A 1,011,063-nucleotide genomic window follows, 5' to 3' on the forward strand; every position below is an offset into this window, starting at 1 on the left:
TTATTGTTTTTGTTTTTTTTTCATAATAATATTTATTGATGGGTACATTATATTTTTATTTTTGGTGGATTATTTTTTTTATTTTTTTTTAAATATTTTTACAATTTTTTTTTTTTTTTTTAACTTTCTGAAAGTTTTTTTACTTTTTTACTTTGTCCTACTCTGGGACTTTCACTTTATTTATTCTGATCGCCTGCATAGCATAGGGATGGAGCACCCTCTGCAGAGCACCGGAGTGGAACTGCTGGAAAAATGCTCGAGTTTCCCATAGACTTACATTGGGCTCGTTACTTGGACCGAGCACTCGAGCATTCCAATTTGCTTGACCCGAGCAACACTACCCGAGCATTTTAGTGCTCGCTCATCACTAGTTGTCAGGGCATGCAGATCATTTTGCAATGAGGGGTAGGAAAGGTAGGAAGTTTTAAGATGTATTTTTTAAAGGGAATATCTCAGCAGTACTTCACCCCAAACTATTTATATCTAGCTCTGCTCTTTTAAACATTAGCAGTGAAGAAAAAACTGGCATTTTGAAGGCTAAAAATACTTTGCTTTATTGGTACAAAAAATTCCAATAACAATCACAAAGTTTATACAAAAAGAAAAAACACACAGGCAACAAATAGCCATACAGAGAATGTTAGAACACATTAAAAAGGAGGAGAGTGAAGTCCTGTGCAAAGGGCAGGAGGTAAATGCGGTGGAAAAAAAGGGGAACAGGAAAATTCCCTCTATATGTGTACCCCTATGGTATTTAAATATGTTAGATTCCACCAAGAATTAAATCTTCTGCATTCTAAAGAAGGGGCCAAATCATAATGGCCAGATCTTACTCATGAGCCTGGACAATCCCTCACTGATAAAGTTGCACTTTATCAGTGAGGGACTGTAACATAAAGCAAAGTATTTTTATCCTTCAAAAGGCCATTTTTTTCTCCGTTTCTCCAATTTGATATGGGAGTGGCCAATATTGCACATTGTTTTGTTTATTTATGGTCTATTATGGCCAATACTTATATACCATAATGTGCCTGTTTTTTGAGTTTCTTTTAAACATTAGTCCAGCAATAGCTATACCTGGATAGTCTGATCCTCCATTACTAAAAATTAGCATTTCAATTGATATGCAAATGAGGTTGTAGACTTGAAGCCTTTGTCATTCCCACTCTTTGACCAGTCCAGTGTCTCCTACCTCTGCTTGACTGATGGCTCTAGTGCTTGAAGTCATATAGAGTAGAGGTCATCAGTCAAGCAGAAGGTGGTACTGGGTGGGGAAAAGAGCTGGAGTGACAGAGGCTTCAGATTTTCATATCACCTCAAACACTGATTTCCCAAGGATTGAGGAACGGATTGTCTAAGTAAAACTACTGCAGTATTTGTCTTTGAAAGAGTTACATAAACTGTATATAAATATTTTAGTGGGTAAAATCCGGCTGACAGATTCTCTTTACAATGCAAAAAAGTAATAGTGATATGATTTTTTTTTAATAATTGTATTATTTTTTAATAAATATATATAATATAAAAACTTGATGTAAACAATAAGACATTTTCTGATGGCCTCCTCTCTTGCCTCTTAAAAGTTTAACACTGCCATGTACATGACAGGAATGCAAATCTTCCTAATTTTCCTAAATTGTATGTAAATAAACTGAGATATGCCCACTGGACATTTCAGGACCAGACAGAATACTATGTATTCAGAAACTTGTCATGCAATGGCACTTCAAATCAGTGATATATGATACAGTACATTAAAAGAAGACATAAACCATATACACATTAAATTAACAAATTACCAAAAATTTGCAAAACATTAGTAAATATATACAATTCTTTTAACAATTTATTTCAAACCTTTTCCTTTAAATCAGGTTTTAGTGTTTAATGTATTTTTTATTTTATTTTTTGCTACTGCTTTTTTCCATTTTACTTCTGTATTGAAAATAAAATTAGAAATATTGCAATTTTCACACTGGTAACAGAGGTAATTTTAAGCTATAACTTTCTTTGTTTCAGATAATCAATGCTATATTAGCAGCAACAGACTGACTTTTTCTTTTGTATTGAAGCATCTAATGAGCATTTTAAAGGGTTATTGTGCAGAGAGGGCTGTGAAAAAAATGTATTGTGAATGGTTGATTCTGTGTTTTCATCTGTGTATAGAGGTGTAACCTATCATTGTTTTTAAGTGGTCACCTAATGAGGTTGATCCGCTATGCCATAGGTCATCATGGCGAACACCTTAATGCTGAGACGAAGGCGTAACATAAAGCTTGACAAAGTTGAGCTGATAGCAGAGAGCAATATTAACAGGATTCACTGGTCTGAGCTCAGAAAAAGCAGTAGGTTGCTGGAAAACAGATAGGAGTTGGTTAGTATTTACCCACCTAACTGAAGCTGAGTCTAATGAAAGTTTATGCAACTCCTGCAAAAGCATATGGAAACAGCAAGGCCTTGAATAATGATGTAAAAGGTGTTTTTTTGGGTTAACACAGTTACCTGGCTTGGGCTAGCATAGTGGAAATTGACCATAGGGGAAGAAGGCAATGCCCAATGCTCGAGTTGGAATCGGTGAGTAATAGTGCCCCCTCTTTTAGGGTCACTTCCAAAGGAGTCTGTAATAGAAAAAAATAGGATGCTTGGCATGAAATTTCCTGAGTGAGATTGGAGCAATGATATACTTTTTAGGAACCGGGCATCTATCCTAGGGGCTATACTTCTTCCAATCTAACAAGTAGAAAAGATTCCCAGGAACCTTCCAACAGTGTAGAATTTGGTTGCACTCATATTTCATGTTAGAATCAGTATTGGAAGCAAAAGCAGTCTTGACAGTAGGAGAGAGTTGTTGCAGACTGGAGGACGTAGTAAGGAAATATGAAAATCAGTGGGAATATTTAATGTAAAAGATAACATCAGACAGAAAGGGACCAGATTGATTTGCTGAATAATCTGGAATAGACTAATGAACCTGGAAGTCATCTCCCTACAATGACTCTTTAAATGGATATTTTTGGTGAAAAGCCAAACCTCATTACCTGGAGAGATCTTGAAAACAGGCTGACAATATCTACCAACACTCTTCTTTGCTTTAGTAATGCCTGCAGCCAAATGTAGCCCTGGGGGGGCTTTGAGATGGACCCGGTGAAGGTTCAGGCTGTGCAGGAATGGCCTTGGCCTATTGGTTTGAAATCGATACAGAGATTTTTGGGTTTCGCCAATTATTACAGAAAATTTATTAAGAATTTTTCTATAATTGTTAAGCCGCTGACCGATATCACCAGGAAAGGTGCGAATACGGTCCAGTGGACTACTGAGGCCATTGAAGCTTTTGTGTATCTCAAGGAGAGGTTCAGTTCTGCCCCTATCCTTATGCAGCCTGATGAGACCAAGCCTTTTTTGGTCGAGGTTGATGCTTCTTCGGTGGGGGTCGGTGCGGTTTTGTCTCAGGAGAACAAGGATGGAGTACATCCCTGTGCTTTTTTTTTGAAAAAATTTTCTGAAACCAAACTTAATTACGATGCTGGTAATCAGGAATTTATGGCTATTAAACTCGCGTTTGAACATTGGCGGCATTTCTTGGAAGGTGCTAAATTTCCTATTCAGGTTTTCACAGATCATAAGAATTTGATCTATCTGGATGCCGCCAAGCGCTTGAATGCCCATCAGGCTAGGTGGGCACTTTTTTTTTCCCGGTTTAATTTTTCTGTTACTTACATCCCTGGTACTAAGAATGTTAAAGCCGATGCTTTATCTCGCAGCTTTTCTCCCATGGTTGGTACCGAGGAGGAGGAGAGAATTTTACAGGAAGGAGTTGTGTTAGCGGCATTGGACTCCATTTTGGAAGATGGGATTCTAAAAGCCCAGGAGGATGCACCATCTAACACTCCCCATTGGAGGTTGTTTGTGCCTAGAACCTTTAGGAGAGATTTGTTTGTGGAGTATCATGAGTCTCGGTTGGCTAGTCATCCAGGAATTTCTGAGACTAAGAGACTTATAAGTCGCAGTTTTTGGTGGCCTGGGTGGCAGAAGGAAGTCATCAAGTGGGTACGTCAATGTACTGTGTGTGCCAGGTCAAAGGCTTCACATACCCCTGCTGCGGAGTTGCTTTGCCCTCTGGGGGTTCCTAGTGTGCCTTGGACGCATCTGGCAATGGATTTTATTACTGACCTTCCTGTGTCCGAGGGTTTTACTGTCATCTGGGTGGTCGTGGACCGTTTTAGCAAGAAGTGTCATTTGGTTCCTTTCATTAAACTACCCTGCGCTAAGACACTCGCTAGGGCATTTGTTAAGGAGATTGTCAGGCTCCATGGCGTTCCCACCGACATTGTTTCTGATAGGGGACCTCAGTTTGTGGCTCGCTTTTGGCGTGCTTTTTGTGACAGGTTGGGAGTCCATTTGTCATTTTCATCTGGGTATCATCCTGAGTCTAATGGACAGACAGAAAGAAAGAACCAGGACGTTGAACAGTTTTTGTGTTGTTTTGTAGCAGACAATCAAGAGGGGTGGTCTGAATTTCTGCCACTCGCTGAATTTGCTCTTAACAACCATACATCCTCTTCTGTTGGGTGCTCTCCATTTTTTTTGTTACACTGGGAGACATCCGTCGTTTGGTTCGTTCTCCAAATTGGTGTCGGCTGTGACGGAGGAGAATTTTTCCGGTAATTTGGAGAGAGTTTGGACTGATGTGCGTGGTAACCTTCAGGAGGCTAACAAGAAGTCCAAGAAGTATTTTAACAGGAAACGTAAAGAGGTTTTGTTTACGGTGGGTGACATGGTTTGGTTGTCCTCAAAGAATCTGCGGTTGAGGATTCCCTCTAAAAAATTGGGTCCGAAGTTTGTGGGGCCATTTAAGGTGCTTCAGGTGGTTAACCAGTCTGCTGTTAGGTTGGAGGTTCCCACCTCCTGGAAGATTAATCCTGTGTTTCATGTTTCCTTGTTGAAAAAGGCTGATGTATCGGATAGGGATGCCACTGTCACAGTTCCTCCGGTGGTGGAAGATGGCGAATATGAAATTTCTCGTATTCTGAATTCCAGAAGGCATAGAGGGAGATTGCAGTATCTCGTCGCTTGGAATGGTTTCGGTCCTGAGGATAACTCCTGGGTAAGGGCAGAGGATGTCTCTGCCCCTAGACTTGTCAGAGCATTCCACAGGAGGTTTCCTGATAGGCCTGGGCCTGGAGGATCCGGAGGATCCTCATAAAAGAGGGGGTACTGTTAGAACCTTCCTGTTAGTTTTTTCTATTTTGTGGTCACGTGACCTGCTGCCTATTTTTTCCAGCTCCACCCTTCTGGCCTTGCTGAACTTCAGTGTTATTTTGACTCTCTATCTAGCCAGGTGCTTTTGTACCTATCTCTCTAGTTTGTTTGGTCCTTTGGATCTCTAAGTACTTTTTGTCTGTTTGTCTTTTTGCTCAGCTACAACTTCTACTAGGAGGTGTCCAATTTTGTCCCAGTCCCTAGTTCTTTTAGGGACCCCTCCCTTTATTCTATAGGTCTGTGTTCAGACTAGCTGAGGACGAAGGCGGGTCTGTTCACAAGGAACAGGTTGCCCGCTGCATCGTAGGGAATCAGCTTAGTCTTATTGTAGGGACAGATTCCCTTTCTTTCCTTAGTTCTTGTAGCAGATCATAACAGCGCCCTCATCAGGACTGAATAAGGAATCAATGAGAGCATATAGCTTTAACCATGGGATTCCTGAGATCACCGTTACATCAGAAAGAGGCAAAACTGATACAGAAATGTTCTCAACATGTTTCGCTTCAACTTGAAGGATCAACTTCTCAATCTGAAGTTACAATCACCAGCAATTGTGGATCCATTAATAAAAATTTGTTTCAAAAGCACTCACAAAGAAGAATGTCTGAATGTTTAGGACTTAACTGGTGAGATGCATCTACTAAATCACAGATCTGGGTGAATACATGGATTAAGGGCAATGGCAGCAGCAGCAATGACCAGAATAATGGGCCATGCTAAACAGCAAGCAGGCAATAGCAGCAAGACATACCAGAAGACACAAAGCCAGGGTTGTAGAGAAACTGAAGAAAGCAGATGAAAGGTTAAATGGAAAGCCTGAAAAAGAATGTAGATGCAGGTTGAATAAACAGTCTATAAGTAGTGTTGAGCCACCCCCGTAGTGTTCGAGTTCGGTTCGGTTCGTCGAACACCCGTGTGTTCGCCGAAGTGTTCGTCGAACTGTTCGTCGAACACCTTCGAACACCGTTAAAACCAATGGCAGGCAAACAAAAACACATAGAAACACATAGAAAACACCTTCAAAGGTGTCCAAAAGCTGACAAACTGCTCAGAAGACACAACTAACACATGGAAAAGTGACAAGTACATATAGTCATGCGAAAAGAAAAGAGGTGGAGGAGTAAAAGGAGGGGGAGACACAGATATAGGCATGTCATGCCCTTCTAAAATCCAAAAAGTGAGAAGCCGACACGGCCAGTCCGTTCCTGCCCGTGCCACCTCTGTGTCTCCGGGTTTGTGCCAGAGCCGCGGTGGACCCTGACGGCCAGCCCCCCTATCCCAATACTGGTGCCTGTCCGCCGGTGGGTCGAGGCCCCCCACGGTGGGGGGGGAGTAACATCTGCAGAAGAAAGACCATCTTCCAGCCAAACTAAGATGTCGACTTCTTTTCGTGGACAATGTGATACGATCCCATTCTTACGGACACGCCCATCGCTACAAATTCTAAATGAGGCACAAAAACAGCAGGTGCTTCAACGGATATCAAGTGCTCCTTCAAGTGGGCTCTCCATCACCTCAATTTCAACATCACAAATACTCCAGTCCTCAAGGTGTCACCCCAATCGCATTTGCTTCCTCACAGCTCCCAAGTCTCCAGCTGCCCGTCTGAGTATGGGGTAGCACAGATGGTTGAGTCTGCACAGCTGTTTACTCATACTATAGCCTGGGAAATGGAGGTCTGCTCCAGAGCTTCTGTTAATCCAGATGAGGAAATGATCTGATCTGATGCCCAGAATCTTTATAAGTCGGATCCAGGACCAGATGAAGAAGGTTCTGAGCATAATGTAGACCCTTGTTCCCAAACTGTAACTCCTGTTGGTGGAGACAATGATGAAGACGATGATGAGACTCAAATACCTGATTGGAGCGACAACTTGACTTTTCGGTCAGGGCAGGAAGAGGTTGGCTCTGAGGACGACGGGTGTGATAACACACAGGGTGATAATGACGAGGTTGGAGATCCCACTTACTGTCAACCCACAGTCAGCCAGTCGATGAGGTCAGCAGAGGAGGTGGAGGAGGATGTGACTAGCCCTGGGGATGGGGATGACTCGGTACCCGGGCATTTGCCTGGCCTTGGGGATGTCGCGGTGGTCGGCTCCCTGGCCCGTACCCTGTGGTCTCTCTTTAAAAGGGTGGATAATTGTTAATTTTATAAGAGTTCATGACGCCACCTGTGGTATCTGGTGACAAGCACCAGCGCTGCAGCAGTCCACTGAGGCCGGTGATAAGGCAGCTCGATGGTATAGCTCCCCACAGGTGGACCTAGGTCTCAAGGCAGCGTATGCAGGGGGAATGCAGGACAGGCGAGACCCAGCTGGGTCAGAGCAAGAACGGGAACGGACACGGTAGTCACTTCAGTACCTTTTACTGGTGGAAATTCAGGCACATCCCGGAGCACTGTAGGGTGAAGGGTGCATATCAGGATCCTCCCCAATGAGCGGGTGTAGGGCCTCCTGTTTCTTGCCTCTGCGTAGTAAGTTTCTGACCTGCCTGGAGCTAGGCCTAACTTTGTCTCTGTCCTGCGCTGGCTGACCTTGTGGTAGGGCCGTCTCTTGGAGTTCACGCTCCCAGTATGCGGGGCCTAAGCGTCTCCTGGCTCTGTTACATATCAGCACCTTAGCGATCCTGGGACTTGTAGTTCTCCAGGGATTCCGGTTATGCCTTACTGGGTCATAGAGATACCGGTAAGCTCGGATCCTGTGTCCGGTAAATGCTTCGGGGTGAGCTGGTTAAGCTCCTCTGCCCCTTATGTACTAACTCGCCACTCGCCTTCGGCCTACTCGGGCCCTCACTAGGCTATACACACTAACGGCAGCTTGCCGCGCTTCACTGATCTTACGGCGCCGGCACACCTTAAGCTCTATCTGGGCTCCCTGAATCTAGCAAGCAGGAGCCTCGTGCTCCACTGCTGAACTATTAACTGCGTTCTCTAGACTAGACTGAGCTCCACTGCAGACTGACCTCTCTTAGGCTTCTCTACTGCAGGAACTCTTCAGAGGAACTGAACTGCCTAGCTCCACCTTCCCTATTTATATCCCTAACGGGCTCCCTCTGCTGGTCTGAGGTGGAAGGTGGAGATGTGCGAATGTTTATGGGGGCCTCTTGTGGAGGATTCCATCAATGCACTCTTCTAGGATCTGTGATACCAAGCGCAGCGGGGCATCACAGATGCTATTGACGACGAGGTTAGGTTGCGCCTTCCTGAACAGAGACGGAGTACTGGAAGCACGTCAACAACTGCATCCTCAACCACAACTCTGCCTCTGACCACAAGTCGTAGTGGCTCTTCAGGTCACATGGGCTCTAAGCCTTGCATAGCCTGGACATTTATTCAGATCGATAAGGATGACCCAACTCGTGTTATCTGTAATATTTGTCAGCAAAAGCTAAGTAGAGGCCAAAAAATCCATAGTTTGAGTACTTCATGCATGTACCGTCACATGGATATGAAGCATAAGTTGCAGTGGGAAGCTCACTGTGCTACAATGCGGCCTAGCCGGCTGGGCCAACCGCCGTCTGCCCCATCTTGTGCATTCGCAGCCTCTTCATCCTCTGTGACTGGGGGGACAGCAGTCACACATGTTTTTGGACGCAGACCTGCCACCTCTTTACCCGCAACAGCCAGTGTGATTGGCAGGTCGTCAGTTCATTGGGAAGTCGAAACACCTGCTAGTGTTGAGCGCTCTCCGACATCGAGAGCACCACCTTTGGATCAAGGCAACCTAACATGTCCGCCTGCATCTTCCTCACAGACCGGCAGTTTGCCGGGGACACCCTACTCAACACCGTCTAAGCACAACAGCCAGCCCTCGGTCCCTCAGATGTGGAAAAGTAAAAGACCATTTCCTCCTAGCCATGAGAAAGCTAAGAGGTTGAATTTCACCATCTGCAAGCTGTTGGCTACAGAAATGCTGCCTTTCCACCTGGAGGACACAGAGGATTTTCAAGACCTTATGTCCGTCACAGTGCCCCAGTACCAGATGCCCAGTCGGCACTACTTCTCAAAGAAAGGTGTGCCTGCGCTCCACTAGCATGTCGCACACAACATCACCGCTTCTTTGAGAAACTCTGTGTGTGACCGGGTGCACTTCACCACAGACACTTGGACGAGAAGGCATGGACAGGGGCGTTACATGTCGCTGACTGGGCACTGGGTAACTATGGTGACAGCAGGACAAGGGGCTGCTGTCCAAGTCTTACCGTCCCCACGAGTTGTGCGTCAATCCTCTTTATCTCGAAGTTCCTCCACTGCTTCTGCCTCCTCAACCTCCTCTCGGTCCTCCACCTGCACCCAAAGCCTGTCTGGTAATGCCACCTGCTTTCTAACTGCGCAGAAGGAATCCTGCACACCTCCTTACTATGCTGGCAGCAGGGCTCAACGGCATCAGTGTTTACTTTGAAATGTCTGGGATATGTGAGTCACACAGCTGAGGAGTTGTGGTCAGCTCTGGAGACCCAGTTTCATGAAAGGTTGTCTCCACTGGACCTGCAACCAGGGAAGGCCATGTGCGACAATGCTGCAAACCTGGGTGCGGCACTTCGCCGGGGCAATGTCACACACGTGCCTTGTATGGCTCACGTGTTGAACCTGGTTGTCCAGCAATTTTTAGCCCACTATCCCGGACTAGATGGCCTTCTGCAGAGGGCACGGTCGCTGTGTGCTCACTTCCGCCGTTCGCATCCCGCAGTTCAACGATTTACATCTCTATAGAAGTCGTTGGGCCTGCCAGTTCACCGGCTGAAATGCGATGTGCCGACATGGTGGAATTCAACTCTGCACATGTTGCAGCGACTGTGGCAGCACCGACAAGACCTGGTGCAATACGTTCTGACGTATAGCCTGGGCCAGCGAGATCCAGAGGTGGGGCAAATCACGCTGCAGGAGTGGTCTCAGATCAGGGACCTATGAAGTTGACGCGCCCCCTGGGCCATGGGGTACCCTGAGCCAGCCGGTAGACGCTGGGGGTTGTAGTCACTGTGGCGGTGACCCAGTCCGTGACCCAGGGCGGTCAATCCAAGGGTAATTTGTATATATGGATTTTATAATGTCTGACTACGCCACCTGTGGAGTGCGGCCGCTGCGGAACAGTCCTCTGAAGCTGGTGGTTTTGCAGCAACGGTATTATTACTCACCACAGGAAGAGTGTAGCTTCAGGGCAGTGTGGGTGGATGATGGTGGTTGTAGTGCAAGGAGTCAGTAATGAACACAGAGTCCGTGTGATGCCGTCTCAAGATATTACTCACAGTTGTTGTAGTTAGCTCCGGAGTACTTAGCAGGACCCCCTTCTGTGTGTCCTTTCTCTGGCCTTCTCCCTGCACCTCACACCCAGTGACACTTCTATCCGGTATCCTCGGGCCTTGGCGGGTGACGTGTGTTCCGTCCCCTGGGTCCTATGTGGCTACCTTCTTAGTGAGACTGGTGTGGACTTTGGCCTGCAGTACATGAAATGCAGCAGCCTCCGGTTTCTAGTTGAGCCTTGCTGTTTCTCCGCTAGTTGAGGGACCGGTTCCCCTTATCTGGCCTGACCCCTCTACCTCCTGGTAGCAGCGGGAGTATGGGTGGCCTTCTGCACGGCCCGTAGCCGTAGGGTCCCTTCGGTTCCTGGAGCCTTCCAGCTCCCACTCCTCTCTTCTCTCCTTCAGTCCTGGGCCTCTCAGGCTAGGCCCGCCTCCGGAGCAGAGCTCATGCCTAGTCTCTGCTCCTGTCACCTTTCCTCCTTTGTCTGGCTTGCTCTTTCTAAGATGGCTTCCTATTTATACTCTCCTTGTCATGTGCTCCCCTAAGCTGCTCCCCTAAGCACCCACTACATAGGACCCTCAAACCAGCTAGGGACCTGGGACTGTGCTCTCCCTTAGGAGCAATCTCGCCCTACCCCCACTGCGGGTATGTGTTGGATGCAGGAGTTAGGGTCCCGAGCCATACGCCTTCCTTACCTGAGGGTGAGATACCACACCTCTGGGTGAGATGCAGTAACTCTGTGGCGACTGAACCCTCAGGGGCGCCACACACCCTTCTGCACAGTTTTGAAATGGCGACGAAGATGTTTAGTGCTGGCGACGATGCCATTCAGAGTCAGGTGGTGGGACAAGAGGAGGTGGAGGAAGTAGAGGAGGAGTCGTATGCGGAAGGGATAACATATCCAAGGTCCAGACGGTTGGCAGCACCAAGGCGGCAGGCATGGGAGGGTGGGGGAGAGGGATTAACCAGGGCGCATGGTAGCAGCCAAACTGTTGAGGAAGGTGCAGGAGCCGAGGAAGAAGTGGAGGACGAACTGGCGATGGGCATGGAAGACTCATCAGATGAGGGAGACCTTGATCACATTTCTGTTGTGCGAGGTTGGAGGGAGAGGGCAGAGGAAGGAAGCATGATTCTTACCTCGCTACCAACACAACAAGGACACATGAGTGCCTTCTTGCTGCACTACCTGCAACATGACCCCCGGATTGTCAGAATTCGAAGTAATCCCGACTACTGGGTTGCCACACTCTTAGATCCCCGGTACAAAAGTATATTTGCCGAAATAATTCCTGCCATAAAAAGGTATTGACGAATGCAGGAGTATCTGCAGATGCTGTTGCAGAATCTTACATGTGCTTTTCCACAAAACACCAGTGGTGCACGTAGTGAATCTCACAGTTCTAACTTGCCAACGGTGGGACTGTCGAGTCTTCATCACTCAAACAGTAACAGTAACACAGTATCTGCTGGTAACAGCAATTTTGTGGAATCGTTTCACCACTTTTTTAGACCATCCTTTGCAAGGCCACAGGAGACAAGAAGTCTGACACATAGTCAATGCCTAGAGAGGATGGTACAGGAGAATCTCCAAGTGAACATCGAAGCCATGACTGTGTCACTGGACCCTTGCTCATTTTGGTATTCCAATCTGGAAAAATCGCCGGAGCTCGCCACTCACGCCTTGGAGATCTTGTCATGCCATGCAGCCAGCGTTCTCTCTGAACGTGTGTTCAGCGCTGCTGGTGGTGTGCTGACAGATAAGCGCACGCGGCTGTCCACTGAGAATGTAGACAGACTCACGTTCATAAAGATGAACAAATCATGGATTCGCAAGGACATTTCTACCCCTGTGTCATCCTTGGGAGACTAAAAGCTTGGGGATTTGGTAAAATCACCTCACCAACCGTTTTAAGCAACAGTGGGGCAATTGATGCCACTTAACCCTAGAACGCATGACCATAAAAATCTACACTTTCACATACCTGGGGCCCTTTAGGCCCGTGTGCAAATAACATGGAATAACTCAAACTCAAATGACAAACAACTATATACATGAAGAATACCTAGAGCTTCAAAATTCTAACTAAAGTAATCTTGCAGAAAATAGAAAACAATAAATTGGGCGGGCCTGCAAGGCCACAGGTATGCGTTCTAGGGTTAAGTGGTGTCTGTGCCACAATTTTGGGAGACCCCTTGCTGTGTCTTACATGACGTTGGCATCGTCAATTCCAGGTGGGTTGGGTCGCACACCCCCCCTTTTAACTGTAAGAAACTACATACACTATGGCTTGGGGTAACACAGATGGTTGAGTCTGAAGAGCTGTTTACTCAGAGGTCTGCTCCAAATCTTCAGTGTCTGCTAGTCAGCGTAGAATTTTTAACTGCATCTAGCCTAGGCAATACTTTGGGCGTAGTAGCCCAGCTGCGAAGCAAGCTGCACCGCCTGTGTATCTAATAAGAATTTTTAAATGAATCTAGCCTAGGCAGACTGTGGGGACCCCCAACCAAACCCAGACGCTCAGCCCCCCTACCGCCCCCCTTTCATGGACAATACAATAATGTAACTCTTACAACTGGATGGGTGAGGATCGGTCACAGCTTTATTAACTCTTTATACTCATTCCATTAGAAAGGCATTTTATTTCTAAAATAATTCAGCTTGTTGCAGCATGCCCTGGGTCCCCACTCCGGCAAGTTGGCCAACAAGTGTAACTCTCCAACATGTCCTTTCTATTTCCAGGCCACGGAGGATCCAGCGTACTCGTATGCAGGACTCTGACCCCCACCCATCACTCTTAACGCTTGTTCCACTCCGTCCTGGAGTCCTGACAGGAATATGTCCAGTCCAATATCTATTAAGTGAACACCGTCGGGCCGTATGAGGCCTGCTTTATCTCCTTCCAGTTGTCGGTGTCGTATCACTACACCGCCTCTGTCTCTTCTAAATTTTGCCATCCGAATATTTATTACCCGCCTTGTCCATTCGATGGCCGTGATGTCTCGCGCACCTTGCCATACCACTATCGGCACAATCTCTGACCATACTATAGCTAATTTTGTGAAAAATTCTCTGAAGCGCTCAGTGTCTAGTTTCATTATTGCCATTAGTTATGCGCTCTTGTGATAACCTAGGTTGTTTCCCCCGGCCTGTATAACTAAGATGACCGGACCTCTTGCCTCTCTCCCTACCTTGATTACCTCCATTAGTACCTGTGGCCATAGCAGGCCTCTAATACCTCTCCAGTTGAAATATGTGTTATGAAACTCTAATTTCCTCCCGCCTGGGCGGACTTTCGCCCTTTTTTGTGCCCAATATATATACGAGTGGCCTATCACTCACACTGTTGGCTTAGCGTCACCTGTAAAAGAAACAAACCACGTTAGGATAACAAGTCCGGTCTTATGTATCTCGCCAAACACGTGGATCGCCATCTCCCTATCCTCTGAACTTCCGTTTCTGACAGTCCTGCTCTTGCTGCTTCCGTGGCCGCACCTATGCAGAATGAGTGTGTCCCGTAATCTTTGGGGTGGTTCCCTGCCGATGTTATGCATTTATTAAATATAGCTTGGAACAGGTATCTTGATAATGGCGTTCCATCAATGTGTGATAGGAAGAAATTACTTTGTGATCTGATGGTTAGATATGTTTTTACTATTGTTACCCGACTCAGTGTACCGTTTGTGGGTTGTAGAAGTACCCAAGTACCCCTGCCCGCTTGAACCGTTTTCGATTGGTGTATGCGTAGACGTATTGCATTATTGGCTATGACTACGTCCTGGTGTAATAAGCCTCCACTGGTGGTAAGTTTGGATTGAGGGACTAATTCGCTTATACATAGCGCCCCGAAGAAGGCGATCACAAATGCAGTAGACATTAGTGTTGCTTCAAATTGTGAGTGTCATGTTAATGGTGTTAGGGATAAGATGTGAGAAATCAGTTTTAGTGACACGGGACGGGACGTCTACATTCCTGACTTGGCTGACCCCTTTTCCACCCTTTTATGGATTGTCTGATGATGAATCTTTGTCACATCTCCCCAATTCAGTAGTTGGAAGTGAAATGCTACTCCGGTCAGACACCGCTGCGCTGACACCCCTGATATGCCTTTCATCATTAGCTGGTGGAGAAATTCTATGGTGATTTGTGATCTGGCTTGTTCACATTGGTCAACCCGTCTGCCTGCTACTAGTCGTGTCCACTCTTCCCATGCCTTACCGTATGCTTGCCACGTTGACGGGGCAACTGACGCTCTGATTAATGGCATCAACTATTCGCCACTAGATCCCATAGGGAGGGTGGGCAACTGTTGCCCGATGGGTGGGCGTTGTGGAAGAGCTCTGTGAAAATCTGCCAATTGAATTGTTATAAAGCGTTAGCAGCAGCTTTATACCCCTCAGCATAGTGGCTAGCGCGGACCCATACATTGTGTTTTAGGCACAGGAATGCTAGCCTGCGTAGTAGGCCTAGCACTGGGAGAGACGATGATGCCATCTTATTAATGCAGTGCGCTAGGCTGGTGTTTTGTGTTATGAAGCGTATATTTTTGTTAGCCAGGCGCGCGCCCCATATTTCTATTGCTACCACTATTGGGAAAAATTATTTTCAGGGCTAGATGCAGCTAAAAATTATTATTAATTTCAAAGCTGGTGGAGCTTGGTATAGATGGCCTAATACAATGAGTCCCAAACACTGCTAGAAGCCCAAATATTTTTTCAGAGCTAGATGCAGATAAAAATTATTTTTAATTTGCAACCTGATGGAGGTCAGTATAGATGAACTAATAGACCCAGTCCCACACACTGCTAGAAGCCCAAATATTTTTTCAGAGCTAGATGCAGAAAAAAATTATATTCAATTTGCAACCTGATGGAGGTCAGTATAGATGGACTAATAGAACAAGTCCCACTCACTGCTAGTAGCCCAAATATTTTTTCAGAGCTAGATGCAGATAAAAATTATTTTTAATTTGCAACCTGATGGAGATCAGTATAGATGGACTAATAGACCAAGTCCCACACACTGCTAGAAGCCCAAATATTTTTTCAGAGCTAGATGCAGATAAAAATTATTTTTAATTTGCAACCTGATGGAGGTCAGTGTAGATGGACTAATAGACCAAGTCCCACACACTGCTAGAAGCCCAAATATTTTTTCAGAAGTAGATGCAGAAAAAAATTATATTCAATTTGCAACCTGATGGAGGTCAGTATAGATGGACTAATAGAACAAGTCCCACACACTGCTAGAAGCCCAAATTTCTTTTCAGAGGTAGATGCAGAAAAAAATGATACTCAGTTTGCAACCTGATGGAGGTCAGTATAGATGGACTAATAGAACAAGTCCCACACACTGCTAGAAGCCCAAATATATTTTCAGAGCTAGATGCAGAAAAAAAATATATTCAATTTGCAACCTGATGGAGATCAGTATAGATGGACTAATAGAACAAGTCCCACACACTGCTAGAAGCCCAAATATTTTTCCAGAGCTAGATGCAGATAAAAATTATTTTTAATTTGCAACCTGATGGAGGTCAGAATAGATGGACTAATAGAGAAAGTCCCACACACTGCTAGAAGGCCAAATATTTTTTCAGAGCTAGATGCAGACAAAAAATTATTTTTAATTTGCAACCTGATGGAGGTCAGTATAGATGGACTAATAGAGAAAGTCCCACACAATGCTAGAAGGCCAAATATTTTTTCAGAGCTAGATGCAGACACAAAATTATTTTTAATTTGCAACCTGATGGAGGTCAGTATAGATGGACTAATAGAGAAAGTCCCACACACTGCTAGAAGGCCAAATATTTTTTCAGAGCTAGATGCAGACAAAAAATTATTTTGAATTTGCAACCTGATGGAGGTCAGTATAGATGGACTAATAGAGAAAGTCCCACACACTGCTAGAAGGCCAAATATTTTTTCAGAGCTAGATGCAGAAAAAAATTATATTCAGTTTGCAACCTGATGGAGGTCAGTATAGATGGACTAATAGAACAAGTCCCACACACAGCTAGAAGCCCAAATATTTTTTCAGAGCTAGATGCAGATAAAAATTATTTTTAATTTGCAACCTGATGGAGATCAGTATAGATGGACTAATAGACCCAGTCCCACACACTGCTAGAAGCCCAAATATTTTTTCAGAGCTAGATGCAGATAAAAATTATTTTTAATTTGCAACCTGATGGAGGTCAGTGTAGATGGACTAATAGACCAAGTCCCACACACTGCTAGAAGCCCAAATATTTTTTCAGAGCTAGATGCAGATAAAAATTATTTTTAATTTGCAACCTGATGGAGGTCAGTGTAGATGGACTAATAGACCAAGTCCCACACACTGCTAGAAGCCCAAATATTTTTTCAGAAGTAGATGCAGAAAAAAATTATATTCAATTTGCAACCTGATGGAGGTCAGTATAGATGGACTAATAGAACAAGTCCCACACACTGCTAGAAGCCCAAATTTCTTTTCAGAGGTAGATGCAGAAAAAAATGATACTCAGTTTGCAACCTGATGGAGGTCAGTATAGATGGACTAATAGAACAAGTCCCACACACTGCTAGAAGCCCAAATATATTTTCAGAGCTAGATGCAGAAAAAAAATATATTCAATTTGCAACCTGATGGAGATCAGTATAGATGGACTAATAGAACAAGTCCCACACACTGCTAGAAGCCCAAATATTTTTCCAGAGCTAGATGCAGATAAAAATTATTTTTAATTTGCAACCTGATGGAGGTCAGTATAGATGGACTAATAGAGAAAGTCCCACACACTGCTAGAAGGCCAAATATTTTTTCAGAGCTAGATGCAGACAAAAAATTATTTTTAATTTGCAACCTGATGGAGGTCAGTATAGATGGACTAATAGAGAAAGTCCCACACAATGCTAGAAGGCCAAATATTTTTTCAGAGCTAGATGCAGACACAAAATTATTTTTAATTTGCAACCTGATGGAGGTCAGTATAGATGGACTAATAGAGAAAGTCCCACACACTGCTAGAAGGCCAAATATTTTTTCAGAGCTAGATGCAGACAAAAAATTATTTTGAATTTGCAACCTGATGGAGGTCAGTATAGATGGACTAATAGAGAAAGTCCCACACACTGCTAGAAGGCCAAATATTTTTTCAGAGCTAGATGCAGAAAAAAATTATATTCAGTTTGCAACCTGATGGAGGTCAGTATAGATGGACTAATAGAACAAGTCCCACACACAGCTAGAAGCCCAAATATTTTTTCAGAGCTAGATGCAGATAAAAATTATTTTTAATTTGCAACCTGATGGAGGTCAGTGTAGATGGACTAATAGACCAAGTCCCACACACTGCTAGAAGCCCAAAATTTTTTCAGAAGTAGATGCAGAAAAAAATTATATTCAATTTGCAACCTGATGGAGGTCAGTATAGATGGACTAATAGAACAAGTCCCACACACTGCTAGAAGCCCAAATTTTTTTTCAGAGGTAGATGCAGAAAAAAATTATATTCATTTTGCAACCTGATGGAGGTCAGTATAGATGGACTAATAGAACAAGTCCCACACACAGCTAGAAGCCCAAATATTTTTTCAGAGCTAGATGCAGAAAATAATTATATTCAATTTACAACCTGATGGAGATCAGTATAGATGGACTAATAGAACAAGTCCCACACACTGCTAGAAGCCCAAATATTTTTCCAGAGCTAGATGCAGATAAAAATTATTTTTAATTTGCAGCCTGATGGAGGTCAGTATAGATGGACTAATAGAGAAAGTCCCACACACAGCTAGAAGCCCAAATTTTTTTTCTGAGGTAGATGCAGAAAAAAATGATATTCAGTTTGCAACCTGATGGAGGTCAGTATAGATGGACTAATAGAACAAGTCCCACACACTGCTAGAAGGCCAAATATTTTTTTAGCGCTAGATGCAGATAAAAATTATTTTTAATTTGCAACCTGATGGAGATCAGTATAGATGGACTAATAGACCAAGTCCCACACACTGCTAGAAGCCCAAACATTTTTTCAGAAGTAGATACAGAAAAAAATGATATTCAATTTGCAACCTGATGGAGGTCAGTATAGATGGACTAATAGAACAAGTCCCACACACTGCTAGAAGGACAAATATTTTTTCAGACCTAGATGCAGATAAAAATTATTTTTAATTTGCAACCTGATGGAGATCAGTATAGATGGACTAATAGACCAAGTCCCACACACTGCTAGAAGCCCAAACATTTTTTCAGAAGTAGATGCAGAAAAAAATGATATTCAATTTGCAACCTGATGGAGGTCAGTATAGATGGACTAATAGAACAAGTCCCACACACTGCTAGAAGGCCAAATATTTTTTCAGAGGTAGATGCAGATAAAAATTATTTTTAATTTGCAGCCTGATGGAGGTCAGTATAGATGGACTAATAGAGAAAGTCCCACACACTGCTAGAAGGCCAAATATTTTTTCAGAGCTAGATGCAGACAAAAAATTATTTTTAATTTGCAACCTGATGGAGGTCAGTATAGATGGACTAATAGAGAAAGTCCCACACACTGCTAGAAGGCCAAATATTTTTTCAGAGCTAGATGCAGATATAAATTATTTTTAATTTGCAACCTGATGGAGGTCAGTATAGATGGACTAATAGAGAAAGTCCCACACACTGCTAGAAGGCCAAATATTTTTTCAGAGCTAGATGCAGAAAAAAATTATATTCAGTTTGCAACCTGATGGAGGTCAGTATAGATGGACTAATAGAACAAGTCCCACACACAGCTAGAAGCCCAAATATTTTTTCAGAGCTAGATGCAGATAAAAATTATTTTTAATTTGCAACCTGATGGAGATCAGTATAGATGGACTAATAGACCAAGTCCCACACACTGCTAGAAGCCCAAACATTTTTTCAGAAGTAGATGCAGAAAAAAATGATATTCAATTTGCAACCTGATGGAGGTCAGTATAGATGGACTAATAGAACAAGTCCCACACACTGCTAGAAGGCCAAATATTTTTTCAGAGGTAGATGCAGATAAAAATTATTTTTAATTTGCAGCCTGATGGAGGTCAGTATAGATGGACTAATAGAGAAAGTCCCACACACTGCTAGAAGGCCAAATATTTTTTCAGAGCTAGATGCAGACAAAAAATTATTTTTAATTTGCAACCTGATGGAGGTCAGTATAGATGGACTAATAGAGAAAGTCCCACACACTGCTAGAAGGCCAAATATTTTTTCAGAGCTAGATGCAGATATAAATTATTTTTAATTTGCAACCTGATGGAGGTCAGTATAGATGGACTAATAGAGAAAGTCCCACACACTGCTAGAAGGCCAAATATTTTTTCAGAGCTAGATGCAGAAAAAAATTATATTCAGTTTGCAACCTGATGGAGGTCAGTATAGATGGACTAATAGAACAAGTCCCACACACAGCTAGAAGGCCAAATATTTTTTCAGAGGTAGATGCAGATAAAAATTATTTTTAATTTGCAGCCTGATGGAGGTCAGTATAGATGGACTAATAGAGAAAGTCCCACACACTGCTAGAAGGCCAAATATTTTTTCAGAGCTCGATGCAGACAAAAAATTATTTTGAATTTGCAACGTGATGGAGGTCAGTATATATGGACTAATAGAACAAGTCCCACACACTGCTAGAAGGCCAAATATTTTTTCAGAGCTAGATGCAGAAAAAAATTATATTCAGTTTGCAACCTGATGGAGGTCAGTATAGATGGACTAATAGAACAAGTCCCACACACTGCTAGAAGCCTAAATATTTTTTCAGAGCTAGATGCAGAAAAAAATTATATTCAATTTGCAACCTGATGGAGGTCTGTATAGATGGACTAATAGAATGATGCTATGCCCAAAAGATTTTACTTCACTAGGTGCAGTAAAAAAATTGGTATTCTATACACAGGTGGTATGTCTTGCAACACAGATAGGCTACTCCACTGACTAACACACTCTGCAATAGGCCAAAAAGGATTAGCTTTGCTAGATTCAGCCAAATGCTGTGAAAAAAACTTGCACAGCACTGGCACAGACCTGCCTGGCAAAAACTGATAGGAACTGATGTAACCTAGTCCTGAAAAGGACTGCAATTACAATTAGTCTTTACTCCCACAATCTTTCTATTTAAGAGCACAGACCTGCCTGATAAAAGTCGTAGGAAATGCTGTAACCTAGTCCTTAAAAGGACTGCAATCACAACTATTCCCTACTCCCAAGCTATCTGTAGATTTGTGCGAAAATTGGCTTGAAATTAACAAGGTATAGCGCACACAGCAACAGCGGTGCCATCTAACACGCAGCTGCAGCAGTGAGAAAATGGTGGCGACGGGGAAAATGGCTTGGTCTTATAGGGCAAGGACATGTGACATACACTGCCAATGACACATGCCCTTGCTTGTGTGAAAAAAAGCACTTCGCTCCGTGTGTGCGCTGCTGATAGGCTGACAGATTGCACCTCCCCACTGTAAATGCGGGAAAGAGAAAAAAAAATGGAGTTCTTCATTATTCCTGCAGAGATCCATCCCCTGCTCCTCCCCCCACCCCGCTGTACACTCAAACTGCGTATTAACATTAATTTTCATCATTACTGAGAAAAAATCCAGTTATGATTTTGGTGCACGAACAGTTATCGAACATAACCTCGAACAGCCGAATTTTTCTCAAATCGTTCGTGTTCGCCGAACGGCTCGAACACCGCCCAAAACAGCTCGAATTTGAGATTGGCGAACAGTTCGAGTAGAACAACGCTCATCTCTATCTATAAGTAACAGATTGAAATACATGCAGCAGACAGCTGGTTTATCAGCAGGTTTGAGGAGCAGTACATGCAAGTTGTTGAAATCACAAGAGTTTGCACAGATGAGTGCAGTGCAATATTATCAGTTCACAATGCATACAGCTGATGTATTCAGCAGGTGTGAGAAACAGTAGATTTAAGTTGTAGAAATCACATTAGTTTGCACACATGATTGTAGTTTAATGTGTACAGTAGAGATGAGCGGTGTTCGACTAGAACTGTTCGCCAATCTCAAATTCGAGCTGTTTTGGGCGGTGTTCGAGTTGTTCGACGAACCCGAACGATTTGCAAAAAATTCGGCTGTTCGAGGTTATGTTCGATAACTGTTCGTTCACCAAAAGCGTGTCCTGCATGTCTGGCGCTATTTAGAGCACCAATCATGCAGGGAGTGTCTGCCACTCACTGTAATGCCACAGCCATGGTGGTTGTGGCATTACAGTGATTGCCCAAATCGATGGGAACAGTGCCAACAGTGAAACATGAAAAGCCGGCAATTCAGCAGCGGCATACACCTGTACCCAACAATTTAGAACCGAAAGAATAGAGCTTCACACATAGATTAGATAGATATAAACATGTCAGCCACATATATACGAAGTACAGTGAAAGTGCTGCTTACTGTACTTGTCATTTAGCGTAAAGGATTTATCAAAAAAAATAATAGTGTTTTCATGCACCGTCTCTTTAAAAAAGCCGGCCGGCAATTCAGCAGCGGTACCCGACAATTTATAACAGACAGAATAGAGCTTCACACATAGATTAGATAGATAGAAACATGTCAGCCACATATATACGAAGTACAGTGACAGTGTTGCTTACTGTACTTGTCATTTAGCGTAAAGGATTTATCAAAAAAAATAATAGTGTTTTCATGCACCGTCTCTTTAAAAAAGCCGGCCGGCAATTCAGCAGCGGTACCCGACAATTTATAACAGACAGAATAGAGCTTCACACATAGATTAGATAGATAGAAACATGTCAGTCACATATATATGAAGTACAGTGATAGTGTTGCTTACTGTACTTGTCATTTAGTATTAAAATAAAGGATTTATTATTAAAAAAATTGGCGTGGGGTTCCCCTTAATTTTAGGCTCTAGCGGAGGTTAAGCAGACGGCTGGGGCAGATGTTTGAAGCCTGGGAAGGGGGTAATACCCACGGAGCTTCCCAGGCTACTAATATCAGCCCCCAGCTGAATACATAGCCTTTACTAGCTATTAAAATGGGGGACACCCCAAAAAAAATGACGTGGGGTCCCCCCTAATTTAATAGCTAGCAAAGGCTAGGCAGACAGCTGGGGGCTGATATTAATAGCCCAGGAAGGGAGCCATGAATATTGGCCCCCTCCCAGGCTAGAAACACCAGCCGTCACCCGCCCCAGAAATGGCGCATTCATAGGATGCGCCAATTCTGGCACTTAGCCTCGCTCTTCCACGCTGCCCTGGTGCGGTGGCAGGGGGTAATAGGGTTGGGGTTGATGTCAGCTTATAATGCCAGCTGACATCAAGCCCAGGTTAGTAATGGAGAGGCGTCTATAAGACACCCCCATTACTAACCCCATAGTCAAAGTTAAAAAAAACACAAACACCCAGAATAAAGTCCTTTAATTGAAATAAAGACACAATCCTTTATTGTTCTAAATTAAACCATACTTACCGTCACGCCCATTCCAGCTGAAGCCAACGATCTCCTGCAATAAAAGAAAAATAATAAAGCAACCTCATTCTTACCTTTCCATGGTTCCCACGACAGCTTCAGCTCTGCTGCATCGAGATGACAGGCTGGACCGCAGCAGAACGCTGCCATCCAGCCTCTCATCCCGCAGACACTGAGAAGCGCAGGCTTGCTTGCGCTGCTCAGCGTCTCTCTGTGACGACATCCAGATGAGCCGAGTTCATGTCCAATGAACTCGGCTCACCTCATGCACGTCACTGACAGCGTGGGAAAATTCTCACGCTGAAGCGGTGAGTGCAGGAGAATTCTCCCACGCTGTCAGTGACGTGCATAAGGTGAGCTCATGTCCAATGAACTCAGCTCACCTCCTGCACGTCACTGACAGCGTGGGAGAATTCTCCTGCACTCAGCGCTTCAGCGTGAGAATTCTCCCACGCTGAAGCGCTGAGTGCAGGAGAATTTTCCCACGCTGTCAGTGACGTGCATAAGGTGAGCTCATGTCCAATGAACTCAGCTCACCTCCTGCACGTCACTGACAGCGTGGGAGAATTCTCCTGCACTCAGCGCTTCAGTGTGAGAATTCTCCCACGCTGAAGCGCTGAGTGCAGGAGAATTTTCCCACGCTGTCAGTGACGTGCATGAGGTGAGCCGAGTTCATTGGACATTAACTCGGCTCATCTGGATGCCCTCACAGAGAGACACTGTGGAGCGCAAGCAAGCCTGCGCTTCTCAGTGTCTGCGGGATGAGAGGCTGGATGGCAGCGTTCTGCTGCGGTCCAGCCTGTCATCTCGATGTAGCAGAGCTGAAGCTGTCATGGGAACCATGGAAAGGTAAGGATGATGTTGCTTTATTATTTTTCTTTTATTTCAGGAGATCGTTGGCTTCAGCTGGAATGGGCGTGATGGTAAGTATGGTTTAATTTAGAACAATAAAGAATTGTGTGTTTATTTCAATTAAAGGACTTTTTTCTGGGTGTTGTGTTTTTTTTAAACACTTTACTAGAAATTCATGGTGGTCATGTCTAATATTGGCGTGACCCCATGAATTTCGGGCTTAGTGCCAGCTGATAATGCCAAGCTGGCCCTAACCCCTTTATTACCCAGTGAGCCACCGCACCAGGGCCCTGGATGAGTTGGGTACAGCGCCAGAAGATGGCGCTTCTATGAACGCGCCATTTTCCGGGATGGCTGCGGACTGCAATTTGCAGCGGGGGTGGCCCAGAAAGCTTGGGCCTCCCTGCGCTGCGGATTCCAGCCCCCAGCTGCCTAGTTGTACCTGGCTGGACACAAAAACAGGGCGAAGCCCCACGTCAATTTTCTTTAAATTATTTCATGAAATAATTAAGAAAAAAAGGGCTTCCCTATATTGTTGTGTCCGGCCAGGTACAAATAGGCAGCTGGTGGTTGGGGGCAGCCCGTTCCTGCCTGCTGTACCTGGCTGGACACAAATATAGTGCAAAGCCCCACGTCAATTTTTTTTAAATTATTTCATGAATTTCCTGAAATAATTTAAAAAAATTGAAGTGGGGCTTCGCACTATATTTGTGTCCAGCCAGGTACAGCAGGCAGGAACGGGCTGCCCCCATCCACCAGCTGCCTATTTGTACCTGGCCGGACACAACAATATAGGGAAGCCCTTTTTTTCTTAATTATTTCATGAATTTCATGAAATAATTAAAAAAAATTGAAGTGGGGCTTCGCACTATATTTGTGTCCAGCCAGGTACAGCAGGCAGGAACGGGCTGCCCCCAACCACCAGCTGCCTATTTGTACCTGGCCGGACACAACAATATAGGGAAGGCCTTTTTTTCTTAATTATTTCATGAATTTCATGAAATAATTAAAAAAAAAGTACGTGGGGCTTCGCCCTATTTTTGTGTCCAGCCAGGTACAACTAGGCAGCTGGGGGCTGGAATCTGCAGCGCAGGGAGGCCCAAGCTTTCTGGGCCCCCCCCCGCTACAAATTGCAGTCCGCAGCCACCCCGGAAAATGGCGCGTTCATAGAAGCGCCATCTTCTGGCGCTGTACCCAACTCATCCAGGGCCCTGGTGCGGTGGCTCACTGGGTAATAAAGGGGTTAGGGCCAGCTTGGTATTATCAGCTGGCCCCAAGCCCAAAATTCATGGGGTCACGCCAGTATTAGACATGACCGCCATGAATTTCTAGTAAAGTATTTAAAAAAAACACAACACCCAGAATAAAGTCCTTTAATTGAAACGACAGCTTCAGCTCTGCTACATCGAGATGACTGGCTGGACCGCAGCAGAACGCTGCCATCCAGTCTGTCATCCCGCAGACACTGAGAAGCGCAGGCATGCTTGCGCTCCTCACTGTCTCGCTGTGACGGCATCCAGATGAGCCGAGGTCATGTCCAATGAACTCGGCTCACCTCATGCACGTCACTGACAGCGTGGGAAAATTCTCACGCTGAAGTGCTGAGTGCAGGAGAATTCTCCCACGCTGTCAGTGATGTGCATGAGGTGAGCTCATGTCCAATGAACTCAGCTCACCTCCTGCACGTCACTGACAGCGTGGGAAAATTCTCCTGCAATCTGGATGTCGTCACAGAGAGACGCTGAGCAGCGCAAGCATGTCTGCGCTTCTCAGTGTCTGCGGGATGACAGGCTGGATGGCAGCGTTCTGCTGCGGTCCAGCCTGTCATCTCGATGTAGCAGAGCTGAAGCTGTCGTGGGAACCATGGAAAGGTAAGGATGAGGTTGCTTTATTATTTTTCTTTTATTGCAGGAGATCGTTGGCTTCAGCTGGAATGGGCGTGATGGTAAGTATGGTTTAATTTAGAACAATAAAGGATTGTGTCTTTATTTCAATTAAAGGACTTTATTCTGGGTGTTTGTGTTTTTTTTAACTTTGACTATGGGGTTAGTAATGGGGGTGTCTTATAGACGCCTCTCCATTACTAACCTGGGCTTGATGTCAGCTGGCATTATAAGCTGACATCAACCCCAACCCTATTACCCCCTGCCACCGCACCAGGGCAGCGTGGAAGAGCGAGGCTAAGTGCCAGAATTGGCGCATCCTATGAATGCGCCATTTCTGGGGCGGCTGACGGCTGGTGTTTCTAGCCTGGGAGGGGACCAATATTCATGGCTCCCTTCCTGGGCTATTAATATCAGCCCCCAGCTGTCTGCCTAGCCTTTGCTAGCTATTAAATTAGGGGGACCCCACGTCATTTTTTTGGGGGGGTCCCCCATTTTAATAGCTAGTAAAGGCTATGTATTCAGCTGGGGGCTGATATTAGTAGCCTGGGAAGCTCCGTGGGTATTACCCCCTTCCCAGGCTTCAAACATCTGCCCCAGCTGTCTGCTTAACCTCCGCTAGAGCCTAAAATTAAGGGGAACCCCACGCCAATTTTTTTAATAATAAATCCTTTATTTTAATACTAAATGACAAGTACAGTAACCAACACTATCACTGTACTTCATATATATGTGACTGACATGTTTCTATTTATCTAATCTATGTGTGATGCTCTATCTTTCTGTTCTAAATTGTCGGGTACCGCTGCTGAATTGCCGGCCGGCTTTTTTAAAGAGACAGTGCATGAAAACACTATTATTTTTTAAATAAATCCTTTACACTAAATGACAAGTACAGTAAGCAACATTGTCACTGTACTTATTATATATGTGACTGACATGTTTCTATCTATCTAATCTATGTGTGAAGCTCTATTCTTTCTGTTCTAAATTGTCGGGTACAGATGCTGAATTGCCGGCCGGCTTTTTTAAAGAGACGGTGCATGAAAACACTAATATTTTTTTTAATAAATCCTTTACACTAAATGACAAGTGCAGTAACCAACACTGTCACTGTGCTTCTTATATGTGTGACTGACATGTTTCTATCTATCTAATCTATGTGTGATGCTCTATTCCTTCTTGTCTAAATTGTCGGGTACCGGTGTATGCCGCTGCTGAATTTGCCGGCCGGCTTTTTTAAAGAGAGTGTCTTCTGATCAGTTTGTCAGCTTTTGGACACCTTTGCAGGTGTTTTCTATGTGTTTCTATGTGTTTTTGTTTGCCTGCCATTGGTTTTAACGGTGTTCGACGGTGTTCTAAGGTGTTCGACGAACAGTTCGACGAACAGTTCCTCGAACATCCCGGTGTTCGACGAACCGAACCGAACCCGAACACTACGGGGGTGGCTCAACACTAGTGTACAGTCTCTAAATAACAGTTCTTAGTGCTTTCAGTGATAGGTTAATCAGCAGGTCTGAGGAGCAGTTTATGCTAGTCATAGAAACCACAAAAATTTTCAGCTGAAGAAACTAGATAGCGGCAGAACTCAAGGACAAATGGCAACTGAACACAACAATGACTAAATATTTATTTAGTGTAATTTAATGTAAGATAAGTAATGTTGGTAGTGTACAATATATAATAGCATAGGGTAAGACAAAGGATAGGACTTAGGACTAGTGTTGAGATAACATCTGCGTGACAGCATGGCAAATCAGGGATGTTCGTGGGCGCACCAGTTTTTTGGCGCGAACAAGTCAGAACCCCGAACACGAACCCGAATTTGAAATGCCGAACAAATTCGCTCAACACTACTTAGGACACAAGATAAGGATAAGTTAGTGACTGTAGTTAGATAGTGTGACGTTAGGGTAAGGTTAATGTTTGGGACTAGCCCATAGTGGGAAGGGCTTAGTGTTAGGTAAAGAGATGACTTTCTGTAGTTAGGCAGGTAGGGACAAGTTGATGTTCAAGTAATACATGTCTGTGAGCAGTGCTGCTGTTGAGGGTGAACTACAGCAAATGATACTAAGGAATAAAGGAGTAGTGCGACTTTGTAGTGACTGAAGAGACAGAGTGTCCTTCCACCTTATTATTATTTATTTATATAGCACCATTGATTCCATTGTGATATATAGGGGTCCTTGGATAGGACGAGTCATGAGGAGTGTGACATGCAGAAGTAGTGCTGTTGCAGAGTGTGACATGCAGAAGTAGTGCTGTTGCTTTAAAAGCATTCAGCAACTATTATAGGGGTTAATGTGGCACCCCAGGGGTCTGGTTACCACAGTAATAGAAATATTACGTCTGAGAGCAGGTGGGAGGTTTCCTGGTCAGGAGCCCTTAAACATGCAACACCTCCTGTCCCAGGCCAGATAGGGGAGGAACCTGCCCTATATAAACTGGATCTGGGGCGGGATTAGTTAGTCAGAGCCTGGAGTGAAGTTCCAGACACAGGGCAAGAAACAGCAGGAGCTCTGTAGGAGCAGGAGCTGAGTGCCAGGGACTAGAAGCAGATATTGCTCGTCCTGGCTGAAGAGACTACGACCGGACAATGGAGTCCGAGGCTGTGGGAACCTCTAAGTCCAGCAGCAGAAACCAGCCGGCAGGGGATTCCAGGTCCTCTGGCCATAGAAGCCCGGAGGCTCAGTCACAAGGAAGGGACCAGCACCTCCATCGAGGAGCGGAGGCTATCAGAAGGCCCCAAGTCACCAGCCATACGGGTGAGCACCACACGGTATACTCAGGGACGTGGGCTACTTCCACTCGCTTACAGCAAGGTAGCCAGGAAGAGTGCAGATAGACGGGGAGGCCTACAACTCCACCTGGCCAGGGGAACTCCTGCTTGCTCGCAGACTGACCAGGCCCCTTATGCTAGCCAGTACTCCCGGGAGGGTCTGCCTTAATATCATCAGTAAAGACCCTGAACTGCACTGCAAAGACTCTGAGTCGTTCCTGCTTTCTCACCGCATACAGCACTACTAGTACTGGGACGCCCGTGCACCATCACTCCCATCATCCACATTCCCTGCCCTGAGGCCATACTATTCCCGTGGGGATTTATCCCATCTTTAGCTGCGAACACCACACCAGCCTCAGAGGACTGCCTCGCAGCGGCGGTACACCCTGACCGCAATCCACGGGTGGCGAAGTTGGACATTAAACCACAAAAACCCTATAAAGACTGCCACTGGTTTGACCACCCTGAGCCACGGGACCGGGTCGCCGCCACGGAGACTACAACCCACAGAGACCCAGCTCCGGGTAACCCACACACGTGTACACTCGGCCCAGGGGGCGCGTCAACTTTGGCGTAGTCGGCAGGATTTCGTGCCCGCAACCACCGGGTACTGCGTGCCTTCAAAAAACTGTCATACCTGCCGTGGTGAAGGTTCCCGCCATCCGGAGCCGTTTCCCGCCATCTTCAGAAGTTTCCCGCCATCCGCAGCTGTTTTCCCGCCATCCGCAGTCCTTTTCCCGCCATCGGACGCCATCGGAAGAAGAGGGGCGTGGACGCCGAAAGCGCGCGAGACCCGAAGCTCTGCCCCACGCACCGACGCTGCGCAAGGTCCTGGAAGGGAGAGAGAGCGACGCTGACGTCACCAGGACGCGACGCAAGGTCCTCGTCCGGAGCAGCACCAGCGGAGCCGCGACCTACAGAAGAGGATCGTCGGAAGGTAGGCCACACTTAACTAGGAATGCAGATGAACTGTTAACTGAGCAATTCATTGAGGGTCTGCTGTCCAACGCCCACCAAACCCAGTTGCGTGCAATGGCCTTGCAGAACCCTGGTTTAGACTTTGCAAAGTTAAAGGACAGGGCCATCCGGGTGCTCCGAGAACCGGCACCGGGTAGCGCTGTAACCCACCGGCGCCCTGCTATTACGTATCATCAAAAGGCGGCGCCCTTGTCTGCAGAGCCTGTAGGAGCTGGTGCGCAGGCTTTGGACAACAACCCAGCTACAGACCTGCACCATCAGGTCCAAGAGCTGACTAAAAGCGTAGCCGCGCTAACCCGAACTGTGCAGTCTTTACAGGTCTCTCCTCCAGGAAGGATCAAGCTGGCCACCAGTCCGGAGTACGTCCCGTGGCACCGACAGAGGAGGATCCCATTGTCCAGAGGAAGACCCAGTGACAGATACGAGGACTGACAACCCATCTGCCGCCGCTGCAATCAACCCGGACATATGGCAAGGTACTGTCATTTAAACGGGCACAACCTGGGGCAGAGGGCCAACCCCCAGGCATAAGATCATCAGGCCCTTCAAACTGGCATGATAAATATGTAGGGGGACGTCCAGTCTTTCCTGTGGTACTGGATGGCATTCCAATGAGTGCCCTACTAGACACCGGGTCACAGGTAACTACCATCCCTTATGTGCTCTTTAAGCGGTACTGGAATGACTCGGACATAAACCGCTACCCAGATGACGACCTGAGTATCATCGCCAGCAATGGTCAGCCCGTGCCGCAGGTGGGTTCAAAGAGGTGACCCTTAAGATCGATAAAGTCGAACTGGCGGCACAAGGACTGATTATTGTGGACATTGACCGTCATGAGAGTCACCCTAGAATAACCTTGGGAACTAACGTGATTGAAAATTGTCTTGCAGAGGTGATTCTCATTTTACAGCAGGTTGCCAAGAACGCCAGTTCCAGCCAGCAGCGTGTCCTCCAAAAAGAGATCCGGGCACTGATGAAACGGCAACAGGTGGAATTATCTGGTGGTGAGATTGGTAGTGTAAGAATGTGTGACCCGTTCCCTATTGTCATGCCCCCGAAAAGTGAGATGATGATATGGTGCCAGGCAGCTATTGGTCTAAGAGGTAGAGACTACCAAGCAATGGTAGAGCCCGTCTACTCAGACAGTAGGCCCACCATTTTGACAGCACGGGGAGTGGTCGATGTACGCCATGGGAGGGTACCTGTCCGCATCGTAAATATCGGGGAGAGAGAAGTACACCTGCCCCGGTATGCCACGCTAGCCAAATTGTTCACCATAAACCAAAATTCTGTAAAGGCCGTAGAACCCTTGCCTCCATCTCAACCAGAGGAAGGTAACGGCTCTAAGAAACAAATTGAGGACTGGTGTCAGCAACTACATTTGGGTACTGACTCCACTCCCTCACACCAAAAACAGGGAGTCTACCGGGTGGTTCAGGAGTATGAAAGAGTCTTTAGTAAACACCCGCTAGACTTCGGGCGAGTAAAGGGGATAGAGCATCACATCCCCACAGGAGACCATCCACCCATAAAGGAAAGATACCGACCTGTACCCCCTGCACACTATCAGCATGCAAAGGGGATGTTGTGGGACATGAAGGAGGCTGGGGTAATCAGGGACAGCTGTAGCCCCTGGGCCGCTCCACCAGTTCTAGTGAAAAAGAACGACAACACAATGAGAATGTGTGTAGACTACAGAAAGGTCAACCGTTTAACACACAAAGATGCGTACCCGTTACCTAGAATAGAAGAATCTTTAGCTGCATTAAAATCTGCTAACTTCTTCTCCACTTTGGATCTTACTAGCAGGTACTGGCAGGTTCCTGTAGCAGAGGCAGACAAGGAGAAGATTGCATTCACCACCCCGATGGGTCTCAGCGAATTCAACTGGATGCCGTTCGGGCTCTGCAACGCACCAGGAACCTTCCAGCGGTTGATGGAATGCTGTCTGGGACACCGGAATTTCGAGACGGTCCTGTTATACCTGGACGATGTCATTGTTTATTCCAAAACCTACGAGGACCATTTGAAACACCTGGCAGAAGTGTTTGACGCCCTGGCAAGCTACGGCCTAAAGGTGAAACCATCCAAGTGTCACCAGCTGAAACCAAAGGTGCAGTACCTGGGACACGTGGTGAGTGCTGACGGAGTGGCTCCCGACTCCAATAAGATCACCGTGATTAAAGACTGGCCAAGACCCTCCAGCATAAAGGAAGTGCAGCAGTTTCTCGGGTTGGTAGGCTACTACTGAAGATTCATTCTCGGTTTCACCAAAATGGCAGCTCCTATGCAGGACCTGCTGATAGGTCAATCCAGGAAGGCCAAAAACCAGAAGCCACCCTTCAGGTGGGAAAAGCTGGAAGAGGAGTCCTTCCGCCAGCTGAAGATGGCCCTCACGGGGGATGAAATCCTGGCGTACCCTGACTACAGCCAGCGCTTTATCCTCCACACGGACGTGAGCAACATCGGGCTAGGAGCCGTACTGTCCCAGATCCAGCAGGGGAAAGAACGGGTAATCGCTTACGCCAGCCGAAAACTAAGGCCCACAGAGAGAAACTCTGAGAATTATAGCTCATTCAAGCTAGAGTTCCTGGCAGTGGTGTGGGCAGTGACCGAACGTTTCAAGCATTACCTTGCCTCTTCCAAGTTCACCGTGTACACGGAAAACAACCCGTTGACACACCTGGACACTGCAAGACTTGGTGCCCTGGAGCAGAGATGAATGGCCCGCCTGTCCAACTATGAATTCACCATCAAATACCGGGCGGGACGCTCAAATGCCAACGCGGATGCCCTGTCCAGAATGCCAAACTTACCGGACGTAGGGGAAGATCCAGAAGAACTGGAAGAAGTCGAACTCCCTGCGTTCCACCGTCATGGGATTACCCTGTATTCCCACCGTGTAAGGGACAGGCGCTCTGCCACGTTCAATCCCTTACCCCACTACAGCTGGGCGGAGACACAAGACAGTGATCCCGCAGTCCGTCTGGTGAAGGAAATGCTGACACAGGCTGATGGCCGTCTTGACCCAGACGCTCCGGAGGAGACCAAGCAACTGTGGAAGGAAAAAAGTAGACTGTTTCTTTACAAGGAGAAGCTGTGCCCGAGAATGGTCAACTCTAGAACAAATGAGCTGACCTGGCAGGTAGTGGTCCCAAGACGAGACGCGGCTATGGTTCTGGAGGTATACCATGAAGGAGCAGGACACTTCGGAGGGAAGAAGCTGGAGTTCCTGTTGCGTGGACGGTTCTACTGGGTAGGCATGAGAGGAGCCATTGAGAGGTGGTGTAGAGACTGTGGCCCGTGCAACCTAAGAAGGAAGGACCGCGCCAGCCAGAAGACTCCCCTGCAGCCCATCATCACCAGACAGCCACTGGAACTGGTAGCCCTGGACCATGTGAAACTGGCTCCAAGCAAATCTGGGTACATCTACGCCCTCACCATCATAGATCACTACTCCCGGTTCCTGGTGGTGGTCCCTGTCAAGGACTTAACGGCTCAAACAGCAGCTAGAGCCTTCCAGCAGCACTTCTGCCGTCTACACGGGTATCCGGAGCAAGTGTTGACTGACCAAGGGCCAGCCTTCGAAGCGGAGGTCTTCCAAGAGTTCTGCAATCTGTATGGCTGCAGGAAGATAAGAACAACGCCCTATCACCCTCAGACCAACGGATTATGTGAGGAAATGAACCAGGTGGTGATAGACTTGCTAAAAACGTTGCCCCTCGAAGAACGCAGTCTCTGGCCTGAAAAATTGCCTGATCTGGTGGACTTATATAATCGCATCCCTGTAGGTTCCACCAACTGTACCCCGGCTTACCTAATGAGAGCAAGACCTGGTAAGCTGCCTATTGACCTGGATATGGGAGTCCTGACATCGGAGGACACCTCGCCAGAGGCAGACTGGGATACAGAACGGCAGCAGCAGTATCGGAGAGTACAGGAGAGCGTCGAGCGAAATCTGTCTCAAGCAAGAGAAAGGCAAGAGAAGACTTATAACCAGCATGCTCCCGCTGTTCCCCTGGTACCTGGAGAGCAGGTCTTGAAGAGAAAGAGGCGGCTCCACAAGTTGGACGACCAGTGGGAGGAGGACCCGTACACCGTACTGCCCTCAGGCCATGACAATCCAAAAGTCTGCATAATCAGTAAGGATGGAGGAGAGACCACAGCCATTGTTTCCAGAGACCACCTGAAAAAGTGTCCCGAGTAGCTGCAAAGCCCTGACGAAGATCAAGAGAACCCTCAACCTGCAGAGGAAAGGGAAGAAATGATCAGTACTGTACTCGGAGACTTTCCCCAGTCCTGGACACAAATCAACAACGCAGTTGTGGTACCCATCCTCACCTTTCTCCAGCCAGCCCCTCAAGGGCCTACAGAAGAACAGGTAGTGTCGGAAGAGCAGCCAGCCCAGGAGGCAGAAGAATCCATACCAGCAGCCCAGGAGAATCAACCCTCTGCTAGTAGTGAGCCTGCCGTGCCCCTAGTAAGCCAAAGAGTACGCAGAAAGTTGCCTGGCCTACCCGCAACACCATCTACACCCTGTAGTGCAGAACCAGATAGTGGGTTACGTAGGTCCACCAGGAGCACTAGAGGACAGATGCCCGCTCGCTGGAGAGTCTAATGCCAAGTATATATTTACCTGTACATACATAAATGCTGAAAATGGTTTATGTTTTTGTTGCCTGTTCATTGATTATGTTTCTCTAGTTACCTTGCAGGTTTATTTGGACTGAAAGGTTATGGACGCTGAGTAACCGGAACTACATTGTAGATAGTTGCACCTTGGTGCCTCTTGCGAAGATGGCCGCGGAAGAGAAAAGCCTGTCTGGCATGGCCTCCTTGTGGCCCAAAGTAGCTAGCCTCAGCCTTGCAGCCATGCCCAGGGCCAACATTTGGGGTTTGCTTTGGACAGGTCCCCTACTCTGTTCCAAGACTTCACCTTGTTGGGTGACATAGACACCCGGTTACGGACACGCCGTGACCTCTAAAGACTAAAACTTCTTATACATATGTTATGCTACTGTTATACCCTGTATTTGTGTTTTCTTAAAAATGTGTTTAGTCCCGGAGTGCTAAAATTTACTAGGGGGGAATGTGGCACCCTAGGGGTCTGGTTACCACAGTAATAGAAATATTACGTCTGAGAGCAGGTGGGAGGTTTCTTGGTCAGGAGCCCTTAAACATGCAACACCTCCTGTCCCAGGCCAGATAGGGGAGGAACCTGCCCTATATAAACTGGATCTGGGGCGGGATTAGTTAGTCAGAGCCTGGAGTGAAGTTCCAGACACAGGGCAAGAAACAGCAGGAGCTCTGTAGGAGCAGGAGCTGAGTGCCAGGGACTAGAAGCAGATATTGCTCGTCCTGGCTGAAGAGACTACGACCGGACAATGGAGTCCGAGGCTGTGGGAACCTCTAAGTCCAGCAGCAGAAACCAGCCGGCAGGGGATTCCAGGTCCTCTGGCCATAGAAGCCCGGAGGCTCAGTCACAAGGAAGGGACCAGCACCGCCATCGAGGAGCGGAGGCTATCAGAAGGCCCCAAGTCACCAGCCATACGGGTGAGCACCACACGGTATACTCAGGGACGTGGGCTACTTCCACTCGCTTACAGCAAGGTAGCCAGGAAGAGTGCAGATAGACGGGGAGGCCTACAACTCCACCTGGCCAGGGGAACTCCTGCTTGCTCGCAGACTGACCAGGCCCCTTATGCTAGCCAGTACTCCCGGGAGGGTCTGCCTTAATATCATCAGTAAAAACCCTGAACTGCACTGCAAAGACTCTGAGTCGTTCCTGCTTTCTCACCGCATACAGCACTACTAGTACTGGGACGCCCGTGCACCATCACTCCCATCATCCACATTCCCTGCCCTGAGGCCATACTATTCCCGTGGGTAGTTATCCCATCTTTAGCTGCGCACACCACACCAGCCTCAGCGGACTGCCTCGCAGCGGCGGTACACCCTGACCGCAATCCACGGGTGGCGTAGTTGGACATTAAACCACAAAAACCCTATAAAGACTGCCACTGGTTTGACCACCCTGAGCCACGGGACCGGGTCACCGCCACGGAGACTACAACCCACAGAGACCCGGCTCCGGGTAACCCACACACGTGTACACTCGGCCCAGGGGGCGCGTCATTGACACAGTCACAGGAGAAGGGGAGTGTTTTAGCAGAGCCCCAGGGGGATTGTGGGGAAGTTGTTTACTGTCTGGCTGGAGCCAAAGAGAAAGGTGGTGTGTGTGTTCTGTATCTCACAGAAGCGTTCCTGCAAGTGAAAAGGAATCAAGACAGAAGTGAAGCTAAGCACAGGTCAGGTAGAGTTCCTGAACTAGCAGTGCAGAGTATTGTCAGGCAGAAAGATAAGGACTGGAAGATATGGTGTCACAGGAATCATCTCCCTCCGCAAACCCTCCCCCCCTCCTCCATCTCACTGTGCTGTAAAGAATTCTGTGTTAATTAATGTGCCTTTGCATTAGAACTGTGCTGTCTTGGTCTACTGGGAAGACTGTGAACTTCTGTGCTGCTAAGGAAACTGTACTGTTTGTCACTGGAGCCTGTTGCTCATAAGACTTAACTTGCACTGGCTGTGCGGCTTCTTATTAAATGCTACTGTTCTACCGTTTATGAGGACTCTTGTCAAGTGTGTCTGGTCAGCAAATTAAACAACCTACGTGTCTGTGCCTGAGGGAAACTGCAGCACATGGTCTGTGGTTGCCCTGAGTAACAGTTCCCCCAGGATTCCAAAGAATTTATGTAACCTGTCTCACCCCTATCTGACCCTAGCGGTGTACGTGTAACAGAAGTCATGAGCTTGGTGAACACCAAATGTAACGTGACTGAGTTTCTGGGACGAGTGGGGGTCCTGAGCGGTAGATCCAGGGCGCCAGTAGTGGAAGCAACAGGAAGCGGAACCACTGAGCAGGTGGAGAGACTTTCTGATCAGAACCGTGTGCATCACCAGCCCTGGAGTAGACTATAGTGGAAGGAAACCATGTATGTAAAAATGCATTACATTGTAAAGAAACGTTCATAAGATTTTGTACCCACTACTAGTGATGGGCGAGCACTAAAATGCTCGGGTGCTTGATGCTTGGAGCAAACTGGAATGCTCTGGTGCTCGACCTGAGCAATGAGCCCAAAGTAAGTCTATGGGAAACTGGAGTATTTTTCAAAGATCTCCCCTTGGTGGTCTGCAGAGGACCTAAAATTGCCCAAATCGATGGAAACAGTGCTCAAATGACATGGGAACTGCATGGGGAAGACCCCTGGAAGCATTTCTGACTCCCAGGTTACTGTTATCAACAACGTTGTCAGAGGTATTACGCCACTTTTACGGACTCACAATAAAACATACAAAAACGAAACCAAAATGGATTTTCCTGGGAAATATGTTAAGAAACATTCTTTCCAGGGTAATGACTTGTATATAAGGCAAAATAAATAAGCAAAAACAAAAATGCTCCTCCACACCTTGGGCTATGTTCACACATAGTGTTTTTGCACTTTTGCATTGCTTTCAACCAAGACAAAAGCATTCACCGGGAAATGTAATTTCAATATTTTACAACCTTATCTGGCCATGTGGTGTGTGACACATCATCAGACACATGCATACAGTGCTGAAAAGACATGGGAACAGCATGGGGAAGACACATGGAAACATCTCTCACTCCCAGGTCACTGCCTAAAAGTGTGCCCATCATAAGTGATCCTTGGCACATGTGAAGATACCTGCCGCCATGCACCTGTCGTTGCAGACTTGCAACAATCACCATCCACGTCCTTGTCCCAGTGCAGCGTTCAGTTGTCCCTACCCCATTCCTTGGAATGCAAGCGCAAGTATGCAGCCAGCCACCCACCGACCCACAGGCTGCAATACTATACTGCCAAATTTTTCACAGCTGCTTGCACTTGAAATATGGCCTTTAAGGCTCATGGAGGCGGAAGCTGTCCACAACCTTATGGCAGCGGCGACCGGATGTCCATACTTGGTCCCCAGCAGCTGCCACTATTTGTCCCGGTGTCGTCTCCGCCTTCCACAAGCACGGGTCCCACAACATTACCCATGCAGTCCCCAGTGCACTTACTGGGAAGGACCACCTAACCACAAACACGTGGTCAAGTGAATGTGGCCAGGGACAGTACGCAGCCAGTCCACAGCTTGTCGGTGAGTTGTATTTCACCACAGCCATATTTTTTAGCTTGGTGAAAGGACTGACTTTTGGGAAACCATATCTACTCCAGCTGTCATTTCTCCCAGGAAGTCCTCTAAAGCTGCTTACACTTGAAATGAGGCCTTTTAGGCTTGTGGAGGCGGAAGCTTTTCACAACCGCATGGTGGCAGCCTGGTGTCCATACTTGGTCCCCAGACGCCACTATTTCTCCCGGTATCGTCTCCGCCTTCCACAAGTAAAAGTCTGTGAACATTACTGCTGGTACTTTTCTGTGGGAATCTGCTTCCCTCCTACCAGCCTGTAATATTTCCAGTGAACTATGGTACGACGCCATGGTATTAGCACTGCCCGCAGTACCAGTAGCGAAGCCATCCCCAATTTACTTCTCAGGAATTCTATTTGGTAGACTGAGTGGCTGCCCAAATACATTAGTTTCTCACAAAGGAGCTGAAGATATAGTGGAAGTAAGTACAAGTTTCTCCAGCTTGTTAGATATCAGAGAGCGAACAGCAGCACATTGGCTCAGTGGTTAGCACTGAAGCCTTTCAGCGCTGGGATCCTGGGTTCAAATCCCGGTAAGGACAACATCTGTAAGGATCTTGTATGTTCTCCCCGTGTTTGCGTGGGTTTCCACCTCAGTAAGAAAGGAGCCATAGAGTGTCCGGGAACCTTCACACACACTTTTCTTAGCCAGGACTGCTTCTCTGCAGGGTTGGACAGTCCAACCAGAGAATCCTCGGGTGGGCCCTGGTTTCTCCATCAGGAGAGTTCATGATAGCGCAAACTTTGCAGCAGCTATGGGGCTCTTGAGCGGAGGAGAAAGGTGAGCCCTCAGAATCAAATTCTCTGGTGGGCCCAATGTTTTTCAGTTTGAAACTGCTTCTCAGTGGGAGTTGTATTTCACCACAGCCATATTCTTTACCTTGGTGAAAGGCCTGGCATAGACGGAAACCGTATCTACTCCAGCTGTCATTTCTCTGTCACCAGATTCCGCCCATTGTCACACATGACCATGCCTGGCTGTATGTTCAGCGGTGAAAGCCACAGATCAGGCTGCTGTGTTACAGCTTTCAACAACTCTACAGTGCTAGGCGGTTTGACACCTAAGCATTAAGCATGTTATCTTCAACACAGCCTGTTGCAGCTTGGCCATGGCAGTGCTGCAATGCTTTCAGCTTGTGACTGATGTGGTCATTTCGGAGATAGAGGCAGTGCTGCAATTCTTTCAGCTTGTGACTGATGTGGTCATTTCGGAGATAGAGGCCGAACAGGAGGAGGTGGTGCAGGAGCTGAATAATGTGATTACATTGAGGTTACTTTGGCGACTCTGGTTTTTATACTAAAGAAAGATCCCACTGTTTTTTTTTTGTTTGTTTTTTACGTTATTTTTAAAAATAATGCTTTCACCGGGAAATGTCATTTTAACATTTTACAACCTAAGGCTGTGTGCCCACGATGCATTTTTTAAGCGTTTCCGCAGCGGCAAAAACGCTCCAGAAACGCTTAAAAACGCATGGTAGAAGGCCTGCCATGTTCCCCAATGATAATTAATCACTGCGGATTATCATTGCGGAAAAAAACGCAGCACTACCAATTATTTTGCGGAAGCGCTGCGTTTTCTCCACCATTGACTTGCATTAGAATGCATGTATTACGCTTCACTAGATAAGCACATGTGAAATACATACGTTCAATGTGCGGATGGTACCTGGGTGTGGAGGACAGAAGACTATTCTCCGGACCCGGGTACCATAGAACCTGTGAAAAAAAGAATAAAATAAAAAGTAAATATTATATTTACCTTCTGATGGCCTCCAGTCTCCTTGTCTTCACTTGCCGGCAGCTCGCGATGGACTGAAGGACCTGCGCTAACGTCATAGTCATGTGACGGATCACACGATGCTGACGTCGGCAGGTCCTTCAGTGTACCGCGATCTGTCGGCAAGGGAGAACGGAGGGAAACAAGATGTGTTCTGTCCCAAGGTCCGACTGGGTCCCGGCTTCCACTATGTTAACCCAGTGTGCCGTCAGTGAGATGTACCATCCCTGCTCACAAGCACTTGTCCACGTGTCCATGGTTAGGTGGACTTTCCCAGTAACTGCATTGTTGAGGGCACAGCTAATGTTGTGGGACACGTGCTCGTGTAATGCAGTGATGGCACACCGGGAGAAATAGTGTCGGCTGGGGACCGAGTACCAAAGGACGGCTTCCACCATCAGGTTGCGGAAAGCTTCCATCTCCACAAGCCTAAAAGGCAACATTTCGAGCGCAAGCAGTCGCGAAATGTGTGAATTTAGTAGTGAGGCCTGTGAGGCGTTGGCTGCATATTTGCGCTTGCATTTCAAGGACTGGGGTAGGGACAATTGAATGCTGCGCTGGGACAAGGACATGCTTGCTGATGGTGCTACTTGAGAGTGTGCAATGACAAGAGCAGGGCAGGAGGCATCTTAGCATGTGCCATGGACAGAGGATTGGCTTGCACGCACAACAGTGGAAGAAGCAGTGGTGCCACCCGCAGACACTATTCCTGGACCCTGGGGTTCGGTCCACTTAGTCGGGTGCTTTGCTGCCATGCACCGGATCATGCTGGTGGTGGTCAGGCTGCTAGTTTTGCTACCCCTGATGATGTTGTCATGTTGATGTTACGGGAAACGGTTGCCCGCCTTCTGTCTGTGGCCACCACACTGCTTCTTCCTGCCTCTTGTGGTGCTACGCCTCCCTCCCCCTGCAAGGTTGGGTCAGTTACTATATCATCCACCACCTCGTCTTCCACTTCCGCACCCTGGTCCTCCTCCTGACTTTATGGCAATTGTGTATCATCATCGTCCACCTCTTGTGACAGTTTCCCACCGTTGCCTTTATGTGATCGTGGCTGCTCAAATATTTGGGCATCGCTACATGCGATCTCCTCTTGCCCTGCTTCAAGTGGATCGGGCGAGCGGCCCGAATCTATAAATGGAAAAGTGAACAGCTCTTCAGAGTGTCCAAGTGTGGGATCAGTTGTCTCCTGGCACTCGGCATGGTGGGAGGAAGGAGGATCAGCTTGAGAAATATGCGGTCCAGGCTCACGGCTACTGAGACTTGACCGTGTGGAAGACAGGGTGGTGGTGGTGGTGGTTAGGTAACTGGAAGCATTATCTGCTATCTAACAAATAACCTATTCACACTGCTCTGTGTTCAATAGTGGTGTTCTGCGATCCCCTATTAATTGGGACAGCAAGGTCGAGCGAGAAGATGTGGGTGTTTGTTGTTGCACAATTTCATCTAGCCCACGACCTGAGCCTCGTCCTCTGCATGCACCATCATCACCATCATGTCCACTTCCCCGTCCCTTGCCACGCGCCTTACCCATTTTAAATGGAGGACAATATTTTCCATGTTCAGTACAAATGCTGGATTTGAACCGCAGTGATATGTGATACGTGTGACGGAAACCACAGTTTTAAATAGCTGGTATGTAAGTAACTATTTTTACAGCGACCTCATGTCAATAACTTCACTGACACACTGCAACAAAATTTCAATTGAGGCCAGAAATGGTAGAACTTTCAGCGCAATTATATGTGATCCGTGTGGCGGACAAACCACAGTTTTAAATAGATGAATTTTTAGCGCTGTAATATGGAAAGGATCTGGCTGTTTTCTGCAGTGCCAACAAGCAAATGGAGCAGAAAACAGTGTACTCTGGATTGCTTTTTCAGCAAATAATCAGGATTAAGATCCAAAAAAAATTATTCCTGGCCCCTGATACCTGGGGCTATTACTAGAAATATCTGTAAAAGCACCAGCAGACAGAACTGGAATGGACCCTTTTGCTATATGCACTGCAGTCTGCCACATACACTGCCTGCCTGCCTAGCACTGATATCTATACAGCTGGATTAGTCCTCAGAAGAATTGTTAGTTGAGATGGATATGTGTAGAATATGTTGTGGTATACCTACACTAACTAAGAAACAAGCAAATCTCTCCCTAGTTCAGCAGCACCTCTCCCTACACTGCCTGATTCCATAGATATAGACCTGATGACACTGTGCGGCCAGCCAATCACTGTATTGCCACAACCTACATGTGTGGCAGACAATTCCCTATGTTCATTCATGCTCTAAAGAGCGCCAAACATGCAGGGAGGGGACCCAAGCTCCCACCGAGAAACCCCGGAAATACTCGGCGAGCGCCGAGCATCTTGAGCAGTGAGATGCTCGGGCGAGCACCGAGCAGTAGCGAGCATATGCGCTCATCACTACCCACTACTCCTTATACATAACCCTTACCAAGTTACCGTTCAGTAAAGACTGTGTTTTAGAATGGGATTCTCATTTGTTGAACCAATGGTTCTGGCCGACCAACACCATGCAAGGCCCTCACAGCACCAACACAGAGCCAAGACCCACTTGGTGCTCTAATACACTATATGTTGCCAATTTACAAACAGACACAGTACACTAATGAATACAAGAACTCTACTCTTGCTGTAAACATTAGAAACATAAGGTACCTACTTAACATTTTGTTGATCAAAAAGTGCAAAAGCCATCCAACCACTTTAAGGTCTGCCTAAATATGGATGGTCCCTATCATTAATGTCCTACCTCTTTATGAGCCAAACCAGGACTCATCTGAACTGAGGAAGTGAAAGGAAACCAGACATTGCATACAATTAAAGCCTAGTCTAAGAAAGATAGATGGGTAAGAGTGACAAATTTGACATACATAAATGTTAGCTAAGTACCTTATATTTTTAAACTTTTACAGCAATAACAGCAATAACAGAATTTATGTGTTCATTAATTGCAGTGTGCGAATTCACCATGTATGCATGTGTTTGTATATTGGCCACATAGTGTATGTGTGTACCTGTACATTAATTTAATATTAAAGGTGTGCTAGTCCTATTGTTTTCTTTGTAGTACATACTGTTAGGTGTGGTACCCTTTATGACTCAGCACCCTTATCCACCAAGACAAGGTTTTAATTGTGAACAATGTCTGGTTTCCTTTCACGTTCCCAGCTCAGATGACGCCTCATTTGACACATGGAGAGACAGGACCTTGGTGATAGGGACCATCCATATATAGGTACACGTTGGCGTGGTTGTATGGGTTTTACATTTTTTCATAAAAAAATATTAACAAGTATGTTATGTTTTTAACATTTACAGAAATAGTGGAGTTTGCGTATTCATTAATCGCAGTATTAATCATGACTCATGAGTACCGTATTTTTTGGACTATAAGATGCACTATAAGACGCCATGGATTCAGGAAAATGGCCTCTGGAGGCAGCACATGCGGCTGGATCAAGATCCCAATCTGCGCACACGCCGCCTCCGGTGGCCCACAGCTTCAGGAAAATGGCAGACTGGAAAGCAATGATACACTGTCCTCTGCTCACTGCCGACACCGGGCCCGAGACATCGCCACACTTCTGCAGCTGTTCGCTTCTTGAGGAAGAGACCTTGCTCCACACAACGCACTCTGCTTTGACTCACCGCCGACACCGGACCCACAGCATCGCACCGCTGATATACTCCCTCTTCCTACCCAGGGCCCGCAGCATTGCCCCACTTCTGCCTCCGCCGGCTTTCTAAGGAAAGGACTATGCCTCCTGTGACCCTGCTCCACCGCCGCCACCCCCCCCCCCCCATAAGATATCTTAAATTCAGGCTGTAAGATGGACCCTGATGTTGTAAAAATCTTTTTTATTTCCTATTTTCCACTCCAAAATTTGGGGTGCGTATTATAGTCCAAAAAATACGGTATATGTTTGTATATTGGCCACATATTGTAGCAGATTTCTGCACCTGTTCATTAATTTAATAATAAAGGTGTGCAGGTCGTTTTTTTCATTTTAGGTGTATAACAGTACCCCTAGCTCCTCCCCCCACCTTTTAGGGACCCTCCCAATAGAGTATGATTATAATTGACACTGGGCAGCATTAAAGGGAACCTGTTAGTAGGATCTACCCTCCTGAGCCATCTATATGAGCATGTAGGTGATAGGAAGCAGAATAAAGTGATACTTTGATATCTGTGATTCAATTTCTTATTCTAGAGAAATCCATGTTTTTCTTATAGGTAAATGAGCTGTTAAGATCTATGGGCCGAAAACTGATCTGTATGAGAATTTGCCTCCAGAGCTTTGATTTCTCTGGAATAAAACATTGGATTACAGATACCAAGATATCATTTTATTCAACTTCCTATGGCGTGCATGGCCATATAGACGACTTAGGTATGTTGATCCTGACAAATTTCCTTTAATGTCATTTTTGGGTACCCAGCATCCAGACTGTATCCCTTTCAGTCTATCAAATAGAAGAGATTACTGTGAACTTTCATCCGTACAGAATTTGGTTGATCTTATACTGGATCAGAGACATAAGCAGGATCAGTTTTATCTGTAGAAGAGAATTTGTTGAGGACCAGAGGATGCAGTAGAGAAACATGAAAAGCATTAGGAATTTCTAACGTAGAAGGTAGCTTCAGAATTAAAGTGACTGGATTAAATTGTAGAACAATTTGGCTGCGTGCGCAGCGGAAACGCATAAAAAACGCTTGGTAATCCGCACCCCATGGTCCCCAATGGCATTCCGCAATGTCAATGCACATGCTGCGGATTTTTCCGCAGCGTTTCTGCTGTGCTCATAAATCCACAGCATGTTCATTCATTTTTCTGAAGCGCAGTGGAATCGCCACCATTGACTTGCATTGAGACGCATATAATCCGTGTCTGTACATTTGTACACGCGGATTATATGCGTTTCAATGTGCGGATGGTACCCAGTTCTGGAGGAGAGAAGACTCTCTCATCCAGACCTGGGTACCATTGTACCTGTAAAAAAAAGAATAAAATAATAAATAAAGTTTATATTCACCTGTCCGGCGGCCCCTGCAGCGCTTATCTTCCAGGACCTGAGATGACCGCAGGCTGTCTCGCAAGAGCCCGGCAACCAGGAAGAAGCCAGGACGAGCGCGACAGCACACGCGGCGGGGCATCGGAGGTAATGATAGCTTTATTTTTACGGTCACACTATATAAATCCATGCCATTTGCATGGATTTATATAGTGTGACCTAGTTGTCAAGCACTTTCCAAGTGATGCTATCGCCTGGAAAGCGCTTGTCAGTCCGCATGCGGAAACACATGCGTTAACGCATGTGGATACGCATGTGAATCCGCATGTATTCCGCATGTATTCTGCAGGAAAAATGCATGCACAATCTGCATGCGTTTTTTCTGCCAGGGAGATGCAGAAATGCTGCAGAAATTTTCTGCTTCATTTCTGCATCGTGGGCACATAGCCTTTAGACTAAACTAAAGGACTTAGGAGCCAGCTTTTTGTAAAGAGTATTTAAATAAATTTTTGTTAGTGTAAAGTCAAACCTTATCTTTTGGGAGAGATATTGGGAACAGGTCAACAATGTCTATCAGCACTCTTAACACGGCTACAGTCAAATTGGTTTGCAGATGTTGTGTATGTCCTCAGAGATGCAATTTACAGCAGGAAGTAGACTTTTATGTGCAACTGTCAGAGGAAGACAAGGCGCTCAACCAAACACTGGACCAAATGGAGATTTTCCAGAAGACCCTGAAACTGAATTGTGGGAGAATTCGTACGAAGGAAGCAAATCCGGTCAATTATTGTGCTGGGAGCTGATGAAAATTAGGTGAATATTGTTAGGAACCGTGGTTCTGTGCTCCCACCTGGGAATAGAGCAGGTCCGGTGCTGCGCTACTCTGGTCGCAGGCACCGCCATTGTCCTGATCCTGGAGGCAGAGCTACTACGCGTGCACGGAGACTTTCCCAATCTTTTCGTGTTCTGGTGTTGTAGGATGTGTGAGAATGCGGGATGCCGTGTCTGTCACTGATTTCCTCAGTTACTAGGTTATGCAGGACGCTGCTTTGTCTGGCATTAAGCAATGGTGGAATTGTGTTTATTCTGTTGTGCAGGCTAGCAAGGAGTGGCTTAAAAATCCTATCGAAAGACCAAACAATATATGGTCTGTAACCCCTGTAATACTAACGACACCAAAAGAAAGTTCAGTTAGGGAAAAGGAGGCTAACTAAGCCGGAAAAAGGAAGCCCTGTACTGTAAATGATTACCTCTATTATACTGTAGATAATCCCAAACTGACACAAAAGGGGTTTGAAAAAGGTAATAAATTTTATTACATAATATTACATTAAATTACACAATAGCAATAAAGGAATAAAAAAGTGGATGGGGAGGAGAGAGGGCAGCTAAAGAAAACAGGGTAATACAGAAATTCCCCGTTCAGAGACTAGCATCCCCAAAAGCAACTCACAATGTATATCAGATAGGAATATAGGCTGTCAACTGGATAATATAGTTATATGAAGTTCTGACAGAAAATCATACCAAGTAATGTCGAGTCTGTCAGAAAAGGCACAACATGAAACATGTATATCCGACTATAGTGGATTATACGTAAAGAGGTGGCCAAATGGTAAAGTCCATATCGTCAAATCCATAAAATTAAAACATTTCCATTACCTTGAGTCATTATTATAGGACAGCGTAGGGTGAGATGCTGGGGATGCCTGGCAGCCTGGACGCGCGTTTCGCCCGGAAATGGCTTCGTCAGGAGGCGTAGCTAGCGTGCAGGAAGAGGACACCTTATGTATGTGACAATGCCAATCAGCGGCATCCGTGTGGCGAAGCCCCACCCCCGGCGATGACGCGGGCGCGGCACGCCACACGCGGCAAGCCAGGGGATGAATATCTCCCCCGTTGCCGCGGCGACGCGCCCCGCCCACGACGCCGCCGGAGCGGAGACACGCCACTACCACAGAAAAGAAAATGAAAGAAAATGAAAATAATAATAAGGCAAGAATGCGTGATATGAACAAAGACAGATTCCAGTGTATCGGGTCTCACCGAGAATGTATTCTGCATCAGACAGAGACACTCGCATGGTAGTGTCCGGCCCCCGGCGATGATGCGGGCAAGACAAGCTATGCACCGCCCACAGGGGGCGTGCCCCCCGTCGCCATGGCGACGCGCCCAGCCCGCAGCACCGCCGGACCCGGAAACAATCCAGCGAGGAAAGCAGAAGATATAAGGTTATATAAGATATATAGAACGAATGTCAATGAGCAGAAAGATATAGGGAGGTGCAGCGCGATGTCAGCACATGGAACGGCCGTTTCACTGTGTCGCAAGGCGCTGTGCTCCCATAAACAGAGGACATAGAATCAAGATCCCAGTAAAGGAAAAGAAAAGGGAATAACTGAATGGACAATGAGTCGACTCTCCATATAAAATAGCAGACAATCATGTGAATAAAAATGAATCATACATATATAGGTAAACATGAAAAGAATTATTGGACAAAAGATATATATTAATGACAATATATAAAGCATGTAATTTACATTTGAGTTTTTATATAAAAAAAAAAAAAATACGATAACCATAAAGATGATGATATTATCATTATATAAATTTCGAAATGTATTCCTATAGTGTAAAATAGCCAATCACGACAAAAGAATATATAGGAAATATATTAAGAGTATCAAAAACCTCAAAAATGCAAGTTTAACTGCTAAATATTATAATAATAACAATATGTCAATTCTATACATTCCTCCAAATTGGTTCCCTTCATCCAAGGATTATGAATATGATTGTTGTGGTAGTTAATTACGGAGATAATCCATTCGAAAATAGTTAATTATTTTTCAGAATTCTTCAAAGTGTTCAATAAATTATATCCTCCGCTGGTCCGATGCACAGATAAGATTCATTCGGATAGTTCGCACCACCCTATAATCAGGGCGTGGTGATCTAGATCGGATAAATAAAGGAAAATGTAAGATAAAATCATAAGGGGGTACAGAAGGGTAATAGCCCGAGAAAGTGAGGAAAAGAGGACAAAAGGTGTCAGGATAAAAGTAGCGCAGCACTTAAATTTACAAAAAAGACTTGAAACTGACCATATCATTCAACCCCTTTGGGGAGACAGTATCCAGTAGCACGATCCACCGTGTCTTTCTTTGAAGCAGCTTCTTTTTAATATTTCCCCCTCTAATCCCCATATATATATGATCAATACCCCGAACTGTTAACCCACGTGGGTTGCCTTTATGATATTCTAAAAAATGCTTGGGTATTGTTTTAAGGGAGTTAGGGTCAATACAAGAAGAGGCGTTGTTAATATCTCTAATATGTTCCTGTATGCGTACTTTTAAGGCTCTGGTGGTCATGCCTATATAAATTAGTCCGCAGGGACAGGTGAGATGATAGACAACTGCCTCAGTATTACAGGTGACATGGTGGACAATGCGAAAGGACCTATCTCCGTTGGAGTTGCAGAAATATGATGCTTTTGGTAGAAATCTGCATATCGAGCATCTACCGCATGATGAGCTGCCCCAGGGCGGGCCTTTGCTCCTAGCTAGGAAAGAATTTTTGGGGGGAATATAGTGACTATTGGTTATTAAATCACTCAATGTGTTAGATTACCGCCAGGTAACAGCTGGTCCGTTCGGGAGTTGACTTTTTAAATCTCTGTCAGTTAGTAATACAGACCAGTGTCTCGTCAGAATTTTTTTGATATAAGACCAGTTGTTATTGAACGTCGTTATAAATCTGGGATATGAGTTTTCTGTAAATTCTCCAATTTTAGGTTTGGACTTTGAAACAAGAAGACTTTGTCTATCTGAATTTTTTGCTCTGAAATAAGCTTTATTTACATCTCGGGTGTTATAGCCTCTATTCAGAAATCTTTTAGAGAGGTCTTGGGCTTGATAAGCAAATTTATCATCACTGGAGCATATCCGACGGGCTCTGAGAAACTGGCCGATAGGGATTGAACTTTTACCATTTGGCCACCTCTTTACGTATAATCCACTATAGTCGGATATACATGTTTCATGTTGTGCCTTTTCTGACAGACTCGACATTACTTGGTATGATTTTCTGTCAGAACTTCATATAACTATATTATCCAGTTGACAGCCTATATTCCTATCTGATATACATTGTGAGTTGCTTTTGGGGATGCTAGTCTCTGAACGGGGAATTTCTGTATTACCCTGTTTTCTTTAGCTGCCCTCTCTCCTCCCCATCCACTTTTTTATTCCTTTATTGCTATTGTGTAATTTAATGTAATATTATGTAATAAAATTTATTACCTTTTTCAAACCCCTTTTGTGTCAGTTTGGGATTATCTACAGTATAATAGAGGTAATCATTTACAGTACAGGGCTTCCTTTTTCCGGCTTAGTTAGCCTCCTTTTCCCTAACTGAACTTTCTTTTGGTGTAGCAAGGAGTGGCTGTCTGGGGATGATTGGGAGGTAATCAACCACTGATCATTAGGCGGGCTATGTTATCCTGCTCCCTGCACAGTGCCTTGCTGTTTATTGCAGTTCCTATGTGCTGTAGTGCTGAGCGTTGCTATAATTAGGTTTGCTATCTATTCAGGGGCTTTCTCATTTTCTCTTTTGGTTTCACTTCCTGGGGTTCTTGCAGACGTACTCACCTGGTTCTTGACTAGGCACCTGCCGCGTCACCAGATGCCAGCTGTCCGGCAACACTGGGCTTGGGAAGGGCTCTGCCAAAGTCCCCCTTTCATTTACTGGGAGCTGGGTGAAGAGTATTCCCAGCCCTCAAGAGCTCGCCTAGCTGGGCAGCTTGCGCTAAGTGCATCTGTAGCTGCGCTATTGCTGGTTTGGCACCGGTCTCACTTTGCTTTGTCCCTCTGCAAAGAGCATATCAAGTATATGATGTTTATTTTTTATTTTAATAGCACTTGGAGAGTGACTGTGGGGCATTACAGAGTTTGGGGGCATCATACTATGTATAGGGAGGGGAATTATGCTGTATAGGGTGGTTAGGAGGGTCTTCTCTGAGAGGTGACTCACACATCATTAGCACTTTACTGCGCATGCAACACCACAGGAAATGATGGCACTTGAAATTACAGGTGGGGAGGGGTGGTTACTCAATTAAGAATGACCTGTCAGCTAGTGACCATAGGCCGGCAGTAGATGGGAAAAAAAAGGAGAGAGGCCTTAGTGTTGTAAGAGCATGGCCCTGCACTAGTGGCTCACTGGTATTAAAATTGAGCAAGTGATTTCTCTGTAATGGAAACAAGGATTGATAAAACAAAGATATGGATTTATTCAGCATTACAGAGACCTAACAAAGATGTTTTTAGTTTGAGGTGCAAAAACCTGCTGACAGGTTCCCTTTAATGATAATTACCGTATAAGCTATAATAATAATAATAATAGTTTATTTTTATAGCGCCAACATATTCCGCAGCACTTTACAAATTTTAGGGGGGACTTATACAGACAATACAGAATAAGCATATCTCATATCGAACGGAGTGAGGGCCCTGCTCGCGAGCTTACAGTCTATGAGGAAGTGGGGGAGACACAAAAGGTAAAAAGTACATATATTGTATAATGCAGCCTTGATATACTGAATAGGATAAATAATAATACATGGACTGGTCGCCAGCCAGTATGTGTGCAGTCCTGACAGAGGCTTTTATGTGCATGGTTGGTTTGAACCCGAAGTTGAAGAAGATTTTAATATGGGGGAAAGCTGGGATGGACAGAGTGTGTTTAGGTGATACGCCAATCTAAAGAAATGTGTTTTTAGGGTTCGCTTGAAACTGTGGGTATTGGGAATTAATCGAACTGTCCTGGGTAGTGCATTCCAGAGAATTGGCGCAGCACGCGAGAAATCTTGGAGACGGGAGTGGGAAGTTCGGATTATGGAGGATTTTAGTTTCAAGTCATTTGCAGAACGGAGGGCACGTGTAGGGTGGTAGACTGAGACAAGGGAGGAGATGTAGGGGGGTACTGAAGCATGGAGCGCTTTGTGGGTAAGCGTGATAAGTTTAAAACGAACTCTATATTGGATGGGCAACCAATGCAATGACTGGCACAGGAAAGAGGCATCTGAGTAGCGGTTGGCGAGGAATATGATCCTGGCTGCTGCGTTCAGGACGGATTGGAGAGGGGAGAGTTTAGTAAGAGGGAGACCGATTAGTAGAGCGTTGCAATAGTCAAGACGAGAATGAATAAGAGCGACAGTAAGAGTTTTTGCCGAGTCAAAGGTGAGAAAAGTCCTGATTCTTGAGATGTTTTTGAGGTGTAGATGACATGAACGAGCGAGTGATTTGATGTGAGGAGTGAAAGAAAGATCTGAATCAAAAATGACCCCAAGACAGCGGGCTTGATGCTGGGGAGTAATGGTTGAGCCACAAACGGAGATGGCAATATCGGGCACAGGTAGATTAATGGAGGGAGGAAAGACGAGTAGTTCAGTTTTTGACAGATTCAGTTTTAGGTAGAGGGAGGACATAATGTTAGACACAGCAGAAAGACAATCACTGGTCTTTTGTAGTAATGCAGGGGTGATGTCCGGAGCAGAGGTGTATAATTGGGTGTCATCAGCATAGAGATGGTACTGAAAACCGAATCTACTGATTGTTTGTCCAATAGGAGCGGTGTATAAGGAGAAAAGAAGGGGGCCTAGGACTGATCCTTGAGGAACCCCGACAGTAAGAGGAAGTAGGGAGGAGGAGGAGCCGGCAAAAGACACAGAGAAGGAGCGGTCAGAGAGATAAGAGGAGAACCAGGAGAGAACCGTGTCCTTGAGGCCAATAGTGCGGAGCATAGTGAGGAGGAGCTGGTGATCCACAGTGTCAAATGCTGCAGAGAGATCCAGGAGAATCAGCAGGGAGTAGTGACCATTAGATTTAGCTGTTAGTAGATCATTAGAGACTTTAGTGAGGGCAGTTTCAGTAGAATGTAAAGAGCGGAAACCAGATTGTAAAGGGTCAAGAAGAGAGTTGTCTGAGAGATAGCGGATTAGACGGGAGTGGACCAGGCGTTCCAGGAGTTTAGAGATAAAGGGAAGATTGGAAACAGGTCTGTAGTTGGCCGTGCAGTTCTGGTCGAGGGATGGTTTTTTAAGTAATGGTTGTATGCTGGCGTGTTTAAAAGAAGAGGGAAAGATACCAGATGAGAGGGAAAGGTTGAAAATTTTAGTTAGGTGAGAGGTGACAGCTGGAGCAAGGGACTGAAGGAGATGTGAGGGAATAGGGTCGCTGGTGCAGGTGGTAGGGCGAGAAGATGCAAGGAGCCTGATCACTTCATCTTCCGTGACTGGTTCGAAGTCAGAAAATGAGCAAGATACAATGTGGCGGGGGGGAGCATGCATAACATTTGGGGATTGGGAGAAAATTTCCTGTCGCATTTCTAATTTGGTGAAGATTAGTGAGGAGCAAACGTGCTCACCACTACTCGGTACTCGCCCGAGCATCATGGTGCTCGACAACCTCGGCGCTCGGTGAGTATTTCTGGGTTGCTCGGGCGGGAACTCGGGTCCCCTCCCTGCATGTTTGGTGCTCTTTAGAGAGCCAATGAACATGCAGGTAGTGATTAGCGAGTATGTTTTGTTAACCCTTTCGCCGAGTATGCTCGGGTGAGCACCAAGTAGTTACAGCTGCTCGGTGTTATGTTTGAAGCACTCCTGTGTGCATGATTTGCGACTGTTTAACAGCTTTAATTCATGCGAGGAATGTGTAAGAAATAGACATTCCTCACAAGTATTAAATCTGTCAAACAGTCGCAAATCATGCACACGGGAGTGATTCAAACATAACACTGAGCAGCTGTAACTACTCGGTGCTCAGCCCGAGCATACTCGGCGAAAGGGTTAGCAAAACATAATTGCTCATCACTACATGCAGGGATAGCCTGCCATGCACTGTAATGCCGTAGCCATGTTGGTTGTGGGCATTACAGTGATTGGCTGGCCGCACAGCGTCATCTGGTCTATATCAGACCTGGCGCCGCCATGCTCGTCACAGTCACTCCGGATCAGACAGTGTAGGGAGAGCTGCTGCTGTGTCAGGGAGAGATTTGATCGTGTATTAGGAAGTGTAGGGAGAAAAAACGTACATTACACATATCCATCTTAACAAACAGTCCTTCTGAGGACTAATCCATCTGCAGAGATATCAGGCAGGCAGGGTATATAGGCAGGCGGTTTAAATAGCAGACTGCAGTGCATATAGCACAAGAGGCTCCATTCCAGTTCTGTCGGCTGCTACTGTTAGATATTTCTGGAAATAGGCCCAGGTCTCAGGGGCCAGGAATATTTTTTTTTTCATCTTAATCCTCATTATTTGCTTAAAAAGCAATCCAGAGAACACGTTTTTTCTGCGCCATTTGCTTGTTGGCACTGCAGAATACAGCCAGGTCCTTTCCATATTACAGCGCTAAACATCCATCTATGTAAAACTGTGTTTTCTCCGTCACACAGATCACATATACGTTTTCAGAAAATACTGCCATTTCTGGCCGCCGTTACATTCTTTTTTCAGTGTGTCAGCAAAGTTTTTGACACTGGTTTGCTGTTCAAAACAGTTACCTACAGGCCAGGTATTTAAAGCTGTGTTTTTTCCGTGACATGGATTACATATATGTTTTCAGAAAAAAATGCCATTTCTGGCCGCCATTAAAAAAAAATTTCAGTGTGTCAGTGAAGCAATTGACACCAGATTGCTGTTCAAAATAGTTACCTACGGGCCACGTATTTAAAACTGTGTTTTCTCCGTCATACGGCTCACATATATATAGTCAGAAAATACTGCCATTTCTGGCCTCCATTAAAAATCTCTTTCAGTATGTCAGTGAAGCAATTCACAGCAGTTTGCTGGTCAAACTACTTACCTATAGGCCAAGTATTTAAAACTCTGTTTTCTCCGTCACACGGATCACATATAAATTCGCTCCATACTCAGTCATTTGTAGTGAGCGTGGAAGATACTGTCCTCCATTTAAAATGGGCAAGGCACGTGGCAAGGGACGGGGAACTAGACATGATGGTAATGGTGCATGCAGAGGCCGAGGACAAGGCCGTGGGCATGCCGAAATTGTGCCACAACAAACACCCACATCTTCTCGCCTGACCTTCTTGTCCCAATTTCTAGGGGACCACAGCACAACACTATTGAACCCAGAGCAGTGTCAAAAGGTTGTTGGTTGGATAGCGGATAATGCTTCCAGTCACTTAGCCACCACCACCACCACCCTGTCTTCCACACAGTCAAGTCTCAGTAGCCGTGAGTCTGGACCGCATATTCCTCACCCTGATCCTCCTTTCCACCATGCCGAGTACCCAGAGACCACTGATCCCAGACTTGGACACTCTGAAGAGCTGTTCACTTTTCCATTTATAGATTCGGGCCTCTCGCCCGATCCACTTGAAGCAGGGCAAGAGGAGATCGCGCGTAGCGATGCCCAAATATTTGAGCAGCCACGGTCACACGAAGGCGATGGTGGGAAAGTGTCACAAGAGGTGGACGATGATGAGACAAAATTGGCTGAAAGTCAGGAGGAGGACCAGGGTGCAGAAGTGGAAGACAAGGTGGTGGATAATATTGTAACTGACCCAACCTGGCAGGAGCGAAGACAGCAGCACACAGGGGGAGGGAGGCAGAGCACCCCAACAGGCAGGAAGAAGCAGTGTGGTGGCCGCAGACAGAAGGCAGGCAACCGGTCCCCGTAACACCAACACGAAGGAAGTTGCCAGTACAACTGTTAGGTCTTCCCGAGTCTGGTTGTTTTTTAAAGACTCTGCCGATAACCCCAAAAAGGCCATTTGCAACACTTGCCAGGCCAGCATCATCAGGGGTGGCAAAACGACCAGCCTGACCACCACCAGCATGATCAGGCACATGGCAGCAAAGCATCCGACTTTATGGGCCGAACACCTGGGTCCAGGAACAGTGTCTGCGGATGGCACCATTGCTTCTTCCGCTGTTGTGCATGCAAGCCAATCCCCTGTCCATGGTGCATGCGAAGATGCCTCCTGCCCTGCACCTGTCGTTGCACACTCTCAAGTAGCAGCATCAGAGAGCACGTCCATGTCCTTGTCCTTGTCCCAGCACAGCGTTCAGTTGTCCATACCCCAGTCCTTGGAACGCAAGCGCAAATATGCAGCCAAGGCCCCACAGGCCACACTACTAAATTCTCCCATTTCACGACTGCTTGCACTCTAAATGTTGCCTTTTAGGCTGGTGGAGACGGAAGCATTCCGCAACCTGATAGCGGCGGCCGTCCCTCGGTACTCGGTCCCCTGCCACCACTATTTCTCCCGGTGTGCCGTCCCCGCATTACACAAGCACGTGTCCCAAAACATTAGCCATGCTTTCAACAACGCAGTTACCGGTAAAGTCCACCTAACCACGGACACATGGACAAGTGTTTGTGGGCAGGGACGGTACATCTCAGTGACGGCACACTGGGTTAACATAGTGGAAGCCGGGACCCAGTCGGACCTTAGGATGGAACACGTCCTCCCGACGCCAAGGATAGCGAGCCCTAGGTCAATCAGGGTTGCCCCACGGTCTACAGCTCCTGCACCTCATCCTCCTCAGCCTCCTCCTCCTCTTCAGCCTTCATCTCCGAAATGACCACATCAGTCACAAGCTGGAAGCACTGCAGCACTGCCTCGGCCAAGCGGCAACAGGCTGTGCTGAAGCTAATATGCTTAGCTGAAAAACCGCACAAAGCTGAAGAGTTGTGGACAGCTCTGAAAGAGCAGGCAGATCTGTGGCTCACACCGCTGAACCTACAGCCAGGCATGGTCGCGTGTGACAATGGCCGGAACTTGGTGGCGGCTCTGAGGCGAGGCGAGCTCACACACGTACCATGCCTGGCCCATGTGCTTAACCTTGTGGTTCAGTGGTTTCTCAAATCCTACCTGGAGCTGTCGGATCTGCTTGTTAAAGTACAACACCTGTGTGCCCATTTTAGAAAGTCAGCTACAGCTTCCTCCGCCCTTGCAGTGTTTCAGCAGCGTTTGCAGCTTCCGGCTCACAGACTGGTGTGTGATGTTTCCACGCGTTGGAACTCTACACTTCAGATGTTGGGAAGGATTTGTGAGCAGAAAAGGGCAGTTGTTGAGTACCAGCATCAACAAGGCCGTCGGTATTCAGTTCAGACTCCACACATAAGACCTCAGGAGTGGACATGGATGTCAGATATATGTACCATCCTCCAAAACTTTGAGGACTCCACCAAGATGGTGAGCGGCGATGACGCCATAATTAGAGTCACCATCCCGCTTCTCTGTCTTCTGAAATGCTCTCTGCTCACAATCAAAGAGGATTCATTGCAGGAGGAGCACAATGAGATGGAGCAAGGAACCAAACAGGGTGATTACACACAGCCCAGCCTCATCTCATCCCAACGTGGATTGGGTGACAATGAGGAAGAGGAGGAGGAGGAGGAAGGACAGGAGCTAGTTTCATGCACTATAGACGGTACTACCTGCACAGCTGTCATACCGTCTGTTCAGCGTGGATGGCCAGAGGACAGAGAGGAGGAGGAGGAGGAGAGCATGGTCAGTCATCCTCTTGGTGAGGACATGGAAGTCTTGCCTGTTAGTAGTCTGGCACGCATGGCCGAGTTTATGTTACGCTGCCTTTCCCATGACTCTCGCGTTCTCAAAATTTTGGGTGACAGTTTTTACTGGTTGGTGACACTTCTAGACCCACGTTGCAAGGAGAACTTTATATCTCTTATTCCTGAAGTGGACAGGTCTACAAATATGGGGCTGTACCAGAAAGCCCTTGTTGCGGAACTATTAAAAAAATTCCCATCTGAAAACGCTGGCGGCAGAGGGCACACTTCGTTGGACAACCAAGGAGTACAGGCGAGAGAGACAACTTCAATCTAGCAGAGGCAGGGGAACACTGTCAAAGTTCTGGGAGAGTTTTCTCAGACCCTCCCATCGGACAGGCCCTGAGGCGCGGGGTACTATCACAAGTAGTGCAAAGTTTGGGAAGATGCTTAGGGAGTATCTTGCCGACCATACCAACATCCTTCGTGATTCCGCTGTTCCCTATAATTATTGGGTATCCAAGCTGGATACGTGGAATGAACTGGCTCTCTATGCCTTGGAGGTCCTGGCCTGCCTTGCCGCCAGCATTTTATCAGAGCTGGTTTTTAGTTCCGCTGGTGGAATTATAACTGATAAGCGCATCCGTCTGTCAACTGAAAATGCTGACATGCTGACTCTTATAAAAATGAACAAGGGCTGGACTGGGCCAGACTTCTCAACACCATCGAATGATAGCAGCATAACATAAACTCAAATCCAGTGTCTTTTCTTGGGAGGTGTATTCCCATGCACCTTTTCACACCCACCCATGGGTATACGCTTCCTGATTTTGGCTATTTGTTCTTGTCCTCCTCCTTCTCCTCATCCTCCACCACTAGTGTTGAGCGAGCATGCTCGACACTGCTCGTTACTCTCCCGAGCATCTCACTACTCGGGATGTTCGGCGAGCACCTAGCATTTCCGGGTTACTCGGGCGGGAGCTTGTGTCTCCCCCCTGCACGTTTGACGCTTTTTACAGAGCCAATAAACATGCAGGGATTGCCAGCCAGTCACTGTAATGCCGCAGCCATGTTGTTTGTGGGCATTACAGTGATTGGCTGGCCGCACAGCATCACATTGAGTATTTAAAACCGGGCGCCGCCATCTTGGACACAGTCGCTCCGGATCAGACAGTGTAGAGAGGGTGCTGCTGAGTTAGGGAGAGATATATAGTGCGAAATAGGTAGTGTAGGGTCTCTAAAGCCTGCCAAATCAAACAAATAGTCTTTCTCAGTACTAATATCCATCCCAGATATCAGGCAGGCAGGCAGGCTGTATAGGAGACGCAGTGGTTATACCAGCAAACGTTGCATTACAGTCCTGTGTGCTCCTGTTGGTCAAATTGCTAGACTTATCACCCCGGTCTCAGGGGCCAGGAACTTTTAATATTGTGTACATTTGTGTTTTTACTGAAAGGGAACCAGGCAGCTGATAACTGTTGCATGAAAAACAGCTCAGTAATTTCAGCCAGATATATATTTTTCTGAAACACTATGGAGAAAACATACATTTAAAAGCAGAACATAGGGTGACTAGTCCAAGGGGCCAATCCCCAGTGGATTGGCCCCTTGGACTAGTTTTTTCATCTAAATCCTGTATTTTTTTTTCCTCAGTCAGACTGTACAAATACGCGTCTTATTAACCTTTTGGTACCCCCTCTAAAAAAAAATTGAGTGTGTCTGTGACTGTTCAGACACCAATATATCTGTTTAAAAAAGTCTGGTGCAGGCCAGAAAAATAGAACTGTGGTTTTGCAGCTCCACGGGTCAAATCTCTGTATTATCCTGCTTTTGGCATATTTTGCCGTCAAAAAAACTGTAATAGTGTCTCCCTGACTGGTCAGACACCAATATATCTGTTTAAAAGAGTTTGGTGTGGGCCAGAGAAATAGAACTGTGGTTTTGCAGTTCCATGGGTCAAATCTCTGTATTATCCTGCTTTTGGCATTTTTTGCCGTAAAAAAAACTGTAATAGTGTCTCCCTGACTGGTCAGACACCAATATATCTGTTTAAAAGATTCTGGTGTATGCCACATAACTATAACTGTGGTTTTGCAGTTCCACGGGTCAAATCTCTGTATTATCCTGTTTTTGGCATTTTTTGCCGTAAAAAAAAACTGTAATAGTGTCTCCCTGACTGGTCAGACACCAATTTATCTGTTTAAAAGATTCTGGAGTACGCCACATAACTATAACTGTAGTTTTGCAGTTCCACGGGTCAAATCTCTGTATTATCCTGCTTTTGGCATTTTTGCCGTAAAAAAAACTGTAATAGTGTCTCCCTGACTGGTCAGACACCAATATATCTGTTTAAAAGAGTCTGGTGTGGGCTAGAGAAATAGAACTGTGGTTTTGCAGTTCCATGGGTCAAATCTCTGTATTATCCTGCTTTTGGCATTTTTTGCCGTAAAAAAAACCAGTAATAGTGTCTCCCTGACTGGACAGACACTAATATATCTATTTAAAAGAGTCTGGTGTATGCCAGAGAAATAGAACTGTGGTTTTGCAGTTTCACGGGTCAAATCTCTGTATTATCCTGTTTTTGGCATTTTTTGCCTTAAAAAAAACTGTAATAGTTTCTCCCTGACTGGTCAGACACCAATATATCTGTTTAAAAGATTCTGGTGTAGGCCAGAAAAATAGAACTGTGGTTTTGCAGTTCCACGGGTCAAATCTCTGTATTATCCTGTTTTGGGCATTTTTTGCAGTAAAAAAACCTGTAATAGTGTCTCCCTGACTGGTCAGACACCAATATATCTGTTTAAATGAGTTTGGTGTAGGCCAGAAAAATAGAACTGTGGTTTTGCAGTTCCTTGGGTCAAATTTCTGTATTATCCTGCTTCTGGCATTTTTTGCCGTAAAAAAGACTGTAATAGTGTCTCCCTGACTGGTCCGACACCAATATATCTGTTTAAAAGAGTCTGGTGTACGCCACATAACTATAACTGTGGTTTTGCAGTTCCACGGGTCAAATCTCTGTATTATCCAGCTTTTGGCATTTTTTGCCGTAAAAAAAAAATTCTAATAGTGTCTCCCTGACTGGTCAGACACCAATATATCTGTTTAAAAGATTCTGGTGTATGCCACATAACTATAACTGTGGTTTTGCAGTTCCAAGTGCCAAATCTCTGTATTATCCTGTTTTTGACATTTTTTGCCATAAAAAAAAATTAATAGTATCTCCTTGACTGGTCAGACACCAATATATCTGTTTAAAAGATTCTGATGTACGCCACATAACTCTAACTGTGGGTTTGCAATTCCACGGGTCAAATCTCTGTATTATCCTGTTTTTGGCATTTTTTGCCATAAAAAAATCTGTAATAGTGTCACCCTGACTGGTCAGACACCAATATATCTGTTTAAAAGAGTCTTGTGTATGCCACATAACTATAACTGTGGTTTTTCAGTTCCACGGGTCAAATCTCTGTATTATCCTGCTTTTGGCATTTTTTGCCTAAAAAAAACTGTAATAGTGTTTCCCTGACTGGTTAGACACCAATATATCAGTTTAAAAGAGTCTGATGTAGGCCAGAGAAATAGAACTGTGGTTTTGCAGTTCCACGGGTCAAATCTCTGTATTATCCTGTTTTTGGCATTTTTTGCCAAAAAAAAAACTGTAATAGTGTCTCCCTGACAGGTTAGACACCAATATATCAGTTTAAAAGAGTCTGGTGTACGCCACATAACTATAACTGTGGTTTTGCAGTTCCACCGGTCAAATCTCTATATTATCCTGCTTTTGGCATTTTTTGCCGTAAAAAAAAAAATTATAGTAGTGTCTCCCTGACTGGTCCGACACCAATATATCTGTTTAAAAGAGTCTGGTGTAGGCCAGAAAAACAGAACTGTGGTTTTGCAGTTCCACGGGTCAAATCTCTGTATTATCCTGTTTTTGGCATTTTTTGCCGTAAAAAAACTGTAATAGTGTCTCCCTGACTGGTCAGACACCAATATATCTGTTTAAAAGAGTCTGGTGTACGCCACATAACTATAACTGTGGTTTTGCAGTTCCACGGGTCAAATCTCTATATTATCCTGCTTTTGGCATTTTTTGCCGTAAAAAAAAAAATTAATAGTGTCTCCCTGACTGGTCAGACACCAATATATCTGTTTAAAAGAATCTGGTGTGGGCCACAGGAATAGAACTGTGGTTTTCCTCTTCCACGGTTCTAATCTCCTTTTTATTACCCTTTTTCCATTGATAGAGCGAGTGTAAGCTATTTTACTTCATTTACAATGGGCAAGGCGCATGGCAAGGGACGTGGAACTGGACATTCTGGTGATGGTGCATGTAGAGGACGGGGCCGTGGCCAAGTTGAAAATGTGCCACAACCAACAGCCACATCTTTTCGCTCCCAGTTCTTGACCGAATTTCTAGGGAAGCACACTACAACACCAGTATTGCGAACTGATCAGTGTGAACAGGTTATTAATTGGATAGCAGATAATACTTCCAGTTACCTGGGCACCACCACCTCCCGTCTGTCTTTCACACGGTCAAGTTTTAGTAGCCGTGAGTCTCGACGGCATACTCCTCCTCACCCTGATGATCCTTCCTCTCACCATGCCGAGTGTCGTCAGACAGCAACTGATCCCACACTTGGACACTATGAAGAGCTGTTCACTGGTCCATTTCCATATTTGTGCCCCTCGCCTGCTCCGCTTGAAGTGGTGGAAGAGGAGATCCCATGTAGCGATGCCCAAATATTTGAACAGCCACGGCCACAGGAAGTCCATGCTGGCAATTTGTCACAAGAGGTGGACAATGACGAGACACAATTGCCACGAAGTGAGGAGGAGGATGGTGGTGCGCAAGTGGAAGAGGAGGAGGTGGTGGATGATCTAGTAACTGACCCAACGTGGCAGGAGGACACGCAGAGCGAGGCCAGCAGCACGCAGGGGGAAGGAGGCAGAGTACCCCAACAGGCAGGAAGAAGCAGTGTGGTGGCCGCACACAGAAGGGGGGAAACAATTCCTCGCAAAACCAACACGAGGGACGTTGCCAATACAACCGGTAGGTATTCCAGAGTCTGGAATTTTTTTAAAGACTCTGCTGATAACCCCAAAAAGGCCATTTGTACCACCTGCCATGCTAGCATCAGCAGGGGTGACAAAACTACCAGCCTGACCACCACCAGCATGATCAGGCACATGGCAGCAAAGCACCTGACTTTATGGGGCGAACCCCAGGGCCCACGACCAGTGTCAGCGGGTGTCTTCCGCTTCTTCCGCTGTTGTGCGTGTAATAGAACCCCCTGTTGTGCGTGCAAGCCAAACCCCTGTCCATCCTGCATGCAAAGATGCCCCCTCCTATCAGTCTACACTTGTTATGGCAGTTTCTCAAGAAACAGCATCAACGTCCACGTCCCACCGCAGCGTTCAATTGTCCATATCCCAGAGCTTTGAACGAAAGCGGAAATTCGCAGCCAACGCCCCACAGGCCACAGTCCTAAATTCGCACATTTCACGACTGCTTGCATTGGAAATGCTGCCTTTTAGGCTGGTGGAGACGGAATCCTTCCGCAACCTTATGGCGGTGGCCATCCCTCGGTACTCAGTCCCCAGCCGACACTATTTTGCCCGGTGTGCCAACCCCGCACTACACAAGCACGTGTCCCAAAACATCTGCCGTGCCCTCAACAACAGTTCCTGGGAGAGTCCACCTGACAACAGACACGTGGACAAGTGCTTGTGGCCAGGGACGGTACATCTCCATGACGGCACACTGGGTAAACATAGTGGAAGCCGGGACCCAGTCGGACCTTGGGACGGAACACATCCTCCCCACACCGAGGATTGCGGGCCCTATGTCAGTCAGAGTTGCCCCCACAGTGTACAGCTCCTGCGCATCATCCTCCTCCTCCTCATGTTCAGCCTCCATCTCAGATATCACCACATCAATTACAAGCTGGAAGCACTGCAGTACTGCCTCAGCCAAGCGGCAACAGGTTCTGCTGAAACTCATAAGCTTAGGTGACAAACCTCACACTGCTTGTGAGTTGTGGACAGCTGTGAAATAGCAGGCAGATCTGTGGCTGAGACCACTGAACCTACATCCAGGCAATGGCCGTAACCTGGTGGCGGCTCTAAAGGCGAGGCGAGATCACACACGTACCATGCCTGGCTCATGTGCTTAACCTCGTGGTTCAGCGGTTTCTTAAATCGTACCCCGAGTTGCCAGATCTGCTCGTCAAAGTACGCCGCCTGTCAGCTCATTTTTGCAAGTCGGCTACATCTTCCGCCGGCCTTGCTGTGTTGCAGCAGCGTTTGCAGCTTCCGGCACACCGACTGGTGTGTGATGTCCCCACACATTGGAACTCTACCCTCCACATTTTGCAAAGGATTTGTGAGCAGAAGAGAGCAGTTGTGGAGTACCAGCTCCAACAAGGCCGTTGATATTCAGGTCAGACTCCATACATAAGACCTCAGGAGTAGACCTGGATGACTGATATATGTACCATCCTGACAAACTTTGAGGAGTCCACCAAGATGGTGAGTGGCGATGACGCCATCATTAGCGTCAGCATCCCACTTGTCCGTCTTTTGCAACGCTCTCTGCAGAGATTCAAAGAGGAGGCATTGCAGCCAGAGTATGATGAGATGGATCAAGAACCCATAATGGGCGATTACACACAGCCCAGCCTCGTCTCATCCCAACGTGCATTGGGGGACAATGAGGGAGAGGAGGAGGAGGAGGAAGAACAGGAGCTGGTATCATGCGCTATAGACGGTAGTACCTGTACAACTGTCATACAGTTGGTTCAGCGTGGGTGGCCTGAGGACAGGGGGGAGGAGGAGGAGGTGAGCATGGTCACTCGTCATCTTGGCGAGGACACGGAAGTCTTGCCCATTACCAGTCTGGCACGCATGGCTGACTTTATGTTACGCTGCCTTAACCGTGACCCTCGCGCTGTCAAAATGTTGGGTGACAGTCATTACTGGTTGGTGACACTTTTAGACCCCCGCTACAAGGAGAACTTTCACTCTCTTATTCCTGAGGTGGAGAGGTCTACAAAAATGGGGCAGTACCAGAAGGCCCTTGCTGCAGAACTGTTAAAAAAGATTCCCATCTGAACACGCTAGTGGCAGAGGTCACAGTTCGTTGACCAACCAAGGCGTAGAGGCGAGAGAGACGCAATTCCAATCCAGCAGATGCAGGGAAACACTGTCAACATTCTGGGACAGTTTTCTGAGACCCGTCCAGCTTACAGGCTCTGAGGCGCGGGGTACTCTCACAAGGAGGGGAAAGTTTCAAAAGATGGTGAGGGAGTACCTTGCCGACCGTACCAGCGTCCTCCGTGATTCCTCTGTGCCTTTTAATTATTGGGTATCCAAGCTGGACACTAGGAATGAACTCACTCTGTACGCCTTGGAGGTGCTAGCCTGCCCAGCCGCTATCGTGTTATCGGAGCTGGTTTTTAGTGCCGCTGTCTGAGATGATCTGTCTGAGATGATCTAGTGAATCCTGCTTTGAGCAGGGGGTTGGACCAGATGACCCAGGAGGTCCCTTCCAACTCTACCATTCTATGATTCTATGATTCTATGATTCCACCACTTTTTCAAGGGGCATTGATATTGTCTTTTTATTCCACTGCGAACTCCATGTCTCTTCCAAGGGGCATTAAAACCGTCTTGTTAAGCTACTGTGACCTCCACCACTTTTCCCAGGGGCATTGATATTGTCTTTTTATTCCACTGCGAACTCCACCATTCTTCCAACGGGCATTGCATTTCCTCCTAATTTTAGTCAGCTTTTCCTTTTCAATGCATAGGCGAACACTAAGGGAGACCCACTCCCCAATAATGGGTAGAAGGTTTTTAGTATGCTGTAATCCCCATCTGTTTCAAGGGGCATTGCAGTTCCTCATAATTTTTGGAAAGCTTTCCATTCACTGCTTAGGTCAACAGTGCACAAGAGACCCAGTTGCTATAAATGGAAAAAAACGGTTTAGTTAAGGCCCTCTGACCTCCATGTCACTTCCAAGGGGCATTGGAGTGCCTCGAAATTTTTGGTAGGCATTGCACTCACTGCATGCCCTATAACTGTGTAGCCGAACCGCTCCTTTTGGTACAGAGGAAACGATAAAGGCTAGCACTCAACAAAGTGGAAAGGCACGGTGCTAGTGAAGGGAGCAAGTGACTCCGTCAGTAATAAACCATAAAAATCACTGCACACGTAGAGAGGTATGGTATGCTTTAGGTGAAACTTTATTTAAAGGGTGATTCTTGAGGCGACAAGTGGATGTTTCGGCCAACACTGTGGCCTTGATCACAATGTCGCAAGTGGATAGACGCATCCGGGAAAAAATGGAGAAGAATTACCAGTCAAAAAGAAGTGAGGGGCAATTCTTAGATAAGGAAACAAATCCGGTAGGAGGTGTCTGGGTATAGACACGGATGGAGTATGCCCGTCAGTAAGAACAGTGCTGGGTTCAGGGTGTCCTGGAGACAAGGACCACGTCTGCTGGGAAATTATAAGTGGCGGACAGAAAAATATGGTCTGGTGCCGTGCTGCAGTTGGCTCGGTCCTGTGTGCCATGTGTATGGGATATATTTTGCGAGATAGAGTAGGAGGCAATAATGGCCAGTGTCATTCGTGGTTCCAGTGGAGGATGCTGTAGGCAAGTCTGTCACGGCTTACAGCATCCTCCACTGGAACCACCAATGACACTGGCCATTATCGCCACCAACTCTATCTCGCAAATTATATCCCATACACGTGGCACACAGGACCGAGCCAACTGCAGCACGGCACCAGACCATAAAAATGCTACTTGTGAACATAGCCCAAGGTGTGGAGGAGTATTTTTGTTTGTGGTTATTTATTTTACCTTATACACAAGTCTTTACCCTGGAAAGGAAGTTCCTTCACATATTTCACAGGACAACCGTTTCAGTTTCGTTTTTGAACGTTTTATTGTGAGCCCGTAAAAGTGGCTTAATACCTCTGACCACGTTGTTGACAGCAGTTACCTGGGTGTCAGAAATGCTTCCTGGGGTGATGCCCATGCTGTCCCCATGTCTTTTGAGCACTGTCACTATCGTTTTGGGCACTTTTTAGGCTTTCTACAGACTGCCGGGGATGCCGCGGCAAAAATGCTCGGGTCTCCCATAGACTAACATTTGACTTGTTGCTCGAGTCGAGCACCCGAGTATCACGGTGAGTTCGGCCCGAGCTTTGAGCACTCGAGCATTTTAGTGCTCACTCAACACTATCCACCACCATATCACCAGGGTGACCGTGGTCCGTGATGCAACACCCACCTAAGTTTTTTAAAGGGTGTTTATGATGCCCGTAAAAAAAAAAAATTATACAGTATGTTCATGTATACCCCAGGGGTAAATGTTTGTCAGCCCATACACTTAGTGCATGGGCATTACAAATATAGGAGGCCCGCTCCTTTCTAATGGGAACATTTTTTTAAGAGGCCCTCCTCCACGTCTCTTCCAAGGGGCATTGAAGTGCCTCCAAATTTTTGGCAGCCCTTGCATTCAGTGCATAAGCCAACACTATGGGAGACTCTCTCCTTTCTAATGGGAATTTGTCGTTACTGTGGCCCTGCTCTATGTGTCTTTCAATTCTTAGTGGTGTTTTTACTAAAATTGGTAGCCGTTGGACTCATTGCATACCTTATAACTGCATAGCAGACCCTCTCCTTTCTAATGGGAACATGTCATACCTTGTTACTGTGGCCCTGCTCTGTGTGTCTTTAAATTCTTAGTGGTGTTTTTACTAAAATTGGTAGCCGTTGGACTCATTGCATACCTTATAACTGCATAGCAGACCGTCTCCTTTCTAATGGGAACAAGTCGTACCTTGTTACTGTGGCCCTGCTCTGTGTGTCTTTTAATTCTTAGTGGGGTTTTTCTCAAATTTTGGCAGCCCTTGCAGTCACAGCATGGGCATTACCACTATAGGAGACCCGCTCCTTTATAATGGGAACATTTTTTTTACTGAGACTCTCCTCTATGTCTCTTCATAGGAGTATAGGGTTGCGTCCACATTTTTGGCAGCCCTTGCAGTCACTGGATACGCAATAACAGTATAGGAGACCCACTTGTTAATAATGGGAACAACGAAGCATAGCCGGTAATGGCTCTCTAACAATAGCTAGGGCCGACTGCTGGCCTTTTAAGAATAGTAAGGGCGGTCTGATGTCCCTATAAAAATAGGCTTTATGACTTTCAGAGTCCCTCCATCATAAATAAAACAGGATGTGTCTGATGATGTGTCACACACCACATTGCCAGCTAAGGTTGTAAAATGTTAAAATGACATTTCCCAGTGATTGCATTTGTCTTAAAAAAAAACGTAAAAAAAACAAAACAATAGGATCTTTCTTTAGTATAAAAAACAGCGTCACCAATTTAACAACAATGTAATCATTGTTCAGCTCATGCACCTCCTCCTCCATCTCCGAAATGACCACATCAGTCACAAGCTGACAGCACTGCAGCACTGCCTTGGTCAAGCGGCAACAGGCTGTGCTGAAGATAACATGTTTAATGCTTAATTGACAAACCGCCCAGCGCTGCAGAGTTGTTGAAAGTTGTAACACAGCAGCCTGATCTGTGGCTCTCACCACTGAACATACTGCCAGGCATGGTTGTGTGTGACAAAGGGTGGAACCTGGTGACGGAGAAATGACAGCCGGTGAAAATACGGTTTCCTTCTATGCCAGTCCTTTCACCAAGCTAAAGAATTTGGCTGTGGTGAAATACAACTCCTACTGAGAAGCTGTTTCAGATTGAAAAACATTGTGCCCACCAGAGGATTTGATCTGAGGGCTAACCTTTCTCCCCTGCTCAAGAGCCCCATAGCAGCTGCAAAGTTAGCGCTATCATGAACTCTCCTGAAGTAGAAGCCAAGGCACACCAGAGGATTCTCTGGTGGGACCGTCCAACCCTGCCAAGAAGCAGTCCTGCAGTGTGTGGAAAGGTTCCCGGACACTCTATGGCTGCTTTTTTACTGAGGAGGAAACAAACGCAAACATGGGGAGAACATACAAAGTCCTTGCAGATGTTGTCCTTGCTGGGATTTGAATCCAGGATCCCAGCGCTGCAAGTCTTCAGTGCTAACCACTGATCCAATATGTTGCTGTTCACCCTCTAATATCTAACAGGCTGGAGAAACTTGCACCTACTGCCACTCTATCTTCAGCTACTTTGTGAGAAAATGTATTTGGGCAGCCACTCAGTCTACCAAATAAAATTCCTGAGAAGGAAATTGGGGATGGCTTCGCTACTGGTACTGGGGGCAGTGCTAATACCATGGCGTCGTACCATAGTTTGCTGGAAATATTCCAGGCTGGTAGGAGGCAAGCAAATTCCCACAGAAAAGTACAAGCAATAATGTTCAGGGACCCGCGGTTGTAGAAGACAGAGACAACATCGGGAGAAATAGTGACGGCTGGGGACCGAGTATGGACACGAGGCATGAGGCATGTGGTTGTGAAAAGCTTCCGCCTCCACGGGCCTAAAAGGCCACATTTCAAGTGAAAGCAGCTTTACAGGACTTCCTGTGAGAAATGACACACAGGGTAGAGAGGGTTTCCCTCTATGCCAATCCTTTCACCGAGCTAAATACAACTGTCAGCAAAAAAAGTTGTGGACTGGCTCCGTACTGTCCCTGGCCACATTCACCTGTCCACGTGTTTGTGATTAGGCGGTCCTTCCCAGTAAGTGCACTGGGGAGGGCATGGGTAATGTTGTGGGACCCGTGATTGTGGAAGGCGGAGGAGATACTGGGAAATATAGTAGCGGCTGGGGACCGAGTATGGACACCCGGCCGCCGGCGGCATGAGGTTGTGAAAAGCTTCCGCCTCCACGAGCTTAAAAGGCCATATTTCAAGTGCAAAAAGCTGTCCAGAAATCTGGCAGTTTAGTGTTGCGGCCTGTGGGTGGGTGGGTGGCTGGCTGCATACTTGCACTTGCATTCCAAATAACAGAAAACTAAGAAGATGGTGGCCTCACCTCGGCACTATGAACTCTCCTGAAGGAGAAGCCAGGGCCCGCCAGAGGAGTCTCCGGTTCTCTGGTGGACCAGTTCAACCCTGCCGAAAAGCAGCCCTGGCTAAGAAAAATTTGGGGGGAAGGTTCCCAGACACTGTATGACTGCTTTTTAATGTGGATCGGACATAATTATGCATGTTATTTCTCAAACCGCATTACAGATCAGGCATTGTTCAACTCTGTATTCAAGAAATTAAATGCGCAAAGAAAGATGTGTGTGTGTCAAAGCACCACCGACAAAGGCGAGTTGATGTTGGACGGGCTGCCATTGCTTCTGCAACAAGCTGCATTACAAGACTTCCTGTGAGAAATGACATGCAGGGTGGATAGGGTTTCCCTCTATGCCAGTCCTTTCACCGAGCTAAATACAACTGTCAGCAAAAAAAACTTGTGGACTGGCTCCGTACTGTCCCTGGCCACGTGGTTGTGGTTAGGCGGTCCTTCCCAGTAAGTGCACTGGGGAGGGCACGGGTAATGTTGTGGGACCCGTGCTTGTGGAAGGCGGAGGCGATACTGGGAAATACAGAGGTGGCTTGGGACCGAGTATGGACACCCGGCTGCCGCCAGCATGAGGTTATGAAAAGCTTCCGCCTCCATGAGCCTAAAAGGCCACATTTCAAGTGCAAGCAGCTGTCAACAATTTGGCAGTATAGTATTGCAGCCTGTGGGTGGGTGGGTGGCTGGCTGCCTGCATACTTGCGCTTGCATTCCAAGGAATGGGGTTGGGACAACTGAATGCTGCAGTGGGACAAGGACGTGGACGGTGATTGTTGCAAGTCTGCAATGACAGGTTTATGGCGGAAGGCATCTTCGCATGCGCCAAGGATCACTTATGATGGGCACACTTTTAGGCAGTGACCTGGGAGTCAGAGATGCTTCCAGAGGTCTTCTCCATGCTGTTCCCATGACTTTTCAGCACTGTATGCATGTGCCTGATGATGTGTCACACACCACATGGCCAGATAAGGTTGTAAAATGTTAAAATGAAATTTCCTGGTGAATGCATTTGTCTTGGTTGAAAGCAATGCAAAAGTGCAAAAACACATCAAAAACGCTATGTGTGAACATAGCCCAAGGTGTGGAGGAGTATTTTTGTTTTTGGTTATTTATTTTGCTTTATATACATTGTACATGTCATGGAAAGGATGTTCCTTAACATATTTCCCAGGAAAATCCATTTTGGTTTCTTTTTGGTATGTTTTATTGTGAGTCCGTAAAAGCGGCGTAATACCTCTGACAACATGGTTGACAGAAGTGACCTGGGAGTCAGAAATGCTTCCAGGTGTCTTCCCCATGCTGTACCCATGTCATTTGAGCACTGTTCCCATCGATTTGGGCAATTTTTAGGCCCTCTGCAGACCATCGGGGGGAGCCGTCTGAAAAATGCTCGAGTTTCCCATAGACTTACATTGGGCTCGTTGCTCAGATCGAGCATCCGAGTATTACAATTTGCTCGACCCGAGCAACGAGTACCTGAGCATTTTAGTGCTCGCTCATCACTAGTGAAGATGGTAGTGACTCGCCCCCTGGGCCGTGGGGCACCCGGAACCGGGCTTCAGTGCAATGATGGGGGTAGTAGTGGCAACCCGGTCCCGTGGCTCAGGGTGGTCAGACCAAATGCTGTGGCAGTCTATTTTTAGAGTTATGAATGTCCGACTACGCCACCCGCGGATTGCAGTCAGAGATAACCGCTGCTGCAGGGCAGACCGCTGAGGCTGGTGTTGGTGTGCAGCACTGGGATGGGATAACTCCCCACGGGAAGAGTGTAGCCTTAGGGCAGTGTAATAGGATGCTGGGGGTGATAGTGCAGACGCAGCATAAATCACACAGAGTCAGTGATGCAGTCCAGGGTCTTTTACTCACAGTTGTTATCCGAGTCACTTCTGCCGGCAATGACTGCCCAAGCCGTGCTGCATCCACCAGGTGGGTGGGGCTCGGTCAACCCCCAGGCAATTCAGGAGTATGGCACAGGACTCCCTTCTATCCTTTCTCTGGCCGTGCCCCACCAGTGACCAAACTTCTGTCCAGCTGCCTCGGGCCTTTTCTGGGAGAACATGGCGTCAGCCTCCCTGACCCTATGTGGTGCCTTCCTAGTAGGTTTAGCGGGGGGTCGCACCAATAGATGATCACGACCTTCGGTTCTTGGCTGAGGGATGATTTACCTCCACCAATTTGGGATCCGGTACCCTTCTCTTGCCTGACCCGTCACCCAATATCACGCTGGTCCTTAGGGTCCCTTCTGCCTTCGTGTCTCTGAGCCCTTCCACTCCTTGGTTCCTTCCCTTTCTTCTCTGTTCCTTTTTCCTCTTTCTGTTCTGTTCTTTCTGTTTCTGTTCCTTTCTCTTCTCCTTCCCCGGCCTCCTCTCTAGGCCCGCCTCTGGAGCAGAGCTCATGCAGAGCCTCTGCTCCCTGTCTTCTCCTCTGGTCTCCACCCTGAACTAAGATGGTGCCCACCTTATATACCTCCTCCTCTGTGTGTGAGCTCAGGTGACCAGCACCCAATGAGCTCCTACCTATGCTCAGAAACCAGCCCCTATCTGCTCCTACAGCACTAGGTTTTCCTTCCCCCTCCCCACTCCAGCCAGGGACATAGTCAGTTGTGCCTACATATATATATAAATGGGAGCACCGTAGAGCTGTCCCCCGGAAATGGGGTGTGTGTAGTGTATGCAGCTAACTGAGCCCTGGTCCATACTCCATCCTTACCCGGGAGTGGAATATCACACCTCTGGTTGAGGTGCAATACCCCTGTAGCAACCGAACCCTCGGGGCGCTACAGTAGCACCTTTAATTATGGCAAATAATTCAGAGAAGAAGGGCAATTGAAAGCAGTTGTTCAGTGTGATATTATTCAGACCCGATAGTTTATGCAGAGAGACCATCTTTCTATTCAGAAAGAAAAGATCTGCACTGGCTGGAGATGATTTTTAGACAAACCCACTTTCCATTTTCTTTTTAATGTAGGTGGACATCACCTCAGTCTCAGGAAGAGATCAAAGATAAATTTTAATTCTGGGTGGTTCAGCACCTGTAAGAATGGGGTTGGCACAGTCATAGCCTTCTGTGTAGAAAACATGTTTGCGAAAGTCCTGGTAAGGAGATTACAAATTGGAGGCAGAGCAGAGTTTCAAAAAAGGTGGTTTAAGTAGAGCTTTGAGGCAATTATAAAAGCAAAATAATCCTCACTGGATAATATGGTCAGATGACTGGAGCAAGTAGCCATAGACATCCGAGAAACCCTAGTGCATCTGAAAAACTAAAAAAAAACTAAAAAAAATGTCCTCAACATGTAGCAGTCTAGGAAGGCCGCCAGGCGGGCATCTTTGTTCTAGGCTAATCGAGCAGACATGGTACAGAACTGAATGATATAATGTCCCACAGAGTTAGTCCCAAGTTTAAAGCCACAATATGGAATCAGTGGCAGAATTGACACAGGCTGACTTGTCAAACTTTATATGGAAGGCAGACAGGAAAGATGGTAGAGAATGCTTCAAAGGATCATACAGTTCCCATAAGGGTATATAAAAATGAAAAAGTTCATCCAGCTCACCCAGGGCCGCCATCAGGGCATTACTGCCCTTACTGCTGTATGGTGCCCCGCAAGAAGCAGTACAGAGGGGGGACCCAGGCCCAGTCGGGGCCCCACCTCTTGTGCTTCCGCTCATGGGGCCCCATGCTGTGATAAAGTGCCGAGCGGCGCACATCTTGGTGCTGGGTTCCTTACCGGTGCTGCGCAGCTACAGCAGCTCCTTCATGCTTCTCCTGAATTCCGGGGGGAAGAATGAGCTGCACATGGGGAATTGGGGGGGGGGGGAGAGTGAGCTGCACATGGGGAATTGGGGGGGGAGAATGACCTGCACATAGAAAATTGGGGGGGGGAATGAGCTGCACATGGGGAATTGGGGGGGGGGTGAGCTGCACATGGAGAATTGGGGAAGAGAATGAGCTGCACATGTTAAATTGGGGGTGAATGAGCTGCACATGGGGAATTGGGAGTGGAGGGAGGATAAGCGCATGGTTAATTTGGACATGGGAGTGGGGAGAGCACATGATGAATTGGGAGTGGGGGGTGGGAAGAGCAAATGGTGAATGGGGGGTGGGTGAGAGCAAACGATGATGAAAGAGCATATGTGGGGAGAGCACGGACATGACCTAATGAATTGGGGCAGAGGGTGCATGTAAATATAATGAATCGGGGGAGCAGGAGGTACAGAGTAGGGGGTGTTGCGGATGCAGGAGTGTGACTGGTAATAAATTGGGGGAAAGGGTACAGGTTCTAATTAATTTATATATTTATTAGGTGGGGAAAGTAGCTATTTACAGTTAGTGGGGACAGAGTGGTGGATTACAATTTATATTTGGAATGGTGGGTTGCATAATAACTAATTATATATTAATGGTGGGTGCACGTCTGTATTCAGCTGTGTAATGTAGAAGTTGGGGAATGTGCTCTAGATAACTGTGTTATTTTATTCAGAGACGAGAACTGGCTGGAAGAAGTGATGGCGGTCTGCGCTGGATGAAACTAGAGATGTCACCGGTGAGTCAGTGTGTTATCTGTACACTGACAATATACACTATATACTATGTACAGGGCTCCTGTGTATAATGTCACTGGTGATCACTGTATTAACTGTACACTGACACTATATACAGAGATCCTGTGTATAATGTCACTGGTGATCACTGTATTACCTGTACACTATATACAGAGCTCCTGTGTATGATGTAACTGGTGATCACTAAATTACCTGTACACTTACATTATACACTATATACCATGTACAGAGCTCCTGTGTATAATGGCACTCATGGTAATATTAGTATTGTGATCTTTTATTAATGATCAGTATTGTAGTATTCGGTGACAATGTAGTGGTAATATGTGGTCTGGTCATGGAGTGGTGGTTTTTGTCCCTTCTGTGTGGTATTATTCGGTCACTATGTGGTGGTAATATGTGGTCTGGTCATGGTGTGGCGTTATTCCTTGTATGTGGTGTAATTGGTCATTTTAAAAAATGTATATGACACATTCCCTTAAAGAAAAATAAACAAAAATATACCTAAAAAGAGTATTGGATATTTTAAGAAAATTTTAATAGGTTAGAGTAAGGCCCGGACAGAAGAGTCTACCTTATCATGGTGGTGGCTTTAAAAAATTTTTGTCCAAAGCAAAAGCTGCTGGCTATGTATGTGATCTAGTGTTCACTGGGAACTGGTAATGTGTGATTGGTGAGGACGGGGTGCAGAAGTGGAGTTTTTCCAAGAGTGGGAGGTGGGACTGTAGAAGGTTCAAGGGATGGAGGCGTAGCCTGGGCGGAGTCTCAAGGGGGCCCAAAAATTTTGCCAGTATGGGGCCCCGAAATTCCTGGTGGCAGCCCTGAGCTCACCATATGAAGTGAAATTCCTCAGGACGTGCACGGATTGAGAGCCGTGTTGGCAGCAGGGTGGATCAACGGCAAAAAAAGAGATTTATTTCAGCACAAAATCCAGGGAATAATTAAAAACTTGAAATATATTTAAACATGATTAAAAAGAGTATATGTTAAAAAATGCTGTAAACAGCATGCTATCTGACCCATTTCGAACTGTGTGTTCTTATTCATAGTATTATACTATGTTTAGAGCATGTACTCTTTTTAATCATGTTTAAATAAATTTCAAGTTTTTAATTCATTCCCTGGATTTTGTGCTGGATAAATCTCTCTTTCCTTCCGCAGTTCCCATAAGGGTGCAGTCTGCGCCAAAGAAACTCTATATATGCAACTGTTGATCATCCAGAAAATGTTGTTGGGGCAAAGCTTAAAGTGTATGGTGCATTGGTTCACAAAGCGATGCCTTAAGATTTCCATCAAAATGGGCATGACTAGGCAATATGGAGATGTTCCCCAAGCAAAATGTGCCAGGTAAGAATAAGTTTGTGGCAAGTGTTAAGGAGCCAGAGGTGGGACCATTGTTTTTTGAGGTTGAGAAATCATGAATAGCCTAGATAACCTCCCTTTGACTTACAGCAAGTAGAATAACTAGTCCAGACAAGTATCCTTTTGATAAACTAAGTCCTCTATATCCAGCAATACAAGTGTTGATGCTGTTGCCCCCTTGGAATTCATGGTCTGAATATTCTGTTAAGGGTGGATTGTCTAAGCTGTAGGTCAGGATGACCAGCATGGATAAGAGACAATAATGCAGTGAAGCTGGAACTGACGGATGACACAGACAATGGGTTAATCAGCAGTTCTGAGAAGCAGTAGATGCAAGTTGTACTTGGCACAAAAATTTGCAGAGATGACTTCACATTGAACCTAGGACCTGAGAACTGCAAGGCTAACTTCTGAAACTTGTAAGCCACCGTGCTACCCCATTTATATGTTGGGATAGGTTCTCAATATATACTGTGTAAGGTAGCGCTATTCATCACGCTGGGGCACTCGCTTCACCGGGTCAATCAAAGCACACATGCAACGTTTTTCCGGTAATTCACAGTACAGCAATTTATTACATCTCATAAACCGCTCATAACATAGTCCATCTCAGTGGCTCGCTGACATGTTACACATAATATCCCAGAGCCTTTCTAGTGACAGACATGCCCACTTGGCTCCAGATACAGCCTTCAGCAAGGTAACAATATCAATGTCCACATCAAGCACCGTTTTTACCTTTGCCGGGTCGTAGCTGCTTCAGTCAGCTCGGTTCTGCCACAGCTGTAGCTTTACGGCTTCCCAGATGGGGCCTCCGGGCCACGTACCTTCCAAAACTACTGGTATCTCAAACACAGGGATCCAGGCTCTGCCTTCCAGTCTTCACCAGGCCACTCTTTCTCTCCCTGGTTCAAAACTACCAGGGTTTATATATCCTTTTGTGCACACAGGAGCTGTGATGATGTCACAGTCATGTGATCAGTCACCTGAGGAGGAAGAAATTGGTCAGCTAGAGCATACCCCCTGGACATTCTAGCAATGCAGCAAGCCGCTGCATTACATATCCCCCCCCTCTGTTCAAACTTGTGGGGTTGAACACATAGCATACACAATCACATTATAACCCACGGTTCACACAGAGACCACGTACTTGACAATTATGCTGCTCAGCCCCTGGAACATTAGTCATTGACTGTTAGGCATCTGGCGCTTTCTGGATCTGAAATGGGTTCAGAATCATCAGTGGATTCTGTGGTCTCCCATTCTGGTCCAGCCAGGGCAGAAGCTGCTCAGCATCATCGTCGGTCCCAACGCCTAGCTGGTGCACAAGATGTACAGGTTGTCTCTCAGGTCTTTGTTCCTAGCAACATGAAGGATAGGTTGCGGAGGGAAACAGGGCTGCTACAGCCTAAGTCCAGGATTCACTGCACTGAGCATGCCCGTGACATGGCGGACCGTGATTGGTGGTTTGGGAGTCAGCTGATCCGGTGACCTGGCACCGCCTGATTGGTCGCGGGTGACATCACCAATAATGTGACGGTGGGCAGGGCTTAATCTTTAAATAGCCCGCCCACAAACATGGCGGCGCGCTGTGATCATTGAGCTATGATGGTGTAATTGTGTGGACGCTTGGTCGTTTGGGCTCCACGTGTGCTTTAGCTTCTGTCAGGCATGTTTAGCGGAGGATAGGCAGCCTTAGATGGAGGGAGGCAGGTAGCTTCGTCTGACAGTCTGGCTCCGACAAAGGGGTCGCCATACACCCCGAGCAGTCTGCAGACGCCGTATTCCAACCACCGCCTGTAAGCCATGTGGAGAGATATTCCTCAGTCCGGTAGCACGCCGGCTGGGAGCACGTATACGCCGGCGTGAATCACACACGCATCCTAGCGCCTGCTGCGTAGTCCTGTGCAGTAAACAGAGCTACGGATACATTATTTGTAGCACATCTCTCGTGCGGTTAATGGAGATAATCCTTATTCCCGTTCCGGTGTGCAGTAACACGGAAGGGATTGTTATTTCTGTTGGGTGTTTTACCTTCTTACCCGGAAGGTGTTCGGCCGCAGTCCTCCAGACTGCATCTCGGACCCCGGGTTCGGTTGCTTTCCATTATTTAATAAAGTTGTTTGCAACCGTCCCCTAACATCGACATTATCCCATACCTTAGGGACCTACCATCTGTTATTGTCACTAACTTCGTCAAGTCACATTTCCGAGTAGTAACCTTGTCAGACCTCCCCCCCCCCTGCTCCCAGCGGTCAGTCGTAATCTTGTCAGACCTCCCCCGCTCCCAGCGGTCAATACAGCAGTGTGACTTACTTGCCCTTGTATCTACGGTCAGGTCTGACTACGTGCTGTCCCGTACTCTATTGGGTCGTTTGTATGGGCCTCTCAGACCTGAGTTACTGGAAGTCTCACTACCTCTAAACCCACGCCCACAATCCTCAGGACATCTTGAAAGGTCTCTAACTTCTACTGTAGCCATCCTATTATTTGAAGGGCCCTTTCTCTGTCTGGTCTCACAATTTATAGATGGCTGCCATCTTCTGCTGCTCAGATGATGCTGTCTTTCCATTCACAGTCTGGTGAGATTCAACTCTATCGGAGGTTGCTACTGGCAACGTCACCTCCTCTTCTGCTTCTAAAGGAGGATCCACACTTAGAATAAAAGCACACAGCATTGCATTTTCTTTATCTGCCCTTTAAGCAAAGGCTACAGGAGCAGCTTTTTTGTGGCTCTTGCGCCGTCGACGACAAGAGGGGGACTTTCTCACCTCGTCTAGCTCCTCCTGACTGAACTCTCTTTCTACTTTCGTAGTGTCACCATCAGCTATGGGGTCTGTGTCACTCCCCATGATGTTTTGGACCAACAAGTCACCTCCCACTTTGACGTCAACCCCTTCAACTGGAGCTACCCCGTTATCAATGGTCAAGTTGTCATTTTTAGGCGGTACCAACCCACAACCAGCAACCAATTTTGGTTTTCTATACTCCATGCTCTTTTGAAACTCCGCCCCATTTTGAGGCTCCGCCCCCTTTTGGACACCCACACCTGTAGGGGGATTTTTTAAAAAAAAAAACACGCGATAGTCTTAGGACCCAGTTCACAACATCTCTTACCACCTCCCCGGGCACTCCGGGACAATACAGGCGCCCCAGGAGAACTCACAGAATGGTCCGCTGCCACCATTCTATACGGTGCCAACAGCTCCTGCCGTTCCTGCACCATGTCCTGTTGCTGTAATTTTAACAGGTACCTTAACAGCTCAGCAGCTTCAGTCTCATCTGCTGCTCCCTTCACAGCCATTTTCATCTGCTTCTGCACCTCTTCAGAAAACTCTATTTTGCTGAAGAGCGTTTGCAGCCGGTCATCTAACCACTTCTCCATTCCGTCTGGGGATACTGCTCCATTCATAGCCATCGCGGTACACTGTTCACACTAGACACTTCACACCGCTCTCCACGGAAAATTTTCGTGGCCCCACCAAGCCACAGCAAACTGGGTTTGAGTGCGACGACAATTTTCGTAACCCCGCCGAGTTACAGCAAGATGCTTTAATCTTCGTGACCCCGCTGAGCCATAGCAACCAGGTTTGAGTGCGACAATAATTTTCGTAACCCCGCCGAGTTACAGCCAGGTGTTTTAATCTTCGTGACCCCGCCGAACCACAGCAAGATGCTGTGCCGTTACCCCTAGCAACCAGGCTGCAGTTGCCCGCATTCTCCAACCACATGTAAGGTAGCGCTATTCATCACGCTGGGGCACTCGCTTCACCGGGTCAATCAAAGCACACATGCAACGTTTTTCCGGTAATTCACAGTACAGCAATTTATTACATTTCATAAACCGCTCATAACATAGTCCATCTCAGTGGCTCGCCAACATGTTACACATAATATCCCAGAGCCTTTCTAGTGACAGACATGCCCACTTGGCTCCAGATAAAGCCTTCAGCAAGGTAACAATATCAATGTCCACATCAAGCACCGTTTTTACCTTTGCCGGGTCGTAGCTGCTTCAGTCAGCTCGGTTCTGTCACAGCTGTAGCTTTACGGCTTCCCAGATGGGGCCTCTGGGCCACGTACCTTCCAAGGCTACTGGTATCTCAAACACAGGGGATCCAGGCTCTGCCTTCCAGGCTAGTGGAGTCCCACACAGGGACCAGGCCTCTCGCCCTCCAAGGCTACTGGTATCTCAAACACCAGGGATCCAGCCTCTGCCTTCCAGTCTTCACCAGGCCTCTCTTTCTAGGCCTCACCAGGCCACTCTTTCTCTCCGTTTCAAAACTACCAGGGTTTATATATCCTTTTTGTGCACACAGGACCTGTGATGATGTCACAGTCACGTGATCAGTCACCTGAGGGGGAGGTAAATGGTCAGCTAGAGCACACCCCCTGGACATTCTAGCAATGCAGCAAGCCGCTGCATTACAACTGTAAATATTTAACTCCCAAACATGGTGAGAAACAAGTATTAGATCAAATTCATATATCAGGTATTTTTCTAGTACGCCAAAAAAGGACAGTTTTTTGGACAATGTGTCATTTAAATTAAGGCAGATTCCAAAGCTTCTCCTTGTCAATGAAAAATGGACAGCACACCGTTGCAAATGAATGGCACCCTTGTGCTGCTTTTTGGACCTGTTCACTAAAATTATTGAGCTTGGCTCTCAATTTAGGCAAAACTTGCACATTCCTTCAGACTTGAAAAAGGCCATGGACAAGAAAGTGCATTTGTGTCCATTAAAAAGTGGATAGCACAAGTACATGAAAAATGAGTGTGTGAATTGGGTCTTATACTAATTATGAGACCCAATCTGTAAGATGTAGTATAATCAAAAGATGTGTGAAAAATGCTATAGATCGATGATGATCTGGGATAGGATATCTTGTTTAAAATTACACACTGCTCAAAAAAATAAAGGGAACACTGAAATAACACATCCTAGATCTGAATGAATGAAATATTCTCATTGAATACTTTGTTCTGTGCAAAGTTGAATGTGCGGACAACAAAATCACACAAAAATCATCAATGGAAATCAAATTTATTAACCAATGGAGGCCTGGATTTGGAGTCACCCCCAAAATTAAAGTGGAAAAACACACTACAGGCTGATCCAGCCTTGATGTAATGTCATTAAAACAAGTCAAAATGAGGCTCAGTATTGTGTGTGGCCTCCACTTGCCTATATGACCTCCCTACAATGCCTGGGCATGCTTTTGATGAGGTTGTGGATGGTCTCCTGTGGGATCTCCTCCCAGACCTGGACTAAAGCATCTGCCAACTCCTGGACAGTCTGTGGTGCAACGTGACGTTGGTGGATGGAGCGAGACATGATATCCCAGATGTGCTCAATCGGATTCAGGTCTGGGGAACGGGCAGGCCAGTCCATAGCTTCAATGCCTTCATCTTGCAGGAACTGCTGACACACTCCAGCCACATGAGGTCTGGCATTGTCCTGCATTAGGAGGAACCCAGGGCCAACCGCACCAGCATATGGTCTCACAAGGGGTCTGAGGATCTCATCTCGGTACCTAACGGCAGTCAGGCTACCTCTGGCGAGCACATGGAGGGCTGTGCAGCCCTCCAGAGAAATGCCACCCCACACCATTACTGCCCCACTGCCAAACCGATCATGCTGAAGGATGTTGCAGGCAGCAGATCGCTCTCCACGGCGTCTCCAGATGTTTGTCACATATGCTCAGTGTGAACCTGCTTTCATCTGTGAAGTGCACAGGGCGCCAGTGGCGACTTTGCCAAACCTGGTGTTATGTGGCAAATGCCAAGTGTCCTGCATGGTGTTGGGCTGTGAGCACAACCCCCATCTGTGGATGTCGGGCCCTCATACTACCCTCATGGAGTCGGTTTCTAACCATTTGTGCAGACACATGCACATTTGTGGCCTGCTCGAGGTCATTTTGCAGGGCTCTGGCAGAGCTCCTCCTGTTCCTCCTTGCACAAAGGCAGAGGTATCGGTTCTGCTGCTGGGTTGTTACCCTCCTACGGCCCTCTCCACGTCTCCTGGTGTACTGGCCTGTCTCCTGGTAGCACCACCAGCCTTTGGACATTACGCTGACAGACACAGCAAACCTTCTTGCCACAGCTCGCATTGATGTGCCATCCTGGATGAGCTGCACTACCTGAGCAACTTTTGTGGGTTGCAGAGTCCATCTCATGCTACAACGAGTGTGAAAGCACAACCAACATTCAAAAGTGACCAAAACATCAGCCAGAAAACATTGGTACTGAGATGTGGACTGTGGTCCCCACCTGCAGAACCGCTCCTTTATTGAGGGTGTCTTGATAATTGCCAATAATTTCCATCTATTGTCTATTCCATTTGCACAACAGCATGTGAAATTGATTGTCAATCAGTGTTGCTTCCTAAGTGGACAGTTTGATTTCACAGAAGTTTGATTTACTAGGAGTTATATTCTGTTGTTTAAGTGTTCCCTTTATTTTTTTGAGCAGTATATATTTACCTACAGGTATTCCATCTACAAAATGGCTGCTTAGTATTTGTATTAATCATTTACTCTGCCAAGACAATAAATTAAATTGTATTTCTACTATGTTCACAAAACAATCATGGATGTTTACCTAGTTATATTATGACAGAAATACTGCAGTGACTTATTAATTTTAGATTACATTGTACACGTCTCTACTTTGATGACCTTACCGCACACAGAAGTAACATTCTGACTATGACAACTTTAGAGCTGATCTCACAATTAGCACTGAAAAGTATTACTGGATTTCCATCCATCGGTCATGCTTCCGGATGACAGCTGATAATAATTCTGGACTTAACGTTGATGAAGCGTCTCTCATTAAAAAGTTACAGAAACACAATAAAGACAATCCGTCAAGAGCTTCTTGTGAATGAAGGTATGCAATGTCTTATCACGTGAATTAATGTCACACCGGCTGATAATCATGGGAGTTTTGCAGTACAGAGAAGTACAGAAGGACGGAGCTAGAGTTATTTATTTATAGCTAACAATCATATTATTTACTTAATATAACTAAACCGGTCTAATAGTTTTCAGATTGAAAGTCCAGTAATTTGCAGGTAGATTTTTACTGTAGAATAACATGCTTTCCATGTAATCATTATATTTGTGGATATAAAACTATTTCATTCACTTCCTTTTCAGCATCATAACCCAGTTTTGGCCTTCATGTTAACACTATTTTTACTTCTTCATTGTCATCTTCCGTGAGTTAGAACTTTACAACTATTTTGTCTACATAGTCGTATAGCGGCTTGTTTTTTTAGGATGAGTTGCATCTGTCTGTGGTATCATCTTGGGGTACATATAGCTTATTAACAAACATGTATTAACTCTATATTCAAAATACTTCAATTCTGCCACTTGTTTGGGCATTATAAATGTAACGCCATTCACCGTCCTGCGCCAATAAAGTAATCACTTTATTCTAAATATCATGATATTACTTTTATATAGTTTTATTTTTATTTTCTGTTTTAAAACACTTTTATGCAATAAATATAATCTTTAAAAAAAATAATAATTTGCTCTTGTGTCACCACATTCTAAGAGTCAATTTTTCATCAACAGAGCAGAACAAGGGCTTATTTTTTTGTGTGAAAACTTAAGTTTTCATTCATAACATATAGTGGTACATATAACCTTTATCATCACTTTTTCAATATGGTCTTAGGGGAACAAAATTAAAAATAAAAGTTATGATTACCTTTATTCTGCAGGTGCATATGATTACAATGATGCCAAAGTTGTATTTTTTTTATGTTTTTCTACAAAAAATTACTTTAAAAAATATCTTTTTTGGTCACTATATTCTGATGCTTATAATTGTATATTTTTCTGTAGACAAAGCAGTGTATGGTGCTTGTTTTTTGTATGACAAGTGATAGCTTTTACTGGGCTATTTTTGGGGCATATACACACATGGTCAAAATTGTTGGTACCTCTCGTTTAATGAAAGTAAAACCCACAATGGTCACAGAAATAACTTAAATCTGACAAAAGTAATAATAAATTAAAAATCTATGAAAATGAACAAATGAAAGTCAGACATTGCTTTTCAACCCTGCTTTCACAGAATTAAAAAAAAAATTAAACTCATGAAATAGGCCTGGACAGAAATGATTTGTTGAACAACCTTTTGAGACAATCAATGCAATCAAACGATTCCTGTAACTGTTAATGAGACTTCGGCACCTCTCTACAGGTATTTTGGCCCACTCCTCATGAGCAAACTGATCCAGTTGTCTCGTGTTTGAAGGTTGCCTTTTCCAGACGGCATGTTTCAGCTCTTTTCAAAGCTGCTCAATAAGATTTAGGTCAGGGCTCATAGAAGGCCACTTCAGAATAGTCCAATGTTTTCCTCTTAGCCATTCTTGGGTTTTTTAGCTGTGTGTTTTGGGTCATTATCTTGTTGCAAGACCCATGACCTGCAACTGAGACCAAGCTTTCTGACACTGAGCAGCACATTTCTCTCTAGAATCCCTTGATAGTCTTGAGATTTTATTGTACCCTGCACAGATTCAAGACACCCTGTGTCAGATGCAGCAAAGCAGCCCCAGAACATAACAGAGCCTCCTCCATGTTTCACAGTAGGGACAGTGTTCTTTTCTTGATATGTTTCATTTTTCCATCTGTGAACATAGAGCTGATGTGCCTTGCCAAAAACTTCCTTTTTTGTCTCATCTGTTCATAGGACATTCTCCCAGAAGCTTTGTGGCTTGTCAACATGTAGTTTGGCAAATTCCAGTCTGGCTTTTTTATGTTTTTTTTTCAACAATGGTGTTCTCCTTGGTCGTCTCCCATGAAGTCCACTTTGGATCAAACAATGACGGATGGTGTGATCTGACACTGATGTTCCTCGAGATGGAAGTTCACCTTTAATCTCTTTAGAAGTTGTCCTGGGCTCTTTTGTTACCATTTGTATTATCCTTCTCTTTGATTTGTCATCAAGTTTCCTCCTGCGGCCACGTCCAGGGAGGTTGGCTACAGTCCCATGGATCTTAAATTTCTGAATAATATGTGCAACTGTAGTCACAGGAACATCAAGCTGCTTAGAGATGGTTTTATAACCTTTACCTTTAACATGCTTGTCTATAATTTTCTTTCTAATCTCCTGAGACAATTCTTTCCTTTGCTTCCTCTGGTCCATGTTGAGTGTGGTACACACCATGTCACCAAACAGCACAGTGAGTATATGTAGCCCTATATATAGGCCCACTGACTGATTACAAGATTGTAGACACCTGTGATGCTAATTAGTGGACACAACTTGATTAAACATGTTCCTTTTGTCACATTATTTTCAGGGGTACCATCATTTCTGTCCAGGCCTATTTCATGAGTTTATTTTTTTTTTTTAATTCTGTGGAAGCAGGGTTGAAAAGCAATGACTGACTTTCATTTGTTCATTTTCATAGATTTTTAATTTATTATTACTTTTGTCAGATTCAAGTTATTTCTGTGACCATTGTGGGTTTTATCCAATTTATATTATTTAATTTTTTGTTTAACTAATTGTACACAAGAATCTCTCTATTGAAAAAAGTAATGATTTTTTGGTTTACATATTCTGAGAACCACATCTTTTCCATTTTTCTGTTGGCCTAACTATGTGGGAGCTTCTTTTTTTGCCTAACAAGCTACAGAGGATACATATAACTTTTTCATTTCATTTTTTCCTAGGTGAGATGAACAAAAATAGCAATTCTGGCTTAGTTGACTTATATAATTTTTAACAGCATTCACCATGCAACATACCATATTTTTCGGATTTTAAGACACCCTTTTGTATCCTAAAATTTGAGAGGAAAATAGGGGTTCATCTTATAATCCAAATGTAGCTTACCAGGGGGTGGTAGAGTCTGCTGTGGTGGTCACAGGAGGCAGGGTCGCTGCTGCAGGAAGCCGGCGGCCACGGCAGGAGTGAGGCGATGCTTTGGGTCCTAGACTAGGAGAAGGGGCTGTCCTGGCAGTGCGAGGCTGCGGGACCTGAGCTTCAAGAAAATGTCCGAGGCAGGAGCGGAGTCCCCGATCTGCCTATTGACTTTGCAGCAGTGGACTTCAGGAAATGGCTCTTGGAGGCAGCAAATGCACAGATTGAGATCTTGGCTCAAAGATGGACCCCCATTTTATTTAAAAAAAATTGTTTTCCTATTTTCATCCCCAAAATTTGAGGTGCGTCTTATGGTCCGGTGAGTCTTATAATATAAGCTGTTTTTTTTATAATAATTAGATTTCTATTTTTTTCCAAAATAAAAACACAACACAACACAGGAAATGCAAATCCCTTACATCATGTACTGTACATATGTATAAGGTTATGTAAAATAAAAGAAAGACTATCAATCAGTAGAAAGACTATCAATCAGTAGAAAGACTGTCAATCCTTTCGAGATAAACGGTACGTCCACTTATAAAAAAGAAATTCTTTATTTCTGATCCACACCCAAGGCAATATGCCTAATTCCAATGGAGATGAACATTTTGCTAAGTTAACACAAGTTTTGGGGAAACAATGAAGGATGAACCGGATTATATTACTGAAATAAAAAAATTAATGCATGAGTGGGAAAGAAATTAAATCAAGAAACACGGACATGGTGGGTCCGCCATATGCTGGGTTGGACTGGGGCACCGGGACACAAGAGAATTTTCCGGTGGGCCCGAGTCCTCAGAGAGCCCCCGAGCAGGACGCACAGGTGCCCCTGGTTAACATGGCCGCCAGTACTCCACACTGCAAGGGCCCGAAGGGTCAGGAAGGCCCTTGCAGTGTGGCTGATGAGGGCAATCTGGCCTGCTTTTCGGAGCCCCAAGCTCCGGCAGGGCCCATGGCCAGATTGCCCTCATCCTGTGCGGCGGACAGGGAGTGATCCCTCCACCTCCGCTGCTGACATGAGAATGGCAGCAGAGCTGGAGGGATCCGTCCTCTGCTTCCTGGCCGGCACTTCTTCCCTGACACAGGCTCGCACTGCTTGATGACATCATCATGCAGCGCGAGCCTGTGGCAGGGAGAAAGATGCTGGGCAGGAAGCAGAGGACGATGCTGCGGGGGAGCGCGCTGAAAGTTACAGTTTTTTTTTTTGAGGGAGAGCAATGGTGATTGAGGAGGTGGGGGGAGATATGGCATGGCAACGGGGGAGGTGGTTGGAGTATGACATGGTGGGGGAAGATATGGCACGGCAAGGGGGGAGGTGGGGCAGATATTACATGGTGGGGGATATATTGCATGGCAATGGGGGAGATGAGGGGAGATATGCATGGCATGGTGATGGAGGAGGTGGGGGGAGATATGCATGGCATGGTGATGGAGGAGGTAGGGGGAGATATGCATGGCATTGTGATGGAGGAGGTGGGGAGATACGGCATGGTAATGGGGGAGGTGGGGGGAGATATGACATGATGGAGGAAGATATGGCATGGCAATGGGTAAAGTGGGGGGAGATATGACATTGTGTGGGATATATGGCATGGCAATGGGGGGGTGGGAGGAGATATGTATGGCATGGTGATGGAGGAGGTGGGGGAGATATGCATGGCATGGTGATGGAGGAGGTAGGGGGAGATACGCATGGCATGGTGATGGAGGAGGTAGGGGGAGATATGCATGGCATGGTGATGGAGAAGGTGGGGGAAGATATGGCATGGTAATGGGGAAGGTGGGGGGAGATATGACATGGTGGGGGGAGATATGGCATGGCAATGGGGGAGGTGGGGGAGATATGCATGGTGGGGGAAGATATGGCATGGCAATGGGGGAGGTGGGGGAGATATGACATGGTGGGGGAAGATATGGCATGGCAATGGGGGAGGTGGGGAGGTATGACATGGTGGGAGAAGATACAGCATGGCAATGGGGGAGATGGGGGGAGATATGACATGGTGGGGGAAAATATGGCATGGCAGTGGGGGAGGTGGGGGAGATATGCATGGCATGGTGATGGAGGAGGTGGGGGAGATATGCATGGCATGGTGATGGAGGAGGTGCGGGAGATATGGCATGGTAAGGGGGGAGGTGGGGAGAGATATGACATGGTGGGGGAAGATATGGCATGGCAATGGGGGAGGTGGGGGAGATATGACATAGAGGGGGAAGATATGGCATGGCAATGGGGGAGATGGGGGAGGTATGACATGGTGGGGGAAGATATGGCATGGCAATGGGGGAGGTGGGGGGAGATATGACATGGTATGGGAAGATATGGCATGGCAATGGGAGAGTTGGGGGGAGATATGACATGGTGGGGGAAGATATGACATGGCAATGAGGGAGGTGAGGGAGGTATGACATGGTGGGGGAAGATATGGCATGGCAATGGGGGAGGTGGGGGGAGATATGCATGGCATGGTGATGGAGGAGGTGGGGGGAGATATGGCATGGTAATCGGGGAGGTGGGGGGAGATATGACATGGTGGGGAAGATATGGCATGGCAATGGGGGAGGTGGGGGAGATATGACATGTTGGGGGAAGAAATGGCATGGCAATGGGGAAGGTGGGGGGAGATATGACATGGTGGGGGGAGATATGGCTTAGCAATGGGGGAGGTGGGGGAGATATGCATGGTGGGGGAAGATATGGCATGGCAATGGGGGAGGTGGGGGAGATATGACATGGTACGGGAAGATATGGCATGGCAATGGGGGAGATGGAGGGAGATATGCATGGCATGGTGATGGAGGAGGTGGGGGAGATATGACATGGTAATGGGGGAGGCGGGGGAGATATGACATGGTGGGGAAGATATGGCATGGCAATGGGGGAGGAGGAGGAGATATGACATGGTGGGGGATATATGGCATGGCAATGGGGGAGGTGGGGGAGATATGCATGGCATGGTCATGGAGGAGGTGGGGGAGATATGCATGGCATGGTGATTGAGGAGGTGGGGGAGATATGGCATGGTAATGGGGGAGGTGGGGGAGATATGACATGGTGGGGGAAAGATATGGCATGACAATGGGGGAGGTGGGGGAGATATGACATGGTGTGGGAAGATATGGCATGGCAATGGGTGAGGTGGGGGGAGATATGACATGGTGCGGGAAGATATGGCATGGCAATGGGGGAGGTGGGGGGAGATATGCATGGCATGGTGATGGAGGAGGTGGGGGAGATATGCATGGCATGGTGATGGAGGAGGTGGGGGAGATATGCATGGCATGGTGATAGATGAGGTAGGGGGAGATATGCATAGCATGGTGATGGAGGAGGTGGGGGAAGATATGGCATGGTAATGGGGGAGGTGGGGGGAGATATGACATGGTGGGGGAAGATATGGCATGGCAATGGGGAAGGTGGGGGAGATATGACATGGTGGGGGAAGATATGGCATGGCAATGGGGGAGGTGGGGGGAGATATGCATGGCATGGTGATGGAGGAGGTGGGGGAGATATGCATGGCATGGGGATGAAGGAGGTAGGGGGAGATATGCATGGCATGGTGATGGAGGAGGTAGGGGGAGATATGCATTGCATGGTGATGGAGGAGGTGGGGGGAGATATTGCATGGTAATGAGGGAGGTGGAGGGAGATATGACATGGTGGGGGAAGATATGGCATGGCAATGGGGGAGGTGGGGGGAGATATAACATTGTGTGGGATATATGGCATGGCAATGGGGGAGGTGGGAGGAGATATGCATGGCATGGTGATGGAGGAGGTGGGGGAGATATGCATGGCATGGTGATGGAGGAGGTGGGGGGAGATATGCATGGCATGGTGATGTAGGAGGTGGGGGAAGATATGGCATGGTAATGGGGGAGGTGGAGGGAGATATGACATGGTGGGGGAAGATATGGCATGGCAATGGGGAAGGTGGGGGAGATATGACATGATGGGGAAAGATACAGCATGGCAATGGAGGAGGTGGGGGGAGATATGCATGGCATGGTGATGGAGGAGGTGGGGGAGATATGTATGGCATGGTGATGGAGGAGGGGGGGAGATATGGCATGGTAAGGGGGAGGTGGGGGGAGATATGACATGGTGGGGGAAGATATGGCAATGGGGAAAGTGGGGGAGATATGACATGGTGGGGGTAGATATGGCATGGCAATGGGGGAGATGGGGGGAGATATGACATGGGGGAAGATATGGCATAGCAATGGGGGGGTGGGGGGAGATATGACATGGTGGGGTAAGATATGGCATAGCAATGGGGGGGTGGGGGGAGATATGACATGGTGTGGGAAGATATGGCATGGCAATGGGGGAGATGGGGGGAGATATGACATGGTGGGGGATATATGGCATGGCAATGGGGGAGGTGGGGGAGATATGCATGGCATGGTGATGGAGGAGGTGGGGGAGATATGCATGGCATGCTGATGGAGGAGGTGGGGGAGATATGCATGGCATGGTGATGGAGGAGGTGGGGGAGATATGGCATGGTAATGGGGGAGGTGGGGGGAGATGTGACATGTTGGGGGAAGATATGACATGGCAATGGGGGAGGTGGGGGAAATATGACATGGTGTGGGAAGATATGGTATGGCAATGGGGGAGGTGGAGGAGATATGACATGGTGGGGGATATATGGCATGGCAATGGGGGAGGTGGGGGAGATATGCATGGCATGGTGATGGAGGAGGTGGGGGAGATATGCATGGCATGGTGATGGAGGAGGTGGGGGAGTTATGGCATGGTAATGGGGGAGGTGGGGGGAGATGTGACATGTTGGGGGAAGATATGACATGGCAATGGGGGAGGTGGGGGAAATATGACATGGTGCGGGAAGATATGGCTTGGCAATGGGGGAGATGGGGGGAGATATGCATGGCATGGTGATGGAGGAGGTGGGGGGAGATATTCATGGCATGGTGATGGAGGAGGTGGGGGGAGATATGACATGGTGGGGTAAGATATGGCATGGCAATGGGGGAGGTGGGGGGAGATATGACATGGTGTGGGAAGATATGGCATGGCAATGGGGGAGTTGGGGGGAGATATGACATGGTGGGGGATATATAGCATGGCAATGGGGGAGGTGGGGGAGATATGCATGGCATGGTGATGGAGGAGGTGGGGGAGATATGCATGGCATGGTGATGGAGGAGGTGTGGGAGATATGCATGGCATGGTGATGGAGGAGGTGGGGGGAGATATGCATGGCATGGTGATGGAGGAGGTAGGGGGAGATATGCATGGCATTGTGATGGAGGAGGTGGGGAGATACGGCATGGTAATGGGGGAGGTGGGGGGAGATATGACATGATGGAGGAAGATATGGCATGGCAATGGGTAAAGTGGGGGGAGATATGACATTGTGTGGGATATATGGCATGGCAATGGGGGGGTGGGAGGAGATATGTATGGCATGGTGATAGAGGAGGTGGGGGAGATATGCATGGCATGGTGATGGAGGAGGTAGGGGGAGATATGCATGGCATGGTGATGGAGGAGGTAGGGGGAGATATGCATGGCATGGTGATGGAGGAGGTGGGGGAAGATATGACATGGTAATGGGGGAGGTGGAGGGAGATATGACATGGTGGGGGAAGATATGGCATGGCAATGGGGAAGGTGGGGGGAGATATGACATGGTGGGGGGAGATATGGCATGGCAATGGGGGAGGTGGGGGAGATATGCATGGTGGGGGAAGATATGGCATGGCAATGGGGGAGGTGGGGGAGATATGACATGGTGGGGGAAGATATGGCATGGCAATGGGGGAGGTGGGGAGGTATGACATGGTGGGAGAAGATACAGCATGGCAATGGGGGAGATGGGGGGAGATATGACATGGTGGGGGAAAATATGGCATGGCAGTGGGGGAGGTGGGGGAGATATGCATGGCATGGTGATGGAGGAGGTGGGGGAGATATGTATGGCATGGTGATGGAGGAGGTGCGGGAGATATGGCATGGTAATGGGGGAGGTGGGGAGAGATATGACATGGTGGGGGAAGATATGGCATGGCAATGGGGGAGGTGGGGGAGATATGACATAGAGGGGGAAGATATGGCATGGCAATGGGGGAGATGGGGGAGGTATGACATGGTGGGGGAAGATATGGCATGGCAATGGGGGAGGTGGGGGGAGATATGACATGGTGTGGGAAGATATGGCATGGCAATGGGAGAGTTGGGGGGAGATATGACATGGTGGGGGAAGATATGACATGGCAATGAGGGAGGTGAGGGAGGTATGACATGGTGGGGGAAGATATGGCATGGCAATGGGGGAGGTGGGGGGAGATATGCATGGCATGGTGATGGAGGAGGTGGGGGGAGATATGGCATGGTAATCGGGGAGGTGGGGGGAGATATGACATGGTGGGGAAGATATGGCATGGCAATGGGGGAGGTGGGGGAGATATGACATGTTGGGGGAAGATATGGCATGGCAATGGGGAAGGTGGGGGGAGATATGACATGGTGGGGGGAGATATGGCTTAGCAATGGGGGAGGTGGGGGAGATATGCATGGTGGGGGAAGATATGGCATGGCAATGGGGGAGGTGGGGGAGATATGACATGGTACGGGAAGATATGGCATGGCAATGGGGGAGATGGAGGGAGATATGCATGGCATGGTGATGGAGGAGGTGGGGGAGATATGACATGGTAATGGGGGAGGCGGGGGAGATATGACATGGTGGGGAAGATATGGCATGGCAATGGGGGAGGAGGAGGAGATATGACATGGTGGGGGATATATGGCATGGCAATGGGGGAGGTGGGGGAGATATGCATGGCATGGTGATGGAGGAGGTGGGGGAGATATGCATGGCATGGTGATGGAGGAGGTGGGGGAGATATGGCATGGTAATGGGGGAGGTGGGGGAGATATGACATGGTGAGGGAAAGATATGGCATGACAATGGGGGAGGTGTGGGAGATATGACATGGTGTGGGAAGATATGGCATGGCAATGGGTGAGGTGGGGGGAGATATGACATGGTGCGGGAAGATATGGCATGGCAATGGGGGAGGTGGGGGGAGATATGCATGGCATGGTGATGGAGGAGGTGGGGGAGATATGCATGGCATGGTGATGGAGGAGGTGGGGGAGATATGCATGGCATGGTGATAGATGAGGTAGGGGGAGATATGCATAGCATGGTGATGGAGGAGGTGGGGGAAGATATGGCATGGTAATGGGGGAGGTGGGGGGAGATATGACATGGTGGGGGAAGATATGGCATGGCAATGGGGAAGGTGGGGGAGATATGACATGGTGGGGGAAGATATGGCATGGCAATGGGGGAGGTGGGGGGAGATATGCATGGCATGGTGATGGAGGAGGTGGGGGAGATATGCATGGCATGGGGATGAAGGAGGTAGGGGGAGATATGCATGGCATGGTGATGGAGGAGGTAGGGGGAGATATGCATTGCATGGTGATGGAGGAGGTGGGGGGAGATATTGCATCGTAATGGGGGAGGTGGAGGGAGATATGACATGGTGGGGGAAGATATGGCATGGCAATGGGGGAGGTGGGAGGAGATATGCATGGCATGGTGATGGAGGAGGTGGGGGAGATATGCATGGCATGGTGATGGAGGAGGTGGGGGGAGATATGCATGGCATGGTGATGTAGGAGGTGGGGGAAGATATGGCATGGTAATGGGGGAGGTGGAGGGAGATATGACATGGTGGGGGAAGATATGGCATGGCAATGGGGAAGGTGGGGGAGATATGACATGATGGGGAAAGATATGGCATGGCAATGGAGGAGGTGGGGGGAGATATGCATGGCATGGTGATGGAGGAGGTGGGGGAGATATGTATGGCATGGTGATGGAGGAGGGGGGGAGATATGGCATGGTAAGGGGGAGGTGGGGGGAGATATGAAATGGTGGGGGAAGATATGGCAATGGGGAAAGTGGGGGAGATATGACATGGTGGGGGTAGATATGGCATGGCAATGGGGGAGATGGGGGGAGATATGACATGGGGGAAGATATGGCATAGCAATGGGGGGGTGGGGGGAGATATGACATGGTGGGGTAAGATATGGCATAGCAATGGGGGGGTGGGGGGAGATATGACATGGTGTGGGAAGATATGGCATGGCAATGGGGGAGTTGGGGGGAGATATGACATGGTGGGGGATATATGGCATGGCAATGGGGGAGGTGGGGGAGATATGCATGGCATGGTGATGGAGGAGGTGGGGGAGATATGCATGGCATGGTGATGGAGGAGGTGGGGGAGATATGCATGGCATGGTGATGGAGGAGGTGGGGGAGATATGGCATGGTAATGGGGGAGGTGGGGGGAGATGTGACATGTTGGGGGAAGATATGACATGGCAATGGGGGAGGTGGGGGAAATATGACATGGTGTGGGAAGATATGGTATGGCAATGGGGGAGGTGGAGGAGATATGACATGGTGGGGGATATATGGCATGGCAATGGGGGAGGTGGGGGAGATATGCATGGCATGGTGATGGAGGAGGTGGGGGAGATATGCATGGCATGGTGATGGAGGAGGTGGGGGAGATATGGCATGGTAATGGGGGAGGTGGGGGGAGATGTGACATGTTGGGGGAAGATATGACATGGCAATGGGGGAGGTGGGGGAAATATGACATGGTGTGGGAAGATATGGCATGGCAATGGGGAGGTAGGGGGAGGTATGACATGGTGCGGGAAGATATGGCTTGGCAATGGGGGAGATGGGGGGAGATATGCATGGCATGGTGATGGAGGAGGTGGGGGGAGATATGCATGGCATGGTGATGGAGGAGGTGGGGGGAGATATGACATGGTGGGGTAAGATATGGCATGGCAATGGGGGAGGTGGGGGGAGATATGACATGGTGTGGGAAGATATGGCATGGCAATGGGGGAGTTGGGGGGAGATATGACATGGTGGGGGATATATGGCATGGCAATGGGGGAGGTGGGGGAGATATGCATGGCATGGTGATGGAGGAGGTGGGGGAGATATGCATGGCATGGTGATGGAGGAGGTGGGGGAGATATGCATGGCATGGTAATGGAGGAGGTGGGGGGAGATATGCATGGCATGGTGATGGAGGAGGTGGGGGAGATATGACATGGCATTCATGATAGAGGAGGTGGGGAGATATGGCAATGATGATGGAGCAGGTAGGGGTAGATATGGCAATGATTACGGAGCAGGGGGAGATATGGCAATGATGACAGAGCAGGTGAGGAAGATATGGCAATGATGGTGGAGCAGGTGGGGAGACATATGGCAATGATGACGGAACGGGTGGGGGGAGATATGGCAATGATGGAGCAGGTGGGGAGATATGGCAATGATGACGGGGCAGGTGGGGGGAGATATGGCAATGATGATGGAGGAGGTGGTGGGGGAGATATGGCAATGATGACAGAGCAGGTGGGGGGGAGATATGGCAATGATGAAGGTGGTGGGGGGAAATATGGCAATGATGATGGAGGCGGTGGGGGGAGATATGGCAATGATGGAGGAGATATGACAATGATGGAGGAGGTGTGGGAGATATGACAATGATGGAGAAGGTGGAGGAGATATGACAATGTTGGAGAAGGTGGGGGAGAGCAGTGATGGGGATAGGAGGGAGCAATGATGAAGGAGGTGGGGGGAGAGCAATGATGGGGATGTGGGAGAGCATTTATGGAGGTGGGGGAGAGAAATGATGGGGAATTATTTGGGCGCTATATGCTGTTAATATCTGGTGTGATCATGGTGTGGTGGTATTTCTCCCTTTAGTATTCAGTCACTATGTGGTGGCAATATGTGGTCTGGTCATGGTGTGGTGGTATTTCTCCCTTGTATGTAGTATTATTCGGTCACTATGGGGTGGTAATATCTGGTCTGGTCAAGGTGTGGTCGTATTTCTCCCTTGTATGTAGTATTTTTCGGTCACTATGTAGTGGTAATATGTGGTCTGGTCATAGTGTGGTGGTATTTCTCCCTTGTATGTAGTATTATTCGGTCACTATGGGGTGGTAATATCTGGTCTGGTCAAGGTGTGGTGGTATTTCTCCCTTGTATGTAGTATTATTTGATCACTATGTGGTGGCAATATGTGGTCTGGTCATGGTGTGGTGGTATTTCTCCCTTGTATGTAGTATTATTCGGTCACTATGTGGTGGTAATATGTGGTCTGGTCATGGTGTGGTGGAATTTCTCCCTTGTATGTAGTATTATTCGGTCACTATGGGGTGGTAATATGTGGTCTGGTCACAGTGTGGCAGTATTTCTCCCTTGTTTGTGGTACTATTTGTGTTGGTACAGTGGATTGTGTTGTGTATGGTGGTCATTTGTTCTCTCTGATATTAATTAGGAGAAGATTCTTTATTTCCTTTAGTGATTAAATACTTGGAACAAGATGCACTTACAGGAGTTCTCTGGGGAAAACAAGTAATCACATCTCCACAGGATAAGTGATAAATTATTGATTAGTGGGGGTCTGACTGCTGGGACCTGCACCGACTGGTAGAATGTGGAGTATTTATCCCCATTAGACTGGAGCTCATGTGCGACTTGACCACTCATCCATTCATTCCCTCAATGGCACTTCCCCATTCTTCCGATCGGTGTGGTTTCCAATGTTCGGACCCAAACGATCAATAAGTTATCACCTATCCTGTGTAGCCCTTGGATCGGTGATAACTTGTTTTAACCAAAGAACCCCTTTACTGCAAACTACCGTAATTGTACATCCCAATTATAGCATGTGCAAGGTAGATGTGCAGGAGCGGCCAGTGATTTACAGCAGACGCTCCACTATAACGGGGATATCGGCTATCAGGTATTTGCATATAGCTATAGGGTGGGCCCCGAGGATCAATTCCTCCTGTGGGCCCCAGACACCACAGTCTGACACTGGCCATACGCTAAGCACCTATGTGGAATGTCAAATGATACCACGAGGTTTAAGGAAAAAAACAATACCCACATATATATTTTCTTATGAATTTATGATTAAATGGAACAAAATCCTTTCAAAATGCACTTTAGATCTAATGAATTTGATTATAATGGAAGAAGAGAAAAATCTAAGAATGGTTAAAGAGCAAATTGAGGGGATAAAAAAGAAGCATTGAAATTTTCTACTCACCAACTATATGAAGAGCTGTATAAAAAAAATAAAAGAAAACGTGGCTAAATCTGAAAATTTATCATGCAAGTAAAGCAAAAGAAATTTCACAGGGACAGTATTGACTATAAAAAGTATAAAGTTTATGTCTGAAGACCTACCTGGAAAGAATGTACACCAAAATCTATTTTAAAAAAACCCAAAAGATACAATTATAATGAGGATAACAAGAAAAAAGTAAATTTCTCTTCATCAGAATATGAAACGTCTGACTCTTGTCTCAATACTCCCAACATTTCCAAAAAATAGTTATGTCAACAATGATATGGAAAATTGACAATAACCATCAAAAAATGGGAAAAACCAAGGAGAAGACGACACAGAAGGAACAGACAATATAAAAGGATATTTTACAAGGAAGAAGAGACAAGAATCAACAACTTAGAGGACACAGAAAATAATGTAATAATTCTTACTCCAAAAGTACGAAGTAAAGAACAGAGAGAAGTATTATCCAAGGGATTCAATTTTATCCCAAATCAGAAATTTGATTTATTTCAAACATTATTAGATGGAAAAAGGTTTTCAAGAAGTCTGACAGTTAAAAGACATTTTCTTCTGAAAATGAAAATAATGATGTAGAAAAAAACGATATAGCATGAAATTTTAATAAATTCAGTGATCTAACTTTTCAGGAACAAAATGCCTTAATATGATTGCATGAATTAGAGGGGGAAGGCAATAGTGAAAATAAAATAAGGGAGGAATAAATTAAATACAACATAAATAATCCCAAAAATTACTCGAAAAAAATCTCTAGTTCAAGCTTTGGATACTTTCCAATCTATTGTGAAAAAAGAACTAATTGCGTTACATAGTGAATATATATGATTGGAGGGTAATGGTGATACAAAAAAAAAACTTAATCTCTCAAGGCACCCAAACAGCAGAAGACCCCCACAAGTGACCCAAGTTTGGAAACTACACTCTTCATGGATTTTATCCAGGGGCATAGTGATCATTTTGAACTTGTAATTTACGGAAGTCCGAGAGAGATCCAGTGAGTCACAAATTGAGACAGAGACAGAAATAAACAACACTTTCTTTACTAAAACAGAGATTAGACTAAAATTCAGTATTGCATGAATCAGTCTCAGGTTATACCTGGGACACTGTCTCTACTAACTGCACACAATCAGCAAAAGCTGAAATCAATGTGCCAATCTCAAGGTTTCCAGCTTATGTGAATTATCCTAAAGATCTGGAACAACTTTACCTAAACACTGTGTCAATCTAGTGTGAGTGTTCTATAGGGACCCCTGACATGGCACACTGTGTACAGTCCTACCACTATTAACAATAACAATGCATGAAACTACACAAATTCCTCTTATACCCCTAGTATAGGGATACCCGGGTATCTTAAAGTTACAGTACCGTTAACCTCAGATGTGGTCTATTACAGGCCTGTGAATCGCGGTGGCACAGCAGTGCATGAGATCTGTCAGTAACTCACTGATCGAGCCTGTGAGACCCTGCTTATAGCTGGATCTCACAGGCCACTATACCCTGGAGTTTTAACCCCCTTTTAACCACTTGGATACCGCTGTCACGATTGACAACAGTATTTAAGGGGTTAATCAGCCCCCAATTGGCTATAAAAGTGTCCGGGGCCAATACCACAGGGTGTCAGCTGTCATGTACTGCTGTCACCAGTGGGAATTGCATCAACGGGGGCACTATTCACTTATTCCTGAGGAATAAGTCCCCTTAACCGCCATCATTTTAATGTGTATTGGCTGTCGTTAAGGGGTCAACTGTGGGAAATGGTTATTTTTCACTTTTATCGCTGATTTCATGCACTACAGTACACTTTGCTGAGGGCAGAGTCTAACAGGCTACTATATCCTGAGTTCATTACAAGACCTCAGGTTGCAATAGCAACTATCAACATCCACGCTGAAGATGCTGGACACCAATGAGTTTAAAGAGGCAGCCCTTTCCCTCTTTTAACCATCTAGATGGTGTTGTCACAATTGAAAGTGGCATCTAGGAAGTTAATTGGCAGCTGATTGGCTCCTGAACTAGTTGAGACTCATACCGCAGAGTGTCCGCTGTCATATACAGCTGATACCCATGGCATATTCACTAGTCGGGGGGGCTCTACGCTTATTCCTCAGCTCTGTAAAAAAAAGTGACCCTGAGGATTAATGCCTCTTGACCACTGTTAAAAGGCGTATTGAAGTTCATTAAGGGGTTTATGGTATGTTATTTAATTAACTCGATGACAATAATGGTGTAAGTCGTTGGAGTGGAAAGGAAGACTTATATCTGGGCATTGTGCACATTTGTATTTTGTATTCTTCTCACAATTTTTGGCTTAGCAAAGCTCGTTTCTGGCTGAAATGTTCTTTTTATCCCTGTCTGATGTTTATGATCTCATAAAATCATTTTTTTGTAATAAAAACATTTCTGATGCCTTATCTCTATTTTGGATCATATTGGCATTCAGATGGAGAGTCGATCCAAGACAAGCACAGAGTCTAAGGAAGGGTGGAGAACCTTTGCCTCGAGAAATGCAAGTTATCTCCACTATCTCTTGTTGAACACACTCTCTGATTTATGTAAAGACTAAATGCTTGTTCATCGGCTGAAATGATCGTTTGTGTAAACGGGACTTGTGTTGCCGAGAACCATGGCAGCCTAACTGCATTGAGCCACGTAGTACAGATCACCCAGTTTGCTTTGGTCAAACGTTACCGATCGGTGGTCATATCGTGCTGTCAGTTGTTACATATAAATGGACCAGAAGAAATGTCTATTGTGTTTGCATACTCTGCAGAAAATGTTGAGAGGATCCTGCAAGAAGTTGCCCAGAAGGCATCCTTGCAAGCCAAACCGTCAACAGACAAGGTAAACATGGATTGGAACGATGAGAGAAAAAAAACGTTTACAATCCTTGCAGCTACACCTGTGGAGTGTGGACTTTAGCTAAGTATTTCAAGTCGCAGCGCATTCCAAGAGGAATGAATGTTAATTTAACTCCAAATCTGTTACCCAACAATACAGCTAACTGCAAGAGTTTCAGTAGATTTGCAATACATTTTCTGAGAATGCTATTCTGTTGTATCTAGAATTCCAATTGATTAAGATTGATATTGTACAGAAGAACTGCACTGAGAAACAGGTGATGGGCAAGTAGATGTTCTCCACAAATGATTTCAGGAGGCTGAAATATCAGTTAGACAATAGAGATGATTGAATTGATCAGCTACAATTCAACTTTTAATTGAACTTCATGAAACTCTCAGGTCCTTACGAATTTGAACAATTTGCGACTCGATCTACGGGCAGTGGAAATGCGATACATGTACAGAAAGAGGCTCACAACCAGTGCTGACAAAATCATCAGAGGGTGTTAGCTGTATATCGTAACAGACATCTTGCTGTAACTGCTCAGAACACAACCTTTTAACCCCTTAGATAGTGACATCGGTGTATTTTTAAGGTAGAGGTTCCCTCTTTATCCTCATTGGCATCCTGAGATTGCAATCATGCAATGCTGATGGTTGCAATGATGACTCCTGACCGAGTAATTGCCTCAGGGTCACCCATATATTATGGACTGTTAGGCCCAGCCATAAGCAGGATCGAACACACCTCCTGTTAGTATAAGGGTATGTGCCCACTAGTGATAGGCAAGCGTGCTCGGCACTGCTCGATACTCGTTCGAGCATAGGGGTGCTCGGGCATGCTCGTTATTCTGCTGAGTATTGCTTGGTGCTCGACAACATGCTTGAGTCCCTGCCCTGCATTTTTCGCAACTATTTTTCATCCGTGAAAAATGCTGGGATTGCCTGTCAATCATGGTAATGCAGTAGCAACGTTGGCTGCTGAAATTACTGTGATTGGCTGGCCACATCACGTCATCGTGTCCATATAAGACCCGGTGACGCAATGCTCGCCACACTGTATCCCGGGAAACAGAGTAGGAGAGTTGCTGGAGAAGGGCTAGTTTTCCATTTGAGGCATCTAGGCAGGGGTTATTGCCTTATAGTCCTTGCTGCAGAAACCTAAAACAAACAGTCCTTATCAGGGCTGCATCCATTCTATTACCTATTAATACTGCTCTTAGCTGCATTTAGTGTAGGGAAAGTTGCTGGAGAAGGGCTAGTTTTGCATTAGGGGCATCTAGGCAGGGGTTATTGCCTTACAGTCCATGCTGCTGCATCCTAAAACTAAAACTCCTTATCAAGCCTACATCTGTTTTATTCTAGTCCTCATTAATACTGCTCTTAGCTGCATTTCGTATTGGGAAAGTTGCTGGAGAAGGGATAATTTTGCATTTGAGGCATCTAGGCAGGGGTTATTGCCGTATAGTCCTTGCTGCTGCAATCTAAAACCAAAACTCCTTATCAGGCCTACATCTATTCTCTTATCTATTAATACTGCTCTTAGCTGCATTTAGTGTAGGGAGAGTTGCTGGAGAAGGGCTAGTTTTCCATTTGAGGCATCTAGGAAGGGGTTATTGCTTTACAGTCCTTGTTGCTGCAGCCTAAAACCAAAACTCCTTATCAGGACTACATCTATTCTATTCTATTCTATTCTATTCTATTCTATTACCTACTAATACAGCTCTTAGCTGTATTTAGTGTAGAGAGTTGATGGAAAAGGGCAAATTTTGCAGTATAGGCATCTAGGCAGGAGTAATTGCCTTACAGTTCTTGCTGCTGCAACCTAAAACCAAAACGCCTCATCAGGCCTACATCTATTCTAGTCCCTATTAATACCACTCTTAGCTGCATTTAGTGTAGGGAGAGTTTCTGGAGAAGGGCTAGTTTTGCATTCAAGGCATCTAGGCAGGAGTTATTGCCTTACACTGCATCCTAAAACCAAAAATCCTTTTCAGGCTTACATCTGTTCCATTCTAGTCCTTATTAATACTGCTCTTAGCTCCATACCTAATTTAATATGCGTAAGGCGTGCGGTAAGGGACAGGGAAGTGGACGTGCTGCTGATGGTGCACATAGAGGCTGAGGCCGTGGCCCAGGCGAAACTGCGGGAGCCCAAGAAATACGCCCATCCACAAGACCTAGCTTCCTGTCCCACTTTGCAGGGGGTGCAGGACATCACTCTTGAAGCTAGAACAGTGCGAACAGGCGGTTGGTTGTATGACAGATAATGCTTCCAGTCTGTTTCTCAGCACCACCCTATTTTTCACATGATCCAGTCTCACTAAACAAAAGTCTGGACCACATAATCCTCACTATTTATTGCTTTTTCTGGCCTCTCACCCTGCATGTTCCAAGAAGGACATGAGAAGAACGTGTGTAGTGATGTCCAAATATTTCAGCAGCCATGGTCAGAAGAAGATGATGGTGGGGAACTGCAATTACTGTCTCAAGAGGTGGATGATGATGAGACACAGTTGGCAACAAGTATGTTGTTAAGTCAACAAGTCAGGAGGTGGACCAGAGTGCAGAAGTGGAAGACAAGGTGGTGGACGGTGGGGATGGTGTTTTCAGGGTGATGTGCAGTGTTAATTTTCCACCACACATAGCACTTTGCATTTAGTCCCCAAAGTTCTACTTTGGTCTCATCTGACTAAAGCACCTTCTTCCACATGCCATGTAGTGGACACTGCTATCATGTAGTAGAAGGTACTCTGGTCAGATGGGAGCATAGTAGAACTTTTTGGGCTAAATGCAAAGCTAAAAAAAATTAGGCTTGGATATCACGAGAGTTTTACATCCCACTGAGTGAAGGTTCTAATGGCATCAATGCACCACCATAGCAGGAACAGGTGGTGAAGCCTCCATGACTGAGAGATATGTCTGTTTCCACCACCAGGCAGCAGTTACCTGTCTCCCCCTACACCTTCTCTGGGTTTTACTCAACAGACATGACCTCATCCCCAACAGCCGCAGGGCACAACATTGATTCAATGCTTTGCTCTCAATCTTTACTGTCATGCAAGGTTAATATGCTGTCAACTGTCTTTTTCCAGCTTGAAAGCATGGGGGACAAAAGTCATACAGTGGACAAGTTGCTGCTGTGCATCAAATCTCACGCTGGCTGGGTCTCTTTCAGAAATATACTTGCTTGAGGAAGGGGTGGCTATGCTCAGGAAAGTGTCACTTCAACAATTCTTACATGGCGAAGAGCTTTGCAAAACAGAATGGTCTGCCAGATCGCTGCCTGATTTGTAATGTCACAACCCACTAGATTTCAACATTGCATATGTCTGTACAAGCAGTGTAAAGTGGTGATGAACTGTATTATGCATCAGCTAAACTGGAGCGTGGGTTAATTTGAGATCTGCCATTGGCAGCTGATGAATGATTTGTGTCGCCTACTGAAGCCAGATAGAAAGAAGCCAGACAGATAGAAGCTAAGTATTACTATGTAATATCCACTATTAATCCCCCCCCCAAAAAAAAACTCCAATTTCAAAGAGTGGACAGAATTGTAAATGATCTTCAAACGAAATTTTTCAACTGGAGTTGATGATACAGAAATTTAGAGCGAGTCGCTATCCCTTGAATAATCTTAGATGAAATAATGGACACTGCACTTAAAGTGAAGTGTACCTACACTTTCTCACAAAATTTTAAAAAGCATTCTAAAACTTAACTATATATTGAAGAAAGGTTTTACTGCTGAGTAAAATCACAGTCTGAATTTTTTTGGTGTTTAAAACCCTTTTCTCTATTACTGAACTTTTATTTCAAACTGCATCTTTGTGTGCAGATAGCACTGTTCTGTAATTTTGCCAGTTATCCCAGCATACATATCTTTTCCCTCACTACCCAGTACCCTTTTCCGTGCCTTTACGATTGCCTATGACTTTAACCAAACATCTTCAATACGTCCCTCCTGTTACGCCTTTCTCCTTCATTGCTTACAAGTGGACAATGGAATGTGACTCTGCATCTTTCATCAATCCTCGCTTTTATGTCATGTTCCCTGCTCCTCCTGCTGCTTTCTTCCTCCGTCTGTCCCATTATCCTATGTGTTGTTCTTTTCATCTATCCACTTTCCATTCCACTGCAGCTGACATGTTCACATGTCCCACTCCTCCATCGTACTTTGCCTCGGTCCTTTTTGTGTCTTGCTCTTCAGTGTCTTGCTATGCGTTCTGTGCACATCCCCTTCACACGGAGCACATAGAAAGACTTTGAAGAGCAAGACACAGGACTGAGGCTGACTGTCTCATTTGTTCACAGCCCGCTCCTCCATCTTAGTCTCCATATTTACATATATGAAGATACATATAACACAGGCATAGACATAGTGACATTGTTGTGATGCACTTGTTCAGATGTCTAGACTATTTTTTTGTTCAGTCATTCATAGTTGTAACAGTCGTACTTTCTTATTTTTGCGTAAGTTTCCCTGTATGAGATCTTATTTTTTTTCTCTGACGAGCTGTAACTTACTAAAATGCCATTCTGCCAAAGGCATCTGTAATAGTTACTTTTGTGTTAACCTTATAAATGGATTTAAAAGTGAAAAAAACAATCACACCTTTTTTTAACATCATTTACTGATCACTAGAGATGAGCAGATCTTTTGCAATTCAAATTTGCCTGCTTTGCTGAATTTTCCCCAAAAATAAATTTGAATTACTTAATTATAAAGCCTCTAATTGCATGGAAAATATGTGTAGAACACTGTCAGTTCCCGTTGGGGTTAATTGAACATGTTTTAAGCTCTGTAATGCACACACAGCCTTTTTGATGCCCAAATGACTTCAACCTATCTGGCTAGAGGAAAACAGATGGTAAACAGAGGTAACCAACAGCATATTTTACCAACATATTGCAGTATCAGACATTTTATGCTACCTAAACTGTATAAATCGTCTAAAAATTATCCCTTTTGGAGGGAAGATGCATTCATTGCTGTTGTTTATAGACAGGTAGTTCAACCAGAAGAAGCTATTGCATTTTCACATGGCTGGATGCATCCATTGTCCCTGTTTATGGAGTGTAAAGAGCTTTGCACTTTGCTAAATAAAGAAGCAATAGCATTTTTATAAGCTGTCCAAATATTATCCCTTTAATTAGGGAGACAAAAAAGGTGTAGTATATGGTTTTAAGTGTGAAGAAGTAATGGTACCTCAACTAGAAGTGAAAAATATTATCCCTTTCTTGGGATCCACATCTGATTTGCTAATCACAAAATAATTAAGCAATTGTAAAGGCTTTTTATCAAGCCCTCCAAAAATTATCCCCTTTTGTCTAAAGACAAAACAGTTGCTCTGTTTTGAACATGAAGAAGTTATGGCATGTTGTCACTAAGCCTTTTCAAAAACTAGCCCTATTTTGAGAGCTGGTTCTTGAGGGAACATGAGCGTATGTTTCCCAGCATCAGTAGTACTGTCTAGCACCATAAAACACAGTGGCCAGCCAGGAGATGTGAAACTTACGTGGCTGTGCAGTGGCTGCAGCAGGAGCAGCACCGTAGAGAGTTTGTACTATATACACTGTATATATATCTGTGGATTGTTTGGACACTGGATTATTATAGATACGGCAGGGTATATATAATTTCCATTTCTGCCATGTGATGTCTTGGTATGGTGACGTCCAGTCTGCCTTAGGGCCAATGTTCTTCATCTTTGAAGTAGCACCTATTTGAGAATGAGGAAGCACACAGTAACAGTTTGATCTTTCAGAAATTGTCAGTTACTCATTAATTCATCTACACACAGAGGATCATGCTTAAGTGACTTTGAATTTTAATGTATCTGTCCCATAGCTCAATCCACAAAAATGTGGTAATTGAGTGCATGTAATGCTATATTTTGTGGAATGGTTGTAAAGGGCAGTGATGTCACAACGTAACCAGGCAAATATTTTTTTAACTTTAATGTTGTGGAACCGTCTAAGTACATCATGGGTATCCCTAAGGAACCTGAAAAATCTTTAAACAAATGGCTGGAGAAGACAGTCAAGCCACTGCCCCAGTCTTACTCATTAACCTTATCACCAAAAAAATAGGTCAAAAGTGAGAGGTACCCTTGTTTACCTTTGGTAATGTGTGGGTGAAAGCATAAACAAACTGGGTACAACTAAATAATCTCTTTCAGTGGATGAAAAAATCCACAATGACACTCATTCATCAATCATTTTAACAATATGTTCAGAATAATCAGAGGTGGAATCATAGAGTAAATTGCAATAAAAGTCTGAATCACACAACATTAATAAAATAATGCTACAATAAAAGGTTATCATCTAGTACAACTCCTGTTCCATCTTTATCCATTCTTTTTATATCTGACAAAGCTGATTTACGTTTATAACACATAATATTCTGTGAATTGATATTCGTAGATTCAAACAATTCTTGCAACTCATTTTCACCAAGAAATGAACCATGGCTGGAAGTCTTGATTCTGTTGGGTAAAATGATGGCTTTTTGTTTTGAATTTGGAACCTCTAGATATGCATGTATTTGTAGAGACACTGTAGAACTGAGATACTCAAAGGTAGAGACTCTGAAGATGTGAGATACTCCATAGTAGAGACACTATAGACGTGTTAATTTTAATAGGAAATTAATTACACTGGTACACTTTATGTAGTTGAGTTATGATATTTAGAGTCTTTTTAATAATAATACATTTTAAAAGCTAATTCTTATAGGAATGGCACTCTAGACAAGCCTTATTTAGAATGCATTTAGAATACAAGGCAACCACCCCCATGGTTGGTAGGTGTGTCAGTGGTTGTTTTGGTTGTTTTATTGGTATTTTGCACCTGCACTGACTCTGCCTTTTATTATGGGGCTTTGCTGCATCCTGCAGTGAGTAAGTGACCAGGTATTGGCAAGTAGTATTATTTTATTGCTGTGATGTGTTTTAAATTTGATGTCCTTTTCAGTGAATTAAAAATGTCTGATTCTCAAGATTCACCATAAATTTCAGAGCTTTTAATGTCTGATGTAGGAAATCTGACATGTTGATTATTGTCTGCAATTTTTCATGTTTGATCAATGTTTTTTTTTTTAATATAAACTTGGGGGTTGTTTATTTAAATTACAGCAACCCCATTGCTAAACCTAGATATTAGAATTAAGGATAAGCAGATCAATCCATGAAGGATCAAGTTTGAGTTGAACGTTCTGAAATTTGCGGTTTCACATGAATTCAAACATTTTGTGATTCAATTTGCGGTTTGCAAAAAATAACCCAAAAAGAAAAATCTTACCCAAGACTATTTACCATGCTGTTGAAGTATCAGAAACCAGGCTAACATCATGCTGCGTGGGCCTCCCCATAATGTCCTGCACCTATGACATCTTAAGGATTATCATACCTTGTACCAGGGGCGTACATAGGATTCATGGGACCCCATAGCAGAAGTTCAAATTGGGCCCCCCCCCCCACCAAAAAAAATCTAAATAATTGTCAAGGTCACAGAAGAGCAGATCACACAACCTTCCAGCCTTTACATAGTAATTTTCCTCCTGCTGACATCCTAGGCCCCTCTTTCATTGTCCCATAAAGTGTGATACCAACAAAAGTGTCCCCCAAACACAGTACGATACCCCCATGGTGAATTCCTCCACATGTGCAGTATAATGACCCTACTGTACCTCACCTCAACTCCCAGGGCAAATTTTGCTCACCCCAACACAGTATGATCCCCCAATTGTGAGCCCTAGAGTTAGAGAGGATGGTACATAATAAGGGAGGGTGTTATACATAATAAAAGATGAAAATATATAACTAAGGACGGCGCTATACAAAATAAGCGAGTACACTATATACTAAGGGCGTATGCTATACATAATAAGTGAGTATGACGCGCCCCCTGGGACATATTCCTTTTTGAGGGGAATACCCGGCACCGGATCAGATGGGGGGTTGTAGTCTCCGAGCGGCTGTGACCCGGCCCCGTGCCCAGGGCGTCAAGCTCAGTGTTATGTGGCAGTTCTACAGATGTTACTAAAGTTCTTTTGTGTCGACTACGCCACCCGTTGTGATGCGGTCACTGTGGCCGCCGCTGCAGCAGGGTCCGCTGAGGCTGATGGTGGGTGCGCAGCTTGGTGAAATAACCCCCAACGGGAGGGGTATAGCCTCAGAGGGGACAGGCGCAGAGGATGGGGGTTGTGGTGGTGTAGTGCAGACGGCAGTGAAGACAGAGTCGGGTTGTGCAGTTAAGGGTGTTTACTTACTGCAGATGTTGTACTGGTCACTCCAGCTGCTAGTGACCACCCGAGCCGTGCTGCGTCCACCAGGTCCTGGATCCAGCCAACCCCCAAACAAGTCCGGAGCGTGGCCCTGAGCTCTCCCTCTGTCCTTTCTTCAGCCGTCCCCACCAGTGATCCACCTAGGTCCAGCTCCCTCGGGCCTTCTGTTGGGACACCCTTGGCCCTGGGTTCCCTGACCCTTCATGTGGTGTGCCTTCGGGGTGAATGTGGTGGGTGACCGTGGCAGACACTGCCCACGGTCTCCGGTCTCTGGCTGGGGATTGTTTTTACCCCCACCAGTTTGGGTTCCGGTACCCTTTTGCTGACTCCTCACCCGGTGCTCTGATTTGGGTTCTTGGGTCCCTTCTCTTCTGTGCTCTGGGTCTTTCTCTTTTCTCCTCTCTCACTCTGGGTCTTGGTCTTTCTTCTCTCCTCTCCTGACTTGTTCTCTGCAGCTGATCCTCTCTGCATCTGACTCTCTGCGTCTGACCCTGATTCTAGTTGGTGCCCACCTTATATATCCCTCTATGTGTGAGCTCAGGTGACCAGCACCCAATGAGCTCCTAACTTTACCCAGGCTGCTCCCCCTATCTGCCCCTACACTACTTGGGATGTACCACCCCCCTCCCACTCCAGCCAGGAACAGACTCGGTCGTACCTGCACATTTCTAAGTGGGAGTACCGTCGGCCTGTTCCTCGGAAATGGGATGTATGTAGTGCATGCAGCCTACCGAGCTCAGATCCACTCTCCATCCTTACCCGGGAGTGGAATATCACACCTCTGGGTTGAGGTGCAATACCCCTGTAGCAGCCGAATCCTCAGGGTGCTACATTCCCCCCTGGTAAATCACAGCACGTCCTCGGGCTGTAAGACATAAACAACACCAAAACATACATTTTTTTTCATAAACATATAAAACATATTAAACAACATATATTAGCAGATAAAACATTCTTTCTTATAAAACATTCTTGTCGCCTCTGGCTCCTCCTCCGGTCACTGTGCAACGTGTGACCGGGTAAAGTGCGACAGTCTCTCTAGAAAACTGGTTTTCCCTATAAAACCGGTAGGGGGCGCTTTAGGACGCGCAACTATATACAGGGATATGGCCGCTCTCAGTCCTCGGCCAGGTATTGGGGAGGAATGACCGCTCTCAGTCCTCGGTCAGTGGGATTTAGGGGTTAACGGGTAAACAGTTCACTGGTCCCAACGGGGACTATTTTAGCAGCAACGGTTCACTGTGCCCCGACGGGCAACTATATACAGTCTCTACTCCCGTCCTCAACGACGGCTCCCTCCTGCTTTTTCTTGGTATGGTGTTGCTTCAGACCCGTCCAGGTCCTCTGGCTCCTCCTCCCCGTACCGCAACTCCTCCTCCGTCAGGCGGTGTACGTGGAGGGCGTAAGGTCCTTTGGCACACTTGTGCCGGGTAAAAGTGACCTCGTCTCCGACGTAGAGGTCACGGCCTTTGTGACCTTCCGGCAGGTGGGACTCGACGTCTCTGCGGGTCACAAAAACGTCACCGCGGTTGTTACGGTCCCGAATAAAGCCCCACCCATGCTGCGGGTTGAACTTTATCACCGTCCCGATGGTGCGGGGACAGTGCGCTGCACGGGGGTTCCTCCTAGTCCGGCTCTTCTGCTCCGCGCTCCGGATTTGGGTCTGTTGTTCTCTGACCCGCCTCTCCTCCCGTTCTCTCGCAAACTCTGCTAGCTGCTGACGACAACACTCAGTACGTTCAGCGGCGACTGCCCGAGTTTCCTGAGTGAACCCCATTAGATCTTCTCCGGTGGGGTCCCACTCAAACTGTGCTTCCGCTAGCGGGGGCGAGATCCGTGCCACGGGCTTCGGTGCCGGAATCAGGGGTTCATCCAGGGGTCTTAGTCTCTGCTGCCGTTCCAGCTCATGGTATCCTTCGGGCCAGATGAAGGGCCGCCCGTCCGGCCATGTGAGCTGGCTGAACAAGTCCTCCCCCAGGTGTGGCACCCTTGGTTTTACGGGCGCGGGCGCGGTGGTGGTGGCGCCCGGGTTGCCCAGGCCTTGCGGCCAGGCCTGGGGCACCTGGAAGGTGAAGGGCACCGTTAGGACGGCGGCACCCTGGGCTACCTGGCCTTGCGGCCAGGCCGGAGGCTCCGCGGAGGTAGGGGGCGCTGTTGGTGATGCGGCGCCCGGGGGTACTAGGCCTTGCGACCAGGCTGGTGGTATTTCCTGCTTTGTCACGCTCCGGGTCGAGGCGCGTGACGTCACAGGGGTCGCTGCGGCGGCTTCCGGTCGGGGCCTAGTCCATAGCGGTGACATGGCGGCTACGGGCACAGCAGGGGGACTTTCGGGCTCTGCGACGGGGAGCTGGGGCAGGTAAGCGGTGTCACGGCTTGGGGTATAGGCGTCCCCTTTACCTGCCTCCATGCGTTCGGCTCCCCTCTCGGCGCCGTCTCCGGCCTTCGGTCCTCCCGCGCCATCCTCAGAGGCGGTCTGCTTCCTCTTCCAGGGTAGCGTGCTCCGTTGACTGGTCTCAGCTTGCTGGGTCATCTCCCGGCTCCACTCCGCCAGTATCTCGCGCTGTACCCGGGCCATCCTCCTTGCGAGGCCCTCCAGGGCAGTTTGTGCGCACTCCCGGTCTCGGGGGAGCTGCGCTAAGATCTCCGCTAGACCTAGCGGGGTTGTGGACTCTAGCAGGCTCCTGACCATCGGGTCGGTGCTGCTCTGCTCTTCTTCCGGCAAGCTCCTGGCCAGCGGGCCGGTGCTGCTCTGCCCTCCTTCCTCGGTCTCTAGCAGACTCCTGGCCAGCGGGCCGGTGCTGTTCTGCTGTTTCTCCATCTCCGGGTGAGCTCCTTCGCTACTCCTCGTTAGACCTCTTGCCTCCGGGTGCGCTCGCTCCAGACTGCTCCAAGCGACACCCATCTTTTCTCTTCTCTTTCGTCTCCTCCCACCTCGAGGGCGGTCCCGGGGCAACTCGGTGACTGTCAGCTCCAGGGGTAGTTCTTTCACGCTGACAGACACCTCCAGCATCACAGTCTCTGTTGGTGGGGGCGGTTTCCACTTTTGGCGCCATTTTCTGTCCCGGCCCACGATGGGAGGTGGCTTCTCGCCCTCCTTTGGCACGCCCATAATGGCGTCCGCTGCTCTTCCAAGGCGGGAAATCTGCGGTTTTGGCGGGAAGCGTCGCCCAGTGGCGGGAAACTCTGCAGATGGCGGGAACAAGTTGGAAATGGCGGACAATCGGCGGGAAACGACTGGTGATGGAGTCCGATGGCGTGGACCCTCCGGAACCGGCGGGAGACTTCTTTCTGAGGTAAACTTGCACTTTTCTTCAGGCACGCAGTACCCGGGTGTTGCGGGCACGTAATCCTGCCGACTACGCCAAAGTTGACGCGCCCCCTGGGACATATTCCTTTTTGAGGGGAATACCCGGCACCGGATCAGATGGGGGGTTGTAGTCTCCGAGCGGCTGTGACCCGGCCCCGTGCCCAGGGCGTCAAGCTCAGTGTTATGTGGCAGTTCTACAGATGTTACTAAAGTTCTTTTGTGTCGACTACGCCACCCGTTGTGATGCGGTCACTGTGGCCGCCGCTGCAGCAGGGTCCGCTGAGGCTGATGGTGGGTGCGCAGCTTGGTGAAATAACCCCCAACGGGAGGGGTATAGCCTCAGAGGGGACAGGCGCAGAGGATGGGGGTTGTGGTGGTGTAGTGCAGACGGCAGTGAAGACAGAGTCGGGTTGTGCAGTTAAGGGTGTTTACTTACTGCAGATGTTGTACTGGTCACTCCAGCTGCTAGTGACCACCCGAGCCGTGCTGCGTCCACCAGGTCCTGGATCCAGCCAACCCCCAAACAAGTCCGGAGCGTGGCCCTGAGCTCTCCCTCTGTCCTTTCTTCAGCCGTCCCCACCAGTGATCCACCTAGGTCCAGCTCCCTCGGGCCTTCTGTTGGGACACCCTTGGCCCTGGGTTCCCTGACCCTTCATGTGGTGTGCCTTCGGGGTGAATGTGGTGGGTGACCGTGGCAGACACTGCCCACGGTCTCCGGTCTCTGGCTGGGGATTGTTTTTACCCCCACCAGTTTGGGTTCCGGTACCCTTTTGCTGACTCCTCACCCGGTGCTCTGATTTGGGTTCTTGGGTCCCTTCTCTTCTGTGCTCTGGGTCTTTCTCTTTTCTCCTCTCTCACTCTGGGTCTTGGTCTTTCTTCTCTCCTCTCCTGACTTGTTCTCTGCAGCTGATCCTCTCTGCATCTGACTCTCTGCGTCTGACCCTGATTCTAGTTGGTGCCCACCTTATATATCCCTCTATGTGTGAGCTCAGGTGACCAGCACCCAATGAGCTCCTAACTTTACCCAGGCTGCTCCCCCTATCTGCCCCTACACTACTTGGGATGTACCACCCCCCTCCCACTCCAGCCAGGAACAGACTCGGTCGTACCTGCACATTTCTAAGTGGGAGTACCGTCGGCCTGTTCCTCGGAAATGGGATGTATGTAGTGCATGCAGCCTACCGAGCTCAGATCCACTCTCCATCCTTACCCGGGAGTGGAATATCACACCTCTGGGTTGAGGTGCAATACCCCTGTAGCAGCCGAATCCTCAGGGTGCTACAAGTACACTATGTACTAAGGGACTGTGCTATACATAATACGGCTACATTCCTGCATCTGTGTGCAGTGTCAGTGTGCTGCCCTGTTTTACAGATGCATTGAGCATGTCCTATTCCTCAAAATCGGATCAGAACAGGACATTCTCTGACCCTCACAGATCTCATTCTCAGATCCGTGATTTTCATGGATGTGTGAATGGATCTAAAAAACTCTACAAGTCCCTGGACCATCCGATAAAAAAATCTGACATTTCACACAAATGTGAGAATGCAGCCTAATGAATTTTACATGTAACATTATCACTCCAAGTCATACAGCGAAGATACAGAATAATATTCACATCCAGGCACTTACCGCTGATGTCTCATCTGATCAGAGTCAGTTTCTGCTGCTTCTTCTCCATCTGGTCAGACCTTCATGTCGACATCTCCCAGTCACGATTCATCTTGTCATGATGATCTCCAGCCTAGATAATAACAAGGTCACATATATTGTATATATACATGTGTCTCCCCCGCACTGCGTCCCTGAATACAGATCTGTAACCCCCCATTAATATACTATTAGCCACTTAGTAATCAAAATATAAAGTGATAAGCAGCACTGTGCCCCCCATTAACTATAATCTCCACCTGCCAATAATATTAATTATTCAGTCTCTGTGACTTTCCCCAATTAACTGTAAGGCTATGTGCACACGGAAAATATACAAGCACCCCCATCATTGCTCTGTCCCAGCACCTCCATCATTGCTCTCTCCCAACACCCCCGTCATTGCTATGCCCCAGCACCTCCCGTCATTGCTCTCTACCAGCACCCCCAACATTGCTCTGTCCCAGCACCCCTGTCATTGCTCTCCCAGGACCCTCATAATTGCTCTCTCCCAGCACCCCTGTCATTCCTCTCTCCCAGCACCTCCGTCATTGCTATCTCACTGCACCCCCGTCATTGCTCTCTCCCTGCACCCCGTCATTGTTGTCTCCCAGCACCCCCGTCATTGCACTCTCCGAGCACCTCTATCATTGCTCTGTCCCAGCACCCCATCATTGTTCTCTCCCAGCACCCCCATCATTGCTCTCTCCCAGCACCCCCATCATTGCTCTCTCCCTGCACCCCCGTCATTGCTCTCTCCCTGCACCCCCATCATTGCTCTCTCCGAGCACCGCCATCATTGTTCTCTCCCAGCAACCCCCATCATTACTCTCCCAGCACCTCCATCGTTGCTCTCGCCCAGCAACCCGTCATTGCTCTCCCCATCCCCGTCATTGGTCTACTAATCCCCATCATTGCTCTCCCCGCCCCATCAACCCCATCACTGCTCTTCCCAGCCCCACCATTGCTCTCCCCAGACCCATCAGCGCTGTCCCCAGCCCCATCAGCCCCACCATTGTTCTCCCCAGCCCCATAAGCCCCACGATTGCTCTCCCCAGCCCCATCAGCCCTACCATTTCTCTCCCCAGCCCCATCAGCCCCACTATTGCTCTCTCCAGCCCAATCAGCCCCATTATTGCTCTCCCCAGCGTTTCAGTAAAAATAAAAAAAACACTTACCTCTCTGCCCGTTCCCCCGCAAGCTGCATCACTGCTCTTCCCAGCCCCACCATTGCTCTCCCCAGACCCATCAGTGCTCTCCCCAGCCCCATCAGCCACACCATTGCTCTCCCCAGCCACATCAGCCCCACGATTGCTCTCACCAGCTCCACCAGCCCCACCATTGCTCTCTCCAGCCTCATCAGCCCCATTATTGCTCTCCCCAGCGTTTCAGTAAAAATAAAAAATAAAAAACACTTACCTCTCTGCCCGTTCCCCCGCAGGCCGCAGCATCCTTGTTGTCTGCAATTTCCTCCCTCACACAGGCCCGTGCTGCATGATGACGTCATCAAGCATTGCGTGCCTGTGTGAGCGAGGAAGCGGCGGGCAGGAAGCAGAGGACGGATCTCTGCAACTCCGCTGCCATTCTGTCCTGTCAGCAGCGGAGCAGGGAGACGCTGCAGCGGCGGGCCCCCCGGCACAGCTGCACCAGCAGCGGTATGTCCGCCCCTGGACTGCTATGGGCCTCCCCAGCTCACGGGCCCCATAGCAGTCGCGTGGTCTGCCGCCATTGGCAGTACGCCACTGCCTTGTACAGTGGTGGCCAATACCTAGGTCATCAAAGATCAGCGTTTCCCAGTGGAGAACAGTTAGTCGTATTCCATGTCCGGAGTCACTGGCTAAGTCTGTCTCCAGTAGAGTGTAGCTTATGAATTGAAGAAAAAAGTAGTTCCAGTTTCCATGTAAAAATGTAAACCATATCCTTTATTGCAAAGAAATGCTAAAAATAGTATGGTACCAGGGCTTACATCATGGCAAAAGAGACCAAAGAAAACAGGCAATACGTTTTGACTGCAACTGCAGTCTTTCCTTTGTCTCAGCTGAACTCTCTGTCCACATGATCTAAGTATATATACAGTACATACAGACTAGTGATGAGCGGTCGATCAAAATTGATGGAAACAGTGCTCAAATGATATGGGAACAGCATGGGGAAGACCCCTGGAAGCATCTCTGAATCCCAGGTCACTGCTGTGAACAATGTTGTCAGAGTGACTATAAAACATACAAAAATGAAGCCAAAATGGATTTTCCTGGAAAAGATGTTTAGGAACATTCTTTCCAGGGTAATGACTTGTATATAAGGCAAAATAAATAACCAAAAACAAAAATGCTCCTCCACACCTTGGGCTATATTCACACGTAGCGTTTTTGATGCGTTTTTGTACTTTTGCATTGCTTTCAAAGGTGAAAAATACATTCACCAGTAAATGTAATTTTAACATTTTACTACCTTATGTGGCCTTATCTGGCCATGTGGTATGTGAGACATGATCAGGCACATCCTGCTTCATTTATGATGGAGGGACTCTGAAAGACACAAAGTCTATTTTTACAAGGCTAGCAGTCGCCCCTCACGATTGTAAGCGGGCCATCAGCCTGCTATACTTTGTTGTTCCCATTATTAAAGAGTGGGTCTCCTATACTGTTATTGCGTATGCAATGACTGCAAGGGCAGCCAAAAATTTGGACGCACTCCAATACTCCTTTGAAGGGACGTAGAGGAGGGCCTCATTAAAATAATTGTTCCCATTATTAAGGAGTGGGTCTCCTATACTGGTAATGCCCATGCACTAAGTGCATGGACTGAAAAACATTTACCTCTAGGGGGTATACATGAACATAATGTAAAACATACAGAATGCTAGAGTTAGGTCTCTAAAAATATTTCCTACAGGCATCATAAACACCCTTAAAAAAATTATGTGGGTGTTGCATGATGGTCACCCTGTTGATATGGTGGTGGAGGATGAGGAGAAGGAGAAGGAGGAGGGTGACATAAAATAGACAAAATCAGGAAGTGTATACCCATGTCTGGGTGTGAAGAGGTGTATGGGAATAAACCCCCTAGAAACACTGGATTTGAATTTATGTTCCGCTGCTATCATCTGGAGTGTTGAGAAGTCTGGCCCAATCCAGCTCTTGTTCATTTTGATAAGAGTCAGCCTGTCACCATTTTCAGTTGACAGGCAGATGCACCTATCAGTTATAATACCACCAGCGGCACTAAAAACCCGCTCTGACAAAACGTTAGCGGCAGGGCAGGCCAGGACCTCCAAGGCATAGAAAGCCAGTTCATGCCACGTATCCAGCTTGGATACCCAATAGTTATAAGGCACAGAGGAATCACGGAGGACGTTGGTACGGTCATCAAGGTACTCCTTCAGCACCTTCCAAAACTTTTCCCTCCTTGTCAGAGTATCCCACATATCAGGGCCTGGGTGCTGGGAGGGTCTGAGAAAACTGTCCCAGACCTTTGACAGTGTTACCCTGCCTCTGCTGCATCGTATTTGTGTTTCCCTCGCCTGTACTCCTTGGTTGTCCAACAAACTGTGACTTCTGTCGCTAGCATTTTCAGATGGGAATTTTTAAATAATTCTTCAACAGGGGATTTCTGGTACTGAAACATTTTATTAGACCTCTCCACCACGGAAAGGAGAGATAGAAAGTTCTCCTTGTAGCATGGGTCTAGAAGTGTGACCAACTAGTAATTAGTGTTGGTCAAAATGCGTACAACACGAGGGTCACAGGAAAGGCAGTGGAACATAAAGTCAGCCATGTGTGCCAGACTGCCAACAGACAAGATTTCCCTGTCCTGACCAAGAGGACGACTGTCCATGCTCTCCTCCTTGTCATACTCCTCCTGGTCCTCCTCCTCATTCTCCCTCTTCTCAGGCCATCCGCTGAACAGACAGTATGACTGTTGTGTGGGTAGTGCCATCTGAAGAGCAGGAAAACAGCTCCTGTTCCTCCTCCTCCTCTCCCTTTTCCTCCTCCTCATTATCACGCAATCTGCATTGAAATGAGATGAGGCTGGGCTGTGTAACATCACCAAGTAGAGTTCCATGCTCCATCTCATCGTGCTCTGCCTGCAATGCCTCCTCTTTAATTGTGAGCAGCGAGCGTTTCAGTAGACAGAGAAGGGGGATGGTGACACTAATTATGGCATCGCTGCCGCTCACCATCTTGGTGAAGTACTCAAAGTTTTGAAGGATAGAACAGATGTCAAACATCCATGCCCACTCATCAGCTCTTATGTGCAAAGACTGACCTGAATACCGACAGGCGTGTTGAAGCTGGTACTCAACAACCACCGTCTGCTGCTCACAAATCCTTCCCAACATATGCAATGTTGAGTTACAATGCGTGGTGACATCGCACACCAGTCGGTGAGCTGGAAGCTGCAAATGCTGCTGAAGCACAGTGAGGGAGGCAGAAGTTATAGGTGACTTTCTGAAATGGGCACACACGTGGAGTACTTTCAAAAGCAGCTCAGGCAGATCTGGGTAGGTTTTGAGAAACCACTGAGCCACTAGGTTGAGCACATGGGCCAGGCATGGCACATGTGCGAGGTTACCAAGCTTCAGAGCCACCACCAGGTTCCGGCCATTGTCACACACGACCATGCCTGGCTGTAGGTTCAGCGGTGACAACTACAGATCTGCCTGATCTGTTACAGCTATCAACAACTCTGCAGCGGTGTGCGGTTTGTCACCTAAGCATATTAGCTTCAGCAAAGCCTGTTGTTGCTTGGCCAAGGTAGTGCTGCAGTGCTTCCAGCTTCAGACTGATGTGATCATTTCGGAGATGGAGGCTTAAGAGGAGGAGGAGGAGGTGCAGGAGCTGTAGAATGTGGGGTCAACCCTGATTGACCCAGGACCCGCAATCCTTGGCGTTAGGAGGACGTGCTCCATCTTAGGGTACGACTGGGTCCCGGCTTCCACTATATTAACCCAGTGTGCCGTCAGCAAGATGTACCGTCTGGGACACATGCTTGTGTAAGGCAGGGATGGCACACTGGGAGAAATAGTGGTGGCTCTGGACTGAGTACCGAGGGACTGCCGTCGCCATGAGGTTGCGGAAATATTCCATCTCCACGAGCCTAAAAGTCAACATTTCAAGTGCAAACATATGAGAAATGTGGCTGTTTAGTATTGTGGCCTGTGGGGCGTTGGCTGCGTATTTGCGCCTGCGTTCAAAGGACTGGGGTAGGGACAACTGAATGCTGCACTGGGAAAAGGAGGTGGATGTGGCTGCTGAAGGTGATGGTTGCAAGTGTGCAATGACAGGTGCAGGGTGGGAGGTATCTTCGTCTGCACCATGGACAGGGGATTGGCGTGCATGCACAACAGCGGAACAGGATGTGGTGTCACCTGCAGACACTGTTTCTGGACCCTGGCGTTCGGTCCATCTAGTCGGGTGCTTTGCTATCATGTGCCTGAGCATGCTGGTGGTGGTCAGGCTGGTAGTTTTGCTGCCCCTGCTGCTGCTGGCATGGCAGATATTGCAAATGGCCTTTTTTGGGTTAACTTGAAAGTCTTTAAAAAAAAGAGCCAGACTCGGGAAGACCTAACAGTTGGACAGGCAACTTCCCTCATGTTGGTGTTCTGAGGAACAGTTGCCCGCCTTGTGTCTGTAGCCACCCCACTGCTTGTTCCTTCCTGTTGTGGTGCTATGCCTCCCTCCCCCTCTGTGCTGCTGTCCTTGCTATGCACTTAACCTTGCCAGGTTGGGTCAATGACTTCATCGTCAACCACCTCGTTTTGCACGTAAGCACCCTGGGCCTCCTCCTGACTTGCTGGCAATTGTGTCTCATCATTATCATCCACCTCTTGCGACAGTAATTGCACTTTCCCACCGTCGCCTTTGTGCGATTGTGGCTGCTCAAATCTTTGGTCATCGCTACATGCGATCTCCTCTTGCCCCACTTGAAGCGGGCCGAGCGAGAGGTTCAAATCTATAAATGGAAAAGTGAACAGCTCTTCGGAGTGTCCAAGTGTGGGATCACTTGTCTCCGGGCACTCGGCGTGGTGGGAGGAAGGAGGATCAGGGTGAGGAATATGTGGCTCAGACTCACGGCTACTGAGACTGGACCGTGTGGAAGACAGGGTGGTGGTGGTGGCAAACTGACTGGAAGCATTATCTGCTATCCAACCAACAACATTTTCACACTGCTCTGGCTTCAATTGTGGTGAGGCCTCTGCAGATTAGGACAGAGAGTAGAGGGACCCATGTTGATTTTATACACCTAGCACTTTTAATACCCTGGATACAAGATAGTCCGCTGAGGATTCTACTTGGATGAAATGCGTAGGGACATGAAAAAGGGAAAGTGCAGGGTCTCCATACAGGGCTAGTTGTGGACTGCCCTTGTGAGGGCAGGAGTTGTGGGGTCAGTATTATTGTGAGCTGGCAGGGAATAAATAGGGCCAGCTCATGTCCCCACCTCTTTGTTCAGAAGGAATCTCTGGATATTAATCTCCTCCCTCGAAAACAAAGAAAGAATGGGTGAGAAAATTCAATTTTCTTTTATGTAATTGAATTGTGATAATTGTGTCTGGTCTGCACTCAGACTACACAGTGTGCAATTACTTTCTCATGTCACTTTTATCTTCATGAACTCTTGGATACTGGGTAAATGTGTAGTTTATGAGTACATATTTAGTGATTATTTTGGTTATTTATACCTATGGAAAAAAATCTATATTTCAGAGGGTTTCTGTTTGGCACAGGGTTGTTGTACTGATCCCTGTCCATCTACTCTCCCTCGGTTATAGAATCTATCCAAAAGGTTTTTTTGATCTCCAGACTGCAGGGTTGATTCAAAAAAATATTTTAAATATATAGGGGTAGTCTCTGAGCTATATTTCTGGTAGTTATCAGTTTGGCTTAGTGACTCGTTCTATGTTTTTTGAGTGTCACATTCTACATTTTATATATTGTTATTAAAAGTTATGTTTTAAGTTTTCACAAGTAACTATTTTGAACAGCAATCTGGTGTCAATTGCTTCACTGACACACTGAAACAAATTTTTATTGGAGGTCAGAAATGGCAGTATTTTCTGAAAACGTATATGTGATCCGTGTGATGGAGAAAACAGAGTTTTAAATACCTGGCCTGTAGGTAAGTAGTTTTGACTAGCCCAGGGGATGGGGATGACTCGGTACCCGGGCCTTTGCCTTGCCTTGGGGATGTCGCGGTGGTCGGCTCCCGGGCACGTACCCTGGGGTCACTCTTTAAAAAGGGGATTGTTTGTTAATTTTATGAAAGTTCGTGACGCCACCTGAGGTATCTGGTGAGAAGCACCAGCGCTGCGGCGGTCCACTGAGGCCGGTGATAAGGCAGCTCGATGTTATAGCTTCCCACAGGTGGAGCTTGGCCTCAGGGGGGTGCAGGACAGGCAAGACCCAGCCGGGTAAGAGCAAGAACGGGGACGGACACGGTAGTCACTTCAGTACCTTTTACTGATGGAAATTCAGGCACATCCCGGAGCTCTGTAGGGTGAAGGGTGCATATCAGGATCCTCCCCAGTGAGCGGGTTTAGGGCCTCCTGTCTCTTGCCTTTGCGTCGTAAGTTTCTGACCTGCCTGGAGCTAGGCCTAACTTTGTCTCTGTTCTGCATCTGCTGACCTTGTGGTAGGGCCTTCTGTTGGAGATCACTCTCCCTATTCTTTGGGGTCTCTGTGATTCCTGACCCTGATATGTATCAGCTTTTGGTGATCCTGCGACATGTAGTTCGCCAGTGGTTCCGGTCGTTTTCTACTGGTCATGAAGATCCACGTAGACTCGGACCCGGTGTCCGGTAAATGCTTCGGGGTGAGCTGGTTAAGCTCCTTTGCCCCCTATGTACTCACTTTCCACAAGCCTTCGGCTCCGCTCGAGGCCCTCAATAGGCTACACACACTGCAGCCGGGACGCTGCTCTTCTTCGCCGCTCTCAGAGTGTCGGCAGACTCCTAGCTCTCTATCCTGAGCTCTGTGAGTTCTAGTCTGGAATCACTCTACAGACTGTACTGAACTCTTTCTGCAGGAACTGCTAGGCTCTGGCTCGACTGCACTGATTCCTTCTGTGTCTGAGCAGGAACTGCTGAATCACTCACTGGGCTGCCTGGCTCCACCTTCCCTTTATATATCCCTAACGGGCTCCCTCTGGTGGTCTGAGGTGGAAGGTGGAGGTGTGTGAATGTTTATGGGGGCCTCTTGTGGAGGATTCCATCAATGCACCCTTCTAGGATCTGTGGTACCAAGCGCAGCTGGGCGCCACATTCCCCCCTAGCAAAGCTCAGCACTCCCGGGCTGAAGTACATTTTATAAAACAATAAACATTAACAATCTTCCCTTTATGGGAGACACATTTCTTAAACGTTGCATAACAAAAACATTATAAACATATAAAACATTTCCAGCAGTTCAATAATGGTGCACCTTCCGGGGAAGCACCTGTCCATGATAGGCTGGCCCAGCCGGGTCATCAGCCATAGATGGTGGGGGTTTGCTCTCCTTCCCCACCTTGTGGACATTCAGGGCCATAGGTATGACAGGAGATATGGGTCCTGCTGGTGGAGTGGCCGCTTCGGCCTGCTCGGCGCCAGGCGCGGGTTGAACATCAGGGCCGTTAACCGGTTTTCCGGCGTTGTGCTGTTCCTCGGACATCCTGGCGCCCCTCTAGCGAACCGTGGCCTACCTTCTTTTCTTTTCTTCCGGTAGGCTGCAGCTCCGCAGGTGACGGTCGTCTTCAGGACCTTGCTTCGCTTGCGTCCTACGTCAGAGCGTTCAGTGACGCTCCTTCCAGGACCTAGCGCTTCCTGGTTTGACGTCGAGGCGTGGGGCGTGTCCGGGGCTTCGCCTGCTTTTGCAGGAACGCCCCTCAGTTTCCCGCGGTTATGCCCTTCTTCTCGCTCGGCGGCCCAACAATGGAGGCAATCTTCACCACAGTTTAACATACACAGTTTTTAATTAAAGGCGCACAGTACCTGGTGGCAACGGGCATAACACTCCGTCGTTGCAGTGGGCACGCAATCCTGTTCGTGATGCCAGGGAAGAGATGACTTTCCCAGGGGATGGGGATGACTCGGTACCTGGGCCTTTGCCTGGCCTTGGGGATGTCGTGGTGGTCGGCTCCCGGGCCCGTACCCTGGGGTCACTCTTTAAAAAGGGGATTGTTTGTTAATTTTATGAAAGTTCGTGACGCCACCTGTGGTATCTGGTGAGAAGCACCAGCACTGCGGCAGTCCACTGAGGCCAGTGATAAGGCAGCTCGATGATATAGCTCCCCACATGTGGAGCTTGGCCTCAGGGCAGCGTATGAAGAGGGGGGGTGCAGGACAGGCAAGACCCAGCCGGGTCAGAGCAAGAATGGGGACGGACACGGTAGTCACTTCAGTACCTTTTACTGATGGAAATTCAGGCACATTACGAAGCACTGTAGGGTGAAGGGTGCATATCAGGATCCTCCCCAGTGAGCGGGTGTAGGGCCTCCTGTCTCTTGCCTTTGCGTCGTAAGTTTCTGACCTGCCTGGAGCTAGGCCTAACTTTGTCTCTGTTCTGCACCTGCTGACCTTGTGGTAGGGCCTTCTATTGGAGATAATTCTCCCTATTCTTTGGGGTCTCTGTGATTCCTGACCCTGATACGTATCAGCTTTTGGTGATCCCGCGACATGTAGTTCGCCAGTGGTTCCGGTCGTTTTCTACTGGTCATGAAGATCCACGTAGACTCAGACCCGGTGTCCGGTAAAAGCTTCGGGGTGAGGTGGTTAAGCTCCTCTGCCCCCTATGTACTCACTTTCAACTCGCCTTCGGCCCGCTCGAGGCCCTCACTAGGCTACACACACTGCAGCCGGGACGCTGCTCTTCTTCGCCTCTCTCAAAGTGTCGGCACACTCCTAGCTCTCTATCCTGAGCTCTGTGAGTTCTAGTCTGGAATCACTCTACAGACTGTACTGAGCTCTTTCTGCAGTAACTGCTAGGCTCTGGCTCGACTGCACTGATTTCTTCTGTGTCTGAGCAGGAACTGCTGAATCACTCACTGGGCTGCCTGGCTCCACCTTCCCTTTATATATCCCTAACGGGCTCCCTCTGGTGGTCTGAGGTGGAAGGTGGAGGTATGTGAATATTTATGGGGGCCTCTTGAGGAGGATTCCATCAATGCACCCTTCTAGGATCTGTCGTACCAAGCGCAGCTGTGCGCCACAGTTTGAACAGCAAACTGGGGTGAATTGCTTCACTGACACACTAAAGGAAATTTTTAATGGAGGTCAGAAATGGCAGTATTTTCTGAAAACTTATATGTAATCCATGTGACGGATAAAACACAGCTTTAAACACCTGGCCTTTAGGTAATTACTTTGAACAGCAAAGCGGTGACAAAAACTTCGTTGACACAGTGAAAAAAAAATTGAATGGAAGCCAAAAATGGCAGTATTTTCTGAAAAAATTTATGTGATCCGTGTGACTGAGAAAACACAGTTTTAAATAGCTGAATTTTTAGCGCTGTAATATGGAAAGGACATGGCTGTATTCTGCAGTGCCAACAAGCAAATGGCGCAGAAAAACTGTGTTCTCTGGATTGCTTTTTAAGCAAATAATGAGGATTAAAATCCCCAAAAAATTATTCCTGGCCCCTTAGACCTGGGCCATTGTCTAGAAAGATCTAACAGCAGCAGAAGGCAGAACGGGAATGGAGCCTCTTGTGCTATATGCACTGCAGTCTGCTATATACACTGCCTGCCTATACACCCTGCCTGCCTGATATCTCTGCAGATAGATTAGTCCTCAGAAGGACTGTTTGTTAAGATGGATATGTGTAATGTACTTGTTTTCTCCCTACACTACCTAATACACAAGCAAATCTCTCCCTAGCTCAGCAGCACCTCTCCCTACACTGACTGATTCCAGAGTGACTGTGACGAGCACGGCGGCACCAGGTCTGATATAGACCTGATGACGCTGTGCGGCCAGCCAATCACTGTAATGCCACAACCACCATGGCTGCGGCATTACAATGAGTGGCAGGCTATCCCTGTATGTTGATTGGCACCCTAAAGAGCACCAAACATGCAGGGAGGGGACCCGAGCATCTGACGCGCCCCTGGGCCTGCTGTGTCGCGCAGCGTCTCGCGCACGGGGGCTTACCCGGAACCGGATCAGATGAGGGTTGTAGTCTCCGAGTGGCGGGGACCCGGTCCGTGCCCAGGGAGTCAGACTCAGTGTGTGGCAGTCTTGATAGATGTTATTTGAGTGTCAACTACGCCACCCGTTGATTTGCAGCTATGGAGCTGGCGCTGCAGGGCAGACCGCTGAGGCCGGTGTAGAATTGTGCAGCGTGATAGTATAACCCCCAACGGGAGGGGTATGGCCTCAGGGCAGCCGACGTGGAAGATGGGGGTAGCAGGAACCACTCAGAGACGGTGCGGTGTAATTCAGGGTCTTTACTGGTAACAACGATAGACCCTCCCGGAGTACTTGCTAGCGAACGGGGCCTGGTCAGTCCTTGAGCAGATGGGATCTCCCCTGGCCAGGCGGAGTTGTAGGCCTCCCAAACTGACTGTACTCTTCTGGCTACCTTGCTAGAAGCGGATATAAGTAGCCCACGTCCCTGAGTGTACCGTGTGGTGCTCACCCGTATGGCCGGTGACTCGGGGCCTTCTATTGGCTTCCGCTCCACGATGGCGGTGCTGGTCCCACACGTGTGACCGTGCCTTCGGGTTTCTGGGCCTGAGGACCTGAAATCCCCTGCCGGTCGGCTTCTGCTGCTGGGTAAGAGTTAGTCCCCACAGCCTCGGACGCCGGGTCCGGTAAGAAAGCTTCTCAGTCAGGGCGAGCTCTGCAGCTGCCAGCCCCTGACTCGTAGTAGTATTGCTCCCACTGAGCTCCTGCTGTTTCTTCCTATGACTGTTTCTTGTCTCTACTCTCCTAGACTCCTAACCCTGCTTCAGCCCCGGGTTTATATAGGGGAAGTTCTTCCCCTCCCAAGACTGGGCAGGAGGTGTGGCATGCACAGGATCCCTGACCAAAGGACCTCCCACCTGCTCTCAGACGTAATATCTCTATCACTGTGGCAACCAGACCCCTGGGGTGTCACATTCCCCCCTAGTGAAATTTAGTACTCCGGGACTAAACATATTTTTAGAAAAACATAACAAGGTATAACAATAACAATACAATAAGAAAAACACATAAGATGGTTACGGCGTGTCCGCAACCGGGTGCAGTCTTTGAAGAAAAGCAAGGTGTCCATTTCACCAAAACAGGGAGACGTAACCAGGTAGGGGGTCTGTCCTACCCCGAGTCCTTAACAGTCTTTAGTCCGTCCTGGGTTACGCTCCAACTATGTACACAGGATTCCCGGTAAATCCACCAAGGACTCCTACAAATAACTAGAAACACAAAATTATACACAAGCAACAATACACAGGTAAACATAAATAAAACAATTTATACACTTCAAATCCTCCACCGTGCGGGTAACTGGCCTCTAGTGGCCCTAGTGGACCTACGGAGCTGACTGCCTAGCCCTGAACTACAGGGTGTAGGAGCTGTCAAGGGTAAACTGGGCAGCTGTCTACCGGCTCTTTGGCTCACTAGGGATATGGCAGGCTCACTGTAAGCAGAGGGTTGATCCTCCTGGTCTGCGGGTGTGGGGTCTTCTGCCTCCTGGACCGGCTGTTCTTCCAGCTCTACCTGTTGCTCCGTAGGTGCTTGGGACGCTGGTTGGAGGAAGGTGAGTACGGGTACCACAACTGCACCATTGACTTGAGTCCAAGACCGAGGGAAGTCCCCGAGCACAGTACTAACCATATCTTCCCTTTCCTCTACGGGTCGATGGTCTTCTTGTTCCTCTTCAGGGTTCCTCAGTTGTTCGGGACACTTCTTCAGGTGGTCCCGGGATACAATAGCTGTGGTTTCCCCTCCGCCTTTACTGATGGTACAAACCTTCGGGTTCTCGTGGCTTGAGGGCAGTACGGTGTACGGGTCCTTTTCCCACTGGTCGTCCAACTTGTGGAGCCGTCTCTTCCTCTTCAAGACCTGCTCTCCGGGTACCAGGGGAACAGCGGGAGCATACTGGTTGTAAGTTTTCTCTTGTCTTTCCCTAGCCTGACAGAGACTTCGCTCCACGCTCTCCTGTATTCTCCGGTACTGCTGCTGCCTCTCTGTGTCCCAGTCTGTTTCTGGTGAAGTGTCCTCGGGTGTCAGGACTCCCATTTCCAGGTCAACAGGTAACTTACCAGGTCTTGCCCTCATTAGGTAAGCCGGGGTACAGTTGGTGGAACCTACCGGGATGTGGTTGTATAGGTCCACCAGATCGGGCAACTTCTCAGGCCACAGACTGCGTTCTTCCAGGGGCAACGTTTTTAAAAGATCCATTACCACCTGGTTCATTTTCTCACAAAGTCCATTAGTTTGCGGATGGTAGGGTGTCGTCCTTATCTTCCGGCAGCCATACAGATTGCAGAATTCCTGGAAGACCTCCGCTTCAAAGGCAGGTCCCTGGTCCGTCAGCACTTGGTCCGGGTACCCGTGTGGATGGCAAAAGTGCTGCTGGAAGGCTCTAGCTGCTGTTTGAGCCGTTAAGTCCTTGACGGGGACGACAACCAAGAACCGGGAGTAATGATCCACGATGGTTAACGCGTAGACGTAGCCACTTCTGCTTGGGGTCAGTTTTACATGATCCAAGGCTACCAGTTCCAACGGTTGCCGGGTGACGATGGACTGCAGGGGAGTCTTCTGGCTGGCACGGTCCTTCCTTCTCAGGTTGCACGGGCCACAGTCTCTGCACCACTTCTCAATGGTTCCCCTCATGCCTACCCAGTGGAATCGCTCGCGCAGCAGGAACTCCAGCTTCTTCCACCCGAAGTGTCCAGCTCCATCGTGGTATGCCTCCATCACCATGGCTGCGTCTCTTCGTGGCACCACTACTTGCCAGAGTAGTTCATGCGTCCGGGAGTTAACCATTCTGCGGCACAACTTCCCCTTGTAAAGGAACAGTCGACTCTTCTCTGCCCATAGTTGTTTGGCTTCCTCCGGAGCGTCTGGTTCAAGGCAAGCCTCCGGGCGAGTCAGCATCTCCTTCACCAGTCGGACGGCAGGGTCGCTGTCTTGTGTTTCCGCCCAGTTGTAGTGAGGTAAGGGGTTCAACGTAGCAGCCTGCTTACTCCTTACCCGGTGGGAATACTGGATAGTCCCATGACGGTGGAACGCAGGGAGTTCAACTTCTTCCAGTCCCTCCGGATCTTCTCCTTCGTCCGGCAGGTTGGGCATCCTGGACAGGGCGTCCGCGTTGGTATTGGAGCGTCCGGCCCGGTATTTGATTGTGAACTCGTAGTTGGACAGACGGGCCATCCACCTCTGCTCCAGGGCACCGAGTCTTGCCGTGTCCAGGTGTGTCAACGGGTTGTTATCCGTGTACACGGTGAACCGGGAAGAAGCGAGGTAATGCTTAAAGCGCTCGGTGACTGCCCATACTACGGCCAGGAACTCTAGCTTAAATGAGCTGTAATTCTCGGGGTTCCTTTCGGTGGGTCGCAGTTTTCGGCTGGCGTAGGCGATTACTCGTTCCTTCCCCTGCTGGATCTGGGACAGTACGGCTCCTAGCCCGATGTTACTGGCGTCGGTGTAGAGGATAAAGGGCTGGCTATAATCCGGGTACGCCAGGATTTCGTCCCCCGTGAGGGCCATCTTCAGCTGGCGGAAGGACTCTTCTTCCAGCTCCTCCCATTTGAAGGGCGGCTTCTGGTTCTTGGCCTTCCGGGACTGGCCTATCAGGAGGTCCTGCATAGGTGCTGCCTTTTTGGTGAAACCGGGAATAAACCTTCGGTAGTAGCCTACCAACCCGAGGAACTGCCGCACTTCTTTTACGCTGGAGGGGCTTGGCCATTCCTTAATTGCGGTGATCTTATCAGGGTCGGGAGCCACTCCGTCAGCGCTCACCACGTGTCCCAGGTACTGCACCTTTGGTTTCAGGAGGTGACACTTGGAGGGTTTCACCTTTAGACCGTAACTCGCCAGAGCTTCGAACACTTCCGCCAGGTGTTTCAGGTGGTCCTCATACGTCTTAGAATATACGATGACATCGTCCAGGTACAACAAGACCGTCTCGAAGTTTCTGTGGCCCAGACAACACTCCATTAGTCGTTGGAAGGTTCCGGGTGCGTTGCAGAGTCCGAACGGCATGCAGGTGAACTCGCTAAGTCCCATCGGGGTGGTGAATGCGGTCTTCTCCCGGTCCGCCTCTGCTACAGGAACCTGCCAGTACCCGCTAGTGAGATCCAAGGTAGAGAAGAAGTTAGCAGATCTTAAAGCAGCCAATGACTCCTCTATCCTTGGTAAGGGGTACGCATCCTTGTGTGTGATACGGTTGATTTTCCGGTAATCTGCACACATCCTCATGGTGTTGTCTTTTTTTCTGACTAAGACTAGTGGAGCTGCCCAGGGGCTACAGCTATCCCTGATCACCCCAGCCTCCTTCATGTCTCTAAGCATCCCCTTGGCGTGTTGGTAGTGGGCAGGGGGTACGGGTCGATACCTCTCTTTTATAGGAGGATGGTCTCCCGTGGGGATGTGGTGTTCTACCCCCTTGACTCGCCCGAAGTCTAACGGGTGTTTACTGAACACTCTCTCGTACTCCTGAACCACCCGATAGACTCCTTGTTTCTGGTGTGAGGGAGTGGAGTCAGTACCCAGATGTAGTTGCTGACACCAGTCCTCCATGTTTTTCTTAGAGCCGTTACCTTCCTCCGGGTGAGATGGAGGCAAGGGTTCCACAGATTGTATAGAATTTTGGTTAATGGTATGTAATTTGGCTAGCGTGGCATACCGGGGCAGGTACACTTCCCTCTCCCCGATATTTATTATGCGAACGGGCACCCTCCCATGGCGTACATCAACCACCCCCCGTGCTGTCAAAATGGTGGGCCTACTGTCTGAGTAAACTGGTTCTACCATTGCCTGGTAATCCCTACCTCTCAGACCAATAGCTGCCCGGCACCAAATCATCATTTCACTTTTTGGGGCCATGGCAATAGGAAAAGGGTCACACATTCTTACGCTACCAATCTCACCGCCGGAGAGTTCCACCTGTTGCCGTCGCATCAGTGCCCGGATCTCTTTCTGGAGCACCCGCTGCTCGCCGGAGCTGGCGTTCTTGGCAACCTGCTGTAAAAGGAAAATCACCTCTGCAAGACAATTTTCAATTACATTAGTTCCTAGAGTTATTTTTGGGTGACTCTCATGTTTGTCAATATCTACAATGATCAGTCCCTGTGCTGCCAGTTCGACTCTACCGATTTTGATGGTCACCTCTTTAAATCCGATCTGTGGCACGGGCTGGCCATTGCTGGCGATGATACTCAAGTCGTCGTCAGGGTAGCGGGTAATATCCGAGTCATTCCAGTACTGCTTCAAGAGCACGTACAGAATGGTGGTGACCTGCGACCCGGTGTCCAGTAGGGCACTCATGGGAATGCCATCCAGTACCACCGGCAAGACTGGACGTCCTCCCACATATCTGTCGCGCCAGTTCGATGGGCCTGGTGATCTTTTTCCTGGGGGTTGGCCCTCTACCCCAGGTTGTGCCCGTTTAAAGAACAGTACCTTGCCATATGTCCGGGTTGATTGCAGCGGCGGCAGATGGGTCGTCCGTCCTCGCTGTATCGGTCACTGGGTCTTCCTCTGGCCGGTGGGGTCCTCCTTGGTCGACGCCACGGGATGTCCTCCGGTCCGGATGCCAGCTGGATCTTCCCTGGGGTGGAAACCTGTAAAGACTGCACAGTTCGGGTTAGCGCAGCAACGCTCTTAGCTAGCTCTTGGACCTGATGGTGTAGGTCTGGAGCCGGGTCATTGTCCAAAGCCTGCGCATCAGCTCCCACAGGCCCTGCCGACAAGGGCGCCGCCTCCTGGTGGTAAGTAATAGCTGGGCGCCTGTGGGTCATAACGCCACCCGGTGCCGGTTCTCGGAGCACCCGGATGGCTCTGTCCTTGAACTGTGCAAAGCCCAGATGGGGATCCTGTAAGGCCATCGCCCGCAACTGGGTTCGGTGGGCATTACAATACAGTCCCTCTATAAATTGTTCAGTCAACAGCCTGTCCTCGTTTCCCACTCCATCAGGGTCGGTCTGCTTAATGGCCCTCAGGGCCTCTTGTAGGTTTAGTGCATAGTCCCTTATACTCTCATGCGCTCGCTGCTTGCACCCGTAGAATCTAAGCTTAATCTCGGCTGAGGTGCGGGTATCAAAGGTATCCTTCAGCCGGGTTAGTATCCCTGCGACAGTCTTCCTCCCAGGTGGCCAGGATTTTACTTCCCTTTTAGCTGCCCCGGTTAGTTGGGCCACCAGGATGCTCACTTTTTGCTCTTCTGTGAGGGGGTACACCTGGAAGAGGCTATCCAGCTTTTCTCTAAAGTCATGCAGGGTATGTGACTCCCCTGAGTACTGGGGTAGCCAAGCTGCTCCCGGGATATAGGGCATGGTGAAGGGCATAACTGCAGCAGCGGTGGCGCTGGCGGGGGTTGAGGCAGTGAAGCTCTCCTCCGTATCCGACATCTTCCTCCCCCCTAGTAGACCGTGGCCTACCTTGCGATGATCCTGTTCCGTAGGCCGCGGCTCCGCAGTAGATCGTCAGGGTTGAGGACCTTCCGTCGCGCTCCGGTGACGTCGGCGTCTGCTGGGCTCCTTCCAGGACCTTACGCAACGTCCGGACGTGAGGCGGGGCTTCAGTTCTCGTGCGCTTTCGAAGTCCACGCCCCTCTTCTTCCCGCGCGGCGTCCTCAAGATGGCGTCCAATGGCGGGAAAACTCCACGAATGGCGGGAAGAAGGCCGAAGATGGCGCCGGATGGCGGGAAAACTTCGCGGATGGCGGGAAGAAGGCAGAAGATGGCGCCGGATGGCGGGAAACCTCACCACTGGTAAGTTTGAACAGTCTTTGCTTTTCAGGCACGCAGTACCCGGTGGTTGCGGGCACGAAATCCTGCCGACTACGCCAAAGTTGACGCGCCCCTGGGCCTGCTGTGTCGCGCAGCGTCTCGCGCACGGGGGCTTACCCGGAACCGGATCAGATGAGGGTTGTAGTCTCCGAGTGGCGGGGACCCGGTCCGTGCCCAGGGAGTCAGACTCAGTGTGTGGCAGTCTTGATAGATGTTATTTGAGTGTCAACTACGCCACCCGTTGATTTGCAGCTATGGAGCTGCCGCTGCAGGGCATACCGCTGAGGCCGGTGTAGAATTGTGCAGCGTGATAGTATAACCCCCAACGGGAGGGGTATGGCCTCAGGGCAGCCGACGTGGAAGATGGGGGTAGCAGGAACCACTCAGAGACGGTGCGGTGTAATTCAGGGTCTTTACTGGTAACAACGATAGACCCTCCCGGAGTACTTGCTAGCGAACGGGGCCTGGTCAGTCCTTGAGCAGATGGGATCTCCCCTGGCCAGGCGGAGTTGTAGGCCTCCCAAACTGACTGTACTCTTCTGGCTACCTTGCTAGAAGCGGATATAAGTAGCCCACGTCCCTGAGTGTACCGTGTGGTGCTCACCCGTATGGCCGGTGACTCGGGGCCTTCTATTGGCTTCCGCTCCACGATGGCGGTGCTGGTCCCACACGTGTGACCGTGCCTTCGGGTTTCTGGGCCTGAGGACCTGAAATCCCCTGCCGGTCGGCTTCTGCTGCTGGGTAAGAGTTAGTCCCCACAGCCTCGGACGCCGGGTCCGGTAAGAAAGCTTCTCAGTCAGGGCGAGCTCTGCAGCTGCCAGCCCCTGACTCGTAGTAGTATTGCTCCCACTGAGCTCCTGCTGTTTCTTCCTATGACTGTTTCTTGTCTCTACTCTCCTAGACTCCTAACCCTGCTTCAGCCCCGGGTTTATATAGGGGAAGTTCTTCCCCTCCCAAGACTGGGCAGGAGGTGTGGCATGCACAGGATCCCTGACCAAAGGACCTCCCACCTGCTCTCAGATGTAATATCTCTATCACTGTGGCAACCAGACCCCTGGGGTGTCACACATCCGCCCGAGCATCTCTCAAGTACTCGGCGAGCTCCGAGCATCTTGAGTACTGAGATGCTCGTGCGAGTACCGAGTACTTGCAAGTATGCTCGCTCATCATTAATTATAATATCTGTCACGTTCCCAAAAAATGGGAAAAATGGGATCTACACTCTGAATCTGAATGAATTACATGATATTACCGCAGTAATATCGGATTACATCTGATGACCACAGTTTTAGGCAGTGGCCTAATAGTATGGTATTGGTCAGCGACAAAGTGTGAATAGGTTTGAGCAACACACAACAGGCAGACTTTAAATGGAGTATAATATTTGTCAGATTCCCAAAAATGTCAGGATTATTACCGCAGTAATATTGGATCACGTCTGATGACCACGGTTTTAGGCAATGGCCTAATATTGTCACGGGTGTGTCAGGTGTAATACACAGTCTCTCTGGATCTGGCTGTAAAAGGTCGCTGCACTTGGCATTACAGACACCTTATTAATCCTTCTGCCTTTAGGATCCAGCGGCGACCTCCTTCCTGCTGCTGATTGACACACCCTTGCCTGGGAGTTAAAAACACTCAGTTTGCTCCAGGGAATCGCCGGTGATATTTCTATGTACAGGCTTGGGGCACTAGCAGTCCGCTAGCGTCTTCTCTGGTGCCCTTGGAGGACAGTTGGCGCTACTCCTCTGGTGTCTGCTCGAGCTAAGTTTATCCCCTTTGTTTGTCTACCTTGTTGTCTTTAGTTTGTAGTGGGGCCTGACTAGTGCTCACCCCTCCCCATCCCTATCTAGGGCCAAGCTCTAGGGTCATCCAGGGTTTAGGGTCCTGCTCGGCGATAGGTGTAGAACCTATATAGGGATGGTAGGGTATGCAGGGTGATGTAAGATCTATCTAGGGGTCTCCACTCCCCCTGTCCCTAGTGTTTGGTCTTTCTCCCCCTCTTCCTTTCGTGTTGCACTTAGTCTTTCCCACACCTTGCGTGACAAATAGTATAGTATTTGTCAGCGACCAAGTGTGAATAGGTTTGAACAACACACAACTGGCAGACTTTATATGGAGTATAATATTTGTCACATTCCCAAAAAATGTCAGGATTATTACCACAGTAATATCGTATCACGTCTGATTACCACGGTTTCAGGCAGTGGCCTAATAGTATGGTATTTTTCAGCGACCAAGTGTGAATAGGTTTGAATAACACATAACTGGCAAACTTTAAATGGATTATAATATTTGTCATGCTCCCAAAAAATGTCAGGATTATTACCGCAGTAATATTGTATCACGTCTAATGACCACAGTTTTAGGCAGTGGCCTAATAGTACGGTATTGGTCAGCCACCAAGTGTGAATAGGTTTGAACAAGACACAACTGCCATACTTTAGATGGAGTATAATATATATCACGTTCCCAAAAATGTCAGGATTATTACCGCAGTAATATCGGATCACGTCTGATGTCCACGATTTTAGGCAGTAGCCTAAGGCTGTGTGCCCACGATGCGTTTTTTAAGCGTTTCCGCAGCGGCAATAACGCTTCAGAAACGCTTAAAAATGCATGGTAGTAGGCCTGCCATGTTCCCCAATGATAATCCGCATGTGCTGTGCACATGCTGCAGAAATTTCCGCTGCAGATTATCATTGCGGAAAAAAAGCAGCACTACCAATTATTTTGAGGAGGGGCTGCGTTTTCGCCGCCATTGACTTGCATTAGATCGCATGGATTACGCATCACTGTATATGTAGATGCGCATTCCATGCGTTCTAATGTGCGGATGGTACCCGGGTGTGGAGGACAGGAGACTCTTCTCCGGACCCGGGTACAATAGAAAACTGTAAAAAAAAGAATAAAATAAAAAATAAAAAATAAATATATACTTACCTTCTGGCGGCCCCCGGTGTCCTTGTCTGTGCTTGCCGGCAGTTCACGATGGACTGAAGGACCTGCGCTGACGTCATAGTCATGTGACGGGTCACGCGACGCTGACGTCGGCTGGTCCTTCAGTGTACCGCTACCGGCAAGGGAGAACGGAGGGAATCAAGACTGCGGGGGCCATCAGAGGGTAAGTATATATTTATTTTTTATTTTTTGACATTCTCTCGTGTCACACTATATAAATCCATGCCGTTTGCATGGATTTATATAGTGTGACCAAGTTGACAAGCACTTTCCAAGTGATGCTAAAATCGCTTGGAAAGCGCTTGACAACCCGCATGCGGAAATGCAAGTGAAAAACGCTTCACATCCGCATGTCCCTGGCAGGAAAACGGATGTACAATCCGCATGTACAATCCGCATGTACAATCCGCATGCGTTTTTTTCTGCCAGGGAGATGCAGAAACACTCAGGAAAAAATCCTGAGCATTTCTGCATCGTGGGCACATAGTCTGATAGTACGGTATTGGTCAGCCACAAAGTGTGAATAGGTTTGAACAGCACACAACTGGCAGACTTTAAATGGAGTATAATATTTGTCACATTCCCAAAAATGTCAGGATTATTACTGCAGTAATATCAGATCACCTGAGATGATGGACAAGATTCTCTGCTTCAACAATAAGGCAATGCTATTAAAATCAAACTAACCGGGCTGTATGCTGCTAACAAGCAAATGCAGCGGTAAAAATGGTGTACTATATTGCTTCAACCAAATAATCAGGATTAAGAGCAAAAAGAATATTAGCCCTGATTTCTAGGGCTGTGGATATCAGTAACAGCAGCAGATAGAACATGCAATGGACCCTATTTTGTTGTATTCACTCTCCACAAACTATCCCTGCCTAACTCCTACTATCACCAGGATTGATATGCATCTGAATTAGTCCTTAGAAGAACTGTTAGTTTAGATGTATATTGCTGTGGAATACCTGACTAAATCAACCACAAATTCTTGCCCACACTCAGCAGCAGCTCTTCCTACTCTGCCTGTCTAAAGGGTAGACTATGATAAGCATAAGGTCTTATATAGACCCGATGACGCTATGCGGTCAGCCAATCACTGTAATGCCACAACCAACATGGCTGCGGCATTACAGTGACTGGCAGGGTATCCCCACATGTTAATTTGCTGTCTAAACAGCGCCAAACATGCGGGGCGGGGACTCAAACTCCCGTCTGAGCATTCAGGAAGTACTCGCCGAGCACCAAGCTTCTTGAACACTGAGATGCTCGGGTGAGTACCGAGAAGTTGCGAGCATGGTCGCTCATCACTAATACAGACCAACTATGACAATATACAGTATCAGGATCTCATGACACATATAGAAAGAAGGTCCTAACATTATGTACCCATTAAAACAAAAAATGCATAAATAAAACAAAACGTGTATATGGAATAACAATACAAATCCAGATAAAAAAAAACAGAATGGAATTATGACTTCAAACAAAAACAAGAAAGAAAAATTATTAAGACATCAATAGTGGAACATGATTTTGTTTAGCCTATTAAGGCCATTAGGGAATCTAGATCAAAACTTGTAAATCCAAAACGCCTCTTAGGTGAGGAGGCGTCTTCTCATGTCACTTCCGTGAAAAGATTTTTTCATCTTCTCAATTCCAAATGTCTGAAAGGAAACTACATTTCGTTGATGGCTGGTAATTAAATATTTAGATGCTGCAGATACATTACGATAAGTATTTTTGGTGTTGGTGATATCATGTAAGTGTTCTGAAATACATACTGTGACAGAGTCACTGGTGATACAGTATATGTGAGGGGAGATATGCTTCACAAGAGCTACTAGCTTCAGTGAACTAAACCTACAAATTTCCTCCAGCATGTTATGTGTTGAGGGTTAAACCACCATTTTAAAAGGGAGTGTTGTTTTGTGAATGACATTGAGAAGGGTGGAAAATCATTCACCATATCTCCACCTCAGGGTGTGGTTGGGCAAGTTAAATGCTCAGTCACTGTTTTTTTTTCTCTGGTGTGATCTGGAGCAGGAAGTTTCTAGACTGTGTGTGTGGAAGCCAAAGAGCTCCACAGAAGGACTTTGTGGTGAAACCTTAATGTGTCACCCAGAGCGGGCAAAACCCCGTTTGCCTATGGACTGTACTATACTTTATCTTTTTGCTTTTCATTATCCCGGAGAGGACATGTTTATTTTGTGGAACCCTGCCGAGGTTTATACCATATATCAATAAACCTGCAGTAAGTTAACTAGAGACATGTTTCCTGTGCCTGACTCTGTGAGAGCCGAGCAAATCGCTTTACCACAGTACCTTCATCTACCGATAGGTATAACCAATACATTTTGGAACAGACAGTACATCGTATTGCATAAACAACATTCTGTGAATTACAATTCATAAATTCCTTGATATTAAATTTAATAGAGTCATCACAATTAGAAAATTGTTTAGTATTTACTGTATACATGTAGACTTTTCACTGTCTCCTTCTACATTTGTAAAAAACCTTTACAGTTAAGCCAATTGGTATGGGACATTATGGAGAGGAACAAGCTAGGAGATATCATGTTCCCCACCGAGGGTGTCGTTCTAGCTATAATGTTACAGCCATTGTCTAGAATTTTTCTTAGAATTTCATCTTCACTGAGAATAGGTAAAAATGTATTAAATAAGTTTCTAATATTGTGAAATTGTGGGCTACACTGTAAACATCAAAAAGGTTTACTCATGTAAAATTTATTTCTGATCTTATTTTTATGACTATCACCCATAAATAAGTACTCACATTTTTTGTGATTTACAATGGTGTAGGCAAAATCTAACATCCACTTAGAGTAACCTCTTTCACTTAGCCTATTGCTAGATCGTGTAAGTTCTAATCTGAATTGATATTGGTGACTGCACTTTCTTTTTATCCCGGCAAAATCACCCAAAGAAATCGATTTGATCCTATGTATCGCATGACTGCTGTTAGCGCATAAAATAGTGTTCCCAAACTTGGGTTTTATGTAGGTGAAAGCACCAATCAATTTCTCATGTTCCCCCATTAAATTAAGATCTGAAAATGAAATTTGAGAAGATTGTGACACATGAGTAAATTTTAAATTAAATACATTCTCATTAACAAAATCCATAAATCCAGGTATGTAAGATACATCTCCAACCCAAATGATGAGCAGGTCGTCGATGTATCTGCCATACCAATGAATAAATTGCACATAAGGATTAGATGATGAAAAAATTTAATTGTGTTCCCAAAAAGCCATTACCAGATAACCTAAAGACAGTGAATATTACGCACCCGTGGGGACTCCTTTTGTCTGCAAAAAGAACTGTCAGTCAAAAGAAAATAAATTAAAAAATGCTTAACTTGTAAAATATATTTCTCTAAATCATCAGTATAATCATGAAATTTAAGTAAGTGAAATTCCACTTGCATAATGTAAGTGATATTGCTCGAATAGCAATATCACGTCAGATTGATGTATAAAATGCTATTTCATCATAACTTAACCACGAGAAATTGTGATTCCATGTCTTATGGGAGAAATGTTTTAAGACATCCTTGGAGCTCGTGATACAACCCGGGAGTGCCTGCACCATAGCTTGTACAACAGAATCTAATCATTCACATAAATGTTCATTAATGGATCCAATGTACGTACATACCTACATTTTCTTGTGAGTTTATTTTGAACCTCTATAATTGATATAAGTAGTGCACATGTACCTATTTGTTGCATGTCCCTGTGACACAATTTTTATTGCACTTTTAATATGATTCTATTAGCAGATATATGTTTTTTACTGGTATGATATTTGATTACCTAGCATCTCTATGACAATGGGAATGTGACCTGGAGGAGTGGAAAAAAGAACTACCCATCTGGATAAAAAGCTGGGCATTTTGATCATTTGCATATTGTCCGTTTCATCCATTTTTCGGCTTGACAAAAGACTTTTGTGGTTGAAACATCGCTTGTCAGGGTAGAACTGGTTGGCGGGGTATCGGGATAAACCCTGGTGGACCCTTGCTGAGGAGAGGAGGAAAAAAATATACATACATATAGGTTTGTGGCCGCGGGCCCTTAAAAAGTGCAGGGGCGAGTGCGACGCTCAGGACAGTGGCGGGCTGGGCCAGGGAAGGCGGGGAGCAGGGGCTGCATGCACAGCCGCGGGTTCTTTTGAAACACATGGGCGTGCGAACACAGCTCAAGAGCTGGGGGAGCCGGGGTCGCGCGCACGGCAGCGTCACAGTTAGCAGACACATCCCGCCTTCAATCCAAGGTAGTGTAATAATAATACCCTGGATATTTGTGTATGTTTTTTATGAATCTGTATGTGTTTGTGTATATGTTTGTTTGTGCATGTCTGTGTTTTCCTTTGTGTGTGTGCATCTGTCTGGTTGTGCATGATTGCGTGTGCATTTCTTTGTGTGTGTGCGTGCATGCGCACACATTTATGTGTGCATTTCAGTGTGGGCGTGCGTATCTGTGTGGGTGCATGTCTTTGTGTGTCTGCGTGTGCATGTGTACGTGTGTGTCTGCCTGGGTGTTCGTGTGCATTTCTATGTGTGTGCATGTGTGAGTGTGTCTGCGTGTGTGCATCTCTGCATGTGTGCTTGTCTGAGTGTGCATTTCTGTGTACATATCTGCGTGTGTCTGCATGTGTCTGCATGCATGTGTGTGTGCATCCGTGTCTGTGTGTGTGCATGTCTGCGTGAGTTTACGAGTGCATTTCTGTGTATCTATGTGCGTATCTGAGTGTGCAATTCTGTGTATGTACAGTATGTGTGTATGTGAGTCCTCATTTCTGTGTGCGTATTTGTGTGTGTCTGTCCATGACTGCATTTGCATTTTTGTGTATTTGTGCATGTCTGCATGTGTATGTGTGTGTGTTTTCCTACGTTTGTATATGGTGTGTGTTTGCCTGTGCTGCGTGTGTATGTGTGCGTGTCTTCATTTCTGCGTGTGTGTGTGCGCGTGTGTGTCTGCATGTGTATATGTGTATCTGCACTCACATGTATGTGTGTGGGCGTTTATGCGTGTTTCTGCATGTCTGTGTGTCTGCGTGTGTGTCTATGTGCGTCTGCGTGCTCTTCTGAAGATTTATTATAATTGTGGAAATATGGGTGAGACATTTTAGAAGACAGTATGGGGAGAATGTGTGAAGAAACAACATGGTGAATGAGAGGAATGGGTATGGGATCAGAATGAGGAAGGGGGATGTATGAAGAGATAGTATGGAGAGTGGGCGGATGTGTGAAGAGACTATTGATGAGAATGATGTAAGGAGACAGTATGGGGGGAGAAAAGTGTGGGGACACAGAACAGAGACTAGGTTGAGCGTGGAGAGGTATAGAGAGGGTGCAGTATGGGTGGGACAGTGTGAGGACAAGGCAAGAAGGGAACAGTATGCTGAGGAGGGGTAGTGTGATGAAGAGGCACAGTATAGAGACTGGGTAGTATAGGGGGGACACCATGGGAGAGGACAGTCTGAAGAGGAAAACCAGTATAGAAAAGAGAGGACAGTGTGGAGGACATGTACCATAAGAGGGGTAGAGTGTGGGTCATATTTTGTGTAGGGAGCACTTTGAGAATTAACAGTTTATACAGGGGCTCAGCATAGGACAGATATCTTTATTCAGGAGCATTATAATCATTATGCTGTTTTTAAGGGCATCATGTTGGGATGTGCTGCAGAAGACCGGAGAAGATGAAAGTCTGCAGAGAAGAGCTGTGGGTGTGAAAAGTCATCATGGCGTCTGGACAAGATGGTGATGAAAAGAAAGAGAACGACTCTAATCAGAGAAGATGTCACAGGTTAAGATACCTGGATGTAAATGTTTATTTGTGATCCTGCCTGCGTCTCATCAGTACTGTGGTTCCTCTATGGTCCGCAGTCTGATGATGACTGGTAACAACAACTCAGAGCATCTCCATTTTTAAAGACATACTGGGAGTTGTAGGTTCATGCTATACAAAAGTATATGGGGCTGACCTGACATTACAATTGATGTATCATGTACTGATGGTGGTTCAGGTGATGTATTTATCTACTGATGTATTTGTGCGTGTCTGCATGTGTGTGCATGTCTGCATATATGTCTGAGTATCTGTAATTATATGTATTTTTGTATTATGCATGTATGTAACAGTACATTGTGGTGTGTAAAAACATTCATATGCTTGGGGCATATTTACTAAATCTATAAGGGCTTTTTCACGTGTGTTAGGGAATTCCATTTGTCTTTCCACATTTAGCAACAGATAAGTGAAATTTGTTAACCTTGACATAACTATGTCACCTTAGGGACGTGCTTTTATGGAACAGTTTCAGGAACTGAGCCTACTCCATACCATGCAGATGTTGGTTGTGATACATAATCGGCATCTGTCTGTAACAGCAGTGATCAGAGCCCATCTTGATTGCTGCTGATTTATTAAATGCCATTATCAATCACTGACAGCAGTATTTAGATAGCACGATGGCCGGTGCATGCACTCACCAGCTCCCACCAGCCCCCTGTTATGCAGTTGTGAGTTTTCATGTGTTGCTGCCATGTTCGTTGTTTAATGAAGCCTAGCCTGAGGTCAGGCTCCTTGTACGATGTCACAATCAAGGTGCCGTGGCGTTATTACGGCACGCTCCCTTTGCAGTTAGCAGTGACTGTAATGTCTCCCTACTTGCACCGACCTTATCACATGAAGTGAGTGGCGGCCGGGAGAATAAAACTTAACTTTCTCCCTGTAGCATACACACTTTTCCATTAAGCTGGCTAACCAGGCTTTAAACCCTTTTTACCTGCAGATTAACTTTGTCAAGATTATCGCAGCCCGGGAAGGTCACGCACAACCACCCGCTGCAATCTCTTGGAGCCAAAAGCTTTCTGCTGCCCCCTATCATCTGGACAATTGCATGAGTGGTCGACGATCAACAGAGGAGGTCACAGACTGCCTCAATTTATATAACAGTTAGTGGAAAGCTAACAATGAACTTATTGTATTTACACCTCCAGATTCCAATGCATGGAATATATGTATATACCCTGTACGGTCCCTACTAACTCCACGATAACCCCAGTACTACTCACTGACACCACCAGTCATGTTTTAATCAGGCTGACTAGAGGCCTGGTAGGTAGCGTATGGCTTCGATGCACGGTTTACAAAAAAAAGGAACAGAGCTATTACATTTTATATTTAATCCAAAACGAGATAGTGGTTATAAAAAATATACAAAAGATTTTACAAACGGGACAAAACAATAGAGCATATACAGTTATATAAAATAACAAGGATTAACCAAAAAACTTACTACGCTGCACGCAGAGACGAGTCAACTTAGCTGAAGGAGAGCGCTTCGCTTGCGGACGTTCAGTAAACAGGATTCATGCATACACGATGATGAGTTTCTCTCTACACGAACAAAGATCATAATTCGGCTTGATCTTTCATCTGCCCATGAGTTCCACCCACACACGCCCCCATGATGACCTCACATGGGCTGGGTTGTGGGATGTCCTCAGCATTTTAGGATTTTATGAAATCCCCAACTTATGTGATAACTCTTCTCCGGATGATCGCAGAAGTTCTAAATTGCTGTCATATTTTCCATAGGGATTTTATCTTTACTTAGAGATCAAACATGGCATGGCTGTTGTGAATTATCTGTCCATGATGGATTTGTGGCTCACAGGCAAGGGTTACAGTTATGAGAAAACATGTGTATATTCTTCCCCGGTTCGCCCTGACGTTGAAGATATATATCCCATCCCTATAGCATTTATAAAAACTCCATTATTCCATATTTTCTTTCTGAGACATGACTAGAGATGAGCGGTGTTCGACTAGAACTGTTCGCCAATCTCAAATTCGAGCTGTTTTGGGCGGTGTTCGAGTTGTTCCACGAACCCGAACGATTTGCAAAAAATTCGGCTGTTCGAGGTTATGTTCGATAACTGTTCGTGCACCAAAAGCGTGTCCTGCATGTCTGGCGCTATTTAGAGCACCAATCATGCAGGGATTGTCTGCCACTCACTGTAATGCCACAGCCATGGTGGTTGTGGCATTACAGTGATTGCCCAAATCGATGTGAACAGTGCCAACAGTGAAACATGAAAAGCCGGCAATTCAGCAGCGGCATACACCGGTACCCGACAATTTAGAACCGAAAGAATAGAGCTTCACACATAGATTAGATAGATATAAACATGTCAGCCACATATATACGAAGTACTGTGACAGTGTTGCTTACTGTACTTGTCATTTAGCGTAAAGGATTTATCAAAAAAAATAATAGTGTTTTCATGCACCGTCTCTTTAAAAAAGCCGGCCGGCAATTCAGCAGCGGTACCCGACAATTTAGAATAGAAGGAATAGAGAATCACACATAGATTAGATAGATAGAAACATGTCAGTCACATATATATGAAGTACAGTGACAGTGTTGCTTACTGTACTTGTCATTTAGTGTAAAGGATTTATTAAAATAAATAATAGTGTTTTCATGCACCGTCTCTTTAAGAAAGCCGGCCGGCAATTCAGCATCTGTACCCGACAATTTATAACAGACAGAATAGAGCTTCACACATAGATTAGATAGATAGAAACATGTCAGTCACATATATATGAAGTACAGTGATAGTGTTGGTTACTGTACTTGTCATTTAGTATTAAAATAAAGGATTTATTATTAAAAAAATTGGCGTGGGGTTCCCCTTAATTTTAGGCTCTAGCGGAGGTTAAGCAGACGACTGGGGCAGATGTTTGAAGCCTGGGAAGGGGGTAATACCCACGGAGCTTCCCAGGCTACTAATATCAGCCCCCAGCTGAATATATAGCCTTTACTAGCTATTAAAATGGGGGACCCCCCCAAAAAAATGACGTGGGGTCCCCCCTAATTTAATAGCTAGCAAAGGCTAGGCAGACAGCTGGGGGCTGATATTAATAGCCCAGGAAGGGAGCCATGAATATTGGCCCCCTCCCAGGCTAGAAACACCAGCCGTCAGCCGCCCCAGAAATGGCGCATTCATAGGATGCGCCAATTCTGGCACTTAGCCTCGCTCTTCCACGCTGCCCTGGTGCGGTGGCAGGGGGTAATAGGACTGGGGTTGATGTCAGCTTATAATGCCAGCTGACATCAAGCCCAGGTTAGTAATGGAGAGGCGTCTATAAGACACCCCCATTACTAACCCCATAGTCAAAGTTAAAAAAAACACAAACACCCAGAATAAAGTCCTTTAATTGAAATAAAGACACAATTCTTTATTGTTCTAAATTAAACCATACTTACCATCACGCCCATTCCAGCTGAAGCCAACGATCTCCTGTAATAAAAATAAAATAATAAAGCAACCTCATCCTTACCTTCCCATGGTTCCCACGACAGCTTCAGCTCTGCTACATCGAGATGACAGGCTGGACCGCAGCAGAACGCCGCCATCCAGCCTGTCATCCCGCAGACACTGAGAAGCGCAGGCATGCTTGCGCTCCACATTGTCTCTCTGTGACGGCATAAAGATGAGCCGAGGTCATGTCCAATGAACTCGGCTCACCTCATGCACGTCACTTACAGCGTGGGAGAATTCTCACGCTGAAGCGCTGAGTGCAGGAGAATTTTCCCACGCTGTCAGTGACGTGCATGAGGTGAGCCGAGTTCATTGGACATGACCTCGGCTCATCTGGATGCCGTCACAGCGAGACACTGAGGAGCGCAAGCATGCCTGCTCTTCTCAGTGTCTGCGGCATGACAGGCTGGACGGCAGCGTTCTGCTGCGGTCCAGCCTGTCATCTCGATGTAGCAGAGCTGAAGCTGTCGTGGGAACCATGGAAAGGTAAGGATGAGGTTGGTTTATTATTTTTCTTTTATTGCAGGAGATCGTTGGCTTCAGCTGGAATGGGCGTGATGGTAAGTATGGTTTAATTTAGAACAATAAAGAATTGTGTGTTTATTTCAATTAAAGGACTTTATTCTGGGTGTTGTGTTTTTTTTAAATACTTTACTAGAAATTCATGGCGGTCATGTCTAATACTGGCGTGACCCCATGAATTTTGGGCTTGGGGCCAGCTGATAATACCAAGCTGGCCCTAACCCCTTTATTACCCAGTGAGCCACCGCACCAGGGCCCTGGATGAGTTGGGTACAGCGCCAGAAGATGGCGCTTCTATGAACGCGCCATTTTCCGGGGTGGCTGCGGACTGCAATTTGCAGCGGGGGGGGGGCCCAGAAAGCTTGGGCCTCCCTGCGCTGCAGATTCCAGCCCCCAGCTGCCTAGTTGTACCTGGCTGGACACAAAAATAGGGCGAAGCCCCACGTATTTTTTTTTTAATTATTCCATGAAATTCATGAAATAATTAAGAAAAAAAGGCCTTCCCTATATTGTTGTGTCCGGCCAGGTACAAATAGTCAGCTGGTGGTTGGGGGCAGCCCGTTCCTGCCTGCTGTACCTGGCTGGACACAAATATAGTGCGAAGCCCCACTTCAATTTTTTTTAATTATTTCATGAAATTCATGAAATAATTAAGAAAAAAAGGCCTTCCCTATATTGTTGTGTCCGGCCAGGTACAAATAGGCAGCTGGTGGTTGGGGGCAGCCCATTCCTGCCTGCTGTACCTGGCTGGACACAAATATAGTGCGAAGCCCCACTTCAATTTTTTTAAATTATTTCAGGAAATTCATGAAATAATTAAAAAAAAATTGACGTGGGGCTTCGCACTATATTTGTGTCCAGTCAGGTGCAGCAGGCAGGAACGGGCTGCCCCCAACCACCAGCTGCCTATTTGTACCTGGCCGGACACAACAATATAGGGAAGCCCTTTTTTTCTTAATTATTTCATGAAATAATTTAAAGAAAATTGACGTGGGGCTTCGCCCTGTTTTTGTGTCCAGCCAGGTACAACTAGGCAGCTGGGGGCTGGAATCCGCAGCGCAGGGAGGCTCAAGCTTTCTGGGCCACCCCCGCTGCAAATTGCAGTCCGCAGCCACCCCGTAAAATGGCGCGTTCATAGAAGCGCCATCTTCTGGCGCTGTACCCAACTCATCCAGGGCCCTGATGCGGTGGCTCACTGGGTAATAAAGGGGTTAGGGCCAGCTTGGCATTATCAGCTGGCCCTAAGCCCAAAATTCATGGGGTCACGCCAATATTAGACATGACCACCATGAATTTCTAGTAAAGTATTTAAAAAAAACACAACACCCAGAAAAAAGTCCTTTAATTGAAATAAACACACAATTCTTTATTGTTCTAAATTAAACCATACTTACCGTCACGCCCATTCCAGCTGAAGCCAACGATCTCCTGAAATAAAAGAAAAATAATAAAGCAACATCATCCTTACCTTTCCATGGTTCCCATGACAGCTTCAGCTCTGCTACATCGAGATGACAGGCTGGACCGCAGCAGAACGCTGCCATCCAGCCTGTCATCCCGCAGACACTGAGAAGCGCAGGCTTGCTTGCGCTCCACAGTGTCTCTCTGTGAGGGCATCCAGATGAGCCGAGTTAATGTCCAATGAACTCGGCTCACCTCATGCACGTCACTGACAGCGTGGGAAAATTCTCCTGCACTCAGCGCTTCAGCGTTGGAGAATTCTCACACTGAAGCGCTGAGTGCAGGAGAATTCTCCCACGCTGTCAGTGACGTGCAGGAGGTGAGCTGAGTTCATTGGACATGAGCTCACCTTATGCACGTCACTGACAGCGTGGGAAAATTCTCCTGCACTCAGCGCTTCAGCGTGGGAGAATTCTCACGCTGAAGCGCTGAGTGCAGGAGAATTCTCCCACGCTGTCAGTGACGTGCAGGAGGTGAGCTGAGTTCATTGGACATGAGCTCACCTTATGCACGTCACTGACAGCGTGGGAGAATTCTCCTGCACTCAGCGCTTCAGCGTGAGAATTTTCCCACGCTGTCAGTGAAGAGCATGAGGTGCGCCGAGTTCATTAGACATGAACTCGTCTCATCTTTATGCCGTCACAGCCAGACACTGCAGAGCGCAAGCATGCCTGCGCTTCTCAGTGTCTGCGGGATGACAGGCTGGATGGCAGCATTCTGCTGCGGTCCAGCCTGTCATCTTGATGTAGCAGAGCTGAAGCTGTCGTGGGAACCATGGAAAGGTAAGGATGATGTTGCTTTATTATTTTTCTTTTATTGCAGGAGATCGTTGGCTTCAGCTGGAATGGGCGTGATGGTAAGTATGGTTTAATTTAGAACAATAAAGGATTGTGTCTTTATTTCAATTAAAGGACTTTATTCTGGGTGTTTGTGTTTTCTTTTAACTTTGACTATGGGGTTAGTAATGGGGGTGTCTTATAGACGCCTCTCCATTACTAACCTGGGCTTGATGTCAGCTGGCATTATAAGCTGACATCAACCCCAGCCCTATTACCCCCTGCCACCGCTACAGGGCAGCGTGGAAGAGCGAGGCTAAGTGCCAGAATTGGCGCATCCTATAGATGCGCCATTTCTGGGGCGGCTGACGGCTGGTGTTTCTAGCCTGGGAGGGGGCCAATATTCATGGCTCCCTTCCTGGGCTATTAATATCAGCCCCCAGCTGTCTGCCTAGCCTTTGCTAGCTATTAAATTAGGGGGGACCCCACGTCATTTTTTTGGGGGGGGTCCCCCATTTTAATAGCTAGTAAAGGCTATGTATTCAGCTGGGGGCTCATATTAGTAGCCTGGGAAGCTCCGTGGGTATTACCCCCTTCCCAGGCTTCAAACATCTGCCCCAGCTGTCTGCTTAACCTCCGCTAGAGACTAAAATTAAGGGGAACCCCACGCCAATTTTTTTTAATAATAAATCCTTTATTTTAATACTAAATGACAAGTACAGTAACCAACACTATCACTGTACTTATTATATATGTGACTGACATGTTTCTATCTATCTAATCTATGTGTGATGCTCTATTCTGTCTGTTATAAATTGTCGGGTACAGATGCTGAATTGCCGGCCGGCTTTTTTAAAGAGACGGTGCATGAAAACACTATTATTTTTTTTAATAAATCCTTTACACTAAATGACAAGTACAGTAAGCAACATTGTCACTGTACTTCATATATATGTGACTGACATGTTTCTATCTATCTAATCTATGTGTGAAGCTCTATTCTATCTGTTATAAATTGTCGGGTACAGATGCTGAATTGCCGGCCGGCTTTTTTAAAGAGACAGTGCATGAAAACACTATTATATTTTTTAATAAATCCTTTACACTAAATGACAAGTACAGTAAGCAACACTGTCACTGTGCTTCTTATATGTGTGACTGACATGTTTCTATCTATCTAATCTATGTGTGATTCTCTATTCCTTCTTGTCTAAATTGTCGGGTACCGGTGTATGCCGCTGCTGAATTGCCGGCCGGCTTTTTTAAAGAAAGCGTCTTCTGAGCAGTTTGTCAGCTTTTGGACACCTTTGAAGGTGTTTTCTATGTGTTTCTATGTGTTTTTGTTTGCCTGCCATTGGTTTTAACGGTGTTCGACGGTGTTCTAAGGTGTTCGACGAACAGTTCGACGAACAGTTCCTCGAACATCCCGGTGTTCGACGAACCGAACCGAACCCGAACACTACGGGGGTGGCTCAACACTAGACATGACATCCCATCAGTTTGAGGTGCAATATTTCTCTTACAGGGACAAAAGGTGTCTTGTTTAAATGTAGGACATTTTCCCCGAAAGGACAATGTATTTCCAGGGGTTTGAAAAGGCTTCATCCACTTCGCTATTTATGTGTAAGCACAGGTGCCTTTGTTATTAAGCCCCTGAAAAGACTTTTCCTGTCTCAATTATCTGTCTCTTCTATAGGTCTTTGTCTATGCACAATATACATCCTTTGTCCCCAAAAGAAGCATTGCATGCTAATTAGGATGGTTCACTTCTCTTTGCTCCAAACTATACATCGCAGTCTTACGCATTTATCATATGTTAAATTGTGTAATTCACATATAAAAAAACTGACAGCACTTGTTTCATACTGCAACTGAGAGAGGTGATGAGGGAGAGGGGTTTCAGAGATATTAATATTTTCTATGGCAAACACTATATCTGCAGATAAATAGCGTTCGCAAGGTGACAAGTTATCCTTAAAATATCTGTCAGCACATAATGACTGTTCAAACGAAGTCCCGCCGCTTGGTGCTTCACAGCGTGGTCAAACATTTATATACACCTTTCCACCTGCTTGTTTTCCCTCAATCTCCACCACCTTCTAATTTGATTGACAGTTCTGGTTTCATAGAGCCAGAGAAGGATGGAGATAGATGGAAACCAGCAGATGGGAAAGTGTATATAAATGGTTGGCCACCATAATGCACTGAGCACCTGTACTTGGTTTGTACAGTCATTCTGTGCTGACAGTCCCTTTAATGAGGAGTCCAGTACACTTGAAAGATTTCACTCTGACTCATAATATTGTATATAATGCACCCAGAATTATACAGTGGGGAAAATAAGTATTTGATACACTCCTGATTTTGCATGTTTTCCCACCTACAAAGAAAGGAGAGGTTTGTAATTTTTATCATAGGTACACTACTGTGAGAGACAGAATCTTTAAAAAAAAATCCAAAAAATCACACTGTATGGTATAATTAATTAGCATTTTATTGTATGAAATAAGTATTTGATACAATAGAAAAACAGAACTTAATATTTGGTACAAAAGCTTTTGTTTGCAATTACAGAGGTCAAACATTTCCTGTAGTTCTTGACCAAGTTTGCACACACTGCAGCAGGAATTTTGGCCTACTCTTCCATACAGATCTTCTCCAGATCTTTCCAGTATCAGTACTGTCATTGGGCAACATTGAGTTTCAGCTCCCATCAAAGATTTTCTATTGGGTTCAGGTCTGGAGGTTGGCTAGGCCATTCCAGGACCTTGAAATGCTTCTTACAGAGATACTCCTTAGTTCCCTGGCTGTGTGTTTCAGGTCATTGTCATGCTGGAAGACTCAACCATGACCCATCTTACTGAGGGAAGGAGGTTGTTGGCCAAAATCTTGCGATATATGACCCCATCCATCCTTCCTTCAATACGGTGTAGTCATCCTTTCCCCTTTTCAGAAAAATACCCCCAAAGTATGATGTTTCCCCCACCATGCTTCATGGTTGGGACGGTGTTCTTCGGGTTGTACTCATTCTTCTTCCTCCTTCAAACATGGCGAGTGGAGTTGATATCAAAAAGTTTGGTGAACTTCAAATGGGTATGGACATGTGCTGGCGTTAGCAAGGGGAACCTTGCGTGCCCTGCAGGATTTTAATCCGTGACGGCATAGCGTGTTACTAATGGTAATGTTTGAGACTGTGGTCCTAGTTCTCTTCAGATCATTGACCAGGTCCTCCCGTATAGATCTAGGCTGATTCCTGACCTTTCTCAGAATCATCCTTACCCCACGAGGTGAGATCTTGCATGGAGCTCCAGACCAAGGAAGATTGACAGTCGTCTTGCTTTTCTTCCATTTTCTAACAATTGCGCCAAAAGTTGTTGCCTTCTCAACAAGCTGCCTGCCTATTGTCCTATAGCCCATCCCAGCCTTGTGCAGGTCTACAATTATTTCCCTGGTGTTCTTAGGCAGCTGTTTGGTCTTGACCATGGTGGAGAGGTTGAAGTGTGATTGATTCAGTGTGTGGAGAGGTGTCTTTTATACAGTTAACAAACAGGTGCAATTAATACAGTGCAGAGTAGGAGGGTTTCTTAAAGAAAAACTAACAGGTCTGTGAGAGCCAGAATTCCTGTTGGTTGGTAGGTGATCAAATACTTAGTTCCTGCAATAAAATGCAGTTTAATTATTTAAAAATCATACAATGTGATTTTCTGGATTTTATTTTTAGATTCTGTCTCTCATAGTTGAAGTGTACCTACAATAAAAATTACAGACCTCTCCATTCTTTGTAGGTGGAGAAACTAGCAAAATCAGCAGTGTATCAAATACTTATTTTCCCCACTGTATATGAGTATACAGGGTGGGCCATTTATATGGATACACCTAAATTAAATTGGGATGGTTGGTGATATCAACTTCCTGTTTGTGGCACATTAGTATATGGGAGGGGGAAAAATTTAGGTGTATCCATATAAATGGCCCACCCTGTAGATCAGTATAATGCCGGCAAGATCCTACTCCAGAGCGGGTCCACTGTGGGATGCAAGCAGCGTATTTCACGCAGTGGACTCGCTCATGTGAAACTACCCTAAAAGGTGTTATCTAGGGATTTTGTTAAAGGGAATCTGTCACCGATTTTATGGTGTCCTAACTAAGGGTAACAAAGTAGTGACAGATCCCCCTAGCAAAATGTTGGGTCACTCAGTTGTACCAAAATCTTGTATTGGACCGTGGTACTCAAAGTCCTCTGCTCTTTAGATGTTTGTGTCCCCCAACTGCCTCCACCTCCCACCGTGATCAATTACAATAAATAAGTTGATTACCAAAAATCACTTTGATATAGTGCAGTGCACAATACAGTTCTTTTGCACACTGTATAGTTTGCTAAAAGGCACACGTTTTCAGGACAGAGGCCGAAAAATGAACAAGTAATGAAACCGTTTATGATAGCTGTAGTGTGGACCCCTAGAGTCAATTCCACTGGTGGGCCGTAGGCACCCCAGTCCGACCCTGTCGCTTGTTATACCTGTCTGTTCAGTTCCATTGCCTCTGATACCCTGGATGTTCCAACTCAGATGCAATTTATTTTCCTTATTTTAGATCATATTGGCATTCAGGTGGAGAGTCCCTCCAAAACAAGTGCAGAGTCTCACGAGGGGTGAAAGAAAATCTTTGCTTTGAAAACTATAAATTATCTCCTCTATCGCTTGTTGTGCACGCTCTCTGATCTTTGTAAAGACTATGAAATGTGTATAGAAAATGTTTATGCTATTGTGTTTGCATACTCTGAGGAAGATGTAGTGAGGATCCAACGAGGAGTTACCCAGGAGGCATTCTTCCATGCCAAACTGTCAACAGACAAGGCAATCATGGATTGGAATGACTAGAGAAATGTTTATAATCCATTAAGCTACACCTGTGGACTTTAGCTGAGTATTTCAGCTCATAGTACATTCTAAAAGGAATGAAAGTTCATTTAACTCCAAATATATTATCGAACAACACAGCTTACTGTAAGGGATTTCAGCCGATCTGCAGTAACATTTCTATTCAGCTGGAGAATGATCTTATACAAAAGTGCAATGAGATGGAGGTAATGTCTTCAAACAAGACAATGACCCTAAGCACACAGCTAAAATAACAAAGGAGTGGCTTCAGAACAACCCTGTGACCATTCTTGACTTGCCCAGCCAGAGCCCTGACCTAAACCCAATTGAGCATCTGTGGACAGACCTGAAAATGGCTGTCCACCAACGTTCACCATCCAACCTGACAGAACTGGAGAGGATCTGCAAGAAAGAATGGCAGAGGATCCCCAAATCCAGGTGTGAAAAACGTGTTGCACCATTCCCAAGAAGACTCATGGCTGTACTAGCTCAAAAGGGTTCTTCTACTCAATACTGAGCAAAGGGTCTGAATACTTATGACCATGTGATATTTCAGTTTTTCTTTTTTAATAAATTTGCAAAAATTTCTACATTTCTGTTTTTTTTCAGTCAAGATGGGGTGCAGAGTGTACTTTGACGAGAAAAAAATGAACTTGTTAGAATTTACCAAATGGCTGCAATGAAACAAAGAGTGAAAAATGTAAAGGGGTCTGAATACTTTCTGTACCCACTGTATAGAGCGCCATTAATTCCACAGTGCTGTACAGACATTATGGGCACTGTGCCCATTGGGGCTCACAATCTAAATTCCCTATCAGTATGTTTTTGGAATGTGGGAGGAAACTGGAGTACCCAGAGGAAACCCATGTAAACACGGGGAGAACATACAAACTCCTTGCAGATGTTGTCCTTGGTGGGATTTGAACCCAGGACCCCAGTGCTGCAAGGCTGCAGTGCTAACCACTGAGCCACCAAGCTGCCCATTATCTTCATCAAATGGAAATAACATGGTACGACAACAAGCGTGCCAAGAGAGGGACACCCACCAAAACTCTCCACCCGGGCAAGGAGGGCATTAATCAGTGAGGCAGCACAGAGGCCAAAGGTAACCCTTAAGGAGCTGCAGAGTTCCCAACCAGAGAATTGAGTATCTGTCTATACAACCACTATAATCCGTATACTCCATAGAGGTGGCCTTCATGGAAGAGTGGGTAGAAAAAAGCCTTTACTTACACACAAAAATTGTAAGGCTCGTTTTGAGTTTGCCAAAATACATGTGGGAGAGTCCCCAAATGTATGGAGGAAGGGGCTGTGGTCAGATGAGACCAAAATTGAACTTTTTGGCCACCAAGGTAAACGTTATGTCCAGCGCCAAACCAACACAGCTCATCACCTCATGAGCACAATCCCCACAGTGAAACATGGTAGTGGTAGCATCATGCTGTGGGGATGTTTTTCCTGCAGCAGCGACAGGGAAAATGGTCTGAGTCGAGGGGAAGATGGATGGTGCAAAATACAGGGATATTCTTGAGCAAAACCTGTTTGTCTGTCAGTGATTTGAGACTGGGATAGAGTTTCACCTTCCAACAAGACAATGACATTAATCTAATTGAGAATCTGTGGTCAGACTTGAAGATTGCTGCTCACCAGAAGAAACCATCTAACTTGAAGGAGCTGAAGCAGTTTTACCTTGAGAAATTGGCAAAAATCTCAGTGGCAAGATGTGGAAAGTTCATAGAGATTTATCCAAAGCAACTGCAGCTGTAATTGCTGCAAAAGGAGGATTTACAAAGTACTGACTTTAGGGGCGTGATTAGTTATGTACACTGAAGTTTTCAGTTATTTTGTCCTATCTGTTGTTTGCTTTACAATAAAAAGAAAACCAAATGTTCACAGTTGTAGGCATGTTCTTTACATCAACTGATACAAACCCACAAAAAAGTGTGAAATTCCAGGTTTTGAGGTAGCAAAACACAAAAATGCCAAGGGGGTTAATACTTTTGCAATCCACTGTAGGATACACACAGCTTCCCATAATGAAATACTGCTGCAGGAACCATGAAAAGAGCCCTTATGCGTGTTTCACGTTAGCTTTTTCAAAACAAGTTATTGACTTCGTTATATGTCTGCCTTTAAATAGAGAAGTTAATGATGAATGCCAAGTCCATAGAATGATAGAAAGTTGGAGTTGGAAGAGATCTCCAGGGTCATCGTGTCCAACCACCTGCTCAATGCAGGATTCACTAAACCATCTCAGACAGACGTCTGTCCAGCCACTGTTTGAAGACGTCCATTGAAGGAGACCTCACCACCTCTCATGGCAGCCTGTTCCCCTCATTGAGAACAGAAGAAAGGACAAAGGGGCGCAAATGGGTGAAACCTGGATGTGAAGAGGTTAAACGAAACTGGTGGGGCTCACCTTACTAGGTTGTGCACCCCTGCACAACCTCGGACAAGACAAGAGGGAGATGCTGACACAGCTCACACGCCGCAGGAGGGCTGTAGACCGGCAGTCACGTGTCCCAGCGTCAGCACAGGTCCTAGAACGATCGCATGCCGCTGGCAACTCACACACCACTGGAGGGTTGGACTCCAGCGGTCATGTGACCAAGCATCAGCAAGGTCCTGGAGAGACAAGGGGTAAAGGCAAGGTCCTAGCAAATCTCCAAGCAATAGGCAGCTCCACCGCAACCCTCAGGGAGGGAAGTAGGCAACAAAGAAAAAAAGAAAAAAAAGCAGCTTGGAAGCAGCGCCAAATAGCTGGGATGAGGCAAATAAGTGGGATTAAAATTTTTTTTATTAATCACAATGCGTTTCGGCTGAAAAAATCCGCCTTCATCAGGTGATAAGGGATATTACAGAGACACAGTATTATATAGCTGAAGACAATTACAAGGGGATGGGGAATAAAATTAACCCCGAAGGGTCCAAGGCAAATACAGAGAAAAGGAGATAAAATTAACCCACGGGGGTCCAAAAGCCAAACAATGTGTGAATTGTAACAAACCACAATGACAAAATTATAAAACCAAAATTAAAAAATACAATAAAAATCTAATTTACCACATGTTTAAAGTTAAATTCAATCGCTCCGGGGCAAGAGTGCCCAATTTAAAAATCCAATAACTTTCCCACCTATCCTGTGATGTGTCCTCAATATGATCTATAATGATTAATTGTAGAAATTTTGGATCCCTCTAGTGCACATTCAAGAAATGTTTCGAAATGCTATGCAATAGAAATCCATTGCGGATGTTCTGCCTGTGTTTGTTTAATCTAGCATGCATAGTTTGAATGGTGCAGCCTACATATTGTAGACCGCACGGACATTCAAGTAGATGTATTACATAGGATGATTGACACGTTACATTCTGATGAATGGGAAATCTTTCCCCTGTTGTCTGAGAAATAAAAGTGGAAAGCCATGCTTGATAGAGGTACAGCAGAGACATTTAGGTGTGTTACAGCGGAAACAACCCCCCTTAAGGGAAGATAATAAACCTTTTGAATAGCTGGATGAGATGGAGGTGTTGCTAGGGGCAACCAAATTACGTAGATTTTTACTCCTTCTAAAAGTGATAGACGGTTTTTCCGGTAAAAAAACACCATAATACTCACCTTAGCACCTAATCCCCCAAGCCCATGTCACCTGTAAAAGAGGAAAAATAATAAACCACCATAATACACACGTGATCTATTCTGTCCCACGACCATCTCACTTGTAGAGCAGGCACATCAGCTGATGTGACTGCGCTACCCAGCAGCAGGCTACACGCTGACAGGAGCTTAATTGCTCCCGCAGTGTATAGCGCTGAGCGGCAGTGAGAGAGTTCACAGGAGTTCATCAGCTGATGAGCTACGGTGATCTCACTTACAGCACCGCCACTGCGTGAGAAAGTTTTCATGCAGCGCCGGTGCAGTAAGTGGAGTCACAGGAGTTTATCAGGTGATGAACTCCTGTGAACTCTCTCACAGCAGCTCAGCGCTACACATTACCAGTGTCAGTGTATAGCCTGCTGTCGTGTAGGGCAGTCACATCAGTGACTGGTGATGTGAGTGCTCTAAAAGTCATCTGGATCATCGTGGGACAGTATGAATTATTTCATCACTTCGGACAGGTGAGGGATATGTTTTTTTTCTTTTTGTTTTTTTTACAGGTGACAATGGCTTCTGAGATTAGATGTTAGTTGAGTATAAATTAGCTTTTTTTATTTTCTGTTTTTTTTACAGGGGACAATGACTTCAGGAATTAGGCGTTAGATGAGTATAACTGTGCTTTTTATTTTTAAATAAATGAGTAAACCGTGCCGACTTTTATTTCAAATAAAGGATTTTTTACATGCCATGTCTTTATTTACGAACTTTTACTATGGGGTTAGTAATGGGGGCGTCTTATAGACACCTCTTCATTACTAACCCCTGGGCTTCATGACAGCTGCCAATACAAGGCTGACATGAAACCCAACCCTATTACCCCACTTGCCACTGCACCAGGGCAAGTGTGAGGTGCCGAGGCTAAGCGCCAAATATGGCGCATCTTATTGATGCACCATTTCTGGGGCAGCTGAGGGCTGATGTAATTAGCCTCGGACAGGGCAAACATCCATAGCCCCTTCTCTGGCTATTAATATCATCCCACAGCTGTCTGTTTAGCCTTTGCTGGTTAGAATTTATAGATAGGCCCTACATCAATTTTGTTTCTGGGGTCCCCCTGTAATCTAGCCAGTAAACGCTAATCAAACAGCTGTGAGCTGTTATTAATAGCCAGGGAACATTTGGGTCTAATAGCCCCTTCCTGAACTATTAATATCAGCATCCAGCTGTCTGTTTAGCCTTTGCTGGTTAGTGAATATAAGGGGGACCCCACGTCAATTTTTTTGGGGGGTCTCCCGTATAATAACCAGTAAAGGCTAAGCAAACATCTGTGAGCTGATATTAATAGCCTGGGAACCTTTAGGGCTATTGGCCCGCTCCCAGAATATTAACATCAGCCCCCCAGCCATCAGCTTACCCTCTGCTGATTATGAAAATTACGGGGAACCCCTTTCTTTTTTTCCTGTTTTTTTATTAACAAGTACAGTAAAATACACACCCAATGTAATCTTAATTCACAGCCTCCAGATGTTCCAGCAGCTGGAAACTCCAGTAACTTTAAAATGTCCCTCAAAGTTTCCCATGAGGTTTCTGGGTCTCGCAGCTTCTGGGAAACCCGGTGGCTTTGAACTCTGGTAAGGTTACCAGAGTTCAAGCCACCAGGTCTCACGGTTAGTGTTGAGCGAGCATGCTCGACACTGTTCGGTACTCGCCCGAGCATCACGCTACTCGGGATGTTCGGCGAGCACCGAGCATTTCCGGGTTACTCGGGCGGGAGCTCGGGTCTCCACCCTCCATGTTTGGCGCTCTTTACAGAGCCAATGAACATGAAGAGATTGCCAGCCAGTCACTGTAATGCCGCAGCCATGTTGGTTGTGGGCATTACATTGATTGGTTGGCCGCACAGCATCACCTCGAGTATTTAAAACCGGGCGCCGACATCTTGGACACAGACGGCCAGGATCAGCTAGTGTAGGGAAAGTGCTGCTGAGCTAGGGAGAGATTTATAGTGCGAAATAGGTAGTGTAGGGTCTCTAAAGCCTGCCAAATCAAACAAACAGTCCTTCTAAGGACTAATATCCATTCCAGATATCAGGCAGACAGGCAGGCTGTATAGGAGACGCAGTGGTTATACCAGCAAACGCTGAATTACAGTCCTGCGTGGTGCTGCTCAAATTGCTAGAATTAGCTCCAGGTCTCGGGGGCCAGGAAAAATCCTTTTTTTTTCATCTAAATCCACTTTTTTTTTTCCTCCTTCACACTGTACAAATACCCATCTTATTAACCTTTTGGTGTCCCATCCCACAAAAAAAAAAAAGTGTGTCTGTGACAGTTCAGACACAAATATATCTGTTTAAAAGAGTATGGTGTAGGCCAGAGAAATAGAAGTGTGGTTTTGCAGTTCCACGGTTCAAACCTCTGTATTATCCAGATTTTGGCCATTTTTACCTATAAAAAAACAGTTTGAGTGTGTCGCTCACTGTTCAGCCGCAAATATATCTATTTAAAAAAGTCTGGTATACACCAGTAAATTATAACTGTGGTTTTGCCGGTCCACGGTAAAAAATCTCTATTATCCTGCTTTTGGCATTTTTTGCCGTAAAAAAAAAACTGTAATAGTGTCTCCCTGATTGTTCAGACACAAATATATCTGTTTAAAATAGTCTGGTGTTGGCCAGAGAAATAGAAGTGTGGTTTTGCAGTTCCACGGTTCCAACCTCTGTATTATCCACTTTTGGGCCATTTTTACCTAAAAAAAAACAGTTTGAGTGTGTCGCTCACTGTTCAGCCGCAAATATATCTATTTAAAAAAGTCTGGTATACACCAGTAAATTATAACTGTGGTTTTGCCGTTCCACGGTAAAAAATCTCTATTATCCTGCTTTTGGCATTTTTTGCCGTAAAAAAAAAATGTAATAGTGTATCCCTGATTGTTCAGACACAAATATATCTGTTTAAAATAGTCTAGTGTATGCCAGAGAAATAGAAGTGTGGTTTTGCAGTTCCAAGGTTCAAACCTCTGTATTATCCACTTTTGGGCCATTTTTACCTAAAAAAAAAACAGTTTGAGTGTGTCGCTCACTGTTCAGCCGCAAATATATCTATTTAAAAAAGTCTGGTATACCACAGTAAATTATAACTGTGGTTTTGCTGTTCCACGGTAAAAAAACTCTATTATACAGCTTTTGGTATTTTTTCCGTAAAGAAAAACAGTAATAGTGTCTCCCTGATTGTTCAGACACAAATATATCTGTTTAAAATAGTCAGGTATAGGCCCGAGAAATAGAAGTATGGTTTTGCAGTTCCACGGGTCAAATCTCTGTATTATCCTGCTTTTGGCATTTTTTGCCGTAAAGAAAAACAGTAATAGTGTCTACTGATTGTTCAGACACAAATATATCTGTTTCAAAGAGTCTGGTATACACCAGTAAATTATAACTGTGGTTTTGCCGTTCCACGGTAAAAAATCTCTATTATCCAGCTTTTGGTATTTTTTCCGTAAAGAAAAACAGTAATAGTTTGTCCCTGATTGTTTTTCCTCTTCCACGGTTCTAATCTCCTTTTTATTACCCTTTTTCCATTGATAGTGCGAGTGTAAGCTATTTTACTTCATTTACAATGGGCAAGGCGCGTGGCAAGGGACGTGGAACTGGACGTTCTGGTGATGGTGCGTGCAGAGGACGGGGCCGTGGCCAAGGTGAAAATGTGCCACAACCAACAGCCACATCTTCTCACTCCCAGTTCTTGACCGAATTACTAGGGAAGCACAGAACAACACCAGTATTGCGAACTGATCAGTGTGAACAGGTTATTAATTGGATAGCAGATAATACTTCCAGTTACCTGGGCACCACCACCTTCGGTCTGTCTTCCACACGGTCAAATCTTAGTAGCCGTGAGTCTCGACCGCATACTCCTCCTCACCCTGATGCTCCTTCCTCCCACCATGCCGAGTGTCGTCAGACAGCAACTGATCCCACACTTGGACACTCTGAAGAGCTGTTCACTGGTCCATTTCCAGATTTGTGCCCCTCGCCTGCTCCGCTTGAAGTGGTGGAAGAGGAGATCCCATGTAGCGATGCCCAAATATTTGAACAGCCACGGCCACAGGAAGTCGACGCTGGCAATTTGTCACAAGAGGTGGACGATGACGAGACACAATTGCCAGGAAGTGAGGAGGAGGATCGTGGTGCGCAAGTGGAAGAGGAGGAGGTGGTGGATGATCTAGTAACTGACCCAACGTGGCAGGAGGACATGCGGAGCGAGGCCAGCAGCACACAGGGTGAGGGAGGCAGAGTACCCCAACAGGCAGAAAGAAGCAGTGTGGTGGCCGCACGCAGAAGGCAGGCAACAGTTCCCCGTAACACCAACACGAGGGACGTTGCCAGTACAACCTGTAGGTCTTCCAGAGTCTGGAATTTTTTTAAAGACTCTGCTGATAACCCCAAAAAGGCCATTTGTACCACCTGCCATGCCAGCACCAGCATGATCAGGCACATGGCAGCAAAGCATCCGACTTTGTGGGGTGAACCCCAGGGTCCACGACCAGTGTCAGCGGGTGTCACCACTGCTTCTTCTGCTGTTGTGAGTGCAATAGAACCCCCTGTTGTGTGTGCAAGGCAATCCCCTGTCCATACTGCATGCAAAGTTGCCCCCTCCTCTCAGTCTTCACTTGTTATGGCAGTTTCTCAAGAAACAGCATCAACGTCCACGTCCACGTCCCACCGCAGCGTTCAATTGTCCATATCCCAGACCTTTGAGCGAAAGCGGAAATTTGTAGCCAACTCCCCACTGGCCACAGTCCTAAATTCGCACATTTCACGACTGCTTGCGTTGGAAATGCTGCCTTTTAAGTTGGCGGAGACGGAATCCTTCCACAACCTTATGGCGGGGGCTGTCCCTCGGTACTCGGTCCCCAGCCAACACTATTTTGCCCGGTGTGCCATCCCCGCACTACACAATCACGTGTCCCAAAACATCGGCCGCGCCCTCAACAACGCAGTTACTTGGAGAGTCCAGTTGACAACGGACACGTGGACAAGTGCTTGTGGCCAGGGACGGTACATCTCCCTGACGGCACACTGGGTAAATGACGCGCCCCCTGGGACATATTCCTTTTTGAGGGGAATACCCGGCACCGGATCAGATGGGGGTTGTAGTCTCCGAGCAGCTGTGACCCGGTCCCGTGCCCAGGGCGTCAAGCTCAGTGTTATGTGGCAGTCCTACAGATGTTATTAAGAGTTCTTTTGTGTCGACTACGCCACCCGTTGTGATGCGGTCACTGTGGCCGCCGCTGCAGCAGGGTCCGCTGAGGCTGATGGTGGGTGCGCAGCTTGGTGGGATAACCCCCAACGGGAGGGGTATAGCCTCAGAGGGGACAGGCGCAGAGGATGGGGGTTGTGGTGGTGTAGTGCAGACGGCAGTGAAGACAGAGTCGGGTTGTGCAGTTAAGGGTGTTTACTTACTGCAGATGTTGTACTGGTCACTCCAGCTGCTAGTGACCACCCGAGCCGTGCTGCGTCCACCAGGTCCTGGATCCAGCCAACCCCCAAACAAGTCCGGAGCGTGGCCCTGAGCTCTCCCTCTGTCCTTTCTTCAGCCGTCCCCACCAGTGATCCACCTAGGTCCAGCTCCCTCGGGCCTTCTGTTGGGACACCCTTGGCCCTGGGTTCCCTGACCCTTCATGTGGTGTGCCTTCGGGGTGAATGTGGTGGGTGACCGTGGCAGACACTGCCCACGGTCTCCGGTCTCTGGCTGGGGATTGTTTTCTGCCCCCACCAGCTTGGGTTCCGGTACCCTGATGCTGACTCCTCACCCGGTGCTCTAATTTGGGTTCTTGGGTCCCTTCAGTCTTCCCCCCTCTGGGTCTTTCTCTTTCTTCTCCTCTCTCACTCTGGGTCTTGGTCTTTCTTCTCTCCTCTCCTGACTTGTTTTCTGCAGCTGATCCTCTCTGCATCTGACTCTCTGCGTCTGACCCTGATTCTAGTTGGTGCCCACCTTAAATATCCCTCTATGTGTGAGCTCAGGTGACCAGCACCCAATGAGCTCCTAACTTTACCCAGGCTGCTCCCCCTATCTGCCCCTACACTACATGGGATGTACCACCCCCCTCCCACTCCAGCCAGGAACAGACTCGGTCGTACCTGCACATTTCTAAGTGGGAGTACCGTCGGCCTGTTCCTCGGAAATGGGATGTATGTAGTGCATGCAGCCTACCGAGCTCAGATCCACACTCCATCCTTACCCGGGAGTGGAATATCACACCTCTGGGTTGAGGTGCAATACCCCTGTAGCAGCCGAATCCTCAGGGTGCTACATTCCCCCCTGGTAAATCACAGCACGTCCTCGGGCTGTAAGACATAAATAACACCAAAAACATACAAAATTTTCATATAAACATAATAAACATATAAAACACTATATAAATAACATATCTTAGCAGATAAAACTTTCTCGTCGTCTCTTGTTTCAGGTTCCTCCTCCGGACACTGTGCAACGTGTGTCCGGGAAAAGTGCGACAGTCTCTTAGAAAATCTGGTTTTCTATAAAACCGGTAGGGGGCGCTTTAGGACGCGCAACTATATACAGGGGAAGTTGGCCGCTCTCAGTCCTCAGCCAGGTAGAGGGAAGGGAATGGCTGCTCACAGTCCTCAGCCTGTGGGATTAAGGGGTTAACGGGTAAACAGTTCACTGGTCCCAACGGGGACTATTTTTAGCAGCAACGGTTCACTGTGCCCCGACAGGCAACTATATACAGTCTCTACTCCCGTCCTCAACGACGGCTCCCTCCTGCTTTCTCTTGATATGGTGTTGCTTCAGACCCGTCCGGGTCCTCTGGCTCCTCCTCCCCGTACCGCAACTCCTCCTCCATCAAGCGGTGTACGTGGAGGGCGTAAGGTCCTTTGGCACACTTGTGCCGGGTGAAAGTGACCTCGTCTCTGACGTAGAGGTCACGGCCTTTGTGACCTTCCGGCAGGTGGGACTCGACGTCTCTGCGCGTCACAAAAACGTCACCGCGGTTGTTACGGTCCCGAATAAAGCCCCACCCATGCTGCGGGTTGAACTTTATCACCGTCCCGATGGTGCGGGGACAGTGCGCTGCACGGGGGTTCCTCCTAGTCCGGCTCTTCTGCTCCGCGCTCCGGATTTGGGCCTGTTGTTCTCTGACCCGCCTCTCCTCCCGTTCTCTCGCAAACTCTGCTAGCTGCTGACGACAACACTCAGTACGTTCAGCGGCGACTGCCCGAGTTTCCTGAGTGAACCCCATTAGATCTTCTCCGGTGGGGTCCCACTCAAACTGCGCTTCCGCTAGCGGGGGCGAGATCCGTGCCACGGGCTTCGGAGCCGGAATCAGGGGTTCATCCAGGGGTCTTAGTCTCTGCTGCCGTTCCAGCTCATGGTATCCTTCGGGCCAGATGAAGGGCCGCCCGTCCGGCCATGTGAGCTGGCTGAAGAGGTCCTCCCCCAGGTGTGGCACCCTTGGTATTACGGGCGCGGGCGCGGTGGTGGTGGCGCCCGGGTTGCCCAGGCCTTGCGGCCAGGCCTGGGGCACCTGGAAGGTGAAGGGCACCGTTAGGACGGCGGCGCCCTGGGCTACCTGGCCTTGCGGCCAGGCCGGAGGCTCCGCGGAGGTAGGGGGCGCTGTTGATGGTGCGGCGCCCGGGGGTACTAGGCCTTGCGACCAGGCTGGTGGTATTTCCTGCTTTGTCACGCTCCGGGTCGAGGCGCGTGACGTCACAGGGGTCGCTGCGGCGGCTTCCGGTCGGGGCCTAGTCCATAGCGGTGACATGGCGGCTACGGGCACAGCAGGGGGACTTTCGGGCTCTGCGACGGGGAGCTGGGTCAGGTAAGCGGTGTCACGGCTTGGGGTATAGGCGTCCCCTTTACCTGCCTCCATGCGTTCGGCTCCCTTCTCGGCGCCGTCTCCGGCCTTGGGTCCTCCCGCGCCATCCTCAGAGGCGGTCTGCTTCCTCTTCCAGGGTAGCGTGCTCCGTTGACTGGTCTCAGCTTGCTGGGTCATCTCCCGGCTCCACTCCGCCAGTATCTCGCGCTGTACCCGGGCCATCCTCCTTGCGAGGCCCTCCAGGGCAGTTTGTGCACACTCCTGGTCTCGGGGGAGCTGCGCTAAGATCTCCGCTAGACCTAGCGGGGTTGTGGACTCTAGCAGGCTCCTGACCATCGGGTCGGTGCTGCTCTGCTCTGCTTCCGGCAGGCTCCTGGCCAGCGGGCCGGTGCTGCTCTGCCCTCCTTCTTCGGTCTCTAGCAGACTCCTGGCCAGCGGGCCGGTGCTGTTCTGCTTTCTCTCCATCTCCGGGTGAGCTCCTTCGCTACTCCTCGTTAGACCTCTTGCCTCCGGGTGCGCTCGCTCCAGACTGCTCCAAGCGACACCCATCTTTTCTCTTCTCTCCTTTCGTCTCCTCCCACCTCGAGGGCGGTCCCGGGGCATCTCGGTGACTGTCAGCTCCAGGGGTAGTTCTTTCACGCTGACAGACACCTCCAGCATCACAGTCTCTGTTGGTGGGGGCGGTTTCCACTTTTGGCGCCATTTTCTGTCCCGGCCCACGATGGGAGGTGGCCTCTTGCCCTCCTTTGGCACGCCCATAATGGCGTCCGCTGCTCTTCCAAGGCGGGAAATCTGCGGTTTTGGCGGGAAGCTTCGCCCAGTGGCGGGAAACTCTGCAGATGGCGGGAACAAGCTGGAAATGGCGGACAATCGGCGGGAAACGACTGGTGATGGAGTCCGATGGCGTGGACCCTCCGGAACCGGCGGGAGACTTCTTTCTGAGGTAAACTTGCACTTTTCTTCAGGCACGCAGTACCCGGGTGTTGCGGGCACGTAATCCTGCCGACTACGCCAAAGTTGACGCGCCCCCTGGGACATATTCCTTTTTGAGGGGAATACCCGGCACCGGATCAGATGGGGGTTGTAGTCTCCGAGCGGCTGTGACCCGGTCCCGTGCCCAGGGCGTCAAGCTCAGTGTTATGTGGCAGTCCTACAGATGTTATTAAGAGTTCTTTTGTGTCGACTACGCCACCCGTTGTGATGCGGTCACTGTGGCCGCCGCTGCAGCAGGGTCCGCTGAGGCTGATGGTGGGTGCGCAGCTTGGTGGGATAACCCCCAACGGGAGGGGTATAGCCTCAGAGGGGACAGGCGCAGAGGATGGGGGTTGTGGTGGTGTAGTGCAGACGGCAGTGAAGACAGAGTCGGGTTGTGCAGTTAAGGGTGTTTACTTACTGCAGATGTTGTACTGGTCACTCCAGCTGCTAGTGACCACCCGAGCCGTGCTGCGTCCACCAGGTCCTGGATCCAGCCAACCCCCAAACAAGTCCGGAGCGTGGCCCTGAGCTCTCCCTCTGTCCTTTCTTCAGCCGTCCCCACCAGTGATCCACCTAGGTCCAGCTCCCTCGGGCCTTCTGTTGGGACACCCTTGGCCCTGGGTTCCCTGACCCTTCATGTGGTGTGCCTTCGGGGTGAATGTGGTGGGTGACCGTGGCAGACACTGCCCACGGTCTCCGGTCTCTGGCTGGGGATTGTTTTCTGCCCCCACCAGCTTGGGTTCCGGTACCCTGATGCTGACTCCTCACCCGGTGCTCTAATTTGGGTTCTTGGATCCCTTCAGTCTTCCCCCCTCTGGGTCTTTCTCTTTCTTCTCCTCTCTCACTCTGGGTCTTGGTCTTTCTTCTCTCCTCTCCTGACTTGTTTTCTGCAGCTGATCCTCTCTGCATCTGACTCTCTGCGTCTGACCCTGATTCTAGTTGGTGCCCACCTTAAATATCCCTCTATGTGTGAGCTCAGGTGACCAGCACCCAATGAGCTCCTAACTTTACCCAGGCTGCTCCCCCTATCTGCCCCTACACTACATGGGATGTACCACCCCCCTCCCACTCCAGCCAGGAACAGACTCGGTCGTACCTGCACATTTCTAAGTGGGAGTACCGTCGGCCTGTTCCTCGGAAATGGGATGTATGTAGTGCATGCAGCCTACCGAGCTCAGATCCACACTCCATCCTTACCCGGGAGTGGAATATCACACCTCTGGGTTGAGGTGCAATACCCCTGTAGCAGCCGAATCCTCAGGGTGCTACATAAACATAGTGGAAGCTGGGACCCAGTCGGACCTTGGGACGGAACACATCCTCCCCACACCGAGGATTGCGGGCCCTATGTCAGTCAGAGTTGCCCCCACAGTGTACAGCTCCTGCGCATCATCCTCCTCCTCCTCCTCATGTTCAGCCTCCATCTCAGATATCACCACATCAGTTACAAGCTGGAAGCACTGCAGTACTGCCTCCGCCAAGCGGCAACAGGCTGGGCTGAAACTCATAAGCTTAGGTGATAAGCCTCACACTGCTTGTGAGTTGTGGACAGCTGTGAAAGAGCAGGCAGATCTGTGGCTGAGACCGCTGAACCTACATGCAGGCATGGTCGTGTGTGACCATGGCCGTAATCTGGTGGCGGCTCTGAGGCGAGGCGAGATCACACACGTACCATGCCTGGCTCATGTCCTTAACCTCGTGGTTCAGCGGTTTCTTAAATCGTACCCCGAGTTGCCAGATCTGCTAGTCAAAGTACGCCACCTGTCAGCTCCTTTTCACAAGTCGGCTACAGCTTCCGCCGCCCTTGCTGTGTTGCCGCAGCGTTTGCAGCTTCCGTCACACCGACTGGTGTGTGATGTCCCCACACGTTGGAACTCTACCCTCCACATGTTGCAAAGGATTTGTGAGCAGAAGAGAGCAGTTGTGAAGTACCAGCTGCAGCAAGGCGGTCGATATTCAGGTCAGACTGCACACATAAGACCTCAGGAGTGGACCTGGATGTCTGACATATGTACCATCTTGACAAACTTTGAGGAGTCCACCAAGATGGTGAGTGGCGATGACGCCATCATTAGCGTCAGCATTCCACTTGTCTGTCTTTTGCAACGCTCTCTGCAGAGAATTAAAGAGGAGGCATTGCAGCCAGAGTATGATGAGATGGATCAAGAAGCCGTAGCGGTCGATTACACACAGCCCAGCCTCATCTCATCCCAACGTGCATTGGGGGACAATGAGGGAGAGGAGGAGGAGGAGGAGGAGGGGGAGGAAGAACTGGAGCTAGTATCATGCGCTTTAGACGGTAGTACCTGTACAACTGTCATACCGTCGGTTTAGCGTGGGTGGCCTGAGGACAGGGGGGAGGAGGAGGAAGAGGAGGAGAGCATGGTCAGTCATCATCTTGGTGACTTTATGTTACGCTGCCTTAACCATGACCCTCGCGTTGTCAAAATGTTGGGTGACAGTCATTACTGGTTGGTGACACTTTTAGACCCCCGCTACAAGGAGAACTTTCACTCTCTTATTCCTGAGGTGGAGAGGTCTACAAAAATGGGCAGTACCAGAAGGCCCTTGCTGCAGAACTGTTAAAAAAATTCCCATCTGAACACGCTAGCGGCAGAGGTCACAGTTCGTTGCCCAACCAAGGCGTACATGCGAGAGAGACGCAACTCCAATCCAGCAGAGGCAGGGGAACACTGTCAACATTCTGGGACAGTTTTCTGAGACCAGCCCAGCTTACAGGCCATGAGGCGCAGGGTACTCTCACAAGGAGTGGAAAGTTTCAAAAGATGGTGAGGGAGTACCTTGCCGACCGTACCAGCATCCTTCGTCATTCCTCTGTGCCTTTTAATTTTTGGTTATCCAAGCTGAACACTTGGAATGAACTCACTCTGTATGCCTTGGAGGTCCTGGCCTGCCCTGCCGCTAGCGTGTTATCGGAGCGTGTTTTTAGTGCCACTGGGGGAATTATAACTGATAAGCGCACTCGCCTGTCAACTGACAATGCTGACAAGCTGACCCTTATCAAAATGAACAAGGGCTGAATTGGGCCAGACTTCTCATCACCACCAAATGACAGCAGAGTAACATAAAGTCAAATCCACTGTGTTATTTTGGGAGGTGTATTCACATGCACCGCTTCACACCTACACATGGGTATACGCTTCCTCATTTCGGCTGTTTTATGCTCTTTTCCTTATCCTCAGCCTCCACCACCATTATACCACCAGGGTGACCGTGGTCCATGTTGCCATTATTGCAAGTTCCTCCGTCCTTATTTTTGGCAGCTTTTGCTTGGAAGGCATAAGCAAAGACTATGGGAGACCCACTCCCCAATAATGGGAATAATGTTTTTAAGATGCTGTACTGTATGGCTTTTGTAAGGGTCAGTAAAACCATCTTGTTAAGCTACTGTGACCTCCAAGTCTCTTCCAAGGGGCATTAAAACCGTCTTGTTAAGCTATTGCAACCTCCACGTCTCTTCCAAGGGGCATTAAAACCATCTTGTTAAGCTACTGTGACCTCCACTTCTCTTCCAAGGGCATTAAAAACATCTTGTTTAGCTACTGCGACCCTCACGTCTCTTCCAAGGGGCATTAAAACCGTCTTGCTAGGCTACTGTGACCTCCACCACTTTTCCAAGGGGCATTAAAACTGTCTTGTTAAGCTACTGCGACCTCCACCACTTTTCCAAGGGGCATTAAAACCATCTTGTTAAGCTACTGCAACCTCCACGTCTCTTCCGAGGGGCATTAAAACCGTCTTGTTAAGCTACTGTGACCTCCACCACTTTTCCAAGGGGCATTAAAACCGTCTTGTTAAGCTACTGCGACCTCCACCACTTTTCCAAGGGGCATTAAAACCATCTTGTTAAGCTACTGCGACCTCCATGTCTCTTCCGAGGGGCATTAAAACCATCTTGTTAAGCTACTGTGACCTCCACCACTTTTCCCAGGGGCATTAAAACCGTCTTGTTAAGCTACTGCGACTTCCACCACTTTTCCAAGGGCCATTAAAACCGTCTTGTTAAGCTACTGCGACCTCCACGTCTCTTCCGAGGGGCATTAAAACCATCTTGTTAAGCTACTGTGACCTCCACCACTTTTCCAAGGGGCATTAAAACCGTCTTGTTAAGCTACTGCGACCTCTACCACTTTTCCAAGGGGCATTAAAACCGTCTTGTTAAGCTACTGTGACGTCCACGTCTCTTCAAAAGGGCATTAAAACCATCTTGTTAAACCACTCTGAACTCCACAGCTCTTCCAAGGGGCATTGAAAAATTGTTTTTAATTACCTCTAACCTCCACGACTCTTCCAACGGGCATTGCATTTCCTCCTAATTTTAGTCAGCTTTTGCTTTTCAATGCAAAGGCGAAAACTAAGAGAGACCCACTCCCCAATAATGGGTAGAAGGTTTTTAGTATGCTGTAATCCACGTCTGTTTCAAGGGGCATTGCAGTTCCTCATAATTTTTGGAAAGCCTTCCATTCACTGCTTAGGCCAACAGTGTACAGGAGACCCAGTTGCTATAAACGGAAAAAACGGTTTAGTTAAGGCCCTCTGACCTCCATGTCACTTCAAAGGGGCATTGGAGTGCCTCGAAATTTTTGGTAGGCATTGCACTTACTGTATGCCCTATAACTGTGTAGCCGAACCACTCCTTTTGGTACAGAAACATATCCTACAAGACATGTGTGGTTGACTGGCCTGATATTGATGTGAATGGTCCCTCCCTGTTCCTCCTGCTCTTTCTCCTTTGCCACCACCTCATCCATCATTTATCACCTGAAGCTTTGTTTTAACGGGAGTCATAGAACTGGGATAGTAGCAGGAAAACATCCAGCAATCCTCGGAGGAGGTAGGATATGCGCCAAAACGCTGACCGCCTCAGGCCTAGCCGCTACTACATACATGCGCTTGCATTCCAAGAAAACAAAGCAGATGCTAACTTCTATCATCATCATCATGCTCCTCACTTTGGCACTCTCAACTCCCCTGATGGAGAAGCCAGGGCCCACCGGAGGAGTCTGGCTCTCTGGTGGGCTCGTCCAATGCTGCCCTAAAGCAGGCCAGGCTAAGAAAAGTGTGGGGGAGTTCCCAGGAGAAATAGGGGCGGCTGGGGGCCATTTATGGACACCCGGCTGCCCCCAGGCGGCTTGGGACCGTGTGTGGACACCAAGCCGCGGGGCGGTTGGGGACCAAGTATGGACACCCGGCCGCCCCCTGGCGGCTGGGGACCGAGCGTGGACACCCGGCCGCCGGGCGGCTGGGAACTGAGTATGGATACCTCGCTGCCGAAGCAGCCATGAGGTAGTGGCCAGCTTCGGCCTCCTCCAAACTAAAAGGCCCCATTTCAAGTGCAAGCTAGTAGTATGGTATTGCAGCCTGCGGGTGGGTAGGTGGTTGGCTGCATATTTGCGCTTGCATTGCAAGGAATGGGGGAGGTACAATTGAACACTGCCCTGGGACAAGGACTTGCACGGGGATAGTTGCAAGTCTACATCTTCCGATGCGGCAAGGATCACTTCTGATGGGCACACTTTTAGGCAGTGACCTGGGAGTCAGAGATGCTTCCAGTGGTCTTCCCCATGCTGTTCCCATGTCTTTTCAGCACTGTATGCATGTGTCACACAGCACATGGCCATATAAGGTTGTAAAATGTTAAAATGACATTTCCCGGTGAATGCATTTGTCACGGTTGAAAGCAATACAAAAGTGCAAAAACGCATGAAAAATCCTACTTGCAAACATAGCCCAAGGTGTGGAGGAGTATTTTTGTTTTTGGTTATATACAAGTCTTTACCCTGGAAAGGAAATTCCTTAACATATTTCACAGGAAAACCGTTTTAGTTTCGTTTTTGAACGTTTTATTGTGAGCCCGTAAAAGTGGCTTAATACCTCTGACCACGTTGCTGAGAGCAGTGACCTGGGGGTCAGAAATGCTTCCTGGGGCGATCCCCATGCTGTCCCCATGTCTTTTGAGCACTCTCACTATCGTTTTGGGCACTTTTTAGGCTTTCTACACACTGCCGGGGGTGCCGCCGCAAAAATGCTCAGGTCTCCCATAGACTAACATTGGGCTCGTTGCTCGGGTCGAGCACCCGAGTATCACGGTGAGTTCGGCCCGAGCTTCGAGCACCCGAGCATTTTAGTGCTCGCTCAACACTACTCACGGTAGCTGTAGTGCCAGACAATTGAATGCTGGAGTACAGAGTACTGGACAGGTGCCTGGTGCGGAGCACAGCTCATCATTGTTGTCTGGTTTCCCTGAAATCAGGGTGACCAGGCGAGAATGATGGGAGTTATAGTCAGCACCCGCAGTGTACATTATCTGTAAAATACAGAATTAAATTAAAAAAATAGCGTGGGTTACCGCAGATTATTCATAACCAGCAGGGGAAAGCCGCCCGTGGGTGGCTGATATTACTAGCCAGGGAAGGGGCTATTAATAATAACTCACAGCTGTTATATTAGCGCCTACTGCATCATTGACAGGGGGCCCCAGAAAAAATTGGCATAGGGTCCCCCTATAAATTTAAACCAGCCTATACACCTCCCACCAAGGACAGCCTGTCATTGCCTCTGAGCAGTCAAAAACACATAAGTGAATACATACTGCAGTAACTGTGCAATTACAGCTGAGGTGCCCATATTTTCAGCAGTGAGGATTACTGGCTGACCATCCAACTGGATCCCTGTTACAAGGACAACATGCCATCACTGCTTCCGTCAGTGAAACGGGATCTCAAAATGTGGCAGTACAAGAAAGCGATTGTACAGAAAATACTGATGGCGTTCCCACCTGACAGCGGCAGCTCGGTGGAACAACAAAGAAAAGGCGGAGGAGGAAGTCGTCCACATAGCCCAGACACTGCCACCACTTCAAAAAGGCAGAATAAGCATGGCAGCAATATGGCAAAATTTACTTGACCATGCCACAACATCCAGCAGCACCAACAAGTACTACTGCTTGTACCAGCAGGATGCAGCATTTCCAAAACATGGTGGAGGAGTACATGTCCACAAACATCCATGGACAAAGTGATGGCTCTGTCCCATTTAGTTATTGTGTATCAAAATTGGACACATGGCCAGAGCTTGCCATGTATGTTTTGGAGGTGCTGGGCTGCCATGCCGCATGTGTGCTTTCTGAAAGAGTGTTTAGCTCCGCATTTGGGGTCATCACAGACAGGCGCTTTATTGTTAAAGTTATTTGTTTAAACAAAAGTTCAAAAAAAAAAGTTTTTTGGTCTGTTGTTATTTTAAGTCATTTACCCCAAAAAAGGGGGGGATGGATGGATGAGAGATGGATGGAGGGATGAATGGATGGAGGGATGGATGGATGAGGGATGTATAGATGAGGGATGGATCAAGGATAGATGGATGGAAGGATGGATGAGGGATGGATGGATGAGGGAGGGATGGATGGATCCATTTTTACTAACCAACCAAGGGAAAGCAGACAGCTGGGGGCGGCAACACTCAGCGTCTGCTTTACCTTAGCTGGCTATTAAAAATAGGGGGGTACTCGTGAAGTTTTTTTCATTTATTTCTTACTAATATAAATAAATGGAAAAAAATACATGCCCCCCCCCCCCCCATTTTTAATAACCAGCTGAGGGAAAGCTGACGGCTGGGGACTTATGTTAATATTCTGGGAATGGGCCAATAGCCCTAAGGGTTCCCAGGCTATTAATATCAGCTGACAGCTGTTTGCTTAGCCTTTACTGGCTGGGGTCTGGGTTTGGGCACTGTTCTGGTTCCCGAACCCAAACTTTTAATAGATATTCGGTCAAACCCGCCAGACCCGAATATTCAGGATCCGCCCATCACTAGAGGAGACATCAGACCCACGTGAGCAGATTCTGCCAACTTTTACTGTAGTCATAGATGTTGCCACGGTTAAAAGAATGCAGATAACAAAACACTGGAATATCGCAGCACCAAAGAGTGTAATCTGATATCTAATTTGAGAGTAGTGTGCAGCTGTTAACTTTTCTCAGAAGTACTTTAAGATACGTATAGTGAAATTTGTCTACATTTGTAGCTACACTTTTGATTTTCATGTCAAATGTCAGCAACTGCTCCCCCTAGTGCTTAAAAGTTGAAAATATCAAAACTTGAAATCATTTTTCATATTTTATACCATTAAAATATATACAGTTAGGTCCATATATATTTGGACAGAGACAACATTTTTCTAATTTTGGTTCTAGACATTACCACAATGAATTTTAAACAAAACAATTCAGATGCAGTTGAAGTTCAGACTTTCAGCTTTCATTTGAGGGTATCCACATTAAAATTGGATGAAGGGTTTAGGAGTTTCAGCTCCTTAACATGTGCCACCCTGTATTTAAAGGGACCAAAAGTAATTGGACAGATTAAATAATTGTAAATAAAATGTTCATTTCTAGTACTTGGTTGAAAACCCTTTGTTGGCAATGACTGCCTGAAGTCTTGAACTCATGGACACCACCAGACGCTGTGTTTCCTCCTTTTTGATGCTCTGCCAGGCCTTCACTGCGGTGGTTTTCAGTTGCTGTTTGTTTGTGGGCCTTTCTGTCTGAAGTTTAGTCTTTAACAAGTAAAATGCATGCTCAATTGGGTTGAGATCAGGCGACTGACTTGGCCATTCAAGAATATTCCACTTCTTTGCTTTAATAAACTCCTGGGTTGCTTTGGCTTTATGTTTTGGGTCACTGTCCATCTGTAGTATGAAACGACGACCAATCAGTTTGGCTGCATTTGGCTGGATCTGAGCACACAGTATGGCTCTGAATACATCAGAATTCATTCCGCTGCTTCTGTCCTGTGTCATATCATCAATAAACACTAATGACCCAGTGCCACTGGCAGCCATGCATGCCCAAGCCATCACACTGCCTCCGTCGTGTTTTACAGATGATGTGGTAAGCTTTGGATCATGAGCTGTACCACGCCTTCGCCATACTTTTCTCTTTCCATCATTCTGGTAGAGGTTGATCTTGGTTTCATCTGTCCAAAGAATGTTCTTCCAGAACTGTGCTGGCTTTTTTAGATGTTTTTTAGCAAAGTCCAGTCTAGCCTTTTTATTCTTGATGCTTATGAGTGGCTTGCACCGTGCAGTGAACCCTCTGTATTTACTTTCATGCAGTCTTCTCTTTATGGTAGATTTGGATATTGATACACCTACCTCCTGCAGAGTGTTGTTCACTTGGTTGGCTGTTGTGAAGGGGTTTCTCTTCACCATGGAGATTATTCTGCGATCATCCACCACTGTTGTCTTCCGTGGGCGCCCAGGTCTTTTTGCATTGATGAGTTCACCAGTGCTTTCTTTCTTTCTCAGGATGCACCAAACTGTAGATTTTGCCACTCCTAATATTGTAGCAATTTCTCGGATGGGTTTTTTCTGTTTTTGCAGCTAAAGGATGGCTTGTTTCACCTGCATGGAGAGCTCCTTTGACCGCATGTTTACTTCACAGCAAAACCTTCCAAATGCAAGCACCACACCTCAAATCAACTCCAGGCCTTTTATCTGCTTAATTGAGAATGACATAACGAAAGGATTGCCCACACCTGTCCATGAAATAGCCTTGGAGCCAATTGTCCAATTACTTTTGATCCCTTTAAAAACAGGGTGGCACATGTTAAGGAGCTGAAACTCCTAAACTCTTCATCCAATTTTAATGTGGATACCCTCAAATGAAAGCTGAAAGTCTGAACTTCAACTGCATCATTGTGGTAATGTCTAGAACCAAAATTAGAAAAATGTTGTCTCTGTCCAAATATATATGGACCTAACTGTATATATATATATATATATACGGTATATATATATATATATATATATATATATATATATATATATAACTTTTTGCATTTTTTCAATAATTAAAAGCACGTCATTGAGATTATTGGCCACAATACGGTTGCACTGTGGCAGCTACACATGGATCCATCCTGCAGATATGGGATTAATCTGCAGGTTAATAGCGTGCTGAACTTGCCTGGTGCTGTCTTTGAAGTAAAACATTGTTTAAAAACAAGCAGTGAAATGTTTTACCTCACAAAATGAATCCTCCTTTTGCTTCCTTCCCTGCCCAGGAGATGTGGTATGATCAGACCATGTTCTGTACCCGGTCAGACACAGCCATTACATAGTACACAGCAGGGGCACATTTATAAGATTATCTCAGCACAGGAACATTTAATTTAAACACATCCAATTCTGAAAGTTATTATTATTCCAAGATCTATTGATTTGAATGAACTTTTGTTCGTGGGAAAACCCCTTTAAGCAGCAGCAAGTAGCTGCAAGATGATTGGTTGGGAAGGGGCCCCAGTTTCCACGTGGAATAGGTAGGGCCCAGCGATGGAGGTGTGGCGCCCAGCTGTGCTTGGTACCACAGATCCTAGAAGGGTGCATTAATGGAATCCTCCACAAGAGGCCCCCATAAGCATTCACACACCTCCACCTTCCACCTCAGACCACCAGAGGGAGCCCGTTGGGGATATAAATAGGGAAGGTGGAGCTAGGCAGTTAGTCAGTCTAGAGTCTAGCAGTCAGTCTAGCAGTCAGTCTGGAGTGCACAGAGAGTGAAGAGCTGTGTGTGCGGAGAAGCACGCGGGTAGCTGTGTAGGCAAGCTAGGCCTCCAGCGGTCCTGAAGCCCAGTCTAGACTCAGGAGCTCAAGTAAGTGAGCCCAAGGCGTGCTGACGCCTGTAAGAGCAGTGAAGAGCGGCAAGCTGCCGTTAGTGTGAGTAGCCTAGTGAGGGCCCGAGCGTGGCCGAAGGCAAGTGGAAAGTGAGTAGCAGTGGGGGCAGAGGAGCTTACCCAGCTCACCCTGAAACATATACCGGACACCGGGTCCGAGCTTACCGGGATCTCTATGACCCAGTAAGGCATAACCAGAATCCCTGGAGAACTACAGGTCCCAGGATCACCAGAGAGCTGATACGTAACAGAGCCAGGAGACACATAGGCCCCGTAAGCTGGGAGCGTGCACTTCAAGAGAAGGCCCTACCACAACGTCAGCCGGTGCAGGACAGAGACAAAGTTAGGCTTAGCTTCAGGCAGGTCAGAAACTTACTACGCAGAGGCAAGAAACAGGAGGCCCTACACCCGCTTATTGGGGAGGATCCTGATATGCACCCTTCACCCTACAGTGCTCCGGGATGTGCCTGAATTACCACCAGTAAAAGGTACTGAAGTGACTGTCGTGTCTGTCCCTGTTCTTGCTCTGACCCGGCTGGGTCTCGCCTGTCCTGCATCCCCCTCTCCATACGCTGCCCTGAGGACTAGCTCCACCTGTGGGGAGCTATACCATCGAGCTGCCTTATTACCGGCCTCAGCGGACTGCCGCAGCGCTGGTGATTCTCACCAGAAACCACAGGTGGCGTCATGAACTTCCATAAAATTAGCAAACCAAACCACCCTTTTAAAAGCTGACCCCAGGGTACGGGCCCGGGAGCCGACCACCGCAACATCCCCAAGGCCAGGCAAAGGCCCGGGTACCGAGTCGTCCCCATCCCCCTGGGCGAGTCAGAGGATACTATGTAATTTACTACTGTTGCTCCTTACCATATCAGCCTAAGTTTTTATATAATAATGAAGCTTGTTAAATGTCGAGTTGGTGTCTTTGTATATAGGGCAAATAAGTGTACTGAGACCCCCCCAACCTACTGTCTCCTTCCCATCATCCTGTAGAATGTAAGCCTGCAAGGGCAGGGTCCTCTTCCCTCTGTACCAGTCTATCATTGTTAGTTCATTTACTGTAAGTGATATCTGTATTTGGTATGTAACCCCTTCTTATGTACAGCACCATGGAATCAATGGCGCTATATAAATAAATAATAATACTGTGTCAACCACTGCTCATGTAGGTCATGTTGATCCAGAGGAAGGCAAAAACCTACATGACGTAGATGCTAACTGCCACATATTAGGGCAAAAATTTCTTCCTGACTCCACATACAGCCATCAGACTAGTTTCCTGGATCAATGCCCCATCACAGAATCTAGTGCCTATAACCTGTGATATATTTTTCAAGAAAGGCATCCAGGCCCTCCTTCAACTAGTTTAATGAATCAACCATCACAGTGTCACATGGCAGAGCATTTCATAGCCTCACTGCTCTTACAGTAAAGAATCAATGTCTATGATAATGGTGAAATCTTCATTTCTCTAGATGTAGAGGATGCCCTCGTGCCACCATTGCAAGCCTTGATGTACAAAAAATTCTTAGAATGATCTATGTACTATCCATTCATATATTTGAATGTTTTAACAAAGTAATTGTAATTCGATCACCCTTAAAGCCTCATTCAGATTTCTGTTTTTAACTTTTGCGTTCTACCTGTGTTTTTCACAGATAAGGGATTTAGGGAGTACAGTATCTCCTTGTGGAGAGCGCCAAGTTGGCTTAGGGAGACTTATAGACCATGCTATGCTCCTCTGGGAATTTAAAAATACAAATTGCCTCTTCAGAGAGAAAGAGGTCAGGAACCCTAGTGCCACTTATTCAAAGTAAGTAATCCTAAAAGTCAATAGAAAGCATAAACTGTAGAATGAATTGCTGCACTCATCAGTACACTAAAATTCAGCAGACATTTTTCCAAAGAAATAAAAGTACAGCGTGGTGGCATGTGGAATATTGTAGAGCAGGGGTCTCGAACTCTGCTAGGTATATGGGCCGCACATAGAAATAATGTGAATTTGAAAGGTCGCATTCTTTACAGGACAAGATGACATTTTTAGTGATACCATATTGTTTTTCCTATACACCTTTTGATCATTTTTTTCAACATTTTTGGCATGTTTATCTTATTCTTTTAAATGGCATTTATCGTATGGATTATGGTACAGTTTTATAACTTGAGTCATTACGGGTGCAGTGATAACAGATGTGCACTATTGTTGTTTACTTTGGTTTATACATAAAACAGCATTTTTTTGTTTCCCCCAAAAAAATCATACTTTTTTAATATTTTTTAACATTTTTAACATTTTTATTCTATTTTTGTGTCCCTTAATTGACCGCATACAGTAATTTTGTCATACAATTAGCACCACATAATAATTCTGACCAACATCTTATACTAATGTCCCCATCTTGTAGTAGTTTCCCCATCTTGTAGTAACGTGCCCATTCTGGTCCCCATCTTGTAGTAATGTCCAATCCTGGTCCCTATCTTGTAGTAATGTCCAATCCTGGTAGATATCTTGTAGTAATGTCCCATCCTGGTCCCCATCTTGTAGTAATGTGCCCATCCTGGTTCCCATCTTGTAGTAATGTGCCCATCCTGGTCCCCATTTTTTAGTAATGTGCCCATTCTGGTCCCCATTTTTTAGTAATGTGCCCATCCTGGTCCCCATCTTATAGTAATGTCCAATCCTGATTCCTATCTTGTAGTAATGTCCAATCCTGGTCGATATCTTGTAGTAATGTCCCATGTTGGTTCCCATCTTGTAGTAATGTGCCCATCCTGGTCCCCATCTTGTAGTAATGTGCCCATCCTGGTTCCCATTTTTTAGTAATGTGCCCATCCTGGTCCCCATCTTATAGTAATGTCCAATTCTGGTCCCTATCTTGTAGTAATGTCCAATTCTGGTCGATATCTTGTAGTAATGTCCCATGTTGGTCCCCATCTTGTAGTAATGTGCCCAACCTGGTCCCCATCTTGTTGTAATGTCCAAGCCTGGTCCATATCTTGTAGTAATGTCCCATTCTGGTCCCCATCTTGTAGTAATGTGCCCATCATGGACCCTATCTTGTAGTAATGTCAAAGCCTGGTCGATATCTTGTAGTAATGTCCCATCCTGGTCCCCATCTTGAAATATTTTATTCTGGGTGTGGGTGTTTTCATTTAACATTTCACTTTCACTATTGGGTTAGTGATGGGGGCGTCTTATAGACGCCTCACCATTACTAACCTGGGCTGATGTCAGCTGGCATTATAAGCTGACATCAACGCCAGCCCTATAACCCTACTTGCCACCACCACAGGGCAATGGGCAGAGCAGAGGCTAAGTGTCAGAATTGGCGCATCTTATGGATGTGCCATTTCTGGGGCGGCTGACGGCTGGTGTTTCTAGCCTGGGAGGGGGCCAATATTCATGGCCCCTTCCTAGGCTATTAATATCAGCCCCCAGCTGTCTGCCTAGCCTTTGCTGGCTGTTAAAATAGGGGGACCCCGTGTCAATTTTTTATTGGAGTCCCCCATTTTAATAGCCAGTAAAGGCTAAATATACAGCTGGGGGCTAATATTAGTAGCCTGGGAAGTTCCATGGGTGTTACCCCCTTCCTAGGCTACAAATATCTGGCCCCAGCTGTCTGCTTAACCTCTGCTAGAGTATAAAATTACGGGGGACCCCACGCCATTTTTTTTTTATTTTTAATTTAACAATAAATTACATGTACAGTAAGCAACACATGCAAAACACAGAATATATATCTCACTCACATATTTATATCTATGTATATACAGGGTGGTCCAAAAGTAGGTGGCCAGAAAACAATAACATTTATTTTGATTTATATATAAAATTATATTTACTAACACAAGCATAACATTGACAATTAAATTTTATTCTGAACAATAATACAAAAGCCCTTAAATTTTATCAACGCAGGTGCTCAAACTGTTTTCCATTACAATTTGCACAGCTTTTAAGTCTGCCTCTTACGCTTCGACAAACTTTTTTGCACAAGTCTCTTTGGGTATTAATTTCTTGAAAGGCATCTCTTATGTAATTTTTCAAATCACTGACACTTTTTGGTTTTCGACTATAAACTTTGTCCTTGAGTACTCCCCAAAAGAAAAAATCCATTGGGGTCAAGTCTGGTGAACGTGCCGGCCAATCAAGTGGGCCTCTTCGGCCAATCCATTTATTAGGAAATGTTTCATCAAGATACTCGTGGACTACTCTTGAATAATGTGAAGGGGCCCCATCTTGTTGGAAATAAAGGTCATTTCAATTAGGCTGTTGCTGTAACTGGGGAACAACTTGATTCATTACAATTTCGAGATGCTTATCTCCTGTGACTGTTCCATCAAAAAATACTGGTCCTAATACACCAAAACTTGAAATACCACCCCAAACATTGACACCAGGCTCATTTAGTTGTTGCTCTAATGTTAAATGCATGTTCTCATTATACCAGTAAATACAATTATGTCTGTTAATATGGCCGGATAATTTGAAAGACGCTTCATCACTCCACATAATGTTATCTAAAATTACTGGATTTTCTTCCATTTCGTTAAGCACAATCTCACTAAATTGCAGCCGCCTGTCTGGATCATCCTCTAACAAACCATGAATAAGACGTGGACGATAAGCTTTCCACCCAATAGATTTCAGGATTTGCATGATAGAAGCTCGTGAAATTCCCAATTCCAAAGAGGCTCTTCTGGTGGACTTTTTTGGACTCTGAACAAATGTTTCAGCAACAAGTTGTTTATTATCTTCTGTACAGACTGTTTTGGGTCGACCAGTTTTTGGAGCATTAAGGATTGAGCCAGTGGTATTGAATTTGTCACGAATGCGGTAAAAGGTTTGTCTCTTTGGGGCTTGAGTACCAAATGTTTCAACCCAATTTGCTCTAACGGTTTCAGCATTTTGAGATTTCCAATACTCTGTTAAAATCCATTTTCTTTGATCTGTATTTAAATTATTTGCCATTATGTGTTATCTGAATTATCTGAAAAGAAAACAGATTTGGGGGAGATCTATCTGTGAAAACTAGATCTGTGAAACTGGCTCAGTTGCCCTTAGCAACCAATCAGATTCCACCTTTCATTTTCCAAAGAGTCTGTGAGGAATGAAAAGTGGAATCTGATTGGTTGCTAAGGGCAACTGAGCCAGTTTCACTTTACACCATGTTTGATAAATCTCCCGCTTCATAATCTTATTACACTTTCTGTCCACCTACTTTTGGACAACCCTGTATATATATGAATTTGTGTATGTATCTATCAATCTGTATACAGTACAGACCAAAAGTTTGGACACACCTTCTCATTTAAAGATTTTTCTGTATTTTCATGACTATGAAAATTGTACATTCACACTGAAGGAATTAAAACTATGAATTAACACATGTGGAATTATATACTTAACAAAAAAGTGTGAAACAACTGAAAATATGTCTTATATTCTAGGTTCTTCAAAGTAGCCACCTTTTGCTTTGGTGACTGCTTTGCACACTCTTGGCATTCTCTTGATGACCTTCAAGAGGTAGTCACCGGAAATGGTTTTCACTTCACAGGTGTGCCCTGTCAGGATTGATAAGTGGGATTTCTTGCCTTACAAATGGGGTTGGGGCCATCACTTGTGTTGTGCAGAAGTCTGGTGGATACACAGCTGATAGTCCTACTGAATAGACTGTTAGAATTTGTATTGTGGCAAGAAAAAAGCAGCTAAGTAAAGAAAAACGAGTGGCCATCATTACTTTAAGAAATGAAGATCAGTCAGTCCGAAAAATTGTGAAAACTTTGAAAGTGTCCCCAAGTGCAGTTGCAAAAACCATCAAGCTCTACAAAGAAACCGGCTCACATGAGGACCGCCCCAGGAAAGGAAGACCAAGAGTCACCTCTGCTTCTGAGGATAAGTTTATCCGAGTCACCAGCCTCAGAATTCGCAGGTTAACAGCAGCTCAGATTAGAGACCAGGTCAATGCCACACAAAGTTCTAGCAGCAGACACATCTCTTCAACAACTGTTAAGAGGAGACTTTGTGCAGCAGGCCTTCATGGTAAAATAGCTGCTAAGAAACCACTGCTAAGGACAGGCGACAAGCAGAAGAGACTTGTTTCGGCTAAAGAACACAAGGAATGGACATTAGACCAGTGGAAATCTGTGCTTTGGTCTGATGAATCCAAATTTGAGATCTTTGGTTCCAACCACCGTGTCTTTGTGCGACGCAGAAAAGGTGAACGGATGGACTCTACATGCCTGGTTCCCACCGTGAAGCATGGAGGAGGAGGTGTGATGGTGTGGGGGTGCTTTGCTGGTGACACTGTTGGGGATTTGTTCAAAATTGAAGGCATACTGAACCAGCATGGCTACCACAGCATCTTGCAGCAGCATGCTATTCCATCCGGTTTGCGTTTAGTTGGACCATCATTTATTTTTCAACAGGACAATGACCCCAAACACACCTCCAGGCTGTGTAAGGGCTATTTGACCAAGAAGGAGAGTGATGGGATGCTACGCCAGATGACCTGGCTTCCACAGCCACCAGACCTAAACCCAATCTAGATTGTTTGGGGTGAGCTGGACCGCAGAGTGAAGGCAAAAGGACCAACAAGTGCTAAGCATCTCTGGGAACTCCTTCAAGAATGTTGGAAGACCATTTCCGGTGACTACCTCTTGAAGCTCATCAAGAGAATGCCAAGAGTGTGCAAAGCAGTCATCAAAGCAAAAGGTGGCTACTTTGAAGAACCTAGAATATAAGACATATTTTCAGTTGTTTCACACTTTTTTGTTAACTATATAATTCCACATGTGCTAATTCATAGTTTTGATGCCTTCAGTGTGAATGTACAATTTTCATAGTCATGAAAATACAGAAAAATCTTTAAATGAGAAGGTGTGTCCAAACTTTTTGTCTGTACTGTATATCTATATATAGATATATACAGTATATACATGTACAGTACAGACCAAAAGTTTGGACACACCTTCTCATTTAAAGATTTTTCTGTATTTTCATGACTTTGAAAATTGTACATTCACACTGAAGGCATCAAAACTATGAATTAACACATGTGGAATTATATACTTAACAAAAAAGTGTGAAACAACTGAAAATATGTCTTATATTCTAGGTTCTTCAAAGTAGCCACCTTTTGCTTTGATGACTGCTTTGCACACTCTTGGCATTCTCTTGATGAGCTTCAAGAGGTAGTCACCAGAAATGGTTTTCACTTCACAGGTGTGCCCTGTCAGGTTTAATAAGTGGGATTTCTTGGCTTATAAATTGGGTTGGGATCATCAGTTGTGTTGTGCAGAAGTCAGGTGGATACACAGCTGATAGTCCTACTAAATAGACTGTTAGAATTTGTATTATGGCAAGAAAAAAGCAGCTAAGTAAAGAAAAACGAGTGGCCATCATTACTTTAAGAAATGAAGGTCAGTCAGTCCAAAAAGTTGGGCAAACTTTGAAAGTGTCCCCAAGTGCAGTTGCAAAAACCATCAAGCGCTACAAAGAAACTGGCTCACATGAGGACCGCCCCAGGAAAGGAAGACCAAGAGTCACCTCTGCTTCTGAGGATAAGTTTATCCGAGTCACCAGCCTCAGAAATCGCAGGTAACAGTAGCTCAGATTAGAGACCAGGTCAATGCCACACAGAGTTCTAGCAGCAGACACATCTCTACAACAACTGTTAAGAGGAGACTTTGTGCAGCAGCCCTTCATGGTAAAATAGCTGCTAGGAAACCACTGCTAAGGACAGGCAACAAGCAGAAGAGACTTGTTTGGGCTAAAGAACACAAGGAATGGACATTAGACCAGTGGAAATCTTTGCTTTGGTCTGATGAGTCCAAATTTGAGATCTTTGGTTCCAACCACAGTGTCTTTGTGCGACGCAGAAAAGGTGAACCTATGGATTCTACATTCCTGGTTCCCACCGTGAAGCATGGAGGAGGAGGTGTGATGGTGTGGGGGTGCTTTGCTGGTGACACTGTTGGGGATTTATTCAAAATTGAAGGCATACTGAACCAGCATGGCTACCACTGCATCTTGCAGCGGCATGCTATTCCATCCGGTTTGCGTTTAGTTGGACCATCATTTATTTTTCAACAGGACAATGACCCCAAACACACCTCCAGGCTGTGTAAGGGCTATTTGACCAAGAAGGAGAGTGATGAGGTGCTACGCCAGATGACCTGGCCTCCACAGTCACCAGACCTGAACCCAATCGAGATGGTTTGGGGTGAGCTGGACCGCAGAGTGAAGGCAAAAGGGCCAGCAAGTGCTAAGCATCTCTGGGAACTCCTTCAAGATTGTTGGAAGACCATTTCTGGTGATTACCTCTTGAAGCTCATCAAGAGAATGCCAAGAGTGTGCAAAGCAGTCATCAAAGCAAAAGGTGGCTACTTTGAAGAACCTAGAATATAAGACATATTTTCAGTTGTTTCACACTTTTTTGTTAAGTATATAATTCCACATGTGTTAATTCATAATGTGAATGTACAATTTTCATAGTCATGAAAATACAGAAAAAATCTTTAAATGAGAAGGTGTGTCCAAACTTTTGGTCTGTACTGTATATACATATTCATATATGTAGTGAAGAATATTTCAATAGAAAATTATGTGTAAATGACCTAGACAATTCCTCTATGTAAAAGCCCATGTTAAAATCGCATTGCTTACGGATTACATACTGATGTCATATGGATGCTAGGTGAGAAAATCGCATGACACTAGCATGGCACTTGTCCGTTTTTTCGGTCCAGATGTCGGAACGTTTTTTTTCTCACATATGCGTATGAGCCCTGAAGGGAAAATCAGGAGTAGATAGACATACATTCCTATTACAAAGAGAGGCACATTGGATTGCGCACACCGATGCACTTGGTGCATTGGGTATGAACGTGAGAAATGACCTATGTGATTTGCATGATATACCTCTGTGAAATAACATGATGTATTATATGTTAAATATATATGTTGTATATATATTAAAAATGAGATTCTCAAAGCACAATCGTTAACAATCCCGAAAAGTAGGAAGAATGGGAAGCATTTAAGGAAACCAGGATGGATGAACACAGAACTTAAACACATGCTAAAAAGAAAGAAAGAAATGTTTATTAAATGGAAAGAGGGAGGCATATCTAAAGAAGATTATAATGCAGTCTGCAGATCCTGCAGGGCACGTATCAGGTTAGCTAAAGCTGACAATGAATTAAGGCTTGCAAGAGGTGTCAAAAGCAATAAAAAAGGATTTTGGGGGTATGTCAAAAGTAAAAGAAAAGTCAAAGATGCTATAGGATTTTTACAGGATGAAAATGGAGAAATGGTAAGAGAGGATGTTGAGAAGGCCAAACTTTTTAACTCCTATTTTGCATCTGTTTTCTCTCAGAAAGAAAATGTAACATCAACTGATCTTCACTGTCCTTTTAAAGGAATAGAGGAATCCAAGTTATCTGTAAACAGAAAGATTGTGAGGGAATATTTAGCTAACATAAATGAGTTCAAGTCTCCAGGTCCAGATGAATTACACCCCAGAGTACTGAAGGAGATCGTAGAAGAAATTTTAGAACCACTCTCCATAATCTTTGAAAATTCTTGGAGAACAGGAGAAGTCCCAGAAGACTGGAGAAGAGCAAATGTTGTTCCTATCTTCAAAAAGGGGAAGAAGGTGGACCCAGGGAACTATAGGCCGGTGAGCCTGACTTCTATACCAGGAAAGATCTTTGAACAAATTATTAAACAACATATATGTAAGTACATGGATAAGAATGAAGTGATTAACCAGAGTCAGCATGGGTTTGTAACTAACAAGTCATGTCAGACTAACTTAATTTCCTTTTATGACAGAATCACTGACTGGGTGGATCAGGGAAATGCTGTAGATATAGTATATCTTGACTTCAGCAAAGCATTTGACAAAGTATCTCACACCATCCTTATTGAAAAAATGACCAAGTATGCAATGGACCAGGCTACTGTTAGGTGTATTCATAACTGGCTTAGTGATCGGACTCAAAGGGTGGTTGTAAATGGCTTCACATCCAGCTGGATGAGTGTCTCAAGTGGGGTACCACAGGGCTCTGTCCTGGGACCTGTATTGTTCAACATCTTTATCAATGATTTAGATGAAGGAATTGAGGGTAAACTGATTAAATTTGCTGATGACACAAAGCTAGGAGGGATAGCTAATACTAGAGAAGAGAGAGAGAGGATTCAAAAAGACCTAAATAAACTGGAGCAGTGGGCAGCAACCAACAGAATGGTTTTTAACAGGGAAAAATGCAAAGTACTACATCTGGGCAATAAAAATGAAAAAAGCATATACAGAATGGGAGGAATAGAGCTAAGCAACAGTACATGTGAAAAAGACTTAGGTATACTAATAGATCATAGACTGAACATGAGTCAACAATGTGATGCAGCAGCAAAAAAGGCAAATACAATTCTGGGATGTATTAACAGAAGCATACAGTCTAGATCACGTGAAGTCATTATCGGTCTTTACTCCTCTTTGGTCAGACCTCATCTGGAATACTGTGTACAGTTTTGGGCACATTTTAAAAAAGACATAGACAAACTGGAGCAAGTTCAGAGAAGAGCGACCAGAATGGTGACTGGTCTGCAAACCATGTCCTATGAGGAACGGTTGCAGGATTTGGGAATGTTTAGCTTGCAAAAAAGAAGACTGAGAGGAGACTTAATAGCTGTCTACAAATATGTCAAGGGCTGTCACATTGTAGAAGGATCATCTTTATTCTCATTTGCACAAGGAAAGACTAGAAGCAATGGGATGAAACTAAATGGGAGGAGACACAGATTAGATATTAGAAAAAACTTTTTGACAGTTAGGGTGATCAATGAGTGGAACAGGCTGCCACGAGAGGTGGTGAGTTCCCCTTCAATGGACGTCTTCAAACAGAGGCTGGACAGACATCTGTCTGAGATGATTTAGTGAATCCTGCTTTGAGCAGGGGGTTGGACCAGATGACCCAGGAGGTCCCTTTCAACTCTACCATTCTATGATTCTATGATTCTATGATATATGCGCCGTAATATAGACATAGCCATTTGACATAAACTATTCATGTGGTTTTACTGATGGGAGTGTGTTTTACCTATGTAAGTGAGTGAATAAACAGGTGTCTTATTGGGAGTGGTACTTGGGATCAGGAAGAACAGAAACAGCAGTTGTCTGCATGTTCTAAAGTATTCCACGTGCCACCACGCTGTACTTTTATGTATTTGGAATAAAGTCTGCTGAATTTTAGTGTTCTGCTGAGCGCCACAATTCATTCTATATTTATGCTTGCATATACTCTCTGGATTCTTCATGCACCTTTGCTGAGCTTAACTGAAGTGTATGTAAAGTGCGCGAAAGTAGTAGTCATGACCAAGTTGCTGTCTGGTTGCGCTCTGGCACTTTACAGACAAGGGCTGTCCCAGTCCCAGTGTGCTGTCAAGTGTGGGGTGCATCACACTCACTTGTAGGCCGCAGGCCTCCGCTGTCTCCAGGCTTTCGTCCTCAGGAGCCACTGCACACAATTCAGGGGGCACCAAGTTCTTTACAGCAGGCAAACGTTTACTGGTCAGTTCAAGTTCATCAGGTGGTGGTATTTGTGGGATAGGGCACAGCATTTCATGTTCCTTCCTTCCTTAGTACAGTACCTCTTCACCCCTGCCACTCGTTCATCCTAGACTACCTCCAAGCCCGATCACTCCATCAACCTCAGGGATTTTCTCTCAACTTCAGCAGTGCACCCGGAACCAGCCACCTGCCCCCCCCCACATAATTCCACATCAACTGACCTTGAGATGTCAGAAGACCAGGCCTGCTCTTTGGTACCTGACCCGAGCACTAGGCTCCAGACGTTACAGGAATGTGCATCAGGGATATCAGTATGGCCTCCCACTCCCTCGAACGATTGGCCCATGCTTCCCCTAGCAGGCCTCTGCACCTGAACTTGACCTTGACACTGCACTTCTCTAAACATTCACTAGCAGGAAGTGTCCCCCTTTTATTAACACTAGTTCCCACCCACTAGGCTAGTTCTAACATTAACTATTTCCTATCTTAGAGACTAAACCTATTGTTATTACCCTATGTCCTATGCTGTTTTTAAACCACGTACTATATAAACCTTACTTATGCTATCCTAAAGCTAGCAATATGCTTATCCTGCACTATACACTACTCAGATTATATATTAACACTTTACATCACATATGCTGTACATTACCAAAACATGTTATATAAGACTAGCTACTGAACCCATTCTACATCCGGGTCACGATCATTTTTATTGATATATGATCCCCTATCCTGGTCCTCAATCCTGCCAAATGCTCCTCTATCCTGCTCCCCCATCCTGCTATATGCTCCCCCATCCTGCTACCCCATCCAGGTATGTGCTCCCCGGATCCTGGTATGCACTTCCCCCATCCTGTTTTGTGCGCCCCCATCCCACACCCCCATGCTGTTTTTTTCTCCCCCATGCTGTTTTGTGCTCCCCCATCCTGTGTCCCCATCCTGATATGTGCTACCCCATCCTGTTATATGCTCTCCCATCCTGTTATGCTGTTATGTGCACCCCCATTCTGCTATGTGCCGCCCCCATCCTGGTCTGTGCTTCCCCATCCTTGTTTGTGCTGGCCCCATGCTGCTTTGTGTTGCCCCCATGCTGCTTTGTGTTGGCCCCATGCTTCTTTATGCTGGCCCCATGTTGCTTTGTGCTGGCCCCATGCTGCTTTGTGCTGGCCTCATGCTGGTTTGTGTTGCCCTCATACTGGTTTGTGCTGGCCCCATGCTGCTTTGTGTTGACCCCATGCTGCTTTGTGTTGTCCTCATGCTGCTTTGTGTTGCCCCCATGCTGCTTTGTGCTTCCCCCATGCTGCTTTGTGCTGCCCCCATGCTGCTTTGTGTTTCCCCCATGCTGGTTTGTGCTGCCCCATGCTGCTTTGTGTTGCCCCCATGCTGCTTTGTGCTGCCGCCATGCTGCTTTGTGCTGGCCCCATGATGCTTTGTGTTGCCCCCATGCTGCTTTGTGCTGGCCCCCCTGCTGCTTTGTGTTTCCCCCATGCTGCTTTGCGTTGTCCCCATGCTGCTTTGTGCTGCCCCATGCTGCTTTGTGTTGCCCCCATGCTGCTTTGTGCTGCCGCCATGCTGCTTTGTGCTGGACCCATGATGCTTTGTGTTGGCCCCATGATGCTTTGTGCTGGCCCTATGCTGCTTTGTGCTGACCCCATGCTGCTTTGTGCTGACCTCAAGCTGCTTTGTGCTGGCCCCATGCTGCTTTGAGCTGACCCTATGCTGCTTTGTGCTGGCCCCATGCTGCTTTGTGCTGACCCTATGCTGCTTTGTGCTGTCCCTATGCTGCTTTGTGCTGGCCCCATGCTGCTTTGTGTTGCCCCCATGCTGCTTTTTGTTGGCCCATGCTTCTTTGTGCTGGCCCCATGCTGCTTTGTGCTGGCCTCATGCTGCTTTGTGTTGCCCTCATACTGATTTGTGTTGCCCCCATGCTGGTTTGTGCTGCTCCCATGCTGCTTTGTGTTGCCCTCATGCTGGTTTGTGTTGCTCCCATGCTGGTTTGTGCTGCCCCCATTCTGCTTTGTGTTGGCCCCATGCTGCTTTGTGCTGCCCCCATGCTGCTTTGTGCTGCCCCCATGCTGCTTTGTGCTGCCCCCATGCTGCTTTGTGCTGCCCCCATGCTGCTTTGTGTTGCCCCCATGCTGCTTTGTGCTGGCCCCATGCTGTTTTCGGTTGGCTCCATGCTGCTTTGTGTTGCCCCCATTCTGGTTTGTGCTGCTCCCATGCTGCTTTGTGCTGGCCCCATGCTGCTTTGTGCTGGCCACATGCTGCTTTGTGTTGCCCCCTTGCTTCTTTGTGTTGCCCCCATGCTGCTTTGTGCTGGCCACATGCTGCTTTGTGCTGAAGCCATGCTGCTTTGTGCTGGCCCCATGCTGCTTTGTGCTGAAGCCATGCTGCTTTGTGCTGGCCCCATGCTGCTTTGTGCTGGCCCCATGCTGCTTTGTGCTGGCCCCATGCTGCTTTGTGTTGAACCCATGCTGCTTTGTGCTGGCCACATGCTGCTTTGTGTTGCCCCTATGCTGCTTTGTGCTGGCCCCATCCTCCATCAATAAATAAAAAAACACTCACCTTTCCATCGCTCCCCTGCAGCACGTCACCTGGGTTATTTTACAAAAATGGAGACTGAATCAGTGCCTGCATAGCACGATATCCGACGCCATTTTAGTGAAGACACATTTGCATAATGTACTCAACAAAATGGCATCGGAGTACGCATGTGCTCATACTGCGCTGTCCGGCGCCATTTTGTTGAAGACACACTGCAAATGTGTCTTCACTAAAACGCCGTCGGATAGCGCGCTATGCGTATACGCCGATTCCGACGCCGCACTCCTCCCCCGGCCTCCGGCCCGAACAGAGGCACCGCGGCAACATTCATCCCTGTCAGGTATGTGCTTATGGCAGCAGAGATCGCGGTATGCGTTCAGTGCCTATGCATACCGCGATCTCCGGCGCCATATACTCCTCTTACCTGTAACGGCTCCATGCGTTCTTCTGTCTGGAGACAGACTGCGCAGGTACATCGCGCTTGTGCAGTCTATTGAGACTTCAGACAGAGGAACACATCCATGGTTATATTAGAGATGCAGATCACTATTACATGTAAAACCGCATGACATTGTACACACAGTGCGATTGCGGTCTTCAGGGGCAAGAACAGGGCAAGGCAGTCCACATCCCTACAGTAGCATTTTCTGTATTGTGCTGATAATGACTTTTTTAATTGACTAAAAGTCAATATCAAGCCTTTAGAAGGCCTTGCCACATGACATAGGGTAAGAAACCAAACCAGAAATTTAATTTGCAGACACATTTGCACCTCATGGCCTCATAGGCAATGCAATACTCCCCATTCAATTTTACCTCAGTGCTGAGGTAAAAAGAGGCTGATTATACTACTGTTTACCTTGTGTTTTTTATGTAATACTGGAGATACTACGTTTGTTGGGGAAAGAAGATGTCACATACACTGGTGTCCACCATGTTTTTATTGTCAAATACTGGAGATAGCAGGGGTGGGGAGGAAATAAGAGACTGCTCATACGTCTGTGCAATATGTCTTTCTATTTTAATATTGGAGCTATCCAGAGTACTGAGGGAAGAAGAGGCTGCTCACACTGATGTCCATTCTGTATTTCTGATCTTATACTGGAGATACTAGGAGGGCTGAGGTAAGAAGAGGCTGCTCACACTGTTATCCACCTTGTCTTTACAAGATTTTACTGTACATACCAAGTGTGATGAGTGGAGAGTGTCAATTCAATATAAAGAGATATTAATAGTATGGACATACACTAGTGCCCAAGGGGATGGAGAGGAAGAAATACTAAGAGCTGCGAACAGAGCCCTGTGTGATGGCCTGTAAATGGGAAGGAATGTGATTAATAAACAGATGGTACTGTTGAGCTGTTAGCCATGCAATGCTCTCCTGGAAATTAAATATGCAAATAACTTCTGGAGGGGAAGAGGAGTGGAACTCTAATGCTATTGGATGTAGCAATCCTAAAAGTCGATATCAACCCTTTACTGAGCCTTACCATATGACTTAGTTTAACAAGCCAAACCAGAAACTCTATTTACAATCATGTGTTTTGGGGCATTTGACCCTAATCAGTGTAAAGCGGGGGAGGTTCTGGCAGGGGTTCATGCAAATAACCTCTTTACAGAGGGTGAGGACTGAAGCTCTACTGCCACCTATTGGATGTAGAAATTCCCAGAACACATACAGTGGTGGCCAAAAGTATTGGCACCCCCGCAATTCTGTCAGATAATACTCAGTTTCTTCCTGAAAATGATTGCAATCACAAATTCTTTGGTCTTATTATCTTCATTTAATTTGCTTGCAAGGAAAAAACACAAAAGAGAATGAAGCAAAAATCAAATCATTGATCATTTCACACAAAACTCCAAAAATGGGCCAGACAAAAGTATTGGTACCCTCAGCCTAATACTTGGTTGCACAACCTTTAGCCAAAATAACTGCGAACAACCGCTTCCGGTAACCATCAATGAGTTTCTTACAATGCTCTGCTGGAATTGTAGACCATTCTTCTTTGGCAAACTGCTCCAGGTCCCTGATATTTGAAGGGTGCCTTCTCCAAACTGCCATTTTGAGATCTCTCCACAGGTGTTCTATGGGATTCAGGTTTGGACTCATTGCTGGCCACCTTAGAAGTCTCCAGTGCTTTCTCTCAAACCATTTTATAGTGCTTTTGGAAGTGTGTTTTGGGTCATTGTCCTGCTGGAAGACCCATGACCTCTGAGGGAGACCCAGCTTTCTCACACTGGGCCCTACATTATGCTGCAAAATTTGTTGGTAGTCTTCAGACTTCATAATGCCATGCACACGGTCAAGCAGTCCAGTGCCAGAGGCAGCAAAGCAACCCCAAAACATCAGGGAACCTCCGCCATGTTTGACTGTAGGGACCGTGTTCTTTTCTTTGAATGCCTCTTTTTTTTCCTGTACACTCTATGTTGATGCTTTTTCCCAAAAAGCTCTACTTTTGTCTCATCTGACCAGAGAACATTCTTCCAAAATGTTTTAGGCTTTCTCAGGTAAGTTTTAGCAAACTCCAGCCTGACTTTTTTATGTCTCGGGGTAAGAAGTGGGGTCTTCCTGGGTATCCTACCATACAGTCCCTTTTCATTCAGACGCCGACGGATAGTACGGGTTGACACTGTTGTACCCTCGGACTGCAGGGCAGCTTGAACTTATTTGGATGTTAGTCGAGGTTCTTTATCCACCATCCGCACAACCTTGCGTTGAAATCTCTCGTCAATTTTTCTTTTCCGTCCACATCTAGGGAGGTTAGCCACAGTGCCATGGGCTTTAAACTTCTTGATGACACTGCGCACGAAAGACACAGGAACATTCAGGTCTTTGGAGATGGACTTGTAGCCTTGAGATTGCTCATGCTTCCTCACAATTTGGTTTCTCAAGTCCTCAGACAGTTCTTTGGTCTTCTTTCTTTTCTCCATGCTCAATGTGGTACACACAAGGACACAGGACAGAGGTTGAGTCAACTTTAATCCATGTTAACTGGCTGCAAGTGTGATTTAGTTATTGCCAACACCTGTTAGGTGCCACAGGTAAGTTACAGGTGCTGTTAATTACACGAATTAGAGAAGCATCACATGATTTTTCAAACAGTGCCAATACTTTTGTCCACCCCCTTTTTTTAGGTTTGGTGTGGAATTATATCCAATTTGGCTTTAGGACAATTCTTTTTGTGTTTTTTCATTGAAGACAAATTAAATGAATTTGTGATTTCAATCATTTTCAGGAAGAAACTGAGTATTATCTGACAGAATTGCAGAGGTGCCATCACTGTATATGAAAATGGAGTTTCTGGTTTGGCTTCTTATCCTAAGTTAAATGGCAAAGTTTGAGAAAAAGTCAATATTGACTTTTAGGATTTCTACATCCAATATCTGGTACTAGAGTTCCAGTTCTCTTCCTCTATGAAGAGTCTGTTAGCTTTTTTATTTAAATTCCCAGCAGAGCATTGCATGCCTTAGACCTCAGCTTATGCTGTCTTGCCACTCTCCACAAGGAGAAACTCTTTTCCCATTTTTTTTTTTATAACTGTAATTTTTATTAAAATTTTTCACATATTTTAGCAAACATAGAACACAGAAAAGTCATTCACATTTTCATATCAGAGAAAACACTTACTCTTTTCCCATTTTAAATATGAAGAAATAAAATTAAACATATCTGGCATAATCATTTCTGTCAAAGTCCAGTCTATCAATATATAAAAGTTATTAGCCCATATGATAAATGCCATAAAAAAAAGACAAAAACAAAATGCCACAATTGACATTTTTTGGCTGGCACACCACTCTCAAAAAGGCAATAAATAGCGATCAAAGCATTGTATGTATCCCAAATAGCTATAAGTAAAAGTGCCAGCTTGCCAGGCAAAAATTAAGCCCCTACACAGCACCATTACTGGAAAAAAAAAGTTATAGGTCCCAGAAAATGGAGAAAAAATACCTATTTTTTTACAAAATTCTTAGATTTTTTTACCCACTAAAATAATAATAATAATAATTACAGTATACAGTATGGGTATTGTAGTAATCTTAATGAACTGCAGAATTAATTTTACCAGGTCAATTTTTATCAATTTGGACAACAACACGATGTCCTGCTGCACTGCTGTAATGCAGAATATTCAGGACCAAGATGGATTGAACGTTTTTTATTTCCACAACGCGTTTCAACGCTGGACAAGTAGGTCAATTTTATCAAACATTGAACATTATAAAACTGAAAACCCAAAAATCAATGGAAGAATTGCATTTTTTCACCATTTCATCCCAATTGGAATTTTTCTCACATTTTCAGTATGTTACATAGTGAATTGAATGGTTATATTTAAAACTACAAGTTGTCCTGCAAAATAAATATACTTACATGTCTATATTGATGTAAAAATAAAAAAACGTATAGCTCTTGAAAAAGGGGGAGTCAAACACAAAAGCACATAAGTGAGAAATCACCCTACCCTTTAATTTGTGTAGTTGGGTGCTTGTATGTTTTGTTTGAGGAGTAGCCAAAATTCAGAAATAGAATAGTAGTCGTATTGCTATAGCTGAATACGCCAAACGGCGAAACACAGTTACGTCATTGTGCAGGAGAGGTCAAATCAATAAATTATATTATCTTTCAATAAACATTATAAATTAAATTTCATTTGGTTTTGGAGTTATGGCTTAAATCCTGATAATAATATAATCTTGTATTCATGATGGCTGTATAGGTCAGAAAGTACACTATATACAGTGGGGAAAATAACAAAAGGTATCTGACAGATTTGGGCAGTATCAGTGTAACAATATTATTATACTCCATCATTCACATCTGCCCACCTAGGACCTCAAATATAGAGGAATCATAATAAGGCAATAGATAATCGGGGAAAGCCACCAGGCACAAGAAATGATGATCAAACAAAAATATTTTATCAAAATATCTGGATTTTATTATGCAAATACAATTACGAAATTTAGTGGATAAACATACATAGAAACCACAAAGTGTGTTAAAATGACGCGCATAGTGGAAGCAGTCTCTCCATAGTCCTGTGAAAAAGTATTAGGATTCCTGAGGGTAACTGATTAAAGTATGGTAAAGTGTGACCCCACCAGGTGTCATAACCATGACAGGTGCTAAATTAATACATACTTATACATTATGCACATATATGAAAAATAGTATATCCATAATATACCTGTCAATAAAGAAGCCACCCTTCAGTCACTGCCACCTGCGCGCCAGCCCCGACGCGCATTTCGGCAAACGAGCCTTTGTCAAAGGGTATACATAAAAGTGTGAACCTGTGCAGTATAAGAAGGGACCGCGAACCAATAGGATTGCCCCGTTAGTGACAAGATCCATGCATCTGCAGCTGAGGATATACTGTGGCGCCAAGAAATTACCCAAGGGTGCTATGTGCCGACCGGAAGTCACGTCTGGTACCCATGGTGACCAGAATGCCCGCCCGCAGATAAGTGAATGCTGATGGCGCCACCCACATTACCCAGGAATGCAGCGCGCCGGCCGGAAGTGACGCGTGCGTACCCATGGTAACCGGGACGCACACCAGCGGCGGCATCAACTGAATGACAGTGAGGTCACACAGAGTGGAGATGCCGCAAGCGGGCGGGCGCATCGGGACCATGGGACACACGCGTACGGATGGGCAAGGCTGCAACCACATGGATGGGGAAGCTAGGAACAATAAGATGATATTATAGCTCTTATGGCCATGGGGGTATTTTTCACCATCTTTGAACTAGATTATATCATCCTTCATGTATGTTACTCCATATAATCCTATATATAAATAATCTAGACATACCGCCACAAGACCGATATGAGTGACAATATATGCAGTGGTACCAATACAAAACATATATATATACTGTATAAAGTGTCAATACATCATATTATACCCTCTGCATAAAACATCACCAAAATGTTAATTGATTATAGGCATACATATATTTATAAAGGGAAGCAGATGGATCTATGGTCAATAGGTGAATGAATCCCCACTCCATAGAACTTACAATAAGCCTAATGTCATTAGTACCCCACCCACCAGAATATTATAAATATGCGTAGTACAAACAAGTTATAGCATTATCCATAAAACAATTGTATAATTGTAATAATAAATCAGACAAAACAAAGTAATATTGGTTTCATCAATCCGATGGAATGATATATGTTTTTCAGTCTTGATAGATTGTCATCAGCCATGCAGACACATGAGGACAGTAGGCTAACTGAACTGGACTAAGTTAGAAGGCGTACCTGATATAGAAAAAAACACATAATTAAAATCATGAAAACACAGTGGGTCACCATGTATGAATATAAATGATACAGGAAGTAGGCGATCACAGAAATAGTACGAAACTTAAACTCTCATTTAATCCTTTGGGGTGCATGGTATTTAAAGTTCAAATCCACCTGGCCTCCAATTGGGCCAGGCGTTTGGAAATCTGTCCCCCACGAATACCCATATCAATGCAATCAATTCCTCTCACTCTCAGTAAGTTACCATTACATTGATGATGCAGTTTAAAATGGCGTGGGATGGTTTTAAGGGTAGACATGTCCGTCTGTTCTGATGCTGCTATTATCCCCAATACATGTTCCCTTATCCTTATTTTAAATTGGCGTGTAGTTAAACCTACATATATAAGTCCACAGGGACATGTAGTATAATATATAGTATTTCTAGTCAGGAAATTAATACATTTCTTAATTTTATATTTCTTTTTACCACTCGAGTCATAAAATTCATCAGATCTATCAACATTAGTGCAAGCGATGCAATGTCCACATGGTGCACATCCATATTTAACTGTCATTCAGTTGATGCCGCCGCTGGTGTGCGTCCCGGTTACCATGGGTACGCAAGCGTCACTTCCGGCCGGCGCACTGCATTCCTGGGTAATGTGGGTGGCGCCATCAGCATTCACTTTTCTGGGGGCGGGCATTCTGGTCACCATGGGTACCAGACGTCACTTCCGGTCGGCGCATAGCACCCTTGGGTAATTTCTTGGCGCCACAGTATATCCTCAGCTGCAGACGTATGGATCTTGTCACTGACGGGGCAATCCTATTGGTTCGCGGTCCCTTCTTATACTGCACAGGTTCACACTTTTATGTATACCCCTTGACAAAGGCTCGTTTGCCGAAACGCGCGTCAGGGCTGGCGCGCAGGTGGCAGTGACTGAAGGGTGGCTTCTTTATTGACAGGTATATTGTGGATATACTATTTTTCATATATGTGCATAATGTATAAGTATGTATTAATTTAGCACCTGTCATGGTTATGACACCTGGTGGGGTCACACTTTACCATACTTTAATCAGTTACCCTCAGGAGTCCTAATGATTTTTCACAGGACTATGGAGAGACTGCTTCCACTATGCGCGTCATTTTAACACACTTTGTGGTTTCTATGTATGTTTATCCACTAAATTTCGTAATTGTGTTTGCATAATAAAATCCAGATATTTTGATAAAATATTTTTGTTTGATCATTATTTCTTGAGCCTGGTGGCTCTCCCCGATTATCTAGTGGGGAAAATAAGTATTTGATACACTGCCGATTTTTCAAGTTTTCCCACCTACAGAGAATGGAGAGGTCTGTAATTTTTATCATAGGTACACTTCAACTGTGAGAGACAGAATCTAAAAAAAAAACAGAAAATCATATTGTATTATTTTTAAATAATTAATTTGCATTTTATTGTATGAAATAAGTATTTGATACAATAGAAAAACAGAACTTAATATTTGGTACAGAAACCTTTGTTTGCAATTACAGAGGTCAGACATTTCCTGTGGTTCTTCACCAAGTTTGCACACACTGCAGCAGGGATTTTGGCCCACTCCTCCATACAGATATTCTCCAGATCTTTCAGGTTTTGGGGCTATCGCTGGGCAATTGGTAGAAGAAAAGGGAGATTCATTGGCACATCCAACCAGGATATAATAAAATAATTTCTTTATTGTGAAAAAAATGTAAAACATATTTAAAATGAAAACTCAAGGAACCTGACGCGTTTCTGGTGTATAGCAACACCCTTACTCATAGGACAATTGTCGCTGGGCAATATTGAGTTTCAGCTCCCTCCAAAGATTTTCTATTGGGTTCAGGTCTGGAGACTGGTTAGGCCACTCCAGGACCTTGAAATTCTTCTTACGCAGCCACTGCTTAGTTGCCCTGGCTGTGAGTTTCGCGTCATGCTGGAAGACCTAGCCATGACCTATCTTCAATGCTCTTGCTGAGGGAAGCAATGATAATCTGCATGTGCTGTGCACATGCTGCGGGAAGTTCCGCTGCGGATTATCATTTCGGAAAAATACGCAGCACTACCAATTACTTTGCGGAAGTGCTGCGTATTCGCCGCCATTGACTTGCATTGGAACGCATGGAATCCGCATCACTGAATCTGTACATGCGGATTTCATGCGTTTCAATGTGCGGATGGTACCCGAGTTTGGAGAAGAGGAGACTCTCCTCCGGACCCAGGTACCATAGAACCTGTAAAAAAAAAGAATAAAATAAAAAATATACATTATACTTACCTTCTGATGGCCCCCGACGTCCTTGTCTCTGCTTGCCGGCAGCTCGCGGTAGACTAAAGGACCTGCGCTGAAATCATTTAGTCATGTGACCGGTCACGCGACCGCTGACGTCGGCAGTCCTTAAATCTACCGCGAGCTGCCGGCAAGCCAGGACTCATCGCATTAAGACTCAGGGGCCATCAGAAGGTAAGTATAATATTTATTTTTTATTTTTTACCATTCTTTTATGGTCACACTATATAAATCCATGCCGTTTGCATGGATTTATATAGTGTGACCAAGTTGTCAAGCACTTTCCAAGTGATGCTAAAATCGCTTGGAAAGCGCTTGTCACCCCGCATGCGGAAATGCATGTGAAGAACGCTTCACATCCGCATGTCCCTGGCAGGAAAAACGCATGTACAATCCGCATGTACAATCCGCATGTACAATCCGCATGCGTTTTTTCTGCCAGGGAGATGCAGAAACGCTCAGGAAAAAATCCGGAGCATTTCCGCATCGTGGGCACATAGCCTAAAAGTTATCCACAAGGAACAGTGAATAAACAATTTCTATAACTAGTCTTGAGGAATAGAATAAGGTTAACATGAACCCTCAAAAAATAAAAATCTATACTTTATTAGATAATTTTAAAGTTATGGGATCTACATCCAAGATTGCATCCATGATGTTCATCTGAGATAAGTCTTCATTTTTCTATATTCTAATTGAGGAGGTTGCATTGAATTGTGATGCAACGTAGTAGTAGGGCCAGAGAGGGAGGGCCGCCGAGGAGCGGGGGCGCCATATCGCCATCCTTACCTAGGGTGCCAACCTCCGCTGTCAGCAAGGGGACATTTTATAGCCTTTATCATAGGGCCTGATTAGCTTGGATAGGGATGTATAGACTTATCTATGCATGTTTTGTATGTGCTTTTTGCACTATATCACTTGTTCTGCACTTAATCACTTTGTCCTGAGGACACTCAACATCCATTGTTGCCAGTAGTGAGATTGTTATCTGTATTGATTGGACATAGCATTTGATCCATGAGTTCTGATCTCACTATATAAGCATGCATAAGAATTGAGTGACCAGATATGGCTTTTTGTGTCCTCTAGGTTGGATATTTGTTTGTCAGTCCGTATTTTAAAATTATCTAATAAAGTATAGATTTTTATTTTTTGAGGGTTCATGTTAACCTCATCCACAAGGAACACTAATAAGAAGTGAATAAGCAATTATTCTATGAAGAAACATATCTTTATATAAATAAAAATGGATTTCAGTTGTCTGATATCGGTTCTTTATGTAAGACCCAATGGCTGAATCAGTCTTCACCAAGTTTGACACATACAGTGGTGTGAAAAAGTGTTTGCCCCCTTCCCAATTTCTTATTCTTTTGCATGTCTGTCACACTTAAAAGTTTCATATCAGAAAACAAATTTAAATATTAGACAAAGATAACACAAGTAAACACAAAATGCAGTTTTTAAATCAAGGTCGTTATTATTAAGGGAAAAATAATTCCAACTCTACAGGGCCCTTTGTGAAAAAGTGATTCCCACCTCCCTTAAAACATAAAGTAACTGTGGTTTATCACATCTTTGGGAAGCTGAGTTCAATTTCCCTAACCACATACAGGCCTGATTACTGCCACATCTGTTCTCAATCAAGAAATCACTTAAATAGGACCTGCCTGACAAAGTGAAGTATACCAAAAGATCCTTTAAAGCTAGACATCATGCTGCAATCCAATGAAATTCCGGAACAAATGAGAAACAAAGTAATTGAGATCTATCAGTCTGGAAAAGGTTATAAAGCCATTTCTAAAGTTTTGGGACTCCAGCAAACCACAGTGAGAGCCATCATCCACAAATTGCGAAAACATGGAACAGTGGTGAACCTCCCCAGGATTGGCCGGCCAACCAAAATTACCCCAAGAATGCAGCGACGACTCATCCAAGAGGTCACAAAAGACCCCACAACAACATCCAATGAACTTCAGGCCTCACTTGCCTCAGTTAAGGTCAGTGTTCATGACTCCACCATAAGAAAGATACTGGGTAAAAATGACACTCATGGCAGAGTTCCAAGATGAGCAAAAAGAACATAAAGGCTCATCTCAGTTTTGCCAGAAAACATCTTGATGATCGCCAAGACTTTTGGGAGAATACTCTGTAGACTGCAGAGACAAAAGTTGAACTTTTTGGAAGGTGTATATCCCATGACATCTGGCATAGAAGTAACATAACATTTCAGAAAATAGCTAGTGTGATGGTTTGGGGCTGTTTTGCTGCTTCAGAACCTGGAAGAATTGCTATGGTAAATGGAACCATGAATTCTGCTGTCTGATCTTCATGCTCGGAAACCCTCCAATGTGGCTGAATTCCTCCAGAGCGTTGTAAAAGACTTATTGCCAGTTATTGCAAATGCTTGATTGCAGTTGTTGCTGCTAAGGGTGGCCCAACCAGTTATTAGGTTTAGGGGGCAATCACTTTTTTACACATGGCCCTGTAGGTTTGGATTTCTTTTTCTCTTAATAACAAAGACCTTCATTTAAAAACTGCATTATGTGTTTCTTTGTGTTATCTTTGTCTAATATTTAAATTTGTTTTCTGATCTGAAACATTTAATTGTGACAAACATGCAAAAGAATAAGAAATCAGGAAGGGGGCAAACTCTTTTTCACACCACTGTAAGTAAATCAGGTGTTACAGAAGATTTCAGAGCGGACCTACCACTCTAGAGATATTTGGCAAAATTTGGAAAACAAAAGCAAATATTAATTTATGGCCAAATGATGGACTAATTTGCACTAAATTTCAGAACATAGGCAAATGAGACACTTCAGGAAGTTTTAGACTGGGTTTTAATGCTCTAGTATCTACCGTTATCAACATAGCCACTAAAACATGGATATTTAACACATATTCAAAATTACACATACGTTGTGTATCCACGGGAATTATTAAACCTAAAAATTATGACACACAACCAAAGAATTTACAATCAATATGAATTTTATTTAATACATAACATAAAAAAAGGGAAATATTCCCACAAGTGGAATAAAATGCAGGAAGTTTGCGTCATATTATAGGATAGAATATGTAACGGGTCCGGGAGGTGGAACCTCTGTGCAACTATACAAGGGGGCAGTCCTTGTAAGGAAGCGGGTGGCTCCCAGGGAAGACGGGCAGGTAGTCACGGCAAGTGACAGGGACAGTCTCTGGGTAGAGGGGCAGGTAGTCACGGCAAGTGACAGGGACAATCTCTGAGTAGAAGGGCAGGTAGTCACGGCAAGTGACAGGGACAGTCTCTGGGTAGAAGGGCAGCGGGCTGGTGGCTGGTGAGCGCTCCCAGGTGAGCGGGCGAGAGTCTCTGGACAGGCAGGTGGTCACGGCAAGTGACGGCAGAACCTCCAGTTAGACTAGCAGACAGGTAGCGGGTGGACGCTCCCAGGTGAGTGGGCAAGAGTCTCTGGACAGGCAGGTAGTCACGGCAAGTGACGGCAGAGCCTCCAGGTAAGCTAGCAGGCAGGTAGCAGGTGAGCGCTCCCAGGTGAGCGGGCAAGAGTCTCTGGACAGGCAGGTGGTCACGGCAAGTGACGGCAGAGCCTCCAGGTAGGCTAGCAGGCAAGTAACAGGTGAGCGCTCCCAGGTGAGCGGGCAGGCTGGTCCATAGACAGACTGACAGGTGTCGGAGAGCAGACCGTCGGACCGCAGGCTTGCAAGCTGGTAAGCGGATATCAGGCAGGTATCAAGCAGGAATCTGGCAGATGACTGGCAGGTAACAGGCAGGAATCAGGCAGGTGACTGGCAGGTCACTGGCAACGGGACCTGAGGGCTGAAGCAGAGTGAAGGCTTTGCAACAACATTGCTCGGGCACCTCCATTTTGGAGGAGGTGCCTTATATATGGAGAGGTCCTCCGGCCATTGGCCGGGGACTCCTTAGGACGGCGCGCGCGGCCCCTTTAAGAGAGGAAGAGCGCGCGCCCTAAGCACAGAGGCCGGGAAGCAGCGCGCGCTGCCAGCAGAGCGGGAGGAAGCCGCCGGGCACGGAGTGGAGAGGTGAGGGGAACAGCGTCCCTGCCTAGCAGGGGGCAGGGAAGCCGACGCTACAGTACCCCCCCCCTTTAGGCCCCCCCTTTTTTAGGCCAGAGAGAAATTTAGCAAGGATGAGAGGGGCATGGATGTTCTCCCGGGGCTCCCATGTTCTCTCCTCAGGACCAAACCCCTTCCAATCTACCAAAAAAAAGGTCTTTCCTCTTACCCTCTTAGTGGCCAGAATACTCTCTACCTCAAAGACGTCTTCAGCGGAAACCGGAGCAGGAGGAGTACCTGGATTGTTGGAAAAAGAGTTAAAGACAACGGGTTTGAGGAGAGATACGTGGAAGGAGTTGGGAATCCGTAAGGTGGCCGGGAGTTTTAATTTGTAGGCCACTGGATTAATTTGCCTGAGGATTTCGAAAGGACCAATGAAGCGAGGACCTAACTTGTAGGAGGGTATCTTGAGCCGTACATGTTTGGAAGAGAGCCAAACCTTGTCTCCCGGACGGAATTGAGGCGGATCCAGACGTCTCTTATCAGCATATCGCTTCATCCGCTCGGAGGACTGAAGAAGTGCAGACCTAGTACTCTCCCAAATGGTAGAAAACTCGCTGACAAGAGACTGCGCGGCAGGGTTGTCCACAGAGGCGGAGACGGGAAACGGAATCCGGGGGTGCTGGCCATAGACAATAAAGAACGGGGACTTGGAAGAGGATTCGCTCTCGTGCTTATTATAAGAGATCTCGGCCCAAGGAAGGAGGTCCACCCAATCAGAATGGTGGGCATTAACAAAGTGCCGGAGATAGCTGGTAAGGATCTGATTGATCCGCTCCACTTGACCATTGGACTGAGGGTGGTAAGCGGAGGAGAAGTCCAGGGTGACGTCCAGCAGTTTACATGTGGCTCTCCAGAAGCGTGAGGTAAACTGAACCCCTCGATCCGACACGATGTGGAGGGGTAGGCCATGGAGACGGAAGATATGGCGAATAAAGTCCTTAGCCAGCTCAGGTGCAGACGGAAGACCAGGCAGGGGAATGAAGTGGGCCATTTTAGAGAAGCGGTCCGCGACCACCCAAATGACAGTACACCCGGCAGAGACAGGAAGATCGGTAATGAAGTCCATAGCGATGTGTTGCCACGGGGCAGCAGGTATGGGAAACGGCAGGAGATGACCAGCTGGTAAGTGTCTGGGAACTTTGTTGCGGCCACAAGATGAACAGGCAGAGACAAAGTCTACCACATCCTTACGCAGGGTAGACCACCAGTAATGCCGGGAAATGAGTAGGAAGATCTTCTTTTGGCCGGCATGGCCAGCTAGTTTAGAAGAATGACCCCAGCGAAGAACCCTCTCACGGTCTGGAGGCGCCACGAACGTCTTGCCGGGTGGAAGACGAGTCAAATCCAAGGGGGCCACATTCATCACCTTGGAGGGGTCGATAATGTGCATAGGCTCCTCCTCTTGGTCGGAGGACAGGAAGGATCGGGACAAGGCATCAGCTTTGACATTTTTGTCCCCCGGGCGGAAATGAAGGATGAAATCGAAGCGGGCAAAGAACAAAGACCACCGGGCCTGACGTGGATTAAGTCTCTGGGCATTTTGGAGATATGCCAGGTTCTTGTGATCCGTATAGATGATCACCGGGTATAGAGCCCGTTCAAGCAGGTAACGCCACTCCTCCAGCGCCAATTTAACGGCAAGCAGTTCTCGGTCTCCTATGGAGTAATTGCGCTCAGAAGAGGAGAAGATTTTAGAGAAAAAGCCGCAGGTTACCATTCTCCCGGAGGAAGACTTCTGGGTGAGCACCGCTCCGGCTCCAGAGGAGGAGGCATCAACCTCCAGGTAGAACTGTTTGTTGCAGTCCGGACGGTGCAGCACAGGGGCAGAGGAGAAGGCTTGTTTCAGGGAAAGGAAGGCCTCCTCAGCTTTGGATGACCATACCTTGGGATTTGCTCCCTTACGGGTGAGCGCAGATATGGGCGCAGTCCGTGACGAGAAGTGAGGAATGAAGAGACGATAGTAATTAGCGAAGCCCAGGAATCGCTGTATCGCCTTCAAGCCCTCCGGACGGGGCCACTTTAGGACAGCAGAGAGCTTCTCGGGATCCATTCGCAAGCCTGTCTGGGAGATAATATAGCCCAGGAAAGGAAGAGAGGTCTGCTCAAAAAGGCACTTCTCGTATTTAGCATAGAGGTGGTTCTGCCTGAGCCTAAGCAGGACCTGACGAACATCCCTCCGGTGTGTGGGAAGATCCGGAGAGAAGACCAAGATGTCGTCCAGGTATACCACCACGCAGGAGTAAAGAAGGTCACGGAAGATGTCGTTGACCAGTTCTTGGAAGACAGCGGGAGCATTGCAGAGACCGAAGGGCATCACACGGTACTCATAGTGTCCGTCCCGGGTATTAAATGCTGTTTTCCACTCGTCTCCCTGACGGATACGGACCAGGTTATACGCTCCACGTAGATCCAGCTTGGAGAAGATCCTGGCGCCTTTAAGACGATCAAATAACTCAGAGATGAGTGGAAGGGGGTATTTATTTTTAACCGTGATCTGATTGAGTCCTCTATAGTCAATACAGGGGCGTAGCGAGCCGTCTTTCGTTTTTGACAAAGAAGAATCCGGCTCCAGCTGGGGAGATAGATTTTCGGATAAATCCCCTAGCCAGATTCTCTTCAATGTACTCAGACATGGCCCGGGTCTCGGCTGCAGACAACGGGTAGATACGCCCACGGGGAGGAGTGGTGCCAGGTACCAGGTCGATCGGGCAGTCATATGGCCTATGGGGTGGCAACGTCTCTGCTTCCTTCTTACCGAAGACGTCCGCATAGGGCCAGTAAGGAGCCGGGAGACCTGGTAAATTAGCTGGAGTTGCCGGAGGGCGAGCTGGGCGGACCGGAACCAGGCAGGTCCTATGGCAGTCTGGACCCCATCGGAGTACTTCACCGGATCGCCAGTTCAATACGGGTTCGTGTGTCTGGAGCCAAGGTAGACCTAGCAACAGGGAGTGAGAAAGTCTGGACAACACATGGAATGAGATTTCCTCAGAGTGCAGCATTCCCACCTGCAGGGTTATGGGTTCAGTGACGAGCAGGATGGTCTCCGAGAGAAGTCTTCCATCCATGGAGGCGACTCATAATGGTTCAGCCAGGGACTTGGTGGGAATACGATATCTCTCTACCAGAGACTGGGAGATTAGGTTTCCAGCAGCTCCAGAATCCAGGTGGGCGAGTTCAAAGTGACGGTTTTCTCCCCAAGCAATAGAGACCGGTAAAGTCAGAGACGGAGAGGGCTTACTTTTGTCTAGGACGACCTCTCCGAGCGGTCCTAGACACTGGCGTTTCCCGGCTTCTCCGGGCAGGAACGGATGAAGTGCTCCATACTGCCACAATAGAAACAGCTTCCCTCGGCTCGGCGAGATTCTTGGCGAGATCTGACCATCTTGGTCTGGTCGATCTGCATAGGTTCAGGCGAGGGTGCCCGCGGAGTGACTAGTTGAGAGGCAGGTCTCAGGGAAGTAGGAGCAGAGCAAGAAAAGTCTTTCTCCCAGGTAGTCTCTTTGGCACGTTCTTGGAACCGGATGCCAATCCGGGTAGCTAGTGACACCAGGTCATCCAGAGTGGTAGGAATGTCCCGACCAGCTAACTCGTCCTTAATCCGACCGGAAAGACCCTCCCAGAAGACGGACACCAGAGCCTCATTTTCCCAGGCAAGCTCAGAAGCGAGGGTGCGGAACCGTATGGCATATTGGCCCACGGTGAGACTCCCTTGGCTGAGACGTAGCAGAGAGGAGGCAGAAGAGATTTTCCATCCAGGTTCATCGAAGACTTTCCGGAAAGCAGCGAGGAAAGACGGCAGGTCGGACACCAGGGGATCCCCTCTCTCCCACAGGGGATTTAGCCATGCCAGTGCCTCCCCAGTGAGATGGGACATGATGAAGGCCACCTTGGCCCGGTCGGAGATGAACTGGTATGCCAATAGCTCAAAGTGCAGGGTGCACTGGTTTATGAAACCCCGAGCTAAAGTAGGTTCGCCGGCAAAGCGTGGAGGTGCCAGAAGCCGAGGTCCATAGCTGGGTACCATGAAGGGACTGGATTGCGGTACCGCAGGAATGGGCACGGCTGGACCAGAGGTAGACATAGACGAGTCACACAATGCGCCTAGACGAGAGTTAACGGACCGTAGATAGGACAGTACCACCTCCTGCTGAGTTTTCTGACGTAAGACTTCCTGGTGCAGATCGGAGATCTGGGGGCCACCGGGTTCCATGGCCCGAGCAAACTGTAACGGGTCTGGGAGGTGGAACCTCTGTGCAACTATACAAGGGGGCAGTCCTTGTAAGGAACCGGGTGGCTCCCAGGGAAGACGGGCAGGTAGTCACGGCAAGTGACAGGGACAGTCTCTGGGTAGAGGGGCAGGTAGTCACGGCAAGTGACAGGGACAGTCTCTGGGTAGAAGGGCAGGTAGTCATGGCAAGTGACAGGGACAGTCTCTGGGTAGAAGGGCAGCGGGCTGGCGGATGGTGAGCGCTCCCAGGTGAGCGGGCGAGAGTCTCTGGACAGGCAGGTGGTCACGGCAAGTGACGGCAGAACCTCCAGGTAGACTAGCAGACAGGTAGCGGGTGGATGCTCCCAGGTGAGCGGGCAAGAGTCTCTGGACAGGCAGGTGGTCACGGCAAGTGACGGCAGAGCCTCCAGGTAGGCTAGCAGGCAGGTAGCAGGTGAGCGCTCCCAGGTGAGCGGGCAAGAGTCTCTGGACAGGCAGGTGGTCACGGCAAGTGACGGCAGAGCCTCCAGGCTAGCAGGCAAGTAACAGGTGAGCGCTCCCAGGTGAGCGGGCAGGCTGGTCCATAGACAGACTGACAGGTGTCGGAGAGCAGACCGTCGGACCGCAGGCTTGCAAGCTGGTAAGCGGATATCAGGCAGGTATCAAGCAGGAATCTGGCAGATGACTGGCAGGTAACAGGCAGGAATCAGGCAGGTGACTGGCAGGTCACTGGCAACAGGACCTGAGGGCTGAAGCAGAGTGAAGGCTTTGCAACAACATTGCTCGGGCACCTCCATTTTGGAGGAGGTGCCCTATATATGGAGAGGTCCTCCGGCCATTGGCCGGGGACTCCTTAGGACGGCGCGCGCGGCCCCTTTAAGAGAGGGGGAGCGCGCGCGCGCCCTAAGCACAGAGGCCGGGAAGCAGCGCGCGCTGCCAGCAGAGCGGGAGGAAGCCGCCGGGCACGGAGTGGAGAGGTGAGGGGAACGGCGTCCCTGCCTAGCAGGGGGCAGGGACGCCGACGCTACAGAATACAAGTATATAAATATTGAAACAGATACTACTAACAAAGAAATTGTGTAATATAATATACCTATAGCTAGAATGGACACGAGACATCCCCTAGTAGTACAGACAAATATAAATACTATAGAGAATGGAGAACAACTGTCCAAAATAAATGCATGGGCATCACTGTAAATAAAATAAATGGTTCTTAGTGCAACATGAATTAATCAAGTCAGCTAGTTCTTAATGCTCAATAAATACAACTGCATAGAATAAAGAATTGTGCATGATAACTAAAGTATCATTGATCCCCATATGAATAATACATATTAATATAAATAATGTAACTGATATATCAAATAAAGTGACTGTGCAAAATAAGTTAATAAAACTATATAAGATGTATAAAAATTCAAATATACATAAATAAGGAAAAATATGCACAATTAAGTATGTTAATTCAACAGAGCAATTAAGAGTAGATCATGGTAAATCATAAAGTGTTAATGGTTAAGACAATCAAATGGCTGACTGATATATGCAAACCTCACACAACGCGCGTTTCTCCTGAGCTTTTACGAGGGAATGAGGTAGGGAGTAAATGCATGAGCATTTAAGCCGAAGATGACCAATCATGTAGCGTAATTTATTCGAACCGATTACAACAGCTGATGTCGGACCGTAAACATACGATGCATGGTATCGCCAAGGTCATATCCGGTCCGCAGGACGAGTCTCCGTGGAGCACATAACCTGAGCGGAAATAACAGCAACGTGCGCTCCAGGTTGAAATGCAGGATTGTAAGTGAAGAAGTGTTCCACCCTGGAACGCAAGGGCCGTAACCAAGGCGGATAAAAGACAGCGTACGTGTCAATATGTGAGAAGTGTGGATATGGAATTGGAAATCAAGTGAATAGAACATATGTATATGTGATAAACCAAAATTAAATAAAAAAATGAAATGAATGAAGTTTGTATAGATACAATGTGAATCAATGGTCTATGATGAAATCAATTAGTGAGAAAAATAATGAAATAATATTGTTAAATATTGTAAAAAAATGTGAAATAAACAAAAAAAATGAAATTAATAGTCATGCATAATATATTATAAACTATACAAAATTCATGAATTTACTATAATGTGTCGACATGATGGACAATAGACGACATGATACAATGGTCTCTCTGGGATATTAAAAAATTCCTTATAGGCGAAATATCTTTAATTGAGATGGGTCACAGTTATGATATATTTTAAGGTGACGAGGTATGGTCTTCAATTCTGTGATGTGATTTGTTCTGCTGCTTTTATGTCTAAGACATGTTCTCTTGTTCTCCTATGTAGTTCACGTGTTGTTAGTCACACATATATTTTATTGTATGAACATCTGGCACTAGGGATCACTCCTGTCGTATTGCAGGTTACACTATGGGTGATTTTATAGGTTTTAAAATTTGACAAATTTGTAAAACAGTTTGTTGTTTCAATATTCGGGTAAGCTACTCATGACCCTTTAGGTCGACATCCCCAGGCGGGTCCCTTGGAGGTAAAAATAATGTTTTCTTTATGTCTGTCAAAATTACTTTTTATCAGCATGTCCTTTAAATTGCATGACCGCCGGTGTGTAATTGCGGGATTTTTGGTGATACAGGTTGCAAAAGTGTTATCAAGTCGCACCATTCTACTGAAACTGCACTGACTAAAGTCACAAATGATCTACTAACCGCCAAATCTAAGCGACACTATGCTGTCCTCCTCCTCCTAGACCTGTCATCTGCCTTTGACACAGTGGACCATTCCCTCTTACTCCAGACTCTCTCATCTCTCGGCATCACAGACTTGGCCCTATCCTGGATCTCCTCATACCTAACAGACCGGACATTCAGTGTCTCCCACTCACAGACCACCTCCTCATCTCGCCCCCTATCTGTCGGTATCCCCCAAGGTTCAGTTCTAGGACCCCTGCTCTTCTCCATCTACACCTTAGGCCTGGGACAGCTCATAGAGTCTCATGGCTTTCATTATCACCTCTATGCTGATGACACACAGATCTACCTCTCTGGACCCGATATCACCTCCTTATTAACCAAAATCCCACAATGTCGGTCTGCTATTTCATCCTTCTTCTCTGCCAGATTTCTAAAACTTAACATGGACAAAACAGAATTCATCATCTTTCCGCCATCTCATTCAACCCTCCCAACTGACCTATCTATCAACGTCAATGGCTGCCCACTCTCCGCAGTCCCTCAAGCTCGCAGCCTTGGGGTAACCCTGGACTCGGAACTCTCCTTCAAACCACATATCCAAGCCCTTTCCACTTCCTGCCGACTCCAACTCAAAAATATCTCCCGGATCCGCACATTCCTAAACCATGAATCTGCAAAAACACTAGTGCACGCCCTCATCATCTCCCGCCTTGACTACTGCAACCTCCTGCTCTGTGGCCTCCCCTTTAACACTCTCGCACCCCTCCAATCTATCCTAAACTCTGCTGCTTGACTAATCAACCTGTCCCCCCGCTATTCCCCGGCCTCTCCTCTCTGTCAATCTCTTCACTGGCTCCCCATTGCTCAGAGACTCCAGTTCAAAACCCTAACCATGACATACAAAGCTATTCACAACCTGTCTCCTCCATATATCTCCGACCTAGTCTCCCGTTACATACCTGCACGCAACCTCCGATCCTCACAAGATCTCCTGCTCTACTCCCCTCTTATCTCCTCCTCCCACAACCGTATACAAGATTTCTCCCGTGCTTCCGCCCTACTCTGGAACTCTCTACCCCAACATATCAGACTCTCGCCTACCATGGAAACCTTCAAAAGGAACCTGAAGACCCACCTCTTCCGACAAGCCTACAACCTGCAGTAACCACCGCTCCACCATACCACTGCACGACCAGCTCTACCCTCACCTACTGTATCCTCACCTATCCCTCGTAGATTGTGAGCCCTCGCGGGCAGGGTCCTCGATCCTCCTGTACCAGTCGCTGTCACATTGTGTTCAAGATTATTGTAATTGTTCTTGTATTATACCCCTTTTTCACATGTAAAGTGCCATAGAATAAATGGCGCTATAATAATAAATAATAATAATAATAATAAAGTCTCAAATGTAGGGATGTTACTCACTTGGGTGCAGTGGGAGGCAAACAGGAGGCATGTTCCTTTAAATCTTCATGTTGGTTTATTACATCATAAACCCACAAAAATAAAAGAATACAAACAGCCTTTACTTCAGGCAAAAACAAAGTAAAATGTCCATTAAGCAAGTCTCTGCTTCAGTTATTCCTGTGGGCACACAGGCAGCATAGTGTTCAGCTAACTGGCTCAGTCCGGCGAAACAACACACAGGAGGTCTTCTCCCTCCAAACACACAGACCATGTGCCAAACAACGGCATCCATTTTAAAGGCTATTAACCACATCCAGAGATGAGGTATGTGGGTAGCTAGACCTGCCCAACTCTCCAAGCTACCCATAACCCGGTCCCAGGTGTACCAAACGATCCTCTTAGTGCTTACATGCACTAGAGAAACACTCCGGGTTACATCACAGAGGACAGCCATCTCTGTGACACATACCTCTCATCGACTATGCGACTATTAACCACCTTACATACCTCCCCCCTCTGCCTAAAGCCGTGGGGCTTGGCACTTTCTACTACCAGACAGGGGATTCTTGAGAGGGCATCGGCATTACCATGTAGCTTCCCTGCTCTATGCTCTACAGTGTAGAGTCTACATGGAAGTTGAAGTCTTGTAGGGCTAAGAACCAGCGGGTGACCCTAGCATTTTTACCCTTTGTTTCCCTCATCCATCTGAGTGGGGCATGGTCGGATACCAATCTAAACTTACGTCCTAACAGATAGTACCGTAACGTGTCCACCGCCCTTTTATGGCCAAGCACTCCTTCTCTATAACCAAATAATTCATCTCATATGAGGACAGCTTCCTACTCAGGTAGAGAACAGGGTGTTCCTCCCCGTGAATCTCCTGGGAAAGGAATGCTCCCAAACCAACATCTGAGGCGTCCGTGTGGAGTACAAATTCTTTCTTAAAGTCTGGGGCAACCAGAATCAGTTGCTTACACAGAGCCACCTTCATTTCTTGAAAGGCCGTCTCCGTCTCTGCAGTCAACTTGGCCATAGCTGATTTTGTCCCCTTAAGGAGGTCAGTCAGGGGTGTGGCCATCATGGCGAAGTTTAGGATGAACCTCCTGTAGTAGCCTATGATTCCCAGGAAGGCTCTAACTTGTTTTTTTGACAGCGGTCTCTACCAGGTTTAGATTGCCTCCACTTTACTGACTTGGGGTTTGATCTCGCCTCTACCCAATAAATATCCCAGGTATTTGTCTTCTTCTTTCCCTATGGAACATTTCTTCGGGTTTATTGAAAATCCCACCTTCCTTAGAGCATCAAATACCGCCTGGACCTTTTCCAGATGACTTTCCCAGTCTGGGCTGAAGATAACAATATCATCCAGGTATGCTGCGGGGTATTTCTTATGGGATGCAAGGATTCGATCCATGGCTCTCTGGAAGGCTGCAGGGGCCCCCTGCAGTCCAAACGGCATCTAGACATACTGGAATCATCCGTCCAGCGTAGAAAACGCAGTTTTCTCCTTGGCTTCCTCTGGCATGGGGATCTGCCAAAATCCCTTCATCAAATCCAAGGTGGTTACGTACCTTGCTGACCCAAGTCTCTCGATTAGCTTACGGACACGTGGCATGGGATATGCGTCGAATTTGGAGACCTCATTCAACTTCTGATAGTCGTTGTAGAACTTTCATTCACCATCGGGCTTTGGGACCAAGACAATCGGGCTCGACCATCCGCTCTTGGATTCTACAATGACGTTTCAGCATACGAGCCACCTCCCTTGAGATCAACTCTCATCGGGCCTCAGGTATCTGATAGTACTTCAAGTTCACTCCATCAGAACCTCATGTTCTATGACCCTTGTGCAGCCTGGCAATTCTGAGAACAGATCCCTGTTCTTCTGCAGCAACTCTCAACACTGCTGTTTTTGGGCCTTCGTTAGCGTCTCCGATATTGCGACTCCTACAACCTCGCCTTCCGGTTTGACCAGCAAGCACAGAGCTTCCACAGCCTCTCTGTCTTTCCACAGCTTGATGAGGTTGACGTGGTATGTCTGGTACGGCTTAAGTCGTCCTGGTTGATGAACCTTGTAGTTCACTTCACCAACTTTTTCCACCACCTCATACGGCCCTTGCCATATGGCCAAGAACTTACTCTCTACAGTAGGAATTAGCACGAGGATTCAGTCTCCCGGATTGAATTGCCTCACTCTGGCTGACTGGTTGTAGACCCTGGTCTGAGCTTCTTGTGCCTGGAGGAGATGTCCTTTTACGATGGGCATCACTTTCGTAATCCTCTGCTGCATCAGTGCAACATGCTCAGTGACGCTTCTGTGGGGCGTGACTTCGGCTTCCCAGGTTTCCTTTGCTATATCAAGGCGGCCCCGCAGATGTCGGTCATACAGGAGTTCAAATGGCAAGAATCCTGTAGAGGCCTGTGGAACCTGATGGATAGAGAACAGCAGATACGGTAAGAGATACTCCCAGTCTCTACCGTCCTTTTCTATGGCCTTCCTTCAGCGTTTTATTAAACCTCTCCACAAGGCCATCTGTCTGCAGATGGTACACTGAAGTCCCCAGTTGGGAGATTTGCAGGACCTTGCATAACTCCCTCATCACTTTACTCATAAAAGGTATTCCTTGGTCAGTCAGGATCTCCTTTGGTAATCCGGTCCGGGGAAAAACATGGACCAATTTGCAGGCTATACTCTTGGCGGAGGAGTTTCTCAGGGGAATCGCTTCAGCATAGCGTGTGGCATAGTCCAGAATAACCAATATATATTGATGCCCACGAGCAGATTTAACCAGGGGACTGACAAAGTCCATGGCAATTCTCTCGAACGGCACTTCAATAATGGGCAATGGCACGAGGGGACTTTGTAAATGAGAGGTGGGGGAGATTAACTGACACGTAGGGAAGGACCTGCAATACTTTAATATTTCCCGGTGACACCCGGGCCAATAGAACCTCTGCATGATCCGTTTCTGCATTTTTTCCACCCTCAGATGTCCCCCCAAGATATGTGAATGGGCCATGTCCAACACCTTCCGTCTAAAGGGGCCCAGCACTATTAACTGTTGCACCAGCTTCTCCCTCACTTTGTGACCTGGTACAACAATTCCCCATTTATTATAAAATAGGGAAACCTTGTGTCAGCCCCTGGCTCCTGTGCAAACCCATTTATGACTGTGACATTATTAAAGGCTTCTTTCAGAGTTAGGTCCCTATGTTGGGCAGACCCAAAATTCTCGCTGGTCACCCCTAACTTCGGAATGTCAGACTCAGGGGACACTAGCTCCTCATCCCCCACAAAGACACAAAAAGGAAACCTGTTTGACTCTTGGTGTGGTGATACTTCATCAGGGTTAACTGGTTTCCTATCTGAGCCAGCGAACCCGGAACCCTTCCCCACAACTCCCAAAATAAACAAAAGTCCCGGCCTATAATAATAGGGTGCAACAAGTCCTGAACAATGGTGACCTCGTTGGACTCAGTAGCGTGGGCCATTTCAATGTCCACTCTGGCCATGGGGTAGTCCATAGCATCATCATGAATGCACCGTACACCAACCTTTATCCCCAGGATTGGTTGGAGAGGAAGGGTGGCCCTCATAACGATTACCAGACTCCCGGAGTCTAGCAGTGCCGTTATCTCCTGCTCGTTCACCTTCACGGGACACACTTGTGGCCCCTCACTGGGTGGACAGTTCACACTGCAGGCCAGATACGCATAATATGAACAGCGGCGTCCTATGCTGCAGTCCATCTGCTTGGGGGTCAGGGGACAATGGGTGGCTATATGGCCTGGGCCATTGTACCTCCAGCAAATAACATCGCCCGTAGGGACCTTGGGCACCACCTCCCCCACCGCTTTGGACCTTGGACGCCCCTCCCCCTTTTGGGCCTCTGCCCCCTGTTGGGACCCCCAGTATGGAGTGGGCTGCCTTTGCAAACAGCCCTCAACCTCCTGGTATCTCTCGACCAGTCCGACAAGTTCATCGGCATTCCGGGGATCACCCTGGGCAACTCAAGTCCGTATTGGCCTCAGCAGGGAGTGCACAAACCAGTCCATCACCACCCGCTCTACCATCTGCGCAGGCACAGAGGACTCCGGCTGCAGCCACTTCTGGACCAGATGCAAAAGGTCAAACATTTGGGAGCCAGGTGGTTTGTCCCGGTGATACGCCCGCTGGGACCTGACAGACATCGTCAACCCAAGCGTGCCAGAATCTCGGTCTTTAGCTTGCCATACTCCTTAGCATCCTGCAAAGCTAGGTCATTGTATGCTTTCTGTAGCTCCCCCGTCAGGTATGGTGCCAGCACCTATGCCCACTGCTCTGGCGGAAGTTTCTCCCTCTCAGCAACCCTTTCAAATACAGGTAGAAAAGCTTCCACATCATCCCCAGGGCTCATCTTACCGCCATGGCCCATCTTACCGCCTTCCGGACGAGGGAATCATCTGCCAGACCTCGGGTTGGGGCGCTCGTCCTGCCCTGGATGACAGTTGCCAGAAGCAGCATCTGCTGCTCCTGCTGGTGCTGCTGGATCTGCTGTAACAACAGCCTGTTGGTCTCCTGCTGGTGCTGCTGCGACTGGACCAGGTGTTTCAGCAGGTCCTCCATTTTGTCCAGTGTCGCTTGCTGACTTGTGGCAGACTTCACCCAGGACATGCAGTCCTTCCAGTAGCAGTTACATGTATCTGCTGGGAATGCTGCCCGCAAGTCTAACACCAATTGTAGGGATGTTACTCACTTGGGTACGGTGGGAGGCAAACAGGAGGCATGTTCCTTTAAATCTTCATGTTGGTTTATTACATCATAAACCCGGCAAAAATAAAGGAATACAAACAGCCTTTGCTTCAGGCTAAAGCAAAGTAAAATGTCCATTAAGCAAGTCTCTGCTTAAATTAGTCCTGTGGGTACACAGGCAGCGTAGCGTTCAGCTCACTGGCTCAGTCTGGCGAAACAACACACAGAAGGCCTTCTGCCTCCAAACACACAGACCATGTGCCAAACAACGGCATCCATTTTAAAGGCTGTTAAGTACACCCAGAGGCGAGGTATGTGGGTAGCTGGACCTGCCGAACTCTCCAAGCTATCCATAACCCGGTCCTAGGTGCACCAAAAGATCCTCTTAATGCTTGTGAACTAGAGAAACACTCTGGGTTACATCACAGAGGACAGCCATCTCTGTGACACATACTTCCCATCGACTATGCGACCTTTAGCCACCTTACACAAAATACTTCAATATTTATTTAGGGCGTTCCACATTTCCCCGTTTCTTGAATTATAGGTCGAGATGAATCTGACCACATCATTTTCTTTAGTTTTTTTCCGTTGATACAAAAGATCTGATCTCTTTGAGAATTTTGCTCTTTAGTAACCTCTCTGAATAATGTTCTATGTGTATCCTTTGTTTACAAATCTTTCTCTGAGATTATTAGCCGGTCGCTCAAAATTGGTGTTGTTTGAGCATATTCTGCACATTCTGAGGAATTGGCCGGTTTGAATACTTCTGATGAAATTTTTTGGATGAGATGAATCATCATGGAGTAAAGTATTGGCAGCAGTAGGCTTCCGATGTACATCAGTCTGAATCAGACCGGATACATCAATATTGAATAGAACGTCCAGAAAATCCACATTATGTCTCCCCGGTTGCATGTTAGTCTGATGTTTAAATTATTGTTGTTCAATGTTTCAATGAATCTTGACAAATCTTCACTTGAGCGCTGCCATAAAAAGAAAATATCACCAATAAAGCGACTCCAGGAAAGTACTTTGTTAATCTGAGGTGGCCAAATTATGGACCAATCTGCACTAAATTCTGATATATAGGCAAATGAGACACTTCAGGAAGTTTTAAACTGGGTTTTAACGCTCTAGGATCTACCGTTATCGACATATCCACTAAAATATGGATATGTTGAAATATTCGCCAAGTATTAATTTACGACGAAACAACTGGAACTATGTGCCCTAAATTTGGCAGATAGGTAAATCAGGTGCTTCCAAAGCTTTTAGATTATGTTTCAGCTCTCTTAGGCCTGATGTCAAGATATTTGCCAAAAAAAAAAAAAAAACAGAACACAAAGCAAAAATTTATTTAAGGTCAAATGACTGGACCAGTCTGCCCTGAATTTATCCCATAGGTAAATTAGGCAGTTCGGAAGGTTTTACACCTCTAGGACCAACCTTTATAGTCATATTGACCAACAAATGGAACACACAAGCGTCCTCAAGATATTCATAAAAAAAGGAACATAAAAGCAAATGTCATTTTATGGCCAATCAAATGGACCAATCTGCCCCATATTCACCACATAGGTAAATCAGGCACTTCAGAAAGTTTTACATTTGGTTTCAGCTTTCTACGATCTGCTACCTTATTGATATATTGGGCAGCATGGTGGCTCAGTGGTTAGCACTGCAGCGCTGGGGTCCTGAGTTCAAAGCCCACCAAGGACAACATCTGCAAGGAGTTTCTCCTTGTGTTTGCGTGGGTTTACTCCGGATTCTCCGGTTTCCTCCAACACTTCATACTGATAGGGAATCTAGATTGTATGGTCCAATGGGGTCAGTGCCGATAATGTCTGTAAAGCGCTGTGGAATTGTGGCGCCCCTGCGGGTTCAGTCGCCACAGAGGTACTGCATCTCACCCAGAGGTGTGGTGCCCCACTCTCAGGTAAGGAGGGAGTACTGCCCGGGACCCACCCACCTGCATGCAACACTACACCTTTCCAGACCAGCAGGCGGGGCAAGATGCACTGGCTTATGCTGAGCCCTGTCCCTGGTTGGAAGTGGTGGGAACTGAGTGAGGGGGAACCAAGTAGTGGGTGTGGGTGGAGGAAGAAGCAAAAGGGGAGCACTTCAGTAGGAGTATAAGAAGAAGGGGAATCATCTAGAAGGGGTTCAGTTCAAAGGAGACAGTCTGAGGAGAAGTAGTGGGAGCAGGAGCTCTGTAGGAGCTCTGCTCAGAGGAGAGGGCCTATATTGAGAGGCCCTGGAGGACTGGCTGGACAAGGAAGGGAGCAGAGGGAAGGCTCCAGAAGCGAGGGGATCCCAGGGGCATGGCGAGTGCGGAAGCCACCCGTGCACCTGAATCTACCAGAGCGTGGAGGGATCAGGCCGCAAAGGGGACCGGCCCCTAACTAGTGGAGAACTATAAGGCTCAGCTAGAAACCAGAGGCTTCTGTACTTTACGGGTGCAGTTGCTCACAACCGCAACTAAATCGCTAAAAAGGTAGCCACATAGGATTCAGGGGACTACACGTTGCCCGCCAAGATCCGAGGCTACTGGCTTGGGACACTGGTTGCGAGGCGCAGGGCAGGAGGGTGAGAGCCAGCGCAGGAAGACGACCGAGGAAGGCACACAGAATGGGGTACTCCTGAAACACCTGGAAGTTTGCTGAACCCCTGCCTTGGTAAACACAGGACGGCATGGGAGGTTACCCTGGCGCTGGGAACCTGGAGTCTGACAACTGTGAGTAAACCTTGAAGACTGCACCCCACTGTGTCCTAGAATTATTATCTGCGCTATCCCCTGCACCACACAGCACAGCAACATCTACCTCATCAAATCATGCCTGCACTGCCCTGGAGCTTAGCTCTGCCTGTGGAGAGCAGTCCCAACTCTGCTGCGTCACCATCAGCTCCAGAGGACCTGCTCCGCAGCGGCGGCTCCATATAGCCGCATACCACAGGTGGCGTCACGAACATTAAACTATAAAAACTATAATCCCCTTTCATTAAAAGCCCTGGGTCACCGACCGGGTCACTGCCTCCATGACTAGAGATGAGCGTTGTTCTACTCGAACTGTTCGCCAATCTCAAATTCGAGCTGTTTTGGGCGGTGTTCGAGCCGTTCGGCGAACACGAACAATTTGAGAAAAATTCGGCTGTTCGAGGTTATGTTCGATAACTGTTCGTGCACCAAAATCATAACTGGATTTTTTCTCAGTAATGATGAAAATTAATGTTAATACGCAGTTTGAGTGTACAGCGGGGTGGGGGGAGGGGCAGGGGATGGATCTCTGCAGGAACAATGAAGATCTCCATTTTTTTTTCTCTTTCCCGCATTTACAGTGGGGAGGTGCAATCTGTCAGCCTATCAGCAGCGCACACACGGAGCGAAGTGCTTTTTTTCACACAAGCAAGGGCATGTGTCATTGGCAGTGTATGTCACATGTCCTTGCCCTATAAGACCAAGCCATTTTCCCCGTCGCCACCATTTTCTCACTGCTGCAGCTGCGTGTTAGACGGCACCGCTGTTGCTGTGTGCGCTATACCTTGTTAATTTCAAGCCAATTTTCGCACAAATATACAGATAGCTTGGGAGTAGGGAATAGTTGTGATTGCAGTCCTTTTAAGGACTAGGTTACAGCATTTCCTACGACTTTTATCAGGGAGGTCTGTGCTCCTAAATAGATAGGTTGTGGGAGTAAAGACTAATTGTAATTGGAGTCCTTTTCAGGACTAGGTTACATGAGTTCCTATCAGTTTTTGCCAGGCAGGTCTGTGCCAGTGCTGTGCAAGTTTTTTTCACAGCATTTGGCTGAATCTAGCAAAGCTAATCCTTTTTGGCCTATTGCAGAGTGTGTTAGTCAGTGGAGTAGCCTATCTGTGTTGCAAGATATACCACCTGTGTATAGAATACCAATTTTTTTACTGCACCTAGTGAAGTAAAATCTTTTGGGCATAGCATCATTCTATTAGTCCATCTATACTGACCTCCATCAGGTTGCAAATTAAAACTAATTTTTATCTGCATCTACAGTACCTCTGAAAAAATATTTGGGCTTCTAGCAGTGTGTGGGACTTGTTCTATTAGTCCATCTATACTGACCTCCATCAGGTTGCAAACTGAATATATTTTTTTCTGCATCTACCTCTGAAAAAATATTGGGCTTCTAGCTGTGTGTGGGTCTTGTTCTATTAATCCATCTATACTGACCTCCATCAGCTTGCAAACTGAATATAATTTTTTTCTGCATCTAGCTCTGAAAAAATATTTGGCCTTCTAGTAGTGTGTCGGACTTTCTCTATTAGTCCATCTATACTGACCTCCATCAGGTTGCAAATTAAAAATAATTTTTATCTGCATCTACAGTACCTCTGAAAAAATATTTGGGCTTCTAGCTGTGTGCGGGACTTGTTGTATTAGTCCATCTATACTGACCTCCATCAGGTTGCAAACTGAATATATTTTTTTCTGCATCTACCTCTGAAAAAATATTTGGCCTTCTAGTAGTGTGTCGGACTTTCTCTATTAGTCCATCTATACTGACCTCCATCAGGTTGCAAACTGAATATATTTTTTTCTGCATCTACCTCTGAAAAAATATTGGGCTTCTAGCTGTGTGTGGGTCTTGTTCTATTAATCCATCTATACTGACCTCCATCAGGTTGCAAACTGAATATAATTTTTTTCTGCATCTAGCTCTGAAAAAATATTTGGCCTTCTAGTAGTGTGTCGGACTTTCTCTATTAGTCCATCTATACTGACCTCCATCAGGTTGCAAATTAAAAATAATTTTTATCTGCATCTACAGTACCTCTGAAAAAATATTTGGGCTTCTAGCTGTGTGCGGGACTTGTTGTATTAGTCCATCTATACTGACCTCCATCAGGTTGCAAACTGAATATATTTTTTTCTGCATCTACCTCTGAAAAAATATTTGGCCTTCTAGTAGTGTGTCGGACTTTCTCTATTAGTCCATCTATACTGACCTCCATCAGGTTGCAAACTGAATATATTTTTTTCTGCATCTACCTCTGAAAAAATATTGGGCTTCTAGCTGTGTGTGGGTCTTGTTCTATTAATCCATCTATACTGACCTCCATCAGGTTGCAAACTGAATATATTTTTTTCTGTATCTACCTCTGAAAAAATATTTGGCCTTCTAGTAGTGTGTCGGACTTTCTCTATTAGTCCATCTATACTGACCTCCATCAGGTTGCAAATTAAAACTAATTTTTATCTGCATCTACAGTACCTCTGAAAAAATATTTGGGCTTCTAGCAGTGTGTGGGACTTGTTCTATTAGTCCATCTATACTGACCTCCATCAGGTTGCAAACTGAATATATTTTTTTCTGCATCTACCTCTGAAAAAATATTTGGCCTTCTAGTAGTGTGTCGGACTTTCTCTATTAGTCCATCTATACTGACCTCCATCAGGTTGCAAACTGAATATAATTTTTTTCTGCATCTAGCTCTGAAAAAATATTTGGCCTTCTAGTAGTGTGTCGGACTTTCTCTATTAGTCCATCTATACTGACCTCCATCAGGTTGCAAATTAAAAATAATTTTTATCTGCATCTACAGTACCTCTGAAAAAATATTTGGGCTTCTAGCAGTGTGTGGGACTTGTTCTATTAGTCCATCTATACTGACCTCCATCAGGTTGCAAACTGAATATAGTTTTTTCTGCATCTACCTCTGAAAAAATATTGGGCTTCTAGCTGTGTGTGGGTCTTGTTCTATTAATCCATCTATACTGACCTCCATCAGGTTGCAAACTGAATATATTTTTTTCTGCATCTACCTCTGAAAAAATATTGGGCTTCTAGCTGTGTGTGGGTCTTGTTCTATTAATCCATCTATACTGACCTCCATCAGGTTGCAAACTGAATATATTTTTTTCTGCATCTACCTCTGAAAAAATATTTGGCCTTCTAGTAGTGTGTCGGACTTTCTCTATTAGTCCATCTATACTGACCTCCATCAGGTTGCAAACTGAATATAATTTTTTTCTGCATCTAGCTCTGAAAAAATATTTGGCCTTCTAGTAGTGTGTCGGACTTTCTCTATTAGTCCATCTATACTGACCTCCATCAGGTTGCAAATTAAAAATAATTTTTATCTGCATCTACAGTACCTCTGAAAAAATATTTGGGCTTCTAGCAGTGTGTGGGACTTGTTCTATTAGTCCATCTATACTGACCTCCATCAGGTTGCAAACTGAATATAGTTTTTTCTGCATCTACCTCTGAAAAAATATTGGGCTTCTAGCTGTGTGTGGGTCTTGTTCTATTAATCCATCTATACTGACCTCCATCAGGTTGCAAACTGAATATATTTTTTTCTGCATCTACCTCTGAAAAAATATTTGGCCTTCTAGTAGTGTGTCAGACTTTCTCTATTAGTCCATCTATACTGACCTCCATCAGGTTGCAAACTGAATATAATTTTTTTCTGCATCTAGCTCTGAAAAAATATTTGGCCTTCTAGTAGTGTGTCGGACTTTCTCTATTAGTCCATCTATACTGACCTCCATCAGGTTGCAAATTAAAAATAATTTTTATCTGCATCTACAGTACCTCTGAAAAAATATTTGGGCTTCTAGCAGTGTGTGGGACTTGTTCTATTAGTCCATCTATACTGACCTCCATCAGGTTGCAAACTGAATATAGTTTTTTCTGCATCTACCTCTGAAAAAATATTGGGCTTCTAGCTGTGTGTGGGTCTTGTTCTATTAATCCATCTATACTGACCTCCATCAGGTTGCAAACTGAATATAATTTTTTTCTGCATCTAGCTCTGAAAAAATATTTGGCCTTCTAGTAGTGTGTCGGACTTTCTCTATTAGTCCATCTATACTGACCTCCATCAGGTTGCAAATTAAAAATAATTTTTATCTGCATCTACAGTACCTCTGAAAAAATATTTGGGCTTCTAGCTGTGTGCGGGACTTGTTGTATTAGTCCATCTATACTGACCTCCATCAGGTTGCAAACTGAATATATTTTTTTCTGCATCTACCTCTGAAAAAATATTTGGCCTTCTAGTAGTGTGTCGGACTTTCTCTATTAGTCCATCTATACTGACCTCCATCAGGTTGCAAACTGAATATATTTTTTTCTGCATCTACCTCTGAAAAAATATTGGGCTTCTAGCTGTGTGTGGGTCTTGTTCTATTAATCCATCTATACTGACCTCCATCAGGTTGCAAACTGAATATATTTTTTTCTGTATCTACCTCTGAAAAAATATTTGGCCTTCTAGTAGTGTGTCGGACTTTCTCTATTAGTCCATCTATACTGACCTCCATCAGGTTGCAAATTAAAACTAATTTTTATCTGCATCTACAGTACCTCTGAAAAAATATTTGGGCTTCTAGCAGTGTGTGGGACTTGTTCTATTAGTCCATCTATACTGACCTCCATCAGGTTGCAAACTGAATATATTTTTTTCTGCATCTACCTCTGAAAAAATATTTGGCCTTCTAGTAGTGTGTCGGACTTTCTCTATTAGTCCATCTATACTGACCTCCATCAGGTTGCAAACTGAATATAATTTTTTTCTGCATCTAGCTCTGAAAAAATATTTGGCCTTCTAGTAGTGTGTCGGACTTTCTCTATTAGTCCATCTATACTGACCTCCATCAGGTTGCAAATTAAAAATAATTTTTATCTGCATCTACAGTACCTCTGAAAAAATATTTGGGCTTCTAGCAGTGTGTGGGACTTGTTCTATTAGTCCATCTATACTGACCTCCATCAGGTTGCAAACTGAATATAGTTTTTTCTGCATCTACCTCTGAAAAAATATTGGGCTTCTAGCTGTGTGTGGGTCTTGTTCTATTAATCCATCTATACTGACCTCCATCAGGTTGCAAACTGAATATATTTTTTTCTGCATCTACCTCTGAAAAAATATTTGGCCTTCTAGTAGTGTGTCGGACTTTCTCTATTAGTCCATCTATACTGACCTCCATCAGGTTGCAAACTGAATATAATTTTTTTCTGCATCTAGCTCTGAAAAAATATTTGGCCTTCTAGTAGTGTGTCGGACTTTCTCTATTAGTCCATCTATACTGACCTCCATCAGGTTGCAAATTAAAAATAATTTTTATCTGCATCTACAGTACCTCTGAAAAAATATTTGGGCTTCTAGCAGTGTGTGGGACTTGTTCTATTAGTCCATCTATACTGACCTCCATCAGGTTGCAAACTGAATATAGTTTTTTCTGCATCTACCTCTGAAAAAATATTGGGCTTCTAGCTGTGTGTGGGTCTTGTTCTATTAATCCATCTATACTGACCTCCATCAGGTTGCAAACTGAATATATTTTTTTCTGCATCTACCTCTGAAAAAATATTTGGCCTTCTAGTAGTGTGTCGGACTTTCTCTATTAGTCCATCTATACTGACCTCCATCAGGTTGCAAATTAAAAATAATTTTTATCTGCATCTACAGTACCTCTGAAAAAATATTTGGGCTTCTAGCAGTATGTGGGACTTGTTCTATTAGTCCATCTATACTGACCTCCATCAGGTTGCAAACTGAATATAGTTTTTTCTGCATCTACCTCTGAAAAAATATTTGGCCTTCTAGTAGTGTGTCGGACTTTCTCTATTAGTCCATCTATACTGACCTCCATCAGGTTGCAAATTAAAACTAATTTTTATCTGCATCTACAGTACCTCTGAAAAAATATTTGGGCTTCTAGCTGTGTGTGGGACTTGTTGTATTAGTCCATCTATACTGACCTCCATCAGGTTGCAAATTCAAAATAATTTTTTTCTGCATCTAACCCAGCCAATAGTTTTGGCCTAATACCACAGTTTGGCCACTCAGCTCTGCTCGGTTACCATCCATTGTTTTTTTGTGCAAACAACTCCAGAGTTGTGAATTAGTTAACCACCAAAATGAGTGGAAAAAGGCCTGCTGCTGGTGGAAAGGGGAATAGGCGTGTTGGGAAGGGGAAAAAAGGTTGTGTCCGTGGGGTAGGTGTTAAAGCAACAGTAACATCTGCAGAAGAAAGACCATCTTCCAGCCAAACTAAAATGTCTACTTCTTTTAGCGGACAATGTGATAAGATCCCTTTCTTACGGCCACGCCAATCGCTACAAATTCCAGATGAGGCACAAAAACAGCAGGTGCTTCAACGGATATCAAGTGCTCCTTTAAGTGGGCTCTCCTCCACATCAACTTCAACATCACAAATACTCCAGTCCTCAAAGGTGTCACCCAAATCGCACTTGCTTCCTCACAGCTCCCAAATCTCCAGCTGCCCGTCTGAGTATGAGGTAGAACAGATGGTTGAGTCTGCAGAGCTGTTTACTCATACTATAGCCTGGGAATCAGAGGTCGACTCCAGCGCTTCTGTGAATCCAGACGAGGAAATGATCTGCACTGATGCCCAGAATCTTTATGAGTCGGATCCAGGACCAGACGCAGAAGGTTCTGACCATAATGTAGACCCTCATTCCCAAACTGTAACTCCTGTTGGTGGAGACAATGAGGAAGACGATGATAAGACTCAAATACCTGATTGGAGCGACAACTTTAGTTTTTTGTCAGGGCAGGAACAGGTTGGCTCTGAGGACGACGGGTGTGATAACGCACAGGGTGATGATGATGAGGTCGGAGATCCCACTTACTGTCAACCCACAGTCAGCCAAGAGATGAGGTCAGCAGAGGAGGTGGAGGAAGATGCTAGTGACGACGAGGTCAGGTTGCGCCTTCCTGGACAGAGACGTAGTACTGGAAGCACGTCAACAACTGCATCCTCAAACACAACTCTGCCTCTCACCACAAGTCGTGGTGGCTCTTCAGGTCGCATGGGTGCTAAGCCTTGCATAGCCTGGGCATTTTTTCAGATCGATAAAGATGACCCAACTCGTGTTATCTGTAACATTTGTCAGCAAAAGCTAAGTAGAGGCCAAAAAATACATAGTTTGAGTACTTCATGCATGAACCGGCACATGGACATGAAGCATAAGTTGCAGTGGGAAGCTCAGTGTGCTACAATGCGGCCTAGCCGGCCGGGCCAACCACCGTCTGCCATATCTTGTGCATCCGCGGCCTCTTCATCCTCTGTGACTGGGGGGACAGCAGTCACACCTGTTTTGGGGCGCAGACCTGCCACCTCTTTACCCGCAACAGCCAGCGTGATTGGAGGTGGTAACACCAGCTGGTGTTGAGCGCTGTCCGACATCGATAGCACCACCTTTGGATCAAGGCAACCTAACATGTCCACCTGCATCTTCCTCACAGACCGGCAGTTTGCCGGGGACACCCTTATCAACCCCGTCTAAGCACAATAGCCAGCCCTCGGTCCCTCAGATGTGGACAAGTAAAAGACCATTTCCTCCTAGCCATGAGAAAGCTAAGAGGTTGAATTTCACCATCTGCAAGCTCTTGGCTACAGAAATGCTGCCTTTCCGCCTGGTGGACACAGAGGATTTTCGAGACCTTATGTCCGTCGCAGTGCCCCAGTACCAGATGCCCAGTCGGCACTACTTCTCAAAGAAAGGTGTGCCTGCGCTCCACCAGCATGTCGCACACAACATCACCGCTTCTTTGAGAAACTCTGTGTGTGACAGGGTGCATTTCACCACAGACACTTGGACGAGTAAGCATGGACAGGGGCGTTACATGTCGCTGACTGGGCACTGGGTAACTATGGTGACAGCAGGACAAGGGGCTGCTGTCCAAGTCTTGCCGTCCCCATGAGTTGTGCGTCAATCCTCTTTATGTCAAAGTTCCTCCACTGCTTCTGCCTCCTCAACCTCCTCTCGGTCTTCCACCTGCACCCAAAGCCTGTCTGGTCATGCCACAAGCTTTCTAACTGCGCAGAAGGGATCCTGCACACCTCCTTACTATGCTGGCAGTAGGGCTCAACGTCATCAGGCGGTTTTTACATTGAAATGTCTGGGAAATGTGAGTCACACAGCTGAGGAGTTGTGGTCAGCTCTGGAGAACCAATTTCATGAATGGTTGTCTCCACTGGACCTGAAACCAGGGAAGGCCATGTGCGACAATGCTGCAAACCTGGGTGCGGCCCTTCGCCGGGGCAATGTCACACACGTGCCTTGTATGGCTCACGTGTTGAACCTGGTTGTCCAGCAATTTTTAGCCCACTATCCCAGACTAGATGGCCTTCTGCAGAGGGCACGGTCGCTGTGTGCTCACTTCCGCCGTTCGCATCCCGCAGCTCAGCGACTTACATCTCTACAGAAGTCGTTGGGCCTGCCACTTCACCGGCTAAAATGCGATGTGCCTACCCGGTGGAATTCAACTCTGCACATGTTGCAGCGACTGTGGCAGCACCGACAAGCCCTGGTGCAATACGTTCTGACGTATAGCCTGGGCCAACGAGATTCAGAGGTGGGGCAAATCACGCTGGAGGAGTGGTCTCAGATCAGGGACCTATGCACCCTTCTGCACAGTTTTGAAATGGCGACGAAGATGTTTAGTGCTGACGATGCCATTATCAGCATGACTATTCCAGTGATTTACATGCTGGAGCACATGTTAAACAGAATTCGGAGTCAGGTGGTGGCACAAGAGGAGGTGGAGGAAGTAGAGGAGGAGGAGTTGTATGCGGAAGGGCTAACATCTGCAAGGTCCAGAAGGTCGGCAGCACCAAGGCGGCAGGCATGTGAGGGTGGGGGAGATGGTTTTACCAGGGCGCATGGTAGCAGCCAAACTAGTGAGGAAGGTGCAGGAGCCCAGGAAGAAGTGGAGGACGAACTGATGGAAGACTCATCAGATGAGGGAGACCTTGATCACATTTCTGTTGTGCGAGGTTGGGGGGAGAGGACAGAGGAAGGAAGCATGATTGTTACCTCGCCACCAACACAACAGGGACTTGGTGCTCCTGGATGCGCAACACACATGAGTGCCTTCTTGCTGCACTACCTGCAACATGACCCTCGAATTGTGAGAATTAGAAATAATCCTGACTACTGGGTTGCCACACTGTTAGATCCCCGGTACAAAAGTAAATTTGCAGAAATTATTCCTGCCATAGAAAGGGATGCACGCATGCAGGAGTATCAGCAGAGACTGTTGCAGAATCTTACATGTGCTTTTCCACAAAATACCAGTGGTGCACGTAGTGAATCTCACAGTTCCAACTTGCCAACCGTGGGACCGTCAAGTGTTCAGCACTCAAACCGTAACAGAACCACAGTATCTGCTGGTAACATCAATTTTGCGGAATCATTTCACCACTTTTTTAGCCCATCCTTTGCAAGGCCACAGGAGACAAGAAGTCTGACACATAGTCAACGCCTAGAGACGATGGTACAGGAGTATCTCCAAGTAAACATTGAAGCCACGACTGTGTCACTGGACCCTTGCTCTTTTTGGGCTTCCAATCTGGATAAATGGCCGGAGCTAGCCACTTACGCCTTGGAGATCTTGTCATGCCCCGCAGCCAGCGTTCTGTCTGAACGTGTGTTCAGCGCTGCTGGTGGTGTGCTGACAGATAAGCGCACGCGGCTCTCCACTGATAATGTAGACAGACTCACGTTCATAAAGATGAACAAATCATGGATCCGAACCGACTTTTCTACCCCTGTGTCATCCTGGGGAGAGTAAAAGCTTGATGATTGGTTAAAATCACCCTACCAAACGTTTTAAGCTTTCAAATTACTAATCATGTTTATCTGTATCTTGACTGGAAAATAATTTGGGCTTTGTAGCAGTGTGCAGCACTGATCCTATTACGCCATCTATAATAAGCTCCACCAGATTTAAAATTAAAAATAAATTTTAGCTGCATCTAGCCCGGAAAATAATTTTGGGGCTCCGAGATGCGCAAGACACATAAGTGCCTTCTTGCTGCACTACCTGCAGCATGACCCTCATATTGTCAGAATTCGAAGTAATCATGACTACTGGGTTGCCACACTCTTAGATCCCCCAAACTTTTCGATCAACCTTTTCATTTTAATAAAGACCAAAAAAATGGTCATTTTTGAAATTATAAGCATTAGCAGGTTGTTAGAAACTGAAATCAAACAGTTTTCAACTCAAAACTTTATTCTAGGTGATGTTACATTTTCACATAGGACCCCTTGTTCAAAAGGAGCTTCTGAACTCTCTCGTCCATTGAATTTGTCAGGTTTTGGATGGTTTCTGCTTCAATTGTTTTGCATGAGGACAGAATACCCTCCCAGAGCTGTTGCTTAGATGTGAACTGCCTCCCGCCATCATAGACACTCCTTTTAATGATGCTCCAAAGGTTCTGAATGGGGTAGAGGTCAGGGGAGCATGGGGGTCACACCATAAGTTTGTCCCCTTTTATGCCCATATCAGCCAGAGATGCAGATGTTTTATGTGCAGCATGAGATGGTGCATTATCATGCAGAAAAATGATCTTGCTGTGAAATACACGGTTCTTCTTCTTCTTGAACCATGGCAGGAAGTGCTGTTTGAGAAAATCCACATACATTATGGAGTTCATCTTTAGCGCCTTCAGGGATCCTAAAGGGGCCGACAATCTCTCTCCCCATGATTCCAGCCCAAAACATTACTCCACCTCCTCCTTGTTGGCGCTGTAGCCGTGTTTGCGTGGGGTGTCCATCAACCAGCCATCCTCCACTCCATCCATCTGGACCATCGAGCGCTGCACGGCACTCATCCGTGAACAAAACAGTTTTGAAATCAGTCTTCATGTAATGTTTGGCCCACTGGAGCCGTTTCTGCTTGTGTGAAGTGGATAGAGGAGGTCGACAGGATGGCGTATGCACAGCTGCAAACCTCTGAAGGACCCTGCATCTTGTTGTTCGGGGGACGTTGGAGGCACAAGCAGCTTCAAAAACTTGTCTGCTGCTATGACAAGGCTTTTTTGCCGCTGCTCTTTCAACCTGACGTAATTGCCTGTAGGAAAGAGTCCTCAATTTGCCCTTATCAGCACGCACACGTGTGTACTGTGAATCAGCTACATACTTCTTGATTGCCAAGACACTTCATCCTGATCATCGCACAATGTTGATTGTAGTCATGCCTTGACCTAAACACTCCACAATTTGTTGCTTCTCAGCAGCCGACACATCCTTTTTCTTTCCCATTTTGGCAGAAAATGTTGGCTGCTTAATAATGTGAGAGAGCCTTCTTAAGTAGTCTTGCCTTTCATTGGACACACCTGCCAAACTAATTAGCACAGGTGTCTGCAATTGCTTACAGTGATATAAAGAGCCCTGACACACATCACCATCAATGAGTTTAACTGACAAACAAACAAATTCTTCCCTTATCACTCCTAAACACTTTTTGCATAATAATTTGGAACGCGGTGTACATGTGCTTTTCCACAAAACACCAGCGGTTCACGTAGTGAATCTTACAGTTCTAACTTGCCAACCGTGGTCTGTATGGAATTGTTCAATAAAGGGCCCAAAATTAAGATAACATAGATGGGAGAGGTCTCTATGAATAGGAATTCCTAAGTATTTGATACCCTGTGAGGGCCAGGCAAAGGGAAAGTTGGACTGGATGGAATCCTATATGGATTTGGGGAGGGAGACATCGAGGGCCTCAGACTTCACTGCATTGATTTTAAAATTTTAACATGTAACAAAGTGATCTATTTCAGCCATAACAGCATGGATGGATATATGTGATTGAGTGATATATACTAGGACATCATCAGCAAATAGAGAGCACTTGTACTCGGTGCCTCCCACCTCAATCCACCTAATATTGGGGTTATGGCGAATTGATGAGAGCAGGTGCTCCATCACTAGGATGTATAAGAGAGGGGACAGAGGACATCCCTGCCTTGTCCCATTGGTGATTGTGAAAGGTGATGAAAATGTTCTGACGCACCCCCTGGGCCTTGGGACACCCGGAGCCGGACCCTTTTTGGTGGATGCTGGTGGTTGTAGTCTTCGTGGCGGCGACCCGGTTCCGTGGCTCAGGGCGGTCAAACCAGTGGCGGAACTATTTATGTGGTTTTGATGTTTAAATGTCCGACTACGCCACCCGTGGATTGCGGTCAGAGTGAACCGCCGCTACAGGGCAGACCGCTGAGGCTGGTGTTGTGGGTGCAGCAGAGCGTAGCATAACTCCCCACGGGAGGAGTATAGCCTCAGGGCAGTGTATGCGGAGGATGGGGGTGATGGTGCAGGGCAGCAGCAGTAACGACACGGAGTCAGTGATGCAGTCCAGGGCCTTTACTCACAGTTCTTATTATCCAGACCACGTCTGCAGGTAACGGCTGCCCACGTCGTACTGTGCTCACCAGGTGAGGGGCTCAGACAACTCCCAGATAACTTTGGAGCACTTCACAGGACCCCCTTTGTGTGTCCTTTGTCTGGCCTTTCTTACCAACACTTCTGTCCGGCTGCCTCGGGCCTCCTCTTGGTAAACTTGGCGCCAGTTTCCCTGACCCTATGTGGTGCCTTCCTAGCGGGTGTAGCGAGGGGCTGCGCCACATAAAATGTCAGAGCCTCCGGTTTCTAGCTGAGGGTCGTTTCCTGCCTCCACTAGTTCGGGGACCGGTCTCCCCCTTTGGCCTGACCCCTCCACGCAGGTGGATTCGGGCGTGCGGTGGCGACTCGCCTGTCCACACCCCTGGGATCCCTTCATTCCTCGTTCCTGGAGCCTTCTCCGCTCCTCTTCCTTCCTTCTCCCTCTTCCAGGCCTGGGCCTCTGTTACTAGGCCCGCCTCCGGAGCAGAGCTCATGCAGAGCCCCTGCTCCCTGCCACTTCTGCTCAGACTTCTCTGCACTGAACTAAGATGGTGCCCACCTTTTATACTCCCTTCTCAATGCACCCAGGAACTGCTTCCTCCCTGCTCCTGCACTACAGGGTTCCCCTTCCTCAGTGTTCCCTCCCCCCACTCCAGCCAGGGACAGGGACTGTCGTGCCCATCTCAGGGGCATATTGGTCGCCCTGCCCCACGGCAATGTGGTGTAATGCATGCAGGTGTCGGGTCCTGATCCACACTCCATCCTTACCTGAGAGTGAGATATCACACCTCTGGGTGAGGTGCAATACGTCTGTAGCAACCGAGCCCTCAGGGTGCTACAGTTCCATTTATCTTCAGCCTAGGTGACGTATTGCGATACAGGGCCGTGATTTTGGCTATAAAAGGGTCCCCTAGACCCCTACCCCAAGCTTTTTAAGAGAATCATATATGGCGTGCCAGGAGACTCTATGGAATGCTTTCTCAGCATCCAACGAGAGTATCTAATTACAAATTTTTAACTGCATCTAGCCCAGGAAATACTTTGTGCCTAGTAGCAGTGTCTGCTAGTCAGCGGATTATCCCGGCTGTTAAGCAAGCTACACCACCTGTAGTTTAGACACTTAATTTTTTCAAAGGAAATGCTTCGGGACCATGGGATACTCAGTGAAGAGCATCAGGAGGCACCCCAAGGCATAGGGGCTGGGACTGGCAGTAGGATGCCTTGCGGTGGACAGCCGAGCTCGATCCTTATAAAAGCTTTTTAACTGCAGCAGCTTTAGTGGACGCTACTGGAGCTGTAATTACGCGGCTGCTGGCATGAGACTTGCCCTCCAATAGATCCTTGTAAATGGATTTAAAGTGTATTCATTCAAATTAGAGAGACAATTTTAATTAAAAAGCTTAGAGCTGCCTCCACCACAGGGGGGCTCGCTCGACCCACCAGCGGACAGGCACCAGTATTGGGAGAGGGGGGCTGGCCATCAGGGTTCACCGCGGCTCTGGCACAAACCCGGCGACACGGAGGTGGCACGGGCAGGAGCGGACTGGCCGTGTCGGCTTCTCACTTTTTGGATTTTAGAAGGGCATGACATGCCTATATCTGTGTCTCCCCCTCCTTTTACTCCTCCACCTCTTTTATTTTCGCATGACTATATGTACTTGTCACTTTTCCATGTGTTAGTTGTGTCTTCTGAGCAGTTTGTCAGCTTTTGGACACCTTTGAAGGTGTTTTCTATGTGTTTCTATGTGTTTTTGTTTGCCTGCCATTGGTTTTAACGGTGTTCGAAGGTGTTCGACGAACAGTTCGACGAACAGTTCGGCGAACACACGGGTGTTCGACGAACCGAACGGAACTCGAACACTACGGGGGTGGCTCAACACTATCCATGACATCCCCATTACCGACTGGCCAGGCTACCGAGTACCCCACGACACAGGGGGCGCGTCAGAATTAATAGTGCTATATAAGTGAGATAAATAAATAAAATATTTGCAAAAAAAATTGAATATGAAAGCGTTCTCAAGATTTAATTAAAACAGGAACACGAAAGCAAATATTAATTTTTAGTCAAATGACTGGACCAATCTACACTAAACTTGACAAATAGCTAAATCAAGTGGTTCCAAAAGTTTTAAACCGGATTTCAGCTCTCAGAACAGAAAAGTAAAAGTTAATTTACAGCCACATGAATGCTCCAAATTTGCAACATAGATAAATCTGGCACTTTGAGAGGTTTTACATCGAGTTTAAGTTCTCTACCCTGTTATTCACATAATAGAAAAAAATGAATACAAAAGTGTTTTAGAGATATTTACACAAAAAGGAACATGAAAGTAAATATTAGTTTATGGTCAAATGACTTGACCAATCTACATTAAACTTTGTAAATACTTAAATCAGGTGCTTCCGAAGGTTTTAGACCATAGTTCAGTTGTCTCTACCATTCTCGAGATATTCATCGCAAAATGAAATACAAAAGAAATATTAATTTATATCCAAAAGTCTGGAGCAATCTGCCTCATATTTGGCAAGCATGTGAATCAGGTGCTTTACAATGGGTTCTTGACATATTCGCAGAGTACAAAAGAAAACATTACTTTATTGGCAAACGACTTAACCAATCTGCTCAAAATTTGCCATATAGTTAAATAAGGCATTTCAAAAGGCTTTGGGTTTCATCTCTATAGAACCCCACGTTCTTGACATATTTGCAAAAAAAAATGAATACAAAAGCGTAATCGAGATACTGATCAAAAAAGGAACATAAAATTAATTTAATTTACGATCAATGACTGGGTCAATCTGCCCCCTATTTTACACATGAGTAATGAAGGTGCTTCAGGAGGTTTTAAACTGGATTTCAACTCTTTAGGACATACCATTGTCTACAGATAAAAAAAATTAAAACAAAAGCAAGTATTAATTTACAGTCAACTGATTGGATCAATATACCCCAAATTTGCTTCATAGGTAAAATGTGATGATAGCAAATGCTGACGCACCAGCCGTGAGGTGGTCAAGGAGACTGAGATCAAAAGTCAGGAGGGTATGTCATAAACTGAGGGGTGAGGCAAAGGCTTAGTCAGGTCACAATTTGGGGTCAGAATTCCAAGAAGGTAGAGGATTAAGAAAAAGGGGCTGGGCAAACAGATGGTCAAAGGAAAATCCAAGGTCAAGCAACAAAGGTCTGATTACTAGAACTTAAAGCACAGCACTGACACACACACCATTTGAGCAGAGCTACTACTGGCAAAGATTAGAGGCAGACAGCCAGCCAAATAGCCTGGGAATCACTTCAAACTGGAGAAACCTGTAGGAAAACCAAGACACCCTGGCCATGATTGGGTGACTGGACTGTCACTTACCATACTGACAGGTCAGCATGCCCAAGCCTCAGATTGGACTGCTGAGTTGTCTATTACAATACTGACAGCTCAACACGCCCCTGCCCCAGATTGGATGGCTGCACTGGCAGTCATCACATTGAGTGAAGGAATTGTGACATAAATCATGAACTTTGAAAGGTTTTATACCAGGTTTTAGCTCTCTTGGAGACATTCTGGAGATATTTACCAAAAATGGAATACAGAAGCAAATATTATTTACAAACGGCACACAAAGGACACAAATTCAATTTTTTCATCATATTTTCCATCTTTTTGCAGGATGCAGCCAGGCCCTTTACTGTTGGGGTGATTTGGGGTGTCTGTCATATGGGGTGCACTTATATTGTGCTGGGCAGCCCATCTGATCTAATAGTATGGGTGATATCAACAGGCTGTAAGACAGACACTGTATCACAGATATCTGTGTGACTGGCTGTTAAGGGGACAGTTGCAAACAACTTTATTAATAATGGAAAGCAACCGAACCCGGGGTCCGCGATGCAGCCTGGAGGACTGCGGCCGAACACCTTCCGGGTAAGAAGCTAAAACAACCAACTGAAATAACAATCCCTTCCGTGTTACTGCACACCCGAACGGGAATAGGGATTCACACTATCTCCGTTAACTGCACGAGAGATGTGCAACAAATAATGTATCCGTAGCCCTGTTTACTGCACAGTGACTACGCAGCAGGCGCTAGGATGCGTGCGTGATTCACGCCGGCGTATACATGCTCCCAGACGGCGTGCTACCAGACTGAGGAGTATCTCTCCACGTGGCTAACAGGCGGTGCCGGGAATACGGAGTCTGCAGTCTGCTCGGGGTGTATAGCGATCCCCTTGTTGGAGCCAGACTGTCAGGCTACCTGCCTCCCTCCATCCAAGGCTGTCTATCCCCTGCTAAACCTGCCTGTCAGAAGCTATAACAGCAATAGCACACGTGGAGCCCAAACGACCAAGCGTCCACACAATAACACCATCTCAGCTCAATGATCAGAGCGCGCTGCCATATTTGTGGGCGGGCTATTTAAAGATTAAGCCCTGCCCACTGTCGCCTTATTGGTGACATCACCCACGACCAATCAGGCGGTGCCAGGTCACCGGATCAGCTGACTCCCAAGCCACCAATCACAGTCCACTATGTCACAGGCATGCTCAGTGCAATGTATCCTGGACTTAGGCTGTAGCAGCCCTGTTTCCCTCCGCAACCTATGCTTCATGTTGCTAGGAACAAAGACCCAAGAGACAAGTTGTACATCTCGTGCACCAGCTAGGTGTTGGGACCGATGACGATGCTGAGCAGCATCTTCCCTGGCTGGACTTGAATGGGGAGACCACAGAATCCACTGATGATGCTGAACCCATTTTGGATCCAGAAAACACCCGACACCTAACACTGGCGGCGGCCTATGCAAGCCTCATCTGTGTGCATTTTTAATACTAGGCAACCACCCTCTCCATGAATTGGTATTTATTTTATTTATTTTACTCACTTATATAGCGCCATTAATTCCACAGCACTTTACAGACACTCATGGGCACTGTCCCCATTGGGGCTCACAATCTAGATTCCCTATCGGTATGTCTTTGGAGTGTGGGAGGAAACCCACGCAAACACGGGGAGAACATACAAACTCCCTGCAGATGTTGTCCAGTGCTAACCACTGAGCCACCGTGCTGCCCAAGGTCTGTCAGTATTTTGCACCTGTGCTGCCCCCGCCTTTATTATGGGGGTCTGCTGCATCCTGCTAGTGTATTGGTAATCTGACCTGGAGTTGGAAAGGCTGTTTTTTGTTGTGTTTTTTTTCAAATATTATTTACAACCAAACGTCTTGACAAATCTGCTCCAATTTTAGCAAACAAGGTAAATCAAGTGCTTTAGGGTTTCAGCTCTCTAGGACCTACCATTCACAACATATTAGCAAAAAATGGAATACAAAAGACAACAATAATTAACGGACAAACTACTGGACCAATCTCCACAATATTTGGCACATGGGTAACTGAGTTACTTCGGAAGGTTTTAGATAGGGTTTCAGCTCCCAGGACCTACCATTCTCCATAAAAAAGCAGAATACAAAAGCAAATAATAATTTAAATCTCTTCAGAAAACCACAAGAGAGATGTAAAATTTCTGCACCTAACAACTCAGTATGGCAAATTTCTGCGCATAAAAATGTAGATATGGTGATTCATATCAGTAGTATACAAAGATTTTAGCAATACACAAACAATAAACACTTAAATCAAATAGACCGTTGCAAAGCTAGGTATTTCCACTTGTCTATTTTATATACACTGGGTGCAGAATTATTAGGTGAGTATTTTGACCATTTCATTATTTTTATGCAGATTTTTCAACTCCAAGCTATATAAACTTAAATGCTTATTGGATGAAGCAGACCAGGTGTTGTGTATTTTTGTAATGATTGAGAGTGAGGCCTAAGGATATCAATACCTTTTATCAAGGTGTGCAGAATTATTAGTCAGATTGTTTTCATCAGGTAAGATGGGCCAAAAAAAATATTTAATATTATTAAAAGTCTTACAGAGAGATGCAGCACTCCTGAAATTGCTAAGATATTGGGGCGTGATCACAGAACCATCAAACGTTTTGTTGTAAATAGTCAACTAGGTTGAAAAAAAAACATATTGAGAAAAAGAACGTGAAGTGACCAGGAACCATTATCCTCCAGTGTTGTCATATTCCAAAGCTGCAACCTTCCTGGAGTGCCCAGAAGTACAAGATGTTCAGTGATCAGAGACATGGCCAAGACAAAGAAGGCTGAAACCCAGACCACCACTGAACAAGAGACAGAAATTGAAACATCAGGACTGGGACAAGAAATATCTGAAGGCAATTTTTTCAAAGGTTTTACGGACTGATGAGATGAGAGCGATTCTTGACAGTACAGATGGATGGGCCCATGAATGAATCAGTAATGGGCAAAGACCTCCACTTTGACTCAGAAGCCAGCAAGGTGGAGATGGGGTACTGCTATGTGCTGGCATTATTAAAGATGAGCTAGTTGGACCTTTTCGGTTTGAAGATGGGACACAAAATCAACTTCAAAATCTACTGCCAGTATTTAGAAGACACCTTTTCAAGGAGTGGTACAGGAAAAAGTCAGCATCTTTCAAGAAAAACATGATTTTTATGCAGGACAATATTCCATCGCATGCATCGGACTCTCCACTGTTTGCCCCTTTATCACCTGACCTACACCACATTGAGAACTTGTGGGATCATCTTAAATGGGAGATTTAAAGTGAAGGACATCAGTCCACCGCTCTGAACAGTGTCTGAGAGTCTGTGATTGGTGTTGCCCAAAAAGTTGTTTGTCAACAGATTAAGAAACTAGCAGACTCCATGGAATTAAGGCTTATGGCTGAAAATAATGGTGACTATATTGGCCACTGATACTTTTTTGAAACGTCAGAAATGTATTTTTGCACATATTGAGTTGTTTGATTATTGTTCACACTTTATCAGATGAAAATAAACAAATGAGATAGGAAAATATATATTTTTCATTTAGTCGCAAAACAATTTTGCACACTAATAATTGCCCAATAATTATGCACACATAGGTATTATTCTAAGAAAGACAAAACTTCACTTTTACTTTCTTAAATATTCAGGTTTCAGGTATATTAAAGTGAACCTGACAGGTGAAACATGCTGCCCAAAAGCGCATATAGGCAGAGGCTTGTCAGTCACAGTCAGCGGGCGGAGAGAAGATGCTGGGGACCCGCCTGTATGACTAGTGAACAGTACAGCTTGGTCCCCAGCAGCTAATAAAAGTATGTTTTTTTCTTAAATGTCTCAGCATTTTAGAGTCAAACATACATGGCTGGGATACTAAAGCTAGTGACTGATTCATTTATCACCTGTCAGGTTCCATTTAACCTTTTGGATTGACTGACAGCACTGTAGTTGTTCAACAATAAAATGAATACTCAAAAATACAAATTGTATAATAATTGTGCACACAGTGTATACAGTACACACAGTGCTCAGCATAAATCAGTACACCCCAACATATTTGTCAGAAAACAATTAGTTTCCTTATAGAGTTTAGACTACAAAATTCTAATTAACAAGAATTCAAGCACAGGTAAGTCTACTTACTCATTAAACAGGTGTCCAGCAGATAATTCACTATAAAAGGGTATTACTTAACAGAGAAAATGTTTTCCCATTTCATGCTGTCAGCAATGGCACAGCATGGAAGAGAAATGTCACAAGACCTGAGAAAGAAAATAATTTCTTTACACGAGAAAGGTGAAGGCTGCAAGAAGATCAGCAAATCATTTCTTATCAGTCAAAACACTGCAGCAAAACTGGTACAAAAATTTAACAAAGATAGAACTGCAGCCATCTCACAAAGACATCCATGCTGATCACGACAGTTAACACCTAAACGGGAGCATTTTCTGATGAGAAAGGATGAGCAAAAATTGACAAATTGACATGCAAGTTCACTGCAATTAGTTTAAGAATGTTTGTGGCCCCATCAGTTGCCGTGCACCTGAGGTCAGCCTTGGTGTGGCGCTTAGCCATGGCCCTCCAGGCTCTCCTCCAGTCTTGTCACAGTGGTTCCACCACCCAGTCCATTACATAACAAGGTCAATTGAACAGAGAAATATATCTCAAATCTATATAAGAAAGTGCAAGTTCAAGGAAACAGTAACATAAGGCATACAATTACAGCCCATTTGGTATATAGATATGTACAAATCTATCTTGAGTCCTTGATAGAAAAAGTGACAAGTGCAGTAGGATAATGTGTCGAGAAATGAAGGGAATGTATGCGTGAACTGTGGCGCCCCTGAGGGTTCAGTCGCCACAGGGGTACTGCACCTCAGTAGAGGTGTGGCATCTCCTCTTCCAGGTAAGGATGGAGCACTTCTCAGGACCCTACTTCACCATTCAACACTACACCACTCCTGTCCTGAGGGGGGCTTTAAGGCACCAGGGTGCTGCCCCAGCCGGGATACAGGAGATGGGGGGAACCAAAGATAGGGGGAACCATGTAGTGGGTGAGTGTGGAGGACACACTTTTAGGATGCACTAATAGCATCATATTTAACCAACGGCCATCTTAAGTTCAGGGTCTTTGGTTGTGGGTCTTCGGCCGGAAGGCAGCGCAGGGCCTCATCTGGCTGGAGGCTTACGGTCCTCGGTCTCAGGCCTCGAGATGAGGAGCGGGGTGGAGTGATCGGCGGTGGAGTATTGGCACCTCTACCCCGGCCAGGGTCCCAGAAGCAAGAAGGCCAAGGCGGGGAGCAGAGGAGAAAGCTCCGCAGGCGGGGAGCAGAGGAGAAAGCTCCGCAGGCGGGGAGCAGAGGAGAAAGCTCCATAGGCGGGGAGCAGAGGAGGAAGCTCCGTAGGCGGGGAGCAGAGGAGACAAGCTCCACAGGCAAAAGGATCCCAGGAGGGATACGGACGGAGCGGCATACGCCACCTGTATTTCTTCACTCTGGTCAGGCCAGAGGGACTACTGCTGCAAGAGGAGTGACCGGCCCCCGATATCTGACTGTGTACTTCACGTCACTGTTGGAAAGCCCGGCGGCTTAGTGGATCCCAGAGGGGGACACAAGCGTGAGGGAGAAGGAGAAAGTGAGGGAGAAGGAGAGGAACACACCAACGGGGTCTTGACAGGTGCTGCTGATCTATCTGGAAAGTGCTGAACCCCCTTCCTGGTGGCCGCAGCACGCCGCGAGGAGCAGAGGGAAGCTTTGCGGCTAAAGTTCATCTTAATGTGAGTAGAAACCCTGGATGACTTCACACCCCGCTTCAGCCTGTTATTTACTGCGCGGCACTGCACCCACCATCCCTTCTCACACTGCCCTGAGGCCCGCTCCGCCTGCTGGGAGCCGTCCCATCATAGCTGTCAGCAACACCGGCCTCAGTGGACTGAAACAGAGCTGGTGTCCATCACTGGAAACCGTAAGTGGCATAGTCGAATTACCACTCAACCCTGAAGGCCCATTACATCTTTTATGTGACCTCCCTGGGCACGGAACGGGTCTAGGCCACGACTGCACCCCCCCCCCCCAACATCTGACCCGGCTCTGAGTAACCCCACTTCCCAGGGTGAGGGCTGTGAGCGTCACAGAACTGTGTGTGAATAACTGTAAAAAAAGAAGACCAGTGTAATGAAAAACTGAAATGTGAAGGAATGGAGGGATGAGTAAAAGGCAATGTAAGTAAGTGAGGGAGAGATGGAGACATAAGTGACTAAAAAGTTGAAGATAATAAGAAGGAGGTGATGGTGACCGCTGCAAGTATCTCTCTGGGAATACCTTACACACTTTGGTGCTTTTTGACTACCTTGCACATACTAATTCCAAATCTGCACTTGCCACTTTACTCTTTTTTTGGAATTATGAGCATCAACTGTACATACATTTGCCTAATCCTATAACTCTCAAATCGGTGATATCAACCCCTTTGTTTTTTTGACTACATTATCCCACTACACTTGTCACTTTTTCTGTCAAGGACTCTGGATAGGTGTGTATATACAGTGGGGAAAAAAAGTATTTAGTCAGCCACAACTGTGCAAGTTCTCCCACTTAAAAAAGATGAGAGAGGCCTGTAATTGAGAGAGGCCTGCTCCTGGGCCTCCAACAGCACCCTCCGTCCCCAGCCACGTACACCCTGGAGCAGCTGCTAAGCCCGGAACCTCCAACCCCAGGCGCTGACTCCGAGGACCTCCTGCTCGGCTCCCTCCCGGAACCGCCAGCACCGGCACCCAAGTGGGTGTACGGAGCGCCCTCGTTTGATTGGTCTGCCAAGTTCGAGGACCAGCAGCAGCGCCCTCTACTCCCCGTACCAGCACCCCCGGCTGCCCGCCATGAAGGGGAAGAGTATAGGTGGGACAACCGGGGGGGGGGGGACCTGATGGGGTTTCCGCAGGAGACCCAGGCCCAAGCCCTGCAGAGAGAGGAGTTCTGCAGACGGGAGCTCCAACAGCTAGCAAAAGAGCGGCGCACCCGGCGAGTGCGCTCAGAGCAACTGGAGGCCAGAAACAAGGCCGCCAAGGCACAGGTACGCCAAAACGAGACCATTCGGCCTAGTCCCCGGAAGGAGGGACTAATAGTCAAATTCAACCAAGAAGCCGAATGGGGCTTTATACGTGACCCAGAATTTGACCGGGACATTTTTGTGAACAGGCGGGATGTCGAGTCCCACCTAGAGCAAGGACACCCTGACCGGAATTTATATCCTGGTGACTATGTCTCCTACACCAGGCACCATGGGGAACGCGGGTGGTACACCCTCCAAGTCCATCGCATGTTTAAGGAGGACGAGGACATGCCCCTGCAGCCTGAGGCTGATGACCCAGCCGGGTTAGTCGGCGAGCACCAGGAACATCCTCAGTGGGGATACCACTACTAGTGTAAAAGTAGATGGGACTAAAACCTGTACATAAGTTGCCCGGAAGGGTGCAGTGACTCAGTGTTTGTTACCCAGTTACCCGTAAGGGTACAAAGACTGACAGGCTGAGGACTGTGAGCAGCCAAAGACTTATACCTGTACATAGTTTGCACTTCTTAAAGTGCCCTTTATTGGTTTTATATACACAACCACAGACCTCAGAACAAAAACCCGTTTGGCGTGGCCGAAGACGAGGTCCAGGACCTGGATCGTCTGTGCCTTGCAGAGGGTTTTCGGACGGGTCCCTCATGCTGCTCAAATTGCACCTTTACTAGTGAGATGGACACCCTGTTTGGGATCTCACTACATTTACTTGAAAAATGTTGAAAATGTTTTACATGAAAAAAAAAATATATGTATATTCAAGTGAAATGTTTTATATTGTTCTTGATAATGTTAACCAGTAACGTTCAAGTAATGTGCCTCCCATAAAGGGAAGAAAAAGTTTTATAATCTTCTAAGTGATGCATCTAAAAATTTTGTTTAACATACCTGGTGGCGGGCTTGCATAGTGCACCATCTCTCACTATGCAAGATCGCAAACTTGATCATTGGTCCAGTCTGCTAGCCTGGCTTCTTTCCATGCTGTCTGTTTGTCTCTGTTCTGACTGCTTAGGGCAGCGGCCCGGTTACTTCCTGATTCTTGTAGCTGCTTGGGCACACCCCTAATGCGTCTTCAGCCTATTGCTGTCAGTCACTGGATATTTAAACCAGCTTCACTTGGAAGCTGATGCCTGAGCAACGTGTTTATTCAGTGTGCTCTTTCACTCTGAATGTGCCAGGTCCTATTCTGTGTTTTCTTGCCTGCCTGTCTGCCTTCCTGGAGGCTGTATTTCCAGGCCTGTCTGAACACGCTCCTAGCCTGTTCGTCCCGCCCTCTGGGGGCCGCATACCCAGATTCGCTCCTGTATCTCGCTGCAGTAACAGTTCCTGTCTGAACTGTCTCCTAACCTGCTTCCCATTTTTCTCTATGTCCGTACCTTCCCTTTCTCCTGCATTGTCTGAACCAGCACTTGGCTTTACGTTCCTGTATTCTGTTGCAGTAACAGTTCCTGTCTGAACTGTCTCCTAACCTGTTACTTGTTTTGTCTCTATTTCCGTTTCTTCCCTTTTGCTGCAGTGTCTGAACCAGCATTTGGCTTTACCTAGGCTCGTTCCTGTATTTCGTTGCAGTAACAGTTCCTGTCTGAACTGTCTCCTAACCTGTTACTTGTTTTGTTTCTATGTCCGTTTCCTCCTTTTTGCTGCAGTGTCTGAACCAGCACTTGGCTTTACCTAGGCTCGTTCCTGTATTTCATTGCAGTACAGTTCTTGTCTGAACTGTCTCCTGGCCTCTTACCTGTTTTGTCTCTGTGTCAGTTTCCTCTCTTTTTCTGCAGAGTTTGAACCTGCACCTAACTCCTACTCGTTGTCGCTGTACTTCTGTTTGTGAGTTTGGAGTCCACTCGCTACTTCTTTGCAAGTACCTTGTGTGTATCTGGTTCTGCTTTTCCTTTCCAGTCTGTTCCGTGTGAACAGAGCCCTGTCCCCTCTGCTCTGTCTTTGCTCACCGCTTTGGCGGTTTATCTCTGTTCCGCCTTACTTACCGCTCTTGCGGTTTCTGCCCGCTCTGCTCAGCCTTGTCCACCACACTTGCAGTTTCGCTCTGCTCAGCCCTGTCCACCGCATCTGCGGTTTCGCTCTGCTCTGCCTTGTCCACCACATCTGCGGTTTCGCTCTGCTCAGCCCTGTCCACCGCACTTGCGGTTTCGCTCTGCTCTGCCTTGTCCACCGCATCTGCGGTTTTGCTCTGCTCTGCCTTGTCCACCGCACTTGCAGTTTCGCTCTGCTCAGCCTTGCCCACCGCACTTGCGGTTTTGCTCTGCTCAGCCTTGTCCACCGCACTTGCGGTTTAGCTCTGCTCTGCCTTGTCCACAGCATCTGTGGTTTCGCTCTGCTCAGCCTTGTCCACCACACTTGCAGTTTCGCTCTGCTCAGCCCTGTCCACCGCATCTGCGGTTTCGCTTTACTCTGCTTGATTACCGCATCTGCGGCTCTGAACCCGTCTCCTAGTCTGTACTGGACCCTACCCAGCCTGTGCTCTAACCTGCCTGTTCCTGTATTCCCCGGTGTGGGTCAACAGCCGTGTCTGGGGTCTGACCTGGAGTCGCACCTGGTCCCTCTGCTCGGTTCCTCCCTGGTGCACAGGCATCGTATGCCGTCGTGCGACCTTGGTCAGATCAGGTAGAAACTTAGTTACTCCCCTCCAGGCACTCTCCGGTTCATGGTCCAGTGGGATCACTAAACACGCACAGGCCAGTCAGTCCGGGCGTGTGCATAACATTTTGTATGTCTAAAATACCGTGTTTTTGCTCAGTTCCAGCCCACGGACGTGCTGCGTTTTACCAGGGGGGAGTGTGGCGCCCCTGAGGGTCCAGTCGCCACAGAGGTACTGCACCTCACCCAGAGGTGTGGTGTCTCCGTCTCTCAGGTAAGGAGGGAGTGCTGCCCGGAACCCCAACACGCGCATTCAACACTACACTACTCCAGGCCGGCTGGAAGGGCAAGATGCACTGTGTTTCTGCTGAGCCCTGTCCCTGGCTGGAGTGGGGGGAACCAAAGAGAGGGGGAACCAGTAGTGGGTGAGGGTAGAGGATGTAGAGTAGGGGAGCACCATAATAGGAGGTATATAAAGGGAAGCCATCTTAGAAGGGGGGACAGAGAGTGAGAGTGGATTCAGTGAAAAGGAGAGAAGGGGAGCAGAGTCTCTTCAGGAGCTCTGCTCCAGAAAGGGGCCTAGTAATAGAGGCCCAGGAGGGGAGCAGAGAAGAAAGGCTCCGTTAACAGAAGGGATCCCAGGGGGTACGGTGAGTGCAAGACGGCACCCGTACGCCCGAGTCTGCCAAGTGTCAGAGGGATCAGGCCGCAAGAAGGGAACCGGTCCCTGGACCAGCCGTGTTACTCCAGGTCTCGGCTGGAAAACCGGAGGCTTCTGCACTTCCATGGTGCAGTTGCCACAGCCTCACCCTAGTCACCGTGAAGGGCATCAAGTAGGTCCGGGAACTCCAGGTTACCCAGAGGCACTTCAGAGCACCCGATCGGGACTGTGTGTGGGGAAGCGCAGGGCAGGAGGGAGAAGACCCGGCGCAAGAAGTCGGTCTAGTAAGGAACATAAAGCGGGGTTCCGTCAAGCGCTCCTGATATACTTGAGAAGGTGCTGGACCCCTTATCTGGTAGACGCAGTGTGACGCGGGAGGCTGACACCCATACAGTGTACCTGAGGAACTTGAACAGAACTGTGAGTAAACTCGGATGACTGCACTCCGCTGCCTCTGTCAGTTATTTCCGCTGCGCCATCTCTCCTGCACCACAAGCCCCAGCATCACCATCATCTATACTCCACTGCCCTGCCTGGGGCCCGCTCCACCTGTGGGGAGCCGTTCCAACCCACCTGCCCTATCAACCGCCCCAGAGGTCTGAAGCAGCGCTGGTACCTATTACCAGAAACCACAGGTGGCGTCACGAACACTTCCTAAGAACTACAAATCCCATATAAATATTTTCCTTCCCCTTTTTGTTGACCGCCCTGGGCCACGGACCGGGCCGCCGCCACTGTGACATATCCCTTCCCCAGCATCTATAGGCCCGGCACCGAGTACCCCACGGCCCTGGGGGCATGTCACAAACAGTCTATCCTTTAGTTCAATTGCTCTGAACAGGAAACTTTGGGGTGATTCATTATTTTTCTGTGAGAGGTTAATGAGTCGGTGGAACAATTCTGAAGTACTCTCTTCTTTATAGTGCCCTTTTAAAATCATCTTCAGCTGTTGCAAGGTCAATTGATTCTTCATTTTTAGCATACTACGGAGGTTCAGTCCTGGGCTGATCGCTTTCACCACCCCCTCGACAATCTCATCTGGCTGGTAGTCTTTCTGTAAGCCTGCATCGATCTGGTGCAACAAGTTCCTATAAGACAGTCTCTCTTTCTGTTCACACTCTCCAATCTGTCCCGGGATCTTGAATTCTTTCCTTATGATGATTTGTGGTGTTAGAGAGGACTGTCTCCCTGATTTATCTAACCCAAGCAGGTTAAAGGTTTTGTCTGAGTCTATTACCCGTTCAGAGGTTTTGGTCGATTCCTGCAGGACTGTTGTTAGGGTTTTGAATTGTTCTTTCAATTCCTGTAGTTCAGTCTGTGGACGGAGATTCCCGCTTTTAGAAATTGGTGCCGCCCCTACATCCTCCAACTTCAACCTGGTTAGAAACTGTGTTAGCTCCAGGAGGAACATCCCCATAATGTCTTCAGCTTCTTTCTCCCCCAGCTCATCCATTTTTGCATTAATGGCAGCAAACAGTCACCTGCGGTTGTGTGCTTTAGAAATCTGTTCTTCTGACATCTTTATATGTTCTGCTACTGTTCTCAATTCTTTACAGGTTAACTGAAGAAGCAGCTCACTAATTTGTCCATTTGTATTTCCACATCCATTGCTGCTAGTGAGTTTTCTTTAGGGCTGGTCCTTGGGGCTGGTCCTCTTTAACTGGTGTAGCAGAGTTAAATTGAGGTGCTGTGCTGCTGTGTTTTTCCAGACACTTTTCCTCTTCTCCCTCTACACGCTAATTTCCGCTCAGAATTCTCCGTATGGGCCACCAATGTTACACGCACGCCGTTAGGTTCAGATAGGGTGAGACGGGTTTCATGAATTCTTTGGAATCCTGGGGGAACCGTTACACAGGGCGACCATAGACTGCAGCTTCTCTCAGGCACATAATAGATTCAATTGCTGACCAGACACATCTGACAAGAGTCTTTTTCAACAGTTTAACAGTGGAATTTAATCTGAAGCATGGCCAGTGCAATTCAGGGATATTACAGCAACAATCTTCATTACAGTACAGTCTGAGTTTCTTGAGCAACCGGCTCCAGTTGTTATGTTCTGCTACCAGAGCTAAGGAAAGAGAGGAAATCTGTCCCTACGATAGAACTCAGCTGAATCCCTACGATGTAACAGGGAACCTGATCCTGCGATCAGACCTGCTAAAGTCCTAAGCTAGTCTGTACGGAGACCTATAGATGTGGGGAAGGAATCCCTACAAGTACTAAGGACTGGGAGGAAAATGGGACACCTCCTAACAGAAATAGTAGCAGACAGACAAACAAACAAAATATATAGAACACTGAGGTCCGTAGACCAAGCAAACTAACAGAGTTAGATACAGAGCACAGGCTAGCTAGAAAGTAGTTATACAATGAAGTCCAGCAAAGCCAGAAGGGCGGAGCAGGATTAAATAGACCAACGAGGTCATGTGACCAGCAAAGGAAAAAACCTAAGAGCAAGGTTCTAACAGTACCCCCCCTTCTAAGAGGATCCTCCGGATCCCCTAGGACCAGGCTTATCAGGAAATCTCCTGTGAAACGCTCTGATAAGTCTGGACGCAGAAACATCATCTGACCTCACCCAAGAGTTATCCTCGGGTCCGAAACCTTTCCAGGCCACCAGATACTGCAAACTACCTCTATACCGTCTAGAGTTAAGAATGCGAGAAATTTCATATTCCCCGTCCTCCACCACCGGAGGAACTGGAGGACGGGACTGTTAGAACCTTGCTCTTAGGTTTTTTCCTTTGCTGGTCACATGACCTCGTTGGTCTATTTAATCCTGCTCCGCCCTTCTGGCTTGGCTGGACTTACTGTTATGTTCTGCTACCAGAGCTAAGGAAAGAGAGGAAATCTGTCCCTACGATAGAACTCAGCTGAATCCCTACGATGTAACAGGGAACCTGATCCTGCGATCAGACCTGCTAAAGTCCTAAGCTAGTCTGTACGGAGACCTATAGATGTGGGGAAGGAATCCCTACAAGTACTAAGGACTGGGAGGAAAATGGGACACCTCCTAACAGAAATAGTAGCAGACAGACAAACAAACAAAATATATAGAATACTGAGGTCCGTAGACCAAGCAAACTAACAGAGTTAGATACAGAGCACAGGCTAGCTAGAAAGTAGTTATACAATGAAGTCCAGCAAAGCCAGAAGGGCGGAGCAGGATTAAATAGGCCAACAAGGTCATGTGACCAGCAAAGGAAAAAACCTAAGAGCAAGGTTCTAACACCAGTAACAATACAGTAGTTTCTTCACAAGGCACAGTATTAAAATCTCTTCAGCAGCATAATTCAGCATAGATTAGATCTCTTAGCAGCATACTTCTATGCATACACAACCACAAGCTTTTCCTTTATAAGGACACAATAGTACACAGCATTCTTTATCCTGCATGGAGATGAAGGGGGGGGTTTGATGAGGAAGATGATCCCTGTGACACAATTCCTTCCAGTCCTTATCTTCCCGCCCGATAATACTCTGCACTGTTAGTTCAGGGAGTTTATCTGACATGTGTTTAGTTTCTCTCCTGATCTGAATCCTGTTTAGTTGCCTTCTATCAGATCCAGATAACACATCACCTTTCTCTTCGGCTTCAGCCAGACTACAATAACAAGTTCCCCACAATCCCCCTGGGGCTCTGCTAAAACACTCCTTGTCTCCTGTGACTGTGTTAACCCCTCTAGTTGCTGGATGCTTCTGAAGCACAGCACTTCCTGTCTCCTGTGCTTGTGCTATTTGTAACAGTTGCTGGATGTTTTGGAAGCAACAGCACTACTTCTGCATGTCACACAAACAAGCGGCAGAGACACTCCAGCAAACCTAAGCCCAACTCCAGGCTGACCAGATGCATCACAGCCAACAGCAAAGTGCCAAAACTCCCCAGAAGACTAAGGCATGACAGAGTCTCAGCAAGATAGACCAGCAGGAGAAACTTACCAGCAGGACCAGACTCGTCTCCAGGCAGACCAGGAACAATATGCTAATCGATGAGTTACTACCTGAGCTGATAATGCTGCTTTCCATTACAATTGAAAATACCAATATGGTCAACCTGGCTTGCTTCGGATTGGCCAAACAGAGAAATAATGCAAACACTGCAGTGCAGTTAATTACAAAGTTGAACAACTAGACGTGCTGCTCTGGAGGAAAGGATAAAATACTCAATTACCTGTTTAACCAAAAGAGAAATGGTTCTTCCTCACACTCTGCCAAATTACTGAAATATATCTGGGTCCGCAACAATGCCTTCAAAATAATGTCATTTGGAAAACATGTATTGGAGCCAGGATACATGCCACCATTTAAGATCCAGGGGCAAATCTACAACCCAACCAAATCTCTTTTGCCACCGTTTGTAGAAGACAATCTGGAAGTATCACCAGTGCAGAAGTAGATGCCAGTCATAGAAAATATTCCCTCACTAAGTCGCACATTGTCCGCATATTGCAAAACATGTTATTCCGCCACAGTGCAAACATACAATTGTTCAAGCCATTGAAAAAATGTTATCATCTTAAAAAAATTGGTAATTTGAACTGACAAAGCACCACAAAGCCAACATCCAAAGAAGGTACCATAGTCATGGTTTCAGACAATTATGATGAGCAGGATATTATTGTACACAAAAGTGACAATTTGTTGCAAAGGATAAACAAATTTCACAGGAGCTATGATGTCCTGCAGTATCAATTGCTTTTCTGGAATGGCCAGGATCACTTTTACATTTCTCAGATCACAAATGGGGTACCATCACAGAATACGACAGTATCATGCATGGACTTATAGGTCTCCATGACAATGGTTTGCAGCAGTAATTCAGGCATAACAAATTGGCAACTCACTTATGATGGGTGGATTGATTTGAAGGACTTTGGTCTATCGGCCAAGTCAGTAGTCTCTGGCCGTTAGATGGGAGACTTGCAAATCTTTTACCTTCCAGCATCCCCAGGGTGGTTTTTGTTTTGCAAAATGTCATCATTGTGGCATGGCACACAGATGACATTGTGCTAGCCCTGGCTAATAAAAAGCCGCACCGGGGATCCTGGAAAATGAGACATTTGCAAGCCTCACATCCAGCGGCCAGAGACTACTGACATCTGTACTAAAATAGAAAAAAGAAGTATTTATCTAACTCACCCGAAAAATCTTCTGTTCCACCAGTAGTGCAGGGATATGAAGCTTGAGTTGGCAACAAGCCAAGATATGGCTTCAAGGAGTGTATCCAGCAACAATTCCGGGGTGAATTTAAATGAATTAAAAACAATCTTTAATTTGAAAAAATGATTTAAAAAAAATTCATGATAGTTAAAGAAAATGCCCAAACGTATGCGTTTCGAAGTGAATGTTCTTAATCATAGTGTAGAATATTTTGTGCCTTTTCATTACTAATGTTGCACAATCATCAAAATAGTTGAACTCTTTCATAATTTTATGTTTTTCGTTTTTAAATAAATAAATAATCTCTTAGAAAGATATTAATGTAGTAAATATATTACAGAATAAGGAGTGAATAAGAGAAAAGAAAATGGGAACAGGAGGGAAAATTGTAATAAAAAAAAGAAGGGAAAAAATGTTGCACTTGAAAGTCAAGGATACTGCGGTATTATAACTATCACACTTTCTTTTTTGTGTGTTTTTTAGTTATATTTTTATAAGAGCTGGTGAACAAGAGCTCTTCATTAATGCCCTGACAGGGAATTCGATCCAATTCAATGACATTCTAATAGTAATAATGGCTCCTTAGTGTGAAGGGAAATGTTTCCAACTGGAAACAACCAGTTGACATTGTTTATACAATATTAAAAGGAATAATAGTAACACAACACATTTCTAAAAAAACAAAGCTCTAAGATTGTTATGTTATGAGGATTACAAGTCTTTACAATAACATACTGACTTCTACGATATTGGAACTTTGAGGATCAAGAAATGTCTTTACACAAAAATATTTTATAAAAAAAAATTATTTTATTGGTTTATTTCAATAATATAACACAGAATAATTTATAAAAGGGTGCCTTTAGCACAGAGAGGACCTGTTAGAACCCTCCTGTTAGCTTTTGCTATCTTGTGTTTTGCGGTCACGTGACCATCTGCCTATATATTCCAACTCCGCCCTTCTGGCTTTGCTGGACTAAAGTGTTGTTTGACTGTCTTTCTAGCCAGGTGCTTCGGTGCCTTTCTCTGTCAGTTCGCTTGGTCCTCTGGGACCTCTAGTACTTTTTGTCAGGATGTCTTTTGTGCTCTGCAACAATTTCTGTTTAGGAGGTGTCCCATTTTTGTCCCAGTACTTAGTTCATTTAGGGACCCCTCCCTTAATTCTATAGGTCTTCGTTCAGACTAGCCGAGGACTAAGGCGGGGCTGTTCACAAGGAACAGTAAGTCCAGCCCAAAAAAAACTAAAAGGAAAGAAATTCGGGGATCAGTATGGTTTCCGTCAAGGATTTGGCTCAACGCCTGCAGGGATTGTCTCTGGAGGTGGCCGAGCTTCAGCAACACGTGAGTAGCTGTCCTGGAGCGCATTTTTTCAAACCCAATGTAGGACTGCCTGATGTTTTTTATGGTAAACAGCAAGATTTATTTTCCTTTAAAAATGCTTGTTTGTTATATTTTCATTGGAGACCAAGATCCTCTGGGAATGAATCACAGCGCATTGGTATTATTATGTCACTTTTGAGCAAAGAACCACAGGGGTGGGCCTTTTCTCTCCAACCTACTGATCTGTGCTTAAGTTCTGTTGAAGAATTTTTTTCTGCTATGGGGCTATTATATGACGATCCTGATCGAATCTCATCTGCTGAATCAGAACTTAGACGTTTAAATCAGGGGTAAGATGATGTTGAAAATTATTGCACACACTTCAGGAGATGGGCCTCAGAAGTTAAATGGAATGACTCTGCGCTGAGATGTTTATTTCTTGCTGGTCTGAGTGAAGGGGTTAAGGATTTGCTAATTGCATTCCCTGCACCTGAGACTCTGCAGGAAGCTATGCAGTTAGCTGTTCGTGTGGACAGGAGACTGAGGTCCAGGGTTAATGATGTAAAAACTCCTGTAACTTCAGGTCCTAGTTCCCAGAAAATCTGCTCTGACAGCGGAGAACCAATGGAGGTTGGGGCAATGTCACTCCGCTCTCAGGAAAGAGATCGGAGATTCGCCGAGGGTTTGTGTCTTTATTGTGGTAAAGCTGACCATTTGATTAAGTATTGTGAGCGTCGTTTAAGTAAAGAAAAAAAAAGGTCAGTTACGCCCGTATAGCTTGTTTACACTCTGCAGGAGTGTTTCTTTCTGGGAGTACTACTCTGCAGGGAGATTTGATTGAATTTCAGGTATTTGTGGATTGTGGTTCAACACTTAATGTGATTGATAAAGGGTTTTTGGAAAACCTTAAATTGAAATCCAAACCTTTGTCATCACCTATTTCTGTGGTTGCAATTGATAACACTCCTTTGAAATGTATTACTCAAAAGACTGCTGCATTTCCTCTCACTATCAATGGAGGTCACCAAGAAATTTTGGACTTGGTTGCTTTGGATAATTTGCCCTCTCCAGTTGTTCTAGGATTGCCTTGGTTAAGACTGCACAATCCTTTATTGGACTGGTCTACTAATGTGATTAAGTCTTGGAGTCCGAAGTGCTATGATAAATGTTGTAATGGTCGCATTGCGGCTGTGGAAAAAGGGGAATTACCGGTACCCATTCAAGATTTTTGGAGGGTTTTTTCGGAGGAGGAGTCGCCAGTTTTACCTCCTCATAGGGTTTATGATTGCGCCATTGAATTTGTTCCGGGTGCTACTCTTCCCAAAAGTCGCTTGTTTAATCTGACTATCCCTGAAAGAAAGGCCTTGGAGGAGTACATACAGACGAGCCTGGCTGCTGGTCACATTAGACCTTCTAAGTCACCTGTGGCAGTTGGATTCTTCTTTGTTAAAAAAAAAGGACGGCGGTTTACGTCCATGTCTGGATTTTCGTGAAATTAATAAGATTACCGTACGCAATTCCTACCCATTGCCTGACTTGTTTAACCAGTTAGTGGGAGCCAAGTGGTTCTCCAAAATTGATCTCCGGGGGGCATACAATTTGTTACTTGTGAAGGAGGGTGATGAATGGAAAACTGCTTTTAACACTCCGGTAGGTGATTTTGAGAATCTGGGGATGCCTTTTGGTCTCACCAATGCGCCTGCATTTTTTCAGAACCTTATTAATGACATCCTGAGACCTTTGATTGGTAAAAATGTGGTTGTGTATTTGGATGACATTTTGATTTATTCACCAGATCTGGAGTCCCATTGGCAGAGTGTACGTGAAGTTTTGCAGTTATTGAGTGATAATTCACTCTTTGCTAAGCTGGAGAAATGTGAGTTCGCTGTGCAGAAAATTAGTTTTTTGGGCTACATTGTCTCCAGCGAGGGCTTTGAGATGGACCCTGTGAAGGTTCAGGCTGTGCAGGAATGGCCTAGGCCTATTGGTTTGAAATCTATACAGAGATTTTGGGGTTTTGCCAATTATTGCAGGAAATTCATTAAGAATTTTTCTGTAATTGTTAAACCTCTAACCGATCTCACCAGGAAAGGTGCGAATACGGCCCAGTGGACTACTGAGGCCATTGAAGCGTTTGAGTATCTCAAAGAGAGGTTCAGTTCTGCTTATCATTATGCAGCCTGATGAGACCAAGCCTTTTTTGGTCGAGGTCGATGTTTCATCAGGGGGGTCGGAGCAGTTTTGTCTCAAGAAAACAAGGGTGGAGTACATCCTTGTGCCTTTTTTTCGAAAAAAAATTTCAGAAATCGAACTAAATTATGATGTTGGAAATCGGGAGTTGCTGGCTATTAAACTTGTGTTTGAACACTGGCATCATTTTTTGGAAGGCGCTAGATTTCCTATTCAGGTTTTCACAGATCATAAGAATTTGATCTATCTGGATGCTGCCAAGCGATTGAATGCCCGTCAAGCTAGGTGGGCACTTTTGTTTTCTCGGTTTAATTTTTCTGTTACCTATATCCATGGTACTAAGAATGTTAAAGCCGATGCTTTATCTCGCAGCTTCTCTCCTACGGTCGGTGCCGAGGAGGAGGAGAGCATTTTGCAGAAAGGAGTTGTGGTGGCGGCTTTGGACTCCGTTTTGAAGAATGGGATTCTGAATGCTCAAGATGATGCTCCATCTAACACTCCCCATGGGAGGTCGTTCGTGCCTAGAGCCTTTAGGAGAGATTTGTTTGTGGAGAGTCATGTGTCTCGGTTGGCAGGTCATCCAGGAGTTTCGGAGACTAAGAGACTTATCAGTCGCAGTTTTTGGTGGCTTGGATGGCAGAAGGAAGTCATCAAGTGGTTGCGTCAGTATACTGTGTGTGCTAGGTCAAAGGCTTCACATACTCCTGCTGCGGGGTTGCTTTGCCCTCTGGAGGTTCCTAGTGCGCCTTGGACGCATCTCACTATGGATTTTATTACTGATCTTCCTGTGTCCGAGGGTTTTACTGTCATCTGGGTGGTCGTGGACTGTTTTAGTAAGATGTGTCATTTGGTTCCATTCATTAAGTTGCATTGCGCCAAGACACTCGCTAAGGCGTTTGTTAAGGAGATTGTCAAGCTCCATGGCGTTCCCACGGATATTGTTTCTGATAGAGGACCTCAGTTTGTGGCTCGCTTTTGGCGTGCTTTTTGTGACAGGTTGGGAGTCCATTTGTCATTTTCGTCTGGTTATCACCCAGAGTCGAATGGACAGACTGAAAGAAAGAACCAGGATGTTGAACAGTTTTTGCGTTGTTTTGTGGCAGATAATCAAGAGGTGTGGTCTGAGTTTCTGCCTCTCGCAGAATTTGCTCTTAACAATCATACATCCTCCTCTGCTGGGTGTTCTCCTTTTTTTTGTTGTACTGGAAGGCATCCGTCTTTTGGTTCGTTCTCAAAATTGGGGTCGGCGGTGCCGGAGGAGGAGAATTTTTCCGGTGATTTGGAGAGAGTTTGGACTAATGTACGTTGTAACCTTCAAGAAGCTAACAAAAAGTCCAAGAAGTATTTTGACAGGAAATGTAAAGAGGTTTTGTTTACTGTGGGTGACATGGTTTGGTTGTCCTCGAAGAACCTGCGGTTGAGTATTCCCTCTAAAAAACTGGGTCCTAAGTTTGTGGGTCCATTTAAAGTGCATCAGGTTGTTAACCAGTCTGCTGTTAGGTTGGATGTCCCTACTTCCTGGAAGATTAATCATGTGTTTCATGTTTCCTTGTTGAAAAAGGCTGACGTATCTGATAGGGACGCCACTGTCACAGTTCCTCCTGTGGTGGAAGATGGCGAATTTGAAATTTCGCGTATCTTGAATTCTAGATGGCATAGAGGGAGATTACAGTATCTTGTCTCCTGGAAGGGTTTCGGTCCTGAAGACAACTCCTGGGTAAGGTCGGATTATGTCTCTGCTCCTAGGCTTGTTAAAGCTTTCCACAGGAGGTTTCCGGATAGGCCTGGGCCTGGAGGATCCGGAGGATCCTCATAAAAGAGGGGGTACTGTTAGAACCTTCCTGTTAGTTTTTGCTATCTTGTGTTTTCCGGTCACGTGACCATCTGCCTATATATTCCAGCTCCCCCCTTCTGGCTTTGCTGGACTTCAGTGTTGTTTGACTGTCTTTCTAGCCAGGTGCTTCGGTGCCTATCTCTGTCAGTTCGCTTGGTTCTCTGGGACCTCTAGTACTTTTTGTCAGTTTGTCTTTTGTGCTCTGCAACAACTTCTTTTTAGGAGGTCACAACAAATATATACAAGTAAGTAGGATAATGTGTCAGTAACTAACATATAACCGACAAATAGACACATAACCACAAAAATGAATAAAATTACCAACTTTTATTAAGTAGTTAATATAAAAAATATATAGAAAGAAAAGAAATGGTAAAATGGGAAAGGTCAATCAGACCATACACAAAAGGACACTACAATATAAAATGGTAAACCTATCAATATAATCATATGCACAACAATCAAGTGTTACCAGAATGTATATATCTCCACAAATAACAGATAAAGTGCACTGTGCAATTGGGAACAAAGCTAATAAATTCATCCGTGTAAAAAAATATATATATATAGAAAATAAATCCAAGTGCATATGTATTATTAAATGAATCTATAAATATGTGTACATATAATAAATATTGCACTCCAAAATAGATATAATAAGGGCATATACACTAAAATGCAAATTAATAAATAAACAGATAAGTACTAATCCTCAAGGTAAGTAGTGTCACATGTGTGAGTCCTGCATCCAACGCACGTTTCGCTGTCGCTTTCTCAAGGATACTGAGGTGAAAAGGGCAGAGAGTGTATATATATATGTCTGGATCCGCCATAATCGATTTTATCCAGGTGGAGCAGGGAAGGAGAGATTAATACCATGCATGGTAACATCCGGAATGGGGTCCTCCAACAGCAGGTGCGTCTCTTGGGAGCGCAACCGCCCAGGAAGACGAAAAACCGGAGTGCGTTCCACAGTGGAACGCATAAGGGCAGGAAATGCGCTCCACCGTGGAGCGCTGGGAGCGGAACCGGAAGTGATGTCACTAAGGGGGATTACATAGACGCTGGTAAGAAATGGGACAGACAGTAGAAAGATGCGTTCCACAGTGGAACGCAATGAGCAGAGCCCAAAATAATAGCAGCGCTAAATAGCAGCCTATGATGAAGAGACCATAAGGAAAACAAATAGATAGATCAATTAAAGTGACTAAGTGAAGTGCCTAAATAATAAAAGGGGTCATATAAAAAGAATATATATGAATAAAAAGATAAATATGAATAAAAAGATGAATAAAAAAATATATAAAAAGTGTAAGTGATCTCATGTATAATCTATAATGTAAAAGTATATGATATAGCACAAGAGTGTATCATAGCCCAATTTTATGTGAGTGAATATAATGAAGCTGCACGATACAGACAAAAACAATGCCTATCAATGTATGTATATACATATATAAAATAAACATCAATGTGAATATATGTGTACAAACATGTGCCTACATATTCAAAAGATGAATAAAAAATACATAAATGAGTAAATAATAAACAATATAAAAATGGGCAAACAATACAAAGACAATCAAATTGTGTGAAGAATCAGATGAAAACAGGATCCTCATAGGCTGCCCAGTAAACCCAATGTCACCTCAGAAAAAACGCAGATGGGCTAAGCAGAGAAGAAGAAAAAACAATTAGAAATTAAGAAAAAGAAATATATATAGAAGATGAAAAACCAAATAAATTAAAACAAATAAAAAATGATGAAGCGTATAATAAACTTAATAGACTAAATCTGAAGAAACTCACAGAAAAGGGGCAAAACTATACGATTCATTAAGGCCATGTGGAGAGATAGAATTTAAAATGGTAATCCATTTTACCTCCCTCTGGGCAAGAGCCTTCTTCCAATTGCCCCCCCTGATACCTGGGTACACTCGATCAATCCCACTTACCTTTAAAGATGATGGATCGCAATTGTGATACTTCTTGTAATGGTGAGGGATAGTCTTTAAATCTTCAAGGTTTTCAATTTCGCTGGCTGCCCGGATGTCCAATACATGCTCACGTGTCCGCCTTCTCAACTCTCGTGATGTCATTCCGACATAGATTTTATTACAAGGACATCTGGCGCTATAAATAACGCCGGTTGTATTGCAAGAGACAGTATGGGTAATTTTGTAGTTCTTTGAGCCCTCTGCATTAGTAAAATTGTTGGTGCATTCTATGTTAGGACATGCAACACACCCACCGCAAGGGCGACATCCCCATTGAGGTCCTTTTGAATTAAAAATAAATTTCTTGCCAGATGTCAAATGACTATGGACTAAAATGTCACGTAAATTTCGTGCTCTACGATAAGTGATGGTAGGATGGTTAGAGATGAATGGTGATAATGAATGATCTAGTTCAAGAATACGCCAATGTTTTTTGAGCGCAGCCCGAACATCGGAGCTCCTGGCATTAAAGGTAGAAATGAAGCAAACAGTATCTGTTGTTTCCACCTTACGTCGTTTGTATAGTAGGTCCTTACGATCAGAAAATTTAGCCCTCCTATAACTGCGTTGAATGACCTTCTCACTGTAACCCCTATCAAGGAAACGTTCTTTCAATTGATTGGCTTGAATTTCAAATTCCGTATCATTTGAGCACATGCGGCGTATCCTTAGAAATTGTCCGGTGGGAATATTGTTAACCTGACTCCTGGGATGTGACGAAGTGGCACACAATAAAGAATTAGCCGAGGTTGGTTTTCGGTAAACATCTGTCTGAAGAAAGCCATAACCATCTATGTCAACCAAAACATCCAGAAAATCCATTTTACATCGTCCAGCCTTGAAGGTAAGTTTGATATTGAGATTGTTTGCGTTAAGAGTATTCATAAATGATGACAGGTCAGCATCAGAACCCTGCCACAAAAAGAAAACATCATCGATATAGCGACCCCAAAAGATTACTTTATCAATATTTGAAATGGGGTTAATTAGGAAAATGTCTCTTTCCCACAGCCCCAGGAAAAGATTCGCATAAGAGGGGGCGCAAGCCGCCCCCATTGCAGTGCCCTGGAGCTGTAGGAAGAAGGAATCCTTAAAAGTAAAAAAATTGTGTTTCAACACAAAATCTAACAAATTAACAATAAAATTCCCAAATTCATGATCCACATCAGACATCTCCAGAAAGGCCGATACTGCTCTAATTCCATCACTATGGCGAATAGAAGTATAGAGAGACTCGACATCACAGGTAACCATGAGAACATCATCGTCCACTTGGATACCATCAATCCTCCTAAAAAAATCTGAGGTGTCTTTCAAATATGACGGTAGGGTCTCCACCATAGGTCTTAGAACGTGATCAATCAGTTTACAGGCAGGTTCACAAAAATTGTCAATCCCAGACACAATCGGCCTACCTGGAGGGTTGATGAGGTCCTTATGAGTTTTGGGAAGAATGTAAAAAATAGAAATCTGTGGATCCTTCTTAAAGAGGTAAGACATCTCATGTTGAGTCAGGGTTCCGCTCTGAACAGCAGCACAAAGAATCACCTCAAGGAGATTCTGAAATTTAGACAAAGGGTTAAACGTTAATCTTCGATAGGTGGATGGATCATCTAATTGCCGTTTCACTTCTCTTTCATATTTAGACAAGGGGAGCTACACAATGTTGCCCCCCTTGTCAGAAGGTTTAATAATAATGTCTTTGAGAGATTGAAGTTCTGAAATCGCCTTCCTCTCATCACGACTACAATTGTCAAAAGGGATAGATGTTGAGATACTCTTAAATTCGTCACTCACCAATTGAACAAACAATTCAATGTTCGAATAAAGGGAAAGAGGAGGACAGCGTTGGGATATTGGAATAATAGAAACTGGGAATCTTCCCATCGGTTTGATATATACACTCTCTGCCCTTTTCACCTCATTATCCTTGAGAAAGCGACAGCAAAACGTGCGTTGGATGCAGGACTCACACATGTGACACTACTTACCTTGAGGGTTAGTACTTATCTGTTTATTTATTCATTTGCATTTTAGTGTATATGCCCTTATTATATCTATTTTGGAGTGCAATATTTATTATATGTACACATATTTATAGATTCATTTTAATAATACATATCCACTTGGATTTATTTTCTATATATATATATATATATATATATATATTTACACGGATGAATTTATTAGCTTTGTTCCCAATTGCACAGTGCACTTTATCTGTTATTTGTGGAGATATATACATTCTGGTTACACTTGATTGATGTGCATATGATTATATTGATAGGTTTACCATTTTATATTGTAGTGTCCTTTTGTGTGTGGTCTGATTGACCTTTCCCATTTTACCATTTCTTGTTCTTTTCTTTCTATATATTTTTTTATATTAACTACTTAATAAAAGTTGGTAATTTTATTCATTTTTGTGGTTATGTGTCTATTTGTCGGTTATATATTCTTTTTAGGAGGTGTCCCATTTTTGTCCCAGTCCTTAGTTCATTTAGGGACCCCTCCCTTAATTCTATAGGTCTTCGTTCAGACTAGCCGAGGACTAAGGCGGGTCTGTTCACAAGGAACAGGCAGCACGCTACATCGTAGGGATTCAGCTTAGTATTACTGTAGGGACAACTTTCCCCTATCTTTCCTTAGTACTTGTTGCAGATCATAACAGGACCCAGCTCCTGATTGTCATACTGTATATATGCTGAATGCGTATGCATCAAGAACCAGAAAAACGCATGGACCTAGCCAGATACAGTTATTGCAGTATAAGCACAGGAATAAAAAAATATGGATATATTACCTAAGCAATGAATGCACTGGTCTCATTGGTTAATACGAAAACTGGAGATGCGTCCCTCCACCCCGACGTGCATTTCACTGTTGCTTCTTCCAGGGGCGTGTGAAGAAGCAATGACGAAACGCCCCCCGAAAGAAACAGCAGCTTGTCTATAATGTCAACAAGTCCCCTTTTTAAGCCCTGGTCATTTTTCCCTGTTCATGACCAGGCACATTTTTTTACATGAAGGTTTAAGTAGTGATAAGTGAATCTGCAAAACTTAAATTTGGTAGTTTCTTCGAATTTGACCAGAAAGTTCGATTTGCATCAGAGTTATTCAATGCAAATCAAATGTTCCTTTCTATGCTCTGGGGTCTGTCAAGATCTGATCCTAGAGCATAATAAACTTGGGGTGAAAAAATAAAAACCTTACCGTTCACTTGTTTCACCACCACAGCGCGCCATCCAGTGCTCTGCACGTTCTTTTCACGATCTTTACTTGGAATCGTAATGACATTTGACGTGGCAACATGAAGCTTGTTGCTCAGGGCCTAATCATCCTCTCAGGTGATGAGGGCTGTGATGTCATGACGCATCTCACCCAGGGCACAGGACGACACAGCCCACCTTGTGAAGTCTGAGACCTATTCAGTGCCAGAAGCCATGGCACAGAGTGAAAATAATGGAAGAGGACACACGATGCTGCGTGAACATCACCAAGAGAATCCAGTGCAGTGGTAGGACAGGTGAATGGTGATGTGAGGTTTTTTTTTCCAAAATCAAATTTTTTTTTTTAAATTCAAAGCAAATTTTATAAGCCTTCAACAGATTCACTCAATTTAGTTTTAAGGATTCTAAAAAAAAATTTTGTCCACCTGTTCCTTGAGAAATAAGTTTAATGTCAGTTTAAATTGATATTTTTATTTTTTGCTGATACTAAAAATAAAGAAAAAAGAGTAAAGAAAACAAAAGTAAATATGTGTTTTTATTTCACCTTTTTTAAGAGAACAATTGGCCATGAAAATATATTTGACATTGTATTCAACTTTAGATCATTTTTTGTTCTTGGACGTGAGTTAAAAATAGTAGTTTGACTAGCAATGTTTTTTTTTAAATTGTATTCTATTAATTTTTTAACATGTTGTGCCATTTACAAGGTCACAGAAAATCTTTGAGGGGCAGATCCACATTTAAATAAATTTTAGTCACGGTTTTACCAAAACCAGGGAAAGACTCAGCTGACTGCTAATTTTCGCCCAATATGTTTAATTAACGTAGATGTTAAAATCTTCTCCAAAAAGTTTGCCCTAAGATTACATCCCTATATACCTAATCTCATACATAGGTAACAGGAGGGCTTTCTTTCTAGTTGAGAGGTCTGGGACAATACCATCAAAACTATATCATTGATTTCCAGAGCACGTGAATGTGGGACTTCCTTATGCTTATTGTCTGTCGATCCTTAAAAGACATTTGACAGAATACATTGGAGTTTTTTAGAAGACACTTTGGAAGCCATTGGCATTCATCAAAGTATGATGGACTGGATCATGGCTCTTTATCAAGGTCCAATGGTGCAGATGAAAATAAATGGTCACCTGTGTACCCCCTTTCACATACGAAATGGGACTAGGCAGGGTCCGCTGTCCCCATACCTATATATTTTAGTTATGTAGTCATTAACTAATGCCCTTCATCAAAGTCCATCTAGGCCGAATCAAACTATTCTGTCCCTTTTCACAGATGATCAGTTGATTTATTTATCATCTCCTAGAACTAGTCTTCCATCTATTCTAAAAGAATTTGCAGAGTTCAGTAAATTAAGTAACTTTAAAGGGTACCTGTCACCATGATAATGCAGACAACATGTTATACAGCAGGGAGAGCTGAGTACATTGATACATAGTTTTGTGAGAAAAGGTTGATGGCCTATCCTTAAGGGATGGATGTTCAGTGCCCGACCGTGGCCACTTTTCTGTCGAGGGAGCTGTGTGGCACAGCTCCATAACCAGATGGTTAGTAAGAAGTACAATATCAAATATATCTAATCACAAAGTAGTTCAGATTAGAGAGTCAAGCAAAATGATTCCCCTTAAAATAAGTCACAAAGAGTGCAAAAAGGGCATATTTTAATAAAGACATATAAGGCTCACCCACCAAACACCCGACATGCGTTTCACAAATGCTTCATCAGGAGGGCAGGAAGAGGGCACCTGCCTCTTGGTTAAAATACTTTCAACACCGTAGGTATACCAATTCCCTGACTCCTGGGCTTGGACTCCCTCTCACACATACCTTCTTTGAACACTTATGCCTTTCCTTGGAAGCACCAACACATGCTATCTCTCTGAACTATAATGTCATAGTGTTGGGAGTGGCAGAAAATGATCCAACTTGTTTTGTGAATCTGAGCATGGGGAATTGGGATATGACATTCCAGCTGAAATGTGGGCTAAAACCTTTCTTCTGACTCACAAGCTCACAGTGTCCTGCAGGCACGAGAAACTGAATTATAAGATATTGACTCAGTAATATAGGACCCCTGTTAAACTTCACAGAATTGTACCCATATGTTTCAGACACTTGTTGGACGTGTTCTAGAGCCATGGGATAAATGTTACATTCTCGAGAAATTGCTTTTTTATCCATTTTTCTGAGTTCTGTTTCAAAAAATAAAACAGGTCTCTTACGACATTTTGTTCTAGCCACCAGCCACATTATATCTAGGCATTGGAAGTCTTCTTCCTCAACAAAGAGGACAGATTGGGTGGAGACTGTGTACACACTCCATCTACTAAAGGAACTCAGGGATTTTCATGTCAGGTCAGATTCTGTGTGGTTTCTCACTTGGTACCCCTAGATTCAATTTAGAGAATCTCAACACTTTCAAATTTTGCTTAACCAAGGTAATCTTCCTATATAGGTTTCTCTTAAGTAGACCACATGTAATATGGTGTTAGAAATCAGTATATTTTTCTTTTTTCTTCTCTCTATTTTTCTTTTCTTTGCCACGCTGAATGTCTGACTTTTGTGCTCGTATGCTACCATATTTCTACTGTAATCTCAGAATTACCAATTTTCTGTAGTGTATTAGGTATGGAGGCCTTCTTTACAGCCTTTTATATTCTTTCAATGATTTATGTTTGTATTTGATCTGCATACTAATAAAAACCTATTGAACATGAATACATTTTAATTACATTTTTATTTAATTCTGATTTCTCCAGTAAATGGAAATGGCATATCTGTCCTAATTATAAGGCAAACTGTGGTTATTTGATCACTCCACATCTTGGTACAAAGCCTTTAAGGCTGGGGTCACACGACAATATAAAAAAATCTGTCTCATTCTCATCCAAGAGAGTGGGACAATTTTTTTCTCACTTGTCATCCATGTGCTGTCTATATACAATCAGTTTTTTTACTCAGCGGCTATTAATCTTTTACAGGATCATTTACAGCTTCCCATCTTACAGAATTGTAATGTATCTGTAAAAATCGGATTCCACTCTGATGGTCCCTATGGCATGCACTGAACTTATTTCCGAGTGAAATCGCAGCATGCTGAGAATTTTCACTCTTGCTAAATACAGCTGAGAAAAATACGCAGATCTGCACAGCCTCACTGAATAACATTGGTCTGAGTATAATTCTTTTTATCAGATTGCACTTGTACAAGTTAAACACTCTTGTGAGTGAGCCCTAAAGGTCAGAAACATTAATAGTTTGAAAATTGCACAATTTTGACAATTTTTTGTAAATTTCAGGGTTTTTTTTTTAATAAATTTAAAATATACTATTAACTTAAAGTTTAATGTGCCTCTAAGTAACTCAGAATCAACTTAACTTTGACACATTAAGATTTTTAATATTAGACAGAGTAGGACTATACCAAACACGTTCACCTTGTCGTGGTGGGATAGCTTTCATACTATTTTTGATCAAAAACAGTGTTACTAAGAGCCCTATTTTATTTAAATGCACTTTTGCTTTTTATTTATTTACAGCAGGGTTTATGTTCATTTTGCTTCGGATAACTGATAACTGAAGAGGATAGACCTCTATTCTATCATTCGTTACCATATTGCTCTACACTGTCAAGCCTATGACAGCGGCATGAGGTCAATGCAACACCTATAGCTGTATGTTTGGCTCATGGTCCAATGTCATGGAAACGCCTTGTAAGGGTTAATGAAAACACTGTTTGAAGCCTTAGGCTTGGTAGCTGACATCCAATTTCACTTGCAGTACTGAATGGATCAATCATGAAACCAGTGGTATAGCCATTACTCCAAAGTGTCCCACGAACCGTTATTCAACACAACAAAGCCAGTCTGCATGTTTCTTGTGCTACTGTGAGCACCCTGCATGGTCTAAATGTGCTACCATGCTTTGCAGCATCTCTGGACCTGTCTCCCATCGATTACATCTGGGATGTCATTGGTTGGCATTTGCAAAGGAAGCTGCTAGAAGCAGCTCTTGATGATTTGTGTGCCCATGTGCACTATGTGTAGAAGAACTTTTCTCAGGCATTAGTAATCTCACTGACAGCATGTCAAGGAGTGTAACCACATGTATTTCTAGCATGGTGCTCATATTGTATGGTGAAGAAATCGAGATGCTTTGAAAAAAAAATAGTTCCATTTCTTCATCATTTGCATATCATTACAATCCTATGAATAAGGGCGCCTGTGTGTGCCAGAAACGCATCAGGTTCTGTTTTTAACTATATAGTTTTTAATGGCTACCTAATAAAAATTCTTGAATTTTATTGTTGGATGGACGTGTCTGATATAATCCTCATTTTTCCTTATGTTGGCTGTACTTTACCAGCGGGATCGGCACCCACCACTGAGTCTCCAACCTCAGCAGTCAAGTTCTACAGCGTGGTAAGCTCCATATCCCCCTTCCCTCTTAGAGTTAAAGTTTTCTTCCTTTCTGAAGAATCAATTTGCATATTTAATTTCCCAGAGGAGCATTGCAAGGCTTATAACCCTCCTCACATTGGCATGTCAGGCTTAGGATGTCACTCTCCACAAGGAGAAACATTACCCCTTAGATCCCACTAGGAGGCTTCTCATACAGCGAAATCAGATCTCATACTTTGCACTGATGAGGGGCAACACCCAAAACACCTTGTCTGCAAATTGAGATTCTTGGCTTTTATACTAAGTCATATTGCAAGGCTCATTAAAGGGTCGATAATGATTTTTAGGATTGCTACTTTTAATAGATGGCACTAGAGTTCAAGTCCCCCCCCCCTCTCAGAATAGGCAATTTGAATATGTGAAAAAAAGTTAAATTGTTAAGTCAAAATCCAAAATTTCAAAAATATTGTGTCTACAAAATAGAGAATATTCCTAGGATCTCTGTTGGTAAATTTATAGTAAAACTTGCTGGCAGGTTGTTGTAAACAATTTGGAGAATTTGCAACACTTTTCCTCTGCATATACATCGGCTGTATTGTTCCTGTTTCTGCAGGTAATCCCAGACAGCCTTGATGATGTTGAGATCAGAATTTACTAGAGGACACGCCATCTGTTGTAGAACTCTGTGTTCTTTTCTATGGAGATAATTCTTTATGTCCTTGGCCATGAGTCTATGATCATTGTCTGCTACATGATGAAGTTGGGACCAAAACCACACCTTGAAGATATCAGATAAGTGTTTAATTTCAAATTCAGAATTGATATTACTTGAGACCAAATGACCAACTACTTACAGAAAAGAATCAAAAAAAAAATAGCAAGGAACTTTTACTATGGTTCACTGTTGGCTGAGACACTTGAAACATATGCAAACAGCCTCTTGCCTTATAATTTACAACAAAAGAAACAGCAGAAAAAAAGATGATTAAAGTTCACATGATATAAACAATTCAACCAATCAAAATATGCCTAAATGGTGCAAAAATACAATCATTAAAGGCTCGTTCACCCCACCATATTTTCGGTCTGAGTGCTGACCGTGAAAAAATCGCACCAAACTCAGACCAATGTTATTCAATGGGCCAGTGCAGATGGGCAATGTTTTTCACTGACCGAATCGCAAAAAAAATGTCAGCATGCACTACTTACTTCTGTAAATCAGATGAGATTCACCCATTCAAGTCTATGGGTGCGTAAAAAAAAATTGGATGCAATACAGAGCCACAGTATAGCATCTGATTTTTACGGATACATGGCAATTCTGTAACATATGAAACTGTAAATGATTAATAGCTGCTCCTGTCGAAAGTGGATTGCATTCAGACTGCATATGTATTACCAGTGTGAGACATGTAATGACTGACAGTTCTCTGTCCCGATCTTCTGTCTCAGACTGGTAAAATAACCTCTGGAGGCAGATTCTCGGGAAGATCTATGTCCGGCCCATAGATCTTAACAGGTAAGTTACATAAGAAAAACGTGGATTTCTCTAGAATAAGACATCCGATTGCAGATATCAAGGTATCACTTTATTCAGCTTCCTATGACCTACATGCCCATATAGGCGGCTCAGGAGGGTTTATCCTACTGACAGATTACCTTAAAATCCTGCCTGTAGAAAGCTGGGTAGATAAAGGAGCACAGCCTAGGGAATTATATAGCACAATTACATCAATACCAGATTTATATAGGTTTTTTTTTTCATGTTTTGCTATTTTTGCATGCTGAAAACATTTTTTTTTTTTAACATTTTTTTTTTTGCACAGACAAATTTTTAGAGTTGTAAATTGTTATATCTTTCTGCTGACAGAGCTCTGTGAGGTCTTGATTTTCTGTAAGATAAGTTAAAGTTTTTATTGGTCAATGTTTGGGGGAATACAAAACATTTCTTAACCCCTTAGTGACTGAGCCAATTTTGACCTTGCAAGGATTTTCCCAAGAACAAAAGTTAATTTTAATCAATAGATCTTTGAATAATAATAACTTGCACAATTGAATGCATGTAAATAAAATGTTCTTTTGCTAAGATAATCTTATAAATGTTCCCTTGCTGTGTACTGTGTAATGTCTGTGTCTGACCGTGCAGGAACATGGTCCGATCATACCACATTTCCTGGGCAGGGGAGGATGAAAAAGAGTATACAGACATTACAGCAGGAGATTGCAGCTGATTCTTTCTTTGAAATAAAACATTGTTTAAAAACAGGCAGGGAAATGTTTTACCTCACAAAAAGAATCAGCTGTGATCCCCTGCTGTAATGTCTGTATACTCTTCTGTGTTATGTTCTGCAACTTAGAACCAAGGAATAGGAGGGAAAAGTCATCCCTGCACTGAGACTCAGCTTAACCCTACGCTGGGGTGGGTGCCTTATTCCTTATGAATAGCCCCACCAAAACTCCTGCACTGAACTCAAACGAAGACCTGTAGGAAGGGGAAAAGGGGTCCCTTAAAGATCTAAGGACTGGGAGCAAAAGCAGGAGACCTCCTAACAGAAAAGCTAGTTGCAGAAACGAAAATTAAAGAAAACAAAACTGGTGGAAAAAGAAGTCCTGGGATAACTATAGTCAAAAGCAAGACGAACTAAGCAAGGCTACTTAGCCAGAGCACGAGCGAAACAACACTGATGTCCAGCAGGGAATGAGGGCCAGGTGCTGGGTAATAAAGAGAGCAGAGATCACGTGTCCAAGAAACCCAGCACCAGAGGAAAAGACTAGAGCAAGCAAACCACAACAAGATGGCCGATAGTAAAACAACATAGATTCTAACAGTACCTCCTCTTTTACAAGGATCCTCCAGATCCTCTATGCCAAAATCTCCTGTGAAAAGCCTTAATAAGCCTTGAGGCCGAGACGTCCTCGGCCTTCACCCAGGAATTATCCTCGGGGCCAAAACCTCTCTAGGACACAAGATACTGTATTCTTCCTCTATGCCACCTGGAATCCAAAATGCGAGAAAGCTCAAATTCCCCATCCTCATCAACAGGAGGAACAGTAGGCTTCGCCTGTTTATCAGGAGTGTGTGCCTTCTTAAGTAACGACACATGAAACACTGAATTAATCCTCCAGGACAAGGGAATGCCCAACCTCACAGCTGCCGAGTTGACAATCTGAACCACTTTGAAAGGACCCACAAATTTAGACCCCAGTTTTTTAGAAGGAATTTTCAAATGAAGATTCCTAGAGGACAACCAAACCATATCCCCAACAGCAAACAAGGGCTCCTTTCTTTTTTTGTCAAAATACCTTTTTGATCTCCTGTTAGCCACTTTAAGGGTCAGGCGAACACTGGTCCAAACCCTCTCCAAATCGCCAGAAAAATTGTCCTCCTCCGGTACAGCAGCCCCAACTTTGGAAAATAGACCAAAAGATGGATACCTGCCAGTACAACAGAAAAAAGGAGAACAACCAGCCGAGGAGGAAGTATGATTATTAAGGGCAAACTCCGCAAGTGGTAGAAATTCAGACCACATTTCCTGATTGTCTGCCACAAAACATCTCAAAACTGCTCGACATCCTGGTTCTTCCTTTTAGTCTGTCCATTGGACTCTGGATGATACCCCGACGAGAATGACAAATGAATTTTCAATCTGTCACAAAAAGCACGCCAAAAGCGAGCTACAAGATGCGGCCCCCTATCGGAAATAATGTCCGTGGGAACACCATGGAGCCTGATAATCTCCTTCACAAAAGCCTTAGCAAGAGTGTTGGCGCAAGGTAACTTGTTGAACGGAACCAGATGACACATTTTACTAAACCGGTTCACAACAACCCAGATGACAGAAAAACCCTCCGATAAAGGCATATCAGTGATAAAATCCATGGCAAGGTGCGTCCATGGCGAACTATGAACTTCCATGGGGCATAGCAACCCCGCAGCCTGAGCATGAGAGGTCTTCGACCTAGCGCACACAGAACACTGACGCACCCACTTGATGACTTGCCTTTGCCACCCTGGCCACCAGAAACTACGACCGATAGACTTCCTAGTTTCCGAAATCCCTGGGTGACCCGCCAACCGAGACTTATGACATTCAACAAACAATGCTCTCCTCAAGGCTCTAGGCACAAACAATTTACCACACGGAGTGTTAGTTGGTGCCGCACTCTGAGCTTCTAGGATGCTATTCTCCAACTCAGAATCCAATGGGGCCACCACCACCCCTCTCTGCAAAATACACTCCTCCCTCTCAGCATTCACCACTGGAGAGAAACTACGAGACAAAGCGTCAGCCTTAACATTCTTTGTCCCCGGGACAAAGGTTACGGAAAAATTAAACCGGGCAAAAAACAGTGCCCACCTAGCCCGACGGGCATTTAAACGTTTAGCTGCGTCCAGATGAATCAAATTCTTATGATCAGTGAAAACCTGTATAGGATGTCGAGCCCCCTCCAAAAAATGTCGCCAATGCTCGAACGCGAGTTTAATAGCCAACAACTCACGATTCCCAACATCATAGTTGAGCTCTGTCTCATAAATTTTTTTTGGAAAGAAAGCACAGGGATGCACCCCATCCTCACCCTCCTGGGACAGAACTGCCCCTACGCCTATAGATGAGGCTTCCACCTCGACCAAAAATGGCTTGGTCTCATCTGTCTGGATAAGAACAGGAGCAGAGCTGAACCTCTCCTTGAGATACTCAAAAGCTTCAACTGCCTCAGTGGACCATTGGACTGTATTACCACCCTTCTTGGTGAGATCAGTGATGGGTTTAGCGATGACAGAGAAATTCTTTATGAATTTCCTGTAATAATTGGCAAACCCCAAAAACCTCTGTACGGACTTCAAACTCTCAGGCCTCGGCCACTCCAGCACAGCCTGAACTTTCACCGGGTCCATCTCAAAACCATCACAAGAGACAAAGTAACCCAAAAAACTAATTTTCTGGACAGCAAACTGATACTTCTCCAATTTAGCAAAGAGTGTGTTATCTCTCAGTATCTGAAGAACTTCGCGGACTCTCTGACAATGAGACTCAAGATCCGATGAATAAATCAAAACGTCATCCAAATAAACAATAACACTCTTACCGATCAAGGGTCTCAGAATGTCATTGATGAAATTTTGAAAAAATGCAGGGGCGTTAGTAAGCCCAAAAGGCATCACCAAACACTCAAAATGTCCTTACGGGGTGTTAAAAGCTGTCTTCCATTCATCTCCGTCCTTCACCCGCAGCAAATTATATGCCCCACGAAGGTCAATCTTAGAAAACCATTTAGCTCCTGTCAATTGGTTAAACAAATCCGGAATAAGTGGTAACGGGTAAGGATTGCGCACAGTGATCTTATTAAACTCCCGAAAATCCAGACATGGCCTAAGACCCCCATCCTTCTTTTTGACAAAAAAGAACCCAACTGCCACAGGAGACTTAGAGGGTCTTATGTGACCTGCAGCTAAACTAGTCTGAAGGTACTCCATTACATTGCTTACCATAACACCCCTGACCCCAGGATCTTATGGAACCAGACGACCAGTCCAGCAAAGGATTATGCACTTTTAACCAAGGCAACCCCAAGATGACCGGGGAAGGCAACTTAGCAAGTACAAATAAGTCAATCTGCTCCTGATGTTCCATATTTATAGTAAGCGGAAACCCAGTGACCTTTCGAAGAATGCTCCCATGCTCCAGGGGAGTATTATCAAATGCCACCACAGGAAAAGGAGACGACAAAGATTCAGAATCAAACTTATACTTTTCAAAAAATTGTTGATCAATCAAATTAAGTGCAGAACCACAATCCATCATAACCTGAAACTCAATTAAACGACCCTGACAGGTGGTATTACCAGGAAAAAACACCCCAGCAGAACGTAAAAACGCAATGTGAACGGGAGTGTTATTTCTACTGACCATTTTTTTTTCTTTCCTTAAGCGAACCTCACATTGCTTTAAAAAATTATCAGCCTTACCGTAATACAAGCAAAGTCCCTCAGAGAACCTCCTGTCCCTCTCCCTGGAATGGGATGACATTGCCCCGACCTGCATAGGGTCCCCAGTGTCGGCAGGAATATCGTGAGAAACAGAATCCAACAATACAGGCAACTTTTCCTCATTGTGTCTAGCCCTCAACCTTCTATCCACATGGATAGCTAACTGCATGGCAACTTGCAGAGTATCAGGTGCAGGGAATGCAATGAGCAAATCTTTAACCCTTTCACTCAAGTCTGCCAGAAACTGAAACGTGAGTGCAGGGTCATTCCACCTGACCTCTGCAGACCATCATCTGAACAGGGTGCAATAACTCTCAGCATCAAGAGAACCCTGTTTGAGATGTCTGAGCTCTGCCTCAGCTAATGCAACCCGATCAGGATCATCATACAGCAAACCCATGGCATTAAAAAAATGCTTCAACAGACCTCAGACAATGATTATCAGGAGACAAGGAAAATGCCCAGATTTGAGGTTCCTTACGCAATAGAGACATAATAATTCCTACACGCTGTAGTTCATTACCATAAGATCTAGGTCTGAGACGAAAATACAACAAACAAGCATTTTAAATGAAAAAAAATCCTGTCGTTCCCCAAGAAACACTCAGGTAATCCTACCTTAGGTTCTTCATAGCGTTCTGCAGGGTATTTACTCACGTACTGCTGAAGATCGGAAACCTCCAAAGTTAACCCTTGAAAGCATTGAACAAGTTCCTGGACAGAAACCATACTGAAGAAAATCCAGGAAGAGGAGAGGAGAGGGAGAGAAAAAAAAAACCTTCCTCTCATTTTTTTTTTTTTAAACGTGGCTGGACATACTGTTATGTTCTGCAACTTAGAACCAAGGAATAGGAGGGAAAAGCCGTCCCTGCACTGAGACTCAGTTTAACCCTACGCTGGGGTGGGTGCCCTATTCCTTATGAATAGCCCAACCAAAACTCCTGCACTGAACTCAAACGAAGACCAGTAGGAAGGGGAAAAGGGGTCCCTAAAAGATCTAAGGACTGGGAGCAAAAGCAGGGGACCTCCTAACAGAAAAGCTAGTTGCAGAAACAAAAATTAAAGAAAACAAAACTGGTGGAAAAAGAAGTCCTAGGATAACTATAGTCAAAAGCAAGACGAACTAAACAAGGCTACTTTGCCAGAGCACGAGCAAAACAACACTGATGTCCAGCAGGGAATGAGGGCCAGGTGCTGGGTAATAAAGAGTGCAGAGATCACGTGACCAAGAAACCCAGCACCAGAGGAAAAGACTAAAGCAAGCAAAGCACAACAAGATGGCCGATAGTAAAACAATATAGATTCTTACATTTTGCTTCCTCCCATGCCCAGGAGATGTGGTTTGATCAGACCATGCTCCATACACGGTCGGACACAGACATTACGCAGGGGAACATTTATAAGATTATCTCAGCTCAGGAACATTTTATTTAAACACATTCAATTGTGGAAATTATTATTATTCCAAGATCTATTGATTAAAATTAACTTTTGTTCGTGGGGAAACCCCTTTAATGACCAGGTCAAATTTTGAAATCTGACCAGACATGTTATGTGGTAATATCTCTGGAGCGCTTCAACATCTCCCAGTGATTCTGAAATTGTTCTTTCATGACACATTGTACTTTATGTTAGTGATAAATTTAGGTTGATATGTTTTGCGTTTACTAGTGAAAATATCGGAATTTTGGTAAAAAAATTTAAAAAATTTGCAATTTTCAAACTTTTTAATATTTACATCCTTAAACTAGTTAGTCATGCTGTACAAAATAAATAACATTTCTCATATGTCTACTTTACATCTGCATCATTTTTTAAACATCATTTTATTTTGTTAGGATTTTAGAAGGGTTAAAAGTTGAGCAGCAAATTCTCATTTTTTCAAGACATTGACAAAACCTGTTTCTTTAGGGACTTATTCAGATGGACTTTGTGGGGCTTATATATTGGAAACTCCCCAAAAGTAATACCATTTTAAAAACCGCATCCATCAAATACTTCAAACTGTTGTCAGGAAATGTTTTAACCCTTCAGGTGCAACACAAGAATTAATGCAAAGTGGAATGAAAAAGAATAAATTGTAATTTTTCCTCTAAAATGTTGCTTTAGCCCCAATTTTTCACATTTACAAGGAATAGCATGAGAAAATAGATATCAGAATATGTTACACAGTTTCTTCTGAGCTGCTGATAACCCACATATGGTCAGAAACCTCTATTTGGACAAATGGCAAGGCTTGGAACGGAAGGAGCACCATTTGAATTTTAGAACACAAATTTAGCTGAAATAGATCGCGGGTGCCATGTCGCATTTGCAGGGCCCCTAAGGTGCCTGAACACCCAACAAGTGACCTCATTTTGGAAACTACACCACTCAAGGATTTTATCCAGGGGTATATTGAGCATTTTAAACTCACAGGTACTACACAGAATTTGCTAATATTAGGTCATCATATTGAACATTTTCATTTTTTTTCATGAAAATGTTACTTTATTCTTATTGGTATTTGGAATGTAAATTTGGCTGACATGACATGAGACAACATGTCTCATTTGCAGAACCCCTGAGGAACCAAAACAGCAGAAACCCCCACAAGTGACTCCATCAAAATGATGTACAACTTGAACTTTTACGAACGCAGTGATATCAAATATGTGTAATTTTTTTAATTGTTTTATTTGCAATGGGGCAAAAGGGAGGTAATTTGAAATTTTTTTTTAAACTTTTTTTACTGTATGCAATAGTCCCTTTAGGGGTCTTGAAACTGCGATCATCTGATCTCTTATGTTATACATAGCAGTGTATTAGCACTACTATGTATAGTGAAAATCACGATCTCCTATGAATGCCAGCTAAAAGCTGGCTTTCACAAGAGGATCATAATGACAGACATGGGGGCCTTCAGCAGACCCATGACTGTCAGACTGTCATGACAACCCATCGTCACCCCATTGACGGGTGGAATGATATTGTGAACAGTTAAGCAAGTTGAAGATGAAATGATCTACAAAAGGCCTAAAGTTAAAGATGACACATTTCCTTTGTATTTTAGGCAAAAAAGAATTATGTACAGTATTTTCATATTTTATATTTTCAAAATTACAAAAAGGAAAATGGGTAGAAGCAAAAGTTTGGCCACCCTTGGAGATTTGTATGCTCAGATAACTTTGACTAATGTTTCAGACCTTAAACTAAACTAATGTTTTCAGACCTCAATTAGCCTGTTAGGGTTATGGCTCGTTTACCATCATCTTTAGGAAAGGCCAGGTGATGCAAATTTCCCAGATTTATAAAAACCCAGGTTCCTCTAACCTTGTGCCAAAAAACAGCAGCCATGGGATCTTCAAAGCAGCTGCCTTGCACTCTGAAAATGAAAATGGTGAACGCCCACAAAGGAGAAGGCTATAAGAAGATAGCAAAGCGTTTTCAAGTTGCCCTTTCCTCAGTTCAAAATGTAATTAAGAAATGGCAGTTAACAGGAACAGTGGAGGTCAAGATAAGGTCTGGAAGACTGCAAAAGACCTTCAGAAAGATTTAGCAGACTCTAGAGTTGTTGTACATTGTGCTACTGTTCAGAGACACTTCCACAAGTATGGCCTTTATGAAGAGTCATCAGAAGAAAACCCCTCCTGTGTCCTCACCATAAAATTCAGCGTCAGAAGTATGCAAAAGAACATCTAAACAAGCCTGATGCATTTTGGAAACAAGTCCTATGGAGCGATGAGAACTCTTTAGCCACAATGACCAAAAGTATGTGTGGAGAAAAAAAGGCACAGAATTTCAGGAAAAGAACATCTCGCCAACCATTAAGCATGTGGGTGGATCAATCATGCTTTGGGGTTGTGATGCAGCTAATGGCATGGAGAACATTTCACGGGTAGAGGAAAGAATGGATTTAATGAAATTTCAACAAATTCTTGATGCAAACATAACACCATCTGTAAAAAAAGCTGAAGTTGAAATGAGGATGACTTCTACAAATTCAGGTGCTACACAGGAATTAATGCAAAGTGAAATGAAAAAAAAAATAAATTGTAATTTTTCCTCTAAAATGTTGCTTTAGCCCCAATTTTTCACATTTATAAGGAATAGCATGAGAAAATGGATATCAAAATGTGTTACCCAGTTTCTTCTGAGTGCATTGATACCCCACATATGGTCAGGAACCTCTATTTGGACAAATGGCAAGGCTTGAAAGGGAAGGAGCACCATTTGAATTTTAGAACACAAATGTAGCTGAAATAGATCGCGGGCGCCATGTCGCATTTACAGGGCCCCTAAGGTGCCTGAACACCCAACAGGGGACCCCATTTTGGAAACTACACCACTCAATGATTTTATCCAGGGGTATAGTGAGCATTTTAAACCCACAGGTACTACACAGAATTTGCTAATATTAGGTCGTCATACTGAAAATTTTCATTTTTTTTCATGAAAATTTTCATTTATTCTCAAAATCTTCACTTTTGCAAAGGGAAACACAAAATATTGAACCACACAGTTAGTTACCAATTTCTTCTGAGTGTGGCGATACCACACATGTAGTCAAAAAGTACTGCTCGGAAAAACAGCAGGACTCGGAAGGGAAGAAGCGACATTTGGTATTTGGAATGTAAATTTGACTGACATGACATGAGACACCATGTCTCATTTGCAGAACCCCTGAGGTACCAAAACAGCAGAACCCCCCACAAGTGACTCCATCCAAATTATGTACAACTCTCAATTATGAATGTAAGATGTGAAAAAAAAACTAATACTCACCCAATTGTTCACCTCTCCATCCTCCCTGCCCAATGTCCAGACCACCCCTTTCTGCCATCGCGGGCTGCATCTCTGGCCTTAGAGGCCACAGTGTGTTGAAGGGTCGCAATGTCGTGACATCAAGGCATCCATCGCATCATAAGATCGCAGTGCACGTCTTGACATTATGACTTCACAATTTTACAACACGCAATGTTGTCCAAGGCCTGGACATGTCTGGAAGCCTTGACCTATAGTGAAGAGGCCTGAGATGCAGTGTGCTATCGCGGAAAGACAGGCAGTGAGCAGCAAGGCGGCCAGAGAGGTCAGCGATGAGGTATTAGTTTGTGCAGTGGTGGACACAGACGGAAGAGGGTCCCTATGTAACTGTATATATGCCCCTCTTTGTGTCTGGGACAGAAGCTCCCTGCTGATTTTGAAGGTTGAAGTGGGCCCCCTTAGCTCTTCGGCCCACATGTTGCACCAATGGTACAAGTGCTTCTCACTAAATTAGAATATCATCAAAAAGTTAATTTATTTCAGTTATTCAATACAAAACGTGAAACTCATATGTTATATAGAGTCATTACAAACAGAGTGATCTATTTCAAGTGTTTATTTCTGTTAATGTTGATGATTATGGCTTACAGCCAATGAAAAAACAAAAGTCACCTCAGTAAATTAGAATACTTTATTACAACAGCTTGAAAAATGTTTTTAAAATGTTGGCCTACTAAAATGTATGTTCAGTAAATGCACTCAATACTTGGTCGGGGCTCCTTTTGCATCAATTACTGCATCAATGCGTGGCATGGAGGCGATCAGCCTGTGGCACTGCTGAGGTGTTCTGGAAGCCCAGGTTGCTTTGATAACAGCCTTCAGCTCATCTGCATTGTTGGGTCTGGTGTCTCTCATCTTCCTCTTGACAATATCCCATAGATTCTCTCTGGGGTTAAGGTCAGGCGACGCGCCCCCTGGGGCCGTGGGGTACTCGGTAGCCGGGCCGGTCGATGCTGGGGGATGTCACAGTGGCTGTGACCCAGGGCGGTCAATAAAAGGGGTTTTAAAGAAAAGGGAATAGAGTTTCTATATATAATGTTCGTGATGCCACCTGTGGTATGCAGCTATATGGAGCCGCCGCTGCCGTGCAGATCCTCTGGAGCTGATGAAGACGCAGAAGAGTTGGTTCAGCTCTCCACAGGCAGAGCTTAGCTCCAGGGCAGGAAATCGTGATGTTATAGATGTTGCTGTGCAGTATAGTGCAGGGGATGGTGCAGTTAATAATCAGTCCACAACTTAATGGCGGTTTCCTCTTATCTTTACTTGCGGTGGTTAGGCAGAACGGGGCACGGGTACTAGCTGGTAGTAGAGGTCCGGGCGACCTGGAAGCAAGTTGGGAATCCACCTCGCCAGGTGAAGTTGTAGGCCTTCCCTTTGCGCTAATCTCTTTAGCCCTGCTGTTTATAGCTGTGCTGCAGCCCTCGTCCCTGAGTAAAACGTCTTTGTGCTCACCCGTATGGCAGGCAGCTCGGGCCTTCCTGGAGTGTCGTTCCCACGTGGCGGTGTTGGGCCCTATGTACTGCTGAGCCTCCGGGCATCTGATGGGGCCAGGAGACCTGCAGTCTCCTGCCCTCCGGTTCCTGCTGCTGGGCCTTCAGTGCTCCACAATCTCGGACTCCGGTGTCCGGTTCTTCTACGCTCCTCTCTGGGGTGAACTGCCGTGCAACTCCACTCCCCAGGTCTTTCCTCTTCGCTGTCCTGTATTCAAATCCTCTCCGCTTTCCTCACACTACCTAACCCCGCCTCCAGATCCCAGTTGCTAAGGGGAGGAGCTCCCCTTGCTGGTCTGCAGCCAGGAAAGTGTTGCATACTAGCAAAACCTGATTAGGGGAGCCCTCCTTGCTTCCAGGCATGGCATCACCCCTTGTGAGGGAGGCAATGCCACTGTGGCAACCGGACTCCTGGGGTGCCACATTCCCCCCTAGTTAACTTCAGTACTCCCGGACTGAGGATACCTTTTTAAAATTAACAATCAACAATAACAATTCACATTACAAACAGTTTACAAAATCTCAAAAAGCAAAAACTGCTAAAACCCAAGCAAAAACGTACAGCATTCACTGTGGCGCTTAGTCTTTATGCCACAATCCGGGTAGCTGAAATTTGGCTGGTGGGAACCGCATCAACCCACTTTGTGTATCGTCCCTGGGCGTGGCTTCAGGGCACTCTTTCGGTGGTCCTGGTCTTCAGCCACGCCTGCGGTTTATTTTCTAGGCCAATTAGTAATTATATCCAACATTGTCCTGACCACACCTAGTCCTGTGGTCCAATTGTCCATAAATGTAACAAATATATATATCTAGCATTATTTAACGATTACAACTATTTATAACATACTCTTTAGTTCTCTTACACTTTAGTTCCTCCAGCGGGCAGGGAGCTGACCTTTAGTACTCCGGGTCGATCTACGTAGTACATTTGTTGTCACTGACCTACCCTGGTCCCTACTGTCTACCCCTGGTATGGTGGGTTCAGTGTGAACTACACTACAGGTAGTCTGAGGTAACACCGGTAGGCTGGGTAATCTCCTACAAATTATTTGGCTCACCCTGGGTACGACAGGTTTACTGCTAGCAGAGGGTAGATTCTCCTGATCTGCTGCTGATGAAGCATCTGTCTCTGAGGCCGAATGATCTTCCAGATGTTCTGGAGCCTCTGCAGCTTCCGGTGAGGCCGCTTGGAGAAAGGTTAGGACAGATACCACAATTGCTCTGTTCACCTGCGTCCAAGACCGGGGAAATGCTCCAAGGACTGTCTGGACTGTTTCTTCCACCTCTTCTGTGGGCTGAGGGCTGTCTTGGTCTTCTTCTTTGTGTTTCAACTGTTCAGGACATATCTTCAAGTGGTCTCTTGAGATTGCCGCTGAAGTTTCCCCTCCATCTTTACTGATGAGGCACACTTTAGTGTTATCGTAATTCGACGGTAGGACGGTGTATGGCTCATCCTTCCACTGGCCATCTAATTTATGGACTTGTCTCTTCCTCTTAAGTACCTGTTCTCCAGGTGACAAGGGAACTGCAGGTGCGTGCTGATTGTAAGTTTTCTCCTGCCTCTGTCTCGCCTGGGACAAACTTCTCTCCACACATTCTTGCACCTTGCGGTATTGTTGCTGCCGCTCTGTATCCCAATCTGCATCTGGTGATGTCGTCTCTGGTGTTAAGACTCCCATGTCTAAGTCGATGGGTAGCTTACCAGGTCTTGCTCTTATCAGGTAAGTGGGTGTACAGTTGGTGGAGTTCACCAGGATGTGGTTATTTAGGTCCACCAAATCTGGTAACTTCTCTGACCACAGGCTACGTTCTTCAAGGGGCAACGTCTTCAACAGGTCTATTACCACCTGATTCATCTTTTCACACAACCCGTTGGTCTGGGGATGATACGGCGTCGTTCTTATTTTCTTGCAGCCGTACAAGTTACAGAATTCCTGGAACACCTCTGCTTCAAAGGCTGGACCTTGGTCGGTAAGCACTCGTTCAGGGTGACCGTGCGGGCGACAAAAGTGCTGTTGGAATGCTTTGGCTGCCGTCTGATCTTTCACTGGCACTACTACCAAGAACCTGGAGTAGTGGTCTACTATGGTGAGAGCATAGACATAGCCTGACCAGCTTGGGGCTAGCTTCACATGGTCCAAGGCTACCAGTTTAAGTGGTTGTTTGGTGATTATGGGCTGTAGGGGAGCCCTCTGGCTGTCACGGTCTTTCCGTCTCAGGTTGCATGGACCACATTCTCGACACCATCTCTCGATTGCTTTCCTCATGCCAACCCAGTAGAATCGCTCACCTAGCAGGACTTCCAACTTCTTCCTCCCGAAGTGTCCTGCTCCATCGTGGTACGCTTCTAAGACCATTGGCGCATCCCGCCTCGGGACTACCACCTGCCAGACCAGTTCGTGTGTCCAGGAGTTGATACTTCTTCGACACAGCTTTCCCTCGTAGATGAACAGTTTGCCCTTCTCCTTCCACAACTGTTGGGTCTCCTGTGGAGCGTCTGGATCAGGGTGCGAGTCAGCTTGTGTCAGCAACTCCTTTACCAGGCAGACAGCTGGGTCGCTATCCTGCATCTCTGCCCATCCGTGATGGGTCAATGGGTTGAACGTGGCCTCTCTGCTGGTGGAGCGCTTGTCCCTCACACAGCGGGAGCACTGGGTCACCCCGTGACAATGGAAAGCGGGTAGCTCTATCTCCTCCAGATCTTCCGGGTCTTCTCCCCCATCTGGCAAGTTGGGCACCCTGGACAGCGCATCAGCATTAGTGCTTTTATGCCCCTCTCGATATTTGATGGTAAACTCGTAGTTAGACAGTCGGGCCATCCATCGTTGCTCTAGGGCACCAAGCTTCGCAGTCTCCAGGTGCGTCAGCGGGTTGTTGTCCGTGAAGACTGTAAATCTGGAGGAGGCAAGGTAGTGTTTGAAGCGCTCTGTTACAGCCCAGACTATGGCTAAAAACTCCAACTTGAAGGAACTATAGTTGTCGGGGTTCCTTTCCGTGGGCCGGAGCTTCCTGCTGGCATAGGCAATCACTCTCTCTCTGCCTTGCTGTACCTGGGACAGAACTGCTCCCAATCCCATGTTGCTGGCATCCGTATGAAGTATAAAGGGTTGGCCATAGTCGGGGTAGGCCAGGACTTCGTCTCCAGTAAGAGCCATTTTCAGTCGAGTGAAAGATTTGTCTTCTGGTTTACCCCATTTGAACGGAGGTTTCGGGTTCTTGGCCTTCTTGGACTGGCCCACTAAGAGGTGCTGCATGGGTGCCGCTATCTTGGTGAAACCCTTGATGAATCTCCTGTAGTAGCCTACCAGCCCGAGGAACTGCCGCACTTCCTTGATAGTGGAGGGTCTTGGCCAGTCCTTGATCACGGTGACTTTTTCTGGGTCTGGTGCTACACCTCTGGCGCTTACCACATGACCAAGGTACTGCACCTTGGGCTTCAACAGGTGGCACTTGGACGGCTTTACCTTCAGGCCATAACCAGATAGGGCTTCGAACACCTCGGCTACGTGCTCCAGGTGGTCTTCATATGTCTTTGAGTAGGCGATTATGTCGTCTAGGTACAGCAGGACGGTTTCGAAGTTTTTGCGTCCTAGGCAACACTCCATTAACCGCTGGAAGGTTCCTGGGGCGTTGCAGAGCCCGAATGGCTTGCAGTTGAACTCGCTAAGGCCCATTGGTGTTGTAAACGCGGTCTTTTCTCTGTCTGCCTCTGCCACAGGAACCTGCCAGTATCCACTGGTGAGATCCAAAGTGGAGAAATAGTAAAACTGTAAATGATTAATAGCTGCTCCTGTCGAAAGTGGATTGCATTCAGACTGCATATGTATTACCAGTGTGAGACATGTAATGACTGACAGTTCTCTGTCCCGATCTTCTGTCTCAGACTGGTAAAATAACCTCTGGAGGCAGATTCTCGGGAAGATCTATGTCCGACCCATAGATCTTATCAGGTAAGTTACATAAGAAAAACGTGGATTTCTCTAGAATAAGACATCCGATTGCAGATATCAAGGTATCACTTTATTCAGCTTCCTATGACCTACATGCCCATATAGGCGGCTGAGGAGGGTTTATCCTACTGACAGAATACCTTAAAATCCTGCCTGTAGAAAGCTGGGTAGATAAAGGAGCACAGCCTAGGGAATTATGTAGCACAATTACATCAATACCAGATTTATATAGGTTTTTTTTTTCATGTTTTGCTATTTTTGCATGCTGAAAACATTTTTTTTTTTTTTTTTAACATTTTTTTTTTTTGCACAGACAAATTTTTAGAGTTGTAAATTGTTATATCTTTCTGCTGACAGAGCTCTGTGAGGTCTTGATTTTCTGTAAGATAAGTTAAAGTTTTTATTGGTCAATGTTTGGGGGAATACAAAACATTTCTTAACCCCTTAGTGACTGAGCCAATTTTGACCTTGCAAGGATTTTCCCAAGAACAAAAGTTAATTTTAATCAATAGATCTTTGAATAATAATAACTTGCACAATTGAATGCATGTAAATAAAATGTTCTTTTGCTAAGATAATCTTATAAATGTTCCCTTGCTGTGTACTGTGTAATGTCTGTGTCTGACCGTGCAGGAACATGGTCCGATCATACCACATTTCCTGGGCAGGGGAGGATGAAAAAGAGTATACAGACATTACAGCATGAGATCGCAGCTGATTCTTTCTTTGAAATAAAACATTGTTTAAAAACAGGCAGGGAAATGTTTTACCTCACAAAAAGAATCAGCTGTGATCCCCTGCTGTAATGTCTGTATACTCTTCTGTGTTATGTTCTGCAACTTAGAACCAAGGAATAGGAGGGAAAAGTCATCCCTGCACTGAGACTCAGCTTAACCCTACGCTGGGGTGGGTGCCTCATTCCTTATGAATAGCCCCACCAAAACTCCTGCACTGAACTCAAACGAAGACCTGTAGGAAGGGGAAAAGGGGTCCCTAAAAGATCTAAGGACTGGGAGCAAAAGCAGGAGACCTCCTAACAGAAAAGCTAGTTGCAGAAACGAAAATTAAAGAAAACAAAACTGGTGGAATAAGAAGTCCCAGGATAACTATAGTCAAAAGCAAGACGAACTAAACAAGGCTACTTAGCCAGAGCACGAGCGAAACAACACTGATGTCCAGCAGGGAATGAGGGCCAGCTGCTGGGTAATAAAGAGAGCAGAGATCACGTGTCCAAGAAACCCAGCACCAGAGGAAAAGACTAGAGCAAGCAAACCACAACAAGATGGCCGATAGTAAAACAACATAGATTCTAACAGTACCTCCTCTTTTACAAGGATCCTCCAGATCCTCTATGCCAAAATCTCCTTTGAAAAGCCTTAATAAGCCTTGAGGCCGAGACGTCCTCGGCCTTCACCCAGGAATTATCCTCGGGGCCAAAACCTCTCTAGGACACAAGATACTGTATTCTTCCTCTATGCCACCTGGAATCCAAAATGCGAGAAAGCTCAAATTCCCCATCCTCATCAACAGGAGGAACAGTAGGCTTCGCCTGTTTATCAGGAGTGTGTGCCTTCTTAAGTAACGACACATGAAACACTGAATTAATCCTCCAGGACAAGGGAATGCCCAACCTCACAGCTGCCGAGTTGACAATCTGAACCACTTTGAAAGGACCCACAAATTTAGACCCCAGTTTTTTAGAAGGAATTTTCAAATGAAGATTCCTAGAGGACAACCAAACCATATCCCCAACAGCAAACAAGGGCTCCTTTCTTTTTTTGTCAAAATACCTTTTTGATCTCCTGTTAGCCACTTTAAGGGTCAGGCGAACACTGGTCCAAACCCTCTCCAAATCGCCAGAAAAATTGTCCTCCTCCGGTACAGCAGCCCCAACTTTGGAAAATAGACCAAAAGATGGATACCTGCCAGTACAACAGAAAAAAGGAGAACAACCAGCCGAGGAGGAAGTATGATTATTAAGGGCAAACTCCGCAAGTGGTAGAAATTCAGACCACATTTCCTGATTGTCTGCCACAAAACATCTCAAAACTGCTCGACATCCTGGTTCTTCCTTTTAGTCTGTCCATTGGACTCTGGATGATACCCCGACGAGAATGACAAATGAATTTTCAATGTGTCACAAAAAGCACGCCAAAAGCGAGCTACAAGATGCGGTCCCCTATCGGAAATAATGTCCGTGGGAACACCATGGAGCCTGATAATCTCCTTCACAAAAGCCTTAGCAAGAGTCTTGGCGCAAGGTAACTTGTTGAACGGAACAAGATGACACATTTTACTAAACCGGTTCACAACAACCCAGATGACAGAAAAACCCTCCGATAAAGGCAGATCAGTGATAAAATCCATGGCAAGGTGCGTCCATGGCGAACTATGAACTTCCATGGGGCATAGCAACCCCGCAGCCGGAGCATGAGAGGTCTTCGACCTAGCGCACACAGAACACTGACGCACCCACTTGATGACTTGCCTTTGCCACCCTGGCCACCAGAAACTACGACCGATAGACTTCCTAGTTTCCGAAATCCCTGGGTGACCCGCCAACCGAGACTTATGACATTCAACAAACAATGCTCTCCTCAAGGCTCTAGGCACAAACAATTTACCACACGGAGTGTTAGTTGGTGCCGCACTCTGAGCTCCTAGGATGCTATTCTCCAACTCAGAATCCAATGGGGCCACCACCACCCCTCTCTGCAAAATACACTCCTCCCTCTCAGCATTCACCACTGGAGAGAAACTACGAGACAAAGCGTCAGCCTTAACATTCTTTGTCCCCGGGACAAAGGTTACGGAAAAATTAAACCGGGCAAAAAACAGTGCCCACCTAGCCTGACGGGCATTCAAACGTTTAGCTGCGTCCAGATGAATCAAATTCTTATGATCAGTGAAAACCTGTATAGGATGTCGAGCCCCCTCCAAAAAATGTCGCCAATGCTCGAACGCGAGTTTAATAGCCAACAACTCACGATTCCCAACATCATAGTTGAGCTCTGTCTCATAAATTTTTTTTGGAAAGAAAGCACAGGGATGCACCCCATCCTCACCCTCCTGGGACAGAACTGCCCCTACGCCTATAGATGAGGCTTCCACCTCGACCAAAAATGGCTTGGTCTCATCCGTCTGGATAAGAACAGGAGCAGAGCTGAACCTCTCCTTGAGATACTCAAAAGCTTCAACTGCCTCAGTGGACCATTGGACTGTATTACCACCCTTCTTGGTGAGATCAGTGATGGGTTTAGCGATGACAGAGAAATTCTTTATGAATTTCCTGTAATAATTGGCAAACCCCAAAAACCTCTGTACGGACTTCAAACTCTCAGGCCTCGGCCACTCCAGCACAGCCTGAACTTTCACCGGGTCCATCTCAAAACCATCACAAGAGACAAAGTAACCCAAAAAACTAATTTTCTGGACAGCAAACTGATACTTCTCCAATTTAGCAAAGAGTGTGTTATCTCTCAGTATCTGAAGAACTTCGCGGACTCTCTGACAATGAGACTCAAGATCCGATGAATAAATCAAAACGTCATCCAAATAAACAATAACACTCTTACCGATCAAGGGTCTCAGAATGTCATTGATGAAATTTTGAAAAAATGCAGGGGCGTTAGTAAGCCCAAAAGGCATCACCAAACACTCAAAATGTCCTTACGGGGTGTTAAAAGCTGTCTTCCATTCATCTCCGTCCTTCACCCGCAGCAAATTATATGCCCCACGAAGGTCAATCTTAGAAAACCATTTAGCTCCTGTCAATTGGTTAAACAAATCCGGAATAAGTGGTAACGGGTAAGGATTGCGCACAGTGATCTTATTAATCTCCCGAAAATCCAGACATGGCCTAAGACCCCCATCCTTCTTTTTGACAAAAAAGAACCCAACTGCCACAGGAGACTTAGAGGGTCTTATGTGACCTGCAGCTAAACTAGTCTGAAGGTACTCCTTCAAAGCCTCCCTTTCGGGAATTGTCAGATTAAACAACCGGCTCTTAGGGAGCTTAGCATAAGGGAAGGAAGTCAATAGCGCAATCGTAATCTCTATGAGGTGGTAAAGCTTTCGACTCCACCTCCGAAAAAACCCTCCAAAAATCCTGAATAGGTTCAGGTAATTCTCCCTTCACAACAGCCGCAATGTGAACATTACAATGCTTACCATAACACCCCTGACCCCAGGATCTTATGGAACCAGACGACCAGTCCAGCAAAGGATTATGCACTTTTAACCAAGGCAACCCCAAGATGACCGGGGAAGGCAACTTAGCAAGTACAAATAAGTCAATCTGCTCCTGATGTTCCATATTTATAGTAAGCGGAAACCCAGTGACCTTTCGAAGAATGCTCCCATGCTCCAGGGGAGTATTATCAAATGCCACCACAGGAAAAGGAGACGACAAAGATTCAGAATCAAACTTATACTTTTCAAAAAATTGTTGATCAATCAAATTAAGTGCAGAACCACAATCCATCATAACCTGAAACTCAATTAAACGACCCTGACAGGTGGTATTACCAGGAAAAAACACCCCAGCAGAACGTAAAAACGCAATGCGAACGGGAGTGTTATTTCTACTGACCATTTTTTTTTCTTTCCTTAAGCGAACCTCAGATTGCTTTAAAAAATTATCAGCCTTACCGTAATACAAGCAAAGTCCCTCAGAGAACCTCCTGTCCCTCTCCCTGGAATGGGATGACATTGCCCCGACCTGCATAGGGTCCCCAGTGTCGGCAGGAATATCGTGAGAAACAGAATCCAACAATACAGGCAACTTTTCCTCATTGTGTCTAGCCCTCAACCTTCTATCCACATGGATAGCTAACTGCATGGCAACTTGCAGAGTATCAGGTGCAGGGAATGCAATGAGCAAATCTTTAACCCTTTCACTCAAGTCTGCCAGAAACTGAAACGTGAGTGCAGGGTCATTCCACCTGACCTCTGCAGACCATCATCTGAACAGGGTGCAATAACTCTCAGCATCAAGAGAACCCTGTTTGAGATGTCTGAGCTCTGCCTCAGCTAATGCAACCCGATCAGGATCATCATACAGCAAACCCATGGCATTAAAAAAATACTTCAACAGACCTCAGACAATGATCATCAGGAGACAAGGAAAATGCCCAGATTTGAGGTTCCTTACGCAATAGAGACATAATAATTCCTACACGCTGTAGTTCATTACCATAAGATCTAGGTCTGAGCCGAAAATACAACAAACAAGCATTTTAAATGAAAAAAAATCCTATCGTTCCCCAAGAAACACTCAGGCAATCCTACCTTAGGTTCTTCATAGCGTTCTGCAGGGTATTTACTCACGTACTGCTGAAGATCGGAAACCTCCAAAGTTAACCCTTGCAAGCATTGAGCAAGTTCCTGGACAGAAACCATACTGAAGAAAATCCAGGAAGAGGAGAGGAGAGGGAGAGAAAAAAAAAACCTTCCTCTCATTTTTTTTTTTTTAAACGTGGCTGGACATACTGTTATGTTCTGCAACTTAGAACCAAGGAATAGGAGGGAAAAGCCGTCCCTGCACTGAGACTCAGTTTAACCCTACGCTGTGGTGGGTGCCCTATTCCTTATGAATAGCCCCACCGAAACTCCTGCACTGAACTCAAACGAAGACCAGTAGGAAGGGGAAAAGGGGTCCCTAAAAGATCTAAGGACTGGGAGCAAAAGCAGGGGACCTCCTAACAGAAAAGCTAGTTGCAGAAACAAAAATTAAAGAAAACAAAACTGGTGGAAAAAGAAGTCCTAGGATAACTATAGTCAAAAGTAAGACGAACTAAACAAGGCTACTTTGCCAGAGCACGAGCAAAACAACACTGATGTCCAGCAGGGAATGAGGGCCAGGTGCTGGGTAATAAAGAGTGCAGAGATCACGTGACCAAGAAACCCAGCACCAGAGGAAAAGACTAAAGCAAGCAAAGCACAACAAGATGGCCGATAGTAAAACAATATAGATTCTTACATTTTGCTTCCTCCCATGCCCAGGAGATGTGGTTTGATCAGACCATGCTCCATACACGGTCGGACACAGACATTACGCAGGGGAACATTTATAAGATTATCTCAGCTCAGGAACATTTTATTTAAACACATTCAATTGTGGAAATTATTATTATTCCAAGATCTATTGATTAAAATTAACTTTTGTTCGTGGGGAAACCCCTTTAATGACCAGGTCAAATTTTGAAATCTGACCAGACATGTTATGTGGTAATATCTCTGGAGCGCTTCAACATCTCCCAGTGATTCTGAAATTGTTCTTTCATGACACATTGTACTTTATGTTAGTGATAAATTTAGGTTGATATGTTTTGCGTTTACTAGTGAAAATATCGGAATTTTGGTAAAAAATTTTTAAAAATTTGCAATTTTCAAACTTTTTAATATTTACATCCTTAAACTAGTTAGTCATGCTGTACAAAATAAATAACATTTCTCATATGTCTACTTTACATCTGCATCATTTTTTAAACATCATTTTATTTTGTTAGGATTTTAGAAGGGTTAAAAGTTGAGCAGCAAATTCTCATTTTTTCAAGACATTGACAAAACCTGTTTCTTTAGGGACTTATTCAGATGGACTTTGTGGGGCTTATATATTGGAAACTCCCCAAAAGTAATACCATTTTAAAAACCGCATCCATCAAATACTTCAAACTGTTGTCAGGAAATGTTTTAACCCTTCAGGTGCAACACAAGAATTAATGCAAAGTGGAATGAAAAAAAATAAATTGTAATTTTTCCTCTAAAATGTTGCTTTAGCCCCAATTTTTCACATTTACAAGGAATAGCATGAGAAAATAGATATCAGAATATGTTACACAGTTTCTTCTGAGCTGCTGATACCCCACATATGGTCAGAAACCTCTATTTGGACAAATGGCAAGGCTTGGAAGGGAAGGAGCACCATTTGAATTTTAGAACACAAATTTAGCTGAAATAGATCGCGGGCGCCATGTCGCATTTGCAGGGCCCCTAAGGTGCCTGAACACCCAACAAGTGACCTCATTTTGGAAACTACACCACTCAAGGATTTTATCCAGGGGTATATTGAGCATTTTAAACTCACAGGTACTACACAGAATTTGCTAATATTAGGTCATCATATTGAACATTTTCATTTTTTTTCATGAAAATGTTACTTTATTCTTATTGGTATTTGGAATGTAAATTTGGCTGACATGACATGAGACAACATGTCTCATTTGCAGAACCCCTGAGGAACCAAAACAGCAGAAACCCCCACAAGTGACTCCATCAAAATGATGTACAACTTGAACTTTTACGAACGCAGTGATATCAAATATGTGTAATTTTTTTAATTGTTTTATTTGCAATGGGGCAAAAGGGAGGTAATTTGAACTTTTTTTTTAAACTTTTTTTACTGTATGCAATAGTCCCTTTAGGGGTCTTGAAACTGCGATCATCTGATCTCTTATGTTATACATAGCAGTGTATTAGCACTACTATGTATAGTGAAAATCACGATCTCCTATGAATGCCAGCTAAAAGCTGGCTTTCACAAGAGGATCATAATGACAGACATGGGGGCCTTCAGCAGACCCCTGACTGTCAGACTGTCATGACAACCCATCGTCACCCCATTGACGGGTGGAATGATATTGTGAACAGTTAAGCAAGTTGAAGATGAAATGATCTACAAAAGGCCTAAAGTTAAAGATGACACATTTCCTTTGTATTTTAGGCAAAAAAGAATTATATACAGTATTTTCATATTTTATATTTTAAAAATTACAAAAAGGAAAATGGGTAGAAGCAAAAGTTTGGCCACCCTTGGAGATTTGTATGCTCAGATAACTTTGACTAATGTTTCAGACCTTAATTAGCCTGTTAGGGTTATGGCTCGTTTACCATCATCTTTAGGAAAGGCCAGGTGATGCAAATTTCCCAGATTTATAAAAACCCAGCTTCCTCTAACCTTGTGCCAAGAAACAGCAGCCATGGGATCTTCAAAGCAGCTGCCTTGCACTCTGAAAATGAAAATGGTGAACGCCCACAAAGCAGGAGAAGGCTATAAGAAGATAGCAAAGCGTTTTCAAGTTGCCCTTTCCTCAGTTCAAAATGTAATTAAGAAATGGCAGTTAACAGGAACAGTGGAGGTCAAGATAAGGTCTGGAAGACTGCAAAAGACCTTCAGAAAGATTTAGCAGACTCTAGAGTTGTTGTACATTGTTCTACTGTTCAGAGACACTTCCACAAGTATGGCCTTTATGAAGAGTCATCAGAAGAAAACCCCTCCTGTGTCCTCACCATAAAATTCAGCGTCAGAAGTATGCAAAAGAACATCTAAACAAGCCTGATGCATTTTGGAAACAAGTCCTATGGAGCGATGAGAACGCTTTAGCCACAATGACCAAAAGTATGTGTGGAGAAAAAAAGGCACAGAATTTCAGGAAAAGAACATCTCGCCAACCATTAAGCATTTGGGTGGATCAATCATGCTTTGGGGTTGTGATGCAGCTAATGGCATGGAGAACATTTCACGGGTAGAGGAAAGAATGGATTTAATGAAATTTCAACAAATTCTTGATGCAAACATAACACCATCTGTAAAAAAAGCTGAAGTTGAAATGAGGATGACTTCTACAAATTCAGGTGCTACACAGGAATTAATGCAAAGTGAAATGAAAAAAAAAATAAATTGTAATTTTTCCTCTAAAATGTTGCTTTAGCCCCAATTTTTCACATTTATAAGGAATAGCATGAGAAAATGGATACCAAAATGTGTTACCCAGTTTCTTCTGAGTGCATTGATACCCCACATATGGTCAGGAACCTCTATTTGGACAAGTGGCAAACTACACCACTCAATGATTTTATCCAGGGGTATAGAGAGCATTTTAAACCCACAGGTACTACACAGAATTTGCTAATATTAGGTCGTCATACTGAAAATTTTCATTTTTTTTCATGAAAATTTTCATTTATTCTCAAAATCTTCACTTTTGCAAAGGGAAACACAAAATATTGAACCACACAGTTAGTTACCACTTTCTTCTGAGTGTGGCGATACCACACATGTAGTCAAAAAGTACTGCTCGGAAGGGAAGAAGCGACATTTGGTATTTGGAATGTAAATTTGACTGACATGACATGAGACACCATGTCTCATTTGAAGAACCCCTGAGGTACCAAAACAGCAGAACCCCCCACAAGTGACTCCATCCAAATTATGTACAACTCTCAATTATGAATGTAAGATGTGAAAAAAAAACTAATACTCACCCAATTGTTCACCTCTCCATCCTCCCTGCCCAATGTCCAGACCACCCCTTTCTGCCATCGCGGGCTGCATCTCTGGCCTTAGAGGCCACAGTGTGTTGAAGGGTCGCAATGTCGTGACATCAAGGCATCCATCGCATCATAAGATCGCAGTGCACGTCTTGACATTATGACTTCACAATTTTACAACACGCAATGTTGTCCAAGGCCTGGACATGTCTGGAAGCCTTGACCTATAGTGAAGAGGCCTGAGATGCAGTGTGCTATCGCGGAAAGACAGGCAGTGAGCAGCAAGGCGGCCAGAGAGGTCAGCGATGAGGTATTAGTTTGTGCAGTGGTGGACACAGACGGAAGAGGGTCCCTATGTAACTGTATATATGCCCCTCTTTGTGTCTGGGACAGAAGCTCCCTGCTGATTTTGAAGGTTGAAGTGGGCCCCCTTAGCTCTTCGGCCCACATGTTGCACCAATGGTACAAGTGCTTCTCACTAAATTAGAATATCATCAAAAAGTTAATTTATTTCAGTTATTCAATACAAAACGTGAAACTCATATGTTATATAGAGTCATTACAAACAGAGTGATCTATTTCAAGTGTTTATTTCTGTTAATGTTGATGATTATGGCTTACAGCCAATGAAAAAACAAAAGTCACCTCAGTAAATTAGAATACTTTATTACAACAGCTTGAAAAATGTTTTTAAAATGTTGGCCTACTAAAATGTATGTTCAGTAAATGCACTCAATACTTGGTCGGGGCTCCTTTTGCATCAATTACTGCATCAATGCGTGGCATGGAGGCGATCAGCCTGTGGCACTGCTGAGGTGTTCTGGAAGCCCAGGTTGCTTTGATAACAGCCTTCAGCTCATCTGCATTGTTGGGTCTGGTGTCTCTCATCTTCCTCTTGACAATATCCCATAGATTCTCTCTGGGGTTAAGGTCAGGCGACGCGCCCCCTGGGGCCGTGGGGTACTCGGTAGCCGGGCCGGTCGATGCTGGGGGATGTCACAGTGGCTGTGACCAGGTCCGTGACCCAGGGCGGTCAATAAAAGGGGTTTTAAAGAAAAGGGAATAGAGTTTCTATATATAATGTTCGTGATGCCACCTGTGGTATGCGGCTATATGGAGCCGCCGCTGCCGTGCAGATCCTCTGGAGCTGATGAAGACGCAGAAGAGTTGGTTCAGCTCTCCACAGGCAGAGCTTAGCTCCAGGGCAGGAAATCGTGATGTTATAGATGTTGCTGTGCAGTATAGTGCAGGGGATGGTGCAGTTAATAATCAGTCCACAACTTAATGGCGGTTTCCTCTTATCTTTACTTGCGGTGGTTAGGCAGAACGGGGCACGGGTACTAGCTGGTAGTAGAGGTCCGGGCGACCTGGAAGCAAGTTGGGAATCCACCTCGCCAGGTGAAGTTGTAGGCCTTCCCTTTGCACTAATCTCTTTAGCCCTGCTGTTTATAGCTGTGCTGCAGCCCTCGTCCCTGAGTAAAACGTCTTTGTGCTCACCCGTATGGCAGGCAGCTCGGGCCTTCCTGGAGTGTCGTTCCCACGTGGCGGTGTTGGGCCCTATGTACTGCTGAGCCTCCGGGCATCTGATGGGGCCAGGAGCCCTGCAGTCTCCTGCCCTCCGGTTCCTGCTGCTGGGCCTTCAGTGCTCCACAATCTCGGACTCCGGTGTCCGGTTCTTCTACGCTCCTCTCTGGGGTGAACTGTCGTGCAACTCCACTCCCCAGGTCTTTCCTCTTCGCTGTCCTGTATTCAAATCCTCTCCGCTTTCCTCACACTACCTAACCCCGCCTCCAGATCCCAGTTGCTAAGGGGAGGAGCTCCCCTTGCTGGTCTGCAGCCAGGAAAGTGTTGCATACTAGCAAAACCTGATTAGGGGAGCCCTCCTTGCTTCCAGGCATGGCATCACCCCTTGTGAGGGAGGAAATGCCACTGTGGCAACCGGACTCCTGGGGTGCCACATTCCCCCCTAGTTAACTTCAGTACTCCCGGACTGAGGATACCTTTTTAAAATTAACAATCAACAATAACAATTCACATTACAAACAGTTTACAAAATCTCAAAAAGCAAAAACTACTAAAACCCAAGCAAAAACGTACAGCATTCACTGTGGCGCTTAGTCTTTACGCCACAATCCGGGTAGCTGAAATTTGGCTGGTGGGAACCGCATCAACCCACTTTGTGTATCGTCCCTGGGCGTGGCTTCAGGGCACTCTTTCGGTGGTCCTGGTCTTCAGCCACGCCTGCGGTTTATTTTCTAGGCCAATTAGTAATTATATCCAACATTGTCCTGACCACACCTAGTCCTGTGGTCCAATTGTCCATAAATGTAACAAATATATATATCTAGCATTATTTAACGATTACAACTATTTATAACATACTCTTTAGTTCTCTTACACTTTAGTTCCTCCAGCGGGCAGGGAGCTGACCTTTAGTACTCCGGGTCGATCTACGTAGTACATTTGTTGTCACTGACCTACCCTGGTCCCTAGTGTCTACCCCTGGTGTGGTGGGTTCAGTGTGAACTACACTACAGGTAGTCTGAGGTAACACCGGTAGGCTGGGTAATCTCCTACAAATTCTTTGGCTCACCCTGGGTACGACAGGTTTACTGCTAGCAGAGGGTAGATTCTCCTGATCTGCTGCTGATGAAGCATCTGTCTCTGGGGCCGAATGGTCTTCCAGATGTTCTGGAGCCTCTGCAGCTTCCGGTGAGGCCGCTTGGAGAAAGGTTAGGACAGATACCACAATTGCTCTGTTCACCTGCGTCCAAGACCGGGGAAATGCTCCAAGGACTGTCTGGACTGTTTCTTCCACCTCTTCTGTGGGCTGAGGGCTGTCTTGGTCTTCTTCTTTGTGTTTCAACTGTTCAGGACATATCTTCAAGTGGTCTCTTGAGACTGCCGCTGAAGTTTCCCCTCCATCTTTACTGATGAGGCACACTTTAGTGTTATCGTAATTCGAGGGTAGGACGGTGTATGGCTCATCCTTCCACTGGCCATCTAATTTATGGACTTGTCTCTTCCTCTTAAGTACCTGTTCTCCAGGTGACAAGGGAACTGCAGGTGCGTGCTGATTGTAAGTTTTCTCCTGCCTCTGTCTCGCCTGGGACAAACTTCTCTCCACACATTCTTGCACCTTGCGGTATTGTTGCTGCCGCTCTGTATCCCAATCTGCATCTGGTGATGTCGTCTCTGGTGTTAAGACTCCCATGTCTAAGTCGATGGGTAGCTTACCAGGTCTTGCTCTTATCAGGTAAGCGGGTGTACAGTTGGTGGAGTTCACCAGGATGTGGTTATTTAGGTCCACCAAATCTGGTAACTTCTCTGACCACAGGCTACGTTCTTCAAGGGGCAACGTCTTCAACAGGTCTATTACCACCTGATTCATCTTCTCACACAACCCGTTGGTCTGGGGATGATACGGCGTTGTTCTTATTTTCTTGCAGCCGTACAAGTTACAGAATTCCTGGAACACCTCTGCTTCAAAGGCTGGACCTTGGTCGGTAAGCACTCGTTCAGGGTGACCGTGCGGGCGACAAAAGTGCTGTTGGAATGCTTTGGCTGCCGTCTGATCTTTCACTGGCACTACTACCAAGAACCTGGAGTAGTGGTCTACTATGGTGAGAGCGTAGACATAGCCTGACCAGCTTGGGGCTAGCTTCACATGGTCCAAGGCTACCAGTTTAAGTGGTTGTTTGGTGATTATGGGCTGTAGGGGAGCCCTCTGGCTGTCACGGTCTTTCCGTCTCAGGTTGCATGGACCACATTCTCGACACCATCTCTCGATTGCTTTCCTCATGCCAACCCAGTAGAATCGCTCACCTAGCAGGACTTCCAACTTCTTCCTCCCGAAGTGTCCTGCTCCATCGTGGTACGCTTCTAAGACCATTGGCGCATCCCGCCTCGGGACTACCACCTGCCAGACCAGTTCGTGTGTCCAGGAGTTGATACTTCTTCGACACAGCTTTCCCTCGTAGATGAACAGTTTGCCCTTCTCCTTCCACAACTGTTGGGTCTCCTGTGGAGCGTCTGGATCAGGGTGCGAGTCAGCTTGTGTCAGCAACTCCTTTACCAGGCAGACAGCTGGGTCGCTATCCTGCATCTCTGCCCATCCGTGATGGGTCAATGGGTTGAACGTGGCCTCTCTGCTGGTGGAGCGCTTGTCCCTCACACAGCGGGAGCACTGGGTCACCCCGTGACAATGGAAAACGGGTAGCTCTATCTCCTCCAGATCTTCCGGGTCTTCTCCCCCATCTGGCAAGTTGGGCACCCTGGACAGCGCATCAGCATTAGTGCTTTTATGCCCCTCTCGATATTTGATGGTAAACTCGTAGTTAGACAGTCGGGCCATCCATCGTTGCTCTAGGGCACCAAGCTTCGCAGTCTCCAGGTGCGTCAGCGGGTTGTTGTCCGTGAAGACTGTAAATCTGGAGGAGGCAAAGTAGTGTTTGAAGCGCTCTGTTACAGCCCAGACTATGGCTAAAAACTCCAACTTGAAGGAACTATAGTTGTCGGGGTTCCTTTCCGTGGGCCGGAGCTTCCTGCTGGCATAGGCAATCACTCTCTCTCTGCCTTGCTGTACCTGGGACAGAACTGCTCCCAATCCCATGTTGCTGGCATCCGTATGAAGTATAAAGGGTTGGCCATAGTCGGGGTAGGCCAGGACTTCGTCTCCAGTAAGAGCCATTTTCAGTCGAGTGAAAGATTTGTCTTCTGGTTTACCCCATTTGAACGGAGGTTTCGGGTTCTTGGCCTTCTTGGACTGGCCCACTAAGAGGTGCTGCATGGGTGCCGCTATCTTGGTGAAACCCTTGATGAATCTCCTGTAGTAGCCTACCAGCCCGAGGAACTGCCGCACTTCCTTGATAGTGGAGGGTCTTGGCCAGTCCTTGATCACGGTGACTTTTTCTGGGTCTGGTGCTACACCTTTGGCGCTTACCACATGACCAAGGTACTGCACCTTGGGCTTCAACAGGTGGCACTTGGACGGCTTTACCTTCAGGCCATAACCAGATAGGGCTTCGAACACCTTGGCTAGGTGCTCCAGATGGTCTTCATATGTCTTTGAGTAGACGATTATGTCGTCTAGGTACAGCAGGACGGTTTCGAAGTTTTTGCGTCCTAGGCAACACTCCATTAACCGCTGGAAGGTTCCTGGGGCGTTGCAGAGCCCGAATGGCTTGCAGTTGAACTCGCTAAGGCCCATTGGTGTTGTAAACGCGGTCTTTTCTCTGTCTGCCTCTGCCACAGGAACCTGCCAGTATCCACTGGTGAGATCCAAAGTGGAGAAATAGTTAGCTGATCTCAATGCTGCTAATGATTCCTCAATTCTGGGCAATGGGTAGGCGTCTTTATGTGTAATGCGGTTAATCTGCGTGTAATCAACACATCCTCATTGTACCATCCTTCTTTCTAAAGAGAACTAATGGAGCTGCCCAGGGGCTACAACTATCTCTGATTACCCCAGCCTCCTTCATCTCCCGTAACATTCCTTTGGCACATTGATAGTGAGCTGGGGGTACAGGCCGGTACCTCTCTTTAATGGGTGAATGATCTCCTGTGGGGATATGATGTTGGATCCCTTTTACCTGCCCAAAGTCTAGTGGGTGTTTGCTAAAGACTCGCTCATATTCTTGGACCACCCGGTGTACTCCATGCTTTTGGTGCAAAGGGGTGGAGTCAGTGCCTACTTGTAGCTTCTGACACCAATCCTCTATCTGCCCCTTGGAGCCGTTATCCTTCGCCGGTTTGGATGGAGGCAAGGGTTCCACTGCCTTTATTGCATTGTTACTGACAGTGAACAGCTTAGCAAGGGTGGCATACCGGGGTAAATGGACCTCTTTCTCCCCACAATTCAGGATGCGTATCGGTACTCTCCCCTTGCGGACATCGACTACCCCCCTAGCTGTCAAGATGGTGGGCCTACTATCAGAGTACACGGGTTCTACCAGGGCCTGATAATCTTGACCCCTGAGACCGATTGCTGCCCAACACCATATTAACATTTCACTCCTAGGGGGCATTGCAATGGGGAATGGATCACTCATCCTGACACTGCCGACTTCTCCACCAGACAGCTCTACCTGTTGTCTTTTCATCAGGGCTCTGATCTCATTCTAAAGAACTCGCTGCTGACTGGAACTGGCAGTCTCTGCGACCTGCTGCAACAAAAGAATAATTTCCCCAAGACAATTCTCTATCACATTGGTGCCTATAGTTATCATATGATGACTTTCTCGACGATCAATATCAACAATAATCATTCCTTGTGATGGCAGTTCTACTCGGCCAACTTTTATGGTCACCTCTTTATACCCCACCTGAGGCAAGGGCTGACCATTGCTGGCATAGATACTAAGATGTTCATCTGGACGGCGGGTAATGTCTGAATCAGTCCAGTATTGTTTATAAAGGATATATGGCATTGTTGTCACCTGGGACCCAGTGTCCAGCAGTGCGTTCATCGGGATGCCATCAAGCACGACAGGCAGGACCGGTCGTCCTCCCACGTACTTGTCTCGCCAGCTTTGTGGGCCTGGTCGTCTTACTCCTGGGGGTTGGCCCTCTGCCCCAGGGGTTGCTCGTTTAAATTACAGAATCGTGCGAAGTGCCCCGCCTTTTGACAGTGGGGGCAGATGGGTTGTCCGTCCTGGTCGTAGCGATCGCTGTTCCTCCCTCTGGTCGGTGAAATTCTTCTCTGTCGTCGCCACGAGACGTCATCTGGACTGGAAGCCAGCTGGATCTTTTCCTTTGGAGACACTTGCATGGCCTGCACGGTTTTAGTTAGTGTAGCCACACTTTTGGTCAGCTCCTGGACCTGAAGGCGTAGGTCTGCAGATGGGTCATTATCTAGGGTCTGCGCGTCATCCTCAGGTGCCGAGGAAAAGGACGCCACCTCCTGGTGGTTTGTAATAGCTGGGCGCCGGAGGGATGCAGTGCCGCCTGGGGTTGGTTCTCGCAGCACCAGGATGGTTCAGTCTTTAAATTGCGCAAAGCCCAGATCAGGGTTTTTCAGAGCCATAATGCGCAGCTGTGTCCGGTGAGCGTTAGACAGGAGCCCCTCAATAAACTGCTTAGTTAGACCCACCTTAGTCCTCGGCAAGTCTGAACGAAGACCTATAGAATTAAGGGAGGGGTCCCTAAAAGAACTAAGGACTGGGACAATAATGGGACACCTCCTAAACAGAAGTTGTTGAAGAACACAAAAAGACAAACAAACAAAATGTACTAGAGGTCCCAGAGGACCAAGCGAACTTGACAGAGAAAGGCACCGAAGTACCAGGCTAGAGAAACAGTCAAACACTGAAGTCCAGCACAGCCAGAAGGGCCAGAAGGGTGGAGCTGGAATATAAAGGCAGATGGTCACGTGACCGCAAAACACAAGATGGAGAAAACAAACAGGAGGGTTCTAACAGTACCCCCTCTTTTATGAGGATCCTCCGGATCCTCCAGGCCCAGGCCTATCCGGAAACCTCCTGTGGAAAGCTTTAACAAGCCTAGGAGCAGAGACATCATCCGTCCTTACCCAGGAGTTGTCTTCGGGACCGAAACCCTTCCAGGAGACAAGATACTGTAATCTCCCTCTATGCCATCTAGAATTCAAGATACGAGAAATTTCATATTCGCAGTCTTCCACCACAGGAGGAACTGTGACAGTGGCGTCCCTATCAGATACGTCAGCCTTTTTCAACAAGGAAACATGAAACACATGATTAATCTTCCAGGAAGTAGGGACATCCAACCTAACAGCAGACGGGTTAACAACCTGAAGCACTTTAAATGGACCCACAAACTTAGGACCCAGTTTTTTAGAGGGAATCCTCAACCTCAGGTTCTTTGAGGACAACCAAACCATGTCACCCACAGTAAACAAAACCTCTTTACGTTTCCTGTCAAAATACTTGTTGGACTTCTTGTTAGCCTCTTGAAGGTTGCAATGTACATTAGTCCAAACTCTCTCCAAATCACCGGAAAAATTCTCCTCCTCCGGCACCACCGACCCCAATTTGGAGTACAAACCAAAAGACCGATATCTCCCAGTACAACAAAAAAAAAGGGAACATCCGGCAGAGGAGGATGCATGATTGTTAAGAGCAAATTCTGCGAGAGTCAAAAACTCAGACCACACCTCTTGATTGTCCGCCACAAAACAACCCAAAAACTGTTCAACATCCTGGTTCTTTCTTTCAGTCTGTCCATTAGACTCAGGATGATAACCAGATGAAAATGACAAATGGACTCCCAACCTGTCACAAAAAGCACGCCAAAAGCGAGCCACAAACTGAGGTCCTCTATCAGAAACAATATCCGTGGGAACGCCATGGAGCTTGACAATCTCCTTAACAAACGCCTTAGCGAGTGTCTTGGCGCAGGGCAACTTAATGAATGGAACCAAATGACACATCTTACTAAAACGGTCCACGACCGCCCATATGACAGTAAAACCCTCGGACACAGGAAGATCAGTAATAAAATCCATTGTGAGATGCGTCCAAGGCGCACTAGGAACCTCCAGAGGGCAAAGCAACCCCTCAGCAGGAGTATGTGAAGCCTTTGACCTAGCACACACAGTACACTGACGGACCCACTTGATGACTTCCTTCTGCCATCCAGGCCACCAAAAACTGTGACTGATAAGTCTCTTAGTCTCCGAACTTCCTGGATGACCTGCCAACGGAGACTCATGACACTCCACAAAAAAATCTCTCCTAAAGACTCTAGGCACGAACAACCTCCCATGGGGAGTGTTAGATGGAGCATCATCTTGAGCTTTCAGAATCCCATTCTCCAAAACGGAGTCCAACGCCGCCACCACAACTCCTTTCTTTAAAATGCTCTCCTCCTCCTCGGCACCGACCGTAGGAGAGAAGCTGCAAGATAAAACATCGGCTTTAACATTCTTAGTACCAGGGATATAGGTAACAGCATTGTGAAACCGAGAAAAAAAAAGTGCCCACCCAGCTTGACGGGCATTCAAGCGCTTGGCAGCATCCGGATAGATCAAATTCTTATGATCTGTGAAAACCTAATAGGAAATCTAGCGCCTTCCAAAAAATGATGACAATGTTCAAACGCAAGTTTAATAGCCAGCATCTCCCGATTCACAACATCATAATTCAGTTCGGTTTCCGAATGTTTTTTTCGAAAAGAAGGCACAAGGATGTACTCCACCCTTGTTCTCCTGAGACAAAACTGCTCCGACCCCCACCGATGAAGCTTCAACCTCGACCAAAAAAGGCTTGGTCTCATCAGGCTGCATAAGGATAGGGGCAGAACTGAACCTCTCTTTGAGATACTCAAACGCTTCAATGGCCTCAGTAGTCCAAGGGGCCGTATTCGCACCTTTCCTGGTGAGATCGGTTAGAGGTTTAACAATTACAGAAAAATTCTTAATGAATTTTCTGTAATAATTGGCAAAACCCTAAAATCTCTGTATAGATTTCAAACCAATAGACCTAGGCCATTCCTGCACAGCTTGAACCTTCACAGGGTCCATCTCAAAGCCCTCGCTGGAGACAAGGTAGCCCAAAAAACTAATTTTCTGCACAGCGAACTCACATTTCTCCAGCTTAGCAAAGAGTGAATTATCACTCAATAACTGCAAAACTTCACGTACACTCTGCCAATGGGACTCTAGATCTGATGAATAAGTCAAAATGTCATCCAAATACACAACCATATTCATACCAATTAAAGGTCTCAGGATGTCATTAATAAGATTCTGAAAAAATGCAGGTGTATTGGTAAGACCAAAAGGCATCACCAGATTCTCAAAATGACCTATTGGAGTGTTAAAAGCAGTTTTCCATTCATCACCCTCCTTCACACGTAACAAATTGTATGCCCCCTGGAGATCAATTTTGTAGAACCACTTGGCTCCCACTAACTGGTTAAACAAGTCAAGAATTAACGGCAATGGGTAGGAATTGCGTACGGTAATCTTATTAATTTCACGAAAATCCAGACATGGACGTAAACCGCAGTCTTTTTTTTTAACAAAGAAAAATCCAACTGCCACAGGCGACTTAGAAGGTCTAATGTGACCAGCAGCCAGGCTAGTTTCTATGTACTCCTCCAAGGCCTTTCTTTCAGGGATAGTCAGATTAAACAAGCGACTTTTGGGAAGAGTAGCACCCGGAACAAACTCAATGGCGCAATCATAATCCCTATGAGGAGGTAAAACTTGCGACTCCTCCTCCGAAAAAACCCTCCAAAAATCTTGAATAGGTACCGGTAATTCCCCTTTTTCCACAGCCGCAATGCGACCATTACAACATTTATCATAGCACTTCGGACTCCAAGACTTAATCACATTAGCAGACCAGTCCAATAAAGGATTGTGCAGTTTTAACCAAGGCAATCCTAGAACAACTGGAGAGGGTAAATTATCTAAAACAACCAAGTCCAAAATTTCTTGGTGAACTCCATTGATAGTGAGGGGAAATGCAACAGTCTTGTGAGTAATACATTTCAAAGGAGTGTTATCAATTGCAACCACAGAAATAGATGATGACAAAGGTTTGGATTTCAATTTAAGGTTTTCCAAAAACAATTTATCAATCACATTAAGTGTTGAACCACAATCCACAAATACCTGAAATTCAATCAAATCTCCCTGCAGAGTAGTACACCCAGAAAGAAACACTCCTGCAGAGCGTAAACAAGCTATATGGGCGTAACTGACCTTTTTTTTTCTTTACTTAAACGACGCTCACAATACTTAATCAAATGGTCAGCTTTACCACAATAAAGACACAATCCCTCGGCGAACCTCCGATCTCTTTCCTGAGAGCGGAGTGACATCGCCCCAACCTCCATCGGTTCCCCACTGTCAGAACAGATTTTCTGGGGACTAGGAACTGACATTACAGGAGTCTTTACCTCATTGAGCCTGCACCTCAGTCTCCTGTCTATACGAACAGCTAACTGCATAGCTTCCTGCAGAGTCTCAGGTGCAGGGAATGCAATTAGCAAATCGTTAACCCTTTCACTCAGACCAGCAAGAAATAAACATCTCAGCGCAGGATCATTCCACTTAACTTCTGAAGCCCATCTCCTGAAGTGTGTGCAATAATTTTCAACATCATCTGACCCCTGATTCAAACATCTAAGTTCTGATTCAGCAGATGAGATTCGATCAGGATCGTCATATAATAGCCCCATAGCAGAAAAAAATTCTTCAACAGACCTTAAACACGGATCATTAGGCTGGAGAGAAAAGGCCCACCCCTGTGGTTCATTGCGCAAAAGTGACATAATAAAACCAATGCTCTGTGATTCATTCCCAGAGGATCTTGGTCTCAAACGAAAATATAACAAACAAGCATTTTTAAAGGAAAAAAAATCTTGCTGTTTACCATAAAGAACATCAGGCAGTCCTACCTTGGGTTCGACAAAATGCGCTCCAGAACAGCTACTCACATGTTGCTGAAGCTCGGCCACCTCCAGAGACAATCCCTGCAGGCGTTGAGCCATATCCTGGACGGAAACCATACTGATCCCCGAATTTCTTTCCTTTTAGGTTTTTTTTTGGGCTGAACTTACTGTTATGATCTGCAACATGTACTAAGGAAAGATAGGGGAAAGCTGTCCCTACAGTAAGACTAAGCTGAATCCCTACGATGTAGCAGGCTGCCTGTTCCTTGTGAACAGACCCGCCTTAGTCCTCGGCTAGTCTGAATGAAGACCTATAGAATTAAGGGAGGGGTCCCTAAAAGAACTAAGGACTGGGACAAAAATGGGACACCTCCTAAACAGAAGTTGTTGCAGAACACAAAAAGACAAACTGACAAAATGTACTAGAGGTCCCAGAGGACCAAGCGAACTTGACAGAGAAAGGCACCGAAGCACCAGGCTAGAGAAACAGCCAAAAACTGAAGTCCAGCACAACTAGAAGGGCGTAGCTGGAATATAAAGGCAGATGGTCACGTGACCGCAAAACATAAGATGGAGAAAACAAATAGGAGGGTTCTAACACCCCCCTAGTGAACCTCAGCCAGGTCCTGGGCATCTGCTGACGTACCAGTATGCTGCTTTGCAGGCAGAAGGATCTCTTACCCGGCGGTTCCGGATCGGGGCCTCCTGCTTCCCCTCGTCTGACGGTAAATGACTTGATAATAGAGATGAGCGTTGTTCTACTCGAACTGTTCGCCAATCTCAAATTCGAGCTGTTTTGGGCGGTGTTCGAGCCGGTCGGCGAACACGAACAATTTGAGAAAAATTCGGCTGTTCGAGGTTATGTTCGATAACTGTTCGTGCACCAAAATCATAACTGGATTTTTTCTCAGTAATGATGAAAATTAATGTTAATACGCAGTTTGAGTGTACAGCGGGGCGGGGGGAGGGGCAGGGGATGGATCTCTGCAGGAACAATGAAGATCTCCATTTTTTTTTCTCTTTCCCGCATTTGCAGTGGGGAGGTGCAATCTGTCAGCCTATCAGCAGCGCACACACGGAGCGAAGTGCTTTTTTTCACACAAGCAAGGGCATGTGTGATTGGCAGTGTATGTCACATGTCCTTGCCCTATAAGACCAAGCCATTTTCCCCGTCGCCACCATTTTCTCACTGCTGCAGCTGCGTGTTAGACGGCACCGCTGTTGCTGTGTGCGCTATACCTTGTTAATTTCAAGCCAATTTTCGCACAAATATACAGATAGCTTGGGAGTAGGGAATAGTTGTGATTGCAGTCCTTTTAAGGACTAGGTTACAGCATTTCCTACGACTTTTATCAGGCAGGTCTGTGCTCTTAAATAGATAGATTGTGGGAGTAAAGACTAATTGTAATTGGAGTCCTTTTCAGGACTAGGTTACATCAGTTCCTATCAGTTTTTGCCAGGCAGGTCTGTGCCAGTGCTGTGCAAGTTTTTTTCACAGCATTTGGCTGAATCTAGCAAAGCTAATCCTTTTTGGCCTATTGCAGAGTTTGTTAGTCAGTGGAGTAGCCTATCTGTGTTGCAAGATATACCACCTGTGTATAGAATACCAATTTTTTTACTGCACCTAGTGAAGTAAAATCTTTTGGGCATAGCATCATTCTATTAGTCCATCTATACTGACCTCCATCAGGTTGCAAACTGAATATAATTTTTTTCTGCATCTAGCTCTGAAAAAATATTTGGGCTTCTAGCAGTGTGTGGGACTTGGTCTATTAGTCCATCTATACTGACCTCCATCAGGTTGCAAATTAAAAATAATTTTTTTCTTCATTTAGCTCTGAAAAAATATTTGGGCTTCTAGCAGTGTGTGGGACTTGTTCTATTAGTCCTTCTATACTGACCTCCAGCAGGTTGCAAATTGAATATAATTTTTTTCTGCATCTAGCTCTGAAAAAATATTTGGGCTTCTAGCGGTGTGTGGGACTTGGTCTATTAGTCCATCTATACTGACCTCCATCAGGTTGCAAATTAAAAATAATTTTTTTCTGCATCTAGCTCTGAAAAAATATTTGGGCTTCTAGCAGTGTGTGGGACTTGGTCTATTAGTCCATCTATACTGACCTCCATCAGGTTGCAAATTGAATAAAAAAATTTTCTGCATCTAGCTCTGAAAAAATATTTGGGCTTCTAGCGGTGTGTGGGACTTGGTCTATTAGTCCATCTATACTGACCTCCATCAGGTTGCAAATTAAAAATAATTTTTTTCTGCATCTAGCTCTGAAAAAATATTTGGGCTTCTAGCAGTGTGTGGGACTTGGTCTATTAGTCCATCTATACTGACCTCCATCAGGTTGCAAATTAAAAATAATTTTTTTCTTCATTTAGCTCTGAAAAAATATTTGGGCTTCTAGCAGTGTGTGGGACTTGTTCTATTAGTCCTTCTATACTGACCTCCAGCAGGTTGCAAATTGAATATAATTTTTTTCTGCATCTAGCTCTGAAAAAATATTTGGGCTTCTAGCGGTGTGTGGGACTTGGTCTATTAGTCCATCTATACTGACCTCCATCAGGTTGCAAATTAAAAATAATTTTTTTCTGCATCTAGCTCTGAAAAAATATTTGGGCTTCTAGCGGTGTGTGGGACTTGGTCTATTAGTCCATCTATACTGACCTCCATCAGGTTGCAAATTAAAAATAATTTTTTTCTGCATCTAGCTCTGAAAAAATATTTGGGCTTCTAGCAGTGTGTGGGACTTGGTCTATTAGTCCATCTATACTGACCTCCATCAGGTTGCAAATTAAAAATAATTTTTTTCTTCATTTAGCTCTGAAAAAATATTTGGGCTTCTAGCAGTGTGTGGGACTTGTTCTATTAGTCCTTCTATACTGACCTCCAGCAGGTTGCAAATTGAATATAATTTTTTTCTGCATCTAGCTCTGAAAAAATATTTGGGCTTCTAGCAGTGTGTGGGACTTGGTCTATTAGTCCATCTATACTGACCTCCATCAGGTTGCAAATTAAAAATAATTTTTTTCTTCATTTAGCTCTGAAAAAATATTTGGGCTTCTAGCAGTGTGTGGGACTTGTTCTATTAGTCCTTCTATACTGACCTCCAGCAGGTTGCAAATTGAAAATAATTTTTTTCTGCATCTATCTCTGAAAAAATATTTGGGCTTCTAGCGGTGTGTGGGACTTGGTCTATTAGTCCATCTATACTGACCTCCATCAGGTTGCAAATTAAAAATAATTTTTTTCTGCATCTAGCTCTGAAAAAATATTTGGGCTTCTAGCGGTGTGTGGGACTTGGTCTATTAGTCCATCTATACTGACCTCCATCAGGTTGCAAATTAAAAATAATTTTTTTCTGCATCTAGCTCTGAAAAAATATTTGGGCTTCTAGCAGTGTGTGGGACTTGGTCTATTAGTCCATCTATACTGACCTCCATCAGGTTGCAAATTGAATAAAAAAATTTTCTGCATCTAGCTCTGAAAAAATATTTGGGCTTCTAGCGGTGTGTGGGACTTGGTCTATTAGTCCATCTATACTGACCTCCATCAGGTTGCAAATTAAAAATAATTTTTTTCTGCATCTAACCCAGCCAATAGTTTTGGCCTAATACCACAGTTTGGCCACTCAGCTCTGCTCGGTTACCATCCATTGTTTTTTTGTGCAAACAACTCCAGAGTTGTGAATTAGTTAACCACCAAAATGAGTGGAAAAAGGCCTGCTGCTGGTGGAAAGGGGAATAGGCGTGTTGGGAAGGGGAAAAAAGGTTGTGTCCGTGGGGTAGGTGCAGAAGAAAGACCATCTTCCAGCCAAACTAAAATGTCTACTTCTTTTAGCGGACAATGTGATAAGATCCCTTTCTTACGGCCACGCCAATCGCTACAAATTCCAGATGAGGCACAAAAACAGCAGGTGCTTCAACGGATATCAAGTGCTCCTTTAAGTGGGCTCTCCTCCACATCAACTTCAACATCACAAATACTCCAGTCCTCAAAGGTGTCACCCAAATCGCGCTTGCTTCCTCACAGCTCCCAAATCTCCAGCTGCCCGTCTGAGTATGAGGTAGAACAGATGGTTGAGTCTGCAGAGCTGTTTACTCATACTATAGCCTGGGAATCAGAGGTCGACTCCAGCGCTTCTGTGAATCCAGACGAGGAAATGATCTGCACTGATGCCCAGAATCTTTATGAGTCGGATCCAGGACCAGACGCAGAAGGTTCTGACCATAATGTAGACCCTCATTCCCAAACTGTAACTCCTGTTGGTGGAGACAATGAGGAAGACGATGATAAGACTCAAATACCTGATTGGAGCGACAACTTTAGTTTTTTGTCAGGGCAGGAACAGGTTGGCTCTGAGGACGACGGGTGTGATAACGCACAGGGTGATGATGATGAGGTCGGAGATCCCACTTACTGTCAACCCACAGTCAGCCAAGAGATGAGGTCAGCAGAGGAGGTGGAGGAAGATGCTAGTGACGACGAGGTCAGGTTGCGCCTTCCTGGACAGAGACGTAGTACTGGAAGCACGTCAACAACTGCATCCTCAAACACAACTCTGCCTCTCACCACAAGTCGTGGTGGCTCTTCAGGTCGCATGGGTGCTAAGCCTTGCATAGCCTGGGCATTTTTTCAGATCGATAAAGATGACCCAACTCGTGTTATCTGTAACATTTGTCAGCAAAAGCTAAGTAGAGGCCAAAAAATACATAGTTTGAGTACTTCATGCATGAACCGGCACATGGACATGAAGCATAAGTTGCAGTGGGAAGCTCAGTGTGCTACAATGCGGTCTAGCCGGCCGGGCCAACCACCGTCTGCCATATCTTGTGCATCCGCGGCCTCTTCATCCTCTGTGACTGGGGGGACAGCAGTCACACCTGTTTTGGGGCGCAGACCTGCCACCTCTTTACCCGCAACAGCCAGCGTGATTGGCAGGTCATCATTTTCTTTGGAGGTGGTAACACCAGCTGGTCTTGAGCGCTGTCCGACATCGATAGCACCAACTTTGGATCAAGGCAACCTAACATGTCCGCCTGCATCTTCCTCACAGACCGGCAGTTTGCCGGGGACACCCTTATCAACCCCGTCTAAGCACAATAGCCAGCCCTCGGTCCCTCAGATGTGGACAAGTAAAAGACCATTTCCTCCTAGCCATGAGAAAGCTAAGAGGTTGAATTTCACCATCTGCAAGCTCTTGGCTACAGAAATGCTGCCTTTCCGCCTGGTGGACACAGAGGATTTTCGAGACCTTATGTCCGTCGCAGTGCCCCAGTACCAGATGCCCAGTCGGCACTACTTCTCAAAGAAAGGTGTGCCTGCGCTCCACCAGCATGTCGCACACAACATCACCGCTTCTTTGAGAAACTCTGTGTGTGACAGGGTGCATTTCACCACAGACACTTGGACGAGTAGGCATGGACAGGGGCGTTACATGTCGCTGACTGGGCACTGGGTAACTATGGTGACAGCAGGACAAGGGGCTGCTGTCCAAGTCTTGCCGTCCCCACGAGTTGTGCGTCAATCCTCTTTATGTCATTTTTCCTCCACTGCTTCTGCCTCCTCAACCTCCTCTCGGTCTTCCACCTGCACCCAAAGCCTGTCTGGTCATGCCACAAGCTTTCTAACTGCGCAGAAGGGATCCTGCACACCTCCTTACTATGCTGGCAGTAGGGCTCAACGTCATCAGGCGGTTTTTACATTGAAATGTCTGGGAAATGTGAGTCACACAGCTGAGGAGTTGTGGTCAGCTCTGGAGAACCAATTTCATGAATGGTTGTCTCCACTGGACCTGAAACCAGGGAAGGCCGTGTGCGACAATGCTGCAAACCTGGGTGCGGCCCTTCGCCGGGGCAATGTCACACACGTGCCTTGTATGGCTCACGTGTTGAACCTGGTTGTCCAGCAATTTTTAGCCCACTATCCCAGACTAGATGGCCTTCTGCAGAGGGCACGGTCGCTGTGTGCTCACTTCCGCCGTTCGCATCCCGCAGCTCAGCGACTTACATCTCTACAGAAGTCGTTGGGCCTGCCACTTCACCGGCTAAAATGCGATGTGTCTACCCGGTGGAATTCAACTCTGCACATGTTGCAGCGACTGTGGCAGCACCGACAAGCCCTGGTGCAATACGTTCTGACGTATAGCCTGGGCCAACGAGATTCAGAGGTGGGGCAAATCACGCTGGAGGAGTGGTCTCAGATCAGGGACCTATGCACCCTTCTGCACAGTTTTGAAATGGCGACGAAGATGTTTAGTGCTGACGATGCCATTATCAGCATGACTATTCCGGTGATTTACATGCTGGAGCACATGTTAAACAGAATTCGGAGTCAGGTGGTGGCACAAGAGGAGGTGGAGGAAGTAGAGGAGGAGGAGTTGTATGCGGAAGGGCTAACATCTGCAAGGTCCAGACGGTCGGCAGCACCAGGGCGGCAGGCATGTGAGGGTGGGGGAGATGATTTTACCAGGGCGCATGGTAGCAGCCAAACTAGTGAGGAAGGTGCAGGAGCCCAGGAAGAAGTGGAGGACGAACTGATGGAAGACTCATCAGATGAGGGAGACCTTGATCACATTTCTGTTGTGCGAGGTTGGGGGGAGAGGACAGAGGAAGGAAGCATGATTGTTACCTCGCCACCAACACAACAGGGACTTGGTGCTCCTGGATGCGCAACACACATGAGTGCCTTCTTGCTGCACTACCTGCAACATGACCCTCGAATTGTGAGAATTAGAAATAATCCTGACTACTGGGTTGCCACACTGTTAGATCCCCGGTACAAAAGTAAATTTGCAGAAATTATTCCTGCCATAGAAAGGGATGCACGCATGCAGGAGTATCAGCAGAGACTGTTGCAGAATCTTACATGTGCTTTTCCACAAAATACCAGTGGTGCACGTAGTGAATCTCACAGTTCCAACTTGCCAACCGTGGTCTGTATGGAATTGTTCAATAAAGGGCCCAAAATTAAGATAACATAGATGGGAGAGGTCTCTATGAATAGGAATTCCTAAGTATTTGATACCCTGTGAGGGCCAGGCAAAGGGAAAGTTGGACTGGATGGAATCCTATATGGATTTAGGGAGGGAGACATCGAGGGCCTCAGACTTCGCTGCATTGATTTTAAAATTTTACCATGTAACAAAGTGATCTATTTCAGCCATAACAGCAGGGATGGATATATGTGATTGAGTGATATATACTAGGACATCATCAGCAAATAGAGAGCACTTGTACTCGGTGCCTCCCACCTCAATCCACCTAATATTGGGGTTATGGCGAATTGATGAGAGCAGGTGCTCCGTCACTAGGATGGATAAGAGAGGGGACAGAGGACATCCCTGCCTTGTCCCATTGGTGATTGTGAAAGGTGATGAAAATGTTCTGACGCACCCCCTGGGCCTTGGGACACCCGGAGCCGGACCCTTTTTGGTGGATGCTGGTGGTTGTAGTCTTCGTGGCGGCGATCCGGTTCCGTGGCTCAGGGCGGTCAAACCAGTGGCGGAACTATTTATGTGGTTTTGATGTTTAAATGTCCGACTACGCCACCCGTGGATTGCGGTCAGAGTGAACCGCCGCTACAGGGCAGACCGCTAAGGCTGGTGTTGTGGGTGCAGCAGAGCGTAGCATAACTCCCCACGGGAGGAGTATAGCCTCAGGGCAGTGTATGCGGAGGATGGGGGTGATGGTGCAGGGCAGCAGCAGTAACGACACGGAGTCAGTGATGCAGTTCAGGGCCTTTACTCACAGTTCTTATTATCCAGACCACGTCTGCAGGTAACGGCTGCCCACGTCGTACTGTGCTCACCAGGTGAGGGGCTCAGACAACTCCCAGATAACTTTGGAGCGCTTCACAGGACCCCCTTTGTGTGTCCTTTGTCTGGCCTTTCTTACCAACACTTCTGTCCGGCTGCCTCGGGCCTCCTCTTGGTAAACTTGGCGCCAGTTTCCCTGACCCTATGTGGTGCCTTCCTAGCGGGTGGAGCAAGGGGCTGCGCCACATAAAATGTCAGAGCCTCCGGTTTCTAGCTGAGGGTCGTTTCCTGCCTCCACTAGTTCGGGGACCGGTCTCCCCCTTTGGCCTGACCCCTCCACGCAGGTGGATTCGGGCGTGCGGTGGCGACTCGCCCGTCCGCACCCCTGGGATCCCTTCATTCCTCGTTCCTGGAGCCTTCTCCGCTCCTCTTCCTTCCTTCTCCCTCTTGCAGGCCTGGGCCTCTGTTACTAGGCCCGCCTCCGGAGCAGAGCTCATGCAGAGCCCCTGCTCCCTGCCACTTCTGCTCAGACTTCTCTGCACTGAACTAAGATGGTGCCCACCTTTTATACTCCCTTCTCAATGCACCCAGGAACTGCTTCCTCCCTGCTCCTGCACTGCAGGGTTCCCCTTCCTCAGTGTTCCCTCCCCCCACTCCAGCCAGGGACAGGGACTGTCGTGCCCATCTCAGGGGCATATTGGTCGCCCTGCCCCACGGCAATGTGGTGTAATGCATGCAGGTGTCGGGTCCTGATCCACACTCCATCTTTATCTGAGAGTGAGATATCACACCTCTGGGTGAGGTGCAATACGTCTGTAGCAACCGAGCCCTCGGTGCTACAGTTCCATTTATCTTCAGCCTAGGTGACGTATTGTGATACAGGGCCGTGATTTTGGCTATAAAAGGGTCCCCTAGACCCCTACCCCAAGCTTTTTAAGAGAATCATATATGGCGTGCCAGGAGACTCTATGGAATGCTTTCTCAGCATCCAACGAGAGTATCTACTTACAAATTTTTAACTGCATCTAGCCCAGGAAATACTTTGTGCCTAGTAGCAGTGTCTGCTAGTCAGCGGATTATCCCGGCTGTTAAGCAAGCTACACCACCTGTAGTTTGGACACTTAATTTTTTCAAAGGAAATGCTTCGGGACCACGGGATACTTAGTGAAGAGCATCAGGAGGCACCCCAAGGCATAGGGGCTGGGACTGGCACTAGGATGCCTTGCGGTGGACAGCCGAGCTCGATCCTTATAAAAGCTTTTTAACTGCAGCAGCTTTAGTGGACGCTACTGGAGCTGGAATTACGCGGCTGCTGGCATGAGACTTGCCCTCCAATAGATCCTTGTAAATGGATTTAAAGTGTATTCATTCAAATTAGAGGGACAATTTAAATTAAAAAGCTTAGAGCTGCCTCCACCACAGGGGGGCTCTCTCGACCCACCAGCGGACAGGCACCAGTATTGGGAGAGGGGGGCTGGCCGTCAGGGTTCACCGCGGCTCTGGCACAAACCCGGTGACACGGAGGTGGCACGGGCAGGAGCGGACTGGCCGTCTCGGCTTCTCACTTTTTGGATTTTAGAAGGGCATGACATGCCTATATCTGTGTCTCCCCCTCCTTTTACTCCTCCACCTCTTTTCTTTTCGCATGACTATATGTACTTGTCACTTTTCCATGTGTTAGTTGTGTCTTCTGAGCAGTTTGTCAGCTTTTGGACACCTTTGAAGGTGTTTTCTATGTGTTTCTATGTGTTTTTGTTTGCCTGCCATTGGTTTTAACGGTGTTCGAAGGTGTTCGACGAACAGTTCGACGAACAGTTCGGCGAACACACGGGTGTTCGACGAACCGAACCGAACTCGAACACTACGGGGGTGGCTCAACACTACTTGATAACACAGTTCAGTACAGTCTATGGCACACAGGACCCGGTTATACCGGGCTTCGTGAATCCTGTTCGTGACGCCAAATTGACGCGCCCCCTGGGCTGTGGGGTACTCGGTAGTCGGGTCTGTCGATGCTGGGGGATGTCACAGTGGCGGTGACCCGGTCCGTGACCCAGGTCGGTCAATAAAAGGGGCTTTAAAGAAAAGGGAATAGAGTTTCTATATATAATGTTCGTGACGCCACCTGTGGTATGCGGCTATATGGAGCCGCCACTGCGGTGCAGATCCTCTGGAGCTGATGATGATGCAGCAGAGTTGGTTCAGCTCTCCACAGGCAGAGCTTAGCTCCAGGGCAGGAAATCATGATGTTATAGATGTTGCTGTGCAGTGTATTGCAGGGGATGGCGCAGTTAATAATCAGTCCACAACTTAATGGCGGTTTCCTCTTATCTTTACTTGTGGTGGTTAGGCAGACCGGGGCACGGGTACTAGCTGGTAGTAGAGGTCCGGGCGGCCTGGAAGCAAGTTGGGAATCCACCTCGCCAGGTGAAGTTGTAGGCCTTCCCTTTGCGCTAATCTCTTTGGCCCTGCTGCTTATAGCTGTGCTGCAGCCTTCGTCCCTGAGTAAAACGTCTTTGTGCTCACCCGTACGGCAGGCAGCTCGGGCCTTCCTGGAGTGTCGCTCCCACGTGGCAGGGCTGGGCCCTATGTGCTGCTGAGCCTCTGGGCGTCTGATGGGGCCAGGAGACCTGCAGTCTCCTGCCCTCCGGTTTCTGTTGCTGGGCCTTCAGTGCCCCACAACCTCGGACTCCGTTGTCCGGTTCTTCTACGCTCACCTCTGGGGTGAACTGCCGTGCAACTCCACTCCCCAGGTCTTTCCTCTTCGCTGTCCTGTATTCAACTCCTCTCCACTCTCATCACACTAACTAACCCCGCCTCCAGATCCCAGTTGCTATGTGGAGGAGCTCCCCTTGCTGGTCTGGAGCCAGGAAAGTGTTGCATGCTAGCAAAACCTGATTAGGGGACCCCTCCTTGCTTCCAGGCATGGCATCGCCCCTTGTGAGGGAGGCAATGCCACTGTGGCAACCGGACTCCTAGGGTGCCACACAGGCGAGTTTGCTAGCCAATCAAGCACAGTGATACTGTTGTTTTTAAACCAGGTATTGGTACTTTTGTCAGTGTGGACAGGTGCCAAGTCCTTCTGGGCAATGAAATTTCCATCTCCAAAAAGTTTGTTGGCAGAGGGAAGCATGAAGTGCTCTAACATTTCCTGGTAGACAGCTGCTCTGACTTTGGTCATGATAAAACACAGTGGACCTACACCAGCAGATGACATGGCTCCCCATACCATCACTGATTGTGGAAACTTCACACTAGACCACCTCAAGCAGCTTGGACTGTGTGCCTCTTCACTTTTCCTCCAGACTCTGGGACCTTGATTTCTAAATGAAATGCAAAATTTACTTTCATCTGAAAACAACATCTTGGACCACTGAGCAACAGTCCAGGTCTTTTTCTCCTTGGCCCAGGTAAGATTCTTCTGGCGTTTTCTATTGGTCATGAGTGGCTTGACACAAGGAATGTGACACTTGTAGCCCATGTCCTGGATACATCTGTGTGTGGTGGCTCTTGAAGCAATGACTCCAGCAGCAGTTCACTCCTTGTGAATCTCCCCCAAATTTTTGAATGGCTTTTTCTTAACAATCCTCTCAAGGCTGCGGTTATCCCGGTTGCTTGTGCACCTTTTCTTACCACACTTTTTCCTTCCACTCAACTTACCATGAATATGCTTGGATGCAGCACTCTGTGAACAGCCAGCTTCTTTAGCAATGACCTTTTGGGGCTTACCCTCCTTGTGGAGTGTGTCAATGGCTGCCTTCTGGACATCTGTCAAGTCAGCAGTCTTCCCCATGATTGTGCAGCCTAATGAAACCGACTAAGGGAACTTTTTAAATGCTTAGGAAGTCTTTGCAGGTGTTTTTTGTTAATTACTCTAATTTACTGAGATAATGACTTTTGTGTTTTCATTGGCTGTAAGCCATAATCATCAACATTAACAGAAATAAACACTTGAAATAGAGCACTCTGTTTGTAATGACTCTATATAATATATGAGTTTCACTTTTTGTATTGAAGAACTCAAATAAATTAACTTTTTGATGATATTCTAGTTTAGTGAGAAGCACTTGTATGTCCGCCTCTGAGTTTATGGGCTTTTTTGCTGGCCCTGTTCCAACTTTCGTTTAATTTCCCATAATATCTTTTGACACCTCAACTCTTAGGTTCTTAAAACTATGGATCTAAAAGTTTTAATCTTGTCCCCCATCTCCCACGCCAAAGGTATCAGTATAGACTTTTCCAAATCCATATGCAAATCATATGTCCAATAATGCTATTAACCTGTAGATATAAGATTAATCTGCTGCTTAATAGTGTTATGAAGGAGATTGGTTGCTGTACTGTAAGTGCGGCACCTGGGAGAAAATTAACTTTATTTCTCCCTGGAGTCACCGGCTCTCCGTCATGCAGGCCCGCCAGGAGCAGTTACAGTCAGTGCTCACACCATTGTGAGTTGAAAAGAGGATGACTTCTACAAATGGATAATGATCCGAAACACACGTCAAAATCCACAATAGATGACAAAAGGCGCAAGATGAAGGTTTAACAATGGCCCTCACAGTCCCCTGATCTGAACATCATTGAAAATCTGAGTCTAGACCTCAAAATAGCAGAGCATGCAAGACAACCCAGGAATCTCACAGAACTGGAAGAATTTTCCAAGGAAGAATGGATGAAAATCCCTCAAACAAGAATTGAAAGACTCTTGTCTGGCTACAAAACATTCCCCCGGTTGTCTGCTATGGTCTCGGTGCACTTAGCCACGTTCACACGTTCAGTATTTGGTCAGTATTTTACCTCAGTATGTGTAAGCCAAAATCAGGAGTGGGTGATAAATGTAGAAGTAGTGACGTGTTTCTATTATACTTTTCCTCTGATTGTTCCACTCCTGATTTTGGCTACAAATACTGAGGTAAAAAACTCACCAAATACTCAATGTGTGCACGTGGCCTTACTCTTCACACAGTAGACGCAATGGAATGATGTCATGGTTACTATAACTCTGTGTACTGTTATCTATATTATTCAAGTGTCGTACTGTCTCATGTAGGGATTTGTATTATTGTCAGTGTGTGTCACCACTTATTGCAGCCCCCCAGGTAGTGATAAGCTAGGATCCCCACTGAGGCAGTTGCTAGGCGGATGGCTTGGTGGGCGGAGCCTCTGGGTGTACTAAAAAGAGCTGCAACCCTTATTCCAGTCAGAGCTCCAGTGAGCTCCTCAGAGGACAGTTGGGGTCCAGGAAATGGACAGCTCAGGAAACGTGAGGGAATATATTTCCCTGTTCCAAAAGGCCGCTATGGAGCAGCTAACCCGAAAAAAGTGAGGAAAGCAATTACCCGTCTACTACTGGGGTTGGAGGAATGCCTTGCTCCTCAAGTATACACCGTCTAATTGCCATTGCAAGTGTGCCAAGGATGCAGGAGGAGTACTCAGCTAGAAGTCACCCATAGCATCTATGAGAAATACCTGCTTACCACACATAATGACGATTAATGAGACTGGGACATGGAGGCCAGCTAGGGGTTACGGCCCTAGAGGGGTGGAAGATAATTCCATAGTGTCAGCACTGGACACCAGAAACGTGTCTGAAACGTGTCTATTGTACCATCTCTGGCTGTTATCCTTTTGGCTGTGCTGAGTTTCAAGTTAACCTGTTTCAACATTAACCTGACTTCTGACTCTCCTGTTTCCCTCCTCACCAACACCACAGGGAACGCCACCATTACCATCACACAAAGATAGGGGACCAGTAAAAACCAGTGTTAACCATGCACACCCACAGCCGTGTGCCCATTTTCACTGTGCACCAAAGCTCCAGACATCGAGCCCCATGACAGCAAGAAAGGATCCAACCCATGGCCGGTGTACTGGGTGCCCTGCGCTCAGGCTGTCACCTTGCTCAATGTCCCCCTAGCTCTCTGCTATGGTCTCGGTGCTCTTACTCTCCACACAGCAGACGCAATGGAATGATGTCTTTGCACAACCTGTCTCAGTAGCACACGCTGACTGGTGGAAGAAGGAACCGGCTTCTCCATCCTCCATCAAGGTATTCACCACTGTCTGCATCCCGGTTATGTGAATAGCGGTGACGTCAAGAAGCAGGAGACGGGCGTAGTGGTGCCCACGGGCCACTGCTTTCAGCCCTTCAGCTGTCTTGGTCTTTGGGCCAGATTGGAACAGCCAGAGGACCACATGTTGCCCACGGGCCGCACTTTGCCCAGCTCTGATGTATAAGATCTGGGCTCAGCAGATGCCGGGTTGAGTTTTCTACACGAACGCACAGTACTTACAGTAAAATGTGGTGTAAGAGTGATAATGCTAAGACGATGTTTATCAGGATTTAGTTAAAGGAGTCCACTACTAGGCAACCCTTTCTAACAGCTATAGTGGTCATGAAATAATAAAAAAAACCTTATACTTACCTCTCGCGCTGGCACCATTCCACTGATGCTGGCACTGTGTCTCCTGACCGTCAAGAGACATTTTTGTGCCACATGACTGTTGCAGCCAATCAGCAGCCGCAGATCAGGGTTGCAAACTGGATTTTTTATTTTTATGGACATCTTATAAAAAAAATCACAGACAGGCAACATTTTTTATGAACATGTTGGAAAACCATAATAAATCATTAAGATTACAAATGATACATATTTACAGCTCATAATCCTGACATAACGACATATTGCAACATACATTGTGAACTGGTGATGACAATTACAGTCATAATAATCTGTACAAGCTTCTCCAGCATCAAAAAAATCATGGATACATCATATTTTACAAGAAATGGCCTATTTAATATTAGGAGAAGTGTGAAAATAGGAGGGCTAGTGACAGGAGGAGCAGCATGAGAAGAAATGTGACCAGGGGCATAAGAACCACGGTCGCAAACCGCTTCCGGGCCTGTGCTGGTGAGGAGCCTGCCAATGCCAGCGGAAACTTCAAGTGGATGTGTGTCCCATGCACCGGGTCCCATCAGACTCTAGCTACGCCACTGGGTATGACAGCAAAAGGGCTAGTGACAGGAGGAGCAGCATGAGAAAAGATGTGACAGCAGGAGAGTTAATGACAGAAGGAACAACATAAAAAGATGTGTGTGACAGTAGTAGCACAAGAGGAGATATATGTGGAAAAGGAATGGAATCAGCTCACTTGGATTTATCCATTTTTTTGGTCCTTCACCCAGTTGTAACGGGCGGGCAGTCATGATCGAGGGTCGCATTGGTGCTCTGCCACGGTACAGGAAAACGGAGATTCTGGCTGGGTGTTTGTACTGTTATAGCAGCAAAGTGGTTTTAAAATATAACTTTTAATAGATAAAATTAAAAAATACAAAGAGATAAAAATTCTAAGACAAGGACCAGAGACATAGAAAATCTAAGGACCTAAATAATCCTTAGAACAACAAAGAACCACCGTACACATGTGCAAAAGATCCAAAATTTGGGTCACTGTATCACCAGTTTGGAGGAATATGACCTATAAAGTCCGTATCTGACGCGCCCCCTGGGCCGTGTGTGTAAGGGAATACCCGGAGCCGGGTCTCTGTGTAATGCTGGGGGGTTGTAGTCTCCGTGGCGGCGACCCGGTCCCGTGGCTCAGGGTGGTCAAACCAGTGGCGGATCTGTTTCTTTGGTTTTGCAATGTTTAAATGTCTGACTACGCCACCCGTGGATTGCGGTCACTGAGAACCGCCGCTGCGGGGCAGACCGCTGAGGCTGATGTTGTGTGCGCAGCAGAGGGTAGTATCACTCCCCACGGGGGGAGTATAGCCTCAGGGCAGTGAGTGCAGATGGTGGGGGTGATGGTGCGCGGGAGCAACAGTAATGACTCCGAGTCCAGTGATGCAGTCCAGGTTCTTTACTCACAGTTTTACACTCCAAGCCACTTCTGCAGGTAATGGCTGCCCATGTCGTGCTGTGCTCACCGGGTGGGGGGCTCGGCCAACTCCCAGGTGCCTTTGGAATGCTTTTCAGGTCCCCCTTCATGTGTCCTTTCTCTGGCCTGTCATACCCCACAATTGACCACGTTTCTGTCCAGCTGCCTCGGGCCTTGGCGGGCAAACATATGTTCCGTTTCCCTGGGTCCTATGTGGTGCCTTCCTAACGGGTGTAGTGAAGGGGCCGTGCACGTACAATGCCACGGCCTCCGGTTACTAGCTGAGGGTAGTTGCTATCCTCCACTAGATGAGGGATCCGGTTCCCTTGTCTTGACCTGACCCCCCTACTCTGGTAGCGGCGGGTGTGCGGTGGCGGCTGGCTGGTCCGCACCCCTGGGGTCCCTTCAGTCTTCTCCTAGAGCTTCCTCCGTTCTTCTCCCTTCCTTCCTTCTCCTCCAGGTCCAGGCCTTAAGACTTGGCCTGCCTGCGGAGCAGAGCCCATGCAGAGCCCCTGCTCCCAGCCTCCTTCTCTCTCTGCTTTCTACTTCTTCCCTACTCTAAGATGGTGCCCACCATATATACTCCCCTATACAGTGCACCCTGGATCTACTCTCCCCACCCACACACTACCGGGTTCCCCCTTTCTAGGTGTTCCCTCCCCCACTCCAGCCAGGGACAGGGACAGTTGTGCTCACTCTTGGGAGCATTGTCGCCCTGTCCCCCGGAAATGTGGTGTAGTGCATGTGGGTGTTAGGGTCCTGAGCCATACTCCATCCTTACCTGGAAGTGAGATATCACACCTCTGGGTGAGATGCAATACCTCTGTAGCGACCAAACCCTCAGGGCGCTACATATCCACAAATGAAAGTAGATATATATTCAAGGGCAAATGTCATATAGTTTTCATACAGCCCCAGGTGCAATGTGATAGCCGTAAGAATCATCTACAATGCAAGATGTACCCACAGACACTAGTATTAACACTTATGTAATTAGAAGTGTGTTTGCGTCAATTGGTGCATTCATAAATCATGTACTATGACAGAGAATAAGTGCAAGCTTAGATCACACGTATAGCACTAATAAGGCAATCCTTAGGACACAATGGTGCCTTTTAGTAAAACAATGAAAGAATGCTTAGAACTAAACATAGAGTATATATAGCAAAACTATCACTGTGACATTTGTGGGCAATAGCTGTCATTTATAAATTAGAACAGTCTTACTCAGTCCTGAAGTGAAAGATCTGTAGACTCATCCTGGTATACATTCACGCTTCCAAGCTACATCACCAGGTGGTCCATAGAGATCGGAGGTAGGATCCAATTTTTGGTCCTTCACCCCAAGCGGGGCAGTCATGGTTGAGGGTCGCATCCGTTCTCTGCCACACTACAGGAAAATGGAGATTCTGGCTGGGTGTGTGTACTGTTAACTTAGTGATACGCCATTGCAGACTGCATGCAGCCCCTTGACATTTTAGGACAGTACCTGATGAGGTAGAGATGAATGAGGAAGACCAGAGTCCATAAATAAACTTCCCTCTACTGAAAAAAACTGATGAAAAGTATATACATCAGATAGCAGACACAACACTTAAAGAATACATCTTCTGCTCAATCCAGAGGCCGGAACTTCACAGTTTCACATGGTGGTACAATACTTCTGTTACATTAGGCCAGCAAACCACTATGAGAATCTTCATCTTCCCTTAGTGTGAAGACCTCATTAACTGAGGTGTGTCACTATGACTCCTCACTACTATTCTCAAAATCCATTTGATGTAGATCACACGTTTCTTGGTGTGCTACTGTATCTGCAATTCCATAAATGGAGAACTCATGTCCCAGCCTGGCCATCTCCTCCTCTATGGCCCTCAGATCCGGCTACACTTTCACTTCTTATCTACAACCCCTGGCAAAAATTATGGAATCACCGGGCTCGGAGGATGTTCATTCAGTTGTTTAATGTTGTTGAAAAAAAGCAGATCACAGACATGGCACAAATCTAAAGTCATTTCAAATGGCAACTTTATGGCTTTAAGAAACACTAAAAGAAATCAAGATAAAAAATGTGGTACTCAGTAAGGGTATTTTTTTTCAGACCAAGCAGAGGGAAAAAATTATAGAATCACTCAGTTCTGAGGAAAAAATTATGGAATCATGAAAAACAAACACACAAAAGAACACTCCAATACATCACTAGTATTTTGTTGCACCACCTCTGGCTTTAATAACAGCTTTCAGTCTCTGAGGCATGGACTTAATGAGTGACAAACAGTACTCTTCATCAATCTGGCTCCAACTTTCTCTGATTGCTGTTGCCAGATCAGCTTTGCAAGTTGGAGCCTTGTCATGGACCATTTTCTTCAACTTCCACCAAAGATTTTCAATTGGATTGAGATCCGGACAATTTGCAGGCCATGACATTGACCTTATGTGTCTTCTTTCATGGAAGGTTTTCACTATTTTTGCTCTATGGCAGGATGCATTATCATCTTGAAAAATGATGCCATCATCCCCAAACATTCTTTCAATTGATGGGATAAGAAAACTGTCCAAAATATCAATGTAAACTTGGGCATTTATTGAAGATGTAATGACAGCCATCTCCCCAGTGCCTTTACCTGACATGCAGCCCCATATCATCAATGACTGTGGAAATTTGCATGTTCTCTTCATGCAGTCATCTTTATAAATCTCATTGGAACGGCACCAAACAAAAGTTCCAGCATCATCACCTTGCCCAATGCAGATTCGCGATTCATTACTGAATATGACTTTCATCCAGTCATCCACAGTCCACGATTGCTTTTCCTTAGCCCATTGTAACCTTGTTTTTTTCTGTTTAGGTGTTAATGATGGCTTTTGTTTAGCTTTTCTGTATGTAAATCCCATTTCCTTTAGGCGGTTTCTTACAGTTCGGTCACAGACATTGACTCCAGTTTCCTCCCATTCGTTCCTCATTTGTTTTGTTGTACATTTCCTGTTTTGGAGACATATTGCTTTAAGTTTCCGGTCTTGGCGCTTTGATGTCTTCCTTGGTCTACCAGTATGTTTGCCTTTAACAACCTACCCATGCTGTTTGTATTTGGTCCAGATTTTAGACACAGCAGACTGTGAACAACCAACATATTTTACAACATTGCGTGATGATTTACTTTCTTTTAAGAGTTTGATAATCCTCTCCTTTGTTTCAATTGACATCTCTCGTGATGGAACCATGATTCATGTCAGTCCACTTCTTGCAACTGCTCTCCAAGGTGTGATCACTCATTTTTAGATGCAGACTAACGAGCAGATCTAATTTGATGCAGGTGTTAGTTTTGGAAATGAAAATTTACAAGGTGATTCCATAATTTTTTCCTCAGAATTGAGTGATTCCATATTTTTTTCCCTCTGCTTGGTCTGAAAAAAATTACCCTTACTGAATACCACATTTTTTATCTTGATTTCTTTTAGTGTTTCTTAAAGCCATAAAGTTGCCATTTGAAATGACTTTAGTTTTGTGCCATGCCTGTGATCTGCTTTTTTTCAACAACATTAAACAACTGAATGAACATCCTCCGAGCCCGGTGATTCCATAATTTTTGCCAGGGGTTGTAGTATCGATAACGTTTGCTGTAGGCCTCACTTGTCTGAGGCAAGGAAATCTTCTACCACTTAGTTCTTGTTTACTTAAGAATGTGCTATCTGAGTGTTGTCTCCCTTCATCGCACACAAACATCCATTTCAATGCAGGTCTGCGAACATTAAGACCATAGGTCCTTCTTCTTTCAATACTTTTCCCTATTTGCCTAACAACAGGAACTAAGTTTCTTTTGCCCATGTACCTCCTCCCCCCATGGGCTGGCCCCAATAGTTAACCCTGTCTGCAGCTAACTAACTGTTGCAGGCCACAAACCATATAAAACAACATATAAAACTTGGCAATGCATTGTATAACTATAAGATCTTCAATGGAGGGTATAGACAGCTTCTCAACTCCTTTACACAGGCATTATCGCTGTTCACCAGGTCTGTGAGCATGGTGTGGGAAACACATCTGTAATTTTTTTCATGTAGTTCCGCCTCTGATGTTTGCCAGGAACACCCCATTTATAAGCCATACCCCTCAAAAAGTCCTCTCCCATTTTAGCCAGCAACCTGGTCGAGTGTCATCCTGTTAGTGAAGGGGAATTTGGTTCTTTTTGGTGATCCCGATCATGTGGCTCAGCTCATCAAAAACAGCCAGCTCTTTTGGATCCCAATTAAATATGTTTTTACTAACAGGTAAGCGCGATTATGGTACCCCACCCACCTGGAGCCAGCCAATGAAAGAGCATTTTTCAGGCTGGATGGGCTGGTTTTGGTGTCATCAGCAGACGAATGCCATCATTTTCCATCCAGTGAGCGCCATTCAGAAGCTGCCTGTGGCTCTCTCTGGGGCTTATCTACCACAGAAGGGAGCCGGCTCTTTGTGCCACATAGGTAGTGGATGAGCCATCATTACACCTTGTGAAGGGCTCCGCCAGGTTACAGAATCTGAGGCGTGTATATGTCATTATATTTATGGCACTGGGCTAAATCATCATACTGGCACTATTTTAATACCTATGTTGGCACTTGACATAGTAGGTAGAGTCTAAAAGGTAGAGATTAGCAAATTTATTTGAGTGGAATTAAATTTTCCTTGAATTTCACAAAATTTTAATTCTTCAGAATACTGATTTTTTTGTAATTTAATCTCTGCAAATTCAGCAATATGGCGGCCAGCTGCGGTCGCTATTGCGCAAAACTATAGAGGGCCAGCAAATGGTTAGAATAATATTCAGCTCCCCGCTCACATGTCCCATCATCTGTACACAGAGTAAAGCAGAGTAAAGCCGGCCGAAGAGGATCAGCAAAAAGAAGAGGCGCTGAGGACTGAATGGTGGTGGTGTTGTAAGGAGATGGACAAGCTGCCCACGTTTTCCCTTGAAGAAACAAGTTTTATTATAATGTGTAATGTGTTGATGTTTGCATGTATAGTGATCTGTGTTGTTGATGACAAGGTGTATTCTGCCCAGTAACAGATAAGTAACAGGGATAGTGAGAGTTAATGCATAAGACTAGCCAAGAGTGGGAAGGGTTAAGTTGTAGGGAAAGTGACAATTTTCTAGTAGAGAGGCAGATAGGGCCTGGAGTGCATAGAAAGAGGACCTAAGGTCTATTGTGAGCAGTGCCGCATTCTGGGGTGTCCCTAAAGTGAGAGGAGACCAAAAGAAAGAGATAGTGAGTTCTGTAGCAGAGGTGACTGAGACAGAGTGTTTTACCAGAGACGGGTCCTGGGAGAGGATGGCTAGCAGAAAGGTCCAGAGTTTATAACTCTTGAAGGCAACAGGCCTAAACAAGACTGAGTAGGTAAGATAAGTAGAAAATCCTGGGAGGGAGTTTCCGAGCGCAAGAGAGCTTGAAGCTAAGTTTGGCCATATTGTTACCCTGAGGGGAAAAAAGATGCGGAACCGCAAGTTGACTTAAGGACTGGGTTGTGGTGATGTAATGAGAAATAGTGAATACAGAGGACAAGTAGAGAAAGTAAAGAGGAAAGGTGAAGACAGAGAATATAAAAATTAAGGAATAAGTGTGCGGAAAATGCTCCGGGTTGTGAAGGAAACGTTCATAAGACTGTGTATCTGCTATCTCCTGTATATATTCCTTACCAATTTTCCGTTCAGTAAAAAGTTTATTTTCAAATGGTGGTTTCCCTCATTGATCTGTAAAACATCTGGTCCAGGCAGCCCAGCAACAACGATAACATGCGGCCTGCACGGGCACAAGTCCACACAACCAGCCGACCCTCCACTTTCATGTAATGTGCTGGGGCACAAGAGACGAGGACCTCGCCCACGGCTACCGTCCTTGCGCCACGTTACGCTGGGACAAGGCGAGGGGAGAATATTGATATTAATTCCATCCTACATTGATGGTGCTCAGTGGTTTAGGACAGTGTTCCCCAACTCCAGCCCTCAAGGGCACCAACAGGTCATGTTTTCAGGATTTGCTTAGTATTGTATAGGTGATGGCATTATCTAAGGAAATCCTGAAAACACCCCCAAAGCATGAGAAGGAATATTCAATCCGCAGAGAATAACTTTGATAAAAATCCAATTTGCCATTAAATTTGGATGATTTTATGAATCCGAGCTGCGATCCACTCATCGGTAGGTACATGTGAGCCAGCCCATGAGTACTAAGCCAGGTGATTCTGGTTCCAGTTCCTGGCGGAGCCAGTGGTGCTCGGTGTGACCCTGGCAGAACTGTGGCACCAGTGTTTCATGTGTTCTGATGCTAATGCCCCACATTGTGGGCACTGCTGGCCTGACACCTTGTGGGTACACTAGTGGCGTACCGCCAATGGCGGCAGACCACGTGGCTACTATGGGGCTCGTGAGCCGGGGGGGCCCCATAGCAGTCCAGGGGTGGACATGCCGTCGGTGCCCGCAAGGGGCCCGCAAGATGCAGCTGCTCCCTGCACGTGGCGGTCGGTGAGTGATCCCTGGAGCTCTGCCGCTGTCAGGAGGAGAATAGCAGCGGAGCTGGAGGGTTCATCCTCTGCTTCCTCCCTGACCCAGGCGCGTGCAGCTTGATGACGTCATCATGCAGCGTGTGCCTGGGTCAGGAAGAAAGCTGCCGGCAACAAGGAGGATGCTGCATGGGAGCGAGCTGAGGTAAGTTGTTTTTTTTTTGTTTTTTTTTACTGAAACGCTGGGGAGGGGAGGTGGGGGGGAGAGCAATGGTGGGATGGTGGGGCTGGGGAGAGCAATAATGGGGCTGGGGAGAGGAATGATGGGGCTGGGAAGAGCAATAATGGGGCTGATGGGGCTGGGGAGAGGAGTGATGGGGCTGTGAAGAGCAATAATGGGGCTGATGGGGCTGGGGAGAGCAATATTGGGGCTGATGGGGCTGGGGAGAGGAATGATGGGGCTGAGAAGAGCAATAATGGGGCTGGAGAGAGCAATAATGGGGCTGGAGAGAGCAATAATGGGGCTGGGAACAGCAATAATCGGGCTGGGGAGAGGAATGATGGGGCTGGGGAGAGGAATGATGGGGTTGATGGGGCTGGGGAGAGGAATAATGGGATGGTGGGGCTGGGGAGAGCAATGATGGGGCTGGGGAGAGCAATAATGGGGCTGGGAAGAGCAATAATGGGGCTGGGGAGAGGAATGATGGGGCTGGGGAGAGGAATAATGGGATGGGGCTGGGGAGAGGAATGATGGGGCTGGGGAGAGGAATGACGGGGGCTGGGGAGAGCAATGATGGGGATGGTGGGGCTGGGGAGAGCAATGATGGGATGGTGGGGCTGGGGTGAGCAATAATGGGGCTGAGGAGAGGAATAAAGGAGTTGATGGGGCTGGGAAGAGGAATGATGGGATGATGGGGCTAGGGAGAGGAATAATGGGGCTGATGGGGCTGGGGAGAGGAATGATGGGGCTGGGGAGAGCAATAATGGGGCTGATGGGGCCAGGGAGAGGAATGATGGGGCTGATAGGTCCGGGAAGAGGAATGATGGGGTGGATGGGGCCGGGGAGAGCAATAATGGGGCTGATCGGGCTGGGTAGAGCAATAATGGGGCTGATGGGGCTGGGAAGAGCAATAATGGGGCTGATGGGGCTGGCAAGAGAAATGATGGTGCTGGGGAGAGCAATGATGGGGCTGATGGGGCTTGCTAGAGCAATGATGGGGCTGGGGAGAGGAATGATGGGGTTGATGGGTCTGGGAAGAGCAATGGGGCTGGGGAGAGGAATGATGGGGCTGGTAAGAGCAATGATGGGGCTGGGACGAGCAATAATGGGGCTGGACAGAGCAATGATGGGGGTGCTGGGAGAGAGCAATGATGGAGGTGCTGGGAGAGAGCAATGATGGAGGTGCTGGGACAAAGCAATGATGGGGTGCCGGGAGAGAGCAATGATGGGGGTGCTGGGACAGAGCAATGATGGGGGTGCTGGGACAGAGCAATGACAGGGGTGCTGGGACAGATTAATGACAGGGGTGCTGGGACAGAGCAATGACGGGGTGCTGGGGAAAGCAATGATGGGACTGGGGAGAGAAATGACGGGGGCTGTGGAGAGAAATGATGGGGATGGTGGGGCTGGGGAGAGCAATGATGGGATGGTGGGGCTGGGGTGAGCAATAATGGGGCTGGGGAGAGGAATAATGGAGTTGATGGGGCTGGGAAGAGGAATGATGGGATGATGGGGCAAGGGAGAGGACTAATGGGGCTGATGGGGCTGGGGAGAGGAATGATGGGGCTGAGGAGAGCAATAATGGGGCTGATGGGGCCAGGGAGAGGAATGATGGGGCTGATAGGGCCGGGAAGAGGAATGATGGGGCTGATGGGGCCGAAAGAGCAATAATGGGGCTGGGGAGAGGAATAATGGGATGCTGGGGCTGGGGAGAGCAATAATGGGGCTGATGGGGCTGGGGAGAGCAATGATGGGGCTGGGGTGAGCAATAATGGGGCTGATGGGGCTGGGGAGAGGAATGATGGGGCTGGGGAGAGCAATAATGGGGTTGATGGGGCCGGGGAGAGGAATGATGGGGCGGATGAGGCCGGGGAGAGCAATAATGGGGCTGATGGGGCTGGGGAGAGCAATAATGGGGCTGATGGTGCTGGGGAGAGCAATAATGGGGCTGATGGGGCTGGGGAGAGAAATGATGGTGCTGGGGAGAGCAATGATGGGGCTGATTGGGCTTGGGAGAGCAATGATTGGGCTGGGGAGAGGAATGATGGGGTTGATGGGTCTGGGAAGAGCAATGGGGCTGGGGAGAGGAATGATGAGGCTGGTAAGAGCAATGATGGGGCTGGGACGAGCAATAATGGGGCTGGGCAGAGCAATGATGGGGGTGCTGGGAGAGAGCAATGATGGAGGTGTTGGGAGAGAGCGATGATGGAGGTGCTGGGACAAAGCAATGATGGGGTGCTGAGAGAGAGCAATGATGGGGGTGCTGGGACAGAGCAATGACGGGGGTGCTGGGACACAGCAATGACAGGGGTGCTGGGACAGAGTAATGACGGGGGTCCTGGGACAGAGCAAGGACGGGGGTGCTGGGGAGAGCAATGATGGGGGTGCTGAGAGAGAGCAATGATGGAGGTGGTGGGAGAGAGCAATGATGGGTGTGCTGGGAGAGAGCAATTATGGGGGTTTCACTTTGCTTGTACTGTGAAGACTTGTATGTTTTCCGTGTGCACATAGCCTTACAGTTAATTGGGGAGAGTCACAGAGACTGAATAATTTATATTATTGGCTGTTGGAGATTATAGTTAATGGGGGACACAGTGCTGCTTATCACTTTATATTTTGATTACTAAGTGGCTAATAGTATATTAATGGGGGGGTGCATATCTGTATTCGAGGACGCAGAGCGGGGGAGACACATGTATGCATACAATATGTGACCTTGTTATTTTCTAGGCTGGAGATCATTGTGACAAGACGAGTCGTGGCTGGGAGATGTCGACATGAAGGTCTGACCAGATGGAGAAGAAGCAGCAGAAACCAACTCTGATCAGACGAGACGTCAGCGGTAAGTGCCTGGATGTGAATATTATTCTGTATCTGCACTGTGTGACTTGGAGTGATAATGTTATCTGTAAAATCCCTTAGGCCACATTCTCATATTTGTGTAAAATGTCCGTGTGCTGCCAGATTTTTTTATAGGATGGTCTACGGACTCTTACAGTTTTATAGATCCATTCACATATCCATGAAAATCACGGATCTGAGAATGAGATCTAAGAGGGTCAGAGAATGTCCTGTTCTGATCCGATTTTGAGGATTAGAATAGGACATGCTCAATGCGTCGGTAAAGCAGGGCAGCACACCGACACTGCACACAGATGCAGCAATGTAACCTTATTATGTATTACACAGTCCCTTAGTATATAGTGTACTCGCTTATTATGTATAGCACCATCCTTAGTTATATAGTTTCCTCTTTTATTATGTATAACACCCTCCCTTATTATTTACCATCCTCTCTAGCTCTAGGGGCTCACAGTTGGGGGATCATACTGTGTTGGGGTCAGCATACTTTGCCCTGTGAGTTGAGGTGGGGTACAGTAGGGTCATCATACTGTGCATGTGGAGGAATTCACCATGGGGGTATCATACTGTGTTTGGGGGGCCCTTTTATTGGCATCACACTTTATGGGGCAACGAAAGAGAGATCTAGGACTTCAGCAGGAGGAAAATTACTATGTAAAGGATAGAAAGTTGTGAGATCTGATCTTTGGTGACCCCGACTATTATTTACATTTTCTTTTGGGGTGGGGGGGGCAATTAGAGCTTCTGCTATGGGGCCCCATGATTACTATGTACGCCCCCCTGGGGTACACAGTATATAGTGCCGGCCTCTGGCACCTTGTGAGTACACAGTATTTAGGGTCACAGTATATACTGCCAGCCTCTGGCACCTTGTGGGTACACAGTATGTAGGGCACGCAGTATGCAGGTTACACAGTATGTAGGGTATGCAGTATGTAGTGTACACAGTATGTAGGGCAGGCAATATGTACTGCCGGCCTCTGTAGAACATTGTGGGTACACAGTATGTAGGGCATGCAGTATGTAGGGCACACAGTATGTAGGGCACACAGTATGTAGGGCATGCAGTATGTAGGGTACATAGTATGTAGGGCATGCAGTCTGTAGGGTACCTTGTATGTAGGGCAGGCAGTATGTACTGCCGGTCTCTGTGGCACGTTGTGGGTACACAGTATGTAGGGCAGGCAATATGTAGTGCCAGCCTCTGTGGCACGTTGTGGGTACACAGTATGTAGGGCATGCAGTATGTAGTGCCGGCCTCTGTGGCACATTGTGGGCACACAGTATGTAGGGCATGCAGTATGTAGTGCCGGCCTCTGTGGCACATTGTGGGTACACAGTATGTAGGGCATGCAGTATGTAGTGCCGGCCTCTGTGGCACGTTGTGGGTACACAGTATGTAGGGCAGGCAGTATGTAGTGCTGGCCTCTGTGGCACATTATGGGCACACAGTATGTAGGGCAGGCAGTATGTAGTGCTGGTCTCTGTGGAACGTTGTGGGCACACAGTATGTAGGGCAGGCAGTATGTAGTGCCGGTCTCTGTGGCACGTTGTGGGTACACAGTATGTAGGGCATGCAGTATGTAGGGTACACAGCATATAGGGCAGGCAGTATGTAGGGTACCTAGTATGTAGGGCAGGCAGTATGTAGGGTACCTAGTATGTAGGGCAGGCAGCATGTAGAGCCGGCCTCTGTGGCACGTTGTGGGTACACAGTATGTAGGGGAGGCAGTATGTAGTGACGGCCTCTGTGGCACATTGTGGACACACAGTATGTAGGGCAGGCAGTATGTAGTGCTGGTCTCTGTGGCACATTGTGGGTACACAGTATGTAGGGCAGGCAGTATGTAGTGCCGGCCTCTGTGGCAGATTGTGGGCACACAGTATGTAGAGCAGGCAGTATGTAGTGCCGTCCTCTGTGGCACATTGTGGGCACACAATATGTAGGGCAGGCAGTATGTAGTGCCGGTCTCTGTGGCACATAGTGGGCACACAGTATGTAGGGCAGGCAGTATGTAGTGCCGGTCTCTGTGGCACATTGTGGGCACACAGTATGTAGGGCATGCAGTATGTAGTGCCGGCCTCTGTGGCACATTGTGGGCACACAGTATGTAGTGTAGGCAGTATGTAGCGCCGGCCTCTGTGGCACGTTGTGGGCACACAGTATGTAGGGCAGGCAGTATGTAGTGCCGGCCTCTGTGGCACATTGTGGGCACACAGTATGTAGGGCAGGCAGTATGTAGTGCAGGCCTCTGTGGCACGTTGTGGGCACACAGTATGTAGGGCATGCAGTATGTAGTGCCGGTCTCTGTGGCACATTGTGGGCACACAGTATGTAGGGCAGGCAGTATGTAGTGCCGGTCTCTGTGGCACATTGTGGGCACACAGTATGTAGGGCAGGCAGTATGTAGTGCTGGCCTCTGTGGCACATTGTGGGCACAGAGTATGTAGGGCATGCAGTATGTAGTGCCGGTCTCTGTGGCACATTGTGGGCACACAGTATGTAGGGCATGCAGTATGTAGTGCTGGCCTCTGTGGCACATTGTGGGCACACAGTATGTAGGGCAGGCAGTATGTAGTGCTGGCCTCTGTGGCACATTGTGGGCACAGAGTATGTAGGGCATGCAGTATGTAGTGCCGGTCTCTGTGGCACATTGTGGGCACACAGTATGTAGGGCATGCAGTATGTAGTGCTGGCCTCTGTGGCACATTGTGGGCACACAGTATGTAGTGTAGGCAGTATGTAGCGCCGGCCTCTGTGGCACGTTGTGGGCACACAGTATGTAGGGCAGGCAGTATGTAGGGTACACAGCATATAGGGCAGGCAGTATGTAGGGTACCTAGTATGTAGGGCAGGCAGTATGTAGGGTACCTAGTATGTAGGGCATGCAGTATGTAGTGCCGGTCTCTGTGGCACATTGTGGGCACACAGTATGTAGGGCAGGCAGTATGTAGTGCCGGTCTCTGTGGCACATTGTGGGCACACAGTATGTAGGGCAGGCAGTATGTAGTGCTGGCCTCTGTGGCACATTGTGGGCACAGAGTATGTAGGGCATGCAGTATGTAGTGCCGGTCTCTGTGGCACATTGTGGGCACACAGTATGTAGGGCATGCAGTATGTAGTGCTGGCCTCTGTGGCACATTGTGGGCACACAGTATGTAGGGCAGGCAGTATGTAGTGCTGGCCTCTGTGGCACATTGTGGGCACAGAGTATGTAGGGCATGCAGTATGTAGTGCCGGTCTCTGTGGCACATTGTGGGCACACAGTATGTAGGGCATGCAGTATGTAGTGCCGGCCTCTGTGGCACATTGTGGGCACACAGTATGTAGTGTAGGCAGTATGTAGCGCCGGCCTCTGTGGCACGTTGTGGGCACACAGTATGTAGGGCAGGCAGTATGTAGTGCCGGCCTCTGTGGCACATTGTGGGCACACAGTATGTAGGGCAGGCAGTATGTAGTGCAGGCCTCTGTGGCACGTTGTGGGCACACAGTATGTAGGGCATGCAGTATGTAGTGCCGGTCTCTGTGGCACATTGTGGGCACACAGTATGTAGGGCAGGCAGTATGTAGTGCCGGTCTCTGTGGCACATTGTGGGCACACAGTATGTAGGGCAGGCAGTATGTAGTGCTGGCCTCTGTGGCACATTGTGGGCACAGAGTATGTAGGGCATGCAGTATGTAGTGCCGGTCTCTGTGGCACATTGTGGGCACACAGTATGTAGGGCATGCAGTATGTAGTGCTGGCCTCTGTGGCACATTGTGGGCACACAGTATGTAGGGCAGGCAGTATGTAGTGCTGGCCTCTGTGGCACATTGTGGGCACAGAGTATGTAGGGCATGCAGTATGTAGTGCCGGTCTCTGTGGCACATTGTGGGCACACAGTATGTAGGGCATGCAGTATGTAGTGCTGGCCTCTGTGGCACATTGTGGGCACACAGTATGTAGAGCATGCAGTATGTAGTGCCGGCCTCTGTGGCACATTGTGGGCACACAGTATGTAGGGCATGCAGTATGTAGTGCCGGCCTCTGTGGCACATTGTGGGCACACAGTATGTAGAGCATGCAGTATGTAGTGCTGGCCTCTGTGGCACATTGTGGGCACACAGTATGTAGGGCATGCAGTATGTAGTGCTGGCCTCTGTGGCACATTGTGGGTACACAGTATGTAGGGCAGGCAGTATGTAGTGCCGGCCTCTGTGGCACATTGTGGGCACACAGTATGTAGTGCCAGGCGTCATTTCTTGGTATCACTGACAGCAATCACATTGGTCATCTCTAAGGAATGGGAACAGCTGCCGCAGAACCTCCTGACGACTCTGCTGTTCTGGGTTTCGAGCCCTCCATGCAAGGTCCCGGCGCGGGTCTCCGGTTTAGCCTCCTCGCCTCGAGGAGTTTCTTGGCCAGTGTCCGGGGACACGAGGGGACGGTCCCCTGTAGGACCCGCCCGGGTTCTGGGGCCTCTGTAGTTAGAAGCCGCTGAGCTCCGGCAATGTACGTAGCGCTGTGTGTCCGCTGCCTGCGCTGTGCAGCCGGCGCGGAGGGGCAGAGATAGCGGCGGCGGGCAGCGCACACACGGGGCAGCGCAGCGGGCACAGTGGGGAGATTGGGGGCGCAGGTGGAGATCCGGGCGGGGAGGAGCCGCTGAGTAGTTGGGGCGGTGTGTGCTCAGCTGGGACAACTTCTGTACAGCACTGCTCTGTGACGGAGAACTTAGCACACTGTGCACACCAGAGCCGGGCACTGCAAGACAAGGTGGGCGGGCACTAACCTTGGCACTAGCCCTGACCTGGGAAGGGAGATGGAGGTGCACATTGGACTCGGGGGGGTGTACAAGCAGCCGCCCGCCAAGATGATACGGGGAGCCTTTGAAAACCTCTTTTTGAGTGTCCGGGAGGCGCTGCAGGGTGACAGGAAGACTGCTGCTCCACCTGACGCCTGCCCCCCGGTGCCAGCCTGTGCCCGCCACACACACTCCGCCTGGACTGAGCCCCCCGCCGACTGGTCTGAAGCCCCCAGCACCCAGGCAGCCCCCTGGAGAGAAAGTGCCCAGCCAGAGCCCCCCGGCGAGGGCTCCCAGTTCCCTGCCCTGAGCAGCTGCTCCACGGAGCTGAAGGAGATCCTGGGCGAGCAGGGAGGGATGCTGGAGCCCGAGGAGGGCAGCCCGGAGCGGGCGGCCAAGGACAGGTACCCCCTGACGCCCCCGGGCATCTCGGAGAGCGCCAAGGAGATCTGTAAAGCGGTGTCCGTGTCCCTGGGGCTGAGCATGGAGGCGCTGGAGCATCTGCACGCGGGGGCAGAGTCCCAGAGAGGAGACTGCATGTTTGCTGCCCCCTCCACGCACACCGTGGACCCCCACAAGTGCCAGGTGGGTGAGGAAGACAAGTCTGAAAACTCATCCCCCCAATATCGGGAAGGAGCCTTCAGGAGGAGCGGCCAGAGTAACTTCTCCGCTGGCAAAGCCCCAGAGGATGGCAGCTCCCTGGGCTGCACAGAGGAGAAGGAGCCACCCTGCACAGAGCTGGCACTGCCTGAGCCAGGGGGCTACAGGAGCCGGGGCATGGAGTTGGCACCCAGCCTTACTTTGTACAAGCCTGCTACATTCATGGAGGATAACCCTGCCTACCCAGCCTACAGCTTCCAGATGGCACTTACTCCACATGGCAGAATAAAAGTGGAAAGCCCCATGGAGTTTGGTGGCAGTGCTTGGGGGGCACCAGGCAGGTATGGGGAAATCTCCGGCTATGCCCACTGTGGTCCAGCTGGGAACTGGCACTCTCTCTTCGAGGAGGGTCCGTCTGCGGGGTCTTACACTGATGCCAGCCTGTATGGCTACTCCAGAAGCCATGTGCCACCTGGGGCGGACAGTGACTTCCCTCCGGACTCTTGGTATCCAGCTGCCGCCATGCTGAGCAGGGTGCCCTATGGCAGCCCCATGAAGACTGAGATGAGCCCATGGATGGAGGGCTACCCCGGGGCATTTGGAGAGATGAGGTGAGTGCAGTCGACTGTCCTGAATGTTTCCATAGAAGACTGATGGAAAGTGATGATTTTGCAAAAGTGAAAGACATGCTGAGACTTCTAGTGCTCCATCCTGTGTTCTGTGATGAGACCTAGCTGCTATTCTCAGTGTCCACATGATGCCAGGTACAATGTCTGCAGCTGGGTGCTGCCACCTGTGTGGTGCAGGTAATGGCAGCACTGGACAGCACCTGCAGCTGCTCTCCAGGGCTCTGCCCAAAGCTTTACCACAGTGGTAACAGAGGGTACCAGCGCCCATTATTACATGCTGTCATAGTGCAGCTACATCGTGTTAGAGCATGGGGGCTGGACAGGAGCAGTTTTATGCAGGTGTACTTTCTTTCCCGGTCATACAATTTCTCACCTGTTGAATATCAAGTAAAGAATAATGTAAAGCCCAGCTGAGCACAATGCCCTACCACACAGTGCCCTACCACACACATGCCGGGCATCAGAAGGCCAAGTGAGGTGGCTGTCAGTCCTCCGAGCGTCCACCTGGGAAAAGGCAGCTCACACTCATTCACACATTGCATTATTGCCCTGCAACAAGTTTCTGTCTTTTTACATGTAGCTTTTTATTCCAACGAAGAAGAAGTTATTTAACTTCGACATATCCAGCTTTATGTATGGTTCACTGCTGTGTATTATAAGACTATGTTCACACATGTTGTGTTTTTCAGCGTTTTTTGCTGCAGATTTTTATACAAATTTTCTGCTGTCTTTTGCAGTACAAGCAAAGTCTATGAGAAACCAGAATTCTCTGTTCACGCATCTTGTTTTTTTTTTGCTGCTTATTTTGTCCCTTGGTTGGGTTTTTGGAAAATAGAGCATGTCACTTCTTTCAGCTTTTTTTCACTCATAGGACAGAATGAGACAGAAGGACCGTGAAAAAAACGCTGAAAAAACACATCAAAAACTGCAGCAAAACCTGCGTTTTTCAGGCAGCTGATTACCTGCCACAGATCAGTTTTGCTGCAGATTTCTGACGTAATAAAACACAACATGTGGGAACATAGCCTTATAATATCATTCTATATAAATATTAACACGTTGTCCAGCACCGTCATTGGAGGCAGGAAATACGAACCAGTGTATTTCCCTAAAATGTACACCTACTAATAGAAAAAGTCAATGTAAGCTGTAAAATACTGTAACACAGATGTAAAAAATATCTACAGGTGATACACAAAAGAGGGGCGACCCTGCCCGTCCTGAAGGGAATGAGGTGGGGGCCGAAAAGAGTCAGATTGTGGACCAGCTCCGTGAGTGGGGTCAAGCGTCTTCTGCTTTTCTGTATATGTGGCCTTCAATATTTCACCACTGTTAGTTTTATTCTTTATTTATTTATTTTGCTCCTCCAGCAAAATATTATATTTATAAAGAACTTGTGCTCAGGTGTTTCTGGTAGAGTAAGTGCAACCACGCACTGACAAAACGATTTATTGTCTCACCCTACGGCTATGGAACAGAGGCCGGATATTCCAGGTCTATCTATCTATCTATCTATCTATCTATCTATCTATCTAGCTAGCTAGCTAGCTAGCTAGCTATCTATATATCTTCTATCTATCATTTATCTATCTATCTATCTATCTATCTATCTATCTATATATCTTCTATCTATCTATCTATTCATATATCTATCTATCTAAAGTCAGGTAGCACTCCAAAAAATTTGATGACAAAAGTGGACTTTATTAGCCCATATGGTGTGGCAACGTTTCAGTCGTGACCAACCTTTCTCATACTTGAGAAAGGTTGGTCACAACCAAAACGTTGCCACACCATATGGGCTAATAAAGTCCACTTTTGTCATCAAATTTTTTGGAGTGCTACCTGACTGTTTATTGCTATTATTATTGCAAACGGATATTTCTTTGGGGGGCTTTGCACCCATGGTTACTATATACGGTGCTGTTCCAATTTTTTGCTATCTATCTATCTATCTATCTATCTATCTATCTATCTATCTATCTATCTATCTATCTATCTATCTATCTACCTCTCATATATATCTATCTATCTATCTATCTCATATCTATCTATCTATCTCTCTGTCTATCTATCTCATATCTATCTATCTATCTCATATCTATCTATCTATCTATCTCATATCTATCTATCTCATATCTATCTATCTCATATCTATCATCTGTCTATCTATCTATCCATCTATCTATCTATCTCATATCTATCTATCTATCTATCTATCTATCTATCTATCTATCTATCTATCTATCTATCTCTCATATCTATCTATCTATCTATCTCATATCTATCTATCTATCTATCTCATATCTATCTATCTATCTCTCATATCTATCTATCTATCTATCTCATATCTATCTATCTATCTATCTATCTCATATCTATCTATCTATCTATCTCATATCTATCTCTCTATCTATCTATCTCATATCTATCTATCTCATATCTATCTATCTATCTATCTATCTATCTATCTATCTCATATCTATCTATCTATCTCATATCTATCTCTCTATCTATCTATCTCATATCTATCTATCTCATATCTATCTATCCATCTATCTATGATTTCATATTAATTGTAAAGTGCTGGGGAATATGTTATCTTTATATAAATAAAGATTATTATTTTTCAGATCTATTTATCTATCTTGAAATATCTCTTTTCTATCCGTATAATTGTATATCTAGCTGTCTCTGTAATGTCCATTTGTCTCTTGTCAACCATATCTATTAATTGTCATCTATCTATGTATTATCTATCAATTTATCTATTATCTGTCTATTATATATCTATCATGTATCTATCATCTATCTATTATCCATGTGTCTATCTATCTATCTATCTATCTATCTATCATCTATCAATCTATATCTATCATGTATCTATTATTATTATTATCTATCCATCTATGTGTTGAATTTGTGAGAAGATATTGATCGCCCACATTATGGACAGTAGCTCACAAATATTCAGCGTGGCTAAAGGTTAATGTATCTTTTATCAGGGTAGATCCAGGTCAGACCATCGCACTTCATCCCATGTCTGATAAAGAGTATTTATATGTGAGCTGTCAGTGAAAAACAAAGGATGTTAAGTATTTAGGTTTTAGAGGAACTTTTCATAATGTATGTACAGTTTCTCGTTTTGTGCTGTTATTGTCTATACATTCTTTGCCTAACAAGAAAGAAAACACCATTGCATGCTAAATCCCTGTAAATGACCACTTTTATATGATGTGATTAATTAAAGTCATGATTTACTTTCTAAGAGTGGATGATTTGTTTTTTTTTGTTGCTTTTCTAGAAATTATTATATTACCTTTAAAAGACATAGAAATGATCTGCAGGTGTAGTGAAAAATAGGAATATGATGGTAATGAGAATTACGGTTCATCTGACTCAGCAGCCTGTAAAGAATAATACTTTTTCCAATTGAGGAAACAATTATGAGATGTAAGAAGATTCTATATGAACAGCGGACACATAATACAGTCATAAAAGCTGCATACATGATTATGGTCTGACACAAACCCATTTCCTTAGATCCAGGTCTGTAGAGGAAAAGCTTCTTTATATAGGCTCTAGTAATAGCCTCTATTTCCTTGTAGTAAATCCAGCAGTGACTGAGCAGACCCGACTGCACTTTCATTGATTTAATGGTTCGTTCAAGTCCATATTAATGTTACGAGCGTCAATAGTGTTGTGACATGAAAATAATCTCAGTGTCTGCCCCACACAGACTCGCTATTAATGCTTCCTATTTCTGCTCCGAGTCATCTGCTCCTTTAACTGGCAGAGCATGAGGGCCATGTGGATCCAGTGGAATTTGTCCTTGTGTTGTTTGTATTTTCTTTGCTTTCTGATATTGAGGATGTGCATAATACATATTACTTTCACGCACAGACATTTTTCACATACGGCGCCAGCTTTGAACCTAGGCTAGAAACTTAGGAAAGTCATTTATAAGGCTCATCCGTCGCAGCAAGCATTACCATTTTTGACCTAAAAAGTGAAAAGTATAATCAGGTAATAAGTGTTATGAGAATGTCAAAATCAGAGTTTAGATGTTACGTCAGATCGCTCACGGCTTTGCTTAGTATTGGGCAGGTTGTCAGAGTCGTCAGAGAAAGTTTCTGCGCTCACTTTCCTACTTCTGACTAGTTTTTGGGGTTCATCAATTGTGATGGAACCAAATCCTGTTTTCACTTGGTTGAATCAATTTTCTGGTTGCGTGTTCTCTCTACTTTCATCTGTATAATTAATGACACAAAAACATGAAATATGTATATAATGTATATAGTACCGAAGGCGCCATATCTAATGGTCACAAATATTGTTGACATTAATCTTTCAAGAAGAACATTTGGAAGCTCTTATTTTCACTAACATTAAGACATCATACTTTTTTTTTTTGTATTTTTTATTTATATAGCAATTGAGCTGCCATACTAAATGCTGTATTTTTGTGTAGTGCCGCATCTTCAGATTTCTATTCATGCGCCTACATAGAAAATCCCTTCAATAACTACTCATTTTATTATTAATTGTGATTCACTCACAACTGATTTTTACATTTATCTTTGTGACGTAACATTTAAATGCTTTGACTACAATTCAAGTAGGCGTGATTTTTTTTACTAAAAAGTGTTTTTTGTAAATTGGTGAAAAGATCACATATATTAAGATGTGGAAGTGATGTGATCTGCTAAAAAAACATTATCAAAGAGTATTGTTGATGTTCTCTTCATATCTTGCTTCACAACGAGTTTTTTTAAATTGTTCTCACTAAATGTAATGTGTGTGCTGATATTGTGTGCTAACGTGTTTGCAATCTATTAGGGTAAATGGGTGCTAATATAGTAGGTGTGAGCTAATATAGTAGATGGGTGCTAATATAGTGGATGTAAGGTAACATACTGTAGTAGATGGATGCTAATATAGTGGATGTGAGCTAACATACTGTAGTAGATGGGTGCTAATATAGTATATGGGTGCTAATATAGTAGATGGGTGCTAATATAGTGAATGTGAGCTAACATACTGTAGTAGATGGGTGCTAATATAGTAGATGGGTGCTAATATAGTGGATGTAAGGTAACATACTGTAGTAGATGGGTGCTAATATGGTAGGTGTGAGCTAACATACTGTAGTAGATGGGTGCTAATATAGTAGATGGGTGCTAATATAGTGGATGTAAGGTAACATACTGTAGTAGATGGGTGCTAATATAGTGGATGTAAGGTAACATACTGTAGTAGATGGGTGCTAATATAGTAGATGGGTGCTAATATAGTGAATGTGAGCTAACATACTGTAGTAGATGGGTGCTAATATAGTGGATGTAAGGTAACATACTGTAGTAGATGGGTGCTAATATAGTAGATGGGTGCTAATATAGTGAATGTGAGCTAACATACTGTAGTAGATGGGTGCTAATATAGTAGATGGGTGCTAATATAGTGGATGTAAGGTAACATACTGTAGTAGATGGGTGCTAATATACTAGATGTGAGCTAGCATACTGCAGTAGATGGGTGCTAATATACTAGATGTGAGCTAGCATACTGCAGTAGATGGGTGCTAATATACTAGATGGGTGCTAATATAGTGTATGTAAGCTAGCATACTGTAGTAGATGGATGCTAATATAGCAGATGTGAGCTAACATACTGTAGTAGATAGGTGCTAATATAGTAGGTGTAAGGTAACATGCTGTAGTAGATGGATGCTAATATAGTAGATGTGAGCTAACATACTGTAGTAGATGCATGCTCATATAGTAGATGTAAGGTAACATGCTGTAGTAGATGGGTGCTAATATAGTAGATGGGTGCTAACATACTGTAGTAGATGAGTGTAAATGTAGTAGATGTGGGCAGATATAGTAGATGGGTGCTGATGTAGTAGCTGGTGCAGATATAGTAGATGGGTGCTGATGTAGTAGCTGGTGCAGATATAGTAGATGGGTGCCTATGTAGTAGATGTGGGCAGATTTAATAGATAGGTACTAATGAAGTAGATGGGTGCTAATGTAGTAGATGGGTGCAGATATAATAGATGGGTGCTTATGTAGTAGATGGGTGAAGATATAATAGATAGGTGCTAATGTAGTAGATCGGTGCACATATAGTAGATGGGTGCTGATGTAGTAGATGGGTGCAGATATAGTAGATCGGTGCCTTTGTAGTAGATGGGTGCCTCTGTAGTAAATATGGGCAAATATAGTAGATGGGTGCCTATGTAGTAGATGTGGGCAGATTTAATTGATGGGTGCTAATATAGTAGATGGGTGCAGATATAGTAGATGGGTGCCTCTGTAGTAGATGGGTGCCTCTGTAGTAGATGTGGGCAGATATAGTAGATGGGTGCCTCTGTAGTAGATGTGGGCAGATATAGTAGATGGGTGCCTATGTAGTAGATGTGGGCATATTTAATTGATGGGTGCTAATATAGTAGATGGGTGCAGATATAGTAGATGTAAGCTAACATACTGTAGTAGATGGGTGCTAATATAGTAGATGGGTGCTAATATAGTGGATGTGAGCTAACATACTGTAGTAGATGGGTGCTAATATAGTAGATGTAAGCTAACATACTGTAGTAGATGGTTGTTAATATAGTAGATGGGTGCTAATATAGTGGATGTGAGCTAACATACTGTAGTAGATGGGTGCTAATATAGTAGATGTAAGCTAACATACTGTAGTAGATGGTTGTTAATATAGTAGATGGGTGCTAATATAGTGGATGTGAGCTATACTGTAGTAGATGGATGCTAATATAGTAGATGTGAGCTAACATACTGTAGTAGATGCATGCTCATATAGTAGATGTAAGGTAACATGCTGTAGTAGATGGGTGCTAATATAGTAGATGGGTGCTAACATACTGTAGTAGATGAGTGTAAATGTAGTAGATGTGGGCAGATATAGTAGATGGGTGCTGATGTAGTAGATGTGGGCAGATTTAATTGATGGGTGCTAATATAGTAGATAGGTGCAGATATAGTAGATGGGTGCCTCTGTAGTAGATGTGGGCAGATATAGTAGATGGGTGCTGATGTAGTAGATGTGGGCAGATATAGTAGATGGGTGCTGATGTAGTAGATGTGGGCAGATTTAATAAATGGGTGCTAAAGAAGTAGATGGGTGCTGATGTAGTAGCTGGGTGCTGATATAGCCAATGTGCTAATGTCATGTACTTTACTAATGCCTTCTCCTGTGTGAATGTTCAGGTCAGTGAGTTGTCTCAATGATACATTTGGAAACATTGTTCTGCCTTTGGGTAACTGGCGGCTGTAAGTCATTCATGTATTTTATAAGCGTCCTGTGTTATATATGTATAAATGCTGGTGAAGAAGCTCTCCGGTCTTCCCCTGAACCCTCCTCTGCTCGTGTTTAATGCGTTCACATTGTGGACTCTATTACATATCATTAATAATCCTGGGAAGAGTTGGTATTTTCCCCAGGGCACGTTGCGTTCAGAATTTATAAAGTTAGATACTGGACTTTACAGTTACACTTTTCATCTAGTAAATGTAAAATGTTTGATTTCGAGGCACTGTGCTCAATTGTAACTTTATATAGTATTTTCTCTCTCTTGTTATTTTTATCTGGCGACAATGATGGATAAGTGCTGAGGTAATTTCTTGAGTCATTCTTCAGCTAGTAACTAATCTAAATATATTCTTCTTGTTCCTTAAATGCGTAACTGGCCCGTGGGATAATGGATACAATGTGTATATATATATATATATATATATATATACCTGAGAGCTTGTCGAGCAGATAATGTGTAGCTCCTTATTGTAATGGAACGAGGGAACAGAAACGAATAGTAGAAGTAGCGAATACTTTGTGCTAAATTATTTCGGCCCCTTTGTAATTTTGCCTGGAATATTTGATTCTCTATGAATCATTAGTTCTCCTTCCACTAAGCCGGTATTGATATCCTTAATAATGGAATTACAAGTGACTTTCAATTCCGTGACCGCATCAAACTGGGAATGGCAGAAAGACGTTATTTTTATCACGCTTTTATACTTTTCCCACATTTGGCCCTAACTCACACTGTACAATGCACAGAAAGCTTCTACCACGTCTTATGACTTTGAAGATATGAGAAGATGAAGCAACACATAGGACATACGGACGTGGCAAGATCATGGCCGACGTGCGCTGTAGTAAGAAGTCCTGTAGGAGACGGCTTTCAGGAGGTTTCTAAACTGTTTGGAGAAATCTTACTAACTTTGTCTTCCTTCTTCATAGCCTCGCCTTTCGCTATTGAACATGTATTTTTTTTGTTCTTCCATTCTCGTCTTGACTTTTTATTGATCGCCTACAATGATTACCATTTTTAGAATTTATCAGTAAGATTTATCCGGCTGTTAGTGACCGTAACGTAACCCACCAGTCTTGCTCACTATATGGGAACTCTATATTCACTCGGCATTATGATCCATTCTAAGATATTGTATAAATTATAACATTTTCTGGTGTTTGCAACCTCATTCCTGCAAAAACTACTCAAAAATGTGTCTTAATACTGTTCCTGAAGCCTTCAGTTCTCAGGGCCGGGTATAACTCGGAAACACTTGTATAGTGTAGGTCGAACAGTACATAGTTAATGTCCTGTGCTCCCCGGGAGAAAACACATAAATTACTTTCAATGTGTACAGCCATAAAGTACAGCTCCATTTTATCAGATATATTACAGAACAGAAGAAGGAATTCCATAATGTAACAATTCTGGCTTTTAGTGTTATTAATAGCAGCTAAACAGCTTTAAAATAGTAGAAACAAAATCTGTTGTTTCCATCCGTCATCTCTCTGTAGAATATGATAATCTGTGGTTTGCTGAGAAAACTCGGGGCAATCACCAGCAAACTGAAGTTCATTAGTAACCTTCGATATTTGTGGATCAGTCCTGCTGCTAAGGAATGATTTCATGAAATGCTCCAGAATCACCATGACCTATATGAGCCTAGAGAGTCACATGCATCTCTCAGGTCTTTAATTATTCTCCTGACTGCTCAGCTTCATGCCAATACCTCCATTCAGGGATATACTCCTGTATTTTGGGCACAGTGTGGACATACAGCAGATCTATGATCCTTTCTGGCTGACTGTTCATCTCATGGATCAATCTATGCTTGCACAAATTGGTACTGGAAGGTATAACTGTTGTTAAGTAGCTTTTAATTGGCTGTTCATAGGTTGTCCACCTTTGGGGGACACGTTTTAGTTTTTTACTAAATGCATATATTTGGGGATAAGTCATTTTTGCAACTGGATTTCATTAAAATTTTTGCACTGTTTGACTTTTATTAGTTGTTTGTCCCCCCCCCCCCCCCGCACATTCAACTTTGATGTGGTCTGCGGTCGTAAATCAGCCGAGAGGCGCAGAGAAAAAAAAACAGATCTACAAACTCTACCAATTCTCATGGTCAGAACGAACTCACGGTTAGACTCTCAGATAGCTCATTCTGCAGCCAGTAATTATTTTATTTTCTATTTTACTCACTTGTATAGTGCCATTAATTCCACAGCGCTTCTTATCATCACTGTCCCCATTGGGGCTCACAATCTAGATTTCCTATCGGTCTTTGGAGTGTACGAGGAAATCGGAGAACCTGGAGGAAACCCACGCAAACACGGGGAGAACATACAAACTCCTTGCAGATGTTGTTCTTGGTTGGATTTGAACCCAGCACTGCAAGGCTGCAGTGCTAACTACTGAGCCATCATGCTGAAATAGACAGTACAGTACAAAGGCTATAAAATACCAACTGTGCAACATTTTTACTGAACCCCAAATGCAAAAATGATTTGTAGCCCCAAATACTTGAATTCAAGCAAAAAAACTAATTGTCCCCAAAAGTAGACAACTCCTTTAAAGCAGGGCTGTGGTGTCGGAGTCGTGGTGTCGGAGTGGTGGAGTCGGGGAGTCGGAGTCCATTTTAGTGGAGTCGGTTAAAATGGACCAACTCTGACTCCTAAAATATCTAATAAATTGGGTTCATTAGTACAATGCAGGATGTGCTGTAAATGTTTCCTTAAGAATTTGGGAAAGTTATAAAATGTCCTATAAATGTCTGTTCTGTTCCTGATCTAAGGATCTGGGCTTTTAGTTGAGATTAATCTGTGCTGCACTTTATGTACATGCTCAGTAGTGAGGCAGTGAGATGAATCTGTGCTGCACTTTATGTACACGCTCAGTAGTGAGGCAGTGAGATGAATCTGTGCTACACTTTATGTACACGCTCAGTAGTGAGGCAGTGAGATGAATCTGTGCTGCGCTTTATATACACGCTCAGTAGTGAGGCAGTGAGATGAATCTGTGCTGCACTTTATGTACATGCTCAGTAGTGAGGCAGTGAGATGAATCTGTGCTGCACTTTATGTACATGCTCAGTAGTGAGGCCGTGAGATGAATCTGTGCTACACTTTATGTACATGCTCAGTAGTGAGGCCGTGAGATGATTCTGTGCTGCACTTTATGTACATGCTCAGTAGTGAGGCCGTGAGATGAATCTGTGCTGCACTTTATGTACATGCTCAGTAGTGAGGCAGTGAGATGAATCTGTGCTGCACTTTATGTACATGCTCAGTAGTGAGGCAGTGAGATGAATCTGTGCTGCACTTTATGTACATGCTCAGTAGTGAGGCCGTGAGATGAATCTGTGCTACACTTTGTAGCGCTGGCGTCCCTGCCCTCTGCTAGGCAGGGACGCTGCTCCCCTCACCGCTCTGCTCCGTGCCCGGCGTCCTCTCCCCGCTCTGCTGTCAGCGCGCGCTCCTTCCCGGCGTCCTCCTCCCGCTCTGCTCTCAGCGCGCACTCCTTCCCGGCCTCTGTGCTTAGGGCGCGCGCGCGCGCGCTCCCCCCCTCTTAAAGGGGCCGCGCGCGCCGTCCTAAGGAGTCCCCGGCCAATGGCCGGAGGACTTCATCATATATAAGGCACCTCCTCCAAAATGGAGGTGCCCGAGCAATGTTGTTTGCACCTGTGTCTCACCTGTGCTTCAGCCCTCAGGTCCCGTTGCCAGTTACCTGCCAGTTACCTGCCAGTTTCCTGCCAGTTTCCTGCTAGTTACCTGCCTGATTCCTGCCTGAATACTTGTTACCTGCCTGCCTGCCTGAGGTCCGACGGTCTGCCTTACAACTCCGGTCAGTCTGTCTAAGGACCAACTTGTCCGCTCACCTGGGAGCGCACATCAGCTACCTGCCTGCTTGCCTGAGGTCCGACGGTCTGCCTTACAACTCCGGTCAGTCTGTCTATGGATCAGCTTGCCCGCTCACCTGGGAGCGCTTCTCCGTTACCTGCCTGCTTGCCAGCCCGGAGGCTCCGTTGTCACGTGCTGTGACCACCAGCTATCTCAGAGACTCTTGCCCGCTCACCTGGTAGCGCTTCTCCGTTACCTGCCTGCTTGCCAGCCCGGAGGTCCCGTTGTCACGTGCGGTGACCACCAGCTATTCCAGAGACTCTTGCCCGCTCACCTGGGAGCGCTTCTCCATTACCTACCTGCCTGCCAGCCCGGAGGTTCCGCCGTCACGTGCCGTGACCACCTGCTATTCCAGAGACTCTCGCTTGCTCACCTGGGAGCACACATCTACCATCTGCCTGCTAGCCTACCCGGAGGCTCCGCCATCACAGGTCGTACCTACCCCTTACCCAGAGACTGCCCTGATCACTTGCCGTAACTCCCTGTCCGTTCACCCAGAGACTGCCACCCGCTCCCTTACAAGGGCCGCCCCCTTGTATAGTAGCTCAGAGGTTCCGCCTCCCGGACCCGTTACAGTTTGCTCGGGCCATGGAACCCGGTGGCACCCAAGCTCCCTCGCTCTCGGACCTCGCTCTTGAACTGTCCCGTCAGAGGTCCCAACAGGAGGCCATCCTGGGTCACCTGCGGAATGTTAATACTCGCCTGAACACTCTGTCTGATCCACCAACAACCTCCGCCAGTGCCATATCTTGCAATCCGGCAGCTCCGCTGTCCACTAATACTATGGTATCCTACCCCGGACCCCGGCTTTCTGCACCTCCTCGCTTCGGAGGCGACCCCGTCCAGGCTCGGGGCTTCATAAATCAGTGCACCCTGCACTTTGAACTTTTGTCCCATCAGTTTAATTCCGACCGGGCCAAAATTGCCTTTATCATGTCCCATCTCACCGGGGAGGCCCTGGCCTGGCTAAATCCTCTATGGGAGAGAGGAGACCCCCTGGTGTCCAACTTGCCTGCTTTTCTCTCGGCTTTCCGGAAAGTCTTCGACGAACCCGGACGGAAGACCTCATCCGCATCCTCTCTGCTACGCCTCCGTCAGGAGGGTCTCACCGTGGGCCAATATGCCATACGGTTCCGCACCCTTGCCTCGGAGCTGGCCTGGGATAACGACGCTCTGGTATCCGTCTTCTGGGAGGGTCTGTCCGGTCGTATTAAAGATGAACTTGCTGGTCGGGACATTCCTACCTCTCTCGATGATCTAATAACCCTTGCCACCCGGATTGACCTACGGTTCCAGGAGCGTGCCAAAGAGGTCACCCGTGAGAGAAGGATTCCACGTTTAGCTCCTACTTTCCAGAAACCCGTCATTCCCTCCATCTCTCCCCAGGTACACTCTCCTGAGCCTATGCAGGTCGACCAGACCAAGATGGTCAAAACCCGTCAGGACTCACGCCGTGCCGAGGGGAGCTGCTTCTACTGTGGCAGTAAGGAGCACCGGATCCGTGCCTGCCCGGAGAGGTCGGGAAACGCCTGTGTCTAGGTTCGCTCAGAGAGGTCCACCTAGACAAGAATAAATCCTCTCCATCCCTGCTGTTGTCAGTTTCGATCATCTACGGGGAGAACCGTTATTTCGAACTAGCCCAACTTGACTCTGGAACCTTATTTCACAGTCCCTGGTTGAGAAATACCGCATCCCCACCAAACCTCTGGCTGTACCCTTGTCTGTCGCTGCCGTGGATGGGGGCCTCTTACCTCGCCCCATTCAACTCATCACCGAATCCATTACCCTGCAGGTGGGAATGCTGCATTCTGAAAGTATCTCCTTTCATGTTCTGCCTGGACTCTCTCACGCCCTCTTGCTAGGTCTGCCCTGGCTCCAGAGACATGCACCCGTGCTAGACTGGCAAACCGGAGAGGTCCTTCGCTGGGGACAAGACTGTCATAAAACCTGCCTGGTTCCCGTCCATCCCGTCCGTCCCTCTCCTACCCCAGCTAATCTACCTGGACTTCCGATTCCTTATTGGTCTTATGCAGATGTCTTTAATAAAAAGGAGGCAGAGACATTACCACCACATAGACCATACGACTGTCCCATCGATCTGCTACCCGGTACTACTCCTCCCCGTGGGCGTATCTATCCTTTATCCGCTGCTGAGACCCGGTCAATGTCCGAATATATTGAGGAGAATCTGGCCAGAGGATTCATCCGGAAATCTACCTCCCCGGCGGGAGCAGGCTTCTTTTTCGTCAAAAAGAAGGACGGCTCTCTCCGTCCCTGTATAGACTATAGAGGCCTAAACCTGATCACGGTGAAGAATAAGTACCCCCTCCCGCTCATTCCAGAATTATTTGATCGCCTGAGGGGGGCTAGGATCTTCACCAAACTGGACCTTCGTGGGGCGTACAACCTGGTTCGTATTCGTCAGGGGGATGAATGGAAGACGGCATTCAACACCCGGGACGGCCACTATGAATACCTGGTAATGCCCTTTGGTCTCTGTAACGCTCCTGCCGTCTTTCAAGAGTTGGTCAATGACATCTTCCGGGACCTTCTCTACTCCTGCGTAGTGGTGTACCTGGACGACATCTTGGTCTTCTCTCCGGATCTCCAGACTCACCGGAGGGACGTTCGTCAGGTCCTGCTCAGGCTAAGGCAGAACCATCTCTACGCTAAATTTGAGAAGTGCCTCTTTGAGCAGACCTCGCTTCCGTTTCTGGGCTACATTATCTCTCAGACCGGCCTACAAATGGATCCTGAGAAACTGTCTGCCATCGAGAAATGGCCCCGACCGGAGGGGTTGAAGGCCATTCAGCGATTCCTGGGCTTCGCCAACTACTACCGCCTCTTCATACCACACTTCTCTTCCCGGACGGCCCCAATTTCTGCGCTCACCCGTAAAGGTACTAATCCCAAAGAGTGGCCACCCGAAGCAGAGGAGGCCTTTCTTTCCCTTAAACAGGCCTTCTCTTCCGCCCCGGTGCTGCATCGCCCGGACGGCAACAAGCAGTTCTTCCTGGAAGTTGACGCCTCCTCCTCTGGAGCCGGAGCGGTACTTACTCAAAAATCATCTTCCGGGAGGATGGTAACTTGCGGCTTCTTCTCTAAACTCTTCTCCTCCTCAGAGCGCAATTATTCCATAGGAGACCGAGAGTTATTGGCCATCAAACTGGCATTGGAGGAGTGGCGTTACCTGCTCGAGGGGGCTCTCCACCCGGTAATAATTTACACTGACCACAAGAACTTGGCTTACCTCCAGCATGCCCAGAGACTTAACCCGCGCCAAGCCCGGTGGTCCTTGTTTTTTGCACGTTTTGATTTTGTCCTTCATTTTCGCCCGGCTGACAAAAACGTCAAGGCGGACGCCTTGTCTCGGTCCTTTCTGGTGTCTGATCTCGAGGAGGATCCGAAACATATCATCGATCCCGCCAGAGTAATGCAGGTGGCTCCCGTGAGTCTAAATCGTCTTCCTCCTGGTAAGACGTTCGTACCAGTACCTGATCGGGAGAAGATCCTACACTGGGGTCATTCTTCTAAACTAGCTGGCCACGCCGGTCAGAAAAAGACCCTCCAGCTTATTACCCGGCACTACTGGTGGCCTAACCTGCACAAGGATGTAATAGACTTTGTTTCTGCCTGTGTGTCCTGCGCCCGCAACAAAGTTCCGAGACACCTGCCGGCCGGCCGCCTCCTACCTCTGCCAGTACCTGCTGCCCCCTGGCAGCATATAGCGATGGACTTCATTACTGATCTACCCGTCTCTGCCGGTTGTACGGTCATTTGGGTGGTCGCTGACCGCTTCTCCAAGATGGCTCACTTCATTCCACTGCCAGGTCTTCCGTCTGCACCCGAGCTGGCTAAAGACTTTATCCGCCACATCTTCCGTCTTCATGGCCTGCCCCGTCACATCGTGTCGGATCGTGGGGTACAGTTCACTTCCCGTTTCTGGAGAGCCACTTGTAAATTGCTGGACGTCACCCTGGACTTCTCCTCCGCTTACCACCCACAGTCTAATGGTCAAGTGGAGCGGATCAATCAGAACCTGACCAGTTACCTTCGGCACTTCGTTAATGCCCACCATTCTGACTGGGTGGATCTCCTGCCATGGGCCGAATTCTCGTACAACAATCACGAGAGCGAGTCTTCCTCCAAATCCCCGTTTTTTGTAGTCTACGGTCAGCATCCTCGGATCCCGTTTCCCGTCTCCACCTCGGCGGACAATCCGGCTGCGGAATCTCTTGTTAACAAATTTTCCTCCATATGGGAGAGTACCCGGTCCGCACTCCTTCTGTCATCCGAGCGTATGAAAAGACACGCTGACAAAAAACGTCTGGACCCTCCTCAATTCCGCCCTGGGGATAAAGTCTGGCTCTCGTCCAAATATGTCCGGCTCAAGATCCCTTCCTATAAGTTAGGGCCTCGGTTCATCGGCCCACTGGAGGTCATCAGTCAGATCAACCCGGTGGCCTATAAATTGAAACTCCCGGCCAACTTACGGATCCCTAACTCCTTCCATGTGTCTCTCCTCAAACCTGTGGTGCTTAACTCTTTTTCCAAGTCTACAGGTACGCCTCCTGCTCCGGTTTCTGCTGAGGACGAGTTTGAGGTAGAGAACATTCTTGCCACCAAAAGGGTAAGAGGAAAGACCTTTTTTCTGGTAGATTGGAAGGGGTTTGGTCCTGAGGAGAGAACGTGGGAGCCCCGGGAGAACATCCATGCCCCTCTCATCCTAGCTAAATTTCTGTCTGGCCTAAAAAAGGGGGGGCCTAAAGGGGGGGGTACTGTAGCGCTGGCGTCCCTGCCCTCTGCTAGGCAGGGACGCTGCTCCCCTCACCGCTCTGCTCCGTGCCCGGCGTCCTCTCCCCGCTCTGCTGTCAGCGCGCGCTCCTTCCCGGCGTCCTCCTCCCGCTCTGCTCTCAGCGCGCGCTCCTTCCCGGCCTCTGTGCTTAGGGCGCGCGCGCGCGCGCTCCCCTCCTCTTAAAGGGGCCGCGCGCGCCGTCCTAAGGAGTCCCCGGCCAATGGCCGGAGGACTTCATCATATATAAGGCACCTCCTCTAAAATGGAGGTGCCCGAGCAATGTTGTTTGCACCTGTGTCTCACCTGTGCTTCAGCCCTCAGGTCCCGTTGCCAGTTACCTGCCAGTTACCTGCCAGTTACCTGCCAGTTTCCTGCCAGTTTCCTGCTAGTTACCTGCCTGATTCCTGCCTGAATACTTGTTACCTGCCTGCCTGCCTGAGGTCCGACGGTCTGCCTTACAACTCCGGTCAGTCTGTCTAAGGACCAACTTGTCCGCTCACCTGGGAGCGCACATCAGCTACCTGCCTGCTTGCCTGAGGTCCGACGGTCTGCCTTACAACTCCGGTCAGTCTGTCTATGGACCAGCTTGCCCGCTCACCTGGGAGCGCTTCTCCGTTACCTGCCTGCTTGCCAGCCCGGAGGCTCCGTTGTCACGTGCTGTGACCACCAGCTATCTCAGAGACTCTTGCCCGCTCACCTGGGAGCGCTTCTCCGTTACCTGCCTGCTTGCCAGCCCGGAGGTCCCGTTGTCACGTGCCGTGACCACCAGCTATTCCAGAGACTCTTGCCCGCTCACCTGGGAGCGCTTCTCCATTACCTACCTGCCTGCCAGCCCGGAGGTTCCGCCGTCACGTGCCGTGACCACCTGCTATTCCAGAGACTCTCGCTTGCTCACCTGGGAGCACACATCTACCATCTGCCTGCTAGCCTACCCGGAGGCTCCGCCATCACAGGTCGTACCTACCCCTTACCCAGAGACTGCCCTGATCACTTGCCGTAACTCCCTGTCCGTTCACCCAGAGACTGCCACCCGCTCCCTTACAAGGGCCGCCCCCTTGTATAGTAGCTCAGAGGTTCCGCCTCCCGGACCCGTTACACACTTTATGTACACGCTCAGTAGTGAGGCAGTGAGATGAATCTGTGCTGCGCTTTATATACACGCTCAGTAGTGAGGCCGTGAGATGAATCTGTGCTGCGCTTTATGTACACGCTCAGTAGTGAGGCCGTGAGATGAATCTGTGCTGCGCTTTATGTACATGCTCAGTAGTGAGGCCGTGACATGAATCTGTGTTGCACCTTATGTACACGCTCAGTAGTGAGGCAGTGAGATGAATCTGTGCTGCACTTTATGTACATGCTCAGTAGTGAGGCCGTGAGATGAATCTGTGCTACACTTTATGTACACGCTCAGTAATGATGCCGTAACATGAATCTGTGCTACACTTTATGTACACGCTCAGTAGTGAGGCCGTGAGATGAATCTGTGCTGCACTTTATGTACACGCTCAGTAGTGAGGTCGTGAGATGAATCTGTGCGGCACTTTATGTACACGCTCAGTAGTGAGGCAGTGAGATGAATCTGTGCTGCACTTTATGTACATGCTCAGTAGTGAGGTCGTGAGATGAATCTGTGCTACACTTTATGTACACGCTCAGTAATGAGGCCGTAAGATGAATCTGTGCTGCACTTTATGTACATGCTCAGTAGTGAGGCAGTGAGATGAATCTGTGCTGCATTTTATGTACATGCTCAGTAGTGAGGCCGTGAGATGATTCTGTGCTGCACTTTATGTACATGCTCAGTAGTGAGGCAGTGAGATGAATCTGTGCTGCACTTTATGTACATGCTCAGTAGTGAGGTCGTGAGATGAATCTGTGCTACACTTTATGTACACGCTCAGTAGTGAGGCCGTGAGATGAATCTGTGCTGCACTTTATGTACATGCTCAGTAGTGAGGCAGTGAGATGAATCTGTGCAGCACTTTATGTACATGCTCAGTAGTGAGGCCGTGAGATGAATCTGTGCTGCACTTTATGTACATGCTCAGTAGTGAGGCCGTAAGATGAATCTGTGCTGCACTTTATGTACATGCTCAGTAGTGAGGCAGTGAGATGAATCTGTGCTGCACTTTATGTACATGCTCAGTAGTGAGGCCGTGAGATGATTCTGTGCTGCACTTTATGTACATGCTCAGTAGTGAGGCAGTGAGATGAATCTGTGCAGCACTTTATGTACATGCTCAGTAGTGAGGCCGTGAGATGAATCTGTGCTGCACTTTATGTACATGCTCAGTAGTGAGGCCGTAAGATGAATCTGTGCTGCACTTTATGTACATGCTCAGTAGTGAGGCAGTGAGATGAATCTGTGCTGCACTTTATGTACATGCTCAGTAGTGAGGCCGTGAGATGATTCTGTGCTGCACTTTATGTACATGCTCAGTAGTGAGGCCGTGAGATGAATCTGTGCTGCACTTTATGTACATGCTCAGTAGTGAGGCCGTGAGATGATTCTGTGCTGCACTTTATGTACATGCTCAGTAGTGAGGCAGTGAGATGATTCTGTGCTGCACTTTATGTACATGCTCAGTAGTGAGGCAGTGAGATGATTCTGTGCTGCACTTTATGTACATGCTCAGTAGTGAGGCAGTGAGATGAATCTGTGCTGCACTTTATGTACACGCTCAGTAGTGATGCAGTGAGATGATTATGTGCTGCACTTTATGTACATGCTCAGTAGTGATGCAGTGAGATGAATCTGTGCTGCACTTTATGTACACGCTCAGTAGTGATGCAGTGAGATGAATCTGTGCTGCACTTTATGTACACGCTCAGTAGTGAGGCAGTGAGATGAATCTGTGCTGCACTTTATGTACATGCTCAGTAGTGAGGCCGTGAGATGATTCTGTGCTGCACTTTATGTACATGCTCAGTAGTGAGGCAGTGAGATGATTCTGTGCTGCACTTTATGTACATGCTCAGTAGTGAGGCAGTGAGATGATTCTGTGCTGCACTTTATGTACATGCTCAGTAGTGAGGCAGTGAGATGAATCTGTGCTGCACTTTATGTACACGCTCAGTAGTGATGCAGTGAGATGATTATGTGCTGCACTTTATGTACATGCTCAGTAGTGATGCAGTGAGATGAATCTGTGCTGCACTTTATGTACACGCTCAGTAGTGATGCAGTGAGATGAATCTGTGCTGCACTTTATGTACACGCTCAGTAGTGAGGCAGTGAGATGAATCTGTGCTGCACTTTATGTACATGCTCAGTAGTGAGGCAGTGAGATGAATCTGTGCTGCACTTTATGTACACGCTCAGTAGTGAGGCAGTGAGATGATTATGTGCTGCACTTTATGTACACGCTCAGTAGTGATGCAGTGAGATGATTATGTGCTGCACTTTATGTACATGCTCAGTAGTGAGGTCGTGAGATGAATCTGTGCTGCACTTTATGTACACGCTCAGTAGTGAGGCAGTGAGATGAATCTGTGCTGCGCTTTATGTACACGCTCAGTAGTGAGGCAGTGAGATGAATCTGTGCTGCGCTTTATGTACACGCTCAGTAGTGAGGCAGTGAGATGAATCTGTGCTGCACTTTATGTACATGCTCAGTAGTGAGGCCATGAGATGAATCTGTGCTACACTTTATGTACACGCTCAGTAATGAGGCAGTGAGATGAATCTGTGCTGCGCTTTATGTACACGCTCAGTAGTGAGGCAGTGAGATGATTCTGTGCTGCACTTTATGTACATGCTCAGTAGTGAGGCAGTGAGATGATTCTGTGCTGCACTTTATGTACATGCTCAGTAGTGAGGCAGTGAGATGATTCTGTGCTGCACTTTATGTACATGCTCAGTAGTGAGGCCGTGAGATGAATCTGTGCTGCACTTTATGTACATGCTCAGTAGTGAGGTCGTGAGATGAATCTGTGCTACACTTTATGTACACGCTCAGTAGTGAGGCCGTGAGATGAATCTGTGCTGCACTTTATGTACATGCTCAGTAGTGAGGCAGTGAGATGAATCTGTGCTGCACTTTATGTACATGCTCAGTAGTGAGGCCGTAAGATGAATCTGTGCTGCGCTTTATGTACACGCTCAGTAGTGAGGCAGTGAGATGAATCTGTGCTGCACTTTATGTACATGCTCAGTAGTGAGGCCGTGAGATGAATCTGTGCTACACTTTATGTACACGCTCAGTAATGAGGCCGTAACATGAATCTGTGCTACACTTTATGTACACGCTCAGTAGTGAGGCCATGAGATGAATCTGTGCTGCACTTTATGTACACGCTCAGTAGTGAGGTCGTGAGATGAATCTGTGCGGCACTTTATGTACATGCTCAGTAGTGAGGCAGTGAGATGAATCTGTGTTGCACTTTATGTACATGCTCAGTAGTGAGGCCGTGAGATGATTCTGTGCTGCACTTTATGTACATGCTTAGTAGTGAGGCAGTGAGATGAATCTGTGCTGCACTTTATGTACATGCTCAGTAGTGAGGTCGTGAGATGAATCTGTGCTACACTTTATGTACACGCTCAGTAGTGAGGCCGTGAGATGAATCTGTGCTGCACTTTATGTACATGCTCAGTAGTGAGGCAGTGAGATGAATCTGTGCTGCACTTTATGTACATGCTCAGTAGTGAGGCCGTGAGATGATTCTGTGCTGCACTTTATGTACATGCTCAGTAGTGAGGCAGTGAGATGATTCTGTGCTGCACTTTATGTACATGCTCAGTAGTGAGGCCGTGAGATGAATCTGTGCAGCACTTTATGTACATGCTCAGTAGTGAGGCCGTGAGATGAATCTGTGCTGCACTTTGTGTACATGCTCAGTAGTGAGGCCGTGAGATGATTCTGTGCTGCACTTTATGTACATGCTCAGTAGTGAGGCAGTGAAATGATTCTGTGCTGCACTTTATGTACATGCTCAGTAGTGAGGCAGTGAGATGATTCTGTGCTGCACTTTATGTACATGCTCAGTAGTGAGGCAGTGAGATGAATCTGTGCTGCACTTTATGTACACGCTCAGTAGTGATGCAGTGAGATGATTATGTGCTGCACTTTATGTACATGCTCAGTAGTGATGCAGTGAGATGAATCTGTGCTGCACTCTATGTACACGCTCAGTAGTGATGCAGTGAGATGATTATGTGCTGCACTTTATGTACATGCTCAGTAGTGAGGCAGTGAGATGAATCTGTGCTGCACTTTATGTACACGCTCAGTAGTGAGGCAGTGAGATGATTATGTGCTGCACTTTATGTACATGCTCAGTAGTGAGGCAGTGAGATGATTCTGTGCTGCACTTTATGTACATGCTCAGTAGTGAGGCAGTGAGATGAATCTGTGCTGCACTTTATGTACACGCACAGTAGTGAGGCAGTGAGATGAATCTGTGCTGCACTTTATGTACATGCTCAGTAGTGAGGCAGTGAGATGAATCTGTGCTGCACTTTATGTACACGCTCAGTAGTGAGGTTGTGAGATGAATCTGTGCTGCACTTTATGTACATGCTCAGTAGTGAGGCCGTGAGATGAATCTGTGCTGCACTTTATGTACACGCTCAGTAGTGAGGCAGTGAGATGAATCTGTGCAGCACTTTATGTACACGCTCAGTAGTGAGGCAGTGAGATGAATCTGTGCAGCACTTTATGTACACGCTCAGTAGTGAGGCAGTGCTGTGCAGTCAGAGTTGGATTCGGCTCGGGAGTCAGGGAAATTGAGGAGTTGGAGTCGATGGTTTGGCTTACTGACTCCACAGCCCTGCTTTAAAGTAGATGTTCACTCCAGAATTTTTTTTTAAACTTTTTGAATGGTATTAGAAGAACAGTTATATCACCAATCCCCCGCTGCTCCTTTGCCGATGCTTCCCTGGTCCCTACATTTGGTCGATACACAGGAAATGACTTCTCAGCCAATCACTTCCTCAGCAGCCATCCTACTTAGCCTGTGACTAGCAGTAGCTGGTCACACATCCTTGTGTCAATATGTCAGTGCTGCAGCAGAAAGTTGAGACCTTTCAGCATCAGTACGGGAGCGGCCCGGGATCCTGAGGGGAGTATTTTTTCCTTATTTTTGTATATTAACTCATTCTAAGTCTTAATTCTTTTTTTTTTTCTTTTTTTTTAGAAATGGTTAAACCCCCTTTAAGTTCTTTTTAAAGGGGCAGAGAGCAATACAGGATCATGAAAGGGAGACATGGTGTGTTATAGCAGTAATGTGGCTGGCATTTTTGCAGAGGATACACAGGGGCATATCAGTCTAAGAATTACTTTCTATCTTGTTTTGTGCAACATTAATTCCGTAATATTAGGATTTTGTTTGTCCGATTCTCCTATATATTTCTTACTTTTCGACTTTCTTTAGTGATTACTTGATTTCTGCCTTCACGGTTGCTTTGAATCTAATGTTCCCAGTTCTTGGGTTAATTTCAGTATAAATTCTGAAGAAGCTCGACGTCTTGACGCTTTTCCCCCCAATAATCTGTGCTTCTCCACTACTTGGCCTGTAATCATTTCATTTCGGGCTCTTAAATTATGAAGCAAAACTGCAGAAAACTGAACCTGCAAACCATTTTTCCCATCTGTGTAGAAGATAGAGATGCTAAATTCGCGCTGCAGACATTTTGGAGAGTTTGTAATCTAAGATGGCCGAGCGCTGACAAATTGAGTAGAAATGTCCTGTTTCCGACGTCCTGACATTGAGTAATATATTTTGCAGCTTTAGATGTTCCACAACTGTTTTGGTGTCACCTGTTACAGCTGCCATTCAATATACACACAGAAATGAAGAATAAAAAAGTTACTTTCACATCGAGATGGTTAACGACTTGGAATTCGATCCCTTTCCCTAGCATTTTTTATAACATTTGGTTCTAAATCATTTATCTAAAGGGGCTAGAGTTACATGACAAAGTAACTCTTCATCTTCAATTTGTAACAGATTGCGTGTAGTATACACATTACTAGTGAAAAAGATTAGGAAAAAGAATAAAAGCACAACACAATAAGAAGTAATATGCTTAACAAATCCGCAGAAAAACCATTGCATAAATATCAAACTGTCGTAACGCATTGGAGTCCATTCACCTTCATGCACTTTTAGTCTATGTTCACATGTTGCATTTTTGCAGCGTTTTTTTGCATAGTCAAAACCTGCTCTCTTGGCAGTAAAAAAGCAATGTCAACAAAGCAGGTTTTGCTGAGATTTTACAGCATTTTTGCTGTGATTTTTTACTGCGTTTTTGTCGTGGTACATTTGTCTTTTGTACATATTGATGAAGTTTAGTGCATAAAAAAATAACCTAATTCAGCTTCCTCAGGTTTTGGCACCAAGCTTGATACCTGCGATTTTTGTTGCTTTTTTGCGGCATTTTTGCACTACATGAAAAACAATGCAAACAGGCTGAAAGAAGTGACAGGCTGCATTTTGCAAAAACACAGCTCTTTTATAAAACAGGGAAAAAAACAAGGTGTGTTCATGAGATTTCTGAAACCTCATAGACTTTGCTGGTACTGTAAAACGCAGCTGAAAATTTGCAGAAAAAAACGCAGCAAAAACGCAACATGTGAACATAGCCTCATATCTCAAAGTGAGAACCTTTCTACATTTAGTAAATTGCAGGAATGTTTGGGAATCACTTTGTTTTTTACATTAATTCACACTTGAAAAGTCTTATATTTGACATCATACATCATGAGTGTTCTCTGTAGCGGGTGATAATGTTCTTATTCTAATTATCTTGGAACATCCATGAAACCAAAGGGCTGTACTGAGCCATTAGGAATCTGATTACTAAGAAAACACCCGGCAGGACTACTAGTCCCATTAGAAGGATACATTATGTGAAACGTGTCTAGGAAATGGTTTTCCTCCACAAAGCTTTCCTGCAGGTTTTGCCAGTGAGCACAAAACGTGTCTCCTGCTGAATGATATTTTACTTGTAAATGAATAAAAATCAAATTAATGAAAAGTATAGAAATCGGCAAATTCCCTAATAAGATCCATTGTCATTTTTAAATTACTTAAATGAAAAATAAGATTTTGCATTTGGTAAAATTTTGCTTAACAAGGAAAGTAAAAAATCATAGACTGTAAATATTCTCTAGTGAAAAACTAGATTGATCAAAACTTGTTGTAACCCTATACTGGGTTGGGGGACGTTGGCCGTCATTGAAAAGACGTAGTGGTGCATTACATGGAGACTTATTTACAGGCGATGCCCCAATGAGGTTCAGTACACTCCCTGAGCTGTGTCTATGGCAGCTAAAAACGGCAAACTACTACCCTGTGCTGCAATGAGGAGGCTCAAGAAAACCCAGAGTGCTGTCTGTAGGAAAGTCTCTGGTTTGGCTGGTATGAGATAGCGTTTGTTCTTCTTGAGGAGAGCTGACTTGCAGATCCTTTACTCAAAAGCATAGGGGTTTGTAGTTTTGTTTTTTTTCATGTGAAGAAAAATCATACCAAGAAAAGAATCATTTCAGAGCTTTTTCCACCTTTAAAAGCACCCATAATCTGTACAAATCCATTGAGAAACAAACTGAAATAATTTTGAGGAGGAAAATAATACGTCTGAGTTTCCACCTCCAGTAGGCGTATACGCACGAAAATGATGCATGTTAGAGCACACATTTGCTCTCCTGGCACCATTATAGTCTAAGGCCATGTCGGTGCATACGTCCGAATCCCATTTTTGTGTGGGGGGGTTCGGACGCAAACCCCGATGGGACCCACGATCGTGAAGATAAGCTCAATGTGAAAGCACCCTAAGTGTAAGCACCCTCTTTTAATTGGGGTTTTGATTGTGTTCAGAATTAGCCAATCACATTTAAGCTCCTGGGCAAGGGAGAACACAAGTGAAGATACAGACATTACAGCCGGGGTCACATCTGATTCTTTTTGTGAGGTAAAACATTTCACTGCCTGTTTTTAAACAACGTTTTACCTCAAGGAAAGAATCAGCTGTGATCTCGTGCTGTCCTGTCTGTATACTCCTTTGCTTCCTCCCCTGCCCAGGAGATGTGGTATGATCAGACCATGTTCCTGTACGGTCAGACACAGCCATTACACAGTACACAGCAGGCGCACATTTATAAGATTATCTCAGCACAGGAACATTTTATTTAAACACATCCAATTGGAAAACTTATTTTTAGGCTATGTGCCCACGATGCAGAAATGCTCCGGATGTTTTCCTGAGCGTTTCTGCATCTCCCTGGCAGAAAAAACGCATGCGGATTGTACATGCAGATTGTACATGCGGATTGTACATGCGGATTGTACATGCGTTTTCCTGCCAGGGACAAGCGGATGTGAAGCGTTCTTCAAATGCATTTCCACATGCATGTTGACAAGCGCTTTCCAGCGATTTTAGCATCACTTGGAAAGTGCTTGTCAACTTGGTCACACTATATAAATCCATGCAAACGGCATGGATTTATATAGTGTGACCGTAAAGAATGGTAAAAAATAAATATATACTTACCTTCTGATGGCCCCCGCAGTCTTGCTTCGCTCCGTTCTCCCTTGCCGGCAGATCGCGGTACACTGCACTGAAGGACCTGCCGTCACATGACCATGACGTCAGCGCAGGTCCTTCAGTCCACCGCGAGCTGCCGGCAAGGGAGGACGAGCGCAGCGGGTGCCATCAGAAGGTAAGTATAATGTTTATTTTTTATTTTATTCTTTTTTTTACTATGGTACCCGGGCCTGGATGAAAGTCTCCTGTCCTCTAGACCTGGGTACCATCCGCACATTGAAACGCGTGGAATGCGCATCTACATATACAGTGATGCGTAATCCATGCGTTTCAATGCAAGTCAATGGTGGCGAAAATGCAGCGCTTCCGCAAAATAATTGGTAGTGCTGCGTTTTTTTCCGCAATGATAATCCGCAGCGGAAATTTCCGCAGCATGTGCACAGCACATGCGGATTATTATTGGGGGACATGGCAGGCCTTCTACCATGCGTTTTTTAAGCGTTTCAGCAGCGTTTTTGCCGCTGCGGAAACGCTTAAAAAACGCATCGTGGCCACACAGCCTTATTCCAAGATCTATTGATTAAAATTAACTTTTGTTAATGGGAAAACCCCTTTATGTAACATAAGTAAACATATATTTCTAATTCATCTCATAGCCGTCCATGGGCCGTGACAGGCATTTTTTGCTTACAGTTGTGTGCAAAACGTCATGAATAGTTTTCTCCGCGAAACTGATACTTTTCTCAGCATAACATCTTTAAAGTATTTTAGTATTGTTCATGCTAAAAAGACTATATGTGATGTAGCTAGCTATTTCAGTGATAATCTATGAGATGTCATTTTGATGATTATTATTTTTTATATTTTTACTTTTTTCTAAAATTTCCAAAACAGGAGTAGGAAAAAATACAAATTACGGTACTTTGTCTTCTTAGCAACCTGCTATCTCTATTTTGAAGTCATTTATATAGTGCCTACAGCTGTGAAACAACAAGGTATCAGACAACTCGGTCCTGCGTGGAAACACTTACGCTTTGTTCATACTCAGCATTTTTGCTGAAGCCAAAACCTGCTGTCTTGGAAGTAAAAACGCTGCAACCAGTACGCAGTTTTTACATAGTTTTTTATCTGTTTTTTTTCTTTGTGTGGAGTACATGTTTTGCCCAATGTACATGTTTAATAAACTTAGTTTTATTCACCAAAAACGCAACAAAAAATGCTGCAAAAACGCTCAGCAACTCTGCCAATGTAGATGTCACGACTGCTCACAGCCACTGAGCTGTGAACAGAACAGTACCTTTATTGATTACTGATTGTACATTATAGACAGCTTTAAAGGGGTTGTCCAGGCAGAATTCAAATTTTTCCTGTGGCTTGTTATGTTACAAAACAATACACAAAATTATACCTCTCGGCACTTGCTTGAATCCAGCAAAGGCCGGCAGGAAGTCATCACTGTTCAAAGAGACTAGGACCTGTGATTGGCTGTCTGTGGTCAGTTGACCTTCGCAGTGTTTTTTTTGCTTTGGAAGTCAACAGACCACAGAAGCCAATCACAAGCTGCAGCGCTCTTGCTGCTGTTTTACGGTGATGTCTCCCACAGAGCGGCCTGCATTGGATCCAGGTAATGTCACGGGTGTGTCAGGTGTAACAGACAGTCGCTCTGCACCTGGCTGCAGAAGGTCACTGCTTTTGGCATTGCAGACACCTTCTTAATCCTTCTCACTTTTGGACCTCTCTCCTGCTGTGATTGACCCACCCTGGTCTTGGTGTTTATAAACTCTCAGTCTGCTTCAGGGAGTCGCCGATGATATTCACATTTTCCCTTGTGAAGGCTTGGAGCTATAGCAGTCGGCTAGCTTCCTCTCTGGTGCCCTTGGAGGACGTTTAGTATTATCTCTCTGGTGTCTGCTCAAGCTAAGTTTTCCCCCTTTGTTTGTCTCCCTTGTTGTCTTTAGTTTATTGTGGGGACTGACCAGTGCTCACTCCCCCTTTCTATTAATGGCCTAGCTCTAGGGATATACAGGGCTTAGGTTTCCTGCTCGGCGAATGGTGTGGAACCAATATAGGGACAGTAGGGTAGGCAGGGTGTTATTAGATCAGCCTAGGGGTCTCCACTCCCCCTTTCCCTAGTGTCTGGGCTTCCTTCCCCTCATCCCTTTGTGTTGTAATTAGTCTTTCCCACACTGTGCGTGACAGGTAAGTACTGGTATTATTATTATTTATTATTATAGCGCCACTTATTCCATGGCTCTTTACATGTGATAGGGATATACATAGCAAAAACATTTACATAATCTTAACAAAGCGAGTCAGCGACTGGTACAAGAGGAGAGAGGACCCTGCCCGCGAGGGCTCATAGTCTACAAGGGATGGGTGAGGATACCGTAGGTGGGGGTAGAGGAAGTCATGCAGTAATGTGGTGGGGTGGTGGTTACTGCAGGTTGTAGGCTTGTCGGAAGAGGTAGGTCTTCAGTTTACTTTTGAAGGCTTCCATGGTAGGCGAGAGTCTGATGTGTTGGGGTAGAGAGTTCCAGAGTAGGGGGGATGCGCGGGAGAAATCTTGTATGCGATTGTGGCTAGAGGAGGTAAGAGGGGAGTAGAGAAGGAGATCTTGTGAGGATCGGAGGTTGCGTGCAGGTAAGTACCGGGAGACTAGATCACAGATGTATGGAGGAGACAGGTTGTGGATGGCTTTGTATGCCATGGTTAGGGTTTTGAACTTGAGTCTCTGGGCAATGGGGAGCCAGTGAAGGGATTGACAGAGGGGAGAGGCCGGGTAATAGCGGGGGGACAGGTGGATTAGTCGAGTAGCAGAGTTTAGGATAGATTGGAGGGGCTCAAGAGTGTTGGAAGGGAGACCACAGAGCAGGAGGTTGCAGTAGTCAAGGCATGCACTAGTGTTTTTGCAGAGTTTTTGCTGAGGAATGCACGGATCCTGGAGATATTTTTGAGTTGGAGTCGGCAGGAAGTGGAAAGGGCTTGGATATGTGGTTTGAAGGAGAGATCAGAGTCCAGGGTTACCCCAAGGCAGCGAGCTTGTGGGACTGTGGAGAGTGAACAGCCATAGACGTTGATGGATAGGTCAGATGGGGGATATGAATGAGAGGGTGGAAAGATGATGAACTCTGTTTTATCCATGTTGAGTTTTAGAAATCTGGCAGAGAAGAAGGATGAGATGGCGGACAGACATTGTGGGATTTTGGTTAGTAGGGAGGAGATATCGGGTCCAGAGAGGTAGATCTGTGTGTCATCAGCATAGAGGTGATACTGAAAGCCGTGAGACTCTATGAGTTGTCCCAGGCCAAAGGTGTAGATGGAGAAAAGCAGAGGTCCTAGAAATGAACCTTGGGGGACACCGACAGATAGGGGGCGAGATGAGGAGGTGGTGCGTGAGTGGGAGACGATGAATGTCCTGTCTGTTAAGTATGAGGAGATCCAAGATAGGGCCAAATCAGTGATGCCAAGAGATGAGAGAATCTTTAGTAAGAGGGAATGGTCAACTGTGTTGAAGGCAGATGACAGGTCCAGAAGGAGGAGGATGGAGTAGTGTCGCTTGGATTTGGCGGTTAGTAGGTCGTTGGTGACTTTAGTCAGGGCAGTTTCAGTCGAGTGATGCGGTCGGAAGCCAGATTGTAGGCGGTCGTAGAGGGAACAGGAGGAGAGGTGGGAGGACAGTTCAAGGTGGACATGTTCTACTAGTTTTGAGGCATAGGGGAGAAATGATATGGGGCTCTAGCTAATCAGAGAGGATGGGTCAAGGGAGGGATTTTTGTGGATGGGTGTGATTGAGGCATGTTTGAAACATGAGGGGAAGACACCAGTTGTTAGTGACAGGTTGAAGAGGTGGGTTAGGGTTGGGATGAAGACTGGTAAGGTTAGGGATGAGGTGGGATGGGATTGGGTCAAGTTCGCGGGTGGTGAGGTGTGATTTGGAGAGTAAAGAGGAGACTTGACCTTCTGTAATGGTGGAGAAGTGGGGTTTGGAGGAAGAAGGTTGAGTAGATATGAGGAGGGGTTGTGTGGACTTTAGGCAAAAGCTTTGTCTGATGGTGTCAATCTTCTGCTTGAAGAATGAGGCAAAGTCTTCGGCTGAGATGAGAGAAGAGGGAGGAGGTGCTGGGGGACGAAGGAGAGAATTGAAAGTGTTAAATAGCTGTTTAGGGTTGTGAGACAGGGAGGATATGAGAAGTAGGTTTGTTTTGCTGTAGTGAGTGTGGACTTGAAAATAGTGAGGGATTGTTTGAATGCGATGAAGTGCTCGATGGAGTGAGGCCTTTTCCATCTCCGCGCCGCAACCCTGGAGGCCCGTCGCAGTTCTTTAGTAAGTTTCGTGTCAGGGTTGCCTGTTGATTGTTCGAGCTTTGGTATGTGTGAGAGGGGCGATCGAGTTGAGAGCTGCAGCTATTGTAGTGTTATATAAAGCTGCAGCAACATTTGCATTGTGTAAGGAATTTATGTCTGTAAGAGGGAGGAGGGATTCAGAGAGTGAGTGTAGGTCAAGGTGTTTGAGGTTTCTGCGAGCGTGTGTAAGTTTGTGGAGTGGGGATTGTGCGCCTGGAGAGGAGAAGGTAGAGAATGTGAGGAGGTTATGTTCAGAGAGAGGGAGAGGTGAGTTAGAGAGGTTAGATAGGGAACAGAGGCGGGTGAAGATGAGGTCCAGTGTGTGGCCATCTTTATGAGTAGCTGCAGAAGACCATTGAGCAAGGCCGAAGGAGGAAGTGAGGGATAAAAGCTTAGAGACAGACAAGTGGGAAGTGTCAATGGGGATGTTGAAGTCACCTATTATGATAGTGGGGATATCAGCAGAAAGGAAGTGAAGCAGCCAGGTGGTGAAGTGGTCTAAGAAAGTGGTGGCTAGCCCTGGGGGTCGGTAAATGGAGGTCAGAGGGGGAATAGATGCGCACACAGTGCACCTCAAAAGAGGGGAGTGTAACGGAGGGTGGCAGTGGGATTTGGGTGAAAGCGCAGGTATCTGACAGGAGAAAACCTACGCCTCCACCATGTTTGCTGTTGGGGCAGGGGGTGTGGGAAAGGTGGAATCTACCATACGAAAGTGCAGCTGGGCAGGCTGTGTCAGAGGGGGTAAGCCAGGTTTCGGTGATGGCGAGGAAGGAAAGTTTGTTAGTAATGAAAAGGTTGTGGATGTAGGAAAGTTTGTTGCAGACGGAGGTTAGAAGGGTTGCGACAGTTTGTGGAAGGTCGTGGATAGGAGGTAGAAGTAACTGTGGGGATATGGCGAGGAGGACCAGGATTTGGAGAGATATCTCCAGCAGTGAGGAGGAGCAGAGAAAGTTTTAGCAGGTGGGAGCAAGAGAGAGCATGAGGTGGCTGTCTGTGTTTGGAGATCCAGGATTGAATGTTGAGGAATAATTCTGAGGAGGAGGTGAGATGAATGGAGAGGATGGAGGGAGAGATGAAGAGTTCCTTACTAGGTGTAGGGATTTGAGGGGTTACTAGAAAGTGGAGGACTATAGAGGAAAAAGTGAGAGCTAATAGAAACATAGTTAAAATAGAGTAAGTGGTCAAAGTGTTGGTTACCTGACTCCTGCCCTGACTAACTGCCTCTGAAATAACTGCCACTTATCTCCTAAGCCACTTTGCACAAGAATATGCCTGCACAACCCAGCATGCGTACACCCCTTAAGGAGCTTCTAAATATGTAGGGAACACTAAACCATCAGGTGAGGGGCATTGTGGGAGCTGCTTGTGGCTAAATTAGCAGCTGCTCACCTCACCAGGAGATGGCTGGGTGATCAAAGACAGAGCTAGGACTCTGTAGGCTCTGCAGTTTGGCACCTCTAAACAGCAGATAAAATCTACAGTGGGGAAAGGACAGACATATGTGAGTATTGAATGGAATGTGACAGATAAAGTAGAAATATCAAGCGGGGAATTCTACCAGTAAGTTGGATCAGGGGAGCTGAGCATTAGATGGCGACATATACAGCAAGCAGAGGAATGTGCAGGAGCAGAGCATGTACCAGTAAGTTGAATCAGGGGAGCAGAGCATTAGATGGCGACATATACAGCAAGCAGAGGAATGTGCAGGAGCAGAGCATGTACCAGTAAGTTGAATCAGGGGAGCAGAGCATTAGATGGCGACATATACAGCAAGCAGAGGAGTGTGCAGGAGCAGAGCATGTACCAGTAAGTTGAATCAGGGGAGCAGAGCATTAGATGGCGACATATACAGCAAGCAGAGGAGTGTGCAGGAGCAGAGCATGTACCAGTAAGTTGAATCAGGGGAGCAGAGCATTAGATGGCGACATATACAGCAAGCAGAGGAATGTGCAGGAGCAGAGCATGTACCAGTAAGTTGAATCAGGGGAGCAGAGCATTAGATGGCGACATATACAGCAAGCAGAGGAATGTGCAGGAGCAGAGCATGTACCTGTGTGAAAAGAGAAGAAGACGGGTGTTAATCCATGGCCTCTGAAATAACTGCCACTTATCTCCGAAGCCACTTTGCACAAGAAGACGCGTGCACAACCCACACCCGCTAAGTAAGTATTGCTTCGTTTGCTATTTTTTAACATAGTTACCTGAAAATCTTTCAATTTTCCTGACAATCACTTTAAGCTTCTATGAAAAATCTGCTCTGTTACACTAAATATTTATCAAATGTACTATGGTGGAAATCATAAAATATCCAAATATGCTCTACTGTGCAAATGTTGTGGGCAGGTGTGGAAAAAATGCTGCAAAGTAAGAATGCTTTAAAAAATGTGTTTATTATCAAAATGCAAAGTAAATGTGCCAAATAGAATCTAAATCAGATTAATATTTGGTGCGATATCCTCTTACCCCCTCACAACCTTGCGATTTTCCGTTTTTGCGCTTTCTTTTGTTGCTCCCCTTCTTCCCAGAGCCATAATTTTTTTAGCTTTCTGTTAATATGGCCTTATGAGGGCTTGTTTTTTGCGGGACGAGTTGTACTTTTGAAAGACACCATTGATTTTACCATATATTGTACTGGAAAACGGAAAAAAATCCAAGTGTGGTGAAATTGCAAAAAAAGTGCAATTCCACAATTGTTTTTGTTTTACCACGTTCACTAAATGCTAAAACTGACCTGCTATTATGATTCTCCAGGTCATTACGAGATCGTAGATACCAAACGTGTATAGGTTCTTTTTTATTTAAGTGGTGAGAAATCCAAAGTTTCTAAGAAAAAAAAAGGTGGTCATTTTTCGAGACCCGTAGCGTCTCCATTTTTCGGGATCTGGGGCCGGGTGAGGGCTTATTTTTTGCGCACCGAGCTGGCGTTTTTAATGATACCATTTTGGGGTAGATACAATGTTTTGATTGCTTTTATTGCAATGTTGCGGCGACCAAAAAAACATAATTCTGGCATTTTGATTTTTTTCTCGTTACAATGTGTACTGATTGGATAAATTTACTTTATATTTTGATAGATTGGACATTTCTGAACTCAGCGATACCAAATATGTATTTTTAATTTTTTTTTATTTTTTTTTTATTTTGAATGGGGCAAAAGGGGAGTACCCAGCCCCAAACTTGCCAAGACTCTCCACCATGCTTCACTGCTAACTGCAGACACTCATTATTGTATCGCTCTCCAGCTCTTTGTAAACATACTACCTTATGTTACAGCCAAATATCTCAAATTTTGACTCATCAGTCCAGAGCACCTTCTGTAATTTTCCTGCATCCGCGTTCCTATGTTTTAATGCATAGTTGAGTCACTTGACTTTGGTTCCATGTCAATTCTCCCATGACCTCTTCTGGCCAGACTTCTCTAAACAGTAGGTGGGTTTAGCTGGTCCCACTATTTGCTGCCAGATCTGAGCTGATGGCACTGCTGGACATCTTCCAATTTCAAAGCAAAGTATGCATGATGTCTTTCATCTGCTGCACTAAGTTTCCTTAACCGATCACTGCATCTGTAATTTTTAACGTTGCCTATTTCTTGGGGTCCTCAAGGCTGAGAAATACAGGCAGATACTTATCCATTGTGCAATGCAATCAGGGAGGTGTCTGATTGGCTCCAAATGTATTGTGTAGCAGAAAAACGACCCCAAACATACATCCAATGTAATTAAGAACTGTCTTCAGCATGAAGAATAACAGGGAGTCCTGCAAGTGATGAATGGCCCCCAGCGAACCTTGATCTCAACATTATTGAGTCTGTGTGGGATTACGTGATGAGATCGAAGAGATTTGCGCCAGCCTACATCCACAAAAGATCTGTGGTTATTTCTCAAAGATGTTTGGAACAACCTCCCTGCCGAGTTCTTTTAAAAACTGTGTGCAAGTGTATCTAGAAGAATCGATGCTTTGATGCTGTTTTGAAGACAAAGGATAGTCACACTAATATTGATGTGACTTACAGTTCTCTTTTGTTTATTCACTTTGCACTTTGCAGTCTATTATCCACACCTGACAAAAACCTTTTCACAATACTATATAAAATATAAGAGTGCACAAAAAATTAGTGCGAACAATCAGATGGTGATCAGAAGAGAACAAGATATGCCACCATATAATAAAGACATATCCCAAATAGTGTTAGAGAAGTATAAACACAATTATCTTTATTGATGACACATAATTTATAAACAAAGCCAGACATCATTTTAAACATACCTAAAATACACATCAAGGTGTACAAGAAAACCCTCATAACCGTGACTTAAGATAAAGTCAGCATGCTTCCACACTTATAAATAAATATCGGGAATGGAAGTATATCTATGCTCTCTGGAGTCACGACAATCTAATAATAAGGAAATATGTAGGTTTATTGTCAACGCATTTCAGAGTCCACCGACTCCTTCATCAGGAAAACCACAAAAAAGTTTTTATGTATGGTTGTCCTGAAGAAGGAGTCGGTGTGACTCTGAAACGCGTTGACAATAAACCTACATTTTACCTTATTATTGGATTGTCGTGACTCCAGAGAGGATAGATATACTTCCATTCACTGCTGCATCTGGATTGTAGGCTTTTTAGGTGTTGTGTCTCACACAACCCAATAAGGTGAGCGGTTCTACTTAACTTTTATAGACCCTTTACCTGGATAAGAGCCTATTGCACTTATTTTTACCACATTTATAGATATCATATGAAAGGTACAATAATTATTTTGAATACAACTGTTCTTAGACATATCCTGATCCGCAGAAGAGAAGGAAGGGCTAAATGCAACCTAATGGTCAACAATACCAAAAATAATCTAGAATATGGATATTTAAAGGTATGCCTCAACCAACAGAAAAAATAAAAAAAGTAACATGAAAATAGGAGAGGGTGTCCAAGAAATATAGTAGTTAGGGTGTGCAACAATAAATATGTATGATGTTTTCAAATTTACCACAAATAAGGGTTTCAAGAAGACATCCATGTGGGTTAAATAGTCCCCATATGGGTTAAATAGTCCCCATGCGTATCGCTGGTATACACCAGCTTCATCAGGGGATTATAAGTAAGACTGAGAAATCTCTTGGTTTAAATAATACATATTCCCAAAAAATCAAGTAATACATGTCATCGAATACCAATAATAAGAATATGGAGTGGTCAAGGGCACTGACACATTATGACTTCGACCCATAATATTTGGAATGTGATTAATTAGTTCCAGTGGATCCTAAAGCAATCTGTGTTTCTTTTCTTCACTCTTTGTGGAATACTTGGAATGTGAATACTATCTTATTCTGGATGTAGCTAGGTTCTGTACACAATTCTGAAAATTTAAATTATAACACTAAGAAGGAAAAGTCATGGAGTTATGAAAATCATAGAATTGATAGACTTGATGATATGCAAATGATGAAAAATGGAAACAAAATTTTCAAAACACCTTGATTTATTCAGTATCAGGTATGAGCGCCATGCGCAAAAATCCCCACGCTTACACACCTTGGCTGCCATCAATGAGGTTATCAATGGTTGTCTGAGGAATGTTCTTCTATGCCGAATGCACTTGGGCACGCAAATCATCAAGATCCACTGCTGCCAGCTCACTTTGTAATTGTGACTCAATGACATCCCAGATGTGCTCGTTGTGAGACAAGTCCGGAGATGTTGCAGGCCATGGTAGCACGTTTACTCCATGCTAACTGATCATAGTAGCACCCACAACATGCAACCTGGCATTGTCATGTTGCCATTAAAAGCTCATTGATAGCATGTCAAGGAGTTTAAGTATGTATATTACTGCACTTTGCGCTCATGCTCGATACTGAATGAATTGTGATGTTTTGAATTTGTATTTCTATTTTTTCATCATTTGCGTACTGCATGTCTATCAATCCTTTGTTTTTCATAATTCCACAAATTTTCTTTCTTTGTCTTGCAATTTCAATGTTGAGAAGTGTATAAGGAGATGATCTACAATATCTCAAAACTTAGTCCTCTGGATTTTATTGACATCCCACAGATATACAGTGTTATTCTTATATTGCTCACAAGGATATTATATAGTAACTTCTGAGCATCTCTACTTTTTCTAAATGGACCTTATTGGCCACATTGACTTGTCGCTACCCTCTCCTATGTTCTAGGGATAATGAAAATATCTATGGATGTTTTTTACATTGGGTGGGTCTTTTTTTATTTTTTTTAACACTTTTTCTGTGATGTATTTTCAATGAAAATCTTTGTCTGTATATTGTGCTGTTCTTCCTTCTCAGTTGAAGATGACCATGACTTTAGGGTTTAGAGGATTATCAATGGTTGTGTTTTCGGAGGTGACTGATGAGGCCAATCCGGGCCCTGAAGGCACTCCCACATACATGATATAAGTAGAAGTGGTCAGGACAGTAGATACCACTTGTACTTTGCCCACAGCTCACTTTCTTTTCGCCTCAAAGATTCTCCTATCTTCAACTGCACGTGCTCTTCCGGTGATCATGCCTCGCAAGATGAACGGTCCAGGCCAAGCTTCTCCCACTCGTTGATGTCGAATCCAAGGTTTTTGAGAGACGCTTTAAGGCAGTATTTGTAACGTTTCTTCTGCCCCCTGACTGCTCACTTTCCCTGACACAGTTCTCCATATAGCAGTTGTTTAGGCAACCGGCTGTCTGGCATTCTGTCCACATATCCGGTCCACTGGGCTTGGGCTTTCAGCAGGAGAATGTAAACACTACAGAGCCCAGCTTATTCCAGGATTGTCGTGTTGGGGACATTGTCTTGCCACCTGATGTGGAGAAGTCTGCGGAAATAGCTTTAGTAAAAGTGATTGAACTGTTTAGCATGCCAGCCATCGACAGTCCATGTCTGGCATAGAAAAGTATGGTAAGGACAGGAGACCTTTAGCTTGATGGTAAGGCAGACTCCCCTTCGTTCCCAGATGTTCTTCCGTAGTCTCCTGAAGTCGGTGCTGGCTTTGGCAACTCTGTTGACCTCAACGTCTATGGTCACTATACGGGAGATTGTGCTGCCCAGGTACATGAAGTTGTCAACTGCTGTGAGGTTGTGATCCTTCACCGTAATGTGTGGCTGCTGGTATAGTTTTTCTGGAGCAGGTTGGTACATAAATTCGGTCTTTCTAATATTGTTAACGAGACTGAAGTTGTCTCAAGCTTGTGAAAAACGTCCATTTCATACTGCATCTGCTGCTCTATGCTGGCGTTGAGTGCGCAGTCATCAGCAAACAAGAAGACTCAAATAACAGTCTAATGTACCTTTGTAACAGCCTTCAGGCATCTGGGGTTGAATAGCTTGCAGTCAGTCCTGTACCTGACATGGATTCTGTCTTCGCAGTTGCTAAAGGCATCTCTCATTATATCCCATATACAATTATATATCCTATATCCTATTATTATATTATATATATTGTCGTATAAATTAGAATGATCTTAGGACTTTCTCCAAAATTTAAGTTTACTTTATAGATTGCAGAGTTTTGATGTTGATGTTTCATGGCTACATACTCTATTAACAAGTTTCTGTAGATTGATTAGGCCCTTGGTTTCTTACATCCTGGGCCTCTTACTTCCAAATATACTCAAATATACCTACCGTATATACTTACATTTCTTCTGGGGTCAGATATATTTATATACTTACCTTCTTTATGGAGTTTTGGTAAGGCTCCAGCGTAATGTTCTCCATATATATGGATATATAAATTGTTATTGGACACTTTACTTCTATATTAGGTGTGCACAATAATGTTAAATATATATGTGTACAGTTCTCGGCATAAATGAGTACACCCATTTTGACAAGTAAGATTTTAATCAATATCTCACTGAATACAAGAACAATTTTCATAATTTTGACAAGGCTGATCTTTATAGAACAATTTTTTTACCCAAAGTATAAAAATAACTTTCAAATCTTCAGTTTTACTCAAATTAGTTGACATTGATGTAAAAACGAATACACCCCACTTAAAAAACAATTTCGCCTTGTATGTCTTGCCTATTTAAGCATCATGTCAACAAGTAAATACCAATAATATGGATATATGCTAGCTATGTTATCTACATATTTTTATTTTCACTATGACAGCACACTTTACAATGATTGTATAATAATTCCCCTGCACAGGGAATACTGAGGGTTATTATACCTCCATATAAATTTTTCTAGATTTACAGGATTATATCTTAGATTCATGGTGATAGAATTGTATGTATATTAGATATATTGGGGGCCATTATACCTCTATATGTTTTTCTCGGTGCTATATATTTCTGATGTCATAGATTACTTATTTATTGATCTTTAGATGATTATATCTAGACTAGATGGTGGCCCGATTCTAACGCGTCGGGTACTCTAGAATATGTATGCGTCCGACCGGGCGCAATCAATAGAGCAGTGTTTAAATTTGGCGCCAAAATCGCTGATTGGTTGCGGCCGGCAACCGCGACCAATCAGCAAAGCGGTGTTTAAATTTGGCGACAATATCGGCGATTGGTCGCGGGCAGCGGCCGCGACCAATCAGCGAACCGTGTTAGTGAGGACTGGAGAGCTTGTTTAAATTTGGCACCAAAATCGCTGATTAGTCGCAACCGCAACCAATCAGCAAAGCGGTATTTAAATTTGGCGCCAATATCGCTGATTGGTCACGGCTGGCGGTCGCGACTAATCAGCAAAGCAGGGTTTAAATTTGGCGGCAATAATGCTGATTGGTCGCGGCCGGCGACTGCGACCAATCAGCAGAGCGGTGTTTAAATTTGGCGCCAAAATCGCTGATTGGTCGCGGCCGGCGACCGCGACCAATCAGCAGAGCGGTGTTTAAATTTGGCGCCAATAATGCTGATTAGTCGCGACCGGCAACCGCGACCAATCAGCAGAGCGGTGTTTAAATTTGGCGCCAATATCACTGATTGGTCGCGGCCGGCGGTCGCGACCAATCAGCAGAGCGGTGTTTAAATTTGGCACCAAAATCGCTGATTGGTCGCAGCCGGCGACCTCGACCAATCAGCAGAGCGGTGTTTACATTTGGCGCCAAAATCGCTGATTGGTCTGCACCACTTTGGAGTTTGCACCGAGAAGATGGTGTGCTGAGGAGAGAATTGTGATTGTTTTTTAAGGTACTCATACTTGTATGTTATTATTGATAGCATTTTTTTGTTTTTCCAATTATGGACTGGAGCCATAATCTAGTGGTGCTTTCGACCACTCCATATTGATATTATTGGAGTAATATTTTATGTTTTGGAATGGGTATTTTTTAAACTAGGACATTTCTTAGACCTAGTTACCCCCTGAAGAAGCTGGTTTATACCGGCGATACTCACGGTGACTGTCCTACAGGAATTTTTATTGAAACCCTTATTTGTCGTATATTTGATATTAGGATATGCCTTAGGACAGTTTTGTTCAAAAAGGGTCTATTGTTCCTTTCATTTGATATGTCTATGTGGGTGCATGTTGCCTATATTACACTATGAGGTTTTTCTTGTACACTTTGTTGTGGTTTTTTTACGTGTTTTTAAAATTATTCAGCCCTTCCTTTTCTTCTGCATATTAGGATATGCCTAGGGACAGTTTTGTTGAAAAGGTTATTGTTCCATTCATATGATAAGTGGCTATGTGGGAGCACGGTAACTATATTACACTATGAGATGTTTCTTTTACACCTTGATGTGTTCGTGTTTTTATACTCATGTCTAGTTTTGTTTAATTAATTTTTAATTGATTAATAATTTGTTACCAACAAAGATAATTGTGTTTATCTTTTTCTAACACTATGTTAGAAAAAGTGCCTTTATTATGTACTACCTACGATATGTATAAGGCTATGTGCACACGATCAGGAAAATTTCTGCAGCGTTTCTGCACCTCTTGGCGTTTTCATGCGTTTTTTGATGCGTTTATGCCTGCGGATTTGCCAATGCATTGTATGGGCAGCACGGTGGCTTAGTGGTTAGCATTGCAGCACTGGGGTCCTGGGTTCAAATCCCACCAAGGACAACATCTGCAAGGAGTTTGTATGTTCTCCCCTTGTTTGCGTGGGTTTCCTCCGGGTTCTCTGGCTTCCTCCCACATTCCAAAGACATAGAGATAGGGAATGTAGATTGTGAGCCCCAATGGGGACAGCGATGATAATGTATGTAAAGCGCTGCGGAATATATTGGCGCTATATAAAAATAAAGATTATTATTATAGGAAAATCGCAGGCAAAAACACACAAAGAATGGACATGCTGCTTCTTTTTCTGCACATGAAATTCAGTCAGGAAAAATCCTGATAATGTGCGCAAGACTTGCAAAATGTCATAGGAATCCATGAGATAAGGTTTGCAATGCGTTTTTGGCCCATTTATACACGGAAAAAACACACTATGTGCACATAGCTTAAAAGCTCCAGTGAAAGGAGTGAGGTTTTCTGAAGTCCAGATCACTTTACCTAGGACAGTGCTCTTAAATTGCATACCATAAAAAGTATGGTATATGTCCAATGGCTGGTACTGATGGTAGATTTCAGTCTGTGTTTCTGCACAGTAGTATTTTGAAAATCTTTTACATACTAATCTGACTTTAGCATTCTTATTTTATAAAAGCACTTAAAGAGGATGTCCACTAACCTGACTCGGTTACTGGTTTTGCCATAAATGCTTAAGGACAATGCCCCTAAATAGCTCCATATACCTTTTCTGCCAGTTTCATGTTGGTTATGCCTTTAAAAAATTTTAAAAAAATATTTAAAACAAAATCAAAAAAATAATAATAATAAAAAAGATATATATTGTACCCATAAATAAATAATCTTATAAAAAAGAAAAAAGAAACCAATAAAAGTACACATATTTGGTATCGCCGAGTCTGGAACGACCTGACCTATAAAACTGTCCCACTAGTTAACCTCTTTAGTGAACATGGTAAAAATAAAAAACAAAACTTAAAACGATGCTTTATCATCATGCCGCCAAACAAAAAATGGAATAAAACGCGATAAAAAAGACGAATGTAAATAAAAATGGTCATCTTGGCCTGCAAAAAAAAAAGCCACCATACAGCTCCAACGGCCGAAAAATAAAAAAGTTATAGCTCTCAGAATAAAGCGAAGCAAAAACAATTCTTTTTTCTATAAAATAGTTTTTATTGTGTAAAAGCGCCAAAACATAAAAAAAATATATAAATATATAAATGTGGTACCATTGTAAACGTACTGACCCGAAGAATAAAGCTGCCTTATCAATTTTACCACACGCAGAATGGCATAAAAAAATGTAAAAAAAATTCCTGAATTGTTGATTTTTGTTTATTCTTCCTCCCAAAAATCAGAATAGAAAGCGATCAAAAAATGTCACGTGCCTGAAAATGGTACCAATAAAAATGTCCCGCAAAAAATTGTCTCTCTCGGCCGAAATATGGAAAAATTATAGCTCTCAAAATATGGCGATGCAAAAACTATTCTTTGCAAAAAAAAAAGAGTTTTTTAGTGTGTGACAGCTGTCAATCATAAAAACCCGATATAAATCTAGTATCGCTGTAATTGCACTGACTCGAAGAATAAAGTGGTCTAATCACTTATACCGCACGAGGAACAGCATAAAAAATAAACTCTATGGTTAGGGTTGTGCTAGGGTTAGGGTTGTGCTAGGTTTAGGGTTGTGCTAGGGTTAGGGTTAGGATTGTGCTAGGGTTAGGATTGTGCTAGGGTTAGGGTTGGGCTAGGGTTAGGCTTGGGTTAGGGTTAGGCTTGGGCTAGGGTTGAGCTAGGGTTAGGGTTGTGCTAGGGTTAGGGTTGTGCTAGGGTTAGGGTTGGGCTAGGGTTAGGGTTGGGCTAGGGTGAAGATTGGGCTAGGGTAAGGGTTGGGCTAGGATTGGGTTAGGGTTGTGCTAGGGTTAGGGTTGGGTTAGTGTTAGGGTTGGGCAAGGGTTAGGGTTGTATTAGGGTTGGGGTTAGGCTTGTGTTGGGATTGGGATATTTTCAGAAGTAAAGAAAAAAAATGATGACGATATGGCGACTAATGTTGAGCGCAAGTGCTCGCTACTTGAGTTTGCATCGGGTGCTCGAGTATGCACCGAGTATAGCGGGTGCTCGAGTGACATGCTTGAGTGTCCGTCCCCAAATGTTTTGCAGCTATTATGCAGCCAAAAAAACCTTGCGGTTATTGCAGATTTTTATTTGGGTGTCTAATAACCGTGAAACATGCGGGCAGGGACTCGAGCATGTCATTTGAGCACCCGCGATACTTTGTGCATACACGAGTACCCGATGCAAATTCAAGTAGCGAGCACTTGTACTCAAGACTAATGACATCTTATTCAATATGATGACCTAATGTTATCAAATTCTGTGTCGTACCACTGGGTTCAAAATGTTCACTATACCCCTTCATAAAATCCTTGAGGGGTCTAGTTTCTAAAATGCAGTCACTTGGGGGGGGTTTCCACTGTTTAGGCACATCAAGGACTCCCCAAACGCAACATGGCGTCCGCTAATTATTCAAGAAAATTTTACATTCAAAAAGTCAAGCTCCTTCCCTTCCGAACCCTGCCGTGCGCCCAAACCGTGGTTTTCCCCCACATATGGGGTATCGGCTTACTCAGGAGAAATTGCAGAACAAATTGCATGGTGCAATTTCTGCTGCTACCCTTATGAAAATGCAAAATTGGGGGCTGAAAAACATTTTTGTTGGAAAAATGTGAAAATTTTATTTTTATGGCTCAATGTTATGAACTTCTGTGAAGCACCTGGGGGTTCAGGGTGCTCACCAGACATCTAAATAAGTTCCCTTGGGGGTCTAGTTTCCAAAATGGGGTCATTTGTGGGGGGTTTCCAATGTTTAGGCACATCACGGGCTCTCCAAACGCAACATGGCGTCCGCTAATTATTCAAGAAAATTTTACATTCAAAAAGTGAAATTGCGCTCCTTCCCTTCCGAACCCTGCTGTGCGCCCAAACAGTGGTTTTCCCCCACATATGGGTTATCAGCGTGCTCAGGAGGAATTGCACAACAAATTGTGAGGTTAATTTTTTAATGATACCCTTGCGAAAAAAAAAAAGGGGTCTAAAGTAACATTTTTGTGAAAAAAAATAAATGTTAATTTTTTTCTTCCACATTCCAAAAATTCCTGTGAAGCACTTGAAGGGTTAATAAACTTCTTGAATGTGGTTTTGAGCACCTTGAGGGGTGCAGTTTTTAGAATGGTGTCACTTTTGGGTATTTTCTGTCATAAAGGTCCCTCAAAGTCACTTCAAATGTGATGTGGTCCCTAAAAAAATGGTTTTGTAAATTTTGTTGTAAAAATGAGAAATCGCTGGTCAACTTTTAACCCTTATAGCTCCCTAAAAAAAAAAATTTTGGTTCCAAAATTGTGCTGATGTAAAGTAGACATGTGGAAAATGTTATTTATTAACTATTTTGTGTGACATATCGCTCTGATTTAAGGGCATGAAAATTCAAAGTTTGAAATTTTCAAAATTTTCGCCAAATTTCCGTTTTTTTCACAAATAAACGCAAGTGATGTTGAAGAAATGTTACCACTATCATGAAGTACAATATATCACGAAAAAAAAAAATCTCAGAATCAGTGGGATCCGTTGAAGCGTTCCAGAGTAATTACCTCATAAAGTGACAGTGGTCAGAATTGTAAAAATTGGCCTGGTCATTAACGTGCAAACCACCATCGGGGGTAAAGGGGTTAAGTAACATTTAATTGGATGGCCTGTTTTGGTACAACTATTTGTCAGGTGATGCTTTACAAAATGTATTCTTCATGAATCCCTAACTTGTTTTCACAATAACTGCCCCCCAATAGATGAACATATTGAACTTTTCATCTGGTAGAAAACTACATCTAAAAGCCAGGTCTGTTTAAGCCAGGGCTGTGGAGTCGGAGTCAGAGTCCATTTTGGTGGCGTCGGAATCGGAGTTGGTATAAAATGGGCCGACTCCAACTCCTAAAATATATAATAAATTGGGTACAGTACTTCAATGCAGTTTGTGGGGAATATTTTTTCATAAGAATTTGGGAAAGTTATGAAATGTCCTATAAATGTCTGTCCTATTCCTGATCTAAGGGTCTAGACTTTTAGCGGAGATTAATCTGTGCTACAGTAAATTTATCACTTACACATGAGCCGAGTATGAGGGAGTCGGAGTCGGTGGCATGGAAATTGAGGAGTCGGAATCGGAGGTTTGGCTTACCGACTCCACAGCCTTGGTTTAAGCTGTTCATAAATGTAGACAATACCTTTAAGTTACCTTAATACCTCATGTAAAATCATCCTATCTGTGCTCACTATATACCTAGTAAACAGTAAAGAAGTCTGGGTGCAATTAGCATTTAGTTTTAAGACAAACATGTTGCCGTATTAGGTGAATTCATGCAAAATAGCAGGAAATACCATTTGGTGATGTAAGTTCCAAGTATTCAGACAATAAAGCCGATAGCTCTCAGTTATATTTTTTAAATGCGACTGGCTTGATCCACCTCTATAGAAGAGGCATGGCGGTAAGAGGCAACTGTTAGGTCCCTATGTTTAGCAATCTGCATTAATGGTAATTTTCTTGGCTGTTTGCATATGGTCGCTTCAGAAAGGAAGAGGACTAGAACTCTAGTGCCACCTATAGAAAGTAGCAATCCTACAAGTCAATATCGACTCTCTTAGGATAAAAGCCAGAACCAAAATCTCAATTTGCAGATGCTATGTTTCGGGGTACTGCCCCTCGTTGGTGCAAAGTGTGAGATCTGGTTTGGCTAGGTGACAGGCGTCTGACCGGGATCAAAAGGGTAACATTTCTCCTTGTGGAGAGTGAAATGTGTTCTAGTCCTCTTCTTCTTTGAGGAGACAATTTGTATATTTCCCAGAGGAGCATTGCAGCTTAAAAGTCTCCTCACCTTGACCATGCTTAACATGCAGGAAAAACGTTATCCCTTGGATCTGGGTCAGATGCCTCTCACCAAGCCAAACCAGATCACACACTTTGCACCGACGAGGTGCAGTACCCCGAAACACAGTGTCTGCAAATTGAGATTTTGGTTCTGGCTTTTATCCTAAGTCATGTGACAAGGCTCGTTGGAGAATCGATATTGACTTTTAGGATTGCTACTTCTTATAGGTGACACTAGAGTTCTAGTCCTCTTCCTCTTTGAAGAGACAATTTGCATATTTTCCAGTGGAGCATTGCGGCTTAAAAGTCTCCTCACCTTGACATGCTTAATGTAATGCACACGCCCGGGCTGAGCGGCGTGTGCGTGTGATTGTAGTGATTCCACTGGACCGTGCCGGAGAGTGAATGCCTGGAGGGGCGTAACTAGGTATTCACCCGATCCGACCAGGGTCGCACGACGGCATACGACGCCAGTGCACCAAGGAGGAACCGAGCAGAGGGACCAGGTGCTACTCCAGGACAGACCCCGGACACGGCTGTTGACCCACACAGGGGAATACAGGAACAGACTGGTAGGCTGGCACACAGACTGGTGGGTATAGGCAGGCACGACTGGTATGCAGGCAGGCGGGTATGCAGGCAGGGGGGTACAGGCAAGCACAGCTAGAGTGCAGACAGGGAGGCACTAGCAGGTAGGAACACAGGCGGGATAGGACCCAGCACACACTGGGACTCAGGAACAATACAGGCAGAGGGGTACAGGCAAGCACAGCTAGAGTGCAGACAGGGAGGCACTAGCAGGTAGGGACACTGGCGGGATAGGACCCAGTACACACTGGGACTCAGGAACAGAACCACAGATGTGGCGGACAAACACAGCAGAGTGAGGCCGCCCAGAGAGGTGAGCGAGAACAGGGCAGGACAAGGCCGCCTGGAGCGGTGAGCAAGAGTAGAGCAGGACAAGGCCGCCAGGAGCGGTGAGCAAAGGGTCAGAGCTGAGCGAGACTGCCGGAGCAGTGAGCAAGAGTAAAGCAGGACGAGACCGCCTGGAGCGGTGAGCAAGAGTGGAGCAAGACTGCCGGAGCAGTGAGCAAAAGGATAAGAGCGGAGCGAGACTGCCGGAGCAGTGAGCAAAAGGGTCAGAGCGGAGCAAGGCTGCCGGAGCAGCGAGCAAAGGAGTCAGAGCAGGCTAGAACCGCCGGAGCGGTAAGCAAAGGAGTCAGAGCAGGCTAGAACCGCCGGAGCGGTGAGCAAAGGAGTCAGAGCAGGCTAGACTGAGCAGGGGGAACAGGGCTCTGTTCACACGGAACAGACAGGAAGGGAAAGGCAGAGCCAGATACCCACAGGGTACTTGCAGTGAAGTAGCGAGTGGACCAGAAACTCACAAACGGGAGTACAGAGACATCAAGCAGGAGTTAGGTACGAGTTCAGACTCTGCAGAAAAAGGAAGGGAACAGACATAGAGGCAAAACAGGTAAAGGATAGGAGAGAGTTCAGACTGGAACTGAGTGTACGGAGGAGACCGACACTGCAGCGGAATACAGGAGCGGGTCTGGGAATACGGCCCCCAGAGAGGCAGGATGAACAGGCAAGGAGCGTGTTCAGACAGGACAGACAAGATACAGGAGCGGGTCTAGGTAATCAGCCCCTAGAAGGCGGGAGGAACAGGCTAGGAGCGTGTTCAGACAGGACAGACAAGATACCGGAGCGGGTCTAGATAATCAGCCCCTAGAAGGCGGGAGGAACAGGCTAGGAGCGTGTTCAGACAGGACAGACAAGATACAGGAACGGATCTAGGTAATCGGCCCCTAGAAGGCGGAAGGAACAGGCTAGGAGCGTGTTCAGACAGGCCTGGAAATACAGCCTCCAGGATAGGCAGACAAGAGAACACAGACAGGACTCAGTTCAGACACGGGAACTGATACCGCAAGGCAGGAGACATAGACAGTACTCAGTTCAGACACGGGAACTGATACCGCAAGGCAGGAGACATAGACAGGACTCAGCTCAGACACGGGAACTGATACCACAAGGCAGGAGACATAGACAGGACTCAGTTCAGACGCGGGAACTGATACCGCAAAGCAGGAGACAAAGAACGGGACCTGGCACCTTCAGAGTGCAAGCACACACTGAATGAAACACTATGCTCAGGCAGGGATAGATGGGAGCAGCTGAGCTATATACCAGGTGACAGATAGCAATAGGCTGAGGACGCACAAGGGGTGTGACCCACAGCAGGTACAAAAAGCAGGAAGTGATCGGGCGCCGCCCTTAAGCAGCAGAAACAGACACAAACAGACAGCATGGAGGGAAGCCAGAGAGACATTCTGGACTGGAGATCAAGTGCGCGCTCTTGCACAGTGGGAGATGGACCACCATGCAAGGACGCCGCCAGGTATGTTACACTTAACAGGTCATTCTCCGCAAGGAGAAATCTTGGATGTTTATGATATCTCCTAGTAGTTAAGACCAGGTTTACCAAATAAATAAATAGCTATAAATGGAGTATAGTATCCTCAAATCTAATGGCAGGTTGCTATGATATGCTGACACTTTAAGACTGATAAAGGATAAACCATGGGTTTCTTACTCATCCTGAAAATGAAGAGTGCAAAGTGCTGGTGTTGTGCTACGTTCTCTGAACAGTTGGGTGGCCATGGGCGCCACTGGGCTGGATAAAGGGAAAGAAAGCAGCACCAAACCAGCACTATGGCCTCTCCCTTCTCAGGATCATAAGGGGTCCAAGATGTCGGACCACTGTGAATCATAAACTGATGGCGTATCCCAGCCATATGCCATCACTTTATAAAATGAGAATATCCATTTACTTAACTGCACCATATAAAGGTTAAACAATTCAGTTCCAGTGTGTGATCTATGTAATGTGACATACTGTATGAACAGATCAGGCGGCTCAAATGTTGGATAATCTGAACTGTTATGAAATTGAACTTAAAAAATTGTAGATCTAATTTTTTTTTTTTTTTACATGATTACAGCCTTGGCATCCAGAGCACAGATTTCAATGTTGAGCATATTTACTTATCTGCATAATGAGTCTGCTGTTTGTGATGGAAACTTTTAGCAAAATTTCTAAAACTCATGAAATTTAGTTCATAACCACTAAAAGAACACAGGAAATAGAAATATTTTGCATTGGCATTTTTGCTACTCACAACTCTTATTTCCATAAACTCGTTTCCAGACCTAAATTCACTTCTTTATGTACTACTACCTAGAAATGTACCAGCACAGTGTTGTTGAACATCTACAGTAATCTTTTCTACAGTAATATTCTCTTTATAATGACAATTCTCCCATCCACCACACCTTCTACAAGAGTTTCAGGAAGATGAGACATTCGTATATGAGGGTTCATTTTGTTGGTTTCTTTCATAGAAAGTTAGTGGTCACAGCTGGGTCTGATAAGTGGAATCGGCAATAAATCCTCATCAGAAATGCTAACGTTCCTCATGCAGAGCAAGTAATTGAGGTATTTCCTAACCCATTCTCATGCTCCTGAAAAAAAATTGCACTTATTTTGGCCCATGTCACTGAAAAAAAATCATATTGCAGATTCCACACAAAAAAGGACACAGATGACAATGAGACTCAGTGGATCCACTGCCTCATTCTTTCCAGAATCTGAGTGTCAGCCTTAGAATTCTGCCACAGATCTTATTGTACACATACGTCTGTTTTGCCAAAGGCCAATCCTGAACATGTGAACATACCCTAAAGATTAATCTACATTACTACACTAGTAAAACAAGTGAGAACCAGGGCTTCGTGCCAAAAATGAGATGAACTCCCGTCAGAAAGAAAAGGAGAATAGCCTATCCTAATGGAGCCACTGATGGATACCTTGTTGTCTTATGAATTTACTAAATCAATCATTGGCGTCCTATTGAAAATTATATTGTTCTGCAACTGAGATGCTACAGATGACTACAAAAATAGTTTCGGCCACTGTGCCAAAAAACTGATGCAGTGCTTTCCACGTTACGTCTCACAACAGTGCCAGACGCAAAGATCCTCATACAGTGACAACCACAACGCTCCCCTTAGTCTGCAACCTCAGTATTGTCCTAAACACAGTGACTCCCAAATGTTGTCCTACAGTGCCCAAACTGCACAAGCCACATGTCCCCATTATGTTACCATTTTCTTCCACAGTGCCATTAGTGTCAGTCAGTGAACCAGAAATGCCAGCATTAGTACCTTCAATGCATTGTCACATTTGCTCTAAAACTACAGCACTCGATGTATCCTCCTTGACTGCTACCTGTTCATCCTATTATCTATTGAGTGACCAGTCAGCAATCTCACACGTAACATTGTTTTTTTGCAAATGGTCATCACAGGAGAAAAAACTCTCTAGGGGGATTTCATGGAGTTTTATAGATGAACAGTGTTTTCTTTTTCGCAATACATCTTTTTTTTGCATTTGAAATGTGTTACATTTTTTGAACTTTTCGGCAGTGAATATTCCTTCTATCTAAAAAAAAATTACAAACTTTGTTATTTATTCTCAAACTCTTTGATCCGCCACCATCCTTTAATGGGAATCTGTCAGCAGAATTTCACAGACCAAACTATTTACATGTGCATGTAGTTCTTTCAAAGACAAGTCCAGCAATACCATTACATGGACAGTCCGTTCCTCCTTTAGGCTATGTGTCCACGATGCAGAAATGCTCCGGATTTTTCCTGAGCGTTTCTGCATCTCCCTAGCAGAAAAAAAACGCATGCGGATTGTACATGTGGATTGTACATGCGTTTTCCTGCCAGGGACATGCTTATATGAAGCGTTCTTCACATGCATTTCCGCATGCGGGTTGTCAAGCGCTTTCCAAGCGATTTTAGCATCACTTGGAAAGTGCTTGTCAACTTGGTCACACTATATAAATCCATGCAAACGGCATGGATTTATATAGTGTGACCGTGAAGAATGGTAAAAAAATAAAAAAATAAATCTATACTTACCTTCCAATGGCCCCCGGAGTCTTTATTCGCTCCGTCCTGGCTTGCCGGCAGCTCGCAGTACACTTAAGGACTTGCCGTCACATGACTAAATGACGTCAGCGCAGGTCCTTGAGTCCACTGCGAGCTGCCGGCAAGCGATGACAAGTGCACCGGGTGCCATCAGAAGGTAAATATAATATTTATTTTTTATTTTATTCTTTTTTTTACAGGTTCTATGGTACCCTGATCCGGAGGAGAGTCTCCTGTCCTCCACACCCGGGTACCATCCGCACATTGAACCGCATGGATTCCGCATGTACAGATGCAGTGATGAGTAATCCATGCGTTCCAATGCAAGTCAATGGCAGCGAAAATGCAGCGCTTCTGCAAAATAATTGGTAGTGCTGTGTTTTTTTTGCGCGATAATCCGCAGCGGAAGTTTCTGCAGCATGTGCACAGCACATGCGGATTATCATTGGGGAACATGGCAGGCCTTATACCATGCGTTTTTAAGTGTTTCTGCAGCATTTTTGCCGCTGCGGAAACGCTTAAATAACGCATCGCGAGCACACAGACTTACTGAGAAATCAGCGCTTGAATTAATATGCAAATGAAGCTGAAGATCTATTTGTAGACCTGAAGCCTCTGTCACTCTAGCTCTATTCCCCATAGAGCTCCTCCTGTTGACTGATAGCCTCTATGCTGTGTGACTTCAGACAAAGGAGCAATCAGACATGCTGGAAGAGGCGGTATTGGACGAGGAATAGAGCTGGAGTGACAGAGGCTTCAGATCTCAAATAGTTCTTTAGCTTAATTTGCATATTGATTCAAATGCTAATTTCTCAGTAAAGGGAAAAGGGACTGGCCTTGTAAAGGTATTGCTGGACTTATATTTGAAAGAGCTACATGTGCATATCAATAGTTTGGGGGGTGAAATCCTTCAGATTCTTATTAACTAATGAGTGTGCTTATTGTGTCAAGAGACTTTGATTGCTTAGGCAACATACTTTATTTCCGATAACTGAAATGTAGACTCCTAAGTCTATAAAACATGACCCAACTTAATTTCCTTTTCTGAGCAATAGATTCTTAACCTCTTACTTTTATCAATTATAAAATGCAAAGTGAATGAACAAAAGAAGAATCTAAATCCAATCATTATTTGGTGTGACCAGCCGCCCTTTGCCTTCAAAACAGCATCAATTCTTCTAGGTACACTTTCACAAAGTCAGGGATTTTGCAGGCGTATAGTCAGTTGTATAAGTAACTAATTATACCAAACAGGTGATAATGATCAGCATTTTTATATGTAGGTTGAAACACAGTCATTAGCTGAAACAGAAGTGTAAGAAGCTTAAAACTTGGTGGGGAACAAACCTTGTTACAAAGGTGAGCTTGTGAAGGCAGTTTCATGTCACAGGTCATATACCATGGCAAGACTGCGCCCAGAAACAAGACCCAATCTCTGCTGTTTATCCACTTAAAAGGAACCTGTCACCAGAAAAACACTATTAACCTGCAGACATGGGGATAATCTGCAGGTTAATAGCGTTACTAACCTGCCTGCTGACGGCAGACAGCCAACCACTGCGGGGAGAAAATTAACTTTATTCTCCCCCGGCAGCTTTCGGGTTTCAGTCACAGGGGCGGCGCTGGCGCAGGTTCAGTCACCGCTCTCAGTATACAGAGCGACGGCTGTAACCGCATCCCCGGCCCCGACTTACACTCACTCTGCATTAGAGCTGGCTATCAGTCAGGGCCGGGATCACGGTTACAGCCGTCGCTCTGTATACTCAGAGGGGTGACCACCCCCCCGTGACTGAAACCTGAACGCTGCCAGGGGGAATAAACTTAATTTTCTCCCTGCAGCATTCAGCTAAGTACCTGCACAAGCCAGGTTAATAACACTATTAACCTGCATATTAACCCGATATCTGCAGGTTAATAGCATTTTTTTCTGGTGATAGGTGTAACGCTATGCCCAGCGCTTCCTCACGCTGTCCCCTTCTCTCTCCGTGCAGGGACGCTGGTTTATTCACCGGCCCTCGGCGCAGCTCCCTGCTGATCCCTGCTCCCTGCTCTCCGCCGTGCTTCCGGATCCTCTGCTGTGCACGCTGCACTGTCTCAGCGGCGTGCTTAGGGCACGCATGCGCTTACCTGTTTTTAAAGGGACAGAGCGCGCACATGCTAAATACTCACAGCAATTGCTGGGAAGCATTTAGTTAATGTGTTCACCTGCAAGGTGTCTCCCAGCCAATAGCTGGGAGACATCTTGTATAAAAGGCACCCTCCCAATAGGGAGGTGCCTGAGCAACCACTATAGTTATGTAGGTGGTTAGTGTGAGCAACTGCATGGTGCCAGGTTCCCTTTCCCTAGCCTGCAGTAGTTTCCTGTATCCTGAGTCCCTTAGTCCAGTTGCTGTTTCCTGAAACTGCAGGTGCGGTAGCTGTCCGCTACCCAGGGGGCTGAATACCCAGGTCTGAAATGTGAACTCTAAACCTGTCCTTGAGGTCATCCCGTCAACTTTATCTGAACCCGTCCCTGAGGCCGTCCCGTCGGCATTACCTGAACCTGTCTCTGTGGCCGTCATGCCTGCACAGTGTGAACCTGTCCCTGTGGCTGTCCTGCCTGCACAGTGTGAACCTGTCCCTGTGGCTGTCATGCCTGCACAGTGTGAACCTATCCTGTCCCTGTGGCTGTCCTGCCTGTACCGTGTGAACCTGTCCCTGTGGCTGTCCTGCCTGCACCGTGTGAACATGTCCCTATGGCTGTCCTGCCTGCACCGTGTGAACCTGTCCTTGTGGCCATCCTGCCTGCACCGTGTGAACATGTCCCTGTGGCCGTCCTGCCTGCACCGTGTGAACATGTCCCTGTGGCCGTCCAGTCGGCACAGTGTGAACTTGTCACAAGTGGCCGCCCTGCCCTATTGTGAATCTGAAGAACGTCTCTGTTCGTTGGGGTCAGCAGCTACAGCTGGACGCCGCCCTGGAGTGGTATCTGGTAGCTACCTGCCGCACAAACTTGATCTCACCACTAGAGGCTCCAGCTATATAGTCACACACCCCCAGAGTAAGTCCGGCTCGTGGCACAGTGGGTCCACTTCTGTAAATATGATGCTTTGATTGCTTATTTTTAAATTTTTTTTAGATAGGTGAAGTGACCATAAAATACAATTCTAGCGTTTTGCTTTTTTCTCTACGGTGTTTACTGATCAGGTTAATTAATTCCATATTTTAATAGACCAGACTTTTACGAACTTTGCGATACCAAATATGTATATATCTTTTATTTTATAACTTTCTTTATTTTTAATGAGGGAAAAGGGGGATGATCTGAATTTTTATATACTGTATTTATTTATTTTTTTTATACCAAAGTATTGTAGTATATAGTGAAACCCTCAGTCTTCTATGGATCTTAGCTTACAGTTGTGATTCACAGGCAGACCGAGATGACAGTGACGGGGTTCTTCAGCAGACTCCTGGCTGTCATATTAACCCATGGTTTCCCATGTTGTGAAGGCTGATGGGAGACAGTGTGAACAGGTACAGACTCCTCACCATTTAAATGCTGCTGTCAGACATTGAAGCTCAGCACCAACCGCGGCTGTTAGAGACAGATACCAGTTATATAATATAGCCGGTACCTGCAGCGTGTAGAGGGGGTGTGAGGACCTCTTTCCAGGATGTGAATACAATATCCTTTTGTGAGAAGGGGTCCTCAAAAAATACAGCAAAAAGCTTTCAAAATCTCATATGTGCCCCAAAATGATACCTATGAAAATGACAGCTCGCCAAAATACAAACCCTCACCCGGCTCCATCTATGGAAAATTAATCATTATGGGTCTGAAAATGGCGACTTGACACAAACTAATTTTTCCGCTATTAGGTTCTGAATTGAATGGGAAGCGACGCCCCATTGTACTAGTTCTGACTCATTTGCATATGACGCACCGCATGGTGAAAGTTTATTTTAATGAAAGTCAGCCATGTACAGTACAGACCTATACAGTAGTGACAGTGGGGGACCATTAAGGGACCTGACCGGTTTCCCTTACTAGGGAACAGATCTATCACTATTTGCATTGAAAGCCTTAGCACTTGTGCAGGAGTTCTGGGACGTGTCAGTGCCTATGCTGGAATATCTATTGGGTGTCCATTATCACAATGATACAGCATGCAGTACAGTCAGAAGAGGTCCAATGTGTCAAGGGCTTGGACGTTCCCTGCATTACTAAGCTATATATAACAAAGTTAGCTTCCAACTAAGCGAGGGCGGCACGTGACGGCATGAGACCAATCATGGGATCAGTTTTCCTTTCACACTCAACCATGTGTGTGTATTTCTCTGCCCTCCTTTCTATGTGGACCCTCCGCAGCGATCCGTCTGAAGACACAGTGGAAAATATCACAGCAAGATCACACAGACACTAGTAACGTCTTGTATTGAGATTGTGGAAACTGAATGTAAATTCCAATCTAATAGAAATGTTTTTTTGTTAACTGCTTCATAGTTTTATGCCATTTGTATATTTGGGTTATTTTTATGCCACCCATTACCATTAAATCTGTGCTGAATGGAATAGAAGGTACAGCTTTCGTTGTGAAACGTATAGTTAGATGGCAGGCACATAAAAGGGAACGGTCATTTCAGTGAATTCTGCATAAATCAGTAGTAGAGATAAATACAAGAAACTTTGCAGTATGTCTCATCACAGAAGTCTGAATTCTGCTTCTCTCCCCACTGAGGAGCCACGTCTCCCCCTCCCTCTGCCTCCTGAATAGGGATGAGCAGACCCATGGAAGTTGGAGTTCGTCGAGTTTGAACTTTAGCCCAAAGTTCGGTTCGGGTACCTGAATTTTAACCAGAACCGATCCCAATAGAAGTCAATGGGGACCCAAACTTTGGTGTTATAAAATGGTCTTAGTAAGTGCTAAGTGGCTACCAAAGTGACTCTCTCTTCTGGGAGAAGTCCGTGTTCGGAGTTCAGCACTGGATACCAGGATGAACCTCAAACTTTACAGTTCAGGTTCGCTCATCTCTACTCCTGAACTTTTCATCCACTCTGAAAAAAAAAACAGCTCAAATCAGGCCGAGGGAAACACTGGAAGATCGCGTCTAGCTTTCTATCTAGCTTTTCTAGGTGTTTTACCTAACCCCAAAGCTTGAGTCACATCCACACAGTTCATGACTCCTGTATAATTTCCTCCATTCTGCTTCTTCTCTCTGTGTGCCAACTAAAAGAAAAAGAGTGAAGATCCCTCTCTGTTGTCTCTTCCCACCAGGTCAGAGTCAGTCGTAGATTATGAGATAGAGCCTGCAGAAGGGAAAACTAGTGAAATGAAATATGTCATATAATATCCCAATGTAGTGTTACTTCTCTTTTACACGCAGAAAAATATATTCTGAAAAGTAACAAGTCCCATATAAAGCGTACCTATGCTTCCAGACAAAATCAGTAAGTGATGATCTTGTTTCTGCCTTGTTCAGAGTCTCATAATTTTCATGCTCTGTAACTTTTCATCCTCTTTGAGTTGGTGGTTCCTCATCTGGTCAGACTGACCCACTGATGGACTGGAGGATCCTCTGGTGGGCCGCGACACTACTATCTACTGTTGCAACCTTCATATTTGGTTGGATAACCTGGGAGAGAAGGGCACACTGATCAACACGTTATTTTTCTGCAGCCCGCAGCTTTCTTTGTGTGTTGACTTGAACACTGTTAAAATCAGTTTTTATCACCTCTCACCCCAATGTTAAACAGTCTTAGTCTCAATGTTGTTGGGCCCCAAGAATAATTTTCTCTTAAGGACCCTAGGAATTCCAGTTTGACGCTGCCTCCTCTTTATCAGCTTTCTGTTAGTACTATAGGTGTCAGAACTTTTTTCCCTAATATTTCAGCATGCATTGCCTATGGGTTTGGCCAATATTTTCCCTGATCTGAACTGAAAGCCCACCTCTTTGCTCTACCTGTATGCCGTTTCATCGTTTGACAAACATGAGAACAAAAAAGGCCTCATAAAGACAAAATGGCTGTATCAAGCCTATAGTGATATAGGGGACTAATTGTAAATGTATATCTAATAGCATACACAGCTCAAATATGTTCAGTTTCTACAAAGAATACACTGACATATATTAAAAAAATGTTTTGAATAAAGGCATTAAAGGGAACCTGTCACCAGGAAAATTCAGCCAAATCTGCAGTCACCATGTCATAGAGCAGAGGGAGCAAAGCCTATATATAGGTTTGTGAGAAAAGATTCAGTATAACCTGTGTTTTCATCATTTGAACCTTTTCTCTTTCTGAGATTCTATGTTACGTCACGCGAGCCCTGCAGCCAATCAGCATTGGTTTCCCTCTCTTCTCCTTCAGACAAATCACATCTATAAGGAGGAGGTCAGAGAGCAGCTGTAGATCTGACTTCCTCCGGATATCTAACTTGTCCGAAGGAGGGGAGAGCAAAACCAGCGTTGATTGGCTGCAAGGATCGCATGACTTAAAAATGTTAAGTGATCCCCGAGACAGCCAGTGCCAACGCTGCTGGAACGGCGCCAGCACCGGAGGTGAGTATAAGTGTAATTCTGTTATTGAGGGGAAGCGTAGGCATAGATAAGTAGTGAGTTAGTACAGAGTTAAAGCTGTTTTATAGGGAGAAATGGACTAACATTTCTTCAAGCTTATGTGCAGGACTAATCAACAATTACCTGAAACATTTAGATAAAGTTATTGTTGCACAAGGCGGTCACACCAGATACTGAAATTGGATGATTTTCCTCATTTAAAAAATTACAAAGTCTAATATTTTTGACTCGTTTGTTTGATTTGACTTTGTTTTTCTACTTTTAGAAGAAAGACTTATGAAAATCTAATGTAGTTTTAGGTCACATTTATGCAGAAATATACAGGAATCTAAAGGGTTCACAAACTTTCAAGTACCATAGCTGCATTGACTCTCAAATGCACAGGCTGATTGGTGGAACATGAAGTTGATGGTTCCCAGTCCCACCACTTAGTTCAACTGTATCTGCATCCTGGGGATACAGATACTGTCGCAATTAAGATGCCATGGGGAATGACACCGGGCCCCCTCACTTATAGGCCTAATATCAGCCTCATGGTCTACTGCTACTAGCTGTACGCTATAAGCCGTATGAAAGTGAACACTTCTATATCTGTGATGTAGCTTGTTAAGCTATGACTGCTATTTTATTATATCTTTTATTTTCGGCATCAGATGTGTGCCTGGATTGGACTTATTTAAACATTATTTGTGCACAGCTATGTTGAATTAGTAGAGCTTATCCAATATTGCTTTACTTTATTTAACCCCTTCAAGACATGGCCATTTTCCGTTTTCTCATTTTCGTTTTTTACTCCCCCTTTTCCAAGAGCCATAACTTTTTTATTTTTCCATCCATGATGGGTTTTTTTGCAGGACGAGTTGTACTTTTGAATGACACCATTCATTTTAACATATAGTGTACTGGAAAAGGGGAAAAAAAAATTCCAAGTGTATTGAAATTGCAAAAAAAAAAAGTGCAATTTCACAATTGTTTTTTTTATTTATTTATCATGTTCACTATATGTTGTGAAGGGGTTAAAGGAAACCTGTCACCTGATTCATGAAACCACAGGCATCATAAATCAGAGGATGATTGCACAATTGCAGCCTGGAATATTTTCTCTGAAACACTCCAGGGTTTCAGAGAAAATATACTTTACAGATCTGGCCAGAGACCACAGCCGCAGACTAGACTAGTCGGGCTTTGCCCCTGGCCGGCTATTCCCAGCATTGCAACAGGTGATTGTTAGGTCTCTCGCTGTGGGAGACCTGTCAATCACCAGCTGCACTGGACGATGGTGGCAACCGGAGGTACATGTGATGTTTTGATTGCCTTTTTGGTTGTTTTTTTGGGGGGGGGGATAAATGAGGCGACAGAAAAACCACAACTCTGGCTGGATTTCCATTGAAGTCACCATTTGTACATTATTGAGTTTATATTGTGTCTAGTTATGGTTATTCCTTTGCACATACTGTAATTGTGCCTCTATTGGATTTATGTGATTGTTTGATGCGTCTAGTGCAGGTTTTATATATATATATATATATATATATATATATATATATATATATGTTAGTGTATTAATTAGAGATAATGAACGTATTTCTATTAGATGTACATTTACAATTAGTCCCCTACATCACTATAGATTTATAGCCTTTTTGTCTTTGTGGGATGTTTTGTTTAAATGATTTGTCATTCTTTCCATATATGTATTGGATATTGAAATAATGCAATAATAAAGTATTTTGTGTGCTTTACAAAAGCTAGTACTCTTTTATAGACAGGAGAGCAGGAGCACTGCCGGATTGCACTTGATTACAGGCCGTGAACAGCAAGTTACATAAAAGAGACACCTAATGGCCAACACTTTGAGTAAGACTTCTTTGCAGATTGTACATATTATCTATTAAGCACAATCAGGTTGTCTCTAAGTACAATGGCTAACTTTCCCAGAAATGCCAAATGTAACACCACTGACACTTACCATTGGTCTACATTATGTTGCTAGTGTATTTTATATGTCTGTTTGTATTTTGGGACAATAGATGGCTCGTTACTTTAGTTTAGTTAGCAGCAATTTTTCACAGTTTCAAGAAACGTTCAGAAGCCTAATTTTTGGGGGCTAATTCAGTTATCAAGAGTTTTTCAGGGGCCTATATAATAGATACCCCCCACCCAGTCCCCCATTTTGAAAAGTATGGAAAAATGCAAGAGCGCAATAGGGTCTTATCCAATTAAAAAATGTTACAGAAGTATTAAAAATTGCTCACCTTGTTGGGTTGTGTGGGACACAACACCTATAAAGTCTGGACTCCAGATGCTGCAGGTTCCTATGGACGTGACAGAGATAGATGCTGGGAAAGGAAGTAGTTTCTGCGCTCTCTGGAGTCACAACAAACCATTAGTATGGATAAAAATGTAGGTTTATTGTCTACACGTTTCAGAGTAAAAGACTCCTTCCTCAGGACTACCATACATAACACGTAGACAATAAACCTACATTTTTATCCATACTAATGGTTTGTTGTGACTCCAGAGAGCACAGAAACTACTTCCTTTCCCAGCATCTATCTCTGACATTTTGAAAAGTACACACCTTACTGCATTCACAATAATATTGAAGAAGTTTCTAAACCCTTCAGGTGCTTCACACAAATGAATGTAAAGTAGAATGAAAAAATGATAAATTAATTTTTTCACTAATATGTTGTTTTAGCCCCAAATATTTCCTTTTTACAAAGAGAAAAACACCCCACAGTTTGTTATGCTGCTACACTCAAGTGTGCAATAACCTATATGTGACCTGAATCTGTTGTTTGGGCACACGGCAGGGCTCAGAAGAGGTTTTGGAGCACAGATTTTGCTGGATTAGTTTGCAGGCATCGTGTCACATTTGTAGAAACCCTGAGATGCCAACACATTATAAATCCCCCAAAAGTGACCCCATTTTAGGAACTATGTACTCAAGAAGGTCAGCTAGGGTTTTAGTAAGCACTTTGACCCCCGGTGTTTCATAAATTTGTATAGCAACGGGCAGAGAAAAAAAAAAAAAAAGCTCTTTAAAGATATATTTTTTAAAGAGATAATAAGGGAAATAGCACACCACAATGTGCTCTACAATTTACCCTAAATATGGTTATGATCATATACTATTGCTTGAATATAGTGCTCAAAAGGCAAGGAGGGTCAATTGGAATTTGGAGTGCAGATTTTGTTGGGATAGTTTTCAGTCACCATATTACCACGTAACCACGTAACATCATCATATGAGCAGTCCAGAATTCCTTAAAGGCATAGTAATCTTAGTGTATGTAAACTTTTGACTTTGCAGTAAGTAATAAAAATGCCTTAAAACATTCTCTCTCTCTCATTATTCTGGCATTTGGCCAATATTAAAAATGATGGTAATCCTAAATTACCTAAAACGGGAAAGGTTTATTCTGATTTCATGTCAGATATTGAGAAAAACATGCAGATGTGTCTTTTTATATAGTGTATGGAAACTTCTGGTTTCAACTGTATATGTCTGAATATATTTATATATTTTATCCCTGTGAGTGTATATAAATATATATGTATATATGTGTCATAACATTTTAATATTTCTATAGCACTATCAGATGTATTAGAGCTTGATTTCTTAATCACTTTCTATCTCTTTTTTTCGAAAAGCAAGGTGACTAAAAGATAGCAATTCTGACTTTTTTTATTGTTTTCACTGTGTGGAAGAAACAACAGTGAAATGTTATAGTGTGGTTTGTTATAAGGAGATACCGAATATCTATAGATTATTTATTTATATATATATATATATATATATATATATATATATATATATATATATTTTTTTTTTTTTTAACCAAAAACACCAAATGTTGGTATATAAGCAATGCAAAAGTATAGTCAACAGGTTGTAAGATGTATTGTGACAGATATACCTAAGAAAGTATCTCAGTCTAGTTTAAATTCTGTATGGTAATAAGCAGTGTATAAAATGCCATTACATCAATATAGAAATAATATTAGTTAGGGCAGAGGAGAAGCCCATCTCAACACCACCCTAGCAGGGACAAAAGAGGGAGGCCACTCTTCTTCGTCAAGTATCACAAATAAACAAATTAGTGGATCTTTATGAAGTCACAGCTCCAGGTTTGTAGAGAAGAAATCTACTACCTTTGTCCTCGGTCCAAAAATCTATTTCCTCGGTGTAATAGGGCAAGCACATACCATATGCCAGAAATCAGCAGGAGACAAAAGACATGTAAAGATTCCCTAAGGTCACAATACAGCTCCTCAAAGTGAGGGGATCATTTGTTTTCACTTATCTAATACCAGGAGAGGAGCATTGGCTAACTTAGCCCTAATGAGATATGAATAGATCAAGGAGACTAGTCCCCTGGGAACTTGGGAATTCCAATTAGAGGATACGTAGAGACCGATAATCTGAGATTTGGAAATTGTGTGTTTAGGGCAGGGCTATGGAGTCGGAGTTGTGGAGTCGGAGCCCATTTTGGTGGAGTCGGAATAAAATGGACCAACTCCGACTCCTAAAATATATAATAAATAGGATACAGTAGTTTAATGCAGTTTGTGGGGAATATTTTTTTCATAAGAATTTGGGAAAGTTATGAAATGTTCTATAAATGTCAATAAGGCAACAAGAAAAAGAAGTATGCATAGATATGGATCACCAAGGACAAATATATTTTAAATAGATTTTAATAATTTTATTGTACAAAAAACTAGACAAACACACCAAAGCTCAAAACAATTAAAAAAGCACACCCCTTAAACATGGTCATCAGCCACAACATAATAGTGTGTTTTCCAAACCTCTATAAAGAGTCAACAATGGGTATGACTTATACAGCCCTATATGATACAACCTGGTAAATCCTATAAATATTCAAACTCAGATAGTACTCACACTATAAATGTCTGTCCTATTCCTGATCTAAGGGTTCAGACTTTTAGCTGAGATTAATCTGTGCTATAGTAAATTTATCACTTAAACATGAGCCACGTATGAGGGAGTCGGAGTCATGGAGTCGGTGTCATGGAAATTGAGGCGTCGGAGGTTTGGCTTACCGACTCCACAGCCCTGGTTTAGTGTATGCTTAATTTAAAGATATCCCTATTAATGGGTTTTAGCTAGTTTTCTTGTATTTACGCAAAAGATAGGAGAGTATCATTTGGACCGTATTTTGTGCATCCAAAAATGTAATTTTTGTAGCATGGTAAGATGTCAGGCCTGTATTGTTCTACAAAGGGGTCTTATCAGGAATAACAATATAAGAATTAATTAGTTAAACTGCTTTCCACCCTTTTTATGCCGTCTTATGTATTGGAAGAAATTTCCAGGCAGTTACTGGATATGAATCTAGGAAGGGCCATAACAGTGTTACATTTAGGTAGTAAACCAGATGTCTTTCTGAAGTGGGCGAAGGATGTGGCGCGATCCCATAGCTCAAGTATTTGAGTTGGCCAGCCAGATAGTAAAGATATACATTGGAGAGAGCCATGCCAGCTGAGTGTTTAGGTCTCTGTGGTTTGGCTAGTTGTATTTTAGATCTTAAGGGCCCTCACCCCAGATAAAGAAGGAAATCATGGAGTCGAGGGCTTGAGAGAAAGGTTTAGGAAAGGGATGGAATATGTGTGGTAAGGCATAAAGTCATTTCAGCAACACTACCATTTTAATAAGCTTCATGCGATTTGCCACTGACAGAGGTAAGACTGCCCCTATTTTGAACTTTTATTTAAATAAAGGAATCACATAATTTACATTGAGAAAGAGGACCTGACTCAAATTCCTAGTGATAGGACCCCCTAAGTGTTTGAACTGAGAAACCACCTTCAAAATGGACACTGAGGTTTGCACCAAGTGGGATTTCTCTGAGAAAAAGAAAATCAAAGAAAATTTGGCTCGGTTTATGCAAAGGCCAGAGCACTTCCCACAATTATCTATAATATGCATGGCTCAAGGCAAAAAAACATCAGGTTGTGAAAAAGGAATAGGACTATGTTATCTGTGTAAAGTCCCACTTTTTCCTCATCAGCTGAATACCTGATGCCCTGGTATTTCTAGATCAGTACGTACAGTAGTTGAATTACCAAAGGCTCCATGTTGATCGCAAATAACAGGGCAAGAGGAGGCAATAAAGAGCTGGCCATTGATAGAAATTGCTGACTTTGCGTACTTATACAGTATGGACACCATAATATGAAATTTGGTCCATCCACTTTGGGTGAGGAAAGGACACTATGGAATTAAAGGCATCCTCCCACTTCTCCATGCCCACCTGAGATTATATTTGTCCCCGTCCAATAGTGTCTGAGGTGCTCTTCCCCGGTATAAAACTTGATTGGTCTGGGTGTACAAGATATGCTATCACCTTGTTTAACTTATTAGCTACTTACGCTTGTACTTTATAGTCAGTATTTAACAAGGATTTTGGCCTATATGTAGCACAGTCTTTATCAGGTTTCTGGAGCAAAACTATGGATGCTTGGTGAGCCTATGAGGAGCATCTAAGAAATTACGTAGCCTCTGCTGTTCAAAGGAGAAGATGAAGGTGGCTAATAAAGATAGCAATAGCTCCTCTTGATATTTAAGATATAGTTCCAAGGGAAGTCTGTCAGGGCGCAGTGCTTTACCTTTTGTCATCTGCATTAGACCCTCCAGCAATTCACCCATCATCAAGGGCTTTCAAGGTGAGCATGAAGGTCATCTGATAACACAGAAGTGACCAAATCCTCCAGATTCCTGTCAAGGTATCCTAATCCAATTTACTTGTGTGCAACTTTTGTTAAAAGGAAACAAAGTAGTTCAAAATATCTGCGGTATTTAGATGCGAGAGCAAAACATTGCCATCAGGTGAGGCGATTTTTAAGAGGGCCTGGGAGGCGTTACTTGGTGTATTAGATGAGTTAATGGGTTACTTGATTGGTTATCCATTTCAAAGTATTTTTGACTGTTAAATAAGAGTCGTCTTTTGTTCTTCTTCTGAATATTAGAGATAATCTCTACCTGCCTGTACTTAGGTCACTGTATTATCATCAGAGCAATCAACCATATAGTTCATATAGTGGAATAAGCCTCTGTGAGCGTCCACTCCCTCTCCGTCGACTCCCTCTTAAAATATGATATAGAACATTGTAGACACAAAAGCAAAAAAATCTTTTAGGATATAAAAAAAACTAATGGAAAATTGTGTAAGTTATTTTACATTAAGAGTACTTTCAACTGGTCTGAATTCTATCTTGTTTATCGAAGAATGTGAGCCGGAAGGGAGGCATTTGCTCTGCTGTGGTGTAGATGGCTAAAGATGAGCTATATGGGAGAATGGTCCAAAATTGTCCGCACAGCATAAAGAAACTAGGGATAAACATGGTCTGGGCTATTGGGATCACCATGGGTGTATACAAATTTACAATTGTCATATATTATTTCGAAAGCATCAGTCGTTGAAAGATTTTTACAGATTACATTAGCAGCATCACACAGTTTTACATTAATACTAGGTTCCACCGGATATGGAAGTGCTCGGTAGAGAGCAGTGGAGAACTCCCTGGTTACCAGCAACCTCGGTCCCCGTCTCAGAGACTCTAATGGGTTGTGATATTTAGTGGCCAATAAACAAATTGAGCTTTTATAATGTGAAGTACACTGGTTTAGGGGCAGACCAAAAGTAATGGAGAGTCAGTAGACAAAGGGGGGTCACAATCTATTAGACATTTATGGCATATCTAACTGATATGCCATAAATGTCTGATATTTTGGGACCCATCTCTGGGATCCCACATGTATCTCCAGATTGAGAATTCCCTATTCTGGCTGGTGTCCAATCACCAGTGAGTGGAGAGGAACACCTATAGCAATGAATGTAGCACGGTACAACCTATGTGAGACAACCACTTTAAGATGTGGGTGCTGTATGCAAAGTGCACACATTACCTAAACATCTGGGTCTTAGTGCAGATTGGCTGGGTACAAAGTATGAACTCAGTACTAACTGCAATCTTTAATGGTTTGTCCAGGCGTGTGGGAGAAGCCTGCAATCACTCTATCTGACTATGTGCCGTTCTCACTGTCTCCACTCCCCGGTATTCCCGATGTGAGCAAGCAGTCATGTGAGCTCATGTAGACTTGCATACTTGCGGTCAAGATTGACTAGAGATATTCGGCTTCTCTCAACAGGAGTGAATCAGCCCGCAAAAAAAACACGTCCTCAGGCTGTTGATGGAAAAATAAAAACAAGTTTTGGCTCTTTGAACGAGGAGAGGTAAAAACAATAGTGCAAAAAATGGAAAATCAACAAAACAATTGATTGGAAGGGGTGACAGTAGTCGGACTCCTATGGATCTAATATATATGTTTTTTTCCTAAAAGTAAGACATCAATTTGAAAAAGCCGGGCCCCTGCCAAGGTCATGACTTTGTGCCTGTGCTGTGCTGCAGGATCTGATTAAAAAAGCCTTTAAAAATGTAAAAGTTTCTTCTCTGACGGGAGCCACGTCCAGCTACTGGTTCATCATTGTGGGTGAGCAGGGAAGGATGAGTAAAAGCTGAGTGAGTCCTTGGTGAGCTGACATGTCTGTACATGATGGATGTGTTTTCTGTGCATCCATGATTCTGTCTTCACCAGCTGTCAAGTTTCAGCACAATTTTATCCAGTACTGATTACTCTTTCTACATCCTAAGAAGGATCTCTTCTCCCTAGTGACATCCCCGCACAGTTTCCGTTTGGTGTTTTTTCTCTTTAAACCCAACCTATGTGATCCCCCTGAAAACTGTTTTTTTCTGTTCTATTGTCCCAGAGAGACTACGCGTTCCGCCCATTTTACCATTTGCATTTTGTCAGAAAATTTAAAAAAATAAGTGCCAAGGTGTCTGTGGCCTTTTATAAATATAAAAGTTACAACTGGAGCAACTTTCTTTGAAAGAATAACCACTGTTTCAATTTTTGTTTCCTAAATCAATAGTACATGTGAAAAGAAGCAACTTGGTAATATATCTTATCAGACATATTACAAAGAATTTTCTTTCTCTTCCAGGACCGACCATTCATGCTCAATATTCTCAATTTGTGGATAAAATCTGTATTCAGTGAAGACACATATTTGCTGAGATAGGAGATGGCTGTTACTTCTGATAAAATTCTATGTAGAGGGGATAGAAAATTGGAGCTAGAGGCCGAGCTCCTCCCTTCTCCTCCCTCATCCCCTCTACATAGAATATTGTCAATTGCAACAGCCATCTCTAGAGATGAGCGAACCCGAACTTAAAAGTTCAGGGTTCGTACCAGACAGTTAGTGTCCAGTGCTAAATGCCAAACGCGAACGTCTACCAGAAGCCTGTTGAGGAGTTCCGAGGAAAGTCTGTTTCAGAGAGAGAGAGGGAATTTTCCAGCTCAAAAGTTCGGGTCCTCATTGTTATCAATACGGTTCGGGTACAGTTCTGGTACTTGAACCGAAGTTTGGAATACTTTTCGGGTAGGGTACCAGAACAAAAACTTACACCACTCCGCTCATCCCTAGCCATCTCCTATCTCAGCAATGTAAAAATCTGTCTTCACTGAATACAGATTTTACCCAGAAATTGATGGTTGCACTTTAAGTAATGCCATTTGACAAAACCATCTGCAAGAATCATATGGGTTTATAAATCATCCCGCAGATAAATAATAAATCTTCTGTAAATTAGCACTATAACTTAGAAAAGATCTGACTAGGGAGGCTTGTTCCATAAACAACATTTCTTTCTGAAGTTCACATACAGCAGAACTGTTCATTCCACAGGAGGCCATGGAAGGTCAGTCAGAAGCAAAACATCAACTACAACCAGGTCACTTAGACCTTTCTTCATGCTAAGGTTTTAACTTATTGGAAATATTTGTTGTTTAGCCTTCATTTTGTTGATAAATTAGTGGATTTATGTTTAACCATAGTTGGAAAATAGGCTGCGTTTTGCTAACGTTCTCAATGCATGCATCCTACACTTGTAACGTTAATTTAAATATTCCTTCAAAAGGAAAAGATTATTTTCTCTAACAATATGACACTGAGTAACGCGAGTCCACTCATTGAGCATTCAATGTGGATTTTACTTACGGGAAGTCCGCAGCATGTTATAGTGCCAGCAGAAGTCATTCATCCTATCTACATGCTGTGTATTTTTTTTTACTTTTTGCTGCAGAATCTGACCTAAATTATTATTTTTTTTAGTTTGCAGCATGTCAATTCCTGTTGTACAAACTTACCTTCTTGGTGTGTATTTTATCAATTTGTTTTAACGGGGCCCTGAAGTGCACAGGTTTAGACTGCCGGCCTGGCATTGTTTTCTTGCATTTTTTTGGTGCACTTACACACAATAAAGTGCAGAAAATATGCACAGAGTTTAGATGCAGAATTGCTACGGATTTCAGTTTAGAAATCTGCATATAAAATCTACAACAAATACGCAGCATGTGAACCTGGCCTTAAAGGGGTTTTCCCACAAATAAAGTACATTTTAATCAATAGATCTTGGAATAATAATGACTTCCACAATTGGATGTGTTTAAATAAAATGTTCCTGTGCTGAGATAATCTTATAAATGTGCCCCTGCTGTGTACTGTGTAATGGCTGTGTCTGACTGTACAGGAACATGGTCTGATCATACCACAGCTCCTGGGCAGGGGAGGAAGAAAAAGACTATACAGACATTACAGCACGGCGATCACAGCTGATTCTTTCTGTGAGGTGAAACATTTCCCTGCCTGTTTTTAAGAAATGTTTTACCTCACAGAATCAGCTGTGATCCTATGCTGTCCTGTCTGTATACTCTTTTGCTTCCTCGCCTGCCCAGGAGCTGTGGTATGATCAGACCATGTTCCTGTACGGTCAGACACAGCCATGACACAGTACACAGCAGGGGCACATTTATAAGATTATCTCAGCACAGGAACATTTTATTTAAACACATCCAATTGTGGAAGTCATTATTATTCCAAGATCTATTGATTTAAATGTTGGTTAAAATTAACTTTGTTTGTGGGAAACCTCCTTTAAAGACCTTAGTGCAAAGGTTTTCTTTTTTTTTCTGCTTTGCTGCCCTGTAGTAAATAATGCTCCATGAATAGTGTGATTACGATTAGTTGTAGAGAATTTGTACTATGAGCTATATGCTATAAAGACTAGGGTTGAGCGAGTATGTTCTGTCCGAGTATGCTCGGCCGAGCTCCGAGTATGTACAGCTGCTCGGTGATATGGTTGAATCGCTCCCGTGTGCATGATTTGCAACTGTTTGACAGCTTTATTACATGTGAGGAATGTGTAAGAAATAGACATTCCTCCCATGTAATAAAACTGTCAAACAGTTGCAAATCATGCACACAGGAGCGATTCAACCATATCACCGAGCAGCTGTAAATACTCGGAGCTCGCCCGAGCATACTCGCCGAAAGGGTTAATAGAACATACTCGCTCAACACTAATAAAGACTAATCTAAATATGTCATCACTAAATGACGTAGTATGGGGTGGATGAATTAGTGGAGCTGGTTAGACCACTTCGGGGCCAGTTACATTTGTTTAGTAGCCTGGTAATAAAAACTACCCAGACAACACATAACATTCCAAAAACTTATATAGAAAGTGACAGCAGCACATTTTTAGGCCTGTTGGCAATCTGACATCTGAGTTTTGCCCTGATCTAATATAGATCACATTTCTACATGTTCTAATAATATATCATATAAGTCAATAATTGTATTGTGTATGTAAACATTTCTCTGGTGTGCATACACACATGAGCATACAGTCTCCTATTCATATGATGAATTGCCATATGACTATATTTGTGTATCACTATTGTGACCATATCATCAACCAAGTTGCTGAAGAGAGTGTTGGGGAAAGGATATCGTTGTTTTAACCCCTTTATGTCAGTCATCATATATTCTTTTTGTACTTAGTAACACATTGCTAGCTCCTGAAAAAAAAAAGATCCATGGAAATAATGCCTTTTTCACTACAACGTTAAAAACTGTGCTTTGTTTAAACGCCATGTTAGCGAAATTTCAGAACATTTTTCCTAACCCCTTTACGTCAGAAGCTTGTGTATGGGGAGAGCCCGCCACATCCCTGACAGGTCATGGCTGTGTGCTACAGCCAGGATCTGCCTCTAACAATCGCGGGTGGAGCGGAGCTGTCAATCTCTGCAGTGACATTTAACACACGCTGGCATGGGGGCGCGTCATTCCATGACCCCATCAGTGCACGTGATGGGATCGCAAGTCACCAATGGGTTGTTATGATAGCCAAGTGTCTGTAGAAGACCTCCATGCTTTTCATTACAGAGCTCGTTTGAAATCCAGCCTATGGCCAGGCTTCAAAAAAGACTGTGATTTTTGCTTTATACAGCAATGCTGTGCCATCACTGTACATAGCAGAAATGATCAGACTAGCGCAGCTTTAAGGGAACTATTAAGAACAATGAAAAGTAAAAAAATATTTATCTTTTTTAAAAATCTAAAAGTTCAAACCACCCTCCTTTTCTCCCATAAAAAAAATAAAGATAATAAAAAATAACTCATATGTGGAATCGCCGAGCTCAGAAAAGTACGATCTATCAAAATATAAAAATAATTAATCTGATCTGTTTTTTTAAAAAATGTAATAACGCCAAAATTATGCTTTTTTGGTTGCTTCAATTCCACAAAAAATGTTGTAACAAGCGATCAAAATTTCACATCTATCCCAAAATGAAAACTTTGCTGGGTCTCTGAAAATGGCGACACTACCCACCCCCACCCCACCCCCCATTTTTTTTTTGAAAACTTCTAAAAAAAAATTCACCACTAAAATTATAAAAAAAAAAAACTGGACATGTTTGGTATCACCGTAATCGTACTGATGAGCAAAATCCATTTTTCCCATAAATTTGATTAGCAACAGATAAATTTGATGCAAATTGTAGGTACTCCAATTGCCCTGAAAGTTCTGTATAGCACTCTGAGGTCTTTAAAGGCTTTATCCAACATATTTCAGTCTTTTTAATGCAAACACAGTCTTAGTAATGTCAAATTGACCTTACCATAGCAATGAACGTTAACCCGGTCGTAACCAACATCTGATATAATAACACAATGCACTTACACATTTTTCGGGCCCGATTCATCAAGACCGGCATTTTTCAGGTCTATATTGATGAGGATGTGAGGTGCTTGATTAATTAATAGTCCAACGTGTAAGATATGCTAATGCCACCATGCATCATGAATACTGAGCCCCCTAGGTACAGCATGGGGGGCTCAAAATGGAGAAGAGGTAGCATGGAGGGTGCTCAGTATGGATAAATAACAGCATGGGGGCCAAATATGGAGAAAGGGAAGCATTAGTAGGCTCAGTATTGAGAAAAGAAACATGGGGACTATGTTTAGAGAAGGGAAAGCAACAAGGCATAGTATAGAGGGTTGGACAGCATGAGGGGCTAAGTATGGAGAGAGGTCAGCATGAGGGACTTGGTATAGTGAAGGGGAAGCATGGGGGTTCAGTATGGAAACTGAACAGCATGGGGATCTCAGTATGGAGAAGGGGCAGCAGCCAACATGGGGGCTAAGTATAGAGAAATGGCAGCATGAGGTGGAACAATGTGAAGAGGGGGCAGCATGGGTACATAGTGAGGAGGAGTACAGTTTGTCAGTTGTAGTTTATAGAAAATGTGTGTGGCAGTCATAGTTTACCTGGGCAGACAGTGTGGCGGTCATAGTATATGAGGGGGAACAGTGTGATAGGAATATTTTATTGGAGAGGATAGTGTGAGAGCCATGTATCATAAGAAGGACAATGTGAGGTAACTATTTGTGTAGGGAGCACAGTGTGTGGCAATTATTCATATAGGGGCACAGCATAAGGCTCATTTAGAGCACAGCATGTTTGTTTATTTTTATTCAGGTGGCATTATAATGACAGTGTTATTTTTAAGGGCACTCTGTTGGGATGTGTTGTGTAAGACCTGAGAAGAGGGAAGTCAGCAGGGACAAGCTTTGGCTGTGAAAAGTCATCATGGTTTCAGGACCAGATGAAGAAGAAAGCAATGCGAACAACTCCAATCAGAGAAGATGTCACCTATAAAGTGCCTGCATGTAAGATTGCATTTACATTGGATAATCACGGTCTTTAAATGACTGGATGTGTATAAAGCCAATCGGCAGCCATTCAATTTCCTGTTTAGACAGGCCAACCACCCTTTCACATACACTATTCGAACGTTAACATCATTGTTCTGTGGGCACAAAATAGATTATTCTTGGCAGCACATGTTTACACAGGACGATCTGCTACTGAGAACGATGAAATTTAAGCAAGCTTAAAAATAATTTCACCCAACAAATGAACATTCTGCTTGTGCATTGGGTGATTGACAGAATGTTTAGATAGACCGATATTTGGTACCCAATTGTCATTCAGTGTAAATGTACCTTAAAGAGTAACTCATTTTTTGGGAGAATTTTTTTTAAATGTTTTCAGCCCTTTAATTGTGAACACATTGATTGGAGACCCAGTCCTGAGATTCCCACTAATCACTCAAAAGATTCCTTACAGTACGCAGCTCAGGGGACAGGAGAGTATACACACAGCGTAGAGGGGATTCAATAGAAAATTATAGTTTTTTTGTGTGCTCCTGTCTCCTTAGCTACACACTTCTAAGAGGTCTTTTGAGCAAACCGTGAGGGTCTCAGAACTCAGACACCACCGATCTACTCAGAATTAAAGGGCATAAAACTTGTAAGATATCTTCCAAAAGTTAAGTTACTCTTTAAATTTTTAGTATTACTACCTGGGTCTCATCAGTACTGGGTTTCTTTGTGGTCCTCAGTCTGATGATAGCTGGTAAGAACAACTCCCATCATCTCTTTGCCATTGCTAAGGACATAGTCGGAGTTGCAGGTTCATCTGATACAATTGTACATACTGGAGGCTGACCTAACATTGCAATTGATCACTCATACTAAGCTTGGTGATATATTCATCTATTGACTATGGTTCTGGTGAAGCGAGAAGAATGGTCAGGTCAGTTCTTTGAACTGCTTTGTCTATTTGGAAACTGAAGTGGTTAAAAGGAGCTCAAAAGATGGAACATATGAAGAGCAACTTGCTTTTACATTGTATATGGTCACTCTTTTAAGCATTTATCGCTTTTTCAGGCAAGTTACGGAGCGTACCCACTTGGAAAAGACATTGTGTGCACATGCTCTCAGTTTGACTTACTAGAACGGGGTTCAACCATTTAAAGTGCATAAGGCAGCATGAACGCCAAATATGGCCCTTACGACACACACATTTTGTAAATTAGACAGTCGTAGTTAAAGAGGTTGTCCACTACTTTTCCATTCATGTCACCCGGCACTCCATCGATCAGCTGTTATCGGTGTCGGTGGTGGCGGTTGCCGGCCGGAAATACTCTCTTACCTGAGCTGCTCTGTCTACTTGTAGTGGCTGCGGCTTGGGACTGCATATCTGTAAACAGAGCAGCTCGGCAAGTGAGTACTCTCCTGCTGGCGGCCACTGCCGTCACCGATAACAGCTGATCAGCGGGGGTGCCAGGTGTCGGATCCCAGCCGATCAGATATTGATGACCTATCCTGAAGATAGGTCATCAGTGTAAAAGTAGTGGACAACCTCTTATTTTAGGGAATTTTCTTTTATATTTTTAAAGAACAATTATCCCCCCTTTACAAAATAAGATTGCACAATGCAAAATTTCAATACTGTCACTTTTGACAAGCAAGCACACTGTCTGACACTGATTTCATTTTTTTTTTTATTGTAAAAATGTTGTGCTGTCTTGCTTCTGCTTTTCAGTGCATTAAGAATGATGACAAAAATGTGTAATTGTAATTCAAATGCAGCAGGACTATTGATGGCTACACCTGATCACTGATCAATCACAGTGCCGCCAGCACCACCCCTATCTCTATCTCCCTATCTATTGAATCTCTGTATTAAGGCTCGCACACATTCGCATATAAAAAATCAGTCCACTCTCGCTTCTGAAAAGCTGGACGAATGGAATCCGTATGGTTGAATTTATGTCATGCGATTGCAATGCGAGTGTGCGATTATTTTCTTGCGTGGCATCTGTATGACATGCTTATGCAATCAAAATGATGATAGAAAGATATTACATATAATAGATAGATAACAAATAAATAGATAGATGTGAGATAGATAGAATAGATGGATAGAATAGATAGGTAGAATAGATAGAAAAAATAGATCGAATAAATAGGTAGAATAGATAGGTAGATTAGATAGAATAAATAGGTAAAATAGATAGGTAGAATAGATAGATATCCTGCACATATATAATTTCACAAGCCCTGTACATATTATAAACTACACCCTATACTGCCTTTCATGAGGCACTAAAGGGTGTTAAGGCTGGTTTAATCTAATAAAAATAATAAAAAAAAATCTACGTGGGGTCCCCCTATTTTTCATAACCAGCCAAGGTAAAGCAGACAGCTGTGAGCTGATATTATCAGGCTGGGACGGTCCCTGGTTATTGAGCCCTTCCAAGCCTAAAAATACAAGCCCGCAGCAGCCCTAGAAGAAGCGCATCACATGAGATGCACCCATTCTGGAGCTTGCCTCGCTCTTCCCAATTACCCTGGTGAGGTGGCAATCGTGGTAATGGTAGTTGGGGTTGATGCCAGCTGTGATTTGTCAAAAATCACAGGTGGCATTAAGCCCTGGTGTTAGTAATGGAGAGGTGTCTATCAGACACCCCCATTACTAACCCAGTAATCAAAAAGAAAACCCCCCATAAAAAACACTTTATTTGAAAAAACACTCCCTGTCACTTTCCCTGATTCACCAATTAAAAGCCCAAAAAAGAAGCCATGCAGGTCCACCGTAGTCCACCAAATCCAACATAGTCCACAAATGGAAACCTGAAAAACATAAAAAGAGAGGAAAAAAACAAGACAATGTCCCTCGTTCACCAATTTATTAGAAAAAATGTTCCCACACAGGTCCGATGTAGTTCAGCGTTCCTTGAATCTGGCCCCGGCGACTATGAGTAGCAGTAAGTATTGTCACTGCTATTCACAGTCACCGGGTAATGACGTCACCACTTATCAGAGTTGTCGGCTCCCGCTGACAGGTGGTCCGTGTGCCATCCGATTTTTTCTTGCACCCATTGACTTGTATTGGCAAGTATCGTCCCATATACACGGTCAGTCGCAGCATGCTGCGATTTTTTGCTTAGACTGATTCCAGCTAAAGAAAAACTCACATATCTGCTCTGCGTCATTGAATAACATAGGTCAGAGTGCAATGCAATGTTTTCTCGCATTGCAGTCCTCTGTATTATACGCCAGTGCAAGCGAGCCTTTACAGACTACTAAAATAATCTTTTTCAGTGCTGCAATTATACAACATATTATTCCTTTTCCAGTGTTTAGGACTTTTTCTTCCTGTCTCTGTTCCTGAGCTTTGATTGCTTTAACTATCCTAAAATCACCCTAAAATGGCTGCTGCGTTCTCTGCCTAGGCTATTATACTGGCTATGATAGTCCCTCCAGATTGGCTACATTATCCCATGTGATGTGACAGCTTCAAGGCATTATGCGTCAGCCTTCTATTACTGATGCAATCTTCTAAAATGTGCAGTGAAAGGTGTCGGGCATTTTTAGGTGATTCGCACCAATTGAATCACAAATTGTTTGAATTTGCCGGGATCTGTGAATTTCATTGAATTTGAATAGAATTTGGCCATCTTTAAAATTAGCCATAACTGTATACCATTATAATAACCATGAAGGAGTATGAAGTGATGTACCCACCACATGTAGAATGATTCTATGTTACCCTAACCACTATAGTGTATGAAGTGATGGACCGAACAGATTTTATACTGTCACATTATACATAGCGCTTTACATGTGATAAGGGGTATACATAATAAAAACATAGTACAATAATACAGTACAATAATCATGAACAACACAAGTCACTGATCGGTACAGGAGGAGCGAGGACCCTGCCCGCGAGGGCTCACAGTCTACAAGGGATGGGTGAGGATACAGTAGGTGAGGGTAGAGCTGGTCGTGGAGCGTTATGGTGGAGCCGTGGTTACTGCAGGTTGTAGGCTTGTCAGAAGAGATGGGTCTTCAGGTTCCTTTTGAAGGTTTCCATGGTAGGCGAGAGTCTGATATGTTGGGGTAGAGAGTTCCAGAGTAGGGGGGAAGTGATATAATGACTTTATTGTTATAGCATTATAACTGTGATATACATCCTCATTATTATACCTACTAACAAATATTTAAATATTTTAGAACATGAAATGATATAACCAAGAAAAATTATGAAAGGCATATATCCCCAATGTTTTAAAAATAATAATAATAAAAAGAAAAATTAAATAGATAATGAAAATAAAAGAATATTTTCCTCATTAAATACATTTTTTTTAATTACGTAAATGGCCCTTAAAGGGGTATTCCCATCTCCAACATCCTATCCCATTATGTAGTATGTGTAATAATAATAATATCAGCAAATGCCTCCAATTAGAAATGTGGTATAGTTTCTCTGATTCGCTATGTCTCTTTCCTCATGTGCAGGCACTGTAGGACCTTGGGTATTCATGGTTACGACCACTAGCAACTAGCTAACTGTCACTATATCAGTGGTCGTAACCATGGATACCTAAGGTCCTGAAATGCCTGCACATGAGGAGAGAGACATAGTGAATCAGAAAAACTATACTGCATTTCTAATTGAAGGTATTTGCCAATATTATTACTATTACACCTACTACATATTGGGATAGGAGGTTGGAGATGGGAATACCCCTTTAAGTCACAAAACAGTTCAAATGTATCCCTGGTGATTAACATGCTATTTAAATTATTATAGTTCTTTTAAAAAAAATTTTGCCCACGTTTCCTTGGGCCATTTTCAAGCAACAATCAATCAAGACATGATTTTTTTTTTACACGTAGAGTAAAGCTGTAGACATGTCTGCTCCTTTACATAAATTGAATTAAAGAAATAATAGAAAAATAAAGCCACTGGCAAGCATTTTGTACTCTGACAATGCAGTGGCCGCAGTTGAGTCAGTGGTATGCCTGTCAGCCGAATGATAGGGACAATCTAATAATAATAATCTCCAGCGTTCAGCTGCTGGGCTAACCTTTCATGACACTATGAAGTTCTGACCTAGAGAATTAACCAATGAATAGCATAGTGCATCCATGCACATTTACCCGTGCTCTATGGCCCCATGGAAAATCATTTGTGGTTTAAGTATTTTTTTTTTAAAAATCTAATTTTTACATTTGTGCTTTTTGATGGAAATGTTCAATAATCCACACTACTAATTGACTACTATCTAAAAGTCAAAATCAGAAAAATTTTGGGACGAGAACCAAAGCATCATTTTCTGATCTACAAATTCGGAGCTGTATGTTAAACATAAAAACATTTCAAATGCAAATTTAAAAAAAAATGTTAATTACGTCAGTGTTTTAACCATACCTATGAATATGACACATAGTCAAAGTAAGATAAAAGATAACATTTATTGAAACAAATAAAATGAAACAACTTAAAAAATACAAAAAGCAAAACAATGCCCAAAAAGCAACGGACACCAGGGGATAGGATGGCATAAAATCACAAGAAAGACACCAGTCACAGCATATAAGATCTTTCCTAAAACTCACGGGTCATGCATTGCACATATATAATATAATGATACTCAATTTAAAAAGGGGGGGGTTATATTGTAAAAAGTGCTTAGTGCAATAAATATATTCCCAATTGGGTATTAAGAACAGAAGCCCAAATGTATGACAAGAAATTATTAAAGTGAAAAAAGTTTCAAAGTACTTGCGAAAAAATGAAGCACAAAATCAAAAGTGAGGGCTTGACTGTTGCAGAAAAAATTTAGACGGAAAGCATAAGCCTATATATTGGTATTCAGCACAGATCCAAGTGTCATAATGTAAGAGATTATGTTAAAATGAAGTACCTGTCAGTCCCACAATGTCCGCAGGGATCCAACGCACGTTTCGCCAATGGCTTTAACGAGGATGACATCCTCAAGTACTTGGAAACTTTTTTCACTTTAATAATTTCTTGTCATACATTTGGGACGCTGTTCTTAATACTCTATTGGGAATATATTTATTGCACTAAGCACTTTTTACAATATAACCCCCCCCCTTTTTAAATTGAGTATCATTATATTATATATGTGCAATGCATGACCCGTGAGTTTTAGGAAAGATCTTATATGGTGTGACCGGTGTCTTTCTTGTGATTTTGTGCCATCCTATCCCCTGGTGTCCGTTGCTTTTTGGGCATTGTTTTCCTTTTTGAATTTTTTAAGTTGTTTTATTTTGTTTGTTTCAATAAATGTTATATTTTATCTTACTTTGACTATGTGTCATATTCATAGGTATGGTTAGTTTGGCGGACAGAGTCACTTATTACTTACAATTTTCTATGTTGATACGTCAGTGTTTTGTGGCATAAAATTGTGTTTCGTGGGAAATTCCTACATAGATGGATTTATGTCCTATCCTATTTGAGAATTCCTATTCAGGCCTCACATTTGTGTTTTGTTTTGGTTGCTAGTATTTTTTATTTTATTTTAAGAGCTTTGCATTTCTGTGGTTTGTCGGAGGAGAGATTCAACAGATAACTGGCTTCTGACTGCGTTTTTTAATTTTATGTGTTTAATAAATGGTAGAAATCTTTCCTATTGCGCTTCAGAATTGTTTTACTGGAGATATTCATTAATATTACTAAAATAATACATTGGAATGAAATTATGTAAATAATGTGGTTCAATCTCTTAATATAAAATAATCAATTTAGTTTATGAAAATCAAACAGGGATTGGCAGATGAAATTATTTTTTTTTCAATTGGTATAAATAACACTGAAACATTTGTAAATTTGCCCAATATGTTAGTTTCTTACTTTAATAAAATTTCTGCATAAATGCAGACTATGCATAGATGATATTTGACGAAGAGCCATATGATAACATCGGTATTTATACAGTATTCGCTGATTATCCTGCTTTTGACATTGAGCATACAATTGTATTAGTCTGTAAAAATCCTCTAGATTAGTAGAAGAATACAGGGGAAGATTGAATTCTCCTTCCATGCATGTACAATTCTGAAAGGAAAACATGAGTTCCCATATGTCAGGTTGATAAAAACTAATATGTAATATGTATAGTATTATACATTGTTCATAGTTGTGTAAAACAAATACAAATAAATAGTAGTTTTAATTGTTTCTTCAAGAGATAGCAGTAAGATTCTAAAATGTAGAAGCTTAAAAATCAAACCCATAAAACAGCTGAAGTATTTCACGAGAATCAAAGTATAAAAGCAAACGATCAAACTTCCATTAGAAAAGCAGAAGAACGAGTCAAGATGTGTCCTACCGATTACCTTTCTTGTTGTACTTTGTCCGATTCACTGGATTTTATTGGATAAACCTTGTTTTATGACTTACGTTATTTTTAATGTACAGCTTGCATAAATCCCGAAAGCGGAGATGTACTCAACTACATTCTGTTTTTCTTATAATAGCATATCCAGATGTGATAAATTTAGCATATCGATGTTTGGGAGCACAGATAACTACATTTTCTGGGTTGCAAAATATATACAACTCTGTTAGCTTTTTTTTAAGTCGTTTATATTGGTATTTTAAAGCCTAATGAAGGTGATACTATACATATAATATATATAAATATATATATTTATGTGTATGTAATTATTTTTTATGAATTATTATTTTATTCTTTATAGTGTCCCAATATCTTATGATACAAAACAGTTATTTTGTATTATGAGTAATAGCGAATATTAATTTATATTACCTAGAGTTTATATTGTTTTGGTAATCCTGTACCACAGTCTACTGGGTTTAGGTAGAAATAACTGGTTTTATATTTTATTAATTCAACAGAATATTCATTAAGCAAAGCAACAATAATCACATCAACACGAATGCTTTGCATGATTGAATATTTTTATAATAAGCAATTTATGTCAGTTCTATGATGACACGAGGGAAACAGTTGTGATTTCTTTCTACCGTACAGGAAGACATGTAACGTCTATAACTAACATAGTTGATTTCCTACCTTTTGTAACAAATGCTTTTGTGTAACGCAAGGATTTTCTTATTAAACTAATATATCCCTTACCGCATGACCTCTTAGTAAAGGATATTGAAAAGAACTATGTGACATATCAACTCCTTTAAATAGGGAGTTGTTTATAGTAATTGTTTCCTTCTGAATATGCCGTACTCTAAATATCATGGGATTCTGATTTATTATTTGACATTTGCACAGACATGTAAGCTTATCCTTTCACAATTTCAATGTCACCAGTGTAAAAGCAATATATTTTCAGTTTTTTTTCTTTATTTCATCACTAGCATAGGGTTTGATGACCTTGGTAGTTGTCTGGCATCTATTGAGTCTTCTCCGAAAGAAAACAAACAATGCAGTCAAAAAGGGCAAGCATGGGCGCTCATCTCGGCTGTCTCTTCTGCTTAAAAATAACTAAGTACAGGACTGTTGTTATAAAGACATTGATGGTTTCCATTCTTGTTTCTTAGCTCAGACTTTACTTTTGAGTTCTTAGGAATGCACACGCTATATGGTAAGAGAATGAAAGTAGACGTTATCAAAGCGCGTCTATTTTTACGGCATAGAAATATTAGGTTTCACTTGATACTAGTCCATCTACAATGACTAATTTGCGTATATTACATGGAATTGCTTTGTTTCCATTCGGATAATAACGTCTTATTCTTGCATGGATTTATCGGAGAATTTTATGCTTGGCATGTTGGTGGTGGCAGCTGTAAGAGTAGTTTTCTTTTTCTTTTTTTATATTAGAAACATTTATTTTAATTTTGAATAAAGCGGGAGTCTGATCAAAGTGTTTAAGTTTGGGCAAGACTCCAAAACTCAAGTGTCTAGAAAGGTAGAAAAAATGTGGCAATCAGCCATTTTTCTTTAACTGCTCCACACCCAGGAACTCAAAACTCAAGTCAGATCCATATGCCTTTAGTATCAAGCTGTCTTTTCACATCAAAGCACTCCTTTCTATTTAATAGAGTCTCAGTTTTGCTTTTATTTCAGTAACTCAGAGACACGCAATTCAATTTTTCTTTGGCGGGGGAGAGGGATGGGGCGGAGGCAGCATCTGTTTGTTTGTTTTCCCTCTATAATTAATTGATTGCTTAGAAATTTCTAAGGTCTCGCTCTTCTGTCTTTAATTTGTGTTGCGAATAAATTGTAAAGCAACAAGCAGATTACTTACCTGAGTCACTTAACTTACCCATTGAGTTAATTCTCAACGGTTGCTTTGTTTTGTGAACATTCCAGTACGTTTTCCAATATGGAACTGATTTATTTTACCCATTAATATCATAGCACAAATGGTGTAAATATGGAAATTATGCAGCTAAATTTGACATTTTCAAGATTTTATTTTTCAGAACACTCTCTAAGAGGATATATTTTGAAACTGATTAGTTCATAAAGATTAACTTTTGTTTTGGTAAACTTAGTTGTTGTCCCCATTGATAAGCTACGGGTAAAATACATACATTATTTGGTCTTTACATTAATGTAAAATGTTAATGTTGATGAATGGAGAAAGACATTATGGTTTGTGATTACCATTAATTGAATTTCGGTTAGTTTGACACAATTTGCTACAGAAATTGGTATACCTTTAATACTCATACAGAAGGCACTCAAAATAAATCACAGTAATAATTTCAAGTGCCAAGAAGATTTACACGAGCAATAAAGTGGAAAACTTTAAACAATCGCTTCTCTTCTTTAAATTGAATCCAGCCTGTCCTTCTGATTATCACTTTATAGTTAGTTTTAGCCAAATTGAAGACGATCTAGCCAATTTAATATGCAAGTCTTTTGTTATTTGAGCCAGTGGCATCCAACTTCATGCTGTCTGTGCAAATTGGTGTAGGTTTGTGGCCATTATCCTGACCAGTCGGTGATTTGTATTGTTTAAGATTATTGTACTTGTTTTTTTTATTATGTATACCCCTTTTCACATGTAAAGCGCCATGGAATAAATGGTGCTATAATAATAAATAATTTAATCCCAGCATCTAAAGGCATTTTTGTGCCAGGTGAGACACAGTATAGCAGTCAGCTATTCATCCGGGATTGTCATTTGTTAGCCTGTATATAAAAAGTCTTGATAGGTCAAATTCAATTTAATAGAATCCACCCACCACCACCCCCACTTTATTTCTCTCAACTTTTTTTTTCTCCAAAGTTATGAACTACACCCATCACTTATGTGACCTGCCCCCTCCAAAAAAGCAAGTTGTTTCAACATTTGTGGCAACGGTTCAAATCATCCACTTGTATATTTCATATTCCCATTGAAATTTGACCTTACCACACATTAAACCTCACCATGAGACTAAAGTAGTGACCGCAAAGTTTACACAAGTTTACTGTGCTACAGTCAAAGGAAATACTAGAGATGAGAAAGAAAAAGGGTTGGAGACGTATTTCTAAAACTCTTCACCTTCATCAGACCTTAGTGAAAGACGCTGAAGCACTTATGTAAGTAACATATTCATGCCAGCCATTTTCTGATCAGAAAATATGCAGTTTACTGCACGCACCTTGAAAACTGTGTGAATTGTGACAAATAATTAATTTAATTACATACCATTCAAAAGTAAGAAAGAAATTAACTATCCGCAATCCGTTATCTGACATTAGGCTGTGTTCATACTATGTTCAATGTTCTGAGTCTCCCATGGGCTCGACTGATACCAAAAGAGTGTCCTTCTCTACTGTGCAGGGTTAGTACATGTCACAATACATTTTTTATTCTGTATATAGAGTATGTCAGTCATAAGTGGCAAAAAGTAGCTACATCATGTCGAGGATATTGCTAAAGTGCCCAAGCGGTTAGGAGTAGGGCAACTACTGTAACACGTCTGCAGCCCTGCTCCGTCAAGGGAATCAAAGAAACCTCTGAAATCTGCATTTTAACTCATCATTAATGAGATAAAAAAGTTAAATTAATTAAAAAAAATAAAGTTTAAAACAAATAAAAACAGTAAAAGCACTAATGCATAGCTACCAAAACCACAATCATGTAGCTGCAGAAGACCCTATAGAGATAACTGGAGTCCCCATAGAGAAGGCAGAGGCAGTTTATTACCCTTGCTGCCTCTATTGCTGTATACAAAGCTCTAAAGAAACGCTATGTATGCAGTAATAAGAAGCGCTGACAGTGCTTCCTCCACACAGTTGTGATGTGATCGCCATGTATAGGGAGGGAGTAGGAGCAGCTGGGTCATAAGAGACTCGGATAGCTCTGCTATGCATCCAGGAGGCTACATTTCCCTTGTAAAGAAGGCTAATATACCGGTCCCAGTTGCAAGGGAAATAAGATGAAAAAAATATATATTTCAATATTTAAATGCCCCTCCAAAGGGCTTTTATGCACTTGTGGACGGTACAATGTGTAAAATTATTTAAAGATAATTAAAAAATGACAGGTAATAAGTAAAAAATGCCACCGTCAATCCACATCTCTGTTTTTAAGCCCACCTCCATAAAGAAAGGGTCTGATATATAAAAATAGTTGTTACAGAATGGGGAATACATTTTTAAACGTATTTTAGTGGTCCTGGGTAGTGAAAAAAATGTGAAAAATAGACATTTGTTTCTCTTATTTTTTCACAGATATCACAAGATATCAGAAAAAATGCGAAAGAATGTGACAGTGACATAAAAATGAAACCCCACTTATTTCACACAAAAAAAAACCAAACACAAAAATTACATGAGTATCCGAATTAAAAAAAAAAAAATTAAACCTCTTTAAACTGCATATATGGCAAAACCTGAAAATGTGCCTGGTGAGGAACTGGGGTAGTCCAGTCTTGAACTGTTTAACCACTTAAATATCTCTATCAATTTCTGACGGGACAGTGGTATTTAAATAGCACTAGTCAGGTGGGGTGTCAGGTGTGTAATGGCATCTGGGATCCTGTGGAAGGCTCCCATGAACGCCATTTTGGCATTCCTGTGAGCACCTGTAGTCTTCATAAGAAACTGTGATGTAATGCAGTATATAGTACAAATGGTAAAATTATTGCCCATCAAAATGATTGGTTCAAGTGCCCTAGCAGAACTAAAGTAAAAACTAAAAACTATTGCTAATAAAGTTTTTTAAAATTGTTAAAATTTAAAAAAAATTCTAAAGTTTGAGTAACTTTTTCTCCCCTTTCTCCAATGCAAAAAGTAAAATAATAAAAAAATGAAACATACTCGGTATCTTCGTATTGTAACATCCGAAAAAGTTCAGTCTGTCAACATATAAAATTAATTAAGCCATAGGGTATTTGCCTCCCTGCCTCCCCCAAAAAATGCAATAAAGCGCAATTAAAACATCATATGTACAAAATAAGATGGTGCCAGTAAAAACTTAATTCCACCACACAAGAAAACAACCTTTCACTCACCTCCATTGTTGGAAAAATAAAAAAGTTATAGGTGTTAGAAAATGGTGACAAAATATTTTTTTCCAAATTTCAGAATAGTTTTACCGCCTAATAAAAAAATGCTACAAGTTTGATATCACCAAATTTGTCGAATTATGTTTCCATATCGATCTTACCACACAATAAATGCTTTAACCCCTTAAGCCCCGGAGCATTTTCCGTTTTTGCATTTTCGTTTTTGCTCCCCTTGTTCCCAGAGCCATAGCGTTTTTATTTTTTGGTCAATATGGCCATGTGAGGGCTTATTTTTTGCGGGACGAGTTGTACTTTTCAACGCCATTACTAGTTTTACCATATCCTGTACGGGAAAATGGGAAAAAAATTCCAAGTGCGGTAAAATTGCAAAAAAAGTGCAATACCACAGTTGTTTTTTATTTATTTTTTTTACCACGTTCACTGAATGCTAAAACTGACCTGCCCTTCTTATTCTCCAGGTCATTACGAGTTCATAGACACCAAACATGTATAGGTTCTTTTATATTTAAATTCCAAAATTTGTTAAAAAAAAAAATAAAAAAATAGCGCCATTTTCTAAGACCCGTAGCGTCTCCATTTTTCGTGATCTGGGGCTGGTTGATGGCTTATTTTTTGCGCACCGGGCTGACATTTTTATTGATAACATTTGGGGTAGATCCGATGTTTTGATCGCTCGTTATTGCATTTTATTGCAATTTTGCGGCGACCAAAAAACGTAATTCTGGCGTTTAGAATTTTTTTCTCGTTACGCCGTTTACCGATCGGATTAATTCTTTTTTTATATTCGATAGATCGGGCGATTCTGAACGCGGCGATACCAAATATGTGTATGTGGGGTTTATTTTTTATTATTTTATTTTGAATGGGGCAAAAGGGGGGTGATTTAAACTTTTATATTTTTTTATTTTTTTTATATTTTTAAAAACTTTTTTTTTTTTACTTTTTGCATGCTTCTATAGTCTCCATAGGAGACTAGAAGCAGCAACTATCCAATCGCCTCTGCTACATACAGGGGACGAGCAGGTCCCCTGCATGCAGCAGAAATGGTCCTGTGCTATGAGCGCCGACCACTAGCGACAAGATCATGACAACCACAGGCGTCTGCTGCAGACCCTGGGTTGTCATGCCCACCCATCGGCGACCCGCGATCACGTGACGGGGTCGCCGGTGGGCGGGGCTTATGACGCGCTACCCGGAAGTGTGCGTTAAATGCCGCTGTCGGAGATTGACAGCGGCATTTAACATGTTAACAGCCGCGGGTGGATCGCGATTCCACCCGCGGCTGTTGCGGGCACATGTCAGCTGTAAGAATCAGCTGACATGTGCTCCGTTCAGTGAGGGCTCAGCGCAGCAGCCCTCACTGAACGGGCAGTACGCAAATATGCGTACTAATACGTCCCCGGTATTTAAGGGGTTAAAAACAAAATTGCAACATTTCACTTAATTTTTTTTCTCCAATTTTTCAGCAAAACTCTTCCCACAAAAACAAGCCCTCACATGGCTAGATAATTAATGCCTCTCTGAAGAAGGAGAGTAAAAGAATAAAGTGCATTAGCAAAAATTGACAAAGTGGGGGGAGCTTGAATACTACCTAAGACTGCAATGTGAGAATTAAGTCAAAACTAACTTCCTGTTATCAATAAAGGATTAGGAATATGTAAATTTATAAAATGTGATATCCATACATGTAGAGCAACAAATTATTGGAAGATATGATTACAGTGCCTTGAAAAAGTATTCATACCCTGTGAACTTTTCCACATTTTTTCACTTTACATCCAAAAACTTAAATGTAATTTATTTAAATTTTATGTGATACAAACCCAAAACCAAAGTAGCAAGCATTTGTGAAATGTAATGAAATGATACATGGTTTTCTAAATATTTTAAAAATATAAATCTGAAAATTATGATATGTATTTGTCTTTAGCCCCCTGTAGTCTGATGCCCCTAAATAAAATCCTGAGTGTCGAATTGCCTCCTGAAGTCACATAAATAGTAAACTCAGTGTACCTGTGTGTAATTTATTCTCAGTTTAAGGGTATGTGCACACGATGCAGAAATGCTCAGGATTTTTTCCTGAGCGTTTCTGCATCTCTCTGGCAGGAAAAAACGCATGCGGATTGTACATGCGGTTTCCTGCCAGGGACATGCGGAAATGAAGCGGTCTTCACTTTCATTTCCGCATGCGGGTTGACAAGCGCTTCCCAAGCGATTTTAGCATCACTTGGAAAGTGCTTGTCAACTTCACACTATATAAATCCATGCAACCGGCATGGATTTATATAGTGTGTGAATGTCAAAAAATAAAAAATAAATATATACTTTACCCTCTGATGGCCCCCGGTGTCCTGCTTCGCTCGGTCCCGGCTGCCGGCAGTGAAAACTTTAGGACCTTCCGACGTCAGCGTCACGTGACCCGTCACATGACTCTGACGTCAGCGAAGGTCCTTCTTCATTCAACCGCGAAGTGCGGGGAATCAAGCAGGAGCGCTGCGCGGGCCGTCAGAAGGTGAGAATATATATATTTTTTATTTTATTCTTTTTTTTTTAATGGTACCTGGGTCTGGATGAGAGTCCTCTCATCCACACCCGGGTACCATCCGCACATTAGACCGCATGAAAAGCGCATCAACATATACAGTGATGCGGATTCCATGCGGTCTAATGCAAGTCAATGGCGGCAAAAGAGCAGCGTTTCCGCAAAATTAATTGACATGCTGCGGATTTTTGACCGCAGCGTTTACGCTGTGGAAAAATCCACATCATGGGCACAGCACATGCGGATTTCAATTGGGGAACATTGCTGCCCTTCTACCATGCGTTTTTCATGCGTTTCCGCGGCGTTTACGCAACTGCAAAAACGCAGCGGAAACGCATGAAAAACGCATCGTGTGAACTCAGCCTTACAACAACTGTTCTGTGAAGGCCTCAGAGGTTTGTTTGAGAACATTAGGGATCAAACAACATTATGAAAATCAAGGAACACACCAGACAAGTCAGGGATAAAGAAGAGTAAAGAATGGTTAGGTTATAAAAAAAATAGCCCAAGCTCTGAACTTCTCACAGAGCACTGTTCAATCCATCATCGAAAAAATGGAAGGAGTATGGCACAACTGTAAACTTACCAAAACATGGCCGTGCATCTAAACTGACATCCCAAGCAATGAGAGCACTGTTTAGAGAAGTAGCCAATAGGCCCATGGTCACTCTGGAGGAGCTGCAGAGATCTACAGCTCAGGTGGGAGAATCTGTCACCAGGACAACTATTAGTCATATGCTCCACAAATCTGTGGAAATTTCCCAGAGGAGCATTGCATGGCGAATAAGCCTCCTTACCTTGACAAGCCAGTGCTGGTATGTCACTCTCCACAAGGAGAAATGTTACCCCTTAGACCTCAGTCCAGAGTCTCTCATCTAGCCAAATCAGTTCTCATACTTTGCACTGATGAGGGCCAATAGTCCGAAACACCGTGTCTGCAAATTAAGATTCTGATATGGCTTTTATCCTAAGTCATATTGCACGACTCGTTAAAGGGTTGATTGTGACTTGTAGGATTGCTGCTTCCAATAGGTGGCGCTATAGAGTACAAGTCCTCTTTTTCCCTGAAGAGGCAATTTGCGCATGGAAAAAGGAAAAAGTCATTTTTGAAAGCAAGCCATAAGAAGTCCCTTTTGCAGTTTGCAAAAAGCCATGTAGGGGACAGATCACCCTGAAAACACCATCCTCACCGTCAAACATGGTGGTGGCAGCATCATGCTGTGGATATTCTTTTCTTCCGCAGGGACAGGGAAGCTGATCAGAGTTGATAGGAAAAGGGATGAAGCTAATAACAGGGCAGTCCTGGAGTAAAACTTGTTAGAGGCTGCAAAAGACCTGAGACTGGGGCATAGGTTCACCTTCCAGCAGGACAACAACCCTAAACATACCGCCAGAGCTACAATGGATGGTTTAGCTCTAAACATATTCCTGTGTTTGAATATCCCGTCACAGTCCAGACCTAAATCTTATTGAGAATCTGTGGCAAGACTTGAAAATTGCTGTTCACAGACGTCTCCATCCAATCTCACTGAAATAGAGCTAGTGTGCAAAGAAGAATGGGTGAAAATTTCACCTCTAGATGTGCAAAGCTGGTAGAGACGTCCCCAAAAAGACTTGCAGCAGTAAGTGCAGCGGAAGGTGGTCCTACTGAGTACTGACTCAGGGGGGCTGAATACAAATGCTCAACACAATTTTCAGATTTATATTTTTAAAATAATTAGAAAGCTAATTTTTTTTTTTACACTTCACAAATACTTAGTACTTTGCGTTGATATCACATAAAATCCCAATACAATACAGCTCAGAAACAGAAAGTGGCAACCAAATTATTTTTTTTTACAAAGTTCTAAATGTCTTTTAACCACAGAAATATAAAAATGCTACACAAGTTTAATATAGTCATAATCATTCTGACCTGATGAATCATGCTGTCAGGTCATTTTTAGCAAATAAATGAATTATGTTAAAATGAAACCCAAAAACATATGGCAGAATTATGTTTTTTCACCATTTCACCCTACATGGAATTTTTTCCTGTTTTTCAGTGCATTTATGGTAAAAAGAATGGCGTCATTCAAAACTAAAACTTGTCCCACAAAAAAGCAAGCCCTCATATAGCTTTAACGCCATAAAAATGAAAAAAGCTATGGCCCTTGGAAGAAGGGAAGGAAAAAATGAATGTTCAAAAAATGAAAAATTGTCTTGTCACGAAGGGATTAAATCTGCTCTATTTTCTGAGATCAAGAGTCAAATTACTTCTTTAGCTGCTTAACAACCTATATTTTACATTTTTGTCATAGGTCTTTAAGTAAAGTATGAAGCTAGCTCAGTAGCTGTGCCTGCTCTATACCAACCAGATACTAGCTGTGCTACACAGCTGGCATCTGCCTGTAAGTGCGGTGATTAGAGCTTCCTATGATCACTCCAGTTTCAACATTCAGATGTTGACTGTTCAAATTATGTCACTGACTCCCATTCGCCACAATGCCATTGTGGGAACAGATGGGCTACAATGGCAGCTGGGGCCTGCTGGAGGCAACTTGTAACTACCATGCTAGTCTAACTGTGAGGCCCCGGCCCCACTATCAGTATTTGGTCAATATTCGGTCAGTATTTTTTCGCAGGAGTGGGAGCCAAAACCAGGTGGGGAGCAATCAGAGAAAAGGTATAATAGGAACAAGTCACCAATTCTGCATTTATCACCCACTCCTGGTTTTGTCTCCCACTTATGAGAAAAAATACTTACCGAATACTGACCAAATACTGATAGTGGGGCCTGAAACTGAGCTACAGACAAAGCAGAACCGCAATTTTGTTATACACTGCAATACAATGCTTTTGCAGTATATTCACTCTTCAACTTTGAAAATGCAACACCAAAAAGGAAAAGTCGTGGAATTGCGGAAATCACAAGATCGATAGACGTGTTAATGATGTGCAAATGTTAAGGATTATGATCTAAACAATAAAACCATCTTATTTTATCAGTATCAAGTATAAGCGAAATGTGCAGAAATGCACGCACTAACTCCCGTTGGCATGTTATCAATGAGGTTATTAATTGTTGCCTGAGAAATGTTATGCCACGCTGAATGCACTTTGGTATCCATCAAGATCCGCTGCTGGCAGCTCCCTTTGCAATTGTTGATCAATGACATTCAAGATGTGTGCAATGGGAGTAAGCCTGTAGATGCTGCTGGCCATGGTTGCACATTTAGGCCAGGCAGGCTGCTAACAATAGCACAAGCAACATGCAGCCTCATGTTGTGATGTTGATAAATAGCTCCTAGGACACTTTGGAAAAATGGTCGAGACAGCCAAAGGGCTGAAAATAGTGGCCCATGTGCCGCCCCATTCGACTGCCCTCCTCCAACTCAATATCACCGCTATCTGCATCTTCAGGATGCAAATAGTGGTCAATATAATGTTTGAGAAGAGAGCACCAACTCCTTCTTCCGTAATTTCTGCACCATGCCATAATAGTACAGTGTGGGGGCAGTAATTCCTGCACCATGCCTTAATAATACAGTGTGGGGGGCATAATAGTACAGTGTGGGGGCAGTAATTCCTGCACCATACCATAATAGTACAGTGTGGGGGGCATAATAGTACTGTGTGGGGGGTGCAGTAATTCCTGCACCATGCCTTAATAGTACAGTGTGGGGGGCATAATAGTACAGTGTGGGGGGTGCAGTAATTCCTGTACCATGCCATAGTAGTACAGTGTGGGGGGCATAATAGTACAGTGTGGGGGGCAGTAATTCCTGCACCATGCCATAATAGTACAGTGTGGGGGGCATAATAGTACAGTGTGGGGGCAGTAATTCCTGCACCATGCCATAATAGTACCGTGTGGGGGGCATAATAGTACAGTGTGAGGGCAGTAATTCCTGCACCATGCCATAATAGTACAGTGTGAGGGGCATAATAGTACAGTGTGGGGGCAGTAATTCCTGCACCATGCCATAATAGTACACTGTGGGGGGCATAATAGTACTGTGTGGGGGGCAGTAATTCCTGCACCATGCCTTAATAGTACAGTGTGGGGGGCATAATAGTACAGTGTGGGGGGTGCAGTAATTCCTGCACCATGCCTTAATAGTACAGTGTGGGGGGCAAAATAGTACAGTGTGGGGGGCATAATAGTACAGTGTGGGGGCAGTAATTCCTGCACCATGCCTTAATAGTACAGTGTGGGGGGCATAATAGTACAGTGTGGGGGCAGTAATTCCTGCACCATGCCATAATAGTACCGTGTGGGGGGCATAATAGTACAGTGTGAGGGCAGTAATTCCTGCACCATGCCATAATAGTACAGTGTGAGGGGCATAATAGTACAGTGTGGGGGCAGTAATTCCTGCACCATGCCATAATAGTACACTGTGGGGGGCATAATAGTACTGTGTGGGGGGCAGTAATTCCTGCACCATGCCTTAATAGTACAGTGTGGGGGGCATAATAGTACAGTGTGGGGGGTGCAGTAATTCCTGCACCATGCCTTAATAGTACAGTGTGGGGGGCAAAATAGTACAGTGTGGGGGGCATAATAGTACAGTGTGGGGGCAGTAATTCCTGCACCATGCCTTAATAGTACAGTGTGGGGGGCATAATAGTACAGTGTGGGGGCAGTAATTCCTACACCATGCCTTAATAGTACAGTGTGGGGGGCATAATAGCACAGTGTGGGGGGCCGTAATTTGTGCACCATGACGTAACAGTACAGTGTGGGGGGCATAATAGTACAGTGTGGGGGCAGTAATTCCTGCACCATGCCTTAATAGTACAGTGTGGGGGGCATAATAGTACAGTGTGGGGGCAGTAATTCCTGCACCATGCCATAGTAGTACATTGTGGGGGGTATAATAGTACTGTGTGGGGGGCATAATAGTACAGTGTGGGGGCAGTAATTCCTGCACCATGCCTTAATAGTACACTGTGGGGGGCATAATAGTACAGTGTGGAGGCAGTAATTCCTGCACCATGCCTTAATAGTACTGTGTGGGGGGCATAATAGTACAGTGTGGGGGCAGTAATTCCTGCACCATACCATAGTAGTACATTGTGGGGGGTATAATAGTATTGTGTGGGGGGCAGTAATTTCTGCACCATGCCTTAATAGTACAGTGTGGGGGGCATAATAGCACAGTGTGGGGGGCCGTAATTTGTGCACCATGACGTAACAGTACAGTGTGGGGGGCATAATAGTACAGTGTGGGGGCAGTAATTCCTGCACCATGACGTAACAGTACAGCGTGGGGGGCGATTATTCCTTCACCATGCTGTGCTGTTACATTGGCTGGGAAGGGAATTATTTGTAGCCCCGGTTATTTGACAGCTCACATGTCGCTGTTAGTACTTACCATGGCATCAGTGTGGCTTTAGCGAGAGAGGGCGCTGCCACTGTAAACTCATCACTGACCCGCAACGTGATCCCTGTGTGCCAATGGGTTCTCATAGCGGCTGGGGGCTAATAATGGTCTGCTGTGTATTAGAGCCTCTTCACGTGGGTCACTCAGATAACACTAGTAATGGGGGTGGTCTGTCTGATTGTACATTTAGAGAAGGAAATATGAAACAAAAAGTAAGAAAAATAAACCTTGTGCAGGCATGTGTGTTTTATTAGTATAGTTTGCGGCCTAGTGCTGAATGTATTTTTCCATTGCTGTAGCTCTTCAGAGCAATCCACATTATTCCCATTTCCAAAGTTGCCTTCCTCTGCCTTACAAACTGCCTAATGTCATGGTATAATATATTTTCTTTCCTTCTTGAAAGATACTTAGAACTCTTGTAAAGAAAGATGAGAAATACATTTTCTTTCCAGAAAATGATTTAATACATTAAAAGGCTAGTGAAATATATTTGGGATATTATCCCAATAACTGCAAGAATCCTTCTCTGTCTTTCATCTATACCTGTCATTAGAGGAAAATAGCAGATTTCCACTTGATCCTGGACAGTCATCCCAAGCAGAAAATACACTGCCCCTTATCTTGCTTCTACTCTGAGGGAACAAGTTAATACATTTAGGTGACTACCTTTTGCCTGCATTAGATTATAGCTTAGCTGTTACTTATTCATTTCTGTTATTTAAAGTGAATCTGTCATATAAAAAAACTCTGTTAATCTGCAGGTTAATATCGTTCTGACACTGAGAGCCCCACTGCCAGGAGGAAATGACTTTATTCCCTCCACAATTCCTCTCTTTTAGTCACAATGGTGGCGTCGGCACGGTTTCAGTCACCGCTTAGTGTAAAGAGAGCGGTAGCTGTAACCGCTCCCCCGGCTCTGACTGACAGCCGGCTCAGCATTAGAGCCAGCTGTCAGTCATTGCCTGAAGGATAGTTAACACCGCCGGTCTCTATACACAGAGCGGTGACTGAAACCATGTCAGCGCCACCACTGTGACTGAAAGAGGGGGGAATACATTTAATTTCCTCCCGGCAGAAGGGCTCTCAGTGTCAGAACGACATTAACCTTCTGATTAACCCCATATCTGCAGGTTAATAGCATTATTTTAAAATGTAAAGTTGTACTTTGTTACCGTCATAATGGAAATAGGAGAATTAACGTGGATTTATGTTGGTGGATATATCTTGAGGAAGAACTGTGTGCATCGATTAAGAAACGCAAAAATACAGTTCCTGGCTTTGGATCCTCATTTACACTCATCAGCAGCACGGAAAATCCATGTTTTTTCTCCTATTTCCATTGTAGTGGTCGGATCTGCAGCAGCTGGATATTCATGCTTCATTGTTGTGTGGTCACAACCCTGCCTGTTTAGCATTACCCTTGTAAATTAAAAATGTGTATCCGGGTAAGACCCTATTACGTTATTCTGCTCCCTAGCTCCTATTTATATATATATATACAGGGTGGTCCAAAAGTAGGTGGACAGAAAGTGTAATAAGGTTATGAAGGGGGAGATTTATCAAACATGGTGTAAAGTGAAACTGGCTCAGTTGCCCTTAGCAACCAATCAGATTCCACTTTTCATTCCTCACAGACTCTTTGGAAAATGAAAGGTGGAATCTGATTGGTTGCTAAGGGCAACTGAGCCAGTTTCACAGATCTAGTTTTCACAGATAGATCTCCCCCTAATCTGTTTTCTTTTCAGATAATTCAGATAACACATAATGGCAAATAATTTAAATACAGATCAAAGAAAATGGACTTTTTGTCCACCTACTTTTGGACCACCCTGTATATTGTTTCCGTCGTAGGCAATCCCTTCATAGCTGATGCTCGGTCTTGCAAATTGCCATACAAGTATTGCGAAATTTGTTCTATACTTGCAAGGTGACATGTAGATTTATTCTCCACAGGAAAATGTATCTGCATGGCTGCCAGAATACATAATGCAGCTGAATGGCTATTTACAGACCTTTCCTTACAAGCAGTGGTTGCCAGATTCTTCCAAGTGATGCTATATGGGAAGCTTGGTGCCGTGCAAGCAGACTGTATGGGACAGTATCTCAGAACATGGACTCCGCAGTCTAACTGCCTTTACATTCCAGATATTACTCATTTATGTTCTACATAGAAATATTCTGAGATTTTCAGTTACACCTCACCAACCCGAATCCTTTGCTTTCCCCATCACTTCCAACTCGGATTGATAAGTACTAAGGCGTTAAGCAGACTGTTTCCAGTGAAATTGTTATTTTTGCTTATCCCCCTGCGTGGGGTATCCATTTGGCATTCGTTGCTTTTAAAACAAATAAAATATGTTTGAAACTATTCCCCACAGGGAAAAACAGAGGTTGCACGGAGAAAGCAACGTTCATGAAATTTCAAGCATAAGTGTTAATTAAAGTGATTTTTTTTTTTGCATTTCCAGTCCTGTAAATGCTATGTCTGTGCACAGTTTAGTCAGGTCTATGATAAATCATTTATGTAAGGCAATTATTAGCCAGTATTTGTGTTGTAGAAAGGGAATTTGGGGCTTTAAGCAGGATATAACAATAGCGGTAATGATGACGAGCGTGCCAATGTTTAGTCTAATAGTCCAGGCCTAAAAACAGTTTAAAGTGTTACTGTTTTGTGCCAACATCTAAGAATTGAGCCACATAAAAGCTCCAAGAAAAATATCAGTGCAAGAGTTTTGGCATCGAATGAGCACTCAGCATCCTCTCAATTTCACTTCACACCTGTCAAATACTGCACTCCAATTATCCCCTCCACGGCCACAGAGAGGATCCCTTCACTTTACAGCACGAGCGGCCCTGTGTGCTGAGTGTTTTGTGTGAGCAGCTCTGCGCCTGTCGAGTGTAGTATGGTGCTTATCTCAGCCCACAGAAATGACTGATGGTATGCATATGGACAGGCGTGCATACATTAGTAAGGTGCAGGCTCATTTCTATCTGTGTATTATATTTCATTAAGCTGGCTTGTAGTTTTGAACCTAATTCAAGCTACATTATTTAGTTTAGAAGTGCCTTTCAGTCGCTCACTGTACTTAGCTCCAGGCTTTCAGGGCTCTCATTTCCTCAAACTCCATATTTCCATACTACTTCTGATTTATGTATTTGCTATTTCTGAATATTTCTGAGGCCACACAATATGCTGTATATGGCTTCTCAGATGAAAACAGCAGCAAACACAACACAGGAGTTGTATTATTACTTCTCAGTTTTAGACTGGTTAAAACTACACCAGGCAGGTAGATGATGCACCAAATTGAGTCGGTATTCTGGCCCATTTAGCTTACTATTTCTTAACCTATTGGCCTCCTTTATCCTTTTTATTAGGAATGTTGGCCCCGATTCATCAAGTTTTCCCACCGGTGTTGATGTGGAAGCATGCTGGAGTCAGACTATTCTGACGCCATAACTAGGCTGAGTGTGTGGAGCGCTTGAGAAACCGTTTTCGTGGCTCTCTATGTACCGTTACTCACAAAATTATTTAATCAGCTAGCTTGAACTCGACTGCAGAAGGCACGGGTGAAGATTTCAGAAGAAGTTTTATTTTCCAGCTGAATTTTTGTAGCTATGCACACATACAGCAGGTAAAAAAGAACCTATTCTGAACCAGATATGTAGACACGTGTGCTTCTTAACATGGCTGAAATACGGAATGAAGAAGAAGAAGGGTGGGGTTACTGCAATGAGAGCTGCGTAAGAGTCACATGGAGAGAGGGAGGGCAATTTCTAAAAGGGGCAAACTTTATTGCAAAGTAGCATAAGAACCACATAATGATAATACAATACTGTCTGTATGATCCCTAAATCATGGGACATGACACAGATGCTCCTGATTCATGATGAGACAGGAGCATCTGAAAAGTGGCGTTCGCCTCCGTGTGCGTCATTCCACAAATCTTCAAGTCAAGGATTGGAGTAAGATTTGTGGAACAAGAAGCACCACAGCTTGTCATGAATTTGACAAGTGGGTGTTGCCACACCCTCGTCCTGCCCCATCTTCACCCACTTTGTCGGAGCTATGTGAAAATGACGTGAGAACACCATCACCATTGCTAAATTTTAGTGCAGTCTTGTGATGCACCAAAATTTTCCAACTTTTCAAAGCTTTTTCACCATAATTCTATCTTAAAAGCTTTGATGAATCAGGCCCACTCTCTGCATTTCACTCGTCAGCTTTACTGTGTAGACAATGACAGAATCAGAGTCTAAACTAAACGCTGGCATCAGGAGTTCCATGTTTGCAGGATCTATGATGGATATGACAGAGCTCATTGGCTTTCCGTTAAGTTTCTTTTTTTTTTTTTACTGAGTAGAATCGCAAATACTGTTATATTTGAACCTTATGGGGCAACGATGCAATGATGTTTGCCTGAAAAGTGCTCTAGACCGCTCGCCCACTCTGACATATCTTAATACTATGTAAATTATGATTAACCCTGCGTGCATTTGTGTCCCTGTACAGAAAAATGCAACCAATACACAAGGCAAAAAAGCTTAAGAAATAGTAACTGGTCACATGTATCCATTTTCTGATGGAGGATGCTATAGTCTCTTGAACAAATGACATTGTGCTGATTAGTTCTGTGTCATATTGAGAGGTATGTTAACCCTTTAATGACTGCTGAGACTCCTTTTTCCAGTCACACTTCAGAATAAGATTACAATGCAAGCTCATCTAAAATGTCTTTGCTCCTGGTTCAACCTACAGTCGGAGCATGAAGAAAGGCCGTAATAGGCTTATTACTGTTGTCATCGCTATGATAAGCCTATCACAGCATTTAGAGCCCAGCTAAGAGATGGAAGCCAGACCTTGCTCGCATACAGCTCCCCGCCTATCCTCTCACTTCTGATTTTTGGAGACCGGGATTTTCTGAGAGAGCTGTTGCCAATGTATAAAAGTATCTCCTAGAAGAAATAAATATATATATTGCCATACATTTTTACACTCTATACCTAACAATAACTAGGACTAGGGTTAGGTCTAGCATTAGATTTAGAGCTAGGGTAATAAATAGTTACATAAAAAAATATATATTTGCACTGCGAAGCAACAGTGCTAATCACTGAGCCACCGTGCTGCTCAATGTATTTTGGATCATATACCGTATTTTGCGGATTATAAGATGCACCGGATTATAAAATGCACCCCAAATTTTGGGGTGCAAAATATGAAAAAATGTTGTTTTTTTTTTAAAATAAAATGGTGCGCCTTATAATCCTTTTTACCTGGGGGGCAGCGGTGGTGGAGCGTGGGTCACACATACCGGAGATTGGTGGCGGCTACGGTGGTAGTGGGGCGATGCTGCGGGCACCGTCCTCAGAAGAAGTGTTGCTGATTCAAGGCAGTGGTGGTGGCGGTGGTAGCGGGGCGATGCTGCCGCCCCGTCCTCCTAAATCAGCGGTGAGTGGAGGTGAGGTTCCTTATCCCTTACATAGCCCTGTGCTGTGCTTCGGTAAAATGGCCGCTGGAGCATGCGTAGATCGAGATCTTGGGAGACGAGATCTCATCTCCTGAGGTCTCCCGAGATCTTAATCTACACATGCTCCAGCGAACATTTTGCCACATCGCCCCGCTACCACCCATCCGCCACCAACCTCCTGTATCTGGGACCCCGGTCCGACGCCGCTCCCCCAGGTAAAATACCGTAAGTTTGCCTTATAAGACGCGGTAATAGTCTAAAAAAAATGAGAATAAAACTGGAGATATAAACCTGGGCTTTGGAGTCGGAGTCGTGGAGTCGGTGTCCATTTTGGTGGAGCCGGAGTTGGAGTCGGTATAAAATGGACCGACTCTGATTCCTAAAATATATAATACATTGATTACAGTAGTACAATGCAGGATGTGCTGTATTTTTTTTTCATAAGAATTTGGGAAAGTTATGAAATGTCCTATAAATGTCTGTTCTGTTCCTGATCTAAGGAACTCGGCTTTTAGTTGAGATGAATCTGTGCTGCACTTTATGTACATGCTCAGTAGTGAGGCTGTGAGATGATTCTGTGCGGCACTTTATGTACACTCTCAATAGTGAGGTCGTGAGATGAATCTGTGCTGCACTTTATGTACACGCTCAGTAGTGAGGCCGTGAGATGATTCTGTGCGGCACTTTATGTACACGCTCAGTAGTGAGGCAGTGAGATGAATCTGTGCGGCACTTTATGTACATGCTCAGTAGTGAGGCAGTGAGATGAATCTGTGCTGCACTTTATGTACACGCTCAGCAGTGAGGTCGTGAGATGAATCTGTGCTGCACTTTATGTACACGCTCAGTAGTGAGGCAGTGAGATGAATCTGTGCGGCACTTTATGTACATGCTCAGTAGTGAGGCAGTGAGATGAATCTGTGCTGCACTTTATATACACGCTCAGTAGTGAGGCAGTGAGATGAATCTGTGCGGCACTTTATGTACATGCTCAGTAGTGAGGCAGTGAGATGAATCTGTGCTGCACTTTATATACACGCTCAGTAGTGAGGCAGTGAGATGAATCTGTGCTGCACTTTATGTACATGCTCAGTAGTGAGGCAGTGAGATGATTCTGTGCTGCACTTTATGTACATGCTCAGTAGTGAGGCAGTGAGATGAATCTGTGCTGCACTTTATGTACATGCTCAGTAGTGAGGCAGTGAGATGAATCTGTGCGGCACTTTATGTACATGCTCAGTAGTGAGGCAGTGAGATGAATCTGTGCTGCACTTTATGTACATGCTCAGTAGTGAGGCAGTGAGATGAATCTGTGCGGCACTTTATGTACATGCTCAGTAGTGAGGCAGTGAGATGAATCTGTGCTGCACTTTATGTACACGCTCAGTAATGAGGCAGTGAGATGAATCTGTGCTGCAGTTTATGTACATGCTCAGTAGTGAGGCAGTGAGATGAATCTGTGCTGCACTTTATGTACACGCTCAGTAGTGAGGCAGTGAGATGAATCTGTACTGCAGTTTATGTACATGCTCAGTAGTGAGGCAGTGAGATGAATCTGTGCTGCACTTTATGTACATGCTCAGTAGTGAGGCAGTGAGATGAATCTGTGCTGCACTTTATGTACACGCTCAGTAGTGAGGCAGTGAGATGAATCTGTGCTGCAGTTTATGTACATGCTCAGTAGTGAGGCAGTGAGATGATTCTGTGCGGCACTTTATGTACACGCTCAGTAGTGAGGCCGTGAGATGAATCTGTGCTGCACTTTATGTACACGCTCAGTAGTGAGGTAGTGAGATGAATCTGTGCTGCACTTTATGTACATGCTCAGTAGTGAAGCAGTGAGATGAATCTGTGCTGCACTTTATGTACATGCTCAGTAGTGATGCAGTGAGATGAATCTGTGCTGCACTTTATGTACACGCTCAGTAGTGAGGCTGTGAGATGATTCTGTGCGGCACTTTATGTACATGCTCAGTAGTGAGGTCGTGAGATGAATCTGTGCTGCACTTTATGTACACGCTCAGTAGTGAGGCAGTGAGATGAATCTGTGCTGCACTTAATATACATGCTCAGTAGTGAGGCTGTGAGATGAATCTGTGCTGCACTTTATGTACACGCTCAGTAGTGAGGCAGTGAGATGATTCTGTGCGGCACTTTATGTACATGCTCAGTAGTGAGGTCGTGAGATGAATCTGTGCTGCACTTTATGTACACGCTCAGTAGTGAGGCAGTGAGATGAATCTGTGCTGCACTTAATATACATGCTCAGTAGTGAGGCTGTGAGATGAATCTGTGCTGCACTTTATGTACATGCTCAGTAGTGAGGTCGTGAGATGAATCTGTGCTGCACTTTATGTACACGCTCAGTAGTGAGGCAGTGAGATGAATCTGTGCTGCACTTTATGTACATGCTCAGTAGTGAGGCAGTGAGATGATTCTGTGCGGAACTTTAGAGTCAAGGAAAATGAGGAGTCAGAGGTTTGGCGTACCGACTCCACAGCCGTGGTATAAGCTATGAAGTTTTACCTAAGTATTTATTCAAAAATAATTACATATGAAGTTGAAGAAAACTGCCTTGTCTCCCACATTCTTTGCCTTTTTGTAAGATTAATAGGGGAAAAAAAGAATTCTTGTAATATATATTACTGTTAGGCTATGTGCCCACGTTGCATTTATGAAGCAGAAAATTTCTGCTGCATAAATGCAAGTCCTCTCCCGGAAAAACGCATGCGGAATTCCGCACGCGTTTATCGCGCATTTTTCGCGCGTTTATCACGCGTTTTCCACATGCGGAATTGCCTTGCGTTTTTTATGCATTGGACTAAGGCAATTCCTCTTGCGGAAACGCAAAATTAAATGACATGCTGCGGATTTTTGAACGCGGCATAAACGCTGCGGAAAAATCCGCAACATGTGTATAGAACTTGCGGAATGCCATTGGGGACCATGGGGTGCGGATATACATGCGTTTTTCAAGCGTTTACGCTGCGGAAATTCCGCAGCATATACGCTTGAAAAATGCTACGTGGGCACACAGCCTTACTCCTGAAAAAAAATCAAATTCATGGGGATACATACAGTTCCTATAATGTAACAATCTTTTATATAAAGGCGTTGCAAAATTTCAAAATTTGCTTAGGTTATTAAGGCCCGGAATGCATGCAGGGGGAATGGGTTAATTGCCTTGTTTATCCTGGAAAGTTTCACTCTGTCATAGAACAGATGCTTCCATCTCATGAAATAGTGAAATATGTTCTAAATGCGAAAGCAGATACAAAAGTGTAAAATATGATTTCCTTTATAACTTGTCCATTCATAATTTTATCTAATTATTATTTTACCATCTCTGCCAACCACATGGTCAAACTCTAGCAGCACATTCTGTTTTCACTTTTTAATTGCAGTCTAATGGTATGTAACGTTTCTTTCTTTGTGTTTTTAACCAGAAAGCTTATTTCATAGTTTCGTAGACTCTCTATTTAACAGTGTTGACAGATTCAGCTAAACTCAGACGCGGCATTGCTGAAATTGTATTTACGGTTATCTAAAGAATACTGCTCTTCTAGCTAAACTGTTGGCTGGGGAGCGTAAGGGCGACACCGAAATTGTGCTTCACTCCAGTGGGGAAAGAAAACGCACAGGAGTTATAATCCGGCTCTTATACGTTTAAGGAACACTCCTTTTTGAAAATCAATTTAGAATTTAAAAAAATAAATAAATTCTCGGGTGAGGAGGGCAAAAACACCTCATTAAAAAAAGCCAATTTCAAGGCTGCACTCAAGGACATTGGCTGGGAGCAGCTACTGTTAGATAGTGATAGTGATACAAATGATTAATGGGAGCGCTTTATATCTATATTGGTCAGTCAGACGGCAAAAATTAAACCCCACATGCTTACACCTTTGATTACGAAGGTTATTAATGACAAAACAAGGAATGTAGATTATATAAATTTGAGGGGTGAGCTCCAGCGTAAAATATAAAGAACAGAACAGAATATGTAAAAAAGTAGTCAAGTCAGCTAAAACAGAAAATCAACGGCAGGTAGCCAAGGAAAGCAAGACAAATCCTAAGAAAGTCTTTAAATACATAAATACGAAAAACCAAGGTCCATACTGATGGGTCCCCTAAATAATGATAATGAGGAATTGGTCACTGAGGATCAAGAGAGAGCATAAGTTCTAAATGGGTTCCTCAGCTCTATATGTTCGAAAGAAGAGAGATTTATGGATGTGGTCAATCCTAGTGCTCTTAATGACATCTCACATAGTTGCTTAAATGTAGGTACGGTCCAAGCTAAGTTGCAAATAATCAATGTGAACAAAGTCCCTGGGCCCAGATGGGCTACATCCAAAGGTTCTTAAGGTACTTGGTTCATTTATTTCTGGGCCCCTATTCAAAGTTTTTAGAGACTTTAGTTACTGGTACTGGCCCAATTGACAGACTCAGAGCTTATGTGGTGCCCATTTTCAAAAAGGACTCCAGGTCTCTATCGGGTAATTATAGAGCAATAAGCTTAATATCCATTGCGGGAAAAATGTTGAAGGGGCTTGTAAGGGATTATATACAGAAGTATGTGATAAACAATAATATTATAAGTGATAGCCAGCATGGCTAGTTGTCAAAGTAACCAGATTGGGTTTTATGAAGAGGTGAGTAGAAACCTGGACAGAGTGTCACGGGTGTGTCAGAGGTGACAGACAGTCGCCCTGCAGTAGGTTGCAGGAGATCTCCAAGTTTGGCATTGCAGACAGCTTCTTAGATAGGAGGCTGTCTTTAAGACTGAGCGACTACCTCTCTCTTGCTAATTAGCTCTCTGGCCTGGTTGTATATATACCTGGTGTGTCTGAGAGGGAGTCGCCAGTTATATTCATTTCTACTTGTGAAGCTTAGCTGGAGCTGTACCTCGTCCTCTCTGGAGCTTGAGGCCTTGTGCAAATTTGGAGTTCATCTAAAGCTAAGCCATTTTCCCCTGTTTTGTCTACCCTTGTTGTCTTTAGAGTTTTAGAGGAGGTTGACTAGTGGTCATCTCCTTCCATCCCTAGCCGTAGCCTTACACCAGGGAAAATAGGGCGAGGCACGCGATCCGTGCTAGATGAGGAGGCTATATAGGGACGTTAGTTGAGACAGGGTGACGCTAGACCAGACTAGGAGGTCTCCACTTCCCCCTTTCCCTAGTGTCTGGGCTCCCTCTCCCTTTTCCCTCTGTGTTGCACTTACACCTGGCGTGACACAGAGAGGCAGGTTTGGATATGGTGTTTTTACACTTTGTAAAGGCATTTGATTCTGTCCCACACAGACAGCTAATGGGTAAATTAATATTGGTTTAGAAAGTAAGGTTTGTAATTGAATCAAAAACTGTTTCAAAGACCGAACCTAGAGAATTGTGGTGAATAATTGCTACTATGAATGGTCTCCGGTTATAAGTGGTGTACCCTTAAGTTCAATGTTGAATCTGCTATTATTCAACTCATTTATTAATGATATAGAAGATGGCATTTATAGTGTTTTTTTATTTTTGTAAAAGACAACAAGCTATGTACATTAGTATAGTGAATTCTCTGAAGGATGTTTATAACTTACAGCCTGACTTGGTCAAACTAAGTAGTTGAGCTTCCAGTTGGCAGATGAGGCTCATTGTGGAGAAATGTAAAGTTATGCATATGGTGCTTGCATATTATTAGTACCCATGTGTTCTACAGGGAGTAAAACTAAGAGAGTTACTTGTAGAGAAGGATCTGGGTGTACTTGTAGATCACAGACTAAATAACAGCATGTAGTGTCAATCAGCGGTTTCTAAGGTTAGTAGGATATTGTCATGTATTAAAAGACGTATGAACTAAAGGGACAGGGACGTAATACCTCAACTTTACAAAGCGTTATTGCGACCTCATCTGGAATATGCAGTTCATTTCTGAGTGTAAGTTCATAGAACTAATGCCTTTGAGTTAGAAAAGGTAAAAGAAGAGTCACAAAACTTATAAGACACATGGAGTATTTTGATTATAAGGAAAATTAAACAATGTACCGTATTTTTTGGGTTATAAGACACACTTTTTCCCCCCGGCCATTTTCCCGGAGACCGCCGCATAGGAAAATATGGAAGGTGCGGGGCTCCTGCTTTTACAAAATATCGGCAGATCCCCCGCACCACCGAACACCTACTAACAGCATGGGGTCCGCAGCCATCTTCCGACTCCTGCCTCTGCTGGAAGGCAGAAGCTCCCAGCAGCAGCGATCTCCTGGCAACAGCGATCTCCTTCCTCCTGCCTCCGAACACCCTGTCCTGCCTCGACTTTGCCACCTGGGACCCCGCTCCACCAACGCCTCAGCCTCCCAAGGTAAGCTGATTATAACAGGCAACGGTTTATAAAAGAAAACATTTTTTTTACTATTCTCCTCCCCAAAATTTGGGTTGTGTCTTATAAACCAGTGCAATTTATAATCCGGAAAATACGGCATTTAGTCTTAAGAGGACATGATTAACTTGTACAAACATTTAAATTGCCCATACAAAAAGTATGGTCAAAAGCTATTTCGTGTTAAACCCCCTCAAAAGACAAGGAGGCACACCATCTGAAGAAAGACAAGTTCAGTCTGCAAAGTATGCAAGGCTTCTTTACCATAAGAACTATTCATCTGTGGAACAGTCTACTTCAAGAGCTGGTCACAGTGGGATCCGTTCATGGTTACAATAACAGCTTAGATTATTTTTTTAGGAGAAAATAACATAAATAATTATGTACATTTGTAAAGTTCTCTTCTGAATGTTTGGTCCAGTGAATGGACAATTGGAATCAGGAAATAAAGATTACTTTTGGGATGGACTTGATCATGCATTATGGTGGAACACTTATCCCATCCTGTTTATCATTTCCTTTTTCTTGGTTGAATTTGTTCATTTATATTTATTGATCTTTACACATTTTCTTTTAAATTCAGATTTAATGCTAACTTCAAAATATGGCCTTTTTCCTGTCTCCATAGTGCATTGTGGCAGCTTACATGAACGTTTCATAGAGCTATGTTGTCTTGCCACATATTTTCCAGGGAACAGTAGACTTCTTCCATCATTTCTATAACCCATCTATCTCATCTGTGACCACACTGTTACTGATTTTACCCACTATCCAAATTGACTCGCTGCTAGTGATCAGTGAGCATGATTGTTACTTGAGAGCATGCTCAGGTGCTCGCCGAGTATCTTCAGCGTGCTCGGGTGTTATGTTTGAGTCACTCTGTGCTCATGATTTGCGACTGTTTGACAGCTTTAATACATGTGAGGAATGCCTGTTTCTTAGGCATTTCTCACATGTATTAAAGCTGTCAAACAGTCGCAAATCCTACACATGGAGTGACTCAAACATAACACCTGAGCACGCTGAAGATACTTGGCGAGCACCCGAGAATGCTTGCCGAAAGGGTTAACAGAACATACTACTCGCTACCTATTGAATATAGTTTATGTGTTGCTGCCAATTTTCTAGACTTTCTGTTATTTCCCTCTAGCAACATATCTCCATTTATGAAAGCATCCCCTCATAATTCTCCTTTCTGGCACCTTTCTCTCAGCATCTTTCCCCAACAAGCGACACATCTTCCCTGTTTACAATTAGTAAAGTCAATCATAGTACAGGCTATTATAGTATTATTAGTGACGAGCAGCAATACAAATGAGTTTCATTCTGACATGCCAGCTAAAGCTAGACAAAAGCCTACTAAAGTACATCCTATTAGTGTGAATTTACTGATGACATTGGGGTAGATTTATTACTGCTGTCTGAAGTTTAGTCGACTTGGAACTAAGATGTACTAAATTTATTAGAGTGACCTACACAGCATTCATTTTTTTAATGAATTTTTTAAACACTTTTCTATAACTTCTTTTACTTTATGCTTTTTACTGCTCTTTTAAGCCTCGCCCCTTTCCCTGTAAACCATGCCCCCTTGTATAACAAGGCTACAGGGGCAAGACATGTATGACAGCTTTTTGGTGCAAACTGAAATAGACGGATTTAGCTTGATAAATGTGCCCCAATGTGTCCCAATTAGACAGTGTGGTGATCCCCTCCCCAAGACGTGCGTAGGCTTACCGGCGAGTAAGGATGTTTGTATACGCAGGCTTTCATCAAGATTGAATTGCCTTTGGACAGAGAAGCAAGAATGCAGGACTCCAGGTCTTCTTCAAGGTTAAAACGTAAAACATTAGATCATAGATTGCTTTACAAGAATTCAAAGTATGTCTGAGAGCAAAGCAATAAGCCGGGTGAATGAAATAAATTGAATCCCATTATTCAGAATTATCCTATGACCTTTTACAAGCAAATCACCGTAAAAGAAAAAGAAAGCTCTGCAGAAGCCGGCTGTAAGTATCTGATTTTTGCACCAGATTCCCTTGTGGATCTGGCAATCATCAGCAGATTATTGTGTAGTCCCTGGCAATGTGCCGCCACTGTTTTCTCTCCTCTAAATATTGTGGCGCAGTTTTTCTTCTCCATGCCCCTGCACCTGGATTCCAGAGCATTACAGCTGACCACGTATTGTTTAGCCCAATGCAATTTATAATTCTGCGAGAGCTTTATCTTTGGTTTCCTACAGATCGGTAAAGATATAGCAATGATAAATCACGTTATCTGCTATTCCAACTGATACATAAAACAGAGATGTATTTTTTCACTTACATAAATCCGTCAAATAGAATAAAAGCAGAGAAGCACGAAATATGAACCACAACTCACCTTACCTGCCCTCTTCAAACCCTGGCGTAATGGTTTTATCTTATTTGTGCTCGTCTTTTATTTATATAAATGGCATTATGGAGCTTTTTTTGTCAGCACAGCCTCTGCCGTAAGCATGGGCTCGCCTTTTTGACAAAGGCATTGCATACTTTATGTGTGAAGCAAGTGAAGGTGCAAATTTTTAGCCCTAAGAGTTATTTTAGAAAGGTCTGACATACAGTGAAAGATTCGATAACGCACTCTTCTAGTCATCTGAACGCTGCAGCCAATCACAAGCTTGACTTATGTTATAACTTGATGGAGCACTTACCTGATAATCTTGTTGTTTATTAGTCTGTACTTTATAACCATTTTGCCTTAGGCTAAGTGCCCACGATGCAGAAATACTCTGGATTTTTCCTGAGCGTTTCTGCATCTCCCTGGCAGAAAAAAACGCATGCGGATTGTACATGCGGATTGTACATGCGTTTTTCTGCCAGGGACAAGCGTATGTCACGCGTTTAGCACATGCGATTTCGCATGCGGGTTGTCAAGCGCTTTTCCAAGCGATTTTAGCAGCGGTCGCGTGACCTGTCACATGACTAAATGACGTCATAGAAGGTCCTTTTACACCATCGCGAGCCACCGGGGAGCCAGAACGCACCGGAGAGAAGACCGTGGGTCATCAGAAGGTGAGTATAATGTTTATTTTTTATTTAAAATTCTTTTTTATCAGGTTCTATGGTACCCGGGTCTGGAGGAGAGTCTCTTCTTCTCCAGACCCGGGTACCATCCGCACATTGAAACGCAGAATATCCGCATGTGCGGCTATTATGCGATTCAATGCAATTCAATGGCAGCGAAAACACAGTGATTACGCAAAATTAATGGTAGTGCTGCGGATTTTTCCGCAATGATAATCCGCAGCGGAAATTTCCGCAGCATGTGCACAGCACATGCGGATGATCATTGGGGAACATGGCAGACCTTCTACCAAGCTTTTTTAAGCGTTTCCGCGGCGGAATTGCTGCTGCGGAAACGCTTAAAAAACGCATCGTGGGCACACAGCCTTACTGGCAGGGCTGTGGAGTTGTGGAGTCAGAGTCGGTGTTCATTTTGGTGGAGTCAGAGTTGGAGTCGGTATAGAATGGACAGACTACGACTCCTAAAATATATAATAAATTGTTACATTAGTACAATGCAGTATGTGCTCTTAATGTTTCCATAAGAATTTGGGAAAGTTATGAAATGTCCTATAAATGTCTGTTCTGTTCCTGATCTAAGGGTCTCGGCTTTTAGTTCAGATGAATCTGTGCTGCACTTTCTGTACATGTTCAGTAGTGAGGCAGGGCTGTGGAGTCGGAGTTGGGAGTAGGAGGTCAGGGAAATTGAGGAGTCGGAGTCAGGGAAATTGAGGAGTTGGAGTCGGAAGTCAGGGAAATTGAGGAGTCGGAGTCAGGGAAGTTGAGGAGTTGGAGTCGGTGGTTTGACTTACCGACTCCACAGCCCTGCTTACTGTAAATCAGCTTTCCATCCGCTGACTTTCTGGCTAGTCTGTGATGAACTTGTGTAGCCAATCAACCGATGTTAGGAGGCTGAGCTTCAGGGGGAAGTGTGGCACCCCAGGGGTCTGGTTTCCACAGTAACAGCAATGTTATGTCTGAGAGCAGGTGGGAGGTCTCTTGGTCAGGAATCCTATGCATGCCACACCTCCTGCCCAGTCCTGGGAGGGGAAGAACTTCCCCTGTATAAACCTGGGGCTGAGGCAGGGTTAGAGAGTTGAGAGGGAGAGTTCAGCCAGGAGGGCTGACAGGGAGCTGTGGCTCCGGCTGGGCCCAGCTCCTGGGCCATGCCAGAAGTAGAGAAGAGAAGCAGCATAGGAAGAAACAACAGGAGCTCTGTGGGAGCAGTGTTACAAAGAGTCAGGGGCTGGCAGCTGCAGAGCTCGCCCTGACTGAGAAGATTTCTTACCGGACCCGGAGTCCGAGGCTGTGGGGACTAACTCCTACCCAGCAGCAGAATCCGTCAGGCAGGGGATTTCAGGTCCTCTGGCCAAGAAACCCGAAGGCACGGTCACACGCATGGGACCAGCACCGCCGTCGTGGAGCGGAAGCTACTAGAAGGCCCCGAGTCACCGGCCATACGGGTGAGCACCACACGGTACACTCAGGGACGTGGGCTACTTATACTCGCTTCTAGCAAGGTAGCCAGAAGAGTATCGTTAGTTTGGGAGGCCTACAACTCCGCCTGGCCAGGGGAGATCCCATCTGCTCAAGGACTGACCAGGCCCCAACCGCTAGCCAGTACTCCGGGAGGGTCTATCTTTGTCACCAGTAAAGACCCTGAACTACACCGCATCGTCTCTGAGTGGTTCCTGCTACCCCCATCATCCACGTCGGCTGCCCTGAGGCCATACCCCTCCCGTTGGGGGTTATACCATCCACGCTGCACCATCCTTCCACCGGCCTCAGCGGTCTGCCCTGCAGCGGCAGCTCCATAGCTGCATTCAACGGGTGGCGTAGTCGTCCATCATCTACCGCTGATACAGCGCCACTTAGTCTGACTCCCTGGGCACGGACCGGATCACCGCCACGAGACTACAACCCTCAAAAGATCCGGCTCCGGGTAAGCTCCCGCGTGCGCAACGCAGCGCGACACAGGCCCAGGGGCGCGTCAGAAGGAGATGGCAGCAGTCTAAATCAATGATAACTGAGGAAGAAGGTGTGTCTCAGACTACCCCAGACTACCTGTAGGCAGTGTAGCTAAGCGGTGATCACAGATCACACCTCTGCCCTAATGGAAGGTTGCGAAATACAGACAAAGTGCTAATACTGAATAAAATAATAGAACTTAAGCCCTCCTAAAGATACTGACTGATATGTTATTCTTGAGCTCACGAGGGGCAGTTATAATAAGGTATCATCAAAAATAGCAGTTTCCTATTGTAATGTTATTAACACAAATCACATATATTTGGAGGAAATTTGAAGTACTGTCAAGAAACTACATATTGTAGGCTGCCATTAACCAGTCTGAGTCTAAAGGGGTTGTGCAACATCCATGTTTGTATTCACTCCCTCAACTTCTGCTCTGTCACTAAGGAGCACTGAACCTTCATTGCAGGTGACATTGCATGTGCATCACTGATCAGCAGCTGCAGGACGCATGCACACAGGTGATGCAAAGGGGGATGGGGAAATGGTCAGAGAAAAAAAGTCCTGGCCAAAAGCGAGCACAGATGCCGATCAATGATGTGTGTCACTGATCAGTGCTCGGTGGCTGCCGGACACACGTATGGAGGTGATGCACAGGGGGTGGAAATGGACAGGGAAAAAAAAGTCCTAAGTCAAAAATGAGCATGGATGCCGATCAGTGATGTGTGTCACTGATCAGTAGCCACAGGATGCACGCATTGAGGTGATGCAAAGGGGGTGGGTGGGGGAGAAAAAATGGAGAGAGAAAAAAAGTACTGGCCAAAAGCCAGCACGGATGCCGATTAGTGATGTGCGTCACTGATCATCACTCGGCGGCTGCAGGACACCCGCACGGAGATGGTGCACAGGGGTAAAAAAAATGGACAGGGAAAAAAAAGTCCTAAGCCAAAAGTAAGCATGAATGCTGATCAGTGATATGTGTTACTGATCAGCGGCCGCACGATACACACACAAGGAGGTGATGCAAAGGGGGGGAAAGAAAAAATGCTCAGGGAAAAAAAGTTCTAAGCCAAAAGTGGGCATGGATGCTGCTCAGTGATGTGTGTCACTGACTAGTGGCTGCAGGACGCACGCATGGAGGTGGTGCAAAGGTGAGAGGAGAGAAAAAATGAACAGGGAAAAAAAGTAAGCACGGATGCCAATCAGTGATGTACGTCACTGATCATCACTCGGAGGCTGCAGGACGCACACACGAAGGTGGTGCAAAAGAAAAAAAAGTGCCAAAAATCGGACAATCAAGTACTGATCAGGAGTAGAAGGGGGGGTCGGGAAGGGGTTAGGGAGAGGGTGAAGGGAGGAAAGGGATGTAAAGAATTACACATTTTATGCAAGTAATTGTAGGTTAAATTAGAAACTTATAGCAGTCATCTAATCAGATTGTGATAAGTAGTCAGTGATTCTCGTTGCTTTACTTAAAAGGGTTGTCCACTAGTGAAGAGCGAGTATGTTCTGTTATCCTTTTCGGCGAGCATGCTCCGGTGCTTGCCTAATATCTTCAGCGTGCTCGGGTGTTATGTTTTAGTCACGAAGTGTGCATGATTTGGAATTGTTTGTCAGCTTTAATACATGTGAGGAATGCCTAAGAAAAAGGCGTTCCTCACATATATTAAAGCTGTCAAACAGTCGCAAATCATGTGCTCGGCGTGACTCAAACATAACACCCGAGCACGCTGAAGATACTCGGAAAACACCCGAGCATGCTCGTAAATCTCGAGTAGCGAGCATGCTCGTTCATCACCATTGTCCACCCCTAAAATTTTTTATAAAAATGATAAAGAATGTTTTAAAATAATACAATATAGCATAATCACCTTACCGTCCCATGCTGAGTCTTTTCTGCCAGTTTCCTTGCTTCCTATTCGGTACGGGCAGACTTGTGATACTAATGTAGACAATCAATATATATTAGCTGCTATACCCAAGGCTTTCCATCTATTATTGGCTTCTATCTCACGTGGTGCGTCCTCACTAGATTTCCTGAGGCTTCATTATTGTCAGTTATATGGTGCTTCTATTAATAACATGTTGTAGAGTTGTAGGTGTTATGAGATAGGCATCCAGAATTGGCTTGTGATGTGGTTAACAGGAGCTGGCCTGTAAGACTTCCCCATGAATACTTCTCAGTTGCTCCACCTGCAACCAGATAGCACAGTGGTTCAATTAAATGTTTTTTTAAGCCAAGTTGTTGAATCAAAGCCAAGAAAGTTTGGAACCATAAAGACGCAATGTTGCTGCTCCCTCATTGTCCAAAGAATAACATGGGATGTAAGGTGATATGAAAAAGAAAGTCTGCAGTACTCGAGGAACATCATCAGCACCCAAAACGCTGCAGAGCATTTCTATCTACAATGTCTATGTGTGTATATGTAGATAAGGATTATTATTGATCCCATATTGGATATTTTAGACAAACAACCAGGAGAGCAAAGAAGGAAATAAAAGTTTTCAACATTCCCCCAGAACTTTCTTCTACTGGTACTACGTACTTTGTGATGTTTTTTTTAGCTACAGCGGTTAAAGGGGTTGTCCACTACTTTTACATTGATACCCTATCCATAGGTTAGGGCATCAATGTATGATCGGCCGGGGTCCCGCACGCGGCACCTTCGTCGATCAGCTGTTATCTGTGCCAGCTACCGCCTGCCGGAAGTGCTCACCTGCAGGGCTCCGCTGTCAAGTGTTAGTGCCCGCCGCGGTGTACTGCAGATCTGCCTCCCATACAATTGAATAGGAGGCGATGTACAGTACACTACGGTGGCCACTACCACTTGACGGCGGAGCCTCGCAGGTGAGCACTTCCGGCCACCGGCACCGATAACAGCTGATCGGCGGGGGTGCCGCGTGCGGGACCCCGGCCGATCATACATTGATGCCCTATCCTACGGTAAAGTAGTATCATACATTTATGCCCTATCATACGGTAAAGTAGTATCATACATTTATGCCCTATCCTACGGTAAAGTAGTATCATACATTGATGCCCTATCATACGGTAAAGTAGTATCATACATTTATGCCCTATCATACGGTAAAGTAGTATCATACATTGATGCCCTATCCTACGGTAAAGTAGTATCATACATTGATGCCCTATCCTACGGTAAAGTAGTATCTTACATTGATGCCTTATCCTACGGTAAAGTGTTATCATACATTGATGCCCTATCCTACGGTAAAGTAGTGGACAACTTCTTTAAACTCTGAAGTATAAAATTAGCAGTAAAACCAACCAACCTTAATTAATGCTATGTCATACATGTACCGCTATGGCTACATCTAGACTTTTATAGCAACTCTTTTTTCCTTTAGAGTAATTAAAACTAGCAAGCCAACTGAAAAATATTCAAGTTCCCTCATAAGACTAAATAAAATGGAAGAAAAAAAGTTCAGTTAAATTTGTAAAAATGTTAAAAAAAAATGCACCAAAAAGCATGAAAAAAATTGCAATTAGCTTTTTTGCCACTCAAAATGCAGTTTTTGTGTAAAAATAAAAATTATATACTGTATATTATGATAATTTATTTTTTTTATTATTATTATTATTATTATTATTAAATATTATGCACCAGAAGATTCTTCAACTGAAAATGTAGTTCTTGATAGGAATTATTTCTTAGTGTAAAATAACAAAACATAAAAATATATATATATATATATATATATATATATATATATATATATATGGAATTGCTGTAATCCAAACAATAAAGCCGTCTTATCAATTAAACCACATGGTGAACAGCGTAAAAGAAATGAAAACAATTTTTGAATTTCTATTTATTTATTCATTCTGCCTTCCGATTCACAGTTATCCCGTTCTGTAAGCTGAGCACTTACATCAGAGTTTCCTGCTAAATCCCCCAAAAAACGCAATTTAAAAGAAACCTTCTGAAGGAACCATTCAGTATGACTCTGTCTCACCTCCGTTCCGGTGGTGTCCGTCTTCTTAGACATCTTTTTAGCACACAAATGTGCAGTCGAACACAGTTGTCTGCATGTCTAAAGAGACAGAACACAGAGGCGAGACAGAGTCCAAAGTTACTCCTTCTGCCTCATAGTGAATAGATGCGCTGGGGATTCTTATTTTTTTAGAATGTAGGCAGTAACCTCGACATGAGTGTTCGGTATAGAGCACAGGATACAAGTGAACGTAGCCTTAAAGGTTAACTGACACTGGCTTATATTATATCATACGAGAGAATCAGGGCGATTATGCCAATAACACTCGGCTCAAACTCTGTCAGAGTTGATTAGAGTGTCATCTGAGTGTGATCCGATTCTCTCGCATGATAGAATCACAGCACAAGTGTGGAGAAGAGGGAGAACTTAATTTCTCCATCTTCTCCATTGTCTGAATGACATCTGAGTGCAGTCCGATGTTTCACACGCACCCATGGACTTGTATTGGTACGTGTAATCCGAATATCAGAGCCACTTTCAGCATGTTGCTTTTATTTTCTCATGTCAAGTTGGCATGAGAAAATTGCTGATCTGCACCGCCCCATAGTATAACATTGTGCCGAGTGCTATCCGATAAAACATTAGCTGTGTTATACGCTCGTATAAAAACTTTAACTCAACCAGCAAAAATCAAATCCCCACTCAAGTCCACTTCCAAACTTTAAAGAAGTTGTCCACTACTTTTCCATTGATGCCCAATTCAATGGGAGGCGGATGTGCAGTACCCCGCAGCAGCCACTACAGCTAGACGGCCAAGCACCACAGGTAAGGACTTCCGGCACCGAACAGCTGATCGGCGGGGGTTCCGGGTGCGGGACCCCGGCCGATCAGACATTGATGCCCTATCCTACGGATAAGTAGTGGACAGCTTCGTTAATATTCAAAGAAGCATATTTATTATTGGTCAAAAGTGCCCTTGTGGAGAATTTTTTTCATTTCTATTTATGACCCTGAGTTTGATCCTGACCTCTAAAGTGTGCTATTCGGAAGTCCTTGTAGTGTTAATGAGGTAATGACCTAGCTTCCAGGCGTAGGAATGGATACGTGACGCATTCACCAACAGAGAAATATAATTAGTTTATTACCTATGTAATCCTGAGCAATGCTATTTAAGTCCAGCCAGTATGTTACTTTTTAGATCCCCTTAGGTTACGTTCACATGATGAGTTTTTTATGCTGCATATTTTTGGTCTGCAAAAAATGCAGCGTCTTTCACTTCCAGCAAAGTGGATGAAATTTATAGAAATCTCTTGCCCATTGGGCTTTTTTTTTACGCACCATAACCAGACCTGTGGTGCATTTTTGAAACCCTAAACATTTTAATTTCTCTTGTGACCACGCTGAGTTTTATGTGCAGATTTTTCTCATAGACTTGCATTTGATGCAAACAGTTCACAGGTAAAAAATGAGTGTGTTTTTAGTTTGTTTCCGTTGTGAAAATGCAGTAAAAAAGCATGTGCTATACACATAACTGTATCAATAATGTTTTGTCGAAGCCAAATATCAGGAAGTATCAAAACAAAACAGCTAGATTTAAAACATGACCCACCAAAAAGAAACAAAAAACGCAGGATCAAAAACGCGCTAAACACGCAAGTAAAAAAACGCAAGTTCTCCTTATGAAGAAGTTGGTCCAACTTTGAAACACGTAGAGAATAAACCGCATGGTCTAATTCCATTAAAGAGGTTATCCACTAATTTTACACCCGGCACCCCCGCCGATCAACTGTTATCGGTGTCAGCCGCCGGCTGGAAGTACTAGCTTGCCGAGCTGACCATCTTCTGATAGTGGCCACCGCAGGGTACAACACATCCATCTCCTATTGATTTGAATAGGAGGTGGATGTGCAGTATCAAGCCTCGGCCATTACCAGAAGACAGAGCAGTTCGGCAAGTAAGTACTTCCTGCCGGTGGCCACCGCCGACACTGATAACAGCTGATCGGCGGGGGTGCCAGGTGACGAACCCTGACCGATCAGACACTGATGACCTATCCAAGAATAGGCCATCAATGTAAAAGTAGTGGACAACCTCTTTACTGTCCTTTGGTTTATTGAATCCAACATCGGCAGCGCAGAGTACCACCCCTATTCTCCCAACACTAGTCACAGTTGTACAGAAAAGAGTCTTTCCCAAACAGTTCTCACAAAGAAGCATGCAGTTATCCAAAAATATGTTGGCCTGCTGAAGCATTAAGATTGAGATACAGATAAGTCATTATTTGTATTTTATTCTACACATCATTAAATATGAGATAACAAAAAAAATAATTTCCCATTGTAAAACTTAGTGGAAAAATAAGAAAATGCTGAACTTTACCACAAACCTCATCTTAAAAGTACTTTTATTAATATAGTGCTAAGAAGTAAAGCTTCCTCAATATCTGTCGTTCGCACCTCATTTACAGTGAACACCCATTGCCAATTTTGTAATATTTGATGCTTCTTTACATCTCAGGATGACTAGTGAGATGGAACAAGAGGTTGGTACAACAGAGAGGTGTAACAAGCATGGCGAAGAGAAATAGTACATCCAATCACTTCCACATTGCTGTGCCTGGTTGTGATGATGGAACGCAAAGGCATCGCACCTCATCTATTACTCCTAATGTGATTATTCACCATCTAGAGATACGTTACCCCTTAGACCTCAGTCCAGAGCCTCTCATCTAGCCAAATCAGTTCTCATACTTTGCACTGATGAGGGGCATTAGCCCGAAACACCGTGTCTGCAAATTGATATTCTGATTTGGCTTCTATCCTAAGTCACATTGCACGAATCGTTAAAGGGTTGATTGTGACTTGTAGGATCGCTGCTTCCAAGAGGTGGCGCTATAGAGTTCAAGTCCTCTTTCTCTCTGAAGAAGCAATTTGCATCTAGAGATAGAGATTATTGCTATCTCCGGTCACAATGAGCATATTTCCTAACTATATACATGGGAAAAACAAGCGCTAAGACCACACAATCACACATTTTACTAAGGTGTATATATTTTCTACACTACCAGTCCTCATGTGATGATCACTTTCTATAGTGCTTCCATTATGTGGCACTATAGAGTTAAAGTCCTCTTTTTCTCTGAAGAGGCAATTTGTAAATTATCCTTGAAATTGAATCTTCTGTGTAGAAAGTGAAATAAGTAATGGCCTGTAGGTTTCTATAGGAGCCATATTTGAATCTGTATAATAGTAATTTCAAATACAGCCTTTTGCATTAAAGGAGTTGCCCGGACTTTGCGCACAGGTCTGCAGTCATTATGTGACTGCAGACTTGTGAATCCTCACATTGCGCACACTGTTTGGATTCTCCGTCTGCAGCAGGTGGTCAAGTTACCACAAGTACTGGATGTGCATACTTACGGCCACATTCCGACTAGACGTGTCTGGCCTCACTCAGTTCACTTGCATTGAGCAAAGCTGCACACGTCTAGTCGGCACAGTTTTCATGACTGATTTTCTTGTATGAAAAAAATAACTAAATAAATCACAAGACTTCTCCTGTCCATTGAAATGTTAATCACTGGCAGCACACGGATTGCACTTGAATGACATTGTGTGTTGTCAGTGATTTTCTCAGATCTATAGGCTTAAATGGGTCATTTATATCTGTGATTCTGTGAAAAATATGGACATGTTATCAGCTCCATAGATTATAACGGGTACGAGTTCTATGCGTGAAAACACAGCACGTATGTGAACAACAGTTTTTTTTATCTGTGTACTCATTTTTAGGGATGAGCTGACCTGTGAAAGTTCGGGTTCCGACCCCAACTTTATTCCAAAGTTTGGTTCTGGTACCAGAACTGTACCCGAAATTGAACCAGAATCCGAATCCCATTGAAAATAATGGGGTCCCAAACTTTTGAGCTGGGAAAAAAAAATCTCTCTCTCTCCGGACGTCCCTTGTGACTTCAAACATTGCGACGGACTTCCGGGAGACGTCTGTGTTCAGCGTTTAGTACTGGACACTAACTGTCCGTTATGAACCCGAACTTTTGAGTTTGGGTTCGCTCATCTCTACTCATTTTCTTTCAGCCTGTGACGCGTATAAACAGGAGCTTTTATGCAAGTTTTGCAACAATGGTGGTTGTGGTTGTGATTCATTTGTATATGTAAAGGAACATTCCAAGCAAAAGTAAAGGTGGGATCTTTGCTCGTACCCATGGGGCATCTTCCAGTAGCTTCTTCTAGGAGGATGTGTTTTTCTCCCCTCTCACACTCAGGATACAGAACATGAGGTTGTAGATGGACATGCTTCTTACAAGTTTTCTGGCATGGTTATAAAGGGACATATCAGAGGTTTCTTGTTTCTTTATATAATTCAGGACATTTTACATAACATATTCTAAAATTAGCATAATAAGAACAACGCTGGTATTATAAGCTTCTTTGATCACGTTACTGAACCACTTGACATGAAGAGTGAGAAATAAGTAATAAATCACATGAACTAAATGTCATTCTATATCACATCAGAGAGCTGAATGGATTTGGGACCATCTAGTACTCAGTCCCCTAATCAGGCACTGGAAGTCATTAAACAGAATTTAACTGTTAGATATAACAACATTGCTATGTTTAGTTGTACATTGAGTTGTATTTATTATTATTTTTGTTAGCATATATTCTTTCATCTGAGACAATGGGGTCAATTATGCAACTCACACTTTGACCAGAGCATGATGATAGTGTGATCCGATTCTCTCGGAACAGTCCGATGTCATCCGAGTGCAGTCCGATGGTTTCCACGAACTCATTGACTTGCATGGCCAAGTGCAATCCAAATATCGGATCCAACTTGGGCGTGCTGTGATTTTTTTTCCCCTGACTGGCTCTGTCCAAGGAAAAAATTAGACATATGCACGGCCTGCAGAATAACATTGGTCCGAGTGCGATCCAATGTCGCACTCGGACCGAAAATACGGCTATGTGCACAAACCCTTGCCAACAGAAATTGTCGTAGAGATGGCAAGGCATTTAGACAAGTAGTTGTAGAAATTCAGTCGTAAATAAAAGCCTAAAAAGTTGAAAAGAAAACAGTTTAAGAAGCCTTCCAAAAATGAAAATAGTTCCAATGTCACATACAGCAGAATTTTCTTAAGGCTAACAGTATCTGGAATTCAATGTCTCCCCGTGCTCCCCCTTGTCTGGATGTCTAAACCACATTAAGAAAGATTGAAAAGAAACTTTACATGGGCAATCATACCTAAAATCCCATCCACTTCCTTATTAAAGAAGCATTACAGCCAAACCAAAGAATGAACCTAAGCAATGCTAACTCACAGCTGTCTTTTAATTCATCTGTTTCATCCTAAAACATTCAGACAAATGTAATCTTGTGGACTGTAGCTGTCACTGTAATCAGTATGACTACAAAAAGTCAAGTGTAGCCTATAACTAAAGGACAATAGGTCTATGTCGCTGAGCTCTATCACCTGCTGGCCTCAGATAGGACTCGCAACAGAACAAGTGTGATGTGACTCTGGCCCCTTTGAGCTAGGTACATAAAGGGAAATTTTGGCTGCACGACTATTTAAGACAGCAGTAGTTAGGAGGACAGCAGTAGTAAGGAAGACAACAGTAGTAAGGAGGACAGCAGTAGTAAGGAAGACAGCAGTAGTAAGGAAGACAGCAGTAGTAAGGAAGACAGCAGTAGTAAGGAGGACAGCAGTAGTAAAGAAGACAACAGTAGTAAAGAAAACAGCAGTAGTAAGGAAGACAGCATAGTAATGAAGACAGCAGTAGTAAAGAAGACAGCAGTAGTAAGGAAGACAGCAGTAGTAAGGAAGACAGCAGTAGTAAGGAGGACAGCAGTAGTAAAGAAGACAGCAGTAGTAAAGAAAACAGCAGTAGTAAGGAAGACAGCATAGTAATGAAGACAGCAGTAGTAAAGAAGACAGCAGTAGTAAGGAAGACAGCAGTAGTCAGGAAGACATCAGTAGTAAGTAGGACAGCAGAGGTAAATAAAAAGCCAAGATGGCAGACAGCCCATATTTGACAAATTATCTAACACAGGTATTATGGAGAAAGTCAGGGTTTGTTGAGTAGTTTTAGGACCTGAGCCTGGTTAACACAGTGCAGATGCTGGTTGGGTTACGTAGCCGGCATCTGTCTCTAACATCAGCGATCAGCACTACTCTAAAAATCCATCCTATCAAAATATAAAATTGTTTAACCCGTAAGATATAGAACATAAAGAAACAAAAGGAAACACCAAATTTGCTATTTTTTGTTACCACGTCTCCCACAATAATGTCATAAAAAGTGATTAAAATGTAGAATGTACCAAAAAATTGTATAAAAAAAATATGTTAGCTCGCCATGCAAAAAACGAGCCCTCAGTCAGCTCCATTGACAGAAAAATAAAAATAAAAATTTTAAGCTACTAAAATAGTAAAAGAATGAATATATACATGTTTAGTATTGCTGTATTGTATATATTGCTTGGAATTGTGTTTCCAGGTCATTTTTACTGTTCAATTAATGTTGTAAAAATGAAACATTAACACAATTGTGTTTTTTTCACCATTCACTTGGATTAGTTTTCAATTTCAAATATAGTAAAATTAATGGTGACTGTCAAGAACTACAACTCATAATGCAAAAAAACAAGCCCTCATACTTCTATTTTGATGAAAAAAAATTATAGCTCCTTTAACATGTGGGGAGGAAAAAATAAAATAAGAATGCACATTTTTTTTTTTTTTTTTTTTTTTTTATTTCTTCTCTGTAAAATTTGTATTAAGTTTATAAATATGGTATGTACGTACTGTAACTAAAGTGAGCCATTAAAGAGGACTTTTCACCATTTTGAGCTTGGTACACTAACCACATCATGCATTAGTGGCTGCAGAGCTGAATTAAATCTATTTTTTTATTTTTTAATTTCTCCTCTCCATTGAAATATTAGCTTGTAAAGTTTTGGTTATAGTTTATGAAAAGCCGAATGGAGCATTACTAGAGATTTTTCTCTGGGGGCGTGTACTTCTTCCCCTGCATGATTGTTATCCAATCATATGCAGGAGGCGTTATACAGAAGTAAAAAGGACACAACCCCACAATAGTTTAGAGCTGGCTTTCTCTTGTGTGAGATGATTGTCTGTTCACCTCACTGATCTCACTGATACGCTGTGTGTGATTCCAAAGACAAAAAGGGAATGTAGATTGTGAGCCCCATTGGGAACAGCAAAAATAATGTATGTAAAGCGCTGCGGAATATGATAGTTCTATATAAGCGAAGCATAATAATAATAACAATAATTGCAGAGTGTGCAGTTGACCAGAAATGAGTGTGATTACCAACACTTCAGCTTTCATCTCAGCAGTAATTGTGGGGGGAGGGGGATACATCAAAGCTGAGCTTTGTCTATTACACACACTTTTAGCATTTCTGCTCTCATGTTGCTGCTTTTTTTCATTTTATTTTAAAACTGGGAAAAGGTAGATGATTTAAACATTTCATTTTTCCTTGAGCAGCGGCTAATCCCATCGGGATTGACAGCCTCACAGGCTGGTGCTGGCTGTGTATTACCATCAGCATCTGCCCTGTATGGAGCAGGATCAGATCCTGAGCTTGCTCCATACATGTGCTCCCTCACTGAGATGTACAGTTATCTTGGGGTGTGTGAAGAGGCCAAAAAATACATCTCATAGCAAAAAAACAAGCTCTAATGTGACTATGTTGATGGAAAAATTAAAGTTAAGGCCAGAAATTAAAATGAAAAAAAGAATTAAAAAAAATCTGACGGGGGGTAAACTCACAGACTATGTTATCATTATTACCAGGTAGTCATATAGCACTTTTGATCATCACAAAGAATGAAGAAGTGATAGTCACTTTCTATTCAGTATATGTATGGGAAGTTATGTATATACAGCAAATACAAAGTAACTAGGGGAAATTAGTAACAGTTAGGCCTCAATCAGATGCCTGTGAATCACGTACGTGCTCTGATCTGTGATTTTGATGGATAAAACAGATATCTATTATAAAGTCTATGGAGCGGTCCACATGTTTATGGGTCTTTTGTATGAACCGCATGTCCCTAGAAGAAACCACAGACATGTCCATGTTTTTTTTGTCCGAGTCTCAGATCAAAATTACTTATTCAAATCTATGACAGAACACATTGGCGTTCATGAGCAATTGGTGGGTTGTCCATTAGTAACATTGTAACGGGTAGGGCAAGCTGTGCAATTGATTTATTCATTTTTTCATATGAGAAAATCACTGATGAAAACTGATGGTAAAAACTGATCAAACACTGATAAACACTAATGTGATTCAAAACACTGATGAAAAACTGTCAGAGTTTTTATGCAAGAGAAAAATCACCAAGGTCTGAATGAAGCCTTACGTGGTAAACTTTGCAGTAGTTTCATACTTTATTTCTGGTTAATATATTGTTTAATATTGTGAACTCTTAGGGCAACGTTCAGCCCGGAGTTCATAGTTCACATTAACAGAGTCCTGACTTCTTTTGGAAAACGTGACAGAATAACTTGCAGTTGTGCAACCAAATCAAGTAGAGATTAGCATATAAATTCGATGCAAATTGAATTTGTGCCACAATGTATGAAATTTGCATGTAGCTGCGAACTTGAACAATTTGAGACTCGATTTACGTGAATCCCCAACCAAACGCCAGCTTCCATTTTACACATTACAGAAGATTGTATCAGTAACAGAAATTACCCATGACCGCAGGTGCCGCCATGTAGAGCTCCTCATAATTCTTTCACAGCTGTCGACATTGCAGTGATACAGGCACATTCTGGTATGGGTTCTTTTTTGCACTTTATATAACTACGTTTAGTATTTGGAATTGTGTTTCATGGCACTAGGCACGTTATCTTCTGATAGGCTGTGGGTCATTACTATAGTTATGTACTTTATGTTTTATACCCTGATTCACATGTCTCTATACAAGTCATGTAGGATACATGTTGGACTGACACTTCCTCACCTACCATACCACCTGGTGTATTATAAATATGCATGTACTTGCATCCAGGGTTGTGGAGTCAGAGTCATGGAGTCGGAGTCGGTGTCCATTTTGGTGGAGTTGGAGTCAGTATAAAATAGACCGACTCCGACTCCTAATATACATAATAAATTGAGTGCAGTAGTACAATGCAGGATGTGCTGTTAATGTTTTCATGAGAATTTGGGAAAGTTATAAAAAGTCCTATAAATGTCTGTTCTCTTCCTGATCTAAGGATCTAGACTTTTTAGGCCATGAGATGAATCTGTGCTGCACTTTATGTACATGCTCAGTAGTGAGGCAGTGAGATGAATCTGTGCTGCACTTTATGTACACGCTCAGTAGTGAGGCAGTGAGATGAATCTGTGCTGCACTTTATGTACACGCTCAGTAGTGAGGCAGTGAGATGAATCTGTGCTGCACTTTATGTACATGCTCAGTAGTGAGGCAGTGAGATGAATCTGTGCTGCACTTTATGTACACGCTCAGTAGTGAGGCAGTGAGATGAATCTGTGCTGCACTTTATGTACGCGCTCAGTAGTGAGGCAGTGAGATGAATCTGTGCTGCACTTTAGGTACACGCTCAGTAGTGAGGCAGTGAGATGAATCTGTGCTGCACTTTATGTACATGCTCAGTAGTGAGGCAGTGAGATGAATCTGTGCTGCACTTTATGTACACGCTCAGTAGTGAGGCCGTGAGATGAATCTGTGCTGCACTTTATGTACACGCTCAGTAGTGAGGCAGTGAGATGAATCTGTGCTGCACTTTATGTACATACTCAGTAGTGAGGCAGTGAGATGAATCTGTGCTGCACTTTATGTACATGCTCAGTAGTGAGGCCGTGAGATGAATCTGTGCTGCACTTTATGTACACGCTCAGTAGTGAGGCAGTGAGATGAATCTATGCTGCACTTTATGTACACGCTCCGTTGTGAGGCAGCGAGATGAATCTATGCTGCACTTTATGTACACGCTCCGTTGTGAGGCAGCGAGATGAATCTGTGCTGCACTTTATGTACATGCTCAGTAGTGAGGCAGTGAGATGAATCTGTGCTGCACTTTATGTACATGCTCAGTAGCGAGGCAGTGAGATGAATCTGTGCTGCACTTTATGTACATGCTCAGTAGTGAGGCAGTGAGATGAATCTATGCTGCACTTTATGTACACGCTCAGTAGTGAGGCAGTGAGATGAATCTGTGCTGCACTTCATGTACATGCTCAGTAGCGAGGCAGTGAGATGAATCTGTGCTGCACTTTATGTACATGCTCAGTAGCGAGGCAGTGAGATGAATCTGTGCTGCACTTTATGTACACGCTCAGTAGTGAGGCAGTGAGATGAATCTGTGCTGCACTTTATGTACACGCTCAGTAGTGAGGCAGTGAGATGAATCTGTGCTGCACTTTATGTACACGCTCAGTAGTGAGGCCGTGAGATGAATCTGTGCTGCACTTTAGGTACACGCTCAGTAGTGAGGCAATGAGATGAATCTGTGCTGCACTTTATGTACACGCTCAGTAGTGAGGCAGTGAGATGAATCTGTGCTGCACTTTATGTACACGCTCAGTAGTGAGGCAGTGAGATGAATCTGTGCTGCACTTTATGTACATGCTCAGTGTTAGAACCTTGCTCTTAGGTTTTTTCCTTTGCTGGTCACATGACCTTGTTGGCCTATTTAATCCTGCTCCGCCCTTCTGGCTTTGCTGGACTTCATTGTTTAACTACTTTCTAGCTAGCCTGTGCTCTGTATCTAACTCTGTTAGTTTGCTTGGTCTGCGGACCTCTATGTTCTATATATTTTGTTTGTGCGTCTGTCTGCTACTATTTCTGTTAGGAGGTGTCCCATTTTCCTCCCAGTCCTTAGTACTTGTAGGGATTCCTTCCCCACATCTATAGGTCTCCGTACAGACTAGCTTAGGACTTTAGCAGGTCTGATCGCAGGATCAGGTCCCCTGTTACATCGTAGGGATTAAGCTGAGTTCTATCGTAGGGACAGATCTCCTCTCTTTCCTTAGCTCTGGTAGCAGAACATAACAGTAAGTCCAGCCCAGCAAATGCTCTAAGGAAAGATTTTTTCTGTTCCATCATGGTGTCGGTTCTGGATTTGGCTAAACACCTGCAGGGACTCTCTTTGGAGGTGACTGAGCTCCGTCAACACGTGAGTAACTGTCCTGGAGCACATTTCTTGGAGCCTAAGGTACGTTTGCCGGATTTATTTTTTGGTGAACACCGAGAATTTTTTTCATTTAAAAATGCTTGCTTATTGTATTTTCGTTTGAGACCCAAGTCCTCTGGGGATGATTCCCAGCGCATAGGGTTTATAATGTCACTTTTGCGCAAAGAGCCTCAGGAGTGGGCCTTTTCTTTGCAACCTAGTGATACATGCTTCAGTTCAGTGGATAGTTTTTTTTCTGCCTTGGGACTATTATATGATGATCCTGACCGTGTCGCATCAGCTGAGACTGAGTTGAGACGTTTGAAACAGGGATCAGGTAATGTGGAAAAATATTGTACTCATTTCCGTCGATGGTCTACTCAAACAGGGTGGAACGATTCTGCTCTGAAAAGTCTATTTCTTGCTGGGCTCAGTGAAAGGGTTAAAGACCTGCTAATTGCTTATCCTACACCTGAAGATTTGCAACAGGCTATGCAATTAGCTATACGGGTGGATAGGAGACTGCGTGCAAGGGTTAATGAGAGCAAATCCTCTGCTATGTCAGTTCTGGTTATGAGAATGTGTGTACTAACAGTGGTGAATCGATGGAGATTGGAGCGATGGCACCTCGCTCTCAAGAAAAAGATCGCAGATTTTCTGAAGGCTTGTGTTTCTATTGCGGAAAATCTGGTCATTTAATTAAAGACTGTGAGCTTCGTATCAAGAAAGAAAAAAAATGGTCAGTCATGCCCGTATTGCCTGTTTAAATTCCAAGGGTGTATTTTTAGCTGCTTCCACGATTGCTCAGGAAAAATTAATGGAATTTCGGGTGTTTGTTGATTGTGGGTCTACTCTGAATGTTATTGATGGGGGATTCTTGGAAAGACTCAATTTAAAACCCGAACCTTTATCATCCCCCATTGCTGTGGTTTCTGTGGATGGTTCCCCTTTGAAGAATATTACTCTCAAGGTCTGTGAATTTCCTCTCACTATTAATGGTGTTCACCATGAGAAATTGGATTTGGTAGTGTTGAATAACTTGCCTTCTCCAGTAATATTGGGATTGCCCTGGTTAAAATTTCACAATCCTGTACTGGATTGGTCTACCAGTGAAATTAAATCCTGGAGCCAAAAATGTTATGACAAGTGTTGTAACGGGCGTATTGCAGCTTTGGATAGGGGAGAATTGCCTGTTCCTATTCAGGATTTTTGGAGAGTTTTTTCTGAGAAGGAATCGCAGGTTTTGCCTCCCCATAGAGACTATGATTGTTCTATTGAATTTGTCCCTGGAGCGACTCTTCCTAAAAGTCGTTTATTTAACCTTACTATTCCTGAGAGAAAGACTTTGGAGGAATACATACAGACAAGCTTGGCCGCCGGTCACATTAGGCCCTCTATGTCTCCTGTGGCGGTTGGATTTTTTTTTGTTAAAAAAAAGGACGGCGGTTTACGTCCTTGTCTGGATTTTCGTGAGATTAACAAAATTACTGTACGCAATCCTTACCCACTGCCATTGATTCCTGATCTGTTTAACCAGTTAATGGGGGCCAAGTGGTTCTCTAAAATTGACCTTCAGGGGGCATACAATCTGTTGCGCATGAAGGAGGGTGACGAATGGAAGACTGCTTTTAACACTCCTGTGGGTCATTTTGAGAATCTGGTTATGCCTTTTGGTCTTACTAATGCTCCTGCATTTTTTCAGAATCTTATTAATGACATCCTTAGACCTTTGATCGGCAAAAATGTGGTTGTGTATTTGGATGACATTTTGATTTATTCGCCGGATCTGGAGTCTCATTGGCGGAGCGTACGTGAGGTATTACAGTTGTTAATAGACAATTCGCTTTTTGCTAAGCTGCAGAAATGTGAGTTCGCTGTACAGAGAATTAGTTTTTTGGGTTACATTATCTCCAGCGAAGGTTTTGAGATGGACCCGCTTAAAGTTCAAGCTGTACAGGAATGGCCTAGGCCTATTGGTTTGAAATCGATACAGAGGTTTTTAGGTTTCGCCAATTATTACAGAAAATTCATAAAAAATTTTTCTAGTATTGTCAAACCTCTGACCGATCTCACCAGGAAAGGTGCTGATGCGGTTCAGTGGTCTTCTGAGGCCATTGAAGCTTTTGTGTATCTCAAGGAGAGGTTCACCTCTGCTCCCATCCTTATGCAGCCTGATGTGACTAAGTCATTTTTGGTTGAGGTTGATGCTTCCTCTGTGGGGGTTGGCGCAGTATTGTCTCAGGATAACGGGGATGGATTACATCCCTGTGCCTTTTTTTCAAAAAAAATTTCGGAGACTGAATTGAATTACGATATTGGTAATCGGGAATTATTGGCTATTAAACTCGCATTTGAACACTGGCGCCACTTCTTGGAAGGTGCGGAATTTCCCGTTCAGGTTCTTACGGATCATAAAAATCTGATATATCTTGATGCTGCCAAGCGCCTGAATGCCCGTCAGGCTAGGTGGGCACTGTTTTTCTCGCGGTTTAATTTCTCCGTTACTTACATCCCTGGTACTAAGAATGTTAAGGCGGATGCCTTGTCTCGCAGTTTTTCTCCCATAGTCGGTGCTGAGAAAGAGGAGAACATTTTACAAGAAGGTGTTGTGATAGCTGCTTTGGACTCCGTTTTGGAGGATGAGATTCTTAAAGCTCAGGAGAATGCCCCATCTAACACTCCTCATGGGAGGTTGTTTGTGCCTGGGACCTTTAGGAGAGATTTGTTTGTTGAGTGTCACGAATCTCGGTTGGCAGGTCATCCCGGAATCTCTGAGACCAAGAGACTGGTGGGTCGCAGTTTTTGGTGGCCTGGATGGCAGAAGGAAGTCATTAAGTGGGTGCGTCAATGTACTATATGTGCTAGATCTAAGTCCTCACATACTCCTGCTGCGGGGTTGCTTTGTCCTTTGGAGGTTCCCAGTGCTCCTTGGACACATTTGGCTATGGACTTTATAACTGACCTTCCCCCCTCTGAGGGTTTTACTGTCATCTGGGTGGTCGTGGACCGTTTTAGCAAGATGTGTCACTTGGTTCCCTTCGTCAAACTGCCCTGCGCTAAAACTCTCGCTAAGGCCTTTGTCAAGGAAATTGTCAGACTTCATGGCGTTCCTACTGACATTGTTTCTGATAGGGGTCCTCAGTTCGTGGCTCGTTTTTGGCGTGCCTTTTGTGACAGGTTGGGAGTTCATTTGTCGTTCTCGTCCGGATATCATCCTGAATCTAATGGCCAGACAGAAAGGAAAAACCAGGATGTTGAGCAGTTTTTGCGTTGTTTTGTGGCAGACAATCAAGAGGGGTGGTCTGAGTTTCTGCCACTTGCTGAATTTGCTCTGAACAATCATACATCTTCTTCTGCTGGTTGTTCGCCTTTTTTTTGTTGTTCTGGGAGACATCCGTCGTTTGGGTCGTTCTCCAAGTTGGGATCTGCCGTGCCTGAGGAGGAGAATTTTTCCGGTGATTTGGAGAGAGTTTGGACGGATGTGCGTGGTAATCTTCAGGAGGCCAACAGAAAATCTAAAGACTACTTTGATAGGAAACGACAGGAGGTTTTGTTCGCTGTTGGTGACATGGTTTGGTTGTCCTCTAGGAATCTGCAGTTGAGGATTCCTTCTAAGAAATTGGGTCCCAAGTTTGTAGGGCCCTTTAAGGTGCTTCAGGTTGTCAACCAATCTGCTGTTAGGTTGGAGGTTCCTACCTCCTGGAGAATTAATCCGGTATTTCATGTCTCTCTGTTTAAAAAAGCTGTTGTGTCGGATGGTGACGCCTCTGCCTCTGTTCCTCCGGTGGTGGAGGACGGGGAATATGAAATTTCTCGTATCCTTAACTCTAGACGGTATAGAGGTAGTTTGCAGTATCTTGTGGCCTGGAAAGGTTTCGGACCCGAGGATAACTCTTGGGTGAGGTCAGATGATGTCTCCGCGTCCAGACTTATCAGAGCGTTTCACAGGAGATTTCCTGATAAGCCTGGTCCTAGGGGATCCGGAGGATCCTCTTAGAAGGGGGGGTACTGTTAGAACCTTGCTCTTAGGTTTTTTTCCTTTGCTGGTCACATGACCTTGTTGGCCTATTTAATCCTGCTCCGCCCTTCTGGCTTTGCTGGACTTCATTGTTTAACTACTTTCTAGCTAGCCTGTGCTCTGTATCTAACTCTGTTAGTTTGCTTGGTCTACGGACCTCTATGTTCTATATATTTTGTTTGTTCGTCTGTCTGCTACTATTTCTGTTAGGAGGTGTCCCATTTTCCTCCCAGTCCTTAGTACTTGTAGGGATTCCTTCCCCACATCTATAGGTCTCCGTACAGACTAGCTTAGGACTTTAGCAGGTCTGATCGCAGGATCAGGTTCCCTGTTACATCGTAGGGCTTAAGCTGAGTTCTATCGTAGGGACAGATCTCCTCTCTTTCCTTAGCTCTGGTAGCAGAACATAACACTCAGTAGTGAGGCAGTGAGATGAATCTATGCTGCACTTTATATACACGCTCAGTAGCGAGGCAGTGAGATGAATCTGTGCTGCACTTTATGTACATGCTCAGTAGCGAGGTAGTGAGATGAATCTGTGCTGCACTTTATGTACACGCTCAGTAGTGAGGCAGTGAGATGATTCTGTGCTGAACTTTATGTACACGCTCAGTAGTGAGGTCATGAGTTGAATCTGTGCTGCACTTTAGGTACATGCTCAGTAGTGAGGCAGTGAGATGATTCTGTGCTGCACTTTATGTACACGCTCAGTAGTGAGACAGTGAGATGAATCTGTGCTGCACATGCTCAGTAGTGAGGCTGTGAGATGAATCTGTGCTGCACTTTATGTACATGCTCAGTAGTGAGGCCGTGAGATGAATCTGTGATGCACTTTATGTACACGCTCAGTAGTGAGGCAATGAGATGAATCTGTGCTGCACTTTATGTACATGCTCAGTAGTGAGGCAGTGAGATGAATCTGTGCTGAACTTTATGTACATGCTCAGTAGTGAGTCAGTGAGAAGAATCTATGCTGCACTTTATGTACACGCTCAGTAGTGAGGCAGTGAGATGAATCTGTGCTGCACTTTATGTACACGCTCAGTAGTGAGGCAGTGAGATGAATCTGTGCTGCACTTTTTGTACACGCTCAGTAGTGAGGCAGTGAGATGAATCTGTGCTGCACTTTATGTACACGCTCAGTAGTGAGGCAGTGAGATGAATCTGTGCTGCACTTTATGTACACGCTCAGTAGTGAAGCCGTGAGATGAATCTGTGCTGCACTTTATGTACATGCTCAGTATTGAGGCCGTGAGATGAATCTGTGCTGCACTTTAGGTACACGCTCAGTAGTGAGGCAGTGAGATGAATCTGTGCTGCACTTTATGTACACGCTCAGTAGTGAGGCAGTGAGATGAATCTGTGCTGCACTTTATGTACACGCTCAGTAGTGAAGCCGTGAGATGAATCTGTGCTGCACTTTATGTACATGCTCAGTAGTGAGGCCGTGAGATGAATCTGTGCTGCACTTTATGTACACGCTCAATAGTGAGGCAGTGAGATGAATCTATGCTGCACTTTATGTACACGCTCCGTAGCGAGGCAGTGAGATGAATCTGTGCTGCACTTTATGTACATGCTCAGTAGTGAGGCAGTGAGATGAATCTGTGCTGCACTTTATGTACATGCTCAGTAGTGAGGCAGTGAGATGAATCTATGCTGCACTTTATGTACACGCTCAGTAGTGAGGCAGTGAGAGGAATCTGTGCTGCACTTTATGTACATGGTCAGTAGCGAGGCAGTGAGATGAATCTGTGCTGCACTTTATGTACATGCTCAGTAGCGAGGCAGTGAGATGAATCTGTGCTGCACTTTATGTACACGCTCAGTAGTGAGGCAGTGAGATGATTCTGTGCTGAACTTTATGTACACGCTCAGTAGTGAGGTCATGAGTTGAATCTGTGCTGCACTTTAGTTACATGCTCAGTAGTGAGGCAGTGAGATGATTCTGTGCTGCACTTTATGTACACGCTCAGTAGTGAGGCAGTGAGATGAATCTGTGCTGCACTTTATGTACATGCTCAGTAGTGAGGCCGTGAGATGAATCTGTGCTGCACTTTATATACACGCTGAGTAGTGAGGCAGTGAGATGAATCTGTGCTGCACTTTATGTACATGCTCAGTAGTGAGGCAGTGAGATGAATCTGTGCTGCACTTTATGTACATGCTCAGTAGTGAGGCCGTGAGATGAATCTGTGCTGCACTTTATATACACGCTCAGTAGTGAGGCAGTGAGATGAATCTGTACTGCACTTTATGTACATGCTCAGTAGTGAGGCAGTGAGATGAATCTGTGCTGCACTTTATGTACATGCTCAGTAGTGAGGCCGTGAGATGAATCTGTGCTGCACTTTAGGTACATGCTCAGTAGTGAGGCAGTGAGATGAATCTGTACTGCACTTTATGTACACGCTCAGTAGTGAGGCAGTGAGATGAATCTGTGCTGCACTTTATGTACACGCTCAGTAGTGAGGCAGTGAGATGAATCTGTGCTGCACTTTAGGTACACGCTCAGTAGTGAGGCAGTGAGATGAATCTGTGCTGCACTTTATGTACACGCTCAGTAGTGAGGCAGTGAGATGAATCTGTGCTGCACTTTATGTACACGCTCAGTAGTGAAGCCATGAGATGAATCTGTGCTGCACTTTATGTACATGCTCAGTAGTGAGGCCGTGAGATGAATCTGTGCTGCACTTTATGTACACGCTCAGTAGTGAGGCAGTGAGATGAATCTATGCTGCACTTTATGTACACGCTCCGTAGCGAGGCAGTGAGATGAATCTGTGCTGCACTTTATGTACATGCTCAGTAGTGAGGCAGTGAGATGAATCTGTGCTGCACTTTATGTACATGCTCAGTAGTGAGGCAGTGAGATGAATCTATGCTGCACTTTATGTACACGCTCAGTAGTGAGGCAGTGAGATGAATCTGTGCTGCACTTTATGTACATGCTCAGTAGTGAGGCAGTGAGATGAATCTATGCTGCACTTTATGTACACGCTCAGTAGTGAGGCAGTGAGATGAATCTGTGCTGCACTTTATGTACATGCTCAGTAGCGAGGCAGTGAGATGAATCTGTGCTGCACTTTATGTACATGCTCAGTAGCGAGGCAGTGAGATGAATCTGTGCTGCACTTTATGTACACGCTCAGTAGTGAGGCAGTGAGATGATTCTGTGCTGAAGAACTTTATGTACACGCTCAGTAGTGAGGTCATGAGTTGAATCTGTGCTGCACTTTAGTTACATGCTCAGTAGTGAGGCAGTGAGATGATTCTGTGCTGCACTTTATGTACACGCTCAGTAGTGAGGCAGTGAGATGAATCTGTGCTGCACTTTATGCACATGCTCAGTAGTGAGGCCGTGAGATGAATCTGTGCTGCACTTTATATACACGCTCAGTAGTGAGGCAGTGAGAAGAATCTGTGCTGCACTTTATGTACATGCTCAGTAGTGAGGCAATGAGATGAATCTGTGCTGCACTTTATGTACATGCTCAGTAGTGAGGCCGTGAGATGAATCTGTGCTGCACTTTAGGTACATGCTCAGTAGTGAGTCAGTGAGATGAATCTGTGCTGCACTTTATGTACACGCTCAGTAGTGAGGCCGTGAGATGAATCTGTGCTGCACTTTATGTACATGCTCAGTAGTGAGGCCGTGAGATGAATCTGTGCTGCACTTTATGTACACGCTCAGTAGTAAGGCAGTGAGATGAATCTATGCTGCACTTTATGTACACGCTCCGTAGCGAGGCAGTGAGATGAATCTGTGCTGCACTTTATGTACATGCTCAGTAGTGAGGCAGTGAGATGAATCTGTGCTGCACTTTATGTACATGCTCAGTAGTGAGGCAGTGAGATGAATCTATGCTGCACTTTATGTACACGCTCAGTAGTGACGCAGTGAGATGAATCTGTGCTGCACTTTATGTACATGCTCAGTAGCGAGGCAGTGAGATGAATCTGTGCTGCACTTTATGTACATGCTCAGTAGCGAGGCAGTGAGATGAATCTGTGCTGCACTTTATGTACACGCTCAGTAGTGAGGCAGTGAGATGATTCTGTGCTGAACTTTATGTACACGCTCAGTAGTGAGGTCATGAGTTGAATCTGTGCTGCACTTTAGGTACATGCTCAGTAGTGAGGCAGTGAGATGATTCTGTGCTGCACTTTATGTACATGCTCAGTAGCGAGGCAGTGAGATGAATCTGTGCTGCACTTTATGTACATGCTCAGTAGCGAGGCAGTGAGATGAACCTGTGCTGCACTTTATGTACATGCTCAGTAGTGAGGCAGTGAGATGAATCTGCTGCACTTTATGTACACGCTCAGTAGTGAGGCAGTGAGATGAATCTGTGCTGCACTTTATGTACACGCTCAGTAGTGAGGCCGTGAGATGAATCTGTGCTGCACTTTAGGTACATGCTCAGTAGTGAGGCAGTGAGATGAATCTGTGCTGCACTTTATGTACACGCTCAATAGTGAGGCAGTGAGATGAATCTGTGCTGCACTTTATGTACACACTCAGTAGTGAGGCCGTGAGATGAATCTGTGCTGCACTTTATGTACATGCTCAGTAGTGAGGCCGTGAGATGAATCTGTGCTGCACTTTATGTACACGCTCAGTAGTGAGGCAGTGAGATGAATCTATCCTGCACTTTATGTACACGCTCCGTAGCGAGGCAATGAGATGAATCTGTGCTGCACTTTATGTACATGCTCAGTAGTGAGGCAGTGAGATGAATCTGTGCTGCACTTTATGTACATGCTCAGTAGTGAGGCAGTGAGATGAATATATGCTGCACTTTATGTACACGCTCAGTAGTGAGGCAGTGAGATGAATCTGTGCTGCACTTTATGTACACGCTCAGTAGTGAGGCAGTGAGATGAATCTGTGCTGCACTTTATGTACACGCTCAGTAGTGAGGCAGTGAGATGAATCTGTGCTGCACTTTATGTACACGCTCAGTAGTGAGGCCATGAGATGAATCTGTGCTGCACTTTAGGTACACGCTCAGTAGTGAGGCAGTGAGATGAATCTGTGCTGCACTTTATGTACACGCTGAGTAGTGAGGCAGTGAGATGAATCTGTGCTGCACTTTATGTACACGCTCAGTAGTGAGGCCGTGAGATGAATCTGTGCTGCTCTTTATGTACATGCTCAGTAGTGAGGCCGTGAGATGAATCTATGCTGCACTTTATGTACACGCTCAGTAGTGAGGCAGTGAGATGAATCTATGCTGCACTTTATGTACACGCTCCGTAGCGAGGAAGTGAGATGAATCTGTGCTGCACTTTATGTACATGCTCAGTAGTGAGGCAGTGAGATGAATCTGTGCTGCACTTTATGTACATGCTCAGTAGTGAGGCAGTGAGATGAATCTATGCTGCACTTTATGTACACGCTCAGTAGTGACGCAGTGAGATGAATCTGTGCTGCACTTTATGTACATGCTCAGTAGCGAGGCAGTGAGATGAATCTGTGCTGCACTTTATGTACATGCTCAGTAGCGAGGCAGTGAGATGAATCTGTGCTGCACTTTATGTACACGCTCAGTAGTGAGGCAGTGAGATGATTCTGTGCTGAACTTTATGTACACGCTCAGTAGTGAGGTCATGAGTTGAATCTGTGCTGCACTTTAGGTACATGCTCAGTAGTGAGGCAGTGAGATGATTCTGTGCTGCACTTTATGTACACGCTCAGTAGTGAGGCAGTGAGATGAATCTGTGCTGCACTTTCTATACACGCTCAGTAGTGATGCAGTGAGATGAATCTGTGCAGCACTTTATGTACACGCTCAGTAGTGAGGCCGTGAGATGAATCTGTGCTGCACTTTATGTACACGCTCAGTAGTGACGCCGTGAGATGAATCTGTGCTGCACTTTATGTACACGCTCAGTAGTGAGGCAGTGAGATGAATCTGTGCTGCACTTTATGTACACGCTCAGTAGTGAGGTCGTCAGATTAATCTGTGCTGCACTTTATGTACATGCTCAGTAGTGAGGCCGTGAGATGAATCTGTGCTGCACTTTATGTACATGCTCAGTAGTGAGGCCGTGAGATGAATCTGTGCTGAACTTTATGTACACGCTCAGTATTGAGGCCGTGAGATGAATCTGTGCTGCACTTTATGTACATGCTGAGTAGTGAGGCAGTGAGATGAATCTGTGCTGCACTTTATGTACATGCTCAGTAGTGAGGCAGTGAGATGAATCTGTGCTGCACTTTATGTACACACTCAGTAGTGAGGCCGTGAGATGATTCTGTGCTGCACTTTATGTGCACGCTTAGTAGTGAGGCCGTGAGATGAATCTGTGCTGCACTTTATATACACGCTCAGTAGTGAGGCAGTGAGATGAATCTGCTGCACTTTATGTACACGCTCAGTAGTGAGGTCGTGAGATGAATCTGTGCTGCACTTTATGTACACGCTCAGTAGTGAGGCCGTGAAATGAATCTGTGCTGCACTTTATGTACATGCTCAGTAGTGAGGTAGTGAGATGAATCTATGCTGCACTTTATGTACACGCTCAGTAGTGAGGCAGTGAGATGAATCTGCTGCACTTTATGTACACGCTCAGTAGTGAGGTCGTGAGATGAATCTGTGCTGCACTTTATGTACACGCTCAGTAGTGAGGCAGTGAGATGAATCTGTGCTGCACTTTATATACACGCTCAGTAGTGAGGCCGTGAGATGAATCTGTGGTGCACTTTATGTACACGCTCAGTAGTGAGGCAGTTAGATGAATCTGTGCTGCACTTTATGTACATGCTCAGTAGTGAGGCCGTGAGATGAATCTGTGCTGCACTTTATATACACGCTCAGTAGTGAGGCAGTGAGATGAATCTGTGCTGCACTTTATGTACATGCTCAGTAGTGAGGCAGTGAGATGAATCTGTGCTGCACTTTATGTACATGCTCAGTAGTGAGGCCGTGAGATGAATCTGTGCTGCACTTTAGGTACATGCTCAGTAGTGAGACAGTGAGATGAATCTGTGCTGCACTTTATGTACACGCTCAGTAGTGAGGCAGTGAGATGAATCTGTGCTGCACTTTATGTACACACTCAGTAGTGAGGCCGTGAGATGAATCTGTGCTGCACTTTATGTACATGCTCAGTAGTGAGGCCGTGAGATGAATCTGTGCTGCACTTTATGTACACGCTCAGTAGTGAGGCAGTGAGCTTAATCTATGCTGCACTTTATGTACACGCTCCGTAGCGAGGCAATGAGATGAATCTGTGCTGCACTTTATGTACATGCTCAGTAGTGAGGCAGTGAGATGAATCTGTGCTGCACTTTATGTACATGCTCAGTAGTGAGGCAGTGAGATGAATCTATGCTGCACTTTATGTACACGCTCAGTAGTGAGGCAGTGAGATGAATCTGTGCTGCACTTTATGTACACGCTCAGTAGTGAGGCAGTGAGATGAATCTGTGCTGCACTTTATGTACACGCTCAGTAGTGAGGCAGTGAGATGAATCTGTGCTGCACTTTATGTACACGCTCAGTAGTGAGGCCATGAGATGAATCTGTGCTGCACTTTAGGTACACGCTCAGTAGTGAGGCAGTGAGATGAATCTGTGCTGCACTTTATGTACACGCTCAGTAGTGAGGCAGTGAGATGAATCTGTGCTGCACTTTATGTACACGCTCAGTAGTGAGGCCGTGAGATGAATCTGTGCTGCACTTTATGTACATGCTCAGTAGTGAGGCCGTGAGATGAATCTGTGCTGCACTTTATGTACACGCTCAGTAGTGAGGCAGTGAGATGAATCTATGCTGCACTTTATGTACACGCTCCGTAGCGAGGCAGTGAGATGAATCTGTGCTGCACTTTATGTACATGCTCAGTAGTGAGGCAGTGAGATGAATCTGTGCTGCACTTTATGTACATGCTCAGTAGTGAGGCAGTGAGATGAATCTATGCTGCACTTTATGTACACGCTCAGTAGTGACGCAGTGAGATGAATCTGTGCTGCACTTTATGTACATGCTCAGTAGCGAGGCAGTGAGATGAATCTGTGCTGCACTTTATGTACATGCTCAGTAGCGAGGCAGTGAGATGAATCTGTGCTGCACTTTATGTACACGCTCAGTAGTGAGGCAGTGAGATGATTCTGTGCTGAACTTTATGTACACGCTCAGTAGTGAGGTCATGAGTTGAATCTGTGCTGCACTTTAGGTACATGCTCAGTAGTGAGGCAGTGAGATGATTCTGTGCTGCACTTTATGTACATGCTCAGTAGCGAGGCAGTGAGATGAATCTGCTGCACTTTATGTACATGCTCAGTAGCGAGGCAGTGAGATGAATCTGTGCTGCACTTTATGTACATGCTCAGTAGTGAGGCAGTGAGATGAATCTATGCTGCACTTTATGTACACGCTCAGTAGTGAGGCAGTGAGATGAATCTGTGCTGCACTTTATGTACACGCTCAGTAGTGAGGCCGTGAGATGAATCTGTGCTGCACTTTAGGTACATGCTCAGTAGTGAGGCAGTGAGATGAATCTGTGCTGCACTCTATGTACACGCTCAGTAGTGAGGCAGTGAGATGAATCTGTGCTGCACTTTATGTACACACTCAGTAGTGAGGCCGTGAGATGAATCTGTGCTGCACTTTATGTACATGCTCAGTAGTGAGGCCGTGAGATGAATCTGTGCTGCACTTTATGTACACGCTCAGTAGTGAGGCAGTGAGATGAATCTATGCTGCACTTTATGTACACGCTCCGTAGCGAGGCAATGAGATGAATCTGTGCTGCACTTTATGTACATGCTCAGTAGTGAGGCAGTGAGATGAATCTGTGCTGCACTTTATGTACATGCTCAGTAGTGAGGCAGTGAGATGAATCTATGCTGCACTTTATGTACACGCTCAGTAGTGAGGCAGTGAGATGAATCTGTGCTGCACTTTATGTACACGCTCAGTAGTGAGGCAGTGAGATGAATCTGTGCTGCACTTTATGTACACGCTCAGTAGTGAGGCAGTGAGATGAATCTGTGCTGCACTTTATGTACACGCTCAGTAGTGAGGCCATGAGATGAATCTGTGCTGCACTTTAGGTACACGCTCAGTAGTGAGGCAGTGAGATGAATCTGTGCTGCACTTTATGTACACGCTCAGTAGTGAGGCAGTGAGATGAATCTGTGCTGCACTTTATGTACACGCTCAGTAGTGAGGCCGTGAGATGAATCTGTGCTGCACTTTATGTACATGCTCAGTAGTGAGGCCGTGAGATGAATCTGTGCTGCACTTTATGTACACGCTCAGTAGTGAGGCAGTGAGATGAATCTATGCTGCACTTTATGTACACGCTCCGTAGCGAGGCAGTGAGATGAATCTGTGCTGCACTTTATGTACATGCTCAGTAGTGAGGCAGTGAGATGAATCTGTGCTGCACTTTATGTACATGCTCAGTAGTGAGGCAGTGAGATGAATCTATGCTGCACTTTATGTACACGCTCAGTAGTGACGCAGTGAGATGAATCTGTGCTGCACTTTATGTACATGCTCAGTAGCGAGGCAGTGAGATGAATCTGTGCTGCACTTTATGTACATGCTCAGTAGCGAGGCAGTGAGATGAATCTGTGCTGCACTTTATGTACACGCTCAGTAGTGAGGCAGTGAGATGATTCTGTGCTGAACTTTATGTACACGCTCAGTAGTGAGGTCATGAGTTGAATCTGTGCTGCACTTTAGGTACATGCTCAGTAGTGAGGCAGTGAGATGAATCTATGCTGCACTTTATGTACATGCTCAGTAGCGAGGCAGTGAGATGAATCTGTGCTGCACTTTATGTACATGCTCAGTAGTGAGGCAGTGAGATGAATCTATGCTGCACTTTATGTACACGCTCAGTAGTGAGGCAGTGAGATGAATCTGTGCTGCACTTTATGTACACACTCAGTAGTGAGGCCGTGAGATGAATCTGTGCTGCACTTTAGGTACATGCTCAGTAATGAGGCAGTGAGATGAATCTGTGCTGCACTTTATGTACACGCTCAGTAGTGAGGCAGTGAGATGAATCTGTGCTGCACTTTATGTACACACTCAGTAGTGAGGCCGTGAGATGAATCTGTGCTGCACTTTATGTACATGCTCAGTAGTGAGGCCGTGAGATGAATCTGTGCTGCACTTTATGTACACGCTCAGTAGTGAGGCAGTGAGATGAATCTATGCTGCACTTTATGTACACGCTCCGTAGCGAGGCAATGAGATGAATCTGTGCTGCACTTTATGTACATGCTCAGTAGTGAGGCAGTGAGATGAATCTGTGCTGCACTTTATGTACATGCTCAGTAGTGAGGCAGTGAGATGAATCTATGCTGCACTTTATGTACACGCTCAGTAGTGAGGCAGTGAGATGAATCTGTGCTGCACTTTATGTACACGCTCAGTAGTGAGGCAGTGAGATGAATCTGTGCTGCACTTTATGTACACGCTCAGTAGTGAGGCAGTGAGATGAATCTGTGCTGCACTTTATGTACACGCTCAGTAGTGAGGCCATGAGATGAATCTGTGCTGCACTTTAGGTACACGCTCAGTAGTGAGGCAGTGAGATGAATCTTTGCTGCACTTTATGTACACGCTCAGTAGTGAGTCAGTGAGATGAATCTGTGCTGCACTTTATGTACACGCTCAGTAGTGAGGCCGTGAGATGAATCTGTGCTGCTCTTTATGTACATGCTCAGTAGTGAGGCCGTGAGATGAATCTGTGCTGCACTTTATGTACACGCTCAGTAGTGAGGCAGTGAGATGAATCTATGCTGCACTTTATGTACACGCTCCGTAGCGAGGAAGTGAGATGAATCTGTGCTGCACTTTATGTACATGCTCAGTAGTGAGGCAGTGAGATGAATCTATGCTGCACTTTATGTACACGCTCAGTAGTGACGCAGTGAGATGAATCTGTGCTGCACTTTATGTACATGCTCAGTAGCGAGGCAGTGAGATGAATCTGTGCTGCACTTTATGTACATGCTCAGTAGCGAGGCAGTGAGATGAATCTGTGCTGCACTTTATGTACACGCTCAGTAGTGAGGCAGTGAGATGATTCTGTTCTGAACTTTATGTACACGCTCAGTAGTGAGGTCATGAGTTGAATCTGTGCTGCACTTTAGGTACATGCTCAGTAGTGAGGCAGTGAGATGATTCTGTGCTGCACTTTATGTACACGCTCAGTAGTGAGGCAGTGAGATGAATCTGTGCTGCACTTTCTGTACACGCTCAGTAGTGATGCAGTGAGATGAATCTGTGCAGCACTTTATGTACACGCTCAATAGTGAGGCCGTGAGATGAATCTGTGCTGCACTTTATGTACACGCTCAGTAGTGACGCCGTGAGATGAATCTGTGCTGCACTTTATGTACATGCTCAGTAGTGAGGCCGTGAGATGAATCTGTGCTGAACTTTATGTACATGCTGAGTAGTGAGGCAGTGAGATGAATCTGTGCTGCACTTTATGTACATGCTCAGTAGTGAGGCAGTGAGATGAATCTGTGCTGCACTTTATGTACACACTCAGTAGTGAGGCCGTGAGATGATTCTGTGCTGCACTTTATGTACACGCTTAGTAGTGAGGCCGTGAGATGAATCTGTGCTGCACTTTATATACACGCTCAGTAGTGAGGCAGTGAGATGAATCTGCTGCACTTTATGTACACGCTCAGTAGTGAGGTCGTGAGATGAATCTGTGCTGCACTTTATGTGCATGCTCAGTAGTGAGGCCGTGAAATGAATCTGTGCTGCACTTTATGTACATGCTCAGTAGTGAGGTAGTGAGATGAATCTATGCTGCACTTTATGTACACGCTCAGTAGTGAGGCAGTGAGATGAATCTGCTGCACTTTATGTACACGCTCAGTAGTGAGGTCGTGAGATGAATCTGTGCTGCACTTTATGTACACGCTCAGTAGTGAGGCAGTGAGATGAATCTGTGCTGCACTTTATATACACGCTCAGTAGTGAGGCCGTGAGATGAATCTGTGCTGCACTTTATGTACACGCTCAGTAGTGAGGCAGTTAGATGAATCTGTGCTGCACTTTATGTACATGCTCAGTAGTGAGGCCGTGAGATGAATCTGTGCTGCACTTTATATACACGCTCAGTAGTGAGGCAGTGAGATGAATCTGTGCTGCACTTTATGTACATGCTCAGTAGTGAGGCAGTGAGATGAATCTGTGCTGCACTTTATGTACATGCTCAGTAGTGAGGCCGTGAGATGAATCTGTGCTGCACTTTAGGTACATGCTCAGTAGTGAGGCAGTGAGATGAATCTGTGCTGCACTTTATGTACACGCTCAGTAGTGAGGCAGTGAGATGAATCTGTGCTGCACTTTATGTACACACTCAGTAGTGAGGCCGTGAGATGAATCTGTGCTGCACTTTATGTACATGCTCAGTAGTGAGGCCGTGAGATGAATCTGTGCTGCACTTTATGTACACGCTCAGTAGTGAGGCAGTGAGATGAATCTATGCTGCACTTTATGTACACGCTCCGTAGCGAGGCAATGAGATGAATCTGTGCTGCACTTTATGTACATGCTCAGTAGTGAGGCAGTGAGATGAATCTGTGCTGCACTTTATGTACATGCTCAGTAGTGAGGCAGTGAGATGAATCTATGCTGCACTTTATGTACACGCTCAGTAGTGAGGCAGTGAGATGAATCTGTGCTGCACTTTATGTACACGCTCAGTAGTGAGGCAGTGAGATGAATCTGTGCTGCACTTTATGTACACGCTCAGTAGTGAGGCAGTGAGATGAATCTGTGCTGCACTTTATGTACACGCTCAGTAGTGAGGCCATGAGATGAATCTGTGCTGCACTTTAGGTACACGCTCAGTAGTGAGGCAGTGAGATGAATCTGTGCTGCACTTTATGTACACGCTCAGTAGTGAGGCAGTGAGATGAATCTGTGCTGCACTTTATGTACACGCTCAGTAGTGAGGCAGTGAGATGAATCTGTGCTGCACTTTATGTACACACTCAGTAGTGAGGCAGTGAGATGAATCTGTGCTGCACTTTATGTACACGCTCAGTAGTGAGGCAGTGAGATGAATCTGTGCTGCACTTTATGTACACGCTCAGTAGTGAGGCCGTGAGATGAATCTGTGCTGCACTTTATGTACATGCTCAGTAGTGAGGCCGTGAGATGAATCTGTGCTGCACTTTATGTACACGCTCAGTAGTGAGGCAGTGAGATGAATCTATGCTGCACTTTATGTACACGCTCCGTAGCGAGGCAGTGAGATGAATCTGTGCTGCACTTTATGTACATGCTCAGTAGTGAGGCAGTGAAATGAATCTGTGCTGCACTTTATGTACATGCTCAGTAGTGAGGCAGTGAGATGAATCTATGCTGCACTTTATGTACACGCTCAGTAGTGACGCAGTGAGATGAATCTGTGCTGCACTTTATGTACATGCTCAGTAGCGAGGCAGTGAGATGAATCTGTGCTGCACTTTATGTACATGCTCAGTAGCGAGGCAGTGAGATGAATCTGTGCTGCACTTTATGTACACGCTCAGTAGTGAGGCAGTGAGATGATTCTGTGCTGAACTTTATGTACACGCTCAGTAGTGAGGTCATGAGTTGAATCTGTGCTGCACTTTAGGTACATGCTCAGTAGTGAGGCAGTGAGATGATTCTGTGCTGCACTTTATGTACATGCTCAGTAGCGAGGCAGTGAGATGAATCTGTGCTGCACTTTATGTACATGTTCAGTAGTGAGGCAGTGAGATGAATCTATGCTGCACTTTATGTACACGCTCAGTAGTGAGGCAGTGAGATGAATCTGTGCTGCACTTTATGTACACGCTCAGTAGTGAGGCCGTGAGATGAATCTGTGCTGCACTTTAGGTACATGCTCAGTAGTGAGGCAGTGAGATGAATCTGTGCTGCACTTTATGTACACGCTCAATAGTGAGGCAGTGAGATGAATCTGTGCTGCACTTTATGTACACACTCAGTAGTGAGGCCGTGAGATGAATCTGTGCTGCACTTTATGTACATGCTCAGCAGTGAGGCCGTGAGATGAATCTGTGCTGCACTTTATGTACACGCTCAGTAGTGAGGCAGTGAGATGAATCTGTGCTGCACTTTATGTACATGCTCAGTAGTGAGGCAGTGAGATGAATCTGTGCTGCACTTTATGTACATGCTCAGTAGTGAGGCAGTGAGATGAATCTATGCTGCACTTTATGTACACGCTCAGTAGTGAGGCAGTGAGATGAATCTGTGCTGCACTTTATGTACACGCTCAGTAGTGAGGCAGTGATATGAATCTGTGCTGCACTTTATGTACACGCTCAGTAGTGAGGCAGTGAGATGAATCTGTGCTGCACTTTATGTACACGCTCAGTAGTGAGGCCATGAGATGAATCTGTGCTGCACTTTAGGTACACGCTCAGTAGTGAGGCAGTGAGATGAATCTGTGCTGCACTTTATGTACACGCTCAGTAGTGAGGCAGTGAGATGAATCTGTGCTGCACTTTATGTACACGCTCAGTAGTGAGGCCGTGAGATGAATCTGTGCTGCACTTTATGTACATGCTCAGTAGTGAGGCCGTGAGATGAATCTGTGCTGCACTTTATGTACACGCTCAGTAGTGAGGCAGTGAGATGAATCTATGCTGCACTCTATGTACACGCTCCGTAGCGAGGCAGTGAGATGAATCTGTGCTGCACTTTATGTACATGCTCAGTAGTGAGGCAGTGAGATGAATCTGTGCTGCACTTTATGTACATGCTCAGTAGTGAGGCAGTGAGATGAATCTATGCTGCACTTTATGTACACGCTCAGTAGTGACGCAGTGAGATGAATCTGTGCTGCACTTTATGTACATGCTCAGTAGCGAGGCAGTGAGATGAATCTGTGCTGCACTTTATGTACATGCTCAGTAGCGAGGCAGTGAGATGAATCTGTGCTGCACTTTATGTACACGCTCAGTAGTGAGGCAGTGAGATGATTCTGTGCTGAACTTTATGTACACGCTCAGTAGTGAGGTCATGAGTTGAATCTGTGCTGCACTTTAGGTACATGCTCAGTAGTGAGGCAGTGAGATGATTCTGTGCTGCACTTTATGTACACGCTCAGTAGTGAGGCAGTGAGATGAATCTGTGCTGCACTTTCTGTACACGCTCAGTAGTGATGCAGTGAGATGAATCTGTGCAGCACTTTATGTACACGCTCAGTAGTGAGGCCGTGAGATGAATCTGTGCTGCACTTTATGTACACGCTCAGTAGTGACGCCGTGAGATGAATCTGTGCTGCACTTTATGTACACGCTCAGTAGTGAGGCAGTGAGATGAATCTGTGCTGCACTTTATGTACACGCTCAGTAGTGAGGTCGTCAGATTAATCTGTGCTGCACTTTATGTACATGCTCAGTAGTGAGGCCGTGAGATGAATCTGTGCTGCACTTTATGTACATGCTCAGTAGTGAGGCCGTGAGATGAATCTGTGCTGAACTTTATGTACACGCTCAGTATTGAGGCCGTGAGATGAATCTGTGCTGCACTTTATGTACATGCTGAGTAGTGAGGCAGTGAGATGAATCTGTGCTGCACTTTATGTACATGCTCAGTAGTGAGGCAGTGAGATGAATCTGTGCTGCACTGTATGTACACACTCAGTAGTGAGGCCGTGAGATGAATCTGTGCTGCACTTTATGTACACGCTCAGTAGTGAGGCCGTGAAATGAATCTGTGCTGCACTTTATGTACATGCTCAGTAGTGAGGTAGTGAGATGAATCTATGCTGCACTTTATGTACACGCTCAGTAGTGAGGCAGTGAGATGAATCTGCTGCACTTTATGTACACGCTCAGTAGTGAGGTCGTGAGATGAATCTGTGCTGCACTTTATGTACACGCTCAGTAGTGAGGCAGTGAGATGAATCTGTGCTGCACTTTATATACACGCTCAGTAGTGAGGCCGTGAGATGAATCTGTGCTGCACTTTATGTACACGCTCAGTAGTGAGGCAGTTAGATTAATCTGTGCTGCACTTTATGTACATGCTCAGTAGTGAGGCCGTGAGATGAATCTGTGCTGCACTTTATATACACGCTCAGTAGTGAGGCAGTGAGATGAATCTGTGCTGCACTTTATGTACATGCTCAGTAGTGAGGCAGTGAGATGAATCTGTGCTGCACTTTATGTACATGCTCAGTAGTGAGGCCGTGAGATGAATCTGTGCTGCACTTTATATACACGCTCAGTAGTGAGGCAGTGAGATGAATCTGTGCTGCACTTTATGTACATGCTCAGTAATGAGGCAGTGAGATGAATCTGTGCTGCACTTTATGTACACGCTCAGTAGTGAGGCAGTGAGATGAATCTGTGCGGCACTTTATGTACACGCTCAGTAGTGAGGCCGTGAGATGAATCTGTGCGGCACTTTATGTACATGCTCAGTAGTGAGGCAGTGAGATGAATCTGTGCTGCACTTTATGTACACGCTCAGTAGTGAGGCAGTGAGATGAATCTGTGCTGCACTTTATGTACACGCTCAGTAGTGAGGCAGTGAGATGAATCTATGCTGCATTTTATGTACACGCTCAGTAGTGAGGCAGTGAGATGAATCTGTGCTGCACTTTATGTACACGCTCAGTAGTGAGGCCGTGAGATGAATCTGTGCTACACTTTATGTACACGCTCAGTAGTGAGGCAGTGAGATGAATCTGTGCTGCACTTTATGTACACGCTCAGTAGTGAGACAGTGAGATGAATCTGTGCTGCACTTTATGTACATGCTCAGTAGTGAGGCAGTGAGATGAATCTATGCTGCACTTTATGTACACGCTCAGTAGTGACGCAGTGAGATGAATCTGTGCTGCACTTTATGTACATGCTCAGTAGCGAGGCAGTGAGATGAATCTGTGCTGCACTTTATGTACATGCTCAGTAGCGAGGCAGTGAGATGAATCTGTGCTGCACTTTATGTACACGCTCAGTAGTGAGGCAGTGAGATGATTCTGTGCTGAACTTTAGGTACACGCTCAGTAGTGAGGTCATGAGCTGAATCTGTGCTGCACTTTAGGTCCATGCTCAGTAGTGAGGCAGTGAGATGATTCTGTGCTGCACTTTATGTACACGCTCAGTAGTGAGGCAGTGAGATGAATCTGTGCTGCACTTTCTGTACACGCTCAGTAGTGATGCAGTGAGATGAATCTGTGCAGCACTTTATGTACACGCTCAGTAGTGAGGCCGTGAGATGAATCTGTGCTGCACTTTATGTACACGCTCAGTAGTGAGGCCGTGAGATGAATCTGTGCTGCACTTTATGTACACGCTCAGTAGTGAGGCAGTGAGATGAATCTGTGCTGCACTTTATGTACACGCTCAGTAGTGAGGTCGTCAGATTAATCTGTGCTGCACTTTATGTACACACTCAGTAGTGAAGCCGTGAGATGAATCTGTGCTGCACTTTATGTACACGCTCAGTAGTGAGGCCGTGAAATGAATCTGTGCTGCACTTTATGTACATGCTCAGTAGTGAGGTAGTGAGATGAATCTATGCTGCACTTTATGTACCCGCTCAGTAGTGAGGCAGTGAGATGAATCTGCTGCACTTTATGTACACGCTCAGTAGTGAGGTCGTGAGATGAATCTGTGCTGCACTTTATGTACACGCTCAGTAGTGAGGCAATGAGATGAATCTGTGCTGCACTTTATATACACGCTCAGTAGTGAGGCCGTGAGATGAATCTGTGCTGCACTTTATGTACACGCTCAGTAGTGAGGCAGTTAGATGAATCTGTGCTGCACTTTATGTACATGCTCAGTAGTGAGGCCGTGAGATGAATCTGTGCTGCACTTTATATACACGCTCAGTAGTGAGGCAGTGAGATGAATCTGTGCTGCACTTTATGTACATGCTCAGTAGTGAGGCAGTGAGATGAATCTGTGCTGCACTTTATGTACATGCTCAGTAGTGAGGCAGTGAGATGAATCTGTGCTGCACTTTATGTACACGCTCAGTAGTGAGGCAGTGAGATGAATCTGTGCGGCACTTTATGTACACGCTCAGTAGTGAGGCCGTGAGATGAATATGTGCGGCACTTTATGTACATGCTCAGTAGTGAGGCAGTGAGATGAATCTGTGCTGCACTTTATGTACACGCTCAGTAGTGAGGCAGTGAGATGAATCTGTGCTGCACTTTATGTACACGCTCAGTAGTGAGGCAGTGAGATGAATCTATGCTGCATTTTATGTACACGCTCAGTAGTGAGGCAGTGAGATGAATCTGTGCTGCACTTTATGTACACGCTCAGTAGTGAGGCCGTGAGATGAATCTGTGCTACACTTTATGTACACGCTCAGTAGTGAGGCAGTGAGATGAATCTGTGCTGCACTTTATGTACACGCTCAGTAGTGAGGCAGTGAGATGAATCTGTGCTGCACTTTATGTACACGCTCAGTAGTGAGGTTGTGAGATGAATCTGTGCTGCACTTTATGTACATGCTCAGTAGTGAGGCCGTGAGATGAATCTGTGCTCCACTTTATGTACACGCTCAGTAGTGAGGCAGTGAGATGAATCTGTGCTGCACTTTATGTACATGCTCAGTAGTGAGGCAGTGAGATGAATCTGTGCTGCACTTTATGTACACGCTCAGTAGTGAGGCAGTGAGATGAATCTGTGCTGCACTTTATGTACACGCTCAGTAGTGAGGCTGTGAGATGAATCTGTGCTGCACTTTATGTTCACGCTCAGTAGTGAGGCAGTGAGATGAATCTGTGCTGCACTTTATGTACACGCTCAGTAGTGAGGCAGTGAGATGAATCTGTGCTGCACTTTATGTACACGCTCAGTAGTGAGGCCATGAGATGAATCTGTGCTGCACTTTAGGTACACGCTCAGTAGTGAGGCAGTGAGATGAATCTGTGCTGCACTTTATGTACACGCTCAGTAGTGAGGCAGTGAGATGAATCTGTGCTGCACTTTATGTACACGCTCAGTAGTGAGGCCGTGAGATGAATCTGTGCTGCACTTTATGTACACGCTCAGTAGTGAGGCAGTGAGATGAATCTGTGCTGCACTTTATGTACACGCTCAGTAGTGAGGCCGTGAGATGAATCTGTGCTGCACTTTATGTACATGCTCAGTAGTGAGGCCGTGAGATGAATCTGTGCTGCACTTTATGTACACGCTCAGTAGTGAGGCAGTGAGATGAATCTATGCTGCACTTTATGTACACGCTCCGTAGCGAGGCAGTGAGATGAATCTGTGCTGCACTTTATGTAAATGCTCAGTAGTGAGGCAGTGAGATGAATCTGTGCTGCACTTTATGTACATGCTCAGTAGTGAGGCAGTGAGATGAATCTATGCTGCACTTTATGTACACGCTCAGTAGTGACGCAGTGAGATGAATCTGTGCTGCACTTTATGTACATGCTCAGTAGCGAGGCAGTGAGATGAATCTGTGCTGCACTTTATGTACATGCTCAGTAGCGAGGCAGTGAGATGAATATGTGCTGCACTTTATGTACACGCTCAGTAGTGAGGCAGTGAGATGATTCTGTGCTGAACTTTAGGTACACGCTCAGTAGTGAGGTCATGAGTTGAATCTGTGCTGCACTTTAGGTACATGCTCAGTAGTGAGGCAGTGAGATGATTCTGTGCAGCACTTTATGTACACGCTCAGTAGTGAGGCAGTGAGATGAATCTGTGCTGCACTTTCTGTACACGCTCAGTAGTGATGCAGTGAGATGAATCTGTGCAGCACTTTATGTACACGCTCAGTAGTGAGGCCGTGAGATGAATCTGTGCTGCACTTTATGTACACGCTCAGTAGTGAGGCCGTGAGATGAATCTGTGCTGCACTTTATGTACACGCTCAGTAGTGAGGCAGTGAGATGAATCTGTGCTGCACTTTATGTACACGCTCAGTAGTGAGGTCGTCAGATTAATCTGTGCTGCACTTTATGTACATGCTCAGTAGTGGGGCCGTGAGATGAATCTGTGCTGCACTTTATGTACATGCTCAGTAGTGAGGCCGTGAGATGAATCTGTGCTGCACTTTATGTACACGCTCAGTATTGAGGCCGTGAGATGAATCTGTGCTGCACTTTATGTACATGCTCAGTAGTGAGGCAGTGAGATGAATCTGTGCTGCACTTTATGTACATGCTCAGTAGTGAGGCAGTGAGATGAATCTGTGCTGCACTTTATGTACACACTCAGTAGTGAGGCCGTGAGATGATTCTGTGCTGCACTTTATGTACACGCTTAGTAGTGAGGCCGTGAGATGAATCTGTGCTGCACTTTATATACACGCTCAGTATTGAGGCAGTGAGATGAATCTGCTGCACTTTATGTACACGCTCAGTAGTGAGGTCGTGAGATGAATCTGTGCTGCACTTTATGTACACGCTCAGTAGTGAGGCCGTGAAATGATTCTGTGCTGAACTTTATGTACATGCTCAGTAGTGAGGTAGTGAGATGAATCTATGCTGCACTTTATGTACACGCTCAGTAGTGAGGCAGTGAGATGAATCTGCTGCACTTTATGTACACGCTCAGTAGTGAGGTCGTGAGATGAATCTGTGCTGCACTTTATGTACACGCTCAGTAGTGAGGCAGTGAGATGAATCTGTGCTGCACTTTATATACACGCTCAGTAGTGAGGCCGTGAGATGAATCTGTGCTGCACTTTATGTACACGCTCAGTAGTGAGGCAGTGAGATGAATCTGTGCTGCACTTTATGTACATGCTCAGTAGTGAGGCCGTGAGATGAATCTGTGCTGCACTTTATATACACGCTCAGTAGTGAGGCAGTGAGATGAATCTGTGCTGCACTTTATGTACATGCTCAGTAGTGAGGCAGTGAGATGAATCTGTGCTGCACTTTATGTACATGCTCAGTAGTGAGGCCGTGAGATGAATCTGTGCTGCACTTTATATACACGCTCAGTAGTGAGGCCGTGAGATGAATCTGTGCGGCACTTTATGTACATGCTCAGTAGTGAGGCAGTGAGATGAATCTGTGCTGCACTTTATGTACACGCTCAGTAGTGAGGCAGTGAGATGAATCTGTGCTGCATTTTATGTACACGCTCAGTAGTGAGGCAGTGAGATGAATCTGTGCTGCACTTTATGTACACGCTCAGTAGTGAGGCCGTGAGATGAATCTGTGCTACACTTTATGTACACGCTCAGTAGTGAGGCAGTGAGATGAATCTTTGCTGCACTTTATGTACACGCTCAGTAGTGAGGCAGTGAGATGAATCTGTGCTGCACTTTATGTACACGCTCAGTAGTGAGGTTGTGAGATGAATCTGTGCTGCACTTTATGTACATGCTCAGTAGTGAGGCCGTGAGATGAATCTGTGCTGCACTTTATGTACACGCTCAGTAGTGAGGCAGTGAGATGAATCTGTGCTGCACTTTATGTACATGCTCAGTAGTGAGGCAGTGAGATGAATCTGTGCAGCACTTTATGTACACGCTCAGTAGTGAGGCCGTGAGATGAATCTGTGCTGCACTTTATGTACACGCTCAGTAGTGACGCCGTGAGATGAATCTGTGCTGCACTTTATGTACACGCTCAGTAGTGAGGCAGTGAGATGAATCTGTGCTGCACTTTATGTACACGCTCAGTAGTGAGGTCGTCAGATTAATCTGTGCTGCACTTTATGTACATGCTCAGTAGTGAGGCCGTGAGATGAATCTGTGCTGCACTTTATGTACATGCTCAGTAGTGAGGCCGTGAGATGAATCTGTGTTGAACTTTATGTACACGCTCAGTATTGAGGCCGTGAGATGAATCTGTGCTGCACTTTATGTACATGCTGAGTAGTGAGGCAGTGAGATGAATCTGTGCTGCACTTTATGTACATGCTCAGTAGTGAGGCAGTGAGATGAATCTGTGCTGCACTTTATGTACACACTCAGTAGTGAGGCCGTGAGATGATTCTGTGCTGCACTTTATGTACACGCTTAGTAGTGAGGCCGTGAGATGAATCTGTGCTGCACTTTATATACACGCTCAGTAGTGAGGCAGTGAGATGAATCTGCTGCACTTTATGTACACGCTCAGTAGTGAGGTCGTGAGATGAATCTGTGCTGCACTTTATGTACACGCTCAGTAGTGAGGCCGTGAAATGAATCTGTGCTGCACTTTATGTACATGCTCAGTAGTGAGGTAGTGAGATGAATCTATGCTGCACTTTATGTACACGCTCAGTAGTGAGGCAGTGAGATGAATCTGCTGCACTTTATGTACACGCTCAGTAGTGAGGTCGTGAGATGAATCTGTGCTGCACTTTATGTACACGCTCAGTAGTGAGGCAGTGAGATGAATCTGTGCTGCACTTTATATACACGCTCAGTAGTGAGGCCGTGAGATGAATCTGTGCTGCTCTTTATGTACACGCTCAGTAGTGAGGCAGTTAGATGAATCTGTGCTGCACTTTATGTACATGCTCAGTAGTGAGGCCGTGAGATGAATCTGTGCTGCACTTTATATACACGCTCAGTAGTGAGGCAGTGAGATGAATCTGTGCTGCACTTTATGTACATGCTCAGTAGTGAGGCAGTGAGATGAATCTGTGCTGCACTTTATGTACATGCTCAGTAGTGAGGCCGTGAGATGAATCTGTGCTGCACTTTAGGTACATGCTCAGTAGTGAGGCAGTGAGATGAATCTGTGCTGCACTTTATGTACACGCTCAGTAGTGAGGCAGTGAGATGAATCTGTGCTGCACTTTATGTACACACTAAGTAGTGAGGCCGTGAGATGAATCTGTGCTGCACTTTATGTACATGCTCAGTAGTGAGGCCGTGAGATCAATCTGTGCTGCACTTTATGTACACGCTCAGTAGTGAGGCAGTGAGATGAATCTATGCTGCACTTTATGTACACGCTCAGTAGTGAGGCAGTGAGATGAATCTGCTGCACTTTATGTACACGCTCAGTAGTGAGGTCGTGAGATGAATCTGTGCTGCACTTTATGTACACGCTCAGTAGTGAGGCAGTGAGATGAATCTGTGCTGCACTTTATATACACGCTCAGTAGTGAGGCCGTGAGATGAATCTGTGCTGCTCTTTATGTACACGCTCAGTAGTGAGGCAGTTAGATGAATCTGTGCTGCACTTTATGTACATGCTCAGTAGTGAGGCCGTGAGATGAATCTGTGCTGCACTTTATGTACACGCTCAGTAGTGAGGCAGTTAGATGAATCTGTGCTGCACTTTATGTACATGCTCAGTAGTGAGGCCGTGAGATGAATCTGTGCTGCACTTTATATACACGCTCAGTAGTGAGGCAGTGAGATGAATCTGTGCTGCACTTTATGTACATGCTCAGTAGTGAGGCAGTGAGATGAATCTGTGCTGCACTTTATGTACATGCTCAGTAGTGAGGCCGTGAGATGAATCTGTGCTGCACTTTAGGTACATGCTCAGTAGTGAGGCAGTGAGATGAATCTGTGCTGCACTTTATGTACACGCTCAGTAGTGAGGCAGTGAGATGAATCTGTGCTGCACTTTATGTACACACTAAGTAGTGAGGCCGTGAGATGAATCTGTGCTGCACTTTATGTACATGCTCAGTAGTGAGGCCGTGAGATCAATCTGTGCTGCACTTTATGTACACGCTCAGTAGTGAGGCAGTGAGATGAATCTATGCTGCACTTTATGTACACGCTCCGTAGCGAGGCAATGAGATGAATCTGTGCTGCACTTTATGTACATGCTCAGTAGTGAGGCAGTGAGATGAATCTGTGCTGCACTTTATGTACATGCTCAGTAGTGAGGCAGTGAGATGAATCTATGCTGCACTTTATGTACACGCTCAGTAGTGAGGCAGTGAGATGAATCTGTGCTGCACTTTATGTACATGCTCAGTAGTGAGGCAGTGAGATGAATCTGTGCTGCACTTTATGTACATGCTCAGTAGTGAGGCAGTGAGATGAATCTATGCTGCACTTTATGTACACGCTCAGTAGTGAGGCAGTGAGATGAATCTGCTGCACTTTATGTACACGCTCAGTAGTGAGGCAGTGAGATGAATCTGTGCTGCACTTTATGTACACGCTCAGTAGTGAGGCAGTGAGATGAATCTGTGCTGCACTTTATGTACACGCTCAGTAGTGAGGCCATGAGATGAATCTGTGCTGCACTTTAGGTACACGCTCAGTAGTGAGGCAGTGAGATGAATCTGTGCTGCACTTTATGTACACGCTCAGTAGTGAGGCAGTGAGATGAATCTGTGCTGCACTTTATGTACACGCTCAGTAGTGAGGCCGTGAGATGAATCTGTGCTGCACTTTATGTACATGCTCAGTAGTGAGGCCGTGAGATGAATCTGTGCTGCACTTTATGTACACGCTCAGTAGTGAGGCAGTGAGATGAATCTATGCTGCACTTTATGTACACGCTCCGTAGCGAGGCAGTGAGATGAATCTGTGCTGCACTTTATGTACATGCTCAGTAGTGAGGCAGTGAGATGAATCTGTGCTGCACTTTATGTACATGCTCAGTAGTGAGGCAGTGAGATGAATCTATGCTGCACTTTATGTACACGCTCAGTAGTGACGCAGTGAGATGAATCTGTGCTGCACTTTATGTACATGCTCAGTAGCGAGTCAGTGAGATGAATCTGTGCTGCACTTTATGTACACGCTCAGTAGTGAGGCAGTGAGATGATTCTGTGCTGAACTTTATGTACACGCTCAGTAGTGAGGTCATGAGTTGAATCTGTGCTGCACTTTAGGTACATGCTCAGTAGTGAGGCAGTGAGATGATTCTGTGCTGCACTTTATGTACATGCTCAGTAGCGAGGCAGTGAGATGAATCTGTGCTGCACTTTATGTACATGCTCAGTAGCGAGGCAGTGAGATGAATCTGTGCTGCACTTTATGTACATGCTCAGTAGTGAGGCAGTGAGATGAATCTATGCTGCACTTTATGTACACGCTCAGTAGTGAGGCAGTGAGATGAATCTGTGCTGCACTTTATGTACACGCTCAGTAGTGAGGCCGTGAGATGAATCTGTGCTGCACTTTAGGTACATGCTCAGTAGTGAGGCAGTGAGATGAATCTGTGCTGCACTTTATGTACACGCTCAGTAGTGAGGCAGTGAGATGAATCTGTGCTGCACTTTATGTACACACTCAGTAGTGAGGCCGTGAGATGAATCTGTGCTGCACTTTATGTACATGCTCAGTAGTGAGGCCGTGAGATGAATCTGTGCTGCACTTTATGTACACGCTCAGTAGTGAGGCAGTGAGATGAATCTATGCTGCACTTTATGTACACGCTCCGTAGCGAGGCAATGAGATGAATCTGTGCTGCACTTTATGTACATGCTCAGTAGTGAGGCAGTGAGATGAATCTGTGCTGCACTTTATGTACATGCTCAGTAGTGAGGCAGTGAGATGAATCTGTGCTGCACTTTATGTACACGCTCAGTAGTGAGGCAGTGAGATGAATCTGTGCTGCACTTTATGTACACGCTCAGTAGTGAGGCAGTGAGATGAATCTGTGCTGCACTTTATGTACACGCTCAGTAGTGAGGCAGTGAGATGAATCTGTGCTGCACTTTATGTACACGCTCAGTAGTGAGGCCATGAGATGAATCTGTGCTGCACTTTAGGTACACGCTCAGTAGTGAGGCAGTGAGATGAATCTGTGCTGCACTTTATGTACACGCTCAGTAGTGAGGCAGTGAGATGAATCTGTGCTGCACTTTATGTACACGCTCAGTAGTGAGGCCGTGAGATGAATCTGTGCTGCACTTTATGTACATGCTCAGTAGTGAGGCCGTGAGATGAATCTGTGCTGCACTTTATGTACACGCTCAGTAGTGAGGCAGTGAGATGAATCTATGCTGCACTTTATGTACACGCTCAGTAGTGAGGCAGTGAGATGAATCTGCTGCACTTTATGTACACGCTCAGTAGTGAGGCAGTGAGATGAATCTGTGCTGCACTTTATGTACACGCTCAGTAGTGAGGCAGTGAGATGAATCTGTGCTGCACTTTATGTACACGCTCAGTAGTGAGGCCATGAGATGAATCTGTGCTGCACTTTAGGTACACGCTCAGTAGTGAGGCAGTGAGATGAATCTGTGCTGCACTTTATGTACACGCTCAGTAGTGAGGCAGTGAGATGAATCTGTGCTGCACTTTATGTACACACTCAGTAGTGAGGCCGTGAGATGAATCTGTGCTGCACTTTATGTACATGCTCAGTAGTGAGTCCGTGAGATGAATCTGTGCTGCACTTTATGTACACGCTCAGTAGTGAGGCAGTGAGATGAATCTATGCTGCACTTTATGTACACGCTCCGTAGCGAGGCAATGAGATGAATCTGTGCTGCACTTTATGTACATGCTCAGTAGTGAGGCAGTGAGATGAATCTGTGCTGCACTTTATGTACATGCTCAGTAGTGAGGCAGTGAGATGAATCTGTGCTGCACTTTATGTACACGCTCAGTAGTGAGGCAGTGAGATGAATCTGTGCTGCACTTTATGTACATGCTCAGTAGTGAGGCAGTGAGATGAATCTGTGCTGCACTTTATGTACACGCTCAGTAGTGAGGCAGTGAGATGAATCTGTGCTGCACTTTATGTACACGCTCAGTAGTGAGGCCATGAGATGAATCTGTGCTGCACTTTAGGTACACGCTCAGTAGTGAGGCAGTGAGATGAATCTGTGCTGCACTTTATGTACACGCTCAGTAGTGAGGCAGTGAGATGAATCTGTGCTGCACTTTATGTACACGCTCAGTAGTGAGGCCGTGAGATGAATCTGTGCTGCACTTTATGTACACGCTCAGTAGTGAGGCAGTGAGATGAATCTGTGCTGCACTTTATGTACATGCTCAGTAGTGAGGCAGTGAGATGAATCTGTGCTGCACTTTATGTACACGCTCAGTAGTGAGGCAGTGAGATGAATCTGTGCTGCACTTTATGTACATGCTCAGTAGTGAGGCAGTGAGATGAATCTGTGCTGCACTTTATGTACACGCTCAGTAGTGAGGCAGTGAGATGAATCTGTGCTGCACTTTATGTACACGCTCAGTAGTGAGGCCATGAGATGAATCTGTGCTGCACTTTAGGTACACGCTCAGTAGTGAGGCAGTGAGATGAATCTGTGCTGCACTTTATGTACACGCTCAGTAGTGAGGCAGTGAGATGAATCTGTGCTGCACTTTATGTACACGCTCAGTAGTGAGGCCGTGAGATGAATCTGTGCTGCACTTTATGTACATGCTCAGTAGTGAGGCCGTGAGATGAATCTGTGCTGCACTTTATGTACACGCTCAGTAGTGAGGCAGTGAGATGAATCTATGCTGCACTTTATGTACACGCTCCGTAGCGAGGCAGTGAGATGAATCTGTGCTGCACTTTATGTACATGCTCAGTAGTGAGGCAGTGAGATGAATCTGTGCTGCACTTTATGTACATGCTCAGTAGTGAGGCAGTGAGATGAATCTATGCTGCACTTTATGTACACGCTCAGTAGTGACGCAGTGAGATGAATCTGTGCTGCACTTTATGTACATGCTCAGTAGCGAGGCAGTGAGATGAATCTGTGCTGCACTTTATGTACATGCTCAGTAGCGAGGCAGTGAGATGAATCTGTGCTGCACTTTATGTACACGCTCAGTAGTGAGGCAATGAGATGATTCTGTGCTGAACTTTATGTACACGCTCAGTAGTGAGGTCATGAGTTGAATCTGTGCTGCACTTTAGGTACATGCTCAGTAGTGAGGCAGTGAGATGATTCTGTTCTGCACTTTATGTACATGCTCAGTAGCGAGGCAGTGAGATGAATCTGTGCTGCACTTTATGTACATGCTCAGTAGCGAGGCAGTGAGATGAATCTGTGCTGCACTTTATGTACATGCTCAGTAGTGAGGCAGTGAGATGAATCTATGCTGCACTTTATGTACACGCTCAGTAGTGAGGCAGTGAGATGAATCTGTGCTGCACTTTATGTACACGCTCAGTAGTGAGGCCGTGAGATGAATCTGTGCTGCACTTTAGGTACATGCTCAGTAGTGAGGCAGTGAGATGAATCTGTGCTGCACTTTATGTACACGCTCAGTAGTGAGGCAGTGAGATGAATCTGTGCTGCACTTTATGTACACACTCAGTAGTGAGGCCGTGAGATAAATCTGTGCTGCACTTTATGTACATGCTCAGTAGTGAGGCCGTGAGATGAATCTGTGCTGCACTTTATGTACACGCTCAGTAGTGAGGCAGTGAGATGAATCTATGCTGCACTTTATGTACACGCTCCGTAGCGAGGCAATGAGATGAATCTGTGCTGCACTTTATGTACATGCTCAGTAGTGAGGCAGTGAGATGAATCTGTGCTGCACTTTATGTACATGCTCAGTAGTGAGGCAGTGAGATGAATCTGTGCTGCACTTTATGTACACGCTCAGTAGTGAGGCAGTGAGATGAATCTGTGCTGCACTTTATGTACACGCTCAGTAGTGAGGCAGTGAGATGAATCTGTGCTGCACTTTATGTACACGCTCAGTAGTGAGGCAGTGAGATGAATCTGTGTTGCACTTTATGTACACGCTCAGTATTGAGGCCATGAGATGAATCTCTGCTGCACTTTAGGTACACGCTCAGTAGTGAGGCAGTGAGATGAATCTGTGCTGCACTTTATGTACACGCTCAGTAGTGAGGCAGTGAGATGAATCTGTGCTGCACTTTATGTACACGCTCAGTAGTGAGGCCGTGAGATGAATCTGTGCTGCACTTTATGTACATGCTCAGTAGTGAGGCCGTGAGATGAATCTGTGCTGCACTTTATGTACACGCTCAGTAGTGAGGCAGTGAGATGAATCTATGCTGCACTTTATGTACACGCTCCGTAGCGAGGCAGTGAGATGAATCTGTGCTGCACTTTATGTACATGCTCAGTAGTGAGGCAGTGAGATGAATCTGTGCTGCACTTTATGTACATGCTCAGTAGTGAGGCAGTGAGATGAATCTATGCTGCACTTTATGTACACGCTCAGTAGTGACGCAGTGAGATGAATCTGTGCTGCACTTTATGTACATGCTCAGTAGCGAGGCAGTGAGATGAATCTGTGCTGCACTTTATGTACATGCTCAGTAGCGAGGCAGTGAGATGAATCTGTGCTGCACTTTATGTACACGCTCAGTAGTGAGGCAGTGAGATGATTCTGTGCTGAACTTTATGTACACGCTCAGTAGTGAGGTCATGAGTTGAATCTGTGCTGCACTTTAGGTACATGCTCAGTAGTGAGGCAGTGAGATGAATCTGTGCTGCACTTTATGTACACGCTCAGTAGTGAGGCAGTGAGATGAATCTGTGCTGCACTTTATGTACACGCTCAGTATTGAGGCCGTGAGATGAATCTGTGCTGCACTTTATGTACATGCTCAGTAGTGAGGCCGTGAGATGAATCTGTGCTGCACTTTATGTACACGCTCAGTAGTGAGGCAGTGAGATGAATCTATGCTGCACTTTATGTACACGCTCAGTAGTGAGGCAGTGAGATGAATCTGCTGCACTTTATGTACACGCTCAGTAGTGAGGTCGTGAGATGAATCTGTGCTGCACTTTATGTACACGCTCAGTAGTGAGGCCGTGAAATGAATCTGTGCTGCACTTTATGTACATGCTCAGTAGTGAGGTAGTGAGATGAATCTATGCTGCACTTTATGTACACGCTCAGTAGTGAGGCAGTGAGATGAATCTGCTGCACTTTATGTACACGCTCAGTAGTGAGGTCGTGAGATGAATCTGTGCTGCACTTTATGTACACGCTCAGTAGTGAGGCAGTGAGATGAATCTGTGCTGCACTTTATATACACGCTCAGTAGTGAGGCCGTGAGATGAATCTGTGCTGGACTTTATGTACACGCTCAGTAGTGAGGCAGTGAGATGAATCTGTGCTGCACTTTATGTACATGCTCAGTAGTGAGGCCGTGAGATGAATCTGTGCTGCACTTTATATACACGCTCAGTAGTGAAGCAGTGAGATGAATCTGTGCTGCACTTTTTGTACATGCTCAGTAGTGAGGCAGTGAGATGAATCTGTGCTGCACTTTATGTACATGCTCAGTAGTGAGGCCGTGAGATGAATCTGTGCTGCACTTTATATACACGCTCAGTAGTGAGGCAGTGAGATGAATCTGTGCTGCACTTTATGTACATGCTCAGTAGTGAGGCAGTGAGATGAATCTGTGCTGCACTTTATGTACACGCTCAGTAGTGAGGCAGTGAGATGAATCTGTGCGGCACTTTATGTACATGCTCAGTATTGAGGCCGTGAGATGAATCTGTGCGGCACTTTATGTACATGCTCAGTAGTGAGGCAGTGAGATGAATCTGTGCTGCACTTTATGTACACGCTCAGTAGTGAGGCAGTGAGATGAATCTGTGCTGCACTTTATGTACACGCTCAGTAGTGAGGCAGTGAGATGAATCTATGCTGCATTTTATGTACACGCTCAGTAGTGAGGCAGTGAGATGAATCTGTGCTGCACTTTATGTACACGCTCAGTAGTGAGGCCGTGAGATGAATCTGTGCTACACTTTATGTACACGCTCAGTAGTGAGGCAGTGAGATGAATCTGTGCTGCACTTTATGTACACGCTCAGTAGTGAGGCAGTGAGATGAATCTGTGCTGCACTTTATGTACACGCTCAGTAGTGAGGTTGTGAGATGAATCTGTGCTGCACTTTATGTACATGCTCAGTAGTGAGGCCGTGAGATGAATCTGTGCTGCACTTTATGTACACGCTCAGTAGTGAGGCAGTGAGATGAATCTGTGCTGCACTTTATGTACATGCTCAGTATTGAGGCAGTGAGATGAATCTGTGCTGCACTTTATGTACACGCTCAGTAGTGAGGCAGTGAGATGAATCTGTGCTGCACTTTATGTACACGCTCAGTAGTGAGGCTGTGAGATGAATCTGTGCTGCACTTTATGTACACGCTCAGTAGTGAGGCTGTGAGATGAATCTGTGCTGGACTTTATGCACATGCTCAGTAGTGAGGCAGTGAGATGAATCTGTGCTGCACTTTATGTACATGCTCAGTAGTGAGGCAGTGAGATGAATCTATGCTGCACTTTATGTACATGCTCAGTAGTGAGGCAGTGAGATGAATCTGTGCTGCACTTTATGTACATGCTCAGTAGTGAGGCAGTGAGATGAATCTGTGCTGCACTTTATGCACATGCTCAGTAGTGAGGCAGGGCTTTGGGGTTGTAGTCGTGGAGTCGGAGTCGGGATTTAGTGAAATTGAGTCTGAGTTGGAGGTTTGGCTTACCGACTCCACAGCCCTGCTTACATCACACTTTCCAATTACATCACTGTGCATTTATGTCCCATTCCTCTAAATTATTTGTACCGCATAACACATATTAAAATTTATTGTCTGCATTCATCATCTCTGCCATGTTGTCTCTTTGCCCATTGTGGTTCTGCTTTTAAAATACCATATTTTTCATTTTAATCATGTGGTTAATCTAATAAAAAAAATATTTTCTCATTTAAGTGCTTTTGAACGCAATTCTGACACCTAATAAAAGACACAAAGACAAGTAATGTAACATAATAATAATAATTATAAAAAATCTTCTCCTGTTCTTTCTATTTCCAATCAAGGACAGAAACCCCAGTGGTCCCCCAGGTCTTTGTTTGCCACCTGCCAGCATGTGACTAGTGCAGCTAATCAGTGGCCATGCTGATAATGTGTCGTACTACTTGTATCATGGCTGTTCTCTGAGCTGTGATGCCAGTACAGCATAGTACTGAGGACCACCAGACCGCTCTCCTTGATTTCCATGGTAGAAAGTTTTATTTGTGTTATAATTCAAAGGCTGAATAACTATTTTTAAGGTCTTTTTTTGCCTTCATTGAATGGGTACGTTGTTTACAAATTACTGATGTGAATGTATAAGGCAGCAGCTGTATATATTGTAATGCCACACACTTTGGGAATTTTCATAATGCTGCTAATGAGAGTGTGCAGGATCCGTCCTGTGTAATAAATACCAGTGACAGTATGTAACAGCATAAAGAAAACGTTGGACAGATTCTATGGACAGTGTTAGGCCACGTTCGCACGTACAGTATTAGGTCAGTATTTTACATCAGTATTCATAAGACAAAACCAGGAGTGGGTGAAAAATGTTTCTATTATACTTTTCCTCTGATTGTTCCAATCCTGATTTTGGCTTCCAAATACTGATGTAAAATACTGACCAAATACTGAACGTGTGAACGTGGCCTAAGGGAAATAGTAATTGCTTATAAAAATAAAGCTGAAAGAAGCCATAGCCAGACTGACCTTATAGAGGCTGTCTGATACCTATTATGCCCTTTATAAATATCTATCTTTAAGCCCTAACCACTTTTGTAATTGGCATGATTAAAAAATTCCCTACCATTCTCCTTATACAGCTAATTCCTATATGTTTTTCTTTTACTTTACTTCCTGTGACTGTTTTGTTTGAGTCTCAAGTGGGATGCCCCCTGTTTTAGGAAGGTTTATGTAGAAGTGACCCCATCTTCTGTCCCCACTACCTATATCTTCAGCTACTGCTGCCCGTATCTTCGAAGTTTACCGCAACACTTCTGTTGCCGTTTCCACAGTCCCTGCTTCTTTCTTGGCTGCCTCTTTCCTTGAAAAAAAGACATAATTAAGTGCCGTGATAGAAGTGATGTGAGTGACGTTTCAGGGCAGTGATAGAATTTGTGGGTTGGCGCAGGTGTCACTCACCCTGCTTCTATTACTGCACCCGATGATGATTCATTTCAGGGCAGTGATGTTTTAGGCAAGGATTGTGGCAGCAGTGACAAAAATGTAGTGGAGGCCACTGAAGATGTGAGCAGCAGTGACTGAAGATGTAGGCTGCAGGGACAGAAGCTTCAGACACTTCTCCATCACCCTCTTTAAATAGTATGCCATCGGTATGCTGGTGACAGAAGCTGTGGTAAGTGACCCCAGCGTCGCCCCCGATGACGTCTTGTTTCGGTGGTGATAGAAGCTGCAAAGACTTGACTACAGGGCCATTCTCCTGTGACATCTTGTTTGAGACTCCCCTCAAACAAAAGGAAGTAAAGAGAAAAAAGCACATAGGGAATAGCAGGATGGGGAGAATGGTAGGAAACTTTACAATAAAGCAAATTACTAAAGTGTTTAGGGCTTAAAGGTAGATATTTATAAAGATCATTAAAGGTATCAGACAACCTCTATAAGTGGCACACAGAATTAAGAGTTAATATTGATGAAAGTATTTTGCCTCTTTTTGTATCAGAAGTAAGTGACAAACAAAGTGGAGCACTGATTGCTAAGCTTAGAGAGAAAAGATGGCACCTAGTACTTAAAAGAATCAAAGTTATCAAGTGTTCATGTCCTTCTGTAGGTATGGTCTACACATCATACATATGTGTAGACCATATAGGCTTATTTTCTACGCAATGATTTCCCCTTCACAATGAGTTCTGTGTACACATACAGTACAGACCAAAAGTTTGGACACACCTTCTCGTTTAAAGATTTTTCTGTATTTTCTTGACTATGAAAATTGTACATTCACACTGAAGGCATCAAAACTATGAATTAACACATGTGGAATTATATACTTAACAAAAAAGTGTGAAACAACTGAAAATATGTCTTATATTCTAGGTTCTTCAAAGTAGCCACCTTTTGCTTTGATGACTGCTTTGCACACTCATGGCATTCTCTTGATGAGCTTCAAGAGGTAGTCACCGGAAATGGTCTTCCAAGAATCTTGAAGGAGTTCCCAGAGATGCTTAGCACTTGTTGGCCCTTTTGCCTTCACTCTGCAGTCCAGCTCACCCCAAACCATCTCGATTTGGTTCAGGTCTGGTGACTGTGGAGGCCAGGTCATCTGGCGTAGCACCCCATCACTCTCCTTCTTGGTCAAATAGCCCTTACACAGCCTGGAGGTGTGTTTGGGGTCATTGTCCTGTTGAAAAATAAATGATGGTCCAACTAAATGCTAACCGGATGGAATAGCATGCCGCTGCAAGATGCTGTGGTAGCCATGCTGGTTCAGTATGCCCTCAATTTTAAATAAATCCCCAACAGTGTCACCAGCAAAGCACCCCTACACCATCACACCTCCTCCTCCATGCTTCACGGTGGGAACCAGGCATGTAGAGTCCATCCGTTCACCTTTTCTGCGTTGCACAAAGACACGGTGGTTGGAACCAAAGATCTCAAATTTGGACTCATCAGACCAAAGCACAGATTTCCAATGGTCTAATGTCCATTCCTTGTATTCTTTAGCCCAAACAAGTCTGTTCTGCTTGTTGCCTGTCCTTAGCAGTGGTTTCCTAGCAGCTATTTTACCATGAAGGCCTGCTGCACAAAGTCTCCTCTTAACAGTTGTTGAAGAGATGTGTATGCTGCTAGAACTCTGTGTGGCATTGACCTGGTCTCTAGTCTGAGCTGCTGTTAACCTGCGATTTCTGAGGCTGGTGACTTGGATAAACTTATCCTCAGAAGCAGAGGTGACTCTTGGTCTTCCTTTCCTGGGGCGGTGCTCATGTGAGCCAGTTTCTTTGTAGCGCTTGATGGTTTTTGCAACTGCACTTGGGGACACTTTCAAAGTTTCCCAATTTTTCGGACTGACTGACCTTCATTTCTTAAAGTAATGATGGCCACTCGTTTTTCTTTACTTAGCTGCTTTTTTCTTGCCATAATACAAATTCTAACAGTCTATTCAGTAGGACTATCAGCTGTGTATCCACCTGACTTCTGCACAACACAACTGATGGTCCCAACCCCATTTATAAGGCAAGAAATCCCACTTATTAAACCTGACAGGGCACACCTGTGAAGTGAAAACCATTTCCGGTGACTACCTCTTGAAGCTCATCAAGAGAATGCCAAAAGTGTGCAAAGCAGTCATCAAAGCAAAAGGTGGCTACTTTGAAGAACCTAGAATATAAGACATACTTTCAGTTGTTTCACACTTTTTTGTTAAGTATATAAGTCCACATGTGTTAATTCATAGTTTTGATGCCTTCAGTGTGAATGTACAATTTTCATAGTCATGAAAATACAGAAAAATCTTTAAATGAGAAGGTGTGTCCAAACTTTTGGTCTGTACTGTAAATATAAATATTCCTCCATAATTCCACAACTTTTCCATCTTGTAGTTGAAATTTCAATGTTGATGTATGTATACACTCCTCTACAAATTTCAACACCAAGAAGGGAAAGTCATGGAGGAAGTCACAGGATCGATAGACATGTTAATGTCATGCACACGATAAAAAAAGGGAAACAAAATTTTCAATTTATTTAGTTTTGTGTATGAGCACGACAAACTGAAATCCCTGCACTCACACCCCTTGGTGTGGTATTAATGAAGTTATTAATGGATGTCTGAGGAATATTCTGCCACGCTGAATACACTTGGGCACACAATCATCAAGATCCGCTGCTGGCAGCTCAGTTTGCAATTACTGACCAATGATGTGCTCGATGGAAGACAAGTCTGGAGATGCTGCAAGTCACAGTACCACATTTAAGCATTTAAGCCATACAGGCTGCTCACAGTATCACTTGTGGCCTTCCATTGTTGTGCTGAAAAACGTCTCTTGGAACACTTTTGAGAACTGGCCAAACCACTGTTTTCTTGACCATATAAATGTATTGCCAAGCTTTTAGTGTACCTGGAATGAAAACGAGAGCGTTCCATCTACTGTACAATATGCTACCCCACACTGTAATTCTGGGAGTAGGACTGGTGGTACGTTGTCTCGTGAAGGCCTCTTCATGGAGTTGCTCACGTGGTCTCCACCCCAATATCAGTCTATTATTGTGTCCAAGACAAAAGCGGTACTCAATGTTGAAGAGAATCAATTTTCATTCCATGCTTCTATTGCCACTTTTTTCAACACCATGATAGCCTTTGAGAGTGGTGGTGTGAGGTCAAGTGGAGGCCTGTAGCTGGACATCTGTCTCTTAGCCCAATGTCATCCAAATGCCTTCTGTTGATTTTGTGTACAGACTGTTTGACGCATTAGGCTTGGTTGGTATGTGAGGTCTTATTTCACTTGCAGCACAGAATGGATCAATCGTGAAACTATTACTCCTAAGTATCCGTAGAGACATTTTTCTATACGGCAATGCCAGGCTGTAAGTTGCTCATGCTACTGTTAGCATCCTGCGTGGCCTAAACATGCTACCATGGCCTGCAGTGTCTCTAGACTTGTCTCCAATCGAGCACATTTGGGGCATCTTTGGTTGGCAACTGCAGAGAGAATTACAAGCAGTGGATCTTGATGATTTGTGAGCCCAAGTGCATTCAGCATGGCAGAAAGTTCCTCAGACAACCATTAATAACTTCATTGATAGCAGCCAAGGTGTGTAAGGCTGCGTGCCCACGAAGCATTTTCCAAGCGTTTATGCTGCGGAATTTACGCAGCGTAAACGCTTGGGAAACACTTGGTAATCTGTCCCCCATGGTCCCCAATGACAAGCTGCAATGTCAATGCCCATGCTGCGGATTTTTCTGCAGCATTCATGCTGCGCTCAAAAATCCGCAGCATGTCCATTAATTTTGCGGACACGCAGCGTAATCGCCGCCATTGACTTGCATTGGACTGCGTGACATCTGCATCACTGCATCTGCACAAGCGGATATCACACAGTTTAATGTGCGGATGGTACCCAGATCTGGAGGAGAGGAGACTCTCATCCAGACCTGGGTACCATAGAAACTGTAAAAAAAAGAATTTAAAACAAAAAATAAAGATAATACTTACCTTCCGATGTCCTCCCGGTGTTTTCTCCCCTCCATCTGGTCTGCTCTATGGGTCGCGGTGTTGTGAAGGACCTGCCATGACACCATTGAGTAGGGTGGCACGGTGGCGCAGTGGTTAGCTCTGCAGCCTTGCAGCTCTGGGGTCCTGGGTTCAAATCCCACCAAGGACAACATCTGCAAGGAGTTTGTATGTTCTTCCTGTGTTTGTGTGGGTTTCCTCCAGTTTCCTCCCACACTCCAAAGACATACTGATAGGGAATCTAGATTGTGAGCCCTGATGGGGACAGCGATGATAATGTATGTAAAGCACTGCAGAATATGTTAGCGCCATATAAAAAATAAAGATTATTATTATGTGACCTGTCACATGACTCAGTAACGTCACCGCAGGTCCTTCACACCACCGCGAGCAGTGCAACAGACTGGACGCAGGGGAGAAAACACTGGGAGGACATCGGAAGGGAAGTATAATCTTTTTTTTTTTTTTTTTACCATTCTTATTCTTTTTTTTTTTTTAGCTAACTTGGTCACACTACTATGAATCCATGCCGGTTGCATGGATTTATATAGTGTGAACAAGTTGTCAAGCACTTTCCAAGTGATGCTAAAATCGCTTGGAAAAGCGCTTGATAACCCACATGCATAAATGCATGTGAAGAGCGCTTCTACCTGGCAGTAAAAACGCATGTAAAATCCGCATGCGTTTTTCCTGCCAGGGAGATGCAGAAAAAATCTGCAGCATTTCTGCATCGTGGGCACATAGCCTAAGTGCGGGGATTTCTGTGCGTGTCGCTCATACTCCATACTGAATAAATCAAGATATGTTACAAATTTTGTTTCCACTTTTTCATCATTTTCCTTCTTGGTGTTGAAATTTGAATGTTAATGAGTATATATATATATATATATATATATATATATATATATATACAGTACAGACCAAAAGTTTGGACACACCTTCTCATTTAAAGATTTTTCTGTATTTTCATATCTTTGAAAATTGTACATTCACACTGAAGGCATCAAAACTATGAATTAACACATGTGGAATTATATACTTAACAAAAAAGTGTGAAACAACTCAAAATATGTCTTATATTCTAGGATCTTCAAAGTAGCCACCTTTTGCTTTGATGACTGCTTTGCACACTCTTGGCATTCTTTTGATGAGCTTCAAGAGGTAGTCACCGGAAATGGTCTTCCAACAATCTTGAAGGAGTTCCTGGAGATGCTTAGCACTTGTTGGCCCTTTTGCCTTCACTCTGCGGTCCAGCTCACCCCAAACCATCTCGATTGGATTCAGGTCTGGTGACTGTGGAGGCCAGGTCATCTGGCGTAGCACCCCATCACTCTCCTTCTTGGTCAAATAGCCCTTACACAGCCTGGAGGTGTGTTTGGGGTCATTGTCCTGTTGAAAAATAAATGATGGTCCAACTAAACGCAAACCGGATGGAATAGCATGCCGCTGCAAGATGCTGTGGTAGCCATTCTCGTTCAGTATGTCTTCAATTTTGAATAAATCCCCAACAGTGTCACCAGCAAAGCACCCCCACACCATCACACCTCCTCCTCTAGGCTTCACGGTGGGAACCAGGCATGTAGAGTCCATCCGTTCACCTTTTCTGCGTCGCACAAAGACACGGTGGTTGGAACTAAAGATCTCAAATTTGGACTCATCAGACCAAAGCACAGATTTCCACTGGTCTAATGTCCATTCCTTGTGTTCTTTAGCCCAAATAAGTCTCTTCTGCTTGTTGCCTGTCCTTAGCAGTGGTTTCATAGCAGATATTTTACCATGAAGGCCTGCAGCACAAAGTCTCCTCTTAACAGTTGTTGAAGAGATGTGTCTGCTGCTAGAACTCTGTGTGGCATTGACCTGGTCTCTAATCTGAGCTGCTGTTAACCTGTGATTTCTGAGGCTGGTGACTCGGATAAACTTATGCTCAGAAGCAGAGGTGACTCTTGGCTTCCTTTCCTGGGGCGGTCCTCATGTGAGCCAGTTTCTTTGTAGCGCTTGATGGTTTTTGCAACTGCACTTGGGGACACATTCAAAGTTTGCCCAATTTTTCGAACTGACTGACCTTCATTTCTTAAAGTAATGATGGCCACTAGTTTTTCTTTACTTAGCTGCTTTTTTCTTGCCATAATACAAATTCTAACAGTCTATTCAGTAGGACTATCAGCTGTGTATCCACCTGACTTCTGCACAACACAACTGTTGGTCCCAACCCCATTTATAAGGCGAGAAATCCCACTTATTAAACCTGACAGGGCACACCTGTGAAGTGAAAACCATTTCCGGTGACTACCTCTTGAAGCTCATCAAGAGAATGCCAAGAGTGTGCAAAGCAGTAATCAAAGCAAAAGTTGGCTACTTTGAAGAATCTAGAATATAAGACATATTTTCAGTTGTTTCACACTTTTTTGTTAAGTATATAATTCCACATGTGTTAATTCATAGTTTTGATGCCTTCAGTGTGAATGTACAATTTTCAAAGTCATGAAAATACAGAAAAATCTTTTCATGAGAAGGTATGTCCAAACTTTTGGTCTGTACTGTATATATACACCACGTACAGAAATATTAGGCAAATGAGTATTTTGATCACTTTGATACTTTTTATACATGTTGTCCTACTCCAAGCTGCATAGGCTTGAGAGCCAACTACCAATTAAGTAAATATGGTGATGTGCATCTCTGTAATGATGAGGGGTGTTGTCTAATGACTTCAACACCCTATATAAGGTTTGCTTAATTATTAGGCAACTTCCTTTCCTTTGGCAAAATGGATTAGAAGAGAGATTTGACGGGCTCTGAAAAGTCCAAAATTGTGAGATGTCTTGCAGAGGGATGCAGCAGTCTTGAAATTTCCAAACTTTTGAAGCGTGATCACCGAACAATCAAGCGTTTCATGGCAAATAGCCAACAGGGTCGCAAGAAGCGCGTTGGCCAAAAAAGGCGCAAAATAACTGCCCATGAATTGAGGAAAATCAAGCGTGAAGCTGCCAAGATGCCATTCGCCACCAGTTTTGCCATATTTCAGAGCTGCAACGTTACTGGAGTATCAAAAAGCACAAGGTGTGCGATACTCAGGGACATGGCCAAGGTAAGGAAGGCTGAAAAACAACCACCTTTGAACAAGAAACATAAGATAAAACGCCAAGAATGGGCCAAGAAATATCTTAAGACTGATTTTACAAAGGTTTTATGGACTGATGAAATGAGGGTGACTCTTGATGGGCCAGATGGATGGGCCAGAGGCTGGATCAGTAAAGGGCAGAGAGCTCCACTCCGACTCAGACGCCACCAAGGTGGAGGTGGGGTACTGGTATGGGCTGGTATCATCAAAGTTGAACTTGTGGGACTTTTTCGGGTTGAGGATGGAGTGAAGCTTAACTCCCAGACCTACTGCCAGTTTCTGGAAGACAACTTCTTCAAGCAGTGGTACAGGAAGAAGTTGGTATCGTTCAAGAAAAACATGATTTTCATGCAGGACAATGCTCCATCACATGCATCCAACTACTCCACAGCGTGGCTGGCCAGTAAAGGTCTAAAAGAAGAAAAAATAATGACATGGCCCCCTTGTTCACCTGATCTGAACCCCATAGAGAACCTGTGGTCAATGATAAAATGTGAGATCTACAGGGAGGGAAAACAGTACACCTCTTGGAACAGTGTCTGGGAGGCTGTGGTGGCTGCTGCACGCAATGTTGATTGAAAATAGATCAAGCAACTGACAGAATCTATGGATGGAAGGCTGTTGAGTGTCATCATAAAGAAAGGTGGCTATATTGATCACAAATTTTTTTGGTTTTTGTTTTTGCATGTCAAAAATGTTTATTTCTAAATTTTGTGCACTGATATTGATTTACCAGTTGAAAATAAACAAGTGAGGTGGGATTATATTTGGTTTTTATTAAGTTGCCTAATAATTCTGCACAGTAATAGTTACCTGCACAAACAGACATCCTCCTAAGATAGCCAAATCTAAAAAAAAACCCACTCTAACTTCCAAAAATATTAAGCTTGGATATTTATAATAATAATCTTTATATAGTGCTAACATATTCTGCAGCCCTTTACATACATTATCCACACTGTCCTCATCGGGGCTCACAATCTAGATTCCCTATCAGGATGTCTTTGGAGTGTGGGAGGAAACTGGAGAACCTGGAGAAAACCCACACAAACACGGGGAGAACATGCAAACTCCTTGCAGATGTTGTCCTTGGTGGGATTTGAGCCCAGGACCCCAGTGCTGAAATGCTAACCACTGCGCCACCGTGCCGCCCAAGCTTGGATATTTATGAGTTGATTGAGAACATAGTTGTTGTTCAATAATAAAAATAATCCTCTAAAATACAACTTGCCTAATAATTCTGAACACAGTGTATATATGTGTGTGTGTATATTACAGGACAGCCTGTTACATTGCTGACAGCTATTAAATACATCATATTTTACTGTGTGAATCGTTTTCCTTGTGCTTCATTACCATTTTATATTAAATTTCCTTCTATTTATCTATCAGTATTTCATGCCACAAACTCAGTGTGCATTTGGCAAAGTTATCACTGTTCACAAATCAACAGAGAACTGGATTTATGTTAAATGAAGCATTGGACTGTGCGCTTCTGGGTGCACTAATTCAGGGCACCTAATATCAAGCGACCCCACAGCATGGAGATAGCAGTCACCCCTGCACCTCATTTGTATACTTTATTAACACAGATAAATCTACATATCACATGGTTTATAACATGCCCCTCATGTTTGCATATATTGTATATATATATTGTATATTTGAAGATAGTAGCAAGAGGTTAAAACATCAATGTTTTATTTATTTCTAATAAAAACATATAGGATTATCACCCAAAAAAAGTGCACTGTGCATATAAAACCTCAGATATACATATATGCAACCTGATTAGGAAGACAAACAATACTCCTGGATTTATACTTTTATAAGACCAAGTTATTAAACTGACTGCACAATTTTCTATTAATATACCCTGTTTCTTACAGGAGGCTCGAGAAGGCTTACTGATAGTCAATCAATCATTATGCCACAACTCGAGCACTTCTAGATGGGGGGTCCTTTCTGTGTATTATTTCTAATTATCAAACGCTCTCATTATCCCACTTAATTAAGGGATCGGAGTGAGTAAATATCGTACCCCCTTTTTTTTCCAGTCAGGTTTATACAAAAGACAGTTTGTGAGACACAAAAATACCATAAGTCTCAATTACTATGTCATGATTAATACCTTATCAATTATTACACGATCCTGCTGCTTACCACACTGTCTTAGCAGCCCTCGGATTATAGTGAGATTGATTGATTCGGCATACTGTCAGTTTGTGAGGCACTAAGAAATCATGAACCTCAAAGTACAATGTCATAACTTATACACCAACCTTCTGCTTATCAAACTCTCTTAGCAGCCCACGGATTCTAGTGCAATTAAATAGTTTGGCATAATTAAACCATTTCACCAATTTTTTATATATATACACATATATATATATATATACACAATTAAGAAAACTAGTACATTGCAAGGTGTGTGGCTGGCAAAGAGATTCTGTTAACAGGGTTCTCTTTGTTGAGGGAGAGAAACAGATTTTTTAAATACAGGATGAAAAGACTTATTTCAAGGTCAGGAAATGGATATCCCGAGCTCCCGGTTGCCAGTGTGACACGCGAATGCCAAATTTGGGTGGGAGTTGTTTGGCAGCCATCCTGGTTGAGGCCAGGGTGTGTTAAAGCCGCGGACTGAGCTTCTAGGCAGTGGCAGATTTGTCAGAGGGACCATTGATATAGTACATTGGACCAAATGGGCTTCTGATGGAAAGCTGCATTGATGCAAGGGATGTGCATAAACAAACAGGTTGACGGTAGCTATTCCATTGATTTAGGGCGCTGTTTTAATAGGTTGTACTCTCCCTTGAAGACAGTTGCTAAAACTGAGTCTCTGCTCTTGGAATCGAAGAGAAGACTGCATATTTTGGCCTAAAACACAGGAAAGATATATGTTGAGGCCATTGCAGACAGGTCTGGTTATTTACAGTTATAGAAGGGAACAGAGGAGAGCTAGGAAAAGAAGGAGAGAAGGTAAAAAAGGAAGAAAATACAAAAGTAATTTATTTGAGAGGCAGATATGGAGAAAGAGTTCCAAAAGTTGTGAACACCAGAAGAGACCATGCGGCTTTTGACCCGAATGTAAAGTGAAGTCTGGGAGTGCTGGGAACAAGTACAGAGAAGAATAAAAACATGATAAGAGGGAAGATTATTTGGTAATAATTTGCTTTTCCTGCCCGAATCTTATAGCTCAGGAGCTGAACTTGTTTAATTATTTCATAGGCAATTGGCAGCGTGAAAGTTAATATCTACATTTATGTCGTGAGTCCCACACCCTTGAGCAGCTTCTGCCTTGACCTTTAAATTTCACTCCTTTCTGCGCAGTCTTGTTTTGTCTGCGTTCCTGTCTGTCTGTCCTGTGATGGAGGTTGTCTTTGACTTTTTCACACACATCCACAGTTTATATATATATATATATTTAATATACAGTTAAAATATATATATACATAAATTAACAGATAAATATATACAAATTATATAGAATATATATAAATTATACAGTGGGGGAAATAAGTATTTGATCCCATGCTGTTTTTGTTAGTTTGCCCACTGACAAAGGCATGAACAGTCTATAATTTTAAGGGTAGGTTAATTTTAACATTGAGAGATAGAATAACCCCCAAAAAAATCAAAATCACATTGTATAAATTAGATAATTTATTTGCATTTTGCAGTGAGAAATAAGTATTTGATCCCCTACAAACCATTATGAGTTCTGGCTCCTACAGAACAGTTAGACGCTCCTAATCAACTCATTACCTGCATTAAAGACAGCTGTCTTACATAGTCACCTGTATAAAAGATTCCTGTCCACAGACTCAATTAATCAGTCAGACTCTAACCTCTACAACATGGGCAAGACCAAAGAGCTTTTTAAGGATGTCAGGGACAAGATCATAGACCTGCACAAAGCTGGAATGGGCTACAAAACCATAAGTAAGACTCTTGGTGAGAAGGAGAGAACTGTTGGTGCAATAGTAAGATAATGGAAGAAATACAAAATGACTGTCAAACGACATCAATCTGGGGCACCATGCAAAATCTCACTTCGTAGGGTATCCTTGATCATGAGAAAGGTGAGAGATCAGCCTAAAACTACACAGGGGAACTTTTTAATGATCTCAAGGCAGCTGGGACCACAGTCACCAAGAAAACCATTGGTAACACATTACGCCTTAAAGGTTTAAAATCCTGCAGTGACCGCAAGGTCCCCTTGCTCAAGAAGGCACATTTGCAGACCCATCTGAAGTTTGCCAATGAACACCTGGATGATTCTGTGAGTTATTGGGAGAAGGTGCTGTGGTCAGATGAGACAAAAATTGAGCTCTTTGGCATTAACTCAACTCGCCGTGTTTGGAAGAAGAAGAAAGATGAGTACAAGCCTAAGAACATCGTCCCAACCGAGAAGCATTGGACTATTATACTTTGGGGGTGCTTATCTGCTAGCTGAAGGGAAGATGGATGGGGTCATGTATCGCGAGATTTTGGCCAACAACCTCCTTCCCTCAGTAAGAGCATTGAAGATGGGTCGTGGCTGGGTCTTCCAGCAAGACAATGTCCCAAAACATACAGCCAAGGCAACAAAGGAGTGGCTCAAAAAGAAGCACAGTAAGGTCATGGAGTGGCCTAGCCAATCTGCAGACCTTAATCCCATAGAAAACTTAGAGAGGGAGTTGAAGCTCCGAGTTGCCAAGCGACAGCCTCAAAATCTTAATGATTTAGAGATGATCTGCAAAGAGGAGTGGACCAAAATTCCTCCTGACATGTGCGCTACCCTCACCATCAACTACAAAAAACATCTGATTGCTGTGCTTGCCAACAAGGGTTTTGCCACCAAGTATTAAGTGTTGTTTGCCAGAGGAATCAAATATTTATTTCTCACTGCAAAAGGCAAAAAAATGTATCTCATTAATACAATGTGATTTTCTTGATTTTTTTGGGGATATTCTATCTCTCAATGTTAAAATTAACCTACCCTTAAAATTATAGACTGTTCATGTCTTTGTCAGTAGGCAAACTTACAAAAACAGCAAGGGATGAAATACTTATTTCACCCACTGTATATAATATACATAATAATAATTATATTATAGAGTATATACAGTTGAAACCAGAAGTTTACATACACTATATAAAAAGACACATATGCAAGTTTTTCCTCAATATCTGACATAAAATCAGAATAAACCTTTCCCGTTTTAGGTCAATTAGGATTACCATAATTTTTAATATTTGCCAAATACCAGAATAATGGAAGAGAGAGAATGTTTTAAGGCATTTTTATTACTTGCTTCAAAGTCAAAAGTTTACATAAATTTCATTAGTATTTGGTACCATTGCCCTTTAACTGAATAACTTGGGTCAAACGTTTGGGATATCCTTCCACAAGCTTCTCACAATAGTTGGTCGGAATTTGGGCCCATTCCTCGTGACAAAACTGGTGTAACTGATCCAGGTTTGTAGGTCGCCTTGCTCGCATTTGCCTTTTCAGCTTTGCCCATAAATTTTCAATAGGATTGAGATCAGGGCTTTGTGATGGCCACTCTAAAACATTGACTTTGTTATCCTTAAGCAACTTTGTTACCATTTTGGCAGTATGCTTCGGGTCATTGTCCATTTGGAAGACCCATTTCCGCCCAAGCTTTAACTTCCTGGCTGAAATCTTGAGGTGTTGCTTCAGTATTGCCACATAATTTTCTTTTCTCATGATGCCATCAATTTTGTGAAGTACACCAGTCCCTCCTGCAGCAAAACAACCCCACAACATGATGCTGCCACCCCTGTGTTTCACAGTTGGGATGGTGTTCTTAAGATTCCAAGCTTCTCCCTTTTTCGTCCAAACGTAACGATGGTCATTATGCCCAAAAAGTTAAATTTTTGTTTCATCAGACCACAGGACATGTCTCCAAAAATTAAGGTCTTTGTTCCTATGTGCATTTGCAAACATTAATCTGGCTTTTTTAAGTTTCTTTTGGAGTAATAGCTTCTTCCTGGCAGAGTGACCTTTCAGCCCATGTTGATACAGTACTCGTTTAACTGTGGTTATTGATACAATCTTACCAGCTTCCACCATCATCTTCTCAAGGTCTTTTGCTTTTGTCCTTGGGTTGATATGCACATGTCGGACCAAAGCATGCTCATCTCTGATACACAGAACCCGTCTCCTTCCTGAGCGATATGATGGCTGAACGTTCCCATCTTGGTTGTACTTGCGTATAATTGTTTGTACAGATGAACGAGGCACCTTCAGGTATCTTGAAATTGTACCCAAGGATGAACCAGACTTGTTAAAGTCCACAATTCTCTTCCTGATATCTTGCCTGATTTCTTTAGACTTTCCCATGATGCTACATAAAGAAGCATTGTGTTTCAGGTGTGCATTAAAAACCTTCCACAGGTGTGTCTCTAATTAACTCAGATGTTGCCAAAAAAACTATCAGAAGCTTCCAAACACATGACATCATCATATCGGCAGTCCAGAATTGATTAAAGGCATAGTAATCTTAGTGTATGTAAACTTTTGACTTTGCCGTAAGTAATAAAATCGCCTTAAAACATTCTCTCTCATTATTCTGGCATTTGGCCAATATTAAAAATGATGGTAATCCTAATTGACCTAAAATGGGAAAGGTTTATTCTGATTTCATGTCAGATATTGAGAAAAAACATGCATATGTGTCTTTTTATATAGTGTATGGAAACTTCTGGTTTCAACTGTATATTAATATAATATATAAATAAATTAATGCACTCACACATTAATCAGCCTTAAAGGAGTATTCTCATCTCAGAAATGATATCCCAATATGTAGTAGGTGTAATATTAATAATATTGTCAAATATCTACAATTAGTAATGTAGTATAGTTCTTCTGATTCACTGTCATTTACCCCAAATGCAGGGCATTGCAGTAGCTTAGGTATCCATGGTTACGACCACTCATATAGTGTTAGTTAGTTGTTAATGGTTGTAACCATGGATGAGCAAAAGGGTAACAATATTTTGAACTTTTGATTTTCAGGCTCCATATCTCACCATCCATCACTGCTTCGAACGTGAGACTACCATCATTTTATAGACAATCATCTTGACTATCTCATACATAAATTTGACTTGCAACTATTTAGCATATGATTAGTTATGCAGATTCTTGTTATGTCACTGAATTGTTACTGTTTTCCTCCTGATGGTGGAAAAATCTGCAACCTGTTCTCATATTCCCTAATAGCTCAGTATGTTATTAGGTTGATTCCCAAGTGAAAGGTCACTGGTTCGGATCAAAGAGCAGCCATGAAAACGATTTCCCAAGAAAATTGAAACAGCATCATCCAGCACATCGATAGCAGTCTCTTGGCCAAGAAAATTACCAAACTGCATCATGTGACATTTGGAAGAATACTAAATGAAGTCCTTCCATCCATTCAAAAGCCAAAAGGTGGATGTCCAGGAAAAATATCGGAGTCAGCAAGTCGGCTCATCACAAGGTCAATCAGTTCTGGCGTGTCAAACACAGCAGTGAAGGTGGCTTGTATGTTTTGAAATAGTGAGATCACAGAAGTCTATGCAAATACCGTGCGGCGCAAGTTACACAAGTCCGAAAAAAAGTTGAAGAAGCCTCGACTTTAATATCGTCATCAGAAGCGTCAGCTCGAATTTGCAAAAAAGTATGAAAAGTGGACAGTAGAAGATTGGAAAAGAGTGATTTGGAGCGATGAGATGAAAGTCAATAGACTAGGTTCTGATGGGTGCAAATATATATGGAACAAACAAAGAGAAAAGGGGCTAATGGATCGATAAATTGAAGGAACTGTCAAGTTCGGTGGAGAAAACCTGAAGATGTGGGATTGTTTCACAGTCAAAGGCGTTGGATACTTGACCTGGATCTATGGTGGTCTCATTGATGAGCTATATGTGAGTATCCTAGAAGACGGGGTTTTTTTGTACACTCTAGTACTATGGGTATGAAAAGGACGACATAGTGTTCCAGCAGGACAATGACCCGAAGCATACGTCGAGATTGGTGAAGAAATGGTTTAATGACAATGAAATATAGGTAATGCATTGGCCCTCACAGACCCCAGTCCTCAACCCAATCGAACACTTGTGGGTAGAGTTGAAGAAAATGCTGTATACATACCCAAGTGAGTCGACCAGTATGCACCAACTTTGGGAATGTGTAGAAGAAACCTGGGATCAGATTTCAGTCGAGACATGCTTTAACCTAATCGAGACCATGCCCAGAAGGCTTCAGCCAGTCTTGAAAGCCAAAGGTGGATTTACAAAATAATAAAAATTTAAATTTAGATTTTTGGGAGCAAAACAGTAACAATGCAGTGACATGAAAACAATCCGCATAACTAATCATATGCAAAATAGTTGCAAGTCAAATTTATGTTTGAGATAGACATGAATATTGTGTATGAAATGATGGTGGATGGTCAGATATGGAGCCTGAAATTCAGAAGTTCAAAACATTGCTACCCTTTTGCTCGTCAGTGTATACATGTGTATGTGTGTGCAGTGTGTGTTTATACATGTATATGTGCAGTGTGTGTATATACATTACATGTGTATCTATGTGTAGTGTGTGTGTATATACATGTGTATGTATGTGCAGTGTGTGTATATTATACATGTGTATGTATGTGCAGTTGCAAGTCAAATTTATGTATGAGATAGACAAGAAGATTGTCTATGAAATGATGTTAGTCTCACGTTCGAAGCAGAACTGGATGGTGAGATATGGAGCCTGAAATTCAGAAGTTCAAAACATTGTTACCCTTTTGCTCGTCAGTGTATACATTTGTATGTATGTGCAGTGTGTGTATATACATGTGTATGCGCAGCGTGTGTATATACATGTATATGTATGTGTAGTGTGTGTATATACATGTGTATGTATGTGCAGTGTGTGTGTATATTATACATGTGTATGTATGTATTATCATAGAGAAAAAACAAGAGAGTTTAATTGGAAAAGTAAAAAAAAATGTATTCATATATTTAAAATGGATCAAATATTAAAAACATTGATGGACCGGGATGGGTGGTTAATCAAAAATACACTAACAATAAAGACAGAAAAATGCAAGTTACAAATAACCCAGAAAAAAAAACAATAAAAACAAAGAAGAAAACAATTGCTAGTGTAAGGCGGCGGTGTTCACACCGTGCAGTAATTGAGGTAGTGACCCAAGCAAGTCCAACATAAACAGCTTTTATTCAGCAAAACTCACAGGTAAACAGAAAGCCCTCTGATTCTCAGCCGGGTCAACACAAGTCCATAACAACGGTTGCAGGGGGCAACTGCCGCACCGAGCCGCTCAGAGTCTGACGGGTGCAGAGCCTTCCCAGGCATGGGTTCAGCTACTCACAGGCCCGCGAGCTTTCCTGCTATGCTCCTAGCAGGTCCCAACACTGAACAACACTAATCCTTAGTGCAGGGTTTTTAAACGACCTGTGGCAAGAGCCACTGGAAAACCCGGGATGGAGGGAGGAGGCCTCCCCACTGCCTTCCTGTAGCCTCCTACAAGAAATAAAGGCCCTGCCGTGTTTTACTTAATCTGCCTTGGCCAGATAGCCTGACCAGGTAATTGCTCACCTTCATTCCTGCATTGCAGCCGCAGCTGTGTCTGTGACTGCTATGCATTCCAAAGTGCTTAATAGGTCTCTACACATTCTGGGGGATATATAACGTCCCTCGTATACGATCCCAGTCACTGCCTCACCCTAGGTATTTACTGGGTTAATCCCACTAAACAGGTAAGTGAATATACAAGGAGGTTGCACATTAAAACATCCCCAAAGATCTTGATTACATAAAGTACATTCACATACTGTATTTTACGGACTATAAGATGGACCGGACTATAAGACGCACCTAGGTTTTAGAGGAGGAAAATAGAAAAAAATGTAAGCAAAAAATGTGGTCATGATGCACTGTTATGGAGGAGGGGGTCTGCTGCTGACACTGGTATTGGGGTAATGTCCCCCAATTCTGTTAATATCCCCCATCCTGGTATATATGGCCCATCCTTCCTGTTATACATGGCCCCATCCTGGTATGCATGGCACCCCTCATCCCCATCTGTCATTCCTCATCCTGGTATGCATGGCACCACTCATCCAAGTATATAGTTACATATATAGTTACATAGTTTATAAGGCCGAAAAAAGACAAGCGTCCATCCAGTTCAGCCTATTTCTTGTGCACTGCAGCTATTCCGCAGCGTTGATCCAGGGGAAGGCAAAAAAAAAACATGCGGTATAGGCCAATTTACATCACTGAGGAAAAATTCACTTCCCGAAACCAATCTGGCAGTCAGATTAAATCCCTGGATTAATTAACTATCACTAAGCATAAGATGTAATTTTATTGTTCTCAAGAAAGGCGTCCAGGCCTCTCTTGAACTCATTAAGTGAGTTGGACATCACCACTTCCTCTCCCAGAGAGTTCCAGAGTCTCACGGCTCTGACCGTAAAGAATCCCCTTCTAAGCTGGTGCAGGAACCTCCTTTCCTCCAGACGCATAGTGTGCCCCCTCGTCTTTGTCACCATCGTTGGTATAAACTGGTCATGGGAGAGATCTCTGTACTGCCCCCTGATGTATTTACACATGTTTATGAGGTCTCCCCTAAGCCTTCTCTTTTCCAACGTAAATAGGCCTAATTTTGACAAACTCTCTGGGTATTCTAGTCCCTCCATTCCCTTTATTACCTTAGTCGCCCTCCTTTGTACCCTCTCTAGCTCCAATATGTCTTTCCTGAGCACCGGAGCCCAGAACTGTGCACAATATTCTAAGTGCGGCCTTACCAGCGCTTTATACAGAGGAAGAACAATGTTCTCATCATATGCCCCTATTCCTCTTCTGATGCATGCCATGACTCTATTTGCCTTCGCAGCTGCTGCCTGACACTTGGCACTTCAATATAATTTGCTGTTAACCAAGACGCCCAGGTCCATCTCCATGTCAGATTTCCCCAACGGTTTCCCATTTAATATGTATGGGTGACTGCTGTTTTTCTTTCCCATGTGCATGACCTTACATTTAGCGGCATTGAACCCCATTTGCCATTTTTTGGCCCAACTCCCCAATTTATCTAAATCCTCCTGTAGCTGTGCCCTATCCTCATCTGTATTAACTACTTTACAAAGTTTAGTATCATCTGCAAATATTGCTATTTTACTATGCAGCTCTTCCACTAGATCATTAATAAATATATTAAATAATATAGGGCCCAAGACAGACCCTTGAGGCACCCCGCTAGTAACCCTGACACACCCTGAGCTTACTCCATTGATAACCACCCTCTGCTTTCTATCACTCAGCCAGCTATTTACCCACTTGCACACATTATCCCCCAGACCAAGCATTCTCATTTTATATACCAACCTTTTGTGCGGCACGGTATCAAACGCTTTGGAGAAGTCAAGGTATACAACATCCACTGACTCTCCCCGGTCCAGCTGTGAGCTCACCTCCACGTAGAAGGCCATCAGGTTTGTTTAGCAGGAGCGATCCCTCATGAATCCATGTTGATATGGAGTTAGACAGTTATTATCATTAAGATATTCTACAATAGCATCTCTAAGAAATCCTTCAAACAATTTACCCACAACAGACGTTAAGCTGACTGGTCTATAGTTCCCAGGGTCACTTTTAGACCCCTTTTTGAATATTGGTACCACATTTGCTTGGCGCCAGTCTAGTGGGACAGTCCCTGTCCATAAAGAGTGCTTGAATATAAGATACAGCGGCCTGTCTATCACATTACTTCATTCTTTTAGTACCCGGGGGTGTATGCCATCTGTGTTATGTTCTGCTACCAGAGCTAAGGAAAGAGAGGAGATCTGTCCCTACGATAGAACTCAGCTTAATCCCTACGATGTAACAGGGAACCTGATCCTGCCATCAGACCTGCTAAAGTCCTAAGCTAGTCTGTACGGAGACCTATAGATATGGGGAAGGAATCCCTACAAGTACTAAGGACTGGGAGGAAAATGGGACACCTCCTAACAGAAATAGTAGCAGACAGACGAACAAACAAAATATATAGAACATAGAGGTCCGTAGACCAAGCAAACTAACAGAGTTAGATACAGAGCACAGGCTAGCTAGAAAGTAGTTATACAATGGAGTCCAGCAAAGCCAGAAGGGCGGAGCAGGATTAAATAGGCCAACAAGGTCATGTGACCAGCAAAGGAAAAAACCTAAGAGCAAGGTTCTAACACCAACAAGGTCATGTGACCAGCAAAGGAAAAAACCTAAGAGCAAGGTTCTAACAGTACCCCCCCTTCTAAAAGGATCCTCCGGATCCCCTAGGACCAGGCTTATCAGGAAATCTCCTGTGAAACGCTCTGATAAGTCTGGACGCGGAAACATCATCCGACCTCACCCAAGAGTTATCCTCGGGTCCGAAACCTTTCCAGGCCACAAGATACTGCAAACTACCTCTATACCGTCTAGAGTTAAGGATGCGAGAAATTTCATATTCCCCGTCCTCCACCACCGGAGGAACAGAGGCAGAGGCGTCACAATCCGATACAACAGCTTTTTTCAACAGAGAGACATGAAATACCGGATTAATTCTCCAGGAGGTAGGAACCTCCAACCTAACAGCAGATTGGTTGACAACCTGAAGCACCTTAAAGGGCCCTACAAACTTGGGACCCAATTTCTTAGAAGGAATCCTAGAGGACAACCAAACCATGTCACCAACAGCGAACAAAACCTCCTGTCGTTTCCTATCAAAGTAGTCTTTAGATTTTCTGTTGGCCTCCTGAAGATTACCACGCACATCCGTCCAAACTCTCTCCAAATCACCGGAAAAATTCTCCTCCTCAGGCACGGCAGATTCCAACTTGGAGAACGACCCAAACGACGGATGTCTCCCAGAACAACAAAAAAAAGGCGAACAAGCAGCAGAAGAAGATGTATGATTGTTCAGAGCAAATTCAGCAAGTGGCAGAAACTCAGACCACCCCTCTTGATTGTCTGCCACAAAACAACGCAAGAACTGCTCAACATCCTGTTTTTTCCTTTCTGTCTGGCCATTAGATTCAGGATGATATCCGGACGAGAACGACAAATGAACTCCCAACCTGTCACAAAAGGCACGCCAAAAACGAGCCACGAACTGAGGACCCCTATCAGAAACAATGTCAGTAGGAACGCCATGAAGTCTGACAATTTCCTTGACAAAGGCCTTAGCGAGAGTTTTAGCGCAGGGCAGTTTGATGAAGGGAACCAAGTGACACATCTTGCTAAAACGGTCCACGACCACCCAGATGACAGTAAAACCCTCAGAGGGGGGAAGGTCAGTTATAAAGTCCATAGCCAAATGTGTCCAAGGAGCACTGAGAATCTCCAAAGGACAAAGCAACCCCGCAGCAGGAGTATGTGAGGACTTAGATCTAGCACATATAGTACATTGACGCACCCACTTAATGACTTCCTTCTGCCATCCAGGCCACCAAAAACTGTGACCCACCAGTCTCTTGGTCTCAGAGATTCCGGGATGACCTGCCAACCGAGATTCGTGACACTCAACAAACAAATCTCTCCTAAAGGTCCCAGGCACAAACAACCTCCCATGAGGAGTGTTAGATGGGGCATTCTCCTGTGCTTTAAGAATCTCATCTTCCAAAACGGAGTCCAAAGCAGCTATCACAACACCTTCTTGTAAAACGTTCTCCTCTTTCTCAGCACCGACTATGGGAGAAAAACTGCGAGACAAGGCATCCGCCTTAACATTCTTAGTACCAGGGATGTAAGTAACGGAGAAATTAAACCGCGAGAAAAACAGTGCCCACCTAGCCTGACGGGCATTCAGGCGCTTGGCAGCATCAAGATATATCAGATTTTTATGATCCGTAAGAACCTGAACGGGAAATTCCGCACCTTCCAAGAAGTGGCGCCAGTGTTCAAATGCGAGTTTAATAGCCAATAATTCCCGATTACCAATATCGTAATTCAGTTCAGTCTCCGAAAATTTTTTTGAAAAAAAAGGCACAGGGATGTAATCCATCCCCGTTATCCTGAGACAATACTGCGCCAACCCCCACAGAGGAAGCATCAACCTCAACCAAAAACGGCTTAGTCACATCAGGCTGCATAAGGATGGGAGCAGAGGTGAACCTCTCCTTGAGATACGCAAAAGCTTCAATGGCCTCAGAAGACCACTGAACCGCATCAGCACCTTTCCTGGTGAGATCGGTCAGAGGTTTGACAATACTAGAAAATTTTTTTATGAATTTTCTGTAATAATTGGCGAAACCTAAAAACCTCTGTATCGATTTCAAACCAATAGGCCTAGGCCATTCCTGTACAGCTTGAACTTTAACCGGGTCCATCTCAAAACCTTCGCTGGAGATAATGTAACCCAAAAAACTAATTCTCTGTACAGCGAACTCACATTTCTCCAGCTTAGCAAAAAGCGAATTGTCCATTAATAACTGTAATACCTCACGTACGCTCCGCCAATGAGACTCCAGATCCGGCGAATAAATCAAAATGTCATCCAAATACACAACCACATTTTTGCCGATCAAAGGTCTAAGGATATCATTAATAAGATTCTGAAAAAATGCAGGAGCATTAGTAAGACCAAAAGGCATAACCAGATTCTCAAAATGACCCACTGGAGTGTTAAAAGCAGTCTTCCATTCGTCACCCTCCTTCATGCGCAACAGATTGTATGCCCCCTGAAGGTCAATTTTAGAGAACCACTTGGCCCCCATTAACTGGTTAAACAGATCAGGAATCAATGGCAGTGGGTAAGGATTGCGTACAGTAATTTTGTTAATCTCACGAAAATCCAGACAAGGACGTAAACCGCCGTCCTTTTTTTTTACAAAAAAAAATCCAACCGCCACAGGAGACTTAGAGGGCCTAATGTGACCGGCGACCAAACTTGTCTGTATGTATTCCTCCAAAGCCTTTCTCTCAGTAATAGTAAGGTTAAATAAACGACTTTTATGAAGAGTCGCTCCAGGAACAAATTCAATAGTACAATCATAGTCTCTATGGGGAGGCAAAACCTGCGATTCCTTCTCAGAAAAAACTCTCCAAAAATCCTGAATAGGAACAGGCAATTCTCCCCTATCCAAAGCTGCAATACGCCCGTTACAACACTTGTCATAACATTTATGGCTCCAGGATTTAATTTCACTGGTAGACCAATCCAGTACAGGATTGTGAAATTTTAACCAGGGCAATCCCAATATTACTGGAGAAGGCAAGTTATTCAAAACTACCAAATCCAATTTCTCATGGTGAACACCATTAATAGTGAGAGGAAATTCACAGACCTTGAGAGTAATATTCTTCAAAGGGGAGCCATCCACAGAAACCACAGCAATGGGGGATGACAAAGGTTCGGGTTTTAAATTGAGTTTTTCCAAGAATCCCCCATCAATTACATTCAGAGTAGACCCACAATCAACAAACACCCGAAATTCCATTAATTTTTCCTGAGCAATCGTGGAAGTAGCTAAAAATACACCCTTGGAATTTAAACAGGCAATACGGGCATGACTGACCATTTTTTTTTCTTTCTTCATACGAAGCTCACAGCCTTTAATCAAATGACCAGATTTTCCGCAATAGAAACACAAGCCTTCAGAAAATCTACGGTTTTTTTCTTGAGAGCGAGGTGCCACCGATCCAATCTCCATCGGTTCATGACTGTTAGTACACACATTCTCATAACCAGAAACTAACATAGCAGAGGATTTGCTCTCATTAACCCTTGCACGCAGTCTCCTATCCACCCGTATAGCTAATTGCATAGCCTGTTGCAAATCTTCAGGTGTAGGATAAGCAATTAGCAGGTCTTTAACCCTTTCATTGAGCCCAGCAAGAAATAGACTTTTCAGAGCAGAATCTTTCCACCCTGTTTGAGTAGACCAATGACGGAAATGAGTACAATATTTTTCCACATTACCTGATCCCTGTTTCAAACGTCTCAACTCAGTCTCAGCTGATGAGACACGGTCAGGATCATCATATAATAGTCCCAAAGCAGAAAAAAACTATCCACTGATCTGAAGCATGTATCACTAGGTTGCAAAGAAAAGGCCCACTCCTGAGGCTCTTTGCGCAAAAGTGACATTATGAACCCTATGCGCTGGGATTCATCCCCAGAGGACTTGGGTCTCAAACGAAAATACAATAAGCAAGCATTTTTAAATGAAAAAAATTCTCGGTGTTCACCAAAATATAAATCCGGCAAACATACCTTAGGCTACAAGAAATGTGCTCCAGGACAGTTACTCACGTGCTGACGGAGCTCGGCCACCTCCAGAGAGAGTCCCTGCAGGCGTTTAGCCAAATCCAGAACCGACACCATGATGGAACAGAAAAATCTTTCCTTAGAGAATTTGCAGGCTGGACTTACTGTTATGTTCTGCTACCAGAGCTAAGGAAAGAGAGGAGATCTGTCCCTACGATAGAACTCAGCTTAATCCCTACGATGTAATAGGGAACCTGATCCTGCGATCAGACCTGCTAAAGTCCTAAGCTAGTCTGTACGGAGACCTATAGATGTGGGGAAGGAATTCCTACAAGTACTAAGGACTGGGAGGAAAATGGGACACTTCCTAACAGAAATAGTAGCAGACAGACGAACAAACAAAATATATAGAACATAGAGGTCCGTAGACCAAGCAAACTAACAGAGTTAGATACAGAGCACAGGCTAGCTAGAAAGTAGTTATACAATGGAGTCCAGCAAAGCCAGAAGGGCGGAGCAGGATTAAATAGGCCAACAAGGTCATGTGACCATCAAAGGAAAAAACCTAAGAGCAAGGTTCTAACACCAACAAGGTCATGTGACCAGCAAAGGAAAAAACCTAAGAGCAAGGTTCTAACAATCTGGGCCCGGTGACTTGTCTATTTTGATATTATTTAGGCGTTTCTGAACTTCCTCCTGGGTTAGGTGGGTGATATTTAGCGGAGGGTTTACTTTATCACTCTGCATTTCCTCCAATAAATTGTTTTCTTTTGTGAAAACAGTGGAGAAGAAGCTATTGAGTAGGTTTGCTTTACCCTCATCGCCCTCTATGATTTTACCCAGGTTATTTTTCAATGGGCCAACTCCATCAGTTTTAATCCTTTTACTGTTTATATAGTTAAAGAACAGTTTGGGATTCGTTTTACTTTCCTTGGCAATTAGTCTCTCTGTCTCCTCTTTTGCTATTATTATTTGTTTCTTACAGATTTTGTTTTTTTCCCTATAAGATATTAGCGCTTCCTCGCTGCCTTCTTGTTTAAGTTTACCTAAAGCCCTTTTTTTGTTTTTCATTGCCCTCTTGACTTCCTTATTTAGCCACATTGGCTTCCTCCTATTCCTAGCCCTTTTATTTCCATAAGGTATGTACCTTCTACAGTGACTATGTAGGACTGTTTTGAAAATTTCCCATTTCCCATTTTCTATCCGTGCTCCTATTACTGAAGATACTATCCCAGTCTATAAGGTGAAGGGCATCTCTTAGCTGATCAAACTTTGCCCTCCTGAAGTTCAGTGTTTTTGTGACTCCCTTGCTGGGCACCCTACTGAAGCACATGTGGAATTGTATAATGTGGTGGTCACTATTTCCCAGGTGCCCCCCGACCTGCACCACAGTTATTCTGTCTGGCCTGTTAGTTAATATTAAGTCTAAAAGGGCCGTCCCTCTAGTTGGTTCCTGCACAAGTTGTGACAAATAATTGTCTTTGATAATTGACAGAAACCTGTTTCCTTTCTGAGATCTACAGCTTTCGGTATCCCAGTCTATATCGGGTAGTTGAAGTCTCCCATAATAATCACCTTGTTATTTTTTGCTACTTCGTCTATTTGTCTCATTAATAGACTTTCCGTGGCTTCTGCTTTATTTGGTGGTTTATAACAGACTCCTATGATAATTTTATTATTGTTTTTTGCCCCATGTATCTCCACCCATAAGGACTCGACCTCCTCATTTCCCTCCCATACATCCTCCCGTATTGTAGGCTTTAGACACGTCTTTACATATAGACAGACTCCACCCCCTTTCCGATTTCTTCGATCCCTTCTAAACAGACTGTAACCCTGTAAGTTAACTGCCCAGTCATAGCTTTCATCTAACCATGTCTCTGTTATTCCCACTATGTCATAGTTACCTGTAGATATTTCTGCTTCCAGTTCATCCATCTTGTTTGTCAGGCTTCTGGCATTTGCTAGCACGCAGTTTACACGATTTTGTTTTGTTCCAATCTTCTCCCTGTGGATTATATTAGAAATTTTCTTACCTCCCTTCCAAGTATCTTGTCTTGGACCTTCTTTGTCGCACTTCATATCTTTCATTAGTATGTTCTCTGGTTGCATGTTCGTGTCCGGCATGGGCCCCCTCATCCTGTTATGCAAGGAAGCCCTTATCCTGGTATGCATGGCATCCCTCATCCAAGTATGCATGGTCCCCCTCATCCTGGTATGCATGGCACCCCTTATCCCCAATCCTGGTATGCATGGCCCCTCATCCTCAATCCAGGTATGTATAGCCCCCCTCATCCTGGTATGTATGGTACCCCTCATCCCTCTTCCTGTTAAGTTTGGCACACCTCATCCTGGTATGCATGGCCCCCCTCATCCTTCATCCTAGTATGCATGGCACCCCTTATCCAGGTATGCATGGCCCCCCTCATCCTGGTATGCATGGCACTTCCATCCCATGCTGCACACAAAAAAATAAACAATAAGGCTATGTGCCCACGATGCAGAAATGCTCCGGATTTTTCCTGAGCGTTTCTGCATCTCCCTGGCAGAAAAAATGCATGTGGATTGTACATGCGTTTTTCCTGCCAGGGACATGCGGAAATGAAGCGTTCTTCACATGCATTTCCGCATGCGGGTTGACAAGCGCTTTCCAAGCGATTTTAGCATCACTTGGAAAGTGCTTGTCAACTTGGTCACACTATATAAATCCATGAAAACGGCATGGATTTATATAGTGTGACCCCAAAGAATGGTTAAAAATAAAAAAATAAATCTATACTAACCCTCTGATGGCCCCCGCAGTCGTGCTTCGCTCCGTCCTCCCTTGCCGGCAGCTCACGGTACACTGAAGGACCTGCCATCACATGACTATGACGTTAGCGCAGGTCCTTCAGTCCATCGCTAGCTGCCGGCATGGGAGGACGAGCGCATCGGGGGCCATCAGAAGGTAAATATAATCTTTATTTTTTATTTTATTCTTTTTTTCACAGATTCTATGGTACCCGGGCCCGGAGGAGAGTCTCCTGTCCGCCACACCCGGGTACCATCCGCACATTGAAACGCATCAAATGCGCATCTACATAGACAGTGATGCGTAATCCATGCGTTCCAATGCCAGTCAATGGCGGCGAAAACGCAGCGCTTCCACAGAATAATTGTTAGTGCTGCGTTTTTTTCCGCAATGTTAATCCGCAGTGGAAATTTCCGCAGCATGTGCACAGCACATGCGGATTATCATTGGGGAACATGGCAGGCCTTCTACCATGCGTTTTTTAAGCGTTTCTGCAGTGTTTTTGCCGTTGCGGAAACGCTTAAAAAACGCATCGTGGGCACACAGCCTAAGACTCACTTTCCTTCCCTGTGCTCCACAGCTGCTTCCTGCTCTGCTGCCAGCACTCCTCTCGCAGTGTGAGCCGCGCATGGTGTACACACGTAGTCAAAATTGTTGGTACCCCTCGTTTAATGAAAGAAAAACCCACAATGGTCACAGAAATAACTTGAATCTGACAAAAGTAATAATAAATTAAAAATCTATGAAAATGAACAAATGAAAGTCAGACATTGCTTTTCAACCCTGCTTTCACAGAATTTAAAAAAAAATTAAACTCATGAAATAGGCCTGGACAGAAATGACGGTACCCCTGAAAATAATGTGACAAAAGGGACATGTTAAATCAATTTGCGTCCACTAATTAGTATCACAGGTGTCTACAATCTTGTAATCAGTCAGTGGGCCTGTATATAGGGCTACAGATACTCACTGTGCTGTTTGGTGACATGGTGTGTACCACACTCAACATGGACCAGAGGAAGCAAAGGAAAGAGTTGTCTCAGGAGATTAGAAAGAAATTATAGACAAGCATGTTAAAGGTAAAGGTTATAAGACCATCTCCAAGCAGCTTGATGTTCCTGTGACTACAGTTGCACATATTATTCAGAAATTTAAGATCCATGGGACCGTAGCCAACCTCCCTGGACGTGGCCGCAGGAGGAAAATTGATGACAAATCAAAGAGACGGATAGTACGAATGGTAAAAAAAGAACCCAGGATAACTTCTAAAGAGATTAAAGGTGAACTTCAAGCTCAAGGAACATCAGTCTCAGATCGCACCATTCCTCGTTGTTTGATCCCAAGTGGACTTCATGGGAGATGACCAAGGAGAACACCATTGTTGAAAAAAATAATACAAAAGCAGACTAGAATTTGCCAACTACATGTTGACAAGCCACAAAGCTTCTGGGAGAATGTCCTATGGACAGATGAGACAAAAATGGAAGTTTTTGGCAAGGCACATCAGCTCTATTTTCACAGACGGAAAAATGAAGCATATCAAGAAAAGAACACTGTCCCTACTGTGAAACATGGAGGAGGCTCTGTTATGTTCTGGGGCTGCTTTGCTGCATCTGGCACAGGGTGTCTTGAATCTGTGCAGGGTACAATGAAATCTCAAGACTATCAAGGGATTCTAGAGAGAAAGGTGCTGCCCAGTGTCAGAAAGCTTGGTCTCAGTCTCAGGTCATGGGTCTTGCAACAGAATAGTGACCCAAAACATACAGCTAAAAACACCCAAGAATGGCTAAGAGGAAAACATTGGACTATTCTGAAGTGGCCTTCTATGAGCTCTGACCTAAATCCTATTGACTATCTTTGGAAAGAGCTGAAACATGCCGTCTGGAAAAGGCAACCTTCAAACATGAGACAACTGGAGCAGTTTGCTCATGAGGAGTGGGCCAAAATACCTGTCGAGAGGTGCAGAAGTCTCATTGACAGTTACAGGAATCGTTTGATTGCAGTGATTGCCTCAAAAGGTTGTTCAACAAAATATTAAGTTAAGAAGAACCATCATTTCTGTCCAGGCCTATTTCATGAGTTTAATTTTTTTTAAAAATTCTGTGGAAGCAGGGTTGAAAAGCAATGACTGACTGTCATTTGTTCACTTCCATAGATTTTTAATTAATTATTACTTTTGTCTTATTCAAGTTATTTCTGTGACCATTGTGGGTTTTTCTTTCATTAAGCGAAGGGTACCAACAATTTTGACCATGCTTCCTGACACTGTAAGACGGTGTGCTGGAATAGTCAATGCTCCCCACGCCAGGACTGTGTGCGTGGGGAGCTGTGACCATTCACTCACCTTAATAGCACGTACACTGTACCCGCATCGCGGCTCCTGCTGCCGCTCGGTGGTCATGTGTGTGTGCGCTATTAAAGTACATGAATATTCACTACGTCCACTCCATGGACGTACTGAATATTAATAAACTTTAGTAGCGGGCACAGGTGACCGCCGAGCGGCAGCAGAAGCCGCACTGCTGGTGAAGTCCTTGTAAAAACGGCAAGGCAGGGGAACATGTGGCACTCTGTAAGGACTGGTACGCATTGGCTATACACGGTGCAGAGGTGCCGGTACTTTTTCTGCTTTTTGCTACTGATGGCGAAGTGTGCTATTAAGAAAAATTAATATGGCGTTGGGAGCAGTGAATATTTATTTTCTTTAGTACGGGCACAGTCTAGGCTGCAGCAGGTGGCTCCTGCCTACTGTGCCCCGCTCCTCCGCCACTGCTGCTCCCCCACCACCCACAGCCACAGCCATGTATATGTATATTTGCATTCGGACTATAAGACGCACCCCCCACTTTCCTCCAAAATTTTGGAGGAAAAAAGTGCATCTTATAGTCCGAAAAATATGGTATCTGTTGATTAGACAAAATGTAACCTCACAAAGTCAACACATATTATCAGCGGTCATAGCCATGTGGCTAGTGTAATTTTACCCTTTTGGCAGTGAGACTCCTCCTAAGTAATCAAACATTTGTTTCGTATTCTTTTTCAAGGGGTAGTGTTGAATATGTACATTGGGGGCTGTGTTTGATTACTTAGGAGGGGTCTCACTGCCAAAAGTCAAATGGCCATTGATAATATGTGCTGACTTTGTTAGGTTGCATTTTGTCTAATCAACAGATATGTGATTGTACTTTATGTAATCAAGATCTTTGGGGATGTTTTAATGTGCAACCTCCTTGTATATTCACTTACCTGTTTAGTGAGATTAACCCTCTATATACCTAGCAATTGTTTCTGGGTTATTTGCATTTTTCTGTCTTTATTGTTGGTGTATTTTTGATTAACCACCCATTCCGGTCCATCAATGTTTTTAATATTTGATCCATTTTAAATATATGAATATTTTTTTTTACTTTTCCAATTAAACTCTCTTGTTTTTTCTCCATGTCAATACATGACTTCAGGAGTGGTGTGCGTTTGCACACATGCTGTTTCATTTTCGCCTTTCTCCTTTTTATGGCTATTTTCAGCCCAAGGGAGGCATTATTTTAAAATGAACCAGGTTTCTATATTTCTATGTGTATGTATGTGCAGTGTGTGTATGTATGTTCAGTGTGTGTATATTATACATGTGTATGTATGTGCAGTGTGTGTAAATTATACATGTATGTGCAGTTTGTGTGTATATACATGTGTATGTATGTGCATTGTGTGTGTATATTATACATGTGTATATTATACATGTATATGTATGTGCAGTTTGTGTTATATACATGTGTATGTATGTGCAGTGTGTGTATATTATACATGTGTATGAATGTGCAATATGTGTGTATATACATGTGTATGTATTTGCAGTGTGTGTGTATATATGCATGTGTATGTGCAATGTGTGTATATACATGTGTATGTATGTCCAGTTTGTGTATATATACATGTGTATGTAGATTTCTGCCAGATTCGCACAACTCTTGGAAAAGTCATAATTTATTAAGTGGTTGTGTGCCTTTTAATGAATTAGGTGCATTTTACTCCAGTGGTCCCATTCATTAAGACTGAAATGCACAAACGCTAGTCTTAATTAATCAGGGCCATTGTTCTCATTAGCACATCACCCGGTGTAAACAGGTGATGTGCTGCTGATAACATGATATGTATGGGACAGAATGATCTATTAGTGATCATTCTAACCCCATCGCTCTTCATCAGCCTGTGTAAAGAGTAGACTATTGTACATAAAAAAAGAAATAGGACCTCAAGAAATTCATGATGGAATTCAGGGTTTGGAGAGGTGAGATGATGTTCCAGAATGTGATGATGTGAACATATTTGAATAAATATTAATTTTTATGTTCAAGGATAAATGTGAATTGTTATAAATGGAAGACAAATAAGACATCCCCTAAAAATAAGTCCTAACCCGTCTTTCGGAGCAAAAAATAATACAAGACCTTGTCTTATTTTCGGAGAAACTCGGCAATTCACGGCTTTCTCTGTATGGCACAGAACCACAGACTACTCAGAGAAGTTATGATGATCTCTGTCCCATGCCAAACGCGTCTACAGTGATCACATGTGTACAATAGCAATAGAATGGTCTGGTTTTACAACCAAGACACACTATGGAAACGAGGCAAGCTGGCAGAGGATTTCTGGCATTTACCGTATTTTTCAGACTATAAGACGCTCCGAACCATAAGATTTACCCCAAATTTTCAGGAGGAGAATAGGGAAAAAAATGTAATGCGTCAAATGGGGGTCCGTCTTACAGTCCGAATTCAGCTTGCTGGCAGGGGGTTGCGGTGGTGGAGCGGGGATACAGGAGGTGTGACACTGTGGGGTGATGCTGGGAGTCCCATCCCAGGCTGGAAGAAGGGGCTGCTCAGCGGTGCTTGGTGGCAGGAGTCAGACGATACTACAGGCGATGCTGCGGGTCCTGCACTTGGAGGAGGGGGTGCCTGGAGGTGGGACCCTGCGGGGCGATGCAGGGAGTCCCAGGGTGGTAGGAGGGGGTGTTTGACAGTCCTCGGCGATACTTGGCGGTGCGGGGACTCCGCCGACATTTTGTGAAAGTCCGGAGCCCCCACACTTTCATGTTTTCTATGCGGTGGACTCTGAGAAAATGGCCGCCGGAGGCTGTGGTGCCTGCGCAGATTGAGATCTCGGGAGACAAGATTGCTCATTTTCCCTTTCTACCCATCTAATGTTTCTCTTTTCCATTAGGTCTATGACATCATGAGATTAAAATCTGACTAGCTGAATTGATCTGAGCTCTATGTAGAAACAGGAGGTTGATTTTCCCTGTATGACTCATAAGTCACTACAAAAGTCCCTGGCAGGAGGAGGAGAGGGATCAGCTGAGTCAGGAGGTGAATGATAAATGCAGGGACAAGAAACTTCCTATTTCTACGTAGAGCAGAGAAAAAAAGAATTAGCTGTGTAGAAAGACAGAAGGAGCAATTGTAAGTACTCAGTGCTATATAATATGATGACTACAATATATTAAGAGGATAAAAACTTTGATGGGAGGAGGGCTTCTTTAAAGAGTATATTTTGTTTGAATTTTATTTCAGAAATCAATAGTTCACATGAAAATAAGAAACTTTGTAATATATCTTATGAGAGAAAGTTGTTTCTTTCTCCTAATGGATGGATTTTTCACTCTCAATTCATAGGTGAAATCTGAGTTCAGAGTGAAGACAGATTTTCCCTTGATTGAGATAGGAGATGACAGTTAGTGCTCATAAAATTCTATGAAAAGGAGAGAATGGGGAGGAGCTAAAGGCAGACTCAGGCATTCTGCTGCAAGTTCTCCTGCAAAGACAATTAAACCTTAAATTAGGGCTGCACAAAAATATCTGGTCCAAGGGCCACATTGTCATAGTCAATGATTTGTAAGTAAAGGCTGCAATTAAACTTAAAGGAGCAGTACCTTTGGAGCGGTTTATGGCATATTAAAGCATCTGTTATAAATTTCCAAGAGATAGAGGTTCCACTAGCCGGACTCCCACATATCTGGTTAATGGAGGTGCTCTTCTTCCCAATTAGTTCTCTAGAGCTGAGGAAATCCTACAAACATGTAACTCTCTCCATTGAATAATATGCGTGTTGTAGTATTTGGCTGCATTTCTCTTAAAATAAAATAGTGAGAGCTGCATACGTATGCAGCCATCACTGTCACTCACATATGTCTGTCTGAAGTGCTAATCAGATGTTACTGAACCTTAGTCTATTGATGTACGATGGACCCAGCTATGACTACAGAGTCAGGAACCCAGCTATGGGTACACAGTGAGGGACCCAGCTATGGGTACACAGTGAGGGACCCAGCTATGGCTACACAGTGAAGGACCCAGCTATAGCTACACAGTGAGGGACTCAGCTATGGCTACACAGTGAGGGACTCAGCTATGACTACACAGTGAGGGACCCAGCTATAGCTACACAGTGAGGGACCCAGCTATGGCTACACAGTGAGGGACCCAGCTATGGCTACACAGTGAGGGACCCAGCTATGGCTACACAGTGAGGGACCCAGCTATGGCTACAAAGTGAGGGAATCAGCTATGGCTACACAGTGAGGGACCCAGCTATGGCTACACAGTGAGGGACCTAGCTATGGCTACACAGTGAGGGACCTAGCTATGGCTACACAGTGAGGGACCCGGCTATGGGTACACAGTGAGGGACCCAGCTATGGCTACACAGTGAGGGACCCAGCTATAGCTACACAGTGAGGGAACCAGCTATGGCTACACAGTGAGGGACCCAGCTATAGCTACACAGTGAGGGAACCAGCTATGGCTACACAGTGAAGAACCCAGCTATGGCTACACAGTGAGGGACCCAGCTATAGCTACACAGTGAGGGAACCAGCTATGGCTACACAGTGAAGAACCCAGCTATGGCTACACAGTGAGGGACCCAGCTATAGCTACACAGTGAGGGAACCAGCTATGGCTACACAGTGATGAACCCAGCTATGGCTACACAGTGAGGGACCCAGCTATAGCTACACAGTGAGGGAACCAGCTATGGCTACACAGTGAAGAACCCAGCTATGGCTACACAATGAGGGACCCGGCTATGGCTACACAGTGAGGAATCCGGCTATGGCTGCACAGTGAGGGACCCGGCTATGGCTACACAGTGAGGGACCCAGCTATGGCTACACAATGAGGGACCCAGCTATGCCTACACAGTGAGGAATCCAGCTATGGCTACACAGTGAGGGACCCAGCTATGGCTACACAGTGAGGGACCTAGCTATAGCTACACAGTGAGGGACCTAGCTATAGCTACACAGTGAGGAACCCAGCTATGGCTGCATAGTGAGGGACCCAGCTATGGCTACACAGTGAGGAACCCAGCTATGGCTACACAGTGAGGGACCTAGCTATGGCTACACAGTGAGGGACCTAGCTATAGCTACACAGTGAGGAACCCAGCTATGGCTACACAGTGAGGAACCCAGCTATGGCTACACAGTGAGGAACCCAGCTATGGCTACACAGTGAGGAACCCAGCTATGGCTACGCAGTGAGGGACCCAGCTATGGCTACACAGTTAGGGACCCATCTGTGGCTACACAGTGAGGAACCCAGCTATGGTTACACAGTGAGGGTCTCAGCTATGGCTACGCAGTGAGGGACCCAGCTATGGCTACACAGTGAGGGACCCTGCTATGGCTACACAGTGAGGGACCCAGCTATGGCTACACAGTGAGGGACCCAGCTATGGCTACACAGTGAGGAATCCAGCTATGGCTACACAGTGAGGGACCCAGCTATGGCTACACAGTGAGGGACCCAGCTATGGCTACACAGTGAGGAATCCAGCTATGGCTACACAGTGAGGAACCCAGCTATGGCTACACAGTGAGGGACCCAGCTCTGGCTACACAATGAGCTACCCAGCTATGGCTACACAGTGAGGAATCCAGCTATGGCTACACAGTGAGGGACCCAGCTGTGGCTACACAGTGAGGGACCCAGCTATGGCTACACAGTGAGGGACCCAGCTATGGCTACACAGTGAGGGACCCAGCTGTGGCTACACAGTGAGGGACCCAGCTATGGCTACACAGTGAGGGACTCAGCTATGGCTACGCAGTGAGGGACCCAGCTATGGCTACACAGTGAGGGACCCAGCTATGGCTACACAGTGAGGAACCCAGCTATGGCTACACAGTGAAGAACCCAGCTATGGCTACACAGTGAGGGACCCAACTATGGCTATACAGTGAGGAACCCAGCTATGGCTACACAGTGAGGAACCCAGCTATGGCTACACAGTGAGGGACCCAGCTGTGGCTACACAGTGAGGGACCCAGCTATGGCTACACAGTGAGGGACTCAGCTATGGCTACGCAGTGAGGGACCCAGCTATGGCTACACAGTGAGGGACCCAGCTATGGCTACACAGTGAGGAACCCAGCTATGGCTACACAGTGAAGAACCCAGCTATGGCTACACAGTGAGGGACCCAGCTATGGCTACACAGTGAGGGACCCAGCTATGGCTACACAGTGAGGGACCCAGCTATGGCTACACAGTGAGGGACCCAGCTATGGCTACACAGTGACGGACCCAGCTATGGCTACACAGTGAGGGACCCAGCTATGGCTGCGCAGTGAGGAATCCAGCTATGGATACACAGTGAGGGACTCAGCTATGGCTACACAGTGTGGAACCCAGCTATGGCTACACAGTGAGGGACCCAGCTATGGCTACACAGTGAGGGACCCAGCTATGGCTACACAGTGAGGGACCCAGCTATGGCTACACAGTGAGGAATCCAGCTATGGATACACAGTGAGGAACCCAGCTATGGCTGCGCAGTGAGGAATCCAGCTATGGATACACAGTGAGGGACTCAGCTATGGCTACACAGTGTGGAACCCAGCTATGGCTACACAGTGAGGGACCCAGCTATGGCTACACAGTGAGGAACCCAGCTATGGCTACAGAGTGAGGAATCCAGCTATGGCTACACAGTGAGGGACCCAACTATGGCTATACAGTGAGGAACCCAGCTATGGCTACACAGTGAGGGACCCAGCTATGGCTACACAGTGAGGGACCCAGCTATGGCTACACAGTGAGGGACCCAGCTATGGCTACACAGTGACGGACCCAGCTATGGCTACACAGTGACGGACCCAGCTATGGCTACACAGTGAGGGACCTAGCTTTAGCTACACAAGGAGGCACCCAGCTATGGCTACACAGTGAGGGACCTAGCTTTAGCTACACAAGGAGGCACCCAGCTATAGCTACACAGTGAGGGACCCAGCTATGGCTACACAGTGAGGGACCCAGCTATGGCTACACAATAAGGGACCCAGCTATAGCTACACAGTGAGGGACTCAGCTATGGCTACACAGTGAGGGACTCAGGTATGACTACAGAGTCAGGAACCCAGCTATGGCTACACAGTGAGGGACCCAGCTATGGCTACACAGTGAGGGACCCAGCTATGGCTACACAGTGAGGGACCCAGCTATGGCTACAAAGTGAGAGACTCAGCTATGGCTACACAGTGAGGGACCCAGCTATGGCTACACAGTGAGGGACCTAGCTATGGCTACACAGTGAGGGACCCGGCTATGGGTACACAGTGACGGACCCAGCTATGGCTACACAGTGAGGAATCCAGCTATGGCTACACAGTGAGGGACCCAGCTATGGCTACACAGTGAGGAACCCAATTATGGCTGCACAGTGAGGGACCCAGCTATGGCTACACAGTGAGGAACCCAGCTATGGCTACACAGTGAGGGACCCAGCTATGGCTACACAGTGAGGAACCCAGCTATGGCTACACAGTGAGGAACCCAGCTATGGCTACACAGTGAGGAACCCAGCTATGGCTACACAGTGAGGAACCCAGCTATGGCTACACAGTGAGGGACTCAGCTATGGCTACACAATGAGGGACCCAGCTATGGCTACACCGTGAGGGACCCAGCTATGGCTACACAGTGAGGGACTCAGCTATGGCTACGCAGTGAGGGACCCAGCTATGGCTACACAGTGAGGGACCCAGCTATGGCTACACAGTGAGGGACCCAGCTATGGCTACACAGTGATGAACCCAGCTATGGCTACACAGTGAGGGACCCAGCTATAGCTACACAGTGAGGGACCCAGCTATGGCTACACAGTGAAGAACACAGCTATGGCTACACAGTGAGGGACCCAGCTATGGCTACACAATGAGGGACACGGCTATTGCTACACAGTGAGGAATCCGGCTATGGCTACACAGTGAGGGACCCGGCTATGGCTACACAGTGAGGGACCCAGCTATGGCTACACAATGAGGGACCCAGCTATGCCTACACAGTGAGGAATCCAGCTATGGCTACACAGTGAGGGACCCAGCTATGGCTACACAGTGAGGGACCTAGCTATAGCTACACAGTGAGGGACCTAGCTATAGCTACACAGTGAGGAACCCAGCTATGGCTGCATAGTGAGGGACCCAGCTATGGCTACACAGTGAGGGACCCAGCTATGGCTACACAGTGAGGGACCTAGCTATAGCTACACAGTGAGGAACCCAGCTATAGCTACACAGTGAGGAACCCAGCTATGGCTGCATAGTGAGGGACCCAGCTATGGCTACACAGTGAGGGACCCAGCTATGGCTACACAGTGAGGAACCCAGCTATGGCTGCATAGTGAGGGACCCAGCTATGGCTACACAGTGAGGGACCCAGCTATGGCTACACAGTGAGGAACCCAGCTATGGCTACACAGTGAGGGACCCAGCTATGGCTACACAGTGAGGGACCTAGCTATAGCTACACAGTGAGGAACCCAGCTATGGCTACACAGTGAGGAACCCAGCTATGGCTACACAGTGAGGAACCCAGCTATGGCTACACAGTGAGGAACCCAGCTATGGCTACACAGTGAGAGACCCAGCTATGGCTACACAGTGAGGAATCCAGCTATGGCTACACAGTGAGGGACCCAGCTATGGCTACACAGTGAGGGACCTAGCTATGGCTACACAGTGAGGGACCTAGCTATAGCTACACAGTGAGGAACCCAGCTATGGCTACACAGTGAGGAACCCAGCTATGGCTACACAGTGAGGAACCCAGCTATGGCTACACAGTGAGGGACCCAGCTATGGCTACACAGTGAGGGACCCAGCTATGGCTACACAGTGAGGGACCCAGCTATGGCTACACAGTGAGGGACCCAGCTATGGCTACAAAGTGAGGGACTCAGCTATGGCTACACAGTGAGGGACCCAGCTATGGCTACACAGTGAGGGACCTAGCTATGGCTACACAGTGAGGGACCCGGCTATGGGTACACAGTGAGGGACCCAGCTATGGCTACACAGTGAGGGACCCAGCTATAGCTACACAGTGAGGGACTCAGCTATGGCTACACAGTGAGGGACTCAGCTATGACTACAGAGTCAGGAACCCAGCTATGGCTACACATTGAGGGACCCAGCTATGGCTACACAGTGAGGGACCCAGCTATGGGTACACAGTGAGGGACCCAGCTATGGCTACACAGTGAGGGACCCAGCTATGGCTACAAAGTGAGGGACCTAGCTATAGCTACACAGTGAGGGACTCAGCTATGGCTACACAGTGAGGGACCCAGCTATGGCTACACAGTGAGGGACCTAGCTATAGCTACACAGTGAGGGACCCAGCTATGGCTACACAGTGAGGGACCCAGCTATAGCTTCACAGTGAGGGACCCAGCTATGGCTACACAGTGAGGAATCCAGCTATGGCTACACAGTGAGGGACCCAGCTATGGCTACACAGTGAGGAATCCAGCTATGGCTACACAGTGAGGGACCCAGCTATGGCTACACAGTGAGGAACCCAACTATGGCTGCACAGTGAGGGACCCAGCTATGGCTACACAGTGAGGAACCCAGCTATGGCTACACAGTGAGGGACCCAGCTATGGCTACACAGTGAGGAACCCAGCTATGGCTACACAGTGAGGAACCCAGCTATGGCTACACAGTGAGGAACCCAGCTATGGCTACACAGTGAGGAACCCAGCTATGGCTACACAGTGAGGGACTCAGCTATGGCTACACAATGAGGGACCCAGCTATGGCTACACCGTGAGGGACCCAGCTATGGCTACACAGTGAGGGACTCAGCTATGGCTACGCAGTGAGGGACCCAGCTATGGCTACACAGTGAGGGACCCAGCTATGGCTACACAGTGAGGGACCCAGCTATGGCTACACAGTGATGAACCCAGCTATGGCTACACAGTGAGGGACCCAGCTATAGCTACACAGTGAGGGACCCAGCTATGGCTACACAGTGAAGAACCCAGCTATGGCTACACAGTGAGGGACCCAGCTATGGCTACACAATGAGGGACCCGGCTATGGCTACACAGTGAGGAATCCGGCTATGGCTACACAGTGAGGGACCCGGCTATGGCTACACAGTGAGGGACCCAGCTATGGCTACACAATGAGGGACCCAGCTATGCCTACACAGTGAGGAATCCAGCTATGGCTACACAGTGAGGGACCCAGCTATGGCTACACAGTGAGGGACCTAGCTATAGCTACACAGTGAGGGACCTAGCTATAGCTACACAGTGAGGAACCCAGCTATGGCTGCATAGTGAGGGACCCAGCTATGGCTACACAGTGAGGGACCCAGCTATGGCTACACAGTGAGGGACCTAGCTATAGCTACACAGTGAGGAACCCAGCTATGGCTACACAGTGAGGAACCCAGCTATGGCTACACAGTGAGGAACCCAGCTATGGCTACACAGTGAGGAACCCAGCTATGGCTACACAGTGAGAGACCCAGCTATGGCTACACAGTGAGGAATCCAGCTATGGCTACACAGTGAGGGACCCAGCTATGGCTACACAGTGAGGGACCTAGCTATGGCTACACAGTGAGGGACCTAGCTATAGCTACACAGTGAGGAACCCAGCTATGGCTACACAGTGAGGAACCCAGCTATGGCTACACAGTGAGGAACCCAGCTATGGCTACACAGTGAGGGACCCAGCTATGGCTACACAGTGAGGAACCCAGCTATGGCTACACAGTGAGGAACCAAGCTATGGCTACACAGTGAGGGACCCAGCTATGGCTACACAATGAGGGACCCAGCTATGGCTACACAGTGAGGAATCCAGCTATGGTTACACAGTGAGGGTCTCAGCTATGGCTACGCAGTGAGGGACCCAGCTATGGCTACACAGTGAGGGACCCTGCTATGGCTACACAGTGAGGGACCCAGCTATAGCTACACAGTGAGGGACCCAGCTATGGCTACACAGTGAGGAATCCAGCTATGCCTACACAGTGAGGAACCCAGCTATGGCTACACAGTGAGGGACCCAGCTATGGCTACACAGTGAGGGACCCAGCTCTGGCTACACAATGAGCTACCCAGCTATGGCTACACAGTGAGGAATCCAGCTATGGCTACACAGTGAGGGACTCGGCTATGGCTACGCTGTGAGGGACCCAGCTATGGCTACACAGTGAGCGACCCAGCTATGGCTACACAGTGTGGAACCCAGCTATGGCTATACAGTGAGGAATCCAGCTATGGCTACACAGTGAGGATCCCAGCTATGGCTACACAGTGAGGGACCCAGCTATGGCTACACAGTGAGGGACCCAGCTATGGCTACACAGTGAGGGACCCAGCTATGGCTACACAGTGACGGACCCAGCTATGGCTACACAGTGAGGGACCTAGCTATAGCTACACAGTAAGGGACCCAGCTATGGCTTCACAAGGAGGGACCCAGCTATGGCTACACAGGGAGGGACCCAGCTATGGCTACACAGTGAGAGACTCAGCTATAGCTACACCGTGAGGGACCCAGCTATGGCTACACAGTGAGGGACCCAGCTATGGCTACACAGTGAGGAATCCTGCTATGGATACACAGTGAGGAACCCAGCTATGGCTACACAGTGAGGAATCCAGCTATGGCTACACAGTGAGGGACCCAGCTATGGCTATACAGTGAGGAACCCAGCTATGGCTACACAGTGAGGGACCCAGCTATGGCTACACAGTGAGGGACCCGGCTATGGCTGCATAGTGAGGGACCCAGCTATGGTTACACTGTGAGGAAGCAGGTTACACTGTGAGGAAACCAGCTATGGCTACACAGTGAGGAACCCAGCTATGGCTGCGCAGTGCGGAATCCAGCTATGGATACACAGTGAGGGACTCAGCTATGGCTACACAGTGTGGAACCCAGCTATGGCTACACAGTGAGGGACCCAGCTATGGCTACACAGTGAGGGACCCAGCTATGGCTACACAGTGAGGGACCCAGCTATGGCTACACAGTGAGGAATCCTGCTATGGATACACAGTGAGGAACCCAGCTATGGCTACACAGTGAGGAATCCAGCTATGGCTACACAGTGAGGGACCCAGCTATGGCTATACAGTGAGGAACCCAGCTATGGCTACACAGTGAGGGACCCAGCTATGGCTACACAGTGAGGGACCCGGCTATGGCTGCATAGTGAGGGACCCAGCTATGGTTACACTGTGAGGAAACCAGCTATGGCTACACAGTGAGGAACCCAGCTATGGCTGCGCAGTGCGGAATCCAGCTATGGATACACAGTGAGGGACTCAGCTATGGCTACACAGTGTGGAACACAGCTATGGCTACACAGTGAGGGACCCAGCTATGGCTACACAGTGAGGGACCCAGCTATGGCTACACAGTGAGGAATCCAGCTATGGATACACAGTGAGGAACCCAGCTATGGCTACACAGTGAGGAATCCAGCTATGGCTACACAGTGAGGGACCCAACTATGGCTATACAGTGAGGAACCCAGCTATGGCTACACAGTGAGGGACCCAGCTATGGCTACACAGTGACGGACCCAGCTATGGCTACACAGTGACGGACCCAGCTATGGCTACACAGTGAGGGACCTAGCTTTAGCTACACAAGAAGGCACCCAGCTATGGCTACACAGTGAGGGACCCAGCTATGGCTGCACAGTGAGGGACTCAGCTATAGCTACACCGTGAGGGACCCAGCTATGGCTGCATAGTGAGGGACCCAGCTATAGTTTCACAGTGAGGAACCCAGCTATGGCTACACAGTGTGGAACCCAGCTATGGCTACAGCGTGAGGGACCCAGCTATGGCTGCATAGTGAGGGACTCAGCTATGGCTGCGCAGTGAGGGACCCAGCTATGGCTACACAGTGCGGGACCCAGCTATGGCTACACAGTGAGGGACCCAGCTATGGCTGCATAGTGAGGGACCCAGCTATGTTACACAGTGAAGAAACCAGTTATGGCTACACAATGAGAAACCCAGCTATGGCTACACAGGGAGGGACCCAGCTATGGCTACACAGTGAGGGACCAAGCTATGGTTACACAGTGAGGAACCCAGCTATGGCTGCACAGTGAGAAACCCAGCTATGGCTACACAGGGAGGGACCCAGCTATGGCTACACAGTGAGGGATCCAGCAATGGTTACACAGTGAGGAACCCAACTATGGCTGCACAGTGAGAAACCCAGCTATGGCTACACAGGGAGGGACCCAGCTATGGCTACCCAGTGAGGGACCCAGCTATAGCTACACCGTGAGGGACCCAGCTATGGCTGCATAGTGAGGGACCCAGCTATGGTTACACAGTGAGGAACCCAGCTATGGCTGCGCAGTGAGGGACCCAGCTATGGCAACACAGTGAGGAGCCCAGCTATGGCTACACCATGAGGGACCCAGCTATGGCTGCATAGTGAGGGACTCAGCTATGGCTACACAGTGAGGATCCCAGCTATGGCTGCGCAGTGAGGGACCCAGCCATGGCAACTCAGTGAGGAGCCCAGCTATGGCTACACAGTGAGGGACCCAGCTATGGCTACACAGTGAGGAACCCAGTTATGGCTACACACTGAGGGACCTAGCTATGGCTACACAGTGAGGGACCCAGCTATGGCTACACAGTGAGGGACCCAGCTATGGTTACACAGCGAATAAGCCAGCTATGGCTACACAGTGAGGGACCCAGCTATGGATACACAGTGAGGAAACCAGCTATGGCTACACAGTGAGGTACCCAGCTATGGCTACACAGTGAGGAACCCAGCTATGGCTACACAGTGATGAACCCAGCTATGGCTGCACAGTGAGGAACCCAGCTATGGCTACACAGTGAGGAACCCAGCTATGGCTACACAGTGATGAACCCAGCTATGGCTACACAGTGAGGAACCCAGCTATGGCTACACAGTGAGGGACCCAGCTATGGCTACACAGTGAGGGACCCAGCTATGGCTACACAGTGAGGGACCCAGCTATGGCTACACAGTGAGGGACCCAGCTATGGCTACACAGTGAGGGACCCAGCTATGGCTATACAGTGACGGACCCAGCTATGGCTATACAGTGACGGACCCAGCTATGGCTACACAGTGAGGGACCCAGCTATGGCTACACAGTGAGGGACCCAGCTATGGCTGCACAGTGAGGGACCCAGCTATAGCTGCACAGTGAGGGACCCAGCTCTGGCTTCACAGTGAGGGACCCAGCTATGGCTACACAGTGAGGGACCCAGCTATGGCTACACAGTGTGGAACCCAGCTATGGCTGCACAGTGAGGAATACAGCTATGGCTACACAGTGAGGATCCCAGCTATGGCTACACAGTGAGGGACCCAGCTATGGCTACACAGTGAGGGACCCAGCTATGGCTACACAGTGAGGGACTCAGCTATGGCTACGCAGTGAGGGACCCAGCTATGGCTACGCAGTGAGGGACCCAGCTATGGCTACGCAGTGAGGGACCCAGCTATGGCTACGCAGTGAGGGACCCAGCTATGGCTACCCAGTGAGGGACCCAGCTATGGCTACACAGTGAGGAACCCAGCTATGGCTACACAGTGATGAACCCAGCTATGGCTACACAGTGAGGGACCCAGCTATAGCTTCACAGTGAGGGACCCAGCTATGGCTACACAGTGAAGAACCCAGCTATGGCTACACAGTGAGGGACCCAGCTATGGCCACACAGTGAGGGACCCAGCTATGGCTACACAGTGAGGGACCCAGCTATGGCTACACAGTGAGGGACCCAGCTATGGCTACACAGTGACAGACCCAGCTATGGCTACGCAGTGACGGACCCAGCTATGGCTACACAGTGAGGGTCCTAGCTATAGCTACACAGTGAGGGACCCAGCTATGGCTACACAGGGAGGGACCCAGCTATGGCTACACAGTGAGGGACTCAGCTATGGCTGCATAGTGAGGGACCCGGCTATGGCTAAACAGTGAGGAACCCAGCTATGGCTACACAGTGAGGGACTCAGCTATCGCTGCATAGTGAGGGACCCGGCTATGGCTAAACAGTGAGGAACCCAGCTATGGTTGCATAGTGAGGGATACAGCTATGGCTACACAGTGAGGGACCCAGCTGTGGCTACACAGTGAGGGACCCAGCTATGGCTACACAGTGACAGACCCAGCTATGGTTACGCAGTGACAGACCCAGCTATGGTTACGCAGTGACGGACCCAGCTATGGCTACACGGTGAGGGTCCTAGCTATAGCTACACAGTGAGGGACCCAGCTATGGCTACACAGGGATGGACCCAGCTATAGCTACACCGTGAGGGACCCAGCTATGGCTGCATAGTGAGGGACCCAGCTATCCTTACACTGTGAGGAAACCAGCTATGGCTACACAGTGAGGAAACCAGCTATGGCTACACAGTGAGGGACTCAGCTATGGCTACGCAGTGAGGGACCCAGCTATGGCTACACCGTGAGGGACTCAGATATGGCTACACAATGAGGGACCCAGCTATGGCTACACAGTGAGGGACCCAGCTATGGCTACACAGTGAGGGACACAGCTATGGCTACACAGTGAGGAAACCAGCTATGGCTACACAGTGAGGAAACCAGCTATGGCTACACAGTGAGGGACCCAGCTATGGCTACACAGTGAGGGACCCAGCTATAGTTACACAGTGAGGAATCCAGCTATGGCTACACAGTGAGGGACCCAGCTATGGCTACACCGTGAGGGACCTAGCTATAGCTACACAGTGAGGAATCCAGCTATGGCTACACAGTGAGGGACCCAGCTATGGCTACACAGTGAGGGACCTAGCTATGGCTACACAGTGAGGGACCCAGCTATAGCTTCACAGTGAGGGACCCAGCTATGGCTACACAGTGAGGAATCCAGCTATGGCTACACAGTGAGGGACCCAGCTATGGCTACACAGTGAGGAACCCAACTATGGCTGCACAGTGAGGGACCCAGCTATGGCTACACAGTGAGGGACCCAGCTATGGCTACACAGTGAGGAACCCAGCTATGGCTACACAGTGAGGAACCCAGCTATGGCTACACAGTGAGGAACCCAGCTATGGCTACACAGTGAGGGACTCAGCTATGGCTACACAATGAGGGACCCAGCTATGGCTACACCGTGAGGGACCCAGCTATGGCTACACAGTGAGGAACCCAGCTATGGCTACACAGTGAGGGACTCAGCTATGGCTACACAATGAGGGACCCAGCTATGGCTACACCGTGAGGGACCCAGCTATGGCTACACAGTGAGGGACTCAGCTATGGCTACGCAGTGAGGGACCCAGCTATGGCTACACAGTGAGGGACCCAGCTATGGCTACACAGTGAGGGACCCAGCTATGGCTACACAGTGATGAACCCAGCTATGGCTACACAGTGAGGGACCCAGCTATAGCTACACAGTGAGGGACCCAGCTATGGCTACACAGTGAAGAACCCAGCTATGGCTACACAGTGAGGGACCCAGCTATGGCTACACAATGAGGGACCCGGCTATGGCTACACAGTGAGGAATCCGGCTATGGCTACACAGTGAGGGACCCGGCTATGGCTACACAGTGAGGGACCCAGCTATGGCTACACAATGAGGGACCCAGCTATGCCTACACAGTGAGGAATCCAGCTATGGCTACACAGTGAGGGACCCAGCTATGGCTACACAGTGAGGGACCTAGCTATAGCTACACAGTGAGGGACCTAGCTATAGCTACACAGTGAGGAACCCAGCTATGGCTGCATAGTGAGGGACCCAGCTATGGCTACACAGTGAGGAACCCAGCTATGGCTACACAGTGAGGGACCCAGCTATGGCTACACAGTGAGGGACCTAGCTATAGCTACACAGTGAGGAACCCAGCTATGGCTACACAGTGAGGAACCCAGCTATGGCTACACAGTGAGGAACCCAGCTATGGCTACACAGTGAGGAACCCAGCTATGGCTACACAGTGAGAGACCCAGCTATGGCTACACAGTGAGGAATCCAGCTATGGCTACACAGTGAGGGACCCAGCTATGGCTACACAGTGAGGGACCTAGCTATGGCTACACAGTGAGGGACCTAGCTATAGCTACACAGTGAGGAACCCAGCTATGGCTACACAGTGAGGAACCCAGCTATGGCTACACAGTGAGGAACCCAGCTATGGCTACACAGTGAGGAACCCAGCTATGGCTACACAGTGAGGAACCAAGCTATGGCTACACAGTGAGGGACCCAGCTATGGCTACACAATGAGGGACCCAGCTATGGCTACTCAGTGAGGGACCCAGCTATGGCTACACAGTGAGGAACCCAGCTATGGCTACACAGTGAGGAACCAAGCTATGGCTACACAGTGAGGGACCCAGCTATGGCTACACAATGAGGGACCCAGCTATGGCTACACAGTGAGGAATCCAGCTATGGCTACACAGTGAGGGACCCAGCTATGGCTACACAGTGAGGGACTCAGCTATGGCTACGCAGTGAGGGACCCAGCTATGGCTACGCAGTGAGGGACCCAGCTATGGCTACACCGTGATGGACTCAGCTATGGCTACACAATGAGGGACCCAGCTATGGCTGCACAGTGAGGGACTCAGCTATGGCTACACAGTGAGGGACTCAGCTATGGCTACACAGTGAGGGACCCAGCTATGGCTACACAGTCAGGGACCCAGCTATGGCTACACAGTGAGGGACCCAGCTATGGCTACACAGTGAGGGACTCAGCTATGGCTACGCAGTGAGGGACCCAGCTATGGTTACACAGTGATGAACCCAGCTATGGTTACACAGTGAGGAACCCAGCTATGGCTACACAATGAGGAACCTATCTATGGCTGCACAGTGAGGGACCCAGCTATAGCTACAAAGCGAGGGACCCAGCTATGGTTTCACAGCGAGGAACCCAGCTATGGCTACACAGTGCGGGACCTCTCTATGGCTGTACAGTGAGAGACCCAGCTATGGCTACACAGTGAGGGGCCCAGCTATGGCTACGCAGTGAGGGACCCAGCTATGGCTACACAGTTAGGGACCCATCTGTGGCTACACAGTGAGGAACCCAGCTATGGTTACACAGTGAGGGTCTCAGCTATGGCTACGCAGTGAGGGACCCAGCTATGGCTACACAGTGAGGAATCCAGCTATGGCTACACAGTGAGGATCCCAGCTATGGCTACACAGTGAGGGACCCAGCTGTGGCTACACATTGAGGGACCCAGCTATGGCTACACAGTGAGGGACTCAGCTATGGCTACGCAGTGAGGGACCCAGCTATGGCTACACAGTGAGGGACCCAGCTATGGCTACACAGTGAGGAACCCAGCTATGGCTACACAGTGAAGAACCCAGCTATGGCTACACAGTGAGGGACCCAGCTATGGCTACACAGTGAGGGACCCAGCTATGGCTGCACAGTGAGGGACCGAGCTATGGCTACACAGTGAGGGACCCAGCTATGGCTACACAGTGACGGACCCAGCTATGGCTACACAGTGAGGGACCTAGCTATAGCTACACAGTAAGGGACCCAGCTATGGCTTCACAGGGAGGGACCCAGCTATGGCTACACAGGGAGGGACCCAGCTATGGCTACACAGTGAGAGACTCAGCTATAGCTACACCGTGAGGGACCCCGCTATGGCTGCATAGTGAGGGACCCAGCTGTGGTTACACTGTGAGGAAACCAGCTATGGCTACACAGTGAGGAACCCAGCTGTGGCTGCGCAGTGAGGAATCCAGCTATGGATACACAGTGAGGGACTCAGCTATGGCTACACAGTGTGGAACCCAGCTATGGCTACACAGTGAGGGACCCAGCTATGGCTACACAGTGAGGGACCCAGCTATGGCTACACAGTGAGGGACCCAGCTATGGCTACACAGTGAGGAATCCTGCTATGGATACACAGTGAGGAACCCAGCTATGGCTACACAGTGAGGAATCCAGCTATGGCTACACAGTGAGGGACCCAGCTATGGCTATACAGTGAGGAACCCAGCTATGGCTATATGGCTACACAGTGAGGGACCCAGCTATGGCTACACAGTGAGGGACCCGGCTATGGCTGCATAGTGAGGGACCCAGCTATGGTTACACTGTGAGGAAACCAGCTATGGCTACACAGTGAGGAACCCAGCTATGGCTGCGCAGTGAGGAATCCAGCTATGGATACACAGTGAGGGACTCAGCTATGGCTACACAGTGTGGAACCCAGCTATGGCTACACAGTGAGGGACCCAGCTATGGCTACACAGTGAGGGACCCAGCTATGGCTACACAGTGAGGGACCCAGCTATGGCTACACAGTGAGGAATCCAGCTATGGCTACACAGTGAGGGACCCAACTATGGCTATACAGTGAGGAACCCAGCTATGGCTACACAGTGAGGGACCCAGCTATGGCTACACAGTGAGGGACCCAGCTATGGCTACACAGTGAGGGACCCAGCTATGGCTACACAGTGACGGACCCAGCTATGGCTACACAGTGACGGACCCAGCTATGGCTACACAGTGAGGGACCTAGCTTTAGCTACACAAGGAGGCACCCAGCTATGGCTACACAGTGAGGGACCCAGCTATGGCTGCACAGTGAGGGACTCAGCTATAGCTACACCGTGAGGGACCCAGCTATGGCTGCATAGTGAGGGACCCAGCTATAGTTTCACAGTGAGGAACCCAGCTATGGCTACACAGTGTGGAACCCAGCTATGGCTACAGCGTGAGGGACCCAGCTATGGCTGCAAAGTGAGGGACTCAGCTATGGCTGCGCAGTGAGGGACCCAGCTATGGCTACACAGTGCGGGACCCAGCTATGGCTACACAGTGAGGGACCCAGCTATGGCTGCATAGTGAGGGACCCAGCTATGTTACACAGTGAAGAAACCAGTTATGGCTACACAATGAGAAACCCAGCTATGGCTACACAGGGAGGGACCCAGCTATGGCTACACAGTGAGGGACCAAGCTATGGTTACACAGTGAGGAACCCAGCTATGGCTGCACAGTGAGAAACCCAGCTATGGCTACACAGGGAGGGACCCAGCTATGGCTACACAGTGAGGGACCCAGCAATGGTTACACAGTGAGGAACCCAGCTATGGCTGCACAGTGAGAAACCCAGCTATGGCTACACAGGGAGGGACCCAGCTATGGCTACACAGTGAGGGACCCAGCTATAGCTACACCGTGAGGGACCTAGCTATGGCTGCATAGTGAGGGACCCAGCTATGGTTACACAGTGAGGAACCCAGCTATGGCTGCGCAGTGAGGGACCCAGCTATGGCAACACAGTGAGGAGCCCAGCTATGGCTACACCATGAGGGACCCAGCTATGGCTGCATAGTGAGGGACTCAGCTATGGCTACACAGTGAGGATCCCAGCTATGGCTGCGCAGTGAGGGACCCAGCCATGGCAACTCAGTGAGGAGCCCAGCTATGGCTACACAGTGAGGGACCCAGCTATGGCTACACAGTGAGGGACCCAGTTATGGCTACACACTGAGGGACCTAGCTATGGCTACACAGTGAGGGACCCAGCTATGGCTACACAGTGAGGGACCCAGCTATGGTTACACAGCGAGTAAGCCAGCTATGGCTACACAGTGAGGGACCCAGCTATGGTTACACAGTGAGGAAACCAGCTATGGCTACACAGTGAGGGACCCAGCTATGGTTACAGAGTGAGGATCCCAGCTATGGCTACACAGTGAGGAGCCCTGCTATGGCTACATCGTGAGGGACGCAGCTATGGCTACACCGTGATGGACTCAGCTATGGCTACACAATGAGGGACCCATCTATGGCTGCACAGTGAGGGACCCAGCTATGGCTACACAGTGACGGACTCAGCTATGGCTACACAGTGAGGGACCCAGCTATGGCTACACAGTCAGGGACCCAGCTATGGCTACACAGTGAGGGACCCAGCTATGGCTACACAGTGAGGGACTCAGCTATGGCTACGCAGTGAGGGACCCAGCTATGGTTACACAGTGATGAACCCAGCTATGGTTACACAGTGAGAGACCCAGCTATAGTTACACAGTGAGGAACCCAGCTATGGCTACACAATGAGGAACCTATCTATGGCTGCACAGTGAGGGACCCAGCTATAGCTACAAAGCGAGGGACCCAGCTATGGTTTCACAGCGAGGAACCCAGCTATGGCTACACAGTGAGGGACCTCTCTATGGCTGTACAGTGAGAGACCCAGCTATGGCTACACAGTGAGGGGCCCAGCTATGGCTACGCAGTGAGGGACCCAACTATGGCTACACAGTTAGGGACCCATCTGTGGCTACACAGTGAGGAACCCAGCTATGGTTACACAGTGAGGGTCTCAGCTATGGCTACGCAGTGAGGGACCCAGCTATGGCTACACAGTGAGGGACCCTGCTATGGCTACACAGTGAGGGACCCAGCTATGGCTACACAGTGAGGGACCCAGCTATGGCTACACAGTGAGGGACCCAGCTATGGCTACACAGTGAGGAACCCAGCTATGGCTACACAGTGAGGTACCCAGCTATAGCTACACAGTGAGGAACCCAGCTATGGCTACACAGTGATGAACCCAGCTATGGCTGCACAGTGAGGAACCCAGCTATGGCTACACAGTGAGGAACCCAGCTATGGCTACACAGTGATGAACCCAGCTATGGCTACACAGTGAGGAACCCAGCTATGGCTACACAGTGAGGGACCCAGCTATGGCTACACAGTGAGGGACCCAGCTATGGCAACACAGTGAGGGACCCAGCTATGGCTACACAGTGAGGGACCCAGCTATGGCTACACAGTGAGGGACCCAGCTATGGCTATACAGTGACGGACCCAGCTATGGCTATACAGTGACGGACCCAGCTATGGCTACACAGTGAGGGACCCAGCTATGGCTACACAGTGAGGGACCCAGCTATGGCTGCACAGTGAGGGACCCAGCTATAGCTACACAGTGAGGGACCCAGCTATGGCTTCACAGTGAGGGACCCAGCTATTGCTACACAGTGAGGGACCCAGCTATGGCTACACAGTGTGGAACCCAGCTATGGCTGCACAGTGAGGAATACAGCTATGGCTACACAGTGAGGATCCCAGCTATGGCTACACAGTGAGGGACCCAGCTATGGCTACACAGTGTGGAACCCAGCTATGGCTGCACAGTGCGGAATACAGCTATGGCTACACAGTGAGGATCCCAGCTATGGCTACACAGTGAGGGACCCAGCTATGGCTATACAGTGAGGGACCCAGCTATGGCTACACAGTGAGGGACTCAGCTATGGCTACGCAGTGAGGGACCCAGCTATGGCTACGCAGTGAGGGACCCAGCTATGGCTACGCAGTGAGGGACCCAGCTATGGCTACGCAGTGAGGGACCCAGCTATGGCTACACAGTGAGGGACCCAGCTATGGCTACACAGTGAGGAATCCAGCTATGGCTACACAGTGATGAATCCAGCTATGGCTACACAGTGAGGTACCCAGCTATAGCTTCACAGTGAGGGACCCAGCTATGGCTACACAGTGAAGAACCCAGCTATGGCTACACAGTGAGGGACCCAGATATGGCCACACAGTGAGGGACCCAGCTATGGCTACACAGTGAGGGACCCAGCTATGGCTACACAGTGAGGGACCCAGCTATGGCTACACAGTGACAGACCCAGCTATGGCTACGCAGTGACGGACCCAGCTATGGCTACACAGTGAGGGTCCTAGCTATAGCTACACAGTGAGGGACCCAGCTATGGCTACACAGGGAGGGTCCCAGCTATGGCTACACAGTGAGGGACTCAGCTATGGCTGCATAGTGAGGGACCCGGCTATGGCTAAACAGTGAGGAACCCAGCTATGGCTACACAGTGAGGGACTCAGCTATGGCTGCATAGTGAGGGACCCGGCTATGGCTAAACAGTGAGGAACCCAGCTATGGCTGCATAGTGAGGGATACAGCTATGGCTACACAGTGAGGGACCCAGCTGTGGCTACACAGTGAGGGACCCAGCTATGGCTACACCGTGAGGGACCCAGCTATGGCTACACAGTGACAGACCCAGCTATGGCTACGCAGTGACGGACCCAGCTATGGCTACACGGTGAGGGTCCTAGCTATAGCTACACAGTGAGGGACCCAGCTATGGCTACACAGGGAGGGACCCAGCTATAGCTACACCGTGAGGGACCCAGCTATGGCTGCATAGTGAGGGACCCAGCTATCCTTACACTGTGAGGAAACCAGCTATGGCTACACAGTGAGGAAACCAGCTATGGCTACACAGTGAGGGACTCAGCTATGGCTACGCAGTGAGGGACCCAGCTATGGCTACACCGTGAGGGACCCAGCTATGGCTACACAGTGAGGGACCCAGCTATGGCTACACAGTGAGGGACACAGCTATGGCTACACAGTGAGGAAACCAGCTATGGCTACACAGTGAGGAAACCAGCTATGGCTACACAGTGAGGGACCCAGCTATGGCTACACAGTGAGGGACCCAGCTATAGCTACACAGTGAGGAATCCAGCTATGGCTACACAGTGAGGTACCCAGCTATGGCTACACCGTGAGGGACCTAGCTATAGCTACACAGTGAGGAATCCAGCTATGGCTACACAGTGAGGGACCCAGCTATGGCTACCCACTGAGGGACCCAGCTATGGCTACACAGTGAGGAACCCAGCTATGGCTACACAGTGAGGAACCCAGCTATGGCTACACAGTGAGGAACCCAGCTATGGCTACACAGTGAGGGACTCAGCTATGGCTACACAGTGAGGGACCCAGCTATGGCTACCCACTGAGGGACCCAGCTATGGCTACACAGTGAGGGACACAGCTATGGCTACACAGTGAGGAAACCAGCTATGGCTACACAGTGAGGAAACCAGCTATGGCTACACAGTGAGGGACCCAGCTATGGCTACACAGTGAGGGACCCAGCTATAGCTACACAGTGAGGAATCCAGCTATGGCTACACAGTGAGGTACCCAGCTATGGCTACACCGTGAGGGACCTAGCTATAGCTACACAGTGAGGAATCCAGCTATGGCTACACAGTGAGGGACCCAGCTATGGCTACCCACTGAGGGACCCAGCTATGGCTACACAGTGAGGAACCCAGCTATGGCTACACAGTGAGGAACCCAGCTATGGCTACACAGTGAGGAACCCAGCTATGGCTACACAGTGAGGGACTCAGCTATGGCTACACAGTGAGGGACCCAGCTATGGCTACCCACTGAGGGACCCAGCTATGGCTACTGGCTACACAGTGAGGAACCCAGCTATGGCTACACAGTGAGGAACCCAGCTATGGCTACACAGTGAGGGACTCAGCTATGGCTACACAGTGAGGGACCCAGCTATGGCTACACAGTGAGGGACCCGGCTATGGCTAAACAGTGAGGAACCCAGCTATGGCTGCATAGTGAGGGACCCAGCTATGGCTACACAGTGAGGGACTCGGCTATGGCTACACAGTGAGGGACTCGGCTATGGCTACACAGTGGTCTTTTCGTGACATGGACACCACGGTATAGAGAAGGTTGGTGGCCGCACAAAATGGCAGAACGGATCACAGGTGGCCCCCAGGCTTCAGGATGTGCCCCCCTAATTTAAAGCATCTGTTGCTAATGTTATGTAATGTCATGGCTGCTTGTTGTGTGTACATGTAGGATGAAGCACAGTATTGCTGTTAGTGGGCACTTGCATGGTTGTATGCAGACAGATATTGGAGTGTTGCAATAATGAAGTACAGTGGTCCTGTCAGTATATCTTCTACTGTACGTAACCCCTTCACAACATAGGAGGTACGTGTATGCCACATGTCAGATAGCAGTGAATAGAGCGGCCTCCAGAGCTGAGCTCCCGTCATGCACCGCATATGCTGCAGATATGTTATACCGCCAGCACCTGCCTGTAACTGCAGAGACTGGAGCTAGCTCTGATTGCTTCAGTGTTACCCCCATAGCTACAACAAGAGGGTACACAGAGGGAGGCCTCACCACATGGTGTGGATGGGATATCATGGCAGCCGGGGCTTACTGAAGGTCTGTGTGTCTGTCATCTTTGTACTTATGAAGCCCCACCCTAGACAGGCATCATAAGAGACACATGGAGCAGAGCACATTGCCCTCTAATTCATCAGAAAATGAAAAGTGTATAGAGAAATAGCACACCAACAATACGCACAAGAGGGAAGGGTTTATTATTATAAAACACAGGTGAAAAATTCCTTTTTGTGCTTATTCTTGGTGTGCTATTCCTCTATACACTATGCATTATCTGAGGTTTTCTGTATAATGCAGTGTATATACTGTATAATGCAGTGTGTAGTGTATATGCAGTGTATATACTGTATAATGCAGTGTGTACTGTATATGCAGTGTATATACTGTATAATGCAGTGTGTTCTGTATATGCAGTGTATATACTGTATAATGCAGTGTGTGGTGTATATGCAGTGTATATGCTATATAATGCAGTGTGTGGTGTATATGCAGTGTATATACTATATAATGTAGTGTGTACTGTATATTCAGTGTATATACTATATAATGCAGTGTGTACTGTATATGCAGTGTATATACTGTATAATGCAGTGTGTGGTGTATATGCAGTGTATATACTGTATAATGCAGTGTGTTCTGTATATGCAGTGTATATACTATATAATGCAGTGTGTACTGTATATGCAGTGTATATACTGTATAATGCAGTGTGTTCTGTATATGCAGTGTATATACTATATAATGCAGTGTGTGGTGTATATGCAGTGTATATACTATATAATGTAGTGTGTACTGTATATTCAGTGTATATACTATATAATGCAGTGTGTACTGTATATGCAGTGTATATACTGTATAATGCAGTGTGTGGTGTATATGCAGTGTATATACTGTATAATGCAGTGTGTTCTGTATATGCAGTGTATATACTGTATAATGCAGTGTGTTCTGTATATGCAGTGTATATACTATATAATGCAGTGTGTACGGTATATGCAGTGTATATACTGTATAATGCAGTGTGTAGTGTATATGCAGTGTATATACTATATAATGCAGTGTGTACTGTATATGCAGTGTATATACTATATAATGCAGTGTGTGGTGTATATGCAGTGTATATACTGTATAATGCAAGTGTGTGGTGTATATATAATGTGTATGCTATATAATGCAGTGTGTTCTGTATATGCAGTGTATATACTGTATAATGCAGTGTGTACTGTATATGCAGTGTATATACTGTATAATGCAGTGTGTTCTGTATATGCAGTGTATATACTATATAATGCAGTGTGTGGTGTATATGCAGTGTATATACTATATAATGCAGTGTGTAGTGTATAATGCAGTGTATATACTGTATAATGCAGTGTGTTCTGTAATTGCAGTGTATATACTATATAATGCAGTGTGTAGTGTATATGCAGTGTATAAACTATATAATGCAGTGTGTTCTGTATATGCAGTGTATATACTATATAATGCAGTGTGTACGGTATATGCAGTGTATATACTGTATAATGCAGTGTGTTCTGTATATGCAGTGTATATACTATATAATGCAGTGTGTACTGTATATGCAGTGTATATACTGTATAATGCAGTGTGTTCTGTATATGCAGTGTATATACTATATAATGCAGTGTGTGGTGTATATGCAGTGTATATACTATATAATGTAGTGTGTACTGTATATTCAGTGTATATACTATATAATGCAGTGTGTACTGTATATGCAGTGTATATACTGTATAATGCAGTGTGTGGTGTATATGCAGTGTATATACTGTATAATGCAGTGTGTTCTGTATATGCAGTGTATATACTGTATAATGCAGTGTGTTCTGTATATGCAGTGTATATACTGTATAATGCAGTGTGTTCTGTATATGCAGTGTATATACTATATAATGCAGTGTGTACGGTATATGCAGTGTATATACTGTATAATGCAGTGTGTAGTGTATATGCAGTGTATATACTATATAATGCAGTGTGTACTGTATATGCAGTGTATATACTATATAATGCAGTGTGTGGTGTATATGCAGTGTATATACTGTATAATGCAAGTGTGTGGTGTATATATAATGTGTATGCTATATAATGCAGTGTGTTCTGTATATGCAGTGTATATACTGTATAATGCAGTGTGTACTGTATATGCAGTGTATATACTGTATAATGCAGTGTGTTCTGTATATGCAGTGTATATACTGTATAATGCAGTGTGTTCTGTATATGCAGTGTATATACTATATAATGCAGTGTGTATGGTATATGCAGTGTATATACTGTATAATGCAGTGTGTACTGTATATGCAGTGTATATACTATATAATGCAGTGTGTACTGTATATGCAGTGTATATACTATATAATGCAGTGTGTGGTGTATATGCAGTGTATATACTGTATAATGCAAGTGTGTGGTGTATATATAACGTGTATGCTATATAATGCAGTGTGTTCTGTATATGCAGTGTATATACTGTATAATGCAGTGTGTACTGTATATGCAGTGTATATACTGTATAATGCAGTGTGTTCTGTATATGCAGTGTATATACTGTATAATGCAGTGTGTTCTGTATATGCAGTGTATATACTATATAATGCAGTGTGTGGTGTATATGCAGTGTATATACTGTATAATGCAGTGTGTAGTGTATATGCAGTGTATATACTATATAATGCAGTTTGTAGTGTATATGCAGTGTATATACTGTATAATGCAAGTGTGTGGTGTATATATAATGTGTATGCTATATAATGCAGTGTGTTCTGTATATGCAGTGTATATACTGTATAATGCAGTGTGTACTGTATATGCAGTGTATATACTGTGTAATGCAGTGTGTTCTGTATATGCAGTGTATATACTGTATAATGCAGTGTGTTCTGTATATGCAGTGTATATACTATATAATGCAGTGTGTACTGTATATGCAGTGTATATACTATATATTGCAGTGTGTGGTGTATATGCAGTGCATATACTGTATAATGCAGTGTGTAGTGTATATGCAGTGTATATACTATATAATGTAGTGTATATGCAGTGTATATACTATATAATGCAGTGTGTGGTGTATATACTGTATAATGCAGTGTGTACTGTATATGCAGTGTATATACTATATAATGCAGTGTGTACTGTATATGCAGTGTATATACTATATATTGCAGTGTGTGGTGTATATGCAGTGCATATACTGTATAATGCAGTGTGTAGTGTATATGCAGTGTATATACTATATAATGTAGTGTATATGCAGTGTATATACTATATAATGCAGTGTGTACTGTATATGCAGTGTATATACTATATATTGCAGTGTGTTGTGTATATGCAGTGCATATACTGTATAATACAGTGTGTAGTGTATATGCAGTGTATATACTATATAATGCAGTGTGTACTGTATATGCAGTGTATATACTATATAATGCAGTGTGTGGTGAATATGCAGTGTATATACTGTATAATGCAGTGTGTTCTGTATATGCAGTGTATATACTGTATAATGCAGTGTGTACTGTATATGCAGTGTATATACTGTATAATGCAGTGTGTTCTGTATATGCAGTGTATATACTATATAATGCAGTGTGTGGTGTATATGCAGTGTATATACTATATAATGCAGTGTGTGGTGAATATGCAGTGTATATACTGTATAATGCAGTGTGTAGTGTATATGCAGTGTATATACTATATAATGCAGTGTGTGGTGAATATGCAGTGTATATACTATATAATACAGTGTGTTCTGTATATGCAGTGTATATACTGTATAATGCAGTGTGTTCTGTATATGCAATGTGTGGTGTATATGCAGTGTATATGCTATATAATGCAGTGTGTGGTGTATATGCAGTGTATATACTGTATAATGCAGTGTGTTCTGTATATGCAGTGTATATACTATATAATGCAGTGTGTACGGTATATGCAGTGTATATACTGTATAATGCAGTGTGTAGTGTATATGCAGTGTATATACTATATAATGCAGTGTGTACTGTATATGCAGTGTATATACTATATATTGCAGTGTGTTGTGTATATGCAGTGCATATACTGTATAATACAGTGTGTAGTGTATATGCAGTGTATATACTATATAATGCAGTGTGTTCTGTATATGCAGTGTATATACTATATAATGCAGTGTGTACGGTATATGCAGTGTATATACTGTATAATGCAGTGTGTAGTGTATATGCAGTGTATATACTATATAATGCAGTGTGTACTGTATATGCAGTGTATATACTATATATTGCAGTGTGTGGTGTATATGCAGTGCATATACTGTATAATGCAGTGTGTAGTGTATATGCAGTGTATATACTATATAATGTAGTGTATATGCAGTGTATATACTGTATAATGCAGTGTGTGGTGTATATGCAGTGTATATACTGTATAATGTAGTGTGTACTGTATATGCAGTATATATACTATATAATGCCGTGTGTTCTGTATATGCAGTGTTTATACTGTATAATGCGGTGTGTAGTGTATATACTGTATAATGTAGTGTGTACTGTATATGCAGTATATATACTATATAATGCAGTGTGTTCTGTATATGCAGTGTATATACTGTATATGCAGTGTATTTACTGTATAGTGTAGTGTGTATACTGTATAATGCAGTGTGTACTGTATATACAGTGTATATACGGTATAATGCAGTGTGTATACTATATAACGCAGTGTATATTGTATATGCAGTGTATATACTGTATAATATAGTATGTTCTGTATATGCAGTGCAGATACTATATAATGCAGTGTGTGCTATATATGCAGTGAATATACTATATATTGTAGTGTATATGCAGTGTATATACTGTATATTGCAGTGTGTTCTGTATATGCAGTGTATATACTGTATAATGCAGTGTGTAGTGTATATGCAGTGTATATACTGTATAATGCAGTGTGTGGTGTATATGCAGTGTATATACTGTATAATGCAGTGTGTACTGTAGATGCAGTGTATATACTATATAATGCAGTGTGTTCTGTATATGCAGTGTATATACTATATAATGCAGTGTGTTCTGTATATGCAGTGTATATACTATATAATGCAGTGTGTACTGTATATGCAGTGTATATACTATATAATGCAGTGTATATACTATATAATGCAGTGTGTGGTGTATATGAAGTGTATATACTGTATAATGCAGTGTATATACTGTATAATGCAGTGTGTACTGTATATGCAGTGTACATACTATATAATGCAGTGTGTACTGTATATGCAGTGTATATACTATATAATGCAGTGTATATACTATATAATGCAGTGTGTAGTGTATATGCAGTGTAAATCAGTGTATACTGTATATGTACTCTACATATTGTATAATGCAGTGTATATACTGTATAATGCAGTGTGTACTGTATATGCAGTGTATATACTATATAATGCAGTGTGTTCTGTATATGCAGTGTATATACTATATAATGCAGTGTGTAGTGTATATGCAGTGTAAATCAGTGTATACTGTATATGTACTCTACATATTATATAATGCAGTGTATATACTGTATAATGCAGTGTGTTCTGTATATGCAGTGTATATACTATATAATGCAGTGTGTAGTGTATATGCAGTGTAAATCAGTGTATACTGTATATGTACTCTACATATTGTATAATGCAGTGTATATACTGTATAATGCAGTGTGTACTGTATATGCAGTGTATATACTATATAATGCAGTGTGTTCTGTATATGCAGTGTATATACTGTATAATGCAGTGTGTTCTGTATATGCAGTGTATATACTATATAATGCAGTGTGTTCTGTATATGCAGTGTATATACTATATAATGCAGTGTGTAGTGTATATGCAGTGTAAATCAGTGTATACTGTATATGTACTCTACATATTATATAATGCAGTGTATATACTGTATAATGCAGTGTGTACTGTATATGCAGTGTATATACTATATAATGCAGTGTGTTCTGTATATGCAGTGTATATACTATATAATGCAGTGTGTAGTGTATATGCAGTGTAAATCAGTGTATACTGTATATGTACTCTACATATTATATAATGCAGTGTATATACTGTATAATGCAGTGTGTAGTGTATATGCAGTGTAAATCAGTGTATACTTTATATGCACTCTACATATTATATAATGCAGTGTATATACTGTATAATGCAGTGTGTAGTGTATATGCAGTGTAAATCAGTGTATACTGTATATGTACTCTACATATTGTATAATGCAGTATACCACAAAGTAAATAGTTAAAGCTTTTTTCCTCATTTTTCAGTATGTTACATGGTGAATTAATAGTGACAATAAAAACTACAGTCAGCCAACAAGAAATCCTCATGTGGCTTTGAATTGCAATGGAAATATAGTCTTCTTGAGTATTTCTCTCAAAGAGGAGGCCAATGTCAATGTAAATTAGATATTGGAGAATTGAAAATCTTTCACAGATCTGGTCTTACCGAAGAGGTGGTCTTTTAGAGAGATTTCACTTCACTTGTATTTCACATTCAAGGGGACCTATCACCATGAAAATCCCATCCTGTCTGCAGCCATCATGTTATAGAGCAGAGGGAACGGAGCGAACTGATACGTAGTTTAGTGAGGAAAGATTCAGTATAACCTGTGATTTAATCATTTAACCCTCTGCCCTTTCTGGGATTTTCGGTCCTATCAGTGACTGACAGCTTTCTCTGTATAAGAGTACATAGAGGCAGCTGTCAGTCACTGATAGGCCCGCGCACTGGACCGAAAATCCCAGAAAGGGCAGAGGGTTAAATGACTAATACACAGGTTATACTGAGACTTTTCTAATAAAACTATATATCCTTCTACTCCGCTCCCCGTCTCTATAGCATTGTTCCTACAAACTGAACAGCATGGTGACTGGTTCCCTTTAAGTACGCACCTTAAATAATAGCACATTTTGTGAGAATTGTGTGTCATTCCTCCTATATATTCCTCCTGGAACAGAACAGAGCACCCCATTTGGCATCAGCAGGGGTCCCTACAAAGTGTGGCACAGTGAGCACTGCTCTGACAGCTCTTCTTTGAGTAAAACATCGTATTATACTGTGAGGCGTAAGTTTTACATATACACAGATTTCATATAATGAGATAATTTGCAAAGATAGAAAAAAAATCTCCCCCATCCCAAATGTCCCATATTTTCCGCAATTAATAGTGACTTGAATTTAATTCAAATGCCATGTAAGACAATGAGAATTTAAATAGAATAAAGTATAAAACAAAGTACCAAAGAGGCATGACATTTCTACAGGACTATGATGCTAATACCATGGAATGTTCTATTCGCTTCATTCCATGTCTGATTCATCTCTGTATACATAGATCATTATACTGAATGACTTCGAGATCATCCAAGCTTTCTGTAACTGTGAGCCCAGTAGAGATGAAGAAAATGAGTTCTTGCAAATCAAATTTGTGTTTAATTTTTTAGGAATTTGTTGGAACCGGCGATTTTGAACAATTTGGGATTTGCTTCATACAAATCATCTAAAGTAGCTGCCAACATTTCACACATTGTATCAGCCAGTGAAGGATTACATGACCTCAGGCGAGGCCAGGAGGACTTCCCCATAATGCTTTGCAGGTGTCACATCAAATGGTATAGCATAGACAATTAGGAGGGCCTATCATAGCTTACATAAACTAAATAGCAGGTAATGTACCAGCCATTTTATGGTAAAATATAAAATTAGGGGAAAAACCCATGAAACCCTGAGCACATTGTATAGATATTGTGTGTGACAGCACAGCACAGTGGAGAAGATTAGTGCGTGAAGAAAACAGAATAATACTGAGATGTACCGTATTTTTCGGATTGTAAGATGCACTTTTTTCCCACCAAATTTGGGAGAAAAATGGGGTGCGTCTTATAATCCCAATGTTAATCCATGTGTAGTGTGTCTATGTCTGCGCTGCTGATGGAATTCCTAGGATATCGGAAGATTTCTTAAAATAATAGGTTTATTTCTACAGCTTTTTACAATCAACGCGTTTCGAAGTCGCTCAGGACCTCTTCCTCAGGAACCTTCCCCAGGTTCACCGCGCGTCACAGCCCAGCATCCACTGTGCACTTTCCCTCTCCTCTGTATTCATTGGGAAAGCGCGTGGTGGATGCTGGGCTGTGACGTCCGGGAAACCCACCCACAGCCCATCAATCAGGGGGGAGTGCGTCACTGAAGCACGCCCAGCTGCAGCCGGAACTTGACGTGACATCTGCGGATGTCAGCCGAGGCTGCAGCCAGGGTCACGTGATACCTGGTGAGACGGCAAGAATCACAACAGATGGTAATTACAAAAAAACTCATTTCCACCTTTTAAATCGATCGGGAAATTCTGTATAATAATGGACAACCTCTTTAAGTGAAATCACACTTAGAGCAAACCATTTGCAAGCTCTTTCATCTGCTATTTCAGATGCTTTAAAGGGGTTGTCCGGTCTTAAGCAACAAGTCTGCAGTCACTCTCTGTGACTGCAGACTTGTGATTCATCACATCACGAGAACTGCGTGAGGATTCTCCGGCCCGGGAGCTGGTGATCCCGTGACTGCCAGTATGCAATATGCACATTGATGGCCACATTCCGACTACATGGTCGTGGCCTCGCTCAAGGCAAGTGTATCGAGCTAGGCTGGAAACAGTCTAGTTGGAATGTGACCAGGAGTATGCATATTTATGGTCACATGACTGCCTATCCCTGGCACCGGAGAATCCCCACAGCGTGCAGTGCGCTCGATGTGAGGATTCACAAGTCTGCAGCCACATAGCGTGACTGCAGACTTGTAGCTTAAGACTGGACAACCTTTTTAAATATAGTTGATTTTCCTTAACTGCAATACAACATGTAGCTCACTGCAATGTTTGCAAAGGATTGTACAACATTTTTTAAAGAAATATACCCTTTTGAAGAAGATGATGCCCATGGCCTGGAGCCTGTCTGGTCTTTTTAGTAAGCAAAAGAATGAGGGGTCGCTCACTGTTGTAGTGGGTGCTCAGAAGGAATCGGAATATACTATAAGAAATAAACTTCGGCACTCCAGTATGTGTAATATGCAGAAACATTTTTTTATTAATCACATGTGCCCCTTGTTTCACAAAACAGGGCATAAGCCCTTGATATAAACCAACGTTTCGACCTTTGGATTGGTCTTTTTCAAGGTCATCACAGTTTGGAAATGCTGCTTAAAGCAGAATTGGAGTTAAAGGGAACTCGTTGCTTCCTGTGCCTGGGGTGGAAATGGACTGGGCTACATGTGTTAACTTCAATGCTGCTTTAAGCAGCATTTCCAAACTGTGATGACCTTGAAAAAGACCGATCAAAAGGTCGAAACGTTGGTTTATATCAAGGGCTTATGCCCTGTTCTGTGAAACAAGGGGCACATGTGATTAATAAAAAAAAAATTCTGCATATTATACATACTGGAGTGCCGAAGTTTATTTCTTATGGGCTTTTTAGTAGTTCATATGTGACATAACCTACAAGTACGACAGCATATGCGTGAAAATGATAGCTTTATTAAGTCAAAATATAAAATGTACGGAATAAAAACAGAATAAGGAATCGTGGGTGATATTGTGCCAAAGTAATGCCAAAGAAGATACAGGATTTAACCAATGATGTGTGGAGACAATTAAACTGACAATCAAGTTGTATAACAATACATAAAGCATGTGTTAGACAAAGACTATGGCAGATAGCTAGAATACATAGCTGTAGTGAATAAGTAAATAGGATGTAGTAAGGAGTAATGAATAGCAGACAAGAATTGCAGAATGTAACTGCCTAAAGATAAGGGCTTAATGCCTGGCAGCACAAGTTAATTCATATGAGGCGAGAGTAAGATATTTCCCCAAAATACAGAAACAATAATGAATGACGTAGTAACACAGCCTAATAGGAAACAGCTAAATGCACAATAGCCGTGCCATGCAGTACAAATGGTAACTTGATATAGGATTGTCATATACTCACAGTAAGTGCATAATACAAGATGTGTATTACTTTTAATGTCCATGTCATGCAGTACAATTGATAACTTGATACAGGATTGTCATAAACTTACAGTAAGTGCATAGTGCAAAGTATCTACTACTTAATGCCCAATGCACGTTTCGCCATGGCTTCTTCCTGGGCGGGCGAAGTGTTAAAAGCTATCATTTAACACATATGCTGTGATATTCGTAAATTTTGTATCTGATTATTATTTATGACTGCAATTTTGTTTACTGATATTCACATTGGCCTACTGGCTCGCTGCCAACATTTGTAGGTTGTATAGTTCATACAGTATGTGGCAAAGCACGACCTCTAGGCTTAGAAAAAAACAAATGCTCTGGCTGGCTGGTGCTACACAGTCATACATCTCCTGCCTGTCTATCATGTTCTATTTCTTACCTGTCCATTGACTTCTATGTATATATTTTTATATATATATACTGTACTGCTGCAAGTGCGTCCCTACATAGCCAGCTATCTCCTGCTTCTCTGTCATATTCTATACTGTGATTTTGCTGTTGCTGCGACTGCCAATAGCCAGCCACACATCAACTGCTTGTCCATTGTAATTTACAGTACATCTATACTGTATAGGATAAATATGAGAAACCTTAAAGTGCTCCCATAAAAGGTATAATGTTTAATTGGCCTGATAAATAGTAATTTCTTCTTCACTTGCTTAACAGAAAACCTATTGCTACTCCCAAAAAAGGGATACTTTTTGGAAGGTTTGTTAAAAAGTCTTTTTTTTCACTTTCCAATCAGTGAGCCTATTATTCATCCCTAAAAGGTAACATTTTTGGACGGTTTGCTAAAAAGACAAACAATACAAAAAATGTTATTCCTGCCCCAACATTTTCAAGTTTGATATCACAGCTAGAACAAGCCATAGCTTCATCACAGTCTTGTTTTACATTATATGTTTGATTATATCCTGCATGTGTATATACACCAGTATGAGTGTTGAGATGTATTCCCAACCTGTATGATCTTTTAAATTATTTTGAAATAAATTGAGGATTTTAATTATTTTTGGGACTCACCAAAATTCTTTTCTTATGTGAAGCCGCAAGTCACGGCTACTGGTTGGAGACCTATAACATTGTAAGATGGACTGAGTCATATAAATAGGACACGGTGAGGCTGCTTTTATCTTTTTATACATCAGTATGGTAGACATCTGCTCCTCAGAAGAGATCATTTTTTAAATGTTTTTAATTTTGAAAAGCATAAAAAAATCTGACAATGCAGTGTGTTATTAAACAGTGTGTTGGATATTACCGGTTACCATTTGCTCATCCATAGCTATATATGTTGAGGTCACTTGGATATTACTGAAGCCTCTGTACACAGCCCGTATTTCACTGACGTATGAGTGCGGCTTAGGGTTAAGTTCCCACAATATGCTTTTGGTGAGTTTTTAACTCAGCGTAATTTATGTCACGCACAGTGTAGGAAAGACAAAGTGCAACACGAAGTGATGAGGGGAAGGGAGCCCAGAAACTAAGGAAAGAGGGGGTGGAGACCTCCTAGGCTGATCTGATATCACCCTGTCTTCCCTACCATCCCTATATAGGTTTCTCACCAATCACCGATCAGGAACCTAAAACCCTGTATCTCCCTAGAGCTAGGCCCTGGCTAGTCCCCACTAGCAACTAAATTAAGCAAGGGGAGGCAGAAAAGGGGGAAGTAACTTAGCTTGAGCTGACTTCAGAGAGATTACACACACTGCCTCTTAGCATCAAAGAGGAAGTATGCAGCCTGCAACAGCTCCAAGCCTTCACTGGAGGTCATGTGAATATCACCGGAACCTCCCTATAACAAACAGGAAGTATTTAAACACCCAGGCCTGGGTGTTAATTAGCCCTAGGGAGGTAGCTGCTGGGTCCTAGAGTAAGACATATCTAAAAAGGTATCTGTAATGCCAAATGAAGAGATCTCCTGCAATCAACTGCAGGGCGACTGTCTGTCACTTCTGACACACTCTTGACATTTTCTCTTCTCAAAACATGCAGCAAAGTGGATGGGATTTATAGAAATCTGATGTGCCTTTTTTACATTGTATACACTGACCTGCGGTGCTTGTTTCAAACCCGCAACATGTCAATTTATCTTGTGAGCGTACAGTTTTATTGTTGGATGTTCCCTGTAGAATTGCATTAGATGCAGAAAATCCACAGGTTTAAAACACATACATTTTAGTGCGTTTCTGCTGAGGAAATGCACTTAAAACGCATGAAGTCTGTACATGACTTTATCAATAATATTTTGTCAAATCCAAATGCCAGAAAGTATCAAAATCAAAGCAACTTATTTTAAAACTAGACATATCAAAAAGAGACAAAAACAAGTGTCAAAAGCGCAATGCAAATACATGAAAAAACACAGTCAAAATGCAATAAAAAAACATGCAAGTAACCTAATTTACCTAATAGCCACAGAAATGCTGCAGACATTAACAACTCACCAAATACTCATTGTGGGAATGTAGCCTAAGGCTGAGTTCACACGATGCGTATTTAATGCGTTTCCGCGGCGTTTTTGCAGTTGCGTAAACGCCGCGGAAACGCATTAAAAACGCATGGTAGAAGGGCAGCAATGTTCCCCAATTGAAATCCGCATGTGCTGTGCCCATGATGCGGATTTTTCCGCAGCGTAAACGCTGCGCTCAAATAGAATCATAGAATCATAGAATGGTAGAGTTTGAAGGGACCTCCTGGGTCATCTGGTCCAACCCCCTGCTCAAAGCAGGATTCACTAGATCATCTCAGACAGATGTCTGTCCAGCCTCTGTTTGAAGACGTCCATTGAAGGGGAACTCACCACCTCTCGTGGCAGCCTGTTCCACTCATTAATCACCCTAACTGTCAAAAAGTTTTTTCTAGTATCTAATCTGTGTCTCCTCCCATTTAGTTTCATCCCATTGCTTCTAGTCTTTCCTTGTGCAAATGAGAATAAAGATGATCCTTCTACAATGTGACAGCCCTTGACATATTTGTAGACAGCTATTAAGTCTCCTCTCAGTCTTCTTTTTTGCAAGCTAAACATTCCCAAATCTTGCAACCGTTCCTCATAGGACATGGTTTGCAGACCAGTCACCATTCTGGTCGCTCTTCTCTGAACTTGCTCCAGTTTGTCTATGTCTTTTTTAAAATGTGGTGCCCAAAACTGGACGCAGTATTCCAGATGAGGTCTGACCAAAGAGGAGTAAAGACCGATAATGACTTCACGTGATCTAGACTGTATGCTTCTGTTAATACATCCCAGAATTGTATTTGCCTTTTTTGCTGCTGCATCTCACTGTTGACTCATGTTCAGTCTATGATCTATTCATATACCTAAGTCTTTTTCACATGTACTGTTGCTTAGCTCTATTCCTCCCATTCTGTATATGCTTTTTTCATTTTTATTGCCCAGATGTAGTACTTTGCATTTTTCCCTGTTAAAAACCATTCTGTTGGTTGCTGTCCACTGCTCCAGTTTATTTAGGTCCGCAGCATGTCAATTAATTTTGCGTAAACGCGGTGTTTTCGCCGCCATTGACTTGCATTAGAACGCGCCAATTCCGCAAGACTGCATCTGTACTTGCGTAATTGGTGCGTTCTAATGTGCGGATGGTACCCGGGTGTGGAGGAGAGGAGAGTCTCATCCACACCCAGGTACCATTAAAAAAGCTGTAAAACAAGAATAAAATAAAAAATAAATGTATACTTACCTTCTGTCGGCCCGCGCACCGCTCCTGCTTGGTTCCTGGCACTTGCAGTGAGTTGAAGGACCTGCGCTGACGTCAGAGTCATGTGACCGGTCACGTGACGCTGACGTCGGCAGGTCTTTCAATTCAAAGTTGCCGGCAGCCGGGAGAACGGATTGAGCAGGACAGCGTGGGCCATCGGAGGTAAGTATATACACTCTCTCTCGTCACACTATATAAATCCATGCTGTTTGCATGGATTTATATAGTGTGACCTAGTTGTCAAGTACTTTCCAGGTGATGCTAAAATCGCCTGGAAAGCGCTTGTCAATCCACATGCGGAAACGCATGTGAATCCGCATGTATTCCGCAGGAAAAACGCATGCACAATCAGAAATGATGCAGAAATTTTCTGCTTTATTTCTGCATCGTGTGCACATACCCTAAGACTGTGTTTGCAGTGAAGTTCTTGAAAGTGGTTGGATATAGTTTGGCAATGCTGGTGAAGTTATTTTTCAAATGTTTTGTTCGCCTCTAGTAATGGAGAGATTAGAGCAAGCTGTGACTGGTGTAGTAAAAGGCAGCTGCCACCTGTGTAAAACAGCCATCTGCCACCATGTATGGAAGAGGCTCAGAGAAGAAACCACATTGCCAAGCCACACCAACACCCTGTGATCATAGTAGCAGGGCATCAGTTCACATTATCATGTCTTTTTAACCAACTAGATAAAGAGATATCCATTCTGTATCCTACTTTAATCCTGCTCCAAAAGAATAGGTCACAGTAAAAATCTACATGTAAAATTACCGTATTTTTCGGACTCTAAGACGCAGTGGACCATAAGACGCACCCCAAATTTTCAGGAGGAAAATAGGGAGAAAATTTTAAAGCGTCAAATGGGGGTCCGTCTTACAGTCCAAATTCAGCTTACCGGCGAGGGGCGGTGGCGGTGGTGGAGCGGGGACACAGGAGGTGTTCGGAGGTGCAACGCTGTGGGGTGATGCTGGGAGTCCCATCCCAGGCTGGAAGAAGGGGCTGCTCGGCGGCAGGAGTCGGGCAATACTGCGGTTCATGCTGCGGTTCCTTCCCTTGGAGGAGGGGCTGTCTGGAGGTGCGACGCTGCGTGTCCCAGGGTGGTAGGAGGGGGTGTTTGATGGTCCTCATCTGTGTGGGGGCTCCGCCGACATTTTGTGAAAGTCCGGAGCCCCTGCACTTCCATGTTCTCAATGCGATGGACCCCTGGAAAATGGTTGCCGAAGGCCGTGCATGCGCAGATTTTCATCGCGGACGACTAAATCTCGGGATACGAGATCTCAGTGCTCCATCTGCGTCGGCGCCGCCAAAGGCGGCCATTTTCCCGGGGTCCATCGCATAGAGAACATGGAAGTGCGGGGGCTCCGGACTTTCACAAAATGTCGACGGAGACCCAGCACTGTCGAGGACCGTCAAACACCCCCTCCTACCACCCTGGACACATGTTGGGGTTTTTTTATGTCACAAATCTGCAGCAAAACTGATCTCTGGCAGGAAATCTGCTGCGTCAAAAACTCTGGTTTTGCTGCGTTTTTTTATGCATTTTTTTTTTGCGCTTTTGCAGCGTTTTTTTCACTGTCCTGCTGTCTCTATTTATGCATGTACATAAAGTTCTGTGAAAAAAAGAACCATATTCTATTTTGTCATCAAAAGTGCTGAAAAAAACGCTGATGCAAATTTTGGTGCGTTTTTTATGCGTTTTTTTCACCACCCATTACTTCCTGTGAAGACCCGCTACTCAGACAACAAAGGGTCAGAGTAAAACAGTGTGGCAATACTTTATTGAACCACAAAGCGGACAATAAACACACAGAACAGTCCCAGCATAATACCCAAGATGGTACAAGATTACACAATCTCACCCTTCCTTCTCCTCCCGCCTGAGATAGAACAGCTGTGAGACTTCCAGGGCCGACTACCTCAACCAGTGGCCCCCTGCTTCTGGCTGGCCCCCACAGAGAGAAGGTAGCGGCAAGCTTAGGAAGCTAGAGTCCATCGAGGTACAAGGCCAGGAGACCTGAGGGTTCCAACCTGGCCTTTTCAAGAATTTCCATGGGGCCAGATGACCGGTGGGTCCCTCCTGGCAACCCCAAACAACATATCCATGGGGCCAAGTGACTTCTTCGTTCCACCCTGGTCTCCCCAAAATGTATCCATGTCTCTCTGATGGTCAAACGGAGCAGATCTGTATCTTTCCAGTCAGGGCCGATACCCTTAGACTAGAATCATATAGAATACAAATCTGTGTATCTTTGGGTGCCATGCAATCCATCTGCTGTCCTGAAGGATGTCTATCATTCTCCTTGTAAAGTCTTTCTTATGCTCCATGGCTCCATGATTCTCTGTCCCAAGTCTGACTGCTACAAAAACACATGTCCTTTCTGCTTCTCTGGGCTCAGCCCCCTGAATGGCCGAACTGCTCTCACTCCCCCCCTCCCCAAAGCTAAGTGTGCATTAGTGGAAATATCTTTCTCAAGTTGACCGCATCACCTGGGTCTACATGTGAGACTCCCAGTGGTGAAGGCTCCGCCTGATCTTCTTTCAACCCTTACACAATTGGCCTAAACGAGTTTTTTAACAATAGTTAGAGGCTCCAGAGATACTAATGAGATTAGTGGAATGCTGGACACTTTACAAGTTAAATTAGTGTACATAAACGGACGAGCAAGCAGAACATTAATAAAATACAGCCAGCAATCTCTAATAAAACACAATAATCTATTTCTCTTAGATTAACAAATCTAATCATCAGGCTAATTAAGATTTTAAGTTGTATTATCACACTTCCTATGGGTGAAAAAATGCTGAAAGAAGTGACATGCTCTATTTTCCAAAAACCCAACCAAGGGACAAAATAAGCAGCAAAAAAAAAACAAGATGTGTGAACAGAGAATTCTGCTTTCTCAGTGACTTTGCTGGTACTGCAAAACGCAGCTGAAAATTTGCATAAAAATCTGCAGCAAAAAACGCCGAAAAACCCAATATGAGTGAACATAGCCTGTAAATGTTATTTCTAAAATGATCAGACTGATTGTCGAACCCTTTTGAGAATATGGCGCTATCACTACTATTCTTGGGGCACTGGATTACATGAGTACTATCTGCATGAACTTTGTATACAGTCATGGCCAAAAGTATTGAGAATGAGACAAATAGTAATTTTTCCAAAGTTTACTGCTTCATTTTTTGTAATGGCAATTTGCATATACTCCTGAATGTCAAAGAGTGATCAGCTTAACAGCAATTACTGTACTTGCAAAGTCAATATTTGCCCAGAAAATGAACTTTAACCCCCAAAACACATTTCAACATCATTGCAGTCCTGCCTTAAAAGGAGCAGCTAACATCGTTTTAGTGATTGATCCATTAACACAGGTGTGGGTGTTGATGAGGACAGGGCTGGCGATCAATCAGTCATGATTAAGTAAGAATGACATCACTGGACACTTTAAAAGGAGGCTGGTTCTTGGTATCATTGTTTCTCTTCAGTTAACCATGGTTATCTCTAAAGAAACACGTGCAGCCATCATTGCACTGCACAAAAATGGCCTAACAGGGAAGAGTATCGCAGCTACAAAGATTGCACCTCAGTCAACAATCTATCGCATCATCAAGAACTTCAAGGAGAGAGCTTCCATTGTTGTCAAAGAGGCTCCAGGGCGCCCAAGAAAGACCAGCAAGCGCCAGGGCCGTATCTTAAAACTGTTTCAGCTGCAGGATCGGACTACCAGCAGTGCCGAGCTTGCTCAGGAATGGCAGCAGGCTGGTGTGAGTGCTTCTGCACGCACTGTGAGCCGGAGACTTTTTGAGCAAGGGCTGGTTTCAAGGAGGGCAGCAAAGAAGCCACTTCTCTCCAGAAAAAACATCAGGGACCGACTAATATTCTGCAAAAGGTACAGGGAGTGGACTGCTGAGGACTGGGGCAAAGTCATTTTCTCTGATGAATCCCCTTTTCGATTGTTTGGGACATCTGGAAAACAGCTTATTCGGAGAAGAAGAGGTGAGCGCTACCACCAGTCTTGTCTCATGCCAACTGTAAAGCATCCTGAAACCATTCATGTGTGGGGTTGCTTCTCAGCCAAGGGAATCAGCTCACTCACAGTCTTGCCTAAAAACACAGCCATGAATAAAGAATGGTACCAGAATGTCCTCCAAGAGCAACTTCTCCCAACCGTCCAAGAGCAGTTTGGCGCCCAACAATGCCTTTTCCAGCATGATGGAGCACCTTGCCATAAAGCAAAGGTGATAATTAAATGGCTCATGGAACAAAACATAGAGATTTTGGGTCCATGGCCTGGAAACTCCCCAGATCTTAATCCCATTGAGAACTTGTGGTCAATCATCAAGAGACGGGTGGACAAACAAAAACCAACAAATTCTGGCAAAATGCAAGCATTGATTATGCAAGAATGGACTGCTATCAGTCAGGATTTGGTCCAAAAGTTGATTGAGAGCATGCCAGGGAGAATTACAGAGGTCTTGAAGAAGAAGGGGCAACACTGCAAATATTGACTTGCTGCATTAATTCATTCTAACTGTCAATATAACCTATTGGTACTCATAATATGATTGCAATTATATTTCTGTATGTGATATAAACATCAGACAAACACTAACAAAAGCCAGAGGCCAGCAGATCATGTGAAAATATAATTTTGGTGTCATTCTCAAAACTTTTGGCCATGACTGTATGTTGGAGTAAGTTTACTCCCGGTCAATGGAGATGCAAGATACTATAGTTATGATATTTAGCAATATTTCTATCATTCTATAGCATTGTATATAGTGGGAGGAATCGTTCAGATCTACACTACTGCTTAGATTCTGAGAAGCGTAGAAGGGTGGGATAATATTTTTTATTTATTCTGTATTGTTTATTTTCTAAAAACTGGATAATCAACTTATGTATCTTTAAGGATATAATTTAATCATCTTCATTTGTCTTATATGGCAGGTACACTCCCAAAACTGGAAAGTCAGAACTCCTATATACAGGTGTAGCTGGCTTCTAATGCTATGTGGAAATAATAACCTTGTTTTGCTGGATCCAAAGTGTTTTTCCAAGAGCATAGCAGTCAAGAATGATCTTGTTTGTGACTGCGCCTTATACTTAGTACTTGTTTTGAGAACTCGTGCTGATGACGGGTTTACCATTCCCTTAGGATTTGGTGAATGCCTACCCTATCAACACAGGGTCAAAGATCACTATGGGATTTATTAGGTAAAGATGTACAAGTGCATCAAATGCATGATGCGCGTATAGGGAAATTGACTCTTAAAAAAGAGGTTTCTAAATTATACCGCATGTTATATATCCCTCCAGCAGTCAGTCACTTAACCCTAGAACGCATGACCATAAAAATCTACTTTTTCACATACCTGGGGCCTTTTAGGCCTGTGTGCAAATAACATGGAATAACTCAAACAAAAATGACAAACAACTATATACCTGAGGAATACCTAGAGTTTCAAAATTCTAACTAAAGTAATCTTGCAGAAAATAGAAAACAATTAACAGGGTGGGCCTGCGAGGCTCCAGGTATGCGTTCTAAGGTTAATCTACTGTAGTACACAAGTCCCCTATCTGACCATCTGCTATATGTACTGTACATGTGTCCTATACTACATTACCTGGTGTTGCTTGCAGAACTTTTAGGTCAATTTAGGCTATTGGATAATCAAAGCTGCGGGACCCCAAAAAATCTCTTAAGTACATTGTATCATATGAGCATCGCTACCACTTTAAAGAGAACCTGTAACTTATTTTCCATAAATATATCTTTTTAGTTGGTGTAAATGCTACTGTTCTCCTGATCCTGGCGTTGTTTTTCTTTTGTTCATCACCTCCTCGTTCTTCAGATACAGCTCCTTGTTACCAGTATGTAAATCTAGTCTTGTTAGCCAAGTAGCACTGGTTTTCAACTCTTTACATACGCAAATTGCATCTTCAGAGAGGAAGAGGACATGAACTCTAGCGCCATCTATTGGAAGTATCATTCCTAAAAGTCAATATCGACCCTTCAACGAGCCTTGCCACATGACTTAGGATAATAGCCAAACCAGAATCTCAATTTTCGTTAAAGGGTCGATATTGACTTGTAGGATTGCTACTTCAAATAGGTGGCTCTAGAATTCAAGTTCTCTTTCTCTCTGAAAACGCAATGTACGTGTTTTAATTTCCCAGAGGAGCATTTCATGGCCTATAAGCCTCCTCACAGTAGCATAATAGGCCTGGCATGTCACTCTCCACAAGGAGAAACATCAACTCTTCACATGACAGTTTTCTTGATGGCCAGCCATTTAGCTCAAAGACTAGATTCATATACCAGGAAGAGGAGGCCATATCTCAGGAACGGAGAGGCACAGGAACAAAGGACAAACAACCCCAGATTCAGGACAACAGTGACGGTTATACCAAATAAATATATATTACGGCAAGTGATGAATGTTCTATAAAGTGGTAGGGATGCTCTCATGTTATCAAGTAGTTAGAGGTTTCTGGTGGTCTAAGAACAAAAAAATAACACCATTAGCATTTACACCGAGAACCAGGAGGAGGCCAATTTGTGCGCTAATTACCTTCATTTATAAGTATATTGTATATATCAGTAATGCACTTTAAATTTCATATCTCCATGTTTGAAAATATCTTAGCACTTACAGAGTGCTGCAGCTGCATTCTTTGGTTTGTATAGTATGCAGTCACAACAGCTTGCACCTGTTCACACTTGCTTTATTCTGTTTGGAGGTGCTGGTCATCCATCTATCTACCTAGCTCTCTCATACTTAGCATAACATTAGCATTTATCACTCACATGCTATAATGGCATCTGTTTAATGCAACGTCATGAAAATCTCAAGCCATTCTGTATCTGGTGAATTGATCCCATCATAGTGTATGGCTGACAGAGGAGTGTTCAGCTCCCGTCACAGCTTCGGTTATTTCTTGGTGTACATGGTAAATGGAGGTAATTCTCACAGTGTGAACATAACCGTAAATGAATGGGTACTCAGCAGATGTGACCCGGCTTGATGAAGAATGGTTTAGCGAAATTTTGGAGGTATGAAGTTGTTGCGAGGGAAAAAGACCAATATTTACAGAATGGCCGTATAGTGAGATTCTGCACGCCTGAATGTTAACCTTCTCTACCAGTCACAAAGCTGTTCCTTCACATGGTACATTTCTAATTAGGTGTAATTATTGAAAGTATAATTGGTGTAGATAATAGCTGCGCTGGACTAGCTAGCACATGTCGAAGCGCTTTCTGAGAACAGTTTACAGGAAAAATGTTAACCTGAGTGTGAGAAGATCAGTGCAGACTCCCATGCAAGTGGCAATATTCAGGCCCAGCAATCACAAAACAATAATTCCAGCTCTCTATCCATGGCTGATGTGTGTCCAGGTAATCTCAGCTATATCCTCTGATATACTATTATTATACACCTTCTTAACCCTGAAGAAAGCGGGGCTGCCAGCTTCCCTCATCTCAGGACATTAGAAGGATATTGATGTATACAGTTGTATACTAATTCAGAAAAGCTCAAAAAATATTCCTAACCCTTGTCTGCTGACACACAGTGTACGTGTTTGTGACGCGCCCCCTGGGCCAGTGTTGTTTGGGGGATACCCGGAGCCGGATCAGATGGGGGTTGTAGTCTCCGAGTGGCGGTGACCCGGTCCGTGCCCAGGGTGTCAAGCTCAGTGTGTGGCAGTCCTACAGATGTTACTGAATGTTCTTTAGTGTCGACTAAGCCACCCGTTGATTTGCGGTCACTACGGCCGCCGCTGCAGCAGGGTCCGCTGAGGCTGGTGGTGTGTGTGCAGCTCAGGTAGGTTAACCCCCAACGGGAGGGGTATAGCCTCAGGGGGTCAGCTGCAGAGGATGGTGGTTGTGGAGGTGCAGTGAGGATGGTAATGACACTCAGAGTCGGGCTGTGCAGTTCAGGGTTTTTACTTACTGCTTTTGTGTTGGTCACTCCGGCCTTGAGTGACCGCCCGAGCCGTGCTGCGTCCACCAGGTCCTGGACTCGGCCAACCCCCAGGTGATTCTGGAGCGTGTTCCTGAGCTCCCTTTCTGACTTGTCCTTCTCTCTGGCCTTCCCCACCAGGGATCCACCTAAGTCCGGCTCCCTCGGGCCTCTTGTTGGTAAAACCTTTGTCTCTGGGTTCCCTGACCCTATTCTTGGTTTGCCTTCCGGGTGGATTTAGTGGGTGGTCGTGGCAGATCCTGCCCACGACCTCCGGTCTCTGGCTAAGGATTAGTGCCCTCCACCAGCTTGGGATCCGGTACCCTTGTGCCAACTCTTCACCCTCTGGTCTAATTTTGGGTTCTTGGAGTTCCCTCTTCTCCCCCTCTGGGTCCTTCTTTTCTCCTCTCTCTCACTCTCTTGGCCTTGGAGCTGGCTGAGCTGCTCTGCTTGTCTGACCAAACCTCTACAAAAGACCCTGTTCTAAGATGGTTCCCACCTTATATACTCCCTCTATGTGTGAGCTCAGGTGACCAGCACCCCATGAGCTCCTAGCATTACCCAGACTGCTCCCCCTATCTGCCCCTACACTACTGGGATGTTCCACCCCCCTCCCACTCCAGCCAGGGACAGACGCTGTCGTACCTGCACATTTCTCTAGTGGGAGTACCATTGGTCTGTCCCCCGGAAATGGGATGTATGTAGTGCATGCAGCCTACTGAGCTCAGTTCCACACTCCATCCTTACCCGGGAGTGGAATACCACACCTCTGGCTTGAGGCGCAATACCCCTGTAGCAGCCGAATCCTCAGGGTGCTACATTTGTATTCCTTCATTGGCTGCAGCATATTTCTGCAGCAGCATATTAATTAAATATTATGGGTTTTTTTTGCATTGTGCATTGTGGCCCCCTCTTGGGCTGTGCACCCATATCTACCTATTTTCCCCAAATAGTTGGGTGCTATCTCATTTCCAGTTTATTTGAGGACAGGTTGGCACATAGAGAGGTAAATTATAATAATGTAGGGTCCATCCATAAGGCACACCTTGTCGTGGTTGGATGGCTTCTACACTTTTGATGAAAGTAAATCTTAACTAAGAATCTCACGTTTTATGTGTATAGCAATAGTGGAAGTAATGTATTCATTCATCACAGTGGGCTGTCACATAGTATATGTATATATGTTTGTATATTACAGCGTATGTCTGCACCTGCATATTAATTTGAAGCACCGCTCCAGCGTTTTTTGTTATTTCAGCGCTGAAGTGGTGTCGCTAATCTAAGTTTCCTGATCCCTAGTCTTATACTGACAGCATCTGCCAGGAGTTTGTATGTTCTCCCCGTGTTTGCGTGGGTTTCCTCCGGGTTCCCACACTCTAAAGACATCCTGATAGGGAATGTAGATTGTGAGCTCCAATGGGGACAGCGATGATGATGTCTGTAAAGCGCTGTGGAATTAATGGCGCTATATAAGTGAGTAAAATAAATAAAATACTTACCAGCTGCCGTCTTCATCTTTTAAAGGCTCTGGATGAGTGCCACCATCTTGTGACCGCAATTTCTGACTGGCCGGAAGTCAGAGGTAATGGCACGAGCTCTCAGTGTGAGTCTATAAGAGACTCGTTCTGGCTCTCATAGACTTACATTAAAGGGAACCTGTCGTCACGATTTATCATGTTAAAATAAAGGTATGGTCATAATGGCGCTTTTATACTGATTTAATAGATACCTCTAGGGAAGAAATCTGCAGCATGGTTCTTGTTTAATTCACGTTAGATGTTTTGGAACAATATCCTCCTCGTGCATCAAGGATAGGGTTTTCGGCTCTGCCACGGCCCCTCTCCGTTTGTACGAGCCTCCTTTTTTTAAAATGCACGAAGAGGATATTGCACTAAAACTTCTAACATGAATTAAACGAGAATCAGGATTCTGATTTATTCCCTAGAGGTATCTAGTAAATCAGTATAAAAGTGCCGTTATGGCCATACATTCATTTTAACACACTAAATTGTGACGTCAGGTTCCCTGTAAGAAGTGACTTCCGGATCGCCCAGCAAACACTGGAGTGATCCGACAGGTCACAAAGTGCTGGAGACCGACTAGAGCTACGCTGATAAGAAGACTGCAGCTGGTAACCATGAGATTAGTTAAGATTAAATGCAAGGAATTTAGGTTTGAAGCACCACTCCAGCACTGCAATAAAAAAATCCTGGAGTGGTGCTTTACTACTATAGGTGTGATGGCCCTTTTTTATGTTTTTTTTTGTTGTAAAAAAAACACTGATTGTCCTGAAAAGAAAGTCCTCCTACACCCTCATCAACAAAAAAAAATATGTTCTGGCTCAACATACCAAAACAAAAGATAATATTGTTTTTAAAGTGATATTGTTTCACAAAAGAAATAAACATACACATAATACATATTATTACATACAGTACAGACCAAAAGTTTGGACACACCTTCTCATTTAAAGATTTTTCTGTATTTTCATGACTTTGAAAATTGTACATTCACACTGAAGGCATCAAAACTATGAATTAACACATGTGGAATTATATACTTAACAAAAAAGTGTGAAACAACTGAAAATATGTCTTATATTCTAGGTTCTTCAAAGTAGCCACCTTTTGCTTTGATGACTGCTTTGCACACTCTTGGCATTCTCTTGATGAGCTTCAAGAGGTAGTCACCGGAAATGGTCTTCCAACAATCTTGAAGGAGTTCCCAGAGATGCTTAGCACTTGTTGGCCCTTTTGCCTTCACTCTGCGGTCCAGCTCACCCCAAACCATCTCGATTGGGTTCAGGTCTGGTGACTGTTGAGGCCAGGTCATCTGGCGTAGCACCCCATCACTCTCCTTCTTGGTTAAATAGCCCTTACACAGCCTGGAGGTGTGTTTGGGGTCATTGTCCTGTTGAAAAATAAATGATGGTCCAACTAAACGCAAACCGGATGGAATAGCATGCCGCTGCAAGATGCTGTGGTAGCCATGCTGCTTCAGTATGCCTTCAATTTTGAATAAATCCCCAACAGTGTCACCAGCAAAGCACCCCCACACCATCATACCTCCTCCTACATGCTTCACGGTGAGAACCAGGCATGTAGAGTTCATCCGTTCACCTTTTCTGCGTCGCACAAAGACACGGTAGTTGGAACCAAAGATCTCAAATTTGGACTCATCAGACCAAAGCACAGATTTCCACTGGTCTAATGTCCATTCCTTGTGTTCTTTAGCCCAAACAAGTCTCTTCTGCTTGTTGCGTGTTCTTAGCAGTGGTTTCCTAGCAGCTATTTTACCATGAAGGCCTGCTGCACAAAGTCTCCTCTTAACAGTTGTTGTAGAGATGTGTCTGCTGCTAGAACTCTGTGTGGCATTGACCTGGTCTCTAATCTGAGCTGCTGTTAACCTGCGATTTCTGAGGCTGGTGACTCGGATAAACTTATCCTCAGAAGCAGAGGTGACTCTAGGTCTTCCTTTCCTGGGGCGGTCCTCATGTGAGCCAGTTTCTTTGTAGCGCTTGATGGTTTTTACAACTGCACTTTGGGACACATTCAAAGTTTGCCCAATTTTTTGGACTGACTGACCTTCATTTCTTAAAGTAATGATGGCCACTCGTTTTTCTTTACTTAGCTGCTTTTTTCTTGCCATAATACAAATTCTAACAGTCTATTCAGTAGGACTATCAGCTGTGTATCCACCTGATTTCTGCACAACACAATTGATGGTCCCAACCCCATTTATAAGGCAAGAAATCCCACTTATTAAACCTGACAGGGCACACCTGTGAAGTGAAAACCATTTCCGGTGACTACCTCTTGAAGCTCATCAAGAGAATGCCAAGAGTGTGCAAAGCAGTCATCAAAGCAAAAGGTGGCTACTTTGAAGAACCTAGAATATAAGACATATTTCCAGTTGTTTCACACTTTTTTGTTAAGTATATAATTCCACATGTGTTAATTCATAGTTTTGATGTATTCAGTGTGAATGTACAATTTTCATAGTCATGAAAATACAGAAAAATCTTTAAATGAGAAGGTGTGTCCAAACTTTTGGTCTGTACTGTATATATATATATTTTTTATTTTTTTGCTATGTTATCTTTTGTATCTTGCCGGGTGAATTCCATGGAAAAAAACAATGACAGAATAGATCTCTTTTGCTCACCTTGCCGCCACAAAAATGTAATAAAACGTGATCAAAATGTACCCAACTCTCCCAACAGAAAAATAAAAACGGTTATGGTATTTGGTATGTTGTTTCGTATTGCCGTAATGGTAATAACACAGAATGAAGCTCCTATGCCAGTTGTATAACACTATCACATCTGTAAAAGAATACACCATAACTGGGGAAATATTACAATTTTAACTTTCTGCCATGTTCTGTTCATTAATATTTTGAAGACACTTTTAAGTGACGGCACCCTTTGATGAATGACTTGAGAGGTGTAGGTTATAAAAATGGGTTTCTTCTCTGATTTTTATAATTATTTTACCTTATAGCCTCTGGGATGGTCCCCCACTGCTTTGTATTTTAGGTCTCAAATGCACAGGATGCTCTATCATTCCTAAGTTCAAATGTCCAGCTAAAAAATTTGGGCAACACATAAGATATTTATAAATCTTTTCACGATGGCACATGCACAACGTATAGAACTCTGAAATGGCATATCTATGGAAAAAATGCAATTATTACTCTGCAATGCAAAATTCATTCCGTACTAATTTCTTAGGTGTCAAAATGCTCACTATGCCCCTTTATAAATGCCTTAAGGAGTATAGTTTCCAAAACATAGTCACTTAGCGAGGGTTTCCTATATTTTTTCCTTAGATCTTCTGAATTTGTAGGTCAATGTTGTGTAAATCACCAAATTACCGTAAGCCTTGATTGGGCATAATGCTCTTTAACTTCTGATGCCGGTCACATGTCCAGCATAAAGATTAGGACCACATGTAGGGTGTTGATAAAACCAGAAAACAACGCAGAAAAATATTGGAAATATTCACTCTGCAACATCAATTGTGCACTAATTTCTGTAAAACACCTGTGCAGTTAAAATACTATATCCTTGGATGAATGTCTTGAGAGGTGTAGTTTCCAAGATGGGGCCACTTCTGGAATATTTACATTGTACTAATACCCTTGGGGCTCAAAACAATTTCAGTCAAATTTGCACTACAAAAGCCAAAATTGTGCTCCACCCTTTTTGAGCTCTCGTGCCAAAACCAGCGGCATACCGCTAATAACGACAGACCACAAGGCCACCATGAGGCTCATGACTTCAACGACCCATGGCCAAGCGGGACTTTCTCTCACAGTATCCTAATTTCAATGATATCTGCATCCTCAGAATGCAGATACAATTGAGTTAGTGGTGTAACAAGGAGGCATCAGCTCCCTGTTTCACCATTTAGCCTGTGCATCTGAGTTTCAGCACAACCGGTGCAATGACGTTACCAGCTGCATGGAGTTTCAGTCGACACACTGCACAGACTGGAAAGCACAGTGGGGAAACGGGGTTAGGTGAGTATTTTATTGTTATTTTGTCAGTTATTGTGCTATCCTAGTGTGTATGAGGGGCTGTGGGGGCATCATACTGTGTGGGAAGCCTGTGAAGGCATCATACTGTGTGTGGAAGCAATCATACTCCAGGTGAGAGACTGTGAGGATTATCATACTATGTGGGAGGAGGTGTAGGAATATCATACAGTGTGTGGGCTCTAAGGGGCATCATACTTTGGAGGGGGAGCTATGGGACATCATACTATATGTAGGAACAGTCATACTCTTTGGGGGCGCTCTGGAGGCAATCGCACTGTTTAGTGGGTTAGGGGGTAAGTCATACTGTGTAGAAGACCAGCAGAGGCCATCATACTGTGTGGGTGGTTCGTGGGGACCATCACACTCTGCGTGTGGGGCTGTTGGTGCCATCATACCTTGTGTGGGGGCCATGACAATGATACAGTGTGTGTGTGCTGGAGGGCAACTTGCTGTGTGTGGTGATATCATGCTACGTCTGGGGAAATCTTACTATATGGTGCCGGAATCATACTGTGACTAGGATAACTGTGAGTGCATCATAACAGGTGGGCTTCATAATATTTGGGGGGAAGTGTGGGGACATCATACTGTGTGGAGAACACTTTAGGGACACCATACTGTGTTTGGGGCACTATGGGGACATTATACTGTGTTAGGGGCACTGTGGCAGCATCATATTGTGTTGGAGGGACTCTGGATGCATCATACTTTGAGATGTCACTATTGCATAATCATACTGGCCATGTGGGGGTACTGTAGGGTAATTCGTTCTGGGTGTATTTTTATGGGCATCATACTCTATGGTGGCCACAAAATGTTTATCATAATGGGTGAGAACTTTAATGGCTTTCATTAGAGGCACAAGTACTGTGTTCATGCCGCAATGCATGTCCCTTTCCCTGTCTTTCACAGTTGGGAGGTATGCCCTTATATAACTGCACCTATGCACCCCTCCTCAGCAGAATATTTTGTTTGGGGGGACGGCTATGAAGGGGACACACTTAGGACTTTTGCTATGGTGCCTAATGATTTTTATTTACACTCCTGACAAAAACAATAGTATTATCTCACATTGAAAAATTGTTTAACAATTTCTGTGTTATTTTTCTACTATCAATTCTTGTAAAAATGAAAAATTGGGACTAAAACAACATTTTGCTGGAAAAAATAGAATTTTTCATTTTTATGCCCCAATGATTTTAAATCATGTAAACACCTGTAGTGTCACCCTTAGATGAATTCCTTGCGGATTGTAGTTTCCAAAATGCAGTCACTATAGGACGGGAGATTCTGCTGCTATGGTACCTAAGGGGCTCTGCAAATGCAAAGTGGTGCCTACAAAATATTTCAGAAAAATCTGTGCTCCAAAAGCCATATGGTGCTCTTTCCATTCCGAACCATGCCGTAAAGTGTAAGACCACATATAGGGTATTGCCAGACTTGGAGAAATTATGTAACAAATTGTGGGTTAAAAATGAAAAGTTTGAGGCTAAAACAACATTTCTTAAAAAAATATTGAGTATACTATTTTCACAGCCCATTTTTATAAAAGTCTGAAATATCTGTATATGATCACTACACATCCCAGAAGAATATCTTGAGGAGTGCAGCTTCCAAGTTAGGGTCACTTTTAGGCCACGGCCCCACTATCAGTATTCGGTCAGTATTTTTTCTCAGGAGTGGGAGTCAAAACCAGGTGAGGAACAATCAGAGAAAAGGTATAATAGAAACAAGTCACCAATTCTGAATTTATCACCCACTACTGGTTTTGGCTCCAACTCCGGAGAAAAAATACTGATCAAATACTGACCAAATACTGATAGTGGGGCCATGGCCTTAGAGAGATTCTGCTACTCAGGTACCACCATAGTGACTCTGAAATTGGGATATGATGCTCGCAAGCTATTTCAGCAAAATCTCGCTCTAAAAGCCAAATGGCAGTACTTCTCTTTTGTGCCCTGCTTTGTGCCCAAACATCCAGAGGCCGGTGATTTACACCAGAGATCAAAGGGATTCACAGCACAGAAGCAAAGTAGATAAAGAACAAGATAGTTGGTAAATGTTCAGCCGCCTCCGAACACTTTTCAGAAAAACACAATGGAGATACTACAACTTGTATTATTACCTGTATTGAAAAGGTTAAAAAACCATTGAGAGGTGGGGATCACAGGAGAAAATTACTTAACAGAGAATCCTGGTGGATCTATGCACTAAATACACACATGCCATCTGGCATGAATATCAGCCACGATCTATCATTATGAATAAAATTGTTCCCTATTATATTGCATTTTTTCCATATAGATTTTCTTGTATTGTTGTATAGGGTATATTCAGACAGTCTTTATATACTAATTTTATTCACACATACGTTTTTATTGAATGTTTATTATTCTTCATGTTGATTGGATATCTCAAGCCATGTGATGTGGACAGGATATGATATATAACGCTCCTTTCTTGTGTCTTTCACTGTGCTATGATTAAGGACATATAGTCTGAAACGCGTTTGTCTGTATCGTGACTTCCTAGGTGATTTATACACCTTTTTATGTAACCTAATAAAGTTTCTAATTTTTATGAAAATTTTTGTAGCTGGAACATCATACATTTTTTTCCATTCCCTCATAAAGTGACACTGGTCAGAATCCAAAAAATTGGCCTGGTCAAGAAGGTGAAAACAGGCTCGGGGGGTGAAAGGGCCCATATGTGGCTGTGCAGTACTGATTAGCCATATGGCGAGACTCGGGAGGGGCGGAGCACTTTTTGCCTCCTGAAGCGCAGACTTTCCTAGAATAGTTTGCAGACTCCATATACAGAGTCCCTACGTGCTATAAGAGCAGAATCCCCCTCAAGTGACCCCATTTTGGAAATTATACACCTTTGTGAATTTATCTACAGGGACGATACACCTTTGTGAATTTATCTACAGGGACGATGTAGGAACAATTTTGACTCCATGGGTGTTTTTCAGAAACAAGCAGCAGTGGATGTTGCTAAGTGAAGATTGCAAACTGCCATTGTAATAACCAGTACGTTGTAGTGACCAGTACGTTGTAGTGACCAGTACGTTATTCCCAGCTCGTGCTTCTAGAGACATGCACCCGTAACTTAGGCGGGCTCTCATCGCTACAGGAATACCAAACATGTGGACACTAACTGCTGTTTAAGCACACTGTGTAGCTCAGAAGGGAGGGAGACATTGGATTTGGGAGTGCAAAGTTCGCTGGATTTCTTTTGGAGGGCGAAGAGCTATTTTCCAGAGCCTTTGTGCTACCAGTAACATGGAAGCCCCCTATATTTCCTTTAACAGATGATGGACCCAAGTGGGGACTTTTTTTTTGTGAATGGAATTAAACTTTTATTGGGAACATTGGGAACACTGAGCACTTATATCGGGGTTTCCATTTAAATCTCCGAGTGACGTGATTCAGATGAAAACCCCGAGGGATCCATTCACTATAATGAGGCAGCAGTTACTCTGCACGCTGTCTGGCCTCTGTTTAGCATCGTCCTTTTCAGAAGTGCACAAAACTGTGACCGACGGCACTTTTATGCACGCCTAATAAAAAGATTGACACCGCTGGATCATAGGCCAGACGGCATCCACAATACCTCCATCTGCCTCACTATAGGAAATCTTCCGCCGGTGTTTCTGCCTGAATCACCTATTTCACAGATTTACATGGAAACCCCGGTATAAGTGCTCAGCGCTGACCGCTGAATAAATGTGAGCCGAGCCTTACTGCGATCTTTGGGAGGCAGAATGAATAAATCAATAGAAGGTGAAGAATTTGTTTTATTTATTTTTTACGCCGTTCCTTGTGCGATGTAATTGATTAGGCAACTTTATTCTTCGGGTCGGTGAGATTACCAGATTTATATTGGGTTTTTATGATTGACAGTTGTCACACACTAAAAGACGATTTTTAATTGTAAAAACAAGTTTTCGCATAGCCATATTTTGAGAGCTATAAGTTTTCCATATTTTTGCCGACAGAGTCATGTAAAGGCTTGTTTTTTTGCGGGACGAGTTGACATTTTCATTGATATCATTTTTGGGCACATGACATTTTTTGATCACTTTCTATTCTGTTTTTTGGGAGGCTGAATGAACAAAAACCAAAAATTCAGGAATTGTTTTTCTGAAATTTTTTTATGCCGTTCCATGTGTGGTAAAATTGATAAGGCAGCTTTATTTTTCAGGTCAGTACGTTTACAGTGGTACTACATTTATATTGTTTTTTTACATTTTGGCACTTTTACACAATAAAAAACTATTTTATAGAAAAAATAATTATTTTTGCATCGCTTTTTTACAAGCTGTAACTTTTTTATTTTTCCGCTAACAGCTGTGTGGCATCTTGTTTTTTGCAGTACAAGATGCCGTTTTCAGCGGTACCATTTTTATTTACATTCGTCTTTTTGATCACGTTTTATTCCACTTTTTGTTCGGCGGTATAATGATAAAGCATAGTTTTTTGCATTGTTTTTCATTTATTTTTTATGGTGTTCACTGAAGGGGTTAACAAGTGGGACAGTTTTATAGGTCGGGTCATTCGGTGATACCAAATATGTGTGCTTTTTTTGTTTATTTTTTTTTTACACAAATAATTGTATATTTTTCTTTTTGTTTGTTCTTTATTTTGTGATTTTTTTAATATATATTTTCAAATGTTTATTTTCTTATTTTTACTGTATCACATTTTTCCACTATGGGACATCAACTTTCCCTACTCTTATCACTGCACTGCAGAGCATCAGATCAGCGTCTGACATTCAGGGAGGAGGCGTCTCAGCTTCCTTCCTACAGGAACCTGAAGGGCCCCGCGGCAATCTTGGGAGCAGGGGTCACTATGGAGACCATCAGCATAACGCGATTGGATCGCGTTGTGCTGATGGAAGCACAGAGGGAGTTCACTCCCTCTACAATGCCCTGCGATGACACTTTCACTATTGACAGCGTCATCACAGGGGTTAAACGCCCGCAATCTAGCACCAATCGTGGGCGTTGCTGTGGGGTGTCAGCTCTCACATAGCCTGCGCAATCGCGGCAATGTATACGGCACTTTGCAGGGACACAGCTTGCACAGCGCCGTATATACAGTACAGACCAAAAGTTTGGACACACCTTCTCATTTAAAGATTTTTCTGTATTTTCATGACTATGAAAATTGTACATTCACACTGAAGGCATCAAAACTATGAATTAACACATGTGGAATTATATACTTAACAAAAAATTGTGAAACAACTGAAAATATGTCTTATATTCTAGGTTCTTCAAAGTAGCCACCTTTTGCTTTGATGACTGCTTTGCACACTCTTGGCATTCTCTTGATGAGCTTCAAGAGGTAGTCACCGGAAATGGTTTTCACTTCACAGGTGTGCCCTGTCAGGTTTAATAAGTGGGATTTCTTGCCTTATAAATGGGGTTGGGACCATCAGTTGTGTTGTGCAGAAGTCTGGTGGATACACAGCTGATAGTCCTACTGAATAGACTGTTAGAATTTGTATTATGGCAAGAAAAAAGCAGCTAAGTAAAGAAAAATGAGTGGCCATCATTACTTTAAGAAATGAAGATCAGTCAGTCCAAAAAGTTGGGAAAACTTTGAAAGTGTCCCCAAGTGCAGTTGCAAAAACCATCAAGCGCTACAAAGAAACTGGCTCACATGAGGACCGCCCCAGGAAAGGAAGACCAAGAGTCACCTCTGCTTCTGAGGATAAGTTTATCCGAGTCACCAGCCTCAGAAATCGCAGGTTAACAGCAGCTCAGATTAAAGACCAGGTCAATGCCATACAGAGTTCTAGCAGCAGACACATCTCTACAACAACTGTTAAGAGGAGACTTTATGCAGCAGGCCTTCATGGTAAAATAGCTGCTAGGAAACCACTGCTAAGGACAGGCAACAAGCAGAAGAGACTTGTTTGGGCTAAAGATCACAAGGAATGGACATTAGACCAGTGGAAATCTGTGCTTTGGTCTGATGAGTCCAAATTTGAGATCTTTGGTTCCAACCACCGTGTCTTTGTGTGACGCCGAAAAGTTGAACGGATGGACTCTACATGCCTGGTTCCCACCGTGAAGCATGGAGGAGGAGGTGTGATGGTGTGGGGGTGCTTTGCTGGTGACACTGTTGGGGATTTATTCAAAATTGAAGGCATACTGAACCAGCATAGCTACCACAGCATCTTGCAGCGGCATGCTATTCCATCCGGTTTGCGTTTAGTTGGACCATCATTTATTTTTCAACAGGACAATGACCCCAAACACACCTCCAGGCTATGTAAGGGCTATTTGACCAAGCCGGAGAGTGATGGGGTGCTACGCCAGATGATCTGGCCTCCACAGTCACCAGACCTGAATCCAATCGAGATGGTTTGGGGTGAGCTGGACCGCAGAGTGAAGGCAAAAGGGCCAACAAGTGCTAAGCATCTCTGGGAACTCCTTCAAGATTGTTGGAAGACCATTTCCGGTGACTACCTCTTGAAGCTCATCAAGAGAATGCCAAGAGTGTGCAAAGCAGTCATCAAAGCAAAAGGTGGCTACTTTGAAGAAAAAAAAATATAAGACATATTTTCAGTTGTTTCACACTTTTTTGTTAAGTATATAATTCCACATGTGTTAATTGATAGTTTTGATGCCTTCAGTGTGAATGTACAATTTTCATAGTCATGAAAATACAGAAAAATCTTTAAATGAGAAGGTGTCTCCAAACTTTTGGTCTGTACTGTATACGGCGTATGTTGAGAAGGGGTTTATACTGTAAAGTTGTGGCAAAAGATATGAGACTGATGCAAATTTAGATTTTCATAAACTTTGCTGCTTTAGTGTTTTATAGATCTTTTAGTCAGATGTTTCTCTGGTTACAGAAGTACAATTATCAGAATTTCATACATTTTTTAACTTTTATTGACAAATTTATGCAAAGACTCACATTTTACAGTGTTGACCCGTATTTTTTGCAGACTTCTGTAATTTGCTCTGACATCCTGTATATCAGCTTCTGGGCCAAATCCTGACTGTTGGCAACCAAGTCTTGGTGTTTATCACAATTGTTCTGGTTTGGCCACCCACTTTATGAAGCTTGACCAGAGCTTCTCAATGGGATTGAGATCTGGGGAGTTTCTTTGCCATTGATCCAAAGTTTCAATATTTTGTTAACTGGGTCACTTAGTTACCAATTTTGCCTTATGGCATGGTGCGCCAACATGCTAGAAAAAGCTCTGTTCATCACCAAATTGCTTCTGGATCACTGGGAGAAGTTGCTCTTAGAGAATGTGTAGATCCCATTCTTTATTCATGGCAGTATTCTGAGGCAAAATTTCGATGAAGAAGTAACCCCACACCTGAGTGGTCTCAGGATCTTTACTGTTGGCATAACACAGGGCTCATGGTAGCGATCACCTTTTCTTTTTCCAGAGATTCATCAGAGAAAATGACTTTACCCCCGGTCCTCTGTAGTCCAATCCCTGTACTTTCTGCGTCTCTCCTGATGGGCGCAGTAATGAGAATATGAGCAATCTTATGAAACTGCCCTTTACACAACTCGACTTACTCCAGCTCTAATCACTATAGAACTTCTGTGATGGTTGACCATGGTCCTCCTTTAGTGCCCCATGCCTCTTAGGCTGTGTGCCCACGATGCGTTTCCGCGGCGGTATCTCCGCCCCGAAAACACATTAGAAACGCTTGGTACGATGTCTGTCATGGTTACCAATGATAATCCACATGTGCTGTGCACATGATGCGGAAATATCCGCAGCGGACTATCATTGTTGAAAAATCCGCAGCACAACCAATCGCGAAATCGCGCCCATTGACTTGCATTGAATCGCAGCAAACCCGCATGTATAATATCTATACATGCGGATTTGCTGCTTTTCAATGTAAATCAATCGTGCCGGAATCGCGCCGCGGCTGGTTCCCGGGTCGGGAGAGGAGGCCGCTACTGTTATCTGGCTGATAACAGCGAGAGCAGCGTGGATGGGAGAAGCGGCAGCCTGCTTCTCCCAGCCCGCGTGCCAGCGCCAGTTAAAAAATAAAATCAAAAAAGTAAAAATAATAAAATAAACCTTCATACTCACCTCTCCAGCGCCCTCGGTGTCCTCCTGGGTGATGCTGTCTGTCCGGCGGCTCACTGCACACAGCGGTGCGCGGGCTCACGCCCCGCAGTGTGCTTCCAGGACCTGCGATGACGTCACTGATCACCTGATGGTCACGCAACCATCAGGTGACCAGTGACGTCACCGATCAGCTGATGGTCGCGTGACCATCACGTGATCAGTGCCGCAGCAATCAGCTGATGGCCACGTAACCATCAGCTGATTGCTAAAGCCGGTAATCAGCTGATTGGTCTCATGACGGATCAGCTGATGCTGAGCGTGGGAAGATTCACAAGAATTTTCCCACGCTCTCTATCTCACCGGGGCTTAGCAGCTAATCTTCAGCTGATGAACCCCAGTGACCCCCTGCAGCACTGTATACTGACAGAAGGTGATTTTACTCCCCTGTCAGTATACAGTGCTATATTCTACAGCTGTGACATCGTTGACGGCGGACAGGTGAGGAATATTGTTGTTTGTTTTTTTACGTTATTTTCAGGAGATCGAGGGCTTTGCGGATGCCTGTAATAAAAAAAATTGTAGAACCGTGTCTGTTTTATTTCATTAAAATTCTTTATTCTGGCCATGTCTTTTATTGAAAAAGCGCCGACCATTTTAGTACGCGGTTAGTAATTAGGGCGTCTTATAGACGCCCTTCATTACTAACCTGGGCTTCACGTCAGCCGCCAATGCAAGCCTGACATGAAGCCCAACCCCATTACCCCCTGCCACCGCTACAGGGCAGCGTGGAAGAGCGAGGCTAAGCGCCAGATTTGGCGCATCTCATGGATGTGCCATTTCTGGGCCTGCTGAGGGGTGATATTAATAGCCTCGGAGGGGGCTAATTTTCATGGCCCCTTCCATGGCTATTAATATCAGCCCGCAGTTGTCTAGTTTAGCCTTTGCTGGCTAGATTTTATAGGGGGACCCCATGTCAATTTTTTTCTGGGGTCCCCCTGTATTCTAGCCGGTAAAGGCTAAACAAACAGCTGTGGACTGATATTAATAGTCATGGATCATTGTTGGCTAATGGCCCCTTCCACGGCTACTAATATCATCCCCCAGTGGTCGGCTTTTCCTCTGCTGGTTTTAAAAATGACGCGGGAGCGCACGCCATTTTTTTTCTATTTTAGGCTTTGTGCCCATAATTCAGACGTAGCACCTCTTTGGACGCAAATTTTTGCTGCATCCAAAACGTTGCATTCTATTGAACACAGGTAAATCCACATGTGTTCACTGAACCATGCATATTTACTGCATTCTATACTTTCTAGTGGTCAAATTTCTGTTGTGGAGACTAGTGACTCCACAAGAGAAATTGACGTGCTGCGGTCCTGAAAGACGTGCCGCATGTCAGTGTCCACGGGTGATCGGCAGCCTCTGATGCACACATAGCGGACATGGGATTTCTAGAGATCCCATCCACTATAACGTAACATCTGGATGCTGAGGGTTTGACGCTGTATAAACACGCCGCGTCAAACCTGCAGCGGCTCCTAGCCGTGGCCACATACCCAAACTCACCCGCAGCATGTCAATTTCTGTAGCAGACACGCTCTTCTCCACTGCCGATTTTGACCAATTGAAGTGTTATTATATGCGGTGGATTCACATGTACCGACAACAAAAGTGCGGCATTATAACTTTGCGTTTTGGACGCAACATAAATACTTTGTGTCCAAAGCGCAGCTAAGTGCTGATCAGGAGACGGAGGTAGGGGCTAACAAACCAGCTGTGAGATGTTAATTATGGTCAGGGAAAAATGTTTGCCTAGTGGCACATTCCCAGGCTAAAAAAAAACAGCTCACAGCAGTCGCATAAATTACGTGAATAGAAATGCTAATGAAGATTGGGTGAATGGGACTAGCTGACACCCAGCTCTTTTCTTTGGTGATGTCAAGGTGTTAATCAGACATTTTCATGACCAAACAAAGTAAAGAAATACACATACACGTACACTTTATTTGAAATACAACAGACCCATTCTTTAATCATCCAAGGGCTTAAGCAATGTCCCACCAACTTTATTTAGCTCCAAAAATCATTCATTGATGCTCAAAAATGCTTAAAAAAACACATGTAAAAAACACGTCAAAAACGCATGTAAAAACCGCATGTGTTTTTTCTGGCAAGGAGAGACAAAAACGCTAAGGAAATTTCTGCTTCAAATCTGCATCGTAGGCACATAGCCTTACACTAGTGATGCCAGGATCCACATAGAGCTCATGACACATGACCCAGCCCCACCTGGAAGCATTTGTGATTAGGTCAGATCAGGGCAATTTAAAAGCCATTACAGTATTGTCATGGGGATGGCAGTTCCTAAAATTAAATTTTATTTGCAAAAAAAAAAAACTAGAAAAGCTGCCAATATTGTGAAGGTTATACCAAATGTCTAACATTATCAGAATCACCACCAGCAAAAATTAACCTTTATTGTTAAACAATTTTAAAAGAAACTACATAGAAAATTGTTTTGCAAAAAAAAGCATAGTGATAAAGTACTCAAATGTGAATTAAAAAAATTAATTTGATAAATCATCAACTACTACATAGTTTGACCTTTCATAAGACATCATTCTGACATCCATTTTTCATGTATGTGTTCTTTCCGTGCTTTTCACTCATGGAACACATAACCAGTCGTCTATGGGAATGAGTCTGTCAAAAAAGTGCATAGCATTCAGAGGCCATTATCGTCTCATTTCAATGGTGTCAATTTTTTATTTTTTTTTTGCATAGGAGAAAAAACGGATGCTAAAATTTTTGCCTAATGTTAAATGGATACCCATAAAAAAGTATAAATCAGAAAAACTCTCAATTGATGTGCAAAATGTACAGAAAAGCTATTTCAAAATGTTATATCACGGGATTAAAACCAATTATATAGGTTATGATATTATTCTGAAATAGCCAACCTGTACCTATTAGAATAACCATTATACCCTGAGACTATTGCCCCATCGTCCATAGTGCCAATGCTGAGAATAAGGAGTAGTGGAGGGTATTACACTTGTGATACTATATTTGATGAGTCTCACATGTTGCTGTGATGCATTCTTTGGCCTCAATCTTCTGAAATTGCAGCAAATTCCAGCGATATTGTTATGATTTTGCAAATTCATGGAAAAAAATGTTCTGCGGCCCTAACATGTAACCCCAGGCTTGTAGCACTGAAATACCGGCCATTGATCTCACTTTAGTCTATATACTCTCGGGTGGTACTCCCATTATGAAAGCACTTATTTCATGAAACAAAGGCTAAATGTATTCATATTTGTTTGACGGAAAGTCTAGAGCAGCAATCAATGATAACTAGAGAAAGGGAAAAGGAGAAACCCAATCCTGTTCTTAAAACTTTATTTACTGGCGGGCTGCCATGGGCTACAAATGCATAATACTACTTATAATTTCTCTTCCCCAAAGTGCAGACAAGTATTGAAAGTAGGGAACAGTTTTATAAATTGGCAGTGAATTTTATAAACTAGCTGCTGTTCAGACCTCATTACATGGAGGCATGTTCCTGCCATAAATATCACTATAATCATCTAGTAAACTTAAATAGGCTATATAAAAGAGCCAAAGTATGGTTCTGCTCTTCTTTTATATGGCAATGAGCAGTCAGCCTCAGTTACTGTTTTTGATGGGGTAAGCCAAGAAAGCAGAGTAACATGTCCAGAGAGATATATAAAATGCTCTATATAAGTAATGCAGAAACTGCATGAAAACAAGCCAAACTGATTTGTAATTTGTTCAGTGATATTTAGCAGCATATAAGATACTTAATGATGGCCTACCACTGTAGATCGCTGTGATAAGAATCAGTAGTTTAGCCTGTATTCTTTACACTTAATTTTACTTCTTAATATTATTAGTTGCATGTGAAATATAAGAAGATGCTGCATTCTTAGTCACTATCATAATTTCCTATTAGTACATATGGGCATCATGCAGGGGGGTATGCTCCGCTCTGGGTTAGTAGATCTTAACCAAGAACCTTAAAGAGGTTGTCCACTACTTTTACATTGATGGCCTTTCCTTAGGATAGGTCATCAATGTCTGATCGGGCAGGGTCCGACACCCGGCACCCCCACCAATCAGCTGCTATCAGTGGCGGCCGCCGGCAAGAGGTACTCACTTACTGGGTTGCTCTGTCTACTTCTAGTAGCCGATGCCAGGTACTGCACATCCGCCTCCTATTCAATTGAATGGGAGGTGGATCTGCAATACACCGCGGTGGCCACTATCACTTGACGGCGGAGTCCCACAGGTGAGCACTTCCGGCCAGTGGCTGCCGCCGCCAGCACTGATAACTGCTGATCGGCGGGGATGCCGCGTGTGGGACCCTGGCCGATCATACATTGATGCCCTATCCTACGGATAGGGCATCAGTGTAAAAGTAGTGGACAACCCCTTTAATGGGAGGCAGATGTGCAGTAACAAGCCCCGGCCACTACAAGTAGACATAACAGCTCGGCGAGTGAACACTTCTGGCTGGTGGCCACCACCACCAGTAACACCACCTATCCTAAGGATAGGCCATCAGTGTAAAAGTAGTGGATAACCTCTTTAATGTTTTTCGTATTGCTTCAGATGAAACAGACACTGTTAAAGGAAACTGCTAACAAGGATTTTTAGGTGATAGGGCAAGCAGGGTTCAAAACTCTATCTGAGGCCACCATCTAAATTTCCAAAAAGCTGGATTTAGACATGCCCCCCGGAGAGCCATTAAATTCAGTTAGGCAAACGAAGTCAAAAACATATAAAACTTTGGACTTTGACCCCTTTTATCCATCTTTTTAGCCAGACACAATAGCTTAGCCTGCTATGCTCCATTGGGAAACACTGCAATCCCATTTCTCTGGGATTCCGACAGAAGTCTCTGAGCCGCACAGATATGGTCTGAACCTGGCCCAAGATTGTTACCATCCAATTCCCTTCTGATTCACAAAATAAGACTAATTTTATAACCATGTGTAAATTTCCAAATCTTCAACTAAAACTTTTTAACAGTGCAGGACTCTTTGAAATGGAATGTCGAAATTCACTTTAAGGTATTTTCTACTTATAAACATCTTTCTTTAGTGTATTCGTGTGCTGAAATGTAATTTTGTAGCATATTTCATTCACCAGTGAGTCACAGTGAATGGAGTCTTGAGCGGTGCACAGATGAGCGCTGAACCCAGCCTAAGGCTGAGTCTACACCAGTTAACCTCTGGCATGACATGACTATGGATTGGCAATGTTTCCTGACCGGCGATCGTTTAATAGTCTGTGTAGACCGACTGCACTTCAGATGCACACATGACAGTCAGTAATAGATGATTGGGTGCACACAGGCTGGTCTTGTTCTCGGCAGCACAGTCCTTACACAGGACGATGCTTTGCGAGAACAGTGATCTTTTAGCAAATTGAAAAGATCATTGATGAACAAGCGTTTTCCTTATTTGTTGGGTGATCATGAGCCTGTTTACACTGCGCTCGTTCCCAATAATTGTGCAATGTAAGGCATCCTTAGTCTTTACAAACACTCTTTGGTAATTTAATCATAGTAGGATGCAGACTGATTTCTGACTTTCCATGGTGAATGCTATCAGTCTTTTGCACCAAATCAGTTTCAGATGAAATTTCTGTATTGGTGCATTCAGAGATTCCTTTGAGGAAAATATGAACATTTCTATCTGCATCTGTTTTTTGTATTTGTTATCTGACTTATACTTCTAAGGAAACGAGATTTTCTAGCTGAGTACTCAATCGTATGTATATTAAAACAGAGACAAATTATGTGGGGAAAAGCTGGCACCAGGACACATCATCAATATTAGAGCATTTACTTGGCCTAGACTTGACCCTGTACTAAAGATCAAAATTGAAGTTGCTTAACCCATTGGCTTTATGTCAGGGGTCTGCACACTGAATTCAATAGAGGTACACCTTCGGTCAAGTCAAATTTATAGATTTACACCGGGCATTCAGCCATTCTTTTCTTCATCTCATCGCTCAGATAAATCACCTCATTGTTTTGCAGCTGTTCCCCTGTAATTTGTAAGAGGGTGGACATCTGCCTATTAATACCCAACCCCCGCACGTTACATAAGTCTAAATTATTAAGGTGCAGGGGCTCAGTAGACTTTCCATTACTTATATGTTTACCCCCCTAATCATTCTTCTTTGTAATGTTTTAGTCCAGACAAGTGTTTGCCAATGGGAACAATGGACTGCAAATTGAGGGTTATTTTCCATTGTCTAAAAATTACCCCTAAACTGTTTGGATGAAAAATGTATTTTTATACCTCGTCTTGGGTTCTGCCATATTCAGAAGGACTTGAGCGTGAATTCCAAAGTAAAATTGTAATGAAAAATATTTATCTTGACTTGATTTTATTTTTACTCTCTGCTGTTTTTATTACTACTGCTTTGCTAACAGAGTGGTGTACTTATAGAGTGAGAGGCGTGCGGTGCCAGGATAATTCTTTTACAGGCTTCCTGCAAATTTCATAGAATATTTACAAGATTAGCAAAATACAATACATTTAAATAATATTAAATTAAACAGCCCGCTACATTTGTTCTTGGCGTTTTATAAGCACAGTTACCTTTTAGGTTTCTATGGAAAGAATAAATTCTTTGATGATCTGTCCTTACGAAAAGTCTTCGAAAGGGTCTGCGCTCCAGTGAGTCTTATTTCCCCCTCATTGATCATCCAGGCTCAGGGGCTCATCCCGTATTTGTGATGACTTTGGTACTACAACTCAGTCACATTAATGCAAATTGTGCCGAGAACACCATTACTTCTTGCCTTTATAAAACTGTCTTCATCTATACCTTAGTGTACCAGAGATCCATATCTTGCAAAGACATTTTTTGTACTTTCATTCAGATGGTTGCATAATGTATTAATATTTATGATAAGCATTGGTATTATCTTTAATCCCAAACTAATTACTAACTCTAGAAGATATATTTTCCCCAGTTAGGCACAACCAGGGCTGTGGAGTCGGTAAGCCAAACCTTCGACTCCGACTCCTCAATTTCCATGACACCGACTCCAACTCCGACTCCCTCATACATGGCTCATGTTTAAGGCTGTGTGCCCACTATGCGTTTTCAAGCGTTTTTGCTGCAGAATTTCCGCAGCGAAAACGCTTAAAAAACGCTTGGTAATACGTGCCCCATGGTGCCCAATGATAATCCACATGTGCTATGCACATGCTGCGGAAATTTCCGCTGCGGATTATCATTGCGGAAAAATACGCAGCATGTCCATTAATTTTGCGGACACGCAGCGTAATTGCCGCCATTGACTTGCATTGAATCGCATAATATCCGCAAGGGCACATGTGCCCATATGGATATCATACGGTTCAATGCGTGGATGGTACCCGGGTCTGGAGAAGAGGAGACTCTCCTCCAGACCCGGGTACCATAGTACCTGTTAAAAAAAAATATAAAATAAAAAATAAACATATACTTATCTTCCGATGGCCCTCGGTGTTTTCTCTGCTACGTCCGGTCTGTTGTACGTCTAACGATGGTCTAAAAGGACCTGCGGTGACGTCATTTAGTCATGTGACAGGTCACGCGACCGCTGACGTCGGCGGTCGCGTGACCTGTCACATGACTAAATGACGTCACCGCAGGTCCTTTCAGACCACCGCGAGACGTGCAACAGCTCGAACGTAGCGGAGAAAACACCGGGGGCCATCGGAAGGTAAGTATAATCTTTATTTTTTACCATTTTTATTCTTTTTTTTAACTATTACTTGGTCACACTATATAAATCCATGCCGGTTGCATGGATTTATGTAGTGTGACCAAGTTGTCAAGCATTTTTCCAAGTGATGCTAAAATCACTTCGAAAAGCGCTTGATAACCTCCATGCAGAAATGCATGTGAAGAACGCTTGACAAACGCTTCTACCTGGCAGGAAAAACACATGTAAAATCTGCATGCGTTTTTCCTGCCAGGGAGAATCTGCAGCATTTCTGCATCGTGGGCACTTAGCCTTAGTGATAAATTTACTGTAGCACAGAATAATCTCAGCTAAAAGTCTAGACCCTTAGATCAGGAACAGGACGGACATTTATAGGACATTTCATAACTTTCCCAAATTCTTATGAACAAATATTCCCCACAAACTGCATTGAACTACTGTACCCAATTAATTATATATTTTCGGAGTTGGAGTCGGTCCGTTTTATACCGACTCTGACTCCACCAAAATGGACTCCGACTCCACCGCCCTGGGTGCAACCATAACTACCGTATTTTTCGGACTATGAGACGCACTGGACCATGAGACGCACCTAGGTTTTAGAGGAGGAAAAATAAAATAAAAAAAATTAAGCAAAAAATGTAGTCTTGATGCACTTTTAAGGAGGAGGGGGTCTTCTGCTTACACTGGTATAGGGGTAATGTCCCCCAATTCTGACAATATCCCCCATCCTGGTATATATGCCCCCCTTCCTTTTATACGTGGTCCCCATCCTGGTATGCCTGGCATCCCTCAATCCTGGTATGCATGGCACCCCTCATTCCTGTCCTGGTATGCATGGCACCCCTCATCCCTGTCCTGGTATGCATGGCACCCCTTATCCCTGTCCTGGTATGCATGGCACCCCTCATCCCTGTCCTGGTGTGCATGGCACCCCTCATCCCTGTCCTGGTATGCATGGCACCCCTAATCCCCATGCTGGTATGCATGGCACCCCTAATCCCTATCCTGGTATGCATGGCACCCCTCATCCCTATCCTGGTATGCGTGGCACCCCTCATCCCTATCCTGGTATGCATGGCACAGCAATCCCCATCCTGGTATGCATGGCACAGCAATCCCCATCCTGGTATGCATGGCACAGCAATCCCCATCCTGGTATGCATGGCACCCCTCATCCCTATCCTGATATGCATGGCACCCCTCATCCCTGTCCTGGTATGCATGGCACCCCTCATCCCTGTCCTGGTATGTGTGGCACCCCTCATCCCTGTCCTGGTATGCATGGCACCCCTAATCCCTATCCTCGTATGCATGGCACCCCTAATCCCTATCCTGGTATGCATGGTCCCCCTAATCCCTATCCTGGTATGCATGGTCTCCCTAATCCCCATCATGCTGCACATAAAAAAAATAAACACTCCTACTTACCTTTCTTCTCTCCTCCAGCGCTGCGTCCTGTCTGCCCGCACTGATCTCTCCATGTGAGCCGCGCATGACGTCACTGCCATGCGCGGCTCACAAGGAAAGATCAGCTGCCGGAAGTCACTGCTCCCCACGCCGGGACTGTGTGCGTGGGGAGCAGTGACTTCACTCTCCTTTATAGCCGGCACACAGCGTAGCCGCGCTGCGGCTCCTGCTGCTGCCGGCTATCTAGTGTGCTCGCTTATTAAAGGGCATGAATATTCACCCCCTCCCCACGCCCATGGGTGTGGAGAGAGGTTGAATAGTCATGCCCTTTAACAGCGGACACAGGCAATTCCGGCAGCAGCAGGAGCCGCAGCGCGGATACACTGTGTGCCGATATTAAGGAGCATGAATATTCAGTGCTCCCCACGCATTTTCTTTAGCAGCGGGGACAGTGTAGACTGCCTCCTGTGTCCCGCTCCTCCACCGCTACTGCTCCCCCCGCACCCCACATATATATACACCCCACCCCCAACATTCGGACTATAAGACGCACCCCCCATTTTCCTCCAAAATTTTGGAGGAAAAAATTGCGTCTTATAGTTCGAAAAATACGGTAAGTCTCTTTGATGTATGCATATATATATATATATATATATATATATATATATATATATACACACTGCTCAAAAAATAAAGGGAACACTCAAATAACACATCCTAGATCTGAATGAATAAAATATTCTCATTGAATACTTTGTTCTGTACAAAGTTGAATGTGCTGACAACAAAATCACACAAAAATCATCAATGGAAATCAAATTTATTAACCAATGGAGGCCTGGATTTGGAGTCACCCCCAAAATTAAAGTGGAAAAACACACTACAGGCTGATCCAACTTTGATGTAATGTCCTTAAAACAAGTCAAAATGAGGCTCAGTATTGTGTGTGGCCTCCACGTGCCTGTATGACCTCCCTACAACGCCTGGGCATGCTCCTGATGAGGATGCGGATGGTCTCCTGTGGGATCTCCTCCCAGACCTGGACTAAAGCATCCGCCAACTCCTGGACAGTCTGTGGTGCAACGTGATGTTGGTGGATGGAGCGAGACATGATGTCCCAGATGTGCTCAAACGGATTCAGGTCTGAGGAACGGGCGGGCCAGTCCATAGCGTCAATGCCTTCATCTTGCAGGAACTGCTGACACACTCCAGCCACATGAGGTCTGGCATTGTTCTGCATTAGGAGGAACCCAGGGCCAACTGCACCAGCATATGGTCTCACAAGGGGTCTGAGGATCTCATCTCGGTACCTAATGGCAGTCAGGCTACCTCTGGCGAACACATGGAGGGCTGTGCGGCCCTCCAAATAAATGCCACCCCACACCATTACTGACCCACTGCCAAACCGGTCATGCTGAAGGATGTTGCAGTCAGCAGATCGCTCTCCACGGCGTCTCCAGACTCTGTCACGTTTGTCACATGTGCTCAGTGTGAACCTGCTTTCATCTGTGAAGAGCACAGGGTGCCAGTGGTGACTTTGCCAATCCTGGTGTTCTGTGGCAAATGCCAAGCGTCCTGCACGGTGTTGGACTGTGAGCACAACCCCCATCTGTGGACGTCAGGCCCTCATACCAGCCTCATGGAGTCGGTTTCTAACCGTTTGTGCAGACACATGCACATTTGTGGCCTGCTGGAGGTCATTTTGCAGGGCTCTGGGAGTGCTCCTCCTGTTCCTCCTTGCACAAAGGTGGAGGTAGCGGTCCTGCTGCTTGGTTGTTGCCCTCCTATGGCCCCCTCCATCTCTCCTGGAGTACTGGCCTGTCTCGTGGTAGCGCCTCCAGCCTCTGGACACTACGCTGACAGACACAGCAAACCTTCTTGCCACAGCTCGCATTGATGTGCCATCCTGGATGAGCTGCACTACCTGAGCAACTTCTGTGGGTTGTAGAGTCCGTCTCATGCTACCACTAGTGTGAAAGCACAACCAACATTCAAAAGTGACCAAAACATCAGCCAGAAAGCATTGGTACTGAGATGTGGTCTGTTGTCTCCACCTGCAGAACCACTCCTTTATTGAGGGTGTCTTGATAATTGCCAATAATTTCCATCTATTGTCTGTTCCATTTGCACAACAGCATGTGAAATTGATTGTCAATCAGTGTTGCTTCCTAAGTGGACAGTTTGATTTCACAGAAGTTTGATTTACTTGGAGTTATATTCTGTTGTTTAAGTGTTCCCTTTATCTTTTTTGAGCACTGTATATATCTGTGCACCCGGCCACAATGCATACGGGCACATGGAGCCAGTCACATTTGCAGTTTCTGGTCACGACGGACCTAGTTTTCGATGCAGCCGCCTGAATCTCGCCTTGAATTATAATATACACTGAACCTTAGGCTGGATTCAGACGAACAGCACTGATTATATGCGCGTCTGAACGAGCCCTCAATTGTTTCTGGATCAGTGCTTGTGCTAAAAAATGATTGGTGGAGGACAGTCTTGTATCATTTTCTCGTTACTTTTAAATTATATTATGTTGTCCTCTAAAAGGAAATAAAACATTTAAAGGGAATCTGTTAGCAGGTTTTTGCGATGTAACCTGAGAACAGCATGTGGTAGGGGCTGAGACACAGATTACAGGGATGTGTCACTTATTAGGTTGTCCATATAATGAATGTTTTATCACCAGGTGATTATTACTGCCCACATTAGCTCCCTAGTGCCAAGTATCCAACCACGCCCCCTCCTCTGATACTCAGCTCACTGTCAATAGACAATGTACACATAAAGCTGTGGTATGGGGGGCTAGCTTCCTCTGCAATGCTACATCTAAAAACTGATTGTATCACAGCTGCTGAACTCAGGAAGTTTTCCATGTGTAATAGTTCTAATACTGCTCAGATATTGACTTGTCATGTGGGTTTTAAAATCCACAGCGTGCCAATTTTTTTGTGCAATTCATCCCGTATTTTACCCTTTGTAATGCAAAGAGTGAAATCTTTAGTAAATTTGTAACAACATGCACAGTAAACTATGCATGTAACACATGCTGATTTTATTGATAGAAATCGATAGGAATGACTACCACTAACGGCATGCAAAATGTAAATATTTCTTACATTAATTACATAAGACATTAAAAACAATTTATAAGTTCGAAAAGATCATAGAGTTGAAAGTCAATATCTAATCGGAAAGTTAATTTATCTCAGCAATAGCTAAGAATGGTATGATATGGTAGGGAAGAAATCCTCAATAGTGAATATTAGTAAAATAAAGGAGAAATAAAATAAAGGAGAAAAGGAGATACACATATGATCTAAATATCACTCCATGATAGCATTAATTAATGGACATACCCAAAAAACTGAGCAAAATGGTCATTAGAAAATTGCAAAAGTGCTATTATCAGTAGGCAAATAACACTACTTATGGTGTGGTAATGCATGTGAAAAGAACCACACACATTAAGTGCTCAGTGCATAAATAGGTAAAATATTATAAAACATAGGTTCTTATTCAAGTAATATTTACACCTGGTGTGCGCTGCGTTTCACAGGAGGGAGCGAGTCAGGCATGCGGTGGTGGGGTAGCTGATGTTGTGCATACATGGAATATACTTGTGCATGTGTGTACCTGCTGTGCATACATGGAATATACTTGTGCAGATGTGTGCCTGCTGTGCATACATAGAATATACTTGTGCAGATGTGTGCCAGCTGTGCATACGTGGAATATACTTGTGCATGTGTGTACCTGCTGTGCATACATGGAACATGGAATATACTTGTGCAAATGTGTGCCAGCTGTGCATACATGGAATATACTTGTGCAGATGTGTACCTGCTGTGCATATATGGAATATACTTGTGCAGATGTGTGCCAGCTGTACATACATGGAATATACTTGTGCAGATGTGTGCCTGCTGTGCATACATGGAATATACTTGTGCAGATGTGTGCCAGCTGTGCATACATGGAATATACTTGTGCAGATGTGTACCTGCTGTGCATACATGGAATATACTTGTGCAGATGTGTGCCAGCTGTACATACATGGAATATACTTGTGGAAATGTGTGCCAGCTGTGCATACATGGAATATACTTGTGCAAATGTGTGCCTGCTGTGCATACATGAAATATACTTGTGCATGTGTGTACCTGCTGTGCATACATGGAATATACTTGTGCAAATGTGTGCCAGCTGTGCATACATGGAATATACTTGTGCAGATGTGTACCTGCTGTGCATACATGGAATATACTTGTGCAGATGTGTACCTGCTGTGCATACATGGAATATACTTGTGCAGATGTGTGCCTGCTGTGCATACATGGAATATACTTGTGCAGATGTGTGCCAGCTGTGCATACATGGAATATACTTGTGCAGATGTGTACCTGCTGTGCATACATGGAATATACTTGTGCAGATGTGTGCCAGCTGTACATACATGGAATATACTTGTGGAAATGTGTGCCAGCTGTGCATACATGGAATATACTTGTGCAGATGTGTGCCAGCTGTGCATACATGAAATATACTTGTGCATGTGTGTACCTGCTGTGCATACATGGAATATACTTGTGCAAATGTGTGCCAGCTGTGCATACATGGAATATACTTGTGCAGATGTGTACCTGCTGTGCATACATGGAATATACTTGTGCAGATGTGTGCCAGCTGTGCATACATGGAATATACTTGTGCAGATGTTTACCTGCTGTGCATACATGGAATATACTTGTGCAGATGTGTACCTGCTGTCCATACATGGAATATACTTGTGCAGATGTGTACCTGCTGTGCATACATGTAATATACTTGTGCATGTGTGTACCTGCTGTGCATACATGGAATATACTTGTGCAGATGTGTGCCAGCTGTGCATACATGGAATATACTTGTGCAGATGTTTACCTGCTGTGCATACATGGAATATACTTGTGCAGATGTGTACCTGCTGTCCATACATGGAATATACTTGTGCAGATGTGTACCTGCTGTGCATACATGGAATATACTTGTGCATGTGTGTACCTGCTGTGCATACATGGAATATACTTGTGCAGATGTGTACCTGCTGTGCATACATGGAATATACTTGTGCAGATGTGTACCTGCTGTGCATACATGGAATATACTTGTGCAGATGTGTGCCAGCTGTGCATACATGGAATATACTTGTGCAAATGTTTACCTGCTGTGCATACATGGAATATACTTGTGCAGATGTGTACCTGCTGTGCATACATGGAATATACTTGTGCATGTGTGTACCTGCTGTGCATACATGGAATATACTTGTGCAGATGTGTACCTGCTGTGCATACATGGAATATACTTGAGCAGATGTGTGCCAGCTGTGCATACATGGAGTATACTTGTGCAGATGTGTGCCAGCTGTGCATACATGGAATATACTTGTGCAAATTTGTGCCAGCTGTGCATACATGGAATATACTTGTGCAGAACTGTGCCAGCTGTGCATACATGGAATATACTTGTGCAGAACTGTGCCAGCTGTGCATACATGGAATATACTTGTGCAGATGTGTGCCAGCTGTGCATACATGGAATATACTTGTGCAGAACTGTGCCAGCTGTGCATACATGGAATATACTTGTGCAGAACTGTGCCAGCTGTGCATACATGGAATATACTTGTGCAGAACTGTGCCAGCTGTGCATACATGGAATATACTTGTGCAGATGTGTACCTGCTGTGCATACATGGAATATACTTGTGCAAATTTGTGCCAGCTGTGCATACATGGAATATACTTGTGCAGAACTGTGCCAGCTGTGCATACATGGAATATACTTGTGCCGATGTGTGCCAGCTGTGCATACATGGAATATACTTGTGCAGATGTGTACCTGCTGTGCATACATGGAATATACTTGAGCAGATGTGTGCCAGCTGTGCATACATGGAGTATACTTGTGCAGATGTGTGCCAGCTGTGCATACATGGAATATACTTGTGCAAATTTGTGCCAGCTGTGCATACATGGAATATACTTGTGCAGAACTGTGCCAGCTGTGCATACATGGAATATACTTGTGCAGAACTGTGCCAGCTGTGCATACATGGAATATACTTGTGCAGAACTGTGCCAGCTGTGCATACATGGAATATACTTGTGCAGATGTGTGCCAGCTGTGCATACATGGAATATACTTGTGCAGAACTGTGCCAGCTGTGCATACATGGAATATACTTGTGCAGAACTGTGCCAGCTGTGCATACATGGAATATACTTGTGCAGAACTGTGCCAGCTGTGCATACATGGAATATACTTGTGCAGATGTGTACCTGCTGTGCATACATGGAATATACTTGTGCAAATTTGTGCCAGCTGTGCATACATGGAATATACTTGTGCAGAACTGTGCCAGCTGTGCATACATGGAATATACTTGTGCCGATGTGTGCCAGCTGTGCATACATGGAATATACTTGTGCAGATGTGTACCTGCTGTGCATACATGGAATATACTTGTGCAAATGTGTGCCAGCTGTGCATACATGGAATATACTTGTGCATGTGTGTGCCAGCTGTGCATACATGGAATATACTTGTGCAAATGTGTGCCAGCTGTGCATACATGGAATATACTTGTGCAGATGTGTACCTGCTGTGCATACATGGAATATACTTGTGCAAATGTGTGCCAGCTGTGCATACATGAAATATACTTGTGCAGATGTGTGCCAGCCTTGCATACATAGAATATACTTGTGCAGATGTGTACCTGCTGTGCATACATGGAATATACTTGTGTAGATGTGTACCTGCTGTGCATACATGGAATATACTTGTGCATGGGTGTACCTGCTGCGCATACATGGTATATACTTGTGCATGTGTGTACCTGCTCTGCATACATGGAATATACTTGTGCAGAACTGTGCCAGCTGTGCATTCATGGAATATACTTGTGTAGAACTGTGCCAGCTGTACATACATGGAATATACTTGTGCAGATGTGTACCTGCTGTGCATACATGGAATATACTTGTGCAGACGTGTGGTAGCTGTCCATACATGGAATATATTTGTACAAATGTGTGCCAGCTGTGCATACATGGAATATACTTGTGCAGATGTGTACCTGCTGTGCTTAATAATAATATAATAATAATAATTTTTTTTTTTATAGCGCCAACATATTCCGCAGCACTTTACAAATTTTAGGGGGGACTTATACAGACAATACAGAATAAACATATCTCATATCGAAAGGAGTGAGGGCCCTGCTCACAAGCTTACAGTCTATGAGGAAATGGGGGAGACACAAAAGGTAGAATGTACATATATTGTATAATGCGGCCTTGATATACTAAATAGGATAAATAATACATTGACTGGTCGCCTGCCAGTATGTGTGCAGTCCTGACCGAGGCTATTATGTGCATGGTTGGTATGAACCTGAAATTGAAGAAGATTTTAATATGGGGGAAAACTGGGACGGACAACTGGGATGGACAGATAGTGTGTGGAGGCGATACGCCAGTCTAAAGAAATGGGTTTTTAGGGTCCACTTGAAACTGTGGGTATTGGGAATTAATCCAACTGTCCTGGGCGTGCATTCCAAAGAATTGGCGCAGCACGCGAGAAATCTTGGAGACGGGAGTGGGAAGTTCGGATTATGGAGGATTTTAGTTTTCAGTCACTGGCAGAACGGAGAGCACGTGTAGGGTGGTCGACTGAGACAAGGGAGGAGATGTAGGGGGGTACTGAAGCATGGAGCGCTCTGTGGTTAAGCGTGATAAGTTTAAATTGAACTCTATATTGGATGGGTAACCATTGCAATGACTGGCACAGGGAAGAGGCATTGGTGTAGCGGTTGGCGAGGAATATGATCCTGGCTGCTGCGTTAAGAACGGATTGGAGAGGGGAGAGTTTAGTAAGAGGGAGCCAGATAAGTAGAGAGTTGCAGTAGTCCAGACGAGAATGAATAAGAGCTACAGTAAGAGTTTTTGCCGAGTCAAAGGTGAGAAAAGTCCTGATTCTTGAGATGTTTTTGAGGTGTAGATGACATGAATGAGCGAGTGATTTGATGTGAGGAGTGAAGGAAAGATCTGAATCAAAAATGACCCCAAGACAGCGGGCTTGTTGCTGGGGAGTAATGGTTGAGCCACAAACGGAAATGGCAATATCGGGCACAGGTAGGTTAGCGGAGGGAGGAAATATGAGTAGTTCAGTTTTTGACAGATTCAGTTTTAGACAGAGGGAGGACATAATGTTAGACACAGCAGAAAGACAATCACTGGTCTTTTGTAGTAATGCAGGGGTGATGTCCGGAGCAGAGGTGTATAATTGGGTGTCATCAGCATAGAGATGGTAATGAAAAACAAATTTGCTGATTGTTTGTCCAATGGGAGCGTATATAAGAAGAAAAGAAGGGGGCCTAGGACTGATCCTTGATGAACCCCGACAGTAAGGGGAAGGAGAGAGGAGGAGGAGCCGGCGAAAGACACAGAGAAAGAGCGGTCAGAGAGATAGGAGGAGAACCAGGAGAGAACAGTGTCCTTGAGGCCGACAGTGCGGAGCATAGAGAGGAGGAGCTGGTGATCCACAGTGTCGAATGCTGCAGAGAGATCCAGGAGAATCAGCAGGGAGTAGTGACCATTAGATTTAGCTGTTAGTAGATCATTAGAGACTTTAGTGAGGGCAGTTTCAGTAGAATGTAAAGAGCGGAAACCAGATTGTAAAGGGTCAAGAAGAGAGTTGTCTGAGAGATAGCGGATTAGACGGGAATGGACCAGGCATTCCAGGAGTTTAGAGATAAAGGGAAGATTAGAAACAGGTCTGTAGTTGGCCGTGCAGTTCTGGTCAAGGGATGGTTTTTTAAGTAATGGATGTATGCTGGCATGTTTAGAAGAAGAGGGAAAGATACCAGATGAGAGGGAGAGGTTGAAAATTATAGTTCGGTGAGTGGTGACAGCTGGAGCAAGGGACTGAAGGAGATGTGAGGGAATAGGGTCATTGGTGCAGGTGGTAGGGCGAGAAGATGCAGGGAGCCTGGTCACTTCATCTTCCGTGACTGGTTCGAAGTCAGAAAGTGAGCAAGATACAATGTGGCGGGGGAGAGCATGCATAACATTTGGGGATTGGGAGAAAATTTCCTGTTGGATATGGTCAATTTTTTCTTTGAAATAATTGGCCAGATCGTCAGTGCTGAGGTCGGTGATCGGGGCCTGTGCTGTTTGATTGAGGAGAGAATGAAACGTGTCAAAGAGTCGTTTAGGATTATTGGAAAGTGAGATTATGAGGTTGTTAAAGTAGGTTTGTTTGGAGAGGTGAAGCGCAGAGTTATATGTTTTCAGCATAAATTTATAATGGAGGAAATCTTCGGGCAGATTTGATTTTATCCACCACCTTTCAGCGCACTTGGTACACCGCTGGAGAAGACGTGTTTGAGGTGTGTGCCAGGGTTGTTGCCGTCTATGCCGAATTGTTCTTTGTGTAGGAGGTGCGGCTTCATCCTGGGCGCATAGCATTATTTCTTTATAATGCTTCAATGCAGAGTCGGGACATGAGAGGGTGGAGATTGGGGCCAATGATGATTGCAACTTTTTCATAAATTTCTGGGTGTTAATGGCGCGGATATTTCTATAAGTGTGGAAAGTGGGGGGGTCTTGAGTAGAGTCACAGTTCTTGACAGAGAATGAAAGAAGATTATGGTCAGAGAGTGGAAGGGGAGAGTTAGTAAAGTCATGTACTGAGCAAAGCCGGGAGAAGATCAGGTCCAATGTGTTCCCGTCCTCATGTGTAGGAGAATTAGCAAGCTGTGAAAGGCCGAAGGAGGAGGTTAGAGATAAAAGGTGAGCGGCAGATGGGGAAAGAGGATCGCCAATTGGGATGTTAAAATCTCCCATGATTATCGTGGGGATGTCGCAGGATAGAAAATTTGGAAGCCAGGCAGCAAAGTGATCCAGGAACTGACGGAAGGGACTTGGAGGGCAATAGACAACGGCCACTCGCAGGGAGAAGGGCCGGTAGAGTCTGACTGTGTGGGCCTCAAAATAAGGGAAGATAAGGGAGGGTACTGGGGGGATAACCTGAAAAGTACATTTTGTTGAAAGAAGCAGACCAACACCTCCACCTGATCTGTTGTCAGGTCTTGGAGTATGAGAGAAGTTGAGGCCACCATAGGAGAGAGCTGCAGCGGCGGTGGTGTCCGACTGCTGGATCCAGGTTTCAGTGAGAGCCAGAAGGTTGAGGGAATTAGAGAGGAAAAAGTCATGGATGTAAGAGAGTTTATTACATGCTGAGCGCGCATTCCAAAGGGCACAGTTGAATGAGACAGAAGATATGCAGGGAATATTAATGAGATTAGCAGGGTTACTGAATGTAACAGTGAACGAGTTAATGTTATTACTGGAGGGTCCTGGATTAGGGGAAATATCACCTGCAACTAAGAGAAGGAAGATACAGAGAGTGAGCAGATGGTTGAGTGATTTGTGAGAGCGTTTCCTGTGTTGTATGGTGGGAATAAATGGATCTGTGTGGTATAACATTGTGAAGAGAGCATGACAGTTGTACATAGGAGAAGAGAGGAGTGAGGGGTTAATATGGATGAAGTGTGCAGAATTTGTGGGAGAACAGTGAATGTGGATGATTGTAGCAGCCAGAACGTAAAGGGCACAAATACAAATGGTGAATACTGTTTGCAAAACAGATGACCTGGAAGCAAGTTTATTTAATTGTCTTGCATGCCTTACCTGTCTCCTGCCCTGTCCAACTGCCATATCTAACTGCAGAGACACTTTGATAAATTATGGCACTTTGATAAAGTATGCATAAATGCTATATGCATAAATGCCCCCGCATAAATGCTGCCCCTTGACTATGTCTCAATATAGGGAAGTATCTGCTTAGATCTACACAGATTTAACTCGTTAGCAATCAATCAACTAGCTTAAGACAACAGGAGACTATAAAACTGCAGAAAAAAAAACAGACTGGCAACTCAACATGGATCATAAACTGTTAAAGTAAGTGTGATGACCTGATCATGGATTAAACAACGTAGATGAGTGAGATATATATACCAGTGATTAGCTGCAGAGCATTGCAAGTAACATGGAGATACAATGTAGATTTCAGAAGAGATTACACTGTGCAGAGGAGTGAGATATATATACTAGTGATTTATACATATATGTAAATTGTCTCCTTTATAATATCTTGCCAACTTTTGGGAGTAAATTAGTATTATTTACCAGCTTCGTTCTTCTTGTCCTATGTCGAGCAAACACGTTCCTCACCCGCTAATTTCACGTTACCTAACGGGTACCCGATCCACCTGTTAAGAGATCGGTGGTGGCAGCATACTGTGTATTTATGTGATATTGTGGTTGAGGGTGGCTGGATTGAGGTGTATATACGTTCCTGGAAGAAACTGGTGGTATATATAAGTCCTGTCACATCACGTGCCACAATAGTCTACATAAATGAGAGCAGCTGCGCCCTGTTGCTTATCCTCGGTCAATACCGTCTTTGACCAGCAGGATAAGGGGGCGCCAGAGGGCTGCAAGGTCTGACCAAGTTTTCCTGACAATTGCATACATGGAATATACTTGTGCAGATGTCTACCAGCTGTGCATACATGTGATACATTGTGCACGACAAAAAAGCATCAATCTTGTCCATTATGCGAGTTAAAATAACATAATAAATAGTATTATCTACTCCACTTACCGGTCATTTAATCAGAATCATTATTTTTTGTGTAAATTATATAAAGCCCAAAATACAGGTATAGGAATAGTCTAGCCTTTTGTAACATCCGTGCGTGAACACGCTCCAGCCACGCTGACTATGTCTACTAGGCGACACAGCGTTAAGGCCGCGGTTGCCGCTGGGCAGCATAAGTGCTGATTAGATAAATCCTATTTGTCCTTTCTGTTCTCTGTTTAGTTTGGTGCTGTAGAGGTTAACTTTGATTAATTTTCTGCTGGAGCCATGGGTGGGGTTTCTGCCTATTTAAACCCTCAAAAGTCAGTTCATGGCTGCCAGGTATAGCTTTGCCTTCAGCCTTGCTACCTGGTTGTGCTCTGCTGTTTTTGAGTATAGACTGTTATTGATCGCGGCTTGTACTCTGAGTACCCTCTTGTCTGACGATTCTGCCCTTGTTCGAGGGGTTCCTGGTTTGTGACGCGGCTTTCCTGAGCTTCCATTGCTTGTCTGATCTGCCATCCGGCAGTTCTGTCCGTTACACCTTCATTCACTTTCATATGAAAGAGATGAGATGTGAAGCCAATACATGCACCTTCGTGTATCTCTCCCTTGTATGGCAGATTATATTGTGTCATGGAGTGTCATGGAGAATTTCTAGGGCAGATTGCTCCGTAACTCTCTTCCCCGATGTCCGGTGTGACATAATGAGAGCAATAATTTTGTTATTGGAATACGGTCAGCCTCGTGGATACAAGTCAGCACATATGACTTCGCACCAGAACAATGTTTCATGGTTCATCAAGCATACTCTATGAGCACAGCAGAATGTTTTCCTTATAACTTCTATATTTTTTGTTTTCAACCATAAAACATTTTACCAATTTATTCTGAGATTATGAAGTGGATTAATCAAACAGTTTTCATGAGTATTCTGGCGTAAAAGTATTTGAAATGTTGTGATTTTTTGTGTTTTTATGCCGGCCTCAGCCACCTCCAGCAAGTTTTGAAAAGTAGGCGATTTTAGGTGGGAGAGATGGTCAATTTCATCATGTAAATCATAACAGAAATGTAGTCTAGTCCCTCAACCAAGGGCGTAACTACAATAGGTGCAGGGGTTGCAATCGCACCCGGACACTGGAGCCTAAGGGGTCCAAAATGTCCCTTTGGTCCATATGAAAAGACCAATACTATTAAAGACTTGCAATAATTGGGGGGCCACATTGGAGCTTTTGCATTGGGGACCATGAGCTTCAAGTTACACCATTGCCCTGAACGGAGTACATTTCTTGCGGTGGCATGCGACAGCTGAAAGACGTGCCAAATGCATTAACTAGTGCACGCCTCCTAATGAATTTGTGGCATCTTACTCCAGCGCACCGTTCATACAGACTGGGGTACATGACGCCAGCCTTGATTAATTGGGGCCTATATTTAAGTTCAAAGATATTAACCCTGCAAATATGACTTACATCTTTATGAGCTGACAGCGTCTTAGAATCCAGACAGGTTTGGCAGTAAAACAACCTCCTATTGCTTGTGATGAAACTCCAGAGCCACAAGAAAAGCTTGGAGTTCTACTTCACTGTCGGAGATTAATGATGTGTGCACTGCAAATGAATTACATTTTTAATTCTGGAAATGCATTGCCTATTACATGCAGAGGAATGGAAGGTACAGCATAGCATAGTTCATTTGTATCCAACCCCCCCCCCACTTTGATGTGGTGACCAGAATAACTTTTAAAGAGATGATTTTGTTTTAACCAAATTATTTGTCCGGCCTTGGAGAATTTAATCAGTAAAAAGGGATTGGAAGTACGCACCACAAATTCTTGCTGTGAGAATACTTACTCCTGAACCAGCTGAACATGTGGCTCTTCTGGCTCATAATTTTGCTTAAGCATGTCTCCCAGGTTCTAATTTGACAATCTGGGATAAAAATTCAAACATATCTGTCCCCGTGAAACCAAATACAGATTTAACACAGAGAGTGTGGCTCCTTCTGACTCATAAATCCCCAGTAATCTACCCTTGGTCCCCTTTCTGGATACACCAGGAGCAAAGTGAAGATTAAATTACTTAAGAAAACACAACGCACTTCAAGCACTATTTTACCAGCAGGATGCTTGTTCCTAAATGGGTTTCTACAGTTTCCTAGAATATTTCATCTTGGCATGATTTAGGTGTTAGTGTGTTTTCAACTCCCGCTGGTTGAAATACAAACCCGAGAGTCTAGTAGTTACTGCACTAAAATGGTCATTTCATATTTACCCTGTAATAAAAATAACTCCTGACAGAATGGGATCCACATGAACTTATTTAATATTAGCTCCACTCTATAATGCTTGTTTGATGACTTATCAGCCTGTGATGGAATCACGCCTTCCAAGAAAGGTCCGGGAAGGCATATACAGTATCACTAAAACAAACTTATTCCACTATTAATCTGTACAATAAAATGTAAAAAACTGCAGTAGTGCTGCTGCTATAGCCATGTACCTGAAAGCCCGAGTCTCTGAGAGCCTCTGCAGCCCTCTATCTCTATCCCATTTTCTGCAATACTCACGGCTTGTTCTACAGACTCCGGCACTTGCCCATCACCTCTAGTTGCAGTTGTGACTTCTTCAAAGGACCCCTGGAAGCTGCAGGCGTATATATCTGAAGTGCTTCACTTGGACTACCATTTTCTGGTAGACAGGTAGGAATCACTCTTTTTGTATTTTATGAGTGGTTTGCAGCGCATCTCTTTTCTTTTAATCTGTACAATAGGTTGGGACTAAAAATACACTAGGAAGTTGGATGTCTTTACAAACACAACTAAAGATAATTTTTGTTGCGGACCACCCCTGTAAACCTTCTTTTAATTGCATTTTAATCTTCATTGTTTACAGAGTTAAACAAAATAATTTGCCGGACCTTAGTCCTACTGCTATGTTGGTCCTACTTGCCAGCCACAGACCATAACTATATAGCTCCAAAGTAATTCCCAAAGAGATTGTCTTCTGCTGGAATTTTGTTTGCCATAATTGCATCTGGTACTCACCATAGGATACCTTTGTGTCATGCTCTTGGGTTTGATCCCTTGCACCTGTGTTTTGTGGTTGACTTCTCTGTCCGCCGAGCCATAGCAGACATAGCTTTTTGCGAGTGTTTAGGTTCTGTTATTCTGGCTGCAGTCTGTTTAGCATAACACAGGTGTTTTCATTTGTCTGCCCTATCACCTTTCAGGTGCGGCATTATGTTCTGTCTTCCTGCTGGCATTTCCTGCTGGTGATAGTTTCTCTTGGCTGTTCAGCCATTCTGCTGTACTTTAAAACCAGTCAGTGTATTTCCAGCTAGGGTTTATCTCTTTGCTGTTTCTGTTCTTTGCTCTGCACCTATCTTCTGTTTCTTTTTAAGAAGTAGGCAGCATATTATCTAACAGTACATACTTTATACTTTATTTTGTATTTCGTGGTTTGCTATACGCACTCTGGAATCTTTCCTTTTTTCAGCACAGTTTCCCTTTTGTAAGTAATTCACACTTTGCTCTGCCCTCCGGTTCTGTAGGAGGAACGTGATGCACTTGATAGCCTTTTAGGCAGCATAAATCCAAGTTGCCATCTTCTTGTCTGTGGTTAGGGTGATCTATGCTCACGCAGGAACCAGTAGGGACAGCGGGGTCAGGACCTCCAGTCTGTACAGGAACTGAGAGTGTCATTCGCAGTATTTAGATTTACCTATTATCCCAAGTAAGTAGCTACACTAGTATAACACTTTGTACTTTGATGGTCTAGTCTTCAGGAAGGAGAGGGGATTTAAATCTTTAAAAACATGTTTCCTACCTGAAGCAAGGGATCACTGTGGTAGAAAGTTGCAGAATATTTTTTCTACTCATAAAAAATGTTACAATTCTCAAGTCTGGTTAATGCATGCTATAGACATTTCAAGCATGTTGGGCTACAGCTGCAAGTATGCACTAAAAAGTGGTGAAGGTATGCTGAGAGTTGTATCACAGGTGAATACAGGACTGATGCAGCTCAGTCACATTTGGGGACTTGCAGGTGACATAATCTTTGGTTGGAATCATTGTTCTTCCTTTCATTTCCTTCCAGTACAGACCTTCATGACTTCTTCCAGCTATTTTTTGTCTCTGCCCAGACATGTTCAGCTCTTCATTTTTGCTTCAGATCCTATATACAGTACAGACCAAAAGTTTGGACACACCTTCTCATTTAAAGATTTTTCTGTATTTTCATGACTATGAAAATTGTACATTCACACTGAAGGCATCAAAACTATCAATTAACACATGTGGAATTATATACTTAACAAAAAAGTGTGAAACAACTGAAAATATGTCTTATATTCTAGGTTCTTCAAAGTAGCCACCTTTTGCTTTGATGACTGCTTTGCACACTCTTGGCATTCTCTTGATGAGCTTCAAGAGGTAGTCACCGGAAATGGTCTTCCAACAATCTTGAAGGAGTTCCCAGAGATGCTTAGCACTTGTTGGCCCTTTTGCCTTCACTCTGCGGTCCAGCTCACCCCAAACCATCTCGATTGGGTTCAGGTCTGGTGACTGTGGAGGCCACGTCATCTGGCGTAGCACCCCATCACTCTCCCTCTTGGTCAAATAGCACTTACACAGCCTGGAGGTGTCTTTGGGGTCATTGTCCTGTTGAAAAATAAATGATGGTCCAACTAAACGCAAACCGGATGGAATAGCATGCCGCTGAAAGATGCTGTGGTAGCCATGCTGTTTCAGTATGCCTTCAGTTTTGAATAAATCTCCAACAGTGTCACCAGCAAAGCACCCCCACACCATCACACCTCCTCCTCCATGCTTCACGGTGTGAACCAGGCATGTAGAGTCCATCCGTTCACCTTTTCTGCGTCGCACAAAGACACGGTGGTTGGAACCAAAGATCTCAAATTTGGACTCATCAGACCAAAGCCCAGATTTCCACTGGTCTAATGTCCATTCTTTGTGTTCTTTAGCCCAAACAAGTCTCTTCTGCTTGTTGCCTGTCCGTAGCAGTGGTTTCCTAGCAGCTATTTTACCATGAAGGCCTGCTGCACAAAGTCTCGTCTTAACAGTTGTTGTAGAGATGTGTCTGCTGCTAGAACTCTGTGTGGCATTGACCTGGTCTCTAATCTGAGCTGCTGTTAACCTGCGATTTCTGAGACTGGTGACTCAGATAAACTTATCTTCAGAAGCAGAGGTGACTCTTGGTCTTCCTTTCCTGGGGCGGTCCTCATGTGAGCCAGTTTTTTTGTAGCGTTTGATGGTTTTTGCAACTGCACTTGGGGACACTTTCAAAGTTTTCCCAATTATTTGGACTGGCTGACCTTCATTTCTTAAAGTAATGATGGCTACTCGTTTTTCTTTACTTAGCTGCTTTTTTCTTTCCATAATACAAATTCTAACAGTCTATTCAGTAGGACAATCAGCTGTGTATCCACCAGACTTCTGCACAACACAACTGATGGTCCCAACCCCATTTATAAGGCAAGAAATCCCACTTATTAAACCTGACAGGGCACACCTGTGAAGTGAAAACCATTTCCGGTGACTACCTCTTGAAGCTCATCAAGAGAATGCCAAGAGTGTGTAAAGCAGTCATCAAAGCAAAAGGTGGCTACTTTGAAGAACCTAGAATATAAGACATATTTTCAGTTGTTTCACACTTTTTTGTTAAGTATATAATTCCACATGTGTTAATTCATAGTTTTGATGCCTTCAGTGTGAATGTACAATTTTCATAGTCATGAAAATACAGAAAAATCTTTAAATGAGAAGGTGTGTCCAAACTTATGGTCTGTACTGTACATAGACAAAATTCTGATAGTACCACATACTGTGCCCTCTGAAATAACACTGCTATACACTGTGACCTCTAATAATAACACTGCTATACACTGTGCCCTCTAATAATAACACTGCCATACACTGTGCCCTCTAATAATAACACTGCCGCACACTGTGCCCTCTAATAATAACACTGCCACACACTGTGCCCTCTTATAATAACACTGTCATGCACTGTGCCATCTTATAATATCACTGTCACACACTGCCATTTGATAATAACACTGCACTGCCCCACACTATACCCTAATAATAACACTGTCACACACTGTTCCCTCTAATAAAAATACTTCCACACACTGTGCCCTCTAATAATATGACTGCTATACAATGTGCCCTCTAATAATAAAACTACCACACACTGTGCCCTCTGATAATCACACTGCCACACACTGTACCCTCTAATAATAACACTGCCATGCACTGTGCCCCCTAATATCACTGCCACACACTGTGTCCCTAATATCACTGCCACACTCTGTGTATTCTAATAATAACACTGTCACACAATGTACCCTCTAACAATATCACTGCCACACACTGTGCCCTCTGATAATAACACTGGCACACACTGTGTCCCCTAATATCACTGTCACACACTATGTCCTCTAATAATAACACTGCCACACACTCTGCCCTCTAATAATAACATTACCACACACTGTGCCCCCTAATAATAACACTGCCACACAATATGCCTTCTAATAATATTACTGCCACACACTGTGCCCTCTGATAATAACACTGCCACACACGGTGCCCCCTAATTATTATTATTTATTATTATAGTACCATTTTTTCCATGGCGCTTTACATGTGAAAAGGGGTATACATAGCAAAAACAATTACAATAATCTTGAACAAAACGTGATGGCAACTGGTACAGGAGGAGCGAGGACCCTGCCCGCGAGGGCTCACAGTCTACAAGGAATGGGTGAAGATACAGTAGGTGAGGGCTGGTCGTGGAGCGTTATGGTGGAGCGATGGTTAATGCAGGTTGTAGGCTTGTCGGAAGAGATGGGTCTTCTGGTTCCTTTTGAAGGTTTCCACGGTTGGCGAGAGTCTGATGTGTTGGGGTAGAGAGTTCCAGAGTAGGGATGATGCACGAGAGAAATCTTGTATGCGATTGTGGGAGGAGGAGATAAGAGGGGTGTAAAGAAGGAATGCTTGAGAGGATCAATGGTTGCGTGCGGGTATGTCCGGGAGACTAGGTCAGAGATATATGGAGGAGACAGGTTGTGAATGGCTTTATATGCCATGGTTAGGGTTTTGAACTGGAGTCTCTGAGCAATGGGGAGCCAGTGAAGAGATTGACAGAGAGGAGATGCCAGGAAATAGCGGTGGGACAGATGGATTAGTGGGGCAGCAGAGTTTAGGATGGATTGGAGGGGTGCGAGAGTGTTGGAAGGGATGCCACAGAGCAGGAGGTAGCAGTAGTCAAAGCGGGAGATGATGAGGGCGTGCACTAGTGTTTTTGCAGATTCATGGTTGAGGAATGTGCAGATCCGTCCGGGAGATATTTTTAAGTTGTAGTCGGCAGGAAGTGGAGAGGGCTTGGATATGTGCTTTGAAGGAGAGTTCAGAGTCCAGGGTTACCCCAAGGCAGCGAACTTGAGGGACTGGGGAGAGTGGGCAGCCATTGAAGTTGATAGATAGGTCAGTTGGGGGGGTTGAATGAGATGGTGGAAAGATGATGAATTCTGTTTTGTCCATGTTAAGTTTTAGAAATCTAGCAGCGAAGAAGGATAAAATAGCGGACAGACATTGTGGGATTCTGGTTAGTAGGGAGGATATATCGGGTCCGGAGAGGTAGATTTGTGTGTCATCAGCATAGAGGTGATACTGAAAGCCGTGAGACTCTATGAGCTGTCCCAGGCCTAGGGTGTAGATGGAGAAGAGTAGGGATCCTAGAACTGAACCTTGGGGGACACCAACAGATTGGGGGCGAGATGAGGAGGTGGTGTGTGAGTGGGAGACACTGAATGTCCGGTCTGTTAGGTATGAGGAGATAGGGCCAAGTCTGTGATGCCGAGAGATGAGAGAGTTTGTAGTAAGAGGGAATGGTCCACTATGTCGAAGGCAGATGACAGATCTAGAAGGAGGAGGACAGAGTAGTGTCGCTTGAATTTGGCAGTTAGTAGGTTGTTGGTGACTTTAGTCAATGCAGTTTCAGTAGAATGGTGTGGTCGGAAACCAGATTGTAGGCGGTCAGAGAGGGAGCAGGAGGAGAGGTGGGAGGGCAGTTCAGAATCGACGTGCTTTTCCAGTAGTTTTGAGGCATAGGGGAGAAGTGATATGGGGCGATAGCTAGTCAGAGAGGATGGGTCAAGGGAGGGCTTTTTGAGGATGGGTGTGATCGAGGCATGTTTGAAGCATGAGGGGAAGATGCCAGTTGTTAGTGACAGGTTGAAGAGGTGGGCTAGGGTTGGGATGAAGATAGTGGTAAGGTTTGGGATGAGGTGGGACGGGATTGGGTCAAGTTCACAGGTGGTGAGGTGTGATTTGGAGAGTAAAGAGGAAAGTTTATCTTCCGTAATGGTGGAGAAGGTGGTTTTGAAGGAGGAGGTTGAGTAGGTGTGAGGATGGGCTGTGGGGACTTTAGGCAAAAGCTTTGTCTGATGGTGTCAATCTTCTGCTTGAAGAATGAGGCAAAGTCTTCGGCTGAAATAAGAGGAGAGGGAGGAGGCACTGGGGGATGGAGGAGAGAATTCAAGGTGTTGAATAGTTGTTTGGGGTTGTGAGACATGGAGGATATGAGAGATGAGAAGTATGTGTGTTTTGCTGCAGTGAGTGTGGACTTGAAGGTAGTGAGGGACTGTTTGAATGCGATGAAATGCTCATTGGAGTGGGACCTTTTCCATCTATGCTCAGCAACCCTGGAGGCCAGTCACAGTTCTTTAGTTAGGTTGGTGTGCCAGGGTTTTCTGTTGATTGTGTGAGCTTTGGTATGTGTGAGGGGGGTAACCGAATTAAGAGCTGCAGCTGTTGTAGTGTTGTATAAAGTGGCAGCAACATCGGCATCATGTAAGGACCTAATGTCTGCAAGAGGGAGAAGAGATTAAGAGAGTGAGTGTAGGTCAAGGTCTTTAAAATTTCTGCAAGGGTGTGCTGTGTGTTGAGTGGGGATTGTTGCCCTGGAGGGGAGAGGGGAGAGAATCTAAGTAGATTGTGGTCAGAAAGAGGGAGAGGTGAGTTAGAGAGGTTAGATGGGGAACAGAGGCGGGTAAAGATGAGGTCCAGTGTGTGGCCGTCTTTGTGGGTGGCTGCGGAAGACCACTGAGTAAGGCTGAAGGAGGAAGTGAGGGATAGAAGCTTAGAGGCAGCTGGGAGGGAAGTGTAAATAGGGATGTTGAAGTCACCCATGAGGATAGTGGGGATGTCAACGGAGAGGAAATGAAGTAGCCAGGTGGTGAAGTGGTCAAAGAAGGTGATGGTTGGTCCTGGGGGGCGGTAAATGACAGCCAGTTGGAGGTTGGAGGGGGAGTAAATGCGCACGCAATGTACCTCAAAAGAGGGGAGAGTAATGGAGGGCGGCAGTGGGATTTGGGTGAAGGAGCAGCTATCTAATAGGAGGAAATCTTCTCCTCCACCATGCTTGCCATTGGAGTGGTGGGTGTGGGAAAGGTGGAATCCACCATACGAAAGTGCTGCAGGTGAGGCCATGTCGGAGGGGGTGAGCCAGGTTTCAGTGATGCTGAGGAAGGAAAGCTTGTTAATGATGAAGAGATCGTGGATGTAGGAAAGTTTGTTGCAGACGGAGCGAGCGTTCCATAGAGTTCCTGTTAGAAGGACTGGGCAAGTGGGGACTGGGCGGATGGGTATTAGGTTAGAAGGGTTACGAGAATTTGGCATAGATTGTGGGTAGGAGGTGGAAGTGATTGTAGGAATGTGGTGAGGAGGGCCAGGATTTGGAGAGATGTCCCTGGCAGTGAGGAGGAGTAGAGAAAGTGTTAGCAGGTGGGAGTAGGAGAGGGCATGGGGTGGCTGTCTGTGTTTGGAGACCAAGGATTGTATGTTGATGAATAGCTTTGAGGAGGAGGTGAGATGCGTGGGGAGGATGGAGGGAGAGATGAAGAGTTCATTACTAGGTGTAGGGATTAGGGGTGGTTGGAAAAGGTGAAGGATTAAGGGGGTGAGAGTGAAAACAAAGACAAACGTTGTTTACTGTGACTTAGTATCCAGTTACCTTCAGGTTCAAATCAGGATTAATTCATATTTATCACACTTAAGTAATGGGACGGGACACTTAAGGTGGTGGACACAGACTAAAGTCTAACAGACTCCTAGTTCACAATATATTTGTAACAGAATGCATTCAGCTGTGAACCAAAGGGGAGTGGTCTGTGCTCATCTTGATCAGCTGATTAAGGCTATGTGCACACAATGTGGATTTAATGCGTTTGTGCGGCGAATTTTCGCCGTGAAAATGCATTAAAATCGCTTGTAATAGGTCTGCCATGTATTGCAATGCAAATCTGCATGTTCTGTGCACATCATGCGGAGATTTCCACTGCCGATTCGCATTGCGGTAAAAAACGCAGCAAGACCAATTATAGTGCGATTCCGCTGTGAAATCGCTGCCATTGACTTGCATTGGACCGCATAAGTCATACATGTAGTCATGCGGATCTTATGCAATTTAATGCGTGGATGGTACCTGGGTCTGGAGAAGAGGAGTCTCTCATCTGACCCAGGTACCATCGTACCTACAAGTTAAAAAATAATTATAAAGTTAAAAATAAAAAAAATAATCATACTCACCTCTCTGGTGCCCCCGTTGTCCTCCCGGTCTCCACCCGGCGACGATGCGCTCTCCTTGGCTCCCAGCGGTGATCTCCACTGTCGTCATTTAGTCAGCTGATGGTCACGCCACTGCTGACGCCAGCGGTCAGGTGATGGTCGCGTGACCATCAGCTGACTAAATGACGTCACCGAAGGTCCTTGCAGATCACCGTTGGGAGCCAAGGAGAGCGCATCGTCGCCGGGAAGACACCGGGAGTACACCGGGGGCCGGCAGAAGGTGAGTATGAATATTTTTTACTTTGTAATTCCTTTTGTTAAACTATTTTATGGTCACACAATATAAATCCATGGCAGTTGCGTGGATTTATAGTGTGTGACCAACTTGTCAAGTCCTTTTCCAAGTGATGCTCAAAATCGCTTGGAAAAGTGCTTGAAAATATGCATTCTTAAAACACAAGTAAAAAAGCTAAAATGCTTCTCCCTGGCAGAAAAAAAACACATGTCAATTCCGCATGCGTTTTTTCTGCCAGGGAGAGGAAAAAACGCATGCGGACTTTGGCGAGAATTTCCGCATCGTGTGCACATAGCCTAAGGCTGAAACAGATGCTGGATAGTCAAAGGCTAAGTAAACAAGGTCATAAATGAAAGTGGGGGGTAGCTTGTGTTACATGAAAAACATACCATTAGTATATAGGGGCAGAGGGGTAGAGAGAAATCTGCATGGAAATCAGGATGGGAAAGCTGAGTCACGTACCATTAGTACATAGGGGTAGAGAGAAATCAGCATGGAAATAAGGATGGGAAAGCTGAGTCACGTACCATTAGTATATAGGGGTAGAAAGGTAGAGAGAAATCTGCATGGAAATCAGGATGGAAAAGCTGCTACACACTGTGCTTACTAATAACACTGCCACACAGTGTCCCGTAATAACACTGCCACACACTGCGCCCTCTAATAATAACATTGCTATACACTGTGCTCTCTAATAATAACACTGCCACACACTGTGCTCTCTAATAACACTGCCAAACACTCTGCGCCCTCTAATATTAACACTGCCACAGACTCTGCCCCCTAATAACACTGCCACACTCCGTGCCCCCTAATAATAATACTGCCACACACTGTGCCCCCCAATAACACTGTCACACACTGTGTCCCCCAATAACACTGTCACACACTGTGTCCCGTAATAATAACACTGCTACACACTGTGCTCTCTAATAATAACTCTGCCACAGACTCTGTCCCCTAATAACACTGCTACACAATGTGCCCTTAAATAATAACACTGCCACACACTGTACCCCCTAATAATAACACTGCTACACACTGTGCTCTCTAATAATAACACTGCCACATACTGTGCCCTTAATAACACTGCCACACTGTGCCCTCTAATAATAACACTGCCACACACTGTGTCCCCTAATAATAACACTTCTACACACTGTGCTCTCTAATAACACTGCCACACATTGTGCCCCCTAATAACACTGCTGCTCACAGTGCATTCTAATATTAACACTGCTACAGACTCTGCCCCTAATATCACTGCCACACTCTGTGCCCCCTAATAATAATACTGCCACACACTCTGCCCCTAATAATAATACCTCCACATACTGTACCCCCTAATAACACTGCCACAGACTCTGCCCCCTAATAACTCTGCCACACTCTGTGCCCCTAATAATAATACTGGCACATACTCTGCCCCTAATAATAATACTACCACATACTGTGCCCCCTAATAACACTGCCACACACTGTGCCCTCTAATAATAACACAGCCACACACTGTGCCCTCTAATAATAACACAGTCACACACTGTGCTCCCTAATAATAACACTGCTACACACTGTGCTCCCGAATGATAACACTGCTACACACTGTGCTCTCTTAATAACACTGCCACACACTGTGCCCTCTAATAATAACACTGCTACACACTGTGCTCCCTAATGATAACACAGCCACACACTGTGCTCCCTAATAATAACACTGCTACACACTGTGCTCTCTAATAACACTGCCATACACTGTGCCCTCTAATAATAACACTGCCACAGACTCTGTCCTCTAATAATAATACTGCCACACTCTGTGTCCCCTAATAATTATAGTGCCACACACTTTGCTCCTAATAATAATACTGCCACACACTATGTGCCCCCTAATAATAATACTGACACACACTGTGCCAACCTGAAGATAATAATGTGAACATCACCACTATAATGAACATCAAACTACACTGAGTTCCCTGAAAATAATAGACCCATGTACATTGCTCTTCTAAATTACAGTACAATACACACTGTATGCCCTTAATGATTTTTTTGCAGTGCCCTCTAAGTGATTTATAATGTAAACTGTGCCCTAAAAAATAAATGATATTATGCAATACATTAACCCAAAATAAATAATATCAATTGTCCCCTCAGAATAAGTTACAATATACATTGTGCTTCAGGATAATAAATACAGTATGCCCCCAGAATAAATTATAATATACCCTCATAATACATTATATGATATTGTGCCCCAGAATAAATTATAACATACTATACCCCTAGAATAAACTATTATACAACGTGTCCCTATAATTTAATTATAACACACTGTGCCCCCAAAATAAAAGAGCTTGCTTATTCAATCCTAACTTTGTGGATACAATTGATGTCAGGGTGGATAAGTCTGCAGTTTTTACTCCTCTGATCCCTGAACCAGCTGCTATTTTAAAGAGAAGCTATCAGGTTCGATAAAGCTATTAACCTGTGGATATAGAGTTAATCTGCAGGTTAATAGCGTAATGAAGGTCCCGGCCGCTGTACTGAAAATGCGGCACCTGGGAGAAAATGAACTTTGTTTCTCCCGTGAGCCGCTGGCTTTCAGTCATAGAGGCGTGTCCAGAGCAATTACAGTCAGCGCCCCGGCACTGACTGACAGCCGGCTCTACAATCCTGTGTCATTCTGAAGGAAGATCGTATTGATAGTGATCAACAACGACCTAACAATTTAAAGTTGTTTCTACCTTCGTCACAGCATTAAAATAGTCATAATTCACATGATATTACTGATTGAAGCATTCACTAAAGGTGACCCTGACAAAAATGATATTTTAGAAATTATGAATCAACTACATATAATATTAATACATAAATAATATCCGTAATAGGAAAGCAACTATTTCTGTGGTAGATATATTGATTGTTGTTTTCTAGGTGTATTATTGGGCTTGTTATGGCTCTTCTCTTGCCATCACCAGTTCTTACTTTATGACTGTGTTATTCTCTTCTACTTCTTCTTTCTGTTGTCCTTTTTTATTGCCTAACTTTATACTGCAGTAGTAGATGAGCGTAAATTCAGCACGTTAGATCATATCCACATGAATTAAACACAACAGAATTAGATTGTGTAGATACCTAATTCTCAAGGCAGCAAGCCTATAATAGAAACAATATGAGTCCCGAACTATTTGGCAATGACTGATTAGTTCAGATCATTTCTATATTGAGCCAGACATGCCACAGCAGCAATTAAAGGTGAGAAACACTTTCAATGAACTTGCTGTTAATTAGAGGAGATTGTATTTAAGAGCATGTAGCACTTTGATTTCGAGTCATTATTACTAATGAGTTAGTAGCTAGATGTTTGCAGGCATTAAGGAGTCTGAAAAGGGTTAATAAAAAGTGAAAATACACCTCAAAATGACCCCTGCATCAGAAGCTGAAAAAATGTGGCCTTTAAACTCTTCCCTTCTGCAAATAAGACCCTGGTCTACAATTGCAATGGGCCCAGTGGCCCCGCTGACAAATGAGAGGACAGCAAATTGAAATGTAATATCATCAGTTTGTTTTGGGGGTCATATTTTTTCATTTGGGGTCCTGGAGCTTCAACTTTTTATTTTAAGAAGAAAGTCAATGTCTCAGTGGTATTCCGGACCATGCGGCCCCACCCACAGTGCTCTAAATGTCTCATTTGCATATGAGCATAATGTTTTCTCCAAAACTATCCATCCAATTTTTGTACTAAACTAAAAGTATGGTATTACCGAGTTTATGTTGATCATTTTTCTTTCCTTTTTTTGAGCACATTAAATTAGTAAAGCTCCTTCCCTTCTACTGTGGCAGCAGTAGCATGTAAATACTAATATATATAGTCTAGGGGCTAGGTAGTCATCAGGCCAAATTTTTCAAAACTGAGATGTGTAACTTTATGCCTCAATACCTCTGGAATGTTTCACCATGTCCCCGTGGTTTTTTTTTCCTGACACATTATACTTTATATCAACAGTACATTTAGACCGATATGTTTTACCTTTATTTATAAAAATATTAGAAGTGTTACAAAATTTCAAAAAATTAGCAATTTTCAAACTTTGAATGATTATCCCTGTAATTCAGATAATCATACCAGAAAACAATAGTCAATAAATAACATTTCCCTCATGTCTACTTTACATCAGCACCATCTGTAAAATGTTCTTTTATTTTGTTAGGATGCTAGAAGGTTTATAAAATGTAGAAGCAATTTTTCATTCTTTCAAGGAAATTTACCAAACTTATTTTTTTAGGGACCTATTCAGTTTGAAGTGACTTTGGGGGACTTATATATTGGAAAACTTCTAAAAGTGATATCATCTTAAAAACAGCACCCCTCGTCATATTAAAAACTGCTGTCAGATAGTTTATTAACCCTTCAGGTGCTTTTCAGGAATTAATGCAAAATGGCATGACAGGAAAGAAACATTTTATTTTTACCACCAAAATGTTGCTAACTTCTGGACAGGCCACTATAGATCGCAGACTCTGAGGCCATTATTTGGCTATGAACTGCCGTGTCAACCATCAGGACCACATAATCATGATCTCAGAGTGCCAAAGGGTTTAAACAGTAAGCCCCCACACTCTGTTAACCATCTAGACAGCCGCATCTAAGGGTTTAAATGGCCATGGTCGGTGCCAACATCGATCACGACTGATGCAGCAGGGTGTCAGCTATAGTGTACAGCTGACTGCTGCTGCGTTTTCATCCATCGGAGAGGCTATTCTCTTATATCACAGGCCATTAAAAAGACGTATTGGTGGTCACTGAGGGGTTATATATATGTACTGTACACACATACTGTATATATAGTTTTTCACTGTTGGCTCCATGTTACCTACAGGTGGGACCTTATTTGTCTGGCATTTGAAAACAGGATCTACTTTTTCTCTAGAAACAATGGGAACTGATGCCCTCAGGAGGCTAACTTTTAGCATGTGATCTCTTTCTATAGCTTAAAAGTATAAATAAAATTGATTTATGTCTTTATGACATTGTGATAAAGTGGTTTCCACAAAACCTGTTCCAATATGGTTCCTGGCGAGTGCGCATGCCTGGGATGCTATGACGCACGGAGCATTGCTGACGGCGCCTTTCTCTCTGAAACAGGTGGGTAAGTGACGTCTCAGGGGATTTCCTCTGACCCACCGCATCACAGGTAATGCCGGAAGCAATGCACACACTGTGGCATGCCTCATCACGCATGCGCCCATTACGTGATTGAAACCTCAAACAACTGTAGGATACCCTATTTAATGACAGCCTGAACACATAGTATACAACAGCCCCCCTCCTCCAGGAAGCCCACGCAAAACGCTCGTTGGGGCTGGTGACGCGCTACTCCATGTAATGCACACGCCCGGGCTGAGCGGCGTGTACGTGTGATTGTAGTGATTCCACTGGACCGTGCCGGAGAGTGAATGCCTGGAGGGGCGTAACTAGGTATTCACCCGATCCGACCAGGGTCGCACGACGGCATACGACGCCAGTGCACCAAGGAGGAACCGAGCAGAGGGACCAGGTGCTACTCCAGGACAGACCCCGGACACGGCTGTTGACCCACACAGGGGAATACAGGAACAGACTGGTAGGCTGGCACACAGACTGGTGGGTATAGGCAGGCACGACTGGTATGCAGGCAGGCGGGTATGCAGGCAGGGGGGTACAGGCAAGCACAGCTAGAGTGCAGACAGGGAGGCACTAGCAGGTAGGAACACAGGCGGGATAGGACCCAGTACACACTGGGACTCAGGAACAATACAGGCAGAGGGGTACAGGCAAGCACAGCTAGAGTGCAGACAGGGAGGCACTAGCAGGTAGGGACACTGGCGGGATAGGACCCAGTACACACTGGGACTCAGGAACAGAACCACAGATGTGGCGGACAAACACAGCAGAGTGAGGCCGCCCAGAGAGGTGAGCGAGAACAGGGCAGGACAAGGCCGCCTGGAGCGGTGAGCAAGAGTAGAGCAGGACAAGGCCGCCAGGAGCGGTGAACAAAGGGTCAGAGCTGAGCGAGACTGCCGGAGCAGTGAGCAAGAGTAAAGAAGGACGAGGCCGCCTGGAGCGGTGAGCAAGAGTAAAGCAGGACGAGGCCGCCTGGAGCGGTGAGCAAGAGTGGAGCAAGACTGCCGGAGCAGTGAGCAAAAGGATAAGAGCGGAGCGAGACTGCCGGAGCAGCGAGCAAAAGGGTCCGAGCGGAGCAAGGCTGCCGGAGCAGCGAGCAAAGGAGTCAGAGCAGGCTAGAACCGCCGGAGCGGTGAGCAAAGGAGTCAGAGCAGGCTAGAACCGCCGGAGCGGTGAGCAAAGGAGTCAGAGCAGGCTAGAACCGCCGGAGCGGTGAGCAAAGGAGTCAGAGCAGGCTAGAACCGCCGGAGCGGTGAGCAAAGGAGTCAGAGCAGGCTAGAACCGCCGGAGCGGTGAGCAAAGGAGTCAGAGCAGGCTAGAACCGCCGGAGCGGTGAGCAAAGGAGTCAGAGCAGGCTAGAACCGCCGGAGCGGTAAACAAAGGAGTAGGAGCAGGCTAGAACTGCCGGAGCGGTAAGCAAGGCAGAGCAGGGGGGACAGGGCTCTGTTCACACGGAACAGACAGGAAGAGAAAGGCAGAGCCAGATACCCACAGGATACTTGCAGTGAAGTAGCGAGTGGACCACAAACTCACAAACGGGAGTACAGAGACAACAAGCAGGAGTTAGGTACGAGTTCAGACTCTGCAGAAAAAGGAAGGGAACGGACATAGAGGCAAAACAGGTAAAGGATAGGAAAGAGTTCAGACTGGAACTGAGTGTACGGAGGAGACCGACACTGCAGCGGGATACAGGAGCGGGTCTGGGAATACGGCCCCCAGAGAGGCGGGACGAACAGGCAAGGAGCGTGTTCAGACAGGACAGACAAGATACAGGAACAGGTCTAGGTAATCGGCCCCTAGAAGGCAGGAGGAACAGGCTAGGAGCGAGTTCAGACAGGCCTGGAAATACAGCCTCCAGGATAGGCAGACAAGAGAACACAGAAAGGACTCAGTTCAGACACGGGAACTGATACCGCAAGGCAGGAGACATAGACAGGACTCAGTTCAGACACGGGAACTGATACCGCAAGGCAGGAGACATAGACAGGACTCAGTTCAGACACGGGAACTGATACCGCAAGGCAGGAGACATAGACAGGACTCAGCTCAGACACGGGAACTGATACCGCAAGGCAGGAGACATAGACAGGACTCAGTTCAGACACGGGAACTGATACCGCAAAGCAGGAGAAATAGACAGGACTCAGTTCAGACACGGGAACTGATACCGCAAATCAGGAGACAAAGAACGGGACCTGGCACCTTCAGAGTGCAAGCACACACTGAATGAAACACTATGCTCAGGCAGGGATAGATGGGAGCAACTGAGCTATATACCAGGTGACAGACAGCAATAGGCTGAGGACGCACAAGGGGTGTGACCCACAGCAGGTACAAAAAGCAGGAAGTGATCGGGCGCCGCCCTTAAGCAGCAGAAACAGACACAAACAGACAGCATGGAGGGAAGCCAGAGAGACATTCTGGACTGGAGATCAAGTGCGCGCTCTTGCACAGTGGGAGATGGACCACCATGCAAGAACGCCGCCAGGTATGTTACACTCCATGTGGGAAATATAGGTAAGAGATGAGCCTGGAGTTGATTTTTATCTCCACTTCATGTATCCGGTTTATAACATAGGGGTTTTGTCACTATACTAACCAGGTATATGCCATTACAACTCACATGTGTTAATCTTGTACTTTGACATGGTATATACTTATTGGCCTTTTTGGTGACATATGAGATAGGATATATGGTGGTGGTGATATACCTCTTTGGGGTTGGCACTTGCCCATGATTTTAGGTTGTTATCCTGGCTCATTTTCTTCCCACCCTGGATACATTACGGAGTGGTATGTCTTTTAGCACCGGAATGTGATCTCTGACTTTTGTCTATTTTAATGTATGCCTATTGTATATTCTTAATAAATTTTGTTACATTTGATAATGGACTGTTTACGCCGTATTTTTGGGATAATGTAAAACTTGCCATAGAGTAGGAAAGGTTATAAATTAAGAAAATATTAATCTTCTGTTGACTGCCTGCCCAATGCCGTGGTCTTCATAGTCTCCACATAGTCTCTGTAGGATAATATCCAGAGTATCATTCACCTGACCGCTGCAGTCAATCATGGCATTATCTGTTACATTTCGATAATTGACACTTTTCTGCTGAAGCTGGTGATTGGCAACAGTGGTCATGTAACTGATAATAAGATAATATTACTGCAGAACCATCGGTGACCACTGATACGACAGGGACATTAACAAGTATGTAACGGTTGTATCTTTATTTTATAATCTTCCCTATGGTAGGACACATTTTGCAAAATCCCAGGAAACCCATTTAAATTACTTATTTTCAAAAAGCCTTGATTTCAGATGGTTTTTACTTTTTAAAGTATTAACTTTTCAACAATTAATCTTTGGAAATCCTTCTCAGTCTGTAGTACAGCTGTTTGGGATAACCAAACTTCTTACAATAATTTGAATAAAAAAATGTCTTTTTTCTGAGCTTTATGTATGGTTTATATCATAACAGGTGGTTTCTTTGCTTTGAATAATTTGTCTTTTTTGTTCATTCTCCAGGCTGGAAGGAGGCAGAGAACACCTGCTACCCATCGACTATTACTTCCCACCACAGAAGACCTGCTTGATTTGTGGAGATGAAGCATCTGGATGCCACTATGGAGCCCTTACATGTGGCAGCTGCAAAGTCTTCTTCAAGAGGGCAGCTGAAGGTAGAAATATTCTGTGTTTGTTTATGTGCAAATTTACTACAGAGATATCAAATTGTATTTCACAAAAAACTAAGGAAATATTTGTTCCTTATATTCTTAGACATTATTTTGAAAAGCTTTTTCCAACCAGAGATGCCAAGCGAGCATCATACATAGTAAACCGCTTCATTCTCATGGTTCGCTGCCTCTTTTAACATAGTTGCACTTAATGATACAGTTTGGGTAGAAGTTGTATCGGACAGCACTGTTTAGGCTGCAACTTAGTTGTTTAACACTTTTTTACAGCGTATTATGCCATATCTATTGCAGCGAAAAACATTGTGGCCAGTTGTTGGCTGCAAGTCTTTAGGACAGTATTATCTATACATGACATAACTCACTACTGTGCATTTTTATAGCATTTTTTCACACTACTGAAGCTTTTTTGGTGCAACCCTATGTGGTTACTAATGGAGTGGTACTACTCTGCATAGTCAGTATATGAAGAGCACCATGGGACTCAAATGTGTTAGACACAAGTATAGGACACATTACAGATTTATAGTTTTGCTGCATTCCGCTATCATCATTGAGTCAGTCTGAAAAATAGTACTGATACAATGGGGTACCAACTACTACATTAGATCAGTTATGGACAATCTCAGTTAGGGATGTCTGAAGAAAAATACAAATTTATCCAAAGTCCGCAATAAAAAAAATAGAGAGTGCTTTCACATTGCATTTTGTTGCACTCTCGGGCATATGCGCCAACGGGGGTATAGACTATAATAGTGCCAACAGAGTGAACGTGCGTTCTGACGTTCATATTCAGGCGTATATGTCTACTGAAGGCGGACAACCAGACGCAGTCTACTACGCATATGCTCGAATCTTGTTTTGCTGGGGGTTTCAGACAAAGCCCCAACGGGACCAATGAACGAGTGAAAAAACGCAATATGAAAGTACCCTAACAAATTTACTTGAATATTTCGGTCTCGCTTGGTGCCACAGCCTTACCAGGATGGAAAGGATTCATGTCTTGTTCTTCAAGCAGCTGACTTCTGAGGCCAGGGATTGGTTAGGTAATTGATGAAAGGGACGCCATCCCACTGAAAATTATTGCATTTCGTTTAACCACTGAAGCTAGTCACTGGCTCCTGAGGTCATGGGACTGAAGAACTGGATGTGATTTCTTCCTGTTCTGGCGGAGACCATCGTTACAGCAACTCTAAGGTGATGGTGGATTGAACCAGTGAGTATAGGTACATTTGTTGTTGTATAACGTTCTATGACTTTGGCCCCATTTTAATTTAAAGTTGGACAACCCCTTTGACCATGAACAAATGTTTCAGCCAACCAATGACACTGTCAGGAAAGATGTCAGCAATGTTTGACATTTTCATCCAATATTAAAACAAAAAATATTTCATTTTTTGAAACACCGTCCTCAGAAGGATCTGTAAATCACGTGTAATTGAAAATCTATTGCAAGTTTAAATTACTGTAATTCGCAACATGGACTACAATGTGAATGGCTGTGTGAGTGACATGATCACTAAACAGGCTATCATTCATTAAGTGGTGGATCAACTATAAATGTACCATGTGTATGGTCAACTGTAGGTTTTATGAGCAGATATATTACTTAGTGGGCACACCTGGTGAGCTGGATCCTCTAATCTGTAGGTAAAGATGAGCAGAACAGACCATAGGCGATGAAGCAGCGAAGTGGCTCTTGTTGGATAGTATGTATATCAGTAAGGACCAGTACAGAAGAGCAGGCAGTATGGCTAACACACAAGCAGAGCAGGAAGCACCAGATGAAGCAGAGCTAGGTGTGAGGATATGCATGGAACCAGTAGATGTACAGATGCATCTCACAAAATTTGAATATCATCAAAAAGTTAATTTATTTCAGTTCTTCAATCCAAAAAGTGAAACTCATATATTATATAGAGTCATTACAAACAGAGTGATCTGTTTCAAGTGTTTATTTCTGTTAATGTTGATGATTATGGCTTACAGCCAATGAAAACACAAAAGTCATTATCTCAGTAAATTAACCCCTTAACCCCCGAGGGTGGTTTGCACGTTAATGACCAGGCCAATTTTTACAATTCTGACCACTGTCATTTTATGAGATAATTACTCTGGAACGCTTCAACGGATCCCCCTGATTCTGAGAATGTTTTTTCGTGACATATTGTACTTCATGATTGTGGTAAAATTTCTTCGATATCACTTGCATTTATTTGTGAAAAAAATGTAAATTTGGTGAAAATTTTGAAAATTTTGCAATTTTCAAACTTTGAATTTTTATGCCCTTAAATCAGAGAGATTTGTCACACAAAATAGTTAAGAAATAACATTTCCCACATGTCTACTTTACATCAGCACAATTTTGGAACCAAAATTTTTTTTTGTTAGGGAGCTAAAAGGGTTAAAAGGTGACCAGCGATTTCTCATTTTTCCAACAAAATTTACAAAACCATTTTTTTAGGTACCACATCACATTTGAAGTCACTTTAAGAGGTCTTTATGACAGAAAGTACCCAAAAGTGACACCATTCTAAAAACTGCACCCCTCAAGGTGCTCAAAACCACATTCAAGAACTTTATTAACCCTTCAGGTGCTTCACAGGAATTTTTGGAATGTGGAAGAGAAAAATGAACATTTAACTTTTTTCACAAAAATGTTACTTTAGACCCAATTTTTTTTATTTTCACAGGGGTAACAAGAAAAAATGGACCCCAAAATTTGTTGTGCAATTTCCCCTGGGCACGCAGATACCCCATATGTGGGGAAAAATCACTGTTTGGGCGCACGGCAGGGCTCGGAAGGGAAAGAGCGCCATTTGACTTTTTGATTGTAAAATTTGCTTGAATAATTAGCAGACGCCATGTTGCGTTTGGAGAGCCCCTGATGTGCCTAAACATTGGAGCTCCCCCACAAGTGACCCCATTTTGGAAACTAGACCCCCCAAGGCACCTATCTAGATGCATAGTGAGCACTTGGAACCCCCAGGTGCTTCACAAATTGATTCGTAAAAATGAAAAAGTGTTTTTTTTTTCACTTTTTCATTTTTACGAATCAATTTTTGAAGCACCTGGGGGTTCCAAGTGCTCACTATGCATCTACATAGGTGCCTTGGGGGGGTCTACTTTCCAAAATGGGGTCACTTGTGGGGGAGCTCTAATGTTTGGGCACACAGGGACTCTCCAAATGCAACATGGTGTCCGCTAACATTAAATGGAAAATCGTCTCAAATTGTTAGCAGACACCATGTTGCGTTTGGAGAGCCCCTGTGTGCCCAAACATTGGAGCTCTCCCACAAGTGACCCCATTTTGGAAACTAGACCCCCCAAGGCACCTATCTAGATGCATAGTGAGCACTTGGAACCCCCAGGTGCTTCACAAATTGATTCGTAAAAATGAAAAAGTGGAAAAAAAAACACTTTTTCATTTTTACGAATCAATTTGTGAAGCACCTGGGGGTTCCAAGTGCTCACTATGCATCTAGATAGGTGCCTTGGGGGGTCTAGTTTCCAAAATGGGGTCACTTGTGGGGGAGCTCCAATGTTTGGGCACACAGGGACTCTCCAAATGCAACATGGTGTCCGCTAACAAATTGAACGGCTCAGGCACCAGGGGTGATAATCTCGAGGTGCAGGCTATTATGGGGTTCGTGGAAAAAAATGTTGCCTAGTACACTGGAGGGGTCATGGATCTGAGGATTGATCCTGGGAACTGGTGGACCACATTCATGCTCCCCTGCTGGTTGAGGAATATGAGTGTCAATTAGAGAGGGATGTTAGAAGGGGGATAATGTTAGGTGTCAGGTGTTTGCTGGATCCGAAATGGGTTGAGAACCATCAGTGGATTCTGTGGTCTCCCATTCCAGTCCAGCCAGGGCTGATGCTACTCAGCATCATCATCAGTCCCAACGCCTAGCTGGTGCACGAGATGTACAGGTTGTCTCTTGGGTCTTTGTTTCTAGCAACATGAAGCGTAGGTTGCGGAGGGAAGCAGGGCTGCTACAGCCTAAGTCCAGGATTCACTGCACTGAGCATGCCCGTGACATGGCGGACCGTGATTGGTGGTTTGGGAGTCAGCTGATCCGGTGACCTGGCACCGCCTGATTGGTTGCTTGTGACGTCACCAATAATGCAAGGGTGGGCAGGGCTTAATCTTTAAATAGCCCGCCCACAAACATGGCGGCGCGCTCTGATCATTGAGCTATGATGGTGTTATTGTGTGGATGCTTGGTCGTTTGGGCTCCACGTGTGCTTTAGCTTCTGTCAGGCCGGTTTAGCGGAGGATAGGCAGCCTTAGATGGAGGGAGGCAGGTAGCTTCATCTGAGAGTCTGGCTCCGACAAAGGGGTCGCCATACACACCGAGCAGTCTGCAGACGCCATATTCCCGGCACCGCCTGTAAGTCACGTGGAGAGATACTCCTCAGTCCGGTAGCACGCCGGCTGGGAGTACGTATACGCCGGCGTGAATCACACACGCATCCTAGCGCCTGCTGCTTAGTCCCTGTGCCGTAAACAGGGCTACAGATACATTATTTGTCGCACATCTCTCGTGCAGTTAACGGAGATAGTGCGAATCCCTATTCCCGTTCCGGTGTGCAGTAACACGGAAGTGATTGTTATTTCAGTTGGTTGTTTTACCTTCTTACCCGGAAGGTGTTTGGCCGCAGTCCTCCAGGCTGCATCGCGGACCCCGGGTTTGGTTGCTTTCCATTATTTAATAAAGTTGTTTGCAACCGTCCCCTTAATATATATAGACAAGCTGGAAACCAGCTGGCTGTGATGTGTTACCTTGATTACAATGGTTGAAGCGTAAACAGCGATGAAAACAACTGGTAATCTGGAAAAGTGATTAGTAGAGATAGATGTGGACTATACTTGGGTAACCTGGGCTGAGCTTGGAAATAAACACTGGTAGATGAATGGAAGTCAGAAGTAGCAGGAGATAATTAGGCATCTGGCTGGAGCTTGAGGTAAGTGAATGATATCGCCAATCCTGACAAGCACATAGTTGCTGAGAGCAATGCTATCTCAATACTCAGACAGCACATGGATGCGTGAGCTGGCCATCAGGTATCAGGTGCATGGACTGCCACAAAAGAAGACGGCCATAGGGAAAGGAAACCAGACCTGATGCCTGAGCAACAGGTAACAGCACAATATTGGTTTGGATGCAATGTTTTTCTCCTTTGAGATGTTTTCAGTGGCGAGTAGCTCCATATTCCATTGCACAAGTTTATAAAAGGCCTTAGAATTGGAAGTAAAGCTGGATTGTATGTTAGGGGTCATGCTGCACCCTACACTGCTCATCCCATTTTAAACAATTGTTCTTTGCACAGTTCATGGAGCATACTCTTTCGTTGTTCACAAGATGTTGGCACTGCCTGCTGTTTGCAGACATGACCAGGGTATAAACATCGGCCTCATTTAGTATCCAGCTGCTTTGCACATGATGCACTCATGAGATGTTTTCTGAAGAAAAGGAAAAAGTGACTGTTACATAATAGGGATAGGGGTTGATTGCTCTTGTCCCTCTAAATATAGAGTGATTTGGTTCCACCATATTTTAAGTACAGGAACAAAGCAGCGTGATGTTCCGTGCACTCCTAAACTTGGTCTCATAGATGGACGACCCTCAATTTCGGTGAAGATGCTTTTCCAATATAAAAAAAAATCCATCTTACAATCTAAATATGACAAGTGATGTTTAAAATATGAACCCAACTCTAGCAGTTGTAAACCAAAACTTTTCTTTGATGATTGCCCAATGTTCGAGTAATTTGAAACCACCATTTTACTAGTGATTTACAGGTTAACACTGAGGTCCATCAGCAATGTGGTCATGAGTGGAGCTCTAACTTCTCCAGGAGTATGTTTTTATCATGCTTTCACATTTCTTCCAGTTAATATAATTATTGTCCCTAATGCATTTGTATATCTGTTTGAGGTAGAAACTTTAGATTGTGGGCTCCAAAACACATTGTGTCTACATTTATGTGCTCATCTTGTTACTAATACGAGGTGTCTGGACCTTCATCTATGTTGTTTCTCACATTAAAGCTAATCAGCAAAGTATGTCAAGCTACTTTAGTTAAATTTTGTGTTCAGACATTTAATTTACACGTTACGTTCCTCCCAATATCTTTTTTCTCAATGAAGGCCTTCTTTTTTGAAGCTTTGTTTCCCAACCTTGATGTCATGGTGTTGAGGTCTCCAAAACCAATAGCATTGTACTTACGTCTAGTTGGGTGCTGCTGACATTGTAATGGACATATTGATATTCATGCTATAGCTACTCCATTTTTGCAGCTTGCTCCTAAAATCATGTTATTATTACTATATACATTCTTTCATTCTTTTATCCTGCTTCACATGCAATTTTCTCACAAGAACTTTTTCTCTCAAGAACATTCTATGAGACACCCTGCTCCTGTGTTATCTAATTAGTCTGAGCCGGGATGTGTAACCTTGTAACTTTCCATCATGCACCAAACTAACGATAATATGACCATATGTGTGTTTCCCTAATAATTGTACTAACATTGGTTCAAGCCTGTAGTATGGCTGTAGGTGATTGGCTATTGATATACTCAAAACAATATATAATGCTAAACGGGGTTAGAATCATAGAATCATAGAATGGTAGAGTTGGAAGGGACCTCCTGGGTCATCTGGTCCAACCCCCTGCTCAAAGCAGGATTCACTAGATCATCTCAGACAGATGTCTGTCCAGCCTCTGTTTGAAGACGTCCATTGAAGGGGAACTCACCACCTCTCGTGGCAGCCTGTTCCACTCATTAATCACCCTAACTGTCAAAAAGTTTTTTCTAATATCTAATCTGTGTCTCCTCCCATTTAGTTTCATCCCATTGCTTCTAGTCTTTCCTTGTGCAAATGAGAATAAAGATGATCCTTCTACAATGTGACAGCCCTTGACATATTTGTAGACAGCTATTAAGTCTCCTCTCAGTCTTCTTTTTTGCAAGCTAAACATTCCCAAATCCTGCAACCGTTCCTCATAGGACATGGTTTGCAGACCAGTCACCATTCTGGTCGCTCTTCTCTGAACTTGCTCCAGTTTGTCTATGTCTTTTTTAAAATGTGGTGCCCAAAACTGTACACAGTATTCCAGATGAGGTCTGACCAAAGAGGAGTAAAGACCGATAATGACTTCACGTGATCTAGACTGTATGCTTCTGTTAATACATCCCAGAATTGTATTTGCCTTTTTTGCTGCTGCATCACACTGTTGACTCATGTTCAGTCTATGATCTATTAGTATACCTAAGTCTTTTTCACATGTACTGTTGAAATGTATGGGAGGATTCTCGAATCCTCCCATACAGAGCTTTGTCTCCGTCTGCTTTCCTGATTGCAATTAACCTTGTAACATAATAATTTGACACGCATTTGGTCAGTCGTGAAGGGTCATTGCTGCCCTCCCTCAACAACATGAAGTCACTTTGTAGTCCTCCATTGCCCAACATACGCCTTACACTGGTCACTGGCAGTATTACATTGCTTTTCTCTACAAACCAATATTACTAGGGATACTTTCAAATTTAGTGAAATGCATCCAGACAAACTGATGTAAACTCTTCATGACCAGGAAGATACTGTCCCACCTCCGGCTTCTACACACTCTTTTAGTATGACGTGAACATGTTGGTTATGAGTAGCTCACCAAGTTGATGTCTGAAATGTTTTCCAGATCAATAAGTGACAACTTCAGGATATACTTAATACCTTAGGGATTTAGAATATTTCTGAGATGAACAGTATCAACAAAATAGTGTCAAAGACGACAAACAAGACCAAAATGTGTTACAGTAACAGCTCACTGAAAGCTCTCATCTGTCAAAATAATTTTCCATAATTGTGTGTAAATGAAAGCTCCGCTCTCTGCTTGGCTATACTACTCTAAATGTCAGTTTTTTGTTCATTAACATGCAAGGGAGTTTCTATGTTAAGGTTTCATTTCTAAAGCAGAGCAGGTTAGATTTATTAGTAAATTTGTAAGACACTCACGATTGCATTTAAGGTATATTTAATGTACAACAGACAGAAAATAAATCTACCAGATTTTGCAAAGTAAAATGATTTTGCTGTAGACAGTAATTTATTTCCCTCCTGTAAACTGAGCGTTGCTATTTACTGCGGTCAGAGAGAGCTTGGTGGCCAAATACCGTACTTTGGAATTGAAATAAATATTGTGCACACATTAATTGCTAGCAGCATTGATCCAGATATTACAAGACAAACTGTTGAAAAACACATTTCAGGCAGTTATAATATAAGGACACATATACACATGTGCAATTTTTAATGCAGTTTTTTTTTGTTGACAAAATTCAGAAGACTATATAAAAAGGGAGAAGCATCAGTTTTTCTTTTATATTTTTATATCAATTTTGTGTCATTCAAAATTAGTAGAAAAAAACCTGCATATGTGGACTCAGGGATAATATTGAGCAATAGCTGAACTATAACACATAAATGTGAACATTTTTATACTCACTAGGTAATTGCAAGATCTCCACCTAATCATTGATCTTCAGATCCAGATGGGATTCCAGAAAGGGTCTAGGTAAAATTAGGGCTGTGGAGACATAGTCGTGGAGTCGGAGTCTATTTTCATTTTGATGGAGTCGGTATAAAATGGACCAACTCTGACTCCTAAAATATATAATAAATTGGTACAGTAGTACAATGCAGTAAGTGCTGTAAATGTTTTCAGAAGAATTTGGGAAAGTTATAAAATGTCCTATAAATGTCTCTTCTGTTCCTGATCTAAGGATCTGGGCTTTTAGTTGAGATGAATTTGTGCTGCACTTTATGTACACGCTCAGTAGTGAGGCAGTGAGATGAATCTGTGCTGCACTTTATGTACATGCTCAGTAGTGAGGCAGTGAGATGAATCTGTGCTGCACTTTATGTACATGCTCAGTAGTGAGACCGTGAGATGAATCTGTGCTGCACTTTATGTACACGCTCAGTAGTGAGGCCGTGAGATGAATCTGTGCGGCACTTTATGTACATGCTCAGTAGTGAGGCCGTGAGATGAATCTGTGCTGCACTTTATGTACATGCTCAGTAGTGAGGTCGCGAGATGAATCTGTGCTGAACTTTATGTACACGCTCAGTAGTGAGGCAGTGAGATGAATCTGTGCTGCACTTTATGTACACGCTCAGTAGTGAGGCAGTGAGATGAATCTGTGCTGCACTTTATGTACACGCTCAGTAGTGAGGTCGCGAGATGAATCTGTGCTGCACTTTATGTACACGCTCAGTAGTGAGGCCGTGAGATGAATCTGTGCTGCACTTTACGTACACGCTCAGTAGTGAGGCAGTGAGATGAATCTGTGCGGCACTTTATGTACATGCTCAGTAGTGAGGCTGTGAGATGATTCTGTGCTGCACTTTATGTACATGCTCAGTAGTGAGGCAGTGAGATGAATCTGTGCTGCACTTTATGTACATGCTCAGTAGTGAGGCAGTGAGATGAATCTGTGCGGCACTTTATGTACATGCTCAGTAGTGAGGCTGTGAGATGAATCTGTGCTGCACTTTATGTACATGCTCAGTAGTGAGGCCGTGAGATGAATCTGTGCTGCACTTTATGTACATGCTCAGTAGTGAGACCGTGAGATGAATCTGTGCTGCACTTTATGTACACGCTCAGTAGTGAGGCCGTGAGATGAATCTGTGCGGCACTTTATGTACATGCTCAGTAGTGAGGCCGTGAGATGAATCTGTGCTGCACTTTATGTACATGCTCAGTAGTGAGGTCGCGAGATGAATCTGTGCTGAACTTTATGTACACGCTCAGTAGTGAGGCAGTGAGATGAATCTGTGCTGCACTTTATGTACACGCTCAGTAGTGAGGCAGTGAGATGAATCTGTGCTGCACTTTATGTACACGCTCAGTAGTGAGGTCGCGAGATGAATCTGTGCTGCACTTTATGTACACGCTCAGTAGTGAGGCCGTGAGATGAATCTGTGCTGCACTTTACGTACACGCTCAGTAGTGAGGCAGTGAGATGAATCTGTGCGGCACTTTATGTACATGCTCAGTAGTGAGGCTGTGAGATGATTCTGTGCTGCACTTTATGTACATGCTCAGTAGTGAGGCTGTGAGATGAATCTGTGCTGCACTTTATGTACATGCTCAGTAGTGAGGCCGTGAGATGAATCTGTGCTGCACTTTATGTACATGCTCAGTAGTGAGGCCATGAGATGAATCTGTGCTGCACTTTATGTACACGCTCAGTAGTGAGGCAGTGAGATGAATCTGTGCTGCACTTTATGTACACGCTCAGTAGTGAGGCCATGAGATGAATCTGTGCTGCACTTTATGTACATGCTCAGTAGTGAGGCAGTGAGATGATTCTGTGCTGCACTTTATGTACACGCTCAGTAGTGAGGCAGTGAGATGAATCTGTGCGGCACTTTATGTACACGCTCAGTAGTGAGGCCGTGAGATGAATCTGTGCTGCACTTTATGTACACGCTCAGTAGTGAGGCAGTGAGATGATTCTGTGCTGCACTTTATGTACATGCTCAGTAGTGAGGCCGTGAGATGAATCTGTGCTGCACTTTATGTACACGCTCAGTAGTGAGGCAGTGAGATGAATCTGTGCGGCACTTTATGTACATGCTCAGTAGTGAGGCAGTGAGATGAATCTGTGCGGCACTTTATGTACATGCTCAGTAGTGAGGCTGTGAGATGAATCTGTGCTGCACTTTATGTACATGCTCAGTAGTGAGGCCGTGAGATGAATCTGTGCTGCACTTTATGTACATGCTCAGTAGTGAGGCCGTGAGATGAATCTGTGCTGCACTTTATGTACATGCTCAGTAGTGAGGCCGTGAGATGAATCTGTGCTGCACTTTATGTACATGCTCAGTAGTGAGGCAGTGAGATGAATCTGTGCTGCACTTTATGTACACGCTCAGTAGTGAGGCAGTGAGATAAATCTGTGCTGCACTTTATGTACATGCTCAGTAGTGAGGCTGTGAGATGAATCTGTGCTGCACTTTATGTACATGCTCAGTAGTGAGGCCGTGAGATGAATCTGTGCTGCACTTTATGTACATGCTCAGTAGTGAGGCCGTGAGATGAATCTGTGCTGCACTTTATGTACATGCTCAGTAGTGAGGCCGTGAGATGAATCTGTGCTGCACTTTATGTACATGCTCAGTAGTGAGGCCGTGAGATGAATCTGTGCTGCACTTTATGTACATGCTCAGTAGTGAGGCAGTGAGATGAATCTGTGCTGCACTTTATGTACATGCTCAGTAGTGAGGCAGTGAGATGAATCTGTGCTGCACTTTATGTACACGCTCAGTAGTGAGGCAGTGAGATGAATCTATGCTGCACTTTATGTACACGCTCAGTAGTGAGGTCGTGAGATGAATCTGTGCTGCACTTTATGTACACGCTCAGTAGTGAGGCAGTGAGATGAATCTGTGCTGCACTTTATGTACACGCTCAGTAGTGAGGCCGTGACATGAATCTGTGTTGCACCTTATGTACACGCTCAGTAGTGAGGCTCCTCCTCCAGGGCTCTGGAGTTGGAGTCGGGAGTCAGGGAAAATTGAGGAGTCGGAGTCAGTGGTTTGGCTTACCAATGCCACAGCCCTGAGTAAAATACAGGAATGACCTCCTTCTGAAGGTATTTGATCACTTTTTGATTAATGAATCAATTCCAAAAGCAGATAATCACAATTTAGGTTCTTGAAATACTTAAAAATAGCCTCCCAATTATTCTTCAAGCAATGGTCTTTAAATGTAAGATTCCCCCCACTCCCTTGTAGCTTTCTCTAATACTGGTACTGATGGTACTACACATCACCAATAATTCTGAAATTGAAGGATTTTAATGCAGCAACAGAGAACACAGTATCATATTGATGACCTTTCTTTGCTATTAAGAAATGCGAGATCCTCATTGAAGCTTTCATGAATTATACTGTATGGGAGGTTCTCTGGTATTAAGGTCAACTGGAACAAGTCTGCGCTGCTCCCTTTAAGAGGAGCTGCCTTTCTTACAGAAGTTACTTCCTTGTCAGTCAATCCTGATTGTCAATATCCATTTGTAAATCTCTAATTTATTATTTTAAGCTTAATATAGCCCTATTGATTGGAGAAAAATGGCTAAGATAACAAGTTGGAGATGTCTTCCCCTTTCATTCGCTGATAGAGCAGTTCTAGTTAGGATGATATTTGCATTTAAAAATCTATATTGCCTTCAAAACTGTTCAACTTGGCTTCCAAGTTCATTAGATAATGGTGTCTGAGGAGGAAAACTAGGTTGGAAATGTGAAAACTTTCAAAGGACTGGGGGGGATTAGCCATTCCAGACATCAAAAGCCAAAACACAGGAAACATAAAAAATAGTCACATACAAGTCATATGAGCTACTTACTGTGAGCAAAATCTTTATTAGATTTCATATATCAATGAGGACATGCATATCAATCAGAATTGAGGCATGATTAGTAACATTTAAAAACAAGAGAGTGGGGGGTCACAGAAAAGTACATGATTACATAAAATTGTATCATCTGCATGCAATTTTTATAATACCAGCAAGTGTTACAAACACAAGATATAGCAGTGAAGGCATGAAAGATGCAAGCACTTATTGTCAGGGGTTAACCACGACAGAGGGAGACTAGAAGACCACAGTGTCTGATTTCATGTACTCCTGCCCTGATCAGAAGCAATTCTCCTTCATATTAAACAGTGCAGGTTTCTGTTATAAGTGCAGGGGTTAATCTGTTCTGCTCGGAGTCTCTGAAGCTTCCCAGCGTGGATGATCTCAGCTGTTCAGTATTGGCCACTCCCCTCTCATATACAGGTGCATCTCACTAAATTAGAATATCATCAAAATGTTAATTTATTTAAATTCTTCAATACAAAAAGTGAAACTCATATGTTATATAGAGTCATTACAGACAGAGTGATCTATTTCATGTGTTTATTTCGGTTAATGTTGATGATTATGGCTTACAGCCAAAGAAAACACAAAAGTCATTATCTAAGTAAGTTAGAATACTTTATAACAACAGCTTGAAAAATGCTTTTAAAATCCGAATTGTTGGCCCACTGACATGTATGTTCAGTAAATTCTCCTTTTGCATCAATTACTGCATCAATGCGGCAATGTGGCATGGAGGTGATCAGCCTGTGGCACTGCTGAGGTGTTATGGAAGCCCAGGTGGCTTTGATAGCAGCCTTCAGCTCGTCTGCATTGTTGGGTCTGGTGTCTCTCATCTTCCTCTTGACAATACCCCATAGATTCTCTATAATAGATTCTCTATGGGGTTATGGTCAGGCGAGGTTGCTGGCCAATCAAGCACAGTGATACTGTTCTTTGTAAACCAGGTATTGGTACTTTTGGCAGTGTGGACAGGTGCCAAGTTCTGCTGGAGAATGAAATTTCCATCTCCAGAAAGCTTGTCGGGAGAGGGAAGCATGAAGTGCTCTAAAATTTCCTGGTAGACGGCTGCGCTGACTTTGGTCTTGATAAAACACAGTGGCACTACACCAGCAGAGGACATGGCTCTCCAAACCTTCACTGATTGCGGAAACTTCACACTAGACCTCAAGCCACTTGGATTGTGGCCTCTCCACTCTTCCTCCAGACTCTAGGACCTTGATTTCCAAATGAAAATTGGAACTTGGGACCTTGTGGAGTGTGTCAATGACTGCCTTCTGGACATCTGTCAAGTCAGCAGTCTTCACCATTATTGTGGAGCCTACTGAAACAGACTAAGGGACCTTTTTACATGCTTAGGAAGCCTTTACAGGTGTTTTTTGTAAATCATTTTATTATTTGCGCACAACTGTATGTACGTAAACCAATGAAAGATTATAATGTGGAAACAGCACAGAGGAGTGTGAATGTTGGAAGGTGCATGAAAAAGATGATGCCATGTAAGTAAATCAGTTGGTCATGTTAAACCATAGAGAAAACATGAAATATGTCTTCAAAATCCTGGTTATTGAGAAATACACAAAACTGAAAAATAATTAAATAAAGAGAAATCTCATGTTAAAAACACCCGTGAAGTCCCTTTCCAATAGTACCCTCCTCGAAGTGATCCAAAACACAGGAACCAGTATACAGTTGTGCTCAAAAGTTTACATACCCTGGCAGAATTTTGCCTTTCTTGCCTTATTTCAGAGAATATGAATGACAACAAGAAAACTTTTTCTCCACTCATGGTTATTGGTTGGGTGAAGCCATTTATTGTCAAACTACTGTGTTTTTTGTTTTTAAATCTTAATGACAACCAAAAGCATCCAAATGCCCCTGATCACATACCCTGGTGATTTTGACCTGATAACATGCACAGAATTTGACACAAATGGGTTTGAATGGCTACTAAAGGTAACATCCTCACCTGTGATCTGTTTTCTTTAATCAGTGTGTGTGCATAAAAGCTGAGTGAGTTTCTGAGATCCAGACAGACTCTTGCATCTTTCATCCAGCCACTGACGTTTCTGGATTGTGAGTCATGGGGAAAGCAAAAGAATTGTCAACGGATCTACGGGAAAAGGTAATTGAACTGTATAACACAGGAAAGGGATACAAAAAAATATCCAAGGAATTGATAATGCCATTCAGCAGCATTCAAACTGTGATTAACAAATGGAAAATCAGGGGCTCTGTAAAAACCAAACCACGGTCAGGTAGATCAACAATTCTTTCGGCCACAACTGCCAGGAAAATTGTTCAGGATGCAAAGAAATACCTGAAAATACCATAAGCTGAAATTCAGGACTCTCTGAAAACTAGCAGTGTGGCAGTTTCAAGATGCACAATAAAGAGGCACTTGAAGAAATATGGGCTGCATGGTCGAGTCGCAAATGCCACAAAGTATCTCACCTACAATACGCCAAACTGTACAGAGACTAGCCTCAAAACTTCTGGAAAAAGGTAATTTGGAGTGATGAGACCAAAATTGAACTGTTTGGCCACAACCATAAACGTTACATTTGGAGAGAGGTCAACAAGGACTATGATGAAAGGAACACCATTCCTACAGCAAAGCATGGAGGTGGATCGCTGATGTTTTGGGGATGTGTGAGCTACAAAGGCACAGGAAACTTGGTAAAAGTTGAAGGAAAGATGAATGCAGCACGTTATCAGCAAATACTGGAGGCAAATTTGCACTCATCAGCCCGGAAGCTGCGCATGGGACGTACTTGGACGTTCCAACATGACAACGATCCAAAATACAAGGCCAAGTCGACCTGTCATTGGCTACAGCAGAACATAGTGAAGGTTCTAGAATGGCCATCTCAGTTTCCTGACCTCAATATCATTGAGCCACTCTGGGGAGATCTCAAGCGCGCAGTTCATGCTAGACAGCCCAGGAATTTACAGGAGCTGGAGGCTTTTTGCCAAGAAGAATGGGCAGCTTTACCATCTGAGCAAATAAAGAACCTCATCCACAACTACCACAAAAGACTTCAAGCTGTCATTGATGTTAGAGGGGGCAATTCACAGTATTAAGAACTGGGGTATGTGAACTTTTGATCATGGTCATTTGGATGTTTTTGGTTGTCATTAAGATTTAAAAAGAGAAAACACAGTAGTTTGACAATAATCATGAGTGGAGAAAGAGTTTTTTTGTTATCAATCATATTCTCTGAAACAAGGCCAAGAAATGAAAAATTCTGCTGGGGTACGTAAACTTTTGAGTACAACTGTATAGTGTGAAAATGAAAGCAGGAAAGAAAAATCTAAAGAAAAAAAATTTAAGCCAATGTAAAGGGCATGTCCTGCCTCACCATGGCAAAAAGGGCAGTACCAGGAGATTAGTTCAGGCCACATAAAAACACATCGGAAGAAACCCTCTGGTCAATTGTCCTAAGAAAAAATAATACTAAGGGTATAAGTGGTCAGGTCTTCCACAAATAAATCCCACACAAACCAATCAAAATAAGGAAAGAGAAAAAAGGGATGACTGATGAGAAATAACATAGAATTACAAAAATAGAAAGATGCCTCTTATTTTAGTTGTTTGGCGTGTTGGTCCTCAACTTGCCAGCTTATTAACTTGAATGCATTATTAGACTTTTCAGTGCAGATGTGTTCTTCAAGGTCCCAAGGTCACTAGGAACTTCCCTGATGATGTTCCTATAAATGTTTAGGAATTGACTTTAGTCTATTAAATGAAAGTTGATCCTTGAAATCACATTTTTCCGTGGCTTTTTTATTCTTTCTATAATTTTTAATGCATACTCTGAACTTGCAGGTTTTCATGCTCAAATAGATAAGTCTCCAAGGATAAGTGATGATTCTGGTACTGCTACATATAATGTGATGTACAATATAATATAATCCAAGAAATCATCATATATAACCATCAGACTGTAAATGGAACAGCGACCACAATGAGAGAAGCTTCACTTTGGCCTTTTTGAGCCAAACAAAAACAAATTTTTGGGTACTCAGTTACTTTTAACTAAAACATCATTTAATGTTTTATGTCCCCCTCATCACAATTGGTATTAGTTGAGATCAGATAACAAAGTCGGGCAAAACTGGCTGACTATATTCTTGCTCTTAGTCCATCAGGATTAGTAGGTTATTTTTATCCTTGCCAAATCTGTAGCATGTTTCCCTAATTTATATACAAATGAGTCACAGCTAGTTGCTTCTACCAGTGGGAATCCTCTTTCAATGTTGGAGGCATGGCACCCTTTGTTTAAAATTATGCTTAAGATAGCCTGTTCTCCAAAACTGCTTTAACTATTATTTATAAACTGGACATGAAGAAATGACCTGGTAGGGGCTGAACAGTATGAAATTAACAAAAAGGTTTGGCATATAACAGATATATATATTTGCAACAGTATAATCTCCAGCTTCTTATGAATTCCCTGCCAAATGAACAGAATCTGCAATACAACCTGTCCAGATGACAGGTCTATCGCATCCTGTTCAGCTCATGTTCCCAAAGGTCTAAAAAAAAGTTTACATATAAGGTTACACTTGTTGCCCCGATGACAGTTCCCCTTTATTGTAGAAAAAGAAAGTACGTATTTTTCAGACTATAAGACGCACTTTTTTCCTCCAAAATTTTGGAGGAAAATGGGGGGTGCGTCTTGTAGTCCAAATGTTGCTGGGGGGGTATATATAAATATACTGTGCTGGGAGGAGCAGGGCAAAGGAGGCAGTAGCCGCCTGCCGCAGCCTACACTGGCCCCGCTGCTAAAGAAAATGAATATTCACTGCTCCCTACTCCCATAGGCGTGGGGAGCACTGAATATTCATGCTCTATAATAGCGGCACACAGTGTATCAGCAGCGCGGCTCCTGCTGCTGCCGGGCGATCGCGTGTGCCCGCTATTAAAGGGGCATGAATATTCACCCCCCTTTCCATGTCCATGGGCGTCGGGAGGGGGTGAATATTCATGCCCTTTAATAGCGGGCACACGCGATAGCCCGGCAGCAGCAGGAGCCGCGCTGTGGCTACTCTGTGTGCCGGCTATTAAGGAGCATGAAGTCACTGCTCCCCACGCACACAGTTCCGACGTGGGGAGCAGTGACTTCCGACAGCTGATCTCTCCTTGTGAGCCACGCATGGTAGTGACGTCATGCGCGGCTCACATGTAGAGATCAGTGCTGGCAGATAGGATGCAGCGCTGGAGGAGAGAAGAAAGGTGAGTAGGAGTGTTTATATTTTTATGTGCAGCCTGATGGGGATTGGGGAGACCATGCATACTAGGATAAGGATGAGGGGGATCATACATACCAGGCTAAGGATGAGGAGTGCCATGCATTCCAGGATAGGGATGAGGGGTGCCATGCATACCAGGATAGGGATGAGGGGTGCCATGCATACTAGGTTAAGGATGCGGGGTTCCATGCATACCAGGATAAGGATGCGGGGTTCCATGCATATCAGGATGGGGATGGGAGCCACTTATAATAGGAAGCGGGGGCATATCTACCCGGATGGGGGATATTATCAGAATTGGGGGACATTACCCCTATTCCAGTGTCAACAGCAGACCCGCTCCCCCTTAACAGTGCATTATGACCACATTTTTTGCTTACATTTTTTTTCTATTTTCCTCCTCTAAAACCTAGGTGCGTCTTATGGTCCGGTGCGTCTTATAGTCCGAAAAATACGGTAATTGTGTTGGAACACAAACCGTAGCAGTATGAGAACAGATCAAGGCAATTCAGATTGAAGGTTGATCGTCATCAGTTAGAACTGAACTGCCCATAGACCGACCAAGACTAAGAACGTATCTTCTATCACATCAACATAGAAAATATTTCAATACATCTGAAGAGTCTTGTGCATATGAGGGTGCTCTCAGTGCAAGGCCTCAAACAATGATCTAAGAAGAAAAACTTGGGTTCACAAAGACTCCCACATCCAGAAATAATTGCTCAGCCTGGTGGCTTCTGTATGTTTTTATTAACTTTAGGTAATAGGTACAATGCTGCAACCATTGGAAATTGTATCATAAGGCCATCAAAAACCTTGTCTTAGTGATGGTACCTTGACTGAGCCCCTTTCAGGGTGTCTTCCAGACCTTAGAGTCTAATATTTTGTTTGGAACTTACATCATTTTAATAATCTTTTGTTTCGTGAGAAAGACAAGTATTATTTGCTAATTGCTGTAGCTTAAATAGATAAAAAATGGGACTTTGCAAAAGGGATACTGAAAGTTAAAACTACTTAACTTTTACACCAATTGGCGGATTTTGTAGCATTAATCTACAAATTACAAAATGTCCCCATTGTTTGGAATATACATGACCTGAACACAAGCTATGTGTAAATGAATTGTTGAATCTTTTTTTTTTGTTGTTGAAAAGTATTGTAATTTATCGGCTCTTATTTTTTCATTTCTGCAGTTGAGAAGCGTATTTGACTTCATTTATGCACCTCAGTCACAATTGGAGGAAGCCTTAACAATAAGTCATGCATCACAGGTCTTATTGGTGAGGCATCCCCTAGTTGTTAATAAGGTGCAGAATTTAAGTCAATTATGCTTCTTAATTGCAGAAATAAGAAAAAAACTGAATAGATAAATTAGAACACCCTTTAGCAAAAAAACCTTTTACATACTTTAACCCCATATGCACTCCAAAAAATGAGTATATTCTATAATTTGCAGATCCTCTTATATAGGGAACTGTGAATATTGACTAAAATTATTAAATGGTGTTGTTTCAAACACTCCCTAATTGTTAAATATGCGCCAAAACAGAGAATGGCAAAGGAAGGAGTAGAAACACAGTGATATATGAAGTACAATGAATAACTGTGACTGCTGTCAATATTAGAGGACCCTTGATCATCTGAAAAAAAAAATAATGCAAAAATATGTGACATAATTCATAAAAAGTAGAATCTCCAGAAGTGTAAAAAAATGTACTTCTGGGATAGACAATTGATATATTTATGAATTTGCTGCATGCTACTTTCCATTGTCCACAATCCAGAGTCATAATATAGATTCTGTCCAGTCCTTTGTTCTTTATCCGGTGCAGAGATTAACTACAAACAGATTTCATGTACTTGACTCACTTCGCTCTAGGGATGTGTTCTTCAAGGGACACCTCCTATCTTTAGAGCGTAGCCGAGCAAAAGGTACAACTGACTAGCCAATTAGTGGACCAATAAGAGGTCTTATAAATTAGCTTGGACTGGTACAGTTGAAACCAGAAGTTTACATACACTATATAAAAACACACATATGCAGGTTTTTTTTCAATATCTGACATGAAATCAGAATAAACCTTTCCCGTTTTAAGTCAATTAGGATTACCATAATTTTTAATATTTGCCAGATGCCAGAATAATGATCAAGAGAGAGAATGTTTTAAAACGTTTTTATTACTTACTGCAAAGTCAAAAGTTTACATACATTTCATTAGTATTTGGTACCATTGCCCTTAAACTGAATGACTTGGGTCAAATGTTTGAGATATCCTTCCACCAGCTTCTCACAATAGTTGGGTCCTTTCCTCCTGACAAAACTGGTGTAACTGATCCAGATTTGTAGGTCGCCGTGCTCGCACCTGCCCTTTCAGCTTTGCCCATACATTTTCAATAGGATTGAGATCAAGGCTTTGTGATGGCCACTCCAAAACATTGACTTTGTTATCTTTAAGTCACTTTGTTACCATTTTGGCAGTATGCTTCGGGTCATTGTCCATTTGGAAGACCCATTTCCGCCCAAGCTTTAACTTCCTTGCTGATGTCTTGAGATGTTGCTTCAGTATTGCCACATAATCTTCTTTTCTAATGATGCCATCTATTTTGTGAAGTGCACCAGTCCCTCCTGCAGCAAAACAACCCCACAACATGATGCTGCCACCCCCATGTTTCACAGTTGGGATGGTGTTCTTAGGTTTCCAAGCTTCACCCTTTTTCCTCCAAAAGTAACAATGGTCATTATGCCCAAAAAGTTCAATTTTAGTTTCATCAGACCACAGGACATGTCTCCAAAAATGAAGGTCTTTGTCAAACATTAATCTGGCTTTTTCATGTTTCTTTTGGAGTAATGGCTTCTTCCTGGCAGAGTTGCCTTTCAGCCCATGTTGATATAGTACTCGTTTCACTGTGGTTATTGACACAATTTTACCAGCTTCCGCCATCATCTTCACAAGGTCTTTTGTTTTGGGTTGATATGTACATGTCGGGCCAAAGCAAGTTCATCTCTGGGACACAGAACCCGTCTCCTTCCTGAGCGGTATGATGGCTGGACATTCCCATCTTGTTTGTACTCTCATATAATTGTTTGTACAGATGAACATGGGAACCTTAAGGTATCTTGAAATTGTACCCAAGGATGAGCCAGGCTTGTGCAAATCCACAATTTTCTTCCTGATATCTTGGCTGATTTCTTTAGACTTTCCCGTGATGCTACACAAAGAAGCAGTGTGTTTCAGGTGTGCATTTAAATACATTCACAGGTGTGTCTCTAATTAACTCAGATGTTGACATCATATGGGCTGTCCAGAATTGTTTAAAGGCATAGTATTCTTAGTGTATGTAAACTTTTGTAAAAATGCCTTAAAACATTCTCTCTCTCTCAGTATTCTGGCATTTGGCAAATATTAAAAATTATGGTAATCCTAATTGACCTAAAACGGGAAAGGTTTATTCTGATTTCATGTCAGATATTGAAAAAAACATGCATGTGTGTCTTTTTATATAGTGTATGTAAACTTCTGGTTTCAACTGTACATATCCAATAGGGTATGTGCACACATTGAGCATTTGTACCAGAAATTTCTGCACCATTTCTGCAGCTGCGAGTTCTAGAAACCGGCAGCTCCTGTTCCCTCCATACGCCCAGCAATTATATGACCGCTGGGTCCGGAAGAGGAAGCACTGTCTGTGCTTCCCAATCTATATACACAAGCACAGGTTCAGTTGTTGTGTACAGCAATAAGGAAGGTAAGCATGGTAATAAACCATGTGTTAGGAGGGCGGCTGCAAACAACTTTATTATCATGGAACGCAACCGAACCCGGAGTCCGCGATGCAGCCTGGTGGACTGCTGCCGAACACTTTCCGGGTGAAAAGGAAAGCAACCAACTTAAATGATAAACCCTTCCGTGTTCCTGCACACGGGAACGGGTATAGCGATTCGCACAATCTCCGTTAGCAGCACGAGAGATGTGCGGTGAAAAACTATCTGTAGACCTGTTACTGCACAGGGACTACACTGGCGGCGCAAGGATGCGTGTGTGACTACGCCGACGGGTACACGTGCCTCCAGCCGGCGTGCTACCGGACTGAAGGGTACTACTCCACGTGGCTGTCAGGCGATAGCCGTGGATAGGACGTCTGCAGGCTGCTCGGGGTGTTAGGCGACCCCTTTGGCAGAGCCAGACTGCAAGACGAAGCTACCTGCCTATTTCCACTAAACCTGCCTATGGAAACTACGTGGAACACAGTCGTCCACACAACAGCATCACATGCTCTATGATCAGAGAGCGCCACCATGTTTGTGGGCGGGCCTTTTAAAGACTAAGCCCTGCCCACTGTCGCACCATTGGTGACGCCACCCGTGGACCAATCAGGCGGTGCCAGGTCAGCTGGTTGCCAAACCACCAATCACGGTCCGCCAGGTCACGGGCATGCTCAGTGCGGCGAATCCTGGACTTAGACTCCAAGAGCCCTGTCTCCCTCCGCAACCTATGCTTAACATTGCTAGGCACAAATACCCAAGAGACAATCTGTGCATCTCGTGGACCAGGTAGACGTTGAGGCTGACGACGATGCTCAGCAGCATCAGCCCCAGCTGGACCGGAATGGTAGACCACAGAAGGTTCTGGACCCATTTCGAATCCAGCAACAGCCTAACACCATGTTTATCTTTTTTGTGACAAATCTGGCTGTGGCTAAAGCTGCCACACACATTAGATGGCTAGCGGCCAAACAATGCTTCGGCTGATCGTTCGGCAGCAATTTCTTCTGACTCTCCCATTTGGTTGAGCACTCCTGTGTGTTTTCTATGAGATGTCAGCTAACGGCTTATCTCCGGGATTACAATGCTATTGAAAGTCTGAAATCGGACCTGTCCGATTGACTACTCCTCTGACGATCAGTCAGCCGGTTCCCCTATGAACCCGTCGATATCAATGGGTTCGGACAAAATTAGTCTAATGTACACAAAGGACTTTACAGCCACCTCCCCACCCCCATAGCTGCATGATTTCATGCAAACTACTTACACTGCATTTTATAGTGTCAGTTCAGAGTAAAAGGGACTACCCAGACGTTTTTGTTCTATGGGCTGTCCAGAAGTAGTTAAACTCCTAAGTGATGTAGTCCTGTGTCAGTTACTGTATTCTGATACTACCTGGTGTGCTTATAGTGAAGTTCTGTTCTAAATCAGGTATTGTTTGACTTCTCTCTGGTTTGGCTTCAGACTTTTTGACCGTCATTTGCCTGATTGCTCTGCCTGCCCCTCCTGAATTCTGACCCAGCTTTCCTCGACTTTGCTCTTGGATTCCTTATTTGTTTCCTTTTTTGAGTTCACTCCATCAGTCAACGACTACTCTGCCGATGCAGCCTGGGAGCCCCTGCAGTGACGTCCAGACCCCTGTAACTGTTTTGGAGTGTGAAAACCTAGAGTTCCTCAGATTCTGCTAAACAGACTGGCCTGCGGCTATCTACCTGTGGGTGATCATTTTGAGCTGATGGTGCCATTACACAGGTGTACTGGAGTTTGTCACTCTTTTCGTTAATTTTTTTTTTAGAACAAAATCTTTTAAATACATTTTCTTCCTTTATATAGGGCATCGTAGAATTTTGTTACCTAAGGCATCCACTTTTACTTTTAATGAAAATGATATTGGAATTTTCCGAGACATTTAGACACATTTAAAGTTGCACAAGTTTTTTTCCATAATTCAAAACACACCATCCATTTTCCAGTGTGAAAAGATATAACTTATAGGTAGGAGACCTTTGGGCACTGGGTTAATTTACAGTAAAATCTGAATAGCTCTAAAGGGGTTCCTGCAAATGCTAGTAGTTACGGCTTAGCAGACAATGGGGAAACTTAGAGCTGAGGGACCTCATCCATTCCTTTCATGGATAGATCTAGAAAGGTAACTTCTTATTCTATATACACAGATGTACTGCAGCTCAACTTCATCTACCGGCAGGAAACGTCATCGGAGGATTGTGATCGAATCTCTGGTGGATCTTGCATGTAACATACTGCACAGCTTGAAGGTTCATCATCTTCATTATTCTTTCTACACAAAATAAATATCTGCATATTCAGGATAACATATGCCTTTTTGGCGGACTCAAATCTAAACATTTTTCTACCTCAGTTCATTTTCTTTATTGGAATTTTGGCTTTATATTTTGCCACAAAAATGTTACTAATCTAAAGTTAAAGTTTACATGAGATCAAGACAAATGGAAACACAAGCATACAAAGCCAACACTAAAAATGTGCGATGCTGAATAACCACTTCTGGATGTAATCCTGAGCATGCTGAAATTGTTTCATTATAATGGGCAGAGAAGACAAAGTCTGATAGGCACAGAAAAACCTCTGTGCAATACCTTTGCAGTAGTCCTGATCAGGGTATTACCTATACAAAATGTATATTTCCCCTCCCCCGTGTTTCCTTTGGTTTCCCATATTAATTAGTCTTAGAGTATGCATGTGGTTAATAAAGGCAAAGGAGATTCGAAGTTGACAGGGCTGTGGATTATGTTGGTTCTATATACATATTGATTTCAATAGCCTCCTCTTTCTACTACACCCCTAGGATTTTAGGCAAGTTCTATGTATCCTGGATACTTCACAAGTAACAAACAATACAATGATGAGGAAGTTGAACTCTTTGGTGTTCCAAAATTCCATACGGTGCTTGGCCGGCTACTGTGATTTGTGAGCTGTCAGAGCTGTAGCTTACATGTTTCTCAAGTAGCTTTACAGAAAATGTTACTCTGTCAGATAATGGAGCAGTGCAGTAGAAAACAAGAAAACTACATTTGTACATATATAGTTTATACCAGTAATAAAGAAGATTTCCCTACAGTAAACAGTTATGAATACAGTCATGGTAAAAAGTGTGGGCACTCTTGCAATTGTTCCAGAAAATGAAATATTTCTCCCAGAAAATTATTGCAGTTAAACATGTTTTGTTATACTCATGTTTATTTATTTTCAGCCATGACTGTATCTATTTTTTTTAATTGCCTTCGTCTCAATTTCGAGCCGTGGCGACTTGATGGATGAATGATCTGTAGGAAGATTGATCTTGTGCAAGCCTAAATAGGTTCACCAGGATCTTCTCCGCCATTATCTTGATTGTATCAAGCCATCAGGTTTTTAGTGCACATAAATAAAAGTTTATAATCTTCAAGAAGCTTTCACGCCCAACCTTTGGCTTATCTTTCTCGGCCTTCAATATTGCCAAGACTCCACCACATTCTGACAGCAGCGGATGGTGAAGGTTATCGGCCATGTGGAGCAGCTGCCTATACTAAGTATTTATAGGTTTTTTTTCTGGTTTACTACATTTGCACAATAAAACATTTAATGGGAGCATCAGGACCCCTCCAGATTAGGAGAACCTGGTTGCTCCATTCAGGTGATAAATGTGTTTTGTGAGAAAAACGTTCACACATATTGTAGACATTTCGGCAGCCATTATATTCATCCATGTACAATCAGAGATAGCCACTTACGGAACGCTGCCGGCAACGTGCTGCTGAAGTCATCTGACCACAGCAGCCAATCACAGGTCCCAGAGGTCCTGCCGCCGCTTTGATAGGTGACCATTTACTGCTGGTATAGAGGCAGAACACGGAGTAGCCTGCACTGGATCTTGGTAGGTGCTGACAGGTGAGAGTAGCTTAGTTTATTCATTACTTCTTTATTTTTTAACATACCAAGCCACTTGTAAAATTAAAATTTTGCCCAGACTGCCCCTTTAAGTCAAGGGAATTTCTGCAGTAAATCTACTTCATGTGAACTCATTGACAGCTGCCTGCCTTAGCTAGATTTTCAGATTTACATGATTAACATAGATGATCTCGGGTTTTAGAAAACCCCTGTCTGCCGGTTGCAGCTTGTTCTAAACAAAAACAAGCTGTGCTTTACTCACTGGTCCAGCGATGTGTCTACGCAGCTTCTCCCAGTGTCTGTTATTACCTGTGGTGTCGACAGGCCTACAGCGCTGCAGCCGATCAGTAAGCTCAGCAGCTGGGGCTGTTATCTCAAGCAGAGCCGCTAAGCTCAGTTATTGGCTGCAGCGCTATTGACTTTCAGTAATAGACAGCGGGAGCAGCAGCGGACTGATTTTCTGAAACCCCTTCAATGATGTAGATGTGACAACTGAATGAATAGTTTGGCATTTATTCATCTTCTGGGAAATAATTGCAATGAATATAATCACTTCATGGACTTATGTTTTTATGAGAAGCCTAAATGAAACATTTTGATTCAATGTTCTTACACAATAAGATATGACAAAGTCCAAGGTATAGAAACATTATATATTAATGCTTAAATACAATAGATCTTCAGTAAAGGGATTTTTCACATTTGTGCTGTGTCAACTGGATGAATGTCCAAATTGCTGGAATCGAATATCTGGTACCAATCCCTAGAACTATTTAAGTGCCGGCCCCCTATTTCATGAGAGCGCTGGCGAACAAAGCCACTTCTTACAATGATCCTATATGTAGCTTATTACATAGCTGCATTATTTAATCTGATTTCTAATCCAATTATAAACAATATTAGCATGTTCAATTAGGTTCAGATTTCTGGCTCAAAATTGTCATTAAAAGACAATCTAATATATAGAGAACTTGGCACTCAAGTAATAAATTAAGAAGTGATTTAATTGCAATCCACAGCAAACATATGACGTTTCGGTCTCACATAAACCTTCCTCAGATATGTGGATTGCTCAAGGAATAGAAGACACAGAAAGCTACTCGAAATTAGTATAGCATTCAGCACAGGGAAATTGTGGAAATACCACTATCAGTACATAAAGGACAATCCGGACACAAAAATTGTTTTGTTTTTTTTAATGGATACAAACAGCAGGCAAGTTTGTTCAGATTAATGCTTTTAATTTAAAAAAAAAGAATATATCTTTGTATGAAATGGACATCAAAAACGTATACAATATGGGTGTAATAAGCATTAAAAAAAACTGACGTAAATGAGACATGAACACAGGTGAAAACACATTCAAAGCTCATATCAAAATACAAACATTTTCAGGATGGAAATAGGGTGATTTTGAAAGGTATTTTCTGGATAAGCCTTTAGGACTCATATTTGCAGCCATATTTTGGTACTGTGGTGCACTGCAAAAAATTATTTCTACTCTAATAGCCAAATATTTCAATTGTCTGTTCAGGTTAACGCATGCCAGAGACAATTCTTTCATTGAGACTACAGCTACAAGTATGGCCTATAGAGTAGTAAGGACAAGCTGAGAGCTATTGTTTCCTAGTTGAATACAGAATTGATAAAACAGAGTTGGTGGCGGAGTACACAATGACATTCATTGACTTACTACTGATTGGAGTCAGTGTCCTCCCCTCTTCTCCATCCAGTCCAAACCTTCATAACTTTGTCCAGCTATGTCTCTCCACTGCAGAGTTTGCCGCCCTAATATATTAATTCAGCTCTACCCTTTTGTAGGAAATCCTCATGCTATATACTATATAATAATAACACTGACTACACTGACGAGAAAAAGGGTAACAATGTTTTGAACTTTTGATTTTCAGGCTCCATATCTCACCATCCACTACCATCATTTTATAGACAATCATCTTGGCTATCTCATACATAAATTTGACTTGCGACTATTTAGCATATGATTAGTTATGCAGATTCTTGTCATGTCACTGTATTGATACTGTTTTGCTTCTGGTGGCTTCTTTTTCTTCCTGTATACTACAAATTACAACCTGTTCTCACATTCCCTAATAGTTCAGTGTGTTATTAGGTTGATTCCCAAGCAAAAAGTCACTGGTTCGAATCAAGCAGCCATGAAGAAGATTTCCCCAGAAAAGAGAAACAGCATCATCCAGCTCATCGACAGCGGTCTCTTGATCAAGAAAATTGCCAAACTGCATTATGTGAGTGCCATGACAGTGGGAAGAATATGAAATGAAGTCCATTCATTTGTTCAAAATCAAAGAGGTGGACGTCCATGCAAAATATCGGAGTCAACAAGTCGGCTCATCACAAGGTCTATCAGTTCTGACACGACAAACATGGCAGTGGAGGTGGCTCGTATTCTTCATAATAGTGAGATCACAGAGGACCATGCAAGCACCGTGTGACGCATGTTGCACAAGTTTGGAATGGTTTCCCAAAAACGGTGAAGAAGCCTCGACTTCACTATCATTATAAGAAGCGTCAGCTCGAGTTTGCAAAAAATTACAAAAAGTGGACAGACAAAGATTGGAAACGGATGATTTGGAGCGATGAGATGAAAGTTAATAGACTAGGTTCTGATGGGTGGAAATGGGTCTTGAAGAAACAAGGGAAAAAGGGGCTAACAGATCGAGAAATTGAAGGAACTGTCAAGTTTGGTGGAGGACGCCTGATGATATGGGGTTGTTTCAGAGGATACTTGACAAGGAATGGATGGTGGTCTCAATGCTGAGCTATATGTGAGTATCCTACAAGATGAGTTACTTCATACACTCGAGTACTCTGGGTATGAAATGGACGACATAGTTTTCCAGCAGGACAACGACCCAAAGGATATGTCAAGATTGGCGAAGAAATGGTTCAATGACAATGAAGTAGAGGTGCTGGATTGGCCCCCACAGTGACCAGACCTCAACACAATCGAACACTTGTGATTAGAGTTGAAGAAAAAGCTGTAGACATACCCAAATGTGTTGACCAGTTTGCACCAACTTTGGGAACATGTAGAAGAGACCTGGGACCAGATGTCGGCCAAGACATGTTTGAATCTGATCGAGAGCATGCCCAGAAGGATTCAGGCACTGTTTGTTGAAAGCCAAAGGTGGATTTACAAAATACTAACAAAATAATACAAATTAAAATATAGATTTTAAGGAGCAAAACAGTAACAATGCAGTGATATGACAAGAATCTACATAACTAATCATATGCTAAATAGTTGCAAGTCAAATTTATGTATAAGATAGCCAAGATGATTGTCTATAAAATGATAGTAGTCTCACGTTCAAAGTAGTAGTGGATGGTGAAATATGGAGCCTGAAAGTCAACAGTTCAAAACATTGTTACCCTTTTGCTCATCAGTGTAAATGTAACATTGTCACAATCACAAGTTGTTCCCTGTATAAAATATAAAAGACCACACCTCCCATAATTCCATAATACTCTGTGCTACCAAAATAAATGTAATAGTTTGTCCCCCTAATTAATTACTTTATATATAAATGATAATATATAGCACGCTATAACTTTATTATAAATCACGGTGCCCCAAAATAAATTGTAACACATTGTGACCCCAGAATTTAAATATAATATATACAGAATAAATCATATTACACTGTGTTCCCCCCATAAAATAGTAATAATATACTGTGTGCCCGAGATAAATGGTTATACTTTAGAGCTGATGCAAATTTATTTGCACGTCCCATTCCATCAGCCACAACAGTGGCCTGGCGCAGGTTCAGAAGAACAAAAGATGGCGTCAGATAAGAGGCGGTACTCCCGCTCATGTACAGTGGCCACAGATCATTGTTGTGGCCCGTGGAATGGGATTGATTCACACAAACTCTATTATACTCTCATAATATAATTATAATATATTGTGCTCCCTGAATAAGTTATAATACAGCGTGACCCCAGAAAAAATTATAATGTACTGTGCCCCCTACGATAAATTAAAATGACCATTGTGTAACCTATGACTTCCGTGAAACACTCTTCTATCCCGGGTCCCGTGACGCCATCCATCCAGTGATGCAGGACTGGTCCCGTCAACTGTGCATCAACGTTCACTGTGAAATTATGCCATTATGCGGCCGGTGTCCTTGAGCAGGAGATGGGCATGGTCAGTAGAGGTCAAGGCTGGCAGGAGCAGAGCAGAAGTGGGGTGTTGCAAGGCCTGAAGACTCCCTTGTATGACATCAGCATTCAACTCTCCTGTATTTGCATCCTATGGATGCAGAAACATTTAAATGCAGAGAGGTCTGATTCGTAGATTTCCCTATTCCATATACCAGCTCTTATTTTTTGCTTCCGAATTCCCAAGAGGTAGTAATGAAGATGCCAGCACTCACCACATCATGGAAAAATCTTCTTTATTATTTCATAGCACTTGAGGATACGATACACTACAAAGTTACTTATACGATTACTTAATTACTTATATACATGTGGAGACCATCCACCGGACGGTCTCCAGATAATCAAACATTCCCAGTTTCTCCATGTGCAACAAAAAACCCTAGTTTGACTTCTTTGGCTTATCTTTAGGAGGCATCACCCCCTCCACCTCATGAACAAATGTCCTGCTGGAATATATCTTCAATGCTGTGCCTTCTTCATTTGTCTTATTAATTAATTTTTAAGGAGCCTCTGCGCTCTGAAATCTTGCATGTATAGATTTTTTTTTCTGGTTAGCCAATAAAGGTATCACTCCGAGAATACTTTTTGTCAATTTTGGGCATAAAAGTATTTACATCGAATTTTCTGGCTAACACAGTACCACAATATAACTTTGTATTGTACATCAAAATTACTTATTCTCATGCGTACTATTGGTTTAAAAGAGGGGATATAGTCAATTATGAAAGAGGGGATATAGTCAATTATGAAAGAGGGGATATAGTCAATTATGAAAGAAGGGATATAGTCAATTATGAGTCACACTGGGGACAGGAATTGGTTGGGATGATGACAATGTCTGTACAGTGCTGCTGAACATGTTGGTGCTATGTAAGAAACTAACATTTATTAATAACAACTGTCTGAAAATCATGGGGTTCATCATTGTCACATAATATGGCTAGTGATTTTTCAGCTTACTTATACTATGTTAGAGATTATTAATCACTAATGCACAAGGCGACACATAGTGAGCGCTCCTATGTATGGACGAGTCCGGTGAGATAGCTGGTGCCGATAGTTGGCAATGCAAGCATCCCAAGGTGAAGTAATTACCGTGGGGTACGGTGGCCTGCTATGCCCTGCCATCAACAGCATCTAACAGGCTGTAGCATTGAAAAACTGACAGGTCTCATGGACTGCAATGTATGAGTATTGCAATGTATGAGAGAAGCAATCCAATTAAAAATATTCAAGTCCTACTGTGGAACTAAATAAAAAAGTAAAAAACAAAATTCAAAACGTAGAGGGAAACTGTTATGCCACTAAAAATGCAGCTTTTGTGTAAAAACAAAAAATCTAAACGGAAAAATTACACATAATAACCCAAACCATAAAACTGTTATGTCATTTATTTTGTATGACGAAAAAAAACTTGCGTAAATGTAGCTTTTTTATCAAACTTATACACAAGAAATGGTGATGAAAAAGTAATTTGTAAATTAAAGTGGTTTAATTTAAAGCTATGTGCCCACGATGCAGAAATGCTGCTGATTTTTTCTGCATCTCCCTGGCAGGAAAAACGCATGCGGATTGTACATGCGGATTGTACATGCGGATTTTACATGCGTTTTTCCCGCCATGCAGAAGCGTTCTTCACATGCATTTTCGCATGCGGGTTATCAAGCGCTTTTCCAAGCGATTTTAGCATCACTTGGAAAGTGCTTGACAACTTGTCCACACTATATAAATCCATGCAAACAGCAACCGGCATGGATTTATATAGTGTGACCAAGTAATAGTTAAAAAAAAAAGAATAAAAATGGTAAAAAAAAACAAAACATTATACTCACCTTCTGAGGGCCCGCGGTCTTCTCTCCGGTGCGTCCGGTCTCTTGTACGGCTCGCGGTGGTGTAAAAGGACCTTTCATGACGTCATTTAGTCATGTGACAGGTCACGCGAGACACCGACGTCAGCGGTCACGTGACCTGTCACATGACTAAATGACTTCATGGAAGGTCCTTTTACACCATCGCGAGCCACCGGGGAGCCAGGATGCATGGTACAGGAGACCGGGGCACATCAGAAGGTGAGTATAATGTATATTTTTCATTTTAAATTCTTTTTTTTTACAGGTACTATGGTACCCAGGTCTGGAGGAGCATTTCCTCTTCTCCGGACCCGGGTACCATCCGCACATTGAATTGCTTAATATCCACATGTGCTCATGTAGTCATGCAGATATTAAGCGATTCAATGCAAGTCAATGGCGGCAATTACGCTGCGTGTCCGCAAAATTAATGGACATGCTGCGGATGTTTCCACAATGATAATCCGCAGCGGAAATTTCCGCAGCATGTGCACAGCACATGCGGATTATCATTGGGGACCATGGGGCACGTATTACCAAGCGTCTTTTAAGTATTTTCGCTGCGGAAACTCCGCGGCAAAAACGCCTGAAAATCGCATAGTGGGCACGCAGCCTTAAACATCAACTTGGACCACAAAAATAAAAACACAGGTTTGGTGGCAAAAAAAGTAAAAAGTTAAAGCTCTCAGAATATGCCAATGCAAAAACAAATAATTTTTTTTGTAAAATATTGTTTTTCTCACTATAATCGTACTTACCCAAAGAATAATGCTGTATTATTACCTTACGGCACACATAACAGTGTAAAAAATATATGAAAACAATAGGTGAAGGGCTGTTTTTTTTCATTCTGCATTTGAAAAATCTGAATAAAAAGTGATCAAAAATGTTATACAATTCAACATGTTACCTATAAAAATGTAACTTTGTCCTGCATAAAAACAAATCGTCAAACAGGTCTGCCAGCCAAAAATTAAAAAAATTACAGCTCTCAAAATATTACAGTGTAAAAACAATCCTACTGACCCGAAGAGTAAAGCCATCTCACCACTTACATCACATCGTGAACAAATTGATAAAAAAAGAAAAACAATTCTTAAACTGCTGTTTATTTTTTCATTCTGCCTCCCAAAAATTAGATAAGGTGTAAATTCTCTCATTCGAGAGAATTGGGACAATTATGCAAATCACACTCTGATCAGAGTTTTATCAGTGTGTGATCACAGTGTGATCCGATTCTCTTGGATGAGGAGAAAATGGAGAAAACCATTTCTCCATTTGCTCCATTTTGTCAGTCCATGGAAATCGGACTGCACTCAGATGTCATCCTAGTGCAGTCCTTTGTTTTCCATGTACTCATTAACTTGCCTGGCTGAGTGCGATCCAAATATCGGATCAAACTAAGGCATGCTGCAATTTTTTCCTCGAATCAACGTGTTCCGAGGAAAAGAAATGACATGTGTACAGCCCCATAGAAAAACATTGGTCCAATTGCAATCCAATGTTTTGTCGAATCACACTTGGACCGAAAATATGGTCATGTGTACGAGCCCTAAGGCTAGTTTCTCATTTTTCCCATGCTCTACTCTGATCATTTACGTCAGGGTTTCCGTGTAAATTACCAGACTAAACCCCGGAAAGAACCAATCACTATATTGAGGTCTGTTTTTTTGTTCTAGTGGTGTCTTGTCATTTAAGGCGTGGGCATAACTGTAATCAACGATACTTTTGTGTGCTAAAAAGACGGACACCATCGAAACAAAGGCCAGACGGAGTCCCAAGTGTGTCCATCTGCCTCATTACAGTTAGTGGTTCCGTTGAGGGTTTCTTGTGAATTGCATTTTATGGGGATTTATACAGAAGTCCTGTCATAAATGATCAGTGTAGAGCACAGGAAAAATGTGAACCTAGCTTTATACTGAAAAATCAAAAAATCCTATGTACCGTATTTTTCGGACTATAAGACACACTTTTTTCCTTCAAAATTTTGGATGAAAGTGGGGGGGTGCGTCTTATAGTCCAAATACTATATATATGGCTGTGCGTGGTGGTGGGTGGGGGGGAGCAGCAGCGGGGGATCAGCGGGGCACAGGAGGTAGCAGCCGCCTGCTGCAGCCTACGCTGTGCCCGCTACTAACGAAAATGAATATTCCCTGCTCTCCACGCCCATGAACTTGGAGAACAATGAATATTCATTTTTCTTAATAGCCGGCACACTGGAGCCATGCTGCGGCTCCTGCTGCCGCTCTGCGGTCTGTTTGCGCGCTATTAAAGCTCATGAATATTCACTACAACCCACTCCCATGGGTTGTAGTGAATATCCATGGTCTTTAATAGCAGGCACACTGACCACAGAGCAGCATCAGGAGCCGCGCTGCGGTACAGTGTGCCGGCTATTGAACAGACTGAATGGTCACTGCTCCCCACGCACAGAGTCTCGGCGTGGGGAGCAGTGACTATTCCAGCATAGCGTCTCACACTGTGTGAGGGTGCATGGCAGGGATGCCATGCGCGGCTCACACAGTGAGAGTGTCGGCAGCAGAACGGGACAGCGCTGTAGGAGAGAGTAGGTGAGTATGATTGTTTATTTTTTTTTGTAGGCAGCGTGATGGGGGCTCAGAGGGTGCCATTCATACCAGGATGGTGGCTCAAGGGGTGCCATGCATACCAGGATGGGGGCTCAGAGGATGCCATGCATACCAGGATGGGGGCTCAAGGGGTGCCATGCATACCATGATGGGGGATAAAGGGGTTCCATGCATACCAGGATCAGGAATCAAGGGGTGTCATGAATACCAAGATGGGGTATAAAGGGGTGCCATGCATACCAGGATGGGGGATAAAAGGGTGCCATGCATACCAAGATGTGGGATCAAGGGGTACCATGCATACGTGGATGGGGATGAGGGCCAAGTATACCAGGATGGCATGGGGCCACTTATACCAGGAAGGAGGGGCCATACATACCAGGATGGAGGATATTAACAGAATTGGGGGACATTACCCCAATACCATTGTCAGCAGTAGACCCCTCCCCCATAACAGTGTATCTTGACCACATTTTTTGCTTAAATTTTTTTCCCTATTTTCCTCCTTTAAAACCTAGGTGCGTCTTATGGTCCGGTGCGTCTTATTGTCCGAAAAATACGGTATCCCAAATTGCTACCTAAAAAAAGAAAACAAAATCAAGCTATCCTTCATAAAACAAGTCCTCACTTAGGTCCATCACCTGTCGATGGAAATATGGGAGGTTTGCACATCACAGGTAGCACAAACGTTCTGGAAAAGTGACATGGATCCTTCCCACAAAAAAAGTCCAGTGAAATCTGTGCTCCCAAATCCAAATGCTCCCCTCATTTCTAAGCCCCACAGAGTGCCTAAACCGCAGTTTTCATCCACATGTATGGCATTTCAGTATTGGGGAGGACCCACTTAAGAATTTATGGGGTTCGTATCTCCAGAAGCTTAAGCTAGGCACAATGTATAGACACTAAACTGGCATATTTGCAATTTTCCAGAAAAAAGCATGGCATGGATGTTGCAGAATGTAAAAAGCTGTGAGGCCAAAATATTTCTATGGCCCAGTGTTATAAAATTCTGTAAGGCACCTCTAGGCTTAAAATACTCAATATTACCCTGGATTAATTCCTTAAGCAGTGAAGTTTCCTAAATGGGGTTACTTGTGTGCATTTTCTGCTGTTTTGGCACCTCAGGGCCTCTGTTGATGGCACTCATAATCTATTGAAACTAAATCTACAGTCGATATAAAAAGTCTACACCCATGCTAAACTGCCAGTCTTTTTTTCATTAAAGAATCATACCAAGAAGAAGAATTTCAGAAGTTTTTCCACTCTTAATTGTTATGATCTGCTACAAGCACTAAGGAAAGACAGGAGATCTGTCCCTACAATAGAACTAAGATAGATCCCTACGATGTAACGGGGAACCTGATCCTGCGATCAGACCCGCTAAAGTTCTCAGCTAGTCTGAACGAAGACCTATAGATGTGAGGGAGGGATCCCTACAAGAACTAGGGACTGGGAGAAAGATGGACACCTCCTTGCAGAAATTGTAGCAGTAAAAAGACAAACAAACAACATAGAACATAGAGGTCAAAAGACCTAGCTAAACTGACTGAGTAAGGTAACAAAGCACCTGGCTAGCTTAAGAGTAGAAATTACAATGAAGTCCAGCAAGGCCAGAAGGGCGGCGCAGGATTAAATAGGCAAAAACGGTCATGTGACCAGCATAATAGAAAAAACCTAACAGGAGAGTTCTAACATTAATGTCACCCATAATCTGTTCAAATTCATTGAGAAACAAGCTGAAATCACTTTGAAGGGAAAATAAAAATAGCAAAACTAAAATAATGTGGTTGAAAAAATGTGAACACACTCTTACATTTGGGGATGATGTTGTTTCCAAAAGTAGCCAATCATATTTAAATTCATGTTAAATAATAATTAATACATTGCTGCCATCATTTACAGTGATTTATATTCTCCCCAGTTTACTTGTTCTGGTAGGATTTTTTTGACTTTTTCTTAGGCATTTTACATCAAAAGCCATGGAACGTAAACAGCTTACAACACAGCAAGGGTATCTCATTGTTGAAAGTCATCAGCCAGAAGGGTACAAAAAAATTTCTAAGGCATTAGATTTAACTTGGAACACTGAAGATGGTCATCAAGAGGTGGCGTAAATTTAGCACAACAGTGATATTCCCTGGAATTGCACATCTTAGACACAAAATTTGATGAAAAGACTAGAGGAAAATTGATTTGGGAGTCTGCAGGAGACCTAAAGCAAGACTGGTTGTGTACTTAATGTGATAATAATCCCCCGTACTCTTCACATGTTTGGTCTGTGGCTTAGGGTGGCAAGTTGAAAGAAAAACATCCAAGCCTGGCTATGTTTTGCCAAAACTTACATCAAGTCTTCCAAAAGCATGTGGTAAAACGTGGTATGGTCTGATGAGACTAAGGTTGAACTTTTTGGCCATAGTTCCAAAAGGTATGTTTAGTTCAAAGCCAACACTCTGCATCACCAAAATAACACCATACCCACAGTGAAACATGATTTATGGGAATCCCTATTTGGAGGGAATAGTTCCAAATCAGCCAACTTTGAAACAAAACCAGAACACTGCTAAAAAGATGAAGATGAAGAGGGATTTAACCTTATAGCACAACAACAACCCTAACAGTCCCTCCAAAGCAACAAAAGCAGAAGAATATCAGAGTTTTGGAATGGCCTAGTCAGAGTCCAGTCCTAAATGTAATTGAAAATCTGTGGTTTACTTGAAGAGGTCGCTGTACAGATTTGGAGCACTGCTGCAAGGAAGAGTGGCCAAATATTAACAGTTAGAAATGTGCCATGTTGATAGACTTCTACCCAAAAAGTGTGAATTTTGTCATGAATTCAAAGGGTACATCAACAAAGTGTTAAAGTGTGTGCATATTTATGCAACCACATTATTTTAGTTCTTTATTTTTCTTTTTCCATCCCTTGTGTGAATTAAAAATTTGAGGCTAGAGTAACATTTTGTGAAAATGCATAAAAGCTTTTCGTTTTCTTGGCCCAAAGCTCATCAAATCCCTAGATGAATTCCTTGTGGGGTTTAGTTTCCTAAATGGGGTCACTTGTGGGAGTTTCTGGGGGGGTGGTTTTGGGCACATCAGGGATTCTTAAAATGCAACATGGCGTTTACATTTGCTCTGCAAAAATTATATAGTGCTTTTTTTTTCTTTCCAAGCCTTCCCATGTTTCTAAACAGTAGCTTTTGACCACTTATGGGGTATAGCCGCATTGCAGAAGAATTGTGTTACAGATGAGGTCTATTTTTTCCTGTTACTACTTGTGAAAATTAGTAATGTGGGGACAAAACAACATTTCACAAGAAACAAACAAAAATGGTCAAGACAATATTATTGATAAAGTCTCAAACCACAATATATATACATTTATTTTTGCAGTAAGAAATAGCTCTTTTACTTCATATAAATATAGATGGCACCTATGGTATAATGAATTCCCTACATATGGGCAAAACACTCACTCAATCTCATTCTGCTAAATTAATACACCAGAACATACTAAATATGAATAAAAATACCAATAATACATCAGCTAAATTAAAAAAAAATGTATTATATTTTATAAAAATTAACAATAGATATTACAGGTTCATCACACTAAATTAAAATATCATCAAAAAGTTAATTTATTTCAGTTCTTCAATACAAAAAGTGAAACTCATATATTATATAGAGTCATTACAAACAGAGTGATCTATTCCAAGTGTTTATTTCTGTTAATGTTGATGATTATGGCTTACAGCCAATGAAAACACAAAAGTCATTATCTCACTAAATTAGAATACTTTATAACAACAGCTAGAAAAATGTTTTTAAAATCCGAAATGTTGTCCTACTGAAATGTATGTTCAGTAAATGCCCTCAATACTTGGTCGGGGCTCCTTTTGCATCAATTACTGCATCAATGCGGCGTGGCATGGAGGCGATCAGCCTGTGGCACTGCTGAGGGGTTATGGAAGCCCAGGTTGCTTTGATAGCAGCCTTCAGCTCGTCTACATTGTTGGGTCTGTAATGAAATCAATATTACTTAAGAAATAACAATTTGTTTGTACTGAAAACTAAAAAAAGTTTTGTTATAATATGTAATATAAAATGAACAAGAAAATCATCTTTGAAATAAAAATGATCAACACAACCCTAGATTAATTTGATAAGGGATCTGGTTTCCAAAATTGGTTCATTGGTGGGTGTTTTTTTGTTTTTGCTGTTTTGGCTCTTCAGGGAAACTGAAATGGTATCACTTCTGAGGGTTTTCCAATATATAGACCCCTCAAGTTCGAATTGGAATTTGTAAATTTCCTTGGAAAAGATGAAAAATTGCTGCAAATTTTTAACTCTTCTAACATCCTTGAAAAATATAACAATGTTTGAAATATGATGCTGACAAAAAGTAAATGTGGAAAATGTTGTTTGTTAACTATTTTGCGTGGTATGACTGTCTGGATTAGGGACATAAGCATTCAAAGTTTGAACATTGCTAATTTTTCTACATTTTCTGCAAATTTCAGCAATATTTATAAAAAAGCTCACAAAACATATCGACCTGAATTTACCACTATCATAACGTACAAAAAAAAAAAGCATTCTCAGAATCACGGGGATATGCTGAAGCATTGCAGAGTTGTTATCACAAAAATTTAAACTGGTCAGATTTGAAAAATGTAGCTCGGACATTAAGGTCAAAATGGGCTCTGTCACTAAGGGGTTAATATTCTTCAACCTTTCCAAAAAATATGCGAGTGGACTAGTATTAGGATTCACAGCTTCTACTTTGATGCCACCATGAACCCATAAACTTTGACCAGTTGTAAACAGGTATTAGGGAAGGAATTTCTATCGTAGCCGAAGCGAACACATTGACTAGCCGTGTTTCTCTTGAACATAATGCACGGAGCCCCTGAACCATCAGCCTGATTATACAGGTTCTGCTTTTAAGACAAGTGATATCACTTTAATGTCAACTCCTTTGTGTCTGGTGCAAACAATCAGATTTCCAACTCGGTAAAACAAGTCTCCTATTCCGGTGCGCGGTTAAGGACTATTTAACTATTTATAATGAAGAACTGACCGGCAGTACATTGATCACTTTCAGATCATTTCTCTCCTGGAGGACATAAATAAATGAACGTCTTTGCAAAGGAGTTCCTTACAAGATGGTGCATGATCTACATGTGTCTATAACTTTTTATTATTGGAAAAAAAGAGTCGATTTCAAATTGTAATATTCGAAACATCAATATTTGATGCAAGAAAAGAAGCAAGATTCTTAGATCCTAAACAGTTGAGCTATATTTGCTGTATTTTATGCAGAGCATATACCGGTAGTACATCGGTAGAATTAGACCGCTTTCACCTGAAGACGATGATTCTTCTAATAATATTTAATGGGATTTTCTGCTTTGTTTTGTAACATTAATCCTTTTCTTTTATTCTTTTATTTCTGCTTACCAAGAGTCATAACTGTTTTATTTTTCATGTAGAATTATGAAAATGTATCTTATGTATTAAAATCCAAGAAAAAAAAAAGGTGGAGGTAGCAATTCAGACATTGTTTTGGGGTCTTTTTTACTGTCTTTAGTATTAAGTAAATATTTAAATTTTCTTCTGTCAGTAAAAATACAGCTTCCCCTAAATTTATAGCCTTCTCTTTATGTTTTACTATTTAATATATATTTTTTAATCATTATTAAGTAAAAAAAAATGTAATATCGTTCGCTTCACCATTTTCTGAAACCCATAACTTTTTTTTTATTTTTCAATAGATGGAGCAGGATCAGGGCTCACTTTTTGCTAAAATGAGCAATTGCCTATGAATTTTTGGCAGGGATTGATAGGAGATTGCTAATTTTACAAACATGGCAGGCACATGGGCCTTTAATAGGCATCTGGCATATTGGCATCGGGCAAAATGGTGCTGGCTGAATGGGGGTCCCCAGTATCACTTAAATTACCCTATTGAGGGGGGGTTATACTGCTGCCATTGGAGCTAGGTATGACTACTGCACTCGCCAGGTATGAAGCACGCTCAGCTCCTGCAAAAATGACGTTTTTTCATGTTCTGTTACGGGAAGGAGTTAATAGGATAATTCCATATCAATGCAAATTTAACATTCGCACCAAGGTCTGGAGAAAATTATTTTTCTTTTGTTCTACATGTAGATAGGATGCAAATTAAAGGGGTAGACCCCCCACCCTGGCATTTAAAAATAAACATTTAGCAAGCTCTAAAATAACAAAAATAAATTATATCCCATTTATCAATTCCTGTTGTTCATCTTCAAATGCTTCCTGGGCAGCATGTGACCACTGCAGACAATCACTAGCTGGGAGGAAACCCAGGCACCACTTGAAGAGAGATAGTAGTGGATACTTTAGAGCAAGCATGCTTTTATTATTAAATATCAGATTGGTAGGGGGACCGATACATGGGCCCCTCATTGATCAACTTTTTTCAGTGCCAACCATGGCTGGATGTAAACAGTGTAAGGAATAACATGGCTCTGTACACTGTAGTGGCTGATATCAGATACTCTCACTGCAGTACACGAGAACTACCACTACGCAGTATATGGAGCAATTCTGTCCCCGCTCCATACATTGTTCATACCTAACCCGGGAGCTAGGTGTTGGGCCCCCACTAATCTGATGATGATCTATTCTAAGAAGAGGTATGAATATCTGAGTATTGGACAATCCCTTTGAGCCAGCATGACTTTCTTTTCTAATGGAAAATTGAGTGAATACAAATGTACACTGGGCTATTTAAAGTAGACTCCGTCACTACTCACCTCCTTCTCGGAAGGTGAGTGACACCAATGATCTTATGTGTGCACATACCTGCAGGACGTGTGCATGCATCTTGGAAGTTATGTGCAGAGGTGACAACAACAGCACCACTCTCCTCCTTATGCAAAAGTGAATGGTGCTTGAAAAACTGTTTAAGCAATTTGCTTAAATATATTCAGCAAAGTAAATTGATTGGTCGGAAGTCCTTACCTGCGGTAGCTGGCTGTCCATCTGTAGTGGCCACCGTGGGGTACTGCACATCCGCCTACCATTCAATTGAATGGGAGGCGGATGGGCAGTAACAACCGCCGGCCACTACAACTTGACGGCCAGGCACCGCAGGTAAGGACTTCCGACTGGCAGCCGCTGCCGCTGGCACCGATAACAGCTGATCGGCGGGGGTGCCGCCTTTCGGGACCCCTGCCAATCATACATTGATGCCCTATCCTACAGATAGGGCATCAATGTCAAAGTAGTGGACAAATTGAGATAAATGGATTCTGGAGGCGCTCCCGTGGAAGAAAGAGTGACCAAAAAATTGTTGAATCTTCCAAATGTGGTGCAATCACATGGAGGATATTCCACCAGGGATTAATATTTGTAGGTTTATTAAAAAATCATAAAACCGTGAATACACATAAGGGACATGGATGTACAAAAAGGGAAGGGAGAAGGGAGTCTTTAAAAAGGATCACACAACGCGTTTCTGCTCATAGAGCCTTCATCAGGTGTGTATGAAACCTTAGGTTTGGCTGAACTCTTATACCCAGCATCTTTACTTGTGGGGGGGGTCACCCTCAGAGGTAACGCCCAACTCAAATCTACTCTTCCTCTCTGTTGTGGAGTCTGGAGTCTAATTGATGAATATAGGTGGATATTGGTGGACGCTTGTATACATATATTTCTTACCAATAGTGTCATTGCTCAAATTTTAAAAATCATCACCCAAATGTGAGCTGGAAGCCTATGTTAACCAAATGACTATTTTGTCAAAATCTATAATTACCTACCGTCTGGAGTTCCTACCAAAAATCTAAAAATTGATTTAGGGAGGCATTGGACTGATATGATGGGTAACAAAAAATAAATAAAAATAAAAAATAAAATAAATAAATAATAATAATAATAATAAAAAAAATAAAAAAAGTAGTGGACAGCTGTCTACAAATATCTGAAGGGCTGTCACACTGTAGAGGGATCATCCTAATTCTCATTTGCACATGGAAACACGAGAAGCAATAGAATGAAACTGAAAGGGAGAAGATACAGATTAGATATTAGAAAAAACTTTTTGACAATGAGGGTGATCAATAAATGGAACAGGCTGCCATGAGAGGTGGTGAGTTCTCCTTCAATGGACGTCTTCAAACAGAGGCTGGACAGACATCTGTCTGAGATGGTTTAGTGAATCCTGCATTGAGCAGGGGGTTGGACCAGATGACCCAGGAGGTTCCTTCCAACATTCTGTGATTGTATGATTTTGACATTTGTCATATCCCTGATTTAATTTCTTCAGTGATGTTATTTTTGTTTGGAAGTAAGGTTCTGTTCACACTGGCATTACGAGTCTATTCATTTTCCCCTCCACCTGATGACAAAATAGTGAGGTGTACTTTGCTTTTTGACCCAGTGAAGAGAATAGATAGATCCAATATAAAGTATTTGGATCCATTGCAAAAATTATCAAAGCATGTCTGTTAGATAAAAAAAGCGAAATCTATGACAGCAGTGTGAACTGACAAAAAATCCTAGATATGTGTAAAGGGTACTTTTCAAGGATTTGTTCACAAGTAAATGTAATATTCACCAGGTTTTATAGTTGTCATAAACCTTTCCCTATGTCTCACCCCTCTCCTGTGCCCACTCCCTTTGTCTTTTCTTATTCCTGCACTTTTTATATTAGACAAAAGCAAGAGGAGCAAGTGAGCATGTAAGACCAAATCAGCAACAGCACCCCCGAAATTAATTCAGTCTGCATCAGTGCTCTTACAGCAGGGGCAGATTGCACTTGTACCCCATGCAACAACCAGCCTGCGGCAGTAAACGTCTGCAGCATAAGCCTGGCCTGGGGCACCACACATAGGTATTAGGTGCTTATATTCATTTTTCTATAAGGTATTGTATTATTTCCAATCCTGCAGTTACCAGACCAGGTAAAAACATTAATGATATTCTTTGTATTTTTAATATGTCCTGTTTCGCTTAAGATTATGTACCAAAATGACTTTAAGAGAAAAAACTTTACTGATGCTAGTAAAACGTAATGCCCCTTAAACAAATATGTAATCATTGCACGTGACTGAATTGGCTGAAGGTCTAAGAAAACATAACCATCAATCTCATATAGTTGCATCTTGGCATATGTTCAGGAAAATAGCTATAATTTCGTCTGCAACATTTTCAGATTTTTAAAAGTTATTACTTTCATGGCATAAACAAACATGCAGGCTCACTTGTCAGTCTCATTGAGTGCCAATGTAGTCAGTGACCAGGTAACATTTACAGCCATTGTGTGAATACTCCTAACAGACCTTCATTAAGATGCCAACTTCAGTGCCTTCACTTCCAACTGCAGGGCTCTAAAACTATGTCTGACATCTACCACAAAATCTGGGAAGAGAATATCCGGTCATCAGTCTGTGAGATGAAGATCAAGAACTACTGAGTTATTGCGCTACATAATTGAGATACTGTGGAAGGACTTTAAATGGGTAATTCATGAAAGCCCTCAATCCATATGTCTGCAATAATGCAGTAGTATGGGCTGAAATTCCTCCTCAGTAATATGAAAGACTGACGGGAAAAGAGCTGGAGAACGACAGAAGCGAAGAGACACAAAGGGAAGTTGCTTCGGCTTTTTGTGACTGACCTGTAGATGTAAAAATGCAGGATACAAGTCATACTGTAAATGACGTTATTTCTCATCACCACACAAGACAGCCCATTCTAAATCATTACCTGAAACCATAGTGTCCTTTTAAAGTGTACCTGTTGTTTCAGGTGACTTCAGTATAAGCTGTCATGTGTGTACATAAGGTATAACACTATTTCTGGTCATTATATCATTTATTCCTGCATCTTTCACCAGTTTTTTCCTCCGCAAGCTCCATCTTTATTTTTCAGCTCTGTCTGAACTATTTGGAGGAGACCAGCTGCTATTATTGTCTCCCACGTGCAGTACACATATTCAGAAATAGCAGAAGCAGCATGGAGGAGATTACACAGCAGTACTGAGCTGTGAGGCTGTGAATCCAGCTCTTGGAAAAGCTTACTCACTAATTGTAGTAGAAACTGCCTGTTGCTGCCTCTGCTTGTTTTCTCACTCTGCTTCGCACTTCTCCTGCCCTCACCTTGCACCTCACAGTGCTGGCAGTCTGGCTTGCTTTCATTAAAGGCGTGGTCCGAAACGAAAATTTATTTTAATCCTAAATGACTATTTATTTAATGTCATAATCTAATCTCTTTTCTAATATACTTTAGTTAAAGAGTCCCTATCTTTCCATCACTACACTATCAAACTGCTTTACAATACACTTTGTTATATTGTGTTACCTTTATACTACATTACTGCAAACACAGGCTGTGATCCACTGCTGTACAAGCCATGATAATACATAATGTGTACTGTAATGTGTCAAGCAGGGAGCAGAGGCAAAGCCCTGATCCACTCTCGTCAGTGCATGTGCAGTGCAGAATAAGCCATGGCAGTGCATAATGTACTGACATGTGTGGATCAGTTCTCTGCCTCTTCTCCCTGCCTGACACATGACAGTAGACTTTATGCACTATCATGGCTTGTACAGCAGTGGATCACAGCCTGTATTTGCAGATTATTTATGACATGTCAAGGAGCATGGAGGGAGGTAGGATTGTCATGAACAAGCTGTGAAATTAGAAGGCATGGTGGAGAGGGGAATGGAAAGGCAGGCAGAACTCAGCTAGAACGACTGCAGTATGGCAGGGGCTGGCTACCTCCCCTGATCACGGACTGCATGCAAGGAGATGTTATTGGGGCTGGCTGTTACCGGAGGTGAGGAGCCTGCCACGTCCCCTGATCTGTGACCTAACCTCTCAGAAGGGAGGAGGAGCAGTGAGGAGCAGATCCACTGTAACATTCAATGGCAGGTGCTGAATTCCGCTATTCTTCACCATGATAATATTGGCATGTGTGTTATGAAATACTACATCTGTAGTGTGCTGAGCATGCATGCTTATGGGAAGGTTGGGAGTAATAGCTGTTGGCCGAATGCTCACAAGAACTCTGGAATTGTTGCTGATTTTGACTACTCCATTGATCTCAATAGGGAAAATTCACGACTGATCCACAACTTAAATTGACATACTGTGTATTTATAATCTACTTTTTAAGTCCATACCCAATGTGGATCGCGCACATCAGAGGAAACTTGATAAAATCTCGTCCACTTGCTGCTGTTGCAATAAACTGTAATGCATTGCTGTTAACATGAATATCTTGTCTTGAAGTCATTAAAAAGCTAGTCTCTCCACTAACCAGAATCACATTGCAGACAGCTTGTTGATTTTACTTATGGTATATTGTTTCTCTCAGAGATTCACAAATTCTCTCTGCTAGAGCTTAATTATTTCCAGGAAACGGCTATTGTGAGTCTTTTTGTTACGTAAAAAAATCTTAATGAATGTAGAGTTTATTAAGGTTCTTCAGAGGATATTGTAAATGGAGTGATGTCAGCACTCTTATGTTGTAAATGCAAACATCACTGCTTACGACGATAGTAAATGTGTTTTCATTTGAAGGATGCTGATGGACTATTCTGGTCACATACTTCTCCAACAGCAACCATTTTTGAAAACAGAAGAGTTGTGCAGTCCATCAGGAAGGCTTCGCTAATAAGTGCAGGAGAAGAACAATAGTGCCACAAAATTTGAAGTGGCCAACTCCTTTTAGTCAAAGACGGAGCTAGTGCTATTTACCCATGTAAGTTTAGAAGTAAAGTGAAACCACATATGGAGAATACCACCTCTCTCTCCTCAACCTCTCCATCACATGTCATGTCTACGTAGGTAGGGTCAGAACTGAGAATGATGGTGGCGGACAGGTATTATCTCAATGTAATATCTTTTTGACATTCTCATATGGCTATCTGATTGCTCTTTGCCAGTCCAAAAGTATAAAAGATTTAACCCAGGGGTGTACAACCTGTGGTACGAGGTCCTAATGTATCCCGCGATACCATTCTGTGTGGTCCTCAGCCACCTGCATTGTGTCTGGTCACATGGATTTTTCATGTAATGGAGAAGACAACTGATACTTATTAGCGTTGGGACAGGTAATTATGAATGGTGTGCTGTGTGGTCATTTCTGGGCTGCCATATTTTGGCAAAATGGGTGAGTCCTGACTCCTGCTGTACTGCAGAACGGAGTAGATGAAGGGAAGAAGTGGCCATGCATGAGTGCAGTTATGTTTGTTGTGATTTATGGGACAAGGGAAATATTCAACTGTTTCGGTGTTTGAAATATGCTACAAATGTAGAGAGCTAAATGCATGGTCCTTTTCCTGTCTGGACTGCAAACCTATGAGAAGGGTACGTCTAGCTTCCTGACAGATGGGAGCACTATTAATGGAACCAGTGCCTAGTAGATATTTATACCACTTACTTTCAATATGCAGTAAATGTCTGATAAGGTAATACTTTGGTAATATTGTGGCCAATGGGGTTGATTCTATCTGACAATGTGGTCCTTGAACCAAAAGGTTCCTGATTTAGACCAATACTTTTCCCACTTTTCCATGTGAGATGATTTCTTAAAGGTCTATGGGGGAGGTTGATATTATAAAGCAAGTAAATCCCCCAAAATAATTTAAAAAAAGAGAGCTGAAGGGTTTGATATTTGGGGAAATATACAGCGATTATGACCAACTGTGTAGAATATTCTATACCTGCAAACAATTTTTTATAGATGTCTCTGTGAAGGAGGGAGAATTATTGGTAAAGCAATTCTAAAAATTCAAGTCAACATTCGATGTAGAGAACCTATGATGTGAATACCCTAGTCCCCATTGATCCAGTTCTAAGGGTCTAAGTTCTAAGTGATGGGCAAGAAATATATATTATTGCAAGACAGGTACTCGGATTGTGTTGGTGCTCTTATTTGCGAGGCCACTAACGCCCTCCAAGCTGATTACTTGAAGGCAACACTTTAAGGGATTTACAGTGGGTGCGGAAAGTATTCAGATCCCTTTAAATTTTTCACTCTTTGTTTCATTGCAGCCATTTGGTAAATTCTAAAAAGTTCATTTTTTTCTCATTAAAATGCACTCTGCTCCCCATCTTGACTGAAAAAAACAGAAATGTAGAAATTTTTGCAAATTTATTAAAAAAGAAAAACTGAAATATCACATGGTTATAAGTATTCAGACCCTTTGCTCAGACACTCATATTTAAGTCACATGCTGTCCATTTCCTTGTGATCCTCCTTGAGATGGTTCTACTCCTTCATTGGAGTCCAGTTGTGTTTAATTAAACTGATAGGACTGGATTTGGAAAAGCACACACCTGTCTATATAAGACCTCACAGCTCACAGTGCATGTCAGACCAAATGAGAATCATAAGCTCAAAGGAACTGCCCAAAGAGCTCAAAGACAGAATTGTGGCAAGGCACAGATCTGGCCAAGGTAGCAAAACAATTTCTGCATTACTCAAGGTTCCTAAGAGCACAGTGGCCTCCATAATCCTTAAATGGAAGAAGTTTGGGACCACCAGAAATCTTCCTAGACCTGGCCGTCCAGCCAGACTGAGCAATCGTGGGAGAAGAGCGTTGGTGAGAGAGGTAAAGAAGAACCCCAAGATCACTGTGGCTGAGCTCCCGAGATGCTGTAGGGAGATGGGAGAAAGTTCCACAAAGCCTCTCCTCAGTGCAAGACATATGAAAGCCCGCATAGAGTTTGCTCAAAAACACATGAAGGACTCCCAGACTATGAGAAATAAGATTCTCTGGTCTGATGAGACGAAGATAGAACTTTTTGGTGATAATTCTAAGTGGTATGTGTGGAGAAAACCAGGCACTGCTCATCACCTGTCCAATACAATTCCAACAGTGAAACAGGGTGGAGGCAGCATCATGCTATGGGGTGTTTTTCAGCTGCAGGGACAGGACGACTGGTTGCAATTGAAGGAAACATGAATGTGGCCAAGTACAGAGATATCCTGGATGAAAACCTCTTCCAGAGTGCTCTGGACCTCAGACTTGGCCGAAGGTTCACCTTCCAACAAGACAATGACCCTAAGCACACAGCTAAAATAACAAAGGAGTGGCTTCAGAACAACCCTGTGACCATTCTTGACTGGCCCAGCCAGAGCCCTGACCTAAACCCAATTGAGCATCTCTGGAGAGACCTGGAAATGGCTGTCCACCAACGTTCACCATCCAGCCTGACGGAACTGGAGCGGATCTGCAAGGAAGAATGGCAGAGGATCCCCAAATCCAGGTGTGAAAAACTTTTTGCATCATTCCCAAGAAGACTCATGGCTGTACTAGCTCTAAATGGTGCTTCTACTCAATACTGAGCAAAGGGTCTGAATACTTATGACCATGTGATATTTTAGTTTTTCTTTTTTAATAAATTTCCGAAAATTTCTACATTTCTGTATTTTTTCAGTCAAGATAGGATGCAGAGTGTACTTTAATGAGAAAAAAAAATTAACGTTTTAGAATTTACCAAATGTCTGCAATGAAACAAAGAGTGAAAAATTGAAAGAGGTCTGAATGCTTTCCGTACCCATTGTAGATATTGTATGTGTGGACAATAGGTAGGACACGAGTTTTATTTTGAAAATAACAAAAAAGTTTAAAGTCGAAACACCAATCACCTCTCAAATACAACCCATTTTTTGTCATACACCTTCTCTAACCCCTTCACCCAATTTTGACATCCACCAATTTCAAGACTTAAGCAAGCTTACACTCATTTTTTTTTGATTTGTTAAGTAATCATATTTAGAAGGTTTTGAAGTTCTCTGGGATCACCCTGCTCTGAATAAATTCAAGACCTTGGAAAGTGTAAACTTTTTCATTGACGGAATTTTACCCAAACATGATACTTCTGCTATTTATCATTTTATTCATGTCAAAATGTAATTTCCCATAATTGTATATGTATAATTGTGAAGTTGATAGTGAAATGAAGGCTTCATTTTGTTGTTGAATTTTAGAGAACATAAAGAACATCTGATGATCACCAGTTTATTTGGAAATATTGCATAAGTTAGCTTTATTCTGTAGCTCCACATTCATTTATCATACAAAGCTGTGGTCATTCCAGCATTCCCTAGTGTTAAAGAGTATGGCATAGAAAATTAATTTAAAGGAAAATAACAAAAGAATATGTCATTGAGAACATATTTCTAAATTCTTAAATCAACAAATCACACGTATTATGTCTAGGTAGGTAATCCCTATACTACATTATAATGTTATAATGACCTCCGTCTTATGACAGGTGCCTGAGAGCTTGTGTAGTAAGAAACTCTGCTGCCATGATCTGGAGATACTGTAACCTATACCTTACACTGTCATGCTATCTCCAGGTCACAGCAGCATTTCAGCATTCAGAAAGACAGAGTGGACAGTAACATGAGCAACTTTTCTGCATCTGCACCCCTGGAATATCCAGTATTACATCAGATAGACAGGGTGGACAGCAGTATGAGCAGCCCCTTCTTATCTCAGAATTTCTGGCATTTCCAGTATAAGAGCAGGTAGACAGAGTGGACAGCAGGGTGAGCAGCCTCTTCTTACCTTAGCACATTTGGTATCTCCAATATTTGATCAGAAAGACAGGGTGGACAGCAGTGTGAGTACCCTCTTCTTACCTCAGCACTCCTGGTATCTCCAGTATTTGATCAGAAAGACAGGGTGGGCAGCCGTGTGAGCAGCCTCTTTTTACTTCAGCATTCCCGGTGTCTCCAGTATAGATCAAAATATCCTCTGGGAGCATGTCTTCCTACACATGAAGGGAGGTTGTCTCAGCTTCCTACTGCACATGCCTACAGGCACCTTCCTAAAATTCTAGGACAGGTTTTTGTCAATGTAACAACAGGCCAACATTTTAACGCTAGAGTGATTAGGTCCCTGTAACGGGTCTGGGAGGTGGAACCTCTGTGCAACTATACAAGGGGGCAGTCCATGTAAGGAAGCGGGTGGCTCCCAGGGAAGACGGGCAGGTAGTCACGGCAAGTGACAGGGACAGTCTCTGGGTAGAGGGGCAGGTAGTCACGGCAAGTGACAGGGACAGTCTCTGGGTAAAAGGACGGGTACTCACGGCAAGTGACAGGGACAGTCTCTGGGTAGAAGGACAGCAGGCAGGTGGCTGGTGAGCGCTCCCAGGTGAGCGGGCGAGAGTCTCTGGACGGGCAGGTGGTCACGGCAAGTGACGGCAGAGCCTCCAGGTAGGCTAGCAGACAGGTAGCAGGTGAGCGCTCCCAGGTGAGCAGGCAAGAGTCTCTGGACAGGCAGGTGGTCACGGCAAGTGACGGCAGAGCCTCCAGGTAGGCTAGCAGACAGGTAGCAGATGAGCGCTCCCAGGTGAGCAGGCGAGAGTCTCTGGACAGGCAGGTGGTCACGGCAAGTGACGGCGGAGCCTCCAGGTAGGCTAGCAGGCAGGTAGCAGATGAGCGCTCCCAGGTGAGCGAGCAGGCTGGTCCATAGACAGACTGACAGGTGTAGGAAAGCAGACCGTCGGACCGCAGGCTTGCAAGCAGGTAAACGGATATCAGGCAGGTATCAAGCAGGAATCAGGCAGGTAACTGGCAGGTAACAAGCAGGAATCTGGCAGGTGACTGGCTGGTAACTGGTAACGGGACCTGAGGGCTGAAGCAGAGTGAAGGCTTTGCAACAACATTGCTCGGGCACCTCCATTTTGGAGGAGGTGCCTTAAATATGGGAGGTCCTCCGGCAATTGGCCCGGGGACTCCTTAGGACGGCGCGCGCGGTCCCATTAAGAGAGGGGGAGCGCGCGCGCCCTAAGCACACTGCCGGGGAAGGAGCGCGTGCCGGAAGCAGCGAGGAGAGAAGCGCTGGAGGACGCCGCGCCAGGAGCGGGGAGGTGAGAGGGACGGCATCTCTGCCTAGTACGGGGCAGAGACGCCGATGCTACAGTCCCTATATAAAACAAATGTGTTGTATAAAAAAAATTAAATAATGCCTATATTTAGAAAGCAACCCAAACTACACGACCACCCTTGAAGAAAGAGGGGAAGAGAAAAAGAAAAACAAATTAATACTCACAAACTTTTACCACCAAAGGACAGGGAAATACTAGATCATGTGAAAAAGTCAGCTACCTGAGCCTTACAACACGTACACTTTGGTGTGTGCCATAATCCAAATGTAAAAAAAGAATAAAGAATAATATAGTCTATGAACTTACATACATTGAACCATTTTGTGATGGATGTTCAATTAAATCCATTAGACAAATTGTTACATTTTGTGCCATCTTTTATCTGTGAATGCGCCCAACTTAGTGTTGTCCTAACTTAAATCTAGTGTTTGCAGACAGGTGCGAGTTAACAAGTATAGATTACATATGGCCTTTTGAAGTGTTTCACTACATATTATAAAGTCTGGAATCGGAAAATATTGTGTATCAAATTCAATTCCTGATATTTATTGATATTGCAAGTATCCGAAATAACTTTTTCCCCAAACACAATTGAATGGTATTACTCAAATGCAGAGTACTACCCCGCTTGAGTAATTGTTAGGCGAAAGCCCCTTTTTTTCCAAAACGTAAAAAAACTCCACCACATGTACAATTAGGTCCACAATATGCAGTCAAAGGAGCTCTCAATGGGAGAGACACAGACCATCAATAGGCTGCAAAAAGTGAAGAAATCCATCAGAGAGATAGCAGAAATGTTAGGAGTGGATAAATAAACAGTTTGCTACATTCTGCAAAAAAAAACAAAACAGCGCACTGGTGAGCTTGGGAAGTCAAAAAGGCGTGGACATCCACGGAAGACAACAGTGGTGGGTGATGCCAGAATACTGTCCACACTGAAGGAAAACCTCTTCACAATATCCACCAAGAAGTAGATGTTTCACTATATAAGTCTATCATAAAGAGAAGACTTCATGTGAGCAAATATAGAGGGTTCACCACAAGGTGCAAACCATAAATCAGCCTTAAAATAGAAAGGCCACTTTAGATTTTGACAGAAAACATTCAAAGAAGTCAGCCCAATTCTGGAAAAGCATTCACAGGACAGATGAAACTAAGATCAACCTGTACCAGAATGATGGGAAGAAGAAAGTATGGAGAAGGCGTGGAACGGCTCATGATCCAAAGCACAGCACATCCTCTGTAACACATGGCGGAGGCAGTGTGATGGCGCGGGCATGCATGGCTACCAATGGCATCTGGTCACTAGTGTTATTGATGATGTGACTGAAGACAGAAGCAGCTTGATGAATTCTGGAGTGTACAGGGCGATACTTTCTGCTCAGATTCAACCAAATGCAGCAAGGTGGATTGGATGGCGCTTCACAGGACAGATGGACAATGACCTAAAACATCCTGTGAAAGTAACACAGGAATGTAAGGCAAAGAAGGTGAATATTCTGCAATGGTCGAGTCATCACTAGATCTCAACCCCATCGAGCGGCATTTCACATGCTTAAGACAAAACTTAAGGCAGAAAGACCCTCAAACAAGTAACAACTGAAGTCAGCTGCAGTGAAGACGGCAAAGCATCACAGAGGAGGAAACCCAGCTTTTGGTGACGTCCATGGCTTCCAGACTTCAGGTCGTCATTACCTGCAAAGGATTTTCTACAAAGTATTAAAAATGAACATTTTATTTATGGCAAAGTTAATCTGTCCAATTATTTTTGAGCCCTTGAAATGAAGAGGCTTTGTAGAAAAATGGTTTCTACTTCCAATAGGTGGCACTAGAGTTCTAATCCTCTTCCTCTCTGAAGAGACATTTTGCATAGAAAAATGGTTGCAATTCCTAAATATTTCACAGGATATTTTTGCTCAACCCATTTCATTAAACCTGAAAGTCTGCACTTCAATTTCATCTCAGTTGTTTCATTTTAATTCCCAAATAGTGACCTAAAGAGCCCAAATCACGAAGATTCAGTCTCTCCAAATATTTCTGGACCTACAGTAACTAATTGTGGAAGAGTATTGTCTTTCAACAGTGAGGAAATAGATAAAAAATGTTACCCAGAAAGTGTCCTTGAAACTGCACCATAGTTTTAACGTACATGATGGACAGTGTCTGTAGTTGGTGAGGCTCTGAACCCTGACTCAAGTACTTCCATAATGTTCTGACAGGCGAATACTACTACTAATATCCTGTAAGAACGAGGATAATTCTGGACAAATCAATAAAACAAAACTCGGAGGTTGGGAAATACTTCTCAAGTTAGGGGACTTTCTCAATCACCAGATCAAATTCATTAGCGTGGTTAAAAATGTTTTTCTCCAACCGCAGAAGTTAGTTATCAAAAATTATTATTATTATTATGTATTTTTTATGCTTACTTATACAGTGCAATTAATTCCACAGTGCTTTACAGATGTCAGCATCAATGTCACAATCTAAGTTCCCTATCAGTATGGAGTGTGGGAGGAAACCAAAGGAAACCCACGCAAACATGGGGAGAACATACAAACTCCTTGCAGATATTGTCCTTGGTGGGATTGAACCCAAGGCCCCAGCGTTGCAAGGCTGCAGTGTTAACCACTGAGCCACCATGCTACCAAAAATGATAATCTGAGGACATACAAATGTACTACAAGGACATATTCCATCTGCTCTAGAAAAAGGTTGTTTATTCCAAGATCTAATTTTCTCTCTTTTTCCTTGTCACCTTCATAATATAACTAAAACATTTAGTTCATGAAAGTGTTGGATTTGGGCTGACATCAAAAAGACCCACAATTATTCAACACTCCCCTACCAATAAAGGTACATCACGTAATGGGGTGATATCCAGATGACACGTCAGTGATCACGCAAGCGTGGAGTTTTTTTAGAACTTTCTATAACTCTTTGGCCATTGTGTAATAGCGATTGCTTGCATAACATTGTCATAGCAGATGATAACTTTTGTCGGAAGCTCCCTGTATGTATTTGATGCCCTATTGCCATATGTTTGGGGCTGGTGAATTGTGGCAGCACCATGAGCATTGAAATATGAGCTTAGGGGTAATGAAGAATGCTTATGGGTGGCTTCCATTACTTGTTCTTTATTGTGATATTATTGTGCACATGGATGTCTTTATTTTGTTGTGTTATTTTTTTTTCAGTAATGTATCAGTGTTTTACAATTTTTGGGGTCTGGTAAATTGTAATCTACCTGGTTAATAAAGAGAGGTGTTTATAGAACTGGTGCAAGTAAAGGATAAGGTCATTTAGGTTTGATGCTTTCAGGAATGACAGAAATTGAAAATGATTCCTTTGAGACTTGTCTTCAAAGTCTGCGACCTTTTCTGACAGCTATGCATTTTCATTTTCTAAGGTTGGATTTGATATGTGCCAGGCTTGTGCCAAATTCATCCATATTATTATGTAGCTGGTATGCATTTATGAACATTTCTAGTACTGATAGACTAGGGAAGTGATCGTAACACATTTTATAGTTTTCAGGGGAAGGCAGTGACATTTCCTCAATTTCTTCCCACCACTGATTCTCCTTTATTGAGTTTGGCCATGTGACAGGACTTGAGCCCCGTTTTAGAGCGAGGTTTTTAGAGAATTTTAGAGTAACTGGAGATGACTCCAGAGAAGATGGGACAGGCCATTTGGACACTACGACAGGTCATGTGGACACTACGACAGGCCATATGGATACTACGACAGGCCATTTGGACACTACGACAGGTCATGTGGACACTACGACAGGCCATGTGGATACTACAACAGGCCATGTGGACACTACGATAGGCCATATGGATACTACGACAGGTCATGTGGACACTACGACAGGCCATATGGATACTACAACAGGCCATGTGGATACTACGACATGCCATGTGGAAACTACGACAGGCCACGTGGACACTACGACAGGCTATGCGGACACTACGACAAGTCTTGTGGACACTACGACAGGTGTGGACACTTCCTCAGGCCCATGAGACCTACCGTGGAGGCTGGCTGTTGATGTTGGGTCCTGACTATTGCTTTCTGATGGGCTTGGGGGCCGCCTTATGGCACATTTCATTTCAACATGCAAAAAAAGAGAATTCTGCAACCATCATCGTAGGAGGCAGGAAAAAAATCTGACAAAGTAGTTAAAAAAGATACATGTGTAAGATATAATCTATTTAAACAATAGGTCATTTGTTTTATGTGGACATTAACATTGTGTTGTAGAGAAGTTTTATAGACTGAGAAGTTCAGACGTAGAGAAATAATTGTCTCTGGTTTAACCATTGGCTAATTTTAAATTGAGTTATTTATTATTGCATACAAACGCAGCCCGGAAGAATAGGTGCACAACTTCAGGACTGCAAAGATATGTGTACTATACCATTATAGATAGAAAGTCCTATTAAAAAATGAAACAATTGGCTCTGTACATTCACTACTTTCTTTTAACTTATAAGATGTATTGTCATAAAAGCTGGTTCACGTCACAGTTTGTCTATTATATCTGTGACAGAATGTATTTTTTTATTCTACGGTAATAAATAGCCAAGTAGTCAACGTGGCAAGATTTTTTTCTTTGGTTATGGAAAATTAGTATTGAATTTAGGGGTAGTGCAGGAACGATATCTGTCATTCTGTAGGAGCAAATTGCTATGAGAAAAGTCGGAGAAAACACCAATTACTGTCAAACATATTATTATGTATATTTCAGGCTACTAGTGTCTGAAATATAGATAATAATATGAATATTATGACACATAATGCTAGTTTTAACTAGAACTAGTACAAGTCTGCAAAATTAGTAGAGTTGCTAAGAATTTCATGCCCAACAAGTGGGCCTGTTTTATCTGTAAGGTATCAGATTTCGGTGGTCATTACCGCTAAATTCCAAAGTGCTACATTTTTCTTTTTTATTACTATTATTTGATTAATTACATTTCACCCAGGAAGTCATGTATTGTTGCCAGTGTACTGCAACTAAAATGCTACAACACTAAAAGACTAGTGTGAACAGTAACCACGTGCAGATTCCTACCCAATTCAAAACTGTTAAAATAAACTGGGTTTTAGCTGTGGCTTCCATTTTAAGCAAAGCTGTCAGGTGAGTTATGGAGGAATAAAGGCAACTTTGTTTTTCACCACCTATGGCATGCTGTTTGGTGTCACCTACTGTCTACTTAGCACTCCCAGCAGAGACAGTGAGAGTCCTGATTATCCTACCCACACACACACAGATTGATAGCTTTCCCTGTATTAGTGTTTACCTAGCCCCTCTGTATTCACCTGTTACCTTCCTGGAATCCTGACCTCGGACTGTGACCTGACTATGCCTTTGTCTTACCCCTTTGTTTATGATGAGCACGCTTGGTATCTGACACTGGACCTCTTGACTACTCAGCCTCATGGCTTGAGTAGTGACTAACGTCACAATAATGTACTGAAAAATGGTAAATTCCAAGTGGGATGAATAAGTGAAAAAAGTACAATTCCGTCGTCTTTTGGGCTTTGTTTTTATAGCATTCATTGAGTGGTAAAAGTCACCTGGAAACATGATTGATTGTCCAGGTCAGTGTGATTATGGCGATACCAAAAATGCAATGATTTTTTTTATTTAAGTGATTAAACAAATTCAGTCTATTGTGCAAAAAAAAAAATTTTTTTGCTTTGTATTGCCAGTTTCAGAGACCTGTAACATTTTTATTTTACTGTTGATGGGAGTGGGTGAGGGCTTTTTTTTTTTTTACGTCGAGACCTGACATTTCTATTGATGTAAATATTGTGTACATGCAGTGCTTTGATGGCTTATTGTTACAGTTTCTTAAGGAGGTGAAGTGACCAAAATAAACACAATTCTGGAGTTTGATTTCTTTGTGTTTTAAGGTGTTTACTACTCTGGTTAATTAATTCCATATTGTAATAGCTTGGACTTTTTTGAATGTACCGATACCAAATATGTTTATTTTATTTATTTTTCTTCTTTTTATATATCTTTTTAATTTTTTAAAAACTTTTATACATTATATTTTTAGTCCACCTGATGGACTTGCATCTGCAATCATTTCATCACTTTTCAATAACTAAACCAGTCCCTTACTCTGCGTAGCCTATGTATAAACAGAGAAGGGGGCATTTAACTATCCAAATGAGTAGTCAGTCAGCCTCCCACCCAGCACTACACCTCGTCAAGGTTTACATCAGTTGGCAAGCTTTTCATTCTTGTCTGCAACATACTTTTAGTAGATGCAGTGAAGGTATTGTATCATTATCCCCTTCACCTAAATGCTACTATACCTTGTTCCTCCACTAGTAAAAGTGCTGTGGCGGTCCAACCTTCAAGATGATGTAAATATCGAGGAGGCTTCAGCGCTCCCACGACCCCTCATCGGTGCGGCTGATAAGAGGTGGACCCCCCTTGATGTCATCTAGATGGTATTTACTAAGATTAGACCAAAATTGTTTAAAGGCTGGATAACTTCTTTAATTTTTTGGCAAAAGAAGTGGCTGAGAAGGAAAGTTCTTTGGTCAGAGGCAGAGCCAACATTTCCTGTTTTTTCTTTCTATTTTTCTGTTTATATAAGATTAACCTTTCACTCTAAGTTGTAACACGCTAAGAAAAGTGGACAGCAGAGCCCTGACATTTGCTGTAAACCTCTTTCTAAAAAAAATTTTTGGATTTGAGAAGCTAGCCTCTCTGTGACTGATTCTGGAGTAAAAGCCCTTGGTTAGAATATGTCTTGTAAGCCTTATGTATGCCTGATATAACAAGCACTCCATTACAGAATAAAGGTAGAGCCTTTGTATTTTCTTCTCCCTGTCTTTTGCACCTTGCATCATCTCTTTTTGTGTTACGCGCATTGAATGGTATTTTTGAATCACGAGAGGACTATAATCTACACTCTAAAACCCTTTATAGTGGTGACTGCTGCAGTTAGCTGTGTAATGAGATTTATGGGACACAAATGTGGTCTATGATGTGGACAAAATAAAAATAACACCTCACATACGATATGCTTATGCGTGAGGACCTACAATATATGTAATGCTTACCTGCTATATATTGTCATCAGTGCTTGGGGATTGACATCGTATGTCAACACTATACATCGGGAGGATTATACAAGATACAATGGCATATGTCGCCAATAAGCTCCCATGTAAAAAAATATATATATTATTTTATGTATATAATTTTTTTAATGGATGGTTCAGTATATTATAGTCAACTACTCTATTCTGTACGTTAAAAAATATATTCTGCTGCTCATGAGAGGCCAAAAGGACACTCATATTGCTTTTTCCAGGTGAATATGGGCATATAGATACTTTTGATAGCTTTCTTGACACAAAAGCAGGTGAGGACAGTATTCTGAAATAAACCATCATTAGCGCCTCTGCCTCTTTGAATTACCAAATACTTAAAGGGATTCTATTGATGGCTTCTTGATAGACACTTGGCATAATAATAATAATATTTTTTATTTCTATAGCGCCAACATATTCCACAGCACTTTACAATTTTAAAGGGGACTTATGCAGGCAATAAAGACATTACAGAATAACTCATAACTCAGATACCAAGAGGAGCCAGGGTCCTACTCACAAGCTACAATCTATAAGGAAATAGGGGAGACACGAACGGTGAATGGTAAAATGTGCTTGTATTGTAGGGTCCAACCATAATATACTAAGTCGGAAATGCACACAATGCTGCTTGAACCAGTCACTAGCCAGTATATGTACAGTAGACACAGAGGGCTATTAAGTGCATGGAGAATGTGAACAGATGATATGAGGGTCCTGATTTTGAAGAAAATTGTGTATGTGCAAAATGGGGACAGTTAGATAAGTGAGGTAAGGCGATAGGCCAGTCTAAGGAAATGGGTTTTTAGACCACACTTAAAACTGTGGGTATTGAGAATTAATCAAATTGTCCTGGGTAATGCATTCCAAAGAATTGGCGCAGCACGCAAGAAGTCTTTGAGACGGGAATGGGAGGTTTGGATTATTGAGGATGTTAGTCTTAGGTCATTAGCAGAACGGGGCACTGGTAGGGTGGTATACTGAGACGAGGGAGGAGATGTAGGGCGGTACTGAACTGTGAAGCGCTTTGTGGGTGAGAGTGATAAGTTTATATTGGACTCTGTAGTGGATGGGCAATTAGTGCAATGACTGGCACAGGGAAGAGGCATCGGTGAAGCGGTTGGAAAGGAATATGATCCCGGCTGCTGCATTCATAAAGGATTGGAGGGGGGGAAGTTTAGTAAGACAGAGGCCGATTAATAGAGAGTTGCGATAGTCCAAATGAGAAGAAATAAGAGCAGCAGTAATGGTTTTTACCAGCATTCATGCCGATCAACTGTTTCGTGCCATGGCAGACGGATGTGCTCACTTACAGTCATATGAAAAAGTTTGGGCACCCCTATTAATCTTAAGCTTAATGTTTTATAAAAATTGGTGTTTTTGCAACAGCTATTTCAGTTTGATATATGTAATAACTGTTGGACACAGTAATGTTTCTGCCTTGAAATGAGGTTTATTGTGCTAACAGAAAATGTGCAATCTGCATTCAAACAAAATTTGACCGGTGCATAAGTATGGGCACCCTTATCATTTTCTTGTTTTAAATACTCCTGCCTACTTTTTACTGACTTACTAAAGCACTTTTTTTGGTTTTGTAACCTCATTGAGCTTTGAACTTTATAGCCAGGTGTATGCAATCATGAGAAAAGCTACTTAAAGTGGCCACTTGCAAGTTGTTCTCCTGTTTGAATCTCCTCTGAAGAGTGGCATCATGGGCTCCTCAAAACAACTGTCAAATGATCTGAAAACAAAGATTATTCAACATAGTTGTTCAGGGGAAGGATACAAAAAGCTGTCTCAGAGATTTAACCTGTCAGTTTCCACTGTGAGGAACATAGTAAGGAAATGGAAGAACATAGGGACAGTTCTTGTTAAGGCCAGAAGTGTCAGGACAAGAAAAACATCAGAAAGGCAGAGAAGAAGAATGGTGAGATCAGTCAAGGACAATCCTCAGACCACCTCCAGAGAGCTGCAGCATCAACTTGCTGCAGATGGTGTCACTGTGCATCAGTCAACTATACAACGCACTTTGCACAAGGAGAAGCTGTATGGGAGAGTGATGCGAAAGAAGCCGTTTCTGCAAGTACGCACAAACAGAGTCGGCTGAGGTATGCAAAAGCACATTTGAAGAAGCCTATTTCTTTTTGGAAGAAGGTCCTGTGGACTCATGAAACCAAGATTGAGTTGTTTGGTCATACAAAAAGGCGTTATGCATGGTGGCAAAAAAACACAGCATTCCAAGAAAAACACTTGCTACCCACAGTAAAATTTGGTGGAGGTTCCATCATGCTTTGGGGCTGTGTGGTCAATGCCGGCACTGGGAATCTTGTTAAAGTTGAGGGACGCATGGATTCCACTCAGTATCAGCAGATTCTTGGCAATAGTGTTCAAGAATCAGTGATAAAGTTGAAGTTACGCAGTGGATGGATCTTTCAGCAAGACAATGATCCAAAACACCGCTCCAAATCTACTCAGGCATTCATGCAGAGGAACAATTACAATGTTCTGGAATGGCCATCCCAGTCCCCAGACCTGAATATCATTGAACATCTGTGGGATCATTTGAAGAGGCTGTCCATGCTCGGCGACCATCAAACTTAACTGAACTGGAATTGTTTTGTAAAGAGGAATGGTCAAAAATACCTCCATCCAGGATCCAGGAACTCATTAAAAGCTACAAGAAGCGACTAGAGGCTGTTATTTTTGCAAAAGGAGGATCTACTAAATATTAATGTCACTTTTCTGGTGAGGTGCCCATACTTATGCACCTGTCAAATTTTGTTTGAATGCAAATTGCACATTTTCTGTTAGTACAATAAACCTCATTTCAAGGCAGAAACATTACTGTATCCAACAGTTATTACATATATCAAACTGAAATAGCTGTTGCAAAAACACCAATTTTTATAAAACATTAAGCTTAAGATTAATAGGGGTGCCCAAACTTTTTCATATGACTGTATGTAGTGGAACTACACAGCTTCATCAATTGCATAGTGGCCGACTACTGCACACAGGCCCTTATGAATAGGGGGCGGATGTGCTGTACCCCACTGTGGCCACTACACATTTAATGGACCTGTCCTGCTCTGTAACTGAACACATCTGGCTATCACCGGCATCTGGAACAGCCGTTGGGTGTGTTGGGTGTCGCACCTCCTCTGATTAGATATTGATGACTTATCCTAAGGATAGGTCATCAATATAAAAGTCCCGGACAACCCCTTTTAAAAGATGAACAGTAAGTCAGTGGGTTGAGAGCCAATTACCACTGCAGCAACAATAAAATATGGATTACTGATTACCTGATAATAAGAATTACATTCACTAAGCCAAATAATAATGGGAGAGTCTTTAAAGCGACACCTACAAATGTGACAATGCTACATGTAAGCATGGCAGGCCATTCTGAGAATGGTAAAATGTCTCAACCAAAAAATTCATGGACAGCCAGGGATGTGACACCGACTCCGACTCCCTCATACATGGCTCATGTTTAAGTGATAAATTTAACATCAGGCTTTCAATCATTATTATGATACAATAATCAAGCCATTTAGATAGAACATAAAATATATTTATGAGCTAAAAGGAAAAACAAACTAAAACATCAAGCATACGGAGACAACATATACTGGACTATTAATTTATGCACAGTTTATTGAAAGTTTAGATATGCTTTAATAAGTACTTACCTTAATCCTGCTTTCCTGTTCACTCCAGAAGTTCTGAGATGAGTGCAGGCATTCCTTCCCTGTGTATTTTGTTTTGTTTCCCTTTATCTGTAGAGGAGGAGCTTCACTACTAATCATGTACATAAACTGCAGCACAGATTCATCTCCGCTAAAAGTCTAGACCCTTAGATCAGGAATAGGACAGACATTTATAGGACATTTCATAACTTTCCCAAATTCTTATGAAAAAATATTCCCCACAAACTGCATTGAACTACTGTAACCAATTTATTATATATTTTAGGAGTTGGAGTCGGTCCATTTCATACTGACTCCACCAAAATGGACTCCGACTCCACGACTCCGACTCCACAGCCCTGTGGACAGCACTCACTCAATGTCTCAGACTAGCAATGCACAGTGTTTATCGGGTAGTCTGGCAAGCGTTGCAGTCATTTTGGGGGGAAAAGAAGGTTTGCTGAGAAATGGCAGATTGGGATCTGGTGGCAGAATCATGTAAAAAGAGGGCACCCAGTACCTTGATTGAATTTTCCCCTGATAATTTTAATTTTTAATGTCAAACCAAAGGGTGCGTTTCATTTCTTAGAATCTCTTTTACTACAGGCCTATATGGATGATAGAAAATTACCTGCTAGAGAAGACACAATTATAGACAAAGAGGGTTAGTTTCAGACACAATACTTAACTGGATGCATTTTGAAGTTAAAATGAATACCTGACAAGAGTCCTCTTTAACCTGTCAGGAGTCTATGTTAGTTACCATGACGACAACAATCAAAAGCATTCATAGAATAAAAAAGGAAAAGTCACATAGGAAATGGGTTATTATTGGTGATTGTTAAAAGGGCACAAACCTATAAACTTGATTTGTAATCTTAGATATGAAATATTTAAAAGGTCAAAAATTATTATTATTTTTTTTTTCTTGAAATAGGCTCAGTGTGCCCAGTGCGGTAATCTTTAGTTCAGATTCTAACGTGTGATGTGGATGAATTTTATTCTGCGTAAATATTGACCTGGCCGACATCAATACAACTTTGAATATTAGGCCAAGCACTGGGGGAGCTATATCTCAAAGCTGGCAAGCCGCGTGAAATCAGATCGCAAGGTCTAGTGTTTGGCAGCAATAATGTGCTCTTACTAGTTTATTTGTGTGCACCGAGGCCTGGTTCTATATGAAAAGTGAGCTGTCAATGAGTCCTAATCAGAGTAATTACCTGCTAGAAATTCAGTCAAGTACTTTATTGGCTTGGAAGCTTAGAGCTGTTTGTAAGTGACCAAAAAGCTGCAAAACCCTATACTGCCATGGTGAGAATTTACAAATTAACACCTTTCAATAAAGCTTTTTAAGCTTTGTGTGACTAATGTAGCTGCAGAGAGAACCAGATGGCTTCATAGAAAATGTGAAAATGTAAAAAAAAAAAAAATAAGACACTTTACCCACTAACCTCTCTAGTGTCTTCTTTACCCAAGCCAAATAGTTCTATTTTTTGAAGATCAAATATTCCTATGTATAAAAGTACAGACATAATAACTACCTAAGTACAAGTCACAAGCAGGTCTGTGAAGTCGGTAAGCCAAACCTCCAACTCCTCAATTTCCCTGACTCCCAACTCCACGACTCCGACTCCACAGCCCTGCCTCACTACTAAGCATGTACATAAAGTGCAGCACATAATCATCTCAACTAAAAGCCGAGATCCTTAGATCCGGAATAGAACAGACATTTATAGGACATTTTCATAACTTTCCCTAATTCTTATGAAAACATTTACAGAACTACTGTGCTCAAATTATTATATGATTAGGAGTCGGTCCATTTTATACCACCTCCGACTGCACCAAAATGGAACCAACTCCACGACTCCGACTACACAGCCATGGTCACAAGTACAAAAATTTATCACCAGCCAAAATTCAAACGTACAAACCCCGTCTTAGGAACAACCTCTAATGTGCAGGAGCACTCCCAATTTTTTGGGGTGCTTTTTTTTAAGCCTCACCATTTTTGCCATCCAGTTCATGGGCCTGTCCTGGCATAATTTGAAGTCTGTACATGAGCACACTAAAGCGCCATAAACCTATGATTTGTACAAAGCTATACACATCACCCCAAGATTTATTTGGGCAGATACTGTATTTTGCTTGCCTACAATTCCATGAATGCATATGGGCATTTCTTCTTATAAACTGTGTATGGTGTATGAAAATTGGTTGTAGGAAAGATATCTCCAGCACTGAATGGAAGTATCCGTATAATGGCACAGTGTTTTTAAAAACTTTGAAAAATCCTTTCAAAGCTTTGAGAAGTAGGCATTGGGTGCATGTAAAGGCAAAGAAAACAATAGATCACTGTCACAACACTGTTGTAGGATATCCTGGGGCCAGGGGCTCCTTCCCTATCCCTAAAGCTAGGGGTGCCCTAGCTATCCTTGCTCCGATTACTTTTGATGGTGAAGACACCGGGGCCACATGCCTTGCTGAGCTCCTAAATCAGCCATTTTCTGCCCCCTCCCTCACTCAGGGAAGTCAGGAGTTGTAGTGTAGAAGAATACACAAACCAGACTAACAAGGGAAGACGTGCAGGGATAAATGAAAATACCAATCATACAAATATGCACTCACCAACAATAGAATGGAACACCGGGAAGTAACGGGAAGGAAAAACCAAATAGGAAAAGATGAGGATGTGCACACAGACAAATCACCAAGCAACAGTCTTCAGAATAACACTCCAAAATGCCTCCTCAAACAACCAACTCCAGAACCAGGCAGTATGAAACTAGCACTGGCAATCCCTGATTGTCAGAAACGAGTATATATAGTAGAGGGGAGTGGCCAACACTGAACAGCTGAGACCATCAAAGCACAGATTAACCCCTGCACAGATTAATCACTGCACTCCTGGCAGAAGCCTGTGCTGTTTAATATGATGGTGAAGTGCTTCTAATCTGTGCAGGAGTGCGTGAAATCAGACACGCTGTCTTCTGGCCCCTCTTTGTCACAGTAAACCCATGACAATCACCACCTGTTATTTGACAAAATGTCAATAAAAACATGAAAAAAACTTCAACGCAAATAATTAATCTTTAATCATTAAGCAGTAATATCTCGTCTGAACTGAACAAATATAGATAGAATAAAGTTTTTATCTACCAGCTTGGATTACACATGTTTTTATTAGGCTCATGTGGAAGTCCACATAACCTCACTTGGAGAGGCATTGTAATACATTTTAGCAAGGAAAAATAATGGACTTAGTTGATCTTATATATATACACAACACCTGTCATTTCAGTATTTATGAGAGTGCTTTTTCTTTTGCTTTCTGTGCCTTTTTCCACATTATGGATGTTATTGGCTCCATATCTGAGTGTACTTGCCAACCTGTGCCATATCTTCCGCTGCTTAAATGCTAACAAAACAATCTTGCTTGTCATAGTACATAAGCCTAAATATTAGGACGTCATGGATAGGGTCCAATGTAAACCATGAAAGGTTGCTGTTATTGAATCATGTCAGAAATTTTGATTAGTGGAAGTCCAAATGGAAAGACCCCAACCAGTTGTTAGAATGAAGGGGCCAAAGTGCTTAGCTGCGCTCTTTTTCTCGCATGTTTGACTGTATATTTCTTGCTCTCCTTGAAGAGAGGGATTAGCTATGTGTATGTTTTTAGCATGTTAGTATGAATCTGTGTGTAAATCCATCATTTGTTTACTTCATGGTCAGACACTGCAATAATCCTATATGTGTAGTTATTTTTCCATGATCTTTCATTTTTATAGTAGGAACACGTAAAAGTTTATTTTTCACACAATTTTAAAAGATTTAGGTTAACCTAAAACAAAAAGCAAACATTTTTGTAAAACATTTTAGCAGATTTACATAAATCAGTACTACCATATTCTACTGCTCCTACATAGCGAAATGTTCTAATGGAAAGTTCACCAACAATTAGGTATGGTTTGCTAAAATAATAGTATTAGAGCTGCATAAATGATATTTTGGATGTGTTTATCAGGGTTGTGGAGTCGGAGTCATGGAGTTGGAGTCGGTGTCCATTTTGGTGGAGTCGGTATAAAATGGACAGACTCCTAGAATATAAAATAAATTGGGTACAATAGTTCAATGCAGTTTGTGGAGAATATTTTTTCAGAAGAATTTGGGAAAGTTATGAAATGTCCTATTCCTGATCTAAGGGTCTAGACTTTTAGCTGAGATGAATCTGTGTTGCACTTTATGTACATGATAAGTAGTGAAGCTCCTCGTCTACAGATGAGGGTAAAAAAAACACACACATGGAAGTAACTGCACTCATCTCAGAACTGCTGGAGTGAACAGGAAAGCAGGATTGAGAACAAACAAGAACAGGTTCTTCGTATTATAACTGATAATGCTTCAAACATGATAAGTACAATTAAACTGGTGAATGAGAATAATGAAGATGAACAGCAGGTAGAAGAATATTTCAGATTCAGTATGTTGGAGATGGAAGGCAACTGTCCTGTTCCCATAACAGAGGAACAAACAGATATTACTACAGGAGAACAGCAAAATGATTCTTTACAATTAGATGATCTTGTTGGAGCTGCTTCACACCTCTTTCCTATTCATCACATATGCTGTGTTGTGCACACGCTGCAGCTGACAATAAAAGATTGTCTGCAAGAGGAACATGCTGCAACTCTGATTAGCAAAGTGAGGAAATTGGCTATTGCTGCCAGAACCCCTAAAATTGATTCCATCTTGAAGAGACGTGCTGGAAAAGGGGCAATTGTGGAATTACAAATTTTTTCACTTGCTCTCAAAGAAGTAGAAGAGTTCAATTGTTCATCAAAACTGACTGTGCACGAGGCAGTTCCTTTACCTTGAAATTGTTAGAGATGTTGCCCATGTGGTCACTGCTTTGCCACCAACCCAAGTTAGTGTAGAGAGGTTGTTCTCTAGCCTTAAAATAATTAGGTCAGATTTGAGGTCATCTATGAAGGAGGATCTGATGGAGGCGATACTATTTCTTAAAACAAATTCATAGACTGCACAAATGTTATTCAGTACGTTTTTGTTGAAAACTGTTTTCCTCTTTCTGCATAGTGTATAATAAATTGTAAATATGCAAAAGTTTTTTTTGTTCTCAAGTTGTATTCCAATAAATATATTTTATGTTCTATCTAAAAAGCTTGATTATTGTATCATAATAATGATTAAAAGCCTGATGTTACCATTTTAGTACAGTAAATTTATCACTTAAACTTAAACATGAGCCATGTATGAGGGAGTCGGAGTCGTGGAGTTGGGAGTTGGAGTCGGTGTCATGGAAATTGTGGAGTCGGAGGTTTGGCTTACCGACTCCGCAGACCTGGTGTTTATGGCATTAATCTGCCAATGCATGGTTTTGGGTGGTCTCAAATGCAACTGGCAGATGAAACTGCAGTAAGGCAGCAGGGGTGGGAAAGAACGCTCCCATGCTCCAGTCGGGTTCTTACAGGCATAATAACAGATCACTGGGTTAGCTTAGCAGATTGTGAGATTGTGTTGTGTTGGAGCTGAAGAAAGACCATTAATGGTGGACAGTCCATGCTAGAAACTGAGAATGGCTGTAATACCAAGTTGATGAGACCGTTATGATTTACTGTGCCTTACGTGGAGAAAGGACTGTTTTGTTATTTATTTTTGCTGAAGAAAGGACTGTTTTCAGTTTGGAGCTGGGAAGTTTATGAAGGACAATAAACGTTATTCTGTTTTGATATAAAAACCTGTACCTGTGCATATTCAAGCGGCTACTAGACAGTTGAAACCCCTACAATATAGATATATGAGATCCCCCATCATTATAACACTACCTTGAATATCATGTGAGCTGAAATCTTTGTACTCTGTTATATAACTTAGACTGCTCTCCCCTATTTCTGTAACTACAGTAATCTACAGTAATTGTATTTCCATGGTTTAAAATACTTTAGTAATTTAATTGATGCTATAAAAGGAATTACATTTTTATTTTATCATTTTGCTTGGAGGCCATGATGTTTCTAGCTCCATTCACATTTTTTTAAATGACTGTTTCTTACATTTTAGCTATTTCCATACATAAAGCATGCATAAAAACTAAATGTACAAATCACTTGGAAGATGACAAGTTCAAAAGGTATTTTTATTCACACATTTTTGACAGCTTCAACAAACAAATTCATAGAGTATATTAACATCAACCATTTTATTAGTCATCTCGACTTTTGTCATCGTTATGTCTTCTTTTCCACATTTAGGAAAGCAGAAGTATCTTTGTGCCAGCCGGAATGACTGCACAATTGACAAATTCCGGAGGAAAAACTGTCCATCATGTCGCTTGCGGAAATGTTATGAGGCTGGAATGACATTAGGAGGTAAGTCAGTCCTGATGTAGTGTGTGTGTGCAGATTCTTTAAATGTGAGTCATGGAATTTGTGTAATGCAGTAATGTACACCCTTTGGCACTCAATGTTCAGCTGACCTCGATCATGGCTCCACCATTAATCTGTCTCTATCATCGGCTACTTACTCAGAATGTCAATCCTTTTTCATAGAGTGTTATATTTTCTGTATCACTGATTGTGTTCTCCTAGTCATTCCTCCTCCCTCCTCACCCATATTACATGGCATCGATCGTATTGTCTAATCTATAATATTAATGATTATTTTTTTGCAGCTACGGACATTCAGCACACACATTACACTTCCTCTATATCATTACTGTGATTAACCAAATGTCAATAGACACTCATATCACCGACAGCACAACTGGAAAGCTTAGGGAATCCATTTCATGTACATTCCCGAGAAGTCTTCTGCTTATAACAGACCTCATGATCGGTGCGATAATCCACATTCTACAAGTTGTTAGAATTCACACCTAATAAGGCTTAGCCAAGACTTCATCTACCATATATTTATCCAACATGCTATTATTTAGGAACTTACAACTTATATCACTTGAACCACGGTTAGGTCTGGGACAAAAAGGAGATAGGGACATTAATGTAACACACCATCTTCGGTATATTATTTTTCAAAATTTATAAAAAAAAAAGGGCTATGAAGTCGAAGTCAGTTTTGGGTCAGTAGAAATGTAACTGTGGCTTCAAAATAGGAATGTTCTATATTATACATTATTAATATTATATGAATAATTCACTTTTAATATAACTTATTGTCTATTTGCTTACATAGGAATTTCAGACAGATATTGATAAATGCTGTGCTCTATCAGTCCGATGCTCCTGTTTACCATTGTACTACAGAATATGTGTTATTACTAATTAATATACATGAGCCATATATGAAGAAGATTGTCCCCCACCTCTACTGACCTGATTACCAATGCAGTTAATTTAATATATTTAAATGAGAAAAAAGAGCAGTGAAATGGAAAAGAGATAGACTCAAATTCTGTAAGGAATAATCTTCAGATTGCGTACATTCATGCTGGAAGTGGCATGTTGTGTGGCATTTCACTATTTATCAAGCCAGATTCCAAGCGCTTACACTGTACATATTCAATGTAAGATCGTTTTGTACAATTTGATCAGATCTATTTCTGTATAGAACCAAAGGAGATCTAATTCCACAAACCATATACAGTATCTAAAATGGTCAGTCATCTACTAACTAATATGGGAAGCAGAAATTGCAAGACAAAATGTATTTTAATGGCTAACTGAAAAGATGGTAACAAATTGCAAGCTTTCGAGACTACCTTGGTCTCTTCATCAGGCTAGTATACCACAAAATCTGAATAGTCACATATTTATACACAATAAGACACACAAAAAATGCATTGTGTGTCTTATTGTGTATAAATATGTGACTATTCAGATTTTGTGGTATACTATCCTGATGAAGAGACCAAGATAGTCTCGAAAGCTTGCAATTTGTTACCATCTTTTCAGTTAGCCATTAAATGGTATCAACCACTGAGGACTCTCAAATCTAAATATTTTACTGGCTAACACGGTACAAGAATATATATTTTCCCTATAAGACAAAATGTAAACATTAAAGGGAACCTTTCATCTTTCCCATGTCCCACAAGCTGACCCCATGTCTTGAACTCACTCTTTATACTGCTTCCAACAAACCCCTTTCTTTTGTTTTTGTTTTCTATTAAATTAATTTCCATAAAATTGGTTCTATAATTTGGCCAGTGATATGGGTCTAAGGGGTAACATTTCTCCTTATGGAGAGTGACACACCAGCTCTGGCACGTCACTCTCCATAAGGAGAAATGTTACCCCTTAGACCTCAGTCCAGAGCCTCTCACCTAGCCAAATCAGTTCTCATACTTTGCACTGACGAGGGCCAACAGCCCGAAACACCGTGTCTGCAAATTGAGATTCTGATTTGGCTTTTATCCTAAGTCATATTGCACGACTCGTTAAAGAGTTGATTGTGACTGGTAGGATTGCTGCTTCCAATAGGTGGCGCTATAGAGTACAAGTCCTCTTTTTCTCTGAAGAGGCCAGTAATATGAAAATCACTGGGCGACTAGTCTAGGGGGTGTTTTCTTCCGCCAGACCAGGGGTGGGGAATCTTTTTTGTGCAAAGGGCTCTTTGGATATTTACTCCATCCTTCAGGGGCCATACAAATCACGCGCTAACTCCGCCCACATTGTGCGTCCTGACACTGGCACTGATGTCAAGACGTAACCTTACATTGCACGCGCCTCAGCATTCAGTAGTGAACACTGCGTGCAGTAGTGAACACAGAGTAAAAAAAAATTAAAGAGCCAGTGGCTGTCAAAATACAGCTGCTGTCTCAAGCACTGTGATCCTCAAGAATCTGCCCAGGGGCTGGATAAAAGGTCATCAAGGGCCGTTAACGGCCCATGGGGCTGAGGTTCCCCACCCCTGCCCTAGACTAATCGCCCTAGTAATCATGTTATCACACCTCTGTGAGCATGAGTAACGTGATTTGTAAGAGCCAGCTCTCTGCAGATCTTGTGTATATGTACGAGTGTCAACCTCGCCTGTAGTGCGCAATGCAGCCAAGCATACGTTCTCCAGCTTCATCTACACATGCCCAGGTAGGCTGCAGTCATGATAGAATCTGCCATCCATGAAAGAGCCAAAGACAACACCAGGCAGGACAAAAGCATAAGGATGGCTGTTCTAACAGCCCCGCTTTACTACCACTGAATCCCACACCCCACCAATGTGCATATAAATGTGGTTCAAAATAAATAAATTCAAAAGAATCTGCCTTCTTGGGTATATCTTTAAACTGACCTTTCTCACATTTTTTCTCTCTCTCTATACACTGTATAGCGTGTGTAGACTTCTTGTATCCATGTAATAAAGGTACACAAAGCTAATGTGTGTATATACACACAGAGTGGATATAAAAAGTCTACACACCTCTGTTAAAATGTTAGTTTTTTTGTCATGTAAAAAAAGATACCAAGAAGAATAATTTCAAAACTTTTTCCTTCTTTAATGCCACCCATTATCAATTCATAATTCAATGGAAAAATAAACTGAAATCTATTTAGGTGGAAAAATAAAAATAACTAAAATAATGTGGTCACATAAATATGCGCATCCATAAACTAATACTTTGTTGAATTACCCTTTCAATTTATGACAGCAGTCAGTCTTTTTGGGTAGGAGTTTATCAGCATGGCATATCAAGAGTTGACAATCTTTGCCCACTCTTAATTTGCGCCAAACATACCATTTGGAATTATGTCCTAAAAGTTCAGTTCAACCTTGGTTTCTTCAGATATCATAACACATTTTCCCACATCCTTTTCTCAGACTTGATGTAGGTTTTGGCAAAATATAGCCAATCTTGTTTCTTTGTTTGTTTGTTTTTGTGAGAAAAGGCTCCCTTTTTGCCACCCTACCCCACAGTCCAGACATATCAAGAATACGGGAGATTGGTTTCACATGCAGTACACAGCCAGTAATTTCCAGAAATTCCTGCAGCTCCTTTAATGTTCCTATTGGCCCATTGGCAGCATCTAGGACCAATTTTATTCTTGTCTTTTCATCAAGTTTTGAGGGACGTCCAGTTCTAGTTAATGTTACTGTTGTGCTAAATTTAAGCCACTTTTTGATGACATCTTCACAGTGTCCATGGTATATTAAATGCATTGGAAATTTTTTGTATGCTTCTCCTGACTGATAACTTTCAACAATGAGATCCCTTTGCTGTGTTGTAAGCTGTTTACAGACTATGGTTTTTGCTGTAAAATGCAACTAAGAAAATGTCAGGAAAATCCTCCTAGAACAGCTATACATTATATTGGTTTAATTAGAATCATTGTAAATGATGGCGGCTGTGTACTATTAAACATGAGGTTAAATGTGTGGCTTATTCTGAACACAACCACATCCCCAATTATAGGAGGGTGTTCACACTTATGCAATCACATTATCACATTATTTTAATTTTGTTATTATTTCCCCCCTCAAAATTATTTCAGTTTGTTTGGAAACAAGTGTTTTTGTAAATACCTTCAGTGGTCATTCTTGCCTGTGAGCGGCGCTATCGCTGACTGCTCACTAGGCATCACGTGACCTGGCTGCAGCCAGCTCTGATATCTGCTGATGTCACGTCAAGTCCGGCTGCAGCCGGGCGTGACCCAGTGACGCTCTACCCCTGATTTATGGGCTGTGGGCAGGGTTTCACCACACGTCACAGCCCAGCATCCACCGTGCGCTTTCCCAATGAATGAATGTGGTGGATGATGGGCTGTGATGCGCGGTGAAACCCCGCCCACAGACCATAAATCAGGGGGGAGCGCGTCACTGGGTCACGCTCGGCTGCAGCTGGAACTTGACGTGACATCAAGTCGTGATGTCGGAGCCGGCTGCAGCCGGGGTCACGTGATGCCTAGTGAGTCATAGCGCCACTCACAGGCAAGAATGACCACTGAAGGTATTTACAAAAAGACTTGTTTCCACAATTTAAATTGACTGGGACATTGTTAATAGTAGTGGACAACCTCTTTAATTGCACATTACCAGCGAGGATCACAGTTGTGCTCATGCGCGAGATTTACAGAGAACTGTTGGTGACGCTGTTCTTGAAAATCATGTTACTCTCGCCCTCAGGAGTGTAGGTACAGTGGGTGCGGAAAGTATTCAGACCCCTTAAATTTTTCACTCTTTCTTCCATTGCAGCCATTTGGTAAATTCTAAAAAGTTAATTTTTTTCTCATTTAAGTACACTCTACACCCCATCTTGACTGAAAAAAACAGAAATGTAGAAATTTTTGCAAATTTTTAGAAAAAGAAAAACTGAAATATCACATGGTCATAAACATTCAGACCCTTCGTTCAGTATTGAGTAGAAACATCCTTTTGAGCTAGTACAGCTATGAGTCTTCTTGGGAATGATGCAACAAGTATTTCACACCTGGATTTGGGGATCCTCTGCCATTCTTCCTTGCAGATTCTCTCCAGTTCTGTCAGGTTGGATGGTGAACGTTGGTGGACAGCCATTTTCAGGTCTCTCCAGAGATGCTCAATTGGGTTTAGGTCATGGCTCTGGCTCGGCCAGTCTAGAATGGTCAGAGTTGTTCTGAAGCCACTCCTTTGTTAGTTTAGCAGTGTGCTTAGGGTCATTGTCTTGTTGGAAGGTGAACCTTCGGCCAAGTCTGAGGTCCAGAGCACACTGGAAGAGGTTTTCATCCAGGATATCTTTGTACTTGGCCGCTTTCATGTTTCCTTCAATTGCAACCAGTCGCCTGTCCCTGCAACTGAAAAACACCCCCATAGCATGATGCTGCCTCCACCCTGTTTCACTGTTGGGATTGTATTAGGCAGTTGATGAGCAGTGCCTGGTTTTCTCTACACATACTGCTTAGATTTATCACCAAAAAGTTCTATCTTTGTCTCATCAGACCAGAGAATCTTATTTCTCATAGTCTGGGAGTCCTTCATGTGTTTTTGAGCAAACTCTATGCAGGCTTTATGTCTTGCACTGAGAAGAGGCTTCTGTTTGGCCACTCTGCCATAATGGCCCGATTGGTGGAGGGCTACAGTGATAGTTGACTTTGTGGAACTTTCTCCCATCTCCCTACTGCATCTCTGGAGCTCAGCCACAGTGATCTTGGGGTTCTTCTTTACCTCTCTTACCAAGGCTCTTCTCCCACTATTGCTCAGTTTGGTTGGACGGCCAGTTCTAGGAAGACTTCTGGTGGTCCCAAACTTCTTCCATTTAAGGATTACGAGGCCACTGTGCTCTTAGGAACCTTAAGTAATGCAGAAATTCTTTTGTAACCTTGGCAAGATCTGTGAATTGCCACAATTCTGTCTCTGAGCTCCTTGAGCTCATGATTCTCATTTGGTCTGACATGCACTGTGAGCTGTGAGGTCTTTTATAGACAGGTGTGTGCCTTTCCAAATCAAGTCCTATCAGTTTAATTAAACACAGCTGGACTCCAATGAAGGAGTAGAACCATCTCAAGGAGGATCACAAGTAAATGGACAGCACGTGACTTAAAGGCGCACTGATCAAGATCAAAAGTCTCTGCACCTCCGATCTTGCGCAGTGCGCCTCTCTGAAGTCGGCTCAGTTACACCTGACTTCAGAGGAGCAATGAGGAGAGAAGAAGAAATAGCACACATGTGCAAGGAAAGTATAGCGCTAGCGATGACACTGGCGATTGTAAGTTATGTTATTGTAACATCCCTGGCAGGGTGCTTGCATAGTGCACCACCTCCCACTATGCAAGACCGCAATCTTACCTGTCAGTACAGCCCCTTGCTCCAGTTCAAGCTGTGTGCATGTCTCTTGACTGACTGCTTAGGGCGGCGGCCCGGTTACTTCCTGATTCTTATAGCTGCTGTGGGCGCACCCCTAATGCGTCTCCAGCCTATTGCTGTGAGTCACTGGATATTTAAACCCCCTCCACCCAGAAGGAGGGGCCTGAGCAAGACCTTCACTCAGTTTGTCTTTGCAACTGTATTGCCAGGTCCTTTCCTGTCTCTTGTCTGTTCCGCCACTCTGGGGGCTTCATTCCCAGACCTGTTATCTCTGACTTCTAGTCTGTTTCCGCCTCTCTGGGGGCTGCATACCCAAACCTGTTATCTCTGACTTCTAGTCTGTTTCCGCCACTCTGGGGGCTGTATACCCAGGCTAGTTCTTGTATCTCATTTCAGTAGCAGTTCCTGTCTGAACTGTATCCTAGCCTGTTACCTGTTTGTCTATATGTCCGTACCTTCCCTTTTCCTGCAGTATCTGAACCTGCACCTAACTCCAACTCATTGTCTCTGTACTTCTGTTTGTGAGTTTTGTGTCCACTCACTACTTCATAGGAAATACCTTGTGTGTATCTGGTTCTGCTTGTCCCTTTTCCCTTCCTCCGTATCTTCCTCCCGTGTTCTAGCCATCTTCCTGTATTTTCCAGTCTGTTCCATGTAAACAGAGCCCTGTCCTGTCTGCCTTGTCCACCGCACCTGCGGTTTCGCTCCGCTCTGTCTTGCCCACCGCTCCGGCGGTTTATCTCTGTTCTGACTTGCCCACCGCTCCGGAGGCTTCCCTCTGCTCTGCCTTACCCACCGTTCCGGCAGCTTCTCTCTGCTCTGTCTTGCCCACCGCTCCGGCGGCTTCTCTCTGCTCTGCCTTGCTCACCGCACCAGCGGTTTCTCTCTGCTCTGCCTTGCCCACCGCTCCGGCGGTTCCGCTGTGCTCTGCTTTGTCCACCGCACCTGTGGTTTCTCTCTGCTCTGCCTTGTCCACCGCTCCGGCGGTTCCGCTCTGCTCTGCCTTGCCCACCGCACCTGCGGTTTTCACTCCGCTCTGCTTGCTCACCGCACCAGCAGTTCCTCTCTGCTCTGCCTTGTCCTCCGCTCCGGCAGTTTCGCTTTACTCTGCTTGTCTACCGCATCTGCGGCTCTGTACCTGTCTCCCAGTCTGTACTGGACCCTATCCAGCCTGTGCTCCAACCTGCTAGTACCTCCCTGTCTGCACTCCAGCCGTGCTTGCCAGTATCTCCCTGTCTGCATACCAGCCGTGCTTGCCAGTGCCCACCTGTCTGCATACCAGCCGTGCTTGCCAGTGCCCACCTGTCTGCATACCAGCCGTACTTGCCAGTACCCACCTGTCTGCATACCAGCCGTACTTGCCAGTACCCACCTGTCTGCATACCAGCCGTACTTGCCAATACCCACCTGCCTATATGCCAGTCTAACCTGCCTGTTCCTGCATTCCCCGGTGTGGGTCAACAACTGTGACCGGGGTCTGACCTGGAGTCGCACCTGGTCCCTCTGCTCGGTTCCTCCTTGGTCCACGGAGTCGACTAAGCCGCCGTGCGACCTTGGTCGGATCGGGTTGATACTTAGTTACGCCCCTCCAGGCACTCCTCGGTTCATGGTACAGTGGGATCACTAATCACGCTCACGCTAGTCAGTCCGGGCGCGAGCGTAACAGTTATCACACCCACAGGGGCATGATAACATGCTAAGTGGGTCGACTAGTCTGGGGACACTAACGCCCCCGCGACTAGTCAAAGCCCTCATTTACATGTCATAAACAGACTTTAGAAATACTTTTTCTAAAGTTCTGTTTATGTGTGTAATGTAACACAGGGACTATTACGCAGGATGTTTATGTATGCAGACACAACTGATGGTGATTCTGGGGGCACGGGGGACCTGACAGATTCCCTTTAACATATCGGGGCATAACAAAAAAACAATCTGGTCCTTTGAAGATTTTGAACAACATGAATGTGGAGAGTGTTTGTATAATATGCTGCAGAGATAGCCACGATATTGCCTCTAAATCCAATGTTTTTAACTTGTTAGATCAATCCCCAATGTAACGCAAATGTATATTTGACAGCTGTTACACTAAACTTTTGGAGGGAACGCATTTTGAAGACTTTTCCTTCGGCCCCCAAAAGTACTTGTACAGCCACTATTAAAATGGGCTATAAATGTTAGATTGAGGCAGTCCGAATCTTGGCTCTCTACAAATTAGCTGCCTCTTTACCCCCAAATCAACATCCACCATACATGTACGGTACAAGTCAGGAGCGGGTGTATGACGTGGGCTCACAGGGGAGCCATCCTTATACCTGGCAGATAATGGCTGTGACACACAGCCAGGACCTGCCTCTGATAGTGGCATTAATAGCACTTCTGTTTGGGGCTTGTTATTCATCGTGATCGCGGGGTCAGATGGGAGTCCTATGACAGCTGGGAGTCTGTTGAAGACCTCCATGCCTGTCATCACCAAGCTCCATTGAAACTGGGGCTTCAAAGTAAAGTAAGATTTTTGCTATATACAGCAATACTGTGGTATACAGCAATACTGTGGTATTGCTATTTAACAGTATTGTGCTATATACACCAATACTGTAGTATTGCTGTTTATAGCACAAGTGTTCAGATGATCGAAGGTTTAAGTCTCCTAATGTGACTAACATATAAAGTAAAAAGTAAAAAAAGTTGTAAAAATCTGAAAAAAGTGTAAAACATAAAAAGTTCAAACCACCCCCATTAAATATAAAGATATTAAAAAAATACACATGTGGTATCGTCAGATCCATAAAAGTGATGATAGATCACTATTGATAATATTTCAATTAACAATGCTGTTTTGAAATTGCTGTCTATGTAATAGACTGTGATGATTGTGTATTTACTGTAACTAAACGGGTTGTTTTCTGTATAACATTTACTTTATAATTCCACAAATGCGGTATCTAGCACAGAATCATATATTCATGGCTATTTACATGACCTTCCCCTTACCTAGTTTCCCTTAAGATACAAAACAGCCTGTACTTATACATTGTTCAGGAGTATGTGAAATATTGTATTTATGGCATTTACGTGTTGACATTTGGTATTTCTTGTTCTTAAGGCACATGATTAATACATCATTTCTTATATTATTACTTTTTTGTCAGAGGATAATGACCAATAAATTAATTAATAGATTAATATTTTGGAACTAAGTCTATATACACCTACAGTATATACAGACAGAATGAATTTTTATTTATTTTTCAGCATTTTAATAGTTAAGGATTCAGGGTCAAAAACTGTTCCCCTCTTGATTTATATGTAATCATGGATGTAAGTTCCTTTCTATTTATGAATATAACATTAATTCCGGTTTAATATAAACCGTGATTTATACTATACTGATATATATGATATTTATTTTTTCCTCTAAATTACTGGGAATTATGTTTTTATATTTTGTTTGTATTGCTACTGCAACTCATGTATTGTCTCGGACGTCCTCAATTAACACTGATTTCAGTGATGTCATTTCCTTTAGACTTCATTATTGTGTTAATATCCTTACTCCATATTTCTTCATTATAATACTGCTGTGGAAAGCTCGGGATGGGCAGATTCTGGTTTGGCTTTTATCCTAAGTCAAGTGGTAAGACTCGTTAAAGGGTCGATATTGACTTGTAGATTTGCTATGTGTGGGTATCACATATGCTAAAACAGACACTATGTAGACAAGCATTTCAGGACCCATCTCCTAATCACAGTATTTAGGGTTCTCATTCAGCCCCATTGCCATAGGAATAAAATCCAGTCCCTCGCCATGCCATCTGCCTTTGCAAACATTTGTGAAGGAATGGCTCGTTCTCACTGAATTTGACCGCGGTACTGTTTTAGGATGTCTCTGTTGTAAACCAGTTGTGAAATTTCTTCCCTCCTAATTATTCTGCCATCAACTGTGACTGGTATTACCGAAAAGTGGGGTATTACCGAAAAGTGGATGCATTTAAGAACCACCAACTCAGCCATGAAGTGGAGACCATGTAAAGTTACAGAGTGAGGTCAGTGCGGAGGAGCAGAGCACATAAAAGTCGCTGAGGCTCCACAGACTCAAATAACTGCAGAGTTCCAGATTTCCTGTGCTATCAATATCTGCACAAGAACTGCACACGGGGAGCTTCATGGCATGGGTTTCCATAGCTGAGCATGGGTTTCTACAGCTAAGCATGTGTTTCCATAGCTGAGCATGAGTTTCTATAGCTGAGCATGGGTTTCTATAGCTGAGCATGGGTTTCTACAGCTAAGCATGTGTTTCCATAGCTGAGCATGAGTTTCTATAGCTGAGCATGGGTTTCTATAGCTGAGCATGGGTTTCTACAGCTGAGCATGAGTTTCTACAGCTGACCATGGGTTTCCGTAGATGAGCATGGGTTTCCATAGCTTAGCATGGGTTTCTATAGCTGAGCATGGGTTTCCACAGCTGAGCATGGGTTTCCACAGCTGAGCATGGGTTTCCATAGCTGAGCATGGGTTTCCATAGCTGAGCATGGGTTTTCATAGCTGAGCAACTGCTTAGAAGGAAAAGTTCAAGTGTCAGATGGAGTGGTGAAAAGGCGCCACTAAACTCTGGAGCTGTGGAAATGTATCTGCCAGTCTGATGGACCAGTCTGGCCTTGGTGAATGCCAGGATAATGTTAACTTCCTTCCTGCATTGCGTCCACTGGTACATTTGGTGGAGGAGGGATAATGCTGTGGGGTTGTATGTCTGTGGTTGACCTGGGCCCCTTAGTACCAGTGAAGGGAACTTCTAATGTTTCAGCCAGGGCCGCTTCTGCCATGAGGCGACATGAACCTCAGGTGGTGGCATTTTGTGGCCTCCCTGAAGTGGGATTCGGCCAGTTCCCTGTTTTCTGCATTCAATGGTATTCTCATCTTTGAAACGCAAATACAATTGAAACTGAAATTGAAATGAGCGGTGATCTAGGGGCAGAGGAGCAGTAATTGGCTCTGCGCCCTGACGTGCAGCAGTGTGATTCTGATGCAGATCAGTGTCCGGCCCATAGTCCTGAACAGCTCATTTACATATAAGAAAAACATGGATTTCTCTGGAATAAGACATTGGATCACGGATATCAAGGTATCATCTTATTCAGCTTACTATGACTTGCATGGCCATATAAACAGCTTAGGAGGGTTGATGCTACTGACATATTCCCTTTAAAATATTAAAATAAATAAAACTGTCAAATGCAATCAATTTCCAAAAGTACTCGTTTCTCTGCATGTCACTTCCTGAAAATTCACAAGTCAGAGGCTTTCACCAGATTGCCCATGGATAGGTCAGCTCGGTAGATATCGACTATTTTTCCATAGTGTGAATGGTCTTCTTACTATAGGATAGCACTATCCTCACTGCACAGGGTGGACACATGGACATCTGGACCTTTATCTACACTGTTTAAATGAAATAAAGGGTGGCCCATGGAAAAGTAGCTTGCCTTGAATCCCAGTGGCACACCCTTTGGAGGAGGCTGTAGCCCATCTGTAGCTCTCTGTCTGGCGACATGGTGTCACCTTGTGTGCAGCGTTCCGGCTTTATTTTGCCTTCCTGTCCAGTTCTTCTGTGCATATCGTGACAGAAAGATAGTTTTCTCCCTGGAAAAGCGAATACTAATTTACTACGTGCAAAGTGGTTTAAGGAAACGCAAGAGACCTTCACCTATAAGTACCCAGAAACAAAACTACCAGCTAAACGTTGTATTCAGAGTTTCGTTACAAAATGGCATCAAACTCTGTTGTAAATCTGGAGAAGCTAATTTGTATCTGTGGGGAAATGTAAAACAGAAATTGAACTCAGACAATCCGCATACCCTGGAGGAACTCAATGAGAACATCACAAACACCATCCGCATCATCACTGTGAAGAGTGTAAGCAGTCTCAGCCAACAAGCTCCGACATGCCCTAGGGTGCAAAGACTTGTGGGTAAGTCATTCATCTTGTTAAACTAAGACTGGAGGCACTGGCAGGGTACTTTTCCATGGGCCACCCTGTATAATCCATCTCTGTTACCCATAGCAACTAAACAGAGCTCAGGTTTCATTTTACCATAACAATCAATCAAAGCTCAGCATTCATTCTTTAAACAGCTCTGGTAAAATGAAAGCTGTGCAGTTATTGGTTCTATGGGTGACGAAGAATGAGAAGGCACGTAGGGGGAAAATATCCAAAATGCATACAGAATTGGAGGCTGGAGGATTAGAAACCTTCACCAATATTAGAAACAAAGCCGAGTCCCACTCCTGTCAGCCCTGCCCTGGTGGTCACTATCCGAGGTGCAGCTGGAGGAGTTGCTAATGATAGCGGTGCATGGGAGAGCATGGAGACGAAGCAGGTGTTTGTGGGAAATGTAGTTTACTGTGGTCACATGAGCAGGTCTGAAGGACCGTCCACTTCCCACTCAGCAGAGACACAGTATTGAAGGGAGATGTGAGACATTAACCATTTAAGCTATGACCATGTTAGTATAGACCAGGGGTCTCCAACCTTTATCTCAATAGCCACATGTGGCTTGTGGGCTCGTGATGTGTGGCTCTCGGCTGTCTGCCAGCTTCGTGCATTAGCAGCTGTTAAGAGTAGATCTCTAGATGGTGACTTGTGTGAAGTCCTGCACAGAAGAACAGATCTGAATGAGGGTAAGATAGGAAACCCTGGAGCTCGGCGTACTGCATTGGTGTGATTTCAGTGGAAAAGCTTTGGCTGTCATTATAACGCTCTGGGTTTCACTATTGTGAGGGGTCAGTAGCTGAGTGTGGCTCACGACCCTCTCTCAGAGCTGAATGTGGCTCGCGACCCTCTCTCAGAGCTGAATGTGCCTTGCGACCCTCTCTCAGAGCTGAATGTGGCTCACGACCCTCTCTCAGAGCTGAATGTGGCTCACGACCCTCTCTCAGAGCTGAATGTGCCTTGCGACCCTCTCGCAGAGCTGAATGTGGCTCGCGACCCTCTCTCAGAGCTGAATGTGGCTCGCGACCCTCTCTCAGAGCTGAATGTGCTTTGCGACACTCTCTCAGCTGAATGTGCCCTGTGACCCTCTCTCAGAGCTGAATGTGGCTCACGACCCTCTCTCAGAGCTGAATGTGGCTCGCGACCCTCTCTCAGAGCTGAATGTGGCTCGCGACCCTCTCTCAGAGCTGAATGTGGCTCACGACCCTCTCTCAGAGCTGAATGTGCCTTGCGACCCTCTCGCAGAGCTGAATGTGGCTCGCGACCCTCCCTCAGAGTTGAATGTGGCTTGCGACCCTCTCTCAGAGCTGAATGTGCCTTGCGACCCTCTCTCAGAGCTGAATGTGCTTTGCGACACTCTCTCAGAGCTGAATGTGCCCTGTGACCCTCTCTCAGAGCTGAATGTGGCTCGCGACCCTCTCTCAGAGCTGAATGTGGCTCGCGACCCTCTCTCAGAGCTGAATGTGCCTTGCGACCCTCTCTCAGAGTTGAATGTGGCTCACGACCCTCTCTCAGAGCTGAATGTGCCTTGCGACCCTCTCGCAGAGCTGAATGTGGCTCGCGACCCTCTCTCAGAGTTGAATGTGGCTTGCGACCCTCTCTCAGAGCTGAATGTGCCTTGCGACCCTCTCTCGGAGCTGAATGTGTTTTGCGACACTCTCTCAGAGCTGAATGTGCCTTGCGACCCTCTCTCAGAGCTGAATGTGGCTCGCGACCCTCTCTCAGAGCTGAATGTGCCTTGCGACCCTCTCTCAGAGCTGAATGTGCCTTGCGACCCTCTCTCAGAGCTGAATGTGGCTCGTGACCCTCTCTCAGAGCTGAATGTGGCTCGCGACCCTCTCTCAGAGCTGAATGTGGCTCGTGACCCTCTCTCAGAGCTGAATGTGGCTCGCGATCTTCTTTCATAGCTGAATGTGGCTCCCAAGGTCAGAGAGATTGGGGACCTCGGGTATAGGGATTGTGTTAGACTACGGGGGACATGGAAAAAAATTCTGGAAGAACCTCCTTTAATGTCTATGGATTTAGAATGAGATATGTCATAAACTTTCCTGTAGGTGTAATGTGTAGTTGTCCCAAAACTTTTATCCTAATGGTGTGCCTATGAATGTCCCCACAAATCCTATAACGCAAAAGCATCCGACTATAGCTAATCTAACTACCACTCATCTTCACATTCTCATTAGTCAAATTGCAATCTCACTTTTCATTATTTCTTGCTCAAGTTATGATTTTTTTTAATTATAGTAAACAAATAAAATGACAGACCTGTCCGGTTAAAATAATAAAGGAAGCAAGTTAATTGGACTCATCAATAAAGTATGATTCTTGAGGAAATGAATTGAAAACTGCTCAAAACGCTGGTTAATTTCACAATTCACTTCACAATAGATAGAAAATAACAAGAATAAAATAGATTTAGCCTCTCAGATAAAAGAAAAAAAGGGTTAATTTAATTTCTATTCCTTGCCCATTATATAGCTACAGACTGGAGTCAGTAACAAACAGGCTACATTTCATTGCCCTGACAGCACTGTTTCTGGGGTCAGTCTGACCTCTTATGCCTTGGCCAGTATCCTCCACTTTAATTTTACAGCAGAACGATATTTGTTTGAAGTTAACCAGTTATAGGACAGAGGCAGTGGAGCAAAACCTCAGAAAAACAATATAGAAGGCAAAAAAAAAACACATGCAATCCAAAATCAAATTCAAGCATTTGCCGGATGAATTGCATAATTTGTTATTGTACAAACACCCATAATAGAGGAACACTGGTAACATCCAAAGCCATCATTGTGCCCCAGAACGCAAGAACAATTAGGCTGTGTGCCCACGATGCGTTTTTAATGCGTTTCCGCAGTGTTTTTGCAGCTGCGGAAAAGCTGCGGAAACACATTAAAAATTCACGGTAGAAGGGCAGCAATGTTCCCCAATGATAATCCGCATGTGCTGTGCCCATGATGCGGATTTTTCCGCAGCGTTTATGCTGCGCTCAAAAATCCGCAGCACGTCCATTAATTTTGCGGAAAAACTGCGTTTTCGCCGCCATTGACTTGCATTAGAACGCGCCAATACCGCAAGACTGCATTTGTACTTGCGTTATTGGCGCGTTCTAATGTGCGGATGGTACCCGAGTGTGGAGGACAGGAGACTCTCATCCACACCCAGGTACCATTAAAAGCTGTAAAAACAAGAATAAAATAAAAAATAAAGATTATATTCACCTTCCGACAGCCCCCGGACTCCTTCCCTCTGCTTGCGTGCAAGACTGAAGGACCTGAGGTGACGTCACAGTCATGTGACCGCAGGCCCTTCAGCGCAGTGTCTCGCGATATCCCGGCAGCCAGGAACAAGCCAGGAACGAACGCGGCAGCACACGCCGGGCCATCGGAGGGTAAGTATAGCTTTATTTTTTTATTTTTAAACATTCTTTTACGGTCACACTATATAAATCCATGCCGTTTGCATGGATTTATATAGTGTGACCTAGTTGTCAAGCACTTTCCAGGTGATGCTAAAATCGCTTGGAAAGCGCTTGTCAATCCGCATGCGGAAACGCATGTGGAAACGCATGTGAATCCGCATGTATTCCGCAGGAAAAACGCATGTACAATCCGCATGCACAATCCGCATGCGTTTTTTCTGCCAGGGAGATGCAGAAATGATGCAGAAATTTTCTGCTTCATTTCTGCATCGTGGGCACATAGCCTTATTCTCTTGTACATAGTACATTTTACTGACTTTGCACCATGCGTGGCTCGATGGTTTCCTTTTTATGCTAGTTTCATATGTTCATGAAACACATAGTTTTTGCATCAAAACACTCTGTCCAACCTCTAGTCAAAAAAACATTTACATGTCTTGCACTGTAATTATGTTTTAGACTATTTTTCTACAACAATGGTTGTTGCTCTGTGTTAAAGAAGCGTGACATGAGGTATGAGCAGGCATAAATTTAGGACGGTAATTTATCATTGATTGTTTAAGAGTGGGTATTTTTTATTTATTATTGATTTACACTTTGTTGGCACCACTTCCATCATTTTCTATTATTTAAAAGAAGGCTTTTTTCATTGAAATGTCTGCATTTATGTGATTTATCAACTGAGAGATTGCTCATCCTTGTAGATTATCAAGTCTTAAAACTGAATTTCAGTTGTGGAAAAGGAAAATTCCAATCCCCAGGAATTGTTATTCAATTGATGAACAACGGATTGCGCTTCTTCAGGAGTCTCAGTCCATATAAAAAAAAAAGGTCGTCTATAAACCGTCTATAAAACAAAATATGACCCACTGTCACACTGTCACAGAATACTGGAGGTAGGGGGCCTAAGCTGACCCTAAGCTGGGGCCCTGACTAATCCCTCAACCTGGAGGTACTGTTAAAGGTACAGAGGTCCAGGCCGCCAGCGTAACCCCTACCTCCTGAGGATCCCTGCACCTCAGTAATCTAGTCCTGAGAAGGACCCCGATCACAACAATTGGGAACCAGAAATAATATGCCCACACACAGTATTTAGACGAACGAGACAGTACAAGGGAAAAACCAAAACCACCTTGCATACAACTTCTACACAACTACAACAGAGGGAACACCAACGGGAAAGGAGATAAATGATAAAGCGAGGAAAGGGAAAAAACACTTCCAAATACACTTATCTCAGCAACTCCAAACACCACGATCCGCTCTGTAAGTCTGAATGAAAAGCTTTCACCGACACCTCCCAAACAGACCTGCAGGAATATGAAGGAGTCTCACTAAAGAAGCATTGATTGCAGCTGGGCGAGGCTGGACCTCAGCTAGCCCAGAGAGAGAGAGAATTAACTCCTTCACTGCCGAAAAAACACAAAGCACCAACAAGTCAGCTGCGAGAAGTCAGGCTGTGTACTCGTGACGATCTTCGTGGCAACACACCCGTGACACCCACTGGCAGGGAGGAGTGAGAGATGTGAACAGACTGAAAGAGCCCATGAATAAGTTGGCCTAGCTGGGCGCGAATCGTGTACCCAACGCATAGCCCCTTACCTGCCGATAGGCCACACCCTCAAATGAAAAAATGTGTTCCAACACAAATCTGATGCCATCCAACAAAAAAATTGCTTGGTTATCAGGCAATGATTCATCCAGTTTTAGAAAGTGTTCGATAGCCATAAAGCCCTATTCATGTCTGATGTTGTAATAAAGTGAACCAACATCCAACGTGAAAAATTAATAATTTTGCGGTCATTCCAATCCTTTCAATTCAGAGATAAAATGGGAGGAATCTCGAATATGATAGGGTAACTTAATAACATAAGGTTATAAAAATAAATCAATATAATGAGATAAGTTGGTTGTCAGGGAGTTGATCCCCAATATTATGGGCCGACCAGATGGGTTATTAGGACTCTTGTGAATTTTGGGGAGAAAATGGAAAAACGGTAATTGATAATGCTTGATAAATAAAAAATCTTTCTCTTTCTAATTGAAAAGATTGGATCCATTGGCCTTATTGAGCAAATTTAAATAATCTTTCTAGTATTGTGACGGATCTTCTTTTAGTTGTAAATAATATTGTGAGTCACTAAGAATCCTCAAACCCTCTTCTATGTACCGGTATATCTATCATCTATAGGGAATATTTCAATGTCTGAAACCATACAGACTTCATCATTGTAATTGATGCATCACTGTAATTAATTATTATGATTGGTTCTTTTGATTTTTATTTTCTACATTGAATCATCTATGGGGAATATTTTGATGTCTGTAACCATAGTAAAATAATTTTTATGGGTATATGTTTGTAGGGACATGCAAATGGTATAGGTAATTGCTATTGGACACTATTGAATTTGTATATGTCTGCAGGGTTATGGAAATGGTATGGGTAATTATTATTGGATGTAAATTTTTAACACAGGTGAATTAATTAATTAGAATTGTGAGGCCAACCAATCACTAAGATTGTGGTTCAATAGGGATGGTATAAATGATGGCATGTATTACGCAGTCTGTGTAAGCCTGATGAAGGTGCTGACTGTGGATGGAGTAGGATCCTACTTGGGCACCGATTAACTAACTCAGAAGTGCAGTGTTTATTTTCATCAATGATGAAGGAGCTGGATCGGCTCCGTAACACGTAGCTCAATAAATTTCAAAGTTTTAAACAATAGAGTTTCTCCCTCGCATCCTTGGCAGCGCTCCTGGAAGTCCAACTTATGTTCCTCTTATCTAATGTAATGTCCTAAAATATAAATTATTATTTAGTATATGTCGTAGACTCACAGCATTGACAGGACTGATGCAGAAAGGGTTTATATAGTATTCCACCTTTAAGGTTAACCGTAACATCAATAACTCATATTTGTATTATCATAGAATGTTAGCGCTGGAAGGGACCTCCAGGGTTATCGTGTCCAACCCCCTGCTCAATGCAGGATTCACTAAACCATCTCAGACAGATGTCTGTCCAGCCTCTGTTTGAAGACTTCCATTGAAGTAGAACTCACCACCTCTCGAGGCAGCCTGTTCCACTCGTTAATCACCTTCACGGTCAAAAAGTTTTTTCTAATATCTAATCTGTATCTTCTCCCATTCAGTTTCATCCCATTGCTTCTCGTGTTTCCATGAGCAAATGAGAATTAGGATGACCACTGTACACTGTGACAGCCCTTCAGATATTTGTAGACAGCTATTAAGTCTCCTCTCAGTCTTCTCTTTTGCAAGCTAAACATTCCCAAATCCTCTAACAGTTATTCGTAGGACATTGTTTGCAGACTGGTCACCATTCTGGTAGCTCTTTTCTGAACTTATCTGCATCTGTAATAAAAGGACAGCACACCCCTCATATTCATTTATATATACAGGTACATCTCACTAAATTAGAATATCATCAAAAAGTTAATTTATTTCAGTTCTTCAATACAAAAAGTGAAGCTCATATATTATATAGAGTCATTACAAACAGAGTGATCTATTCCAAGTGTTTATTTCTGTTAATGTTGATGATTATGGCTTACAGCCAATGAAAACACAAAAGTCATTATCTCAATAAATTAGAATACTTTATAACAACAGCTTGAAAAATGTTTTTAAAATCCAAAATGTTGGCCTACTGAAATGTATGTTCAGTAAATGCACTCAATACTTGGTCGGGCTCCTTTTGCATCAATTATTGCATCAATGCGGCAATGTGGCATGGAGGCGATCAGCCTGTGGCACTGGTGAGGTGTTATGAAAGTCCAGGTTGCTTTGACAGCAGCCTTCAGCTCGTCTGCATTTTGGGTCTGGGGTCTCTTATCTTCTTCATGACAATACCGCATAGATTCTGTATGGGGTTAAGGTCAGGCGAGTTTGCTGGCCAATCAAGCACAGTGATACTGTTGTTTTTACACCAGGTATTGGTACTTTGGACAGTATGGACAGGGGCCAAGTCCTGCTGGAGAATGACATTTCCATCTCCAAAAAGCTTGTCGGCAGAGGGAAGCATGAAGTGCTCTAAAATTTCCTGGTAGATGGCTGCGCTGGCACCCATGCTCCCCTGACCTCAACCCCTTTGAGAACCTCTGGAGCATCATCAAAAGGAGTGTCTATGATGGCGGGAGGCAGTTCACATCTAAGCAACAGCTCTGGGAGGGTATTCTGTCCTCATGCAAAACAACTGGAAGCAGAAACCATCCAAAACCTGACAAATTCAATGGACGAGAGAGTTCAGAAGCTCCTTTCGAACAAGGGGTCCTATGTGCAAATGTAACATCACCTAGAATAAAGTTTTGAGTTGAAAACTGTTTGATTTCAGTTTGTAATAACCTGCTAATGCTTATAATTTCAAAAATTACCATTTTTTTGTTCTTTATTAAAATGAAAAGGTTGAAAACTCTGCTGTGCATAATAATTTGGAGCATGCATTTTGAGTGCAGTTTGAGTTTGTTTTTTTTTTTTAAATATACTGTTATAGGCAGTTTGTACAAAAACCTTTCAATTGTACTCTAATAGTTATTTGACTGGAAAATTACAATGACTGCAATTCATATAGGTAATTTGGGAAAATCTGAGAAAATATTATTTGCATAATAATTTGGAACACAGTGTAGTCCTATCAGCGTGCCAGTGCATATCTCTAGCGCGTGTCCAGTCTGTAGCTTCCTCAGGGGACTTGCATGTTAAATTTGTTGTGTTTTTGACAAATGTGGCAAGAGTTATTTGTTTTAGTAACTTTTTCAAAACGTGTTCTAAAATGAATGAATGTTTAATAAATGTCTCTAAGCCTACGTTCCCACAATGAGCTTTTGATGTTGCAGATTTTCTGCACCCATTAAGTAAGATAGGTTACTTACATTTTTTCGAGAATACGCTGCATAAAAAAAAAAAAACTCTCCAAAAACTCATTGTGGAAGCATAGCCTAAGTAAATTAGGTTACTTGTGCTTTTTTTCATTGAGTTTTTTAATGTGTTTTTATTGCATTTTTTCACGCTGTGTTTTTTGTCTCTTGTTGATATGTCATGTTTCAAACTAAGCTTCTTTGACTTTGATACTTTCTGGTATTTGGCTTTGACAAAATGAATAATTACGTGCGGATTACATACGTTTTTGATGTTTTTCCACCATGGAAACGCACTAAAAACTCATGTGCATTTTTTACCTGTGAAGTTTTTGCATCTAATACAAGTCTATACGGAAAATCCATACAAATAACTCAGCGTACCCGCAAGAGAAATTGACATGTTGTGGATTTGAAACATGCACCGCAGGTCAATTTACACTGAGTAAAAAAGAAAGCACAATAAGCTGGAGATTTCTATAAATCCCATCCACTTTGCTGAAACTTTAAGGCCCAGTTCCAATGAAGAGCTTTTGGTGCATTTGAAGCTGCACGTTTTTCCTGCCTCAAAAACGCAGCATCTTACAGTTCTAGCAAAGTTTATTTTTTTTAACGCTGCGTTGCATTTTTCAAATCCACAGCATGTCAATTTCTTTTGAAGGTACGCTGAGTTTTCTGTACGGATTTTCCCCATAGACTTACATTAGATGTGGAAAATCCGCATCAAAAAACATGTGTTTTTAGTGCGTTTCCAGAGCGGCAATGCATGTAATCTGCACCTAAGTATAGCAATAAAGTTTTGCCAAAGCAAAAAAATAAGTATCAAAAATAAAGCAGCTTTATTTAAAGAATGACACACCAAACAGAGACAAAAAACACAGCCTCAAAAATGCACAGAAAAATGCAATGAAAAAACCCTAGTAAGGCTATGTGCACACGATGCAGAAATGCTCAGGATTTTTTCCTGAGCGTTTCTGCATCTCCCTGGCAGAAAAAACGCATGCGGATTGTACATGCGGATTGTACATGCGTTTTCCTGCCAGGGACATGCGGAAATGGAGCGGTTACCACTGACATTTCCCCATGCGGATTGACAAGCGCTTTCCAAGCGATTAGCATCACTTGGAAAGTGCTTGTGACAACTAGGTCACACTATATAAATCCTTGCAAACAGCATGGATTTATATAGTGTGACCCGAGAGAGTGGTAAAAATAAAAAATAATGTATACTTACCCTCCGATGGCCCCCGGTGTCCCGCTCACTCCGTTCTCCCTTGCCGGCAACATTGAATTGAAAGACCTGCCGACGTCAGCGTCACGTGACCTGTCACATGACTCTGACGTCAGCGCAGGTCCTTCAACTCAAGTGCCGGGAACCAAGCAGGAGCGGTGCACGGGCCGCCAGAAGGTAAGTATACATTTATTTTTTATTTTATTCTTTTTTTACAGATTTTTTTAATGGTACCTGGGTGTGGATGAGACTCTCCTCTCATCTACACCCGGGTACCATCCGCACATTAGAACGCGTGGATTACACATCTACATATACAGTGATGCGTAATCCATGCGGTCTAATGCAAGTCAATGGCGGCGAAAACGCCACGTTTCCGCAAAATTAATGGACATACTGCGGATTTTTGAGCGCAGCATAAACGCTGCAGAAAAATCCGCAGCATGGGCACAGCACATGCGGATTATCATTGGGGAACATTGCTGCCCTTCTACCATGCGTTTTTAATGCGTTTCCGCAGCTGCAAGAACGCTGCGGAAACGCATTAAAAACGCATCGTGTGCACACAGCCTAACCTAATTTAAATAATAGGTGCAGATATTCTGCAACATCAAAAAGGCACCAAAAGCTCATTGTGAAAACATAGCCCTAGACGCTGTGTTTTTGATGCAATGAAAATGCACAGCATCGAAAACTCACCAAAAACTCATAGTGGGCACACCGCGTAAGGCAGCTGAAACCACTCACATATTTACTACACAAGTCAAGGATAATTGTTTCTAAACCAGAAAAAAATGACAAGAGATAATTATCAGTTCAGAATAGTTTTTACTCATAGGAAAGGGTGTAACTTCAGGGGTCCCAAAGGACCCCTCTACAAATGGCACTTGGTAGGTAGTTGTCCTGTCTAGATTTTGCATTTGAGTTCAGGAGTTCTGAGACCTACCTCTACTAGGAAATAGCAGAATAAGAATATAAGAAATGTCCAAAGACCATCTAGTTAGGTCTCATCTGATGAAGAAGACAAGGGATGTGTAATTTGTCTCTAACTATCCACATTTGTCTTGTCGTTCTTACATTTGTTAGCTGATCATATCTCTCTATTCCTTAGCTCTGATGCAACCTGCTAAAACTTTCCGATAAAAGCAGATTTCCTTCCTGATTTTTGGACATTTCATGGTTATGCTGATTCAGATCAGTCCGTCAGGAATGCATCTAGCACATTTATTCTGCTGAGCTTATATTGCTCAGTCTTACGAACATGTGCTAAAAATCATAATTCCTTAGAAATCCTTCCCGATCTAATAATTATCCCAAATTATTTGTACCAGAAGGTATGTGCACATTGGAAGCATATCCTTCACATCAGAGACCTAATATTTATTGTCTATCCAAATGGTAGCACAAGCACATTGTCCTCCCAACAATTATCTGACAAATGGAGAAAGGTTCAAGCATGGAAATAAGAAAAGTAACATAACCCCATCCTCTCAGTCACTTTGTGCACAATGGATGATGAATTGTCAAAATATTTCATTCTGCTACCCTGTCCTTCTGTACCCCCAGGAAAGCCCACTTTTCTCCCACCAGAGTACAAAATATGCACAATATTAAGGGAGCAGAGGTGACTCCTACAGGATTGAAGCTTTTTCTGGAAACAGTCTATTCGGATTGTGGCTGGGGGTATGTGTATTGCATATTTGCAGTCACATGACCGGCGCCGGCATTGGATATAGAGTGACTGCAGACATGTATTTTAAGACAGGACAACTCCTTTAAGTCATTTGCTCTGCTAGATGCCATGGTGTGCATATGGTCTTTCATGTGGGCATCCTTGCTCTTGCAAGGAACTCCTTTCACTTGCATACTATTTGGCATAGAATGCCCTTAGACTTGGTTATGGGTATAATTTTATGATGTACAATACAAAGTTATATTGTTGTACCGTGTTAGCCAGAAAAATCGATGTAAATACTTTTATGCCCAAAAATGACAAAAGTATTTTCGGAGTGACACCTTTATTGGCTAACCAGAAAAAAAATATATACTACCCCTGGCAAAAATGATGGCATCACCGGGCTCGGAGGATGTTCATTCAGTTGTTTAATGTTGTTGAAAAAAAGCAGATCACAGACATGGCACAAAACTAAAGTCATTTCAAATGGCAACTTTATGGCTTTAAGAAACACTAAAAGAAATCAAGATTAAAAATGTGGTACTCAGTAAGGGTATATTTTTTTCAGACCAAGCAGAGGGAAAAAATTATGTCGGATTATTCGACAAATTATCCTCCGAGCACGGTGATTCCATAATTTTTGCCAGGGGTTGTACAGTACAGACCAAAAGTTTGGACACACCTTCTCATTTAAAGATTTTTCTGTATTTTCATAACTATTAAAATTGTACATTCACACTGAAGGCATCAAAACTATGAATTAACACATGTGGAATTATATACTTAACAAAAAGTGTGAAACAACTGAAAATATGTCTTATATTCTAGGTTCTTCAAAGTAGCCACCTTTTGCTTTGATGACTGCTTTGCACACTCTTGGCATTCTCTTGATGAGCTTCATGAGGTAGTTACAGTAAATGGTCTTCCAACAATCTTGAAGGAGTTCCCAGAGATGCTTAGCACTTGTTGGCCCTTTTGCCTTCACTCTGCGGTCCAGCTCATCCCAAACCATCTCGATTGGGTTCAGGTCTGGTGACTGTGGAGGCCAGGTCATCTGGCATAGCACCCCATCACGCTCCTTCTTGGTCAAATAGCCCTTACACAGCCTGGTGGTGTGTTTGGGGTCATTGTTCTGTTGAAAAATAAATGATGGTCCAACTAAACGCAAACTGGATGGAATAGCATTCCGCTGCAAGATGTTGTGGTAGCCATGCTGGTTCAGTACGCCTTCAATTTTGAATAAATCCCCAACAGTGTCACCAGCAAAGCACCCCCACACCATCACACCTCCTCTTCCATGCTTCACGGTGGGAACCAGGCATGTAGAGTCCATCCGTTCACCTTTTCTGCGTCGCACAAAGACACGGTAGTTGGAACCAAAGATCTCAAATTTGGACTCATCAGACCAAAGCACGGATTTCCACTGGTCTAATGTCCATTCCTTGTGTTCTTTAGTCCAAACAAGTATCTTCTGCTTGTTGCCTGTCCTTAGCAGTGGTTTCCTAGCAGCTATTTTGCCATGAAGGCCTGCTGCACAAAGTCTCCTCTTAACAGTTGTTGTAGAGATGTGTCTGCTGCTAGAACTCTGTGTGGCATTGACCTGGTCTCTAATCTGCGCTGCTGTTAACCTGTGATTTCTGGGGCTGGTGACTCGGATAAACTTCTCCTCAGAAGTAGAGGTGACTCTTGGTCTTCCTTTCCTGGGGCGGTCCTCATGTGAGCCAGTTTCTTTGTAGCGCTTGATGGTTTTTGCAACTGCACTTGGGGACACTTTCAAAGTTTTCCCAATTTTTCACACTGACTGACCTTCATTTCTTCAAGTAATGATGTCCACTCGTTTTTCTTTACTTAGCTGCTTTTTTCTTGCGATAATACAAATTCTAACAGTCTATTCAGTAGGACTATCAGCTGTGCATCCACCAGAATTCTGCACAACACAACTGATGGTCCCAACCCCATTTATAAGGCAAGAAATCCCACTTATTAAACCTGACAGGGCACACCTGTGAAGTGAAAAGCATTTCCGGTGACTACCTCTTGAAGCTCATCAAGAGAATGCAAAGAGTGTGCAAAGCAGTCATCAAAGCAAAAGGTGGCTACTTTGAAGAACCTAGAATATAAGACATATTTTCAGTTGTTTCACACTTTTTTGTTAAGTATATAATTCCACATGTATTAATTCATAGTTTTGATGCCTTCAGTGTAAATGTACAATTTTCATAGTCATGAAAATACAGAAAAATCTTTAAATGAGAAGGTGTGTCCAAACTTTTGGTCTGTACTGTATATGCGAGCTTTCAGAGCACAGATGCTCCTTCTTCAGGCAGGATAACTGATAAATTCATAATACACAAGGCACAACACTTAAAAAGATGTTCCAGCAAGACATTTGTTCATGAGGTGTAAGGGATGATGCCTCCTACTGATAAGTCAAGATCAAATTAGGGTTTTTTGTTGCAAATATAGAGGCCATGGGAATGTTTAATTATCTGGAGGTGTGAGTTGTGTCCATGTAGTGAGTCATAAATGAATGAATTTACACAGACGCACAATTAAGAATGAACTGGACATGCCTGTGGGAAAACATTTCTCTAGCCCGGGGCACTGTATAACAGATCTAAAAATCTTAATACTGAAAGGTCATTTCAAGGACCAAGGGAGAGAAAAATCTGGGAATTCAAATTGATAAGGATGTTTAATTCCTTAACAACAGGACTCAATCTAACACCTGGGTTTATGACTCGCTACATGGACACAACTCACACCTCCAGATAATTAAACATTCCCACAGCCTCTCGGTTTGCAACAAAAACCCCTAATTTAATCTTAGTTTATCATTAGGCGGCATCACCCCTTGCACCTCATTAATAAATGTCTTGCTGTAACTTTTCTTAAGTGTTGTGCCTTGTGTATTATGAATTCATTTGTAATATTGCCTGGCGAAGGAGCCTCTGTGCTCTGAAAGCTTGCATATATATATTTTTTCTGGTTAGCCAATAAACGTATCATTCCGAAAATACTTTTGTCATTTTTGGGCATAAAAGTATTTACATCGGGTATAATTTATGTAACAATGAATGATGGGAAAAAAGGAGAAAATATGATTTTTTTATGTATATTTGATGCAAGTGGGTCATGAGGAGCAGAAAATAATTAAACATTGTTTTCTTATGGCTGGTGCACTTTCTGGCACTTTCTGTCTAGTAGTTCAGAAACCCAAACTACAGCTTCATTATAGCTCTTAACTGCCTCTGTTTTGGAAGGAACATTCATACTTTTAAACTAATAAAATATAGTGTCGCCAAAGATAAAATCTAGATATAAGGCAAGGAGTAAACACACAGGCACATAACCCACTCCATCAATATCACACTTAGAATCCTGTAAAATTCCAGATGAAGGTTAAGCACAGGGTCATTCAACCTCCAGTCTTGGGGCCTGAACCCTTATTATAGGTGAGGATTATTCGACAACTGTGTGTACGTATTCACATGAAAATAAAAAAAAAATCAGTACATGAAAATACTCAGGATGAGGAAATTAAAAAATAAATTAGTTAAAGTGAAAACAGGTATAAAACATTGTAGGGTTAGAGAAGTACCAGTGGCTGTCCAACTCACCCTGTGATCCAGGTTCGCTTGTAGTCAGATTCGTTCAAAGACTAGACAGTTTCCATTAGCTGTCCTATTCGAGGTATTCAGTCGGTTTCAACGGATTAATGTGTTGTTTACAATAAATCCACTGGAACCGACTGAATTGGTCCAATTAGATTCTTTGAACAAGCTTTGGAAACTACTGACTAAAAAGCAAACCTGAGCCATCACTGGTCCCTCTCCCACCAAAATTCTGTAAGTTATACAAAAATTTACACTCGCTGTAACACTTTGACCAACTATGTTTTAATTTCCTCATCCTGAGGATTGTATATACCAATTTTTTTCTGTTTTCTTCTGGATGAACTCATACTTTTTTCACCTACAAATCGCAAAGCCCGCAATGTATGTCCAAGAAAGGCAACAACACGATAATAAGTCTGCGATCCCAATTAGGCCCAAATCATCAGTATCAACTTTAACCACTTCCTACAAATGTACATAACTGTGATTTCAAGTGCCGAGACCGAACATAGTGCTGATCTCATCACTTTAACCCTCAAATGCTGCTGTCAGTAGTGACAGCGGCATGCGAGATATGACGAAGGGAGTTTGCTCTCTTTGTCAGCTCATGGACATCTCCACAGCGCAATCACGGTGTGCTTGATGGTTTGTTATAGCAACCAAAGGCCTGACAATAGCCTCCCTGTCTGCCATCTTCCTCAGCCAATCAGATCCCGCCAGGGGCAGGCCTGAGTGGCAGTCAGTTTAAGACTGACAGTGGAGATCATGCTCTGTACTACTTGAGTACTGCAGTGTATTATTAATGCCATCCAAAAATTGCAGGCCCAAGAGCCCTTGTGGAACCAGTAAGTATTGTTACAGTAAAAAGAAATAAATCATAAAATCATAGTTTTGATTAATTAAAAAAATGGTTTATTTATGCAGATAAATAAACAACCACCCACAAAAACATCACATTTGGTATCACCGCATTCGTAACAACCCATATTATAAAACTGTATAAATATTCATCCCATACGGTGAATGCCATAAAACATATATGAAAAGCTATGTCTGAATTGCCATTGAGGTTAATCTTTACCAAAAATAAAAACTGAAATGAAAAGCAAAAGTACGTATTCCAAAACGGTACCAATAAAAACGACAACTTGTTACACAAAAAAAACAAGCCTTGATACAGTTCTGTAAACCAGAATAATAAAAGAGATAGGGTTCTTACAATATGATGACCAAAAATAAGTGATTATTCTTCTGAAAAAGTCGCAAGTAATAATAGTAAAAAGTAATAAATCAACTTAATCGCATTTACATGTGGAATAACATTAATATGTCATTTATACTGCATGGTGAACTCTGTAAAAAATAACATTTAAAAACAATTCCACATTAAGGCTATGTTCACACTAGAAGTTTTTTTAAGCCTTTTTTATGCTTTTTTATGAAAATTTTCTGCTGCTGTTTAAAAATAAATAAGTAAAAAATAGGATTGCGGTATTTTAGGTCTTTTTACCTCCCAAAGAGTTAAAAAAAAAGTTACATGTATAAATTTGGTATTGCCATATTGGTACTGACCCCCGGAATAAAGATAAGACTTTATTTGTGCAGCACGGCGAATAGCGTGAAATTTAAAACGGAGCAGAATTGTTTTGTTCATATTCCTTCCCATAAAGAATAAAAGTTTGTTAATAATTGCTCTGAACCCCAAAATAATACCACTAAGAAATACAACTCACACTCCGCCCCCCCCACCCCAAAAAAAAAAAAAAAAAAAGACGCCCTCATATGACTATGTCCCTAAAAATATAAAAAAGTGTTATGTGTCCTGGATCGCAACAATAGAACAGTGAGAAAAAAAATATGGTCTGGCATAATACCCAGAAGTGTCTGTGATGCTAAGGGGTTAATACCTTTATTCAGACAGGGGTGCACTCCAAAAATTAACTTGGAGAGTCCAGGGTTCATATATTGTGATACGGCAATATAACATGTCAGGCTGGTTTAGAGAGCAAATAAAAGCAATGTGAGCAATTCACATGAATCAGTAACCGGGTTTATGCTGCTCTGTGCGAGGACAGAATACAGCAGGAGCAGACGCCTGATATCAGCACTATATGCCACTGCCCTGTCAATGCAACCTAAACTTGGAATAAATCCAAATACCACATGCAAATATTTATAATAACATTCTTTATTAAAAAATATTAGTTAAAAATTCATTTTATAATCACAAAATTCAAAGATTCAAGAGGAAAAGGATGAGTCAAGAAAAAATGGGCACACATGGACCAGGATAATTCCCAATGTTAGATTCTCATTCCTATGGGTTAGTATTTCATAGAAGGGAAATTACGTATAATAATAATGGTACAACCTTCCGTACCACCCAATGACATGCATAAGATGTAACTATACAGATAGAGTCATAAGTCAGCCACAGCTTCAATAAGAGCCTTAATATTAAATATCACAGTATAGCTCTCAGAATAAGCCTATATAAAGAAAAAGGTAAGCTGACTCTTTCCCAAATGGGAGAACCAGGTTAAACCATCCGACTTACCCATTAGGGATATCACTAGGTCCGGTCTCGCACTTCAAATAACGCCCCGACGCGCGTTTCGCACACCCAGTGCTTTCTCAAGGGGAATGTGTAGTTAATGTGGTGGACTATAATGTCAATAATATTACCTGTATATCAGGTCCCGTAAAAGCCGAGTGCTGTGATGAGTCCTTGTATTCATCAGCTGCAGGCTTCTCCTGGCCTCCTGATTGAAAGCTTTCTGCTTGTTAGGCCATGTTCACACAGTCAGTATTTTGTCAGTATTTTAAATCAGTATTTGTAAGCCAAAACCAGGAGTGGGTGATAAATACTGAAGTGGTGACGTGTTTCTATTAGACTTTTCCTCTGCTATGTGTAGCTCAAGCGATCGGAAGATCGCAGCTTCAAGTCTCCTAAGGGGACGATTGAAGCAAGTAAAAAGCATAAAGAAAATGTTTTAAAAAATATTTAAAAAAAAACTAAAACAAATATAAAAGTTCAAATCACCCCTCTTTTGCCCCATTCAGAACAAAACAAAAAAATACACATATTTGGTATTGCTGCTTTCAGAATCGCCAGATCTATCTATTAATCTGGTCATTAAACGGCGAAAATGAGAATAAAAATCTAAATGCTAGAATTACCTTTATTTGGGTTGCTTGCAACATTGCAATTAAATGCAATAACAAGTGATGAAAACATTGAATCTAGCCCAAAATGACATAAATAAAAGCATCAGCTCAGCGCAAAAAATAAGCCCTCACCCGGCCCCAGATCCTGAAAAATGGAGATGCCACAGATCTCGGAAAATGGTACCATTTTTTAGCACAAATTTTAGAATTTTTTTTCACCTCTTAAATAAAAAAGAACCTATACATGTTTGGTATCTGCAAACTCGTAATGACCTGAATAATCCTAATTACAGATCAGTTTTAGCATTTAGTGTATATGGTTAATAAAAAAAACAATTGTAGAACTGTACTTTTTTTGCAATTTCACAGCACTTGGAAATTTTTCTTGCTTTTCAGTATACTATAAGGTAAAATCAATGGTGCCGTTCAAAAGTACAATTCATCCCGCAAAAAGAAAGACCTTACACTGCCATATTGCAAGAAAAATAAAAAAGTTATGGCTCTGGGAAGAAGGAGAGCAAAAAATGAAAACACAAAAAACGCAAAATCCCAAGGTGGTGAACTATAGCAATTGTTATTAATCTGATTTCAGACTTTGCAAACTTCTTAATAAAGATTTCATCCTTCAATGCAAAATCAAGAAGTATTGCTTACAATTCTGAACTTCAGAGGAGAGATTACATGGATGGGTGCTTTCAGATTATTTGATCTAAGACCACCCTCCTCCATGCTGCTACAAAGAAATAGTTTCTGTGTCGGCTTCATCACAAAACTGCCTTTATGGACCCATAGCCTTTATTTTTATGGCATTATTTTTTTAATTAAGTCTTGAAGTAGAGATTATAGTCCTGTCTAGATAAAATCACTACTTGGCTCCCAGCCCGCTGATATCTGATTGTCTGCACTTTGTCAGAGTGCTGCTATGAATACTGCTAATTTACTTGTTGTTTTGTAGACAAGCATCTGAATGTATTGGGTTTGTTAATCTGTTTAGGAGAATAGACTATAAAAATCTCACCTCATCTCGCCTAAAAGGATTCAGCTCCTAGTCCTATTGAAGCACATACTTCTGCTGTTGGTTCTTCCTCTGTAGAAGCACATTATCTACATTGTAGAAAACTACCTGCACAGGTCCATTCTGTACATCCTGGGGTTGAGGTTAGTTAGAGTATCAGATTTTCTGCATTACAGTAAGAGATATGCAGCCCCATTAGATGGCCAAGGGCATGAGTCCTTACACTTATTCCATATGTTTGTGATGGAGAAGATTTAAAGGGAATCTGTCAGCAGGTTTTTGCTATTTAGTCTAAGAGCAGCATGAGGTAGGGGCTGAGAACTGATTTCAGTGATGTGTCACTTTTTAGGCAGGGTGCTTCTGTTTCAATACAATGAGTGTTTTAATAGAAGGAGATAATCATAAGGGACTACAGCTCATGTGCTTCCTAGTCCTACTCCACCCTTACTACTGATTAGCAGCTTACTCTCAATATACAATGTACACAGAAAGCTGCTAATCAAGCATGTGGGTGGGGTTAGCTTTCTGAGCTCTGCTACATCTAAAAACTCTGTATAATAACTGCTGCACCAGTAAACTAAGTGATATATCATTGGATTCAGGGTCTCTGCCCTTACTTCATGATGCTCTCAGATGAGGTAGCAAAGACCTGGTGACATATTCCCTTTAAATCCAGGGACCACAATGTCTGTCCGCTATTTCATCCTTCTTCTCTGCTAGATTTCTAAAACTTAACATGGATAAAACTGAATTCATCATCTTTCCCCCATCTCATTCAACCCCCCCCCCCCATGTGACTTATCCATCAAAGTCAATGGCTGTCCACTCTCCCCAGTCTCACAAGCTCGCTGCCTCAGGGTAACCCTGGACTTTAATCTCTCCTTCAAACCACATATCCAAGCCCTCTGCACTTCATGCCGACTCCAACTCAAAAATATTTCCCGGATCCGCACATTCCTCAACCATGAATCTGCAAAAACAATAGTGCACGCCCTCATCATCTCCCACCTCGACTACTGTAACCTCCTGCTCTGTGGCCTCCCTTCTAACACTCTTGCACCCCTACAATCTATCCTAAACTCTGCTGGCCGACTAATCCACCTGTCCCCCCGCTATTCCCCGGCTTCTCTTCTCTGTGAATCCCTTCACTGGCTCCCCATTACCCAGAGACTCCAGTTCAAAACCTTAACCTTGGCATACAAAGCCATCCACAACCTGTCTCCTCCATACATCTGTGACCTAGTCTCCCGATACATACCTGCACGCAACCTCTGATCCTCACAAGATCTCCTTCTCTACTCCCCTCTTATCTCCTCTTCCCACAATCGTATACAAGATTTCTCCCGTACTCTGGAACTCTCTACCCCAACATACTCTCTACCCCACACCTACCGTGGAAACCTTAAAAAGGAACCTGAAGACCCACCTCTTCCGACAAGCCTACAACCTGCAGTAATCACCGCTGCACGACCAGCCCTACCCTCACCTACTGTATCCTCACCCATCCCTTGTAGATTGTGAGGCCTCGTATGCAGGGTCCTCTCTCCTCTTGTACCACTTGCCAACTCGTTTTTGTTCAAGATTATTGTACTTGTTTTTATTATGTATACCCCTTTTTCACATGTAAAGCGCCATGGAATAAATGGTGCAATAATAATAAATAATAATATGGTGTCTGGTCCTAACCAGGATGACATTTGTGTTTGCTTCAGGATCTGCAAGGTAAAATGTAACATTCATCTCCATATTTATCTGTACGAACACCAAACCCTACCTACTGAGCATGAATTCAATCTCTTTAATATTAAGGTGCAATTTCCTTCTTTCTGGGTCTAGGTCCTTATAATCATGGGTCCAATTATGGCTCTATGAGTGTTTTTTTTGTTATGTGCAGGCATTTGGGATACAAATCCAATTTAATTATGAAATATTTCCTTTGTGTACGTTGCTCAATAAATGTAGGTGACTCCTGCTTACATGAAAACAGCCAAGAGCAAATTATTTTGCCAATTTTTCAATTATTAATAACTTCAGTAAATATTAGTTTAGAGTCATCACACTCATACACTTAGAGAGCACTTTATTTTCTAAAAAAAACTGAAAACGGTTAAAGCATCCAGTGGTGTGTTTAGTAATCACACGATCTTTTAAACTTTGAATAATATTGATTATGGGTGAAGTACTGGGTTGAGAAAAAGCAAATCATCCCACTTATGAATTGAGTCAGAGTTTTTGAAAAGACAGGACTGATATTTACCGATCCTCTTCCACTTTCATTCCAATGCTTCCAAGTCTTACACTGGTCTCTATTCCAGTTATGAAGTCTTAACACTTGGATATTTATCCGCTGCCGCCAATCTCTGCCTGAGTCCGGTTACAACAGCAGGCAAGGATTGGTTAAGCCAGGGGTCTCAAACACGCGGGCCGCATGCGGCCCTTCAGGCTGCTTCATGCGGCCCGCAGGCACCATAGACTCCGATCGCGGCCCGGTCCAGGAGCTGCCGGCAGCTGCGCTTCAGTTCAGTGTATTGCCGCGCAGAGGCCGGCTCTCTGCACAGCAATACCAGTGCCAGCCGCCGGCCTATCAGAGGCAGCAGCTGACATCTGCGTCCCAGCGCAGCAGCGTATGACGTCACTGACACGCGCAGATGTCAGCTGCTGGCCTGTGATAGGCCGGTTGCTGCCACTGGTATTTCTGTGCCGAGAGCCGGTCTCTGCGCAGCAATACACTGAACTGAAGCGCAGCTGCCGGCAGCTCCTGGACCGGGCCGCGATCGGGGTCTATGGTGCCTGCGGGCCACAGGTGCAGAAAGTACGCCAAGGGAACGGAGGACAGGTGAGAAGAATCTTTTTTTTTTTCTCTTGTATGTGTAGAATGGCACAAGGGACAGGCCTAAAACATGGGGACCAGGCTGGGGACAGTCCTCCAAGATGGGGACCAGGCTGGGGACAGTCCTAAAAGATGGGGACCAGGCTGGGGACAGTCCTAAAAGATGGGGACCAGGCTGGGGACAGTCCTAAAAGATGGGGACCAGGCTGGGGATATTACTACAAGAGGGGGACCAGGATGGGGACATTCCTAGAAGATGGGGACATTACAACAAGATGGGGACCAGGATGGGGCATTACTACAAGATGAGGACATATCTACCATATGGGGACCAGTATGTGACATTAAGACAATATGGGGCCCAGGATGGGAAACATTACAACAAGATGGGGACCAGGATGGAATATTACGACAAGATGGGGACAAAGATGGGGGACATTACAAGATGCAGACCAGGGTGGGGCACATTACTACAAGATTTTGGCAGAAAAACTTCAAAATAAAGTATGAAAAAATATTTTGCCACTAAAAATGCTGCTTTATATCTAAGCTAAAGTAAACAAAAAAAGTGCATGTTTTATTATCGCCACATCCATAACGACCCAAGCTATAAAAAATAAAACAGCAAAAATGTTCAAAAGGTGTATAGAAAAAAAAAATGGTATCACTAAAAATGTCACTTTGTCCTGCAAAGAATGCGGCCCCCCAAATTAAATTTTTTTCCGTGTGCGGCCCATATACCCAGCCAAGTTTGAGACCCCTGAGTTAAGCAGTCATTTCCATTGATTGAAGGAACAGGAAATAGAGACTTGCTGTGGACAGTAATGGACCAGTTAGGGTAGTATCACTATAGTTTTTATTATATAAACCTTTAGAGCTGGACATCCCCTTGAAAGAGTAACTGCACTTGTAATGTTTGCACTGTACTGCTGGATACAGTATATACAACAGTTCATTTGTAGGTTACTTGATTAGTGGTTTTTGTGTACCGACGGCGTCGTCGTCACCGTAAGCAGGTTCCCGGGACTGTCAATAAGTACTTACAGCTGAGTGCACATTGCCTGGGAAATGACAGCCTTGGGTCACACAGCCACAGTGCACTCAGCTCTATCCCCTTACTGAGGACTCTTAGAACTTCCTTGCGGTGAAGACGCCCCACGCACACATGATCAAGAAATTTTAAAAGAGTTGTCCACTACTTGGTCAACCCCTTCTCATTCCCCATGTTTGGCCCTGTTAAAATAAAAACGCCTATACTCACCTCCGGTGCCAGCACTGTTCCAGCGGTGCCAGCACTGTTCCAGCTTTGCCAGCACTTGAGTTCCTGGGTCTCACGTGAGGTTTTTGTTACGTCACATGATCCCTGCTCCCAATCAGTGCTGTTGTCACTGTCTCCGCTTTCGGACATATTGAACATCAACAGGAAGTCAGAGCTGCGGCTGCTTTCTGACTTCCTCTTGAAATACGATTTGTCCAAAGGCAGAGACAGTGACACCAGAGCTGATTGGGAGCAGGGATCATGTGACGTAACAAAAACCTCACGTGAGACCCAGGAACTCAAGTGCCGACACTGCTGGAAAGGTGATATACTCACCTCCGATGCTAAGTGTTTTTATTTTAACAACGCTAACATGAGGAATGAGAAGGGGTTCTCCAAGTAGTAAACAACCCCTTTAATGCTAAATTTTCACACAAGAAATGGTAAATTCGGCTTATCAAGGAAATTCCAAATGGTATTTTATTTAAGAGTACGGTGCAATGGTGAAAAAGATTGAAAGTGCAGTTACTTTTTTACTAGCCAGTAAACAGCTATTAGATGCTGGAGCTGGACTGAAAGTTGTTAGATTGGTCCAAGAAATTCTTTGAAGAACAGGTTTTGACATAGTGCGCTCACTTCCAAAATAGTAAATCCTCAAATCAAGTGGAAAAAGGAGCCCTCCGGGCAAACTGATACACTGCAGTGTGTCCTCTACAGGGCCTGAGCAACAAAGCCCAGGATTCTCTATTTGGTGTTCTCTCAATTCCCTCCATGCATTTGGCATGACAAAATGTAACTTTTTTTATACAAGGGTGTTTCTTTATTCTGTATTTTGGGAGGACAGAAGTTATAACGCCATCCATCCCAGTTTGCATATAAATGTATTACTTATAGGCTTCAGGGAAAATATATATTTTGTACCGTGTTAGCCAGTAGATAGAAAAATATTAAGATTTGAGAGTCCTCAGTGGTTGATACCTTTTAATGGCTAACTGAAAAGATGGTAACAAGTTGCAAGCTTTCGAGACTACTCAGGTCTCTTCATCAGGCATATTATAACACAAAATCTGAAGAGTCACATATTTATACACAATAAGACACAGAAGGACACAGAAATAATGCAATAGATGAGACAGGTGATGTAAAGCAGAGCTATTACAATGGGAGAGAGATATACAGTTCTGCCTGTAAATATTGGATTAGTTAAGGAGTGTGAAAGTTTTATTATCCGGTGATTGAGGTCTGGTCCAGGGTGGTGATGATAATAAATAGCATAGGGATAAAATATAACCTTTATTAGAAAATTAATTAAAAAGGCCCAAAGTGAAAATGTGCATCCATAAATACAAGACGTACCATAAAGTACTAAACAAGAATGCAAACAGGAAAAATTTGTCTAAAGTACAGACAATCCTGTGTTAAAAATGGTCAAAACATAACCTGTGAAAGACCACTTCCCAGGTAAAATGGTGGATTCTTTAACCGTGCTATCAATAATAGAGTCCACCAAATGACCATATCCTCTCTAGCATAGTTCCCATCAGTCAGTAAACCAAATCAATGTACATTATATTGAACAGGTATACACCTAATATATGACTATGAGGAAAAATGTAGGCTAGCTTAGTACATAAAGAAATCAGCCAAGCATAAAGAAAAAATACTTCTTTTTCCGTTTTAGACAAAGCATATAACCACATATAAACAATATCACTTTGTGGTGTAGCAGAAATATCATACAATCTAAGAGGAAACTTCAAAACTTATCTGATCCTCCATTAGTGATGGGTATGAAGTCTTATATAGGCGGGCTCCCAACGCGTTTCCCTTTTGTCATCAGGGGAGTAAAAGTGCCCATGATCATGCCCCCATTCATTAGATATGTTAAACGGCTGGTACATTTTCCAAACTGATATGGTGCCTCTTATATACACGTTGCACACTAAACTAGCGCTACACTTCCGGGTATGACGTCACATCCTGTGCGCTATCCAGCAGGACGCAAGATAAATGACAACATCCGGTCTGTGGAACGCATATGGAGCGCACCATTCCCGCGCATGCGCAAATGATACTCAAGGATTACCTCATAATCATCACATGTCAGCGATGGGCGTGTTCAAAACATACACGCTCTTAATGGCAACGCACTAGATGCAAAGCTCCTTACCATACATCAGCGTCCTAAAGTGATCCAGTGAGCCCAAGGCAAACAACCAATGGGGTCACCCCAGATCACATACCACAAAGTATTGTACAGTACCTAGTCACAGTATAAAGTAGATAAATGCGTGCACAGAGACGCAGGATCACCAAGGGCAGGATAGATGGTATATATATACACTTATTGAAACTAGGGATCACTGAGCTCACGTGGATACAACACAGGAAAAAGGTGGCAAAGTGGAAAAAGGAGAAAGAAAGGAGGATCTAACATAGCCATAACAGTAAACTAAGGGCTAACTGACCCTACCTAGCGCGGAGGTTGGCACCCTATGGGGAACGAGAATGGCGCCCCCACTCATCGGCGGCTAACCCTCTCTACAATAAACCCTAAAAGGCCCTCTATCTATAAAAAAGATATACATCGATGACATATTTGTCATTTGGAGGGGATCTGAAACTCTTTTTGGTGATTTTGTTACACAACTAAATATGAATAATATTGGTATGCGATTTACACATGAGTGTAACTACAATAAACTGCCGTTTCTTGATGTCTGCATTCAGAGAAGTGATAATGGCGAATTGAGCACTAGCAATTACAGAAAACCTACAGCCACAAACTCTCTCTTGAGATGGGAGAGTGGCCATCCTGGCCCTCTTAAAAGAGGTATTCCAAAAGGACAGTATTTAAGGATACGTAGGAATTGCTCTGATCTCAGTGTTTTCAAAAAGCAGACCAATGACTTACGTGGACGTTTTATTGAGAGAGGCTATCCCAAACACATTCTTTCTGAAGCCTATAATAACTCATTGATTAACCTTCGTCAGGCTGCATAATTTTACAACGTTAACAGGCTGCAGAGGTACAATTGTACCTTCATATATACCTCCACTGTGGGAAGACTTTCTCCTTTACTTGGTTTCAGAAACTAAAGTTCATTCAGCTACAAATGTTATGCTGATATCTATTGGCCAGTGTTGTTACTGCTCACTTATGTTGCTGTCAATTAAGTTGATTCAAACTGGGAGTGGCTTCTACTTCTCTTCCTGCCTCCCTCCTCTCAGTAGCCATTTTGCTGTTCATCTCATTGCTGTGAGCACACACATTTCTAGGCTTGTGAAGTCTTCAATTTCTTGGATACGAAGGTAGGAAAGTCTCACAGCATCTAACAGACAGTTATACCTTCATTCGCCTTATGTGGGGACAGAACAGTCAGAAATTGTCTTTGAGCCTGGACTTGGCTTACATATATTTTGTATGAAACGTATCACTATAGGTATGATTTTTATACGAAAAATAGATAATAATTAGTATCTACATATTGTTTTACGATGTTTTACTTATATTCAGCACAAAATAAAGATGGTGGCTCTGTTACAATTTTCCTATTGGTCGAAAAAACAGTCGAAGATGGAATGAAAATTCTGAAACCGTATACGGTTTACATAATATATAAATGACATTTATAAATAATTATCACTAGAAATAATTTACTTTTTTATCTGCACTTTAGAATCGAGTTTCATTCTACTTGCCACGTGTTACTGAACTAAATTACGAAGCCAAAATTCATCTACCAAGTCATCATGAGTGATAGTAATGCTGGATCTCGTTTCCGCCATAATCCAAGAAAACGTGTTTGCAGGTTAGTATCATTTTGTGAAAAGCCAATAATGTAGTATTGTGTAGAATTTCTTAAAATTATTTATTTTTCATTTTTTCATATTTACAGATTTACGTCTGACGAAATAATGCGAATGCTAGAAGAATCTGATTCTGAGCATGAGGAAGAACCATATGTTGCATCTGATGATGAAAACTGTACCACAAGTGGATGTTACTAAAGAAGATTCAGACATTGAACAAGAAATGGTCATAGAGCAGGAAAAATAATACGACTCAGACTAAAGTATTGAGGATGAGTCTGTGCCTCAAAGTGCAGGCGACATTTGGACTGCTAAGGATAAAACTCAGTGGTGTAGTGATCCACTGCCAAATGCACAAACAAAATCTCTTAATGTCCTACAACAAAGAGGTGGCCCTGCAGCAATCAGCAACCTGTATACAGCAAAAGAGCTATTCAAGTCAATCATGACTCCCGAGATGTGTGACATCATATTACGAGAAACGAATCGAAAGGCCAAGAGAGTTTGTGATGCTTACAATAACGAACTGGTACAACGTTTTCCTGATTCTTCTGAACGGCCACCACAAAAAACATTCAAGCAATTTACTGAAAGTGAACTCCATGCATTTTTGGGCATACTGATTGCTGCTCATGTGCACAGAGACAACAAAGAGAATCTGGAGGAAATGTGGAATGTTGCTGCTCTGCCTCTTATACGTGCAGCCATGTCTCGTGACCGCTTCAAGATGATACTCAGATTTATCAGATTTGACAACGAAAATACACGTGCAGAACGTGTGCAAACAGATAAAGCTGCACCAATACGGGACATCTGGACAATGCTGAACAGAAATCTGGAGAGAGCCTACAAGCCATATAATTGTATCACCGTCGACGAGCAATTATTTCCATTTAGAGGCCATACTAAATTTACCCAGTATATACCTTCAAAACCAGCTAAATATGGCATAAAGATTTTCTGGGCTTGTGACTCGTCAAACGCCTACCCATTACAACAAGGTCAGCTCTACACTGGGAAACCAACTGATGGTCCTCGACAAGTAAACATTGGTGAACGAACAGTATTGGACCTAGTGAGCTCGTATAAGGGCTCTGGAAGAAATGTCACCACCGATAACTTCTTTACAACCATGGAACTAGCTAAGGTATTGAACTCCTGTATCATGACACTAGTTGGTACAGTGAGAAAAAACAAAAGGTTCCTACCTAGCAACATGCAGCCTGCCAAAGAAAGGCCTGTAAACTCAACAAATTTTGCCTACAATCATGATGCAACAGTCTGTTCATATGTACCAAAGAAGAACAAATCAGTCGTGCTTCTATCATCTATGCATATGACGGGAGAAGTTGAAGAGACACTAGAAGCCAAGCCAGAGATAATAAAATACTACAACAAAACAAAAGGCGGAGTTGATGTTATGGAAAAATGTTGGGAGAGTACACTGTGAAACGACGAACATTACGTTGGCCTCTGGCATTTTTCTACAATATGATTGACGTCACTGGGCTAGCATCCTACATCATCTACAGAGAACACAATCCAAGCTTCAGGACAAAGGATCAACGAAGAAAGTTCCTGAAAGATCTCGCAAATCAGCTGTGTATGCCTGCAATTGAAGATCGTAGTACAAACCGAATGATGATGAGAAACAATTTTCTTCGAGGTGCAGTAGAAATGGTGCTTGGACGATGCATTCTGGTAGCATCGCAAGCAGCAGCTGGCCCTCAAATACCTCATGGTAGTCGTGGACCCTCCCCTGTTGTTGGTAGTTGCTATGTCTGCCGAGACCTGAGGCGAAAACAACGTAAGACTAGAAAGTCTTGTGTGGTTTGTGTGAAACCCATTTGCGATGAACACTCGGTAGCAAAGACAACATGCATTACTTGCGAAGAAAATCAATAAAAAAAGTTTCTTACATTTTCTTTTATAATGTAAATGAACAGGTTTTTTTTACTTGTTTATAATAATAAAATAGCATTATCATTAAAAAAAATATTATTCTTTTTTCCTTGCATTATCTTCATTCAAAATATATGAGGGTACATTTGTACCTATGCAGCTTGTTATGGATGCAAAAATATCTCGACCCCTTATCTCGGAAAGGGGTGGAGATATTTTATTGAAATTTGGCCAATATATTCTGGACCAAAACTGCAGAGATGTCACGAAATTTCAGCCCTCTACGGCTTTTCGAAAAAAAGTTATTGCAATTTTAAAACGGAATAGTTACAATTGTACCTACTCAGCCGGACGAAGGTTAAAGACCGTAAGACTCTGTTAACCCCGAAGATTGCCAAGGAAGAGGCCAGCATATCTAGGTTTATTACCACTTTTTCCAGTGGGGCCAAAGGGGTCAGAGAGATTCTTAGACGTCACTGGCCTGTTTTACTTATGGATGCAGACATTAGAGAGACGGTGGGTCCCTTTCCTCAAATCACTTTTCGTAAGGGTAGGTCACTCAAGGATAGGCTGGTACACAGTTTTTTCAAAGAGACTCCTGGTCCATCATGGTTGGGTAATCAAACAAAGGGCTGCTTTAGATGTGGAAATTGCTGCGCATGTAAATCTGTGACGAAGGGTAGGTCCTTTCTGGGGAATGTGACCGGGAAGGAATACACCATACGACATTTCATTAATTGCCGTACCACGGGAGTGATATCCAAAGCCACATGCCGTTGTGGCATGGAATATGTGGGCAAGACTAAACGGGAATTTAGAAAGCGCATACAAGAACATGTCCGTGACATTGTTAATAAACGTGACACCCCGGTATCGAATCATGTCAATGATAATCATGGGGGTGATGTCAACTATATCCCGTTTATGGGGATTGATAAGATTATACCCTCCGTAAGAGGTGGAAACTGGGACCAAAAAATCCTACAAAAAGAATGCAAATGGATTTTTTGGCTCAAGACATTGCAGCCATTAGGCCTAAATGAACAACTATCTTTCATATCTTTTTTATAGATAGAGGGCCTTTTAGGGTTTTTACTGTTAGGGCTATGTTGGATCCTCCTTTCTTTCTCCTTTTCCCACCTTGCCACCTTTATGCTGTGTTGTATCCACGTGAGCTCAGTGATCCCTAGTATCAATAAGTGTATATATATATATATACCATCTATCCTGCCCTTGGTGATCCTGCGTCTCTGTGCACGCATTTATCTACTTTATACTGTGACTAGGTACTGTACAATACTTTGTGATATGTGATCTGGGGTGACCCCATTGGTTGTTTGCCTTGGGCTCACTGGATCACTTTAGGACGCTGATGTATGGTAAGGAGCTTTGCATCTAGTGTGTTACCATTAAGAGCGTGTATGTTTTGAACACGCCCATCGCTGACATGTGATGTTTATGAGGTAATACTTGAGTATCATTTGCGCATACGCGGGAATGGTGCGCTCCATATGCGTTCCACAGACCGGATGTTGTCATTTATCTTGCGTCCTGCTGGATAGCGCACAGGATGTGACGTCATACCCGGAAGTGTAGCGCTAGTTTAGTGTATATAAGAGGCACCATATCAGTTTGGAAAATGTACCAGCCGTTTAACCTATCTAATGAATGGGGGCATGATCACGGGCACTTTTACTCCCCTGATGACAAAAAGGAAACGCGTTGGGAGCTCGCCTATATAAGACTTCATACCCATCACTAATGGAGGATCAGATAAGTTTTGAAGTTTCCTCTTAGATTGTATGATATTTCTGCTACACCACAAAGTGATATTGTTTATATGTGGTTATATGCTTTGTCTAAAATGGAAAAAGAAGTATTTTTTCTTTATGCTTGGCTGATTTCTTTATGCACTAAGCTAGCCTACATTTTCCCTCATAGTCATATATTAGGTGTATACCTGTTCAATAAAATGTACATTGATTTGGTTTACTGACTGATGGGAACTATGCTAGAGAGGATATGGTCATTTGGTGGACTCTATTATTGATAGCACGGTTAAAGAATCCACCATTTTACCTGGGAAGTGGTCTTTCACAGGTTATGTTTTGACCATTTTTTATACAGGATTGTCTGTACTTTAGGCGAATTTTTCCTGTTTGCATTCTTGTTTAGTACTTTATGGTACGTCTTGTATTTATGGATGCACATTTTCACTTTGGGCCTTTTTAATTAATTTTCTAATAAAGGTTATATTTTATCCCTATGCTATTTATTATCATAAAAAATTGGGTACCACTTTAGCTATTCCAGGGTGGTGATGACTCCACAGTTCTGAGGAGCACATTCCTTAGTTGATGTAGAATGACATGAATCCATGAGACACATTCATTCCTGCTCTGAAGGTGTCAAAGATCACCATCAGTTTATATTCCCAAACTTTTCTGTTTCTCTGAGATCTGAAATTACCTTTTAATACCAATAATTTCATGTCTGTGATGCTGTGATCAGGGAAACAAAAATGCTTTGCCACAGGTAGATCTATTCTTTTTTCTTTTATTGTGTGACGATGAGAATTCATCCGTGTCCTAAATTTTTGCCCTGTCTCCCCTACATACAGACCCCCAGCTGGACATTTGGTGCAAATATTTAAGTACACTACATTAGATGTGATACTTTCATCTAATCAGTTAGCCATTAAAAGGTATCAACCACTGAGGACTCTCAAATCTTAATATTTTTTATGGACTTCATAAATTCAAGATTTACAGTGCATTGTGAAAGTATTTGGCCCCCTTGAACTTTTCTACCTTTTGCCACATTTCTGGCTTCAAACATAAAGATATAAAATTCTAATTTTTTGGGGAAGAATCAGCAACAAGTGGGACACAATCGTGAAGTGGAACGAAATTTATAGGATATTTTAAACTTTTTTAACAAATTAAAAACTGAAAAGTGGGGCGTGCAATATTATTCGGCCCCCTTGAGTTAATACTTTGTGGCGCCACCTTTTGCTGCGATTACAGCTGCGAGTCGCTTGGGGTATGTCCCTATCAGTTTTGCACATCGAGAAGTGGAAATTCTTGCCCATTCTTCCTTGCAAAACAGCTCGAGCTCATTGAGGTTGGATGGAGGGCGTTTGTGAACAGCAGTTTTCAGCTCTTTCCACAGATTCTCGATTGGATTCAGGTCTGGACTTTGACTTGGCCATTCTAACATCTGGATACGTTTATTTTTGAACCATTCCATTGTAGATTTTGCTTTATGTTTGAGATTATTGTCTTGTTGGAAGATAAAGCTCCATCCCAGTCTCAGGTCTTTTGCAGACTCCAACAGGTTTTCTTCCAGAATGGTCCTGTATTTAGCTCCGTACATCTTCCCATCAATTTTAACCATCTTCCCTGTCCCTGCTGAAGAATAGCAGGCCCAAACCAGGTGGCTTGTGGTAAACTTAAAACGAGACTTTTTATGGATATCTTTGAGAAATGCCTTTCTTCTTGCCACTCTTCCATAAAGGCCAGATTTGTGCAGTGTACGACTGATTGTTGTCCTATTGACAGACTCTCCCACCTCAGCTGTAGATCTCTGCAGTTCATCCAGAGTGATCATGGGCCTTTTGGCTGCATCTCTGATCAGTCTTCTCCTTGTTCGAGATGAAAGTTTAGAGGGACGGCCGATTCTTGGTAGATTTGCAGTGGTCTGATACTCCTTCCAATTCAATATGATCGCTTGCACAGTGCTCCTTGGGATGTTTAAAACTTGGGAAATCTTTTTGTATCCAAATCCGGCTTTAAACTTCACCACAACAGTATCTCGGATCTGTCTGGTTTGTTCCTGGTGTGTTCCTTGGTCTTCATGATGCTCTCTGTACTTGAAACAGAACCCTGAGACTATCACAGAGCAGGTGCATTTATACGGAGACTTGATTACACACAGGTGGATTCTAGTTATCATTACCAGTCATTTAGGACAACATTGGATCATTCAGAGATCCTCACTGAACTTCTGGAGTGAGTTTGCTGCACTGAGAGTAAAGTGGCCGAATAATATTGCACGCCCCACTTTTCAGTTTTTAATTTGTTAAAAAAGTTTAAAATATCCAATAAATTTCTTTCCACTTCACGATTGTGTCCCACTTGTTGCTGATTCTTCCCCAAAAAATTAGAATTTTATATCTTTATGTTTGAAGCCAGAAATGTGGCAAAAGGTAGAAAAGTTCAAGGGGGCCAAATACTTTCACAATGCACTGTAGTTCTATCTCAAAATTTTAGAAAGTATGGTAAATTCACATAAAGAATATCCTATATTATTGCATGGCAGACGTTCAGATAAATGGCTTCTCCTGTAATGAGAGGACAGATTGAGTCAGACCCCCTCTAATAGGGCATATGAACAGGGGTAGGTCTTATAACAAAAAAACCCTTTAAGTTATTGGATCTTAAATTATTAGGGCTCTGATCACCAAATACAGTATGTTATGCTAGATTATTATATTGGTATTTTCCCAACTGTTTAAATTGAGAACATATAGGCTGCAGTGCCTTCTTAACTATTTTTACTTTAAAGGGGCATTCCCAGGATCTCATTGGTGGTTCAATGTGTCCTCACAGAAAAAGGAATACATTTTTCCTCGCTCCTCCTGTACCAGTCGCTGTCACATTGTGTTCAAGATTATTGTAATTGTTCTTGTATTATACCCCTTTTTTACATGTAAAGAGCCATGGAATAAATGGCGCTATAATAATAAATAATAATAATAATATAATATATTTTTAAAAAATATGGTTTAAAGGACTCATCCCTCATTTACTCAAGTACTTACTTTACTCATCCCTCAAGTACTTACTTGCCAAGCTGCTCCGTCTACTTGTACTGGCCAAGGCTTAGTGCTAACCATCCGGCTCCTATTGATTATTATAGGAGGCGGATAGTTAGTACTAAGCCTTGGCCACTACAAGTACACCGCAGCAGCCACTATAAGTAGACTGCCAAGCTTGGCAAGTAAGTACTTGAGGGATGAGTAAAGTAAGTACACCAATTACAGCTTATCGGTGGGGGTGCCAGGTGTCGGACCCCGGCCGATCAGACATTCAAGACCTATCCTAAGGATAGGCCATCAGTGTAAAAGTAGTGGACAACCGCTTTAATATAAATTTGGAAGATTTCTGTAGCATTTTTCTTGCATGCTTCTACGTGTCCTGCACACTCAGTGTTCAGCAATTCTCCAGCACAGTCTGGTGGGATTCATTTTGCAATATGATTATCAGCCTCTGATTAGTTTCTGAACTTTAGTCGCAGCTCATTACTTCTTTCACGAGGCAACATTCAGGCTCAGATAAATCATCCCATACCTTCAGACATCCAGCTGACTAATTGTGGCATTGACCTTAGGTCCTCCTCTTAGACTCTGTTCCTCTTAAAAATGTATAATAAAAATCCCACAGCATGGCCTCCCACTGATGCTTCTTATCTGACATTGTTTTTCTGTTTTTATTGTCTATACTTGCAGACATTTCAGCTGTTCTGACCTGCAGCAGATCTGGAGAACACCATAAATGACAATAGTATTTCATTACATGTGTAGATCAGCATCCCCCCCCCCTCCAGCACCTAGTACTAATGGTCTATGAGATCCCCCCTCAGAGCTGTGCGCATCAGTTAATGATGAAATGTTTTCTCTATGCGGTTAACACAAGTTTTTAGCCACTGCTGTGCGTAAACGGAGGTCTTCTCTTCGGATAATCTTTACTTGTTAGATCGGTCTCTTTCTTGTCAATAAGCTGATGACAGCTATGGGGAAAGATAGCAGTGAGTGTTACATTTTCTGCAGCCCCATCTTTGCAGAATCTGGCTGCTGTTACCCTGTCATTTAACGCTGTGTCACTGACGTGCGTCGGGTGTTTGGTGGTTGAGCCCCCTCCTCTTTTTTCTATTGAATATTTATTTCTATTATTTATGACATTTAACATCTGCTGACTATCTACTGATATTTTCTGTATAGACACCTCTGTACGTATTTATGTTTATATACTATTGATTATATTTATACTACTCTATTTTATATATAACATAATGCCGTTATCTATACTAACTACTTCAGGGTACCCACTGTGGCTCACCCACCAGTTTTAGCCTTTTTACTGCTGGGATCAATGACCTGTCTCTGTTTTTAGTATTTATATTTCAGTAAAGTTTGTTAAAAATTCCTGTAGTAATTTGGATTATCATACTTTGCCCTGACACTTATTTTTCTTTGTTTCTGGGCTTAATAATAGGGGCATGGCCGATTGGTGTGCGACAAATTTACTATATACACCACAAAATCGGTATAAATTATATCATAAATCTGCTGCACGTACTGCCCAGAGAGGAGTGCATTTACTCTAGAGCATAGATGTCAAACTCTGGCCCGTGGGCCAAATCTGACCCTCAGGGTGATTACATTTGGCCTGCGACACCAAAATCACCACTGCTATGTGGGGCCATTATTCTGTATGGAGGACAATGTGGAGCCCATTATTCTGTATGGAGGACTATGTGGGGCCCACTATTCTGTATGGAGGACTATGTGGGGTCCATTATACTGTATGGAGCACTATGTGGGGCCATTATTCTGTATGGAGGACTATGTGGGGCCATTATACTGTATGGAGGTCAGTGTGAGACCATTATACCATATGGAGGACTATGTGGGGCCTGCAGGTCAGAGACGATAGGATCCCATGCTTCCCATAGGGGGCTCATCCAATTCAAGGCATCACCCGCTAGGTAGGACATCAGAAATGCTACTTTAACCCGATCGGTGGGAAAATAGTGAGCATAGAATTTGAAATGCAGCATGCATTGCTCCACAAACACACGGCTTTGTTTTGGATCCCCATAGTGCCGTGGTGGATCCGCAGGAACGAGTGCTGATAGCTCCATTTGGGCTGGTGCGTAAATCGCCTGGACCTCAGCTTGAGAAATTTTTTTTCCTTGGTGCACTTATTCGCCAGACAAGGACTCAAATGTCTCAGAGAGCGAAGGGCTGTGGGGCTCAACGGGGACCATGGCCTGAGCAAACTGTTACGCTCACGCCCGGACTGACTGGCGTGAGCGTGGTTAGTGGTCCCACTGGGCCACGAACTGAGGAGTGCATGGAGGGGCGTGACTAGGGGCCTCGCCAAATCCGACAACGAACACACGGTGGCTTAATCGACTCCGTGGTCCGAGGAGGGACGTGGGAGGTGGCCCAGGTGCTACTCCAGGTCAGACCCCAGTCACAGCTGTTGACCCACACCGGGGAATGCAGGAACGGGCAGGTTAGGCTGGTATGCAGACAGGTGGGGACTAGCAGGCATGGCTGGTATGCAGACAGGTGAGTACTGGCAGGCACGGCTGGTATGCAGACAGGCGGGTACTGGCAGGCATGGCAGGTATGCAGACAGGCCAATACTGGCAGGTAGGAAAGCAGGCTGGATAGGGACCAGTACAGACTGGGATACAGGAACAGAGCCGCAGGTGCAGTGGACAAGCAGAGCAGAGCCGCAGGTGCGGAGGACAAGCAGAGCTGAACCGCAGGCGCGGAGGACAAGCGGAACAGAGCAGAACCGCAGGCGCGGAGGACAGGCAGAGCAGATCAGAGCAGAACCGCAGGCGCGGAGGACGAGCAGAGCAGAACCGCAGGCGGGGAGGACAAGCGGAGCAGAGCAGAACCGCAGGCGCGGAGGACAAGCAGAGCACAGTAGAACCGCAGGTGTGGAGGACAAGCAGAGCAGAACCGCAGGCGTGGAGGACAAGCAGAGCAGAGAAGAACCGCAGGCGCGGAGGATAAGCAGAGCAGAACCGCAGGTGCGGAGGACAAGCGGAGCAGAGTGGAACCGCAGGTGCGGAGGACAAGAGGGGCAGAGCAGAACCGCAGGTGCGGAGGACAAGAGGAGCAGAGCAGAGTGGAACCGCAGGTGCGGAGGACAAGAGGAGCAGAGCGGAACCGCAGGTGCAGACAGGACAGGGCTTTGTTCACATGGAACAGACTGGGAAACACAGGAAGATAGCTAGAACACAGGAGGTAGATACGGAGGCAGGGAAACGGGACAAGCAGAACCAGATACACACAAGGTACTTGCAATGAAGTAGCTAGTGGACACAAAACTCCCAAACAGAAGTACAGAGACAACGAGTTGGAGTTAGGTGCAGGTTCAGACACTGCAGGAAAAGGAAAGGATCGGACATAGAGACAAACAGGTAATGGGCTAGGACTCAGTTCAGACAGGAACTGAACCTGAAACAAGATACAGGAACGAGCCTGGGTACTCAGCCCCCAGGGTGGCGGAAACAGACTAGAAGTCACAGATGCAGGTAACAGGCCTGAGTACTCAGCCCCCAGGGTGGCGGAAACAGACAAGATACAGGACAGGACCAGGCAACTTAGTTGCACAGAACACACTGAAAGAAAGCATTGCTCAGGCACCTCCTACTGGATGGAGGGGGTTTAAGTATCCAGTGGCTCACAGCAATAGGCTGGGGACGCATTAGGACTGCGCACACTGTAACTTTAAGAATCAGGAAGTAACAGTGCCGCCGCCCTAAACAATCAGACAAGAGACATGCACACAGCAAGTAATGGAGCAAAGTGTGCAGCCTGGACTGATAGGTAAGTTGGAGGTCTTGCATGGTGGGAGATGGTAAGCCATGCCACCACGCCGCCTGGGATGTTACATGGAGGACTTTGTGGGCTCATTATTCTGTATGGAGGACTATGTGGGGCACATTATTCTGAATGGAGGACTATGTAGACCCATTATACTGTATGGAGCACTATGTGGGGCCCATTATTCTGTATGGAGGACTATGTGGGGCCATTATTCTGTATGGAGGACTATGTGGGACCATTATTCTGCATGGAGGACTATGTGGGGCCATTATACTGTACGAACGATTATATGGGGCCATTATTCTATATGGAGGACTATGTGGGACCCATTATTCTGTATGGAGGACTATGTGGGGCCCATTATTCTGTATGGAGGACTATGTGGGGCCCATTATTCTGTATGGAGGACTATGTGGGACCCATTATTCTGTATGGAGGACTTTGTGGGGCCCATTATTCTCTATGGAGGACAATGTGGGGCCATTATTCTGTATGGAGGACTATGTGGGATCTATTATACTGTATGGAGGACTATGTGGGGCCCATTATTCTGCATGGAGGACTATGTGGGGTCCATTATACTGTATGGAGGACTATGTGGGGTCCATTATACTGTATTTAGGACTATGTGAGGTCATTATTCTATATGTAGGACTATGTGGAGTCCATTATACTGTATGGACGATTATATGGGGCCATTATTCTGTATGGTGGACTATGTGGGGCCATTATACTGTATGGAGGACTATGTGGGGCCCATTATACTGTATGGAGGACTATGTGGGGTCCATTATACTGTATGGAGGACTATGTGGGGTCCATTATACTGTATGGAGGACTATGTGGGGCTATTATTCTATATGGAGGACTATATCGGGCCCATTATACTGTATACTGGTTGACCCGTGACTTTGTCCAGGTTTTTCATTTTGGCCCTCTGTGTGTGAGTTTGACATCCCTGCTCTAGAGGGGTTTTAGTTCAAGCCTGGTGTTTTTAGGTTTTGCGTATCTGTTGCATGCCTAATGTGTCATTACATATAGTTAGGTGTGTACAGTGCATATAGTGTTAGTAATTCTCTGGAATGTCAAGAGGAATGAAACATCAGGCGGCGTGATTGAACGTCTTTCATAACTTCACATTTGGGTAGCAGTAATATGTCAGAGCTCTCTTAGTTTGGCACAGCCGCTCTTTTCCTTCACATTCACTACCCTCATGAACTATTTCCCAATCTAATAGCCAGTGCAGACTCAAGTTGAAACAGGCTAAAGTTTGCCTAATACATTTAATTTCACTTATTTGTGGCTCCCTGAGAGCCCAGTAAACAGTGAAGGCAAGCTGAGCTAACAAGGGGAGGAGGGCAGACTAGTCAGATGTTGATATTTGCACTTCCCTATGGCCATTGCTGGCGAGCAGAATGTATACATATGTCATCATTACTCTTTATAACTGCCTGTGATCGCTTCTCTTTCCACTAATCGCACAGTTTTACATTACTGACAGAGCAGCTGACATTCTCTATATAGTGTAATTAAGATCTCTTAAAAAAAAACAGATTAAGCACTGAGTGGTCTATGCAACAACCACTTAACCATCTCTTCCAGATTTCATCACATTAGTAAGTGCTAGTTCTATCACCTGGTATCCCCACATGTTTGCTTCCATTATTATGTGCTGGATACTTTGCATTCCATTGGATTACATGGTTCACATCAAAGATCATAACCAGGGAATTCAGGGGCTCCTGTCCTCTTAAAGGGGTTTCTGACATTAGAAAATATGATGGAGAAAATGCCAATAAAAGAATAAATGAACTAGTACTAGCCAATATTGCATGCTCTATTTTTCTCTGTATTCATTATGGCAGTGATTATGAACTCTCAACCACCGAGACCGCTGCAGCCAATCACTGGCCTCTGCTTTGATGCTGAGATGTACCAGAAATGAAAAGTGAGGCCAGTGATTGTCTGCAGCTATCTCATGGGTAGGTACTGAGTACTTATTCTTTTTAGTATTTTATGGCATTTCCTTTTTGGTCAGGTTATTTCTGACCATTAAAAACCCCTTTAATGAAGGTATAACTCCAGACACAAGTCAGATCTTAACTTCTGAGAAAACATTGTAATTTTATGGAGGATTTATAATACTTTGGATTATCGCCCATCACAAAATATGCCACAATGACCAGATAGAGAGAGACCGCTTAGACCAGTGCAAAGGATAAAAAGAAAAGGGACGTGCAAATGGTAGATGAGGATTTCATATATATGTATATACATATTTTATATATATATATATATATATATATATATATATATATATATATATATATTATATATATATATATATATATGACGCGCCCCTGGGCCTGTGTCGCGCTGCGTTGCGCACGCGGGAGCTTACCCGGAGCCGGATCTCTTGAGGGTTGTAGTCTCGTGGCGGTGATCCGGTCCGTGCCCAGGGAGTCAGACTAAGTGGCGCTGTATTAGCGGTAGATGTTGGACGACTACGCCACCCGTTGAGTACAGCTAAGGAGCTGCTGCTGCAGGGCAGACCGCTGAGGCCGGTGTAGAATTGTGCAGCGTGATAGTATAACCCCCAACAGGAGGGGTATGGCCTCAGGGCAGCCGACATGGAAGATGGGGGTAGCAGGAACCACTCAGAGACGGTGCGGTGTAATTCAGGGTCTTTACTGGTAACAACGATAGACCCTCCCGGAGTACTTGCTAGCGAACGGGGCCTGGTCAGTCCTTGAGCAGATGGGATCTCCCCTGGCCAGGCGGAGTTGTAGGCCTCCCAAACTGACTGTACTCTTCTGGCTACCTTGCTAGAAGCGGATATAAGTAGCCCACGTCCCTGAGTGTACCGTGTGGTGCTCACCCGTATGGCCGGTGACTCAGGGCCTTCTAATGGCTTCCGCTCCACGATGGCGGTGCTGGTCCCACGCGTGTGACCGTGCCTTCGGGTTTCTGGGCCTGAGGACCTGAAATCCCCTGCCGGTCGGCTTCTGCTGCTGGGTAAGAGTTAGTCCCCACAGCCTCGGACGCCGGGTCCGGTAAGAAAGCTTCTCAGTCAGGGCGAGCTCTGCAGCTGCCAGCCCCTGACTCGTAGTAGTATTGCTCCCACTGAGCTTCGGCTGTTTCTTCCTATGACTGTTTCTCGTCTCTACTTCTTCTCTACTCACTCACCCTGCCTCAGCCCTAGGTTTTTATAGGGGAAGTTCTTCCCCTCCCAAGACTGGGCAGGAGGTGTGGCATGCACAGGATCCCTGACCAAAGGACCTCCCACCTGCTCTCAGACATAACACTACATTACTGTGGAAACCAGACCCCTGGGGTGCCACATATATATATACAGTACAGACCAAAAGTTTGGACGCACCTTCTCATTTAAAGATTTTTCTGTATTTTCATGACTATGAAAATTGTACATTCACACTGAAGGCATCAAAACTATGAATTAACACATGTGGAATTATATACTTAACAAAAAATTGGGAAAAAACTGAAAATATGTCTTATATTCTAGGTTCTTCAAAGTAGCCACCTTTTGCTTTGATGACTGCTTTGCACACTCTTGGCATTCTCTTGATGAGCTTCAAGAGGTAGTCACCGGAAATGGTTTTCACTTCACAGGTGTGCCCTGTCAGGTTTAATAAGTGGGATTTCTTGCCTTATAAATGGGGTTGGGACCATCAGTTGTGTTGTGCAGAGGTCAGGTGGATACACAGCTGATAGTCCTACTGAATAGACTGTTAGAATTTGTATTATGGCAAGAAAAAAGCAGCTAAGTAAAGAAAAACGAGTGGCCATCATTACTTTAAGTAATGAAGGTCAGTCAGTCCGAAAAATTGGGCAAACTTTGAAAGTGTCTCCAAGTGCAGTTGCAAAGATCATCAAGTGCTACAAAGAAGCTGGCTCACATGAGGACCGCCCCAGGAAAGGAAGACCAAGAATCACCCCTGCTTCTGAGGATAAGTTTATTCAAGTCACCAGCCTCAGAAATCGCAGGTTAACATCAGCTCAGATTAGAGACCAGGTCAATGCCACACAGAGTTCTAGCAGCAGACACATCTCTACAACAACTGTTAAGAGGAGACTTTGTGCAGCAGGCCTTCATGGTAAAGTAGCTGCTAGGAAACCACTGCTAAGGACAGGCAACAAGCAGAAGAGACTTGTTTGGGCTAAAGAACACAAGGAATGAACATTAGACCAGTGGAAATCTGTGCTTTGGTCTGATGAGTCCAAATTTGAGATCTTTGGTTCCAACCACTGTGTCTTTGTGCGACGCAGAAAAGTTGAACGGATGCACTCTACATGCCTGGTTCCCACCGTGAAGCATGGAGGAGGAGGTGTGATGGTGTGGGGGTGCTTTGCTGGTGACACTGTTGGGGATTTATTCAAAATTGAAGGCATACTGAACCAGCATGGCTACCACAGCATCTTGCAGCGGCATGCTATTCCATCCAGTTTGCATTTAGTTGGACCATCATTTATTTTTCAACAGGACAATGACCCCAAACACACCTCCAGGCTGTGTAAGGGCTATTTGACCAAGAGGGAGAGTGATGGGGTGCTACGCCAGATGACCTGGCCTCCACAGTCACCAGACCTGAACCAAATCGAGATGGTTTGGGGTGAGCTGGACCGCAGAGTGAAGGCAAAAGGGCCAACAAGTGCTAAGCATCTCTGGGAACTCCTTCAAGATTGTTGGAAGACCATTTCCAGTGACTACCTCTTGAACCTCATCAAGAGAATGCCAAGAGTGTGCAAAGCAGTCATCAAAGCAAAAGGTGGCTACTTTGAAGAACCTAGAATATAAGACATATTTTCAGTTGTTTCCCACTTTTTTGTTAAGTATATAATTCCACATGTGTTAATTCATAGTTTTGATGCCTTCAGTGTGAATGTACAATTTTCATAGTCATGAAAATACAGAAAAATCTTTAAATGAGAAGGTGTGTCCAAACTTTTGGTCTGTACTGTATATGTATATATATATAATATATATATATATATATATATATATATATATATACACTGTGTTCCAAATTATTATGCAAATAATATTTTCTCAGATTTTCCCAAATTACCTATATGAATTGCAGTCATTGTAATTTTCCAGTCAAATAACTATTAGAGTACAATTGAAAGGTTTTTGTACAAACTGCCTATGATAACAGTATATTTTTGAAAAAATAAAAAACTCAAACTGCATGTTCCAAATTATTATGCACAGCAGAGTTTTCAACCTTTTCATTTTAATAAAGAACAAGAAAATGGTCATTTTTGAAATTATAAGCATTAGCAGGTTATTACAAACTGAAATCAAACAGTTTTCAACTCAAAACTTTATTCTAGGTGATGTAACATTTGCACATAGGACCCCTTGTTCGAAAGGAGCTTCTGAACTCTCTCGTCCATTGAATTTGTCAGGTTTTGGATGGTTTCTGCTTTAATTGTTTTGCATGAGGACAGAATACCCTCCCAGAGCTGTTGCTTAGATGTGAACTGCCTCCCGCCATCATAGACACTCCTTTTGATGATGCTCCAGAGGTTCTCAATGGGGTTGAGGTCAGGGGAGCATGGGTGCCACACCATAAGTTTGTCCCCTTTTATGCCCATAGCAGCCAGAGTTGCCGATGTGTTATGTGTAGCATGGTAGAGCACTGCGCTCAGCTGGTCCTCGGCAATCCCACTAGAGTGTCTGTAGCGGCAGTGATCATAATTGACCTCCACTCCATTCGGCCAGGGCTCTTCAGATCTCCAGTTCTCTGGATCGCTGAGGGCCCCAGTGGTCGGAAAGTTAATCCCTATCCCATGGATAGGAGATAACTTTCAAACCTAAGAATATCCCTTTAATTGCATCCATACGTTGTAACAAGCATCTGTTGTAAGACAAGGTCAGCCTGGGGGTAACCTCTGAGTGGTTTCAGCAAGCAGAGATCTTTGAATAGCAAGAAATTACAACACAAGGTATATTGGACTTCTTTCACAATACTTTCTGTAATATTCGCCTAAGGCAGGTGTGGGGAACCTCAGGCCCCCGAGTCATTTACGGCCCTCGATGACCTTTTCTCCGGTCCCCGTGCAGATTCCCGGGGACAGCAGTGCTTGGGCCACTGACCTCTGGCCACCAACCTTTCAATTTCTTCTTGCTCTGTGAGCACGCGCACATAGTACTCATTACTCATTGCTGAGTTGCTTGTGTAGCACCCTGAGGATTCGGCTGCTACAGGGGTATTACACCTCAAGCCAGAGGTGTGGTATTCCACTCCCGGGTAAGGATGGAGTGTGGAACTGAGCTCAGTAGGCTGCATGCACTACATACATCCCATTTCCGGGGGACAGACCAATGGTACTCCCACTAGAGAAATGTGCAGGTACGACAGCGTCTGTCCCTGGCTGGAGTGGGAGGGGGGTGGAACATCCCAGTAGTGTAGGGGCAGATAGGGGGAGCAGTCTGGGTAAAGCTAGGAGCTCATTGGGTGCTGGTCACCTGAGCTCACACATAGAGGGAGTATATAAGGTGGGTACCATCTTAGAACAGGGTCTTTTGTAGAGGTTTGGTCAGACAAGCAGAGCAGCTCAGCCAGCTCCAAGGCCAAGAGAGTGAGAGAGAGGAGAAAAGAAGGACCCAGAGGGGGAGAAGAGGGAACTCCAAGAACCCAAAATTAGACCAGAGGGTGAAGAGTTGGCACAAGGGTACCGGATCCCAAGCTGGTGGAGGGCACTAATCCTTAGCCAGAGACCGGAGGTCGTGGGCAGGATCTGCCACGACCACCCACTAAATCCACCCGGAAGGCAAACCAAGAATAGGGTCAGGGAACCCAGAGACAAGGGTTTTACCAACAAGAGGCCCGAGGGAGCCGGACTTAGGTGGATCCCTGGTGGGGAAGGCCAGAGAGAAGGACAAGTCAGAAAGGGAGCTCAGGAACACGCTCCAGAATCACCTGGGGGTTGGCCGAGTCCAGGACCTGGTGGACGCAGCACGGCTCGGGTGGTCACTCAAGGCCGGAGTGACCAACACAAAAGCAGTAAGTAAAAACCCTGAACTGCACAGCCCGACTCTGAGTTTCATTACCATCCTCACTGCACCACCACAACCACCACCCTCTACAACTGACCCCCTGAGGCTATACCCCTCCCGTTGGGGGTTATACTACCAGAAGCTGCACACACACCACCAGCCTCAGCGGACCCTGCTGCAGCGGCGGCCGTATTGACCGCAAATCAACGGGTGGCGTAGTCGACACTAAAGAACATCCAGTAACATCTGTAGGACTGCCACACACTGAGCTTGACACCCTGGGCACGGACCGGGTCACCGCCACTCGGAGACTACAACCCCCATCTGATCCGGCTCCGGGTATCCCCCAAACAACACTGGCCCAGGGGGCGCGTCAACTTTGGCGTAGTCGGCAGGATAACGTGCCCGCAACAACCGGGTACTGCGTGCCTGAAGAAAAGTTCACCGTTACCTTAAAAAGAAGTCTCCCGCCGGTTCCGGAGGGTCCCCGCCAACGGACCCCATCACAGGTCGTTTCCCGCCGGTTGTCCGCCATTTGCAGCTTTTTCCCGTCATCCGTGGAGTTTCCCGCCACTGGGAGACGATTCCCGCCATTTCCAAAGATTTCCCGCCTTGGAAGAGCGGACGCCATTATGGGCGTGCCAGAGGGTGGCAAGAGGTCACCTCCCATCGTGGGCCAGGTCGAAGAATGGCGCCAAAAGCGGAAACCGCGCCCACCAACAGAGACTGTGATGCTGGAAGTGTCCATCAGCGTGAGAGAACTGCCCCTGGAACTGACAGTCACAGAGTTGCCCCGGGACCACCTTCAATGTGGGCGGAGACAGAAGAAGAGAACGAAGATGGGTGCAGCCTGGAGCAGTCTGGAGAGAGCGCACCCGGAGACAAGAAGTCTGGAGAGGAGTCCAGAGAAAGCCTACCCGGAGATGGAGGGAGAGTCAGGCAGCACCGACCCAGTGGTCAGGAGCCTGCTACAAGCCACAACCCCACTAGGCCTAGTGGAGGTCCTGGCACAGCTCCCCCGAGACCGGGAGTGTGCACAGACTGCGCTGGAGGGCCTCGCACGGAGGATGGCCCGGGTGCAGCGAGAGACGTTGGCGGAGTGGAGCCGAGAGATGGCCCAGCAGACCGGAACCCGTCAGCGGAGCACGCCACCCGAGACGAGGAGACAGACCGCCTCTGAGGATGGTGCAGGAGGACTCAAGGCCGGAGACGGCGCCGAGAAGGGAGCTGAACGAATGGAGGCAGGTAAAGGGGACGTCTCTACCCCGAGCCGGGAAACCGCGTGCCTGCCCCAGCTCCCCGTCGCAGAGCCCGAAATTCCCCCTGCCGTGCCCGTCGCTGCATCGTCACCGCCGCAGACTAGGCCTCAACCGGAAACCGCGGCCGCGACCCCTGTGACGTCACGCGCTTCGACCCTGAGCGCGGCAAAGCAGGAAATACCATCGGCCTGGTCGCAAGGCCTAGTACACCCGGGCGCCGCCATTCCAACAGCGCCCCCTACCTCCGCGGAGCCACCAGCCTGGTCGCAGGGCCGAGTAACCACGGGCGCCGCCGTTCTTACGGTGCCCTTTTCCTTTAGCGTGCCCCAAGCCTGGTCGCAAGGCCTGGTCAACCCGGGCGCCGCTACCACCACAGCGCCCATAACACCTAAAGTACCGCACCTGGGTGAGGACCTGTTCGCCCAGCATACGTGCCCGGATGGGCAGCCCTTCATATGGCCCCAGGAGTACTACCAACTGGAACTCCAAAGGGCGAGGCCCCTCTGTGAGCCCCTGATTCCGGCTCCGAAGCCCGTCAGGAGGACCCAGCCCCCGCTAGAGGAGGCACAGTTTGAGTGGGACCCCACCGGAGGAGACCTCATGGGGTTCACTCAGGAGACTCGGGCGGCCGCAGCGGAGCGTGCAGAGTGCTGCCGCCAGCAGCTCGAGGTCTTCGAGAAGGAGCGGAGAGAGAGGCGGGTCCGGGAACAGCAAGCACAGATAAGGAGCGCGGAGCAGAAGAGCCGGACCAGGAGGAACCCCCGTGCAGCTCATGGTCCCCGTACCACCGGGACTGTGATTAAATTCAACCTGCAGCATGGGTGGGGCTTCATAAAAAGACCATCATACCCCCGGCGACGTCTTTGTCACACGCAGAGACGTAGAAAGCCATCTGCCGGAGGGACACAGAGGTCGTGACCTGTGTGTAGGGGACGAGGTCACCTTCACCCGGCACAAGTGTGCCAAAGGACCCTACGCCCTCCATGTACATCGCCTGACGGAGGAGGAGCAGGAGGACCCGGACGGGTCTGAATCCAAAGAAGGAGCAGGAGGACGCCGTCGTTAAAGTACGGTAAAGAGACTGTAAATAGTTACCCATCGGGGTACAGTGAACTGTTGCTGCTTTAAATATGTCCCCGTTGGGACAAGAGTGAACTGTTAACCCGTGTGTCCCTATTCCCATTACCTGGCCGAGGACTGAGAGCGGCCACTTTCCCCCTGTATATAGTTGCGCTTTCTAAGGCGCCCTCTATAGGTTTTATAGGAAAACCGTGTTTCTAAAGGAGACTGTCGCACTTTTCCCGGTCACAAGTTGCACCGTGGCCGGAGGAGCAAGAGTGTTTACAAGGAGGTTATTTATGAAAAGTCTTATATGAAAAGTTATTGCTGATAATATATGTGATGTTTTATATGTTTATGTTTATGAAAAAATTGTATGTTTTGGATGTTTTTTTTATATCTTACAGCCCGAGGACGTGCTGTGATTTACCAGGGGGGAATGTAGCACCCTGAGGATTCGGCTGCTACAGGGGTATTACACCTCAAGCCAGAGGTGTGGTATTCCACTCCCGGGTAAGGATGGAGTGTGGAACTGAGCTCAGTAGGCTGCATGCACTACATACATCCCATTTCCGGGGGACAGACCAATGGTACTCCCACTAGAGAAATGTGCAGGTACGACAGCGTCTGTCCCTGGCTGGAGTGGGAGGGGGGTGGAACATCCCAGTAGTGTAGGGGCAGATAGGGGGAGCAGTCTGGGTAAAGCTAGGAGCTCATTGGGTGCTGGTCACCTGAGCTCACACATAGAGGGAGTATATAAGGTGGGTACCATCTTAGAACAGGGTCTTTTGTAGAGGTTTGGTCAGACAAGCAGAGCAGCTCAGCCAGCTCCAAGGCCAAGAGAGTGAGAGAGAGGAGAAAAGAAGGACCCAGAGGGGGAGAAGAGGGAACTCCAAGAACCCAAAATTAGACCAGAGGGTGAAGAGTTGGCACAAGGGTACCGGATCCCAAGCTGGTGGAGGGCACTAATCCTTAGCCAGAGACCGGAGGTCGTGGGCAGGATCTGCCACGACCACCCACTAAATCCACCCGGAAGGCAAACCAAGAATAGGGTCAGGGAACCCAGAGACAAGGGTTTTACCAACAAGAGGCCCGAGGGAGCCGGACTTAGGTGGATCCCTGGTGGGGAAGGCCAGAGAGAAGGACAAGTCAGAAAGGGAGCTCAGGAACACGCTCCAGAATCACCTGGGGGTTGGCCGAGTCCAGGACCTGGTGGACGCAGCACGGCTCGGGTGGTCACTCAAGGCCGGAGTGACCAACACAAAAGCAGTAAGTAAAAACCCTGAACTGCACAGCCCGACTCTGAGTTTCATTACCATCCTCACTGCACCACCACAACCACCACCCTCTACAACTGACCCCCTGAGGCTATACCCCTCCCGTTGGGGGTTATACTACCAGAAGCTGCACACACACCACCAGCCTCAGCGGACCCTGCTGCAGCGGCGGCCGTATTGACCGCAAATCAACGGGTGGCGTAGTCGACACTAAAGAACATCCAGTAACATCTGTAGGACTGCCACACACTGAGCTTGACACCCTGGGCACGGACCGGGTCACCGCCACTCGGAGACTACAACCCCCATCTGATCCGGCTCCGGGTATCCCCCAAACAACACTGGCCCAGGGGGCGCGTCACTTGCAGTGAAAGATTATGTACTGACATCAGTGCCAGTGTCAGGACGTACTTTGTAGACGGGTTAGAGCATGATTTGTACGGCCCCCGAAGAATGGTATAAATTTCCAAATGGCCCTTGTTAGAGAAAAGGTTCCTCACCCCTGCCTAAGGTCTCTGCTGGAAAGAAAAAATGAAAAGCCCCACTCATACCTAGATTAAAAAACTCTTTTGACCTTGGTCTGGAAATTTGGAGCCTATGGATCTGTTACACTTATGTACAGGATTTTTTCCCAGCGATATGAAAAATGTACTGTACACTGCTTATAAAGAAGATACAAAGCTGTATCTGCAGAAGACCAGAGACACATTAAATAATTAATTGAAAAGATTACATGGTGCGTGCACAGCAGGAGCGGACATATCATTGGTGCAACCTGAGCGGCCTCACAGGGGCCCAAGAGGTAAGGGGGCCACTACCACCTCCAAAGCAGGAGGAATTGTGCATTATGAGAACTACCGGGCTGCAAAGGGCCATTTACTGTTCTTGCACAGGGGCCCTTTTCTGTTGTGTCCACCAGTGCCCAGCATAATACATGGAATCTTATATTGGAATCTTTCTGGAGACACTAGTGTGAACAGAGTCGTAGCGTACAAAAATGTTACATAAGGAAAAAAAAGGAACAGATGCAAACATGGCACAAAAAACAAGACTATTAAAAGTCAGAACATTTGTCTGTAGACATCGATCAGAGGGTCTCACTATTCGTTAGTCCTATTCATACAAAATGATGCCATTGCCATGTCATTCAGGACTTGTGAAACCTAGTTTAGAGATAATTACCGTCTGCCTGAACTCACATGGCACATTACTCATGCAGAAATATACATGTGACATGGTTGGATTTGTCCAAGCTCATAGCGATCCTACCGTGCTAAATGTCATTTCAGTACAGACAAGTAATAGCGTTACTTTTTGGGATTACTAAAAGCTCAGAAAAGCCCCCGCTCAGCAAAGCATCTGCATTTCAGCTTTAGCGCAATAAATCCATTGCTTTTTACATCCTTCAGAATACACTTCTGTTGACCTATTACATGACCCTACTTTGAAAAGGTTATGAAGTTTTAATAAAGAGAACATCCCGTTTAATTTTATGGAATTTCTTTCATTCAATTTTAATTTGAAGTATAGAAACTAATTAAACAGTGCAAACTGTGACCAGTGATAAAATTAATTATCTTTAGACACTTTTTTTTAAGTTTACATAATCTATTATTTATCTTACTTTAGGCAAAAGACATAATACATATAGGGGCAAAACACGTGCAACAGTTTTTTGATGCAATTTGTGCAAGAATTGTGGAACACTTAGCTTACTAAATCCCAACCAATGTCTTTGATTTTTAAAGGCACTTGTTTTATTTTGTTTCTCAGGCTGTGTGCCCACTATGCGTTTTTTAAGCGTTTCCGCAGCGGCAATTCCGCTGCAGAAACGCTTAAAAAACGCATGGTAGAAGGCCTGCCATGTTCCCCAATGATAATCCGCATGTGCAGTGCACATGCTGCGGAAATTCAGGGACAAGTCAGGGACAAAGTTGTTGAGAAGTACAAGTCAGGGTTGGGTTATAAAAAAATAACCCAATCTCTGATGATCCCCCAGAGCACCATCAAATCCATTATCATCAAATGGAAAGAACATGGTACCAAAACAAACCTGCCAAGAGATGGCCGCCCACCAAATCTCTCAGCCCTGGCAAGGAGGACATTAATCAGAGAGGCAGCACAGAAACCAAAGGTAACCCTGTAGGAGCTGCAGAGTTCTGAAGCAGAGACGAGTGTCAGGCCATACGACCACAATAAGTCGTACGCTCCATAGAGGTGGCCTTTATGGAAGAGTGGGCAGAAAAAAGCCTTTACTTACAATTTTTGTGTGTAAGGCTCGTTTTGAGTTTGCCAAAATACATGTGGGAGACTCCCCAAATGTATGGAGGAAGGTGATGTGGTCAGATGAGACTAAAATGTAACATTTTAGCCACTAAGGTAAACGCTATGTCTGGTGCCAAACCAACAGAGCTCATCACCCCAAGAACACCATCCCCACAGTGAAACGTGGTGGCAGCATTATGCTGTGAATAGTTATGCACACTTTCAGTTTTTTTGTCCTATTTGTTCTTTGTTTCACAATAAAAAGAAAGCCAAATGTTCACAGTGGTAGGAATGTTCTTTACATGAACTGATGGAAGTTCCATGCAAGTTTGAGGCTTGCATTTTAGCAAATGGAGTTGGGAATTGAGTCAAGATTAATGGAGTCCTCAGTGCTGATAAATACAAGAAGATACTTATCCATCATTTAATACCATTATGGAAGCATCTGATTGGCTCCATATTTAATCTGCAGCAGGACAATGACCCCAAGCATAAAACCACAGTCATTAAGAACTATCTTTAGCATAAAGAAGCACAAGGAGTCCTGGAAGAGATATAGCCCCCAAAGAGTCCTGATCTCAACATCATCAACTTTGTGTGGGTTTAAGACACAGAATGATGATTGATTCGCACTCTGCTGCAATGAGTGTGTAGGGATGTCTGTATGTCATGGAGGCACTCAGTACCATGTTCGGAAGCTGCTGCTTCTTGCCACATATTGAGGAAAGTCTATGTACTGTGGCAGCTTCTCTTAATTTGTAATGGAGATCTTATGTTATGAGTGATTTTTTGTCCTGGGATTTTCATTCGTTATGGTGGCCTAATGCATCCTGCGGGAACTTGGAATGCTTATAACATAATTTGTAAAACTATATCGGGCACAGTGATGAAATAAATGGGGGAATCTGTGTTAGTTGAGCAGTACCGTGATATTGGCTTTTTTTTTTTTTTTTTTTAAAAAGGATTTACAGTTTGTTACAGAAGGAATAGTATGTAGGGTAAAAAGGAGCATCCTGTGCATTCCCATTACACTGGGCTCCGGTGTTGAGTTGCCCCTGACACACAATGACTCCTATTACAAGTCCGTGTCGTTTCGTCTAATAAAGACATGGAAATGTCAAGAATAGACTTCTGTTAGATATGTATCAGTTCTTCAGTGTTCAGCTCTACTCAACAGCAGCACTTAAGCTTTATGGAAGTGCATAGTAATTTAGACAGAATAGTTCGCTGACAGTCAGGACACTTTCAACTGAAGTTTAGTTTTAGAGTAAGAAACATTAATATTTATGTAACTTTGATAACACGAAAGCTTCTGTTTTGGATGGCGTGCCAAAGAAAACTCACACTGTTCCCAAACAGCTTCAAGAAAGTATACGAATAGTGGGAAGGGTTGTCATTCTTTACATTGGAGAACAAGTAATCTATGATTAAACAAGCAATTAAAGTTTAGTAGAAAAAAAAAACAGTTTTAAAAAAGCACTTTGTTTTAAAAATCAACCTGTAGTTCCACTGAGGTTCCAACACTGCTCCCACTGCTGTTATTGTCTGCAGCGCTGACGTCACGTTGAAAATGCTGCAGTAAATCAGCGGCTCGTGTCGTCATCTCGGCTGAGCTCAGTTATTGGCTGCAGCCCTATCGATGTAACGTCAGCGTTGCAAACAATAACTGAGAGCAGGAGCAGCAGATGAGACCCGAGGAGGGTGAGTAAAGCACAGTTTATCAAACATACTGCATCTGAGGAACAGGAGGTTCCATAACTGGAAAACCCCTTAAAGCTAGACACTGATTATTCTTTATCCTCAGAGGTTTCTGTTAAGGTATCTTTGATCTTAGCAGATAAAATAGAGCAGGAAGCTGAAATTTTTCATCAGCTGAAAATCGTGGAGCTTGCAAAAAAGAACTCAGATTGGAGACTCAACTGCAGGTATAAGCCAAGCCAAAACCCATTCTTCAGCCATAGTGGACCAATACGTTAGGCCAAACACCTGCTTCTGCATTGCTCTGCTGTATTGGTGCCATATTACTGCCAAAGCAACAGTGAACTAAACGGTGATGATCTATTGTAAAATAGCAGCAATTCACCTAGTTCATCCATAGTGCAGGAAAATGAAGGCACTCACCAATACTTCTACTCGATCCTCTTTACTCAGTGTAAATATGAAAGACTGAAGGCCGGGGGAGGCACATGCTCCAAGCGTTATCGGACGTAGTGCTTCCAAGCCATGCTGTGCCCCAGACTGTCCTACCTACCTAACCACAAGGTTGTATAGGACCTCTTGCACCCACCATTTGGTGTACCAGATGTTTCTTGATAACTAATACACAAGTTTGCCTCTTCTAAATACTTTGTGGAGAAAAAATCATAAGCATTTGGGGCAGCCCCCACAATAAAAAAAAAACTCCCAAAGACCCCCTTGAACTATTTCCTTACTTACAAACATTAATAAAAGGATGCCCTCCTATGTTTATCTTGGCAGAAAAATAAAAAAGTTATGGCTCTTGGAAGAAGAGGAGAAAAAAATAAAAAATCACCAGCAAAGTATGAAAGGGGTTAAAAAGTGCTCCCCGCATATCTGTTCCTGCCCACGTACTAGCCCCCACAACTAGTTACCTTTATCCTAATCCAGCTTGGGCATCAGTTGTTGTAATTCCTTCCAATTGATATCCTTAGACTCATAGAAGACTTCTTGTCTGACGCAGCCCTGACACAGACCTGTTTCCAGTTTTTGTGACATCCCAAATTACGGCTAGTCCTGCCGGTCCGTCCAAACTATGCGTTTCAGAGATAGCGTCCTCCTTCATCATGAATAAGGAATATACTGGTTACAGAGTTTAAATAGATCCGTAGTGAGTGCTGTTTGTGCTGATATGGGACTTGTAGTACACCAATTTATTATTATTACTTCTATCACTTATTCTTACTCAGTATTCACTTAAAGGGAATCTGTCAGCTGTTTTTTGCTATTTAATCTGAGCGCAGCTTAATATAGGGCACAAGAGCCTTATTCTAGGGATGTGTCACTAGGCTGTGTGCTGTAGCTTCAATACAATCAGTGTTTTATCAGGAGTAGATTATCACTGCAGGACTAGGACTCACATGCACAGCAGTCAGGCTTATTTGTGTAACCCCGCCCCCTCTGCTGATTGGCAGCTGGCTGACAATTAATAGTTTACTCAGTAAGCTGCCAATCAGGGGTGTGGGCGGGGTTATATACAGCTCAGCATTCAGAGCACTGCTACATCTGCAGCAGAGAAAACTAATTCTGGCAAAACTATACCAAACTACAGACACAGAATTCATTCAAAGTCTATATACCGAAGCGATCCATAGTAAAAACATGATTTATTTTATATCATTAAAATACAATAAAAAAGCAGAATGTTCAAAAGGGGACACTATGGTGACAATAATGAGGAAATTACAAGAAACACCTATGTAAGCGCACAGAAGGATAGGTGGAATTGTATAGTAATATGACACTATCTCAGGGTTACATATGCCATATTAGTTTAAAAATACAGGACTGATAATAATAAATAATCAATAATAATATACATATAAAATTCCTCTGCTCATAACTAGCAATAATCCTAGAAAAAGTAAGAAGATGCTGATGCCACTATAATTGCAAATGGAACAATAATTCTAGTGATAAGGAGCAGTGTCCACATAAGGCAAATGAAATGTATGCAGCAAGAGTGATTATGATAGAAGCAGGAGGATAACTGACAACAGCCATCGATGTAATGAAGATATAATATCTATATAAAGGTCTTGTATGTAGAAGACCTGAGGAGGAATGGGTAGTCACCACAGCGTCCCCTATATATATATATATATATATATATATATATATATATATATACACATATATATATATATATATATATACAGTACAGACCAAAAGTTTGGACACACTTTTTCATTTACAGATTTTTCTGTATTTTCATGACTATGAAAATTGTACATTCACACTGAAGGCATCAAAACTATGAATTAACACATGTGGAATTATATACTTAACAAAAAAGTGTGAAACAACTGAAAATATGTCTTATATTCTAGGTTCTTCAAAGTAGCCACCTTTTGCTTTGATGACTGCTTTGCACACTCTTGGCATTCTCTTGATGAGCTTCAAGAGGTAGTCACCGGAAATGGTTTTCACTTCACAGGTGTGCCCTGTCAGGTTTAATAAGTGGGATTTCTTGCCTTATAAATGTGGTTGGGACCATCAGTTGTGGTGTGCAGAAGTCTGGTGGATACACAGCTGATAGTCCTACTGAATAGACTGTTAGAATTTGTATTATGGCAAGAAAAAAGCAGCTAAGTAAAGAAAAACGAGTGGGCATCATTACTTTAAGAAATGAAGGTCAGTCAGTGCGAAAAATTGGGAAAACTTTGAAAGTGTCCCCAAGTGCAGTTGCAAAAAACATCAAGCGCTACAAAGAAACTGGCTCACATGAGGACCGCCCCAGGAAAGGAAGACCAAGAGACACCTCTGCTTCTGAGGATAAGTTTATCTGAGTCACCAGCCTCAGAAATCGCAGGATAACAGCAGCTCAGATTAGAGACCAGGTCAATGCCACACAGAGTTCTAGCAGCAGACAGATCTGTACAACAACTGTTAAGAGGAGACTTTGTGCAGCAGGCCTTCATGATAAAATAGCTGCTAGGAAACTACTGCTAAGGACAGGCAACAAGCAGAAGAGACTTGTTTGGGCTAAAGAACACAAGGAATGGACATTAGACCAGTGGAAATCTGTGCTTTGGTCTGATGAGTCCAAATTTGAGATCTTTGGTTCCAACCACCGTGTCTTTGTGCGACGCAGAAAAGGTGAACGGATGGACTCTACATGCCTGGTTCCCACCGTGAAGCATGGAGGAGGAGGTGTGATGGTGTGGGGGAGCTTTGCTGGTGACACTGTTGGGGATTTATTCATAATTGAAGGCATACTGATCCAGCATGGCCACCACAGCATCTTGCAGCGGCATGCTATTCCATCCGGTTTGCGTTTAGTTGGACCATCATTTATTTTTCAACAGGACAATGACCCCAAACACACCTCCAGGCTGTGTGAGGGCTATCTGATCAAGAGGGAGAGTGATGGGGTGCTACGTCAGATGACCTGGCCTCCACAGTCACCAGACCTGAACCCAATCGAGATGGTTTGGGGTGAGCTGAACCGCAGAGTGAAGGCAAAAGGGCCAACAAGTGCTAAGCATCTCTGGGAACTCCTTCAAGATTGTTGGAAGACCATTTCCGGTGACTACCTCTTGAAGCTCATCAAGAGAATGCCAAGAGTGTGCAAAGCAGTCATCAAAGCAAAAGGTGGCTACTTTGAATAACCTAGAATATAAGACATATTTTCAGTTGTTTCACACTTTTTTGTTAAGTATATAATTCCACATGTGTTAATTCATAGTTTTGATGCCTTCAGTGTGAATGTACAATTTTCATAGTCATGAAAATACAGAAAAATCTTTAAATGAGAAGGTGTGTCCAAACTTTTGGTCTGTACTGTATATACAGGTGCATCTCACAAAATTAGAATACCATCAAAATGTTAATTTATTTAAATTCTTCAATACAAAAAGTGAAACTCATATTGGCTGTAAGCCATAATCATCAACATTAACAGAAATAAACACTTGACATAGATCACTCTGTTTGTAATGACGCTATATAATATAGGAGTTTCACTTTTTGTATTGAAGAACTGAAATAAATTAACTTTTTGATGATATTCTAATTTAGTGAGATGCACCTGTGTGTATATATATGTATATATATATATGTATTCATATTTTGTAATGTAGAAGAAAATAAATCACATCTTTTGCTTCTACTAATAAAAACAAGCTGTTATAACATTTGCCATCCTTTATTGAATTATGTATTGTTAAAGGGAATCTGTCTCCAGGTTTTTGCTATTTAATCTGAGAGCAGCATAATATAGGGCAATAAACCCTGATTCCAGTGGTGTATGACGTAGCTTACTGGGTGCAGAAATTGTGACACAATCAGAGCTCTTAGATGCAGCAAGAAGCAGAGCTGAGGAAGCTAACCCCGCCCACACCAGGCTCTGTATGTACATTGTGCATAGACAGAGAGCTGCTTATCACAGGGGGGGGGTGTGGCCAGACCAGGATGCATGGGCTGCTGTAGTCCAACAAAGATTATCCCCAGGTGATAAAACCTTCATTGTAAGCAAACAACAGCACACAACCAAAAAAGTAACACATAGCAGATTACATAGCAAAAACCTGCTGACGGATTCCTTTTAATACTTGTGTTAACCCATTGAGTTTCGGTTGCACGGAAAAAAAATGTGTGCGATTTATCTGCGACTTTTGCAGATCTATTTTTTCTGTCTAAATCACAAATATGTCGCAATGGGGTCGCGGTGCTGGCAAAGTTGCATGCGACATACAATCCATCACCAATCTGCAGGTTATATGGTTCTTTGAGAAGTGTTGTATTGCAGTTACATTAACTCTTGTGCCACAATGTAAATACATTCTCAGCCATTACTTGTAAGGTCACACTATATTGCGATCTTCATGTCACACAACCCAAGTTTCTGTCTAGCCCTGGCTTTTGATGTTTTGCGATAATTATAACATCTATATATTTTTTTGTCATTTGCAGCACGTAAGCTGAAGAAATTAGGTAACCTCAAAGCTCAGGAGGAGTTGGAGGGATCTTCTGGACAGGGTGAAGGCAGAGAGATGACACCCAATATGTCTCTTACGCAGCTTGAAGGCTACAGCTGCCAACCAATCTTCCTCAATGTTCTGGAGGCCATCGAGCCAGTTGTGGTTTGTGCCGGACATGACAACAATCAGCCAGACAGCTTTGCCGTGCTCCTCAGCAGCCTGAATGAGCTCGGAGAGAGACAATTAGTCCATGTGGTAAAGTGGGCGAAGGCATTACCAGGTAAGTGTTTGTGTCTGAATGCTGGTGAACTTCTTCTCTCTAAAGAACTACAGACCTGTCCAGACACAGTCTGTCAAATTGTATTGATTGTGGCAGATTTACTAATCTACAAGCATCAGAATTGTGGTGCAATGAAAACGGTCTTGCATGCCTTATACCACATTTATTATGTGCCTTAGAAAGTTTATGACTGACACAAGTTCTCCCGAAAGTAACGTAGCTTATGATGAAGTAGCTTAAAATATTTGGATGCAAATTTTTGGCATAAAGTAAGCCAACTACTAGGCGGTGTACAGTTAGACTTAGAAGTCTAACACTATGTTCACATGTTGGGTTTTTCAGAATCACAAATGTGCAGCTGAATCGATATCTGGCTGGAAATCAGCTGCGTTAAAAACGCAGTTTTGCTGCGTTTTTTAATGCGTTTTTTTTTTTACTGTCCTTCTGTCCCTATTTATACATGTACATAAAGTTCTGTGAAAAAAAAAGAACCCCATTCTATTTTGCCATCAAAAACTCTGATACAAATTTTGGTGCGTTTTTGATGCGTTTTTTTCACCACCCATTACTTCCTATTGGTGAAAAAAAACACGTAAAAACGCTGAAATAAGTGACATGCTTTATTTTCCAAAAACCCAACCAAGGCACAAAATACGCAGCAAAAAAGAACAAGATGTGTGGACAGAGAATTCTGGTTTCTTATAGACTGCTGGTATTGCAAAACACAGCTGAAAATTGCATAAAAATCTGCAGCAAAAACCGCTGAAAAACCCAATGTGTGTGTGAACATAGCCTAACGATATGTGCACACGTTAAGTATTTGGTAGAGAAATTTCGGCATCTTTAGGCAGGAAAAACTCAAGTTTTTGCTGCTTTTTTGCTTTCATTTTTGGCACCGATTTTTTCCGCGCTCAATAGTACGGGTGAAATCTGAAGCAAAAGCACTGAAAGAATTGACATGCTGCAGATTTAAATCTGCATAAGACCTAGAAATGTGCCACACAAACAACGTAATAGGTAATATAAAAAAAATATTCTATTATTTATATTTCAAATTACAACTACACAAATAAAGGACAAATAACGAAAAATCCTCAACCAAGATTGTGGCAACTAAGGGAGTATAACGTGCAGAAATAGAAATGGGTAAATGTCTGTGTGCAGAATTATTAGGCAAGATGTATTTTAGAGGATTATTTTTATTATTGATCAACAACTATGTTCTCAATCAACCCAAAAGACTTATAAATATCCAAGCTTAATATTTTTGGAAGTTGGAGTGTTTTTTTTTTAGATTTGGCTATCTTAGGAGGATATCTGTTTGTGCAGGTAACTATTACTGTGCAGAATTATTAGGCAACTTAATAAAAACCAAATATAATCCCATCTCATTTGTTTATTTTCACCAGGTAAACCAATAACAGTGCACAAAATTTAGAAATAAACATTTCTGACATGCAAAAACAAAAAACCCAAAAAATAGTGATCAATATAGCCACCTTTCTTCATGATGACACTCAACAGCCTTCCATCCATAGATTCTGTCAGTTGCTTGATCTGTTTTCGATCAACATTGCGTGCAGCAGCCACCACAGCCTCCCAGACACTGTTCCGAGAGGTGTACTGTTTTCCCTCCCTGTAGATCTCACATTTTATGATGGACCACAGGTTCTCTATGGGGTTCAGATCAGATGAACAAGGGGGCCATGTCATAATTTTTTCTTCTTTTAGACCTTTACTGGCCAGCCACGCTGTGGAGTAGTTGGATGCATGTGATGGAGCATTGTCCTGCATGAAAATCATGTTTTTCTTGAACGATACCGACTTCTTCCTGTACCACTGTTTGAAGAAGTTGTCTTCCAGAAACTGGCAGTAGGTCTGGGAGTTGAGCTTCACTCCATCCTCAACCCGAAAAGGTCCCACAAGTTCATCTTTGATGATACCAGTCCATACCAGTACCCCACCTCCACCTTGCTGGCGTCTGAGTCGGAGTGGAGCTCTCCGCCCTTTAGTGATCCAGCCTCTGGCCCATCCATCTGGCCCATCAAGAGTCACTCTCATTTCATCAGTCCATAAAACCTTTGAAAAATCAGTCTTAAGATATTTCTTGGCCCATTCTTGACATTTTATCTTATGTTTCTTGTTCAAAGGTGGTCGTTTTTCAGCCTTCCTTACCTTGGCCATGTCCCTGAGTATCGCACACCTTGTGCTTTTTGATACTCCAGTAACGTTGCAGCTCTGAAATATGGCAAAACTGATGGCGAATGGCATCTTGGCAGCTTCACGCTTGATTTTCCTCAATTCATGGGCAGTTATTTTGCGCCTTTTTTGGCCAACACGCTTCTTGTGACCCTGTTGGCTATTTGCCATGAAACGCTTGATTGTTCGGTGATCACCCTTCAAAAGTTTGGAAATTTCAAGACTGTTGCATCCCTCTGCAAGACATCTCACAATTTTGGACTTTTCAGACCCATCAAATCTCTCTTCTGACCCATTTTGCCAAAGGAAAGGAAGTTGCCTAATAATTAAGCACACCTTATATAGGGTGTTGATGTCATTAGTCAACACCCCTCCTCATTATAGAGATGCACATCACTAGATTTACTTAATTGGTAGTTGGCTCTCAAGCCTATGCAGCTTGGAGTAGGACAACATGTATAAAAAGTATCATGTGATCAAAATCCGCATTTGCCTAATAATTCTGCACACAGTGTATTTGTTAGATATGTGGATCTGGGCAGGAAGAATGAATAGGACTAGTCAGCTGAAACACATGTTCCCCAGATAGATCTTCAAACTATGTTTTATCGGAAATGCTACAGCATATTCACACAGCGAGACTCTGATTCATGCTGCTCATAGTCTGGGCAGCATGAATCTAATGACAGAATCCCTTTAAACTACTGTTCTGTAATCTGTGGCTTGTAGTAATTCCAGAACAGCTGAAAGGCCCAGGGTGTGCACCAGTGTATCATTCTCTACAATGGGCATTACTAAAGGTGTCCAAACATCCTAGGTAGCTGTCCATTCCGCTGACTGCTATATCTCCCATCTTCCCCATACACATTGATGCTTGTCTGAGCCTTCATGTGTTCCCAATGGGGAGAGAGGAAAAAGCCTTTGTCAGACACCTCTGCAGGAGCTGTTTGAGTTTCTACAGACATTACTTGTGTACAAGGACCGCAGGTAAAATTATTGACACTGCTCCACAATGACACATTTCTAAAGATATTTTTATATGAGGGTCATCATGTGATAAAGCACATTCATGTGTGACTACCATGGAGTCGGTAAGCACCAGACAGAATATTAGAGTGTTCTCAAAAATATTTCCAATCCGGTTGCAATAAGCTTGCCATTCATTTCAGTGGCAAATGCACCCATAGTATAGCAAAAAAAGTATAAACGAAAAAAGCCTCACCATGTGTTAGAAATCAAAGATAGCTCCTTAGTTGTTCCACCATGATCCATAACCGTTGACCAGCGGTAAATCCAAGAAAAAGGCACAAGGATCCATAAGGCGTGAATAACTTTAAAAATTCCTAAGTTTATTCCATCAGGTTAAAAGCGTGGGTAGGGATATCCAAACACTTTAAAAACAAGAAGTCATCCCTCTGACGTGTTTCTGGCCGAAGGCCTACTTCCGAAAGGCTGGAAAGTATTTTTGCAAGGTTAAAGGGGTTGTCCAGGACTGTTTTTATTTTATTTTTTACTATTGGCATAAAAACTAACAGGTAGGTAGTCGCTAACAGAGGCAACTACCTTGCCTGCTCAGAGCGGTCACTGCCGGCTGCTTTGTCGACAGGTGGTGACTGCCGACATCATGCTGATGGACAGCCGGCTTTCTGCAGTTACTGACTACCTGCTTGTTAGGCCTGTAGTAAAACAATGAAATAGTCCTGGATTAACCCTTTCAGTAGGAATACTGAGATAATAGACAATTAATGTCCATGCTTACTGCCATCCCACCCATAAAGTACTGCAGGGCGTGGATAACAGGAGCGACCTTTGCATCTACTGATATCGTGGTACGAGAAATCAAAATGTAGAAATGAAAGAATTTTTCTTCTAAGATCTTCATACCATTACTCCAGAAGTACTTTCTCTAAAAATTGAAGCTGAATTAAATCTGTCTTGTTAAGCAGTCTCCCGACTGGCAGAATGCCACAGCCCAGAAGATATGAATCTGCTGTTCTCTCCGGATAAAAGTAATGCACAAGATCAACTGCCCTTCTTCTCATTTCTTAAAAGGGTTTTCCAGAAGCTTAATGTGTATACAAATGTTATTTTATAGCAGACTGTAATAAATGAAATGTAAAAAAAAAATACTTATTTAGTTCTGGCCAATAATACGTTTTCCATATTGTTCATAGTCGGGCAGACTGCATTGTGATTGACAACTCTGTGCGGACACTGGACAGTGAGTTATGTCACAACCTGTGCTGGGAAATACTGCACAAAGTCAGATGCTAGACGGAGTGCGCTCAAGATACACACATGTATGCGCCTCTGTAGGTTATTTTTCATTGGTCATGTCTTCCAAAGCATACAATATACACACAGATCAACACCATAAGCCAAAAGGAAACAGAAACAGTATAGGATAGTCTTACAAAGAATGTCTGCTTTACAAGTACTACTTTATGTAGGACCCCGGGTGTAAAGCTGGTGGTCCTCAGCAAACAGCTCAAAATCAACAACACTGAAGGGAGTATCAGCAGGTGACACAGGTGCATGAACAGGTGACCACCATTGTGCATGGACAGGTGACCGCCATTGTGTATGGACAGGTGACCGTCTTTGTGCATGGAAAGGTGACCGCCATTGTACATGGACGGGCAACCGCCATTTTGCATAGATAGGCAACCAACCTTTTGCATGGACAGATGACTGCCATTGTGCATGGACAGGTGACCGCCATTGTGCATGGACGGGTGACCACCATTGTGCATAGACAGGCGACCAACATTGTGCATGGACAGATGACCGCCATTGTGCATGGATCGACAAACACCATTGGGCATGGACAGACGACCACCACTGGGCATGGACAGACGACCGCCATTGAGCATGGACAGATGACCGCCATTGAGCATGGACAGGTAACCGCCATTGGGCATGGACAGGCAAACACCATTGGACATGGACAGGCGACCACCATTGGGCATGGACCGGCGACCACCATTGGGCATGGACAGGCGACCGCCATTGGGCATGAACAGGCGACCGCCATTGGGCATGAACAGGCGACCGCCATTTTGCTTCATCCCATGCTCTGCTTCTTCTGTCCTACAAATAATCCTGGCATTAGCACCTCAAATGTAGGCGTACTTCAGTGCCATGATAACAGTGCAAGCAGTGAGACATAAGCATATGTACAAAACAACTATTAGCCCAAAGTTCTTACCCGAACATCTGTGAAGCATGGTCCGAGTACAGACCACGATGCATGGACTGTTCGCAGGTCTCCAGACCCAAACTCAACAGCCTCATATACTGTATGCCTATGAGGTTGTCATGTTTGGCTCAGGAGACTCATGGTCAGTCCATCCATCACAGTCTGTACTCGGACCGTGTTTCACAGACATCTGAATGAGGCTCTAAGGATGCAGCCAGTTTTCGATTTGGTATTTCCATTTTTCCCCTCCCATTTTCTTCTTCCTTTTTTTAAGAGCCGTAACACTTTTATTTTTCCATTGACATATAAGTATGAGGCTCGTTTTAGTTGTAGTTTTGAAAGACAATATTAATTTCACCATATATTCTATTATAAAATCATGGAAAAAAAAATCAAATGCAGTGAAATGCTGAAAGAAAATGTTATTTTTCCATTGTTCTTAGGTTTGATTTTTATAGTGTTACTTGTGCATTAAAAATGACCTGGCAACATGATTATTCAGGTCAGTACCATTAAGATTACTATTTTAGAGGCTTATAAATCTCTGAACTCTGTAAAAGTAAAACATAAATTAAAAAACCCATAACTTTTTTTATCTTTTCGTTGCTTGTGCTATGTGAGGGCTTGTTTTTTGTATTGCCAGCTGGTGCTTTTATTGATACCATAAAATTGTACCATTGGGGCCGATAATACATTTTGATTGCTTTTTATTGTTTTGGTTCAGTTACTTTAAAGATCCTTGGCAGAAGGACTATATAATGGATGGTGAAAGTTCATTTCAATCTCCACCCACTTAGCATGATAGACAGCTGCTCAGTGACCCTACTCACATATCTCAGTATAAGCTGCAGTTGTCAGTAAGGCTGGGGCGGTGGAGACTGAATACTTATGGACTCATGAGTTCTCTCACTTTAGAGCCACTCATTTTCATTATCAGTATTAGGCCGGAGTCACACTAGCGAATCACATCTGTTACGAGAGCATCGGATGTAATATGCTAATGACACTTGGCTCCTGCTCTGCTGCGAGCATGATCCGAGTGTCAGTGCTCGAGAGGATTGCAGCACAGCTGCGAGGAGCAGGAAAAATCAATTTCTCCATCTCCTCTGTTGCTGGCGTCAGCAGGAATCACATTGCACTCTGGTGATATCCAAGTGCAATGCGATGTTTCACACGCACCCATAGATTGTATGGGTGTGTGCTATCTGAATTGCGCATGTAATCGCAGCATGCTGCATTGTTTTTTGTCCGATCGTGATCCGATCAGAGCAGGAAAAAAAACGTCATTGAGAACTCAAGAATAGAATTAAATTGTTACGAATGCAATGCGATTTTTTATCGGATTGCATACGTCCAATTTAATCGCAAGTGGGAGCACAATGTCATAAAAAATTTGCATTTCACTCGCACCAATGTTATTCAATGACGTAGTGTTCATCTGTTGAGTTTTTCCTCAGCTGGAATCAGGCTGAATAAAAAATCGCAGCATGCTTTATATGACCGCGTAAAACGACCGAGACTCTCCAATGCAACTTAATGAGTGTGAGAAAAAAAATTGGACGGCACATGGATCATCCAAATGCCGTCCGATTTTTACGCACAAATCTCAAAGAAAAAGTTATATAAAGCTATAGATAGATAGATGACAAAAATATATTAGATAGATAGAATAGATAGCTATCCTGCAGATATATAATGTCACAACCCCCCTACATATTATAATCTTGCACCGTTTAGTGTCTTTCATGTGGCACTAAAGGGTGTTTAGCAGGGTTTACGCTAATAAATTTAAAAAACAACGTGGGTTTCCCCTATTTTTGAGAACCAGCAAAGATAAAGCAGACAGCTGCAGGTTTATATTATCAGGCTGAGAAGGTTTATGGTTATTGGGCCCTTCCCAGCCTAAACATACCAGCTTGCATTCTCCACAGAAGTGGCGCATTGCATTAGATGCGGTAGTTCTGTTGCTTTGCCTCAGCTCTGCCCTGGTGCAGTGGCAATCGGGCTAATTTTAGTTGGGGTTGATGTCAGCTGTGAATTGTCAAAAATAATAGCTAGCATCAACCACTGGTGTTAGTAATGAAGAGGTGTCTATCAGAGACCCCATTATTATCCAGTAAGTAAAAAGCAAAAAACTCACAAATATATTTTATTTTAAAAAACACTCACCGATTCTTTCCCTGTTTCACCAAATTCTAAAAAAAAAAAAACCTATGCAGGTCCGATATAGTCCAGGGAATCTGATGTAGTCCACAAATGGAAACTTGAAAAACATAAAAAGAGAGAAATAAAAGCAATAGACTGTCTCTCTTTCATCAATTTATTAGAAAGCAATGTTCTCAAACAGGTCCAATGTAGTCCAGCGCTTCCCATGGCGTTCCTCGATTCCAACGATCAAAGGCTATGGAGCCTTGTTCTGAGGCTCCGTAGGCTTTGAGTAGCAGTCACTCCCGACCCCCGATGCGCAGCATAGTATGACCCAGGTGATTCTGATGAGCAGTGACGTCTTGTTTTGATGCTCCATGGGCTTTGAGCAGCAGTCACTCCCGGCTCCCGATGCGCAGCACAGTGTGACCCAGGCGATTCTGATGAGCGGTGACATCTCGTTCTGAAGTTCCATGGGCTTTGAGCAGCAGTCACTTCCGACTCCCACTGCGCAGCACAGTGTGACCCAGGCGATTCTGATGAGCAGTGACATCTCGTTCTGACGTTCCATGGGCTTTGAGCAGCAGTCACTCCCGGCTCCCGATGGGCAGCACAGTGTGACCCAGGCGATTCTGATGAGCGGCGACGTCTCGTTCTGATGTTCCATAGGCTTTGAGCAGCAGTCACTCCCGGCTCCCGATGGGCAGCACAGTGTGACCCAGGCGATTCTGATGAGTGGCGACGTCTCGTTCTGATGTTCCATAGGCTTTGAGCAGCAGCCACTCCCGACTCCCACTGCGCAGCACAGTGTGACCCAGGCGATTCTAATGAGCGGTGACGTCAAAGCCTATGGAGCCTCAGAACGAAGCTCCATGGCCTTTGATCGTATCATTGCATTGCATACAATGAGTAAGGACGTATATCAGAGATTTTTTAATCTTGCGTATGAGACAAGGTTTTGTCTCCTTGGTGAGAGGGCAGGTCACAGCACTTGTTATTTACGGACTAATTACAACAAAACACACTCCAAGTAATTAGAGATGAGTGGATCAAGCTAAATTCAAATTCACTTATTTGCGTGGTTTTCCCAAGGAAACACTAATCATGGAGACATTATTCTCCACAAATTTAATTTCCCTTATTATGCTGTGGGGTTTCTCCAAACTCCAAAGCATAACACGTGTAAGATGTAAAAAATAACAAAAAATCGTCATACTCTGCTTAACTCTCCGGCCCCTTCTCTACTCACAGCCAACCATCTGGTCCTTGATGTGTGATCCCCACAGCTCGCAAGGTGTCTACTACGTCTTAGTGTCCGCTTCCAGTAGGCGTACACACCCGAAAATGATGCACGACGGAGCTCAAGTTCACTCTGTCAGCACCATTATAGTCTTTGACTCCGTCGGCACATATGCCTGAATCATGTTTTGCACGGGGTTCGGACGTAAGCCCCAATGCGGCCACTGAACTGGTGCCACAACGCGGTGTGAAAGCACCCATACAAAACTTGTGAACAGTTCTAATATCCAGTCTCAGTTACCCATTAAAAGGAGATTGATTCCATAAGTAAAATCTGCTTTTTCAATTGTGAAGCAAGGCAGAGATGGGACAAGCTGGGTGTTATGTTGATAATATGCCAAGTTTTAGTGTGGAATTGGTTTAATTCTTGGTGAAGATATGTAGAAATGGGAAATAATAAAAGAAGAGTCATATATAAAGGTTCCTAAGTATTAGGTTATGTGAAAAGTACCCGAGTGTACCAGAATGCCAAATGAGATTCCCAACATGAAACTCTCCCCTTTTTGTACAAGGAGGGTTACATATATTTAGAAATATAATATATGAGCCATCCTAAAAAAATGTTTATTGGCCAGAATGTCTGTATAATAGCAGAGGATTACCATAAAGGGAACCTAACAGCTCGTTCATGGCCCCAAACCGCCACCATGTATTTAATCTTAAACTAGTTGCTGGGGCATTTGTTTTCCCTGACTAGTCGTCCCACTAATCATGTCATCATGACCCTGACAACGCCGGCTCCTTGAAAGTCTCACGTATGCATGAGACTTTCATCCTCTCATGCCATTATATAATGAAGCCATGTGTATATTGCCCGGCTTCATTGTTGCTATGCTCATGTCCGGGGAGCAGATCATGATGGTGTAGTAGGCCGGCCATGGAGGTGCCAAGTACAGTATCTGGAAGGAAAACATTGTAAGCACTGCTGTGCTTCCCGACATGCACAATGTGCCAATGAAAATGGGGAATGTACACCAGGTTTCATTGTGCTCTGACATGAAAGGACACCACTGGAAAGGACACACGAAAAAATACAGTTATACAGTTGTGGCCAAAAGTTTTGAACAAATTATGTTTTTCGCAAAGTTTGCTTCTTCAGCGTTTTTTAGATCTTTTATGTATCTCTATGGAAGTACAATTATCAGCATTTCATATAAGTTTTTAAACTTTTATTGAGAAATACATAAAGTTTATATACAAAGACTCAATATTTATAGTGTTGACCGTTATTTTTCAAGACTTCTGCTATGCTCCCTGACAGCCGGATATCAGCTTCTGGGCCAAATTCTGACTGATAACGACACATTCTTGTCTAATCAGTGCTCGGAGTTCATCGCAATTTCTGCATTTTTATTTATCCACCCGAAGATTGACCACAGGTTGACAACGGGATTGAGATCTGGGGAGTTTTATTGGGAATGGACCCAGAATTTCAAAGTTTTGTGGACCGAACCACATAGTTATAAATTTTGCCTTGTGACATGATATCCATCATGCTAGTGAAGTGACCGCGGGCAAGGCTGCGCGTTGGTATCTATGATCTGGCCCAGCAAGATCCCCACACACAGACTCTATCTTGATAACCGTATCTTTACTTGTATACATTTTTAACATAGCAGAACACAATAAATGACAACCGTAAATGTTCTCAGCAATAACGTGTACTTATAAGCTGACCCTCACTGTCCCTACTCACACGTTACCAGTCCTTTACTCCAGAAGGATGTGTCCCCCGTCGTAGGCCTGTCTGTCTTTGCAGGAAGGCGTCCCAGCCGAAGAAAAAAAAAACAGGAACAACAAATTTCGCTATAAGGAAGGAATACTTCGGCCTCTCGCCAGAGGTCCCGCTTACAGTCTCTCTGATCCGGATAGCAGCTGTTGTGGGTTCCCTTGTGTAGTCCACACTCCAGTAGTGGGGAGTGTAACAGCTGAATCCTTCAGCAGTGCGGAAGCTGGGGAAAGCTCTGAGGAAAAGATGTCAGATAACAGCAGCCACGTTGAGAGTATCCTCTAAGGCGCACACGAGGACCTGCACACCGTCCTGGTTCTTTTCACAGACTCTCTCAGACTCTCCGCGCGCTTTTTCCTGCTTCTCCCTCTGGTCACGTGACTCTCTAGGGCGGGACACAGGAGACTCAGTCTTTTTCTCTGTCATCACACCCTGCGCAGGTGCAACCTCTGGTCACAAGGTGGCAACACCATCCTGCGTAATCATTTCTGTCACAGGCTCTATCTCAATTATCACAGAACAGCCAGAGCCTGCCAGCTCACTACACGCCCCCCCACTCAAAGGTTGGCAGTCCCTGTCAACGACCGGCTCCAGGGCGGCAATGGCTGTGGATGTGACAGGGGGCGGCTGGGAAGAGGGCCACACATATTGGTCTCTGTAGGACTGTCCTGGAGGTACCCCTGCAGTGGTCCTCGTTATCCGCCTAACGGGTTGGATCCCCTCTCTCCGATCAGTCACCCCACTCTCTTTCCCAGTCAACATGTCAGTAGAGGAGGTAATCGGTTCAAGTGCGTCAGTCGGACGGACAGGGGTAGGCATGCATTCAATCTCTACATCCCCGGGGTCAGTGTCTCCGACAGTATTAGTGATATCCATCTCTCTAGGTATCACAGTAGGGGAGTCAGGCTGGGAACGGCAGGGGCGCAACATATTACGGTGCAAAGTTCGGATGCTGCCGCTGTCTTCGCCCTGCACTCGATAGACGGGGCCACCGGGGTACGGCTGTCCAATTACTCGATAGACTTCGGTCTCACACTTGGGCCGGAGCTTCCCTTGCGGTTTCTTTATTCGGACTAGGACCAGTTGACCTACATTCAGTGAGTCCTCTTGTACCGGAAGTGGGTCAGCGTGCACTTGATCCTGGATTTGTCGGCCTACTAGCCGGTAGACAGTCTCCATTCTCTGGCGGTGTGTTTGTAGCCAGGAAGGATAGGTACCACAGGTATCTTCTTCGGAGCTAGACAGTTGCAACTCATGGATGTCTTTGCCTGGACGGCCAAAGAGAAGGGTGTATGGAGTGTATCCGGTGACGGAATGGACTTGATTATTATAGGCCCACAGCAGTTCTGGGAGGAATCGAGGCCAGTCGGGCTTTTTGTCTTCAGCCAGTGTCCGGATCAGTTGTAAGAGGGTCCGGTTAAAGCGTTCACACGCGCCATTCCCTTGTGGATGGTAAGGGGTGGTCCTGGACTTCTTGATTCCATACATCCGTTGGAGTTCTTCAATGACTCGCCCTTCGAAACAAGCCCCCTGATCAGAGTGTAGCCGCTCCGGACAACCGTAGACCCGAACGAATTGCTGACAGATGGCCTGTGCAGCTGATTCGGCAGTCTGATCCCCGGTACCAACAGCGACGGCGAATTTCCTGAAGTGATCCACCATCACCAGACAGTACTGGTAGCCACTATTCGCCGTTCCGATCAACAGATTGTCCACCATCAACAGCTCGAGGGGCCTCGACGTCTTAATAGTCTGGACGGGGGCACGCTGCTCCGCGGACTTGTGGAATTCACAGGTACGGCATTCTTGACAGATGTTTTCAACCAGCTTATAGAGCCCCGTACAAAAAATTAACTGCTGGGTCCACCAGAGGGTCTTGTCTATGCCGAAGTGGCCGTTCCTCCTGTGAGCTTCGCCCACCATCTCATGGGCCAACTGCACCGGGACGACAATCTGCAAACACTCCTCCAGCATATGGGATAAAAGGGCCCTGCGATATAGGACTCCATCTTTCACTATCAGCAGATCCCATTGGGCAAGCAGAGCCAAGGCTCCGGTCGATAGTCGGGCTCTCACTTCGGAAGGCGGTTTCTCTTGTTTATTCACATACTGTTTCAGTAAGACGTGCTCGGGATCTCGATCTTGAAGTTTGGCCCATTTTTGCTGGGACAGGGGAGATCCCACTACGGCTTCAATCCCTCCTACCGCATACTGGCGGCTATCTTCTATTTGCTTTGCGAGCCGGGCAAAGTCAGGCATCTCATCTTCTTCCAACTTCTCATCCCGGTCCCCCACTGGCGGGGATGATGTCACTCTAGACAGGCTGTCAGCATTCTGATTCTCGTTCTCCGCTCTGTATTTAATTTTGTACTGGAATCTAGAGAGCCTGGCCATCCAGTGCTGTTCCATTGCCCCTAGTTTGGCATTCTCTAGGTGGGCAAGAGGATTGGTGTCCGTCATGACCAGCACCTCCGCTCCTGTCAGATAGCCGGCAAATTTCTCCGTCATAGCCCAAGTCAGAGCCAAGAGTTCGAAGCGGAAGGAGCTGTAGTTGACGGGATTCTTTTCGGTATCACAAAGAGACCTACTGGCATAGGCTATCACGCGTTCTTTATTATCTTGAACTTGAGAGGGGACCGCCCCTAGACCTTGAAGGCTGGCATCGGTGTGCAACTGAAACGGTAATGTGTAATCTGCATACGCCAGAACAGGGGGTGATGTTAGAGCAGCCTTAAGTGCCTGAAAGGATTTTTCTTGGTCAGGCCCCCAACTGATGCGTCGTCCTCTGGGACTGTTCGCGGTCCCTCGGAGAACCTCATGCAGTGGTTCAGCAAGCCGAGCAAAGTCCTTGACAAACCGACGGTAGTAGCCTGCCAGCCCCAGAAAAGCCCGGACTTCTTTGACAGTAGTTGGCTGCGGCCACTCTTGAATGGCTGCTATCTTCTCCGGAGAGGGCTGGACACCTTCGGCCGAGATCCGGTGACCCAAGTAGTCGATTTCCTGCTGGAACAGACGGCACTTGCTGGGCTTCAACTTCAAGCCGTGTCCCCTCAAGCGCTGGAACACTTGGCCAAGCTTGTGAAGATGATCCTCGAAGGTGGCGGAGTATACCACGATGTCGTCAAGGTATATCAGCGTAAACTCAAAGTTAAAGTCTCCCAGACAGCGTTCCATCAGTCTCTGAAAGGTCCCTGGTGCGTTATTCAAGCTGAACGGCATCCGGTCGAACTCATACAGGCCCATGGGTAGGATGAAGGCGGTCTTTTCCCTGTCCTTCTCACTCATTGGAACCTGCCAATATCCACTGGCCAGGTCTAGGGACGAAAAATATTTGGCCTTCTTCAGTGCGGTCAGTGACTCTTCGATCCGAGGAAGTGGATATGAGTCCCGGATAGTGCAAGCGTTCAGCCTACGGTAGTCTGCGCAAAATCTCAGGGAACCATCTTTCTTTTTGACTATCACCACCGGTGCAGCCCACGGGCTCTGGCTTTCACGTACCACTCCGGCATGTAGCATGGATTCTAATAGACTTTTCACTTCCTGGTATTGTTGCGGTGGTATCTGCCGGTACCTCTCGCGGATAGGGGGGGTATCGCCCGTGGGTATCTCGTGCTGGATACTGGTGGTACACCCAAAGTCTGTGTCATGCTTTGCAAAGGAGTCTTGGTGTTCCCGCAGGAGTTCTTCCACTTGAGACACTTCTTGTTTGGTGTATTGGGACGTGTCTAGCTGTACTTTTTCCCGTAGTTTTCGCCCAATGTCTTCATCGTCTATTTGAGCGTTTATGGCTGAGACGGTTACCGTCCAGTCGCCTTCTGTAGATGGGGTGAATTCTAGGGGTCCAATGGGATTCACTTCCGTGGGTAGAGCATATACCCGGACAAGTTGAGTGCCGGCTTCAAGGGCTAGGCCTACGGCTGCGGTGTTGTTTAGCCTGACAGGGACTCTCCGGTTCTTCACGATGGCTAGAGTGCGAGCAACTAGTGGGTTTAGCTTTCCCCCACTTGGGGTCCTCGGCTCGATCAACACTTCAACCCCCTCAAGTTGTCGGTGGGTGTTAAGGGGTAAGGAAATGACTGTCTCTTTTTCAGCGGGCAAAGTAATCAGAGTACGGCGCGGCACCGTAATGGCGGCTAGGGGTAGTTGTTCCTCTGCCATCTGTTGAAGTCCAACGGTCTGGATTACGCGCTGGAACGCCAGACGAGTCGGCTTATGTTTGGTGACTTTCTGCCAATATTTGGGTCCTTTTCTTGTCAACAGCATAAGATCCAGGTCTTTCAAGATGTTCATTCCAACTATCACTGGGGTCTCGGAGCCGAAACCTTCCTTGACGATGACGATCCCTCGTTTCCCTAAGTCCTGCCCGCAGGCCTTTGTGTCCATCCAAGCAACTCCGGTCACTGGAATGGGTAGATTATTAGCCGCAATAATCTTAATGGCGGTGTCTGGGTCACGAGCAGTTCTTGGTTTGAGGTAATTTTCGTAAAACTGTTCAGAGATCGTGGTCACTTGTGACCCAGTGTCCATCAGTCCCTGTACGGCAATTCCTTCCAGGACAACTTCAAGTGTCGGGCTACTCGAGGCAAGAGCACTCCGCCATTGGCTCTGTTTTTCCACACCCCTCTCCTTGGCCTCCCCTGCTGCGCGAGCCTCAGCTGCAGGGGTGTCTAGTTTAACGGCGGCCATTGTGGTGAGGCCCGGCGTGGTAGCTCTGCTTGTGGATATGGCTGGGGTTCCATTCGCTGGTCTGATCGAAATTCCCTTCGCTGGGGCGACTGAGGGTTTGTTCATAGGTGCGACGGAGATTTTTGCGGAGGGAAGTGTTGAGGACAACGATTTGCCCTATGGCGAGGATCACCGCATGACCAACACTGTCCCACGGGACGACTAGGCTGTCTTCGCTGGTCTCCCTGTCGGTCTAATGTTAACTGTAATATCTGTTTCTGTAAGTCTGCTACCATCTGTTTCAGGTCTTCCGTGTCACTGTTCGGATTTTTAATGTCAGATATGGATCTGCATGCAGCACCTGGAATCCCCACATCCATGTTGGGTCCCCTTGAACGTTCTATGGCTTCCTGTTTGACTTCAGCAAAAGTAAGAGTCTGCATCATCCGGATCAAGTCCTGTAACGTGCGGTTAAGATACTGGCCTCTCAGTCCTATTACAAATTGGTCTCTCAGTACCAGGTCACGAGGAGTCATACCAGCTAGTTGTTCCCCTTTTCCACAGGCTTGTTCAAGGAGTACCTGAAGGGCGTTCGCATATTGGGGAATATCCTCCCATTCAAGCTGCATCCGTCTAAAGAACATGTGTCGCAGTGTTCCCAGGTATGTGGTCGGCCCATAGGTGTTCTCCAGCACCCGCACCAAATCATCCACTGTACGCTGGCCCCTGACCGTCTCCAGTCTGACTGTCGTCCATGCCTCCCCCTCTAGCGTCAGTACCGCCATTTCTGCCAAGGTCTTAGGGTCAATGTTATACATTTCCCCCAGTATCCGGACTTGTTCCGCCCACTCTGGTACAGGGTAGTTTCGTCCGCCAAATTTCCTGACCTGATTCACAATAGACACCGGCGGGGCTTTCTGACTGTACACGTGGCCTGGGTGGGAATCTTGTTGGTCACAGATCCTGCCGACTACGTCAGATGAAGTGACCGCGGGCAAGGCTGCGCGTTGGTATCTATGATCTGGCCCAGCAAGATCCCCACACACAGACTCTATCTTGATAACCGTATCTTTACTTGTATACATTTTTAACATAGCAGAACACAATAAATGACAACCGTAAATGTTCTCAGCAATAACGTGTACTTATAAGCTGACCCTCACTGTCCCTACTCACACGTTACCAGTCCTTTACTCCAGAAGGATGTGTCCCCCGTCGTAGGCCTGTCTGTCTTTGCAGGAAGGCGTCCCAGCCGAAGAAAAAAAAAAAAAGGAACAACAAATTTCGCTGAAAGGAAGGAATAATTCGGCCTCTCGCCAGAGGTCCCGCTTACAGTCTCTCTGATCCGGATAGCAGTTGTTGTGGGTTCCCTTGTGTAGTCCACACTCCAGTAGTGGGGAGTGTAACAGCTGAATCCTTCAGCAGTGCGGAAGCTGGGGAAAGCTCTGAGGAAAAGATGTCAGATAACAGCAGCCACGTTGAGAGTATCCTCTAAGGCGCACACGAGGACCTGCACACCGTCCTGGTTCTTTTCACAGACTCTCTCAGACTCTCCGCGCGCTTTTTCCTGCTTCTCCCTCTGGTCACGTGACTCTCTAGGGCGGGACACAGGAGACTCAGTCTTTTTCTCTGTCATCACACCCTGCGCAGGTGCAACCTCTGGCCACAAGGTGGCAACACCATCCTGCGTAATCATTTCTGTCACAGGCTCTATCTCAATTATCACAGAACAGCCAGAGCCTGCCAGCTCACTACACTAGAAAGATCATTGTTCATCACCAAATCACTCCTGGATCATTGGGAGAAGTTGCTCTTGGATGATGTGTAGATAACATTCTTTAATCTTGGCAGTGTTATTAGGCACAGTTGAAGTTCTTGATGAATAAATGATTGATTCAGGGGCAGTCTTACAAGAAGCAATGTCCTTGCCTGTAAAGCCCTTTTGATGCAAATCAATGATGATTTTTCTTGAAGGTAACCATGGATACCTTAAGAAGACAATGATTTCAAGCACCAGCCCCCTTTTTAAAGCAAGCAGTCAACTCTTATAAATCAATCAGTATGATGGAATGATATCACCTGCATTGTCCATGTTATCGCTCTCTCCTGAGCTAGTGATAACACCTGAGATAGTGAAAAGATGATATAAGCAGGTCATTTTGTGGCAGGGCTCTGAAATTTAGTGGGAATGAGGGTTTTATAATTAAGTTAATTTTCATGGCAAGGAATTATTTTGGATTTTTTTTGCAATTCATCTGATCACAAGAGTTAATGTAAATAAACTATAAAAACTGAAGCAGCAAACTATGTGAGAACCAAAACTTGTGTCAGTCTCAAAACCTTTGGGCATGACTGTATACGGATATATGCTCCGAAAGACTTTGTAGAATGTGCCTAATTTATTAATGTAGACATATTTTTAAAAGTAGGAATCAATGATTGTAATACAAAATATCTTGCATGAATAGTGATCACGGTCAAGGTTCATTGTTTTATGTGTAAATTGTATTGTAAATTGATTAAACAGAAACTTGTATTTTACTTCCAAAGATAATATAATTTCAAAGGTGCAGTGTGCATGTGTGCATGTATACTGAACAGAGAAACACAATGTACTATTATTCGTGTATACAAAGATCATTCATAGAAATGGTGAAAAAGGAAATGAGTGTATCCCAAAACTAATATTCTCACTCATTCTGTAGCGTGTTCTGGGCATCACTTCATGGAGAGCTGTGTGTTAGATGTGTTAGAAGCTGTTAATCCAGAAATAGTATTAGTATTGTAACATATTTTATTAATTTCATTAGTATGCAAAAGATAGATAACATTTTTTAAAGGTAAAGTGGATTCCCTTGACTTGTAAAGCATTGCTAGTGCGAAGTGACAGCATTACTACTCCAAGTGTGTGCTGTGAAGGGGTCTGTCGGGACTAAAAATGATGACGACTGGTCATTTTTATGTCAAAGCCAGAAGTGAATTGTAAATTGAGGAATGGAGCATAGGTGTATTCCAAAGTTGATGTGCAGTTAAGAGCCACATCTAAAAACCACATTTGAAAGCCCCACACTGCTTTACCGCTAATTGGTTGCACATCTTTGCTAGGTGAAACCAATAAGATGAATGTGTTTCACATGTAGAAAAACATACATCCAGTAGAATAACGCCATCTCCCTTTAGAACTGCATGTGATTTTCAAATGTGGTTCTCGACTGCAGCATGTGAATGTCCCATAAAGTAAGGACTTCTCTTGTTCTGTTTAAAGGTAATCTGTCAGTAGGATCAACCCTCCTAAGCCGTCTATATGGGCATATAGGTCATAGGAAGCTGAATAACATGATACCTTTATATCTGCGATTCGATGTTTTATTCCAGAGAAATCCAATTTTTTCTTATATGTAAATGAGGACTATGGGCTGGACACTAATCTGCATCAGAATCTGCCTCCAGAGATTATTATAAATGAAAGTGGATGCTCCCAGTGTGAGACATGTAACTAACACAGAATAGTAGAGTTGAACTTTGTCTCCTTACAAACACATTTGCTGCAGCTCTCACAGCTCTGCTGTATTGCAGCCCTGTGTGTCTGTGACCTGGAAGCTGAAGCTGAGAGAAACCTGCAGATATCAGGTATAATCACACACAGCTCTGCAGTGAGATCAGGAGAACTAGAATAAGACATCGGATACCAGATATCAGGGTATCATTTTATTAATCTTCCTATGACCTGCATGCCCATATTGACGGCTTAGGAAGGTTGATCCTACTGATACTCCCATTAAAAAGATGCTCCATAAACTGCATTGTCAGCCTGGTCTTAATTTACAGGTGCATCTCACTAAATTAGAATATCATCACAAAGTTAATTTATTTAAGTTCTTCAATACAAAAGGTGAAACTAATATATTATATAGAGTCATTACAAACAGAGTGCTCTATTCCAAGTGTTTATTTCTGTTAATGTTGATGATTATGGCTTACAGCCAATGAAAACACAAAAGGCATTATCTCAGTAAATTAGAATACTTTATAACAACAGCTTGAAAAATGCTTTTAAAATCCGAAATGTTGGCCTACTGGAATGTATGTTCAGTAAATGCACTCAATACTTGGTCGGGGCTCCTTTTGCATCAATTACTGCATCAATGTGGTGTGGCATGGAGGCGATCAGCCTGTGGCACTGCTGAGGGGTTATGGAAGCCCAGGTTACTTTGATAGCAGCCTTCAGCTCGTCTGCATTGTTGGGTCTGGTGTCTCTCATCTTCCTCTTGACAATACCCCATAGATTCTCTATGGGGTTAAGGTCAGGCGAGTTTGCTGGCCAATCAAGCACAGTGACACTGTTGTGTGTAAACCAGGTATTGGTACTTTTGGCAGTGTGGACAGGTGCCAAGTCCTGCTGGAGAATGACATTTCCATCTCCAAAAAGCTTGTCAGCAGAGGGAAGCATGAAGTGCTCTAAAATTTCCTTACGGTTGCGCTGACTTTGGTCTTGATAAAACACAATGGACCTACACCAGCAGATGACATGGCTCCCCAAACCATCACTGATTGTGGAAACTTCACACTAGACCTCCAAGCAGCTTGGATTGTGGCCTCTCCACTCTTCCTCCAGACCTTGATTTCCAAATGAAAATGGGAACTCTGGGACCTTGTGGAGTGTGTCAATGACTGCCTTCTGGACATCTGTCAAGTCAGCAGTCTTCCCCATGATTGTGGAGCCTACTGAAACAGACTAAGGGACCTTTTTAAACGCTTAGGAAGCCTTTATCAGGTGTTTTTTGTTAATTATTTTCATTTACTGAGATAATGACTTTTGTGTTTTCATTGGCTGTAAGCCATAATCATCACCATTAACAGAAATAAACACTTGAAATAGATCACTCTGTTTGTAATGACTCTATATAATATATGATTTCACTTTTTGTATTGAAGAACTGAAATAAATTAACTTTTTGATAATATTCTAATTTTGTGAGATGCACCTGTGTGTACAGTTATATGAAAAAGTTTGGGCACCCCTATTAATCTTAAGCTTAATGTTTTATAAAAATTGGTGTTTTTGCAACAGCTATTTCAGTTTGATATATGTAATAACTGTTGGACACAGTAATGTTTCTGCCTTGAAATGAGGTTTATTGTACTAACAGAAAATGTGCAATCTGCATTCAAACAAAATTTGACAGGTGCATAAGTATGGGCACCTCACCAGAAAAGTGACATTAATATTTAGTAGATCCTCCTTTTGCAAAAATAACAGCCTCTAGTCGCTTTCTGTAGCTTTTAATGAGTTCCTGGATCCTGGATGAAGGTATTTTTGACCATTCCTCTTTACAAAACAATTCCAGTTCAGTTAAGTTTGATGGTCGCCGAGCATAGACAGCCCTCTTCAAATGATCCCACAGATGTTCAATGATATTCAGGTCTGGAGACTGGGATGGCCATTCCAGAACATTGTAATTGTTCCTCTGCATGAATGCCTGAGTAGATTTGTAGCGGTGTTTTGGATCATTGTCTTGCTGAAAGATCCATCCCCTGCGTAACTTCAACTTTGTCACTGATTCTTGAACATTATTGTCAAGAATCTGCTGATACTTGTAGCGTCGGCGTCCCTGCCTCCTGCTAGGCAGGGACGCTGTTCCCCTCACCTCTCCGCTCCGTGCCCGGCAGCTTCCTCCCGCTCTGCTGGCAGCGCACGCTGCTTCACGGCCTCTGTGCTTAGGGCGCGCGCGCTCCCCCTCTCTTAAAGGGGCCGCACGCGCCGTCCTAAGGAGTCCCCGGCCAATGGCCGGAGGACCTCACCATATATAAGGCACCTCCTCCAAAATGGAGGTGCCCGAGCAATGTTGTTGCAAAGCCTTTCAACTCTGCTTCAGTCCTCAGGTCCCGTTACCAGATACCTGCCAGTTACCTGCCAGATCTCTGCTTGATACCTACCTGATTCCTGTCTATCTGCTTGTATTCCTGCGGTCCGACAGTCTGCCTTCCAACACCTGTCAGTCTGTCTATGGATCTGCCTGCCCGCTCACCTGGGAGCGCTCACCTGCTACCTGCCTGCTAGCCTACCTGGAGGCTCTGCCGTCACTTGCCGTGACCACCTGCCTGTCCAGAGACTCCTGCCCGCTCACCTGGGAGCGCTCACCTGCTACCTGCCTGCTAGCCTACCTGGAGGCTCTGCCGTCACTTGCCGTGACCACTTGCCTGTCCATAGACTCCTGCCCGCTCACCTGGGAGCGCTTACCTGCTACCTGCCTGCTAGCCTACCTGGAGGCTCTGCCGTCACTTGCCGTGACCACCTGCCTGTCCAGAGACTCCTTCCCGCTCACCTGGGAGCGCTCACCTGCTACCTGCCTGCTAGCCTACCTGGAGGCTCTGCCGTCACTTGCCGTGACCACCTGCCTGTCTAGAGACTCTTATCCTGCTGTCACTTGCCTTGACCACCTGCCTGTCTAGAGACTCTTACCCTGCTGTCACTTGCCGTGACCATCCGCTTGTCAAGAGACTGTCCCCGTCACTTGCCGTGACCTCCTGCCCTTCTACCCAGAGACTGTCCCTGTCACTTGTCGTGACTACCTGCCCGCCTTCCCTGGGAGCCACCCGCTTCCTTACAAGGACTGCCCCTTTGTATAGTTGCTCTGAGGTTCCACCTCCCAGACCCGTTACAATACTGAGTGGAATCCATGCGTCCCTCAACTTTAACAAGATTCCCGGTGCCGGCATTGGCCACACAGCCCCAAAGCATGATGGAACCTCCACCAAATTTTACTGTGGGTAGCAAGTGTTTTTCTTGGAATGCTGTGTTTTTTTGCCGCCATGCATAACGCCTTTTTGTATGACCAAACAACTCAATCTTGGTTTCATCAGTCCACAGGACCTTCTTCCAAAAAGAAATTGGCTTCTCCAAATGTGCTTTTGCATACCTCAGCCGACTCTGTTTGTGGGTGCTTGCAGAAACGGCTTCTTTCGCATCACTCTCCCATACAGCTTCTCCTTGTGCAAAGTGCGTTGTATAGTTGACCGATGCACAGTGACACCATCTGCAGCAAGTTGATGCTGCAGCTCTCTGGAGGTGGTCTGAGGATTGTCCTTGACTGATCTCACCATTCTTCTCTGCATTTATGATGTTTTTCTTGGCCTGCCACTTCTGGCCTTAACAAGAACTGTCCCTGTGTTCTTCCATTTCCTTACTATGTTCCTCACAGTGGAAACTGACAGGTTAAATCTCTGAGACAGCTTTTTGTATCCTTCCCCTGAACAACTATGTTGAATAATCTTTGTTTTCAGATCATTTGACAGTTGTTTTGAGGAGCCCATGATGCCACTCTTCAGAGGGGATTCAAACAGGAGAACAACTTGCAAGTGGCCACTTTAAGTAGCTTTTCTCATGATTGCATACACCAGGCTATGAAGTTCAAAACTCAATGAGGTTACAAAACCAAAAAAAGTGCTTTAGTAAGTCAGTAAAAAGTAGGTAGGAGTATTTAAAACAATAAAATGATAAGGGTGCCCATACTTATGCACCTGTCAAATTTTGTTTGAATGCAGATTGCACATTTTCTGTTAGTACAATAAACCTCATTTCAAGGCAGAAACATTACTGTGTCCAACAGTTATTACATATATCAAACTGAAATAGCTGTTGCAAAAACACCAATTTTTATAAAACATTAAGCTTAAGATTAATAGGGGTGCCCAAACTTTTTCATATAACTGTATAAGCAAAGGGAAATTCCTATTTGGGCTTCTGTAGGACACGTGGGGCATTTATTCCTCCCTGCATCACCGCATCTGTATTACAGGATGTCTCAGATACAAGCGCTACATTAGCCAAATGTTATAAATGCAATTCTATAATGTCATCTAGACAAATAGGACGTTTTACACGCACCTAATGAGAGCTCAGACGTATGAATGCTAGCACTCCAGCTCAAACCCTCAGTATGCGCTAGTGATCGCTTGCAGCTATTGGTAGATGTAGTATGAGGTAGCGCAGCAGGTATATTTGCATCTGATGAGTGTTATGTGTCTTGTTTCTGGGAAAAATATATAATTTTACATAGTGGGCACAGATTGGACTCCATCTCAGCCCAAGCTGTAACTGTAAGTACAAAATGCTTTGTTCCCTGCTGAACCAAGTTCACTTGTGATAAGTGACAACAAGATATAACATTTGTTTTCTTTGCTTATTTTAGGTTTCCGTAACCTGCATGTAAGTGACCAAATGACAGTCATACAGTACTCCTGGATGGGCCTTATGATTTTTGCCATGGGATGGAGGTCCTTTAAAAATGTCAACTCTAGAATGCTTTACTTTGCTCCAGATCTGGTGTTCAATGAGTAAGTACACAGCTTATCTGCACTGTAACATTGCAGGAAAACGTACTGCCGGGGATTTACCATATGGGAGTAATTCACACTACAATCTACCGTATGAGCTATGCACCACATCTATTTTGTGTTTTGAGCATTTACTCAACCAGTGACCTGGATTAGGAGAAAAAGCGAGGGTCAGATGGAAAGGGGCTTCAGAGGTGATGCTGTACATCAAAATTGTGTCAAAATTTTGCAGCAAAAAATGAATGTAAACTAAGGCAACCAATAGGGAGTGTAAAGTTAGATAAGTGCTTTTAAAGACGCACTAAGTCTATCATCCACCATGAGCCACTGTGATAAGATTGGTGCATTTTAAGTTGAAACTGTCTTACTATTCGCCAGTTGCACCATTGTACGTGCCGTGCCGATCCTGGCTTCATGGGGCCGAAGGACTACACAAAATAGGCTGGAATTCTGGCTCAAATTATGCCAACAAATCTAGCGTACATGTGGTGTGCCACATCTATTATGCATTTTACACACTATGACCCAATTCATTATTGCAGTTGCGCCTGTTTTTTGGTGAATTTTTGGTGTTCTGCGCCTTTTTTTTGTTAGCACCTAATTTATGTTTCCATTTGCTTCTTTTTTTAAGTCAATTCTATATATGATCTCCTGATTATTTCAAGTTAACTGCGGTGGGCAGGGTTTAGGATTACCAGAGGTTTTTGCCAGATTCATCATTTGTGACATATGCATTTTGCGTTAAAAAGTTGCAAAAACGGTTGCAGACAGAAAAAATATTTTTTTTTGCTTTGCATAAAAAATTATGAACTAAATGCGCAATTTTGATGAATTTGGCACTAAATTGTCATCGAATAGCCCAAGACAAAGAAAAGTGATTTAAAAGTTAAATGCAAATAATGACTCGGGCCCTATGTGCACTTTACAAAACTGGTTTATTAAAGGATCTAGAAAAATGGTTTGGCTAGGAGAAGTTGTAGGCTGCTAATATACTGCCATTTCTGCTGCAATTACAGCAAAACATGCAATGTAGCCATAAAGTGAGAACACAGCATTAACCCTCTCTTCCCTTTTTTTTATTTCTCTTTTTTCCTCTCCTTCTTCCAGGAGCCATACCTTTTTTGCTATTCCAAATGCGTTAAAATTGTGCAAAAGAACACAATTCTGTAGCTATTTTTTTAGTTTATTTTTTACAACGTTCATTTGACAGTATAAATGACCTGGCTACACTCCACATACAGCGATACCAAACTTGTATAGTTTTGTTTTTTTCTGTGTGTGTTTTTTTGTTTTAAGTGGCAAAAAAAAGTTAAAATTTGGAAAAAAAAAGTTTGCATGTGTCGCCATATTCCGAGACCTGTACCATTTTCATTTTTCCATCTATGGAGCTGTGTCAGGGCTTTTTTTGTGTGGCGAGATGGTGTTTTTGTTGATATTATTTTGGGGTAGATATGACATTTTGATAACTTCTGTTGCATTTTTTTGTGGTGTAAAAAATGCATTTCTGCTGTTTACATTTTTTTTTTCTTTATAGCATTTACTGATTGAATTGATTATTGTGATACATCAGACTTTTACAGATGCAGTGATACCACATATCCTTGTTTTTTTTATTCAGTTTAATGAGGGTAAAGGAGGTGTAATTAGAATTTTTATATTTTTCACAGTGGAAAATAATAAAACAAATATATAAATATATATGTGACACCCCAGGGGTCTGGTTGCCACAGTGATAGAGATATTACGTCTGAGAGCAGGTGGGAGGTCCTTTGGTCAGGGATCCTGTGCATGCCACACCTCCTGCCCAGTCTTGGGAGGGGAAGGACTTCCCCTATATAAACCCGGGGCTGAGGCAGAGTTAGTGAGAAAGAAGACAGAACAAGAGTAGAGAAGAGAAGCAGCATAGCAAGAAACATCAGGAGCTCTGTGGGGAGCAGTGTTACAACGAGTCAGGGGCTGGCAGCTACAGAGCTCGCCCTGACTGAGAAGATTTCTTACCGGACCCGGAGTCCGAGGCTGTGGGGACTAACTCCTACCCAGCAGCAGAAACCGTCCGGCAGAGGATTTCAGGTCCTCTGGCCCAGAAGCCCGAAGGCACGGTCACACGCGTGGGACCAGCACCGCCATCGTGGAGCGGAAGCCATTAGAAGGCCCCGAGTCACCGGCCATACGGGTGAGCACCACACGGTACACTCAGGGACGTGGGCTACTTATTCCCGCCTCTAGCAAGGTAGCCAGAAGAGTACAGTTAGTTGGGAAGGCCTACAACTCCGCCTGGCCAGGGGAGATCCCATCTGCTCAAGGACTGACCAGGCCCCTATCACTAGCAAGTACTCCGGGAGGGTCTATCTTTGTCACCAGTAAAGACCCTGAACTACACCGCACCGTCTCTGAGTGGTTCCTGCTACCCCCATCATCCACGTCGGCTGCCCTGAGGCCATACCCCTCCCGTTGGGGGTTATACCATCCACGCTGCACCATCCTTCCACCGGCCTCAGCGGTCTGCCCTGCAGCGGCAGCTCCATAGCTGCATTCAACGGGTGGCGTAGTCACCAACCATCTACTGCTAGTACATCGCCGCTCAGTTTGACTCCCTGGGCGCGGACTGGGTCGCCGCCACGAGACTACAACCCTCAAGAGATCCGGCTCCGGGTAAGCTCCCGCGTGCGCAACGCAGCGCGACACAGGCCCAGGGGCGCGTCAACTTTGGCGTAGTCGGCAGGATTTCGTGCCCGCAACCACCGGGTACTGCGTGCCTGAAAAGCAAAGACTGTTCAAACTTACCAGTGGTGAAGATTCCCGCTATCCGTGGAGGTTTCCCGCCATCCGGCGCCATCTTCTACCTTCTTCCCGCCATCCGCGAAGTTTTCCCGCCATCCGGCGCCATCTTCGACCTTCTTCCCGCCATCCGTGGAGTTTTCCCGCCATTGGACGCCATCTTGAGGACGCCGCGCGGGAAGAAGAGGGGCGTGGACTCCGAAAGCGCGCGAGAACTGAAGCCCCGCCTCACGTCCGGACGTTGCGTAAGGTCCTGGAAGGAGCCCAGCAGACGCCGACGTCACCGGACCGCGACGGAAGGTCCTCAACCCTGACGATCCACTGCGGAGCCGCGGCCTACGGAACAGGATCATCGCAAGGTAGGCCACGGTCCACTAGGGGGGAGGAAGATGTCGGATACGGAGGAGAGCTTCACTGCCTCAACCCCCGCCAGCGCCACCGCTGCTGCAGTTATGCCCTTCACCATGCCCTATATCCCGGGAGCAGCTTGGCTACCCCAGTACTCAGGGGAGTCACATACCCTGCATGACTTTAGAGAAAAGCTGGATAGCCTCTTCCAGGTGTACCCCCTCACAGAAGAGCAAAAAGTGAGCATCCTGGTGGCCCAACTAACCGGGGCAGCCAAAAGGGAAGTAAAATCCTGGCCACCTGGGAGGAAGACTGTCGCAGGGATACTAACCCGGCTGAAGGACACCTTTGATACCCGCACCTCAGCCGAGATTAAGCTTAGATTCTACGGGTGCAAGCAGCGAGCGCATGAGAGTATAAGGGACTATGCACTAAACCTACAAGAGGCCCTGAGGGCCATAAAGCAGACCGACCCTGATGGGGTGGGAAACGAGGACAGGCTGTTGACTGAACAATTTATAGAGGGTTTATATTGCAATGCCCACCGAACCCAGTTGCGGGCAATGGCCTTACAGGATCCCCATCTGGACTTTGCACAGTTCAAGGACAGAGCCATCCGGGTGCTCCGAGAACCGGCACCGGGTGGCGTTGTGACCCACAGGCGCCCAGCTATCACTTACCACCAGGAGGCGGCGCCCTTGTCGGCAGGGCCTGTGGGAGCTGATGCGCAGGCTTTGGACAATGACCCGGCTCCAGACCTACGCCATCAGGTCCAAGAGCTAGCTAAGAGCGTTGCTGCGCTAACCCGAACTGTGCAGTCTTTACAGGTTTCCACCCCAGGGAAGATCCAGCTGGCATCCGGACCGGAGGACATCCCGTGGCGTCGACCAAGGAGGACCCCACCAGCCAGAGGAAGACCCAGTGACCGATACAGCGAGGACGGACGACCCATCTGCCGCCGCTGCAATCAACCCGGACATATGGAAAGGTACTGTTCTTTAAACGGGCACAACCTGGGGTAGAGGGCCAACCCCCAGGAAAAAGATCACCAGGCCCATCGAACTGGCGCGACAGATATGTGGGAGGACGTCCAGTCTTGCCTGTGGTACTGGATGGCATTCCCATGAGTGCCCTACTGGACACCGGGTCACAGGTCACCACTATCCCGTACGTGCTCTTTAAGCAGTACTGGAATGACTCGGATATTACCCGCTACCCTGACGACGACTTGAGTATCATCGCCAGCAATGGCCAGCCCGTGCCACAGATCGGATTTAAAGAGGTGACCATCAAAATCGGTAGAGTCGAACTGGCAGCACAGGGACTGATCATTGTAGACATTGACAAACATGAGAGCCACCCAAAAATAACTCTAGGAACTAATGTAATTGAGAATTGTCTTGCAGAGGTGATTTTCCTTCTACAGCAGGTTGCCAAGAACGCCAGCTCCGGCGAGCAGCGAGTGCTCCAGAAAGAGATCCGGGCACTGATGCGACGGCAACAGGTGGAACTCTCCGGCGGTGAGATTGGTAGCGTAAGAATGTGTGACCCTTTCCCTATTGCCATGCCCCCAAAAAGCGAAATGATGATTTGGTGCCGGGCAGCTATTGGTCTGAGAGGTAGAGATTACCAGGCAATGGTAGAACCAGTTTACTCAGACAGTAGGCCCACCATTTTGACAGCACGGGGGGTGGTCAATGTACGCCATGGGAGGGTGCCCGTTCGCATAATCAATATCGGGGAGAGGGAAGTGTACCTGCCCCGGTATGCCACGCTAGCAAAATTATATACCATCAACCAAAACTCTATACAGTCTGTGGAACCCTTGCCTCCATCTCACCCGGAGGAAGGTAACGGCTCTAAGAAAGTAATGGAGGATTGGTGTCAGCAACTACACTTGGGAACTGACTCCACTCCCTCCCACCAGAAACAGGGAGTCTACCGGGTGGTTCAAGAGTATGAGAGAGTGTTTAGTAAACACCCGTTAGACTTCGGGCGAGTCAAGGGGGTAGAACACCGCATCCCCACGGGAGATCATCCTCCCATAAAAGAGAGGTATCGACCCGTACCCCCTGCACATTACCAACACGCCAAGGGGATGCTTAGAGACATGAAGGAGGCTGGGGTAATCCGGGATAGCTGTAGCCCCTGGGCAGCCCCGCTAGTTTTAGTCAAAAAGAAAGACAACACCATGAGGATGTGTGTAGATTACCGGAAAATCAACCGTATCACACACAAGGATGCGTACCCCTTACCAAGGATAGAGGAGTCATTGGCTGCTTTAAGATCTGCTAACTTCTTCTCTACCTTGGATCTCACTAGCGGGTACTGGCAGGTTCCTGTAGCAGAGGCGGACCGGGAGAAGACCGCATTCACCACCCCGATGGGACTTAGTGAGTTCACCTGCATGCCGTTCGGACTCTGCAATGCCCCAGGAACCTTCCAACGATTAATGGAGTGCTGTCTGGGCCACAGAAACTTCGAGACGGTCCTGTTGTACCTGGACGATGTCATCGTATACTCCAAAACTTATGAGGACCACCTGAAACACCTGGCGGAGGTGTTCGAAGCTCTGGCGAGTTACGGCCTAAAGGTGAAACCCTCCAAGTGTCACCTCCTGAAACCAAAGGTGCAGTACCTGGGACACGTGGTGAGCGCTGACGGAGTGGCTCCCGACCCCGATAAGATCACCGCAATTAAGGGATGGCCAAGCCCCTCCAGCGTAAAAGAAGTGCGGCAGTTCCTCGGGTTGGTAGGCTACTACCGAAGGTTTATTCCCGGTTTCACCAAAAAGGCAGCGCCTATGCAGGACCTCCTGATAGGCCAGTCCCGGAAGGCCAAGAACCAGAAGCCGCCCTTCAAATGGGAAGAGCTAGAAGAAGAGTCCTTCCGCCAGCTGAAGATGGCCCTCACGGGGGATGAAATCTTGGCGTACCCGGATTATAGCCAGCCCTTCATCCTCTACACCGACGCCAGTAACATCGGGCTAGGAGCCGTACTGTCCCAGATCCAGCAGGGGAAAGAACGAGTAATCGCCTACGCCAGCCGAAAACTGCGACCCACCGAAAGGAACCCCGAGAATTATAGCTCATTTAAGCTAGAGTTCCTGGCCGTGGTATGGGCAGTCACTGAGCGCTTTAAGCATTACCTTGCTTCTTCCCGGTTCACCGTGTACACGGATAACAACCCGTTGACACACCTGGACACGGCAAGACTCGGTGCCCTGGAGCAGAGGTGGATGGCCCGTCTGTCCAACTACGAGTTCATAATCAAATACCGGGCAGGGCGCTCCAATACTAACGCGGACGCCCTGTCCAGGATGCCCAACCTGCCGGACGAAGGAGAAGATCCGGAGGGACTGGAAGAAATTGAACTCCCTGCGTTCCACCGTCATGGGACTATCCAGTATTCCCACCGGGTAAGGAGTAAGCAGGCTGCTACGTTGAACCCCTTACCTCACTACAACTGGGCGGAAACGCAAGACAGCGACCCTGCCGTCCGACTGGTGAAGGAGATGCTGACTCGGCCGGAGGCTCGCCTTGAACCAGACTCTCCGGAGGAAGCCAAACAACTATGGGCAGAGAAGAGTCGACTGTTCCTTTACAAAGGGAAGTTGTGCCGCAGAATGGTTAACTCCCGGACGCATGAATTACTCTGGCAAGTAGTGGTGCCACGAAGAGACGCAGCCATGGTGATGGAGGCATACCACGACGGAGCTGGACACTTCGGGTGGAAGAAGCTGGAGTTCCTGCTGCGCGAGCGATTCCACTGGGTAGGCATGAGGGGAACCATTGAGAAGTGGTGCAGAGACTGTGGCCCGTGCAACCTGAGAAGGAAGGACCGCGCCAGCCAGAAGACTCCCCTGCAGTCCATCGTCACCCGGCAACCGTTGGAACTGGTAGCCTTGGATCATGTAAAACTGACCCCAAGCAGAAGTGGCTACGTCTACGCGTTAACCATCGTGGATCATTACTCCCGGTTTCTGGTTGTCGTCCCCGTCAAGGACTTAACGGCTCAAACAGCAGCTAGAGCCTTCCAGCAGCACTTTTGCCGTCCACACGGGTACCCGGACCAAGTGCTGACGGACCAGGGACCTGCCTTTGAAGCGGAGGTCTTCCAGGAATTCTGCAATCTGTATGGCTGCCGGAAGATAAGGACGACACCCTACCATCCGCAGACTAATGGACTTTGTGAAAAAATGAACCAGGTGGTAATGGATCTTCTAAAAACATTGCCCCTGGAAGAACGCAGTCTGTGGCCTGAAAAGTTGCCCGATCTGGTGGACCTATACAACCACATCCCGGTAGGTTCCACCAACTGTACCCCGGCTTACCTAATGAGGGCAAGACCTGGTAAGTTACCTGTTGACCTGGAAATGGGAGTCCTGACACCCGAGGACACTTCACCAGAAACAGACTGGGACACAGAGAGGCAGCAGCAGTACCGGAGAGTACAGGAGAGCGTGGAGCGAAGTCTCTGTCAGGCTAGGGAAAGACAAGAGAAAACTTACAACCAGTATGCTCCCGCTGTTCCCCTGGTACCCGGAGAGCAGGTCTTGAAGAGGAAGAGACGGCTCCACAAGTTGGACGACCAGTGGGAGAAGGACCCGTACACCGTACTGCCCTCAAGCCACGAAAACCCGAAGGTCTGTACCATCAGTAAAGACGGAGGGGAAACCACAGCCATTGTATCCCGGGACCACCTGAAGAAGTGTCCCGAACAACTGAGGAACCCTGAAGAGGAACAAGAAGACCATCGACCCGTAGAGGAAAGGGAAGATATGGTTAGTACCGTGCTCGGGGACTTCCCTCGGTCTTGGACTCAAGTCAATGGTGCAGTTGTGGTACCCGTACTCACCTTCCTCCAACCATCATCCCAAGAACCTATGGAGCAACCGGTAGAGCTGGAAGAACAGCCGGTCCAGGAGGCAGAAGACTCTACACAAGCAGACCCGGAAAATCAACCCTCTGCTTATAGTGAGCATGCCATACCCCTAGTGAGCCAGAGGGCCCATGGACAGCTGCCCAGTTTACCCTTGGCAGCTCCTACACCCTGTAGTTCAGGGCCAGACAGTCAGCTCCGTAGGTCCACTAGGGCCACTAGAGGCCAGCTACCCGCACGTTGGAGGATCTAAATGTTTAAGCTATCTTATAATGTTTACTTGTTTATAGTTGCTTGTGTATAATTTTGTGTTTCTAGTTCTTTTTAGGAGTCCTTGGTGGATTTACCGGGAATCCTTGTACATAGTTGGAGCGTAACCCAGGATGGACTAAAGACTGTTAAGGACTCGGGGCAGGACAGGCCCCTACCTGGTTACGTCTCCCTGTTTTGGTGAAATGGACACCTTGCTTTTCAAAACTGCACCCGGTTGCGGACACGCCGTAACCATCTTATGTGTTTTTCTTATTGTATTGTTATTGTTATACCTTGTTATGTTTTTCTAAAAAAATATGTTTAGTCCCGGAGTACTAAATTTCACTAGGGGGGAATGTGACACCCCAGGGGTCTGGTTGCCACAGTGATAGAGATATTACGTCTGAGAGCAGGTGGGAGGTCCTTTGGTCAGGGATCCTGTGCATGCCACACCTCCTGCCCAGTCTTGGGAGGGGAAGGACTTCCCCTATATAAACCCGGGGCTGAGGCAGAGTTAGTGAGAAAGAAGACAGAACAAGAGTAGAGAAGAGAAGCAGCATAGCAAGAAACATCAGGAGCTCTGTGGGGAGCAGTGTTACAACGAGTCAGGGGCTGGCAGCTACAGAGCTCGCCCTGACTGAGAAGATTTCTTACCGGACCCGGAGTCCGAGGCTGTGGGGACTAACTCCTACCCAGCAGCAGAAACCGTCCGGCAGAGGATTTCAGGTCCTCTGGCCCAGAAGCCCGAAGGCACGGTCACACGCGTGGGACCAGCACCGCCATCGTGGAGCGGAAGCCATTAGAAGGCCCCGAGTCACCGGCCATACGGGTGAGCACCACACGGTACACTCAGGGACGTGGGCTACTTATTCCCGCCTCTAGCAAGGTAGCCAGAAGAGTACAGTTAGTTGGGAAGGCCTACAACTCCGCCTGGCCAGGGGAGATCCCATCTGCTCAAGGACTGACCAGGCCCCTATCACTAGCAAGTACTCCGGGAGGGTCTATCTTTGTCACCAGTAAAGACCCTGAACTACACCGCACCGTCTCTGAGTGGTTCCTGCTACCCCCATCATCCACGTTGGCTGCCCTGAGGCCATACCCCTCCCGTTGGGGGTTATACCATCCACGCTGCACCATCCTTCCACCGGCCTCAGCGGTCTGCCCTGCAGCAGCAGCTCCATAGCTGCATTCAACGGGTGGCGTAGTCACCAACCATCTACTGCTAGTACATCGCCGCTCAGTTTGACTCCCTGGGCGCGGACCGGGTCGCCGCCACGAGACTACAACCCTCAAGAGATCCGGCTCCGGGTAAGCTCCCGCGTGCGCAACGCAGCGCGACACAGGCCCAGGGGCGCGTCATATACACACATGAAATTCTCTCTAGATGTCGGTATTAGTGATGAGCGAGCATGCTCGCTACTGCTCGGTGCTCGCCCGAGCATACCACTGCTCGAGATGCTCGGCGCTCGCCGAGTATTTCCGAGTTGCTCGGATGGGAACTCGGGTCCCCTCCCTGCATGTTTGGCACTCTTTAGAGAGCCAATGAACGTGCAGGGATTGCCTGCCATGCACTGTAATGCCGCAGCCATGTTGGTTGTGAGCATTACAGTGATTGGCTGGCCGCACAGCGTCATCAGGTCTATATCAGACCTGGGGCCACCATGCTCATCACAGTCACTCCGGATCTGACAGTGTAGGGAGAGCTGCTGCTGCGTCAGGGACAGATTTGCTTGTTTCTAGTTAGTGTAGGTATACCAAATTATATTAGAGACACATATCCATGTCAACAAACAGTCCTTCTGAGGACTAATCCATCTGCAGAGATATCAGGCAGGCAGTGTATATAGGCAGGCAGGCAGGGTATATAGCAGACTGCAGTGCATATAGCACAAGAGGCTCCATTCCTGTTCTGTCGGCTGCTGCTGTTAGATATTTCTAGAAATAGGTCCAGGTCTCAGGGGCCAGGAATAATTTTTCTTTGGATCTTAATGCTCATTATTTGCTTAAAAAACAATCCAGAGAACACGGTTTTTCTCCGCCATTTGCTTGTTGGCACTGCAAAATACACCCAGGTCCTTTCCATATTACTGCGCTAGAAATCCAGCTATTTAAAACTGTGGTTTCTCCATCACACGGATCACATATAATCGCGCTGAAAATTCTGCCATTTCTGGTCTCCTTTGAAATTTTGTTGCAGTGTGTCAGTGAAGTTATTGACACAAGGTCGCTGTTAAAAATAGTTACCTCTCGCCGGGGCTCTGTGTGCGGTTGTTGTGACATGTGAGTCAGGCTTCAAATCAGCTCTGGTCTCACTGTCTCCGCCTTTGGTTGTATTGAACATCAGGAGGAAATCAGGGCTGCAGCTGATCTCTGATTTCCTCTTGATGGTCAATACATCCGAAGGCTTAGACAGTGATGCTAGCACTGATGAGGCACCAGGCTCACGTGTCATAACATCCGCACGAGAGCCCCGGGACCGCGAGTGCCGACACCGCTGGAACAGCACTGGCATGGGAGGTGAGTATAAGCTTTTTTATTTTATCGACGTCAAACATTTAGATCAAGAAGGGGTTGTCCTAGTAGTGGACAGCCCCTTTAATATGTTTTCACGGGTGCCCGACATAAAAGACATAGGACCCCTTTATAGACACAGGAAACTATCCTACTACTATGCTAGATACTCAGTCCTATAATTTGATTCTTAACAGGGTGCTAATCCTTGTTCAGGAATTACCGTAGCTAAATTAAAAGTAGAATTTAAAGCATACATTTTCTTTTACATAAAATGTGCAAAAAGCCATGGTCTTGTAGCCCTTATCATCACCAAGAGTTAAAGTAGCTTTTGATGCACTTCTAGATATAGCAAAGGTTATTTTTGTTTATGTCAGTTTAACCTTTGTTACATCTGTACCAGTTTGATATGTGGAGGATCAGTTTCAAACTCACGTTCTCTAATACTGACTCGCTCACATTAGCTTCAATGATTTAACCAATGGATCCAGCTGCAATCTGTTTTTTTTTATTAACCAGACAAGAAAGTTGCTTATGCATTACTTATTTGTCAAGCTAAAAAAAACTATTACAACTGGATCCATTTTTTTAAACCGTTGAAGTCAATGTGGACAACTATTAGGCCTGTGAACTCAGCTGGACTTGTCATTCACTATTGTTAAATCGCAGTTGCTCTAGATTAGAATTCTGTCAGCACTACAGGAGCTAGAACTTCCTTTCACTTCCCAGCATGTAAGAAGGCTTCAATCATAGTATTCAATGGAGATTAATCCTACAGATATACGTAATTATTGCCACTTAATAACCAGTGCATGTTGTGCAGGCAAGTCTATGCAGTGTGTTGCTATAATATACAGCCCATAAACACAGATAAAATCACTTTGGGATCTGTGATCTTAAAGGATCATACACAAAGTTAAAAATTTGACATAATAGATATATAGGAAGAGATCATTCAAAAAGTGACACATGGGGTAAAAGGTAGTAAATAGATATTCAATCAATTATAGAACCTGTAAGGTAGCCAAAGAAACCCCTGACGCACGTTTCACGTTCCGCTTCCTCTGAGGGGTAAATTTGCATTTACCAATCAATGACATCTCAGATGTGCTTGATGGGAGACAAGTGCAGAGATACTGCAGGCCATTGTAGCACGTTCATACCTCACAGGTTTCTCACAGTAGCACAAGCAACATGCCACCTGGGGTTGTGTTGAAAAATGGCTCCTTGGACACTTTGGAGAAATTACCATACTACTGGTTCATCACTAAATCAATGTAACACCGAACTGTTAGTGTACTTAGAATGAACGCTACAGGAGTCAAGATACTGTACATTATGCCAACGTACACCACAATCTCGCGAGTAGGACCATTGAGACATTCCTTGGTGAAGGCCTCTTCATGACATTGCCCATGTAGTCTCCTCAGATTTAAAGAATGGTGTGACGACACAGCTTTCCTTCTTAATTATGCCAGACATACATTTTATGGTCAGGAACCATACACCTTTATTATTATGTTGACTTGTGAACTTGTGTTCTTCTTTGGTTGCTCAACACAGACTATTGTTCATATAAACCTGAATGCTGATCACTTGAGGTGATATTGGTTGATGAATGGCTGCTATTCACATCTTATATCAGCTCTTACAATGTATCTTCTGCCAGTTTTGCAATACAGGGACTCTGAACTATGGATGTTTGCTAGATAAGTTAAATACCATTGTAGGGTGTTTGCTAGACAACATTGGGGGGAGGAGCTGTGGATATTCGAGCATTGTAAATTAATATCATGATTCCTGACCCTTGACCTGTGTGTGATGGCTTGAAAGGACTAATATGAATTATAAAAAGGGGGTCTCTGCATCTGTTCTAAGACACTACAGGATGAGAGCCTAAGCGACCACAGCCCTGTCTGGAAAAATGCCGAACTGCTCCTTTGACCACTGCTGGACTCTCAGATGATTTAAAGAATCCAGGTTGCGACAATCAGGTCACCTGGCCACATGTCTCACTGCCCTAAACCCGGCAGGCCAGCAAAAGGGTGAGACTGTGTAATTTTGTACCATCTTTGGTATTTGCTGGGACTGTCCTATATGTTTATTGTCCGTTTGGTGGTTCAATAAAATATTGCCTCACTGTTTTACCCTCATCCTGTGTTGTCTGAGTAGTATTACGGCTACAGAAGACCCCGGGTCTTCACAAATGGCATATAGTGATCGATTCTATACTTGTAGTGAAATTAGACATCACGTACAAAGCCCAAGGGGTCAAACAGACAGTATATACACAAACCATCAGAAGGCCTTTGTACAACATTGTGCTATGAGCCAGACATCCAGCTACAGGTGTTACATTGACCTCACACCACTGCTTTCAAAGGCTATCATGGTGCACAACAAGATGACATTGGAGGCTGGAATTGAGGTCAAACCTCTTAAGCGATGTGTCCTGGTTTGGTCTTGGATTCAATAATAGGTGGAGGTTGGTCTGGAGAGGCCTTTTCAAGGGAACGTCCCACTGGTCCTACTCCCGGGATTATGCTTTTAATATATTTTCGTTGGCAATTGTTTGTACAGTTTTTGTATTAAGTTTACAATTTAGCATTAATATGCATTTATGATAATTGAAAATGTCCCAGGAGCAGTTTTCCAACACACCAGGCCACATATTTCTCCTGCTGTGAGCAGCCAGCCTAAACCTGCTACCATGGCCTGCAACATCTTCGGATTCGTCATCCATCAAGCAAATCTCTGACATTATTGGTCAGCAATTGCAAAGGGAGCAGCCAGCAGAGGATCTTGATAATTTGAATGCCCAAGTGCACTAACCACTTAGAGACCAGGCCACATTTTTCAAATTTGATCACTGTCACTCTATGTGGCAATAACTCTGGAATGTTTCAATATATTCCAGTGATATTGAGAGTGTTTTTTGTGACACATTATATTTTATGATAATGCTAAATTTCGGTCAATATATTTTGCGTTTATTTATAAAAAATATCAGAAATTTAACAAAAATTTCTAAAAATTAGCAGTTTTTAAACTTTGAATGATTATCCCTTAAATCCAGATAGTCAGACCACACAAAAATAGTTAGTAAATAACATTTACCTCATGTCTGCTTTACATCAGCACCATCTCTAAAATGTTCTTTTATTTTGTTAGGATGTTAGAAGCTTTGGAATTGTAGTAGTAATTTTTCATTTTTTTCAAGGAAATTTACAAAACTTATTTTTTAGGGACTTAATCAGTTTGAAGTGACTTTGGGGGACCTGTATATTAGAAAACCTCCAAAAGTGACACCATTTTAAAAACAGCACCCCTCAACATATTCAAAACTGCTTTCATGGAGTTTAGTAAAACTTCTGGTGCTCTTCAGGAATTAATGCAAAGTGGCATGACAGAAAAATGTTATTTTTACCACCTAAATGTTGCTAATTTCTGAACAGTAATATAGCTAAAAAGTGAGAAAAAAAGCAAACAATAGGGAACAAAGCAAAATCATGTAAACTGCGTGCTAGCAAATGCCAGGAGCCTGACAAACAAGATGGATGAACTGGAAGCAGAAATATCTACAGGTAACTATGACATAGTGGGAATAACCGAGACATGGTTAGATGAAAGCTATGACTGGGCAGTTAACTTACAGGGTTACAGTCTGTTTAGAAGGGATCGAAGAAGTTGGAAAGGGGGTGGAGTCTGTCTATATGTAAAGACGTGTCTAAAGCCTACAATACAGGAGGATGTATGGGAGGGACATGAGGAGGTCGAGTCCTTATGGGTGGAGATACATGGGGCAAAAAACAATAATAAAATTATCATAGGAGTCTGATATAAACCACCAAATATAGCAGAAGCCACGGAAAGTCTATTAATGAGACAAATAGACGAAGTAGCAAAAAATAACGAGGTGATTATTATGGGGGACTTCAACTACCCCGATATAGACTGGGAAACCGAAAGCTGTAGATCTCAGAAAGGAAACAGGTTTCTGTCAATTATCAAAGACAATTATTTGTCACAACTTGTGCAGGAACCAACTAGAGGGACGGCCCTTTTAGACTTAATATTAACTAACAGGCCAGACAGAATAACTGAGGTGCAGGTCGGGGGGCACCTGGGAAATAGTGACCACAACATTATACAATTCCACATGTGCTTCAGTAGGGTGCCCAGCAAGGGAGTCACAAAAACACTGAACTTCAGGAGGGCAAAGTTTGATCAGCTAAGAGATGCCCTTCACCTTATAGACTGGGATAGTATCTTCAGTAATAGGAGCACGGATAGAAAATGGGAAATTTTCAAAACAGTCCTATATAGTCACTGTAGAAGGTACAAACCTTATGGGAATAAAAGGGCTAGGAATAGGAGGAAGCCAATGTGGCTAAATAAGGAAGTCAAGAGGGCAATGAAAAACAAAAAAAGGGCTTTCGGTAAACTTAAACAAGAAGGCAGCGAGAAAGCGCTAATATCTTATAGGGAAAAAAACAAAATCTGTAAGAAACAAATAAGAATAGCAAAAGAGGAGACATAGAGACTAATTGCCAAGGAAAGTAAAACGAATCCCAAACTGTTCTTTAACTATAAAAACAGTAAAAGGATTAAAACTGATGGAGTTGGCCCATTGAAAAATAACCTGGGTAAAATCATAGAGGGCGATGAGGGTAAAGCAAACCTACTCAATAGCTTCTTCTCCACTGTTTTCACAAAAGAAAACAATTTATCGGAGGAAATGCAGAGTGATAAAGTAAACCCTCCGCTAAATATCACCCACCTAACCCAGGAGGAAGTTCAGAAACGCCTAAATAATATCAAAATAGACAAGTCACCAGGCCCAGATGACATACACCCCCGGGTACTAAAAGAATTAAGTAATATGATAGACAGACCGCTGTATCTTATATTCAAGCACTCTTTATGGACAGGGACTGTCCCACTAGACTGGCGCCAAGCAAATGTGGTACCAATATTCAAAAAGGGGTCTAAAAGTGACCCTGGGAACTATAGACCAGTCAGCTTAACGTCTGTTGTGGGTAAATTGTTTGAAGGATTTCTTAGAGATGCTATTGTAGAATATCTTAATGATAATAACTGTCTAACTCCATATCAACATGGATTCATGAGGGATCGCTCCTGGCAAACAAACCTGATGGCCTTCTACGAGGAGGTGAGCTCACAGCTGGACCGGGGAGAGTCAGTGGATGTTGTATACCTTGACTTCTCCAAAGCGTTTGATACCGTGCCACACAAAAGGTTGGTCTATAAAATGAGAATGCTTGGTCTGGGGGATAATGTGTGCAAGTGGGTAAATAGCTGGCTGAGTGATAGAAAGCAGAGGGTGGTTATCAATGGAGTAAGCTCAGGGGGTGTCAGGGTTACTAGCGGGGTGCCTCCAGGGTCTGTCTTGGGCCCTATATTATTTAATATATTTATTAATGATCTAGTGGAAGGGTTGCATAGTAAAATAGCAATATTTGCAGATGATACTAAACTTTGTAAAGTAGTTAATACAGATGAGGATAGGGCACAGCTACAGGAGGATTTAGATAAATTGGGGTGTTGGGCCAAAAAATGGCAAATGGGGTTCAATGCCGATAAATGTAAGGTCATGCACATAGGAAAGAAAAACAGCAGTCACCCATGCATATTAAATGGGAAACCGTTGGGGAAATCTGAAATGGAGATGGACCTGGGCGTCTTGGTTAATAGCAAATTAAATTGGAGTGCCCAGTGTCAGGCAGCAGCTGCGAAGGCAAATAGAGTCATGGCATGCATCAGAAGAGGAATAGGGGCATGTGATGAGAACATTGTTCTTCCTCTGTATAAAGCGCTGGTAAGGCCGCACTTAGAATATTGTGCACAGTTCTGGGCTCCGGTGCTCAGGAAAGACATATTGGAGCTAGAGAGGGTACAAAGGAGGGCGACTAAGGTAATAAAGGGAATGGAGGGACTAGAATACCCAGAGAGGTTGTCAAAATTAAGCCTATTTACATTGGAAAAGAGAAGGCTTAGGGGAGACCTCATAAACATGTATAAATACATCAGGGGGAAGTACAGAGATCTCTCCCATGTTCTGTTTATACCAAGGATGGTGACAAAGACGAGGGGGCACACTATGCATCTGGAGGAAAGGAGGTTCCTGCACCAGCATAGAATGGGATTCTTTACGGTCAGAGCCGTGAGACTCTGGAACTCTCTCGGAGAGGAAGTGGTGATGTCCAACTCACTTAATGAGTTCAAGAGAGGTCTGGACGCCTTTCTTGAGAACAATAAAATTACATCTTATGCTTAGTGATAGTTAATTAATCCAGGGATTTAATCTGACTGCCAGATTGGAGTCGGGAAGTGAATTTTTCCTCAATGATGTAAATTGGCCTATACCGCATGTTTTTTTTTTGCCTTCCCCTGGATCAACGTTGCGGAATAGCTGCAGTGCACAAGAAATAGGCTGAACTGGGTGGACACTTGTCTTTTTCCGGCCTTATAAACTATGTATGGCTCTCACCTGGGCAGTTAACGTTGTAAATAGTATGGTACTGCTCACCTGGCTGGGTTGTGTCAGGCACAGTTACCAGCTGCTGCTGTTCCATATGCCGGAATAAAACCAGCAGTAAATGCAACAGTAGAAAGGGATATACGGATAATTCTGCTTCGCCACTGGTCAAGAAGATATCCAATGGAGATGATGGTGTTGAACAAAGAACAATTTTATTAATCTACACGTTTCACAATTCAACAAACTCCTTCATTCGGAAAAAAAAACACAATTGTTTTTTCCTGATGAAGGAGTTTGTTTAACTCTGAAACTCGTCCCTTTCTACTGTTGCATAACGTCTGAACAGGTCACTATAGCCGGCAGACTCTAAGGCTGTTATTTGGCTGTGAATTGCCTTGGCAAACATCAGGACCACACAGTCATGATCTCAGGGTGCTGATTGGGTTAAAGATGGAGCCCCCGCACTCTGTTAACCATCTAGATGCCATAGTCACTATTGACAGCAGCACCTAAATGGCCATGGCTGGTGCCAACACCTATCTTGGCTGATGCAGCAAGGTGTCAGCTATAGTGTACACCTGAAAGCCGCTGCTTGTTCACCCCTTGGGGGTGCTGTTATATCTCAGGTCAGTTTTAAGTCATATTGGTGGTCACAAAGGAGTTAAGCAGAACATTTCTCAGACAACCATTAGTACCGTCATTAATAGCATGCCAAAGTGTGTAAGGGTGTGTATTTCTGTGCGTGGCACTCATGCACTCAACACTCAATACTGAATAAATCGAGATATTTTGAAAATGTTGTTTAAATTTTTTCATCATTTGCAGATCATTACCATGTCTATCCATCCTGTTAATTCCATGCTTCCACCTTTACTTCTTGGCATTGGAATTTCAATGTTGAAGATTGTATATGTACTGAATGTTTATATGTGTATGTACATCTTTTTCTATGCGTGTTTGTATGCTGAAGGTGTGCCTAGGCATACGTCCTGCTCAACGGCCCCGTACTGTCCTGGTCTACCCCTGCTGAAGTTCTTTGAGATAGAGACCGGGTCCTGGCACACTCCGGAGGAAGCTGGAGTGGAAGTAACATTCTGTAAAATCCAAGTGCGTGTGAAGAAGCTGAGGACAGAGGATTAGGGAAGAGTTAAGAGAAGCCGGTTGTTAAAGAAGTAAGCGAAAGGGAAAAAATATTATGTGTGGAGTGAAGTGAGGAACACAGAAAGGAAAAAGTAATATAGTATGAAAAGAAAATAGCACAGAGTGTGACATTTACAAGTCAGCCCTGGAAAGGAACAGCCGCTTTAGACTATGGCAGTGCAAAAACAGATCAAACTGGTATATTAAATTCAGTACAGTACATAGATAGCATAATCAGTATTATAAGAAGAGCAGAAAATAAGAATAAAAAGTAAGAATGTATGGTCTAATTCTAAGGCTTTCTTGATAGTCGGTTGTCACAATAGTGTCCACATTTTCTGAATTTAATACCAGTGATGCATCTTACAAATCCTGGCCTTCAGGCCTAGTCAGTACCATCGCCCATCTGCTTGCCCCATATCAAAGCCCTGGATAATGTGCTCTCTGTGTAGTGCTTCAATTAATATGTCTTCTGTCTAATTTACCAAAACAGGATAAAAATACGTTTTAAAATTGTCTGCGCTGCTGGGAAGAAGTGTCATCCTGCGATATTCTCAGAAGGTTCTTGATTGTCCAGTGCCGTACTGCCATCTTTATCAAGTGTAAAAAAACAACAGGGTTAAACTTTTCACATTTTTAACGTGTTTTTATCCTGTTTTGGTAAATTCCATCTGGCGGATATTTGCCAGTCACGGGGCAGCGGCTATCTAAACCTTTATAGCGGCTGAGTCTTCACACAACCACCCAAGGTGAGCAAACCTATTGGTTTTACTGCCTCTTATATTAGGGTTTTACCCTATTGTGTGCTTCTCCCTTCACAGTCACTGTTTCTGTCTAATTTAGCTGAAAAGATATCTGCCCATAAACAAGGGACAGAATATGCAGTCTTTATGTCTTACTTTTTGTCTTCCATTTTGCAGTCGCTATGATTTATTATATGCTTTCACATAAGGACAGGAGACAGCAGACAATGCCTCCGACTGTCACACAGAAATGCTGGTTATTGGTACATTTGTACAATTACAGACATAGAAGACTGGCAAACCTGGCACGCTCACTCAGCGTCTGCTTTTAATGCCACTAATTGAAATATGGGAAAAATCTGTTGCATTTCCCGTGCAGGACTCTCACCGCACAGCTGGCATACATCTTAAGAATACACTTTGATGGCTATTCCCAGTGAAAAAGTGGTAGGAAAGTAATTCTGCTATGCACTATGTTACCTGTAAGAATTTTACAGTTTTATTGTAAATAGTTAGAAGGAAACATACACTATGTGGAGAAAGGTATTGGGGGCACACCCCCTAATCATTAAATTCAGGTTTTTCATTCAATTCCATTGCCAAAAGTATATAAAATGCAGCCCTATGCTGTCTGCCTTTACAGACAAGAGAATGGCTCCTCTTAAAGAACTCACTGAATTCAAACGTGGTCCTGTAATATGATGGCACCGCGTAACAAGTCAGTTTGTGACATTTCTTCCTTTCTAAATATTCCATAATCGACTACGAATCTTATTACTGAAAAGTGAAAGTGTTTGGGAACCACAGCGTAAAGTGCATAAAATTCACCAACGCTCTGCTTGCTCAATAACTGCAGAGTTCAAACCTCCTCTGTCATTTACATCAGCATGAAAACTGAGTCAAGTACTTCATGTCATTGGTTTCCATAGCCGAGCAGCTGCGTGCAAGCCTTACATCACCAAGCACAATGCCAGTTTTCAATGGAGTGGTGTAAAGCCACCAATAGACTCTTTAGCCATGGAAACTTGTATTGTGGAGTGACGGATGACACTTCTCTTTCTGGTAGTCTGATGGGCGAGTCTGGGTTTGGCAAATGCCAGGAGAACGTTACCTGCCTTTTTTTGCCAACTGTAAAGTTTGGTGGAGGAGGATAATGCATTGGGGTTGTTTTTCTGGAGCACAGGCCCTTTACTTCCAGAGAGGAGAAATCTTAATGCTTTACCATAAGAAGACTTGGAATAATGGTATGATTCCAACTTTGTGGGTACAGTTTGGGGAAGGCCCTCTTCTGTTCCCCTATGACTGTTCGCAAAGCACGGCCCATCTAGGCATGGTTGGGTGGGTTTGGTGTGGAAGAACTTGACTGGGCTGCACACAAGCCTGACCTAAACCCTACTGAACACCTTTGGGACAAGGTAAAATGCTGATTGCGATCCAGGCCCTATCATCCAACCTCAGTATCCGAATTTGCAAATACTCTTCTGGATGAATGTGCAAAAATTCCCACATACATACAGTGCCTACAAGTAGTATTCAACCCCCTGCAGATTTAGCTGGTTTGATAAGATGCAAATAAGTTAGAGCCTTCAAACTGCAAACGAGAGTAGGTTTTATGAACAGAAGCATAAATCTTACAAACCAAAAAGTTATGTTGCTCAGTTGAATTTTATTAATTTTTAAACATAAAAGTGTGGGTCAATTATTATTCAACCCCTATGTTTAATATTTTGTGGAATAACCCTTGTTTGCAATTACAGCTAATAATCGTCTTTTATAAGACTTGATCAGGCCGGCACAGGTCTGTGGAGTTATCTTGGCCCACTCCTCCATGCAGATCTTCTCCAAGTTATCTAGGTTCTTTGGGTGTCTCATGTGGACTTTATTCTTGAGCTCCTTCCACAAGTTTTCAATTGGGTTAAGGTCAGGAGACTGACTAGGCCACTCCAACACCTTGACTTTTTCCCTCTTGAACCAGGCCTTGGTTTTCTTGGCTGTGTGCTTTGGGTCGTTGTCTTGTTGGAAGATGAAATTACGACCCATCTTAAGATCCTTGATGGAGGAGCGGAGGTTCTTGGCCAAAATCTCCAGGTAGGCCGTGCTATCCATCTTCCCATGGATGCGGACCAGATGGCCAGGCCCCTTGGCAGAGAAACAGCCCCACAGCATGATGCTGCCACCACCTTGCTTGACTGTAGGGATGGTATTCTTGGGGTCGTATGCAGTGCCATCCAGTCTCAAAACGTCACGTGTGTGGTTGGCACCAAAGAACTCGATCTTGGTCTCATCAGACCATAGAACCTTGAACCAGTCTGTCTCAGAGTCCTCCAAGTGATCATGAGCAAACTGTAGACGAGCCTTGACATGACGCTTTGAAAGTAAAGGTACCTTACGGGCTCGTCTGGAACGGAGACCATTGCGGTGGAGTACGTTACTTATGGTATTGACTGAAACCAATGTCCCCACTGCCATGAGATCTTCCCGGAGCTCCTTCCTTGTTGTCCTTGGGTTAGCCTTGACTCTTCGGACAAGCCTGGCCTCGGCACAGGAGGACACTTTCAAAGGCTGTCCAGGCCGTGGAAGGCTAACAGTAGTTCCATAAGTCTTCCACTTACGGATGATGCTCCCAACAGTGGAGACAGGTAGGCCCAACTCCTTGGAAAGGGTTTTGTACCCCTTGCCAGCCTTGTGACCCTCCACGATCTTGTCTCTGATGGCCTTGGAATGCTCCTTTGTCTTTCCCATGTTGACCATGTCTGAGTGCTGTTCACAAGTTTGGGGAGGGTCTTAAATAGTCAGAAAAGGCTGGCAAAAGAGATCTTTAATCCACACATGTGAAGCTCATTATTCTTGGTGCCTGAACTACTTCTTAATACTTTAGGGGGACCAAACAGAATTCTTGTGGTTTGAGGGGTTGAATAATAAATGACACTCTGAATTAACTTTTAACGTTTTAAAAAACAAAAACAAAAAAAAACAAAAACAAAATTTGCTGCAGTGCATTTCCCACTTCCAGGCTGATCTACAGTACAAATGTCACAATGCCAAGTTAATTCCGCATGTGTCAACCAGCTAAATCTGCAGGGGGTTGAATAATACTTGTAGGCACTGTACTTGTAAATAGTTTTCCCAGAAGAGTGGATGCTGTATTAGCTGAAAGCAACCTCGCATAGATTAGGTAGATTTGTTCTATGGATCAGTATGGTGATGGTGATACCAAATTTAGAAATTTTACTTTTGTTTAATAAAGAAGAAAAAAAAATTTGGTTTCAGCCTCCATATTCTGAGAACCATAGCTTTTTAATGTATCTACTTGACGAAAAATAAAACAAACCTCATCCCAAAGCTGTTTGACATACAAAGCAAAGAATAGAGCAGCACTCTGTATGTGCTAAAATGTATGTGAGCATTGATATATGAAATGTATACCGCATTACTGTTATATAGAATATACTTATTAAATGGACAATTCATGAGAGCCCACGAGACACAACAGGACGTACCTTTCTTTGGTGGAACCCTAAGCCTAATATGTATCAGATCTGCCTCTCCTTTACAAATTTAAAGGGCAGTTAGGATCCAACGCTAACTGAAAACCGCCTTAATTAGGTACCATCAAAGGTGCCTTGCCTTTGTGGACCTTGATTTGTGCACTGGGGCACAGTCATTCTCAAAAAGAAAAGGCCTTCCTGAAACTGTTCCCACAAAGTTGGAAGGCTATAATTGTCCGAAATGTGTTGTATGCTGAAGCATTAAGATCTCCCTTCACTGGAAGCCCTTCAAAACGACTCCACCAAATGTTAGAGTTGACATAGTGCATTCAGACAGGTAACGTTCTCCTGGCATTCACCAAACCCAGATATGTCCATTAGACTGCCGGATGAAGACATGGGATTTGTCGCTCCACAGAATACTATTTGACTGATCCGTTGGCGCACAGTTTCGGTGCTGATGTTAATACCAGAGGAGGTCTGGACTCTGAAGTTGTGGAGTCAGCAGTACGTTTGCAACTTTTCAGCACTCGGTGGCCCCACTCTGTAAATTCATGTGGTCTCCACTTTGTGTCTGAGTTGCTGCGGTTCCATCCACTTTTCAATAATATCAGTTGATTGTAGAATATTTAGGGGTGAAGAAATTTCATGAACTGACTTGTTACACGGTGCCACCACTTGGATTCACTGAGCTCTTTAGAGGGAGCCATTTTTTCACAAATGTTAATAAAGGCAGACGGCGTAGCGAGCGGCTGGAATTTATACACCTGTGGCAATGGGACCAAATGACAAACCAGAATTTAATGATTAAGATGTGTGTTCCAATTTTGTCAATATAGTGTATATAACAATTCACTAATGGCACTTTATTGGGAGTCCTATGTCCATCACCTGCAGAAAAGCTGTTGGAACCTCCAGTGGTGCCCAGATGTAAAGAGTGTACGGAGCTGAAGCACCACTGCTTCGACAACTGTGTATTGATCATCCTCAGGTACCGCAGCTCAACTCCTATGGAAGCTGCACACAGCAGATCAGTGGCTGTGCCAGGTGTCAGACCCCCATCAATCTGATATTGATGACCGATCCAAAAGATAGACTGCCCATGTCTAAGCAGTGGACCATCGCTTTAACTATAGTGCTATAACCTGGGTCCCTCATATATAGCACCACATCTATTACTGCCTTCCAAAGAGAACACAATACACAATGTCGTGATCATCAGTTCCGGATACTACAGGAAATAATTAATCATCTAATCCCATTGGTGCTGCTTTATTGTACACAATAGGACAACGAGGAAGCGTTTGCTGATCGTCCTACTGTACAGGCACAGTGCACAGCCTGTTGTATTGGAGCTGGGATGGTCAATGCTTCCAACTCCAATAGGTGGAAGCATAGGTTTGGTGGCCTCGTCGGTGATGGAGTTGCATGACTTCATTTTGGCATCAATGTAGTGGTGAATGTTAATGGAGAGCTTTGATCACAGACTCTCTAAGATTAATTATACAAGGTTAAAAAATCATTTAGTGAATTTGTGAAAGTGTGGGGAAATTTCACTGAAAGCGGCAGTGAGGACTTCTTTTTGAAAGTTAAAAAAAAAATCCTAATTAGAAAAATCTGTAACCAACAAATGAACAAAAGGTAGAGTTTGTGAACTCACACTGAAGTCGTGTAGGATAAAACCTGCCAAGAAGATCAATAGTCCAAAAACGATTTTACTTTATGTTTCTCCACATTTCTCTTGGAGCATTTACTTTTGGAAAAAAATCTCCATACAATTTGTCTTCTCATGTGTCTGGCGGCATCTCTGCCAAGTATCCAAAAATGTGTATTTGGCAACATTGAGTGCACTTTACTGTATTTTAACCATGGTAGTCACTGTGGCTATAATGACCACAGATACAGTGGGGAAAAAAATCTTTAGTTAGCCACCAATTGTGCAAGTTCTCCCACTTAAAAAGATGAGAGAGGCCTGTAATTGACATCATAGGTAAACCTCAACTATGAGAGACAAAATGAGAAAACAAATCCTGAAAATCACATTGTCTGATTTGGAAAGATTTTTTTTTCAAATTTTGGTGGAAAATAAGTATTTGGTCACCTACAAACAAGCAAGATTTCTGGCTCTCACAGACCTGTAACTTCTTCTTTAAGAGGCTCCTCTGTCCTCCACTCATTACCTGTAGTACTGGCACCTGTTTGAACTTGTTTTCAGTATAAAAGACACCTGTCCGCAACCTCAAACAGTCACACTCCAAACTCCACTATGGTGAAGACCAAAGAGCTGTCGAAGGACACCAGAAACAGAATTGTAGCCCTGCACCAGGCTGGGAAGACTGAATATGCAATAGGCAAGCAGCTTGGTGTGAATAATTAGAAAAATGGAAGACATACAAGACCACTGATAATCTCCCTCGATCTAGGGCTCCACACAAGATCTCACCCCGTGGGGTCAAAATGATCTCAAGAACGGTGAGCAAAAATCCCAGAACCACATGGGGGGACCTAGTGAATGACCTGCAGAGAGCTGGGACCAACGTTACACAGGCTATCATCACTAACACACTACGTCGCCAGGGATTCAAATCTTGCAGTGCCAGATGTGTCCGCCTGCTTAAGCCATTACATGTTCAGGCCCATCTAAAGTTTGCTAGAGAGCATTTGGATGATCCAGAAGAGTATTGGGAGAATGTCATATGGTCAGATGAAACCAAAGTAGAACTGTTTGGTAGAAACACAACTCGTCGTGTTTGGAGGAGAAAGAATGCTGAGTTGCATCCAAAGAAGACCATACCTACTGTGAAGCATGGGGGTGGCAACATCATGTTTTGGGGCTGTTTCTCTGCCAAGGGACCAGGATGACCGATCCGTGTACATGAAAGAATGAATGGGGCCGTGTATCATGAGATTTTGAGTGCAAACCTCCTTCCATCAGCAAGGGCATTGAAGATGAAACGTGGCCGGGTCTTTCAGCATGACAATGATCCCAAGCACACCGCCAGGGCAACGAAGGAGTGGCTTCGTAAGAAGCATTTCAAGGTCCTGAAGTGGCCTAGCCAGTCTCCAGATCTAAACTCTATAGAAAACCTTTGGAGGGAGTTGAAAGTCCGTGTTGCCCAGCAACAGCCCCAAAACATCACTGCTCTAGAGGTGATCTGCATGGAGGAATAGGCCAACATACCAGCAACAGTGTGTGCCAACCTTGTGAAGACTTACAGAAAACATTTGACCTCTGTCATTGCCAACAAAGGATATAGAACAAAGTATTGAAATGAACTTTTATAGGTGACCAAATACTTATTTTCCACCACAATTTGAAAAAAACTTCTTTCCAAATCAGACAATGTGATTATCAGGATTAGTTTTCTTATTTTGTCTCTCATAGTTGAGGTCGACCTATGATGTCAATTACAGGCCTCTCTCATCTTTTTAAGTGGGAGAACTTGCACAATTAGTGGCTGACTAAATACTTTTTTTCCCTTCTGTACAATTGCTGGACAGTGTAACACTAGACTGAATATTCAGGTTGTTATCACTGATTTCCTTTCTCTTCTAGCTATTTCTTATAGGAAAAGACTCAGTATAACTTGTATTTTATTCGTTGACATCCCTGGTATTTGTATACATAGGAGTCCAGTGGGCGGTCCTCCTAGTGATGGACAGTCATACCGGGAACACTGTCAAATTTTTTTTTTTTTTTTTTTAATCAAAAACGGTGTTTACTAAGTACCCAATGTTATCTATATGCACTATTGATTTTGCTTATTTACTTACAGCAGGGTATTTATTTTATTTCTGTTTTGGGTTTTGACTGTCAGTCACTAGTAGGACCGCCCACTGGACTGTACACAAACACCAGGGATGTCAATGAGTAAAATACAAGTTTTCATTTCCAAGAAGGAGTATGATAGAAGGCACCACTGCCAGTGTAGTGTAGGAATCAACCTATCACATACCAATGGACAATAGATGCAAAAAAGAGAAAGAAGTTTGCGAAAATAGGGATCACCAACCAATAATAAATAGCAAATCTTTATTTAGAAAATAGACAAACCAAAAACAAACTATTAAAACCATTTAAAAAGCAGCATTTAGCTATAATACACAAGAACAAGTCACAATAGACAAGATCTCCACTGTTCCTAGATACATATGTGATTACACCTTATTGTAAGACACCACTAAAATACTGCATGTCACATATGTAGAAAGGGATAAACTGGCTGTCTAACAATACAGTCAGAGCACATAGATACAATGATGAGTTACACAGCATTAGGAAATGCTGACACGTGTCATAGCAGATAATCAACCACTTTTGGCATAAAAGAATAATCACCTGTATGTGGGTGCCAAAGAGGAAGAGTGGGGAGAGAAAGACCCCACGTGTATCGCCACTAGGATTGTGGCTTCATCAGGGGTGAGCAGTATGGTTGCAAACGGCTTGTCCAAGCCTATATATACTGTGTGCAGAATTATTAGGCAAATGAGTATTTTGATCACTTTGATACTTTTTATACATGTTGTCCTACTCCAAACTGTATAGGCTTGAGAGCCAACTACCAATTAAGTAAATCTGGTGATGTGCATCTCTGTAATGAGGAGGGGTGTTGACTAATGATATCAACACCCTATATAAGGTGTGCTTAATTATTAGGCAACTTCATTTCCTTTGGCAAAATGGGTCAGAAGAGAGATTTGACGGGCTCTGAAAAGTCCAAAATTATGAGATGTCTTGCAGAGGGATGCAGCAGTATTGAAATTTCCAAACTTTTGAAGCGTGATCACCGAACAATCAAGCGTTTCATGGCAAATAGCCAACAGGGTCGCAAGAAGCGTGTTGGCCAAAAAAGGCGCAAAATAACTGCCCATGAATTGAGGAAAATCAAGCGTGAAGCTGCCAAGATGCCATTCGCCACCAGTTTTGCCATATTTCAGAGCTGCAACGTTACTGGAGTATCAAAAAGCACAAGGTGTGCGATACTCAGGGACATGGCCAAGGTAAGGAAGGCTGAAAAACGACCACCTTTGAACAAGAAACATAAGATAAAACGTCAAGAATGGGCCAAGAAATATCTTAAGACTGATTTTTCAAAGGTTTTATGGACTGATGAAATGAGAGTGACTCTTGATGGGCCAGAGGCTGGATCAGTAAAGGGCAGAGAGCTCCACTCCGACTCAGACGCCAGCAAGGTGGAGGTGGGGTACTTGTTTGGGCTGGTATCATCAAAGATGAACTTGTGGGACCTTTTCGGGTTGAGGATCGAGTGAAGCTCAACTCCCAGACCTACTGCCAGTTTCTGGAAGACAACTTCTTCAAGCAGTGGTACAGGAAAAAGTCGGTATCGTTCAAGAAAAACATGATTTTCATGCAGGACAATGCTCCATCACATGCATCCAACTACTCCACAGCGTGGCTGGCCAGTAAAGGTCTAAAAGAAGAAAAAATAATGACATGGCCCCCTTGTTCACCTGATCTGAACCCCATAGAGAACCTGTGGTCCATCATAAAATGTGAGATCTACATGGAGGGAAAACAGTACACCTCTCAGAACAGTGTCTGGGAGGCTGTGGTGGTTTGCTGCACGCAATGTTGATCGAAAACAGATCAAGCAACTGACAGAATCTATGGATGGAAGGCTGTTGAGTGTCATCATAAAGAAAGGTGGCTATATTGATCACTAATTTTTTTGGTTTTTGTTTTTGCATGTCAGAAATGTTTATTTCTAAATTTTGTGCACTGATATTGGTTTACCTGGTGAAAATAAACAAGTGAGATGGGATTATATTTGGTTTTTATTAAGTTGTCTAATAATTCTGCACAGTAATAGTTACCTGCACAAACAGATATCCTCCTAAGATAGCCAAATCGAAAAAAAAAAACACTCCAACTTCCAAAAATATTAAGCTTGGATATTTATGAGTCTTTTGGGTTGATTGAGAACATAGTTGTTGATCAATAATAAAAATAATCCTCTAAAATACAACTTACCTAATAATTCTGCACACAGTGTATTGGGAGTTCAATTTCCCACAATGGTTGCAGCTGCAGGGAGTGAAATCAAGCATCTCACTGGCTTGAATAGGATCCCATGCCCAAGCGCACTCAAATTAATGTGGCCGCTCACCTGTGTTTCAGCCCATTAGATAAGTGCTGGAGAATATCACACATGCTCAGTGTATTTTAAAAGGTCCTGAAAGGGAAGCTCATTTGACCCCAGGTCCTGTGGTCAGAAGCACCTCTATACAGTGATGTTTATTAGTGATCACATCAGTGTATAGAGACGCTTCTGACCACAGGTGAGCGGCCACATTAATTTGAGTGCGCTTGGGCATGGGATCCTATTCAAGCCAGTGAGATGCTTGATTTCACTCCCTGCAGCTGCAACCATTGTGGGAAATTGGACTCCCAATATATAGGCTTGGACAAGCCGTTTGCAACCATACTGCTCACCCCTGATGAAGCCACAATCCTAGTGGCGATACACGTGGGGTCTTTCTCTCCCCACTCTTCCTCTTTGGCACCCACATACAGGTGATTATTCTTTTATGCCAAAAGTGGTTGATTATCTGCTATGACACGTGTCAGCATTTCCTAATGCTGTGTAACTCATCATTGTATCTATGTGCTCTGACTGTATTGTTAGACAGCCAGTTTATCCCTTTCTTCATATGTAACATGCAGTATTTTAGTGGTGTCTTACAATAAGGTGTAATCACATATGTATCTAGGAGCAATGGAGATTTTGCCTATTATGACTTGGTCTTATGGCTAAATGCTGCTTTTTAAATGGTTTTAATTGCTTGTATTTGGTTTGTCTATTTTCCAAAGATTTGCTATTTATTATTGGTTGGTGATCCCTATTTTCACAAACTTCTTTTTTTTTTTGTATCAAGTTTTCATTTCCATTTTCAGTATGACAAGTTCCCTTTTAGAGTGAATTTGCAGCAGAAATGCAATGTGACCAAAAAGTTCACTAATGTGCGCCTTTACATCTAAGCAACGTAGTTCTCAGATTGATACCTGCAATTGTGTGGATAAAACTGCTTTTTATTGGAGAAACACACAACCATTCTCAATGTATTTCCACAAACTATATCTAAAAGTGCCACCAGGTCGCTTCTACATATAGTGACAGCAGCACGTTGTCTCATAGCCATCACTGCAAAGAAACTTCTCCCACATGTAGGTGTAATCTATATGTGTGGATCAAAGATATTAGAAGCTGTGAATATCGTACTGTTCTGAAGGACAACATCGTGGAGAGGTTTCATCTTGTCTGGTCCCCTCGGGATACTTTCTGGGCTCTTCTAACCATTTAATATTTCAGAGTTTAATAACATAGATGAATTAATCATTCCTACCATTTATCCCTTCCCCTCCTAGTCTTCCTCCATCTGTAACTACGTTGCTTACTCCTTTCCTTCTTTTTGCCATTTATGATTTGATTACCGGTTTCTGTTTTCTTTTAAAAATGAAAAACATTTTCAATAAAGATTACAATTATGCAAAAAAAAAGTCCTCATCTTGTGGTAACACTGAAGCAAACGCAGCAATCTTTCCTTTTAAATGTGTGCAGGATGTGTCTGCCGGTTATTTGTGAACGAGGGTCAGGAAATATTTGCACATTAACTGTATGTGAAGAGGGGGTCCCAGAATGAGTTTTACTGGTGGGCCCCTCGCAGAGCTGCCAACTGTTCAGAAACTCCAGGACAGTCAAAAACAATAGGGCGATTTTTTGCCCTTACCGTAAAAAAAAATTTGTCTGTGGTTTTTTTTTGAAGCTGAAAAAACTTCTACAGATTATTCTGGCAGGGATTATCATCATTTTACTGTTGCCAGTGAATGCTTTTTATCCGAATTATGGACTGTAGACACGGATCAATGATATCATAATGATTTATTCTGGTTTTCCAATGTGTCCATAAAAAATATTTAGCAAAAAGGTAAATAGCCATCTCCGAATCCAGTTGAAAATTGCCTTTATTGGACACTTGAAATTAAATTAGCAGCTCCATGACCGGGGAGATCATGTCAATGACAAACAAAAAGTTATGCATTTGAAACGCACTCTGGCGTCCTTTGTCACAACCGGAGTGCGTTTGATACATGTAACTTTTTGTCTGTCATTGATATGATCTCCCCGGTCATGGAGCTGCTAATTTAATTTCAAGTGTCCAATAAAGGCAATTTTCAACTGGATTCGGAGATGGCTACTCACCTTTTTGCTACGTATCACGTCTGGTCGGGATGACCTTTCCGTGCTCCTGCACACAGAATTGCAGTAGGTGAGTTGGCTTTTTTTCTATTTGATTGCATAAAAAATATTGTCTGTCTGTGAATTTTTGATAAGTTGCCCTTAAAAAGTATGCAAATTGCCTCTTCAGAGAAAAAGAGGATTTGTACTCTATAGCGCCACCTATTGGAAGCAGCAATCCTACAAGTCACAATCAACCCTTTAACGTGTCTTGCAATACGACTTAGGATAAAAGCCAAATCAGAATCTCAATTTGCAGACACGGTGTTTCGGGCTGTTGGCCCTCGTCAGTGCAAAGTATGAGAACTGATTTGGCTAGATGAGAGGCTCTGGACTGATGTGCCAGAGCTGGTGTGTCACTCTCCATAAGGAGAAACGTTACCCCTTAGACCTCAGTCCAGAGCCTCTCACCTAGCCCAATCAGTTCTTATACTTTGCACTGATGAGGGCCAACAGCCCGAAACACCGTGTCTGAAAATTGAGATTCTGATTTGGCTTTTATCCTAAGTCATATTGCACGACTCGTTAAAGGGTTGATTGTGACTTGTAGGATTGCTGCTTCCAATAGGTGGCGCCATAGAGTACAAGTCCTCTTTTTCTCTGAAGAGGCAATTTGCATATTAAATTTCCCAGAGGAGCATTACACGGCGAATAAGCCTCCTTACCTTGACGTGCCAGAGCTGGTGTGTCACTCTCCATAAGGAGAAACGTTACCCCTTAGACCTTAAAAAGTAAAAACTCAAATTGGCAATGCTGGTCCCTGGCACAGCTGTCTGACGCTGGAGTATAATCCCCCCTATGTACTTAACCTTCCATTTATCATTGTCACATGGTAACCCGGAGGTCTCCTACACTATTTTACATACAGCCAAAAGATCCATGAATGTCTTCTGTTATATTAGACCTACATGAGGTCCCGCATCCTAATCACTTGGATTTTTTAATATTGTACAAGTTTATCAGAGCGTAATACGGAATTGTAAAGAAATCTCCATATGAAATGATAAGCACACAAGGATCTATCAGAGCGCAAAGGGATGAATTAAATCTCCATACAACAGGAGCTTGTACAAGGCTGTGATAATACCATAGGATCACTAATTTTGCACTACCGTATATTTTTTGAAATTGCGATTTACAGCCTTTAATATTGAATCCCGTGACTAAAAAGTAACATTCTGTCATTGTCCAGGTATCGCATGCACAAATCCCGCATGTACAGCCAGTGTGTTCGGATGCGTCATCTTTCGCAAGAGTTTGGTTGGTTACAGATCACACCTGAGGAGTTCCTCTGTATGAAGGCTCTTCTCCTCTTCAGCATTAGTGAGTATTGCAATGTTACAGATAGCGTCAACTTCAAAAGAAGATTAATGTACTGGGACCTGCCAACATAGCTTAGCTCACAGTGTTCTCCCTGCTGCAAATTTATAAATTATTAACTTTAATTCATATAATGGATGAATTTCCCAAAGAAATGTAAACGGTAAATAAAATGAATATGTCTTGGCAGTAGTATAGAAATGTTACTTAAGACAGCAGGTTGGAGGAGCCTGTGCATTAGAGCTTAAAGGAACACTGTCGTGTTGCAAATGGTATCTGATCTGAAGGCAGGATGATATCTGTAGAGCAAGAGGAGCTGATGGGATTTATATACATTTTTCTGGAAAATGTTTCAAGAATACTTGTATTTTATTCATTGAAATCTCTGGTGTTTGTCTGCATATGAGTCCAGTGGGCGGTGCTATTCAGTGATTGACAGTCTTCCCTGTATGACTGTGCATTCACATAGCTGTCAATCACTAGTAGGACCTCCTTCTGGGCTCATGTATACAAACACCAGGGATTTAAATGAATAAAAATCAAGTTATACTGACTCTTTCCAACATACCTATTTAATATCCTCAGCTTCTTCTGAGCAATACTGTACTGTCCACAGATCGGACTGCAGGTACAGTGTGACAGCTTCCCCCTAAGGCTAGAAAGAATGGCTGAGGAGGCAGAAAAGATGTGTGGAACGACAATACGCACACAATATATAAGGCTGACCTGCTAGGAAGCTAATGATGGGTACAATGAGAAAGAGGGTTACAATTTACCAATTATGTTTATTGCGCCTTTTTTTGTCATATTAAAGTAGTTGTCCAGGACATATATATTGATGACTTTTCTCTAGGACAGCTCATCAGTATCAGATCAGTGGGGTCCACCACCCGTATCTCTCAGCTTACCTACTTACCTTACTTATTAATATAAAAAATGCTGGTCCAAAGAAGTCTAAGGTGTACGACATAGTCCACCAATGGCAACCTAAAAGACATAAAAAGAGAGAATAAAATAAATAAAGACAATAGAGAGTCCCTCATTCACCAATTTATTAACCCTACAGCTCCAACATAATCCATGGCAATACCACGACATCCATCGATTCTGTAGTACAACCTATGGAGCTTCGTTTTGAGAATGACGCTTCATAGGTCACTCCCAGTCAGGCTGCGCTCTGTATGACCCAGCGAGAGTGGTGATGTCATTAACCTCTAGGCTTGGTGCCAGCTTACACAACACAGCTGACATCAACTCCCAAAAATATTACCTCGAATGCCAATGCAATCTACTGTGATGCGCCAATTCTAGGCCAGCTGCGGGGTGGTATATTTAGGCTGGGAAGGGCCAGTATCCATGAACCTTCACAGCCAGATAATATCAGCTCCCAACCGTTTGGTTTACCTTGGCTGGTTATCAAAGATAGTGGGGAACCCCAGATAATTTTTTTCAATTATTTATTTAATTCCTAACAGCAACCTGGGACTCAGAGATGTATCCAGGCATCTTCCCCATGCGGTTTCCATTCCATTTGAGCACTATTTCCAGCCATTTCAGCGATTTTCGTCCCCCCCACCACCACCATTCCCCACAGTCTTCAGGGTTTTCTGGAAAAATGCTCAAGTTTCCCATTGACTTCCATTATACTCATTACTCTAATTGAAAGTTCCTCCAAAAGAGTTCCAACGGCGCTGAATCATAAAGAAAAGATAATCCAGGAAAATGGCGCTTCCACCATAAAAGAAATATATATTTTTTAAAAAACACGATGAAGATGTGTTTCCTTTGCCTAGTTGCACTGAACATTGGAGTACGTGAGGGTGCTTTATTAGATTTTATATGTGTGTCTCCCATCCTTAGTTCCTGTGGAAGGTCTGAAGGATCAGAAGTGCTTTGATGAACTGCGGATGAACTACATTAAAGAGCTGGATCGTGTCATCTCCTGCAAGAGAAGTAACCCAGCATCCAGTTCACGAAGATTTTTCCAGCTCACTAAACTTCTGGATTCCGTGCAGCCGGTGAGAGTAATGCTATTATTATTCCTATAAAAAAATGTAAAAAATTAGAGGATTGAAGAAAAACGGCATATCCACAAATCTCATTACAAACACGTTACTTCTTTATCAATTTTCCAGGAAGAATAGAAAAAAAGATTCAAATCCACATGGCATGATCTGAAAATTCACTGACGCGTTTCTAAAATGCCAGAAGCGTGTCAGTGACTTTTTAGACCATGCCATGTGGATTTTAATCATTTTTCTGCTCCTTATGGAAAAAACAATAGAGAAATAATATTTTTTTAACGAGATTTATGGATGTGCCGTTTTCCTTCAATCCTCAAAAAAAACTACCAAGTTGGAAGTCCAGAACAGGAGTGGCACCTATGGATATGGACGTGTGAAAATACTGACATTGTAAGCTCATATATGACTTTCTTTTGCATATCATCAAAAAATGTTATAAAAAGATATAAAAGAAAATCTGAAAATAACCCACTGAATGCTGATCAAACTGCACGTAAAAAGTACATATAGTAAACTCCAAGCACTGCAATGGCAAACCAGCGTGGTCACAGCATTAATTAACGCTGCGTTCACGACTATCCGAGGGAAGTAACTGCACTTATTTGCCTTTAGGCGCGTTATCATACAATGTACTTTGCCTTGTTTTCTGTATACTGCAATATTACTACAAGAATAAGGTCATGAGCCATTCAAAAATTACAGGAACACATTGCCCATCTCATCTATGTGGAGACCGTGGCACTTCTGGCATATCAATCATTTAGCATGTCGCTGCCATGACCTTTTTTGCAGTCTCATGTAGGGTTTTTAAAGTGATTTTTATCTGAGTCATAGGGTATTTTCTGATTAATGTAACCTTAATGGATTTCTAAATTATAAACGTAGGACTCCATGGGCAGTATTACCACTTATACAAGGCAACATTACAGAAAATGGTTAACTTTCCTGTCTCCATCTACTTTACAAGCATCAGACATGGCTATGGTTCCTAATAATCCTAATAATGTCAGACCTCATCTATGATCTGATGTGTATGGGGTCTGTAACCTGTCCACAGATGTCAGTGGGAACAAGGATCTGATAATTTGCCTTTCCATATGTGCTATGATTTCTATTGCCTACAGCTACTGTCATAAGTGTCTGGAAAAGCGGCTTGTCTCCATTTTCCTATTGAAATAAGGTGTAAATCTTTTACATTCTTATTTCTTTGGGTGTAGTTTTTCCTGCACTTTAGGCCCAGTTTTATCTACTCTGAATCTTATGGTTCTAATACATGCTATCAGGCAGATGCAAAGGTAAATGACCAAGTGCCCCTTTTGACTTGTTTGTCTCGTTCCCTGTGCGGAAAAAAACATTTTTAAATTATTGTTCAAGTAACGTTCATAATGTCTAATAATGTGCTTGTTGTAAATTAATGTAAGCCAGAGCTGGGCAAAGTGTGGCCTGCATCAGGCCCTCACTTGCTGCCTGTCCGCCACCGTCCACGTCCCGATGTCACCGCTATCCACATCCTCAGGATGCAGACAGCGGTGAATATGTTGGTGGATGATGGAGCCGCCAGCTTCCATCAATCAGCGTGGGAGACATCAGACGTGATAACTTCCTTATATCACGTCTGCTGTTTGGAGAGTAATTGCATCGGAGATAGGAGCAAAACACCGGGGGAACGAGAGTGAGGCAAGAATGTGTTGTTTTTTTTCATGTGTATGAGATGTTTTCATGTACAGTACAGACCAAAAGTTTGGACACACCTTCTCATTGAAAGATTTTTCTGTATTTTCATGACTATGAAAATTTTACATTCACACTGAAGGCATCAAAACTATGAATTAACACATGTGGAATTATATACTTAACAAAAAAGTGTGAAACCACTGAAAATATGTCTTATATTCTAGGTTCTTCAAAGTAGCCACCTTTTGCTTTGATGACTGCTTTGCACATTCTTGGCATTCTCTTGATGAGCTTCAAGAGGTAGTCACCGGAAATGGTCTTAGAACAATCTTGAAGGAGTTCCCAGAGATGCTTAGCACTTGTTGGCCCTTTTGCCTTCACTCTGCGGTCCAGCTCACCCCAAACCATCTCGATTGGGTTCAGGTCTGGTGACTGTGGAGGCCAGGTCATCTGGCGTAGCACCCCTTCACTCTCCTTCTTGGTCAAATAGCCCTTACACAGCCTGGAGGTGTGTTTGGGGTCATTGTCCTGTTGAAAAATAAATGATTGTCCAACTAAGCGCAAACCGGATAGAATAGCATGCCATTGCAAGATGCTGTGGTAGCCATGCTGGTTCAGTATGCCTTCAATTTTGATTAAATCCCCAACAGTGTCACCAGCAAAGCACCCCCACACCATCACACCTCCTCCTCCATGCTTCACGGTGGGAACCAGGCATGTAGAGTCCATCCGTTCACCTTTTCTGCGTCGCACAAAGACACGGTGGTTGGAACCAAAGATCTCAAACTTGGACTCATCAGACCAAAGCACAGATTTCCACTGGTCTAATGTCCATTCCTTGTGTTCTTTAGCCCAAACAAGTCTCTTCTGCTTGTTGCCTGTCCTTAGCAGTGGTTTCCTAGCAGCTATTTTACCATGAAGGCCTGCTGCACAAAGTCTCCTCTTAACAGTTGTTGAAGAGATGTGTCTGCTGCTAGAACTCTGTGTGGCATTGACCTGGTCTCTAATCTGAGCTGCTGTTAACCTGCGATTTCTGAGGCTGGTGACTCGGATAAACTTATCCTCAGAAGCAGAGGTGACTCTTGGTCTTCCTTTCCTGGGGCGGTCCTCATGTGAGCCAGTTTCTTTGTAGCGTTTGATGGTTTTTGCAACTGCACTTGGGGACACTTTCAAAGTTTTCCCAATTTTTCGCACTGACTGACCTTCATTTCTTAAAGCAATGATGGCCACTCGTTTTTCTTTGCTTAGCTGCTTTTTTCTTGCCATAATACAAATTCTAACAGTCTATTCAGTAGGACTATCAGCTGTGTATCCACCAGACTTCTGCACAACACAACTGATGGTCCCAACGCCATTTAAAAGGCAAGAAATCCCACTTATTAAACCTGACAGGGCACACCTGTGAAGTGAAAACCATTTCCGGTGACTACCTCTTGAAGCTCATCAAGAGAATGCCAAGAGTGTGCAAAGCAGTCATCAAAGCAAAAGGTGGCTACTTTGAAGAACCTAGAATATAAGACATATTTTCAGTTGTTTCACACTTTTTTGTTAAGTATATAATTCCACATGTGTTAATTCAAAGTTTTGATGCCTTCAGTGTGAATGTACAATTTTCATAGTCATGAAAATACAGAAAAATCTTTAAATGAGGTGTGTCCAAACTTTTGGTCTGTACTGTATATAGGAGGCTATTTGGGGGCTCATACTGTTTATAGGAGGCTATGTGTATGGGGTGTTTGCATGAATATAGGAGGCTATGTGTGGACTCATACTGTATGCAGGAGGTTATGTGCGGGCTCATATTGTATGCAGGAGGCTATGTGTGGGCTCATTGTACATAGGAGACTATATGGGGGCTCATACTGTGTATATAAGGCATACTGTATGTAGGGGCTCACACTGCTTATACTGTATATAAAGGGTTATGTGGGGTCTCATACTGTATTTAGAGGGGCTAAGTGGAGATCATGCTGTATGTGGGGGCTCATACTTTATATGTAGATGGGCTGTGTGGGGCTCATATGGTATATAGGGGATGTCAGCATACTTATTTCTGCTCAATATTAAGTGATAATATTAATATAAAAAATATAAATTGAAATTAATATATTAATATTGAGCAGAACTAATTTCAGCCTATTGGTTTCGCTCTCCACAACAGTCCCTATCTCTAATTTGGCCCCTTGGGAAAATTAGTTGCCCACCCCTAAACACATTTAGGAATATACTAATTAATCGGTGCAGCTCTGAAACTTTTCTTAGGAATCCAGATATTTCATAGAGTTACATTACATGTTGCGTTCACAAGCTGCGGATTTGCTGAGAATTTTCTGTATAGACTCCTGGGCAGAAAATCCAGAGTGTAGTACTACACCAGCTAAGAAGATGAGACCCCAACAAATCTCATCTACACGTTGCAGAAAACCTTTGGGCACTAATTGTCACAGCAGTGCCACATTTTCCAAAGCACAATATATAATTACCGTATATTACGGCGTATAAGACGACTTTTGAAGACTGAAAAATCTTCTGTCTAGTCTGGGGTCGTCTTATACGCCGGTAATGCTTTTGAACTTTCAGAAATTGACATGCGGGGATACTCTGGGGGTGTTAATAAGCTGCCGTGGCCATATCCCTGCCATGTCGGAGTTAATATAAGGTGGAGGGAGTTAAAATACGGCGGCGGTAGGTCCAGACAGTCAGCGCTTCTGTGCTGAAACTGACACATCGCTGCGTATTCCCAGCTCCGGACACAGCGCAGGGCTTCTGTGCCGACAGCTTTCACTTGTCACAGAAGCGCTGCGCTGTGTCCGGAGCAGGGAAGTTCGCATCGCTTCTGTGACAATATATAAAAAGCCGGCAATTCAGCAGCGGCATAAGCCGGCACCCGACAATTTAGAATAGAAAGAATAGAGCTTCACACATAGATTAGATAGATAGAAACATGTCAGTCACATATATATGAAGTACAGTGACAGTATTGCTTACTGTACTTGTCATTTAGTGTAAAGGATTTATTAAAACAAATAATAGTGTTTTCATGCACCGTCTCTTTAAAAAAGCCGGCCGGCAATTCAGCAGCGGTACCCGACAATTTATAACAGACAGAATAGAGCTTCACACATAGATTAGATAGATAGAAACATGTCAGTCACATATATATGAAGTACAGTGATAGTGTTGATTACTGTACTTGTCATTTAGTGTTAAAATAAAGGATTTATTTAAAAAAAAATTGGCGTGGGGTTCCCCTTAATTTTAGGCTCTAGCGGAGGTTAAGCAGACAGCTGGGGCAGATGTTTGAAGCCTGGGAAGGGGGTAATACCCACGGAGCTTCCCAGGCTACTAATGTCAGCCCCCAGCTGAATACCTAGCCTTTACTAGCTATTAAAATGGGGGACCCCCCAAAAAAAATGACGTGGGGTCCCCCCTAATTTAATAGCTAGCAAAGGCTAGGCAGACAGCTGGGGGCTGATATTAATAGCCCAGGAAGGGAGCCATGAATATTGGCCCCCTCCCAGGCTAGAAACACCAGCCGTCAGCCGCCCCAGAAATGGCGCATCCATAGGATGCGCCAATTCTGGCACTTAGCCTCGCTCTTCCACGCTGCCCTGGTGCGGTGGCAGGGGGTAATAGGGTTGGGGTTGATGTCAGCTTATAATGCCAGCTGACATCAAGCCCAGGTTAGTAATGGAGAGGCGTCTATAAGACACCCCCATTACTAACCCCATAGTAAAAGTTAAAAAAAACACAAACACCCAGAATAAAGTCCTTTAATTGAAATAAAGACACAATTCTTTATTGTTCTAAATTAAACCATACTTACCGTCACGCCCATTCCAGCTGAAGCCAACGATCTCCTGCAATAAAAGAAAAATAATAAACCAACATCATCCTTACCTTTCCATGGTTCCCACGACAGCTTCAGCTCTGCTACATCGAGATGACAGGCTGGACCGCAGCAGAACGCTGCCATCCAGCCTGTCATCCCGCAGACACTGAGAAGCGCAGGCTTGCTTGCGCTCTGCAGTGTCTGGCTGTGACGGCATCCAGATGAGCCGACAATGAACTCAGCTCACCTCCTGGACGTCCGTCACTGACAGCGTGGGAAACTTCTACTGCGCATGCGGGGAGCAGGAGAATTTTCCCACGCTGTCAGTGACGTGCATGAGGTGAGCCGAGTTCATTGGACATGATCTCGGCTCATCTGGATGCCGTCACAGTCAGACACTGAGGAGCACAAGCATGCCTGCGCTTCTCAGTGTCTGCCGCATGGCAAGCTGAACGGCAGCGTTCTGCTGCGGTGCAGCCTGTCATGTGAATGTAGCAGAGCTGGACCGGTCCTGGGAACCATGGAAAGGTAAGGATGAGGTTGCTTTATTATTTTACTTTTATTGCAGGAGATCGTTGGCTTCAGCTGGAATGGGCGTGACGGTAAGTATGGTTTAATTTAGAACATTAAAAAATTGTGTCTTTATTTCAATTAAAGGACTTTATTCTGGGTGTTGTGTTTTTTTTAATTACTTTACTAGAAATTCATGGTGGTCATGTCTAATACTGGCGTGACCCCATGAATTTCGGGCTTAGGGCCAGCTGATAATGCCAAGCTGGCCCTAACCCCTTTATTACCCAGTGAGCCACCGCACCAGGGCCCTGGATGAGTTGGGTACAGCGCCAGAAGATGGCGCTTCTATGAACGCGCCATTTTCCGGGGTGGCTGCGGACTGCAATTTGCAGCGGGGGGGGCCCAGAAAGCTTGGGTCTCCCTGCGCTGCAGATTCCAGCCCCCAGCTGCCTAGTTGTACCTGGCTGGACACAAAAATAGGGCGAAGCCCCACGTCTTTTTTTTTTAATTATTTCATGAAATAATTTAAAAAAAAAGGGCTTCCCTATATTGTTGTGTCCGGCCAGGTACAAATAGGCAGCTGGTGGTTGGGGGCAGCCCGTTCCTGCCTGCTGCACCTGGCTGGACACAAAAATATGGCGAAGCCCACGTCAACATTTTTGGGAAAAATTAATTACAAAATTAATAATAATTTAGGGACTGCATCTTTATTAACCCCTCAATTGTCATTTAGTGTTAAAATAAAGGATTTTTTAAAAAGAAAATTGGCGTGGGATCCACCATCATTATAGTCTATAGCGGAGGTTAAGCAGACGGCTGGGGCAGATGTTTGAAGTCTGGGAAGGGGGTAATACCCACGGAGCTTCCCAGGCTACTAATATCAGCCCCCAGCTGAATACCTAGCCTTTACTAGCTATTAGAATGGGGGACCCCCCCAAAAAATGACGTGGGGTCCCCCCTATTTTAATATGTTTATGAGTGACAGTTTTCCTGCTATATACCTGCATGTCATAAGAATTTAAATTAAAAAAGGACCATGTTAAATTCAAATCTGTTTTTTTTTAATTTTTACCGGTGTTTGGTATGCGTTGGAAAAGGGGTAGTCTTATACGGTGAATATATCCTAAACTCTATATTTTAACAGGAAAGTAGGGGGGTCGTCTTATACACCAGGTCGTCTTATACGCCGGAATATACGGTAAATACTTGAAAAGTGTAATTGTAACATATCAAAATATTTAAATCTATGTCATCCCTTCATGGATGGACACCCTGATATTACAACAGCAAATTAAAAAGTACAAATGAAAATAAATAATTGTAAGTAGAAAAGCCGATGATGTAAATGTTACTAACCAATCCCAGTCATATAACGCCTCCCTCATTCGTAAAATAAGTTGTGAGCCACATGTTATCGATTGACCAACAACAACTTAACGTTCCAACTGCTCCATTCAAAAACAAAAAGTGATGACGATCTGTGATCCATATTGAGCAATCAAGTTTTATCCTAAAACTATAAAATCAACACTCCATCAGCTTCCGAAGAATCTTAAAGCAAGAGATAAATTCCCTCAGAATGGAATGAGTAACTTCTACCTTTTCTTACAGCCGGATAAAGAAAACTTTCATCAAATACAAAAAATACCTATGTGGCGATCATAATCCCGCTTGTCACATATTTATTCCAAAATGTTGGAAGCTGTTCGTCGCCAAGTTAAATCATCATTTTTTATGTATTTTTATTTTCAAATGCGTTTCTCTGCAGTGGAAAAAAAAAATCAGAATCAGACCTTCCAATGTGAATGAGCTGTATAAAAGGTAGACCTTTTCTGAGAATTGCTGCAGCATTTCCCAATAGACTTCAGAGGAGAAAAGTGCATGTAAAGACCACAATAACGGTTTCCAATAGAAGCCATTCAATGAACATTTCCTATACCTTAAAAATGAGCCAGAATAAACGTCCCTCTATAAATCTATGAAGCAGGAGAAGCAATGCACATCTCATCTCAGAAACTGCAAGCCAGCATGTCGCATTTCATATTTTTGAAGGGCGTTTGGTGTGGTTCGTAGTAGATATTTGGACATTTATAAGACAAATGGTTGCATATCTTACCTGGCCATTACTGATAATATTAAATACTGTTCCGCATGCCTTTTAATTCTGCTCTTTCTAGAATGTCTTGCATCTGTTTACTGTATTTATACAGATAAATTTATATGATTTTTTTTTCAGATTGCACGTGAGCTGCACCAGTTTACATTTGACCTCTTTGTGAAGGCACAGATGGTGAGCGTGGATTTCCCCGAAATGATGTCTGAAATAATTTCAGTGCAAGTTCCCAAGATTCTGTCCGGCAGAGTCAAGCCCCTCTATTTCCATAATTCATGAAAAGCCCCTCTGGGCCGTTTCTCTCCCCCTGCAGTGTGCCTTAAGGGTCACCATGTACAGATATGCAAAATGGACTCTACTTGCAGCCTTCATCATCAGCCACACCGGCTTGACCTCTTCATTTGTGTGTGTTAAGGACAGTTGTCATGCAAGCAACCTTCTGAGATGTGTGCCACGTCACTGACCCACGAGGGACTGGAGGACTGATTCGAGGACAGTTTGGATTTCACTACCAGACTATACAGTTGTGTGTGTATTGGATTATAGACTGGTCATTTCTAAGGAAATATTGGAATCCCAAGTTTAGTTCTGTGCATATGTTCTTTGTCAGCTAACACATCAGTAGATACTCTAGAAACAAGCAGTGCAGGGGGTGGTAAACCCCAGATTTTATATATACAGATATGTACACTAAAAGCACTTATTCTCCTGGCCACAATTTCTGGGTATAATGGCAAGCAGTATTTTGTCCTTGCCTATTTCCTTTGATAGATTCAAGGCTGATTATGCACTCTTGTTTTCCAGCCAGGAGACGTAGGGGCTACATCAAAAGCCAAAGGGATGATTGAGTACTTGAGCCTGCACTGAAACAACACCTCTGATACATGACCCTCTGATTGAGAATCACAGCTGTACTTAAAATCTGGGGTTCTGAGCTGACTCTGATGGTGCAAGGGATAAGGAGGCAGGAAGCGTCCAGAGAAATGCACAGAAATTCTTCAGGAATAAAGTCAGCACCGTTTCAGTTTCAGACCCTCTAAACTTAGATGGCTCGGGCCGCTCATGCAGGTTGTCTCTTCTCAATCAATCCTTCTGCATCTTTAGCTTCTAAAGACCAAGACAGTAAAGCTGAACACTTAGGCTTTTTTTTCTACCACATGCTCCATGTAACATGCTTCTCTTGCCTTTATTAGTGTATTCATTTCATCTCACTTTTTTGCAAGCATGTATATATCCGGACTCTCATCAGCAACCGCAGTTTATATACATTACATAACAACAAACATTTCACATATAAGAAATGTAGAATTTACAAAAATGTATCATTTTACGCTTTATATCTAGCATTGTGAAGGACACGGATGCCTCAAGCACTGTCAGCTCTCACCAAATTACTGATAAGGATCTCACAATAAGGCTCGTTCCATGAAGTAGATTCATTTACCTGAATCTATCATTCACTACCATCTATCACTAGTGTCCAAAAGTGAAAAGACATCTTGTGTAGTTCACAGATATGTCCTGAAAGCTTCTCATACAATCACCACTAGCATTGTGATTTCAGATGTCCTCCTTCCAACAAGAGCCCAATAATTAACCATACACTAATCAATAATAATGTACCTATTTTAGGTAAATGGGATAAATCCAGTTTATTAACTATGATACAACAAATACACGGACATACCGGAGTTGGCTTGTCCTATAATTTACATTAGCAAGCGATGACTCTATCCGTGCTCATTATCAGACTAGGGTATGCAATAAATGCCTTTAAATTAAATTACAGACCCAATACAGATTGTGATTTATAATATGCACAGTAATCTCTGAAGCCAAAAAATCCCAGTTCTTTACATTTTTTATATCATACAGTTGAATAGACAGTGCGTTGGTCACTGATGGGACTAGTCCCTATAATGGGACTCTGATCTCTGGACAACATTCCTCTCTCTTCTATGAGAAAAAAGGAAGGATCATGTTTTCATCATGGGCATTTTCCAGGATCAGGTTCTCAGCATGGACATTTTCCAGGATCATGTTCTCAGCATGGACATTTTTGAGGATCATGTTCTCATCATGGACATTTTTGAGGATCATGTTCTCAGCATGGACATCTTCCAGGATGACAGAAAAGTTCTCTATACCATTTTGATAGTCACCTGATCATTAGAATTAGGATATCTCTAACTGACTTCTCTCACATATGATAATGACCACACACAATTTTAATGCTGGATGAAATGCCTGACCGTTCTCACCGTAGTTTACCCTGGTAACATGCATGTTTGGCTTAACCAAGTATGCACATCAATCGCTACGGAAAAGGATAAGAAAGCAGCTACCTTACATCTCTGCCGCTGCTCACTTCCAGGGAAAATAACAGAATCGGCGGTGAAGAACATCCATTGTCTTTCTGCACACGAGATGACACATACACAAAGTCAGTATGATCCTGATCTAAGAGACACATCTGTTTCACCATACAGCTTTAGGGTTAAACCTTGCCCTAGGCCCAAGTCCGGCATCTATTGTCAATGAGCATAAAATTATGGATGTACATTTCATGGATAATGTCTATATATCTGTAAAATCACAGTTCGGAGACCCTTCAGAAATAATTTACATACAATGTATGAATCATATAGCTTCAGACTTTATGTTTAAGAACCTAGAAGATGGATGTCCATAGGGAAAGTAGTGAATCCTTTAAGGAAGCAAACAAACAGGTCGTGCCTTTATACCCACATATATATATATATCTATAATGCTCCTCCTTTGAACAATGAATGCAGTGATATATCTAAAGTATACATGTGATTTTTATCTTCTACATCTATAGCCTTTATATTTAACTTGCTTTTGGTGGTACATGTCACCTGGGTTTGGACCAGATGGAACCACCAAAGTACAAGTGCACTAAATTGTTCCCTATACAAGCAAGTTTGCACTATGCTAAAAAAATATTTTTGTGGCATTTCCTGGCAATTTTGAGCCACACAAAAACCATATATATATATATTATTTTTGTATGGATAGAATTTAGCGTTACAAAGTGATGTACTGAATGATGAGCACTTTACATTTATTGGCCTCCCTTCACATATTTTCTATAGAAATCACCATAAGCTGATGTGTTCCCGAGGAGTCTATTAATACAGGGGTTAATAGCCGTCTCTTCCATATGGGTCAGGATGCTTAGGGTGGCATTTTGCACAGAGAATAGACACAATAGGTCACTGTTCAGAACAATGAGATAAGATAAAAGCAGTTTGAGCAAGACAAGTGATGTCTGTGGCTTGTGTAAGCTATTCCTTAATCAGAGCCAGTCATAGGTCAGAAAGAAGCCAAGTATTGTCATTGGGTTGGGCTATGGGCTCATTCCATATTAAACAGTGACCTATTTTACTCTGTGGCTCGTAGGGTTACTTCTAGTATGGAGGCGGCTAACTTCTAATATACCAAGGTACATACGGAGTACATTTAATACCTATAGAGAGGGGTGGGGGTATTTTTGTTTGTAACTTTTTAATATTTTTGCAGATTGATGTTGCGTCCAGGTTGTGTTGACACCAGCGCCCCCTACTGTGCAGTGCTCTGGAGGTCTCTGTATGAGACGGGCTCCTCCATATGAACTCAGGGTTCAGAGTAAAGCATTGTAGGTGGCTTTCTTGCAAAAAAGAAGGGCATTTACTTTGTCAACGACAAACCTAGTAATACATCAGAATAACATTATTATGACAAGGTGATCATGTCCCGTGTACATGCGTTATCTTACGAAACTCTTCTGAAATCTAGTCCACAACTTTCAGAAAATTGAAAGTGAATCTAAGCATTTTATGGAAATCATGAATATAGAGGGCATTCTAATTCAGCACTTATTCACAATAACCAAATAGTGGACATAGTCCTAGTAGCGAGATAGCCATCAATCCTGAGCTGTACATCAGAGATTTTCTCCTCTAAAAGCATTTCTCCAAATACCTCCGGAATACAGCACGATACAATTTTTTATACACAATCTGACAGGTAAAACATTCCCATGGACTTATGTGCTACATTATGACTCCTTACACCATAGAGCCCTTATTTATCTCAAAGGTGGATTGTTAGAATTGTTAGAATGGAGATTTGCACTATGCCTAGTTGATTTGTTGAAAAATGTACTCAGATGAAAGCATTTGATTGTAAAGAAGTTCCAAAGAATTCACCAACGTCCTAACGGGGGCACCTCACTCACATCCTAATGGGGACACCTCACCCACATCCTAATGGGGACACCTCACCCTCATCCTAATGGGGACACCTCACCCACATCCTAACGGGGACACCTCACCCACATCCTAATGGGGACACCTCACCCACATCCTAATGGGGACACCTCACCCTCATCCTAATGGGGACACCTCACCCACATCCTAACGGGGACACCTCACCCACATCCTAATGGGTACACCTCACCCACATCCTAATGGGGACACCTCACCCACATCCTAACGGGGACACCTCACCCACATCCTAACGGGGACACCTCACCCACATCCTAATGGGGACAGCTCACCCACATCCTAATGGGGACAGCTCACCCACATCCTAATGGGGACACCTCACCAACATCCTAATGGGGATAGCTCACCCACATCCTAATGGGGACACCTCACCCACATCCTAACGGGGACACCTCACCCACATCCTAATGGGGACACCTCACCCACATCCTAATGGGGACACCTCACCAACATCCTAATGGGGATAGCTCACCCACATCCTAATGGGGACACCTCACCCACATCCTAATGGGGAAAGCTCACCCACATCCTAATGGGGATAGCTCACCCACATCCTAATGGGGACACCTCACCCACATCCTAATGGGGATAGCTCACCCACATCCTAATGGGGACACCTCACCCACATCCTAATGGGGACACCTCACCCACATCCTAATGGGGACACCTCACCCACATGCTAATGGGGACACCTCACCCACATCCTAATGGGGACACCTCACACACATCCTAATGGGGACACCTCACTCAGATCCTAATGGGGATAGCTCACCCACATCCTAATGGGGATAGCTCACCAACATCCTAATGGGTACACCTCACCAACATCCTAATGGGGACACCTCACCCACATCCTAACGGGGACACCTCACCCACATCCTAACGGGGACACCTCACCCACATCCTAATGGGGACAGCTCACCCACATCCTAATGGGGACAGCTCACCCACATCCTAATGGGGACACCTCACCAACATCCTAATGGGGATAGCTCACCCACATCCTAATGGGGACACCTCACCCACATCCTAATGGGGACACCTCACCAACATCCTAATGGGGATAGCTCACCCACATCCTAATGGGGACACCTCACCCACATCCTAATGGGGAAAGCTCACCCACATCCTAATGGGGATAGCTCACCCACATCCTAATGGGGACACCTCACCCACATCCTAATGGGGATAGCTCACCCACATCCTAATGGGGACACCTCACCCACATCCTAATGGGGACACCTCACCCACATCCTAATGGGGACACCTCACCCACATGCTAATGGGGACACCTCACCCACATCCTAATGGGGACACCTCACACACATCCTAATGGGGACACCTCACTCAGATCCTAATGGGGATAGCTCACCCACATCCTAATGGGGATAGCTCACCAACATCCTAATGGGTACACCTCACCAACATCCTAATGGGGACACCTCACCAATATCCTAATGGGGATAGCTCACCAACATCCTAATGGGTACACCTCACCCACATCCTAATGGGAGCACCTCACCCACATCCTAATGGGGATAGCTCACCAACATCCTAATGGGGATAGCTCAGCCACATCCTAATGGGGATAGCTCAGCCACATCCTAATGGGGATAGCTCACCAACATCCTAGTGGGGACTCCTTACCCACATCTTAATGGGGATACCTCACCAAAATCCTAATGGGGATAGCTCACCAACATCCTAATGGGGTCACCTCACCCACATCCTAATGGGGATAGCTCACTAATGGGGAAACGTGACCAACATTGTAATGAGGAAAGTTGACCAACAACTTAATGGGGATACCTCACCAACATCCTAATGGGGAAACCTCAGTGTTAAAGGGAACCTGTCCACTGTGCAGTCTACAGGTAGCATGTTAGGGAGCAGGAGTAGCTATTGCTATATGGGCACTTATACAGGGAAGGTTGTCAATCGCTGATTAGGAGCACCCACTGAACCTCTGTGCCTTGAAAGAGCAGGGACTTCAATGCATAAAACGTAAGTAAGACCAAAGTCACAAGTTCAAGTTTCATATGAGAAAAACGGATTATAAAAACCGACTCTCGGACTTAAAACGGATGAAAATCAGTTGTAGTACACTTAAGAAAATTAGTCTGTTTTTTTTTTAGTGCGAAGAAAAAGAACTGACTTACATATTCAGCATTAAGGCCACGGTCGCACATTCAGTATTTGGTCAGTATTTCACATCAGTATGTGTAAGCCAAAACCAGACGGGGGTGATAAATCCAGAAGTGGTGACGTGTTTCTATTATACTTTTCCTCTGATTGTTCCATTCCTGGTTTTGGGTTACAAATACTGATGTAAAATACTGACCAAATACTGAACATGTGAATGTGGCCTAAAGTGAATCCTTTCTCACAAACATATATACGAATCTTAGCACAATAGAGAAAAGCAGACTTGCAGTGCTTCGTCCTGTAGAACTATAGATCCCAAGTGACTTTCATATATGAACATGCTGTCTTTGTGGAAGTGCTCAGTGGGCCCATATAAGTTCACAATCCACTGTAAACATCCAAAGTAGCAAACCCAAAGTACTCACAAAAAATTATAGTAAATTGCTAATTTATTCAGTCAACAGCATAGGAACATGGTAAAAAAAAAGGCTACTGCCGTTTCGCTTGCTACCACGCCTCTTCAGGGCCTACTTGTCCCATACTGCTGATGGAATAAATGATCAATTTTCTATACTTCTTAGAGAGTGGTTTGATTTGAATACTTTGGATATCTAATATATATTATCTGTTCAGCTCCTCCTACTGATTGCATGCCACCCATACTTTGGACTTTATTTTAAATCTGAAATGTTCCCTTTAAGGAAAATATATTAGACAAAACGAATTCCTTCTCTATGTTAATATAGAAAATATGTATTCTAATTGCCTCTGATTTTCAGGATGTTATCTAGAGTTTATCTCTCTACAATGTGAATGTGTCCTGGAACATCGGGATATGGGAATATTTTACTTTTTATACGCAGTTGTACAGCATTGAAAATTAGGTTTGGGTGGGGGGTTCAGTTTTATCTACATAGAGTAAAATACATGTTGCATTCATCTTACGCCAAGAGAAAATCTTACTGTGTCACCCTGACCTCCAGCTGTTTGCTAGTTTAACCGTTTGAAAGACCTTTCCCCAAAATTAAGCTAATATTTAAAAAGCATCTTGCAAATATCTTAATGGCACATGGGGCAGCTAATGTCTGCCCAGTTGCAAACACGAAATGTTGTAAAATGACTGCATTCAACAATGCATTTGTGACAGCCCCCGGGCGCCCTGCTCTGCCGCCTCGGTGGTAGCATGGAAGCAGTGTATCAATAAAACCCCGACACTTGCACAGTACAAAATGAAAGCACTTTCTATTTCCATGTTTATCTCGTAAATCAATCGCTGCATTTGCGTTGCAGTCAGAGCTACAAGCCGTCCCAGGAAAAAAAAAATACTCGTTATTCCTAATCCCCGCTGGGTAATACGGAGAAAATGGAGATTAAGTAGTAACAAACTAAGTAAAAACCTGAGTGGAGCGGTACTTGCAATCCTGTGGATTTAGCAAATACCAACCACTTGGCCCAGCTTCCAGCAACGTGCGATGGTGCAGGGGTTAATTATTGCCTTCTCGCTTCGCATAGTAAACTAAATGAAAGCCGATCAGTGCCAAAAAAAAAAACTACCTAAGGTGTAAATATATATATATGCATAATGCATTTATATCACTTATCTACCAGATGCTAGTAGCCACCTAGAATAATATGTCACCTACCTAAGTGCTGCCAGCAGCTTGCCGGAGAATTGTATCCCACCTATTGCTTACAGCAGCTCGGGTAACTTACGTCTGAGGACAGTATATACTGCACGATACCTACCTGGGCCACATAGTAGAAACTACCTTTTATCTACCTGACTTTTTCCCCTTACACATTTTAATGGGGGCTTTTGAAACTACCTATTTTACGAATATACCTACCTGAGATACTAAAGCAGAGTCGTGACCTAACCCTGGTAGTTAGGCAGCCGACTAAAGGTAAGGGGTGAACATATGAGGGGACAGGGCAGTGCCTTAACCCAACTTCTGCAGGAGTCCGTTGGGCATTGGAGACGCTATGAAGTGGCTGCAGACGGGCATCCACACCGGCACTACCCGGAGTACTGTGTATGTGGCATCTGCCGATTTCACAACAGTCAAATGAGCTAATGTATGGATGCCGTGTTCTAATGCTTGGTACCCAATCGCTGGGGAACAAGGACTGACAGATCTGACGCTTCAGATGCCTGTTACCACAAAGCCGCCTTCATCCGTTCCTCATCGCCGCCTTTCTGCTGCCGCTAAGTTTTTAGCAGTGATGGTTCCATACAGATATTTAATAGTTGATAGTATGTAGGTCCTGGGAATCTTTTGGGCTGTTATGTCTTCTTCTAGTTTTAGGTGGAAAAGCAGAAAAATCAGTTTTTATCAGTTTTATGCTTTCTATGGCTCTCGTTTTTTTTGTTGTTGTTTTTTTTTTAATGTATGTATTTGAATTTTTCTCGTGTATGTGTAAACCTTATATGGATTGAAATATCTCAGTGTCTTGTAGAAAGTAGCAAACAAACCTGCATCTTGTCTTTCTATAATTTGGCTGCACACATTTATAAAGTTGAATGTGATTTCTGCTTTTGGTCTGGAAAATGTTTTGTGTATTCACATTGTGACTCAGGGGGCTCAACCTGCTGCGGATTAGCAGAGTGGTTCCTCATGGTCAGGGTGACCTACCTTTTCTCAGAAAAGCAATTAAATGTTGAATATACATGGTTAGATGTGTGGGCGGCCTCATATACGTATCAACATTCCACAGATCAATTAAAAAAAAGCTCCCAATGAACTATGCTAGGTCTGCTTGAATTCAGCCAGAAGAGCACAACGCACAAGAAAACACAAATTGCCTTTCAGTTTAACAACTTCTATGGAGGAAATCATATTTGTGCATCACAGGCACAGGCCTGTCCTTGTACCCATACAACTAGTCCTCTCTGGCTCCACACAAGAGCTAATTTATTAAAGTCTGGGTAGTTGTCTGAAAGCAGAGGATAATTAGAAACCGATGACAGAGATGGGAGTGCAATGAGATTATATTCTGTCCATAACTGTTTCTTTAGACATAAATAAAAGCGAGTCATCTTCTGAAGGCTAATACTGCAGGACATGCATGTCACTCATGCAGTGGGGGCAGCTATGGTGGGTGGTCAGGGTTATCCATCAATTATCAAAAATAAAGCTCTGTTTTCATTAGCATTATGGCTTTCATCCATGTTTCAATTGATCCATAGGGACGGTACAGGATTTTTTTAGTCACTTAAGGGTATAAATAAAACTATAAAATGAACATTAATTACCTATTCAAACCCTGCCATTCAAGTGATATTTGCTGGCCGTTCAGCAATGAAATGAGACTGGCTCTAGTGGTCATGTGTATGATAGAGGTGATACAATCGCTCCAGGACCTGCAAGAACCACCAAACCTGGACCACCTCTTTAAAGTCGACAGGGTCAATCAGTAGAATTCAAACTATAATAGCATCATAGCCTAGAAGTCACAGTACACAGAGCCTTAAAGGGGTCTTCCCACAAACAAAAGTTCATTTTAATCAATAGATCTTGGAATAATAATAAGTTCCACAATTGGATGTGTTTAAATAAAATGCTCCTGTGCTGAGATAATCTTATAAATGTGCCCCTGCTGTGTACTGTGTAATGGCTGTGTCTGACCGTACAGGGACATGGTCTGATCATACCACAGCTCCTGGGCAGGGGAGGAAGCAAAAGAGCATACAGACAGGACAGCAGGGGATTGCAAATTATTCTTTCTTTGAAGTAAAACATTGTTTAAATACAAACAGGGAGATGTTTTACCTCACAAAAAGAATCATCTGTGATCCCGTGCTGTAATGTCTGTATATTCTTTTGCTTCCTTCCCTGCCCAGGAGCTGTGGTATAATCAGACCATGTTCCTGTACGGTCAGACACAGCCATTACACAGTACACAGCAGGGGCACATTTATAAGATTATCTCAGCACAGGAACATTTTATTTAAACACATCCAATTGTGGTAGATCAAGCCATCACAGGTGGGATAATGACATTATTTCATTGCGCCATCTGAAACCGGCGATGGAGGAAAAAGGAAGAGCTGCTCATTGTGGGAGCGAGGACAGGTCAAAGGAATCGTTTTTTTGTATTGCCATTTAAACAGCGCCATTGAGAGAAACATTATACTGTATGGGGGCCACAAAGAGGGACATTACACTGTACTGGGACCCAGTGGGGGACATTATTACTGTATGGGGTACATTTTACTGTATGGGGGCCACAATGGGACAGGATTCTATATGTTGATCACAATGGGAGATTTTTTACTGTATGGAAGAGAAGAACTTTATACTGTGTGGGGGCCACAGTGGGGGACATTATTAATATGTGGGGTCACAGAGGAGGACATTATTACTGTAGATGGGACTGAAAGGTGGACATTATTAATGTATGGAGCCACAGCTTGGGACATTACTAAAGTATAAAGCCACAGAGGGAGACATTATTAGTTTATGGGGCCTCAGAAGAGGGATTTTATTAATGCATAGGGCTACAATCATGGACATTAATAATTTCCCCAAGTATTGATGCCACTAAGGAGGGGTGCATTACTATTGTATTTGAGCAAAAGGATTGACAATACTACTGTATGTGGGCACAATAATAGCAATACAAAGATTATAATAGTGCCCACATTACTATGGTAGGTGGGCACTGTTATATCGGGACCATAAAAGGGGACATATGCATAAGTAGTGTATGTGGGCTGCACAGGGGGGCATATATATTGTGAGTGGTCAGAAAGGGGGACAACACTACTGTGATATATTTTATTTTTTGGGACACTTACTGTGGGTGAGAACAAAATGAAGGTACTTTTATTTTTTAGGGCTCCAGGTGGCACTATGGCACTTTTCTTCTTCACTAGTGCAATGTAAAAGTGGGGTGGGTGGCTATAGAAGTAATCATCTATTGATGTCTCTGTGTTTCATTCCGCAGAGACAAGTCCTTCCTGGAAAAAGTCATAGTGGTCTGCGTTGGATAAAGAAGAAAAGTGAAAATGAATTATTTCAAGTACACTATATACTATGTACAGAGCTCCTATGCATAATGTCATTAGTGATCACTGTACTTGTACACTCATACTATACACTATATAGTATCTATAGAACTTCTGTGTGTAAAGTCACTGGTGATCACTGTATTACCTATTCACTAATACTATGTAAAGAGCTCCTGTCTATAATGTGACTTACGACCACTGTATCACCTGTTCACTCACACTATACATTGCATGCTATCTACACAGCTCCTGTGTATAATGTCACTGGTGAGTATCTGGATTTACTTTTGCACTTACACTGTACATTATATATTATCTACAGAGCACCTGTGTTTAATGTCACCGGTGATCGCTGTATCACCTGTACACTTACATTATATAGTATCTACAGAGCTTCTGTGTATAATACAATCAGTGATGACTGTGTTACCTGTACACTTACACTATACATTGCATACTTTTTACAGAGCTTCTGTGTATAATATCACTAGTAATTACTTTACTATTTATATATTTACACTATACATTACATACTATATAGAGATCCTGTGGGAATATCAACAATGGTCATTGTATAACCTGTAATGTATTACACTTACACTATTCACTACTTATTATCTACACAGTTTCTGGGTATAATGTCCCCGGAGTCACTGGGATTCATTTTGCATTTACACCGTACATTACATACTATTTATAGAGCTATTGTGCATAATGTCATCGTTGATCACTGTATTGCCTGTACACTTATACTACTTACTATTTACAGAGATCCTGTGTATAATGTCACTGGTGATTCCAGTATTACTTGTACACTATATACAGAGCTCCTGTGTATAATGTCATCTGTGATCACTGTGTTTACCTGTACACTGACACTATATACAGAGTTCCTGTGTATAAGGTCATCGGTGATCACTGTATTACCTGTACACTTACACTATACATTGCATATTATCTAGATAGATTCTGTGTATAATGTCACCTGTGATCACTGTACTATCTATATATTTACGCTATACATTATATACTATCTAGAGAGCTCCTGTGTATGTTTTCACTGAAGTCACTGGATTGAATGTTGCACTTATACTGTACATTATATAATATCTACAGAGTTCCTATGTATAATATCACTAGTGACTACTGCATTACCTGACATACTATTACAGTGGCAGAGGTGCAAACAGGTTGGCCCGTGAAAACAATTTATCACCTATCCACAAGATAGATATTAAGTTATTGATCGACGGAATCCAACCACTGGCAATGATCAGCAGAAAAGGAAAATTTTGTACTCATTAGATTAGAAAAGCATGTTCTACTACCAGTACATTCATTTTCTATGGGGCTGCCGAGCGCTGTACTTGACTTTTTCTAGCAGCCCCATAGAGAATGCATGGAACTGTGGTCAGGCCTGCAAACTGCCACTCCATTTTGAAACAAGGATAAAAGTGCCCTATTGGGGATAATAGTTCGCTTTTCTGCCGATCGGTGCGGATCCCACTTGTCGGACCCCCACAATCGATAAGTTATTCCATATTCTGTGGATAGATTATAGCTTGTTTTCACTGAAGAAATCCTTTAATACAAGCCACAGTTATTGTAACAGTTATGGTGAGGGAGTAGTAGATCTCCAAGAGCCACGTGTATTGTACAGCCAACACTCTTCTCTTATGAAGATAACACCTAGCAGTTACTTGTATGTAGCTGTAGTGAGGGGCCCTAGTGTTTAATCAACTTGTGGGCACCCCTGTCTGACACCGATAACATGTATATCCAATAACATCAATACAATGTGTCTGATGATTACATAGGAAACTTATTAGAAATGAATGTGTCCTAGAGCAAAATGGGTGATGTAAAACCCAAAGTATCCCGACACAGATGTAAGGTGCCCCAGCGAGGTTGTCGTGGGCGAGCTGTAGCCCCCTCTCGCTCTGGCACCCTACAGACAATTTGTGTCCTCCCTCTGATGTGTGGCTATGTATGTGGTGCTCTCCACTTACTTCAAACCATCAGATCGCGGCTGTCTCCAGGCATTTCTCTTCTGGGACCAGGGCAGCAATAAATTCAGAGGACACGAGGTTCTTAACCAGAACTTGAACTTTACTTGGGGAAGAGGAATATGTACAATATTTACAGGCAGATATAATTGATAAGGCCCGACAGGTTATTATCTCTCTCACAGGCGCTGGCAATATCTTCAGCCCTGGTTCCCTCTTTAAGTGAAGCATCTCTGTGACTCTAATCTCTAGCCCAAGAGACTCTTCTGCAATACCAACAGTGATCTGGATCCGATATCTCTCCCCCACGTCTTAGCCTGGAGTCCTATTTATCTTCCTCTGCTTCCTGCAGACTAGAAGTGCCCCGGGTCCTCACTACCTCTGATGAGTTTCTCCGGCCGGCTAACAGGACTCTTGCTCTTGCGTAGGGAGACTTTCACACTGGTGATCCCACTGTCTGAGGGTATGGAGCTCCCGTCTACCCTAGCAGCCACTATATATTCAGGCTGCCCGCACAGTTCGCTGTCCTATCTCTTACTACCGAATCACTTCCTGATCCTGGAAATTAAACAGAGATTTTCCTAATGTGCCCACCCTCAGTGAGCTGTCATCACACAGCATTAACCCATCACTGTCTGTAACACTGCTAGCAGACTCAACCTGACATCTGCACCCAGGACAGTGGCATCTTGTGGCTGTTTACAGGTACTGCAGCCCACAAGGAATTATGTCAGGAACAATCTCTATATCACTAAAGGCTTGATCAGAGCACTAAGTTCCCCCTCTACTCTACTGACTGGACCACTAAAGCTAACCCCTTAGCTTAGTCTACCAACAGTTCAGAGAGGTCTAACTATGGGAACAATTTCTTTACTTCAGTGCCAAAGGAAGGCTACGTCCTTTCCCACTATTACACAGAGACAATATTTTTTCAGCGTTCTGTTATTTTTGGCTACAGGAATAGTGTGGCAGACTATCCGACTATGTGCCAAGTAAAATACTGGATAGATAACGGAACCATGACTGAGGCTATGAATGTAAACCCAGCCTAAAGCAGTCAGGTAACTGTATCTATGATCGTTTTCTGCCTTAGAAGCCTATATCCTGGAGTGTTTGGTACAATTCATTACAATGCTAGAGCAATACAAGGAACAAGCCCAGTTTTTCTCCACAGATTACTGAAGGAATTTTTTTTGTTACGGATTAAGTTAGATCCTCTTTTTCTGGTAGGACACATCTGGTTCCTATATTGCTTCTGAATCCCCTATCACACTTGTAAACCAGAAGCTTTTTATGACTCTTAAAAATACAGGTTATGGGGCAATGTTCACAGCAAATTCTAATATTGAAACCACCTTGCTGGTCAGCTTCATAAATTGTTTGTCCTTGTGGACGTTACAGTCAGGTATTCTATTTTTGGTAATTGCTTCAAAATTAAAATTTTAGAGACTAGTGCCCTGCATATTCATGGGTTATGTCTGCCATTGCCGAAAGCTATCTCTCCCGACTCCCCCATATGCTGGAATGCTCGGCTTGGCCCATCGCTCCTGTATTCTTTATCTGAGAACTGCTGCCAATCTCTTCTAGCAGGGGATTATCTCTGTTTCAAACAAAAGTATAAGCCTTTGTAATTCAACAGGTCAGATCATTCTTTCCTCCTGCATCATCTGCTCCTGTCGATGTCAGTGGGTTACACCAACTTTAATCTAGTGAGTATCGGGGCAGGGTGGACAAATTTTAATTTGTCTGATAAACTGAGGAGAAAATTAAAATGGCCCCTCCCCCACGACAAAAAAAAATCTAAAATTGTTATTTCGTAACTTAACTCCTTTACCCCCGAAGGCTGTTTGCATGTTAATGACCAGGCCAATTTTTATAATTCTGACCAGTGTCACTTTATGAGGTAATAACTCTGGAACGCTTCAACAGATCCCACTGATTCTTAGATTGTTTTTACGTCACATATTGTAATTCATGATAATGGTAAAATTTATTTGATATGACTGGCGTTTATTTGTGAAAAAAATCGGAAATTTGGCGAAAATTTTGTAAATTTTGCAATTTTCAAACTTTGAATTTTCATGCCCTTAAATCGGAAAGATATGGCACAAAAAATAGTTAATAAATAACATTTGCCACATGTCTTCTTTACATAATCACAATTTTGGAACCAACATTTTTTTTATTCTAAGGGTTAAAAGTTGACCAGCGATTTCTCATTTTTACAACAAAACTTACAATCCATTTTTTTTAGGGACCACATCAAATTTGAAGTGACTTTGAGGGGCCTATGTGACAGAAAATACCTAAAAGTGACACCTTTCTAAAAACTGCACCCCTCACGATGCTCAAAACCACATTCAAGAAGTTTATTAACCCTTCAGGTGCTTCACAGCAATTTTTGGAATGTGGAAGAAAACAATGAACATTTAACTTTTTTTCACAAAAATGTTACTTTAGACCCACATTTTTTTTTTTTGCAGGGGTAACAGGAAAATGGACCCCAAAATTTGTTGTTCAATTTCTCCTGAGCACACCGATACCCCATACATGGGGGAAAACCAATGATTGGGCGCACGGCATGGCTTGGAAGAGAAGGAGCGCCATTTGACTTTGAATGTAAAATTTGCTTGATTAATTAGCGGACGCCATGTCGTGTTTGTGGAGCTCCTGATGTACCTAAACAGTGGAAATCCCCACAAGTGACCCCAGTTTGGAAACTGGACCCCTCAAGGAACTTATCTAGATGTGTGGTGAGCACCTTGAACCCCCAGGTGCTTCACAGAAGTTTATAGCATGGAGCCGTGAAAATAAAAAAATATTTTTTTTCCCATAAAAATGTTTTTTAGCCATATTTTTTGTTTTTCAATGGGGTAACAGAAGAAAATGGACTCCAATATTTGTTGTGCAATTTCTCCTCAGCAGGCAGATACCCCATATGTAGGGGAAAACTATTGTTTGGGCGCACGGCAGGGCTCAGAAAGGAAGGAGTGACATTTTGGAGCGCAGACTTTGATGGAATGGTCTGTGGGTGTCATACCGTGTTTGGAGAGCCCCTGATGTGCCTAAACAGTGGAAAACCCCCACAAGTGACCCCATTTTGGAAACTAAACCCCTCAAGGAATTTATTTAGATGTGTGGTTAGCACTTTGAACCCACAGGTGCTTCACAGAATTTTACAACTTGGATCTGTAAAAATGAAAAAAAAATATTTTTCACACAAAAATGTTGTTTTAGCCCCCTATATTTTCATTTTCATAAGGATAGCAGGAGAAAATGGACCCCAAAATTTGTTGTGCAATTTCTCCTGAGTATGCCGATACCCCATATGTGGTAGAAAAACTACTTTTGAGGCACAGTGCAAAGTAGAAGGGAAGAAGCGCCATATTGGAGTTCATATTTTGCTGGGCTGGTTTGATTGTGCCATGTCACATTGGCAAAGCCCTAAAGGTGTCAGAACAGCAGAACCCACCATAAGAGACCCCATTTTTCAAACTACACATCTCAACGAATTCATCTAGTGGTGCAGTCAGCATGTTGACACCCCATGTGCCTCACAGAAGTTTATACCATTGGGTGAAGAAAGAAAAATTACATTTTTACCGCCAATGTTTTGTTTTAGCCCCAGATTTTATATTTTCACAGTGGGAAATGGGTAAAAATGGCACCAAAATTTGTCACACAATTATTACTGAATGTAGAAATACCCCATATGCGGCGGCACAGTACTGCTTAGAAACACGGCGAGACTTGGGAGGGACGAAGAGCTATTTGCCTCCTGGAGCACAGATTTTCCTAGAATAGTATGTAGACTCCATATACAGAGACCCTAAGTGCTAGAAGAGCAGAATTCCCCCTCAAGTGACCCTATTTTGGAAATTATACCCCTTTGAGAATTTATCTACAGGTGTGGTGAGGATTTTAACTAGATGGGTGTTTTTCAGAAACAAGCAGCAGTGGATGTTGCTGAGTGAAAATTGCAAACTGCCTTTGAAGTGACCAGTACGTTATGCCCAGCTCGTGCTTCTGGAGACATGCACCTGTAAATCAGGTGGGCTCTCATTGCTACAGAAATCCCAAACATGTGGACGCTAACTACAGTTTAGGCACACTGTGGGGCTCAAAAGGGAGGTGGGCATTTGTATTTGGGAGCACAGAATTTGCTGAATTTCTTTAGGGGGGCGGGGAGCCATTTTGCTTTTCTAGAGCCTTTGTGCTACTACTAAGGTGGAAGCCCCTATATTTCCGTTAACAGATCACGGACCTGAGTGGGGACTTGCTTTTTTTGTAGATTGAATCGAAGTTTTTATTGTGATCCAAACTGTTATGTAAAATGTTCACATTTATCCTGTGCTCTACGCTAAGCACTGATATCGGGGTTTCCATTTAAATCTCCGAGTGACATACAGTCATATGAAAAAGTTTGGGCACCCCTATTAATCTTAAGCTTAATGTTTTATAAAAATTGGTGTTTTTGCAACAGCTATTTCAGTTTGATATATGTAATAACTGTTGGACACAGTAATGTTTCTGCCTTGAAATGAGGTTTATTGTGCTAACAGAAAATGTGCAATCTGCATTCAAACAAAATTTGACCGGTGCATAAGTATGGGCACCCTTATCATTTTCTTGTTTTAAATACTCCTGCCTACTTTTTACTGACTTACTAAAGCACTTTTTTTGGTTTTGTAACCTCATTGAGCTTTGAACTTTATAGCCTGGTGTATGCAATCATGAGAAAAGCTACTTAAAGTGGCCACTTGCAAGTTGTTCTCCTGTTTGAATCTCCTCTGAAGAGTGGCATCATGGGCTCCTCAAAACAACTGTCAAATGATCTGAAAACAAAGATTATTCACCATAGTTGTTCAGGGGAAGGATACAAAAAGCTGTCTCAGAGATTTAACCTGTCAGTTTCCACTGTGAGGAACATAGTAAGGAAATGGAAGAACATAGGGACAGTTCTTGTTAAGGCCAGAAGTGTCAGGACAAGAAAAACATCAGAAAGGCAGAGAAGAAGAATGGTGAGATCAGTCAAGGACAATCATCAGACCACCTCCAGAGAGCTGCAGCATCAACTTGCTGCAGATGGTGTCACTGTGCATCGGTCAACTATACAACGCACTTTGCACAAGGAGAAGCTGTATGGGAGAGTGATGCGAAAGAAGCCGTTTCTGCAAGTACGCACAAACAGAGTCGGCTGAGGTATGCAAAAGCACATTTGAAGAAGCCTATTTCTTTTTGGAAGAAGGTCCTGTGGACTGATGAAACCAAGATTGAGTTGTTTGGTCATACAAAAAGGCGTTATGCATGGTGGCAAAAAAACACAGCATTCCAAGAAAAACACTTGCTACCCACAGTAAAATTTGGTGGAGGTTCCATCATGCTTTGGGGCTGTGTGGTCAATGCCGGCACTGGGAATCTTGTTAAAGTTGAGGGACGCATGGATTCCACTCAGTATCAGCAGATTCTTGGCAATAGTGTTCAAGAATCAGTGATAAAGTTGAAGTTACGCAGTGGATGGATCTTTCAGCAAGACAATGATCCAAAACACCGCTCCAGATCTACTCAGGCATTCATGCAGAGGAACAATTACAATGTTCTGGAATGGCCATCCCAGTCCCCAGACCTGAATATCATTGAACATCTGTGGGATCATTTGAAGAGGCTGTCCATGCTCGGCGACCATCAAACTTAACTGAACTGGAATTGTTTTGTAAAGAGGAATGGTCAAAAATACCTCCATCCAGGATCCAGGAACTCATTAAAAGCTACAGGAAGCGACTAGAGGCTGTTATTTTTGCAAAAGGAGGATCTACTAAATATTAATGTCACTTTTCTGGTGAGGTGCCCATACTTATGCACCTGTCAAATTTTGTTTGAATGCAAATTGCACATTTTCTGTTAGTACAATAAACCTCATTTCAAGGCAGAAACATTACTGTATCCAACAGTTATTACATATATCAAACTGAAATAGCTGTTGCAAAAACACCAATTTTTATAAAACATTAAGCTTAAGATTAATAGGGGTGCCCAAACTTTTTCATATGACTGTAATTGAGATGAAACCCCAAGGGATCCATTCACTATAATGAGGCAACAAAGTTACTGTAGACTCTGTTTAGCGGCGTCCTTTTTTTCAGAGATTCGCAAAACTGTGTCCGACAGCACTTTTATGCACGCCTAATAAAAAGATGGACACTGTGGGATCACAGGCCAGACGTTATCCATGGTGCCTCCATCTGCCTCATTACTGGAAATCTTCTGCCGGGGGTTCCATGTGAAACACGTATTTCAGAGATTTACACGGAAACCCCGGAGTAAGCTCTCAGCGCAGAGTGCATGGTGAATGTGAGCCGAGCCTTACTGAGATCTTTAGGAGGCAGAATGAACAAAATCAGCAGCAGGTGAAGAATTTGTTTTATTTATTTTGTATTCCATTCCTCGTGCGGTATAAGTGATTAGACGACTTTATTCTTCGGGTCGTTGCAATTACAGCGATACCTGATTCATATCGGGTTTTTAGGTTTGGCTGCTGTCACACACTAAAAGATGCTTTTTTTTGGCAAAACCTAGTTTTGCATCGCCATATTTTGAGAGCTATAAGTTTTCCATATTTCGACCGACAGTCATGTTATGGCTTGTTTTTTGCAGGACAAGTTGACATTATTATTGGTACCATTTTCGGACATGTGACATTTTTTGATCGCTTTCTGTTCCGATTTTTGGGAGGCAGAATAAACAAAAAACAACAATTGAGGAATTGTTTATTTGTTTTTTTTTATGCCTCTCCGCGTGTGGTAAAATTGATAAGCAGCTTTATTCTTCGGGTCAGTACGTTTACAGCGATACCACATTTATATCTTTTTTTGTGTGTTTTGCCGCTTTTACACAATAAAAACTATTTTATAGAAAAAATAATTTTTTTTGCATCACTTTATTCTGAGAGCTATAACTTTTTATTTTTCGGATGATGGAGCTATATAGCAGCTTGTTTTTTGCGGGACAAGATGACGTTTTCAGCGATATCATTTTTATTTACATTCTTCTTTTTGATCGTGTTTTATTCCACTTTTTGTTTGGTAGTATGATGATAAAGCATCGCATTTTGCTCCGTTTTTTTTTTTTTTTTTTACCATGTTCACTAAAGGGGTTAACTTGTGGGACAGTTTTATAGTTCAGGTTGTTATGGACGCGGCAATTGTTTTTTTTTTTTTCATAATAATATTTATTTATGGGTACAATATATACCGGTACTTTTTTTATTATTATTATTATTTTGTGATTTTTTAAAAAATATTTTGTCAACTTTTTTTTTCACTTTTTTTTACTTATTTCTACTATGGGACTTTCACTTTCTGCAGTCTGATCACAGTTATAAGGTATAGCAGTGCAAGATCACTGCTATACCTCATAACGGTCAGTGCTGAAGACTTAAGTTAGTTAGATCATGCACTGTTAGTTAGATCAAGTTAGTAAGATCATGACGTCACGGGGTCTCCTATCTAAGGGCAGAGGGGCTTCTGTCTCTCTGCTCGCTTGCTAAATGCTGCGATTGCAGCATTTAGCGGGTTAAAGTGCCGGGAGCGGTGCGGCACTGCTCCTGGCACTGAGTGCCAGGTGTCAGTTGCCAGAATCAGCTGACACCCGGCGGCGATCGCGCACGCAAAATCGCCTGGATGTATCTTTACGTCTCTGGTCAATAAGTACCAGGGCACAGGGACGTATGGATACATCTCACGTCAGAAAGGGGTTAAATGTAACATCTCTTTGGGCTGTGTATATATCTATATATATACACACACCTGCAATTATTAACCCTCAGATATAAATGCACACCAATAGACAACACCGTTCACACATTAATTTATACAGTATATATAGATATATTACTGTATACCAGCAGTTAATTAACCGCATGCATACACATACCCTAGAATTACATAATAAATATATACCAACCCAAAGTATGACCATCAATCTATACCAACTGTATATGCAACCCTAATTCCTCCAAAAAAGTTGGGGCGCTGTGTTAAATGTAAAGAAAACAAGAATGCAATGATTTTGAAATCTCTATAGACATATTTTATTCACAGCAGAACATAGGACAAAGATCAAAAGGTGAAAGTTAGAAATGTTTTTATTCCATTTGAAAAATTAACTTGTTTAGAAATTGATGGCAGAAAGACATCTCAAAAAAGTTGGGACAGGGTTAACAAAAAGTTGGAAAAGGTAAGTGGTACTAACGAAAAGCAGCTGGAATGTCAATGTCCAACTAAGTCACATGACTGAATATCTCAGAAGCAAAGATGGTCAGTGGATCATCAATCTGTGAACAACTGTGTCTAAAAATTATGGAACAATTTCAGATTAATGTTCTTCAATGTAAAAATGCAAAGACTTAGACAATCCCACCATCTACAATACATAATAGCAAAAGATTCAGAGATTCTGAAGAAATCCAAGTGCACAAAGGACGAGGTCAACAGTCAACATTGGATGCTCATGATCTTCAGGCCCTCAGGCGACACTGCATTAAAAACAGAGAATGACTATCCAGCTTGTTACCAGCACACAGCTCAAAAGCCTGCAGCTCTGACGGTACGGGTTAGCATTAGTGCTTATGGCATGGACAGCTTACACATCATGAAAATACAAAGAAATAGTCGGCACTCCGTAGTCCTCGTTAGTAATAGTGGTGCACGTGGAGAGATTAGAAGTAAAATGAAGAAATCCCGGCACTCACGTGTATTTGATCAGTTCATTTATTCCACATGTAGGAAAACTACAACAAGACGTTTCAGCCCCTCACAGGCTTTTTTCACTTGTGGATAACAAAAAAACGTTCACACATATATAGAGGAATTCAAAGGAAATGACATCATAAAAAATTTTTTAAACAAAAGAATATACAGAAACCACAACAGAATATAACACAAAATTACACATCATGAAAGGCACTATTGACGCGCCCCTGGGCCTGCTGTGTCGTGCGGCATCGCGCGCACGGGGGCTTACCCGGAGCCGGATCAGATGGGGGTAGTAGTCTCGTGGCGGTAACCCGGTCCGTGCCCAGGGTGTCAAACTAAGTGTGTGGCAGTCTTGGTAGATGTTGTTTCTGTGTCGACTACGCCACCCGTTGATTTGCGGTCACAAGGCCGCCGCTGCAGAACAGTCCGCTGAGGCCGGTAGTATGGGTGCAGCGATGGTGGTATAACCCCCAACGGGAGGGGTATGGCCTCAGGGCAGCTGGTGCGGATGATGGGGGTAGTGATAGTGCAGAAAGGAGAGTCAGAGACGTGAGATTCAGTTTCAGGGTTTTTACTCACAGGTGTTCCTTCAGTCACTCTGGCCTTGAGTGACCACCCGAGCCGTGCTGCATCCACCAGGTGCTGGACTCGGCCAACCCCCAGGCAGTTCCGGAGCGTGGTCCTGAGCTTCCCTCTCTCTCTCTTTCTCCTGGCCGTCCCCACCAGGGATCCACCTTTGTCCGGTTCCCTTGGGCCTTCTATGGTAAAACCTTCTCTGGCTTTCCTGACCCTACTCTTGGTGTACCTTCCTGGTGGATGTGGTGAGGGTCGTGGCAAAGCTTGCCCACGACCTCCGGTTCCTGGTTAAGGGTTACTTTTGCCTCCGCCAGCTTGGGATCCGGTGCCCTCCTCTGCCAACCCTTCACCCCTTTTAGCTCACTCGTGGGATCTCAGGGTTCCCTCTTGGTCTTATGCCTCTGGGCCTTTCTTCCTCTTCCTCTCTGCTTCAGGCCTGGCCCTGGAGCTGGGCCCAGCCGGAGCCACAGCTCCCTGTCAGCCCTCCTGGCTGAACTCCTCCTCAGCACTCTCCTGACAGACTGGCTCTATCTCTAGATGGTGCCCACCATATATACTCCCTCTATGTGTGAGCCCAGGTGATCAGCACCCAATGGGCTCCTATCTCTATGCCCAGAGCCCCTCCCCTATCTGCCCCTACACTACTGGGATGTTCCACCCCCCCTCCCACTCCAGCCAGGGACAGACGCTGTCGTACCTGCACATCTACTTGGTGGGAGTACCGTAGTTCTGTCCCCCGGAAATGGGATGTATGTAGTGCATGCAGCCTACTGAGCTCAGTCCCACACTCCATCCTTACCCGGGAGTGGAATACCACACCTCTGGTTTGAGGTGCAATACCCCTGTAGCAGCAGAGTCCTCAGGGTGCTACATTCCCCCCTGGTAAATTACAGCACGTCCTCGGGCTGTAAAAGAATAAAACATACCAAAACATACAAACTTTTTAAAACATACACCAACATATAAAACATTATAAACATTATCAGATTCTAGCAATATAAACTTTTTCATATAAAACTCTTTTATATAAAATGTTCTTGAGCTTCTGGCCACTGTGCACTTGTGACCAGGTAAAGTGCCACAGTCACTGGGAGGAAAACAGTAATCCTCCTATAAAACCGGTAGGGGGCGCCTTAGGAAGCGCAACTATTTACAAGGGTATGGCCGCTCTCAGTCCTCGGCCAGGTAGAGGGAAAGAACGACCGCTCTCAGTCCTCGGTCAGTGGGAATAAGGGATGGCTGCTCACAGTCCTCAGCCTGGTTAGGGATAGGGACACACGGGTAACAGTTTGCTGGTCCCTACGGGGACTATACTTTACTGGTAACAGTTCTTGTACCCTTACGGGTAACTATTTACAGCTTCACTGTACCGTACTTTAATAACGGCATCCTCCTGCTCCTTCTTGAGGGTAATCTTCAGACCCGTCCGGGTCCTCTTGACCTTCCTCAAACCGCAGCTCCTCCTCAGTCAATCTGTGCACATGGAGAGCATATGGACCTTTGGCACATTGATGCCGGGTGAAGGTGACCTCATCACCCAGGTAAAGATCACGTCCTCTGTGTCCCTCCGGCAGATGGCTCTCGACGTCCCTGCGGGTGACAAAGACGTCGCCGGGGGTTCTGTGGTCCCGGATAAAACCCCAACCGTGCTGCAGTTGAAACTTGATTACGGTCCCGGTGGCGCGGGGACCATGGGCTGCACGGGGGTTTCGTCTGGTCCGGCTTTTCTGTTCCGCACTCTGTACTTGCAGCCGCTCCTCGTGGACCCGCCTCTCTCGCCGTTCCCGGTCGAAGACCTCCAGCTGTTGCCGGCAGCACTCTGCTCGCTGGGCTGCGGCCGCCCGAGTCTCATGGGTGAACCCAATGAGGTTTTCTCCGGTGGGGTCCCATTCGAACTGCGCCTCCTCCAACGGGAGTGGGGTGATCTTGGCGGGCGCCAGAGCCGGAATCAGGGGCTCACACAGAGGCCTTTCCTTCCGGAGTCGGGGATGGAGGTACTCCGGTGGCCACTCAAAGGGCTGCCCATCCGGACAAGTGTGCTGGGCGAACAGGTCTTCACCCAAGGGTAGCACGGTGGAGGTTGAGGGCGCGATGGTGGTAGCGGCGCCCGGATTCACCAGGCCTTGCGACCAGGCCGGTGGCACTCTAAAGGTAAAGGGCACTGTGGAGACGGCGGCGCCCGGGGGCACTCGACCTTGCGACCAGGCCAGTGACTTGGTGGAGATAGAGGGCTCTGTTGTAACTGCGGCGCCCGGGGGTACTCGGCCCTGCGACCAGGCCGGAGGCGTCTCCTGCTTGGCCGCGCTCAGGGTTGAGGCGCGTGACGTCACAGGGGCGTGGCCGCGGCTCCTGCTTGAGGCCTAGTCTGGAGCAGTGGCGGTGCAGCGACGGGCACGGTAGGGGGAATTTCGGGCTCTGCGACGGGGAGCTGGGGCAGGCTCACGGTTTCTAGGCTTGGGGTAGTGACGTCCCCTTTACCTGCCTCCGTCTCTTCAGCTCCTTCCACGGCGTCGTCTCCGGCCTTCATTCCTCCTGCACCATCCTCAGAGGCGGTCAGACTCCTCGTCTCTGGTGGCGTGCTCCGCTGGCGGGTTCCAGCCTGCTGGGCCATCTCCCTACTCCACTCAGTCAGCGTTTCTCGCTGCACCTGGGCCATCCTCCGTGCGAGGCCCTCCAGCGCGGTCTGTGCACGCTCCCGGTCTCGGGGGAGCTGTGCCAAGATCTCCACCAGGTCTTGTGGGGTGGTGGCTTGCAACAGGCTCCTGACCACAGGGTCGGTGCTGCCTGACTCTCCCTCCATCTCCGGGTGCGACCTCCCCAGACTCCTCCAGGCTGCACCCATCCTCACTCTTTTGTTCTTGATCCGCCCACACTGAGGGCGGTCCTGGGGCAACTTGGTGATTGTCAGTTCCAGGGGCAGTCCCCCCACGCTGATGGACATCTCTATCATTGCAGTCTCTGCTGGTGGGGGCGGTCCTTGCTTTTGGCGCTCTTCTGGGACCAGGCCCACGATGGGAGGTCGTCTCTTACCACCCTCTGGCACGCCCATAATGGCGTCCGCTCTGCCAGGGCGGGAAATCTTCTCAGATGGCGGGAACCGTCTCCCAATGGCGGGAAACTCCGTGGACGGTGGGAAAAGACTGCAGATGGCGGGCAAACGGCGGGAAACGATCCGAGATGGCGTCCGATGGCGGGGACCCTCTGGAATTGGCGGGAGACTCCTTTTTACGGTAAATGTGAACTTCTCTTCAGGCACGCAGTACCCGTCGGTTGCGGGCACGTAATCCTGCCGACTACGCCAAAGTTGACGCGCCCCTGGGCCTGCTGTGTCGTGCGGCATCGCGCGCACGAGGGCTTACCCGGAGCCGGATCAGATGGGGGTAGTAGTCTCGTGGCGGTAACCCGGTCCGTGCCCAGGGTGTCAAACTAAGTGTGTGGCAGTCTTGGTAGATGTTGTTTCTGTGTCGACTACGCCACCCGTTGATTTGCGGTCACAAGGCCGCCGCTGCAGAACAGTCCGCTGAGGCCGGTAGTATGGGTGCAGCGATGGTGGTATAACCCCCAACAGGAGGGGTATGGCCTCAGGGCAGCTGGTGCGGATGATGGGGGTAGTGATAGTGCAGAAAGGAGAGTCAGAGACGTGAGATGCAGTTTCAGGGTTTTTACTCACAGGTGTTCCTTCAGTCACTCTGGCCTTGAGTGACCACCCGAGCCGTGCTGCATCCACCAGGTGCTGGACTCGGCCAACCCCCAGGCAGTTCCGGAGCATGGTCCTGACCTTCCCTCTCTCTCTCTTTCTCCTGGCCGTCCCCACCAGGGATCCACCTTTGTCCGGTTCCCTTGGGCCTTCTATGGTAAAACCTTCTCTGGCTTTCCTGACCCTACTCTTGGTGTACCTTCCTGGTGGATGTGGTGAGGGTCGTGGCAAAGCTTGCCCACGACCTCCGGTTCCTGGTTAAGGGTTACTTTTGCCTCCGCCAGCTTGGGATCCGGTGCCCTCCTCTGCCAACCCTTCACCCCTTTTAGCTCACTCGTGGGATCTCAGGGTTCCCTCTTGGTCTTATGCCTCTGGGCCTTTCTTCCTCTTCCTCTCTGCTTCAGGCCTGGCCCTGGAGCTGGGCCCAGCCGGAGCCACAGCTCCCTGTCAGCCCTCCTGGCTGAACTCCTCCTCAGCACTATCCTGACAGACTGACTCTATCTCTAGATGGTGCCCACCATATATACTCCCTCTATGTGTGAGCCCAGGTGACCAGCACCCAATGGGCTCCTATCTCTATGCCCAGAGCCCCTCCCCTATCTGCCCCTACACTACTGGGATGTTCCACCCCCCCTCCCACTCCAGCCAGGGACAGACGCTGTCGTACCTGCACATCTACTTGGTGGGAGTACCGTAGTTCTGTCCCCCGGAAATGGGATGTATGTAGTGCATGCAGCCTACTGAGCTCAGTCCCACACTCCATCCTTACCCGGGAGTGGAATACCACACCTCTGGTTTGAGGTGCAATACCCCTGTAGCAGCCGAGTCCTCAGGGTGCTACACTATCACTGCTGAGCATTATATAGAGGTTTTAGAACAACATATGCTCCCACTCATACAACATCTCTTTTTAGGGAAGGACTTGAGACAGGGTGTATGACAGAGCACGCAGGGACAGCAGATCGGCAAACAATCAAACAACCTTTATTGTTTCACTCGAAGAATATTCCACCAAACATTGATATAATTCCGCAAAGTCTGTAAAACGGCAGCAGGAAAAAATCCAGGGGCCCACTCAGTAATCCAACACCAAGGAAAATACAAAATTGGTTCTTAGAACAGCTCCTCAAATCCAGCAGAGTAACCAAAGAAGGGACAATAGTACATGGCAGAGGAACCCCAGTCTCTAAAAGTCCCAGTTTTGACACCAGAATCTGGCCGCAGCCGCAGATCCTAGTCCTTCCAAGACAAAGCAACAATAGCCCGAGCCCAAACATTTTCTACCTACTTCTTGGGATAAGCTGCCTGGTTGGGTAGAGATACTCACACCTCCTTAACCATCAAGGACATTTAATTCAAAGAGTCAAAGTGGGTCCCAGAAGCCCAGTCTCTGGTCAGTCTGAAAAGTTGTGTATCATCAAAGCCCTTTGCAGAGAGGAACAAAGACACACATGCCCCCACCAGATGCAGGACAAGAAAAGGTAATGGAGGCCGCTGTGGGTGGCACACTGTTACAGGCCTGGCATATTTCAGCTTACTGCTTTCGTCACAATAGTATGGCTTCTCAGAAGAAGAGTTCAGGTGATGAACAGGCAGCCTGTAGTTCAGACTTTTCACCAATAGAAATATTTGGTACATTATGAAAATAAAAATCCAGCAAAGAATATCCCAAACTGTTGAGCATTGAGGAGACTACATCAGACAAGAATTGGCAACAATCCTTTCCCAAAACTCCAGCAATTGGTCTCCTCAGCTCTCAGATGTTTACAGACTGTTGTAGAAAGAAGCGGAGGTTCTGCACAATAGTACAGTCATGGCCAAAAGTTTTGAGAATGACACCAAAATTATATTTTCACATGATCTGCTGGCCTGGTTTTTATTAGTGTTTGTCTGATGTTTATATCACATACAGAAATATAATTGCAATCATATTATGAGTACCAATAGGTTATATTGACAGTTAGAATGAGTTAATGCAGCAAGTCAATATTTGCAGTGTTGCCCCTTCTTCTTCAAGACCTCTGTAATTCTCCCTGGCATGCTCTCAATCAACTTTTGGACCAAATCCTGACTGATAGCAGTCCATTCTTGCATAATCAATGCTTGCATTTTGCCAGAATTTGTTGGTTTTTGTTTGTCCACCCGTCTCTTGATGATTGACCACAAGTTCTCAATGGGATTAAGATCTGGGGAGTTTCCAGGCCATGGACCCAAAATCTCTATGTTTTGTTCCATGAGCCATCTAGTTATCACCTTTGCTTTATGGCAAGGTGCTCCATCATGCTGGAAAAGGCATTGTTGGGCGCCAAACTGCTCTTGGACGGTTGGGAGAAGTTGCTCTTGGAGGACATTCTGGTACCATTCTTTATTCATGGCTGTGTTTTTAGGCAAGACTGTGAGTGAGCCGATTCCCTTGGCTGAGAAGCAACCCCACACATGAATGGTTTCAGGATGCTTTACAGTTGGCATGAGACAAGACTGGTGGTAGCGCTCACCTCTTCTTCTCCGAATAAGCTGTTTTCCAGATGTCCCAAACAATCGAAAAGGGGATTCATCAGAGAAAATGACTTTGCCCCAGTCCTCAGCAGTCCACTCCCTGTACCTTTTGCAGAATATCAGTCGGTCCCTGATGTTTTTTCTGGAGAGAAGTGGGTTCTTTGCTGCCCTCCTTGAAACCAGCCCTTGCTCAAAGAGTCTCCGCCTCACAGTGCGTGCAGAAGCACTCACACCAGCCTGCTGCCATTCCTGAGCAAGCTTGGCACTGCTGGTAGTACGATCCCGCAGCTGAAACAGTTTTAAGATACGGTCCTGGCGCTTGCTGGTCTTTCTTGGGTGCCCTGGAGTCTTTTTGACAACAATGGAAGCTCTCTCCTTGAAGTTCTTGATGATGCGATAGATTGTTGACTGAGGTGCAATCTTTGTAGCTGCGATACTCTTCCCTGTTAGGCCATTTTTGTGCAGTGCAATGATGGCTGCACGTGTTTCTTTAGAGATAACCATGGTTAACTGAAGAGAAACAATGATACCAAGAACCAGCCTCCTTTTAAAGTGTCCAGTGATGTCATTCTTACTTAATCATGACTGATTGATCGCCAGCCCTGTCCTCATCAACACCCACACCTGTGTTAATGGATCAATCACTAAAACGATGTTAGCTGCTCCTTTTAAGGCAGGACTGCAATGATGTTGAAATGTGTTTTGGGGGTTAAAGTTCATTTTCTGGGCAAATATTGACTTTGCAAGTACAGTAATTGCTGTTAAACTGATCACTCTTTGACATTCAGGAGTATATGCAAATTGCCATTACAAAAAATGAAGCAGTAAACTTTGGAAAAATTACTATTTGTCTCATTCTCAATACTTTTGGCCATGACTGTAGACATGGCTCTGTCCCAACTTTTCTAAGATGTGTTGCTGCCATCAATTTCTAAATGAATCAATTTGTCAAATGAAATGGAAAAATGGCCAATATTAACCTTCTGATCTGGTTATAGGAGATTTTCAAATCATCGCAATCTTTACATTTTACACAGCATCCCAACTTTTTGGGAACTGGGCTGCACAATATACAAACTTATATGCACATACACTTATAGATAATGCAAATATTTATATACACAAATTACAAATACGTATATGCACATACATTATACACCGTGCAAAATACACATATATGCATTTACATATGACACATACATATACACAAACTACAAATACATATATGCGCATATATTATACATAATTGAAATAAATATATACATATACATTAGAAATACATTTATACATAATGCAAATACATATATACACATGCATATATGCTCATCTATTGCAAATACATATATTTATATAATTTATATGTACATACAGTACGTATAAATTCTACATACAGTATAGTACAGTACAGTATTCCATTGTCAATGAAGCTATGGAAGAGTCTTCAGTTGGCAGTTGTTAGCTGTCCTGTGGGCCCTCCAAGATGCTGAACCAACCTTATGACAGATGCAGACCTGTATAGGGGTACTTGTAGAATGTGAGGCCCTATCTGAACCAACCTTATGACAGATGCAGACCTGTATAGGGGTACTTGTAGAATGTGAGGCCCTATCTGAGAGCCTTATCATCAGCACAATAATGAGGATTTAGAAAGAAGAAATCCCAGAGGGAGGAACCTCTTGTCTGTTGCAGATCTAAATTGATTGCGTGGGGACTGTCTTCTCCAAGAACCAAAAATTCAGCCTACACTAATTCATAACAGTCCATTATTCATAATATTCAAGGATTCCAAAATAAAAGGGTCTATACCACAGGACTGGTGCATAGCAAATGTGGTGTCAAAAAGGGGACAAACAGCCTGAAAATTATAAGCCGGTAAGTTTAACCTCTACTGTGGGTAAAATCCTTGAGGATTCTCTAAGAGACGCTATCTTGGAATATCTCAATAAGGATAACCTCATGATCCAACATCAACTTGGGTTTACAGGGGATCGGAACAGTCAAACTAATCTGATCAGCTTCTACTAGGAGGTAGATTCCAGATTGGACCAGGCTAATGTCATGAATGTCGTCTATATGAACTTTTCAAAGGTGTTTGATACAGTACCACATAAACGTTTGGTAAGTGTGGCCATCGGGGAAAATGTGTGTAGTTTGGTTAACAGCTGGCTCAGTTATAGGAGGTGGTTTTTAATGGAGCACACTCTGATTGGGTCACAGTAAACAGTGTGGGTCCTCAGATGTATTGGGCCCTTTCCTTTTTAACATATTTATTAATGACCTTGTCTAGGACATAACAGGTAAAGAGTCAATATTTGCAGATAATACTAAACTGTGCAAGGTCATAAACACAGAAAAGGATAATTTAATGTTACAGAGGGATTTATATAAGCTGGAGGCTTGGGCTGAGAAATGGTAATTTAAGTTTAATGTAGATAAATGTAAGCTTGTAGGCAGAGGAAATAAAATGTATAATTATGTACAAAATTGTAAAACACTAGGTAAAACTTTCACTGAAAAAGACATGGATATATGGGTGGACTGCAAACTCAACTTTAGTGACCAGTGTCAGGCAGATGCTGCCAAGGCTAATAAAACCATTGGATGCATTAAAAGAGGCATAGATGCTCATGACTAGAACATAGTTTTCCTTTTATACAAGTCACTCATGTGGCCACACTTAGAATACTGTCTACAATTTTGGGCTCTCGCTAAGGACATAGCTGAACTTGAGAGGGTGCAGAGAAGAGCAACCAAGGTTATTAAAGGAATGGGTGGACTGCAATACAAGGACAGGTTATCAAACTTGGCGTTATTCAGTCTGCAAAAACTAAGGTTTAGGGAAGATCCTATTACAATATTCAAAAATATGAGGGGACAGCACAGAAATCTTTCTAATGATCTTTTAATTCATAGGCCTGCGATGATGACAAGGGGGCATCCTCTAGGTCTTTAGGAAAGAAGGTTTACTCAAAACCACATATGGTGATTCTCTACTGTAAAAACAGTGAGACTGTGGAATTCTCTGCCACATGATATTGTAATGGTTGATTCACTACAAGAGTTCAAGGAGGCCTGGATGCCTTTCTTGAAAACTATAATATTAAAGGTTATGGATACTAGACTCTGTGATGGGGCGTTGATCAAGGGAACTAGTTTGATTGCAATATGTTAAGTCAGGAAGGAATTTTTCCCCTAATATGAGGGTTTTGCCTTCTTCTGTCACGCAAGGTGTGGGAAAGACTTAGTGCAACACAAAAGGAAGAGGGAAAGGGAGCCCAGACTCTAGGGTAAGGGGAAAAGTGGAGACCTCCTAGGTTGATCTAGCGTCACCCTGTCTCCACTAACGTCCCTGTATTGGCTCTTCACCAATCAACGCACGCATGCCTCGCCCTGACTTTCCCTCGCGTATGGCTAAGGCTTGGGAATGGAGGAGATGAGCACTAGTCGATCTCCACTATACACTATAGACAACAAGGGTGGACAAACGGGGAAATTGCTTAGCTTTAGACGAAGCCAGACAAATGTGCACACGTCATCAAGCTCCAGAGAGGACGAGGTACTGCTCTTGCTAAAGCCTTTACAAGTACTAATGAATATCGCCGGCACCTCCCTCTAGAACACACCAGGTATTTATACACCCAGGCCAGGGAGTTAATTAGCCAGAGGAAGGTAGCCGCTGGGTCCTAGAGACAGCCTCTAAGAAGATGTCTGTAATGCCAAATGTAGAGATCTCCTGCAACCAACTGCAGGGCGACTGTCTGTCACTTCTGACACACCCGTGACATCTTCTGGATCAATGTGTTAGGTTATAGGTTTAACTCAATGGACTTATGTCTACCTTCAACCTTAAAAACTATGAAACTAAAAAACATATAGGGTGAGCTCAAGTTGTACAGCAAATCTGATCCAGTCGGATTATAATTACAGCAGTTCAGCCAAAGGGCAGGACACTACTTTACAGTGGATACTAGCGGAATTGGGTAGAGGTCTGAACAATAAAAGTCTATTAGCCTATTTAATCTACCAATCTAGATAAACTGGGTAGATTTTTTGCTTTTGTTTCTTTAGGAAACAGAATTAAGAAATTCTCAACTTTTCTGATCTCTTTACTTAGAGCTAATAGATTTGAATATACAGTGCAGGATATATATAGGGAATGGAGATTACATTTCTCTGGGATGGAAACTCTTGAATGGGATCACCTCAACTGAATTACAAAATGGGAATTTTGGAGAAAAAAGTTGGCCATGCTCCTCCCCTAGCTGCCATACTATGGACTGAAGTGTAGTGTTGAGCCACCCCCGTAGTGTTCGAGTTCGGTTCGGTTCGTCGAACACCCGTGTGTTCGCCGAACTGTTCGTCGAACACCTTCGAACACCGTTAAAACCAATGGCAGGCAAACAAAAACACATAGAAACACATAGAAAACACCTTCAAAGGTGTCCAAAAGCTGACAAACTGCTCAGAAGACATAACTAACACATGGAAAAGTGACAAGTACATATAGTCATGCGAAAATAAAAGAGGTGGAGGAGTAAAAGGAGGGGGAGACACAGATATAGGCATGTCATGCCCTTCTAAAATCCAAAAAGTGAGAAGCCGACACGGCCAGTCCGCTCCTGCCCGTGCCACCTCCGTGTCGCCGGGTTTGTGCCAGAGCCGCGGTGAACCCTGACGGCCAGCCCCCCTCTCCCAATACTGGTGCCTGTCCGCTGGTGGGTCGAGCGAGCCCCCCTGTGGTGGAGGCAGCTCTAAGCTTTTTAATTTAAATTGTCTCTCTAATTTGAATGAATACACTTTAAATCCATTTACAAGGATCTATTGGAGGGCAAGTCTCATGCCAGCAGCCGCGGTAATTCCAGCTCCAGTAGCGTCCACTAAAGCTGCTGCAGTTAAAAAGCTTTTATAAGGATCGAGCTCGGCTGTCCACCGCAAGGCATCCTACTGCCAGTCCCAGCCCCTATGCCTTGGGGTGCCTCCTGATGCTCTTCACTAAGTATCCCATGGTCCCGAAGCATTTCCTTTGAAAAAATTAAGTGTCTAAACTACAGGTGGTGCAGCTTGCTTAACAGCCGGGATAATCCGCTCACTAGCAGACACTGCTACTAGGCACAAAGTATTTCCTGGGCTAGATGCAGTTAAAAATTTGTATTTAGATACTCTCGTTGGATGCTGAGAAAGCATTCCATAGAGTCTCCTGGCACGCCATATATGATTCTCTTAAAAAGCTTGGGGTAGGGGTCTAGGGGACCCTTTTATAGCCAAAATCACGGCCCTGTATCGCAATACGTCACCTAGGCTGAAGATAAATGGAACTGTAGCACCCTGAGGGATCGGTTGCTACAGACGTATTGCACCTCACCCAGAGGTGTGATATCTCACTCTCAGGTAAGGATGGAGTGTGGATCAGGACCCGACACCTGCATGCATTACACCACATTGCCGTGGGGCAGGGCGACCAATATGCCCCTGAGATGGGCACGACAGTCCCTGTCCCTGGCTGGAGTGGGGGGAGGGAACACTGAGGAAGGGGAACCCTGTAGTGCAGGAGCAGGGAGGAAGCAGTTCCTGGGTGCATTGAGAAGGGAGTATAAAAGGTGGGCACCATCTTAGTTCAGTGCAGAGAAGTCTGAGCAGAAGTGGCAGGGAGCAGGGGCTCTGCATGAGCTCTGCTCCGGAGGCGGGCCTAGTAACAGAGGCCCAGGCCTGGAAGAGGGAGAAGGAAGGAAGAGGAGCGGAGAAGGCTCCAGGAACGAGGAATGAAGGGATCCCAGGGGTGCGGACGGGCGAGTCGCCACCGCACGCCCGAATCCACCTGCGTGGAGGGGTCAGGCCAAAGGGGGAGACCGGTCCCCGAACTAGTGGAGGCAGGAAACGACCCTCAGCTAGAAACCAGAGGCTCTGACATTTTATGTGGCGCAGCCCCTCGCTACACCCGCTAGGAAGGCACCACATAGGGTCAGGGAAACTGGCGCCAAGTTTACCAAGAGGAGGCCCGAGGCAGCCGGACAGAAGTGTTGGTAAGAAAGGCCAGACAAAGGACACACAAAGGGGGTACTGTGAAGTGCTCCAAAGTTATCTGGGAGTTGTCTGAGCCCCTCACCTGGTGAGCACAGTACGACGTGGGCAGCCGTTACCTGCAGACGTGGTCTGGATAATAAGAACTGTGAGTAAAGGCCCTGAACTGCATCACTGACTCCGTGTCGTTACTGTTGCTGCCCTGCACCATCACCCCCATCCTCCGCATACACTGCTCTGAGGCTATACTCCTCCCGTGGGGAGTTATGCTACGCTCTGCTGCACCCACAACACCAGCCTCAGTGGTCTGCCCTGTAGCGGCGGTTCACTCTGACCGCAATCCACGGGTGGCGTAGTCGGACATTTAAACATGAAAACCACATAAATAGTTCCGCCACTGGTTTGACCACCCTGAGCCACGGAACTGGGTCGCCGCCACGAAGACTACAACCACCAGCATCCACCAAAAAGGGTCCGGCTCCGGGTGTCCCAAGGCCCAGGGGGTGCGTCAGAACATTTTCATCACCTTTCACAATCACCAATGGGACAAGGCAGTGATGTCCTCTGTCCCCTCTCTTATACATCCTAGTGACGGAGCACCTGCTCTCATCAATTCGCCATAACCCCAATATTAGGTGGATTGAGGTGGGAGGCACCGAGTACAAGTGCTCTCTATTTGCTGATGATGTCCTAGTATATATCACTCAATCACATATATCCATCCATGCTGTTATGGCTGAAATAGATCACTTTGTTACATGGTAAAATTTTAAAATCAATGCAGCGAAGTCTGAGGCCCTCGATGTCTCCCTCCCCAAATCCATATAGGATTCCATCCAGTCCAACTTTCTCTTTGCCTGGCCCTCACAGGGTATCAAATACTTAGGAATTCCTATTCATAGAGACCTCTCCCATCTATGTTATCTTAATTTTGGGCCCTTTATTGAACAACTCCATACAGACCACGGTTGGCAAGTTAGAACTGTAAGATTCACTACGTGAACCACTGGTGTTTTGTGGAAAAGCACATGTACACTGCGTTCCAAATTATTATGCAAAAAGTGATTAGGAGTGATAAGGGAAGAATTTGTTTGTTTGTCAGTTAAACTCATTGATGGTGATGTGTGTCAGGGCTCTTTATATCACTGTAAGCAATTGCAGACACCTGTGCTAATTAGTTTGGCAGGTGTGTCCAATGAAAGGCAAGACTACTTAAGAAGGCTCTCTCACATTATTAAGCAGCCTACATTTTCTGCCAAAATGGGAAAGAAAAAGGATGTGTCGGCTGCTGAGAAGCAACAAATTGTGGAGTGTTTAGGTCAAGGCATGACTACAATCAACATTGTGCGATGATCAGGATGAAGTGTCTTGGCAATCAAGAAGTATGTAGCTGATTCACAGTACACACGTGTGCGTGCTGATAAGGGCAAATTGAGGACTCTTTCCTACAGGCAATTACGTCAGGTTGAAAGAGCAGCGGCAAAAAAGCCTTGTCATAGCAGCAGACAAGTTTTTGAAGCTGCTTGTGCCTCCAACGTCCCCCGAACAACAAGATGCAGGGTCCTTCAGAGGTTTGCAGCTGTGCATGCGCCATCCTGTCGACCTCCTCTATCCACTTCACACAAGCAGAAACGGCTCCAGTGGGCCAAACATTACATGAAGACTGATTTCAAAACTGTTTTGTTCACGGATGAGTGCCGTGCAGCGCTCGATGGTCCAGATGGATGGAGTGGAGGATGGCTGGTTGATGGACACCCCACGCAAACACGGCTACAGCGCCAACAAGGAGGAGGTGGAGTAATGTTTTGGGCTGGAATCATGGGGAGAGAGATTGTCGGCCCCTTTAGGATCCCTGAAGGCGCTAAAGATGAACTCCATAATGTATGTGGATTTTCTCAAACAGCACTTCCTGCCATGGTTCAAGAAGAAGAACCGTGTATTTCACAGCAAGATCATTTTTCTGCATGATAATGCACCATCTCATGCTGCACATAAAACATCTGCATCTCTGGCTGATATGGGCATAAAAGGGGACAAACTTATGGTGTGACCCCCATGCTCCCCTGACCTCTACCCCATTCAGAACCTTTGGAGCATCATTAAAAGGAGTGTCTATGATGGCGGGAGGCAGTTCACATCTAAGCAACAGCTCTGGGAGGGTATTCTGTCCTCATGCAAAACAATTGAAGCAGAAACCATCCAAAACCTGACAAATTCAATGGACGAGAGAGTTCAGAAGCTCCTTTCGAACAAGGGGTCCTATGTGAAAATGTAACATCACCTAGAATAAAGTTTTGAGTTGAAAACTGTTTGATTTCAGTTTCTAACAACCTGCTAATGCTTATAATTTCAAAAATGACCATTTTTTTGGTCTTTATTAAAATGAAAAGGTTGATCGAAAAGTTTGGGGGATCTAAGAGTGTGGCAACCCAGTAGTCATGATTACTTCGAATTCTGACAATATGAGGGTCATGCTGCAGGTAGTGCAGCAAGAAGGCACTTATGTGCCTTGCGCATCTCGGAGCCCCAAAATTATTTTCCGGGCTAGATGCAGCTAAAAATTATTTTTAATTTTAAATCTGGTGAAGCTTTAGTATAGATGGCCTAATAGGATCAGTGCTGCACACTGCTACAAAGCCCAAATTATTTTCCAGTCAAGATACAGATAAACATGATTAGTAATTTGAAAGCTTAAAACGGTTGGTAGGGTGATTTTAACCAATCATCAAGCTTTTACTCTCCCCAGGATGACACAGGGGTAGAAAAGTCGTTTCGGATCCATGATTTGTTCATCTTTATGAACGTGAGTCTGTCTACATTATCAGTGGAGAGCCGCGTGCGCTTATCTGTCAGCACACCACCAGCAGCGCTGAACACACGTTCAGACAGAACGCTGGCTGCGGGGCATGACAAGATCTCCAAGGCGTAAGTGGCTAGCTCCGGCCATTTATCCAGATTGGAAGCCCAAAAAGAGCAAGGGTCCAGTGACACAGTCGTGGCTTCAATGTTTACTTGGAGATACTCCTGTACCATCGTCTCTAGGCGTTGACTATGTGTCAGACTTCTTGTCTCCTGTGGCCTTGCAAAGGATGGGCTAAAAAAGTGGTGAAATGATTCCGCAAAATTGATGTTACCAGCAGATACTGTGGTTCTGTTACGGTTTGAGTGCTGAACACTTGACGGTCCCACGGTTGGCAAGTTGGAACTGTGAGATTCACTACGTGCACCACTGGTATTTTGTGGAAAAGCACATGTAAGATTCTGCAACAGTCTCTGCTGATACTCCTGCATGCGTGCATCCCTTTCTATGGCAGGAATAATTTCTGCAAATTTACTTTTGTACCGGGGATCTAACAGTGTGGCAACCCAGTAGTCAGGATTATTTCTAATTCTCACAATTCGAGGGTCATGTTGCAGGTAGTGCAGCAAGAAGGCACTCATGTGTGTTGCGCATCCAGGAGCACCAAGTCCCTGTTGTGTTGGTGGCGAGGTAACAATCATGCTTCCTTCCTCTGTCCTCTCCCCCCAACCTCGCACAACAGAAATGTGATCAAGGTCTCCCTCATCTGATGAGTCTTCCATCAGTTCGTCCTCCACTTCTTCCTGGGCTCCTGCACCTTCCTCACTAGTTTGGCTGCTACCATGCGCCCTGGTAAAACCATCTCCCCCACCCTCACATGCCTGCCGCCTTGGTGCTGCCGACCGTCTGGACCTTGCAGATGTTAGCCCTTCCGCATACAACTCCTCCTCCTCTACTTCCTCCACCTCCTCTTGTGCCACCACCTGACTCCGAATTCTGTTTAACATGTGCTCCAGCATGTAAATCACCGGAATAGTCATGCTGATAATGGCATCGTCAGCACTAAACATCTTCGTCGCCATTTCAAAACTGTGCAGAAGGGTGCATAGGTCCCTGATCTGAGACCACTCCTCCAGCGTGATTTGCCCCACCTCTGAATCTCGTTGGCCCAGGCTATACGTCAGAACGTATTGCACCAGGGCTTGTCGGTGCTGCCACAGTCGCTGCAACATGTGCAGAGTTGAATTCCACCGGGTAGGCACATCGCATTTTAGCCGGTGAAGTGGCAGGCCCAACGACTTCTGTAGAGATGTAAGTCGCTGAGCTGCGGGATGCGAACGGCGGAAGTGAGCACACAGCGACCGTGCCCTCTGCAGAAGGCCTTCTAGTCTGGGATAGTGGGCTAAAAATTGCTGGACAACCAGGTTCAACACGTGAGCCATACAAGGCACGTGTGTGACATTGCCCCGGCGAAGGGCCGCACCCAGGTTTGCAGCATTGTCGCACACGGCCTTCCCTGGTTTCAGGTCCAGTGGAGACAACCATTCATGAAATTGGTTCTCCAGAGCTGACCACAACTCCTCAGCTGTGTGACTCACATTTCCCAGACATTTCAATGTAAAAACCGCCTGATGACGTTGAGCCCTACTGCCAGCATAGTAAGGAGGTGTGCAGGATCCCTTCTGCGCAGTTAGAAAGCTTGTGGCATGACCAGACAGGCTTTGGGTGCAGGTGGAAGACCGAGAGGAGGTTGAGGAGGCAGAAGCAGTGGAGGAACTTTGACATAAAGAGGATTGACGCACAACTCGTGGGGACGGCAAGACTTGGACAGCAGCCCCTTGTCCTGCTGTCACCATAGTTACCCAGTGCCCAGTCAGCGACATGTAACGCCCCTGTCCATGCCTACTCGTCCAAGTGTCTGTGGTGAAATGCACCCTGTCACACACAGAGTTTCTCAAAGAAGCGGTGATGTTGTGTGCGACATGCTGGTGGAGCGCTGGCACACCTTTCTTTGAGAAGTAGTGCCGACTGGGCATCTGGTACTGGGGCACTGCGACGGACATAAGGTCTCGAAAATCCTCTGTGTCCACCAGGCGGAAAGGCAGCATTTCTGTAGCCAAGAGCTTGCAGATGGTGAAATTCAACCTCTTAGCTTTCTCATGGCTAGGAGGAAATGGTCTTTTACTTGTCCACATCTGAGGGACCGAGGGCTGGCTATTGTGCTTAGACGGGGTTGATAAGAGTGTCCCCGGCAAACTGCCGGTCTGTGAGGAAGATGCAGGCGGACATGTTAGGTTGCCTTGATCCAAAGGTGGTGCTATCGATGTCGGACAGCGCTCAACACCAGCTGGTGTTACCACCTCCAAAGAAAATGATGACCTGCCAATCACGCTGGCTGTTGCGGGTAAAGAGGTGGCAGGTCTGCGCCCCAAAACAGGTGTGACTGCTGTCCCCCCAGTCACAGAGGATGAAGAGGCCGCGGATGCACAAGATATGGCAGACGGTGATTGGCCCGGCCGGCTAGGCCGCATTGTAGCACACTGAGCTTCCCACTGCAACTTATGCTTCATGTCCATGTGCCGGTTCATGCATGAAGTACTCAAACTATGTATTTTTTGGCCTCTACTTAGCTTTTGCTGACAAATGTTACAGATAACACGAGTTGGGTCATCTTTATCGATCTGAAAAAATGCCCAGGCTATGCAAGGCTTAGCACCCATGCGACCTGAAGAGCCACCACGACTTGTGGTGAGAGGCAGAGTTGTGTTTGAGGATGCAGTTGTTGACGTGCTTCCAGTACTACGTCTCTGTCCAGGAAGGCGCAACCTGACCTCGTCGTCACTAGCATCTTCCTCCACCTCCTCTGCTGACCTCATCTCTTGGCTGACTGTGGGTTGACAGTAAGTGGGATCTCCGACCTCATCATCATCACCCTGTGCGTTATCACACCCGTCGTCCTCAGAGCCAACCTGTTCCTGCCCTGACAAAAAACTAAAGTTGTCGCTCCAATCAGGTATTTGAGTCTTATCATCGTCTTCCTCATTGTCTCCACCAACAGGAGTTACAGTTTGGGAATGAGGGTCTACATTATGGTCAGAACCTTCTGCGTCTGGTCCTGGATCCGACTCATAAAGATTCTGGGCATCAGTGCAGATCATTTCCTCGTCTGGATTCACAGAAGCGCTGGAGTCGACCTCTGATTCCCAGGCTATAGTATGAGTAAACAGCTCTGCAGACTCAACCATCTGTTCTACCTCATACTCAGACGGGCAGCTGGAGATTTGGGAGCTGTGAGGAAGCAAGTGCGATTTGGGTGACACCTTTGAGGACTGGAGTATTTGTGATGTTGAAGTTGATGTGGAGGAGAGCCCACTTAAAGGAGCACTTGATATCCGTTGAAGCACCTGCTGTTTTTGTGCCTCATCTGGAATTTGTAGCGATTGGCGTGGCCGTAAGAAAGGGATCTTATCACATTGTCCGCTAAAAGAAGTAGACATTTTAGTTTGGCTGGAAGATGGTCTTTCTTCTGCAGATGTTACTGTTGCTTTAACACCTACCCCACGGACACAACCTTTTTTCCCCTTCCCAACACGCCTATTCCCCTTTCCACCAGCAGCAGGCCTTTTTCCACTCATTTTGGTGGTTAACTAATTCACAACTCTGGAGTTGTTTGCACAAAAAAACAATGGATGGTAACCGAGCAGAGCTGAGTGGCCAAACTGTGGTATTAGGCCAAAACTATTGGCTGGGTTAGATGCAGAAAAAAATTATTTTGAATTTGCAACCTGATGGAGGTCAGTATAGATGGACTAATACAAATAGTCCCACACACTGCTAGAAGCCCAAATATTTTTTCAGAGCTAGATGCAGAAAAAAATTATTTTTAATTTGCAACCTGATGGAGGTCAGTATAGATGGACTAATAGACCAAGTCCCACACACCGCTAGAAGCCCAACTATTTTTTCAGAGCTAGATGCAGAAAAAAATTATATTCAATTTGCAACCTGCTGGAGGTCAGTATAGAAGGACTAATAGAACAAGTCCCACACACTGCTAGAAGCCCAAATATTTTTTCAAAGCTAGATGCAGAAAAAAATTATTTTTAATTTGCAACCTGATGGAGGTCAGTATAGATGGACTAATAGACCAAGTCCCACACACCGCTAGAAGCCCAACTATTTTTTCAGAGCTAGATGCAGAAAAAAATTATATTCAATTTGCAACCTGCTGGAGGTCAGTATAGAAGGACTAATAGAACAAGTCCCACACACTGCTAGAAGCCCAAATATTTTTTCAGAGCTAGATGCAGAAAAAAATTATTTTTAATTTGCAACCTGATGGAGGTCAGTATAGATGGACTAATAGACCAAGTCCCACACACTGCTAGAAGCCCAAATATTTTTTCAGAGCTAGATGCAGAAAAAAATTATATTCAGTTTGCAACCTGATGGAGGTCAGTATAGATGGACTAATAGAATGATGCTATGCCCAAAAGATTTTACTTCACTAGGTGCAGTAAAAAAATTGGTATTCTATACACAGGTGTTATATCTTGCAACACAGATAGGCTACTCCACTGACTAACACACTCTGCAATAGGCCAAAAAGGATTAGCTTTGCTAGATTCAGCCAAATGCTGTGAAAAAAACTTGCACAGCACTGGCACAGACCTGCCTGGCAAAAACTGATAGGAACTCATGTAACATAGTCCTGAAAAGGACTCCAATTACAATTAGTCTTTACTCCCACAACCTATCTATTTAAGAGCACAGACCTCCCTGATAAAAGTCGTAGGAAATGCTGTAACCTAGTCCTTAAAAGGACTGCAATCACAACTATTCCCTACTCCCAAGCTATCTGTATATTTGTGCGAAAATTGGCTTGAAATTAACAAGGTATAGTGCACACAGCAACAGCGGTGCCGTCTAACACGCAGCTGCAGCAGTGAGAAAATGGTGGCGACGGGGAAAATGGCTTGGTCTTATAGGGCAAGGACATGTGACATACACTGCCAATGACACATGCCCTTGCTTGTGTGAAAAAAAGCACTTCGCTCCGTGTGTGCGCTGCTGATAGGCTGACAGATTGCACCTCCCCACTGCAAATGCGGGAAAGAGAAAAAAAAATGGAGATCTTCATTGTTCCTGCAGAGATCCATCCCCTGCCCCTCCCCCCACCCCGCTGTACACTCAAACTGCGTATTAACATTAATTTTCATCATTACTGAGAAAAAATCCAGTTATGATTTTGGTGCACGAACAGTTATCGAACATAACCTCGAACAGCCGAATTTTTCTCAAATTGTTCGTGTTCGCCGAACGGCTCGAACACCGCCCAAAACAGCTCGAATTTGAGATTGGCGAACAGTTCGAGTAGAACAACGCTCATCTCTACTGAAGTGCTGGTCAGCAAGTGAGGAAAGCTGCACTAACAAGACAGAGTGGCCAACCATTTCAAGGATAGGTATTTATGTGAGACCAACTCAATAGATGCAGCAGAAAAGCATAAATCTCTTGGGACCAAGGCTAAGTCCCATTGTATCAGGTAAGAGAATAGTAGGTATAATTTTGGTATTCCAATTAGGGACCTAGTAGACCTCTTCAAGAGGTTCAGAAGGAGCATTCATTTCTTACAACTAAAGTAAAGTTCCAAAGTTCCACAGGTCTGAGGATATAAGGCCTTATTCCAACTGACCAATTCAGAATATTTAAACAAAGAGACAAGACACTGATTAAGGCTATGTGCACACGGTGCATTTTTGGTGCGTTTTCGCAGCGTTTTGTCTGTGTGGAAATGGGCCTAAAACGCTAGGTAATCTGTATGGGCGCTCATGCAATGAAGTTCTGTGCACATGATCAGGAATTTTCCTGTTAGGATCGTCATTGAGTTTAAATCTGCAGCATGTCAATTCTTTGTGTGTTTCTGCAGTGTTTTTCACCCACTGACTTCAATTGAATTAGTCAAAACCGCATCAAAACCACAGGTATAAAAATATTTGCGGATTTGCTGCAGATGTTTGCTGCATATTTGACTGACTCAATTCAAGTTAATGAGTCAAAAACGCGGCAAAAACGCACAAATAATTGCCTGCGGGAGACTACTCCTCCCATTATCTTAAGGCCGCTCCCGCTGACGATAGTGGGAGCAGGCGCGGCTGAGGGGACAAGTAGTCTCCTCAGCCGGCATCTGTGCACAGTGTGAAAAAAAAAACGTTAAAATAAATAAATATTAAAATAAAAAACACCTTATATTCACCTGTCCGCCGTACCCCGAGTGTCCCATGGCGATCCGATCATCCGGCAGCCGGCAAGCACGATCGCTCTCGGCAGTTTACAGCATTGAATTGCTGGGAATAAGGTCACTGGAGCTCGTCAGCTAATCCTCAGCTGATGAATTCATGTGACCTCAGTCCCAGCTGGTCAGGGCTATACACTGATAAGAGTGATTACACTCCTGTCAGTGTATACAGTGCAGTCCTCTACAACAGTCCCAGATCGTCATGGGACACTGTGGATTATGTCATCACGGCAGACAGGTGAGGGATATGGTTGTTTTTTATTTTTGGTTTCTTACAGGGGACAATGGCTTCAGCAGAATGATCGTTAGGTGAGTATACGGTGTTTTTTATTTTTAAATAAATTATTAAAACTGTTTGGAATTTTATTTAGAATAAAAGATTTTATTCTGGCCATGTCTTTATTTCAAAAACTTTACTACAGGGTTAGTAATGGGGGCATTTTATAGACGCCCTCCATTACTAACCTGGGCTTCATGATAGCTGCCAATACAAGGCTGACATGAACCCCAACCCTATTACCACACTTTCTACCGCACTAGGGCAAGTGGTAAAAGTGGAGGCTAAGCACCAGATTAGGCGCATCTTATGGATGCACCAGTTCTGGGGCCGCTGACAGCTGATATTATTAGCCTCCGAGGGGGCCAGGATCCATTGGCCCCTTCCCTGGCTATTAATATCAGCCCGCAGCTGTCTAGCCTTTAATGGTTAGATTTTTATAGGGGGACCCTATGTCAGTTTTTTTCTGGGGTACCCCTGTAATCTAGCCAGTAAAGGCTAAGCAAACAGCTGTGGGCTGTTATTAATAGCCAGTGAACATTTTTGGTTAATAGTCCCTTCTCCGGATAGTAATATCAGCTCCCAGCGGTCGGCTTTCCCTGTGCTGGTTATGAATTTTTTTAAATTTTAGGCTATGTGCCCACTATCTGGACGTAGTAGCGCTTTGGACACATCATATTTTTGCTGCGTCCAAAACTCTGCATTCTATTGCACGCAGATAAATCTGCATGTGTTCATTGAACCATGCGGATTTACCACATTCAATACCTTCTAGTGTTCAAATTTCTTTTGTGGAGACTAGCAACTCCGCAAGAGAAATTGACATGCTGTGGTCCTGAAAAATGTGCTGCATGTCAGTGTCCGTGGGTGATCTGCAGCCTCAGATGCACGCATAGTGAACATGAGATTTCTAGAAATACCATCCACTATCCTGTAACATCTGGCCGTTGTGAGTTTGACACTGCATAAATATGCAGCGTCAAACCAGCATAATTTCCTGATCATGGACAAATACCCAAACTCACCCACAGTATGTCAGTTTCTGTAGCGGAGACTAGCGTCTCTGCTTCAGATTTTGACCGATTGAAATGTCATTACATGCGGTGGATTCGCATGTATTGACAAAACAAGAGCGGCATTAAAATACAGTGTTTTGGACGCAGCGAAAATAGACTGCATCCGAAGCATTGCAGGTTGCTGATCGTGGGGATGTAGCGGCTAACCAAACAGCTGTGAGCTGTTATTAATAGCCAGGGAACATCTTGGCCTGATGACCCTTCCTAGGCCAAAAATAGCAGCTCCCAGCTGCCCCAGAAAATACATGAATGGGAATTAGGGCTAATGGGATTAGGGCTTATTGGATTAGGTGTCACTGACACCAAACCCTTTGTTTAGTGATGAAGAGGTGTCAACCAGACACCCTCATTACTAATTAAAAATAAATAGTAGAAGAAAGGTGCCACTCACCATAAGCTTGCACAAATGACAATCTTTATTCAGATAAAGACATCAAGGAGCGGCGATGAGCGGAGGAATGCGGGGGAGCATGAAGCTGGACTACGGCCATTTCATGCTGGAATGCGCTTCTACGTGTCCACCTTTATTCTACTATTTATTTTGAACTATAACGGAACCCCTTGGTGTAGCACCGCGGACTATACGCCACTCACGAATGTATTCTGTTTAAGGACTATTCTATCTTGGAGTAACAAGGGTTGGTGCCAGCTTCTTTTCTTATCGTGGATATCGAACCTCATTACTAAACCTGTAAGTAAAGAGTTAAATAAACACACACACTGAGAGTAAAACACTTTAATTGAAATACAACAGACACATTCTTTAATCGTTTAAATTAACCAATATACTCACCCCAGGTCCGACGGTAATCCAAGGGTTAAAGTGATGTCCCACGTTTGTTGTTTTCAAATATCTTTATTTAGCTCTAAAAAACATCCATTGCTGTTCAAAAACACATAAAAAAAACACATCAAAAGCGCACCAGAATTGTCGCAAAACATATTTGCCGCAGCATTTTTGCTGCTAAGAGATGCAGAAACTTTGCAGAAATTTCTGCAATCAAATCCTGAACGTGCGCACAAACCCTTAACCAAAAGTAGAAAGAACTGAATTTGAACCTTCAGGGTGGATGAATTCAGACCTCTTGAAAATATTTTCTGCAGGAAAATTGTGATATTGTTAATCCCCAAATTGGCATTATTCACTCTTTGAATAGAATAGACCCTTTAAATCCTGCAGTAAGTCTTCTTGTTGGGTTCAGACTTGGACTGTAACAAGATCTTCTTTACTTTATCTGAGAGCCGACTAGATTATTATAGATAATAGTCAAACCTTAATAATAAATGAGAGTTCTGAAATACTGAATCCACAGTGAGGAAAATCTCTGTTACGGATCCAGATGGTGGAACCTCTGTGCTTCGGTGCAAGGAGGGACCAGAGGGGCATGACTAAGTGCCTACTCGGTCTGACCAAGGTCGCACGGCGGCTCAATCGACTCTGTGAACCAGGGAGGGACCGAGCAGGGGGACTAGGTGCCACTCTGGGACCGACCTTGTGTGAGAGCAGGTGGCTCCCACGGGTCAGACGGCAGGAACTGACTGGCAGTACAGGGGATGAGCACAGCTGGAAGGCTGACGGGTGGTCTGGGTAGATAAGCAGGCTGATTCGGCAGATAGCCAGACAGGTGCTCCAGGTAGGCAAGCTAACGGGCACGACAGGTATGAGGCAGGTGCTCCAGGTAGGCAGGCTAGCGGGCACAACAGGTAACAGACAGGTACTTCCAGGTAAGCAGGCTGGCGGGCACGGTAGGTAACTGGCAGGTGCTTCCAGGTAGGCAGGCTGGTGAGCACGGCAGGTAACTGGCAGATGTTTCCAGGTAAGCAGGCTGGTGAGCACAGCAGGTAACTGGCAGACAGACAGGCAAGCAGGACTGACAGGCAGACCCGAGGGCTGAAGCAAGTGTTAGCACATGGAACAACAACCTTGCACAGGCACCTCCATTTTGGAGGAGGTGCCTTATATAGGGGCAGTCCTCCGGCCATTGGCCGGGGACTCTATAGGACGGCGCGCGTCGCCCCTTCAAGAGGGAGGGAGCGCGCACCCTAAGCACAGAGCCCGGGAAGCTGCGTGCAGTGCGCACCACAGCAGCAGGGGAGCAAGAGGACGCCGGACCTGGACCACGGCGGTGAGGGGAACAGCAAGCATCTCTGCCCGGCAGGAGGCAAAGACGTCAATGCTACAGTACCCCCCCCCCTTCGTCCCCTCTTCTTAAGGCCTGCAAGAAATTTTTTAAGAAGATGAGGGGCATGAATGTTCTCCCATGGTTCCCAAGAGCTCTCCTCAGGGCCAAACCCCTTCCAATCCACAAGAAAGAAAGTCTTCCTCTTACCCTCTTGGTGGTCAGAATGTTTTCTACCTCAAAGATGTCTTCAGCAGAGACTGGAGGTGGAGCGTAATCTGGATCGTCAGAGAAAGAATTAAGAACAACAGGTTTGAGGAGGGATACATGAAAGGAGTTGGGAATCCGTAAGGTGACCGGGAGTTTCAGCTTGTAAGCCACGGGATTGATTTGGTTAAGAACCTCGAAAGGAGCGATGAACCGCGGACTCAACTTATAGGAAGGTATCTTGAGACAAACATATTTGGAGGAAAGCCAGACCTTGTCTCCCGGACGGAATTGAGGCAGATCCAGACGTCTCTTATCAGCATGTTTCTTCATGCGCTCGGAGGACTGAAGAAGTGCAGATCTAGTGTCTTCCTAAATAGCTGAAAATTCGCTGACCAGAGACTCCGCGGCAGGATTGTCCACAGAAGAGGAGACGGGAAACGGAATCCGGGGGTGTTGACCGTAGACCACAAAGAACGGGGATTTAGAAGAAGACTCGCTCTCATGGTTATTATAGGAGAACTCGGCCCAGGGCAGGAGATCAACCCAATCGTTATGGTGAGCGTTGACAAAGTGCCGAAGAAAGCTGGTAAGAACCTGGTTGATACGTTCCACTTGACCATTGGACTGAGGATGATAAGCAGAAGAGAAATCCAAGGAGACATCCAGCAGCTTACACGTAGCTCTCCAGAAACGCGAAGTGAACTGAACCCCGCGATCAGACACAATGTGGAGGGGAAGGCCGTGGAGATGAAAAATGTGATGGATGAAGTCCTTAGCCAGTACTGATACAGATGGGAGACCAGGCAGAGGGATGTAGTGGGCCATTTTAGAAAAGTGGTCAGCGACCACCCAAATGACAGTGCAACCGGCAGAGACAGGGAGATCCATAATGAAGTCCATTGCAATGTGTTGCCACGGAGCGGAAGGCACGGGAAGAGGAAGAAGACGGCCGGATGGAAGGTGCCTGGGAAACTTGTTACGGGCACAGGAGGAACAAGCCGCGACAAACTCCGCAACATCCTTGCGTAGGGAAGGCCACCAGTAATGTTGGCGATGAGCAGAAAGGTCTTCCTCTGGCCAGCATGACCGGCTAGTTTGGATGAATGGCCCCAGAGTAGAACCTTCTTACGATCCGGACCAGCTACAAAGGTCTTACCGGGTGGAAGATGAGACAGGTCAAACAGAGCCACAGTCATTACTTTGGAGGGGTCGATGATATGTAGAGGCTCCTCCTCTTGGTCGGAAGACAGGAATGAGCGGGATAGAGAGTCAGCTTTAATGTTCTTGTCCGCCGGGCGGTAATGCAGAGTGAAGCAGAATCAGGCAAAGAATAGAGACCACCAGGCCTGACGCGGATTTAATCTTTGGGTGTTCTGCAAATAAGCCAGGTTTTTGTGGTCAGTATAGATGACCACCGGGTGCAGAACCCCCTCCAGCAAGTAGCGCCACTCCTCCAGCGCTAATTTGATGGCCCCTATGGAGTAATTGCGCTCGGAAGAGGAGAAGAGCTTGGAGAAGAAGCCGCAGATTACCATTCTCCCGGACGAGGATTTCTGGGCGAGCACCGCTCTGGCTCCGGAGGAGGATGCATCAACCTCCAGGAAGAACTGCCTGTTGCAATCCGGAGGTGTAGCACAGTAGGGGAGGAGAAGGCTTGTTTTAGAGAGACGAAGGCCTCCTCCACTTCGGAAGTCCATTCCCTGGGATTTGCTCCTTTATGGGTAAGCGTGGAGATGGGAGCAGTCCGGGAGGAGAAATGAGGAATCAAGAGGCAGTAATAATTTGCAAAGCCCAGGAAACGCTGAATCGCCTTCAACCCCTCCGGTCGGGGCCACTTTAAGACGGCAGAGACTTTCTCGAGATCCATCCGCAGACCAGTCTCGGAGATAATATAGTCCAGTAACGGTAGAGAGGTCTGCTTAAAGAGGCATTTCTCAAATTTAGCGTATAGGCGATTCTGCCGGAGCCTTAGCAGAACCTGACGAACATCCCTCTGGTGTGAGGGTAGATCCGGAGAGAAGACCAAGATATCATCCAGGTACACCACCACGCAAGAATACAGGAGATCACGGAAGATGTCGTTAACCAGCTCCTGGAAGACAGCTGGAGCATTACAGAGAACAAAGGGCATTACGCGGTATTCGTAGTGTCCGTCCCGGGTGTTGAATGCCCTCTTCCACTCGTCTTCCTGGCGGATCTGGACCAAATTGTACGCCACACGAAGATCGAGCTTGGTGAAGATCTTCACGCCTTTGAGGCGGTCGAACAGCTCCGAGATGAGAGGCAGGGGGTACTTATTTTTGATGGTAATCTGGTTAAGACCCCTGTAATTGATACGGGGATGTAGAGAGCCTTCTCTCTTCTTGACAAAGAAGAATCCTGCTCCAGCCGGAGAGGTGGACTTCTGGATAAATCCCCTAGCAAGATTCTCCTCAATATACTCAGACATGGCCCGGGTCTCAGCCAGCAACAAGGGGCAGATACGCCCCCGGGGAGGAGAAGCACCAGGTACCAGGTCGATGGGGCAATCATACGGCCTATGAGGTGGTAGAGTCTCTGCTTCCTTCTTGTCGAAGATGTCCGCATAGAACCAGTAGGGTGCCTGCAGACCAGGTAGATTAGCCGGAGTAGACTGGTGTCGAGCAGGACGAACCAGAACCAGACAAGACTCATGGCATTCCTGACCCCAACGGAGCACTTCGCAAGATCTCCAATTCAGGACGGGCTCATGTCTTTGTAACCAGGATAAACCAAGCAAGATGGGGTGAGAGAGCCCGGACAGCACATGAAAGGAGATCTTCTCCGAGTGCATCATTCCCACCTGAAGGGTTACAGGCTCTGTGACAAGCAAGATGGTTTCAGGAAGAAGCCTCCCATCCACGGAGGCAGCCACCAACGGTTCAGCCAGACGTACGGTAGGAATCTGGTAATGCTCCACAACAGCCTGTTGAATGAGATTCCCAGTGGCTCCAGAATCCAGATGGGCAATCTCAAAGAAGCGGGTCTCACCACTGGAAATAGAAACAGACAGAGTCAAGGACAGAGAGGATTTACTCTTGCCTAGGAAGACCTCTTCGAGCGGTCCTGGACACTGGAGTTTCCTGGCTTCACCGGGCAGGAACAGATCAGATGCTCTTTACTGCCACAATAGAAGCAACTCGGCTAGGCGCGTCTTCTGGCGAGACTTGACCATCTTGGCTTGGTCAATTTGCATGGGCTCAGGCGAGCATGCCCGGGGAATTGCTGGTTGAAAGGCAGGCTTTTGGAATACAGGAGCGAGACGCGGAAATCTTCTCTCCCAGGGAGTCTCCTTAGCACGTTCCAGGAAACGGATGTCAATCCGGGTAGCTAATGACACCAGGTCATCCAGGGTGGAAGGGATGTCACGACCGGCTAGCTCATCCTTGATCCGACCGGAAAGACCCTCCCAGAAGGAAAACACCAGGGACTCGTTGTTCCAGGCAAGCTCAGATGCGAGGGTTTGGAAACGTATGGCATACTGGTCCATGAAGAGACTCCCTTGGTGGAGACGGAGAAGTGAGGAGGGAGTAGAAGATTTTCGTCCGGGCTCATTGAAGACCTTCCGGAAAGCAGCGAGGAAAGCCAGAAGATCGGACACCAGGGGATCCCCTCTCTACCACAGAGGGTTTAGCCATGCCAATGCCTCCCCTGTGAGGTGAGACATGATGAGCGCCACCTTGGCCCGGTCGGAGGGGAACTGATGTGCCAGGAGTTCAAAGTGCAGCGTGCACTGATTTAAGAAGCTCCGACACAAGACGGGGTCACCACCAAAACGTGGAGGTGCAGATAGCCCGTGTCCAGAGCCGGGTGCCATAGTGCCAGTAGGTTGAGGTGCCGCCGGAGCGGGTGCCGCTCGGCTAGAGACGGACACAGGCGGGGTGGACAGCGTGTCCAGGAGGGAGTTGACAGTCCGCAGATAGGACAGGATAGTCTCCTGATGGGATCTCTGATGTGAGACCTCCTGGTACAGGTCAGAGAGCGAAGGAGCCTGGGGGCCACCGGGTACCATGGCCTGTGCAAACTGTTACGAATCCGGATGGTGGAACCTCTGTGCTCTGGTGCAAGGAGGGACCAGAGGGGCGTGACCAAGTGCCTACTCGGCCTGACCAAGGTCGCACGGCGGCTCAATCAACTCCGTGAACCAGGGAGGGACTGAGCAGGGGGACCAGGTGCCACTCTGGGACTGACCTTGTGTGAGAGTCGGTGACTCCCACAGGTCAGACGGCAGGAACTGACCGGTACAGGGGATGAGCACAGCTGGAAGGCTGACGGGTGGTCCGGGTAGATAAGCAGGCTGATTCGGCAGATAGCCAGACGGGTGCTCCAGGTATGCAAGCCAGCGGGCACGACAGGCAAGAGGCAGGTGCTCCAGGTAGGCAGGCTAGCGGGCACAACAGGTAACAGACAGGTGCTTCCAGATAAGCAGGCTGGTGGGCACGGCAGGTAACTGGCAGGTGCTTCCAGGTAAGCAGGCTGGCGGGCACAGCAGGTAACTGGCAGGTGCTTCCAGGTAGGCAGGCTGGTGAGCACGGCAGGTAACTGGCAGATGCTTCCAGGTAAGCAGGCTGATGAGCACGGCAGGTAACTGGCAGACAGACAGGCGAGCAGAACTGACAGGCAGACTGGCGGGCAGGACTGACAGGCAGTGGGACCTGAGGGCTGAAGCAAGTGTTAGCACACGGAACAACAATCTTGCACAGACACCTCCATTTTGGAGGAGGTGCCTTATATAGGGGCAGTCATCCGGCCATTGGCCGGGGACTCTATAAGACTGCGCGCACGGCCTCTTGGCCCCTTCAAGAGGGAGGGAGCGCGTACGTGCCCTAAGCACAGAGCCCGGGTAGCTGCATGCAGTGCGTGCCACAGCAGTAGGGGAGCGGGAGAACGCCGGACCTCGACTGCGGCGGTGAGGGGAACGGCGTCTCTGCCCAGCAGGAGGCAGAGACGCCGATGCTACAATCTCCAGAGAAAAACCTTTGACTCATGTAAGTGAGTTGGGAATATCACAACCTCTTTGCCAGCTACCATGGTCTGGCCTTGCCTGATTTTTATCAATACTTATGGAATCAAGAAAGATGGAGAGAATATGTAGGACAGCCTGAACTGCCAAGATTTGGATAGGTCATCCACTTCCAAGGGATAGTTCTCTTAATGGAGTGAAGCAATGTTTTCTCCTCAGCACTGAATCTGTTCACCAAGAGATAGATTCCTGACACATTTCACATACTCCTAATCTGCTTTAGTTTTCTAATTCCAGAGGCCTACTTTTGGACTTCTTGATTTTAACTCAGTCAGTCAGCAGTAATATTCTTGGAACCCTGTATGCACAGCAGACACGCAGTCCAACACTGTCTATTGCCAAACAGACAGTTCAAAGCAGTCTATGTTCAAATTCTTACCTCATGCTGCAAAGACCCTACCATCCCTGGATTTTAAGTGGTAAAATGAAATATACCATATTGTATGGCTTTAGATGAGACTTCCTAAGAACTTGACTGTATACTCCTCCAACTGAGTTCTCAACTTTGTTGAAATGCATCTGATTTTTAAACTACAGGGTGTACTTATTATGTAACTATTGTCTGTTGTAAGCTCATTGGTTCAGGATCTCTCTGTAGGGGTCACTAGTACGATAAGGTCCAAAGAACTGTATATACAATTGCTGAAATAAGGCTATGTGCCCACGATGCAGAAATGCTGCATATTTTTTACGCTTCTCCCTGGCAGGAAAAACGGATGCGTTTTTTACATGCGTTTTTCCCGCCAGGTAGAAGCATTTGTCAAGTGTTTTTGTATGCATTTCTGCATGGGGGTTATCAAGCGCTTTTCCAAGCGATTTTAGCATCACTTGGAAAAGTGCTTGACAACTTGTTCACACTATATAAATCCATGAAACAGGCATGGATTTATAGTAGTGTGACCAAGTTAGTTAAAAAAAAGAATAAGAATGGTAAAAAATAAAAAAATAAAGATTATACTCACCTTCCGATGTCCTCTCCCCCGCGTCCAGTCTGTTGCACTGCTCACGGTGGTGTGAAGGTCCTGCGGTGACGTCATTGAGCCATGTGATGGGTCACATGACTCAATGACGTCATGGCAGGTCCTTCACAACAGCGCGAGCAGTGCAAGAGACCGGACGGAGCAGACAAAACACCGGGAGGACAACGGTAGGTGAGTATAAACTTTATTTTTTATTTTAAATTCTTTTTTTTTACAGTTTCTATGGTACCGAGGTCTGGATGAGAGTCTCCTCTCCTCCAGACTTGGGTACCATCCGCACATAGAAACGCATAATATCCGTGTGTACAAATGTACTGACACGGATATTATGCGTTTCAATGCAAGTCAATGGCGGCGATTACGCAAAATTAATGGACATGCTGCGGATTTTTGAGCGCAGCATAAATGCTGCGGAAAAATCCGCAGCATGGGCATTGACATTGCGGCTTGTCATTGGGGACCATGGGGGGCGGATTACCAAGCATTTCCCAAGCGTATAGTGGGCACACAGCCTAAGGCCAGAGACCCATTGCTGTTCAGGATCTTTCCCCATAATACAGGAGTAAGGAATAAAATATCTCCTGGGAATTTATGACAAAACCAGACAGGAGTCTGTTCTTTAATAGAAAAATTTCCAAATTTCTCAATTATTATCCAACATTGTTGGAGTATCTGGACAGTCATCTTGAAGATGGTGCATTATAAAGTCCTCAAAAAAAGTATTTTAATTAGCCTGCCATCCAGGTAGGGATCTACAGCTATTCCTTATGTTATCAAGGCATCTACAGCTTTCATCAAATTAGTACAGGTGTGAGGAGCCAAAGAGATCCTAGAATGAAGAAATATGAATTGCAGGAACTGGACACTGCTTAATTTCTATAGTGGACACTACTTTAGCAAATGTGTGTGGAGCCAAGGAGAGCCTGGACTGAAGGACTGTGAATTGCTGGTGCTTGACATGGCTTCTAACTTGCACAACTGTCCTTTTCTCTTGAAATCTGAAGATAAACATTCCACTAGTCCATAGAAGCCAAGAAACAAATGTTTTCCAAATGGAGATTATTCAGGTATCTGAGGTCAGTGTTTATCATGGAGTCTACCTGCACAGCAATTGCAAGTTGTGAAGTTTTTCTGCACAGCAACTGTTAGCTTTGGAGTTTACTTGCATAGCTGTTAGTTGTGAAGCAACGGTTAGCTGTTAAGTTTCGCACGAATTTCTAGTTGTGGAGCTCTCCATGATCTAACCACCTTAGAGCAAAAGAGTCTACAGGATTTACTGTATATTCTAATCCATAAATGATGGATCTGTAAGTCATGACTGCAATCACAGTTAAAACTAGAGAGATTGTTGACTTTCCGTTCCCATGATGAAACGTCAGGAGACTGCGGTCAGAGCTTCATTCCCCATTCTTCTATAAATGATCTCCAATGTTGTTGTACATGTTAAAAACATAAGGTACTTAGTTAGCGTTTTTGATCAAAGAGCGCAAAAGCTTACAATCATGTCAAGGCGTATCTTTAATATTGATGATCCCTAAATATGAATGTCCTACCTCTCCATGTGCCAAACCAGGCCACATCTGAATGGGGGAGTGAACAGGAAACCAGGCCTTGCTTGCAATTAAAACCTTGTATGGGAAAAATTGATGGATAAAAGGTGCTAAGCCCTGAAGTGGGCACCTTCCCCCAGATATGCACTACCAAAAAGAAAAAATAGGGCCTGCACACTTTTAGTATTGAATTAATGTATCTGTGAACAAATGCGCTATGTGGCCACTATACAAACATATATATACATGATGCATCAATGCAATGTGATTAATGAATATATGAACTCATATTTTACCTGTACATTAATTGGACCCTATATTTTCTTTTTTGTAGTACATATATCGGGGTGTGTGGCCCCCTCTACGGCTCAGCTCACTTATCCACCCATCTTTCCCACACAAGCTGTGTCTGGTTTCCTCTTCACTACCCATTCAGGTGAGGCCTTGTTAGGCACATATAGAGGTTGGATATTAGTGTTTAGGGACCATCCATATTAAAGGTACACCTTGACGTGGTTAGATGGCTTTTGTACTCTTTGATCCAGGGAACTAGTCTGATTACTGTCGGTGGAGTTGGGTAGGAATTTATCCTCTAAAATGAGGCTATTAGCATCTGCCTCACGGGGTTTTTGCCTTCCCCTCAATGAAAATGTTAGGGTAAAGGTTGAAGTCGATGGGCTTATGTCAACTTTCAACCTTAAAAATTATGAAACTAATCCTTATTGATAAACAGTTTGCATGCCAAATAGTCTAGTCCTACAATAATAATCAGGAGACAGTAGATGATATTATTCTTGAGGTTCAACATTGTAGATATAGCATTTACAATATATATGGTCCCAATATGGAAAATGCTACTTTTTTGCCTCATTTGAGTCGCAGATCCTAGTTGACTCCACCTTTTGGAAAATTGTGGAAGCAGATTTTAATCCTGTTTTTTATACCTGATAGACATCAACCATCCATGAGACCTAGAGGTATACCGAGACAAGATAAAGTATTGAAACATCTTTTCTGAGCAAATAGGACTATTGGACACCTAGAGTCTGTTACTGTGCCAGGTGGTGGAACTACTGTGCAGTGATATAAGAAGATACCGGAGGGGCGTCACTAGGGACTTCACCTGGTCCAACCCTGGCTACATGGTGGCTTATTTGACTCTGTGAACCAAGGAAGGACCGGGAAGGTGGACCAGGTGCTACTCCGGCACCGACCTCATGTGAAAGCAGGCAACTCCCACGGGACTGATGACAGGCGCTGACTGGCACGGCAGATAGGCACGGTTGGTAAGCAGACAGGCGGGCACGGGAGGTAGGCAAGCACGGCGGGTAGGTAGGCAGGCAGGCGGGCACTACTGGTGGGCAGGTTGGCGAGCACGGCTGGTAGACAGACTGGCGAGCACGGCTGGTAGACAGGCTGGCGGGCACAGCTGGTAGACAGGCTGGTGGGCACGGCTGATAGACAGGCTGGCGGGCACGGCTGATTGACAGGCTGGTGGGCAGCACTGGGACCTGAGGGCTGACAGGAGTGTTAGACACTAATAGACAACGTTGCTCAGGCACCTCCATCTTGGGGGCGGTGCCTTAAGTAATGGATGTCCTCTGGCAATTGGCTGTGGACATCTTAGGGCGGCACGCACGGCCCCTTTAAGAAACAGGGAGTGTGCGAGCCCTAAGCACAGTGCCCGGGGATCTGCGCGCGGTGTGTGCACCCCTGGCAGGCCCAGCATGGGGAGCAGGAAGAGAAGCGGCGCATACAGGACCCGGGCCACGGTGGTAAGAGGATCGGCGTTTCTGCCAGGGGAGGGAGGTAGATGGCAGAGACCCCGACGCTACAGTACCCCCCCCCCCTTTACACCCTCTCTTCTTTAAGCCCGCAAGGAATTTCTCTAGGAGAAGAGGAGCATGGATGTTCCCCCTGGGCTCCCAGGACCTCTCCTCGGGACCAAACCTCTTCCAATCCACAAGAAAAAACATTTTTTCCTCTTACCCTCTTGGTAGCCAGAATGTTCTCTACCTCAAAAACATCCTCAGCGCAGACTGGAGCTGGAGTGGTACCCGGATCATCAGAGAAAGGATTGAGGACGACAGGCTTGAGGAGAGACACATGAAAGGAGTTGGGGATCCGTAACGAGGCAGGGAGTTTCAGTTTGTACGCCACTGCATTAATTTGTCTCAAAATCTCGAAAGGGCCAATGTACCGCGGACCCAACTTGTATGAAGATATCTTGAGACGAACATACTTGGATGATAACCAGACCTTGTCCCCTGGATGGAATACCGCCAAATCCAGACGTCTCTTGTCTGCATGTTTCTTCATCCCCTCAGAGGACTGTAGCAATGAAGACTTCGTGTCCTCCCAGATCACAGAGAAGTCCTTAACAAGAGACTCTGCGGCAGGATTGTCGACAGAAGTGGAAACAGGAAATGGGATATTGGCATGCTGACCGTATACCATAAAAAATGGAGATTTGGCTGAGGATTCACTCAAATGGTTATTGTAGGAAAATTTGGCCCAAGGCAGGAGTTCCACCCAGTTGCTATGGTGGGCGTTGACGAAGTGCCGAAGGAAGCTAGTGAGGATCTGATTGATACACTCAACCTGGCCATTAGACTGTGGATGATAAGCCAATGAGAAATCCAATGTGACATTCAGAAGCTTGCACGTGGCTCTCCAGAAGCGTGAGGTAAACCTGACCCCTCTATAGACAATATGAAGAGGTAGACCATGGAGACAGAAGATGTGAAGAATGAACTCTTTAGCCAGCACTGGTGCAGAGGGTAGACCAGGCAGAGGAATGAGGTGAGCCATTTTGGAGAAGTGGTCAGCTACCACCCAAATGACAGTGCAACCGACCGATACAGGGAGATCCGTAATAAAATCCAACACAATATGCTGCCAAGGCACGGAAGGCATCCGTAAAGGAAGCATTCGACCAGTAGAAGGTTGCCTAGGAGTCTTGTTTTGGGCACAGGAAGCGCAGGCAGAGACGAAATCTGCAACATCCTTGCAAAGGGTTGGCCACCAATAATGTCAGGAAATAAGCAGAACCGTTTTTGTCTGTCCGGCGTGGCCAGTCAGTTTAGATGAATGACCCCAGAGTAGAACCCTCTTCCTATCCGGAGCCACCACAAAAGTCTTACCAGGAGGAAGATGAGACAGATCAAATGGGGCAACAGTAATTATTCTGGAGGGCTCAATGATGTGTTGAGGCTCCTCCTCTTGGTCGGTCGGCAGAAATGATCGGGAGAGCGCGTCAACCTTGATATTTTTATCTACCGGCCGGAAGTGAAGAGTGAAATTGAAGCAGGCTGTGATGAACCCGTAGCCGCCATCTTGGTAATGATAAATCATATCCAGGGATGGCCACACTTCAGCAGCCCCCACCCTTGGGACCTTCTGTTAAAACGTCAACTAGATAGTTTCCCCCCATCCAGGCTCCTGTAAGATAAGAAGCCCCAGGGCCTACTTAACACTTGAATGCTAGGAGCTTCAAAGACTTCGAGAGGAAACACAGCCAGCAGGGGGGGGTGCTTCGTCCATCTGTAACTGACCATTTGTCCCATAGGACTAGTTTCTTTGTCTGTCACAAGCATGGAGGCATAAGATATAGAAACATGAAAAGTACACGCATGTTGCGTGGGATGGGCCAATAAAAAAATATCACGGCGTCCCGGAGCCATTGCGCACACAAGCCTCCGCGGTAGACGTTTGTACGTGCTCTGGAAGCCAAGATATAGCGCTGAGCCATTCCTGAGGACCGTATGGTATCATAATTGATATCAAAAGGTCGGTTACGGCGGCCCGAATCCATGGGAACCCCTGGGGGTATCATGAGACCATCCCAGAAGAAGTTATTGGGTTCCGTAGAATTTGGGCTTCTGATCGAAGTTAGACCTGAGGGTGGAGACTGAGCCAGCTGACCTCACCAGCAGTGGGCGGGACGGGGCAGGTAAGATAGCAGGACAGACAAGAGATAAGTCAGTCTTGACCCAAGAGTGGGGTGCTGAACATCTGAGCACCAGCTGAGGCCACCAAGGGGAGGAGCAGTTTGACCATGCGGTGGTAGGCCTCAGCCTGTAACAAAGAACCGTGCCTGCGACCGCAGAATCCTCTCCCTGCGTCACAAGAAAATCAAGAAACCGGTAACTGATATGCTGTGGTGATTCTGTGTGTTGTATTCCATTGTTGTATAGTTTAGCCTGACCTTATACCTGTGTATATTTAGTTGTATATCGTGTATCTAGTGTATTATTATAATCAATTACCTCAAGTAATTGTGGGCCTGCCTTTTATTCTGCATAACGAACGCACGTCCGTGTGAGCTCGGCTCAAGCCAAAAACGCTACCCAGGGTTGGTTCCTGACCCGATATAGGCCCATTCACGGACGGGGCGTATATCTAAAATAGGGACTGGTGGCAGCATACCAACTGGGGATTGGGGAAGGCTGGTAGTGACGGTCGGAGGTTCAGATATATATATTCCTGGCGCGGCCAAGGAAGATATATATACCGCCCTCACTACAGAGGGCCCCGATACCCAGTAGGTTACAGGACAGTCTCTCTGGCGACCGCTTATCCTAGGTGCAGTTCCTTGACTGACCTGAGGCTAAGAGGGCGCTAGCGAGTTGTGCTGTGTAGTGACGTTACGGTTTAGTGACGTTGAAGGGATAACACTCTACCGTGTTCCCTGCGCTGGTTGCAGCTACCTGGCACTACTTTCTCTAGGTGCAGTACCTTGACTGACCTGAGAGGTAAGGGGGCGCCAGAGAGCTGCACCCACCGGCCGGCTTTCATCACATTGGTGGCAGCGGTGGGATTGCAGAATAATAGTGTTGTGGGACCCCTACTCCCAGGCACTAAAGACTGCCAGTGGTAACTTCCACTGCTGGAGTCTTAAGGTCAGCCCAACGTTAGACGGTCAGGCTAAAAGTATAACAAGGTGTGTGCAAACTCAGGGTTGCAGCGGTGTCGGTTACCAAGATGGCAGACGGCACCAGGAGCAAGACCCTGCAGGAGGCTAATGCTACGGTCCGTGTGGCAGGAGGGGAGGACATTGTTACTCTTGGCGAACAGGAGTCCAGCCCGGGCACCTCAGGGAGCCAGTCCCCAGTATACGGTCCCGCAGTGAGCTGCCCACCACCTACCCAGCCCAGCCTGTCCAGATCACAAGCCCTTTTACAAGCGGCTATGGCAAGTCTCCAGTCTCATGGCAATGCCGTCTACAAAACCCTCCTGGCAGCATCAGAGAAGGCAGCGGAGGAGGAGCGTGCAGAGCGGGCTGCGGAACGTGAAGCTGCAGAGCGCCGGGAGGCTGCGGAGCGTGCAGAGCGAGCTGCGGAGCGCCAGCACCGACTGGACCTGGCCCAGCGGGGGCTTCCGCTAGAGCAACCAACCCATCAGGAGACCAAGTCGTCCAAAGTCCGAGCTGAGGACTTCCCTCTACTGGAGAAGGATGGGGACCTAGACTCCTTTCTGGTGGCAATTGAACGGACCTGTCTTCAGCACCATCTGGCCCGGGATCAGTGGGCCAGATACCTGACCCCCCGTTTGAGGGGTAAGTCCCTGGATGCCTTGGGGGACTTACCTGCCGGGGAGGTACAGAACTACGACTGCATCAAGCGGGCCCTGATCCGGCAGTACAACCTCACTCCCGAGTCGTACCGCCAGAAGTTCCGGAGCCTGCTGCGTGGCCCCAAGGACACCTGGACCGATCATATGCGGGCACTGTTGAGAGCCGCAGAGCACTGGACCTCGGGTCTAGCGCTTACTACCCGCCAGGAGGACCAGGAACTGTTCGTCACGGAGCAGTTCTTGTGGAACTGCCCAGAGGACGTCCGACAGTTCCTCCGTGACCGAAAACCAACAGGGGCTTCTGCTACAGCCGCCCTGGCAGACGAGTATGCCAATAACAGGGCGCCTGAGCTGAAGAAGTCTGCCAGCAGCACCTGGAGAGGGGGTAAGCCCAATCATGCCCCTGTTTCCCCGGCCCCTAGAACACAAGGGGTGTATCCCCCTGTTGCCCTCTCCAGGCAAGGACCAGACGTAAGACGTTGTCATCTATGCAACAAACCAGGACACTTTAGGGCTGAGTGTCCCCAGCGCCAAAAGACCCCATCCCAGTCCCAGAGAGCGCCCAATGTTTTGTGTGTGGGAGGGGGTGGTGGTAGGTCCCTGGACAACATCCAACCCGTCACCATAGGCCGTTCTGCGGTCATGGGACTGCGGGACACTGGCGCTGAACGAACACTGGTACGGCCTGAGGTGGTGTCCCCCCAGGACTTGGTACCAGGAAAGACTCTTTCCGTCTCCGGGGTTGGAGGCGTGGAGCCGGCACTTCCCGTTGCCATGGTGTATTTGGACTGGGGTGCCGGGAGGGGGATGCGGGAGGTAGGAGTAACGCCAAATTTTCCCGCAAATGTTTTATTAGGGACCGACTTGGGGCGTCTAGTATCGCAGTATGTACCCTCTGAACCCCCAAGTTCGGCCCCCCAAGAGTGTATTGATTTGTCTGCTGCTAATGCCAACCATGTTGTATGTAGTGTGCGTCCTGCTGAGGAGGAGGGAGTGAAACCTGAGGGTAACACCTGCACAGACACAACACAAACAGGGTTAGTGAAAGCAGGTGGGGAGTGTGGGGATGCCCGCAGAGGTGCTCAGCCGGCGTGCCGTGACCTCTTGTCCTCCGGTGAGGGAGGGGGTGGGCAGGATTCTGTAGAGGGAAGCTCAGGGATGGAGAGGGGGGCAGCTACCAGCAGTGTAGGGCTCCCAGGGGTATCCAGGCTGCTGAGTATAGGCCCACTGCAGGGGGAGGAACAGGCCATGGGGGGTGGGGGTGTCCCAAGAGAGGAGCCGCCAGGTAAGACCCCAGGGCAGGAGTTCCCCACATCCGAGATGTCCAAAGGCCTAGGAAGCCTGCCTGATCGGGCGGCTTGGTCAGAAACAGAGGGGAAGTGGGCACTACCCACGGTCACAGCGGTCATAGCCGCTGTCACCAGGAGTGGGAGCGCCGGAGCCCAAGGAGCCTTGCAGAGGTCCGACGGCTTCCCCACTTCTGACCAAGTGTCTGCCGGGTCAGACAGCGGCCAGGTGACATGCCCGGAGGGGCTGACGGAGGATGTGGCAGTTTCGTCGATTCTGGCCACATCAAGTCAGGAATTTCAGGCTGCGTTGGAAGCAGACGACAGCCTGAAAGCTCTCAAGGAACAGGCGGCACAGCCTCCCATGGAGTCAGACTGCGAGCGTGTGGTCTGGGACCAGGGACGGCTGTACCGGGTAACGGTCCAGCAGGGTTGACCGGAGGCGTGGCCCAGGGACAGTTAGTGGTACCCTATCCGTTCAGGGCGGAATTGTTGCGGATCGCACACGAGATTCCGATGGCCGGACACCTAGGGATCGCTAAAACCAAGGCCAGGATAGCTCAGCATTTCTACTGGCCTGGGATGGGAGCCGCGGTGGGTGCCTACTGCCGTTCGTGTGACACCTGTCAGAGGGTGGGGAAGGCGGGGCCGCTCCCCAAAGCCCCACTGGTAACTCTGCCAATCATCGAAGAGCCTTTCTCGAGGGTCGCTGTGGATCTTATTGGACCTCTGTCCACTCCCAGCCACTCCGGGAAATGCTTCATACTCACGGTAGTGGACTATGCCACCCGGTACCCGGAAGCGGTAGCTTTGTCGTCCATTCGGGCCGACAAGGTGGCTACCGCCTTACTGGAGATCTTCTCCAGAGTGGGTTTCCCCCAGGAAATGCTCACCGACCGAGGGACCCAGTTCATGTCGCGGCTGATGGAGTCCCTCTGTAAGCAAATGCAGGTGCAACATCTGGTGGCCAGCCCGTATCACCCACAGACTAATGGCCTGTGTGAGCGGTTCAATGGCACCTTAAAGCAGATGCTTAAGATGTTGGTCGACTCCCACGGGAGAGACTGGGAGCGTTACCTCCCACACCTCCTATTTGCTTACCGGGAGGTTCCGCAGGCCTCAACGGGGTTCTCCCCCTTTGAGCTCCTGTACGGGCGACGGGTACGGGGCCCCCTGGCTCTGGTGAAGGAAGCATGGGAAGGGGATTTGGCCACCCCCGAGGTGTCGGTCATCGAGTATGTCGTGCGCCACCGGGACAGGATGATGGCCTTGGCAAAGCTGGTGCAGGACAATATGGCCCAGGCCCAGGCCGACCAGAAGCGGTGGTATGACCAGAATGCTTGTGAGAGGACCTACCAGGTGGGTCAAAAGGTGTGGGTACTGGTCCCCGTACCACAGAACAAGCTTCAGGCAGCCTGGGAAGGTCCCTACTTCGTGCACCAGAAACTCAACGCCGTCACCTATCTGGTCACCCTGGATCACGCCCGTGGAAGGAGGAAGGCCTTCCACGTGAACATGATGAAGGCTCATCATGAGCGGGAAGCGACTGCCCACCCAGTGTGCAACCTTCCCGAGGAAGGAGAGGTAGAAACCCTCCTGGATCTGCTCACCCAAGCCAAGGCGGGTGGGTCCATCGAGGATGTGGGGGTTGGCCACCAGCTCACGGAGGACCAACGGTCCCAGCTGGGGACCACCCTGCACCCCTTCCGGGGGCTGTTCAGCAGCCTGCCCGGAAGGACTGAGATGGCTGTCCACGACGTGGACACTGGCGATTACCCGCCGATCCGGCGTTCAGCATATCGGGTCTCTTTCGAGGTGCAGGGAAACATGCGCCAAGAGATAGACGAGATGCTGAAGCTGGGGGTGATCCAGGCATCCAGCAGCGCGTGGGCCTCGCCTGTAGTCCTCGTTCCAAAGAAGGACCGAACTACACGGTTCTGCGTGGACTACCGGGGGCTCAACGCTGTAACGGCCACCGATGCGTTCCCCATACCACGCATCGATGACCTGCTTGATCGGATGGCCGGGGCTAAGTACCTGACCATCATGGATCTGAGCCGGGGGTACTGGCAGATTCCTCTGACCCCCGCGGCAAGGGAACGCTCTGCCTTTATCACCCCTTTTGGACTGTACAAGTCCACAGTGATGCCATTCGGCATGAAGAATGCCCCTGCCACTTTTCAGCGGATGGTCAATACGCTGCTTGAGGGACTTGAAGGGTACGCGGCTGCGTACTTGGATGATATTGCAGTCTTCAGTCCCACTTGGGAGGATCACCTAGAGCACCTGCGGCAGGTGCTCGGTCGGATCCACCGGGCAGGCTTGACCATCAATCTGGAAAAGTGCCAGCTGGGCATGAGTGAGGTCCTCTACCTGGGTCACCGGGTAGGCGGGGGGGTTCTGAAGCCAGAACCTGGGAAAGTGGATGCCATCGCATCCTGGCCCACTCCTAGGACCAAAAAGCAGGTGATGTCCTTCTTGGGGACCGCCGGGTACTATAGGAGGTTCGTCCCACACTATAGCACCCTGGCCAAGCCCCTGACGGACCTCACCAAGAAGAAGCTGCCCGTCGCAGTCGACTGGACAGTCGCCTGCGAGACAGCTTTCGGGGCACTCAAGGCCGCCCTAAGTAGCTCCCCTGTACTGCAAGCTGCCGACTTCGACCGGCCGTTTGTGGTACAGACCGACGCCAGTGACTTTGGCCTCGGTGCTGTGCTAAGTCAGGTCAACACGACAGGCCAGGAACATCCTGTCTTGTACCTGAGCAGGAAGCTACTGCCCCGGGAGGTGGCTTACTCCACGGTGGAAAAAGAATGCCTGGCAATTGTATGGGCCCTGCAGCGTCTGCAGCCCTACTTGTACGGGAGCCATTTCACCGTGGAGACGGACCACAACCCCCTCAGCTGGTTACACACGGTCTCTGGGTCGAATGGCAGGTTGCTACGCTGGAGCCTCGCTCTCCAGCAGTACCACTTCTCCATTCACCACAGAAGAGGCCGTGACCATGGTAACGCTGACGGGTTATCCCGGCAAGGGGAGGGTGCAGAAGGACGCACGGGGGAACACAGGAATGTGCTACCCCCTCGAGCCCTCGTATAGGGGGAGGTGTGATGAACCCGTAGCCGCCATCTTGGTAATGATAAATCATATCCAGGGATGGCCACACTTCAGCAGCCCCCACCCTTGGGACCTTCTGTTAAAACGTCAACTAGATAGTTTCCCCCCATCCAGGCTCCTGTAAGATAAGAAGCCCCAGGGCCTACTTAACACTTGAATGCTAGGAGCTTCAAAGACTTCGAGAGGAAACACAGCCAGCAGGGGGGGGTGCTTCGTCCATCTGTAACTGACCATTTGTCCCATAGGACTAGTTTCTTTGTCTGTCACAAGCATGGAGGCATAAGATATAGAAACATGAAAAGTACACGCATGTTGCGTGGGATGGGCCAATAAAAAAATATCACGGCGTCCCGGAGCCATTGCGCACACAAGCCTCCGCGGTAGACGTTTGTACGTGCTCTGGAAGCCAAGATATAGCGCTGAGCCATTCCTGAGGACCGTATGGTATCATAATTGATATCAAAAGGTCGGTTACGGCGGCCCGAATCCATGGGAACCCCTGGGGGTATCATGAGACCATCCCAGAAGAAGTTATTGGGTTCCGTAGAATTTGGGCTTCTGATCGAAGTTAGACCTGAGGGTGGAGACTGAGCCAGCTGACCTCACCAGCAGTGGGCGGGACGGGGCAGGTAAGATAGCAGGACAGACAAGAGATAAGTCAGTCTTGACCCAAGAGTGGGGTGCTGAACATCTGAGCACCAGCTGAGGCCACCAAGGGGAGGAGCAGTTTGACCATGCGGTGGTAGGCCTCAGCCTGTAACAAAGAACCGTGCCTGCGACCGCAGAATCCTCTCCCTGCGTCACAAGAAAATCAAGAAACCGGTAACTGATATGCTGTGGTGATTCTGTGTGTTGTATTTCATTGTTGTATAGTTTAGCCTGACCTTATACCTGTGTATATTTAGTTGTATATTGTGTATCTAGTGTATTATTATAATCAATTACCTCAAGTAATTGTGGGCCTGCCTTTTATTCTGCATAACGAACGCACGTCCATGTGAGCTCGGCTCAAGCCAAAAACGCTACCCAGGGTTGGTTCCTGACCCGATATAGGCCCATTCACGGACGGGGCGTATATCTAAAATAGGGACTGGTGGCAGCATACCAACTGGGGATTGGGGAAGGCTGGTAGTGACGGTCGGAGGTTCAGATATATATATTCCTGGCGCGGCCAAGGAAGATATATATACCGCCCTCACTACAGAGGGCCCCGATACCCAGTAGGTTACAGGACAGTCTCTCTGGCGACCGCTTATCCTAGGTGCAGTTCCTTGACTGACCTGAGGCTAAGAGGGTGCTAGCGAGTTGTGCTGTGTAGTGACGTTACGGTTTAGTGACGTTGAAGGGATAACACTCTACCGTGTTCCCTGCGCTGGTTGCAGCTACCTGGCACTACTTTCTCTAGGTGCAGTACCTTGACTGACCTGAGAGGTAAGGGGGCGCCAGAGAGCTGCACCCACCGGCCGGCTTTCATCACACAGGCAAAGAACAGAGACCATCTAGACTGACGAGGATTAAGTCGTTGAGCGGACTGCAAGTAGGCGAGATTCTTATGGTCCGTGTAAATGACTACCGGATGCAGCGCCCCCTCTAATAAGAACCACCATTCTTCCAGCGCCAGCTTGATGGCAAGCAGTTCCCGATCTCCAATGAAATAATTGCGCTCCGAGGGAGAGAAAAGCTTGGAAAAGAAGCCGCAGGTCACCATTCACCTGGACGAGGATTTCTGGGTGAGAACTGCTCCGGCCCCTGAGCAAGAGGCATCAACCTCCAGGAAGAACTGCTTGTTACAGTCAGGACGATGTAGCACTAGAGCAGAAGAGAAGGCTTATTTCAAGGACAGAAAAGCACTTTCCACCTTGGGAGTGCATTCCTTGGGATTAACCCCTTCGCGGGTCAGGGCAGAGATAGGAGCAGTCCTGGTAGAGAAATGAGGAATGAACAGACGGTAATAATTAGCAAATCCCAGAAACCCTTGAACAGTTTTCAGACCATCAGGTCAGGGCCACTGTAGGACGGCAGACACATTTTCGGGGTCCATCTTAAGACTGGTCTCCGAGATTATGTATCCCAGGAAAGGAAGAGAAGACTGCTCAAAAACACATTTCTCGAATTTGGCATACAGACGATTCTTCCTGAGCCTCTGCACCACCTGTCGAACGTCTCTCCGATGTGAGGGCAGATCTGGAGAGAACACCAGGATATCGTCCAGATACACTACCACACATGAGTATAGAAGATCTCAGAAGATGTCATTCAATAGCTCTTGAAATACTGCTGGTGAGCTGCAGAGTCCGAAGGGCATCACACGGTACTCGTAGTAGCCATCCCGATTGTTGAATGCCGTCTTCAACTCGTCACCCTGGCGAATCTGGATCAGATTTTATGTGCCTCGGAGATCAAGCTAAGTGAAGATTTTTGCACCTTTAAGACAAACAAACAACTCAGAGATGAGAGGCAGAGGATACTTAATTTTTATTGTGATTTGATTTAGTCCCCTATAGTCAATACAATGGTGAAGAGAACTGTCCTTCTTGACAAAGAAGAATCCTGCTCCAGCCGGAGAGGTGGATTTCTGGATAAATCCCCTAGCAAAATTCTCCTCAATGTATTCGGACATGGCACGGGTCTCGGCCAACGACATGGGGTTGACTCGACCACGGGGAGGTGATGCAACAGGAATGAGGTCGATGGGACAATCATATGGCCTATGAGGAGGTAGTGTCTCAGCCTCCTTCTTATCAAAGACATCAGCGAATGACCAGTAAGGTGCCGGCAAGCCGAGTAAATTAGCTGGAGTGGACAGAGGTCGAGCAGGACGAACAGAAACCAGACAGGTTTTGTGACACTCTTGACCCCAGTGGAGCACCTCTCCAGAACTCCAATTCAAGACTGGCTAGTGTCTCTGTAGCCAAGGCAGTCCTAGCAGCAAGGGATGAGAGAGACCGGACAGCAAATAGGAGGAGAGTTTTTCTGAGTGTAGCATTCTAATCTGGAAAACTACGGGCTCGATGACAAACATGATGGACTCGGAGAGGGGCCTCCCATCCACCGAGGAAACCGCCAACGGATCTGGGAGACTTTGGATAGGGATCTGATACCGCTCCACAATGGCTTGTTGGATGAGATTCCCAGCATGACCGGAATCCAGATAAGCAGTCTCGAAAAAACAGATGTTGCCACAGGAAACCAATGCAGACAGAATCAGGGATGGAGAGGAAGAATTCTTGCCCAGGACGACCTCTCCAAGCGATCCTAGGCACTGGAGTTTCTCGGTCTCTCTGGACAGGAGCGGATCACATGCTCCGAACTGCCACAATAAAAGCATCTTCCCTCAGCGCACGGACCTCCTGGCGAGTCTTAACCATCGTGACCTGGTCTACCTGCATAGATTCAGGGGTGGATGCCGGGGCAGAGGCTCGTTGCGAGACCAGACTTTGGAAGGTGGGTGCAAGGCGTAGAGATCTTTTCTCACGGATCACCTCCTTAGAACGCTCCTGGAACCTGATGTCGATCCGTGTGGCCAGAGACACCAGGTCGTCCAGAGAGGTGGGTATGTCACGACCGGCCAGTTACTCCTTGATCCGCCGCCCAGAAAGGCCCTCCCAAAAGGTAGCCACCAGAGCCTCGTTATTCCAGGCGAGTTCAGACGAAAGGGTGCGGAAACGCATAGCGTACTGGCCCACTGTAAGGTTTCCCTGGTGTAGACGAACAAGGGAGGAGGCTGTTGAGGATGTGCGGCTGGGCTCATCAAAAACCCTCCGGAAGGCCTCAAGGAAAGCCTGGAGGTTGGACACCAGAGGATCCCCTCTCTCCCATAGGGGATTGCCGGGGGAGGGAGGTAAACGGCAGAGATGCCGACGCTACAGATTCTCAATAGCCCTGATGACAGAATGTATACTTTCTTTTCCAATGCCCAATTATCATAGTCATGAATTGGTTATATTTTAATACACACTTCATTGCAGGTAAAGGTACTAGATGTTAGTATAGAGGGCCTGGTAATATCTAACCACGCTCCAGTAGGGATAAAGATCAATTAAGCTTATCCAAGAGTGAGGGACTATTTGTAGAGGTTTCTTTTTCATTTGGTTGGTGACAAAGATTTTGTCAAGCAATTAATGAATTTGTGGTTGGAGTTCTCTGTAGACAATGAAAAACAAAGTAAGTTTTTGTTATCTTCTGAGAAACAGCAAAAGCAGTTATAAGGGATCGTACCCACGATCAGGAAATGCTGCGGGTTTGATGCTGCGTGTTTATGCAACCAGATGTTACAGCATAGCACAGGTATTTCTAGAAATCCCATGAACACTATGCGTGCATCTGAGGCTGTGGATCATCCGCTGACACTGACATGCGGCACGTTTTTCAGGACTGCAGCATGTCAATTTCCCTTGCAGAGTCGCTAGTCTCCGCAACAGAAAATTGACCACTAGAACGTATTGAATGTGGTAAATCCACATGGTTCAGTGAACACATGTGGATTTACCTGCACTCAATAGAATGCAGCGTTTTGGACACAGCAAAAATATGCTGTGTCCAAAGCGCTGCTATATCCGGATCGTGGGAACATACCCTTATGGTTTATATCCAAAGTAAAAAAAAGTCACTAAAACAGTATCAGTGAACGAGTGCTCAGGTTCAGACTGCATATTCTATCTATTCACAGATAGCTTCAAATGATAACAAGCGAGCTTGGATTTTGATGAAACATGTTTTATGACTGCCAAAGCACATTCACACAGGTAACATACAAACCATGGAGACAATTACCTGAACTTGACAGGTCCCTTTTCAGACTAGGCAAAGCCCTTCCCTGACCCTGGTCTGTCCCTGCCTGACCCCAAAGTTTGGCACCCTAAGATAATGCAATGGCGCCCACACTCAACGGCGGCTTACCTTGAATGTCTTTAGCAGCTCCTAGGATCACTAGAGTAGCAGTTCCCTAAGGAATATAGGGAGCACACACATTTATTTAAAGCTGCACCTGAGAAGTGATAGGACAGACAAACAGAGAAAATTAAGAAAATCTTTGCTAAGCTAGACAAACTGCAACCAGAATATCAGAATCCAAACACCCAGAAAAGATGTGTGTCTCCTGTGGCTCGACAGAAAGAGAAGCCAACCACAGAACACAAATTCAAGGAATCGAATCCAGGAGCATGACAATGTGATTTTTAGGACAGGGCAAATAGGAAAGAGATTCTTTATGAATCCACACTTGAGGGCACCCTACGCATGTTTGGAAATTACCCTAGCTGATTATTAGAAAATTTGGAAGCTCATCCTATCTTAAAATTAAGGAACTCCCAGAGAGGTACAATAATAAACCTAGCTGACATAAACTCACATTTCGGAGCATTCTATGCAGATTTTTACAAAGACACCCAATACATCATTGGTTAATGACTACTCTTCTAGATAAAATAGAGGTGCCTGGATAACTCCAGAACAACTTGAAATGCTCAATGCAAATATATCACAGAAGGAACTTGGGAGAAATTCTAGGAAGCACAAAAGCCCTGGGCCTTGAAGGGTATGCAAGGAAATGTTACTACTATTACTATGTAAGGTGCTCCAGTGAGGTAGTCGTGGGCAAGCTGTGGCCCCTGCTCGCTCTGGCATCCTACAGACAAGGTGTGTCCTCCCTCTGATGTGCTGCAGTATGTGGTGCTGTCTCCAGGCATTTCTCTTCTGGCACCAGGGCAGCAATAAACTCAGAGGACACGAGGTTCATAACAATAATTGGAACTTTACTTGGGAAAGAGGAACATGCACAATATTTACAGGCAGATATAATGGATAAGGCCCAACGGGTTGCCATCTTTCCCACTGGTACTTGACACAACTTCAGCCCTGGTTCCCAATTTAGGTGAAGCATCTCTGTTGCCTTATTCTCTAGCCCCAGAGAATGTGCCCCCCGGGTCCTCAATGACTCTCTTGAGTTTCCCAGGCCGGCTATGGGGCTCACATCTGCCCTAGCAGCCAATATACCGAGGCTGCCTGTACTGTCCCGAGTGCTATCTCTCACTGAACTGTCACTTCCTGCTCCTGGAAACTAACCAGAGATTTTCCTAACGTGCCCACCCTCTATGGGCTGTCCTCACACAAAATTAACTCTCTCACTGTCCTAAATGCCTGCAATCCTACTGGCAGACTTAACCTGTCATCTGCATTTGGGACAGTGGCATCTTGTGGCTGGCTAGCAATACTACTGCCCACAAGGAAACATATCAGAGACAGAGCATTTATTCACATCCTGTCCTCAACCTTAGCACTGGGTTCCAGCTCCTTCTCCTGGGCTGGATTGTCACAGCTAACCCCTTAACTGGACCTAACTGCAGTCCAGAAAGATCTAACTGTCAGGAACACACTCTTTAACACTTTTAGTGTCAGATGGAAGCTACTTCCTTCCCCATTTCTACAACTACTTTACTGGGAATAGGACAATCAAGATTATGGCAGCAAAGAGATGCATTCTCCAGGAATAGTTTCAACCAGAACTACCTGGACGAAGCAGGTTATCACTTAAACTAAAGAACTATTGTTTTTGGAGAGGTTTAAAGTGATTAAATGTAAGGAGACTCAGACAGCCAAGTTTTTTTTCTTAAAATGGCATTGTTTTATTATGAATATATGTCACAGAATGAAATACAGTTTATGTCCAAAGATTTTCTCAACCTTCCTGGTATCTGCTGGAAGATTTAGACAAGACATTAGGCAAAGTGATAGTTGTATGGGTCTTTTGTTCATTTAGGTCCGCATATTTTTTAATTAAACTTAATAAAGTGCATGTCAGGATTAGGGGTTAGTCTCTTAAGAGTTTATATTTCGTAAGATACAATTTATAATGATACATATTTGTCATGTATATTACATGTTCTTCAACCTAAATTTATACTTTTCTCAGGAATATCAGAATTATGAACTTTAGAGTCTTACTACACCAAATCTTATTTCAGTTCGTACATCTACAAGTTTTCGATGCAAGTGTTCTTTTCTGTTTCTTGGAATTATTATAAAATGAAAGTGAAGTTTTAAAAAAAAATAGATATATTATCTATCAGTGGTAGGTTGTCTTGCCTGACAACTTTAGCAGTTGGAAATCATGGTCTGATGAGACCAAGTTTGACCTTTTTGGCCGTAAATCCAAAAGGTACTTTTTTTGTCGTAAAGCCAGCACTGCGCAACGCCAAAAGAACACTGTACCAAAAAGAAAAAACAATCACCAGAACGCAATAAGGAATGGAGGAACAAAAGCAAATTGTACATGTTCATCGTAGGCTGTGGCTGTTGCGAGCCCTCAATGTCCATGCAGCAGAGTGTGGAGAAGGGAAGGAGAAGGAAGAGGAGTGGAAGACGGAAGAAAACAGGAGGAGCAAGTAAATTTGGTTTGTTATAATCCGTGGACAAAGCTGATATTAAGAGTGAAAATGACGATGACCAACGATGCTCTCAGTCGTGCTGACAAGCAGGGAAAGCTGTATGTTGGAATGTTTGTGGGATGATTGGCAAAATGTTACCATCAAGTAAAGGAGTAATTATTGGATAACCATGCTTTTAGATCCTTACTATTAAAGCAAAACGGGAGAATTTTTTACAACTTCTGAAAGGGAATTGGCATATTACCAGGAGAAGCTATGCTCCCTACTAGACAAAGCTTATTCAATTAGCAAAGAACAAAGCTCCTGATACTCTCCAAATAAGGACCAGTTTTCTACCACTATTTGTGAAAAAGCCACTGTTTCTCCCATTAGCACTGTGTCACGGGTATGTCAGAGGTGACAGAGTGTCTCCCTGCAGTGGTTTGCAGATCTCCACTGGTGTGTCTAGGTGGGCGTCGCCGGTTAAACTCATTTCTACTTGGAACTTGGCTGAAGCAGTATCGCGTCCTCTCTGGAATCTTGAGGCCGTGTGCCCTGTTGGAGTTCTTCTAAAGCTAAGTTATTATTCCCCTGTGTTGTCTTCCCCTTTTTTCTTTAGAGTGCTAGCGGAAGTTGACTAGTGCTCATCTCCTTCCACCCCCAGCTATAACCATACGCCAGGGATAGTAGGGAGAGGCAAGTGATTGACGTCAGCTGAAGGAGGCTGTATAGGGACGTTAGGGGGAGACAGGGTGACGCTAGTCCAGATTAGGAGGTCACCTATTCCCCCTTTCCCTAGTGTCTGGGCTCCCTTTCCCTTTCCCCTCTGTGTTGCGCGTTGCACTCATACCTGGCGTGACTCTCGGTGTTGCACTCACACCTGGCGTGACATTACAATCAGCCGAGCCCATTTTTGAAAAAAACTACACAAGATTGACTTTTTTTTTTTCTTTGTTTGTTTTTGAGTGTGCACCTTTTTTTTCCTTACTCCCTTTAGTATGGGATCAGTTGCAGAGCTCACAGAGCAGTTCCGCTGTCTGTCTCTGGAGGTGAATGACCTCCGCTGTGAGGTTCAGCAGCAGTATCACCGGTTACAGGCCGCCAATGTAGGGGTTTCTGCTGGTAGACATGTCCAGTCTGAACCAAAGGTTGCCCTCCCGGACAGGTTTACATGAGGTAGGGACAAGTTTTTTGTGTTTAAGGAGGCATGCAAACTGTACTTCAAACTTCGTCCCTACTCCTCCGGTAATGAGGAGCAATGGGTTGGTATTGTGATCTCTCTACTGCAGGGCGATCCTCAGTCATGGGCGTTTTCGTTACCGCAGGACTCAGTTTGTCTCCAGTCTGTGAAGGTTTTTTTTGAAGCTCTTGCCCTCATCTATAATGACCCTGACCGAGTCGCCTTGGCTGAGTCTAAGCTACGTCACCTTCAGCAGGGAATTCGGTCAGTGGAAACGTACAGTTCGGAATTCCGTAGACGGGCAACGGATTCCAAATGGAATGACTCAGCCCTTAAAAGTCAATTTTGTGAGGGGCTTAGTGAAAGGTTGAAAGATGCCTTGGCTGTATATGATACCCCTCAGTCCTTGGAGGCTGCCATGTCTTTGGCCATACGTCTGGATAGGCACCTTTGGGATAGACGGGTGCATTCTTCTTCTCTGGGGTCTTCTTGTCGGAGTTGTGTACCTTTGCCAAGGGAGTGGTCTGGGGGTAAACCAATACTGGGGTAGGTGGAGGAACCTATGCAGTTAGGGGGTGTCTCTACATCATACATCTCCCCGGAGATTCACAAGAAAAGAGGCATATGTTTTTTTTGTGGGAAAAAGGGACACTTTGTTGGGACCTGTCTTTCAATTTCTAAACAAAAGGAGACTTGTTTAACTCTCGGTAGTCTGGAGTTGGGTAAACAAGGGGTGCATTTGTGATCAAACTGCAGTTCCCGCTTTGTCCTGACAGCAAAGGTGATGCTAGAGAGCAAACCCAAAAAAATTTCTGTGTTTGTTGACAGTGGAGCCAGGGTCAGCATGGTTGATGCTGAGTTTGTGAAAACTCATGGTCTTGCTTGCTGTGCTTTAGCTGAACCTATTCCCATCTTTGCCATTGACTCAGCGCCACTTGTGCAGAAAGCATTTACTCAGATTGTACATAAGGTAAAACTGAGGGTGGGGTCAGTTCATTGTGAAATCATCCCTTGCTATGTTTTGGAAAATCTCCTTACTCCGATTGTTTTAGGTATTCCCTGGCTTGTTAAACATAATCCATTGGTCTATTGGCAAGCTGTGGAGATTACTGAATGGGGAGATTACTGCCATGAGAACTGTCTGAATGTTTCTATTGCTGCTGTCTCTACAGGGATATTCCTGCTTTTCTGTCTGGTTTTGAGGACGTTTTTTTCTGAAAAGGGGTGTCAGGATTTGCCTCCTCATCGTGCTTATGACTGTCCTATTAACCTGACCCCCGGAGCTAAACTACCAAAGTCCAGACTATATAATCTTTCTGGCCCTGAGAGACAAGCCCTGAAGGTTTTCATTGCGGAAAGTCTGGAGAAGGGACATATCAGACCCTCATCTTTGCCCGTGGCAGGAGGGTTCTTCTTTGTGAAGAAAAAAGATGGCGGCCTACGTCCCTGTTTAGATTTCCGGGAATTAAATCAAATTACCATCCTTGATCCATACCCTCTTCCTCTGATTCCTGATTTGTTCAGCCTGGTTGTGGGAGCTAAGGTATTCTCCAAGTTGGATTTAAGGGGAGCCTACAATCTGGTTAGAATCAGAGAGGGGGACGAATGGAAGACAGCGTTCATTACCCTGGAAGGTGATTTTCGAGAGTCTGGTTATGCCTTTTGGTTTGACCAATGTACCTGCGGTATTCCAGCATTTCATAAATTATATTTTTCATCATTTGGTGGGGAGGTTTGTGGTGGTCTATCTGGACGATATTTTGGTTTATTCACCTGATTTTGAGACCCATCAGGGGCATGTTAAGCAGGTGCTCCAGATATTAAGGGATAACAAACTTTATGCCAAACTAGAAAAATGTGTTTTTGCTGTTCAGGAGGTGCACTTTTTGGGGTACTTGTTGTCATCTTCAGGTTTTCAGATGGATCCGGAGAAGATCCATGCAGTCCTTGACTGGGAATGTCCCGAGAACTTGAAGGCCCTACAACGTTTTCTGGGCTTTACTACTTTTTACAGGAAATGCATCCAAAATTATTCGGTGGTAGTCAAACCCCTTACTGACATGACTAAGGAGGGGTCTGATTTTTCCAACTGGTCGGAGGCTTCCCTCCAGGCTTTTTCTTCCTTAAATAATCATTTTGCCACTGCACCTATTCTCAGTCAACCCGTTGTTTCTCAAACCTTTATTGTGGAGGTCGATGCTTCAGATGTCGGCGCTGGGGCTGTGTTGTTTCAGGGTTTGTCCCCTGGTAAATGGCGTCCATGCGCCTTCTTTTCTTAAAAAGGTGGTGGTGACCATGAGAACCCTGCCCCCATATTACAGAAAGGGGTAGTTATTTTGGCTCTTTTTCCTGAACTGGAGAGTGAGGTGCTGGAGGCACAGGGGGACGCCCCTGCCTCCTGCCCTTCAGGAAAGTCATTTTGACAACCTGATCTGCACTGTAAAGTAATCAAGAAACATCATAACTGTGCTTGCTGGGCATCCAGGTGGTAAGGCAACCGCGGACCTCCTCTCTCATCATTTTTGTAGGCCACTCGTAGGGGGGGTACTGTCACGGGTGTGTCAGAGGTGACAGTCGCCCCACAGTGTTTTGCAGGAGATCTCCACGTTTGGCAATGCAGACAGCTGCCTAGATAGGAGGCTGTGTTTGGGACACAGTGACTACCTCTCTTTAGTCTGGGTGCATATATACCTGGTGTGTCTAGGTGGGTGTCGTCGGTTATACTCATTTCTACTTGGAACTTGGCTGAAGTAGCATCACGTCCTCTCTAGAGTCTTGAGGCCCTGTGCCCGGTTGGAGGTCTTCTAAAGCTAAGTTGTTATTTCCACGTGTTGTTTTCCACTTTTGTCTTTAGAGTGCTATCGGAGGTTGACTAGTGCTCATCTCCTTCCACCCCCAGCTATAACCATTCGCCAGGGATAGTAGGGAGAGGCACGTGATCGGCGTCAGCTGAGGCTGTATAGGGACGTTAGGGGGAGACAGGGTGACGCTAGTCCAGATTAGGAGGTCACCTCTTCCCCCTTTCCCTAGTGTCTGGGCTCCTTTTCCCCTCTGTGTTGCACTCACATTTGGCGTGACTCTCTGTGTTGCACTCACACCTGGCGTAACACACTGCCTGTATATAAACACAAGCAGGGCATACATCTTCCCCCAAAAAAGGGATACATTTTGGATCATTTTTACAATTTGAGAAGACTAAATAATCTGTTAGTGCAGTATGTTGTTAGTTACCACTAGTTACCCTCCATTTTCCACAAACCAGATATGTTGAACTCAATTGGACATTTTTAAAGGTATGTTTGCATCAAAGAGCTTGATGTACATTAAAAAATTATATTGTGGTACCATGTTAGCCAGGAAAATTGATGTAAATACTTTTTTGCCCAAAAATGACAAAATTATTTTAAGAGTGATACCTTTATTGTCTAACCAGAACAATTGTGTTTGCAAGCTTTCACAGCACAGAGGCTCCTTCTTCAGGAAAGTTTACAAAAAACAACCTGAAGAAGGGGCCTCTGTGCTCTGAAAGCTTGCAAACATACTAAGTCCTAGTAGACCTCATAGTGTTACACATGTATTTTTTTCAGGCAAAAAGAGGCTTTGCAGAATTGAAATTCGCAGTTAATCAATTTTCTGCAAATTATATTTTTGGGTCAAATTTGTCAAACGAATTTGAATTTCAAATGATTCTGTTATCTTTACCAACTATTGTTTGGAGAAGTCTGGCCTGAAGGAGTGTCCATGGAATAATTGCAGACAAAAAACATACTATCAACATGAAAACAAAGTCAAGCGACTCAACTATGCTCAAAAACATAGGAATTGGGTTTCAGAAAAATGGTAGCAGGTGGATTTCGTCAGAATTAATGGTGTTGTCAAAGCTGAGAAATACATGCTTTTATTTAACCATCATTCAATACCAACAATCAGGAAGGTGCAATAATGCAATATCCACAAGGAAGGCATCTGGTCCCAAACTTGTCAATATCATTTAAAACTATCTTAAGCATAACGAAGAATAAGGAGTCCTGAAAGTGATGATATGGCTCCCACAAGCCATGATCTCAACATCATTGCGTCTTTCTGGGATTACAAAAAGAGATAGAAGAATTTGCGCAATCCTACATCCATAGAAGATCTATGGTTTTTCTTCAAGATGCTTGGAATAACCTCCCTGCTGGGTTTCTTCAAAAACTCTGCGTTCTAACTTTACCTTAAATAATTGATGCTATTTTGAAGGCACATGGTGATCATACCCAATATTGATTTGATTTAGATTTCTCTTTTGTTCATTCACTTTGAATTTTGTTTATTGATACAAATAAACTATTAATACTTTTATTTTTTACAGCATTATTACTTTGCAGCATTTTTTTCACACCTGTCTCACACTTTTGCACAGTACTGCATATCTCAAAGATAACATAAGATATAAGATAATTTCTCTGTATATTACCTGTATACACAGTTGTGACTGAATAATACCACTATACTGATATTGAACAAAACCTACCATGCCAAAGCCTCTATTACCGATAACAGCTATAATTATGGGACAAATAATATTGCCAGTGAATGACCTCTTATGATTGGCTTAGGTCTGGGTACACAAAGGAGAGTTTTGGTTTCCTGGAGAACTGGGTTGACTTCCTGCGTTCTAAAGGCTCTATGTTAGTGATAGTCGGCACCTCAATGGAGATGTTGCAGCTGTTCTGGGGAAAGAATAGCAAGAAGGTTAGAAGAATGTTTAAACTAGAAACTATTGAGGAAACTCAAAAATGTTAGTTTTGGCTCCCTTGAAAATAATCTGGCTGAAATGGTGGAAGAGGATGAGGGTTAGGCCAGGCTATTAAACACCTTACTCTCTAAAGTGTTTACACAACAAAATTCAATGACAGATGACATGATCAGTGATACCATATGACATCTTCTTATCCCAACAGGAAGCATGGAGTTATCTGAAAATCACTAAAATATACAAATCACTAGGTTTGGATGGCATACACCGATGAGTTCTGCAGGAATTAAATACAGTGATAGACCATTATTTCTAATATTTAATGATTCGATAATAACAGGGTTTGTTCAGGAGGACTGGGGCAAAGCAAATTTGATGCAAATATTCAAAAACCTGAGTCTGGGAATTTTAGGATGGCATGGTTAACCTCGATTGTGGGCAAAATTTTTGCTGTCTGGGAATTTTCAATAAAAATAACCTCATAGCTAGTATAAACATGGGTGATCAGCCTTGTCAAACTAATATGATAAGCTTTTATGAGCAGGTAAGTTTCAGACTGAACCAACGTAAGGCTGTGGATGTTGTGTATCTGGACTTAAAAAAAGCATTTGATATAGTGGCACTTAAAAGGCTAATGCATACAATGAGAGCAATGGGACAAGGAGAAAATATGTGTAATTGGGTTAATAACGGACTCAGTGATAAAAACCGAGAGTGTTAATTAATGTAAGAAACTCTGATTGGGTCAGTATTGGGCCCTTTCCTTTTTAATATATTAATGACCATGTAGAGGACATACAGAGTAGAATTTTAATATTTGCAGAACATGCTAAGATTTTTAGTGCAATCAACTCAGAGGAGAATAATTTAATACTACAGAGGGATTTATGTATGTTGAAGACTGGGTGGAGAAATGGCAATTGAAGTTTAGCATAGATATGCACTTAGGAAGAGAAAGCAAAATGTACAGTTATGTACTAAATAGTAAAATCCTGGTAGCGGTCACTGTAAAATACTTGGGTGTATTGGTAGAAACAAAAAATTCAACTTTAGTGATCACTGCCAGGTCACTGCTACCAAGGCAAATACAATTATGGGATACATTAAAAAAGGCATAGATGCTGATGAATGACAAGAACATAGTTTTGCTTTTACAGAAGTCAATTGTCAGGCCACAATTAGAATACTGTGCACAATTTTGGGCTCCAATGTATAAGAAGGACATAGCTGAAATAGAGTGGGTGAAGAGCAAGAGTGACCAAGATTATTAAGGGAATGCATGGACAGCAGTACCAAGACAGATTAACAAATTTAGGGATATTCAGGTTCGATAATCAAACGCTTAGGGGCAATCTAACTACAGTGTACAAATGCAATGATGACAGCATCCTCTGCTGTATGTTTAAGAGGAAAGAAGGGTTAATCATCATCACAGACAGTGATGCTTTCCTGTGAGAGCAGAGATTATGAAACTCTCAGCCACAACATGTTTAGTCAATTCACTAAATAGCATCACGAAGGGCCTGGATGCCTTTCTTGATAAATATAATATTGCAGGTTATGGGTACTAGTATCTGTGAAGGGATGTTGATCTAAAGATTAGGGATTGCCATATGTGTAGTCTCCTAATATAGGGCCATTAGCATTTGCCTCATGTTTTTTTTTGCTTTATTTCAGTTGGATAAACATTTTAAGGTACAGGTTGAGCTTGATGGACTTGTATTTTCTTTCAACCTTAAAACTATGAAACTATGATAATAAGAAAAACTATTCTTCCAAGTCCAATATTAGACCCACTGACCATACAGTGGTAGATACAAGCTTTGCAGACAGTATAAGTGAATACTGTACAGATAAATCTACTTACAGGTGACATCTTCTCCACCCAGGCCAGACAGCTATGAAGACTTATATCTTGTGTTTGCAAGACTTGACATCTTTGGGCTGATTATTATTCCTGCACTTTCTAGTTCTAAGCTAACCATTCTCAGTTAGATAGTAATAACCCCCATAATGCCCTACAAAGTAACAGCATCTCCCTCCATTTTGCCCCCCCCCCAATTATAGTGCCCCCACCACTAGTACAGTAGTGCATCCTTAGCTCATGCACATAGTAATATTTCCCCTTTGTGCCTCTATATATTAATACTTATTATCCCACTTTGTACCTCCACATAATAAAAAATGTTCCTTTTATGCCTCCATGTATTAATAATGCCCAATTTATGCCGTCAATTATTAATAATGTTCTCTTTTGTACCCACGTATATCAGTAATGCTCCCTTTGTGCCTTCCTGTATTAATATCGCCCTCTTTTTGCCTCAATATATTAATAATACCCCCTTTGTGTCTCACTGTATTATTAATGCCTCCTTTTTGTCTCCATATATTAACAATGTCCTATATGTGCTTCCAAGTCTTCATAATGCCACCTTTGTGCCTCCATGTTTTAGTAATGCACCGTTTGGGAAGCTATATATTAATGTTATCCCATTGTTGTGTCCATTATGCCCCTATTGTCTCCTCATTTTATTACTAAAGCCTCCTTGCAGTCTGCGATCTAGCGCAGATGGTGCTATGAAGTGTTGGCACTGCGCCGCCTCACTTCCTCATTGCTCTTCCATTTGTCATCCCCTTCTGTGTCTTGATAATTTAAGAATTTAATAATGCCCCCTCTGTGCTCAATGTACTAATTATAGAGCAGAAATAATGTCCCCTTTATTTTGTCAATAAATATGTCCCTTATCTGCCTCCATATATTTATATTGCCACCTTGATGCCTCAATTAATTAATGTTTCTCTTGTACCACTATGTAATAGAAATTTCTCCACTTATACTCCTTCTATACCCCATTTGTGGCTGTGCCATTAAAAACAAAATAAGTTAAACTCAACTCACCCCATTTCCATTATGAGTGATGGGGTTCTGCTTCTTTCCCCTGCAGTCTATGGTACAGCGCAGGTGGCACAATGAAGAGATGTCATTGTGCCATTTGACTTCCAACACTTTCAACGTCTGGCAGGTCGTGGGTCTAAAGCAGCCTATAGTTTACCAGAGTAAGGAGAGGAACAGGGAGCCCAGTGCTCTGGACCTGCCACAGTTAAAAGCAGTGTCTGTCCGGGCCTGGCTGGACCATCTGTCACCGCAATCATTACGCCACTGTGAGTCAATGTGCCCGCAGCATTATTCAGTTTCTGCATCGTGGTCTTTAGAGAAGGGAAAATGTATTTGAGTGGTATTGAAGTCTACTTGAATTTTACAAAAATATTTTTTTTTCGAGAATACGTATTATTTTTTATTTGCAAACCCAACAAAATGACGGAACATTCAATAATAAGGAACATTCAATTTGTGGCAAATAACTTCACTGCGAATCAAATTTCCCAGGAAAATCTACACAATTTGGCATTTTTAAAATTTGCTCGTCTCTAGTGGTCTTGTTTGAAGACTGTATGTACATATTACTTGGCAGTCTCTAGAGTTACATAGTTACATAGTTACATAGTTTATAAGGCCGAAAAAAGACAAGCATCCATCCAGTTCAGCCTATTTCTTGTGCACTGCAGCTATTCCGCAGCGTTGATCCAGGGGAAGGCAAAAAAAAAACATGCGGTATAGGCCAATTTACATCATTGAGTTATCGCTTGCCACTGTGCAGCAGATTTATTTGACCCTGTATGCCTGTGTGTGTATGTGTGTATATATATACAGTGGTGGCCAAAAGTATTGGCACCCCTGCAATTCTGTCAGATAATACTCAGTTTCTTCCTGAAAATGATTGCAATCACAAATTCTTTGGTCTTATTATCTTCATTTAATTTGCTTGCAAGGAAAAAACACAAAAGAGAATGAAGCAAAAATCAAATCATTGATCATTTCACACAAAACTCCAAAAATGGGCCAGACAAAAGTATTGGCACCCTCAGCCTAATACTTGGTTGCACAACCTTTAGCCAAAATAACTGCGAACAACCGCTTCCGGTAACCATCAATGAGTTTCTTACAATGCTCTGCTGGAATTGTAGACCATTCTTCTTTGGCAAACTGCTCCAGGTCCCTGATATTTGAAGGATGCCTTCTCCAAACTGCCATTTTGAGATCTCTCCACAGGTGTTCTATGGGATTCAAGTCTGGCCACCTTAGAAGTCTCCAGTGCTTTCTCTCAAACCATTTTATAGTGCTTTTGGAAGTATGTTTTGGGTCATTGTCCTGCTGGAAGACCCATGACCTCTGAGGGAGACCCAGCTTTCTCACACTGGGCCCTACATTATGCTGCAAAATTTGTTGGTAGTCTTCAGACTTCATAATGCCATGCACACGGTCAAGCAGTCCAGTGCCAGAGGCAGCAAAGCAACCCCAAAATATCAGGGAACCTCCGCCATGTTTGACTGTAGGGACCGTGTTCTTTTCTTTGAATGCCTCTTTTTTTTCCTGTACACTCTATGTTGATGCTTTTCCCAAAAAGCTCTACTTTTGTCTCATCTGACCAGAGAACATTCTTCCAAAACGTTTTAGGCTTTCTAAGGTAAGTTTTGGCAAACTCCAGCCTGGCTTTTTTATGTCTCGGGGTAAGAAGTGGGGTCTTCCTGGGTATCCTACCATACAGTCCCTTTTCATTCAGATGCCGACGGATAATACGGGTTGACACTGTTGTACCCTCGGACTGCAGGGCAGCTTGAACTTGTTTGGATGTTAGTCTTCTGACAGGGCACACCTGTGAAGTGAAAACCATTTCCAGTGACTACCTCTTGAAGCTCATCAAGAGAATGCCAAGAGTGTGCAAAGCAGTCATCAAAGCAAAAGGTGGCTACTTTGAAGAACCTAGAATATAAGACATATTTTCAGTTGTTTCACACTTTTTTGTTAAGTATATAATTCCACATGTGTTAATTCATAGTTTTGATGCCTTCAGTGTGAATGTACAATTTTCATAGTCATGAAAATACAGAAAAATCTTTAAATGAGAAGGTGTGTCCAAACTTTTGGTCTGTACTGTATATATATATATATATATTTATATATATATATATATTTATTTATTTATTATTTCCATGTATATAGTGATGTTATGTGAAGTGTAGCAGTACAGCGGCAATATTTCAGTAATATTTGGAAGTGTTATTTATTTCAGCAGCTTTTCTAGTATTTGGTTGTGTGCCTGCTCCCCTTATCTGATTCTAGTACAGCCTCCATGCTCTCCTATTCAAACACTTCAAGTTTTAACTCAACTATGTGGAATACTTTTCTAGCAATCCAATATTCATGGACTTTTACTCCTACTCTTTTATTATTGGTGATTTCAAACATTGCTTTTTCTTTGCAACTCTACCTAAAAGTCTAGAATCTGAAAGTGAGCACAAAAGACTCTCTGCCTCATAATAAGATGCCAGGATTATAATTGACACATGGTAGATGAGAATCCTGTAACAGATTTTGCACATAAAGGTAACCTGCTATGTTGAATTTAATATCTTATCTGCAGACAGCATGTTGTGAAGCTGGAGGAGCTGATCAGATTGATATATATTGTTGTGGGAAAAGTTTCAGTAGTTATATTTTATCCATTAAAATCTCTGGTGTTTCTATGTATGAGTTCCGTGGGTTGTCCTACTAGTAGGACTGCCCACTGGACTCCTATGTATACAAATTCTGGGGATTTCAATGAATAAAATACAAGTTATCCTGACTCTTTCCAACATACTTATATATCATTCTTCTCAGCTTCTCCTTCTACACATCATGATGTCCACAGATCTGACCGCATGTACGGTGTGACAGGTTCCCTTTTCAGGTTTATGCCTGTAATAAACATATTACTTGTCGTAAACATTTCCCTGTAAAAGAAGGCAACACTAAGGTGAATATAGGATAGGAGTTACAGGGATGACTCTTATTACGTTAGACAATTGCATTGTCTTTGGTGTAGGCCTGAGGATTTTAGATTCTCAAAGAAGTTATTTTGTCTGCCATAGTACAGAATTAGGCTGCTGCCTGCAATGTGAACTTTACAACTCTTTAGCTAAACTAGGAAATTTCAGAAATAAAGAACACAACAACCAAAACAACAGAAAAAACTAAATGCTGAAAAATAAAATAACAATCAAGTTGTATTGCATTAAATCTAGTTATTAGCTTTTCTTATTTCTGTTTACATTGTTTTCTGTTCTTTTTTGAGATTACTAAAGGAAAATGTTGAAATTGCAGAAAGGTGGCAGAGAAATTGTAAGCAACATATTGGACTTAGTAAACATGTTCATTTGTTGAGTTACAATACATGAATAGTTTTCAAACATAAAGTGAAAGGAACCAGCTGTAACTACAAAAACATAACTGTTGTAAGGTAAAAACAGGATAATATAATAGGCACTAATGGTCTAACAATAGATGGTGCAGTTACTCCAATTACTGCAGTTTCCAATGCAAAAAATACTTAACCACTTTCTGTATATAGATGTAATTCACAGAACCTGATCCCACTGGTAGTCGGGGCCTAGGATCAGACGCGTACATAGAAATAGTGGGGCCCGATAGCAGAAGTCCTAATTGGGTCCCCCTCCCACCACACACAAAAAATAATAATATTCTGCATGGTCACAGAAGAACATATCTCACAACTTTGCAGCCCTTACAAAATAATATTGCTTCTATTGAAGCCCTTTAGTGTTCCCTTGTATTAAGATACCCCTTGCATGGCCCCCACAAAAGTATGATGCCAACAAAAGTGCCCCCAAACACAGTATACCTCTATAGTGAATTCCTCCACAGTACCCTCAGATTATGTGCCAACGATGCAGATTTGAAGTAGAAATTTCCAGAGCGTTTTTTCCTCTCCCTGGCAGAAAAAACACATGCGGATTTTACATGCGTTTTTTCATTGTTTTTGAAGCGTTTTCGCATGCGTTTTTTTCAAGCAGTTTTCCAAGTGATTTTGAGCATCACTTGGAAAAGGGCTTGACAAGTTGGTCATACAATATAAATCCATTCAACTGGCATGGATTTATATTGTGTAGCCAACTTATAGGAGATTTCTGCTTCAAATCGTGCATAAAAAAATTAAAAAGTAAAAAGAAAAAAAAACTTATATTTGTAGCACCCCGAGGGCTCGGCTGCTACAGGGGTATTGCACCTCAAACCAGAGGTGTGGTATTACACTCCCGGGTAAGGATGGAGTGTGGACCAGGACTCGGTAGGCTGCATGCACCACACACCCCATTTCCGAGGGACAGTTCAACGGTACTCCCACAGAAGTGCAGGCACGACAGCATCTGTCCCTGGCTGGAGTGGGGCGGGGGAGGAAAACCCAGTGGTGTAGGAGCAGATAGGGGTGGGTCTCTGGGCATAGGTAGGAGCCCATTGGTTGCTAGTCACCTGGGCTCACACATAAGGGAGGTATATAAGGTGGGCACCATCTTAGATTAGTGTGCAGTCTGAGGAGAAGTGACAGGGAGCAGAGCTGCTGCATGGGCTCTGCTCCACGGGCAGGCCTTGTAAAGAGGCCGGGGCCTGAGAGAGAGAGAGAGGAGAAGGAACAGCAAAGGAAGTAAGAAAGGAAACAAGGAACTGGAACACAGAGAAAGGCCCAGAGACACGAAGGCAGAAGGAACCCCAAAGGCCCAGGAGATTGCGGGTGAAGGGTTGGCAGAGCAGGGTAGCGGGACACAAATTGGTGGAGGCAACAGATTCCTCAGCCAAAGACCGGAGGTTGTGACCACATCTTGGTGCGACCCCTCACTACATCCACCAGGAAAGCATACCACATAGGGTCAGGGAAACCGGAGATAGGTTTCGCCAAGAGAAGGCCCGAGGAAGCAGGACAAAGGTGGGTCACTGGTGAGGACGGCCAGAGAAGGGAAGAGAAGGGAGCCCTGTGCCACGCTCTGGAATTGCCTGGGAGTTGGTCGAGCCCCTTGCCTGGTGAACGCAGCACGGCTCAGGCGGTCCTACCTGCGCACGAGTGACCTGCTGAAGAACTGTGAGTAAAGCATTGGAAATTGCAATTACAAGTCTCTGTGTTTCATCGCCGCACCAGCACCATTAGTACTGGGACGCTCACACCATCACTCCCATCATCCACACTAGCTGCCCTGAGGCAATACTTCTCCCGTGGGGAGTTATTCCATACTCGGCTGCGCAAACAACATCAGCCTCAGCAGTCTGCAGCACAGCGGCGGTCCCCACTGACCGCAATCCACGGGTGGCGTAGTCGGACACTTGTTACAACATTAAGACTGCCACTGAATTGACCACCCTGGGCACGGACCGGGTCAGCGCCACGGAGACTACAACCCCCAGCGATCCGGCTCCGGGTATCCCCTGCACAACACAGGCCCAGGGGGCGCGTCATATTCACCTCTGTGGCGGCCCCCGGTCTCCTCCCGGCGGCGATCCTCTCTCCTCGGCGGCCGGTGGTGTACCGGCAGGACCTGCGGTGACGTCATTTAGTCAGCTGATGGTCACGCGATCGCTGAAGTCAGTGGTCAGGTGATGGTAGTGTGACCATCAGCTGACTAAATGATGTCACCGCAGGTCCTGCCGGTACACCACGGGCCGCCGAGGAGAGAGGATTGCCGCCGGGAGGAGACGGGGGGCCGCCGGAGAGGTGAGTATGAATATTTTTTTTTATTTTTTACTTTATAATTCTTTTTTAACTTGCGGGTACGGTGGTACCCGGGTCAGATGAAAGTCTCCTCTTCTCCCAACCCGGGTATCATCCGCGCACTGAACCGCATAATATACACATATATACATGTATACATGCGGATGTTATGCGGTTTAACACAAGACAATGGGAGCAATTTCGCCCGAAATCGCAAAATAAATGGTAGTGCGGCAGATTTTTCCGCAATGATAATACGCAGCGAAAATTTCTGCAGCATGTGCACAGCACATGCGGATTATCATTGGGACACATGGCAGACACCTTAACAAGCGATTTTAATGCATTAAATTTTCATCGTGGGCACACAGCCTCAACATACACAGTGTGATGTCTCTACAGCACCTGCCCCACAAAGTAGGATACCCCCACAGTCACGCCAACACAGTATGATGTCCAGACATTGACCCCCTCCACAGCCCTCCACACAATATGATGGCTCCCACACACCTCCACACAGTTTATTGACCCCTACATAACCCTCCACACAGCATGATAGCCCCAATACAACCCTCCAAACAGTACTATGGACTCCAAGCAACACTCCACACTGTATAATTGGCCCCCACTATCCCTCCAAACAACATACTAGCCCCCCCACATAGCCCTGCAAACAATAGAATGCCCCCACATAGTCCTCTAAACAGTATAATGGCCTTCACGTAGCCCTGAAAACAGTATAAAGGTCCCCATATAGTCCTGCAAACAGTATAAAGGCCCCCACATAGTCCTGCTAACAGTATAATGGCCCCCACATAGCCCTGCAAACAGTATAAAGGTCCCCATATAGTCCTGCTAACAGTGTAATGACCCCCACATAGCCCTGCTAACAGTATAAAGGCCCCCACATAGCCCTGCTAACAGTATAAAGGCCCCCACATAGTCCTGCTAACAGTATAATGGCCCCCATATAGTCCTGGAAACAGTATAAAGGTCCCCACATAGTCCTGCAAACAGTATAATGGCCTCCACATAGCCCTGAAAACAGTTTAAAGGCCCCCATATAGTCCTGCAAACTGTATAAAGGCCCCCACATAGCCCTGCTAACAGTATAAAGCTCCCATATAGTCCTGCTAACAGTAGCAAAAATTATGCAAAAAAAAGTGTGATGTGAATGTGTGAATTGTTAAAAAAAGAAAGAAAAATAAAATGGATTTTACCATGAGAAATACTAGTACATAAATTAATATTAGGTAAACATTGAAGATAATTATTGATGAAACCTGAGAACAATAGTTCCTCATTTATGTATTACTAACTTGGATATCTTTCGAAATAGCAAGTTAGGCTCGGTGCACACTGCTGCTGTTCATACTGCAGACAATATGTGTTTTATACCTTGTGAATGGATGCCAAATTAGCGTGTGTCCTTGTAATGTGTCAATCATGCATCACAAATATTGCTCAATCTTTCTCCCTACACTTCACGTATGCGTCTATTTCTATCAGCATTGAATTTTGGGTAAATGTGAATGTTTCCTAAAAGCTACACAGATTGTTATAGAAAATTGTGTAATTCCTTGAGTTTTAGCTATTCATTGTCATGTTCTTCAGTATATCAAGTGAGGTGGTATTGTGTTATGTTTAGGATAATCAATAGTTAAAGATTCAACCAGATTACTTCTGTGCATATGTTTTGATTACATGTTTGATAAAGAGTGTTGTATTTTATCCTTATGGCCAGTTTATGTCTCGGTTTCCTAAAGGTTTTATCTTCAAGGCCTCCCTTGGAATGGGGGAGGTCTGTCTCTAGGGGAGCCATTTTAAAGTATAGGGATATAGTTTGCACCACACAGGGTAATAGACAGTTAAAAGATTAGGATTAGCCCACTAGTTGGGAGGAGATTAGAAGGGAAGCACTTCCTACTTTAGCCAGTCGAATTGAGGAGTCTAGGAGAGTCAAGTTAACAGTCAAGTGTGTGAGTGCTAGATAGTGACAGTGCTCAACGGGTTCCAAGACAGCAGATGCAGCAGAGGTGTAAGGGGGAAGACCGGGGTGTAAGTACTTTCAGAGCAAGGGATCTGGAACTGCCGGGGCTGTGCCTCTGGTTGCAGGGGGAAGACAGACTGCGAGCACAGGAGTGAGGTGACTGGGAAGCTGGGGGCGTGTTCAGAGTGAGAGCTGGGAGGTCAGGTGACCGAGAGACTGGTGACGTGGGTAGAGAGAGGAAGAGACAAGGACATTTGCGCGGGAAAGCGGAGCTGGGTCCTGCTCAGCAGAGCAGTGTGAGAGGGTCCAGGCTCCTGGCTCCAGGACTGGGAGCAAGAGCCAAGTGCAGTGGACCGGAGGAGTCAAGCCGACTAGAGAAGAGACGCAGGGTCGGTGGAGCCGAGCACGTGAGGTGCCGTGTTATGGACTAGGGGCTCAGCGGGTAAAACCAGAGACCGCCCGCTGCCACCAGAAGATGGAGCATTGTTTGGGTGGGGAAGCCGGAAGAAATCAACACCGGCCCCAGCTGGCAACTGCCTTGTGGAGGAAAAGAGTCAGCTAAGTGTAAAAACTGTCGTTTACAACCGGTTCGACTGTGCTATATCTAGTTAAACTGTGAACTGTCAGTTAAAGACTTTTACCTGCTACTTTCCTTGTTTTTCCCTATATTTTCCCCTGTTACTCCCTGCGTGGAGATTTACCCTGTTATTATAAACGTTCCCTGTTTATTAACCCTGTATTGGCTGCTCTGTGTTTCTGTGTTGCTGCATCTAAAGCACCCGTGTTACAGAGGCAAAAGGGTTTGGTCAGTACAAAGTCTCCAAACAGTATGAGGACACATCTGAAGCTTTGTGGGGACGCCGGGGCAGTCTTGGGCCAAGTGCCCAGAATAGACATTGAGTGTCATGCCTTCGTCTCCCCTTTGAGGAAGATGCCGGCCAGGTCTCAGCGACAGGGAAGGATGGTGGGTCTCATGGAAGGTTTCTGAAGTAGTGGGTTTGAACAGGAATGGAAGTTGTCCTTCATTCCTTTTTAATGGTGTTTTAGATGTTCTGTGGGTATGTCCATGTGTCGAATAATTTTTTTTTTTATATTTTGTCAACATTATTTAAACTTTGATTATTGGTGGTGATCACTGCTGTCATGCATGTCCTCTTCTCTCTTTTACTTCATGGTTCTTTAGGGACATGCTGCATGTAGATCCCAAACTTTGGATGGTGCCCTCCTAATTTATAAATCGGGTCTCATGGAAGCTGTTATGCCAGATAGAAGGTCCCTGGTACCAACAGGAGCTGTTGAGGCAGGGGCAAGTCAGGTAGAATGGAGGCGAGGACTGATAGTACACAGAACAAAGGGAACATCATCCAGAGCACACCAGTCGGGCTCCAGTTTAGAAGAGGGGTTTCAGGGCAAAGAGAACTCAGTTCCGGCTCACAGCAACAAGCCCTGTGCCCCCCTTCACCTATACAAGGTGTTTATATTCTGTTATTTGCTTGACTTAACTAACATCCAGATGGTTTTGTAGTTTACACAAAGATTAGCATACCTTCATCTAATAACCTTCAACAACCAGTTGGCTCTCAAATTGCCACCTTCTGGCGTGATGTTCCTTCTGAGGAGTGGTTGTTGCTGGCACAAAGATAAGTTTTACACACATTATAAGGTTAAAATATTCTTGAGTCAGTGTCTCACTCACCTCATATCAATATCTGTTTTTGCTGTTTCTTCATTTACACATTTCTAGCTACAGGTGAGAGTTTTTCCTCTTTACAATACTGATTTTGCATGGGGAAATCTAAAATCTGTAACATTTTCTCTGACACTTGCTTACAGTTGGGCACCTTGATGCCTTCACATTTTATGCCACATCCTTCTACCAGAAATGATAGGAAATAGCCAATGGTTTCTATTACGTAATTAAATTTCCAAATTGTGGTGAGGTTTTAGATCAGTATTTCCCAACCTCCAGTCCTCACGGCCCCCCACTGGTCATGTTTTCAGGATTTCCATAGTATTGCACAGGTGAGAGAATTCCTGATGCCTTGATGAGTCTTCCATCACCTGTGCAATACTAAGGAAATCCTGAAAACATGACCTGTTGGGGGGCCATGAGGACTGGAGTTTGGGAAACCCTGCTTTAGATGGAAAGCATATACACATGCAAAAGACACCTCACTTTGACTCTCAGTTTTTTCATTATAGAAATTCTTCTTCCTTAATATTGATGTCTATATGTGATGCAAATTATACATTTGTTGTAGAGTCTATTGGAGCATTTGCTCAAAAAATTACTTTTGTTTTTTAAACAATCAAACTTGGAGAAAATTATTTTTATCTCTATCACTGGTCCTGCAATGGTGTTTTCTGTCTCCTCCCAAGAGCATCTGAACTATCGATGGGAGAGGTTCTTATAATGATAGGTACATGGTAACAAAATAAATTCTGATTGGTTCAAAGTTTTAAACCTTTAAAGAGATGTGATTAATGTATACATCACAAAATACGACAAGTGTATACATACATTATACAGTTGAATACGTCTGCCATTCTTCTCTATGTAAAGTGAACGCATATGTTAGCACATACGGTTGAAAGAACCACATACAAAGCGCATCAAAATAGGCTTTTCTGTTTTCCTAAAAAAAATGAAATCCTGATGGAAGGTTAGCAAGTGTACTGAAAATGAAATGAAAAATAAATGGAGTATGTCTGCTCTAAATCAACATTTCTATGGACACAGTATATTATGCATAAGCGTTTTCAAGTAAGACTTTGTACACAGTACGGGCCTAGTATAAGTAATGTCTTACCACATACAGTTTTAAAAAGCACAAAAACTGAGCTTGGTTTAAGTTGGTATACAGTACAGATCAAAAGTTTGGACACACCTTCTTATTTAAAGATTATTCTGTATTTTCATGACTATGAAAATTGTACATTCACACTGAAGGCATCAAAACTATGAATTTACACATGTGGAATTTTATACAGTGCCTACAAGTAGTATTCAACCCCCTGCAGATTTAGCTGGTTTGATAAGATGCAAATAAGTTAGAGCCTTCAAACTGCAAACGAGAGTAGGTTTTATGAACAGAAGCATAAATCTTACAAACCAAAAAGTTATGTTGCTCAGTTGAATTTTATTAAATTTTAAACATAAAAGTGTGGGTCAATTATTATTCAACCCCTATGTTTAATATTTTGTGGAATAACCCTTGTTTGCAATTACAGCTAATAATCGTCTTTTATAAGACCTGATCAGGCCGGCACAGGTCTGTGGAGTTATCTTGGCCCACTCCTCCATGCAGACCTTCTCCAAGTTATCTAGGTTCTTTGGGTGTCTCATGTGGACTTTATTCTTGAGCTCCTTCCACAAGTTTTCAATTGGGTTAAGGTCAGGAGACTGACTAGGCCACTCCAACACCTTGACTTTTTCCCTCTTGAACCAGGCCTTGGTTTTCTTGGCTGTGTGCTTTGGGTCGTTGTCTTGTTGGAAGATGAAATTACGACCCATCTTAAGATCCATGATGGAGGAGCGGAAGTTCTTGGCCAAAATCTCCAGGTAGGCCGTGCTATCCATCTTCCCATGGATGCGGACCAGATGGCCAGGCCCCTTGGCAGAGAAACAGCCGCACAGCATGATGCTGCCACCACCATACTTGACTGTAGGGATGGTATTCTTGGGGTCGTATGCAGTGCCATCCAGTCTCCAAACGTCACGTGTGTGGTTGGCACCAAAGATCTCGATCTTGGTCTCATCAGACCATAGAACCTTGAACCAGTCTGTCTCAGAGTCCTCCAAGTGATCATGAGCAAACTGTAGACGAGCCTTGACATGACGCTTTGAAAGTAAAGGTACCTTACGGGCTCGTCTGGAACGGAGACCATTGCGGTGGAGTACGTTACTTATGGTATAGACTGAAACCAATGTCCCCACTGCCATGAGATCTTCCCGGAGCTCCTTCCTTGTTTTCCTTGGGTTAGCCTTGACTCTTCGGACAAGCCTGGCCTCAGCACGGGAGGACACTTTCAAAGGCTGTCCTGGCCGTGGAAGGCTAACAGTAGTTCCATAAGCCTTCCACTTACGGATGATGCTCCCAACAGTGGAGACAGGTAGGCCCAACTCCTTGGAAAGGGTTTTGTACCCCTTGCCAGCCTTGTGACCCTCCACGATCTTGTCTCTGATGGCCTTGGAATGCTCCTTTGTCTTTCCCATGTTGACCATGTCTGAGTGCTGTTCACAAGTTTGGGGAGGGTCTTAAATAGTCAGAAAAGGGTGGCAAAAGAGATCTTTAATCCACACATGTGAAGCTCATTATTCTTGGTGCCTGAACTACTTCTTAATACTTTAGGGGGACCAAACAGAATTCTTGTGGTTTGAGGGGTTGAATAATAAATGACACTCTGAAATAACTTTTAACGTTTTAAAAAAAAAAAAAAAAAAAAAACAAAAGCAAAATTTGCTGCAGTGCATTTCCCACTTCCAGGCTGATCTACAGTACAAATGTCACAATGCCAAGTTAATTCCGCATGTGCCAACCAGCTAAATCTGCAGGGGGTTGAATACTACTTGTAGGCACTGTACTTAACAAAAAAAGTGTGAAACAACTGAAAATATGTCTTATATTCTAGGTTCTTCAAAGTAGCCACCATTTGCTTTGATGACTGCTTTGCACACTCTTGGCATTCTCTTGATGAGCTTCAAGAGGTAGTCACCAGAAATGGTTTTCACTTCACAGGTGTGCCCTGTCAGGTTTAATAAGTGGGATTTCTTGCCTTATAAATGGGGTTGGGACCATCAGTTGTGTTGTGCAGAAGTCTGGTGGATACACAGCTGATAGTCCTACTGAATAGACTGTTAGAATTTGTATTATGGCAAGAAAAAAGCAGCTAAGTAAAGACAATTGAGTGGCCATCATTACTTTAAGAAATGAAGGTCAGTCAGTCCGAAAAATTGGGAAAACTTTGAAAGTTTCCCCAAGTGCAGTTACAAAAACCATCAAGCGCTACAAATAAACTGGCTCACATGAAGACCGCCCCAGTAAAAGAAGACCAAGAGTCACCTCTGCTTCGGAGGATAAGTTTATCCGAGTCACCAGCCTCAGAAAACGCAGGTTAACAGCAGCTCAGATTAGAGACCAGGTCAATGCCACACAGAGTTTTAGCAGCAGACACATCTCTATAACAACTGTTAAGAGGAGACTTTGTGCAGCAGGCCTTCATGGTAAAATAGCTGCTAGGAAACCACTGCTAAGGACAGGCAACAAGCAGAAGAGGCTTGTTTGGGCTAAAGAACACAAGGAATAAACATTAGACCAGTGGAAATCTGTGCTTTGGTCTGATGAGTCCAAATTTGAGATCTTTGGTTCCAACCACCGTGTCTTTGTGCGACGCAGAAAAGGTGAACGGATGGACTCTACATGCCTGGTTCCCACCGTGAAGCATGGAGGAGGAGGTGTGATGGTGTGGGGGTGCTTTGCTGGTGATACTGTTGGGGATTTATTCAAAATTGAAGGCATACTGAACCAGCATGGCTACCACAGCATCTTGCAGCGGCATGCTATTCCATCCGGTTTGCGTTTAGTTGGACCATCATTTATTTTTCAACAGGACAATGACCCCAAACACACCTCCAGGCTGTGTAAGGGCTATTTGACCAAGAAGGAGAGTGATGGGGTGCTACGCCAGATGACCTGGCCTCCACAGTCACCAGACCTGAACCGGTGAGCTGGACCGCAGAGTGAAGGCAAAAGGGCCAACAAGTGCTAAGCATCTCTGGGAATTCCTTCAAGAATGTTGGAAGACCATTTCCGGTGACTACCTCTTGAAGCTCATCAAGAGAATGCCAAGAGTGTGCAAAGCAGTCACCAAAGCAAAAGGTGGCTACTTTGAAGAACCTTGAATATAAGACATATTTTCAGTTGTTTCACACTTTTTTGTTAAGTATATAATTCCACATGTGTTAATTCATAGTTTTGATGCCTTCAGTGTGAATGTACAATTTTCACAATCATGAAAATGTAGAAAAATCTTTAAATGAGAAGGTGTGTCCAAACTTTAGGTCTGTACTGTACATGCAGCACATAAACGCACGTTTACACTGGCCAAAAATCAGAAAAAAACTACAAGAAGCAAAAATAAATATAAACCCTGCTGTAAAAAAGTAAAAAGCAAAAGTGCATTTAAATAACATAGGATTCTTAGTAACACTGTTTTTGATTTATGGCCAGTGTAAACGTGCGTTTATGTGCTGCATGTATACCCACTTAAACCAAGCTCAGTTTTCGTGTTTTTTTCTTTGTATCTTTGCATTCTGTGCAAGCCAGGGTGTGGCCTCCCTTTCTTGAGCTGGAAATCATATTTATATAGCTTCCCTGGGCTGATGTCCACAGTTCGGAACCCGGTCCGTTGTCTGCCCTTATTCACTCACTGAGGTCAACTTTGACACATAGTAAGGTTTTTAATATTAGACAGAGTAGGACCATTCCTGTTATGTTCTGCAACTTAGAACTAAGGAATAAAAGGGAAAAGCTGTCCCTGCACTGAGACTCAGCTTTACCCTACGCTGGGGTGGGTGCCCTATTCCTTATGAATAGCCCCACCAAAACTCCTGCACTGAGCTCAAACAAAGACCTGTAGGAAGGGGAAAAGGGGTCCCTAAAAGATTTAAGGACTGGGAGCCAAAGCAGGAGACCTTCTAACAGAAAAGCTAGTTGCAGAAACGAAAATTAAAGGAAACAAAACTGGTGGACCAAGAAGTCCCAGGATAACTATAGTCCAAAGCAAGAAGAACTAAACAAGGCTACTTAGCCAGAGCACGAGCGTTACAACACTGATGTCCAGCGGGGGATGGGAGCCAGGTGCTGGGTAATAAAGAGTGCAGAGATCACGTGACCAAGAAACCCAGCACCAGAGGTAAAGACTAGAAGCAAGCAAACCACAACAAGATGGCCGAAAGTAAAACAACGTAGATTCTAACAATTCCGAATGGGGTCTCCGTGATGTGATGGGATATCTTTTATACTATTTTTGATCCAAAACAGTGTTACTAAGAACCCTATATTATTTAAATGCACTTTTGCGTTTTATTTTTTTACAGCAGGGTTTATGTTCATTTTCGCTTCTTCTAGATTTTTTCACATAGAGTTAAGGCATGGGCAATTCGAGGCATAAATAACTCGTTTGGTCTTGGTGTTAACGAAGGTATAGTTTGCTGGAAGTAAATTGCAAGGAGTCCAACTCTAAAAGGGATAAGAGCCTTTCACATGTATATCCATGTCAAAGCCTCTAACGGGTAATGTAATGTGGCTTCTGGTGGGATTGTCATTTAGACTGGGTGAACATCTAGCTGGTATCAGTGGTGTCTAATGATGAATAGGCTTACTTACTCTATCATCAAATTGGAGTACACGCCATTACTGGTGTAGGATCATCTACAATTTATTTATTTTACTCACTTATATAGCGCCATTAATTCCCTAGCGCTGTACAGACATCATCATCACTGTCCCCATAGGGAATGTAGATTGTGAGCCCCAATCAGCATGTCTTTGGAGTGCAGGAAGAAACTGGAGAACCTGGAGGAAGCCCATGCAAACACGAGGAGAACATACAAACTCCTTGCAGATGTTGTCCTTGGTGGGATTTGAACCCAAGACCCCTGCGTTGCACAGCAACAGTGCTAACCACTGAACCACCATGCTTCCCCCACAATACACACCATTGGTTGTTGTAATATGTGACAAGACGTACTTTATCATTTTGTTTCGAACTTTAGGATTAAGTAGATCATGTCATGTCTGTCACTGCTTTAGTCGCCATTGATTTACAGTGTAATGTCTCAAATTGTTTAACTTTATGAATTATTTTGAGATCTAAAAATTCCACTGAAATGGCTGAAACAGAGAAAGATGGATAGTAAGAGGGTTATTATTGAGCGAAGCAATGAATTCCATGCATTTCTCTTAGTACCTCTCAGTAGAAAGAAAATATCATCAATAAAGTGATGTGATCTTACAAAAAAACGAATTTGTGGCCTACTGTGCCATTTTCCTTCTTTCTTGATGGAATCAGCGATGGAGGCTCATAACGTAGAGTAATGACCGAAGCCTTAAACTCTCCAGCATGCAGTACACTATTTTGACTGTCAAAAACACAACTAAAAGCCCAAAAATAACATTAAAAAAAACTAAAGAAAACGAATACGACTTTCTTGATGATATATACATTATGCTGTGTGCAGAATTATTAGGCAAGTTGTATTTTAGAGGATTATTTTTATTATTGATCAACAGCTATGTTCTCAATCAAGCCAAAAGACACATAAATATTCAAGCTTAATATTTTTGGAAGTTGGAGTGTTTTTTTTTTAGATTTGGCTATCTTAGGAGGATATCTGTTCGTGCAGGTAACTATTACTGTGCAGAATTATTAGGCAACTTAATAAAAACCAAATATAATCCCATCTCATTTATTTATTTTCACCAGGTAAACCAATATCAGTGCACAAAATTTAGAAATAAACATTTCTGACATGCAAAAACTAAAAAAATTAGTCATCAATATAGCCACCTTTCTTTATGATGACACTCAACAGCCTTCCATCCATAGATTCTGTCAGTTGCTTGATCTGTTTTCAATCAACATTGCGTGCAGCAGCCACCACAGCCTCCCAGACACTGTTCCGAGAGGTGTACTGTTTTCCCTCCCTGTAGATCTCACATTTTATGATGGACCACAGGTTCTCTATGGGGTTCAGATCAGGTGAACAAGGGGACAATGTCATTATTTTTTCTTCTTCTAGACCTTTACTGGCCAGCCACGCTGTGGAGTGGTTGGATGCATGTGATGGAGCATTGTCCTGCATGAAAATCATGTTTTTCTTGAACCATACCGACTTCTTCCTGTACCACTGCTTGAAGAAGTTGTCTTCCAGAAACTGGCAGTAGGTCTGGGAGTTGAGCTTCACTCCATCCTCAACCCGAAAAGGTCCCACAAGTTCATCTTTGATGATACCAGCCCATACCAGTACCCCACCTCCACCTTGCTGGCGTCTGAGTCAGAGTGGAGCTCTCTGCCCTTTACTGATCCAGCCTCTGGCCCATCCATCTGGCCCATCAAGAGTCACTCTCATTTCATCAGTCCATAAAACCTTTGAAAAATCAGTCTTAAGATATTTCTTGGCCCATTCTTGACGCTTTATGTTCTGTTTCTTGTTCAAAGGTGGTCGTTTTTCAGTCTTCCTTACCTTGGCCATGTCCCTGAGTATCACACACTTTGTGCTTTTTGATACTCCAGTAACGTTGCAGCTCTGAAATATGGCAAAACTGGTGGTGAATGGCATCTTGGCAACTTCACGCTTGATTTTCTTCAATTCATGGGCAGTTATTTTGCGCCTTTTTTGGCCAACACGCTTCTTGCGACCCTGTTGGCTATTTGCCATGAAACGCTTGATTTTTCGGTGATCATGCTTCAAAAGTTTGGAAATTTCAAGACTGCTGCATCCCACTGCAAGACATCTCACAATTTTGGACTTTCCAGAGCCCGTCAAATCTCTCTTCTGACCCATTTTGCCAAAGGAAAGGAAGTTGCCTAATAATTAAGCACACCTTATATAGGGTGTTGATGTCATTAGTCAACACCCCTCCTCATTACAGAGATGCACATCACCAGATTTACTTAATTGGTAGTTGGCTCTCAAGCCTATACAGTTTGGAGTAGAACAACATGTATAAAAAGTATCATGTGATCAAAATACTCATTTGCCTAATAATTCTGCCCACAGTGTAGTTTATTTCAAATATATACTATGGTATTCTAACTTCAGTTACTGGTTTTATTTCAATCAACCCTGCATGATTATACTCTTACATCCACTTGTGTGTGTCTGGCTACAAAGGTCGCTTGGGGGTCTTTCTTGAATCCAGATGGGAAAACCAGCATAATATGACTGGTGCTGTTGTAACACTTTCCCTGGAGCTCTACAAGACGGTGAAGTGGGATAACAGGAGGTGAGGCTTATCGCATCTTAGGCTAAGTGCACACCATGCTCGCGCACTTAGCTGAAAGTATTTGTTGAGAGCTTTTCCTGACGTGTACATTAATGCAACCATAGGCAGTCATTTACTAGGCTGAGGTCAAAAATGTGCTCTTTTAGCTTCCATTTGGCTGGTATGTGTCCGCACACAATTGTTTATGCTTTTTAGGTAAGATCAACAAATGTCTCTTTCCTCTTCAGAAGGCCTCAGCAAAATAACTTATACAGTGTGGCATACTTTTTCTTTTTTCTGATGTCTCTCTATGCTGAACAGATGCCTAGGCATCCATCCAAACTGTGGCCACTAATGGGCATATATCTCCTCAGCATATGTTCCCAACAGTGGACACAAACTCTATTGCTGAAATGTTGGGTGCCAGTGGTAGAAAGGAGGTTCTGACACCAAGTCCAGTCAGTGCATGACTTCAATAGAGGTAACGCTAAGGGGAATAATGAAGTGGATAATTTTACGCACAAAGATAATGGTATTGTGATGAAGCACCGAGATCTAAGAGGGGCTTCAGATGAGTTTCTGCATAACAATAACGCTCCCCTTAACACTATTGGCATTAAAATGCGGTACTTGGAAATTTCAAAATGTTCTTGAACTTGTCTTTGAGGTACGGATGGATGGAAACCAATACAGAGTCACTGTTTTCTATTGTGGTTAGGAGTGAAGGTTCTTGGATGCAGAAATATAATGTACGTGCTTAAATCCCCAAAAGGAGTCATCATTATGTTGGAGCCCTTAGGTTAGGGGTTGGAGGTGATGGGGCAGAGACTGCTCTCAAGGACCATGCCACCATGATGTTATATATTGTTATATTGATACATACAGTACAGACCAAAAGTTTGGACACACGGTCTCATTTAAAGATCTTTCTGTATTTCTGACTCCGGAGGGTCATTCACTTTCTGACTCCGGAGGGTGTGGACATGCCTGTCTGCCTCTCTGCTAGATTGTGGAGACAATACGGCGCCGGACTACTGGCAGCCCATTGCAGCAGCAGAAGCTTCTACTTTATTTTAGTTACAGTTTTGTTACAGTTATTTTATTTTATTATTTTATTACCTTCTCTGGATTGCAACGTTCCTGTATACTCGTCTATTGGGGATGGAAGATACAACACTTCCCACACTATCAACTGCTGCTGGGCACACAGCACGAGATCTGCACCTGGATCTTCTTCCACCACTTACAAGTCTCCTGCAGGTACAGACACTCTGGGGCACGCAATACGGACCATCTCAGCTAATGCTACTGAAGGATGCATGCTGCTACCCACAGCCTGTGACAGGGATACAGCCATATGTGAGCGGTGGAGGTCACTGTATATGATTTGCCATGGAGAGGACTGGTGTGACGGGTGGAAATAATGACGGGATGGTGGACCCTAGGTCTGTTGCTAAACGAGCAGTGTATTCTAGGGATCGTCTTCTGGAACTGCGCAGGATAAAGTCTTCTCCAGCAGTGGCAATACTGAATGTTCCACGGGAAATAAGGAGACCTTTCAGAGGCTGCAGAGCAGGCAAGAAGATCAAGTCCTGGAGGAGAAGGTTTAAACCAGTGGTCCCATCCATTATCATGGGTAACGTACGATCGCTGGGAAATAAGTCGGATGAACTGCTGGCTCTGAGTAAGACCCAGAAGGAGTTTAGGGAATGCAGTCTCATGTGCTTTACAGAAACCTGGCTGCATGAGGAGGTCCCAGATTCATGTGTCTCGGTACCAGGGTTTCAAATGGTTCGGGCTGATAGAGAGAGAGTTAGATGCGGCAAGAAAAAAGGTGGAGGAGTGATACTCTACATTAACAACAGATGGTGCAATCAGGGGCATGTAACTGTTAAGGAGAAACATTGCTGTCCAAATATTGAACTGTTAGCAGTGGGCCTCAGGCCTTACTATCTGCCTAGAGAATTCACTCTTGTTATTGTAGTTGTGATGTATATACCACCATCTGCGAACCCAGAGGCTGCTGGGGATGTGTTGTCAGGGGTGATGGCCCGGCTTCAGACTAAACACCCAAACTCTCTAACTGTAATTCCTGGGGATTTCAATCGAGTAAAGATCTCATCTGCAATACCAAAGTTCTATCAATATGTCAAATGTCCTACACGGGACAACAACACACTGGATCTCCTCTTTGCTAATGTTAAGAATGCTTATTCATCGGCTGCATTACCCCCCCTGGGGAAATCTGACCACAACCTCATACTATTGTCTCCTGCTTACCAACCAGACGTCCGCAAACAACCAGTGACAATTAAAAAGATAAGGAAGTGGTGTCCAGCAGCAGAGGAGGCGTTACAAGACTGCTTTGACTGTACAGACTGGGAGGTGTTGTGTACCATGAAAGAGAAATGTAATGTTAATGAGATTACTGGCAGAGTTACTGATTACATCAACTTCTGTATGGACATTGTAGTACCTGTTCAAGAGATTCGGTGTTATGCAAACAATAAGCCATGGATTACAAAAGAGTTGAAACATTTACTAAACATGAAAAAACTGGCTTTTAAAAGGAAGGACAAGGAGGCATTGAAAATTATACAGCGAGACCTAAAGGGGAAAATTAAGATTGCCCGTGAGGCATTCAGAGTTAAATTAGAAAATCAATTTGCACAAAAAAGCTCCAGAGAGGTGTGGGCTGGAATGAAGCTAGTGACTGGGTTTAAGGCAAGGTCGGAGCAGGGGGGTGGTGGACTTACAATGGCTAATGAAATGAATCAGTTCTTCAATAGATTCAGCAATAAAGGTGCGGTAGCAGCAGGGAAGGGGGAGGAGGCCGGGGAACAACTAGCTAAATTAACAGGGGGTGAAATAGATCATTTCTCGGTCTCCAAAAATGACGTGAGGGACCAGTTTAGTAAGCTGGCCATTGGCAAAGCAGCAGGGCCTGACGGTCTCAGTCCACGTGTCCTCAGAGTGTGTGCAAATGAGTTATGTACTGTCTTCCAGCATCTCTTTAACCAGAGCTTACAATCAAAGAGAGTACCAGTGCTATGGAAGACTTCCTGCCTGGTGCCGATTCCCAAGACTACCTTCCCGGCTTCCCCGGGGGACTATAGACCGGTGGCCTTAACATCGCATGCGATGAAGTCCTTGGAGAGAATAGTACTTGCTCACTTGTGTCCGAGGGTGATGGCGCATACTGATGCTCTTCAGTTTGCGTACCGGCAGGGACTGGGTGTGGACGATGCTGTAGCGTCTCTGCTACAAACAGTACATTCCTTTTTGGACAATGATGGAACCACAGTGCGTGCTTTGTTCTTTGATTTCTCTAGTGCGTTCAACACATTACAGCCACTCTTACTGCGAGGAAAGTTGATTAAAATGGCGGTGGATGAGGGACTTGTGAATTGGATAATTGACTACCTGTCGGATAGGCCACAGTTTGTTAGGTGGGGGACGGCTACATCAGATAGTGTACTGAGCAGTGTCGGAGCCCCGCAGGGAACAGTGCTGTCGCCATTCCTCTTTACATTGTACACAGCTGACTTTCAGTATAAATCAGACCGTTGTCACCTCCAGAAGTACTCGGATGACTCTGTGATAGTTGGCGGTATTGGGAAGGACCAGGACGAAGAGGAATATAGAAGGGTGGTTGCGGACTTTGTAGTATGGTGCCAGGCTAACCATCTAGAACTAAATGTTAAGAAAACCAGGGAGTTGGTGATGAGCTATGGAAGGTGCAAGAAGGTATGCCTACCTGTTACCATTGACGGTCAGGATGTGGAGATGGTGGACAGTTTCAAATATTTGGGGGTTTACCTGGATAGCAAGCTAGACTGGAAGTGCCACATGGAGAAGGTCTACAAGAAGGGGATGAGTAGATTGTACTTCCTAAGGAAGTTAAGGTCTTTTAATGTGTGTGGCAAAATGCTTGAGGTGTTCTACCAATCCATTGTGGCTAGTGCCACCTTTGCGGCAATAATTTGCTGGGGTAACAGTGTGCGTGTTGCTGACGCCAACAAGCTCAACAAACTTATAAAGAAGGCTAGCGCGACGGTGGGCCTACAGCTTGGGACTTTTGAAGAGGTGGTAGAGGATAGGATTAAGAAGAAGTGCAGAGCTATAATGGGCAACAACACACACCCGCTTTATGAACTGTTTGCGAAACAGAAGAGCACATTCAGCAATCGCCTAATACAACTAAGGTGTAAAAAGGAAAAATACAGGAGATCGTTTGTTCCAACAGCTATGGGGGTGTTTAACAAATGTCTGAAAAGCAATGTCTAAAGCATTCCAAATGTTTTGTTATCATATGTGTCATGTTCGAGATCTGTGTTCTGCTGCTGTGATACCGCAATTTCCTCCGGGATAAATAAAGTATATCTTATCTTATCTTATCTTATTTTCATGACTATGAAAATTGTACATTCACACTGAAGGCATCAAAACTATGAATTAACACATGTGGAATTATATACTTAAAAAAAAGTGTGAAACAACTGAAAATATGTCTTATATTCTAGGTTCTTCAAAGTAGCCACCTTTTGCTTTGATGACTGCTTTGCACACTCTTGGCATTCTCTTGATGAGCTTCAAGAGGTAGTCACCGGAAATGGTCTTCCAACAATCTTGAAGGAGTTCCCAGAGATGCTTAGCACTTGTTGGCCCTTTTGCCTTCACTCTGCGGTGCAGCTCACCCTAAACCATCTCGATTGGGTTCAGGTCTGGTGACTGTGGAGGCCAGGTCATCTGGCGTAGCACCCCATCACTCTCCTTCTTGGAAAAATAGCCCTTACACAGCCTGAAGGTGTGTTTGGGGTCATTGTCCTGTTGAAAAATAAATGATAGTCCAACTAAACGCAAACCGGATGGAATAGCATGCCGCTGCAAGATGCTGTGGTAGCCATGCTGGTTCAGTATGCCTTCAATTTTGAATAAATCCCCAACTGTATCACCAGCAAAGCACCCCCACACCATCACACCTCCTCCTCCATGCTTCACGGTGGGAACCAGGCATGTAGAGTTCATCCGTTCACCTTTTCTGCGTCGCACAAAGACACAGTGGTTGGAACCAAAGATCTCAAATTTGGACTCATCAGACCAAAGCACAGATTTCCACTGGTCTAATGTCCATTCCTTGTGTTCTTTAGCCCAAACAAGTCTTTTCTGCTTGTTGCCTGTCCTTAGCAGTGGTTTCCGAGCAGCTATTTTATCATGAAGGCTTGCTGTACAAAGTCTCCTCTTAACAGTTGTTGAAGAGATGTGTCTGCTGCTAGAACTCTGTGTGGCATTGACCTGGTCTCTAATCTGAGCTGCTGTTAACCTGCGATTTCTGATGCTGGTGACTCGGATAAACTTATCCTCAGAAGCAGAGGTGACTTTTGGTCTTCCTTTCCTGGGGCAGTCCTCATGTGAGCCAGTTTCTTTGTAGCGCTTGATGGTTTTTGCAACTGCACTTGGGGACACATTCAAAATTTGTCCAATTTTTCGGACTGACTGACCTTCATTTCTTAAAGTAATGATGGCCACTCGTTTTTTTTTACTTAGCTGCTTTTTTCTTGCCATAATACAAATTCTAACAGTCTATTCAGTAGGACTATCAGCTGTGTATCCACCAGACTTCTGCACAACACAACTGATGGTCCCAACCCCATTTATAAGACAAGAAATCCCACTTATTAAACCTGACAGGGCACACTTGTGAAGTGAAAACCATTTCCGGTGACTACCTCATGAAGCTCATCAAGAGAATGCCAAGAGTGTGCAAAGCAGTCATCAAAGCAAAAGGTGGCTACTTTGAAGAACCTAGAATATAAGACATATTTTCAGTTGTTTCACACTTTTTTGTTAAGTATATAATTCCACATGTGTTTATTCATAGTTTTGATGCCTTCAGTGTCAATGTACAATTTTCATAGTCATGAAAATACAGAAAAATCTTTAAATGAGAAGGTGTGTCCAAACTTTTGGTCTGTACTGTATGTGTCTTTATTATAAGATTGCATTTCTTGCTCTTTGCTAATAATAGTGGCTACTCATCTGCTAATAAACTTTTCTTTGTCTTATATTGGTGCATACTGATAAATGTGGGAATGATGGGGGGGGGTCATGCCACGTGATAGTCTAGTATCCTATTAAGTCATGGGGCTATCAGAAAATAATGTGCAAATTACAGAATCAACCCCATTCAGATGCATGGAACACATTTTCAGAAGTAAAAATTTCAGTAGTAGAATATTCTTAGTCTACTCTAGCAACAGACTATAATAAGGACAACCCTGGGGTCCTTTCTGATGACTTTATAGAGTTCCAATCAGAGACCCCTTGGAGTCATAGTTAGTTTCACTGATATCGGTCCTTACAAAGATCTCATCCAAAGTGACCATATATGCAAAGATCAAACAATCAATCGGATGCTTATCTAGCTGCCACCTTGTTGGGCGCTTGATCTGGTATTGTTACCTAGCAAAGGTAAATTCAGTTCACACTTTGTAATACATTCCAAGCTTATCTTCCATTACTTTATTAACTACGCTTTCCATCTACATACAGCAAATAATCATAATTATCTCAAGTGACAGCTACCTCCAGCGCTCATTCAAGTCAATGTTATTGGCTCTTGTACTGTATGATACAGTCACTTGAGCAGCAATTTTATGAAGGCGGTCTCGACTTCTGCTAGGTTCTTTGGCATATCATGAAAACTTTGCGCTCTTAGTAAAAAAGATAAATAAAGAACAGAAAATGACTGTTGCTTTGCCAAAAACCAAACATAAAAAGCTCAATTTTTTTCTAAATCCATCAATTACTAGTTGCACGCCTGAGTTATTGATAACAATGGACATTTAATGCTATTTAATCTGTCTTCCGGGGCCATAAATGGATCTATCAGATAAAGCTGGAATCTCTTTCATTTTATTTCTTTGACATGAAAATAATTTTGTTCAAATTACATTATTTGTTGTTCAAAGCCAAGATTACTCCCCTTGCACTCTCAACTCTGCATCATAAATTTTGTCCTCTATGACTCTCTGACAAAACTGTCTCAATCCTTGAAGGAAGTGGAAATTTCCTCATTTTTTTGAGCTACCCTAGAGATTCAGACTACAAACACAAGAGAATAAATTAAGGCATAAGCATAGACTGTCATGGTGTTGGCCATGTGTTGAATTAATGTTAGTAGCTTTATTACTTGCTTTATAAATGAGATACGTGGGTTGAAAATAATTCACGGGTCAAATCAAGTCCAACCTCCTCTGTGTTATTGTATAACACAGATGTTACTATATGACTATATATGTGTAATTCCGGAGTCTCTGCCTTTTTCCTCTCTCCCCTGGCAGAGACGCCTACTCTCTCACTGCCGCGGCCCCCAGCTGGAGGGTCCTTCTCCTCCTCCCTCTTCCATCTCTGTTACTGCCTTTGGTACGCGCACAGCACACAGATTCCAGGGCACTGTGCTTGGGACACTCGGACTCTCCCCATCTTTTAAAGGGGCCGCACGTGTGCCGTCCTAAAGTGTCCATCAGCCTACTTGCCTGTGCTTTCCAAATCTACCATCCCTGGTCATGCCTGTCTCCGGTCCCTTGGAGGTCAGCTGCCATCCCCCGAGGTCAGTCCTGGAGTAGCACCTGGTCTGCCTCCCTTGTCTCTCCTTGGATCACGGTATCGTTAAGCTGCCGTACATATGAGGTCGGACCTAGTGAGGTCCTTAGTCACGCCCCTCCGAGCTCTCCTCGGATCACGCACAGTGGTTCCACCACCCAGCCCATTACAATATGACAATAGTTACAGCAAAGCAACAATTGTAGACATTGACATCTCTGAACATGGATATACAATGTATAATAGCAGATAGATGCAGAAATTACTGGTTTGTCTGACTACTATTGTCACTGGTAATTACTAGTGCTAGCTATCTCACTATGAGGCTATTCTACAAACAGTCACCTATGCAACCAATGCAAGAAAGTCTAACATAGCCATGAATATTTTCTAAATTACTCTCTTGGCTCTAGATAGTTATATTCTACTTCTTCTAATGCAGGAAACCCTCCACTCTCCTTTAGAACAGGGCTCCACAGCAAAATATTCTTACAATTTTGCATACTATATAAGGCCGATTTCACATGTCCGGATATTTCCGGTACCGGAGATATCCGTGCCCATGTGTCCGTGTGAACCTGTGTGGCACACATGTGGCACACGTGTGCCGCCCGTGTTCCGCCTGTGTGCTGCATCAGGAACACACGTACCGGCATTTGGGAATCAGTGTACAGTTAGCGCTGTTTCCAAGCGCCGGGTGCTGAACGCTGCCCTCATCATTGTCCTTTGCTCACGCTGTGATCAGCATGAGCTAGGGACAATGTTGGGTGTAGTAGTCTGCTCCCGCAGTGACCATGTGTAAACATAAGAATAAAATAATAAAGTCCTTATACTCTGTCCAGAGATGTCCACCGCTGTAATCCTCTGACCGCTGATGCCGAGGAGCCGGGGAGAATAAGCGGGGCCCAGAGCTGAACTGAGCTTAGCTGCGGTGTCCTGTCACTCAGTGAGCTGGAGTGGCTCATTCTCCCCAGCTCCTCAGTGTAAGGGGTCAGAGAATTATAGCGGGGGCCATCTCCAGACAGGTGAGTATAAGGATTTTATTATTTTATTCTTATTTTTACACATGGACACTGTGGGAGCACACTACTACTACTCCCAACACTGTCTCCCTTGCTCGTGCTGATCACAGCGCGAGCAAGGGACACTGATGAGGGCTGCGTTCAGCACTCGGGGCCTGGGAACAGAGCTAACTGTACACTGATTCCCAGGCGCCGGTACGTGTCATGCTGATTACACATGGATGTCATCCGTGTGTATCCAGCGTGAGACATTTTGCGGACCGTGCAGCGTGTAAAAAAAAGACATTTCAGCACATGGTCCGTGGAAACACACTGACATGTGCGCAGACCCATAGATTTTAATGGAAACTGTCACCACACATACTGGACAAACTGAAGTGTTAAAAAGCCCTAAGGCTGTGTGCCCACGATGCGGATTTAATGCGTTTCCGCGGCGCCATTTCCACCGCAACGACGCATTAAAAACGCATGTTAAGTTGTCTGGCATGTTACATAGTTACATAGTTTATAAGGCCGAAAAAATACAAGCGTCCATCCAGTTCAGCCTATTTCTTGTGCACTGCAGCTATTCTGCAGCGTTGATCCAGGGGAAGGCAACAAAAAACCATGTGGTATAGGCCAATTTACATCATTGAGGAAAAATTCACTTCCCGACACCAATCTGGCAGTCATATTAAATCCCTGGATTAATTAACTAAGCTTAAAATGTAATTTTATTGTTCTCAAGAAAGGCGTCCAGGCCTCTCTTGAACTTTTTAAGTGAGTTGGACATCACCACTTCCTCTCCCAGAGAGTTCCAGAGTCTCACGGCTCTGACCGTAAAGAATCCCCTTCTATGCTGGTGCAGGAACCTCCTTTCCTCCAGACGCATAGTGTGCCCCCTCGTCTTTGTCACCATCCTTGGTATAAACAGGTCATGGGAGAAATCTCTGTACTGCCCCCTGATGTATTTATACATGTTTATGAGGTCTCCCCTAAGCCTTCTCTTTTCCAACGTAAATAGGCCTAATTTCCAACGTAAATAGGCCTAATGGAGGGGTATTCTAGTCCCTCCATTCCCTTTATTACCTTATTATTTCCCAATGATAATCCGCATTTGCTGTGCACATGCTGCGGAAATTTCCGCTGCGGATTATCATTGTGGAAAAATCCGAAGCACAACCATTTCTTGTGCGAAATCGCCGCCATTGACTTGTACCCGTGTCTGGAGTTGGTCACACACCATAAATCCAATGCTGTTGCATGGATTTATATTGTGTGACCAACTTGTCAAGCACTTTTCCAAGTGATGCTCAAAATCGCTTGGAAAAGCGCTTGAAAAAACACATGCAGAAATGCATGCAAAACGTTTGAAAAACGCTTATCCCTGGCAGAAAAAATGCATGTAAAATCCGCATGCGTTTTTTTCTGCCAGCCAAGGAGATGCAGAAATGCTCAGGAAATTTCTGCTTCATTTCCGCATCGTGGGCACATAGCCTAAGGCTATGAGATTGCATGATATTGTTATGTGTCCACACTTTTTCTGTGATCATTCTAGAAACACAATTAAATTCCCTTCGCTAATTACAACAGTGATCGCAAGCAGGTTTGCTCTGCAAACTCACATTTGTTATAAATATAAGAAAATACAGTGGTGTGAGAAAGTGTTTGCCCCCTTCCTGATTTCTTATTCTTTTGCATGTTTGTCGCACTTAAATGTTTCAAATTACAAAACAAATTTAAATAATAGACAAGTAAACATAAAATGCAGTTTCTAAATTAAGGTCTTTATTATTTAGGGAAAAAGAAATCCAAACCTACAGGGCCCTGTGTGAAAAAGTTATTGCCCCCACACCACACCACACCACACCACTTTGCCTTAAAACATAAATTAACTGTTGTTTATCACAACTTTGGGAAGCTGAGTTAAATTTTCCTAGCCAGACAAAAAGAGAAACAAGGGCGCAATGTGAGGACACCTGTGATTAAATGAAAAGTAATTGGGGGCCAAAAGGCCACTCACCCCGAAGGTTGTGCACCCTTGCACAACTACGGTAAAAGCCTGAATGCCGTGTTGTCTGGCTGGAGATGCAAAGGAGCCCAGCCGACTGTTGTGCCGCTCCCCAAACACTTCCTGGTTAGTCACGTGAGTTATCATGTGATGCAGGTCCTAGACGGCATGCAGGCAGGTCTTTGCAATAGCGGTGAATGGAAATGTCACTTAGCTCCTCCAAAATAGTAAGTAATATTAAACAAAACCCAAAGCAGCTCCACCAGCGGTCCCAAAGGGACAAACAGTAGAAAGTGATGCGAATATGCCAGTGATCTTTATCACCTGATGAAGACGGCCTGCATGCTGTCGAAACGCGTTGTGGATTATACAAGGTTTTCTAATAAAAGGTCTTAATTGACCATTTACCCCTGTCTTATTCAGCGTTTTTTTATCCCCATCCATCACCCTAGCGCTTTAGATCACTGGCATATTCGCATCACTTTCTAAATTTTCCTAGCCACACACAGGGCTGATTACTGCCACATTGTTCTCAATCAAGAAATCACTTAAATAGGACTTGCCTGCCTGACAAAATGAAGTAGACCAAAAGATCCTCAAAAGCTAGACATCATGCAGCAATCCAAAGAAATTCAGGAACAAATGAGAAACAGAATAATAGAGATCTATCAGTCTGGAAAATCAGGAAGGGGGCAAACACTTTTTCACATCACTGTAAGTGACAACACCTGCCCACAATGAACATTGAAAAGTGAAGAGGGTAGGAGACAGTAGGTTAGGGTAGAAGCTGCACATAAGGCCCTCTTCACACACCCCTTTTGTATGTCTGTATGCGGCCTGTATTTAAAGGGCCGCAAATACGGACATATGCACACCAATTGTATTCAATGGGTGTCAGGTCAAGTTTTTTTGCGCAGCACACACAAAATGCATGCTGCACACGTGCACACTGATGACATCCATGTGTCATTAGCATGACACGTACCGGTGCCATGGGAATCAGCAGTACAGTTCGCACAGATTCCCAGGGGACAATGGCTTCAGGGGATTGAGTGTTAATGGAGTATAAATTAGCCTTTTTATTTTCTGTTACAGGGGACACGGGCTTTAGGGGATTAGGCGTTAGGTGAGTATAACTGTGTTTTATTTTTTAAATACATGTATAAAACAAGGTCTGCACTTTTATTTAAAATAAAGGAATTTTTACAGGCTGTGTGTTTATTTGCAAACTTTAAGTATGGGGTTAGTAACGGAGGCGTCTTATAGACGCCTCTCCATTACTAACCTGGGCTTCATGTCAGCTGCCAATACAAGGCTGACATGAACCCTAACTCTATTACCCCACTTGCTACCGCACCAGGGCAAGTGGGAAGAGAGGAGAATAAGGGCAAGAATTTCTTGGGCTGAGGGCTGATATTATTAGCCTCGGAGGATGGCCAGGATCCATGGCCTCTTCCCTGGCTAGTAATATCAGCTCACAGCTGTCTGTTTAGCCTTTGCTGGTTGGATTTTATAGGGGGACCTTTTGTAAAAATGTTTCTGTAATCTAGGCAGTAAACGCTATTATTAATTGACAGGGAACATTTTTGGCTAATGGCCCCTTCTTTGGCTAGTAATATCAGCCCCCAGTGGTCGGCTTTCCCTCTGCTGGTTATGAAAATGATGCAGGATCCCACGCCATTTTTTAAATTTAAATCTTCATTTTACATAGGATGTACTTAGCAGAGGCTGAATACAAATTCCAGCATTGTCTCAATGACAATGATGAGGTTTGCTTTCAGCAGTTGGCGCCTGGGATCAGCACAAACTGTATTGCTTTTCCCAGGCGCCAGTAATGTTACACAGATATATGGATTGTACACGGATGTGTCATACAGACATATGGACACACGGATGTCACACTTATGCCACATGGATGTCACATACGGACATACGGATTGGCATATGGACACGGACCACGGATCTCACCAGTACTGGTTTTTCCTGTACAGGAAACACCAGAATGTGTGAAGAAGGCCTAAGGCAGTATATTAACTGTAGGTTATAGGGTTTTTGGAAGTAGTGAATCTTCCGATTGCTTTTCGAGATTTGTCAGGTGGTGGAGAGACTGGTAGAGATGGTGAGTTTCAAGAGGAATTCTCTGAAAAGGATATTAGATCCAAACAGCATCACAGAAAAAAACAGCCATATTTACCAATCCCTGGTCACAATACTAATGCATTACAGGATACAGCAATCCCCCATGATAAAAGACACAAGCAGCACAGGTGCAAAATACTGATGAAGCAACCACTCTCTCACTTTTATCATGGAGGCTGGCTGCACCCAGCAATGCATTACTATTGTGACTAGGCATTGGTAAGTATGGCTGTTTTTTAGAGTAAGGCCAGAGTCACACAAGCATATAACACGGCCAAGTGCTATGCGATAAAACATCATATAGCACTCGGACCAATGTTAAACTATGGGGCGGCTCACATCTGTAATTATTTTCTCATGCCGAATTAGCATGAGAGAATAATCGCAGCGTGCTGCGATTGCATCCTAGAATCGAATCGCACTCACCTATACAAATTTATGGGTGCATATGAAACATTGAACTGCACTTGGATGTCATCTGTGTGCAGTGCGATTACCGCGGATGCAGGCAATGGAGGAGATGAAGAATTTACTTTCTCCGTCTCCTCCGCAGCAGTGCTCCAATCCTCTCATCTGAGAGAATCTGAACACAGAGCACTGACACTCGGCTCACGCTCTCAGCAGAGTTTGAGCCAAATGTCAATAGCATATCACATGTGATGCTATGCACTAATGTGACCCTGGCCTAAGGGGGATACATGTTATGTAATATGTCTTCTACATTTTGTGATAAACTCTGATCCTTTCCTTTGATGTAAGTCTCTTTGAAAAACACTTGCGTTGACTTTGGAGCTGAGGGAAATCCTGACAATGGAACAAAACAAAACATCTTGGAGAAAAAAATCCACCATGACCCATATGGTAGTGAACCCTTGTTCCTCAGGAAGATCTGTAACAAGAAAGAAGAAAAGAAGAACCCTAAGATAAGACTAGTGCAGAGTGCTTTTGAGACTAGAGAATGTCCTGTAGGTGGACAATTGGAGAGGAAAAGGTGGAAGCATGGATAAATGACATGTTCAGGTTAAATTACATCATGACCCTTTTTAGTGGTTGCTGATGGGTACTGCAGATCTGCTCCAATTAATTTCAACACAAATTGATCTCCTGTGTCTAACATTTGACATAAAATTGAGTGACGGAGATGTGGAGTTCAGATATGTACACTACATCTGATGAGAACTTGTAACAGCAGAACAGAGGGGTTAACAGGAGATGGACCTCCACAAATGTTAATATATATTGATGACCTGTGCTAATGATAGATTAGGAAAATCATAGTAGTGTAATATGGCCAGGTATACTATGCTCTGGGATACATTATTATATTGTTATATTTCTAATTGTTAAAAGCTACAAACATACAATTTGATTTTCAATTTGTAAAAAAAAAACTTTACTGACATACAGTAGGTAGCAACATGTGTGTTATACAAGACCAATATCAAACATTTTGGAAAAATCTAGTCATTCACTTAACTACTTAATACCCAATATACAGTCCTCATTAAAACTAGACAAAAAAAAACACTAAAACTGAAGCGACAATTAAGGGGTGTGAAGCCTTGGGGGTGAATGTTCACATACTGGCTGAGCAGTACTGGTGGCTGTGCTGATGGCTGAACTGGATGAGGTGCTGATGGTAATGCTATTTTGGTGCAAAAAGGAGAGTTGGGAAAGAAAGGAGAATTTATTTCAACAAGATTTGATGTACAATAAAAATGATATTGTAGTACCATGTTAGTCCGAAAAATTGATGTAAATACTTTTATGCCCAAAAAGGCAAAAGTATTCTGGGAGTGATAACTTTATTGGCGAAGTAGAAAAATTATATTTGCAGCTTTCAGAGCACAGAGGCCCCTTCTTCAGTCAGGTTTTTATGGTAGTATCAGCATACAGTGCCTTGAAAAAGTATCCACAACCTGTAAACTTTTCCACTTTTTTTACAATACATCCACAAACTTAAATGTATTTTATTTGGGATTTTATGTGATTTAGAATACACCGAAAATAATAAGGGCAAAAAAACAACTATAAGACCCAAAGTTGAAAAAATGCCAATACTTTAATGAAATACATATTAAAAAATACATACAATAATAAAAACAAGACACACCACAGATGAAAAAAGTGGTGGGGTGCCTGGACCCATAGTGTATGTAAGCTGACAACTATGTCATTCAGATAGCTAACATAAATATATAGATAGTAATCAATACAAGGCACGGTATTAAATATCTCGAGCAACAGAGAAGAAATATATATAGTTGTCACAGAAAATAATAACAATCCATACATATACAGTACAGACCAAAAGTTTGGACACACCTTCTCATTTAAAGATTTTTCTGTATTTTCATGACTTTGAAAATTGTACATTCACACTGAAGGCATCAAAACTATGAATTAACACATGTGGAATTATATAATTAACAAAAAAGTGTGAAACAACTGAAAATATGTCTTATATTCTAGGTTCTTCAAAGTAGCCACCTTTTGCTTTGATGACTGCTTTGCACACTCTTGGCATTCTCTTGATGAGCTTCAAGAGGTAGTCACCGGAAATGGTTTTCACTTCACAGGTGTGCCCTGTCAGGTTTAATAAGTGGGATTTCTTGCCTTATAAATGGGGTTGGGACCATCAGTTGTGTTGTGCAGAAGTCAGGTGGATTCACAGCTGATAGTCCTACTGAATAGACTGTTAGAATTTGTATTATGGCAAGAAAAAAGCAGCTAAGAAAAGAAAAACGAGTGGCCATCATTACTTTAAGAAATGAAGGTCAGTCAGTCCGAAAAATTGGGCAAACTTTGAAAGTGTCCCCAAGTGCAGTTGCAAAAACCATCAAGCGCTACAAAGAAACTGGCTCACATGAGGACCGCCCCAGGAAAGGAAGACCAAGAGTCACCTCTGCTTCTGAGGATAAGTTTATCCGAGTCACCAGCATCAGAAATCGCAGGTTAACAGCAGCTCAGATTAGAGACCTGGTAAATGCCACACAGAGTTCTAGCAGCAGACACATCTCTACAACAACTGTTAAGAGGAGAGTTTGTGCAGCAGGCCTTCATGGTAAAATAGCTGCTAGGAAACCACTGCTAAGGACAGGCAACAAGCAGAAGAGACTTGTTTGAGCTAAAGAACACAAGGAATGGACATTAGACCAGTGGAAATCTGTGCTTTGGTCTGATGAGTCCAAATTTGAGATCTTTGGTTCCAACCACCGCGTCTTTGTGCGACGCAGAAAAGGTGAACGGATGGACTCTACATGCCTGGTTCCCACCGTGAAGCATGGAGGAGGAGGTGTGATGGTGTGGGGGTGCTTTGCTGGTGACACTGTTGGGGATTTATTCAAAATTGAAGGCATACTGAACCAGCATGGCTACCACAGCATCTTGCAGCGGCATGCTATTCCATCCGGTTTGCGTTTAGTTGGACCATCATTTATTTTTCAACAGGACAATGACCCCAAACACACCTCCAGGCTGTGTAAGGGCTATTTGACCAAGAATGAGAGTGATGGGGGGCTACGCCAGATGACCTGGCCTCCACAGTTACCAGACCTGAACCCAATCGAGATGGTTTGGGGTGAGCTGGACCGCAGAGTGAAGGCAAAAGGGCCAACAAGTGCTAAGCATCTCTGGGAACTCCTTCAAGATTGTTAGAAGACCATTTCCGGTGACTACCTCTTGAAGCTCATCAAGAGAATGCCAAGAGTGTGCAAAGCAGTCATCAAAGCAAAAGGTGGCTACTTTGAAGAACCTAGAATATAAGACATATTTTCAGTGGTTTCACACTTTTTTGTTAAGTATATAATTCCACATGTGATAATTCATAGTTTTGATGCCTTCAGTGTGAATGTACAATATTCATAGTCATGAAAATACAGAAAAATCTTTAAATGAGGTGTGTCCAAACTTTTGGTCTGTACTGTATACATTAGTAATTAGCAGATAACCTCTGTTGGTCCAATATCCCAGTACAATCACATATATAAATATCAATGCCCAAAGGGACTATAAAAAAGACTGAGATATAACCATAGTTACCGATGAGCTCAGGTCAGAGGTCCAGGCACCCACCACGCACCCGACGCGCGTTTCGCACAGGAAATGCTTCGTCCAGGGGTGATGGGATGCTGGAATGGGTAGATATATATAGGGATCCCTAGCCAATACCGCTCCAATTAGTCATCATATGCACCTGCGTTGTGATAATCAACCGCTACCTAACCCGTGATTACCGTTGCCATGAGTACCTGTGTGCTGTTTCACTACCGCAAAGGAGCGTTGTCTCCGTACCGTACATCGTGCCTCGGAATTTCCAGGTTCAAACATAGTTGAGAAAAAGTTCTTCCCGTCATGTGACACAAATGGTCACATGATCGGGACTGACGTGTTTTGCCCTTTCAATGCATGCGCAATAGCCGTCATACTAACCAAGGCAGGCAGGATTCCCAAAGACACAGAAAGAATGGATATAGAGATCCAGGAGAAATATATCACAAAACAAATAATTAGTAAGTGTATAAATGAACATGAAAAGAGTATATGAGTGAAGTGAAAAAATGAATAGAATAAGATGGACATAACCAAAAAGAAAAAAGAACAAATATTCTTTTATTATTGTTAAATGAATAAGAAGACACCACCCACGTGAAGTGAACAGTACAAACACAAATACAGGACAATTAGTAAGAAAATAATAATAATAAATAAAGTGCCGCGTGTCAAAGTGGCATGTGCTATAATTATAAACACAAAGTGACAAGTGATATAATTGTGAACATATGTAATATAAAAAATGAAAAATAAAGATAAAATTAAATTATGTTCATAAACACAAAGTGACATGTGCAAAAAATATGTGCAAAAAATGCATATATAACACCAATCCATGATAATGAAAGACTATACATAAATATATTATAAAAAAAAAAAACTATATAAAAATATATGAAAAAGTGTCCTAAAGGTAACATGTGTTATGAATGTTAGCATATTAATATTAGAATAATTATACACATAAACTTAAAGTGACATGTGCAAAAAATGCATATGTAGCACCGATCCATGATAATAAAAGACTATACACAAATAGAGTACCTCATGTACTAGAAGTGACATGTGCTATACATATATACCTACAGTACAGACCAAAAGTTTGGACACACCTTCTCATTTAAAGATTTTTCTGTATTTTCATGACTATGAAAATTGTACATTCACACTGAAGGCATCAAAACTATGAATTAGCACATGTGGAATTATATACTTAACAAAAAAGTGTGAAACAACTGAAAATATGTCTTATATTCTAGGTTCTTCAAAGTAGCCACCTTTTGCTTTGATGACTGCTTTGCACACTGTAGGCATTCTCTTGATGAGCTTCAAGAGGTAGTCTTCAATGATAGCTGTCCTATCATTGGACAAAACTATCTCTGAATTTATTGACACCAAGCCATCCATCACATACAGAAGAGCCAAGAATCTTCGTGATCACTTGGTTCATAGTTACCATAAGGGACTAGGGACGGGATTTATCTTTGGCTCAAAAGGTCCTAAATGGGGATGTTCACCATGCCATAAATGTGTTGCCTGCAAGAATGTGAACACTACGGAATCCTTTCTTGATTCCAAGGGTTCAAGATACAAAATTACTTACAACATCAATTGTACTACCAAGGCGGTCATTTATCATGCCACATGTCCGTGTGGTCTGATATATATAGGAATGATGACTCGTGAATTCAGGAGGCGGATTCATGAACATGTCCTGGATAGTGTTGAGCAAGCACTAAAATGCTCGGGTGCTCGAAGCTCGGGCCGAGCTCACTGTGATACTCAGGTGCTCGACCCGAGCAACGAGCCCAATGTTAGTCTATTGGAGACCCGAACATTTTTGCGGCGGCTCCCCCGGCAGTCTGTAGAAAGCCTAAAAAGTGCCCAAAACGATAGTGACAGTGCTCAAATTACATGGGGACAGCATGGGGATCGCCCCTGGAAGCATTTCTGACCCCCAGGTCACTGCTGTCAACAACGTGGTCAGAGGTATTAAGCCACTTTTAAGGACTCACAATAAAACGTTCAAAAACGAAAGTGAAAGTGCTTTCCTGTGAAATATGTTAACCCCTTAACGACCATGGGTCTTTCTGTTTTTGTGTTTTCCTTTTTTGCTCCCCTTCTTCCCAGAGCCAGAACTTTTTTAATTTTTGTTCAATATGGCCATGTGAGGGCTTATTTTTTGCGGGACGAGTTGTACTTTTAAACACCATCACTGGTTTTACCATATTGTGTGCTGGAAAATGGGAAATAAATTCCAAGTGCAGTGAAACTGCAAAAAAAATGCAATTCCACACTTGTTTTTTGGGTCCTTTTTTTACCACGTTCATAGATTGCTAAAACTGACCTGCCATCAATATTTTCCAGGTCGTTACGAGTTCATAGACACCAAACATGTATAGGTTCTTTTTTATTTAAGTGGTGAAAAAAAAATCCAAAGCTTGCTAAAAAAACAAAAAAAAATGACGCCATTTTCCGAGACCCTTAGCTTCTCCATTTTTCGGGATCTGGGGCCAGGTGAGGGCTTATTTTTTGCGTGCCGGGCTGACGTTTTTATTGATACCATTTTGGGGTAGATCCGATGTTTGGATCGCCCGTTATTGCATTTTATTGCAAAGTTGTAGCGACCCAAAAAACTTAATTCTGGCGTTTAAAATTTTTTTCTCGTTACGCCGTTTACTGATTGTATTAATTCTTCTTTTATATTGATAGATCGGGCGATTCTGAACGCGGCGATACCAAATATGTGTATGTGTTGTTTTTTTTTTTTTTTTAAATATATTTTATTTTGAATGGGGCGAAAGGGGGGTGACTTAAACCTTTATATATTTTTTATTTTTTAAATTTTTTTAAAAACTTTTTTTTACACCTTCTGCTTGCTTCTATAGTCTCCAGAGGAGACTAGAAGCAGCAGTTGTCTGATTGCTTCTACTGCATACAAGCGATGAGCAGATCGCTTGTATGCAGGAGAAATGCTCACTTGCTATGAGCGCTGACCACTAGTTGGCGCTCATAGCAATTGAGACATGACAACCACAGGCGTCTGCTGCAGACCCTGAGTTGTCATGCCCACCCATTGGTGACCCGCGATCACGTGACGGGGTCACTGATGGGCGGGGCTTAGGACTCCCGGAAGCGCGAGTTTAATGCCACTGTCAGAGATTTAACATGTTAACAGCCGCGGGTGGATTGCGATTCCAATAATCAGCTGGCATGTGCTCGCTTCAGTGCGGCCTCACAGCCGGAGCCCCCGCTGAACCGGCCTTCCCGACCTGGTGCGTATTATTACTGACCAGGTCGGAAAGGGGTTAAGGAACATCCTTTCCAGGGTAAAGACTTGTGTATAAGGTAAAATAAATAGCCAAAAACAAAAATACTCCTCCACACCTTGGGCTATGTTCACAAGTAGCATTTTTTATGCGTTTTTGCACGTTTGTATTGCTTTCAACCGGGACAAATGCATTCACCGGGAAATGTCATTTTAACATTTTACAACCTTATCTGGCCATGTGCTGTGTGACACATGCATACAGTGCTAAAAAGACATGGGAACAGCATGGGGAAGACCCCTGGAAGCATCTCTGACACCCAGGTCACTGCCTAAAAGTGTGCCCATCAGAAGTGATCCTTGCCGCATCAGAAGATGCAGACTTGCAACTATCCCCGTGCAAGTCCTTGTCCCAGGGCAGTGTTCAATTGTACCTCCCCCATAACTTGCAATACAAGCGCAAGTATGCAGCCTGCCACCCACCCACCCCCAGGCTGCAATACCATACTGCTAGCTTGCTTGCACTTGAAATTGGGCCTTTTAGGCATGTGGAGGTGGAATCTGGCCACCACGTCATGGCTGCGTCGGTAGCCTGGTATTCATACTCAGTCCCCAGCCGCCCGGCGGCCGGGTGTCCACGCTTGGTCCCCAGCCGCCAGGGGGCGGCCGGGTGTCCATACTCAGTCCCCAGCTGCCCCGCGGCCGGGTGCCCACACACAGTCCCTAGCCGCGTGGGGGTGGCTGGGTGTTCATAAACGGTCCCCAGCCGCCCCTATTTGTCCCGGTGCGCCTTATACACAAGCGCGCATACCAAAACATTACCTGTGCCCTCCCCAGTGCATTTAGTGGGAAGGACAGCCTAACCACAAACACGTGGACAAGTGAATGTGGCCAGGAATGGTCCATCTCACTGACGCCTTCACACTGGGTTAATATTGTGGAAGCCGGGACACAGTTGGACACTGGGATGCAACACGTCCTCCAGACATAGAGGATTGTGGGTCCTGGGTCAATCAGGCTTCAACACAAAGTTCAGAAGGTAGACAGCAGCGGTGGTCGGCCTCCTACACAACGAGTAAATTATTCATGATCATGAGGCCATCCACCTCCTTAGCTTTCTGTTCCTTGGAATGCAAGCGCATGTATGTAGTAGCAGCTAGGCCTGAGGTGGTCAGCGTTTTGGCGCATATTCTACCTCCTTCGAGGATTGCTGGATGTTTTCCTGCTACTATCCCAGTTCTATGACTCCCGTTAAAACAAAGCTTCAGGTGATGAATGATGGATGAGGTGGTGGCAAAGGAGAAAGAGCAGGAGGAACAGGAATCATTCACATCAATATCAGGCCAGCCAACCAAACATGTCTTGTAGGATATGTTTCTGTACCAAAAGGAGCGGTTCAGCTACACAGTTATAAGGCATACAGTGAATGCAATGCCTACCAAAAATTTCGAGGCACTCCAATGCCCCTTGGAAGTGACATGGAGGTCAGAGGGCCTTAACTAAACCGTTTTTTCCATTTATAGCAACTGGGTCTCCTGTACACTGTTGGCCTAAGCAGGGAATGGAAGGCTTTCCAAAAATTATTAGGCACTGCAATGCCCCTTGAAACAGACGTGGATTACAGCGTATTAAAAACCTTCTACCCATTATTGGGGAGTGGGTCTCCCTTAGTGTTCGCCTATGCATTGAAAAGCAAAGGCTGACAAAAATTAGGAGGAAATGCAATGCCCGTTGCAAGAGTCGTGGAGGTTAGAGGTAATTAAAAACAACATGTCAATGCCCCTTGGAAGAGCTGTGGAGTTCAGAGTGGTTTAACAAGACGGTTTTAATGCCCCTTAGAAGAGACGTGGAGTTCAGAGTGGATTAACAAGACAGTTTTAATGCCCCTTGGAAGAGATGTGGAGGTCACAGTAGCTTAACAAGATGGTTTTAATGCCCCTTGGAAGAGACGTGGAGTTCAGAGTGGTTTAACAAGACAGTTTTAATGCCCCTTGGAAGAGTGGTGGAGGTTACAGTGGAATAAAAAGACAATATCAATGCCCCGTGGAAGAGACGTGGAGGTCACAGTAGCTTAACAAGACGGTTTTAATGCCCCTTGGAAGAGTGGTGGAGGTCGCAGTGGAATAAAAAGACAATATCAATGCCCCTTGGAAGAGTGGTGGAGGTTACAGTGGAATAAAAAGACAATATCAACGCCCTGTGGAAGAGACGTGGAGGTCACAGTAGCTTAACAAGACGCTTTTAATGCCCCTTGGCAGAGTGGTGGAGGTCGCAGTGGAATAAAAAGACAATATTAACGACCCTTGGAAGAGACGTGGAGGTCACAGTAGCTTAACAAGACGATTTTAATGCCCCTTACAAGAGCCATGCAGTACAGCATATTAAAAACATTATTCCCATTATTGGGGAGAGGGTCTCCCATAGTCTTTGCCTATGCCTTCCAAGCAAAAGCTGCCAAAAATTAGGAAGGGGGAACTTGCAATGTCCCTTACAAGAGCCATGCAGTACAGCATATTAAAAACATTATTCCCATTATTGGGGAGTGGGTCTCCCATAGTCTTTGCCTATGCCTTTCAAGCAAAAGCTGCCAAAAATTAGGACAGAGGAACTTGCAATGCTGGCAACATGGACCACGGTCACCCTGGTGGTATAGTGGTCGTGGAGGCTGAGGATAAGGAGAAGAGCAAAAAACAGCCGAAATGAGGAAGCGTATACCCATGTGTGGGTGTGAAGCAATGCATGGGAATACACCTCCCGAAATAACACAGTGGATTTGACTTTATGTTACTCTGCTGTCATTTGGTGGTGATGAGAAGTCTGGCCCAATCCAGCCCTTGTTCATTTTGATAAGGGTCAGCTTGTCAGCATTGTCAGTTGACAGGCGAGTGCGCTTATCAGTTATAATTCCCCCAGCATCACTAAAAACACGCTCCGATAACACGCTAGTGGCAGGGCAGGCCAGGACCTCCAATGCATACAGAGTGAGTTCATTCCAAGTGTCCAGCTTGGATACCCAATAATTAAAAGGCACAGAGGAATCACGGAGGACGCTCGTACTCCCTCACCATCTTTTGAAACTTTCCACTCCTTGTGAGAGTACCCTGCGCCTAAGGGCCTGTAAGCTGGGCAGGTCTCAGAAAACTGTCCTAGAACATTGACAGTGTTTCCCTGCCTCTGCTGGATTGGAGTTGCGTCTCTTTCACCTGTATGCCTTAGTTGGGCAGCGAACTGTGACCTCTGCCGCTACCGTGTTCAGATGGGAATTTTTTTAATAGTTCTGCAGCAAGGGCCTTCTGGTACTGCCCCATTTTTGTAGACCTCTCCAACTCAGGAATAAGAGAATGAAAGTTCTCCTTGTAGAGGGGGTCTAAAAGTGTCATCAACCAGTAATGACTGTCACCCAACATTTTAACAATGCGAGGGTCACGGTTAAGGCAGCGTAACATAAAGTCAGCCATGGGTGCCAGACTGGTAACGGGCAAGACTTCCGTGTCCTCACCAAGATGACGACTGATAGTGTTGAGCGATCACTAAAATGCTCGGGTGCTCGAAGCTCGGGCCGAGCTTACCGTGATACTCGGGTGCTCGACCCGAGCAACGAGCCCAATGTTAGTCTATGAGAGACCTGAGCATTTTTGCGGCAGCACCCCCGGCAGTCTGTAGAAAGCCTAAAAAGTGCCCAAAACGATAGTGACAGTGCTCAAAAGACATGGGGGCAGCATGGGGATCGCCCCTGGAAGCATTTCTGACCCCCAGGTCACTGCTGTCAACAACGTGGTCAGAGGTATTAAGCCACTTTTGCGGGCTCACAATAAAACGTTCAAAAACGAAACTGAAACGCTTTTCCTGTGAAATATGTTAAGGAATTTCCTTTCCAGGGTAAAAACTTGTGTATAAGGTAAAATAAATAACCAAAAACAAAAATACTCCTCCACACCTTGGTCTATGTTCACAAGTAGCATTTTTCATGCGTTTTTGCACTTTTGTATTGCTTTCAACCGTGACAAATGCGTTCACCGGGAAATGTCATTTTAACATTTTACAACCTTATCTGGCCATGTGCTGTGTGACACATGCATACAGTGCTGAAAAGACAAGGGATCAGCATGGGGAAGACCCCTGGAAGCATCTCTGACCCCCAGGTCACTGTCTAAAAGTGTGCCCATCAGAAGTGATCCTAGCCGCATCAGAAGATGCAGACTTGCAACTATCCCCGTGCAAGTCCTTGTCCCAGGGTAGTGTTCAATTGTACCTCCCCCATTCCTTGCAATGCAAGCGAAAATATGCAGCCAACCACCCACCCACCCACAGGCTGCAATACCATACTGCTAGCTTTCACTTGAAATGTGGCCTTTTAGTTTGGAGGAGGCCGAAGCTGGCCACTACCTCATGGCCGCTTCGGCAGCGAGGTATCCATACTCTGTCCCCAGCCGCCCGGCGGCCGGGTGTCCACGCTCGGTCCCCAGCCGCCAGGTGGCGGCCAGGTGTCCATACTCAGTCCCCAGCCGCCCTGATTTCTCCTGTCACCTTCCCCCACACTTTTCTTAGCCTGGCCTGCTTTAGGGCAGCATTGGACGAGCCCACCAGAGAACCAGACTCCTCCGGTGGGCCCTGGCTTCTCCATCAGGGGAGTTGAGAGTGCCTAGGTGAGGAGCATGATGATGATGATAGAAGTTATCATCTGCTTTGTTTTCTTGGAATGCAAGCGCATGTATGTAGTAGCGGCTAGGCCTGAGGTGGTCCGCGTTTTGGCGCATATCCTACCTCCTCCGAGGATTGCTGGATGTATTCCTGCTACTATCCCAGTTCTATGACTCCCGTTAAAACAAAGCTTCAGGTGATAAATGATGGATGAGGTGGTGGCAAAGGAGAAAGAGCAAGAGGAACAGGGACCATTCACATCAATATCAGGCCAGTCAACCAGATATGTCTTGTAGGATATGTTTCTGTAACAAAAGGAGCGGTTCGGCTACACAGTTATAGGGCATACAGTGAGTGCAATGCCTACCAAAAATTTCGAGCCACTCCAATGCCCCTTGGAAATGACATGGAGGTCAGAGGGCGTTAACTAAACCTTTTTTTCGATTTATAGCAACTGGGTCTCCTGTGCACTGTTGGCCTAAGCAGTGAATGGAAGGCTTTCCAAAAATTCTGAGGAACTGCAATGCCCCTTACAAGAGCAATGTGTGGCACCCCAGGGATCTGGTCACCACTGTAATAGAGATATTACGTCGGAGAGCAAGTGGGAGGTTTCCTGGTCAGGATCCCTTAAACATGCAACATCTTCCTGCCCCAGTCCTGGGAGGGGAGAATTCTGCCCTTATAAACTGGATCTGGGGCGGGGTTGAGTGAGTCAGAGAACAGTCAGAGTCAGAGTGAGAGCAAGGGAAAGTAACAGCAAGGAGCTCTGTAGGAGCTAGGAGCTAAAGACCAGGGGCTGGAAGCTGAGCAGAGCTCGCCCTGGCAAAAGACAATAGGAACCGGACACAGGAGTCCGAAGCTGTGAGGACTTATATATCCAGCAGCAGAAACCAGCCGGCAGGGGATTTCAGGTCCTCTGGCCATAGAAGCCCGGAGGCTCAGTCACAAGCAAGAGACCAGCACCGCCGTCGTGGAGCGGAGGCTAACAGAAGGCCCCAAGTCACCAGCCATACGGGTGAGCACTACATGGTACACTCAGGGACGTGGGCTACTTCTACCCGCTTACAGCAAGGTAGCCAGGAAGAGTACAGACAGACGGGGAGGCCTACAACTCCACCTGGCCAGGGGAACTCCTGCTTGCTCACAGACTGACCAGGCCTCTTATGCTAGCCAGTACTCCCGGGAGGGTCTACCTTATAATCATCAGTAAAGACCCTGAACTGCACTGCAAAGACTCTGAGTCGTTCCTGCTGTGCTCGTGCACCATCACCCCCATCATCCACACTCACTGCCCTGAGGCTATACTCCTCCCGAGGGGAGTTATCCCATTCTATGCTGCGCACACAACACCAGCCTCAGAGGTCTGCCTCGCAGCGGTGGTACTCCCTGACCGCAATCCACGGGTGGCGCAGTCGGACAATTAACCTCAAAACCTAAGAAAGACTGCCACTGGTTTGACCAGCCTGAGCCACGGGACTGGGTCACCGCCACGGAGACTACAGACCCCAGAGACCCGGCACCGGGTATCCCACACACGTGTACACACGGCCCAGGGGGCGTGTCACATGCAGTATAGCATATTACAAACATAAGTCCCATTATTGGGGAGTGGGTGTCCCATAGTATTTGCTTATGCCTTGCAAGCAAAAGCTGCCAAAAATTAGGACGGAGCAACTTGCAATGCCCCTTACAAGAGCCATGCAGTACAGCATATTACAAACATAAGTCCCATTATTGGGGAGTGGGTCTCCCATAGTATTTGCTTATGCTTTCCCAGCAAATGCTGCCAAAAATTAGGACGGAGCAACTTGCAATGCCCCTTACAAGAGCCATGCAGTACAGCATATTACAAACATAAGTCCCATTATTGGGGAGTGGGTGTCCCATGGTATTTGCTTATGCTTTCCCAGCAAAAGCTGCCAAAAATTTGGACGGAGGAACTTGCAATGCTGGCACCCTGGTGATATAGTGGTGGTGGAGGCTGAGGATAAGGAGAAGAAGATTAAACAACCGAAACGAGGAAGCGTATACCCATGTGTGGGTGTGAAGCGGTGCATGTGAATACACCTCCCGAAATAACACAGTGGATTTGACTTTATGTTACTCTGCTGTCATTTGGTGGTGATGAGAAGTCTGGCCCAATCCAGCCCTTGTTCATTTTGATAAGGGTCAGCTTGTCAGCATTGTCAGTTGACAGGCGAGTGCGCTTATCAGTTATAATTCCCCCAGCGGCACTAAAAACACGCTCTGATAACACGCTACCGGCAGGACAGGCCAGGACCTCCAAGGCGTACAGAGCGAGTTCATTCCAAGTGTCCAGCTTGGATACCCAATAATTAAAAGGCACAGAGGAATCACGGAAGACGCTGGTACGATCGGCAAGGTACTCCCTCACCATCTTTTGAAACTTTCCACTCCTTGTGAGAGTACCCCGCGCCTCAGGGCCTGTAAGCTGGGCGGGTGTCAGAAAACTGTCCCAGAACGTTGACAGTGTTCCCCTGCCTCTGCTGGATTGGAGTTGCATCTCTCTCGCCTGTACGCCTTGGTTGGGCAACGAACTGTGACCTCTGCCACTAGCGTGTTCAGATGGGAATTTTTTTAAGAGTTCTGCAGCAAGGGCCTTCTGGTATTGCCCCATTTTTATAGACCTCTCCACCTCAGGAATAAGAGAGTGAAAGTTCTCCTTGTAGCGGGGGTCTACAAGTGTCACCAACCAGTAATGACTGTCACCCAACATTTTGACAACGCGAGGCTCACGGTTAAGGCAGCGTAACATAAAGTCAGCCATGCGTGCCAGACTGGTAACGGGCAAGATTTCCGACTGACCATGCTCTCCTCCTCCTCCTCCTCCTCTTCCTCCTCCCCCCTGTCCTCAGGCCACCCACGCTGAACCGACGGTCTGACACTTGTACAGGTACTACCGTCTACAACGCATGATAGCAGCTCCTGTTCTTCCTCCTCCTCCTCCTCTCCCTCATTGTCCCCCAATGCACGTTGGGATGAGATGAGGCTGGGCTGTGTGTAATCGCCCGCTACGGCTTCTTGATCCATCTCATCATACTCTGGCTACAATGCCTCCTCTTTAATTCTCTGCAGAGAGCGCTGCAAAAGACAGACAAGTGGTGGGATGCTGACACTAATGATGGCGTCATCGCCACTTACCATCTTGGTGGCCTCCTCAAAGTTTGTCAGGATGGTACATATGTCAGACATCCAGGTCCACTCCTGAGGTCTTATGTGTGGAGTCTGACCTGAATATCGACGGCCTTGTTGCAGCTGGTACTCCACAACTGCTCTCTTCTGCTCACAAATCCTTTGCAACATATGGAGGGTAGAGTTCCAACGTGTGGGGACATCACACACCAGTCGGTGTGACGGAAGCTGCAAACGCTGCTGCAACACAGCAAGGGCGGCGGGAGCTGTAGCCGACTTGCGAAAATGAGCTGACAGGCGGCGTACTTTCACGAGCAGATCTGGCAACTCGGAGTACGATTTAAGAAACCGCTGAACCACGAGGTTAAGCACATGAGCCAGGCATGGTACGTGTGTGATCTCACCTCGCCTCAGAGCCGCCACCAGGTTACGGCCATTGTCACACACGACCATGCCGGGATGTAGGTTCAGCGGTCTCAGCCACAGATCTGCCTGCTCTTTCACAGCTGTCCACAACTCACAAGCAGTGTGAGGTTTATCACCTAAGCTTATGAGTTTCAGCACAGCCTGTTGCCGCTTGGCGGAGGCAGTACTGCAATGCTTCCAGCTTGTAACTGATGTGGTGATATCTGAGATGGAGGCTGAACATGAGGAGGAGGAGGAGGATGCGCAGGAGCTGTACACTGTGGGGGCAACTCTGACTGACATAGGGCCCGCAATCCTCGGTGTGGGGAGGATGTGTTCCGTCCCAAGGTCCGACTGGGTCCCGGCTTCCACTATGTTTACCCAGTGTGCCGTCAGAGAGATGTACTGTCCCTGGCCACAAGCACTTGTCCACGTGTCCGTTGTCAGGTGGACTCTCCCAGTAACTGCGTTGTTGAGGGCACGGCAGATGCTTTGGGACACGTGCTTGTGTAGTGCGGGGATGGCACACCGGGCAAAATAGTGTCGGCTGGGGACCGAGTACCGAGGGACGGCCACCGCCATAAGATTGCGGAAGGATTCCGTCTCCACCAGCCTAAAAGGCAGCATTTCCAATGCAAGCAGTCGTGAAATGTGCGAATTTAGGACTGTGGCCTGTGGGGCGTTAGCTGCGAATTTCCGCTTTCGTTCAAAGGTCTGGGATATGGACAATTGAACGCTGCGGTGGGACGTGGACATGGACGTTGATGCTGTTTCTTGAGAAACTGCCATAACAAGTGAAGACTGAGAGGAGGGGGCATCTTTACATGCAGTATAGACAGGGGATTGCCTTGCACACACAACAGGGGGTTCTATTGCACGCACAACAGTGGAAGAAGCAGTGGTGACACCCGCTGACACTGGTCGTGGACCCTGGGTTTCGCCCCACAAAGTCGGGTGCTTTGCTGCCATGTGCCTGATCATGCTGGTGGTGGTCAGGCTGGTAGTTTTGTCACCCCTGCTGCTGCTGGCATGGCAGGTGGAACATATGGCCTTTTTGGGGTTATCAGCAGAGTCTTTAAAAAAATTCCAGACTCTGGAAGACCTACCGCTTGTACTGGCAACGTCCCTCGTGTTGGTGTTACGGGGAACGGTTGCCTGCCTTCTGTCTGCGGCCACCACACTGCTTCTTCCTGCCTGTTGGGGTACTCTGCCTCCCTCCCCCTGTGTGCTGCTGGCCTCACTCTGCATGTCCTCCTTCCATGTTGGGTCAGTTACTAGATCATCCACCACCTCCTCCTCTTCCACTTGCGCACCACGATCCTCCTCTTCACTTCCTGGCAATTGTGTCTCGTCATCATCCACCTCTTGTGACAGATTGCCAACGTCGACTTCCTGTGGCCGTGGCTGTTCAAATATTTGGGCATCGCAACATGGGATCTCCTCTTCCACCACTTCAAGCGAATCAGACGAGGGGCCCAAATATGGAAATGGACCAGTGAACAGCTCTTCAGAGTGTCCAAGTGTGGGATCACTTGCTGTCTGACGACACTCGGCATGGTGGGAGGAAGGAGCATCAGGGTGAAGAGGAGTATGCGGTCGAGACTCACGGCTACTAAGAGTTGACCGTGTGGAAGACAGACCGGAGGTGGAGGTGCCCAGGTAACTGGAAGTATTGTCTGCTATCCAATTAATAACCTGTTCACACTGATCAGTTCTCAATACTGGTGTTGTTCTGTGCTTCCCTAGTAATTCGGTCAAGAAGTGGGAGCGAGAAGATGTGGCTGTTGGTTGTGGCACATTTTCACCTTGGCCACGGCCCCGTCCTCTGCACGAACCATCACCAGAACGTCTACTTCCACGTCCCTTGCCACGCTCCTTGCCCATTGTAAATGAAGTAAAATAGCTTACACTTGCACTATCAATGGAAAAAGAGTAATAAAGAGTAGATTAGAACCGTGGAAGAGGAAAACCACAGTTATTGTTTACTGGGGTATACCACACTTTTTTAAATAGAGATATTTGCGGCTGAACAGTGAGCGACACACTCAAACTGCTTTTTTTTTAGATACCAAAGGCCCAAAACTGGATAGTACAGCAATTTGACCCGTGGAACTGCGAAACCACACTGGGATGTCGGGCCTACACAAGACTATTTTCAACAGATATATTTTTGTGTCACAACAGTCAGGAGACACTACTGTTTTTCTTTACGGAAAAAACTACCAAAACCTGAATAATAGAGATTTTTTACCGTGGAACAGCAAAAGCACACTTCTGTCTCTCTGGCCTACACCCGACTATTTTCAACAGATATATTTGTGTCTGAAAAATCAGGGAGACACTTATTATTTTTATACAGCAAAAAATGCCCAAAACAGGATAATAGAGATGTTTTACCGTGGAACATCAAAACCACAGTAATAATTTACTGGTGTATACCAGGCTTTTTAAAATATATATATATTTGCGGCTGAACAGTGAGCGACACACTCAAACTGTTTTTTTTAGATACAAATGGCCCAAAAGTGGATAATACAGAGGTTTGTACCGTGGAACTGCAAAACCACACTTGTATTTCTCGGGCCTACACCAGACTATTTTCAACAGATATATTTGTGTCTGAAAAATCAGGGAGACACTATTTTTTTTTTTTTACAGCAAAAAATGCAAAAAGCAGGATAATAGAGATTTTTTACCGTGGAACAGCAAAAGCACACTTCTGTCTCTCTGGCCTACACCAGACTATTTTCAACAGATATATTTGTGTCTGAAAAATCAGGGAGACACTATTATTATTTTTATACAGCAAAAAATGGCAAAAACAGGATAATAGAGATGTTTTACCGTGGAACATCAAAACCACAGTAATAATTTACTGGTGTATACCAGGCTTTTTAAAATATATATATATTTGCGGCTGAACAGTGAGCGACACACTCAAACTGGTTTTTTTAGATACAAATGGCCCATAGAACTGCAAAACCACACTTACATTTCTCTGGCCTACACCAGACTATTTTCAACAGATATATTTGTGTCTGAAAAATCAGAGGCACACTTTTTTGTTTTTTAGGGGGGGGGGCACCAAAAGGTTAATAAGATGGGTATTTGTACATTGTGAAGGAGGAAAAAAAAAGAGGATTTAGATAAAAAAAAAGGATTTTTCCTGGCCCCCGGGACCTGGAGCTAAGTCCAGCAATTTCAGCAACAGGAGCAGCACACAGGACTGTAATGCAGCGTTTGCTGGTATAACCACTGCGTCTCCTATACAGCCTGCCTGCCTGTCTGCCTGATATACCTGGGATGGATATTAGTCCTGAGAAGGACTGTTTGTTTGATCTGGCAGCCTTAACAGACCCTACACTAACTATTTTGCAGGATATATCTCTCTCTAAATCAGCAGCGCTGTCCCTACACTGTCTGATCCGGAGCGACTGTGTCCAAGATGGCGGCGCCCGGTTTTAAATACTCGAAGTGACGCTGTGCGGCCAGCCAATCACTGTAATGCCCACAAACAACATGGCTGCGGCATTACAGTGACTGGCTGGCAATCCCTGCATGTTCATTGGCTCTGTAAAGAGTGCCAAACATGCAGGGCGGAGACCCGAGCTCCCGCCCGAGTAACCCGGAAATGCTCGGTGCTCGCCGAACATCCCGAGTAGCGTGATGCTCGGGCGAGTACCGAGCAGTGTCGAGCATGTTCGCTCAACACTAGTCCTGGACATTGAGGGGTCCGGACAAGTGGAGGATTTATCTTTATTAAAACCGATCCCCCGTCACTTTAAAGTGACCCACAATTCGGATCCAACTGGATTGGTGTTTAGAGGCATTGATCGTGTTTTTTTGAGCCCCAGAGGGGGTAATTGGAAGAAATTGTTGGCTCAAAAAGAAACAAAATGGATCTATAAATTGAATACTATAGCCCACCACGGACTCAATGATCATAACAGCTTTGTGCCTTTCCTCTAAATTTCCCCGTACTTCTATGGAGGTTCTTTCCACCTGTTTTGCTGGTTTTATTCCCTTTTTATTGTCCCCTTTTATGTTGTATGTTGTTGTTTTTCTTGGGGTTTTGGGATTCCTAGGCCTTCCTGCGATTGATACCGTATGCCGGCTGTTTGATTGATTCATGTGCATCTTTGTGCTGTTTTTATTATGGTGTGTGTCTTTTTACTGTTTATTGCACCACGTCGTGATGCATTAGTTAATTTATGCACATAACATGTTCCTTGACATAGGTATATATGTATAGCACATGTCACTTCTAGTACATGAGGTACTCTATTTGTGTATAGTCTTTTATTATCATGGATCGGTGCTACATATGCATTTTTTGCACATACCATTTGCACATGTCACTTTATGTTTATGTGTATAATTATTCTAATATTAATATGCCAACATTCATAACACATGTTACCTTTAGGATACTTTTTCATATATTTTTTTATATAGTTTTTTTTTTATAATATATTTATGTATAGTCTTTCATTATCATGGATTGGTGTTATATATGCATTTTTTGCACATATTTTTTGCACATGTCACTTTGTGTTTATGAACATAACTGTTCTAATATTAATATGCTAATATTCATAACACATGTTACTTTTAGTACACTTTTTCATATATTTTTATATAGTTTTTTACTACATATGTGTCTATGTGCACGTGTCACTTTAAGGATTGATTGTTATGTCTCTTAATGCATAGGGGGCATTGTTAACACATTCTTATTTGCCTTTTCATTATTATGGACTTGTACTATATATGTGTCCATATGCACATGTCACTTTAAGGTTTTATTGTTTTTTTGTTTTTATACACTTGTACATATATTCATTATTTAATTTGATTTTTATTTTTCATTTTTTATATTACATATGTTCACAATTATATCACTTGTCACTTTGTTAGTTAGTTGGTTAGTATGACGGCTTTTGTGCATGCGTTGGATAGGGTAAAACACGAATCACGTGATTCAGTCCCGATCATGTGACCATTTGTGTCACATGACGGGAAGAACTTTTTCTCAACTATGTTTGAACCCGGAAGTTCCGGGGCACGATGTACGGTACGGAGACAACGCTCCTTTGCGGTAGTGAAACAGCACACAGGTACTCATGGCAACGGTAATCACGGGTTAGGTAGCGGTTGATTATCACAACGCAGGTGCATATGATGACTAATTGGAACGGTATTGGCTAGGGATCCCTATATATATCTACCCATTCCAGCATCCCATCACCCCTGGACGAAGCATTTCCTGTACGAAACGCGCGTCGGGTGCGTGGTGGGTGCCTGGACCTCTGACTTGAGCTCATCGGTAACTATGGTTATATCTCAGTCTTTTTTATAGTCCCTTTGGGCATTGATATTTATATATGTGATTGTACTGGGATATTGGACCAACAGAGGTTATCTGCTAATTACTAATGTTTATATGTATGGATTGTTATTATTTTCTGTGACAACTATATATATTTCTTCTCTGTTGCTCGAGATATTTAATACCGTGCCTTGTATTGATTACTAACTATATATTTATGTTAGCTATCTGAATGACATAGTTGTCAGTGTAATGCACACGCCCGGGCTGAGCGGCGTGTGCGTGTGATTCCACTGGACCGTGCCGGAGAGTGAATGCCTGGAGGGGCGTAACTAGGTATTCACCCGATCCGACCAGGGTCGCACGACGGCATACGACGCCAGTGCACCAAGGAGGAACCGAGCAGAGGGACCAGGTGCTACTCCAGGACAGACCCCGGACACGGCTGTTGACCCACACAGGGAAATAAAGGAACAGACAGGTTAGGCTGGTACACAGACTGGTGGGTATAGGCAGCACGACTGGTATGCAGGCAGGCGGGTATGCAGGCAGGGGGGTACAGGCAAGCATGGCTAGAGCGCAGACAGGGAGGCACTAGCAGGTTGGAACACAGGCGGGATAGGACCCAGTACACACTGGGACTCAGGAACAGAACCACAGATGTGGCGGACAAACACAGCAGAGTGAGGCCGCCCAGAGAGGTGAGCGAGAGCAGGGCAAGACGAGACGGCCTAGAGCGGTGAGCGACAGTAGAGCAGGACGAGGCCGCCTGGAGCAGTGAGCAAGAGTAGAGCAGGACGAGGCCGCCTGGAGCGGTGAGCAAGAGTAGAGCAGGACGAGGCCGCCTGGAGCGGTGAGCAAGAGTAGAGCAGGACAAGGCCGCCTGGAGCGGTGAGCAAGAGTAGAGCAGGACAAGGCCGCCTGGAGTGGTGAGCAAGAGTAGAGCAGGACAAGGCCGCCTGGAGCGGTGAGCAAAGGGTCAGAGCTGAGCGAGACTGCTGGAGCAGTGAGCAAGGAGTCAGAGCAGAGCGAGACTGCCGGGGCAGTGAGCAAAGGAGTCAGAGCAGAGCGAGACTGCCGGAGCAGTGAGCAAAGGAGTCAGAGCAGAGCGAGACTGCCGGAGCAGTGAGCAAAGGGTCAGAGCGGAGCGAGACTGCCGGAGCAGTGAGCAAAGGGTCAGAGTGGAGCGAGACTGCCGGAGCAGTGAGCAAAGGGTCAGAGCGGAGCGAGACTGCCGGAGCAGTGAGCAAAGGGTCAGAGCGGAGCGAGACTGCCGGAGCAGTGAGCAAAGGGTCAGAGCAGGCCAGAACCGCCGGAGCGGTGAGCAAAGCAGAGCAGGATAGAACCGCCGGAGCGGTGAGCAAGGCAGAGCAGGCTAGAACCGCCGGAGCGGTGAGCAAGGCAGAGCAGGCTAGAACCGCCGGAGCGGTGAGCAAGGCACAGCAGGCTAGAACCGCCGGAGCGGTGAGCAAGGCAGAGCAGGCTAGAACCGCCGGAGCGGTGAGCAAGGCAGAGCAGGCTAGAACCGCCGGAGCGGTGAGCAAGGCAGAGCAGGCTAGAACCGCCGGAGCGGTGAGCAAGGCAGAGCAGGCTAGAACCGCCGGAGCGGTGAGCAAGGCAGAGCAGGCTAGAACCGCCGGAGCGGTGAGCAAGGCAGAGCAGGGAGGACAGGACTCTGTACACACGGAACAGGCAGGAAGGGAAAGGCAGAACCAGATACCCACAGGGTACTTGTAGTGAAGTAGCGAGTGGACCACAAACTCACAAACGGAAGTACAGTGACAACGAGCAGGAGTTAGGTACGAGTTCAGACTCTGCAGAAAAAGGAAAGGTACGGACATAGAGAAACACAGGAAACAGGCTAGAAGAGTATACAGACAAGAACAGACACAGTAGCAAGATACAGGAACGGGTCTAGGTATGCAGCCCCTAGAAGGCGGGAGGAACAGGCTAGGAGCGTGTTCAGACAGGACAGACAAGATACAGGAGCGGGTCTAGGTATGCGGCCCCTAGAAGGCGGAACGAACAGGCAAGGAGCGTGTTCAGACAGGCCTGGAAATACAGCCTCCAGGAAGGGCAGGCAAGCAAACACAGAAGGGGACCTGGCACATTCAGAGTGAGAGAGCACACTGAATGAAACACAATGCTCAGGCATGGGTTAATTGGGTTAAATACCAGGTGACAGACAGCAATAGGCTGAGGACGCACAAGGGGTGTGCCTGCAGCAGGTACAAAAAGCAGGAAGTGATCGGGCGCCGCCCTTAAGCAGCAGAAACAGAATCAAACAGACAGCATGGAGGGAAGCCAGAGAGACATTCTGGATTGGAGATCAAGTGCGCGCTCTTGCACAGTGGGAGATGGACCACTATGCAAGGACGCCGCCAGGTATGTTACAGTCAGCTTACATACACTATGGGTCCAGGCACCCCACCACTTTTTTCATCTGTGGTGTGTCTTGTTTTTATTATTGTATGTATTTTTTAATATGTATTTCATTAAAGTATTGGCATTTTTTCAACTTTGGGCCTTATAGTTGTTTTTTTGCCCTTATTATTTTCGGTGTATTCTAGGTCAGTTTGGCCCATTAGATTTATTGGTGTTCATCATTTTATGTGATTTACCAACACAAAGTAACAAGTATTTTTTAAGTGTAAAGAAACTGACACATGGTTTTCTAATTATTTAAAAATATAAATCTGATCATTGTGATGTGCATTTGTATTCAGCCCCCCTGAGTCAATACTTAGTAGGACCACCTTTCACTGCAATTACTACTGCAAGGCTTTTGGGGTCTATCTCTACCAGCTTTGCACATCTAGACGGATGGAGCTAAATTAAGGGCAATACTGGAAGGAAACCTGTTAGAGGCTGCAAAAGACTTGAAAGCAGGCCACCTTCCAGCAGGACAATGACCCTAAACATCCTGCCAGAGCGACAATGGATGGTATAGATCAAAGCATATTAATGTGTGTGAACGGCCCAGTTACAGTCCAGGCCAAAATCTTATTGAGAATCTGTGTTAAGGCTTGAAAATTACAGATCATTCATAGACGTCTCCATCCAATCTCACTAGATGTGCAAAGCTGGTGGAGACATCCCTAAAAGACTGGCAGCAGTAATTGTAGTGAAAGGTGGTATTGACTTAGGGGGCTGAATACAAATGTCACAATTTTCAGATTTATATTTTTAAAATAATTTGAAAACCATGTATCATTTCCTTTACACTTCACAAATATTTTCTACTTTGTGTTGGTATATCACGTAAAATCCTAATAAAAGACATTTAAGTTTGTGGGTAGAACGTGAAAAAATGTGGAAAAGTTCACGAGGTATGAACTGTACATGCACTGTACATGCTAAATTGGTTTTGGAACTTCTATTGCAGTAAATGACGGGAGAATCCCATGTGTGGCCACCTCCCTATTCACAGCAGCTGACAAATAGGGATTGTGGAATCTGCATTCATGAGATAGGTGAGGGTCATGGACAAGAGACCCCATTTATAAGACATTATTCTAAGATATAAATAACCCTTTCATTTAGATCCTCCAAAACTGCAACTCATTCCTTCTTAGCTAAGCAATCTATAAATTACTACACTTTATTAGATATTTTCATTTCAAGGTTGCCCAGTGGTCTTCAACAGCGGTAAGAACAGTATAAAAGGCTTATCTGCGAAGTGAGAACACAGGGAGGATCCTCTCTACTCTGTAGTACTTCAGGCCCTATGTGTCCTATAAATCACTTTGTAAATCAGTTCTTAGCCCTGTTAATATACTCGTATAAATCAGTGGAAAGACTTTGCCCATCGAAATCTGTGGAGTGAGAAATGCCAGCGGGAGGAGATTCCCAGCCTTGCTGTGTCTCATTCCCTCCTACAGAATACTTTGCTATAATTTTTTGACCCATTCTCATTAAACTCTGAGAAAGTTCAGGGTCATAATTGTTTATAACAAATGATAAGTTTGGAAGGAAATAACAATGTGGATTCTGGAAATGTCAGCGCATACTGCCCCCTGCTCGTCACCGCAATGTACAGAGTCAGTGCAGGCACAGATCCATACGCAGGGTCTGTGCTGAGCTAACATAACCACACGTAGCCGTCACCTAAAGAAAGATGATTTTAACGGAATAGTGAAGTGGAAATGATTTATATGCAGCATAGTCTACTCTGTGCCACCCAATGTGCTACTGTATAGTGATATGTATTATGTTTCACCCATCATCACAAACATCCAAATCCATCTGCCAACTTCTTGTACGTCATCCACCGGAGAATCACTCATGTGACATTCAATAGGCTGCATACAGAAAATCATTAAAATCACTGGTTGATTGCTAATATAATGGTTCATGTAAAAAAAAAATTATATACAGGGTGGTCCAAAAGTAGGTGGACAGAAAGTGTAATAAGGTTATGAAGGGGGAGATTTATCAAACATGGTGTAAAGTGAAACTGGCTCAGTTGCCCTTAGCAACCAATCAGATTCCACTTTTCATTCCTCACAGGCTCTTTGGAAAATGAAAGGTGGAATCTGATTGGTTGCTAGGGCCAACTGAGCCAGTTTCACAGATCTAGTTTTCACAGATAGATCTCCCCCAAATCGGTTTTCTTTTCAGATAATTCAGATAACACATAATGGCAAATAATTTAAATACAGATCAAAGAAAATGGATTTTAACAGAGTATTGGAAATCTCAAAATGCTGAAACCGTTAGAGCAAACTGGGTTGAAACATTTGGTACTCAAGCCCCAAAGAGACAAACCATTTACCGCATTCGTGACAAATTCAATGTCACTGGCTCAATCCCTAATGCTCCAAAAACTGGTCGACCCAAAACAGTCTGTACAGAAGATAATAAACAACTTGTTGCTGAAACATTTGTTCAGAGTCCAAAAAAGTCCACAGAAGAGCCTCTTTGGAATTGGGAATTTCACGAGCTTCTATCATGCAAATCCTGAAATCTATTGGGTGGAAAGCTTATCGTCCACGTCTTATTCATGGTTTATTAGAGGATGATCCAGACAGGCGGCTGCAATTTAGTGAGATTATGCTTAACGAAATTGAAGAAAATCCAGTAATTTTAGATAACATTATGTGGAGTGATGAAGCTTCTTTCAAATTATCCGGTCTTATTAACAGACATAATTGTATTTGCTGGTATAGTGAGAACATGCATTTAACATTAGAGCAACAACTAAATGAGCCTGGTGTCAATGTTTGGGATGGTATTTCAAGTTTTGGTGTATTAGGACCAATATGTTTTGATGGAACAGTCACAGGAGATAAGCATCTCGAAATTGTAATGAATCAAGTTGTTCCCCAGTTACAGCAACAGCCTAATTCAAATGACCTTTATTTCCAACAAGATTGGGCCCCTCCACATTATTCAAGAGTAGTCCACGAGTATCTTGATGAAACATTTCCTAATAAATGGATTGGCCGAAGAGGCCCACTTGATTGGCCGGCACGTTCACCAGACTTGACCCCAATAGATTTTTTCTTTTGGGGAGTACTCAAGGACAAAGTTTATAGTCGAAAACCAAAAAGTGTCAGTGATTGGAAAAATTACATAAGAGATGCATTTCAAGAAATTAATACCCAAAGAGACTTGTGCAAAAAAGTTTGTCGAAGCGTAAGAGGCTGACTTAAAAGCTGTGCAAATTGTAATGGAAAACAGTTTGAGCACCTGAGTTGATAAAATTTAAGGGCTTTTGTATTATTGTTCAGAATAAAATTTAATTGTCAATGTTATACTTGTGTTAGTAAATATAATTTTATATATAAATCAAAATAAATCTTATTATTTTCTGGCCACCTACTTTTGGACCACCCTGTATATTGGTAGAATGAAGGCTAAATATTTATTATATTAATATTTTTTAATACTTTTATTTTCTAGCAATCTGTCAAATGTAGCAGCCAATCCCTTTATAAAAGCTTCTTACGGCCTTGTTCAGTCTGTCGTAACTTCGGTCACTGTGCTGTTCGTGCAAGCGTCAGACAACATAACGACAAATAATACCCAGTACATGCAACCGATTTTCCACATGGATTGATGATCGTGGTGGAAAAATCATCACACGCAATAATTTGGTAGTTTAATATTTGCCCCATTCACACTATCAGTATTTGGTCAGTTTTTTACCTCAGTATTTGTAAGCCAAAATCAGGAGTGAAACAATCTGAGGAAAAGTATAATAGAAACACGTCACCACTTCTGTATTTATCATCCACTCCTGATTTTGGTTTACAAATACTGATGTCAAATACTGACCAAATACTGAATGCGTGAATGTTATGAGGCCTTGTCAAAAGGGCAGCATCTATACATTGTCATTTACTACTGTGCAGGGTGCACTACAAGGCTGTGTACCCTCTATGCGTTTTTCAAGCATTTTTGCTGCGGAATTTCCGCAGCGAAACCGCTTAAAAAACGCTTGGTAATCCGTGCCCCATGGTCCCCAATGATTATCATTGCGGAAAAATCCGCAGCATGTCCATTATTTTTGCAGAAACACGGCGTAATTGCCGCCATTGACTTGCTTTGAATCGCATAATATCCGCATGACTACATCTGAACATGCGGAAATTAAGCGATTCAATGTGCGGATGGTACCCGGGTCTGGAGAAGATGAGACTCTCATCCAGACCCGGGTACCATAGTACCTGTTAAAAAAAAGAATTTAACCACTTTACAGCCTGTGCCGTATTAGTACGCACAGGCTGTAACCACACGGGTCAGTGAGGGCTCCGGCGCTGAGCCCGCACTGACCCGGGCACATGTCAGCTGATTCTTACAGCTGACATGTGCCCGCAACAATCGCAGGTGGAATCGCGATCCACCCTCGTCTGTTAACATGTTAACTGTGGCTGTCAATCTCTGACAGGGGCATTTAACATCGCCGCGCTGGAAGCACGTCTCTTACCCCGCCCATCGGTGACCCCATCACGTGATCGCGGGTCACCAATGGGAGGGCATGACAACCTTGGGTCTGCAGCAGACTCCAGTGGTTGTCATGAGCTGGTCGCTATGAGCGCCACCTAGTGGTCGGCGCTCATAGCACAGGACCATTTCTGCTACATACAGGTGATCTGCAGATCACCTGTACGAAGCAGAGGTGATCAGACAAGTGCTGCTTCTAGTCTCCTATGGAGATTATAGAAGCAAGCAAAAAGTGAAAAAAAAATGTTTTTAAAAATATTAAAAAAATGTAAAAAAATAAAAGTTGAAATCACACCCCTTTGGCCCCATTCAAAATAAAATAATAAAAAAAAAACCACATACACATATTTGGTATCGCCGCATTCAGAATCATCCGATTTATCAATATAAAAAAATAATTAATCCGATCAGTAAACAGCATAATGAGAAAAAAATTCTAAACGCCAGAATTACGTTTTTTGGTCGCCGCAACATTGCAATAAAATGCAATAACGGGCGATCAAAACATCAGCTCTACCCCAAAATAGTATCAATAAAAACGTCAGCTCGGTGCGCAAAAAATAAGCCCTCAGCCGGCCCCAGATCCCGAAAAATGGAGAAGCTACAGGTCTTGGAAATTTTTTTTTTTTTTTTTTTTAACTAAACTTTGGATTTTTTTTTCACCACTTAAATAAAAAAGAACCTATACATGTTTGGTGTCTACTTCAGAGGATTTTACCCATAACAGTCTAAGAATAATCTCACAAAAAAATTTTTTTTAACCCCGGGACACAATCTCTTGACGTTTAAGAAACTCTTCTTCCTTTGTAACAGCAAATCTGTGACACCCTAGAGCGCACGGGCACCCAGTACACCGGGCATGGGTCAGATCCTTCCTCACTGTCCCATGGGTTTTGGGTGGCCGTACCCGGTGCCTGGCGCTCTGGTGCACAGTAAAATAAATAATGCACACATGGCTATGGGTGTGCCGGGAATTAACACTGCGTTTTACTGTTCCCTCTTCTTTGTGTGGTGGCAATGGTAGCGTTTCCCGTGATGTTGGTGCGGAGGGTAACAGGAGAATCAGGAGGCAGATTTGCTTTTAAAACAGATGACACTTTACAGCCATAAGATGTTACAACATAACATGTGCAGATGACAAAGTTCCTCAGACGGGCGTTTAGAGACAGATGCAGGCATATATGAGGTGTGATAAACAGCAAGTGTGAACAGAGCCTATCCTGTTATCCAAGCTGACATGATAGAGTCTTCTTCTATCCCACTGGGGTGGCTTTCCCCAGCAGACCCCCATATCCCTGTTTCCTCTGACCTTCATTATATTTCAGGACTCCTGTTACCCACCTTCATCATGGGGGTCTACCCTTCAGGCCCGTACTCCTCCTGTCTCCACGGCGTAGTATTCTTGTAGGCTTAGGGTGCTGTGCAGACCAGGACATTCCATCTGCCTCAAGGGTGCTAGTCCTCAGGCTATCCTACAGGTTTACTCAGGTCAGTCCATCCCTATTCAGCCCACTGGGAAAGGGAAAATGAATCCCCTCACATGTTTTCTGGCTGCTTCACAGGCTGGACCCCAACTGTCCTCTGAGGAGCTCACTGGAGCTCTGACTGGAATAAGGGTTGCAGCTATTTTTAGTACACCCAGAGGCTCCGCCCACCAAGCCATCCGCCTAGCAACTGCCTCAGTGGGGATCCTAGCTTATCACTACCTGGGGGGCTGCAATGAGTACTGATATACAGTGACACTGAGACCAATTCCTACATGAAATAATACTAAACTCTAATATTATGAGTAACAATTCATAAAATTTAGTGATACCCATCTCTGGGGTATTACAAATCCACTGTCTCTATTTTACCAATATAATTTCCTCCAAGATGTACAATGAAGACATCAGGGTCTGGGATCCTATCACTCATCAGGAAGGTCGGGTTGATTAACCTATCCCAACTCTGACCTTTGATCCCTAGCCAGCAGACCCTAACTTGATCCAGCGACAACAATAGGTTCGGACCATAACAGCGTTGTTTGTGCCCTAGTCTCGGGCGCCTATGTATGAACAAATGTCCCAGGATCCATACTGTATAACCTGTGGGAACTATAGCAAAAGAAATTACAGCCATACATTATTTTCTAATATACAGCTGATATACAGTACAAACCAAAAGTTTGGACACACCTTCTCATTTAAAGATTTTTCTGTATTTTCATGACTATGAAAATTGTACATTCACACTGAAGGCATCAAAACTATGAATTAACACATGTGGAATTATATACTTAACAAAAAAGTGTGAAACTACTGAAAATATGTCTTATATTCTAGGTTCTTCAAAGTAGCCACCTTTTGCTTTGATGACTGCTTTGCACACTCTTGGCATTCTCTTGATGAGCTTCAAGAGGTAGTCACCGGAAATGGTCTTCCAACAATCTTGGAGGAGTTCCCAGAGATGCTTAGCACTTGTTGGCCCTTTTGCCTTCACTCTGCATTCCAGCTCTCCCCAAACCATCTCGATTGGGTTCAGGTCTGGTGACTGTGGAGGCCAGGTCATCTGGCATAGCACCCCATCACTCTCCTTCTTGGTCAAATAGCCCTTACACAGCCTGAAGGTGTGTTTGGGGTCATTGTCCTGTTGAAAAATAAATGATGGTCCAAATAAACGCAAACCGGATGGAATAGCAGGCCGCTGCAAGATGCTGTGGTAGCCATGCTGGTTCAGTATGCCTTCAATTTTGAATAAATCCCCAACAGTGTCACCAGCAAAGCAACTCCACACTATCACACCTCCTCCTCCATGCTTCACGGTGGGAACCAGGCATGTAGAGTTCACCCGTTAACCGTTTCTGCGTCGCACAAAGACACCAAAGATCTCAAATTTGGACTCATCAGACCAAAGCACAGATTTCCACTGGTTTAATGTCCATTTCTTGTGTTATTTAGCCCAAACAAGTCTCTTCTGCTTGTTGCCTGTCCTTAGCAATGGTTTCCTAGCAGCTATTTTACCATGAAGGCCTGCTGCACAAAGTCTCTTCTTAACAGTTGTTGTAGAGATGTGTCTGCTGCTAGAACTCTGTGTGGCATTGACCTGGTCTCTAAACTGAGCGCTGTTAACCTGCGATTTCTGAGACTGGTGACTCGATAAACTTATCCTCAGAAGCAGAGGTGACTCTTGGTCTTCCTTTCCTGGGGCGGTCCTCATGTGAGCCAGTTTCTTTGTAGCGCTTGATGGTTTTTGCAACTGCACTTGGGGACACTTTCAAAGTTTGCCCAATTTTTCGGACTGACTGACCTTCATTTCTTAAAGTAATGATGGCCACTTGTTTTTCTTTACTTAGCTGCTTTTTTCTTGCCATAATACAAATTCTAACAGTCTATTCAGTAGGACTATCAGCTGTGTATCCACCAGACTTCTGCACAACACAACTGATGGTCCCAACCCCATTTATAAGGCAAGAAATCCCACTTATTAAACCTGACAGGGCACACCTGTGAAGTGAAAACCATTTCTGGTGACTACCTCTTGAAGCTCATCAAGAGAATGCCAAGAGTGTGCAAAGCAGTCATCAAAGCAAAAGGTGGCTACTTTGAAGAACCTAGAATATAAGACATATTTTCAGTTGTTTCACACTTTTTTGTTAAGTATATAATTCCACATGTGTTAATTCATAGTTTTGATGCCTTCAGTGTGAATGTACAATTTTCATAGTCATGAAAATACAGAAAAATCTTTAAATGAGAAGGTGTGTCCAAACTTTTGGTCTGTACTGTAAGTCCGAATTCCATATACCGAATCTTTTGATAACTTCTTTACTCAGACCCAACCTGGCGGCTTCAATTACCGCTCCGATATGGAATGAATGAGTTGAAAAATATTTTTCACCCAATCCCCATTGCAATAAGCACTTGCACAAAACTAATCTAAATTGATACTGTGTCAATGGCTCACCAGACAAATGAATAAGCAACTGCTCACTACCCGCTGGATGACAACTTATATACTCTTTTAATAAACCTACCGGTCCGAAGAGCACATTGGCTTGATTCAGCTACCCTTACTCGTTTGTTCCGCTTTCAACCTAATAATTCTTAAAATCAAATAATCATTAGATACTACCACGTTCTTAAAATATAAGCCTTCTCCCATTCTCTTACTCACGAGAAACAACCAACCTATGAGCAACGCGCCAAAAAACAGTAACGAACATGCTGATGAAAAAAACAATGATTCAAAATAAGTGAAATCAGCATGACGACGATACCGCTTATAGATTTCTTAAAATGTCTGGCGTTATACAACATCTACTGACCCAAACATAATAGTGTTTTATGTAACCTTTTAATAATTTTTTTATTAGAAAATAACTATTTAAGGCTGCGTTCACACATTGCGTATTTCCCTGCGTTTTTTTACGCTGCGTATTTTCCTGCTTTTTTTACCTGTGTTTTTTTACGCAGGTATAAAAAGCACCTCCATTCACACACTGCGTAAAAAAGCGCAGCAAAAAACGCAGTGTGAATTGAAGTGTGACATGTGTAATGTATGTGTCTGTGTGTCCTGTGTGTACTGTGCGTCTATGTGTCGTGTGTGTGAGTGTCCCCCTAGCAGTGTATGTACAGACAGCTTCTGGCTGCAGTACATACACTGCTTTGAAAGAAATAAACTATGGATACTCACCTATCTGATGGATGGGAGAGGCGTCCGCTCTAGTTCCGCGGCTTCCAGCATCTGCCGTGAAGCGATCAGCTGACTGTCACGTGACCGGCTTGTAAATCAGCTGACCGGAAGCCGGTTACAAGCCGGTTAGCTTACAGCTGATCGTTTCACCGGCAGATGCTGGAAGCGCGGGACCAGACCGGACGGCTCTCCCATCCATCGGATAGGTGAGTATCCATAGTTTCTCCTGCGCCTCCATAAAAAAGCTCTGGAATTACGCAGTGTGTGAACACCGCTGCGTAATTCCATCGCTTATAATGGGCACAATAGGAGAAAGCGCGGGACGCAGCTGCGTAAAGAATTGACATGTCAATTCTTTACGCAGCTGCGCTTTCGCGCTGCGTAAAATCACACAGTGTCTGAACGGCAAAGTGAATTTCCTATTCACTTTGCTGGCAGACACAAGGCACATTGCGTATTTTGAAAAAGCGCGCGCAACAAAGCGCGCGAAAATACGCAATGTGTGAATGCAGCCTAAAGGTTTCTGACCAGAAAGTTTAATAAAAAAGGATACACCAGCCGATGCTTTACCTAAAGTGGAGTACGCCAGTCCTTTATCAAACAAATGCATACAGAAAACCAATGTGCCATATGGATAGGCCAAATGATGAATTAGACGAAAAGCGTTAGGTTCTTTTTTTTTCGGAACCACACCCAAAGGTGAGAGTCGGAAGTTGGCGAAAGGTGGCAATAAAAACTGACCTGCCACCCTACCCACTGTAATTTCCTTATCCAACTTGCTCGCTACCACCTCCGGGTGTAGGTCCACAGATTTCATATTTCCTACCTGTTTACAACCAATACCAAAAAGAGGGGAACAATGAAGACGTTTGAAAAACCGTCAGTTAGAAGTTTGGCCATCCTGCGGTTTGGATAGCGCTCTAGCCAGGCTAGCATGTTCTCCAACTTTACTGGCGCCGATGCCCTTGAGAAAGTATTCCCTTGTGGACAGCTAACCTGACAAGTTTGCTTTTTTAAAACACCTTGCCATTGGGTGCACCCCTCCACAAAAGGAACACTCATGTCTGTAGGTACACGTATTAGCCCATTCAAATTTAGATTCATTAAAAGCAAAAAACATGTCCCATTCCTAAACTTTGCCTGAGGTGATAGATGCTGTGTCCCTGTTATTCTGGATGGCACCATGAGGTTTAGACATAGACCTACATCTTTAACCCCCCATATAAGGGACGGGAAAAGAGCAAACCTTTGGCTAAAATTGTTGTCATAAAAGTACCAGCTCAAACCACCAAAGGTTTTATAGGCCTCTAGAATGATGTCTACATGCTGAAATAATCCTGAACATTTTTCAGGAAATTTCTCATCCATTACGCTGCCATACAGACCTGCTAGTCATTATTGGAACCCATGAAGTTTAAGTACATAATGTGGAATATCTCCTGAAAAAAATGAATCAAGTGAAACAGTTTTTTTGTATAGAGACTCGTGTTAAATAGAAAAGAGCAAATGATAAATAACAATTTAAAACAAAAACAATGGAAGGGAAACATATAAAACCTAAAGCTTGCTGTGTCACTGGTATTGGCACCCTTTACATTAATTTAGTATGGAAACATATTTTGACTCACCTATGGTAAATCACAAAAGAGATTCACCTGTGATTAATTGTCAGTGCTCATGTGACATGAATTAGCCAATGAATGATGGCTTCAGTGTTTTAAAAAGCCACATGGTAGACCCTGTTCCTTTGTCACAATGGTGAAAACAAAGGAGCTGTCTGAGGACATCAGAACTGCTAATATTAGCAAACACAAGACTTCCAAATGGTATAAGGCCATCACCAAAGACCTTGGTATCCCAGTTTGAAAAGTGCGCAATGTTATTAAAAAGTTTGCCAAGCATGGAACCGTCAAGAACCTCCCTGGACATGGGGGAAAAAGGAGAATTGACAAGAGATGTCTTCGAAGGTTGGTGTGAATGGTGGAAAAAACACCACGTCAAACATCCAAAGACCTGAAGACCAACCTGGAACAGTCTGGGGTCATGATTTCAGCAAGTTCCATATGCCGCAAACTAAACCTATGGGCAAAAACCGAGGAAGAAACCATTGCTAAAGAAAAGACGTAAAAAGGAACGACTGATCTTTGCCAAAGAGTACCTTGACAAACCACAATCCTTCTGGGAAAATGTTCTGTGGCCAGATGAAACAAAAATAGAACTTTTTGGCAATGCAAAGCAAAGGTTTGTTTACAGACGGCGCAATGAAGCTCATAAGGAAAAGAATACCTTACCATAAGTTAAGAATAGTGGAGGATCAATAATGCCGTGAGGTTGCTTTGCTGCGTCTTTTACTGGAGGCCTTGACCGTATCACAGGAATCATGAAATCAGAAAATTTTAAAGAGATTTTGGAGCGAAATGTCCTACCCAATGTAAGAAAATTTGTTTTGAGTCGAAGATCATGGGTGCACAGGAATGGCTGAAAAAGAAAAAAAATACTTTTTTAAAATGGCCAGCAATGAGTTCTGACCTCAATCCCATTGAAAATATTTGGGGTGAGCTGAAATCTGCCATTGGGAAAAAGAACCCTGCAAACATTCAAGAGCTTGAACAAACTGCAAAGGAAGCGTGGGAGAAAATTCCAGCTGAGAAGTGCAAGAAGCTTATATATGGCTAAAAGAAATGTTTGGAGGCTGTCATCAGTGCCAAAGGGTGTGCAACCAAGTATTAATTAGGCGTGCCTTTATTGCTGCACATGCTGTTTATTCTGTTTCTTCTTTGAAATTGCAACATAGAAGTTGAAAAACAATGTTTTATTGCTGTATTACTTTGGACCATTAATTAAAAAATCCTGAGGAAATAACTTTTGGACATTTCCATTTCTCATATTCTGTGATGACAGTTTCTGGGTCACCGCTCACTCTCCCTGTCTTCTCGAAACCGCCAGCGGCTTCCGACGAAGAATCCAGGCACGATTGAAGATAGCACATGGCTCCATCTTCTCCCATCTGACTCTTCAATTCTTCCAGCAGGCCCGCCATCTTAACGGCAGCAGCTTCAGGTAGGAACGCTGGTGGTCTGACACGGACCACGCAGTGCTGCCACCCTTTATCCCCCGCCACCCTATTATTTACTAATATTAATTCCAATCAAAACCTGTCACCAGGGGAGAAAAATACTTCTCCCCCAGCGACAATCTCTGACTGTTCTATCCTTTTGACCAACCAACATGCCCTGGGCAAGTCTCCCCAGGTCATGGAGACAGAAATTGGCGGTAAATCTTCCTGCCAGTTAAACCCTTCAGGAGGGAAACAGCGTGGTGTATAGTAAGCCCAAGTGTTCTCCTCCTGGAGGGTCCGAGACCAACATTAACAAACATTTATATTTGTTGGCCTTGGGCAAAATTCATGCAAAGGCTGTAAAAAAAGTTATGAAAGAGCACAATGCAAGTAGATCATAATGGAAACACAAGGGAGAATTTATCATGTTGTGACAAAATGTTCTTATTTTTAGATTTTAGGCCCATTTCTAAAAGTTTTTGCTCTGTTATTTTTATATCAACCTTATCAAAGAGGCTAGATATATTTATGACATGTGACTCCCCTAGAGGGGTGGTATAAAAGGTGAAAAGTACACTCCAGTCAGACTTATCAAATGGTGTACGACACTTTGAAAAATTTGGAGCCAATCACGATAAAGAAGTCAGAAGCAAAACTAACTTCAAAGAAATTCCTCTCATAATGAATTTCCTACTCTGTACCCAAACTGCCAGCTGATCACAATGTGAGCACAACTTCGATGCCACTGCTTGTTGTGGACAGCGTGGGCATATTAGTGCTTTGGTGTTGTGGTTGGAAAGAGTCAGGCCAAAATCTCTATTCAGGTTTGCATCTCTAGGATCATTCTGCTGGCCCGGTGTTAAAAATAAACATAGATGTGAACTTAAAGGGGTTGTCCACTACTCAGACAACCCCTTCTCAATCGCCATGTTTGTCCCCCCGTAAAATAACAACACTTATACTCACCTCTGGTGCCAGCGCTGTTCCAGCGGTCAGACATCAAAAGGAAGTCAGAGCTACGGCTGGCTGCTCATTTACTCTTAATGTCTGATAGATGTGAAGGCAAAGAGAGTGAAGTCAGAGGTGTTTGGGTGCAGAAATGTCACATGAGCCCCGGGAGAGTGAATACCTACAGTTCTGGAACAGCGCTGGCACCAGAGGTGAGAATAAGTGTTGTTTTACTAGAGTATACATGCTGATTGAGAAGGGGTGGTCTGAGTAGTGGATAACCCCTTTAAGAATAGCCTACTTACAGTTAATCGTGTGAGGTCATCGTGTCTGGCTTACTTGATCAGACCTGCAACAAGATTTCATAAAACTTAATAAAATCTTTTCCAATTTACACAAATTCCCCCAAAAACATTAAGAAATAAGGTTTAATTACTATGTAAATTCCACACATCGAGGATGTCTTTCTGATGAGGTTCACTTTAAGTGCACTATTATTTTCAGCCTGTTTAGCTTACTGGGGAGACATGACTCCCAGTGTAGATTATCTTTGTATATTATCCGGTGGACTCACACATCAGACGTATTTACTACACATTATAGCTTAATGCTCAATAAACGCCACTGATGTTGTAAACTACAGACATGGTGGGTAATATAGCTGTTAATCTTCATCTAATGCAAGTCCTGGCTTGTAAAGCAGCAGCATTGGCAGCACTAGACTATAACCAGAGTATAGAGCACTGGATGAAGAAATGAATGACACACCAATAATTTCATTAAGAAAAAGGATCGTTACACTAATTCTGTTTATAACCTATGATCCTAACACTGCGCCGTCCTTCCAAATATACATTCCAGGTATCATCCACACAAAGCTGATATAACTCGCTTATGTCACATTCAATAGATTCAGGAGAGAATATTTGGATATCAGATTGCCAGGAACATGTGTGAATTAAGTAGATTGATTTGGACGTATACAGAAGTGTTGAGTGACCCGATTATGATGGCCCTTTTACAAATCTGTTGGCAGTGGATTTATCTCTGTACTGTCCAGCCATTCAACAGTGAAAATATATTTATTCAGGAACAAAGATAACACAGCTAACAACTGGTATTTCTTATAGCTTTGCAAAGTGAAAGTAAAAGTGCTCTAGCTAAACACACACAGTGAACAGGAACTTCCTGTTTTTTTTATTTTTTTTTATTTTTAAACAATGCATTATTGGCGATATGACACTATTGCTGGAGACAGAAACCCATGCACTATTAAACAGTAGTAAATAGTTGATGCAATATATACATTAATAAGCATTAATCCAGCACCCCCACTAAACAACTACTTATCCTGTTAGTCCCATAGTGGTTCTGAATTCTTCAAATTTGGCTCATGGAAGTGGCTTTGTCATGACATGAGCTTTCATGACCTCTTGACTTGCGATGGCTGCAGACACATACTCTGCTTCTGTAGATGAGAATGCTACAGACACCTGTTTTCTGCTAGACCAAGAAATTTTACTTTCTCCAAGCTTGACCAACTAGTCGCTTGTCGATTTACGATCACTTAAGCCACCAGCGCAGTCGGCATCCACATAGCTTGTGAGTTTTAGATATCCTTTTGCAGATATCCTTAAATTTACGTCTTGAGTCTCTTTCAAATATCAAAGAACTCTCTTACAGCATTCCAGTCCTTTTGGCGCACTTTTTCCAGAATTGGTAGTTCCGGTTAGTCAGATTTGGCACTGTGAACCTCACAAATTTGCTGCAGGCAGCCATCTTTGTTTCTTCTTATTATTAGTACACTGTTGTTCTCTCTCGTCTGGGCTGTTCTCTGAGTCTTTGGGTTTCTGGGCTGATAATCTGTTGGCAGCCGATTAATCTCTGGACAGTCCAGCCATTCAACAGTGAATCTATATTTATTTAGGAACAAAGATAGCATATGTTGACTCTGAACCAATCAAGGAATGAATGGAGCTTCACGCGAGGACCCACCAACAATGCTGGAGAACAGGGAACTGTGGGAACTCTAGCTTGCAGGAGAGAGTAGCTCACAGCTGCCATGATGAACCAGCACAACTAAATGCAGCACATGAAAATAAGAGTAATGTTGTAAAGAAAAACTGAGGGCACTATCGATGAACAAAAGGGGTCACTGAACTACACACTTGTACTAAACAATTGTATGCAAAGAGAGAAAAGAAGTGTGTATGAATAGATCAGGATCACCTGGGTTGAAAATTATAACTAATACATGATTTTATTGAACAATTGCAAAAAACTGTACATTAAAAACATTAAAAATGACCACACTGGCCTGATACATCATGAGGTTGGTCCATATTGGAACCAACCATCCTCCTCAAATTGACGCAGTAGATTAATATGCTTTAGATCGACATAACATTAAAGGGCATAACACCAGGTAAGTATACTTAACTTTCCCCTGAAGAAGCCACATCCCCTGGTGGCGATACGAGTGGGGTGGTCTCTTTTCCTCCTCCAGTTGACCATGGACAGGTTTATTGAGACCAAGAGTCTGCGTTCATGATTGACCAATTTCATCCTTTTTCTTAATTTAGCTCGGCTAGATTACTTCAGTAGCTACTAGATGCCTATTTACAATATTAAAGTACTATTTAAGCCCTATTTATGTATATGAATTTGCTGATGGCAATATATGCTCATGTCACTTACGATCTATTGTATTTTATGTACATGGTATTTAGTGACTTCTTAATATAATGGATGCATATTGAGTGTATATACTGTATATAGAGGAATGCAGACTCCGCAACATCACATATTATGGTCTTGTGCCCTGTAACGTTATGTCTATCTAGAGCAGGGATCTCAAACACACGGCCCGAGGGCCGCATGCGGCCCCTGAGGCTGCTTAATGCGGCCCCCAGGCACCGGAGCCCCCGTAATGATTGCGGCCTGGTCCTGAGGGCCGCTTAAGTCAGTGATTCTTTTCAGTTGAATGTTCTACAAGTTAGGGACCAGCATGGGCACTTACTACAAGATGAGCACCAGGATGGGCATATTACTACAAGATGAGGACCAGGATGGGGCATTACTACAAGATGGGGACCAGGATGGGTACATTACTACAAGACAAGGATCAGGATGGGCACATTACTACAAGATGAGGACCAAGATGGGGGACATTACTACAAAATGAGGATCAGGATGGGCACATTACTACAAGATGAGAACCAAGATGGGGGACATTACTACAAAATGAGGATCAGGATGGGCACTTTGCTACAAGATGAGGACCAAGATGGGGGGACATTACTACAAAATGAGGATCAGGATAGGCACACTGCTACAAGATGAGGACCAGGATGGGGCACATTACTACAAGATGAGGACCAGGATGGGCACATTACTACAGGATGAGGACCAGGATGGGGCACATTACTACAAGATGGGGATCGGGATGGGCCATTACTACAAGAAGGGGACCAGAATGGGCACATTACTATAAGATGGGGACCAGGATGGGCACATTACTACAAGATGAGGACCAGGATGGGCACATTACTACAAGATGAGGACCAGGATGGGCACATTACTACAAGATGAGGACCAAGATGGGCACATTACTACAAGATGAGGACCAGGATGGGCCATTACTACAAGAAGAGGACCAGAATGGGCACATTACTATAAGATGGGGACCAGGATGGGGGACATTACTACAAAATGAGGATCAGGATGGGCACATTGCTACAAGATGAGGACCAGGATGGGCACGTTACTACAAGATGGGGATCAGGATGGGCACATTACTAGAAGATGAGGACCAGGATGGGGCATTACTACAAGATAGGGACCAGGATGGGTACATTACTACAAGACGAGGATCAGGATGGGCACATTACTACAAGATGAGGACCAAGATGGGGGACATTACTACAAAATGAGGATCAGGATGGGCACATTACTACAAGATGAGAACCAAGATGGGGGACATTACTACAAAATGAGGATCAGGATGGGCACATTGCTACAAGATGAGGACCAAGATGGGGGGACATTACTACAAAATGAGGATCAGGATAGGCACACTGCTACAAGATGAGGACCAGGATGGGGCACATTACTACAAGATGAGGACCAGGATGGGCACATTACTACAGGATGAGGACCAGGATGGGGCACATTACTACAAGATGGGGATCGGGATGGGCCATTACTACAAGATGGAGACCAGAATGGGCACATTACTATAAGATGGGGACCAGGATGGGCACATTACTACAAGATGAGGACCAGGATGGGCACATTACTACAAGATGAGGACCAGGATGGGCACATTACTACAAGATGAGGACCAAGATGGGCACATTACTACAAGATGAGGACCAGGATGGGCCATTACTACAAGAAGAGGACCAGAATGGGCACATTACTATAAGATGGGGACCAGGATGGGAGACATTACTACAAAATGAGGATCAGGATGGGCACATTGCTACAAGATGAGGACCAGGATGGGCACGTTACTACAAGATGGGGATCAGGATGGGCACATTACTAGAAGATGAGGACAAGGATGGGGACATTACTACAAGATGGGGACCAGGATGGGCCATTACTACAAGATGGGGACCAGGATGGGCACATTACTACAAGATGAGGACCAGGATGGTCACATTACTACAAGATGAGGACCAGGATGGGCACATTACTTGAAGATGAGGACCAGGATGGGCACATTACTACAAGATGAGGACCAGGATGGGCACATTACTATAAGATGCGGACAAGGATGGGCACATTACTACAAGACTAGGACAAGGATGGGCCATTACTACAAGTTAGGGACGAGGATGGGTATGACTAGCCCAGGGGATGGGGGATGACTCGGTTACCCGGGCCTTTAGCCTTAAGGAGGTCACGGTGGTCGGCTCCCGGGCCCGTACTCTGGGGTCTCTGTTTAAAAAGGCATTGATAGATGTTAAGTTTATAAAAGTTCGTGACGCCACCTATGGTTTCTGATGATATTCACCAGCGCTACGCAGTCCACTGAGACCGGTGATAAGGCAGCTAGATGATATGGCTCCCCACAGGTGGAGCTAGGCCTCAGGGCAGGGTACGGACGGGGTATGCAGGACGGAGGGACTCAGCCGGGTCAGAGCAAGAACAGGGACGGACACAATAGTCACTTCAGTACCTTTTACTGATGGAAATTCAGGCACTCCCCGGAGCACTGTAGGGTGAAGGGTGTATGTCCGGATCCTCCCCAATGAGCAGGTTTTGGGCCTCCTGGTTCTTGCTGCTGTGTAATAAGTTTCTGACCTGCCTGGAGCTAGGCCTAACTTTGTCTCTGTCCTGCGCTGGCTGACCTTGTGGTAGGGCCTTCTCTTGGAGTGCACGCTCCCGACCTACGGGGCCTATGTGTCTCCTGGCTCTGGTACGTATCAGCACTTTAGCGATCCTGGGACTTGTAGTTCTCCAGGGATTCCGGTTTATCTTACTGGGTCATGGAGATCCCGGTAAGCTTCGGACCCGGTGTCCGGTAACTGCTTCTTCGGGGTGAGCTAGTTAAGCTCCTCTGCCCCCTATGAACTAACTCTCTCTACTCTTCGCCTTCGGCCTACTCGGACCCTCAATAGGCTACTCACACTAACGGCAGCGTGCCACTCTTCACCGATCTTATGGCGCCGGCACACCTAAAGCTCACCTCTCTGAGCTACAACTGAGTCTAGAACACGCTCCACTGCAGACTGACCTCTCTCAGGCTTCTACTGCAGGAACTCTCTCAACAGGTTTGCTCTCTGTCAGTTCCAGTCTAGACTAATGGCTGCCCGGCTCCACCTTCCCTTTTATATCTCCCTAACGGGCTCCCTCTGGTGGTCTGAGGTGGAAGGTGGAGATGTGTGAATGGGTATGGGGGCCTCTTGTGGAGGAATCCATGAATACACCCTTCTAGGATCTGTGATACCAAGCACAGCTGGGCGTCACAGGTACATTACTACAAGATGAGGACCAAGACTGGGGACATTACTATAAGAAATTGGTCAGAATTACTATATGGTGCTAATTGTAAGAAAAAAAATCACTGTATGAGGCCAATTAGGGGGCACAAAAAGTAAATAAAAATTGTAAAAACTGTAAAACTGTACCATAGCCCATAAAATGAATGCCATTTAAAAGAATAAAATAAAAAAGCCAACAATGGTCAAAAAATAATCAAAAGGTGTATAGAAAAAACAATATGGTATCATTAAAAATGTCATATCATCCTGCAAAGAATGCGGCCCTTCAAATTCACATTTTTTCTATGTGCGGCCCATATAGTTAGCCGAGTTTGAGACCCCTGATCTAGAGCATATTAATCTACTGTGTCAATTTGAGGAGGATGGTTGGGTCCAATATGGACCAACCTCATGATGTATCAGGCCAGTGTGGTCATTTTTAATGTTTTTAATGTACATTTTTTTGCAATTGCTCAATAAAATCATGTATTAGTTATCATTTTCAACCCAGGTGATCCTGATCTATTTAGACACACTTCTTTTCTCTCTTTGCATACAATTGAAAATAAGAGTGATATTGCAAGGGTTTTATAAATAGGTTAATCCACCTCCCTGTCAGCTACAACACACTGGACTGACATACAAGCAACATTTGATACTATATGGGAAGAGTTGGAAAAACGTTTAATAACCAGAATACTCCTTTAAGGTAGGACTAAAGGTGAATACCCCATTTCCCGCATAAGAATCCTGTAGTTTGCTTAATAGATATTAAAGAAAGTGTATTTGGAACAGAGCCTGCATTGTGTTACATCTTCTGAATGTATTCAAATATCTTATTGTGCTTCTCTGTTTAGCTTGCAATTACCGGCAGCATTTTACCCTTTGGGTGTATTATACAGAGACAGAAAACCTGGTATATTTTACTGTGAAAGGCTATTCTATTATAATAGGCTGAATATATCTGGGGTAATTTAATAAGATGAGGTGCCAGAATACTACACAAGGTCATCACAGTTCATAAATCACCTCCAGCGCATCTCCTGAGCTAATAGACATGACTACCATATATACCATCCCCCACAATAAGACATGGAGCTGTGTCCTACATTGTATTTGGTGCTGTGCTTCTGCCACAGGATAAGACTCTGAGTAGTATCAAACAGATAGGGGCACACCCAGCGAATTAGAGGGTACGCTCACACATAGACTTGAATGAGTGCACTGGTCTGATTTGTGGAGCCACTTACAGCACGCTGAGATTACTTTCTCATGCTGGATCAGCATGAGAAAAAAAATGACTGATCTGCACTGCCCCATAGTATAACATTGGGCTGAGCGCTATCCGATAAAACATTGCATAGCTGGTTCCTCTGGATCCTACCACTGAGCTCCAGCAGAACAATAGTAGACAGAAGGAAGGAGCTGCACACATAAAGGCGTGTGGAGATGCTTCAAACAGGATTTATTGACAGTGTGTCTGCAGGTGTTGATACAGTTGGATCCTGTCTGATGAAGTGTTTTTCACCCGAAACGTTACATTATACGGTACTTACCGTGGCGGTGTAACCAAAGGATAGGAAATACTGTAAAAATAGCCTATTTGAAGCATCTCCATGCGACTTTAGATGTGCACTTCCTTCACTATTTCTACTGAGTACTAGTGAGACCCAAATCTGGGACCTGATCATGGAGGTCACATAGTATGCTGGGCCCCCACTGTTCCCCAGAACTGGGTCTTTGAAGAGCCCCATATGAATGGAGACGTGGTCGATCATTCGCAATGCCGCTGTAGTCATTCCAAATGGGAGTATTGGCGATAACGACCTAAGACAAAAATGTACATACAGTAATGATTGGGTGTTAGTTCCTGAACCATGACTTGCATGTTTGCCATGGTTTCGAGTTGTCACTATATGGTTACAGGGCTGTGCCGATGGTTGTCCCAGACAGCTGCAGTACAAATCACATCTATCTCGCTAAGCAGACATCATGATTGATCAGCCACAAGATGCCTGACCAATCATAGCGCTAATAATCAAAATGACAGGAGGAAAAGCCATTCCAAGCTCTGATCTCCTCACTGCTGGCAGTGCTCTGTTAGTGAGGAGATTTTTTTTCAAATTTTGGTGAGAAAAATAATTATGCTGAGATGCCGAGGGAGTACTTTGCCGACCGTACCAACGTCCTCCATGATTCCTCTGTGCCTTATAATTATTGGGTATCCAAGCTGGACATGTGTCATAAACTGTCTCTCTACACCTTGGTGGTCCTGGCCTGCCCTGCCACTAGCGTTTTGTCAGAGCGGGTTATTAGCGCCGCTGATGGAATTATAGCTGATAAGCGCATCCGCCTGTCAACTGAAAATGCTGACAGGCTGACTCTTATAAAAATGAACAAGGGCTGGATTGGGCCAGACTTCTCAACACCACCGAATGATAGCAGCATAACATAAACTCAAATCCAGTGTCTTTTCTTGGGAGGTGTATTCCCATGCACCTCTTCACACCCAGACATGGGTATACACTTCCTGATTTTGTGTATTTGCTCTTGTCCTCCTCCTTCTCCTCATCCTCCATCACCATATCATTCACCACCATATCTACAATATCACCTCCTCTATGTCTCTTGCAAGAGGCATTGTAGTGCCTCCAAATTTTTGGTAGCGGTTGCATTCACTGCATAGACAAACAGTATGGGAGACACACTTCCTAATAATGGGAGCATCGTTTTCAGGAGGCCCTCCTCAACGTCTCTTGCAAGGGGCATTGGAGTAACTCCAAATTTTTGGAAGCCGTTGCAGTCACTGCATACGCAAGAACAGTATGGGAGACCCGCTCCTTTGTAATGGGAACCTGTCGTTACTGAGGCCCACCTCTATGTGTCTTTAAATTGTTATTGTTGTTTTTCCCAAATTTTGGCAGCCGTTGTACTCACTGCATACCCTATAACTGTATAGCAGACCTGCTCCTTTCTAATGGGAACGTGTCGTACTCGTTACTGAAGATCACCTCTATGTGTCTTTAAGTTGTTTTGGGGGTTTTTCCTAAATTTTGGCAGCCCTTGCAGTCAGTGCATGGGCATTACCACTATAGGAGACTCACTCCTTTATAATGGGAACATTTTTTTTTACTGAGGCCTTCCTCTGTGTCTCTTCAAAGGGGTATTGGGGTGCATCCAAATTTTTGGCAGCCCTTGCAGTCACTGCATATGCAATAACAGTATAGGAGACCCACTCTTTAATAATGGGAACAACAAAGCATAGCCGGCTGATGGCCCTCTAACAATAGTGAGGGACAACTGCTGGCCCTTTAATAATAGTAAGGGCCCCATGATGACCCTATAAAAATAGTCTTTGTGACTTTCAGAGTTCCTCCTTCATAAATGAAACAGGATGTGTATGATCATGTCTCACACACCACATGGCCAGATTAGGTAGTAAAATGTTAAAATTACATTTACCGGTGAATATATTTTTCACCATTATAAGCAATGCAAAAGTGCAAAAACGCATCAAAAATGCTACGTGTGAACATAGCCCAAGGTGTGGAGGAGCATTTTTGTTTTTGTATATTTATTTTGCCTTATATACAAGTCATTGCCCTGGAAAGGATGCTCCTTAACAGTTTTCCCAGGAAAATCCCTTTTGGTTTAGGTTTTGTATATTTCATTGCGACTATGTCAAAGTGGCATAATACTCTGACAACATTGTTGACAGCAGTAACATGGGAGTCAGAGATGCTTCCAGGGGTCTTCCCCATGCTGTTCCCATGTCACTTGAGCACTGCTCCCATCGATTTGGGCAATTTTTAGGCCCTCTGCAGACCGCCGGGGGGACCGCCAGAAAAATGCTCAAGTTTCCCATAGACTTACATTAGGCTCGTTGGTCGGATTGAGCACTCGAGCATTCCAATTTACTCGACCTGAGCAACGAGTACCCGAGCATTTTTGTGCTTGCTCATCACTATTCATGATCTGTTGCTCAAACTTTTTTTTGAAGAAAAAATAAATGGGCAATATTGAGGACGGTAGGTGCATTGGTCAGCCAAGGAAACTTCTTAGTGCAGCAAATGAAATCGGCATCTACTGTTTGGAGAAGTTGAGTCAGGAGTGGTTTTCATAGAGGAATTATGGCCCAAAGAGCCATATCTTTGACCTAGCGACAAGGTCAAGCGAATCAACTAAGCGCAAAAACATAGGAACTGGGATGCTGAAAAACACCAGCAGATGCTCTGGACTGATGAATAAAATTGGAAATATTTGGCTGTAACAAAGCACAGTTTGTTCACCGAATGGTTGGAGAGCTGTACAATAATGAGTGTTTGCAGTGTCTTTAGTGAAGCATGGTGGAAGTTCCTTGCAAGCTTGGAGCTGCATTTCAGCAATTGGAGTTGAGAATTTGGTCAGGATTAATAGTGTTCTCAATGCTAATGCAAAACAATCAGAGAGGCATTTGATTGGCTCCAAATTTATTCTGCAACAGAACAAAGGCCCCAAACATAAAGCCAATGTCAATAAGAACTATCTTCAGCACAAAAAACAATGTTACGAGCACGCCGCTATGTTTAGATAGGGGCGAGACAGGTTTCCTGAATTCTTTGGAATCCTGGGGGAACCGTCACCCAGGGCAACCATATACTGCAGCTTCTCTCAGGCACAAACACATAGGTGGATTCACTTGCTGACCAGACACATTTGACAAGAGTCTTCATGAACAGTGGAACAGTAGATTTTAATGCAACAGCTCAGACATTCCAAGACATTAGTCTCTTAATACAACAGGCTTCAATAACAGTAATAGCTTATTCTTGCAAAGGCACATAAAAACAGTCTTTCTTAGCACAGTACAGCACAGATCAAGTCTCTTTAGCAGCACACTGCTATGCACCCACAACCACAGTTTTTTCCTTCACAAAGGCACAATAGTACACAGCATTCTTTATCCTGCATTGAGATGGAGGGGGGTAGATGATCCCTGTAACACAATTCCTTCCAGCACTTATCTTCCTGCCTGATGACAGACTTCCTGAACTAGCAATGCAGGGTAGCTGACCTTTGCCTAGTTTCACCCTTGACTTGACTTCTGTTCACTTGCCTGCACTTCTATCAGGAACAGATCACGCTCCTCTCTCTATGGATGCTGCCATAATAGTAAACAACTCCCCCACAATCTCCATGGGGCTCTGCTAACCACTCCCTGTCTCCTGTGATTGTGTTAACCCCTCTAGTTGCTGGATGCTTCTGAAGCAACAGCACTACTTCTGCATGTCACAACAAGCAAGGCCGGCTCCAGTTTTTGTGGGCCCCGGGCAAAAGAGTCTCAGTGGGCCCCTTTAACAGATATTATGATTCAAGATGCACCTCTTAACTGTGTAAGCCCCTAAACATGCAGCATCAGTCAAATTCCACATGCAAGAGGAATGAACTGCAACATCACCTCCTTACATATGCAAGGCCCCAACATGCAACATTAAGGGTATGTGCACACAGTTAGTAAACGCTGCGGATTGGACGCAGCACACTTGCGCTGCGTGCAAACCGCAGCGTTTGACATTACATGCAAAGTGGATGAGATTTCAAGAAATCCCATGCCCACTATGAGTCTCCGTGCTCCTGTATATCACCCGAGGACACGGACATGCGGCGCGTCTTTCTAGACCGCAGCATGTCAATTTCTCTTGCGAAGACACTAGTCTCCACAAGAGAAATTATATCAGTACAATGTATTGATTGCGGTGAATCCGCATATTTCAATGAACTCATGTGGATTCACCTGCGTGCAGCGCTTTGGACAGCATAAAGTATGCTGTGTTCTAAGCGCTGACAGTACGGATGGTGTGCACATAACTCATTCCCTGTACAAGCCCCCACAACATACAGCACATGCATGCATCACCCCAATCCCTGTGCTAGACCCTCAACATCACCCACTTACATATGCAACGTCACTTTCCTATGCAATCCCCTACAACATGCAGTGCCATGCATACATCACCCCCTTCACTGTGCAAGCCCCACAACATGCAGGCAGCCCTGTGCATGAAGCATCAGCACATTTCATGTGCAAGACCAATGACATACAACATCACCCCCCCCCCTTCCCTGTACAAGACCCACAACATGCTACATTAAATCAGTTGTTCGCTACTAGGACAACCCCTTCTCAAACCCCACGCTTGACCCCGATAAAATAAAAAAAGTTTATACTCTGCTCTGATGCCATTTCAGCGGTGTCAGCACTAGTGGTCTCTGGGCTCCCGTGCGGTGGTTGTGACACCTGACCTCGGCGCCCAGTCAGGGCTGGCATCTCTGTCCCCACCTTCGGACAAATCAAGAGGAAGTGGCTGATCTCTGACTTCCTCTTCATGTTCAGTTTGCACGAAGGTGGGGACAGAGACGCCAGCCCTGACTGGGCGCCGGGGTCACGTGTCACAACCATCGCACGGGAGTCCAGAGACCACTAATGCCGACACCGCTGCAATGGCGGGCAGGAGAGGTGAGTATGTAAGAGGGTGACCAGGACCTGGTCATGCACCTTGTCTGTATGTGTACATATAATGCCATATCCTGTTTGCAATATGAAAAGGTTTTATGATTAATTGCCCTACATGTTAGTAGAGGGTAGTGTAGGAAAGGGTTAAGGAATTTGGGAGCTGCTGAGTGTGGGAGGAGCAGATTCAGTGGATCAGAGAGCAGTTTCCTGGTTGCAGAGAGTTCCTGGGAGAAAGAGAAAGATGTAAGACAAGTACAGTTGGTGGTCCAGGGGGCACCTTTGGCACAAGTTGTCCAGCAGAGAAGAACCTGTACTCAGATAATCTGAATGGACATTTCCGTACGTTCGGGACCTACGGTCCATAGGATTCACAGTGAGTTGTGTCTCCACAAGCCTTCAGAGAAGGGGAAGCCGGACGGGAAACAGTCCGTACAGGGATTCTTACTACTGCAAGGGTCTTATAGACAAGGAGTGTTCACTATGAAAGGGACAACTCGGGACAAATGGACACTGAAAATCTCTACGTGCGGTGTGTCGAATGATGACCCTGGTGGAGTCGGTATGCAATGTAATGTGCTGTATGAAGATATTTACCAATGCTCTAGTAAAGCTCTTTTTTATAAAATGGAACAGAACTCCTTAAATGTGTGTGCGGCCGTTCCTGAGATGAGAAGACTGAAGACGGCAGAGATCTATGATCCAGATGTGAGTGTTCTGCACCACACACACAACATGGGAAAATGTGTACTTTTATCTGTCAGGGGACCAGGGTATGGGAACACATCAGCCTCTGGCCATAACTACCACCCTGAGTCCCTTACAAAATTGGCGTAGTCGGCAGGATGCGAGTACCTCGCATGAAGAGAGCGGGATGGAGAAGACCCGCGGCGCAGATGAGGCGCCTGAAGATAAACAAATGCAGCGGAGAGAATTGAAGAATGTACGAAATGAGATTGCGGATGAACATGGCGATGCCAAGATGGTGGCCGGTAACGTGAGCCCAAGATAGCAGAGGATGGCGCGGAGATTGGCGAAGGTTCCGCCCATCGTGGACGTCCTTAGCACAAAACGGCGCAGAAAACAGTATGGTATGGACGCCGGGCCAGATGGAGACTGCGGCCCCCTGTGAGTGGTATCCGCCCACGATGGGCGCGGCGAAAGAAGAAGTTCCGCCTACCATTGAAGATCCCAGAGACAGAGCAGGAAGAATTGCCGAAGGCAGCTCCACCCATGGACGGGCGGAGTTTAGAAGGAGGACCCCTTGTGTTGAGCAGTGCGGCGCCATTGCTAGAAGGAACGGTGAAGCAGCGAGAGCCTGAGAAGATGTCCCATCGTGGTGGCCTCGGGCGGATGAAATGGGACCGGCGCAAGAAGCGCCAGGAGATGGAGCAGCAGCAGCAGGCGGTGAACCAGCCTGTGCGGCCAACTGTGGTGGCCGCAGTACAGCTGGCCGTGGGCGCAAGTGAGAGGGTGAGTCTCAGAGCAGCATCTCCGGCGCCGGAGTCACTGGGGGCAACGGCCGGTTCCCAGGGAAGCGTACGGTCGGAAGACCCGAGCGTGTCAGCATTGGAGACAAGGAGCCGGAGCAACAGCGGAGGATCGGTCTCCTGTGATTCGTCCTCTGGGACCACCATCATCTATATGCAGGGTCAGGGAGTAGCCCACTACGGTGGTCCCAGGGGAATCCCTGAGTGAGCAGCTGCTTTAAAGGCATCTAGTTGTGCTCGTTGCACGGAGGAAGAGAAGGAACTGTTCTGCGTTCCTAGGGGCAGGAGCCCCTGTTCAGCCCGGTGATGATCAGAGGTGGCCAAGGATGTGGTCACCAATAGAGACTGTTCCCTTTCTCTTAAAGGGCAACCAGCCCTTATAGCACCATGGAGCAATGGTGCTGGCCGGACGGCCGAGTGGGACTTTGTTTGTGTGTTATTCCCCCTCTCCAAGTTTTGTTGCGCACGTTTGCGCATTCCCCTGCAGGATTACGAGACTGAACCCTAAAAGGGTTAATTACAGGACTGTGTGCAACTGCTTCATGGACTGTGTCCTAGTATAAGAACTGTCGAGCGGTTCATGGTCCTCAACGGGACCGTACTCAGTAAAAGGAGGGAGGGGGAGAAACTGTCAGGACGACCCGAAGATCGAGCCGGGTCACTGCTTCAGGACTGTCGGAGCAGGAGTTGTTGGCCAGCGGGCCTGTGGTGGACATTTTTTTTTGAGGTCCCAGGAGCAAGGGGACCGGGGTCCTACGGACTCATATCCAAAAGAACTTGAACTCTGTGTTCCAGGGTCCCAACCGAGTGGGACCGAGATCAAGATTGACCACCAAGAAAACAAGAAAAAGTGAATTAATATATTGTGTGTTTTAATATAAATATATGTGTCGAATGTTTTAAATGTGCATTGTGTTTTTACAGGTGCTCTCATGGTCGGGACGACCATGTTTAAGGAGGGAGGAAATGTAAGAGGGTGACCAGGACCTGGTCATGCACCTTGTCTGTATGTGTACATATAATGCCATATCCTGTTTGCAATATGAAAAGGTTTTATGATTAATTGCCCTACATGTTAGTAGAGGGTAGTGTAGGAAAGGGTTAAGGAATTTGGGAGCTGCTGAGTGTGGGAGGAGCAGATTCAGTGGATCAGAGAGCAGTTTCCTGGTTGCAGAGAGTTCCTGGGAGAAAGAGAAAGATGTAAGACAAGTACAGTTGGTGGTCCAGGGGGCACCTTTGGCACAAGTTGTCCAGCAGAGAAGAACCTGTACTCAGATAATCTGAATGGACATTTCCGTACGTTCGGGACCTACGGTCCATAGGATTCACAGTGAGTTGTGTCTCCACAAGCCTTCAGAGAAGGGGAAGCCGGACGGGAAACAGTCCGTACAGGGATTCTTACTACTGCAAGGGTCTTATAGACCAGGAGTGTTCACTATGAAAGGGACAACTCAGGACAAATGGACACTGAACATCTCTACGTGCGGTGTGTCGAACGGTGACCCTGGTGGAGTCGGTATGCAATGTAATGTGCTGTATGAAGATATTTACCAATGCTCTAGTAAAGCTCTTTTTTATAAAATGGAACAGAACTCCTTAAATGTGTGTGCGGCCGTTCCTGAGATGAGAAGACTGAAGACGGCAGAGATCTATGATCCAGATGTGAGTGTTCTGCACCACACACACAACATGGGAAAATGTGTACTTTTATCTTTGTCAGGGGACCAGGGTATGGCAACACATCAGCCTCTGGCCATAACTACCACCCTGAGTCCCTTACAAGTATAAGCTTTTGTATTTTATTGGGGCCAAACGTGGGGTATGAACAGGGTTTTCCTAGTAGTGGACAACCCATTCCCTGTGAAAGGCCCCACAACATGCAGCACATGTATTAGTGATTAGTGTGAGTCCCAGCAGCCAGACCCCAACCGACCACTAAATTCTCAACTATCCTATGGATAGTGGTATCTTGTTTAAATTGGACAACCCCTTTAACTCTACTTAGCAGACTTTTATTGTGAGCAACTGGGTGTTTGTTTCTCTGGGAGATTTCTACATCTTAATATCAGACAATACTTGTTTGCTTTAAAAAATAAAAAAGTGAAAATACAGTTTAAGAATGATCAGAATAGAATTTGACGGAAAAGAATACATTCATGTCCTTTATTTATTTATTTCACAACTTGTAAAAAGGAAGTTGTGGACATCTGCAAGTCTTTTTTGGCAGTGTTTTTTTCAGCATTTTTCAACTACTAAATACTACTAAATATGAACAACCATGTGAAAATATAACCTACCCACTAAACGCACCCTAAGTGGATGTGAACTATTTCCAAATTAGAGCTTATGCAGACGTCAAGGATTTCAGTCCGATATTGGAGCTCAATGCATGGACTGGCTGCAGGTCTCTTGACCCAAGTGTGACAGCCTACTAGAAATACTGTACATGACGCTGTCATGCTATGGTCAGGTGAGCTGCAGCCAGTCAGTGTGTTAAAGAGTGGAAGAAGTGTTGGCACCCCTTCTGAAGATCTGCTGTAAAACATGTCTTTGAATGTGATGCATTTGTTTTAAAAGTGATTTTACTTGTTTAGTGATTTGCAGCAGTTGTTAATCTAAAAAGGGTTAACGGTGTCAGCCCAGGTGGGGAGTAGTTACATGGGCATTTTCAGGAAGCTAGCTCCTGGTTACTGAGTTAGTAATGGATAGATTTTGAAGGAGATAAGAACTGCTGTTAGTCAGTTGGTCATAAGTGGGAAGTGTGCAGCAACCGGGAATCAAATATTAAAGTAAACCTGTCACATGAAAAAACACTATTAGGCTGTGTGCCTGACTAGCCAAGGGGATGGGGATGGGGATGACTCGGTACCCGGGCCTTTACCTTGGGGATGTCACGGTGGTCGGCTCCCGGGCCCGTACCCTGGGGTCCCTCTTTAAAAGCGCTAATAGTCGTTTATTTTATAAAAGTTCGTGACGCCACCTGTGGCTTCTGGTGAGGATCACCAGCGCTGCGCAGTCCACTGAGGCCGGTGATAAGGCAGCTAGATGGTATGGCTCCCCACAGGTGGAGCTAGGCCTCAGGGCAGTGTATGAAGGGGAATGCAGGACAGACGAGACCCAGCCGGGTCCGAGCAAGAACAGGGACAGACACGATAGTCACCTCAGTACCTTTTACTGATGGAAATTCAGGCACGTCCCGGAGCACTGTAGGGTGAAGGCCGGACACGGAGTCCGAGGCTGTGGGGACATCCAGGTCCAGCAGCAGAATCCAACCAGCAGGGGATTCCATGTCCTCTGGCCAGAGAAGCCCGAAGGCACGGTCACAAGCAAGGGACCAGCACCGCCATCGTGAAGCGGAGGCTAACAGAAGGCCCCAAGTCACCGGCCGTACGGGTGAGCACCACACGGTATACTCAGGGACGTGGGCTACTTCTACCCCCACACAGCAAGGTAGCCAGGAAAGAGTACAGATAGACGGGGAGGCCTACAACTCCACCTGGCCAGGGGAGATCCTGCTAGATCTCAGACTGACCAGGCCTCTACTGCTAGCCAGTACTCCCGGGAGGGTCTGCTTTATAACATCAGTAAAGACCCTGAACTGCACTGCACGGACTCTGAGTTATTCCTGCTGCGCTCGTGCACCATCACTCCCATCATCCACACTAACTGCCCTGAGGCTATACTCCTCCCGTGGGGAGTCATCCCGTTCTTAGCTGCACACACAACAGCGGCATCAGCGGTCTGCCTTGCAGCGGCGGTCCCCACTGACCGCAATCCACGGGTGGCGTAGTCGGACTATTATCTCACTAATAAGACTGCCACTGAATTGACCACCCTGGGCACAGACCGGGTCAGCGCCATGGAGACTACAACCCCCAGCGATCCGGCTCCGGGTATTCCCTGCACAACACAGGCCCAGGGGGCGCGTCATGCCCATCAGAAGTGATCCTTGCCGCATCAGAAGATGCAGACTTGCAACTATCCCCGTGCAAGTTCTTGTCCCAGGGCACTGTTCAATTGTACCTCCCCCATTCCTTGCAATGCAAGCGCAAATATGCAGCCAACCACCCACCCACCCCCAGGCTGCAATACCATACTGCTTGCTTGCACTTGAAATTGGGCCTTTTAGGCATGTGGAGGCGGAATCTGGCCACCACATCTTGGCTGCGTTGGCAGCCTGAAATCCATACTCAGTCCCCAGCCGCCCGGCGGCAGGGTGTCCATACTCGGTGCCCAGCCGCCAGGGGGCGGCCGGGTGTCCATACTCGGTCCCCAGCCGCCCTGCTGCCGGGTGTCCACACACGGTCTCCAGCCGCCAGGGGGCAGCCGGGTGTCCATAAACGGTCCCCAGCCACCCATATTTCTCCTTGGAACATCCCCCCACACACTTTTCTTAGCCCGGCCTGCTTTAGGGCAGCATTGGATGAGCCCACCAGAGAACCAGACTCCTCCGGTGGGCCCTGGCTTCTCCATCAGGGGAGTTGAGAGTGCCAAGGTGAGGAGCATGATGATGATGATACAAGTTAGCATCTGCTTTGTTTTCTTGGAATGCAAGCGTAAGTGTGCAGCCTGCCACCCACCCACCCCCAGGCTGCAATACGATACTGCTTGCTTGCTTGCTTGCACTTGAAATTGGGCCTTTTAGGCATGTGGAGGCGGAATCTGGCCACCACGTCATGGCTGCGTTGGCGGCCTGGAATCCATACTCAGTCCCCAGCCACCCGGCGGCCGGGTGTCCACACTCGGTCCCCAGCCGCCAGGGGGCGGCCGGGTGTCCATACTCGGTCCCTAGCCGCCCTTATTTCTCCTTGGAACATCCCCCCACACACTTTTCTTAGCCCAGCCTGCTTTAGGGCAGCATTGGACGAGCCCACCAGAGAACCAGACTCCTCCGGTGGGCCCTGGCTTCTCCATCAGGGGAGTTGAGAGTGCCAAGGTGAGGACGATGATGATGATAGAAGTTATCATCTGCTTTGTTTTCTTGGAATGCAAGAGCATGTATGTAGTAGCGGCTAGGCCTGAGGTGGTCAGCGTTTTGGCGCATATCCTACCTCCTCCGAGGATTGCTGGATGTTTTCCTGCTACTATTCCAGTTCTATGACTCCCGTTAAAACAAAGCTTCAGGTGATAACTGATGGATGAGGTAGTGGCAAAGGAGAAAGAGCAGGAGAAACAGGGACCATTCACATCAATATCAGGCCAGTCAGCCACATATGTCTTGCAGGATATGTTTCTGTAACAAAATGAGCGGTTCGGCTACACAGTTATAGGGCATACAGTGAGTGCAATGCCTACCAAAAATTTTGAGGCACTCCAATGCCCCTTGGAAATGACATGGAGGTCAGAGGGCCTTAACTAAACCATTTTTTTCCATTTATAGCAACTGGGTCTCCTCTGCACTGTTGGCCTAAGCAGTGAATGGAAGGCTTTCCAAAAATTATGAGGAACTGCAATGCCCCTTGAAACAGATGTGGATTACAGCGTACTAAAAACCTTCTACCCATTATTGGGGAGTAGGTCTTCCTTAGTTTTCGCCTTTTCATTGAAAAGCAAAAGCTGACTAAAATTAGGAGGAAATGCAATGCATGTTGGAAGAGTCGTGGAGGTTAGAGGTAATTAAAAACAACATTTCAATGCCCCTTGGAAGAGTTGTGGAGTTTAGAGTGACTTAAGAAGACGCTTTTAGTGCCCCTCAGAAGAGACGTGGAGGTACCAGTAGCTTAACAAGATGCTTTTAATGCCCCTCGGAAAAGTGGTGGAGGTCACAGTAGCTTAACAAGACGCTTTTAATGCCCCTTGGATAAGTGGTGGAGGTCGCAGTAGCTTAACAAGACGCTTTTAATGCCCCTTACAAGAGCCATGCAGTACAGCATATTACAAACATTATTCCCATGATTGGGGATTGGGTCTCCCATAGTATTTGCTTATGCCTTCCAAGCAAAAGCTGCCAAAAATTAGGACGGAGGAACTTGCAATGCCCCTTACAAGAGCCATGCAGTACAGCATATTACAAACATTATTCCCATGATTGGGGAGTGGGTCTCCCATAGTATTTGCTTATGCCTTCCAAGCAAAAGCTGCCAAAAATTAGGACGGAGGAACTTGCAATGCCCCTTACAAGAGCCATGCAGTACAGCATATTACAAACATTATTCCCATGATTGGGGAGTGGGTCTCCCATAGTATTTGCTAATGCCTTCCAAGCAAAAGCTGCCAAAAATTAGGACGGAGGAACTTGCAATGCCCCTTACAAGAGCCATGCAGTACAGCATATTACAAACATTATTCCCATGATTGGGGAGTGGGTCTCCCATAGTATTTGCTTATGCCTTCCAAGCAAAAGCTGCCAAAAATTAGGACGGAGGAACTTGCAATGCCCCTTACAAGAGCCATGCAGTACAGCATATTACAAACATTATTCCCATGATTGGGGAGTGGGTCTCCCATAGTATTTGCTTATGCCTTCCAAGCAAAAGCTGCCAAAAATTAGGATGGAGGAACTTGCAATGCCCCTTACAAGAGCCATGCAGTACAGCATATTACAAACATTATTCCCATGATTGGGGAGTGGGTCTCCCATAGTATTTGCTTATGCCTTCCAAGCAAAAGCTGCCAAAAATTAGGACGGAGGAACTTGCAATGCCCCTTACAAGAGCCATGCAGTACAGCATATTACAAACATTATTCCCATGATTGGGGAGTGGGTCTCCCATAGTCTTTGCTTATGCCTTCCAAGCAAAAGCTGGCAAAAATTAAGATTGAGGAACTTGCAATGCCCCTTACAAGAGCCATGCAGTACAGCATATTATAAACATTATTCCCATGATTGGGGAGTGGGTCTCCCATAGTATTTGCTTATGCCTTCCCAGCAAAAGCTGCCAAAAATTAGGATGGAAGAACTTGCAATGCCCCTTACAAGAGCCATACAGTACAGCATCTTAAAAATATTATTCCCATTATTGAGGAGTGGGTCTCCCACAGTCTTTGCTTATGCCTTCCAAGCAAAAGCTGGCAAAAATTAGGACGGAGGAACTTGCAATGCCCCTTACAAGAGCCATGCAGTACAGCATATTACAAACATTATTCCCATGATTGGGGAGTGGGTCTCCCATAGTATTTGCTTATGCCTTCCAAGCAAAAGCTGCCAAAAATTAGTACGGAGGAACTTGCAATGCCCCTTACAAGAGCCATACAGTACAGCATCTTAGAAATATTATTCCCATGATTGGGGAGTGGGTCTCCCACAGTCTTTGCTTATGCCTTCCAAGCAAAAGCTGACAAAAATAAGGCCGGAGGAACTTTCAATAATGGCAACACTGACCACGGTCACCCTGGTGGTATAGTGGTGGTGGAGGCTGAGGATAAGGAGAAGAACATAAAATAGCCGAAATGAGGAAGCGTATACCCATGTGTGGGTGTGAAGCGGTGCATGTGAATACACCTCCCGAAAAAACACAGTGGATTTGACTTAATGTTACTCTGCTGTCATTTGGTGGTGATGAGAAGTCTGGCCCAATCGAGGCCCTTGTTCATTTTGATAAGGGTCAGCTTGTCAGCATTGTCAGTTGACAGGCGAGTGCGCTTATCAGTTATAATTCCCCCAGCGGCACTAAAAACACGCTCAGATAACATGCTAGCGGCAGGGCAGGCCAGGACCTCCAAGGCGTACAGAGCGAGTTAATTCCAAGTGTCCAGCTTGGATACCCAATAATAAAAAGGCACAGAGGAATCACGGAGGACGCTGGTACGGTCGTCAAGATACTCCCTCACCATCTTTTAAAACTTTCTACTCCTTGTGAGAGTACCCCCCACCTCAGGGCCTGTAAGCTGGGCGTGTCTCAGAAAACTGTCCCAGAACGTTGACAGTGGTCCCCTGCCTCTGCTGGATTGGAGTTGCCTCTCTCTCGCTTGTACGCCTTGGTTGGTCAAGGAACTGTGACCTCTGCCGCTAGTGTGTTCAGATGGGAACTTTTTTAACAGTTTTGCAGCAAGGGCCTTCTGGTACTGCCCCATTTTTGTAGACCTCTCCACCTCAGGAATAAGAGAGTGAAAGTTCTCCTTGTAGCGGGGGTCTAAAAGTGTCACCAACCAGTAATGACTGTCACCCAACATTTTGACAACGCGAGGGTCACGGTTAAGGCAGCGTAACATAAAGTCAGCCATGCGTGCCAGACTGGTAATGGGCAAGACTTCCGTGTCCTCACCAAGATGACGACTGACCATGCTCTCCTCCTCCTCCTCCTCTTCCTCCTCCCCCCTGTCCTCAGGCCACCCACGCTGAACCGACGGTATGACAATTGTACAGGTACTACCGTCTACAGCGCATGACACAAGCTCCTGTTCTTCCTCCTCCTCCTCCTCTCCCTCATTGTCCCCCAATGCACGTTGGGATGAGTTGAGGCTGGGCTGTGTGTAATCGACCACTTTGGCTTCTTGATCCATCTCATCATACTCTGGCTGCAATGCCTCCTCTTTAATTCTCTGCAGAGAGCGTTGCAAAAGACAGAAAAGTGGAATGCTGACGCTAATGATGGGGTCATCACCACTCACTATTTGGGTGGACTCCTCAAAGTTTGTCAAGATGGTACAGATGTCAGACATCCAGGTCCACCCCTGAGGTCTTATGTGTGGAGTCTGACCTGAATATCGACGGCCTTGTTGCAGCTGGTACTCCACAACTGCTCTCTTCTGCTCACAAATCCTTTGCAACATGTGGAGGGTAGAGTTCCAACGTGTGGGGACATCACACACCAGTCGGTGTGACGGAAGCTGCAAACGCTGCTGCAACACAGCAAAGGCGGCGGAAGCTGTAGCCGACTTGCGAAAATGAGCTGACAAGCGGCGTACTTTGACGAGCAGATCTGGCAACTCGGAGTACGATTTAAGAAACCGCTGAACCACGAGGTTAAGCACATGAGCCAGGCATGGTACGTGTGTGATCTCGCCTCGCCTCAGAGCCGCCACCAGGTTACGGCCATTGTCACACACGATCATGCCTGGATGTAGGTTCAGCGGTCTCAGCCACAGATCTGCCTGCTCTTTCACAGCTGTCCACAACTCACCTAAGCTTATGAGTTTCAGCACAGCCTGTTGCCGCTTGGCGGAGGCAGTACTGCAGTGCTTCCAGCTTGTAACTGATGTGTTGATATCTGAGATGGAGGCTGAACATGAGGAGGAGGAGGAGGAGGATGCGCAGGAGCTGTACACTGTGGGGGCAACTCTGACTGACATAGGGCCCGCAATCCTCGGTGTGGGGAGGATGTGTTCCGTCCCAAGGTCCGACTGGGTCCCGGCTTCCACTATGTTTACCCAGTGTGCCGTCAGGGAGATGTACCGTCCCTGGCCACAAGCACTTGTCCATGTGTCCGTTGTCAGGTGGACTCTCCCAGTAACTGCGTTGTTGAGGGCACGGCAGATGTTTTGGGACACGTGCTTGTGTAGTGCGGGGATGGCACACCGGGCAAAATAGTGTCGGCTGGGGACCGAGTACCGAGGGACTGCCACTGCCATAAGGTTGTGGAAGGATTCCGTCTCCACCAGCCTAAAAGGCAGCATTTCCAACGCAAGCAGTCGTGAAATGTGCGAATTTAGGAATGTGGCCTGTGGGGCGTTAGCTGCGAATTTCCGCTTTCGTTCAAAGGTCTGGGATATGGACAATTGAACGCTGCGGTGGGACGTGGACGTTGATGCTGTTTCTTGAGAAACTGCCATAACAAGTGAAGACTGAGAGGAGGGGGCATCTTTGCATGCAGTATGTACAGGGGATTGCCTTGCACACACAACAGGGGGTTCTATTGCACGCACAACAGCGGAAGAAGCAGTGGTGACCCCCGCTGACACAAAGTCGGGTGCTTTGCTGCCATGTGCCTGATCATGCTGGTGGTGGTCAGGCTGGTAATTTTGTCACCCCTGCTGATGCTGGCATGGCAAGTGGTACAAATGGCCTTTTTGGGGTTATCAACAGAGTCTTTAAAAAAATTCCAGACTCTGGAAGACCTACCGGTTGTACTGGCAACGTCCCTCGTGTTGGTGTTACGGGGAACGGTTGCCCGCCTTCTGTCTGCGGCCACCACACTGCTTCTTCCTGCCTGTTGGGGTACTCTGCCTCCCTCCCCCTGTGTGCTGCTGGCCTCACTCTGCATGTCCTCCTGCCACGTTGGGTCAGTTACTAGATCATCCACCACCTCCTCCTCTTCCACTTGCACACCACGATCCTCCTCCTCACTTCCTGGCAATTGTGTCTCGTCATCGTCCACCTCTTGTGACAAATTGCCAGCGTTGACTTCCTGTGGCCGTGGCTGTTCAAATATTTGGGCATCGCTACATGGGATCTCCTCTTCCACCACTTCAAGCGGAGCAGGCAAGGGGCACAAATCTGGAAATGGACCAGTGAACAGCTCTTCAGAGTGTCCAAGTGCTGTCTGACGACACTCGGCATGGTGAGAGGAAGGAGCATCAGGGTGAGGAGGAGTATGCGGTCGAGTCTCATGACTACTAAGAGTCGACCGTGTGGAAGACAGGCCAGAGGTGGTGGTGCCCAGGTAACTGGAAGTATTATCTGCTATCCAATTAATAACCTGTTCACACTGATCAGTTAGCAATACTGGTGTTGTTCTGTTTCCCTAGTAATTCGGTCAAGAAGTGGGAGCGAGAAGATGTGGCTGTTGGTTGTGGCACATTTTCACCTTGGCCACGGCCCCGTCCTCTGCACGCACCATCACCAGAACGTCCACTTCAACGTCCCTTGCCACGCGCCTTGCCCATTGTAAAAGGAAGTAAAATAGCTTACACTCGCACTATCAATGGAAAAAGGGTAACAGAAAGTAGATTAGAACCGTGAAAGAGGAAAACCACAGTTCTATTTCTCTGGCCTACACCCGACTCTTTTAAACAATCTGAACAATCAGGGAGAAAATATTACTGTATACCAGACTTTTTTAAACATATATATTTGCGGCTGAACAGTGAGCGACACACTCAAACTGCTTTTTTTAGATGCAAATGGCCCAAAAGTGGATAATACAGAGGTTTGAACCGTGGAACTGCAAAACCATATTTCTCAGACCTACACCAGACTATTTTCAACAGATATATTTGTGTCTGAACAATCAGGAGACACTATTTATTTTTTACGGCAAAAAATGCCAAAAGCAGGATAATAGAGATTTTTTACCGTGGAACAGCAAAAGCACACTTCTGTCTCTCTGGCCTACACCAGACTATTTTCAACAGATCTATTTGTGTCTGAAAAATCAGGGAGACACTATTATTTTTTTTTTTTACGGCAAAAAATGACAAAAACAGGATAATAGAGATTTTTTACCGTGGAACAGAAAAACCACAGTTATAATTTACTGGTGTATACCAGACTTCTTTAATTATATATATTTGCGACTGAACAGTGAGCGACACACTCAAACTGTTTTTTTTTTTAGATACAAATGGCCCATGGAACTGCAAAACCACACTTCTGTTTCTCTGGCCTACACCAGACTATTTTCAACAGATATATTTGTGTCTGAAAAATCAGAGACACACTTTTTTTTTTTTGGTGGGGGTAGGGCACCAAAAGGTTAATAAGACGGGTATTTGCACAGTGTGAAGGAGGAAAAAAAAAAGAGGATTTAGATGAAAAAAAAAGGATTTTTCCTGGCCCCCGAGACCTGGAGCTAAGTCCAGCAATTTCAGCAACAGGAGCACACAGGACTGTAATGCAGCGTTTGCTGGTATAACCACTGCGTCTCCTATACAGCCTGCCTGCCTGCCTGCCTGATATCTGGGATGGATATTAGTCCTGAGAAGGACTGTTTGTTTGTTCTGGCAGCCTTTACAGACCCTACACTAACTATTTCGCAGTTTATATCTCTCCCTAAATCAGCAGCGCTGTCCCTACACTGTCTAATCCGGAGCGACTGTGTCCAAGATGGCGGCGCCCGGTTTTAAATACTCGAGGTGACGCTGTGCGGCCAGCCAATCACTGTAATGCCCACAACCAACATGGCTGCAGCATTACAGTGACTGGCTGGCAATCCCTGCATGTTCATTGGCTCTGTAAAGAGCGCCAAACATGCAGGGCGGAGACCCGAGCTCCCGCCCGAGTAACCCGGAAATGCTCGGTGCTCGCCGAACATCCCGAGTAGCGTGATGCTCGGGCGAGTAACGAGCAGTGTCGAGCATGCTCGCTCAACACTATTTATTATCTAACATATTTAATAGCACATATACTGTAGCTCCATTTAATATTACATGCATGCTTATTATCTATGTTTCATAATAAAATTGTTGCTGTTTTAACTCTTTAAGAGTTGGCATGTGATCCATCTGTGCACTTAACCTACAGTATAGCTTTTCCCAATGTATATTTATGCATTCCCATATGCCGCTATTCACCAGATAGAGTTAAAAAAATTGGTTCTTTCAGTCTCTGTGTGGCAGGTATACTCTTGGATACCATTTGTTTAACGGTATAGGAAAATCCAGCAGGCTGTGCTTTCCTATAAAAGACTAGCTTCAGGGCTGTCTGGTCTAGCCTTCCATCCTCAATGATTTGGAAGCTATCTAGCTGGCTTGCTGTGAGCAGCACATTGTTAGTTGTAGCTTAGCTTAGTTAGGTGTGTTTGCTTGCTCTGTGTCTGACTTTTTGATCTTGTTGCTGGACCTCGGACCTGTTGTGACTATTCTTGTGGATTATCCCTTCTGCTTTTGATGCTGTCGGACTTCAGGTATCTGATGTTGGCCGCTGAGTATCCGTTTGTTGTACAAATGTACAACGAGCCCTCCTGATATATTTTTTTTCTTTCAAATACCTGGGCTGAATTTTAGTACCGGTCCAGACCTGGCTTCTACATAGAAAAATGGGTGACAATGGGTCGTATGGTGAACGTATGCCTCGACATCCATCCTGACAGTGGCCACTATCGGATGCATACTTCTTAAGCGTATATGCCCAACAATGGCCAAAAACATAGTGTGGACCTAGCACTTCTATACCGTATCTATGCACCTGACTAGACTTGATACACAATTCTAGCCTGGCATAATTCCTAGTAATGTTTTGGTGAGACGCCCTTAAATAGGGACATGCTGGGGGTATTGAAGACTGGAGTTGAGAAGCTCAGCTAGAAGACTTATCGCAGAACATAAAAACACTGCTCGTGATATACATTAAGAAACCTTGTTGTCACTGGAATCCATCATGGCTGAGTAAATCAATAGTGCGTTGTCATTATCAGCAATGAACCATTCGGACAATGCACGTAGAAACATCTGGCATCAGAGTCACTGATGTCTACAGAAGAGCAAATCTAGTGCTCTCATCTCCTATCGGTGGGAAATAATAAATAAGATGTTTTCAGCTTGTTAGGTTTGAACAGTTCCAAAACTTTTTCTATCTGTGTTTCAGAGCAGTAAGTCACAATGCATGAATGGAAGCCCCTAATAGTTGTATGAACGTTTCATATCCACTGAAGGTTAATTCTATAAAATCTCTTGGCATGCAAACCCAGTCCATATCCAGGGATTTCTACGGTGGAAGCATGAGCCTCACACAACACAGAACCTCTGTATCATTCTGCTGAGTTCAGTTGATTTAAAAGTTCTCCATGACTTTTCCATGACTTTACATTGTTTGATACAGTATTATAGTGTGTAATGTGCTGACAGCACTTTTCTCCCGTATGAACTATTCCAATTAGTACTGCCTATGATAAGTTTAGGAGTGAGATGTAACTTTCTCATAGTCTAACTCGGGTGCACAACCTTTTTTAGTCTGAGGGCCTTATTGTTATATTTTTCTACTTTAAGTAGTCACAATAAAACTTTAAGTGAATTTTTGCTAACCTAATAAAGAAGAATAATGTTGAGGCAGAGATTGATTCCAGAAATGTATCACTTACTGGGCTGCAGGCTGTCATTTTAATAAAATCCCTGTTTTATCTGTCGAAGATCTAGCAGTTCTCTGAATATTGAGCTTTATAACCCCGCCCACAAAACTGATTGGCAGCTTTCTGTGTACACTGTGCATAGGCAGAAAGCTGCAGTCAGTGGTGGGGCAGGGTTTTTCAGAGCTCATGAATTTGGAGAACTACATGACAGCAGGTTTACTAGTCCTTTACAGTTAATCTCTTGCAGAAAAAACTGTGATGTTATAAAAACTACAGCAAGCATCCAAATAAATGACACATTGCTGGAATCAGAGTCTCTGCCTCTACATTATGATGTTCTGAGATTAGGTGGCAAGAACTTGGTGACAGATTCACTTTAAGATACTTCGTATCATAATAATATAGCTTGAGATAAAAGAAAAGGAGAGACAAGCGCCCATAGGGTAGTAGGATATGCAAGGTGGGGGTGAAATGTTGCTCATCTGATGGGGTTGTGATTGTCACAACTGCAATATAAGCTTTTAAAATTAATCAGTCCCTGCAGTCCGCCAGCAGACAGGAGATCCTCTTCTTCTCCACAAATTGCACAATGAAATGGAGGAAAGACGTTAGAGCAGTTGAGAAGTAATTTTATTACATGTTTCATGTTCGGAATGAGCCCTTTTTCAAATATAAACATACAACACATTTGCATCATACTAATATGGCATTGGTACTCAAGTGGTGGCTAAATAATGAAATTCTCATATATACTTGTAAGGGACGCGAAAGGCCGACTTCTACTTCTGCGTCTCTAAACACCCTACATAGGGGGGTCCCTGTGTGCATGGGTTTCTGATTCCGCTGCTGACACCTTCAGACTATGTACGGTCATGATTTGTGAGACACTGGGACCCTTTAGCTCCGCGATGAAGAAGACCGACAGGTTTACAAAAATAAACTCTCGTTTACTAGGTCTGGATAATATGTACAATGGGTAGCAAGAATAATGCTTGCGTTTCTTCATCTGTACAGTATAACAAAGGTTCACACTTGACGGCTGCGGACTGCGGCACATTACTTCTGTAGAACGTTGCAAATGAACCACAGGCTACGCTGAAGGCCTCCATCTTCCCAGTACAGGGCCACACGGGTTGATGTGCTGTGCGGTGACCACTGTACCCAAACTGCACTCTGTGAACCACGTGAGGGAGCTCTCCCAGCTACCACCTTATGGACATGCTCCAGCCTGACTGATCCTGTATTTATTCATAAAGACCTCCAGGTCTGGCTAGCACTGAGACTTGCTTAAAATTCTCTTCCAGTAGGTACCCCAACTTGCCTGCTATAAGGAGAGACTGCCGCCAGCCACTGTTACTTGCTTGCTGAAAACGTGCTATCTTGAAAGTTGTAACATACCTGGCGGCGTCCTTGCATAGTGGTCCATCTCCCACTGTGCAAGAGCGCGCACTTGATCTCCAGTCCAGTCTGCTAGCCTGGCTTCCCTCCATGCTGTCTGCTTGCCTCTGTTTCTGCTGCTTAAGGACGGCGCCCGATCACTTCCTGTTTCTTGTACCTGCTGCGGGCACACCCCTTGTGCGTCCTCAGCCTATTGCTGTCTGTCACCTGGTATTTAACCCAGCTGCTCCAATGAATCCCTGCCTGAGCATTGTGTTTCATTCTGTGTGCTCTTTCACTTTGAATGTGCCAGGTCCCCTTCTGTGTTTGCTTGCCTGCCCTTCCTGGAGGCTGTATTTCCAGGCCTGTCTGAACACGCTCCTTGCCTGTTCGTTCCGCCTTCTAGGGGCCGCATACCTAGACCCGCTCCTGTATCTTGTCTGTCCTGTCTGAACACGCTCCTAGCCTGTTCCTCCCGCCTTCTAGGGGCTGCATACCTAGACCCACTCCTGTATCTTGCTACTGTGTCTGTTCTTGTCTGTATACTCTTCTAGCCTGTTTCCTGTGTCTGTACCTTTCCTTTTTCTGCAGAGTCTGAACTCGTACCTAACTCCTGCTCGTTGTCACTGTACTTCCGTTTGTGAGTTAGTGGTCCACTCGCTACTTCACTGTAAGTACCCTGTGGGTATCTGGTTCTGCCTTTCCCTTCCTGCCTGTTCCATGTGTGCGGAGCCCTGTCCCCCCTGCTCTGCCTTGCTCACCGCTCCGGCGGTTCTAGCCTGCTCTGCCTTGCTCACCGCTCCGGCGGTTCTAGCCTGCTCTGCCTTGCTCACCGCTCCAGCGGTTCTAGCCTGCTCTACCTTGCTCACTGCTCCGGCGGTTCTAGCCTGCTCTGCCTTGCTCACCGCTCCGGCGGTTCTAGCCTGCTCTGCCTTGCTCACCGCTCCGGCGGTTCTAGCCTGCTCTGCCTTGCTCACCGCTCCGGCGGTTCTAGCCTGCTCTGCCTTGCTCACCGCTCCGGCGGTTCTAGCCTGCTCTGCCTTGCTCACCGCTCCGGCGGTTCTAGCCTGCTCTGCCTTTGCTCACCGCTCCGGCGGTTCTGGCCTGCTCTGACCCTTTGCTCACTGCTCCGGCAGTCTTGCTCCGCTCTGACCCTTTGCTCGCTGCTCCGGCGGTCTTGCTCCGCTCTGACACTTTGCTCACAGCTCCGGCAGTCTCGCTCCGCTCTGACCCTTTGCTCACTGCTCCGGCAGTCTCGCTCCGCTCTGACCCTTTGCTCACTGCTCTGGCAGTCTCGCTCCACTCTGACCCTTTGCTCACTGCTCCGGCAGTCTTGCTCCGCTCTGATCCTTTGCTCACTGCTCCGGCAGTCTCGCTCCGCTCTGACCCTTTGCTCACTGCTCCGGCAGTCTCGCTCTGCTCTGACTACTCTTGCTCACCGCTCCAGGCTGCCTCGTCCTGCTCTACTCTTGCTCACCGCTCCAGGCGGCCTCGTCCTGCTCTACTCTTGCTCACCGCTCCAGGCGGCCTCGTCCTGCTCTACTCTTGCTCACCACTCCAGGCGGCCTCGTCCTGCTCTACTCTTGCTGACTGCTCCAGGTGGCCTCGTCCTGCTCTATTCTTGCTCACCGCTCCAGGCGGCCTCGTCCTGCTCTACTCTCGCTCACCGCTCCAGGCGGACTCGTCCTGCTCTACTCTCGCTCACCGCTCCAGGCGGACTCGTCCTGCTCTACTCTCGCTCACCGCTCTAAGCGGTCTCGTCTTGCCCTGCTCTTGCTCACCACTCTGGGCGGCCTTACTCTGCTGTGTTTGTCCGCCACATCTGTGGTTCTGTTCCTGAGTCCCAGTGTGTACTGGGTCCTATCCCGCCTGTGTTCCTACCTGCTAGTGCCTCCCTGTCTGCACTCTAGCCATGCTTGCCTGTACCCCCCTGCCTGCATACCCGCCTGCCTGCATACCAGTCGTGCCTGCCTATACCCACCAGTCTGTGTGCCACCCTATCCCGTCTGTTCCTGTATTCCCCTGTGTGGGTCAACAGCCGTGTCCGGGGTCTGTCCTGGAGTAGCACCTGGTCCCTCTGCTCGGTTCCTCCTTGGTGCACTGGCGTCGTATGCCGTCGTGCGACCCTGGTCGGATCGGGTGAATACCTAGTTACGCCCCTCCAGGCATTCACTCTCCGGCATGGTCCAGTGGAATCACACGCACACGCCGCTCAGCCCGGGCGTGTGCATTACAAAAGTCTGCTCTTCGCACACATGTGATGATGGCCAGAACTGACTGAGATTGTCCTTTCTTCTCTCTAACCCAACCACCCTAACTATAAAAACATGTACAACCGAAAAACAAACCCCTAAAAAGATATCTTTATTAAGTATTGTTTAAAACCAGGTACAAACAACCTATACATGCAAAAAGTACAAAAATATACAGTATGACTCAGGTCAAAAAAATGGAAGGGAGGAGAAAGAGTTAGGGTCTGAATTCACCCTACACTTTTCCCTTCCTAACCACGGCACTGTTGGCACTGTAATAATTCGATGTGGTGCCCCCGCTCAATGAAGAATGTGCCTATTTGACCCAACCTAAAACAAAAAACTGGCCTGCTGGCCAGCCAGAATGTCCCACATGTCTGGAAAATTCAACGAGGGAGTGAATGGAATCCTTACAGACAAAACTAATATAAGTCCACCAAGGAGATTTACAAGCCAAGAACGTTACACGTTTCCCCTTAAACCACTCTAGTGTTGCTTTAGCAGTATGCTTTGGGTCATTATCTTGTTGGAAGGTGAACCTCCATCCCAGTCTCAAATCACTGACAGACTGAAACAGGTTTTACTCAAGAATATCCCTGTATTTCGCACCATCCATCTTCCCCTCAATTTCTATATTTTTCCCTGTCCCTGCTGCTGAAAACATCCCCACAGCATAATGCTGCCACCACGTTTTACTGTGGGGATGGTGTTCTTTGGGTGATGAGCTTTGTTTGGTTTGGTGCCAGACATAGTGTTTACATTGGTGGACAAAAAGTCCAATTTTGGTCTCATCTGACCACTGCACCTTCATGCATGCATTTTGGGGAGTCTCCCACATGTCTTTTGGCAAGCTCAAAATGAGCCTTTCAATTTTTGTGTGTAAGTAAAAACTATTTTCTGCCCACTCTTCCATGAAGGCCACATCTATGGAGAGTACGGCTTATTGTGGTCATATGTGGAGAGATACTTCAGTCTGGAGATCTCCTTGGTCTTCATGGTGTGGTTTGGTTAGTGGTGCCTCTTGCTTAATCATGTTGCAGCCTCTGTGGCCTTTCAGAAAAGGTAAAGTGTATAGACTGACAGACATGTGACACTTAGATTGCACACAGGTGGACTTCCTGTCACTAATCATGTGACTTATGAAGGTAATTGCTTGCACCAGAAACTTTTAGGGGCTTCATAGTAAAGAGGCAAATACATATGCACATGCCGATTTTTAGTTATTTGATCCCATAAATTTAATTTATGCCTATATTTTTCTCACTTCACTAACTTAGAGTATTTAGTGCTGCTGCATCACACATAAGTTGGATTACAAAAATATTTAAACATAGATTGTAATGTAACAAAATAGGTAAAAAGTCAAGGGGGTGAATACTTTCACAAAAAACTGTAAATACATGCTTATTCATGATAAACCAAATAGTATGGTAAATAAATATTAAGGTAACATATCATAGATTACTAGAATAGGATCATGAAGATCGGAGAATAAGACGCACAGTGCACGACTCTTACGTCGATTCACTGTCTATCAGAGGAATATAAGGTGCCTAGTGCCATACAACATTAGTATGAACAGAATTCTAGATAATAAGCATGATTATATAAAGTGCAAGAAAATGAATGAACCCATACCAGAATGTGCCTGAATATGTCAAATATTCATAAGACTTCATTCAGACAGTGGAAATGCGGCTGTATTTTAGCCATAATATTGCGGCTGCAGGTCCAGTTCTGATGGTGGGTTTAATGACCTGAACTGACAGCACTGGGCATCCCGGCTCTACCACAGGTTAGACAGCCTGAGGCTCTAATTTGGGCGCTAAAATTACACTGTCTACATGCAATAATGCACTATTTTTTACCTATTATATAGTATAAGATCATTCTAGAAGGACTACTGAAAAGTGGGAGTCAAAAGGAGAAATAAAGGTTTAGAGAAGAACAGAGCACATTATAAAGGCAGATCACAGATCTAATATATCCATATATATTCAGAATGTGAAATTCAGCTTGAAGTAGGGAAAATCTTAAAATAAATTTCCCCATAAATATTGAATTTTTTCCTTAGAGATTAAAAGGTCTTTATATTGAAAATAGCAGTTCACATAAAATAGTTCACAGATTTTTGTCTCAGTAGCTTTATGCTGTCCTTTAGCATGTACATGGATCATGTACATCAGTACACCGAGCCCCGATGGTTTCGTACTTTTATACGTTGCTACCATATATCACTGTATACTACAGGGATAGTCAGAAATACAGAAGCCAATGGATATAAATCTGAAACTTAGAATATTTCAGTAAAAATTGTGGTAAGACTCCATAGACTTCCATGGGTGCTGGACTGCAATTTGTTACAATAGTTTTCTTAAAGGGAATCTTCCACCAGGTTTAGCATAAAATCTAAGAGTAGCATAAAATGTGGACGGAAACTTGATTCCAGATCTGTGTCACTTACTGGGCTTCTTGCTGTAGTTTTTAGAAACTTACCAAGCCTGCATTACCTTACTGCCTAGACTGTGCATAGGCATCAAGCAGCCTATCAATGGACAAAATTAAGTACACCCTATTGGAAAAGGAACATGTGAATGTCCCAGGAATGTTATAGTCCTGCTGTGCATTCTGGATCTGGATCCAGTCGTGGTCATTACATGAGTGCCGGTTTTGCAACTCTTCACATTGCAAGGATAGGTTACGCTTGGTGTATCGGAGGGCATTAAGCTTCTGACCACAATAGTTCTTAAATTTGGAGGTTGTCTGTAGCACAGCAAGGGAGGGTCTTTTTCATATTATTTTTAGCCGTTCATCTTTGTGTAGGATATGGTGAAATTTTTTGGCAGTTTTTCCGAGCACCTCAAGCTGTGGACTGTAGATCACCACCAGAGGTCCATGATTACTTTCCTCTTTTCCTCCATATTGAAGTAGTTGACTTCTAGGGATCCTTGTGGCTCTATTGATCTGATCATCAGTGGAGGTAGAGTGGTAGCCTTGGTTTAAAAATTTATTTTTAAGATCAGTTAAGTGTTCATCCTTGTCTGTTGGTTTAATGGGATGTACTTAATTTTATGCACTATTTGTCCCACTGGGAGTCTTTATGTTGGAGAAACAGAACAGAAACTGAGAGCAAGGATGAGATCTAATCGCCATACGATTACAGACAAAAAAAAAACCCATCAACCTGTGGCCAAATATTTCTGTGGTTCGGCACACAACACAAACAATATGAAAGTTGTTCTACTAAAAGGCAACTTCAAATCACAAAAACATAAAAGGGTCTGTGAACAAAAATTTATGGCAGTCTTTGATACCCTCCACACAGGACTAAATCTATCACAAGGATATATGATTTACTACAAAGACTGAGGAATCTGCTCCAGGCACAGTGAGGGCATCAGGTCTGGGACAATAAAAGTTTCACACCACTTATCTAAGCTAATGAAGGATTCATTCTCTGAGCTCAGTTTATTTGCTTTTTAAAATGTTCATTTATTATGTCATGTCTCTGCTCTTTTTGTGTATATATTTGGTGTTTCTTCAGATACTTTGTTATACCATACCTCATGAAGAGGCCTAAGAAGTCTCGAAAGCTTGCTTTGTAACATCACTTATTTTATTTTTGTTGGCCATTAAAAGGTATCATAACTACAAGATTATTATTTCGTTTCTCTCACTGAGAACAAGTAATCAAGGAAGGCAATTGCGATATTTCTGAATAAGAACAGGGTGAAAATGATTCAGTGACCAAGTGTCTTCTGATCTGAACCCAACCGAAACACCAATGGGGATTTCTGAAGAGACAAGCTGGGCACCACTCTCCATCCAGGATCCAGGCTGTAAAAGAGGTCGTTCTTGAAGAATAGAAAAGGATAGATGTTGCAAAATGTCACCAACTTGTTCATTCCATGCCTAGGATTCTTGACGCTGTCCTAAAATATCATGCAGATCATACAAAACACTAGATGCAGTTGTTTTAGATGTGGGGTGTATGCATTTTTGCATCAACTATATTAAGTAAACATGAAAGTAAGGTTGATTGGTATACCTGTCATTACAAAAGATTCAGTTTATGGGTTAAAATATGTTCTATAAAACTCAGCTTTGAAAACATTTTGGAAATTGTGCTTGTGTTTAGTAAGGTATTGATTCAAATCTTACTTTTCAAAAGGGGGTGTACTCACTTATGTAGAGCATTGTGTGTGCACACACAGAAACATTATATAATTATACACACACACACACACACACACACATATACAGTGAAAAAAAGTATTTAGTCAGCCACCAATTGTGCAAGTTCTCCCACTTAAAAAGATGAGAGAGGCCTGTAATTGACATCATAGGTAGACCTCAACTATGAGAGACAAAATGAGAAAACAAATCCTGAAAATCACATTGTCTGATTTGGAAAGAATTTTTGTAACTTGTTTTCTTTGCATTATTTGAGGTCTGAAAGCGCTGTTTCTTTTTTATTATTTTGACGATTTCTCATTTGCTGCAAGTAAATACACAATTTTTAGCTTTGAATTTCGGAGACACGTCAGTAGTTTATACAAAAAAAAAAACAATGTACATTTTACTCAAAAATATACCTATAAAGAGAAAAATCAGAGAAAATGAAAATTTTGCAGTGGTCTCTTAATCTTTTGCCAGTGCTGTAATTATATATATATACATATATATATACATACATACACAGGGTGGTCCAAAAGTAGGTGGACAGAAAGTGTAATAAGGTTATGAAGCGGGAGATTTATCAAACATGGTGTAAAGTGAAACTGGCTCAGTTGCCCTTAGCAACCAATCAGATTCCATTTTTCATTCCTCACTGACTCTTTGGAAAATGAAAGGTGGAATCTGATTGGCTGCTAAGGGCAACTGAGCCAGTTTCACAGATCTAGTTTTCACAGATAGATCTCCCCCAAATCTGTTTTCTTTTCAGATAATTCAGATAACACATAATGGCAAATAATTTAAATACAGATCAAAGAAAATGGATTTTAACAGAGTATTGGAAATCTGAAAATGCTGAAACCGTTAGAGCAAATTGGGTTGAAACCTTTGGTACTCAAGCCCCAAAGAGACAAACCATTTACCGCATTCGTGACAAATTCAATGCCACTGGCTCAATCCTTAATGCTCCAAAAACTGGTCGACCCAAAACAGTCTGTACAGAAGAAAATAAACAACTTGTTGCTGAAACATTTGTTCAGAGTCCAAAAAAGTCCACCAGAAGAGCCTCTGTGGAATTGGGAATTGAAATGACCTTTATTTCCAACAAGATGGGCCCCTCCACATTATTCAAGAGTAGTCCGCGAGTATCTTGATTAAACATTTCCTAATAAATGGATTGGCCGGCACGTTCACCAGACTTGACCTCAATGGATTTTTTCTTTTGGGGAGTACTCAAGGACAAAGTTTATAGTCAAAAACCAAAAAGTGTCAGTGATTTGAAAAATTACATAAGCGATACATTTCAAGAAATTAATACCCAAAGAGACTTGTGCAAAAAAGTTTGTCGAAGTATAAGAGGCAGACTTCAAAGCTGTGCAAATTGTAATGGAAAACAGTTTGAGCACCTGCATTAATAAAATTTAAGGGCTTTTGTATTATTGTTCAGAATAAAATTTAATTGTCAATGTTATGCTTGTGTTAGTAAATATAATTTTATATATAAATCAAAATAAATGTTATTATTTTCTGGCCACCTACTTTTGGACCACCCTGTATATAAAACAAACACAAAAGCAGCACAAAAATTGTAGCAGGAGGTGCTGAGCCACCCAGCTACATACCAGACCGATAAATATCCACAAAAAATGGAGGCAGCACACAGATAGAGAATGAAAAAATAATTTATTAGCCCATGTGGCTGTGGCAACGTTTCGGTCCAATATTGTGGAGGCTTGAGAAAGGTTCACAATATTTCTTTTCATTCTCTATGTGTGTGCTGCCTCTATTTTTTGTGGATATATATATATATATATATATATATATATATATATATATATATATACACACATACACACACACATATATACATATATATACACATATATATATATATATATATATATATATATATATATATATACACATATATATACACACACACACATCTCACTAAATTAGAATATCATCACAAGGTTAATTTATTTCAGTTCTTCAATACAAAAAGTGAAACTCCTATATTATATAGAGTCATTACAAACAGAGTGATCTATGTCAAGTGTTTATTTCTGTTAATGTTGATGATTATGGTTTACAGCCAATGAAAACACAAAAGTCATTATCTCAGTAAATTAGAATAATTAACAAAAAACACCTGCAAAGGCTTCCTAAGCATTTAAAAAGGTCCCTTAGTCTGTTTCAGAAGACTGCTGACTTGACAGATGTCCAGAATGCAGTCACTTACACACTCCACAGGGAGGGTAAATCACAAAAGGTCATTGCTAAAGAAGCTCACTGTTCACAGAGTGCTGTATCTGTATCCATGCATATTAATGGAAAGTTGAGTGGGAGGAAAAAGTGCACAAGCAACCAAGATACCCGCAGCCTTGAAAGGATTAAGAATAGACCATTCAAAAAATTGGGGGAGATTCACAAGGAGTGGAGTGCTGCTGGAGTCATTGCTTCAAAAGCCACCTTACACAGACGTATCCAGGACATGGGCTATAAGTGTCGCATTCCTTGTGTCAAGCCACTCATGACCAATAGACAACGCCAGAAGCGTCTTACCAAGGAGAAAAAGACCTGGGCTGTTGCTCAGTGGTCCAAGGTGTTGTTTTCAGAAAAAAGTAAATTTTGCACTTTGTTGGAAATCAAGGTCCCCGAGTCTGGAGGAAGAGTGGAGAGGCACAATCCAAGCTGCTGGAGGTCTAGTGTGAAGTTTCCACAATCAGTGATGGTTTGGGGGGCCATGTCATCTGCTGGTGTAGGTCCACTGTGTTTTATCAAGACCAAAGTCAGCACAGCCATCTACCAGGAAATTTTAGAGCACTTCATGCTTCCTTCTGCCGACAAGCTTTTTGGAGATGGAAATTTCATTCTCCGGCAGGACTTGGCACCTGTCCACACTGCCAAAAGTACCAATACCTGGTTTAAAAACAACAGTATCACTGTGCTTGATTGGCCAGCAAACTCGCCTGACCTTAACCCCATAGAGAATCTATTATAGAGAATCTATGGGGTATTGTCAAGAGGAAGATGAGAGACACCAGACCCAACAATGCAGACGAGCTGAAGGCTGCTATCAAAGCCACCTGGGCTTCCATAACACCTCAGCAGTGCCACAGGCTGATCGCCTCCATGCCACATTGCCGCATTGATGCAGTAATTGATGCAAAAGGAGCCCCGACCAAGTATTGAGGGCATTTACTGAACATACATTTCAGTAGGACAACATTTCAGATTTTAAAAGCATTTTTCAAGCTGTTGTTATAAAGTATTCTAATTTACTGAGATAATGACTTTTTTGTTTTCGTTGGCTGTAAGCCATAATCATCAACATTAACAGAAATAAACACTTGGAATAGAGCACTCTGTTTGTAATGACTCTATATAATATATGAGCTTCACTTTTTGTATTGAAGAACTTAAATAAATTAACATTTTGATGATATTTTAATTTAGTGAGATTCACCTGTATGTATATGTATACATACATACACATACAAACATACATACACATATACACATACATACATACATATATACAGTACAGACCAAAAGTTTGGACACACCTCATTTAAAGATTTTTCAAAAAATTGTACATTCACACTGAAGGCATCAAAACTATGAATTACCACATGTGGAATTATATACTTAACAAAAAAGTGTGAAACAACTGAAAATATGTCTTATATTCTAGGTCCTTCAATGTAGCCACCTTTTGCTTTGATGACTGCTTTGCACACTCTTGGCATTCTCTTGATGAGCTTCAAGAGGTAGTCACCAGAAATGGTCTTCCAACAATCTTGAAGGAGTTCCCAGAGATGCTTAGCACTTGTTGGCCCTTTTGCCTTCACTCTGCGGTCCAGCTCACCCCAAACCATCTCGATTGGGTTCAGGTCTGGTGACTGTGGAGGCCAGGTCATCTGGCGTAGCACCCCATCACTCTCCTTCTTGGTCAAATAGCCCTTACACAGCCTGGAGGTGTGTTTGGGGTCATTGTCGTGTTGAAAAATAAATGATGGTCCAACTAAACGCAAACCGGATGGAATAGCATGCCGCTGCAAGATGCTGTGGTAGCCATGCTGGTTCAGTATGAGGTGTGTCCAAACTTTTGGTCTGTACTGTATATACACACATACATATACATACACAGTGTGATATCCAAAATTGTGTCTTACAAAGGTCAAAAAGTCAGTTCTATAAAGTGATTATAACAGTTTTTAATTTCTCTTCGGTCCAAGAGTTCATTTGCTCTTGCGTCTGCAGCTTGGCATTGAATGCAACTTAGCAGCTGTTAACCAATGACCATTAAATGGAATAAAGCCGGAGGAAAACAGAGCAGGACAATGTATATCTGTAGAAAGGATTACAGCATTCCAAGTTCTGCATAACCAAGTTCAGAAAATAGTTGTATAAAATGATGATGAATAACTCAGAAAAATAATACACTAAAAGAAGATGGACATGTAAACCACCATGGCTAGACACTTTAAAGGGGTTGTTCGGTCAAAAGTGATAAGTCTGCAGTCTCTCTCTGTGACTGTAGACTTATGAATCCTCCCAGAGCAGGCACTGTGTGCTGCGAGGATTCGCCGTTATGAGACCCGGTAGCGGAGGGTATGTATACGTTATACATACCCCCGGCCATTCAGTGCCGCCTCGCTCCATACACTTGTATAGACCGAGGCCACGGCCTGTCTAGTGACGTGGACGGTCAGTGGGTGTGTCCAACTAGAAGGCACGGCCTTGCTCAATAAAAGTGCATGGAAAGTGAGGCCGCGCCCACTGGCCGGGGGTATGTATAACGTATACACACCCTCCGTTACCGGGTCTTATACCGGCGAATCCCCGCAGCGCACAGTGCCTGCTCTGGGGGGATTCATAAGTCTGCAGTCACACAGAGTGACACACAGAGTGACTGCAGACTTATCACTTTTGACCGGACAACCCCTTTAAGGCTTGTATTTTGTAGATGTGTTTTACTTGACAGTTCTTACAAGTGTGGAAGGCATAGTGAACAGTACCTACCATGTGTTTATCCACACAAGTGGGGCTAGTCAGCCATTTCTGC

General features: G+C 44.5%; 1 protein-coding gene across 1 annotated transcript; it reads left to right on the forward strand.

The window, feature by feature from the left end:
• The first annotated feature begins 327,552 nt into the window (after positions 1–327,552).
• Positions 327,553–831,509, forward strand: AR (androgen receptor). Its single transcript, XM_073640913.1, has 8 exons — positions 327,553–329,132; positions 618,071–618,222; positions 686,236–686,352; positions 755,686–755,973; positions 779,402–779,546; positions 811,640–811,770; positions 813,628–813,785; positions 822,047–831,509. Exons 1-8 carry the CDS (start codon positions 327,940–327,942, stop codon positions 822,200–822,202), a joined length of 2,340 nt encoding a protein of 779 aa, XP_073497014.1. The 5' UTR covers positions 327,553–327,939; the 3' UTR covers positions 822,203–831,509.
• Positions 831,510–1,011,063: the final 179,554 nt, after the last annotated feature.

Source organism: Phyllobates terribilis, unplaced genomic scaffold, assembly GCF_046119375.1.
Source record: "Phyllobates terribilis strain yellow unplaced genomic scaffold, ASM4611937v1 Scaffold_7__3_contigs__length_470593459, whole genome shotgun sequence".
Taxonomy (NCBI): domain Eukaryota; kingdom Metazoa; phylum Chordata; class Amphibia; order Anura; family Dendrobatidae; genus Phyllobates; species Phyllobates terribilis.

Coding starts and splice junctions, on each gene's coding strand:
- AR (XM_073640913.1), top strand. CDS start 327,940: ATGGAGGTGCACATTGGACTCGGGGGGGTGTACAAGCAGCCGCCCGCC. Junction 329,133..618,070: donor GGGGCATTTGGAGAGATGAG/GTGAGTGCAGTC, acceptor TTCATTCTCCAG/GCTGGAAGGAGGCAGAGAAC. Junction 779,547..811,639: donor CCAGATCTGGTGTTCAATGA/GTAAGTACACAG, acceptor GTCATTGTCCAG/GTATCGCATGCACAAATCCC.